The sequence below is a fragment of the Lycorma delicatula genome, chromosome 9 (genome assembly GCF_047948215.1).
Source record: "Lycorma delicatula isolate Av1 chromosome 9, ASM4794821v1, whole genome shotgun sequence".
Classification (NCBI taxonomy): Eukaryota; Metazoa; Arthropoda; class Insecta; order Hemiptera; family Fulgoridae; genus Lycorma; species Lycorma delicatula.
Window position 1 is genome coordinate 42,743,206 of NC_134463.1, and position 1,134,900 is coordinate 43,878,105.

General features: G+C 30.1%; 9 protein-coding genes across 28 annotated transcripts; 4 read left to right on the forward strand and 5 right to left on the reverse strand.

Moving 5' to 3' along the window:
• Window positions 1-32,711: 32,711 nt before the first annotated feature.
• Window positions 32,712-48,646, forward strand: LOC142330645 (uncharacterized). Its single transcript, XM_075376090.1, has 6 exons — window positions 32,712-32,776; window positions 37,980-38,118; window positions 40,928-41,032; window positions 42,567-42,695; window positions 45,227-45,388; window positions 48,581-48,646. The coding sequence occupies exons 1-6, from the start codon at window positions 32,712-32,714 to the stop codon at window positions 48,644-48,646; spliced, it is 666 nt and encodes a 221-aa protein (XP_075232205.1).
• A 5,584-nt stretch (window positions 48,647-54,230) lies between these two features.
• Window positions 54,231-515,805, reverse strand: LOC142330499 (multiple inositol polyphosphate phosphatase 1-like). 6 transcript variants are annotated; one of them, XM_075375791.1, is made up of 12 exons: window positions 131,621-131,759; window positions 120,006-120,312; window positions 112,087-112,215; window positions 105,490-105,680; window positions 96,137-96,250; window positions 93,804-93,951; window positions 89,402-89,499; window positions 75,498-75,607; window positions 72,440-72,649; window positions 69,887-70,324; window positions 65,847-65,947; window positions 54,237-54,415 (listed from the first exon to the last, which is right to left on the reverse strand). In XM_075375791.1, exons 1-12 carry the CDS (start codon window positions 131,627-131,629, stop codon window positions 54,384-54,386), a joined length of 1,887 nt encoding a protein of 628 aa, XP_075231906.1. In that variant the 5' UTR covers window positions 131,630-131,759; the 3' UTR covers window positions 54,237-54,383. The 6 variants fall into 6 exon arrangements, with proteins under 6 accessions (XP_075231912.1, XP_075231906.1, XP_075231911.1 ...); XM_075375796.1 differs by lacking the exon at window positions 131,621-131,759 and adding an exon at window positions 515,802-515,805 and having other exon boundaries at window positions 54,238-54,415; XM_075375795.1 differs by having other exon boundaries at window positions 54,238-54,403.
• On the reverse strand, window positions 131,694-182,280 carry LOC142330501 (multiple inositol polyphosphate phosphatase 1-like). 6 transcript variants are annotated; one of them, XM_075375803.1, is made up of 10 exons: window positions 175,909-176,118; window positions 171,877-172,125; window positions 168,482-168,613; window positions 164,815-164,993; window positions 161,094-161,213; window positions 160,791-160,947; window positions 155,722-155,822; window positions 149,617-149,726; window positions 139,203-139,415; window positions 131,694-131,918 (listed from the first exon to the last, which is right to left on the reverse strand). In XM_075375803.1, the coding sequence occupies exons 2-10, from the start codon at window positions 172,097-172,099 to the stop codon at window positions 131,909-131,911; spliced, it is 1,245 nt and encodes a 414-aa protein (XP_075231918.1). In that variant the 5' UTR covers window positions 172,100-172,125; window positions 175,909-176,118; the 3' UTR covers window positions 131,694-131,908. The 6 variants fall into 6 exon arrangements, with proteins under 6 accessions (XP_075231918.1, XP_075231914.1, XP_075231913.1 ...); XM_075375799.1 differs by lacking the exons at window positions 131,694-131,918; window positions 175,909-176,118 and adding exons at window positions 135,745-136,497; window positions 182,262-182,280; XM_075375798.1 differs by lacking the exon at window positions 131,694-131,918 and adding an exon at window positions 135,745-136,497.
• LOC142329998 (alpha-tocopherol transfer protein-like) lies at window positions 184,731-273,753 on the reverse strand. 2 transcript variants are annotated; one of them, XM_075375000.1, is made up of 7 exons: window positions 273,529-273,753; window positions 234,824-234,950; window positions 229,531-229,681; window positions 197,562-197,820; window positions 191,584-191,694; window positions 187,952-188,054; window positions 184,731-185,578 (listed from the first exon to the last, which is right to left on the reverse strand). In XM_075375000.1, the coding sequence occupies exons 2-7, from the start codon at window positions 234,942-234,944 to the stop codon at window positions 185,424-185,426; spliced, it is 900 nt and encodes a 299-aa protein (XP_075231115.1). In that variant the 5' UTR covers window positions 234,945-234,950; window positions 273,529-273,753; the 3' UTR covers window positions 184,731-185,423. The 2 variants fall into 2 exon arrangements, with proteins under 2 accessions (XP_075231115.1, XP_075231114.1); XM_075374999.1 differs by having other exon boundaries at window positions 234,824-234,947; window positions 273,525-273,753.
• mwh (multiple wing hairs) lies at window positions 372,814-800,909 on the forward strand. Of its 4 annotated transcripts, none has more exons than XM_075375789.1 (7): window positions 372,814-373,117; window positions 622,425-622,537; window positions 747,952-748,196; window positions 784,096-784,375; window positions 786,243-786,506; window positions 788,846-789,010; window positions 794,036-800,909. In XM_075375789.1, exons 2-7 carry the CDS (start codon window positions 622,436-622,438, stop codon window positions 795,620-795,622), a joined length of 2,643 nt encoding a protein of 880 aa, XP_075231904.1. In that variant the 5' UTR covers window positions 372,814-373,117; window positions 622,425-622,435; the 3' UTR covers window positions 795,623-800,909. The 4 variants fall into 4 exon arrangements, with proteins under 4 accessions (XP_075231904.1, XP_075231903.1, XP_075231902.1 ...); XM_075375788.1 differs by lacking the exon at window positions 372,814-373,117 and adding an exon at window positions 514,132-514,159; XM_075375787.1 differs by lacking the exon at window positions 372,814-373,117 and adding an exon at window positions 541,927-541,986.
• A 9,990-nt stretch (window positions 800,910-810,899) lies between these two features.
• LOC142329672 (E3 ubiquitin-protein ligase ZNF598) lies at window positions 810,900-877,772 on the forward strand. Its single transcript, XM_075374352.1, has 7 exons — window positions 810,900-811,173; window positions 826,344-826,586; window positions 832,342-832,553; window positions 852,588-852,700; window positions 856,264-856,417; window positions 864,255-865,980; window positions 873,846-877,772. Exons 1-7 carry the CDS (start codon window positions 810,997-810,999, stop codon window positions 874,047-874,049), a joined length of 2,829 nt encoding a protein of 942 aa, XP_075230467.1. The 5' UTR covers window positions 810,900-810,996; the 3' UTR covers window positions 874,050-877,772.
• Window positions 877,773-919,460: 41,688 nt separating this feature from the next.
• Window positions 919,461-926,750, reverse strand: LOC142329955 (phosphatidate cytidylyltransferase, mitochondrial-like). 3 transcript variants are annotated; one of them, XM_075374937.1, is made up of 3 exons: window positions 926,293-926,750; window positions 925,063-925,398; window positions 919,461-922,226 (listed from the first exon to the last, which is right to left on the reverse strand). In XM_075374937.1, exon 3 carries the CDS (start codon window positions 921,853-921,855, stop codon window positions 920,824-920,826), a length of 1,032 nt encoding a protein of 343 aa, XP_075231052.1. In that variant the 5' UTR covers window positions 921,856-922,226; window positions 925,063-925,398; window positions 926,293-926,750; the 3' UTR covers window positions 919,461-920,823. The 3 variants fall into 3 exon arrangements, with proteins under 3 accessions (XP_075231052.1, XP_075231051.1, XP_075231050.1); XM_075374936.1 differs by having other exon boundaries at window positions 925,063-925,402; XM_075374935.1 differs by lacking the exon at window positions 925,063-925,398 and having other exon boundaries at window positions 926,293-926,741.
• Window positions 926,751-949,768: 23,018 nt separating this feature from the next.
• aralar1 (calcium-binding mitochondrial carrier protein aralar1) lies at window positions 949,769-1,111,889 on the reverse strand. Of its 2 annotated transcripts, XM_075376035.1 has the most exons (18): window positions 1,111,847-1,111,889; window positions 1,111,631-1,111,699; window positions 1,033,309-1,033,368; window positions 1,029,623-1,029,765; window positions 1,023,501-1,023,616; window positions 1,021,784-1,021,923; window positions 1,005,092-1,005,238; window positions 1,000,196-1,000,337; window positions 995,085-995,178; window positions 983,486-983,576; window positions 981,230-981,305; window positions 980,011-980,154; window positions 970,900-971,045; window positions 966,376-966,516; window positions 963,783-963,977; window positions 962,410-962,512; window positions 960,958-961,048; window positions 949,769-958,196 (listed from the first exon to the last, which is right to left on the reverse strand). In XM_075376035.1, exons 2-18 carry the CDS (start codon window positions 1,111,697-1,111,699, stop codon window positions 958,031-958,033), a joined length of 2,064 nt encoding a protein of 687 aa, XP_075232150.1. In that variant the 5' UTR covers window positions 1,111,847-1,111,889; the 3' UTR covers window positions 949,769-958,030. The 2 variants fall into 2 exon arrangements, with proteins under 2 accessions (XP_075232150.1, XP_075232152.1); XM_075376037.1 differs by lacking the exons at window positions 1,111,631-1,111,699; window positions 1,111,847-1,111,889 and adding an exon at window positions 1,078,132-1,078,807.
• A 357-nt stretch (window positions 1,111,890-1,112,246) lies between these two features.
• BORCS5 (BLOC-1 related complex subunit 5) lies at window positions 1,112,247-1,127,120 on the forward strand. Of its 3 annotated transcripts, none has more exons than XR_012757657.1 (5): window positions 1,112,247-1,112,689; window positions 1,116,533-1,116,753; window positions 1,119,398-1,119,586; window positions 1,122,985-1,123,687; window positions 1,126,002-1,127,120. XR_012757657.1 is itself a non-coding variant. In XM_075375071.1 (4 exons), exons 1-4 carry the CDS (start codon window positions 1,112,473-1,112,475, stop codon window positions 1,123,198-1,123,200), a joined length of 843 nt encoding a protein of 280 aa, XP_075231186.1. In that variant the 5' UTR covers window positions 1,112,247-1,112,472; the 3' UTR covers window positions 1,123,201-1,125,777. The 3 variants fall into 3 exon arrangements, 1 of the variants encoding a protein (XP_075231186.1); XR_012757656.1 differs by lacking the exon at window positions 1,126,002-1,127,120 and adding an exon at window positions 1,124,906-1,125,777; XM_075375071.1 differs by lacking the exon at window positions 1,126,002-1,127,120 and having other exon boundaries at window positions 1,122,985-1,125,777.
• Window positions 1,127,121-1,134,900: the final 7,780 nt, after the last annotated feature.

The window sequence follows — 1,134,900 nt, forward strand, 5'->3', positions numbered from 1 at the left end:
CATGATATAAAGCAGCCAGTTTATTAAAAATGGCATCAACCATTAGGATATTATCCTTAATTTCACCTCCTTTAAACTTTAAAGGATGTTATTTTTATGTTCCACACATTTATGAATAATCATCTTGTAATGAAAACTGTTACATCTTAATCATTGTTATTGAATGTGGCTAAATATAGTACATACAGGAAGTTAGTTTTCTGAAATAATTATTTTTACATTATTCAGATTTATTAATTTTAGGTTAAATCTAAATTAAGAAGAATATTGTAAGTAGAGGTGTGAAAGTAGAAGTGCTAAAGATAATGGACTAGCCGTAAGACAGCAGGCAATCTATGGTTCATCATCCGACCAAGGATAGTAGATTAAAAAAAAGAAGAATAATAGATTAGGTTTATTACATATTGAGAGTCACAAATTATAAAGAAAAACATATAAGAGGTATTAAAATTTATATCCTAGTTCATTTCAAAATATTTCATCCTTCTAATTTTGTATAACTATCTCACATTTTAATTACTAAAGCATTAAATTGTTTGCTTTGTTGCTTTACAAAAAGTGTAATCTGGTATTGAAGGGACAAACTGGATCATCTTGAACATTATCCATTCTCCAAAGACATCACATAAAGGTGATCTGTACTTAGATGTACAGTAACTCCATGTAGTTTGAATGTAATGGATAACTTGCTCCTACATGTTGAATAATGATATTTGTTCAATTTTTTTTTTTTAACAATTCAGGGGCAACCGGTAACTGCCTAAAAGATGTTGCCTTGGTTGGTAACAAGTGACGTGGTGTCAACTAACCCTCCCTATCTTCAGTCTATGACCTGGCCTCCCTTCCAGTTCATCAGAACATCCCAACTTCCACTTCTGGATGCTGTGATATCCCTCCCCTGAAGGGCTACCCTTCCCGTTCCTACATTTACTCAGGGTTTGGGTATACACCCCATGCATACCCCTTCCGTCCAGTGCACCTATCCCACACACCTTGTGGGTCCCTGATACTTCATTGGAAGCATCCTAACTCAGCCACTCTTGCATGTAGCTGAGCCAAAAGGGCTACCTCCTGCCCTTACACAGGTCCACAATTCACTCCCTTGGCTCCATTATTTTTTGAGCCAATTCTCTTTTTTCCAGTCTGTTTTTTTCCTTCACACCAATAAAAGCATCAAAGGTTTTATGTAGTGGTTTTATAATGATACACACAGATATTGAATTCATTACAAAACAATTAACACAGAAAATAATTTATTCACGGAATAAAAATCAAAACCAAATACAATTATATTTACAACTACTACTGGTGACATTATTAATGAAAAAATAAAAGATATCTACAACAATACAATGAGAGAAACTAAATATAAGGGCTGGCAAATTTGTTTCTTCTAGTGGTCTCTTCCAGAAGTCCTACCACTATTCTCCCCACATCTCTGCCTATCTTCTTTTATTCGTTAGAATCTGTGCAGCCAAAGTCGCCACCTCTCACCATTGTCTCCTACCCATGAACATGTATTCCACAAGATTCTCGGGTGTCACTCTACTTACATCCAGTAGTTATTTGACCTCTTCCCATCTTTGACAAAAAAATACATGCTCAGGTGTATCCTTCTCTCCACAGTAAATGCAGTCTGGTGTTGTTCTTCTTCTAAACCTGAACAGGTAGACCCTGAACTCACCATGACCGGAAAGAAGCTGTGTGAGATAGTGATCCATTTCTCCAAAGCCCATCCATAGCCACAGTTGTAGGCGAAAGATCAGCCTCTTCATCCACTCCCCTTTGTTCGATGCCTGCCATTTGGTCTGCCGTTCTTCTAACATTAAGTCTCTTTGCTTCTGCTGTAGGTGTTCCTTCATGGATTCTCTTTAGTTCTTGAGCGCATAGGTGAATAGGCGGTACTCCAGCTATTACTTTTGTAGCAATCCCCAATATCATTCGGTACGCCACTGTTATCTTCATGTTTGCGTGACACTAGAGTGAGGCCAGCCTTTCCACACTTCTCTTCACTTCCAGTGCCTCATACCAAACCAGGACTGCATATAACATTACTGAGGTCACTACAGACAGCATAACTCTACGTTTCTCTGCTTTAGGGCCTCTCTGGGCTGCCATGATCCTTCCTAAGTCTGCCAGCACCTTTTCTGCGTGCACCGCGACCTCCTTGAGATGGAATGAGGATTTCCTGGATTTGCCCAACCACACACCCAGGCATTTGGCACTTCTGCCGTTCTGGATTATGTGGCCGTTCACCTCAATCTTCATTCTCCTCAGCCTCCATCCAGTCAAAGCCACAACCATAGCCTTCTGGGGAGCCAGTTTCATCCCCCTTTCTCTGAGCCATTCATTTATGCTTCTCACTGCCCTGTTGGTAGTCTCTGCCACCTGATCTTCTGTGGATTCAGATACCAGCAGGGCTAGGTCATCAGTGTACGTGACCACCTGTGCATCTCTAGGTAGTTCTAAGCTGAGGAGGCTGTCGTACGTCACGTTCCATAGTAGAGGTCCTAAAACCAAGCTCTATGGCACCTATGGTACACCATACCTATCTTCCAAATATATGGCACCTATGGCTCTATGGTACATGTTGAACCTCTCAATATTTGTTCAAATTTAAGAACAGTAATGATCACTAGTAACTATTTCTTTAAAGAATAAAGAATTCTAAATTACAAAATGTAACTTGTATTATATAAAGGCTTTTCATTCAAACTATGAAGATTCTAGATGACAATAGTAGTTGAATTAATTTGTGCCCTATAAAACTAACTTCCATCTTTGAAAATTGCAATGGTACTAAGCACAAGTTCAGTAAAATTTTAAATTGTTTGCAGTATCTTGGGTTGGGCATTTTCTGATAGATAGTTCTTGTAACAACAATATCTTATACAGAAAATATTTAGTTTTATTTATTTTTTTTTTTAATGTAAAAATTCTTAGCGAAAATGCTTTCCATTTGATCTTCATATCATGACCTTGAGATAAAATATCATAACCTTTATAACAATAATTTTTTATAGATGGCCTCCTCATGTCCCCTTATCCATTTTCCTTGAAGATATGCCTCTATCTAATGTGAAAGCAAAAACCCACCCTAAAATGTGAAACTAGTGCATAGAATAGCATTACATGTTAATGTGTTAATGTATTTTACTATCCAGGGATTTATTGTTAAAAAGAACATCAGTAAAAATAAGAAAATTAGTTGTATAGCCTTAAACAGAGTGAGTCAAAAGTATGGAAACCCCTCAACAACTTTAAAACCATTTCAGATAGAATACTGTAACTTTCAGTATAAGGTATCAGTCAACTTATTTACCTTTAAACAAGAAACAACATTTCAACCCCTTCTTGGAGGATGGCCCAGGGGTTGTAACTAAAATATTTTTAATGGTAACATGCTTTGTTTGATAACATAATTTTAAAGGTTTCTTTTAAGACAAGAAAAATGCTATAAATAAAAAGTTGATGTGATGTCTGTACCCAAAATGGCAATGGGATACAGTTTGGATTTTAAAAATTACTAAATTTAGTAAGTTTCTCATCATTGCAAATTAGCTGATTTCAAAGTCAAGAGTTCTAAGGTTCAAATCCTAATTAAGGCATAGCGATATAGAAGCATTGTCATACCGGTGTTCTTTGGTGGTTAGGTTTCAATTAACCACATTTCTCAGGAATGGTAAACCTGAGACTATAGAAGACTCATTTTCATTTACATTCATACATATCCTCTGAAGTAATACCTTATGGCAGTTTCAGAGGCTAACAGAAAAAGAAAAATATTTAGAAAGTTCAAATAATAAGATTAAAATTAAAATAAATTAAACTAAATTAAATTAAAATTTATTTTAAGATTTAAATTTTAAAAAACTTATTTTTTAACACAAAAATTTGTTTTTATTCCAATTTAATGAGTAAATAAATAAAAATGTTGTCACCTAATCTTGCTGATTATTGATGATCTCTTACGATTGTTGCAAAAATGAAATTTACTTCATTGTTGTGTAATATTCCATTTGGAGTGTTTCATTACTACGCTGTAAGTTTTTTATGAGAATTTATTGCGATCAGTTGGCTAATTGATTTCGTTTACCTTTAATGGATTTGTTAGTCCCTTTTGTTATTTACATCTTTTTTACCTTTTTGTGATTATTTTTTACCAAATTAATTTTTTCTGCACTACTTGCTAATATTGCTGTCAATATCACTTAGTGAACAGGAGAGGGTCACACTTTGAATGATGCGTCGTAAGGTTAATCTACCTAGAAACATACATCCGTGATATCTTGTACAATAATAAAGAAATTTTGGACCGGATGTTTCTGTTTTTGCATAGTACCAGATTACTGCAAAAAATTGAATATTATCACATATATTTTTTGCTAGAAGAGTTTTTGATCATTTTTAACCTTTACATTCAATTTTGATTTTTTTGGTTCTATGTCTTTAATTTTATTATCCGAGAAGGGGCCTTTTGCACAACCTATCGGAATTAGGTAAGTTTTATATAGTTTCTTTATTCTATTATTTTAACTTCCATATTTTAAAGACTTCGTCGCGATATTAGTTTTGAGTTTTATTTCACTTTTTTGACTTTTGTTTTAATCAATGTTTATTATATGATTAATATTAATTTTATACCTTATAAGTTTTATTATTTTGGAGCTATTTTACCCTTTTATTAATAAAAATTCTGGGCGATGATGACGCTCAGGCGTTTTTCGCCCCAAACAAAAAAAAAAAAAAAAAAAAAAAAAACTTTTAATGATGAGAGGTTTTGGAGAGTTAGGTTGTATAATGAAGTTTGTGAATTTTTCAGTGCAACATTTAATAATCGTAATCCTATTTCTAAAGGTACTGCGTCAAAACCCATCAAACGATTTAAAGTAACAGGAAGCATTAACAATAGAGGAAAATTAGAGTGGCCTAAATCTGCAACAAATCGTTATTATTACTCGAACATCAGCACGAGAACGTAACATTAGCCAAACTTTTCAGTGATTCAACATTAAAAGTGAAAATTTTAAACCCTTCAAAATTCGTCCGGTACATAACTTAATCAAGATGACTGCGATCAAAGACTTGAGTTCTGCTAAATTATGATGAACAATATTTCTGCAGATCCTAATTTATTAAACAGCGTAGTTTTTAGTAAGAGGTCAGTTTTTTAAAATGTAAACCACCATAATTGTCGATCTGGACTGATGTAATTGAAAGTTTGGTTCTGGCGGTTAATGTACCGTAGCCAAATGCGGCTCACCGAAGGAAAGCGAGGCGTTGAATGCTGCCAAACTTACCCGACTTCTCTTTCTCATCGTTACTCGTACATTGCCTCGACCTAACAGTTCTTTTCTCAGAAAGATAAGTGTCAGCCGTTTTCCGAAATATCACTTTTAATTAAATTTTTTGGTATTTTTTTTTTTTTTTTTTTTTTTTTATTGTAGGCCAGTTTTATCTTTTTGTATTTTTTTATAATTATTTACAGGCTACAGTGTATTTATTTTATTTCTGCATTAACAATTAACAATAGTTATTAATATTATAATCACTACAATATATTATTTAAATTGGGGAAAGCAACTACCGTACAAAAAAAAATTATTATTTTAAAGAAATACTCTGGCGTTAATCAGAAAGTGGTTGAATTCCGTCAGTTTCGTATTTAGAACTGCTACCGGAACTGGAAGATGGATCAGATGATTCTTCTAAATTTATAATTAAATTTTCTTCGTTCAAGGGAATCTCTTGTTCTATGACTTCATATATAGCTCCTCTAATATGTTAAACCGTTTTTTTCTTGAGGGGTTACACTGTTTATTCCTTGCAATATAATTTATTATTTTTCAGTCATTGTAAACTTTTTATTATTATTATTTTTTTATATTACTTTTGACCTAACTCCACACAATTTCAATAGCATTGAAGTGACAATGATATGGAGGCAAACGGATGACTTTGAGGTCTACTTTTTTTTGTTATTTCATACTTGAAGATTTTTTCCTTAAATAATTTCTAAAAAAATTGTCGAAATTGTTGCTAAAGGATCCACCATAGTAGTGGCTAATGCGCCGTACTATTGCCTAAAAACTGGAAAAATTCAAAATGCTTCGATCCGAAATCGGAAATTGCCGAATGATCAAAATTGAAGAAAATCGCGTACACCGATGACATGTTAAAAATAGAACTTTTAAAAATAGTAAATTCATTTAAAAAAATAAAAAATCCTTGTACGCCTATTAAATTACATATAGATTTTTTTTTAAATGAAAAGTACATACAATTTTATTTCATTAATAACTTAACCTTTTCCCATCACAATGCTCCGCGCTTCTTAGCGCTCCGCAAAAATAGTTGGTATCTGATTGCCTCTCTTCGTAGTTTTATGCTACCCTCTTGTGAAAAAATTTTCAAAAAATTACAGTATATTAACGAGATTTAACAGATTCTGACAAAAAAAAAAAACCTTACGATTGGATATTTTTTATGCCTGTAACAACAAAAAAATTGAAACCGTACAAAAATTACGATAATTTAATTGCAGAATTTTTTTTGCGCATTTCTACCGCGTTTTTTATTAGCGAATTTTTTTTTTTTTTGATTTGTGTTTATGAAACATAGTTTGCTGATTAAAAAAAAAATACTTTCAAGCAAATCGGTTGAAAGTTGGGCAAAATATGATGAAAAACCCGTGTCATAAATTACAGATTAATTAGCATATCAGTTTCGAGAAATTTTTATAGTTATTTATTTTTTCTTAGCGTTACATATAATGTAAAATTTATTTTAAAAATTATAAGACTTCCTTAGAGCATTTATTACGTAAAAAAACTTTTTTTACAACAGAGTATTGCTGTTACACGCCACGGGGGGGGGGGGGGCAATAGAGTTCATGAAACGCATAATAATTACCCCAGTAATTACAAGCTATTCGGTACAAACAACAGTTATTTTTTATGTTACTATGTATATAAAATCGTAATATATATTATATATATATATAATATATAAAATAAATTACGAGCGCGCACTAGTTTTTACACCAACATATAAATCGCAATATGGGAGATTCCCCAAAAAAACAAAAGAATGAAATAGATGAAAAATAATAAATAACCTAAACAAATAAAATGAAGTAATAAATTTATAAATAAAAAGCTCTTACCCCTAGTTGGTGATATTTTGGCGTGTGTGATACACGAGAAAGCATCCATCTAAACAGAGTGGTACCTCACAAGCCACACACCTCCAGACTGATCTTACGCGAATGCCGTTTGCCGAGCACACAACGCATTGTCTAAAACTGTTTGTTCCCTCACGTTTAGGAAAATGTCTTGCTTCACAACTTTCAAGACGTAAAAATTCACGATTTCTTACATAAGATCCTCGTGCAGAAAATCTCGTAGGAGATGATGAAATAAGCCCTTTCAAAACCTCATTTCGAAACCATCAGAAGGATTGGTTCTTCTCCATCTTATTGCCGTATTATTTATTATTTATTGTAAGCCGTATAAGCATTGACAAGAAGCATACCAAAAATGTGGAAAAAGAGCATGTCAAAAATGTGGAAAAAAGTTTTTTCGTCCATTTTGTCATGCGCCTATGTAAGTAATAGCTTGAAGACAGAAGATAAGATTGATCAACAGCCCCCATATAATTATTGTAATCTACAATCATTACAGGTCTCACGACATTTTCTGTACCGTGAATTGTTACACTGTATTTACCCTCTTCAGCAGGCCCATGAATAGAAGACAGAAGTGTTACCATTCGCTTGTCATTGAATAGAATACAAGATATTCCATCCAGTGTCGTACAACAGGCTAACCGGTGTCTGGTCAAACCTAATTGTTTACGTCTGTTTCGTGTGAATTCAGCTGGCATTCCAGCACGATTGGATCGAGCTGTTCCACAAGCTAGAATTCCCACATCTTTCAGTCGTCGATATAATTGCAGGGATGAAAAAAAATTTTCCATATACAAATGATATCCACAATTTTCATAACCTGCAATTAGATCGATAACTGTACGTTCAGTAATTTTTTCGTTTACATTTTGTTCCTCTCGTTGTCTCCCGAGATATACATTCATATCGAATGTGTACCCAGAATTATCGAAAAGTCTGTAAACCTTTATCCCAAAGCGCTTTCGTTTACTAGGTATATACTGCCGAAACAAGACTCTACCCTTGTAGGCGCATAAAACCTCATCAACTACAATTTGTTGTCGTGGATTACAGAGTTCACGAGATTTCTGACGAGCAATTTAAAATATTTCGCGTACTCTCCAGAGACGGTCATAGTTACCAGTTTGCATTTCTGATTCTATCGGTGGATCCTGGTTAGTGAAGTGTAAATACTTCAAAATATGAAGAAAGACAGTTCTCGGTAATGTATTCCCAAACCAAGCGAAATGGAAACCTCGTCAGTCGACCAGTATTCTTGTAAAGTGTGTCTTACAGTATGACCCATTTCCAGGATGATTGCAAAGAAACGTTTCATCTGGGCAAGACTAACGTCACCTTGAATTCTGTCCTTAGGTAATGGCTTATCAGGTCTACGGCTTTGAAAATACAAATTAGTTTGTGATGTTACTTTTTCAAGGATAGCCCCAAAAAACAACATAGATACGGCAAACGGCGTCTGCCCATGAATACGGGGATCAGGAATATATTCAGGCACATTGTGTAAATTCCTACGACGCTTCTTAGGCCGACCTCTCTTATGAGGAGCGGATTTAGCCAAAAGGTCGGGATTCTTTACAAATGCACCTGGTTCCGGACCCGTAAAAGGCAAACTGTTTAGTGTATCATATTTACACCTATCAGTACAAACTAACCAGGGATTTCCAAGAACTGGCAGACGACCTTCCAACTCGTAACCTTCGTCATCTGTAACTGTTTCGTCATTTTGGGCCCGGTCAGTTGGATTTTCTTGTAACTCCACCGTGTCAAGTTCCTCATCTTGGAGAGGAAATTCAACAGCTGGTTGCATTTCAACATCCAACTGCACTGGAGAACGATAATGGATTTCATGAAATATATTACCGTTTCCTTCAGCATGTGGATGTAGAACTGAACCGGCTACATTTATTTTCTGTTCCGTGTCAGTATCACTAATCGAATGACCTGGATCATCATCGTCGCTACTAAAATTCAGGAGATGCGGTTCCGAAAAATCGTTACTCCTAATTTCAGTATTTTTGATGTCATCCAAGCCCTCAAGGTCGTCACTGTCATTTTCGTCATAATCTGAAAGTTCTTCGTCAAGAGCAAACCTAATCTGTTCGTCATTCATTGTCTCGATAAAAAAAAAATTACGGCAAATAAAAAAAAATCACAAATTTAAAAAAAACGCCCAATATGTGAAAAAAAATCGCACTGAATAAAAAAAAACCGATGTAATTTTGAAAAAAATAATGAAATAATATATTACCAACGGAACGCCGGTTTGCGATAGTAAGTTACTTACTGCAGTTCACTCGTACTCACTCACACAATAAAGTAACATATGTTAGTATAAAGAAAGAGATTCAGTAAAAACTACGTTTTATAAAAATCCCCTCCACTTAAAAGGCTATTCGGATTGACAAAAAACTATTTTTACTGTATACTGTTATTCATTACGAATCGGTATGCGTTTCATTGATGCCGATATCTTTTGTCAGAAAAGATTTATTAGGCCTCAAATAAAAGTGACACATTTATGACCACAAATTACTTTTTTTTTTGTGTGTGCCGTATAACATATCTTATTATGTGTTTCAATACATCGTTATGTTGCTGATATAATAAGCTAGTTTTGTAAATAATAAATAAATCCGTAACCCTCATAGCAATTATAATACACCAGTCACACACACACACACAAGCACATTTCTGAGAAAAAAATGGTCATATTCTTTCTTGTCCAAATAAAACATTTTAATTCGTATAACTATAGTTCAAATTGTATAATAAAACTGATTTCTTTGTGAATATAAAAAAATATAACCGACTTAGATCCCATATAAAATGTTTTTGTAACAGCGTTTTAAAACTGTCACCGCACAGAGCCACTTTACTGGCTTCGTGATCTGAAAAGGTTAAGATATTTTTTCATATTTTTTTTATTGTTACTATTGAATTATTATTTATTGTAAAAATTTTAGTACAATCAGAGGTTAATAATTATATATAAATCAATATATGTAATTTAAGAAAAAGGAGATGAAGTCAGATTCAAACCGATATGCCTTCCCCTTGTAAGATCCAAATATTTCATTAATTAAAATTTTATTTGGCTATAACTCTGCAACCAATTAAAATAAGCACCACTTATGATATATCGTTGAAATCTCTCAATAAGGGCTTATTACTGCAGTTAAGAAAAAGAAAAAAAAATCCATTTTTTTAGATTTTGGGCTTTTTTAGACACTTTTGGTGTAGTCGATTGTAATCAAAAGGGGAAGTGCACAATTAGATGTTACAAAAATACTAATTTCAAAATTTCAACATCCTATGGTTAATCGTTTTTGAGTTATTCGAGATACATATGTACGTACCTACAGCCGAAACTAGTCAAAATGGATTCAGGGATGGTCAAAATGAATATTTCCGTTGAAATCTGAAAATCGAAATTTTCCATGATCACAATACTTCCTTTACTTCATACAAGATGGTAAAAAATGTGTTGTGTTTTGTCGTTCTCCATAACATTTAAATTTTAACCCGATAGAATAGATATAGGCACAAGTCGAAGGCTACATTGGGAGTAATAACACAACATTTAAGTTGTGATATTAAGTGCTATAAAAATTTATTGAGAGAATTAAACCACGCATGCGTGGTTTAATCGTTGTTATGTCTGTGCAGGTTTGATGCTGCTAGATTAGTTCCATTATCGCTGCCTTGCCGTTAACCATGGCTGCTCCGCTTTCTGTTTGCACCAAAGAAGAGCAACGTTCAGCGATCCGTTTTTTGTGGTCGGAAGATGTATCAGGGTCCGAAATTCATCGAAGACTTTCGGTACAGTATGGTAACAGTGTGTTGCTGCAATGGAGTGTCTACGAATGGATTGAAAAATTAAAAAATGGTCGCACAAGTGTGACGCACGACGAAGGAGCCGGACGACCGTTTACCGCCACAAATGAGGAAAACATTGAGCGTGCACGTGACATGGTTTTCTTAGACAGACGAGTAACTATTGATGAAGTGGCACATCGTCTGCAAACTAGTCACGGTGATGCCTACGTAATCATCCACAATAGAATTGGGTTTCATAAAGTATGTGCAAAACAACTTACACAGTTGCATAAACAAACGCGCTTGGACATCTTCCAAAAACATTTGGATCGCTATGGTAACGAACGGGACATCTTCTTAGACAGAATCATCACTGGTGACGAAACATGGATCCATCATTACGAGCCGGTGAGTAAACAACACAGCATGGAAGGGAAACATCCAAATTCGCCCTGCAAAAAAAAAAGTTCAAGACCCAACCATCCGCAGGAAAACTGATGTTTTCTGGGACTCACAAGCCCCAGTACTAGAACATTATGAGGAAAGGGGCTCGACAATAATCGGTGTGCGTTACAGTGAGATGTTTACTGCTAAGCTGAAGCAAACGCCGAAGACTGTTGTAGAAAGTTGTTGTATTGTTGCACGACAATGCCCGTCCACATACTGCTGCCCACACTGCTGAAACGCTCCAGAAACTCAACTTTGAAGAACTGGCTCATCCTTCGTCTAGCCCTGATCTTGCCCCTTCTTGACTACCACTTGTTTGGTCCACTCAAAGAGGCATTGAGGGGCCGTCAATTTACCTCTGACGAAACATCGAAAGAAGCAGTGCATTCCTGGCTCGCAGCTCAATCGAAAGCCTTCTTTTATGAGGGCATCAGGAAGCTTGTGCAACGATGTGCAAAGTGCGTTGAAATGCAAGGGGACTATGTTGAAAAATGATGTACATGTAAGTTCCCTATTTGTATTGCAATAAAATTTATAACTACATTGCTGATAATAATTGACTTACCCTCGTAATTCATTAATATGTATTTGTGGCACAAAAAAAATACATATGGTGAAAATTGTATATACAGATTTTACATTGATTTTAATATACATATGGTACAACATATTGAATGAATGGGGTTTGTCTGAGTTATGTATACTATGTAAATATTATATAAATTTATCTGAATGGGGGGTCTATCTGAGTTTTTTATACTAAATAACTATTATATAAATTTATCATGTTATTGTTATGTTATGGCTTAGATTTTTGTGTGTTTGTCGCTAGTTTTTGTTAAAAATTTGCTGAATAGTAGTAATAATGTTGCAAATACCCTTGACAACCTTTTAAGCAATACAGTGTTTATTTTTTTCTGTTGTAATATTCCCAGGAAAAATTTATATCGATCAGATAACTATCTTAATGTGTGTAGCATTGGTGTCAAGAGATATTATGGTTATGGGAGAGGTATAATTGCAAATGGTAGAGGAAGTGGCAGAAATAGTATGTCTTCTGTTTTTCATATGATTATGACTACAATCTCTGATTACGACTAATCTCTGACTTCTTTTTAATTGTGCCTGTGTAGTGTAAAACCTGACCCAATTTCTATGGTAAGAATCAAGGGAGGGATGAAAAATGTGAGGGAAAGAAAGAACAATCAACCCTCCTAGGGACTGCTACCCGAGTTCATGTATTAAAATATACTTAATCTTTTGATCGCATCTCATTGGATGCGATCAAAAGATTGTATTTTTATTAACCACAAACAAGACAATAACAGTATCCTCTGGTTTGTAGTTATTAAAAGTTTGTGGTTATTAAAATGTACAGTTATTTGATTTTAGTAGGCTGGTATAACTATTCCAGCTTTTTGTTTTGTGTAGAAACCAATTAATTTTTATGTTTTGTCTTGGAGTATGCCATTATTATTTACCTTACTGTTAAGTCTTCTTTTTTGTAATCAGCACACCACAACATACAATATTTACAATAGTAAAAGAAAACAATGTATCATAAATTTGGTCTCCTAGCAGCATTATTTTTAGAATAAAAATTTTTTAATCAAAATTTTCTTAATCATAAAAATTATTAGCCCAAAATTATTAAAAAGTATTAAATTACAAAATAAACAAAAATTATTAAATTAACCCATTTCATCCATTCAATGGATTCTTTCAAGTTTGATGACCAGTTTAAAACTGGTCTTATTATAATAAATCCCTTCATCCCTGGCTTGAAAAAAAAAAACGGTAAGCACGTATATGTATACATTTATATTTCATGTTAATATTAATTATCGTTCATTAATGATTTTTTTTTTTGTTAATAATGTAAAAATTCATTAATTTTTCATATAGTCATTTTTTTCAGTTTATACATAGGATAAACAATAGAATTATTTGTGAATACAAGATAGAGCATTTTTGTTTGCCTTTATGAATGCAATTAAAGCTTTACTGTGAATCACTCATAAGATGTGTAACTTAATAGCTGATACGAATTGTTTTCTTTCTGTTTTACAGGGTTCTCTCAAAATCCCATTATAAGGTATAATTTTTTCCTATTTATACTAGTATTAGACTGATAGACCACTATTCATCTTACTAAATTACCAATATTACTTTTATAATCCTGACTGTTCCATACAGGATAAGTGAATTTAAAAAAAGTGTAATTTGTACATCTCTTTGACTATAGTCAGGGTGGAAAATATTCTGTAATCTGTTAACATGTAAGAAGAGATTCATTAACTTTGCTAAAGTCAGATGTAAAATTGCTAAAGTAAAGAAAATCCTATGAAAATCTGTGGTCCTGTTAAATTTGTTAGACAAAATGTTTAGGAAAAAAAGTGTAACAAAATAAATGTTTCTTAAAAATAATATAATCCTAAATTAATAAATAATATTGATATATGTGCCATGTAAGTAGGTAACTGAAATTTTCAGTTGTAATATATGTGTGCATTTTTTACATTGATTTCAATTTTTTCAGGCCTCTACTCACTTCACAAATGTTAGCAATTAAAATCAATGAATTTCATTTATATTAAAATATAATTGTGCCTACATCCTTTTATCTCTATTCTTTATTGAATACCATTATGAGAGATCTATTAGTTTAATTAATGTAAATATAACATAAATTTTCAGTTACATGTCTATGGGTTTACAGTAATAGATTTTATATATATTAGGAATTGATTCATTATTGATTTGATCAATACTGACTAACATTTTTCAATTGTGTATTTAACTCAACTCTAAACACCTACTCTAAAACATCATAAACAGAGAATGCTGAATTCTATTTCTTTATAGAACTTGATAATTTTGTAGTGTAATAAATGTGGATATTTATATCCATTTTTGAAAGTAGTTGAAAATCTGTTGAATAAATAATATATTTAGTTGAAATTAATAATAGCAATTGTACAAATGATATAATATATATATATATAAACCAGTTAATATAAATATATATATATATAAATAACCTTCTGGGGTTTTAATGGCATTTTGACTACTTATTATTTCAACCTGTGGTGATTTTAACCATTACTTCAATTAGTTTTTTCAGAAGGCAGTTACAGTAGTTTTGTTTCATATTATTAATTTTTTTTAAAGTTAATTTAAACAAGACTTATTTTGATTAAATTTTTTTTATTTTTCCCTACACTTCTCTTGTCACGATTAGAAATCATTGATTTTTTACTATACAGCACCCATTATATTTTTAAGTTCTTATGTTTGACAAGTGTGATTAAATTGCCACTTATTCATTAGTGTTATCACATTACATTTTATCTGCTTTATTTATACATAATCTTTGTATGGACAGAAACACAACCTTGAATAGTTGCAAATTTAGTTGTAACTTATCTTACATCCTTATAATTTACTTAACTTAGAGCAAAATTGATTATAATCTACTGACATATTTATTCAGTGCTGAATAGACTGAGGCTTAGTTTTTGATCTTGTGGTTTACACTATATTTAATTAACTAACACAGTTGTTAAAAGAATTATTTTTTTACATAGGTTGTATATTTATCTTTCTTTTTTTTGATATATTGATTTCAAGATAGAACAACATTCACAAATTCAGTTATAACTAATTTGTTTCAATTGACACATTTTATATAACTGAGATTGCTTGTAATTTCAACTAATAATAAAATAAATTAACTGTTTAATAAAAAAATTATATAAAAGACTATTTATTGAAATTGAGTTAATACTTTGGAAAATGTATTACTTTACAAAATTTTTAATCTGATTTTCTTGAATTTTAATGCAAAAATAGATTTAGTATCAGAATGACATGAAAGCTACATTCATTATACTATAAAAATCCAGTACTAAGCAACAGTGACAGCAGAAAATGAAAGATAAAAGCTTGTCTAAGCGTGCACTAAAATTTTTGGTATGAAATATGTTATTAGTGTAAACTGAACTATCAGAGGATCTTAATCTTCAAAAAAACAGAAATCAGATATATCCATTTATTCAAAAATACCATTTAAAGAAATCCTCTTCAAGTGGATATATGTTTGTTTAACGTACATAAATAGAATAGGATAAATGTGAAACTAAAGTTATAAAAATATTAACGTCAGCACAGATTAATAAAAGTAAAATTGTACATACTTGATTATTGTATACTGATTACAATATTTTACATATGTTTGCAAATATCAATGGATTATTTGTGATAAGTTTTACTCAACACTAATGTCTAATTGTTTCTAAATACTCACCCTTAAAGAAAGCAGGTAAGTTTTAAAAAAAATTAGTAGCTGAAATTAAGTAAGCCCAAACTAACTTGAATTATTATTTTTTTTATTTGAGAAAGCTGTGTTTGTTAATGAGGGACTAAAATGAAACTAAAAAAGTACACACATTTGCCAAAATTAATTTTTATTTTAAATTGGAAAATTAGAGTAGTTTTGTATATGAGACAAAGTGTGAAAACCATTAGTTCAGCTAGTTAGTTTAGTTAATCAATTTTCATGTTACTTTTCTTTGTTCCGTATGACTATCAGTTGGAACTGCAATTGCAGTGGACAAAATTAGAATCTGTATGAAAACCTTCCTGAAGTGTAAAAGAATAGTATTTAACATATTACTCAAACAATATATTTGGCTACACTATTGTAATTGTAAGGCAGTATTTTTTATGTAAAATTATCATTATCTTAAAATAGATATTGTTATAAATCAGGTATCATTAATGTGATGCATGAGAACTGTTTCTTAGGTGTCCTTTATGACAGAATAGCAGCATCTCTGCTTTTGTTCTGGAATGATAGGCTTAGTAGTATTTTTCTGCTAAAAAAATTCACCATATCCTCTTAACTGAAAAAATAAAAAATATATATGGAATCTGCCTCTTTTCAAATTTTAATGTCTGCTGATTTTTCTAATTTAGCTTCTGGCTGATCTATTCAATCAGTTTATGAATAGAGAAATGTATAGATTTTTAAAAAATCTATATTTATTCACTTATATTTTTCTTACAGTAAATTTGTTTTTATGTAGTTTGTCATTATAGTTCATATAACAGGTACATTAAATATTTATATTTATTTTTGTAATAGATGTCAGGCTTTGTCGAATGTGGATAGATAAATTAATTCATTGTGCTCCAAATGAACGTCAGTTACGTAATATTTATTTAGAACAGCTATGTAGACATTCGCAACAACAAATATTAGGACCACCTTTTAGTTGCCCGCCGAGTGAAGGTCCTCTTCAAATGATTCCTCAACAATTTTTAGTAAAGCAGGTATGATTATTATTATTATTATTATTGTTATTAAATATGTGATTCATTTATTAATGTTCTGTTAGAAATTTTTATAGTAAACAATTGTTCAATACAACTGGGTCTGAACTAGTTTAGCAATAAATATTATTAGAAAATATGACAGTATTCTTGGTTAATTTTTAACTGTTAATGGAAATTTTCATATTAAAAAACAAAGTATAAAAATTCCCTCAAACTTGAGATTCAGATTTCCTTTTAGGCAAATAAGAGGATGGCTGATGTCATGTTGATTCCAGTGCTGATTTCATCACCAAAGATTTTAAATAGCCAAATAATCTTATATTTCATCATTGAAATACAACTTGTTCTATTGACGAAAATTACCTTCTTTTTATCTTAAAAATAAATATACAAAATCAGAGGCAAACTAACAAATATAATTGATAAATATAGTGATGTAGGAATATAATTGTCAAATTGTAATGACTGCTTTAAAAACTACATTAGACTGGACACACATTCACGCACAGGTACAAGGAACATCAGGCACTGCACATAGTCAAATCAGATTTTCCCGATCATCTCGTAAACTAAAGGACATGCCTACAAAGATGTTAACCATAACATGCATGTTTTACATTTTACACATTTTCATAAAATACATTCAAACATACTTGAAAATATGAAGTTTATAAATTTGTCAAAAAGAACAGAATTATACATAATTCATTTACATAACTATAGGTTTTAAAGTCTTTTTAAGATGAGTGCCATTAACAATGGTACCGGATACATCATTGAAGCACGAACTAATAATTAATTCTCAAAACCTTAGATTTGACGTTTTAAATATTCTGTTTTTTTGAAAATGAACTATTTAATCATTGTAAATAAATTAGTTTATTCAAGTATTCATTAACTGTACATGTTAATTTAATTGTGTGCTTAGTGCAGATTATCACTGAAATTAATGTTGCACAAAAATACAGTTTATGAATTAATCAAGCATTTTTATTTTGTATAATATACTTTATAACACATGGTTTAGAAAATAATTTTTCACTTGTCTTGTAGTGAATTAAATAGAAATGAAATAAGATTTATTCTCATTCTTTCATTTTATGTTAATTGCTGGAAATACTGTCTACTATTGTCCTAACTAGTTACATGCTTTTTTTTTATTTCCAAAACTGTCTTTAGCTTGTTCACTTGTAATGTTCCTGGTGAAGTTGGCAGTAGTATTAAGTTTCTAGAGCATTATTTTTTGGAGTTTATTAAAAATAAAATCCGACTGGGTTTAATCTGAAGATTAAAACAGATGCTGAAATGTACACTACTGATATTTTAATTATGAACTACACTGACTAGACATGTAGAGGTTTGATAAAAAAAAAAGAAAATTTATAATTTTCTATGAAAGTATTTGTGCAATCTACATTGCTTCTCTTTAAAGTACTCCTGCTGTGATATTATGCTAATTTAGCTTCCAGTTTGAAAAACACTGTTTAAATTCCTCTTTGGATATTGCCTTAAGCTTGGATTGCAATTTTGCCTTTATCTCGTCTATGGTTGAAAAACTGTCCCTTGAGTGTCCTTTTAAGTTTGGGAAACAACAAAAATTTGCAGGGAGCCATATCTGTAGAATAGGGTGGTTCCACCATTACAATGGTGTTATAGTTCCCCAAGAAATGATGGATAAGTAAAGTGGTGTGTGCCAGTGCTTTGTTGTGTTGCAAAATTTATGAATTGTTTCTCCAAAGTTTAGGTTGTTTTCTACAGATTGTCAGTTTTAGATTGTCAGTTTCAAGTATGTTTTCTACAGATTGTCAGTAAAACTTCTAATTGACATTTTGTTGACAGCATGACCTTGCCGTAGGAATTCCTGATGAAAAATTCCATTGTTGTTGAAGAAAACTACTAGAAGGACCTTCACCTTCATTGTAGTATAGGTTCCTCAGAAAACTTTCATTGAGATGACTGAGCCTTCATCTCAAAGTCATAGCCATACACCCGCATTTTTCAGTTATGACGCGTTTGAGGAAGACTGGGCCATCAGCAACGCCAGTAAGCATTTAATCAGTAATGCTGTTTTTGTTGAAAATTTAGCGGTTTTGGAACAAATTTGGCTGCCACCCATTTAATGTAAAACATTAGTAAAAATCACTTCTCATGAGCCATATGAAATTCCCGTTTCTTTGGCAACCTCTCTAAGGGTGATTCTGTAAAATAAAATCTCTAACTTTTTCAACATTCTCATCAGTGATTGATGTGCTAGGATGCCCAGACCTTGCATCATCTTTGATGTTTTTTCGGACTTCCTGAAAGAGTTTGTACACTCATAAACTTGTGATTGTGACATAGCATCATCGCCAAAAGCCTTCTTTAACATTTCAAACGCTTGACTGTACTTAATTCTGTGATCTGACATTATGCCACATCAAAAAAAGCTGGACACAATGTATTTTTTGTGTTCAGCAATTTTTAATGTGGTTAAATTTTGCCTGTCAAATCTAAAATAAACGTTGCAGCTGGCTGAAAATTAATATGTATGTCACTGACAATACTACCAGTATACAGAAAAACAGTCAACTCAATTAACATGATCTAGGATGTTCAATTAAAAAATTCTTGTAACTTTTTTATTAGACTTACTACATATTATTGAGGTATCTTGCAGCATTGCTAATTACTTTCATCTTCAATAAATACTGCTATGAGATAAAGAATAAATGTACAATAATGAAGACAGTTTATTGTTTCTGTGAAGAACATGGAGTTTGTTTTTATTTTATTCATTTTTTTTTTAATTATCACCTCTTCTCCAGTTTTTTTTTTGTTATACAAAGAAATTTAATTTATGGCATCTGGATTTTCATATCCACAAATGTATTTTTTTATTGGGTTTGTGTAAGCCTGATGGTAGCAGATAAAGTAGATGTTGAGGAAATTAAGCTGTGATTTAAATATAAGATAAGAACCAAATCATCAATCCATTAGATTCCAGTTTGTATACAGAAATTTATTCAAATATTTCATTATTTGATCCTTTTTTCTAGATTTCAATTAGGTATATATTTTTAACTGATAACCAAAAGGTAATCATATGTAAATATGATATTTACCTGTTCAAAATTAAAATTAGAGACAATCTTTTTTTGAAAGCATATTTTGGTGTTGTATGTAAATTTATATTTTAAAGAAGATAAACAAAAAATTTGTGTTGTTTGAGATAGGGTGTAGTATTGGATAAGCCAGTTACTTCAACAGTAACATCTCAGACTGAAGGTGAGATGACTTCATGGAGTGATGTAACGAATTGCGTAACTTCATCTTCATATCCACAACACTCACCAAGTGGTAAACATCATCATCATCATCATCATCATCATGTTAGAAAAGTTGTTTCAACTACATCTACTGCTGTATCTGAGAACATCCATCGTACTCGTTTTAAACGCCATAATAATAGAATTCGTTTTAAACTACATAATAAGTCACAAAGTTTAATTAGAACAAAAAATCAGCGTAAATGTAAAAAACCAACTGGTGATTCAAATGAAGATTTTTTTAAGGTAGCTATTTTATAGTATTATAGAAATTAGTTGAAATTTGTAAATTTATTTTAATTGTAAAAATGAATACATTTTAAATTTTGCTAAGAATGAAATGTAAAAAGCAAAAAAATAAGACTTTATACTGTTTCATTACAGTTATTTTTTATTACAAAATATTGCAACAGTACATTTCAATTTTATCAGAAGCTTTTTCTAATTGATATAAGTAATTAGCATTGTACCATAACTAATAAAATTCATTAGTTTTCATATAGTTAGATGATTACCAACTTAAAAGTTGCTTCTGAATTTTCTAATTTCACACTAATGAAAGATTAATGTGTATATGTCTTCCATTCATAATAGCAAATATATAAAAATAAACAAGGAGGGCAGGTCCTGCAAAGTTGATTATATTCTCTAATTCCGTAATAAGTACATTAACCAAATAATAAAGTTACTGAAATTTTATCAATTAAATACTTTGATTTCTACATTTTCTAGAAATTTCTGTTTATTTTGTACAACTCTACAGCTTGTACAATTCTTTTGTAGCTTATTACATCTCTTGATTATCCTTCTAGGAATTTTTAATCACAATTTGATGGTTGGAAATCATTAATAATAAATAACTAGTCTAGTCTGATCATGAACAGTTAGTCAACCACCTTTCATGTGGTATGTCTAACTCTGTGTTCAATTGTGTAAAAAATATTGAAATTTCAGAAGCCATTTATCGTCTTATTGTCTACATAGTTTTGCGTAAATACATAATGACTCATATGTGTTAATGTTTTTCACTATTGGAATTGAAATATTAATATTTGTGAACTATTATTTTGTGAAATAACTTTTGTGGAAATATTTTTTTTGCATTCAACTTTATCCAGTTTGTCCATATTTTTCTCCCTAAAAGTGATTTCCCTGTCTAAAAAATGATTTTTCTGATGAAGTTAGTTGAAGTTTAAACACCTCATAAGGTTAGAAATCTCATTTAGGTTTTAATTTAAAAGAATTTGATAGTGCATTTATAATTGTTTAAAATAATTCATCACATACATAAAGGTAAATATTTCTCTTATTATTATATTACTTTACATGTAATTCGACAGTAGTATAAAGAACTATGAATGCTGTGCTCTTTTATCTTGTAATGTTCCTTATATAAGAACATTACATATTAATGGCAAGTAGTGTAACTGAAATGTAAAACAACTGAGATTAATAAATTGATCTTACGCACACATCTCCTCAATTTTCATGTGTTATGTAAATTTAAAAAATTAAAAAAACAATTGTATTAATGTTAAGTATAAAACAAAACTTTTTATTCCACCCTACTCCCCTGGGCCGGACATACAATGAAGTATAGCTCAGCCCAGGAGAGTGTTTTTTAACTCTAAGGGAGTCTCCCCATAACCCACCGAGTTGGTCTAGTGGTGAACGTGTCTTCCCAAATCAGCTGATTTGGAAATCGAGAGTTCCAACATTCAAGTCCTAGTAAAGCCAGCTATTTTTACACGGACTTGAATACTAGATCGTGGATACCGGTGTTCTTTGGTGGTTGGGTTTCAATTAACCACACATCTCAGGTATGGTCGAACTGAGAATGTACAAGACTACACTTCATTCACACTCATACATATCATTTTCATTCATCCTCTGAAGTATTATCTGAACGGTAGTTACTGGAGGCTAAACAGGAAATAAGGGAGCCTCCCCATGGGCCTGACTATGTCGTTCCCAGGCACCCACCCAGAGACCAGATCTTGGTCATTACTTGGGCCTGCCTCTAACCACTGGGGAGGGGAACCAGACCTTACTACGTCATTCCCAGAACCTCATCCAGCGGTTGGGTGTTGGTCTTTTATTACCCAAACCTAAACGTCTCTGGCTATTCATTGAGACCGACACACCTGAGCATGCCAGCCCTCACAACCACGGCTGTCCACCCCACCCTATCTTAATAGCTCAGCCTTCTAACCGCAGAATCCTTACCGCTCAGCAGAACAGATGAGAACGAGTCCACCTGTCTACAGTTGTCTACTGAGGCGAGCATTCCTTATGTTTTATTAATCATGTTATATGTTTTATTAATCATTCCTTATGTTTCAGAAGTATCACTGATATTTATTAAACCCAATAAATTTCTGAATATTTGTAGCTTAATTTTACCCAATGACTTTGTAAAAATATCAACAATTTAATTTTCAGTTGAAATCTTTTTGACATCACTCAGTTCTTTCTTCTCATAATCATGAACAAAATGATAGCTTATATCTTTAATTTGAAATCTATTTGACTTCAATGATGTTTTTATCCACAAGTTTGTCAAAATATGCTTTGCTATTTTCTAGGCTTTGTAATTCTTTTTCCATTGCATTTTGCCACTGTTGATTCTCTTAAAGTAGCCTCCTCATAACTATCGGGTAAAATATTTGAGAAGTTTGAATAAACAGCACGATCATTAAGTTTTGCAGGCAATTTTATATTATGTTTAGGATAAATGGATATTGCCACCTCCTCAATCTTGGCATCATACTCATCTTCTATAAACTCAGTTTCACTTTCTTATATGTCACCAGAGCGAACTTTCTCGAAGGTTTGTTTACTTTCAGTAGATTCATTTTCTTGAAATTTAATATATTTGTATCTTTTTCAGTAACCATATTTGATGACTGATCTACTTTATTATTATTACTACTACTTTATTATCTAATAAAATCGTATAACCTTTATCTGTATAACCAGTTAAAATACCCTAAAAGTCTTTAGATTTAATTTTGAGAATCTACGTTCTTTTGGAAATTCTAACAAAAACTATGCTACTTTATATGTATAAATTTGATACATTAGGTTTTCTATTGAAAAAGGTTTCATATGGAGATTTTCTATGTTTTTTATTTGCAAGTAATCTATTTTCTAAATATGCAGCTGTGTAAATGCAATCCATAATAGTTTGATTACATCTCTCAGCCCCATGTGATATGAAGGACAAGACCCCAAATATATTCCTTCATGTATTTCTAAAGTGAAGAATCTATTGTTTATATACTCACATTTGTTATCATAAGAATTTATTTTTATTACATCTCTCAGCCCCATGTGATATGAAGGACAAGACCCCAAATATATTCCTTCATGTATTTCTAAAGTGAAGAATCTATTGTTTATACACTCACATTTGTTATCATAAGAATTTATTTTTATAGTCTTTTCCAGTTTAATTTTTCATAGACTTAACTTCAACAAAACAATTGAAAACTTACTTTTTCTGTGATACAGAACACAATAGCAATTCTGCTGAAATTGTCAGTAAATAAGAGAGTATTTTGCACCTTTATAACCTGTTTCAGAAATTGACTCATGGATCATCCGTGTGAATTATTTCTGAAACATCATTTCCTTTTTTTGATTATTTTGAAATTTCATATTTGTCAATTTGTTTTTTAGATATATTTTACATTTTAAAAGAACTTTATAAAAGTCAGAATGTAAATAAATCCAACTGGCAAAACAACAGCACTACCTATCGAATATTATTCAAACCACTCTCTAAACACAGTATTCGGTGGAAAATAACTTTTTAAGGAAAAAAGATATGGCAAAATCATCACAATTAATACTGAACATTAAGAAACTTAACAAAATATTACGGAAATTCACAAAATTTAACCTTTCACTGTATAAAAGTCAATGTAAATAAATCCAGTTGTCAAAACAGCGCTACTTATTGAATTTAATTCAAACTACTCTAAACACAGTATTTGGTTCAAAATGTAGTTGTCAGCAGGCAAAGGTGTATTTAACATATGTGTAAGAAAGATCAGTGTTTGTGTTAGATGTATTACGAATAATTTTGTAGTAGATTTTCTCTAAATTTTAATTTAAAGGTGTGTTCATCTATTTAAGATATGATGAGTTCAAGAAAGTTGCATACATATTCTGCGGTGAAATGTAAATTATATTGTAATTCATTGAACAGTTTGGGAATTCTACATTTCCTACTGTGTACAGAAGTATGATATCATTATAGTGATGCTAATATAATGTTGTCTGCATATTTCTCATTGTGTAATATGTGAGTGTTTTTGAAGTATTGTGAAAATATTTCAGTCAGGAGACTGGGTGGAGTGAGTTGAAATTAGTAGACACTTGTTGAGTGTAGTATTTGTTGTATAAACGTTTTTCTCTTATAGCTTCTGTTGGTGTTATATTTTTTTGTGTAATGGTAGTGTATTGTTTTTTAATGAGTCATTTAATATATTGATAGATTCTTGTACAAGTATGTTAGTGTAGAGGTCGGTTTTATCAAAGGGTACAAGTGTAGAGTAATGTGGAATGTATGCATGCATCCTTCATTTTGTCGATTAGTTGTCTTGTGTTCTTTATGTATGATCTGTTTTTAAATGTTGTGTAATGTAATGGTTCTATCCATATGCTTTGCTAGTACAGGAACATTGTTGCAATTAAGGCATAATTGTTTTGGTGTAATCTAAATTAATTTAAACTTTTTAAAACTGGTACCATTAATAATGCTGCTGATAACTCACTGAAGAAGGTGCTGCTAATTAACTCCTGAAGGTCCTTTGAAATTGAATTATTGAACATTTAATAATTTTAAAAAAAAGGAAATTATAACATTCTTATTTATTCTTTTAGAATTTTTTAGTGGGTTAATACCCAGTATGCTATTTATAGCAATCCACATCTCTGTAGATTGTCAAATCTTTAGTTAGTTATAGTACCATAACACAACATAGACTGCAATTATGGCAGGATTCATATGTGTCTTTATCAAGTCATATTACCTTTATTCATTGATTTTGAAATTGTAAATGAAATATGTTTTAACATCTACTTAAAATCAGAGTTTAGAATAATTGAAACTATAATAATAAGACAAATAATTGAAAATAAACCAACATTTTTACTAGTTTAACCATGATGAAAAAAATATGTAAGCGTAGACTTAGGCTTTTAAACTCGTTAAACCTGTAATTACTAATTACATATGTTGAACAATTAAACTTATTATTAGTTGACAAAAAGAAAACCTTCTTGATAAAGTTAGACACCAAAATGTTATAAACTAAATCATAGGTTTAGAAGCAAAACTAGATTAAAATGTGTAAAGTAAACATTTTATTTCACAAAAGATTATTCACCGCACATATATTTTATAGTTAAATCATATTTTTTCAAAAATGTTTAAAATAGTAAACACATTTATCAAATGTGTAATGTTCCATAACAGTTTTTCTTTCTCATAATTGATTTGGTTTGTTAACAAAAAATAAATATAAAAAATATTACTCATAGTTATTCATTTTAAATAATAGTAAATAGGTACAGTGTAAGCAGTATAACTTTGTTCCTTATTGTTAATACATTTTTAGATTGAATAGTTTTGACCTGCAAAATTTGATTTGTAAAGTTCACATCAGCTACATAACTCCTGATTTACATGTGATATCTAACAAAGCTTGATTTTTTTTTTTTACTGTAATATTTTTCTTAGCCTGTTGGTTTTTTCTCCGGCAATTAACTTGGAAACCTGTTATTCTACCTTGATTATTTACCCTTAAACCATCTCATCATTTATTCATTGGTAAAGTAAAATATTTTAACAACCCATATTTGCTCATATTAAACATTTTAAAGCAGTATTGTAATTGCACTGGAAACTTTTATTTTTAATACTTGCCTACCTATCTGATTTGTCATTCAGATTAATGATCTTTCATGTCTTAGATTATCAAAACAATTCATTTAACCATGTTTACTTTAATTCAAGTTAAGTGTTGATCACCCAGTTGTGATCTATAACAGAGGAATGCAATTTAATAATTATGCATAATATGTATTAATTAAAATATATCTAATTATGCTGTTACAGCAGCTTTGATTTAAAAAATGGAAACATTAAGATTTTTATGGTTCCATAGATTAACTCAGGTTAAAATTTAGAGGAAGTTTAAGATTTTTTTTCTCTGATTTTAAATCAAAAAATTCATTTCATTTTATAATACATTTTTAGTATAAAGAAATGAGAAAAAAATTGTTTTTTTACTGTCTGAAAAAAACTCATAATGCTATAACCCAGTGGTTCCCTAACTTTTCTGAGTCATGGCGCCCTTTCCGAGTTGCAGTACCCTTTTTCAATTAAAATTTTTCCATGGCACCCTACCCTAAGTAAAAGTATGACTACTAAGTTAAAAAGAGATAAAAATAAATAAAACTCGTGTATCTTCATTATATTTTTACTTTATTAACATTAAATTATTAATTATAAATGCCTTGGTTCAATTAATTATGAAGCTTTTACAATATTTCATGGCACCTCTGTGAAGAGGCCATGGCTCCCAGGACGCTGCGGCACACAGTTTGGGAATCATTGCTTTAATCAATGAAGGTTCAGATTATTAAAAATAAATTGAAAAAATGAAGTAATTTATTTCAATTTCAGAATAATTTAATGAAATTTCCAGAAGTGATTTTTTAACAAATTTTTGAAGTTTGGAATTGTTAGAAATTATTACTTCATGATTGTTTATACTGATAAAAATCTCTCACTGATCTCAATCATGGAGTATTATTATCACAGCCTTTGTCTTAAAGGACCTGGCTTGAATTCAGGTATTATTTTTCATACATTGCAGAATTTCCAAACCATATTTCCTGACACAAGCTTTGAGTTTTAATGGTGAATTAATTATTCATAAATTAAACATTTTTTGAACATAAAATTCTTTTTAAGATGGTTGCCTGGAATAAAAATTAAATAAGGCTTTGAAATTTTGAAGAAACATTTTATAAACATTACTTTGATTTTTATTAAATAATTTTTGGATGATCAGATTGGACTGTAGGAATGAAGCAATGTTAAAACAGGGAACTGGTCCACAAATACTACTGTGTGATTGTGCATAATTTTTTAAACTCCCATCAGTTAAAGATTTATAATAATATAACGCATGCAATTGCCTTTCATACTTACTGAACTATTTAACCACATTTTTTCTATTTTTTATTTTGAAACAGTCTAGTAGGAATCATGCCAATATCATTTCTTTTTCCCCTCTTCTTCTTTTCCATATTTCTTTCATTTAGTAAGACGGCACTTATTTTTTTCTTTCGTCCATTTTGTTTTGATACTATTTCGTCTTTCAACCACAAGAACATTTGCATTATAAATTATTTCTCTAAATTTCATTCAATTCAAGCAGTTAGTTGTACTCTTTTATACTTAGGTTTTGAAATTCCTCTCTCAGCTGCTTTTTTAGTTTTCAAAGTTTGTAAAAAAAATTTTTTTATTTAAATTTCTTTTATCCCATTTGATGACATGTCCAAGAATTTTAATCTTCTTTTTCTAATTGGATTTCTAAATCTTCAGTTTTACAAATTTCCTTATTTGATTTTAATCTCTACTATCTGCTGTTTCTGAGATTGTAGATTCTCAGGACTTCTCTTTCAATTTTGAGGAAATTTTCTAAGCCACTCAGAGTTGCTGTTTCAATTCTGTATAAGATCACTGGCCTACAGTAGTATATAAGATCTAGTTATAATATTGTAATGCCTCAGTTTTGTGTTTATAGAAAGATTGTTTTTGTTATAAATTTCTTTGGTTTATTTCCATACTGCTTTAATAAAACATTGATTTCAAAAACTGTTTTGACCCATTTTTATTAATTATTTCTTCTAAATATTTAAAATAGGTTGTGACATTTAGTTTTCCATTCTTCAATAATCTATTGATTTTTGGGTTAATCTTTGAGATTTGTTATATTTCTGTTGTTGAGAAGGAAATCTGCAAGTCTGCTTTGTCTCCAGTTTCTCTTAGGTTGTTAATCTGGTAAACTGCATGTTATTCTGATTTTGCAAGGTTCTAGATAATCTACAAAAGCAAGGCAGCTGATTTTTTGATTTTAGTTGCTATTTTAATGAGATTGTTATTCTTTTTCCAGGCTTTCATGATTTTGCCTAATCCTTGGTTGAATAAGAGATTGTTAATCATAGTTTATTCAGTTTAAAAATATATTATTTGTCTCTTAAGTAGTATTTTTCAAAATGTTAGAAAGAAGATATTTTTTAATCTGCTTAAAATATTGTTATAATTATTTACAATGTGCATTATATCATCAACTTCAAAGTAAAAATTTTGTTCATTTGTTCTCTAAATTGGTTATATAAATTTTATGTTCATTATAAAATATAGCAGGAATTATTCAAATTCTGTAAAAAGTCTTAAAACCATTCCTTTAGTTTGGTAGTCCATATCCTTAGTGACATCACTGTGGATTTTTCACTAACTAGATTTAAAAATAGGAAAGAAAAGAATACGTGACTCTGCTGTAGTTTTTAGTTTGTTAGGAATGGTACATAGAGTGATATTAAAAATATCACTTATGTATAAGCTATTTAATTATAGCAACTTGAAAGCAACTGAGTTTGATTTTATCACATCAGGATTAGACAGTTTTCAGAATTTTTATTTTAAAGATTTGGGAAGTATGAGTGTTATTAGCTGCTTAATAGTGTTTTTAATTTGAAGTAAATTCTAAATTTCAGGAAACAGAAACAAAAGAAAATCTACAGATATGTAAAACTACAGTTTTAGAATTGACAGCTGTTGATAAAGAACAATTTATTGATAGAGAAAGAATACTTGATAAAGAAAAAATAATTGATCTTGAAAAAAAAGTCTCTGAAATTGAAGTAAGTTTAATAATATTCTCTTAGTTTGTGGTACTTTAATTTCTTAATATATTAAGAGACTAACAAAAGAAGTCGCTGTTAAGTTAACCATGTAAATAACTGTTACGTTCACATCAAAGAATCATGCTGTTTTCTTTGCACATTCTCAACGTGAACAAATTTTGAAGTTTTAAAAATTATCCAAAGAAACTATTTTATTCATTTTCTTAAAAGTATTTTTAATGATAATTAATCTTTCTCTTGGAGAAGAAAGAAAATAAATTTCTTGTAATACCAATTTCAAACTTTAATATATCAGTTTATAAACTTTCTATGAGTGAATGTATAATGTTGATGATGTTGAGATTGATAGAACTCTCTAATTATCTGATATTAAATTAGGTAGATGCATTCTGTGTTGTTCAGTATTTAATGTTGTATTCAATGTAAGTATTTTATAACAAAATTTAGAAGATATAATAAATATTTTTGTTTAAAATATGTTATATTAATATAACATTATGTAATATCATGTTGAACATGTTAGGAAGTGTTTTCTACATAGTCCTTATAAATCTGTTTGGAAGGCCAGCCATGAACTAGCAATGCCACTGTGGAATGTTTAAAGGAAATACTTACATATACTTCCATACCGTTTACAGCTGTTTCAGGCTTTGAAGCCTACAGACTACTATGTGCATGCCAATTACACAATCAAAATGTTACTGCAATGAAAATGTTACTGCAAGAAAGTTGTTCTTGATCTTATTGTAGTTAGTAATGAATGAATGTTTCATGTTGAAATGTTAATACACATAATGTCCATACCAGAAAATCCCTGCAAATTTTATAATGTAAAAGAGATTCCCCTAAATTAGATATTTTCTATGCAACATCTCGAAGGTAAATTTACAGGCTATTATTTTATGCTGGTGCAAGTTTATAGGGTATTCTTTTATGTTGATGCAAGCTTAACAGGAGTCACTTATTTGGAAATGCTGCATAAATTGCTTTTTGCTCAACTGCAAGATGAACCAGAAAATTTTTTTTTGTAAAAAGACAGTGTCTCCTCACCAGCATAATTCTGTACAGGATCGAATGACTTTTGAATGACTTTTCCCCAATTCCTGGATCGGCGACATGGACCCAAACACAATGTTTGTTTGTAGTGGCCTCCAAAGTCATCCAATCTGACCGCATGTGATTTCTTTCCTTTAGAATTTTAAAAAGGATTTTGTGTATGCAATTCCACTTCATATTGATCTACTTGAACTGAGGCACAGGATTGAAGCAGTTGTTGCTTCCATTACTCCAGACATACCAGTTAAAGTATGGGACACAAATTCTCTTATCTATTGGATGTGTGTTGCGTGGTGATAGATTCTTACTTAAAATGAAGACTTTTAAGAAGAAATTGTAAGAGTTACTTTATAATTTTATTTGTGATCCATTACATCCATTACTACAGGTTAAAGTTGAGATATTGAATATCTTTAACATCTCGATATATATAAATATGAAATAGTTAAAAGTAATTAAAGTGATTTATCTACCTTACCAGTAATTAAGTGTTAAGTGCTTGAGATCTTTCAGTTTTTTCAAACCAATATCAGGAGTTAAAATATTATAAAGTCAGCAGTTAAAATAATTAAGTTAAAAGGTAAAATATGTATACAGTTATGACAGTTGCATGTTAACAGTATACTGAAGAGAATATAAAGATACTCTAGTGGATTGAAATCTAATTAAAAGAAAAACCATGTTATCAAAAATGATATTTTAATTGTTATGATTATTATTTCTTTGTTTGTATTTAGTACTTATTTAAAGAAGATATGTTTCTTTAAAAAAATTCTGTTCATTAATTAGATTTTTTTGGTTACTATATATGTGGAATTTCTCTAAATTGTGTATTAAAATAATTGTAAGAAATATTTCAAATTTTTATAAATGTATTTGGATTTAACTATAATTCTATATATTCTGTAAGTATATTTATGTTATATATAAGTATATATATTCGGGTTTATATAAACCCGAAAATTCTACTCTTGATAAAAATACTTTAGATAATAGTCATACTTTACATAATTGCTTTACTTAAAATTATTTTTATTTGATTTTAATTTTTTATTTCAATTTGATTTTTATGCCTTGACGTCATATTTTTACTTACATGTAAAAATTTGTACAATTTAATTTTTAATGTTAATTTTAATCAGTTTTTCATTTTAAATTTTGTTTTAATTTTTAATTTAACTGAATAAATGTTTAAAACAAAAAGATTAAAGGTTTTAAATTTTGAATAAAGTAAATAAATGCATGATGTTATGTTTTACAAAGTGCATAATGTAATTTGAGATGAATATATAATGCAGCTGATGATGTGAGTAATTCACGAAAGTGCTTTTTCATATATAGTAGAAAAAGGTAGGTAAGTCATCCTAGTTTATTTATTTTGTACTTTGGTTGATCTAATAAAATAAATTTGTACAGTACAGAGGAGTATAATTCTTAATTATACTTAAAAAAAAAAATAAGTAAAATTTAAAAAAAATATATATATATATTATATATGGATGTTTGTTTGATTATTTCTTAGAAAGAAAATAGTGTTCTGAAAGAACAACTAGAAGAAGTAACAAATAAAAAATTAGAAATGGACTCTGTGCAAGAAGTATTAAAAAACGAAGTTCTTCACTTGAAGGATAAGTAAGATTTATGTACATTCTATTCTTTTGTTTGTTATAGATTTTAACTATATACCTGTATTATATAAAAAAAATATGTAAAGAGTCATTCATAAACAACATTCAGCAAAAACTAATGAAGATATAAATTGATGAAAATTTGTATATTTATTCTTATGGAGTATGTGCATACTAAGACATTTTTCTGAAGTTCTGAGTTTAAATGGCTAAAAGGCAGTCACAATGAATACTGTTTTTTCTTGAAATTAAATGTTTTTAGATTTTCAGAAATTTGACCTTGAAAGGGGTGAAAAAAAGTAAAATTTTTTCACAATGATTGAACATTTTCCTTATTTACAACTATAGTAAAAAAAGATATTCATTAGGTTTTTACTTGCAAATAAATATCCAAAATATTCCGATAAATATTGGAAAACCATTTTTGCTTTTTTTAGAATTTCAATTTTTTAAGGGGTGCGATGGTGTACATTGCAGTGGCTCAACCAACACAGCCATTGCCACTGTTACTGTATGTGTGATGCAACTGGCTACACAAGCCTCTGGGTTACTTGACTATAAAACAAAATTAAAAAAATGGACTGTGACAGGAAAGACAAGTAACCATATAACGTGGATGAAGCTGTGATGGGGTGATGCTAGTGTATATATATATATATATGAGTGGGTAAGTCAATAAGTCAAACCACATTTCTAAGAAGCTTGTATGATGGGGGCTTGTGTGGTGAGGAAAGTAGGCAGTGAAGTGATTTTCATGTTCTACACACCTGGAAGTTTAGTAACCATGCAGCATTGGATCGGAGAATGAAGTTTCACTATTAGTTTATTTAAAAAATTGTTGAAGTTACATACGTGCACAATGAGAATTCTACCTACATTTTCATTTTCCACCTTCTACTTTTGTCCCACATAAGAAAGCCATTTCTGTTTGGGAACTTAAAAATAACTGGTCAAACAAGTAGAAGAGGTGGTACTGCAAGAACTAGTATGACTGCTGAGAATATGGAAGTAGTACAAGTAACAATTACAAGAAGCACTTTAAGATCTGCCAAGTACCACAAACAGTAACGAGAATTTTGCAAACAGTAAGGAGAATAGTCAGTTCTTTGAACCCCAGAGACTATCCTATCCATGTTGGTTTTGTGGGCACACGTTACAGCTGCTCGAAGATAACCCAAGCTCATTGATAATCTATGGATGAGCAATGAAACTCATTTCTTCCTCAATGGATATGTTAATAAATGCAGTTAGGCCACTGTCATCCCTCAACTTCATGAACAGCCTCTCCATTCGGCCAAAGTTACAATCTGGTGTGCGATCTCTTTGAATGGAATAATTGGTGGTATTTTTTCGTGGATGATGATGGCCATGCAGTTACATTAACATCAGTGCACTATGTTCAAATGCTGGAAACCTTCCTTGTTCCAAACTTCAGTGATTTCCTGTGAATGAGAACACTATTTTCAAAAAGATGAAGCAACTGACTAGTTGCTTCATCTTTAGTCTTTGTCTCTAGTTGTCACACAGACAGGGTGACAACGAACCTTCTGAAAAATCTTTTCCTGAATCACCTCATCAGTAGAAATGAAATGTTCAGCGGCCAGACCAGAGATCTTGTGATTTCTTTCTATTGGGATATCTGAAGTTGAATATTTTTGAGACTCATCCAACAACAACACAGGACTTAAAAGTGTGGATTAAAGAAGAAGTTCATGCTATAACACCGCCAGTATTACGATATGTTAGTGAGAATCTCTGTATGAGACTCAGATAATGTGTACAAAATGATGTTCACCATCTTCCAGTAGTGTTTAATACCAATAAAAAGTGAGGTTTGATTGCCACCAAAAATACAGATTAACAAAGTTTAATGAATTAAACTATTTTTGGATTAGCAGGTATACCACGATGATATTCAGATTATCCAGACACCTGTATACCATGAAATTCAGTTTCATCCATGGATCAATTATCTCAATAGTCAGAATTATAATATTCATTTTTTTTTTGTTTTATACGAGTATGCAAAAAAAGTCAAAGTAAAATTTTAAAGATTTAAGTTTTTAACAAGAAAAAAATCACATTTATCAGTTTGATGTTATGTCTTTAGTTAATTTAATTTTGTGGTCATCTACTTTGTTTTTTCTTCAGTCATTTGACTGGTTTGATGCAGCTCTCCAAGATTCCCTATCTAGTGCTAGTCGTTTCATTTCGGTATACCCCCTACATCCTACATCCCTAACAATTTGTTTTACATATTCCAAACGTGGCCTGCCTACACAATTTTTTCCTTCTACCTGTCCTTCCAATATTAAAGCGACTATTCCAGGATGCCTTAGTATGTGGCCTATAAGTTTGTCTCTTCTTTTAAGTATATTTTTCCAAATGCTTCTTTCTTCATCTATTTGCCGCAATACCTCTTCATTTGTCACTTTAAACATCCATCTGATTTTTAACATTCTCCTATAGCACCACATTTCAAAGCTTCTAATCTTTTCTTCTCAGATACTCCGATTGTCCAAGTTTCACTTCCATATAAAGCTACACTCCAAACATAGACTTTCAAAAATATTTTCCTGACATTTAAATTAATTTTTGATGTAAACAAATTGTATTTCTGTTCGAAGGCTCGTTTCGCTTGTGCTATTCAGCATTTTATATCACTCCTGCTTCGTCCATCTTTAGTCAAATAACAACTACTTCCCAAATAACAAAACTCTTCTACCACCATAATCTTTTCTCCTCCAATTTTCACATTCAGTGGTCCATCTTTATTATTTCTAATACATTTCATTACTTTTGTTTTGTTCTTGTTTATTTTCATGTGATAGTTCATGCATAGGACTTCATCTATGCCATTCGTTGTTTCTTCTAAATCCTTTTTACTCTCAGCTAGAATTACTATATCATCTACGTAGCATCTTTATCTTTTCACCTTGTACTGTTACTCCGAATCTAAATTGTTCTTTAACATCATTAACTGCTAGTTCCATGTAAAGATTAAAAAGTAACGGAGATAGGGAACATCCTTGTTGGACTTCCTTTCTTATTACGGGTTCTTTCTTATGTTCAATTATTACTGTTGCTGTTTGGTTCCTGTACATGTTAGCAATTGTTCTTCTATCTCTGTATTTGAACCCTAATTTTTTTAAAATGCTGAACATTTTATTCCAGTCTACGTTATCGAATGCCTTTTCTAGGTCTATAAACGCCTAGTATGTTGGTTTGTTTTTCTTTAATCTTCCTTCTACTATTAATCTGAGGCCTAAAATTGCTTCCCTTGTCCCTATACTTTTCATGAAACCAAATTGGTCTTCTCCTAACACTTCTTCCACTCTCCTCTCAATTCTTCTGTATAGAATTCTAGTTAAGATTTTTGACGCATGACTAGTTGAACTAATTGTTCTGTATTCACATTTATCTGCTTCTGCTTTCTTTGGTATCATGACTATAACACTTTTTTTGAAGTCTGATGGAACTTCCCCTTTTTCATAAATATTACACACCAGTTTGTATAGTCTATCAATCGTTTCCTCACCTGCACTGCGCATTAATTCTACAGGTATTCCGTCTATTCCAGGAGCCTTTCTGGCATTTAAATCTTTTAATGCTCTCTTAAATTAAGATCTCAGTATTGTTTCTCCCATTTCATCCTCTTCAACTTCCTCTATAACACCATTTTCTAATTCATTTCCTCCGTATAACTCAATATATTCCACCCACCTATCGACTTTACCTTTCGTATTATAAATCGGTGTACATCTTTGTTTAACATATTATTAGATTTTAATATCTGTACCACATAATTTTTCTTAACTGTCTGCTCCGTCTATTTTACCAATATTCATTTCTCTTTCCACTTCTGAACACTTTTCTTTAATCCACTCTTCTTTCGCTAGTTTGCACTTCCTGTTTATAGTATTTCTTAATTGTCAATAGTTCCTTTTACTTAATTCATCACTAGCATTCTTATATTTTCATGTTCATCCATCAGCTGCAATATATCGTCTGGAACCCAAGGTTTTCTACCAGTTCTCTTTGTTCCGCCTAAGTTCGCTTCTGCTGATTTAAGAATTTCCTTTTTAACATTCTCCCATTCCTCTTCTACATTTTCTTCCTTATCTTTTTTACTCAGACCTCTTGCGATGTCCTCCTCAAAAATCTTCTTTATCTCCTCTTCCTCAAGCTTCTCTAGATTCCACCGATTCATCTGACACCTTTTCTTCAGGTTTTTAAACCCCAATCTATATTTCATTATCACCAAATTATGGTCGCTATCAATGTCTGCTCCAGGGTAAGTTTTGCAGTCAACGAGTTGATTTCTAAATCATTGCTTAACCATGATATAACCTATCTGATATCTTGCAGTATCGCCTGGCTTTTTCCAAATGTATATTCTTCTATTATGATTTTTAAATTGGGTGTTGGCAATTACTAAATTATACTTCGTACAAAACTCCTGTACCCTCTTTCATTTCATTTGTCCTGCCCGTATTCACCCATTATATTTCCTTCCTTGCCTTTTCCAATGCTTGCATTCCAATCTCCAACTATTATTAAATTTTCATCTCCTTTTACGTGTTTAATTGCTTCATCAATCTCTTCGTATACACACTCTCCTCATCATCATTATAGACGTTAACAATAGTTGTCGGTTTAGGTTTTGATTTTATTCTTATTACAATGATTCTATCGCTATGCGTTTTGAAATACTCTACTCTCTTCCCTATCTTCTTGTTCATTATGAAACCTACTCCTGCCTTCCCATTATTTGAAGCTGAGTTAATTATTCTAAAATCACCTGACCAAAAGTCCCTCTCCTCTTCGCACCGAACCTCACTAATTCCTACTACATCCACATTTATCCTATCCATTTCCCTTTTTAAATTTTCTAGCCTACCAACCTTTTTTAAACTTCTAACATTCCACACTCCGACTCGTAGAATGTTATTTTTTAATTTTCTGGTCATCTACAATGATAGATATTTCTTGCCCTGTTAACAGTTGTTATTGTCGTTTGCTTTCTTTTGGTGTAACAAAAACTAATGACTGAAGAAATACTTGTTTGAAATTATTATTATTCTTGCTTGATGATATGAAAAAAGTAAGGCACACAAATACAGTGTGAAAAGATAACATAATGAATACTCGGTATGTGAATGTCCTATGATTTGGTTCCATCAATCCAAGAGATCATAAGGTTTAAACATTTTAACAAATTAGGATGAATATGCCTGTTTTGTCAATTTTTGAAAAACATTTGCACAAGTTATGTCATAAAAATTGGAACAGGTTCTTAAAATTAAGCCATCTGGATGGTAAAGACATAAGAATTACTAACTTGCATTTGAATCAAAAAGTCGATGTCAGTCAAAAGAGACTCAACAGAAAAGAAATATTCATGAAGGGATTCAAAACGTGTATTTTGTTACACAAATCAACATTTATAGGACACTATTTGTCAAGAAGCTGTCAGAAGACAAAGGTAGGTGATATGGTTGTTCAAGGAAAAACAATTAGATATAGTGTGTAGATGACAGTGTCATATTAGTAGGATTCTATGTGCATTTTCTACTAGAATATTTAAATGTTCTTTCTTCACGGTGGCATATATGATTGTAAAGTAAAGTTTATTTTAAATGTTTTTGACCAAATTCATGTCAATAATATTGTAAACTCTGGGATAAATCTGAATATTGGAAGTTTACCATTTCAGAAAGTAATATCTCATAAACGTATAGGAATTTGCCTGAATTGATCAAAATGAAACAAATTATTTCTAACCTTGATTTCATTATTTCAGATAATATTGTATATTCTATTTTTACCCTCTTGTATTGTTGAAGCATTGACTTAAGAGAAAAAAGTAAAATGGATAGCTTCTGAAAATATCAAAATATAGAAAATAGAAAATTCAGGATGTACTTGCACTAATTTGGGGAGAAAAGTATTCACTGTTGAAAAATATTATGAAAGGAGGAAAGATAAAGGACAAACATAATGTTTGACTTAGTTTTTACTGCAGCTCATATGAATTATTTATATTTAAAAAAGGTGAAAATTATTGTGATAACATCCAGTTTTTAATGGAATAGGGATATTAAAAAAATCAATTCATGAGTAATTGTAAATGTGGTCCAAATGAATTTTTTCATTCTTTCAGATTATAAGGCATTGAAATAAATATTATATATTTTAAATGGCAGTTTATGATATAATGAATTGATTATTTAACATAAATAATTTTTTTTTCAGATTGACTTTGATTGAAAAAATTAAAAGTGCTCTTGAGGAAGAGCACAAAGAATTTGTTAATAATACTTTAACAGTATTGTCAGCACATGTAAATAGTGCTATTAAAAAAAATGAACAGTTTGCTGAAACATTACAATTAGTAAGTAGAAAAAAAAGTTAATGATAGTTTATTGATAAATTTTATTGTAGTTTTGTTATCTTAGCAAGGCTAAGACTGAATATATTAGCGCCTCCAAAAAGCCATCTCCACTGATGCAGTCCTTTTTTCATTTGAAATGATAAACTCCAATCTTTTGAACCATCTGTGGTATATTACTCCCTGTAAGTGTGTAAACAATTAAAATTATATTTTTCCCCAAGAAGAGATGCAATATTTTGGAATAACTATCTTCCATCTCAAATTTTATATTACATTAAACAATCAAGTTAAAAACAAGCCTGATGTGATGATTTAATAATTTAAACTGAGTGAAAATCCAGACTAAATGACTACAGACTAAATTTGTTTACAGCCAGGCAGAAGGAAATAAATTCCTAGTATCACTGTTAGAGAAGTGCCAGCCAGTTGGAGATGAACTGCCAAAAATTATTGTTTTGCTTTAATATTGAACTGTAAATGGAGATGCAATAGAACTCTGGGTTTGTTTATTATTAGAAATGAGAAATAATGAAAATAAATAAGGAATTGGATGCATTTTACATACCCAGATGAATTGACAACATGAACTGAAATTCTTCTATTAGTTTTGTACATCTATATATCCCCATTTGAAAATTTACATGCTCAACTGAAAGACATTCAGAAACAGCTTGAAAATTATATACTAAAACACACACTTGAAACACTCCTTCAAGTTTGATTTGCTGGCTGTCTGTTAAAATTGGGACGCACAAAGGAACTTGCACAGAAAATTTAGGCTACTTGAAAAGAATGTCTCTTTCTATATAATTGTTTTCTGTTTAGTTCTTGTAATTAGTGATTTAATTATGAATATTGTGTAGCAATTAAAATTATGTAATAAAAGAGATTATTTAAAAATTTGACTAGGTAAATTATTTTATAGAATAACACTTTATTCTGTGAAATAATAGACTTTTACTATAAGGTATATATACATTTATTTTGTTGCTAACGTCTTTAAAAATGTTTTGTAGGAATTAAATGAAGAAATATTAGAATTGAAGAAATCTCATTCAGAAGTTGTTTTAGGTTACAAAAACAATATCAGTGATCTAAAAAAAGATATAGCTAAGAAAAATAAAGAGGTATGTGTGTGTGTGTGTGTGGGTGTGGGTATGGGTGTGTGTGTGTGGGTGTGGGTGTGGGTGTGTGTGTGTGTGTGTGTGTGTGTATGTGTGTGTGTGACTATTAATGAGACTGGTCTCCAAAAGTGATTGGTGAAAAAATGAACTTCTGACTGAAGTGAATTGTAATTGGGATTGTAGTTGTAAGGCGTATAATTTCAGAAAAATTAACAATTTCATTTAGTTTTTGTTACATACTTTATTCTTAAGAAGATAGGTAATATTTATTGAAAAAATGTAACTTAAAAAATGTAATTTAGTGAAAAAATGAACTTCTGACTGAAGTGAATTGTAATTGGGATTGTAGTTGTAAGGCGTATAATTTCAGAAAAATTAACAATTTCATTTAGTTTTTGTTACATACTTTATTCTTAAGAAGATAGGTAATATTTATTATTTTATATTAATTTATTGTCATATTTATTGCAATCCATGAACCAACAATTTCTTTTTATGTAGTTTGTGGAGTAAGTTCATCATGATACATTTCTTATACTTATTTGTTAAATACTAGTATAATGAACATCTATATGAGTTATAGATATTTGTATTTACATGTGTAAATGCTGAGTATAATACAGCAAATTTAGTAAATATAGCACTCTTTCTGGTTATATCGTGGTTTCAGATATATTGCAGGTAAATTGGTTTCTGTTCATGAAAGACTACTTTTCCGAAAGAAAACTTTTTCTTTTTTACAAAATTTAATTTTACAAAGTTGCATGAGGATAATTTAGAACAGATATGATTCAAAACTCAGAGGATGAATGAATTAGAAATTTTGCCTGCCTAAGAGGAAAATAGGGACACAGAAGATGAAGAATTATTCAATGTCTAATTTTTTTCTAAAGATTAATAATTTTAATTGTTTAAAACTTGGCTTGGAGGAGACTCAGGTTTAATACAGATCTCTTGGCAGTACAGAGGAGTAAAATAAGGAAGTGTTTCTTTAATCTAAAAAGGACTTGAATAGAAACTACAATTAAGTGGTTCAAAGATTCAAAGGATTAATTCAGTGAAAATATTAATTCAATCGTAATCACTAAATTGATAAAAAAAATATTTTACAAAATAAATTATGTTAAAAGTGAACTCAGATCATTTTCAGGAAGTAGTGTTTCATAATGTTCCTTCAATTTAAATTTGTATTCAACTATTACAAAAAACTTATCAAATTTAAAATGTTTATTAAGCCAAAAGATACAAGCAAATGTATCTTTTGTCAACTTTGAGTATTTTGGGTAATTAAAGTGTATTTATTTTAAAAGTTTCTCATTCAGTCATTCATTATTCATGTGAATACAGGTGTATATGAATACTGGTGAATTAATCATATGTTTTACCTAACTGTGTTCTGATTAGATGATTTTTTTTTAAAGATTATCAGATCTCACAATTCAATATGTGTACTCGATTATCAAGAATTTTCACATATAAAAACATTTTCAGCATGTATTTTTTATTCAAATTATCAATGTAGAACAGTCCTTCTTGAAATTTAAAATGTATTAATCTATACTAGCTACAACTTATTAACTTCACATAATTTGCATTTATGTTTATGGTGAAAATAATAATTGGTAAAATTTTCTCAGTACATTTTATATGTGTATTTTTACAATTTTTTTGCTTTTTTATTTCAGGTTGAGCGCCTAGAAAAACAACTCCAAGAACATTGTGGTCGTATGAAAACAGAAGTAGAAAATATAAAACAAGAATTAGAAAATTCAAAAGAATTAAAAGCTAAAGTAAGTTTTTTTTATTATTTTAATAACAGTTATAAAATATGTTTTTACACTCCTGCAGGTGGTATATACCTTTTCAATCAATTAATAATTTATCCACCTTTAGTGACTTCAAAAAATACAAAGGTTTCTTCTACTTTTTATCAGTTCATAGCAACAGTTTATACATTATTTTATATTAGTGTTTCACAATGGTCAAAACTAATGGATATCTGTCTTTTCTATTATGTTACTGCCAGTATGATTATTACCTATTAAAAAAAACTATGGCTTAAATACTTTAATATAGAAAAAATTGTTATATTGTATTTATAGCCAAAGGTAGTGAAATTTGTGAGAAATATTAAGATAAAGGAACATATATACATCAGAAGTTATAAAATTTGACTATTTAAGAGAGTAATTACAAAGGATTGATTTAGTAATATAGAGATCAAAAGCAGTCTGGCATGGGTAAGGGCTTTTATGCAAAAAAGGCTGCTAGTATTAAATATGTTTCTAAGAGTTAGAACAATATTTTTAAAAATATTTGCCTGAAGTGGAGTTCTTTGTGGGAGCAAAATGTCGATGATAGGGAAAACAAAAAGAAAGAATAGAAACTTTTGAAATGTAGTGTTGGAGAAGATGTTGAACGTGAGTAAAAATTATTAAATAAAGAGGACTTTAGTCATCAAGGTAAGTAGAGAAATTTATTTCAAAATTTTATAAAAAAACAAACCAGGTTGGTGAGCCACATGTTAAAATATCTGGTTTAGTTAATTTGGTAATGAAGGATACAAAGAGGGTAGAGACTATAGAGGAAAACAATGGTTTGACTTTGTAAAATAAGTAATTGAGGCTGTAGGATATGGAATTACACTGAGGTGAACAGAGTAGAGAATAATATGAAATCAGTAATATAAAAAGAAAACATATTATGATAACAGCTGCAAATATAATATTTGCAGCTGTTGTCACACTTTTTTTGAGACTGGCATTGGTCTATTATAAAGTTTTTCTCTTGATATTCATTTTAAAAATTGTATTTTAAATTGTTTACGGGCAACTTTGGTTTATTATCCTTCAGTTGCCAGGTAAGCGATTCATTAGCTTTATTTGTCAAAAGGAGTAAACAAATGTGTTTTTATTATTATTAAAAGGCTCAGTTTTTTCCTACACATGATGAAGAGACCAAAGTTAGTTCACTACTAAGTCTTTGTGATCATTTTTCTTTTACTTACTAAAGGTTTGAGTAAAAAAGCTAAGTATATTAATCATTTTTTTATAGGTATTCTAATTTCTGTTTTAAAGTTTTAATATGTTTCTGTGTTACACTGATGTCCCAGTTTGAAAAAAAAAATTATAATCTCATTACATATGCTTAGTAAATTGCCAAAAAAATGGAATTGTAAAGAGTGGGTAGAGAAGTGCCCATTAAGAAAAAGTCTTAAGAATAAGAGAAGAGAATAATGTAATTTTATAGCGTTAATTTTGAAAATAAACTAACTTTTATAAAGTATTTCCGCTCATTTAATTTATTTTTGTAAATTTGTTACAGAATATTGCATATAAATCAAAAATTATGAAGCTTACATCAAAAATAATTAAGCTTATCGAACATAATAAAAAAATAGCCGACTGTTATGAACAGAAAATCAACGTTCTTAAAAAATCAAAGGATATGGAGGTAATTAAGTTTTAATAAACTTGTTTAAGCTTTCTCATTTCCTACCCAATTGGTGATTTTATTAGCCTCTTTGTTTGATTTATTTTATGAAATTTATTTTTAAATTACTAATATTTTAGTTTTCTTGGTTAATTAGATAAAAAATAACAAGATTCTTAAAGAAGTTTAAAAAGTACTAAATGATATAGAAATTTACTTATTGCTTAAAATAAAATTCAAACTAATGAAAAGATTTAATAATTGTACAGTCATCACTTTATATCGTGCAGACAGTTCTATTTTATTAGGTTTTAAATTACAAAAAAAAGAAAAATCTCTGAAAAGTGAGTCAGTCAATATCATTTTTTTAAATGAAGAAATAACATAATATAAATCTATATTAATACTAATGGTATACTGTAAATGTATTATACAAACTGAATGAAAAGTTATGCAAAAAAAAAACATGGAAACCAGTGAACGATAAAACTTCATTAGGTTTCAAGAAAGAGATAGATATTTAATAATTTCATAAATTACAGTAATTTTGTTATAATAAATGTTCAAAATGTTCTCCATTTCCAGCTGTGCAGGCATTAATATGTTTCTTTATGTTTAGAAGCCCTTTTTTTTTATAGTTGCAGTGGTGATATGAGAAATTTCAACTTTAGTGTTCTGTTTGAGTCAATCAAGTGTACAATGATTATTTCTAAACACTGTTTTAAATGATGCCAAAGAAAATAAATTGTAGAAAATAAATTGGGTGACCTAGGTGGCCATAAACTCGTGTAGCAGCAATTTTGTGTTATTCCCTATGTGAATTGCTGAGATGTTCTAATTGTGTGAATGGACTGCAGGAAATGATTCTCCTCAAAGAACTCAAGTAGCAGTAATCTTGTTATTCCCTTTGGGGAATACCTTTGTTTTTTGTGGATGCTGCAATTATTTTTATTACTAGAAATTTTTGACTTCTTCCAAAAATTGGCTGTCTCCTTGATTTCAGGTAACACTTAACAGTTTTCTCATCAGATCTTGGTTAAATCATTGAAGAAAACATTTATTTGTTGTCTTCATGATCTGCTGATTCTTGCTTGACTGAATTTTTCAGTGTTAACTGGAAAGATTGTCTCCTCAGAGGTCTAGCCATTTCAGTACTGACTGATGGTCTGAAATTCCTCATTTTCTGATTTACCTTACAATATCATCTGTTATTATTAACACACAGTTGTGATTTATCTTAAAAGATGTTAAAATTATAATACAGATTTAATAAAATTATTATATAATTTAATAGATTTTTAATTTTTATCAAGCAAATTATTATAGTAAATTTAATTATAATAAAAATTATATAAAGATTTAAAATTATCTTTAATTAAAAAATCATTCATTCTAATAATTCAGAATATTGAGATTTTCTCAAACATATATTAATAATATTTAATGATAATCTGTGACTTAAATCATGATCTGTTATGTCTAATTGTGTATCTATTTATATTCAACATCAGTGTAATAGTGTATGAAACATGAATTTCTCACATTCATTTTATGATTGATTGGTTATTGCTCATGTAATAAATAGATAATGCAATGGATATCGTGTATAATAATAATAATTTTGATTTGCTACTGATATTGATTTACTACTCAGTGGCAGGTTGAATTAATGGGGGTGCTGCCCCAGAAAATTTTTTTCTGGGTCTTTTCAAGGCCATGGTTAACATTTTCTGTAAAATAAAAGAACTGAAGAAAAAATGAAGAACCTTGCTTTCCACTATCTTCTGATCATTACTGAAAAAACAACTAAATCACTTTCATATTCCTTCCACCAACTAAACTAGAAAAGGAAACTAACAAGGAACGTTTGATACACACGCAAAGTAAAAAAAACTACCTTTCACCAGCACACTGGGGTTGGCACTGTGGGAATGATAGTGCGCTCTCTCTCTTGCACCCTTGCAGCTTCCCCATGTGCGCATGCACACAACAGTCAAACACCATGCTGCTGGAACTGTGAAGCGCATAGTTCCATACAAAGATTTTTGTATCTTTTTCATTAACTGAGGGATGGCTACTGACATTAAGCTTAAGGATTATATATTGTACAAGTTTAAAGAAAGAATTAAAAAAAGGACTCATTATATTCATGTTACTGATAATATAAAGTGGAAATAGGGAGTGCTGCAGTTCCATTGTGCCTATATGGGAGCCGTAAAAAAAAAGGCAAAAAGCGAAGAGTAAACAAATTTTTCACCAGATTAAGATGTTTTTAAATAATTTTCTCTTTTAAAAAAAATAAGAGGAATAAGCATTACTTAACAATTTTCTGAATAGTGAAAATATTTTGTTTAAATAATCTCATTAAAGTTGCATTTACTGCAGTAATACTATTTATCTAAATTTATCATTTAGTTTCAATAATTATTTATTTTTATAAATAAAGTAAGTAGTTATATACAAGTTATTAAACTGAAAATTACTCTTGATCTAATATTAAATTAGGCCAATTAATTGATTAATTTATTAAAATAGATAAGTAATTATTGCAGCTATGGGTACAGAAACTGAGTTTTGGCTCTTCTTTAACAAATGGTAAAAAGCAAGAATTAGAAAATATTGTTTCTACATTGGAAGAGAAGTTTCGAAAACAATTAACAAATGCCACACAGATAACACTACATAACATTGATCCAACTATTAAACGTCTTCAGGTAATTAAAAATGATTTTAATTATGAGTTTTATTAATTTAAATAAGCATAAAATTAAGATAATACAAATAACTTATAAATCACGACTACAGGTAAATCATTTATTCTATAACAGATATCTTGATCAGTTCCTTCTATGAATTTTCTTATTCATAATATTTGGCCCGAGGCCAACGGCCAAGCTTACAAGCTTGATAATTTTACAAATAAAATATAGCTGAGCAAAGGATATACAAGTAGAACATTGAAAAACTAATAAATAATCAAATGTATGAACGCCACACAAGAAAAACCTAAAATATAAGTCAAATCATCAAGCATGTAAAAAGAAATTAGTACCTAAAATTATGAGTTGATAAAGTTGTAATATAGCAGGGTTAAATATAAATAAGTCACTTTCTAATTAATCTCTTTCTTACTTAAAACTACATTCATTATATTAACTTCACATCATACTACTTATATTCCTTCTAATCATACACCTTACACAATTGCAAGCACATTCTCACTCACATACCCATGGAGATACACAAGTGATGTAAGAAAAGTTGAAATTAAAATATATATCATCTTAGGAAGTAAAGAATACCAAAGATGATTACTTTATCAAGATCTCATTGCGTTAAGATCATGCTAATAAAATCCCATTTGTCAATGTCATTTACGAGTATTTAATTTTTTATTTCCTCGTTCACTTTGAATGTAGAATAAAAAAATAAAATTGTGCTCTGTTAGCCCTCCTCTCCAGCGATTTATTGCAGATGACATCACATATTAACATGCATATTACAATACCCACTACATAATAACATAAATATTAACTCATATCCACTATTTTCCACAATTCTTTCTGATCCTCAGAATCCACTCAATTGATTGTATAAGTGAGACATAAATTTAATTTTTTTTTTTATTAATCGTAGTTATTATTATTATAAAAATATGCCATTTTTCATATAAATCTGTGTCTAGGGAGATGAGCATTTAAAATTTAATAAAAAATGGAAATCTTATTGTGTACAACCTCAATATATTGACTTCACTTTCCAAATAAACTGAACAATTTGGTGTACTATTCAGAAACTAAACAATCTGCTTCTAAAAAACTTTCCAGTTCATTACTCTCTAAATAACCTCTCTACACTTGGGCCCTATTAACAATTGTATACCGATTGCCACATTGAAAGCCACAATAGGTCCCTCATTATTTAATGTTAAATTTTATCTTGCACAAAATTTTACACCATATTTTGTAATTGTAACTATATCCCTAAATGTGTACATCAAATGAGACTGAGGGTGTGACGTTATACCTAAACATTTATTCACACTTGTTTCTCCCATAGTTTAATTTTTCCTTGTCTACCTTCTTTTCTAAAAATAATTATTCTTTACATAATCATATTAGTGATATTCAGTCTGCTGCAATAAGCTCATAAACTGTCGGTCATCCTTTATTACACCAATATTACTTGATAGTATCACTACATCATCAGCATACTAAAGGACATTTACCTTTAAATCTTCTCTTGTTAATCCATCTCCAGTCCACTCACATATGTCCTAGATAAACGATGAAAATTATAGCAGTGGCAGCAAACACCTTTGATTAAATTTTAAAATTGGGTTTATCATTTATACAGAGTTTGTGTTATCATACATTCCATTTCAAATTACAAACTTATTCAACACCGCTCTCGTCAAAAAGCTTAAAAAAAGTGCATCTCTGTCAATAATTAATTATGTCAATCACAAGCCTGAAATCTAAACTTAAAAGATTTTTTCACATTTAGTTTATAATTTTCAGTAAAAAAAAATTGTTTTTTTTTTTTTACAATTAGTTTATACCTTTGGTTACAACAATATTATCTACAGCCATATAACCCACACAGAATCCTGTTCAGTTTTCTTTATTTTTCCCTTTATTATACTTCCAACAAACGTTTAGCCAGAGTGTCCATAAAAAAAGTACTGTGGTAATTAGTTTCTTTCTTGCATAGGAAATTATGATCATTGTCATAAAGAATGATTGTACTTACTCATATTCAATTTTTAATAATTCCTTACATACTTCTGACAGTTTTTTTATGAAACCTGAGAATCTGACTTTCACAGGCATTTTATTGTCTCATAATTTTCTAAACCTAAATCTATTTCTTTCATTTCCTATACCTAAATTTATTTATTCTATTTCAGTATCTCTTCAGTGTAGTCATTAAATATGACTTGTATATGGCATACAAGGTTGGGTCCCAGCTCTAACCTCTCAGATATAGATATTGAAACCCAATTTTCTGGGTCTATGTTTGCATGCTACATAAACGTATGTCCTTCAAAATATCTAATTAATTACAAAAAAAATCCCCCTCACTTACTTTAAGAGATAGTGCAAATATGATTGTATGATTATGATTTTTTTTTAAATTATGATCCTTTGTAAAGTTTCTGATATATGCATTAAGTTGCTTGTTTGTGTTCATAAAGTAAAGCAAACAAGTTTTATAATTTTCAGAAAAGTAATTGATATTTAACCCTAACAGACGTACAAAAAGAGTTAGACATTATGATAGTTGATGAAATATGGGTTCACCATTGAATGCCAGAGACTAAACAATGGTTGTGAGCAGGTAAAAGTTCACCAAAGAAAGCAAAACGGTTTCATCTGCAGAAAAAGTGATGGCTATGGTTTTTTTATTCTCATGGTGAAATGCTCATAGACTACTTAGAAAAAGGCAGGACCATCACCAGGAAGAATTAAACTTCACTAGTGGACCGATTGAAGGGTACTGTTCAAGTTAGAGACAAACATCTACCCAAAAAAATTTCTCTTTCACCAAAATTATGCACTGGCACACTTATCTCAGGTTGTTGCTGCTGCAAAACTCCCATGACCTATGATTCACAAGTGCCGTACCTGGCAGATTTGGCTCCCAGCAATTAGTTCCTTTTCCCAGACATGAAAAAATGGCTTGCAGGTGAAAATTCATTTCAAATGAGATCAGAGCTGAGACAACCTTTTGCAAAGTGTATTATATTTAGGGTATTAAAAAGTTGGAAAGTCATTTATCTAAACGTATTGAATTGTAATGGTGGTTTATATTGAAAAATTCAAAAAAGCTTTCTGTTAAGCCAAGAACTTTCCAAATGGTTCATGTATTTTTAATATGCTTTGTTTACTTTTCTGTGTAAACAGAAAAGCAAATATTCAGGACTATACTTTTTCACAGTTGTCAAACCAAGTGCTGCTTCTTTTGACTAACACTAGCTGTTTTGTATACTAGATTTTTAAAAAACTGAACAATTAAACTTACTCTCCTCTTATCAACTACTCATTTAAAATTCTGTTTCAACTTGTCAGTGAACATCAGCTTTCATCAACTGCCTCCAAATTAATTTTGGCATGAGCTGCAGCAAATCATATTCTTTACATATATTGTTACAACCATACACTAAACCAACTAGAATTATCATATGATTGGAAAAGTGGTTCAATAAAACATTATCAGAAAAGTTGTAATTTAAACTTTTAAATTGTTAAACTTAAGACACTCCAGTGACATAGCTCAATAATAAGGACCCTAACTAATTTACAAATGTACATTCAGCTTTTGTGACTCCAGCTACCACTAAAAATGACAAAATTAAACATTTCATGTAAATCTTTCATCATTTTTCCTTTATTACTAAAAATTACATATTTAAAATTATGTTTATAAATATATTGAATACTCATATACATCTGATAGTAATTTGTGAAATTTACCACTCTTCCTTTCCAATCTCCAACAATTATCAAATTCTTTAACCTACTGCTAAAAGGCTAAAAAATAAATTCCATAAATGATTATAATTCCTCTAATACTGTTTTGTTACTCCCATTCAAATATACCAGAAGAACATAGAGTTTTCTTTAACACTGCAAACTTCTATTATTAAATTACCACCTAAATTTTTAACAGTAATATATTTAATAAATTTTGCTCTACTATTTAATAATAACCTTTTTTTTCCCATACCTGTTTTCCTTAACCATAAAATGCCAACACTATACATATCCTTTAAGGTATGATTCAAATAATGTCTTATTGCCCTCTTCTTCTACATGGGTTTCTAAAAGGCAGAAACAATCATACCTACCAACAAAGACAGAAATTCAAAATATCACTTACCCTTCATCCTGTAGTATTATAAAATAAAATACTTAATTGGCTGTCATCAGTTCTGACTTTGCTAGCAGCTCCACATCACTCATTTGCTGTTACATCTTCATAATTATGCTGCTCCCTTCTTCTCTTTACACTCTTTGGTGTTCTATCTGTTAAACAGTTTTCTTAATCTTTTCTTTTCCATTTTGATTTCCCATTCACAACCTTTTCTCATCATTCCAGTTATAAACTATATACCCCTTCCACAACTAGATGGTCCTGAACAACAATCACCTTTAATCAAGATTAAAGGTGTATCATTAATTTATTTTCAAATATCCAGGAATTTTGTTCTGATTTTCCTTGTTTGAAGAGAGAAATGTTTGTGAACAATGAACATAGTTCCTTTTAATTTCATAGTATTATTTAAAATAAACCTTAAATCTGTATCCTTTGGAAAAATGTTGTACAATTCAGAAAAATTATGGTTAGTATTGTGCATTACCACTTTTGGGTTTCCTATTGGAGGGAAGCTGTTCAGCCACAAATATTCGCTTGCCTTGGAATAGTTTCATAGAATCTTTTGACCCTACTATGTAGCAGGCACTATTAATATCAAAGACAAATTTTTAAATATAAAATCTTTTCAGCTACTACAGTCCTCTAAATCCACCACTTTGCTATAAAATTTATTTTTCTAGTTAAATGTTTATTTCACTTTGTACAGCTTTATTTTCCATCACTACGCTCTTAGCAGTAGTAAACACTATATATAATTATTAGTAGATCGTATCTTGTGTAATATTCAAAAAAATAAATCTTCTTTCAAAATTTTCCAGCTATGATTTTAGTGCTTCTGCTTCTATCCCTTTAGTGCAGATAGTCGAGATTTTCTTCCCATTCTTACACATTACTGCAGGTGAGTAATCATCTTGCTGTTACATCTTCTTAAGTCCAATACTTTCTCTTAATTTTTATTTTCTAATTTGATTTCACATTTCTAACCCATTCTCATCATCCAGATTATAAACTGTACTCCTTTCGTCCTATCGCATTTTTCAAAACTTACAGGATAAATAACTTTACTAAATATTGTATAATTTTGCCATGTTACTGTCATAAAAAAAGCTGAAAAAATTTAATTACACTGTTAGAATTATCTATCTTTTTTGAGTAGATACATTTTGCAAACAACAATTACATGTCATTTTCTGTTTTCATTTTATCAGTGGTGAAAGTAAAAAAAACAAAATATAAAATTTTTCCAACAGTTTATCAATGGTTCATCAACAAAATAATAGATGATAATTGCCTTAACTCAAAGTATTAAATGAATATTACACTATTTTTTATTTAATGTTCCAACAGTTTTCTCACATACAATAGTTGCTTTTGTTTATTTGATTGATAGATTTTTACACCCTTCTTGGTGAATTCATTCTTCTGTTTGTAGAGTCCCTTTACATCCCTGTATTATTTTTTTCATTTTATGTATGGCATATAAACTTTAAAAATTTAGTTTCTGTTCTTTTTTGCCTCTCAATTTTTTTTTGAAACATCTCAAAAATTTTATTGACAGTAGTAGTTCATCTGCAGAATAGTATTTTGTTTTATGTGATTTTCAGACAAAGATTACCAATCTGATTATTTTTCCACAAAAAAGATTTCTTTAAAACCAAGTACAACTAGGATGACCAACATTACACATATATATACACACACACACACACACACACACACACACACACACACACACACAATGTCCCCCCTCTCACTCACTCTCTCACCATTTAGTTTGATAATTATATTGAATAAATTAAATATTAACAGGGAAATCCTATTTTATTTTTGGTAAATTTTTTTGTAAAGATCAATCAAGATCAAACTTTAAATAATTGTCTAACAAACTCTTGCCATTCGTATACACTTCACTATTTTACAGTTAAATTTCATGGAAAGTCTGTATTATATGACTGATTAGTTTTGTATATTAAAACTACAGTTTAGTTATGACAGCCTTAAATGTAGAAAGTGAAAAAGTTTAGCTTTCTCAGATTATAAAAACCTTAATCTCTTTCTATTTGTATACATACATAGTACAAATTTCATTTTTGTTAAATTTTACTGTAATTTGAGGATGAACTGAATTTTAAAATTGTGTGTAAAATTATTATTGCTTTAACTAGTCATTACTTTAATTAATCATTACTTAACTGCATATTTTTAGTTATATACTTGTTTTATGTTTGCAGAATTTTTATGAATCAGAAGATAATGAAAATAATGAAAACAACAAATGACTGTTATGTTTTTGTAGCAGTATAGAAATGAGGATATGGCCCCACGAACCAACAGGATAGAAGTGTTTTGGTCACGTGACATTGGCTCGTTCCTCTGACATCTTTGAATCTCACTTTTCCCTGTGAGAAATTGCTTTTTCTCTCCCAGTTTGCCAACCTATTTTTACACAGTATCTTTTATTGGATTTTGGTGTAGATGATAATGATATTAGTTCAGTATCAAAAACTGTACATGTAAATATATGTAACACTGCACTGTTCACTCTTCTTAAAGATGTTAATTATAGCAATCTGTTGCCATATCAACACAACAATCGATCTTGTGGAAGCTCTTGTGGAGGAGCAATGAGGACAGCTCGTCTACAGTTTAAAATAAAATATCATAGATTTACTAAAAATCTATGATATTGTATTTACTAAAAAATCTATCTGTGTTTTGAAATTTTTGATTGACAACACTGGAGGAAAAGTGAATCATCTACAAGGAAAAGGAAAATTCTAAGATAGCAGAGGGGTGAGGCAGTATCATGTAACTAAAATACCTCAATCCTATTGGTTTGTGTCTCTGTATTACTTGTGTAATTGTTATTTTTATGTTAAAATATAGTCCGTTGTTTTCAAATTTCTTTTTTTTCAAAAATAGTTAATTTATTTCATTTGTTACCCTGAATAGATCAGTTTTATGTGTGCATTAAATAGCTAATTTTATCTACACCCAGGCAAGGATGACATATTAATGTGTTATTTTTGGGTGTTCTACAAATTAAGGATGAGTACAAAGTGAAAGAGAAAATCTGCATGTAATTAATATCACTCCTGATTTTTTTATTGTTATGTACAACTTTGTGCATTGACTCCTAGAAGACATCAATATGGATGGAGGAGATTAGTAGCATGCAATTTTTAAATCATAGGTTATAAAATTATCCAAATTTACTGTTTAAAATTATGTTTATGTAATAATATAAATACCATTATAAAAAAAAAAAAAACCATTGGATTTTGAGATGTCAGTTCTTTTTTACTGATGTGCGATCATTGTTAGTTTCACTCAGTGCAATTTGACAATTAATGAAAATAAGTGCACATTTTTATAAGCTTTAAAAATAAATATTGCAAATAACAAAATAGATAATAATAATAATCATAATAAATAATCAAAATAAATAATAATCATGTAGATGATAGTAATAATATAGAACATTCATCACTGGCAAAGTTCTTTGGGTCAACCTCCGTGGCACATTTCATCCTTTTATCCTTTAAATTGGAAGTTTGATTTCTGAGACCATGCATAGAATTTTTTATGTGCTGCAAGATTTCCTTTTCTTATTCCCATGCACAAGCTTTGAGGTTTTCATAACCTTTTTTGGAATGATCTTGTAGATTACATTTGAGAAAAAGCGTAACACTTTTATTTGCTTAAGACTAATATTTACATTTGGTAATATCTAGAAATAATTGTAAGCTCTTGTATGTAACACTCAATACTGTTTTTTTTTTTTTAATCGCCAAAATAAAATTTAAGAGGTTTCAGGCTATAAAAATAACAATTAGTTATGTGATTAAATAAGAAAATATGAAACATGTAAGCAAATCTTTTAGACTAAAAAAAAATAGTGATAGTTCTTTCCTTATAAATTTATGAAATAATCACCCGTTGTCAAAAAAATTTCAAAAGAGATTTAGACAGTTGCAATTGTAACACTAGAAGTGGAAGTCTATGGAAAATGATTATTTGAATGAAAGCTATTTTATGAAGGGCCAAACAAAGTTCATCCAGAATTTACTATACAAGAAAATAACCTAAGTGCTGAGTTCGACTTTATAACTGAACATCTAGGACTCAGATTTATTGATTCCTGCATGTGGATCCTGCACATGATCCTACACTTTGTGGTCTTCTGAAAGGTTTGTCATCCGAGCTGAGTTACACCTCAGTACACTTCAGCTATTAAAACTTTATTCTAAATTGCCTTTGTGTTCTAATTGATTTTTTTTTATGGAAGCTCGACATGATGATTCATTTTTTGTGAAAACTTGTTATGATTCATATTCCACTGATCAATTTTGGTGAGTGATAGATATGGCTATAATATCTCATGTGTCTGCTTTCATCCCTACCTCTTTATAAATCAGTTTGACTAACTTTACTAAAATTACAGATACAATACAGAAATGTGTTACAATTACAATTATAATTACAATTACAATTACAATACAGAAAGAAATGAATTAGTTCTTTTTGACTGACTGTAATATATTTACATTACGAGAGATAGCTGAAATATAATGTCATTGTTGTTTACAACTAGCAGATGAAAAAAAGATTTGGCATAAGTACATTTTATTTACTACAAAAAACATACAATTATTTTTCCATGTAATTGCCATATACAGCTACACATTTCTTCAAACAGAGAAGTAGTATTCTCATTCTACTCAATAAAGAATTTTGATGGTCTTTCCTTGATCCAAAATCTCACTGCACTTTTTTCCCATGATATGCCCCAGTGTGGATTATGTTTCAGCCACCACTTTTAGCTTTGGATTACATCAGTGAAGTATCACCTGCATAAAATACTATTTGACTTTGTTTAATTATTGATGGTAGTTCACTAATTAGATATTAAAAATAAAATTACATAGCATTAAACCCTATGGAATTCCAACTTTGAATGAGTTGGGGATGATAATTTTTTAACTCTAAACAATGTTTCTTACCTGTAAGATATGATCTAAACAATGGTATTAACTAAATTTATTACCTATTTTTTTCAATTTCTATATAAATTAAATTAAAAACTTTAGTTAGCCACCACTGTTTCCTCCAAATTACTAAGGCTTTTATGTAAATTACCATTTTCTAAACCTATGTTGTTCTATAACTAATGTATTATTTTCATTCATATAAGATACTTATGTATTGAGCACTTGCTTTCACATATTTTTGTAAAAGTTTGAAGCAAACTTACAAGCCTATAATTTTCTGTTTTTATTTTATTGTTTATGCAAAGGTTCATTTAAAACTTTAATTGTTCAGGACCTATTTTAACCAAGGCTTGAGCCTTCTAATGGGAGTAAATTTTTGTTCCTGTATATAGATTAGGACTGCACGTGTTGTTTTATCAATATCATAATATTATTTTCTGAGACCTAATAATTTTACCTAATATGGGCATTTTTGAACCGACAGCATTAAAAGTTTTAATAGTATTGACTATTTTCTGCCAAATAAGAAAACAAATTTTAACGATTAAATGTAACCATTATAGTAACAAAATAATGGTCTACTCAAATCAATTGCACAAGTTTTCTTAACAATTTCTAACAACATTCATTGCATATTAACCACACTAGCAAAAAATATTTATCATTTTATTATTAAAAGTTAAATATCACTTCAGGTATGACTTAATAAATGTTTTTTTAATACTGTAACATCTTACTTGAATATCAAAATAAAAGTACTAATTTTAAAAAATGTTAAATAACTACTTCTGAATGAAATTATTGCTCAAAAAATGATAAATTATTTTGTCCAAAAATATAAAATTTTGCAAGATCATGAGAATGGATTGATTATTCAATAGTTAATAGGTCAATAGTCAATAGTTCAATAGGCTATGTATTTTTTAGTTTTTTTTCTGCAATTCATGCTGGTGTAAAATCGGATTAAATTTAAAATTAGGTTCTTATTTTCAGTTCAAAATTCAATAATTATGATTGATTAAATAAATAAATCTTTTGCTGTGAGTACATAATAACATACAATGTCAGTCATGTTAGGAATGGTTAAGAATGCTATTCCACAAATAAAAAGAGGAGTTCCTCTTTTTACTGAAGAGGGACAGTTGCCCCTCTTTAGTTTTCAATCGAACAGGAGCACATTGATTTGATTTTTACATTGAGGTAGATTAGTGAAATGGGAATTGAGTATGGGAAAATTGTTTACCTCTGTTTCATTGATTTGATTACAAACTGCAGGAATTATGTAAGGACTGCAAATGCATTGTCAAAGGAATTTGTTACTACAGCAGGAGTTTGACAGGGACCTTTCTTTGCCTTTTATATTGCTTTTTATGATGTAATGAAAAGCTGTAGGCAAAGTACAAAGAAATATTACATCAGAAATTGGAGTTTGAAGCCTAATCATCTGAACTTATCTTATATAAAATTGTTTGCTGATAACTTGGTGCTTTTGAGTGATCTGAAACAAGTTTGCAGATGAATGTTAGCATATGGGTAGAAGAGTTGAGGAAGAGGAACATGGAGGTTAGTGAGCAGAAAACAAAACAATATTGATATTCAAGGAAGAAATGGAAACTGGAGTGGTGATTAGGGGTAGAACATTGCAACAGGTTAAAACATTTTTACGTACCTGGCCTTCGGGTTTAGTAGTGGGGAGTCACATTGATGAAGAGATTAATAGCAGACTGGCAGCAAGTGGCAGGTTTTATTTTGTTTTGAACTGAGGTTTTATTGGTAAGAAACACTACTACATGTAGTTGTCATGGACCTTGTGTCTGAGAAGCACAAAAGTAAGATCCAGATACAGGAAATGAGGATTTTAAGAAGGATCCTGGCAAAGAGAAGAAGGGACAGATTAATAACTTTATAAAAAAATGTTCCGAAGGTAATTTTCACTGTCGAGAATGTGGAATTGCAACAACTTAGGTGGCTGGGAAATTTAATAAGAATGGTTGAAGATAGATTGCCTAAATAGGTGTGGGAGACTAGGACTGATGGATGGAGGCCCAGGAAGACCGAGAAGTTCATGGAGGAATGGGGTGCATACAATGGCTCAGAAAGAGTTGGAGATTTTAATAAAACAGCTGGCGAATGATAGATGGTAGTCAAAATATGTGATCATATTAGAAGTTTTCACACTGAATTCAAATATGTATTCACAAATTACATTAAGGAACAAAATTAAACTTTTTTTTTGCCCAAAGAACAATATGTAATCCTAATAAAACTTTTCACGCTGAATTCAAATATGTAAACAGATTTTCTTCATCACCCAACATTTTTTTTGATACGTAGATAAACTTTGAAAGAAATGTAAAAATTTACATGCATCTAGAACACTCTTCAAGTTACCTAAAATTTGTTAGTTTTCATTTTGTATTTGGCATCTGGAACATCCCTCTTTAGTGTTCAGTAATAATCTGGGAGCATTTATCCAATCTATTGTTACAGAAACATCTTCCATGACTGAGATGCTGGTGGAATCTATTTAGACTTTCTTTTAAACTAAATTTGTTAATCCATCAAACTCTTAACAAAATTTCACACAATCTATAGAAAATAATATTACTATAAATTATATTGAAAGATTGTTTGAGTAATATAATTAGCATTTTCATATTTTTTAATATTTCTATAACTTTACTTTTTAGTACCTAAGCAACTTTACCAGGTAACTTCATAATGCTTTGCCATTTAGTGACATTTATTTAATCTTGTCAAGGAGGTTTTTTAATTATATAGAGATCCAACTATAAAGATTACTTGGTACCAGTTCAGCTTCTTACACGCATTTGCAAGAGGTGTCAGTAGTAAAAATAGCAATTAAATAAAAAATGACAAAAGTTTTTTTAACAAATGCATCTATATATTTAAATGCTTTACAATTGATTAATTTCCATATCCGAGTACACATAAATACAGCCTGAAATTATCATAGTGGGATTTTATGATTACATCATAAGAGCAATAGAAATTTACTTTATCATCTTAACGTTAAACCATTATTAACAAAAAAAAAAATTCATATTTTGTTTTTAATTAAAATTAATTTTAGATAATCTTGATATTTTTATGTTCTCCTTTTTAATTAACTGAATAGATCTATCTATAAAAAATACCTTTTTAGTTTAAATTGCTTTGTATTTAGTGTTAACAATACTTTTTATGGTCAGTGTTTTTTTTGTTTTTTTTTGTTTTTAAGCAATGATTTTACAATATATAAAATAATTTTTAACATATGCACCAAGTGTAATGATATATAAACTAAATAAGAGAAAGAAATTTGAAAGACTGTTGCAGCGGAATCCACATGTTCATTACCTAGGATTCCCACATGGCCAGGGATCTAGCAGATACTCCTTGTGTGTTGTGATGGTTCAACTCAGTAATTGCTTTATGAATTTTAGTGATGATAGGATGTCTAGAATATAAATCTTATAAAGCTTGTAGTGCACTAAACGAATAAGGATGTGACAGTATTTTGGATGAATGATATTAAAAGCCTTATTGATGGCTTACAGTTATTGTGGAGTAAACGTAGTTCTAAAAGAGGCATTATTTCAGAATAATTAAGCATTGTAGACACTTGAAATACCAGGTAGACCAAATATACAGGTTCTGTCATTTACAACAAATACATCCAACAATATCATTCTGTTTCGACCCATCTTTGTATACTACTGCATCTGGATTTGTTTTGAAAGATGATATGAATTGTTGATTTTTTTTATTATGTATGATGACGTTACAATTAAAATTTCTGGGGTGGAGTCTCCACAAAGGATATGAACAGGGTTAGGTCAGGATAATAGAATATGTCAAAATTTAAAAGGTAAAATTACACCGGGTACGAACACCCATTGGGTACTGTATAACATGGATAGTCTTTATACTGTTGTAAATGAACGTTTGTGAGGACTGCTTTAAAAACTGGGTGATTGGTTTTCCTTTAAGACTGGCAGAGTAAGATGCTAGCAACTAGTACTGTCTGCCAAAGTGACGGCTCACTGCAATTATCAAGTATGCTTACGACAGGGCTTCATGTAAAGGCACCTGTAGCCAGATGTAGAAAAATATGGTGTACAGCATCCAGCATTTTAAGCATTGTATCACGGGCTGAAGAGTAGGTGATGGACTGAACTAAGGATCATCAAAATTTAACAAACATGATTGAGCCGCTCTCCAGTTGGTGTTGCTAAGGACTGAAAGCACATCTAGAATTTTTAAACACTTGCTTTTAACTGTTTTATGTATTTGATTCACATAAGATGACTATCGAAAAGCAAACCTAAAAATTTAACAATGGTTCCCCATTGAGAAGGACTTGAGGAGTCTCAAGTCATAAAATGTGAAAACATAAATGAGAAAAGACTACACATTTTGTTTTCTCAGGTGAGAAACGTGAAACCCATGAGAATGGAACATTGGTCCAAGTTTCAAGGCAAGATATAGTACTCTGTAGTAGTCTTTCAGCTGTGGCTGTTCAGTGGGTCATGATATATATATAGCAAAATCATTAACAAAGAGAGAAGATGAAACAGGTGGCTTAACATATTTAGTAATACTGTTAATGGCTATAGTAAACAAATGGCACTTAATAAACTTCCTTGAGGCAGTCCATTCTCCAAGGTGATGCTACTCAACACAGAATCTCCAACACAAAAAGTTTAGTCATTTATGAAATCTTTAATAATGAAGGGTAAGCATATTGCTCACGATTCCCCATTCTTTGAGTGTTTAGAATACCACATCGCCAGGCCATGTTGAAATCCCTCCTGATGTCAAAGAAAATAGCGATGAGTTGCTGGTGAAGCAGAAAAAACATTTTAGATAGCTGTTTCCAGTGATACCAGATGATCAATAAAAGATCATCCTTGGCGGAAGCCACATTGTTCTGGAGATAACAGGGCATGTTTCTCTAAATACCATGTAAGCCTGCAGTTCACCATTCTCTCCATCACTTTGTACAAAATGCTTGTCAAGTACATAAGGCGGTAGTTTGAGGAGCATGCTTTTGTCTCTACCAGGTTTAAGTACTGTACGACAATAGCTTCTGACCATTCTGACCAAAAAACCCACCGATCTTCCCACTGGACAGGTGAGAAGTCTTGTGCAGAGAACAACCATTAGCGGTGTGAGCATATTGAGATGAATTTTGCAGGTCCAGGGGAGGTGTCACATGTGTTTTTTTAATGCATGTGACAATTTGTTGAATGTAAAGAAAGTTTTTAATTTGACAACCAAATCACCAACATTCAACAGTACTATTTACATCTGTATCTTATACCTCTGAAATTTATTAGTATATGATGAAGTTAGGAATGCCAAATGAAAACAGTCTGCCATGTTAGTTGCGACTGCAGATGACGACGTAAGAAGTTCTCCTTCATGAATAAGTCCGAAGATAGACTGTTTCTGAGATCCGCAAATTGCATGTGTAATTTCTTCCACACCATAGATGTGGGAGTAGTGCATGAGATGGTGTCTGCGTAATTCCTCCATGACTTTTCTTAGCATCTTTGAATACAATGAGATACCACTCTAGCCTTACAATACAAATTAAGATGTTCATTTGTAAGCCTGTGGTTAAATTTCTGGAATGCTTGCCGCCATTTCCTAATTGCATTTTTGCAATCATTATTCCACCAGGAAGTGGAGGGACATTTTGAATTTCCTGATGTCGAATGTATCTACTAGCATTCTTGAGTACCAGGAAGTTAAGAGGTAGGTTGATCTAGGTTGTCATCACTATCGTCATGGGAAGGCTTCATGGTAATCGTTCCAATTTGCTCTTTCAACAATCCATCTCCATGGTCTTTTGTTCAACAGACGGTCACAATAATAAATCGTTTATTCTCACTGGCATAAAAGTTGTCACAAACAGACCAATTAAGTTGAGGGAGTAAACTCGATGAGGATAAGAAGAGGTCGATTTGGATAAACTACTAGTCTATGAAGATATAAATGCGAATGATCCATCATTCAGTAGGTAGAGGTCCAAGTTTTGTCTCACTTTGTTTATGATATTTCCTTGAGGGGAACAGACTATCAACTCTCCATAAAATATGGTAAGCATTAAAGTTTCCTACTATAACGATGGAAATAGAATTTGGATGAGGAGATTTTGTATATCTAGTGCATCGAACTTGGAGTTTGGTAAGAGATGTAGATTGCAGATGTGCAATTTGAAAGGGACCAAAATTTTTATTGCACTACAGGAATGAGGGTAGCTAGTGGTATCCTTGTAGCTGATACACCATCCTGCATGAAGAAGCAGTCCCACCACTCCTCTCTCTACTATCTACGAGACAGTTGTATCTCTCACAGAAATAGCCCCTGAGAATTACTGCCTCTTGTTGTAGAAGCTTTCTTTGAATTACATTATTAAAGGTTCTGGTGCATGTATCAATACTCTTTCAAAACTTTCAGTCCTAGAACAAAGACTATGAACGTTCCGCTGGATAATGTTCATAAATGAAAATAACTGTGCATATACATAGATAAAGAATAAAAGATACCGATATAAAGTTAATTACAGGTGATTCAGTTTTCCTTTTTAGAATTTTTAATTTTAATAACCTTTGATGCCCTGGAGTCAGCTGGTTCCTCAACCATATCCTCCAGTATTCGAGGTGTTGGTAGGGGAAATTTTAAAAAATGGGAAGTTGCATAATATAACCCAGAGAGCGTGTTTGTAGGGGCTTCCATAACAGGGATCTTAATGGATGGCTTACTGTCAGCTGTAATACTCCTCTCCATAAAGGCAAAACTTTGGGAACAGGAGCTTTTAGAGGGATCCAACTAGTGTTGGTTTCACTAGCTGCAACTATTGATTTCTTATTCATCTTAGTTCCAAAAGAGTGGCTGTGAACAAAGCCACATAGTCAGATAACACCTTAATAAGCTGTTTGAATTCAATGCAGGATCCACACTGTTGATTACCTGCATTTGTAGAGAGTTGCCTTGAAGCAGCGGCTGCCAAAAAGATGTCTATTTTTACCAGATTCCCAGAGTTTAGTGTCTTTTTGTACTCTCTTCGTACGGACGTAAAGAATAGTTTCTGCTCTGTACAAAGTTTGAGAATTGCCTTCTCTTTTTTAAAATTTGTGCTACCTTGTGAGCAAGCTGTATGTTATCACCCACAGTTAACACATTTTTCTTCCTCCTAGCAATCAGAATCATTGTTATCGCAGTACTTCATCTAAATCCACTATGTTCAGTCAAAACAGGTACACTTCTTGAAGGTGGTGGTTAATTGAAGTTTTTATGTAAAATTTCTTTCTGTATATGTAATAATTTAGTGAGGCGGATTTGAATGAAAGTAGAATGTAGATGAATTATAATTATTTAGATGAATTATCTAAATACTTAAAATATTTTATTTCCATTTGACCAGAATCAGATGTAGCAAACTGTATTTTGTATGGTGGTTCTGATAATATTGTAGTTAGCAATAGGGACCAAGGGATGATCATATTTCCAGAAATAAAATTCATTAAGATATATGGTACCACAAATCTAACAACATAAGTAATTAAGGATTGAAAAATGTGTTTTTTTATTTTAATATAGGAAAGTTTATTTATTATTTTTATCCTTTAAAAGTCAGTTGTTATAATTATTCCAAAATATTTGTTGTTGTACAAAATATAGTATTTAAATATAACGATAAGTTGTCCTGACAGTGACATATAATGCTGAAGTAACTAGCAGTAAACTCATTTTGTTAAATATACATAGTTAATTTAGATTCTTATTATTTATTTAATTAATCAGATGCTTACTGATTAATTGATTACAGATGCTTACATTACTTATTGTCTCAAAAGTCTATATATACTCAAATTTCACATATGTAATTTATTTATTTTGTTTACTAGAACAACAATAGAAACCTAATAATGAAATTAATTTAAGATGTTTAATAACAATAGATACCATTTAATGTAAAATAATAGTATAAAAATTACTTTTTGTACATCTATGTGAGTGCTTGTGTGTGTTAGTATGGTTTTAATCAGCTAATTAATTTGTATGCAATAAAGTCTTGCTAATCTAACATATTGGCCTACAGTAGTACCATATTACTGAAAACTTCAGATTACTGGAAAGTTATATAATATGAATCAAACTTGTCAAAATTACAATAGCCCACTTTATTTTTCTCAAAACCAAGTTAGATAATACAGTAAACTGAAGTTATAACATACAATTTTGTATCAAAACACTGAATATTTGAATTATATAGTTTAACATTTAACTATATAATTAAATGTCACATGTCGAACAATGCGAGGGAAAAGCAATGAAAAGGACTCATCTACTGAAAAGACTTACTACTGCAAAATGGGGAGCTAACCAGGAAGTGTTAATGACAGCATATAAAACATACAGTAGACTAGTCCTGTAGTACGGAAGCAAAGTGAGAGTCACCACTGGCTCCACAACTACATATAAGATGAACCTTGTCCAGAACACTGGTCTGAGACTAACAACCAATGCTGTTAAATCCGACCCTGAAGGCAGCTGTGGAAGCTCAGACACAAATGGAGCCTCTTCATGTCCACCATGAAAGAAGTGCACAGCACTTCTGGAAATGTTCAAGAAGAGTGTATAAGCAACAATGGATAGTTACCAGCAAGCAGCAAGCAGGCTCAAAACCCAAATTGGATCACCCATTGCATATAAGAACCTGTATGAGAAGTTCGGCCTGACTTCTGTAGATATGATGCCACTAAAAACCTATCAAGATTCTTTTGAACACCTGCCACAAGCCAAATATAACTTAAAATATCATCAACTGCCAAAACACACCTCTTATGAAGTGGAATTAAGACAGGCTGAACTCCAAATCATTCATGAAGATTATCCAGATCAGGAATGGTTGCACATTTATACAGACGGATCATCAATACCAGGAACAGGAGAAACAGGAGCTGCATACTACTGCCACCACTTTCAGGGGCATCTTGCAGTCAGCGCTCCACAAAGCAATTATGATGGAGAGATTGCTGCAGTTCAAGCAGCCGCCACTCAACTTGAAATTCTTTCCACACAGAAGGTAATTTTCTTTGTCGATTCACAAGTGGCCATCTGGAATTTGTCATGTAACACTATAACTGACTGCACAAGAACTTTGGAGTGCAGGAAGACCTTAAACGAACTGAGATGTCAAGGCTGGCAGTTGAAACTCCAATGGGTTCCCAGCCATGTTAATATATATGGTAATGAAATGGCTGACAAATTGGCAAAGCTGGGAACCTCTCTGCCTCAGCCATCCAGCACTACTACTTCTTTTGACTCAGCCAAAGCACAATTAAACTCTGCAGTCAATAAATGGGTTCGTGAAAACCACAAAGAATCAGCGGTAGGCAAGAAGTGAGAGAGTCTTGTCACACATGGCTCTATGAGCTATAGCCTCTTTTGAGCAGTCAGCATTGCCGCATTTAGATTAAAAACTGGACATGACTATCTGGTCTCGCCAGATAGATTGAAGAGTAAAGATAATTCTATCTTTACACTTCAACTAATTTTCATCAAGGTGAGAAAGGCAGTTATCAATAATCAGTATCACTTTTGAAAGCAATTTCTTTTTTTTTAGAAATTTTTTCACAGATGGAACAAAAATGTCATTAAACCATTCAGCAGAAACTAATTTTGTCATCCAGTCCCTTGATTTTTATGAATGACAGGGACAATCACATTCTTGAATACTTTAGCAGTTTCAGCGTTTCCTCTAACAAGTCAAGTTTGTGTGTTCCACTTGCATTGCAATATGGTAAAATATAATGGGTTTGCAGATTAATATGATCGGGTAAATAAATTAACTAAAATATAAAATCTTGCTCTTGTGTAACAAGTTAAGAGAATTTATGGGCAAGTTCAGATGGGAGTTATGAGGTATTACTGTCAAAACTTTTAAAAGTTTTTGTTTTCTTCCTTAACAATTTATTTTTATATGGATAGCTTTTAGATGGCTATCACTCATTAATAAATGGCGGCAATAAACTACCTAATATCTTTAACTTCAGTGACTGATGGTAACAAGTTTATTAAATCACGGGTTCAGCTGTTGATATTTTATTGTTACATTGCTTCATTTAATTTCAAAAGTATACTATTCTGTCAAACCCTAGCTCTTGTAGAACGGTCAGGTTGTAAAGAATACAGTTACAGATTTAAGGTTTCATAACATTCTGGAAATTGAAGGGTGTTGAGTAAGCGTAAAAGATAAAATATAAGAAACTGGTTTCCACTGATCACTGAAATTACAATTTCACAGTTTTGTTCATCTTTTCATATTGCTTTGTTTTCATGTCTAACTTATCCAGTGTTTTCTTTTATTTATAGTATTTGTTATTATAACAAAGTTCTTATTTCTTTTTTGGACCACAAAAAATAACATTTATATTCTTATTCATTTTCATTATTGTTATGATGGATTGAATTTATATTATTGTAAACTTTACATTTATAGTAGTAGTTGAACCTTCTAAAAATTGTGTTTTGTACAATTTACTCATTTTAGTAGTAAATTTCATATATATTTTTTAACATTAACTAATCAGAACTTTGTTGTTACTCACAAAAACCTATTAATAACAATACAGAGTATATTGGAATCAACCAGTTTCACTGCAAGTTAAATTTTTTGAGTCATCAGTCAGTCAACTGGTTTGATGCTATTCATTTCTGTTTTTGTTAATTCTTTAACTTTTTTTAGTGTATTAAATATCTCATACATTCCGACGTGCATTATCTTTCTTTACAGGTTTTATCTTCTTCACATGTCAATGTCACCAAATTAACTAAATCTGATATCATAATTCACAGTCCACCAAACTTATTATTTACTCATATTAATTAGTAGAGAATGCTTGGAACCAATGGTCTCCTGAACAATGGGTATGGCATGTTTTCATTAAAACATGCCACCAGTATTCTGCAATTTGTTCTCGCTAATCATATGGTCATTGCAAAAATAACGAAAAGTAACAACTGAATGTATTCCTTTCTTTTGTAGAAAGATGCTCTATATGATCTACATAACATTAAAAAATAAATCTTTAATAAAACTTACTGAATCTAAATTGTATGTAAAACACTACATTTATTTTATAATATTTTACAAAATATAAACCCTACTCTATGCAAAAAAGATTGCATCTAAATATAAATTAAGTTTTAAAATAAATGCATAATGAAACTTAATTAAAATTATTCTGTATGTAAAATTTATATTTTTATTTTGTTTTCTTATTACGTTTAACTTCTGCTGATTTTTCCTTATTTGTTTTTGCTTCTTTATTTGTTTGGTTTACTTCATTATTTATTTTTACATCCAACTTTTTTGTTTTGTTTCGTCTGCAACAGAATATTTAAAATAATTAGGCATCAATAAATAAAAAACTTGAAAAAATAATACCGAATTTACTTTAAAATGTAAAAAAAAATTATTACTTAAGTTTTTTATTAAGTATTTTTAGTTTTATCTTTGGTATTTATTTTATTTTTAGATTAAGTTTGAGTAGATCTTTGAAAAGCACTGTTCATATATGAAAAAAGATATATGCTAAGCTGTGAAATGAAATGAATTTAACAAAAATTAAGGTGTGGAATTTTGATAAATATAAGCGACGGAATCCCTGAGAAATAATGCAAACAATGCTCATGCATTATAGTATATGAGCCAAAGATCTCTGGAATGGCAGGAGTACGTAATATTTTTCTCTGACTAGAATGATATCCGGCTATACATATTTTTGTATAATAATAATTCGATACTTGGTAATGATGAAAAAAGTAAAATATCCTAATATTAATTATGAACACAATGAAATTAAAAAAAATTCTTTGCTTGAATTTATCTGGAAAATACCTTGCAACAGCACCAATAGAAGAACTCTTCTACAAAATTAAAAACAATGATCAAAATTACTTTAATCAAAATATTTTATGAATTTGTAATGAAGTAGAAATGGTAAATCCCTTATCTCTCCATTGAAAGAATAAAAAAGTACAATTGAGATAAAAAAGTACAATTGCATTTATTAACACTATGGCAATTCTTCACAGTTTGAAAAAAAAATGGTTATTGATTTTTTAATAGAGGTCGACTACAGTAGAACCATTAGAATCAGAACTTTTAAAGTAGGCTTTTTCAGGTTTATCTGAAAATCCTCATAAATAAAGGTTCTGGAAAATCTGATACTTTGTTGCAGAGATATTTATCCTGAGACTCGATGAAATAAAATATTTAATTGGGATGTAAGAACTTTTCCACTCATATTTACAAATTTACTTAAAAATTTTATTCATTTAATCAAACATACATTTGTTAGACAAATGCCAACATTATTTAAGAAAACTGCACCTGATGTTGTTTAACTTATATCATATAAAGGAGCAAGTTTATTTAAAAATGGCTTCAACCACTAGCATATCATTCTTATTTCACTCCCTTTAAACTTTAAAGACTGTTACTTTGATGTTCCAAGTGTTTATGAATAATCAACTTGTAACAAGAACTGTTACACCTTAATCATGTTACTGAATGTAGCTAAATATAGTTAATTCAGAAAGTTACTGTTCTCTTGATTTTCTGAAATAATAATTATAAACATTTGTACATTATTCAGATTTGTTAATAATTACGATAATAAATCTAAATTAAAAAGATTATTGTAAGTAGAGGTGTAACAATAGAAATGGTAATGATAATGGACTAGTAAAAGATGTCAGGCAATCCACAGTTCATCATCTGACCCAGGATAATGAATTAAAAGGAAAAAGAAGAATAATAAATTAGATTTATTACATATTGAAAGTCACAGATTATAAAGAAAATCATATAAAATACATTGAAATCTATTGTCTTCTAGATCTAAGTTTATTTCAAAACACTTCAACCATCTAATTTTGTATAGCTATCTCACATTTCAATCATTAAAGGGCTAAACTATTTGCTATGTTGCTTTACATAGTTTGTAATCCAGTCTTGATGTACGTTTAAAAAATATATTGCTCAAAAGAACCACAGCCCTATTAAAAATTATATTTATACAAAACAATTCAATAAAAAAATTTAACTAGTAATTCACACCAACCTGACTGACAATGTTACCAATCTGTCAGTTAGGCTGGACAATAATTTTCTGAATGCTGTAGTATTGAATAAAATTTATAAAGATTTTTAAAAATTAGAAATTTATAGAATACAATTACTTGAAATTTTGATGATTTACTTAATTAATGTTATTTAATTTTCTGTTTGAATTTTAACCTAAATCTGGAAATGGTTAAAATAAAGATTACTTTATTCTGAAAGGTTGTTTTTGTATTCATGATACCGCTGATACTTGATCAATCTCCATAAAAGATTATTTGCCAAGATTTTAAGTGCAGCATCTCAGGAAAGGTTATCTTACTTATAATGGATTGGATTCCAACATTACTTTTTATGTGTTAAACACTCGTAAATATTTTAACGTAAAAGATAACTTAACACTTTAAATACCAACTAGTATGGCAACAGAGCTCATAAAAAAATATTAAAATCAGTATACTTGTATGACAAGTTTTTAATTTTAATTTCTTTCCTTATGAATTGTAAACAGTGTGTTTAATTCACAGTATCACAGAAACAGGTGCATACATTAATTTGTGACAACCCTATTTATCACAATCTTTATTATAAATGTGGTGTATTAGTGCACCTGACATATAATACCAGTCAGATTTGAACAGAGTAAAACTGTCACTTGTAGGACTGAATATCACCTGTATTTCAGTGGGCTTGACATGTTTATATGCAATTATATGTTTGGCTCTGTGAAAAAGGCAGCAACAATCACTTTATTGCTAACCACCTTAGTAAGCATGCATGCAATGTTTGTTATTACTGGAAATGAAAGTACATTTTTTGGGAGTATCTTTTTTTGTCAGGTTGTTTACAACCATTATGGTTATTGTTGACATGTTAAATGATCAATAGATGTGTGGGTCACAAGAGACAAGTGCATCAGTTGTTAATGCAATACACTAGCTGAATGTATAGTTCTGTAGCTCTGTTCTAATATGTAGTCATTATATTTTTAAAATATTTTTAATAACAGTGAAAATGTTGCTATATGTCACAGTTATTGCACCTGAAATACATGTAGCATATTCATTTCAAAAGGTTTACATTGCTATTTGCTAATTCAGTGCTTTGCAAAGCATTAAATTGTAAACAGTAATCTAAACAAAACAGGCATCAGCTTCATAAATATAATGTTCATTATGTAAATAAAAACATTTCAGCAAAAAGTTGCCTTCTTGTTAATAATAAAGAAAAAAGAAAAATATATAACTAATAGTAGTATGTCACCATTAAATTGTGATGAATTTTTTTTTTACCAAGAATATAATTTTAAGGACAGAAGTAGTTAGTAAAAATAATCTATTTTGTATTTACTTTTTTTATGAAAATATAAATATAAATATGAAGATTTGGAATAAAATAAAATGATTGGTTATCTTCTATGGATATTTTGTAGTGAATCTGTGAAAGTCTAAAATTCAGTAGAAAACTGTTCAACTCAAAGAGTTGAACAGTTTTTTCAGATAAGGGGTGTTTAATTCTGAAATTTAAAGCACCATTTCTTATCCGAGAGGTTTTTTTTTGGAGAGAAGTAACAAGCAACAATATTGCTGCAATTGAGAGTCAGTTATGCTGGCCACATGGCCAGCATGTGACAAGTCATAATTGTCACATGATAGGCTGTTTTGTTGTACTGTTCACTTGAATTTATTCAAATACATAGCAAATGTACACTTAATTTGAGAATTATTATTATTATTATTTTTTTTTATTAAACATATATTTACTTATTGTAAATGAGATGCTTATATTGAATTATATTTTTGTTTAGTTTATAAAGTTTATTCGCATATCTTTTTGTAGACAAACATTCATGAACAAATGCTACATAAGTTTTAGAAATTTTTAAACAAAAACTAATCTTCACTGTGAACAATTAATATAAATTGTTATTTAAACTGTATTTTAGAATACTTTTTGTAATTTTTAACAGAGATTTCTACAGTATCTAATAATGAAATGAGAAGTCAGAAATAGAATGTGCAACAATTTTGTCATGGCTAATAACTCCCTGGGAAAAGATCACTTGTTAACTACTCATTCTGTATGGAATGGTTTACAGGACTAAGTTCCATGATATTATGGTGCTTAAAAGGGATTTTTCTAACAGAAAATTTCACTAAAAATTTAATTTTTATTTATTTAAAATTTTTATAATTTACCTTGTAAGGATCCTTGAAATTTGGCCAATTATTTTGTAAAGTATAAAAAGAGTTGCAAAAATACAAATAATAATTGATATGTATGCATGCTGATATTCTTGTTCCAAATTTGTTTCTTGTTTCTTCTGTTGCTTATCTTTTTGTATTTTTATTTCTTCTTCACTTTTAGCTTTAGCTTTTCCTTTCTCTTGTTTTGATATTTTATATTGAATTTTCAATATTTCACATTCTTCTTTTCCGAAATTTAGATGTTTACACATTTCTTCTGGAGAGTGATCACAATATTTTAAACTGCATTCTTCGTTTGTAATTACAGGTTCAAATAATTCATAAACATTTTTAAAAGAACATAAATTATCTTCACCACATGCATCGCCAAATGTAATCGGTTTTTCATTTACTAAAAATTTCACACGGTTTCTTTCGCCAGTAGAACATCTAAAAAAAGAAAAGTACAAAAATATATTTTATTATCAGTACCATTCATTTAAATTTGTATTTACATTGAATTTATTAAACATGTTTATTATTAAAATCTGACTAATAATCAGTTATTTATAGAACAAATTCTATTTCCCATAAACTCAAGTAAATTTCCAGTTTAATTAAAGGTTGCCAGCCTTTGTGACACGAGTAGTAGGTATTGGCCTTTCATTCTGAGGTCAGATATGATGCATATTCATATGCTGCAAAATCATCTTATTCTCTGAAGCAATGGTGGTCCCAGAGGCTAAAAAAAGAAGAAAAAAGAAGTTTAATTAAAGGTCAATCCCATTTCAGCCTATTAATGCAACAGAAAGTTAGTTCAAATCGAACAGTCCTCTTGTTTTAACAGAAATGTTTTAGACTATAATCACTATGTACTATAAGATTTATAGATGAAGTGAAGATTTTAAACAAATTTGCCATTTCTTATGAAACCATTAAAAAACCATAAAATGCTTTATTCTTAAGCCTAATGTTATGACCTTTGAGATAAACTGTTATAACATAATAATTTAAAAAAATAACTTTACAGATGGCCTCTACATATTCCCATATAGCCATCCCATCTGCCTTGAATATATACTTCTATCTAACAGGGAAGCATATGAACTACTCTAAAATGTGATACATGTAAAATGTGAAATACATCTTAATGTATTTTCCTATCTGGTGATGTATGGTTACAGAAGATATCAGTAAACATAGGAAAATTAGTTTTATAGTAGTATGAAAAGTTTCAGTACACACCTACAAACATAAAACTAACTAAGTTAAATTTAAATGTATATATATATATATATATAATATATATATTTTCACTAGAAGAAGAAGAAGAAGAAGACTTTTTTTATGTATATATAAATATAAATAAAATAATAATAAAATCTTATTTGGTGTTTCATCGATACAAAGATAATATTATTAAACAAATAAACTTTTACAAATTGTTTGTCAGAGCTGAAATAAAAGTTGACTGTCTAATCACTAAAAAGGAAGCCCACTTCAAAATTATATAAATAAATATAACTTTTGATGTTAAAGCTCTAAAACTGTACCAAAATTTGTGGTAGATGATATCTCACCTGATATTAATTAAACAATACTGGAGATCAGATTTACTGGTTAGTATAACAAACAAAAAAAAAGAAAAAAAAGTTTACTGTAAAATAAATACCAGATACCTATAATTGAACTAAATGTTTAAATAACTGAGAAGTTATATTGCTTAGATAGTCTCATATTATATATGAACACATACTCTTAGACAAGAAATGACTGTAAAATTAGCCATAATATAACAAACAGAATTATAACTTATACAACCTGAACACATGTATTAGTAATTACAATAAACAGAACAATGCAATTTCCTGTTCCCCAGATCCTGCTGGAATTTCTTTATAATTACATTCTTTGTATGCAACAAACACAAATCCATGTGTAACTAATACATCTTAATTATTGTTTAAATAATACAATAATTATGAAGTTGTTAATTGCTTAAAAAATGTAAATGAATAGGGTACATTAGATAACAAATAAGTTAGTTTTGAATAAAAATTATTATCCATTATTTTTTACACATTCTTGATATGGAAGAAGACAAACTAAATGAAAGGTATAAAATAGTGTAGGAAAAAGACACAGAAACAGCAAAAAGGAATTACTTTTTATTGTGTTAATAAATGACAATTAATGCACCCATATAAATTCAATTATTAAATTTATGTATGGTATATATTAAATATTACTGTAGGTTTCGATAAATACTGGCTCTTAGAATAACTTATGATTTCCATATTTATGTGGCAAATTCGGACCGAAGGTCCAAGATTTCTTGTTAGCAAGTTCTGAAAAGGACTGTTGGGTATATCTAGCGACATGGCCTGCAGTTCTAAGTTTGCTCTAGGACAGCTTATGAAGGGAATCCTGAAGATTTCCTGATGGCGACTCCAGAATCAGTAGCATATACTAGTTTGTTAAATCTTTGTTTGTAATTTTGACTGTAATTGGTGTTATGTTTTGGTGCCATACACTAAATAAATAAATAAATTAAATATTACTTACTTTTGTAAAATTGCCATAATATTTCCAGTATATGGTGCTAGATGTGATGTCTTCCATTTCCTATCAGCCATTTCATAGTAATTATTATGCAGTAATACTTCTCCTTTTGTTAATCCTAGCTGAGAGATAAGTAACAAAACTGTTGTTGAATGTCCCATATATAAAGACATTTTTGGACGAATATCTGGACTTTCTTTTTCAGCTGCTTTCCTGAATAATAAAATATTTTCTTAAGCAATACTAGAAGATAAATCATCAAATATATTAATGAATATCATATAATTATATTCTTCAATAGGGGATTGAGTGAATGGTTTCGATTCAGTTGGATAATTTCATTTATTATAAGTAAAAACCAGAGATTGGGAATTCAAATTTTTGATTTCTTCTGTTACTGAGCAGAATTTCTAAATCTACATGAAAGGTGTAAGCATCTACACAACCACATAATTGTTAGCATTGGCTGCTTTTCATACTTACACTTATACCTTAGTGATAAAAATTATACTCATTAACCAAAAAAATTAAAGTAGGAAATTCACATTGTGAAACTTACATTTAAGCAATTTAGTATGGTATTTTAAGGTATGAGTCTGCAGTATTTATTTTTTGTAATGGTGTTAAATGTAAAATTTAATGTAAGTGACAGAAATATAAATCATTTGTTTGTTTCTGTACCTTATTAATGGAAGTACATAAGCAATTTTAATAGAGATATTATTCTTTTACTATAGAAAAATGATTTAATAGTACAAAATCATTATACCTCATAGAAGATAATTTTTTTTCTAAATTATGGATAATAATGTAGCTCCTTCATTACAAGACTGTTTATTCATTTTAAAACAGTTAGCAAACCTTTTATTATTTGGTCAACACTTCATATGTGTTGTGTTTCTTCATATAATATGAGATCACTATATTTATGTAAAAATTTAAATATGGTTCATATTTGTGTGTGTGTTCTGTTTCAACAATGATATTAACAAAATTTGCTTTTGTTATATGTATTTCCTATTTGTGCTCCTTATATCTACAGATTACATTTTTAAAACCTTTATTTATTTAATTTTTTATACTATGATGTATCATATGCATCCATTCTTATTGTAAAGAAGTTCAATTTCTATAAATAAATCTTTACTCTGATGTGAAGATAATAATAATAATAATATAAGATCACACTGATATAAGATAAATTTCAAATATAAAAGTAGTGGCTTCTGAATTTACAATTCAGAATCCACTATAATTGAAAATTATTTTGAGCACATATTTATGTACACGTTAAACTGGATTGAAATAAGTCAATTTATAAAAATGCTTACGGAAGTGTTTAGGCCCTTTCTTGTAAGCCAAAGTATCGAGTTACATGAAAAACGGCTTCGTTGTCTGGTTTGATATTATTTTTTAAGAATAAATAATTTTTTTTTCAGCAAAGACTGCACATTTTTAAATATAAACACAAAGATAAGTTAATATATTTAATTTTTTAAACATAGGTCTACACAGTTCATACTTAATGATCTGATAGCCCATTTTTGTATCTTAATAACTGTAACCTTATGAGAGCCCCAAGAGATGACATACTTTATTCAAGAATATACATAGATGTAAATATTTAATAATGAGGATAAGCTCAGCATTTTATTAAAATGCTTCAGAGCAAAACAATATGCCTCGATTTTGTCACAAACAAAATCAATTTGATCATTTCACAAGAACTTGTCATCTAATAAAACACCCTGAGATTTTGTTTTGTAGACAGTAGAAATACTATCATTATCATTAATAAGAATTCTATCCATGCTATCAGAATTTTATGTCTATCTGAGAAGCCAATCCATGTTTAAAGAAGATCCAGGAAGAAGATGTTTTATCCATGTTTAAAGAAGATGGTTGCAATCCATCCAATGAATCATTTTTTTAGTTGCTGTCATACAATTTTCAATTCCTTTTAAATAATTATCTTCAGATGTAGATACAGTTGTGTTGTCTGTGAAAAAAGATTACAATGAATGACTCAAGATTTTGAGGCGCAGCTCATTAATAAACAATAAAAAAAGCAAGGACTTTATTCCTACATGGGTATGTTTGTCAGAGAAGGTTTTGTTAATTTGCTGCATAATCTGGTGAATTTTATTTATAATTTTTAAAGGGATGGAATACCCACCTTCCCTGAAAATGTTGGAAATTTTTATTTCTGTCGGTAATATATGTTAGCACAAAATGGTTACTGATACCAGCTGAATTTTTGAATTTGTTGTATATTTTATACAGTTTGTTGTCTGTGATTGTAGGCAGTAACTATTATCCTGTGCCAGATGTTTTATTGAATTAAGATCTGCACTGTGTTGGTCTGTTGACAAGTAAGTTTTAAGTGACATAATGTGTGAGAAAGCTGCATATTCGTACCATGTGGGGTGACGTCTTTTAGATAACTGTCAGTTGTAGTTTTTCTGCATTTTTTAAAGTGTGTTTGTTATCTAGTTTGAGTAAAGTATGGTTAAGATTATATTCAAACTACATAAAAATAAACATTTCAACTTACTTTGATTATATGAAAATTACATACTCACAATTTGAGAAAAGCATCATATTAAACTAATATACCCAGATCAAAGAAATTATTAAACTATGTACTAAACAGTTTTCCTTAATTGTTTAGACAGAGAGCCATTATTGATGGAATCAATAGTTACTTTGCTGATGAAGGTGGTCCATGATTAGCTTTAAAGGATAATTTGAAAGTGAGTCATTAATAACTTTTTTAATTTTTAAGAAATGTTAATTTTCATTAAGTAAACTCAAAGCTTGTATGTTAATATGGTACGTAATATTTTTATTATATGAAAAATGCCAAACTTGAGTGAGGGATTCAAACCCAGGACTTAAGATTAAAAACTGAATATTTTACTATTATGTAACAGAGGTTAGCAGTAGCTATAATTAAAAATCAGAAAAATAATCTTTGAAAAAATGTTTAATATAGAGATGATATTAAAAAATACTGTATATATTTTTATTTACCTCATCTTCATATTAATTTTTTACTTACTTTAAATTATTGAATAGATCCTTCAGTAATATGCAACCTTGGAACATGCTGTAAACATCTCCTGGTCCACATAAATAAAAGTAGGCAATATCACTTATGTATTCCATTATCTGTAAAATATTTATACTCTCATAAAATGGAGGAAATTGGTTTTATTCACTGTCTTTCTATTTATTAAATTAGCCATGGCATTGTTGTTATCAACAAACAGTTAAATTCTTTTTTATGTTATGTCACTTGCTATATTTTTGGAAAAACAAATAAATAGAAACTTAGTTTTCATTATTTTACATGATCTGAAGAAAATCTTGTTATTCTGTTACAAAATATAATCCAAACTGTGATAGAATTCAAAAAGATAAAGATAATTTTTCAAATCAGTAATAATTACCCAGTTGTAAATTATATCCTATGCAAGATAAAACAATGATTCAATACAGTGTTCATCCAATTAAAAAATAGTTTAAAAAGTGCTATTATATGTTAAACTGTGCTATCATAATATATTTAACAGTGTTTGCTTTTAATTATTGTAAATTTTGTTTCCTTATATTTATAAATTATTTAATGTTTTATTTACCATACTGACCAGAATCAATGGTATTTTTACTTTATCATTATTAACAGAACATTTTTATTTACCAGTATCAGATTTTCTGAAAACAGGCTGAAAATGAACCATTGCACAAGGTAAACTGGACCAAACATATGAGAGAGATTTGGATTTGAGCCTCAGGCTCTTAAACACCAAGTTGAGTTGGAGGCACTTTTGAGAAAATACTGAAGACTATAAAAGACTATTAATCCTTATTTTTTGTATTCTTTCTAATAAATTGTTCACTTTCCTACCAAAATAATTAGCCTTCTGTTTTAAATAATAAAAAGATAAATTAAAATTAACATAAATTTAAAAAAAGGAAAAAATTAATTGCTGATAGATAAGCTAAGAGTATGTGTAACTAATGAATGGAGAAGATCAGACATGAATTTTGCATATGAGTTGTCGTGGATCTGTTAATGTGAGAAACATTTCATGGGAGGGAAAATTTCTTGAATCAACAGTGGTAGATAAGGAACTGACTGATATATTTCAATAAAACTCATTAATTGTGACAAGGGCAGCATTTCTAAAGCTCCGACTTTCACTTCCATTCTCAGATAAAATGATCCAATCTATTGAAGGATTTTGCACATGATGGATACCCACTGCCAGGAAGAGCCCAGAGTTGATTATGTTTTTTTGCAGTCCTTCAGTATTTGTTCCATAGAGAGCTTATTTGCAAACCTCTAAATGAGAATAAAATTTGTCAATGGCGTATTCTGTTTGAAACAAAATACACATGTACTTGTGTTAATAAATTAGATGTCATATGTCTGTCATGGTAAGATTAAGTATATATATATATATATATATATATATATACTTATGAAATTTGTTTTAATTATGAGTAATTTATATATTTGACTGCTGAAGATAGAGTAACACTCCAAAAGCGCTACAGTTAAGTAAGTGTTCTTACCTTTTTATTCTGACTATCTGGTAGTTATAATATATAACTGTTTTAAATTATTATTATTTATATATATAACATTTATATCAAATTGGTCATACATTAGAATGTGCACTTTATTATTATCAAATTTTACATTTTAATATTTTTTGTTAGACCTGTTTATGTAACTGTATTGTAACTGAAGTAAGCAGTTTAAAAAAGTAACATTTAAATATATATGAAATATCAACTAAAACTAGATTTATTCTTTCATAAGTATTTCAGTTGTTTACATTCCATCTTCATTCATATAAATTATTATTTTTAAGACTTCCTTTGTCTACTTACTTATATTCATTTTCACTAAATTTAACTTTTTCACTGTTACATTGCTTCATATTGTAATTTACTTTTGTAAAGGAGTTTGGTGTGAAGATTAAACTCACTTACAAGAGCATTTATATGTTGTTCCGAGGGTTGCTACCTGCCCTGAATTAGGTTGGACATCCTGAATTTTAAGAAAATTTTCAGCATCTCGAATTATGCCTAAGAGAGATGCATTGTGTGGTCGGACACCAAATTACACAAAACACAAAATATGTGATGGAAATTTGTAGTAACATTTCTAAATTTTGACTATGATGTGTGTTTAACCCACCAGATTGGTCTAGCGGTGAATGCGTCTTCGCAAATCAGCTGATTTTGAAATCAAGAAAGGTTCAAATTCTAGTGAAGGCAGTTACTTTTATACGTATTTGAGTACTAGATCGCAGATAATGATGTTCTTTGGTGGTTCGATTTCAATTAACCACACATCTCAGAAATGATTGACCTGAGACCGTATAAGACTACACTTCATTTACACTCATACATATCATCCTTATTCATCTTCTAAAGTAATACCTTAGAGTGGTTCTGGAGGTTAAACAGATAAAAAAAAACTATGAGGTGTGTCTATGACTATTGAGATATCCATATGGTTCTATCACTAGGTTTTTCATGATGGCAGGAATGAAATCATCACCAATGATGTTATTTTTTGCTTTTACTGATTCAGTGGTTTATAACTTCTTTCAACTAATTGCTAATAAGCTGTTGCTTCTTAGAATGGCATCCAGGTGGAACAGGTGGACAAAGAAACATACCTGGGCATATGGCTACAGAAGAATAGAGGTTTCACCTAGCATATCCAGTATGTTGTTGAGAAGGCGGAGAGATCTGTAGCAGCACTGGGCAGGACAATGCCCAGAACTGTGGCACTAAGACTTCAAGGAAGGAGGCTGGTCATGTTGGCGAATGTCTCAATTGTCTTGTACGCTGTACCAGCTTGGTGTGATGTGATGAGACTGGTGAGAAACGAGAGAAGGCCGTACAGAGCAGGGTTGTGCTGTAACAATGGTGTACAGGACGGTTTTGGGGGAGGCGGTACGAGTACTGGCTCCTGCCAGTACCTCACTGGCAGTAACCTGCCTCACTACCAATAACCTCACTGGAGGTGGTCCTCTACCTCCAGTGAGGTTATTGATTGAGGAAAAAAATTCAGACGTAGAGGACTGGCACCAAGAGAAGCCAGGCAGCAGCTTATAGCGGCCTGACAAGAACAGTGGGTCTCCACCTTTGTGCAGACCGTGGGTGTGCCTACTACAGAGAAGTAGATACCCCCAGAGCACATGTTCTTCAACAGACCTCCGGGTCCTCTAACTGACACCGGAAAATATGCTGAAGTATATGCTCAGGGGATATAGAGAATGGCTTGCAGTAGCAGAACTAGCCACAAAGATTCTGTGAGAGAAGGAGCAGGGTAGACAGCTGAACAGATAGTGAGAAGAAACAGTATGCAACCATATTTAGGGTGCTTTGGCTGACTCAACTCAAATGAGGAGGCGAGGTTCCCCAATAATAACATGTGGACATCCAGCAGAACACAGAAGACCAGCGAAAACCTCAAAAAGTGAGGTGAAGGATATTGGACTGGAGAGCGAAGGGAGGACAAACAGTCCTCTGCAGAGCTGGCATTTGTTTGTGCTTGCATGGATGAGCGACAGTGATGATGCATGGGGACTCTGAACACCCTGAGATCAAAGGCACTTCTGGGGCTGACTAATGCTTAAATGCAGTTTCCAACCTCTGAAGGGGGGCTGGTAAGGTGGAGGTTTTGTCAGTAGTGTGCACGCTAAATACGTCATAACATCTGCGGAACCTGTAAGCGAGCCCAACACTTTGTCCACAAATGGAGTACTCCCTTAACCAGAGAAAAAAAAAACTGTTGTTTTGAGTTTTTTTTGTTGTGTTTTTGGTTTAAATTTTCATTGCAAAATTGAAGCTGTGGAATATTTATCAAAAAAGAAGTGTATTATCATAGTTGATATGTATTAATAAAGTTTTATGTATTAATATTTTTTTCTTGAATTGCTTTCTGCACAACATTAACTCCCTAAACTGAACTACTTTCACCATGTCAAGTTCAAGTTCAAGTGACAAAAGAAAACAAAACAAAAATAAATTGTTTATGAGTGTGCAGAAGTATTTTGGAAGGGAAATATTCATGGTTTAAGTGATGTGAAACAGTTATAAAGCCTTTTGTAACATTTGCTTTCATGAATCTAGTATTTAAATGTTGAAAATGACATTAAAAAGCATTCAAACAGTGAAATCCACACCAAAAAATAGAAAGGTAGCAAATAGGAAAAGAAATTTGAATTTTATTTATCATCTGAAACTGAAAGAAATTTAGTAATAGCTACAGAACTGTGTTAAGTTTATGATACAGTGAAACACAGTTTGTTGCATTCAAGTATGGACTGTGCCTATAAAATCTGTTATCCTATATTTAATACTCCAAAATTATTTCCAAGGTTGCTTGTGATAGAACATAGAATAATGACTGAAATGCTTGTTTGTAATGTAATGGCTGCTGAATCAATCTCTAAAGTTACCAGAGATCTCAAAAAAATTAGGTTATTTCTCTGAAGTTATTGATGTAAGTATAAGAAGAAATAGAAAATTGTGGAAAGATATTTCATTGCTGAAAAAGGTATTGAATGTAAGGTTCTTAATTTTTATGACGATCTACAAGCCTGGAAAATGACACATGCTACAATGCAGACAACATCAGTGTTAATTTTGGGAAGAAACATTCAATATACCAGTTATTTATCAAAGGAAAATAATAAAAGCCAACTGTACAGCCCTTTGTTGACTTAGAATGGCAAATATTTCTGAGGTATATTTGTATTAGAATGTCTTCCTTGAAACCTGCAGCCGATCAATGTTTACTGAACTGAGATTCTATGAGAATTATTTTAAAAGCAAGAGCTATTTTGAATGAAGTATGTGTTGTTTTTCTAAGGAAAATATTGAAACAAGAAAGCACTTCAGAACACTAAGCTCTCCTTTTTTATGAGATTACTGCCATTGACTGTTCTGGCCTCTTTGCTAGGTGGAATTTTCATAGCGTATGAAAAATGCTATGCTTGACTGAGATTCAAACCCAGGACCTACAGATGAAAGGCCAAGACCCTACCAAACTACTTTTTATTTTTTCAAATCTAACAAACAAATTTGAGGATTGTATTAAAATCCTTGACAAAGAGGATTTAAGTGCATCAGAGACATTTGAAGTAGTTAATATTCTATGAAATAAAATTATGAACAGACAAGAGGACAAGTTCTTTGGAAATCCCATGGAAAGAGTTCTAGAAACCATGATCCCTCAAGAAAGCAACATGTGTAAATCAGTCTTTTTGAAATTGTATGAGAAAGCTTCAAGTTATTTAGAGAAGTTGCTTGACTTCATAGAAAACAAACTTTATGGTAAACTGAAGAACATCCACTTTCAAACATCTCAAATACTCTTTGAAGGCACTTAATCTAGAATCTGATGTTAATTTGTATGAGTTATATGAGGAATTTGGCTTGAGTTCTGATAAAATAAATGTTATTAAAGTGAAAATACAGGAGAGACTTCAGACATGAAAAGGAAGGCTATTATTCACAAGATTAGTATAGAAAACATCATATGAACTTCTTTTGAGCATTTCTGCATCAGTGCCTTTGTAGAAAATGTGTTCTCTCATGAACCTAAAATGATCAGAATCCAAAAACAGTTGCTCAGCTGACTTCATAAAAAGGGAAATCATAATTTCTATAAATTTACAGATAGTTGTAAATATTTAGTGAGAATGAACAGAACAGAGAGCTTTTAAAAACTGCCAAATTAAACAAGAAATACAGCTTCATGTCTGAATTTGTGCAGTTCACGGTTTTTTTTTCCAAATTAAAGTATTTCAAGTAAGGTTTACATTATGTGCATTTGTTAATTTTTACAAAAATCCATAATGTTATTACCGGATTAAACCCAGTATATTATTTTGCTAATCTTTATTTTCTAATGTTACTGTTACACAGCCTATGCAATTTTAACATTTTCACGAATAAATGTATTTCTTTCTATTATTCTTAATAAATTGTGCCATGTAGAAATTTCGGCGTGAGAAACAGGCGATGTGCATATGTTCCGTAGGTAAGTCCCTCTTAAAGCTTACCAAAAGAGGGCAATCCTACTTCTACCAGATCCTCGCGTTTTCTATAATTAACTTAATTTCCACAACGGTTTCTAATAGTAGAAACATAAATAATGTTTAATTAATTATATACTTTTGTTTAAAACGGTTGTTACATTGACAAGATTCATTGACTATACAGCCTGTTCAATGAAACTATGACTGAAAAGTAAAAACTTGGCCGCCAATTATTCGTTCTTGTTAGCTGCCCAGGCTGTTTCTTAATTAGAGGTATGTCTATTTCTAAATTATTTTTATTAAGAAATAGTTAACTACTTCAGTGTTCTAACTACCTGTCTATAAAACATTTCCACCTAAAATCATATATATGTTCCCGTACAGGTATTTCGTTCCCCTACTTTGAAACCACGAATTACAGTTCGTGTCCATTGTAAAAAGCTGGTTTTACTTGCCTATTAGAGGCGGCATAATGTTGGTGGATTTGAAATTATAATCTGAAAATTAATATTTTCTCTCTTTTTATAACCAGGTATTTTATTATAAATTATCTTTAGGTCTATTTTTGGAATCAAAGTTAACATAGTTTATGACTGTTTTTCTAACAACTGTCTTTAATCTCAGAAAGTATCGCGTTACCATTCTTCTAAAAAAATATACCCATTTAGCTTCTGTATTTACAAGATTATTTTCAAACTTTCGTAATCCATTATTTTCTTTATCTTTTGTCAAATCGTAATTTATATTCAATTTGCATTCTTCGATATACTTATCGAGAACAGTATCTGTTTTAATAATAAAAATTTAGTCACTATAACCGATTAAATTTATAACGGAATTAAACTGACTTTACCACGAGGTAATGGGTGTTTCTTTAAAAACCCGTCCCATTTTATGGTTTTTCGAAGTTATTTTCTACAAACACTTACTGTACTTAATAAACCATAAAAAACCGTAGGTCGAGTTTTCTGTTTGTTTTTATGTGTAGTTAATTTTCCATCAATAAAGCACGTTGTCCAATTCCTTATAAAACATCTAAACTTGTAATGTAAGATATTTGATCTCTTTAATAATTTTTTGTAGTCAATAAATGTTTGTAGGTCAGTTAAAACTACAATTATCGAATGTAATTAGAGGGAGTTTTTGTTCATTAATCTTGTGATTAGCAACCCTGGTTATTAACAGTACGTGATTTGCCAATGCGAATTCCAAGCAGCATTTGATTGTTGCAAGTTTTCTGATGCTAAGTTATCTCTGGTTGATGACGGTTTAGGTTTTTGTAGTTGGTTTCCATAACAGTAAAATATACGTTGTTTTGGTGTACTTTAGAACTGTCAGTTGAAATTTTTCTTAAATTTTGGTGTTTGATAATTTATTTCGCTAACAGCTGAGTTTATTTAAAACTTGCTTTTACAGTTAAACTTAGTCAGTTTTTGTACTCTTGATATTAACACTGGATTTGGTGAAACCTGGCTTCAGATTGATGATTGTATGTACAAGATCAACTAAATTTCACGATGAAAGTTTATTTACTCTGCGTCTTGCACACTTAGATAGTGCGTAATAAGGCAGTATGCAGGTTTGTTGTAATTTCATTATTATATGAACATGTTATTTTTGTCATATTAAAAATAAGATAGTTGAGTGACCTATTGTATTTGCTATTTATATATTTTATTATTTAATGCATATTATTGATTTATGTCATTTTCCCCTTTAATACAATATCGCTATTAAATTAAAGAAGCAGTACATAACTTCTTACCTTTTACAAATCTAGATTGTAAAACTAATAAACCAAAAGGATATTGATAGTATGAATTAAACTGTAAGGAGCTCTGTTTGATTTATGAAGTTAATTCATTACTAGCATTACCTTGCTAGCATTCTACCAAGGTCTATAGAGCACCTATAAGTTGTATAAACAGTGGTGGGAGTAGATAAAGATTTGTGCGTTTCTTTAGCTAACAAAGCAATAGCTTCACCATGAACTAAAAACAAAACTGGTTTTTATATACCAGTTAGTAGTTTTTTTAATATATCATTTGTGCATTATTCAAAAGACCTTAAATGCAAGTGGACAGAGCCATCTTTTTAGCAAAACATTTTGTTTGTGAACTAGTGTTCATTATAATATATTATGTTCTAGAATTTAATTTGTTAAAAAATGCACTTATTTCTGGATTATTTTACTCTTCAAAGCCTTGCATTTTTAAGGGAACTAGTTCTTGAGTAGTAAGCATTTAAAAATTAAAAAAAAAAATCTACATATATTGCTGTTCTTTCTTTCAAACAAGTTAAGTTATTCTTATGAAAATCCCAGTAATGAAATTGTTTAACTTCAAGAAATCATGTTTTTTATTATCAGTTTTTCTATTTCCTCATAGTCATTATTTATAAAAACTCATTTTCACCTGCTGACTTCTTTTCTCCATGTTTAGAATGTTTGCAGAGATTTCTGATTAATCAGACGAGTAAAGTTGTATATGTTAGATTAAAAATATATAAAAAATTAAAATTTAAATGAGATTGTTTGTTTACAATCTCAGTTATTATTACAGTGTTATTCTATTGCTATTACAATCTAAATTTGAAAATTTAAATTAAATGTACCATTTCTCTAATAAAATTATCTTATTAATTTAATACATTGTTGTTGCTATTTTTTTATTATAGTTACTTTTTCAAGAGTTGGCACAAGATATTTAAGTTCATTTCTAATATTTATATTTGACAATAACAATACATGTTTATCAATCACAATGCTTTTAGCATTATTATATTATTGTAATTCTAATGTTCCTTAACATTTTTTTTAGTCAGTCTTGGTAGAAATTTTTACAATTTTGTGACCCAAATTCTTTTTTTCAGGCTTCTGCTTTGTTATAAATATTATAATTAGATTTGCTATTATTTAATTTTTTTTGTTTGTTGTGAAGGAAATTGTATAATCAGCCAAACTTTTTTTTTAATTTTAGGTATAAGTATTATATTTTAATGGGATATAACAATTATTTGTTTTTTTTCTTAAAAATTGTATATTTATTTATTGTATTTAAATTTTTTATTGTGTCTTTGTTTTACATTATTAATATATTCATAAATATTACATAATATGCTCATTATGAACATATTTTATTCATTTCTTTCTATAAATGATTTTGGTAATAATATACTATTTTATAATTAAATATTTTTAAGTAATGCTATTATAAACAAATGGCTGAATTTGTATAACATGCCTTGAAGTAAACTACAAACTGCTTGTAATAGCAAGTTGTTCTTAACTGCAAACTTTTGAAATAATAAGTTTAAAGAATTAAAACCGAATAAGAATGGAATTTACTATCTTTTGAATTCATCTTTAACAAATGAGGATATCTACTTGATTTTTGATGTGTAATCTTCATGTGAATGTCTAAAAACAAATTTCTAGATATTTCGAAATTCCACCCTGAAAGGGGGTGAAGAAAGGTAAAAAAGTTTTAAACAATGAATGTAAATTTTCCCCATTTCTGACTATACTAAAAGACATATTTAGTAGAGTTTAGCCTGCAAATACTCTTCATATAAATATCTAAAACCAATTTTTGGGTTTTTTGAATTTTAATTTTTTTAAGGAGTGCGATGGAGTACCTGCAGCAAATTAACCAACACAGCCACTGCCACTGCCACTGTTATTGTATGTGCGACATAACGGGCTGCACCTGCCTCCGGTTACTTGACTAAAAAACATAAAATAATAAAAAATTGACTGAAGGGAAATGCAAGTAAACCATATTGCGTGGATGAAGCCATGATGGGGATGCTAGTATATATATATATATATATATATATATATATATATATATTAGTATATATACTAATAATAATTTCAGATCTTTAACATTCATGTTACTCCTGTACTATTAAATCACATTTAAATTCTATGATTGAAATAGTTCAGTTTTTGCATTAATGACAATTATTATGAAATTATTTGGAATTATTATGACAGGATACGGGATCCTGCAAAGATACATTCATGAAAAATTAATGTGTCTTATTTCAATATGCTGTACGTGCAGTTTATTTAAAAGAATTTAAATGTAAATAAATATGTATATGGTACAGTATATTTAATGAAGTGGTATATACTTGGTTTTTAAACTATTTAAATATTATGTAAATTCATCTTGTTACTGTTATGTAATGGATTAGATTGTTGTGAGATTATCATAATAGTTTTTGTTAAAATTTGATGGATAGTTTTAATAACTCCCTCTATGAATCATGAAACCTTGCCGTTGGTGAGGGGGCTTGAGTGCTCAGTGATTGAGTAGCTGGACCGAAGGTGCAATCATATCGGAGAGAACAAGAAACAAGAAAATGTAGCTCTCTGCATTTTCATATAGCATCATTGGTATATGAAAATGGCGCCTTCCTTGGTAAAATATTCCGGAGGTAAACTAGTCCCCCGTTCGGATATCCGGGTGGGAGATCTGATTAAGGAGGGAATTAAAAAATAACATTCTATGAGTCAGATCATGGAATGTTTGAAGTCTAAAAGGAAATTTAATGAGGGAAGTGAGTAGGATAAATGTAGATGTAGTAGGAATTAGCGAGGTTTGGTGGAAAGAAGGAAACGACTTTTGGTCAGGTGATTTTAGAATAAATAACTCAGCTTCAAATAATGGGCAGGCAGGACTAGGTTTCGTAATGAACAAGAAAGAGAGTAGAGTATTTCAAAATGCATAGCGATAGAATCATTGTAATAAGAATAAAATCGAACCTAAACCGACAACGGTTGTTAACGTCTATATGCCTACAAGCGCCCATGATGACGATGAGGTAGAGTGTGAATATGAAGAAATTGACGAAGCAATTAAACACATAAAAGGAGATGAAAATTTAATAATAGTTGGAGATTGGAATGCAAGCATTGGAAAAGGCAAGGAAGGAAATATAGTGGGTGAATAAGGGCTGGGGCAAAAGGAATGAAAGAGGAGACCGACATAGAGTTTCGCATGAAGTATAATTTAGTAATTGCCAACACCCAGTTTAAAAATCATAATAGAAGAATATACACATGGTAAAAGACAGGCGGTACTACAAGGTATCAGATAGATTATATCATGGTAAGCAAAAATTTAGAAATCAACTGGTTGACTGCAAAACTTACCCTGGAGCAGACATTGATAGCGACCATAATTTAGTGATAATGAAATATAAATTGGGGGTTTAAAAGCCTGAAGAAAAGGTGTCAGATGAATCGGTGGAATTTAAAGAAGTTTGAGGAAGAGGAGGTAAAGAAGATTTTTGAGGAGGACATCGCAAGAGGTCTGAGTAAAAAAGAAAAGATAGAAAATGTAGAAGAAGAATGGGAGAATGTTAAAAAGGAAATTCTTAAATCAGCAGAAGCGAACTTAGGTAGAACAAAGAGAACTGGTAGAAAACCTTGGGTTTCAGATGATACATTGCAGTTGATAGATGAACGTAGAAAATTTAAGAATGCTAGTGATGAAGAAAGTAAAAGGAACTATCGACAATTAAGAAATACTATAAACAGGAAATACAAACTAGCGAAAGAAGAGTGGATTAAAGAAAAGTGTTCAGAAGTGGAAAGAGAAATGAACATTGGTAAAATAGACGGAGCATACAGGAAAGTTAAGGAAAATTTTGTGGTACATAAATTAAGATCTAATAATGTGTTAAACAAAGATGGTACACCGATATATAATACGAAAGGCAAAGTCGATAGGTGGGTGGAATTTATTGAACAGTTATACGGAGGAACTGAATTAGAAAATGGTGTTATAGAGGAAGAAGAGGATGAAGGGGAGAAACAATTCTGAGATCTGAATTTAAGAAAGTATTAAAAGATTTGAATGCCAGAAAGGCTCCTGGAATAGACGGAATACCTGTAGAATTACTGCGCAGTGCATGTGAGGAAGCGATTGATAGATTATACGAACTGGTGTGAAAAAGGGGAAGTATTTTTTTCATATTTATGAAAAAGGGGAAGTTCTGTCAGACTACAAGAATGTTATAGTCATGATACCAATGAAAGCAGGAGCAGATAAATGTGAAGAATGCAGAACAATTAGTTTAACTAGTCATGCGTCAAAAATCTAAACTAGAATTCTATACAGAAGAATTGAGAGGAGAGTGGAGGAAGTGTTAGGCGAAGACCAATTTGGTTTCAGGAAAAGTATAGGGACAAGGGAAGCAATTTTAGGTCTCAGATTAATAGTAGAAGGAAGATTAAAAAAAAAAAAACCAACATACTTGCCATTTATAGACCTAGAAAAGGCATTCGATAATGTAGACTGGAATAAAATGTTCAGCATTTTAAAAAAATTAGGGTTCAAATACAGAGATAGAAGAACAATTGCTAACATTTACAGGAACCAAACAGCAACAGTAATAATTGAAGAAAATAAGTAAGAAGCCGTAATAAGAAGGGAGTCTGACAAGGATGTTCCCTATCCCTGTTACTTTTTAATATTTACATAGAACTAGTAGTTAATGATGTTAAAGAACAATTTAGATTCGGGGTAACAGTACAAGGTGAAAAGATAAAGATGCTACGATTTGATGATGATAAGTAATTCTAGCTGAGAGTTAAAAGGATTTAGAAGAAACAATGAATGGCATGGATGAAGTCCTACGCAAGAACTACCGCATGAAAATAAACAAGAACAAAATGAAAGTAATGAAATATAGTAGAAATAACGAAGATGGACCACTGAGTGTGAAAATAGGATGAGAAAAGATTATGGAGGTAGAAGAATTTTGTTATTTGGGAAGTAGAATTACTACAGATTGACGAAGCAGGAGCGACATAAAATGCCAAATAGCACAGGTGAAACGAGCCTTCAGTCAGAAATATAATTTGTTTACATCAAAAATTAATTTAAATTTCAGGAAAAGACTTTTGAAAGTATACGTTTGGAGTGTTGCTTTATATGGAAGTGAAACTTGGATGATTGGAGTATCTGAGAAGAAAAGATTAGAAGCTTTTGAAATGTGGTGCTTCTAAGGAGAATGTTAAAAATCAAATGGATGGATGAAGTGACAAATGAAGAGGTGTTGCGGAAATAGGTGAAGAAAGAAGCATTTTGAAAAATATAGCTATAAGAAGAGACAGACTTATAGGCTACATATTGAGGCATCCTGGAATAGTCTCTTTAATATTGGAGGGACAGGTAAAAGGAAAAAATTGTGTAGGCAGGCAACATTTGGAATATGTAAAACAAATTGTTAGGGATGTCGGATGTAGTGGTATACTGAAATGAAACGACTAGCAATAGATAGGGAATCTTGGAGAGCTGCATCAAACCAGTCTAATGACTGAAGACAAAAAAAAAAGTTTTAATGAAATTGTAAATACCCTTGACTACCTTTTAAGAAAGATACTGTTTATTATTTTATGTTGTAAAATATTCCCAGGATAAATTTATATAGATGAAATAATTATCACAGTATGTGTATCATCAGTGTCAAGAGATAGTATGGTTATGCAAGAGGTTTGATTCCAAATGTAATGGTGGGAGTAATATTTCTTCTCCTTTTCATATGATTATGACTATAATCACTTCTCTATCTGTTCTTAGTTATTTTGCTTCTGTAGTATGAAAGCTGACCCAATTTCTATGGTAAGTATCCGGGGAGGGATGAATAATGTGAGGGAAACAGGGAAACAATCAACCATCATAGGTACTGCTACTTGAGTCCATGTATTTAAATATGCCTAATCTTCTGATAGCACCTTTTGGTATTTCCTTATTTGTGGTTAATAAAATGTATTGTGAATTGATTTTAGTTGGCTGGTGATAAACATTTCAGCTTTTTGTTTTGTGTATAGAAACAATTACTGTGTATGTTTTATGTAGGTCATTATTTAACTTACCTTTAAATCTTCTTTTGTGAATACAGCACACCATGAACTTCTTTGTCGACCCCAAGCTATCTCATACTGGCAGCCATCATACATGTTTGCTATTTCCCCTGAAATAATAAAATCAAAATATTAAAATTCTTGTAATTACAATGTATTAGAATTTGATTTTTTTTGCTAATATTCTTGTTTATTTTTGGGAATTAAGCATTACAAAGATTTTTTGTGTGCATTAAATGTGCACAGAAATAATCATAGAAAAAATTACATGAATAATGAAAGAAAATTATGTCATTGTTTTTCACTCTAAAAATAGATACCCAAAAAATTTGTTCTTGTGTAATGTTCCTAGCCAAATGATAGGTAACATTTTACATTCTCTGGAGTATACGTGGGTTTCTATGATAAACTTTCTTTTTCGGTTACCTAAAACTTTAAAGGTCATAGATTTGTAAAATAAGATGGCCAGTTACTCAAAATAATTCAGTTGAAAAATTTTATAATTCAGTCATTTACTGTCTTGGTCTAGAGCTCACACTAATGACATGTGGGTTTTTGGAAATTCATAAATATATGTATTGTGATGTAACCTATTAGTAAAACCTTAGCTTATCTGTAAATAATATGTAATGTTATTGCCTGCTCCAAAATTTAGAACCGGAATAACATCATTTTCATGATCGGATGTGTTTAATCCTAAATTGATATAATTTCTTTTAATGAAAAGCCTTAGTTTTTTATGACTGTGTAATGTTCTTTTGTAACTCCAACATTTGTCTGTTGAGCCAAATTGTGTTATAGATCTGGAAAGATTTTACTGTAAAATTATATAAACAGAGTAGATTGTCTTCAGTAATTGCTTACTGCCCACTGTTTTGTTTACTGTTGTGAACTGACATTCACAATTTGTTTAACACTATAAAATGTATTATGTAGGTATGGAGTGTTGTGTTGATATTAAAGAAAACTGATCTTTCATTAACTTGAATACTTGCCGTGTTTACAGAAAATATGTTCAACTAAGAATATATGATGTTCTAATAATCACAGGGGTACCTTACACTCCCATCTATAGCGAGTGGCGTATAGCTGTGCACATTGTGTGCAAGGGAGATAGACTGATAGACGGGTGATAGCCATTCCCTTATGAAAACATCTCGTACAGCTCTGTTTACTTACATAGTATGCAGTACATTGTCAGAGTTGTTCAGGACAGTTAATAGCATGGTAAATCAGCTATCAGCCTATGTGCACACCAATACGCCGCTTGCTATATAGCTCTAGTTTAAATATTCCACGTAATAATATTTAAATATTCCACGTAATATTCGTTTAAATATTCCACGTAATATTCCACGTAAAGTGGAATTAGTGTTTTCCATGGAATGTACAGGCTAAGTGTTTGCATTGGATATGAGGACCTGATGTAAAAGCCACTGCAAACAAATATGCATGTATTAAGTAGCTGCTTACCCTGACTGCTTTCTCATGTATGGATTGAATCATCCTTTCCTGCGAGTTAGATTTGCTCAGTCAGTAGATTTGCCCAAAAACATAGCACAATAATGCCAGCTGTATTGACCAAAACTTTCGCTTCATTACATAGAGATTTAGTAGTCATCTCAAAAGACAAAGGTTGTCATCAGAAGAGTTTTATCTTAGAACCATTTAATCAAACAAAATTGACCTTCATACCATGTTAACCATAGTCCTTTTTTATTTTATACTTTAGACTTTCTATTATTTAAAGAAAACTATAGAAGAGTAGTAGTTATATATGATAACCTACTTTCATAAGTTTTTGTGGTTGTACAATTTCAGCCACATAACTTCATTAATAGAGTAAATAAAAAATTGGATATTACATCTGTTTCAGATTATGGCATTATCTGCTGTTTAAAATTTAAAAAATAAATTCCAATGCAGGTATAAAAAAAAAATTTCAGCTTTTAATAAAGGTAGGACATTTTTTGGCCCTGAACTATGTATCAACAGTATTATGTTCAGTACTTAATTCATTTAAAAAGGACTGGAATAAGGGTAGTGGTAATAAGAAGAAATTCTATTAAATTGAACAACAATCTTGGCTGATTATGTTTGGAAACAGTAGTTTTTTCATATGTTTGAAATACAGTGCTGATCACTGAAATATATTGTACTGATCCAGACAACTATTTTGTTGCTGAGCAATGCGAGGTAATTGTAATCTTTTTAAACAGAAAGCTGAGATTACTAGCAATTTTAATAGAAATTCTTTGTTAGTTCACAACTATTTTTCCATTTCTTTGTAAATGAAATTATGTATTAAAAAACACATAGTTTAGTATATTTTATATGTATTAGCTTATATCACTTGAAAAATAGTGGTGAAAGAGCGCTAGAAATAAATTATGTTGGAAGGACACAGCTTATAAAAGTTAGTGTGCTGGTGTGTGTGTGTGTGTTCCTGAACTAAATTGAATAAAAATACAGATTTAAACAAATTTACTCACATCAGCCCTCTACATAGAACCCTTCTTTAGTTATACACTTGTTGCAGTGACCGTGGAGTCCGTCAAATGCTCTGGAGAAATCACTTTGTGGAATCGCCTTCAACTGCTCGTTGCAAGCCAAGCCCTTTAGATGGCCGGAATGTCATTGAAAAAGGGCCTTTCATCTTCAACTTGAGTTTTGGGAACAGAAAAGTCTACTCAGGCCAAGTAGGGTGGGTGGGATAAGATGGTGATTTCATTTGCAGCATAATAATGTGTTAAACTGTTGCCATGTGTGCCAGGGCATTGTCGTGCAAGAGAGTCCAACAGCCGGATCCTGGTTCTTGGGCAGGATGTGTTGAATACGACGCATCAGCCGTTTCATTACTTCCAAATAGAATTTAGAATTCACGCTTTGACCAGTTGGAACAAATTCATGATGAATCAGGACCTTTGAGTCGAAGAATGCAATCAACATGGTTTTCATTCTTGATTTTTGCTGCCTGACTTTCACTGGTGTATGTGCTCCAGGACTCAACCAAGCAGTGGATTGATGCTTTGTTTGCGGATCATACATGAACTACTTACTAGCTTTTATCTCCAGTTACAATTGTTTGCAAAATATTTGGGTCGCTATTGGCAGTCTCAGAAAAGTCTAGAGCACAAGAAAGACACACCTGTTTTTGTTCTTTGGTCAAGAAGTGTGCAACGAGACAAGAGCACATCTTTCGGCGGTTCATTTTTTCTGTTAGAATTGTACGTACTGCGTCTTTACTGATGTTTAACTCTTCTGCTATGGCCTAAAGGGTAAGATGAGGTTGTTTGAGCGCACTTTCGCAACGTTTTAGTTGTGAACAGCTGTTGACGGCCTCCCGCTTCGTTCGTTATCATCCAATGACTCTCTACCGTCTTTAATTACTTCCACCACTTTTATGTTGTAGTATGAGATGCAGCTTGATCACCGAATGCTTGCTGTATTATAGAATAAGTTTCAACAAAAGATTTTTGAAGTAGAACACAAAATTTTATCACGTTTTTCTGTTCCATGTTGTGAGCTTGCACAAAGTCACATGAACACAACGTACGCGGCCGAATATTACTCGAGACTGGAGTGGCAAAACGATGAAATTTTGTACACACACTCATCAGACATTGTACTACATAGTTCTTCCTTGGTTGTCCGAGAGATGGCGCTACTTGTATCAACTACAGAAATTTGGTTCGGGAACTTTCAGACCTACTGTTATTTATAAAATTACATATGCATAATGGTTGCAGTCATCCTGACATGAATTACAGACACACTTGTAATTATATGTGATTTACACCATTTCAAGTTAGGAGATAACACTGATAATAACACCATATTTGAGGCTTACCAACTCAAAAACAGGATTAATAAAAATTTAACATTTCCTAGTATATCATACCCTGCTAAGTACTAAAAATTTAAACCTTATTTAGTAATTCAGCTTTTACAAGTACATAATATGTAATAATAATCTGGAATTGATATAACCTTCTAATTTCATAGGCTTACATTATTTCTGAATGCTTTGAATATATATTATATACAGTATAATATTGTGTATGTGTGCACATGCATGCGTGTAATAAAAAAAAATATATACATATATTTTTTTCTTTTGTTAATAAAAGATGATCATTTTATACTTTCTTATTGTATTGAATAACATTTATATATTATTAATATAAAAACCGTATTAGTCTTTACAGTAGTATTTCATGAATCAGTTCAAATTCAGTGTTGTGTTGTTATGAGAAATGTTATAGCTCAATTACTGTAATTATAATCTATATATTTCATTTCAAAGTTCAAATTTATTAACTAAGCTACAGTACACTATTTAATGAAAGAATATTTGATTATTTCTGGTAATAAATGCTATCAAAAAAAAAATTGTATATTCCTAAATACTTACTATAAGATAACAAATGTTCGAATCCAAGTCTATCTGATATTCTTTTGATCATATTTACTGTATAATCACTTATTTCTGCAAGATATGTATAGTTTTGACCAGTTTTTTTGTCAAATAGGTGAGGTCTTCTACATTGTTGTGGGTAAAGCTGTTGAAAAGTAATTACAGTTAATAATTTTTAATTTAGATTGTATTTTTTTTTTTTAAATCATTTTGCACACAATTTTACTGAAATCTAATATAAAGTAATTTAAGGTGTGGTTGTTTTTCAATTATTTTTCTATTCCCTTATTTACAGAAAATAAAAGGTTTGAGGTGAAGATACCTTTTTATTAAAGTTTTATGTGTTTAAACACTTTTTTATAATATCTTACACAACATTTTTTTCCATTAGTACATCCAATTTCAATCAGTTCCTTTAATACACAATTTGTCATATCAAATTTCATAACTGTAGATTAAACTGTTACTGAACTGAGATATAAAGCCAGATAAAGGCCGTCAGACACATGAACAGACACCTCACACATACATGAATGTTTATAAACTTATATTCATGTGTATATATATGTATGTATACATTCATACATAAAAAGAGAAATTTTAAATAACATTTGTTATTAAACAGGTAATTATATAGCAGTAATAAAACAAGGGCAAAGTATGGTACTAGTGTTAAAACTCACTTTTCCACTTTTACTTGATAAACTTAGGGTCATTAAACAGTGAGAAATGAAAAAAAGGGGGATGATGAACTCTTGTTAGTTTGCATTCGTGAGGTGTCATTCTGTTTGGCTAATTACTCAATACCAATTGGACCTATAATCTCAAAATCAGAATTTTTTTACCAAAGCAAAACTTGAATTATTAGTGTGAAAATTAGGGATTTTACATGTTAGAAATGAAGGAGATTTTAAATTTCACTCTATTTTAACAATTTAAAAAATATAAAAATAAGGGGATTTGACTTTTATATTTACTTAAAATCAGCTTTATCTCTAGAATTGAACTTCTGTCCAGTACATTAATATGTTATCTGAGGTGCTATCAGAAAGTATTTGGAGTGTATTTATTGCAACCATACTTGTGATAGAGCCATGATCATTATTCCCAATCCTCTGTCTGCTCAATGGTGTACTGTGTTCCATGAATTCATGTTAATACTGGTCTTTGATAAATTCAAATGATGTACATGCATTGAATTTTGCATGAAACTCAATAAATTAGCTACAGAAAGGTATGTAATCTTTGTTTTAAAGAACATTCTGTAGATCCAGCACTGGTTTTTTAACAGCTTATGAATTTCAAGACTGGTGGAGTGTTATTTACTGATGACTATTGATCATGGCAGGCAATCATTAGAAAAATGTGAAAAAAATTTGGGAATTATCATTGAGACTGTCATTGTAAATCATTATTTGGAATGAGTTATGGGGATTTGGAGAAGTCTTAATTGAAAACTTGAACATACATACATACACATTGTATAGCTTGAAGTTTCCCTTCAACTTTTGTTGCCAACCAGAAGCAGTGATGTATGTATATTCCCATGCTTATACATGGTGAATTTTTAAATGTTGTGATAATAATGATCCAAATTTTATCTCTAAAGTTGTCAAGGGTGATTGAAGTTATGGATATCATCAACCAGGAACAAAGCAACAGTTGTTGCAACAGAAGGCCTGCAATCACAAATACCAAGGGTGTGGGTCTGAGGTGATACAAAATTCATGTAAATTGGAACTGAGAACAAAATAATAGCCATCCGAAACAGTCTGGACTCTTCAGATTTTAACCTCTGCATAACTGTAACTCATTCCCCAAAAATATGAAAATGAAATTGAAATCAAATTTTTGATTTCATTGCTTTTTTAAAATATAATTTTGTTAAAAAATATGTACTTATATTACTGATTGAAAGGTTTTAACTTCACTACAAAAAAAAAAATCAACAGTTAAATGTCACATCCCTTCTTCTCTACACTCCCTACTCGGTTGCTATAAGTAAATTGATTGTTTTGGTCAGTAATTGTTTGGACAAAATAAAAGTTTGATCAAATTATTTATTCATTATTATATATTTTTACTGATTGTTTTAAGTGGTATCAGCTTCTACAGACGGAGTATGAGTGTGACCTTCATCTGTTGATTCCTTCCAAATATGTTAGTGTATTTTGGAAATGAATTATCTTGGATTTAAAAATGTTCTGATTAATGCCAGAGGCATCACTTTTTATCTTTTCTACTGAACAGGAATGGTACCAGCAATTTTTGTAGAAAAATTTTCATAGAATCTTTCGCAGTGCTAATTTTTAAACTAAGGTTTGAATTACCTGCTCTACAATACTCTCTTCTTGTAAGTTTCTTGGAACAAATTTTTTTCCAAACAACTCTTCTACCATAGCTTCAATCGACTGATTTGTTTTTATGTCATTAGAATAATCAAGCTGCAAAAAAAATTATACATTTTAGTTTTAATTTTATATATAAATTTGTTATTAAAAATGGTTCAAGCTTATAAAATAGATTACACTCTACAAATTCATATGATATTCTCTTAGTCTCTAGATATCAGTGTAGCTTTATTGATTTAGGGTTTGTAGGCAGCTACATCTCTTGTTTGTGAAATGATTATACCTGTAGCTTGTTAAAAAATGGATTACCGGTGTGTTGATAAGAATATTAAATAGTTTGAAATATATCTTGTCGACCAAGACTCATACTATCAACCTCTAATAAAAGAAGTTTAGTGCAATGTGTTTTGCTAATAGCAAAACTAACTTTTATCACTCCAACACACAGATTATACTGATTATACTGATGTATAACACATATTTTGCAAGTAATAAAAGTTTGATATAATTTTATGTAGTTTTTACTGCTTCAAATGGTCATAACAGTTATATCACTCATACCCAAGTTTTAGTACTGCTATTTGGCTCCAAAAAAGGAAAAACAGGAAGAAATATGGTCAAATAAGAAAATGTGAAATAGCAACTGTAAAAGTTGTAGTTATTACTGTTGTACTGAAATATGTATGCATAAAGCACTAGATTATAATTTACATAAAATGTCTGTTCTTAAGCAAGATTTAAGATTAGGACTTTAAAGACTTTAGGACTTTAAGATTAGGACTTAGGATTTTTTAGATTCTTTTCTCCTCCAAATAAACTGATAAATATTAATATTTTATAACTGTATTGTAGGATTTTTAGTGAAACATTTTTAAAAATTAGTACTTTTTAAACTTGGCTGTTCCAAAAATGTTGATGCCTAATGAGAACTTTATATTAATAAATGTTTAAATTAGCAGTTGATGACTGCAAATACCCTTGAAGAATGCAGGAATTTAGCAGAAAAAGACAGCATATTTTGAAATTAGTTGTAATAAATTTATAACACGATAGAAATTTTACTGAGTATATTTACACTTACCATGAATTGTCTTAAAAATATTTTAGATTAAAACCTAAGTCCTTTATTTAGAAAATAAAAATTTACATTCTGAATAAAACAAGATTTATCATACATTCAGGGTATTTATTTTACTCCTTACAATAATAAAAGGAACTACTCTTATCACAGATAATTTATCACTCACTATGTTTAATGATATATATTGCAAAGTGCAATTGAAATATTTTACGAATCATTTTTAGAAGAAAAAGAAGAATCTGATATTAGGATAAAATAGTTTTCTGAAAGGTCCATATTGTACTCCTGACGTGAGAAAAATTTTAGAATAAGTAACATGCAGAGAAAATGGTGTATGTCAGTGTTTCACTTATTCTTTGCATCTGTACCCAGTAATGATCTTTCAGACATTTAAATAAATATTTATTTCAAATTTTCTAAAATATGTCCAGTTAGATTTTTTCTTACTGATCTTAAGTTGTAGGATTTTCCCATCACACAGCTTTTTTCTGATTCATGGCTTACACACACAACTTAATTTAAAATATTTATTATTTTATTTAAATACAATATTTTTTATTTATTTAATTCAATGATTGTAACTAAAGCACATGCCCATACCATATTTCATTTACGCCGGTATGGCAGTAGTACTAGCTACCACTTTAAATACATTTTTACATTTTAAATATTATTCATTTATTTAATTCTACTGCTCACCTGTGACATCACAACATAGCAGACAATTGCAGCAGTAGTTTGGCCACTAAGTGGGATGTGGGGTATGTAAGGGGTGAGTGACTGGGTTAAGACCCCATTTTGATGCGGAACAAATTTATGGATCCAATGAGATTCTAATAGAGAAAACTGCAATGAAACAGACCCACTGTACTGCCTTCTACAACATTTAAAAATCACTAACTAACCATTTTTTGGAGTGGGGGTACAATTTACCAAAAATTTTTACACAAAAGATTTTTTTTTATAATTGTTCACAAAAATATTAAAAAATAAAATTAACGAAAATCACCCCTTGTACTGCTTTCTGTAACTCTTCAAAATTAAAACTATTTTTAGCAAGGGGGGAGTGAAATTTAGCAAAAACGTTTTTATTTTATTAATATTCAGAAAATTATTAAAAAAAATATATATCTTAATTATGCAAAATCTGGAGACGATTTTGTTTTCCCTCCTGTATCCCGCACCCACTGACCTTTTGAATTGAAAATCTAATAGGATTAATGTTCCTACTATAGAAATATTATAGCCAAGCTTGAAAATCTTTTTCAATCTTTTTTATTAACCTTTTGAAAAGCAAAAATTTATTTCTGGAGATGTAAGGTGATTTACATGTCTAATGTGATTTACATCTTTGCCTTCAGTTCTTCCGCTGTAGCAGGTCTACTGTGGAACACTTTGCTTTTAAGGTGACCTCTCGCAAGCTGAGAGATCAGGCGATCTGGGAGGCCATCTAATGTCACCATTTCGTGAAATGAGACGTTGTCCAAACAATCGGCGTACAGCTGCCATCGATATTCGTGCAGTATGTGACGTTGCTCCGTCTTGTTGAAACCAGGCTGTGTTAAGAATCGGTGGAAATCTCTTTTGTTGTTCCACAACAAAAGGTTTCAAGCATGGCTACGTAACGAGCCGACGTCACTGTAATCGCAAGACCGTTGTCATCCTCAAAAAAATAAGGGCCTATAACACCGTAAGATGACATAGTACACCACACGGTCACTTTCTGGCTGTGTAACGGACGCTGGAGTAGCTGGGTAGGATTTTCTTGTGCCCAGTATCTGAAATTTTGCATGTTAACAAATCCACTGCGCTTCGTCTGACATCCACAGTTCGTGAACAAACTCTTCGTTATCATTTATTTATCTTCTGAAGCATTACATTACAGAATTGTGCTCGCACAACTGCATCTTTCGGTTTCAGTTCCTGGACGATCTGCAACTTGTATGGATGGTATTGCAAGTCCTTCACTAACATTCTTCAAACACTTGAACTATGCAATTGTAAAGATGCTGAGAGACGACGGATTGATCTGGATTGTGGACTTCGTGTGACAGCATCTTGTAAAGCTTGAACATTCTGTGGTGTACGGACGGTTCGCTCACGGCCTGGAGGTTTCTTTTTCATTGCCGAACCAGTTTCCTCAAAATTAGATATCCATGTTTTAATTGCATGTGCTGATGGAACACGGTCGTGCCGTCCCAGATTAAAATGACGGCGAAATTCTCTACGCGCTCCCTCTGTCATTGTTTTTGTAAAACGCTTTGATAGCAAATGCATTTTGCGCACCACTCCAAGGATCCATGACAACTAAATGGCAGGTTAGGTTAGAGAGGCTGGCGCCACTTATCAAGTGGTTCCAATCGCCCACGGCTACCAACACAACTTTCAAAATTTCCCGTTTCTTTGAATCACTCTGTATATAGATAGGAAAGTAAAAGTAATATTACCTACATTAGGCCTGTTGCTGTAACTTGCCACTAGTAATTATATCATTTCGAAATACTATCAGGTTTATTTCCTTTCCTTCCCTTTTCCAAAAAGAACAAATCTTGTTACCTGAACGTCTTTATTTAGCAAAAATCTTGACTAAAGGTTCAGCTTGACCAAAAAATGTATAGGTGAGAAAAGCCTTTGGTGAATTTTAATAATTCATAATGAATTCAAACATGAGTGTTCTTTAAATTTAACGATGTTCATCTTATGATTTGAATGGGTCAGAACTTGACTGTGATATTAGTTTCTACTTGACGTGTATAACCTTGTGTAAAATGTTAAAATTTAAATTGCCTTATTTAAATTTTTGTAGAAAAATAGGTAAAGGTTGTAGGTTATTTCTGTTAAAAAATATCTCTAATATTTAAATATTTTCCATTTAATAGGGTTGTGTATTTGTCTGATGTATTTTAGTAATATGTTCAAGAGTATTGTTAGTTTAAAGATGTACTTTTTATTTAAAAAAAAAGAAAAGAAATTATCAATATTTCATTAGTTTCCCATTTTTTTTTTTTTTTAAGGAAAAATAAATAAAATATAATTTTTTCATATTTTGTCCCTGAAATTATAAAAAAAAATTAAGGATCTATTCTGTTAAGTGGCAGCATTTGCATTTTTTTGGGGAATAGTGTTAACGTGCCTGTGTATAGGTTGGAATGACATCATAGCGGCATGTCATGTCATTACTGCTGCCACCTCACCATAATTAATTTACTTATACTGTGATCAGCATAAGAGCTATCTTAGCTGTTGTTTTTTAGTAGTGAGATCATACAGCAGTGTGTGCGATTGTGTTAATGCAGTATGTAATAGGTTACATAATTTGTTATTCCTCACCACTATTTATATTTTACTTTATTGCCTATTGTGTTTTTGTCAACAATGTTTTTGTCACTTAAAGGTTATATACCTTTAAGTGTAGCTGCCATGTAATTCACAAATAACTCGATTCAGTTGAATCCAAATAAAACATCGAACATAAATCAAACATAAAACATCAAAAAATATAATTTGTATGCATAATTTTGAGACAGTTTATTAATCACCATGCAGTTTGTTTACAACAGAATAGCTCTAAAAATGAATCAGTAAAGCTCTTGAAGTGAGTATACAATATGCCATTAGAAATCATTCATGCGAGTTGAAGCCTTCGCTCATTGTTGCCATTATTTTTATAAAAACTTAATTTTTATTTGCTGAAATAAATTTACTGTAATTGACCAGTAAATTCGTTATTGTAATTGACAATCACAATAACGAAACACTTATTCAATTCTTGCAAAATAAAGGTGTTCTACACAGTCTTTGCTTATGTGTTAATGGGTGCGAAATGAAATTATACATTCGAATAATAAAGTGCGTTGGGTTTGTTCCAGAAAAGACTGGTATGAGTTTAAACAATTGAGACACTGAACGTGACTCATCAAATCATGGTTAGATTTTTACACTGTCATGTTATTCATTTACTGCTGGAGTAAAAGAATACACTTTGGTCAAATTCTGCCAAGAAGAACTGGGAGTGAACCAAATCATATCCATCAATAGGAACAGTCATATTTCTTAAAGAAAATATAATACAGGAAGAGTATAACCTCATCAATGGGTGTAGCAGAATTTGCCAAGAAACAAGAGGTTGTTTTCTCATAGCAGATTCAGACAGATCCACAGAGACTTGCCAATCATCTGATAGTACATTGCACCAGGGACTACTGTTTGTCAGACGAATGGGCAGCATATGGTGCTCTCCAGCAGCATTACGTACACCAGATGGTGAATTACATATTACAGTTTGTTGATCCACAATCCTGAGCCTATACTCAAAACGGTTGAAGGTATGTGGTGAAGGCCAAAAACTGGAACAAGCAACATTGGGAACAAGCTAATCAATGATAGATTCATACTTGGTTGAATAAAATAAGGTTGTTTATGGTGGCAGCGTTATCAAAATGAAGTTTTATTCATTTTTGAAAGAATTCTTCAACATATTGCTTAATGTATGCTGCTCGAATAAATTGTCCTTCATATTATGTATTAATTTACATTATTATTGTTTTATATTATAAGTTTATAATATTTTTAGTTCTTCATTTTATTTTTTTATATTTCTTTTATATGTTTATTTTTAAATAAAGTTAATAATAAACATAAGCTAAAAAATAAAAGTAAGCAATATACTGAATTATTATTGCTTTGACAATAATTTGGTGCCGCCGAGTCGCGGCCAGCGACCTGCTGGCCGCGACCACAACGACTGACCTAGTCGTTGTGGTGTTGCTGGCAATATGCAACAATGATATCATTTCAGTTTATACTGAGGCATGTTACACTATTCCAAACAAAATGAAAAATACTGCCACTTAATGGAAAAGATCCAAAATTAATTTATTGAACTTTTTTATTTTTAATAAATTGAAGTAATTCAAAAATGAAAATATCTATGCAATACATATGTTATAGTAAATAATAAATATTTGAAAATCATAAATTAATTTAAAAAAAAGAAATTTTTTTTAGAAACATAAATTCAATTATTTTCTTGAACTAAATATCATGTAATAATTGTAGCTTGGAGGTTCAAAATCTGACTGAATCTAATGAATGGAAGGGTGTAAACCCTTCTGTACCACAAATTTATGAATTAATCCAAAGTAGTAATATAAATTAAAATTTTAAAATTTGATTATATGTATGTATGTATTGTTATATAGCATGCTGAAAAAAATAGGCTTCTTGGATATTGGGGTATTTAGTATAAATCTATAAGTTCTTTAGTATGTATCTGTTCTGTCTCAATACTGTACTATAAGTGCAACTTAACCTTCTGTAATTATTCAGTTTCTTTATAGGGGTTCCCTTAATAGCTTCTGCTTATTGATCTGATATCCTTTTAATTGTTATGGTTTAACTTTCTTTCTTTTCCTCCTGTTTAGCCTCCGGTAACTACCGTTTAGATAATACTTCAGAGGATGAATGAGGATGATATGTATGAGTGTGAATGAAGTGTAGTCTTGTACATTCTCAGTTCGACCATACCTGAGATGTGTGGTTAATTGAAACCCAACCACCAAAGAACACTGGTATCCACGATCTAGTATTCAAGTCCGTGTAAAAATAGCTGGCTTTACTAGGACTTGAACGCTGGAACTCTCGACTTCCAAATCAGCTGATTTGGGAATACGCGTTCACCACTAGACCAACCCGGTGGGTGGTTTACATTTAACTGACGGGTCTCTTCAAAACTCTCTGACAGGTCAGTTTGAGCTATAAAACAAGACGTTTGTCAAATTGTATTCAGGCTTGCAAGATTTAATTTCAACTTCATTAATTATATTTTTGACAAAGTTAATATTGCTAAAAAGCTGGAGAATAGTATTCCATCTTACATATGTTTTCTGTACCAGACAGATTAAAATATGCACAATTGCTTACTATTATTATATGAATAACATTTTCATAGTATGAAGTAACTGCGTTTTGGATTACCATGAAGGTTATTTAGATGTTCATCGTATCTTTGGTTGGTTGTTTTTGTATGTCATCAGTGTAGAACACTATGTGATCAGAGTAGTTTTGTTTACACATTCCAGGGCAGTATATTTGGTAATTACATTTTTTGTGTAATAGTTCATCTTGGTTTGGTTTTTTCTGAAGGTCACGTTGTGTGTTGATTTTTGATTACTTTTTCTACATCTTTGCAGATGTTAGAGATGAGATATTTTTTATTTTTTTTTTACCTTTTCTTGTTTCTATTTTTATTTATCTTGTGTTAGAATATGCCAATGAATTAGCATATGGCTATTACATTATTTCTGTTTAATAGGTATTTTTATAGTGCTGAGTTCTACATGTAGTGTAGAGTAGTGAATTATACTTATGCAGATCTGCAGATTTACATGTTACCTGTACATAGGACTGGAAAATGCATAAAAAAGTACTAATAATTCTTATGAAACTAAAACTTACAAGTTATTTATGTAAAAAAAAAATCCAGACAGCAAATCTGTATAGTTTTCATCCATTTCTTAATTTTGCATCCACTGATATTTTTGCTAAGATCTAACGTTTATTATATATTTTGATAGAGTTAATTTTACTAATTTTTATATGCTGCTCTGTTTCCTGTTGGAAGATCAGTATTCTTATTTCTTGTTCCGCTAATTGATTGCATACATTGATTTTTCATTTTGTTATAGTGAAATTTAAGTGATTAATTGAAAGGTTAATATGGTGTTTAATATTTAATTATAGTGGAAATCAATCTTTTTTTTTTTTTAATAATTCTTCAATAATCTCTTAATAATTTTGAAGAATTTGCAGATATCTTTTATGCTACTATAAGCCTCATCCCTTGCAACAATACCATGCAGTAAAAAAAGGTGTAGTAAATTATTAATATTAATTACCTAGACAATATTCTATATCACTTTGCAAATGTATAAATATCTTAATTTCCTAATTATTCAATGTGGATGTCTCATTTCATGTTAAAAATCTATTAGGTATTTATATGATTTATGGGCAGCTTGTTAGTGTGAATGTCAATTCTGGCTGGTACATAAAATTGATGAACTATCTTTGTGTATTCCAAGTCATATACAGTTATTTGATGAAAATATCCTTTTTTATTAATAAATTTATCAGTCTGTTATTCAGTACTTAATTATTATTGCAGTAAAATTTGTGATCTATTTTATTGAAATGCTGACCTTATTGCTGTAACTATTTGCCAGTAGGTTATGAGAAAGGCTTGAGGGTCCTGATAAGGTATCTTGATGAATCCTCTTTCCTACTGTGTGGTCATTTTGTAATACCTGGAATATCTTAGAGATTAACATCTTTAAGGAAAAAAGAATGTGAAGCGAGGATAAGATGTCAGTAGCCAAGGTCATTTACAGTTAACGGTCATTCATATATTAGTGGAGTTACAAAATCTCTAAATGGAATCTTCATACATGCTCCTTAGTTCTTATTATTGGTTGTTGATGAACCCATTATAATAAAAAAATTATAATTAAAATAAAATAGGCACAGTCTTCAACAAATGAAGTTTGTGATATTCATGTTCAAAACAGCATTAATTTCTTAGTGTAATCAGTGTCTATTGTGTATATGTATTTCAGATTATAAATTAAATTTTAATATTTTAGAAATATAAATTTTAAAATTACATATCATATATGTATTTTTATTTAATTTTTAAATTATTCAATATCCTTATTATTTTTAGCTACTAAAATACAGTGTATATAAACATGGAAACAATATTTTTTTCATTTATGTAATACTTTTTCTTGAAGTCAAGTTCTAATGTTCATACACAATACATTTAGGGTCATATGATTTGCTGAAATTAGTATTTTTGTTTCAATTTTTTATTTTACGTATTTTATTTTAAATATCAATTTGATAACCTTTATTTTAATTTAAAGATAAATCAGTTAACAAGAATTTTGTTAAAAATGAGGTAATGTATCTTAATTTTTCTGGCTTTTTGTAGGAGTAGTGTATATCGGTAAAGTTCAGTGAAGTCTTTCAAGTAATAATGCAAAAAAAAATGAATGACTGTATTGAATGTATAACATGTAAGGTATGGTATTATCTAGAGTAATTACTTAGATTACTGTTTTTGTACATATATCTACTTATATTGTGTATATAACACATTATATATTTTTTAATAAATAATATATTTTAAAATATATCTGAATATCTCTAATATTTAATTTTATTTTTGAATGGCTGTAAAATTAAATGGTACCTGAATTAATTTCTCATCGTAATCCTTTGGTATTAAATGAGGAAATTTATCTTTTAATTTTTTTCCAAATTTTTTTACTAACTGGTAACCATTTTCAGTCAATGTTTCTGGTTGTATTGGCTGATTGTCTTCATGTTGGAATGGCATCCATAATAACAGGCTAAATATGTCGTCTGTACATAAATCAGTTCCTAAAAAAAATTTTAGTATTTTTAGTTTATTTTTATTTTTTTCTACAAAGTGTTTCTATTTTGAGTCAATTATGAATTAAATAATATTAACTAGTTTTCTTGGCTAAATTGTAATCAAAATTTTAATTGTTATTAGTAAATTGTGCATACTTGCTACTGTTACAGGCTTGAATTCTTCTTGTTTATCTTCATCAGTGAAGATAAAGAAATTTATGTGATGATAGAAATTAGTTTAGTTACCCTTCTTTTTTTTTTTTGTCACTAGTAATCTTTAATGTCTTTGAAAATTCTCATGATGATCAATTACATTATAGCCCATGATTTTTTTTTTTATTAGTCAGTTTGGAGTAGTAACTTAAAGGCAACAAATGGAATTTAAGGAAGGATGCACTATAGCAATGTTAGTACCTGTCCTGTTTACAGGAAGAAAACATGCTACCTTGTCAGTAACAAATGCCAAAATCAATTTATACAATTTACTGATGCCTTTAATTCTAATGTTTAAGATTAAAAAGAAATGGTCCTATGATGCCAGAAGATGACTTCATGAACCACTCGTTCACTAATAACAGATGTTCAATTAATTATTTGGAATTTTTCTTTTATTAATGTTAATAATTTTGCTTATCAATAAAACCATTTGGTCAAAAATATGTCTCATTTGCAAATAATTAATAAACTTTATAAATTCGATAAATATTTTTAATTCTTATCTTTTAGTGGTCATGAGATGTCATATCCTGTATAGCTTTGATTTCGTGTCAAATATGTAATTTCAAAGGATTTTATTTATACAATCTTGGTATCCTAATTACAGAGAAGTATGTACCATTTAGCAGAGCACCTTAGATTTTTACATCAATCACTATATCTTGTCAATTAGTTACATTGACACTCCACTGTTTTCATTGGTGTATATACTATTCTTCATCCTGATTTTTGTTTAGTGCTGCTGCTGGGAGATTTATTTTAGAATTATAAAGGTGATTGTACTTATTCCTTGCCCTTATGAAGTGAAGCATTGCTGACTTGTTTGTAGCCTTATCAACACATGCCTCTAAAGGTCTGTTTGCCACTCAAATCGTCTGCTTCTTATCTACTCCATGTACCTGAATCTGGAATACCCCCTGTTATTCTACAGGCAGCTATTTTTTCTTCCCATATGGTTTTTTTATATTACTCTAATTTACTCCATAAAGTATATCCTTTTCATTTCCAATAATGACTTACTGTGTTATAGAGGTATTCATTTTCTGCTCTCAAAAGTTTCTTCCAGTTTTGTTTTAACAGTTTCTCATTTTAGTTTATTTTTTATTTTCATTTTTTCCTACTACAGTCTAGAGTAACATATAATCGATTTGGCTGATATCTAACAGTTAACCTCCCTTACAAGAAGGCAAGCACCAACATGACTTTCAACCATGACCCTCAATTTGAAAGTATTGAATTCTTTTCATGTGTGAAGGTCATTGTTTCCTATTTAGAGGTCTTCATTTTCTTCTTCATATCACTTATTCTGATATGTGTGTTTTTGCCACCTATATAATGACCAACTTTCTCAGCTTTATTATTTATTACTTACATTGCTATTGTATTTTCTGTTTATAAGAAATATAACAATTTCTAAAAAAGTTAGTAGATTGAATTTTATTACTGACCCAATTCTTTTTTTCATATATGGCATCTTCAAAATTTATTTTTTCTATCTTATTTTACTCCAGCATTAATTTACTAAAATATTATGTATTCTATTTGGACCTTTAATTTGCATTTTGAATTTCAACGTATAACTTGCTTAATTCTATTAACTTGTTTAGTATTCTCTACTCTTTAATATAGTTTTCTTCTTTAAGTGCTCTGTATGTATATATTCTCAATGTTCTGATAGTAATATAAAATTGTAAGAAAAATATTTTTTTCTTTAAATAAAAAAAAAATTTCAGTTTACAAAAAGAAAATTCTACAGAAACAAAATTAAGTACTGTATAATTTTGCTAACTTGAAGAATGATGCCTCCTCTATGAATAATGAGACCTTGCCGTTGGTGAGGGGGCTTGAGTGCTCAGGGATACAGAGTAGCTGGACCGAAGGTGCAACCATATCGGAGAGGTATCTGTTGAGAGCCAGACTAAGGAATGATTCCTGAAAGAGGGCAGCAGCTCTTTCAGTAGTTGTTAGGGGCGTGAGTCAGGACGACTTAAACGGCCGTATCAACATCACTCAGTCCTCTGAGTACTGCGCAGCTGAAAGCAATGGAAAACTACAGCTGCTTTTTTTCCAAGAAAATGTGGCTCTCTGCATTTTCACATAGCAATAATGGAGGCGCCTTCCTTGGTAAAATATTCCGGAGGTAAAATAGTCCCCCGTTCGGATCTCCGGGTGGGGACTACTAAGGAAGGGGTCACCAGAAAATTAAAAAATAACATTCTACGAGTCGGAGCGTGGAATGTTAGAAGCTTGAAAAAGGTTGGTAGGCTAGAGAATTTAAAAAGGGAAATGGGTAGGACAAATGTGGATATAGTAGGAATTAGTGAGGTTCGGTGGGAAGAGGAAGGCGACTTTTGGTCAGGTGATTTTAGAGTAATTAACTCAGCGTCAAATAATGGGCAGGCAGGAGTAGGTTTCGTGATGAACAAGAAGATAGGGAGGAGAGTGGAGTATTTCAAAACGCATAGCGATAGAATCATTGTAATAAGGATAAAATCAAAACCTAAACCGACCAACAATTGTTAACGTCTATATGCCTACAAGCGCCCATGATGATGATGAGGTAGAGTGTGTATACGAAGAGATTGATGAAGCAATTAAACACGTAAAAGGAGATGAAAATTTAATAATAGTTGGAGATTGGAATGCAAGCATTGGAAAAGGCAAGGAAGGAAATATAATGGGTGAATACGGGCTGGGCAAAAGGAATGAAAGAGGGGACCGACTTATAGAATTTTGCACGAAGTATAATTTAGTAATTGCCAACACCCAATTTAAAAATCATAATAGAAGAATATACACTTGGAAAAAGCCAGGCGATATTGGAAGGTATCAGATAGATTATATCATGGTTAAGCAAAGATTTAGAAATCAACTCGTTGACTGCAAAACTTATCCTGGAGCAGACATTGATAGCGACCATAATTTGGTGATAATGAAATGTAGATTGGGGTTTAAAAACCTGAAGAAAAGGTGTCAGATGAATCGGTGGAATTTAGAGAAGCTTGAGGAAGAGGAGGTAAAGAAGATTTTTGAGGAGGACATCGCAAGAGGTCTGAGTAAAAAATATAAGGTAGAAAATGTAGAAGAAGAATGGGAGAATGTTAAAAAGGAAATTCTTAAATCAGCAGAAGCAAACTTAGGCGGAATAAAGAGAACCGGTAGAAAACCTTGGGTTTCAGACGATATATTGCAGCTGATGGATGAACGTAGAAAATATAAGAATGCTAGTGATGAAGAAAGTAAAAGGAACTATCGGAAATTAAGAAATGCTATAAACAGGAAGTGCAAACTGGTGAAAGAAGAGTGGATTAAAGAAAAGTGTTCAGAAGTGGAAAGAGAAATGAACATTGGTAAAATAGACGGTGCATACAGGAAAGTTAAGGAAAATTTTGGGGTACATAAATTAAAATCTAATAATGTGTTAAACAAAGATGGTACACCAATATATAATACGAAAGGTAAAGTCGATAGATGGGTGGAATATATTGAAGAGTTATACGGAGGAAATGAATTAGAAAATGGTGTTATAGAGGAAGAAGAGGAAGTTGAGGAGGATGAAATGGGAGAAACAATACTGAGATCTGAATTTAAGAGAGCATTAAAAGATTTAAATGGCAGAAAGGCTCCTGGAATAGACGGAATACCTGTAGAATTACTGCGCAGTGCAGGTAAGGAAGCGATTGATAGATTATACAAACTGGTGTGTAATATTTATGAAAATGGGGAATTTCCATCAGACTTCAAAAAAAGTGTTATAGTTATGATACCAAAGAAAGCAGGGGCAGATAAATAAATGTGAAGAATACAGAACAATTAGTTTAACTAGTCATGCATCAAAAATCTAAACTAGAATTTTATACAGAAGAATTGAGAGGAGAGTGGAAGAAGTGTTAGGAGAAGACCAATTTGGTTTCAGGAAAAGTATAGGGACAAGGGAAGCAATTTTAGGCCTCAGATTAATAGTAGAAGGAAGATTAAAGAAAAACAAACCAACATACTTGGCGTTTATAGACCTAGAAAAGGCTTTCGATAACGTAGACTGGAATAAAATGTTCAGCATTTTAAAAAATTTAGGGTTCAAATACAGAGATAGAAGAACAATTGCTAACATGTACAGGAACCAAACAGCAACAATAACAATTGAAGAACATAAGAAAGAAGCCCTAATAAGAAAGGGAGTCCGACAAGGATGTTCCCTATCTCCGTTACTTTTTAATCTTTACATGGAACTAGCAGTTAATGATGTTAAAGAACAATTTAGATTCGGAGTAACAGTACAAGGTGAAAAGATAAAGATGCTACGATTTGCTGATGATATAGTAATTCTAGCCGAGAGTAAAAAGGATTTAGAAGAAACAATGAACGGCATAGATGAAGTCCTACGCAAGAACTATCTAATGAAAATAAACAAAACAAAAGTAATGAAATGTAGTAGAAATAACAAAGATGGACCGCTGAATGTGAAAATAGGAGGAGAAAAGATTATGGAGGTAGAAGAATTTTGTTATTTGGGAAGTAAAATGACTAAAGATGGACGAAGCAGGAGCGATATAAAATGCCGAATAGCACAAGCTAAACGAGCCTTCAGTAAGAAATATAATTTGTTTACATCAAAAATTAATTTAAATGTCAGGAAAAGATTTTTGAAAGTGTATGTTTGGAGTGTCGGTTTATATGGAAGTGAAACTTGGACAATCGGAGTATCTGAGAAGAAGATTAGAAGCTTTTGAAATGTGGTGCTATAGGAGAATGTTAAAAATCGGATGGGTGGATAAAGTGACAAATGAAGAGGTATTGCGGCAAACAGATGAAGAAAGAAGCATTTGGAAAAATATAGTTAAAAGAAGAGACAGACTTATAGGCCACATACTAAGGCATCCTGGAATAGTCGCTTTAATATTGGAAGGACAGGTAGAAGGGAAAAATTGTGTAGGCAGGCCACGTTTGGAGTATGTAAAACAAATTGTTGGGGATGTAGGATGTAGAGGGTATACTGAAATGAAACGACTAGCACTAGATAGGGAATCTTGGAGAGCTGCATCAAACCAGTCAAATGACTGAAGACAAAAAAAAAAAGAAAAAAAAAGAAGAAGAATGATGTGATTGTATCGACTTAAAATCTTAATTAATTGGCCTGTGTGGAAGGTAAAATCTCCATCAAAACATCACAAATTGGGATCATATTTATGATAGATATGAGAATAAATGAGCAACAGAATTTATATTTTAAAAGTAATAGTATTTGAAAAGTATATAGATAATAAAAATTTATATTTATTTACAAAACAAAACTTTAAAATAATACTGTATATTGTAGAATACAGTATTAATACAAACTGAATTATAAAAAACACAAATAAACCTATGCAACTGCACATTTGTAACTAGAAAAAAAGATAAAACAAACTAATTACATACATTATAAATATTTACATTTGTTTTTTATAAGTTTCAATGTGGGAAATAACTACAAAGATAGAAAGTTAATAAGAAATGATTAGGGTTGTATTTAAAAAAATCTAATCACATTTCAGAACGGTGCAAAGTTTTAAAAGAAGGTATTTTTTAGTTTTTCATTGCATAAAATTAAAATTTTCAATATTTTTTTAAAATTTCAGTATTAAAATGAAACCACATATATTTTCAGAAAAGTGTTTTAGGAATAAATGAGACTGACTTAGATTTTTAAATTTTAATAAGCAAATTATTAAGCTTCAAAACTCATTTTCAGTTATATAAGCAACTGGTATAAGTATAACAATGTTTCAATTTATAGTAACTCAAGTAACATAACATAATAGTAATTGGGGTGGTTGGATGGTCAACAGATCAAGTAGTTTAAGGGCAAAAATAATAAATAATTAAATGGAAGGTAATAAAATGTTTTTATTTACTTTTGCTGTTATTTGTGGTCAGGTATTGGGTATATGTATGTACAACATACATATGCGGGTGTGTAGTCACTTATCAGAACATGTTATCTTCGTTATTTACAATGAATTGCTTTACATTTAACCATCATTTTTTGTTAGGTGTTGACTACTAAGGTGCTTACTTACAAATGTAGTTAACTTTATTGATCTACAGAAACCCATAGATCACTAAAAAAGCCATCAATAAGTTGAAATATGAGTGTAACTGATACAGTTGACTGCATGATTAAGGACCCAAGATTATTATTATTTTATTTACTTACTCTTTTCTCCTGCATTTTTTATAATCTTGTCTCGCAAAATTCCTAAATTATAATAGCCATTCATTTTTCTAGCAGATCCATAACGTATGCCATGTCTCATTACTAGCCATACATATGAAATCTCACAACCTGAAATAATATTTTATTAACCAATATAGTAAAATTTCCTTATTCAATATCCTGTATTATGATTCTCCTATTAAGTGGAGAAACTGTGCATTGCTTTTTTAGAAAAGAAGTACATTAATGGTCTTTATTATGGCTGTGGTGCATAAAGTACGTACTAGTCAAACTGTTTTCTCAGAGTACAACTGTGGTAAACAAAATGGCTGTGTCACTGGGGTTAAATATCACCTGTATTTCAGGTGATGTAGATATGAAACAGTATTTTCAGCTGGGTAGAAGGCAATGGGAAACTTATTTTCTTAAAATACTGTTCATTGTTGACTCAGTATTAAGTGAATAGGAGTGAGTCATAACTTCACTCCTCACTTTCCCTAGTAATTCTGATAATTATTATTCTTGTCTGGTGGCTTAGTATCCTAACGAATGGGTATCCCAATTTACAAGTGACTTATGGCTTATGTTATGTTAGGTTAGGTTATGTTACCTACATACAACCATTACAATTGTGGTAGTTAATTGACAGACAAGTCTAAAACTTCATCTTATATTGCAAGCATCATTCAATAATTAGACACAAAATTGTTTTGAAACTAAAACGGCTTAATCAATGTGCTATTGTTTTTCATTTTTCAACATAATCACCAGCAAAATTAATACACTTGTCCCATCTCTGAATTGGCCTATTTATGCCTACTGTGAAAAAATTTTTGTCTTGATGTCAAAGTCAAATTAGCTCATTTTTTTGACATCATTGCCATTAACTTACCATGTAGTGCCTCCTTGAATGGACTAAGTGAAATTTGATGGGACAAGTCAGGACTCTATGGGGGTGAGGTAGTACTTCCTGAAGTATTATATTAACGGTTTCTCTAGTTACCTGAGCCATGTGAGGCGCGGGGTGTTGTGGAAGAGAATGATCCATTTGTGCTGAGATTCAGGGGATTGTTTCAACATTGTAGTATAACAGTAGTATGGTTTTACTTTAACAATAAATATTTTATAGTAGTGTGTGCTGTTTATTGTTTGCTAATCTTCTAGAAAATTGACAAAAACGACCTTTTGCATCCCTTAAGTTTTCATCATGATTTTTCTTGCTGATGGTCTGGTTCAGAACTTTCTCTTTATGGGTGAACTTGTGTGCTTCCACTGTATGCTCTGTTATCTCTCATAATCACATTATTTTTACAGTTATCTCATCGCAGGTTAGAGTACTGTGCAAAAAAAGCTTCACCTTCCTGCTGATACTGTTGTTTCAACTCTATGGACATGTGAAATGAAATCATGTCTCCGTTTGGTGTCTATTGACTCTTGAAACTTGTTTTGTGCTTGTTTTACAGTATTGAGTTTGTCTGTGATAATATTATGAATTATACTGACACTTACAATTTTCAGCTATATTCTCTACTGCAATCTGTCAGTCTTCTTGGATGAGACAGTCTGCTTGAATTTCAAGGAGTGGAGTTGAATCTTGAGTTGTATGTCAAGAATGGTGCTTGTCAGTCGTTGAAGTATATGACAGTTTTTTAATTTTTCTACCTGTTTGTAAAAATTTCTACAGTTCATACAACTTGTACTGTTTAGTTGTATGAGAGTAAATGTTAACTGGTTTTTCACCTTCTGAGTCAAAAAAGGATCACTGCACACTGTTTGAAATTCACAAACTTCTTCAAGAGGTGCTTTTGTAAAATGAGATTTTATGATAAACAAAACAATTTTACTCAAACAGCTGATCAAGTCATCACAGAGTTACCGACATACTGTTCTGAAAGTATCATAATCCTCTTGCCAAGTGTTTTGTCTTCACAGTTATTTGTTTTTTTTTAATTACTGAATTACCCTTTTAAATTAGTTCTTTGTGGATTAAAATTGTCTGATTAAAAATGTATCTTTCTCCAAGAGCATGGAAATATTTTTATAAAAGATACATTTGATGTTTCTTCATAATTGGTTTTGTAGAAGGTACTACTGTTGTTAGTAGTGTATGTTTTTAATCAATTAGGAAATCTGTTAAATTTGTTATTAAATAGTGTGTAAAAGTTACAAACATGGTAAACAATTGTCTGATGTGTTATCTGAAAAATACAAATTAATCATCTGGTAAGCAATTGGACAAGACTTGGATTTACTTGGGCTTTCTTTTTAATGAACCTCAAAAAATGAATCGCCTAAATTATTTTAGATTAAAAGTTTTTTTAATTTATCTTTTAGCTTAAAAAAAGTTTTTTAAAAAAATTAGATATTGGTTCGATTGTATTGGACGGGCTGCGACAAGGCTCCCACTCCCGGACGCTATCCCACTACTGCTCACCACGGGGACTTTTGGCTGCTGAGTTTCCCCCCTGGCCCGGTTCGCCCCTCCTTAGCTAACCTGGCCGTCCGAGGCTCCCCAAGGACGCCCATGTTGATGGCGAGCTTAGTGCGGACATCCAGTCAACGTGAGTCACCCTGCCACAGGACCCCCGTCCTCACACCGTCCTCAACATCCGACTTCCAAAGTAGCTGGATTACAGGAACGAGCCGCCGCTCCCAGTCGAGAGAGAAGTTGTGAAATTGTTCTTATAAGTGATTCAGTACAATTTGTAACAGTTTTTTTTAACGTTTTGAAAACAATATTTCTATTTTTTAGAGTCTATTTTTATCATTAAAATCGTTCAATATATTTGCCTGAAATTTGCTTTTTTATTACACGTACAACTTAAAATGTATTAAAAGTTCAATTTATCAACGTTAGATGGAAGTAGTGACACTGTCCTGGTTCATATGAGATCTAATAGATCGCATTAGGTTGCTGCATTGTAGTGCGACCGTATGGCTATGTTTGTATTTATTGTAATTTCCACACTGTGTGGTATATAATTTTTTAATATATTTATGTAATCATGTTGTGTAGTAATTTATTACTGAAAGAAAATTAATTAATTTCCAATGCGATGTCTAGTTGAGGGATTGTTACAAATTGAACATTTAGGTTATGAATCCAATAGTAAAAGTAAATCGCGACGAAATGATTCGATAATACGTTACCGTATTTTAAATATATAAATTTTTTTACTCGTATACACAGTTGTATAATCAGTTTTAATATTCTTGCGCACCCATTCTATTATTAAAGATTGGATTCCTGCTTTCTTGAAATTTACTTGGGTGCTTCACCTATCTGAATGTGAACATTGGTATTTAATTTTTCTCTCTTTGATATTACTTCAGTAACATTTACTTAGACAACTACTTAAGAAATTTTCGTTTAGGGAATTCATTGGTGCATTCATGGTTTGCTGTTTTTGATAAATGTCATTACAGCTATGTAGAATACATTTTTATTTGTAAGAGGAGTAAGAAGGGAAACGTGGTTTCTGGTAGAAAGATTGTATACCAGTATTGATTATAGATGGATGGCAACTACCAAAACACTTTTTTTTAGAAGATTATGAATGAACTTATCTGCCTGAGATCACTTATTTTTTTTATTATATTTCAAATTAGTTTTTAAATAAAGAAGTGGTTCAGCTGATTTAAGTTTTAGACAGGTACATTGAACTTTTTAACTCCATTACTAACACTTTTTCTTACACATGACACATTAAAAAATCAATGGCTTTGATTTATAAATAAATTTTATTTTTTAACAAAAAATCTTCTTTTACTCCAATAAAAATGTACAGGTATGCAGTAAATCATAATATTACTATTTTTATATGTGATCATAATTTTGTGTTTTTCATTCTGATTCTAACCCTTCATTAGTTGCTATTCGGGAATGTATTTGTTTTCAAAAATAAGTAAAACTCATGGAGTTATTAAAATATCCTCATCATCAGTATATTTTGAAAATGTAATACAAATATAATCAATCTGTTTAAGAATAAATCTTGTCTATACATGATATATAAGAATATACATCATAATTGTGATGTGTATTCAGCATTAATTAAAGTTTAAATGAACAAAACGTGAATAAAGAGAATTATTTATGCTATTTTATTATTTCTCAAGTTTACTGAGTATTGCCATAAAAATCACATCTTTTGTTGCAAATAATCTTAAAAAACAACTAAATGAATAAAAATGAAACGTAAAATATAATTTATGTATAAGATCTTGTACATGATTTGCTGACATATCAAATTAGACACATACAAACTGATTTACTGTAATCACCAAATTTTCTTAAGAAATAATAGATATTTAAAGATAATATTTATTCACAATGAACCAAACAAAAATGAGTAAAATACCTACAATTTCAATAAAATAAAATTATGATGCATCATGAATTGTAATAGATAAATGTATGAAATAACAGGAACGTGAAATACATAATTAAAAAAAAGTTCATTAGTTGAAAATTTTCTTGATCATCTGTATCACTAGGGGTAATTTAAATCACATAACACCTTCCATCTCATTTACATTGTTCAAGACATAATTTTGATTTGCAAATGTAGCAAAGGCTAAGAAGGTAAAACAGAAATGTTAAAGTGAGCCTTTATTTTTCTTCATTTAAACAAGACAAATATAGAAGTCTTTTGGGGTTGTATCAGGGAAAATAGTGTGTTTCATTCACAATCATTGTTTTAAATCGATAGAATTAGATACAGGTAAATGCCAACTGCTTTTCTGTTTATTAATAGTATAAGTAATTTGACTATTTCTCACAGCATTGTTTAGCGTAATGAAAAAAACCAAGCCATTGTTTAGAGGCTCTGAATACATAGTATTACACACGTTTGGTCTACACTGTCAACCTCTGCTTAAGTTTTGCTACAAAATGTCACTGTTCGTGGTTCATCTCTAGCATCATCAGTATAGATGAATGAATGTTTTATTTCCTTTCTTTGTACAATATTATACTAAAGTTCCATTATCCTTAAGTTCAAATAAAGAAAATATGGCTAATTTTTATTATTTTGAAAATTGGTGTTTGGGGATTATTAGTTTTCAGGTATAGATAATCATCACATAGCTTTCAGTTCAGACAGCAGATTATGTTAGTCCACTGTACTGATTATCAAAAATAATGTTTCTTACAGAATATTTTTTATAATTTATATCACTGTTCGGACTGCAGAGCTTTTTGAAATTCAGGAGACTCGCTTTATAAATGCCTTGTTAACATGAGTTCAATGAAACTTTTTTTTTCAGTTTTTTGCGATCTCTACCCTCAAAAATTTCTTTTGAATTGTAGCTATGTACTGATGTGTTCAATCATTGAACACATCTATAATGATTGTGTTCCATATTTTTTTTTTGTCTTCAGTCGTGTGACTGGTTTGATGCAGCTCTTCAAGATTCCTTATCTAGTGCTAGTCGTTCCATTTTGGTTTAGCTTCTAAACCAAAACCCTAACAATTTGTTTTACATATTCTAAACATTGCCTGCCTGCACAATTTTTCCCTTCTACCTGTCCCTCCAATATTAAAGCGACTATTCAAGGATGCCTTAATATGTAGCCTATTATAAGCCACTCTCTTCTTTTAACTATATTTTTACAAATGCTTCCTTCTTCACCGATTCGCAACACCTCTTCATTTGTCACTTTAACCACCCATTATTCTAAAATCCATTTAAATAAAAATTAAAATATAAAATCATAAAATATTAAATTATTTTAAAATCATCTGACCAAAAGGCGTTTTCCTCTTCCCACTGAACCTCACTAATTCCTACTACATCTAAATTTATCATATCCATTTCCCTCTTTAAATTTTCTAACCTACCAACCTTTTTTAGACTTATAACATTCTACGCTCTGACTCGTACAATGTTATTTTTTAATTTTCTGGTGACCCCTTCCTTAGTAGTTCCTAACTGGAGATCTGAACGGGAGACTGGGACTAGTTTACCTCTGAAATATTTTACCAAGGAAGGCACCTTCATTTTTGTTATATGAAACTGCAGAAAGTTACATTTTCTTGGAAAAAAAGTCGCTGTAGTTTTACATTGCTTTCAGCTGCGCAGTACTCAGAAGACTGAGTGATGTTGATATGGTTGTTTAAGTCATTCAGAACTATGCCCTTAACAACTACTGAAAGAGCTACTGCCCTCTTTCAGGAATCATTCCTTAGTCTGGCTCTCAACAGATACCTTTCAGATGTGGTTGCACCTTCATTCCAGCTACTCTGTATCACTGAGCACTCAAGCCCCCTTGTCATCGGTAAGATTATGATTCATAGAGGTAGTGTTCAATATGTATTCATCAATTAATCTAAACCCAAATTTCATAAATATTCTTCAGATTTTTGAAATTTCCTTTCATACTTGGAATAGGAAGAAATGTATTTTATGGCTGCCATTTCCTGGATTTTTAGAGAGGTTTTTTGTAAGACACAAGCATTTATGATTTTATATTTTCTTTTGATATTGCAATCTAATTATTTCTTCTAAATCCCATATAAAGAACATTCATCTTTTTTTTTCACTTTGCTCTGATTTATTTCATCTGCAAATATTTCTGTATCTATTTCATTGTCAATGTCGAGTCGATACATCCTATCATCACCATCATCATGAAAGGTATGTAGTATTTTCTCAACACCCGTAACTTATTTAAGATTGTGTATTTTATTAGGATCCATAGCCAAATTGGAAAAAATGAAAAACATTTATATTTGTCACAGTATTCTATTGGATCAAAAAGTTTATATCCTAAGAAGATTAGTTATTTATAATGTAAAATTTAAATTATTCACTATTCTGTAATAAATTATAAAAAACTTTATATTGAAATTCAAAGAAATATTTAGATGAAAAAACTTACGATTTTAGTTGCAGCGATCTGTCAAATCCAGAATGAATTTGCCAGCACACTAAACGTAACAAAAGCATAACTAAACACAGTGTGTTTCCAGGCTAGCCGATTGGCAGATAGCAGGGAGGAGAGCACAGGGTCGCCATCCGTATAATCTAAACAACATTTTCTTTTTGAGATTACTCAGATCATCACAGCTAATGAAGGATTAATCAAGAGTACTTTTTTATAATTTCCATAACTGTCTACATTAAAAGGTTTTGAAAAAATATGATTAATATGCCTCTGATCAGTTGTTTTATGGGAAAAAATGTTTCCTTAAAAGTACTGCAGTTTAGAGTTATAATTCAGCTAATGTCACTGATTTATTTAATCATTTACAAGTTTCGTAGCAAATTATTGTACGGATTGTGGATACTGAATGATTCTCACAAATCTTTTTCTCATTTTCCTTTTTGTTTTGCTACTTTTTGTTTTATTTTCATGATTGATCAAATTTGTCATGTCTTGTGTTTTTTTTTTTTTCATTCTTATCGTAGATAGTTGGACAATCTTATTCAGTGGCCTAAAGGAATTTTTTTTCTCCTTTACCCTATTAGTATTTGAAGCATAATATATAACATTTTAATTTACTTCTTCTTTTTTACTCATTTTAACTTAAAAAAGAGAAATTGATTCATTATGATCTTTTATATCAAATATTTCAGGTTTTAAGTATTCTATACTGATGATGGCAGAGAAGAGTTTTGTGGTTTGAATTTTTATTTAGCAAGATTGAGATATAATATTTATTGTAATGAGATAAGCATGTATAAAATTAGTTATTTACAGAATTAACAAATGAACAAAAGTATAAAAAGGGAGTTTGTAAAAGGTTGAAATAATGGAGTACTCAACTCTTAATGAGTACAGATTTTTTTTGATAAGCATGTATAAAATTAGTTATTTATAGAATTAACAAATGAACAAAAGTATAAAAAGGGAGTTTGTAAAAGGTTGAAATAATGGAGTACTCAACTCTTAATGAGTACAGATTTTTTTTTACCTGGTGCAGGATCCATTTCTCGTGATTCATTGTAAATAGGATAATGTGTCTTTGTTGAGAAAAACTGGTACGGATTGCTGTCTTTGGTGTAGCAATATGTATTCTCATTAGCTTTACCCATATAAGTATTTTCTTCTTCCATGAGGTGTTCATCCTCAAGGTTTGCTAAAAATTTAAACATATCTGAATCAAAAAGCTCTTTAAGACCATTATCATCTGTCAATTCTTCATTGCTGCTATATATAATACGTGTTAAACCGGCCAAATACACTGCTATTGTAGTAACTAATGTCATGTAATTCATAATCTGAAAATAATAAAACTGTGATATATATCAGGATCATTCAGAAAGTGAAGAATTTTCTTCTATTGTATAAATAAATTTTGAACAGATAATAAAAAGTATACAAATCTTTTAAAGCTAGGAGTGCACTACATAAATCACTACAAATAAGGATATGATGATGTTTTGACTTAAAGATATTAAAAGCCATATTGATGGTGTTCAGTTCAGCATTTTAGACGCTTGTAATACCAGGCAGACCAAACACATAGGTTTACCATTTACAACAAAAGTGCATCCAACGGTATCATTCTGTTTCGAACTATCTATGTATACTACTGTGACTGGGTTTGTCTTTGAGAGAAATTGGTAAAATATTTGTTGAAAGACAAAAGGAGATGTTGATTTTGTATTATATATGGTACGGTCAAAATTACAATTTTTAGTGCTGATTTTCCACAGAGGATATGAAAAGGAATAGGCTGGAAAAATAGAAGGTGTACCAATATTTAAAAGGTGTAGTTCATGCTGAGTATGAATACCGATCCAATAGGTGCTGTACAGCGTGGATGACCTCATATCTATTTAAATGAAGATTCACGACTGCATTAAAAACTGGTTGATTTGGATGTCCTTTACGACAGGCAGAGTAAGATGCTAGCAGCTAGTCCCATCTGTCCCAGAGTGATGACTCAACGCAATCAACAAGTATATTTGTGACAGGGCTTGATCTAAATGCACCTGTGGCAAGATGAAGAAAAGCATGATGTACAGCATCCAGCATCTTGAGGACAGTATGACGTGCTGAAAAGTAGGTGATAACAACCATAATCCACATAAGACCGAACTAAAGAATAATAAAAACGTAACATACATTATTGGTCGGCTCTTTACTTAGTGTTGCTAAGGGCTCATAGCATAACTAAAATTTTTAAACATTGCTTTTAACTGTTTTATGTGATTCACCCACATAAGACGACTATTGAAAAGCAAACCTAAAAATCTAATGTCAGGAGAGATAGAAATTGGCTTTCCATTGAGACGGACTTATGGAGTGAAAGGGTCTTGTAAACAAGAAAACACCATACATTTTGTTTTCCCTGGTGAGAGGCATGAAGACCTTGGTGAGACCATGACCTTGGACCAAGTATCAAAGTGAGATGCATAGTACTCTGTAGTAGCTTCTCAGCTGTGGCTGTTGAATGGGTCGTGATATATATAGCAAAATCATCAACAAAGAGAGACCTTGAAACAGGTGGCTGCACACATTTAGTAATACTGTTGATGGATGTAGTAAACAAGGTGGCACTTAATAAATTTTCTTGAGGCATTCCATTCTCCAAGGTGATTCTACTCAATACAGAATTGCCAACATGAACACGGAATGTACAGTTATTTAGGAAACTCCTAATAAAGGCAAGCATGTTGCCCTTGACTTCCCATTCTTTAAGGGTGTTTAAAATATCACATTGTGAGGCCGTGTTGTATGCCCTCCTGATGTCGAAGAAAATAGCGATAAGTTGTTGACAGACCTGAAAAGCATTTTGGATAGCTATTTCCAGTGATACCAGGTGAACAATAGTACTAGATGATCAGTTCCATCCTTGACAGAAGCCACATTGTTCTGGAGATATCAGAGTGTGCTTCTCTAAACATCAGCTAAGCCTGCGGTTCACCATTCTCTCCATCACTTTGCACAAAATACTAATCAAGGAAAGAAGTAGTCTGAGGAGCATACTCTGTCTCTTCCAGGTTTAAGTATTCTGGTATGACAGTGGCTTCTGACAGATGGGTGGGAAGACTTGTGTGGAGAAGGAACCATTTTATTTATATATGAAATAGTGATGTAGTACCAAAATTGGAAGGTTTGAGAGTATACTGAGACAAATGTTGCCAGGTCCATGGGAGGTATCACATGAGTTTTTTAATGCGTGCAACAACTCGTTAAATTAATGTGAATTAATCTGGTGAACAAGTGGATTAATTCAGTTCAGCCGATTAATATATGAACATTTTATAAGAGAGTACGATTGAAGAATGTTACAGTAAAGAAATTTTTTTCCACTAAAAATTCCAAATGAAGAATTTAACATAAAATTTTAAATAACTTTTACAGGAAACACTTTGTTTTAATTTTAACTAAGTCATATGTTCAGTACATAATGGATCTCTCCTATTGCTTTTGTGAAGTGATGCTGTAAATTACATGCACTGATTGATAAAGTCAGGTTCTGCCACTAAGAAATAAATGTACCAGTTTTTTTCAAAAATTAAGAATTTCTCTTTTTAACAACTGCTATTAATGATTCACTATTTTACTGTTGATAGATATTTCAGATGTTTTTATTTTATTGAGAAAATTATAATGTTTTTCTTTCCTTTTGATTGATGTAATGAATTTTCTAATTATATTTAATGTTTTATAGGATTAACATTTAAATAACTATTATAATTAATAATACGCTTTTGTTCTGCTTATTTTCAGTAAAACTGAAAATGCTAGAATAATGGCCTAGCTAAAAAAATTACATTTTTAAATGCTGATCTTCAAAAAGTTAAAAATTTTTTAAATTATTAAGGTATAGTTCATTTTTAAGTGATCCATAAACATTTTAAGATATTCTAATATCTTATTTTAAAATATTATTTAATATTTTAAGTATTTAATATTTTTTTATTTTAAGATATTAAAATATTTTTAATATCATATAATTACTTCTGTAAATTTGACAAATTTGTGTATTGATTGATTAGGGACGGTAAAGAAGAATAAAGGTTAATCGAAGGGAAGAGGGGAGGCAATAACTCATAGAAGGAATGACTCTGATCAGGATACTTTACCATCTTCCATAGACCAAAAATATATATGAAATATATTTAAAAAAATGACTTCCAGTTCTCCTTTTTTATAGCTGACAAGTCTCAATAGTTTATTAGTTTTATTAAAATGATTGTACATTGTATTGATACTCATAAAGATGATGTAGGAAGAAAGGGAAATAATTTGAGAGCTGATTCTAGAGCTTTAATTAAGGAAAAAAGTTAATACAATCAAATGTCCAAAACTGCTTTGTTATAGTTTTGGCTATTAAAAATTTTGCCCGGATTTTAGTTCCCCTGATGAAATGATGTCATATTGAAATGTATAAGGTGTTATATAAGGGTAAATTTATCCAATATAAAACAGAGAAATACATTTTTTTTTTTAGGTTGAAATACAGGACCAATAATGGCATAAATCTTTATCAAAACTTGTAGAAATTAATTCTTAGAAAATTGATGCAACAAAGTTTATGAAAAAAAGAAATAAATTGACTATTTATATGAACAAAACGTAATATAAAAGAGTTATGAATCTGTAATAATTAAAAACAGCTGTTTTTAGTACAATAAATTTAGGCTTTCAAAAAATTAAAATACTTAAAAAAAATACTCCCTGTGATTTATATTGAATTAATTTACAGTACATGTTTGAAAATTGCACTATTGACATTGATGCAGTTTTCTACTAGTTTCCTTATATTTTGTGTTGCCAACAACCTATCTTCACGTTCTTGATGAGGGTAGCAGCATTGAGAATGCGGGCGATCAGTTCATCACTTGTGTCTACATTTTTCTTTTGTACCTTACATTTCATCCATCCCCATAAAACAGTAATCGTAGGGAGTAAGGTCCGTAAGATTCATCCCAGATCCCAAGATTATTGGCTCATTAAGGTCCCAGATCATTGTGGTGATCTAGGTGGCCAATTTATCAGCCCTGTACGTCCAATCCATTTGCCAGTAAATTTTTCAATAATGTTTTGAACAAAATAAGGACATAGTTTATGAGCATTAATGTTGTTTATACTATACATTGTGGAATGTTGAGTGTGTAGGAATTGATTGCATGCTGGTTACAGGACTAAGCTGTACCACCTGAAGAATGTTTTGCCTTATATCACCATGTTCCAGTTGATGTTCAGATGAAACATGAGTGCTGGGAAGTCTATCATTCTCACAAAGATTATTAAAAATTTAGCAAAATGCTTTATGGCTTAGAACTACTCTTTTGATACTTATGTTGATATTCTTCCACTGAAGTTGGTGCCCTTCCATAACAAAAGTTGTTCGTAAAATTCATATTAGTTTATTCAGCAATAGTGATGATATGCAGCATTTTTCAAAACAGAATTTCACTTTTTTAAATTCAGATTCAGTTGGAAAAATGCAAGTACAATTTAGAGTGCAACATATACAAAAACATTACATAACAGTTTTGTTGTCAAAAACAATTAAATTGCCCATGTTATAATGTTTGTTATTGTACATTGGATATCATGAAAACCAAAGGAGATACAGTTTTGGAACCTGGTAAATTTTTTCTTGAATTTTCAGGTCAAAAAAAAGAAACCCTATTGAAACACCTAATACATTTCATTATGATCTCATTCCTACTGGTGGGGGGGGGGGGGGGGTGTACTGAAATCTGGGAAAAATGTTTTGCTAGCTTTAACTCTATAACAAAGCATTTTCGGATGTATGTTTGTATTTATAAAAGTCTTAAAAGAATTTAAAAAAATTTTAACATTTAAAATGTAAGATTGTTTATTAAAATTTTACAGTTGTTTATTTCATTTTGAAAACACTTTTTCAAACGATTGTTTTTGAGAATTTATAAGGTACTAAAAATAAACTTTTTAATTAATTCTTTTTGAAGCATAAGCATTGCTCCTGTTAAGACAATGTGCCAAAGTTTTTAGGAGTTTGTATGAAATCAACTACATACCTGATCGTTTAGTATTCTGAGTTTATAAGTGATGGCATATGTGTGGCTTAGACATTTTTATCACAATGTTTATGTTATGATCAGAACATTTCTTTCACCAATTAAATTAGAAATGTAGTGTTCAATGTAAGAAAGTGTTTACAATTTAAACCACTCAATCAAGGTTAAACTAAATTCTGCAGTATTTCTGTATCATCGTTTTTTTAATCAGGGTCAGATATTGTTTTTCACAAGATTCAGTAGTCATCTTTCCACCAAAATATACAGTTGGTATAGTTTTGCACTGGTCTGTAATAGGAAATATGAATGTATACATAAATATTTACAATTAGTCGCATTTTCCTGTCGTCATGAATTTTTTTAGTCCATTCTCCCATTTTATTTTTTAAATATTTTTTCCTCATTCCCGATAGCAATATTAACGTCAGTGTTTACAATTTCATATTTACTAGATGTGTTCAAAATTTAAAGCTAAAACACAGCATTGACATTTCGTTTACTTTACTTAATGTCACTGCTGGTTGCTCCTTAAAAAAACATTGTGTTTACAAATGCTCCTTTCTAAATACTACAGTCATTAATCTGATCTCTTAGAATATTACTGAAATGTTCAAAACATGTACATTGCTTACTGCTCCAAGATTTGGTGGAAAGATATCCAGATGTGAATTAGGAAATAAAATCTTAGTGACATTTATAATTCATAACACATTGGTAATCTTTTAATTTATTGAAACCCAGAAAATTTTATATACATCATTAAATGACATCCTATCAACAATTTCTGTATCGCTCAGCATGGTGTTACATGCCATCTTTGGCCAGTTCCTTTATTTATGATGCAATCAGTATCCCTCCTTTAATTTTTTCTTCATTTACAATAGGAAATTCTTGCCTTATGCAGGGAAACCCCCTACCGTCCTTGTAGCTTCAATATTTTATTTTAACTAATCCCAATTTTATGTGAAGGGGGACATTTATTTGGGTGATTACCTAGAGGCTCAACAGCATATTTTTAACTCAGAATTAACTTATCCTGTTTCTTCCATTGTTTCATGTTGCAATGTTGATTCTGAGCTTCTTTGTCCCATTAAAATACTACATCCCTAACAAAAGAGACGTTACTTTTTATTCCACATATCTTTTGTTATAATTGATTCTTCAATATGCATTGAATATCTCTATTGTGTAATATCATTATTGACCTGTGTGTAAGGATATTTGTTACCATTATAAACCAGAACTGCTTATTTAACTATACTTGTATGAATAAGTATAATAGAGTATACTCCTTGATTTTATGTTTGTCTCATGTTTATAGGATTATTTTAATTTTAGCATAAGATTGTCTACATCTGTATAAAAAAAACAAAATTATTTTTTCAGCAGTGTACTGATAAATATCTTTCTGTTGATTACAAGATACAGAGATTTTTATATAATTTTAAAATACACTCTCGACCTTGTATTCTACATCTGAAGATTTCATTTGATTTTTTGAGCTAATATCCATAAACAAATCATTTAGCTCACTTCAAGATGTAATGTATGCCTCAATGGATTATATTTCGAAGACTACATCATTATCATTTTCTTCTGTTACCACTTCACAAAAAATTTGTAAAAATGGCAGGACAGCCTGATGAAATACAGGCAGGTCTGACTGCTTATGACCATAAGGGATGAACTATTGTATACAGGGTTTCAATGAAATTCCAGGGGAATTAGTCAGACAAACATAGTAACCTGTAATGCGATTTTTTGAGTTCACACCAAACCACAGTAGCAATGAGTGGCAAGGTATATCGTATACCTTTTATAGTATATCTGTTTAACAGGGTCCTCATAGTATGATGAATCTATTTTGGTTTGAGGACCCAAGGTCTTATCTTGCTCATCTATTTTTCTGCCAAAGTATAATTGATCAGTTTTTTAAAGGTGGAATTTTTTTGTAAACTTATCACACAAATGACAGTGTTTGTCATTTATGTACTTATGATGCATGATTTTTTTTTATTTTTCACTCATTGTTATTAATCTGAATTTCACTTGGCTGTAGTTACCGTTAAAAAGTAAACAAAGAGATACCATGAAAATTACCAAAATAGCAAGTCAGTTTATATACATTTTACATATATAAACATTTTTAAATCTTTTCATGAATGCTTCATTGAAAAGGGTATGATGTCATAGTGTGACGTTTAAATTGCTTAATCATTGATAGTTGAAGTTAAATTTATCATCATTAATGTTTTTATGTATTAATTGAAACAAGATCATAAATTAACTGATAACATATATTCTATGAAGACTTTGAATTTTTAAAAGGTGAAGTGTGACCGGGAAAATTCAAACTTCAGATTCATTTTCAATATGAAAAAATATGTTAAATTCTTTATTAATGTGAAACAATTTATGATTTATTAAGAAAAAAAAGTAAGATTTATTTATCATTTAATTGAGGTACACTTGTTTAATTCTTGAAGTTAAATTTTGTTTAAATTTGGCCACTGTGCTATAATATTTACATCAGAAGTATGACCCTTAGATTTAAAATATAAATTTTTTGATTAGTTTAACTTGAAAGTAATGCTATGTCTGAATCTATTTTTATTTGAACTTTTTAATTTAGTTTAATTTGTATAATTTATTCCTGAAGAATTTCAGGATTAGAAAAAACTTGTACTTTTTCAAAATGAAGAAAATAATAATTAAAGTAAAATTACCTGATTAATAGCATTTCTCCTGTTAAAAATCTGTTAAAAATTTTTAGTTGTAAAGCATGTATTTTTATGTAACTACGTATCTATCATCCTGTTTAAACTATCACTAAAAGTATGAACTAGGTATGTTAAGTCACGTTTCATTTCATCGTGTCTTTCATTTCATAATTAAGTTTTCATTGTCTAAAGAATCAGATCGTTTTGATTCATTACATGTGTTTATCATCTGGTAAATGATTGGTGTATTATATATTGCACCATGTACGTTAATCATATAAATGCTATACACTATTAGATATTTTATACCTGTTATAAAGAATGTTAACCTTTGAAATAAAATGAAATGGTTGTTTTATTTGATATTAATAAGATTGTATTATCCTAATATAAAGTGGATTAAAATATTTATTCAGTTGATTGGATTTAATATTATTTATGACAAATATTAGCTTTTAAATTTGTTAAAATATAATATTTATCAAATATAAAAGGTAGAGATAAATCTACAAGAAGTTATCTCTAAAGACCGTTTCATTATAAAAAAATTTATTCTGAAAACTTTATGAATATTTTTTATTTCTTTTAAACTAACATACCTACTTTTATACTCCTACTTTTCTATATAATCGCCACATGAATTAAGACATTTATCGTAGCGATACACCAGCTTCAATTTACCCTCATCGTATTCTTCTGCTGCCAGTCCATTTAGCCACTGATTAACAACATTTTTAAATGCATCATCTCCCGCAAATTGCTTATCACTCAAAAATTCTTTCAATTTCCCAAATAAATAGTAATCAGAAGGAGCTATGTTCAGATTATATGGCATTTGATTGTAAATTTCCCATCCAAATGTACTCAGTAAATTACATGTCAGATCCGCAACATGTGGACATGAATTATCGTGGAGCAGGACGATGCCGTTGGTCAGCTGTCCACGTCGCCAATTTTGAATGGTGTGCCGAATAACTATGTAGAGTTTTGCAGTAGGCTTCTGCATTTATAGTCGTTCCACGTGGCATGAAATCAGTCAGCAGTATGCCAAATCGATTCCAAATGATTGTGAAATGATTCCAAATCGATTCCAAACCCACCAGTTTGGTTTAGTGGTGAGCACGCCTTACCAAATCAGCTGATTTGGAAGTCGAGAGTTCCAGCGTTCAAGTTCTAGTAAAGTCAGTCATTTTTTCATGGGTTTAAATACTAGATTGTGAATACTGGTGTTCTTTGGTGGTTGGGTTTCAATTAACCACACATCTCAGGAATGGTCGAACTGAAACTGTACAAGACTACACTTCATTTACACTTATACATATCAGAAGTATTATCCAAATGATAATTACTGGAGAAAGAAACGGGAAAAAGAAAGAAGTGATTGTGGCCATCAGTTTGCGTCAAAATGGCTGTGGCTTGACCTTCGCTGGTCTGGTTGGTGGTTGAGGATGAGCCATTCCCTTACTGCCATTTTCCCTCTGGGTTGTAGTAGGAAATCCATGTTTCATTGCTGGTAACATTTGAATTGAGGAACTAATCCCCTTTTTCTGTGTAGCACATCAAAAATTCTAAAGCGGATCCCATTCGGATTTTTTTGTGATGTTCCGTTTAGAGATGTGGCAGCCAATGTGCACAAACCTTTCTGAAGCCTAAATGGTCATGAACAATGCAACTGATTACAGGTCTTGTAACATCAGGAAAAAGAAAGATCAGGTCTTTAACGACGATCTTTTTTGATTTCATCATCAACGCGTTTCAATAAGTCCTCGGTAATTATCAAGGGCGCCTCCCTTGATAATTGATTAAAAAGGATTTCCAGTAGTAGAGGTTTATAGATACATAATTTTTTTATATCTATTTTTTATCTCCACAATTATTAGATTTAGACATAATCTTTATCTACACATTGTACACTAGTGTCAGATTAGCATTTATACGAAAGTTTATGTCCCTACTGGTTATCTGATTTATGATCTTTCATCAGCATATTGGAAGCGTGAGTTGAAAAATTCTTCATTCAGTACATGCCTTACAACCTGATATTCTCAACTGCACCTGTTTTAGATGCTGACAAACTAATACAGAAAAATCATAATTCAAAAACTTATTAATTTTTGTTTACTTTTAATTTCTTTGTGCAATCATAAAGTTAAACTTTTGAAATGGAGAAATAATCAAGAGTTCAAAATATCAGAATTACCAGTTGCTACTCTGACATTTTTTAATCACAATCTAATATTTAGTTGCATCTAACTAACACTAGAGAGGCAAGTTATCGATGAACTAACTTGTAAATATTTTATGATTTTTGCATATAGAGGGAGGGCCAAAGCTATCAAAGAAGCCAATGAAGAAGAAACTGAGGTTATTTAATTTGACTCATTTCTGGTCTATTAAAAGTGATCAAAGTACATGATTTTTCTTCAGTTTGTCTCATTTTAATTTCTATGGTGTATGTACAGTACAATAAAAAAATTACTACACATATTTAATTTTATTGTCTTGTTATGAATGAAGACAACCTAATTAATTTAATTCTTTGTCAATCTAAATTTAATTATTTGTGTGGTGTAGTTAAATTTGTTTCCCTTCAGAGTCTTAAATATGTTTTATGATATAATATGTAACAATTTTTTTTTCTTTTGTTAAGTTTTATTCTTTATTCATGAAATCTGTTAAATCACTCATTACCTAAGCTTAGGGGAATATTAATGCAGTAATTTTTTAATATAAAAAAAACATTATGTATATTTCATTAGTTTTACTTGTATATCGTTATAAATTAGGCCTGCAAAGAGTATTCTATCATTGTTTAACAATGCAAAACACTTTACTTCACTTAGGTGAAATCTTAATAACAAAAATAAAATATTTCCCTTCCACTACAAGTTACAAAGATGTGACTTAATCTTTCAGGTAAATGATTTCCATAATAAATCGGCTTGACAGGTACAAATGTATGGTCGTTGGAAGATTAGAAGTAATGGTAAATTAACTGTGTGTTTCTGTAATTTTGTATTATGAATTCCTTCCTAATAACAAATATCCCTAACAAATGTTGAAAGTTTTAAGTGCATTTCTTCAACTGATAAAAAAAAGAAAAGTTTATCTTACTTTGCTGTTAATTCTGCCAGAGAAACTTTTCTTAGAATCTAATCAGACTTTCACCTTTATGTTAAAATATTCTAAATTTATATACAACTTTATTTCAAACTGCATATAGATAGATTATTCTTCTGGAGAACTAATTATGGACTTTACTGACTGTAGAAGGAACTATATAATTAGTTCTGAAAGAACAATATTCATGTAACTTAAAAGTAAGTTTGTCATTTTTAAAGTTTTGTCAATAATTTATTAGACGGCTCAAAAAAAAAATTGTTTATGTTGTAGTTTAGAAACTTTACGAAACGTTTCACACTATGTTAGTCTTAAATCGGTTTAGAAAGGATTTATATTAGAAATATTGTAAACTTATGAAAAATGATGAATATACTTTTTAAGTTAATATTATTGTTATAGACTTCAAAAAAAATTTCAAATTTTTTACAATTTCTCACATTTTTATTCTGCTAATTCAGGAATAATATCTTCCTTTTTAAATGTAATTGCAAAAATATGTTTGACTGCTGTTCTTGTTTAAGCTCCAAGTAGATTGAAGTATTGCAGTCTCCTAATACTGTAGAGAGGAATATTAATAATATTCCACTGGAATGGTTTTTGTGAGGGTAGCTTTTACTAAATGGGCTAAGTGACTGAAGTGCAACTCTCTGTACCACTAATCAATAGTTAGAAGTAAAATCTAATTTTATAACGTTAATTGTGCTCTTAAATTATGTACTTACATACTTCATCTCACCCCTTCATACAGAATCTGGATTGAAGCAGTATTTTTACTGCTCAAATAAAACACATTACTCTCCTTGTTCTGAGTAAATTATATAACATTTATTGTGCATAGGTTGTATTATCAAACAATACTCATAATACCAGCTGATGATTGTTAATGATTCTTTTTTTTTACTCTTGTAATCAGTTGAATATGGCTGGATTATTGATTATTTATATATTGATACAGTTGTTAATGTCTGTTTAAATATTTAAGTATATGTACCTTTTTAATGAGCTCTTCATTATTTGTTTCTGGAACAAATTATAAATTATTAATGAGGTTCTATTTATTTGAAACTTTTGTCATTCAGTTTTATTTTATAGCTGTTGTTTTATTATCAATATTTATAATTTAATAGGGATCGTGAGGTCCATTTCAACTGTAATCTGTCAGGAAATTGAATCTTTTACTCACGATGTAAGTGGTACATCACTGATTTCTTATTGGCCAGCTTATTTTGGCCAATCTTTCCTATAACAAAAACTGTAGTCCCTTCAGAAATTAATGGGTCATCCACGAGCAGGCATAGGTTTTGTAAAAAGTCATTTTCAGTCATCTAATGAGTTATGATTGTATAATAAACCGTTCAGCCAGGTTCTTGTAAGGTTGTTTGTTGTTGTTACGCCATTATGTTTATATGAAATACTAAAGTATTTTATTTTATACTTATCTAGTTTAGTTAAATGCAAGCTGTTCTAATTGATATTATTGGAGTACTTTCATAATAGGAAAAATAATTTATTTCTGGGAAAATCAAGCTCTAATTCCTTAGGTTATCAGTCGCTTGATGAGAGTTCCATTACAAAGAAAACTGTTATGATTAAATAAAAATTCATACATATATTTGAGTGTACTACATACATGAACTTTTTATTGTGAATACTACTACTACTTGTTTTGACAATACTACAAGAATTAATTAATTCATCTAAGAGGTTAAAATCAAATTTGAGGAAAATATGATTACCTTAATGATTTTACCTTTTACATTGAGGAATGTGTTTGTGGAAGTACATACAACAGTAGTACTTTCTTAAAATTACTAAATTTTTAAAAATTATCAGAGTTAATAATAAAAGAAAGTTTATAATTTAACAAAGATATTACAATTGTTTATGTGAAATTAAATTATATTATTAGTATTTATTATAAACAGTGTAGCCAGGATGATCTGTTATTATCCCTTGCCTGGTGATTTAAACAAAATACTCCCCGTCTAGTTTGCTGTTAATTTATTAACTTATGTTTATTTTTTAAATTTATAAATGCAATATTTTACTAAATGCTATAATTTATTTAAAAGCTTCATTCAAAACCTGTCTTTTTTAAGTATGTAGTATTGCATATTTGGTATCCGATGTACAAAGACTAAAATTATTGATGCAGAACATTTTTATATGTGCCCTTTGAAAAATGCAATGTCCATTTGATGTACAAAGTTAGTGTTGAAAAAACAATCAAGATGATGTCACCATTAACAAAGAAATTGTCAATATGGCTAAAAAAATCATGAAGTAAAGTATCGAAGGTAAAGGTATTATCATCAGAGGTGATGGTGTTTCTCAGTAACTTTTAAAAGTTACTAGTAAATCTATCAGTATTTCTTTCTAGTAAAGTTATCAGTAAATTAGCACTAGTACCTAGGTAGATTTTCAATAATAGCAGAGAAGGGACAATATTTGTTATTGTGTTCAGGTTCACTGTTTACAATAAATACTGGTAATACTATTCAACTAAACGTATAAAAATTTGACATGACATTGCTAAATTTTGAATTATTTTAATTCATGAAATTAACAATTTAGTATTTTATTACAGATTTTTTTTTTAATTCAAAAGATCAATAGTTTTAAACTGATTGGCTTTTCCATCCCTAATATTGCCTCCAAAGTATTCTTTTTGGGTCGTTTGCATTACTACTGTGCTTAATAAGACATAAAAGAAATTATTTTGAAAAAAATCAATAAATAAAAAGATAGCTTTTTTCAATTTTTAGGGAAGGGGAGAATTTGGGAGCAACATTTTTTTTTAATGTAAAATAATTATGTACGCATGTACTGAACTTAATTTAAAGTGGATTATGTTCGTAAATTTTTTTGAAAATTGGCTGCAGAGAAGCTATCACCCCCTGGAAATTTGACCTCCAAACTTATACTAACAAATTAGTCCGTGCTCTAATATAGGAGCAGTGCCAAATTTCATCAAAATCGATTTAGCCAGTCAAAAGGTATTAAGTTTCAAACACACCAACACATGTACATATGTACAAACATTATCCCTACTTTTTTCTTTTTTTGGGAGCATAGTAGTTTTGATGTTCCTATTAGTAGGTATAGTAGGATAAAAAATCATGTTCCTATTAGAGCTAAGGTGCCTTCTTGGCATCATAAGACTAATAGAGCTATGATGCTAGGAAATTAAAAAAAAATTTGCCAAATGGTTCTGCCTCAAAATGATCTATTTTTTGAATAAGCCCATTGCTTGGGTTGTGCTGTAATCCATTTTTGAAATCTCCTGTGAAAAAATATTAAATGGTTGCCATTTTAGTTAAGCTGAAGTATTTTAATGCCAACATTTTTGTTTTATAATGCCCTTTAAAATTATTTGTTATAACTCTACCATTACATTTAAAGTTTTTGAGTTTTGATTCTAAAAGGGTTTGGGACATAATAGTCTCATACTGAAAAATGGTTATTTTGAGACAGGAGCAGTTGCTAAATTCCATTTTTCTATTTTTAACAGTTGAAAATTTACTTAATAATTTAAGGGTTACCATATTTTACTAACACTATTGTGTGTGTTTGTCTTAATCTAAATCTAAATTTTTGGTTTTTACTTTTATACTGGCGGACTCAGCAAGAGGAATGGAAATTATGTTAGAAACACTATCTAAAGTACTAACAAAACTTAAACTGAAAATTAATAAGAAGACAAATATTATGAATGTAGAAAAAACAAAGGAAGGTACAAAGGAGGGTACAATATTAAATTAGATAGTACTGTTATAGAGAAGGTTAACAGTTTTTGTTATTTGGGAAGCACCATTCTCTAGCGATGTGTACCGAAGATGTGTAGCGAAGAAGAATGTAGCGAAGTGTACCACAGAAGTAAAAAGAAGAATAGCACTGGCAAAACAAGCTTTCCAGGATAAAAAGAATATACTGACCGTTAATCATATGAGTATGCAAATAAGGAAATAGTTCGCTAAAATTTATGTCTGGAGTGTTCTAACTTATGGGTGTGAACATGGTTGCTTGGGAAAGCAGAAAGAAGACTGGAAGCATTGGAAATGTGGATTTGGAGGAGAATAACAAGAACAAGCTGGGTGGATAGGAAAAGAAATGATCAAGTGTTAGCAGAAATGAGTGAGAGGAGGTCCTTGCTAAATGTTTTTCTAGCCTTGTGACTGATGAACTGATGATGAAAATCAATGATAAAATTCGTGAAAATCGCCGCATTACAATTATGGAACACTCGTTTCTTTTCCCCCAAATTTCACAAAGTTTATTGCATGAAATTGTGTTGGGGAAGCTTGGTAGTCAAAGGTTTTTGCAAGATGGGTGCCAAAAATCTAAGGCTGCAGATTTTTACAGAGAGGAATTGAAAGGCTTGTGCATTGTTATGATAAATGTCTCAATTTAAATGGTGACTATGTAGAAAAATAGTTTAAGATTGTCCCTTTCAAATGTATATAATACAATTTCTTTTTTTTGTTTGGTTGGTTTATTATTTCAAAATGTAAGTTACTTTCTGAACAACCCTAGTATAAAGTGCAGCTAGTCGTGTGATATGAATGAATGGAATGTAGGATTGCATTCTGGACTTTGTAAATCGCAGATTTTTTTAGTTTTTTTTTCAAGTGATGTTACTTGCTGGCCTCCGTGGCACAAGTGGTAGCGTCTCAGCCTTTCATCCAGAGGTCCCAGGTTTGAATCCTAGTCAAGCATGGCATTTTCACATGCTATTTGTCATTCATCTCATCCTCTGAAGCAGTACCTGATAGCGGTCCTGGAGGTCCCAGAACTTGTAGTATGATAAAATATAGGTTAATTAGGTGATAATAAGTTTAAAGTTATTTATTCTTTTGTAGAAAATTTGTTTTATGTATAGAAATACAGAATTTATTTAATAATAGTAACAAAAAATATTTCTTGAAATTTTTTTTACATATAAAGTTAAATCTAGTGATGGAAATCTTTTAATTGTAGCGAGTTCATTTTTTCATATCCTATTTTTATTACTTTTATTTGTTTTCGTTTTAATGAGTAGCCAAAAAGAAATACAATAATAAATACAGTAATTGATATGAGTAACCATGATATGTTTATTTCTGTATCGTTCCAATGTATTTTTGATTTAAATGTACCGGTGTTCATATCATTTGTATCTTTCATATTGTTTCTCATATTTTTGTTATATACTGTTTTAATATATACATTATCTGTTTCACTTTTTGTTGTATTTTCTGCTGTTGTATTTATTATATTTACATTATTTTTCTTATGTGATTCTAAAGTGCTTTTTACTGATTTATTGTTTGTGTCTATTAAAATTGTTTTTAATGACTTATTCTTTTCTGTTTCTTCAAATGTATGAGTGGTATTTGTATTGCCATATTTTTTATTGTCTATATTATTATTTTTTACTTCATTGGTTCTGTATTGTTTCTCTTCATTGCAGAGATTAAAGTTGCAAGTTGAAGGATCTGTAACTTTACTATATCTTTGTTGTAAAATATTCCAAGAACATATATATCCATGACAGCCAATTAATTTAAATGGTGTTTCATTGTGGTAAAATGCAACACGATGTTTGATTCCTCTGTTACAGCTGAAAAAATATAAGTATTTATATATAATACCAGCAACAATTAATCATAATGAGAATTTTGATTTTTCAATAAAATTATTTCCAGGGTGTTACCAACATTTTCACATTTGGTAAGTAGTTTTACAGTTCACTAATGATTATCTGAATTGCTGATTTGGAGAGGATCCACAGATCTCGATAATTTTTATAAGTATTAAACTTTTTTTTAAGCCACAATGTGGCTTCTTACATAAATAAGGGAATTGAAATCCTGGCTTTGCAACTCTGGTTATTGTGAGGGCATCATTCTCAACAAACTACTACTTAGAAGCAAAATTAAGAATAACATATACATTAAAGTTTGCAAGTTGCCAAATAAGAGGTTATGTAAAAAAATAATATTCTACTGTTTTGAGTAAAGCTTTAAGATGCGATCTTGTTATGACTTACCTCCCCAATCTCTTGCCCAATTGTAACTGATATTAAATGGCATCATTGACCTGTCATTTCAATTCAGAAGTCATTGTATAAAATTTCATAAAAATTCTTTTATCCAGTCTGAAGATATCAAGCAAAACACTAACTGACAGAAAAACAAAAAAGTAGTTATTTCCAATCCTGAATAAAATTTCCCAAATACATAACCAAAGTGACATACTGATGTAATGAAATTATCTAATTAAAAAAATAAAAAATTTTGCCTCCGTCCTTCATGGAGGTTTGAATAAGAGTAGACTTCATCAGAAAGTATTTTAACTAAGAGGTATTAAATTATGTGGAAAAAATTGGTCAACATTTTGGGTAAAATTTTGAGATAGAGGACCAGTGAGGTCTGCATTTGCCTGGCAGCTTGACCGATTTGTGAACAAAATTAAATGACATCGATGCCCAATATACAGAAATTGTACCAAATTTCATTCAAATCAATCTTTCAATTTGTCAATCTAGAGATATCAAATAAAAAACAGGTCAACATACTATGCATACATCCTTCCAAAATTTTTCAATGATAAAGTTGTGTTTAATTGGTGTCATGAAACTTAAAGATCTGCATAAACTGACATGCAAAAGTTGACTCGATTAGCATACTTTTTATTTATTATTCATTGTAGCTATGTAGGCTACTAGATAGCTGGGAAAGTAAAAATTAAATGAAAACAGTAATGTTAATAATTAACAATTCTAAGAAATTAATCTGCCAGGCATTGTTTAAAAAAAATGTAAAAGCAACAAGAATTTATTTTATGAATAAAATTAAAGCTATTGAGGGAAATTTCATATATACTTGTATACTTAATTTTAAATTACTTTATTTTCATTTTAATTATCAATAATATAAAAAAGAGGATCAGTGGATAGGAACTATGAAAGTAATATTATATACATGTATCTTTAGATTTAAAAAAAATATAATTAAAAACCGAAAAATACAGTTAAAGTTAGCTTAAAATAATTGGAGATAGGAGAGGAATTGGTAGGAGATGGATCTCCTGGCTAAAAAATCTCTGAGACTGGAGATCTGAAAGACATCTGCAGAGATATTCCATGAAATTCATGATACAGGAAGCACAGCCAAGATGCTTGCCAACATCTGAAATGGGTAGAAGAAGAAGAAAATAATTGGAGTGTGTCCTTTATTTCTGTTCACTAAATTGTAATACATTTGGCAATCTGTGTAATATTTTCTCACTTAATACAATCTTTCTGAGTTTTTGTATAAAATAGCAAATGTTCCATTTTATATGCGAAACTGTTCAACATGCTGGGTATTTTGTACCTCTTTTTCATTAATTTCACTTTCAGTAGATTTATCCTTTTCTCTGATCGTTTTAAAAATCTTGTCATTATTGATCACTGAGTTCAGCTTATTGATTAGGGATGTTTTCCAATACTTTCATTATAAAATTATTCACTGTTTCAAACTCAGTTTGCTCTTGGCAACCGATTAAGTACAATATAACGACTTGAACTTTTATCTGTGCTGCAGCAATTTTGTAAATAATGTAAAAAAAATTAAAATTTGCATACAAATGGCCTAAGTAACTATATATTGTTCCAAATTGTTTCTTTTACTGTTAATTTTGTAGAAAATCTAACTAGTAAATTAGCTTCATGGAATAAATCGCTTATATTGATATATACTTAAACTCATTTGAATTTATTTATTTATTCTCTTTCTCCCCAGTAACTACAGGCTTGGGCTTGTTTATGGCCTATGGTCATCTAACTCTTTTTTATAGTAAAAAATCAATTTTGTAGTGCTTGAAAACATGGAAATCTTAACCAGGATAAAGTATAGAGCCGTCTGGATGAAAGACAAAGATGCTTCCATTCTGTCATGGAGGTTGTCAGTGTTGTATTTGATTGTATTAATTCTGAACTGCTGTTTTTTTTTTTTTAATATTCAGTTGGTTTTACAAAATATTCTGTGAAAAGATATCCACACTTGAATTTATATTTTATTTCAGTAATATTATGTTTCCTGGTATTTAAGAAATAAGTTATAACATATAAAAGTTCCTGTTTCTGTATGTATTTAACTTGGCTTTATGTTATAAAAATTTACTTTCTGAAATCATTTTTATTGTTGTTATTAATTTATGTATTTTATCAAAATAAAATGCATAGACAAATCGAAGGAGTCTATAATATTAAACTATTAATTTATTGGAGATTATGCTTTAAGTTAATTATTAATACATATGGCTGGTGTTTGTTAAACTTACTTTAAAAATACTGCTGCAAAATTAGCTGAAAATGGTGCAAGTAATGATGTATGCCATTTTCTGTTTGTCATATTATAATAATTTTCATGGGTTATGTGTTCAGAGTCTTTTGCTACACCCAGTCGTGCAAATAAGTTATATAATGTAGTTGAATGTCCAAAATAAAATACACCATTTGGTTCTTTGCTGGTTTCTTCATTCTTTGCGATGTCGCTATAAAAAAAAAAAAAAAACATCAACCATAATTGTCTTTTACAAGAAAAATTAATGCAGACATACTAAAGTAGTTGCAGCCTGTGTGTACAAACAAAAAACAATGATATAAGGATAGTTCAATAATACTTAAGACTGTATTAACTTTACAGAAGACATTGTTAGACAGATTTTTTTATATTAATATGTTTACATACATGCAGTATTCAACTGGTAGTATACAGTACAAAACAAAAATCCTGATTTTTAAATTATATGTTACAAAAATCACACTTGATGGGAAAAATTGAATTCTTACATTATATTACAATTAAGTTGCTCTTTTCTATATTATTCTTGAGGGTTTCAATCTATTTTAAGAAAAGTTATAGAATTATTTTTTTTGTTGTGCGTGAAAAAATGGAAACCAATTGTTTTTCTCAATTTTATAAAAGTATCTTGTTTTTCATTTTTCAATCTTCCTTAACTTAATTTGAGCGGTTATATAAAAATATCATTGTTAAGGTATATTTAAAACAATAAATGTATGGATTGTATTGCAAGTCCTTCACTAACATTCTTCAAACACTTGAACTATGCAGTTGTAAAGATGCTGAGAGACAACGGATTGACCGATGTGGACTTCGTGTGACAGCATCTTGTAAAGCTTGAACATTCTGTGGTGTACAGACAGTTCGCTCACGGCCTGGAGGTTTCTTTTTCATTGCCGAACCAGTTTCTTCAAAATTAGATATCCATGTTTTAATTGCATGTGCTGATGGAACACGGTCGTGCCGTCCCAGATTAAAATGACGGCAAAATTCTCTATACGCTTCCTCCACACTGTCATTGGTTTTGTAAAACACTTTGATAGCAAATGCACGTTCCGCACCACTCCAAGGATCCATGACAACTAAATGGCCGGATCCATTTGATAAGAGGCTGGCACCACTTATAAAGTGGTACCAATCGCCCATAGCTACCAACACAACTTTCAAAATTTCCCGTTTCTTTGAATCACCTGTATTACAAATTTTTTTCAAATAACTGTCAAATATGGCAGCCATTTTTAAAAACAATTTATTAATATTTTGATTCACTAAAGTTAAGAAACTTTATTTTTGCACCAAATTTTTTGTTTTAACCAACTGTTATGATATATTAGTAGTTTCATAGTTTTAATTTTTGAATTTTTAAAAGCATTGGGAAGGAATGAAGAATTTTCATTAAAATTGGTGATAATGTTACCTAAAATGAAAGAGTAGTCGCTAAACATAAGTTTACCAACATATTATAGGCCTTGATTTGTCTGTACAGCTACCTGTTTTACTATTGACCATCATAAAGAGTAGTGGTAAAAGACAAACATTTTGATTTATGTAAAAAGTAGATAATTAAAAAATATGTCATTTTGTCATTGAATAAAAACAAATTGGTTTAAAGTTAATTTTATTTAAACTCATGCATTTGTATATATATTTATTCTTTAGTTGTTTTCAAAAAACAATGTGACCCTGTTTTCTCTATAGCACAAAATAGGTTTAACAATTTTTAATGTGATGTGTTTATGAAAACATTGTAATTATGAAAACTTTAATCCGTAAGTACTGGTCAGATGAAAATTTGAACCAAACTCAATACTCTAGAATATCTAGTATACAAACTGCTAATATCTACTACACAAATTCATTAATATTGACAACAACCTTAATATATTCTATATATACAAAAGAAGGACCAAATCTTAATGTTATTGAACATTATGTAGCTTATTCCCACATGCTGTTATTAGTTTTTTGGGGGCTGATATGATGTTCATCATGAATTTGTTTTTTTGTTTCTCAAAGATGTGCTATATTTTCTATTTGCACTGTTAGTAAGGTTATTTACTTTGTTGCTGCCTCATTTAAATTTGTTATGATGCACCAGATCATCTGGAAATGCTATACATTCTATTATGAAGTTGTTTTTCATGTACCCAGTCTGACTCCAGTGCTAATCTTAGCAATCTTAGCTTTTTATTTATTCTTCATTCCCTAATATCACAATTAAAAAGGAGAAGTGAGAGTCTGTCACGTTATTCTGCATTAGTCATTTTCTCAAACATCTTTGTGATTTTCTCTTAGAACTTTATTTTGGAATAAATTTTTGTTAATGTTTGATAAATTTTCTTTTTTATTATCTAGACTGAATTCCTCAAGGATTTTAAGTATAATTTCTCTATTGATTGAATTGTATGCCTTTTAACACATTTAGTGCGGGCTACACGTGTCTGAGTAGTTGTCTGCCGTTAGGAGCAGACTACTTATTTACGAGTACCATTATTGTAATCTTTGTTATTGTTTAGTTTGAGCTCAGCTCTTAGCAGAAGTAGATTGTGTGTTGTGCGCATTGTAAGTAGATATTGTTCATGTAATTTATGTATCTGGTTTCCTGCTTGTTATGTTTTTTTACCTTTGCGCCGAGTTTTTAGTGTCTGAGCCAGTAAGTTGACACATTTTTTATTGTAAGTTATTTTATTTTTCATCTAATTCAGTGATGATGAACTTATAGATTCGGATGGTGAAGTGATCTTAATGAAAACTCCACATCAGAGGAGTTGTTTGAAAGTGAGCTGGATAATGATGAAACAAATCCCATTTCGGCAAATAGTATTATATGATTAAGGTAAATTCCTTTCAGGCCTGTAAGAGATAGTGGATTATTAGCACCAATTATGGGGGGGAGGGAGAACAGACCAATAGACTGGTTTCTTTTACTTGTGGATGATATTTTTTTAGAGTCTATTTGCAGAAATACGAACGAGTACGCTTTTGAACTGTTCTGTGGTTCTTTAACTTCTGAAAAATTTTGTATAACTTGGTGGAAAGACCTCAGTACTAGAATTAAAAGTTATCTTTGGTTTGTTGCTACACACAGGAACCAATAAACTCAATAGACTCCAGGATTATTGGAAAACCCACAGACTCTTCAACTTACCTGCTTGTAGACAGTACATGAGCCGTGATTGCTTTCTATTAATTCTTAGATGTTGTCTGTACTAAAGTCAATGTTCCTCACCTGCCTGCCCACGGTTGACCAGTCATTGCCTGATATTGATTGTCTGTTAGAAGTAAGACCACTAATAGATTATTTTAATACAACAATGATTTTGATGTAATATCTTTCAAGGGAATTGTGTTTTGATGAAGCAATGATACTTTGGAGAGGCCAGCTTATACTCAGATAGTATATAAAGGGTAAACGCCGTAAGTATGGCCTAAAGTTATACTGTCTAAATGTACCTGAAGGGCTCATTTTTAAGTTTGCCGTTTATAGCAGCGGCAATAACTTTTTTTCAGGGAAAGGTCATTGTGGAAAAGTCGTACTGTATCTCATGAATGAATTATTAAATCATGGACACTCATTCACGGATAACTTTTACAATAATTTTATCCTCACTTCCAAACTTCATGCAAAAGATACATATTGTACTGGTTCTCTACCGATTGATGGGAAGCATTCCCTGGATTTAGTTAAAAAGGACAATTTTGAAAAAAGGTGAAACCATCGTCCAATATGCAGATGGGATTATGATTGGAAAGTGAAAGGATAAAAGACTTGTCACCTACCTTTCTTCTCAGTTTGACAACAAAATCTGCACAATAATAAATAAAAGAAAACAGGAACAAGAGAAACAAAGACCCATTGTATATTATAATGCACATATGAAAGTTGTAGACAACAGACTAGATGATGGCTTATTATCCTTGTTAGAGAAAAACAATTTGTTGGTGCAAGAAAATAATTGTCCATATTTTATAAATGCTTATGGTCAATGTACACTACTTATACAACATGCACAGAGAGAATGATGAAGAGAAACTTTCTATATATGAATAACATATAAAGATCATAGAGGAACTTTTTCCACCTAAAGAGGAGCAGCCAAAACGAACTCCTCCAGGACGCCATACCATGCGCCAACCCACACGAAATGAAAATAGATAAAAAATGTGAGGAAAACAAAGCTGCTGAGTTTGTATCAAAAATGGAAAAAGAAAGCATACAACATTTTTTTTTTTAAGTTTGTGCAGAGAAGTCGGGTTTGTGCCCAGTTGAGTGCTTTGATAAGTTCCATGAAAACAAATATGTGGGTTGTAGAGCGATGAGATTGGTTGTAAATACTGTAAATATAACTTATAAATTAGTATTATTGTAATTAATGGTAGTAATGTGCAATACGAGGATTATTTTTTTTTCAAGGTCCGATCGGTCACGAAATTAAAACCACTGTGAAAATAACAAATTTTTTATTTGTAACAAGTACTTACATAGTTATGCTATTTCTCTATATAGTCACACTACGATTTAGACATTTGTCATAGTGTGGTACCAACTTTCCAATACCCTTGTCATAGAACGGAGCCGCCTGTGTTCTCAGCCATGTTTCTACGCTGGTCTGTGGTACTGAATTCTTTCACTCACAATGGTATAGAGAGATGACCTTGAAATTTCAAGAAACGAATCACTCAATACAGAAATTGTGAACCGATGATTTTCTCAAATTGCCTCATCCACTCGCTTCCCTCCCTGACCGCCTGCATCATGAACATCTGTACGTCATGCTTTAAAGTTTCTGCACCATTGTCGCACTTTGCTGTCACTCATTGAAGTTTCACCATACACATTACTTATTCGTCGATGAATTTCAGCTGCACTTTGAAGAAATCGAATTACCGCACGCACCTCACACTTGGCGGGAGATGCTATTGTTGTAGACATGTTTACATGCTAGCTGCATGTTCAGAACTAAATGAAGTGACGTGGCACGATTGAAGGCCATACTAGAGGCGCTGCGCAACACACATGCGCAAAGATTCATCCGATTTTTGCGCAAGTTTTTATTTCGCGACCGATCGGGCCTTGAAAAAAAATAACCCTCGTACATCAAATCACATTATAGTGCATATATTATATAGCAAAGGTTCATGTAATTTTTGCATGGGTTTTTATTTCGTGACCGATCGGACCTTGAAAAAAAATAACACTCGTATATTCCTTGAAACAAAGAACAGAAAGGGAACACTGCATGGCTGGCTCGGAATCAGATTGTTTGTGGTGCGCACTACTTGGATAAAGATTCTGGCTACATTCTACACTTTAATACAACATTTGGTAAGTATTTATTGAAAAATATTTTTTAGCATACTAGGTACCGTATTTATTATATACAATAGCACTGAACGTGTTAAAAGTCAATAAACGTGATTATGTTGTTCTTGACTCTCAGTTAGAGATGTATGCAGTTTTGGATTTTAAATTAAAAATTTGTTACATGCAGGAGTGACCTTTTCTAAAGCCCTCTTTTGTAACATATTTAAAACATAATCTGTTTTTATTTTATAATTGAGGTCACTCATAGGAGGCTATGAGTGACCTCCAGCTTCCTCCTGTACTTCTGAACCGCCACTGCCCTTTTCCATGCAGGGGCCGCATACAATAGGACTAATGTCACGGTTGCAGCTATGACTCGTCGACGTTTCTCTCGTGGCCCTACTGTGTTCGCCATCAGCCTCGAGATAGCTCTCAGCTGTTGTTCTGCCTTCTTTATTGCTTCCTCTACATGAGGTCCGAATGAACGGCGCTTGTCCATCCAGACCCCGAGGTATTTGGCCCTCGAGACTTGGCTTATCTCTGCACCATCGATGGTGAAGCGCATCTCCCTTAGCTGGCGTCGACCTGCAAGCACCAGCGCCTCCGACTTTTCTGGTGCTATTTGCAGACCGTGAGTCACCATCCAATGGTGCACCATTGCCAAGGCAATGTTTCCATTGGCCTCCACCTGCCTTGCCTCTCATCCCTTCCTTTGATCAGTAAGGCCAGGTCGTCGGCGAATCCGAAGACTTCAACCCCCTTCGGATAAGTCTGGCAAAGAACTCCATCATATGTGATGTTCCACAAGAGAGGGCCCAGCACCGAGCCTTGCGGGACCCCCGCTCGCATCTGAAACACCCGTTCGCCAGTATCCGTGAACGTGCACACTTCCCTGTCACTTAAGTAGTTACTAATGATCGCTAGAAGTTGTCCGGAAACTCCTTTCGCCCTCAATGCCTGCCCGATGACCTCCCATGGCAGGCTGTTGAAGGCGTTCCGGACATCCAACAGTATCAAGGCCAGAATCGCTCTTGTCCGCCGCATACCATTTGCTGCTGCGTCGACAGAGTACATTACCTCACGAATTGCGTGGACCGCTGACATGCCCTTCCGGAATCCAAATTGACGAGGGGAGAGTCCCCCTTGCTTCTGTACCTCTGCCAAGAGCCGCCTTTCCACGACACGTTCATACATCCTGTCCAGTGTACTGAGTAAGCGCACTGGTCGGAAAGATCCTGGCGAGTCTGGATTCCTCCCCGGCTTGGGTAGAAGTACCAAGCGTGCCTTCTTCCAGCATGATGGGAAAGCACCCTGCGTGAAGGCCTGGTTAAAACAGTCCAGCACCGTCCACAGGAATGCCCCCACCACCATCTTGGCCACCTCCCCTGGAATTCTATCCGGTCCTGGACTTTTCTTGGGGTTGAGCGCTGCCGCTGCCCCCTCCAGCTCCTGAAGCGAGATTCGCCTTGGCTCTCCTATTGGCGTCGTCTGCCATTCAACGGCCAGTAGTCTGGGGAAGAGTGATTCCACTATTCCGTTGATTTGCTCTCCTGGAATGACTGGCAGTCTCCTTCCCAGCTTTTTGGTGACAAGCTTATACGCTTGTCACCAAGGATCTTCTTGCAGCTGGTCAAGGAGACGCTTCCACGACTCACTCTTCGCTCTCCAAATCTCTCACCTCAGCTTTTTCCTAGACTCTCGGAGCTGTTGGGTCAGCTCTTCCACGTCATTTCTATCCAGCGCCCTACTCCTCTGTAGACGGCGACGTGCCCATTGCACGTCCGCCCTTACTTCCCTGACTTCAGCGGTCCACCAATAAACCTTCTTCTTGGGGCGTCTTGCTTCTTGAAGTTCAAGGTGGCAGGCCTCCTGGACTGCTGCATCCAGCTCCTCAGGTTCCCACCTGCGATCCTCATTGAATACTTTCGTGAGCCTCTCCTTCAGCTCCTCGAGATGTACTCTGTCAACGTACCACGTCGCTTGACTTCTGGCTGGAAGTGGGCCACTCAACTCTACCCACAATCCCCTGTGGTCGCTCCCTAAGTCATCTGCCAGCACTACGCACTCCTGTACAAGTGAAGCCACCGTTTCTGAAGCGTATGCGTGGTCAAGGACCGACCCTCGTTCTCCTCTCCAGAAGGTGGGGGTGTCATCATTGAGGCTGACCAGATTGAGTGAGGAGGTGAGCTCTGCAAGAGCCTCCCCTCGCTTATCCGTGACACCTCCACCCAATCCAGCGTGGTTGGCGTTGAAGTCGCCGATCAGCAGGGCAGGTAGGTCCATCCACCGAACATCCTCTCCCAACGCGTCCAGAAACGCCGTGAAGTCATCCCACGACGAGTTGGGGGAGATGTAGCAACAATACACGAGGATCTCCCCCCTTTAGTGCGAACGAATTCTGCTTCCGTCTGCTGGTCAGATAGCGCATACCTGCCGACAAGTCATTGAGCACCGCATCCTCTCTGGGGTCTACCAACCAGTCTCGGTCCCTGACCACCCCTCCATTTGGCTCTGATGTCAGTATTATATCTGCCTCCTTATTGACAGCTGCCTCCCACAGGAGATCGTGGGCCAGCCCACTCTTATTAGCGTTCATATAGATGAGCTTCATTGCGTAGTTTTCTTAGTTCTACAAGCCACATCTCTGAAACTGTGTCCGTTAACACCACACTTGGTACACTTGGCTTGTTCCTTGCAGTCGCGACGGAAGTGGCCCTCTCCTCCGCAATTGTAGCACATCTTCGAGTGGTCTGGCCCTTTGCATGCCGCCGCTAGGTGCCCTCTTTCCCAACATCGGAATCACTCAGGGCCATCTTCCCACAGGAGCACCCTACACGACTGCCAGCCCACTCTCATTCGTCCTCCCGCCACCAGCTGATCCGCAGCGTGCTTAGGAAGCACCACCGTCGCAATCTGAGTGTTATTAACCCAGTATATTATACTGATTATGTTATGCATCAGTCAGAAAAAAGGTTAATATTTTTATTTATGCAGAATAAGAATGAAGTAGTATTTTATGTAGTATGTAAATTATTATGGCAATTAATCCTCTATTATACCACTAAAAAAAAATAAATGTAAAATCTTTGAAAGATATTTTTAATGTGTAAAATTTATTTTTTTCATTTTTGTTTCTTGTTAAAATAAATTATTCTTGAGTTAAACAAATTAATTGTACGCAAATGAAAAAACACATTGAAATTGATGAATAAATAATGAGTAGATATTATTTAATTTAAGTAGTACAGATTACAAAAAAACAGTTCAACTCTTATGACAGGATGTCTGACACTTAGAGCACTTACCATAAAAAGATTAAGGTCTGTAAAAAATATACAGTAGGATCAAAAACTTGAACTCTATTAGCACAATACTGGTTAGTGGTTTAATTGCAATAATCTTTTGAAAATCTGTTATATCACTTTAGTTTCTTTGGTTATTTTTATTCAGATTTCTTATTTTCATAAATATAAGAGATATATAACCTCTAGGAAAGGAAGGTAGTATAGTCTTCCTTTACACCTTTTGAATTATTATTGATAAAAAGAAACTTATATACTTTAAGTTATTTGTTTAATTTATTATAAATAACAAAATAAACTGTGTAAAATCTTAATAAATATAGATAAAATATGTTAAATTTTTTACAGCTGACAAAAGATGTAGGTTTTTCACTTCTACTACATATTTGTTACTTTTATCAAAATTTTTTATCTTTAATTGCTTTATATAAATTTAAAATAACTGATCAAATTTGTATGTAACTTGAAATAAAAATTAAAGCCAACTTCTTATGCTTAGAGTGTTCCCATAAAGTACTGTTTAATTGTAATGATTCAATTTTAAGCATCATTTTTATCAATAATATGTTCATTTTTCTTTTACTTAGCTTCATAAACATAAGGAAAATTTATGTAATGAAAAACTAGAATTGAGTTTTTGATTTTTATACACTTTTTAGGGTCTTAGTCAGGATTTTTTTTTATTACTATTCTATTTGAATTAAAAGATATATTTACTTTGATTTTTAACTCTCCTTGAATAATTGTAGTATCTATTTTGGTGCAGACAATGAACAGAGTAAGTTTTTTTTTGTGTGTTGTGAGATACTATATCGTTAATTAGGTGTCATGTAACTTTTAGGTGTAGAAGGGCCAATTTTTAATTGATAAACATCTTGCAGAAGAGTTTGGTTTTCTGTGTAACCCTTAAATTGTTGTACAGATAAATTTATCACCTCGCTTAACATAAATAAACAAGTAGATGTCTTGTGGAGTTCTAAAAGGCATCCTGGTAACTGTATAACCATAGATAGAGCCAGGTTGGTGTGGATCTAATTCCATGATAATTATCCGAGGAAGAAGGGATGCCAAATAAGGAAAGAGGAAGGGATGATTGACCCACAGAGGAACTGTCAGAGATTAGGATAAATCATCAAAGTGTGTTGCATCAGATCTAAATAAACATAGTTATTAGTTAGTAAAACTGAATAGCAGACCAGCAGTTTGGTAAATTTAAAAAATGAATCTGACAGTACTATTACAATATCTTCTTTTGATAAATAAACCAATAAGAAGCTTTTTGTATGTGATTCTTTTAGTTTTCTGTTTCATAATTTTTAATTTAACTATTTATTATTATTTTCAGAAATACTACATATTAATCGGTTACTTATAATATGATTTATTATTTTTGTAGTTAATACTGAGATTTTATTGCAATTTTGTTTTAAAACCAATCTTTTATATATATATATATATAATGTTTATTGTTTTTATAATAAAATAATAGTTACTTATACTTTAATAAGCAAACATCTACTTTACTAAATAAAAGGTAAAATGTCTATACAGCAAAAAATTGATTTTAAATGATTAATAAAGATTTTTATTTATTACAATAATTTTGTTATCCTGTAGGGTGTAATAATGATCAAAATATCATCAGTCTTAACAGTATACAAGTTAACAGTCTTAACAGTATGATAAAAGAACTATCTCTCTCTAGGAAGTTGTAAATAGACCATTGACATTTGCCTAGATAAACATTACAGTTAATACAATTTTCAATAGAAGAATAAACTTACCTAAATCTGTTCATCATATCTTGTACTAATAGGCATCCTGTTCGTAAGTTTCCTGAATAGCCATGTCCAGAATTGTAATAATACGTTAGGTCAGGCATGTACTCGAGCACCTGGACAAATAATTTAGTTGGTTTGTTTTCTAATCTTATTAAAACAATAAAAAAAGTGGATTTTGAAAATTGTTCTTAAAGTAGTGTGAGTCCATACACTGCATTTAAACATATACTAAATGAATCAAAACATTTTTCAACCTCTCCTTTGTACTCCTACATTAACTCTTTCTGTGCAATAATTTATTAAATTACAAAATTAAATTGAATAATGTTTGCGAAGTCATGATGTATTATAAAACTAATTAAAATTTTCTATATAATTAATATAAACTATTTGGGTCAGTCTTATGAAATTTCTAACAATTTTGAATAAAAATAATTCTTATTAGTTCTTTATACCCAATTTTTGATGCTGTGCGATATTAGCAATCAGGCAGTTTTCTAAAAACAGCTTGTTAACTTCTGTGTAATATTATATTGCTAGACTTGGAGTGGAAGGAATGAAAATAAAAAAATTATAATTTTTATTTCATATTTGTTTTTTAATAGAGAAAGAAATTAGGTTAAAAGTTAGAATAAGGACACTAAAAAAAATAATCTTGTAATATTCTTTTCATATCTATTAAAGGTACGACATCAACCTAGCAATCACAGCTTTAATAGCTGCGACTCCATTTAATTCTCTGGTTGAATGATAGAACTGTTCTCAGAGATTATCCCTCTCACCATGACATCCTTCTCCTTCCAGTACAGCTTTCATTTTTTTTTGTTCCCTGAATTATTAAATCAAGTACAGAATATTTTTCTCCTTGTCCAAATTTTTCCTGACCATTTCAAATTTCTTTTCCTCTCATATATTCTTATGCGTTCTCCCTAAAATATCCTTATTGTAAACTTTTTCTGAATAATATAAATTTAAGGATTCATTTGTAAATTTTGTTTTAAAAGGTTCTGATTTTGAATTCTTGTTGTTTAGTGTCTGATTTTCTTTGTGAAAGAGGTAGAAAATACGTAACATGTAAACATTCTAATTGAGCAGTTGTAAATTAATATACCTGTTTGTAATCATCTTTTAGTTTTGCAAGAGAAGTTGTATAGTTTCTACTCATGTGTATACTTTAAGGGATTGACCCCTAACACAGTTTAGCCAACTATTCAGATATTTGTATTTAAAACCCCTTTCTATGAGTACAGATATATTGTTAATCTTGAGTTAAACATACAAGTCCACATATTAAATATCAGTTTGTTTTTCTTAAAATTAATTTTCAATCTATATTCATCATTTGTCTAATTTAAGTTTGTGTTGTTGCCACATGCTGTGCTTACTATCAGCGAGTGCGATGCTAGCTGGTAAATGTCAGGGGAACTTGCATTCCACTTATCCGCCTGCACATGCATTCCTCCCACCAAGCCAGCTGACTGTGCAACGGACCCACCATGCACAGGCGGCTTTATGAGGTGCAGCACAGTAATGCAAGAGTATTTACTTTAATGGCTTGTGATCTCCCAACCACAATCCATTGAGGTGAGCCAAGATCACTGGAGACCAGCAACTGGATTTTTTCAATAAACTATGCATGTGATAGTGAGCGTATGATGATTTTAAAGAGAATAGAATAATGCAACCTAGATACTATAATTTTTTCTAATAAACGATATTGTTTGAAATTCTTCAATCAGAATATTCAATAAACGGCTTGAAAAACAGATTAAAAACCAACTGGCCAGCAAGTTGTTTAAGTGTGATGATATCTATATCAGCTACCTTAGTTTCGATTCTTGGCCAGGGTCAGACATCTTTCCACTTAAAATTCCATTCATCTCATCCTTCTTATTAAAATATACATTTTGTATTTCCAATGTAATGCATTAAAATGGAGTAAAATAAAAGAATATATATATATATATATAAGAAATAATCATGGAAGTTTTTAATAGTAATAATATACATCCATAATTGGATAATTTTAAATTAATTTAAATTGCATTATTAAAAATTTTGTTGCAGAAGTGTTGAATTCTATTCTAAAAAAACCATAAGGAAAGCTACATATAAATTAAAGCAGATTAAGTTAAGAATAAGAATATTTATTTGCTAACATTTTTAAAAATTGTAATTTTCTTGAATGAGATAAAAGTCTCAGTTTCTTTGGCTCTGGCCTAAAATGAATAACATAGGATAAAGAAGACTGAAGTATAATTTAGTATTTCTCACACCCCTATAGTGATTTCTGAGGTGGAAAATTTACAATAAGAACTTTTTTTTTGTCTTCAGTCATTTGACTGGTTTGATGCAGCTCTCCAAGATTCCCCATCTAGTGCTAGTCGTTTCATTTCAGTATACCCTCTACATCGTACATCCCTAACAATTTGTTTTACATATTCCAAACATGGCCTGCCTACACAATTTTTTCCTTCTACCTGTCCTTCCAATATTAAAGCGACTATTGCAGGATGCCTTAGTATGTGGCCTATAAGTCTGTCTCTTCTTTTAACTATATTTTTCCAAATGCTTCTTTCTTCATCTATTTGCCGCAATACCTCTTCATTTATCACTTTATCCATTCATCTGATTTTTAACATTCTCCTATAGCACCACATTTCAAAAGCTTCTAATCTTTTCTTCTCAGATACTCCGATTGTCCAAGTTTCACTTCCATATAAACCGACACTCCAAACATACACTTTCAAAAATCTTTTCCTGACATTTAAATTAATATTTGATGTAAACAAATTATATTTCTTACTGAAGGCTCGTTTAGCTTGTGCTATTCGGCATTTTATATCGCTCCTGCTTCGTCCATCTTTAGTAATTCTACTTCCCAAATAACAAAATTCTTCTATCTCCATAATCTTTTCTCCTCATAATCTTTTCTCCTCCTATTTCCACATTCAGTGGTCCATCTTTGTTATTTCTACTACATTTCATTACTTTTGTAATGTTCTTGTTTATTTTCATGCGATAGTTCTTGCGTAGGACATCATCTATGCCGTTCATTGTTTCTTCTAAATCCTTTTTACTCTCTGCTAGAATTACTATATCATCAGCAAATCGTAGCATCTTTATCTTTTCACCTTGTACTGTTACTACGAATCTAAATTGTTCTTTAACATCATTAACTGCTAGTTCCATGTAAAGATTAAAAAGTAACGGAGATAGGGAACATCCTTGTCGGACTACCTTTCTTATTACGGCTTCTTTCTTATGTTCTTCAATTGTTACTGTTGCTGTTTGGTTCCTGTACATGTTAGCAATTGTTCTTCTATCTCTGTAATTGAACCCTAATTTTATTAAAATGCTGAACATTTTATTCCAGTCTACGTTATCGAATGCCTTTTCTAGGTCTATAAACGCCAAGTATGTTGGTTTGTTTTTCTTTAATCTTCCTTCTACTATTAATCTCAGGCCTAAAATTGCTTCCCTTGTCCCTATACGTTTCCTGAAACCAAATTGGTCTTCTCCTAACACTTCTTCCACTCTCCTCTCAATTCTTCTGTACAGAATTCTAGTTAAGATTTTTGATGCATGACTAGTTAAACTAATTGTTCTGTATTCTTCACATTTATCTGCCCCTGCTTTCTTTGGTATCATGACTATAACACTTTTTTTGAAGTCTGATGGAACTTCCCCTTTTTCATAAATATTACACACCAGTTTGTATAATCTTTCAATCGCTTCCTCACCTGCACTGCGCAGTAATTCTACAGGTATTCCGTCTATTCCAGGAGCCTTTCCGCCATTTAAATCTTTTAATGCTCTCTTAAATTCAGATCTCAGTATTGTTTCTCCCATTTCATCCTCCTCAACTTCCTCTTCTTCCTCTATAACACCAAATTCTAATCATTTCCTCCGTATAAGTCTTCAATATATTCCACCCATCTATCGACTTTACCTTTCGTATTATATATTGGTGTACCATCTTTGTTTAACACATTATTAGATTTTAATTTATGTACCCCAAAATTTTCCTTAACTTTCCTGTATGCTCCGTCTATTTTACCAATGTTCATTTCTCTTTCCACTTCTGAATACTTTTCTTTAATCCACTCTTCTTTCGCCAGTTTGCACTTCCTGTTTATGGCATTTCTTAATTGCCGATAATTCCTTTTACTTTCTTCATCACTAGCATACTTATATTTTCTACGTTCATCCATCAGCTGCAATATATTGTCTGAAACCCAAGGTTTTCTACCAGTTCTCGTTATTCCGCCTAAGTTTGCTTCTGCTGATTTAAGAATTTCCTTTTTAACATTCTCCCATTCTTCTTCTACATTTTCTATCTTTTCTTTTTTACTCAGACCTCTTGCGATGTCCTTCTCAAAAATCTTCTTTACCTCCTCTTCCTCAAACTTCTCTAAATTCCACCGATTCATCTGACACCTTTTCTTCAGGCTTTTAAACCCCAATTTATATGTTGGCAATTACTAAATTATACTTCGTGCAAAACTCTATAAGTCGGTCCCTTCTTTCATTCCTTTTGCCCAGCCTGTATTCACCCACTATATTTCCTTCCTTGCCTTTTCCAATGCTTGCATTCCAATCTCCAACTATTATTAAATTTTCATCTCCTTTTACGTATTTAATTGCTTCATCAATCTCTTCGTATACACACTCTACCTCATCATCATCATGGGCGCTTGTAGGCATATAGACGTTAACAATCGTCGGTTTAGGTTTTGATTTTATCCTTATTACAATGATTCTATCGCTATGTGTTTTGAAATACTTTACTCTCTTCCCTATCTTCTTGTTCATTATGAAACCTACTCCTGCCTGCCCATTATTTGAAGCTGAGTTAATTACTCTAAAATCACCTGACCAAAAGTCGCCTTCCTCTTCCCACCGAACCTCACTAATTCCTACTACATCGACATTTATCCTATCCATTTCCCTTTTTAAATTTTCTAGCCTACCAACCTTTTTTAAGCTTCTAACATTCCACGCTCCGACTCGTAGAATGTTATTTTTTAATTTTCTGGTGACCCCTTCCTTAGTAGTCCCCACCCAGAGATCCAAACGGGGGACTAGTTTACCTCCGGAATATTTTACCAAGGAAGGCGCCTCCATCATTGTTATATGAAAATGCAGAGAGCCACATTTTCTTGGAAAAAAAGCAGCTGTAGTTTTCCATTGCTTTCAGCTGCGCAGTACTCAGGGGACTGAGTGATGTTGATATGGCCGTTTAAGTCATTGTGACTCACGCCCCTAACAACTACTGAAAGAGCTGCTGCCCTCTTTCAGGAATCAGTCTGGCTCTCAACAGATACCTCTCCGATATGGTTGCACCTTCGGTCCAGCTACTCTGTATCCCTGAGCACTCAAGCCGCTTCACCAACGGCAAGGTCTCATGATTCATAGAGGAGGAATCAAAATAAGATCTTATGATTTATTTATTTGTTTTTGTTTCACAGTAGTAGTAATAATAATATATTTACTCTTTTGATATAATTGTTGAAAATGGAATGCAATTCATAAAATTAAATGTAATATGTTTTCTTTTTATTTAAAAAAATGTATTTCTTTCTTCTCCCTTTCACAACAGAAATAAATATAAGAATTTAGTTCGTATTTAACAGAAGTATAGTTTCATAAGCTTATTTATTATTATTTTTTTATAATACAAAGGATGTTTGATAATCTTTCCAGATTACCAATGAAAAATTTTTTATTTTACATATTCTTCTTTTACCTTGATATACTAATTTTAATAATATTCAGAAGCTTTTTTTATGTTAAAAGAAAAATGGTGATTTGTCTAAATTTTTATAAGTACTGTGTTCAATGGTTTTTTGATTATTAAGGCAATTTCTCTCTAGCAAGCCATTCTGTCATCTTTTGAAACAGGAAAATGTCATGATGAAAGATGAAAAATCAACTTTTTTTATTTGACGCAGTTATTTTTGCTTTATTCAGTAGCTTAGATAATGCTACATAATATTCTTCTGGTACCTGTACTTGTCAATTATCATATACATTTTTCATTAGTGCTGCAATCTACTGCGATTCTGGATTATTATCAAATGCTCCCAGTATTTATTAAATACTTACTTGTAATTCACTTTTCAAGAAGCATGCACACCATGGGGATAGTTCTTCAAATTTCCATGCCTTTTTGTATCGACACATGTCATACATATTTTCTACCTCATCTGTTGTAATCAGGAAAAAGATCATTAATTTAATTCATACAAGTATATAATATTAGTTGTATTATGTTTTCCTATTTTTTTCATTAAGTGAGTTATGATGATAATAATAAAACATAACTAGTGTATTAATTTTCATCTAGTGATTATTAATTTTGGATGAAAAATTAATATACTATAGAAAATATATTTATGCATGTTTATTTATTTATTTAGAAGTTTGGTAAAATAGACGGAGCATACAGGAAAGTTAAGGAAAATTTTGGGGTACATAAATTAAAATCTAATAATGTGTTAAATAAAGATGGTATACCGATATATAATATGAAAGACAAAGTCGATAGGTGGGTGGAATATATTGAAGACTTATACGGAGGAAATGAATTAAAAAATGGTCTTAGAGAGGAAGAAGAGGAAATTCGAAGAGGATGAAACAGGTGAAACAATACTGAGATCTGAATTTAAGGAGAATTAAAAGATATGAATGGCAGAAAGGCTCCTGGAATAGACGGAATACCTGTAGAATTACTGCGCAGTGCAGGTGAGGAAGCGATTGAGAGATTATACAAACTGGTGTGTAATATTTATGAAAAAGGGGAAGTTCCATCAGACTTCAAAAAAAGTGTTATAGTCATGATACCAAAGAAAGCAGGGGCAGATAAATGTGAAGAATACAGAACAATTAGTTTAACTAGTCATGCATCAAAAATCTTAACTAGAATTCTGTACAGAAGAATTGAGAGGAGAGTGGAAGAAGTGTTAGGAGAAGACCAATTTGGTTTCAGGAAACGTATAGGGACAAGGGAAGCAATTTTAGGCCTGAGATTAATAGTAGAAGGAAGATTAAAGAAAAACAAACCAACATACTTGGCGTTTATAGACCTAGAAAAGGCATTCGATAACGTAGACTGGAATAAAATGTTCAGCATTTTAATTAAATTAGGGTTCAATTACAGAGATAGAAGAACAATTGCTAACATGTACAGGAACCAAACAGCAACAGTAATAATTGAAGAACATAAGAAATAAGCCATAATAAGAAAGGGAGTCCGACAAGGATGTTCCCTATTCCCGTTACTTTTTAATCTTTACATAGAACTAGCAGTTAATGATGTTAAAGAACAATTTAGATTTGTAGTAACAGTATAAGATGAAAAGATAAAGATGCTACGATTTGCTGATTGTATAGTAATTGTAGCTGAGCGTAAAAAGGATTTAGAAGGAACAATGAACGGCATGGATGAAGTCCTACGCAAGAACTATCCCATGAAAATAAACAAGAACAAAACATAATGAAATGTAGTAGAAATAACAAAGATGGACCACTGAATGTAAAAATAGGAAGAGAAAAGATTATGGAGATTAATTATGGAGATATGGAGAATTTTGTTATTTGGGAAGTAGAATTACTAAAGATGGACTAAGCAGAAGCGATATAAAATGCTGAATAGCACAGGCGAAACAAGCCTTCAGTCAGAAATATAATTTGTTTACATCAAAAATTAATTTAAACATCAGGAAAAGATTTTTGAAAGTATATGTTTGGAGCATAGTCTCATGGAAGTGAAACTTGGACAGTCTGAGTACCTGAGAAGAAAAGATTACAAGCTTTTAAAAGGTGGTGCTATAGGAGAATGTTAAAAATCAGATGAGTGGATAAAGTAACAAATGAAGTGGTGTTGCAGCAAATACATGAAGAAAGGAGTGTTTGGAAAACTATAGTTAAAAGAAGAGACAGACTTATAGGCCACATATTAAGGCATCCTGGAATAGTTTCTTTAATGTTGGAGGGACAGGTAGAAGGAAAAAATGATGCAGGCAGGCATCGTTTGGAATATGTAAAACAAATTGTTAGGGATGTAGGATGTAGGGGTATACTGGAATGAAACGACTAGCACTAAATAGGGAATCTTGGAGAGCTGCATCAAACCAGTCAAATGACTGAAGACAAAAAAAATGTATTTATTTAATTGAAATAAATGGACATGAAATCCATGAACACAAAACATAAAAAATATAAAGCAAATAACAAAATTATGATTCATGAGTTAAAAAATTTCTTGATAAGTTATTAATAGTATTTAATCTATTATTAGAAATGTAATGTCTAAACCAGCTTAAGTGTTCATTACATAGTAAAGATAGCATAGAAATAGATTATCTCCTATTAGAATCGATTGAAACATAAAAATATTGAAAATTATGTCGTAGAATCTAGTTGGTACATGAAAGTCAAGAAGTTGAAATAAATTAGTGCAGTCAAACTAATTATTCAAAATTTTATAGTCAAATATATTTTGACTATTCTCATCTGAGATGATTCAATACTTGGTATTTTTAACAAATTAGAAACACGAGTAATATTATGATAATAAAGTCACCAATTTTATAGGCGGCATATTTAAGAATGATTCTACTCTAGTAGTTTTAATTGCAAGTCAGTTAAAGGTCGCCAGACGCAGAGCCATAAGTTAGTATCTCGTATATATAAAAGCATAATATAAAGTTCTGTAAGAGAGTATTTCTAAAATTTGTAGAGAATCTCTTAATAAAATGTACTATTTTTAGTGATGTAGAAACAGTAAAACCAATGTGTTCACTTGAGGGTAACTTACTATCAAAATATTCTTTCTATTTTTTTTATAGAAGATACCTTTTGTATTGCAGTTTCATTCAGTAAATAATTATAATCAACATTTGCAAACCTTTCAAATTGAATATAAAACATTTTTTTAAGTTACAAGAAACACCATTTAAGTCATTACACCATTTTTGTCTTTGTGTTCAAGTCAGTTTGAAGCAATTGAATATTAACAGATTTGTAATAGGTATAAACAGTTTCATACCATCCATAAATAATAAAAAATGTGAATAATGTATTATTAAACTAATGTCATTTGTAAATGTTAGGAAAAATGGAGGATCCAATTGCGTTCTTTATCCTCCTCCAGATGTAACGTAAATTGGCTTAGAGATCAAATTATAAGTTTTAACATACTGAATTTTGTTTATAAAAAATGAGTGTAACCAAGACAACAATTTACCATTAAATCCACCAGTAGCAAGTTTTCTAATAAATAATCTGAATTGATTATATTAAATGCACAACAAAAATCAGTATAAATTGTAGAAGATAATAACCACTATTTACCTGCATCAACAATATATTCCATATATATAAACAAGTTTGTTTATAAGTAGATTTTCCTTCCAGAAAACCATGTTATTCAGGAACTATAAATTTCTTAATGCAAGCTGTAATTTTCATATAATCTAACTTAAAGAGTCTAGAAAAAACATTACATCTCTGATAGAGCGATAATTATTGATATTTGAAGTATTTCCATTTTTAAATAATGGGCTTAAGTAGCAAATTTTCCAAAAAAATAGGAAAAATAAAAGTATTTAAAGAACACTGAAGAGCTTAGTTAAAAACGGTACAATTAAAGCAGAACATTTCTTAACTAAAACAGGATGAATAATATCTGGGCCAAGTGAAGAATTATCATTATGCTGGCGAATGGCCTCTTCAACATCATTCTTAGTTAAAATAATATTAGTGAAACAATCATTACAGTTAAATGTAATTTCAGTCGAGGAAAAATCATTATTAGTGTAGACACTCCCAAATTTTTTAGTAAAAATTTCAGCACCCATGTCAGCATACTCATTTTGTAGATGCATTCAAGATAGATAAGATCTACCATTATCATTTTTATTAGCAATTTAAAAAAAAAAAATTGGTACCATTGGATAAAGATTCTTCACTTTAACAGTATAATTTAATAAATTTCTATCACTGTTATATACTTTTATATACTTTATTATATACTTTTATATTATTATATATTTCATTCTTTCTTAAATAATTCATAATAATAAGTATATCTATATTTATTTATTAAGGTGAGTAGTAACATCTTGAACATTTAAATTTGTATGATAACCTTTATCATAAGAAACAATTTCTAAGTTTTTCTATACAAAACCTGGTACATTAAAGTCATAACAATAATTTAACTGTGGTTGTACTATTAATGTTTGTGGTAAGCAAATTAGAGATACAATTTATGAACTCATCATAGTTGTTAGAAAAAGAACCAGGTGGAATGTATGCAACTCCTACAATAATATTACTATTATCATTAAATGTGTCTGACCAAAACACGTTAAAATGAATTGTCAACTAGTATAATATTACTATATTTAAGATTTTTTTCAAAGCTACACCTCCCCACTCTTCTTCCAACTTGTAAAAATTGAAAATAGACACACCTAATAATATTGTAAGAATCAAAACCTAATTCACAATTTTTTAAATCTTCAAACGATGTTTCGGTTAGTGCATATTGTAATCTAAAAATGTCTTCAATCTCAGCTTCAGTTCAAGTAACTAATCTCTCATGCTTATAACATTCTGATAAAAGAGGTTAATTGAATACCAAAAGCCGAAATACCAAGTAACAAATAGTTACTTGGTATTCTGCTTTTTGTGGGCAATATGTGGAACTCGCTTATCATAAGCAGTGAAAGGATCTTCTTCACAGTTATCAGTTCTTGTTTTTAGCTCAGAGTACTACATTAAAATAAGCTTGTTTTTTTTGTAAGATCTCGTTTTATAACGTATCTACCGTTTTCAATATTTTTTTTATTCCAAAATATCCAGTTAACATGATCTGATGATTTGAAAAGAATCTTCAAAGGTTGATTCTTACCCTGATTAAAATTTTTACCCAGGTTGTAAGGTTTTAATATTTTTTAAGATTATTTACTTAAATACCTTAATTCTACACACATTATGTATACCATGTATGTGTGAACCTTTCAAATAAATCAAATTACAGACAGTTAAAAACCGATAAAGACAAAATTAATAAATTAGACATTGATAATATAGAGGATATCATAAGCTTTCTTTCCAAAATTTTGTTTAACGCCTTATCATTATAAGATTGGATAATTTAAACATACCCATTGCAAGTGATTTTACAAATCCAAGACGTATGCTGACATTTCTTACTACTTCATTTACTATCGGTCCTTCTCTAAACAGTGTCCTTTCATTCTTTCCTTCATCTGGTGGATCATCAGCATCAGGGAGTGGTAACACTCTGCAATTTGGATATAGCTGTGGAAAATATGTATAATTATTTATTATAAATTCACAAACTCATCATTAAGTGATCATTTCAATCACCATAAATTCACTTAAGTTTACAAGTTAATCAGTAAAATAGTTAGAATTTAAGTTGAAAATAGATTTAGTTTACTGACACGTGTTAATAGATCATCAGAAGTTGGAACAGGAATGTGTATTTTTTTCTTAAATAAACCGGTAACAAATGCTTGTGCACTTGCTTTTGTTTTTGAATGATCCGTGTGCTGTATCTGAAACTAACATTAAACAAAAATTATATATTTTCATGATCTTTTTATAATTTTATATAAAAAAATTACATATTAATTAATGAATCTATTGCAAATCATATACCTTATGTTACTGATACAACATAAAACAATCTAAAAATTATATTTATTGAATTTTCTTAGATTCAGATTATATGTCTCGTAGAAGAATCGGCTTTTATCCACTGAGTACATTGCTTCACAGAATAAAAAATACATTTTTTATTCTGATTGGTATAACACAAATTGTAAAAATAAAAACATAATTAATAAGATAAAAATTAGGTGTGATTAAAGTCTTTATTAGTTATTTAAATATAAATACATGAAATAACGCTAAGGTAAAATGTATTTAATATAATATAAAAAGTTGTTACAAATTAAGTTGCTTCAAAGGAAAACATTTGATTTTTTATTGTAAATGAATTCAGTTTTATTATCCCAAGAGAACTTGTCACTTAATAAAACTCTTAGAAATTTTGCTTTAATTCTTGATATGCGAAATCATCAACATTATGTCTATCTGATCAAAGGTTTTATTCATATGTAAAGTTACTCATAGATGATTACAATCAATCCAGTAAATAATTTTTTGAATTGCTATCATGGAACTTTCAATTCCTTATAAATACTTATCTTCAGATATAAATTCAGTTGCCTGCAACAGAAGACAGACAATGAATGACCCAGGGTTTTGAGGCAGGTCATTAATAAACCATAAAAAAGCAGAGACGAAGAACATTTACCTAAGGTACTTTGTATTCTACATCTTGAAGTGAAGAACTGAATTTACATATGTTTTCTTATCAAAAAGTGAAATTTTAATCATTACCTGCAGTCAATTAGGTATGACTAACCAGTTGTAAGCAGCTCCTCTGATATCACAACTACAGTTTTAGCTCTAAATATAAAGTTTTTTCATCAGTGTGGAACTAAACTGAATTCTTTCCTGAGGTCATAAAAATTCTATATGAAATCTTTTTTTTTATCTATGCAGTTTAAAATATTTTCTAAAAATTTGAAATGTGTCAGAAAGCAACTTCTTTCAAAAATGACTGAAAGTTTGATAATACATGATATTTTCAAAGAAATGTTAAAACAATGAGGTTCTTTGTAAAAAATTTTCTGCAGCCAAAATCGAAATTTAGAAAAAAATAGCTATGATGAAATATACAGATGAATGAAAAAAATTAACATAGATAAAATCCTTTTAAATACACTCTAAATACTAATTTTTTATGTACATATTATGTTTAATCATGTCAAAGAATTTCAAAATCGCTTTAAAAAAAAAAAAGATGAAAGTGAGGTACTTTGTATGCATAATTGGCCATAATAAATAGTTTTTTGTTTTGTTCTGTTTTTTTTTCTGATAAAGACTCAAGAATAATGCAGAAAGGTCAAGGTTCAATAATTTTTAAATTAAATTTTTTCTACATGTTATTTTTAAAATCATGTAACTGTTGAGTTTAAAAATAAGATTCATTAATTCAATCAGCAGTAATAAACATTGAGTAAAGAATCCAATAACTACTGGCCTGAAAAATAATTTCTAGATCAAGAATTGCAGCTCCCTTTTAATATCTCAAATATGGAGTATTGGCAACAGTCAGTGAGTGTAAAGTTTAAATTATAAAAAACTTAATGATTACTCTTTCTTAAAATATCAGTTCTCAAAATAAAATATTTAAGTTCCAGGTAATTACAAACAAAAGTTTATATAAGAATAAAATTTTAATGTATCAAAAGATTAACAGCAGTCATCGTAAATCAAAGCCTATTTTCTATAGGAATCAGTGTTGCCATCAGATGGAAATAGATGTTGATGGTATTTCTGTACTCTCTTCTTTTTCCCAATGATAAAGACCTTGTAAATAATGATTTTGATGCTTCCTTTATGGTCAGAAAATTGTTAGAGGAATACTAAAAATACACAGTAATTGATAATAAGGGCAACATGGAGAAAAAAAATAAAGAATGACATCACGTAAGGGGGCAAAAAATTAAATATTTGTCATCTGTAATGTGAAAATACTGATTGCATGAGACAGATATCTGACTGGACAGTTCAGGGCAAAATGTCCATTAATAAACTTAAATGGTATAACAAAATTTGAATAAAATTTTAAAAAGAGTTTATAAAACAATTGTGAAGCTGGTTGCTACATATGGTGCTTAATGCTTGCAGATAAATAGAAGGATAAGGTGCTTTTAGAGATGGATTATGTGAGGCAGTCCTGTGTAAGATATTTGTGTCCAAATGCCCATGTATAGAGAAATGTAATAATAGAGGGAAAAAAATAATAGAGAAATGATAATAAATAGAAATGTAATGTACTGCTTCATTTGTCACAGGCATGCAAAGGAAGAGGAGTGATGACAGGAGTTCAAGTAGAATACTCTTTCACAGACCATTGGCTAGAAGGAAAGAGAACAAATGTTTACATAGAAGATTGAGAGTGCTGTGAAGAATAGATGGCTTCATGAAGTATACTAGTTTGATGGACAGAGATGACGATTAGGATGTGGGAAGTGGCAGTAGCTGTAAGGACCCCACAAAGAAAATCAATGCTATCCTACTGCTTACACAATCATTTTGAGTCTCTCTGAATATACATCTTCTTAATTTATTTAAGTCTGCTGTAACAAAAAAACTTTTTTTTGTTCTCGAAACTAAAAATGAATTACATACACAATAATAATACAATAAAATTATACATATTATATACTGAAATGTATAATCATTAAAGTCACACCTTGGCGACAAAAAAAAAAAACCCATAAGCCATTCAATTTATTTTGAAAGGACAAAAATTGTTGAATATACAATTTTTATATTAATTCTGTTATTATAATTATAAAACAAAATTATAAATTTTGAAATAATATAATACTTAAAAAAAAGATATATTAGCTATGTATGCTAGGCTCCATAACCTTAACCTCCGCAGACTACCACTACGGAGGTACTTGGCAATAACTTGGAAAGTAAGGAAGAAAGCGGTTTCCTGTCACTGAGCTGAATAGACTGTTAAGTATCAGTACACCATTCCAACCAAAAATATAAATAATATTCAACCCTGTAAGTGTACCTTGATTCCCTTAACTGTAGAAATCAGTTGCATAGTACTCAGTATCAGCTTTAGAGAAAGAAAATCAGACTTTTGTTTTTACCTCTGATGCTTAACATGCATCAGCTGTGTGAAAGACCAAGACATACTTTGTAAAGCAATAGATTAATGTACCTCTTATTGTGGGAAACGATTCTTGTTACTCTGTTTTCAGTTGAGAGAAAACAGTAGTGTTAATGATGTAAATAGCTTTAAACATTAGTATTAAAAGTTTTTAATAATTAAATTCTTGTGCTCTTATAGTCCATCAAATGTATATCTAAATGGATGCATGTGTTGTAATGAATACACATATTTTAATCCTGTTAGCACATGAATCTGTAAATATTTCTGATAAGGGAGTTGAAGTCAGGGATCAATGGTAATTAAGGACACAATCAGCTTATGAAAGGATTGTCTTAAAATATTAGGGTAAATTTTTTCATTATAGTTTTTAGATAAGTATTTAAAATTATTACCTTATACATTGTTTCATTTTCTGAAGTTTTAAATAATTCTGGAAATTTTGCTCTTATACGATGACCCATTTCCCAAAGATCATTATATCCTTCTGATGTTAGTTTATCACTCTTTGATAAAGGCTCTTCAAATGACCATTGTCTTAAATTTTCTAAATCTTTTTTACATAAGTAACCTCCTGTATTAGGACAAAATTAAAGTTTTGCATTCAGATTATGCTAAATGTACGAGGGTTATTTTTTTTCAAGGTCGCCGATCGGTCACGAAATTAAAACCACAGTGAAAATAAAAAATTTTTTATTTGTAACAAGTACTTACATATTTACGCTATTTCTCTACATAGTCGCTACTACGATTTAGACATTTTTCGTAGCGTGGTACCAACTTTCTAATACCCTCGTCATAGAACGGAACCGCCTGTTTTCAACTATGTTTCTACGCTGGTCTGCAGCTCGATGTCTGTGCCAAAATGTTGTCCTCCTAGCCAGCGTTTCATGTGAGCAAAGAGTTGAAAATCGGATGGAGCCAAGTCCGGGCTGTATGGTGGGTGATCAAACACTTCTTCCAACGAAAACGCTGCAGGAGCTTCTTTGTTACAGCTGCAGTGTGTGGCCGAGCATTGTCATGGAGAAAGACAATGCCTGATGAAAACATTACTCTCCGCTTATTCTGAATTGCCCTCCGTAGACGTTGAAGAGTCACGCAGTATGAGGCTGAAGTGATGGTCGTGCCACGTTCCATGAATTCCACCAAGAGAACTCCATTCCGGGCCCCATAAACAGTAGCCATACACTTTCTGTTTGAGAAGGTTCGCTTGAACGTCTTTGGTTTACTGGGAGAATGAGAATGCATCCACTGTTTGGATTGTTCTTTTGTTTCTTCAGTTTCGAAATGGACCCGTGTCTCGTCTCCCGTGACAATTTTGTTCAAAAAATCTTCTTCATTGTGGTAGCGCCGGAGAAACGTTAGGGTGGCGAATATTGTCATTGTTTTGTGATGGTCGGACAGCATCTTGGGAACCCATCCCGCACACAGTTTGCGGTACTAAAGGCTCTTACAATGGTATAGAGAGCTGACCTTGAAATTTCAGGAAACGAATCGCTCAATACAGAAATTGTGAACCGACGATTTTCTCGAATTGCCTCATCCACTCGCTCAACGAGTTCATCGGTTGACACTCGTTTCCTTCCCTGACCGCCTGCTTAATGAACATCTATCTGTACGTCCTGATTTAAAGTTCCTGCACCATTGTCACACTTTGCTATCACTCATTGTAGTTTCTCCGTACACATTACTTATTCGTCGATGAATTTCAGCTGCATTACACCCCTCAGCCTGAAGAAATCGAATTACCGCACGCACTTCACACTTGGCGGGAGATGCTATTGTTGTAGACATGTTTACGTGCTAACTGCGTGTTCAGAACTAAACGAAGTGACGCAGCGTGATTGAAGGCCATACTAGAGACGCTGCGCAACACACATGCGCAAAGATTCATCCGATTTTTGCGCGGGTTTTTATTTCGCGACCGATCGGGCCTTGAAAAAAAATAACCCTCGTACATCAAATCACATTGTAGTGGTATTATTTATTTATTTTTTTTGTTTATTGCGAACATTTATGTACAGTATTTACTAAAGTTAAATTATATATCATGTAATTTTACAGAAAATTTTATTTATCATGAATTTAATATATGTTGTGTGTGTTTCAAATTAGAGTTGTATGATGTTAAATTGATTTATATTATCAAAAGAAGTGGGAGGGGGTCCCTCTTATCTAACAAAAAATATATTTTTTTGTTTTTTACAGTACAAAATAATTATGTTTGTTATTTACAACTACAGAGTGGATTGCATCTAAGGAAAAGTATAATTTTTTTTTAAAATTAATTCTCAATGTATTTTTTTAACTTACTTTTTTTAGTTTTAGTTTCTAAAACATAAAAAAGTTTCTTTTTAGTTTCTTTTGAGTATTTTAGCAGTGATTAACACTTTTTCAGAATGAATTTTTAATAATTAAAACTTCATGTAGAACTCAATTCAGTGTAAAATGAGCCAGGCGTAACTATTTACAGAATTGTTAATAGTAAAAAGAGTTAATGAAAATATAATTGTATTTTTTTTTTAATTTTAAAGAATTATTATTTAAAAGATGTTTGAATACACATGACATTTTTCCTATTTTCTCTTTATGCAGATAGCATAGATAGATGCTACAGACAGTATGTATGGTATAGGGTTACAGTATTAGCCACCACCATAATTACGTCGACACATCTACGGCTGGCCAGTCAAAGTAGTGGTTAGCATATCAGTTTTTAGATCAGATAATCTCGATTCAATTCCTGGCTGGGGTGGTCTGGGAGTTTTTCACCTATCGTTCCATCCATTTCTTCTCCCTCATTAAAAAACTTCTGTAACACGAGTTACAATTCCCTTCTCAAAATGGCATTGTCATTTAAGAATAACTGACATCTCATGCCATGTGCAGTTATAGAAAAAACTAATAAAATTTTTTCCAAGAAAAAAGAAGTAGAAAACTTTTTTCTTAGCAGGGTTTTCGCGGTTAATGGATGTAGGATCTTTATAAAAATTAAATTAGATTTAAACAAATTTTTCAAGTTCTCAAGAAATTGATACCTTATTTTTAAAATTTTGTAAAACAATAGGTTGTTCTCTGAAAACCATTATATATTTTTTAATTTATAAAATGTGTTTTTATTTGCTTCCGTATCATTAATGATTTGAATTATTATTTTGTTTTTTTCGGTATTTGGTGATTCAATTTTATATTATTCTTCTAGATCTATATCTTTATGTTTTAGAATACTTTATTAATGATTTTTGAGATATATTTAAAATATTTTTGTGATTATTTTGACCAATAGGTGACTTAGTTTTTAATTATTTTAGATTTCTAATATTGTGTATGTATATATACATACATACATATATATATATATTATATTATGAAATCCTATTTCGGGCACTTTATTTTACATTGCTCTTGTTTATAAGTTTCAAAGAATTTTGCTTTTTCTGCTACCATCGTCTAACTTTAATTTTTTGCTGAGTTGGAATGAAAAAGTATTTTACAAATATGTACCTTTATTAATCTGGGTTGTTAATGCTAACATTTAAATAAAGTGTGAGCTTTTCTTTAATGTTAGAATAGTTTAAAGGATTGATCTTGGCTTGATGTTTGGTGATAGATAAAATAGCACATTCTTTGTATTTTTACAGTGTTTAATCCATCAGGGTTTGCAACAGATCCACAACTTCTATAGAATCTATTGATTACAGATTAAATATGTTAAAAATAATAATTAAAAGAATTGTTCATTATCTATTTAAATTTATTTTTAAATATTGATTACAAGTTACAATTTTATGACAGTTTTAACCAAAAAGTCTCATCTTGTCAGTAATCAACCAGTTATTAAACATGATCAGTAGAAACTTTTTTTTATGTTTTAAGCTGTTATATTTTTAATTATTATCTGTTTAGTTAATTAACAAAAAAATAATGATACGAATATGTAGGAGCTGGATAATATGAGTATGTTTTTTTTATTTGACAGAAACATGTGCAAATATGAACTGATTGTACAATTTTATTTAGAATATAATTTGTATAATACATTGAAAAAAAAATTAAACTTACTGTTTTGTGCATGATTATGAATAATAAGGTTACGTAATTTTGTTAATTTGTGAAATTCTTCCATCTTTTTTTTAGTTGCATAACGAGAACCATGTCTTGTCAGCATCCATATTTGTCTCGGTGTGCACTCATCTATGTCAGTAATATGAAATAATTATTAGAAAACAATTAAGTTTTAACTAACTAATAACTAAAATAGAGACATTGAGGATAAATTGGTATGGGGATAAGGATACTTAGGAATATGGATGAGATGGAAGTGGAATAAGAGAATAGGTAGGTTAGGTAATGAAGAAATATGAACATAAGTGGGAAGAGTATTAGAAGGAAGAGATTGGAGAGGCTTATGTATCAAGCAAATCTAGTCAGCGGTTGTATCTTTATAATGTATAGAGCCCACTCGATATAAGATTTCAGCTTATCAATAGCTGCCTACTTACTATTTAGTTATATGATCTTTTAATCTTAATTATTATTTAACATTTTAAAAGCTAGTGATGAGATTTTCTCATTTGTTTAAATGTTTATCTCTGTTTTGTTGTATTTAAAAATAAATTACAAAATTAAAGAACAAAATTTTAACAGAATGTAGGAGATTGACCAAAAAAACAGTAGGAAATACATTATTTGCATCAAATTGCAGAAGTGTTTCAAAGAACATAACACGAATAATCGAAGTGATCTTACGGTAGTTGTATTTAAAAAAAAAATAACCTCCATTGATTTTAGCTCATTATTGGATGTATTAAATTAATGTTCTAGTAAGGAAACATCTAAGCTTTATAGAAAGTATTTGATTTATAAATGTAACAAAAAATATTGTGTTAATAAACTTTTAAATAAACAAAAAAAAAAAAAAAAAATCATGATACAGTTACTTTAAAATTTTAAAATAATGTAGGTATTGATTACTGTCATGTGACAAGATTATTGACTGTTGGTAGGATGTAATGTTTCAAATTTGCTCTATAAATTAATATTAAACCATTTTCTGATTAATATTTATTAGACAATTTTCTTGTACATTTCTTGTTTTTTTTTTAACATTATAGTATCTAATTATTTAAGAGATCAATATTTTTATCGGTTAATTTTATACAAGTTAATGATTAACTGGCAATAAAACACATGTTTGAAATATACTTTAATATTTAAAAATTAACTGGACTATTTACTATTACAGTAAAAGTTTTTAATGCATTAATTTTCAGCTATTTCTGAGATCATCTTTATATAGAATTGCTGTTTAACAGAAGTTATTGTTAATGATTATTTTTAAAACTCAAAGATATATTTATGATAGGGTTAAAAGGTGTGCTAAACCAAATTTAGTTTTTCAGTGTTTATTTCATTATGTTCAAGTACATTATTTTGTAGTCCACTTTAGACCATCTAAAGTAAGATGAAATGTATGTCTGTATTTATACTGCTGGTTATATTGGTGTAATTTTGATTGTTTTCGCTAAGCGGTCTAAGTAAATAAATATTCTGATGAGTGATAATAAATTATATTTTGATACTTACATTATTAGATCATGTCAGGTGAGAGAAGTTGTGCTAGTCTATAAATGAAATATTTATTTCCTCATTGTCTTCCCAGGTGGATCAAGGCTAAAAACCTTGATCAGATCAGAATCACAAATTCATAATTATAATTATGAGATTAAAAATAGATAAATATTCTGATGAGTGATAATAAATTATATTTTGATACTTACATTATTAGATCATGTCAGGTGAGAGAAGTTGTGCTAGTCTATAAATGAAATATTTATTTCCTCATTGTCTTCCCAGGTGGATCAAGGCTAAAAACCTTGATCAGATCAGAATCACAAATTCATAATTATAATTATGAGATTAAAAATAGAAGTAATGCAAGTCCAAATTAGTAAATTAAATACATGAATATAATAATAAATAAATAAAAGAACTATAAAGTAAGTAATTCAAAAGGTGTTAATGACAATTATTTTAGTACATTATATATATTTAAAAGAGATGCAGAAGATTTGTATTAAAAAAATAAACATTTAATTTTAGTATTGTTTCTGTAAAATAATTTTTATTTTTTATTTTATGAAGTTACTATTAACTTGGTTATTAGTATAGTTTTGTGTTTAATTACATGAAAATGGTTGTGTTGTCTAGTTTGATAGAGGTAGATATTTTAAACATTTAAGATAAAAGTGGCCATTGTTTTTAGTGAAATTTGAACATTCGTACATAGATATATGGCTAAGTAAAATTTTTAATTTACTAAACATCTGTCTCGATTATATTTGTATGAATAATGGAATGATCTGACAGTACAACTCAACAAGTCAAATGTTGACTTGGTATGAATGCTTTTATGAGTATATTGACTTTTTTTAAGCTATAACCTGTTTCTCCAATAAAGAAATTTGTGCCATTGCAGAAGTTTAGTAATTATAATCTCAGATATTATGTTTGGTTTCTTTTTTTTTTCTGAAAGTAATATTCATTTTTTTTAAATTCTTAACTAATAGTTATTCATAACTATTTTTCTTAATTTTTGATTATGTATATAAGTATAATGGAATTTTTTTAAATGTTTTTTATCTGAATTATGAATTTTATGTTTTCTTTTTTTCTGGTATATCTATTTTTGTACGTAGTATTTTATAATATTAAGTTTGCGTATGACCTTCCAGTGGTATGAGTTCATTGAATGACATGAGTCTGTGAATCACATTTCTAATATTCTTTTTTTTCAATCAATAATTTACTACATAAGCTAAAAGCTTGTGTTGTAGGAATGTGAAATGGAATTTTGTAGCATATGAAAAATGTTGTATTTAACTGGTATTTTAAATTTGGACCTTTGGATGAAAGGCTGAGATACTACCACTCAGCAGGGAGATTGGCATAATAATTAAGGTTTTATTTCTTGGTCAGTAAGAGGTATCACGTGAGTATGTCTGTCATTCACAATAGACTTTCTGTGTATTTTGAAATGTATTTTTCTGTGATTAAGATCAAAAAAATTTGTATTTGGCTGTGAAGTTTGATTTATGAACTGCTAAAAATTGTTTTGTTCTGTAATTTATTCATTCAAATTGTTGTCATTTTTAGGTTGTTTTCAAAAGGGGGCAAATATTTTGTGCCTGAATGATGCTACCAAATAAGGCTGGGCTATATTTATATGTTTTCTGAATATTTTGTCTGTGTCTGACAAGGCAATTTTATGTTCTGAAATATTTTACAGAAATTTTAATATGGTAATTTCAGAAAATTTCAAATTCATTACACACTATACCTACTAAGATTAGTTAGACTATCTTGATAAGTGTCAGACATGTATGTACCCGTCATATTATTTATTAAGGTTGCATTATGTAACAGAATTATGTGAAAGTAAAATTAAATCTGCTTACCTGGAATGATATTGACATAGTTTTTGTAATAAACTGCATTATATGACGTCTTGGAAGAAAATAGTAAGTAAGGATCTTGAATATCTGCATAGCAAAAAGTATCAAAGTTGTGCCAGAAGTTATGGTAATGATGATGATGATGATGATGATGATGAAGCCAACCGGCAGAAAATTGTAATATAATAATGGTTGTATTTAATAATAGTGTAACTGATGATGACATTGTATCATATCTTGTATTTTATACAACTGAAACAATTTTTTTTACAATAATAAATAATAGTAATTAATAAATAATAATAAATTATAAAAGTAACCTTTCAGAGTTAAAGTGATCTGATTAATTTTCTTAATCTTCAACAAATAAGTGGAAATTTTGTTTTTGAAATTAGGTTAAAGATAATCAAAATATTGTGTAAACTTTATTTAATTGACAGATCTGTCTTATAATAATAAGTAAATAATTTAAGGAGCAACTGAAGATATTCTACTGCAAGTCAGTATGGAGTCGGATTCTATTTCAAAGCTGAGTTTCTTTAAAAACTGAAACTTTCTCTCTTTTTGAAGAAAGACAAAAAAATGTGATTTGTAGAAATTAATTTTTTTACTATGTGCTGTAGATTTTTTTTCTAATCTGAACGCCAGCTGAATTTAAATACTGACTATCCAATAAAGTAATTGCAAAAATCTTAATTTTGCTGAAAAAATGCAAATGTTATTAACGCTTCAATTTGTGTTCAGCTGAATAGGTCATGTTTGGTAAAGATAATTTCATGCAAGTTAATGAAATTATAAGATTGTTTTTTTTTTTTTATAGTGGATTAACATTTTAACCATTAGGCAAGTTGTGCACTAAAAAGGAAAGAAGGATTCAACTAGGATAGGTATAGAAATGAAAATAGGATTCTTAATAAAATTTTATTTATTATTTTTTTTTAAATAGTTGTTCCTGAGCTTAGAACACTCTTCTATACTAAATTTTCTCAAATTCTCATGATTCTATTTAATTTAATTTTTTATAAAACTCAATTTTTTTACTTATAATCTTCATTGTTCTTTTTTTTACAGAGATTTTGATTAATAAATAATTAAACTCGGATATGAATTTTGATTAAGTTGGAGATGTAGGAAACAAAAGAGGATTGATGATGTTAGATACTAAGGATGTAGTGGTTCTTTATGTACCAGGATTGTTAGCTGAACCCATCATTGTATATCAGATAGTTTACTGTTTGTCCAGGACCCACACTTATAAATAGATAAATCTTTTATTCTGTTTAGAATGTAATAGGACTATGTAGAGCTCATCATGGATAGGAATGCTACTTCCATGGTTAAAAAAAAGAAGGGACTACTGCAGCATTTGCCTGTATAGATCAAGGGAAACCATGTTAAAACCTTGATCATAGCAGCGTCACAATCTGTGCCTATAAAATACTTATACTAATAATTGTGCTACATTATACGAGTACATTATAACTTATGCTACATTAATTTTTTACAAGATGTCCTGACCGAGTCATAGTCAATGCCCAGCAAAAACTACTGAAGATAGATTAATGAAAATTTGTATACATTAATGTGTAAGTGCACACTAAGAAAGGATTATTGAAATTCTGAGTTTAAAGGTTAAAATGGGGGTAACATTAAATTTTATTATTTTTTTTTTTTTAATTTCTCAGTTACAAATGAAGATATCAACTTGATTTTTAATGTGTGTAATTTTCATGCGATTATCTAAAAACTAATTTCTAGATTTTCCTAAACTTGACTTTGAAAGAGATTAAGAAATATAAAAATTTTGAAAAATGATTGCAAATTTTTCCCATTTCTGACCATACTAATTGAGATATTCACTCAATTTGATCTTTTAAATAATCTTCAGATCAATATCTAAAAACCATTTTTGGGTTTTTTGAATTTCAATTTTTTAAGGAGTGCAATGGTGTATGGGCGGTGTGGCTCAACTAACACTGCCAATGCCACTGTTACAGTTTGTACAATGTGACTAGCTGCATCTGCTTCCAATTTCTTGACTAAAAAACATAAAAAGAAGAAAAACGAAGTACAGTCACCTCCTAATGGTATTTTTCAAGTAATGTTAAGAACCGGTTGAAATATTTTTATGCATATAAAGAATGGATAACCAGCTCTAACTAGTATTTTTAAGATGGAGTCTGACTATTTTGAAACCTGCATTCTTCATATCACTTAAAATTATCACTGCATTCTTCAGTACACCTGTACTGACCAAAATGTTATTTTGAAGAAATTACATTACACTGACAGTTTTTATAAATTGATAGGTTTTAATTGTTATTTTTCAGTATTATTCTCACAACCTTGATGATAATGAACAAAATAAGGATCCTGGCTAGACGGGAAGGGCGAGTTAAGTGAGCCCTGATTACCTAATTAATTATAAAAATTTTTAAAGAACCATATTAATTATTTAAAATATAAACAAATGAAATAATATTAAAGTAAATACATGAAGATACTAAGTACATGTTTATATGCAGATTGTAATGGAGATGCAAAAAATTCAGGATTTTTTTAAAAACTTATTTAAAAACTCATTCCCAGTTAAATTTTGTTGTAGTAAAAGGAAATCATTTTAATTATATTTAAGCTTGTGGGAAGATTTCTTTAATTTTTCATTAATTTAAAAAAAATGGCAATTGAAGCATAATATCATAAATCAAAATATTCTATTAAATTATAAATACAATAAGTCGTCTATAGACTGGTTTGATAAAGTGGATATTATTTTTTAATAATAGTTGACTATTCTTTTTAACAAAGACTGAATATCCATAATTATAAATAAAAATGGATAAGGTAATGTTTTCAATTTTCTAAATATTGATCTACATGATCCATGCTTGCAGGTGCCAAAAAAATTAATTATCTTACAGCCCATTTTTGTCTCTTGAAAACTTGCTGTGACTTTTTAAGGAAGCTCCAAAAAAAAAAAGAAATACTGTATCCAGGAATATATGAATGCATAATAAATATTTAAAAATGATGACAAATTAGCGTATTGTTAAAATGCTTCAAACCAAAACAACAAACAAAGTCAGTTTGAGAATCTCAAAAGCAAACTTATCATGTGCAACAGAAATATTAACATTATCATTTATGAGAATTCTATTCTTGTGATCGACACTGTTACATCTATCAGAAAAGCACAGTGCAATGGCTTTATCCGTATTTAAATTAAGATGTTTACAATCCATCCAGTGAATAATTTTTTGAATTGCTATTTTAGAATGTTCAAGTCCTTTTAAACAATTATCTTCACATAATGGTTACAGCTGTGTCATCTGGAAAGAGAGTAACAATGAATGCTTCAAGATTTTGATGCATGTCATTAATAAAACGCTAAGAAAAGCAAGGGACGTGGAACATTTCTTATGGCACTCCACATTCTATATTCTGAAGTGAAGACCTACATATCATTTTTTGTGTGCGTTCTAGTAAAAGAATATACAAATAAAATGCTTAAATAACAACTTGTTTTATTTATTACAAGTTAATATATATATATAAAACTTTATGTTAATAACTTATTAAAAGGTACACAGATAAATCACAATTAAAACATATGGTTTTAGTTCATAATGCTTTAAAATTGAAATATTTTTGCCAGTTTACCATTTTGTTTTGATGTAATCCATTAATTTTGATGTAATGAAAGGCTGCTATTTTGTGTTATAATTTTTATGGCTTCTTTTGATACCGTTGTAAAATTTCAGTAAAATTATTTTTGTGTAAAATATTAGCAGCTTATCAAAAGCATAAACTTCTTTGTTGGATACTAAGTACATTACAATACTACTAGTACAATAATTTAATAGTGCGAACAAAATATTTAATCAATAGATAAAAATTGACCTTTTATATGTAGCATTCTATTTGTGTATTAGTACAGTGTTATTTATTTATTGATTTTTATGAATTAGTTGTTAATTTATTTTTTTAGAAATAAAACTGTCAAAAGCTATTTTAAAAATGTTGTTTAATACTTACTAGTTAGGTGGGTAGAAATTTCTTTACACGTTATGGTTCAATTTAAATAAATATACTTATAATTATAAATTTTGATCTAACCACTATTAATATGAATTATTTTATAATAATAATAAGATTTTTTTCTTATTCTAAGAAGTTTTTAAGCATTAAAGAATACTGTTGTAGAACTATGAAAATTTGTTACAATACTGTTACTAGTTGAAAATTAACTATGTAAGATTTTTAGAATGTATTGTTTCAAATACTTTTTATCTTTATATCAGTGTTTTTTTAGTAAAACGTGTGCTTGTTCAGATGTCAATGGTCAATTAAAACTCAGCATAATGTAAACATGTGCCTAATATTTTTATTTAATTTTTTTTCTGAAATACATTTTTTAAAATTGCTCATCAAAGAAATTAATTGAAATTAAAGATAGATTAATTAAATGAATACAATTACTTAACTAGTTATCAGTGATGGATCATTTATTTTAAATTCTAAATAACTTCTGCACTTAATTGTAACAGTTAGTTATACATTGTTTAAATTAATAACATTAGTTTTCCTATAAAAATATTTTGTTATTGATTATGATTATTCGATTGCAAGTATTTTATGAAGTGTTAAACAAATTCTGTCATCAATTAAAATATTTTTTGATTCTTTTTACTTTCTTGGCCATAGGGATATATGCTGTTACAGCTTATGGGAAAGTATACAGTTCGGTAAAAAAAATCAAAAACATTTTGTCTTTTTCTAAGTTTTGTGGCTTAAGGAGAAGTTAAAAAAAATAGATTTAAATATATTTTTAATAATCTGTGAAGAAAACCTTTTGTTCCAATGCTCCCAAGTCAAAAAAAAAAAATATTTTGTCTGACGGATGTTTGTGAAAATATACATATATATGTTTGTTGACCTGTGTGGTTTTATAACTCTTGACTCTGTTGACCAATTTTCTTCAAACTCGATAGACAGGTATTACACAGGTATTACATTCAGGGGGAAAGTATGTATTAAATTTTTGCAAAAAGTGGAAAAAGGGGTTGAGGTGTTTGGGTGAAACAAAATTTCAAATTTTTACTGGAGCACTTTAACAAAATCATTTTTCATAAAAGTTGAAGTACATCTAATCAAGATCAGAAATTATCAAACATTTTATTTAATATTCACCCCCTCCCCAAAAACTGACTATATGTTTTTCTCTTTTTAGTCATATATTGCTTCAGAAAAGTTAATGGGAATTGTTTTATATTTTAAATAACTCAGTAGGATTTCAAATAAAATGTTATTGCCAATCTCATTCAAATGGTCTGTGGTAAAAAAAAATATTTTTTTAATTTTCAAAAAGAAATTGTTTAATTCCATTTTGGAAGTTACTCATTGTATTTAAAATGTAGAATTCCAAATTTTTTGATAACCTTTATTCCTTTAGCATTTCTTGAAAAAAAAAATAGCCAAAAATTTGTTTATTTAGAATTATGGCTGAATCTTTAAACAGTTTTAAAAAGTTATATTCAAAACTAATTTATTGTCACCGCTAGATTATTTTCTTAAAAATCAATTATACCCAAATGCTTCCTTTTAATTTGGTAGCCCCTAAAATAGATTTTTTTTTTGTAATTTCAAATCTTTAAAACGTATCCTGTTAAACAATAAAGTAACTAAAACAACTTAATACCCTCCGTTGATGAGAAGGGTTCTAAATTAAAAAAAAAAAAAAATGAAAAAAGAGTTTATTTTGATTTTAATTTATTTAAAATCAATTTTATTGAATATTTTTATTTTAATCATTAAAAACAGTTCTTTGATGCAAAGTCCCAAAATTTTCAAAAAGTCAAAAACATGTTTTTCAAAATTGTGATGTTAATATAATAAAACTAAAAATGTTGGTTATTGCTTTATTTTGTTGAGCACCTTGGTTTCAAAAATTAAAATTAACAATTTTAAATATAATCAAACAAGCAATCTTATATTTAATAAAAAAAATAATATTAAAATTTATTGCATGTTTTTTTTTTTTTAATGTTGAAGAAATAACTGCAGCTGGCTAATTGAACATTTTTGTTGATATTTTATAATACATTTGTATGTTGTAAAAGGAATTTTTAATTTTGGCTATTTTTTGCAATAAAAAGGGATTATTTTATCATAAAGGTGCAAATAGTGCTTAAAATGATTGAATTGAAACAACATTCTGGCTAAAGCAAAAAAGTTTTTTCAAAAATGAATATCATTATGCAGTTTACTGCAGAACTTTAAAAAAAAACAATTTGTAGCGCCACAGATTGATTAATTTGATTTTTTTCTTAGGTTAGAATTACTTTAGTTTACAAGACATATGAATTTTTTTTTTTTTTTTTTAATGCTCCAATAACTAACAGCCCCTTTCCCAGTTTGAATATTAAGAATATTTTCTGGTGATTGATTTTTAATTAAAATTACACATCACAATGGCGTATTGTTAAGTGAGCACAGTAGGGTAAATGTGGGATTCTGTTGGTGAGAGGAATGTTTATAAATTTCTATGTCGGTGGAGTTTAAAAGTGTCAATCTTATTATGAAATTAAAGAAGATATATGACTTAACTTTTATGTGATATAATGAAATTATTTTAGTTATAATTTTATTTTTAATGAATTTTATAAATATATATGATAGAAATTTTATAAGATATTCCAGAATGATCTCTGCTCATTTTGCCATTGTAAAATCTTTAAATGGCTTTTTTTACCGTGATAGTGATGGCAAATTATTGTTTACTTACGGGATACGTAATATAAATTACTGTTGCACAAATCAGAAATTTATCCTAAATTCAGTTAAACAGACAGGACTACAAATTTCTTTTTCACACATCTTCCTGGAAGAAATTTTTTTACTTTTCTAAAAATAACAGATCGATTCCAAATTACAGTTTTTTTAAAAACATTTTTAATAATAGACGAGTTGTTTTGCATGTAAAAAAAGCAGAGTCTTACCAGCATTTGTACTTTGAATCATCTGTTTGAAAGGTAGACGAGATGCTAACACACTGTCATGGAGACATTGAACTCAGTTAAATAGCCCAAAATGAATTAACAGTTTTATCTTAAGTCTCATTTCATTTTTGAGTTATGGGGAGGCTGATTGAATGTTATTGTAATGGAGGTCGGGAAACCAGAGGACAAAACAGACCGTTGTAGTATTTTCCATTTCACTTTTTGTTAATTAAAATCATATATTGGATTACATGATTCTGTGGTAACATTTTTTTATTGGTTGTCACTATTGAAAGAAACCACTATTTAAAAAATAGAAAATTGTTTTTTTTTTACATTTTCTGTATTAGAAGTTATTTATTTTCTGAGATTTGCTCTCAAATACTGTAAGAGCTTGTAACCAATTCATTTGATAGAAATTTAATTTTCTTTGTTATTTTATGAATAATTTTATACATAAATCAATTTAAATGTAAGTGCTTAATTATAATGTAAATACCAAAAGTTCTGTCTTGGCAAGACTTACTGCAACATTTCTGGAATTATGAAAAAAATATCTATCTGAAATTTTTATTCTGTTGTTTTGACATTCATTACATTAGTATAGTCCTAGTTAATTTTAGTTTGTTTTATCAATTTATTTATCAAAAGATTTCAGTTGTACTTAAATTACTCAAATATGCAATAGTATTATTTTTAAGTTCATTCTTCTCTTAAAAACCTTAGGTTTAATATTATTTTTGTTGGCCATATTAAATTTACTCTTTTGTTTTATTCATTTGATATTTTAAAAAAACAGTTGTTCATTCCTAAAAAACATAAGTAAACTGAAAGACGTTTTTTTTTTACAAAATTAGTATAACTCTGACAATAAGTTTTTTAGAAATACATTAGTAAATAAATAATTTACTTAAAATTTAATTTACCTTCATTAAAAGGGAACAAGCAATTTTTACTCGACAATTAATGTTTTCAAATCATTATTCTATTTTCTACTGACAAGTTATTTATTTTACATTACTGTTGAGTTATAATATAAATAAATCTTTTATTCTAATTGATACATACTGATACATTATGTAAATCGTACCTGAAATGGGTAAGTATGTACTCCACCATTAAAAAAGACTGGTTGAATCAAGAGAAACTATGATCCATCTTGATCAGCATCACAAAATTCACAGTTAATAAAATTCACTTATGAAGACTCATAATAATGAGTCTTCAGTATGGGAATCACGCAGGACAGAACGTTGTTTAGTCTTCGTTACATTTTCAAGTATGAAAATGCCGATTCGCATAGGTATGTAGATCCGAAACAAGAATAGATATATTCGCTACATTTGGTGATACTGGGATATTTTTCTCGGTTGACATATTTGCAAAAATCTTCTTCAAATTTTCTGGCTTGTAAGATTAAGTCAGTTTGTAAAATTATAATTTCGTTTTCTAATGCCCTTTGATCCATATGAAATATGTCTGAAATTTTTTTGCTAATGCGTTTTAACACTTGAATCTTTTTTAAAAGGAAAAGATATAAATTCCACAATTACTTTAATTTTTTCAAAATCTCAAAATCTTATCTCAAAATCTTCAATTACTTTTTGGATTTCCGCGACGTATTTGTCGATCTTATAAAATTAATATTTTTATGTTTTTGTAGGTTATCTGCCATATTTGGAAAATGATTCAGATTTTTTTTTTGCAGATCTTCTATTAGCAAAATAAATTTTGTTTTGTATGCGTCTATGCAGATGATCATATCAATTACTGTTTTATTTTTACCTTGTAATTCTAAATTTAAATGACTCAATATTGAAGTAAAATCGGTAAGAAATGCTGTCACTAAGCCAAGATTCATCATTTAAATTTTCGCAGTTTCCATCTTGTTAGTGAAGAAAATCTATAATTTCAGACAATAAATCACAAAATCGCTGCAGAAATTTACCTCTGCTTAGCCATCTGACATCGGTATGTAGTAATAATTCAGGTTGGCTTTCATCGAGTTGCAGTTGGAAGAGACGCCGTTTGAGGGAAGGAACTTCCTCGAATTGAATTAACAATTTTAAATACTATGTCCATTACCTCTTTATTTTCTTGCTAGCTAACACTTGCTGGTGAATTATGCAGTGATAGCTTAAAAAGGCTAGGAATTCATCTTCATTTTGAGATAGGTCTATAGATCCATTTCTGCAACCTATCATTGCAGCTGCGCCATTTGTTGTTATTGAGACTAATTTAAAAAGTGGTACTTTCAAATCATTGAGCAAGTTTTTAAAGGCCTTGAATATGTCTATCTTTCCTTCAAAGAAATCATATCCAACAATTCTTCTTTAGATGTAAAATCCTTAAAAACCATACGAACGAAACAAGTAATTGTGTTGTAACACGTATATCTGTCGATTCATCACACTGAAGGGAAAAAACAAGAACATCTATTAATATCATTATATAACTACTCTTTTACATTCCTACTCATCCTTTCAATTCGTCGCATCACTGTGTCTCGAGACAATAGATCTTGAATTGCAGCAACAATTTCACTCTTGTTCTTAAAATTGTTAAAAAGTGAATCTGACATTTCCAAAAAAATTTCCTTTACAAAGTCACCGTCGGAAAATGGCTTACATTTTTTTGCTAAGAGAAAGCTTACTTTGAATGATGCAGTAGTTACTGCTTGTGGCTTCAACCTTGGCTTTTTAAAAATGCTTTGTTGATTTGTTAATTGAGTTTTAAGATCCCTAACTTTATGTTTTCTCAGTTCAGAATTTGGTGGATAATCTCTGTTTTATACTTGTTATGTAAAGCTAAAAAATGTCTCTCCAGATTACCCTTTTTAGTAATGGTTACCGAGGTAAGGCATATTAAACAACATTTATCATTCACCATTGTAAAAAAGTAATCGAGTTCCCATTCTTCATTGAAGTGATAAGTTTTCGATTTTTTCGCTTTACTACTCACGTCTGTGGGTATACTAGAATGCAAAAAATATGACAATTTAAAGAATAAATATTGAATTAAATATTTTCCAGAAAATTCAAAAACTCATGAACTGCGGCAATTATCTCCGTTACATTGAGAGAAATAATAACAATACTGCATATTACGATCGGGGACAGCAATGCAAGTATATTAAAATCTAATATAGATATATTCAAATTTACAAGAAGTATGTTAAAGTTACAATATATTTATTACGGTTTACAATACCTTAAATATCTTAATTTAAATAGAATTATTGTTATTCCTAATATATTTGTAATACTTTCCCTTATTTTTCTCTCAGTGTAATGATCGCAGTTTAGAGAATGTTGCCGAGAATGCTCACTTATCAAGTAAATAGATAGGTGAGAAAAGCAATTTAATTTAAAACAAAGAAAAGGTACTTACATTTTATACAGAAGAAAAATTGAAACCCAACGTAGTCACAGAGGATAAATAATATTGATTAATAATAATACTGTTAATACAAAAGAAAAGAAGCTACCCTATGACACTACCAAATATTCAAACGAACTGACTGTGTTCTTTGATGAGTCGAGTCGTAACTGTTGCGTCCGGTGACAAGTGTAACACACATAAGTCAAAATGTATTGTGCTGGGTGGGCGGAGATCACAGTGTCAGGCTGTCAGAATTCTAGGAATTCTATGACCTTGGCAAATTCCCAGAATGCATTAAACTATTGTTAGAAAGTTTTGTTTTCTACAATCGCTTCCAAGTCCATGGTACACGGAATTCCACCACCGATATTACGAACGATCGACCAAATTTGGCCTTGCGATCGACCGGTCGATCGCGATCGACTTGTTGGCCACCCCTGATCTATTCCATAGATACTAAATATAAGAAATATCTGCAAAATAAATCGCAGTTCAGAAGGCACTGAGTATTTGAGCATGAAAATTGAGTACTTTTCTGTGTAACACAATGAAGAAAATAAAGTTAGAAAAAAAGATGTTATTTAGTATTATTTAAAAGTTCATCAACAAAGTAATATTATTTTTGTAAAAGAAAATCTTTTAATAAAATTTTAAATAAATTACTGGGAAGATTTAAAATTATTCATTGATTTATTAAAAATGGCACCGGAAGCATAGAAGGCTGTTCTTGCAAAATTCAGTGTTTTTTAATTTGACTTTAAAAATAAAGAAAATTCTCTATTCTACCTGAATTTTTTTTTGCGTTTCTTCTTTCTTATGTGTGTCAATTTTATAATTAGTTTTTTTAGTTGAAATCGGTCCTTCCAGAAATTTCTTTTTGGTTATGAAACATGTTTTAAATAGTTACATGGACTATGCAGTAATTTTATATCTCGTTATTTGCGAGTCATTATAATTCTTTAATTTTGGGTTATAGTCTGATATTAAATGTACTTTCATGGGAAACTAAAAGAAAATTAATAAAAAAATTTATATTAATTAGCTGTAAATGTAAAATGCCAATTTAAAAAACTTTTTCTCTTATACAGAAATGTAATATGAACTAGTTTACAGTTGATAATATTCTTTACATTACATCTCTGCATTCCTTCTTATTTTTATAAAAATCAAGTTTTTGTTCCTTTAAATCTTTCTAATGAATGGTTTTTCTTCTTATTGCAATTGTTTCTGTCACATCTGTACTTCTTGGATAAATAAATATAAAGCTAAAAAAAAGTTTAATAAATAAACTTTAAAAAAATATATGGCTTCAAAATGTGCACAAAAAATAAAAATAATAATCCATTCTTTAAATTTAAATATTTTGAAGTCAGTCCGATATTAAGGTTGGTTACTATGCGAGTTTAATATGATACCGACTTAAAGAATTGAAGAAATTTATTTTTTTAACTTTTACAATGATTTTTTCTTTTAATCAGTTTTATTAATTTTATATCCAAAATTCCATTATGAGGGTTGATTACAAAATTTTTTGCGCATCACTTCCCAACTTCCAGTCACATTACTAATTTACCTTCTGTTTGGTTACTATACCTCAGTCAAAAAATCTTTGTCTTAAGGCACTGAGAACCTATCTTTTAACCCTCTTCCATTCTGCTCACAGCAATAACCCATATGTTGTCACACACCCAGCGGTCAAGACGATTCATAGAGGTAGGATTACTTTTTCAGTTATTCAGAATGTCAAGGAGTTGAACCGCTTGAGCATTATTTTGACATTAGATGGAGGATAAGGATATGCTAAAAATAATATCAGGAAGGGGTAAGTCGTGCACTCGCTCTAATGGTATAAAAAAATATAGAAACTTTATAAAGCAACATACATACAAAACTACGCTGGAGAATTGTATTTTATATGGATCAGAAGTTTGGATGATGAATTAGTGTTTAGAAGATAAATTGAATGTGACTGATGTTTTTGGAGAAGAAGCTATCAACTGACCTCGCTTAATCAATTACTGAATATTCTTGTCAGGATGTAAAGAAAAGCTTTTCAGTAGCAGTAGATTCTGTGGAAATGAAAAAAATTTATGAACGGCAACCTCAATGTAGAAGGAGATAAAAGGATCCAGAACATTATGGAATATTTTTTGTCACAGAGGTTATGTGTTAATGAAATTCGATTGAAAAAAACCGTTTATGATAATGAGGTGTAGAGAAAAGAGTGCAAATGGCTGTGGCAGCTTTAGTACCTTCTGTGTCTGCCGTAAAGTAAAGTTTATTGTACTGTTTTAAAGTTGACTTAATAAACAGGAATGTTGTTCATGAAATTTTTTGTCATGTTATAATCTTCTAAGATGGAAGTTGACTATTCAATCTTTTCAATGAATTTTCAGTTTTTTCTTTTAAATTTTATTATTCTGTTTTCCACCTTTCCCTATAAATTTCATCGGTATTATATAAATCAGTCATAATAGCTATTAATTCAAATAGTATTCTTTATTACTGTGTTTATTTTTATTTATTTACATTTATATATATATAGATAACATTTAAAATACATATTTTTTAAGTTCATTTACTGACTTATAATATATGTGGTTACATCCATTGTGTTGGTTATGCAAAATCAATACACTGATATATCAGTGTATTTGATTTATATATATGTGTGTGTCTATTATAACAACTACTGCCTTAACAATACTTAACTTTTAATAAAGACTTATTTTTAAATAAAAGTAACCTAAGATCTAATCTAATGTAAAACTTATCTCAAAATTTTAACTAAAGTATATATACTGTTCTTTGACAATTTTTATATTTTGATTCTATCTGTGTATTCTTATTTTAATGACATCGATAATACTGCTCATTTAATCTTAGCATGAAGAAATCACATTTATGTAGAATTTTCTTTTCTAGTTTTTACAATTTTTTACTTCGTATAAACCATAGTTTTATAATCGATTATAAATTTTAATTATCATTTATCTACCTTATAATAATAAAAAATGAAAACATTATTATGTTTTTTTTTTATCATTAAAACATATATTTTCATTATAAAATATGAAACATATTTACAATTTAGATTTTAAAGTGTGCTCATTTTGATATTTCTATATCTTAAGCTTTTCAGAAATGATTTTTTGTTTGAGTAATAAAGGTTCAGTCGATAGAAAGTGATTTAAATGATCCCTCCAGCTCATCACCGATCAATTGATTTCGTGGTTTCCCGACCCTCTTTTTCAAATCTGCTTTAAAATTTTCTCCTAGTTGTTCCATCCAGGTTGAATATGTTTCCATAACTTTAAAGTGTTCATCTGAAAAATTACCATAAAAGAAATTTACTTTTTATTTATTAGTACTTTTAAAATATTTTATTAATGTACAAATATATATATATATATATAATAATAATAATAACAAATATTATTATTTCATGTCATTACTTTGACTCTGAATATGTTCATATAAACTTAATTAAAATTATTCAAATAATTGGGTTATTATTGTTTTCATTAAAGTTATTCTCTCTCTTTTTCTGTTCTAGCCTCTGGAACCACCGTAAGTAGGTATATTACTTCAGAGAATGAATGAGGTTGATATGCATGAATATTAATAAAGTGTATTCTTGTACAGTCTCAGATCGATCATTCATGAGATGTTTGGTTAATTGAAACCCAACCACCAAAGAAAACCGATATCTACGATCTAGTATCCGAATCCGTATTAAAAAGTTATTCTATGAAAATCATTTGCGACCGAGTCTTTTATAACCTTAGTTCAATAACTTTTGTAAGAGAAGTTCTATTTATGAAATTGAGAGTCGTCCATATCGTGTGACGCATTCTATCCACGATCGGATCGCGCATAAGTTATCGAATGGTCACAGCAAATCGTTGTGAGTTCACACGTTTAATGAGGTTTAGCCTACCGACAAATGTCTGTTTATTTCTATAAAGGAAAGACCCGATTAAAAGTATGATTTATATTCAATTTCTACTCTGCACATGATAGAGAGCACATGTAGAACTGCCGTTTCGGCAGGAAAGATTAATCTTATTTTAACACTTTGCTTTCATGTTTACAAGTGAAACCCGTTTTTATGACTATGGATCAGACTACTCTAAAAAAAGATATTGAAAAAGGAATAAGTAGGGACCATCAACTATTATTTAACTGCGTGTGTTTTTACTGGTTTACTAAGCTTCGAACGGTGCTAGTGAAACAAGTCGATGTGCAGAGCACTTTTTTACGCTGGTAGCAGAAAGATAGCAAATGGTTGTGATGTAATCGTTAAAAAATGATAAAAGAAGCCTAATTTTTGAACAGGTAAACGTAAACATTTGGCTGTAGAAAATTCGTTTAGAAAATTAACGTAGTGGTTTTTTTTTTGACTGTTCAGAGTATAATGATATCATCATATTAGCAGAGTTTAAATTTTAATTTACACATTCTCTAAATTTTTGGTTTAATCTGTTGGCTATTTTATTGATATGGACATTCGGTTTAACGTTTTGTTGTAAGATTCACATCGGTTAGGACCTATGATCATCATTACTCTTAAGTTTACTTTTAGTAGTTCAGGTTTTAAGTTTTATTTGTGGTCTCAAACATGTTTATTAAATTATTATTGTAGCAATCGAAATGTCAGTCAATGACTGTAGGAGATCCACAGGGATCAGACAGGAGTGTTATTCCTAAATCAGGATTTTCAAGTTATCAAGATTATCAAATATCAAAGAACCTTTTTTTAAATTTCAGTTGAGAAGGTAATATATTAAAAAAAATTATTCTTTTCTTGTTTTTTTTTATATTTTTCTCATATTTTTAACCGTAAGCTAATTTTTTTCCAATCATATTATTTTATCGACTGTGTTAACTGTATTTTTATACACCGGTCGACGTTTCAGCATTATAGAATAATGCATTGTTTCTCATTTTTTTTGATTTATAAATAAAATAAATTGTAACTGTTCATTTATATTTGTACTGTTGTGATCCTTTCTTTTTCTTGTTTAGCTTCCGGTAATTACCGTTCAGATAATACTGTAGAGGATGAAATGTATGAGTGTACATTCCTGAGATGTGTGGTTAATTGAAACCCAACCACCAAAATTTTTCTGGATCCTGACAATTCAGAAAAATTTCAGATTGTAAAAATTCTGGTGATTTTTTCTTGATTTTATTAAAAAAAATACTTAAGCGTAATAGATCTAAGACCACAAAAACTTAAAGATATATATATATCTTTAAGTTTTTGTGGTTTATATATATATATATATATATATATATATATATATATAAGAACATATACAAACACACAGTTTATGACAAGATGAAGTGAAAAATTAAGAAGTAATAATAAATGAGTTTAGAAAGAAGTTCAGTCAGAGCAATTCAGAATATTAAATCGAATTATGAACTCTCCTTTTTGACATTATTATCATAAAAGGATAAGGATTGATTAAAATAAATTCTAGAAGGAGAAAAACGAGAGTTTGGAAAATAATGAAAATTGTAGACGTTCTAAAATAAAATGTGTGCTATCAGGATCTAAACATTTAGGTTGGGGTAGAAAAGAATGGAAACGGACATGGGATTAGGGGCCTGCCTGAGGTTGGATAATAATGATGATGATGATGATGATGATACTATAATTTTTAATTTTCTCTTTAAATTATTTTAATTACTGTGAAGTTCTTCTGTTTCCTTGATGTTTCCGCCGTAGTCTGCCGGTAGTAATTCCAATGGTACAAATTCATTAAGTGTGCTCAAATCTGAATGAAGATGTAACTGCAACATTAGATATAACATTTAAGTATTGTTGAAGGAAAAAATATAACTATATATTTAAAACAAGCAGATTCTACGTGACTGAGGATTACGAGGTCTGTTCATAAAGTAACCGAACTTTATTTTTAATTTTAGAGATTATTGGTCTTTGTCCAAAGTATTCCCTTTCCCAAATCATACACTTTTCCCAGCGTTGTTTCCCCCATTTCGCGAAGCAGTCCTGGATAGTTTCATTTGAAATGGTCTTAAGGTCCGCGACGAATTTGCTTTGTCATCAGTAGTCTCAAAACGGTGTCTTTTCATCACCGATTTTAATTTCGGAAATAAGAAAAATTCGCAAGGAGCCAGGTATGGCGAGTAGTGGGGCTGAGGGAGGACAGTTATCTGATTTTTGGCACAAAATTGACGAATTGACAATGCTGAGTGTGCGGGCGCATTGTCTTGGTAAAAGGACCATGAGTTGTCTCACCAGAACTCTGATTTCTTTTTGAGGATTTTTTCACGTAGCCGTTGTAAAACGCTTTGATAGTAGTAAGCACGGTTCACTGTTTCACCTTGAGGCAAGAAATCAAAATGCAGAATTCTATTAAAATCGAAAAAACAGAGAGCAGCACTTTGACATTGGATCGAGACTGAAATGCTTTCTTGGGGCGTGGAGATCATTTACCAATCCGTTATGATGATTGAACCTTTGTCTTGCTGTACTAGCTGTAAACCCGGCTTTCGTCTCCCGTTATGATCCTTTACATAGATGTTTCATCGTCATCGGCTTGTTCAAGAAGTTGCCGACAAACTTCCACTCGACGTTTTTTCCGCTGTTCGGTCATCAAACGAGGAGCAAACTTTGCTGCAAGTCGATGATGTTAAAATTTTCAGTCAAAATGTCACGGCATGATCCGATTGAGATGCTAACTTCTGCAAGTTCGCCGACAGTCGATTGGCGATTTGGACGCACCAGATCGTTGATCTTCTGAATGTGGGTTTCATCAGTTGAAATCGAAGGCCTTCCTGGTCAAGGGTCATCTTCAATTGACTGACGACCACTTTTAAAAAGAGAAAACCATTCGTAGCATTGCGTACGACCCACAGCATATCATCTCCGTAAGCTTGTTTCAAAAGTTGAAACGTTTCTGTGAAATTTGTTAAACTTCTTGAGTTTGATTTGCCAATTATTACAACAAATAAAAACCCTGGTGTAAATTTCCAAAACTGACACTATATAACTATTTCGATTCCTGTGGAATCATCTTCAGTAGAATAATATAAACCAAATAAAATTTTTAACAATAAACTATCAGTATTTATAATACGGAAAGGCGTACAAGTAGCTTCTGGTAAGATCTACACGTTCACTCGGAGGTCCCGGGTTCGAATCCCGGTCAGGCATGGCATTTTTCACACACGCTACAAATCATTCATCTCATCCTCTGTACAGTAATGCTTAACTGCGGCCGCGGAGGTTAAAACAAAATTAAAAAAGAAATACTCTTCTTCTTACGAAGAGTAACATGTAGATCTTCGCAGAAGCCACTTTTTTAATTTTATAAATTACTGATAGTTTATTAATGTTAAAAATTTTTATTTTGTTTGTTATACTACCGAAGATGGATTCCATTGGAATCGAAATAGCTATATAGTGCTTCTATATAAACTAAAATATCAATTTTGAAAATTTATACAATTATTTTTATTTGTTTCTGTGAAAGTTTTCCCTAGTTTCACGCAAAATTTCACGTTGTGATTTTTGTAATGTGATTTTGTAATCAACTTTCGGGAGCAACTGTTGCTCCCGAAAATCGCACATTACAAAAATCATTACTAACACTTAAACACGTTGCGCTCAAATAACAATACCAGGAAAGCTAAACGAGATATGAACAATCCAAGAACATGTGGTTACTGAGGTTATGCGGAACACAGTGCTGCAAACCGCACGTCACTAAATATCTCCGTCGCCGCGTAATTAAAAATGTTCGATTATTTTCTGAACAGATCCTGTACTTCTACAGTATGGATGAATATTTCAATTAATCATTATCACTATAGTTAATTGATTTATATATTTTTATAATTAAATCGTTTTCTTTAACCGTCACTAGATTTTTAATATATAATAAACTTAAATAAACTATATTAAATGTTTCTTTAATATTGTATAAACTGTATTTTAAATTTATTGATCTTAATTAATCACTTTGAATTTCAAACGAACACTTGAATAGATGTACAATTATCAAATTAAATTTGACAACATAAACATTTGTTTTTAATATCATTTAAATACATTTTTTTAATCATTTTTATTAACATTTAACATTTTTTAATTACATAAAATTTAACAATTTTTTAATTACATAATATTTAAATAAAACATTGGTTTAAAAGACATTAACAAATAAGAAGTTTACACGGCTGCCATTTTGAAATGGATTGAAATGTATCAGGGTTATTGTTTTTATACAAGTAAACCTCTAAAATAAAAAAATAAAATTTAATTTAGAAATAATGTATGATATACTTGTATAGTGTGTTGAATTACATTTTTGATGAGGGTTCTGTGTAACTAGACAAAGGATGTTAACTTGGGTGAAAGCCATTTCTATTGAATAATTTCAATTCTAATGAATAACTTAGGTTTTAAATAAGGTATATTTAAAATTTAAATAAAATCAGAGGTGAGTCTATAATTGTGTATGTTTACCAAGTATTATACCGGTAAATTAATATTATAAAAGTTCATGATCTCAATAAATAAAAGTAAATAATTAATGTGTATAATTTTTGATACTTGTTTTAAGTATAAAATATATATTTTATCTGAAAAGTTATTTTATTATTGAACTGTTGGTTATATTTTTGTCGTATAAATTTATGAACTTGTTCAAGGAAAACAATAAAAAGTTAGTATACTTAAAACTTTTACTATGTATTTTATTATCTCAATTCAGATAATAAACATATATTTTACTTTTATTTTAGAATAAAACTAATTATGTAAAAATAAGTAATTTTTAATCTTAATTATTCATTAATGTCGTCTATTTATAGTTTTTAAATGTATAGTTCTTTATATTTAATTAGTTTTAGATTTAATTAATAGATTTCTTATTATGGCATAATTTAGTTAATGTTGGTAATTTATGTAATAAAATTATAGATTGTTATTTTTTAAGTTTATTATTTAATAAAAAACTACTTGCTTATTTTTAAAGATAATTTATAATCATTTTTTCTGTTTTATAGAACCAGATAAACACTTAAGATATGTGATTTCAATTGATTTGTGTAATCAATTGACTGTTTAAATAACAACTGTGAAAAGTTTAGAAAAATGAAAATTAAACTTTTATGCATGTGTTTTTCCATCGTAAAATATAATGATTTCTTGACTATTGAAACATGCAGTCATATTTATACGACTTGAATCACTGATGATATAAACAATAAGAGTTACAGATACTATTCCTCATTATTTCTGTTATTTTTAAATAAAAACTATTCTCCTTAAAAAAAGCTCTGAAGTACTTACTAATTGAATGAGATCTGATTGCATGAGTGGTTTTACTAAGCTGAGTATTCTATCAATAAGAGAAAATGTGTTGATCACATGAACACCCTTTAGTCTAACTGGATGACAGTCCTAAAAAATATGAATGTCATGTACATATAATATCATAAAATAATGATTATTTTAACCTTATTATTTATCAGAAGTAATAATATATTAATTTTTGTATAGATCTAGAAGAAGCGTGCAGACAATTTAGTGGTTTCATTGTGACCTGAATTGTTATATTTTGTTTGATTGCAATTTATTCATTGAATTCTCTTAGAGTAAGTGTAATGCATACAATGAATGCCAAAACAGCACCCGGTTAGGTGGATAGATTCACATGATATTCCAGAACCCTCCTGATAACTTGTGCGACTGTTAATCGGGTCCTATTTATACCTGCATCTCTTGTTCATATAGTCTTTGTATGTCTAGTCTATTTGTCTGGAGTACTTATCCAGAATTTATTGTTAATTAGAATCTGACGACAAAACTTGGCCGAAGGATGGTTTTAAGAAGTCATTAGTGTTAAAATACGATCGATCAGTCTGGCTGGTTCTTCTATGTAAGAAAATAAGTATATTTAATTTCCACGTGGAAAGGTGCATACTATTTAGACCATTCTGACACACACCAGCCAGTTTTTTACGTTTCTTACAATAAAATATTACAGTATGTTTGAATAGGTTTTTTTTCTTGAAAATATTAATTATGCTAATTTCTTTAATTACTAACTCTTTAGGTAATATAAAATAATAACCCACTGGGTTGGTCTAGTGGTAAATTTGTCGTCATAAATCAGCTGATTTCAAAGTTGAAATTCTCAAGTTCAAATATTAATAAAGGTAGTTGCTTTTATTCAGATTTGAATACTAGGTCATGGATGCCATTGTTCTTTGGTGGTTGAGTTTCAATTAACCACACATCTTAGGAATGGTTGGACTGAGTTTTGTTCAAGACTCTACATATTTACAGATACAGTTACATTATACTAATAAGTATAATAATGACCTTAATTGTTGATGTGACTATAAATGAAAGTATTAAAAAAAAAAGAAAGAATTCAATAAAATTTTTTTCTTCATTTCTTTTTTTTCAAACTACTTTAACAATGTCTACATCATTTCTATATGCATGAAGTGAGATTGACATCACAGGATAGGTCATAAAAAAGTCTGGCTAATTTTTCAACAACTGACTAACTTAAGGTTTAGTATAAAGTCAAACATTATCAAAAAAAGTAATATAATACTATTAAATAGTAGCTTTCTTTTTTGGTTTTGAATGGCACATTTAATTTCATTTAGATTTTATCACAATTTTAAAAATACTTATTACATTATGAAACTTCAATCTTCTAGTGGGATCAATGAACAGTTTATTCAAATATTTTCAGATGCCACAAAATTCCAGGAAAAGACAAAGTTCTTCCTTCAGGAACTATATCTCTTCTAAATTGTTAACAGTCTTTATGGGATTTTTCATCCAAACCAGATAAGGTTTTCTGATCTCCTGAAAAATATGGGAGGAATGGGGATATCCATCCCTAAAGAGCTTTGGGTAAACCCTTCAGAGGATTAATTTGTCTTATTTCATTTTCCTCTGTGGGTAGGCTGTCTCTTTCCTAATATTCACTTTTTCATTATCCATGATCCTTTCTTCCTACGAACTGAAACACCTACTGGGTAAAGCTGTGCTTCTTAAAGTATGAGTCCTACACCTATATTGTTAAATAACTACAAAGTTTATCTAAAATGATTGGAGGAAGTTTCAGTCTGACTGCAAGTATGATACTTCTTATTTTTATTTCAGGGTTACATTTGTTGTGTATTGGTTGGCTTTATTCAGTCATAAGCAGACAATTTAAATACTGGAATATATTTATTTTGTAAATACTATTTTTTCATTTAAATTAAATAAACTATCTTTTTCTATTAGTTTTACTGTTTTATTTATTTGAACTTCTGTTATGTGTAGTTGTATTATTAAGATACATTTATATTCACATCATGCTTATGTGCTATGTTTTATTGCATTTTTAGTTTTATTTTGTAATATTACTGAGGTAAAGTGTCTAATATTTTATTCTAGTAGCATAAAATTCTTACCGGCTCATAGAATTATTTATTCAAGATTTTTAGTATTTTTAACTCTGTTTACTTTTACAGTTAAGTATTATGAATAATAAATGTACAAATGTAACATATTTTTGTCATTGTAATTTTACATAACTAATATTAAAGATTCATTTATAGTTTTTATCTTTCTTAATTTTTTGATAAGTTATATTTTGTTTTAATCAGATAAGAGTTTTCAACAGAATTTCTTCATGATAATAATTATTGTATGAATATTCTTAAGATATCATTTTTAGATTAACTGTAGATATATAATTAGTAGGTGTAATAACTTTTACTCAGAGATTGGTAGTATGAAATTTCTGGGTGTCGTGTTAAATGACAAATTATCATGGAAAAAGATCTATTTTGAACGCAGTAGAATCAAATGTTTTACTTTGAAGCTTCTTAATAAAATTAAACCATGTTATGATGTCATTATTGTGTCCTTATTACATTTTTAAATAATATTTAACATGCCTGTATATATTCCTGTCTGAAATAAATCATGACTTGAGATTCCAGAAAAAAGTAAGAAAACATTTTTCAAGATAAAAGAAGTTGGCTATCAGAGCATTGTTCAGCACCAATAAATCCGAATCTTGTTAGTAGATTAAAAATTCTGAGTTATTTATATTGTGTTTGTATTTATATTTCTGCTACCTGTTCCAAAAAGAAGTTCATTATTTGTAAAATATAACAGTGTTGTCTTATTAAACCAGACAGCAGAATTATTTTCATGTAATTCAGCGCAATATTTTTCATAAGAAGATTGGGCAGTCTTCCATCTTTAAGCAACCACTGTGATTTTAATAAGTTACCATCTCTTTTAAAGATCTTTCCATCAATCTACATTAAAAAAATCTTTAATTTAATTGCATGAAATAATATTATTTTGTTAATGAGTTTTTAAATAATATATCTAAAAAGTAATAAAAAAACGCAGAATTTTCTGGATGTTTGGTTAATGAGTATAAATAATAAATGCTTTCTGAATTCTCATTTACTTTGTTTTTGTTTAGTATTTTCATACATTTAATTTATTACTTTTTCTATTATTTTTTTTCTAAATATTATTATTATTATTCTCACATCATGATTTAATCACAACTATGCAGGCAAATTCCAGAGCAGTTCCTTTGTTCTTCATAGCACACCTACCTGTTGCTATCATGATCATTATAATATACTGTTCAGAATAAAATGTAGATTTATTTATTGAGATATGTTTATTTTTTACAGTTTATATGTGAATTTCATGTGTACCATATTCAATAAAATGTTTTAGCAGTTAATTATTTTCAGGTTATTGCACTGTAAACATTATGTTGGTGTGCAGTTTATCTAATGATTCAATTTATTTTACAGGATTTAAAAACTGTTATGCTTTTATTTTGTATTCACATTTATTCAACTTTTATCAAAAGTTTTTGAAATAATTTTATTAATATAAAAAATAATGACTGCTAAAAAATGTAATGTCATTTGCAACTTGTCTTCTGGCATACACTTCAAAATTTCTATGTAAAAGTTTGTGTATATAGCTTTGTATTGTATGATTGCTTCACTAACTTTTGCAACTATTCCAAATGCTAAGAGAATTGAAGGACAGCCTTTATGTTTATCATTCTGCTTTATTATTTTTTCATTCATTTTTCATAATGTGCAGTGTATATCACTGTAACGTGTCAGAACGTTTTTGGGCCTTAATTAATTTAAAGTGTGTCACAATAGTGTAGATAGTTAGAATTATCAGTCTCATGAACCGGTTTTATTTTAATGTTAATAGCTTCTCATTACTGTTCCTGACTAACATTCTGTTGTTGTGTTCTAATTAACAACACATCCTGGCCTGGTGATTCACGCTTATAACAAGCTAAAGGTAGATTCATGTACAGAATGATTCCAAATTGCACGACAGTCTCTCAAGAGATGATTCTATAACCAGAAATAAGAAAAAAGTTCTTATAAACGTAGACCAGAAAACGGTTTGTTAGCAAGTTTCAGCTGAAACATTTAGCCCTGCTTTCTGCTGCCTCTGTGAAATTAAACTGTACTAAAATTCTTGGAGTACAATTTTTGATCGAGTTTGTATGTTTTGTTTCTAATTAAAGTTCAACTTCTCAAATTTCTATTTAATTTTAATAAACGTTATTAACATAAATTTTCTCAGAATTAAATTCTCTACAAAGTTAATTAAAAATTTATGTTTGTTTATTGGTAAATTAACAAAGTTATTTTATTCCAAATAAAAAGTGTATTTTCGACCAAACATTTTCATGTTTTTCTTAAAACTTAAGTAGATAGAAGACTGGGATCAAAGAAAGACTGGTGCTTTCTTCTATCTGTAGATAGAAGAAAGCACCAAATTTATACTTGATTTGTACCTCAAAAATTTTAGTACGGTTTAATTTCACAGGGGAGAGCAGAAAGCAGGGCTAAATGTTTCATTAGCCGAAACTCGCTAACTAACTGTTTTCTGGCCTAAGTTTATATGAATTTTTTTCTTATTTTTGGCTTGTTACCACATATATGCTTTATTTAATATCGGCGGGCGATAACGGTAGCAACGATGTGATCAAGCACACAGTATACGGACACGATCATACAAGCATCACTCCCACCATAGCGGCGCTGCAGCCCTACCACTCTCAGGCTCCTACAAAAGAGCATGCACGAGAGTGAATTGGCAATTCATCGTTGACCACCACCTGAAGAAGAAGTTCCCTGGCCAGCTCAATGTGGGACCTCCTGGCAGATGCCAACATCCCTGCCGGAGCAGCAGCCCTGGTTGGCTCTCTGAGAGAGCCGCTGGACGCAGATGCTACCTTCCGGCTCCAGCTCGCCGGGCCCAGCGCTCGGGGAGAACGCCGACCCGACACTGCGGGGCTCTGTGGGCCACCACTGCCACACTCTAGTGGGGACCCAAATGCTGCTGAGGGAAGCCCGTTCGGACTTCAATGGATGAGTCGCAACTCCCCGACTTCGCCACAGACCAGCTTCCAGACCCAACAGCTCTTCTCAGAGCTAACGCAAAAAAAGGCCCTTTACAGGGCCACCACAAGGTTATGAATTACATACCTTCGAAGCCATTCAGCGACAGACTATAGAATCATCTCCCAAGAGATTGCTGTTCAATTTGGAATCAGCTATATAAACAAGGGACACAACTATCTGTGGAACTGTAATCGATAAAAATGTAATAGATCTCTAAAAAACCTCTAGAATATTATATGTCGATTGATTAATTGAAAAACAAAAAAGCTTTATATGCATATATTTATGCATTATGTTTTTGAAATCGTTAAAGTCAATGTACATAATTTAATTATTAATTACTTATATATCGCACTTAAGTCTTGACTGTTTACTTAATAAAGATTTTATTTGCTCCAAAATACAAGAATATTAAAAATTGCACTATGACATTTACCGTATGTTTATTTCTATCTGTCTTCTGGATAATAAACTGGAGAATGTTGCCTGAGAAATGTATAAAATTCACACTGGTAATATTAATAACTATCTAGTATTAAAGTCAAGGACTACCTGTGTTTATTTTATTTTACTGTGATTATTATTTTATGTTTTTAACTAAAGTTTTTGTCATGTTGAATGTAAATTATATGTTTTTATATTTCATACGTACATTTAATAACTTATTTAATCTGTTATTAAACAACATATTTGAAAATATTGTTAATGAATATAATTTTTTTCTTTTTTAATTGTATTATTATTTAAAAGAGAAAAGACCATGAGAACCTATTATGTGACATTAGTAATGTAATTATACAAAGTACTATAATTTACAAAAAAAAAAAAAATTGAAATTACCTGTATATAAACCATAAACTTCTTCACACTCTGCATATATGTAGTTACACGTACAAGATGACCCATTGATAAACCTTTCATATCAAATAAAACGACATAACCGGGTTTTAGGCCATCTTCTGATATACGCACATCATTAAATGCAAAAAATGTCTTCAGAGCATCATTAAATATTAAATTTGAAGGATCTGTGTCTTTTAATCTATATAGTAATATGTGATAACCTTCTGGTGTTGTCTTTGGTAATGGTACCATGGTACTGTAACAAATTAAAAAATTTATTAAATCGCATATAAATTATGCTATATCTGAATGAATTCGGGTATACATACTAGAATACTTGCAAACTTGTGAAATTTCAAAGAGGAGCAGTTAATTAAATACATTAGTACTATTATAATAGATAAACATGATATGCAATCAAGAAAAAAGCAACAAAATTGTAAAAGGTGGATGTTATCTCAAAGAATACTAATAAATTTTGTTGCTTGAAACATGATTATGAAATCTTTAGTGATTATAAAAACAAGGTAATGTTAATGATTAAAAAACAAACAAAAATATCACTGCCTGCTTAATTAATCAAAATAAAAGTAAAAGGGTAACAGCGTTATAAAATATATGTATTGTATATGAATGCAACAGTTTTTTCTTTTTCTTAGTATACAATGCACTGTTTCGTAGGAAAAAAAAAATTTTTTTTCACATCCAGTTTTTGTTACGGATGTGATATATGTAAAGCATGTAACTTTTAAGGTAACTTTTAAGTAACTTTTAAGGTTGAATATTTACTGCATTTTCATCGACTCATCACATTGTTGCAGAATTATTATTTTTTTCATCGAAGTAGACAATAGAAATCGCTTTACTTTTTTTTATTTATTTACATTTAAAAAAAATTAGTTTACAGATTCAAAGTGTTACACATGTATTTTAACAAAGAAAATATAACAGAAGAAATGATGAGTAAAAATGTTGCCTGGAATGAAAAACAAGATCTTTTAGTGGGAGAATGAATGCTGATTTATTTCTGTGGAATTGCCCTACATTTCTTGGGAATGACTTAAGTCTTATTCAAATCACCTACAATGGTTGGATTGTCACCTGACTGACATTTCTTGTTATTTTAAAGAATTCAACATTTTTGATCGATTAATTACCTTAGAATTTTAAGAAATTTTGAGTAGCTAATGGAGAATTTAAAAATAATTATCCAAATGTATAACCTGAATTTTGTGTTGTGTGTGAGCATACACATGTATGTTAAGGTACTGATTGCTCTTCCTCGATTCAAATTTTATAGATTTTCATGGTCAACTATAGGTCTTTTCCAATTTACTTAACAAAACATTTGTTCAAATTTTTATGGATATCCTTTTATATTTGTTGTATCCTCAGTGAAATAATATACCAAATTGATATTAGATTGTTTCAATTTATAACTTTTATTAATCAATGATTTATCTTTGATGCAGAGTAATTCTTTTTCTTTAATAATAATCCTAAATTTTTATTTTATTTTTAAGTTTGTTTGGTTTTTTTTATGCTGCACAATGTTCTTTGTATATAAATAAATAACCAGTTTGTACGCTCGGTCGTCTATGCTATTAGTCCATACCAGTTATGTAACAACCTGCTAAGATTACAGATTACCTCATGTTTGAATGCTTACCAATCCATTCACTTTTAATTTTACAACTGTATACGATAATTTATCCATCTTTTCTTATTTCATAACTTTTTATAGAAAATTATTTCATTAAAAGATAATAATTTGGTAATAAACAATTTATTTTATTGGTAAATATATATATATATATATATATATATATATATATTGTTAATAGATCCTGGGCAACAAATATGATGTTTTCGGAAATACAATGTTTTGTTGTCCATTATTCATTATATCGTAAATTAGGGCTATATTACAATGTACTAGTAAACAGTTTTCTCGTTTAACTTCTTCACAAAATTCCTATTACAATTTTGAAGTTTTTTTAGCAGTTCTGAATATTTCATTTTTTTGAGTTCTGCCACTTTATGATTGAATATAGATATTTTTTATATCTCCTCGGGTTTTATTTTTACAGATGACGACACGGCCGATCTGAAAGTTCAATAGCTTTAGCGAACGAAACGCGATTTATTTTATCTGTAACCGGATTAAATACTGCCTACAAACAGGTTTGGCGCGCATCATATAACCGCACGACACTTATCGGTAATCCGGTAGCGCCAAAATCGACAGATAACAGCGTCAGTCGCAGCATGTCGGTTATTTTGTACGTGTAATTCGGGAGGAACGGTTTGAATATTCGTTAATTAAATTGTGGAAAAATTAGATGTAATATTAAAAGAAAATTGAACCGCCGTGATAAATTTGTTTAATATACGAATAGTTTTAACAACGTTTTAATTTTTAAATCATTTCTTGCGACTTGATACGCTTATTATTCTAGCCGTGGAAATTTCAAAACAAACACTTCCTGTCATCGGATTTTCCAGTCGTTTAAAGGGGAAATAACTTCCTGCCCCTATGGTAAACTCGAATCCAAACAAACTCTCCCAAACACACTAATGTTTATCTTGTTTTGACGTTATCCCAGGGGTGGGGGGCGGGTTCCAACACTTATATCAAACTCTCATGATCTTCTCTTTGGCACACGCGTCGATTATAATTCAATCAAAAGACAACTAACATTACATTTTACATTTACAAATTTGACCTTACATTTACATTTTACAAATTATAACTTATATTTGCAAATAAAAAAATCTATAATGTTGAAGGAACAAATTTTTTAAAGTGAATTTAAAAGGATGTTAAAGCATTATTTTCGGATCTAAAACCTATTCTTTCGTTATTGTTACAATATATTGTATTAATTTTATGAAAGCGTGCGTCCATTTGTATGTATAGAAACTTGACTTTAAAAAAAAATCACTAATAAATATGCTAAATTTAATTAATATTTAGCGATAGTGTTATTGTCAGTTTTTCAAAATGTATTAAAAATTAAAATAATCATTAAAGTACAAAAATTATCAGATGTACATTTATAAACAGAAAAACCTCTATCACAGTAAGTGCGTCAGAAGGACGGATATCCGATTTTAGTTAACCTTGAAAACGTGTACCATAAATTCAGTTTTTTTGCCTCTTTAACTCCGGTTTCTGTAAACCGATTCGCTGGAAAATCAATTAGGTACCAAGTTTTATCAAAATCAGTTAAAAATTTCGCCCAGCAGAAGGAAAGAAAGCTGATAACCTTGTTTTTTGCCTCCAGCTCCGGTTCTTGAGAACCGATTCGTTTGAAAATCAATAGAGCTCTATTTCCAATAGGTTTATATCACCCCCATCAAGTTTTATCAAAATCGGTTAAGATTTGCGTCCGTAGAGTGGACGAAAAAATCTTATGCGTATGTATATAAACATGACCGGGCGCAGTAGCGATTTCCAAATTCTATGGAAAACTACTAATAATGAATTTTAGGTTTAACAAGTAAATTTAGAGTATTATTTTTGTATTAAATTTTTATTATTTTTTATATTATTTTCTTTTTAATATCATTAAATCTAATTTAACTAATAATTTTGTAGATTTTTATCTTTGTGTTAAGGAAGTGAAGGTAACTTCCAAAACGTTCAGTTTAACTGATCATTTATATCAGTCAATTGTGTTTTTGGATAAGAAACTTGGTCCTCGGATAAGTAGAGCTGTCCATTTCTCATCTTACATAAAAATTCGGAGCACTTACACTCATTAAAGGACTGCATGTTCTTAGCGTTGAAACTTTCGAGCGTTTAGCCAATAAAATATCCTAGAGAAAGGATTATGATATTTACAAAAAGATTGTGAAAGTAGACAAAAATAAACTCTACCCGAAGGATTACTTGGAACCAGTGAATTCCATCTTGATCGCGATCCTTTTGGAGTTAGGAGGATCTTTACCCGGAACGGAACAGCATATCTGGGGTCTCTTTTTTGAAAGAACTTTTCAAATTTTAAAAACTTACTTTTCATTCTGCAAATTTGTAAAGTGAAGAGTGATTCTGTTTTTTTACTATTTTTTCTTTGTACTTTGTATATTTGATCTTTTTTATGAAGAAAACATTACATTTTGCACAATTTACTTCATTCTTTGTATAGTAACTTGAAAAGTAAAAATTAACAGAGTTAAAAGTGAAAAAAACTTGGTTTAATTTTAAACTATATAAATAAGGAAAAAAATCTTTTGAAATACCCTGATCTCCGTGGTGGAGTGGTAGCGTATTGGGCTGTCATCCGGAGGTCCCGGGTTCGAATTCCGGTGGACAACGCGTTTTTCATACGCTAAATAATTAAATATCCCACTTACTAGCTTCAAGATTATGTGCTGATATCATCAGACCAAAAAAAAAATTTCCCCAAAACAAATTTATTAGGATTAATAGTTTTCACGAAGTGTTTTTCTGACCGTAAAGAAAAACAATACTATGATATTTGTTATTAGACTATGTATTCACTCAGAACATAAGTTAAAACTTGTATATGTGGAAACGTAAAAAGAGAAAACAAATGGATAATACAATTCATTGTATTTTGTACGGGTAATAATTTGGCAATTAAGGAATTAAATTTAGAATGTTAATGAAATGAAATTTAGAATTTTTGTGAATGAAATTTAGGTTTTACTGATATTTAGGCCTACGGTACCGGATTAAACCGGTGCTGTTAAACGGGTAATTCTTTATGAAATAAATAAATAAATATACAAATAAACAAAATATATATTTATGTAGAACATCTATTGCATCTACAATAAAATTGCAACGAATAAATTTTATCGCGGTGACAATATGCATGTGTAAATTTATTTCTTATATATACGATAATCATGATAATTGTAGATGTGTTTGTATGTGTATGTTGTTTTCATTTTTAGTACGTAACTGTACTATGAACATGAAACGTGAGCGTTTGGTTAAAGGAGTGAGTGAAAGTGAAACCAAACTATGGTGGTGAAATGAGGTGTTCAACTCTTAAATTTTATTGGACACTTTAAATAGTTTAATCGAATTACATATGTAAGTGTGTTACAAAAAATAATTTTAATAATATCTTTTTTTTTTGTAAATGCCTATTATATTAATTAACTAGTTGTACCCGTGACTTTGTCGTTTCACATACGAACCGGTTTGAGTACGGTAAAAAATAAATATTTTTATTTAAAAAATAATGAATAATGACAAACGTGGTTGAAACTTAGTTACGGAAAAAAAATTTACTTGCTTATCATGTAGATTAAACATTTTGATCGTTTCAAATGATAGAACGTTGTTTAAAACATTACTTCAAATAATTACGGTGCTGTGTATTTCTTTTTCTTGTTTAGCCTCCAGTAATCAGATAATACTTCAGAGGATGATATGTATGAGTGTAAATGAAGTTAGTCTTGTACATTCTCAGTTCGACCATTCCTGAGATGTGTGGTTAATTGAAACCCAACCACCAAAGAACTCCGGTATCCACGATCTAGTATCCAAATCCGTGTAAAAATAACTGGCTTTACTAGGACTTGAATGCTGGAACTCTCGACTTCCAAATCAGCTGATTTGGGAAGACGCGTTCACCACTAGACTAACCCGGTGGGTTACGGTACTGTGTACTAGAGTAAATAATAATTACGCATTGCTATTATAATACAGTGAACAGCCTCTAAATTTTACGCCGTGGTACATTGACAGATATGCGATATTAGATGTAATACAAATTAAGTATACATTTTTTATTTATAGCCTATCAGGACTCGCTTCGCTTGTCCTTCCCGTCTAGCCACTATCGCGGGATCCCGCGAAAGTACTTTCATGGCAAAATTAAGGTAAAATATGTCTTATCTCAATATTCTGTGCTAGGTGGTTTATACTAATAGAATTTTAATATATATATATATATGTAAAAGGTACGGGTACATTTAATTATCTTCAATCATTAAATATACGAGTAGAAAAATGAAATTTATTAAATCCTCTTACCTCGAAAAAATCTATTTTTCGGTAAAACACAATTACACCCTCAAACTTTCCTTAAACAGCATCTTAAAGCTTTTATATTGAACAGATTGAATTGTAATATATATATTTTAAAGGGCATTAAAAAATAAAAAAAATTGACGTAAAAATCTTCAGGCTAGAAAAACCCTAACCAAAATGGTAACATTTAATATTTTTTACACCTAGTCTCAAAAATTGCTTACAGTACAATCTAAATAATAATTTCATACCGAAAAAATAGAATGTTTTTAGATAGGAACATTTTTTCATTTTAGTGTTTTACTGTTGAACAGTTAAGCGATAGTACAGTGTATATGTACTATTTAAAATGTTTTAATTCTCACACCAGGGTACCTGGCGGGAGTTTGGGATATGGTAATCTGGTGATCAAATACTGAAAAATAGATTGTTTCGAGGTAAGAGCATTTGATAAATTAAATTTTTTGTATGTTTAACACCCGGAAAGTTATTTACGGATCCCAATTCTTTATTAACACACACACTCTCTCTCTCTCTCTCTCTGTGTGTGTATGTGCATGTATATATATATATATGTGTGTGTGTGTATGTATTATTATTAAATATTTTTGTCGCTTTTTTATTTATTTACTCATTTTTTAACGTTCAAAAATAATTTGTCTGATTTAAAATTGTCCGATTAACTAGAAAATGTTGATCTAAAAATTTGTAGATCAGTGAATTCGATGATAAAATATTATTTATTACGCAATTAATAGAAAATATTTTTGGATTTATATTTTTATGTGTTTCACTAGATACAAAAACAAGTAAGGTTAAAAAAGTAGGCCAAAAGGTAGTTCCTTGAATAAAAATTTTAGCTAATGCGTTAAAGTCGTATACATAAAAAAGAAAGTGATCGGGGAGTAATATGGAGTATCGTATAGTGAAGCCTCCAAGTGTTCAAACGAAAGCAGTATAATCGAAGCAAAAGTGACAGTACTTATGATTTTAAAAGTCTACCTCTTTCTAGCGCAACGTAAGCCGAATCTGTGTCATTCACTTATCTGGACAAACGGTTAGCTTCGTCGCCTAATATAATAACCTGTGTTTACTCTCGATTCTTCTGTCTATACATTTGGTATAAAATATACTTTTGATATCGATCCCGGGTGAGAAATATGTAATTTTATCGTAAATAGTATACACAAAACAGCACAAATTTTGGATCGAATTCAAAATAATCGAGAAAATTATAAAAGAACCTTTCACCATTACAGAGCCGGAGTCCCGGGTAGTGATTTAAAAAATAGTTTAATTATACGGGCCTTAATTTTTGACCCCGTAACAATTTCTGATATTTTTAAAAATAAGAATGAAATTTGTATAATCTAATTTTCCCTCAAAAGAAGAATAAAACGCCTACCTGAGATGTAAAAAAAAAAAAAATTAATAAAAGTTAATAATCTGTTCTTAACGTGTGACATATTAGAGAATTAAATACTTTTTGAATTTTGCAGAAAATTAAAAAAATAAAAATATAGAAAACCGGTGTATTTATATATATATATATATATATATATATATATATATATATACGAGGGTAAGTAGATTATTATCCGCAATGTAATTATAAATTTTATTGCAATACAAATAGGAAACTTACATGTACATAATTTTTCAACATAGTCCCCTCGCATTTCAACGCACTTGGCCCATCGTTGCACAAGCTTCCTGATGCCCTCATAAAAGAAGGTTTTCAGTTGAGCTGCGAGCCAGGAATGCACTGCTTCTTTCACTGTTTCGTCCGAGGTAAATCGACGGCCCCTTAATGCCTCTTTGAGTGGACCAAACAAGTGGTAGTCAGAAGGGCTATAGGTAGTCGATCAGGACTATACGGAGGATGAGCCGGTACTTCAAAGTTGAGTTTCTGGAGCGTTTCAGCAGTGTGGGCAGCAGTATGTGGACGGGCATTGTCGTGCAACAACACAACACCTTTCGACAGCAGTCCTCGGCGTTTGCTTCGAATTGCAGGCTTCAGCTTGGTAGTAAGCATCTCACTCTAACGCGCACTGTTTGTTGTCGTGCCCGTTTCCTCATAATGTTCCAGTACTGGGCCTTGTCAAAAAACCGTAAGCAACAGTTTTCCTGAGGATGGTTGGGTCTTGAACGTTTTTTTGCAGGGAGAATTTGGATGTTTTCATTCCATACTGTGCCGTTTACTCTACGGCTCGTAATGATGGATCCATGTTTGGTCACCAGTGATGATTCTGTCTAAGAAGATGTCCCCGTTCGTTACCATTGCGATTAAGATGTTTTTGGCAGATGTCCAAGCGCGTTTATTTATGAAACTGTGCTAGTTGTTTTGGGGCCCATCTTGCACAGACTTTACGAAGCCCAAGTCTGTTGTGGATGATTTCGTAGGCAGAACCGTGACTAATTTGCAAGACGATGTGCCACTTCATCAATAGTTACTCGTCTATCTAAGAAAACCATGTCACGTGCACGCTCAATGTTTTCCTCGTTTGTGGCGGTAAACGGTCGTCCCGCTCCTTCGTCATGCGCAAAACTTGTGCGACCATTTTTGAATTTTTTAATCCATTCGTAGACCCTCCGTTGCGACAACACACTGTTCCCGTACTGTACCGAAAGTCTTCGATGAATTTCGGCCCCTGATACATCTTCCGACCACAAAAAAACGGATCACTGAACGTTGCTCTTCTTTGGTGCAAACAGAAAACGGAGCAGCCATGGTTAACGGCAGGGCAGTGATAATGGAACTAACCTAGCAGCAGCAAACCTGCACAGACATAACAATAATTAAACCACGCATGCGTCATCTACGTAACACGACAGTACTACCAACATAAACAGAAATATAACTAAATTGCGGATAATAATTGACCTTACCCTTGTATGATTATAAAAACAAATTTTTAAAACTATAAAAAACCGGCAAGGCGTACTTTCCCGGCAAAGATACAAGATTGGTCCTAAACATTAATTATCTCAGTCGTTCATTTATTTAACTCAAAAATTATTCTCATTAAGTGGAATTTCAAAATTGCATGGAAAACCTTTGTAATTTTTTTTTTGATACGTGAAAAAAGAGAAAAAAAAGTTTTGCCCTCACCTTTTAATTTAGAAGGGACGCAACAAAAACCAAAAACGTATAAGACTTCTAAGAGATTTTGTAAAAAAAAATTTTCTACTCTTTGAGTAAAATTTTGAGTTAAGGGACTTGTGGTGATCCTACTTTCTCACCTTATTGACCGAAAATAAACCAAATTTAATTGTCAAAATAAATTCTTGACCTAACACCAAAATTAATTGGTATCAGTTACGCATACTGAGAAGTCATCGTACAAAAGTTTTTAAAAATCAAATAATCCTGTGTGAAGATAAGCAGAACGATAACTGATGAAAAAATTACAAAAAGAAAGTATTATAATCCCCCCAACCATGAGTGAATTTATCCTAATACATAACCAACTTGGTACATTAAAGTAATGAATCATCTAATTATTACAAGAATGTAACTTTGGGTTCAGGAACGAAAAAATGTTTTTTTTGTTCCAACTCTTTATATGGGTTTGAATAAGATGAAACACCATTAAAAAAAATACCTATGAGCATTAAATTATGTGAAAAATGTATTAACCTTTGGAGTAAAACTCTGAAATATGAAACCCGCATGGTCTCTTCTTCCGAAAAAATTTTGAACAGAATGAAATATAATCAATGCCCCATATACAGAAATCATTATGTTAAATTTCATCTAAACCATCATTGGGATGTGGTAATCTGGTGATCAAATACCGAAAGATAGATTGTTTCGAGGTAAGAGCATTTGATAAATTTAATTTTTTGTATGTTTAATAAACGGAAAGTTATTTCCGAATCCCCATTCTTTATTAACACACACACACACACACACACACACACACTCTCTCTCTCTCTCTCTCTCATCGTGACAGAGGCATCCAATCTGGAGATATCAAGCAAAAAACAGGAACAGAGTAACGTAAATCCATCCTTCCGGAATATTTCGATGATTTTTGATTAAAGGGGGGTGTCATAAAAAATCAAGATGAGCAAAAACCCTAACATTCCCGATTAACATTCTTTCCCGTAAGTAGTTTACTGGATATCTTGCTATACGTATATAACTACGTAGTCGGGGAATTAACAATTTGGATTTACCGATAACATTCAATTTTATTAATATAGATAATAAATATCGACCTCAATATATTTTTAATTTTCTTTCTGGAAGAAAGTAGAATTTTTTCTGAGGTATAACCTAATGTAGCTTAATCTTAAATTGTTCCCTTGTTATTATTTATTAATATATTTTTTCAGTATCTAAAAATTACTGTTCTAATGATTTAGGCTATATTTTCACTATACAAAGGTTGAAGACGACCAGTTTTCAGTCGAAGTATATTTAATGTATTTTGTTTAATAGTATTACTGAGTGATTCCGATCGACTTCCACCCGCCGAACGTTCCGCTGATGAAACAGGTCGTCCGAAGGTCATCATACTGGTCTTCAGCTTTCACCGTCGCTGTTCGTGAACCGTAGTTAATTTGTAAAATATATGTTTACTTTTCATGAAGCATTATCACAATTACTTTATTTAATAGAATTTTTAAAAAAAATATCAGGTAAACAACACCTTTAACGTCGATGATTATAGACTTTCTAAATTCACTTTATTCCTATACACCTTTGGCAGTTAAGTTTTACAAATTATAATTTAAGGAAATTCATTCGAAGTAAAATACATTTCAGATTATACATATTCCTATTAAAAATTAGTTGTATCTCCTGTAGATGTAATTAATTCGTGCACCTAATCTTTAATTCTTTCGTAATCCGTATGATATGGATAATGTAACAACGTACTCTTCCTCACGGTTTAAATTGTGGTGTGCATGACAGCACGATACGATAGAAATATGACTTTTTATTTAAACTATGGAATTATTTTAACTACAGAGAGGCAGTAATCTTGTACAACTGAGTTCAAAATGTAATTATAAACTGAGGTTTAGGTCGTCGTAGATAGACAAGAGATACACTTAATAATATTTGTACCTGGAAATAAGATATTATTTTATCATTTTAAACTAATCAAATATAAGTATTAAAATCTATTTATAATTGACTTTATCAGTGAATAAAAATAACCGACTAATTTGTACGGTAAATTTAGCTTGTTAATTATATTGTATGGTATACGAGAATATCCATTTGTAAAAATATACGAATTTATATATGGAACAAATTATGTATTAAGAAATATTTCAACATATAAAGGATATTCTAGCCTGAAAATAAACGAAAGGTGTTCACATATTTTGTAGAAAAATCGAAACGGGAAAAGCTACTAAGAGTACAAAGAAACGGTATTAACGTTATCAAAAACAGAAAGAATCAAACCGAAGTGGATGTAAAATGTCTATTCGTTAGAAAAAAAAAATTAACAAAAGAGAAAGTTAAAAATAAGTATTTATTTAAAATAAATAAGTTGTCGTGTATATATGTTACCGTGAAAGACCGAAATTGGAGAATGTCAATATTCTCCGGTGAATGTTGACACTTACAAAATACGTCGGTTAAAGACCGAAATATTTGCTTACTCAGAACTATGTCGTATGCCTGAATATTTCGACAAACACAGATAAGCTCTGATGGGAATCGAAACGATAGCTAAAAATAAAAAAAAAACACCCGAATACCAGTCTCTAAGGTAAACCAAACCTCCTAGGTAAGATACCTCTTAGCTACAGACCTTACTAGGTAAGGTACCTCTCTAAGGTAAGATTACGAGAAACCCTCTAAAAATAAAGTTTAAATTTAAGCCAAACATAACCCACGCTCGTTTCGCTTGCTAACCTCATGTAGATATACAAATTATATATGTTTTTCTCCAACATTGGAGGCGATTAATCAAATTCACAACATTAACAAAAAATTAATCAAATTTTCAGCATTTCATAAATTGAAAGGACCGGTCAGGACATAAAGAATATGTTAATTGCATGGATTTTAATAAAATATTTTTATTCAATTTTCACCATTAGTGCATGCTGAATGTCGACATATACCGGCGAAGTTCCGAATAACCAAATATTTCGGTCTTTCACCGACGTATTTGGTGTGTATCAACATTCATCGGAAAATATCGGCATTTGCCAGATATCGGTTTTTACGGTAACATATATACATATAAACCGAAACATAATCCGCGATTTTTGTTTCTATATTAACAAGACTAATTAAGAAGATTAATTTTATTATGCATGGTCCGTTGGTATTAATATATAAATTATTTATGTAATAGTTTCCACTTACCAACAATCTTTAATTGTAATGTTCGAGCGCTTTCGCATTATTAATCCATCCTTAGGAACAATGATGTGTTATGCATTATAATTATTTACTTCACACATCATTTTACCTTTTGACGATCAATTGTTATATTTATCTTTTTATAAAAATTCAATTTAGTATAATTAATGATATGTGAAGTAAAAAATTATAATGAATAACACATCATTGTTCCTGAGGATGGATTAATAATCCGAAAGCGTTGGAACATTACTATTAAAGATTGTTGGTAAGTGGAAACCATTAAATAAATAATTTATAATTAAAAAAGGTTATTGCAAAATATTCTAATGACAATCTTAACAGTTTTCAATAATTTATATTTTATCAATTTCGGTCCATCATCATTAGTAATTTCTAGTATTACCTTGAATTTTCACTGAGGGTGAGGTGTACAGGATAAACTATTACACGGAATTTATTTAGGGAACATACGGGATAGTCGCTGGACGACATGGAACAGCCGTGTGTTAAGCCCGTACGTCCCACACGCGATCGGCAAAGAACATCTTTTCACTTTGTTTAGCTAAGCGATTTATAAACAAAAACCGATCCATTGTTTTTAATCTTTTACAATTTATTCCTGAAAATGGTCAGCAATAAACCTGCGTTCAATCGACGGTTCACAAAGCAGTTATAATAAGAACTGTTTACAAGTTCCGCGAAGGTCGATTGAGAGCGAAATTCCTTAGCTGCTTGTTTATCATCTGGGATTTTAATGCGGAGTAACCTGGAAGATAATGCTACGTGTACTGCATTGCATTGAGAATAAACGGATACTTATATAATCGATATTTTTGAACGGTTCCGATATTGCGAGAATCCAAACTTAGAAGTATTGGTATTCATCTGCCACATAATTTGAGGCCAACTATACTCGCAGTAATTGTGATGGTCTGTCGTATCTTATTACAAATCACATTAAACAATTCCTTGACCGGCTACGAACGATCATTTTAATCATCTGAAGTGCTACATTAATGTAGTTGTAAAGGTGGTCTGTATAGATATACACGTTTCTTGAAACATGCTACATCGGACAGTTTCTGATCTTCGAGATACCATGGTATTCGAAAATTAAATTTTTGTAACCTTTGTAATCAGAATTTCAATTCTTTTTATTTTGTCGATCATTGTTCACTAAAAAGTGAACAGTGATCGAAGGGGATAAAAGACCAAAGAAATTCAATTTTCAATCGATACAGCAAACGAAATTCATTGTTTTATTAACGGATGTGGTTAAGAATTGCATGCATTTCTTGGAACCTAACGTAATTAACTCTGCTTCTACGAGTTTATCGATGAAGTGATTTCACCAAAACGAATTCGGTACAAACCATAAAAGATAGATGTTCATTGCTCTGAATTCATTTATACATTCAGATGGATTATCGAATCCCAGTCTATAAATAACACAAATTTGAATTTTTGAGAAGAAACAGAAGAAAAGAAATTTGCTTAGGAAGAAAGTAGTTAATACGCGTTGTACTAAAAAAAAATTAAAACTTGATATATACGAAAAATTAAAACTTAATAAAATTAAAACTTGATGTTTCCCATTTAAAGTATTTCAATTATCCCTATCAGCAATGGCGGCTCGCTTATAGGTACTGTGGAACTACAGCACCCCAATTTCCACTTGATATTATCTATAACATTTAATATGATGAGCCCTTTTTATCATTAATTCTTTCTTTATACTTTCCTTAAGTTTAAGGAATATATAATCCTTAAATTTAATGTCAGTAGTCATCCCCCAGTTTATGAAAAAAGTACAAAAATCTTTGTATAGAACTGTGCGCTTCACAGTTACAGCGGCGCGGTATTTGGTTGTGGTGCGCATGTGCACATAGAAGCTGCACGAAAGGCTGCAATGGAGAGAGAGCACTGTCGCTCCCGTTCCGCCCACCCTGGAATGCTGGTGGAAGGTAGTTTTTTGTTCCCTTTTCTAGTTTAGTCGGTGGAAGGAATATGAAAGTAGTTTAGTTGCTTTTTCAGTAGTGATCAGAAGATAACGGAAAGCAAGGGTTCTTTGATTGCCAAATCTGTTCAAAAACACGCTGAAAGGGCAAAAGAAAAGGTTAGAAATTTAAATTAAGCACTAATTTTAGCTTCGAGCCGCCATTGCCTGTCACCATTCGATAAGAAGGTTTAATATCTCGAACAGATAATTAGTTTGCTATTTAAACTTTAAAAAAAATCCCTTTCGGCACGTTGAAAGGCGGAGGTAGATTTCACCGGTGCTAAGTAAAGGATAAAAAAGATTTCCACCTTAAAATTAAGAAAAACTTAAAATTTACTCAATACGACAATGGTTGCATGTGAAAAACGTTTCACATGTTTAGCATACAAGCCCCATCTTCTTACAATTCCAGCAACATTTGGTCATCCCTTGCCTTAAGGGTTGGTCATATAAAAAATTGTTTCAGACAAACAATTTAGGTAATGTTTAGAGGACTAACGATCACTTTAAACCGATTCGATACTGTGCCTGTTAAGGGAGGTATGATGGTTTTTGCTTTAAATCCCATTTTTTCCACTCCCTGGGGCAGTGGTTGGTGATATCAAAAAATTTTACTAATATAAATTCTAGGCCCTTATCAAAAGAGTAGTAGGAACTTTAAACGATTTCGATATTTTACTTAATAAGAAAGTTAAAGCGATATTTTGTTTTTTCGAAAAAGCCCTCTATTTCCATTCCTACGGTCCGAGTTTGGCCATTAACGAACTCGACCGTTATTTTCTGATGAGTTATTTTTAAGGAACAGTTTGAAAGTGATTGGCGCAAAATTACGGCAGTTATCGTGCCCACGAGAAAGGGAAATATGTCTATATATACATAAATGTTTGAGCTGACAGTGGTTTTAGGGTCTGGGGATGTGAAACGCGAAGATATGTCGAAATTTTCCGGAAGTCGAATCATGTAACCCATTACAATAGGTAAGCTCTCTTATGAAATCTACCTAAAACATAAGATTGTACAAAAATATAATGAAAACTATTTTGTAATTTGGGGGTTTTACCCACCATTTACAACTCCTTAAAATGGGATAATTCATTCGGTTTGAAAAATAGATATTTTACATAAAAATAAAACAATAATTTATTTTTAATTATTAAAGATCTTTTACTGATTTTGAATAAAAGTCCTTTTAAAACCATGACCTCGATTGTATTCGAGTAAACATCGGATCTTTAATTATTAAATAACACGTCATTATTTTCAAATCATATAAATATAAAGTGATGCATTGATATTAAAGTGTAAGCTGCCCTATCCTATTCGTATTGTGTTATAATATAATATTAAATTTAAACTTGTTTTTCATATTATAAGCGTCTCGTATTACACGTGTAATATTCGTATTTTTTTTATAAATTTTGTTTTTATAAGATAGGCATTTTTAATATTATTATGTTGTATTAAATGAAATGTTGTATCTTTTTAATTTTTAAATAGCTAATTTAATTTTTAAAAAGCAAATGTTATAATATTTTTTGTTACTTTAGACCGGTACACTCGTTTATAATTCTATTTTGTAATATGTCGCCATTAGAATATAAACAACAACAAATATACGTATATACATACATACAACCTTTTATTTCAGAGTTATTATCTTTTTTCTTTTTAGCCTCCGGAACTACCGTACTTCAGAGGATGATGTATGAATGTAAATGAATTGTAGTCTTGTACATTCTCAGGTCGACCATTCCTGAGATGTGTGGTTAATTGAATCCCAACCACCAAAAGAACACTGGTATTCACTATCTAGTATTCAAATCCGTAAAAAATTTATTCTTGCCTTTGCTAGGATTTGAACCTTAGAACTGTCGACTTTGAAATCAGCTGATTTGCGATGATGAGTTAACCAATAGACCAACTTGGTGGGTTTACCAATTAATAAGCCTGCTACTCTTCAAGATCTGCGAAAACGAATTGTTACAGCAGTGAATGCAATAATCAGTTACCAATAAAAATAATTTGGGACCAATTAAAACAATTAACTATTATTTATAAATCTCAATTTTTACATCCTTGTACGAAGTATTGTGATCACGAAAAATTTCGGTTTTCAGATTTCAACGGAAATTTCCTTTTGACCATACCTGAATTCATTTTGCTATTTAACCTGTTTAGAATTAATGTTGATTAACCCTTAAATCAGATCGACTTAAAAATACGGAATTTTAAGTATTTTCCCTGTACTTTTTTATACAAAAAATCGAAATTAAAAACCACAAAAATTACCTCCACTCCACAACATTATATGACACAAACTGATGCTCCATACATATAACATTTTTGGAGCCATTTTCAAATAATTAATGTTGAACCAGTCCAGAGATATTAATCAAAATACAGTAAGTAAAATTACTGTTTTTTTTTTTTTTTACTTGCGGTGATTACGGTTAATCACCGCAAGTAAGTACTTACATACTTCATATCTTTCGGAAATTTTTATAACTTTTTTTTTGTTGTTTTGCACTAAGGGAGTCTGAAACGTCAACATTTTGAAAAATCCTGATACCCAAAATTTTGGCCGATCGATATACTTTCCTATGCTACTGCTGTAGCAGTAGAGTTGTTACTGGGAAATTAAAAAAAAAAATTAAACCAAATATAAAACTTTATTTGACAGAAATATGTAAATTTTTATTTCTGTACAGTCCAAATTGCCGATTGTATTATTTTTATAGAAGTTCTGGGCGTTCTTTATACTTGATATGTAATTTTTCGTTCTTTTAAGACGTTATTTTAAAAATTATCGACCGACTATATTTTTTTTTTGTAGTGTTTATAAAAAAAATTTTTATCAGTTATAATGTAATTATCGTCTACAAGGAAAATAATATTTTATTGCTTTACTGTACGTGTTAATTGCAGTAAATAAAAATTGCAACAAAATGAAAGTTTTATCTTAATTTGAAAAGACCTACTAACGAAAGCTGACTGTAAATTTATTTCTACTATTAGTAAGCAATCCTAAAGAATTATACATTTTTTATTACCTTTTTTCCATGATAATATTTATCGGTTTCGTCATTAAAAATATAATTACCAATGTTATTTTTCTGTAAATGATTATTTTTTTTTTAACAAATTATTTCTAATTTTAAAATGAATTTTAATATACGAGTATACACTGTACAATTAAATTGAAAAAGTAAATAACATATGATGAACAGTGAATATTATGTAATACCACATAATATCGGCATATCAGTAAATTGTCATTATCTCACTCTATAATAGGAATAATAGTATAATTACTAAAAAGAAGTTAATGTATTTGTGAAATTTAATTTTGTTTTAAAGGATTAAATTAATAGGAATTTCTCCATCTATAAATCATGAAAACTTGCCGATGGTGAGGAGGCTTGAGTGCTCAGTGATGCAGAGTAGCTAGACTGAAGGTGCGCACCCATATCAGGGAGGTATCTGTTGAGAGCCAGATTAAGGAATGATTCCTGAAAGAGAGCAGCAGCTCGTTCAATAGTTGTTACGTTTGTAGGTCAGGAGGACTTAAACGGCCATATCAACATCACTCAGTCTTCTGAGTACTGCGCAGCTGAAAGCAATGGAAAACTACAGCTGTTTTTTTTCCAAGAAAATGTAGCTCTCTGCATTTTTATGAAACAAAGATGGAGGTGCCTTCCTTGGTAAAATATTCTGGAGGTAAACTAGTTCCGCATTTGGATCTCTAGATGGAGACTGCTAAGGAAGGGGTCACAAGAAAATTAAAAAATAACATTCTATGAGTCGGAGCGTGGAACGTTAGAAGTCTAAAAAAGGTTGGTAGGTCATAAAAAAGAGGGAAATGAATAGATTAAATGTAGATGTACTAGGAATTAGCGAGGTTTGGTGGGAAGAGGAAAATGACTTTTGGTTAGTGATTTTAGAATAATTAACTCAGCGTCAAATAAAGGGCAGGCAGGAGGATTAGGTTTTGTAATGAACAAAGATATAGGGAAGAGAGTAGAGTATTTCAGAAAGCTTAGCAATAGAATCATTGTAATCAGGATAAAATCAAAACATAAGTCGACAACAATTGTTAAAGTCTATACGCCTACAAGTGCCCATGATGATGATGATGAGATAGAGTGTGTATATGAAGAAATTGTCAAAACCATTTAACACATAAAAGAGGATGAAAATTTAATAATAGTTGTAGATTGGAATACACACACTGCTAAAGGCAAGAAAGGAAAATGTGGGTGAATATGGACTTGGCAAAAGGAAAGAAGGGGAAGAACAACATATTGAGTTTTGCATGATGTATAATTTAGTAATTGCCAATTCCCAGTTTACAAATCATAATAGAAGAATATACACATGGAAAAAGCCGGGCGATACTGCAAGGTATCAGATAGATTATATCATGGTTAAGCAAAGATTTAGAAATCAACTTGTCGACTGCAAAGCTTATCCTGGAGCAGACATTGATAGCAACCATAATTTAGTGAATGAAATTTAGATTGGGGTTTAAAAACCTGTAGAAAAGGTATCAGATGAATCGGTAGAATTTTTTTTGAGGAAGAGGAGTAAAGAAGATTTTTGAGGAGGGCATCGCAAGAGGTCTGAATAAAAAAGATAAGATAGAAAATATAGAAGAAGAATGGGAGAATGGTAGAAAGGAAATTCTTAAATCAGCAGAAGTGAACTTAGGCGGAACAGAGAACTGGTAGAAAACCTTGGATATCAGAGAACATATTGGAGCTGATGGATGAACATAAAAAACATAAAAATGCTAGTGATGAAGAAAGTAAAAGGAACTATCGACAATTAAGAAATACTATAAACAGGAATGCAAACTACCAAAAGAAGAGTGGATTAAAGAAAAGTGTTCAGAAGTGGAAAGAGGAATGATCGTTGATAAAATATGACGGAGAATACAGGAAAGTTAAAGAAAATTTTGTGGTACATTAGTTAAAATTTAATAATTTGTTAAATAAAAATGGTAAAGCAATTTATATTATGAAAGAAGAGGTGTAAGTGGGTGTAATATATTGAAGAGTTATACAGAGGGAATGAATTAGAAACTGATGTTGTGGAGGAAGAAGAGGAAGTCGAAAAAGGAGATACAATACTGAGATCTGAATCTAATAGCGCATTATAGAAAGGCTCCTGGGATAGATGGGATATCTGCAGAATTACTACACACTGCAGCTGAGGAGGTGATAGATTAATAATATCAAAAGCTTAAATAACCAAGAAATGTTTTGAAAAATTTTTTAAATTGATATTTTTAAACTTTGATTGACTTCCTCGTCCCCAGTATTGCTCCTAAAGTATTTCTTTGGTTTGTTTGCACTATTACTATGCCTAGGAAGACATTAAAAAAAAATCGGTTAAAAAATATGCTGCAATAATAAAACGATAACTTTTTTGATTTTTGAGTTAAAGGAGAATTTTGGGAGAAACTTTTTTTTTAAATGTCAAGATAAGTATTCATGCATGTACCAAGTTTAATATAAAATGGGGTTTGCAAAATTTTGAGAAAATTGACCCCAAGAAATTATTTACCTCATCCGCTGGAAATACTGACTCCAAAACTTTACCAACAAATTGCTTCATATATACGAGTTTGTACAAAATTTCATCAAAATCGGTTTAACCAGTCAAAAGCTATTAGGTTTCAAATACGCCAACTCACGTACATCCGTACGTAGGAACCTTACTTATTTTTTGGGAGTTTCTGGGTCTCGAAACGTTCAGAAATGCAGGTAAACCCATACCCCATTTTTGACTGATTACCATGCTTTCTATAATAAAAGCCAAGATAACTGGAAGGTAATAGTCAATGAGAACAAGTGTTATTTTTTTATCTTTATAATTCTTATTGCTGTCGATATTTAAATATAACCGGTTTAGAATTTTAATTTATTCATAAAACAGCTTTAAATCTACAACCACCAGGCTTTGCATAATTTTTATTCAGATTTCAGATCGTTGTAATCTATTTTGTATAAGTGTAATGATTCTAACGTTACCAAATTCCTAATTCTAATGGTATAATTCAATTTTTTCTACGAATTTTTTTAAGGCCTAATAACAGGCCAAATTCACCCGCTAAGTTGGCGCTTAGGATAAGAAAAAAAAAGACCGGAGGTATTTTGATATGCTATCATGGGGGAGACCGGTAAAGAGAAAATGGGAAAACGAAGTGAAAAATGAAGTAATTAGAATAGTAAATGGAAACTGAAGGCCGAAATATATCGTGAGAAGAGAAAGATCGATTAAATTAGTTTTACATACAGGGATCAGAATAGGTACAAAAATAAAAACAAACCGGAAAAGATTAAAAATGATAGACGATCTAAAAAGAAATAGGAGTTATCAGGGAATAAAAAAAGTTTATCTTGAAATAGAAGAGAATAGAGACGGTTGTGATGACAGGACTTGCCTAAGAGCGCTTATTATATTTGTCGTGCATCATTTTAAAATTTTAATCACTTTTCATTATTCTCTTCATAAGCGCTATCTTAGTAATTTTCTTAATTTTTTTTTTTTAATTTTACAAAAAGAAAGTGAAAACAAAATAAGTTTTTTGATTTCACAAAAAAAAATTAAATTTTAAAAAATGACAGCTGTTTCGTTACATAGTACCTTATTCAGTTGTTACGTACAGAATACATAAGCTTGAAAGATGACAAAAAATAATGTAAAGAAATAAAAAGAAATACAGATAAAAAACATCAAGATAAAGAGCAACAATAGGGAGATTACTCATGTATCAACAACATATAAAGCCGAAAGATTGTTTGTAAATTTCTTTGTCTGTTGATTGTTTGTTTTCGCACCAACCGACCGATTGCTTTCAGATTTGCAGAGTACATTCGTGTTATCCCAGGGAAGGATAATCTATCTACCAAGTTCACCAAGTATTGCAACAAGTAAATATCACTAGCAGCAAAACTCTGTGCAGTTCTGATGATGACCATTCGAGCAGAGGCTTCAATGCCGAATATTCAATATTCGTAAACGTACGATCACGTTGGTTAAAATGCCCACGTATTATAAACTTCCCGTTGCCTATGTCTTTGAACTAACATCATTCATTTCGTTTGACGTATTGATTTTGCTGCGTGGTTTTTTATTTTTAGCGATTTTTTATTTTATTTACATCGACGCAAATAGAGTTCGCCACCTAGCGGCCGAAATAAGAAACTTCTGGGCACGGTTTTTGAATTCGCAATTGATTTTCAAATGAGCGGGTTAGACCTGCAGGTGACAAACATTGCTCTTTAATATAGAATAATTAAAGAGCGTGCGGGTAACAATTTCGGATGTAGTATGTTTTTTAAAATTTTTTAAATTTATTTTAACATATATATATATATATATATATATAAAAAACCTATGACACTCCCGGTAACGTAAAGATTCCAACAAGAGATCATACATCTAAATCTGTTCAGCTGTTGAGCTGCTATGGTGGAAAATACATAAATACATACACCATAAATACATCACATCCCTTTTTGGAAAATCGTGTAATAAGTTATGAACTTTTCGTCGTCAAAGGTGTGTCTACTTTAGTTACCATAGTTCTGTTCTTTTTTTTTTAATTTAGTTTCTTTAAAGATTCTACAGAATATGAATACAATAATTGCTGTTTATCAGTATTGTTCTCACAACCATGAGGGTTGCGACTCTGCGGAGGTCCAGGAGGTGGAGCCCTCTAACTAGACAGAAATGGCAAGCGTAACGAGCTCCGAATGAATGGCGAACGAATCGAGTCCGCAGCCCTATCGAGTCCGCGTGCGAAACCTATTTCACATTTATAGGTTTAATAACGGTAAACTATTCAAGTTTATTTGATCATTTGAATGTAAATTAGAATCTTTTAAGTTTATTAATTTCCAATGATTCCAAAAGGTTTAGTTTCAAACCTTTAGTTATGAAGTACTTTGACATTATTATTAAAAACATGATCTTCATCAATTAAATGACAGGCATAATTTGAAACCACCTTGTTACTGGAAAAAAATTATATGTGGTCCCTTATAGGTTTTTTCAAAAGATCTGAAAGGTTTGAAACAGTGCCTACTAGTCACTGGAAATTAATAAATTTAAAAATTCTAATTTACTTTTAAATTAATCATTCAGACTTGTTCACCGTTATTTATTTATTTATTTATTTTTTGGTTGATGAAATTACATATTTGTTTTGAAACTTATTCGTGGAATATGGAAATGAAATTTTGTAGTTAATGAAAAATGCTATACCCGAGATTCGAACCCGTGTCTTTCGGATGAAAGACCGAGATGGTACCACTCCGCTACGGAGATTGGCTAAATTAAACTTATGAGGTTGCCTTTGTATCTTATTTTTATATACCGCCCCTTTTTGTGAATTGACCAATAGTATTTACTGTTAAATTGATAGTAAAAACTGTACTATTAATACACGTATACACTCCCTATTGTTGATTTTTATGTATTTTATCTGTTTGTTTTATGCATATACCTTGTTTTTTGCATCGTCTTTTAAGCTTTTGTATTCTATTTTTAACACCTGAAGAAAGTACTGTGTATCGAAACAGCTTATTATTTTGTACATTTTGTAAATTAATTTTTTGAAAATCAAAAAACATATTTGTTTTCAGTTCTTTTTGTTGTGATAGATCTTCATCAAGTAAAGGCTTCATTCATCGATTATTATTTCTAAAATAATAGTTCAATCTCTCTTCACGGTAGATTTGTATCTCATTCATTTGATCATTTTATTTTACTGATAAATTCATCGGATAAAGATGTATTCGCGTATTTTAAAATAACCGGTTTTTTGTTTTTTATGTTGTTTGATATATTAATGTATAATTACGTCACATCTCATTATTATATTTTCATTTAATTTGAAACTTTGTCATTCAATTTTTTTTTTATAAAAATTATTTCGAGTGCTTTTTGTATTGTTTTCATTTTCTAGGAAAACTCTTTAATCCTCTCTCTTAAAGAAAAAACCAATTAAAAAATTTGGCCTTAAATTTTTTTATTTTTTATGTTCACCTAAATTTGTGAACATAATAGAAAAATTTTGATTAAATTTTGCAATTTATTTTTTGACGAAGGTCAGCTCTTCCTGATAATAGCGGATAGCTTTTAAAAATAACAAATTAAAAAAAAAAAATCATTCTACATTTATTTTTAGGTTAGGAGGAGGGTTATTAATAATACAAGGTAAAACCCTTTTATATTTCTGGATATTTTTATTAACGTTAGTTTTTTGAAGCGCTTTTGTAAGATTATAAACTAGCTAATTTTATAGATCGATAAAGTTGTTTACCGTACACAGAAGAAAATTTTTATCTGTTTGACTCGGTGGTAGGTTTATTGTAGATTTTATTTTATTATCGATGAAACCAGTTTTATTGCGGAACGGAAAGCGAGGGTTCAACCGAGTGATCGTAACCGTATTTATATTTTTTCCCCGGAATATCTTTTTGCCATGTTATATAAAGCAGCGTAAATATTTCGGACTTATCAGAAATACATTGCCATTAGAGAGAAAGAACAAGAACGGCTCTTGTGGATTTTTTAATGATCGCATTGTAATTACAATAGGCGATTAGAATTTTTCATTAAGATTATATAGAATTTGTTTCTACGAATATTTTATTTTACGTTCCACAAACTCGTATTTACCATGAAATTAGTGAATAATTTTGTAAAGTTTTTGTTAGCAGCTAAAAGATAAAGATGTAGCTACGTGTTAATAAATTCAACAAACAGTAACATTATAGCTTACTTCTTAGAAGATCAATATAAATGAAGGTCAGTCGGTCGGTTGGTCTCTTTTATTTGCAAAAAAACTTTTAATTGCGGTTTTTATGTTGTACATTTATTCAGTTAACGCTAACATTTTAAGTTACTAGTCTATTCGTGCAAAAAAAGGAATATTTATAAAATTTTTGATCTGTCTCTGTCTCTCTCTCTCTCTCTCTCTCTCTCTCTCTATATATATATATATATATATATATATATATATAAAACAACTTGTCGTGACTGATTCACAGTCAACGTCCAGCAAAAACTATCTTATTTATACAAATTTTCATCAACTTTCTTAAGTAAGAAAGTTTTTTTTTTGAAATTCGGAGTTTAAAGGGTTAAAACGGAGTAACAATGAAATCTACAATTTTGTTTTCAATTTCTCTGTAACAACTGAAGATATTAACTTGAATTTTTGATCTGTGTAACCATCATGTAAATATCTAAAAACCAATTTCTATATTTTATGAAATTCCGAGTTTAAAGGGTTAAAATAGATTTTGGAAACCCTACTATTTTTTTCAGTTTCTCACTAAAAAGTGAAGAAATCAACTTGATTTTTTGGTGTGTGTAATCTTCATTTGAATATCTAAAAACTAATTTCTAGATTTTCGAAATTCGATCTTGAAAGGGATGGAAAAGGTAAAAAAAATTTGAATAATGATTAAAAATTTTCCTTGTTTCCTACTATACTAAACGATATATTCAATAGATTTGGGTTCGCAAATATTCTTCAGACAAATATCTAAAAACCATTTTCGGTTTTTTTTTAAATTTCGATTTTTTAATAGGTGCGAGGGTGTACGGCACGGCGGCACAACCATTGCTACTGTTACTGTATGGACGATGTGACTGACTGCATCTGCCTCCGGTTACTTGACTAAAAAATATAAAACAAAAAAAAATTGACCGCCACGGGAAACGAAAGTAACTAGTAACGCGGGTGAAGCCACGCCGTGGATGTTATATACATAGTATATTAATAAAATATGGGGATCCTTAAATAACTTTTCTGCCGTTACACATAGAAAATTGAAATTTAGTATATATGCTAACTCAAAAAAGTCTATTTCGGTATGAAACCACTAAGGGGGCCTCCTGGCGGGTTCAACTCAACCATTTTAAAAGAGAAAGACATGATCGTAACATTATTTTAAAGCGAATTGAAAAATAAAATATTTAAATGATATGAGGCAAAACTGTTAAAAATAACTTGAATATCCCCACACAATTTTTTATGATCACTATATAAAGGATAAAAATAAAACATGGCGAAAACTACCACTCCCTTTTTTAAATTTTTTTTCAAAATTTAATGCTATCAATCTATAGAAATGTATTGAGCTAATTTTTAAGTATTTATTTTGCTTTCTCCTGGCGCGAATAGTAGCGTCTTGGCCTTTCATCCGGAGGTCCCGGGTTCGAATCCCGGTCAGGTATGGCATTTTCGCACGCTACAAAAATTATCGTTTATCTCATCCTCTGAAGTAATACCTAACGTTGGTTCCGGAGGTTTAAAAAAAAAGAAGTATATTTATGTTAAGTCAGTTACGAGATGTTAATCAAATTACGGACCAATACACGTTCCGGAAATCTCTATAATATATTTTGAGTTTTTTTTTGGACTAAGGGGATCTTGAAACGACGACATCTGGCAAAATCCCGATACCCAAAATTTTGGTTGATATTTCCCTTAAATATCGACCAAATTAGATATAAAAATTTAAATTAAATAACATTAATTAAAATTTTATTTTCGCTTTCTAGCTACGTTGCTTCAACAGCGATAGAACTAAAGCCGAAAAAATAGAAATAACCGGTATGTACGATATTGCAGTTTGCTGTGACGGAATCATAGCAGGAAAGGTGACATCTCTAGTCAGTTGGTACATGCATCTTCTCGCTCCAGACAGCTATTTGAAATGACCGAAAAAGTGGACTATTCCTAAAAAAATGATACATTCATTGATATATGTGTAGGACAGGGCGTATAAAGTTCAATCATTAGACATTTGTTTGTAAAATATTTATAAAAAGTCAGAATTTAAAAAGGTTTTTATTATTTTATAAAGTAAGATTTTATTGTCGATGATGCATTCTTCGTGTTATTTCATTAAAGGACATCAATTCTGTTGATTAGTTTTACATTAGAATGATTTAACATTAAAGAACCTTGAGCGCATCGTACACTTCTGCATTTATTAATCAACCACTTGCAAGTAAGATCCGCAGCCGTGATTTGACTAAATTTCAACAACTTTATACGCAATATTTTTGACTCATTGTTTGTTCTTTTTTTTAACCAAGTATGAAAATTGATTACCCATTCTTTTTAACAGGTAATATTTTATTATTATTGTATTATTAAAATTATTTGTTCTTATTGAGTATGAAATTATTATTAAGTAAGCTCCGTTCAGAGCAGACGCTCATATCTCGATAGATCGGATTGTTTATCCGGGACGGCAACATCTCTTTAGTAACCGATGAGTTTAGACCGATCCACTCAAATAAATTCGACTCAAAAAATTTTTTAAAAGATTAACTATCCATCATAGGACCTACAGCGTTCTCTAAGGAACGACCTTACCTTAGCGTGTGGAAATATCCGTCTGAACTGCAGTTAGTCGTAAGAACGTAAATTGTTTGATTATTGTGCTATATTGATTTTAATATATTTGAACGACTAATTACATATAAAATTTGATAAATATCCAAATATTAATCCCTTTGCTGATTATACTATTCTGTTATTTAATCGGGGCCCTTGGAATAACTTTTTTAAATTTGCAAATTTAGGATTCAAAAATGTTAAAAATTGACTGGATTACACATATTATCATTATGTGGCATGTGAACTAAATGTAATGCTTTTTCCCCTCAAAGATCACTCATCAAATCTAATAAAATAAAAATAAATTGAACTTTGAATTCTCAGAAATTCTTAGTCGTTTAGGAATATAAAGAGTTGACTTTATTTTATGTTCGGGTGTTGGAATCGATTCTACTCTTAAATCGGACTTGCATATTATTAATATACGTAATAAATTGAAACGGTTAGTATTTTTATTTTAAAAATAAATGATTTGGTTATCATTAAAAAAAATTCTTTCGGCTTATGTTAAACCGTTATTCCTATATTTTTCTAAGTTTGGGAAAATACTAGAACTATCCTTTTTAACAAAATATTTTTTTCAAAAAAATATTTTACATGTAACTTAGTTACATTGTTAACTTATGTAAACTTGTTACATTGTTACATGTTAACTTAGTTTACATGTAACACTGAGGAAACGTATATCCTAGTGTTTATCACTAGGATATACGGCAGTTGAAACCCGTCGCCTGTGTCTTGGAGAACACCTGCGTTAGGACAGCCCCATCCAGGAGGGGTGGGCCAACTCACCGGGTTGGTCTAGTGGTGAACGCGTCTTCCCAAATCAGCTGATTTGGAAGCCGAGAGTTACAGCGTTCAATTCCTAGTAAAGCCAGTTATTTTTACATGGATTTGAATGCTAGATCGTGGATACCGGTGTTCTTTGGTGGTTGGGTTTCAATTAACCACACATCTCAGGATTGGTCGAACTGAGAATGTACAAGACTACACTTCATTTACACTCATACATATCATCCTCTGAAGTATTATCTAAAACGGTAGTTACCGGAGGCTAAACAGGAAAAAGAAAGAAAGGAGGGGTGGGCCGCTTAGGTGTCCTGCTGCCGATGATTGGGCAGGGACTTCCTGTGATTTTCTTGAAACTTCGTATTGGGGGGTAAATTAAGACCGTAGTCCTGGCGGGGGGATTCCTTTGGGATCCCCTCATTAGAGGCATGGCGCATAACGTAAACTCCCGGCTACCTTTAGGGAACTATGGTTCTCGACGAGAGAGCTTGAGGCGATGGCATCCCATGGAGCTATGTTTATGCTTAGTTGCGTGTTCGGGTCCAGGGGAGGAATAAAAATGACGAACTCAAAAAAAAAAAGATTATTTTCAGGATAATCACTTGTTGCTTTTTTTCGTGTAAGAATCCGTAAAATAGAAACTGTTTTGTTTAGGCACTTCTTTTTTTGTTACATATTTATTTTATATATATATATATATAAGTGGTCAGAAAATTAAATCGCTTTAATTTTTTTTCCACTCGACTGAATGAATATAGTCGTTTAAAATGATTGCCAAATGCACTGAAAAAAAGTTGAGATAGAACAGTCGATGTTATAAACATTCTAAGCGTACACGATTGGCTGCTATATTTGTAAACGTAGAAGTTTTACTTTTTTTTTTGAGGTTTTAGAGGCATCGAATACTTGGTCATTAGCCTCTTTCCATGTCAAAAAAAAGAAGAAAAATATTTCTTTTCCTTTATAAGAACCCAAACGACGTAGTCAGAAGACTAGTCTTGTAGGTAAAGATCAGATAATATACTTGTCAAAGGTTTTTATAAAAACTCCAGAGACACACAAGATGACAAGGGTGTAAAGATTCCTTTTACTGAAAGTCACTACATTATATTATCGTTAATTAAACTGTAAGATTAAGAAAGAAGAAACACTTTTTCAAAACACAAAACTTATACATCCTATCAACATATCTTTAAATAAAAGGAATGACTGTCCTCAACGGCTGCGTCGCATTTTCGGGGATGTATAAAAATTCTTGAATCCGTATTCAATACCCTATTGAACCTCAGCGAATAATATAATGAGTATTTGTTTTTCATATAAAAAATAAAAAATGTGAAAAGCTACTTGTAAACTATTTATTACAAACTGAATTTTGTGTAAACGGCTGATAATCACTTCTTCGTTTTTTTAGTGTAAAAATTGCTTATATCTATTGTACTACATTACATTAAAACGAAATTTTATGGAACAGCTGTTAAATGTGTTGTGAAAAATGTTAAGTTCATTAAATATATGTTAATGAAGTTTCAACATCAAAATAAATATTTTTAAATTGTAAAAATCTGCGAATAAAATAAAAATACTTTAATTGGTGAAGAAATCACTATGGCAATGAATGGAAATAAAAATACTTGACATTTTTTACTGTTAAAAACAATTTTAGCTTTTATCTGTCAATTTATTTTGTTATTGTTATTATTTCATTAATTTGCCATAACATTTTCAATTTAAATCTTATATTTCCTAACTTATTATTATTATTATTTCTTTCAATGATTAATTATCGGTTTGAAATATTAAAATAAACATTTTATTTTTAAAGCGCAATTTGTTAATATAATAAACTACAGTTTATTGTTTATATCGAACATTAAAATTTAATCAGAATTTAATAAACCTCATTTGGTTAAATTAAATTTTCAAGTACAATGAATTTTTTTTTTGACTGATTAATTAATTCACCACAGATCACGAGGAAATTTGTATTTAGGAATATGAATGTTGAGATTAGTTAGAGTTGTTGAGCTTTACAAGGAATTTAAAAATACTTTTCTTTAAATAAAAGTGGAATTGCATAAGTTAAATAAAAAAAAATCCCTTTCGGAACGCCGGAAGGCGGAGTTAAATTTCACCGGTGCTAAGTAGGGGATAAAAAATATTTCCACTGTAGAGTTAAGAAGAACGTCAAATTTACTCGATACGACAATGGTTGCATGATGTGAAAAAAGTTTCACGTTTACAAGCACCATCTTCTTACAGTTCCAGCAATATTTGGTCATCCCTTGCCGAAAGGGTTAGTCATATCAAAAATTCTTTCAGGCAAAAGTTTTAGGTAATGTTTAGAGGACTAACGATCACTTTGTTCACCCTTCCTCTACGTTAACAGCCCAACGTCCTCTTCCTCGGTGTCATCTTCCACCTCTTCCTGAGCTTTTATCCTCGTGATGGTAATGAGCATCTTGCTAATGATATACCAGTTTCGCCTCCACCAAATTCTCAGGTGGCAAAACACCAATAGTGGCGATCACCTCACGCTTCGTCTCTTCCCATCTGACACAGTGGAACACTGTGTCACTCTGACCGCAGTACAAACAAGCGTCTGACCTCCTTCTTTTCCGCTCATAATGATAGTTATTAAAAGAACCATGGTCGGGTAACACTTGTGTTAATTTCAAATGTCAATTCATCGTATCTTTTCCACAGCCATGGCCCCAGTCTGCGGAATAAGACGATTGGTTTACCTCCCCTTCGACGACCTGTCCCATCTTACCTGCCACTTTTCAAGAGGTTAGTCAAAAGTTATTATTAAAAGTTAAATGTCGTTCAGTTTATTGTTTCAACGGTAGGAGTATTAAGTAGTTATTTTAATTTCATTACATAATAACATTTTATTTACCAGAAAGAAAATTCGAAAGATTTTAAGAGGCTAGGTTTTACCCGATCGACAGGTGCTTTAGCCAAATGTTACCATAGGACAGAAATCGTAATTATTAGGCCGAACCTTCTCGTGCTCAATCGCATTAAGAATATGAAATTGAAACCACAGCAGTTGTTCTGTAGGTCTCGAAGTTTTAGCACGATCCTAACAGAGCTGGACCTACACCCGCATAATCAAAATCGAGGAAGAAAGGATAAAGAATAAAGAAAAAGCGTGGTTAACGTAAAAGGATGAACCGTGTTTGAACTTACTTCGTAACAATTGCAGTACTAGACGAATAATTCCACCTGTAGTAAACGGGTGGTAGCTTTCGTCAACAAAGCAGTGTATTATCGATCATATTCTATCGACCGACATAAACGCGTGCAGCGATAAAAATAGCTTTCTTCATAATAAAAAAGCCACCTGAGAAAATGTACAGGGTTCACTTCGTAACCCTTTACATCATATAATGTCTAGAATGTGCAAAGATCCAACCGAAATACAAATTATTCGACCTAATCCTCAACGGAAAAGTATTTGTAACATAAATTCCGAACATGAAATTATCGTAGGAATTAATTTTTATTTTTAGATATTAATATTATTTACTAAAGCAACAACAAATTTACGTCCAATTGTGTCACTTTATAATTTTTTTGCGTACAAAAAATGACCGTAACCTGATCGGGATTCGAACCCAGAACCTGGTTTTTGATATTAAAAAATATTTATTCGTAAATTTTACTGGATATTTTAATTTTGCATTATTTCTTCTATTTTTATAATATAATTACGACACGATTTTTTTTTATAAATATACCTGTAACTTAAAAAAAGAAAATTATTCTTTAGTTTATTTTTTAAATTATTATTTTTTTATTGTTGATGTATTAAAAGAAAAATGTTTTGTGCAGTTTTATTTTACTTGAATTAAACCTATTTAATGCTTGAATTCATCGAAAACTGACCTTGTGCAAGTTAATATTTTAATTATTCTCTCTCTCCAACACGCGCGCAAACACACACATGTAGAGTAATTTATTAAGATAAACAAAAAAAAACAAGACAGTAATTATGGTTTTATGCAATAGTGTAATGTATAGTTTTCCGTGGTGCATTATATTCACAGCGTGCATTATCTTTGTGAGCGCGCGTGTGTGTATGTATATATGTGAACGTACAATATTTTAATAAAATTCTTTTTAAAATGCGTAACAGAAAAATATACATTATAAATATATAAAAAAAACAAAACAAAACTAGCCAAGGATTTTACTTTGTTATTATTATATATATATATATATATATATATATATATACATATATAAGAGATCGGTGTAAAATAGAATGAAAAGAAAATGCACCTAACTGATCAAGTAATTGATAAAATTAAAAAAAAAAAAAAAAACACTTACAAAGCCAACCATTACTGTAATTTAAATTATTACTTTATATTTGATTATTTTACTCACTATATATTAAACGCAGATTTAATTAAATCCCAGTTCCATTCACTAAATAATTCTGGACATTGTGTTCGAACGGTATAATAATTGTCGATGGTTGTTTTAGTGCGTTCACCGCTGTAGTAACAACTGTGTAGAAATAACATTATGTGCTCATCTGAAAAAAAAAAATGTAATTTTTTTTTCATTATATAATACACATTTCAACAATTGTAAGCTATGGAGGGCAATTTACCATTATTTATCTAAATAATTTACATGCAACTTTATTAATACTAATTACTATTAGTAAAATTCTCGAAAGGGTAAATGTATTGATAGTAGTAGTTCTGCCCTTGGAGTGGCTAAAGGGGTATTGGCACTGCTAATAATATAATAGAGGTAATAATATACAGGAGAAACCATACGCTGGTCTGGCAATCCATCCCCATCCTGCGTGTCAAAGTTTTTCCTAAACTTTGACAGTAATTCTCATTCTCATTTTATACGGCACCTCCGTATCTGATTATGGTTATTTTTTATATTCATCGCTTCGATAAAATTTCTCTTCAAAAATTGTCATTATTGGATCTACTGATAACATTTAAAAAAATTTGATGTGGACATCACATGACTTCCTTGTACGCCTAATAAGTTACATATTCACATTAATATCAAATATCAATATATTTAAATTAAAAAAAAAAGGAGGTGAAGTGTGATTCGAACCGGTGTGCCTTCACCTGCAAGATCCAAATATTTCATTAATTAAAATTTTATTTGGTTATAACTCTGGAACCAGTGAAAATAAGTACTACTTATAATATATCGTTGAAAAAATCTCAATGAGGACTTATTACTGGAGTTAAGAAAAAGTTAAAAATCCAATCTTTTGGGGATTTTGGACTTTTTTAGACGCTTTTGGTTCAATCGTTTGCAATCAAAAGGGAAGGTGCACAACTACATGTTACAGCAATCCTAAATCCAAAATGTCAACATCCAAATTTCAACCACATGACTTCCTTTTACGCCTAATAAATTATATGTTCACATTCTTTACAGCACTTCATTTAAACTTATTTTATTTGAAAGTGAGATACGGTCCTCAAATTCTTTAATAAAGTTTACTTTACTTTAGTTAAGTTATACAGTTGTTGAAATATTAGTTTTTAAAACATCAAATATTTATACAATTATTAATTCAACAATCATACATGAAATATTAGGATAGAGTAAAAGTCCCTTTAATAATCGTATTACTAGATCAGTATTATTCGTACCTTCGTGAGTTGCTGATTAACAAAAGTTTCAGATTTCTAGTGTGTCGTATAAATAAAAGTTAATAACAATTAAACTACTTTTTTTAGTAAACTCCTGTATACTGGTTACAAATGTAAATTTCGAACTTACGGTGTAAAATATTCAGTTTTTATTATTTGGTGAATTATCAAAAATGAAAAAGAAACAATAATACAGAAAAAAGAAAGATAACATGAAGAAGAAATATAAGGAAGAAAATGTTAAGAACAAGGGAAGAATAAAAAAATTAAGAGAAGTTGATAAATATAAAGAGGAAGAAAATATTAAAATCAAAGAAAGAATAAAAAGATTATGAGAGGATGATGAATATAAAGAAAGAGAAAATTTGAAAACTAGAGAATGTGTACACAAATTAAGATCAGTAGTATATCAAACCAAAGAGCGACTAAATGATTAGAAAATAAGTTACATATATAAGTAACAAATAAACGAAACGATGAACAATTCCGACTTAGGGATAATATTATCCGACAATATCATAGGAGTAATGAATTAAAAAATAAGAATTTCTTGCCATTATGTTGTTTTTGTGAGGGTCTATTTTTCAGTCATCACTCTGTAAAGTTTAATATAGATAAAATAATACAGAAATTCCATAATAATTAAATAAAATTAAACAAAAATGAAACTAGATAATCTAAATTTAATACAATTCTAAATTACAATTTTCAATTAATATTATATAATCAGATGTTTTACTAAATCTATTACATATAAATATTTGTAATAATGCCTATTAAATTACATATACACATTTTTAAAATACGTAAAATTTTATTTCACTGATAACTTCTGATTTTTTTCCATTTTTTTTCTTATTATTATTTTTCTAAACCTTTTTTTACCATGAAGGTTTAATAATTATAAAATCAATATATTTAAATTTAAAAAAAGTTAAAAAAATAATTAAAAAAAAGTAAAAAAAAAAGGAAATGAAGTGTGATTCGAATCGATGTGCCTTTACCTGTAAGATCCAAATATTTCATTAATTAAAAATTTATTTGGTTATAACTCTGAAACCAGTGAAAATAAGTATCACTTATAATATATCGTTGAAAAGGTCTCAATGAGGGCTTATTACTGTAGTTACGAAAAAGTCCAAAATCCAATTTTTTGGGGATTTTGGGCTATTTTGGACACTTTTAGTTCAGTCGATTGCAATAAAAAGAGGAAGTGCACAACTAAATATTACAAGAGTCCTAAATCCAAAATTTAAACATCCTATGGCAAATAGTTTTTGAGTTATATGAGATACATACGTACGTACAGACGTTACGCAGAAAAACTAGTCAAAATGGATTCAGGGATGGCTCAAATGGGTATTTCCGTTGAAATCTGAAAACCGAAATTTTTCGCGATCACAATAATTCCTTTACTTCGTACAAGGAAGTAAAAAATAAATAGTTTTTTCTTGAGTCACCATTCAATTATTTAGTTTTTAATTTAATCTATATTTACTTATTACATCTTAGGGGCCGGTCGTCTGTTGGAAAAGACTACGAGAATAGTAGTTCGTAGTAGTGCTGAACCCAATACAGAGTGCAACGAAACCACATCCATTGCAAGCGACCTTGAGCGGCCGACTACATGTGACAACTGGTTGTAACAGGCAACAAGCGAGAGATCCCCACGGAATGGGGGATTTACCTTTCGTAGTCGCTAGTATACTCCGGTTCGTTTAACCTATTTTTAATCGTCCGCCTTTTGTCATAAACAAACTACCACTTAATCTATATTATTTTACCATTATTTTTACGTATTTGGAATGAATACTGGTAGCGAAAAATTGATCAGTACAGTTTGTGAAAAATTTCCTCTATGATACGACAGACCAACGTTTATATTCTTGGGACATACAACGCAATCTATTGGTGGTCAATAACTTTTTCAACACCTTAAAAAAATTACAACAATCTAAAAAAACTCCCGACACCGATACTGTAATAGCAGCTATAACAACCTAAAAAACTATTGAATACTATAGTAAGCTTTATACAAACGTCAACTGACAGTCGCGCGAACAAGCCTATGAACGACAACCCTTCCTGGTATAGATGATCTGATATATTTTCATCTATATTTATATATCTGTATATTTTGATATGATATTTATAGATATAGATGATCTGATATATTTATGATGATTTGATGTAGATAATTTATGGAGTAATAGAAATAAAATTTGTGTTATTTTATTCTACATATTTTTAAAACTTTATTAACAAATGAACTGTTAAATGATTCTATTTTTATACTGTAACCTATTTAATAGTTATTTGTAATTCCTTATTTCGCGGTTAAATACCTGGAACATACTGGCTGACGTGTTGCACGTTCTTTATGAAAGGAATACGATTTTATTTTATCGAGATCGTAAAGAGAGAAACTGACGGCTGTGATAAGCGAATAATAAACAATATGACCAGTAAATATTGTAGGGAGAATTTCATGTTATTTAATAAAGTATTTCCTTTGCATGTGTACTACTGAATAATAGAAATTAAAAATATCTGCTCATTTTTTTATTTTTCCGAATTGATATCAGTAATAGTATACCGATTTATAAATTTCTTTCATGTTTCTAATGATATTATTAACAAAAGCGTTACAACATCTCTCTTAGCTTTCTAAAAACATATTTTGGTTTCAGTGGCCAGTATATATATTACCTAAGAATATTTCGGAAGTCTCCAGATATCCCGTGCAGCTTTCTGGATTCGAAGCCCGTAGTCAGCTTCGTGACGTGTGATTGAGGTGTACTCTTGTACGGAATCAGGCCGACCATTACCTGAGACGTATAGTTTATTGAAACCCAAATCACCAAACAACATTGATCGTGATATTCACGATCTAGTATTCAAATCCGAATAAAAGTAAATACCTTTACTAGGATTCCAACCTGAGAAGTCTCAACTTTGAGATCAGCTGATTTACGACGACGAGTTTTGCTTCTAGACCAACCTTGTGGATTAATGGCCAGTAAAAACTGAATAAGGACTTAAGAGTTTGGATCCTCACGACTCTTGTCCGGGTGTCCTTTCCCCCTTACATTTGTTTCGATTATCGGTTATGAAATATCGATAGAATCGAACAGTTATTTTTTCAAAACTTGTTCTGTTTTCTGGCGGGAATAAAAAAAACACGATTCGATGCAGCCCTTTTATCCCCATACGTGGTTGGTTCCGATAATGATAATCTGTAGGGTCTTGTAAGTAAAGTAAATTTAATTACTATTAAGAATCGCTTCTCGGCCTCTTGGCTAAGATCAAAGTGTAGTTACTATTAAGAAAATTAATATTTATTAAAATTTATTTCTAGAATAAAATCGATTTACTGAAACGTACAGAATCAAATATATCAGAGCTGAACTTACATTTAGTTCACTGTAAGAGAGGTCAATAACTTAAGACCCGACCGAACCGGTTGTAGTTAACGTCTACCGCTCCTCAGTATTATTCCTGGTCACCGTTCTGTTGTCGGGTTCGAACTAATAACATATCCCAGTCTGGCGATCTGTAGATCTAACGAGCTACACATATATCCATCACTCCAAGAAGTGAGACGCAGCCGCCTACGAGCACCAAATTCACAAAACGGCCTAGATATCTGAACACTTCAGAAATATCATACGCATCAAACGGTGTAAAATTAGAATTTTGTCTAAATCGCTGACGATATCGTCTTTATATCATATGGTCTGGCTTTTTCCCCTATCCGTATTTATACTACACGTAGTGCTCCTTTTATTGTCATCAGAAAAAAACTGAAACCTCTGCGAAACAACCTAAGAAATTATATTACTCGCATAAAGTGGGCCGATAGATTTATTTTAAAGTAAAACTTCAGATTTGAGTGGCTAATATTCGTTCACTGCACAGTATATCATCGATCACAGTCTTCATGAAATTATCACTGATCTTTGCGGGTATAGATTAATTATAACTTATTCGCTAACTGTTATTTAGAAAAAATAATTATAATGTGATGTTTAATACTCTACCTGTAAGTTTTGGTAAGTGTGGTTGGTGACATAACCAGTTTCTTATATTTCTTACATCATCTTTATGTTCTTTTGGTAGTATTTCAAGTTTAGGCGACATAAACGGATACTTTAACTTCATTTTCTGAAAAAAAAAAATGTTTTACGTTAAATTTTGTTTTTGTTTTTATCGGCTGTAGGTTTGGTTATCTAAAATATATATTTCATTTTACTTATAACTTACAAAATAATTCAAAATTATGTAGCTAAATTTATAATTTTAATGGATATTACAATTACTACTTAATTTTTAATTTTATATGTGCCTTCTCCTCGTTTTTTAAAGATTCAAATATTTCATTAATTAAAATTTTATTTGGCTATAAATCTGGAACCGATGAATATAAGTACTACTTATTATATATCGTTGAAAAGTTCTCAATGAGGGCTTATTATTGCAGTTAAGAAAAATTCTAAAAGTCTAATTTGTTCTGGATTTTAGGCTTTTTGGTTCAGTCGATTGTAATCAAAAGCGGAGATGCACAACTAGATGTTACAACAGTCCTAAATGCAAAATTTCAACATCGTACGGCTAATCGTCTTTGAGGTATGCGAGATACATATGTACGTACATACAGACGTCACGCCGAAACTACTCAAAATGGATTCAGGGATGTTCAAAATGGATATTTCCGTTGAAATCTGAAAACGGAAATTATTCGCGATCACAATACTTCCTTTACTTCGTACAAGGAATTAAAAAGTTTTTGGAAACGAGAAAAAATCATCATCTACCCTCATAATGTCAGTCACGGGCTTCACAACTCACACATTCACATTACATCTAATACAGTTAGGAATCAGTATACATATTCAGAGACTTCTAGAGATCAGTCATATTTAAAACATGCGATATTGTCAGATCTTTCTTTAATACAGAATCATAACAGTATTTGTATTAATTTTGCACAGCCCATGGATGGGCTGTGCAAAATTACGAGGCTGAAATTACGTGAAAAAATAAGGCTGATTCACTCTGTATTAATTTTGCACAGCCCATCCATGGGCTGTGAAAAATTAATACAGATTAAGACCGCAATCATGCGAGGTAGAAGAAAAATAATAATAATACATTTATTTTTTCTTAGGTACTGGTAAATTGCTTTACCGGTAATATTCTTTTTGTTTATGATGTGGAATAGATTGTTAATTATTGGAAAATAAGTTTTTGTAGCGAATTAATGAAGGAATTCATTTAATGACTAAATATATATATAGACTTAATAACAAATATTTTCTTGTTTTTTATCGTTAAAAAAAATCCGTGGAATATATTCTGTCTAATGCGGCGATAATTTATAATAGATTCAAAGGTACCTAAATTATATATCTACAAGCTATTAGGTTGTTTATTTAAATTGATTATTAATCTATACTCAAAAATAAATTATGAAGAATTTTAGAAAGCTCTTGGGTTTCTTTTTAAAGCAACTGATAAAACGCTAAGCCTGTTATCATTATTAAATATTTATTATGTTTTGCAGTTTTCAAGATACAAAAATGGACTCTCAAATCATTATTTGGTGAAGAGTGTTGTTCGATATTTAGAAAATTAAAAATGTAAACTTATACACTTGTGTTTATATTTGTGAATATACTATTTTTTTTTTTAAATGAAATAAGTCAGTTATTCTTAAAAGATAACAATATATTATCCAATTCTATTGCTGTTTAACCAAACAATAGAACTGTTTTCGTTTAACTTAACACGATACTTCAACTCGCAAGAAGAGTTAATGTTTCCATTGCCGTTTTTTTATAAATTACCAAGTCATATAAAAATTGTTCCGCTAATTTATTTTAAAATAAAATTAAAAGGAATTGTTTTACAGAAACAATATTATTCGTTTCATGATTTTTTTTTAAATAATACTGATTTTTTTAATCAGTATTATTTTAATACTGGTTTATATTAACTGGTGTATATTAATAATACGTGTACATAATTAATAATGTATTCAAATAAATTTTTATTAATATCTTTTGAATTATCAATTATTTTGTATTATTAATTTTTATTTACTATATATATTTTTAATTAACTAATATGAAATTTCACATATTTTTTATGATTTATTGTGTATTAATTGTGTATTTTCTAATTAATTGTGTGCTCTGTTCAAGGATTCATCCTGGGAAATGCTGTGGTAGACCATTTTTTTATCCGTTGAGTAACATATCTACCATTTCTTGATGAGTTCTTTTTATCATGCATTACTGTTATTTTATTGATGGGATAAAATAATTATTTTTATGTTTCAGCTAATCGCCTGGTGGTTTATCCGTTTGATTTTCTTATCGGTAAATGTGTATAAAAGATTACAAAAAAAAAATATGGTGATTTTTTTTGATAATTCCTTTTTTTTACCTAATGGAATATATATTTTGAATATAATATATATTTTTATAGTAGTATGAATATATATATATATATACCCGGCCTGTCTTACCAGAACCGTGACCCTCGGGGCCCAGGCGAACCCCGGAGCCAGCTAAGGTGCTCCTCGGGGCCTCCCTGGGCCAGAAGGCCTACTCCAGGGCTGCAAATCTCGCTTCGCTCGCCAATTGGCGCCCTGGACACCTGCAGAACACGCTTCGGTCCCCGTTCCCGTCTATACAGAGGATTCTGCCCCGGACCTCTGCACTGTTCATTATCCTCATTGCTGTAATACTGTCAAATAATTAAAATATTCTGGCTTTATAGAAAAGACAGAATAATAGTAACTATGATAACTAAAGTTCATCGTTCATCTCTGATGACGAAAAATACAAGTACATATGTTAGTTAAACTTCAAAGGAGCATAGGGCCTCTGTGGCTAAAAACCTTATCTGGGATTGCATGATTGCATTCTGCAAATATGAAAGCAATCAGTCGATTAGTTCTCGCGTGATGCGAGAACAAATCAACAGACAAACTTTATATGTATACGTAACCCGTTTGAATTTTGTAAATCAGACGATTGTTTGCAGATATATTATAAGTGCGCCCCCTTGCACCTCCCGAAACAGCTCCCCAGGGGCAAAACGTTTGTTACCAGTTGATGGTGATGATTGGTCTAGCCTCCCACACGAGGTGCTCACTTACCTCACAACTCTAACCTCACACGCAGTTCGCACGGCAACCCCATTATTATTAAAGAGATTTTTTAAGTTTATTTAATATTATTTTAGTTAACGTAAATTTAATTCTATTAATCTTGTAATATCATTTTTTCGACTGATTCGAATCGTTCAGTTCAAACTTAGCTCACACAGTGATAGAGACTCACATTTCACACAATTCATTAAAGTTTATGCTTCAACCGGCAAATATCTGATTTTTCGAATGAAATAGATCTAAAAACCTTCTCAGTTATACCAAGAAACATGGGTAAAAATTTGTTTGCGATTGATGGAGTAGTTTTTTTGTTTATTCCGAACAAACAAAAATCCTCTTCCTTTTTATATAATTGTTTTTATATATATATATTATTTTGTTCCTGTAGCTCAATTAATTTTAATGATAATTAAAATGAAGAGATATTACCTTTTACATGAAAAGAGTTCTTCTTAGGCCACTTTTGATTTACATCTTATCACAAAAATGTGTTATTATTAAAAATAATTTATTCAATTGTTTTAATATAATATATTTTTTTACAAGTTAATTAAAACTTCACACGTATACGATTTAATACACCTTCCGTTTTTATGTCTCTATAATAATAGTGTAAATCAAGGACAGAGATTAAAATAAATTGCTCAGCGATTATGACTGGAATTAATTGAATATACTCGTAAGAATCGTATTTAATTATTAAGTCTTTTAGTTGTACGATATGTATGAAAATTTCAAAACAAAAGTAATGTACGTGACTAAAGTATTATCGTATTATCCTTGGGGAATAAATTTACGAAATAATTTGCCTTATGAAAGAAAGCACCTGTGTTTGAACTATTATAATTTTTATAAAGTAAAGTTAGAAAAAATCGTGTACCAAAATTTTGTATACCCTTTTATGTTGTACATTTTTTATTAAAAATTTTCTAAAGGAATTACAAAACATATCGCGTATATTTTTATAAAAACACAGAGAAAAAATTTGTTGCACAGTTTTTTCATTTCGAGATCATAACTATGATAAAAGAGCTAACAGCAAAGTTGTAATACTTTCCTGGCATTGGTTATTTATAAAATTGGTTATATAGTGGAAAAATAATGTTACATGAAAAATGTTACCTAAGGGTGGAGGTAATTTATGATGAAGTTTATTGTAAAATTATCATTATATGTTTAAATAAACCAAAAAAAGTTTTTAAAAAATCGGCATATTTTTAGATTTTGCCTCCAAAATCGTCTTACAAGAAAGTTTTTCATTTTCCACGTTTATTACGTTAAATTGAAGAAACTAAACATATCCCACTGACAAATGTACAACCAATAAAAAATTATTTAAGGTTTTATTTTTGGTGGTGGGGTGTGAATTGATGAAATTTTATTTTAATATTATTATTAAAAGTTTAAATAAACCAAAAGAAGTTTTATAAATCTATACTTGATTTGCTACCAAAGTATTTTTTTTTTTTTTTGGCCACTTGCACTACTTCTATAATTTTTTTTATCTTTTGTTTGTTTAACCACCGGATCCGCAGTCAAGCAAATCTTTCCGCAGAGGATGAGATGAGTGTTTCGTAGCGTGTTTGAAAAATGCCATGTCTGACCGGGATTCGAACCCAGGACCTCCGGGTTAAAGGCCGAGACGCTACCACTGGCGCCACGAAGGCCGGCACTACTACTATATTTAGGAAGACGTAAAAAAACGGTTAAAAATATGCAATAAATAAAAAGATAGGTATTTGATTTTTGGGAAGGGAGAATTTTGAGGCAAATTTGTTTTAAATGCTAAAATAAGCTTGCACAAAAGTATTGAGCTGAATATAAAGTGGGGTTATATTTGCAAAATGTTCAGATTTCTGACCCCCAGAATTTACCAAAAAATTGTCTCTGTACATACTCATACGAGACTCTGTACAAGATTTCATCAAAATCGATTAATCCAGTCAAACGTTATTGAGCTTCAAACACGTCAACACACGTACATACGTACGTATATTACCCCCCCCCCCCACCACTTTTTTTTGTTTATTGGGGTTCCTGGGTCATGTAACGTCGAGAAATTAAACAAAAAACCATACCCCATTTTTTGACTGATTACTATACTTTCCTGTTTCTTATTTATTAAAATATGAAGTTTTGATTTTATTTCCTTTTTGGATTTCTGAACATTCCCGATCGATTTCGATAACGTAACTTCTGTCGATGTGAAATGATTCGCTTACGTATAAGTAACTTTTCGCATAGTTGATTCACAGCTGTTGCGTAATACCTGTTCAGTTAATTGTAGCGTTATTAACCTTTTGGCAGATGAATGGATGTACTATCATGTGTCTGTTGTATATCATTAAATGCCGTGTATATCGTTAGTTGCACAACTTATTAAAGATACGGAAAAATGTCGTTAAGAATTACGTGATATGTCAAGTGGTATCTCGTAATGTGAATATCGTGACTATTCTATACGTTTTTGTTTCTATTTTGCGTTTTTTCATCCGGCAAAGAACCAGACCTTGAACCGCAGCTAGTAACATGCACCCTTTTTTCATATTTATGATGATATTGCAGTATTTTTTTTTTCTAATCACTAGTGTAGTTAATTATAGTACTGAATATTGATCGTTATTATCACTGTACGTAAATAGATTAAGTTTGTTCTTCCGGAGTGATTCAGAATCTACTGAAACGATTTAAACATTTATTTTAATGACGATTACTTCTTGAGTGACGAACCATTTCATCATTTTTATCTAATAAAAATCTTTTTGTGAGAAAATACTTTGTCGTAATTCCTTCGAATTATGGGAGCTGATCCTTCAAGTCGTAATCGGTTTATCACTAGATTCGTTTCGTCATATAACTTTCATTATCTCTTCCCTCCTTCCCCCACCACCATTAAGGTGTAAAATAAAACATTAAACTGTGTTAAAGTAATTCCAATCCTTTAACTTTCAAATACTTTTTTATTTTTTTTTAACCTCCGGGTCCACCGTTAGGTATTGGTTCAGAGGATGAGATGAATGATTTGTACCGTGTGTGAAAATGCCATGCCTGACCAGGATTCGAACCCGGGACCTCCGGATGAAAGGCTGAGACGCAACCACTCGCACTACGGAGGCCGGATTTTCTTTTTACTTGCTTCTCTTTAACTCACAATGTTTTTTTTTCATGCTTGTCCTCAAATCTTGGATCCTTAATTTAATATACTTCCTGACATTGCCGATTTGATGAAATTTTGCACAGTTAGTATGGTCGGATGACAATACAATATTCCACCATTACGTTTGCAAACATCCCCCCCCCCCCGTACGAGGGTAAATTAAGGGTGCGGGTATAAAAAATTGCAAAATTTGCAAAACGGCTTTGCGGGGTTTCAATATATGATATCCTTTGAAATCCAAATTAACCGACTATTAAACTCATGCAATGTATGATAATTGATTAGAGTATGACTAAAAAGTATAAAATAAGTATTTAAAGATTTTAAACAATTTTTGTAATGTTATTCAGTTTTAAGAACGACAGTAGTAAAAAAATCTTGTAACAGTCAAACTGTTCTTCACAAAAAAAAGTTCAATTGTTTTTCCATGAGGAGAATAAAATAATAAAAGTATTTTTTTACATCCATAAAGTAAAAAACTTTTACTTTTTTTATAACCTATTCGGATTCCTTTTGAACCCGGAAAATACCATTATCGGGAGTCTTGCTGAATAGTTTATCGTTCGGTCCGTTACTTTTTACGCGCCACGTCATTACAAGGATGCCCGTGTAATTTTTTCAAAAACCCTGAACTGTCCTCTGGTGACTATTAATTAAAAGAAAAGAGATATTGTTGTAGAATAAATTAATTTTATTTTAAGCTCAAGAACGTGTTCGTACTTGGTAATTGTGTTCGAGTGGAATTTTATGAGGATGGGGTGCCTCTTTATAGAGAGAGCCTTTGAATATCTTTTGTAGGGATTTTTGTCTTGCGTACTGCTAGACAAATAACCTTTTCGCCTATAACCTTTAAACGCAAAGTAATTTAAATATCGGTAAAGTTCCTCTCGGTAAAGGCTCTGGATCTACGCTGTTAAGCAGCCCAGGTACGCGGTGGTGGAAGTGCCTGTAAACGAGTTGAAAGTATGTTAACTAGTATTACTGTAGGGATTGTAGGGGAGACTTGAGAAAAATTATTTTTGAAAACGTGAGAATAATAACTAATAAGAATAATAACTCTCGGCAGATTTACTAGGGAAAATGAAGAAGGAAGTTGTTTCCCGTCACCTTTTTCACCGAGCCAAGTATCGAAATGACAAGCCTACCGAACACAGGTGGTATACAGCCTTAAGAGTTCACCACTGGGACTGTGTTTCGATAAACGTTATTACGCTTAGAGAAAGCGACTGTGAGCTGCGCGTCTTTTATCCGGGTGTTTTTCAAACGTCAGAGTTACAGTAAAGGTAGGGGCAAGAAAATATTAAGCAAACATTAATGTACACTTTTGTCGTGAAACAATGATGTGACTTATTATACAGTGTTATATTTCTTTGGTACAAAATCGAGTTAGCCGATCATAGATTACAGTTTACCACTTTTTATATCTTTGATTCATTCTTCCCCGTTTTGTGTATCTGTAACTGTAGATAGGTCACGGTGTACGTTTAGATTCATTTCTGGGTGCCGGGAGCAGCAGAACCTCCACTACATGTAAACCGATCGGGAGAGGGAACTTATTTTATTTTTATAATGATACACTGTATGTATCGGATTAACATTGAGGATTAGCGGTTGTTTTTTCGGAGGACCAGCCGTAACAAATATATATTTTAACTCGGCTCCTCTCTATGGTTTTCCGGTTTCCACTCTGTTGTAGGTTCTAATTAATTTATTTACCGGCCCGAGTGTCTAGTTATACTATGTCGAAGGTACATAAATTAAACAAATAGGAACACAACTCTCCCTAGTTTGTGTTCCGAATATAAGTAGCATATCTGGAATGTAATTATATCCGGATTAATATATAATACGAATTAGTTAATTAACAAAACACTACTTTTTACGTTAAATTTAATTAAATCAATATCATACCCAGATCAAAACATAACTATGTGTTTAATTATCTTAATTATATACGTTATTTTTGTGCAATTATATAGATAACTTCAGAAACAATAAGTTTTTATTCCACGATTAACAAAAAAAAAAAAATCCTTGAAGGTGTGGTTTGGAAGGGTCAAGGAAAACTATTAAAAAAAATTTGATCAAAACAATCATTATAAAGTAAAAAGTTGCAGATACAAAGTCTGATGTGGACACCACATAACTTCCTTGTACGCCTGTTAAATTATATATAATCAGAGGCATATAATAATCATTGATAAATCAATATATTTAAATTAAGAAAAAAAATTAAAAAAAAAACAAAAAGTAGATGAAGTCGGATTTGAACCGATGTGACTTCCCCTTGTAAGATCCAAATATTTCATTAATTAAAATTTTATTTGGCTATAACTCTAGAACCAATGAAAATAAGTACTACTTATGATATATTGTTAAAAAGCTCTCAATGAGGGCTTATTACAGCAACTTATTACCGCGACCTATTACTGCGACTTAATAAGAAATGTCCAAAATCCAAATTTTTTGGATTTTGACCTTTTTTTGAACACTTTTGGTCCAGTCGATTGCAATAAAAAGGAGAGTTGCACAACTAGATGTTACAACAGTCATAAATCTAAAATTTCAACCTCCTACGGCTAATCGTTCTTGAGTTATGCGAGATAAATACGTAGTAAGTACAGACGTCACGCGGAAAAGAGTCAAAATGGATTCAAGGATGGTCAAAATGGATATTTCTGTTGAAATCTGAAAACCGCAATTTTTCGCGATCACAATACTTCCTTTACTTCGTAGAAGGAAGTAAAAAGAGGAATGCTTTTAATCTAATTTATTTTGTTATATATAAAAAAAATTATTGTATCAATTAATAGTCGATGTAATTATGCGGAGATAAATAAATTTACCGAAAGAGGTCCGTTAAATCATTAAATACGCTAGTTTAGAAAAAAATGTCGTAGACTAAATAAAATCGTTTAGTTGAACTGGTATTCGACAGGATGATAAATGAGGCTAGATAAAAAACTTAATAGTAGATCAAATTTTTATTGCCTCCGTTATTTTTTTACAGGTGTTCTAACTTTTACTTTTCTGGAAATATTCCGTTTTTTCCCTGTTTTTACCCATTAAAAAATAGAAAATTGCATGCATGTGATGTTTTTTTAATAGTTTACTCATAAAAAATTTATGATTTTAATTGTGTAATTACGACTTATTTAGACGATACACTAACACGGAAAAGTCAAAGTTTTTTTTCTTTTTTAAAGGGAGTTAAACTTTGCCGAGATTAATGCATATTCTTTCTTTTCCGTTATTTACTATTTATTTCCGTGGAAACGACCTTCCGGTTTAAAAAGAAATAAAATTTTTAATTCGCTTTTAACGATTCAATTTATAAAATACAAAAACGTTTCCTAGATATTCTTCATGCGCAGAATATAAATTATTAGACATTTATTTTCATCAAACTATCAGTCCGTTATTTAATTCCAGTGTGTATGTGTGTGAACAATTTTTGTCTCGGATCTTGATTTTGATTTCGGATTTGGATTAAACATCATTAGAGTATTACAAAAATATAGGAATGGTCGTGGTCGGTCGTTTGATTCAGCTCAAAATGGCCGCCAAATTTAAATTTTGTAATAATTATTACGCAATAATATTGTAAGCGTAAGGTTTATTAAAATATATAAAACCAATTTTGTAAATCAAGTTTAAGACCTTAAAAATGGCCGAAAAACTAACATTACAAAAAACTGAAAAAAGAAAAAATATTCCATAAAACCGCCAAAACATGAGATAAATAGATTATAATAACTTAGTGTATGTAGAACCCCAGTGTTATTTATTAAAACTATAACAGACTAATTTGCGCTACCTACATGCAGATTTAAAAAAAATAATTTAATTTAAAATTAGAAAAATGTGTAACTTTTTAATTGTAATAGATACTGAAAAGGAACCAACGTCATGTGAGACTATAAATTATGATTGACGTAATACGTGAGTAATGATTTGGTCAGCCCGCAAATAATGGTCACTTGACTTAAAGGAACTTTAATATATAAAAATAATCCCTTAAAGACTTACGTATCATAATATACAGTAATGACACTGCCTGTCCGATATCTGGCAAATTTCGCCATTATCCGGTAAATGTCGACACATACTAAATACGTCGGTGAAAGATCGAAATATTTACTTATTTGGATGTTCGCCGGTATATGTCGACAAACACAGATAAACTCTGGTGTGGATCGAAATGATAACTAAAAATTAAAAAAAATAAATCACCCAATACCAATCTCTAAGGTAGATTACGAGAAACCCTCGAAAAAAGAAAGTTTTAATTTAAGCCAAACATAATCTATGCTCGCTAACCTCGTCTCAATAACGTTAAATATACAAATTATATCTTTTATTCTCCAACACTGGAAGCGATTAATCAAATTCGCCGTATTTATAAAAAAAACATTTATTCAAATTTTCAGCATTGTATTAACTGAAAGGACCAATCAGGTTATACAGAATACATTAACTGCATGGATCAACAATAACGATACTAATAAACAGTCACATGGTTTGCCTTCTGTTCAGTTTTTTTATAAAAACATTTTTATTCACCTTTGACTATTAGTGCATGCTGAATGCGGTAAATTTGATTAATCACCTCAAATGTTGGAGAGTAACATATAATTTATATATTTAAAGTTAATTAGACGAAGTTAGCGAGCTTAGGTTATATTTGGCTTAAATTTAAACTTCCTTTTTTCTTTACGGGAGTTTCTCGTAATTTAAATACCTTAGAGATTGGTATTAAGTGAGTTTAATTTAATTTCTAGTTATCATTTATACTCCTACTAGAACTTATTTGTGTTTGTCGACATATACCGCTCAAGGTCCGAATAAACAAATATTTTAGTCTTTCACCGACGTGTTTGGTACGTGGTAACATTCACCGGAGAATATCGACATTTTCTAATTTCCGTCTTTCACGGCAACACACACACACACACACATATATATATATATATATATATATATATAATAATCAGGCGTGCTGTACATACATATAAAATCTATAAATAGTAATTGCATTAAAGCAAACAATAATACTCGAATATATCATACAAACATGTAATATGTAATAATGTAGGTTAATTCGAAGTTAGAGAAAATAACTTTGTTAGAAATGAATAAGAGTGTTCGTTCGGGAAAGTCTTACTCAACTTTTCATTGAGAACTGGTTTATTTTACTTTTTTATGTAGATTTCATAAGAAGGCTGTCTATTGATGGGTACCATGATTTTATTTCCGGAAAATTTCGACATATCTTCATGTTTCACATCCCCATGACCCCAAAACCACAGACAGTTCAAAAGTTTATCTATACATTTATGTATTATAAATATATATATATTTTTCACTTTCTTCTAACCACGAAAACTGTCGTAATTTTGCGCCAATCACTTTCAAATTGATACATAAAATATAACGACCTAAAATCTCGGTCGAGTTCGTTGGGAAACTTACATTTTAGTTTAAAATATCCAGGAAACATCATTTTTGCCCATTTTTTTTAATCAGCCATCGCCATCCTAGACCGCTTGAACGCTCCAAATTTTGTGTGGGCCATCTACCGCCCCCCCTGAAGGCATCCAGCACTTACAAGGAGGCGTTATTGCCCACTTTGAGAACGAATGCTCTAGAGTTAAGAAAGAAAGTATGGTAATCAGTCAGAAAATGGCGAATGAGCATTTCTTGATGTTTCATGATTCAGGGACCTTAAAAATCAAAATGTTCGTACTTGTATACGTATTTAAGCGTGTTTGAATTTTAATAATTTGATTGTATAAATCGACTTTGATGAAATTTTGTACAGAGTCTCGTGTATATAGGTAATTTGTTGGTAAAATTTTGAGGTAAATATTACTAGTGGTGCGGAGGTTTGGGGATTAATTTTCTCAAATTCTTGCAAACATAAAGCCACTTTATATTATGCTCAGTATATGCGTGCATATTTATCTTTAAATTTTAAAAACAATATTGCCCCAAAATTTTCCCCTTACTCAAAAATCGAAAAAGCTGTCACTTTATTTATTGCATTTTTTTTAACCGTTTTTATTTTCCTAGTCATAGTAGTAATATAAGTGACCCAAAAATAATGCCTTGGTGGCAATATCTGGCGTGGTTGAGCAAATAACATTTTACAAATATAGATTTTTTAAAATTTGTTAAACCTTTTTTGGTTTATTTTCATGTATCATTATTTTTTCACTATTTAAGAATAACAACACCAATGTCAGGAAGGTATAGCAACTTTCTTGTCAGTTTTTTCTCCTTATACTGATGTACGAGGTCTGTAAGTAAAGAAATGAGACTTGGTTTTTTGGCAGCCAAAGAGCCAGCACTGTGAAGTTGCTAGTAAACATATGGTTACATGAACAGCTGATTTATATTAAGTGTTACTATGTTTACTCTGTTGTTGCCACGTGAGATGTAAACAAACTTTTCGTGAAACGAGTTTTTGTTGTGCGTTACAAAAATGAGTGGTACTAATTTTGAGCAACGTTGTGTAATCAAATTTTGCGTTTTCTCGGTGAGAAATCTACTAAAACGTTTTCAAAATTGAAAAGGGCGTATGGAAATGACGCTCTGTCACAAGCCCAAGTTTTTAGGTGGTTTAAAGCATTTTCAGATGGCCGGGAATCTGTTGCAAACGATCCACGCTCTGGAAGACCGTTAACGTCAAAAATTAACGACAATATTGAGCGAATCAGAGACTCGATACGGTACGACCGGTAATTAACTGTCAGATTTATTGGAGAACAATTGAATTTGAACCATACCACAGTCCATCAAATTTTGACAAACGAATTGGACATGAAAAAAGTTTGTGCAAAATTTGTCCCAAAAACCCTCACTGTTGAACAGAAAAACAACAGGGTTGAAGTGTACCATGACCTTCTAGGGCGAGTTGAAACTGATCCTGATTTTCTAAAAAAAATGTTATTACTGGTGACGAATCTTCGATATATGAGTTCGATCCAGAAACAAACCGACAAAGTAAGGAGTGGCACACTTCAAATTCACCACGTCCCAAAAAAGGAAAATGAGCCAATCAAAAATGAAAACCATTTTAATTTGTTCCGTCGATAGTAATGACATTTCTCATAAGGAGTTTTTGCCTACAGGATAGATTGTAAATCAATATGTTCACCGAGAAATTCTTGAAAGACTGCGAAAAAGCATTTCCGGCGTGAGACCAGTCATCAAAGATAACTGGATGCTGCATCATGATAATGCACCTTATCACACTACACTCTCAATTTATGAATTTTTAGCAAAGAAAAACATTCCTGTATTTCGTAAACCACCTTATCCATCTCACTTGAGTCTCTGCGACCTTTTCTTGTTCCTGACTTTAAAAAAACACCTCAAAGGACACCATTTTGGAATAATAGAAAACATTAAAAAAATGTAACCTACCACATGAAGGATTTTCCGGTTTCTGAGTTCCAACACTGCTATGAAGAGTGGGAAAACCGTTTGAAGCGTTGCGTGGCTTCCCAAGGGAACTATTTCGAATGTGGGAGTCCATGTATAATTTGATTGTGAATAAAAAGTTTTTCTGAACCAGTCTCATTTCTTTATTTACAGACTTCGTATTCATAATGAAAAGTTAATGTTTTCCTAGCTATCTCATGTGATATCTTTGTTGGAGTGTGTATTTAGGTTTATAATTAAACATTTGTTATCGTATCATAGTTAATGAATAGTTATAATCGAAAAATATTGTATGGGAATAAAAAGTGATAAAATTCTTAATTCGTTTTGTAATTTAGTTTGCTATTTTTCATACTATTTTTATTATTATTATTTATTACTAAAATTACATTTATAACTTAAGGGCATGTTTAAATTTTTATTTATTGGAAAGATTTATTTGTTTTGACTATTACTGTAGCAGTCGATCATTTACCACATTAATTTTTAATTGGCCTTGTTATTTTCTAGTTAATATTTGCTACTGTCATGTTTTTGTATTTATATATTTTACACAAATTAACTATGAAACCATAGATTAACAGTATTATTTTTTCCACTACATTAGTTTTTTGCTATAAAAATATAAACAAATAATAAGATATATAATTTTGTACTATCTCTTATTACTATTATTATTATTTTTAAATTATTCAGTAATAAGTTAAGCAACATTTCAGTTTCAACACAATATAATTATTACCTGTCGCGATCACTAGTTAATTTCATAATACTTTTTTCCTCTCAATTTTGTTTAATAGTATTAAAATTAATAGTTGTTGGTTCTTTATTAAGAATTAAAATTAATAGTTTTTATTCATTTTCTAGCTTGTTAAGTATGTCGCTTATAAGATTGGTTTTTTCCACCACCGCAGTAGGAAACTCATTCCCGGTACATGAGCAAAGCCATTATATTACCGAACCATCCGAATACAAAAAACGTAATTACGTACAGATTTTACATCATCAGCAAAATTTCAGTACGAATTTAACCTTAATATCTCTAGGAATAAGTGAAAAGACCGGATTGGTAAGAAAGAAACGGTCTTTCACAGTGGAACCTCTAAATGAAAAAAATAAAATTATCTGATGGTGTTTCAGACGTTTTCAATATGGTGACTGTTCATTCCATTCGAAATCTTTTTGCGTCTATCGGCTCAAGAATATGTAGTCACTGATTTTTCTACAGATAATAAAGCGATAACAGACTTAGATTTTCCTAAAAAGAATCTTAGCAATTGTGTAAAGCATGGCCCAACTATAAAACTTTCAGCTTAATCTCCGATCTGAATATAAAGGTTACAATAATCATGTAAAAAGTTTTTTTTTTGGTGGATTTATAAGATTATAGTTGCATATAGCTTTTTTTTTTGTAAATCATTTAATAATTTTTTAGTTCCTTGTACGAAGTAAAGGAAGTATTGTAATCGCGAATAATTTCGGTTTTCAGATTTCAACGGAAATATCAATTTTGACCATCCCTGAATCCATTTTGAGCAGTTTCGACGTGATGTCTGTATGTACTTATATATCGCATAACTTAAAAAGTTTTAGTCGTAGGATGTTGAAATTTTGGATTTAGGACTGTTGTAACGTCTAGTTGTGCATTTCTTCTTTTTATTGCAATCGACTGGACCAATAGTTTCTAAAAAAAGCTCAAAATCCAAAAAAAAAACATGAATTTTGGACGTTTCCTTAACTGCAGTAATTAGCTCTCGTTGAGAGCTTTTCTACGATTAACATAAGTTGTAGTTATTTTCATTGGTTCCAGAGTTATAGCCAAATAAAGTTTTAATTAATGAAATATTTGGGTCTTACAAGGGAAAGTACATCGGTTCGAATTCGACTTCAGTCCTTTTTTTTAACTTTTTTTATTTTATTTTAAATATATTGATTTATTAATAAAATCTTTAATTGCAAAAAGAATTCATATCAGATTTTTTACTTATTATTTTTTCATTTGTTTAAGTTTATATTGTTTATTTAAGTAATATTTATTTTAAAAAAAATATATATTTACTTTCCTAAAAACTGAAAAACTTATAAAAGCTATATCGGTATCCTTTTAATTCTTAAAAAATTATCAACGCATCATTCGAATTAGAAATTGTAAATTAATTATGTCAATCGACGGCTACTTCAATATTTTACCGAATTGAATATTTATAATATTACGTTAGCATTAGCTTGTATCTATAGCACAACAGGGATACGGTATTATTTTTTCTTCGCATGTCTTAAAAATAAGACTGAACGAAGTTCAGTATTATGGTATATCAACTAATACGTGAATATCTTATATCTTGATTGTTTACAAATTATTTCTTGTTCGCATAAAGTAATTTAAAGTAGTTTTCGGCTACACTTTTTATACCTAATTTTTACGGTCATATTTTTTTCAGAATGATTTTATATTTACAGTTGCCGGAATATAATACGGAAAAAGGTCAGTAACAAGTAATCGTGGTTGGAAGACAGCAAAATATGAGAAATTTTTAAAAATTTTGGTAATATTTTAAACATTCTTGAGCGTTTACATTAAGATTATCTGAATAGTTGTCCGTGGTAGAATATTTTTCCTTTTTTTACAAAAATCAAACGTAATAATTCAGTTTTTTTTTTTTATTAGAATAAGTTTAAGAACACCGAATATATGGTGACCTTGACTGTATTTAATTATATTATTTTTATTCATCTATATTGATGATTATGTAGTTATTATGTTTACACTAATTTTTTTATTTCTGATATATTATTTTCTGTATAATATAATTATAATTTTCAGTATTTTTTTTAAAATTTGATATAAGTATAAAAAAAAAAATCATTATTATTGACCTTGAAGTATCGGTAACCTTTCTAAACAAGAAAATTCTCTCTGTATGTAATGACATATGGTCCACTTAATTTTATTCCAACCAGGTAATTTAGATGGAGAGAATATTTTGTTTTGCTGTTAAATTAACTCATGAAAACATTTCACTTTTACTTTTTCGTACTTTACGTATTTTAATTTGTTAATAGCATACAATGTGATCAGTATATTATTATACGACTGCCAAAAAGGAATGTCATGTATATGGATTGTGTATGTATGTATGTATTTTACGTATATATGTATGTTTGCTCGATCGTAGCAGCTCAATGACTGAACCGATTTTGATGTATGACCTCGCGTTGGAATCCTTATGTTACCGGAAGTGTCATAGGCTGTGTATATATATATTAGCAACCCGGCTATGCTTCGTATTGCTAGATTTGAGTATATATATATCGATTAAATGAACACAATTGAAAGTTTGATAAAACATTAACAAAATGAACATTACAAAACTTCACAAAATTTAACCTTTCCCTTTTCCCTTTTACCCTTTCTCCCTTTTCCCCTATCCTTTCCCCATCTTCATTTTACCATTTTCATTGTATCATATTCACATACCCTTCTCTCATATTCACTTCCCCAATCCCTTTACTTTCCCCATTTCCCACTTTTCCCCACTTTCCATTTCATTCTCCCTTTCTGTTTCCCTTATTCCCTTTCCCCTTCCTCTTTCCGCCTTTTCTTTTTTCTCCCTCCCCTTTCCTTTTCCCCGTTTTCCCTTTTTTCTTTTTTCCATTTTCCCCTTCCCTTTTTACCGTCTTCCCTTTTGCCTTTTTCGATTTTTCCCTCTTTCCCTATTCCGATTTTCTCTTTCTCCATTTTTTCCCCGCACGTAAATCCATCCAGTAGTTTTTTAGTCTAGAGCGGATACACATATCAGAAACAATGAAATGGAATCATAAAATATTTAATATAGCGTGTGTTGCTTTTACGCCCAACAGATAACGCTGTTTTTTTTTTAAAAACATGTTTTTACCTGTCAGGTATATAAACAGTAGGTATATAAAAATACAGAAACGTGTATATATTCGAATGCAATGTTGTGTCAAAACTTCAAAGCAATTTGGTGAAGAACGTTCGCAGATTTAAAATTTTGAACAAAAACATTTACATTTATATATATATATATATGTAGTAGTAGAGATTTACCAGTAAAACACAATGAATTGAATTAATGGGAGGTGAACTGTGAGCCTGTATCACTGTGTGAGCTGGGTTTGAACTGAGTGATTCGAATCAGTTGAATGAATGATATAACAAAAGTAATAGAACTAAATTTACGTTAAATAAAATAATATTAAATAAATTTTTAAAAAAATCTCTAATAATATTGGTCTTCCCATGGGAACTGCGTATGAGGCTAGAGTGGTGAGGTGATCGTCTAGTCTCGCACCATCCATAGTAGATCATCCATCAACTAATAACAAACGGGGTGTGTGTGGGGCTCTGTTTTGGGAGCTGTAATGGAGTGCTCTTATAATATTTTTGCAAACAAAAGTCCGATTTTCAAAATTCAAACGGGGTATTTGTTAGTAGGTTAAAGACTAACTTTTGCAAACATCAAGTACATTCTCGATCTATCAGATCGCGGTTATTTGAAAATGTTGTTACATCTTCGCTACCAATTTTCTGTTTTTCAAAATTCAAACAGGATATTTACAAGTATAGGACAAAAGTACGATAAAAACCAAACTAGAAGAAAAATTAATTGATATACTCAGAAATGAATGTTATTTACATGACTGCCCAAAAAGGAGTGTAATGTAGTTAGGGTGTGTATATGTCTGTTTGTTCCACCGTAGTAGCTCAACGGCTGAACCGATTTAGATGTATGACCCGTGTTGGAATACTTACCGGAAGTCTCATAGGCTCTATGTATATATATATATATATATATATATATATATATTTGTGTGTGTGTGTGTTTAAATAAATTTAAAAAATCTGATGTGTGCACTACCTGACTTCCTTGTACGTCTATTAAATTACATATACACATCTTTTTAAAATGAAAAGCACATAAAATCTTATTTCATTAATAACTTCTGTTTTTTTTTTTCATATATATATATTATATATTTTTTATTGTTATTATTGAATTATTATTTATCGTAAACATTTATTTACGGTCAGAGGTTAATAATTTTATTAATAAATCAATATATTTAAATTAAAATAAAAAATTAAAAAAACGGTAATGAAGTTTGATTCAAACCAATGTGCCTTCGTCTTCTAAGATCCAAATATTTCATTAATTAAAGTTTATTTGGTTATAACTCTGGAACCAATGAAAATAAGTACCATTTATGATATATCGTTGAAAATCTCTCAATGAGGACTTATTAATGCAGTTAATAAAAAGTCCAAAATCCAAGTTCTTTTGGATTTTGGCTTTTATGGACACTTTTGGTCCGGTTGATTGCTATCAAAAGAGTCAGTGCACAAATAGATGTTACAACAGTCCTAAATCCAAAATTTTAACATTCGTTACGCCGAAACTAGTCAAAATGGATATTTCCGTTGAAAACTGAAATTCGAAATTTTACGTGATTACAATATTTTTTTTTTTTTTTAATTTCTTTCACTTTTACAGAATTAATGGAGTAATCCTATACTAATTATAATATTACTTAACTTAATCATACTTAATTTAACATTGTTTTATAATACAATTTAATATTTATTACTTACCTTAACTTATTTAATTTATATTATTTGTAAAAGATGAAAGATTAGGTGTCCACAAGGGTCTTACCCGTTTTGTGGCACCTATTAATCTTTTTAGTTAGAGTAAGGGGAAAAGTAAACAGTTTTATCTTATATAGGAGGATTAGTTTTGGTTCAATTCATGATTTACTCTGGTGGAAACTTATCTTTTCTGCAGTTAAATACAGAGAAGATCAATCGTCGTCAAATATTTATGTTTACTAATAAACCTTTCATCCAGTGCTACCCGCTAAGTTATATATGTAAAAAATCTATTACTATGTTAAGACTAATAGTGTAAAGCATTATAATTAATGCTTTACAATAATTCCTTTACTTCGTACAAGGAAGTAGAAGTTGAAGATAAATTATATTATATACGTATTTGCCACTCGCATGCTGTTTAATTATCCTATATTAAAGAGCAATATTTCTTTTTTTTTGGCAGTGGTTTTGTTTTTACTTTTTAATATTTATTTTTAGTTTAATTATTAGGGTTTTTGGTTTGTCGAGTATAAATTAGATTTAAAAAATTGTTATTCATATTATTTATAATAAAAAACTGATCTCAGAAGGTCTTTACTACCATGAATACGTGTTTTAAACACGTATTTAGATGAAAAATTTGTGTTAGAAAATATAGATTCTTGAACTGTTTATTTATGGATGAAAATTAATCCAAGGTTTTTCTTGAAAAAAATCATCTGGTTTGGTGGCTACAATTTTGAAATAAAAAATTCTAAATATAAAATAAATAAAAGATTTTATATAAAACAATTTTGTATGTAAAAATAATTTTTTGTATCTTTTTTGTGTGGATTCTTCCGTTAAAAGAAAGCGAGAAAGAAATTTTAATTCGATTTTAGTCGGATGGAATAGCGTGTAATATTATAAGTAACTCTAATGATAAAGGAATTAATATTTATAGTAATTGCATCGTTTGCTATTCAAATAAGAAAGTGTTACGTGACTAACTGAATCGTGTAATTTTTAATATATTATTTTTTACAGGAAATCAATAAAAACAGATAAATCTTCTTCTAGGATAACTTAATAATAATTTTGTATTTTCATAATTATTGTTGAGGCACATATTACCATAATTTCTTTTTGAAAATAACCTTTTTACTTTCCCGGCTAATTGATTTAATATGCTGCAGCTGCAGATCTATAAAAGGAAATTATAGAGATCTGGGAAATATTTTGGATATCGGGGATTTCACAAATTTCGACTTTCAAGACCTCCTTAGTTCAAACAACACAAAAAATGTAGAAATTTCCAGTAAATGCATGAATGAAAGTCTATCTGTATTTTAATTGTATTTCCGGACTGGAAATTGTAGGTTAAATTGTGGATAATTAAAGTCATTGATTTTTATAAACTCTTTGGGGGATTTATTTTTGAAGAAAAATTTTTCAAGGGCAAAGCCGGGGAAAGTTAATCAATCCTTATCGACTTTTTTCATATTTTTTTTTTTTTTTACAGAAAGAGCGTTTTATTTTAATTATAAAAATTGTAATACTTATTTATATTTGATTTAATAATCTTAGAAATTTAAGTTAGGAAAGTAGAAATGAAATTTATCATTATTTATTAAAAAAATATATGTTACATGGTTAAAGAAAAGAGAATTATGATTAAGTGAAAAAATATAAGTTATTTTGTCACAATAATTGTATTTAAAGGGGTGTATTAATCGAGTAGTGATTACGATGGGAATTGTTGCATGTTACAATTGCACACTAGTGAAATTAGATGAATGGATAAGATTTTGGGTTTGTGTGTGTAAGTGTGCGTGCGCGAGAAGTATGTTGTGTCAGTTACTGAAAAGTAAAAGTAAAAAGTGTCATGTGATGTGATGCGGTAGAAATGTTATTTAACGTTATTAATGGTCGGCTGAAGATAAGTAAATTCATAAGATTATTTATGTTAAATACTGTGTATAAAATATAATATTATGTTATGTAACGAGAGTGAAAAATTGAAAGTAACATAGTTAAGTACCTATTAATTACACAATAAATATCAAAAAAGTTAGTATGTAATATATATATATATATATATATAAAGATGTAGTGATTTATTTTATTTAGTAAAATAAACGTTTCTGGTTCAAGCCAATGTCGATGAAATAACTTTCGAATTTTTAAGCGAATCTCAAACTGAAATATGATGCTAAAAAATTTTCTTCGTGAGACTATGAAGAAAATAAACGATAAGGGGGAATATAATTACAATTAAAAGTCTATTAAGTAATCGAAAGGTAGGATTTCATTTCCTCCTCTTCCCGATAGTTTTTTTTTTAACCTCCGGGACCACTGTTAGGTATTGCTTCAGAGGATGAGATTAAAAGAAATTTTTGTAGCGTGTGAAAATGCCATGCCTCATCGGTTTGAATCCGACTTCATTTCCTTTTTCTTTTTAAATGAAGAGTACATAAAATTTTATTTCACTAATAACTTCAGATTTTTTATTGTTATTTAATAATTATTTATTGTAAATTTTTTTACAATAAAAAGTCGACGCCCGCACGTCTCACTAAAACAAAAAAATATACATAGTTTTTTCCTGAGCGAAAATTGCTTTCGCGTTATCATCGCCCGGATACGACATGTTTGTGGTAAATAAATAAATATTAAAAACTGATAATTAGAATCTAAATCTCAACAACGTAAAAGTGCATCTTACAAGGAAAAAGCCTGTAACGTTTGCTAAAAGCGAAATAAAAACACAAAGATATATATATATGTATTATTAGTCTCAATTAAAAGAATAAAATTATTATCTGCTATATGGTAAATGGCATAAATAGCTGAAACATACTGCAGTAAACTCAAATATTTGAATATAAATGGACGGGTCTAACAAATCGTAAAACAGAAGATAAAATAATTTCATTATCTCCTAGATTAGTTCCCATGTTAGCCTCTTGTTTAAACTTGCGTTGCAATGCCGCATAACAGATACAATCCACAATGATATGGTGCACTGTTAGTTAGCAGTCGCAAAGTGTATTAACGGATGCATCTGTTTGAGTCATCAGATATCCATGAGTGAACCTAATGTGCTCGAAGTCTGATATGGTCGCTCAAAGCTTCGGTAAAAAAAAAGTTTCTATAAAATTTCTTTCAAATTTTTTTTTTAATTTTCTCATTTTTATTTTTCTAAACTCCATTTCAGTGATTAGCGAATAAAAAGAAATAGGTCTGACAAAATTCAAAATTTATGAAAAATAGTGTCTTGTAGGTCATATTTATTATATAATTTAGATTTTCGGTGAGAAGCATTTTTAATTAATAAATTTTAAAAAAATGTTCTTTCTGTGGGGAGGGATCTCCTGTAATATTTACAATTTTTTTAAATATATGTTTCGATCGAAACTAAAATTATTTCAATTTTTTTTTTTTAACTTCCGGGACCACCGTTATGTATTGTTTCAGAGGATGAGATGAATGACATGTAGCGTGTGAAAATGCTATGCCTGACCGGAATTTTTTTTGTTGTTTGGTACTCGGTAAACGAACGAATAAAAATCTGATGTGGACACCACGTGACTTCTTTGTACGCCTATTAAATTATATATATTTTTTATTACTTTTTTGTTCATATACTTTTTTTTATTATTGAATTATTATTTATTGAATTTTTTTTATAATCAGATTAATAATTATTAATAAATCAATATATTTAAATTAAAAAAAAGTTAAAAAAAAAGAAATGTCGAATTCGAACCGATGTGCTTTCCCCTTGTAAGATCAAAATAATTTATTAATTAAAATTTTATTTGGCTATAACTCTGAAACCAATGAAAATAGGATCAATATGCTATATTGTTGAAAAGCTCTCAATGAGGGCTTATTACTACAGTTAAGAAAAAGCCCAAAATCCCAAAAAATTGGATTTTGGACTTTTTTGGACATTTTTGGTCAAGTCGATTGCAATCAAAAAGGAAGGTGCACAACTAAATGTTACAATAGTCCTAAATTCAAAATTTAAACATCCTACGGCTAATCGTTTTTGAGTTATGCGAGATACGTACGTACAGACGTCACGCCGAAGGTAGTCAGTCAAAATGGGTTTAGGAATGGTCAGAATGAATATTTCCATAAAAATCTGAAAACTGAAATTTTTCGCGATCGTACAAAGAAGTAAAGATCAACATTTAGCGTTAAATTTGTATATCAATAAAAAATTCCAATCCCGGATTCCGACCTGAAATCTTGCGGTTGAAAGTCTGAGAACGTTCTGGTACGGAGGTCGGCTTTAAGAAATCTCTATCTTGTAAAGAAACCAATGTTGCTGTCTATAGAAAAATCTTTAGTTTTATAATTCGTGTACATAACAAACAATTATTGAAATTTATAAAAACAAAATTTTTACTAGAACAAAAATAGTTGAAATAATAATAATAATTTTATTCATGAATTCGTATAAGAATAATAATAGTTTATTATCTTTTATTTTATAATTTATGTAAATTATATTCTCATTACCTCAGGATACATTATTTATACATTTATATTTCAGTAATATAATTAACGCAGATAGATAAGACGGCCTTTTATAATCGTTTTAAAATTGTGCTGAGCGAGCGTATTTAATAATTTCCTCCGATTCATTAAATAACTAAAATTAATTTTGCCTACCACTTTGCTAATGTAACAGTGCTTCTTATACTGTACTTTTGAAAAATAATATCGTATTTATTAACTATTAGATCTACTCGTGTATATCTATATATTTATATATATATATATATAAAACAACTTGTGACTGATTCATAATCAGTGTCCAACAAAAACTGTTGAAGATAAATTGATAAAAAATTTGAATACACGTTCTTCTTACCGTGAAAGTGCACATTAAAAAAAGGATTCTTTGAAATTCCGAGTTTAAAAGGTTAAATTGATTAACAGTAACATTTAATACTTTTTTAATTTGTCGATAACCTAAAAACCAATTTCTAGATTTTTTTGAAATTCGGTCTCGAAAGAAATGAAGAAAGGTAAAGATATTTTCAAGCATGACTGCAAATTTTCTCCATTTCTGACTATATATTAAACGAGATATTCACTAGATTTGGGTTTGCAAATACTGTTCAGATAAATAATACCTAAAAACCATTTTCGGGTTTTTTGAATTTCGATTTTTTAAGGAGGCGACGACGTACGGTGCGGCGGCTTAACCAACACAGCCACTGCTGCTGTGAGCGACGCGATTGGTTACTGTCTCCTTTAGTTACTTGACTAAAAGAACAAAAAATCAAGTAACCATACAGCGCAGGCGAAGGCGCGATGGAGATGCTAACATATAAATAAATAAATAGATAAATATATATATATATTCGTATATATTAAATAATCTTTATCCATATAATTTTATAATATTCCTTCTCATTTATTCCTATAATAACAAGTTAGCCTTATATAATAAAACTAAGAATAACTGTACCGCTTTTAAGCACCAAGCTAATCAACATTTTATGGTTACGTTTCCACTTAAAAATTAAAAAGTTATACTAATCGGTTATTGAAGTAATATAACTAAGAGAAATTTCCAAAAACCGCTTAAAAATCTACAATAGGTAGAGCCTGCCGGCCTCCGTGGCGCGAGTGGTAGCGTCTTGGTCTTCTATCCCGAGGGCACGGGTTCGAATTGCGGTCAGGCATGGGATTTTCACACGCTACAAAGTTGTCATTCATCTCATCTTCTGAAACAATACCTAACGGTGGTCCCGGAGGTTAAAAAATAAGAAAATAAAAATATATAGGTAGAACTTACCCATTTTGACCGTTAAAAATCCTTTTCAGTAGATATTAAGAAATTATTTAAAAATAAATAAATAGAAAAATAAAAATAAAACGTAAAGAGAAACAACTTATGAAGCGTTACAAATAAAAATTATTTTTATATTTATGAAATAAATGGCTGAAAACTTCCTCCCCCACAAATACGTAGACTATACTTTTTCTTTCAACCGGACTATTCACAGTTAAGTTGATTTTTTTTTTGAGGGGCCAGTTTTTATGTTATTTTACAAAAGTCGTTTAAATTTCTTGTAGTCCTTTGCAAGTGATTTTTGTTTTGTTTCTCTGTTTATTATTCTATTGAATATGGTGACAATTTATTTATTTATTAAAACACTTGAATAAATACGAGTAAATATTAGTATATACATAATCACGTCTGCACATGAGCACGTATACTCACACTTACATTTATCGAGTAAATAAATCTTTTATATAAGAATAGTTTTAAATATTTATTAACATAACAACAAGATTAATTTTGTTATATTATCTTCTAAAGGATTTATATCGATTACCTTTACTACAGCTAAATCGATTCCGGATAATTAAGAAATTGGAATTTGAAATGGGAGACAAACAGATGAAAATTATTCTTTAATATATACATAAAAATCTATACATTCATTCATTGTGTTAGCCAATGGCGCAGTTCTTGCCATGTCTGCTCTCCACTTGTTCCTGTCCTATGCAAGAGTTTTTGTTTCCGTTTATTTTCCTCTTATCACAACCCCATCAATCAACTGAAATCTTCTTCTTCTCCTTCCTCTTTTTTCCATTTACCAATCCTTCAACTGGATCTATTAGTAAGCACTTTCTTCTCACACAGTGCCCTAGCCAGTTCCTTTTCCTGTTTAAAATGGTATTTAATATATTCCTTTCCTCTTCTACTTTTCTCAACACCTTCTCATTCGTTACTCTATCCTGCCAACAGACGTTTACCATTTTACGCCACACCCACATCCCAAACGCTTCAATTCGTCGTTTGTCTTCCTTTCTTGAAGTTCACGTTTCTGCACCATAAAGCATAAAACTCCAAATAAAACATCTTGCCAATCTTTTCCTTAAATCTAAATTTAATTTCCCACATAGCAAACTCCTTTTCCTACTAAATGTCTCCTTATCCATTGCTATTCTCCTTTTGATTTCTGTGATACTGCTAAGATCTTCTGTTATGAGGCTACCCAAGTACGTAAATTTCACTACCTGCTCTAGTAAATCAGTCCAAATTCTTACATTAATATTTTCATCTTTGATACCTAGTACCATACATTTTGTTTTCTTTTTATTAAAAAAATAAAATGTATGGTATTAAATTTATACAAACGTATAAAAATTGCTTGTGTTTAAATTTTAAATATGGCCATTCTTGATATCTTCCTCTTTGAAAGAGAAGTACGGCATTTAATTTTAAACGTTGTAAGACAATTTCATTAGAATTTTATAAAGTATTTTTAAAAACAAATTATGAAATATAGACTTTTAATATTTCTTAAAAAGCATAACAGAAACTTTCAGCATAAATTTAGAAAAAAAAAATTGTCTATTGAAGCAACCATTTCTATGTTTTGGATATCTTTTTAAAATTGTGTAGATAACAAAAAGATTCAATTTTCAATTTTTTACGATCTCATTAAAAAATTCGATGAAAAAAAAGAATGTATGATATTCACTCGCGGCTCGATCAGGATATTGAGAAAATTTCTTCAATAACAACATGGCGGCGAATTTTGCGTCAAGTTCTTGGTCTACACTCACGTAAGATTCAGATAACTCAGGAATTAAAGCCATGGGATCATTCTTTGTGTAGACGGTTTGCTGACTGGACTATAGAGCAGCTCGAAATAAATCAAGATTTACTTTTAAAAAAATCATCTTTTCATTTTTGGCTTGATGTCTTTGTAAACAAGCAAAATTTTCTTATTTGGGATGATTCTAATTCACAAATGATTCAACAGCGACCATTATATCCAAAAAAAAAATCAGTGTTTGGTGTGGATTATGGGTTGTTATCGTGTGATTTGATTCCTTTAGACTTTTTTCTCTGGGGATTATGTTAAGTCAAAAGTTTATAGTAACAAATAACTAACGATAAGTGACTTGAAAGTAAATATTCGACGCGTTATTAGTTGAATTCAATCTGGTTATGCGAAAGTCATGCAAATTGTTTTTGATAGACTTTTCTTTATCAAGCCAGGCCAGAAGGTCATAAGAATGATATTTTTTTTCAAACATAATGTACACTTATAAGCTTCAAAGAAAAAAAAAAACAAAAACAAAAAGTTTGATATTCACATAGTTTTTGTGGGGAAATTGAAACTGAAAGTGTAAATTATTTATTTGTATGAAGATATAACTACAAGTTAAAAAAGAAAATAATTATAAAAAAAAACAAAAAAACATTTATTCATATGTACATCATCTACGTTTATTTATTCAAACCTAGAAGTAATAATTTATAGAATAACAGTTTCGTTATTACAAAGTAAGATATATTTATTATTAATGAATGCAAATTTATCAAATAATGTGTTCTTTTTTGTGTTAATTAAAGGTGTAATTATGAAATTTCGTACGTTATGAGACGGCCTTCTCTACGTATTATTAATGTAATTACATTAATGTCATCTATAATCATGTTATACGTGTATTGTTTTATTGTAATTGTAAACAAATGCTGAATTATTCTTGTCGGACTGGATTTATCTTTGCGATGATTTTATAGCTCAGTAATAACGCTTCATAATAACTATAAAAATGGATTATCTGTTATTTTAGTTACAGATCACTTTTATTAAATTCAACAACTTTTTTCATTACTATATAATTTTACTTTAAAAAAATTAAATAAATAAAAAAACTGTATTAATTTTCAACTCGGTTTATGCCGGTGTAAAATGTTAAAAAAATGTTTATTTATTTTCTATTAATCTTTTAATACGTAATTTTTTCCGTTATCTTTATTCGATTTAGTTGTTTTTTTAAATCAATAGTTTTCCAGTTATCGCCTAATTTTCATGTAATAACTATTTCAGTCAAGAATTATTATTAAAAAACAACCTGATACTTTCAGTTAAAAAATGTGCCTAAGAATAAATAACAATTATTGTTATTCTATCACAGGATTAAAACGGCTTAAAAATAAGAATGAAGTTAAATATTTTGTATCAAAGTGGACAATGAACAGTAACTCACTCTAATTTATTAAAGATATAACTTGTACAAGTCACGTTGCATGTTTCCAATGAGTTTGAAGATTAATAACTTGCTTCATAATAAATAAATTGCCAATCTCCGTGGCGGAGTGGTAGCATCTCGGCCTTTCATCCGTAGGGTTCAAATCCCGGTTAGGCATGGCATTTTTCCATGACCATAGCAGTTGAGCTCGTAATCTCAAAGATAAATATAAATAAATAAATAATTAGAATTCGGTATTCTGTGATCCTCACAGCCGTCCAGAATTACAGCTATTTTATTTCTTGGCAGTTGTTATCTTTTCCTTTCAGCAAGTTAGGTTGTAAAGTAATCAAAAAGGGATAATTTTCTTTAATTTTTCTTCTTTCTTCGAAGACAAATTTCAGTAATGAAATTGCAGGGCTAGATTGAAAAAAGTGAGTATGAAGTAAAACCAACATTCCCCTCTCGAATTTATTTGTATTTATATGATTAAATTTATTAAGCTTTAAACTAATCGACAAATATATAATACTACTTGTATAAGTTTTTTCTTTAATAAATTTAGTCCGCGCGCACGTGATGAATATATATTTTTATGCTTACTAATATAATACTGAGAAATTATGTACATAATACAGTTGAACATGAAGTAGGCAGTGGTATAACCCACTGGGTTGATCCAGTGGTGAACGCGTCTTCTCAAATCAGCTGATTTGGAAGTCGAGAGTTACAGCGTTCAAGTCCTACTAAAGTCAGTTATTTTTACGTGGATTTGAATACTAGATCGTGAATACCGGTGTTCTTTAGTGGTTGGGTTTCTATTAACCACACATCTCAGGAATAGTCGATCTGAGACTGTACAAGACTACACTTCATTTACACTCATACATATCATCCTTTTCTTTTTTTTTCTTTTTTCCTTTTTCCCTACTCTCCCCGACCGGATATCCATTTAAGTATACTCAGTCGGGAAGAGTGTCCTTCTACTCAAAGGAAAAAAAAAATAAAAAAATAAAAAATACATATCATCCTCTGAAGTATTATCTGAACGGTAATTACCCGAGACTAAACAGGAAAATGAAAGGTAGTGGTATAAAATCTGGTGTTTAATGAGCTTGTATGGAATACCGTACTCAAAACTCACAATAAAAATTAGATGCGATTAATGTATGATTTATCCTTAAAAATATATATATTGTATTTATATCAGCATGTATTGTACTTTCTATACATGATATTAAGGGCAGATTGGTGTGTTGCCATGCACATAACAAAAGAAATAGTAATTGTCTAGTAAAGGGAATCGAAGGAAAACTTTGATGAGGTACAAATCAGGCGATTCCCAAATACGAGTAAAATAATGATGTAACGAATATTTACTGTCTTTAAACGAAAAAAAAAGTACTAGAGTCATTCGGAAAGTTCTCGACTTGTCACAGAGAAGGCGCAAGTGTAACCAATGACTGTAATATTTATCAAGTGTGGTAATTTAGATGGCTTGCCGCCGAGTTCCAGACGTTTGCGTTTAGTTGTTTGTGACGATTAAGTAAAACAAACAAGTGGTGACATTTTTTGAAAAAACGGATAAATCTGTAAGTTCTGACTCTTATAAAGTACTTTGTATTAATAGGTTTAACGTTGATATACATAAAACAGGACTTAAATTCCACTTAAAAGGATTCTTTCCCTTCATTTCCGACGGTAAAATGTCGGGTGATGAATTTAAACCTTTTCATACGACCACATAAAATGATGAATGCTCGGGACAGCCAAAAATCGCTACGACCTACGAAATCATCACAAAACTCTACAATGTTTTGTTAAATTATTGCTGATTAATTGTTTGTGAGCTTGCTGACATCCCAAACATCTCGATAGACCGGGTCTGCTTTGGACATGAAAAATCTTTCCGCTCGATGGGTACCGCGATTGTGGATTAAAAACGAATTCAACTGAACACTTTTCGCGGGTTTTTGAACTTATTTAAACGCGATTTCTCTGAGTTTCTTCGATATTTTATAAAGTAGATGAAACATGGACTCATCATTACACGCCAGGGAGCAAATGGCAGTCCAAACAGCAGGCGGAAGTACACCGAAGAAATTGCAGGGAACGTCACGGCTATGATTTTTTTTAAGTTTCGTGGTTTGGTGTTCATAGAATATATGGAGAAAGGCAGGATCTTCAAACTTCTCCCAGACATTTGTTCTTATTGCAAAACCATGAGCTTCGAAGAGGTATCTCACGCGCTGTATTTACCGGATTTAGCTTCCAGCGATTACTTTCCCTTTCCAGCCTGAAAAAATCGCTCGCTTAACGAAACTTCACGTCAGTAGATCAGTGCTGAGACAACCGTTTATTTTGGAGAGCTGAACAAATCTTATGCTGAGGATATTAAAAAGTAGAAAAGTCGTCGGTCTAAGTGTTTCCAATTTAAACGTTGAAGAAAAATAAAAATAGCTTCTGAAAAATCTTGTGTTTTCTATTCAGGCGGTAAACATACCAAAATACCCTCGTATATAAATTTATTTTCTGATTCAAGGAGCTGACCTAATTGTGTCTATATTAAAATTCATTTTAAAGACGTAATGTCTGTTTTAACGTAAAGTTTTTCCTTTTCTTTTCCCAAAAATTAAAAATATTTGTGTTTAATGGTGCCAGTGAATTTAAAAAAAGAATTTTTTACTGATTATTTACTACAGTAAATTTTAAAATTCTTACTAAAGTAATAAAATTAAGAAAAAAGTATATTACTATTATTAAATTAATATAATTTGCACATGTCCCGTCGTTACTTTAAAATCGTACCTGTGGGGAGCGATGAACTCGCATCATAAATTATTTACTAATCAGAAATAATTGTTAAAAGTAGAATTTAATCGATTTCGTTTGTACCACAAGAAGAATATTTTACAAATTTCAAAGATTTTTAGTATCAGTTAACTATAAGTGAAATGTTAGATTTTTTGCGTAATTAAAGATAAAGGAACTTCCGGTTCGGTGCAGTGATAAAACTTTTCATCGTAAATCAATTGATTTTGAAGTCGAGAGTTGAAGGTTCAAATCCTAGTAAAGATAGTTGCTTTTATCCGGATTTGGATATTAGATCGCGGATACCGGTGTTTTTTGGTGGTTAGACTTCAATTAACTATACATCTCAGGAATGATCGGCCTGAATTTGTTCATGACTACACGTTAACCGGGACAGTTACACTTACAAATGTAATCTTGATGAGTCGCTAATAAATTCAATTGGTAATGCGACTATAAATAAAAAAAATCCCTTTCCGGACGCCGAAAGGCGGAGGTAGATATCACCGATGCTAAGTAGGGGATAAAAAAGATTTCCACCTTAAAGTTAAGAAAAACTTTAAATTTACTCAATACGACAATGGTTCCATGTGAAAAAAGTTTTATATATTTAGCATACGAAAGCTAATCTTCTTACAATTCTAGCAATATTTTGGTCATCCCTTGGCGTAAGGGTTAGTCATATCAAAAATTGTTTCAAACAGAAGATTTAGGTGATATTTAGAGGACTAATGACCACTTTAAACCGATTCGATAATGTGCCTGTTAAGTGAGGTATGATTTTTTTTTCTTCAAAACCCCATTTTTTCCACCCCCTGGGCCAATGGTGGGTGATATCAAAAAGCTTTACTTAAATAAGTTTTAGATCCTTATTTAAAGAATAGTAGGAACTTTAAATGAATTCGATATGTTACTTAATAAGAAAGTTATAACGATATTCTAATTCGAAAAAGCCCCTCCATTTCCATCCACATGGTCCGATTTTGGCCGTTAAGGAACTCGACCGAGTTTTTGGGACGAGTTATTTTTAAGGAACAATTTGAAAGTGATTTGTGCAATATTACGACAGTTATCGTGTCCACAAGAATGTGAAATATATATATATAAACTTTTGAGGTGACTGTGGTTTTGGGGTCTGGGGGATGTGAAACGCGAAGATATGTCGAAATTTTCCGGAAGTCGAATCATGGTACCCATTACAATAGGTAGCTTTCTTATGAAATTTACCTAATAAGGAAGAAAAAATAAAGGCTAAAAAATAATTCCTACTCAGTTGTATAACCTATACTTTCTGACTACATGGGGAATATTTTTAAAATTTCAAAAATAAATTTAACTGTTTTAATAAGGAAATTATTTTATTCGTTTAAGTGTAATCACCATTAATTTTTTTCGATTTCGATTTATTAGATCAAACATTAAGCGTATTAAACCATGGGTCAAGCAATAATTTTATTTTAAAATATGTAATATATTTGTGTAATTATGTAATATATTTGTCTTGTTTTTAATTAACTGTATTGTAATAGTGTATTAAATCGTATTTTTAATTAGTGTATTATAATACTATAAATCTATGTATCGATGAAGTCGATTTGTTTTTAATTTAAAGGATCACTTCTATAGGGATTTAATTACTAAATACTTTTAATTATGTTAATTAAACTGTTAAATGTTATTTAATTATAAATTATTTTAAACGATTTAAATTGCTTAAATTTACTTTATATAATTATATTAAAGACTGCTAAACTATTTTTTTATAGCTCGGTAGGGTGCAAGCATAACATCTTCTAGTTGTACCTCAAGGAATAAGAGGAGAAAAAATTTATTAGTTGATAAGAATGGGAAAGAGAAAATTGATAATGGTATCTCTTAAATAAGCTGATTTTTTGTATCGGATAAAATTTCATGTTTTAACCATTTTGTTTTTATAATCAATCAGTTTTTGTTTAATTTATCAGTTGCCTTTGTATCATTTTCTATTTACACATAAAATTGATTTTAATCTGCAATTATTTCTAAGAGGTTTTGAATAGTATGAACATTATTAATTAATGATTATAATATTAGTTGTCAAATAATTATTAATTACCTCATTCTAATATCTTTTGTTTATAATTATTAATTAATCTAAAAATATGTTTGTGTAATTTAAAATTTATATATATATATATATATATATATATATATATATATATATATATATAAGATAAAAATAAAAGGTGTACTTGAATAAAATCGTAGAGAATAGAATAACAATTTATTATTTATATTTGTACATTCATGTTAAATTAGAAAACAAGAAATTCAAGGTTTTTTAATTAAAATTATTTAAAAATTCTGGACAGACTTGTATCGGTTTGGTTAAATCATATCTTTTTAATTATTTTAAATAAATTTGTTGTTGAAGTTAATTCATTGGGGGGGGAAATTGAATTTTCTTTACGTTTGAGGTATGAGGAATATGAAAATACCATACACTTGAAATGTAATTTTCTTATATATATGTCTATGTATAAAATTAGTGGCTCGAAAATTTCCAAAACTACCAATTCATTTTCATTGAAATTTAGATATGATGTAGTAGTGTATCTGAATTTTTGTATGTAAAAATTTAATGAGGATTGGCTGAGTCGTTTTTTAGTTACGCTCAATTTAAGGTTGACAAAAAATAATTTAACCTTAATTTGAAGTTGAAGGTGAGTTATGTTGAATTTGTATTGGTTTATTTTTTAAACACTCTTATGCAGTGAGTCACAGTGGTGAGTGAGCTTAAACTTGATATTTGTAAGCTCGTTATTTTTAATTATTTCATCGAAATAAGATTATAATTCAATTTTCTTGTAAACAGAAAATATATTTTTATATTAAATTAAAAAAAAATTATACCACTTTTAGTTTTCTCATTTAATTGTATATTTCTTACGCAAAAAATTATCCAAAATAAAATAATGAAGATTTGCCTTCTTGCGTAGAACTGCGCAAGAATTTTTTAATTTTTATTATTATATTACATTCATAAATACAAATGCATGGTTAAGTTAAAATTTATTAAATATTGAACTAAATTCTTCATATTTATGGGGACCAAACAATGATCTTAAAGTTCATTTTGCTTTTCTGAAAAATCTTTTTGGTTTTTTTGCTGGAATCCCGAAACATGACATGTATCAGAAGTTGATATAAGTATATATAATAAATATGAAATGTGGTGCTACAGGAGAATGTTAAAAGCCAGATGAGTGGATAAAGTAACCAATGAAGAGGTGTTGTGGCAAATTGATGAATAAAGAAGCATTTGGAAAAATATACTTAAAAGAAGAGACAGACTTATAGGCCACATATTAAAGCATCCTGGAATAGTCGCTTTAATATTGGAGGTACAGGTAGAAGGAAAAATTGTGCAGGCAGGCAACGTTTGGAATATGTAAAACAGATTGTTACGGATGTAGGATATAGAAGGTATACTGAAATGAAACGATTAGCACTAGATACGGAATCTTGGAGAGCTGCATCAAACCAGTCAAATGACTGAAGACGAAAAAAAAATTCTATAAAGATGAAAAACTTACTGTTTTAATAAGATGTTATTCGATGCAAAACAATATTCCTGTCATTGATATTACGCGATTAATAATTTCAACATAATCGGATGTCTTTGTTTTATTACAATATTAATAAATATTTAATTTTTTTGTTATTACGCGTGTTCAGGATATGCATTATGTAATATGTAAGGTCAAATACAAATCGGCACGGATAACGAGTATTCATTTCTTTTCCATTTGAGAAATACCACAACATTTCGAGGCTGTAAACTATTAAAAAAAGTAATTATTCCGAAAAAAATAAGTTGAAGATGACCTTGACAAAGGCCTTTAAATAAACAGAATTTTAAAATTATATCCGATGACGGAAATCGTGTAGCGACTCGTATTTTAATTTTATTTTGTTGTTTTTTTTTAAATCTACATTTTCGCTGCGGACCTTCCAGCTCCGAACCGTGTTACCATCGTCACGTTTGCTGATGATACTGCAATCCTGGGTTGTTGACGAAGACCCACAATTAGCCTCAGCGAAGCTCCAATCGGTATTAGACTTAATCGGCGTATGGTTAACAAAATGGATAATAAAGATGAATCAGAAAAAGTCATATTAGTACGGTCAATTTGTATTTTTATTTGAAAATCCTTACCTACCAATTGATCTTTTGTCCATGCGTTAGGGGTGATGAGGGAAGCTTAACTCCAGATTTTAACATCCCCCTCCCATAGATTTATGAAAAACTCGAAAAGTTTTTGAATGCGTTTTTCTCTGAATCTATGCACTTTAGAGAAAAGTTTTTCAAAAACTTTTTGAGTTTTTCAAAAATCTACGGGAAAAGGGATGTTAAAAATCTGGAGTTAAGCTTTCCTCATCACCCCTAACATATGGAAAAAACATCAATCAATAGGTAAGGATTTTCAAATAAAAATACAAATTGACTGTACTATATTACGTTTGCGATGAGAAGAAGTGACTGTCCCCGGGTCCACCTAGATTGCATTTTCATCCCGCCCTCTGATCGTTTTCGGTACCTTGTTTTTTATAAAACCATGTATTTTTTAATCCTTTAAGAGAAAAGAGGAAACAACTGAATACGAGGTATAGGAAGCTTTGTTGTTTATTAGGTAGGAATTCACACTTGTCGCTGTCCAACAAACGTTTAATATACAAGATCATTCTAAAACCGATTATAAATGAATTATATATAAATAAATATATATATATATATATATATATATATATATATATAAAACAACTTATCATGACTGATTCATAATAAACGTCCAGCAACAGCTACTGAAAATAAATTGATGACAATTTTTATACACGTTCTTTTTACGGTGTAAGTGCACATGGAGAAAGGATTTTTTGAAATTCAAAATTTGAATGGGTAAAATGGTGAAAAAATGAAATTTACAATTACTTGAATTTCTCCATAACAAATGAGTATTTGAACTTGATTTTTTAGTGCGTGTATATGTGAATATTTAAAAACCAATTTCTAGATTATTTAAATACTGAGTTGAAGATTAAAATGGATTTTTTAATTTTTCGGTACCAAATCAAAAATATTTACTTCATTTTTTGGTGTGTTTAATATTCATTTGAATATCTAAAACCAATTTTTCGTAATTCGACGTAGAAAGGGGTGAAGAAACGTAACACATTTTAAATAATGATTGCAAATTTTCTCTATTTCTTACTAAACTAAACGAGATTATATTCTCTAGATTTGGGTTTGCAAAACTCTCCAGAAAAATATTTAAAAATTTTCGGTTTTTTTTTTAATTTCAATTTTTTTAAGGGGTGTGATGGTTTATGGCCCGGCGGCTCAACCATTACAGATTCTGCCACTGTTGTATGTGCGACACGATTGGTTGTACCTGCTTCCGGTTACTTGATTAAAAAACATAAAATAATAAAAAACAGATCGCGAATGGAAACGCAAATATCCATATAGAGCAGGCGAAGCCACGAGTTAATACTAGTATATTATAAATATATTTATATACAATCAATATTGAAAACAACAATTGAATGCTTAAAAAAGCACTGATTCTGAAAATTTTATTTTCACTCTATGCCAAATAAATGTTTAAAATTTTTAATTTAGATCGCCATTTTGAAACTCTTAATAATAAAAAGGAAATTTTAGATGAGGAATGAGGAATTATACGACCCTTATTTCAGTTTGAAAATTCTGAGAAACAACCTCCGATTAACCATTAAAATTATTTTTATTACATTTTATATATTTAATTTATTGGGAATATATTTTGTTCTCAAGCTTTATTATGACAGTATGTATGTGAGTGTGTGTGTGTGTGTGTGTGTGTGTGTGTGTGTGTGTGTGTGTGTGTGTGTGTGTGTGTGTGTGTGTATACATTTATATATAAAATACTTCTACTCTAATCGATCTATTTTTCGGTATGAAACTACCACACCCCTAGCTCTCAGGGCGATCCCATGGGAAGCAACTCAAAAATCTTAAATGGAGTTGTAACACTGAAACAAATCATTTTGAACAGCATTGAAAAACAATGATTTTGCCACAAAAAGCTTCATACTAGGACAACCCGAACCAAAATCATAATTATTGAATATTTTAACATTTAATCTGAAAGTGTTCTAGTAATAATGTAAAAGTGGTCAGTACTAATATATCTATGATTTCAGTAACTACAGCAAACTGCCCTATTACAGTTACTAATGAAAAATGAATTTTGTAATGTAGGAAAAATTCGAAGCCTTATCAGAATTCAAACCCAGAATCTTCAGGTTGAAAGACATATTCGATTATAAAGGTGAAAAATAGATCGTTTTGAGATGGGAACATTTGGTGTGGTCTTCGTCTACATTTTGGTTAAGGGTATGTGAGTAACTCGAAAGTTTTACGTCAAAATTTTTGTTTTTCAATGTACTTTAAAATGATATATCACAACCCTATTATCCTTTCCATTTAAAATAAAATATTTGAGTTACCCGCCCCTCATTAGGCAACCCTGGGTGCTTGGGAACACAATGGTACATACAAACAAACAAAAAAATGAATAGTTTCTTGTGTTGGTATAATTGTTAAATTAATTTTTCTATTTTTAACCGTTGAAAAGTTATTTAAGGATTTCTATACTTTATTAACATCTTGTATAAAACTAACGATTTAAATTTATCATTCGATGTAATTTATCATTTTGATAATCAACTTTTTCAACGATAAAAGTTAAAATGTTATTAAATTATAGATTATATGAAAATATGTAAAATTATTGAAACGGTTTTATAATATAATAGTTTATTTAATTTTCTTATAAAACAAAACTAAAAATCCGAAACGGCGCTTAATTTTATTAATAACGGGCACAATAATTTTATTTTAAAAATTATCACGTACCATTTTGCTATCGGTTATGATTTTCCCTTTAATATAATTCATTTAAAATTTATATTAATTATACCTAATTTTAATAAGGGGGAGAGGTATATAATTAAGCTTTATAGATAAATTATTTATTTATTATTTTTTTATTCGGATTATTATTATTTTGTTAAATTTTATATGATCGAATAAATAACAAATTTAAAAAAGGGGAACAGATTAATAGTGATAATTAAAAACATTAGGCTACAACATAAATGTATAAAATTAATTTTATCATTTCTTAAGGATATCTTTTTAAAAAAATTAAGGTAATAGACAAAACTGAACAATAATAATAGATGAAATTTTCAGAAAAACTCAGAAAAGCAAGATCTGACAGAATGAAAAAAGTACTGGGAAGCAAACAAAAAAAAAAGAAAAAGAAAAGAAGAACCAGAGTTGACTAAAGTGGTCCACTGTAACCATAAAATCCTCAAAAAAAAAAAGATAAAAAAATATAAAAAATAAGATAAGTAAATGTTAATTTTTTTTAATAAATAACTATAATTTACATTTTATACTGTGTACTATATAATTCTGTAAAATGATTATATATTAATAAAAAAAATTACCTGTTTTTTTTTTTTTTTTCTATATGCAGCCCGTTGTTTTATAGGTGTTATAGATATCTCTGGTGGTTGTCGACTTCAGTTATATTACACTGAGTAATTAATCAGTTAATTAAATAAGGAGTCGATGGCGCTTATTCGAAGGTACACCTTCGACTGTTATCGCTAACCTCTTTTACGTTCTGTTCGCTACACGACTTCAGTTCTATTTGTGGTTGTTGTAGTCGTAAGGTTGTTGAAACAAAGAGTATATATGAGTGAGAGAGAGAACATTACTTCAAGAGAGGGGAATTAAGTAGTAGGGAGAGGTTTGTTACTTATATTCCCCACTTAAAATTTTTTTACGTGTCATTTTAACTCGACTAAAAATTTTAAAAATTGTAGTTTGCCTCGTTATTTTTGTTAATTTTTGGTCGATTTTAAACCGGTTTTATTATAAAGTAGTATATAAATATAATCTACATAACACGAAGCTTATTAAGTTTATTATTGCTTTCCTTTACTTAAGCGTATTTCCTTACATCTTATTTTTTATTCTAAAGGGGGAAAATAAAGAATTTCCTATCTTTGTTGAAAATGTAGTTTTAAATATTATATTAAATAAACTGTAAAACTATAATTTTAAATTCTGTACAATAAAATAATATATTTAATAATACAGTAAAAAATTCTTTCGTCTTAATAGTATTTCTACTACTCATACAGGGATCATGATGTCAGCAAAAAGATTAATTTAAAAAAATAAAGGCAAGACAAAACTCACGTATTATTTTAAAAATTTATTAAGTCTGAAAAAAGGGCGATCTCTGAAAAAAGGGCAATAGGGTCTGAAAAAAGGGCGTTGTGGTATCGTTTTGGCCTTTCATCCAGAGGTCTCGGATTAGAACCCCAGTCAGTCATGGCATTTTTTATACGCTACAAATTTCCACTGGACAAAATAGCCACAGCAGTCGATGTTTCATCACGTTATAAAAAAATTTGATGTGGACATCGCATGACTTCCTTGTACGTCTATTAAATTGCACATTTCTTTTAAAATGAAAAGTGTATAAAATTTTATTTTACTAATAACTTCTACTTTTTTTATTATTGTTATTATTGAATTATTATTTATGGTAATCTATTTTACAATCAGAGGTTAATAATTATTAATAAATAAATCTTTTTAAATTAAAAAAAAAGTTAAAAAAAAGAAGATGAAGTCGAATTCTAATCGATGTGCCTTCCCCTTGTAAGATCCTCATTAATTAAAATTCCATTTGGCTATAACTCTGGAAAAAAGTACCGCTTACGATATATTTTTGTTGAAAAGCTCTCAATGAGAGCTTATTACTGCGTTAAGAAAAAGTAAAAAAATCCAATTTCTTTTGGATTTTGGGCTTTTTTGGATACTTTTGGTCCAGTCGATTGGAGTCAAAAGGAAGGGTGAACAGCTACAACAGTTCTAAATCCAAAATTTCAACATACTACGATTAATCGTTTTTGAGTTATGCGAGATACATACGTATGTACATACATACGAGCATACATACATACGTACGTACAGTTGTCACGCCGAAACTAGTCAAAATGGGATGGTCAAAATTTATATTTCTGTTGAAATCTGAAAACTGAGATTTTTCGTGATCACAATATATCCTTTTTTCGTACAAGGAAGTAAAAATGGACTGCTCTTTCAATTGGGTGAATGGACCAAAGCGAATCGTGGTAAAATCTTTATCAGAGCAGCACAAAAAATACAATAAATTTAAAAATAAAAAAATACATTTGATTAAAGTCCGTATAAAATTAATTATTTAAAATATAAATACATGAAACAATATTACGAAAAATACGTGAAGGTATATAGAAACGTTAGTTAAAATTTGAGCACATTCTGCGTACAAGATGAATGAGATGGAGAAAATTCAAGGGTTTTTAAATAAATAATTAGTATTACTTAAAAATTCATCAAATTTTGTAATTCTGATTATTCATGAAACCATTTGGATAGAAATGGGCTTATCTGGACAACATTATTCGTTGAACAAACCCATTTTTATGTCGTTGTGGAATTCCTGTACTTTTATGACTTCAATTTCTGCAGTCCTGCCAATAGATTATGTCGTTTACGGGTTAGTAATCTTAGGGCTTCGTCAGTAATAAATAGTCTGTGATGAAACCTATTTTTTCTTCTTGTTAATTTCTAAAAATAGATATCAAAAGCTAGTCGTTATCGAAAGTGTATCGTTTTTAATAATTGTACTGTGGGTCTTATATGGGAAGAAATATGTATCATTGATCTACGGGAAAATCATATTTCCTTAACGTCTTCTAGTTGATATTCCCGGATTTTTGCACACAAATCCTCGTTTCTCAGAGATTATGGTAAATCTGAAATGGAGAATATTCTTGGAAACTTTGTTTGGCACCTCGAACGGATGATGTCTCGGGAATATTTTTAACGACGATGATGTGCTCTTTGTGTAAGAACAGATTAGTTTTCAAAATAAAATAAAATTATTTTTTGCTTTTCCGAGTCATGTACTTCTCCATGGCAAATCTCATAAATATTTACGAAAGGAATTAATAAAATAGGTTGAGAAATAACTAAAATTTAATTCTTCAATCGTGTAGTAACTTCTGTCCAATTTTTTATATATGTATACCATAAATTTCCGTGTAAAAACCGAGATTTCGGATCCAAAATTATTACCAAAATTAAAAGAAAATGGCTAGAAATTAAAATTTTTCCAATTGTTATTCTTTGTTAAGTATTTAAAATACAAATTATAATATTAAAAAAATTATTGGTCACTTCTGCCCAAGAAGACAGACTTTTCGTTTCCGACGCCATCACTATTTCACGGTCAGAAAGGCACTGATTTTCAGAGTACATCGCACTATATAGATTCGATTAACCAGTATATCCTACATACAAACATCAAGTTCCAACTCACTCTTCACTCTGACTCACTGCATAAGGACGATGAAAAATACACCACTACACAGTGAACACAACCTCAATTGTTTTTTACTTTAAACTGAGCGTACTCAAGAATGACTCAACCATTCTTCAAGCTAACGCCTTCTTTCGAGTATCTCAACTCAAAAAAAGTTACATATGTTATTAACTTGAAATAATTTCTCAGGAATACGCTCAACCAATTTTTACAAGCATATCTTCAGATATACTACTACAACATATCTAAATTGATTAAATAGTTTTGGATATTTTTGAGCCACGAAAATTTATGTATAGGTCTCTCTCTCTCTCTCTCTCTCTATATATATATATATATATACACGAGGGCGGTCCAGTATGTAATTTACGTTTGTGCCTAGCATGGAGGTGGGTGGATATAGAGCCGCCATCTTGGTGTCAAAACGTTTCTACACTCAGTACGTATCAAGCTGTCGTAGCCTGTGGACTGTGATTTTTCTACTTTGTTCGTTGTGAATTATTGAAATGTGCGCTTCAATAGAAAATCCCGCGAGTTGTGAAGTGCATTCAGTGATTAGGTTTTTACTGGCAAAACACCTCAAAGCAATTGGAATCCATCGGCAACTTTGTAACTTACGGAAATGGAATAATGAGTGATGGTGGTGTGAGGCAGTGGTGCATTCAGTTTTAAAATGACTGCACCAATATTCATGATGAGTAGTACCGCAGTGGTCTGCCTAGCCTTGTGACTGATGAACTGACAATGAAAATCAACGATAAAATTCGTGAAAATCGCCGCATTACGATTACGAAACTCTTACTTCATTTCCCCAAAATTTCACGAAGTTTACTGCATGAAATTGTGTCGGGGAAGCTTCGTTGTCACAAGTTTTGTGCTAAAAATCTAAGGAGGCAGATTTCTACAGAGAAGGAATTGAACAGCTTTTGCATCGATATGATAAGTGCCTCCTTAAATGGTGATTGTGCAGAAAAATAGTTTAAGAATGTCCCTTTCAAATGTATAAAATAAAATTAATTTTTTTTATTTGTTTGTTTTTTTTATTTCAAAACGTGAGTTACTTTCTGGACAGCCCTCGTGTATATATATTGTTACCAAATATATGCCTAATTTAATATCGGCGGTATAGCACGGTATAGCAATTCAGATGTGAAATGGCGCACAGTATACGGACGCGCTGATACAAGCATCACTACCGCCGCGCAACGCAGTTTTCCCACCATAGCGGCGCTGCGGCCCCACGACTCTCAGGCTCCAATAAAAGAGCGTGCGCAAGACCTCTCGGCGGATGTCAACATCCCCGTTGGAGCAGCAGGCCTGGCCGGCCTGCCGAGAAAATTAATTTTCATTCCCCACTCCCAATATGCAAACGAAAGTAGTACCGTGCGTTTCTTCGAATAGTCGGTAAAAAAGTATTTTATTAAAACAAAAAGTGACAGAACATGAAAATAAAAACTCATCTCAATTATAAGTTTTCTATTGTAGACGATTACCATTTGCCCGACCACCCGTTTGTATGGGTGACATAACACTTAAATTAGCAGCCAGGTATTTTTTTTTTTTTTTTGTGGAACCCATTTATTTATACCGTTCTATAATTAAGGAAAATTCTGTATGTTCTGAATATGTTGATAGAAAAGAAATTCTATTTGAATATAAATAAGACTAAAGAAAAGTAATGATATATAACCAAAGGAAGGACGGAGGATGTAATTCGTCTATCCTTTATAATTTTACTAAGTAAATATACTTCACAAAGTAAGGTAAAGATTAAAGCAGACTTGTACGAGGAAGGTGTGCTTTCAAAGAAAAAATTATGTTAGTATGAAATGTAGTATGCTAATCTAAGAATTGGGTAGATATTCTTGAAAATATCTGAGTGAAGTGTGGCTTTTTATGGTAGCGAAATATAGTTGAAGAAAAAGCAAAATGGAAAAGAATAGAGAATACTGGAATATGGTAATAAAAGAGAATGGTTAGATTTATGTCGGTGGATAAAATTGTAAACTAAAAGGTCTTAAGAAAAAATGAAGATGGAAGAATTTAGTAACAGATTAATTAATTTCGTCGGATATATATTATGATATTCGTCTTCTGGTAATTTTTTACCTAATTAGGCTTTTTACCGCAAGTAGTGAACCTGACTAGGCTAAAATTTTGTTTAATTATTCAGTTATTTATAACTGAATAATTAAACAAGACTTAATCAGTCAGTTATTTATAACTGAGATTGTAATTTCTTTATGTACTAGTAACATTATTTTTTTATTATAATCAGATTTGTATCGGTTAAAACTAAAGTTCTTGTTCGTATGTTTTGTTGATACTCTGAGCTGTGTTGAAGAGCGCCTCCGCGTATTTATGAGACTTAACATGTAAAATTATACACCCACAGTTTTTAATCACATTCAGAGCATAATATCTCAAATTATTCACATCAAACGTATTTTTGGTTAAAAAGTTTCATTATGTCAACAAAAAAATAAAAATAAATAAATAAATAAGTGATACAAATCAATTTGTTTTTTATGAATTATTAAAAACATGGATAGTTTTTTGATAATTTTTTTTACAAAAATGTTATTCTAAATTCATTGGAAAATATTTTACTTGTAGTAATTAAAAGTAAATACAAAAAAGATGAGAAAGACTTTCATGTTTCATGAAAGTACAATATAATAAGATAATTGCTGTCTTTGTTAGTCGAAGGTTTTCGTAATTGTCCTATTTATTTTGTAACGCTAGCCAAGTCAAATTATAATATCTTAATGTTCATATTTTTATGTTCTTAAATTAGACTACATAATTATTACTATTTATTACGCAAGAAAAAATAAACAAAAATTATATAAAGCGGTAATAATTATTTGAGTAAAAGTGTACATTGTTCTATCTGACGTTAATACTCGTGTGTATATATGTGTGTGTGTGTGTGTGTGTGTGGGGCCTTGCTACATAAGACCACATACCATGTAAAAGAAGAGCTGATGGCAGATGAACTAAATCAGCACTTAAACCGATACCTCCAGATGTTAAACGTCCACGATAAAACCAAAGGCTTGTTGGATTGATGATGTCATCAAATATATTGTATTGAACTGGCAGAAGATCGTAGTAGTTGGAAATGATGATATACAGAGTGTCCCACAAAGAAACTTTCAAGAGATGTTCAACTGGTGAAAATAATAAAAAAGTTCTGGAAAAGTAGGTCTGGAAATGCTTTGTATTCGAGTAACATTTGGGACCCAAATTAAAGAGTAAAGTTGATGGTTTCTTATATAATTTGAGCTAGGAAATAGGATAAAATAGGTCGCAGAGCTGTAACTCCAGTAGTTTTTAAGATAACACAAAATTTGGTGTCGAAAAAAAGATTTTTCTAGGTCTGTAGTACAATAGCTTTGTTAAACGACTAATAAATAGGAGTATTTAGTAACGAAACTTGTGGAGAATATAATTCTCATAAATGTAATGTAAATGCACCAAATAAAAAGTAAAAAAAAAAAACGTTTAAAAATCGTTTTTTTATTAAAGCAAAACAGACGAAAAATAAACATAAAATCGTATTATTCTTTCTGTACCTAGTAAATATTATTCTTAATACAGCAAAAAAAAAAAAAAATTAAATACATAAAATGATAAATGAAAACAGAATAACAAACCTAAGTTACAGTAATTGTTCGAAATTCCCTCCTTCACAACGTACACACTTCTGCCTGACGTAAAATATTTCCGGTGGCATTCCGTATCATCTCAGGATCGTTTAGTAAAAATTCAATAGAATTTCGTTATTTTAATGAATAACTCTTCTTTAGTATTAACTTTTTGTTGGTATATTATCGTTTTTATATGGCTACAAAAGAAGTAATCTAGTGGCATTAATTCAGTGATGTGGTGGCCAATCTATTCGTCCACCATTTCCAATCCAGTTTAAAAAATTAGCATTTAAATGATCTGTAGCTAATAAAGAAAATTGTGGCTTTGCACTAACGCGCTGGAAAATCATTTTCAATTTTGTTTGTAAAGGTACAAAGTACATCCTCCAAAAGAGCCGGTAAATTATTTTTCAAGAAATGTTAGTATGCATCTTCAGTAATGCTTTCACTGAAAGCAAACAGTCACAGAATTTTGCCATAAATAACGCCAGACCAAACATTAATGTAGAATTTATGTTGGAAACTAGTTTTCACAGTACCATGCAGATTGTCTTTGCTCCATAAATTATTATTTTTATGACTGAAGACTCTCGTTCTCGTCAAAGTGGCTTCAAAAGTAAATAAAATTAATTTACCATATCAGCGTTGTTTAGAAGCCAATGATAGAAGTTTATCCGCTAGGGTAATCTGTTAATGGCAAATTCTGACCCTTCTACGGGCGGAAAGGATAAAGATTTTCTTTCTTAGAATGCGTCCCACTTTGTTTTTTAACAAACCAGTGCGACTTGAAATTCGCCTTGTATTAGTGTCTTTTCTTTTTCCTGTTTAGCCTCCAGGAATTACCGTACAGGTATTACTTCAGAGGATGATATGTATGAGCGTAAATGAAGTGTAGTCTTGTACAATCTCAGTTCGACCATTTCTGAAATGTGAGGTTAATTGAAACCCAACCACCAAAGAACACCGGTATCCACGATCTAGTATTCAAATCCGTATAAAAGTAACTACCTTTATTGGGACTTGAACGCTGGAACTCTCGACTTCCAATTCAGCTGATTTGGGAAGACGCGTTCACCACTAGACCAAATCGGTGGGTTTTGTATTAGTGTCTGGGCTACACTGAATCAAACGATGATTTACTTGGCGTTCAACAGAAAACGAACAAGTGAAAATAGAAAAACGAACAAGTGAAAACTATAGTGATCTTAGCAGAAAAAATAATAACTATTATCTTAACAAAAGCAATTTTTACCTCTACTATATGCCCTTAGGTTTTTCAATTCGTAAAACAAATACGTGAAAAGAAGTATGACTTCGTAAATTTAGTTCTTAATTCCGAGAAAATATATACCCTATTCTCTCAAGTTCTAAAGATATCGCTGTTGCTTTAAAAATACATAAGAAATAAACTGTTAATATGTTACTTTATCATCTACATGCAGTTTCTTGTTTTCATCTGTCAAAAAGTACAACAGGTACATCATTTCACATATTAAATTGAATTCATAAAATATACCTAATTTAGCTATTAAATTATTGAGATCTGCTTTAATTAGGATATAGTAGAACATAAACAGAGAATGAATGAATGTTTTATTACATCATGATAAAATGGGAAGTTGCAAATGAAAATAAGAAGCGTAATTAGTATATATATAAATATTGAATCATAAATGGACTGGTTAACAAATAATTTTATTATGCTTATCGGAAAAAAAATATTGATGATAATTCTCTCTCATATGACCTTGATATGATCTGAATTAATTGTTGTCTGGATAGTTCTCAGTTTTTGTATCCGTTAAAATGTAAACTTTTGTGATTGTGTATGATATAGTGTTAACAGCAATCAGGGACGGTATGTGTATGTATTTTATCAGTCAAAATTTGTTATATCCCAAATGCAGGTTTATTTCACAACTTATGATTGGTTAAAAAAACAGGGATATGATTGGTTGTAATTTAGTGTTAAATAATTTGTTACTTCCTTTACAGTTGTCATTGGGGTGATGTATTAACTTTTTGATTGGTCAATAGTATTCGTGCTTGTGATTGATTAGGAAAACACAATATTCCGATTGGTTAATTAGTAAAGTAATTTGTGAGGGCGGTGAACCTTAACTGTAGTCTGCGACATGCTAATATGAATTTGTATTTTCATTGGTTTATCTTTTATCGGCTTTATTTTAATAGTATTAGAATCGTGTTTGGGTCATTTTTCATTCTTTTTATGAACGTTAGGTGACTATTATAAAAGAGCTAAATTAAAAAAATTTTCACCAGATAGCATTGTAATAAAAGACTAGTAAATGCCAGTTTCTTAAACTTTTACATATTCTTACATCAACCTCTGCCATTATAAAATTTCATACAAAAATTATAAACTTTGTACTCATGTATTTTTACGATTACCCATTATAATATACATGTATTTGAAAAGTAAACTGATTTAACTTAAACGTGAAAAGTTACCTGTTTGAAAATTTAGAGGGATTGAATATGTATTGTGGAATTCCGTTAACTTGTAAAACTTTTCTTGGAATAGTTACAGTAATTTAATTCTGATAATGACTTTGAGAATATGCACTCTATTTCTCACGTTCTCCAATTCTCACTCCAATTATCACGTTTGTTTCGAATATAAAAATAAAAGCCTTTGCAAAGCGATTTGTTGTTTTTCAATAGAAATTTACGAGGTATTGTTTTTGTTATTACAAAGATATCCATGTGTGTTAATAATAAAACAATATTATTAGTTCATGTTATTACATAAATAAAACAAACATTTGTATCTTTGTCTTTGTTTTGTATCTGTATACAAAACTATGGGTTAAATCATCTTTGCGATGTGAGTAATTGTTTCGGATAAACCACAATTAAAACAATTTTTTTTTGCATTTAGTTATTAATTTTTTTAGATTTGCTTTAATTAGGATGCAGTAGAACGTAAACAGAGAATGAATGTTTTATTACATCATGATACTCTTGCATTAATTGAAGTGGAAAATTGCAAATGAAAATACGAAGAGTAATAAATTTTATTACTCTTCTTCATAGAAACTGATATTTAACGTTTATTTTTTATCGGATTAATATAAACATTAAATTTTATTTACTAAAATGTCGACAATTTATCTGCCAAAGATTCATTATAATTTCTTATTGGGCCCTAGAAAAACCGTAAAAGCATATTATAATACAGGTTGACAAATACATGTTTTTAGTCAAATCCATATAATAACATTTCATACACTGGGAGAACGAAAATCCGAAACCGTTTTAGAAACTGTTATAAAGTAAGTTTTGTAATAAGATAATTAGTTCGTTATTATATCTGAATTGTTACCGATCGATCACAAAGACTATTTACCACAATAAAAACACAGCTAATATATTTTTTATAAATTTTGGGTTTCTATTAAAACTATTTTCAGTAATTTACGTTTTTGTTTTTAAAAAGAATGTTTATTAGGTACAGAAAGGTAATACGATTTTTTGTCTATTTTTCGACTATTTTATTTCAATAAAAACCCGATTTTTAAAAGTTTTTATTTACTTTTTATTGGGTGTATTTACACTAATTTTTTCATAGTTAAATTCTTCACACGTTTCGTTAGTAAATCTCCGCATTTATTAGTCATTTAACAAAGCTATTGTACTACAAACCTAAAAAAAAACTTATTTTTGGACACAGAATTTTGTATTTTACGTCGAATATATTAAAAACCATCTGATACCCTTATTTAAGATTTTTCGAAAACTGTGGAATTTTAGGATAATAGATAATAATTCTTATCACGTGTAATTCTATTTTAAATCGTCGTATACTCTGTAGCATCCGTGTGATTTTGATGAAGTTTAAGAACATATTTCACGGATATCATTACTGAGATTTTTAAATTTTATCTAAGTTTAAACACACAATTTTGAAATTTTTACCTAAGTTAAAACACACAATTTCATTGTAATCAAACGTATAATTCTAAGCACGTTGTAGTCGGATAAAAAGTATAACTATATTTACTAAAATAAATTAAGTATTCCTTTTTTAAATGTTAATATTTTCGAAAATAATTAAGACTTTACCCACAACTAAAAATATTCTTCTTTAAACAGTATAATTAAAAATAACTTATTCAGTAATATATTTCTTTGTGTAACTTTAGTTATAATTACCGAAAAAAAAATAATTACCGCCTTAAATAAACATTATACCTTTTAAGGTTTGAAGGTCAATATTATATTTAAAGGATTAAAAGATATACCCATCAGGAAGAAAGATTTTCCTAATTTAATTACAGTTTACGTTTATAATTGGCTTCTTTAAGTTACATAAAAATAAATATAAGGGAATTTAATATATATATATATATATATATATATATATATATATATATATATATATATATATATATATTAATATATTTAATAAATATACTGAAATAAATAATTTAGTTAATTAGTAATGAAAATAAATAAAACATTTAAGTCAAAATTATTAGCATAATATATTTTTATTCACTATTGCATATTTTACTATTCCAGAAAGTCTTACGTCACGCTCAGTATTCTACTTACGTCATTTATTTTTTTCTTATTTCTATAAAAACGCAGTTTTATTATCTTTTCTTTATTCTGGCGTATGCCTTTTTTCTTCTTCCGAACAGTGTTTATCGTAGACCGACTTATATATAACTACTTTAAATGAATAAATTATTGTTTTTACTTTTCTGGCATCATAGTTCCAGCCTTATGCTGCAAGAAGGAAAGTAGTAGTATGGTAATCAGTCAAAAAATGGGCTATGATTTTTTGCATTTCTCCAAGTTTCACAACCAAGGGATTCCAAAAAACAAAAAGAAAAAGTGCAGGATAATGTTCATACGTTCTGTGTGTTCATACGTTCTACGAATGTTGATGTGTTTGAACCTTTTAATAACTTTCGATTAAATAAACCAATTTTGATGAAATTTTGTACAGAGACTCGTAAAATTAGTATAAGTAAAATTTTGTACAGAGACTCGTAAATTTTTTTTTTTGTTGGTATAATTTTCTCAAAATTTTGCAAACATAATCCCACTTTATATTAGTTCACTATATGCGTGCATGCTATCTTAAACATTAAAAAAAAAAAATTGCCCCAAATTCCTCTCCTTTCCCCAAAAATCGAAAAATCTATCTTTTTATTTATTGCATATCTTTTAACCGAATTGTTTAATGTCTTTCTGGACATAATTGTAGTGCAAGCGACCCAAGAAAAAAGTACTTTGGGAACAATTCTGGGGATGGGGGAGCCGATCAAAGTTTAAAAATATGTTTTTTTTTAATTCTCAAAACCTTTTTTTGGTTTATTAAACTTTTAATATTACTTAACTTAAATAATAAACTTTTCGTATTAATATTACAATAAAATTTCATCATAATGAATCACCCATATCCCCAAAAAATACATTTTAAGTAACTTTTTATTGGTTGTATACCATTAAGTAGAATTTTATTTTTAGTTTCTTTCATTTAACATAATAAACGTAAAAAAATCAAAAATTATCATGGAAGATAATTTTGGAGATAGAGGAGCAGGAAATATAAAAATTGCCAATTTTTTTAACTTTTTAAACATTAGTTTATTTAAAAATAAAATTATACTTTTAAAATAAAACTTTATCATATGTTACCCACGCCCTATAAGAGAATTCTTAAGTAATTTTTTCATGCTTCATTATTTTTCCACTATACAAGAATAAAAAGCCGATGGCAGAAAAATATTAGAAGTTTATTGTTAGCTTTTATTTTATATACATAACAATGGAACTTGTTTTAATTTAAAAAATACATCATCCCATTGAATTGAAGTGATTAATTTTTTTGTCATTATTATCAGTTATCATAGATTTATTGTAGTTATTTATGTTAACATAGCTTTGATCCCATTTGGAAATTCAATCAAAATGATGATAATAATAAAAAAGTCTGATGTTGACACCACATGACTTCCTTGTACGCCTACTAAATTACATATACACATCTTTTTTAATGAAAAGTACATAAAATTTTATTTCATTAATAACTTCTGATTTTTTTTATTGTTATTGAATTATTATTTATTGTAATTTTTTTTTTACAATTAGTGGTTAATAATTATTAATAAATGAATATATTTAAATTAAAAAGAAAAAAGAGTTAAAAAAAGGAGATAAAGTCTGATTAACCGATATGCCTTTCCCTTGTAAGATACAAATATTTCATTAATTAAATTTTATTTGTCTATAACTCTGAAACCAATGAAAATAATTTCTACTTATGACATATCGTTGAAAAGCTCTCAATGAGGACTTATTACTGAAGTTAAAAAAAGTCCAAAATCCAAACAAATTAGGATTTTGGACTTTTTTAGATACTTTTGGTCCAGCCGATTGAAATCAAAATGGAAGGTGCACAACTAGATGTTACAACAGTCCTAAGTACAAAATTATAACATCCTACGGCTAATCGTTTTTGAGTTATGCGAGATACATACGTACGTACAGACGTCACGCCGAAACTAATCAAAATGGATTCAGGGACTGTCAAAATGGATATTTCTGTTGAAATCTGAAAATCGAAATTTTCTTCAAAGTTATTTTTCTCGATGTCCTTTAAAAATCATCTGTCACAATACTACTTATTTCATTAAAATTTTTTTAACTGCTCTCCGTAGAGGACTGGGGATATGGTGGGCTCGTACCAAAAAATAAATTACAGGGAGCGTCATCATTTGAGAAGGTATTGGTGTATGGCGGTTAGGGGAACTGTTTACACATCTCAAAATGATTATGCAGTGCATACATTATTCTGAGCGAGCGAATGCCTATGAAACGCGTTGAGTGTCGTTGAGTTCCGTGCTCCCAAGTTAAATATTGGTACCCACCGGGTTGGTCTATTGGTGAACGCGTCTTCCCAAATCCGCTGATTTGGAAGTCGAGAGTTCCAGCGTTCAAGTCCTAGTAAAGGACTTTTATACGGATTTGAATACCAGGTCATGGATACCGGTGTTCTTTGGTGGTTGGGTTTCAATTAACCTCACATCTCAGGAATGGTCGGACTGAGACTGTACAAGAATACACTCATACATATCATCTTCAGTCATCCTCTGAGGTAATACCTAAACGGTACCAGAGGCTAAACAGGAAAAAGAAAAGAAAGTAAGTTAAATGTTGATAGCGAGTGGTAGTATTTCGGCCTTTCATCCGCATCCGGAGGTCCCGGGTTCGAATCCCGGTCAGGCATGGCATTTACACACACGCCACAAATCATTCATCTCGTCCTCTGTAGCAATACCTAACGATGATGTTGGAGGTTAAACAAAAAAAATAAAAATAAAAATAAAAGTTCGAGTAAAGCTTTCTAAGTAAGACCATTAACTTGTTTAATTTTTCGGTCTTAATGTTTGAAAAGTCATTTAACGACTTATATATACAATGCTAGGAAAATTGCTGTGTACTGGAATTATGGAAGTGTTGTAATTTTTTTAATTACTCTGTATTTTTGTTTTATTGTTTTATAGAAACTGATATTACAGTAACTGGAATAGTTCATAAAAATGATTGAACATGACCTTCTCCAATATCAATACAAAACTGCACAAATTTCAGTTTATCTTCAAACACTTTAACCAGCTGATGTATTGGAATGTCTCGTACGTATACCGTTATTGCGGTTTTTAATTCGTAAGTCGTGCGTGGTCTGTTGCGATATACTGCTTGTTTTGCTGCCCCTCATTGACAGTAATCTGGGGGTGTCAGATTGGACAATCGTGCAGGCCACAAAGCCCTCCTCAACATGATTCATTGACCAAAGACATTTGTAAAACAGTCATCAATCTGTTAGCCGTGTGCGCTGTGACGCCAGCTTGGTAGAATCAACCGTGATTGAACTGAATTATGAAAGTTGTTAAAACAGTACAATAACGATCACCATTAACTATATTTAAAAAAAAAGATTGTACCCGGATTGCGCGTTCTACTCCCACCGATCCAGACTCAAATTTTCGCTTGGTGTAATTCATTAGGGTTAGTTATCGACCACATTCATGTATTTTGTGAATTAATATACCCTCCCAGATGAAATTACGCTTCATCTGTAAAAAAAAAACGTAACGTCGAAGATACTTACGGAATTTTGGTCAATAAAAAGTTTAAACTATAAACAATAATATAGTCTTTTGGCATGATCTGTAGGTTTTAGTTCTTGAACACATTACTTTGTAGAGGAAAGGTTTCAGTTCTTTTCTAACAGCTTTATTTAGGGTAGGATATCCGATATCTCTTATAACAAATTCACAGGGCAACCAACCTAACACTGAAAGAACAGAATGTATCAAATAATTCTAAAACATACTATAGCGACTTTCCGAACTTACTGTATAATATTGTAAATTGACCTCATTAATTAGTTTAAAAATGCATGTATTTAAATTATATAAATATATATATTACATATATTTAATTATAATATATGTATAAATTTATATATATATAAAAATCAATGTTTGTTTGTCTGTCTGTTCCAACTTAACTCGAGATCTACCGGAGAGATTTGTCTAAAATTTTGCAGACCTACACTTTGAAGCCCTGCGATGAACATGGGCTAATTTTTTTGGACCTCCGACATAACGGTTGCGAGTTATCGGCGTTAAAGTTACTTTTTTCCATTTTTACAACATTGGATTCATTTGTTCACATGCTTTAAAAGTTAAATTTTATGTGATTTTAGTTTGTTTTTTCAATTCGATGCGGATTCGAGTTCCAATTTTGACGACACTTAACGATTATGATAATAGCAAAGTACTTTTTTGTAGATTCTTTATATTGCTGGTAGGAGATTTAAATCAGAGGTTAGGTTTTTACAATGGCCGAGTCGTATGAAATTATTTTTAACGTATGCTATGTATTTTTTTCATGCGATTTGGCGTTATCGGGTTATACGTGTAAAAGTTAATTTTTTACATTTTTGCATTTATTTGTTCGTAAGCTTCAATTTGTACAAAATTATCCAAATTAAGACATTTGCTCTACTCAAATAATCATTTCAGGTCTGCTTATATTTATCTCCAATACTTTGTTTTTCCGGATATTTTAGCTTTTCTATCAATTAGAGTAATGGGTGATTTTATTAATACACGTGTGGATTTACAATCTTTTTAAAGTTTTTTAATGTTGATTTCTACCATTTTAATATGTTTTAAATTTATGTTAAAGTTTTGCAAACAAAAAGTATATATTTGAAATGAGTTTGAAAGACATTTTTTTTAGTTTAGTGCTTATCTGCATACAGTTGCAATGGGAAACGCTAGCAACCTAATAGCGCGGGCGAAGCCGGTGACGGGGATACTAGTATATATATGTATATATATATATATATTTAAATTATATATTATGCAATTATTTAAATTATTAGATGTTTTATTAATTATTTATCACACAAAAAAATATTTATTAGTTTCTTTGATTTTTAATTTTATTTTTACTAGGATAATTAATAAAATTTTTACTAGTAAAAATGAATAATAATAGTACAATAATATAAATATGTAAAGCATCTTCATGTAATTTTTAAAACAATTATTAGTTCGTAATGATTTAATTTTCATTATTGTATTTATTTATTTATTTTATTTCATCTATTGATGATTTAAAATAGAAATGCTCATCTACTTGTTTTTTCAATTTTTTGTAAATGCTTTTTGAACTTATCTGTAACATTTGATTCATTCCGTTCAAAATTATCTTGTTATTTTTCTGTTAATAATATAACGTAATGGAAATTTTGTTTAAAAATAAGTATATTATGTAAAGATACGTAAATTTTAAGTTATTATTCAACCGGTGTATTAATTTAAGTTCAAGTATTTTAAATGTAAAAGAATCAAAACGTTTATATTGTTTACTTTTTGGTGCATGACCGACTCGTGTTCCGTGTTTACGCTCTGCCTCCTACCGGAAGGACAATATAGATAATTTTCAATTAGAAGCTCATGTCCTACCGTTATATGTAATAAAGCGCTTCTAGAAGTTCTTCCGGTAAAAATAAATGAATGTTAAGGTCTATCATTGACTTTAAAATGTGATTAATTTGAAATAATTGTTTTGTTTTATTTTATTAATTACTAAACTATCTTTCCAGTAGATTTATTCTACGTAATAAGGACAAATTTAATCGGTTAATTTATTAAGACAAGTAATAATTGCTTACATTAGTTTGTCAGATAGCTGTATCTACAGCTAAAATCGCCTAGTATGCGTTTTAATTTATTATCATTTAAACTTAAAGAATGATTCGAAGAACTGAAATCTTTTTCTAAATAACTAGTTATTCGTGTAAACTACGTAGGATGAGCTACCGCAGAAACTTTGGTTCACCAAAAATTGAACGTTCTTACAACTATCTATTTCTGATAGTTGTACATGTATGACCGTGTATGTAAAATGCGATTAAAAATGCCGAATAGCACAGGCGAAACGAGCTTACAGTCAGAAATATAATTTGCTTGCATCAAAAATTAATTTAAATATCAGGAAAGCTTTTTTAAAAGTATATGTTTGGAGCATAGCTTTATGTGAAAGTGAAACTTGGACGATCGGAGTACCTGAAAAGAAAAGATTAGAAGCTTTAGAAATGTAATGCTATAGAAAAATATTAAAAATCAGCTGAGTGGATAAAGTGAATAATGAAGAGGTGTTGCGGCAAATTGATGAAGAAAGAAGCATTCGGAAAAATATAGGAAAAAGAAGACAGACTTATAGGCTACATCTTATGGCATATTGGAATAGTCGCTTTGATGTTGGAGGGACAGGTAGATGGGAAAAATTGTGCAAGCAGGGAACGTATGGAATATGCAAAACAAATTGTTAGGGATGTAGGATGTAGGGGGTATACCGAAATGAAACGACTGGCACTAGATAGGGAATCTTGGAAAACTGCATCAAACCAGTCAAATGATTGAACACAATATATATATATATATATATATATATATATATATCCACTCATGGAGCAATTCAATTTTTTTATATTTGAATTTTATTTGATGCGGGTTGCTCTCTACTTCTCTAGGGAGTACTAGTACTTGCTCCCTATGGAAGTAGGGAGCAACCCTTTTAAGCAAGATGACTTAAAATGGGTCTTACTTAAGATATTACACTGTTCATTTTTCACTGTTTCGAGTACATATTTATTTCTGTTACAGAAAAAAATATAGGATTTGGAGGAGATTTTAACTTACTATTTGAAAAAAATATTCATTGAACGGATTGTACCCTCGAACTTCAGTTTTACCCGTTTTTCAGAAAATGTTAAAACTTGATTGCCAAAAAACAAACAAGTAACCGCATGCGTCTGAAAGTCGGCAGCACATCATCTAAAGTATATACTTGACAAATATAAGAAAATTTCTTAGGACAAATTCCTTCTTCCTCTTTCAATGTCCAAAAAAAAATATTCGTTTTTTTTTCCTTTTCATTTTTCCGCTTTTATGATTCTTTTCAAAAACAATCCTTCCCAATACATTCCTAATTCATGACATTTCCCTTTTTATAATATCTTTCTTTCCCCCACACTTCTTAGCAACTCTTCATTTCTTATTTTGTCATACCGTTTAATATTCTCTATTTTTTCCTATTATTGTATTTCGGAACTTTCAAAATATTACTCATTTTTCTTCTTCTTAACGGTCCATGTTTCCCCTTCCACCCGTTGCCGCACTCCAAAAACCATTTTGAGAATTTTTTCCGTAATTCTGATGGTAATATTGTTGCTGTTACCAATTCTTATACCTTTCTAAACTATCTTTTTTCCATTGTAAATTCTGCTTTTCATCTCTCAGTATAGCTTCCATTCGAGATAATTATCCTTCCTAAAGAGTTAAATAATCTCAGCTGCTCTTAATTTCTTTTCCTCTCACCGAATGTTCAATTCTCTACCTTCTTTATCGATGTTCATAATTTTTGTTGTGCAATCATTTAATTTCATTCCAAATTCGTTTCCTGTTGTTACAACTCTTTCCATTATTGTTTTTAACGCTCCATTTATCTCTGAAATCAATGCCTAGCCGAACTACTGACTGTTATCGCTTGTTATCACGACTACGTCGAACACGGCCTCACCGAACTACTGACGTTGTCTGCTGGTCCTTAGTAGTATTTATATCCCCTGGCCTGCAGGACTAGTATCCGACTTGTCTCTTTAATTGTTGAAGCGTAATAATTTTCATTGTCCGCGCCCTTAAGTCTTTCTATAATTTCTTATTCTGATCCGGTAATCCTACTGGTCGTACAAGAGCTTTTGGAGGTGCTATTTTCGGTATTACAAATTATTAAGCAAACCTGTTATCTAAGAAAATAATCTCTTTTAGTTCCTTCTAGATTCTTCTTTTCATTATTATTTTCTCTTTCTTTCTTCTTAAGTGGAAGAAATTTGTTACCCTAGTCCGTTATAGTGGTCTTGTCACGGTGTAAAATAAAAAAAATGTTCTCTTTTAGAAACAATATTATTCGTTTATTAAGTATTTTTGTCTTATTGATTAAATAAGCCTTAATTTGTTGGATACTCGTTTTACGTTTAATTAACTGATACTTAAAAATATTAAATATCTGTTGTAAAAACATACAGATTAATATTTGTAACATCCACTTCACTTTTTTTCATTAATATTGTATACTTTGGATTACTGCTTCGATAAAGATTTTGCACGATTCTTTTAGACAAATATCTAAAAGACATTTGTCGACGATTCTTTTAGACATTTGTCTAAAACAATTGCATTTTGTTCTCTTCAAACAGTGAATCTAACATTCCTGACGTGGACTATATATTATGTACAATTATGTTCTGATCTAATTATAATACTTGTTTTTGCAAGATGGGAACTACTATCCAAAGAATTTTTGAAGCGTTTCTTTAGATGGATTTCTCTTACCTGTCAGCTTTGCCTCGTGTTTGTCCTGAAATATTCTTTGGATTTTGTCTGGACATCTACTCTATTCGTGCTAAGTGGCCGTCTACCGTTTACAGAGTCCTTCTTATTGTGGTTACTGGATCGGATTTACACCAATAAAGACCTGATGAGAGCTGTTATTTTCTATTCGTTGGATGTACAAAAAAAACGTTTGACCTGTAATTAAGATTTCTTTCCAACTAGAACCAAACTTTCTAATTTCTTCAAACAAATATACCTGTCTCATCAGATAATTAATAATTTAACATATCGTGTACTGATATTACTTGAAATTGAAATTAGGATGTTATGCAAAGTTGACGCAATTTATACATCCGGTCGTATACAATTTAATTATAATATTTTTATTAACGTACACGATTATTTTTTTTTTAGATAAATTTAATATATTTATGAGTATTTTTTATTACAAATGTATTATTTATTAATTCTTTTTTTAAAGCTGCCTTAAATATTCGAGTTAACGTCTGCCTATATCAATTTCCATCTGTTAATTATTGATTTTTTGTTAATAATAAAACTACAAAAACAAAGTACAATAACTAAATTTTTATTTTTTATTTTTAACTAACCCTGTTTCACAACGGAAACTTTTTAATAATAATGACGATTATAAATACACTGTTATTACTACGGTATTTAAAATTTTATAATTACTATCAGTCAATTAACTAATATTTATTGTAATTAGGTTGTTGTCGCATTTATATTTAACGTTAATTTAAAGAAAAATAATCCAACCAATTACTACATAGTATTTATGTACTGATTTAAATCATTTTAATTACTTACCTTATTTTATTTCTTTATTCAATAAGAGTATTAATCATTTTCCTAGATTAGTTAATCTTTATATAATAATATGCAGCAGGTATGATTAAATATTTTAATTTGTGTTTATTAATATTATTCCGTATGAAACTGCACCGATGTTTACGAACATTTAATTTTTTATATTCAAATAGCAATGATAGAAACAGGAATTATCCTTAATATAATGAATTTTTTTTTATAGGAGATACGGTTATCATATGCATTTTCAGTCAACATATATGAGAAAATTTGATGAATGTTTTTATTATATGACGTGTTATTAAGTATATATACAAGCACATAAAAAAATTGTTTATCTCCAATTATTTCTTGATTTCATATTTGTTTTGTATTAAAAAAGTTCTATCATTTAGTTACAATATTAATAGAGGAATAAAATATTTAACGGTGTATAAATATAATATTAACGGTGTTGTGTTTGAGAAAATGAAGTAGGAAAGTTATATAATAATTATTATATCGCCTTTCATACATATCTGTACTTTTTTGATTCGTACAATATGTTTTTGAAGAAGTATAAATAAATAAATTGTTGAATTTTGATGTTTCAATTGACGCCAAACTCTCGCCGAAATCTTAACAATTTTATTGTTTTGGGAGTCCATAGGTTTCCATAAGTTCGAAAATACACGCTGAAACACTAAAGGAGTAATCCCATATACAAATTTAGTTATGTTATTTTTTTCAATTCTTCCAGGTATGAGAACTGTTCTTGTGAAAAGATCCTTACATCACTCCCCGTAAATAAATATCTGCAAGTGTGAGATTTTTTTATTTAAAGGCAGTTACTTTTGTACGGATTTAAATACTAGATCGTGGATACCTGTGTTCTTTAGTGGTTGGGTCTCAATTAACCACACATCTCAGGACCACCACTCGCGCCACGATGGCCGATCCTCTGATGTTACTAACTATAAAATATTTAACTTGTGTTATTAGTAAGAAACTAACAACGGGAGTTTTAAATGGACTCCTGTACGAAATAAAATATCGAAACCAGTGCATTTAGTCCGGAGTAAGAATTATATAAAATATACATAAATAATACGTACGGATTGAACTGATAGATTTTATATAAATAGTAAAAAATTTCGTTCTATCAACAAAGAAATCTGACCCGTTTACATTTTTGAAAATTACAATAGATTTGAATTTAATTTTTTTTTTCAAGATTTGATAGGAATAATTTGATAAGAAACAAGTTTTAAATCTGTTAAAAATTAAAAAATACGACTGCCAAAAAAATAAACAAACAAAATTGGATGTTCGACCAGTACAACATGACACTGTAATGTAGAAATGGGGAGTCCTTAAATTTCGGACCACTGCTATTAGATCCGTGAAGTCTTTATGCCAATATGACTTACTTAAATTATTTAACTTGGTTTTAATGTTCACGTACTGTAAACTTCCCATCTTGGAAATGACATTGCTCATTTCGTTCAACGTATTGATTTTTTGCGTTATATGTATATAGTATTTTTTTTTTGTCTTCAGTCATTTGACTGGTTTGATGCAGCTCTCCAAGATTCCCTATCTAGTGCTAGTCGTTTCATTTCAGTATACCCTCTACATCCTACATCCCTAATAATTTGTTTTACATATTCCAAACGTGGCCTGCCTACACATTTTTTTCCTTCTACCTGTCCTTCCAGTATTAAAGCGACTATTCCAGGATGCCTTAGTATGTGGCCTGTAAGTCTGTCTCTTCTTTTAACTATATTTTTCCAAATGCTTCTTTCTTATAGTATAATTTTTCAAAATTTAAAAATTTATTTAAACATATATATATATATATATATATATATATATATATATATATATATATATAGCCTCTGACACTCCCGGTAACGTAAGGATTCCAACGTGGGTCATACACCTAAGTTGGTTCAGCCGTTCAGCTGCTACGATGTAACAAACTTACATACTTACGCCCTAATTACATTACATTCCGTTTTGGGTAATCGTGTAATAAAACCTAAACTTTTTCTATTAGAAATTGAAACCCTCTCTTCCACTGATATTTAAAAAAATGTTGGATAGAAGGGGTTGCAAAATTCAGGGTGCGAAATTTAACCTTTCTAATTTTGAAAATAGGATAACACAATTATTATACACAGTAATAAGTACAATTACATGGATAAATCAACGTCTTGAATTACGACAGTAAAGGAATTACTGCTATCTTCCAGTTACATTTAATATGTCGCAAGGTGTCTTACGTAAGATCCGCAATTTCCTGACGAATTTTGATGTTAAAGTCACGCAGGATTATGAGTGAAACTTGAGCTTTCAAATATCTCCATAAATAAAAGTCTGCTCGGTAAGATCCGGCGAACGAGACGACCACTAAATGTCACCAAACCGAAAAGGGAGCCGGCCGGATGGTGCAGCTCGAAAGGTATTCAATGAGAGTCCTGCTGCACGGGCTGTGGAATCGTCCTGCTGAAATCATGCCTTCGGCATATTTCAGTAGTGACGTCTCAACTCAAGTAGGAAGAAAGTTTTCGACATGCGATTATCACGTTCGGCGCTCATGTCATTCATTCAAAGGTGGTTGATTACCGCTACCACCCTCAAAAATAGTGCCTAATAATTCTCTGTGCTGAAACGGCAATCACAGAACGATCTTAGGACTTTATAACGACCAGTCTTGGAGTCGGCGTGGATTTGTAGACGTATTATTTCGGCAGTTATCTTTGCTTATAGAGTTGTTAAGCGAGAATCGTTTCTCACGATGAGACGCTTCTCGAGGTCTTCGTCCACGTGATAAAACGCTTTGTACGTAACAGTTATTTCCTGGATTATCTGCAGTTTATGCGGGTGAAAATACAAATATGATTAAAATTTGTTGTACACTTTTGTCTGAGCAATTGAAGTTTTGAGAATGCTATTGCATCGCTCTATAACCGTTCTCCAAGATCGTTCTCCTTTCCAAGAACTTTCTCACGTACTCGATATTTTCATGTAACCGATCGGGACTTCGATGAGAACGTATCCACTCGTCCACCCATTGGCCGATTATTCTTCTTGAAAGTACAACCCGAGTCATCGATCATCACCGAACGTATGATGAAACTCTTCCTGTATGAACTCGATCGACTAGCTTAAATCAAACTCTTCCACGCAAAATATGCGCTGGAGTACGGAATCCATTGTTTACTGTATTCAAGGCTGCTCGGAACTCGACTACTGCTGTCAGCAAACCCTCCCATAAACCACACAAGCAGTGTTCCCGAACGGGAAGAAAAAAAAAGAAAAAATACATCCTAAGAAACGTTAACGGTTCCACTCTATATAAAAGATTTAATATTGATTCTTTAAAGATTTTGATAAAATAAAATACATAACAGAAACTTATAAAAACTTACAAAAAATTTTCACGAGTAAAAGGGAAGAGCGCTCGGCTACTATACGGTACAGTGAAAATTGTTGTGTCAGTTGCAAAAACATTTTGATTGAATATATCAGAAAATCGTTTTTCTGATTTAAATTAATGGCGTTGAAATAGGAAAATATTTCTTAAACGCTATACAACTAGCCATTCTGAAGTTTTGAAACGGTGAATATTTTATTTAAATAAAATAGGTGTTTCTAAAGTTATTAATAGATAAATTACAAAAAGGTATATAAATTACATGACAACATAGTATAAGGATACCATTAAAATTAAAAAGTTTCAATCAGGAGACGTACGATTTAAATTTATTGTTAAAGATCGATCACGCATTGAATATAAGAATTTTTTTTATAAGCGTTTATATGTTAATAAAACATCAAATGGTATGAGGTCACTGAACGGATGGATGTAGTGGTATGCGTTTACCTCTTACTACCTGGTTTGCGCAATCTCTGGTCGGCCTGTATTAAATCATTTATTACTAGTTTTACGTTCTAAGTACCTTGTTAACGAGTATATTATGATTTTGTTAACCGGTTGACCGATACACATTCTTTATTTAACATTTACCCGATGTTCAGATTTAGTGACCACGATGTTAATATATATTTTTTTAATTGTTGATTTTACATTTGATTCGAATTTTATTTTTACGAATATTTTCTATTTTAAAATAAATTTTAACTTTCTTATTAAATGACTCCTATCTTTCAATATTATTATTTTTCTTATAAGCTATACTGCTGTATAATAGGCCATTAACTTAAATCATCGGTTGATTTTAATCAATTTCAAAGAGAGTAGTCCTAATTCAATTCCATTAATTGATCCCTATCATTCATAAATATTATGTTTATATTGAAACCTAAAAGTTGATATACCTTTAGTTGTACCTATTCTTATGTTCTACCTTATTACAATGAATGTGTGTGTGTAATTAGAGGAAAAGTTACTATTCCTACTGTTAATTAATATATATATTAATAGTACACCTTGTTACGGCTACCTTGGCTTTGTCCAAGAGTTGATGGAAATACTTTAGCGGATAAATCATCCATCATTAATCTAAACCATATTTCTCTTCATCATATTACTTATACACACAGATACTACAAGATTAAAAAATGGATATTATTTTCTTTATGAATCGGTTTATATATGTATAGATAAATTTGAAGAATCTAGGAAACGAAAATCAAACGGTTAGTTAGGAATGCTGCCGTTCGTGTTGTAATTTTACATTTTAATTAACCTAATATGTTGTCACTAAGTGACATAGGTAGCGTTTAGTTTTTTTAAAGAATATTTAATTTTTTGGCTTAGGGAAAAAAACGATTTAGTTATTTCTTAATCGATAGGGGTCTGGGAATTGAAAGAGGAACCGGTTCTGTTTATTAAAAATAAAAATGAAGGTATAGAACCTTGCCTCGTTTTGTGCATCGTATAGGTCCCAAAATAATGTGGTTTTACAAATTGAATATCCACTTAAAAACTGCTAAACATAACGATTTGAAATTTTGTATACGATAAGGTAATATAACAAGCTATTTAATGAAAACATTTGGACACGTTTGATCGAGTGGTTTTTTTTTCAGTAACGAGTCACATATGAACTCACGAAGATTAAGTTTAAAAAAATTATAATTTTAAAAATTACAATCATCGTATGACTTTTTCCTTCAAGCGTCTCTTTATAATTCATGGCGAATATTTATCGGGGGAAGGTTTGTAATTGTAAGATTATATTGTAGTTTTTTCTTTCAAATTAGCTGTTAGTCTGTCACTTAATGTAATTATTTATTTATTTATTTAGCGTATGCACCAAAACACAACACCAATTACAAACAAAGATTTAACAAACTAATATATGCTACTGATTCTGGAGTCGCCATCAGGAAATCTTCAGGATTCCCTTTGATTTCCTAAGCTGTCCTAGGGCAAACTTCTGTGATGTGTAATAATGTAACTTAATATAATGATATCTATTTGCATAATACTATATTATTGTATTGATCATTCGATGATTTATTATGAAAAACTAATTTGTCAATCTCTTGTTTTTAATTTTATTTTATTTTCATCTTTTATATTAAAAGCAAAAAAACTCGGGTTGAAATCCTATTTCCAGTACATGTGGTCGTTCTACTGGACTATCCGTCCAGCTGATATTTTTTTTTGTTCTGTTCGGAATAACGCAAAGATATATCATTAAGCGTCATCGGACCTCTAACTTAAGTCTTCTCTTAGAAATCCTCAAAAAATTCTCATTTACTCCTTAATTAAGGAACTTTCCTAGGTAATTTACAGAGTGAGTTTCCTGTGAGTTTAAAAAACTCACAGGAAAATCACTTTGAAGGTCGGTGGATGATGATGACATATCTGCGAGCCATTTCGAGTGGAATAACAAAAAATCAGCTTGATCTATCCAGTAGAACGTCTGGACAGACTGGTAATAGGTTCAGAGGCCGCGTTTTGCTTGTGGTAGGAAAGGAAAGATAAAATAAGGGGGTTGGGGTGAGAAGAGTTGTTGTACATGGAATAGGTTTTTAGCCGATTTTTTAAAATATGTAACATTATAATAATAAATGGAAGAGCGACGTGAAGCTGACTCGCCGAGAACAAGTAGCGGTGACCAGACTTAGAATCGGTCACACGCGATTAACAAATTCATATTTGCTAACCGGCGAAGAAAGATCAATGTGCGGTGTTTGTAATAAAGTACTTACAGTCAAGCATCTAATGGAAAAGTACACTATATTTGGGGATCTCAGAAAGAGGTTCGGACTGATAAATAATATTGCTGCTGATATGGAAAGTGGAAAAGAAGAAAAAAGTAGTGTTTTATCTATAAACCTGTGGACTACTAACAAATCTATAAGTAATTTCAAGCTCTCGTAAAGATTCTCTAAATGAAGTAGTTTAATTCTACGGATAAAACAAAAAAAAAAGGGTTTTGAAACGTGGCACTTATAGGGCCGGGAATTAGCCCTCTTGCCTAGGACACCCGGGCTCGCCTGCACGCAAGAATGTAGGAGTCGGGGCGTATCCGATGATAGCATGGGAGACCCTCGAGGGAGGACGGAGGGCGCGGGGCAAAGGGTATACGCAAAGCATGCCTGGAGCCAGGTAGATCAGTACCGGGAAGGGCAGCCTCCCCGCCGAGAGGTTACTTAGCCGTCCTGAACAGGTGGTCTAATTGTTCCAATGACGCGGGGGGGGGGATCCCGATGGGTTAAGTCCTACGTGACAATTTCTAGGGGGCAGTCAACTGCCTCGACATCCTGGTGCGGCTGATGTGCTACTTAACGGCGGTTTCGGTTGCCCTGGGAGTGCTTAAAAAAGAAGGGAAGGAAAAGAATTCTATGGATATGGACTCTCTGGATATGGATTCTACGGATATGAATAATGTTGGTATTGTAAAGAGATTCTTTTTTTTTATTTTTGTTTTGTTTTTTATTTATTGCTTCTTTTTAATATCAGAGCCCTTTACATCCTGTAAGTGTTCTCAGTGTTTGTGCTTAAATGTTCTGTGTTGATAATTTTGGTGTTATTAAATAAAATGTAAGGGCCCTTTACACCCTTACATATGACGAACCTGATGGTGATTCAAATATTTTTTAAAGAATGAGAGGAGGGCTAATGACCGTAGAAATCGATGTCCATATATCCCCCCCAAAAAAAAATAATAATAATAATGCTGTGGATCAGCATGGGTACGCTAGGGTTTTAGCCAATTTAAAAAAAATGTAAAACATTACTTTGTAATAATAAATCTACTAAGCAGCAAGGGGCCACTAGTTTATTTTTATTTAAATTTCTGGTAATATTTTATATTTTTTCTTTAATTACCTTAATTTTTATTATCTGAATCTTTTTTTGTGTTTTACTTATTATTAATTAATTGTCTACTGCATATTAAATAATACATGTTGAATATGTTTTTATCTATTTTTTTATTTTACCCACAAATATATAATAAAGTTCCTCACGCATACTGGCTGTGCCAAAAATAATTTTATTTCTTTTATTATTTGTGCACTTTGCTATACTTGTTTATATATTTACAATTTTATATTGTGACATATTTTCTGACAATTTTTACAAATAAATTATCAATATCAATTTTATGAAAAATTAAGAAAAAGACAAAGGGACGAGAACCATTTTGATATTATTTAATGCCAAGTAAATTATTTCTGAAGTACAATTTTTTGGGGAAAAATAAACTTGCTCGATTAATGCAATATTTAAATTTTAAACCAATGTTAAATCTCTACGGATGACTCTCTTCTCAAATCTGATGGAAAATCAAATCTTAGATTCTAATCGACCTACTAGAAATGAGCTTTTCACTGCTATAATATCGAGTTATCCTAAAAAATTCATGGTGTAAAATTTTTCGAGTCCAATACCGATGAAATTTATATTTATTTATTCGTCTAAACAAGCAGAACAGCAATTTGTTCAATCGATTCATATCGATGAAATTACGTGCAAATAAACATACAATCGGATTTAATGGCGTTCATCAAAATTTGTTATTGCAGTCAGATTATCTATTTAGCCCACCGGGCTAGTCTAGTGATTTAATTCATCATCGCAAATCAGTTGTTTAACAGCTGATTTTCGAAGTCGAAGGTTCTGAGGTTCAAATCCTAGTAATAATATTTTATACGGGTTTGAATGCTAGACAGTGGATATCGGTGTAATTTGGTGGTTGGGGTTCAATTAACCACACGTTTCAGGAATGATCGACCAGAGTCTGTTCATGACTTTACCTCATTTATCATCCTCATCTCATTGTGTCGTGGGGAAAGGTTGTTTATTGTTCACTAGTTGGAACATATTGCGACGTACACATAAATAAAATAAAAATAAATTATCTATTTAATTGTAATTGTTTTAAATAATAGTAAGTTATTAACTTTTACGTAATATGTTTTATTTTATTTTATTACGTTACTCTAAGAAATAATTAATTTTAAATTTAACGATAAAGAAAATGAAACTGTGACGTACGTTAAATATAGACGGTGAAGATGCATTTTTAACATTCACTGTACCACGTGCATTAGAATTATTATACCTCGGCTCTAGTTTACGAGGTCTGACCTACTATTCTCATTCGATTACATAATATTGTAGTTTATGTATTAGTCTTGTTGAACAAACATATCTCCTATTCTCTCATATAAATGCAAATGTATTTTGTATATACATATACATATATATACACACACATATAAATATACATATAAATGATAAAAAATTTATTAGACTGCTGGCCACGTTGAATCGAGCAAAATATTTATGTAATCTTATGATTTTCTTTTTTTTATATTTCACTTAGAAAGTGATTCATTCGTCATCAATTAATTATATTCAAGATAATAAAAAATATTCTTTTGTTTATTTTTATTTTTATAAAAAAAAGAATAATTACTATTATTATTTTTTTTTTATAAGAAAATTATTTATTTCAAAAGATCATGAGTTCATCGTACATTACCATACAACGTAATATTTTGAATAATGCACGTCTTTTTTTATTGTTTAACTATTATTATCTACAAATTTGATTTATCCTGCTTTATCTAAAACATTCAGCTTTGTACGGATTTTAAATATTTTTGTTAAATTTTTTTGTTCCTAATATCAATATATAAATGAAATAATAAAAGCAAAATTTCTAAAAATTATTGATTTTAGAGGATGAGATAAAATATTATATTTTTCTTTGCTGGAATCAAGAGTATTATGAATGAATATAGTTATCATTTAGTCACTGTTAATATCGATATCATGATCAACTTCTTCATTACTTCAAGGATGAGGTAATCTAACCTGTAATAACATCTAGCGGAACCTGTTGCTAGTTCTACACTGCCCTTCCCCCTGTGGGGCGTATGTAAATAGTATTCCCCCACCTCATCTAAAAAAAACCTGTAATATCGGTTGATATTCTGAAGCAGGCTAGATAATTGATCTGCCTCCATAGGATCCAGATGTTCACACCAATCTGTTTTGTATATGTTCGACTGCAGTCGAACATTACTGGTCGAGCTTTGCTGGTCGTTATTCTTTTGGGAAATAGTCTTTTAAGCCTATGCTAAGCTGCGTGAAGCTTTGGACCTTAAGTTCTGCCTCTGTCATGAAATACTACAGGCTTATTTAAGTCTAGCGGCTAAGGCATCTACGCTCTTTAGTCTTGTATTGTGTTGCGTCTGGGTAGTGTGTTGCCTGGTCGCCGAGGTTGAGATCATTGTGGTTCCATTCTGTGCGACTTAGTTTCCCTTCTCCTGACGTCTGGTGACGCGGCGGAGCGGCATGTTCCGAGTAATGCCGAAAGGTTAGTATCGGGCATGTCGCTGACAGGGGGACGGGTTTTTTAGTCGGTCCTGGATGATCGACCCAGGTCGATTTGGCTGGAATTGACATAACCACATACGGGCGCGTTGTGATATTTGCGAGCAGATTTCTTGGCGTCCTCATACGTAAAACTCCCCCCAAAAAAGTATATATATATATCGGTTGATATTCTGAAGCACGCGAGATAATCGATCTGCCTCCATACCATCCTACGATCCAGATGTTCACATCAATCTGTTTTGTATTCTTTTATCTTTCCTTCAGATTAAAAATATTCAAATCCTATCTAAAATCTTCCTCAACGTATTTATTACATTTAAGTTTTATTTTAGTTTCAGAGAGGAAAGCAACATCTCTCATTTGTAACCTTCAGAAAATTCGTCGATTCATTTCCTCGCTTGTAATAAACTTATTCCATGTACATAAACTTAATTTTTCCGCCGCCCGGTTTTGTTGTTGTTGTTTACAATCAAGTTTTTAGCACTTAAATCTGCTCTTTTTCCTAAGCGATTGTGGCATCTGTCAGTATCACATGAATTCCCTGGCCGCTTACGAGCGGTGGCCAAGTTAAGTTTGGTCGGTGGGGCTGCCACCACACTACCCCCAAATATGCAAGGATTTTTCTTCGAGGTTTACTCTCCTAAGTTCATTGAGAAATTCTAGACTATCGAGAATTTCCTTCTCTTTCACCATCGAATTTAATTTTTACCTGTGTTCCTAGGCGGAGGTCCTTAGCGTTTATTATGCCACCCAAAGCCAGATGGATACAAGTTTTTTATTAGTCTGATACTACTCCTCCCCCTTCACACTTCAGCTTCTTCTTGAAAGAAGGGACCGGCTTACATTACAGCGATATTAAAAATACTAATGTAAGTGGTAAAGCTTCCGATTGGTGAAGAGTTTATAATGCATGAAAATTTTTGTTAGAGGTTTTGTTCTTAATGATTTTTATTTTATTTCAGTGCTAAATTTTTAAAAAATTATTTTTTAATTGGAAGAGAAATATACAAATTTTGAAAAATGATTGAAAGTTTTCCCCATTTCCGACTATGCTAAAGAGATACTTACTCGATTTGAGCTTACAAATACTCTTCAGATAAATATGTAAAAACTATTTTCTGGATTTTTGAATTTCAATTTTTAAGGAGTATGACGGTGTACGGCGCGTCGGTTCAACCAGCCACTCTGCTACTGTAACTATCTGTGCTACGCAGTTGGCTGTACCTGTGGTTACTTGGCGAAGAAACATAAAAAAAGTAAAAAAATAGAAACAAAATACGGTCACTTCCTAGTAGTGAGACAACCACTAACGGTAACGCTAAGAACCGGGAAAATTACATTTTTGTCCGTACGAAGGACAGGCAACCAGTTATAACTACTATTTTTAAGATGGAGGACATTTTTGAAATTCGCATTCTTCAGATCACTCAAAGTTCGTGTCCTGTACTGACCAAACTGTTGCTCTGAAGAAAGTACAATACACTGGTAGATGTTATTAATTGAATAGACTAATTTTTATCATTATTATTCTTACAAGCATGAGTTTAATGAATACAAGGGGAATCTAGGGGCCAGAACCTACTGGCTAGTGATTTTATAATGTAACTTTAAATCGATCGAATCAATTATGAAATACAAACGGAAAATTATTTCGGAAGTGATTTTAGATAACGAATTTAGTAAACGATTTTAGATATCGGTTTCTGAATCCTGAGTCCCGTAGAGGAAGACACCCGCCGCGTGACTATCCCGGTTATTATACTACCAACTCCGTTCGTAGCCCAGATGGGTTTTACCGAAGGTCGTCTTTTAGACCCTCTAAACTTGATAACACAACACAGTCATCTGTTTGATCTCTGTCAAGATGCCACCGATGCAAATGCCTCGACAGATATTTCCATAAGTGTATTTACTCTAACTACTATCGCCTACGTATGACTTCTTCCAACCACCACCACCACCTCCTACCATAACTTACAACCCTCAACTATCAAATTAACCAATTCGCGGCAGCGCGATTCCCGCGCCTTCCTCTAACACCGAAGGTTTCACACTGTTGCAGTGTTCTGGCTGTATTTCATTATGTGATAATAGTGAACCGAATATGTATCTTTACCTCATATAAAACTTAATAACCCGTTGTATGATCCCATTTTAGGGAAAGATTTATATTAAATTTTGTGCTTTAATAGAAAATCTGTTTAATGATATTACGAGTAGAAGAAAACTAATAAAATGTAAATGTAATACCATCTTACCCGCTTGTCTGTCCGACAAACGGACAAACGCTGAATAGTCAAGGTAATTCAGAAAAACTAAGCAAAATCTAAATCATAGTTACTTTGGGTAAGGCCGTATACCTTTGTTCTCTTGTCCGATCGGAGCCAAAATTATAACTTATGTTGATGAATATTTTTTTCAGAACTTAATAAGGTTTTAGTAATTAATTCGTTTTGAAAACTTAACATAAACTGTAAAAAAAAAGAAAAGTTAATTATTAATACCTATATGCCGATCCATTAAAAATTTCAGTTCGGTAAACAATGCGAATATTATTACTACCGCTGTACCAAATTTCAGTTTCCTTCGATATCCCCGCAAAAAGTTGATATTCCTACAATTAAGCTAAATACTCCTCCCCATGTATTTTTCTTTCTTTTCTCTGTTTAGCCTCCGGTGATTACCTTTCAGATAATACTTCAGAGAATGAATGAGGATGATATGTATGAGTGTAAATAAAGTGTAGTCTTGTACAGTTTCAGTTTGACCATTCCTGAGTGTGTGGTTAATTGAAAACCCAACCACCAAAGAACACCGGTATCAACGATCTAGTATTCAAATCTGTGTAAAAATAACAGACTTTACTAGAGCTTGAACGCTGGAACTCTCGACTTCCAAATCAGTTGATTTGGGAAGACGCGTTCGCCACTAGACGAAGCCGGTGGGTTTCGTCTAATTACCATGTCTAATTAAATATTATGACATCAACGTCCTGTTTAGAGAGATAGTTGAGAAAAATTCCAAGTTTTAATGTCCAGACAGACGGAAATATTTATCAAAACATAGGCCAACAAACAATTAAAGTACGTTCGTACATACATCCTTCTGAAATTTTCCATTTGGTTTTTGTATTTTTCGGTTGAAAGGGATCGTGAAATGTCGACATTTGCAAACGTACCTACAAATTGTGACGCTAACTATACTTTCCCTTATAAGTATTGAAGCAGGTGTCATCGCTTGCCGGAGTAAAAATAGGATAAAAAATAAAAAAAATACGTGCTTTAAGAAGAATTGCTTAACTGATGTAATATATAGACCGGATTCATCAGGATCTCATTATATTGTATGTTAGATATGGAATTTTTTAGCGGCGTGTGTCTGCTAATCTCAAAAAGATTTCTTAGTTAAATATTGTGTAGCTTACCGGGCTGGTCTAGTGGTTAACTCATCGTCGCAAATCAGTTGTTTAACAGCTGATTTTCGAAGTCGAATATTCTGAGGTTCAAATCTTAGTAAATATTAGTCGCTTTTATACGGATTTGGATACTAGACAGTGGATACAGTGTTCTCTGGTGGTTGGGATTGAATTAACCAATCGTCTCAAGAATGATCGGCCTGTCTGTACAAGACTATACTTTATTTACATGTTATACAAATCAACCTCATCACATTGGTCGGTTGGGGGTGGGTTGCTTATTGTTCTCTAGTTGAACAGATTGTAACGTACACGTTAGGGGAAAAAATGGAATTATTTAATGAAATAATTAAAGTTATGTAGATAGATTTTGTTTCACTAGGTTACTGACATTTACAAATTTATAATTTAATGGAAATATTATGTACGTCAAATTTAGTCTTAATATAAAATGAATATTTCCATGAAAATATTTTTAAAAAACCGCATTAAGAAAATATTTCAAATCAAGAAATATTAAAGAGTAAAGGCTTTTAAATGGAATGGGTACCTTGCAAAATGGATTTCAACTTAAAATTATTTAAATAATCTTTTTTTACAATTTATAATTTAATTAAAAATAGAGTGAGATGAGCAAACAGTTTTTAACAATGGTTTGAAAACCTTTTAATGTAGAAAATGTTGATGCAAAAAACCCTCATTAACTTCTTTTCTGAAGCAAAATATAGCTAGAAATATATTCATTTTTTGGGGAGGGGGTGAAATTAAATAATTTTTGTTTATTTATGATCTTGATAAAAAAAGTTTTAACTTATGTAAGAAAGTATTTTTGTTTAATTGCGCCAGTAAAGATTTTCATCACCGTTTACAGTAATTATATGATGTTTTAAAACACTATGGAATTTCATGAGAAGATTTCTTCGACAGATCGTTCGTATGATGTTTCGAAAGTCTCCCAATATTTTACGCTGCTTTGTTAACTGGCTGCATCCATTCGTGCATTGAGCTTAACCGTAGCTCGTTATACTCAGAATCTATCCGGTACGGCTCGATCCAACAGGACATGGAACGCGGGGGGTAGTATGGCGACCGGAAGGTCACTAGGCGGGTGTCTTCGCCTACGGGGTTGGGATGTATGGAAGCGATATGTTGGCAGGATGGAGACTGCACCGCCTAGGGCATGGATCCCATGCAGCCGTCAGGTGTAGCGGCATCTCGACGATCGTTGAAGAAAGTAAACGTCACGCAGAACTCTGAGATGGAGCTGAGTGGGAGTAGGAGGTCTGTCCGCTTCTCCCTTGTAGACCAGACCGGAGTCTGTAAATTAACCTAAAGTCAGGTGTATGAACTGGACTTCACTAAGGGAACTAGGACTAAATTTCGTTGTTGCGAACAACATTTTTGGAGGTATGTTGTTTTTTAATTTGTCTCGAAATTTTGAGACATTTACAAGAAAGTGGCTCAATAAAAGTAGAACTAGGCGCGGGGTTCGTGCTTCCGCGAATTCGGTTAGCTATTTCAAAGGGCAACGATGTAGGACATTCAAGATGTTCGGACGAGGCCTACAGCGAAAGCAAAAAGCTGAGTTTAAAAATCACCGCTGTAAATGTCTACCGAGGCCTTTACATTGGTGACATCCCAACGAGGCCTGGCTTAATACTATGAGATGTAAAAATTTAAAAGGCGAAAGATGATTCCCGTTAAAGTACATCAGAGCTAGGAACGGAGGGAGGTGTTGTGGCGACCGGAAGCGTCACAAGGCGGATGTCTTTCCCCTACAGGGTTGGGATGTATGGAAGAGTTACAAGAGAAAACGTAAACAGGGTAGGAAATATAGGTCTTCGGTACGTAGCATGCGGGCGAAAAAATGTTATCCCCGGATCCCGTTTTCGTTCCATATATATTTTAGATATACAGGTGTAAGTGGATTCAAATCTTCGGAAGCTTAGCATAAGGAGTGGAATTCTTCAATCGAGAGAAAAGGTAACGGAAAACCGTATTGTTTAACACTTTTCTTAGCGCGTCTTTTGTGTCGTTACGCGTGCGACTTTTTTATTGTGTCAAGTTACCCGAAACTATTTCTATTACAGCACTATAGACAGATTGATTACAGTAAAGTTTGATTTCTATAAATCTAAGTCACTCGGTCATTGTATTTAATATCTGTAGAATAAAATTACTGTTTTTTTTTTTGTAAGCGTAAATTGATTTTTATTAACACACGTGATGACAATTGTAAATTACAGGGACAGTTCAGTATATAATCCTTTAAAATGACAAGCAATTTTTTGTTAAAGCTGATGATTTAGCAGTTTTTTCTTTTATAATTTATTAATGCAACAGTTCAAGAACAATACGATATAATTAATTATTCTACTGTCCTTAATGAGTTGAAAAATAGTACAAAATTTCATAACGTAAATATTATATTTGAATGTCATCTTAATTAATATTTATTAACATCGATTGTTTTTTTTTTTTAATAGAAATAAAGGATAATGGCGTGTGCACCCAAGTACCACGCGCATCCAGATTTGGAAAATTGAAAAAAGTAAAAAACTTGTTAATTTTGGGATTTTATTTTTAAAAATCATCATATAAGATGAATGTATAACAAGAGTATTTGTTATTTGCATAATGTCAGTAAATTAGTCTATACTATAAATATTTAATTAAAATTATAATTATAGTAGCTAATTACATTAATTAATTTCAACAGTGTCTGAGTTTCTGTCATACGTAAAATTCCAGTTTTCTTCGAAACAATTTAACATAAATAGTCATCTTCACAGCAATCGAGGGCGTTCGAAGTACACATTTTTTGAACAATTTTTTTAATCAAATCATCTGGTACTTCTGACCAAACCACAGTAATCCACTTACAAATTTGTATCAAAAACAGTGTTGATGTCTCGTGTGTGGCGTCTTGGGGAATCGGTTTACGGAGTTTGGTTTAAAAAGTCGGTACACTTAGACATCTAGAGGTAGAAGAATAGATGTCATTCCACAGATCACACTTTCCATCGGTCAGTCTTTACATGATCGATCGTATGACCCCTAAATATATCTGTGAAAAATATGAAAAATGTTTTCGTAATAAAGCGTGAAGTTGACTCTTCCTGAGGCATTTGATGGGATGAATTCATTATACATCCATGCCTTTCTTGGGCTCTTTCGACGATATTAGGTGGATATTTTTAACTTTTTGTTAGATGTATCTTTTACAAATTATTTATAGAGGTAATTTTTTATCATCCGAAAGTCTGTCGGCATCATCGAACGGCATTGTTTTTCATAACCGACAGTTCGTATCCGAATATTATTTCTACCTTCACTTTCAATTGTTGTCGATGGTATTTCGGAAGTAACCTGTGTCCGATGCGCAATCCCGATTTGATCTAGGAAATAATTTCACGATTTCTATACTCCTTTGTTTAAGCAACATTACATAACATTCCTGCAACGTTGAATGAACGTAGTCTCTTTTTATCACCCGTTCTGTAGTTTTACTGTACAGGAATCTTTTACCTACGATCGTTATCATAATGAAAACTGATCTTAAATAATTACAAAATAATCGATAAAATGTTTTCGTACATAATAAGAATAGCTTGTGTAAGGGAAATGCAAAGGACTTCCGGATAAGTGTGGCCACGTCGTAAATAAGAATTTAATTTTCTAAAGTTGATGTTCGTGGCGGAGTGGTAGCGTGTCTCGACCTTTCATCCGGATGTTCCCGGGTTCGAATCTCGGTCAGGCGTGGCATTTTTCACACGGTACAAAATTCCATATTCCACGCACAAGCTTCAAGCTTATTTGGCGATATAAAAAAATTTTTTTTGTTTTATCTAAGTCATTTTATTTCGCTTGGATGTAGGTTCGTAGTTAAAACAAAGAAGTCTGTGCTACAGTTCTTTACGGACAGATTAATTATAAAAGTTAAACGATTACATCATCATCATTACTGTGAAACCTTAAAATCGATGTACTAAACGCAGGCTAATCTCGCAACCGTCATTCCGGATAAAATGATGCTCGTGGTACGTCGGTGTATACGGTAGATTTAATTTTAATCCGTAGATTTCGATTTAATCCGTGAGTTTGACTTAATGTGGGTGCATCGAAAGTGAACCACCGGGTTGGTTTAGTGGTGAACGCGTCTTCCCAAATCAGCTGATTTAGAAGTCGAGAGTTACACCGTTCAAGTCCTAATAAAGTCATTTATTTTAACACGGATTTGAATACTAGATCATGGATACCGGTGTTCTTTGGTGGTTGGGTTTCAATTAATCACACATCTCAGGAATGGTCGAACTGAGACTGTATAAGACTACACTTCATTTACACTCATACATATCATCCTCATTCATCCTCTGAAGTATTATCTGAACGGTAATTACCGGAGGCTAAACAGGAAAAAGAAAGGTAGAAAGGGTGCATCGAAAGTGAGATGCACCTTCGTCAGCTTTTTGTAAAACTTAGCCGCGATTAAAACTCCAACATTGTAGTTAACTCTTACAGAAATAATCATTTTTTTTGAGATGACTGCTTTGGTAATTTTGCCATATCAGAATTGAGATTTGTAGCGCATGAAAAATGCCATCCTGACCGAGATTCGAACTCAGGACCTCCGGATCGGAGATCGGCGAAATAATTTTAATAATAGGTTATGTTGCAACAAAAAGGAATAGATAAACTGAGAAATCGCCAGGCCCGCAGTCAAGAATTCATTTTTACGTTACATATAGGTATTCGTTAGATTACACAAAATTGTGGATTTTCACAACCGCTCGTAAAAATATATTTTTTACCCGATGGCGCAAGTGTGGAAGTAGAGGAGTGTCTTTTGACGATCTTGTATGTATTTTTATACGATACTTTATTTCTCTAGATGGAAATAACAGTTTTCAATAAATACGTATCGAATGATCAATTTGATTTCTGCGAGTCACATTGAGCGAGATGAAAAATGATCAAAACCATAATTATTCAGCGGGGTAAAGGGTTCCTCAACGGTGTTATGCTTGAAACAAATAATTAAATTAATTATTTATCGTTTAGACTTCACGTGGTGAAAATTACCAAAAGTAATTGAATAGTTTAGAATACGTCATGAACATGTAGTTTTGAATTTACAAATCGCTGGGAATTTTATTCTTAAAGTTATAAAAAGAAAAGTTATTTAATTTTAAAAGAAAAGTTATGGTTAATTTTATTTTTAGAGTTAAAAAAGGATCTGAGTAAAATGTCAAAGAAAAAACATAATTGTTTTAATAACAATTATTAATTTTCTTTAACGTTTTTTCTTTAACGTACATTTAGATTTACATTTACATTTACACTTAAATTCCTGTAAATGGACCTGAAGAAACTTCAATAATAGTATTATTTTATTTAGTTTATTATTTTATTAATAGTTTTATTTATTCAGTATTATTTTTTTAGGGTTTCCATGACATTTTAGATTAACTATAATTTTATTACACACACGTCGCCAGCATTTTTTATGCTACTTTTTGTACACTATTCATAATTATGTATCATTAAAGATCGGTGTTTTTTTCTGTTTTTAGTTTTGGATTACATTTATTTAACCTTGATCAATATTAATATGACGTCGATTATTGTGTAATGTAATGGACGATGCATATTTTATGTTTAGTGTTTCCTTTATCCGACGCTTTTCTCGCATGGCGCAGACATCTAGTTTGCGAGAAACACTTCGCCTGAATAACAATATATCTATATCATGTAGCGGATCGGATCTCTTGATCGTTTAAAAACATACCGGTTGTTCTGTGTTTCGAATTTTTTAGATTATTCGGATATTTTTGTTAAAAAATCCGGATTAGATCTTTCATCCGGTTCGATAACAATAGACAAATATAAAACTATTAAATGCTTAATAATTTATTTAACACTTAAAATTACATACAGGCGTAAAAAATGATATACATATATAAGTTTGTGTGTGTATACTTGTGCGCGTAAATATAAATCGGAGAGGCACAACTTTTTGAATTTGGAAAATATTACCCTTTAATTATTACTGGTCTTTAGGATTGTGAATAGAGAAATTATAGTTTTCTGTCTTTTTTTAATTTTATTATAAAAGAATTCTAAATTTAATAAAAAGATTTTAGACAGAATATCTTCCAAATAACATGAAAATTAAATTGGTTCTTGCTAATCTTTTTAACTAAAAGAATTTAATTTGAAGCTAAAAAATATTTTTGAAGAGGGTGAGGCACTTGAAGGAATATTTTTTGATCTTTTTTTAATGTCTTGAAATAAAAGATGAGACGTTTAAGGGACTGAAGATCAAAATTCGTTCATTTTCCAATTACATTAATTTTAATCTTGGATACGAATTTTTAAAATAGTTGTGTTATTTCTAGTTATAAAAAAATCTGAAATGGACACCACGTGACTTCCTTATACGCCTATTAAATTACATATACACATTTAAAAAAAAGTACGTACAATTTTATTTCATTAATAACTTCTGATATATTTTTTTAATTGTTATTGAATTATTATTTATTGTAAAACTTTTTTTATAATCAGAGGTTAATAACTATTAATAAATGAATATATTTAAATTAAAAAGAAAAAAGAGTTAAAAAAAGGAGATAAAGTGTGATTAACCGATATGCCTTTCCCTTGTAAGATACAAATATTTCATTAATTAAATTTTATTTGGCTATAACTCTGAAACCAATGAAAATAATTACTACTTATGACATATCGTTGAAAAGCTCTCAATGAGTACTTATTACTGAAGTTAAAAAAAAGTCCAAAATCCAAATTTGTTTGGAGATTTTGGGCTTTTTTCGATACCTTTGGTTCATTCGATTGCAGTCAAAAGGGGAGGTGGACCACTAGATGTTACAACAGTCCTAAATCTAAAATTTCAACATCCTACGGCTAATCGTTATTGAGTTATGGGAGATACATAACAGACGTCACGCCGAAACTATTCAAAATAAATTCAGGGTTGGTCAAAATGTATATTTCCGATGAAATCTAAAAACCAAAATTTCGTGCAAGGAATTAAAAACTAAAAACCACTCTGCATTCAACACTTTTAGGAAACTCAGCATTGCGTAACAAATGAATTGCAGTTATTTTGTAGGAGTACAGTTCTAAATGTTTAGTCAAAATTAGTTAACTGTCCTTAATAATCCTTCAGATTTTTGCTTATTGTGCCAGTTTTCTGATAGATTTTTTTTTGGACTTTAAACTATAAGATTATAAATATCTTTCAACATTTTCTCTGTCAATATAAATGGTCTTTCTTACTAGAGCATGTCTTTGGTAGATCCTGTTTCTCAGAGCTTATCGATCGAATTTCGTCCAGCATTGCGATGTGGAACAATGTGTGGAAATCTTTAATTCCGGGTTCCCGGGTTTTAAGTTAAAAACATAATTTTTCATTTTTATCATAATTTGCAATTAATGATAACGATAATATTACTATTACACATAAAATTAAATTTTTGGATGTTTTACTAGATGTCAAGTTCTCTTAAGATGATCAAATTGATATCGTTTGCAACAAAATTAAACCGTACTATTTTGCCTTGAAGCGCCTTAATAAAATACTAACATTGTCATCATTGTTAAATATCTATTACTTAATTTTATATATATTATATATATATACATATATAGAAGCACTTAATAAATTATGTTTATTATTATTTTTTTTAATGTTTTACGGTTGAACAGTTATTTAAGAGATACTGCAGACCACTTTTGAAACTCATGTAAAACATTAAACTGGGCGCCATTTTAGTTAGGGTTGTTTTTGTCCGAAGGTTTTCCCGCATTAATTTTTTTACTGACTATTTGAAGAAAAGTATGGCATTACTTTCGGTCGCACGGTGGTGGTGGTGGTTTCGGTGGTGTTAATGAAATTGAATTTTCTTTACGTTTTGAGGTATGAGGAGTACAAAAACACCATTCACTTAAAATGTAATTTCCTTATTATATATATATATATATATATATATGTGTGTGTGTGTATTATAATGATATATATCATTGTTTCACATGAAAGTACAACAAAATTGTTGTTGTGGGATGTTGTTCGTAGATAGTTTACATCAGTTTTCCCAGAATTAAATTCTCTTCAGTTTAACTAATATGTTTTATTTGTTTTTTGCCAACTTAAACTTATTTAACGCTAAAGCTAAAAACCTGTGTTTTTCAACTAAATTTTTCTGTTTATTACACACTATTTCGTAGAAAATAATGATTTTAAAATTTTTTAGTCAAAAACCATAAGATGTGCGAACTAACTCAAAATCCATAAAAGCGAACTAAGTTCGCCCTTTAAACCTTACCAATATTTCAGTAGGATGCGGAGGAGCAGAAATCGGGGAAAAATTTTTTACTAGCCGTAACTCGCTAACGATCATTTTCGGACCCACGTTTATATGAACTTTTTTCATTATTTTAATAGAAGAAATACGCCTAAGAAGTTTAACAGAATCCTCTCGATACAGTTTGTATATAGTTATAAAGGATCCTGGACCTTTTATATTCAAATCTTGATTCTTTTACTTAAAATGAACCTTTTTTTTATAGTACGGTTTTTATGTATGGTTTTTCTAAGTATATTTTTTATGTATATGTATAACATTTTGAGGATCGAAAATCTCAAAAACGTCTAGATCAATTTCATTGAAATTTAGATTTGCTGTAGTACTGTAAATTGATGAAGATTGGTTGAATCGTTGATCGAAGTTACGTTCAATTCAAGGTCGATAACAAACAACGTAACCTCAGTTTGAGATTATATTGATTTTGTATTGGTGTATTTTTCATACGTGCTTATGCAGTGAGTCACAGTGGTGAGTGAGTTGAAACTTGATGTTTGTGTAGCGTCTATTAGTTAAATGAAAGTATGTAATGCGTTGTACTCTGTAAATCAGTGCTTTTCTGACTGCGAAATAGTGGCGTTGGAAACTAAAAGTCTTATTTGGTAGAACTTTGCAAGATTTTTTTTCTATTTAAGTCCTATAAAATGATCAGTCAAAATCTTACCCTTTCCGTTTAAAAGTTTTAAGTTGCCTAATATGTTTGGAGTATTGTGATTTCTTTCCGAAAAATACATGGTTTCGAGTTAATATGTGCTAAATTTCACTTTTCTGAGTTTGAAATTTGTTAAATTTGTGTAACAGTTTAACCAAACTTTATATAAAGTTCTTTTTTCTATAAAAATTTCTTCTCTTCACTGTTTATGTTGGTTTTGTTTTATATATACTCGAGTTTATTTTTAGATATACTTGTGAAAAACAAAGAATGTTTCATTTAGGCAATTTTTTTAATGCACCACCGAATATTGTACAAATTTTATTTTCAGCTAAAGATACAATATTTACCTGTTTACAAAAATTTCATCGGTTTGAAATTTATGCATTTATCCGATGTTATTGTTTGGTTTGATGTATTTTTATCGTAAAATCCATAAAGATCGGTGAGTTGTGTAATGTAATAATGTAGTGTGTAATGTAGTATGGTAAACATATGGTGGATGTAATTGTGTAACCTGCTTATAGTGTAAAGAAAGTTTATAGTTTACAAAAAAGAAATTAAATTAATTATTTTTGGGAGGAACTATAAATTTTCGTAGAGACTTTATTTGACGTTAATTTCGGTCGGAAATTAAAACAATAATGTTTTAAATTTCCATCCAAATAGACATTTTTAATGAATGGAACTGCAAAAAACGTAAAACATCCTAAAGTGGGGTGTTTTTTTTTTTTATGTAAGTTAATTACTGCATATATTTAATTATGTGGCTAAATAACTGACTATTCATTAAAAATGTTATGTAATTATTAAGTTCATTGTTTATTATTTACTTTTTCTCATTGTTTCTTTTCCTTTTTATACTAGTAACAATGAACATATAAAAAAAATAATTCCTGAACAATTTTTTTTAATATTTATTCTGGTTTTTTCATGTAATTATTCACGCATTGAGATAAATCTGTTTTTATTATTAGTTTTGAAATTATGAAATCATTTGTGATTGATAACAATAATTATTTTCTGTTATATAATGGATAACAATAGGCTGTTGCATTAAGCGATGTACATTTCATTTCTGCAAAAAAGTATTGTACCATTGATTATTATATATATTGTACCGTTGTTATTTTTGTAATTTTCCTTTATTATAATGTAGAATATGTAAAAGAAAAAATATTTTACGTTAAACGTTTTAGGTACTCTACTTAGTTTTTTCCTCGCCGTTTTAAGGTCTTTCTAGTAAAAAAATATATACAACAAAAATTTTAAAATTAATATTATAAATTACAAAAGTGTGTGTCCGCGTTTGTTTTGTGCAATCTCTCTTGGACTGGAGAAGACAATGAAATTTGATGTGTTGATATTTATAGATTATGGTTCATTGATATTATTGAGTTTTTTATGAAAATCAGAGATGAAGCTTAAGTTACCAATTCGCTTTAAAAAGACGTGTTTTAATGAAAACATCACTTGGTCGTCTAAAATACGTAGTTTGATGAAAATTCTCTTGGAATTTTTTTAAAGACTATCTGTAGTGTTCTGTTATTTTTATCTTTTGAAAATAAAAATAACTCAAGGTTTTATATTTAATGAGACTTTATAATTAAAATATATTCAAATATTGTCAAGAGTTCGATAACTAAAGAGACAACTGGCAACAGCGGAAAAACTATTTAACAAAATAAATTGAAACTATCTGGCGTTCAGTTTGGCATCTCTAAAATAGAAAATATCAGACGTTCGAAAAGATTTTCGTTATTATAACCTCTTTTGTTTATTTCAAAATGTCATATCCGCTTCAAATATGTACTGTGGAAGAACAACGTTGTGTGATAAGCTTTTTGTTTTCTGAAAGTGTAAAACAAGCTGAAATTCACACGTTAAAACAGTAAAGTAAAAAGCCGATTAACTGTAAAACGTTTTATAAATGTATAAAATTATTTAAATCGAGCACCGATATCGATTATTTAGGTGTCACCGATTTTCATCGTAGCGAAAGACCGGTGAAAGTTTCGATTGACGGTTTGCAAAACAGTATAATTATTCTATCTAGGAGGGTAGATATATAAAAATCTAGGAAATTCTTGAAATTTGAAGTGCTAATATCAACACTGTTCTTTCCATTTTTCATTTAATAAATCTATAAGCTTGATGATAAATCGATAAGCTTGATGCCTGTACGTAGAAATTTAGCGTATGAAAAATGCCATGCCTGGTCGGAATTTGAACCCGGGGGACCTCCAGTTGAAAGGCCGAGACGCTACCACTCCGCTACGGAGATCGGCAAGAAAGATCGGAGTTACTGCAAGAAGTGTTCGAAGTGGATTCTAAGACGACTGAAAATCATGATAGCCGTATACAATATTTGGACGAAACGTCGGTTTTTAGGAAAGAGAATTTTTTAAATTGTGTACTAACTTGTGATGAAGTTTGGGTTAATTATATTGAACCAGAATTCAAACGTTAGAATATGAAACGAAAACATTTGAATACGCCGTTTAGGGAAAAATTCAAATTTTTATACTAGAAAATAAAGTGAACACAGCAATAAGGAAAAACCGTCCTGATTTTCTCTCAAAATGCGTAATTTAATCTGTTAGCGCCTCTCTCCTTGATTGTTAAAAAAACAGAGGAAGGTATTATATTATTATAAAGAGTGAATCAAAAGTATTGAACTCCCTTTAAAACCGTTCCAGATAGAATATTGTAACTTTCAGGATAAGGTATCGGTCAATTGCTTTACCTATTGACGAGAAATGAAATTTTAATCTCTTCTTGGAGGATAGCACAGCGTTTGTAACTCAAATATGGTAGCACCTTTTGTGTGATCTATCATTTTCAAGGTATCTTTAAGACAAGAAAAATGGTATAAAAAAAAAGTTGGTGCAATTTTGTACTCAAAATTACAGCGGAATAAAGTCTGGATTTTGATAAAGATTACGTTGATAATTTAAGGAACTTATCGCAAAAAAAAAATTATAAAAATTTGATTAAATGAATAGTATCGAATAAATTTATTTAAAAAAAATTATTAAACATGACGTTTGCTTATTTACTTGCATTTCATTTTAATAAATGTTCAAATGTCCTCCTTCTGTTCTTTGACAATGTGCCAGTCGATTGTAAAAGATGATACTGCATTATTCAATGATTCCCTAGTAATATTTTTTGCTGATTCTCGAATTCTGTTTTGTAAATTATCGATATCATGAGGCTTATTATGATAAATAGTACTTTTTAAGTGGCCCCATAGAAAGTAATCCGATGGTGACAAGACGGGTGATCTCGCTGGGGCCATTCTATTTGACCCTTTCGGCCAATCCATCTTCCAGGAAAAATGGATATAAAATTTCTCATACTTGAAGATCGAAATGAGACGGGGCACCATGTTGTTGATACCAAATATTTTGGAAGTTGGGGGCAACAACGTTTTGAATGTTTGGAACGATGTTGGAGAAGCAAAGCTTGAGATTTCACTGCGTTTAAATTTCCATCAATAAATTTAGGCCATGTCAATCGTCCACCTACAATACCTATACATACGTTGACTGGATACTGTGTATGTGCCTCACGATACCATTGTGGATTAATATCAGTTCACTATCGACAATTATGGCGATTTACATTGCCGTTTAAAAAAAAAATGTGTCCTCATCACATATAACCTACCAATATTGGTACTATGGAATGTGGCCTCATCACATCTTACCAACGTTTTATTTATACCATTTTTCTTGTCCTAAAAAGACCATTAATATGATAGACCACACAAAATGTTAACATTTATAATATTTGAGTTACAATCGCTGGGCCACCTTCCAAGAAAGAGTTGAAATTTTATTTCTCCTTAATAGGTAAAATACTTGACCGATACCTTATCCTGAACTTTACGGTATTCTATCTGGAACGGTTTTAAATTTGAGGGATTTTTCATACTTTTGATCACTCTATATAACACACAGGAAGTTGGGTTGGAAGGTGTTGCTACATCCACTTAATAGTCCCGATGTCGCACCATCAAATATTTGTGTTTGTTTGGCTCTCCCAAAGAATCTTTACGTGGATGGTTTTCTACATTTCTAGAATTTAATTTTATAATTTCATTAATATTAAAATTACGATAAACTGATTTCTACGAATGATTTAGCGTAGTAAATGTATTTTATCGAGGTAATTTGGTGAATACTAGTATCGTACTTTCTTTCTTTTTCCTGTTTAGCCTCCGGTAACTACCGTTTAGATAATTCTTCAGAGGATGAATGAGGATGATATGTGTGAGTGTAAATGAAGTGTAGTCTTGTACATTCTCAGTTCGACCATTCCTGAGATGTGTGGTTAATTGAAACCCAACCACCAAAGAACATCAGTATCCACGATCTAGTATTCAAATCTGTATAAAAATAACTGACTTTACTAGGACTTGAACGCTGGAACTCTTGACTTCCAAATCATACTTAACATATTATATACGTAACAGATGCCTGGAGTATAGGCAACTATTCAATCGTAGCTGTTGTAATGTAGGCTGATGTCAGTGTGGAGCATTATGTTGGAATTTTTATTCTTGTTTCTTTATTATTCACGTACACATCGCACTCTTGTAGTGTGTTAACCGGATAAATATAAATTTAAGTATGAAAACTATTATCCTCTAATGTAAATTAAATTAAACGCAAAACAAAAATGTTAAAAAATGCAGTGTATTTTAAAATTAGCTTACATAATTATATTTCCATTGTATGCAATTTATTCTAAAAAATTTTAGATAGCCTTCGGTATGCTTAATTTTTTGTGATGTAACAATATTTTATGTATAATCTATTTTCTTTTTGTATTATTTAAAAAAAAAGTTTGTATTTCTCCTATCTTAAAACCTGTGATACAGTTATTAGTTTTATCATTATTTAATCTACATCCGTAGTCATTGTAGAACATTATATATATGGATTAAAATATGTTTATCCGATAAGTACCTTATTCCTTTAGATAGAACGTTTTGTACGGCCACTGGATAGGAAACAGAATCTTTGAATATATTCAAAAACAGAACAAACCTCCACATTATTGATAGAATGGGTATCCAGTCAAACTTCGATGGAGGGTAAAGGATGGAGGAGAGAGAAAAGTGATGGAGAAAGAAAGGAGTTCCGTGCCTTGATACAACAGATTGCTTAGATTCAGAGCAGATCATTATTCCACACTGTCATAACCAGCATCGCTAGTTTCCGGCTGGCCTTCATAACAGGTTTTCCGGAGGACGTAGGAAAGACTCCCTGACATGTTCAACATTTTTCAGACTTTCTTGGTTATTCCGCACTCTTCCATTTACAAAAACATTCGGTCGTCTCAATTTGACTATACTGTCGACGAATGTTATTGTCACTTGGAAGATCATAATTAAACTTTCTACGGAACGTCCGTTGAACTCTAACTACAAATTCACATTTACTAAACTGTAAAACAGAGAAGGCTTTCTGTTCAGAGGTCTCTATCTTTGCTACTGGTGCTGTCAAGTGAAAAAATAGGGAATCAATCTACGACCATCCGAGCAACTAATATTGTCCTTTTATTCTTTGACTTAGCCTTAAATCAGAACTGTATACCTCATTCAAAAGATATATATATATATATATATTCAAATATTTCATTAGCTTATACTTACCACGTTATTAATGCAGTAGGCGATCTACCACTGTAGTTAGTTAGTTCGTAGATGGCGCCACTGAAACGGTATCTTAAATTAACAAAATAAATCAATAAATAAAATGATAAATATAATCTAACCAAACTTAACATACGCTCGCTTTGCTCGTTTACCTTGTGAAGGTTAGCGAGCATAGGTTAAGTTAGGTTAGATTATATTTATAATTTTTTTACTGATTTAATTTCATATTTCAATATAGCGTTTAAGCGGCCGATCTAAGAAGTAACTACAGCAGGTAGATCGCCTACTACATTAATACGCTCACCACTGTGTTAATTTGGTCTCAAAATAATATTGTAAAGAAAAAACACTGTACACAATTATAGAAAGTTTTATTAAAATTCCAATAGTCAACTTTCACGGAATCCCGCATCATCAGCTAGTAAATAATATTATAATATATGACAAATAAATAAATAAAAATTTTAATGAAGACGTATAAATTAGCTGCAATTATGTGAATTTAAAATTATGTTTGTAAATATTGTTGCCAACTGCTACGATTTACTGTATCTTTAATTAAATCGTCATTTTCAAAAATTATGTGTTTATTGATCATTTTATATTTTTCTTTAAATTTATAAATGTAGAATTTTTCAAGTATATTTGTTTTTTATTATCATTGCAAATTTCTAATTTATTTTCGTAATCTATGATACTGTGTTTGTATAGTAGCTAATAGATACACTGATATTGTAGCCATGTTAGATACGCCTCTTTTCTTGTTTTTGCCCATAGGTAAACCTTTTGTTTGTGAATAACATTTGTCCTCGTACTGGAAATAATTTTGGATACATCGTATTCGAAATAATTTTTATAGCCTTGGTCCGGTATTGATATTTACTAAGGCAGTTGTTTATTTATTTATTTTTTTCTAGAACTTTCATGTTACTTTATGGTTAATTGATATTTTTATGCTATATATGAATGCCTAACATATTTTTCTATTTATTTAATCGATTTTTTGGAAACATTTTGTGGTTGTTAGGATTTGTTTTTCCGGATATTGTTTACATTTGGTAAGCAATATGTTTATTTTATATTTAATTTGATTTGTTATAGACTGATTTACATTGGAAGGATTATTTTTATGTTATGCTTGAGCACTGGTAGAGAGTTTGTTTCTTTGATTAATATCTGGAATGTCCTAAGCCCGGGATCCTGGTGAAAACTAGGAGAGGAGGAAGGTTGGTCCGATAGGCCGTAAAATGTAGGCATGAACTCAATGGAAAACGAGTCAAATGTACGAGGTAATGATACCGCATCCGGGATTAGAGCTGATGCGCCGGCACTGTCGGATAACCGAGGCCAGGGTGCTGCTGGAATGTGTGACCGGCCAACGAACAGTGAATGATCGGATCATCACACCAGTTCAGGAAATCAAAATGGACACATGGAATGTGCGCACTGCCCATCATGTCGGCCAAAAAGAAATCATTGCACAAAAATTAATACTTTACAAAATATCCATCGCAGCGCTTTCAGAACTCAAACTTATGGACTCAGGAACAACAACAGTACGGGTGCCAGATAATACTTTACAAAATATCCATCGCAGCGCTTTCAGAACTCAAACTTATGGATTCAGGAACAACAACAGTACGGGTGCCAGATATTGATGAAGTGATCACATTTTATACTATTCTGATAAAAGCACATCGAAGGTGTTGGTTTTGCGTTTGATCGGCAAACGACCAGGAGCGTATTGGTCTTTCAACCCTTTTTGAGCCACTTAGCTGTTTTAACATTAGCTAAAATATTCCGTACACATATCTCTGTGTATGCGCGCCTACTGAGGCAGATCAAGATAATGCCAAGAATGTTTTTTTATACTCAACTTCAGGACGCCATCGAAGCAATTCCTAATACCAACCTAAGCATTGTTGCTGGTGACCTAAATTCTCATGTATGAGCTGATAGAACTGGATGGGAAACCATCCTTGGAAACTTTGGACTCGGCAATACTAATGAAAATGGATTACGTTTACTGTCGTTCACCCCAGCCAATCAGTTACTAATTGGCAACAGCCTCTTTCGTCACCCAAAGAAGCACCAACTCACATGGAGTGCCCCGGATAGCAAAGATACATCAGTCCTCGACTACGTACTGGTTAACGATCGTGGATCGATTTCGATCCACGATCAAAGATGTACGACTAATGCATGGGGCGGATTGTGGCTCCGATCATTATCTTGTATGTGCAACGATACAATTGAGACTCTAACGTACGAAAAAACTGGCACCCCTACACTGAAGCGAAGCTGGTCGAAGTTACTTGAGCCAAATAATAAGCACCAATTTCAACTAGCATTAGCCAACCAGTTTGATATTTTAGCACAACATGATGACGTGGATGCTGGGTCAACTCAGATAGCTGAAGTCATACAAGAACGTGCCAAGAATATCTGCCCACCAATTAGCCAGCGAACACAGACCTGGATATCAGATGAATATCTCGACGTAGTCGATCAGCGTAAACTAGAAAAAGTAGTTGACTATGAGCAGTACTGAAAATTGAACCGGAAGGTTAGAAGGAAGCTGAAGGCCGAGCGTGCAGCATATTGGAAGATATGGCCACCAAAATGGAAGAAGCTGCATAAAAACATGAGCACCGTTTCCTCTATACAACACTTACAGACACCTAAGTGGAAAATTTAAGACAATGAGAATATTCGAAAAGCCGATGGAAACATTGTTCGATCTCCTACGGAACGACTACTACGGAAGTGGAAAGAATTTTTTCAAGACCTTTTCAGCCATGAACCGCCGCCTATCCTACTAGCACACCCGCCAACCATGGAACTGCTGGAAGACCAAGATACTTAGCTATACCACAAGTAGGTGAAGTGAAAACAGTGATAAAACAACTCAAAATCAACAAAGCGCCTGGGATTGATGGAATAACAGCTGAAGCACTAAAAGCAGGTGGTGATATCCTTGTCAATCGCATACAGTGACTACTACAGCTAATATGGCATACGGAGAAAATTCCTGCAGCATGGAAACAAGCGATTGCTATATCGATGCTAAAGAAGGGTGACAGTCGGGAGTGCAAAAACTACCATGGCATAAGGCTCCTATCAATAACTGGAAAATCTTGAACTGTCTAGAAAAGAACAGGTTGGCTTTCGCCCAAGTAGAGGCTGCAGTGACCAGATTTTCATTCTCAGACGTGGGAAGCGACGGTCATTGTATACATAGATTTCAAGGAGAAATTTGACAGTGTCCATTGACCAACACTATGGGCAACACTCAAGTCTGAACTTATGCCTGCCAAAACCATCCAATTACTCACAGAAACGTACAAATGGCTCGCAGCCGCATACGCATTTGTAATGAATACGCATTTGTCTGATGAATTTCCAATACAAACCGGTGTAAGGCAAGGCTGTGTTATCTCACCCTTACTATTTAATACCATTTTTGGTGCAATTATGCAGAAAACCTTCAATGGCCGGCGCATTATTCAATACAGCGAAAACGGCTATGTGAGAGAACTAATGTTTACCGATGATAGCGCTATATTTGCGGATGATGATGTTGAGACGACAGACATCCTGTACAACATTGAGAGTACAGCACAGCCATACAGTCTCAAAATTAATGCTGAAAAAACCAAGATTCTAATTGATGGCTCACTATCTGCTGTTTATCTGGCCAGAATACAAATTGAGCAGGTTGACAATTTCAAATACCTTGGGTCAATTAATCCAAGAAAAGAAGATTTCATCATCTGAGAAAGTCCTGGAGTAAACATTGATAGCGACCATAATTTAATGATAATGAAATGTAGATTGGGGTTTGAAAACCTGAAGAAAAACCAACATACATAGAATTTATAGGCTTAGAAAAGGCATTTGAGATCTGGAAAGTTTTTTTGAAAGTATATGTTTGGAGAATAGCTTTATATGGAAGTGAAACTAGGATGATTGGAGTACCTGAGAAAAAAAGATTAGAAGCTTTTGAAATGTGATGCTACAGGAGAATGTTAAAAATCAAATTAGTAGATAAAGTGACAAATAAAGTGATATTGTGGCAAATTGATGACGAAAGAAGCATTTGGAAATATATATTTAAAAGAAGAGACAGACTTATAGGTCATATATTAAGGGATCCTGGATAGTTACTTTGATATTGGAGGGACAGGTAGATGGAAAAAATTGTGCAGGCAGTCAATGTTTAGAATGTGTAAAACAAATTGTTAGGGATGTAGGATGTATGGAATAAAAAGCAAAATGAAACGACTGGCACTACATCGGGAATATTGAAGAGCTGAATCAAACCAGTTAAATGACTGAAGACAAAAAAAAATGTTTATCTAATTACAAAGTTATGATTAATAGTAAACATTTTCTGTGACGTACATTTTTCAACTTAACAATTTTTAAAATTGCATATATTTATTAAAGTGTTATTGAATATTGTAACTAATGGTGTACTATGGCCTTTCTTCTTCTTCATGTTAATCTTTTATTCAAGTTCATGGGTTAGGTAATGAATTATGTATCTCCCCATCTTAACTTCTCCTGCTTCAATTCCTCCTCTGTTACTCCCACCACTTCTTCACATCTCATGCTTACATCATCCCTCACCATAGCTATTCATCATTTGCTGTGTATTTCTTTTGGTCTATTCCTGCCAACTTTATTCCTACAATCTTCTTGCCAATCTCTTCATTCACTTCAAATTCTCTGCATTTACGTATTCTCTTCCTAACTTTTCCATACTAACTTTTTCTGTTTAGCCTCTGGAACCATTGTAAGGTATTATTTCAGATGATGATTGAGGATGATATGTATGAATATAAATGAAAAGTAGTTTTGTACAGTCTCAGGTTAACCATTCCTAGCCCACCAGGCTGGTCTATTGGTTAACTTGTCATCGCAAATCAACTGATTTTGAAGTCGAGAATCCTATGGTACAAATCCTAGTAAAGACTTTTATATGAATTTGAATACCAGATTGTGGATAACAGTGTTCTTTGGTAGTTAGGTTTCAATTATCCACACATCTCAGGAATGGTCGGCCTGAGACTATACAAGACTACAGTTCATTTACGTTTATACACATCATCCTCATTCATCCTCTGAAGTAATCCCTGACGGTGATTTTGAAGTCTAAATAGTAAAAGAGAAGAGAAGAGGTTGACCATTCCAGAAATGTATGGTTAATTGAAACTCAACCACCAATATACACTGGTATCCATAATCTAGTAACTAACTTTCCATATTAGTAACTTCCCTAATTTTCTCAGCTTGTTTCCCCATCATGTTCTGTTATATCGTAATATTTATGTAATTAATCTTACTTTCTCTTAAGTGTCTTATTTATTTTAAAATTGAGTTTGTAAGCAACAACCTTTATTATGTCTTCCAAAATGTTTTAACCAATTTTAGAAAAAAAGGGGAAGTTTCAATTCATGTTGTATTTTTTATGTATGTTTAAATCTTATCAAGCTGATGATTTGAGTAATTATTTCATTTTCTTGAAGAAAAGATTTCTCTGATGGTCCTGTTGCAAATTTTTTCACATAACTAAGTAGAAAGCTTTAAAATTGAAAATGTTAATAGATTATTTAATTTTTTCTCCTTTTTTTGGTCATTATCATTCCTAGTATTTTGATTGTTACAGTATAATGATACATAGCCTAATTTAAGTAATGTAAAAGCGTTTCTGTAAAAACTGTTTAAGAATCTTCATTTGGAAAATGTAAGGTAAAAGCATAACAGCATATGCTAATGGTATTGATGGGTATTTATTTCCAATGTGATGTAGAACAGCTTTCAAATTAAGCTTAGACAAATCAGTAAAAAGTTGCCATTTATCAGGATGATGCATATGTCCCAAAGCTTCCAGTAAACAGTCCTCATCATTTCAGTATGCTAAGTTTTCGCACTGAGAGAAGAAATGTTCAAATTCTGACTGTCTGTCACGGAAAGCACTTATTTTAGTGTTTGGTTATAAAAGATGCCATCCTTTCAATCTTGATGCCAGTTTTCTGCTTGATTCTTTGATAAATTTAGATCATGAACCAGATCATTTAATTCTGGCTGAATAATTAGATTGGGTTCAGTACATCTATTTTCTAAAAAGTTTGGATCTCTTTCTTCATCGCCTGATAAGTCAGCACAAGATTTGACGTTTTCATATTTATCTAAGATCCAGAATTCTGGTGGTACTGGACACATTCTTGTTCATTTTAATTAATGTGTAAATAATAAACATGATGTCTAATGTCTAACAAATCAGTCTGATAACAATTAAGGGACTGTAATAAATAAACAAAAGGTATTTAGTTGATAAATAATATAATAAAATATGTTCACAAAATGCATGCTTATAGAGTTAATGCATGATAGTACCTGAAAATAAGAATGGTAGTTACAAAACAACTAAGCCTGATAGAAGAATTTTGATTTCATATTTGAAATCAACATGAAAAATCCTATAAGAATCAGTTATTCACTTTCATTTAACAAAATCATTGTTGACCAGTGTTATATGCCCACCTACACATACACACAGAACTCCAAAGTACATCAACATGTGTTCATAATTTGTTCATGCAAAATTTTGAAGAGCTATACACAAAGTTTGACAGGATATGGTCTTTTTAACGACATATTTACCCCTACAAAGGCTAGGCTACAGAAAAAATTGTTTTTATTGCCTGTAAGGTTAGGCTGCAAAGTCTAGATTTGATTCAGTAGCTTTTACCAACAAAAGAGCGGCATTTAAATTAAAATAATGCCAAAAATCTCAAGGAAGACAAGTACACATGACCAGTAAAGTAATCCAACTAACAACTATTGCAATAATTTTAGAAAAAAATACTTCATTTTTTTTAATCAACCCATAAACAGAAATAAAAAATTAATAAGCAATTTTTTTCATTTTTTACTTTTAACTCCTCAATACATAATTAATATTTTATTCAGAATATTGTAAGTAACATGTTGGAGCACCTTGACAACCTATGGCACGTGAAAAAGAATAGTTACTCAATAGAAATATCTACCCAATAGAGTGGAATAACAATGCCTAACAACATTTTTTTACTTGCTGTAATGAGATAAAATTAAAGGAAAATAATGAATATTTTTCAGAGTAATGTAAAAGTAAATAAATGAAAATTAACCACTAGTTATTTAAACTTGCGCTAAAATTTATAAACTATTTTCATTAAAGGCAATTTACAAAATAAATTTTATAAACAATTTAAATAAACAGCGTTAGATAAACTATTATCAGTACGAAATAGTTTCTAGACAAAGAACAGTATAAATAAATACGGCACATTAGAAATCTATTATAATAAAAACTAAACTACGTTAAATAATTATCAAATATCCTAATTAGTAAAAAATATATTACCTAATGAAAGATTAGTATTTTTAAATGTAAAACTATAGTAGTAATTAACTTCAAATATTAAAAATATAATAAAGATTCATAATACAAAATATTAATAAAAAAAATTTAAAACTTATTAATAAAACACAAACTCTAATTAATTAAGAATTTGGTACCTCAAAAAAAAAAAATGTCAATGAAGATCATAAAAATGTTAGCTAAAGTAAAAAGGTGCAGTAAAACATACATGCCTCCAGCCCATAACTCACAAATAATTGGAAATAATTTTATAGGTGTATAATTTACAGAAATTATGTATTATTTCTGTTAGGAAACTGGAAAATTATTACTGAAATGGTAGTAACACGCATACTGATAATTGCAAATAAACTTACCTTCAGCCAAAAATATATTATTATAAAGTCCCAGTCACAAAAAGAAGCATGCAAAAGAAAGTTTGTTAGAAATGAATAATTGACTCATTATTTTTAAAGAAATATCTTAAAATTACACTTTTTATAATGTAATAAAATTATTTTTCAATAATAATACTGTATAAAACACTAATTATCTATATTCATTTGATTTTCCAGCAATACCCAACAGATTATTTGTAATTTAATTTTGTGCAAGGTTTTTTTGTTAGAAGTTCTGATAATTGCAAACATGGATATATTAAAAAAACAACAAAAAAACAGGAATTCTTGTATTTGTACAAGAACAGTAAATAAGTATTTTTTTACTTTTCCTCACCCCCTCATTTTTGCCTATTCTCATCTTTTACTGGTGGTGACACTGAGCTTACTCATCATTGAGTGTTTAGGGCAATACTACATTAATTTTTATGCATTAATACGTAATTACAAAATCAAACAATTTGTTACTTGCAACCAGTAATTATTTACTGTAAGCCTCTTAGATTTATTACCTTACATAATTTGTTGCCCATCAGTATGTATGTGTACATATTTGTTTATTTAACCATACTCACAAAAAAAAGAGTATAAAAAATAAATCATCTCATTTTGCTTTAAGACCATGCCACATTTGGCAGATAATATGCGGCAGATAATCAGTGGTGTAACATTGGTACTTCAATTGCAGTAAATGTGGCTTTGATATATTACTGTAATCAAATAAATTTTGCCTTCTAACAAAAATCTTTGCTTGTGTAAAGTAACTAAGTTAACACAATAAGCTAAATGTAGAAATTAATTTTGTTTTGTTATTTAAATTAACAAAATTAAGAATAGGTTAATTTCAGTAAACCTTAATTAATCATTTTACATTGCTCAAATTAATACTGATTGATATTTTATTCTTGTAATAACCTTTAAGAAAAAAGATTTTTCTTTTTTTGCAATTTTAAGTTACAATATACAGAGGTGTTTAAAGTCATTCAGACTACATCAGGTATAAGATATAATACACTACTACTAATTTATGAAAGCTAAAAAAATGTATACCTTAAAAATGTTTTATATAATTTATAAGATCAAATAAATAACTGTTAATGTAGCTACATGAACAGTAATTTATTTTATCTCGTATTTTTAGGGCCAATAAACTAATTCTCAGCAAATGACATAAAAATGATTATTTCTGAATATTTCTTGTATGTAAGTTGGATGCCTTATCCTAATGTTTGTAGTCAACCTCACAAAAGACAAATCGCTCAAAAAATAGGCATAACCATTTCAGTAGTTAATAAGTACATTGTTCATGGCTTACTAAGGGGAAAATTGAGTGAAGTTTCCAGTTTGCTTTTTCATGAGCTGAACGGAATGTAGATATGCATGTTAACCCACCTTTATAATTCAGGTCAATTATTCAGCCCTATAAGTGACACCTTCACATGGACTGGCCATGTAATGAAGATCCATTAATTTTTGAGAAAGCAACTCTTGATTCCAAACAGCCTTTTCAGGCAAGCTTATATTTGTGAAAATATAAATAAAAAGTCATAATGTTCAATTCAATATAACATAAAGACAGATTGTGAAGAAGTTAAAATAGAAGTATTATTAATTATTTTTATGAGAAGTACATTTTACATAGCCTATTACAAGTATACAAAAATATAGGCTAAAAGTAAGAGAAGAAATATTACATTTACATTGAGTATACGAGTATATATAAAATACAAGAAATTAAATTTTGCTGTACTGAATTTAAACCTACAGACTGATCCCACTGTTACATCCAGTGGTGAAACATTGAGTCACTGTAGTAAAGCCTTGAAACTTGTTAGTAAAGTTCATAATGGAGATTCATAACTCCCCCTTGTATAGACTATTGAATATGAGATTTATCTGAGACGTGCATCCTCCTGAAAGAAGGCTAATTATTAAATAAACCGATGGCTTATTTAATTTAAGAAGAAGCTTATTTCATTTAAAAAGATTCTTAAATAACCCTGTATTTGACAACATCACATGGTGAACTGATAGTAATATCTATCTACTGGTTGCAAGTACACTGTTACAAGCAAGGTTTTTCCTATGTTCTGTTTGTAGTATTTTCATGAACTATAATGTACAATTATGTTTCTTGTACCTAGATTCAGTTTCATCCAGTAGCAAGAGATAGTCAGAGAAGTGCATTCAGACCTCAAGCTTTCCATAAATTTTCTGTGATTAATTGTCTTCAAAAGAAAGAGAAGGGGACTTCAGCCCAAACAGTTGAATAAATAGAAGCAAAGATAGTTATTTGTTATTTAGGAATTCTCGGCCATTTCAGTCAATGAATTCAAGAAATTAAAAGTACATCTAACCCTGCTAAAAAAAAAGTAGAATTCACAGCAAGGAAGAATTAAACATTCAGTTCCTTTGAAAATAATTCGAGAATATTAACACTGGTTAAAATATGATTTGTTGATACCCATGTTCAAGGAAACTAAGGGCACACTAGGCAATTGTACTGCGTACATTGTTAATGCAGTGGAAAAGTTAGAACTGGTAAATCCACAAAGTACATCTACAGTGTTCTGTTCAGGCAAAATTTTGAAGAGCTGCATAAAAAGTTTGACAGGATATGGTGTTTTTAGAGGTAGATTAACACACAAACAACAAGGTTTGATTTAGTAGGTTTTGCCAACAAAGAGTAGCACTTAAATTAAAAAATTTCAAGAAAGACAAGTACATATGACCAGTAAAGTAATCTAACCAACTTCCATTGTAATAATTTTCCCAAAATAATACAACAGAAATAAACAATTAATATGTACTTTTTTCCATTTCTTACTTTTCACTGCTCACTACATAATTAATATTTTATTCAGCTTAATTTATCTTCCTGTAAACACACTTTTGCAGTACAATACACAATCTATCTCAAACATTACATGTCATTATATAATAAAAAAATTAATTTTTAAAATGCAGTACAAAATTGAGTGCAGCAATATGCTACACAAAATGCTTAAAAATAATCAAAACATTATGAAAAAACATTTTCATTTTTACCAGATCTATATATTTTTATACTTTTTAATAAGAAGAATCAAATGTATAATGATGATAATTTATTATAATATAATTAAAATTCATTTATAATACTGTTTGTAATATGTTGAAGCACCTTGCCAACCTACGGTACACAAAAAAAATTGTTGCTCAATAGAGTTACCTACCCAATAGTGGAATAGCATTGGCTGACAACATTTACTTGCTATAATGAGATAATAAAATTAAAGGAAAATAATGAATATTTAAGTAAATGAAAATTAACCACCAGTTATTTGAACTTGCACTTAAACTTTATAAACTATTTTCATCAAAAGCAATATGCAAAATAAATTTTATAAACAATTTATACAAAAAGCATTTGATAAACTTTTTTTATAAAAGCATAAAAATTAATAAACAATTCTGTAATCAATACAAAATAGTTTCTAGACAAAGAACAGTACAGATTAATAAAGCACATCAGAAATTTGTTTGTTATATAATATCACATTAACTGACTATATTATGGTAAATAATTAAACTACGTTAAATAATTAACAAATGTCTTAAGTAGTAAGAAATGTATTACCTAATGAAATATTATATTTTTAAGTGTAAAAATATAGTAATTAACTTTAAATATTAAATGTAATGCAGATTCATAAAACAAAATGTTAATAAAAAAACCTTAAAACGTATTCATAAAATACATAAGATAATTAAATATTTGGTATCTCAAAAAAATGCCACATGTAGATCATAAAAATATCAGCTAAAGTAAAGATGCATTAAAACATATGTGCCTCCAACCTACATCTTGCATATAGTTGGAAATCATTTTGTAGATGCATAATTTACAGACATTATGTATTATATCTGTTAGGCAACTGGCAAATAATTATTAATGGTAGTAAAACAATACTAATAACTTACCTTTAGCCAAAAATATATTATTATAAATTTCCTGCCACAAAAAGAAGCATGCAAAAGAAAGTTTGTTAGAAATGAATAATACTTTGTTACTTTTAAAGAATCATCTGAAAATTATGCATTTTATAGTGTAATAAAATTATTTTTCAATTATAATGCTGTATAAAATACCGATTATAAAACCACTTACTTTTTCATTATTACCAGGATGTATACATATATATATATATATATATATATATATATATATATATATTATTTATATATTATATACCCTGCCACAGAATCTTGCCTTCTTTTATGAAATAATTTTTCAGATGTTCGTTGGTATTTATGACACTTGGAAGTCTGGAGGTGCTTTCATGTTCCAGTGATTCCAAGTTACACAAAAACAGTTTGTCTTCAAAATTATGACCATCTCACCTTTGAACATAATTGCAAAGAATGCAGGTTGGTTTTACTATATCAATTGTAAAACTGGATTCTGTGATAATAACACTGTGCAGAACTTTCCATTTGTTGCACAATATATCAAATGCGCTTTTGACACACCTTTGAACTCTGGAAATACGGTAATTAAAAATGCATTTTTCTCTATCCGTGTTGTTTGGAAAAGGTCAAATCAGATTTCTGTGGAGTTCAAAGGTTTAATCACCAACCATAATGAATGACAAAGGTGGTCCATAGATGTTTGGTAAATTTATTTTAAATGGAAGATTTAGTTGTGCCAGTATAATTCTAATATTTTCTTTTACTCTGATCTTGCTGTAAAGCCTCACAAATGCATATAACTTGGATAATATCCATTTCAATAAGTTACAACATGACACAAATGCACAACACTAAATGACTGCTGGGAATAAAGACACAAAACAAAATGAACACACTGTTGGTAGTGGTGGATGATACTTGACTTATCATCAGTTGCATGTGTCATTATCAGTTACTTGATGGGTGGTGGCCATAACATGCCACTGATAATCAGCTGCATTTTATCTGTCTAATGTGGCGCTGGGCTCATTTTTATAATTTTCTATAATTGATTTCTTTCATAAATAGATAACAAACATTATTCACCAAACTAATGAGCAAATTAATTTCTCAAACATGCTGATATTTTAAATAAATAATATTAACAATTAATAAAATCCACCTTACCAGCACATTGATATGAACTCAAGATCTTTTGACTTACTTGAAAGCCATCATCAGTAGATAATATTATTGCATTAAAGTTAATTGTGATTTAAAAGATCACAATTAAAATGTAAAACAGTCAAGACTGTCTGGTCCTACCAGTATACTTTCTTTCTTCTTCATGTTTAGCCCTCGGTAACTACCGTTTAGATAATACTTCAGAGGATGATATGTATGAGTGTAAATGAAGTGTAGTCTTGTACATTCTCAGTTCGACCAATCCTGAGATGTGTGGTTAATTGAAACCCAACCACCAAAGAACACCGGTATCCACGATCTAGCATTCAAATCCATGTAAAAATAACTGGCTTTACTAGGACTTGAACGCTGGAACTCTTGGCTTCCAAATCAGCTGATTTGGGAAGATGCGTTCACCACTAGACCAACCCGGTGGGTTCCTACCAGTATACTGATGGAATATACATGGTGGATTAAAATGAAATAAAATAGAACCATGTTATCAAAATGATAATTATTAGTTTAAATTATTACTTCTTTATGTTTATAGTTATTATGTTTGTAAATAATATATAGTTTTTAAAAAAATGTTGTTCATTAATTAAATTTTTATTATTACAGTATATGTGATATTTTTTCAAATTAGAAGTATTATAATATTTAAAAAAAATATCTAAGATTTTCATGAAATTATTATGATTCTATGTATGACCATATTCAATTATGTGTTTGGCAAAATTGAAGTTTTCTGGTTTACTACTTTTAATGCTATTTTTCACTTGTGGGAAATTTGTGATTGGTCAGACCCATGTATATCATTTTGCAATCCTCACAAACAAGACTGTATACTCCCACTTTATCTAATTTGGTATCGTTATTATATGATTTTTTATTAAAATTATTATTAATATATTTAATTAATTTGTTATTAGTAGAATATGCAGGTTTTAAGCCATTTTTTTAATATATTTTTTCAAATTTTGACTAAAAGGTGTATATTGTATATTAATTTTTTATGTATATTTTATCCTTTTTATCAGGTAATAATTTTGTACTGTTATTTAAATTAATTTTATTATTTATTTTATTATATTTTTTGTTTATAGTACCGACATTATAACCGTTAGTAACAGCAATGTTTTTATTTATATTTCCTTATATAAGAAAATTTTATCATGCTTGAGGTATTTTATGCTTCTATATAACAATGAATTAAAAATGGCCATCTTTTGGGTCCAAGGATGAAATGAATGGTAATTAATTAATGTGTCTTTACGATATATTTCTAATTTTATTTTGTTATCTATTTTATTATTATGTATTTTTATATCTAAAAAGTTCAAACAATTATCATTTTCTATTTCCTTGGGAATTTTTATGTATTTATCAATTTTATTAAATTCATTTAATATTATATTTGATTTGTTTTGAACATTTTCATTAAATATAATTGTATATATAGCTGCCAATAAAAATTATAAATAAATTATTAAAATATTTGCAGATACCAAAGCGAGAAAAATTAATTTTTTTTTTAAATGAAGCATTATAATGTAATATTTTTGTAAAAACATGATACTTATGTACATAGAAACATAAAAAATAAATATATGATGTAGAAGTGTTTATTTTTTAAAGTGTAAAAAGACGTCGAAATGTAAAAGCCGGGCGCTGCCTGTATGTATTTTTCTTTTGTTTGTCCAAACATTAAGTATGATCAGAATCTCCGACTTTTATGATTTTTTCAACGTAAATGAATTGCTAGCGGTGGCTCTGTTCCATTACCTAATTGTATTAAACTAGTAGAAAGAAATTTTGTTTTAAGAGTACATACTTTTCTCGTACGAGCAGTCTGTCTTTTAGTCCTGCTCATATTTAAGTTTCGATAAAATTAGAAAAATTAAAAGAGTAAAATAAAATCTTTAAAAAAATTGAACCGACTTAAAAGAAAGATTAAAACAAAAATTGCGCTGAAAAAGAAAAAAATAATTTTTCGTCTACGCCCTCAATTCAATCTAGGAAATTTATTTTTTGAAGTTTGCGCCTAATTCAAACAAATTTCGTAATCCGTATCTCTTGTACTCTTAATTCATTAATTGAAAAAAAAATATATTTATTTTATTTTTTGTAGTCGATTCAATTTTAAACAAAAAAATAGTTTTTATTAATTAGCTCGGTCACCCGGAGTTACCCGAGCTTTGCGCAGAGTACAGTAAGGAAGTTTCATTTAAATATTTCTATTTCTTTTATGTATATATAAGAAGAGAGGGAGGGGGGGTTAGTAGATAGCATACCGACAACAGTTTTATTTATCTCAAAGTTTTTAATGTAAAGCTGGTACACTATGTTTTTCGTTTGGCCGTTCGGAGCGGAGACAAATAAACTATTTAGCGTGTCAACTCTTGAGCAAGCTACATATAATTGGCCGCGCGAAAATCTTTGAATTTACCAAGTTAATGCATGCCACACTAAGTGATTGCCTTCGTGCCTTGTTTATATTCACAGCGAATGCAGGGCTAATGGAAAACTGAGCTCAAAAGGGATATTTATGTCATTTGGTATCAATGGAATGCGAGGGATAAATACATCTTTACATTTCTCTACATTTCTGTGGCATTCCTCGTGATGATCGTGGCTTTTATTATGTTGAAGAACATATTTCTTACGTAGAAGCACTGATACGCTCTTCTCTCTTTTTTCTGTTTAGTCTCCGGAACCACCGTAAGTTATAAGTTCAGAGGATGAATGAGGATGATATGCATGAATATAAATGAAGTGTAGTCTTGTACAGTGTCAGATCGATCATTCATTGTGGTTAATTGAAACCCAACCACCAAAGAACACCGGTATCAAGGATTTAGTATTCATATCCGTATAAAAGTAACTGCCTTTACTAGGATTTGAACCTTGGAATCTGATACGCTCCTGCAGTAATAGAAGTTCCCGATGTTCAGGTGTTTCCGACACACGGTTGTTTTTTTTTTGGGCTGTAAGATTGATCTAACCAATACCCTCTTTTCATCGGTGGAATTTCGATAAGTTTGAAGGGTACGAAGTCAAAAGTTCCAATGTAAAAGTTACATTATAAAATTTTCAAAATTACGTTAATAATTTTGAGAATTTTGGTCCAAAGCCTTTTTTTAACATAATTATTTTCCCATTAGTATTATTTCTCCACTTCTAATTATCCTATTAATAGAGCAGCAATAACTACAATATTGCAAATATTGTAAGAGCAGCAATATTGAAAATCATTTTTTCAATATTCCATACTAACGACTTTATTTTTATGCTATATTTCTATAACTATCGCAAAATTTGAAGGTTGGTTAGAATCTATACTGAGCGAGTGACAGGAGGTAAGGGTAGTTTTTTTAAAAATGAAATTTATATAAAAATTTTCCTCTTGTTTGCAACTGTCAGTGTGCAAAATTTCACCACAATCGGAATAAAACTATACATCTGAATAAAAGACAAACGGACACACGAACATTCTTGTTTATATATATATATAGATTGACAGGCTGATCTTAATTTTATCAATTTTCTCAGAATTAAATTCTCCACAAAATTTTTCATAAATTTTACTTAGTTATTTGTGATTTAAAAAAGTAAATTTAAGCCAAACCTGAAAAAGAGTGATTTTTTTCTTTAAGTTTCTACATTTTATAATAATTTTCTTGGAGATTATTGAAGATAAACTAGGAATCCATTTTTTTTTCATTTTTCACGTAAAACCGCTAATTTCACTTTATAATTTATGACGGTAGAGATTTTGTAAAGCATTATTTGACCTTTAGAGCAGAAATTCGGACGAAATCTTTCACGAATCTTAACTCTAAAACAAAACGTTTGCAGTATATAACTTTTATCATTATTTTAATGCTAAGAATGCACTTATAAAGTATAGCTGAAACTTCCTGAAATATTCTGTATAACATTTTTTTTAAATATAGGAACAACTAACAAAAAACGTTTTATCTTTAAATATTACGTTATTAGTGAAGGGTCGCTCTTTTTAGTAAAAAAAGAAAAAAGTGTGTAATATTTCTTCACAGGATAAAATTAAGTATAAATGCATATAATCTATACGCTCAACGAAATTTTTGTTTTAAAGTAAATTATAGAAAAGAGAACCTTTATAACATAAACATTAACGATAATAATTAGGGTCTAATACTACAAGAATAAAATAAAAAATACATAACCGCATTTGTTTTTAAATTACTATGATTTTTTTCATTATAAAAATATCATTACATTATGTATTTTGATTTAAATAATTTTTCAGAAAGTAAAAAAATAATAAATCATGAATTCTTAAATGCTTTCCACTATCCGTAGATCGGCTGTTAAGTTTTTACCGAACGATTGTTTCGCAACGTATGGTTTGAACAGAATATTAAGTTTATTTGTCCTTCATATAACTCTACTGCATCGACTAGTTTTCTGTACAACCGGTAGAGTGCAAAATTATCCGCTCGCTATAGAATGGAAATTACTGGTTTGTCAGTGATTCCCAAACTGTGCGCCGCATCGCCACGGGAGCCGCGGCCTCTTGACAGGGGCGCCGCGAAATATTGTAAAAGTTTCATAAGTAATTGAACCAAGACATTATTAATTTAATGTTTATAAGGTAAAAAAATAATGAAGATTCACGAGTTTTGTTTATTTTTATCTCTTACAAGTAGTCATACTTTTACTTGGGAAAGGGCGCCATGGAAAAAATTTTATTGAAATAGGGCGCCGCGACTCGGAAAAATTTGAGAACCGCTGGGTTAGATTAATAAGACATATTACGACTTCGACAAAAGATAGATAAAAGCATTATCACAGTTTTAAACCTGTGTACATCCGATATAAATGTAATCCAAAACCGGTATAATTAAATTAAAATTTATTATCAATTTTAATATAAAAGATTAATAAACAATTGTTATCACAACGACAAATAAACTTGGGCACGAGGACTGATACATTTTGGGGGTTAATACTATCGTAAATCTAAACTGGTAGAACCACATTGTGTATCTGAACAAAAAAATTAGCAGTGTGTAATGTTGTGCAGTGTGTAAAATATTAGACACCTGAAAAAGACATTTCTAGTCGTGAAACATAAGACGGCGGTGTAACTTATATTCAGTAATAAAATTCGGTGAAGGGCATCAAAGAAAGTTCAGAAAATACCGGTCGTCCCCCAAAAAATATATATACATATTTACAGATAATAACCACTAAACCCTTTTCAATTATTCAGATGTGAACGATTAAAATAAAGGCTGAATCAAGACTAAGCTTTGAGGAAAGCAGTTTTATCCTTAAGAATTACTATAAGAAAAATAATATATTTGTAGTACAAAGTGAATGTAGAAGACAGTTTCAACGAGACTTACCATTTCTCGTATCCGGGATAAGCAAGAAGCAGAACGAACCTTACATAATGTTCATAAGAAACTATTCAAAAGACCACAAACAACCACCGACCTCACAAGAGAAAAAGAGGTCACAGAGATTTATGAGCGATCTTCTAGAAAATTTGTTCGGCGAACGGCTCATGAGAGAACTTTCAAAATATGAGGTCCATCGCATTTTGAAGCCTGCCAAGTGGAAAAGGTTTATGCATACATTAGTCTACGCTCTCAGTGAAGATAATCCTGACAGGATGATTCAATTTTATGAGTAATACCACGTAAAATGTAGAAAAAACAATCAATTTCTAAATAAAATTGTCTGAGTGGCGAGACCATATTTAAATTAAATGGCTCGGTTAATCGTTATAATTGTTATTAATAGACAACTGATAATTATTGTTTGACAGTGTAATACAACGTGAACTCATCAAATGTTACAGTGTAGTTCGATTTATCAGCGTTTGGATTAACTGGACCTTTCTTCTTTGAGAATACAGCGACCCGTAAAGTTTACTTGAATTCGATGCAAAAATTCGTTATGCCACGCATTCAAAAGATGTTTGATTTTGAAGAACGGTACTTCCAGCAGATGGAACATCTCTACATTACCATAGATATATGAGAAATCTCGATGGAATTTTGGTGAAGAAACGGTTAGGACACACCCTACGTCACCTTGTTGGATTTCTTCTTCTGAGGATACTTCAAATTAACGTATGTTTATAGCACAAAACCGGTTACAATCGACGAATTGAGAACAGCTATCAAAAAAGAACGCATCCAAATACCGATCGATATGTTTAGCGAAATTTGCAATTCAATCGGTGGGCGTTACACCAGTCCGTATACAATAACGGCCAAAGATTCGAACACTTTCAATAACTGAGAAGCTTTTACATTTGTATTAATAAATTTGAGTTATGAAACATTTTTGTATGTTAATAATTGTTTGCGTAATAGTTATTCAAGGTATGTATTAATTTTATTGGGACACCTGTAACATTGTAAAAAAAAAGTAATCAAATAACGTACCTACTATGAATTTGTTAACCACTTATGGATATCCAAATGTTACACTACTAAATAAAAATATCTCTGGTATTTCTTAAGTTTGTTTTGCTAATCCTTTATCGGCATCGTTTACGTAACTTCAGGTATGATAAAATATTAATTTTAACTAAAAGCAATTAAAATTCAATGATGTCTTTTTATAGAACAAAAGATATCAGTATTGTAATCATAAATTAAAAGAATGGTATGGAAATAATTACAAAAAAACAGTTTCTATAATTTAATCGCTTTATATGCGGTTCAATTTAAGTTACAAGTAGGTCAGTTAATTAGTGAATCTTTTCGCTACAATTTAAATATCAAGGTCTATTTAAATTACATTAAATCATATTTAATCCATGTATTACGTAAATAAGAGAACCGAAATACTTTCAAAGTAGACAAGTAAACGTGGTTTTTGTGACTAACTCAGATTTTATTTTCGCGTAAACTCTTACCTTATCTTTAAAACATTTTAAGAGATATTAAGAACTGATTTTTTTTAAATGCAATTTCTCTTTTTTTTACAATTTTTTTAATATAATGTAACGTTTTCCTTTTTCTAGAATTTTTTGTCAGACAATAATTTTCATAAAAATAAACGAGATTCACAACTATTTTATATAATCTGTTAAGCGATGGATCGATACGTATACTTCAAGAGAAAAAATTGGCCAAGATCGTGAATGAATCGTTATGTCGATGTTCTCGGCTGAAACGATAGTTTCAACATTTTTCGAAATAGAAAATTCCACTTATTTTCGGCAAAAAGAGTTCATGCCGATCTCCGTGGCGGAGTGGTAAGGTCTTGGTCTATCATCCGGAGGATTCCCGGGTTCGAATCCCGGTCAGACGTGGCATTTTTCATACGCAATAAAAATTAAATTTCCATATCCCAAGCATAAGCTTCAAGCTTATGTAGCGATATCATCAAGCAAAATAAATAAAAAAAATAACTGCTGGTTATCTTAACCCTTCAAAAATATTTGGTAACTATTTTATATTTTTTATAGAGTACTAGCTAACCCGGCAGTGCTTCTCTATTATATTGTTAGATTTGAACATATGTATATTTATATATTAAACGAACACAAATGAAAGTTTGATAAAACATTAAAAAACAGAACATTATAAAATTTAACCTTACCTTTTTTTCCTCTTCCAATTTTTACCTCTTCCCCTGATTCCTTTTTCCCTTATTCCCTTTTTCGTAAAAATATTTCTTTTCAACTAAAATTAACTAATATATATATATATATATATATATATATATATATATATATATTCTGAATATGAGCCAAATCGGACTATAAATACAATTTTCCAAAATATTTCGACCCCGGCGCCACCTAGCGGGTCCAAACTAATTCAGAAACCTTCGCGGGCGTGCGCATAACAACTCACAAAAGTTTCATTGCAATCGGATGAATGGTATAGGAACGCATACGGGACAAACAAACAAAAAAACAAATATTCATTTATTTATATATATATATATATATATATATATAAGATATAATACAAAGAAGTAGTCGTAATATATTGACAAAACTGTATACCTTATTCGCATCACTGTAGTAAAATTACTATAATTATTCTTAGAACCGTGCGGGTCTATAAAGTTTCTTGGACGGGTTGGATATTCTAGTAAATTCTTACTGGAAAATTCTAGATTCTTACTACATTCTACGTCTCTGAATAGTATTTTCTACAGAAATGATCGTTACCAGATCTCTACATTGCAGCGGCTGGAAGCGTACATCTAAGTCTATCGATGCACGCAGCTGTTTTAACCGATTACCGAGTCCTACATTCTATTATTCCACATCTTCCGTTACTCTGCAATACAGAAACTTCTTGGGCATTTCTGTGCAAGAAGACTGACATTTTATTTTATTCTGTTTCCTTTTAAAAAGTATCAACTTATACTAAACTAAAAATTTTACAAAAAAAATAAACATTTCATCCATAAAAAAATAGTTACACGTAAAAAAATGCACCAAAATAAAAAAAAAAATTTTAAAAATTCAGTACGTAAGAAAGAACTGGAAAACTTGAAAAAGTAATTTAGAAAAATATATCATGTTTAACTTAACAACAGACACCACACACAAAAAAATTGTAGCATCCAATCCAAATTGTAGCATCAGAATGAACTACCCTTCTAACTTGCTCCGCTTAAATTTTTTCGATCTTAAATTGAGCGTAACTTAAGAACGATTCAAAGAATCTTCATGAAATTTTCACATGCACAACTTTAGATATACTACTACAGCATATCTAGATTTCCATGAAATTGATCCAGTAGTTTTGGAGAAGTTTGAGCCACAAACTTTATACATAATCCTATTTATATATAAGTCCGCCCTTCTGACACACTTACTGCGGTAGGGCTTTTTGCTCTTGAATTGTCGCATATGTTTATATTTTTTCCCAAACTTCAATGTACCTCCTTTCTTTCCACAATCAGATCGACACATCTTACACGTTTATAATGAAATTGTAAATTATAATTATCACTACTATTAAAAAACGTTTGATAAATGCTTCGGACAAAGTAGATATTTGTCTACTGTCTAAGACGGTTTCTTTTTAATTCCTTGTACGAAGTAAAGGAAGTATTATGATCTCGAAAAATTTCGGTTTTCAGATTTCAACGGAAATTTTTACCATCTCTGACTAGTTTCGGCGTGACGTCTATACCTACGTACGTATGTATCTCACATATCTCAAACACATATCGTGTTTAAAATCGTTTAAAATTTAGTACTGTTGTAACATATAGTTGTGCACCTTCCCTTTTGATTGCAATCGACTGGACCAAAAGTGTCTAAAAAAGCCCAAAATACAAAAAAGTTTGGATTCAGTATATTTAAATCAAAAATCAGTATATTTAAATTTTAAAAAAAAGAGTTAAAAAATATATATATAAAGTCGGATTCAAACCGATGTGTCCATGTTTACGGATCCGACTCGTTCTCGCTTACACCACATTACTATTTGAGTGACGTGAGCAAAAGTAATATACTAATATAAAACTATGAACTAATATAAAATGCTGATCCAATGTGGTGTCCACTACAATGCAATTGTGTAACTGTCCACTTTATTTAATAATTGGAGGATCGTATCTCACTTTCAAATGAAATACGTTTAAATAAAGTGCAGAAAAAAATGTGTATATGTAATTTAATAGGCGTACAAGGAAGTCATATAGTGTCCACATCAGATGTTTTATACTAATAACGCATTAAAGATATATTTCGTACTCAATACTGAAATATCTGATTTTTTCCTGTAGAAGATTTAAACATTTTTTTTTTCTAATAAATATTATTTTATTTATGTGGTGGTGATTACCTTTTCATAATTCAAAGGATATTAAAATATTTCCTAGTTCTATCACTTAATTTCTTCCCGTCGTTAATGTTTCTTTTCGTATAAATAATCTACTGTTAACAATCAAGATATCAGATTAGTAAAAGTTAAATTGTCAATTTATTCTAATTAGCGGATCGTTTCAATCGAAAAACGTTTAAATTGAACTTTCTCTTATAGATTTCTTTTTATCGCTTAATTTCCATAAATTTTCATACAGGTTAATAATAACTAGTTTTTCACGGTGTGTTAATATTTGACAAGATGATGTGTTATATATATATATATATATATATATATATATATATATATAGCATGCCATTTATTTATTCATGCTGTCTTTTGTAAATTTTCTTCTGTAAAAACATGTTACGGAAAGCTGATATCATAAATTATATCGGTTTATACTCTACATCTACATATACGCACAAGCGCTTTCTCTTTTAAATGTTATATTTTATTTCAGATAAGAATTTATGATTTTATAAAATTCAGGAGTACTGGAGGAAGTGGAATGTTAATAATTGTTAAAAGTGGAATGTAAACCCTAATTGTTCTACGTAGATTGACTTATAATCGATCTGTGAAAAAAATTGTGCCTGTTATCGAACTGATACTGGATTATACAGAGTGATTCAACAGAAAAGGGAAATAATTTGGAAACTGATTCTAGTGCTTGAAATAAGAAAAAAGTTCATATGTCTAAAAACGCTTTGTTATAGAGTTACGGCTAGTGAAAACTTCGCCTAGATTTTAGTTCCCCTGGCGAAATGTCATACTGAAATTATTATGGCGTTATATAAGGGGTAAACGTCATGGTCTATTTTTTTTTTGACCAGAAAAAATTATAAAAACAAGCATAAGAACTGTATTTTCCATCATTTTCACGATGTCAATGTAAAACAGAAAACTTGGGTGACGAAAAACACGTTTTTTTGAGGTTTGAATACAATAACATTGTTAAATGACTATTAAATCCAATAATTTTATTATCAAAACATGTAGAGAATTGATTACAATTTTTAGAAGATGATATCTGTATGAAATGAAATTCATCTCCCTTCCGAGAAATCTGTCTTGATATTCACATCGAGCAACTTCAAAATTTCTGTTACAAAATCCATAAATTATATCGGCCTATTCCTGGTTAGAAAATTGAAATGGTATTTTTACACTACGATATGATATGATAAAACTACACTATATTATTATTTATGACAACAGATTAAAACGAAGCACAAAGTTTTCATTGTTGACCAGCTGTTATCAACCTATACAATAACATTTTTAAATATTTCTAAAGTAACATACATTTCAATTTAAGTTTTTACGTAATTATTTCATTTTACCTGTGTAAATTATTGAATATTCACAGCTAAAATATTGTTTTATAAATTTTGTATTTCTTTTAAAATTATTTTCAGTTATTAGCGTTTTTGTTTTTTTAAAAAGAATGTTTATTAGATACAGAAAGAATAATACGATTTTATATTTTTCGTCTGTTTCGCTTCAATAAAAAACCGATTTTTAAAAGTTCTTATTTACCTTTAGTAGTATTTAGATTAGGCAGTATTTACATTAATTTTCTCAGAATTAAATTCTCTACAAGTTTTGTCACTAAATCTTTCCGCATTTATCAGTCATTTAACAAATTTATTGTACTACAAACCTAAAAAAACTTGAATTTAACAAAGTTATTGTACTACAAACCTAAAAAAACTTGTTTTCTGCACCGAAGTTTGTGTTTTACGTCGGATATCTTAAAACCTATTAGAGTTTGGCTTCTGAGATATGTTTTCTCCTATTTCCCAGCTCAAATTATATAAGAAACCATCAATTTTACTTCTTAATTTGAGTCAAAAAAATTACAATAGGGCTCTTTTTATTAGAAGAGCTAAAATTCGGGCAAAATCTTTCGCTAACTATAACTCGAAAACAAAGCGAGGCCTATATTTATATAAACATTTTTTATAACTTTCACCAGTAAAAAATGTCCTAAAAGCTTTTCCATTTCTTTGTGGAACACTCTGTATAAGATTACGCTAAATCTCTGTGAAAGCAAAGTGATCAACGCTGTTACCAGAATATACATCTCGGTTAAAGAATGAACTGCAGAACAGACTAAACCCATACAGTCATGCAGTGATGCCATTAGAGTTTTTAACTAGAAATTAATTATTTTTCTGTACATTATTTACCTTTTGTAATGTTAAGATATCAACAACTGAACGAATAAAAGCGTATCAAATAACAATTAATAAAACTGTGTGGGTATTTTGTATTCAACAGTATAAAATTCGTATGTATACTTTGTTGTAAACATTTTTACTTCCTTGTACGAAGTAAAGGAAGTATTGTGATCGCAAAAAATTTCAATTTTCAGATTTCAACGGAAAAATCCATTTTGACCATCCCTGAATCCATTTTCACTACTTTCGGCGTGACGTCTGTACGTACGTAAGTATGTATCTGGCATAACTCAAAAACCATTAGCTGTAGGATGTTGAAAGTTTGGATTTAGGACTGCTGTAACATCTAATTGTGCACCTCCCAAAAGTATTCAAAAAAGCCTAAAAATCCAAAATATATGGATTTTGGACTTTTCCTTAAATGCAGTAATAAGTATCTATCGCAGTAATACATATATCTTTTTTAACTTTTTTTTAAATTTAAATATATTGATTTATTAATAATTATTAACCTCTGATTGTAAAAAATGTTTTACAATAAATAATTTAATAATAACAATTAAACAAAAAAAAAAAAAAAATGAAAAAATCAGCAGTTGTAAGTGAAATAATATCTATGTACTTTTCATTTTAATTCAAAAACTTTTACAGAGGTTAATAACTATTAATAAATCAATATATTTAAATTAAAAAGAAAAAGTTAAAAAAAAATATATGTATATGAAGTCGGATTCGAACTGATGTTTTACATCGGTTCGAAATGTAATGATTCGAATCGTAACGATGTGCAACATCGGTTACGGATCCGACACGTTCTCACTCAACACCACATAACTACACTGAGCGACGTGAAACAAAATTAATATATAAACTATTATAAAATGCTGGTACGGACACCACAAAAAAATTTGATGTAATGTGTTGTCCACCACAATGCAATTATGTTATCTGCTTTATTAAAGAATTGGAGGATCGTATCTCACTTCCAAATGAAATATGTTTAAAAAATGCAAAAAAAATGTGTATATATAATTTAATAGACATATAAGTAAGTTACGTGGCGTCTACATCTGATTTTTAAAATTAGTTGCCTGTTACGTACTGGCGGCGTGAAAATCAAAACAGACAACAGAACTGTTTTCGTGTAACTCTACACAATACTGCGGGTTATGAGAAACAGCCTCATATTTTTCCGTGCCGTTTTTAATAAATTACCGAATTGTTTAAAAAAATCTTCCTACCAATTTATTTAAAATATAATTAAAACATTTTTGTAATTATTTTTTATATTTAGTATTTTCATATATTTAAATTAGAAGTACTTCTAAGTGAACCAAAAGTGTCCAAAAAAGCCCAAAATTCAAAAAGATTTGGATTTTGGACTTTTTTTAATTGCAGTAATAAGCTCTCATTGAGAGCTTTTTAACGATCTATCATTTTTTTTTGTCTTCAGTCATTTGACTGGTTTGATGCAGCTCTCCAAGATTCCCTATCTAGTGCTAGTCGTTTCATTTCAGTATACCCTCTACATCCTACATCCCTAACAATTTGTTTTACATATTCCAAACGTGGCCTGCCTACACAATTTTTCCCTTCTACCTGTCCTTCCAATATTAAAGCGACTATTCCAGGATGCCTTAGTATGTGGCCTATAAGTCTGTCTCTTCTTTTAACTTTATTTTTCCAAATGCTTCTTTCTTCATCTATTTGCCGCAATACCTCTTCATTTGTCACTTTATCCACCCATCTGATTTTTAACATTCTCCTATAGCACCGCATTTCAAAAGCTTCTAATCTTTTCTTCTCAGATACTCCGATTGTCCAAGTTTCACTTCCATATAAAGCGACACTCCAAACATACACTTTCAAAAATCTTTTCCTGACATTTAAATTAATTTTTGATGTAAACAAAATATATTTCTTACTGAAGGCTCGTTTAGCTTGTGCTATTCGGCATTTTATATCGCTCCTGTTTCGTCCATCTTTAGTAATTCTACTTCCCAAATAACAGAATTCTTCTACCTCCATAATCTTTACTCCTACTATTTTCACATTCAGTGGTCCATCTTTGTTATTTCTACTACATTTCATTACTTTTGTTTTCTTCTTGTTTATTTTCATGCGATAGTTCTTGCGTAGGACTTCATCTATGCCGTTCATTGTTTCTTCTAAATCCTTTTTACTCTCGGTTAGAATTACTATATCATCAGCAAATCGTAGCATTTTTATCTTTTCACCTTGTACTGTTACTCCGAATCTAAATTGTTCTTTAACATCATTAACTGCTAGTTCCATGTAAAGATTAAAAAGTAACGGAGATAGGGAACATCCTTGTCGGACGCCCTTTCTTATTACGGCTTCTTTCTTATGTTCTTCAATTGTTACTGTTGCTGTTTGGTTTCTGTACATGTTAGCAATTGTTCTTCTATCTCTGTGTTTGAACCCTAATTTTTTTAAAATGCTGAACATTTTATTCCAGTCTACGTTATCGAATGCCTTTTCTAGGTCTATAAACGCCAAGTATGTTGGTTTGTTTTTCTTTAATCTTCCTTCTACTATTAATCTGAGGCCTAAAATTGCTTCCCTTGTCCCTATACTTTTCCTGAAACCAAATTGGTCTTCTCCTAACACTTCCTCCACTCTCCTCTCAATTCTTCTGTATAGAATTCTAGTTAATATTTTTGATGCATGACTAGTTAAACTAATTGTTCTGTATTCTTCACATTTATCTGCCTCTGCTTTCTTTGGTATCATGACTATAACACTTTTTTTGAAGTCTGGCGGAAATTCCCCTTTTTCATAAATATTACACACCAGTTTGTATAATCTATTAATCGCTTCCTCACCTGCACTGCGCAGTAATTCTACAGGTATTCCGTCTATTCCAGGAGCCTTTCTGCCATTTAAATCTTTTAATACTCTCTTAAATTCAGATCTCAGTATTGTTTCTCCCATTTCATCCTCCTCAACTTCCTCTTCTTCCTCTATAACACCATTTTCTAATTCATTTCCTCCGTATAACTCTTCAATATATTCCACCCATCTATCGACTTTGCCTTTCGTATTATATATTGGTGTACCATATTTGTTTAACACATTATTAGATTTTAATTAATGTACCCCAAATTTTTCCTTAACTTTCCTGTATGCTCCGATCTATCATACATGGTACTTATTTTCAATGGTTCCAGAGTTTTTAACTTTTTTTTTCTTATTTAAATATATTGATTTTTTAATAGTTATTAACCTCTGATTGCCAAAAATTTTACAATAAATAATATTTCAATAGTATCAATAAAAAAAAATATGAATAAATATCAAAAGTTATTAATGAATAAAATTTGATGTACTTTTCATTTAAAAAAATGTGTATATATGTAATTTAATAGGCGTACAAGTAAGTCATGTGGTGTTCAGAACAGATTTGTTGAAAAATCTGTATACTTTTTTGTTTTCATTTTGTTGATGGTTGCATCATAATAGTTTAAAAAACGTAGTATTATATAGGTATAAGACATACATTTATTTAAAGAGTAATATAGGGACTTTTAGTCTATCCTAATATATCAGGTAATATTGTTGAATTAATAATTGTATAAATATTTGATGTTAATAAAAACTAATATTTTATCCATTGTGTCACTCTCCAATTTACTAAAGAATTGGCGGATAATACCTCACTTTCAAATGAAATGAGTGCAGAAAAAATGTGTATATGTAATTTAATAGGCGTACAAGAAAGGTCATTGGGTGTCCACATCAGATTTTTTTAAATGTATTATTGTTTATTTATAAGAATAATTTGGTGGTTATAATAGGAGATAAAACACCTATAATCACTTTCAGTAGGAACGCATGAATGAATGTACTTAACAGTTAACATTTGTCGGACAACCCGCTTATTGTTTATAAGAAGAGATGGTAAGTAACGAATAACGGACTTCAGTATAAGAATTCATAGTAAACAGAGCACGTTTTTTATTGTATCACGAGCTAGGGGATATTTGGGCTAATTGTTTTTATCAATAAATATTTCTTCGTCAACAGACCAAGCTATCGTCGGCTTAAACTTAATAAGTTAATAGATCTAAGTAACTGGGTTTTTATATTTTATCTGTTTAAATTGTTTCATGGTTAGACAGAGACCCATGAAAATAGTGGATTAACATGTTCCGTAAGGGAATTTCTATGATCATAGCCAATTTGTTTGTTTGGTAAGTCACATATTGTCACAGTCTGCATTGATAGACGGATCGGTAAACGAATAACGGACATTTCTCCTGTCATCTTCCCTTCGGGTCACTTAACGGGGTAAGCCCCGAACTCTGTTCCTAGGAATTATTACTAGGATACCACATTAATTATTTCAATTAGGGATCATTTTATTATTAAAATTTAATTTAAAACTTCTTGCGTTTAAGTATATAATAGATTAAATAGTGTACACTGATGACTGTGTTGTCAAGTTTAGAATTCATACCTGGAGGGTGATACGCCTTTAAAATCCAACAGAGCGGGGTCACTCAATCTCTATCCGACCACGAATATTTTCCCCAGTATTTAAATAGATAAATAAATCATTTATTTTGATGGGTAAATAAAAATAAATTTTACAGATCACGTCATTATAAGATAAATTATAAAGATAGATTATAAGGTAAAACATAGATGCGATTAAAATCCATATTAATTATTTAAATATACATACATGGAATAATGGTAAGGTAAAATCATTAAATATTATAGAAATTACTTCAAAATAAATCACAATTCAAAAGCTGCTATTGAAAACTATTTTGATCATATATTTACGTATACGTATGCAGATAAATCATGTTTTTGTTTGTTTTTTTTTTTTTTACTTTCCCTTCTAGCGCTGTAGCAGAGCTATAGCTTTAGGTGTACGGACCGTTTTTCTTTTCGGAGAATACCGCGGTGAGTATTTCATACGTCCATATGATGCAGTAGTTGTGGTTGTTTCCTCGGTTGAAAGACGACTCCAATAACTTTGTATTCTAACAAGAAGGAGCTCCAACTCATTGGCATGTTGAAGTACGAGGCTGAACGAAGAACTCTCGCGCCGATGGATCGGGCGATGTGCTGATGATGACAGCACTCTTAAGATGGCCTCCTTCATCTCCTGATCTTATGGTTTGTGATTTTTTCCTTTGGGGGACATGTTAAACACTGTGTTCACGTGCCACTACACCCAATAACTATGGTTGAACTACAGGAACGCATTACAGCTGCATTTATGAGCATCAATAGAAATATGTTAACGTGTGTGTGTGTGTGTGTGGGCTGATCTGGACTACCGTATAGATGTGTGTCGTGTGATAATTGGAGGCAATTCATCATACTGAAACTTGCACAGTTTCTGTTTATTTTAATGATTGATTCAAAATTGTGGGTACTACTTTTTTAAATACAGATTTTTAAAATGCAACGAATCATTTGAAATCACTTTGTATATAATCCTAAACTTTTGGTCAAAATTTTCATTTTAACGTAATTTAATGTTGATGTAATATTATGACAAAATTTTATTTTTCAATACCTTTTAAAATTTGTGTCACAGTCCATCTTTCTTTTCCTGTTTAGCCTCCGGTAATTACCGTTCAGATAATACTTCAGAGGATATGTATGGGTGTAAATGAAGTGTAGAAGTCTTGTAGAGTCTCAGTTTGACCATTCCTAAGGTGTGTGGTTAATTGAAACCCAACCACCAAAGAACACCGGTATCCACGATCTAGTATATTCAAACCCGTGTAAAATAACAAACTTTACTTAAGGAGTGGAACTCTCGTCTGGACTCGCCTCTCGACTGGAGGCTGGAACTCTCGTCTTCCAAATCAGCTGATTTTGGAAGACGCGTTCACCACTAGATCAACCCAGAGGGTTAACATTTCACATCCCTATCCACTCCATTTAAAACGTTTGAGATGCCTTTTCCCTATTGCTGGCCACAATTGTTGTTTAGGATGTGGTGTTCCATGTCGAAAAACAATTTGTTTTGAGATAGAAACTGCTAAATTTCCGTTTTAGGTGGATTTCATAAAGCTACCTGTTGTAATGGATACCATGATTCGACTTCCGGAAAATTTCGAGATATCTTCGCGTTTCACATCCTCCAGACCCCAAAACCATCGTCTGTTCAAAAGTTTATACATATATATATATATTTTACTTTCTTGTGGACACGATAACTGCCGTAATATTGTGCCAGTCACTTTCAAATTGATACATAAAATTTAACGACCCAAAATCCCAGTTGAATTCGTTAATGGCAAAATCAGACCATGGGGGTAGAAATGTGATGGGGCTTTTTCGAAAAAAACAAAGTATCACTTCAACTTTTTATTAAATAAAATATAAAATTCGTTTGAAGTTCCTACTATTCTTTGGATAATGGCCTAAGTAAATTTATCTAAGTAAATTTTTTTTATATCACCAACCACTGGCCAGAGGTTGGAAACAATAGGGTTTCGACCAAAAAAAAAAATCATACCTCCCTTAATAGGCACAATATCGAATCGGTTTAAAGTTGTCGTTAGTCATTACCTACAACTTTTATCTGAAACAACTTTTGATATGACCAACCCTTACAGCAAGGGATGACCAAAATATTGCTGGAATTGTAAGAAGATGGGGCTTGTCGTATGCTAAACATGTGAAACTTTTTTCAGATGCAACCATTATCGTATTGTATAAATTTGAAGTTTTCTTAAATTTAAGGTGGAAATCTTTTTTATCCCCTACTTAGCACCGGTAAAATCTACCTCCGCCTTCCGGCGTCCCGAAAGGGATTTTATTTTTCATTTAGCTATTGAAAAATTATTTAACCGTCGCAATACTTGTGAACACTTTGTATGCATGTTGTGCATTAGCTTATTTGCGTAAAGAAAGTCAATTGAACTAGATTAAAGTTCAAAAACCTATACACATCGAGTTGAATTATGAATTTGTCAAAATCAATTCTGTATATATTTAGGTTAGGTGAAACTTTGTATACTGTTATTATATAGGTATATAGATTTTTGAATTGTCATATCTTTCTTTTTTATAATACGTCAAAAGATAGTTGTATTACTTTTGTTAAAAATATAAAGAAAAAATGTTCAATATTCTTTTCTTTTGCTAATATTTTTTTCTTTTAAATTCTTAGATCGATAGATATTGTTACCTACATTAAAATGAGATTCTGTATCCTTCAATGTAAAGGTTACGAATTTGTTACGGTCTATCGATGAAAAGAATTTTTAGTCGATATTAGGAGACTATTTTGAGAAATGTGTCTCTTGTCTAACATAGATATGCCTACTATATATCTATCTAGATGGCATCGATATGATTTTTAACAAGATAATTTATCGTAACGGTTTTAGAAGTTTTAGGCTAGTGTAAAAGATGCAATATGTTCCACAGAAATTCCTTGTAAAGGACAACAATAGTGGGTATAGAGAATTCTCACACAAATCCGCTTGGTTCTTGTCATTCCGGTAGTTCACTAACTTTACTTGGATTATTGCTTTGCCGTTTTCTTTTTTTATTATTTCAATCTCTTTCTTCCTGCGTATTATTATTATCTTTTCATACATATAATATATATATAAAAATAAAATATTGTCCTTGCTTGTCATCTATTTTTGTATCAGTTACATTTATCATTGAGAGATAAATAGAGACGGAGAGAGGAGAGAGGAGAGAGAGAAAGAGAGAGGGAAAGAGAGAGTGTGTGAGAGAGAGAGAGTGATATGGCTTCAATATTTTCACATAACATTCTTTGAACGTTGAAATACACACATATATATAACATTCATATTACTGGCCTAATAATGGCATGAATATGATATCGCTTCTTTTGTGAGGACGATTTATATTTTATGAAAGTATTAATTTTTATTTAAAAAAAAGAAAAGAAATGCATTCGCTTAAGTATTTTCACTATAAAAATGTTAATTTATAATATTCTATGTAGTATTTTATGAATTAAATTTAAAAATGAATAATTCAAAATAAATTATTAAATAATAAATAAATTTTTCACATTCGAACAATAAATAATTAAATGGTGCAGACAGAGTTACACCGATAGCCAGAAATAAATTTAGTAGAGTTACACAGGATATATTTATTATTACGAATCGGCCCCCAAATCGCATTTATAAGAGGAGTTATTTTAAATTTACCTTCTTCTATTTTAAACATTTAATAAAAAAAAATATATAAATGACGTAACTTAGAACGACAACCGTTGAATTTACAGATAGTAAATGATAATAAGTAAATGATAATGTATCATACATTTTTTCCTAATGTGTATGTTGGATTCTCTACAACTAGTAAACAATAAGCCGGATTAGTCTAGTGGTGAACGCGTTTTACCAAGTCAGCTGATTTGGAATTAGAAAATTCCAGCGTTCAAGTCCTAGTAAAGTTAGTTATTTTTACACGGATTTGAATACTAGATCGTGGATACCGGTGTTCTTTGGTGGTTGGGTTTTAATTAACCACACATCTCAGGATTGGTCGACCTGAGACTGTACAAGACACTACACTTCATTTACATTCATACATATCATCCTCATTCATCCTCTGAAGTACTGAACGGTAATTACCGGAGGCTAAACAGGAAAAAGAAAGAAAAGTAAACAATAAGCAACTTCCACACAGCCTAATAAGATGAGGATGACATTTATGACATGTAAATGAGATGCAGTCGTCTACAGACTCAGGCCGACCATTTCTGAGAGAATAGTATAACTGAACCCCAACCACAAAAGTGCACCGGTAGTCCACCGGTATTCAAACCTGAATAGAAACAACTGGCTTTTACTAGGATTTGAACCTAAGAACCTTTAACTTCGAAGATCAGCTATAAACAAATGATTTGCGATGACGAATTAGCCACTAGATTAGCCCGATGGGCTATTTATTTATTATTAATGAAAAGAAATCAATATAAATTAATTTTAATTTGTAAATAACCATCGTTTTAGTGCGTGTTGTATTTTACTTTACGTTATTTAATATATAAAATTTAGAGTAAAATCAAACGGAATGTAAATTATCTTTAATAAATACAAAAATCATCTATTGTTAACTTACTATCATTGTAGGATTGGAATTAAAGAACCGTTGACGATCCGTTTGCCTTGAAGGGATAACTAACTGTACACATTTATACATCGTTTAAATTCGTTTAGCTTTTCAAAGTTTCTGTTCACCAACCGAAACAATTGGTGGCGATCTGGCCGAACGGTTTATTGTTTGACATTGAAATACATATATTAAAAAAAAAATTAAATTAAAATTATATTAATTTATTATTATTTACTCTGATCAGTACAGAATAAAATACATTATATATATCGGGTCATGAATGGATAGATGTAATACTCCACGAATAAACATAAAAGGAACTGCTCTATCATTGCCTGGATGGATTAGGGGACACCATGCTAAAATTTTAATCAAAAAAACATAATGTAATTAATTGTAAAATAAAAGTCGATATGAAAGCTCATAAAGATACTACATATAAAAAATAATTACAAAATCATTTACAATTCAGAAGGATTTATTAAAACGTTATTTAATACATTTTTATAAACACGTTGAATAGGATGCAGAAAGGTCAGGAATTTTAAGAGTTTTATAGATCGTTTCATCGTCAAAGAAATATTTTTTCTGTAAAAGAAATATATTTCGATTTACCTTTATCTAAAATATCTTCATTATTTAATTGTCTCCTCTGTTTTGCTTCATCCGCTCCCACTTGCCACATACTTTTTAACCATCCCCTTTTACTTTTAACAACCCAGTACCCCACCCACAAATCTTCTACGACAGTCAACCGTCATGAATTTCGCCCATATATTCGTATTACGCAAGTCATTTCATTTCTATCGTGTGTGCTAAGGATAAATTTATTCCTACTTCTTTCCTAACACTTCGGTAATTTTTATGATTCATCAGAGTTCCCTGAAAACATCACCACCAAAATATCACAAACTTCGCTGCGATTCTTGTTTTCAGGTTATAATTCGATATCCAAATCTCCATAGGTAACTTCTCTTTCTATAAATGAAGCAAACACCGGTTTTTTTTGTTTTTTTATCAGTTGTTCTAGATATAGAACGACTAAAAATAACTCCTGCATGGCGCGAGTGGTAGCGTCTCGACGTTTCATCCGGAGGTGCCGGGTTCGAATCCTGGTCAGGCATGGCATTTTCAAATGCTACATTTTCGTCCATCTAAATAAATACCTAACAGTGGTCCAGGAGGTTAAATAAATAAAAAAGTTATATATATATATATATATATATATATATATTAGAGTGCCTGAGTAATGATTGAAGTTGAATATTAAATTTTCCCTACTTGATTTTTAAAAAAAATATCAATCTCATCTCTTCCGCCTGATATTAGTCCCAGACTCTTAACTTCATTTTCACATAAATCATTTTTTCCCCACTTTTACGTTTTTCCCTTGTCCTCCGACCACCAAATACTTTGTCTTAACCGTACTTATTTCTGAACCCTACTTTTTGTATTCCACTTACAACTTTTTAAACATGTAGATTATCTTTTAATTTTATTTTAAATAAATTGCTAAGAAGTTTTTTCAGATTGTTTTTCGGTAGTTTATTAAAAGTGCGAACGGAAGCATAATAAGAAGCCTTTCTATTAAACTGAAGGATCATGTTGAGTTATACGAAAACAATTTCATTATTTGGCCTATTATAGATGGATATTATTATTCTTAAAAACATCCGGGCGATTCAAAAAGGACTTTACAAATTTAAAAGAATAAAAAAAATTATTCAGATAACTTACAGATTCGATTGAGGTCTCATTTCATAGAAAAATACATCAAGTTTGTCCCCCAGCATTCAATTTGGTTCGATATGACTTCCATTTTTAATGCGACATACATCCCACCTGAAGTCGATTTCATTTCAGACTGTAGCTAGCAAATCGGACATTAGCTCTGCATCTGCAGCATTAATTCGAAGTCTTATTTCAACAAGGTCAGCAGGCAAGGTTAGTACATAAACCCGATTTTTAATGAAACCCCACAAGATAAAATCTAGTGGGATCAAATAAGGTGACCAGATGTTCATGCAATTGGCCTACATGACTGATTCACCGATCTGGGAATCAAATATCAAGGATGGACTCTTGGACTTTTAGGCGATAGTGAGGTGGTGTCCCATCTTGTTGATCGTATTGGTGTTCACCTTGGTCATCATCGTCAACCTGACGAATTTTGAAGTACAGTGAAATCTCCTTATTCGTGCTTCCCGTATTCGCGATTTCGTTACTCGTAGTGCAATATTTTGCGATCTCTTTTCAATATTCCCGGTTAAAATTTTCCTTATTCGTATATATTACATTATGTAGTGACATTAAAAAATAAAAACTTTAACGGCGCAGGTAGAGTATAAACGTGAAGAGGTAGAAGATACGATCCCTGGAAAACAGTTTATCAAAACGCTTACCGAAGGCATTAAACTATCCAGATCATTAAACTATCCTATTAGGCATTAAACTGATTAAGATCATGATCTTAATCAGTTTTTTATAGATGCTGATCCATCTTTGAATAGAAGCTTAATATTTAAGCGCAAAATTGAAGATGCCATACACAAAACTTCACACGGATTTAAAAACAAGAGCGAGACAAGGAAAAATTACAAATTTTTGTAAATTTAATCCGAAATACTGTAGGTTAGTTTTGTAAGTTTCCTTTACAGTAATTTTAGTTTTAATGTACGTAGTACTGTGGTGCTGTTTTCTTGACTTTTTAAGGCGATTACCGAGTACGATTTGAACATGTAATACCGTTTTCTAATACAGTACGCATTGCAGTGAGTTTTTAAATCAAACAGTTCGGTAAGTGCTTACGAGTAAATTAGGAAATACGGAATACTGTAATTTTTAAAATATTTTTTTTCAGTGTACCTATATACTGTACTAAACCAGTGTTTATAATTAATGTTGCCGTCTGTATTTCATCAATAATTTCGCCGTAAGTAAGTATGCATGACGCTTTTACAATTAAAATTATACCAAACCATTCTTCCTTAAATGAGTATTAGTTTCGTTCTATATTCGCGGCATTTTTACGGTCTCTAACCCCCGCGAATAAAGAGATGTTACTGTATGTCCAGATAAACGATACTATTTACGGTTGCTTCCTGGAAGAAGAACGGGCCGTACAATCTTTGTTTGCTTACGGCACAAAAACGTATCTTAACGAAGTTTTGTACCAAGAGTAAATTGTATGCCTATTAGGAGGCTCCCTACCGTACTCTCTACGAAAATTACGTTAAACTGTAGTTGCTGACTGTAAATCGTGAAATCAGAGACACACAGCGATCAAGTTTTGCAACTGTAAATGTATTCATTTTCAATAACACTGGTGACAGCACTGGTGGCCAAATTCAGTACTAATTAACTCGGGAGTCAAAACTTGTGTTTTACAATGAAATGATACATCAACCGAATTTGTAAGTTATTTGAATAAATTTTTATATGTTTTCAAATTTGTTCTTTTTAAATCACCCGGGTATATATGCGACTATTTTTTTTTTTTTTAGCAAATATTATACGTAATAGATTTAATGTTTTGGAAAATATTATCATACTAACTTATCGAGACCGAATAGTTTTCACATGGTTTGAACCTGAATTATATTTTTGACCGATCGAAACAAGGTTTAACTTTAATCGGTCCTTGAAAAAAGTTAGTTTTTTGTATTGTTTGTATGATAAACCAGTTAAAACTAAACGCGTTTTCCGATCTTTATTGAAATTGGGTATAAGGTTCCTTTCTTCTAGGCGAAATAAAATATTGTAATAATTTATAATAAAATATTCTGTTCTAAAATGGAGTTTACTATCTTTCATATAACGGGAAGAGGTGAGATACTATGGTGGAAAGGAGTTCCCGTCCCCAGATCATCGCATCTAATAGACCGAACCGTGGTCTGTTTTTCATATTTGACGCTACCTATTCCTGACGTCATCCATCATTTCCAGTCTGTGTTTTGGCGGCTACGCATTAAATACTTCACTCGTTCATGTTTTACCCTATAATTAAACTTACAATTTTCACTAGGATCATTATCGTATGCTATAATTATTTATTTCTCAGTACACTATTTACGCTGATTTTCAGTGAAAGTCCTTTTTGTAATTTTCCCTTCGAATAGTTTTAATTAGAAAAAATAATTAAAACGTACGATCATAGTGGAGGTATTTCCTTCTAGACATTCAACATTTACCGATTAGTGATGTCCGGTATTCCTGAAAAGAATGTTTATGATATTAAAAATACAATAATATTACGCTTGGCACTGGCTAAAACCTTCTTCGAATCGGTTTCGATCGTCAATTCCGTTTTGTATTCTTTTTTCATTTTTCATTTATGAATTGAATTTCGTGGTAGAATTCAGTTTGTCAAATTCATCAAAATGAGAAAAATCTATTATTCACAAAACTACTAGTTACAAAACTTCTAAATTTAATTTTTTGATAATATAGATATTTTAAAAGTCAAATTTGTGTAAAGGTTTTCGTTTTATTTCTTCCTTCCATAGTTCATCTATTTGTAATGTATTTCCTATATTTACTCAGAATATGGTATATTATTTTTCTTTATTTACTAAAATCCATTATTAATTAAAAGATAACAAAATACAGAAAAAAATTCGTCATAATTACATTAATTAATGTAAAAAACATTTTAGATTAATTTTGTTTAACATGGCCCGTTGGTGTGTAATAATATATAGAATTACAATTATAATTTATAAAACCGCTTATCAACAATTATCAGTAGTAATACACCTTCTAGCGCTTTCAGAAAATTATTTCCATCTTCAGGAATGGAAGATACGTATTTATGAGTATTGACTATCCAAGCGCTTTCGGATTATTCCTCCATCATCAGGGATTACTGATTAATTATGAATTTTATAGTTGTGCATATAAAGTTTTATAAATGGGAATTAAAATGAAAAAAACAATTAAAATATTATGTTCATAACAGTTGATTGTCAATAGTTAAAATATAAGTCAACGTTAAAAGAAAAACTTCTTGTCAATAAGATGTTTACAACTGTTATCTGATGGAGAAATAATCCGAAAACACTTGGATAGTCAATTGTTGGAAAGTGGATACTCTATTTTTATATAAATTGTATAATACCAGCGGTGCCAAATGTTAAGAAAATAATATTTACTTCTCATATTAATTAAGTTACATAAATAAAATAATACTTGAATAAATATAACAATTGATCGTCAACTATTAAAATTAAGCCATACGTAATTCGTCTTGTCATTACGGTGGTCTGAAATGTTGTGTTTATAATAAATACGCTGACTGCGACTTACAATTCAGCATGTCCATGACATGCCGAATTGTCATTGCATTGCATGACCATCGTTCCTTTACAAACAGTATTAAAGAACATATAAATTGTATAAACAAAGGATACATAGAAAAGCTAATGTTGCCAAACACTTTCTGAATCAAAATCATAATTACTACCCAGACCAATTTAATTAATATACTTGATTATTCTAATAATATATATAAAACTAATATTTTAGAAAAATGTCATATATATTTTGATAATAAAAAACTGATAAACGAGCAAATAAAATTTGATAATGGTATTTTACTCAAACAAATTTTAAATAATAATTGTTGATTCCTATTTTGGCCAAACTGATTCCCTTCCAGTAAACATAAAAATTGAGACCAAATAATGACAAGACGAATTAATGACTTAATTTTAATAATTTTGACGATCATTGTTGTATTTAAACATAGTATTATTTTATTTATATAATTTAATATGTGAAGTAAATAATACTACTTACATAACTAAATACCGTACGTTCCTGAAAATGAAAATAATTTTCTGAAAGCGGTAGAACGTGTATTACTACTGATAATTGTTGGTAATCGGTTTTTATAAATTATAATTATATTTCCCTAAAAGATATTTCCATTTAATTTGATATAAAACCACTAGGAAAATCAGGCTTGTGCGTTAGCGGAGTTGTTCAGCAGACTAAGTTAGAATAAAGGCACTTAAATGAAAAAGACAGAACATAAATAAGAGACTAAAAAAAGACGAAAACTATCAAAAAATGGTTACCTCTCCTAATATAAACTGCTTAAATAAATTAAGTAATTATTAGGAGTGACTACGGATGAAGGCACTAATACGTCTCAGCCTTTCATCCGGAGGTCCCGGGTTCGAATTCCGGTCAGGTATGACACTTTTTATACGTACAAATTTACATTTTTGTGTTCCTACGTCTCGTTTTAAATTTCTATGGTGAATTAATTCATCAGTAAAAGAAAAAAAAAGATTATTAAGTAACACAATCCATTAAAAATAAAACATTTTTTAAATCCACTCGTCAGTAATTTTAATCCTTAGTTTTTTAACCAAAAATTAAGAAACTTGCTAGCGATTTTATTTAATAATTTGCTATTAGAATATTACTATTAGAATTTTATATTAGAATATATTGCTATTAGAAAATTTGTTTTCTAATGACCGTTAAAAAACATTTTCGGAATTGTATAAACAGTACTTGTAGGTCGAAATTACTCAAATGAGACCAAAATTTACTTTTATTTTTAAATAAGTAATATATTAAATCTTACTCCTAATGTTGATCAATTGTCTAAACTTTCAATATTTCGCAAAAGTTTCTACAAGCAAACAAACGCGCTTTACTAAAGGCCAGTTTTGTACAATGAATCTATGAATGTGAGTATACACTCCCCACTGCAGCTCCTCATACAGTTACAAAATATTGGAGAAGAGATTGAGCATACCCAAAATATATTTGTTTAGTAATTCCAGTATCTTTAATTCTGATTCAATTTTTTTTTGCAAATTGTAGGATTAAAAACTTTAATTTTGTACACAAATAGCCGATGAATGCGTACCATTTGAGTTCATTACCCAGAATAATACCAATTATTAAATATTGTTAACTATTTTTATAGAAGAATATAAGCAAGTTATCAGACAGGAAGTCCATCGGGCTGGTCTAGTGGTTAACTCATCATAGTAAATCATCTAATTTCGAAGTCGAGAGTTCTAAGGTTCAAATCCTAGTAAAGGTACTTTTATACGGATTTGAATACTAGATCGTGGATACCGGTGTTCTTTGGTGGTTGGGTTTCAATTAACCACACTTCTCAGGAGTGGTCGACCTGAGACTACACAAGACTACACTTCATTCATATTCATACATATCATCCTCATTCATTCTCTGAAGTGATATCTTACGGTGGTTCCGGAGACTAAACAGCAAAAAAGAGGAGTTATCAGACAGAAAGGAGGTATTAGTAAATCTTACTTTTATATAAATTATTACATTTTTCTTTTGACTTCTGGGAAAAGGAGATTTTAGTTGGTTTTTTGTAATTTAATGTTAATAGATGTCGGTTTAGTTACGCTATCACCTTCTGAATCCCTTCTAATTCGGTCGATCGGTATTCCCATGAGTTGTTTCAAAATATTAACTTCGTTGGAAAATAACATAATTTTACATTTATCGATGTTTAATTTAAGTAAATTATTTACATATATGTTATAAATAAATAAAGATAATACACTGCCTAGTTAGATGCTATATCGGAGACATTTCTCTTTCATCGAAATGTCGATCGATAATTAATAACTGTTTATTGTTCTTAAGATAACTTAAGAAAAATTTAAAGGCAATGAATACCAGTTTTTCAGAATAATTTTTATAGCATAGTTAGATAGCGGAACCGTGTCGAAGGCTTTTTCCAAAACTTGGGAACATTACCAATAATTTTTTGTTTTCAACAAGTTTTGTTACAGCAGACTTCCGATCTTGTGATCAACGATTAGATGCCTCAGTAAAAAAAAAAAAAACATTTTTTAAAGGTTTTAGATAAATTGCTTAGAAGAATTTTGTTCCTTAACATAATAATTTAACCGTAATTGTCTATATAAAAAGCTGTTAATTTTTTCTGTTCAGTTCGTTAAAAAATGTATCGTTATAATAATTTTTTATGCGATGTGAAATAGACAAGATTTTTTATCGGTGAATTTGGAAAGAAGGTAGATTGCACAGTATCAGGTTTTTATTAATAAAAACAATTTTCGTGTAGGCAAAATAATTTATTCATCTAGTAAAAAAAATTATCTAAAAATGCAAATAATGGAAAAGTACGAGAAATAACTCACTAAAAGATCATATTTTTGCTACCGGTTTTTTCAGTATAATTTATTACTTAATTTAAATAATTTTAATAGTATTTTTTTTTTAAATACATCTATTTTCTTTACATATTTCAGGTACCATCGATTATCCATTTTTTCACCACTTTCACGTCTATATATTGTAATTTTTATTAGTTTCTTTTCCATAGAAGTTCTGATTATTCGAGCATGTAATATGATAATAATATTTTATTGAACATAACAGTTTACTTAATACTCATGAACCAACGTTTATTTATTTATTTGTTAAAAATGTGTATTTTTTATTTTCTCTATTTAAACGGCAATTTTCATCAACTATTTACAATAACATAATATTTAGAGAAATTGAAAGTTTGAAATTCCGTTTTTAAATATGACCGGCGTAAAATAAATTTATTACGCTTTCCCTATTTTATTAATGTTTTCATTTTTATATACATATTTTCCAAATTTTAGTAATACTGTCGATCAGATTTTCTAAAAATATGATCAATTTATACAGTTGTCTATTATAAAAATAGTGAAAATATATTAAGTTTTCTAAATTAATGTTAATTTAGAAAATATTATTTTTCTAAGAGCACTACCATGGCCGTGTCAAGAGAAATATGTAGATAATATATAATATGTATGTATATATGTATGTATGTATGTATATATAATATAATATGTGGAAAAGTTTGGGAACCATTAGTTCCCAAACTTTTCCGAGTGCGGCGCCCTTTTTCAATTAAAAATTTTCCATGGCGCCCTACCGTAAGTAAAAGTATGACTTTTAATAATAAATAAAACACGTGTATCTTCATTATTTTTTTACTTTATTAACATTAAATTAATAATTATAAATGTCTTGGTTCGATTAATTATGAAGCTTTTAAAATATTTCGCGGCGCCCCTGTGAAGAGGCCGTGGCTCCCCGGGGCGCCGCGGTGCACAGTTTGGTAATCACTGTTGTAGACTATTAATGGTCAGATTACCCTTCGAGCGCGGGCCAACTTTGCCCGAATTCATTTAAGAATTTACTCATTAAACATTCCCAAACAAAGACAACCATCCAGCCCAAAATCTCTCTCATGAACATACTCGCGCCTCCTTAATTTAACTTTTATCTAAATAAAGCCAAACTTTTTTTTTTCTCGATATTAAACTATATCCTCTTAGCCGAGAACAATTTTACCCTGATTGATACCTCATACCTAACTTCTCCAAAAAAAACCCCGTAAAATCAGACTACATCTCGGAGATTCTGACGACAAACTCAGGAGTTTTAATATAAGATGGATTTGGGATTGTTTTGACGTAATACGTATGCCTATAACAGACACTAATTTTCCCAAAATCATTTAGAAGAGTTTGAGGTATAACTTTATCTGTTTGTGTTTTAACTGTATTGCCATAATTTAATTAAAGTAACAGTTATAGTTTATTAGCGAAAAAAGGATATCTGTTACTTATTAGTATATATGTTACGGTAAATTTGATAAATCCGGTGATTATGCATAATTACCGGTGAATTTGATTAATCACCTCCTTTGTTGGAGAATACGCGTATCATATATAATTTGTTTATTTAACATTAATTAGGCGAGGTTAGCGAGCGAAGCGAGCATAGACTATGTTTGGTTAGGTTATATTGATTTATGTACGATTCGTCAGTACACGGAATCAACATAATCTAAGCAAACATATCCTACGCTCGCTTCGCTCGCTAACTTCGACTAATTAGCAGTAATGTTTTGATTATTTAATAATAAATTCAGTAATTACTACTTGTAGTAGAGTTATTATTTTAATATGTAAAATGTCCAGTATATTTAATAAATTGCTACATATTTATTAAATTCTCCAACATTTAAAAAATTACTCAGATTCACCGGTAATTATACATACCGGCTTATCAAATTTACCTAACACATATATATTTGATTTTCACTAGTACGTCCACTGGTATACCTTTTTCTGGCAATACCAGAATACTTTTTAAATCATGAAATGCGGGACAGTTATTTTGTTTTATTTTTTTTAGAATATATTTTGATAATTCAGAAAATCGTAAAATCACTGTTCGGAGAAAGAACTAGTATCGGCTTAATAAATCTCTATATGCTAGGTATTTACATTATATTTATTTTAAGTATAACATTTTGAATTCTATAAAAAGCTTTTAATGTTTATATGAAGAAAACATTAGAAAAATAAAATGATTTAAAAAATTTCGCAAAGTGTTGGATAACTTTTCCAAAAAACTTTATTGTTGATAGATTTTAATTTTAAATACATCATAGGGTTTTTGAAATGGGATTTTTAAATATTAATGAATTAATTATGCAGCATTTAGGAAAAAATTGCGAAAATGACCAAAATTTTCTGTAAGAAAATTTGAGTCCAATTCGACCCTCTTGATTAAATGACGTCCTTACCTTAAAAATTATTCAGAATTTAAAATATAATTAGTAAAAAACAAAGTTCTTAGTAAAAAGATTCCCGGTTGAATCTCTTGACCAAATTACGTTTTTATCATCAAAATTTTATTGTATTAAGAGTATATTTGTCAAAAAAAAAATTGTAAAAATATTTGAGTTCTAATTCTTTCTCCTCTTTCTCGAGAGCTACCTCATATAATATTTTTAATAATAGCCACAACATAAAAAACAACCTGAAAAAACGTAAAAAAGAGTCAGAAATTGTAAGAATTCTATAAATGTTTACCTCCTTGTATGAAGGAAAAGAGGTATTGTGATGGCGAAAAATTTTGATCTACAGATTTCAACGGAAATATCCATTTTGACCATCCCTGAATCCATTTTGACTAATTTTGGGGTGATGTCTGTACGTACGTACGTATGATGTATCTCGCATAACTCAAAAACAATTCCAAAATCCAAAATTTCAACATCCTATGGCCATAGGATGTTGGAATTTTAGATTTAGGACTGCTGTAACATCTCGTTGTTCATCTGATTACAGTCGACTTGACCAAAAGTGTTCAAAAAAGCACAAAATCCGAAAAAAATTGTATTTTGGATTTTTTTATAATTGCAATAATAAGATTTCATTGAGAGCGTTTGAACGATATGTCACAAGCGGTACTTATTTTCATCGGTCCCAGAGTTATAGCCAAATAAAATTTTAATTAATGAAATATTTAGATCTTACAACGGGAAGGCACATCGGTTCTTCCGACTTCATCTCCTTTTTTTAAATTTTTTCTTATTTAAATATATTGATTTATTGATAATTATTAACCTCTGATTGTAAAAAAAATGTTTACAATAAATAATATTCAATAATGACAATTAAAAAAAATTAAAAAAAAAAATTAGAAGTTACTAATGAGATAAAATTGTATATAATTTCATTTAAAAAAAAATGTCTATATGCAATTAAATATGCGTTCAAGGAAGTTATGTGATGTCCACATCAGATTTTATTTATTTATTTTTTGGTAAAAATGTGGTATAAGTACCTAGTTATTTTTTATCTTTGATGTTCTATATTTTGGTGATAGCTATTATTTAGATGTCACAAATGTGTTCTTCCCTCAGTAATCGGTCTCCGAATTTTCAGATATCAACTCGGTTGAAGTAGTTCTCGACGTTCCATCAATAACGTAGAGCTCGCTGATGGTACACCATAAATGATGAGCTTGTGCTTTACAGCTACTATATTTTCTTTTAAAAAACACTCGGCAATATGATCACTGTATTGATGTTTTGCATTACGGTATCAAGGAACGTTACGTCGCATTTCCCTCCATGTACATTTTTTTATTTAGAGTATGTGCTGCGATGTTCAGATCCACAAGGATGTACGCAGTTAACTGTCAGATGATGGTAACCTTCGAACTGCAAACAGTGATAAGTCTTCTAAAAATTATTAAAACTGTATTGCCTGGAAGAATGTAATTCCTTATAATGAAAAGAAAGGTTTCGTCTCCTTTAGTCGGAACGAGCACAATAATCACCCGTTTGATATATCTCTGGTTACCACCAGATTCTCTTAATTCAATAATCTTAAATTCCACGCTATCGATTGTATTTCGGACGCCCAGTTTTAGCCTCGGTGATCTTTACAGTTTTAGTCATCCCTCTGGTGGGTTGTGCATCTTTGCAAAAAAATCTGATATGGTCATCACATGACTTCCTTCTACGTCTATTAAATTACATATACACCTTTTCTTTAAAATGAAAAGTCCATAAAATTTTATTTCATTAATAACTTCTGATATTTTATTATTATTATTATTGAATAATTATTTATTGTAATTTTTTTTTACAGTCAGAGGTTAATAATTATTAATAAATCAATATATTAAAATCAAAAGATTAAGTCGGATTCGAACCGATATGTCTTCCTCTTGTAAGATCCAAACATTTCATTAATTAAAATTTAATTTGGTTATAACACTGGAACCAATGAAAATAAGTACAACTTATGATATATCATTGAAAATCTCCCAATTAGGGCTTATTAATGCCGTTAAGAAAAAGTCCAAATCCAAACTTCATAGATTCTGGGCTTTTTTGGACACTTTTGTTTCAGTCAATTGCAACCAAAAGAGGAGGTGCACAACTAGATGTTACAGCAGTTCTAAATCCAAAATTTCCGCTTCCTACGGCTAATCGTTTTTGAGTTATGCGAGACACATACTTACGTACAGACGTCATGCCAAAACTAGTCAAAATGAATTCAGGGATGGTGAAAATGGATATTTCCGTTGAAATCTGAAAACCGAAATTTTTCGCTATCACAATACTTTCTTTATTTCGTACAAGGAAGTAAAAATGGTACCTAACATCTTTTAAATAATTGATCTCATTAAATTAGTGGACATCCCTAGTTTGTTTTCCTATATACTTTCCCACCTTAATTTCATTTCAAATCAATAAATCACCGACCGATATTCCGCTTGTACTGGTAATTTAGTTTTTATCAAATCAAACTAGATTTGATAAAAACTAGATAACTAGATAGATTTGATAAAAGGTAATAACCTTTTCGCATTTCTTTTAACTTTTAACTTTTTTTTTCCATTAACTTTTTTCTTATTATCGATTGTTGCAATACATTTTTTTGTGCCGAAACACGTGAATTTTTTTCATCTTACTACATATTAGCTTTGAAATGTTTGGGCATTTATTTTTTTAATAAAACATCGTGTTTATGTTAAAATTTATGCAAAATTTTCTCTGATTGCAAAAACTAAGGACTCAGTAGTGAATCGAAATACAGAAACGGTATATAGTCGTTATATCAGTTATATAAACGATTTGACAGGATTTATACGGATTTTTTTTTATTACATATTTTTCTTTTATCTCCATTTTTAATAAAAAAAATTGAAATTGGGAATAACCAGTCTATTATTAATGAAATATAAATAATAACGTGTCATTTTATTCTAACTGCTTTTTTTTATTGACATTCTACTAAATTTAACAATGTGTATGTTATTATTATTTTTAAGTTACTAATAAATTTTATTTAAATCTAAAGAGAAATAGTGAATGAAAAAACAGAAATTTAATATTATTGAAAATTTTACGATTCAGTTAAGGAATATTTATTGATCAATAAATTATTCCTTGTTGTACCATAAAATGTGTTATGTAGTTATTTTTATTTTTGTAATAGAATCACTTTTTCTGTTGTCAGCCTGCGCAGAATATCTGTTTACTGTGTCAAGTACGCAATTCCCAACTTCACTTCCCTGGTTACATTGCGGTCACCTGTGGGTTTGTGTATGTCTACAATACCCGCTTCCAAACATCACAGTTGGTCTAGTGGTGAACGCATCATAGCAACTCAGATTTCGAAGTTGAGAGTTCCAACGTTCAAATGTAGTAAAGGCAGTTATTTTTATACGGATTTGAATAATAGACAGTGGATACCGGAGTTCTTTGGTAGTAGGGTTTCAATTAACCACACATCTCATAAATGGCCGACCTGAGACTATACAAGACTACACTTCGCTTACACTCGTACATATTATTCTTATTCATCCTCTGAAGTTATACCTGTCGGTGATTCCCGGAGGCTAAACAGGAAAAAAAAATACCCGCTTCCAAACATCACAGCTTAATGACATGGACGTAACGTAATCCTCAACCAAAGATTGCTTCTCTAATTCCATTGTCTGAGAAAATATGACTTTACTTTGATACGTTTATTGTACATTTCTTGTTTTCTTTTATAATCCTAAAGCCGACCAAAACAGTCTTCAATATGCACTTCAATGTGATATATTTTGGCGACTAATTTTTCATTTTAATCCATAATCAAAGATTTTTGGAGAAAAGTAAAAGTTAGATCCTCCCTATAGATTGTTTAAATTTCTATTAATATTCGGGGTAAACCAAGTTTAATTGTTTTCACCAAAATTTTTTAAGTAACTTATAATCGACTTTATTTAATTTTTTTATTAATCTCATTATATTATATGTAATAAAATCTGATGTGGACACCACATGACTTCTTTGTACGCCTGGTAAATTACATACACACATTTTTTTAATAATAGAACGTAAATAAAATTTTATTTCATAATAACTTCTGATATTTTATCTTTTTTTATTGTTATTAGTGGATTATTATTTATCTTAAAACTTTTTTTCAATCAGAGGTTAATAATTATTAATAAATCAATATATTTAAATAAAAAAAAGGGGATGAAGACTGATTCGAACCGATGTGCCTTCCCCTTTTAAGATTCAAATATTTCATTAATTAAAATTTCATTTGGCTGCAACTGTGAAACCAATGAAAATAAGTACCACTTATGATATATTATTGAAAAGCTCTCAATCAAGGCTTATTACTGCAGTTAAGAAAAAGTCCAAAATCCAAACTTCTTAGATTTTGGGCTTTTTTGTACACTTTTGTTTCAGTCAATTGCAGTCAAAAGAGGAGGTGCAAAACTAGATGTTACAAGAGTTCTAAATCCAAAATTTCAACATGCTACGGCTAATCGTTTTTGAGTTATGCGAGATACATAAGTACTTACAGACGTCACGCCGAAACTAATTAAAATGAATTCAGGAATGGTCAAATGGATATTACTATTGAAATCTGCTAACCGTAAATTTCGCGATTAAAATACTTATTTTACTTCCTACAAAGAAGTAAAAATCAAACCTTAGAAAATCTGATTTTTAAGTACGGATCTTATTCAGCTCTATATTATTTTACCGGGTTTAAAAAAATTTAAACCCCTAAAATTTAATGAAATAATTATTTAGTTCATTAGTCAGCCCGATTTGATGCTGCAATGTTCTTCAACAAGGCTATAAAAATTATATTTTACTAAATTAAATATGGTTTACATGCTTGTCCGGTGGGATCGAAAATGTTACATATCATCGGATGATAAGATACACGAACCAAAATATGTCTGTCAAATTTCAACTTTTTTTATATTCGGTTCCTCGAAATGTGATGCAAACACTGTTTATAAATAATGTTGAATATCTTTTACTTCTAAATTTGATTGACTTAATGTGTACTTTAATTAAAAAAGTTATTTATTTTAAATAGCTTAATAGGTACTTTCAGCTTTCAAAGCATTTAAAGATTAATTTTCTACGATCACTATACCGATCACCGGTATAAGTGATCACTCTTCTACCAAGTCCAAGAGCATCTGAGGAGAGTGTATAAGCTGGTAAAAGGCAGGACACTCTATTGTCCTGGGAGTGAGAAATTACTCCCGAAGGAGGAGGATTCATATAGCCAACGGCATAACGGTGCAGATACCAACAGGAAACCAGTGCATTAAAGTTCCATGGAGAATCCTTAGTAGTTCATGGCATGTCAGGACCTTACTGTAAAAGTATCTGGAAGTAAAGTCCCCCCTCAATCGGCTGTCCAGAAGCGGGTACAATAGGGTTCCATCCATTTGAGGAAGTTCTACGGAAGGAAGGACAGACAAAAGAATTTATACAAGAAAAATATAAGACAAGATCAAGAAGAAGAATAAAAAACCATTAATAATTGGAACATGGGATTTCGTAACACTACTACAAAGTGGAAAACTTGAGAATGTAGAGAATGAAAGTGAGAATTATGGGAAAGGGAAAATATGGGGAAACAAAGAGGTTAGCAAAGGTACAACAAGGTGGAGAGCAGTAGCCGTGACAGGACCTGCCCTAATGGCAGAGCACTATTATGAATGAACCATTATTCAAAAAGTCAAAAATTCAAAATGATAAAACTATTCCTCCATCATTTTATAATTTTGTTCAAAATTTAATCGGATTTAGTAATCAAAACGTATGTATGTATTTACGTACTACGTGTGTAGTACATCTTATGGGTATTTCTATAATTTTTTTTTTTTTAAGGACCTTGAAACGTCGAAATTTACAAAAGCCCCGATACAGAAAGTTTTGGCCGATAGCTATACTTTCCCTATATAGATCTGCTGTTACAGCAACTACATGACTGTAGCCGGGATAGTAAATACTAAATAAGGAAACTGTAATTAATTTATGAATAAATTGTAATTTGCTTCTAATAATTGAGATTTCTATTAATAATTGAACATAAAGTATATATTTTACTGTAAGAAAGTAAAAACGAGTCGATAATGAACAATATACAGAAATACAGACAGTCAACTATATATTGTAAATGAATGAGGGAATTTTATGTGTGTATAGGGATATTTTTTATTTGAAAGCGGGAATTTTCTGTTATACGCTGTTGTCATCTAAAACATTGTAGTTGTTTGCTTGTGAACGTAGTCAGTTGTGATAGTGTGTAGTGGAATCAATTTGATTAGGCATCACGTGTTGTTTTGTTGTCATTCATTGCCCCTCTATTCTTATTAATTAATGTAAAATTATGTATTTGTGTTAACTTGGATTAACAGTTTGTGTCATTTACTATAAATATTGTAATTGTAACTATTTAAAAAAAAAAAAATAATACAACTAAACATCAATTCTGTGCCGGTTTTTTTTTAATAAAAAAAAAAATTATTAATTTACTGTTTTGTGTTGTGTGTTGTATAGAATGGAACCGTCTTGATAAAATATCGATATAAATATATAAATAAGGTAAGTAAAACGTTTATTAATTCATGTTTTAGTTGTTTTAAATAGTGAAAAATATGTCTTTTTATTTATGTTGTTTTTAATTTGCCGATTTAGTTATAGACGTATGTGTTGGACCCTGACTGTGACACGTCTATTCCACAAAAAGCTTATATAAACTACTCTCAACTTAAGTTGAATATATTTCACTTCTAAATTTGATGGACTTCACGTACTTTAGCTTAAAAATTTATTTATTTTAAATACCTTAATAGGTACTTTCAGCTTTCAAAGCATAAAGATAAATTTCTAAACTTTTTCCTTGAATAAAATTCAAGGGATATATAAAAAAAAATAATAAAATAAGACGATTCTTCATTTCTCGAGTTTAGTTTAACAATGTGATGTTGAAATGGATTCCATGAAGGTTATGAGAATGTATTTGTAACAAAGTTTGAAAGTTTAACAAGTATTATGATAAAAAAAACAAAGATTAGAATATAGTATACAGTAACGTTTAGCTTTAAAAGATATTTTCAGAGATATTATATACCCTTCGTTTATCAGTGGTACATATATCAAATGGCTCTGCTGTTACTGATGTCTGCTTGTGCTTAGGAAACCTATTAGACTGTGTTTCTACGATATATTAAGATTTACGTTAAAATTATTCAATAAATCTTTATGTCATCTTTAATGTATTTTGGAATTTTATATGGTTCGAGAGTGTTAGGCTTGTAATTTATTATGCGAAATTTTTTTAATGTGTCGTTAATCTAGAAATGCTGATCGACTAAATATAAAAATTAAAAATCCTGAAAGTTTATGAATACTAAATAAAAAAAATAATAATTTACCATAAAACAGAGTCGAATAAGTGAAATAATCTTTTTATTCTGATCGGTAAATAACCAATCACACTTAGCTAATCATACTAAATATTAAGATCAGGTTAGGAATGTATGTAAGAAACTGCCCAGGCATATATCGGGTGGTAAAACCTTGTTCAGGATAGCATCACTAAAAGATAGTTATGATAAAAGTATATATCAGTTATTTAAAAAAATAAACTCGTAAAATAATATTAATTCATGCAATTACAATATATTATTATGTTTTACAAAGTATAAGAAAATAATTCATATAAGGGAAGGCATTAATGAAAATTATTTTGGGGACATATTTATGTATACGGTGAGTTGTAGAGAGAAAATTCATGGTTTTTTTAAAATAATTTTAGTGGCGTAGTGGTAGCATCTCGGCCTATCTTCCGGAGGTTCCGGGTTCGAATCCCTGTCATTTTTTATATGTTACAAAATTTTCATTTCATATTTCCATTCACAAGCTTCAAAGCTTATATTGTGAATTAATCATAAAAAAATGAGTATACTTTTGTATATATATATTTAAAAAAATATTATTTATATAAAAGAGCATTTAATTATATTTTAAACTTATCGATGGAAGATTTTTTTTAATGTTTGGATAATTAAAAATTGCGACAAAAACATAATAACGTTTTCTCATAAGTATTGTGTTAGTTACACGAAAATATTTGTATTTTATAGTTTGATAAAAGAAATTATATTTTTATTTTTTTTAAGAATAAATAATAATTCTTTCTAGTAATAATTGTATGTACTAGAATAATTTGTTTAATTTTCTAATTATCGATCTACATGTTACATAAATGAGCTTGCGGGAGAATAATCTTATGAATCCCGGCTTGAATGTACACGATCTCATTATTTATACGAAACTCGTTGATCGTTGATATTTCAATAAAAAGTGACTACTACAAATTAATCGTACGTAAATTTCAATATTAACAAAACTTGTTCCAAGAAAGCAGAAATAATAGTGTTTACCGTATTCAATTTAATCTATCCGTTAGTTCTAGAGTACAAAAAAAAAATTATAAAAAAATTTGTCGCAGTAAGTGCGTCAGAAGGGCGAATTTCCGTTTTAGTCGACGTTGAAAATGTACTTAAAAATTGTGTTTTTTGCCTCTTAACTCCGATTCCTGTTAACCGATTCGCTTGAAAATCATTAGCGTTTTATTTCTACTAGGTCTACATTATCCTACTAAGTTTCATGAAAATCGGTTAAAAATTGGCCACAGCCGAACGAAAAAAACCGAAATTGTATCCAAAAACTCCGTTTTATGGTTCAAATTCCGATTCTAGTGAACCTATACGCTTGAAAATCAGTAAGGCTCTATTCCCAATAAGTTTGTGTATCACCCCACCAAGTTTTGTCAAAATCGGTTGAGATTTGCGTCCGGTAGAGCTGACAAAAAAGTATTAAACAGATATATATGTATATAAATATCACCAGGTGCATTAGCGATTTCCAAATTCTTTGGAAATCCGCTAAAAACAGTGAAATATATATATATCCAGTCATACTAACCGTTGGGTAAAAATTTTATATGTAATAAATAAATAAATGAGAAATCGTTTTGTATTTAGTTATGCATCTAAGTAAAGACACACTAGATAATATAGTTTTTTAATGATTAAAATTTTCTGGAAGCTATAATATTGTTTTTATTTTTTTTCAAAATTCTTGTTTTTCTCATTTGTTTCAATACATTTCTAGTCTACCGATCAACATTACGGTAATTAATGTTACGGTAACAGTTGAACCTACAGTTCTTCTTTGCACCTAGAATCACTTCTTCCACCTCAATACACTTCGACAGCGTAATTTCAGTTTCACAGTGACTAATTATTTTTATTATTCCTTTAACGGTTAATTTTTTCTTCTTCAATTTTATCTTAATTTTTGAGTATCATCCTGAACAGTCGTGATTTAATAAGGTTATTGTTATTTAAAATCTCATAACCGACGGCCGCTTTGTCGGTAATAAAAAGGAAATTAATTTTTTTTTAGATACAGGCTGAAAATAGTTTTCTTTTGTGAAATAATTTATTATGTTATTATTAGGTAAATTTCATAAGAAAGCTACCTAAGGGTAATGGGTACCATGATTTGACTTCCGGAAAATTTCGACATATCTTCGCGTTTCATATCCTCCAGACCCCAAAACCATCGTCAGTTCAAATGTTTATATACACATTTATATTTATCACTTTCTAGTGGAGACGATAACTGCTGTAATTTTGCGCCAATCACTTTCAAATTGATACATAAAATTTAACAACCCAAAATCTCGGTCGAGTTCGTTAATGGCCAAAATCGGACCATGGGGGAGGAAATGAGGGTGGTTTCTCGAAAAAACAAAATATCGCTATAACTTTCTTATTAAGTAAAATATCGAATTCATTTAAAGTTTCTACTATTCTTTGAATAAGAGCCTAAAACTTATCTACGTAAAGCTTTTTGATGTCACCTACCATAGGCCCAGGGGGTGGAAAAAATTTGGTTTTGAAGACAAAAAAATCATACCTCCTTTAATAGGCACAGTATCGAATCGATTTAAAGTGGTTGTTAATCCTCTAAACATTACTTAAAACTTTTGTTTGAAACAATTTTTGATATGAGCAACCCTTACGGTAAGGGATGACCAAAATATTGCGGGAATTGTAAGAAGGTGGGGCTTGTCGTATGCTAAACATGTGAAACATTTTTTCACATGCAACCATTGTCGTATTGAATAAATTTGAAGTTTTTCTTTACTTTAATGTGGAAATCTTTTATATCCCCTACTTAGCAGCGGTGAAAATGTACCTTCGCCTTCCGGCGTGCCGAAAGAGAATTTTTTTTATTGTTTGTTAAAACAGCTTTTTAATTAATCTTCTTACAAGGATATCTATCCAATTTAAAATTATAATATTAAAAATTATGTGATTTTATAGTAAAATTTTCAAAAATTAAATGATTTTCGTGAAATTTACTAAACGGTTAAAGTTTTATTTAGGATTAGTACAAATAAAATTTTTATACTTTGATTTAATTCCTTCATGTTAAAATTTTTTTAAATTAAAAGATTTTTTAAATGTTGTGTTATACCGGATGATTGAGTAATTTTTATAGTAAAACCTTAGCAATAAATCGAGTGTCCGATTGAAGTGTACATAAAACAGAATATCTGTCTATGTGTAGGTAGTGTGAGCGATAAAGGATCTTTGTTTTCTGGATCTAAACGATTCTTTTACTAGTTTATTTATTGAACCTTGTTATAGTTTTAGGCTAAAACTTGTTTATATTTATCGTTTTATCTTTTTGCCGATAAGTTTAAAGGTTAATTATTCACTTCATAATAAAGTAAAAAGTATCCAGATCTGTTTTATTTTATTTCCCCATCGTGTTTTTGTTATCCTACACAATTATACGATTATTTTAATTTTATTTAAAAATACTTAATAAAATAAAGAAAAATGCTTCTATTTAATTAGTTTTTGATATTACTGGAATTTCACCCAAATGAAATGTGCAAAAGTAATTTTTTTTTGTAAATTTTTTTTTATCCAGTTTAGGCGTGGTTTACTTGCTAACGGTTTTTCTATTATAAGCCATTTTTGATGTAAAAGCTTTTCAATCAAAAATGATTTTTCTTAAAAATAAAGATGAAAAAAATATATTTTCTGTTCATTTTTATAAGTCGAGCTAGATAACGCATATGATAATTAAAAGCGACCGTAATTTTACACCAAACCTAAAAATTATGTTTTTTGATTTAAAATGTTTTCTTTAGTTTTGTATGACATATAAAAAAATATTAGAATTACACATCTAGGAGCTATTTTTTTACCAAATTAATGCCATAAAATTTTATAACTACGTTACATTACATACGGAATAAAAATCAGGATTAAATTTTTCGGTAGATGTTAAGTGATCAATACGAACATGCAATAATATATATACGTATATGCTAGTATCCCCGACGCGGCTTCGCCCGCATTATATGGTTACTTGCGTTCCCTATCGCGGTCAAATTTTTTATTTTATTTTATGTTTTTTAGTCAAGTAACCGGATGCAGGCGTAACCAGTCGCGTTGCACATATAGTAATAGTGGCAATGACTCTGTTGATTGAGCCGCCGCGCCGTGCATCGTCCGCACCCCTTAAAAAATTATTAAAAAACCTAAAATGTTTAGATATTTACCTGAAAAGTATTTGCCAGCCCAAATCGAATCAATGTTTTGTTTAATATAGTCGGAAATTGGGGAAATTTAAAATCGTTGTTCCAAATTTTTTTTTTTTAGGTAGAATTTTGAAAAATCTAGAAATTGGTATTTAAATATCATAAGAAGATTACGCACACCAAAAATCAAATTGATATCATTTTTTACCGAGAAATCCCAAAATCAGCTGGATTTCAAAAATCCATCTTAATTAACCCTTTAAACTCGGAATTGAAAAAAAAAACTAAAAATTTTTGTTTTTAGATATTCATGGGAAGACACACCAAACTGAAATTGATGCCGACCTCCGTACGCGAATGGTAGCGTCTCGGCCTTTTATCCGGAGGTCCCGGGTTCGAATCCTCGAATCCCGGTCAGTCATGGATTTTCACACGCTACAAATCATTCATCACATCCTCTGAAGCAATTCCTAAACGGTGAACCCAAGTTAAACAAAAAAAAAAAATACTCAAATTGATGTCTTCATTTGTTAACCGAGAAATTACAAAAAAAAAATGGTAGGCCTAAATGTTATTATTAATCCATTTTAACCATTTAAACTCTGAATTTCAAAAAAATCCTTCTTGCTTTGCACTTTCATCGTAAGAAGAACATGTATACAAATTTTCATCAATTTATTTTCTCTACTTTTTTTTGGGAGTTGGTTATGAATCAGTCAGGACGTTGTTTTATAGTAAATATTATAGTAAAATAAATAAAATATATTTTCTATTTTTGTAAAATAAACACGAGTGTGGTAGAGAATGTATTACGAGTAATTATTAAAATAACCCTCCATTTTTTATTTTTACGGCTGTTTTTATTTTTTAATGTATAAAAGAATATTCTATCCAGGAGAATATTCTATCCATCTTCATGGGAAAATGATTCTGATATTATAAATAAGAGAAAAAAAAAAGTCATTTAAACATTAGTGCTGAAATGTTTTGTTTTAGAGTTACGGACGTTTTTTTCTGAGTTATCTTACTTCAATTAAATCACTGATTGGCTTATAGTTAAAATTAATATCTGACATGAAATGATCGTTTGAATTTTAAATACTGCTGCTCTCATAAAGAAACGTAAATACGTTTTGAGGCGAGCAATACAGTTGACATTGACATGAAATGGTGACATTTTTTAACATTCATTAGAAATTAATAAAGTTTGAATTAGTTTATTTTCTTTTCAACAGTATCTTCAAGGTTAATCAATAAACGTTTTCCGGTTTAATTATTTATAATTTTTATTTTTTGTTCAATTATTATATAAAATCGTATAAATGCCTGCCAAGTTTACCTTCTAATTAAAGTCTAATTTCTCATACGAGTATTTGCTTTTTTATTAACTTTATTTACGTCAATTTTTTTTAAAAATTAAATATTCTACAAAATTTATTACAAAAGTTTTATTTGTTAATTGACAAATTAACAATTTTATTTTACTAAATCAAACCTAAAATATCGTATTTTAGATTTTCTTTTTGCTGTTTTATTTTTTTTTAGTTTTACGTGATTGTTATCAAATTATATTACACACAAAAAAAAAAAAAATTCATTTAAAATAAAAAAAAATATAATTGTTTTTTAGCATAATTAGTGTCAAATATCTAATGTTGACACAATATCAAAATTTTTCCTTTTACGCCTATTAAATTACATATACACAATTTTTAAAATGAGAAGTACATAAAATTTCAGTTTATTAATAACTTCTGATATTTTTTCATATATATTTTTTTTATTGTTATTATTATTATTGTGGATATTATTTATTGTAAACATGTTTTACAATGAGAGGTTAATAATTATTAATAAATCAGTATATTTAAATTGAAAAATAAAAGTTAAAAATAGAAGAATCTTATTCGAACCGATGTGCCTTCCCCTTGTAAGATCCAAATATTTCATTAATTAGACTTTTATTTAGCTATAACTCTCGAACCAATGACAATAAGTACCACTTATGATAAATTATTGAAAATCTCTCTTATTACTGCAGTTAAGAAAAAGTTCAAAATCTAAATTTATTTGGATTTTGGGTTTTTTTTTTGACACTTTTGGTTCAATCGATTACAGTCAAAGGGGGAGGTGCACAACTAGATGTCACAACAGTCCTAAATCCAAAATTTCAACATCCTACAGCTAATCGTTTTTGAGTTAAGCGAGAAACATACGTACGTACAGGCGTCACGCCGAAACTATTGTCAAATGGATTCAGGAATGGTCAAAATGGATATTTCCGTTGAAATCTGAAAACCGAAATTTTTCGTGATCACAATAGTTCCTTGTACGAAGTAAAGTAATCTTCGATTACTTCGAAATGAAGTAAAAAAAAATTAAAAACTCACTTTCCGACCTAAGTTTACAGATGATTTTTTTTTTTTTTTTTTTTTTTAGTTCTACGTATATATATTTACAAATTCACACACACATTTACAAAATAATTTTTACTCAAAAAAATTTCTAATAACTGAAAATCGATTTGCTCAAATTTGGTTTAGTCAATGAAAAAATATAACTTATTAAATAGTTTATAGGGCGTATTTTATTTTTGTACGTTTCAAAGGGCATAAATTATATTAACATAAAAAAAAGACTATCCCACCGGGTTGGTCTAGTGGTGATCGCGTCTTTGCAAATCGGCTGATTTTGAAATCGAGTGTTCTAAGGTTCAAATCCTCGTAAAGGCAGTTACTTTTATACGGATTTGAATGCTAGATCGTGGATACCGGTGTTCTTTGGTGGTTGGGTTTCAATTAACCACACTTCTCAGAAATGGTCTTAGACAACACTACACTTAACATACACTCATACATATCATCCTCATTCATCCTCTGAAGTAATACCTCACGGTGATTCTCGGAGGCTAAACAGGTATCAAAACACTGTTCTTTTTTATAATAATTTAATTAATGAAATAAAATTTCGTAGGTTAGAAATGTGACCGATTCAGTAATAAGTAAAATTTTAAGATTTGGAAACTTTTATTATTAAGTAAAATAAGCTACTAAGCATTAAACTCATAGGTAACAATGTAATGTTCCTACTATAATTTTATGTAGATATTTATTTAAATGGTTGTCGACTTTCTCGTTGAAAAATAGTTTTGATAAAACGTCTGTATTTCTTCAACGTACATTAAACGATAAGTAGATTACATCTTTAATCCTACACCGTAATTTAATTATGATAACTCTGACCCGGTGACCCGCTCTAGTAAGGTAATTTGTGCTACAGTAATATCTGGTTGAATTTATTCAGATACTTTTTGTCATTAGAGGAAAAGAGATATCATCAGGGTACTGTTGAGATAATTTAAAATCCGTTTAGATATATTTTTCTTAGTTAAGAGATTCGAATTATATTTTGATTTATATGAATTTGTCGACGTCCGTGACGAGCTGGTAGCATCTCAGCCGTTCATCGTGGTAGGACCCCGGTTCAAATCTCGGTCATGATCATAGTATTTTTTCCTGCTATAAAATGTTCATTCCGTATTCCAAAGCACCTTACACTTTTAAGCGCTTTATTTGGAAAATTAGTCATTAAATAAATAATGAATTAAAATAAATCCCATTTAAGTATTAATTGGGTAATTTACAAACAAAATTTCTTTTTCCCCTAAAGTGTTTATTTCCTATATATATTAATTATGCATCTGATTAATAAAACTGATATATCGATATATACAAAAAACAAAACTACTGTGTCTACAAATCTACTGTGTCGATAACAACTTTCAAATCATAATTAAATGAAGCGAGTTTTACAAAATACAAAATAAAACATAACGATGTTTTATTTTGTATTTTGTAAAACTCGCTTCATTTAATTATGATTTGAAAGTTGTTATCGACACAGTAGATTTCATTTATAAGTAATATAGATGCACTTTTATTACTCGCGCAGGGTATTAGGTCGTCTACTCGCTTTTTTAATGCTGTTGTTAGAAACGTGACATTTCTAACAGTTATATTACTACATTATCTTTCTTTTATATCTTTTTCTTTTTGAAGGATTAAAAGAAGTTCAACAATAATTGATCTTATATTTTCACAGGCCGATTCTTTAAGGTTGTGGGTACTTGTTGGTAAATCGATCTTCGCTCACTCGTTCTTCGATTTTATTGCGCTGTATATTTTCATGACAAAACGTATTCGATATCCGTTGTCGCACGATACTTAGGTATTTAATCTCTAGAATTGTGTAGTCTTCTTTCAGTTTCTTGAACGTATTTCATGTTTAATCTTATTACCTTCAGCATAAGGAAAAATAAATCTTTCTACGACTAAATAAAAGAATACGGTACGGAACAGACACAAAAAAATCTCACCCTAGTCGGTTATATATTTTAAACTTACGTTATTTTATGTTTGACATTTAGAATTGAAAAATATTCCTTTTTATCCATTAATTTTTAATGAAATTAAAAAATAGACCATTAATAATAAATAATATTTCTGTGCTGTTAATGATATATTTTAGGTGAAAAAACGTAATTTTTTTTTCTGGAGGACCGACTAAGTTCCCTATAGTTTTAACTGTAAGGGATTAGATTAGATCATAAGATATATAATAATAGACGACCTGTTTAATTATTAAATACCCAAAAGTAAAAACAGATAAGGGAATGATAGATCCGAACTACAGGTAATTAATAAAAAATAACAAAGGAATTTATGAAAACCGTACACATATATAAACCCATTGTCGTAAAATCGGGACTTCGCTGTGATGAAGTGAATGAAAGATTCTATATCTATTTGGCCTTCAGGCAACCTGTTATTGAGCGCAGTCTACACAACTTCAGCAAGATGTAAGAGGGCTCCATATTATCATTCTGCGGAAACATAAAGTTCTCCTACATATCAGACTATATTTGCCGTAATAGTCTGCTCATGAATAAAGGTCACCCAGAAATTCGATTATGCATGACATAAGACCGGATATTCACTTTCGGACAGTTGCGGACGAATTCTACCGATTCAGCCATTTAATGTTTTTCACACCCGGTTTCAAAATTGGTTTACAGTATCTCTTAAATATCTTTTCGACAGTGTGACGTTAAAAACTTAAATTAGCAAATTCTCCTACCTAAAAATGATCTATTTTTCGGTATGAGGCAACTTCTTGAGATGTACTAGGGCATTTTTGAAAGTAACTGTGAAAAATATCAAATAGCCACCGTTTAGATTGTTGTAGCCCAAACAGTTTTTTAACATCAAAATCTTTACTTTATAATGCCTTTTAAAATTATGTGTCTACTATTTCCATTTAAAATTTTTGAGATGCTTCTCCCAAGAGGGGCCCAATTTGGTGCATGATATACGGTGGTTTCATATCAAAAAGTAGATCATATCGTGGTAGAACCATTTGTTGAACTTCATTTTTCTATGTTCAGTCATGGTAAAGTTATTTAAGAATTTGCATTTTTTTTTCGTCAAGGTTTGAGTTATTTTATGTAAATATTTTCAGAAACATTTTATACTTATATTTAAATTTATTGACTAATGTAAACTTTTGTCTTCCTTGGTGTTCGGAGACATGTAAAAGAACTATATATTGTTTAATAACGGCAACGGGTATATTAATAAATATTTTGTCTTACTTATCTCATTCACTCTCATGGTTGTAACGTTTTAAATTATCCGAGGAAAAAGAGCAACTTTCAGAATTAACTTTCTTTGAGAGTAATGATGTTCATATTATAGAAAAAACCTGCGGTAAAGATGTCACTTATACTACTATTTCTTGTGTATCAATAGGTTTGGCACACCTATATGCAGTAATATAATCGATTCCATGAAAAGGGTATTGGTAAAACACAATATTCCTTTATTTTCCTAGTAAGCCCAGCATAGGGTTCTTGTTATTTGTAATTTTTGAGAAAGGTCATATATTATTCGTTAAATAACTATGTTTTTTTTTTTTTTTTGCTTCCGTGGCGCGAGTGGTAGCGTCTTGGTCTTTCATTTTCCTGGTTTCGAATCCCAGTCAGGCATGGCATTTTCACACAGGTACAAATCATTCATCTCATCCTCTGAAGCAATATCTAACGGTAGACTCGGAGGTTAAAAACAAAAAATACTGTTTTATCGAGAACCTTCAACCTTAAAATTATAGTATAGAAACTTGGTATTTATGTTGCTACGTTTTAATGAATATCCATATTTTTTTCTGGAATATTTTATTCAGTTCAACAATTGTTTTCGTAACCCTACTTGTGTCAGAATGTTTCATTGGTTTTTATTAATATAACGAATTCTTCATTGAAATGCAAATACTATACTTACGTGGTTATTTGAGGCTTGGATCTCGTTTTTTATCGAGGTATTTAATTTTAAGTCGATAATAAATATCTAAATGATTGACTTAATCATAAGTCGATAAGCTAAACGCTTCAGAAATGATCAATTTAATTATACAAATCGACTGGTAAATATCTAAAGGGTAGGATTTAAATGTTCAGTATTTTAATACCTTATTACTCATTAAAAAACATTAAGTAATTCTCAGTATTTTATTTATAATTTGTACAATATTTTTAAAACTTTGCACAGCAATTTATTCGTAAACAGAAAATACTATTAAATTGAATGGACATAGTAAGAAACTTATTAAAAAACTGTATATTTAGATAAATATTATTATAATTAGATAGATAAATTAATAATTAAAGCTTTTTCAAACATTCTAAATTACTTAAAGTTTATTATATTACGTTAAGTATTAAATACTTACTTAGTTTCGATTGTATTATATTAAGTTTTAAATACTCATCTTTTTTCTTTTTCTTTTTCTTTTTGTAAGTTTGTTTAGAGAAAGAACCGTTTTATAATTATAAATAAATATTATTATTAAATACTCACTTCTATTTTTTTTTTTTTTTTTGTTTAACCTCCGGGTCCGTAGTCAAGTAATTCTTTCCGCAGAGGATGAGATGAGTGTTTTGTAGCGTGTGTGAAAAATGCCATGCCTGATCGGGATTCGAACCCAGGATCTCTGGGTGAAAGGTCGAGACGCTACCACTCGCGCCACGGATGCCGGCATTAAATAGTCACCTAGTTTAATTTTTTCCCGAACAATTTTTTTTCAAAATGTTTAGCATTTTTCGAGTTTACAGAGCATTTAGTTTTTATACTAAATAATTTAGTTTTTTACTGAGTATTTAAAATTTTACTGAACAATTAAACAAAATACTGTGAATGTGTACGTTCTTTCTTTCTTTTTTGTTTAGCCTCCAGAACCACCATAAGGTATTACTTCAGAGGATGTATGAGGATGATATGTATGGATGTAAATTAAATATAGTCTTCTACAGTCTCAGGTCTATCATTCATGAGATGTGTGGTTAACTGAAACCCAACCACCAAAGAACCACAATCTAGTACTCAAATCCGTACAAAAATTTGTACCTTGTAATGAGTTTCTACTTTACGTTTAATTAATTGATAGGTAGCTCACTAGGAGCTTTTAGGAATTGGGTCGCTAAATCGTTTTAGAGGCACAGTAGCCGTATCTTGGCACTGACATTTGGTCTATGCTTTAGGGCGACCGAATGCGGTGGTGGCGGGAGAAATGCCAGTTAACCAACCACAATTACGTTTAATTAAAATACTAGTCGTTTTATTTATAACGATATTTAAATACTATGTTTCAATTTTATTAAATTGATACATTCAATTTTAAATCTTACAAACGAAATTAAATTAAAAATTTTATATAATAAAGCCTGGCATATTGTTCCCGGTAAAGTATTTATGGTTTAAATTGTTTAACAGTATAACTTATCCCGGAGGTAAAATAAAACTTCAATAAACAGCATAATCTTTTTTTATAGAAGGGTCAGTTTATAAAAGGTATTGCTGTTCGTTGATGAAATAATAGAAGAATTTTTTACGGCATTATCTTAAACAATTTGGATTAATGGAATTGTCTGCTTAGCGTGAATCGGTGTATATTTTCTGCACAACGACGTTCCGAGTCTACTGTTCCTTAAACGCTCTGCATTCTTTGATAATTAAATATTGATTTTAATTTTTTTTCTATTATTAATTCTGAGATTATAGAAATGATTAAAAATATTTTATTGTACCGTTAAAAATTAATGTACGTTTTAAATGCCTGGTTTTTCACGGGCTCACTTTTTATTGATGTAAAAATGTATGACTAAAAATATTTTATAGTATTGTTAAAAAATTATTTATGTTAAATGCAATAACAGGAAAAGTTATAACAATAACAATTAATTAACAATAATAGTAAATGACTAATAGTAAAAGTATAACAGTAAAATTTATGTGCTTTATGTAAATTTCCATCATCAGCATAGCCGATTTTCAAGAAAAAAGATTTCCTGTGCCACAGTAATTAAGAAAAGACAAGTGAAATGGTTTCCAGTTTCCTTCTTCAATAAGCTGAATATACGGTTACACTTCAGCACTCCACGTCCACCGAAATGTAACTGATGTTCAGCCCTGTTAGCAGCACTTTCATTCGTTCACTATAGGGTCTGGCTGTATATTGAACATCATTATTACTTTCAGAAAAACAACTCTGAGTGATGTCTCTTATTTTTCAGATGCTTTATATATATTGCAGTTATAAAAAAAGATCGATTTATATAGTGTAAAGTTAAAATTAAATAATATAAAAAATTAATAGTAGTTGATATGTCGTTTATCCTAATTAAAAAGAGTTTTACTAACTTCAGCGTGATCTTTTGGTCTGACAATGAAAAGCAAGTGCAGATTATGAATAATTATTATAAAAATAATAAAAAAATTATCAGTATTATTTATCGCATACCTATCTACCGACCGGATGATCCGGAAGGTGTTACAAATAACAGCCACATTTTCTATTCTGAAGTTATTTGATTAATGAAGCTTTATACGACTAGTAAGTAACTTTGTTAGTAGGGATTTAAATCCTCAGTAGGTTGTTCTATTCGGTTCCTAATAAGGAAAACAAAAGAGTAAGAATTTAAAAGAACGTTATGCTTTAGTATTTTTTTTTTCAGTTTTTATTCTTTTTTCAGTTTAACAATAAAACCGATTGAACGAATTTAACGGCGTGGTCATCTGAGAATTTAAATACGTTCATCCTTTAATAAATTTCAAATTGTTTTATGGATCAAACACTTACCATAGATTATTCTTTTTCCTGTGTGTAATAGTTTTCAACCTGTAGGAAAACAACTTTAGTTCATTCTCTTCACAAAAAAGGGCTTAACGACAGATTCAAAGACAACTAGAGACATGTACTTCTTGGAAGTTACTCACTAGATCTTATCAAAAGCTATCTTAAACCGAGCCGAACCACAATTAGAAGAATATCAATGTAGTTTCAGAAAAAGTTGATTATTCGCAGAGGAAATTTACAACCGTAAAAGGATGTGGACTACCATAAAATTTTGAAAAAAAACATAAATAACAATATTTATCGCTTTCCAAAAAGGGTATTATGCCACAAACAGATTTTCTTTAATCGCAATTTTAAAAGAACTTGGTTTTAGATGAAAAAAACCAAAAATATCATAAAAGTCGCTCTGAAACTTATTCAAAGGTGAAATTTATGGAATAATTATCAGAATCTTTCCTTATTAAAGCCGGAGACAGGCAGAGCGAAGAACTTTCACCTCTACTATTCAACTATGCTCTGGAAAAAGTTGTCAGGGAATAGAATAAAAACTTCAAACAACAAAAATTCAAGAAGTAGGAAAAAGAGATTGAGTTGTAATTATCTCGCGTTCGCAGATGATTCTTTTAGATAAAGAATAGTGGAAGGCTGATACACAAGTCAAAAAACTACAAAAACAAGCGGCTAAAATGGGACTCAAAATTTCCTTTGAAAAAACTAACATTACGATCAAAATTAAGAACGCAACGAAAAATATAGAACTCAGTGGTAATTATGTTGAGAAAATAGATTCTTTTTAAAACCTAGGAGAACGGTTCAAATGGAATTCACTAGAAAAGAGCATAATTGAATCCGGAACATAATAGATAGAACTTTCATTCCGATCGACCGACGATACATGCAATAAAAAATTATTCTTGGAACGTTAAAATAAAACATTACAATGCATTCGTAAAACCAGAAGTCTTTACCAGTTGAATAACAAAGGAATAATGAATAATCTAGAAAAGATGAAAAGAAAAATCGTTAGGAAAATATTAGGTCCGAAATTTCACAAAAAAGAAACTTAAACTAATTCCCAGTAAAAATATGTACAATAAAATAGAAAGACTTTCAGACACAATGAAAAGAGAATTAGCTTCTGCTGTTATATCTCCAAAATGAATGTCAACAGATTCACGAAATAAATCTTTAAATTTTTCATTTCTATAAAAACAAAGAGCGAATGGTTCAAACAGGTTCAAGAAGATTTTTCAAAACTAACACAACAAAAAAACTAAGAAAAATAAAAATGAAAATCAGAGATTCCAGGAGAAACCAAAGTTAAAAGTCGGACAACTCACAAAAACAGAAAAACAAAAGAAAGCCATATCCGAAAGAATGAAAGCTTTCCGGAGAAAAAAGAAAAGATGACAGAACGCATAAGAAGTAATTGATTTAACGGTGATTCGGAAAAAGGAGGAAAAATATTTTTGAAATTCTCAAATCGGTAAACGGTTTATCCTGTCGTACTGAAAAATTTTTATCTGTTGTTATTTTTGAAAGTATATTTTATTTAAATTTATTTTCCTAGTGTGTACGTTGCAATCTGTTCAACTAGTGAACAATAAGCAACCCCTCCTCCCGAATGAGGATGATATTTATATCATGTAAATGAGGTTTAGTCTTGTACAGACTCGGGCCAACCATTCCTGTGATGTGTGGTTTAATTGAACTCCCAACAAATAAAGTACAATTTATCCACTGTCTATTATTCAAATCCGTATTAAAACAACAAACTTTTACTAGGATTTGGACCTCAGAACTTTCGACTACGAAGATCAGCTGATGAACAACTGATTTGCAACGACGAGTTAACCACGAGACCAGCCTGCCGGGCTGAAAGTGTATAAAGAAAAAAAATGCTTACAAATTCTTATAATTATAAACTATCACGGAATATCCATTAGTGTTAAGGACTCTATTAACTCGATCGATTAATTTACGGTCCATTAGTTAAAGAATTTCGTGATGCTCTTCTTTTAATAGATTGTAATATTCCATTATACATTATTCTTTCGATTCCGGATACAAAATTTAAAAAAAATCTAGTTATTTTAGAAATTATTTCTATTTCTCGTATTTTCTAATCGTTATGAAGCGATGGTAAATAATTATTTTACAAATAGTGATATAGCATTTCAGTAATATTTAATTGCTTAGCGATTAACGTGTGTAATCGTAACATAAAATGAATGAATTATATTCAACATATATATATATATATATAAAATAGTATTAATAATTATGTAAATGAAATCACTGTATCGTGGAAGACGTGACTAATTATTATTTGATAGTCATGTGAAAATTAATTAAAATAATTTTAATTAAAAATATTTATAGTTATACTAAATACATTAATTTTAATTACATAAATTGTAGGCATATCTTTAAAATTGATTTATTATTATTTAACCGACTTTTCATCGTTGCTCTACAACATATCAAAATGTATATTTTTTCGCAACAAAACGCTTAAAATTTTATCTAATAAACAATATTGTAAATGTCAAAGTAGAACATATGTTCAATTTCTCAAACGTGGTTACCGCTGATATATTAATAAATTATTAAAAAGTACAAATCCACCTTACCAGCAATTAATTTTGAAGTTCTCAAAATCTTTCAGTCCTTAGGCCATCGTCTTTTTTTTTCTTTTTTTTTTTTTTTTTTTGTCTTCAGTCATTTGACTGGTTTGATGCAGCTCTCCAAGATTCCCTATCTAGTGCTAGTCGTTTCATTTCAGTATACCCTCTACATCCTACATCCCCAACAATTTGTTTTACATACTCCAAACGTGGCCTGCCTACACAATTTTTCCCTTCTACCTGTCCTTCCAATATTAAAGAGACTATTCCAGGATGCCTTAGTATGTGGCCTATAAGTCTGTTTCTTCTTTTAACTATATTTTTCCAAATGCTACTTTCTTCATCTATTTGCCGCAATACCTCTTCATTTGTCACTTTATCCACCCATCTGATTTTTAACATTCTCCTATAGCACCACATTTCAAAAGCTTCTAATCTTTTCTTCTCAGATACTCCGATCGTCCAAGTTTCACTTCCATATAAAGCGACACTCCAAACATACACTTTCAAAAATCTTTTCCTGACATTTAAATTCATTTTTGATGTAAACAAATTATATTTCTTACTGAAGGCTCGTTTAGCTTGTGCTATTCGGCATTTTATATCGCTCCTGCTTCGTCCATCTTTAGTAATTTTACTTCCCAAATAACAAAATTCTTCTACCTCCATAATCTTTTCTCTTCCTATTTTCACATTCAGCGGTCCATCTTTGTTATTTCTACTACATTTCATTACTTTTGTTTTGTTCTTGTTTATTTTCATGCGATAGTTTTTGCGTAGGACTTCATCTATGCCGTTCATTGTTTCTTCTAAATCCTTTTTACTCTCGGCTAGAATTACTATATCATCAGCAAATCGTAGCATCTTTATCTTTTCACCTTGTACTGTTACTCCGAATCTAAATTGTTCTTTAACATCATTAACTGCTAGTTCCATGTAAAGATTAAAAAGTAACGGAGATAGGGAACATCCTTGTCGGACTCCCTTTCTTATTAGGGCTTCTTTCTTATGTTCTTCAATTGTTATTGTTGCTGTTTGGTTCCTGTACATGTTAGCAATTGTTCTTCTATCTCTCTATTTGAACCCTAATTTTTTTAAAATGCTGAACATTTTATTCCAGTCTACGTTATCGAAAGCCTTTTCTAGGTCTATAAACGCCAAGTATGTTGGTTTGTTTTTCTTTAATCTTCCTTCTACTATTAATCTGAGGCCTAAAATTGCTTCCCTTGTCCCTATACTTTTCCTGAAACCAAATTGGTCTTCTCCTAACACTTCTTCCACTCTCCTCTCAATTCTTCTGTATAAAATTCTAGTTAAGATTTTTGATGCATGACTAGTTAAACTAATTGTTCTGTATTCTTCACATTTATCTGCCCCTGCTTTCTTTGGTATCATAACTATAACACTTTTTTTGAAGTCTGATGGAAATTCCCCATTTTCATAAATATTACACACCAGTTTGTATAATCTATCAATCGCTTCCTCACCTGCACTGCGCAGTAATTCTACAGGTATTCCGTCTATTCCAGGAGCCTTTCTGCCATTTAAATCTTTTAATGCTCTCTTAAATTCAGGCCATCGTCAGGAGATTAAAATAGTATTATAAAATTAAGTTAAAGTTAAGGACTGAAAGATCTTGAAAAGTTCAAAATTAATTGCTGGTAAGGTGGATTTGTACGTTTAATAATATTTAAGAACATATATTATAAATTTTATTGATTTTCAAAAAGCATACGATTCGGTAGATAGAACATCACTTTTTTCAACATTAACAAAATTAAGTTTAAATAACAAAACTTAATCAAAGCAACATTAACTAACACGTAGATTAAAATAAAAATTCTGGGAAAAATATCTGATCCTTTTCCCATCGAAATCGGTGTAAGATAAAAAGATGGACTTTCTCTACTACTTTTTAACTGTGCTTTTGAAAAGGTAGTTAGAGGATGGAACAAACATTTTGACAATAATAGTGGAATAAAACTGGGAACTAAAGGAATAAAGATTAACTGTTTTCGCTGATGACTAGGCTGTTAAGTTTTAATATCATATTTTGTTCTTATTTAAAGTATTGTAATGGCTGCTTGATTGTTGTAATTCTTTTTCTCGCCGCTAAGGCTCAGCTGACTCAATTGTAGACACACAAGATGTGATGATATGTAATAGTACGGTTACATGCAATGTATTCATCTATTCAATTTATTATTAGCATTAATTCTACTCAATATATTATGTGTTTTATTAATATTCAATGTGTTATTATTAAACTGAAATGCAATTACAACAAACAAGACTACCAGATCTATCTAATCAAAAAATGTAATTCAATCAATAAATAGTGCATAGACTTAATACATATTCGTTTCTAATTATTCAAACTTCAAATAATCAACAAGGCATTATTAGATAAAAACTGGAATGAAGCTGAACAACAGGTAAAAGAATTAAAAAAATAAGCTGATAAAATGGGATTAAAATCGCGTTTGAGAAAACGAAAATTTTGACTAATGATTAAAACTGCCTGAATTTCCTACGCATAAATAATAACAAAATAGAGAAAATGGATAATTTCAAATATCTCGGAGAATGGATCAGTTGGAATTCTTTAAATAAAAAAAGCGTTAAAAGTTAGAGCCAATAAAATGGAATTAGCTTTCCCACTCACGAAAAACACATATAACAAACAGTATTTATCATGGAATTCAAAATTACGACCAATAAAATTTTGATAAAGATGGATGGAAGCACTCTATGCGGCAGATACCCTAAGACTGTGCAATAAAGGTGTACTAGAAAATCTAGAAGAAAAGGAAGGAAAATTATAAGAAATGTTTTAGGCACTCAATTTCAAAATAATCAGGTAAAATGAATTCCAAATAACAACTTTACACTAAGATTAAAAAACTGTCAGATACGATAAGGAAAAGATGAATTGCATGTTTCTCCCGTTTATTTCCAAGAAGGGTTAAAACGCAAGAACAATAGAGTTGAAGTTTCTGAAGAACGAAGGTAAGACATATCAGAAAGAATGAAGAGGTACTGGACAGATAGAAAAACAGAAAAAAAGTAACAACTGCATATAAAATAAATGATTTAATATGTTCCTAGGTGAACTATTGGGGGGCAAAAAACACATTCTCACTAATTAAGAGTTCTGCGAAAGTGCTACGATAGAGTTATGCGATTTCGACGCGATTAAAGTAACATCACAAGTGATACCAGTACACAAAAACAAGAAATGGTTCGGTGAGTTACTGTAAGAATACAAGTGAAAGAGATAATGTACTAAATTTTATTCATAAATTGTTAGGGCAGTTTTATTGAACAGCAAAGGTATTTGCAGTAAAAGAACTTTATACGTGTTTTAACTATTGTTGTTAATACTAGACTAGTGGTTAAAAGTGTTAAGACTAGCGGTCATGCTGAATGAATTCTGCTGTTCATGCTTTTCAACAGTGATTACATTTGTTATGATGATTACATTTGTTATTTGTGATTGACATTTAGTATTTGCTTTATTATTATTGTGAGTTGTTTTTTATTGTCATTTATTAATCTTATTGTTATTGTTATTATTGATTTGTCTTATTTTATTTATGTTCTTAAAATAATAAATTGTAATTATATAAACATTTTCAGTTGTCAATCTCTCAGTATCCTGATCGAGCCGCGAAGACGCAACAATATTTTACTTTTAAAATTGTAAAATAATGTTATTTAATCTTCCAACCAAAAAATTCATTGTAATTTTATAAACATCCAGGATCATTCTTAATAAAATAAATGCTTTACACTGATAAAAATGTGTAATAGATTAATAATGTGTAAATGTTTGTTCGAATAAAACTTGAAAAAATTCCAGTATCGAAATAGATTTCATTTTGATGTGTATTTATTTATTACTCGAATTATCTGTAATACATTTTAGTTGAAAACATATAAACTTGTTTAAATAATAAATGTGAAATACACTTTTGCCAGATTACTTCTTTTACATATAACTATTTAAATATTTCTTGCACAGATACGCGTGGGCGCGGTGCTTATTTAAACATCTTATTTGATGTATTTTTCTGTCATAAATTTACACAACCTTTACAATTATTTATTTATTTAAATATATTCATTAGACTGTGTTGTATAATATACTTTAGTACAAAACGTTTTTTAGGGGAGTTTAAAATGTTTTAAAGTTTTAAAATGTTTGTGAGAATACAATGCAATAATATTAGTTAGTTTACATATATAAATATTTTTCGTATTTGCTTACCTTTAAATCTGCCGGCTAAACATTCCTAAGTCCGCTCTTAAGATATATCGTGGAAAGATCGATTCTTATTACTTAACGGTAAAATTAATAAATCTTTTATTTTGATCGGTACTTAATAATAAATTATGTAAATCACATCAATAATGGATACATACGCTACTCCACGGATGAACAAAGAAACTACTCCGGCATCTTCCTGGATGAATCGAGGAAAATCATGGTAAAGATCTTATTCGTAATGGCATCACAGAATACGCTATTAACTATAAAATTAAAATAAATGATATTAATAATTTAATACCGTGAAATGATATTAAGGTAAAACGAGATCAATTTGATCATTTCACAGAATCGTGCTTAAAAAAAAAAAAATTCTTAGAAATATCACTTTACATGCAACAGAAATCCAGTCGTTATCATTAATGGAAATTCTGTCTACGTGATTAACTATATTATATTTACCTGAGAAGAAAACGATCTTGTTTTATCTAGAACAAAGTAAGAAAACAAACGAAAACCTCATTAAGATGGTGTAACTGAAGACCGATTGCGGGAAACGGGTCACTGCGGGTTTATAACTAAATATTTTGGTCGTTAACAGTTATACTTGAAAAGTAATTTACACATCACTTTATTAATCTTCCGTTCTCATTTTTAATAAATTGCCGAACCGCTTGAAAACTTTTTCCTACCGTTTTTTTAAAAATAGAATTAAAATATTTTTTTTTACTTGTACGAAGTAAAGGAAGTATTGTAATCGCGAAAAATTTTGGTATTCAGATTTTAACGGAAATATTCATTATGACCATTACTGAATCTATTTTGACCAGTCTCGCCGTGACGTATAACTAAACAACGATTAGCCGTAGAATGTTGAAATTCTGGATTTAGGTCTGTTGTAACATCTAGTTTTGATTGCAACCAGCATGACCAAATATCTCCAAAAAAGGTCAAAATAAAAAAAAAATTGAATTTTGGACTTTTTCTTAACTGCACTAATAAGCCCTTATTGAGAGCATTTCAACGATATATCGTAAGTGATACTTATTTTCATTGGTTCCAGAGTTGTAGCCAAATAAAATTTTAATTAATTAAATATTTGGATCTTACAAGGAAAGGGACATCGGTTCGAATCACACTTCATCTCCTTTTTTTCTTACTTTTTTAATTTTTTTTTTTAACTTAAATATATCGATTTATTAATAATTATTAACCTGTGATCGTAAAAAAGTTTTACAATAAATAATTATTCAATAATAACAATAAAAAAAAAAAAAATAATCCGAAGTTATTAGTGAAATAAAATTTTATGTACGTTTAAAAATGTGTATATGTAATTTAATACGAATTATTACATATGTTTATATGTAATAGATTTGGTGAAATATGTGATTATTTAATATTAATTGAAAATTATAATTTAGGATCGTATTATTTTTGGATTTTCTAGTTTAAATTTATTTAATCATTCTGAAGTCTTTGTTTAATTTTATCTACATTAAAGTTAACTACAGAGTGACTGAAAAACAGACCCTCACTAGAACAACATATACACTGTGGTATAGATGCCCAATCTTCAATAAATTATAAAAAATTCTTATTTTTTAATTCATTACTCTTCCGATATTGTCGGACAATATTCTCTCTAAGTCGGAATTGATTATCATTTGGTTTATTATTTTTTTTTGTTGCCAATAATTTAATCGCTCTGGTTTGATATAATTCTTCCGATCTTAATTTTTGTACACAATCTCTAGTTTTCAAATTTTCTCTTGTTTTTAACATTTTCTTCATTTTTATATTTATCAACTTCTCTAAATTTTTTTATTCTATCTTTGGTTTTAACATTTTCTTTCTCTTTATATTTGTCATCTCTCTTAACGTTTTTATTCTTTCTTTGTTTGCACCATTTTCTTCCTGTTTATTTTTTTTTGGTTTGCAACATTTTTCTCGTTTTTATTCTTTCTGTAATTTTAAAATTTTCTTCCTCTTTATATTTATCATCTTCTCTTAATCTTTTTATTCTTCCCTTGTTCTTAATATTTTCTTCCTCTTCATATTCATCTTCTTGTCGTTTTTTTGAGATATATTTCTTCATGTTAGCTTTCGTTTTCCTGCGATTGTTTCTTTTTAATTTTTGATTATTCATCAAATAATCCAATAATAAAAACTGAATATTTTACACCGTAAAGTCGAAATTAACACCAGTATACAGGAGTTCACTAAACGGATTATTTAATTATTATTAACTTTTATTTATACGAAACACCGGAAATCTGAAACTTTTGTTAATCAACAACTCACGAAGATATGAATAATACTGATCTTAATACGAGTAATTAGGGGACTTTTACTCTATCCTAATATTTCATGTAACATTGTTGAATTAATAATTGTATAAATATATATGTTAATAAAAACTAATATTTCAGCAATTGTGTAACTGTTGACTTTATTAAAGAATTTGAGGACCGCATCTCACTTTCAAATGAAATAACTTTAAATAAAGTGCAGAAAAAAATGTGTATATGTAATTTAATAGGCGTACAAAGAAGTCATGTAGTGTAACATAAGATTTTTTATCTTCCAATCAGAATAAAGATTTAATTATATTATTCACTGACTCACTATATTTTTCACTGACTTGCCTCGTCTTTAGATTATTTTCATATAAATATTCAGATAAAAATATAGAATCGCTGGTATTCTAGTTAATTTCAAATAAACTAACAAAATCTCATAAGGAGTAATGTTAGGACCGTTTTAATCTATAATTTACGTAGTAGTTTATGTAAACTGAATGAGTATCATGACTCAGAGGTAAGTTTTTCTCTGTAGAAATTTGGAATTATTTTTCTGGGTAGATTAATCGATATTTAGGAGTTGTAATTAAAAATATTTGGCTTGGCTTGGTAGCAATTTTTGACTCTTTGTTGTAAAAAAAAAAAATTATAAGATATTAAGTTTAGTGGTACCAAACACGATTTGGAAAATAGTTAAAATTCAGAATAAGCAGTGTAATCGGATTGATCTGCATTACAAGGCGTATACAGAACTCGATTATTCTTATCATTGTATCATTGTAATTACTGGGGTATATTTGGATAATCGTTTGAAATGTGATCTACAAATTAACGAATTAATTACATACATCAGAATTATTTTAGATAAATATTAAAAAATACGACTGCCGAAAAAGAATTTGCTGACAAATATTGCTTTTTAATATAGAATAATTATTAATATAGGTAGGGTAATTATAGAGAGTGCGAGTAGTAATTTTGCATGTAGTGTAATTTAAAAAAAAAACTATTTATATAGGCTATGACAATCCCAGTAACGTACGGATTCCAACGCGGGGATAAATATAAATATATAACAATAAAAATAATATAATATAATAATAATTATTATTATTATATATAATATAATATATATTTAATATATACTTATTTAACGCGGGGATATTATATTTACATAAAAATAAATAAATTATATAAAAATCGAAAGTATACCTGATGCATGCAAAAGTTAGCCTTCAACCAACTAACAAACACCCCATTTGAATTTTGAAAATCAGACGATTCTTTGGAGAGATATTATAAGAGCACCCCAATGCACCTCCCAAAACTGTGCCCCAGGGGCATCCTGTTTTTTACCAGATGATTGGTCTTGCCTTGCACGAGGACCTCGCATCATTTCACCAACCTAGCCTCACACGCAGTCTCCACGGGAGGTCCGTTATTATTAAACTTTTCTTTTTCCTGTTTAGCCTCCGGTAACTACCGTTCAGATAATACTTCAGAGGATGAATGAGGATGATATGTATGAGTGTAAATGAAGTGTTGTCTTGTACATTCTCAGTTCGACCATTTCTGAGATGTGTGGTTAATTGAAACCCAACCACCAAAGAACACCGATATCCACGATCTAGTATTCAAGTCCGCGTAAAAATAACTGGCTTTACTAGGACTTGAACGCTGGAACTCTCGACTTCCGAATCAGCTGATTTGGGAAGACGCGTTCACCACTAGACCAACCCGGTGGGTTGTTATTATTAAACTGAAATATTTTAAATTCACATAATATTATTTTATTTAACATAAATTTAACGTAATTTGTAGTATTATTCATTCGACTCATTCATTTCAAACCCAGCTCACACAGTGACAGATGCTCAAAGTTCATTAAAGTTTGTGCTTCAACAGGAGAATCTCTACTAGTACATATATATACAGAGTGTTTCTAAAATGGTGGGCTGGCTATACTTTTTCGGATTCTATTTGTAAAACTATACAAAAATATCCTTAGGAAAAATGGCAATTTCTCCTTCGTTCTCTCCCTGTCCCCTATTTTGTTACTTTTATGTAAAACTTTATAACTCAAGTTCAGATAGATGAATCACATTAATATTTGGTAAGCGTCTTGGTAATAAAGTTTTAAAATTAGCAAAACATCAGGACTTAAATATCGTAACAAATTACAAAATGGCGGCCATGTTTATTTTTCAATCTGTTATACGTCCATAAATATTATTTTATCAAATATATATTTTTTCTAAAATATTAAGCCTTTTATTTTGAACAAAATTACATTTTATTTTTTAAAATCGATTCACAAATAAGCAAATTTTGGCAGAAAATTGATGTTGTAATTATGTGTATGTTTTCATGTCCTCCATTTTAGGTTCAATTCGATTAAATATTAATTGTTTTTAATTTTTTTAATTCTAGTATTGTAAATTAATATCAAATTAAGTAATAATTTTCTCACAATAATAAACCTAAAAATTATGACACAAAATTACATAAATTTTCTTGATAAATGATTTTTTTTTAAAATGTCATTTTGTTCAAAATAAAATATTTAATAATTAAAATAAAATAAATTTTGATAAAACTAATATTTATGGAGATATAAAGGATTGAAGAATAAACATGGCCGCCATTTTGTAATTTGCAAAGGCATTTAAATCCTGATTTTTTTATAATTTTAAAACTTTATTACCAAGACGCTTACCAAACATTAATATGATTCGTTTATCCAAACTTGAGATATCAATTTTTATATAAAAATAACAAAACGGCGGACAGGGGGAGAACGAAGGAGAAATTGCCATTTTTCCTGAGGATATTTTTTGTTTAGTTTTACAAGTAGAATCCGAAAAAGTATAGCCTGCCCACCATTTTAGAAACACTCTATATAAATATATATACATATTTGTATAGCCTATAACATTCAGGATAACTTAAGGATTTCAACGCGGAGTCATACATCTAAATCAGTTCAGCCCTTGAGCAGCTACGGTGAAATAAACATACATACATACACCATAAATTCATTACAACCTTTTTAAGCAGTCTCGTAAAATTTAATAATTTGTCGGTTTTTTTTTAAGTATAAACATTTTATATACTACTACTACTACTACTACTACTTACTGTGTTTAATTGCGGTCGGTTGTCGGGTTTAGTTGTCATTTGAGAATTTTACAGATTTCATTAAATATACATTAATTAAATCGTACGTAATATACCTACAGATTATTCGATCGAGTTATCGCATAAAGAGTTAGGGGTATTTAAAATTTGTTCCTTGTATGAGAAATCCCCTTTTTTATTTATCTATAAAAATAATTTCAGTTTTAATCGGACGAAAAAATCTGATGTGGACATCACATGCTTCCTTGTACGCCTGTTAAATTACATACCCACAATTTTTTTTTTTAAAGAAAAGTACATAAAGTTTTACGTCATTAATAACTTCTGATATTTTTTCAAAATTTTTTTATTGTTATTGAATTATTATTTATTGTAAACTTTTTTTTTATATAATAAGAGATTAATAAATATTAATATATCAATATATATAAATTAAAAAAAAAGAAAAGTTAAAAAAAGAAGTGATGAATTTGGAATCGAACCAATGTACGTTCCCCTTGTAAGATCCAAATATTTCATTAATTAAAATTCTATTTGGCTATAACTCTGGAACCAATGAAATAAGTAACACTTATGATATATCGTAAAAAAGCTCTCAATTATGGCTTACTACTGCAGTTAAGAGAAAGTCAAAAATCCAATTTTGTTTTGATTTTGAGCTTTTTTGGACATATTTGGTCATGTTGGTTGCAATCAAAAGGAGAGGTGTACAACTAGATGTTACAACAGTCCTAAATCCAGAATTTCAACATTCTACTGCTAATCGTTTGAGTTAACGAGACACATACGTATGTACGTACGTATGGACGTCACACTGAACTGGTCAAAATGAATTCAAGAATGGTCAAATAGGATATTTCCGTTGAAATCTGAAAACCGAAATTTTTCGTGACCGCAATACTTCCTTGTACAAGTACAAAGAAGTAAAAGAAGAATGCCTGAAGGAAGTCATTTCCGTATCCCAAGATTCGGCAAGGGTCATGAGTATTACAGGTGTAAGGTCGATTATTAATTATAAGATCGATGTTAATCGATACATCTCAGTTCTGTGAATGTTATTAAAAGATTGTTTACTAGTTTACTGAAATAATAGGTAATGAATTATTGTAATAAATAAGTTTATCTGTAATTATGCTATAGTTTTTTTAATCTGTTTTGTTTTTGTTTTTATGATAATTAATTAATATGTTTTAGTAAGGGATTTAATTAATATTACCATGAAATGTAATTAATTTAACATATTTTCAATTAATTTTTCTTTTTTTTATTAATTTTTAGCCGATTTAATATTTAATTATTTTCTATATTTGAATAGAATATGAAGTGGTCTTATTAAAAGGAGTACCGGCGTTTATTGGACTTTACCGACTCCCGAAAACCAGAGTAAGTCGTCGAGTCTACAAAAAAGTGCTTTGAAAATTACAAATTTTAGTTTTCGGGATATCAAAAATTGTTTTTATTTCCTAATTATTCGATTAATTAGTTTTATATTATAAGTGTACATTTTTTTACATGTACTAGCTCTACCCGCCACGCTTCGCTGTGGCACATTGTGGTTGCATGGATGAGAAATGAGAAACAAAACAAAGCATACGTTTCATAGAAGTTTAATTTTGCAATACTTGTGGATATACAATATTTTTTGTTTTTCCACTGTCTGCGTAAATATAAAGGCTATCTGGTTTGCCGATTCCGGAACACGCAATATACAGTTGCCCATATGAGAAGCAATCCGCATCTAAATCTAAACCACACAATTCTAAAGATTGACCTTGAGCTTTATCGATTGTGATTGCAAATGCCAATCGAATTGGGAATTACAATCTTTTAAATGAAAATGGTGTATCGGTCGGGATTATGGGTATTCGAGGAATGAGGACATCTTCACCTTTGAAAGGCCCCGTTAAAATCGTTGCTTCCACTACGTTATTCATCAATTTCTTAACTGCAAGTCGCGTGGCGTTGCAGAGTTTTGGCTGATTAATATTCCGCAACAGGATAATTGTTATTTTTTTATCGAACCGTTGCTAGAATCAATCTAATGAGGAATGTTTTCCCAGTTCCTCCTGGCGCATCCAAGAAGAAGGTCCCCCCAACTCCGTCATTTATCATTTGCATTATACGATCATAAATGCCTTTCTGTTCACGCGTTAATTTGGGAATGTTTGATTGGACATATGACTGAAGATCACCAATGTTGTGACTTTGTTCACGGCGTAAATCCACATCACATGAAGCAATCGCAGCTCGGGTGGGTGCTGGTATTCCCAATTGAATGCAAACTTTATTTGCATCAGCTAAGCACTTGTCTTCAATATTTATCAATGCTTCGTTGTAAATGCCTTCTGGTAATTCAGACAAAAGTGAATATTTAACCTAACAAAGGATTTTTTGGTCATTATGTAGGGATATTATTTTCTGTGTATTTGGTTATTTCAACTTTTTTTTGTTTGCATAGTCTTAAGTCTATCTGGGCTATAAGAAAGTTGGGTGTTTTAATTTATTTACTGTAAGTCATCCTTCTTGGTGGCTTTTTTTATTGTTTTTCGTTTTGTTTTTTTTTTTTAAATAAAATACAGATGTTTTAGCTGTTAAATATAATTTAAAGAAATTTGTTACTTAATCAGTTGTTATTTTGTTTACATTGGCAACGGCCATACGGGCTCTTGTGAAATATTGTTAAATAAAAATAATAAAAAATTCCTCTTTTACCTTCCTTGGAAAAACGTAAAAAGTTATAAAAACTAATAATATTATTTTATCTAAATCTGCTGCTACAAACAGGAATCATTACTGTACAAAATTCGTATCTTAGTAGAAATCATAGGCTAATGGTTATTATGGTTTATAACAACATATTATGTAATGACTATCGAAGGGTAAAAATTATTCACCGTCTTAATAAAACTTGATGTAAGGAATAATAAAAATCTACCCTAAATTTAACTACCTTAGAAAAAACAAAAGGATAGGTAATTTTTATTTATATTATTATAATTTAAAATTAGATTACCTATGATCCAACACACAGTAACAAAAAAACTTTAATGAATAAAATTGGTTATAAAAATATATAGAGGTTTAAAATCTGAGACAGCTGTTCTTGTAGTCTTCCAGACAACAATAGTAAAAAAAAAAAAAAAAATGATTAGGGTTGTATAATATCAACCCGTATAAGTTTTTAAACATATTTTAATAATTTTTTAAAGTAAATTATCCTTTTGTCGTAAAAATATTGATTAATAAAAAAGTTTCCTGTTCATAGATAATCTAACAAGTTTAAAACAATAGAGTAATATAGAGTTTCTTAACAGTTTTTAACTTAAGCACTATATTGGTACGAGGGATATTTAGAACAATTTGAAATCGTAAAAATGTTCTTTTGAAATCCATCTATAGAGAATAAAAATAAAAAGAAAAGAAATTATTAATAGATTCTTCGAAATTACAAATAAAATCGTTAAACACTGTCAATTTTTATTTCCTTGTACGAACTACATGGAAGTAAAAATCAGTAAAAGGAATACAAAAGTATTGTAATCGCGAAAAATTTCGGTTTTCAGATTTATACAGAAATATCCATTTTGACCATCCCTGAATCCATTTGGACTATTTTTGCGTGACATATGTAGGTACTTATTTCGCATAAGTCCAAAACGATTAGCCGTAGATTGTTGAAATTTTGGATTTAGGACTGTTGTAACATCTAGTTGAGCACTTTCCCTCTTTCTTGCAATCGACTGGACCAAAAGTTTCCAAAAAAAGCCCAATATTCAAACAAATTTGGATTTTGCACTTTTTCTTAACTGTAGTAATAAGCCCTCAATGAGAGATTTTCAACGATATATCATAAGTGGTACTTATTTTCGCTGGTTCAACAGTTATAGCCTAATAAAATTTTAATTAATGAAATATTTGGATATTATAAGGAGAAGGCTAGTTCGAATCCGACATCATTTCTTTTTTTTAAATTTATTTTTGTTTTTAATTACAATATATTGATTTATTAATAAATTATTAATCTCTGTAAAAACACTTTACAATAAATAATAATTCAATAATAACAATAAATAAAAAAAATATGGAGAAAATCAGAAGGGAAATAAAATTTTATGTACTTTTAAAAATGTGTATATGAAATCGCCCCACTCTACGGCCTCCGTGGTGCGAGTGATAGCGTCGCGGCTTTCATCTGGAGGTCCTGGGTTCGAATCCCGGTCAATCATGACAATTTTCATACGCTAAATTTCCATATTCCACGCACAAGCTTCAAGCTTATGTGGCGTTATCATCTCAAGCAAAAAATTTAATAGGTGTACATCAGATTTTTAAATTTATTAATTACAACCAATATATCGTGTCCGGGCAATGATAACTCGAAAATATTTTTCGCCCAGTGAAAAAAAACGAAAGTAAAAAACTAATCCTGAGCACTATCCTTTGCTGGTACACCAAAAAAACGAAAATTACTTACGATTTATTTCGATTCAATTTGATTTAATTTTGAACGATGTTATGCTCTTTTTGGTACTTTCGTATTAACGCCACCGCAGTTACAGCTTTATTTAAAAACAAAGTAGTCAATCGGATTTCGGTGGAAAATGAACAGTCTCTATTAATTTTAATAAATGGTTATTTATATTTATTTATTTTATAAATATAATTTAACCAAACTTAGCTCGCTAACCTTGACTAATTAATACCGTAATTTTTTGAGTATTTATTTAATAAATTCAGTAATTATTGCAATTATTTATTATTTAAATAATCAAAACACTCCTGTTAATTAGTCAAGGTTAGCGAGCGTAGGTTAAGTTTGGTTAAATTTTATTTATAAAATAAATAAATATAAATAACCATTTATTAAAATTAATAAAGGGTCTGTTCATTTTCCACCGAAATCCGATTGACTACTTTGTTTTAAAATAAAGCTGTAGCTGCGGTGGCGTTAATACGTAAGTACCCTCTTTTTATTTATAAAGTTCGCATTGACTTCACAAGAAGAAAAAATTAATTATACGTATACTTTCTCCAATTGTATTAACGTTTAGTAAATAAAAGGAATTTGCAAGTTTCCTTCAGCGCTTCATATTAATTTTTTTATCAACAGTTGTCATCGATATCTTAGTAGACCTCCTTGATCTGATGGACGATCTGTACAATAAAGCTTTGAAATTAAACAATACTACACGTAATACGTATCGTATGTAAGACTACTGGTACCAGTACTGTTGTAAAAGTGGCTTCATTTGTTTTGAAATAGCAATTTTACAAAGATTTCAAAATAATTAGATACTTTTTAATTAAAATATTTTAATACTGTTTTATAAATAATTACGATTTTCATATATAAAACGAGTTATATATATATATATATATATATATATACATATCGTATAGGTATATATAGTTAGCAGTTTCACTGTTGTTGTTAATGAGAATCAAGAACCGTCAGTTTAATGATTCAGTTGTATCGATTAAATCAAAACAAAAAGAGTACTATATACACAGGTATTATCATACTTGTATGTGAACAAGTGCAGTACATCTTTGTTTTTTCTTTTACGCAATTATCTCTCCCGCTCTCTATCTGTAATATACAAATGCACTCACGCAAGCACAAGCGTGCCAACACACAAATAACAAAGTTTACTGCCCGTGGTCTTAATTCTTACTCCGTTTATCTAGGGTGATAGGTTAACATAGCGGTCCATTATCATGATTCTGCCTCGGTTAGTCAGTTTAATCTCGATGTCGGTAACATCATTAATGGTTTGTACATTCGAATTTTTGTTTAAATTATAATTAGATTTGTGATTATTCTGTGTTCGTTTATTCAATCATTGTTAGCATTATTTGTTCACAACGGGGGAGGAAGAACTAGTTCTGCGTGTCTTTAATTGTAATAATAGAGAAAAAACTTTGCTCATAGCCTTTTTTTTTTTGACATTTTAAAATACATTGTTACGGTTTTTAATTTTGACTTTATCGTCATTCCGCTGATGTTTGTATTAGTTCAACCTCATAAAAGTTGAACGCATTAGAAAAAAATGTTTTAGGTACTGCCTTATTCTCTGTAACATTATAAAGTAAAGGCTTTTTTTAATCGCTTTTGTACGCAAGTAGGGGAATATATTATAACTGTTTGGATAGAAACAAAAAAATTTCAGTTATAAAATTTAAAAATCTTTTTACAAAATTAAAATTGTATACCGATGAAGGTAGTGTTTACTTCGTCTTATAGACTAATAGACTATTCTTCTTCTTATTGTAGTTTTTTTGAAATTGTATTTTATCCTTTTCTGAATTATAAGTACGAGCTGGTTGTTGTCGGACAACTTGGGTTATAAATTTGATTTATATGTAAATTTCTTGAGGGAAATAATATTATTTACTTTTTTTTATTTTTTATTGATGATTTCGCCATATAAACTTGAAGCTTGTGGGTGGAAAATGGAAATTAAATTTTGTAGCGTATGAAAAATGTCAAGCCTGACCGGGATTTGAACTCGGGACCTCCAGGTAAAAAGGCCGAGAAATTACCACCGAATACATTGTAAATGCATTACAATTAAGGTGCTTATATATTATAATTCTGAAGAATATATTAATTTTTTCATATATAAAACTTATTTTTTCATATAAAAGACTTATACATCGTAAATAAATTAGATTCAAATTATGCGTAAGTTACCGAAAAAATTAATAAAATTTATTGCTGTATGGAAAATAACCTATTATTTAGTTACTTTAAAAAATATATATATGTAAACTTTTATTTGTTTTATTCAACTTATCTACCCCAATTTATTCACAATTTAATTTTTTAAAAGTTTTGTTCAAAAGTTTTAAGTGTTTATTACCCATTTAACAAAGTTATTATTATGTCAAACATAAAAACTTATGTTTGACATAAGTTTATGACTATTAAATTGGTTTTTACACCAATTTAATAGTTTTTACCCAAAATATCTCAAATACTTCTGCAGATGCGGTTCTGAGACCTATTTTATTTGATTTTTCAGGTCAAAAACCATAAAAAATCATTAATTCTTCCCCTTAATTAACGTCCTAAAAACTTCAGTACGACCTCATTTCACCGGGGTATCTGAAATCCGAATGAAATCTTTCACTAATCAACTCGCAAACGAAGTGCTTTAGGACATTTGTTTACTATGAACTTTATCAGTTATTTTCAAGAGTAGGAGAGGTTTTATGAAAGTCTCGGGAGAATTTCGTGATACACTCTGTATATACATACTTTTATTTTAAATTTCTGCTTTTTGAAATCTTTTTTAAATCAGAAACAATTACAATCAATTAACCTCCAATTTTATCTTATTTATTATTTTTATTTATTTTTCTATTTTATGGTGGTAATCAATTTACCACCATTTTTTTTAATGCTTTTATTTACAGTCGAATCAACAATACAGACATTAATCAACAATTACATCAACAGTCACATCAACAACTACAGCCACCAATTTATAAAATTGAATTTAAAAAAAATGAAAAACTCAAAACAATATTTTTTCATGAGATATTTTTTTTGTGGTTTAATTTTTCAAAGTTTTGTGTTAAAAGGAAATTTTAACGCTAATTTTTTCTTGTAAAAATTTGTAACAAAATCCAGTTTTTTTATAGAAAAAAAGTTCTTGCTCAGTTCTGCGCAAAAAGACCGACTTTTCGTTATTTTATTTTGTTTCCTTTTGCCTTGCTCAAATACACACCCATCACGACCCTGAAAGTAGGTAATGCTCCATGAATACGCCGAACAATATTGCTAACAATAGATACTGCAGATAAAGAAACTGAACGTTCCAACTTGCATCATCATAATGAACCACGTTTCTAACTGCCCCGCTCAGATTTTTTCGTCCTTAAATTGAGCGTAACTCAAGAAGGATTTAACCAGTCAGATGGTGGTATATGTAAGATACAGTCGTGTTATCACAGGGAAGGATTTAAATCGTAGACCGAGGGATTAGCTCCTTGGTGGTAAAGTCGTTAATAAAAAATAGTCATTAATGAAAAAAGGATTATTCCTTTTACTTCATTATTATATTTCTGTCGCCACGGCAACAGAAATAAGTAATGAATTATTCATCATCAAATAGTTACCATAGTTACTATTATTCTCTTTTCTTATTTAGTTTCTTTATCAGTTTCTTTAAACAATGGATACCTAAATTGTTATTTATCAGAATTATTCTTATAACTATGAGAATACAGATCACGATGGGGGACCAAGGTACGGAACCCTTTGGTTAGACGGGAATGGCGACCGAAGCGAGCGCTGCGGCCCTGGGGGAGGCTCCGGGAGTCCCTGGGCTGACCTGGGCCTCGACTGGCTAGTAAAATTACAAAATTTAAGACAAAAATTATAAATTATGAATACCGACTTTTCATTATTTTATTGTTTCCTTTTGTAAAAGTATCAATTCATTGTAATCTAACATTCTACAAAAAACTCAAGAACGACCCAACCAATTTTTATAAAATTTTCACACGTACAACTTCAGATATATTAATACAGAATATCTAAATTTTAATAAAATCGATTTAAAACAGATCAGTCTTTGTTTTAACTTTAACTTTTATCGAACCGGTCGACAGAAAGGGGTATAATTTATAAATTTATTCTTCCCGAGTCTGTTTTATTTTTTGATGAGTATCAATGCTTGAAAGTGAAAAATAAATAAGCTAAGCTTTTAAATACTAGATCGCGGATACCGGTGTTCTTTGGTGGTTGGGTTTCAATTAATCACACGTCTCAGAAATGGTCGACTTCAGATCTACAAGAATTTTTTTCACTTACACACTCATACATATCATCCTTATTCATCCTCCGAAGTAATACCTGACGGTAATTCCCGGAGGCTAAAAAAAGCTTTTAAATGTAAATTAATATTGTTTAGAAAAAAATTATTGTAATAAAAAAACAAAACATAGTTTTTTTTCTTTTCTGCTTGTACTAGTATTTCGATCGATTTGTATGTGTATCCACAATTTTAAATTCTGGGGAATATCATAAAACGATTTTTTTTTTCTTAAGTGATGAAAACTGAATGAATTAATTTATTAATATTTTTTCAAGTTAAGATTATTACATTAATTTCTCAAAATCGTATATTCTTTTAAAACAAAAATGAAAACAGAATGACTCAACAAAGTCAGTTTTTTCCGTTTATCAATCATTGAACTCTGTGCATTTCTCTATTTATTTCTGTCGTATTCCGACCCTAACGTATTTATTACGTCATAAATCCTTTTGTATTTTCAATTTCAATCTACCATACTGTAAATTAATCTTTTAACTTCCCTACGGTCGTAAACATCTAAGTTTCGTTCCGTTACAAACCGTTACAAAATTCAAAATTATTTTACTTCCTCTGATTCGTTCGGTCATTCTGAGAATTGTCTTTAAACAAAGAATGCGGCAGTTTTTACAAATTTATCGATTATTCTCAAAAATCCATCGATTACGTTTCGAAAGCGTATTTATTATATTAATTTTCCGTAGTTCTTTTTTCTTTATTATAAAAATCTGTTGTCCTCACTATATTAATCTAATTATAATTCATAGTTTTTTTATTTCTGATGATATTAATGAATGAAATTGAATTTATCAGAGGTAAATACTTCTGAAAACGTAAAAAATATATTTTTAGGTTTTTTATTTAGTTTTCAAACACCGTTGATATATAATTATAGTCTATTTAAGATAGTAATATTAAAAAAACAAAAAAACAACCAAACAAATTAGGGATAAAGAAGTTTATTACATCTTTTCAGAATTAATTTAGTTTATTTTTATATCTAATTATATTATTACTTAGTTTTATTTTTTTTATAATAAATCGTTGAAATTTTAAGTAAAAATGAAAGTATGAGTATATTGACCTTCATCAGAAATGTAAAATGCCACGATATATTTAAGTTTTACAATTTATTATCACGTTTATTTATTATTATTGATGTATTTTTTTTATTTCTTGACGGAATATAAATGATATTTTAATTTTTTTTTTTATGTAAGATAATTTAACTTTCTCTTAATATGTATTTCAAAAAATTATGAATAATTTCAGACTTTTCTTATGAACTAGTTGTTATAGTATTTATAGAGTTAATTAGTAGTATTTTAATAATTTTTTTTTAAACTTACTTTACAATGTAATTATAAGTTTGCGTTGTATTTATTAACTTTAAACGTTGTAATTTTTAAGTAAAATTTACATTTTTATTTTATATTAGCAGTAATTCGTTATTAGAGAAATCTTTACTTTCCTGTCTGTAGTTTTGTCTGTCTGTAGTTCTGTAGCAGCGTAACCCTTAATGGAAAGTATGGTGATCGGCCAAAGTTTTGGTTATCAGGGTTTTCGAAAATGTCGAAGTTTCAAGATTCTTTTAGTCTAAAAAACAAAAAAAAAATTATATACATTTTTCCGGAAGGTAGGTGCGTTGTCCTCTGTCATGATTCATATTTCACCATAAATTCTTCGAAATTGGGTCTAATAATTTCTATACATGAGTATTAATGACATTAAAGTCGTGAAAGGATTAATTTTCACCATTTTTAATTTTTTTTACTTTTTTGTATAGTAATCGTTGAAAATTAAGCTTTAGAATAGTAAAATTACTTGGTTACTTAAAATACCAAAGTTTTAAGTTTTTTGATTTAGGAATTAAAAATTATTTCTTAACGGAAATTGAAAAGTCTTGAAAACCCATTGACTAAAAAAAAAATAAAATAAATAATAAATAATAAATTTGGTACAAATATATTTGTCTCTCTCTCTCTCTCTCTCTCTCTATGCATAAATATACGTATATGAATCTGAACTTTGAGCTGATTTTTGACCCTATCGGTTAAGGGAACTTCACAATAATTCTATATATATATATATATATTTTTTTTTTTCATTTGACTATACGTTTTTTAGCCTTGAATATAAATGTACCAAATCGCAAATCGGGCCGATTTAATGAAATAAATATTTACTCCGATAAATGCACTTTTAATCCCACCCCCCAAAAAATTAAAAAAATTAAAACAAAAGATCTGTACCGGTTCCGTACTTAATATTATCAACTTTTCTTTAAACATTAATTTTAAAGATTGTTTATTATCCGACTGTATCTAGTATTAACGTACACTACATTGGAACTATTTATTTATTTTTTTTAAACGGCATCCAAAAGGACTCGACTTAAGAATTAACCATATTTTTTTATATTTTTTATCATTTTTGACGCTTTATCAAGTTTTCAAGTACTGCCTGTTATTTATTATAAGTGTTACATGAGGTAGCTGTCGAGTAAGGAGTCAACCGGGAATCAAATATTTTTAATAAAACTATTTTTTATAGCAATTATTTTCTGAATAGAGTATAATTTTGATGATAAAGACATCATTTAGTCGAGATGGTCATCCTAAATATTTTAAAAAATTTTCCAGCTATTTTCATTTGGTATAGCCTTTATGTCGGCTAGCCGTATTTTTGGAAAATTATTGATATTTGAATTATTGATATCATCAATAAAAGTGTGCATTTGTTTTCTACTTTATTCAAAGTGAAATCAAAAATGTTAACGAGTTGTTGTCCAGCAATTCGGCCTGGTGGATTCAGATGTATGTCCACATTGTAGACAAACTAGATGACACATACCGTTTAATTTACGAATGCGCGATACACGAACTTTTGCATACGGGACTATTTGTCGGGTCGACGTTAGATCTTTGTGAGAATTGGAGAAACCAATTATAGGTAATTTTATTACCAAGTATAGGTAATTGTTGAAAATTTCATCGGGTACCTGGCAAGAGAACGGATTGCCGAGGGAATTTTGGGCTCCGCCTTGTCTTTCCTGTGTCGTGGTTTTGTTAACTGGTGATATGAGGTTTGATATTTTTTTTAGTTTTTTGTCTATTAAGTTTTATTTTTGAGTTCATTTTTATTTTTTGTTTTGTGTTATGTTATGGTTGCGTGTTGAACTCAACTTCTACCCTATCATTTTTAATTTCAGTTCCTTCATGTCACTCAGTCTTGTTAAAGACTAGACATAGATGCGTTTTGTTTACTGAGTTCATATTAGCAGTACACCGATGGGAATGTCACATGTGGTATTCGCATCGATCGCATCCTGACTGAGGCAAAAACAAGGTTGAGAGATGCCTTTTGCCGGGGTTCTGAATATGACCTCCGGTAAAGGTCATAAGGGCTAGGTATGGAGGGAGTGGCGTGACGACTGAAACTGCCACATAGAGGTTGTCTGACCCTACGGGTCAGGATGTACGAGGTCTGTTCAGAAAATAACCAAACTTTAATTTTTTTAAATGTTTATAATTAATTTTACAGAATATTGATCTTTGTCCCCTAAAAGAACTCTCCTTCTCTATTCACACTCTTTTTCCAGCGGTATTTCCACTTCGCAAAGCGGTCCTGAATAGCTTCATTTGAAATGGTCTTTAAGGTCTGTGAGGAATTTGCTTTAACTCATCAATAGTTTCAAAACGGCGTTCTTATATCAGTAATTTTAATTTCGGGAATAATAAAAAATTGCAAGGCGCAGGTCTGGCGAGTAGATATGCTGATAGAGGACAGTCATCTGATTTTCGGCATAAAGTGACAAAGCCGAGTGTGCGGGTGCATTGTCAATGTGAAGGAACCATGAGTAATCCCGCCATAACTCTTGTTTCTTTTTGCGGATTATTTCACGTAACCGTTGTAAAACACCTTAATAGTACGCACGATTCACTGTTTCACCTTCAGGAAAAAATTTAAAATGCACAGTTTCATTAAAATTAACAAACAGAGAGTATCACTTTGAGATTGGATAGAGACTGACATATTTCTTGGGGCGTGGAAATCCCTTGCCGATCCGTTGTATGATGATTTAACTTTTTGTCTCGATGTCGTACCCATAAACCCAGCTTTCATCTCCCGTTATAATCCTTTGCATGGAGAATAACGGGAGATGCATGGATCAACATCATTCCGTAAGCTTGTTTCAGTAATTGAAACGTTTCTGTGAAAGTTTTCCCCAGTTTCACGCAAAAGTTTACGTTGTATCGTTGGTCTCGAAAATCGCACGTACAAAAATCGCAAACCACGTTGCACTCAAATAACAATAACAGAAAATCTAAACGAGATATCAACAATCCAAGAATATGTAAATACAGAGAAGTTTATACGGAACACAGTGCTGCCAACGGCACATCACTAAATATCTCCGTTGGTGCGTAATTAAAAATGTTCGGTTAATTTCTGAACAGAATTCGTACGTTCTCCGTATTCAGAAGTAAATTAAGTCGGATTTATTTTTTGTATTAACAAATCTGTGCCATTTTTTTCTGTTTGTATTAACAAATCTGTGCCATTTTTTTCTGTTTGAATTACAATTGCATTTCTATAGTGTTATAAAAATATTTTCGTCAAAGAATTTAAAAATTGGTGCACTTGGCCGATAACATTATTTTCTTATTTATATGAAGTAATTTTATACTTTTACGGAAGATTTTTAAGTTACGTGTTCTTGAGTTGCATTATTTATAATCATTTGTTTAGGATATTAATAATTTATTGAATAATTTTAATGTTTCTGTGAAGGTGGGTCTTATATCAGATAATATATGGGTACAGAAGTAAGGAGAAGGTTTTTAGTTATAGGAAATTAATTATTATTTTTCTTTTCTTATTATTATTATTATTAATTAACCGTATAATCTTGAAGCTGGTGCATGGGAATGAGAAACGGAAATTTTACAACATATGAAAAATGCCTGACCGGGATTCGAATCCGGAACTTTCTGATGAAAGGGGAGACACTACTACTCCGCCACGGATATCGGAAAATTTATTAATTAACTACGATTTTCGCATTTAATAATTTATATTCTGATTTACAGTTTATTTTGTAATTTGAGCACATCATTCTATTTCCTGAACATCCAAATTGTGTAACATACTTAAAATGTACAGAAAATCTAGGTACTTATTCGCAATACATCTAATCACCTTACAAGGTAAACCAGATATCAATGAAAAACCTAGTAAAACTTTCCCGAACAAACATTCTTATTATTATTTTTTTTTTAACTGAATTTTTACGGGCATCGACTGCTAAGGTCATTAGCCCTCGTCACATTCTTTAAAAGAAATTATTATCTCCATCAGGATCGTCATATGTAAGGGTGTAAAGGGCCCTTACATTTTATTTAAAAACACAAACTTCAAAATAAACATTAAAACATAAAAGACAAGGACAATCACAAACACTTACGGGGTGTAAAGGGCCCCAATATTAAAATTTGAGATAGGTTCTCAAAAGACCATGAAATTAAAATTAAAATTCAACTTATCAATACCATATCTTTCTTTCTTTCTTCTACGAAGTCTCATTTATAGTTTGTTTAAGCACCCTCGGGGCGACCAGAACCGCCGTTGAGCAGTATATCAGTCGTGCCAGGGTGCCGTGGCAGTTGAATCCTTCTTATATCAGGCCATAGGCATGCACGGCGTACACCCATAGCCTCGCGCCCTCAATCCACCCTTGAGGGTCCCCCATGCCATCATCGGACACACCCCGACTCACTGCTCTTGAATGCAGGTGAGCCAAAATGGCGTAGGCAAGAGGGCTACCTCCCGTCACTATACGTGCCACGCTTCGAGACTCCCTTATATGTATATATAATACTACCGCTTAGAGTATCTTTTACCACAGCTTTAAACTTCCATTTTATAGACTTTTAAGAAGTCCACTGGCGTGTAAAAATGCAACTATATTTTCTTCATTTCCATTATCCAGATCAGCACTAATATTATTTGTAAGACGGAACCTCTTTCTGAGGTCCTCATATATGGTACACTCTTCTATTAGATGCTTGATTGTCAGTGTTTTATTACAAACACCGCACATTGGTCTCACTTCGCCGGTTAACATATATAAATTTGTTAATCGCGTGTGACCGATTCTAAGTCTGGTCACCGCTACTTGTTCTCGGCGAGTCAACTAAAAGTCGCTTTTCCATTTATAAGGAGAAGTTTTAACTGAGTTTAATTTTGTATTTAAACTCCTCCATTCAGCGTTCCACTTGTTTTTTACTATGTTTGTTAGACGGTTTTTAACATCTGCCACTCTTACAGGAAATGTATCCAAATCATCGCAGACTGTTGCCTTTCTGGCAGCTTCGTCTGCGATTTCATTACCTGTAATACCAGCATGCCCTGGAGTCCATACAAATACGCATCGCTGTCCTCGTTGTTTTATTACGTATAAAATGGACAGGATGTTTGCAATTAAGACATCCTTAATGTTCTTGTTCCGAATTGCGACGAGTGCACTTAATGAATCGGAACATATTAGCACTCTCTCTTCGCAATAGTGTTCAGTGTAGCGAAGAGCTTGCTGAATTGCAGTGAGTTCTGCCGTGTAGACACTAGCCACATCTGGCAGTCTCCAAAAGTGGGCTTCTTCATTTACATATATCGAGCATCCAACACCATGTTCGGTTTTAGAACCGTCAGTATAAATTCTAATATGTTCTTCGTAACTACTGACGGTTGCTAAAAATTCCTGCTGGATGATCACTGCTGGTTTCTTTTTTATTTCTCCTTGAGAGAGATCCAAATTTGTATTTACCGCTGGCAAGAGCCATGGCGGTGTTTCTCTAGTAGAAATTGCTAGTGTCTCTGGTATAGCAATTTCATATTTTCTTCTTAATTCGTGGTACTTAATTCCGGTTGGTCTGGAATAGGTAGCACGATGTTCATATACTGCAGCCATAGGATGATTCGTAAACAATTTATTATTTATATGAGCAGGGAAAGCCCATACATTTGCTGCATATCTTAACAAAAGGATCTCTCTTCTATAATGTAGTGGCATTATTCCGGCTTCAGACATCAGACTAGCCGCCGGACTTGTGCGGAAAGCGCACACATTATTATTATTATTATTATTATTATTAATGTTCTCTTAATTATTAATTAATTTCTAACAAAGCTGTTATCTCTAATTTCTATTTAAATTTTCGAATTGAAATGCAGAAAAAAATTATCCTCTGAAGTTATCTAACAATCCTAGTACGTTTGTTTAGCTTCCGTCATTAGTACAACGAAATTGTTCTTTGATAAATTGTTAAGTTCTTTGTAGCCCTTGTTCCTATTTAGATTTTATAAGATTTAATAAAAAAACCCGTTCTTATCTTTTTATACTTCTACTATTTTAATCGATCGTGATTGTTCCCAACTGATTATTTTCTCTATTGTGAACTGTGATTAAGCTTCCGACTTCGTTCGCTCTCCTCGTTGTTTATTTCTCGTTATATTATCATTATATTCCTCGTTCACTCTGCCTATCCGTTAATTCTACTTCAATTTTCTCCATGTGGGTATTAATATGAAATATATATAAATATTAGATTGGATAAAATCAAAATATTAAACGAGTAAACACAACATAGATTTAAAATACTATTTGACCCCATACTAAAGTGATTTTCTAACAGCTTTAAGATAAGCATAATTAATTAATGCGTCATCACTAAGAAGAAGTCGAATAATGATTTTGAAAATAACTTTAGGGTGCACTGCAATACTCTATGTTTGAAAAATGAACGGTTAATAATTCTTTATTTTAATTTATTAAAATTTAAAGGAAGTCGAATGTGTTTTATTTAAAAATTAATTATTTAAATAAATCTTTTGAGGAAATCTATTTAATTTTGAAATTCCGAGGTGGTTTTTTAATCCGGAAACAATAATAAAGTATAAACAGATTTTTTTTCATTTTTTAAAAAAATATTTTAATTAGATATACAAAGGTATTTTATCTTGAATATTTATATTGTCATTTGAATTCCGTTATTGAACAGTACCGTTGAATGTTTTACTATTTATGTATATGTATCAGCCCGTTTCATTTAAATGCTTTAATATTTAACTAATTACCTATTCATGCTCAGTTAAAGAGAAGAAGAACTGGCTCTGTAACTCCATTCCATTTATACATTCACCTTTTATCCGTTAATTCTTATTTCCTTAGGGCAATAGTTCTAAATAACTTCATTGCTGGAATACTACTTATTATACGACTGCTGGTTAGTCAGAACGATCTTGGATTTCATCCAAATCCGAGAAATTATTATTTTATTTTGTCATTTCATTATTTTTATAGAATTAATTTTTTCCAGAGGTCATAATTTTAATCTTTACCTTATAAATTATATGGTAAACAGACGTATATTAAATATTTTATTATTACCAGGAATTAATTTAAAGATTGACAGGAGGAAGACTTTTTTTTTTTTTAATAAAGAAGCTTATTAAAAGTGTGTGTGTGTCACGCACGTTTTCTAACAGATAAATTTTTAATTCGTCTAAAACGTGAATTTAAATTAAACAGTTATCCTATCGACTTAATATAAATTAGTTGAGTTTATTCGAATTGGTTGCTGAATTTTTTTTTGTGTCCAAATTTTATCTTTTGTTTTTTGAAGCTGCGTCTGATATGGAAATGGAATTTTGTAGCACATGAAATATGCTCTGCCTTAACGGGATTCGAACTCGTGACCTCCGGATGAAAGTAGTAAATACCAAAGAACTCTTGGCAAAAATACTCTTGGCAAAATAAAATCTTGGTCGAAATATTCGATTATTAATAACTTTTATTAATTTAATATTTATTTTGAGATTAAATGAAAAGGCTTATAAAAATCACCTCAAAATGAGAAGAGCGAAGGAAAGAGAAAGAAAGGGGAGATAAGCATAAAGTAATAACGAATAAAATGGTCGACTTATATTTTTATTTAATTATTACTTTTTTAATGATTTCATTAAACCCTAAAGAGAATCTGAGCTTGTTTGATATGTACATCGATAATTGGGGTTCTGAAACCTAACCCAACTAAAACAGATATAAGGTGCTTAAATTTAAGCAATGATGCCAGAAAATTGCTAAAGATCTCATTTATGGGGAAAGGATTGCGATACAATTAAACCCCGAAGTATCTTGGGGTGACGCTAGACAGAACCCTGATCTACATATGAATGAATTACTTATATAATAGTTTTCACTTACCAACAATTTTAATATTAATGTTCGAGCGCTTTCTGTTTATTAATCCATCCTCAGGAACAGTAATGTGTTATACATTATAATTATTTACTTCACATATCATTAATTATACTAAACTAATTTTTTATAAAAATATAAATATAACAATCGATCGTTAAAAGGTAAAATAAAGTTAACGTTATCAATCATGTCAGTATGAAGGTCTTAATTGTTATCAAATTCAATCAAATCTTACCGACTGAGACCTTCATACTGAGGTGACGCTAACGTTAACTTTATTTTTACCTTTTGACGATCGATTCTTATACTTATATTTTTATAAAATGAAATTTAGTATAATTAATGATATGTGAAGTAAATAATTATAATGTATAACACATAATTGTTCCTGAGGATGGATTATTAACCCGAAAGCGCTCCAACATACTATCAACAAAAAAAAATTGTTGGTAAGTGGAAACTATTATATAAATAATTTATATGTCAATACCAATGGGCCATGCTTAATAAAATTGACATAAGAATACTACTGCAAAATTGATAACTGTAGATAACATAATTCATTAGCTAGCTGGAAGCTCCTGGGGAACAGATGCAAGCATACTTCGAACATCAGTATTAACCTTGGCCTATTCTGTGTACCTGTATGGTTGAATAGTTGCCATACTGGTAAGGTGGATATTGATTTAAATAAAATCTACTGGTGAACAATGACTGGTACAGTTTCCTCTACCTCAAGTAGATGGCTCTCAATATTAATATGTAGATGCTCTCAATGTTAATATACCTTCACTACATCTCAGGCGCCAGAAAGCACTCTTACTATTCTGGAAAAAAATTACCAATGCAATGACACCAATCAACATGGCCGTCATTGGGTTAACTAATCGGCACTTGAATTTTCGAAAATTTGCATAGGAACTGATCAAAAGATTATAGAGGAAGATTTTAATATCAAATAACAATGGCAGATTTCATGTGATGGAAACTACGGCTGTCAATGGCTAGAGGTGATCCATACACTAGTGCCGGGTTTTAGTCTACCAAGACAGTTGTGGTGCAGACTTAATTGTATAAAATAACTGGACATGTTAGATACAATCATTTTTTAAACAAATGGAGTTTGAGTATGGTAAGCAACTACAAATTGTTGAACTAATTAAGGAATGTTCACAGGGAATATGCAAACGAGATCCAGAATATGTATATCGTGCTACCACACCTGGAGTCAAATTGTTGTAAAACCTAGATGTCAGTTTGTAGATAAATTGAAATATGTAATAATACCTACGTAAATATTGCAAGTGATATTTAAGAATGGAAACAGCTTTTATACTGTATATCTGAGAGGTATTTAGAGGTAGAAAGAAATGGCGTATTACATAGTTAAAAAATCTATTGTGGACACCACATGACTTCCTTGAACACGTATTAAATTACATTTACATCTTTTTGCTGCACTTCATTTAAATTTATTTCATTTGAAAGTGAGATACGATCCTCAAATGTTTTAATAAAGTGGACAGTTACACAGTTGCATTGTGGTGGACTCCACATTACATCACCTTTTTTCGGTGTCCGTATCAGCATTTTATATTAGTTTATATATTAATTTGGTTATATTAATTTATATTACATCGCTCAAGTAGCTATGTGGTGTAAGTGAGAAACTGTCGGATTCGTAACCATGGACACATCGGTTCGAATCCGACTTCATATATATTTTTAACTCTTTTTTTTTAATTTAAATATATTGATTTATTAATAATTATTAACATCCGTAAAAAATTTTGAATTAAAATGAAAAAGTACATTACATTTTATTTCAGTAATAACTTCTGATCTATTTTCATAAATATATATTTTTTTATTGTTATTATTGAATTATTATTTATTGTACTTTTTTTTTTTATCAGAAGTTAATGATTATTAATAAATTAATATATTTAAATTTAAAAAAATATTTATGTACGTATAATGAAGTCGGATTCGAAACAATGTGCCTTCCCCTTGTGAGATCCAAATATTTCATTAATTAAAATTTCATTTGGTTCTAACTTTGGAAACAAAGAAAGTAATTGCCACTTATAATATATCGACGAAAGGCTCTCAATTAGGCCTTATTTCTGCAGTTAAGAAAAAATCCAAAATCGAAATGTTTTGGATTTTGGGCTCTTTTGGACCAGTCAATTGCAATCAAAAGGGGAGGTCTACAACTAGATGTTACAACAGTTCTAAATCCAAAATTTTAACATCCTACTACTAATCGATTTTAAGTTATGCAAGATACACATGTACATGCGTACGTAGAGATGTCACGCCGAAACTAGTCAAAATGGATTCAGGGATGGTCAAAATGGATATTTCCGTTGAAAGGTGAAAACAGAAATTTTTCGCGATCACAATAATTTCTTTACTTCGTGTAAGGAAATAAAAATCCGTATTATTGTGGTATAATAAAACTGAATTAATTTAACTGTTGTAAAACGTTTACCATTTATATATGCTATTGTTTAAACGGCATCCTTGACAACGGAAGCGATGGTTGTGGGCTCCAGTCGGAGTTGAGACTTTTCATACGTCACATAATTTACCTATCATTACCCTTTGACTGTTTTTTAATATCGTCCTGTTGTTACCGGCGAAAATAAATAAAAAAACTTCTATTTAACTGTATTATTGAAAAAAGTTTGATACAACAAATGTTTTGTAGGGTAATCTAAAAAAATATAATTAAGTTTTTAGCAATTCATTTTTTTTAGCGGTAAGTGTATAAAAAGTATTTACTTTTATTGTAATAGATCATAAAGGAAACAGAAAACCAAGTACGGTATGATTTTACTAGGTTAATCGAGCATCGATTTCACCTAGATCTATTTTATAGACTTAAACAAGTACCATTAGTTTTTTTATAGTGATAGAAAAGCGAATTAATTTGTTTAATGGTAGAGGATAATCTATTGTCATTTTAAAATCTCTATTTTTCACTATGAGAAACTGCAAAATAGATTGAAGACAGTCAGTTGGATAAAAACTCAAAAATTAAGCGAAGAATATTAGAACTTATACACTACTGAAGACAGGCATTTAATTCTACTTTTTTCTTTTTTACCTTCAAAATACATTAATTTTAGACAGTTCTGCAGCCAGAATTTGTCTCTAAGTATCACATCTTAGATATTTCGACTAGGTAAATTTAAAAAAAAATTCGACGATTTTAATATTAACACAAGGAATTTATAAAATATTCTTCGCGATTATATTAAAAATTAATACATTTAACATAAATAACATTTAATATAAATATTTAATATTAAATGATTTTATTAATATTGTAAATCAGACATGAGAGCTTGCTGGTTTTGGGGCTCTCATATTGAAAAAATAGATCGTTTTGTGGATGGAACATTCGCAAATCTTTATATTTCTATGTTCAGCGGAAGGAATATTTTTTAAGGATTGCCATATCTTATAAACATTCTGTATATTTTAAACCAAAAAGAAGGAAGTTTTTAATCTGATCCGTATATATTTGACAGGTATGTCAAATATAAATAACCGATTAAATAATAATTTGGAATAATAAAAACAGATTTTTAAAATCTTTTATTTACTTTTTATTGACTGTATTTACATAAATCTTTTCAGAATTAAATTCTCTACAAGTTTTTTACTAGATCTTTTGCATTTATTAATAATTTAACAAAGCTATTATACTACAAACCTAAAAAAAACGTGTTTTTCGACACCGAATTTTGTGTTTTAGGATCGGATATCTTAAAAACAATTGTAGTTACAGTTCAGGCACTTGTTTTATCTCTTTCCCAGTTCAAATTAAATTAGAAACCACCCACTTTACTACTTAATTTAGGTCCGAAAAATTACGATAGGGTTTTTTACTTCCTTGTACGAAGAAAAGGAAATTATTGTGATCACGAAAAATTTCGGTTTTACGATTACAGTTTTATTTCGCAAACTAGTCAAAATGGATTCAGGAATGGTCAAAATGGATATTTCTGTTGAAATGTGAAAACCGTAATTTTTCGCGATCACAATACTTCTTTTACTTCTTACAAGGAAGTAAAAATCAGGAATCCATTGGTAAATTATTAAATGTCTTTTCTAATTAATTACTAAATTATTCATGTAGAAGGTGTAAGAAAAGGTTATAATGATATTCCAGCAATTAAACCAGATTAAAACGTTTTTTTTATTTGTTTTTATAATAACATAACACTAATATAACAAAATGGAAAACATTTTTTATGAGGTAAAGGAATAAAATAAGTAAAAAAAGACATGTCCAGTTTAATGAACTTTCATAAAAAATATTTTTACTTATTATTTATTTCCATTCCCTTAACACTTATTGATTTTATTATTTTTTAAATATGGGAACCAATTGTTTCTGAAAATTAAATGACTTTCGGTTAAAATATAAAAATACATTTAATGATTTTTCGTTTCAACTTTCTTTCAATGAAACAACTTTCATTTTATTTTAATTTTTATTTTTATTTAAAAACTTTGTATTAAGTTAGTATAATAATAAAATTATTATTAATAACAGTATTTTTTATAATAAATAGTTTTTTTAGAATTGCTTATCGCTTCCTTTTCGTAACATATATATATATATTTTTTTTTTGTTAATTTAAAAAAAATATTTATATGTAACAAGCTAATTTTAATTATTGATAATTAAATATTCTTGTTCATAATTACTGGAATATTATACATTACATACAATTTTCTTGTTGTTTTTTTTTCGTTCATCATCAATATAATTATATGGTATGGCTGTTTGTTGGAATAATAGGTATAGCTAAGGCAGTTGATAAAGAAAGGTCCTCTTTCATAAACCTTTATCAACGTACCCGTTTTCTAACAATCATGTTATTTTATTTCAAGAATGGTTGACTATTCTTGAGAAGGAAGGGCTTTCTCAAAAAGCCAGAATGAATTTTCAAGATTTAAAAATGGGCTATCAGATCATTCTTTGACATTGATAATTACTATTATAGATCATGTGGACCATATTAGAAAAATTAAAAATGTAATATTCTTCATGTGTTTATATTCATGAAAGTGCCATCTTTGCTAATAGGAATATTCACTTATTCTTAAAAAAAAACTGACGACAGTTCTAGGACTCTCCCGTCACACGGCTAAAGCCGCTTTCGGGGAAAGGAACCAACAGCTGTGGGTTGTTTATGATGCACGCCTTACACACACAATTTAATTAAAAATATTATCATTTTATTTAAATATAATATTTTTGTTTGTTTGTTTAATTTAATGAGTCTAACTAAAACGCGCGCGTATACCGTATTTAATTCGCGCGGGTGTGGCGGTACTAGCGGCGACGGTCGGCACTAACTAATGTAATTTCACAATTTTCATAGAAAAAATTTCGCTTCTGTCGTCGGAAGACTGGTGTATGTAACGCACCAGGTAAACGAGTAAACGAGTTAACCGGACGATCGAGTTCGAGACACAGTCAGACCGAGTTACTTTTTTACACTTTTTTACTTTTTTTTTTTTTTCATTTATTTATTCTACCGCTCACCTGAAACGTCATAACATAGCAGACGACTACAATAGTATTTTTTGGGGTAGGGGTGCGATTCTACAAAACTTTCTTCTGCAAATATTGTTATTTTTTAATTGTTAACAAATGCACTTAACAAAAATATGATCTTAGCGAAATGTTGAGATACTGAAGATGACTTTGCTCTACAGCCTCACGCCCTTGAAGTTGAAAATTTAATGGCATCAATGCCCCCATATTTACATATATATAGTACATATGTCGCATATAAACTTGGCATTTTGACCAAGTTTGGTTAAAATCGGTCCAGTAGTTCTGGAAATATAAGGTGAATTAGAAGCCAATACCGAATACACGTACATATAAACACTAAAATCCAGAAAATTTCCATCCGATTTTTTGGTTTTTTGGGTTGTTTAGGTGTCAAAACGTCAAGATCCGGCGAAAACCTCATTCCTCAAATTGAACCGATTACAATACTTTTCCTTCTAGATGTTTATGGAACATCTAGACAACAGAACTGTTTTCGTAACTCAACATAATACATCGGTTTACGGCAAAGGGCCTTATATTTCCGTTGCTTTTATAGATAAATAATAAATTATAAACTATAATTAATTAATAATACATTATTAATAATAAATAATAATTAAATTATTATAAATAATTATAAACTAATAATAATATTTTTTTTTCTTTTATAAGGATGGCCTCTTCTCACTCCTTATAGCTATCCCCAGCTTCCATGAGGAGCCCTATTCTAAACAGGGAAGGGTGTTGACCTAACACAGAAGAACCATGTGCAGCAGGACAGAAAAAGAAACTTCTTAATGTGTTGCACACGGAACCTATCGGGAAAGGGAGAACTATCAAACTTTAACAAACAATAAATATATAAAAACAAATAGGTTTAATACTATGTAATTACCCTAGTATAAGAAAAACATGGTAAGAATCCATGCTAAATAACAATAGTCAAAAGTAAAAAAAAAATAAAACCGGAAGAAAAAAAGTATTTAAAAAACTATACCCACCATTTTATTTAAAGTACTTATTTTTTTGCAGTACAGAAATTTTTTTATCTACATACTGTAGATACTGCTGATAAAAAATAAAAAATACTTTCTTTAACTCCACTGAACGTCTACATAAAAATGTGCTTCAAACAATTTTAATTAACGCCTTCTGAATTTCGAATTATTTTATTATTATTATTTATATTTAGTATTAATGAATTTACTTTAATATTACTTCTTATGTTTATATTTTAAATAATTAAAATAGAGTTAACCGCATTCATTCTTTATTTTACAATTAATAGTGTATTTTATGATTCTGTTCTAATCGAGGTTTTACCACGATTTCCCTTAGTCCATTCGTTGAAATTCTGAGGTAATTCTTTTTTTTATCTATACATTAGCATATCTATCAGTTGCTAACGTGATTTATATAATTTATATTACACAAGTTTATATTAAAGCATGGAAACTGATATAATAACCCGAAATCGACGGCATTTGTCGAGAAAGAGTTTTTCTCGTAAAATTTATTTTACATTTAAATCATGTATATCACCCACCTTCCTATTTAAAAAAAAAAAAGTTTTCATTCAATGTGGCAGATTCATGATGGCGGATAAAAATTTCATACGCATCATAAGGTAGTAATTTTGTAACTATATAGATACGCACTTATTTCTCTCTCCTAGCATCCATGTTTTAAAATATGATGTCGTTTCCGTACTCTAAGATCACTCTGCATACTTATCACAATAAAGTATTTATTTATTTTATTATCTGTTTCTGATTTTTTATTTTTATTTATATACTCAAGATAAATTAACTTTTTTTAATTTTTTAAATACCGGTCTACTTTATTCATACTTATGGAGTGTCAAACAACTGTCTCTTCCGAAGGGAATTTGTTTATGCCGGATGTAGTTTGTGATAAATTTCCTAAAAAACAACCTTTTTGAAAAGTGGGTCAAAAAAACCGCTATTTTTCTCATTTTTATTAATAGTCGTAATGTTACGAAATAAACAATATAAAGTGCAAGAGTATATCCAAAGAAGAACGAGCTTTAAAATAAGTAATGTATCATTTTACTTTTTTACGACTGCACTAATGAGATACGTTGTTCTAAACCCAGACTTCATCTTACGTTTTACGGTGTATTAAATGTGATATAGTCGACGATTTACGATTATGGTTATTTATAACTACGGAAATTTTATCTAAAAAAATAATTATAGCTGCTATAAAACAAAATAAAAAAGTGGTAACGTAACCGTCATCAAATGGAGTAATTTAATAAATTAGGGAGCAATTATGAATCGGCAATGTTTAGAACAGGAGCGTATGAAAAGGATGATATATAGCCTCCTACTGTGGGAGAGGAGAACCCTATGATAAAGCCGTTTCATCACTTGCAGGGTATTTAATATTACCTTAGACTAACAACGGGTCTTATAAACATTATTCTACTTCTTGAATTATACTCTAGTGAGAAAATTTCAAATATCTTTTTGTTTTATAACTTAATTTAAATTCTCATAAAACAATAAGCGAGAGAAAAACTATTCAGCTCGCTGTGATTACAAAATTATTTGTGACATGTATTCGTTAACGGATTAAATAAACTAGCAACGATGTCGCCAGATTTTTCTGTTATTTAAAATAGAACCCTTTCCCCGCTGATGAAATTGGAAATTATTTTTTTTTTTAACTTTCGGTCACATGGTGGGATTGGCGGGTGAAAATGGATTTTCATTACATTTTCAGGTATGAGGAGCACGAAATACCATTCAATTAAATTGGAGGTTCCGATATATATATATATATAAATAGGCTTACATGAAATTTTGTGGCACGAAAATCTCAAAAACTACTCAATTAATTTCTTTGAAATTTACATAGTGGCGCACGATAAGTTGATATATTTATAAAGTCGACTTTAAATAAATTTTTTTACCTGGTGTTTAATATTGTGTATCCGTAATACCTATTTCTGGGACTAAGATTATTTCTTAGACTAGGCGGTAGATGTCGCTTAGTAATTGTATTCCCTTCTGATTCCGCAACACATCAGTTATGGTTGAATTATGGTCGATCATGGACGTTTGTCTAATTCACAGCGCGCTAAAATTGTGTTTCTTTATGCTGAATCAAAAACAGTGACTCGGCGTCAATTTCGAGCTCATTTTAACACTTCCATGGACTCCAGCAAGACCGTAAATTAGAAGAAGAAGACAGCATAAAAGAAGAGAAACGAGCTAAAGCAGCTCCCGTTCGTTCTCCGTAAAATATCGAAGCACTTTGAGCTGCCATGTAACTTATTTGGGAAAGTCTACATGGCGAGCTTCACCAGAAAATAGGAATATCTCGTCGTACAGTATAAAAAATGTTACAAAATAATCTCAAGCAGATTCCATTCAAATCGAATCTTCTATATAAGCTGACACAACCTAACAAGCAAAAAGATTGGAATTTGTAAAGTGGTTGGAAGGGGAGATGATATTCTGTTCAACGCTTGGTTTTCAGACGAGGCCTATTTTCATATTGATAGGACTGAAACAGACAAATACCCACTTTTGGGTGACAGCAGCACTACAAATCGTGCATGAAAGATAACAATATAAGCCTAAAGTAACCATTTGGGCAGTTTTATCCAGTCAAGGATTGATAGGGCCAGTGTTTTTTGACGATATAGTTAAGTTTCAACGCTATTTGGATATGTTAAGGAATAATTTTCTACCCAAATTGCTTGAAACTGAATTGCCTATCGATACTAAATGGTTTATGTAAGTTGGTGCAACCCCTCACACCGGTAATGTTGTGTTGAATTTTTTAAATTCAGTTTTTTTTTGTAATAGCGTAATTTCAAATTGCTATCCGGGTCGCCAAAATAGAGATTTCACCTTTGAGCCCGGATAAATCCTTGTGATTTTTGTTATGTGGATATTAAGAAAAGTAACATTTCCCGTTAAGACCTTCTTTTTTTCCTGTTTAGCCTCCGGTAATTACCGTCAGGTATTACTTCAGGGGATGAATGAGGATGATATATATGAATGTAAGTGAAGTGTACAGTCTCAGGTTGACCATTTCTGAGATGTGTGGTTAATTGAAACCCAACCACTAAAGAACACCGGTATCCACGATCTAGTATTCAAATCCGTATAAAAGTAACTGCCTTTACTAGGATTTGAACGTTGGAACTCTCGACTTCGAAATCAACTGATTTGAGAAGACGCGTTCACCACTAGAACAACCTGGTGGGTTTCCTGTTAAGACCTGTAAATCATATGTAAATGCGTGCGCGGATATTTCAGTTGCATGAAGAGTTTCAAGAGGACTTGTATCGCAGAGTGATCAGAAACGTAACCATTCGCTTTGAAGAGGTTATTAGGCGTAATTACGTCTATAATGAGCATGCCATTCAGTAAAAAAACATTCCACAAACACTTTATTTGTTATGTAAAGTTGTAATCATATTAAATTTAAAATTAAATATGAAATCCAAAATTCAAATCTGTGAACTTATTGTGCGCCACTCTGTATATGTACTGTGGTAGTGTATCTGAAGGTGTGGATTTGAAAATTTGATGACGAATGGTTGAGTCTTTTTGAGTTACGCTCAAGTTAAGGTCGAAAAAAAATTAGCGGAATAAGTTAGAAGTGTAAGTAGTATTGATTCGTTTTGATGCTGCAAGTTTGAACATTGACGTTTATTTTTATAAATGTTTTAATTATTTACCAGTAGATAGTAACACAAGATTATTAATTTACTAAAATAAAATGTTAAAAATAAATATTTTAATCATTTTAAACATCGTATTTATTTCAGGGTAAGCAACATAAAACCGAACCCATAGCGTAACCGCTGTAGAATCGGTAGGTTATATTGGAATAAAATTTTATGAACGACGCGGATAAATTAAATAAGAATAACATATAACGTAATTTCAATGTTGCATTTTTTAACCTTATTGTTACAAAATACGCTTAAAAGGACCACCCTGATCATCAATGCACTTTTGTGCTCGACGGATAATATTGAGAGTCACCTGACGCAAAATGTTATCAATTGCGTTGATTTCTCGATGAATGTTCATCAATATTGCGGGAATTAGATGCATAATCTTTCCTTTAAGTATCTCCAAAGGAAAAAATCGTAAGTAGACAATTCTGGGAAACGTGGAGGCCACTATCTTCTACTGACAGCTCGTTGTCTGTCTCCTTCAATTGTAACGCGGTATGCTTTCAATTTTCATTCATGAAGAATTTTACAAGATATGTATTAATATCAGATTGTTGGGATAACTTGCGTATTGTTTTTTTTTTTTTGGCCTGGCAGTAATTTTCCTTTCAATATCGGTAATGATCTGTGGAGTCCTAACGGAAGGTTGCCTATTTCGTTTTGCACTTGAAAAAAAATCTATTTTACGCAATTTTTTAACTATATCGTGAATGCTACTCTTCACTGGGGTATAGACATTAATTTTTCTACGAATACTTGACGTGATTCTTCATATGACCCAGAACGAATATAGGCCTCAGTTGTAGCTATCCTCTTCTGGATTGAGTAAGACATTTTATACAAACATAGCTTTTTTTTTTCAATCCTTTTTTTAACACCCCCGAAGTGACCGGTCCTCGCCGTTAAGCTTTAACACAATCACTCCAGGGTGTCGTGGCGGTCGTCTACCCCCTGTCTTGCCCTCTCCTAGGGCTTCCCATCGGGGTCCCACAAGCCTCATCAAGATGCAGTAGCCATCCCTTCTGGACGACTACTACATCCTTCAGCTAGTGGGCTGCCCTACCCTTTTCCTACTCTAGGTTGAACCCGCATTTCACGGGTCCAGCAAACCTCCGCGTCCCCCTCTCACACCTGAGGTTCCCGAATGCATCATCGGAGCACCCCGACTAACCCTCATTCTTGCCTATGAAGGAGCCAGAGTGACCTCTGCATCCGATATATACAAACATAGCTGCTCTCACAAAACAGCACTGGAAAAAAACGTATACTGCACTGGCGCGTAACCACCTGACAAACGGCAGCAACAATAAATAGTAACATATACATCCACTAGTCGCGCTAGTTGTGTGAGAGTCTTTCATAAATAGTGTCGGGTAGCGGTTTCGTTATGAATAATTTTTTTTTCAATTATTTCATCAAATTACGATTACAATAATTTAATTTTGTTATAAACATAAAATATATTTTAATATTAAATAAAATAATTATAATTCTTTTACTTTTCTCATTCTTTGTAAAATTTTAGATTTAGATAAATTTCAAACAAAATAAAGTAACGAAAATAGGTCTTCTTGCACAGCACTGCGCAAGAATTTATTTATTAAATTTTTACTATAGCATTACAGTGCGTTGACGTATTTTTTTTATGAGATGACAGGCATCGATCGATAGCTTTGGTCATTTTGCCTGATGGAATTTTGTAGCGTATGAAAAACGCCATTCCTGACCGGAATTTGATCCTGGTACCTCCGTATGAAAGGTCGAGGCATTACCATTCTGCATTACGGAGATCGGAATACAAATTATTGTTAACATATTGACCTCTCAGTTTATTTTCTTTTTTATTAATTTACTTAATTCCAACTAATGAAAAATTATTTAAAAAAAAAATTAGAATGATTTTTTTTTTGTTAAACAAGTTTCATGTAGTTTTTTTCAATTCCTTTCTAATGTAGGATGATAATCTTTTATCTTGACATGTTTACTACATCCTTAATTATCTGTTTCATATATTCCAATCTTTCTCTTCCTTTATAGTTTTTTCCTTATGTACATCACTTTATTATCGAATTAACTAAACCTAGTTGTCTTAATATATGGATCTCTCAACAAGATCTGCCACGTACAGTACTTCTCTCATCTTATTCATCTAAAGACCTCTTCATTTCTTATTTTATCGACTCTCCTAAGTTTCAGCATCCTTCTCTAATATCACATTTCAAATAATTTGTATTTAAAAGGCTTCAAATTCTTTCATTTGCTTTTCTTTTTCTGTTTTCTATGTTTCACTTCTGTAAACCGCTGAATTTCCACAGATATTTTCAAGAGTTTGTTTAAATTTTTAAATCAGTATTTGATATTTCCTTTTTTGTATTTGATATTTTTTTTTTTTTTATTTCCTTTTTTATAAAGTTTCATAAGCATCAAACCAGTTTCAACCTTTAAAATAATTTATTTTTAAGAAAATAAAATGAAATGTAAAAAAACGTTTTTTTGGTTCTAATTCCGGTTCCTGTAAACCGATTCGCTTGAAAATCAAAAGGGCTTTATTTCCAGTAGGATTACAACCGTAGAATTAACAATCTTTTCTAAGTGAAATGTAGAAAACTCAATTGTATGTTATGTCATTTTTCGTTGACCTTTTATCGGCGTAAAAATAAAAAAAACACAGTTTTTCAAGTGATTTTTGGAAACTAAAATTTTTATGGCTATGTAAAGTAACCGATAGTGGAAAAAATTTGAAATTTCAACACGTTGCTCATTCAACAGTTATTTATAAGTTTCAGAGTGCCAGTTCGATTAAGTAATATTTAAAACGTGCAAAACGTTTTTTTTTCTTCTTATTGTAAAAGAAACACATCAGGATCTGATGGACGTTTGACGAAAAATTTGTTATCGTTGGAACTGTCATTGCAATATCAATTCGACTACAACAATTTAAAATCGAAATAAAATGGAGTTTGAAACCAATTTGAATTAAAATATTTGCGAAAAATGGTGTGCTCTCGTTCAAGTGCACACAGTTTCAATTGAACATACATCACTATATCCTGCTGGAGGTTGTAAAATATGAATAGGCTAAATAACAAAATACAAGTTAATAAAAGCAAACTGCAGCTACGTAATCCGTTGAAAACAGACTGTACATGAACGGATGAAAAACATATTAGAATATTACATTCTTATCTTCGCCGGTAATTTTTTTCTGTTTTTCAAATGTTAATTTTCCGAAAATCCCCTAAAAAGGCGTTTTTTCCCACTCTGATAAAAATAAAAAGGGAAAACGACATGCAATTGTTATTTTATACATTTTATGGCGAAAGATTCAATATTACATTTCTTCTACGATTTCTTTGGACGATCCAGCAAAATGACAAATCAGCCCAAAAATGTGACTGTATATGAGTTTTCAGTCGAATAAGACGAGTAGGGTAAGATGTATTTATATAAAGAGAAAAGATAGGAGAGATCATTCCAGGTCTCAGATTAATAAAAAAAAACGGAATTTAAAATAATACAAATAGATTATGGCATTTTCGACGAGGAGAATAACGTAAACTGGTACCACATAAGTAAACTTTTAAAGAATAATTGGACAAAAAAAATTATAAAAATTAGACAATTTTAACAATTTTTTAAAAATTGGGTAGCACTTATATGATAAGAGGATAAAGAAAGGGAAACTATAATTTAGAAAGGAGGTTAGACAAGGATGTAATTATCCCGATTGATTTTAAGCTGGTGTATAAAAATAGCAATACAGGAACCGGAAGATAAATTTACAGGCGATAAAAACTGCTAAGATTCGCTGATTTCAATGTTCCTTTAGTAGAAACCAAAAATTAATTAAGAAAAAATTCTAAATGAAATGAATTTATTATCAGATTGTTTAAGAGTAAAACAATAATAAAGAAATATAACAGAAAGGAAGATAATGAGAAAAATTGATGAGAAAACATAATATATTAAAAGTTCCAGAAATTTTTCTAATTAAGGTTTTAAATTACAAAGGAAGTATGTAATAATTACAGATCTCAAAAGAAAATTAGCTTAATAAGATGCTTATGAACTGTTCTACACAAAGCCTATTTAACACTGATAAAGCATAGAAAATACTTTTAGTTTTACTGTAATACGTAATATTTAAATCAACGATAATATGTTCCAAAATAAATGTTTAATTATATACCATTAGAAAAATTTTTTTGATTAAGTTTTGATATCCTAACCGAGAAATTTAAATTCTTAAACAGTAGTAGAATAAATGTTTTTTTTTAGAGAGAATTTCCAAAGAATTAATAAAAAACGTCCATTCAAATTTTATAAGGTGATGTGGGAGAAGAGGGGACCAACCTTTCTTTACATTTTGGAGCGTCCTGGACACGATTCTGCAATGTTTATATACATACATATATACATATATGAATGTATACATATATACATACATACATATATAAGATATATTTTCGTCCGCTCTATGGACGCAAATCTTGACCGATTTTGGCAAAATTTGATAGGGTGGTGTAAACCTATTAGGAATAGAGCCCTATTGATTTTGAAATGATCGGTTCACAGAAACCGGAGTTATAGCTTAAAAAACCGGGTTTTTGGGTACATTTTCAGCTTTTTTTTAGTTTACAGGGCGCAATTTTTAACCGATTTTGATGTAACTTGGTAGGATGATGTAAACCTAATAGAAATAGAATCACAGATCTTCAAGCGAATCGATTCACAGGAACCGATGTTAGAGATAAAAACTAGGTTTTTGAGTACGTTTTCAAGATTAACTAAAACCGAAAATCTTCCCTTTTGGCGCATCACTTACAGACAGATTTTTTTTTTTTCTCTAGTGCAGTCAGATAATTTTTTTCCTGTGTACAGTATATTTCTGCTACCTGATCCTTCTTGATTCTCCGATTTTGTTAAAAGTACCTCTGATTCAGTTACATTTTGACTTTACTTCCCTCAAATCTTTTTCTTACCTCTTTGTACGCTACACCTATCTTTCCGGTAATCATATTTTCATCTACCTTATTACATCATTAGTTTGACCGATTTTTCTTTTTTAATTAACTTCTCCATTTAATTTAATTATTATTGGTTTGTCGGGGGAAAACCTTTCGTCGTTATTATCTTTTATGTTTTTAAACTTCGTTTATCTATCGGTCTCTTTATTTATAATTTTCTGTCTACTGTTCTCATATAACCTGATGCTTTTTCTCCTACCTTAATTATTTCCTTTGTTTATTCGTTTGCAACCGAAAGTTTTATTGTAAAGATAGCTTAGCCGTATAATCCACTCAATTCTTTTTCTACATCATTCTTTCTTCTTTCCTGTCCGTACTATTGTTTACTTCCTTGTACGAAGTAAAGGGAAGTATTGTGATCGCGATAAATTTCAATTTTCAGATTTCAACGGAAATATCCATTTTTGACCATCCCTGAATCCATTTTAACTAGTTTCGGCGTAACGTGAGTACGTACATATGCATATATTTACTTACGTACATATGTATCTCGCATAATTCAAAAACGATTAGCCGTGCAACGTTGAAATTTTGAGTTTAGGACTGTTTTAACATCTAGTTGTGCACCTCCCCTTTTGATTACAATCGACTGAACCAAAAGTGTTAAAAAAAATCCCAAAATCCAAACAAAATTTGTATTTTATATTTTATATTTTTTCTTAACTGAGGTAATAAGCATTCATTGAGGGCTTTTCAACGATATATCGTAAGTGATACTTATTTTCATTGGTTCCAGAGTCAATAGCGAAATAAAATTTTAATTAAATGAAATATTTGGATCTAAGAGGAAGGCATCTCCTTTCAAAGGCATTCATCTCCTTTTTTTTAACTTTTTTTTATGTATCAATAATTATTAACCTCTAATCGTAAAAAAAAAAATTACGATGAATAATAATTCAATAATAAGAAAAAAGAAAAATTGAAGTTTTTAATTAAATAAAATTTTATGTACTTTTCATTTTAAAATAATGTATAAATGTAATTTAAGAGGCGTACAAGGAAGTCATGTGTTGTCCACATCAGTTTTTTGTTTTCATTATTATTGTTACTATTTCTTTTTTTAAATTTCAGCTTAACTTCGTCGTTATTAAATTACGATCAGAATCATTGTATACTGCTACGTATATTTTTCAGTTCAAATTTTGGTTCCAAAATATCTGTCCAACCATTATATATTTTAGATAATATAAAATATCTTGCTGCCCAATAATGTTATCTGGGATAAATAATTTTATTTATTTAGTTACCATAAAGAGACACCCGTTGACAGTGAATAAAATTTATTTATTAATTATTAAGAAATATTTAATTTATTAAAAAAAAAATGAAAAGTAATTAATCTAATCGTATTCGATAATTATAGATGAATTATAAAATTAATATTTTTAATTATTCATGAAGCCGATTTAATTCAACTAGTGTTCATAGCGAACTCGAAACTCTTCTTTTGTAAAATGAATAGATAGTTTTATAGTGAAAGTTCAGATGTAAATAAACAAAGCTTATGTGAATTCGGTAATGATGATCCCACATAAAAAAGAGTTCGTGTAAACATATTTCTAATAATAATAATTATTATTATTTTTATTATTATTATAGGCTATATTAAAACACGAAAGCCAATAGCAGAATGTAAAACACTGAAATACATCATCAGGCCGGCGCAAAGATTTTCTTCATAAAAATCCAGTCAGATCTTTAGTTGATTTAGTAATATAGCATTCAGGTGTTGGCGTTTAAGAAAGATGGTCTCTGGTTCGATTCCCGGGAGAAGTCTGGTATTTTTTCACCTATAATTTTCTCCATGTCATCTACCTCGTTTAAATTCGTGTCTTAAAGTACGTCTTAGGCCGTAATAATTATTTTTAAAAAATATATATATATTAATATCACAGTAAGTATTTTAAACTTAATTTTATTTGTTGTAATTTTTGTGATATACTAGTTTTTTAAATAACCTAATCGACTTGGATAACCGAAAAGTATAAATAACTAGTAATCGATGTCGATTTTTTTATCAAACAGCGATGGCCGTAATTAAAATTTATTATACAACATATTAATAATTTTTTAGATTTGTATGTGTTGTATTTTATCTTTTCCTATGAGTTGAGGTTTAATAATTCGTTCCATACATTCTCGAGTAAAAAAGGAATTTTCATTCCTCATACTACCTGATGGATTTCCGTACCTGGAACAGACAAAGGAGCTTCATGGTACCCATATATTTGTAATAAACTTAGAATTTTTTTAACATTGTTGAATATCGTTTACCAAATCAACGACGATCCCTTCTTATCAAAATAAATAATTCCTTCAATAAAAAAAAAAAAGTTCTGAAAAATAAGGGTGCTAAACGAAACCCGTACTTAAAATAGGTTTTTAAACATAAATTTTCAAGAATGATAATACAACAGTATCTAATATTACTGTAGATGATATTGATTTTTTTACATTTAAAAAAAGAAGAGTTTCCATGACTTGTAACACAAGTATTAAACATTTTTGAATTTTTTAAAATTTATGTATCTTTCAAATTGTGTCTGTAATTAAAAATTTTAAATTGTGTAGTTGCCAAACAGGGATCAAATTATTTTATTAAAATTTTAATGATCGAAACGCCATATGATGAAGGGAGTTCACTTGGACCGAACATTTTTTTACTAAGAATTTTGATTTTTTTCTGTTATATATTTTTTTTAAGGTATAAACTTCAATTGATCTAATGGGTCAAATCTAACTAAAATATTTTTGCTGAACATTTTGATTTTTTTGGGAATTGTAATCTTAATACTGCTTAATTAAGTAATTAATATTTAAAAACCCTATGGGGTATTTGAAATAAAAAAATCTGTCATGGGCAGAGCCGGAAGAGTTATGAAATCCTTTACCGGTTTTTAAATAAAATCTCTTTGTATCGATGATGATGATTGTCTAAAAATTGAATAACATTATCTAATTATAATTTTAATTTTTGTTGTTAGTCTCCTTGAGCGTTCCTTTTGCTATTTTACTTCTACAATCATTTAGAATGCTGTTTTTTTTTCTATATGACAAGTAGATAGTATTTTCATATCACCTTTGCATCATTGGAAAGATTCAACGATTATATCGGAAATCTTTCTAACATGATTACGGACGGATGCACCTTATGGAAGGCCACAAAGGGGCTACGAGGATCTATATGACGCTGCCTGCCCTACAGGTCGTACTGTATCATGGAAGGGGAATGACAAAGGGAAAGCCGATTTATTTGCTTTTCGATTAAGCCGATCTTGACAAGGGAGTTACTGAAGTTAAAAAACCTGAAAAGTTGACGGAAGAAAGCTCCGAACTTTAATTTAGTAACGCAGAAAATGGTCATATGCTACCCCTTAAAGTCATCTCGTACATTATTAAGGATTTCTTTAACGCTGTCCTGCGGACGTTTTACTTCCTAGTGGAATGGAAGGTATTTCAGGTGGTAATGATTTTAAAGCCAGGGAAGCCTACACATGAGGTTTCTTTTTGTAAACCAGTTAGCCTCTTACCGGTCATATCGCAGCCTTAGGCCAATTTTGGAGGGTGAGAAGTGATCCCGGACCGCCAATTTGGGTTCAGGTACGGCCACTCCAACATCGAACAATCCCATAGAGTCATCAAGGTCATCGGTGGGTGTCTGGAGGAAGAAAAATTCTGCTCGGCGGCATTCTTAGATATCCAACAGGCCTTTGACAAGGTATGGTTGCCTGGCTTGCTCTATAAATTAAAATTAAAACTTCTTCAGCCCTGCTACCTTCTCTTACGGAATTATCTTAAGAGACATTTCGCTCGGGTAAGATGTAATGATAAGTTATCGAGATTCTTCGATATTAGGTCTGGTCTCCTTCAGAGCTCTGTACTAGGTCCTATGCTATATTCAGTATTCACTGCGGACCTTCCAACCCTAGAAGATTGCATCATCGCCACATTTGCCGATGACACTGCTATCCGTGCTGTTTACAAAGACCCTAAACTAGCCTCATGGAAGCTGCAAATGACAGTGGACCTTGTCTGTGCATGGAAGAAAAAATGGAGGATTAAAAATTTAATCAGGATAAATCGAAACACGTCACACGAAACACGCCATGAAAAGGGATGACTATCCCAGAGTAAAAATGGTTGCTGTCTTGTCCCACAAACAGATAGTAAGCGGTACCTTGGATTACATCTAGATCTGCGTTTGACTTGAAGGTGTCACGAAAAGATGAAAGAAAAACTGTACGCGAAGTATAGGGACCTGCATTAGATGCTGCGGAGAAACTCGTACCTCACGTTGTCCAATAAAGTTCTGATTTACAAAGTTATCCTACGACCAGTCTAGACTTATGGCGTCTAGTTGCCGGAGACAGCAAGTAATAGTAACATAGACATCATGCAACGCTTCCAAAACAACGTAACAAGAACAATTCCATAGGCGCCATGGTTCATACGGAACGATGAGATTCACGAAAATCTGGTGCTTTTGACGGTTCTTGAGATTGTGAGACAGCACAGTGTTAAATAGCAACAACGTTTAGAAAATCACGTCAATCGATTAGCGATCAATCTGCTTGAATCTCCGATGTGATAACAGTGGGGACGTCCGAAGGTTTTAATGTCTCAATGTTCTTGACTTAAGGGCTATTGAATGACAGTTTGCAGTTACTATCGCCAATCTAGTGCTTTGTTTACTTCTTTATTTTTCTTTGTGAATAGCTACAAGTTGTTTAGTTCTTTGTTCAAATAGCTATCGCTTGATTATTTGTTTGTTGGTTTTATTTGTTAAATTGTTTGTTTTTATGGACTATGATGTGTTGTCAGATATATTTTTTAACTAGTAAACTTTAATATTATTGCTTACTGATAACTTTTTTTATGAATTGACTTATTATGGATGTTCCGTAAGAATCCCCTATCATATGCTTATTATCAAACGATTTTCTACTTAAGGAGCCAATTGTAAATGTCTTAATTGTAGGCAATAAAGTCTTTGTATAATTTGTTCGTTTTAGTTCGTTAAATAAAAAAAAAAAAAAATTGATTTAATGCTGTACGTATTTACTACTGGACGATATTATAAGAATTGATTACCCTAACATTATATAGTAATAGTATAATATTATTACTAGGTCATAGAAGATATATCTTCATATTTATAACGGGGTTTTATAATAATAAAAATATTTATAGGATATTTTAAATTACGTGCTGTAAAATGGAGACATATAACGGAATTATAGCGTATCGCTAATTTATTCTCTTTTGCAAGTCGTAACTAATGTTTGTTGATTTGTTAACGATGCTCACTTTGAACATATCCATCAAGTTTTATGATTACCGTTGCTTAGCGACGGATAAATAAATTGATTGCTAATGATAATCATGATTTTATTACGATAATAATTTTTTCTAATTTTTGCTTTATTTTATTTTATTTTATTGAATTTCACCGTGTATATTAACCTTATTTTGGTTAGATTTTTACTAAATGTTCAATTATTTTTTTATCTGTAGGATAAATGTAAATAATTTTTTTACAAACAATTATTTTTACAATTTTTTTGTATAAGTTATACAAACTCTTAATTTCTCTTTACTTAGTTAAACTTTTAATTTGTTTGTATAAATTTTAAAATATTTTCTTTATTATCATTATAAAGAAATTAACGAGGGGGAGAAATAACTTTAACAGATCATAATAACGAAATAATGACCAGTTTTGTTTAGCATTATAAAACAACACTTGTTTTATTTTGATAAATACGTGGACTGTCAATAAAGAAAGCAACTGCAAAAAAATTCGTATATTTAAAAAAAAGTTGTTATAAATAACATTTTTAAATATATAAAAAATATTATTTATATTATCTCACATTTCTTTTCAATGACAGATGTTTTTAAGATGAAAGCTTAATTATTTACTCTGACTGGTTATACAGGTCCCGTAAATTCTTGACATCGCAAACAGTCCCTCCAGGTCTATATGATCAAATATGAGTACCAAAGTTTAAAATTTTGTCCATTTATTAAGAGATTTTGGTAACGTTCACTAGTAGGGAATAATGTGGGGGACATCTTTTACGTATTTATCTTCACTTACCGCTATCATAGATCGTTTTCCATCAGTTGAATAAAATTTAAAAAAAACATATTTTTTGGAAAGGCAGTTAGTTCTTTTTCGTTCAGCCAGTTTGGTTGCAATGTATTACGTAATTGCAGTATGTTATTATTAAGTTTTTTTTACAAATTTCTCATTACGTTATAGGATCGATCATTTGAAACTACGTCCATCTGAACAAGAGAATTTCTGTTCTACACGCGTATTTTAATTTATAAAAAAAATTTGAAATTTGTCAGTTATGCGTCTCCATAATTTTTTTTTCAATTTCAAACAATTATAGTCGAAAGTTGTGTTGAACTGACGGTTCCAACGGTATGAAATTTATTAAATCAGATCTCTCAATTCGCTTTTTTTTGTAAAAAAAGACCCTAACATTTTAAGAATCGCTTAATCGAGTCTGAATGCTACAGGGTAATAAATAAGGTTTAGATGAACAACGTGTTGGAATATCAAGTTTTTATCGCCATCGACTATTACTTCCTTGTACGAAGTAACGTAATGTAACCGAGAAAAATTTCGGTTTTCAGATTTCAACGGAAATATCCATTTTGATCATCCCTGAATCCATTTTGACTTGTTTCGATGTGACGTCTGTACGTACGTAGTTATTTATGAACGTATCTCGCATAACTCAAAAACAATTAGCCATAGGATGTTGAACTTTTGGTTTTAGAACTGTTTTAACATCTAGTTGTGCACCTCTCCTTTTGATTGCAATAAGCTAGATCAAAAGTGTTCAAAAAAGCCCAAAATCCCAAAAATTTTGATTTTGGACTTTTTCTTAACTACAGTAACAAGCCCTCATTGAGACCTTTTCAACGATATAAGTGGTACTTGTTTTCATTGGTTCCAGAGTTATAGCCCAATAAATTTTAATTAATGAACTATTTGGATCTTGCAAGGAGAAGGTACATCGGTTCGAATTTGACTTCATTTCCTTTTTTTTTAACTTTTTTATTTTTAATTTAAACATATTGATTTATTAATAATTATTAAATTTCGATTGTAAAAAGAAATTTAAAATAAATAACCCAATAATAACAGAAAAAAAATTAATAATAGGCTGGTTTAAAAAATTATAATATGTTATTTTTAATCTCTTACAAATTAATTGGTCTTATCAGAAATAGTTGTAGCATCTGTAACAATAGAGTGTATAACAAATGTATATGTGGCAGGGAAATGATGAAAACGGAAATTTGATCAGATCCGTAAGGTAGATGATCAATTCACGGAAGATGTTAAAATTAAAACTCTGTGGGGTGATCTCCCTAAAGAAAGTAAGTGGTTTGATCAAATCCCTTAATTGTTTTCCTAAAAAGATGAAATAATATTGTTTAGATATTAAAAGTATTTATTTAGTAAACCGTGCATTATTAAATGTAGAGTAAGTAATACAACAATAGTCATTTAAACACAAATTATTTATTCGAAACTAATTGAAAAAACTTATTACTTAATTAAAACTTAATTGAAAAAACTTATATAGATAAAACATATAGATAATTTCATTAAACTGTTCTTCAGATACAAATTCGGTCAGTGTTTGATTTTTTCTATATCTGAACCCATTTTTCTACGGTAGGTACTTGATAAAACTCGAAATATAGAAAACAATAATAAAAATGCGCGCAACCTTCCTCGCGTAATTATTTTACGCTACTTTTGTTCGGCACGGTCGTGGGAGTGGAGTGGTGAGGTAAAGGGGGAATGGTAACAAGAGAAACATAGAGCTGTGCGAGTCCTGACATGTTTATTTCATTTTTTTCACTAAAACAGTTAAGGGATTTGATCAAATCACTTATTTTATTTAGGGAAATCACCCCACAGAGTTGTAATTTTAACATCTTCAGTGAATTGATCATCTACCTTAGAGATTTGATCCTCCGTTTTTATCATCTCCCTGCTATATCTACAAATATACGTATATACTCTTTTTATTTCATATATTTATAATAGAATGTATATAAATTTCAATATATACATATATATATATTACGGATTTTTTTGAAGAAGAGTACGGAATTACTTTCGATCGGACGGTGAGAGTGGTGAGGGGGGAGTAAAAATGGATTTTCTTTACGTTTAGAAATATGAGGAGTACTTTTTTTTTTTTTGTCTTCAGTCATTTGACTGGTTTGATGCAGCTCTCCAAGATTCCCTATCCAGTGCCAGTCGTTGAGGAGTACAAAAATACCATTCGCTTAAATCGCGGTTTCCTTATATAGGCCTATGTATAAACATTTGTGGATCAAAAATCTCAAAAACTACTTAATCAATTTCATTGAAACTTAAATATACTGTAGAAGTTTGTTTGACGTTGTGCATCTGAAAATTTTATGAAGATTGGTTGAGTGATTCCTGAGTTACGATCAATTTTAGGTTGAAAAAATTGTTAAGGTACTAGTGTGGTTTGTTATGGTGTTATACTTTGGAATGTTGACATTTCTTTATCTTCGGTATCTGTTGTTAGCAATATTAAAATAAAATTAAAAAAAAATAAATGTTAAAATATTATAAGAAAATTAAATAAACGAAAAGTCGGTCTTTTGCAGATCTGGGCAAGAGTTGTTTTTATTTTTTTATTTTTTTTCACTTATTATAATAGTAGTGTACAAATCGGAAATGAATGGTAATAGTTCATTTAATAGTTTTATATAAATTGTTCCACTTAAAATTGTGAGTATGAAAAGATACATTTCTATTTTTTTGATTTTTATTGTTATTTTTTTAATTTATTTTTAAGTGAGATAGCGATTGGTATTTAATTGTGTAAATTTATAGTATAATTTTACCTTAGAGAAAGTAGAACCTACTATTTTCCAATTATTTTGTTTTTTGCTATTTCTATACATTAGTAAAATTTAATGACATTAAAGTATAAAATTGTGTGATAATGATATAATAAAAGTATTTCTACATTATATATAAATAAATATATATATTTAATAATTTTGTTTATTACTTAGCAGTTATATTACTATCGATCAATAGTGAAATCTGTGATATTTACCACCTATTTACTACTTTATAAATTTCTTCAATACACTGAAATAAGTTTATAATAAAATAAGTGAAGAAAACAATTAGACCGATGTAATTTTTTATCAGTATTTATTAATGGTTTTCTCTTTACGGGAAATCTTTTGAACTACTTTTCGTTAAACAGACTGCATTTTATTTGATTATTTTCAATTATCCGTTACAGAACTTTTTAGGAAGTTTCTGCCGTATTTCAAAGGTGCATTCTTATAATAAAATTAGGTAAACTTTCATATAAAAAGGTTTGGATAACGCTTTTTTTTTGTATTACGGTTAGCGAAAAAGTTCGTTTAAATTTCTGCTCTATATGTCGAGTAATGTTTTACTAAAGATCTATCTACTTATATTATTCAGCAAAATTATCTGTTTTATATGCAAGCGTCATGAAAAATTTAAAAAATAGACTGACAACAAGTGCGTGCGCATACCGTATTTAATTCGCGCGGGTGTGGCGGTACTAGCGGCGACAGTCGGCACTAACTAAACTAATATAATTTCAAAACTTTTTTTTTTTTTTTTTTTTTTTGTCTTCAGTCATTTGACTGGTTTGATGCAGCTCTCCAAGATTCCCTATCTAGTGCTAGTCGTTTCATTTCAGTATACCCTCTACATCCTACATCCCCAACAATTTGTTTTACATACTCCAAACGTGGCCTGCCTACACAATTTTTCCCTTCTACCTGTCCTTCCAATATTAAAGCGACTATTCCAGGATGCCTTAGTATGTGGCCTATAAGTCTGTTTCTTCTTTTAACTATATTTTTCCAAATGCTACTTTCTTCATCTATTTGCCGCAATACCTCTTCATTTGTCACTTTATCCACCCATCTGATTTTTAACATTCTCCTATAGCACCGCATTTCAAAAGCTTCTAATCTTTTCTTCTCAGATACTCCGATTGTCCAAGTTTCACTTCCATATAAAGCGACACTCCAAACATACACTTTCAAAAATCTTTTCCTGACATTTAAATTCATTTTTGATGTAAACAAATTATATTTCTTACTGAAGGCTCGTTTAGCTTGTGCTATTCGGCATTACTCCACCATCCATCCATCCATCCATTACTCTACGTTCATCCATCAGCTGCAATATATCGTCTGAAACCCAAGGTTTTCTACCAGTTCTCTTTATTCCGCCTAAGTTTGCTTCTGCTGATTTAAGAATTTCCTTTTTAACATTCTCCCATTCTTCTTCTACATTTTCTACCTTATCTTTTTTACTCAGACCTCTTGCGATGTCCTCCTCAAAAATCTTCTTTACCTCCTCTTCCTCAAGCTTCTCTAAATTCCACCGATTCATCTGACACCTTTTCTTCAGGTTTTTAAACCCCAATCTACATTTCATTATCACCAAATTATGGTCGCTATCAATGTCTGCTCCAGGGTAAGTTTTGCAGTCAACGAGTTGATTTCTAAATCTTTGCTTAACCATGATATAATCTATCTGATACCTTGCAGTATCGCCTGGCTTTTTCCAAGTGTATATTCTTCTATTATGATTTTTAAATTGGGTGTTGGCAATTACTAAATTATACTTCGTGCAAAACTCTATAAGTCGGTCCCCTCTTTCATTCCTTTTGCCCAGCCCGTATTCACCCACTATATTTCCTTCCTTGCCTTTTCCAATGCTTGCATTCCAATCTCCAACTATTATTAAATTTTCATCTCCTTTTACGTGTTTAATTGCTTCATCAATCTCTTCGTATACACACTCTACCTCATCATCATCATGGGCGCTTGTAGGCATATAAACGTTAACAATCGTTGTCGGTTTAGGTTTTCATTTTATCCTTATTACAATGATTCTATCGCTATGCGTTTTGAAATACTCCACTCTACTCCCTATCTTCTTGTTCATCACGAAACCTACTCCTGCCTGCCCATTATTTGACGCTGAGTTAATTACTCTAAAATCACCTGACCAAAAGTCGCCTTCCTCTTCCCACCGAACCTCACTAATTCCTACTATATCCACACTCACCCTATCCATTTCCCTTTTTCAAAACTTACATAGAACAAATTTCGCTTAAACGGCTGGCAAACTGCTGCAGCCGAGAGGCCTAACGCACCAGGTACCGAGTCAACCGGCCGATCGAGTTCTAGACCCTACCAGATCGAGTTACTTTTTTATATTTTTAATATTATTCATTTATTTAATTCTACCGTTATCTGTGACGTCACAACATAGCAGCAGTTTAGTACATTTTTTTGAGGTGGGTGTACGATTTTGCAAAACCTTTTTTGCAGATATTGTTATTTTACAATTTTTAACAAATGTGCCTAAGATAAATATGATGTTAATTAGGTGAAATCTAGAGATTCTGAGGGTAACCTTGCTCTATAACCTCACTTCCTTACCGTATTAAGTTGAAAATTTAATGAATTCCCCATTTATAGAAGTAATCTGACCAAATTTGGTCAAAGTCTGTCCACTAGTTCTGGAGATAAAAGATGATTTAGAGGCCAACACCAGTATTAGTGTTTAGTATTAATTGTGATGATTTTGCTATATTGCTAGACGGGAAAGTAAAAATGCGTACGAGAACTTTATATCTAGCATTTTCAGGGAAAAGGTTTAAAAACGAAAAAATTGAAATAGAAAAGGAGGTTTTTGTATATCTAACGTAGATTTACTTTGTTAAATAATCGATAATTAAATAAAACTTTGCAACACAATTTTAATTTTGAAATAATCGTTGTAATTTAAGTCAATACATACTGAAAAAAATGTTTAACAATTCTTTTTTATTGAATAAAATACAACAAAAAAATATAAAATTTGAAAATGAGTAAAACATTATTTTTCGCGTGTTTGTTAGTAACTTATTTGATTTCCTTTATTTCGACTTATCACAGAATAAGTTAGCGTAAACGCTTAAAACTTTAAAGGATGACTTTTATCTAAGGAAAATCGGTATCATTAAATCATTGAAAATTCTCTCCATCTTCTGGGTGGAGTAATATCAAAGTAGTTAAATGAAAGCTTATTTTAATTTTATTTTAATTATAAGGGAATAGTATGTTGTAGTGGATTAATATTTTAAAAAGAATATTGAAGGTATTTAATTTCAATTATCACTGATATTTCAGAAAAACGTTTCTATAATAAAACTGACAACAAACTTGTAACTTAACTTGTACTGGTTATTTATTAATTTTTTGTAGAAAAATAATAATGCATGAAGATAAACCAAAAAATTACCTTTTTAAAAAGTGTTTAAAAATTCAAAATTTTGTTTTGCTCCCCAACACTCAATACTTTTCCACTAATAAATTCTTTGGAATCATTTGTACTATTCTAAGCCAAGGAAGACAAAAGAAAAATAAATAAAAAGATAGTTTTTTTCGATTTTTGGAGAATGGGGAATTTTGGGGCGAATTCTTTTTTTAAATGGTAAGATGGGCATACACACATGTACTGACTTTAATATAAAGTGAGGTTATGTTTGGAAATTTTGAGAAAATTAACTAACTACCCCCACCCCAAAAAGATATTGACTCGCAAATATTGACCAACAAATTTCCCCAAATAGAAATATAATGTTTCTTTGCTAAATTTCATAAAAATCGGTTAATCCCCTCAAAAGTTATTAAGCTGCAACACACGTACATACGTAAATATGAACATTATACCCCCACTTTGTTTTATATTTTGGAGTAACCGGGTCATGAAATCGAGAAATGAAAAACATCCATATCCCATTTTTTGACTGATTACCATACTTTTCTTCTTGCTGCATAGATCTAGAGCTATTATTCCAGGAAAGTAAAACTGAAAATTGGGGCAAGATGAAGCCCATTTATGAGACACTAAGGATATTAAATTTGGTTTATATTTTTTCTGTCCTGTTTATCCCTACTGTAGTACAAATAATAATTGCAGTAAGCATTTTTTAAATCTCCTCCCCTTCTTCTAAAGCTTGTTACATGAATGTAGTTTCATTAATTCTATTTTGATTTATTAGTTACAGTATTTTTAGAGCTGAAGGAATTTTATGCGATTCGTTTGCTACTTTTTTTTTACAGTGTTGCGTCGTACTTGTCGATGTACAAATTAATTCATAGGTAGATCATTACTGTGAAGTATTATATTCATAACCTACCGGCAAACCGTGGTAGCGGCCAGATCCCCAATTTGAATCCTTAAGATGTTTTCGTATCGTGATAAATGAAAATACATTAATGTATACTGAAGGATTCGAGAATGAAAATGAACTTTTATTTATAAAAATGTTTACCACCCAAGAATGTCGGAGAAAGCAGCCGTATCTATAAATCGTATTGGTGAAATATCCATTGACACAAGAGGATTAATTATAATATACATAACTATATTCAGAGGGGCCCAAAAAAATGTACTCACTGTTTGCTAGTCCATATCTCGTGATTAATTTCACTTGACGTGACAATTTTTAGCACTGAGAGAGGGTTATGGCATCTGTTCGAAATGACCACTAGAAGTTTTTTATATAACGCTCATGGCGCCGAACTACGGCTGTTAGTATAACTGGCGTAATGGTAGCAAATGACTCTTCGATTTTTTCATGAAACTCGTCGATTGTTTCTGATTTTTATTGATACACGTCATTTTTGACGGTCCTCCAGAGGTAGAAGTCCAGAGGTTTCAAATCAGGAGACCGAGGTGGGTACTCAACAGGACCTCTTCGACCCATCCATCGTCCGGGTAGAGTTTTATCGAGGTATAACTTGACATCTCGATGGTAATGAGGCGGGGCTCCGATTTGTTGCACGTAAGAAAGTTCATCACCATACAGGTTTTGGATGGCAGACGAAATCCTTGTCTGAAACATAATCAGTTACGGTACCCTTGAAGAAGAAAGGACCAATCAAACCACGCACTGATAGACCACACCACACAGCAACCCCCAGTAGATTCACTGCCCTGTCCACATGAGAGCCCAGTAGACACAATTGTGGCCGTTCACAGTACCGTTAAGTTTTAATTGCGCCTTATCAGTCCACAGAAATGTCCCTGCAAATTCCTCATCCTTGCCAACGATGTGATGAAACCATTCACAATACTTCATCCATCGATCTGGATCGCCCTCATTCATCGCGTGTAGCAGTTTTAGAATGTACACTTTCCACTTTGCACTCTTCAGAATGCGTCTTACAGTTGATCGGCTTACCCCACTTCCGCGGGCTACCTGGTTTACCGATTTTTGCGGTGATCAGGTGAAATGTTACAACACTGCAGCACTGGTTGCCGGACTTGTAGATGTTCGTGGTCGGCCGGATCTTTTACTTATCGCGAATGCGGCCAGTTGTTCGACGTGTTGGTGGCGGTGTTCCAGACTTTCTCTGCCACTATCGTTGTACCTCGTGAATGTTCTCATACTTTCAGTACAACCTTGCGTTCAACAAACGATAAGTGAACCTCGTTGCTACTCGACTGTCTTCTGCTGCACTGGCTAATATGTCTGGCTCGTTCCACCTCCAGCTACCCGCGCATGCGCGGCATAAATTGACAGCTCCGCCTACCACGAAAAATTTAATACTTACGTTACACTACACATTAGATTAGTGAGTGTAAATCTTTTTGTTTAAATATTATTTAATTACAAACAGTAAGTACTTTTTTTTGGACCCCTCTTACATAAATTATATATGTAATTATAATTATTAGATAATATATAAAACTAAATAACTAATATAATATTATTACAAGTTAGTTAAATTTGTATATTAAATAGTTTAATTATTAATTACGTTTTGTTATAAAATTATTTTTATAGTTGACATACCTTTTTAACTTATCATTTGTTGTCAAAAATTTTCAGAATGTTTGCTGTATTTGGTTTTCAATTAAACGGATTTTTTAAAACTTTTATTTTGTTTTTATTGACTATAAAATCACACCAATTTTCTCTTAATTAAATTCTCTAAAAAACCTTTTATTTAATTTGGTTATTAACAATTAAAGAAAGCAGATTTACGCTAAACTTGAAAAAAGCGTGCTTTACGATTCCAATTTTTTGTGTTTTAGAAAAATCTCCTCGGGAACGGTTGAAAATACAATTCTGAGACGCTTTTTTTAAGTAAGATTTTTGCATATAAAAATAATAATTTTCTTCAATAATTTACGTCCGTACAGTTTTAGTTTAGGAATTATTTGACCTTTAGAGCGGAATACCAGATGAAATCTTTCGCTAGCCGTAATTCAAAAACAAAGCATTTCCTGAAATATGTTGATAGGAGTTTTATGTAGATTTCATAAGAAAGCTACCTATTACAATGGGGATCACGATTCGACTTCCGGAAAATGTCGACATATCTTCACGTTTCACATCCCCCAGACCCCAATAACGTCTTCAGTTCAAACGTTTATATATACATTTAAATATACATACACATATATCTATCTATCTATCTATCTATCTATATATATATGTATATATAGATAGATAGATAAAATTGTCTATGTATTTCACTTTCTTGTGTACTCGTTAACTGCCGTAATTTTGCGCCAATCACTTTCAAATTGATACATAAAAAAAAGTAACGACCCAAAATCTCGGTCGAGTTCGTTAATGGGCAAAATCCGATCATGTGGGTGGAAATGTGGGGCTTTAAAAAAAAAAGAAAATTCGTTATAACTTTCTTATTAAGTAAAATATCGAATTCATTTAAAGTTCCTACTATTCTTTAAACTTATGAAAGTAACATTTTTTGATATCACCAACCATTGGGCCGGGGGGTGGAAAAAATATGGTTTTGAAGTAAAAAAAAATCATACCTTCCTTAATAGACCAATCAGACCAATCGATTTAAAAAGGTCGTTAGTCCTCTAAACATTACCTAAAACCTTTTGTTTGGAAAAATGTTTAATATGACCAACTTTTACGACAAGGGATGGACAAAACGTTGCTGTAATTGTAAGAAGATGGGGTTTGTCGTATGCTGAACATGCGAAACGTTTTTCACATGTAACCATTGTCGTATTGAGTAAATTTGACGTTTTTCTTAACTTTAAGGTGGAAATTTATTTTATCCCCTATTTAGCATCGGTGAAATCTATCTCCGCCTTCCGACGTGCCGAAAGGGATATTTTTCATTATTTTGATAAGTATGCTTATGAAATATGGCAGAGACTTTTTGAAATTAGTTAATTAAAATAATATATATTTATTGGTTATTGAATTTAGCTAATAACCTGTATATTTAATAAATATAGGAATTAGGATATTATTGCAGTACAAGCGAGCACGCGATTATTTTTATTATTATTATTATTATTATTAGAGAAATGATTTTGTGTGACTGGCACGCGGTAAGCGGCACCACTCTGCCGTTAGCTGGTACCGTTGTCATCCAGTTTTTTCCGTATAATAATATAATAGATATACTACTATTTTAATTTAAGTGTCGTCTCAATAGAACTGGTGTTCACCATAGGTAGCATTTTATCAGTCAGCTCCACTAATCGCTTGCCGCTCGTTTCGTAGCCGCAGCCAACTACCTTTAAAATTTTTATTTGCTGTTTTATTTTACTAAAATTAATTAATTATTAAAATATTAAAATTAATTAATTAATAGTAACATTTTATTAAAATAAGCATATGCTTTACAGCAGATGTACATTCCAAGGAATTTGGAATGTTAATAGTATGTGTAGAGTTTTTCTTTACCTTAATGAATTTACTGTGAAGTACAATAGTGATTACAATGTAGTGTAATGATTCTACAATATTCTTTTCTCTAGTCAAAATTGATTCTATAGAATTAGTCTCTACAATAATGATTCTTACTATAATGAATTTGTTTTTACCCTAAAAATGAGAAATAATACTTAAAGAAATTAAAAAAAAAAAAAAAACTTAATTTGTTAATTTATTTCATGGTAATACTTGTTATTACCACTGAACATCTCTGATTTCCGTAACAGACGGAAATGGAGCTTTTCCATCTTTTATCCCGATGGTTAAGTTATCGAATCCCGGTCAGAGACATAGATACGCTGTAAATTTTGTTCTGTATTCCAACTAACAGTTTGACATAAGGAACATTATTTGAATAAAACCCTCTCTTTCGCATAACAAAAAAAATTTGATGTGGACACCACATGACTTCATTGTACGCCTACTAAATTACATATACACATTTTTTACTGCACTTCATTTAAACTTATTTCATTTGAAAGTGAGATACGATCCTTCATTTCTTTAATAAAGTGGACTGTTACATTATTGCTAAGATATTAATTTTTATCAACATCAAACATTAGGTAAGGGGTAGATGAGGCTTTCTCTTAATGAAGAATTACATCGATTGAATATTCTGGATACGGAAAAAACTTTCAAAATTTACTATTATTTTTGTTAAATCTAAATTTAAAGAAAAAAATGTAATCTTTAAATGAAGGATTTTAAAATAGCACCCGATAATATGAAGAAATGTAAACAAAACAAAATTTCCTCATAATTTGGTTAAAATAATTTCTAAACGCTTAAAAATACATATAAAAGTTTTTTTATTCCATTTAGAAACGTAATATATATATAAAAAATTATTTTTGAAATTTTAAAAGAATTAAATTTTTGAAATTTGTAATATAAAAGATTCTTTTTGAATGATTTTTTTGTTTTAATTTCTTGTAGATTCTAAAAATACGTACAATAATTTAACATTCTACATAATAATAGCATATATAAGAGGGTTAATGTAATATGGAAACCCTTAAATAATATTTTTATCAGTTAAAATTATAAAAATGAAATTTAATACGTATTAACTCTTCTTTCGAAACGATGTATTTTTCGTTCTATTTTACTGTATGAAACCACTGTACTACCAAAAATCCAGGAGGCTCCAAGTAGTAGTCTCATAACGAAAAGTAGGTCGTTTTGACGTAGGGAAACATTTACTAAATGTTATAAATTTTTTTAATGTTTCACTATTATAAAGCTATTTAAGAGGTACTGTAAACCCTTTTAAAACTACCTGTGAAAAATATTAAATGGCCGCCATTTTGTCGTAGTCCGACGTTTCTTTCATCAGTAGTTTTTTTTTCTACTTGTTTTGTAGTTTGAGGATAGTATTTTTGGTGTTTAACGACTCCATCAAGTAATGATATGAGTGCATAATATAGTTTAAGTTTGATATAGGAAAAGGTTTTATGTAAAACCATCGGTGTTAGAGGAAGGCGCGGGGATCGCGCTTCCGTGAATCGGTTAATTTGATATTTGTAAGTTATGGTAGGTGGTCTTGGTTGGAAGAGGTCATACGAAGGCAACAAAAGGTTGTGTAAATACACTGATGGAAATATCTACCTAGGCATTTGAATCATTGGCATCCTGACAGAAGTCAGACTGACGACTGAGTTGAGTTATCAAGTTTAGAAGGTATAAAAGATGACCTTCGGTAAAGCCCATCAGGGCTAGGAGCATAGGAAGTAGTGTGGCAACTACGATCGTCATAATGCTGGTGTCTTTTCCCTACGGAGGTCAGGATGTTCTTTTAAATAATTTGTTACAACCCTGTTTTTTAGATTTAAAAGTTTTGAGTTGATTTGGGAAGGCCCTGGGTAATTGAGGTGTTATGGTCTCATACCGAAACAGATTGTCTTGAGGTAGAAATATTTGTTAAATTTCATTTTTCTATATTTAACAAAAAAAATTCTTTTAGTTTGTTTTCAGTGACAGTTGATCTACAGCGAACAGTATTAAAAATAATTTTATATTAAAAAAAAAGTTGTGGTTTTGTTTTTTGTAGATCTTAAACTTAATTACATTTCTTTAAGTTTGTATTTTAGAATGCTTGACTGAATTTAATCGGTAGACCGTTTGTTCAAAAAATAAAAGTACGTTAATTAAAAATATTAAAAAACCGGATTTGTTTCTGTTTTAGTAATAGTGAAATATATTTTTAATTGGATTTTTAAACAATCCTTCCTTTTTAACTTAACTTGCCGGATTACAATCGTAAAAGTGACCTAAGAGAAAACATACTGCCTAATTTGAAGCTCAAACAAAGATGTAGAGCAATGAGGTATGATCTTATTTTTTTTATAGGAAGTAATAATTTCTGGATAATTACTCACTGACAATGCAAATCAATAAAAAAATAAGACTATAAGTTTAACGAAAAAAAAATTTACATTTAAAAAAAAAAACAAAAAAAAACATTAAGGCCTTTGGTTCAACGATAGATTTATATCACTTCTACATTACGCAACTCGAAAATTCTTACTGTGCTTCTTAGGTAAACGTAACATTGCTGATCGTATCGATAGATAAATATTAAAATATTAATAAAAATATTTCTGCTGCTCAGAAAATGAAATCTATGGATGTTTTATTAGATTATAAATTTTTTTAGGATGATGAAATCGGTTTTATTTGTAATAAAATCAAGCCCTTCTGTTTTCTTTTGAAGCACCTTAATAAAATGTCATCATTATTGAATATTTATTTTGCATTTTTTTTTCAGTTTACGTATTTAAAATAAAAATTATAATTATTATGAATAAGTGAAATACTGTTATTTGTTTTTTGTATGGAGTATTTCTTATACGAGTATAGCACGATACATAGCCTCAGTTTTTATTAAAAAGGAAAATAATAATGGAGCTTTGAAATCGTTAGACATTTTGTATATAAATATAATTTATATAATATATAGTGAAATCATTATCTTTCCAAGTAATTTAGTTCCCAGTTATACCATTAGTGTACGGCAAAAAATGACCTAGTTACAATAAAAATATCTGAAAAGTGTATTTTTTTCATAGGTTTCTCGATATCTGAAACTAATCAAGACAAAAACCAAATCATATACAAAGGAATTAGATTATTTTCATTTACTTATTATGTAAATAATATTTAAAAAATATCCACATATATATTAAATTCATGTATAACTTATATATACTAATTAACAGGTTTACTTTTTATAAATATTTTATCATCATGGATCTTTATATGTGAAAAAAATTAATACGGGATTGCATCACAATTAAATCGTTGTTGTGTATGAAGTTACTACTCTTTACAGAAAAAAAAGAAAAAGAAAATTTAGATTGTTTTAGAACAATAATATTTATTCTCACCAAATTTTAATCGGTATCCAACGGATCGTTTTCATCAAAAGTATTTACTTATCAAGGCTTACAAAGTTCTCTTGCCGCACTAAGTGGGAATAGATGACAACTGCCCAGTTGTCACTTGGATCGACAAAACACATACTACACTCACGTGTGGTGTAATGATTAGCAAATGTGTTTGTTTCTCTTTTGTTTCTACCTTAATGATATTCTAATTTATTTTTTAGATCCAGTTTTTTAAAATAGTTTTATTTATTCAATTTTATATTTATTTTTTTTGGAAAGAACGTAAAATTAACAACACGGGTCCAACAAAGCAATCGATTTATCTTGTCCTACAACATTTTCTCGCGGTACATGATAATCCTTTCCACTAAACCATTAGCGGTGCTAACACCATCCCTGATACCACAGATAGAATTATTGTTCATCTATGTATTTTGCTTTCTTGACTTTAACAAATAATAAAAATGTTATTGTAATTTTAATTGAACTAAATAAAATTATTATTTTTTTAATTGGTTTGATTCAGCTCTCCAATATTCACTATCTTGTACGTATTGTAAATAAAATTCACAGCCGAATTAAATTTTATACTTTCCTGAACATAAATATTAAAAATGATTAAAGAGTAGAAACTGTTTACATCGGTAATGTTTACTTTGTTTCCGCTTGTTTCGGTACGAGAGAGACGGTTACGATTTAGATTTCGAACGTAGACTCTGTTTTTAAAATGATTGATGATGCTTTCTTTTACCGATTTTTTTTGGTCACTTTGTGAAAGTGAGGGGGTAAAATGAACTTTCCTTACGTTTTGAGGTATGAGGAGTAAGAAAATACCACTCACTTAAATCGGAGTTTATATATATATATATATATATATATGTTTGTTTGATTGTTTGTCCAGTATTTGTTCCTATACCATTCATCAGATTGCGATGAAATTTTGATGAGTTGTGCGCACGTCCGTGAAGGTTTCCGAATTAATTTGGACCCACAAGGTGGCGCCGGGGTTGAGATATTTTGAAAAATTGCATTTATGGTCTGATTTGGCTCCTATTCAAAATATATAATACTTTCGTGGAAAAAATGTTTTTGCAAAATTATTCCCTCTATGTGGGCGCCGATGTTGAGATATTTATGAAACAAATAAATATACAAGGAGACTTTTTTTATTCTATGCATATGAAAAGGCAATGTTTGTATATGTATCCGCTATAGACTAAAAAACTACTAGACCGATTTACGCGCGTGTTTTTGAAAAATGGTCCATGTTGTCCTGAAAAGGTTTAAAGCTATTGAAATTCTCGATTCAAACAGCAGAAAGAAAATTAAGGGTATTTTGAACAGACTACTGTGTTTAGAGAGTGGTTTGAACTAAATTCGATAGGTATTGCTGTTTTATCAATTGGATTTATTTACATTCTGACTTATAAAGTGACAGGTTAAATTTTGTGAAGTCTAATGTTCACTTTTTAATGTTTTATCAAACTTTCAATTGTGTTCATTTAATCTATATATATATATATATATATATATATATATATATATTTGCCCAAATGTAGCAATAGCATTGCTACATTTGAGCATAGCATTGCTCAAATATATATATAATATATATATATATATATATATATATATATATACTAGCAGACCCGGAAATGTATAGGACTATGCATAAAATTTTGTAGTTCAAAATTTCTAAAACTACTACATAAATTTAATTGAAATTTTGATATGTGTAGTAGTATATTTGAAATTATGCGTGAAAAAAATTGTATGAAGACTGGTTGAGTCGTTCTAGAGTTACACTCAATTTAAGGTCGAAAACACTTGAGCGGAGGACGTAAAAAGGGTCGTTCTCTTATGTTGTTGTAAGGTAGAATAATGTTGACGTTTCTTAATCTGCGTTATTTAGTTTTAGCAATATTGTTATTTTTATTTTTTATTGTGCGTTTTTAACGTGTAACTATTTTTTATGGATCAAAGATCCATAAAAAAGATCTTTTATTTTATGTAAACTTTTAGATTAGAATGAAGTTGATATTTTTTCAGCTCATACAGAATAAAGTAATTAAAAGTCAGGCTTCTTGCGCAATTATATAAAAATTTTGTTTTATATATATTATTTTAAAATACGGAGACGTTTTAGTTACACCACGTGTAATAAAGTGAGAAAAATACCGTTGAAAATTACGTTAAATATATGAAAAATAATTCATAAAAAAAGAAGTTTAATATTTTTTTTTTTTAATTAAGAGCATTTTGTACTTGAGGGAACCAAAATAAAATCTTATTCTTTAGCCGTTTAATTGCTACAGGTTGTTCTGGTTTGAGCGGTCAATCTTTCTCCTTCCTTTAAATTCTTTCAATATAGCTTTTTTTTATCCATTTAATTCTTGACTGAATCCTGTCAGCTTTTCCAGTGTCACCACACACGTTCTTTTTGCAGTTTTTTTTTGTCCCCACATTTTTACAGTCTTTTCGTCCATTGTACGTACTCGAATGGTCTTCACTTCTTTTTCGTAACTCAATTTTTCTTTCATCTCTTCATTTCTCATCCGTCTAATCTTTATAATTTTCCCGATTAAAATGATCAAAAATTTAATTTATGCTCCTTGCAGTTTATATTTACTTCTACTCTGTTTAGAGTCCTTATCCTGGTACATATATTAAGATAGGCGCTATTGTGATTTATACAAAAGGTGCTTACTTTTAAAAGGCACTTTCCAATCCGTAATGAATTTTTTATAATATATCTGTATCGATCCTCTTTTCTATCTTTGCTCCTTAATCTTTCTATATTTCTGCTTTCGTTTACTCTTATCAACGTTTCCGAATATATGAATTTAAATCTGTCACGTTCCTGTTTGGCTCACGTTTACATGGCTTCATCGAGTCTTTAACGGTATTCTTATTTTCTGTGTGCCGGTATTAATTCCAGAGCCCGAATTCCCTTTTCATTTATCCTTTCTATAAAATATATTAATAAATTACATATTAAATAATTCTTCTCTCTTACAACTTTGTTTCATATTTTTATATACAAATCAATAATAAATGTACAGTGTAGATAATAATACGCTTCATTACACCAGTTTAAATCTGAAACCACTCCGTTTGTCACATCCTATATTTTACACGATTTTCGCTTATACTAAATATTGCTTTGACCGTATCGATGTCTTTTTTCTTTACCAAAACTCAATATGCAAGAAAAAGATTTTCTTAACTTGTTTTTTTTATGTTAACATAAAGCTTAATGTTACCGAAAACTAGTAATATATTTCTTTCGCTCTTATATAGCGTAGATGTTTGTTATTATATTATCTATTTGTGTCAAGACATAATGAATGTAGCGTTGCTATTTTTGGTTTAACTGTAATTATTATGTGCAGATCATACGGGCATATTGTAGTTACAACAGGGAGATGATATGGTTATTTGATACAGGTACGAGTGAGAGATTAAACCATATGAAAAGATACTCTGTCTCTCTTTCTTAAACATAGAAGTTTCTATTGCTCCATTTACAATATATATATATTTGCGTTGATTGTGTATTTCTTGGATATATAAGTTTATATGTATATTCTTAGGTTACAAACAACCCGTTAGGCCGTAAAGGAGAATTGCGTGTGCGATCGTAAAGCTTGTTGTGTTATGTGATTGGTGGCACGCGCCAATAAAAATGGACCGTTATTGGAGATTTATATTCTTGGAAAGTAAGCAGGTCGTAATTGATTTAAAATATTGTGAATTTTTTTTTATCGTTTTCAGTTCATTAATTTTTTTTTCCATTACGTATATCGTTTCTCAGTAAACAGTATTTTCTTAAATAACATTACTGAAATTCGATTCGATTATTATAATCGTTTCTTTTAATAGATTTCTTCCGGGATACTACGCGAGCACTTTTTTTGTATACTATATTGTATGTTAACATCTACGATATTTAAGTGTCAAGATATTTTATTCGAGTTAACGTTACAAATACACATACACACTCACGTGGTGGTACACAAAACTGAAGCTGAGGCCAAGCCAGGCCGGTCGAAGTAGTATATATAAACAGAGAGTGAGAAAGAGAATGATGAAAAAAAGATTCGGTAAGAGAGAGTAGCACGGCGAGGTGGTGATGTCAGGTGAGGCTCTAACTCTGGAAACACTGAAACAAGGTCACTCTGTAGGTAACTACTTAACTACCTATGTGGAGTGCTGTGTTGCGGCCGTTATATTATTATAACCCGGTCCAGGACAGACGATTCGAGTTCAGCTAACTCTTGTACCGTTTATAAAATCGCGACCTTTTGTTGATAACACTAAATACATAAATTAATTTATACCAAAATTGATTTATTACTTTAATTATACATTTTATGACAAGATGGAACATATTATTACGTATTTATTTTAATTTGTATGCTATTTCGTGAAAGGATAACACGCAAAAAATATTATCTTTACGTAAGTCTTACCTTCCAGTAGTCGCAATTTCAACAAAATTCATATAATAAAATTTATCGAACGAGTATTCTTAAAATGGTTATTATTTATTTGATTGTAAGTAACATTTTTATTACATTAAACTATTTAAAAAGTTATCGAAAGACCCGACTCGAATAAACGCTTAGCATCCTCCCCGGTTAAAATGCGAAATTAAAATTCATGAAAAAATAAAAATATAATTTTTATTAAATTCAAATGTTTTAGGTTTGCTTGATACGCTACGATTTATAATATTTAATTAAAACTATTAACTCAAAACCGGTTAGCTTTGTTTCGTACAAAACTTCCTCGCGGTAATAATCAACTTTACCTGAACTTGAACTCGATTTAATTTGAAATAAAAACATTGCGACCCAGCTTTTCAATAATAACACTTATTACACCCTGCTTCTAGCGTAATAAAAATTTCCCTCAAATAAAATTTCAGTAATACTAGTGACCCTTTGCTGCTCTGTAGCGTTATTACAAAATTTGTAATAATATTAATTTTAAAAAAATCGGCTTCAGACCTAGTGAACCCGTGCTGTATCAGAGTATTATTATTATTACTTCCTTGTACGATCACGAAAAATTTCTGTTTTCAGATTTAAACGGAAATTTCCATTTTGACCATTACTGAATTCGTTTTGACTAGTTTCGGCGTAACGTCTGTACATACGTATTTCGTATAACTAAAAAACGATTAGCCGTAGAATGTTGAAATATTGGATTTAGAACTGTTGTAACATGTAGTTGTGCGCCTTCCCTTTTGATTGAAATCGATTGGACCCGAAGTCTCCAAAAAGCCCAAAATCCAAAATAAATTTGGATTTTGACTTTTTCTTAACTGCAGTAATAAGGCCCTCATTGAGAGCTTTTCAACGATATACCGTAAGTTTCATTGGTTCCAGAGTGTTAGCCAAATAAAATTTTAATTAACGAAATATTTGGATCTTAAACGAGGAGAGCACATCGGACTTCATCTCCTCTCTTTTAATTTAAATATATTGAAGTTATTAACCTCTGATTGTAAAAAAAAATTACGATTAATAATAATTCAATAATAAAAAAAATATCAGAAGTTATTAATGAAATAAAATTTTATGTACTTTTCATTTTAAAAAAAATGTGTATACGTAATTTAATAGGCGTACAAGGAAGTCATGTGGTGTCCGCATCAGATTTTTTTCTTTTCTTACTATTTAATTAAATGACAGATTTCAGTGATTTTTTTAATAACTTTATTTTACAGAAGATCTTTGGTTAGTTTCCCGTTTAAGATTTTTCCAGAAACTTTAGTGAAAATGTTTTCAAAATTTTTTTAATGTTGTTTTACATTACTTTTTGACTATTATTTAATTAGTTTTTAAAATAATCGGGAATTATCAGCTTTTGAACAATTTTCTTCCGTTAACAAAAAGATAGGGGAAATTTTTATCCCTACTTACAAAAAGTAGACATTTTCTAATATTTTTATAACGTTTTACTATTTAAACTAATTTGAAATTTTATTATACTTTTTCTTAATCAAGAATAGTTCTCGAATTTTATTATACAATGAAATATACATTTTTGTTATATTATTTTATATTAAAATAGTTGTTTAAATAGCTCAAAATTTTCTACTTTAAAGATTTTTACGTATGCTTAGTCATATTTAAAAAAAAAAAACAGATTATCTTAACCAAGAATTGATTTTTTGATTTTTAATAAACTGTTTATCGGTTTAACAAATCAGTTAAAAATTTCCTTTATTATGCTAATTTTTTTTTTTCATTTCGCAGAAAATAAGATCTTATTTTTAAAATAGATTTATATTTTTATATGATAGAAGAGTAAATTTTTTTTTTCATACACTACCAAAACACCAACCAGAAAAGTTTTGAAATCTTAAAAAAAAAATGAAAAAATTATTATTAAAATTTATAACGTAATTGATGGATCCGATTCGGAGTTTGGGAATTTTAGCTTGGATGGAGAGGATGATAAATCGGTCGGATATATTATTTTAGGAGTGTATCATTCACGTTGAAGTTAATTATCTTACCGAGCCCTTGAAATGTTCTCAGGGAGCTTAAGGACTCCGAGGAGGGTAGGTGAAGAAACACTTATTTGTAAACAGGTCTGTTAAAAAATTTTGTAACATCCTCATTCTTTTCCTCTCACTTCTTCCGCGTAGTTTTTAATCTATCATCGTGTTTATATATATATATATATATATATATCATTTATTACTTATAATCCTTAAAACACGTACAAAATACTTCAACTGGTTTTATCGTGTTTTCATTTTTATTTATCTTTCCTCATATAATACGTATTGTCCTTTCGTCGTCTTTCATACTATAATGCGAAAAAAATCGCATTTATACGTCCCGAATAAGTCGATGTCACTGCTAAATTATAGTATAACACGGGCGAATCATAAAGTAGAGCAGGAAGTGTGAAAATCTAAAATAATATCATTATCGCCTTAAGGCCTGTTTCTAGACTATATATTTTTTCAAACTTTCCGATCGGATTCTGTTTGGTGATGATTTAATATGCTTTCAAATTTATGAATAATTTATAAATAATGGTGTTTGTATTTACTGTGTTCAACCATAAATTCGTTTATAAATATACTGTTTAAATTTTAAAAAAGGTATTTTAAATGTTGCCTCAAGGAAACGGGAAATTTTGGACTATAAATATTTTCAAAAAAATAATATTTCATTTTAAATTTATTCATGAATTTTAATAAAATATAATATGCCGTTTAAGATTGACATGCTTAAAATTTATTTCTTGAAAATTCAAGAAATCTCGGCGCAGACATTCCTGCAGATTTTTACACGCACGATTCTATATAACATTTCAACAAAACGTTTTACGATTTCCTCCCACATATTGACTTTCAGTTCTTTCTACGTAACAGATCGATTGTAGTACAATGCTTTTAAGGTGATTTCCGCAAGAAAAAATTGGCACAATGACAGCTCAGGGATCTCCAACCCACCGGGTTGGTTTAGTGGTGAACTCGTCATCACAAATTAGCCGATTTCGAAGTCGAGAGTTCTGAGGTTAAAATCCGAGTAAAGGCAGTTATTTTTATATGGATTTGAATACTAGTTCATGGATACCGGTGTTCTTTGGTAGTCGGGTTTCAATTAATCACATATCTCAAGAATTGTCGGCCTGAGATTGTACAAGATTACATTTCATTTACATTCAAACATATCATCCTCATTCATCCTTTGAAGTAGTAATACCTTACGGTGGTTCCGGAAGCTAAACAGAAAAAGAAAGGTTAGGGATCTAGGTGGCTCTGAAATTTTATCTTTTTCTTTAATTAATTGGTCACCAAATATTCGGTTTATAGCCTCTATTGATATTGAACTGTGCATCAGTTTATCTCTCTTGTTGAAAGACATCTCAGTCATTTGTAAATTGTTCGATTCACTTATAAAGATTTGTACGGATAATAGACTTTTTGTCGAAACTGTGGTCAGACCAATTAATATTTAAATATAAGCCGACAGCCCTTACTTTATGAATATACCTCGTATATTGAACAACATTAATACAATAAAGAACGATCTTCAAATCTTAATTAATCCATTTACTGAACTTCAATTAGGTTTTTCTTTGATTTGTCTTTCAATCCAATACTCAAAAATTGGGTGAGACGATCAGACCGGATTTATATTTAAGTCAAGTAAAGAAAAATGATCTTTAAAACTGATAGAAAATATGTGTTTTTTTATAATCGATGTAAAACTTTTACGTTTAAAAAAAAAAAGATAATTTTACTTCCGTGGCATCAAAACTGTAGAGCTTTGCTGCAAGAAGGAAAGTATGATAATCAATCAAAAATGGGATATGGTTTTTGTTACATTTTTCCGCGTTGCATGACCCAGGGATCCCAAATAACAAAAAAGAAGTGGAGGGTATTGTTCGTACGTACGTTGTATGTATTTACTTGTTTGAAGCTTAATAACTTTTGACTGGATAAATCGATTTTTATGAAATTTGGAACAGGGACTCGTGTATGTATATGGAGCAATTTGTTGGTACGTTTGGGATCAATATCTCCAAGGTGTGGTGTAATTAATTTTTTTGGGTCAATTTTCTCGAAATTTTTCCAACATAACCCCTTTTTATACATCTTTATCTTACCACAATGGGGAATTTACCCCAAATTATCCATAGTTCCTAAAAATCGAAAAAAGCCCTATTTATTGAATATATCTTAACCAGAATTTTTTTTTATGTCTTCCTAGGCATAATAGTGGTGCAAATGGTCCCCAAAAAACATAATTTGGGAGCAATATTGTGGGTCGATAAGCCAATCAAAGTTTAAAAATATTGATTTTTGAGATTTTTAAAACTTTTTTGTTTATTTAAATTTTTAATAATAATACTACAATAATATTTCATTATAATTCACCCCCAACCACCCAAAAAAATAATTTTAGATAAATTTTTATCTTTGGGGTAACAAAAAAAATATAGATTAAAAAAAAATGTTAAACCTTTTTCATGTATCATTATTTTTTCAACATATAACAATAAATAATAATCAATACCAGGAAAATATAACAGCTTTGTTGTCAGTTTTTTTTTACATGCATATTTTAGGTTCGTTACATTTTTTTTTTTAAATGTATATCTATTTAATTTAAAAAATGATAAATTTGGTTATAATATGTTTAATATTTCATCGTAAAAGGAATATAAAAGATTAAATGTCTAGTCAACTTGTTTTACGGTTGGAATAAATCGTATATTTTAAGTGAATGTATGAGAAGGTGAAAGAGAAATAACGTATAATAAATTGAATACAATCTAAAGGAAGATTGTTTCATTTTATTATTTTTTTTTCTTGAATAACTCTATCTAATTACAGTTACTGATTTTTTTTTATTTGAAAACCAATGCCATATAATACATAATTGTAATATATTGCACAATTTTTTTCAGAATAATAATAATAAGAATTATTATTATTGTTTATCTTTTTTTAAGTAATGTTTCGGTTATGTTAAATATTATTATTAGATAAACAGGTAGTAGTAATATTTACCGGCATAGATTTTATTAATATATTCAGTACATACGAATATATATGTACAATGATCGTATCTCATTTTAAAATCTAAATTCCCACCCTCCCTGTCTCATTGTTTTCCGTTGAAAAAACCATTTTTGATGTTATCAAAAGAATTATTAATAATATATGACCGCCCGTGTTATTGTTCTTCTACTGTTTGAAAACATTACCTAATGCTTGTTGTTCTGTTGCTGTTATTGCTGCTGCTTCTGGTGGCAGCTATAAGAATTATTGCTTCACGTTCAAGACTTTTCTTTTTTTATATAGATAGATTTAACGAATATTTAATGATGTAGTACAATAAATGTTTTGTTCTGTAATCGTTAAATGTAAAATAAGATCTCAAAAAGCATTCTCCTTTTTTGTATATATGTTAACGTATTTTATAAAAACGTTCTTCGTAATTAATTCTTTTTATGTTTCAATAAATAAAAAAAATAATAAAATTTTGCTTCAAGTTATATTTTATTCTTGTTTATTATTATTATTATTATTATTATTATTATTATTATTATTACATTATAGAAGTTATATTATTTATGGTTAACAATGTTATATGCGCGAGCATATATAAACGTTTTTCCTCTTTTTTTTTAATAACAATAAATTTTCCCTATAATTATATTCGTAGAGTTAACTTCTTATCCTTATATGAAGCTATTTATTTATTGTATGTTTTTTAATTTGTATTTTTTATTTTATTTAAGCATCAGAAAGAATAAGTGGTAGCCGTTGCATTCGCATGTAGTAATAAAAAGTAGTTCAACATATAGAACATTTTATTATTGCAGTAGGCAGTTATTAATTTAATCTTGCTGAATTATCTTTTCAATTTTAACTTTTTATTATTTAGAAAAACTCATTTATTCTGTTAGTGGTAGTTAAGTGTATGATTATATATATGTTGACCGCTGTTAACTCTTCTTTTAATTTTAATTTTTTTTTTTAACCTTTAAATGGTGTAAGGTCGATAACATTAATCTCTTTATGGAATGTACTACATATACTTATAATTTAAAAATTAATTAAAAGGTTTATTTTCACTTGGTTTTTTTTTAATAGAATAATTATTATGTTCACCTGAAAGGATGAAATTTATAAAAATATTTACAACGTGTAAAAAATAAGTATGTAAAATATATACGTACAACAACATTCTTATGTTAAAAAGAGGTAAAATTATTATTTTTCTTTCGATCTCCAATTTACTTAATCATGAAAGAATTTAGTAGCTATGTTATCAAAAGTTATATCTTAACAAACCGTAAAAAGAAAAATAATCTGACAACAATTTCCCGTCACGCGGCTAAAGCCGCGTTCCGGGAAAGTCCTACCACTATGAGTTGTTTCTGATGCACGGCTTACACACACAACTTGATTTAAAATATTTATCACTTTATTTAAATATAATATTTTTTCGTTTGTTTAATTCAATTTCTAACAAAAGCGCGCGCGCGTACCGTATTTAATTCGTGCGGGTGTGACGGTACTAGCGGCTACGGTCAGCACTAACTAAACTAATGTAATTTCACAATTTATAATAGGTATAGAGAGTACCTTTATAGGTTTGGAGTTGACTACTTCCCATGTTGTCCGGTTTGTGAGAGTGTGGATGAGACAGCATACCACGTTTTTTTCAGCTGTCCCAGATTCAAGGATCACAGGAGTGAAGCACTGCATGCAGTAGGCAGAAGAGATATGTTTTCACCTGAGGAACTTCAACTGATATTGCTTGAGAATGCAAGTAATTGGACGGACGTAGTAATCCAGGAAGGTAGTCCAGGAGCTGTACGCCTGGGAGGAGTCCCGCACGGGCAGACGAAGAAGGGATCGCCGGAGGGCGTTTAGGAGGACAGGCTTTTGGTTGAACGGCTAAGGATCTCCCGTACGTATGTGGATCGCCTTGGCGTGATGAAGTCGGGGGCACTCGTCGTATGCGTCCGATGGTAAGTGGTTTGTGATAAGTATGTTGTACGTCGTGACTTTATTAGTGTGTGTGTTGTTGAGGAATATGTCTATGATGCGTTTGTGTGTGTCCATGGTGTGCGATTGTTGTGTTGCTGTTATATGCTGAAGTAAATTTTGACGAATGTGGTTGTTGTTAAGGGAATGGATGTGACTTGCGATGTGTGCGACGTGTTTGTGGTTGCTGTTATGTTGTGTTGCGTGTGTGGTGCGCTCTTGGTTTATGTGATGTTGATCGTGTCTGTGACTTTCTGCGTGATGTTTGATTGTGTGTGTGTGTGTGGGTGTGTGTGTGTGTGTGTGTGTGTGTGTGTGTGTGTGTGTGTGTGGGGTATTATCATCCCCTTCCTGATGAAATGCGCACCAGCTGCATCAGGAAGGGGGTGGAGGTTGCGCCAGGGGTGGAGGTTTAATCGGTAGTGCGCAGGAATACTTGCGTACTAATATCACATCTTGCGGAACCTGTAAGTGAGTCTGACACTGTTTATGCTCCCGTAAATGGGGTTTCTCCACCTCTTTAACAAAAAAAAAAGAAAAAAAAAAAAAAAAAAAAAGGAAAATTTGTACATCACGTTACATACATGGTCTTGATGTCGGTTTTTTTAAAAAAATTATTATCAAAAGTATCGAGTTTGTTAAGAAATTCTGATGGCTCAAAAAATAAGTAAAGTTTAGAAATGTAGAAATCAAAATTTATTATTCTCTTAAGGTTTGTAATAGTTTAAAAAAATATGCCGATATGCGTAAAATAATATTACTTTTCTTAAATTTAAAAGAGAATTTAGACATTTTTTCAATGAGAACATTAAAATATAAAAAAAGTAGCTATTTTCCTGATTGCTCATTTAGTGGATCAGTATTGATTGAAACAGTGGCTTAAAAGTAGTACTGATTTTAAAAAATAAATTGAATTCTTGAATATTAATTGGATACCATTTTATAAAAATAATTAACACCAATTTTATGACTAGCGTAGTTCCTTAGGTAACATTCCGCAATATAAGATTAAGTATAGTAGTCGTGCCTGGTGGATGATTGATATTCATTTATAAAACATCAAAATAAACTGATGTGCTCTGCATCGGGTTTTGGAACAAAGTATGTTGTACTGGACTGGAGCAGAAGATTATTTACAAGTTATTACTCCATGTTTTATATTTGTATGTTGTTAGAGGAGTTGATGAAATTGAATAGTTAATGCGGAACAGAAAAGTATAGCATAACGTACTGTTCCGATTTGGATCTATTCTTTTATCAGAGCAGTAAAAAATATCATCGCTGTTATCTTTCTTTTCTATCACTAGTTATAAATAAGTTGGATAGACGTAAGTTAGTTAATATAATTATTTAATCGTAATGCTTTGTGTCGTTGAAAATGAATTTCTATTTCAATTCAATGACTTTGCAAACGAGAATAAGTCTATTTTGTTTACGCTTTCTACCGGTTTAATTGGGCTTTAAAGACAGTCTGTTTACCAAAGAATAAAATTTATATCATTAATAACCTGTTGAAGGGAGAGTACAAACCGTATCTGTTGTCTTAAACCGACTCTTGTTTCTATAGTATTTACTACGGGTATCTCGTACTGGCGCCAAAACGTACGCCAGTATCTATCTACTATTCATTGTTATAGCATTATATTAACACGGAACGCGACGTGGAATGTTATTACCGCTCCTGAATAGCATTACAAGAATTAATGGATTAACCGTGCGTTATAGCTTACCAATTATTAACATCGATAACCGAGAACTTATTCTATTTATATGAATGAATGAGCGGAACTTGTTTATGAAATTTGTACGTATTATTAAATATATTTTATAAAAACAACAGTTTAATTCAAATTTTCTTGAATTAAATAATAATATTATTTATGTAAACATACATAAATAAATTAGTGTAAACATTTTATTGTTTATATTTAAAAGAAAGTGTTTTTTATATTCTGTTTCAGGTAATTAATTATGGATTTTGTTTACGAGTCGACTTAACATTAACTTGTAAGTAAGCTTTATTTTTATATTTTATTATATTTTTAAAAGTTATGGATCTTATTTTAATAATTTTATTCATTTTTTTAAAGTTCCTGACATGATCACAAATTTAATTAATTAGCCAATTGATTATTATAGTTAAATTTAATAAATCTGCAAATAAATTTCTAAATATGATTTCTATAGTATATTTATATTTAATTGTTCACATCAAAGTATATTTGATATTAGAAAATTAAAGAAATTGTTTTACTTGTTTTTAAATGTTTCCTAATTAAATTAACACTTATAAAGCCGCTGAAGACTTTTCTAGCTTCGTCCTTGACAGATTTTTAATTTAAATAAATCATAGGGTTTTTATCTGTTAATGATTTAATTATGAAATATTTAGAGTACAATTTTCGAAAATAACAACATATTCACAAAAAAAAAACCCATTTGAATCTGATTTAATCCCCAATCAAATAATATTTTACTTAAACTTATGCATAATTCAAAGTATAATTGAGAAAAAAATAAAAATTCTTAGTAAAATATATCTGATCCTAGTCAATTCTGAAGACCTCATGATATTTGTGCCATTAATATACTTACATGAGCAATTTCCAGAGAAATGGATTGGCCATACCGGGATTACTTGATCTAACATCGTTAGATTTTTGTGAGTGCGGTTAGATGAAAAGTATTGTGCACAAGGGAAAATTTCATACGCGTGAAGAGTTGATTGCTCATATTACGATGCCCGCACAAATTAAGGGAGTCGTACAGAATTGCGAAGAGTAACGCTAGAAATCCAAAAATGTGCATCAAATACGAATATATTGAAATAGAAGAAAACATTTTTGAAAATTTGTTGTTAACTTTATTAAATGTATCAATTACTTTTTTTTATGTTGTGTCAATTATGTTAACTTAATTTTCTGTAGATTATATAACATTTAAAAGTTTTCTTTCGGTAATTGTTAGTAATAAAATTAAATTTCTTGAATTTATATTTGTTTTTACTGAATTATTTTACATTAATTTTCTCAAAATCAAATTTTCTACCAAGTTTTAATAAAATCTTTTACATATTTATCAGTCATCTAACAAAGTTTTTGTATTGCAAAAGTAAAAAAACGTGTTTTTAGACAAGAAATCTTTCTGTTTTACGTCAGATATTATGAGAGTCATGGTGCTGAAACCTGTTTTATTCAGTCTTTTATATTAAAAACCATAAGAAACCATCAAGTTTATCTCTTAATTAAGATTAAGAGATAAACTTGATGGTTTCAAGTTTATCTCTTAATTAAGATTAAGAGATAAACTTGATGGTTTCTAAAATTTCAGTATGGTTTTATTTTACTAATAATGAACCTGGAATCAGGACGAAATATTTCGCTAGCCGTAACTCGCTAACGGAGCGTTTATGGAAACGTGCTTATTTAAATTTTTTTTTTTTATTATACTTGTATTTTATCTATTAGAATGAGCTCAGAAATCGCCTGTAACACTACGTGAATCAGGTATAGTGTATTAGCGTGTAATTGCTAAAACAAATTGTACATTTTTAGTAAAAAATTTGTTTCGCTTACCTTATTGTTCGATACCTACCATATATGGCATTTATAACAAGTCACACTTAAAAACAGATTAAGTATTAAAAATTAGAAAAATTTTTTTAAAAAGTTCATCTCGTTTTCTATTCCGTTTAAATAGCGCTATAGCAGCTCTAGAAATCGGTCCAATTTGGGCAAATGCGGTTTTCACCGGATCTTGCCATTTTGTCACCAAAGGAACCCAAAAAACCGGATGAAAATTTTCCGGATTTTAATGTTCATATGTACGTGTCAGTGTGTTCGGTGTTGGTCTCTAAATCACCTTTTATTTCCACAACTACTGGACCGATTTTGACCAAACTTGGTCAGGTTATTTTTATATATGGAGCATTGACGCCATTAAATTTTCAACTTAAAGGTCAAGGGGGTGAAGCTGTAGTGCAACATCACCCTCAATATATCGAGATTTCGCCTATTTAAGGTCATATTTTCCTAGGCACATTTGTTAATTAAAAAATAATAATATTTGCAAAAAATACTTTTTAAAAATCGCACCCTCACCCCAAAAAAATATGCTGTTGTAGTGGTCTGCTATGTTTTGACGTCACAGGTGAGCGATAGAATTAAATAAATAAAAAATATTTAACGTTTAAAAACGTTAAATATTTTTAACGTTTGGTCTGGCTGCGCCTCGAACTCGATACCACGGTACCTGGTATGTTAAGCTTCGCGGCTACACCAGTCTGCCGATCGTGCAATTTTTTCTATGCAAGTTGTAAAATTATATTAGTTTAGTTAATACCGACCGTCACCGTTAGTACCGCCACACCCGCACGAATTAAATACGGTATGCGCGCGCGCTTTAATTAGAATCCTTGAATTAAATAAACGAAAAAATATTATATTTAAATAAAATTATAAGTATTTCAGATTGAGTTGTGTGTTTAAGCCGTGCAACAGAAACAACCACAGTTGTAAGACATTTGACGTGACTTTAGCCGTGTGACGGGAAATTCCTACAAGTGTGTTGTCAGTTTCTTCTTTTTTTTTTTTATAAAAGTTCCTTTTCTTAAAAAAAAGAAATCAGTATCGTCGACATTATTATTTGATACAGTTGCATTTTCAATCCTTCGAAAATTGTGTTTAAGAAAGATTTTTAAGTACGGATCCTATTGAGCTTCCTTGGTTTTTGAGGCATTAAGGTTCGTTTATTGGAGTAATTATTTATTGTATTAGGTGTTATGTTATTTATCAACTTTATATATATATATATATATATATATAGTTACTGTAACTACATAGTAAATTTATCAACTCTTATAGGTAAATTAAATTAACATTTTATTAAAATGTTATATTGACGCACTTGACACGACAAAAATATTTTTAGATAGATTATCTCGAAAGGTTTTCAATACAAACTGTCGAAAGATTTGAACTTACCGCATTATGAATTCCATGATATAAAGAAATAAAAGGTGTCATGACCGACCGAGCGGGATCGAACAAATAAATCCTAATGTAAGTGGGTTGATCGAGTCATTTCACGTATCTGCAGATTAAAGTACGTATTTTAAATCAAACCAGATTTTGTGTATACCTAAATATTCATATAATGAGATTATTTCCGTATACATTATTTTATTCTTCTGAAATTTGTATCGAGTAATAATAATAATTTCTAAACGGCCATCAATCAAGTGTACAGTAACTTATCGAACGACCGTACGGTTTTAAGTTCTTTAACTCGTTTGGGAAATTATAATTCTACTGTTGCAATGTTTTAAATTTATTTAATTATTCTTATTAGATAATTACTTACATAATCGGTTACTTAACTGAATACTTATGAGAAATAAATATGGACGGTCGTAAAATAATAACACGGTAGTGAATATTATTACATCATATTCGGACGCATTTTTCTGATTAATTAATTAAATATAAGTAATTTATACGCTTAAAGTATATCACGAGTTTTCTGTTTACTTACATTTGTTTTAAAAATATTATAATGTAAAAAGGGTAAATACTAAAGAGTTTTAAATCTTGTTTCGATTATGGGTAGAAAGAATTTGAAATAGTTAATGACAGATAAATAGATTGGGTGTAAATTTTATTTAAATAACACTTAAAAGAAAAAGATAAGTGAATGAAAAAAGAAAAATGAGTAAAAGAATTACTAGTTGATTTTAGAATTTAAAAAAGCTAAAATACATTTTACGAGTTATATTTTTTTTATATATAGCTCGTATATATAATGTCGAAATTATGTCTGTTTGTTTGTTCAGGCATCACGCGAAAACCAGTCTACAGATTGCTTTCAAATTTGCATGATCATAGGGAAGGTTTTAAGCTTCTGGACCCCGACCAGCTGATAAAATAATAAAACTTAATACGATAGATCAGATGTAAAAAAGTTCAACTGACTACAGCAATCGGTGTAAATTATAATTTTTAAAATCAGTGTAAATTTTTAAACCAAAACATAAATAGATGACCGTAATTAATAAAATACGTATTTTATATTTGCCGTTACATAAACGATAGATAAGCAGTTTTTTGTTTTCTTTTTTAATATTTATTCTCGTTCTAACTGTATCTACAGAGTATAAGATTATGTCATACAAATGTCAAATTGAATAAATTTTTATTTTAACTAGTAGATAATACATTGTGTATAATACGTCAGGAACAGGTAGATGGACTGCTAATAAAGAAATAGTCTCAACATTTTCTAGGAGAAAATGCTGAGGCAATCTCTACATGTTTCTGCAATTCAAGCTTTAAGTAAAAATAATTTATTAGAGTAACATCACGAAATACATAATTAATCGTAATATTGAAACAAAAACTCTTGCGCATTTCTCTAAAAGAAGGCCGAATTTTCGTTATTCTATTTTGTTTCCCTTGGACAAAGTATCAATTAATTCTAATTTAAAATTTTACAAAAACACTCAAGAACGACTCAACCAATTTTTATAAAATTTTCACACGCACAACATCAGGTATACTACTACAGAATAACTAATTTTCAATGAAATGGATCGAGTAGTTTTTAAGATTTTTGAGCCGCAAAATTTTGTTTTATAAATATATAAGGAAATTCCATTTTAAGTAAATGGTATTTTGATACTTCTCATACCTAAAAACGTATAGAAAATTCATTTTCACCTCTCCGATCATATCTTACGACCAAAAGTAATACCACATTTTTCTTCGAAAACTCGATAAAAACAGATGAGATTTAAAAGTATATTAATTATTTAAAAAATAAACAAAATAATATTAAGGTAAATACGTGAAGATACAAATATAAAATAAAGTAACTGAATTTTAATTTTTTTGATCGACGGGTGTATTCGAGATATGAAGCAAAACCTGTTAGAAATAATGTTGCATATCTTATTCTACCCTACTAATTCAATCTACTAAAAATTTTGGAATTTTAAATAAGTTTAAGTGCTTTCATTATTCTAAAGCTCAACTTTCCACGACAGTTTCAAAAATTAAAAATGGCTAAAATTATCCCTATCCATATTATAATTTTGTCCAAAATCTAATACCATCATTTCGTTCGGAAAAGTAGAAATTTAATGTGGACATCACATGACTTCCTTGTACGACTATTAAATTACATATATTTTTTATTACATTTTTTTTCATATATTTTTTTATTATTGAATTATTATTTATTGTAAATTGTTTTTTACAATCAGAGGTTAATAATGATTAATAAATCAATATATTTAAATTAAAAAAAAAAAGGAAATGAAGTCCTATTCGAACCGATGTACCTTTCCCTTGTAAGATCCAAATATTTCATTAAGATTAAATATGGCTATAACTCTGGAACCAATGAAAATAAGTACCACATGATATATCGTTGAAAAGCTCTCTATGGGAGCTTATTACTGCAATTAAGAAAAAGTCCAAAATCCAAATCTGTTTGGATTTTGGGTTTTTTTGGACACTTTTGGTCTAGTCGATTACAATAAAAAGGGGAGATGCACAACTAGATGTTACAACAGTCCTAAAACAAAAATTTCACCATTCTACGGCTAAAAGTTTTTGAGTTAAGCGAGATACATACGTACGTACAGACGTCATGGTCAAAATGGATATTTCCGTTGCAATCTGAAAACCGAAATTCTTCGTGATTACAGTACTTCCTTGTACGTACATTATATTAGCTATCAACTAACTTAAATAAATAAGAGGTATGATATGCATTCACTGGAAGATGTTCCAGTTCTGTTCTACACGCGGATATTTCATTTAACTTTTTTTTTACAAAATATTTAAATTTAATTTATTTAAAGAAAGAATTTCATAAATATTTGACAAAGAAAAACAATTTATAAATTATATTCTGTTGCGGGAAAAGTGACGCAAGGTTCTTTTAATTTCAAACGACTTCTTGTTTACTAAATCATCCCGCCACAAGTGGAACGATGTTTGTTTTTTTTTACCTTATCATTAAATCGCTGTACTAGAATTCTAATTTTATTGAAATTTTTAACCTACACGTAGAAAGTTCGTGATGGAGTGAAAATATAATAGCTGCTGCACACCTACTGCATTAGTCGATGAATTTCTTATTACTCTTAATAATATATATTTTTATCTATTATAGATATTGAATGTATATTACTATGTTATATTCAAAGTTCCTTAAATTTCATATAATCAGTTGTAACTTCCTTATTTCTTTTTTTTCTTTTTTGTGGTGGCTATCAAAAATCTTATCCATTGTTATTAATTCGTACAATTTATTTTTAACATGAGATCAATGTAAACTCAAAAATAGAGAAATTCTTATTACGGAATTTTCATGTTACAGTTCCGCTTATTTATAACAGGTATTACAATAAAATCCTTAGAAAACAAAACTTTTGATGTACAAATCTTCAGGATACAACAATCTTAACCAAAATGACAGTCATTTAAACCGTTTCACAGTGACCTGTAGTAAATTCTAAGTAACAGTCTTATACTGAAAAACAGATTATTAGTTAGGTGCTGTTTGCTAAATTTTATTTATCAAGTTTATCAATGTGGAGAAGTTATTAAAAGGTACTTTGCACCATTAAATGGCTGCCTTTTAGTTATGGTTGTCGTAGCCCGTAATTATTTATGTAAAATTTTTTCAACACCCTTTTATTAAATGATATTCACAATCCATCCCTTTTTATGTTTTACCCTCGCGTTGAATTAGGGATGTGGTGGTCTTTTATCGAAAGATAGAGCGTTATTAGGTATAAGGTTTACTAAGTTTCATTTTTTCATGTTTAACCGTTGAGAAGTTATTTAAGGGTACTCTACTTTTCTATATGTACTCTCATTTCTTAAATGTATCCAGTTCAATTTTTTAAAGAGCTTTAAAGAATTTTCAGATAAATCTAATGTTTAATAAAGGTTTTCATATTAATAGTCAAATTTATTAATTTGCTAGAAAATCTTTATAATTTAATAATAACAATTTTTTCCTTAAAATTATTGTTCTATTTTCGGTAAATTTTTAACAACAAACGTTACAAATTCGAAATGTTATAATTCTTGTTATTCTCATAAATAACAAGAAACCATGTAAGGTTTAATGCAAGTAGTAGAAGTTATGTGGATCCCGTTGGGATTTTTACTGAGCCCAATAAATTGCAACATATACAAATATATCAAGCTGGATAAATGCAAATGATATTCTCCTTGAAAAGTGACATTTTACCACAGAGACCTGCTGTATGGTGAACATTATTGTTTTGGAGAAATATACTTTCACAAGCGCTACTTACAGAAAGAAATAAGGTGATACTTTACATACGTCACAATCATAAAGAAATTTTGGGATATCTAGAGTAAAAAAATAAATAAATTAATATACGTATATTTTCTCGAAAAACAATGCAGGAAAGTGTGTTCTACACTTTCCAGAAAATATATTTTAAAATTATAACGTAAAATGTATCAGCATAATCACAAATTTAAAAACAAATTAATGTGGACACCACATGATTTCCTTGTACGCCTATTAAATTACGTATACACATTTTTTTTAAAATGAAAAGTACATAAAATGTTTTTCATTAATAACTTCTGATATTTCTTCATATTTTTTTTTTGTTATTGAATTATTATTCATCGTAAAAATTTCTTTACAATTAGAGGTTAATAATTATTAATGAATCAATATATTTAAATTAAAAAAAAGGAGATGAAATCTGCGGATCCCCACGGCGCACAGTTTGGGTATCAGTGCATTAGAGCAAGTGACGTCACCTCTAACTATTTACGTAAATTAAAAAAAAAACATAATTAGAAAATTAGAAAAAAACATATTCACGTTAATTACAGAGTTGCAACTGGTTATTTTGACAATATAGTATCGGTAAAATTTTTCAATTATTTTCAACTTGGTTTTCAAAATGCAAGGTCTTCGGACCTTTGGGAAGGCCATCGCTCCCTTTCCGGATCCGCTTCTGCTCGACTTAAATATACACTGAAAAAATATGGTTTTCTTTCAACAATAAATTAAACAATTATGCGAGATCGAATAAGGCTTTCCAAAAAGCACTATTATTTTTCCCTGGAGCTGCGTGCCGCGTGAAGTCTCTTTCTGTACTTTTCTGGTAAACGTTTCACTGGAAATTCTTATCAAATAGGAGGACTGCTTAAAGAATTTACACATAAATTGGTGTAAATTTTCATAACCTGTTTTGTACGTTTATTTAAAATACTTCTACGTAAGAGATAGCTTAGAAACAAGAAAATAAAAACATTTATATAAAATGTAAATAATATCATAATTCCGGGACATCTTTATGAAAATTTATTCGTTTTTCCTTTAACTTTTTATATGTAATTTACCTATCTTCTTCTTTTATTAAACCTACAAACTTACTCTGTTAGCTTATGCTTTGAATTATTCATAAATTTTTACCTACGCCGTCGAATCACCGGAACTTATATTATTCTATTATTTGTAACTTGAAACGATTTAACCGGTCAACAAATTAGCCATCAATTTTTTATTAAGTTTTATATTTACTCTGATTTTTAACTTCCCTCTTTTCCATTTTTGTTAAATTTAAATAAGTTATTAGTTTATTCAAATTTTTGTATAAATTATCTATATAAATAAAAATGTAAATGTTCATTTGTTCAAAATCTTTAATCTCCGAAAGTGCTTCACAGATTGCTTTAAAATTTTGACACAACGTTGCATTCGAATACGCGCGTGTTTTTATATATCTACTATTTATATACCTAAGATGTCACACCTGTGACATGTAAAAACATGCTTTTTTTAAAAACAGCGTTACTGTTGGACGTAAAAGCAACACACGATATACCAACTACTTCACGATTCTATTTCAATGTTTCCGATATGTGTGTCCGCTACAGACTAAAAAACTGCTGGACCTATTTACGCGCGGGGAAAAGGGAGAAAGGAAAAAATCGAAAAAGGTAAAAGGGAAGAAGGGCAAATGGAAAAAAGGGGAAAACAAGGAAAAGGAAAAACAGGAAATGGAAAGGGGAAGTATAAAAAAGAAAATGGGAAAGAGGATGATGAAAGGAAAATAAGAGAAAGGTGAAAGGGGAACGGGGAAAGGGGAATGGGGAATGGTGGACGGGGAAGATAATATATTAAAAATTGAACGGGGAAAAAGAAAGGGGAACGGGGAACAGGGTAAAAGTGAAAGGTTAAATTTTGTAAAGTTTGGCAATGTTCATTTTGTTTATGTTTTACCAAACTTTCAATTGTGTTCGTTTAATCTATATATATATACTCAAATCTAGCAATAGCGAAGCATTGCCGGATCTGCTAGCTAATAATAATTATGTAAACCTATTTTTATTTTTATTTAAATTTAAAAAAAAATTATGAAAAATCGATATCAACGTTTAAATATTAAACAGAAAAATTGAAATATTGTTATTATAAATAAAACTTGTAACTTTATGAATGACCAAAAATAATATCTGCCTGATCGACGAAAAAATAAACAAAAATTGTAGTTTTAAAAATAATTAAGGAATAAAATGTATTTATATCTCGATTTCCACTACTGAGTGATGATATTGGCGCAGATGCACCTGAGTTTAAGGTTTAATAAAAACAATACTGTCCGATCAGATTTTGAAGTAAATTTTCTCAACTTTTAGATTATTTTATCCTGCATTTAATGATATTAAAGTTTCATTTTTGCTAAGTTCTACATAGCAAAACAGACTAAGGTAGTTAAACCTTAAATATACATAGTTAAACCGTATAGATATACAGTTTACAATCTGAAGAAAAGTATGATCGGATAAAATTATTCACGTCGGATATTTTTGCATGTTAACTTTTCATGACTAATAAAAAAATATAATTTTAGCATTGAAAAATTCCGGAAGGTATGTATATGTGGGTATATTATGTTGGCCTGTGTTTGTTTTCTTTTTTTTTGAAGCGAAGCTTCTTAACGCAGGCTTCGGAATGGGAAGTCAACTTAAAAAACGAGCGTCACGAAATATCTTCACGCGCCATCTGATTGCCCCACTATGTCTACCGTGCGCTATATATAGATACTAATATACCTACATATAGATACTAGACACATTTCAATTGCATTGCTAAATTTAAAAGAGAAGAAAATCGTGCTGCATGAGTTACAATATATCAAAACAAAAATGCCATTACAAATATGATAACCTCAAAATTTGATATAATTATGACAGATAAAAGGGAAATAAGTCTATGAACATCAAATATTGGAGATTTTTGTTCAGCTATATGCAAGTTGGAAAATAGCATTGAATTGGTTATCAATGTAAATTTTTCTGTCAAAAAATCAGAAGCTTTCTTAAACAGTTTCTTGTTGAAACATTCAATTTATCGATGAATAGTCAACTGGAGCAAACTACAACAAGACATGGCACAACCATTGATGAGGTTTTTTCAAAATACTTAAAGTAGAGTCTCTAACATTTGTGTCTTACTTCAGTTTCCTCAAACCAATAATTATTACAAAAGAATGTGATGATTTAACTTCAATATTACGTTTAATTTTTTTCTGTGTTTTACATATATAATTTTTTTTTATAATATGTGTGCGTAAGAAGCTTCGTTTTCGTTATGTGTTCACGCACAGACACACTCGTTAAATATTTTTTTGATATATTCCGACTAGATTGATTTAATGAAATTTGACTTGATTTTTGTTTGTGAGATCGGTTAATTTAGTGGTGAACTCGTCATCGTAAATCAGCTGATTTCGAAGTCGAGAGTTCTAAGGTTCAAATCCTAGCAAAGATAGTTACTTTTATACGGATTTGAATACTAGATCGTGGATACCGGTGTTCTTTGGTGGTTGGGTCACAACTAACCACACATCTCAGGAATGGTCGACCTGACACTGTACAAGACATTTACAGTCATATTTATCATCCTTCGAAGTAATACGGTAGTTCCGGAGGAAGTCATGTTATGTTCACATCAGATTTTTTTTTTTTTTTTTTATTAACCCACCGGGTTGGTCTAGTGGTTAACGCGTCTTCCCAAATCAGCTGATTTGGAAGTCGAGAGTTACAGCGTTCAAGTCCTAGTAAAGCCAGTTATTTTTACACGGATTTGAATGCTAGATCATGGATACCGGTGTTCTTTGGTGGTTGGGTTTCAATTAACCACACATCTCAGGAATGGTCGAACTGAGAATGTACAAGACTACACTTCATTTACACTCATACATATCATCCCCATTCATCCTCTGAAGAATTATCTAAACGGTAGTTACCGGAGGCTAAACAGGAAAAAGAAAGATTTTTTTTATTAGATGACTAGCATTTCCTGTCGTGACATGGCTCGCAAAATATACTCGTATAATCAGAATTTGAACATGAATACAAAAATTAATTTCTCAACACGAAGCTCATTTCATTTTTTATATTACAAAAAAATGAGTAATTATTCAAAAATACAAAGTATCTTAAAAAGAAAAGAACACAAATAGAACGAAATGTGCACGAGTTGAAAATAAGATAGCCAGGCAGAGATCTGCTCCCTATATCCCCCACTGTTCATTAAACACATGCTTGTGAGAGCAATAATGATAAATAAAAATTAAACCCTGTTCAATTTATAATAAATATCATTGATTTGTAATTTTTTCAGAATCATTACGGACCCGAAAGTTTGGGTTTTGAAACTCACATTTGAAGAATATGGGTTTAAAATAGTCGGCCTCCATCTTTAAAGTAGTAGTTAGCAGTAGTAGCTGGTTATCCGTTCTTCGTACGGGTAAAATTGTATTTTGCCCGTTTTTTCGCATTATCCAAAAGCATCTCTAGGATGTGACCGTACTTCGTCTCATTTTTTAATTTTTTTTCTATTTTTTTTATTTTTTAATCAAGTAATCAAAAATAGAAGCAGCTATTTGCGTTGTACATACAGTAATAGTGACAGTGGCTGTGTTTGAGCCGCGACACCGTTCGCCAACGTATCCGAAAAAAATTGAAATTAAAATACCGAAAAAGGTTTTTTGATATTTATCTAAGAATATTTGCAAACTCAAATCGAGTGAATATATCGTTTAGTATAATCAAAAATGGGGTTAATTTGCAATCATTGATCAAAATATTTACTTTTTTTACCCCATTTATGGTCTAATTTCGAAAAATCTAAAAGTTGATATGTCGATATTCACATGAATATTACACGCACCAGAAATCAAGTTGATATCTTCATTTTTTCCAGATATTAAAGAAAATAGTAAAATTAATGTTACTCCTTTTTTAACCCTTTAAACTCGGAATTTCAAATAATTCTTTTCTTAGTGAGCACTTACACCGTAACAAGAAAGTGTATACAAATTTTTCTTAATTTATCTTCAGTAGTTTTTGTTGATCATTAATTACGAGCCAGTCAGGATATGTTGTTTTTCAGATACAAATTAATTCACTTCAAAACCTCAGGGCTTATGCATGAAACTATAAAATATTTTTAGCGTGTAGAAATGCTAATGCTGACTGGGATTCAAATTCGGAACCAACCGTGTGGACAAAAATGCTATCACTCCGCTACGAATATAGGTGAGTTAATTTAATTCGGTTAAAATTTCTGTATTATGGTTACTAAATACTTTTTTCGAACAGGCCTGAAGAGTACCACCCAAATATCATTTCGATTCTTTCTGTTCGGATTTTTTCTCTTTCTTCTCTAGAATTCTTTCATTCTTTCACGATATTGTGTTTTTTTATTCTTCTGTTCAGAAAATTTGCCCTGTTTTCTATATTTTACTCACAAGAATCTCAATTCTGCGGATTTTTTAAATATAAATACTTTTATGTTAATAAAATTAAATTTTAGATCTAAGTGAGTACCCTGCCTATTTTTTAAACAGTTATTGGTATTAAAAAATATAATATATTATTAATATCGTTTAATTTAATTAGATTTTTATTTTTTTTTAAATTTAATATTTAATGGAATTTCCATAGCTTTATTTTATACTAGCAGACCCGGCAAGATTCGCTATTGCTAGATTTGAATATATTTATAGATTAAATGAAACAATTGATAGTTTGATAAACATTTATATACTGAACATTACGTAACTTCACAAAATTTAACCTTTCATTTTATAAAATTCAGAATTTAAATAAATCCAATTATCAAAACAGCACTACCTATCGGATTTAATTCTAACTATTCTCTAATACAGTAGTTGGTTCAAAACACCTCTAACTTTCTTTCGACTAGTCAGATCGAGGATTTCAATAGTTTTAAACCTTCTTCATACAACGTGGACCATTTTGCAAAAACCCGCGCCTAAATTGGTCTAGTTATTTTTTAGTCTATAGCAAACACATATACGAGCATTGTCTTTTATATATATACATATAGAATAAGAAAGTATATTTGTACATTTGTTTGTTTCATAAATATCTCGACACTGGCGCCACCTACCGGTTATAGTTTTGGAAACATTTTCTTATCACTTAACTAATATATATTCTGATTATGAGCCAAATCGGACCATAAACGCAGTTTTTACAAATATCTCAATTCCAGCGCCATCTAGCGGGTCCATTTTTTTCAGAGGTATTTCTTTCCATGTAACACATATTCTGAATATTAGTCAAATCGGACCATAAATACAATTTTTCGAAATATCTCGACCCCAGCGCCACCTAGCGGGTCTAAATTAATTCAGAAATTTTCGTGGGTATGCGCACAACTCACCAAAGTTTCATCGCAATCGGATGAATGGTGTAGAAAAACGCATACGGGACAAACAAATAAAAATTCATTTTTATATGTACATAGAAGATTAATTATAATTTTGAATAAAGTATTTTATTGTTATTAGTATTTTTAATATTTTTAAATAAATTGCTGATACTTAATTTTTACGAAATAAAAAAAAAAAATAATTCTACATTAAGAATATTTTGCTTATTTAATCGAAATACGGCTTTTATTTAATTTACATTTTAGGAAAACGTAATGTTTTTAGTATTTACAATACCATTAATATAGTTTGATTTTTTTTTTAACGTACTGTATTAATGCATAATAAATTAAATATAGATATATTGTAAATTTATTTACAATATAAATATAAATTATAAATATATTTATAAACTTATTTTATAAAATTTATTTAATATTTACTCAAGCAACAGTTAAATTTAAATAGTTCTGACTTTTTGAAATTCCTCATTCTTCCTTCTTTAAAACGGGTTTAATTATTTAGGTCAGCATCATTCTCTTACACGTAGATAGTATATGTTTATACACATATACGTGTGTGTTTGAATGCGAGCGCTTTTGTGTGTACATATTATTTAGTAAATTTATTAAACGAATTCTTTTGTACAGGAAGAATATTCGGTTAGTTAATTAGTTTGACTTTTATTATTATTATTGTTAATAATATACCTTTAAATTTATAAATTAATCTAGTTTTTATCATCTTTAGTCCTGTTAATGATTATTATACTTCGATCTATATTTTTTTTATGAACATTAAAATTATATGTTGTAAACTGTTTTAACAATATTATATGAAGCACGTGTGTTAATTGTAGTAAAGTTAAAAATAACTGCAAATTCACTCAATACGACAGTGGTTGTATGAGAAAAAAGTTTCACATCTTACAATTCCAGCGACATTTTGGTTATCCCTTGCCGTAAGGGTTAGTCATATAAAAATTGTTTCAGACAAAGGTTTTAGGTATTGTTTTAGAGGACTAACGACCACTTTAAACTGATTCGATGCTGTGCATATTAATAATGTAGATATTATATTTTTGTCTTGGAAACCCGATTTTTCCCATCCTGGGCCAATACTCGGTGATATCAAAAAACTTTACTTAGATACGTTTTAGGCTCTTAGCCAAAGAATAGTAGAAACTTTTATGAATTCGATATTTTACTCAATAAGAAAGGTATAGCGATATTTTATATATATATACTAGCGGACCCGACAGACGTTGTCCTGACGTGGCATTATTCTGTAATAAATGCACACACATAAATATAAGTAACTTAATTAAGTTAAAATTAGCAGGGATGTGTTCTAAATTTAATTAAAATGACTATTAGTATGATATTATCAGTTTGTGATTGTTGCATTATTGTAATGTGTTTATTGATTAATTATGTGTAGTATGGTTAATATTTATTTTCACTAAATATTGAGATGTCCGATGAAAATTGAATTAAAAAATCGAAACGTCGTAAAATTAATAATTAGTAAAATTAATAAATTTTCATCCACATTACTATTAATTTTCATTTAACATCATTCTAAAAAAGTACCTCCTACATATTTTTTTTTTTTTATTTAATAATTTTGATGTTTCATGACCATGTAACAGCTTAATTAATCAATTAATAAAAAAATTAAAGCACTGTAAAAAAGCAACATAGTTAAAATTTTAGTAGAAATTTTTATCATTTTTCTCATTCTTTATTTTAACATCTATTTTACGAAATTTTAGATAATTGTAAATTAAAAATAATTTTAGAAAACTTTTTATAAAATTAATCAGCTAAAACATAAATGGATTTTTTAAATATACTTTAAACTATATTATAAGTAACTTATATTTTAATTTTATAAATGTTATAATTTATTTTACAAACTTAAATTTTTATTTTCAAAGAGCCGTTCAATACTTCATAAGTTGCATAGAATCAAATGAGAACTGACAATTTAACTTTGTAGGTTAAGTTTATTGTTATTGAATGCACGTGTATACATCATAAAAATTCATGAAAAATCATATAAAATACTCACCAATACTGCACCTTACAAATTTGCACAATGTACATTTTTAAATTAAACTTTAAAACGTTATTTCAATAAATAATAATATAATATAATATTCTCAATAAGCGCGCAATTCTAGCAGACTCGGCAATGCTTCGCTATTGCTAGATCTGAGTATACATACAGGTTAAATGACAACAGTTGAAATTTTCATAAAACCTTAAAAAACTGAGCATTAGCAATTTAACAAAATTTAACCTTTCACTTTATAAATGTCAGAATGTAAATAAATCCAAATGGCAAAACAACAGCACTACCTATTTGATTTAATTCACACCACTCTCTAATCACAGTATTCGGTAGAAAATAATTTTTTAACGAAACGTGTTGTGGCTACAAAATCATTACAATTAATACTGAACATTAAGAAACTTACAAAACATTACGGAACCTTATAAAATTTCACCTTTAACTTTATAAAATTCAGAATGTAAATAAATCCAATTGTCAGAACAGCACTACCTATCGGATTTAATTCAAACTATTCTCTAAACACAGTAGTCCATTAAAAATACGAATTTTAATGTAAGAACAACACTAAGCTATGACGCAAGTAACTGATATGCGAAAAAGCAACAAAATAAAAAAAATTCCTAGAATTCGATTGCAGCACCAACTACCGGGTTTGACTGATAAACCAAAAATTAAAAAAAAAAACTTCTAAAACGCGATCGCAGCTCTGCCTACCGGACCCAATTGTGAACCTTAACCATCCCCAGATTAACAACACATAAATAAATTAAATAAACATTTTCACTTCAATACTGTACCTTACAAATTTGCACAATGTATATTTTTTAATTACACTTTAAAACGTTATTTCAATAAATAATAATATAATATAATATTTCTCAATACGCGCACAATTCTAAACGCGATCGCAATGCTGCCTACTTGTTATTTAATCAGTTGTGATTTTGTTTATATTGGCAACGGCCATACGGGCTTTTTGTGATTGGTCGTTGTGTTTGACAGCGGCCATCTTGCATTGATCTGATTGGTTTTCCTTTGTTTACATTTCCATCTGATTTATTAGCCTTTTATTTATTAAAAAAACTGTTTTCTCGCGATTTTTTGTAACACAATAATAACACAAAATTACGAAATATTTTTCTCAATTTGATCGCAGCACCAACTGTCGGGACAAACTAAAATTAAAATAAAATATTATTGAATATTCGATACTGCGATGGTAGTGCAGTCTGCCGGATCCAATGTAAAACATTCCAAAATCAACAATTTTTTTTTTTTGTCTTCAGTCATTTGACTGGTTTGATGCAGCTCTCCAAGATTCCCTATCTAGTGCTAGACGTTTCATTTCAGTATACCCTCTACATCCTACATCCCCAACAATTTGTAAAACAAATTGTTGGGGATGTAGGAATTACCCTAATTTTTTTAAAATGCTGAACATTTTATTCCAGTCTACGTTATCGAAAGCCTTTTCTAGGTCTATAAACGCCAAGTATGTTGGTTTGTTTTTCTTTAATCTTCCTTCTACTATTAATCTGAGGCCTAAAATTGCTTCCCTTGTCCCTTACTTTATAAGTAATCAACAATTACTTATAAATAAAAAATTAATTAAAAAAAACATTTTCCAGTGGATCAAATTGTGAATCTAAATCATTCTCGAATCCCCTTGAACACAAACAAAAATTTCATCAAAATCAGTCCAGCCGTTTAGGAGGAGTTCACTTTCATACACACGAACACAAGAAATATATATATATAAAGATATAATAAAAATAATATATATGTATAAATTTATATATACATTTTTGAACTGACGGTGGTTTTGGTGTCTGGGGGTTGTGAAACGCTAACATATGTCGAAATTTTCTGGAAGTCGAATGATGATACCCATTACAATGGTAGCATTCTTGTGAAATCTACCTAATAGTAAATTAACAATTAATTTTTGTCTTTTTACTGCAGTTTTTTTCTTGGATTTCGGTGGAAGATATTTGATAGATTTTTTTTTTTGACTGGATTCCCTTCCCGATATCAATTTCCAAAAACATATTACTATTTGATTCCAAGAAACGATCACTGGACTGTGATCGTTTCTTAGAATCAAGTTGTAACATCATGGACATGATGTTGCAATTTAAACTTCGATGTATTAATCGGAAGCGGCAAAAGCATCGTTAAAGAATTTTAATAAAATACTCGATTAGTCTTGTTTGTTTTTTCATTAAAAAAATATTATTGTGCTTTATTAGAAAACGCAAAAGCGTACAGTAAAATATTTCAATGTCAAATCTGATTTTAAAAAAATTATGAACAGTAGGTTTTCAAGAGCAAAAGTAAATAAAGAAGTGCATCAGGTTATTTCTCGAAGAGTTTATTTTACACCCGTTATGTACTTGTATACTAGACCTATAAAAACTGGCCTGTCATTTATTATCCGATTTTATTGGACAGCTATCTCTGAATCTTAAATTCTTTACCGCAATATTGAACTGGCCTTGTTTATTTTTTGTTTTGTCTTATGTTTTTACTTAATTTGCATGCTAATCAATGACCTCTCTACTCGTTTAACTTTCGTCTTTTCATATGAGTATTCATGCATAAATTTAAGTATATTTATTACATTTTAATTAATATTGCTGATTATTTATCGTATAATAATGCAGTTTTCTACATTGTGTAACGAGTTATATAAATATCTTGGTTTTTTCTCGATGACACTAAAAAAATTTAGATTGACAAACTGAATAAATTTTTCTTATTAACAAGCTGAGTGGATTCGTATAGTTTTTTCTTCTGAATAACCTTATGCATAAATGAGTATTCGTGCATAAATTTAAGTATATTACTATTTAATTAATATTACTGATTATTTATCGTATAATATACTGTTTTTACATTGGGTAATTTTTTTATAACAAGTTAATATATAAATACTTGGTTTTTTCTTCATGACACTAAAAAAAAATCTAGTTTGTAAAACTGAATAAATTATTCTTATTAAGAAGCTGAGTGGTTTCGAATAGTTTTTTCTTGAATAACCTTTTATTTTGTATCATTTTCAATAAAAGGAAGTTTAACTTTATTTTTAAATATTTTGTTTGAAAAGGTTTCGAATGTTTTATTATTAAACAAGATTTTAAAAAGTCCAATAAATAAATAAAATAAATTTCCTTGATAGAATCATTTATATTTATATCATCAGATTAACTTAAGTTCTCTTCTAGCTATTAGATTTTTCTCATCTCATCAAATTTCACCTGCGAAAGATCAAATATATATATATATATATATATATATATATATATAAATAATATGTCCTAACTGATTCATAGTCAACGCTCAGCAAAAACTACTGAAGATAAATCGATGAAAATTTGTACACCTTCTTACATTGTGCACTCAGTGCACACTAAGAAAGGATTCTTTTTGAAAGAGTTAAACTGAAGTAACCATGAAATTTATCTTTTTTTTTTAATTTCTCGGTAACAAAAGAAGATATCAAGTTGAATTTTGATGTATGTAATCTTCATATGAATATGTAAAACTAATTTCAAGATTTTTTTGAAATTCCGAGTTTAAATGGTTAAAATGATTTTTGATTTTTTTTTTGTTGAAACAGGACTGTTTTGAATTTTTTGGTAAAATATGAAGATATCAACTTAATAATTGTGTGTGTAATCTTCATGAAAATATCTAACAACAGATTTTAAAATTTTTTTAAAATTCAACTTTAAAAGGAGTGAGTGAAGAAAGGTATAAAATTTTGAATAACTTCCTCATTTCCGACAATACTGTACGAAATATTCGCTAGATTTGGGCTTGCAAATACTCTTCAGATAAATATCAAAAAAACCTTTTTCGGGTATTTTAAATTTCAATTTTTTAGGGTGTGACTGTGTAAGGCGCGGCGGCTCTACCAACACAATGACTGCCACTGTTACTGTTTGTGCGACGCTAATGGATGCACCTGCCTCCGAGAACTAAAAAGACATAAAATTAAAAAAAAGAAACGAAATACGTTTCTATCCTAGTGGAGTTTGTCGGGGAATGCTAAGTAACGGGCATTTTACCCGTAGGAGGGACAGGTAACCAGCTATAACTACTATTTATATGATCGGAGCTGTTAACTTTAAAACCCTCATTGGACTATTGGACCCTAAACTCTGATTACTCAAACTTTCGGGTCTTTTTTTTGTTTAATTGGACCTCTGGGACCACCGTTAGTTATTGCTTTAGAGGATGAGTTATGATTGATTTGAAGCGTGTGTGAAAATGCCGTGCCTGACCGGGATTCGAACCCGGGACCTCAGGATGAGAGGCCGAGACGATACCACTCGCACCACGGAGGTTGACTAATCAAACTAATGCTCTGAAGAAATTACAATATACTAATAGTTTTTATAAATTGAACAGGCTTGAATTTTTTTTAATAATTAATATTCTCACAAGTATAAGTTTAATATTCATAGGAGGATCCATTAGGCGTAGTTCCCTGGCTAGATATCCCCTGACCGGGACGGGAAACGCAAGTAACCACATAGGGCGGGCAAAGCCGCGTCGGGGATGTTAGTACAAATATCTTACCAAATTTAATCTATTTTTAATAAATTAAATTTCATTTTTTTTATATCTGAAAGTTAATTTAAAAATTCTTTTTTAGTTATGTTTTACGTTATCTTTAATATTACTGAAGTAAAATTTATTACTACATTAGACAAAAAAATCTAAAATATAAAAACGAAATAAATGATTTTTTCGTTATACTATGAATTCTTAAATTCCATTGGCCAGTTATTTTAGCCCGCCTACATTTTTCCAAAAATTCCAGTAGGGCTTCTTTTTATTAGAAGAACTAAAATCCGGGCGAAATCTTTGTTAGCCATAACTTGAAAATAAAGCGTTCCTAGACCTATTTTTTTTTTTATAAACGTTTTTCATTATATTCACCAGTAGAACATTTACTAAAGGTTGTTTCTTCGTGGTACACTGTATAAAGAAACAAATAAATGTTGTATTTAAAAATTTAATTTTTGTTGTCAGTTAGGACTTTAAACCTTTTTTTTGTAAATTCAATTCTTGGATTTCGATCGTAACTTTTTGGTTATAATAAAATATTTTTAAACTAAAAATAAATATTTTCGGACTAATTCTAAATTGATTGTAAACAAGTTTTGTTCAAAAATTTTTATTTTGTTAACATACAAAGAACGAAATTATTGATTTAAGAAAATAATTTTAACTATAAGGTGGATTTTCGTTCCTTTTGTAATTGTTGTAAAAAGTACCATTTTTAAAGTATTGAATTCATTTTTGTAATGTAAAATTGGAAAGATATGTTGCATTATTCAATAAGCTATATATTGACTGTGATTCTGACATTATTTTTTTGCGTAATATTTTCCTATTTGTTATTTACGTATATAGTTGTTGAGAATTTTATGTATGTATTTTGTTCTTATGTACATCTATATACATGTTTTTTATTCAACTTATATGTTAACATGCCGATACGTCAAGAACCGTTTATGAATAATAAACAAATAATCAATAAATTTGAATGTTCGTTCGAGTGACGTTTTCTGGTGGGTGGAAGTAGTCGTTACATAAATGATTATTGAATGTTATGTTGAATAAATTTCTATTTAAACTTTTTTATACGGTAATAGATAGATAGTTACGAGTAGATTGATAGACTGAATAGAAATGCTATAGTAATTTATTTAAATTTCATTTGGATTGACGGTTTTTAATGTTATATTTTCAAACTGAAATAACTATTAGATTGAGTATACATTTTTTTTTAAGCTTATGAGGGTTACGCTTTGTTTAAATAATTTGACGTTTGACGTAACTGAAAGATAATAAAAAGGTTACCGAGAATATAGACTGCGTATCAAAGAACTGTGTAGCAAACTATTTGCAGTGATTGACCTTTATACGTCTATAAGGAATGGGGAAGGGCTTATCCAACATATAAATATATTAATAGACTAGCCGATCCGGCAATGCTTCGCTATTGCTAGAGTTGAGTATATATGTATATAGATTAAATGAACACAATTGAAAGTCTGATAAAAAATTAACATTACGGAACTTCACAAAATTTAATCTTTTTTCCCTTTTTCCCTTTCCTCCTTTATTTTTCCCCCTTTTCCCTGTTTTCCTTTTCTCATTTTCTTCTTTCCCATTATAATTTTTACCATATTCCCTTTCCACCATTTTTCTTATCCGATTTTATTCCCCTTCCTCATTGTACTATTTCCATTCCCAATCTCCCCTTTCCTCCCATGTCACTTTCTTTCCCCCGTTTATATTTCCCTTTTCCATTTCCTTTTCCCGTTTTACCTTTTCCCTTTTTTAATTTTCCCTTTCTTCTCTTTTTACCTTCTTTCCTTTTATCTTTTTCGATTTTTCCCTTTTCAGATTTTTCCCTGCTTCTCTTTCCGTTTTTTCCTTTCTCCTTTTCCCCGCGAATAAATAGGTCCAGTAGATTTTAATCTATATCAGACACACATATCGGAAACATTGAAATGGAATCGTAAAATATTTAGTATAGCGTGTGTTGCTTTTACGTCCAACAGATAACGCTGTTTTTAAAAAAAAGCATGTTTTTACCTGTCACAAGTGAGACATGTTAGGTATATAAATATTTAGAATACGCGCGTATTCGAATGCAACGTTGTGTCAAAATTTCAAAGCAATCGGTGAAGAACTCTTGGAGATTTAAGATTTTGTACAAACGAGCATTTACATTTTTATTTATACAGATAACGATGAGAGGAGTTGATTTACTTGCTCTATTGCTTTATTCGAGATAGGGAGATCCCATGGTCATTAGTTCCAAATAATTTGCATTTTTATTGGCGTAATAAAAATAATATTTTTCTATTCGACTGCCGATTTTGATCGCCTTCAGATCTCGTCAAATAACTTTGCGATCTCTTATTCCCGTTCTCCAGCATTCTTTCACTAAATATTTATGTATTTCTTCTGACCGTGTTCTTGATATTTTTCTTTCTACTTCCTGGAAACCCTTTAATTTCTTAATCTTTTCTCTAATCTTTTTTTTTTTTTATAACGTCTCCTTTTTAATGCCCGTTTCTTCTAAATATATTTTTTAACTTCTTTTATCCATTTGTTAACTTTTATGGAATTAGAATTGAGATTTTCAACTATATTTTAATTAATCTGTCCTTATCCTCATAAATCTTGATTAAATCTCCAAAAGACATAACTCTTCTTTTTCTAATCGTGATTTCGTTTTCCAGATAAATTAATTTTTTTCTACTTTTTTTTTACTTTTTTTTTTAACCCTCAAATTCTTTCTTTTCCAATATATTTTTTTTTCCTTTCCTCGTTAAGAATAAACATTCCATTGCATATAGCCATTCCGGTTTGTTAACTGCATTATAATTATTATTTTTTATTGTACTCTCCTTCGTTGATTGAAATGTTAGTTCCATTTTTCTAGCTCTCATTTTATTAATTTTTTGTCCAGTCCATTTTTCTGGACTGCTTCTCCCTAAATATTTAAAATTTTTTCTAATATTTTGATCTTTTCATAGTTTGTATTTAAAATGTTGTTGAATTTATTATATTGATAATAAATTTGGTTTTCTCAATGGATATTTTTTTGCTATTTCTTTTAATAAGTTTTTATTAAATAAATAAAAGCTTACTTAAAAAATAAATATCACTTATTTAATGAAATATATATGTATATATATACTTTTTTTTGTATTGGAAGCGTTCTTTAATTTAGTAAATTATTATCCATCTTTTCTGAATAAAGTTTACTGTAAATTATCAATAATGTCTTCTTGAAAATTAGCAATTTTTACTTTGAAAAGTATTGCATTTTACCTAGTGAAGCGTCTGTTGTAAAAATTTTGCTGTTTCATTACCAACAGTTAGTATTTTTAGGTTCTTGTCTGATAATAATTTTTAACACATCGGTTTATCTTAAGCCTTGAAAAGAAAAAAAAATCTAATGGTACGGTCCAATATCTTAGAAATAAATATCAAATTTCCTGAAAGATTTTAGTTTTTAGTTGGTATCTACATTCCCGTTGGTTTTCTTAACGGAATTTATCGTTGTTAAGATAGATAAATTTTCTGAAAACTGGTTGTGCGGTCTTTATCTTACAGATGGTAATTTAGAACTTCCAAGTAATTTCTGCTAATAAAACTCGTATCGGCTTTACATTACTTTTTAATATTTAAGATTAGGCAAAGCCACACCTTAATAAAAAAAAAAGAACTGCTGTATTTGTTATTGTTGATAATAGTAAATTACAACATTACGGGTTTAGGTTCAACTTATATATGATACGTATTGTCGATATGTGTAACTGGTGATACGGTATAGCTCTGGAACTGAATGGTTTCGTTTAAGAGAAAATGTTCAACGATAAAAATGTCTTAGAATTATGTTTTCTATCTTAAAATTTTGTAAAGATGAGAAATTTACACGGAAATGAGAAGTTTACAGTTTTGAAAAATGGGGAAGATTTCAAACATACCGATAAGCTAATGCGATAAAAAATCAAAGAGAAGTTTCTTTAAATTTCTTGATAACTTTTTTTGTTTACGAAATCCTAACGGTGATACATCTAAAATGAATGTTTTGTATACTAGTAAATTCTTTATTGTTATTATTATAATACTAGTTTTTAATTTATATTTTTAATTATTGCTTATTTTTACTTTAATCTCGCTAGCTTTCTCTAACAATTAGTCTATTTTTAATTACCTTCTGTAGTAAACAAGTAATTGGGATGATTGTACATTATCTTTCCATTATATTTTAAAAAGTTATTCAAATGAATATGTAATTACATATATATATATGTGTGTGTGTGTGTGTGTGTGTGTATTATATTATATCATTCTCTACGTTCAACGTGATTATGTTTAATATTATTTTAATATTATTATGTATATTTTTTTTATTATAATTATTCTTCTAATATTACCAATTATAAATTTTATAATTTACAATTGCTATTTTCTCGTTAACTCAGCCATAACCTCGTTATTACGATTATTTTTGTTTTAATTAATTAATTTAAGACGAAGATATTGAAGACGAAGATATAAAACTACAACCGTATACTGTAGTTTTAACTGTACTCGCATATACATCGTATTGATTTAGATCGTTTCAAAATGGAAATATTTTTTCTCTAATATAGTTTTTACGGTTAATTTTTTAATTTGTTTGTAAAAGAAAAATAACATGTCTACTGATTATATTATTATTAACATTATAATAATATTTCAACCATCATGGTGGAGTAGTTTAGTCGTTTTCACCTTTCATCCGAGAGGTTTTGGATTCAAATTTCAATAAAGCTAGGAATTTTTCACATGCTAAAAAAAATCATACCTATCGTAAAAAAATTGTAATTAGGAACTCAACCTATAATTAAAAAAAATAAATAAATGAATAAAAATTTTGTTTATATTTATATTTATTAAAAACTAAGTTATAGAAAGTAATATGTTAACTGCGTAAAATTTTATCGATTTTTTCAATGTTATTTAGTTTTAAAAGTTAAATTTTAATTTTTGAATAATACGTTGAAATTAATTTGATATAAAATTTTTGTCAAATACATATATAAGGAAAAAATATATATATTTCATTATGAAATGAAGGCTGCCTCTACTAAAACAAATTTCAAAATAATAATAAATTTCAAAATTTCTAAATAATTTGAAACAAAAAAGGTTCTGAAAAAAAAAACTGTTTCTATGAATCTTTTTTCACAATATAAAATTAATTAAAAAATGGCAAAATTATCTTTCCTCGTGAGAAAAGCCCCTGGTCAAAATTTCATAAAGCGTATACAATTATTACAATTATAGCAACATGTAAATTTCTTTAAATCGTATCTGATATAATTATTTCCTATTTAATTTTTTTATAAAACACAAAATATTAAAAAGATTTTATTAAAATCGAATCATTAGTACATTATACAGTAAAAATTATACAGAAATGCAGGAAAAAATTAAACTGTGAAAACATATCATGGTGTGATACGACTACTAATTAAAAGAAAAATCCCTTTCGGCACGCCGGAAGGCGGATGTAGATTTCACCGGTGCTAAGTAGGGGATAAAAAAGAACCTTAAAGTCAAGAAAAACTTCAAATTTACTCAATACGACACGACAATGGTCGCATGTGAAAAACGTTTCACATATTTAGTATACGACAAGCCCCATCTTACAATTCCAGCAACATTTTGGTCATCCCTTGCCGTAACGGTTGGTCATATCAAAAATTGTTTCAGGCAAAATATTTAGGTAATGTTTACAGGACTAACGACCACCTTAAACCGATTTGATACTGTGCCTCTTAAGGTAGGTATGGTTTTTTTGGTCTTCTAAACCTCATTTTTTCCACCCCCTGGGCCAAGCAGTTGCTAAAACAAACGTCGACAAACAGACGTAGATATGTTTTAGGCCCTTATCCAAATAATAGTAAGAACTTTAAACGAATTCGATATTTTACTTATTAAAAAAGTTATAGCAATATTTTATTTTTTCGAAAAAGACACCCATTTCCACCCCCATGGTCCGATTTTGGCCGTTAACAAGCTTCATCGAGATTTTGGGTCGGATTATCTTTAGGGAAAAATTTGAAAGTGATTGACGCAAAATTACGTCAGTCATCGTGTTCTCAAGAAAGTGAAACATATATATAAATGTGTATATAAACTTTTGAGCTTACGGTGGTTTTGGGGGTCTGGATGTGAAACGCGAAGATATGTCGAAATTTTCCAAAAGTAGAATCATGGTACCCATTAAAATAGGTAGCTTTCTTATGAAATCTACCTGATAATAAAACCCTTAGAAACTTCAATACGAAGACAAATTTTACAAATTTTAATTTTAATTTTATAAATGTAAATCGATTGTATAGCAAAAAATCGATTTTATGGTAAATGTAATCGATTATTGGCATCAAATGTGGCATAAAGTTGGCATAAATGTGTAATCATGAAAGACCGAAATTAGAGAATGTCAGTATTCTTCGGTGAATGTCGACATATCCAATATGTCGGTGAAAGACCGAGATATTTACTTATATTATTATACATTCGGACCTTCGGCGGTATATGCCAATAAACACAGATAAGCTCTGGTGGGGGTTAAAACGATAAATAGAAAATAAAAAAAAAGTCACCCATTACCAATCTCTAAGATAAACAGATTACGAGAAACCCTCGTAAAAGTTTGACTTCCCTGATCTCGGGGAAGCCAGAGACCGGGCCACCCTGGAACTTAGAGGTCAAGAGTAAAATTGACCACTCACAAGCGGCGGGGCGCCACACTGTCGGACCGTGTGAGAGTTCCTTGATTCAGTTGCTATGTTCAACCGACATCAGTAGTTTACCTAAGGGAAGACTCCTACTGCACTGCTGTCGGAAGCTAACCTAGAAATATATGGCTGACCACCAGCCAATTAAGGCTCCAAGCGGTTTAAAATAGTGGACAGGTACTTGCTGGTATTCAGCAACCTAGGCGTAGCAACTAATTGCTGTCTAGACAAAGTAAATTTTATTTTATGGATGTCATATATATTTTTAGTAGTTGACGGGGTACGCCTACCCATTTTAGTAAATATATGACAAGTAAGCGGTTAAGTACGTAAGCCGGTGGTGTATGGCACCGCGCTTAGTCCGCTCACGCTGTTAGGTAAGCTGTAGGAGCTATTTAGGACACTGGTCGCTAAACTGTTTCGAGGCTTAGTAGCCGTTTGTGGCACAGACATTCGGTCTTTGTGTTTTAGGGCGACCGAATGGGATGTTGCCAAGGAAACCAATCTCTGCAATACGAATCAAAGTTACTTTCCACAACGGTCCCTCTCCCGCGCTAAACTGGTTTCTCCAATAAAAAATAAGGTCGGATTCCTTTTGATAACACCTCTTATAATATTAAGAAACGCAAGAAAAATAAAGAGGTTTACTGCCTCCTTGTTCATCAAGCGTGACGTCTCGTGTACTATTGAATTCAGTCAACTACTCTGAAATAAACATGACATTCATCCCTAAAAAATGCAATTTTACTTTCTTCAGTAGAGTGATGGGCAGTATTGTGAACATCATAACTATAAGAGAAAGGAAAAATAATTGGAACCTCTTGATTCTTAGTATTCTAAATAGTAACATTTGTTACTGATTAATCTATAATATACAAATCATAAATTTTGTGTTCTCTATACCTACAACTGAATACTTCTACAAGGATATTCGGCTCTGGGTTTAGGCAGTGCCTTTCCTGAAGTAAGCTTTTGCCACGCTTCAGGTAAACCGGTTTGTTGCAGGATTTACTTGAACTATTTTACTCAAAATCGTTGACTAATAATGTGGTGGGCATGTCTTAGATTAAAATACTCCAATCTACCGAGGAACTGTTGCTTGAGAGAGCATGAAAAAATAATTTGGATTGGTGTTTTGTTTGGTATCCTTTCGTAAGTAGAACACACTTTTATCACATTCGTCCCTTTTCCTTAGCCTTATTCAGTTCCTGTTCGATGAATTTTGTGTGTGTTTTTTTTTTACTTCCCTGTTGGATTCGTACAAAAAATGTAGGGCCTGCCTTCAATTACTATTTCTTTATATTTATGAACAGTTTAAGCTGGTATATTATTTATAGACTTGTCTGGGGATTTATATTTTTTATCCGGTGTCTATGGAAAATTCCTTAGCATTATACCTATACAAAGCCACAGACTTCCTACTCTTTCCTAGTTCAACGAAATGCAATTGAAATTTTTGAACAACTGTTGTATAACTAGAATTTTTAGATCCACAATTCTTTTGAAAATTTACGTAAGTAATATTCTAACTGAGCAAACAGCAACTGATTCATTATATTAATATTTAGCCTCCTTAATAATTTCTCTGTAAATTTTTCCTTTAGCTCTCATCAACTCCCATAGATCGAAAGATGTGTCTCAAACTACATTGCTTGTGTCTTCCATCGAGACTTTTTGTAAATATTACTTTCATTCACGTTTTTGTGTTCCCTTGGCTTTATTACTGCTTCGATGAATACTTCATCAGTTTTAATACCTTTTATTCCACTGTTCTCCCAATTTCCTTATGAAAATCGGGATAAATATCTTATGGATTGTATTATTTTTTCAAAATCTGTTATATTTTTTTGGAATTTTATTCCCAGTAAACAGTTTTCGTCCCAGTTTGTTTAACCGGTTTTATAATTGACTTATAATTTTATTTTCCCCGTTTGTACCCATTAAACAATTTTTATCAAGGCATTTAAGAATTTCTTTGAGACCAGCATGTATATATTCTGAATATTGTTTTCCTCGTTTATAATGCCAATGTTTTTAAGGAGATTTCGTCTTAATCTTGTTTAAAAAATAATAAAAAAAAATTAATTTGCTTACTAACTTAATGTATTTGAAAATATACGAAAAAAAATGCTAATAACCGAAATCGATGAAATATGCAAGCTGCTATTTTTGCTACTTCGGGTTTATTGTACTCAAGATTTTTATCATACGTATCTTATTCTAGTAAACTGAACCGTGGAATGTACCTTAATATCTTGACAAAATCACTTAAGCTGTGCCTTTTAAGTCTAAATCACCATATAAACAACTGTTGAGATTCCCGAGAATACCACAATTTTTTTCTTTTTTCATCTTTGCTGAACGCTACTTCCGTTTAGAGTATGTACTTAGAGTATCCGGATCGATAAAGTTCGACTTACGGTTAACAGTCAGGTCAGTAAATGTTCTGCCATCACTGATCGTATTATACGCCTTCCATAAATCTCAGATAAAAGTTGAATTCTGTCCCGTTTAGTGTTCTAAAAACGACGATAAAATGTCAGAGATACCGTTCGATACAACGATTAAGAAAATATTCTTTGTCTCTCTACAAATCTGTCAAATATCTGCGCTGCGGGAGAATATGTCCTCGATCGTTTTTCCACAGCTTTACCGACTTTCGTCTATTTCCACTGTCATTTTAGGTCTCCGGATTGCCGCTGGATTTTCTAATTATGAATTGCCACAAATTTCCCAAAGGTAAGTTCAACGAACTTAGATTGACGATGGTACCGGCATTAATATCTTACTTTCGTTTATAAAACGATACAGACAAGCGATCCCGACTCCGCTGATAAATGGATTTTACAATCTTCATAAAACATAATCGACAGTTATAGAACTGTATATAATTTTACATTTATTGCATACCGTAAAATTTTATTATAGTACGACAATTTTACTACACCGTTATCAAATTACTTTATGATTCTTTTCTTTTTCTTCTTTACTGTTTAGCCTCCGGAACCACCGTTAGCTATTACTTTAGAGGATTAATGATGATTATATTTATGAATGTAAGTAAAGTTTAGTTTTGTACAGTCTCAGGTTGACCGTTCCTGATATGTGTGGTTAATTGAAACCCAGCCACTAAAGAACACCGGTATCAACGATCTAGTATTCAAATCCGATAAATGTAACTGCCTTTACTAGGATTTGATCCTCAGAACTCTCGATAGAATGCGAATCAACCTTATGATAGAATGAGCTTCCTCCTGTTAACCCACCGGGTTGGTCTAGTGGTTAACGCGTCTTCCCAAATCAGCTGATTTGGAAGTCGAGAGTTACAGCGTTCAAGTCCTAGTAAAAACCAATTATTTTTACACGGATTTGAATACTAGATCGTGGATACCGGTGTTCTTTGGTGGTTGGGTTTCAATTAACCACACATCTCAGGAATGGTCGAATTGAAAATGTACAAGACTACACTTCATTTACACTCATACATATCATCCTCATTCATCTTCTGAAGAATTATCTAAACGGTAGTTACCGGAGGCTAAACAGGAAAAAGAAAGAAAAAGAAAGAGCTTCCTACTGTTAAGAAAAATTAATAGTATTTTTCTCGTTAAAACATACGAAATCACCACTGATGTAATTAAAGGCCGCAGTAGTAATTTAACCGACCTATATGTAAATACAGTATATCTACTGCTTCCCTGTACAATGTTATCTAATTTAATTCTTATTTATTGAACATGATTGTTCATATCTTTTGAATATACAATATACAAGTAAAAAACAACCAAAAGCAATTAAATTCGCTAAACAAGTTTGGGACAACCCCAAAATTTCCTGTATTTAAATGTTGAACATTATCTTGTATAAAAAAAATTTCAATGAAATTATAAACCGTACGGTAAGAGTCTCGCAGATATCATTTCTTCCGCTCAAAAAACAAAAATTTCTGTAACATAAATAAAACTTTTTTTAACAAAATGATACTGATATCAAAAAAGATAAGACACTACATTTCTATTATCAAAATATGTTATTAATTTAAAATTTTCTTTAAAAAAAATACATTTTAAATATTTGTAATAGACAATAGATATAATAAAGATAATAAACAATGTTTAAGCGTTCCACATAATAAACAAAAAATAGAAAAATTTATTATAAAACTCTTACCGACCCGATTTCATTTCTTAAACATTGAATAATCATAAAAATTGTATTATTTCTGTAAATGTCGTATGTAATACATAAATAGATGAAATGAAATGTCTTACCATACGGTTTACAATTCCATTGTAATTTTTTTGGATATCACTGCGTTTTGTTAGATTAATCTTTTATTTTTTTTATGAATTACTGATTTGTTATCTTATGGATTTATTATTGAAATTTATTACCTTTCTAGAACAAACCAATATACATTTTTTTTTTTTTTTTTGATAGTCATATTTACTTTTCATGCCATATTTTTCCTTTTTTAATAAAACTAGTATAATGACTTTCACGAATCTAAGATCAGTGATGTAATATTGCACTTATTACTTCGTAAGTGTAACCCTCGATTTTTATCGTATCCGTGGACACACTTTTTATATTATTATTATTATTAAATTAACGTTTTTAATTTCTCCATCAATTAGTTCAAATAGTTCTAACTGTAGATTAAAAATTTTTGCAATCGAATCTATTTCTGATTTACGTAACAAATCTTTGATGACACATTTGCAACACTTTCCTGCTGTTTTTTTTTTTTGTATTATTAGCAGCTATAATCTCTTGTAAACTAATATAATTATTTTTTTTAATGAAGTTATGGGAATTAAAAAAATTGCTTCATCTTCAGTACCTTCCTTTACATATGAGCATTTACTATTAAAACAAGCTGTTGTATATTTACTTTTAGATTTATTATTTTACGTACATTATCAAGTTTTTGTACGCAACCTAGAACTATCAAGTAATGCTACCTAGCGGCGCGATTAGTAAACCCACATTTTTAGAAAAAGTGACATATTCGAGTCCCGCAGTTCATCAATTGGAAGAAAAAAACGTTGTCTAACAAAATTCGAAGTATTTTTTTGAAAGTATTCTTTATTACAAATCTAAATAAACTTATAATATTTTCATGCTTATTTTTTAATTGTTCCCCCTGTTTTCATTTCAGTTTTAGGTTAGGTCATGTTTAGAACTGAAAACATAATTCGTGTCGCAGCATTTGTATTTTGCTTTGCTGTCCAGTTTTGCGGACTTTTACCGGTAAAGTTCTAACTAGCTTCTTGATAAATTTTCTAACCCTGTGAAATAATTTTTTTCCATGATTCAAGGATCTATGTTGTAATTTCTTTTTGAATTCCATTTTCTTACAGCTAAATTGATGTTTCATAGTCTTTAAAGTAATATAATACAATATTTTGCAGCGAACTAGTTATAACTGATTAGTTTAACTTTTATCTGGTTATCATGGTATGTTTTTATTTTGGATTATTTACATCAAAGCACTTCTTTTTTGTATGTGTTTATAATAGTATATAGCTGGCTCACCTCTTACTTTGGTGTATAATACTTCAGATTAGGTTCAGTCTATTCAGAATTTATTGTTAAACAGAAAAACTAGTGTGAAACATTAAAATCGCTACTTATTCCCTGATACTTATTTATGTTTTGAATTTCAGGTAACTCTTTTATTAATTTTATTATCACCTAATTAAAAGTTATCTTCAGATGAAAAAAATGTTAATCGACAATAGTGATCCAATTTTCAGCTTGCTCAAACATGTTTTTAATAAATTAATTTTATGTGTAATGTATGTACGACTGTACTTTAGTATATTAACCGCTATTTTTGTTAGCTTGTGTTTATACTTTAAATAAAGACTTCTCAGGAAGGGTCAGTAAAAGTTCATGTGACCAATCCTTCTATAAAAAGTGTAAAAAAAAATAGTGAGAAAATATTAGGAAATAATTTGATGATTTTTAAACCTTTAGGAAATAATTTTGTATCTGATTGATAAGTACGAACGATCAATAGTAATGGAATTTGATTGCATGTAAGTACTCTCTCGGTAAATAATATAAATGTTGATGCATCGCTATACGATATACGTGCTTGACCTATGCGACCCGTCTTACCGGGCGGGAAAATATTTAAGATGAATAATAAGTTTTAAGAAAGCTTTTCTGAAAATTTTATAACCCTTAACTGTAATTGTCGATTTAAATTATCTCTTTGTTGAAAATTACACGGTATAAATTCTGAATATTTAATACCGGTTATTTTTATTAAATAAGAAGTAGATATACTGAATTGAATTTTTTCTCGATCCGGAATTGTATATATTTTTTTAATCATAGCCGGATACTACAGCTCAATTAGATGGTTATAAATCGTCAATGAAATAAACAATGAATGTGGTGTTGCTGCTCGGGGTATTTGAAATCGGTTGTTTTTTTTTTTAAATGTAATTTAGTGTTTTATTCTTTGGATAAAGTTATTACTGCGTTTTCCCCCTGTTACTTGATTACAATCAACTATATATTATATCCATTTTAGTTATGCACAGCACGTTTCTAGGTGTCGTTCAGCTTCAATGACCGTACTAAGTACATTGCTTCATTTTAGACGATCAGAAAATATCAGTTCGATGAATACGTTCCACTTTCGATCAGTTATTGATCAAGCTAACGTACCGGGTGTCCGGAAAATAACTCAGCAGTTGTAAAATAAATTTACCATTATATTTAGAATTATGAATGTATATGTTTTATTATATGAAAGTCTAAAGTTTATTTTTATCTCTTTAAGTAACTCAAAATGAGTCTCGTTTATAGCTCTGATGACATTGAACCATAATACACTTCATTCCACATTCTGGCGAGCATTTATGCAATAATCACTTCCATGGCTGCTGTTATTCTTCAGCGCAGGTGATCAGGTAACTGCATTTTTTCTTGTTGTACGATGCTTTTTTTTTTTTACGTAGTCCAAAAAAAAAGAAATTCATCGACTTCAAATCAGGATTTCGCGGTGGCCAATATGGAAGCTTCTCTTCCTATGCAGATTCTGCGAACCTATCATTTAAGTCAGCACGACTTCTGCATGATATTGTTAAAAGACTATTATAAAGGATCAGGTTAACAGGTTTCTTCCATTAGGAAGAGAGAAAGGGAAAATAAAGAAGAATTTATAAGGAACTAAAAGGGTTCTTTCCTTCAAACAACGTCTGTTTAACAATCTGTTCTTTGTAAAACTGACAATGACACCTCCAAAAGCTCTTGTTCAACCATAAGGGTTACCGGACCGGCAACATAACTTATAGAAAAACGTAAAGGCGCATACAGTGAAAATTATTACGCTTCAACAATTAAAGGGACGAGTCGAGTTGTGGTTATGCAGGCCAGGAAGTATAAATTCGACCGGAGATCAGCGTTCAGGGTCAGCAGTTCTGCGAGGCTGTGTTCTGTGCAGTCGTGAAAACAGGGATTTCAATTAGTGTGTGGTAACAAGTGAAGATTACGTCATGAGTATTCCATTTTGGACAGTGGTTGATAACAAGAAGTTGTTCGGTAAGTTGTTAGTAAATAGTGAATGAGTAGATTACTCATTAATAAAGTGTAGGGTAGTTTCATTGTAAACAGTTAAAGTAATAATGTTTGGAGAAAGTGGGTTTTATGAACCTTAGACTTTTCTAATGCTATCTTGTTGTTAATGCCATAATAGGTTCTAGCGGTCATTATAGTGTATTTAATAAATTGGAATGTATTCTGGTTTTTATAATTTAACTGTCATTAAACAGATCTTGTCCTTTTTATTTGAATTATTATTTGGTGTGTTATATATACTTATTTTCATTGTCATCATTATTATTATTATTTTCATTATGATTTATTTTGTTTGTATGTCTTTAGTGTAATAAAATGTATTTGTAAGAAATTTTTACGTTTGATAGTCTTTCAATATCCTTATCGAAACGCGAACACGCGACAATATGGAGGGGCTCCATCCTGTAGGAAAATTACCATGTCCATATTTTCAATCTGGGGAAACATAATGTTCACTAACCTGTCCGAGTACACTATGTCTGTAATAATCAGCTCATGAGAAAAAATGGTTCAAAAATTCAATTATGCATGATACTACAACAGATATTCAATTATGAATGAATTCCACCGACTCGTGTGGTTTTTTGTGATTCCCATATTCGGCAATTATGGCGATTCACGATTTCATGAAAATCAAATGTACTTAAAAAACTACTTAAAACAGGAAATAGAAATAAAACTACTACAAATAGTTTTAATCAGCAGAGATGAAATGGTTACAAATTGAACTCTTTGTGGCTTATCGTAAAGTTTAATTTCACAGAGTAGCTACAATTTATAAGCACGAAGTTTCAATCGCTTGCAAACAGCATCATGAATAGTCGCTTTTAAGGAATATTTAGTCGATGAATAACATTACGAACTGAACTTTTTGGTAAGATAATTGAATCTTTTCTGTGTTTTCAGCACTTGGCTTAAGCTTGCCAGATGGTGTCCTTTCAAAACGCTTCCGGTTTCCAAAAACTGTTCACGTTTGTCACTTGGAGAATTTGTAGAATAGAATAGCGTGAAATGTCTTTGTTCAACAGTGCTGATTTTGTTTCTGCGAATCGGTGCGGGCATTGTATTTTATCTTGTGGTGACACTACAGTACTGAAACCCGGGCTTATAACAGCTTGGCCTGTGCATCTGACGGAGAATGTATAAACTAAAATGAAACTTAATTGTTGTCGCTTCTAGATGACGTATAAAACAGTATTGCGTGGTGAAAAATAAAAACTAAATTCGTTTTTGAAACTCTGGAGTTCTTTTTTTGACATTCGGTACCGGATGTGTATTGCTACTCGAATTTAAAAACTCAGTTGGTGATTATTTGTTTATAGTGAAAGGAAAGATAAAAACTTATAGTTAAAACCAATGAAAAGCCCTGTTGTAATTCTGAATTTTTTTTTTAAATTTATATTAATACTTCTCTTTCTTGTTTCATTAAGAACTCAGTAAGTAGAAACATCTTGAAATTTTAATTTTTTTAAATTCCCAGCAAGGAAAACACTATTTTATAGCTATTCAATTGGCATATTTTCTAATTTCTCCCCCCCCTCCCAATTTAAGAGGAAGCAGTGTTGTTTCCAACAGAAAAGTGGTTCTGTCACGTAACACTAAATAATAATAATATTTATTAATTGTCAATTAAAAATTACATATACAATTTTATTCAACATATTTGTCCTTGACGCAGGTAGCAAAAGAAACCTTGAGCGCTACCCGCGAGTTCATTCATATTGGATGATTAATAAAAGACTAATTCAAAATACAATATTTAACTAAATAAAAATAAATAGAATCAGAATTTAAAATTATTTAAGTATACATTGAAATAAAATAAAATAAATTCATAATCTAAAAAAAAAATGAGCAAAAATAATTTCATTACGAAGAAAAAAAATTCTTTAAAGATAACTATGGTGATATGCCCTAGTCTTATATGCTCTAATCTTTCGTATAGTTGTAACACTTTTAAAGTATCTGTATGTTACCAACCATTTTTTAAACACAATTTAATTTAAATCTTTCGTATAACCTAAATGTTTGCTGCTTTAATTAATATTCTTTGTATTTACGATATCAACGTAAAGATTTTACTTGGATCTAAAAGAAAGTTGATATTTATGATGATTACAAGTAAAGAACCAGAATTTTTATCTGAATCAATAAATTAAAAAAAACTAATGATTAATTAATTATAATTAATCTTAGTCAAAAGGTACGCATAAAAATAACAGTCATAAAGGTAAAGTATATTCCAAAATTCGGTTATGAATATTGGAAACTAAGATAAAAAAAGAAAAAGGAACTCTTTTAGCTGGATAATTTTCACTGTAAAAATCGGCCATCACTAACGTTTTAACTATTAGTGCTTCGAATTTAGATTAAGTTATCTGTAGATTTCTTACTTCCATTACGATAATATCATATAGAGGCTCGTATATTTAGCAGATACATTCATGTATCGAGTGAGCGATTCAGTACAGAGAATAAATATTTAATAAGTATTTCTTGTAGCTTGCTCGAGTTTGGCTTCTGGTTGAACTTATCTAACACTTCATCATTAATTACCCCTTCTTTGTATGTATGTGTGTTCTTATGATTGTATACCCGGCCAATGACCTTGCTTCCTCTCTATAGTTAACCATACCTTACTATATATACGGTGAAGTATATAATATTTTAAACTACCATCGTAACTTCCCTCCCCGCTTACTCCCCTTTCCTGCCTGTATCTCTTCTTTCAATTCAATTAAACCAAGTAAATTCTTTCCCATCACTACATTTTATACTGCATACATACATATAAACATTTATACGCGTGCGTATTCGGATATACACGCACACACAGACATTCACAAAACTACCACTTAAACGTAATTATAAATAATTCTCAATGTATTACTGTGCTATTTTTTTCAATAAATAATTATTGTTCATACTTTAAAAAAATTTTTTATTTCCGTTGTTTCATAACTGCATGTTTTGTTAATACACTCGTAATACTCGAGTGTATTACGAGTGTATCGTAATACACTCGTATTACGATAATTTTTTATGCAGTTTTTTTTTTTTTTTTTTTCCCCCAAAACGGAATCTGACGAGACCGAGTTAGTAATCCGTTCTGAAGAGATTTCTGTCTTGCAGTGTTTCATTAAAAATCGAGCTAATTTTTAGTGAGGTCCTTGAATAAATTAAACGAATACTGTATAAAATGAAGTTAGACAAGGATATACGTTCGGAATATTCCAGAAACTTATGTACAGTATATAGACTATATTATTCGCTAATCTTTTTTTTGTCGGCTAATGATAAATAAAATACAAAAAATATTATTAGTTTTCTAAATTACGTTTTTGGTAATCGTTGGCTTTAAATATTTTATAATACTCGTACGTATATGATTGCATGAACGATTTATATCAGACAAGAGATAAATATCCCGGTCAGCCATGGCATTTACACACACGCTACAAATCATTCATCTCATCCTCGGAAGCACCTAATGGTGGTTTCGGAGGTTAAAAAAAAAATTAAAAGATAACATTAAATATTAAAAGTTAAAAAACAAGACTGCCAAAAAAAAACATTGCTGACGACCATTGCTCTTTAATATAGGACAATTAATGAGCATGTGGGTGACAATCAATTCAGTCGTTGAGCTGCTACTGTGAAACAAACATACATCCTAAATACAATACATTCCTTTTTGGGCAGTGGTGTTAAAATATTAGTAAGACAACTTCGCACCTATGAGATACGAGGTTTCTGAATCGTTCAGAATGAAGCGTTGAGATGCGAGTTATTTAAAAACGATTCATTTACCTGTTAGATTTTTCAATTTTTTTAAATTTGTATATACTAATTAGAGCTTGCTTCGCTCGCCCGACCGTCTAGCCAGGGGGTCCCTGGACTCTCGATGCGTCCGTATCCTCATGTTTGTGAGAATATTAAGTATTTTACAAATATTCATTAAAGAAAATAAACATTAGTATGTAGAGAATATTTTTCTGAAGATTTTGATGTTTTTATTTTTTAAATAGGCTTTAGGAGTGAGTTGCTACAGAATTTAATAGATTTTAATAGAAATATGATTTTAATACCAGCCATATTGATGAGCTGGCTTTTGGACGCCATCTTCTTCGTTCGTGTTCTTGTGAGGTTGTGTTAGTTGCCGGACCAGTCGTTTCTAGGATCTTTTACTTGACAATGGACAAGTGGACAAGAAAACGTTTTGAAATATTTAAACAAAATTAAAATAACAAAAAACTGTGGATGATGGAGAAATTTCGAATACGTATTTGAAAACGTAAAAAAAAAAACTCGTGAGTCAAAAATCATGTTGACCAGTGATTATATAAATAATTAATTTAAATATTGATAAAAATGTTAATTTTTAATTTAAATTTAATAATAAATATTTATTATATAGTTGTTAGTTCAATTTTTTCCGCTAGATGGTCATTCAAATTAAAAATGTAAGCACATATAACAAACAAATCAAGTGTTTCCCGTGATCATATATCCTATGACACTTCCGGTAATTTAAGGATTTCAAAGCGGGGTCGTACATCAAAATCGGTTCAGCCGTTAGGCTGTTACGATGGAGTAAACAAACATACATATATACAAACGTACATACACTGTAAATACGTTACACTTCAATTTGGAAGTCGTGTAAAAATGAAAAATGACGATACATGAGAGGAGTATTGTCACGGCTTACGTGACACTCTTCACTCTTTTACGGAGTTGTCTGTACAAGTTCACGCCTGAAACCGTTCTTAACATTCAATAATTAAACTGATAAAAATAATTCAGAATTTTACCACCAATTTTTTTCTACATTCTGTCTCGTATGTGAAGGACATTCTACCGTACACACACATGCGCACGTGTGTGTGTGTGTGTGTGTGTAGTAGTAGTAGTACACATTCTGTTGTATATAGATTTGGTAATATATTAATGCCTATTATATACACTTTTTTTCCAGTGTTCATACATTACAATGTTGCTGCAATTTGTAAAGGTTAAATTCGATTAACGTTCATTCTATTGTTTTTTTCTTCTTCTTTTATCTACACTGATTATATTTGACCGTGTTTTAATATGTCATGCCTAATAGCCTATATCAGATTTATAAATTTATATAATGTGTTTCTGTTAAAGGTAATGCTTTCTAATTTTATTTACTTGTACCTAATTTGATCTGTAAGACGAATGATGTTGTATTAATGTTGCAATAATCGCTAGAAACAAAGTTTAAGTTTTCCTTAAAAGTCTTGAGAAAGGACATTTTTATTGAATTAGCTGTTTCTTTGTTTTGAATATATCTGTATTTTTAAACATGATCAGCGTATTTATCGTGTCATCTAATATGTAACTAAGCGATTCTTTATGTTCGAGTAGTAAAAATGTTTAATTCATTACATTCGAAACAGATCAAAGAATTTAAAGTTTTTTCTTTTCTTTTTTTTATTTCAAAATATTGCGATGCGATTCGTTTTTTTTTTAATAATATATTTTATTTATTATATTATTGAATAAATTTAAAATAAAATATTTAAATATAAGTGTTTTTATTATCATTTTCTATTAATATTTGAAGGCATATTTTATTTTTAATATTTTTCATATTAAGAAGTCTTCCGATGAAAAAAATATTTTATACAAGCGGATTATACCAACAACAGACGGATATTTAAACAAAACTCAATAATGAATATTGTAGTTGCACCAAATAAAGTTACTTAGGAAGATGCTGGAAGAAGGTATAAACCTTTTAACAGACTATACCTGTTTCTAAAAATATTCACTTATAGTAGTTATATACCGCTACGTAAAGACACGAAACTTTGGCTCAAAGTTCTCATGAGACTGATATAAGAAAATTAAAAATTGTTAATGTACGCGCATTTCTTAACCACTAATTTACAATTTCCTACACTGCGTATTATTTCGCCTACAATAATAGTCTTTTTTCGGTTTCTCCACCTTGGGGACATTGGTGTATGAATATTACAGTCTCAAGGGAGATTCAGGGGAATTATTTACCCCTAAACATTTTCCTCCATCTTCGTACGGATAATCATGACCGACATCGTGGACGCCGCATGCCACCCCCGTTCGGTCTATAGCATATACCCCATGATGTTACCTGGAAAAATCCGCTGAATTGTCTACGGCTTTCTTTTACTGGAAACAATCGCACATGAACAACGTATGTTCTGCGGGGAGGTGGACACCTCCACGCAATAGTCACATTCCGTAGAGGGTCTCAACGCTTACGCAAACAGGTATGCTTTAAAACACCCGTTACCGGTAAGGAATTCAAGACCTCCAGTTTCCTGTGCATAAGCGATGCATCCGCATCCACCTTAATTGCTTTCTTGTACATTCTCCTCCATCTTCCGAACGAAGAGATCCAGGGTTATAATAATAGTCTATGTAGCTGTTACTGTGCGTAAATGTATATATATATATATGTATATGCACACACACACACACACTCACAGATTGTTTCTAAAATGGTGAGCTGTCTATACTTTTTTTAAATCTACTTGTAAAACTAAATAAAAAATATCCTTAGGAAAAATGGCTATTTCTCCTTCGTTCTCCGTTCTCCCCCTGTCAGCCATTTTGTTATTTTTATATAAAAATTTATATCTCAAGTTCGGATAGAGTAATCACATTAATATTTGTTAAGCGTCTTTGTAATAAAGTTTTAAAATTAGCAAAAAATCAGCACTTAAATACCTTTAAAAATTACAAAATGGAGGCCATGTTTATTTTTTCAATTCGTTATATCTCTATAAATATAAGATTCATCAAAATGTATGTTATCGATAAAATATTATGCCTCTTATTTTGAACAAAATGACATTTTATTATTTAAAATCGGTGAACAAATAGCCGAGTTATGGAAGAAAATTCATGTTGTAATTTTGTGTCTGTTTTCATGTCCTCCACTTTACGATCAATTCGATTAAATATTAATTGTTTTTATTTATTATTAATTCTAGTATTGTAAATTATTATCTCAAATTAAGTAATAATATTCTCACAATAAAATTTAATATTACATAATAATAAAACGATTGACTCATAATTTTTCACTTTTGAATAATTTTACACAGCGACTATTATTGCTGATCATGTTAACAATGTAAAAATGAACCTTCTTTCAACAAAAATGTGTTGAAAACTATAAAAACTAGCGTATCTGGAGCGACGAGAATCCTCATGATACCTTCCAAAGTAGCCATAAACAAAGATTTTCCTGTACATATGGTTAGGTATTTTTAATGACTAAAATTATAATCATAGTGTGTTGCTGTATACTTCTATTTCAAATAATCTGTATTTTGATAATCTCCGCAATTTTTTTTTTTTTATTAAAAAAAACCGGTTTTTTGTAGATTATAGTAATATGTTTGCGAAGTGCATAAAATCAAACATTGATTTTATGTTTATTTCTTTGGTTTATTCAATTGTCATAATATTCTATTGAAATAAATAAAGAAATCTTTCATAATAGTGAAAATAATCTCAATTATAAATTTTAAATTTAATAAATATGAAGGAATCTTTTTTTTTTCGAAAACTTCACAATACAGTCAAGATTTACAATAAATTATATCAATACATATTTTACGAATAAAATTAATCGACAGAAAAAAAATCATATGACTTCTGACTGTGAGATACGATTATTATTATTATTATTCCTGCTCATCGCACTTGTTCTGGTGCTCAAAAGGAACAATTTGATCGTTTTTTACGGCCAGATATCTTCGTAATGCCAACATACTAGAAAAACGACTTAAAAATTGGTAGTGTGTAGAAAAATTTATATAATTTAAACCAGGAACTTCACCTTTACGGAGACATTAATTCATTTATAGTGTTCTGCCATTAGGGCAGGTCCTGCATGGCTACTGCTCTTTACCTTGTTCTATCCTTTGCTAATCTCTTTGTTTCCGCATATTTTCCCACTTCCTTAATCCTATTCATCATTTGAAATCGCTTCCTTCCTCTTCCTTTCCTTCCATTTACCAAGTCTTCTATCCTTCCACCTTCTCCTCATACATATTAAATCACATTTAGCATTTTCCTTGTCTCTCCAATTATCCTTAATACTTCTTCATTTGTTACATGGTCTTGCCATCTGACATTTATCATTCTCCTCCACACCCCATCTCAAAAGTCTCAAATCGTTTTCTGTTTGCCTTTCTCATCGTCCATATTTACCTCCATAAATCATCACACTCCAAATAAAACATTTCATTAATCTCTTCCTTAATGCTAAGTTTAACTTACAACACAGAAGTTTAACTTTCCACGAAGACATTAACAAGTTTATTTATTTATTTATCTAATTTAAAGCCCATTATTTTTCTCAAGAAATGGTTTTCATCGGTTCAAATGTAGATTTGTTTTGAATTATTTATTCATAATAATTTGGCTTAGTGTTACATAATCAATCGATCGTTGATGACAAAACGTGAGACAGCAGTCACTTCACGAAATGTTAGAGCCATTCTTAAAAGTGGTAATCAACCCATGCCAATTTTACTAGGAAAAGAGAAAATGAAATAGTTTTTTGTTGATTTTCTCACAGATTCAAGTGTACTGTTGTATAACAATATTACAGGCGTATTAAATTTAATCACATTTCACGTACACCTTCATATCGCTTACCGTTGTAATTAATTGAATAATTAACATCATTATTTTTAAAACAAGCAAGTCTGGTTGGTGTTTTTGAACTACTATTGTTTTAAATATGTTACAACCCTAAACAGACTAGTATCAAGAAAAAATTAATGAATCCTCTTAACATAAAATAATACCTACTCAGTCTTAACTCTGTTAGGCAGGTCATTCAATTTTCATATTTGTTAATTTGATTTTTTGAATGTTATTAAAATATATTTTAGTTACTTTTGTTAATATTTTCATTATTTTTTCTGTGAACTGATAATTAATTTTGAATAGAATCTGCTTGTAGTCTGTAAATTATGAAATACATATTTTTTATCGTCAAAGCGATAGCTTACAAAGAAGAAACCAATTTTTTTACGTGTATGATTTTATAGGTGTTGTCGATATTAATGAAAAAAAAAAAAAAAATGTAATGCCACCTCTTATATATTTATATAATACTATGTACATTCATAACTTTAGATATCATACGCAAACAACACAGTTATCAATCACAGAGCAATAACCATTCTGCTTTATTCAGAATACTTGATGTCGAAAAAACAAACTACAGTGTCTTACAAAGAAACGGAGAAACTTTCAGGATATGTTCTACTAATGAAAATAATTATAAAAATTCATATAAATATAAGTCTGGAAACGTTTTGTTTTCGAGTTACCGCTAGTGGAAGATTTCACTCGGAATTCAGCTCTCTAATAAAAAGAAGCCCTACTGTAATTTTTGGGACCCAATTAAGGAGTAAAGTTGGTGGTATCTTATGTAATTTAAGCTGAGAAATAAGAGAAAACAGTTCCAGGAACTGTAACTCCATTATTTTTTAGGTTATCTAACACAAAAAGATAAAACACAAAATTCGTTGTCGAAAAACAATTTTTTTTTAAGTTGGTAAAACAGTAGCATTATTATATATTTAATAAATGCGGAATATTTGGCCAAAAAAAACTAGTAGAGAATTTAATTCTAAGAGAATTAATGTAAATTCAGCCAATTAAAAAAAAAAAATAAAAACTTTTAAAAATCAGTTTTTTATTAAAGCAAAACAGACTAAATTTAAACTGAAATTCGTATTATTTTTTTCTTTACCTAATAAAAATTTTTTTTAAAAACAAAAACGGCTAATTACTGAAAGTAATTTTAAAAGAGATACAAAATTTATAATGCAATATTTTAGCTGTGTATATTCAATAATTTACGCAGGTAAAACGAAATAATTACGTAAATACTAAATTAAAATGTATGTTAGTTCAGAAATATATAAAAAAATGTTATTGTATAGGTTGGTAATACTAACAGGTAGTTAACAATGAAAATTGTGTACTTCGTTTTAATCTGTTCTGTGTGTAAATTATCATAAAGAAAGTGTATCTTAAAAACTACTGGTGTTACAGTTTTGGAACTTGTTTTATCCTATTTCTCAGCTCAAATTACATAAAAACCTATCAACTTTATTCCTTAATTTTGCATCTCAAAAATTACAGTAGGGCTTCATTTTACTGAAAGAAATGAAATTCGGGTGATATATTTCGCTAGCCGTAACTCGAATATAAAGCGTTTCCAGACCTATGTTTATGAACTTTTTTCATTATTTTCATCAGTAGAACATGTCCTGAAAGTTTCTCCGTTTCTTTGTGGGGCACTCTGTATACTGACACGAACTTTAAAAAAAAATAAATAAAATCTTATATACTTTTTGGATCATTTGAAAAGAAATTGAGATTTTATTGATCTTTATTTATTTTTTTTTAATTTCGATTGGACCATCTATGGATTGCATTAAAAAACAGCTTTACTTTGCATTTTGTTTCCTTTTCTGACAGTATTCTTTCATTTTTTGACAAGTTAGTCAAAAAACGAAGTTTATTAGTAAAAATGAAGTTACGTTCCACTTTTTGGGAAAATTTTGTTTCACTTTTTCTTCTTGTTTTTTTTTTAAAACTCATGAAACTTAATTATATTTCTGGAAGATTTCAAAATTTCATAATTTCTTCTTCTTTAATATTTAAATTCCTTTAGAACTCTAATTTACATTTATATTTGTATATTTCTTGAAATCAGTCATTTTTAGTTTTTTATTTAGAAAGATTTTTTTTAAATTTTTTGTTCTTCATTTTCTTTTTTAACTATCTGTAAAAGCCTAATTCTCTTTTTCTTATAGATTACATTATTTTTTTAAATTTCTGGTAAATTTCTTCATTTGATATTACAATGCCCAGCTGATAAATTTTGTACACTAGCGTGCTACACGGAGACAAGGTACTATAGAATTGGGTGTGACGGTACATGATAGCTAAAATCCCCCTCTACAAACCTGTGATAATGCGTTGAAATCCGTTTACCGGTTTGTTTTCAGTAGCAGTTAAAATGGAGTCGAGTACGGCCAATATGTCAATAAGATTAAAACAGCGCGCAGTGATCGGATTTTTAACAGCAGAAAATGTGAATCCTATGAATATTTTTCTTCATTTAAAAGCGGTTTACGGTAGTGAAACTGTTGACAGTACTGTGAATAGGTAGGCGTTGAATTTTCGCTAATGTGAAGCTGGTAAAGCGTCAATTGAGGACGCATATAGCAGCGGACGACCAGTTTCTGTGACTGACGAGAAACGTCGAAAGGAAGTGGACAATTTGCTTCAAAGTGACTGGCGAATCACCCAGCAACGCATCGCTATTCAGTTAGATATATCTATGGCCTAGATATAGGCCATAATAATCGTAAATAATATCGATAAATATTAGGCCATATTATCGTAAAATCTGTACACGATGGGTACCGCGCAAACTCTCTGATGGCTCTCCGCAAGCTGAACTTTGACCCTATACTGCATCCGCCATACTAGCCGAATTTGGCTTCGCGCGACTTCCACGTCTTCCCTTATCTCTCTCTTTTGAGAGAGCTCTCAAAAGCAATCACTGTACCGCCGATGATGAGGAAGGAAGCTGTGAGTTCACTTGGATCCGAGAAAGACTGCTAAAAGTTTTCGGTGACGGAATGCAAAAACTTGTCACACATTGGGGAAAGTGTATCAGTGTAAACGGGGATTATACTGAAAAATAAATACTGAATTTTGTAGCTAAGATATATACTTTTATTCATTCTTTATTTCATTCCAGTATCTCTTTTCATTCTCGTGCTACGCATATATGTGCAAAATTTATCAGCCGAGCATTGTTAAATATTTTGTTTATTTTTACATTTATGTCGTAATAAGAGTTTTCTTAAAATTTTCCTTTTTTTAATTATTTATTTAATTCATTTTTTATTCTAATTATTATTCTTTTAATTATTAATCAAAATACATTTCAATTTTCTCTGGAGTACGGAAGTAAAAGGATTTTTGTAATGGTTTTTATTTATTATTTATTGATTGTATCTGTTAATGTATTCTCGTTAAATTAAGTGAAATAAAGTGTAGGATTATGTTCGATTTATTCATTCTTTTTTTTCTAGAACCAGTTACGTAATAATAATTTGTTATTGTATTCATATTAATTCATTTTTTATTCATGTTATGGTAACAATAATCAACTTTGCGGTGAATTTAAAATTTAAATTTCTATGTTACAATCATCACTTTTTTTCGTTTTTGTTCTTCAACTACACTTGTAACATTATTTTGCTTGGCTGCGAGTCGTTAAATATTGCGAAAGAGTTACCTTATAGGTTTATACAAGTTACTATTGTATCGTATATGCAAATAATTTTATGTAAGTAACTCATGTTTAGACAGATGTACAAATACGAAAACGTATGTGCTGTCACATAAACTTTTTATTAAAAGAGATAATCCATTAGTATATCTAGAGAAGTCGTATTAAAAACATGCTTCGATTTACAGGTTTGTTTCTTTAAATATTTTATATTATTGTATATCTAAATTGCATATATTTTTCATTATTTATAAATAATATAAAAAGTATTAATCAGAAGTTAAAAAGTACGTAAAAATGTATGAATTATAGTTAGGAGTTACTGATATGAGTGTTTTGTTCTGATAATTTTTAGTTTAATTTTTTTTAATGAAAAATTATAATTAAGAAGAAACATCCTTTATATTTGTGTTTTTTAATGTGATATTAAAGGATTTTTTTAAATTATTTCGAGAAATAATAATTTTTTTTTATTGTAATCAAACGAAAGGCAGAAACTCAGTGGGAAGTTCTTCTTAGCAAAAAATCTCTTTAATAATATATAAACCTGAATTTAAAATTTAAATTTCGATTAAATTACAATTCAGGGGATTGTTTTTAATATTTAATGTTAAATAACAGTTTAATTTTTTATAAAATTCTTATACTACACGAAAACTACTTATTTAAAATCTATCTACCCTAGATTGAAAAATTATCTGCTTTGAAAAAATAATTCAAAATAGATTAAAAAGTACTTTTTTATTAAGGTTTTATTAAAACCGTATTTGAGAAATCATTTTCGCTTGTAACCGTTTTAAAAAATACTTTTTATTAAAATTACAAAATGTGTAAGCGATAATAAATAAAAATATCTTCAATTTATAACATTGTATTCAAACAGTGGAGATAAATCTAACCCGATGAACAAAAAAACCGAAAAAAGGTTTATACAACTTTCCTGGGTTCGCTCTTAACAAATTTTTATTTGAAATACGCTATAGTGTTTTTAAATACTAATGATGTAATTATGCAATATTTAGAATACAATTGCAAAAAGTATCAAAATGTTAAGCAAGAAAATATGGGTCTGAATCCTTGATCAAGTGACGTCTTTGCTTTAAAAAATGTGCCCTTTAAAAGTATAATTGAAAAAAAATCAAAATTCTTAGTAAAAGTATTTGCTTCCTAATTGATCTTTTTAACGAAATAACTTTTTTATCAAAATTATATTACATTTAAATTATAAAATGTTAAAAAAACAAAATCAAAATTTTTAATAAAAAAATTTAGGTACAAATTTGACCCCGTTCCTCAACAGCTACCTCACATAACATTTTTAATAACAGCCACATCTTGAAAAAGATAAGGAATTATTAGCAATGCTAATGAATAACGAAATCTAATGCGTTTAAAACCTGCAGTTCAACATTTTTTTCTAAAGTGATTTTCTACATTTTTTTTGTGATCTTTAACAATTATTGAAACCGTGAATTTTTTGTATAATTCTTCATTCCATAAAAAATTATTCTTTTAAATATTTATACTCATCGATACCAAATTTAGTAGATACAACATTCATGCTTATTTTTATTAAACCAGAACATCATATCTTTACGTCTGATTACCGTAGTTACGCGAAACATTCTATATGCAATGGAAATCATTGTCGGAGATCGTACGTGATATAATCTCCTTTTAGATCAACTGGTATTTAAGTCTTGTTTATAGATGAAACGTTCCGACTAGTGACGTTGACTAACCGAACAGATAAAAGTATTCTTTAAAAACACGGAGAAACGTTGCGATGCACGTGTCTCGTCCGACACCCGCTTCGGACTCGTCACCAACGATATACTTCTGAAACTCTTCATCAACAGGGTCATTCACTACATCCCGTTACTGTATAAATTATTCCAACGAGTGTTTTAGAAGAGTTTTGACAGTATAATCCTACTGAAATTCGTGCTCTTTGTGACGTAACACGAATTTCTTTCTTTTAACGTGATTTGCTCTTTATTTACTGTTAATATGAACGACGAAAAATTAATGAAATCAGTAGTGAACTCGGTCTTTTATCCGATCCAAAGTATAAAACTCCCAAGTATAAGATGACAATATAGAAAAGAAATAGGAAAATATTTGAATACAATAGGTAAATTTATGCAAATTTTATTACTTAAAAATAGCTGATTTAATAGATATATACCAACCTGTTCATTATAACCGTAAGCAAATTGATAGTCGCTCCGTAGGTGATATCTGTTTTTTCAAGTCCGGTTTTCCGCGTTTAAATTATAGACGTAAATTTCTACAAAAGAACTGCAAAAACGAAAAAGTTTTAATTTTTATTCCACTAACCATTTACATGGACCGATAAAACTAAACAGTTTTTTTATTCGCCTTACCCAATATTTTTCCTCTTCAGTGGCGGCTAGTAGCTAAAGTTAGTAGGGGTGCTGCTCCAGAAATTTTTTTCTGGGCCTTTTCAAGGCCAAGGAAAAAAATATGAATCAAATAGAATAACTGGAAGCAGGATAATAATCTAATTCTACACTTTATCACATTCTAGAATATGGTACACGGTTTTAAAGCACATTGTGCTTAAAATATTTTTTATATAATATTTTTTTGTATTATTAGGAAATAACTTAAAATGTCCGCTTAAAAACACTATAGTCTAACTGTACTTAATTTAAATTTCTATACTCACAGAAACAAATACATAATTAGTTTTAACTAATTACCTTCTCTTTCGCCCTTACAGCGTGTTTTTGGGCAGATTTTCCAATCAAAAAGCCCTTTCTTTCCGCCATCTTCTGATCACTACTGAAAACACAACTAAACCGCTATCATATTCCTTCAACCGACTGAACTAGAAAGAAGAACGAACAAGGAACGTTCCATACACACACGCGGAGTAGAAAAAAACTACCTTCCACCAGCACGCCAGGATCGGCACTACGGAAGCGACAGTGCTCTCGACCCCCCACAGCTTCGCATGCAGCTTCCTATGTGCGCATGTGCATAACAGAAACACACCCCGCCGCTGGAACTCTGAAGCATACAAAGAACTCTGTTCCATACAAAGTGGGGGATGACTACTGACATTAAGCTTAAGGATTATATATTGTACAATTATAAAGAAAGAATTAAAGAAAAAAGGAGACATTATATTAAATGCTATCGATAATATCAAATGGAAATAAGGAGTGTTTCAGTTCTACAGTGCCTATACTCGAGCTGCCATTGATCCTCTTGTAATCTTAAAAAGTTTTTCTCGGGCGGTTTATTTAGTTGTTATGAATTTGATTGGCCTTGACAATGAAGTTTATTTATAAAAATAACTTTATAGTATCATACTTCTATGTGTATAGTTAAAAATAAAAAAATAAATTATTTTTTCCTATAAAATATAGTAGTTGTAAACGTTATATTTAATAATTCCATAGAATGATTATAAAAATATGATCTTTATTGAAGAAATCCATTTGAACTTTTGTCGTGTTTTGTCGATGATACAGCGTTGTGTTGTTGTTCATCAAGAAATATTGATAAACTTAGATTTAGAATGCAGAATGATTTAAAACTACGGTTTGCGGTTAATAGGATGGCATCGAGTACAAAAATTAAATTTATTCGTTTTAATTTTAGAAACAAAAAAGAACCTTCTTGCACTATTAATTTTAAGCGTAAAAATTGTCTTCATAGAACGGATGATGAAATTTATATTCATATTATAAGTATAGAAAAGTTTTCTATTAACAAATATCTGGTTGTTTATGTCGATGAGAACTGTACTTGGAAAGAGTATATTAATTTGGTCGGGATACATGTGTACAAGGTTTTGCAAAAAATATATTTTTGAAATTTATTTGCCCAGTTTATTGGTATATTACGCTTTGGTAAATAGTATATTGCAACATTGGATAAGTGTGTGGGGTGTTACCTATTGTTCAACGATAAAATCAATTGTTATTTCTCAAAAAAAAAAAAAAAATAGGCAGATCTATAGAGTGAGGAGTCTGAACATACGTTTTCCCTATTTGAAGACCTTTTTTTTTTCCTGTTTAGCCTCCGATAATTACCGTTCTGATATTACTTAAGAGGATGAATGAGGATGATATGTAAGAGTATAAATAAAGTATAGTCGTCTTGTACAGTCTCAGCTCGACCATTCCTGAGAAGTGTGGTTAATTTAAACTCAACTACAAGAACACCGGTATCCACGATCTAGTATTCAAATCAGTATAAAAATAACTGACTTTACTAGAACTTGAACGCTAGAACTCTCGACTTCCAAATCAGCTGATTTGGGAAGACGCGTTCACCGCTAGACCAACCCGGTGGGTTTGTTTAAAGACGTGGGTATACTTCCACTTAGGCATCTTTTCATTTTCCGCGTTATACGTATTTTATTCATTAGGGGAAAGTAAAGAATTACAAATACCCTTGTTTATTCGGCCAGGTTGCAATCAAGGAATATGGTAGTTGTATATCACAAGCAAATTTTGAGGTTTATAAAAGATTTTTTACGTGCACCGCATCGAGAATTTTCAATAAACTGCTCCTGTACATTGAAAGTTTAATCAATTTGAAGGAGCTTAAAGTTTGGCTTTTTCTATTTGATAATAGAGATTTTTTTTTGGTAGGCTTGAGTTGAATTTAGGGATGTGGGAAGAACATTGGTGTGATGGTTAGGAATTTTTGCAATAAATTATGGAGTAATACTCACTTTATTATTGATTTTTTTTTGATTTTTTAACCTGTCATCTACCTGATCTTTGAATTGTTCTGAAGGTGCTTCAATACAATTTTCTTAATTCATGAAGTAACTTGTCACTTCTTTTTTACTAATTTGCATGACTAAAATTTGTTTTTTTTTTTTTGTATTTCAATTGTAAATTTTTTAGCATTATATTGTATATTTTTATTTATGAATATAGTTATAGAACAGTGTATAATAATTGTACATGTGAATTTTGGTAGAAATAGAGAATTTGAATTTGAATATTCTGTATTTCCTTGACGTGTTATGTTGATCATCATTTCTAACGTACGATATGCACGGAAGGTAACAATGAAAGTATTTATAGTACTAAATGGAGTTATGGTTAATTATTAATTTTATTACTAAATCTTTAATCCGGTTGATAACCGATGTCATTCACTCGTGTGATATTTAGGTCAACTTGGTGTTAAGTGGAATAGTCGGTTAAATTTAATTTATATCGAAGCGTTTATTCCACTTAAAAAAAAAACGTATATAATTATGCGATTTAAGACTCTTAAAATACTATTTCCTAATTTTAACAACTTAATTCGTTTTAAAAATTTTATTATTTAGAATGAATTATAGGTGAAAGTACTCGTAAGAGGTAATTATTTTTAAATTCTCCAACTTTACGGTATAGTTATGTTCAAATTAATTTACTTTGCAACTAAGATTTCAGAGGAATGATTTAAAGCTCGCTTTTATCGTAAATGCACTTAATATTCGAATCGATCTGTTTCCCGACATTGCATTTTTAATTTAGCGATTAATTTGTTTAACTTTACTTAGGAGGAGACCAAAATGCTTGCAGATACCACAACGTGCCCTATATGGTTATGTCGGGTTCTACCCAAACCGACCCTGGTCGATCAAGCCAGGACTGACTAGGAAACCCCCCCCCCTCGTAACAGCGACATGCCCGATACCAACCTTTCGGCATCACTCGGAACATGCCGCCCCGCTGCGTCACCAGACGTCTGGAGAAGGGAAGCCAAGCCGCAAAGAAACCACAACGATCCCCAACCCCGACGACCAGGCAATCCACTACCCAGACGCAACACAAGACAATACTAATTCTGGATGCCTTAGCAGTTAAACTTAAACAAACCTATCTTCCATTACAGAGGTAGAACGTAAGTAGTCCAAAGCCGCACGGAGCTTAGTATATGCTTAAAAGCATTTCTTATTTCCTGTCTAGCCTCCGGTAATCACGTCAGGTATTACTTCAGAGGATAAATGAGGATGATATATATGATTGTAAGTGAAGTGTAGTCTTGTACAATCTCAGATCAACCATTTCTGTGATGTGTGGTTAATTGAAATCCAACCACCAAGAACACCGGTATCCACGATCTAGTATTCAAATCCAGGCTTAAATTTGTAAGTTTTCCGAGCAAATAACGACCAGTAAGGCTCGACCATAGTCAAACTTTACTTGCTCTACTCACACTTGCACACCCATATACTCATTCACATAGTGGTTGTCTTCTGTTTTCTGCCCGAGTTCAGTAGAGTCCCGACAGCTTCTTTGACAGAGACGACTCTGTAGGATCCCCCATGCCTCAGCTACCAAGCTGTCCACCTTCCTCAAGCGGTCCGATGAATCCTCCTCATGTAGGGACACGTCCATACCGGTCTTCTTCAGTCATCTTTACTTCTAGAATATTGTAACACATCTTGGATACAACATTCCAACCAAGAGAGGAGCCAATACTCCTCTCAATTGGCTCCACAATATTAACATACTCATATACGTATTACTGATACGAATTAATCGAGTAAAAATGTTATTAATGTATGAATTGACATAGATTATGTCTGTAGTATGAATTAACGGCAGCGAAGAGCTTTACGAGGCGAGGAGATAATGGGTAATCGATTTACCCGAGGTTAGTAGTTAACATCGATTTTTATATCTGATTGTTGGTTAATACAGCAGTTAAAAATCTAAGCTTACTAACATTAATATAATTAAAAAACTATTCGTGTTTAATGTATTTCGTTCGTTACTGTATTGTACTTAGGAAGATTATAATCCTTCTAAGGACATAAGACCGCATATAATACCGCATATAGGAGGGATTAGGGGGATTAGAAATCTCAGTATACCCTATAATTTCATCAAACTAAGAATGAACGTTTTGTACATTCTCTAGGTTGTAAACAGAGTGCTGGACGTGTCCATGGGTAAAACCATCCCTATTAGAGTACACAAATGTAAATAAAACTCTCCATATCTTACCACTTATTGAGATATCTCTCGTAACTGTCACAGATTCATGGTTGTAATTGAATCCACCGGGGAAAAACGGATCAGAAATAAAAAAAATTGTGGTTTATTGTGCGTTCAGCAGTCAGTGAGAAAAAGACGGTCTACTCGAAGATAGATCAGGAAACAAGACAAACCTTCTGAAAGATAGCTTTTCGGTCGGCATCTATCTTGCCTAACTTTTTCTCACGGAGAAACGGAGTTTTTATCAATGTTGAAAGTAACATATTATTAATAAACAGCATTGCGTTTCCCAGATCAAACACATGTGAATTATCTAAACACATCAATTTTTCTCCAGGAACAGAACCGGCTTTGACAAAATTTTATAAAGAAATCATGTCATCCTACAAATAGCATTCAGGAATAAATAGTGTTTAGAAGTATCAAACTAAATAAAAAACGTTCTAACACTTCTTCACATATAAATGTGACGTCACTTCTAACAATAATTATTCACCTTTTTAACTTCGAGGACCACCGTTAGGAATTACTTCAGAGGATAAGATGAATGACAATTTTTTTAGCGTGTGAAAATGCCATGCCTGACCGAAATTTGAACCCGGGACCTCCGGATGAAAGGCCGAGATGCTACCACTCGCGTTAAATTAAATTAGCGTCAAAAGGATATCCTGCGTTAAATTTATCCTAAGCTCACCCTCTTTATCCCAAACAGTTACTAATCTTCAAAACTACCAGATCAACTTCAATGAAATTTAGATATGTTGTAGTAGTGTATCTGAAGTTGTGCATGTAACAATTTGATAAAAATTGTTTTGGTTTTTCTTGAGTTGGCGTTTACTCTGGAGCGAAGTGCTAAACCCGTGTTTCATCACCAAATGCCATTCGATCCAGCATTTCATCGCCATGTCTACGGTACGTTTCCACGAATGACAGATCAAGAGACAAGCGTATTTTTTGTGATTGTCTTCTACAACTCTTGGAACCCACTGGCTTCAAATTTTACGGTAATTTAGGTAAAGAATCATAATTTCACATAATAGAAACCGTAAACAAACAGGAAATCTATCACTAAGTTCGTCTAACGTGAAACGCCGGTTCTCTTTAACATATCTGTCTACCTGTTCTTTCAGCTGTTCAGTAATGAGAGTAGCTGAACGTTGTTCGTCATGAACAGATGTTCTTGCTGTAAATAAGCGACACTATTTCCTGACCTTTCCTTTATTCATTACATTGTTACCATATAGTTCATTAATTAATTTCCTCAGGACGAACACCTTGCGCATTTAAATAACATAAACCCGATCGTACACAACTCAGCGGGATTTTCAATTATTTTATTTATTATAAACATACGCGAAATAATTCGGTCACAATATAGCTACGAAATTTCGTATAGCGCTAGGAGAATAATAATTGAGACCAGTTGACCTTGACCCATTATTGTTAATGAAGCTGCGCGCATGCGATGCGCAAACGGTTCTTAATTTTTGGACGACCATTGTTATCAAATAACATTTTTTAAACCTTTTTGAATTGTGAATTTACGGAGCTATTAATGGTTAAAAAATTTTAATTGCCGCCGTTTTGGAATCTTCAAGAGTAACATTTTCAAATTTATTTTGTTCTGTGGAAAATGTTTTGTACATTACATGTATAGTAAATTTTATGAAAATGTCTCATTTCATTATTAAAATACAAATATTTATTGAAAGAAATATAAAGATCTACATAATTTTTTTTATTTTGATATCCTGAATCAGTCCCGTAAGCTTTACCAACATCTTCTGGGACACTACATATAAATACAAAGTAAATTCTACTAGTACAATTATTAATTAATAAGTTAAATCTTCTTCTCTTTAATTAATCGTATATTAAATATTATATTATAAATTAAAGAATTTTTTTCTCTTTTGTATATTAATCTTTAATATTAAGTAAGGTTAATGGGATTATTATTTAACTATTAATCTAAAATAAAACTTAAAAAATTCTGCTTACTTTAAACAACCGATTTGGTTATGAGTGAAAGATGATAAACTGTCTACAAAAACAAATAATTATCTTCTTTTTTTTCATTTTTTTTATTACAGTCACGATTTTAGTTTCTATTAATAAATTAATTAATTCTAAAGAAGTAGATTCATTATAACTCGATATACGGAAATTGATCGTACTAAAAATTTCGTGTGAAGCTGTCTGTTATATACAAAAAATAGTCTGCTTACAAACAAATCGTTATAACTCATCTATTTTTTTTAATAAAATTCTCATGTTTTGTTATTTAACGGATGTTTATTAACTTGAGAAAACTAGTAATTTAAAATTATGTGTATGTGTGTGCGCGCGCGGGTGTATTTGTATGTGCGTGTGTAAAACGCTAATAATTAAAGTAACTTAAAATTTATTTAGTAATATTATAATTAAATTCTCCAGAGTGACAAATGGGAATCTAACGATATTTTTTTTAATGAAAAAATAAAATATAAAAAATAACTTATTTATTTCTTAGTACATAATTACAGCAATTATATTGGCGAAGGAGACTTCATTTAAGTATAAATAGTACATTTGTAAAATGTCCTCCTTCATTTTTTATGCAGTGTACCAATCTGGTAGACTTCACATCGCAGCTTGCACCATGTTGTGTGGTATAATTGTGTTTTCTTCTTGTTTAGATTCATTAAGTTCGTTAATGTTCCTAGGTTTACTAAGGAATAAACAAATCTTGATGAGGTAACCCACAGAAAATAACCGCAGACTCACGGAGAAAACGTGTTGTCTATAGAACGTCTCTTCTTCTGGAAATTACTTGGCCTGAAAAGATTTCTGGAATCACTACCATGAGTACTCTAGCAGTGTAAGTTGTCCCATCATCTGGAACACACAGCTTTTAAGTCGGTCCTATGGCGATGCGGTTCAGGAACAAAGAATTCCTGTAACATAGTTTTGTTACCGAGCAATTGTAACTGCCATTGCTTCCCTTTTCTCTTTAAAAAAATATAAAAAAAACTTCTTTTTCTTTTTACTGTTTAGCGTCCGAAACCACCGTAAGGTATTACTTCATAGGATGATGTGTATAAATATAAGTAAAGGGTAGTCTTATACAGTCTTAGGTCAACCATTCCTGAGATGTGTAGTTAATTGGAACCCAGCCACCAAAAAACACTGGTATCCACGACATAGTATTCAAATCCGTACAAAAAAATTAACTGCCTTTACTAGGATTCGATTCTTAGAACTCGACTTCGAAATCAGCTAATTTGCGATGATAAGTTCACCACTAGACCAAACCAGTGGTTTATGTAAGGTTGTAACTGACATGAGAAATGTATAGCATTCATAAAAATGATTTGATTGCTACAATGAATGATTGTATTATGTTCATGCATTGGTGTAGTCTTTCTTGAGAATAATAATAAATACCTCATGCCAAAGTTTCTAGAAAAGATGAAGATTAAGTGAAGTAGTTTCCGGTATACAAATTGAATAGATAAGAAAATGGATGTTATTACTTAAATATTTCTTAGGTGTAAATAATTTTAATAGATGTAAAAGTAGATATTATCTGTTTAATAAAAAAAGGAAAAAAAATTGATTATGTTATGTCCAAAATAATTTTAATCTATTAAAATTCATATGTTTTATTTTAAGTCAAATAATGTTAATATTTTAGTTCTTTGGTTTATGTCATAAACTTAAAAATGTTTTAAAATTTCACATTAAGTTAATTGCAGTGGGAAACAGTTACCAAATTATGATTAAAAGTTACATTTTTTTACAAAAAAAAACAAAAAAAGTTTTGATTGAATTGAAAGGGTTGTCGATATTAGGTAGATTCCATAATCATTCATCCTAAATTATCATCCTAAATTCATCCTATATCATCCTAAATTATCTAAACGGTAGTTACCGGAGGCTAAACAAGGAAAAAGAAAGAAAAAGGTAGATTTCATAAGAAAGCTACTTATTGTAATGGGTACCATGATTCGACTTCCGGAAAATTTCGACGTATCTTCGCGTTTCACATTCCCCAGACCACAAAACCACCGTCAGCTCAAAAGGTTATATATACATCGGTCGAGTTCATTAACGCCCAAAATCGGACCACAGGGGTAGAAATGAGGGGGCGGGGCTTTTTCGTAAAAACAAAATATCACTATAACATTCTTATTAAGTAAAATATTGAATTCGTTTAAAGTTCCTACTATTCTTTGGATAAGGGCCTAAAACTTATCTAAATAAAGTTTTTTGATATCACCAACCATTGGCCCGGGGGTTGAAAAATGAGGTTTTGAAGACAAAAGACATCATACCTCCCTTATAGGCATAGTATCGAATCGGTTTAAAGCGGTCGTTAGTCCTCTAAACATTACCTAAAAATTTTATCTGAAACAATTTTGATATGACCAACCCTTACGGCAAGGGATGATCAAAATGTTGCTGGAATTGTAAGACGAGGTTTGTCGTATGCTAAACATATAAAACTTTTTTCACATGCAACCATTGTCGCATTGAATCAATTTGAAGTTTTTCTTAACTAAGGTGGAAATCTTTTTTATCCCCTATTTAGCACCGATGAACTCGACCTCCGCCTTCCGGCGTTCCGAAAGGGATTTTCTTTTAATCGAATTAGTACCAGAAACGATCTGCTTTAGTCCTATCAACAGGACCAGTAATTCGGCGTAAAATATATTGTATCAATTTTTTTTTGTTAAAAAGAAAATTATTTTTCAAGATAATTTATAAAACCAAAAAGTTCATAAAAAAATTCTTATATGGGTTGAACAATTTTTTTTATTTTTTTTTTATTTAAATTTGCAATTACATTTAACATAAACAATTTTTAAAATTTAAGTTACCACATTGGTAAACGCTATCGCATACGTTACACGTATTAACACTCAGAAACAGAATGATACCATACAAAACGAACGGTGAACAAATGCTTAAAATTACACGACCGGATATAAACTGGAACAATAGAAAAGCAATAATAATAATAATAACAGCTAACATGTCCGTTCCGTTACAGTAAAGTATAACATTACAGAACTTTTTAACGACAACAAAAACCAAAAGGAAACCAGTTTTTCAACTTAGAAAATGATTATTATAGTTGTAACTGTAAGGGTCAACAGTACAGTAAGCATAAACAAAAACAAAAAGCAAAGCAAATTACTTAATAACCGCCGCAGTACCTTAACAGAATAGAATGGAAGAAGGAACTTAGGATACACATCAACATTATAAGCTTAAGACTCCCTTTCTACTTAAGCTTACGTTATTAGTTTATTTCCATTACAACTTTTACTACCGGCAGCATTTTTAACTTGTCGGTCATTTTCCTTTTTTTAAGTGTATTATATATAATTATTTTACTTTTTATTGAGCGCACGTGTGTGCGTGTAAGATAAATAAATATATATATATACACACGAGTATATATGAAGATTTCCAATGATACTTATGTACATATATTTGATTAACAACAGTTATTATCATTCTACGTAAAAAAATGTAGGTTACATTAAAATTTAAATTGCAGTCATCAGAGAAAGTTATTTTTTTATTTTTTATTAATATAAATACGGATGTACAATTTTAAAAATGGACGGTAATATTTTCATACTTGAATAAATTTATTGATAATAATATATCATTATTAATATTATTATGGGTAAATCATATTACTTCATTACTAAATTTAAATTTAATTTATTAACCATTATTATTAAGATTATTCTCTGCAAATATTTTAGTAGTTGATTTTTTACAACCCTACAAATCTATAACCAATTAGAGCTGTACAACTTGATTATGAATAATTCGTCAACGATAACGTAGTGTATGAATTAGTCTCGGAGTATACAGTCTCCGACACCAACGGGCGAGATTCCGATACGCTTTGGAATTCGGGGCAATTTTAACTTTCTATACGACCGCCTAAAAAAGAGTGCAATGTATTTAAAGTATATGTATATATGTTTGTTTCACCGTAGCAGTTAAAGGGTTGAACCGATTTAGATGTATGAACATGAAAAATGTATTTAAACAAAGTAAAACTGACTGAACACCCATTTTTTTCCTGTTTAATCTCCGGGAATCACCGTCAGGTACTACTTCAGAGGATGAATGAGGATGATATGTATGAGTGTAAGTGGAGTGTAATCTTGTACAGTCTCATTTCGACCATTTCTGAGATGTGTGGTTAATTGAAACCCAACCACTTAAGAACACCGGTATCCGCGATCTAGTATTCAAATCCGTATAAAAATAACTGGCTTTACTAGGATTTAAACGTTGGAACCTTCGACTTCGAAGCAGCTGATTTGAGAAGACGCGTTCATCACTAGACCAACCCGGTGGGTCTATTATTTTATTTAATTAAATTCTGCATAATGATGTTTTGTCCTTTATTTTCATACCCTGTTTTCTTTTTTTAGTTCGATTTATTGTCGTCTTTTTAATTCAGTTTATTTATTCATTTTTTGGCAATCGTGTTTTTTAATTTTTATGATAGTTTTTTTATTCAAATGTTTTAAAATGATTTATTTGTATACTTAGCCTATGATACTCCGGGTAACGTAAGGATTTCAACGCGGGATCATACATCTAAATCGGTTCGGCCATTGAGTTGCTACGGTAGAACATACATACATTCACCCTAAATACATTACACTTCTTTTTGGGCAGTCGTGTAATAAAAAATCTGATGTGGACACCACATGACTTCATTTTACGCCTATTAAATTACATATACACATTTTTTGTTGCACTTCATTTAATCTTATTTCATTTGAAAGTTAGATATGATCCTCTAATTCTTTAATAAAGTGGATAATTACACAATTGCATTGTGATGGACACCACATTGCATCACATTTTTTTTTATAGTCCGTATCAGCATTTTATATTAGTTTATATATTAATTTTGTTTCACGTCGCTCTGGTAGTTGTAGTTAATGTGGTGTAAGTGAAAACCTGTCGGATTCATAACTATGCACACATCGGTTCGAATCCGACTTCACTTTTTTTTTTAATTTAAATATATTGATTTATTAATAATAATTATAACCTCTGTAAAAAAATGTTAATTAAAATTAAAAGTAAATAAAATCTTATTTCACTAATAACTTGTGATTTTTTCTTTTCTTTTTTTTTTGTTATTGAATATTATTTATTATAAACATTTTTTTTACAGTCAGAGGTTGATAATTATTAATAAATCAATATATCTAAATTAAAAAAAAAAGAAAGTTATAAAAAATATATTTCCGTGAAGTGGAATTCGAACCAATGTGCCTTCCGCTTGTAAGATCCAAAAATTACATTAATTAAAATTTTACTTATCTATAACACTGGAACCAATGAAAATAAGTACTACCTATGACATATCGTTGAAAATCTCTCAATGAGAGCTTATTACTGCAGTTAAGAGAAAGTCCAAAATCCAGATTTCAAATCCAAAATTTCAACATCTTACGGCTAATTGAGTTATGCGAGATACGTATGTACACACGTCACGCCAAAGTAGTCAAAATGGATTCAGAGGTGGTCAAAGTGAATATTTCCATTGAAATCTGAAAATCGAAATTTTTCGCTTAATTCGTACTAGGAAGTAAAAATCTATCAGATGAATGAGTCATTTTTGTATAACTCTTATCTTAACGTTTCATTGTGAACAATTTGGAAACCTCGTATCTCATACGTGTGAAGTTGTCTTAAAAGTGTTTTTACACGATTATCCAAAAAGGAGTGTAATGTATTTAGATTGTAGTATGTATGTGTGTTCCACCGTAGCAGCTCAAGAGCTGATATAGGAACTTTTTATGTAAAACCTTCGATGCTGGAGAAAGGCGATCTCCGGTAAAGCCCATCAGGACTAAGAACGAAGTGGGTGGTGTGGCGACCGGGATCGTCAGAAGGTGGGTCTTTCCCTACGGAGGTCAGGATGTAATTTTGTTTTGATGAAAATTTAAACCTAATCGAAAATTATAATAAGATTTTTTTTTATTTTTCCTAATATTTTTGTTAGCCTCACTGGTTCATCATAAAAAATTGGTTATGTACTTTTATCAATTTTTCTTCAAACTTTTATTTGAAAGTATAGTTTCTTAATTGTGGAATATTTCCATAGCGTATAACGGCTGTTGATTGAGAAATAAATCCGTAATAATTTTTTTTTGACATTTAAAAAAAAATCATTTTGGGCATTATTAGCGACCGATAACGAAAAGAGAACATTTTGGAATTATCGTATTCCGAGTGTTTTATCGTAGGTACTTCGTTTAGGCGGTGTGAGCCGAGAAATAATCTTTTTACTTTCGTCAAATTTACCTAAGCCAATATTTTTAATTCTGAAACGCCACATAAATAACTAACTGTTGAGCATTTTTTTGTCGAATGTAATACATTTCTTGCTTTTTATTTCCGCCAAACGCCACATCCTTTTCGTGTTCAGAGTACGGGGTTGAGTTACCGGATCAACAAAGTTCAGTGTTACGGTTAACAATCAGGTGATTGCTGATTATATATGTTCTATCATCACCGACCGTACCACACGCCTTTAACAAATCTCAGAACGAACGTGGTCTTACATACTATTCTAACAACGGTGATAAAATTTCAGAGGAAAAGTTCTGACCAGCGACTGGGAAAAAATACGTTAACTCGTTGTCGCGAGAGAACTTGTCGATTTTCCGCTAAACAGACTCTTGCCAATTTCCACTGTCATTCTTGGTCCGCCGATCGACGGTGGTACAAATATCAATTTCTAATTCGTGTTAACAAAATGAGATATACGCTCTTGAGCCTGTCAATAAATGAACTTACAAAATATAACTAACTGTTAAATAACTATGTATTTTTTGTAGCCGCACGTAACGACGAGCTTGGATGATCTGCCCGCACGTACTACTACACTATTGTTCTCAGAAATATAGGCACACCATGATTAGTAATCTCTTGGTAGCATAAGCATGATGCAACTGTTTGTTGTTTACGAAGTAATGTATTTTTGTGTGTTTATAGTATAAAGAAAGTGACATCATGATTCAAATACAAAATAATTATTTGTATTTTATTTTCTTTCTCTTTTGCTTTTCAGTATATATAAAGTTCAGTTCTGTGGTTCTGCCTCTCAGTACGTTTTTTTTTGACAAGTGTCGTGCATTTTTTTTACATAGTAAAAAAGTTTCGTAAACGGTTCGAATGTTCAAACGTTCATTTGCGAATAATTATGGCTGAATTTAAATCTGTTATATAAGGCAAAAAACCTCGAAGACAGGCGCGCAATGTACAGTTCAGAATTAACCGGTTATATTTCATTTTAAAATTGTGCATTCAATTGTTAAAAAACAGAATAATTATTTGGAAAGGGGGATTACTAAGAGCGAGGGACACGCTTTATTTTTCCTGTTTAGCCTTCGGGAATCACCGTTAAGTATTATTTTAGAGGATGAATGAGGATGATATGTTTGTATCATATACATACATATATGTATGTATGAAATGTATGTAATGAATGTGAGTGAAATCTAGTCTTGTACAGTCTCAGGTCGAGAATTTCTGAGATGTTTGGTTAACTGAAATCCAACCACCAAAGAACACCGGTATCCACGATCTAGTATCCAAATCCGTATAATAGGAACTGTCTTTACTACGATTAGAACGTTGAAACCATGGAGGGACATGTTTTAACGTTGGGTAGTAGTCATCGCCACTCCAAGATTGCCGTTACTTGGTGGCGACTGTGTTATCGAGCACTGCGTATTTAAATTTAAGCTTGGCCACAAAATTCTACTACCGTACAACGGATTCATAGCATGACCGTCAACGTACTCTTTATGATACAAGTAAGCCTCTTTTGTTAGAAAAATCTAATTGTATTTTTCCTATTAAAGTAGTAGAAATCGATCGTAATGAAACGTGTCATAGTAATTCGACCGATCAACATGCAAATACCGATGAAAAGTACACTAAAAAATGTACGAATAACATTTTATTGTACTTCCTTGTCCGATGTTTTGTAATTAAATTCTTATCTATTGAATGTAGTATACGACAAACCATTAAATCCTTTTTAACAGATAAAATCCAACTTGGAATATGAGAGCTGCAAAGTACACGAAACAGTCTGGATGTAGGTAAAGTTCCCGAATGATGTATCGGTAGTCACGTGCCGAGTTGGATTGGTAGCGGTGTCGGTTCCATTTAAGGAGGAATGCCATCATAATCCGATGAAGTTAAAATGGGCGTGAGCTGAAGAGAGGTTATTAAATTATGAGTCATTTTTTTAACTAGAAAAATTATAAATTTTTCGGATTTATGTTAATGTTTATTTGATATCTTTGCTGAAACGGTAAATTATAAAACAAAAAGTTGGTATTATTATTATTCTATGATACATTATAATCATATAACAAACAGTTAAGATACTTGTTTTCTGTTTGTTATGTACCTTGTAAACCGAAGTAAATCGTGAGTCACGATTAACATGAGACAAATGAACAATGATCAATGATCACGTTCTTTAGATAACGCAATAAATCATACCTCGTGTAAATCTTTGTTAGCTTAGAAATGTGCTACCAGCGACATTTTGTTCATTCTTTTGATAGGAAGGTACTCAGTTTTTTTTTGTGTTTTTTTTCATACGAATCTAACTGTGAGATAAAAAATATATTGCTTAAGACAGGTGTATTAAATGAGATTAGATTCGGCTAATAGAAGACAGCTATATATTACATCAACCTGTCATCTTTTAGTCTTTATTCCTCTTTTTTTTTATAAAGCATTTCCCTTTGCCGTTTTTGTTTTATTCGTTTTATTTACTTTAACATATTTACGTATTTTACTTTCTCTTTAAAATCGGTATCTGCTTAATAATTTCAATATTTGTTTTTATTCTTTAATGCGGTCTGAAAAAGTTTACTTGTCATGCTGTAAACCGTTATAAAATTATTTATTATTTTATTTCCACCAAAACAATATAAAAAAAAAACAACATTTAGACTTATTCATACCGATGAATCGAGCTGAGATATCTGTGCGTTTTAAGGTTATCATCGCCGATTTTAATAATGTTGGAAGGTGAAGGTGACGTCTTATAACATCGGGTATTCCTCCTGCATTTGTCCTTTCCTTAATTTCTATTAGTCCTGTCATTTAGCTGGAGGAAGTCATATATCGATGAAAGATAATACTTAGAAACCCGATTATATATTTTATTATCTCCTGTTATGTTTTACTACTCTTTACAAAACTGTTTATTATCGATCAATAGAAATGGGATTTTAACGTGTAGAATATCATACAGTTTAAGTTTATGGTTCATGAATTGTTTCAGTCGATCAAAACGTTTGCGTGTGTTTTGATAACACGGGATATCTGTTTATAATGGAATGATCTGTTGTATTCATAAATTTGAGGGGAAATTTATAAATTTTTAATATAAAATATGGAAAAATAGATGTAACAACCCGATTTGGTAAAAACGAATTAGACAAAGCAGTTTTGGAATTTCGGAGATTTAGATTAGAACAATGAAATTTGATAACCGAAGAAATTTACTATATACAAAATCTTTCTATAAACATAATGTTGAGACGTGATGTAATTAGTCAGACTACAAATCTTATACGGATTTGTAATAGCAAACGTGACAGGCCAAGAAAATTTCCTCAAAATCGAAAGAAAAAAGAGAAGGGTAAAAATCAAATAAGGAAATTTATAAAACCCAAGAAATTTTGGAAACCGAAATTAGAAAACATTTTTTTTTCATATGATCCGAATGAGTTCAAAAAAAATACTGCTTGAATACAGATTAGTTATGGATAATTTATTCGAATAATTTTTCTGTACGGTCGAGTGGTAATATCTTTTCTTCTGATTCGGAAGGTTCTTGGTTCCGATTTCAGCTAATTTTTATCCGCTAAAAAAATAAGAATAAATGTATTAAATCTTAGATCAGTAATAATAAATTGTACGAAATATTTTTTAAACTTTGCTGCAGGCCATGCTACGGCATGCCTCCGCAGCTAGACCCTCCGGGCGGATTGCCCTGTCGGGCGGCGTCTCGGAATGGGATTATTAAGTGTCCAAAACTTATTACTTCTTGTGTAATTTATTTTTTTTTTTGATTGATGAAAATTGGTATAATGAAAGTTTAATTAGAAATTTAACTCTAGAAATTGATACTAAGGAATCGGGATTTTCCGGTATTGATCGGTACATTCCGGTGCCTACTTTTTGGTTATGGTTCATAACTTAAAATTAAAAATTTGATGTTTTTGCCAATTTTTTCGTTTGCATGTTTGCACCCCACTCTTTAGGCCATTCATCACGCATAAGAAAAAATTGGCAAAAACATAAATTTTTAATTTTAAGTTATGACTTTCACATAATCTTACATATCACCATCAAAGCTTGTTGTCAAATCCATTCTGAGATACCGTCTTAAAATTATTTTTTACATTTTAGTGCGTTTAATTTAAAAGTGGTGTTTTAAAATTTTTTTTACATATTTTTTTATTTTCTACTTTTTAATACATGTAATATAAAAGTGGTTTTTGAAAAGTTGTTTTTAATATATATATTTTTTCTACTTTTTAGCCTTCATAAGTTTATAATTTACAGCTACGGTAGTGCACAGGTTTGAACGAATTTAGCGAAAGATCAGATCGGTACGTTTTACGGTGGGTGAGTGCAATGATCTAATTTCAGGATAACCAAGATCCGGTCGATTAAGAGTGTACCCGATGCGTTTTAAACAGTTAGCGCTTGACCTGCTAATACATACGCCGTTTGAATCGTGAAAATCAAACGAACGGTTGCCGAGATATTACCGTGGCATCCCATCGCAACCCCTGCCCAATTTCTGAACGGCGTTCTGGGGGCACTTGAAATTATTTTAATCCGGCGGGTACCACTGGGAGCGGATGGTATACCGTTGTGGGGAGTCGAAGAAATTTTTCACAGCTCTAGGACCGACCGTTTTTGAGATATTTGCAATTTTCGTCTGAAAATTCGGATCTTTTTTTTGGTTTAACCTCAAGATCCGCAGTTAAGCAATTATCGCAGATGTTGAGATGAATACTTTGTAGCATGTATGAAAAATGCCATGCCTGACCGGGATTCGAACCTAGGACCTCCAGGTGAAAGGCCGAGATGCTACCACTCGCGTCACGGAGGCCAATTTTTCCAAAACTTCAATATATATATATATATATATATATATATATATATATATATACGGTATATCAGTATATAATAATATAGCAAATATACACCTGACCACTACGAGACATGTACTTACGAATCGGGACTTTCCGCTATTCATCGGTACATTCCGGTGCTAAGCTAAGGGGGACGCGCACACAGACACACATACAAATGTCGTTTAATAGGGTGGGATAAGAGGTGTTATGTTTAGCTAATTGTTCTTCAAAAACCCTGTATCTGAAATTAGATACTACAGAGTAACCGATAAGTTTCCATACGCATAAAAATAAACATTTTATATGAAGGCCGTGGTGAATCAGGAAAAGTTAAAACATAAATCATCTCAAGCAACATATCACCAAACATATCAAGTATGCTTGTAGGCATTGTAGTAACACTTCGAATTAACACCGCAGTTGCTGAATTAATGCCCGCTTTGCTGGCTATAGTCTGGAATGAAATCGACTTCATGTAGATGAATGTCGTATTTCAAATGGAAACCATATGAAACTGAAGTGAATGTTGAGTAACAAACTTCATGTGTTTTTCTGTGAAATGAGTCCTCAAGAGAATCTGGAAATTATTTCAATAAATTTGTATGTGCTTTTAAAGTTGTGTAGTTCTTTTAGAATAACCTGGTATTTCAGTTCAAATATCAACCAAAATCTTAAGTCTCGAACATCGAGATGTTGTTTCTACTCGGACAGATTATGATAAACTTTTTATACGTTATTATATCTTTTCACTTTACGGTATAGTTTTAGAAATTTCACTAAAAAATATATATTTTAATAATAAACCTACATTTTACAGAAGTTTATTCATTTAATTTTATATAAAAAAAGTTTTATTCGCTTGGTATTTAGAGCAAGAAACTTTCGTTCTATTTAATATTAAAAAAAAAGCATACTTTCATATTTCATTATAGTTATATCGTGTTGAACGTATCATATTATAATTTAAAACTGTCATTTGTACAAATTTATTTTTTGTAAAATATATTTCACTTTTAAGTCTATATAGATTTCACATGTCATGCAGTAGTAATTTGTTGTCGCGAAAGCAATTGTATGTTAGACATGATCCAGTTTTAGTGAAGGAAATTCAGGTGCGTGCATGCGTATATTAGTCACGACCGCGGAAGCTTTGTACCGTGTTTTGTAGGCTACATTACATTTACCACATCTTCAACACTATTAGTAGTTTATATTGTATTACCGGTTTAAGAACATCAGCGAATAGTATACTGTGTAAAGTAAAATGTTGTAATCGAGGGAAATAATTACATCTCTTACCGCATTAATCTCTAACTTTACACTTAAAGATAACGACTAGCTACAAGTAATCTGTTAAAAAAGAAAAAAAAAACTATATGATACATGAGAAAAGGTGTTAATTATCTCTTTGTTATCCTTTTTTCACACTATAAGACGACTTATGTTATTATAAGAATTATTGTAATCTGTTCAACTGTATTTTGATATTTAAAACTTTGTGAACAAAATATTTTTTTTTCTTTTGTACGAAAATCGTTAATTCTTTCTTTGTTTAGATTATCTGAAACTGAAACACGTATATATATCTATATATATATATTTTTTTTTAATTTTAAATAAAGTAGATTAATTAGCTACCTTAAAATGTGAGTTATGTTTAACAAGAAAGGTTTATGATGTCCGGTACTTTTAAATTTAAACGTATATTTTAAAATACAGCTGGACAGCTGTATTTTAAAAAAGAATCATCCGATTTGAATTTTTTGTATTTTGAAAAGTATTGAATATAAAACTTTAAGATAATTTTGTGTTAAAGTTTTATTACACAATAAAAACACAAAACATCTATAACAAAAAATTCATGTCTATAAACACAAAAATAAGACATTATAACTCAGTTATCCAACCAGAAATACTTTACGGATGCGAAACCATATTTGGATTGTACCAGACAAGGTTTACCGACAAACTGGAAAAGATTGAAAAACAGATTCTATGATGATGCATCGGGAAAATAATTAAAAAATACGGGATTTGGAGAATTATTCCAAACGAAGAGATTTACAAAACGATCATCCCGATAACTAATAAATTTAGAAAGAAGAGAATTTCCTTTCTAGGACATATTTTCAGAATGGAAGAGACCAGACTTATCAGACGGATAATCGAACTTTTCTGGAACAAGAAAAGCAGACCGAACTGGTTATACGGAGTACAGAAAGACGTGGAGGAATTAGACATAACCCGTGAAAACCTAACAACGCAACCGGAAACTATGAGAAATTAAAAAATAAAGAAACAAGATTCCTATCAAAACCCAAGAAAACAATAAGCCGGGTGTACTCTGAACAAGAAAGGGCAAGAAGATCTGAAACCCTTAGAAATTACTGGCAAAAAAGAAAAGCTGAAAAACAACAAATCAGCAAGAAAAGAAAGAACTTGCCGATAAAAAATGAACTAAAGTGATACATTATGGTCTTAAAAGTAAAAAAAAAAGGTTTATTCATGAAGTTTTTTACATAAGTCATAGGTACTGAATACTCCCTTGGGATGCACGGCATATGTCCATACGGTATTCGAATTTGCCTCACACCTTAGCAACCTTTCTCTATTCACTGTTGCCAGTACTGTGGTTATGCAGTTCCACTGTTCGACCACTGTAGCTGGAAGGGGAGGCACATAAACAGAATCTTATACAAAACCCCAAATAAAAATCGCACACAGTGAGGTCTGGTGATTTTGGAGGCCTGTGATATAAAGCTAAATCATTACGTCCCATACGGATTACCCATCGTTGAGGAATCCTATTATTCAAAAATTTTCGAACCTACATAATCCAGTGAAATGGCGCTTTATCGAGCTGGAAAATAAAACTTTAAATTTTCCTCTTTTATTGTACTTTTCTCGATCAAAACGGATTAAAAGCTGAAGAGTTATGAAATTTTAAAATTTGATAATTCTTTTTGGGATATGCCATATAATAATGGATCTTATACTATTAAATACGAGAAAATAAATAACTATATATACTTTTCGTACTTTGATGTTCAATTATTTAAAAATAAAAGAGTTATTTATAATTTTACAAAAATTAAATTAACGTAGACGATGAAGGAATAAATAAGGCAAGGAATCTGTCCTCGTTGCTTTACAGTTGTATTAAAAAAGGTAATAAGGGGATTTTATTTGGCTTGACGATATCGTCACATAAACTTGAAGCTTGTGCGAGGGATATGGAAATAAAATTTTGCAGCGTATAAAAAATGCCGTGCCTGACCGGAATTCGAACCCAGGACCTTGAAAGTCCGAGACACTACCATTCTAGCACAGAGATCAGCAGGGTTTGAAGATCGACCGAATTTAAAGATAAATTTAAGAAAAACAAAAAACAAATTTACTAATAACATATTTGTTTTGGCTAAAACCGATTATTAAGTTGAAATACGAAATAGTATGGATTTATTGCTAAGACAGAAATTTAATTTTATATAATGGACTGGAAAAACTTCGTATTTTAATGCAAAAGTAAAACATTTTTTGTATTTTTCAAATGAAGTTTTTATTACATCAAATATATGCCGTTTTTATCAACCATCTTTTGTCATTTTTGAGGTAAGAATCATAATTCTTTTTATTGTAAAACTTCTGTGTTTTCTAGATGAAAAACTGTGAAGTACTTTCCATAGACCTCTTTTGAAGCTAACTTTATACGGTTAAAAAAAATTCTGAAAAAGAAAAAAGTAAAAAAAAAAAACATAAATAGTAGTATGACGGTGGAAGATTAGAACTATACGGTGGTTCCATCAATATTTCTCGGCTCAGCTCTTTCAATTTTTTGACGAGTCACTGAAGATGTCTGGCCTTGTCGTGATGGAAGAGACACTTATCGATCAATTCTGCTCGTTTTATCTCGATCGTTTGGCGTAATCTTCCAATTGTTGATTGGAGATGTTAGAATCAATCGTTTGACTGTGCGGGAGCAGCTCATAGTAAAAAGTTCTTTCTGTTTCTGTTACACACACTGCATAATGTTTTTTTTTTGGCATTAATCCTGTGTGTGCCACATCTTGACCCCGGAGGGAAGGCATCCGTCATGTGACAGATCCGGTTGCCATGCCACCCTCTCCGTACTGAGCCCTTAGGGGCTTTACCAGTCATCTTTAAAAGCCTCAAAACATATTCCAGTCTGGTCATTGTCAAGATGCCATCGATGTGAATGCCGCATGCGACATTCCCATCAGATCCCATCAGTTCTTTAAACGATTTAAAACTATTTTGTAATTGATTCTTTACTTCTATCATGAATGCTAATGTGCTGCTGATCTTGCTCACTTTTTTCCTTGATTTCATCGACTTTTTTAGTCGTCGGCTGATTAGAGAAAGGTACACCTTTGATATCCAAATTTCCACATGCTTGGACCAGCTTTATATCATATATACTGATACCGTATCATGTCTATAAACATCACAAAATTTTTAGCAGCCTGCCTGAGTCGCATTATTCCCTTTATTTTTGTAATAAAATTATTAAATGTACCAAATTTCTTCGATATTTTTACTCATTTTCAAGAGGCTATAATTTTTAAATAAATTAACTAATATAACCATAACTTTCTAAAAATACTCAGTTATATGTCGCAAGTTATAGAATACGCAAGGGTTGACAGATTTATTAATATTATCAGAATTATGCGAACATAAAACCATCTACCGAAAGGATACAAAGAACCTTTCTCCAACACCCCAGTAAAAAAAAAGCGTAAAAGAAAAGTAGTGAAATATGACAGAAATGAGGATATTGAGAAACCGCTAGGTAAACATAATATACTAAAAGTTACAGAAATTTGCTTTTTAAATGGTAAAATTGGAAAAAATAATGGAGATATTCAAAATCACAAGAAAATAAAATTTATGTACGTAGTAGAATCGCTTTTACTTTCTTGTACGAAGTAAAGGAAGTATTGTGGTCGTGAAAAATTTCGGTTTTCAGATTTAAACGTGAATATCCATTTTGACCATCTCTGAATCCATTTTGACTAGTTTCAACGTACATCTGTATGTACGTACGTATGTGCGTATGTATCTCGCATAACTCATAAAGGATTAGCTGTAGGATGTTGAAATTTTGGATTTAGGACTGTTGTAATATCTAGTTGTGCATCTCCCATTTTTATTGCAATCAACTGAACCAAATTTGTCCTAAAAAGCCCAAAATCCAAAAAAATTAGATTCTGGACATTTTCTCAACTGATATAGTAAGTCCTCATTGAGAGACTTCCAACAGTATATCGTAAGTATTACTTATTTTCATTGGTTTCAGAGTTATAATAAAATAGAAATTTAATTAATGAAATATTTGGATCTTACAAGGGACGGCACATCGGTTCGAATCCATTTCCTTTTCTTTTTTTTTAATTTAAATATATTAATTTATCAATAATTATTAACCTTTGATAGTAAAAACGTTTTACGATTAATAATAATTCAATAATGACAATAAAAAAAAATATCAGAAGTTATTAGTGAAATAAAATTTTATGTACTTTTCATTTTAAAAAAAGTGTATTTTAATTTAATAGGCGTACAAGGAAGACTTGACAATCTGATGTGGTGTGCACATCAGATTTTTTAATTAAATATATATATTAAATATTTAATATGTATATTTAATAATTACAAAGAAATTCTTGAAAATATGCAACTCTTTATGGTACCAAAACACAGACAATGAGAAAAATAAAGGAAAATAATATCGGATATCAAAATGCGGTGTTACGGTAGGAAGTTGAAAATTAATCGGGTATAAAATTAAAATGAAGAAGAGTTAAGAAGAAAAGAAGAAATATTTGTGTAAAACTATAAAGAGTCGAAGTATTCATTCGGATATCCAAGTTAATTTAGCAATAGAGAAATATATGGAAGGTAAAACTCTAGAAATGGATAACTGGTGATGCGGGATGAAGTGTTGTAAGATTTAAAATAATATTATATTAGTGTAGAATAGAAAAAAAAAAATATTATCAAACCAGTCACCCGACTGATAACTTAAAAAATAAAATAAATTCGAATGAAACATTTTTTATTACAATTTTTTATAATTATTCTTGCTTAGATAACTCTATTTATAAATTGCTTTGCAGAATGCACCATCTTCTTTCTACTAGAGTCCACTTCCTTAAATGGACTTTACTAGTTCATAAACTCTCTCCGCCCCATGTAAATACTTAAGGTAACGAACGACATTCTGGTTTATATATATGTATTTTTTCTTTTTTTTTCAGTTTGATCGACTAAAATATTTTGTATTTCCCTCCTTATCCAAATTTCCTTATTTTTTATTTAATCCAACCGATAGCATAATTTGTCTGTTTAAATTATGATTTGAATAATTAATCATTATTTTTAGACAGTGTTGCTTAATTTTATTTCAAAATCAATAGTCAGGTTACCTTTTGACAAAACGAAGTTTTTTTTTTATTATCAACTAGCAGACCCGGCAATGCTTCGCTATTGCTAAATTTGAGTATATATATATATATATATATAGATTAAATGAACACAATTGAAAGTTTGATTAAACATTAGTAAAATGAACATTACGAAACTTCACAAAATTTAACCTTTCCCTTTGCGCTTTTACTTTTTCTCTCTTTTCCCCATTTTCATTTTTACCACGTTCCCTTTCCCCTTCGCCCCATTCTACCATTCCCCTTTTCCTCACCTTCCCGTTTCTTTCCCCCATTTAATTTTCCCTCGTTCCCCTTTTCCTCTTTCTCTTTTCCCGCTTTCCTCTTTCTTTTTTCTCCTTTCCCCTTTCTATTTCCTTTTCCCTGTTTTCCCCCTTTTATTTTTTACATTTTTCCTTCTACCCTTTTTACCTTCTTTCCTTTTACCCTTTTTGATTTTTCCCTCTTCCCCTTTTCCAATTTTTCCCTTTTTCCCCGTGCCATAAATCGGCTCAGTAGTTTTTTAGTCTACAGCGGACACACATATCGGAAATATTGAAATGGAATCGTAAAATACTTGGTATAGCGTGTGTTGCTTTTACGTCCAACACACAGCACTGTTTTTTCAGAAAAAGCATGTTTTTACCTGTCACATGTGACATCTTAGGTATATAAATAATTAATGTATAAAAACACGTGCGTATTTGAATGCAACGTTGTGTTAAAATTTCAAAGCAATCGGTGAAGAACTTTCGGAGATTTAAGATTTAGAACAAACGAACATTTACATTTTTATTTATATAGATTACTAGTTCTTGCAACATATTTTAATCATTGAAAATAAAGTCAATATATTTTTGAACAACTTAAATGTAAACTGTGATAACATATTAAATTTTAAACTGGTTATTGTTTATATTCAACCATCCGGGGGGTACAGTTTTTGTTATTTACTTACAAAAAATTCCGGGGAATTTATTTTTTTGATTGAGGGTTTCATTTCAGGTAATAGATAAAAGATAACATTTATTCACAGAGCAAACTTGAACTAATTTTTTCCTTTTTTATTTAACGATCTCATGAAAACTTTTCTAAAAGTATCAAATCTAGAATATATAATTTTGAATAACATTATATTTCAGATTGTTAAATGAAAGTTGGTCAAAGTAGCTCACCTGTGATAGAAAAATGTATTAGTTTGTATCCCATAATAACCAAAAAATATTTTCTTATAATTTAAATAAAATTAAAAATCTAGCTTAACTGTGATTAATTTCTTGTAATTTTGTTTTGTTTCAGGTAAGTTACTGTAATGAATACCACCAACTAATGTGGTTTTGTATCAAAATAACTGTTACTGAATGTGAGTTAATTTAATTATTGTATTTTTTAAGTAATTCTTGAATGATTTTTAAGAAAATTATTTCATAGATAAATCAACTTTTATTTTATTTTTTATATCATTTATTATAATTATGAATATTTATAATTTAGAAATACAAAGCCTAGATGTATATGAACAATATATGTACATATATTTAACCATTATTTAAAATAACCAGTAGAAAATAAACAACAATAGATCAAAGGGAGAATTAACTATTAATAACTAACTAGTTATTATTACTTTTTATACTTTTATTTATGAATAACTTCGAATATTTAGATGTGCATGTCGTTTTAACGAGAAGCATGATTTTCAATATTTTGTAAAGTTAAATATTTAAACAAAAAATGAATATATAATATCTATGCTGATGGCATAAAAATGATGTGGAATAGAGAAAGGGATTACGAGAGTATAATGCTTGCCGTTTTCGCGAATAATTGAAAATTTTATTCCACTGGAATAAATTTTGGCAAACATTTTGATAGAATGTAACATAAGCAAGAAAGTAAAACAATTTCAAAAATCACCTTGAAATGGTGGTGCCCTCTCATAAAAAAACCAGGAAAGAATTGTATAATGTTTAAGATATGAGAATCATGGTGATGGTATCTCCCCATTCTCTAGACTAATTGTAACCAAAATTAATTGACATCAACGATCAATACTCAGAAATCAAAGTACAAAATTTCATAAAAATCGAATAAATCCAATTTGAAGATATCAGTCAAAACGATAACTGATGAAAAATTGAAAAAACCTTATTATGTCACCCCAAAATGAAAAAGCCCAAGTACATAACCAAAATTACATAATAATCAATGAAAATATGTACAAGAATATGGCTCAGTGTTCATTCTAACCCCCGTTGGGGAAGACGCCCACCTTGTGACGATTCCGGTCGCAACACCACCCCCTCCGTTCATAGTTCATTGGCTTTACCGGAGGTCATCTTTTACATCCTCTAAACTTGATAACACATCCCAGTCATCAGTTTGGCCACTTCTCAGGATGCTACCGATGCAAATGTCTCAGCAGACATCTCAATCAGTGTATTTACACAATCTAATATCGCCATCGTATGGCCTCTTTCAATCACAACCATCTTATCATAAATTAAAACTCTCAACAATTAAATTAACCGATTCGCGAAGCGCGATCCCGCGCCTTTCTTTGACATCACAAGGTTTCACACCAAAATCTCTTCCTATATTTAACTTCAATTAGTCTACGCACTCAGATCAATCTGATTGAGTCTTTAAACAATAAAAACATTATCCTTATACCAACAAAACGTGTTAAATTTTCGTAATTATTGATTATAATTTGTTTAAATTGGGATTGTTTTACTGACAGGATATGTTTTTACTTTTACTTTGACTGTTACTATACTTTTAGTAATATGACAATTAATTTTTATGGATATAAAATGTTATTTTATTTTATCTCATTTTAAATGAATAGTTACATAAGGTTTTTATAATTAGACAAGTGGATATTCCTGAGGATGGACGAAAGCGTTTGAATAGATTTAAGCATTTTATAATTGCTGGTAAGCTGAACTCTCATTCTATATATTTTAAATAAGTATTGATTGCAACAACGAAAATTTGTTAAACAATTCAATTTATTCAAAATCAAGAAACAGGTTTCGACGTGACGTCTGTACGTACGTATGTTCTCTCATAATTCAAAAATTATTATCCATAGGATGTTGACATTTTGGGTTTAGGACTGTCACAACACTCCTAAATCCAAAAAAAACTGGATTTTGGACTTCTGCTTAACCGCAGTAATAAAACCTAATTGAGAGCTTTTCAATGGTATGTCACAAGTGGTAATTATTTTCATTGGTTTCGGAGTTATAGCCAACGAAAATTTTAATTATAATAGAATATTTAGATCTTTCAAGGGGAAGGCACATCGGTTCGAATCAGACTTCATCTCTTTTTTTTAAATTTAAATATATTGATTTATTAATAATTATTTACCTCTGATTTTTTTTTTTAAATTTACGATAATTAATAATGCAATAATAACAATTAAAAAAAAAAATATGAAAAAATATCAGAAGTTATTAATGAAATAAAATTTTATATACTTTTCATTTAAAAAAAAAAAAAAATGTATATGTAATTTAATAGACGTACAAGAAAGTCATGTGATGTCCACATCAGATTTTTGTATTTAAGCGATTACGAAGATAATTACGATTCTCCGAATATTAGCTACTATAATTTCTTTGCTTTTAATTAAATATTTATAGTATAGTCTGTTATACTGGCATTATGCAGATAACAGATACTATTACATGGCAATTTTCTATGATAATTTTATTAATAAAATGCAAAAATTAACAGTTTTTAAAAACTTTTTTTAATTTTCCTAACCTGGATGCGCGTGGTATATGGGTGTATTCAATTACTAAAGATTGCAGGAAACTGTCTTTGATTAAACGGGAATGATTCACAGCAGGAATATTTTTTAAACGTTATATCGATTATCTGTAATTTTTAACCTTTAAAAAATTTCATATTCTCAAGTTAAATGAACATAAAAACCTATAAAAATGTTAAAAAACATTTAAATGTCTTAAGTTTGTTAAAGAAATCTTTTAAACGATCACTTATTTTACTGAAAGGCAGGTCATTTTGTTACGGTTGTGCTATTATTTAGTTTTTAGTTTACCAGTTTATATTTTTTTTAAATCTATAGCTTCCATTAATTTATCTCTTTATTTTTTCCGTTTAATTTATGTATATTGTTTTCAGATTACCTGATCTATTTAGTTCTTTAAACTTTTCTATAAAAGACTTTTATTAAAGTCTTTTATTGTCTGAATTGGTTATTACTTAACCATAAAAGGTATGTTGAGCTTGTAAGAACAATTAGCTCTTTAGTTTTTTTTTTGAACAGGCTAGAAAAACAATTTCTCCGTCAATCGGTTTTTCTTTCTCTTTATTTCTTGCTCTCTCTCACTCTCTCTTTCTTTCTCTCTCTCTATCGATCAGCTGTAATGGTGATACGAGAAAATATAAAGGTAGATTTTTATAAATTTCAAATTTAAATAAAAGATGATTTGTAGGGTTCTGCTGTACAACTTTATTTTTAGTTTTTAATATAAAAAAATAAAAAAGTTATTACTAATTGATTTAAAGCAAGAAAAGAAAGAATAACATCCAATTAAAAAAATGTATTCAATTATTGTTCTTTTTATTTTCAATCGCTTAATTACACTTAATTAAACTAACGCTAAATTTAACCTGTTATGGAAGTTGTAATCACTTTTATTGATTTTTTAATCTGTTTTCTTGGAATGTTTGTGAAATAAATTTTGTTTTATCGCTTATAATTCTATCATAAATGTTTAATTACAACACATTTTTTAATTACATTTATATTTAAAATTTATTTTTTATAGCATTAATACTATAAAAAAATAAAAAAGATTAAAAAAAACAAAATTAAATTAAAATTAAATTGCTATTTTACGTTACTTCCCAGATCTCGAATTCAGTAATCTATTTCGAAAGAAGATTTGAAATTTAGACATTTGAAAACAATATGAGTATGAATACATATTTATATAAAATATGCCCAAAACTATGTTTACTTAGTTACCTTATTTTACAACTGTTTAATTTGTTGCTCCTTTTATTTATTATATAAATATCGATTAAAAATAACTTTTCATTACCCATGGTAACAGTTATTATACATTTATTAAGTTAGTTAAGTTATATTAACATATTAAGTTAGTATACTCGTATATTTTTTACCTAATAATACTACTAATTGCTGTAATACTCTTTAGTATTACCAAAATTGAATTATTTACTAATATTATGTTAACTAATTTTTTTCCCCGATAAATTAATTCTACAAATAAGCCTGAGTTTTAACCGTGATAATGTGGAAATGGAATTTTGCAGCGTATAAAAAATGCTTGTAAGAAGTATGTTGAGCTTGTAGTAAAAAAAAAAGCTGAAAACAGTTTTGTAACCTCTGAGTCTATTGTTAGGCACTGCTTCAGAGGATGAGATGAATTATTTGTAGCGTGCGTGTGTGAAAATGCCATGCCTGACCGGGATTTGAACCCGGCACCTCTGGATGAAAGGCCGAGACGCTACCACTCGCGCCACGGAGGCCTGCTGACAACACAGTTGTAGGACTCTCCCGCCATACAGTTTTTTTCTGATGTACGGCTTATACACACTTACACACACAACGTAATTTAAAATTATCATTTTATTTAAATATAATATTTTTTGTTTATTTAATTCAATGATTCTAACTAAAGCGTGCGTGCGTCCGTATTTCATTCGCGCGGGTGTTTCACTAGTGGCCACTTTAAATACTTTTTTACACTTTAAATATTATTCGTTTATTTAATTCTACCGTTCACCTGTGACGTTACAATACAGCTGGTGCCAGAAGCTAAACAGAAAAAGAAAGAAAAACCACTGCAGCAGCTGTACGTCAGTGCTACACTAGCGCTCCTTGTGGTGAGAAGGGTACTAATGTCACATTGTTCACACTTAGCCAGTAGTTTATTTAAAGATTTTTTTGAGGTGGGGGTGCGATTTTACAATTTTTTTTGTTGGAAATATTATTAGTTTTTTAATTGTTAACAAATGTGCCTAAGAAAAATAAGACCTTAATTGGCAAAATCTCGAGGTATTGAGGGTGACCTTGCTGTACAGTCTCACCCCTTTGACCTTTTAAATTGAAAGTATAATGGCACCAATGCCCCATATATAGAAATAATATGACTAAGTTTGGTCAAAATCGGTTGAGTAGTTCTGGTGATATAAGGTGATTTAGAGTCCAACACCCTGAACACAAACACGTACATACGAAGATCCGGAAAACTTCCAACACGTTTTTTTTTGTTTTTTGGTTCCCTAGGTGTCAAAACGTAAAGATCCGGTGGAAACCGCTTATTCTCAAATTAGACCGATTACCATACTTTACCTTCTATACCTATAGGCTGGAAAGTAAAATTAGTTATAAAAAAAGAAAAAATCAGGAAGCATTTTTCCCGACTACACAGGTCAAGTTTGCAATTAACTTTTGACAAAACTGTTATTTTCAACTCTATTTGTATCTTTATGATAAAATAATCCCTTCTTATAGAAAAACAATTACCAAAATTATGAATTATTTTTTCAACGGTTGAATATGTTAGAAAATATCAACCAAAAATATTCAAGTAGTCAGTTATTTCTTCATTGACATATTAAACAAATAAGTATCAGAAACAAATAAGTAAATTTGAATGTTTTAATTTAATTTTTTTTTGTGTTTGTTTATATTTAAATCTTTAAATTTTAATTTTTGAAACAAAAATGTTCAACAAAATAAAGCAATAACCAAAATGTTTAATATTAGTGTAACATCACAATTTCAAAAAATATCTTTCGGACGTTTTGAATATTTGTGGGTTCATGCGTCAGGGGGGCTTTTTTACAGATTAAAATATTCACTAAAATTGATTTTAAATAAATAAAATCGAAATAAAATACAATTTGATTTTTTTTTTAATTTAGTATCTGCCCCATTTGAGGAGATTTTATTGTTTAATGAAATACAATTTGAGCATTAAAATTTTAACACTTTTTTTTCATTTTGTGGGTTCCGAAATGCAAGGGAAAACACTGGGGTAAAATTAATTTTTAGGAAAATAATTCATAAGAGGTAATAATAAATAAAATATCTCTATGGACACCACATGACTTCCTTGGACGCCTATTAAATTACATTCACACAGTTTTTCCTGCACGTCATTTAAACTTTTCATAAAGTGAGATACGATTGTCCAATTCTTTAGTAAAATGGACAGTTACACAATTGTATTGTGTTGGACACCACATTGCATCAAATTTTTTTGTCGTGTCTGTATCAGCATTTTATATTAGTTTATATATTAATTTTGTTTCACGTCGGTCAAGTTGTTATGTGGTGTTAAGTAAGAACGTGTCGGATCCGTAATCATACACACATCGGTATCAATCCGACTTCTTACACACATATATATATATATATATTTTTTTTAATTTAATATATTGATTTATTAATAATTATTAACCTCTGTAAAAATTTTTGAATTAAAATGAGAAGTACATAAAATTTTATTTCACTAATAACTTCTGATTTCTGTTCATATTTTTTTTTTCAATCGGAGGTTAATGATTATTAATCAATATATTTAAATTAAAAAAAGAAGTTAAAAAATATAAATGAAGTCGGATTCGAACCGATGTGCCTTCTCCTTGTAAGATCCAAATGTTTCATTAATTAAAATTTAATTTGGCTATAACTCTAGAACCAATGAAAATAGAATAAGTACCACTTATGACATGTCGTTGAAAAACTCTCAATGAGGACTTATTGCTGCAGTTAAGAACAAGTCCAAAATCCAGTTTTTTTTTATTTTGGGCTTTTTTGGACACTTTTGGTCCAGTTGATTGCAATTAAATGGAAAGATGCACAACTAGATGTTACAACAGTCCTAAACCAAAATTTTAACATCCTACTAATCGTTTTTGCTAATCGTTTTTGAGTTAATGCGAGATACGTACGTACAGATGTCACGCCGAAACTATTCAAAATGGATTCAGGGATGGACAAAATGGTTCCGTTGAAATCTGAAAACCGAAATTTTTTTGCGATTACATTACTTCCCTTTCTTCGTACAAGGAAGTAAAAAAAGAAACTTATTAGAATAGTCTAAAAAAAATACAAGGCTACAGCCATAATTCTAAATAAACAAAGTTTTAATATTCTTGGAAGGGATGAAAATGTTTGGATAGTCTTTTTTTTTTAAATAATACTGAACTAAATTATCAAAAAAAAATTAAGATATTTACATTTTAATGCAATCGGTAATTTATCAAATGAATTTAAAGTTAAAATAATTTTTTTTTTAAATATGTTTGTTATAACAGATCATTGGATAGGGACGGGCAAAAGATCTTCATAGTGGTTTGAAGACCTATTGATATAGAAAATATAGAAGCAAAAACTCCCACTAAATCATTTACTGAATTGGTAAAAAAATTGGTAAAAAAAGAATAATATAAAAGTTATTTTTTAGGGAGTGGATGAATATAAAATAAAAATGTTTGGTAATTTGTGATCTTAATAGAAAAATTCACCCTTTATAAGAAAATATTTTTGCTAGTGCCCGAGTCAAAACTTTAAGATTTTATTTTGGTTAAAATATCTGTACCCCTTTTTCCAATTTTTGGAAAAAATTAATGCATTCTTTCCCTCCAAAGGAAAACATTTTTATCAGGTTTGAAGAAAATCGGTTCACGGGGTCTAAAATTATAAGACCAAGTACAGGCCAACATGCAGACGGACATATGTATATAAGGTACATATGCACAAATGCCCGTCTGACAAAAATAGATTTTTTGGATTTAGAAGCATTGGAATAAAAGTTTTATTCACAGATTACTTAGAATCTATTTAAATCTATTTTATTTTGCTGTTAAAACAAATTTTTTTTAATGTCTCCTTTAGGCACAAATCTTAAAAAAATACCAGTTTTTTTTTACCCGTTATAGCTATAGCAGCATCTATCGCTACAGCTAGGGAATTAATAATATAAACACTTTAGAAAAAAGGTACATATGAAGAATTAAAAAAAATATTCTTTTATTTTAAAATAAATATAACTGGAGAAATGGTAATAATCTAAATTCTAAATGAAAAATATTTGTAAAAATTAATGATTACTGAATTTTTTAGCGATTTATAAAACAAATAAGAAACAAATATTTTCAGCCTGTTAGGTTTTTAGACCTACGAAATTACGTAAAAATCTACATTAATTAATACATCCAATTAAAGGTTTTTTTATTACCATATTGACAGGATACAGTTTGCATGGTATTTACGTAGGCTAAGTATATATTTTAATAATAACGCTTCTATTCCACTGATGGTTTCATCATTACCTTAAGGTTTCCGGAATGAAGAAATAATTATTTAAGCAATGAATAAATTTATCTTCATTATTAATAAAAAAAATATATATGACTAGTTTTATTTTGTAAGATTGTATTAACTGGTACCTACTTTAATGAATAATTAAGTATAATTGCAAATTTCCGGTTGATGCATTTTTTTAATACGTTTAATATTACTTATAATTGCAAAATAATATTTTAATTAGTTAAAATCCTTATATTTGTTTAATATTTATTTGTTTCTTTGAATTTGTTTTTATAAATGATGTAGTGTTGATAATTCTCTAATCTTCAGTTTATTTATTGTTTTGTTCGCCGTTTTTATTAATTCATATTTATCACTTTTATAAATAATTATCGTTTAATCTTCGTATTAAAATTCAGAATTTACATTATATTACATTTTAATTCTGTACTTGTACATGGGTGTGCAAATTAAAACCCAACCGCACCGGTTCGAACTTTAATTATTTGAGAGTCACCTTTAGCGCTGTTACTACTAGCACCAGTATTAGTTATGTTACTACTCTCGTCTGTTGTCAGTAATAAACTTTTCATGCTTTAGTACAGTGTAGTTTTTATATTTGTGCTTTTGTAAAATTCCTTACTCGATCAAGGAAAGTGTTGCTGTAGCGAAATCTTATATGCGTTTTGGATTCTTTTATGAAACGCATCAAATACTCGCGTAAAAATTTCCGAATGCCAAGAAAGAATATGATAACGATTTGGTTAAAAAATGGCGTACATTGGGGTTATTTTCAAACGCAAAACGAAATAGTCGACCTTCCATTATGATTTCAAAGAACACACGCACACACATATTTATATTACCTGTGACACTCCCGGTAACGTAAGGATTCAGTTACCGCGATGACACGGGGTCATACATCTAAATCGGTTCAGCCGTTTAGCAGGTACGGTAGAACAAACAAACATACATACACCCTAAATACATTATAATCTTTTTTGGGCAGTCGTATAAAAATATAAAATAAAATAAAAATATGAAAAATGAAATACGGTCACCTCCTAATGGTTTTTGTGGGGTAATGCGAAGAAATGAGCAAAATACATTTTCACTCGTACGACGGGTTGGTAGTCAGCTAAAACTATTAATAGAAATAGTCGACCTTCCATTAGGACTTCAAAGAACACACGCACACACATATTTATATTACCTGTGACACTCCCGGTAATGTAAGGATTCAGTTACCGCGATGACACGGGGTCATACATCTAAATCGGTTCAGCCGTTTAGCAGGTACGGTAGAACAAGTAAACATACATACACCCTAAATACATTACAATCTTTTTTGGGCAGTCGTATAAAAACATAAAATAAAATAAAAATATGAAAAATGAAATACGGTCACCTCCTAATGGTTTTTGTGGGGTAACGCGAAGAAATGAGCAAAATACATTTTCACTCGTACGACGGGTTGGTAGTCAGCTAAAACTATTATTTATAAAATGGAAGCCGATTATTTTGAAACTCGCATTCTTCACACCACTCTTTTGGGTCCTGTACGTACCAAAACTGTTGCTCTGAAGAAATGAAAATACATTGTTAGTTTTTATAAATTGAACGGGCTTTAATTTTAATTTATCATTGTTATTCTCTCAAGCATGAATTTAATGAACAAAGGGGGGCTCCACGGTGCAGAATCCCTAGGTAGACGGGAAGAGCGAACGAAACGAACTCTGACCGGCTAGGAATTAATTTTGTATTCATGTTCAAATAATAATTAGTAAATAATTTTAATAGAGGTTAATTTTATAAGTTTATCTTAAATAATTTTTAGTTTTCTTTCATTTATATGAAGTGGGTGATTAAATAGAAATTAAAAAAGCGAAATTAAAGTATTAAATATTGTTATTATATATGATTTTAAAACACCTTACCAAATGCCAATTTGATTTCTTCGAGCGCTTTCGGCTAATATGCCATCTTCAAGAGGATAATTATGACTAACAAATATAAAACTATAATCTTACATAATTAAATTATATATGTATAACAATTGATCGTCAGTTTGTTAAAATTCGTCAGAAGTTAAAGTTTTAAGTCTAAGTGACTACGTATTGTAATAGTTTCTCAATTTTTATGGCATAAAATAATAATTGCAAAATGATTGTTATGTTTTAGCATAACAACTGAGAAACTATTACAATACGGAAGTAGTCACTTAGACTTAAAACTTTAACTTTTGACGAATCTTAACAAAATGACGATCAATTATTTTATATATATAATTTAATTATGTAAGATTATAGTTTTATATATGTTAGTCATAATTATCCTCTTGAAGATGGCAGAAAAGCCGAAAGCGCTTGAGAAAATCAAATTGAAATTTGGTAAGCTGTTTTAAAATCATATATAATAGTTATTATGCCAAACGGTGTCATGTTCGAAAAACCAAATTAAATAATGTGTGAAAAAAGTAGTAAAAATAATTGTATTATATTTAGTGTACAACAAATTTCTTTTTTATACGTATAGACTATAGGTATTATATATTTTACATCAACAAAATACTTCCTATGGAGTCAAATCTTCCGGAAAAAGTACCAGATTTTGAAGTTTTTTACTTCGTTAAGAATATTATGTTTGAATAAATGGAATATTTAATGAAATATTTTACCTTAGTTTAGAATTTCATTTATATTTTTAGGTTTTTTAATATACTTCCTCTCTTGACGAATATGAAACGGGTATATCAAGCCTAATTTATGACAATGCATAATTTAATATAAAAATATACATTATTAATAATATAAATATAAATCCTGAAATAATTTTGTTTGAAGTTATTATTTCTTTTTAAATAATAAAATTATCGATTTTTAAAAGGAAAATATATTGTGGAGAATTTCACTATTTAATTCATGCCCGGATGTTATTAACCACTCGCATTAGATTCTGTGTTATTTTGTTTTTTATTGTAACGTTATAAATAATGATAATAATAAAAATAATAAGTTATTTGTTAAAGATTTCGAATTCCGATTCCATCCGTAAGATTTTTACTTCCTTGTACGAAGTAAAGAAAGTATTGTGATCGCGAAAAATTTCGACTTTCAGATTTCAACGGAAATATCCATTTGACCATACCTGAATCCATTTTGACTAGTTTCGGCGTGACGTCTGTACGTACGTACGGATGTATCTCGCATAACTGAAAAACAGTTAGCCATAGTAAATTGAAATTTTGAATTTAGAACTGTTGTAACATCTAGTTGTGCACCTTTCCTTTTGATTGCAATCGGATGGACAAAAGTCTCAAAAAAGCCCAGAAACCAAAAAAAAAAAAAATGAATTTTGGACTTTTTCTAAATTACAGTAATAAGCTCTCATTGAGAGCTTTTTAACGATATTTATAAGTGGTATTTATTTTTATTGGTGCCAGTTACAGCCAAATAAAATTTTAATTTATGGAATATTTGAATCTTATAAGGGAAAGACACTTCGGTTCGAATCAGGATTCATTTCCTTTTTCTTTCAATTTTTTTTATATTTAAATATATTGAATTATTAATAATTATTAACATCTGATAGTAAAAATATTTTTACGATAAATAATAATCCAATAATAACAATAAAAAAAATATCAGAAGTTATTAATGAAATAAAATATTATGTACTTTTCATTTAGAAAAAATGTGTATATGTAATTAATAGACATACAAGAAATTCTTGTAGTGTCCGCATCAGATTTTTTTCTTTTCTTACTATTTAATTAACTGACAGATTTCAGTGATTTTTTTAATAACTTTATTTTACAGAAGATCTTTGGTTAGTTTCCCGTTTAAGATTTTTCCAGAAACTTTAGTGAAAATGTTTTCAAAATAGACAGTTACTTCGTAGATTATCTGAATTTTTAACCTTTATTTTTTTGTCGTGATCGTTTAAAAATCTTATTTTTAAATCTTAAAGATAAATAACCCGATATAATTCACATATTAAAATAAATTATATTTCCGTTTTTTTTTATTCTCATTAAGACGTAGATTACTCGCATTTGCGTCTCTTGCATAGGGCTTGTTTGCGTGCGAATAGTTTCTTTTTGACAAGCCTTCATGTATTTGCGCATGTCGTGATATCCGACAGTTACAGGCTGCATTATGTATATCACTCTAGAAAATGACATAGCCGTTCTCAAAAATAACAATCACGTGTCTTACTCGGCTTTTCAAAGAATATAATGTAAAGCTGTTTCCTGTCGGTTTCTAGATCGAGCAAAATAGCTGGATGTTGAGCGCATCGAAATATTGATGATATTTAAATTTACAATTTACCCTTTCATAACGTTAATAAAAGTAGGAGTTGCTATATACTGAACATCAATACTCTCTTAGAAAATAGGTCTGATTGGTGTCTCTTGTAACCCGGGTAGTTTACACGTGATACAACTATAAGATAAGTTTGGGAGAGATGGTAAATAGCCACAGATTGTCTGTCCCGTTTCTATTATTGTTAAATAATTTTATACGCCACGTCACTTTATCTGTTCATACAAGTATTTTAAATGAAACTAAAATTAAAGAATTTTAATCGAAATCAACTATAAAAATACAATTTTTTCAATTCTTGTTTAAATTTCACCATTTGTATTCGGTGTAAAATTAAGGGTTAGTAAGTAGATTGTTGATCCTTAGTGCCAACTTATAAAAGTCGAAATTTAATGATTTTATTTTTAATGTGTGTACGTTGCAGTCTCTTCAATTAGTGAACAATAAGCACGGTTCATTCAGATTGAGGATGATATATAACACAAATAAACGAGGTGTAGGCTGTACAGGTTCAGACCGACCATATGTACGTGTTAATTGAACCCCAACGACCAAAGTACACCGGTATTCATTATCTAGTATTTAAATCCATCTAAAAGAAACTTTCTTTCTTTTTCCTGTTTAGCCTCCGGGAATTAACGTTCAGGTATTACTTCAGAGGATGAATGAGGATCATATATATGAGTGTAGTCTTGTTCATTCTCAGTTCGACCATTCCTGAGATGTGAATTGAAAAGTAAATTGAAACCCAACCACCAAAGAACACCGCTATAAACGATCTAGTATACCGGTGTTCTAAAATGCAACTAACTAATTTTTACATGACTGCCCAAAAAGGAGTGTAATGTTTTTAGGATGTATGTATGTTTTTCCACCGTAGCAGCTGAACGGCCGTACCGATTTAGATATATGACCCCGTGTTGGAATTCTTATATTACGGGAAGTGTCACAGGCTATATAACCAAATATATATATATATATGTTTAATTGTTAATACAAGGCCAAAAAATCATATATACGATTCTAAATAGATAATCGATAGTATTTTCAGTATCGATTTATTTGTGTCGATAATAGTTGCGTTTTAAGAACTGCTCAGATATTGAATGAATGAATTACTATAGTAAAATTTATTAATTTATTTTATAATTATTATTACTGTTATTATTTATTGTTTATAAATATTTCACAATAAAAATCTTATGATTTTTTGACGGGCAGTTTGTTCGATCATGTAAGCATCTTCTTTACTGCTAAATATTTAAAATTCCCTTTATTTTTTTATATATATATATTTTTTTTGTTTAATCTCCCGGACCATCGTTAGGTTTTGCTTCAGAGGATGAGATGAATGATTTGTAGAATGTGTAAAAACGCCATGCCTGACCGGGATTCAAACACAGGACCTCCGGATGAAAAGCAGAGACGCTACCACTCGTGCCACGGAGACCCTTCTTTTATTGAATAACTCGTATCTCACATATGAGATACCAGGTTTCCGAATAGTTCAGAATGAAGAGTTGAGATGTTAGTTATTCAAGACCTACTCATTCATGTGATAGATTTTTCAAATTTATGTATCATTCAATAGATCAAATGATCAATTTCGTTCATAAAAATAGTGTTTTTATACGACTGCCCAAAAAGGAGTGTAATTGTTATTTTTTATACATATGTATGTATGTACGTTTATTTTGCCGTAGCAATTAAACGGCTGAACCGATTTAGATGTAGGGATTGGAATCCTTAGTTACCGGGAGTGTCATAGGCTATATATATATTTGTTGAAATAGATTTAAACAATTTGAAAAAAAAAATAAATATACAAAATTATAACCCGCACGGTCTTCAATTATTCTATATTAAAGAACAGTATTTGTCAGCATTGTTTTTCCTGGCTGTAGTGTATTTTAATTTTTAATATTTATTTCTTCACCAGCCCGGTGTTACATGATATTGAAAAACATATGTAAAAAAATTAAATATGGGGCAATGAATTTTACACAATTGTAAAATACATATACTTCGCAAACATATATTGGGGGAAAGTTATTTTTATCGTTTTAACGACTTTTCGAGGAAAATTACAGAATTACTTTCAATCGCTTGGTGGGAGGGAGAAAACAAATTTTCTTTAGATTTATATTTGTGAAGAGTACGAAAATACTATTCACTTGAATTGTGGTATATATATATATATATATATATATATATTATTTATAAGCCTATATATAAATTTTTGGGGCTCGAAAATTTCAAAAACTACTGAATCAATTTCATTGAAATTTAGTTATGCTGTAGTGTGTATCTGAAGTTGTACGTATGAAAATTTTTTGTGAAGGTTGGTTGAGTCGTTCTTGAGTTACGCTGAATTTAAGGTCAAATAAATTTGAGCGGGGCAAGTTTGAAGCGTGGTTCGTTATGATGCTGCAAGTTTAACATGGAAACAAAATAAAATAACTAAAATTAGGTTATATTTTTCTCTCAGTGTTTTGCATTAAGTAGGTTTTATTATTATTTATATATATATATATATATACAATAAAAAATTTATTTTTAAAGAGCAGAAAAATTAGTAAAGAATTTTATTACTTGATTGACACCCGGATGTTTAAAACCATTTGAATTGCATTTTATTATATGATATTATTTTACCGTTAACTGTAAAGTAATTATTAACAACAAAAAAATAGTAATTTATATGAAGCTTCCTTGAAGTAATTATATATATATACATACATACATATATATATATATATATATTAGTAAATACATACATATATATATATATATATATATATATATATATATATGTATTTACACATTGTTATATAACGAAATAAATCAATCTGTCTATTACATATTCTGAAAAGTTGAAAAATCTCTTTTAATTGTTTCATGTCATTTTACTTTATTTTTATAATATTAATGTAATTAATTTGTAGTTTATTTATGTAATAAATTTAATATTTCTTTCAGAACCCTCCGGGTTTTTATAGTAAATGTTACTTACACATTCTTCTGGATTCGTCCCTCTTCACAGATTATAACTTACATTTTAAAGTGCATATTGTGGTTTTTATCTGTTTTAAACCACAAAAACTTATGTCTATTTGTACGTGAGGGAAATACAAAATTCATTTAAAATCCTTGTAGCGGTCAAATGCGGTTTTGTTTTACGAATCTCTTTCGTTTTATACTAAAAAAAATTAATTTTTTTCTGTTTTTTTAATTTTATTTTTATTTTATATCGATGTACGAACATGTATTTTTTCCCCCTGGGATTAATGTATAATATCGAAGAAATAAGAAAAAACGAAATAATAGTGTTTGTGTATATCTGATAGCCATCAGATAACTCGTATGTTATATTGTGGACTTGAATACCCGCAATATCTCTTCTTGGAGCTTATTGACATTACCTGCATGGGTCTCTCTCTCTTTATTCATCATTTGAAAACGGTTAAATCGATGTTGTTTAATTAATTACATCATTTCTGACACGATCAAAGAGTGAATCATCTGATAGATTTAGATTCCGTTTATCAAAATCTTACATATTTTTACTTTTTATAAATAAACATTTTTCAGAATGGCTTAGTAAATGACACTTGCTTCATGTATCATATATCGTCGGTATTAACCGTGATAATTGGGTTTAAAGTTGCATTTTTTTTAATGTGTAAAAACGAAGACATTGCTGAAATGTGAAATTATTTTTCTATAACATATGTAAAGTAATTAGGTAGATTTCATAAGAAAGCTACCTATTATAACGGGTACCATGATTTGACTTCCGGAAAATTATTTCCGGAAAAAAAAGTAAATCATATACTGAATATGAGCAAAATCAGACCATAAATACAATTTTTCGAAATATCTCGACCCCAGCGCCACCTAGCGGGTCAAACTAATTCAGAAACCTTTGTGGGCGTGCGCACAACTCACCAAAGTTTCATCGCAATCGAATGAATAGTATAGGAACGCATACGGAACAAACATTCATTTTTATATATATAGATTATTATTTACTTCTATGTATTCTATATATGGACTTATGAGACACTGTTTATTATTATTTACTGTATAAAAGAAAAATCAACTTTTATTTCAAAGTTTATGACGATAGAGAAAATGGATTTTTAATGACGCTACGTTTATTGAGTTCATCTATCGTAGTTGAACAGTACTTTCAGTAATAATTATAGTTGAGATTCCACTTCAGTGAACCGAACAACTTTTTAAAATTAATTTTTATTTACTTTACAACTCCTAACATTTAAATTTATCTTTAAAATACTAAAATCAGATTGTTTTTATTGTAAAGATTGAACTATTACATTTTCTATGAAAATAAATAGCACGTACAAAAAATTCATGTGCATCTTAAAACTCCTCTAAAATCTTATTCATTGAATTCGAGTTGAAAGTTATCCGGGTCATAAAGAATGTTTGATAAACAAGTACATAAAACTTTTATTACAACCGGTTTTTATTTAGATATTTAAAGATGACATTTTAACTAAAATCAGCGATTTTTTATCTTTCCATGATGATAATAATTAAATTAAACTTGAAAAATAAATTGCATTATATATTTTATGTAAAATTATTTCAAATTCCAAAAGGGTTTTTATTTCTTGTAAGTTATTATTATTATTTCTTATTTATTTTTTACTAAGATTTAGTAGTTAAAATAAAGTGGTTGTTTTAAAGGAAATTTGCATTGCGATCCATTGACCTTGACAATTATTTACATGTGGTCAATTCCCAAGTATTTCAAAAAATTTCTATTATTTCATTATCTCAGTGCTCGTATAGACATAACGTCTTAGTTCACTGATAATAAGATTGTTTGTTTGTAAATTTTTAGTTATTATTTTATTTTAGAGCTTTACTTTAATATTTTTCAATCAATGTATGTGTAATATAAATACAATTGACGTAACACCGTTGCATATTCGAATTCTAGAACCGGGGCGGATGTGCCTACGAGTAGAAGCACAAATAATATACAGGTATATATTCTTATTTTCATTCTGTCCCGTCTTATTAGATTTAACTTCTATTGTTGGCTTTACACAAATCTAAAAGTATCCGAAGTGTACATCATTCTAGCCTTCGTTTTTCTTTCCTGACATCAAAGCTCTAGAGTTCTGCTACAAGAAGGAAAGTACGGCAATTACTCAAAAAATGTATTTTACTGATGTAAATGTCTGCCGTGGCATTTACATCGGGACATCCCGACTGAGGTCTGGCTGATGACTGTGAGGTGTAATCAGTTAGAGGGTCTAAAGACGACCTTCGGTAAAGCCCCTTACGGCTCGGTACGGAGGGGGTGGTGTGGCGACCGGCAACGTCACATGGTGGGTGTCGGAATGCAAAGGTGGCGGGAGTTTCTCAAATTCTCCCTTCGAATCGTAGAGCCTGGACAGTGTCCCTTGCTGCTGTATGATTCTGTAATCGGGCGTGTTTAAGGGTTTATTTTTAATTACGGTTTTAATGTTTCTAAGTTACGGTTACTTACGTTACGGTTAATTACGGTTTTAATTTCTAAGTTTTAATGTTTTATTATATTTAATGGACGGATTTATTAGCATTCCAATCCGTTTGTACCAGAGGATGGGTGTCTTCCCCCCTACGGTGTTGGGACGCAAGAAGGAAAGTATGGTAATTAGTCAAAAAATGGGATATGGGTTATAGTTTTTTTTATTTCTTGACTCACGATCCAGGGACCTCCAAAGAACAATTTTTAAAAAAAACGCATGTAAGCACGTACATAAGTACGTGTATTTGAAGTTTAGTAACGTTTTACTGGATTTACCGATGTTGATGAAATTTTGTACACTTGCACGTAATACGAGGCAATCTGATGGTAAAATCTTGGGGGCAATATTTTCAGGGGTTGAGGTAGGTAGTTTCTTTGGGGTCAGTTTCCTCAAAATTTTACAAACATAACCCTACTTAATATTAACCTCAGTACATGCGCGCATGATTTTCTTAACATTTTTATTAAAATAAAAAACCTCGAACTTTCCTAATCCCAAAAAAATTGAAATATCTATCTTTTATTTATTTATATTTGAACCGAATTTTTTTTAGGTCTTCCTAGGCATAGGAGTATTGCAAGTGACCCCAAAAAATACTTTAAAATAGCGGGGATGTAGGAGCCGATCAAAGTTTAACAATATCGATTTTTTTTTTTTGTTTATTTTCATGTATAATTACTTTTCCGTTATATAAGGATAAATAACCAATGTCAGGAAAGTATTACAACTTTGTTGTCAGATTTTCTTCATTAAGCAACTTACAAGCATACATAAATAAGAGCATACGAGTATATATGAGCATACCAAATTTTCTTATCTTTCCGTTCAATTGTATCACTTTCATCACGAAAAATCTTCCGATCGATTTCTGCTTACCGGTTTTCCAATAATTCTTACCGCCATTTCTATCATCTTTTTTTTTAGACTCAAAAATTTAATTTATTTACTTAAAACTTTTAAGATAATAAACTATTTTCTTGAAGGATAAATTTAGTCGCTAATAATACTTGGAGCAAACTGAATTTCAAACCTTTGATCAGTACACGACGTTAATATACGCTTTTTGTAAAGAATCTTTCCGTATTGTATAAAATTTAATTAAAGCTAAAATTCTGTCACTAGTACATGTATGCGAATTAAATCGATCACGGTTTAATTTGAAAGAATATACGATATAAACTTTCATTTGTTATGACCATTCCCCGGTGATCATAAACAAATATTATCATTTACTTGACCTTTAATTACGCTTGTTGAAATCTTTTTGATCGAAGAAGAAGAATTCTTTCGACTGATTTTCAACTTCGGTGCAAACTTTTTAATTCACATTTTATCGGTAGCAAACGTTCGAAAAGAAAACCTTCAACTTTTAACAAGTCTTCATTTCATTGATGTTGTATCCTCCAGCCTGTTTTGTAATTAAGCGGTGAGGTATTTATCGGATAGAACTTTTTTATTTTCTGCAAAATGCGTTTAAAAATTTCGATGAAATATCGGTAGTTTTTGAATTCTCTCCTACGGTAATATTCTTCTAGATCGAATGATTATCATACTTTATCATTCATGATATTTACGGTCTTTTCAGTCTTTGAGGTCAACGTTTATATTTATCCATTCTTCACGAAGACGAATAGCCCGGCAATGGAACTACGATTTATCATAAATATCATCGATAAAGCTGAGAATTGTTGTTCTCAGTATAAGATCTTCGATCTTCAAACATCGCATTACCCTAGACGCCTGCAGACGCTATTCCTGACATTCATCAATTAAAAATGTAATACTTCTTCAAAATAGTGTATGTTAGTAATGGTAAGGGTACACGCGTGGCATTTTCGCCACGGTAAGGTATAGAATTTTCACACACGCTATATATCATTCATCTCATTCTCTGTAGCAATACCAAACGGTGGTCCGGGAGTTAAAAAAAAAAAATATATATATATATATATATAAAGGATACACACGTGTATGGATTTTTTTAAATATTCGACTTCAACTTGTGTCATTCTTTATCCGGATTGAAACATCAACTCCTTAGCAACATCACGGGTGTGCATTAATATTTATGAAATACCCTCGTAAGTTAGTTTTTTAATAAATAAAAGAGATAGAGTTGAGTTGCAATTAATCGGTGATTCCTCAACTCTAATTAGCGTTAGTTTTCATGGGATTTCAACGAAATGTTGTCAGATTCTGCATTATTTACGAGAGGTCTCTTGTTAGTTGAATTTAATGAAATAAACTCAATTAATGTATTAATAAAGATGAGTATTTAAATTGGATAAATATGATTTTTTCTGGCATTGTGAATAAATGGACCCTTGGAAGGGGGTCTAGGAGGATTTCTGTGAGCGGTTTTGTTTTTTTTTTTTTCACTAATTTACTGGTTGATCGTTTTTACCCCTCGTTATCCATTTTTCTTGATTTCTTTTTTACCCACGATGGAACGGTGACTGTATATGCGTTTGAGGTAAAAGTTTGTGTGTGCGTGCGTGTGTATGTATCTGTTACCATTTTTCCAAAAGCTACTGGACCGATTTCGGTGGATTTTTTTACATTACATAGGTATAACTTCAAAGCCGGTTCTTCGAGTGTTTTACGATTATAGGCCACCAGGGAACACTGCAGTAGATGTGTTTCTCTAAAACGGCTGGGCCGATTTTAATTCGGTTTTTTACATTACTTAGGTATCACCTAATTGCAGTACATAGGTATCACCACATAACAGGTTCTTAGATTAGTTTTACGGTTATAAGCTGCCAGGGGTTGCTACAGTAGATATGTTTTATCAAAACGGCTTCGTGGGTTTTATAAATTTTTAATTTTATCAATTGTTCTATGGTTGTTCCCGCCAGACTTCCACTTGATTCGTAGAAAAATGGCGTGCAATCTATATAATTATTATCGTCGGGATATAACAAACGATATATATATATATGTATATATATATATATTTTTTTATATATATTTTTTTAAAATATATATATATATATATATATATATATATATTTATTATACGATATTATTTCATTTTATTATTATACGAGAATATTATTTTATACGATGTATATTTGTAGTTTTGATTGAATATTTGGTGATGTTCTTCTTGGGTTTGTTGGGATACAATTTTCTAATTTTTTTTCGTAGTAATTAACGGATTTTGTATAAAAGAAATTAAAGTTTAACGATTTTTATTATTACGTAAAATTTAATGGTTGCGTAATTAATTTAAATCTTTTATTAATAATATTGTTCAGGATAATTTAATAAAAATAAAAATAAATTAGATAAGTTGAAAAAAGAAAGCTAAATAATGATGTAAAATCTACTAAAATCTAATTTGTTTCTATTTTAAGGTCTATAAGCACGTATATATTCGTATGTTCGTATATTTAAATAACATTACTTCAACAGGAGATACCTTTTAGTTAATAATAATCAAAATAAATATCTCAAGGGAAAGTTAATGAATTTCAATTAAAATTCTTTTAATATTACATAATTAAATAATATTACATTAAATATAATAAAATAAATTCCTTAAATTCTTTTCTTTTGTTTTTTTTAATTAATGATGATTTACTTTTCTAAGATTAATTAAGTATAAAAAAATATTACAATCATATTTGTTAATTGATGTTTTTAAATAGAAATATAATTACAATATACTGTAATAAATATTATACTTATAATATTTTTTGAAGCATAAAAATTAAAATGATTCAGTGAAAATGTTAACAATATTATTACATGTTAATGATAACATATAATATCGTTGTACTTCCTACTAGGATAATTTGTTATGGAACAGTAATAAAGGAAGTCCTCCTAATAAAATGAATGAATGCGAGCCTCTCCTCCATACTTCTAAAAATAATTTTTTGATTATATATATTTAAGAATCTTCTTTAAATTTAGTTTAAATATAATTCTCTGAATCCTGAACTAATATACGATACTTTATCTGTATATAATTACGTAAAGGGCATTCAACTATTTACTTTCAAACGGTTCAAGAATAATATTTTTGTGGTTTTAATAGGCCTTTCTAACTATCCTTTTACCCAGCAACCAACCTCTCTGGTTTTTTGGGAGCCTGCAAAGGGAAGGGATTCAAAATGTTTTAAATGTAATTATTTTGGATATGTCTCACTTTTAATTTCCTGATTCTAGTTCCTTTGGTACTTCAGGTTCGTAGCTGTAAAGGGAAAGATGTCCAATAGCCAAATGTTTGAGTAACGTTGTTTTTGTATATTTTAAGAACATTTTTTTCCAAAAAAGAAACAGAAATAGTTTTAGAGATTTCCGAAAGTTACATATATTAACGTACCTACGTATATTGGCCTTTATTTTGATTAATATCTCCGGACTGACTCCATCGGCTGAAAAAATTTCTATTTTTTATGGGACATTGATAGAATTTAATTTTGGACAAAATTAAATTATTTTTTCTTTACCCCAAAATCTATGTCTATATAAAACAAAATGTCCTGAATGATTAATAATCAATGTCCAGAAAAAAGTACTGAACATAGATTAATGAAATCGATGAAATGAAGTATCAGTGAAATTTAACTTTTTTTTTAATTTCTCGGTAACAAATAAAGATATCAATTTGATTTTTGGTGTGTATAAGCTTCATGTGAAAATATAAAAACTGATTTCTAGATTTTTTAAATTCCGAGTTTAAAAGGCTAAAATGGATTTTGAATTTTTTTTTAAACCCTGTTATTTTTATGAACTTCTCGGTAAAAAAAATGAAGATATTAATTTAAATTTTATGAAGATATTATTTGAGTACTTATATAAACTATAAACAAATTAGAACATGAAAAAATTGGTTGTCATTTTAAGATTTTTTTTTTTTTATGACCGCATCAATCGATCTGCTTGAAAAAAATTTTTTTTCACAACTCGACCTTGTATGTTCTTTATGTACATATACGTCAAAAACCATATTTAGTCTTATTACTAATTTATAGAAGATGAAATCTTTTTTTGTTTTTTAAATAAAACCGGTAAAATATTTTTATCCGAAAAAAAATTGGGTCAAGTTTACTTCTAAATAAGGTTAATTTTGTAAAACCTAATACGTATCGAACAAAAACAAAATTATACTCGTATATTAAGTACTTGAAAAAAGAACATCTAAAATTGATCTCAAACGTACATTCATCTGCATCTACATATATTAACTAACATTGTTTTCTTAAATTAATTTAGAATTAATTTTTAATACATGAGTAAATCCTAGAATGATTTTGTGCGCATATGAGAAACAGAGGAAAGCAGAAACAGAGAAAGACAGACAATCTACTAATGATAATGGTATGCTGTTGACTCCATAATCCACTTATCATGAATACTCTTAACCATTTGTAATCTTATGAATAATGTAATTTAGTTAAAATTTAAATAACTTAATTTTTTCTAATTTACGAGTGGTTAAAAATATTTATAACTAATTGTACCGTTGAATATTTCGATCCCTACCTGACAAATTATATTTAGAATTTATTTTCATTATTTTTTCTTTGAAAATAATGTCAAACTATTATTAAAATAGTGACAAAGTTAAGTTTATCAGTTGAATAGCTTATTAAATTATTTGATTTTTATTTTAAACTAGTAGACCTGGTAATGTTTCGTTATTGCTAGGTTTGAGTATGTTTATATATATATATATAGATTAAATGAACACACTTGAAAGTTTGATAAAAGATTTTATTTTTAAAAATGAGCAATACAAAACTTACAGAATTTAACCTCTCATTTTATACCTTTATCCCTATTACCCTTTTCCCTATTTATCTTTTACCCTATTTCCCCTTCCCTACTTCCTGTTTCCCCTTCCCTCTTCCCATTTCGTTCTCTTTATTTGTTCCCCTTTTCCGCTTCACCTTCCCCCATTTCCCATTTCTCCTTTACCCTTCCCCTTCTCACCGCGCGTAAATCGGTCCAGTAATTTTTTAGTCTATAGTAGAAACACATACGAATGTTATATATATATATATATATAGAAAAAGTCTGTATATTTGTTAAGTTCGTAAATATCTCGATACCGGCGCCACCTAGCGGAACCAAACTAATTCTGAAACCTTCGCGTGCGGGCGCACAACAACTTCGAATGAATGGTATAGGAACGCATACGGGACAAACAAACAAACATTCATTTTTGTATTTTATATATATATATATATCCCCGACGCGGCTTCGCTCGCTAAATATGTTTGCTTGCCTTTCCCGCCGCAATCAATTGATTTTGTATAATTATAAAAATCATTCACGAAAAATTAAAATAGTACGGTTATGTCGTGAACATAAATAAATATGACGTGGATAGAATGAAATCGTAGAATAGATCTAGAAATCGAAACAACGCCATCTACCGGATGTCTACGCAATCTAGATGTCAAACGATGTTAGAGAGTTGTATCGACGAATTAACTTACCCCGCCATCTATTAGGAATTCATAGAACTAACCAATAAATACACACTATTGTCGTATAATAAACATTTAATTTGCAATAACAAATATTGAGGTCAATAATTGAGATAAAAACTATCCTATATTTTAAGTTGGACTAAATTACAGATAGTTACGAAATTTGATCAAAATTGGTTCTGTAGTTTTGGAGTTTATCCCGAACATACATCGTGACACGAGATTTTTATATATATATATAAGATATGCTGAGGCTGTATGTAAATTATGTAGCATTTTAGTTTTTAGGTTTTTTAGATTTCTGTTTGTTTATGCCTTACTACAAAATACTAAATACATATTTTTACTTTTGAATTATTTACTTTATAAAGATTTTTTACAGATTTATTTATGTATTGTTTTTGTAATAATTTTTTAGCTTATAACAGCGAAAAATACTTTTTTTTTTAATTTTCCTATTTTTAAATATTTATATTTGTTAAACAAACAATACTCGTAATCTACAGTAAATAAATAAATTGTTTATTCTGGTCGGTTCATAATATTACATTACATAAATCACGTAAGAAAGGATATGCTACTCCCAGGAACAACTGCCCCAGGATTTGCCTTAATGAATCAAGGGAAGCAATTGTAAAATCTATATCGGAACGGCATCAAAGAATTCAGAATTAATAATAAAAGAAGAAAAAGTAGTGATTAAAGTCCAAATTAATTATTTAAAATACATACATATAAAATAGTATTAAGGTAAATACAAGAAGATATTAAATATAAAAAAAAAAGTGTTGCATGACTCTCGGCTACGCCGGTGCAATGCCTTGCACAACTTTTTCATTGCAAAACCTTTCCTCGAAGCCGGAAAGTTTTTGGGATTCAATCATTATAAGTCTTGTTTTTATTTTCATAATAAACGTTTAAAAGAGAATATGTAACAAAAAAAATTTCCGAATTTTTTAAATTTATGGGTCCTCGTATCAGTGAGAATTTTTTTATTGGTTATAATGATTAACAAAACAAGATTTAAATATCAAGATTTCCAAATTTTAATTTAAAGCATTTTTGGGGCTACCTTACTCTGTGGGACAATTTAGTAAATTTTTTTAGTTAAATAGCGATCCTTAGCAACAGTAAATAAATTAAAATAATTATTTTTAAAAAAAGAAGCTGACATCAACAATCTTGTAAAACAAAGTATTGTTTGTGGTATGTTGTACGAAAACAATTCTGTTGTCCGGTTGGTTGAAAGTAATATTATATTTTATTTAAATAAGTGACAATTCTTTTAAAAGATTACAAACGTTCAGAAATATAAATATAAATTAAAATTGTTCATGCGTTTTAAATTTTTATTTCGATATATTATTATCGCTTGGCGTATTTTTAAATGCTATTTTTTTTTTCTGGGCGAAAATAGTGTTTTCGTTATCATCGCCCAGAAAACAAAAACATAAAATATAAAAATTAATAAAACAACAACAAAAATTAAAACAAAATAAAAACTTAAACTAGAAATTCAAAAACAAGATTAAAACATAAACTAAAATATTAAACACATAAACATAAAACTACTATCACAACTAACAAACTAAAAAATTAATTATTACTATCACAGATAAAAACTTAAAAATAAATAATACTTAAAAAACAACTATATGTTTCTATATATATTATTTTTTTTATTTTATATATATATAAAAAATAAAAAATAAGTACTAAAATAAAAATAAAATAAATTTAACGAACTCCAAGAGGAATGTAAAGGCTCCTTCTCGGATAACAAAAAAATAAAAATTTAAAATGAAATTCATAACGGTAAAAAAAAAATAAAACAACTCTATTAAAATATATTTAAAAATATTATTAATACTTAGAAGAAATAAAAACACTCGGTCCAAAACTTGTTTATCATTGACCAGGATTTGACGAATTTAAATGCTACTAATTAGTTTTAATTTCATGAGATCATAGCTAGAGCTATGCTGCAAGAGGAAAAATGTGGTAGTAAAAAAACGGGGCATGGGCTTTTTTGCATTTCTCGACGTTTCATGACCCAGGGACTCTAAAAACAAAACCGGGATTAATGTTCGTACGTACGAATGTGAGCGTGTTAGTGTGTTTGAGAAGCTTAGTAACTTTTGACCTGATAAACCGTTGTTGATAAAATTTCATACAGACTGGTGTATATGAAGCAGTTTGTTTGTAAAATTTTGGGGTCAATACTTTTAGGTATGGGGTTTATTTTTGGGGTTCAATTTTCACAAATAATAATTTTTCAAAAATAATCGCACTTTATATTAAGAGTACATGCTTGCGGTTCTTATCTATTTTTTTTTTAAATTGCCTTAAATTCTTTCCTCGCCAAAAATCTAAAACAGGTATCTTTTTTATTGCATATTTCTTAACCAATTTTTTGTCTTCTTAGGCATAGTTGTAATACAAACAACTTCAAAAAATACTTTGGGAGCAATATTAGAGATGAGGGATATATATGTTTAAAAATATCGATTTTTTTAAATTTCAACTAATTCACCCTACCCTTAAAAAAGAAATCTTGGTAATTTTTTATTGAATATATTTTTTTGTAGATTTTAAAAAAAATTTCTGTAACATAATAAACATACAAAATCAAATTAATTTCTTGGTGGTTTTTGAGGGTGGAGAAAAAAAAAATAAAAAAATTCTGATTTCTGAATCTCTAAAACTCTTTTTGGATTATTTAAACATACAATGATAATTTTACAATAAAACTTCACTATATATATATATATATATATATATATATATATATATATATATCACTATATACTATATGTGACTTTTTAAATATACTATCTCGGCTGCTGGTTTGAGGAGAAGTCGCTGAGTGATATTAAGAGCAGTGGAAAGGATTCCACAGCGCACTATTGAAAACCCGCCTTCAGATATTACATACACTATAGCATAGACTCAAAATTTTTCGCACCCCCCCCCCCCCCAACATTGAGAATAAAAATTTTTCTAGCGCCCCCAGAATAGTTAAAAATAATAATTGCAATTGCTGTTTTTAAGATGCGCTCTTAAAAACAGCAATTGCAAATATTGTAATCGAACGTGGCATATCCCATTTCTGAGTTGAAACTCACAATTTAAAAGAGAGCAATTAAAACGTAAATTTAATCATGTTTGGAAGTATTTTTATTAAAATTGTATTCAAAAAAAATTATAATTATATTTATACAGCTACATAAGAACAATTGTGATAGCATATTCAATATAAATATATATAATTAAAACAAAGCATTCCATAAAATATAGGTATTCCTTTAATTTTTTGTACTAGTGTAGTAGGTATTTAGTTTTAGTTTGAAATATCATGAAAACATAATTTTTGCTTTTTTTTTAATCAGCCATCCTTTCTAGACCGACTTTCTTTTTATTCTGTTTAACCTCCGGGAATTTCCATTCAGGTATTACTTTAGAGGATGAATGAGGATGATATATATGAGGGTAAATGAAGTGTAGTCTTGTACAGTCTCAGTTCGATTATTCCTGAGATTTGTAGTTAACTGAAACCTAACCACCAAAGAACACCGATATCCACGATCTAGTTTTCAAATTCGTATAAAAGTAACTGCCTTTACTAGGAATTTAACGCTGGAACTCTCGACTTCCAAATCATCTGATTTGGAAAGACGCATTCACCACTAGACCAATCCGGTTGGATTTTTTCTAGACCGCCTAAACGCCCTCAATTTTCTGTGGGCCTTCTACCGCTCCCCCTGAAGGCCTCCAGTGCCCACAAGGGAGCGTTTTCGCCCACTTTGAAAACGAATCCACTGTAGTATAAGTCAACTGTTTTGATAAGAGTGCTGGTTTGAACAGGCGTACTTGTGATTATCCAGACAACCCTTTAACAATCTTCAGTACATTCGTTTAACTATAAAAATAGATTCTAACAACGTAAAGTATTTCTCAGTAATACATTTTTAGCAAAATAAAAAATAAAAATAGTAATATATTTTTGTTGTTTACGTATAACAATTTTATTTGTTTGAATGAATTTCTAAACAGAAATACCAACAATTTTTTTATATAGAAATTTTGAAATTACTTCTTCATGAATTTATTTATTTATTCTAATTAATAACAATAGTTTTTATTATACAGTATATTGCTTACATAAATAAGCCATAAACGTTATTCAGTAATTGCTAATATTTAAAAATGTTTCAAATTATCTAATTTTGAATAATATGTATCACTTTTACAAGCCATAACATTTATATAACGAATGTGCCATTGTTAATAAAATAAACTTATAGACATAATAACTTTTATAGAATATGAGTGAAAAAAATAGTTTCTAGTTAAAAATAACAGTCTAGTTGCATTGCAACAAGACTGTATATATTTGTTTAAAAGATCAGCATTGTTCTTCCTTCATTATCCAGTCGTAGATGTGTATAGCGATGTTAAGTTACAATCATAACTGTATACTTGCATTAAAATCGACCACATCTTTTTTTATGTCTGTATCCTCCTGTAAATAGATAAGTGTTGCCATTTTCTAAATAAACATAAAAGTTTTCAACAGGAGTAATGCTAGAAATAACAATAAAGTAACTTTCAGTATTAAATTATTTTTAAGAAGATAAAAAAAAATCCCTTTCGGCACGCCGGAAGGCTGAGATAGATTTCATCGGTGCTAAGTAGGGGATAAAAGAGTTCCACATTAAAAAGAAAAAAAAAATTAAATAATACGACAATTGCATGTGAAAAAATTTTTATATTTTTAGCATACGAAAAGCTCCATCTTCTTACAATTCCAGTAACATTTTGGTCATTCCTTGCCGTAATGGTTGGTCATACCAAAAATTATTCATGACAAAAATTTTAGGTAATGTTTAGAGGACTAACGGCCACTTTAAACCGATTCGATACTCTGCTTATTAAGAGGTAATGATGATTTTTTTGTCTTCGAATTTTTTCTGGGCCAATGATTGATGATATTAAAAAAACTTTACTTGGATAAGTTTTAGGCCCTTATCCAAAGAATAGTAGGACCGTTAAACGAATTCGATATTTTTCTTAATAAGAAAATTATAGCGATATTTCGATTTTTCTTTCGAAAAAGCCCCTCCTCATTATCACCTCCAAAGTCCGATTTCAACCGTTAACGAACTCGACCGAAATTTTGGAACGAGTTATTTTTAAGAAAAAATTTTAAAGTGATTGGTGTAAAATTACGGCAGTTATCGTGTTTACAAGAAAGTTAAATATATATAAAATTTTGAGCTGACGGTTGTTTTGGAGTGTCTGGGGGATGTAAATCGCGAAGATTTGTCGAAGTTTTTCGGAAATCGAATCATGGTACCCATTACAACATATAACTTTCATATGAAATCTACCTAAAAGACAAGTGCCAGACACAGTCAAATACGATAAAATCATTACTAGCCTTGAAATGTGTATTTATCTTAAAGTAACTTTTAACAGAATATCGACATTAGCGCCAAAATAAAATGGTTACGGAAGACATAACTGGAACAAAGCGATAAGCTAAAAGAATACAGTTAATTAATTCATATTTCTGCATATCTCTTTCAATTATTAACATGGAATAAATTTTAGTGTATATTTTACAAATATTTACGACTATTTATAATCTACAATTAAATATTACATGTGTACATGAAAATTTATTATACTGACATTAAATTGTACTCCTTTCTAATTCGTCTACATATTTTTCGTGCTCCATGTAGAAAACGGATACTGATTATTTTGTTATAATTCTGTCAGTACATTTAAAACTGCAGTAGAGGCGATGCCGTATCCAGTTATTTCTGATTTTAATATCTCGTGCAATAATTTAGGTTCCTTATTATAATATCTTAATGCATCCATGCATGTCTTAAAAATATGCTGCTTATAAAATTTCTAGACAGATAAGTTATACGTCGAACAGGGTACGGATGGTAAATTAGAAATGAATTAGACCGATTTGACGGTTAATTATTTTGTCATTACTCTCCGCCCATAAAATTACCGTCTATCTATCTTTCTGTCTATTTCCTTCTTTCTTATTCTTTAATTATTCATATTTCTTTCTCTGTTATCATTTCCGTCTCCTCTTGATTCGGTATAATAGAATATTTAATTCTTATGTTCCATCTTTGACCTAGCCTCGGGTATTTAACGTTAGTTTTTTTTTTTATTATTATTATGTAGCAATAAAAATTGTCTAAAATAATTATGTTAGATGTTCTTATATCTAAATAATTATTACTTATCTTTTTTATGATCATATTTTTGCCGATTTATCTGGTAACAGAAACAAATCAAGTTCTTTGTCATGTTTTATTTAGTGGATCATTTTTTATAAAAAAGCTAATGCAGATTTATTCCATTAAAGAGATCTTTTTTTAGTCTTCTAACAGGAATACACATAAAGAAATCTGATGTGGACACCACATGACTTCCTTGTACGCCTATTAATTTGCATATACACATTTTTATTTTAAATGTAAAGTACGTAAAAGTTTATTTCGTTAATAACTACTGATATATTTTCATATATATATTTTTTTATTGTTATTATTGAATTATTATTTATCGTTTTTTTTTTTTTTTACAATCGGAGATTAATAATTATTAATAAATCAGTATATTAAAATTAAAAAAAAAAGGAGATGAAGTCTGATTCGAATCGATTGCAAATTGTAAGATCCAAATATTTCATTAATTAAAATTTTATTTGTCTATAACTCTGGAAAAAATGAAAATAAGTGTCACTTATGATACATCGTTGAAAACCTCTCAATGAAAGCTTATTACTGCGGTTAAGAAAAAGTCCAAAACCCAATTTTCTTTTTGATTTTTGGATTTTTTGGACACTTTTGGTTCAGTCAATTGCAATGAGAAGGGGAGTGCATAACTAGATTTTACAACAGTCCTAAATTCAAAATTTCAACATTCTACGACTAATCGTTTTTAAGTTATGCGATATACATATGTACGTACGGAAGTCACGCCAAAAGTAGTCAAAATGGGTTCCGGGATGGTCAAAATGGATATTTCCGTTGAAATCTGGAAACTGAGATTTTTCGCGATTACAGTACTTCCTTTACTTCGTATAAGGGAGTAAAAATTGTAATTTGGAGAGAAAAACTTTTAGATTTTGCCATTTATTTACTTCAGTACTTCGTTTAAAAAAATGACGAAAGATAAATTTTGTTAAAAATAAATCTGTATTTTTTCGATATCAGACCATCACTCTAAGGACCCTTGGGAGTAATCTCAAACATTTTAAATAGAAAAGGTAGACTATATTTGACATATAATTTAAAAGGCCATTGAAAAACAAAAATAGACAGCGGCAGTAACTAAAAATGGCGGCTAGTTTAATTGTTATTTTCAAAACTAAAGGTCTTCTAACTGGTTTTTGTTTGTGTTTTATTCTTGAGCAGTTAATTAAGATCTGTTCTGTTGTAGACCAGTGGTCGCCAACCTTTCACACTTCACGAACCACTAAATTCATAATTTTTATCCCAAGGACCACTAATAGGATTTTTTTTAAATATACGTTTTATGTGATATATTGAATACATATGTAAAATAATGATCAGAAAACTTCCATTTTATTAATATAAAATGCACCTATTTAATATAACAAAATTATAAATGCTTATTTAATCATAACAACATCTTTAAAGGTAGTTTAATTTTAACAAAATTTATTAAAATTAATGGAATTATTACAAAGTAATTGAAACTCATTTAAATATTAAATATTTTTAGTGTGATATCTGATCCTGCTTGTTTGAAGGAAATTATGAATTTTTGCCTCCAATGACGTTACTGCAAAACGGAAAGTCGTTATATCAAACCGAGGCCAATACCAGAGTTTTAATCGGTGTGACAGTTGAAAATATCTTTTCGCACAAATATGTTGCTTAAATTTGGATCAAAATTTTGATTACTTTTTCATTTTTTATGGAGAATGAAAAGTGAGATCTGATAAGAATTACTTGATTTTTTCTTTGAGAATGTCGTCGGACCGATAAGTATTTCTGTTTCATTCATGCTTAAATTGTTGTATTCAGTGTTTGCTGCAAATGGATCAATTACCCACATGTTGCTATTCTGGTATTTTCTCACGAGTAATAACGACAAAAAATTCGATGAGTGATTCATTGTAGTCCTGTTGAATAGCCGGTTGACATCCTTTTTTCTCATATTTCATCAAAATTTGAAAACATTTCCAAATTTTCTTCACCCAGCCAAAGTAATATTCTTCACCCAGCCAGTGTTTGCCAAAGTAATATTTTCTTTTAAAAAGCATCCATTTTATCTCGTAGTGTGAACAAATCCTTAAGTTGTTTTTGCAGAATATGTTTAGTTCATTTAACAGTGAAAAAATATCTTTGTAATTTTTAAATGAAAATGTATAAAAACCGTAAAAAAATTGTCATTCAGGGTATAAGAATTTCCTAGAATATTATTTTTGTTTTATTACTAATAAAACATAAAAATGCAAATAATTTCTGCCAGCCACTGGTTGGCGACTGCTGTTGTAAACCACTTTTTAATCTAGTTAAAAATGTTAACTGTTGTAATTTTGGTTAGTGTTAATAAGGTTCAAAGATATTTTCGTGAAAAACGTTTGTTTTACAATTTTATTTAAAATGTTTTGTCCCAGTCTTACCCTTTCCATTAAAGGTATTTGTCTTGCCCCTACCCTATGCTTGGAGTACGGTCTCATTTGTATACGTATATACACAAATTTCCTGAGAAACCAGGTTCTTTTTCATGTCCGGTGATAGCACCTACACAATTCGTCTAATATTATTTAATCCAACACCTTGATCCCCGAAGAGGAAGGCACCCGCCTTGTAACTATCCCGGTCGCCACTCGACTACCTCCATTCTTAGTCCTGATGGGCTTTACCGAAGGTCGTCTTTTACACCCTCTAAACATGATAATAACAACACAGTCATCAGTTTGGTCTCTGTCAGGATGCCATCGATACAAATGCCTCGGCTGACATTTCCATCAGTGTATTTACACAACCTACCTACCATCGCCTTACTATGACCTCATTCAACCACAACTACTTACCAAAACTTATTACCTTTAACTATCAAATTAACCGATTCACGGAAGCGCGATCTCCGCGCCTTCCTCTACCACCGAAAGTTTCACTTAACTCTTCCTATATCTAACTTCAGTTAGACTATGCACTCGTATCATTACTTGATGCAGTCTTTAAACACCAAAAATACTACCCTCATACCAATAAAACAAAGCGTTGATCGCAACAACGATAATTTTGTCCTACATTACAATTTACTCAAAGTCTTCTTGATTTACTTAAAAATCAAGAAACAGATTCACAAATTTAGTTAGCCATTAATGAAAATATTCTCTCTTCTCTGGTCTACTTTTGGGAGCGACGTCAATGCCTACACCCTCCCACACCTCAGCTCAATCACAAAGTTCTCCACACATCCATTCTCATCCTAACAGCGAATATCTCAGCTAACCCGGACTCAATGGTAAAACATCTGTCTTGGCGAAGTAAGCACCCAGGCAGATCCCTAGCCACCCGGGTTGCTATTCTATCTATAAATTTATAAAGTCATTAGACTCCCTCATCCATCCTCCGAAGAGCTAAAAAACTAAGGAAGTCGGCAACTATGTTCCGTTACTTTTCAATTTTCTAATTAACTTTTAGATCAAAACTAAAATTGATCCTTGCAAGCTCTCTAGTTACTTCTGTACGTTCAGCTTCGTACCTGAGGCAGACATATAAGACATGGCTCGCATCATCAATGGCCCCACACTTCGGACACAACCCTATATACCTAAATTAATCAAACCAAATTTGGCTAACCTATCTCGAAAAGCACCATGTCCAAAAGAAATTATGTAATATGCCGATTGGGGGAAATCCACCTAACAACCTCCATAATTCTCACATCAGGAAACTTTCAAGCGTGTTACGGCCATCGACCGATTCAGTCCACCTTACCTGCCATAAATGAAAACCTCAGTCGTCTGTTCCTTTATACGCCCAGATATGAGTTGGTCTACCTTCTTAATATCATAAAGTAATTGGTGCTCAGTCGCAATAATACCAGAAATGACAAGGATCGCCTCTCGAGTGACAGACCTGCAGCCACTAATCACAGATGACAATAGGAGACGCTGGACTCTCAAAAAAATATTCGTATAACATTTGTACCTCATTGGATGAGCCCAGACAGGTGCAGCATACAGCATTCAAATAAATTCTTATATAAAGCACGCATGGTTCTGAAATTAAGTCTCTAATCGGGGTGGACTGCTCTTCGAAGACCAAAAAAAAGTATAACAAGCCTTTTTAGCAGCATATTGAAAGAACTTCTTGAAACGAAGATTCTGATGAAGCATAACACCCCTAGATACTTCTGCAGCGGGACATGCCTAATTCACTGACCCCCCAATACTCACGAGGTCGTCGTTTAACAACTTGTCTGCCCTCGAGCAACATCATCTTTGTTTTCTCTGGGCTAAACACCATCTTATGTTTCAAACTCCATTACTGGAATATCCTTCAAGCCTCGGCTGCCCTGAATTCGACCTCATTCCTCGAATTTACTTTAACAGCAAAAGACCATCATCGTCTGTATACGCGATGGTGCAACATCCACTTCATAATCTCAAACGTATCAAAGAATCGAATTCACCAATCCAAAGCAGGGGTCCTAAAATACTACCCTGTGGACAACCTGTAGATAGCTTTTTTCTTACTTCTGAGTCACCATCTCATAGAACAATATCTCATTTGCTAAAATAACTGTTTAATATATTCAGCTCATTTTGCGGATTTTCCCTAACTGTATTTAATCCAACAATTCCAAGACTCTTAATCATTTCTAATATATTAGTACAGTATTAGAATCTTTTTTCTTTTGTGTGTGTATATATATATAAAATAATAACTAAACTCTATTATTTGGTTTGACAAATATAAAAAAACTAAATAAGGTAGAAGTTTGGTGATTTGTGGTTTGTCTTAATCAAGTCCTACATCTTGGACGAAACGTCGAGGTTTTCTGCTTTTGTTTTTGTAATTTTGTTTGTTTGGTTGTTGACCTAATGAATTGCGTTAGAAAATTTTCTATTAATTTGGATAATATTCTAAATTATTTAGTTTTTTTATATATATATATATATATACATACGCGTATAATAATAATAAAAACATATGTAAAAACACACATATATATATATATATATATATATATATATATATATATGTTCTTTAGTATATACACAAAAATACTAATTTATGGTAAGTACACCGCACCTACGATATATTCAGTAATAATGATATAATTTCAAATTTTTTGCCGTATTCATTTATAATTTTGCCACTAATTCGTTTTTAAAAGATAGACCTACTTTATTATTAACCGTTAAAGACCTAAGTATTATTTTATGAAGTAATAACTTTAATATAAAGATACTTGTGTTAAAATATTCATCTAACAGTGCAAATAGTTCATGGGAAGCATTTACAATGTAATTATTATTGTTAAGTGTGTTAGAAAATGATTATAAATGCAAAATAAATTACTAACGGGATGGATATATATATATATATATGAATATAAATCCTGATTATTCTTCTTTTTTCTTTAAAAAAAGATAAAAACTTTTCTATGTTTTATAGTTGTTTTATTACGTAATTATAGTTATGACTTCATTGTATTAAGTGAGCATCTATAATGTTAGCAAGGTGAGAGAATTTTAGCCTAATTAATTTTTAGTATTAAAATTCCACTTTGAGATAATAAATTTAAATTCTTGAACTTCTTTTAGGTCGTGGCCTAAATTCCTTTATTATTTCGAAATAACAATCTTTAAATTTTAACTGTTAATTTAATTGATTAGTAATAGGTAATAATGAATTAGTAATTTATTTTTTATTTTTTTTTATTCAGCCTGTTGAAATCATGTATTTGATAAAGGCTTCTTAAAAAACCGCAGTAATTTTCTGTATGCCTTATATATCCATAATATCAGGATCTTACGAAGAGTTCTCGGCCGAAACAGAGATGACTCAAGTATACCCAAATGACTATGATATTTGTGAAGTGTTTGTACTTTTAGGTGCCGTCTTGTGAAGTTTCAGACGCGTGCGTTTAGTCGTTTATTTTTGGCGATCGAGTAAAGAAAAAATCGTTTTGACATTTTCTGAAAAATAGATAAAATTGAAGTCTGATCTGTTATAAAGTACTTTATTTTAAAAGTTTTAACCCCGAAGAAGAGTTACATTTCACTTTAACAGATTCTTCCCCTTTGACCCACCGGGTTGGTCTAGTGGTAAACGCGTCTTCACAAATCACTTGATTTCGAAGTCAAGAGTTCAAATCCTAGTAAAGGCAGTTACTTTTATACAGATTTGAATACTAGATCGTGGGTACCGGTGTCCTTTGCTGGTTGAGTTTCAATTAACCACACTTCTCAGGAACAGTCGACTTGAGACCGTACAAGACTACAATTCATTTACGCTCATACATATCATTCTCATTCATGTGCCTGTAATTCCCGGAGGCTAAACAGGAAAAAAAAGATTCTCCTTTTTGTTTACGACGGTAAAAAAATGATTGCTGACACTTTTTTACCACGGTAAACGTGGTCGTATGTCGTACAGCCATTCAAGAATATGACTGCTAAAAATCCGTTACAATCGACGAAATCTTACCAAAAATCTACAATATCGTATTTTCACAACTAAAGTAACATAATTTACGTCAGTTATCAGTTTTTGTTTTACGCAGGATGTACACTCTACCTTCTATTCCAACTTTTATTTTACCTTCTATATTCTTTTTCCTCATACAAAGCGATTTTCAATTATATCTAGATATTTCGTAGAAAAATTTACTTATTGGTAAACTTATTAGGTACTATTATATATGGTACTTATTAGGTAATAATACCTAATAATGTTTGATTGGATCTTAAAGCTTTTTTAAGCAACGATAACAAATTCCAAATCTATTGAGAATTACACTCACACACTGCCGAATATTTTTATAATATTTTCAATCTAATTTTTTTTCTTCTTCTTTAACCGGCGCTACAGTCCAGTGTGAACCTTGACCTCCCGTTGGGTTTAATAACAAGATTCTTTTTATGAAGCTGGCTTGTTAACCCTACGCCTAATCGCCAACATTGAGAAACAGGGGATTTTCTTATAATAGTTCCCTTCTCCTAGATAGATCGCTTTCTCTCCAGCTTATAGAAATCTAACTACCCTGAAGTTTATTCGGGTTATCTCTCTAGCATCTTTCGCCTTCTCCGCCGTTGGGAATGTCTTCTTCTTCCGCCTTCAGAGCCGTTTTGCATCTTCATTGGTTTTTGTCCACCCTGGGTATTTTATTTCCTTTGTGCCCTCCAACCACAGTTGGTGAACGTACCCCACTGCCAGGGGCAGCACCCGGTAGCTGATCCAGCAAGAGCCATGGAAATTTCACCCTCCGTTAACTAGAAAAAAATAATAACCCTATCTCAATAATTGTGTCGTGACAGATTATTATTGATTTCTAAAAGAGTAATTTGTACAAAACAGATTTTCTTTTTAATCGTGTATGAATATCTATTCTTTTTAAAGATAAGTACATAAAATTTACGTTAGATGTGCTGTGTTTTCTAAGTGTAACCTACCTTCTTTGTTGTAAGTTTATTTATGTATATGAATTGAGGTTAAGGACAGACAGAAATAACGCGACTCTTTCATATATTAAAGTATCCTATTATCAGTTCTTCTTTCAAGGTTATAAACCTTAATATTTCTTTATAACATAATATATTATATTGGCTTGATGAAAATTTTATTATTTATTTTTATCTTTAATTTTTTCCCAAAAAGTTCTATTATACATTAAGATTATGCATACGACTTTCTTTTACAGTTTTTATGTTTTCTATAACTTATTATTTTTTCCAATAGTTTTTTTTGGATATCGCATCAGTCTTTCATTAATTAAATGCAGATATTGCTTAAAAAGATATTGAAATAAAAGTTAAAAAAAAAAAAGATCTTAAATTTATTTTGAAAATCTCATAGATGAACTGCATAAAACTTTTAATAACTCTCGCGTAGCTATGATCAGTTAACTGATTTTGTTGTTAATTTTCTTTGAATTTTAATTATAATGAAATTTTCCAAACAAAAAAGATGTATATGATTTATATGTGTGTGTGTGTGTGTGTGTGTGTGTGTGTGTGTGTGTGTGTGTGTGTGTGTGTGTGTGTGTGTGTGTGTGTGTGTGTGTGTGTGTAGTGTGTGTGTGTGTGTGTGTGTGTGTGTGTGTGTGTGTGTGTGTGTGTGTGTGTGTGTGTGTGTGTGTGTGTGTAGTGTTTGCGTGCGCGCGTCCGCTTATAAAGTAATTATAAATATGAATTTCCATTTCGTATCCGTATTGTTAACAATTATTTTGTTAAAAGCGATGATATGTGTCAATGAATCACGCCGTGTAATTTATGATAAAAATGAATACTATTACTCGCCAAAGTTTAAAAAGCTCACTTGGTGTACAGAGTGGGGATTTTGAGACGTCATTACTTTCAGCGCACTGATATATATATATGTATATATAAATATATATATATATATATATATATTTATATATACATATATATATACCGGGAGGACGTGGAGGATATACATATACAAAGAGTACCGGGAGAATTCTGCTAAACTTCATAGGCTTACTTCTCTCATTAAATAATGAAAATAGTTCTTGTAAACATGGTCCAAAAACGCTTCGTTAGCGATTTACGGCTAGTGAAAGATTCGTCCCAATTTCTGCTCCCCCGCTGAAAGTAAAGCCCAAGTTGAAATTCTGGGAAGGTAAATTAAGGAGCTAATTTAGTAGTTTCTTACGGTTTATGACCTGAAAAATTCTTAGAAATCAGTCGTAGAACTGCATTTTCTACGAAATAGGGTGCGATATACAAAAAAATGGAGTTGAAAACCCAGTTTTTTAGTTTTGACGTAAAATAAATTTCTTAGATTATCAGTAAGCAAACAAATATTATTAATTTAATTTATAGAGAATTTAATTCTGAGAAAATTGATGTAAATAAATTCAATAAAAAGTATAAGAAAATAATGTATTTTGAAATGCAGAACAATACGTACCAATATGGAAAATACTGAATTACAGTTTTAAACTAAACGAACAGACTTATATTATTGGATAAAATTGTAAAAACAAATTAAACTTGTAAAACCAAATAAAATGGCATAAATTATTCTTACGTTACAATAACTGTTCAAAATTTCCGCCAACAACCTTCTTCCTTTTTCTGTTTAGCCTCCGGTGGTTCCGGAGGCTATACAGAAGAGAGCTTTAAAAATATTATATAGAGCTTTTTAAGGTATTGTTTCAGAGAGTGATATGTATGAATGTAAATGAAGTGTAGTCTTGCACAATTTCAGGTCGACCATTCCTGATATGTGCGGTTAATTGAAACCCAACCACCAAAGAACACCGGTATCTACGATCTATAATTCAAATCCGTATAAAAGCAACCTTTACTAAGATTTCAACGTTGGAACTTTCGACTTCGAAATCACCTGATTTGCGATGACAAGTTAAACACTAGATCAGCCCGGTGGGCTCCGCCAACAACCTTTTCTTTTTTCTTTTTTTTTAACCTCCGGGATCACCGTTAGGTATTGCTTCAGATGATGAGATGAATGATTTGTAGTGGGTGTGAAAATCCCATGCCTGACCGGGATTCGAACCCGGGACCTCCGGATGAAAGTCCGACATCAACCTTTTTTCCCTTCCTTGTTAAACACCCTAAGAGCAACCGGCACCGCCGTCGTTAGACCTAACATCAGTCGCTCTCGGGTGTCGTGGCAGTCGACTGCTCCCTTGTCTTCGTCCCCTGCTGGACGTTACCCGTCGGAGTCCTTTCCGCATCAAGAGAGTGTCCCGATTTCTTCTTCTGGACAGCCGAAACACTCCTCGGCCGGAGAGCTACTCTACCTGTCCTTAATCTACCAGGATCCGGAAATAAATTGCGCATATCCTTCACCCCGCGTTCGCCCATCATACCTTGAGATGGGACCTTGAGGGTCCCATCTGTCATCATCAGATACATCCCGACTCCCCCACTCTTGTGTATGTTTTACCCAGAGTGTTTTAGGCGGATGGGCTACTTCTCGAACCTATACGAAGCCACGTTTCGTCCCTTTTTTTTAATAACGTAACGTCGACCAAACAACAATATAAATACCAATAAATTACAATAATATACAGTTTAATATTACAGTATCAGTTATATATCAGTTACATATCAATATCAGTTATAATTACAGTATCAATTACAATGTGTGTTATCATCATACAATGTAACATGTTCAGTACAATTACAATAATCAATATAATACCAATAATCATATCAATTACAGTTCAATATTACAATATCAATTACCTTACAAATACATATCAATATCAATTATAATTGCAGTATCAATTACAATATATGTTACTATCACTGCCAATAATATGAAAACGCATTTCAGCACGACGAATTACAGATGAGATAACATTTTTGGATTGTTTTGAATTTCTTCAACGGTCCACGTGATTCTTTGTAAAACTTCATTCGCATTTTGTAATTTTTATGCGTTCACTAACGCTTTCATATATTCCCATAAAATTAAATCCAAGAAGTTCATATCAGGTGATATAGCTGGCCATAGTTGAATTCAACTATGGCTATATTAGGTAAAACTATTTTATCAAACCATTATTTAATCTACTTTTATATATATCGGGACGCTAACTTTTCCAACCGATTTTTTAGATTTTAACCTGTGAAAATATATTGAATATCAGAATTATATCATAAAATATGTGTATCATTGCACTATAACAAACTAATAGTACGTAATAATGATAAAATATTAAAAGAATATATTCTAATCTTCTTTGTTGACTTTCAAATTTTACGTTAAAGAATATTATATATAAGCTAACTTGAAGAAAATTATTACAGGAACATCAATTTAGGAGATTTTTCTAATTAAACAGTTTTTTATTAAGTTTAATGAAAGTGGTGGTATATCTTGTAAAAAGTACCATTAAAACATATATAAAAAAATCAAACAGGACCAATCGAGAACGTTTTTTTCAAAGCGAATTGAAAATTATGGACCTTATTAAATTGTTAAAATTTGAAACTTGTCTTGATTTAAATAATTGAATTCAACCGGTTTCTTTTTAAACGATTCAATATTTTAGAGGGAAAGTTTTAAACTTTAGAGAGAACAAAAAAATTATTTTATTATTTTGTCGTAAAAGAAAACATTACCTAATTAGTCTTATGTTTTTATAATTTTTTAAATGGTATTTTATGAGGTCAATAAATACGAAAATATATTATTATTAAAAGAGACAAAACTAAAATTACTCGGTGTTGTAAGAATTTTTTAATTTTCCCCTCCCACCTTTTCTTTCTTCATTATTTTTTCACCCTCTCTTTTGTTTTTCTTTCTTTGTCAGACACGATAATAAAGGTATACAGTAATTATTATCTTCAATTATGAACACTCATATTAAGGTAATTAAACAAAGAATCGACCGAACAATGCCTTTCATGAGAACCAGTCGAACTGGAACTTGTTTATTTTTTTCTCATTCTATAGCACGCGTTAATATATGTACATACATTCGTTTGGTTGTTGTGCCGAAGAGAAAATGAATTATTTTAAGCATTAATTGTAATAACAATCGCCAGATTTGATTGCAATCCGACCATCATTGAATATATTTCTATAGCGGTTTTCAAGTTCTTAGTACTGTACATTTTAAATGCAATGATATTTCTAAATCACAATTACTATTAAAGTACGACTATCATTTAGTATTCTAGAATTTGGTTTAAAAAAAAGCTTTTAATGAAATCATAATTATAAATTTAAAACGTGTTCTGTTTCAAATTATTTTAAAAATCATGACTTTTATTCTTCTTCCTTTTTTTAAAGCAATTTCCAAAAATAAGTTCTATAACTTTGATCATTTAATTAAAAAAGTAAGTATTTTACTAATAATATAAAAACATAATTTTTATTTTACTTAGCCGAACTGCTCAATGATGAGAATTTCAGGATTACTTTGAAACATGTATTAGCTTTGTTTAACAGGGTTTATTTCATGTGATTATTTTATCAGTAAAAAAAGCATTTATTATTAATTTTATACAAGTAAAGCTTATAAAATTATCAAGAATTTAAATTAAATTTTTTATTAATAATTTATATAAATGAAAAAATAAGTTGTAATTTTGTAGGTTATTAAATTATTAATCTCTTTTGAAATTATAAAGACATCAGTATTTAAAAAAGTGTTTTTCATTCTTGGTACACGGGTAGCCCGGGTACGAGGATATTACTTCCCTGTGCGAGGCTATATCGATGGTTCCGTCTTCTGTATACGTAAAGTTTAATTGACATCGAAATTGATAATTTAACAGGGGTTTTATTTTATCAGACACTTGCTTTGAAGGAGCTTAAAATAAAACATTAAGCTGTCATTATTATTAATTATTTTACGTGTATTTACGTTTAAAGTATAATAGTAACATCATTGAACCGGGAGAATTTAAAAGTTTTGTTAGTCATTTGAGTTTCGGTGACAGCGCTGAACTTGGTGTCACATTTAATGCCGTTTAGTAAATATGTAACGGTGGTCAGATGCGCTTCGTGTTTTCTCTGTTAAATTATTTCATAAAAATGGTGACATCGCGAAAACTGTAAAAAGTTTATTTTGCAATCGGTTCAATATTTCACTTCATGGGCGAGTCGTCTGTATATGCAATTAACTTATGGATTAAAGATTTGAAGAAACCGGGTCTACGTTAAATTTAAAATATAAAGTTGCAGCAAAAAGTGTTACAACACCAGAAAGCATGATAGAATTCGAACTACCATTACACACTGTCCAAAATATCGTGTGATTAAACATGCATTAGCACTGAACATCAGCGAACTATCGATTCGTCAATCCTATATAAGGAATTAAGATTTCAAGTCGTTTTCATATACTATGAAATCCAAAACCTCCCTCCTGAAGTAATGCCACTTACCGGTTTCTAGGACAGGTGGAGGCTTAGTCGGTAGTGCGCAGGTACACATACGCACTTAATTACATCTTGCGGAGCCTGTTAGCGAGCCCGACACTGCCTTAGCGCCCGTAAATGGGGTTCCTCCATCTCGTTAATAAAAAACACATCTCCTGATTTGTCCGTTTGCTACTTTTTTCTTTGAGCAAAAGAAAGCTGTATGTCGAGCGACCGAAGTTAACGGAACTAAAATTAAAAATTCGAGAAGAAGTTGTATGTTAATACCACCGATCATGTTATGGTGAGTAATGGAAAATTTTTGACTGACTACAAGAGTGCAAGATCATAATGGTGTCTACCTGTCAACAGTTACTCGTACTTTAAAAAAAAATAAAATGGCACGTCTTACTTAAAAAGTTGTAGAAACATTCCTATTAAAATAAAAACGTATGTTCCCTCTGTTATCTGTTAGGCTCCATAAAAAAAATCAAAAGGTATTTTCAAAACATAATTTTTTTTCTGATCACACAACGAAGTGTGCGCTCAGAACTGTGCACTAGAATATATATTTAGAGAATAGAGAAAATTAAATCCGGAAAGAATAAAAATTGGAAAAAAAATTAAAGTAAACTGCCTGGATTACGTAGACGATCTAGCCCTCCTCTCAAACAACAAAAAGAAGCTAGTACCCAAATACAAACACTAGAACAACTTGCTGAAAAAATAGGTTTAAAAATATCATACGAAAAAACTAAAGTTATGGTCGGGGATCCGCTATGCATTAATCATGTAAACGTAAACGGAAACAAGGTGGAACTAGTGGGAAAATTTAAATATCTAGGAGATACCGTAATCAGAAAATAAACTGGCAAGAAAGAACTGAGAAACTTACAAAATCATTAATAACTACCCAAAACATATACAATAAAAAATGCCTATCGACAAAAAATAAAATCAGACATTAGCAAACAGTAATTTTCCCAGAAATACAATACGCCATCGAGACTCTCTTCGGACCATACAAAATTGGAGAAGTAGAAAGAATCGAAAAGGTAGAAAGAAAGATAGTCAAAAAATGCATAATCAAGAAAAACATAGTAGAAGGACAGTGGAGGATAATCCCAAATAAAGACGTATATGAAATAATAACCCGACTAACAAATTTCTCTAGGAAAAAAAGAATTTCATTCTTGGGGCACCTACTTAGAGCAGAAAACACCAGATACCAGACTTACAGACCAAATAATTAACATATACTGGGAAAGAACAACAAAACCGAAATGAATAAAGGAAGTCCGAAAAGATATGGAAAAGTTGAGAATCTCCAAAGAATATCTAATCACAAAATCTGAAAAATACTAGAAACTAATTAAAACTAATATAATAACGTTTGAACCTAAAATCAAAAAGAAATCGAACAGGATTTATTCAGACGAGGACAGGCACCAAGATGGAACACCTCAAAAAGATGTAAGGAAAAAGAAAAGAAGCAAGAATGAAGCAACTCACACGATTCGGAAATAAGAAGAACCGATTACAAAATGGACTGGCCCAGAAATTGAACTAAAGTGATCCTATGAGGTCGTAAAAGCAACAAAAAAAAAAATAGTTTTGGAACCAGAAGTTAAAAATTTTGAGATAGCCCATTATAATGAGGGTGGAGGTATGTTTATATCGTTTCTGTGAACGCCAAAAACTAACAATCTTGTTATTTGTTTGATATTGTCGCTGGTTACGCCTCTTAAACAACCACAGGTTTGTAAATAGAGTTTGTCAAGTAAAACAAATTAACGCTCTCTGCTTATTAGAAAATTAATAAAAGGTTGTATAAAAAATCTGAAATCGTTTTTAACTGATCTAATATAAAAGAAAGTGTTTTAATATTAGAAGATAATAGGAGTTGAGACCTATAGCAATATCGGTTGTTATATTTAGTAGTTAATACTTTATAGCGTGTAGGTTTACGTTAATTTCTCTTGCTTTTCTGATAACAAATTTGGTTTTTTTTCACGGTACATAGTCATCGTTACATTGTTGATGATTAATCTAATTCTTTGTTAAATTGTCTAATTCATCAAATTGTCGATTTAGTACACAACATTAACCTATTTGATACACCAATTAAGAGTTCTGCAAGCACGATTTAGTTTACGAATAATTATAATTGTAATTGTATTTGATCCACCGTAGCTTCTCAGTTCTATGAATGAATGAATAGCATTACTTTTTGATTTTATTTTCTCTTTTTTATTCATTCTGCAATGTTAAACTTAAAAAAATCATTGTTGCATCTAAATAATCATTATTGTATTTAATTAATTTTGGTTACTGACCTGATCGATTCCAGTTTTTGTTTTTTTTTCTTTTTTAGATCTATATTATAAAAACTTTTAAAGAAAAAAATTAATTTTAGGAAAAAAAGGAATTAGAAAAATAAATAAACTAAACGAAAACTATAAATTAAGCCAACAGAAAAAAATAAAATTACATAAAAAAAACAAAATAAAAAAAAAAATTAATAATGAACAAGAATGAAAATTTAAGAGGTCTAGCCAATTGTCTAAAAAATTATTAAATTGCTTGGATCCCAGAGAAACTTCATGTTATTAAAAATAACGAAAAACTAAAAATTCGCAACCACCAGATTTAAAAGAAATTAAAGAGATCTTTAAAGAATAACAAAAATTGTGGAGAGGATTGTATAGTAGCATAACTGCTAAACTATGCGAGCGATGAATTAGACTCAAAATCGGAAACCATTTTAAAAGAAATCTGGAAAAAAAGAAAATCCCGACAGAATGAAAAAACGCGTTAATACCATAAAAAATCATTTCGATAAAAAGTAAATAAATCAGATATCAATAAATACAGAGGGATCTCACTTCTACCAGTTCCGTATAAAATTATATCTAAAGCCTTACTAAACAGAGTAAATCCGATAATAGAAAATAGATAGGCGAATGCCAAGGAGGTTTTAGACCCGGAAAAAGTTGCACGGAACAAATATTTAATTTAAAACAAATTTAATAGTACCATAAAATTAGTAAATCAAAATTAATTACGATATTTATATATTTCAAAAAGCTACGATTCTGTACATTGCTAGTCTTTATTTAAAATATTACAAGAACTTAAGACACAAAAACAGGTTAACATTGTTAAAGATACACAAATACAAAATCCAGAGTTGCGTCAGACAAGGAGACGAACTTTCTCCGACCCTCTTTAACAGCACTAGAAAAAGAAATTAGAGAATGGAAGAAAGAATTTAAAAAATAAATATTGCAGAAAATATTAAAATGGGATATAAAAACTAATTTATAAACACAACCTTATTAGCCTTCGGGATATTTACAAAAACATGGATGAGGCTCGAATTAAAGTCAAGAAGTTAAGCGAATTTTTGGACTTTAATTCGAGCTTACAAATCTCTTTCGAAAAAACAAAATAATTTTCCAGCGGTAAAAAAAAAAATAAATTACAAACACTAAAGATTATCGAAACCAGAAAATTAAGTGTATCAAAATTTAATTTTCTGTCATAACTCGGCTATTTGTTAACCGATTTAAAAAAAAAATAATTTTGTTCAAAATAAAAGACTGAATATTTTAGCAAATCATATATATATATATATATATATATTGATAAAACTTAAACATATTTATGAAGATGTAACGGAATGAAAAATGATAATGGCAGCCATTTTGTAATTTGTAAAAATTCTTTTACAAATTAATAAGTCCTGATTTTTTGCTAATTTTAAAACTTTATTACAAAGACGCTTAAAAAATATTGTGATTCCTCTATCCAAACTTGAGATATAAATTTTTATATAAAAATAACAAAATGGCGGACAGCGGGAGAACGAAGGAGAAATTGCCACTTTTCCTAAGGATATTTATTGTTTAGTTTTGCAAGTAGAATCCGAAAAAGTATAGCCATCCCACATTTTAGAAACATTCTGTATATAAAAAAGAAATAAATTATTGTACATCATGAAGTATTTACATATATATTTATACGACTGTATATTTTATGATAGCGTATCATTCAATTTTTGCGTTTACAAATTCCTACTTATAAATTTATAGATTCCATGTTTTAAAAGTTAAATTAATTACCGTAATAAATTTTATTATGGTATTACTTAATATTATTTATAAATAGTGTTGCATTTATTTAATTTTTAAATGAAATAATAATTAATACACCTTATTAATAATAAGTTTATCTACAGAATGTTTCATATGCATGGGATGTACATCCGATTTTATTTATGCTGACGTAATATTTTAATTAATTAATTATAAATGGATCTGCGATTACACTTCCAGGATAATTTAATTTCGATTATTTTTTTCTGTTTCATATAGGTTTAATGTACTCATAATAAAGATATAAATTACGTCATCTTCTCCTAAATTACACACACACACACACACACACACACACACACACATATATATATATATATATATATATATATATATATATATATATATAAATCGGATATACATCCGATTGCGATGAAAAACTTGGGTGAGATGTGCACACACCCGCGAATGTTTCTGAATCAGTTTGGATCTGTTAGGTGGCGCTGAGGTCGAGATATTTAGAAAGATTTTGTATTTATGGACCGATTTGGCTCATATTCAGAATATACATTAGTTACGTGAAAAGAAAATTTTTTTCAAAATTATACCCGCTAGGTGGAGTTGGTATCGAGATATTTACTAAGTAAACAAACAGATATACACTTTCTTCTTCTGTATATATAAAAGGCAATGTTCGAATGGACACATACGAACATTGCCCACTATAGACTAAAAAATACTGGACCGATTTACGCGAGGGAAAAGGGTAAAAAGAAAAAAAGGAAATAGGAAAAAAGGGAAAATTAAAAAGGGAAATAGAGAAAAAAGGAAAAAGGAGAAAAGGAATAAAGTGAAAGGTTAAATTTTGTGAAAGTTCAGTAATGTTCATATTTTTAATGTTTTATCAAACTTTCAATTGTGTTCATTTAATCTATATATTTACTCAAATCTAGCAATAACGAAGGATTCCCAGGTCTGGTAGTATCTAACAAAATAGATGTTACATCCGTGGAATTTTAGAATGGTATTAACACTTCTAACAAAATAGGAACGGTGTCGCCAAGCAGAATTATCTATTACGTATTTATCTATAAGCATTTCATAAGGAATCGATTTAATTTTAACATCCTTTAATAAATTAATGTGATCGATTAATATATTATACCACTAACTCAGCATAAATATTATGAAATAAATTGCTTATTTTCATTTAAGTGATTAATTAACTACATTGTGACACGATCACCGCTTTCATTCTGTTATAACATAATTGTCGCGGCAACAGCGAGATTTTCTATGACACTTCATTTTTACCACTGAACAATTTTTAAAGATTTTTATTAGTTTTCTCTAAGTTACAACGGTTACACGGTTACTCACCGTTGATTTTGATTTTTTTTTGTGCTTTTATGTACAAGGAAGTAATCACGAAAAATTTGGATTTTCAGCTTTCAACGGAAATATCCATTTTGACCATCCCTGAATCCATTTTGACTAGTTTCGGCGTGACGTCTGTACATTCATCCATGCGTATGTATCTCGCATCACTCAAAAACGATTAGCCGTAGAATGTTAAAATTTTGGATTTAGGATTGTTGTGATATCTACTTGTGCCTCTCCTTTTCGATTGCAATCGGCTGGACCAAAAGTGTCCAAAAAACCCAAAATCCACTAAATTTAGATTTAGGACTTTTTCTTAACTGCATTGGTTTCAACTCCATAGCCAAATAAAATTGTAATTAATGAAATATTTGGATCTTAGAAGGGGAAGACACATCGATAAAATCCGACTTCATCTCCTTTTTTTATTTTTTTTATTTAAATATATTGACTTATTAATAATTATTAACCTGTGATTGTAAAAAAATGTTTACAATAAATAATAATTCAATAAAAAAAAATGAAAAAAATATGTAATAAAAAACATAAATATATAAAAAATATATGTAATTTAATAGGCGTATAAGGAAGTCATGTGGTGTCTACATCAGATTTTTTTCATTTTGAAGAGGCTGTAAAAATAAAATTTTCTATTTAATAAATTTTTGAAAAAAAATTGAATTGAATTACTGCCAAAGAGTAAAAATGAAAGAAAATATATTCTTTTTTAATAGTCTAGTAAGTACCACACGGTATTGAACCACCGTGGGATCATTCTATGTTGTTATTAAAAAAAAAAGATCAACCAAATTGGTCTACTTGATGAAACGTTATGATACGATACCTTCAATGTCTTCGTCTGTCACACGGGAGCGACCTGCGAATTTCCCTTTATACAAATATCCTGTTTTTTGAAACTGTTTGTCCCAACATCCTATGTTCAGGGCAGTATTAGTTGTAGTGCTAGGATATCACCCCGACGGCGAAAATCACCCTACACAGTTATAACAGATTCAAAATCTTTGAAGCGGAGAATGCAAAATACTTTCTGTTGCTGGATCGTCATTTTGAGTAAACTGAATGAACTATGTCCTTTTTTATATCTTTACTCTTTTTTTTTTATCTTGGTTACTCATATCATAGGACTAGCATAAACATAGCCCCATGGATGACTGAGAGGGAATTATTCACCTCCACTTTTACCGCCATCTCCGTCCGGATAATTTTCAACAACATCGCAGATATTGCATACCACGTCCGTTTGGACCGCAGAATAGTCCTCTTGATCTGGAGAATGCACGTCAAATTCCCTTCAGCATTCTTCTTTATGCTGCAGGAACCAATGACATATGAAAACCATGTTCTGCGGTATCCTTTTCTTCGCAGTAATCGCATTCTGCAAATAGTTTCAACGTCTGAGCACATATATATTTTGAAACACCCATTACCGGTAAAGAAACTGGGTCATCGCGTAACCCAGTTCCCCATGTTTGCAAGCCAGCCATCTCTGAAGATCTGGGATCAGCCTGTGGGTCCATCTGATCTTCGGAAACTGATTCCAACTAGATAGGAACTTGCCAGCAATCAAGTGAAACTCTAGTATTCCCTCTTTTGTATAGTATGTGATTCTTTCGTCAACAGGAAACGGTTGCGAAATTTAAGCCTTTTTAAATCGGATGAATTTGTTTGATATGTTCTGTATATTTTTATATTTTTTTTTATATTACTTTTAACGTCTACGTTTACGTAAATTAATCTTAATAACAATATACATAATCTCCCCCCATAAACGTAATTTTTAATTTTGACTTCTTTTGACTACCTAAGAAAAAAAAGATTGTTTATTAAACATCAAAATTGAGGAAAAGGTTAAAGAAGATTCATCGTTAGAAAACATCTGCTTAGAACTTCCTAACCATTTCAAGAATGACAAATTCCAATACTAGGCTTACTGAGACAAGTAAGAAATGATAATGTTTTACCGATGTGTATCTTCACCGAGGTGAATGCACTACGGACATTCCAAATTCCAACCTTACCGAATTGATGGAGATAATCAACCATACAAATGACCCTTAACTCTATTCACCACGTACTAAAATGGCTGTATATTGAGCATAACTCATAACTACTCTTAAAAAGGGAAATTCCTGATTATTGACTCTTATATACTTCAGATACTTTGTATGCAATGCAACCATAAGAAAGAGTAGATAAATTTAAATGTATGAATTAACATACCCGTCTTTTGTTTCACATCTTTACATGCAGTTAGGGAATACGATTCAGTATACACATATTCTTAGAATATATAAATTTTACTATGTACTATTACATATTTTCTTAAAAAATACTATTACGAATATCTGTATTAAAATTAATTTTTACAAGTTTACCAATTAATGTAGTTAATATATTGTATTAAAATAGCTTTGTTAATAAAGAAATGCTGTTATTTATTATTATTTGAACTATAGTTACAATTACGAGTATTTACGTACAATTACTTCATTCTATATTAAAGTAGAAACCTATTTTTATGTAACTCTCTCTCTATATATATATATATATATATATATATATATATATATATATATATATACATATACTAATATACTAGCGGACCCGACAGACGTTGTCCTGATGCAGCATTATTCTGTAATAAATGCATAAATGCACACACATAAATATAAGTAACTTAATTAAGTTAAATTAGCAGGAATGTGTTCTAAATTTAATTAAAATGACTATTAGTATGGTATTATCAGTTTGTGATATTTTTATTATTGTAATGGGTTTATTGATTAATTATGTGTAGTATGGTTAATATTTAGTGAAAATAAATATTGAGATGTCCGATGAAAATTGAATTAAAAAATTGAAACGTCGTAAAATTAATAATTAGTGTAATTAATAAATTTTCATCATCATTACTACTAATTTTCACTTAACATCATTCTAAAAATGTACCTCCTACATATTTTTTTTAAATTTAATAATTTTGATGTTTCATAACCATGTAACAGCTTAATTAATCAATTAATAAAAAAATGAAAGCACTGTAAAAAAGCAACGTAGTTAAAATTTTAGTAGAAATTTTTATCATTTTTATCATTCTTTATTTTAACATCTATTTTACCAAATTTTAGATAATTGTAAATTAAAAATAATTTTAGAAAACTTTTTATAAAATTAATCAGCTAAAACATTATAAATTCAATTTTTTAAATATACTTAAACTATTTTATAAGTAACTTATATTTTTATTTTATAAATGTTCTAAATTTATTTCACAAACTTAAATTTTTATTTTCAAAGAGCCGTTCAATACTTCATAAGTTGCTTAGAATCAAATGAGAACTGACAATTTAACTTTGTAGGTTAAGTTGATTGTTATTGAATGCGCGTGTATACATCATTAAAATTCATGAAAAATCATGTAAAATACTCACTTCAATACTGCACCTTACAAATTTGCACAATGTACATTTTTTAATTAAACTTTAAAACGTTATTTCAATAAATAATAATATAATATAATATAATATTCTCAATAAGCGCGCAATTCTACCAGACACGGCAATGCTTCGCTATTGCTAGATCTGAGTATACATACAGATTAAAAGATAACAATTGAAAGTTTCATAACAAGTTAAAAAACTGATCATTAGCAATTTAACAAAATTTAACCTTTCACTTTATAAAAGTCAGAATGTAAATAAATCCAAATGGCAAAACAACAGCACTACCTATTTGATTTAATTCACACCACTCTCTAATCACAGTATTCAGTGGAAAATAATTTTTTAACGAAACGTGTTGTGGCTACAAAATCATTACAATTAATACTGAACATTAAGATACTTACAAAACATTACGGAACCTTATAAAATTTCACCTTTAACTTTATAAAATTCAGAATGTAAATAAATCCAATTGTCAGAACAGCACTACCTATCGGATTTAATTAAAACTATTCTCTAAACACAGTAGTCCGTTAAAAATACGAATTTTAATGTAAGAACAACACTAAGCTATGACGCAAGTAACTGATATGCGAAAAAGCAACAAAATAAAAAAAAATCCTAGAATTCGATTGCAGCACCAACTACCGGGTTTGACTGATAAACCAAAAATTAAAAAAAAAAAACTTCTAAAACGCGATCGCAGCTCTGCCTACCGGACCCAATTGTGAACCTTAACCATCCCCAGATCAACAACACATAAATAAATTAAATAAACATTTTCACTTCAATACTGTACCTTACAAATTTGCACAATGTATATTTTTAATTACACTTTAAAACATTATTTCAATAAATAATAATATAATATTTCTCAATACGCGCACAATTCTAAACGCGATCGCAATGCTGCCTACTTGTTACTTAATCAGTTGTGATTTTGTTTACATTGGCAACGGCCATACGGGCTCTTTGTGATTGGTCGTTGTGTTTGACAGCGGCCATCTTGCATTAATCTGATTGGTTTTCTTTTGTTTACATTTCCATCTGATTTATTAGCCTCTTATTTATTAAAAAACTGTTTTCTCACACAAAATTACGAAATGTTTTTCTCAATTTGATCGCAGCACCAACTGTCGGGACAAACTAAAATGAAAATAGAATATTATTTAATATTCGATACTGCGATGGTAGTGCAGTCTGCCGGATCCAATGTAATACATTCCAAAATCAACAACTACTTATAAATAAAAAATTAATTAAAAAAGCATTTTCCAGTGGACCAAATTATGAATCTAAATTCTCGAATCTCCTTGAACACACACAAAAAATTTCATCAAAATCAGTCCAGCCGTTTAGGAGGAGTTCACTTTCATACACACGCACACAAGAAATAAATACATAAAGATGTGTGTGTGTGTATTTAATTCTTTATTTTTATTATAATACTATTTAACATTGCCCTTGTTATGAAATGAAAATATAAATAAATACTGCAATCATTATAATAATGTATGAAAAACATTATCGATAAATCTTTTATTCTTGTTAAAAGATTTATGGTAGAAATTTTATCTCATATTAATATGAAAATAAATATTTAACTGCCTTTCTATTTATACGCTTTAATTATTAAATATAATATAATAGGTCGGTTTATTCAAGCGTTAAAAATAATTTCAGTTATAAAAAGTATATAACTACGAAATAAAAACAACTATTTTCTCATGACGATTTAAATTTTTATTATTTAGTTCATCATTTATTGTAAAGATTTTCTGAATTTTTTTTATTAAAGAAATGAAAATAATTCTTTAAAAAATTTTCAGTTATTCAGTTTTAATTAAGTAAAATCTAAAAACAAAATTAAAAAAAAATATAGCGTCTACATACCATAATTTTTATTATTTCAGTTTTTTTAAATATAGAATGTTTCAGACATTCTAGGAAGATGATTTGAAAAACAGGAAGGAAGAAAAACAGACAGGAAGATGATTTGAAAAAGTAAAATAGCAGATGGTGAATATTATCTTTTCCAAATTTAAAAATATATTTGAAACTATATTCAAACGGGATGTCGAATAATAAAAAGTTTTTCAATAGAGGATTTAAAATATTCGTATATATTTTATATGCTGTGTTTCAGAATTTTTCTTCCCTATTCTATAGGTGTATTTCTTACTAAAATAATTCATAATAGAATAAAAAATCTGTTTGTTTATTTACCAGGCATGTTTTTTTTTTTTTTTAAAGTAAGAGCTGTTTTGATATAAAAATTGAAATAAGTGAAGTAGAAGAAACTTTATTGTAACAAAATAAACTTACATATTGTCGCGTGTTCGCGAGTTGATCAGGATACTGAGAGATTGACAATTGAAAATGTTTATATACTTACAACTTATTAGTTAAAGAACAGAAGTAAAACAAGAAAAATCAATAATAATAATAAGCGACAATAATAAACAACTCACAGTAATAATTAGAATAATGACAAGAGTAAATATACAAATAATAATCGTAGTAATCACAACCACACAATAATCAGAATAATAATGATGACAACAGCAAACAAGAATAATAATAATAAAGACAATAATAATAATAATAAACAGTGGTTACATACAAAACAGAATTTAAAGCAATCGTCAGGATTTAATCACAGGTAGATAAATAATTAAAACCAGAATTAAGTCACATTGACAAGAAACATTAGCATGACCGCTAGTCTTAACACTTTTAGCCACTAGTCTTGTATTAACAACAATAGATAAGACAAGCATAAAATTATTTCACTGCAACTACCTTTGCTGTTCATAAATAAAACTACTTTAACAGTTTATGAATGAAATTTAGTACATTATCTCTTTCACTTATAGTCTAAGAGTAACTCACGGAACCATTTCTTGTTTTGATGTACTGGAATTACTTGTAACGTCAACGTAATCGCGCCATACTTAGTTCACTAGAAATTCGCCTTTTCACTGACCTCCTCGCAGAATACTCTCGCTGACTGACATCTCGCAGACCAGCATTATAACGTCTCGCTTAGACTGATTCGCAGAACTGATTTTTAACTGGTCTTCTGGTTTTATACTCCTACCCTCTTTACTAACCGGACCGGACCCAACTCGAAGCGTGAGAATGAAAGACCTTCCTCATATACCGCCCACAAATAACTTAATCCAAAAAATGAAATTAGTCCAAACTTTATGTAACTCCAATTCCAACTTTATATAAGATTATTTTATACTAAAAAGAAAAGTAAATGACCATTAAATAAATATATATATAAATATAATTTAAAGGTTTTTTTATAATTACGAAGCACTTTTTTAATTTAATAATAAAAAATCTGATATGGACACCACATAACTTCCTTGTACGCCTATTAAATTACATATATACATTTTTAAAAGTACCTAAAATTTTATTTCACTAATAACTTCTGATATTTAGTCACATTTTTTTTTTATTGTTGTTATTGAATTATTATTAATCGTAAAAGTTTTTTTTACAATCAGAGGTTAATAATTATTAATAAATCAATATATTTAAATTTAAAAAAAGGAGATAAAATCTAATTCGAACCCATGTGCCTTCCCCTAAGATATTTCAATAATTAAAATTTTATTTGGCTGTAACTCTGGAACCTATATAAATAAGTACCACTTATATCGTTGAATGTCTTTTAACGAGGTCTTATTACCGCACTTAAGAAAAAGTCCACAATTTTTTTAGATTATGACTTTTTTAGACATTTTCGGTTCAGTCGATTGCAATCAAAAGAGGAGATACACAACTAGATGTTACAACAGTCCTAAATCCAAAATGTTAACATCCTACGCCTAATCGTTTTTGAGTTATGCGAAATATATTCGTATACACGTACGTACAGACATCACACCGAAACTAGTCAAAATGGATTCAGGGATAATCAAAAAAGATATTTCCGTTGAAATTTGAAAACCGAAGTTTTTCGCGATCACAATACTTCCTTTACTTTTTATAAGGAAGGAAAAAACACACAGAATCCTACGGAAAATCGTTTGGATAAAGAGAATTGAGAATGGTTGTTTGTTTTAACAACCTGTTGTTTTGCTTAGGTTTTTGCAACCCAAGCAGAATCCTTTTTAGAAAAGTTAATACAATAATTTCGGAAGAAGTTGGCAGCACTACCTGTTGTTATTAATTTGTAATCAAATGATATAATTTTCTATTTTTTTTTTTTGTGAACAGTTAGTTGTTTTTAGTTATGTGTATTTTTTATTAAGAAGAAATGTTTTTGAAGCGGAAGAAAGGAGTTTTATTATAGAAAATTATTTAACAGTTAAATCTTTTGTTTTCTGCCAAGAAGGTTTTCAATTGCAGTTCCCGCGTAAGAATGTATCAAAAAAATCTTCAATTCATCGTTTGATAAAGAAATATGCAGGAACCGTTACTGTTTATAATCAGAGACATAGGCGGAAACGTTCAGTATTTAATGACGAAATACTGGAAGATTTTAGGGTAGCTTTTTAAATTCGCCTAACAAATCATTACAAAAATTTGCGCGACAAAAACGAGTAGCTCTGTATAATGCCTTTAAAGCTACCCGGATACTCAACTTAAAGCCATACCGAATTCATCTATCACATGAAATACACCCAGTTGACTATGCTGCTAATCTCCACTATTATCAATGGTTTAAACAGTTTGTTCGGAGGAGCATCGTTAAAGTGTTGGATAATGTATTTTTTGTAGATGAGGCTCGGCTTCATTTTAGAGGTTATGTTAATAGTCAGAATGATCGCTCCAACAATCCTCACATTTTTGAGGATTGTTAGGTAACAATACTCCAAAAATCACCATTCCATCCATTCACGTCCTCTATACCCGCAGAAAATTGGTGTGTGGTGTAGAACCACCAACTGCACCAATTGTGCACCAAATCAACCACATATAGTGCTAATTGGCCTAGTATTCTTTGAAAACACTTTTAATGCAGATCTATCGAAAAATTGAAACGTAATTTATTGCAAATTTAGAGTTAAATGAGAGAGATTCTTGATTTCAACAATATGAGGCCACATTTAACAAAGCAAGAGCAACAACGGACCTTTTGATAAATTTCTTTGGTGAAACAGTAATATCAACTGACTTATGGCCATCCCAACTCCCATAGGGGAAGACACTCGCCTTGTGACGACTCCGGTCGCCGATTCCGTTCGCAGTCTCTATTTCAAGCCCTGAGGGGATTTAACGGAGGTCGTCTATTGATCTGTAACTTTTTACATTTCACAGTAATAAGCCAGGCCTCGTAAATGACTCGGTAGACATTTGCATCAGTGAATTAATGACTCAGCCTTCGCTTTCGCTGTAGACTTCTTTCGGACATCATGACTGTCTTATTTCGTTCTAAGACAAGGCGTCCGCGCCTTGTTCTAACTTTAATTCAGCTAATTTGTAAGTAAATATCTCATAATTATTCGAGGCAAATTCAATGAATAACATACCACAAGAAATGTTGTTCGCATCAACGAATTTATTCCTATTTCCCTTAATGAACTCAACTTTGACTTATCGCTAGTTAGGTTCCTCATCTTTATCCTGCAGATTTTTCCTCTCTCGCTCTCTTTTTCATTTGCATTTTTTATTTGCAGCCTCCGGAACCACCATAAGGTATTACTTCAGAGGATGAATGAGGTTGATATGTATGAATCTAAATGAAGTGGATGTAATCTTGTACGGTCTCAGATTAACCGTTCCTGAGATGTGTGGTTAATTAAAACCACCAACGAACACCGGTATTAACGATCTAATATTCAAATTCAAGTAAAAGTAACTGCCTTTACTAGGATTTGAATCTTAAAAATCTCGACTTCGAAATCAGCTGATTTTCAATGACAAATTCACCACTAGACCAACCCGGTGGGTTGCAGATTTTTTCTCTAGGGATATCAATCAAAAAGGGTATTTATTCAAAAATAATCCAAATACCATTGAAAAATTGAAAGCCAACTTTCTTAACTTAACATAAATCAAGAATTATGAGAAATTGAAAGAGGTACATTTCGAAAGGTTGCACGGAATATGAAAAAGAGGGTAAAGGCTTGCATTGATGAAAACGGTGGACAATTGCAACATTTTTTTATTAAAAAAATTGATTTAATATTGTTGTTTTATATAAACAATTACAATATTTTTAACTAATCGCATAAAATATAGCACATTATTTTTCTTTAAATTGAATTGCTTTTTTGGGTTTGGTTTTAAAACGTACACTCTGCACAAGTAATATGCACATTTATAGGTTGTCTAACAAACTTATTCGCTTTTTGTGTTTGAGTAAAAAGTTATTTATTGATTAACTCATTGCTATCAACAATTTATTTATTTTTTTAAGCGGTATCTTTTGAGAAGCTTAATAAAAAGTAAATAAAATTTAAGAACGTTAATAATTCAAGGTTTAATCTCTGTTAACTGTTATACCATGTTCGGATTTATAGTATAATACATGAAATACGTCTGCATAAGTATATTATTACTAAGTGTAATAAAACTACTATTTCAACAATAAAATATTATATTCGATAATTTAAATACTTAATGCTAATTTAACATTATAGTTTATTATCCACTAAAGTTTTTACAATCCTAATTATTAACGAACTCTCTTGTCTGCTTATACGGGGCACATTAAGCGAGGAATGGAATGGAATGCAGGTCAAAAGTGACGGGATTTCCGATGTACAGTACATTTAATAGTTTGACTAGAAGTCAGTCGGAAACGGCAATCGTACGGTTTAAAAGTTTGAGCCTTGTCCACGTTGTATATTATTGCTTTCCCTCTGAGAAAATGACAATTGTTATTTTCTATAAATATTTTTCTGTCGTTTTATCTCGGTCATAATTATAGTGTCACGTAATATCATGTCTTCAATTTTTATTCTTTTTTTTTCTTTATGAAAGCAATATAATGATGATTGATTTATATCGATCATCAAAGTATAAAATATAATAATAAAAGTGAATCATCACGATTTTTCCTGGATGAATTATTACATTTATCTCATTAATAATTCTGTAATTATAAAACCTAGTTTTTTCTTTTTTTCAAGTTTTAATTTTTTTTCTTTACAATTTTTTCTAATACGTAATTTAATTTCCATTAATTTTAAGAGTTATATCGTGTTATCTTTTATTTATTCTTTTATAACATAAAAACCGATGTCAATAAACCTTTCCTATTGGAATACTTGATTTTTTATAAGAAATTATAGATTGGATTATAAAGCATAAAGAGAAATATGCTTAAAATAATTCTCTATTTACTTCCTTACGAAATAAAGGAAGTATTGTGATCACAAAAATTTTCGGTTTACAGATTTTTAGGGAAGTATCCATTTTTACCATCCCTGAATCCATTTTGATTAATTTCGACGTGATGTCTGTATCTCGTGTAATTAAAAAAATGATTAGCCGTAGGATGTTGAAATTTTGGATTTAGGACTATTGTAACATCTAGTTGTGCACCTCCTCTTTTTATTGCAATCGACTAGATCAAAAGTGTCCATAAAAGCCAAAATCCAACAAATTTGGATTTTGGAATTTTTCTTAATTGCAATAATAAGCCTTCGTTGACAGCTTTTCAAAACATATTGTAAGCGGTATTCATTTTCCTTGGTTCCAAAGTTATAGCCAATATAAATTTTAATTAATGAAATATTTGGATCTTAAAAAGGGAAGGAAGGCACATCGGTTCGAATCAGACTTCATCTTCTTTTTCTTTTTTTTGTAACTTTTTTTAAATTTAAATGTATTGATTTATATTTAATATATTGATTTATAATTATTAACCTTTGATTGCTAAAAACCTTTACAATAAGTAATATTCAATAATAAAAATAAAAAAATATCAGAAGTTATTAATGAAATAAAATTTTATGTACTTTTCATTTAAAAAAATGTGATGTGTGCATCAAAATGACTTCCATGTCGTCTATTAAATTACATATACACATTTTTTTTTTTTTAAATGAAAAGTACATAAAATTTTATTTCATTAATATCGTCTGATATTTTTCTTTTTTTTATTATTATTATTATTATTATTGAATTATTATTTATCGTAAAACCTTTTTACAATCAGAGGTTAATAAATCAATATATTTAAATCAAAAATTTTTTTTAAAAAAGAGATGAAATCTGATTCGACCTGATGTGCCATCCCCTTCCAAGATCCAGATATTTCATTAATTATAATTTTATCTGCTTATAATTCTGGAACGAATGAAAATAATTACCACTTATGATATGTTTTGAAAAGCTTTCAATGAGGGCTTATTACTGCAGTTAAGAAAAAACCAAAATCCAGATTTTTGGATTACTTTTTTGAATACTTTTAGTTTAGTCAATGCAATCAAAAAAGAAGATGCACAACTAGATGTTATAACAGTCCTAAATCCAAAATTTCAACATACTACGGCTAATCGTTTTTGAGTTATGAGAGATACGTATGTAAGTACAGACGTCACGCCAAAACTAGTCAAAATGGATTCAGGGATGATCAAAATGAATATTTCCGTTGAAATCTGAAAACCGAAATTTTTCGCGATCACAATAGGAAGGAAGTAAAAATTGTTTATGTCTATCTTCAATAGCTTCCCTTTTCATCTCAACGGGGAAGTGTCGGCATATCATATCGTAATATAATTTTAACATAGAAAAGAATATTTGTTAATTTATTTGTGAAATGTTCAGGATGAAGTAAAACACAATTAACAGCCATCTTCTGTTTATTCCTGAAACAGAAGAAGTAGCACACATTTTATCCACAGTATCCACTCCAACTTTTATCGAAAAATACAAGTATTACTGATTTATTTTTTATTGTTGTATATCTCATCAGAATCTCTTTTCCTTTTTAAAACCATAAATGGAAGTTCCGATGACTTGATTGTTTTTTTTCATTTGAAATTGAGTGAATCTCTTTTTTTGTAGTGGGGGATTAATAAATGTATTATTTTTTTTCAATAGGAATTCAACCAAAGATGTATCAGTTGTAAGTAAGTTTCTGTTTGAATTTTCTATTGTTTTGGTTAGTCGTTTAACTTTGTTTGATACGTAAAACTAAAGAAAGAAAATCAAATTTTACCTTTGTCACATTGAAAATAAAAATCTGAAAATAGAATAGAATGGAGGTATAAAAGAACCAAAACGCAAAGAGCCGAAAACCAGGTAAAATAATGTATACCACCTGTTTGACAAAATCCAACAACCCGACTAATTGAAGGTTAAGAAAATTAAAGTAATCCAGTTTTTTACTTTTTGAATATTATTTTTAAAATTTTTTATTACAAATAAGAAATAAAAGTGATAATTAAAACGAATATAATTATAATAAAAGTTAATTCAAATAAATCTTCTTCTGCTTACTTTCATCATATCTCTAGAATATGTACATAAAACGTTGTACTTAGATTAAGTGTAGCTTTTAATTTTATAAGCTACGGTGTCGTTATTTCAGTTTATAATCATTTTAAATAGTAGTCTGCATACCAATCCTTCACCGATTAAATCTTAAAAATTAATAACATCTTTCCTTTAATTTTGAGCAAAATAATTAAATGTTTAATATCAACGTATAAGCTAATAAATAAGTTTTCTAAAAACAAAACAAGTAAATGGTAATAAGAGAAATAAATTCATTGAAATGTTATTATTGCCTTATTATAAATTATATTTTCAACACTTTTATTACTTTACATCAATCAGTATTCCATTATGAAATGTATTTATTTTTTACTTTTCAGTGTCTTACTTTATTGTTTTCTTCTTATATTTACGAATCATTTAAAACTGGTGTGTGAGTAATTTTTAGTATTATAATCCTTCTGATGTAGATTTCTATTTTTTATATTATTAATAAAAATAATATAATAATTAAATAAATTTCATTTCCTTCTTTATCAGGTTTTTATTTTAATAATAAAAAAAATTTACAATGATTCATTATTTCGAAAATTTCTCGTTTCTCTTTTATGCCATATATAATTTTATATTTATGAAGATTATAAAGAATTATCATTAATTTCTCATTTTAAATAATGTTTAATGTTTGTATAAATTTAAAAAAAAATAAACAACGTACTCTTATTATTGAAATGGTGTATGCTATAAAGAAAATAATATTTTATCAACTTTTCGGAGTACGGTATTACTTTCGGACGCATGGTGGTAGCGTGTTTGTGTGAAAATGGCTTTCTGTACGTTTTGAGGTATGAGAAGTACGAAAATACCATACACTTAAATGGGATTTCCTTATATATATATATATATTTCCACATACCAGGTGATTCAAAAAGGACTTCACAAATTTAAAATTATATAAAAATTTATTTAAATAACTTACAGATTCAGTTGAGATCTCATTTCATACTAAAACACATCAAGTTTTGACCCACATACTTCATTAGCAATGGATTTGGCCACCAGCGCTGTTAAAAATGAGTACAATTACTAGTGCGGAACTTGCTCGCTCTGTGTTTTGGTTTCACAGTTTGCAGTCAGCAACTGCAGTTCAACGTAATTTTCTTAGAGAACACGGTAGGTAGCCTCCTAGTAGGCGTATAATTTACTCTTAGCACCAAACCTCGTTGAGATAGGTTGAAACACACAAAGTCACCAGGACAACCACGCGTCCCTGAAGCTCCTGTGGAACATTTAAGAAAAATCTTTGCACGTAGTCGGAAGAAATCAACGGTGCGTCACGTGAGATTGGCATTCCACAAACGAATTTTTGGCGCGTATTACGTAAACGAATGCACTTGAAGTCATACAAACTAACCGTAGTTCAATACATTATAGATGACAACGAAGTTGCTCGGCCGCAGTTTTGTGTGGAAATGATGGATAGAATTACAGACAATGATACATTTTTAGATTAATGTAACTTTTAGTTATGAGTCAACATTTCACATCAGTGGCAAGGTGAGCACCCATAACTCCCGAATATGAGATAGCGAAAACCCTCATTATACTTCGCTGCTGATTCGTGGTAGCCCTAAGGTCAATGTTTTTTGTACCCTAAGAAAACAAAAACTGTACGGCCCGTTCTTCTTCCAGGAAGCAACCGTAAATGGTATCGTGTATCTTGACATGCTTCAAAGTTTTCTAATCCCCAAGTCAGACGATATTGACCAAATTTGACGCCATTACTATCAGAAAGAAAGGACACCACGTCGCTACCGCTTAGAACTCCGAGATTTTCTTGATACTTGATTCCCAGGTCGGTGTATACATTCCCACCCGGAATATAGGTCTATGTTTAAAATTTTGTGGTTCAAAAATTTAAGAAGATACAAGATCAATTTCTTTGCAATTCATATATGCTGTAGCAGTGTATCTCAAATTGTGCATGCAAAAATTTCATGTAGGTTGGTTGAGTTATTCTTGAGCTACGCTCAATTAAAGGTCGAAAATATTTGAGCGGGGCAATTTAGAAGTGTGATTTGTTATGAAGCTGCAAGTTGAAAGCTGACTTTTGTTTATTTACTGTATCTATTGTTAGCAGTATTAAACCAGATTAAAAGAGAAAAATATTACAACAAAATTAAATTAACGAAAAGTTGGTCATCTTGTATAGAACTGCACAAGATTTTTTTTTTCAAAATATGGTATTCTTTTACAGTAACACCTTTTTAAGTAGTTAGTCAATTCGTTTTTTACTTCATTTTACGTAGTAAAGGAAGGATTATGATCGCGAAAAATCTCGCTTTTCAGATTTAAACGGAAATATCCATTTTGATCATCCCTGAATCCATTTTAACTAGTTTCGGCGTGATGTCTCCACGTACGTATGTGCGTATGTATCTCGTATAACTCAAAAAGATTGGCGGTAAGATGTTAAAATTTTGGATTTAGGATTTTTGTAACATCTAGTTGTGCACCTCCCCACTGATTGCAATCGACTGGACCAAAAGTGTCCAAAAAAGCCCAAAATCTAAAAACATTTGATTTTGGAGTTTTTGTTAACTGCAGTGAGAGAGAGAGACCTCATTGAGAGCTTTTTAACGATATATCATAAGTGATACATTTTTATGCTATTTTCATTGGTTAGAGGCAAATAAGATTTTAATTAATAAAATATTTGGATCTTACAAGGGGAAGATACGTCGGTTCGAATCCGACTTCATTTCGATTTTTTTAATTCTTTTTTTATTTGAAATATATTGATTTTGTAATAATTATTAACCTCTAATTGTAAAAAAAATATCTACAATAAAGAATTATTCAATAAAAAAAAACGCTATTAATGAAATAAAATTTAATGCACTTTTCATTTTAAAAAAATATGTAATTTAATAGGTGTATAAGGAAGTCATGTTGTGTCCACATCATATTTTGTTGAGTAATTATTTAAAAGATACTCTCAGCCACCTTTGAAACTAGTTGGGACAAATATTGAATTGTTGCCATTTTCTGTTAAGGTTACCGTAGTCCGAAAATTTTTACTCAAAGATTTTGTTTTTCAACGCCTTTAATATGATGTGTCACAACATTACCTTTCCATTTAAATATTTTGAGTACCCACTTGTGGGTGCTCAAAAATCACTCGGTGGTTTTATGCTGAAAAGTAAATCATTCCGAAGTAAACGAATTTTCTAATTAAATTATTTTATGCTTCTTAACTGTTTTAAAATTATTTAAGGGTTACTAAATTGTATTTTATATGTATGTATAGTTTATTTTATACATATAAAATTAAAAAAAAAATTAGCAATGTAGGATGTGAGGGTAACACAAACGATTGACACTAGCTAGGGAATCTTGGAGAGCTGCATCAAACCAGTCAAATGACTAAAGACAAAAAAATACATATAATATATATATATATATATATATTAGTTGCATTTATCTTTTAGCCAAATATTATATAATATTGGAATCAATTTTCTACGTTTTAAGCCATTGGTTTCTCTTTGTACAGTTAGAATTATTTTCTGTTCATTAAACAAATTTAAGATATTCTCTCATGTTCTGTAAAAACATTAATTATTACATTTCTGTATAAGTGTATTAATGAGCTTCCTTTTCACAATCTTTTTTTGCGCTATCGTATCATTTTAGTTAAATAACGTAAATCTAATTATTAATAATAATTTAAAAAATGGTGTTTTTATGATAGTGTTTCTTAGCCGGTGAAGTAAATAATTGTTTATATATTGTTAAAAAAATATATTTTTTTACTATGAAAAATCAATTCTATTCGATTAATGTAGTAAGAGATGAAAATATATTTTTAAATTTGTACCATTGATGAGATGATGATTTAAATGAACTAATATTAATTTTTTTAACATAGATTAAATATGGCGTTAGAAAAATAGTTATGAAATAATAAATAAAATACCTATTATTTACAAGGTCTATCCGGAAAGTAATTTCAATAAGTCTATAAGTATAAAAAAAGGATTTCTACGTACATTTAGAGTTAACGGTTGTTCCGGGAGGTACAAACTCACGGGGGATGATTCCCCTGTTGTTAAAAAACACAATGAGCATGGTCTTGATCTTTAATTTGCTCATTGGAGCCTTCTTGGGGCGAGGATACGCCGAGGTATGCTACTCAGCACTTTGCCTCTTCGTTTCGGAGTCGTACTGGAATATTCACGTTTCATCATTCGTGATAACATTGTCCAAAAAGTGAGGATCATTTTCACACATTTCCAAAACGTCTTTACAAATTTCCTCTCGGCGAGATGTTTGGTCGTCGGTCAAAATTCTTGGAACAAGTTTCGCGGACACTTTTCTCATGTGCAGCCCTTGGTTGCAATCTCGTAGACGATAGTTTTTTAGTTTTTGGAATATTTTACATGTCGGCCACTAAACGAACATTCATTCGACGGTCTGTTTGCAAAAGTTCTTTCACACGAGTCACATTTTCGTCGTTTGAGAAGGTTGATGGGCGTCCAGCGTGGGCTTTGTCGTCAACCTCTTCACGACCTTCCAAAAACGCCTTGTGCCATCTGTAGACTTGCCTTTCTGATAAACATTCATTCCCGAAGGCCTGTTGAACTATTGGATAAGTTTCCGTTGCAGACTTGCGGAGTTTCACACAAAACTTGATCGCGTATCTTTATACGAGATCAAGTGTTTGTTCCGGCGACTTGTACAAGAGACGAACTAGAGGTTTACGAAATCGTCCGTCCTTCACCACCGAGAGCTCGGAGACAACTGAGTAAGCACTCGCTCGGTAGTTGACACACTACCACCATCGATCCTGGCGGATGATAGAGCGCGCTGCAACGTACAGTCGCTTCACAATAAAATGTATGACATTACTTTCGGGACAGATCTTCTATGTAGAAACTCAAATTTGCTTATGTATGGGTGGGAAAATAAAATACAGTAACAGTAATAATGTGCCAAAAACAATTTCGAGAAGAAATAACTATTTACAGTAGGTACTCTAGAAAACGTTAATAATTATTGCCGAAATTGGTCTAAAAATTTCCAAGGTACATGCATTACATATCTGGCTTATTGGTATAACTTGAGTAAAATGATTTTCTGTTGTCCTTATCATCGATTCTAATGTAGGCCGACTGCTGCAGAAATCTGTGCCAAACCTATCCGAAATCAGTTGATGTTTAGTCTTATAAGTGACACCTTCCTTCAAAGAAAGGTCTGTATAGTTAAAAGTTATTATTCAAAGACAAATAAACAGACGGTACCATTTTTATCTCATATCATTTGTATGCATTATATTAGAAATTAAGGAGAGAATTTTTTTTTATTTGTCTCTGATCTTAACCGAATAGAGACTGTGTTAGTGTAAAACTAAAAGTTAAATACCTCTTTTGTTCAGATACAGTTAATTAAAAATACTATTTCATGTGGTAGGGTGAAATATCTTTGTGTAATATATATATATATATATATATATATATCGCCGGCCTTTGTGGCGCTAGCGTCTCGGCCTTTCATCCGGAAGTCCCGGGTTCGAATCCCGGTCAGGCATGGCATTTTCACACACGCTACAAATCATTCATCTCATCATCTGAAGCAATACCTAACGGTGGTCCCGGAGGTTACACAAAAAAAAAACTTATTATAAAACTTATATATAAATAAGTTTTGTGAGATATTTAATGAGTCAATAAAAAAAAATTATAGCCATTATCTTTGTAATAAATTTTCATTGTTTATAAAATTCTTTGTGAAAGCAGTACCATCTACGTGGCCTTGTTCACGCATTTTATCGAAGATTATTTTAGTACTTGTAAGAGCCCCACCAGATCAAATGTCATGTATCATTTTTGAAGTATGTCATTATTTAATTTTTTTTTTATTCCTTAATTTTTTAAAATATTAAAAAGTAACCCTTTTTCTTTTGTAGTCTCTCTTATATATCAATGGATATTATATTCATTTTTCAAATAATGGTATTTCGTTGACGAATCAAAAATAGAAGCGTAAATGAACATCATAAACACAGTTATGAAATTGTAGATATTTAATTTTCAAAAAAAATATGGTCATAGATTTAAACGTTTAACACAAATTTTTGTAATTTTTTTTTTAAATGTTAAAATTCGGAATTATATTTAAAAATTTCCATAGAATGGTCAGAACGTTGATATGAAATAACATAATTATTTGAAAGAATGAAATGTTAGTAAAATATTTGAACCTACAGAGATGAAAGGGACTAGGTGTTTTCAACGTCATTTGTATCCGGAAGTAAGCATGTCATACATCTACATGTATCAAATATTAACAGGATACCAGGATTTCTGATATTGTAGATAGATTTCTTATTATAAAATATTTGTTTACAATCTGTAATATGCTGTAAGATATATATATATATATATATATATATATATGCATTTTATTTATAGCTTAGAAGTACATCTTATGTTTATATAATTAACCTAGTAGATTTACGTTGAAATACATTAACTACAAATCTCATTTATATACTTTGCTCGCATTATAATATATTTGCGTCCATTTTGTCATTTTTATTATTTAGCATTAATTTACTATACTTTCTCTATATATATTAAATAATTATTATTATTACTTTTTATTTAAAATCTGTGAAAGCTGCATAGAAGCCGTTATAAATTTTAATATCGATCGTGCCGTATGAATACGTATACATTAATTCCTTGAATAAAATTTATTACTGACAGTACTAGCTACTACCGGTAATTGTTTTTTTATTCTCTTTTTAATTTGACGAAGCGCAATAATGCAATATTTTTTAATACAGATTTTTATTAACATTTTTATTAAAGAACTTTAATAATAATTATTTTTCGAGTTAAATATTTCTTTTCTTTTTGCAGTCATAAATCAGTTGACTGACTGGTTCGATGCTATTCTCGTTTTGTTTCTATTTAGTGCTAATTTTTTTAACCTTAATTTTTTTTTTACTTTATCTTGCATCCTCGATCATCTGTTTTGTGTATTAGGTTACGCGGAATTTTTATCCTTAAATTATCTATCATACCGCTTTTATTTAAAGTCTAAAGTCTGAACGATAATCTTTACAATAAGTGTTAGGTCAGCATTTCTCGGTATTATTTTTGCGTCTGGATATAAGAAGATAATCGCATCTGTTGCCGGCGGCTAAAGATCAAACGATGTTGGTTGTATCAGAGTGCTTCGAATGAGTGCTTGTATGAATCGTTCGAACGGGTAACGACGATCGATTTGAATATGTCGCTCAACAGACATAAGAATTAATCTTCTTGAGGCCTTATTATGTGCATGTTTTAAAATAAATTCATTTTTTGTTTTACCTAAGCAAGATTTAATTCGATTATTTAATAATATTTATATTATATATTTTTATTTTATTATTATTTATATTTTAGATATCCTATCAAGTTAATCTAGCAAAATCAGCTGATTTCGAAGTCGAGAGTTGTAGTTTGAGTCCTTGTAAAGGCAATTGTTACTTTTATATGAATTTGAGTGCAAGACTGTGGATACCGGTGTTCTTTGGTAATTAGGTTTCAATTGAACACACGACTCAGGATTGGTCGACCTGAGTCTGTTCCAGACTACATGTTTACCGATAAATTTACACTTTGCCTACGTCAGGCCTGGTAAGCCGGTAGCGATGTGTGTTGCCTATACACACACGCGCGCGCGCGCACACACAGGCCCGGCAATAGCTGGCAAACTGGTTGAAGAAAACATATCTAATCACATTTACATTACATAAACATATTACTACGTTATTAAACTAAATACATACATATATATCTCTTTATTTATAAAAAAATTCAATTCTGAATTTGTACACAGTAAAAAGCAAATATGAATCTATTTTTATTTCGTCGTACATACAGTGCATAGTTGAAAATAAAATAGCACTGGCTTGAGAAATATTGTTAAAACTATGAAGGTTTCAACACGTTCAAATTGACAAATTTAATACTAGAATACTAGGTCATTTAATACTAGAAGTCCGTAGTCAATTCCGTTAAATTTTCGAGTAGATATGGGTTTTTTCACAATTTTTGAAGAAACTAGTTCAAGGATTTCTTCGAATCCTGCTTATTTATTGTCAGGAAATTGCAAAATGATTTTTATCATTAACCAATAATTCATTCATTAATTAGGCTCATAAATTTTACTATTATTTAAAAACTATTTTCCACCGGCGCTCTTTTCTTTTTGAGCGCCAACTTAAATAATATAAGCATTAAACACCGTTTCCTCTCTCTCTCTCAAATTCTCTCTTTCTTTGTGAGAGAGAAACTGAGCTACCGTATACTGTGTTTAGCTAAGAGCTATCCTAGTTAGCTGTTAATTGTAGTAGTGAGATTTTTCATCAGCGTATGCGATTATGTTAGTGCAGTAATACACCGGGTTACTCAATTTGTGAACCTTCGCCAGTATTTATATAATACTTTATCGTTTATCGTGTTTTTATCAACAGATATAACTTTAAATAGCTGCCGTGTAAGTAATTCGTAAATAACTCGACAACTACTATTTATGCTTGATAACCCATGCATAAATCATATCATTAAACATCAAAATATATCATTTGTACGCGTAAGCTTTCGAGACAGTCTATTACAACATCACACGGTTTGTTTACAACAGCTCTTAAAGTGAATCGAATATAGAATATTGTTGAAAATCGATGTAGCCGTGCTGCTTGATGACAAATCCCGGAAGTTTCATCAACTTGTACCCAAAGTGCGGGATGAATGTTGGCGATTATCGTCAGGTCTGTAGAGAATTTTACATTCCACGCTCTGACCCGAAGAAGGTTCTTATATTTTCTGTTGACCTTATCCGGAGATCTAATTTGATCAAGAAAAAACCATTTCCTATTTTAAAGTCTAAAAAAAAATAAACTATAAATATATTTTTCAGGCTACATCAGTTAGTTTTGGCACCCTGAACAACTATTGAATAATCTAAAAAAAACTTTCAGAAATTTTAGTGAGGGGATATATCGGCATATTTTCAGAAGCCCGATGCTCCCCCTCAAATTAAATATAATTTCCAAATTTTTTCGGATGAAAATATGATTTATAATAATGTTATCAAACATGGTCCGTTGGTATGATTATATAATTAAAAAACCCACTTACCAACAACATTTTTTTTATATGCGTTCAAGCGCTTTCGAAGTAAAACTCCATACTCAGGAACTTAAAAATGTATATTATATTGTTACTAAAACTAAAATTTGTTGTCATATATGTAGTTTATGTAAAGTATATAAAATATAACATTGGTCGTCATGTGTTTAAAATTGTGTCGGCTTAACGTCCTGTCATTATAATGACAGACATTCATAATGATACTGTTATATTTTATATACTTTACATAAACTACACATATGACAACAAAGTTTTAGTTTTAGTAACAATAATAATATATATTTTTAAGTTCCTTATAATGGAGTTCTACTCCGAAAGCGCTTGCACATATATAAAAAATTGTTGGTAAAAGTGGGTTCTTTAATTATTAATTATGAAAACATGATTCAATATTTTTGTTTCATTACCGTTTATAATTATTTATTTTTAATATTGTTTTTCGATTTTTGAAATTGTATCCGAATTTTAGTCAATTTTTCAAGTAGGAAAATTTTTTTGAGATCATATAGATCTTCAGTTTTTAAATATAAAAAAAGATTCCCCATTGAGGATTTTATTAGTGAGTGTATTACCATTTTTTTTTTTTATTTTTTTTTATTTCTTAACCTCTTAAAAAAGAAACCGTTTTCTTATCGATGTTATAAAATGGAATGAAGAAAAAATGGAATTCATAAATGTGACTGCGTAAATAACACCTGTACTAAAGCAAGTAAGATTAACATCGTGCCATCGAAAGACCAGTTAGTAACAAGTGTCCCAAGTATTATCATTGAAACCGCTATGCACAATGTGGATTTATAATACTTTATCTGACTGCTGAATAACATTACTTGCATTTATCTTTATAACGGTCTTTGTCTCGCTCTGTCACACTCTCTCTTTTTCTCTTCTCCCCTCTCACACTGCTTTTTTCCTCTTTTTTTTTCAAAAAAACGATTACGTTCATATATTTCATTGTTGTTGTTTATTACCATTTATTTTTGACCTACTTGCATTTTATTATTACCTTCAAGTCTCTATTAGGAACTGATAAAAATAAAATCAAATTATTTAAAGAAATATTATTATTTTTTTATAATCAGTTTTTTTAAATTAAAATATAACCCTTATTGTATCGTAATTAAATTAGTATGTACATATACTGTACTTATAATTCATGATTTTAAATTTTTATGGATTTATTTATTTATTATTAAAAATTCGAATAATTTTGTCGGAAATAATTTTTTTTTTTTATTGATGTGGTAGGACAACTGAAATGAAAAACTGTTATATTTTAATAATACATAACAAAGCGAATTTAAAGGTGATTTATTCTCTTTAAATAATACTACACCTCAAATAATAAGAATGATGACAATAAAAAGAAAAACTGACAAGATTTGCATAATTTTACCGGCTTCACTTTTGATACATTTTTATTTCAAATACACCATTGGGTTTTTAAATATTAATAATTTTATTATTAGGTAGATTTCATAAGAAAGCTACCTATTGTAATGGGTACCATGGTTCAACTTGCGGAAAATTTCGACATATCTTCGCGTTTCACATCCCCTACACCCCAAAACCACCGTCTGTATATATCTATATATATATTTCGCTTTTTTGTGGAACGATAACTGCCGTAATTTTACGCCAGTCACTTTCAAATTGATACATAAAATGTAACAACCCAAAATCACGGTCGAGTTCGTTGATGGGCAAAATCGAATGATGGGAGTGGCTTTTTAAAAAAAAAATAAAATATGGCTATACCTTTCTTATTAAGTAAAATATCGAATTCCTTTAAAGTTCCTACTGTTCATTGGATAAGGGCCTAAAACTTATCTAAGTAATTTTTTTATATATCACCAACCATTGGCCCAGGAGGTTGAGAAAATGGGATTACGAAGACAAAAAATCATACCTCCCTTAATAGGTACAGTATCGAATCGATTTAAAATTGTTGTTAGTCCTGTAAATATTACCTAAACCTATTCTCTGAACCAATTTTTGATATGAACAACCCTTACGGGAAGGAATGACCAAACCTTTTCTGGAATTGTAAGAAGAGGCTTGTCGTATGCCAAATATGTGAAACATTTTTTCACAAGCAACCATTGTCGTATTGAGCAAATTTGAAGTTTTTCTTAACTTTAAGGTGGAAATCTTTTTTACCGTCTACTTAGCACCGGTGAAATCTAACTCCGATTTTTTTTTACTTAAAATCGATCGAACAAGTAGGGAAATATAAATAGAAAATGATTTTAGGAATCGATTTTAGATAAAGAATTTAGTAAACTATTTTGAAAATCGGTTTCTAGGTTCTGGAAATATTTTGCTAGGTGGTAGATAGTACCAAATATAATAATGTTGTTTACCTCATGTAAAAATTAAAAATCTGGGGTATGATTCTCTTATAAAGAAATAATTTAATTAAATGTTTCCCTTTAATATAGAATTTTTTTAATGATAAGAGAAGGAAACTAATGAAATGTGAAATAGGGTACCTCTTTACTCGCTTGTGTTAGAGGTGCAGACTGAAAATTATATCAATCTGACACTTTTATGTCTGTTTTCACACAAAACATTTGCGATCCACTTAAGTAATTACAGTCATATCTTTACTGTTATGCACAAATAAGATGTCATTTTGTTCATAATGAATGTATTAAAATTTTACTTTATAAAACATTATTTGATAAAACAGGACTATTAATGATTAAATAATTATAACTGCCGCCATTTTGGAATTTTCAAAGGTAAAATTTTCAAACTCTTTATTTTGTAGAAGGTGTTATTGGGTTCATATACCTCAATCTTCGTTAAAATATCTCTTAAAATACAGAATGTCACACGAAGAAACGCAGAAACGTTTAGAACATGTTCTACTGGTGAAAATAATGAAAAAATTTCACATATAGACATAAGGCTGGCGAAAGATTTCGCGCGGATTCAGCTCTTCTAATAATAAGAAGACATTTTCCCTAAACATCCTTGTACAGTAATGGAACTGCGGAAGCTCATTGAGCTGTACATTGAAATAACCAAGGATATGTGTCGTCGAGTTAATAACATAGGAGTTCGTGTTAAAGAAGTTGCTAGACGTGATGGTGGTCATATTTAACACGTGATAAGCAGAACACATCTCCAGGTATACGAGTATAGTAATCACGTTCTATTTTACTTTTCTGTATTGCGATTTAAATAAATATTTTTAATAAAAACATTTTGTTGAATCATTTCGTGCGTCTCCCTGTATTTCCTATCTTAAATTACATAAGAAATCACCAAGTTTACTCCCTAATTTGGGTCCTAAAAATTATAGCAGGGCTTCGTTTTATTAGAAGACCTGAAATCCGGGCGAAATCTTTCTCTAGCCGTAACTCAAACAAAGCATTTCCAGACCTATGTTTATATAAGCTTTTTTCATTATTGTCATCAGTAGAACATGTTCTGAAAGTTTATTCGTGAGATATTCTGTATATGCTATTATTGAAAAAAATTGACAAACGAGTGAAAAAAGCGAAAAAGGGCATTTTTCCACTTGGACTTTCTTGTTTAATTTGATAAACATGATATATGTGTCCAACACATTTTGGAAAAACCTTTGTAGCTATTGCCCGGGAAATAATAACAATAAAAGAATTCGTGTACTGTGATGCCCTCCTTAGACGAAGGGGTCGAAAATCAGGTCAAAGCTGGGACATATATATATATATATATATATATATAGCCAAATTTCAATTTTTTTGCTTAACTAGTTTTTGAGATATAGGGAAAAACCTTTTCAAAATAATGTTGAATATTCCCACCTCTAAATGTGGTTTATTTAAAATCTCGGAATTTTAAATAACTTAATAAGTACTTTCTCGGTTTTCTATGACCATTAAACAAAGAGACACAAATTAAAAATGGTAAAAACTATCCCTCCCCATCCTTTTTTAGTTTTGTACAAAATTTAATGGCATTATTGATCCGTATGTATAGATATTTTTTGAGCCGTTTTCGAATAATTTATGGTATGAACCAATCCAGATGTATTAATCAAAATACAGACCATCACAGATATGTATATACATCTTAAAGAAATTTTTTTTGAGTTTTTTCTACTAAGAGGGAAGTCTTAACACGTCGACAATTACAAAATCCACGATATCCAAAATTTTAGCCGGTAGTTATACTTCCCTTTATAGCTATGCTCCTTTTTTTCTTTTTTAATTTCCGGGACAAGGTATTGATTCAGAAGATGAGATGAATGATTTGTAGCGTGTGTGAAAAATGCCATGCCTGTCAGGGATTCGAACCCCGGGCCTCCGGCTGAAAGGCCGAGACGTTACCACTCGCGCCTCGGAGGCCAGCAATAGCTATGGTCCTGCAGCAGCATTAGTGCTATATCTGAAAAAATACATTTGAACCGATAAAAAACTGCATTTTTTCTACACGAATGTCAATTTTACTGTACACTACAGTTCGTAGTTTATCGTTCAATAAAGTTTTACGGCTGACCCTCGTTCCATAAATGAAAATTAAAAATATTTAATATTTTTGTTTAATAATTACTTTAATATTGGAGAAATTATTTTATTTAATATTATGTTTATAAGGAGATAGATACAGTATCATTATTCCATTTTAATAAATATATATTTTATAAATTAAAATAGATTCTGGTTTTAGCTTGTCATCTTTTGTTATTAAATTATATACATATTTTATGTGCCAATTTCCTTAAAGAGTATTACCCGTTCGTTATATATATATATATATATATATATATATATATATATATATATACATAGATTTTTAATTAAGTTAATTTTTCTTTTGAAATAGAATATAGCAGTAATTTGTTTCTGTTTCCATAAATTTATTCATATTTTATTTATAATTTACTAATATATCATCTTTTTAAATTGCATTATAATAAAGAAAAATCATTACCACACTCTTTATGACCTCATATTTTTCTTCCTACGTTATTTTAGAAAGCAACCGGTGAACACGGTTACACAAATATAATCTAATAAAGTTAAATCTGTCCTTAAAAAGATCAGTTGAAGTAGTAAATTGAAAATAAAAAAAAGATAAATTATATTATTAGTTCCCAAATTGTGAGTCGTAGTAAAAACTTTTTTATGAATTACAAATATTTAAATAATCTTGTTTTTAAACATTTTTATTCAAATTTGTTAATGTAAACGTTGCAATCTGTTCAACTAGTGAGCAATAAGCAACCCAAGGCCCAAACAGATGAGGCTGATATGTATGAAATGTAAATGAGATGTAGTCCTATATAGACTCAGGCAAATCAATCCTGAAATGTGTTGTTACTTGAACTCCAACCACCAATGTATACCGATTCCACTGTCCTAGTATTCAAATCCGTATAGAAGCAGCTACTTTCACTAGAATTTGAACCTTAGAATTTCTGGCTTCGAAAATCAGCTGTTAAATACCTGATTTGCGACGACAAGATAACCAGTAACTCGGTGGGATTTTAAAAAGGATTCTTTTATGAATATTAAAAACGATCTAATGCGATAAATTGTTTAATGATATTTTTATTAAATTTTTACCGTGCTAGTTAATATTTTTTAATTAGAGTTTATAAAGAATAAAATGGAAGTAAACTTCCTAATCAAATAAATTTAAGACGTTATTATTTACTTTAATCATAGTGTGTTATTAAAGGAGTTTAAGAAAAACAATTGTCCTACTTATTATATTTATTTATTTTTTTTGTGGATGATTGATTCACCCATTAAACTTACACATGTGGATACGGAATGAAAATTTTGTCGAATATAAAAAAAATTCTTACTTGACCGGGATTTGAACCAGTACTTTCCGGATAAAGTTCTGGGACGCTCCGTCACGGAGGTCGGCAATTACAATGTTATGAAAACTATTATAATGTTTTAGTCGGCAATTATAAATATGAGATGGCAGTTACATTAGTTACGTGATCTATCTTTTTTTCTTACAACAGAAGTAGAACAATAGTAATTGCTTTTTTCAATATTATTTCCCTAACGGCACTCTCAGTAAGAGACTGGAAAAATAGAAACCAATTTATTAATTTATAAATTATTATGAAATAAGTACATGCCCTACTATTTATCGGGTCACCAGATAAAATTTATTTCTACAAATTGATCGTAAGAAATTAAAGTTTAGGAATCTTTGTATTAAAAAATTATATAATATGATATTCTGTTACGTGTCTGTATTTAAATATCAGTTACAAATTATTAACAATATATCGTTTACAACTATAAGAAAACGTTAGGGTTATAAGATAAAATCGATAGATAAGTTCAGCAGGAGCAAGTAAACTCGTGATTTCGATACAGTCAACCTTTCCTATTTGACTACCGACGTGTAAGGAACACGTGACAAATAAGAATTAAAAATTGTAATCACTTGTATACTTTTACGCTGTCTGATGGAGATGTATGTTTTTTCATAAATATATAATAAATAATAGCGGTCTATTATTGCAAGGACACCTCGTTTCTTCGTAAATTAGTCTTTGAATTTTTGTGTTCTGGTATTCGTGAAAAAATGTGATATTTTTCCAAATGAAATATAACAATGAATAATCAAATTAATACGTTATTAAAAATAATTGAATTTAAGAAAAAATATAACAGAAAAACTACGTACGGCCTCATCTACGAGACTACTAAATAACGAGACTAATGCTGCTACAGAAGAACTGCGCATGCGCCAAATTCCTACCACCGACAGCTGTGTATCTTAAATGATGGTATTTCCTACATTATGTTAAGATTTTTCCTTAGCGATGATGGAAAGGGAAATATGGAGACTGCTAATTTATTTAAATTGAAAAGAATGGTCCAGTTAACCAGACATGAAGTCATGGATATGCTTGTCTATTATCTCCATCATTATCTTCCAGTAAATTGTAATATTTTGTAATCAACTAGTGGGTCCTTGCTACTCCGCACCTTTATTCTTATTACAAAGTAATGTTATGTATTATAAAACGTCGGCTAAAAACCTATTCCATTTACAACACGTTTCTCCACTATCCCCTTGATTTTCTCTTTCCTTTCCTACCACAGGTAAAATGCATACTCAAAATCTACTTTCCAGCCCGTCCGGATGTTTTGCTGGATGGATCGGGCTGATTTATTTTTATTCTATGGAATGGCTCACAGTTATGACATCAAGCATCGACAAATCTTTAAAGTGATTTTTCTGTGAGTAATAACCAATTAAAGTTCCTCAATTAAATAAATATTTTTTGAGGATTTCCCGCAAGAGACTCAAGTTTGGGGTCCAGTGATACTTGATGACATATCTCTGGGTCATTCCGAGCAGAATAAAAGAAAATCTGCCCGATCCGTTCAGTAGAACGCCTGAACGGATTGGAAGTAGGGTTTTAACCCAATTTTATTTAATATATAAGATTACTAACAAATAATCACTATATTCTATATATCTAATATCGCTTTTCAGATTAGGGATGAAATGTATCGAAGAAACTCCTAATTTTCAGGAAAAAAGGGAAAATTTTTGAGATAACACAGTATTATCTATCTAATAAATCTATAACCATAAAAATACCAAAAGATACATTTTTTTTTTAGAAAGCGAAATTTGGCCTACAAATCGGCGAATTAAAAACAGTTTTCCAGTTTTGATTGTAAAAAAAAATTAAAAAATATTAAGCTAATTAAAAATTATAAGGACGAAAGATTTCCTGTAGGAATGAAATCTACTGAGGTATTTACATCGGTAGCATCCCAACGAGGCTTGGCTTATTACTGTGAGATGTAAAAAGTTAGAGGGTCAAAAGGCGACCTCCATTAAAACCCATCAGGGCTTGAATGGGGGGGAGGTGGCGACCGGAATCGACACAAGGTGGGTGTCTTTCCGTATGAGGGTTGGGATGTAGGAATGAAAGATAGTATTATTAATTTCGTAACGTATAATTTATTTAAATTATACAAAACTAATTTTAAAAGTGTTTCTACGTTTTACATTACATCAGCGAATATTGGACAACGAAAAAACATAAAGACGTTGAATTCCTTTTAATTATTTATTTTTAAAAACGAGTACGACGATTATGATTGATAAATTATAAATGAAATTTTAAAAAATGTACAAATTCCGTTAAAAGTAATATATTATGGCGATTGAGAATTAGAAATAGAAAGTAAAACCTATAAAAGGAAAGGATTAGTTGAACATGAGCCGCATAGTTCCAAAAATGGCCTGTCCATAAAATAAAATTTTCACTTTTTTAAATTTGCCTTCTGTCTAATTACGAAGTTGTCTCATCCGAATTGTTCCAAATCTTATTTTATCCGATCTTGTATTATTATTGACCATTTTGATCATTCATTCCAAACTTACCTTATCTGCGTATTTTTATTTTTTTATTTTAGTAGGTTTTATTTTAATACTACCATACATTTAAAAAATTTTCTACGATTTTAAGTGATTAAGTTTGTAATAATGAAAATGTTTTCCCTCTAAATGTTGTAAAAAGTGTAGTACAGCGTATAAAATTTATGGAATTAATGTTTTTAATTACAGACCAGTCTTATGTTGCTTAATACAATATTTGCGTTAATTGAAAAAAAAGGTAAATAAATGAGAGTACAATTATTCTAGTCATCGTGTTATAAAACTTCTGATTACTGAATACAACATTGCTGTTTGTTTGACTTTGAAGAATGTCTTATGTATGATTGGAAATCAAAAGCCAGTAAAATTTTTAAGGTAACTGATAATTTAAAAAACTAAAAATAATAAGATTGTATTAAGTCTAAAAATGTATAAGATTTGATTCTGGTAGTAAAGTGAGTTTTTAATAAATGCATGTTGCCAAATAATATCATCCTTTTTATTATTAAAGGTATTGGGATCAAAGGAAAAGAGTTGAAGATATTAAAAACTTATTACAGAAATATTTTGATAAAGAGTGGGGAAAATCTTTTATTTATCGAAAATTTACGAGACATTTATGATAACTTCAGATGGAAAAGGAACATTTTGAAATGATAGAAGTTAAGAGATTAGTTTTTTCTTTTTCAATTTGTACTTTTTATAAAAAAATGTAATTTATAGTTCAATTTCTAAAACAACTGTTTTTAATTTTTTTTTTCAAAAACTTTCTTATAAGATACTTACTCAATTATTCCAAAAGTACCGACGAAATCCAAAAGTAGATTTAACGAAATTTAAATTGATTATAAAAATAGATTCAAATACATTATTTTTTTTAATGAAATAAAAATTTATAATTTAATAGTTGTATATTAAGTTTGTTCACATAAACTAAAAGAAATAATTGTGAAGTTTTTGTTTCTAAAAAACTAAAAACTTTTTTAACTAAAAAATTACTTAAAGAGCATAAAGCCGCTAACTTTTGGAACTAAAAGATCGGTTAGAAAATAGTACGAATAGTCTAAAGGTATTTCAGTTTGTTATATATTTATTTTTTTGTTTTCAGTTCGTGGCAAGATGGGCCCAAACTTGGGGGACGAAGGTCGTAGGCTGAAGGTGGTTCAAGGAATTTTTAGCAGCACACCGTGGCGACAAGTTCCCGAACCAGATACCGGCAAGGTAATTATAAAACATGTTTATCTTCTGTAAAAATTTATTTATTGATGGTTACCTAATTAATAAAACTAGATTAATTTTTATATAACAATAAGATGTATAATTTTTTAATATATTTATAGGCTGTTAAAATATTAGCACTACTAAATTATTTTCGATTAAATCCATGCGAAAACTTCAAATTTAAAAAAAAAATTAATATTATGTCAGAAATAGCCATTTACGACACTACGCAAAACGAAAGAAGCTATACAGTCAAGAAAACCTTGATCAGAGCCATATCAATGTTGAATAGTAAAGAGAAATCATTATATTCAACATGATTTAATTATTATATGAATTATAATATTGTAATTGGATAAGTATATATTTCATATAAAATTATGGTACTTACGTATTAACGCCACCGCAGCTACAGCTTTATTTAAAAACAAAGTAGTCAATCGGATTTCGGTGGAAAATGGGCCGATATAGAGAGTAACATAAATAAATAAATATTTATTTTATAAATATAATTCAGTAATTACAATTATTTATTATTTAAATAATCAAATTGCAATAATTACTGAATTTATTAAATAAATACTCAAAAAATTACGGTATTAATTAGTCAAGGTTAACGAGCGAAGCGAGCGTAGGTTAAGTTTGGTTAAATTATATTTATAAAATAAATAAATATAAATAACCATTTATATTCTGTTTTGAATCTGTTTCGGCCCATTTTCCACCGAAATCCGATTGACTACTTTGTTTTTAGATAAAGCTGGTGGCGTTAATACGTAAGTACCAAAATTATAATATGAAAATAATTTTATAAAATAGTAGAAATGCAATATTAATACATCCTGCTTCTTTCATTCTGTGTGTGTGTGCGCAATTTCGCTTATGTGCGGGACATTTCAGATACTTTATAGAATATATTAATTTATTAAAATGAATTAAAAACCAGTTTCATTTATTATATTTCTCTTTTTTTCGATCTCTAAGAGTATTGTCTGCCTCTATATGTGTACCTCTTCTTACTAGATAGTAATTGTATAACTCTACAGTTTTAAAATTTGGATTATGCCTTATAGGTCTATATATTAAACATCGTTCTTTGAAAGTGTAAAATTGAATAATAATTGGACCGTAATTATGGAGGGGATTTATAAAAATTTTTTTTTAGCTTATAGACCCATTTTTTTTTGTTACAATTCCAATTGAGCCGAAATATTTAGTTACGCTGTTCTTATGGTTCTACGTAAATTTTATCATTATCGTAAAAAAAATAACCAAATATCCGAGGAAAAGTATTAATTGAGTCAAGCTTCTTGATTTTTTAAAAAAATTTAAACAGACATAAGAAGTTTATATAAAAATTCTTTGAAATCTGTTTCTGAATAACCATTCTCATTATTAATAGCCATTTATTGAAAAATGATTGAAAAACCTGAAAAAAATTTATAATCGATAACATAAAAATCGTTCTCAAAAAAATGCTCAAATCTGACATTGACATTGGAAGTATTACATACATATTTTTATTATTTTTTTACGCGTTCAAACGGCTATAAAATGAAGTTTTGTTAAAAAAACTCTCTGAAGATAAACTTCAATAATGAAACGAAATCGCATAAATTAACAGAAAGATAACTGAGAAATAATACAAGACCACCAACTATTTACAGTTAAGCATTCAACTCATCCCAACAATGATATGATAAAATGAAGGGAAATGATTTATGATGGACACATCAATTAACTTTTGACAAATCAGTGATTAAATCTCAAGTCAAGTAACATTAATTAACATTACGTTAAATATAATATTACGTCACTGTCTTAACATCTGTTTGTCGAATTAAAAATGTTAAAAAAGGTTGATGCAGTATTATTTTTATATGGTAAGCGCGTTTTGCAAGTCAGAATTATTTCATAAACGGTAAACGTTTTGCATAATTTTTATATTCATTTACCTTACGGTAACAAACATTAATGTGTCTGATTTTTCATTTTTATTCTATGAATTAACGTAATATTTTAAGGTGAGCTATTCATCTGTTATTATTTTTCTATTAATTTCAAAAAATGTTAATAAAATATAAATTGCATGCCAACTATATTACTTTATTTTCTTATTTTTGTAAATTTACCAAGCGTTCTGATTTTTACTTTTTTTTTTTGAGTACAGGCTATAGAATAACAAAATTATGGTATTTTTAAAAACAAAAAACATAAATAAAAAATTCTTAGGTATATTATAACAATCTTTTACTATTCTCGTTCTACGGTACAGTTAGAAACTCTCCTCATGCGGTTCACTACATTATAAATACTTAAATTGGTGTCTTCACCCAGACACCCGCAGGCGTTTTACACGGAGAAGAAAAAGAAAATATTTTAGTTATATACCACTTTACAAAGGCTTAACTGTTCCTAATAACACTGACAATAACGCTCACAAAAAAAGAAGATTATACTTATCTCATGTATATATGTTTATATAGTTGACCGTTTAGTACATTCTGTAATGCGGATATAATATTTTATTTTGACTGTACTGGTTTTTCATTGTTTGTTTGTTTATTGTTATAATTTATGTTGTTTGTGCAAAATTTATTTAAAATATATTTTTTTCGGGTATTCGTTTTTATCTATTTCCAGCAAAGATCCTTTGTTAAAATTTCCTTCCCCAAAAAGAAAAAAATTTGATTCTATATTTTTTTTTTAAATATCATAACTTGAAGTCTTTTATTAAAATTCATTGAATGAAAAAAATTGATTCCAGATTGAGGATAGAACTTATGATTAAAAGAGAATATGAATTATAGACCACTTTTGAAAGAACATGAGAAAATATTAAATAACTAACTACATGTAAAAAAATTAAATTTTGTTAGGGTTTTCGTAGCCCGATGTTTATCAGATTTTTGTTTTTCAATTCCCTTTAAAATGATATCTAACAATCGTATTCTTCCCATTTAAAATGTTTGAGTTGCAACCCCCTAAAAGATCTCCTGCACCCTTAGGGATAACAAGAAAACACCAGGCTATAACAACCTTAACGACAAGTGATATAATTAAAAATTTAAAAAACCAACGAACCCGTTTTGAAGAAACATATCTACTGTAGCTCCCCCTAGCGACTTATAACCATAAAATTAATCTAAAAACCTTCTCTGTGGTGATACCTACATAATGAAAAACCCCGCATCAAAATCGCCCCAACCGTTTTAGAGAAACACATACTGTAGCGCCCAGTGGTGGCCTATAATCGTAAAACAAGTCGAAGAACCTGCTCTGAAGTGATACCTATGATTTAAAAAATCGCTCGATATCGGCCCAGTAGTTTTAGAGGAACATTTTAACACACACAAGACTTATTACCCCTAACGCATATACCGTCTCCGTTCAGCGCCCACTGGTTAGTGGCCTATAACCGTATATAACATATCTAAGAACCTATTCTTAAGTGATACCTTTGTAATGCAAAGAACCGCATCGAAATCGGTCCAGTAGTTTTAGAAGAAAATTTTTTTTTCCCGTTTGGCATCAGGGAATCTTCGTCAGGTATTATTTCAGAGGATGAATGAGGATGATATGTATGAGTGTAAATGAAGTGTAGTCTTATACTGTCTCAGATCGACCATTCCTGAGATGTGTGGATAATTGAAACCGAACCACCAAAGAACACCGGTATCCACAATCTAGTATTCAAATCCGTGTAAAAATAACTGGGTTTACTAGAACTTGAACGCTGGAACTCTCGACTTTCAAACCTACTGATTTGGTGAACGCGTTCACCACTAGACCAACCCGGTAGGTTTATATTTTTATATTTCATTCCTCATTATCTCCTTTTTGCCATTATTTATTATAATTCTTTTGTAAACAAAGTTCTCTCCTTCCAATAAATGTATATCGTTAAGAATTTCTTTTACCCATTTTTAGTTTCTGTCAAAAGCACAATGTCATCAGATGTCAATGTTTACATTTTTATTTATTTTTTTCTCTCTCCCTCTCACTCTTTCTCTCTCTCTCTCTCTCTCGATCTCTCTCTCTGTTTCATATATATATGTTTCTCAGAGAGAGAAACATATATATATATGTTTTAAGAAGTAGAATGAGGTTTTTCTTTTGTAGCAATATATATATATATATATATATATAAAACCGCGCGCGTTTGTGTGTGTGCGTGTGCGTGTGTGTTTTATTCTGTTAAAAGTATTTAATGAGAAACACAATTTACAATTAGGTAGTAGGAGGTTCTTTTCCATATTAGTGTGTAATAACGTATAAAATAATTTCAGTTGCTTGTAATAAAACCGGTATTTAATACTGTAAATAATTTTACGTATAAAACTTTTATTATAATATAATTACAAATAATTTTTTTCTTGATAATTAATTGAAATTTTAGTACTTTTGATTATTATTATTGTTATTATATTTTTATTATGTTATTATTATTATATTTATTTTGTATAAAATTACACTTAAGCTATTTTATAATTAGGTATATAAAGCGATGGCTATTTTTTTTATTATACGACAGAATTTTACTTAACAAAATTTCCATTTAATATAAAATAACATTAAAAAAATAAAACCACTTTATGTTATACATAACATATGTTATACATTTAAATTATTTGTTTAAAAAACATATATTTTTTCAATTTTTCTTTTCATCTCGTCTTTTCAATTCAGAGCTTAATTAAGGTTCACGTAATTAATAATAGCTTCTTTTTTCTATTTCGTACCATCCTCTCAATATTATTTTATTAATTTTTTTTTATTTTTATGTAGATTATAGATAGGGATACAAAAAACTTTGTCCATTTGAGAAAAAGCTGTACTACTTTTCGAAATTCAAAAAAAGAAACCTGTGTTTATGTTAAAAAAAAATTAGCCAAATTCATAAAATCCTAATTCGTATCCTATTTTTCTGAATGAGTTTTTGAAAGTTTTTTAGAGAAAATATCTCGAACATCAAGCTCGGCCTGTATATCATATCACGCTATAACCATTCTTTTTTCTAAATAATAATTTAGAAAAACAATAAAATTTAAAAATTCATATTCCGGGTGATTCAAAAAGGAGTACACAATTTTAAAAGCATATAAAAATTTATTGAAATAATTTACAAATTCGTTTGAGGTCTCATTTCATAGAACGCATCAGGTTTTTCACCCAACATTCACTTTGGTTCGATATGGCTTATATTTGTAATGCGACATACATCACACCTGAAATCGCATTCATTCCAGACTGTAGCCAGCAAGTCGGGTATTAGATCTGCATAGGCTTTAATTTGAAGTCTACTGAACAAGATCGGCAGGAAAAAGTGGTACATAAACCCGATCTTTAATGAAACTCTAAGAGAAAAATATCTAGCGGGATTAAATCTGGGGTGCAAGGTGGCCATGCGATTGGACCTTCACGGCCAATCCATCGACATGGGAATCGAGTAGCAAGAACATTTCGGATTTCTAGGAGGTAGTAAGGTCTTGCTGATAGTAATGGAGTCCATCTTGGTCATCATTTTCTAGCTGAAGAATTAGAACATTTTGAAGCTCGTCCAGATGAAAGGTTACGGTTGCCTCCTGGAAGAAGAAAGGACCCTACAGTGTTTGTTTGCTTAAGACACAAAAAACATTGACCACAGAGGTATCACGAATACGCTGCAAAGTTTCATGAGGGTTTTTGCTACCCCATATTTGGTAGTTATGGGTTTTCACCTTTTCGCTGATGTGAAATTAAAATTACACTTAAAATTACATTAATCTAAAAATGTATCGTCGTTCGCAATTCTATCCATTATTTCCGCAATAAACTGCAGCCTAACAGCTTTATCGTCATCTGTAATGTGTTGAACCACGGTTTCTTTGTATGGCTTCAAGTGTAATCGTTACGTAATACGCGCCAAATAATTGTTTTTGGAACGCCAGTCTCACGTGACGCATGTCAAGTTGATATCTTCGGATTACGTTCAAAGCTTTCTCTGAGTTGCTCCACAGCAGTTTCAGGGACGCGTGAACGTCTTGGTAATTTTGTACGTTTAACAGAACAACCTGTCTCGACGAAGGTGTAATATCGAGAGTAAATTGTACGCCTACTAGGAGGTTCCTACCGACTCTACTCTAATTATTTGAAATTAAATTTTCGAATAATAAAGTTTTCGCGTAAATAATTGTAAGGTAATGAATTTATTCTGAACAAATTTTGAAATAATTTCCATTACTGGTAACAAGTAAAATATTTTTGTTTTATGAAATTTTTTAAAACGCATATGATTCCAGTAGAAATTCATATTTTTTAGGTAGATTTCATAAGAAAGCTACTTATTCTAATGGATACTATGATTCGACTTCCGGAAAATCTTCGTGTTTCACACTCCCAGACTCAAAACCACAGTCAGCTCAAAAGTTTATACATATATATATATATATATATATATATATATATATATATATATATATATTTATATATAAATGTATGTAAATATCTGTATCTATTCTTGTGGACACGATAACTGCTATAGTTTTGCGCCAGTCACATTCAAATTGTTCCTTAAAAATATCTTGCCTCAAAATCTCGGTCGAATATGTTAACGGCCAAATTCGGACTGTGGGAATGGAAATGGGGGGGGGGGGGCTGTTTCGAAAAAACAAAAAATCGCTATAACTTTCTTATTAAGTAAAATATCGAATTCGTTTAAAGTTCCTACTATTCTTTCTATAAAGGCCTAAAACTTATCTAAAGTTTTTCTTTACTTTCTAAAATAAAGTTTTTTTTATATCACGGACCATTGGCCCAGGGGGTAGAAAAACTGGAGTTCTGAAGGCAAAAAAATCATACCTCCCTATATAGGCACACTATCGAATCGGTTTAAAGTGGTCGTTAGTCCTCTAAACATTACCTAAACTTTTGTCTGGAAAAATTTTTGATACAACCAACCATTACGGCAAGGGATGACCAAAATATTGCTAGACTTATCGTATGCTAAACATGTGAAACTTTTTTCACATGCAATCATTGTCGTATTGAGTAAATTTGAAGTTTTTCTTAATTTTTTTTTTATCCCCTACTTAGCACCAGTAAAATCTACCTCCGCCTTCCGGCGTGCCGAAGGGAATTTTTTTTTAATTAGATTAAAAATGATTTTTAATCAAGATGAGATACTTACCGAAAATTATTTTTACTAGTGGTTTATTTCTGCCGGAAAATAGAATATGTTATTTATTTATTAATTTTAAATTTACTTGGTAAAAACCATTTTCTCTTTAAAAAAAAAATATTAGACAAGTAATTTAGGGGCTGAAATGTTTATAAATTTTGAATCTATTACTTTTTCGGTTGTTGTAATGTATACATACATGAAATTGTTGCTACCAGTCATTAAAACAGTCTCCTTCCTGATTATTAGTATTTTTCAACGTTTTGAAATTTCTTGATTAAAGTAATTTTTAAAATCTTGGTTAATAACTTTTAAGTATACCTGTAAGTATGTTATTGTTTTGGCTTATGTGAGGATTTATATCTGGGGAACAATTTTTTTTAATTATATTGAAGAAATTCGGATGGTGGTAGCTTTCCCGTCTGGGAAGTGGATGTGTCAAATTTTTGTATAAACTTAATCGAAAACATAATTATAAAAAGTTATTATTCCTACATTTATTTATTTATTTTTTAGTACATTAAAAATTAATATCATCTAAAATACTACTTCATATACAATTTAAACAGTTTGCTTTTTGTTTTTTCCTATAAATGACAACTCTATTTTTTTAGTCATTAATCATTTGACTGTTACGATGAAAACTGATGCAACTATGTATCTGTTTTCATGTCCTCCACTTTACGTTCAATTCGATGAAATATTAATTATTTTTATTTATTGTTAATTCTAGTATTGTAAATTAGTATCAAATTAAACAATAATTTTCTTACAATAATAGACCTAATAATTACGACACAAAATTACAACATCAATTTTCTCCCATAACTCGACTATTTGTTAACCGATTTAAAAAAATAAAATGTCATTTTGTTCAAAATAAAAGGCTTAATATTTTAGCTATAACATATATTTTGATAAAACTTATATTTATGGAGATATAACGGATTGAAAAATAAACATGGCTGCCATTATGTAATTTGCGAAGGTATTTAAGTCCTGATTTTTTGCTAATTTTAAAACTTTACTAGCAAGACGCTTACCAAATAATAATGTAATTTGTTTATTCGAACTTGAGATATAAATTATTATACGTAAATAACAAATTGGCGGGCAGGGGAGGACGAAGGAGAAATCGCCATTTTTCCTAAGGATATTTTTTGTTTATTTTTACAAATAGAATTCGAAAAATTATAGCCCACCATTTTAGAAAACTAAACAGTATATATACACATATGTATATATATACACTATAAAGTAAACAGTATATATACACATCATATACTAGCATCCCTCTCGCGGGGTCACCCATGCTGTATGATTACTTGCGTTTTTACCATCAAGGTCAATTTTATTTTTATTTTATGTTTTTTTAGTCAAGTAACCAGAGGCAGGTGCAGCCAGTCGCTTTGTATGTACAGTAACAATGGCAGTGGCTGTGTTGGTTGGGTTGTCGAGCAGTATCCCATTAGAAACCTTAAAAATCGACATGCAGAAACCCCGAAAATGGTTTTTAGATATTTATCTGAAGATAGCTGCAAGCCCAAATCTACTGAACATCTCGTTTAGTATAATAGGAAATGGAGAAAATTTGCAATCATTGTTAAACATTTTTTTTTATCTTTCTTCACTCCTTTTAAGATAAAATTTCAGAAAATTTATAAATTGGTTTTTAGATATTTACATGAAAATTACACAAACCAAAAAATCTTTAAAAATATGAAGAATAATATTTTTATTGGCTATCGAGAAATTCAAAAAAATATCCGGGTTTAAAAAAAAATACAAAATCAGTTTTAACCCTTTAAACTCGGAATTTCAAAAACCTAGAAATTATTTTTTAAAAATTCACATGAAGACTACACGCACCAAAAATCAAATTGATATTTTCATTTTTTACTGAGAAATTAAAAAAAAAGTAAAATTCATTGTTACTGTATTTTAACTCTTTAAACTCGTAATTTCAAAATAATCCTTTCTTAGTGTGCAGTTACACATACTTTCTTAGTGTGCAAAAAAGTCCTTAAATAGTCTGTCCTTTCTTCTTTTGTAAGAAGAACATGTACAAATTTTCATCTATTTTTCTTCAGCAGCTTTTGTTTGCCGTTGATGAATCTAACAGTCAGTCAGGACAAGTTGCTTTATAGATACAGATAAACAAATGAAAACAAAGCATAGAGATTATAATGTAATAGAAATTCTTAATTAACAAAAGAATAGTATTTACTAAACATTAAAAGAAAGTATTTTTGTTGAAATTTTAGAAAAAAATAAAAATTAAAGAAAAAAATAATACAAATAACTGTTGTTTTAGCCAATTCCAATAGAAAGTGTAGTGTTAGCTTCAAAATATTGTAATTTTATTTTTTTGTCTGCATTCATTTGACTGGTTTGATGCAGCTCTCCAAGCATTTCCTATCTAGTTTCAGTTGTTTCATTTCGGTATACCCCCTACATCCTACATCCCTAAATATTTGTTTTACATATTCCAAATGTTGCCTGCCTGCACAATTTTTTCCTTCTACCTGTCCCTCCAATATTAAAGCGACTATTCCAGAATGCTTTAATATATGGCCTATAAGTCTGTTACTTCTTTTAACTAAATTTTTCCAAATGTTTCTTTCTTCATCAATTTGCCGCAACACCTCTTCATTTGTCACTTTACCCACCCATTTCAAAAGCTTTTAATCTTTTCTTCTCAGGCAATCCAATCGTCCAAGTTCCACTTCCATATAAATCTACGCTCCAAACATATACTTTAAAAAATGTTTTCCTGACGTTTAAATTAATTTTTGATGTAAACAAATTATATTTCTGACTGAAGGCTCGTTTCGCCTGTGCTATTCGGCATTTTATATCGCTCCTGCTTCGTCCATCATTAATAATTCTACTTCTCAAATAACAAAGTTCTTCTACCTCCGTAATCTTTTCTCTTTCTATTTCTACAATCAGTGGTCCATCTTCATTATCTCTACTACACTTCATTACATTTTAATTAGTTGAACCAAATTAATTTTTTTTTTTTTTTTTATTAAAAATTTTACAAGTTTAACGTTACCGTGGCTACATCTACAAAATATTACTCTGTCCACCAGCTGCAGAAAAAACAAAACCTACTAAAAGAACGAGCATTTTTAAATTAATTTGTAATGATAATCATTGCATTTAAGAATACATAGGGCAAAGTGAATGATTGATTGTAACTAGAACAAAGTAACGTATTACTCATTATAAATACAACAACAAAAAGGCAGAGAAATCGGATGTTTCATAACATTAATCTCAAAATTAATTTATTAAAAAATGAATTTACAATTAACATTAGTTTGTTTGTTTTTTTTGTTTTGTTTCGAATTCATCCGCCTAGGGATACGTAAGATCATTTTATTTCCATGTGTGTTGTTCTTTTCGCTTCTTACACTATTCTTTCAATTCTTTCTGAAGTGGATTTCTTCCGATATCTTGTAACCTCTTTAGGGTGAGACTTTTTCTTAAAAAATTGAAGGTCTTCGTTTTTGATATTTTTTGTCAGTAATTTTGTTTTGGGTGATCTTTAGTTCTTTAATGTCTTCTTGATTGTGTTTCTACCAGCTTGCCTTGGTTTTTCTGTTCATGAAGAAATTAAAAATCCGTCTGTTCTGGTTCATCCAGTTGATATGATCGTATCGAGGAATTTTTTGATCTCCGAGGATTACAGAACAAACGTGAATTCCTAGAACTCATTAAAAACTAAATTTCGTCAGGTATAGGATTGTGAGATGTTAATAGAATTGTCCCGAATAGACAGCTTACCTCATAAAAGCGCGCAAGCGGACATTCCGATCCTGGGGACTCTGCAACATTAAACAAAATTGCATACAATTAGCGATTTTTAACACCTTTGAAGCATCTTGATACTCCGAACAAAATTAATAGTGTATATTATTATTTTTGTTTAATTTTTATCATGTTTTTTATACTTACGTTTCCGTATTTTATACTTATGATGGCCGTTTAACAATTGAAATCCCAATTTAATTTTAGATTTTAAACAGAATTTCCTATAAATATTTTTTGGATTGTAATCTTATTTTCTAATTAATTTTATTTTTCAAATTACCATCCATGATATCCGCTTAATGGGAAAAAATGAAATTATTATGAATCATATGTTAATAGAATGCATGCATGCGTGCAATCTTATGTGCATGCGTGTAATAAAAATGATAGATTATAATCTAATGAAGTTCTGAAATTTACTTTTTACGAGTATCCTGTTTTAAATTACTTCCGGAAATAACCGGTTACTCAATAATTATGATAGTTTAATCGATTGAAAACCAATCGAGTTCGATAAAACTTTATTAAAATACATCAGATAAGTGACTGATTATAAGGCATATTAATTTGTTGCACTGTATTTATTGGCAGCATATACCACAGGATGTACGATTATAAAATATTAAGTTTCAAATAAAATAAAAAATACTGGAACTATTAATTAAGTTTCTATTCTGTCTATAGTATAACTTATTTCACGCAGGAATAACATTTGAAATTGCTGAGTTGATTTCTTTAGCTTTCAACTAAACTTCCTGAAAGCTTTCGTTGTTGTACATTTTAGACTCATCTTTAAAATATATATTTGTATGATTAGTGAAAAGAAAAATACATTATTTGTGTAACTTTAAATAATACAAATGTTTGTATACTTAAACGATCCATAGATACGCAAATAAGAAAAAAGAAAGAAGAAAAGGAAAGGGGGAAGCAAAAGAAGAAGGAAAAGGTAATAAAAATATATAAATACTCGTAAAATAAGTATTTCAGTATTTCCTTTGCTCTTACGTTTAGATTTTTTTTGTACAGCTGACTGATATTTTATTAATTTCTGTTTCGTTTATATTATTGTTGTAATTTTTTTTATTATTTTAATATTTTACTGTAAATTTTGTATATGTTACGGGTCGTTAAATTTATTTATGTAATTAATTTCAATTTTGTTACATATATTTTTAATTATGTTCAAGTGAAAAGTAAATTAATAACGTTACTAGTCTCCTGTTTGTTGTATCTTCATTATGATCCAAATGTATTGTGACGTAAAAAAAGCAATTATATATATATATATATGTATATAAAATGTGTAACTTTCCCTGTCGTGATGTCTGTGATTATTATAATATCCTGTAAAACATTTTATTTACATCCTTAACAAATGTCTCGTCATAACAAGATATTCTGGTTTTTGAAAATAAGCTACGTTAAATTTTTCTTAGTAGGGTAAGATTAAATTCCTTATAACGCGTCATATACTTTTCAACCAACTAAGACAGTTCGTTATTGAATTCAATATGTATATATATTTGTATGAACACTTTTTGTCTCGGATTTTCATTTTGGATTCGGATTAAGAATCATTACAGGATTACAAAAATATAAGAATGGCCGCGTTCAGCCGTAGGGGTTCACTTCAAAATGGCCGCCAAAATTAACATTTTGTAATAATCATTACACATAACGATGTAAGCTCTCAAGTTGGTTTAAAAATACTAATATAAGGTATAGTAAAATGCATGAAATATGTTAATATCAATTTTGTTAATCAAAACTACAGATTGGTTGGTTTCCACGGCATTTCTCTCGCCACCACCCTATTCGGTCACCCTAAAGCATAAGACTGAATGTCTGTGCCACAAACGGCTACTGAGCCTCGAATCAGTTAAACGACCAGTCCTAATTAGCTCCTAGAACCAAACTAATTGCGTGAGCGAACTAAGTGTGGTGCCACACACACTCGCTTGAGTCCCACCGCTCACTTGTCATATATTACTAAAAATGGGTAGGCACACTCCGTCAACTAATAAAAATATTATGACACTCAATAAATTAAATTTACTTCGTCAAGACAGCAATTCGCTGCCACGCCTAGGTCGCTGAATGCCAGAAAGTACCTGTCCACCAATATTAAAGCGCTTGGAGCTTTAATTGGCTGGTGGCTAGCCATTACTCGGAGGTAGCTTCCCACAGCAGCACGGTAGGAGTCTTTTCTCTGAATAAACCATAGAATGTTGGAAAAATTAACTTTTTAATAATTGAAAAAAAATTATGTCATAAAACACCGCCAACAAAAAGATAAATAAATTAAATTAATTAGCATATGTAGCGTAAGTATAAGTTACAGATAATAAGTTTGTTAGAAATGAATTAATAATTAAGAGAACAATAATAATAATAATTACGCATAAAATAAGACAGGGTAAATATATCTTATATTCCCTTAGCGTTGGATAAGAGATGGGACTCTATTTGGAGAAACTGAAGGGTTTATCCATGTCATCCAAGACCAAGTCATTGGGACAAACAATTAAAAAAAGTTCATAGAAAATCAGGACATCAGTGATGAGTACAGAATATACCAACAATCATCAGAAACGATTTAATTACTGGATGTACAAGTTGGCTAAAAGTAAGTATCTGCATCCCCACAATCTTACAGTAAATTGTTAATCAGGCATTGGCATTAAAATTAGGACTTACAGATGACAGGGAATATTGTCCTTATTATGAATATAAGACCAGACCTACATTGGAAAATGAGAATTATAGACAACATTATGATCTTCCCACACATACTGACAACTTTATTCCTGAAAATAAGGCAAACATTCTTCTATACATTAGAGAAAACTCTTCTCATTGATGTCACTCACCCATCCGATCACAATATTAATAAGGCTGAAACGGATAAAATAACCAAGTACAACCCTCTGGCAATAGAATATAAAAAAATTTACAGACTGAACTCAATAGAAGTTATTCCCATTGTGATAACAACAAATGGATTAATTAACAAAAATTTTAGGAAATACATAGGAAAGGTTGGCCTGGATCCTAAATTCATAATTACAAAAGCCCAAAAATCAGTAATTCTGGGGGCGTACAGGATTATACAAACTGTGTTAAATGCGCCACAGTACTGAATGAGGTATGCCCCAGTGGCCCCTCATTCTGAAATTCCGGATGTGAAACATCTCCAAGACATTTTAACAATAATAACAATGTTCGTTTGGGGAGGTCTTGCTAAAATGTTCATTTATAAATGGTTTTTAATTTAATAATATAATGGAAGAAATTTTAATATGAAAACAAAATATACCTAAAACAAAAACGTACCAAATATTTTTTAAAAGTTAACGTGGCGGAGTGGTAGTGTCTCGGTTTTTCATCCCGATGTCCCGGATTCGAATCCTGATCAGGCATGGCATTTTTCGCTACAAATTTCCATCTTTATATCCCATACACAATTTTTAAGCTTATGTGGCAATGTCATCAAGCAAAAAAAGAAAAGATTATTTGGTAAAATCAAATTATCTCTGTTGTATTTAATAAAAAAATCTGATGTGGACACCTCATGACTTTCTTATACGTCTGTTAAATTATATATATACATTTTTAAAAGTACATAAAATTTTATTTCGTTAATAACTTCTGATATTTTTTCATATTTTTTTTTTTATTATTGAATTATTATTTATTGTAAAACTTTTTTTACAATCAGAGGTTAATAATTATTAATAAATCAATATATTTAAATTAAAAAAAATAGGAAATGAAATCGGATTCGAACCCACGTGCCTTCCTCTTGTAAGGTACAAATATTTCATTAATTAAACTTTTATTTGGCTATAACTCTGGATCTAATGAAAATAAGTACCGTTTATGGTATTGTTGAAAAGCTCTCAATGAGGGCTTATTACTGCAGTTTAGAAAAAGTCAAAATCCAAATATTTCTGGATTTTGGGCTTTTTTTGATACTTTTGGTTTAGTCGACTGCATTCAAAAGGGAAGGTGCACAAATAGATGTTACAACAGTCCTAAATAAAAAGTTTCAACATTCTACGGCTAATCGTTTTTGAGTTATGCGAGATACGTACGTCCGTACAGACGTCATGCCGAAACTAGTCAAAATGGATTCAACGATGGTCAAAATGGGTATTTCCGTTGAATTCTGAAAACCGAAATTTTTGGGAATCACAATACTTCCTTTATTTACTTCGTACAAGGTAGTAAATAGTAAAAAAAAAATTCAGTTTTAATTCTATTACAACTCTTTTACTGTATTTTGTTAGTGTTATATTTTTAAAAAAAAATTTAAAATCATATGTCCTTAAGTATAAGAGTATTTAATTTATTCTTTAAGTTAGAAAGTGGTCTATAGAAAATGTTATAGTAATAAAAATAAATAAATTATAATGATAAATTTATTATAACAAATATGAAATGTAATTATTTTTACCGTTACAAGAAAAAAAACTCGGAAACTGCAGTAATTAAGTACTTATATAAGAATTTTATCATCGACACAAGTGAAGCGAATTAAAAATATATGTATATTTTTTTGTATTAAAATGAAACTTTATTTATACTATGTATATATAAGAAAAATGTTACGTAAATAAATTAAATCATTATAAACTAATTTAAATTATCACAAAAGGAAATTAAAATTTAATTTTTATTATTAAAAAAAAAATATTTTAAAGATTCCTTTTTGTGAATTAATATGTATATATATATATATATATATATATATATATATATATATATATATATGTATGTATGTATAAAATCATTTTTAATATTTAAACAATTTATTTGTATACGTTCTTATTACGAATAACGTGATTGTACATAAGATACACGAATTTTATTACCATACCTACTCTTTTTATCGTGTGTTTGTTTCTTAATAAACAATCAGTTTTTTTTTTATTCTTCCTTTAAGAGAATTTAATTTTAATTGAAAATTTAATGGTAAAATTATATGTAACACTTTTTTTGTCATATAGTGTTAATTTCTTTTCGCGTTTGTATTACTTGCATAATACCATAAAATCTACTTATAATAGAACAAAAGTTAAATAATCTTTATACAAAGAAAACACAAGCAGGAAATAGTATACATTCTTATTGTTTTTTATCAGCTATTGTGTAATATAAGTAATAAAGCAGTCTTATTTTATTAACTGAGAATTTTAAATGGAATTTACGGCAATTCCGGTTTTTTTTTTTGTTTTTATTTTTTACTGGCAGACCCGGCAATGCTTCCCTATTACTAGATTTGAGTATATACATAACTGAAAGTTTGATAAAAAAATTAACAAAATGGACGTTACAGAACCTCACAAAATTTAACCTTTCCCTTTTAACCTTTCTTTCTTTTACCCTTTCATTTTCCCCATTTTCCTTTCTTTTCTTTCTTCCTTTTTCCCGTATGTAAATCGGATAAATTAGAAAAAAAATTAAATTTTTTTTCTAACCACCCCTGTTCTGCTTATATAGCAGCTACATTTGATAGAACATCGTTTCTCACATCCATTGTTTTTCCTTTTTGTCAACCGGGAAGAAGTTTTATCTGCTAGAACCGCTTGTATGCTTGTATTTAGGTCGGATTCTGCTAGTGCTGAGTACGGCTGAATCTGTAAAGCCATCTTCGGTATAATTCGCGCGGAAGAGCTGTTAATGAACCGATCCAAATGGATTTTTTGATCCGATAGCTCCACAAAAAGTTTAATAGCACAAATATTTATCTGGTAAAACTCTATATTATTTATTTTTGGAGGGATTTTAGTCATTTTGAAAATAAAAATACATAATATACTAAAGAACCGACGGAGAGTAAGCTTAGATTTCAAATTCTTATCTATTCCGAGAACTTAGTATCACGGGATTTATCCAAGAGAAATCTTAATCCTTTTAGCCAAACCGTCACTGAACGGTTTAATCATAAATTTATTATACCTTTTATTATCAAGTATACCTTTTTCATATCAGTGTAATTAGTTAAAACTTACTATAAATCTTATTCTTATCCGTTAAAAAGCTTATTTCTTATCCCATTCTACCACTCTATGGTGAAGTAGTGGCTAAGCTTTTTTCATCTGGAGGTTCCGGGTTCGGATCCCGGTCAGGCATGGCATTTTTCATACGCTACAAAATTCCAGTTTCATATTCTCCACCCGTACAAGCTTCAAAGCTTCTTTGGTGAATCAATTCATACTTAAAAAAAAAACAATCAATTATCAAGAAACAACTAATTTCTGGTTTTACCAGAGTCGTATGTACCAGAGATCTATACTTGTCGGAACATGTAATTTAATACTTAAAGATAAAATAGATACTTATCATAAAATACTAGGACTTACAACAACAAAAAAATATTAGAAAAAAAGAATAATAATATTTTTACTGTTATATACCTATACAAAGAGTAACTAATCGGATTGATGAATAAAATATAACATACGAAAAAAACTTAATGTAGCCGTATAATATAGCCTTCTAAATCTTGATATTATCAATTTATTAAGGAAGTGAACAACCTTTTTAAATTTATTTGATGAAATTAAAAATCCCTTAAGGAATATTCATTGTTTTTTTTCAATAAAATATGTTTTACTAATTATAGTGATAAAACAAAAGAAAATGTAGATTACGTAAAAGATAAATTCGTTTGAAAATATAGAACTCTTTTTATCTGTTACGTAAAATGTCCACATTCGTTTTTAATATATGTATGAGATTTATATTTCTCTTATTATAGGATATATATATATATATAAATTTATTTTTATAAAAATACAGCGTACGATATTATATAAAACAGGACATCTTTCCTTAAATTCTTCCCGTTCCCAGACTTCATTAAAAATAATACTTCACATCCTACTATTGAACAAGGAAGTTCCATATTTATGGTAAAATTAATTGTAAAGTTGCGAAATTCGCGTGAGAAAATCGTTATTATATTGTTTAAAATGTATTTACGCAGATTATATCAGAGTAGTGTTGAATATTACTAATAATTATTATAGTAACCTTCTTTATAAAAGTAATTAAATTTCAATAAATAAAATAAATTTTATTGAATGTGCGAAAAAAATAAGGATTCCAAGGTTGGAAAGATAAGAAAACTGGAGTAAATCGGTTCGAGGAAATGAAAAAAACGCACAGAGAAAAGATAAAAAGTATTGGAAAATAGGGAAACGACAAAAGAGAAGGAAATGAGATTATTACGTGCTCCTTAGGCGGTCATAACGAAAGCAAAAGAAATAAATAAATTTTTATGTAATCTATCTAACTTTTTTTTTTATATTCAACGATACTCCGATAAGAGTCAATTTTTTTTTACAGTTCATATAAATATTTTTTTTATGTTTCACAAATTTATAGAATCTTTAACCCGTTCCCGGTTAGTTTATCTGCGTCCGAAGGAAAAATTTATCTTGAAGAGTCGTCTCGCATCGTGGGTCGTTAATATGTTGTTTCTAAACGAAGGAACATCTATTACCCGGGAAATAACTGGGTTAAGAAACCGTTGACCGGTTTCATGACTCTTCGGGGGACGATTAGATCGTTCCTTTTTCAGTATCTATCCCGTTTCCCTATCGTTGATCCTTTCTTTATAGGGATACATTTTAGAATACTGCAGACGCATTCAGGATTCGTGATAAACATGTAAGGATCCGTTTAATTTTTTTTTTTAACCTCCGAGACCATCGTTAGGTATTGTTTTAAAGGATGATATGAATGATTTGTAGCGTGTATGAAAATGCCAAGCCTGACCGGGATTCGAACCTGGGACCTTCGGATGAAAGACCGAGACGCTACCACTCGCGCCAAGGAGGCCAGCCCGTTAAATTAAGAACGTTTTTGATGTCAATTTCGATTGTTTCATTACAGTTATACAAGGTTTTACGTAAGTGGACTTGTCTCATATTTGATATCCGTAAAGAAATCCCGACTCTAATATTAAAACCTCGATTATTTTTCTTGCTTTATTGCTTTTTTATTATTTTATTTATTGCTTTGTTATTTTTGTTATTTTATTGGTTTTTTAAATCCGTACATTTTTTAAGCCTGTAACAAATAATAAAAAATATATGCCATATTAAAAGTAAGAAAAGATCAGATTTTTTAACAAAAAATGTTGAATCTCAGTTGACCCATAATGAAAAAAGTCTGATGTGGACACTGCATGACTTCTTTGTACGCCTATTAAATTACACATATACTTTTTTTTTAATGAAAGGAAGATAACATTTTATTTCATTAATAACTTGTGATATTTTTCATATTCTTTTTTTTTTATTGTTAGTATTGGATTATTTTTTAATCCATTTCCTTTCCTTTTTTAATCCAATTATTTTTTTAAATAGTAATTTTTTTTTTTTACAATCGGAGTTTAATAATATTACTAAATCAATATATTTAAATTACAAAAAAAAGGAAATGAAGTCTGATTTGAACCGATGTGCAAATTGTAAGATGCAAATATTCCATTAATGAAAATTTTATTTGGCTATAACTCTGGAACCAATGAAAATAAGTACCACTTGGATATATCGTTGAAAATCTCTCAATGAGGACTTATTACATAATTAATAAAAAGTCCAAAATCCAAATGTTTTTGAATTTTGGACTTTTTTGGACACTTTTCATTTACAATCAAATGAGGAGATGCACAACTAGATGTTACAACAGTCCTAAATCCAAAATTTCAACATCCAACAACTAATCGTTTTTGAGTTATGCGAGATACATTCGTACGTACAGACGTCACGCCGAAATTAATCAAAATGGATTCAAGGATGGTCAAAATGGATATTTCCGTTGAAATCTGAAAACCGAAATTTTTCGCCATCACAATACTTTCTTTACTTCGTACAAGGAAGAAAAATATTCGCCTTTTTAAAAGTAAGAAAATCTCAGTTGACCCCATAATGAAAAAAAGTAGTTTTTATTAAAAATAATTTGGGTCTGACTTAAGTTCTTTAATTAAATCTTGTTTTTAACTTAAAAATTATGCCGTATTAAATGTATAATGAAGAAAGAATCAAAATTTTTAGTAAAATATTTTGGATCCAAGTTGACCCCTTGACCAGATGACATTTTTATCATCAAAATAATATTGTACTTGGAGTAAAACTACTGGAAGGGTAACTCATTATCCGCTTGTCGGTAAGAGTGCAGACTGGAAATTGTGCAGTCTGACCGACAATTTTGTGCCTGATTTCATGCATAATTTTTGCGTACGCTTAAATATTTCAGCCGTATCTCAACTTTTTTCAACCGACTTAAAAAATGAGCTGTCATTTTGTTCGCAATAATAGGTTTAAAATTTAACTAAGACATAATTCGATAAAATTAATATTTACCACAGTATTAATAATTAAATAATTTAATGGTAAAACTTTTAAACTTATTTGTTTTGTAGTAGATTTTGCGGAGTACAAATACAAATTTCATTATAATATTTCATTCTATTTTAATGTTATTAATTTTTATTTAATTAATGGCATTCATTTATATATACGAGTATACGTAGTCAAATATTTGTACCAAATTTTTGGTCAAACTGTTTAAAGTTGATGTTGAATACCTCATACTTAAAAATCCGATTAATTTAAAACTTCAGAATTTTAAATTACTTAATTCTTTCATCATAATAAAGCTCATTTTTTATAACCAGTCTAAAAAAAAACTGGGGATAACTCCACGACACTCTTTTTTAATTTTGTCAAAAATTGAATACCATCATTGCTCCATGTATAGAGAATCTTTTATCTATCTATTTTTGAGTTACTTCAAAGTTATTACTCAAAATACAGGCAACACATGTACGTACATACATCTTCAGGAAATGTTTATGCTTTTTTTTTTTTTTGTAATTTTTTGGACTAGGTGTTCTGAAACATCAACATTCGCAAAAAACCTGACATCGAAATTTTGAACCGATCTACAAGGGATATCTCTAAAGTAAAAAAAAATCGCTGGGAAATTTCTCTCCTTAAGGTTGGCTAACCTGTATCGTTCATGGCCACACTAGTAATGTATATACCGCATTGTCATCTGTAAGTTGTCGCGTTACAGTATCTTTGATTACGTCTGAGTTACTACGTTATAAAATCAATAGGAAAATCGGTTGTTGCTGTAGAATACGTTGAGTGATACGTTTTTTAAACCATCAAACGTTAAGCCGGCTGAAATTTATAGGCAGTTGGTTACTGTGTACGGTGATAATGTAATGAATAAAAGAAACGTCCGAAAATGGTGGGAAAGATTTAGAAATAACAGAATTAATGTGCACGATGAAGAATGTTCATGGAGGCATTCGATAATCACCGAGGACTTATTGAAACGCGTCGATGATGAAATCAGAAAAGATCGTCGCTCAACGATTTCCGACCTGACCTTTCTTTTTCTTGATATTTCAAGAGCTGTTATCGATCGCATTTTTCATGACCATTTAGACTTCAGAAAGGTTGTGCACGTTGGGTACCGCACGTCTTAAAGGAACATCACAAAAAAATCCGAGTGGGATCTGCTTTGGAATTGTTGATGCGCTACACAGAAAAAAGTGATGAGTTCCTTAATTCTATTGTTACCGGAAACAAAACATGGATTTCATATTTCATGCCATAGAAAAAACGATAGTCAAGTGAATGGCGTCATCATCAATCACCAACCAGATCGACAAAGGTCAAGCCACAGCCGTTTGGACGCAAACTGATGGCCACAGTTTTTTGGGATCGATTTGGCATATTGCTGATCGATTTCATGTCACGTGGAACGACTGTAAATGCAGAAACCTACTGCAAAACTCTACGCAAGTTACGAAGCGCCATTCAAAATCAGCGACGTGGGCGACTGACCGACGGCGTCGTCCTACTACACGATAATGCACATCCATATGTTGCGGGTCTGACACGTGATTTACTGAAAACAATGGATGGGAAATTTACGATCACCCACCATATAGTCCGGACTTAGCTCCTTCTGATTACCATTAGTTCAGGAAATTGAAATAATTTTTGAGTGGTAAACAATTCGTGGGTGACGATGAACTTAAAAATGCTGTTAATCAGCGGCTAAATGGACTGGCGGCAAAAGAATACGACGAGGGTATATTGAAGCTGTTGTATCGCTACCACAAATGTCTTAATTCATGTGGCGATTATATAGAGAAGTAGTGTAAGGTATGTAGTTTAATAAAAAAAAAAAAATATTTATAAAGTTTTAAGAATAAACGTTTTTTACAATGGAACGGTTTTTATTGTAGAGATAACCTCTCGTATACATTTTCTCTTCACTGCTATAGCTGCTATATCTACAAGCAATAGAATTTTAACCGGAAAAGTAAAAATAATAACTTTTTGTAAAAAATAATTCATATTAAATTTCAACATACTAAAGTCGATCTCGAATAAATATTTAGTATTACTCGTCCAGGTTTAGAAATCGCAGTTGACGCGCATTCTGGAGATAGGTCGCTGAACTGATGACTTTATTTCTTGTTACGTATGATGCCCTATTGCGGTACACCATTTTCTTCAATGGATATTTTAACGTCAACAATACTTTATACGCAATTGATACGTACCTGGTGTACGGTAACTAAACTTTTCGCGTAATAAACATTTAGAAATTATTTTTTTTTAATTTGTTACTAATTTTAAAAAAAAACTGTCACAGTATATGCATTAGAACGGATTTCCGGTTTTAGTTAATCTTGAAAATATACTCGAAAACCTCCATTTTTGCCTTCTAACTAGGATTCTATTTCTACTAGGTTCATCCTACCAAGTTTCATCAAAATCGGTTAAAAACTGCGCTTATTAGAACAAAAAAAAATTGTTGAAAATGTACCCAAAACCTCTTTTTTTGTTACTAGCTCCGTTTCTTGTGAACTGATTCGCTTGAAAATCAATGAATCTATTCCAATAGGTTTACATCAACGAACTAAGTTTTGTCAAAATCGATTAAGATCTGCTTCCGGTAGATTGGACGAAACATCTTGCATCTATATATATATGACCGGGCCCAGTAATGATTTCAAAATTCTTTGGGAATCCGATAAAAAGTCGTACTGCTGCGATTAATATATATATTTGAGAAAGATTATTTTTTTATATATATAGCCTACAGGTTTCAAATTTCAGGTTAATATCTTTGAAATTACTTAGAACAGGCCCTTGCTGCCAACTGAACATTTTTCCCACAATAAACATAACAACAACGTAGGACGGACGAGCTGTGATTTAGCATTGATGATGATTATCGTTTCGTTGATACAAAATGATAGGTTAACCGACAACAAACTATTTGAAATCTCTGTGGGCGGACGACGGCAACCTATATTATAGGCTACTATGCTAAATTCCATCGTTTTTATTTTACTTGAATCTTGTCAGTTGATTCTTTGTCTTCCGGGAGAAAAATTATATTATACGATTCAGTTTATTTTGTTTGTAATATGAGGCCTAGATCTTTGTGAGGCACTAAAATTACATAGTATGAAATATTGACATCCACGTTGATTTTTTAAATTATTTCCGTAAAAAAATATACATATTTTACATACGATATATATATATTTATTTATTTATATCCTCTTTTGGTATAACATATTTTTCGATATTTAACAAGCTATATAGTATGTTTATCTATAATCTTATTGATATCTTAACATAAACATACGTCATAACTACACGACCGACTTTTTGAAGTTAATTTGTACTTAATAAAGAATTTTTATTTTTGTTTACACATGCAGAAAAATGGATAGCTAATTAGTCATTTGAATAAATATTCAAAGATTTAAAATACGTGAAAAGTTTTATTTTTAACGACTTTTCGAAGAAAAGTACGGTATTATTTTCGATCACATGGGGTAGTAGGGTTTAAAAATGAATTTTCTTTACATTTTAAGGTATGGTTCGTACGAAAATACCATTCACCTTAATTGGATTTTTCTATGTATAAAAGTTTGTGGCTTGAAAATATCCAAAATTACTAAATCAATTTCGTTGTAATTTAGATATGCTGTAGTAGTATTTCTAAAGTTTATATGTAAAACTTGTGTGAAGATTGGTTGAGTCGTTCTTGAGTTATCCTCAATCGGTAAAATTTGAGCGGGGCAAGTTAGAGATGTGGTTCGTTATGATGCTTCGTTGCCGTTTCTTAAACTGAGGTATCTATTGTTAGTAATATTGTTCGGTGTCTTCTGGTAGCGTTACCTACTTTGAGGGTCGTGATGACTATGTGTTCCAGCGGGGCAAAAGAAAAGAAAATAACGAAAAGTTGGTCTTCTTGCAGAGAACTGTGCAAGAATCTTTTTATTCAAACCGGACCGGGCGACGATCGCGTTTCAATTCGATCATTTATAAAATCGATTCATCGTTGTTACTGTTTGGTGCAGTTTCTGACATTAAGTTAAAAATGTTACAAACATTGATGGAATCTTATTTCCATAATTTTTACTTTTTTATACGAAGTAAAGGAAGTATTTTGATCGCGGAAAATTTCAGTTTTCAGATTTTAACGGAAATATCCATTTTACCATCCCTGAATCTATTTTGACTAGTTTTGGCGTGATGTCTGTACGTACGTATGGATCTCGCATAGCTCAAAAACGATTAGCCGTAGAATGTTGAAATTTTGGATTTAGGACTGTTGTAACATCTAGTTGTGCACCTCCCCTTTTGATTCCAATCGACTTGACCAAAAAAGCCCAAAATTCAATTTTTTGGGGGTTTTAAACTTTTTCTTAACTTCAGTAATAAGCCCTCATTGAAAGCTTTTGAACGATGTATCATAAGTGGTACTTATTTTCATTGGTTCCAGAGTTATAGCCAATTAAAATGTTAATTAATGAAATATTTGAATCTTACATTCTGTATATCGGTTCGAACCAGACGTTTTTTTAACTCTTATTTTTTTAATTTAAATATATTGATATATTAATAGTTAGTTATATTAACCTCTGAAAAAAAATTACAATAAATAATAATTCAATAATATCACAATTAAAAAAAAATTATATCTAAAGTTATTAATGAATTAAAATGTTATGTACTTCTCATTTTAAAAAAATGTGTATATGTAATTTAATAGGCGTAGAAGGAAGTCATGTGGTGACCACAACAGTTTTTTTTCGGGTTAGTAATATGCCTTCAACAACTTTTTAAAGGATAAAATATTAAATGGATATCACTTATCTTTATCTTTATTATCGTTGATATCTGTTTTTATCGGGAGGAGGATAAGTACATATAGAGGTCTGACGGACACGGATGGAACAATTTCACCGACCCGATTTTACACTGGAATTTTTTTTATATATCTGACCCAAACATAATTGAGTAGATTTATGCATACATCGATAACACGTTATGACCTCTCTTTTCCCGGCGTAATTCCATTAGTATATTCGGATAAGTCTCGACATATTTTGAAAAACTTTTTATGTATAATTTTCCAGCTAACTCTGCGATAAGCGAGTTAGATCCGTTATGAATAACTTCGCTTTGTTTTTACCGCAGTTACTAGACTCACATCCTTGAAAATTGAATCCGAATATTCTGTTTCTTCTTAAGTCGATAGAATATCTTTTACGGTAGAACGGTCCATTATTGTATTTACTTTCTTAATATAATTTTTCTGACCAAATTTCTCGCGGATATTTTAATAAGTTTCTTTTCATTATCGAAATTTTTTCTTACTTGGTTCATTTATTTATATGCACGTTTACTTTATTCGTCATCAATCGATAAATACGGCGTTCTCAAAACATTATCACGTAAATAATCTAACTTTTTCCGTTTATTTTATAACTTTTATTAAACGTGTATTTTTTTACTGATTTTTGAGAACGACTGAAGTTCCATCTCCTTATTTTTTTGTTTTAAGAAATCGCGTGAATTTATTTATTTATACATTAAATAAATTGAAAAATATAATTCAAATTATATACTTTTGTTGTTAATTACATTTTTTATCTTATCTTATATTATTCTCATCGTCTTACTATGTTTTACAAAAATGATAAATAGATTTCCCAACAATTAGTAGTTGTAATTATTAGAAGTTTTCTGCTAATAGCAGTTATAGTTAATGATAAAAAAAAATAATAATAATAATGAAAAGAGTATGTTCGTAGCAATATCCACTAGTCAATTTGTTGTAATAGATTGGGGGTGAAGAAGAAAGTTAGTACTATTGTTTATATTATAGTCAATCTTACTGCTATTTTGTTCTCACAATAACATTTAACTTTCGGCAGCAAACTACAATAAATAAATATAGAAGTGAAATGCGGAAAACAAACATATATATTTGTATATAAAAAAATATTAATTTACCCATAGACTACTCCTACATATACTGTATAAGAATTATTTAATAATATAATCTATTTTGTTCCTTACTTAAGAATTTTTTTTTACTTTATTTCTCAGGGCAGGTTACGTATTTCCTCCATAAGCTCTTACATAGTTCAGTTACTTACCTGTTCTTATTTCCTCCATTAAATGTAATAAAGTTTATCAATAATAAATAATAATAGTAAATTAATAAAATTATCAGATTGCATTATGGTACGCATTCGAACTGCCCCGGGTTAAGTGTCTGCAATAACTCAATTGTTTGTCAACGGATTTTTACAAATGAGGTATCATTTTGTTCAAAATAAAATGCTAAATAAATTTTGTAAAACTAAAAATTTTATCAAATAAATAATGACAAGGATATTGAAGATTAAAAAATCAAGATGACAGGAATTTTGAAATTTTTGAAGATGTTTTCAAAATTTTTTATTTTGTAGAACAAGACAATAGTCTTAAATTTGCCAAATTTAATTAAAAGTAGGTTTATCCGTTCCTGAGAAGTAATTTTTTTGTTGAAAATCACAAAATGGCATCCAAAGGGAAAATAAAGCAAAATAGGGCTTATGTCGATATGAACTTTTTTGCTCATTTTAGTGTTTTGAATTAGTTCCTGAAGTTCGGCTAATACGTCCTGGAACACCCTGTATGTATTTATATAGCCTATACATTCCCGATAACGTAAGGATTCCAACGCGGGGTCATAAATTTAAATCGGTTCAACCACTGGGCTGCTACGGTGGAACAAACATACGTACACTCTAAATATATTATACTCCTATTTGGACAGTCGTATAATAACTGTGATCTGTTAGCTCATGAGTGTACCTAATGCATGCAAATGTCAGCCTTCAACATACTAAGTATACCTCGTTTGAATTTGGAAAATCGGACGATTGTTTGCAGATATATTGTAAGAACATCCCATTGAACTTTCAAAAACAGCGCCTCAGGGGCACCCAGTTTTGTTATCAGTTGTTGCTGATGATTGGTCTAGCCTCATACGAGGTTCTGGCATCACCTCACCACTCTAGTCTCACACACAGTCCCCAAGTTAAGCCCATTATGAATACACAGAATTTTGTTTAATTTATTTAATATTATTTTATTTAACGTAAATTTAATTTTATTTTTTTGTATATTATTCATTCAACTGATTGGAATCATTCAGTTCAAACCCAGCTCACACAGCGATAGAGGGTCACAGTTCATTAATTCAATTAATTAAATTTTGTGCTTCAACCGGCAAATTACCACTATACATCCTATGTATGCATGCATACATACATACGTAGCCCTAATACATATAAACATTTTTTTTTTACCACGCCCCCCAGAGCCGAACCCGAAATTAGGCATAATTACTGCTCCAGGGGGTAATGCCATCGCCTCAAACTACCTCGGAAGAACGCAAGGTCCCACCCAGGTAGCCGGGATCCGGTCTTTCCATTAGTCAAAAAAATAAATAAATAAATATTTAAAAAAAATATATAAACATAATAATATACACAAACGTAATAATAGATATAAACATACATCCTTTTCGGGAAGTTGTGAAAAAGGAACTTTGTTAGCATTTACCTGGATGGATTAAGGGAAACCGTGGTAAAATTTTGATACAGCAGCAACGTAAAATTCACAATTAATTATAAAATGAAAATAGATTTATATTAAGTCGATAACAATTATTTAAAATATAAACAGATGAAATAACATTAAGTGCATGAAAATATTAAATATAAAAAATTCACAATTTAAAAGGCGTTAATGAAAATTATTTGAAAATATATTTATGTACACGTTGAACGGGATGCAGAAAATTCTGTTTTTTTTTTAATTTAAAAGAATAATATTGTTTCTAGAAAATAAAATCATTTATTGGATTTTAAATAAATTGGTGGGAAGATTTTTAAAAATAATTTCAGGAATTTATTAAAAATGGCAACGGATGCAGCATAATAAGACTATTTCTCGTGAGCTGAAGTATTTTGTTAAGTTTACAAGAAAACAATGTTGTCGGGTTTTTAGAAGGAATTTGATTTTTTTTTTTTTTTTTTTTTTTTTTTTTTAAGATAAGTGGTTATTCTTTATAGCAAAGATAGCACGTAGTTATGTATACATTAAACGTGTGTGTACATAAAGTTTACATTTATTTAATTAATATTATATTTTAATAGAAATTTATACTGTTTTATAAAGAAAATAATTTTTTTTAAATAAAATTCTCAGTAAATCGTTTGGATCATTAAGTAATTCATGAAAGACGGAAAATGAAAGACAAAAAATAATGTTCTTTCATTTATACCGAAGCATTATGATGAGTAAAATGAAATCTTTTTTTTTATTTTTTAGTTCAATAGAATTGTTATGTGTAACTTTGTGAATGTACAAGGGTTTAATCTTTGTGAAGGACTCCTATAATAAACAATTTTAATGAACTAACAAGAAAGGGAGAAGTAATATGTACTGACTCTCTCTCACACGCGCGCACGCTAACACAAACACACATGTGGTACTTGTTATTCGACGACCGTTGGAGTACTTTAAAAGATTAAAAGAAAAGATTTAAATATCAAAGTTAAATCTAAGTAAATCAAAAGGAGTAGATAGCTTACTGTTAGAACTTAAAACAAGTTTCATCAATTCTCTCTTGACTGGCTTTATTTTGTAATTCAGATAAAGTAACTGACTTTCTTTTTAAGGAATCGAAAATAACTTCCAAATAGAACTCAGTTCGATAATCACAGTTTCTGATATAATTATATCATTATATTTCCCGTTTACTTCAAAAAAAAATTCAAAAGTTGTTTTACCAAACAAACAGCAATAGTCTTTTAGTTATTCAACTGGAGTATTTAATTTAACCAGAAAATAACTTTTATCATAGTTTACCTAAACTTTTTTCAAATTGTTTATAATTGCCAGTCATTTTATATTAGGTAGCTTTCTTATGAAAGCTACCTATTGTAATGGTTACCAAGATTCGACTTCCGGAAAATTTCAACATATCTTCGCGTTTCACAACCCCCACACACCAAAACCATCGTGTATATATATATATATATATTTTATTTCACTTTCTTGTGGATACGATAACTACCGTAATTTTGCGCCAATCACTTTCAGATTTATACATAAAATACAACGACCCAAAATCTCGATCGAGTTCGTTAATGGGAAAAATCGGACCATGGAGTGAAAAATGGGCAGGCTTTTCCGAAAAAAAAACAAAATATCGCTATAACTTTTTTATTAAGTAAAATATCGAATTCGTTTAGAGCTCCTACTATTCTTTGGTTGAGAGCCTAAAACCTATCTAAGTAAAGTCTTTTCTTTTGATATCATCAACCATTGGCGTAGGGGTGGAAAAAATGGGGTTTCGAAAACAAAAAAAATCATACTATCCTTAATAGGCAAGCATCAAATCAGCTTAAAGTGGTCGTTATTCCTCTAAACATTACCTAAAACTTTTGTCTAAAACAATTTTTTATATGACCATCCCTTACGGCAAGGAATGACCAAAATGTTGCTGGAATTGTAAGAAGGTAGGGTTTGTCGTATTTTAAACATGTGAAAATTTTTCACGTGCAACCATTGTCGTATTGAGTAAATTTGAAGTTTTTCTTAACTATAAAGTGGAAATCTTTTTTATCCCCTACTTAGCACTGGTGAAATCAACCTCCGCCTTCTAGCGTGCCGAAAGGGATTTTTTTAATTTTATGCGTTTCTGTCTGCGAAATATTGAAATATTGAATTTTAGGATTTACATTAAAATACGTTTATAATTTAAAAATATCATACTACATAATAAATTTATTACATCGTACTTAACCAGAGACTGAAAATATAACATTTTTAATACGTGTGCGTGCGTGTGTTTCTCTCTCTCTCTGTGTGTGTGTGTGTGTGTGTGTGTGTGTGTGTGTGTGTGCACCGATTTTTCGAAGAACGGTATTACTTTTGATTGGATGGCAGGGAAAGTGATGGGTGAAAATGAATGTTCTGTAGGTTTTGAGGAATGAGGAGTTTGAAAATACCATTCACTTAAATTGTGGTTTTCTTATATATATATTTTTTTTTTGATTTATTTATTTATAGGTCTATGTAAAGAATTTTGTGGCTTGAAAATTTCCAGAACTGCCAGATCAATTTCATTGAATTTTCTGTAGTGTAACTGAAGTTTTTCATATGAAAATTTGATGAAGATTTGTTGAATCGTTTTTGATTTACGCTCAACTTAAGGTAGAAAAAATTTTTACGGGACAAGAAAAAAGCGTGGTTCGTTTTATGATCCCGAAAATTGGAATTTTGACGTTTCTTTTTCTGCGGTATCTAATGTTAGTAATATTGTTCAGCTTATTCAGGTGGCGTTACGCATTTTGAGGGTCATGATGACTGAAAATTTATTTTTTATCTAATGCTTATGTTAACTGCGTACCGCTGTAGTTTTCATACGTACCTGTCCATTACCCAGTGGTGAGTTGAAACTTTATGCTTGGTTATAGGATCTGCTGGTAAATCAAAAATATGTAGTGCGTTGTGTTCTGAAATCATTGCGTTTCTGTCTGCGAAATATTGAGGGCGCCCAAATTGTTAATTTATTACCGAATTTCCTGTTACAGTATATTAAAATTATTTTTTATATTTTTTATATTTATGAACAGTTATATTCTATTTCAATTTGTATCTTTTTAATAATTACTTATTTCTATTTCTTATTTATTTGTTAATTCGTTTTCTTCCTAAAATTTTAGATTAAAATGATTTGGTACTTTTTCAAACAAAATAAAATAATGCTAGAGATCCTTCGAAATTATAGGTTTCACCCAAAATTGGTGAAAATGATAAGATTAACATTAACAAACATACGTCCAAGATTAAATTTAGAGGGGAGATGTCTAAACCCTTCCCGATAAAAACCGGATTGAGTCAAGGTGATGGACTTTCCCCACTGCTATTCAATATTACACTGGACTACATAATTAAAATTTGGCGAAAGGAAAATCCCGTTAAAACGATAATAGGAACAGGTAAAATTCAATAAAAACTAATATATTAGGACTTATCGTTAAAATGATAATAGGAACAGGTAAAAATTCAATAAAAACTAATATATTAGGACTTGCTGATGATTTCACCTTACTAGCACTAAATATGGAAGAGTTAAAAAACAAATCACCAGCCTAGAAAAAATTTCCCAAAGGAGTGGCCTGAAAATTTCTCATGAAAAGACAGAAATAATGCCATGGATTCCCTCTGTATAAAATCAAAGTTAACGATAAAGAAATAAAAATATTAGAAAAATATAAATACTTAGGTGAAATCATTCACTGCAGATTGAAGGAAAAACAAACACGGCAAAACAGAATAATTTAAATTAAAAGAGCACAAATTCTAACTTGGCAAACATACAATAAAAAATGTCTCTCAGTAAAATCCAAAATTCATCATTATAACACAGTAGTTCTTCCGGTGGAACTTTATGCTTGCGAAACTATCTTTCTGATTAAGAATGAAAGTAAAACGGACCAATTACTTAAAACGGAAAGACGAATTATCAGAACTTGTTTAAATAAAAGTTACGAAAAGGATGGAGTCTGGCGAATTGCCACAAATGAAAAAGTCTTCAAACAAATCGAGCCGATTCTTAGTACAATGAAAAAAACGAAGGATTTCCCATTTTTTCCACGTATTAAGAACGCCTGAGAACCGAATTCTGAAACAACTGGTCACAAGGAATATTAACAAAAAAACCTGTGGAAAATAAGCCAAAGAAATCTTTAAGAAATTGGCTTGAATGTTGAGGACGCCTGTGATAAAATTAACTACGCACTTCAAAACAATGGATTCAACGTAAAAAAATTACAAAGGCATAACAAAGTGGAGGTCACAGACGAAATCAGGAAGCAATGATCCGATAGAATGAAAAAATACTGCAAAAATCGAAAAGTCAGACTGATACAAAAATTCCAGAGGACTGAAATATGAATGACTAAAGTGGTTCAATATGGCCTAAAAAGTAAAAAAAAAAAACCAGGTAGGTCTTCCTCCGCAGAACTGCGCAAGAATTTTATCCCTCTTTCTTGTCTTGTTACAAAAATGTTTACTGTATTTGTGATTAAGTTTTATAAAGACGTATGCATATTTCTGTTTTGTAATTTTTAACTTCTTATTTTGATTTATTTACTTTTTTTATTGTTGTACGGTTATTTATCAAAAGTATAGCCTATTTCGTATCAGATCAGTTCTTCACACGAGCAAGTTAGCTGTAATATGTTAAGTTTATTTATGACTAAGATTAACGTTCTGTCACGAACAAGATAAAAAGCAGTCGCGTGAGATAAACTGAACAATTTTACCTACTTATAATGTGAAAGATTAAAGCATCTGAAAAAAAAATTATTAGCGTCTATGTTTATAAGGTTCTGTTTAAAGCATACAGGAGGAAGTTTGTTTTATTTCTATATTATAAATAGTTGTTTACCGTACTCCACACCCCTTCTTTCTGCAGGCTGTACTTTTCTAGTGGTTTTTTTTTCTGTATTGTTATGTATCCTACACTTTATTTTTAATACATTCATGAAGTATACGATATGTAAATACTGTTTCAACATCATACACAGTATTTTTTAAACAGTTTTATCCTCGGTTTTGTAGTATATCTTCCTAACCCTTCAAAAAACTATTTTAAATTAAAAATGTCTCATCTTAGCAGATTTAACATTTTTTCTGTTAAAGAAATATGGATATATGACGTGTAAACTGAATCTCTTTACCCTCTGCACTTTTTATATTAGGTAGATTACATAAGAAAGCTACCTATTGTAATGGATACCATGATTTGATTTCCGGAAAATTTCGACATATCTTCGCATTTCATATTCCCCAGACCCCAAAACCACCATCAGCTCAAAGGGTTTATATATATAAACCCTTTTATATACATCTACATATATATATATATATATATATATATCGTTTATATATATATCTACATATATATATATTTCACTTTCTTGTGGAAACTGCCGTAGTTTTGAGCCAATAAGTATCAAATTTATACATAAAATATAACGACCAAAAATCTCGGTCGAGTCCGTTAATGGGCAAAATTCTATCATGGGGTTGGAAATGGGAGGACGTTTTCTAAAAAACAAAATATCACTATAACTTTCGTATTAAGTAAACGATCGAATTCCTTTAAAGTTCCTACTATTTTTTTTGGATAAGGGCCTAAAACCTATCTAAGTAAAACTTTTTGATGTCATCAACCATTGGCTTAAAGGAGGGAGAAATGGGATTTCGAAGACAAAAAAATCATACCTCCTTTAATAGGCACAGTATCGAATCGGTTTAAAGTGGTCGTTAGTCCTCTAAAATTACCAAAAACTTTTTCCTGAAACAATTTTTTATATGACCAACCCTTACGGCAAGGGATGACAAAAATACTTCTGGAATTGTAAGAAGATGGGGCTTGTCGTACGCTAAATATGTGAAAATTTTTCACGTACAACCATTGTCGTATTGAGTAAATTTGAAGTTTTTCTTAATTTTAAGGTGGAAATATGTTATATATTTCCCCTACTTAGCACCGGTGAAATCAACCTCTTCCTTCCGGCGTGCCGAAAGGGATTTTTTATTTTTTGAAATCTCATTAGATTAAGCAACCATAAATCATACTCGTATGTTATAAAAAATAATTAACTATTAATTATAATAGAATCAGTAAAATCGCAAGCCGATTGATAATTTTATATTTTCATTTTTGAGGTGTTGATATGGTTTAAGAGAACATTTTTTTTCAAATATCTTATCTATAAAGCCGTCGTGTTTGTTTATATGTCGTGTTTGTTTATAACAGCATCATACGAGAACCAACCTATTGATTGCTTTCAAATTTTCTGGGTAGATTCGTATTATCAGAGAGAAGGTTATAAGTCTTAGACCAAGGCCCTAGCCCCCTTGGGGTGAAGTTGTGAATTAAAGATATTCATTAAAGGAAAAAAAAGATTAATCAATACTTCATTATTACTTCATTATTATATTTTCTCATCATATTAATAGTAAAAAGTTACGAATTTTTCGTCGTTAAGGAATGTGTACTTTAGTTACCATAGTTAGTTGTCTTTTGTAGTTTAATTTCTTTTTCAGTTTTCTGTAAAAATTGAATATTTTAATTGTTATTTATCAGTATTATTCTCACAACCATGAGGGTAACAAACAATGTGGTGGAGCCCTCTGACTAGACGGTAATAGGAACGAAGCAAGCTCTGCGGACCTGGAATAGGCTTCGGGATCCTTGGGCTGATCTGGACCCCAACAAGCTAGTAAAATTATAAAATTTAATACTATGGATGGTATGTAAAAAAGACATTTCAATTGACAGCGGTCGGTGTAAATTAAACAATTTTAAACATTAATATAAATAGAGACCGTAATTAAAATATGTACCGTATTTTATATTTGCCGTTACATACGTAAATGATAGATAAGCAGTTTTTCGTTTTCTTCTTTAACATTTATTCTCTTTTTAACCGATCTACAGAGTATAAGATTATTTAATACAAACGTCAAATGTAATAAATTTTTATTTTAACTGGTAGATACATTATCTACCAGTAGATAATGTATTATCTACTGGGCGGGTAGATGTGTTGCAAATAAAGAAATAAATTTAACATTTATAAATTCTGAGGCAACTTCTTTACTTTTCTGCAGTTTAAGCTTTAAATAAAAGTAATTTATTAGAGCAGCATCACAAAATACATAATCGTAATATTAAAAAAAATATTCTTTGGCATTTTTGCGTAAAACCGACTTTTTGTAATTTTATTTCCTTTTGAAAAAATATTAATTCATTCTAATTTAAAATTTTACAAAAAAATCCGGAACGACTCAACCAATTTTTATAAAATTTGAGACACACGCACAACTTGAGATACACGCTATACCATATCTAAATTTCAATGAAATTGATCGAGTAGTTTTGGAAATTTATGAGACAGGATTTTATACATAAGCCTATATATTTATAAATAAATAAGAAAACTCCATTTTAAGTCAATGGTATTTTCGTACTCCTCTTACCTCAAAACATAAAGAAACTTCATTTTCACTTCCCCATTCCCACCATATGACTAAAAGTAATATCATAATTTTCTACAAAAAGTCGATAAAAATAGATGTGATTTATGTGTATATTAATTATTTAAAAAATAAACAAATAAAATCAGATTAAGTGATACGTGAAGATATAAATATAAAATAGGATACCCGAATTTTAGTTTTTTTGGTCGACGGGTATTCGAGATATGAAGCAAAAACCGTTTAGAAATACTGCTACGACTAAAAAGCTTGGAATTTTAAATAACCTAATAAGTACTTTCATAAAGCTCAACTTTCTACGACCATTACAAAAAGTCAAAAATTAAAAATAGTTAAAACTATCCCTCCCCATTTTTTTTTTTATTTTAATGACATAATTTTACTCGACAAAGTAAAAATATCTAAAAAAAATACATCACAATTATGAAGGCGTTAATGAAAATTATTTGAGAATGTATTTACGTAAAAAAAGAAACTAGTTTCTTTTTTTTAATTTCTATAAAAGAGTAATATTATTTCCGTAAAAAAAAAAACTTTTAATTGGATTCTTAATTTGATCATTTCAAGAGAACTTTTGATTTTATAAAACATTCTGAAATTATTACATCATGTTGCCTAAAAAGTATTGCCTCCTCTCACTCTCACTCTTTATGCATGTTTGTATGTGTGTGTTCGTGTGTGTGCGTGCGCGCTCGCATGTGTGATCTTTAACGAACAAGAATTTCTGAATTTTTTTACTAACTTGTATCATAGATCTTGCCAATTCTATAATATAACCTTATATTATTTAATACAGCTTTCTGGTAACTTTTGTACGTGAATGTACAATGAATGTTATGCGATCAACGATTAATCTTGTTACAATGTTAATAAATTTATTGATCAATTAAGATTTCCCATGTTGTTATAGCCTATATCACGCATGCATTTATGCTAAAGCATGAATTTTATAACATAACATACCAATAATGGGAGTGGTCAAGCATATTTTAAACTTAGTACACACAATATATATATATATATATATATACATACAAGCTTATAACATAATGATAATTTAAAGGCAATAAAGGTACGTATAATCAAATTAGTTTCTGCCAGAATTAGGATCGATGTTTACTTGATATAAAATTCTTCCTCATTAAGGTTCGCCGCTCCACGATTTTTTCTTGTAACTCATTTCATCTACCTCACCTTACCACAATAGCTTTTACTCGCTAAGTTTAGTTAATAGTCAAACAAATTAACCATTCGTAAACTCTACCTTGGACCGGTACTAATTATTCTTTATAAAAAAATAAATAATAAATTGCAATTGTTATTTTATTGTACTAATCTTGACAATGTAATTCTATTTTATAAGCATTTTAAATCTTGTTATTAAAAGTGTTAATAATAAATTGAACTTTAACCCTGTTATTTCACATAAATTTAATTGACTTTCATTTATTATGTGTTTTTACTTTTAAAAATTTATTATTTATAGCATAATGTACTGCTATTTGTAATTTTTTAAAAAAATTGCTTTTCACTTGTTTATTTATATTAATAATTTAACGTATTTTATTTAATTACGTAAATTTTAAAAATTTCAATTTAAAATTTTAAAAGTTTCGGATAAAAATACATCACCGACTCATATCCAGTAATCATTTATAAGTCTCCAGGAAAAAATGTTTTAGGATTGTTTCCGATTGCAAGGTCCTCCTTGTTCATTATTTCCAGTAGATGGTATATTTAAAAGTGATGTATATTTCAAAAATCTGAAGGAAAGGGTTGGAACACAATTTCAAAACAGATTTTCACAAGGCAATGAAGTGTTCTAACAAGATTTGGCACCATAACATACTGCCAAAAAAGTTAAAAAATTTCTCGAAAAACGAAACATTAAAGCATCCCCTGTCCAACTAATTTTTCAGATTTAAACCCAATTGAAAAACCTAAAACAACAGTTTCAGAACTTTCACGTCACGCTCCTTTTTTTCTGATGCATGGCTTACACACACATATGCACATAATTTAAAATATTTACCATTTTATTTAAATATAATATTTTTGGTTTATTTAATTCAATGATTCTAACTAAAGCGCGCCTGCATACCGTATTTCATTCGGTGTAGCGGTACTAGTGACTTCTCTAAATACATTTACACTTTAAATATTAATCATTTATTTAATTCTACCGCTCACCTGTAACGTTACAACATAACAGACGATTACAGCAGCTCACCAGGCTGGTCTAGTAGTTAACTCGTCATCGCAAATCAGCTGATTTCGAAGTCGATAGTTCTAAGGTTCAAATTTTTGTAAAGCCAGTTATTTTTATACGGATCTGAATACTAGATCGTGGATATCGTGATATTCACGATTCTATTCTTTCGTGGTTGGGTTTCAATTAACCACACATCTCAGTAACGGTCAACTTGAGACTGTACGCTTCATTTACATTCATACATTTCATCTTTTGAAGTAATACCTTACGGTGGTTGCGGAGGCTAAACAGAAAAAAAGAAAAAGAAGACGATTACAGCAGCGTACATCAGTGCTACACTAACGCTCCTTGTGGTGAGAAAAGCTACTAATGATGCACTATATCCACTTAGTCACTACTTTTTTTAGAACATTTTTTGGGGTAGAGATGCGATTTTGCAAATTTTTTGTTGTAATTATTATTTTTTAATTGTTAACATATGTGCCTAAGAAAAATATGACGTTAATTAGGCGAAATCTCGAGATAGTGAGGGTGACCTTGCTGCACAGCCTCATGCCCTTGACCTTTTATGTTTAAAATTTAATGGCATCAATGCCTCATATATAAAGGTAATCTGATCAAGTTTGGTCAAAATCGGTCGAATAGTTTTGGAGATGTTAGGTGTGAAACATCGAACACGCACACACGTACGTACGAACATTTTTATCCCGTTTTTGAGTTTTGTGGGTTCCTTAGGCGTCAAAACTTAACGATGTGGTGAAAAGCGCATATGCCCAAATTGGATCGATTACAATACTTTCCCTTCTAAAGCTAGAGCTCTGCTAGATGGGGGAGTAAAATCTTTGGGCAATAGTCAAAAATGACTCAAAATAATGAATTGTACCACAAAAATTGACTTCATTAAAGTAATGATATCGATATCGTTTCTTAATAAAGAAATAAAAAAGAATGTGTGCTACACTTGTTCGATCCATGCAAAATTGTGTACATGAAGTGATTAAGAGCAAAGGAGAAAGAAAATAATAGTTACTAAATATTATCAAATGTTCAGTTAATGATTTTTTTTCTAAATAAACTTTTTTTGTGTTTTTCTCTTGCTCCCCTGGGCTGGCTCAATAATCAAGTATTACTCAGCCCAGGGGAGTGTCCTTGCGACTCTAATGAGCCTCTCCGCCTACCGGCATGGCAGGTCGGCTCACCGGTTCCAGATCTTTTCCTTATTTTCATCTCTCCTCTGCCTCTAACCGCTAAGGCCCGGCTATGCCATTCCCGGGCCCTGCCGGGTCTCGGTCTTTACGTTTTTTTTTTCTTAAAGTAACGCCTTCCACTTCTTGTAATCTACTTCCTTTGCTCGTATAACCTCAGCCACAAATATCTCTATTGTCAGCCATTCCTCTTTACCTTTCAGAATATACTTTTTTGTACTTTCCGAGATAATCTCGTGAATGTTATATCTTGCTTTTAGATCCTCCCAACGTGCACATTCAAAAAAGGTGTGGCAGGGAGTGTCCTCTTGACCGCAGTAAACACAATTTGGGAGCTCTCTTCTTCTAAATCTGCGTAAGTATACACCAAATCCTCCTTGACCGAAAAGTAATTGTGACAGTTAGTACCCCACGTCGCCGTGTTTCCTCCCTAGTCACGGTTCTATCTCAGGAATAAGCTTCTTTGTCCACGCCCCAGTTGTAGCAGCGTTCCACATCTCTTGACATTCTTGTAGCAGGAGATTAACGGCATCTTCCCTGTCTATGCCCTCATCGATCCGTTTCATTTGGGTAGCCCGTAACTGCATCGGCGGTACCCCGGCCAGGACTTCCGCCGCATTCGCCGACATCTTTTAAATAAATTTAGTTTTTATTAAATAACACCTGTGTTCATATTAATTTGCATTCTTCTGTAGAATAAATTGTCAGATCTCATGACTGTCTAAAGTTATTGTGCTATGTAATACTGTGAATTGAATTTACCTTACAGAACTATCATTAAAATTTAAACATACCTTTAAAGCCGGGACTCTCTTAAACATAGTAGATTTATCCTAATCAGGATCTTTTTCGTCATCCACATCATTTTCATAGTCATCAAATTCATTTTTCAAAGTAACTGGAGTACAGTGGCCATTCATTATTTGTGTTTTCTGGACTTTTTTCTTGCAAATAAACAAGAGAAAAAAAATTGACAGTTTTATATTATATATATTAATACTTAAAAAAGTTGTTTTCATCACATTCATTGCTAGTGTCTGATTTTTATCAACATCTTCTTTGTAATGGAGAGAATTACACATACTAATTACATTGAAACAGATATGTGCCCATAATTCAGGCATAGCCAACATACGGCCCGCGAAACATTTTTCAATATTATCTTTTTTATAAGCAATTAAACAATGGGAAATACGGAAATTTAAAAACTTACCAAGAAATATTTAGTAATATTCAGCTGTACTTATATTTGTGAACAAACTTTTTCTTTAATGAATATAAATAAAAGTAAAACAGATTTCATAATAAAATTAATTAAAATTTTAAGTGAATCGTTTCTGTATTTCACACTTTTTAATTTTAATATTTCGTTGGGCCCGTGAAAAAAGTTTTCTTTCCAATTCGGCCAATTTCTTGCAATTCAGCAAAAATTGTTGGCCACGCCTGCCTTAATCAAATAAACATTTACAAGAAAAACTCCAGGTTTAGGTAGAAGTCCCTTTTCTAAAATCAATAGTAGACATCAAAATCTAGGCTTGAAGAAAAATTAAAAAACTTCACTCTTTACATGTAGAAATAGTCCAGTGATGAATTTTCCTTTATAAAAAAATTCTGGAAACCATTATTTCTGAATGATTTTATTTCAAATGCTATTAAATTTTACTTCTTCTGAACAAAATTAAATAGATTTGTTTTCATTTATATGTATATTCTTATAATAAAAAGCTTAATATTTATTTTACACATATATTTGCACTGCACATTATATAGTTGAAGTAGTCACACAAAAATATTTCTTATAGATGAAATACAGTTAATGATAAATATATAATAAGACAAGCAATCTTCAATAATTAATTTATTAAATACAAGATAACATAAATTACAAATCTGCTAATTAATCTTTAATGAAACAACAACTTATCAAATTTTTATCAGTTATAATACAAATAATTTAAATTATTTATTCGGTAAAAAAAACTCTCAGTTTTAGAATATTAGTAATGAAATAAAAAATAACTTCAATTCTCTCCTTACTCTGATGAAAATAAAAATGTAACGTTTCTTTCATTACATTGAAAATGTAACGTTTCTTTCATTACATTGACTTCAATATTTACCTCTAAGATGCTGAAAGTACGTATAGTAATAAAACACGCTCAATTGAATCATCAAACATAATCTTCACAAAGCACCAAGTATCATTTTGTAGTTTTTTTCAAAATTTACTACTATTTCAGCTAAAGTTACCGTCATTTGATTAACCACCTTTAATACAGTGTATAAAACAGCAGTACTTCTTTACTATTGTTAATGCTTGGTGAGTAGATCATGTAAAACTCATTACATAAAGCTGTTAGAAAATGCCATTATCCTAGCTACATCAACATTAATCAGATGAGCATGCTTTTTTTTTAATTAAGTTTTTCAGATTAATAATTTTTTGGGTCTAATGTATCCCAAACAAGACTAGCCTCATAATCCAACTTTGTTACAATATTTCTTACGTAGGTGACAAAATTAATTACACTTCGATCTCGATCCAAAGCAACTACCGGCAGTAATGTTCTGAGTATAATAAAATCATACTCTTGGAAGTCTGTAAGGCGACATCTTTAATAATTTTTTCCATTAATTTATACCCAATTAATCATATAATATTGTACTTTGGAATAATCTGTTTTGAATTAATATTATTATCCAGTAATTCTTGCCCAATAAAATATTGTTTTTTTTTAAGTTTAATTGCATGACCTCCAACGCATTCAAATATGTTTGGACCCACAGTTTACGTCAACATGTGAATATTAATCTAATTACGTTATTAAACAGTGTAATTTTCAATATCTTTACATTTAGCACCATACAGTTTGTACATAAAAAATAATTGCTTGCTTGCACGAGGCAATAATGCTTTATTGCATATCAGACACTGTGGTGGGGGAGTTGATGAGGTGATAAGGGGTTTAGTCGGTAGGGCGCAGGAACACATACGCCCTTTTAATAACATGTAGCTGAACCTGCCGCGAGTCCAATACTGCCCCTTCTGGGGCGTAAGTAATGATATTCCCCCCTCATCAATAACAAAAAAAAAGAAAAAATTTAAACATGGTTCGTTCATCTTCATGAACGAATTAGAAAACAATACTTTACACGACATATTTAATCAACACCAAATATTATTAAACAAGAGATATATCGACGATATATTAATTATATATAATCAAAGATTTAATAAAGAAGATGATAAATTAATCGAAGAAATGAACTCTTTAAATAATAACATTAAATTTACGTTAAGTCGAGAAAAGTATTAATAATACTATTAATTTTTTGGATATGAAAATTAATAAAAATTGTAATAATAGTTTTGATATCTACATATATAGGAAACCTCACAAACAAGACAATATAATTCATAATTCATTTCATCCTTGGAATTATAAAATGGCAGCATTTAACGCAATAATCTATAGAGTGATAAAATACTTAAGACTACTTAAGACATAATAATACATAATTAATCAATAAATTAAATAATATTAAATATATTTCTGTAAATAATGGATACAAGCAAACCTAATAAATGCATTATGTACTAGAATAAAAGATAAAATATATATAAATGATACAATAAAGCTAACAAATAATTATAACGGAAATGTACACCTTAAAATTGAGTACAATATAAATTACAGGAAATTCAATAAAATCTTTAAATAATTCGAATTAAAAACAGCATATACAACGAACAACAAAATAATAAACTACATTAATAACAAAGATCCTTCTAAAACATTAAAATATAATAATAAATTCAATTTATATAAACATGAAGTATATATTTTAAAATTCGCTAAGTGCAATTTAGAATACATCGATATGACTAATCGATCTTTTCGATTAGAATTAAAGAACACACCAACTGTATAAATAAAGGAAACAAAACCCCATCGGGTTGGTCTAGCGGTGAACGCGTCTTCCCAAATCAGCTGATTTGGAAGTCGAGAGTTCCAGCGTTCAAGTCCTAGTAAAGTCAGTTATTTTAACACGGATTTGAATACTAGATCGTGGATACCGGTGTTCTTTGGTAGTTGGGCTTCAATTAACCACACATCTCAGGAATGATCGAACTGAGACTGTACAAGACAAGACTGTACTTCATTTACACTCATACATTTCATCCTCTGAAGTATTATCTGAAAGGTAATTAACGGAGGCTAAACAGGAAAAAGAAAGAAATAAAGGAAACAAAGAACGATCTAATTGTTCCAGATATATCATGGAACACGATTATGATTATGATCCAAATAATTTTATTAATATCCTTGAATACTCAAATGACTTTTATAAAACGAATATCTTAAGAAAGATTCCACATCTACTTAAATAACAATCAACTGATAAATGAACACGTTGGCCAAACTGCTTTTATATCATGGACATAACAATTGAGACGCTTTTATTAACTAGACGCACTAATGTACGACTTATTTTATAACTCGACGATCGATTGTTATATTTATGGAAATTTTATTTTATTTTTATTTTAATCTACATCAAATTAATATGTGACGTAAATACTTATATACAAGTTTATCAGATGTTCCTGAAGATGGAAAAATAACTTCCGAAAGCGCTACAACATAATAATTGCTTGGTAAGCGGAATTTATATATTATATATATCAACGGACCATGCTAAATAAAATTATTTTAAACATGGTTACCAAATGATACTTTATGATAATATCTTATATATTTTAAATATTTTTATTAAAATATGTGTAATGAAGTAGTAATACCGCTGGGAACGTAGTTGTCCGTAATCGTCTGACGTTGATCAGAACCCGTGAACTTCGGAGTTCATCGATATTCTGGAATACAAGTTCATTACCTAACAGGTCGATAAAAAACATTAAAATAATAATAATTTAATTACTTTTTAATGCATTTATTATTCATGACGGATAACATTTTTTTTTTTTCATCTGCGGAAGTCTAATTAATTTTTCTTGTACGAGTATTTTTTCGCACGGGTATATTTTTTTAACTCATGAATATCGGTTCAACGTTGCAAGTCCTGTTTCTTATGTCTTTTTTTTTTGGTTGTTATTATGTAGTTTATCTAATTCAACGTAATCTTAATAATTTTCTTACAAACACCAACCGGGACCTGAGTTTTATTTTATTATTATTAACGTTGCCTAGGGTAATAATTTTAATTTAACTGAACACGTTTTTTTGCGTATTATTTATTAAATAATTATATACCGACTTGATTAGTCTTCTAAATTTCAAACTCAGCGTTTAAATATTTGAATAAAACTTTGTTTGTTCCGCTGTGTTTTTTTTTGTGTTTTATTATTATTATTATTATTTCGTTATTTTTACTTTTAGTAAAAGCCGTCGAATTAAAACATTTATTTTTACATTGTAATTTTCTTGCTTGTCTTGTATAATTTCGCGGATTGAAGATTTGCTTCCATTAAATTATTAATATGCTTCTTTTTTAATTTCTTTGTTTCCTTTTCATTATTTAATAATCCTTTCATTTTTTTCTATTATATTTTATAATTTTCTTTTATATAGACCACAGGTTGCATAATTTTATAGTAGGCAAATTACTTATTTATTTTTACTTTTTTTTGTCAGAGATGACTGAAATGTAATACACGATCACTTTACCTCATGAAAATAGTCATATAAAACAAATATGGTATAAAAGTACATTTTATTTACTCCCAAAATTTACATTTATTTTTCCACTTTGGCAACATTTGTTGCTACACATTTTTTCCAATAGTGAACCAGTTTTTCATTCTGTCAATGAAGAATTTTGGCGGTCTTACTTTGATCTATGACCGCCATGAATCAAATGAATAACGTGGTGAAATGAATAATTTAGTTTTTAAACTTATTGTATACATTTATTTATTTTTTAATCGGAATTTCAAGACAGATAACAAATTTTTCAGACGGTTTTGATTTTCCAGTTCAGAGAATGACTTCTATTATCCGCAAAATCGTCGTTTACCGAACGGTGCTTCCACGATTGAAACGTATCATTTGATATAAATTGTTATGAATGTTCTGATGTTAAATCAATGAAATAAATGAAAAACCATCAAGTATATTTTTCTACCCCTAGACTTTAGTAATAAGGTGACTAAGTACATCTCATATAGCTCTTTCCTGTTTCCAATTTTACATATAATTAATAGAAATGTATTCAATATTTCTACTTGTTGAAGTAATACGTAGAATTTCAACATGAATACATACGTGCATTCCAACGAACCGAGAAGACCAGTGTATTACTAAGATATATCGCTTTGCTTGTTTAACAAATTGTGTTGAACAATAAAAATTTATTTGTGGTTACTTTTTTGTATTCTTTTTTTTATTGAAAAATGTATCGGATGTAGAATTATTTCTGTTTGGTGCCTAAAAATCTGGATCTGTAAAAATCCGCACTATTGTTTTTGTTAAATAAAAATTCTTTCATGTTACAATCAATTCGTTTAGCGGATCGGTTATAAGCCGGTTGAATTTTATCTATTCTGTCCTTATTCTTTATTTTAGAAGCAATTTTGCTTCGATAATAAACAAAAAAAAAACTGATTTCTTCTTCTCTATGTTGAAGTTCATGACGATGAAAAAGGTTAGTCATCGACTGTGTCAAGTTCAAATCTAAGAAGGCTAAGACTATCTTAAGAAACCGGTTAATCTACTGTATTAACTTCTTTATTTCTTCTTCCTCTTTTCATTGCTAGCCGGTCGGTCGAGCTAGCAGCTTCCATTCTATCGTATGTTATATATAATTTTTCTACCTTTCACTATTTGAGTCTTAAACTTACTTATTTATTTAACTTTTTAAATTCTTCCCTTATTTTTATTTTTAAAACGTTTTTCTTGTCTGCTCTTTTTTTTACTTGTAAATCTTTTGAATTGGTATTTTTTATGATTGTTATATAAATTAAAAAAAATAATTCTCCTACTGCTGTTAAATATTGTTCATTTAAACGATATTATTGTTGTAATATTTAAGTATATTTTATTATAGACTAAATTTACCTAGTGATTAAAATTAATCGACGAGATAAATAAATGTCTCATTTTATTTCATATTATTAACTAATAAATTAATCATTACAACAAAATTGAATTATAATATAATCATAAATAATAAATTTTATATCGTCTAATTATAATCAATAAAAAAAATAATCTTACTATATTAGGGATATCATTAGCATTCTTTCCATGGATACCGGATTGTCAAGTCCGTTATCCATCAAATGATGATTGTCAAGGATATATATCTGTTATACCCTCGTCTTTTTTTCTTTAAAAGAACGTTTCCACTTTTTTTTTAAATAAAGGGGTCGAGTAAATCTTCCGCCTTTAAATGTCAGTAGATACGAAGGTCATTCAATTAAAAGCGCAAATAATTTTGAAGGTAAAAAATTTGATAAGAACTTAAATCGGTAACATGTGATGACTTTTAATTGCGTAAAATTACTTTTTTTATAATATCAAAATTTCTTTTTACGATGACGAGTCCTTTTGAAGTTTGCGAATTAGAACAGCGTGCATTGGTCCGTTTTTTGCTTTCCGAATGTGGAAAACCGATTAACATTTACCCTCGTTTGACCGAAAAATATGGTCAAAGTTCAGATTATAGTTGAAAGATTACAAGTAAATGTCACAATATTTCATAACATTATCACTGACCAGTCCAAGAACTGTAAAACAGAGCACAAAACGTGATCCAAGAGAGATGACAGATCATTGTAAGGAGATAAAACTTCGCACGTAATCAGAGCTGAAACAACATTATCAACAGGAAGATGATAAATTTTTGCTCAGATTCTAATCTGTGATGATACATGAACTCACCATTATGAATGGGAATTAAAACGACAGAACGTGGAGTGGAAGAACACGATTTTACCTATCAAGAAATATCATGGACCCGATCATCATTCCAACCCCCCGTAGGGGAAGACACAAACCTTGTGTGACGATTCCTAGCCTAGATACTAGCCCTGATGAGGAACCCGACCATCAGCAGGAAAAGGCATGATGACATACTTTTCGGATGCAAAAGACCAGGTTTTTCTGTATTTTCTAAAAGATCAGGAAACAATAAACAGCGAATACTACTGTGACAAGCTTATCGACAATGTGATGCCTACAGTGATAAAAAAACGCCCCGGATTTCATCGTAAAGGAATCATTCTGCTTTATGATAATGCTTGGCCTCATACGGCTCACGTAATTTGAGAAACTATCGAAAAATTGCACAGCGAAGTACTGCCTCGCTCTTCAACCAGTCCTGACTTGGCTCCATCGGATTTCCAATTGTTTGGTCCACTCAAGGAGGCGATAAGTGGTAAAAATTTTAATAGCATGACGATGATAAAGAAAATGTGCTAAATTAGTTCCGATATCAAGATAAAGATTTCTTTGCAGTGGGAATAAATAAGCTAATTCAGAAATGGGTTTTACATATTAATATTGCTGGAAATTAGGTTGAAAAGTGAAAAAAATCCCTCGTGATTAAATAAACTGTTTTAGTTTCAGAACAATCTGGGTAATTATACTAGTCAACCAAAAAAACTTTTTCGTGTATCAGAAACCGTACATGGTGATTTTAACTAATTTTGGGGTGCTGAATTCAAAACTGTTATCAGAATTTGTGTAATACTGAAGTTTTTTTTTATATACATACGATTTGTTTACCAATAAATTATTAATTTATTGTGAAATCAATATTTTAAAAAAATATTATTTAAGTGTATTAATTTAAAATTTGGTTAGATCAACTAAATTTTTATTTATCCAAACACAGATAAACTGAAATACATTAATATAGTTTTAAAATAAAAGTTTATAAAAGCCTAAATAATTTAAAATGTCTTTAAAATAACACTTTTTAAAAGTTTAAATCATTGGAATTGTCTTACTTTTAATTTTTAAAATATGTTGGCAAAATTTTCGCTTGTACTATGTTTGAACAGTTTCTCTGAACAAAAACCAACAATCCAAAAACTATCATTCCAGGATCCAATCTTCCTTGGTACCGATACTCCATAGTTAGAATCTGCTGAACTGAGAATATATCTGCATATTTTATGAAAATTCTATTTTTGAATGAAAATCCAAATATATTTGTCATCCAAAAATAGCACTCGGTGAAGTGGCCCTTATGTTCACGCCAAACCATCGGTACGGCTTGGCTCGTAATTTCCCCTTCAACCATTCAGATAGAATTACTGAGCACTATATTCAAATAACATGAGGCGACTAAATTTTACCTTGATTCCCAAGTGTACGATCAAAATAAAATTTATAAGCTGTTTTTATCAATTCAGAAATAATCTTTCTTTGAGATTTAGGCGTAAGTTTACCACAGACATAATACAAATTGTCGGGATAATTTGAACATCCACGAACTTAGCACTATATTCAAATAACATGAGGCGACTAAATTTTACCTTGATTCCCAAGTGTACGATCAAAATAAAATTTATAAGCTGTTTTTATCAATTCAGAAATAATCTTTCTTTGAGATTTAGGCGTAAGTTTACCACAGACATAATACAAATTGTCGGGATGATTTGAACATCCACGAACTTTTGCAGAAGCCATGCTGTAACAAATAAAGACGAGAAAAACAAATAAATACTTTTTTATTATAGAGAATTGATTAAAATATAGCAAAACAGTATAACTTTGTGAAACACAACACACAGTATAGACAAGTGAAGCTAGACTGAATAAGATTTTAAGTTCTGTAATAGGCAGCAATGTATGATGACACCATACAGACATGTTTGTAAAGTATTTACTTCTCATGACACAGTGTATATATTAATTATTTTTTTCTTTATTAAGCATGTATGCATATTGTTTAAAAGTAAAAATACAGAAACTATTCTAATTGTAACCAGTAGTTGATTAAAATGAGTTTATTATAAAAACATTATACAAATTCACGATTTACGTAAAAGCTTTACGTGGTAATAAAATTTAAATAGCATATTTGAAATCAGCATCCAAATTATAGTTAGAAAAGTTGTGTAATATGTTAGTTACAAATTTTTTTGTTGATGAGTGTTATCGATTAACCCTCAACTAATAAATGTTTGATTTTTATGAAGACAGCACCCATTATTTTGCTTCATACTTATATTTATTGAATTATATGTAAGTCCATCAATTGTAAGTCTAATTAATCGGATGATGAGTGGTTAGTTTTAAATATAACTGTACGTTACATTAACTATTCCTCACATATTTTACGTAAATTAACTATTAATTAACACATTTTAATCAACAGATTTCTTTCCTATTGTCAACAAGGTCGATCACTTATAAATTTTTATATCTTTCTAAACTTTGTTGGTATTTTACAGAAGTAAACATTCTTATTGCCCTCGAAAGTTGTTTGATATGTGTTATTTAGTTTTGTTTATTTTACTTTTTTAAGGAATTGACGATTAAAATAGCGTGAATAAATTTTATTGTAGGGTTTTTTTTTCAACAGCTTAACCGGGAATAAACAAAGAACTTATAATATTCTGGTGTTTTTTAATCGATTAAAAGTTTTTTGAAATTCTTTTCTACATGTTTTTATATATACATATATATATATATTTATCTTTCTGTAACGGAAGGAAGGTTAAACACTAAAGAAGTCAAATTCCACCTTTTTACGTATATAAATAATTTAACAAACTAAACAAACTAAATTTTATTCACCTTTTTAACTGATGAAAAACTTTACAATGGGAAAAATCGTCTTTAATAAAAAATATTTAAATTTTATTATATTTAGATACATTATTTCAAGTAAAGGTTAAGGTAAAAGCTATAAGGTGATTAGGGGTAAGGATTAGTGTAAGGTTTCGCAACCTTTTCTTTAATTAATTATTTGAATTTACTGTTTTTTTTGTTTTTTTTTATTATTGTTAAAGGAGAATCTAATAGTAAAACCGTTAAAAGTAAACCTTGATTTCTTTCTTATTTAAAAAATTACTAAAACTTATCTTAAGACAGAGCACTTTGATTTTATTCGATTTTTCGAAGAAAAGCACTGTGTTATGAGGTATGTAAAGCTTTTACTTTCGGTTAAAAGGTGGGAGGGAGTGAAAATTAATTTTCTTTTGAGGTATGAGGAATACGAAAATATCATTCACTTAAATTGTGGTTTCCTTGCATATTTATAGGCCTACGTATAAAATTTGTGGCTTGAAAATCTCTAAAACTATTTGATCAATTTCATTGAAATTTAGAAATGCTGTAGTAGTTCATCTGAAGATGTGCATATGAAAATTTTATGAAGGTTTGAATCGTTCTTGAGCTACGCACAATTTAAGATTGAAAAAATGTAAAAAAAGTTAGATCGTTATGATGCTGCAATTTTGAACGTTGACGTTTCTTTATCTGGAATATTTATTGTTAGCAATATTATTCGGCGTATTCAAGTAGCATCATCTTCTTTGAGGGTCATCATAACTGGTTTCCTTTTTCAAAAGGAAACAAAATAAACTAACAAAAAGTCAGTCTTTTTGCGCAGGAATTTTTTTTATAATATTTTTTTCATACTAAATAATATTTCTATTCCATAGTTCCTCTTTTTTTTGACAACTTACTCGTTATTTTAAATCACTATCTTTTAGTGTCCGTCGGCAATGATTTCCATTCCTCTCCAACGTTCGTTTGGTTTCCAAAGATTGAATTTCTTTTAAATCAGATTTGTTGTGTGTATTTGCATTAGCATTTTTAATTCATTTTTTTTTATTCGCTGTAATTCTAAGAAGTTATTATTACATCACAATAAAGAAAAAAAAATTAGGTTCATAAAGATAAATTAGAACTTGTTTCATATAAAAATTTGTTTAAAATAAAAAAATATCTTGTTTTGAATGAATTCTAAAAAAAAAAAGTGCTTATAGACTGGTTCAATACGAATAACTTTCCTTTTCTTTTTAAACTATTTGTAATGAAGTTGTGTATATTTTTTTATAAAAATAAGGAAACACAAAAAAAAACTTTTGGTTCGGCACGCGGCATGAATAAAGTGATACAACCGTGACTATTATATTAGTCTTCTTAACATCGGCTAAGAAAAGACGGCACGGGTTATTCTGCCGTCTTTCTAGTCGACGTTATCTAGCCGCCAGTAAGTGTTGTTAGTAAAATAATGAAAGACTTTATAACTACTGACTACTACTTCTCTATTTGCCGCTTGTTCATTTATTTTTACACCGCCTACACTCTACCTCATTTTCATCCTTAGTCGTCTATTATTACTCGATACACTTGCAGAATATAACCGATCCGTGTCGTATACATTTATTTCTTATTATATTAAATGACTGCTACCTCTCTGCGGATATAGTACATTTACGTGCGCCGATAAGCTACTAATAAATAATATTTTTCTTTTTCTTTAATTTTATGAAAAAATTCGGAATGAAAAAAAATTTGTCCCTTCTGAACTTTTGGTATAATAGGTTACAAATTCTTGATATCTAATGATAACTTATTCACCAATAACACAATTGATGCGTTAAATGATTTTTATTGAAATTAGAAAGAAATATAAGTGATCGGGATGCAAAAAAAATCGTACAGTTTAGATTATATTAAGACCCCCTTTTCATAAGCAAGAAGATTCTTGGTTCGAATCTTGGTCAAGCTTGGTGTTTCTTCGCTCATATAAAAATGCATTTCTCTTTATTTCTATCAATATTGTAATTGTGTAAAGCTTTTAGTTTATGAATAAATGTAGTTTATTTTCGTATTATGTAATATATCTTGCCTTTTCATCAAAATTTACCTTTTCACAAAGATGACCAAAAAGTAATCTTATTTTACTATATGAAATTTATAATTTATCTTAAAAATAAATATTACGGAAAAATTACTTTTTTCATCGCATGGTTTAAAAATACGTATTTAAAAAAATAATAATAATAAAAAGCATAAGTTACAGAGGAATATCAATTTAACAGTTCCTTACAAGATTTTAAATAAAGCACTACAAAACAGATTAATCAACAAAGTTAAGAATTATTTAGGAGAATATCAGGGTGTTTTTGTACAGGAAGATCCAGCACTGAACAAATTCTAAATTTAAAAATTATCATAAATTATATTAATAAAAATAGTAAAAAATATGTTGCAATTTTTGTAGATTTTAAAAAAGCTTACGATTTCATACAAAAATCCTCTGTCGGAGTAACTACGAATTTTGTCAGAACATATTTTCGGTTTAGTTTCCTGTTAAAATTGAAAGGATTTGCACTGCTGTAATTATTTTTTTAAATAATATTGCGGTATTGTTCCAATAAATACATTATACTAGTATATTTGTGTTTTTTCTTCTTTCTTTTCAAATAGTTACTGAAATGTAACTGCATCAATTTCTTAACACTGCTACTTCCCAACAACTTATTTTGATACTTTTAGCTAAAATTTTAATGGATTTGAAGCCGTTTTCATATAAAAGAAAAGATTCAAATTGGCCCAAAATAGACCCAAAACAATTAAAACTTCGAAACTGATTTTTGGACACTAATCCCTTTCCTTCATAAGAGATCACATTTTGAATTACTGCGGAACTAAAGTAATCTAGCGAAACTAGCTCGCATCTGGCGGTGCTAACAAAAATCTAATTTTGACTTTCTAACATGTCACTCTTCAAGTTACAACATAAAAACCTTAAAAAATTCGTAGCCAAAACCCAGTTTTTTCTTCTAACTCTGGTTCTTGTGAACCGATTCACTTGAAAAATCAATAGGGCTCTATTCATCCTCATTCTATCACCCTCATTCAACCTTTGAAATTACCTCACGGTGATTCCGGAGGCTAGAAAGAAATAAAAACAAGGACTCTATTCCCAATAGGTTTAAATCACCCCACCAAGTTTCGATAAAATCGGTTAAGATTTGCGCCCGGTAGAAAGGATGAAAAAATACATTTTTATATATATATATATTTCTTGTGTGCGTGTGAATGAAAGTGAACTCCTCCTAAACGGCTGACCTGATTTTGATGAAATTTTGTGTGTGTGTTCAAGGGGATTCGAGAATGATTTAGATTCACAATTTGGTCTACTGGAAAATGTTTTTTTTAATTATTTTTTTATTTATAAGTAGTTGTTGATTTTGGAATGTTTTACATTGGATCCGGTAGACTGCACTACCATCGCAGTATCGAATATTCAATAATATTCTATTTTAATTTTAGTTTGTCCCAACAGTTGGTCCTGCGATCAAATTGAGAAAAATATTTTGTAATTTTGTGTTATTATTGTGTTACAAAAAATCGCGAGAAACAGTTTTTTAATAAATAAGAGGCTAATAAATCAGATGGAAATGTAAACAAAGGAAAACCAATCAGATCAATGCAAGATGGCCGCTGTCAATCACAAAATTTTTTTGTGATTGACAGCGGCCATCGCAAAAAAAAAAACAATTTTTGACCAAAAAATGACCAATCAATGTTGGTGCCAACAAATGTTACCATTGGCAACAATTGTTGCCAATGTAAACAAAATCACAACTGATTAAGTAACAAGTAGGCAGCACTGCGATCGCGTTTACAATTGTGCGCGTATTGAGAAATATTATATTATTATTTATTGAAATAACGTTTTAAAGTTTAATTAAAAAATGTACATTGTGCAAATTTGTAAGGTGCAGTATTGAAGTGAGTATTTTACATGATTTTTCATGAATTTTTATGATGTATACACGTGCATTCAATAACAATCAACTTAACCTACAAAGTTAAATTGTCAGTTCTCATTTGATTCTATGCAACTTATGAAGTATTGAACGGCTCTTTGAAAATAAAAATTTAAGTTTGTAAAATAAATTATAACATTTATAAAATTAAAATATAAGTTACTTATAATATAGTTTAAAGTATATTTAAAAAATCCAATTTATAATGTTTTAGCTGATTAATTTTATAAAAAGTTTTCTAAAATTATTTTTAATTTACAATTATCTAAAATTTGGTAAAATAGATGTTAAAATAAAGTTTGAGAAAATGATAAAAATTTCTACTAAAATTTTAACTACGTTGCTTTTTTACAGTGCTTTCATTTTTTTATTAATTGATTAATTAAGCTGTTACATGGTTATGAAACATCAAAATTATTAAATAAAAAAAAAAATTGTAGGAGGTACATTTTTAGAATGATGTTAAGTGAAAATTAGTATTAATGATGATGAAAATTTATTAATTACACTAATTATTAATTTTACGACGTTTCAATTTTTTAATTCAATTTTCATCGGACATCTCAATATTTAGTGAAAATAAATATTAACCATACTACACTAATTAATCTATAAACCCATTACAATAATAAAACAATCACAAAATGATGATATCATACTAATAGTCATTTTAATTAAATTTAGAACACATTCCTGCTAACTTTAACTTAATTAAGTTACTTATATTTATGTGTGTGCATTTATTACAGAATAATCCCGCGTCAGGACAATGTCTGTCGGGTCCGTTAGTATGTGTATAAATATTGCAGAATCGTGTTCAGGGGACTCCAAAATGTAAAGAAAAGTTGTTCCTCCTCTTCCCTCCTGACAAACCCTTACAAAATCTGTCTGGGTGCAGTAGCGACTTCTAGAGTTTTTTTGGAAAATCGTTTAAAAAAAAAAATATATATATATATATCGTGTTGCTCCCTTGACCGAGTATGTTGAAAATCAGGCGGAGCTGTTATATATATTTAATCAAATATTTTTACAAAATTTCAACTATTTTGGTCAAATTTTTCCCCCAAATCTTTTTACTGAACATTTTGATTATTTTTCGCAATTATACTCTAAATATTTCTTTATTACATAATTGATATTTAAAAGAGATGAAGCCTAGAAATAATGTTGAATAGCCCTGCACCCCTAAATCCGATCGACTGAAATCTTTGAAATTTTAAGTAACTTAATAAGTACTTTCATTCTACTAAAGATAAAATTAAAACTGGAGAAAACTACACAATCCTTCCATTTAATTTCATCAGAATTTAATATAATTAATATCCCATTTCATAAATCTTTTTGAGTCATTTTCGAAACAATTTTGTTGAGCTAGATATATTAATTAAAATATTCGTACGTTTTAAATGTATCTTTTGGAAATTTTTGTATCTTTTTGTGTTCTTTTTTTTGGACAGAAGATCATGAAACGTCAAAATTGGAAGAACCTCGACATCCAAAATTTTTGAGAAACTGGGGAAGCAGTGACTTAAAATTTGATGCAATCTATTTGTTGGAGAGGTTCTAAAAATCATAATTGTATGTTTATGTATCTTATAGATGGTCCAAAAAAATTCTATTTAATAATAACTTAGCTAATTTTGGTATGAAACCGAATTAAAGGCGATTAATTAAGCTTTTATATTATTCATTTTTATATTTATATTTTTTTTTTATTTTTGGGTGAATCACAAAATTAATCCGTGAAAACAAAATTGTACTCTCTAAAATCTTTTTTTCTGTCAACGTTTCATTCCACTCTACCACAAAAGATTTTCGTTGACTGTTATTTATAGGATAAGTATAAAATATTTGTTTACCCCTTTCGTTCCATCCTATTGATAAGGAATAAGATATTTTTCTTGGCATGTTTTCCGCCTAGGTGGCGGGCTGTGCTGATGTGTAAAGCGGCCACCATTTCGTTCGGTTTTCCGCGCCATCCGGCTGGACATTGAAGGCGCATATATCTTCATTTATGCTACTTAGCCAACGCTTTTTAGGTTGTCAGCGTGATCATCGTCCTTCTGGACTCAAATAGAATGCAGTTTTTGTCACAGATTGGTTGCGCAAAACATGGCCAAACCATCGCAATCGTGCTTCTCTCACTTTTTCAAGTATTGGTTTGACACCAGTGGTCTTTCTCACATCCATGTTTGTGATGTGGTTAAATCGTGTTAGGCCGAGCGACCAACGCAGCATGCGCATTTCCATGGTGGTCAAGATTTGTTCATGTTTTTTTTTTTTTTTGTGGTAGATCAGACTCAGTTCGATACCGGTCTTATAATTTGCTTGTAAACATTTGATTTAAAGTGCATTGGAATTCTTTGGTCCCTAAGAACTCTGATGATCTGCCACTTCATACACGTTACATTTACTCTCATTTATCAGGAATATCATAATTTAAATAAAAAATTCCACCTTTCCTTAGACAAGCATAGAACTAGAAAATAAAACAATAATAATTTTTTTCCGGCCTTCAAATTTTTATAATTTTCTTTATAGAAATTTTTCATAAAGATTTATTTCAAGAGTATATATCGTGTATCTTTTATATTTTGATCTTTATTTAATGTATGTTATTTCTAATTTCTTTTTTAAAGGAGATTTTATTAAACAAATGTTTAAATGATAAATATGATCTTGTTTATAATGAAGGATAAAATGTTAACAGGTGTAAGACGATATATTATAATTTTAATAAAATTAGGATTAATAATACTTTCTCGCTGAAGTGTTTAATGGCTGTTATATTTTATATATAGCCTATTCATATACAATTAAGCGTAATTTATTTCTGTATTAAATATATTGCTTGAAGGTTAAGTCTTTTAATTTTTATTCGGAAAGATTATGGATCAGAATGATATAATAAATATAATATTATAAACTCGTGAAAAGGTATTTTGCTGTTTTTAAATATCTAAATAGACGAAGATTAGAAAGTCGGTTAAATATTCATTCAAATTAACTTTTATAAAGTGTAACTGAATAATCTTTTAAATCGTTTCAATGATTTCACATTCCTTAATAAGATGAAACGTTCTATAGTATATCAATTTTAACTATTCCTAAAGAAAAATAAACTTTTTATCTAAATATATATTTGTCAAACTTATATTTATCTAAATATAATATTTATTCTATTATCCCTTTTATAACTTCCGATGAAATTACAGAATATCAATTTCATTTATTTTTTATTCACTTAAAATTTAACTTTTTGTGTAGCAGTTTTCTTCTACGTGCTATGAATTTCCTGAAAATGAATTTACTATCAAAATTAAAAATAAAAGATTGTTTCGTAGAAAAATTTTTAAATTTAATTTACTTTTCTTGTCTCTTGCATAAAAATAAGCCATATTAGGAGTATAACATAACTTTATAACTTCTTATAACATAACTTTAAACTTGTTTAATAAATTAATAATATTAAAAAAAATACTTTATGTGGTACTTGTCTGCTATCGTACTGCCGCTCTTTTTAACTTTTTTTGATGCAATTTCAGATATCAGGTAAAAAGTTAATAACGTTTATTTAAGGAGGAAAAAGTTTAATGAAAATTAAAAATTACAAAACACTTTAGATTATTTGACTCTGCGTACTGACGAATCGTACGTATATCAACACAACCTTTCTTTTTCTGTTTAGCCTCCGAAACCACCGTAAGGTATTGCTTCAGAGGATGATATGTATGAACGTAAATATATTTACATTCATGCATATCATTGTATCAGGTTGACCGTTCCTGATATGTGTAATTAATTGAAACCCAACCACCAAAGAACACCGGTATCTACGATCTAGTATTCAAATCCGTATAAGTAACTGGCTTAACTAGAATTTGAACCTTAGAACTCTCGACTTCGAAATCAGCTGATTTGTGATGACGACTTCAACACTAGACCAGCCCGTTGGGTTATATAACATAACCAACACTCTCTTCGATCGCTAACCTCGTCTAATCAACGTTTTATAGCGTATAATATATATTTAACTCAATTAGATGAGTTTAGCGAGCGTAGATTATGTTTGGTTAGGTTATATTGAAATACGTACGATTTGTCGGTACACAAAGTCAACATAATTTAAATAAACAAATTATGCCCGCTTCGTTCGCTAACAGACATATTTTTTGTTTAATATTTTTAATACATTGTTTTTTGGCAAAAAAGTTGCATAAAAAATTGAAAAAAGTGGCGATGCGATAAAAAACAAGTACCAAGACTTTTTTTTTTAAAGAAACAAATTAGGCTTAGTGCAGAGCAACATTCTTTCTTGAAAAATTATGAGATACATTTTTTTAAAAATATCTTTTATATCGTATTGATGTGTGAAAGAGAAAAAAAAATTATAAGACTTCTATCGTTGTTTTGAAAATCTGGTAAGAATTTCTTTGCATCCGCGCTAAATGTGTTGTATTTTATACAGATCTACACCTAAATTTGGATTTTTATAATTTTGGTTTTTATTCTTTCTTTTAATGAAAATTAAAAAGTAGATAAATAAAAAAGTCGTTATTGAAGTAGAATCAATTAAAAAAAATCCCTTTCGGCATGCTGGAAGGCGGAGGTAGATTTCACCGGTTCTAAGTAAGGGATAACAAAGATTTACACCTTAAAGTTTAGAAAATTTTCATATCTACACAATACGACAATGGTTGCATATGAAAAAAAAAACAAAATTTTGGTCATTCCTTGCCGTAAGAGTTGGTCGAATCAAAAATTGTTTCAAACAAAGGTTTTAGGTAATATTTATAGAATTAACGACCACTTTAAACCGATTCGAAACTGTGCTTATTAAGGGAGGTGTGTTTTTTGTCTTCAAACCCCCATTTTTTCCTCCCCCTGGACCAATGGTAGGTGATATAAAAAAACTTACTGAAATATGATTTAGGCTCTTATCCAGAACAGTAGGAACTTCGATATTTTATATTAAACAAATTCGATATTTTACTTAATAAGAAAATTATAGCGATATTTGGTTTTTTCGAAAAAGCCCCCCCCCTCATTTCTATCCCGGTGATCCGATTTTGTCTGTTAACGAACTCGATCGAGATTTTCTGACGAGTTATTTTTAAGGTACAATTTAAAAGCGATTGGCGCAAAATTACGACGGTTATCGTGTCCACAAGAAAGTAAAAAAAAAAAAGTATATATATATATATATATATATATATATATATATAAACTTTTGAACTGACGGTGGTGTTGGAGTCTGGGGATGTGTAACGCCAAGATTTCACATCTGGGGATGTGAAATTTTCCGGAAGTCCAATCATGGTATCCATACAATAGGTAGCATAAAATCTACCTAAAACATAAGATTGTACAAAAATATAATGAAATAAACTATTTTGTAATTTTGGGGGTTTTACCCATTTGCAACCCCTTAAAATTGGAAAATTCATTCGGTTTGAAAAATAGATATTTTACGTAAAAATAAAAACAATAATTTACTTATAATTATTAACGATTTTTTACTGATTTCGAATAAAAGTCCATTTAAACCTATGACCTCGTTTATATTAGAGTAAAAATCGGACCTTTAATTTTTAAATACCACTTCATTATTTGCAAGACGTTTAAATATAAAGTGATGAGTTGATTTTAAAGTGTAAGCTGCCCTATCCTGTTCGTATTGGATTATAATATTAAAATTAAACTTGTTTTTTGTATTATAATTTATTATAAGCGTGTCATTACACGTGTATTATTCGTATTTTTTTTATAAATTTCGTTTTTATAAGATAGGCATTTCTAATATTATTACGTTCTATTAAATGAAACGTTTTATCTCTTTTAATTTTTAAATACATAATTTAATTTTTAAATAGCAAATGTAATAATATTTTTTATTACTTTAGACCGGAACACGCGTTTATAATTCTATTTTGTAATATGTCGACATTAGAATATAAATACCAACAAATATATATACATATACATACATATATGTAACCTTTTACTTCAGGGTTATTCTTTTTTCTGTTTAGCCTCCGGAACTATCGCAAGGTATTACTTCAGAAAATAAATGGGCATGATATGTATGAATGTAAATGTAGTGTGTTCTTGTACAGTCTCAGGTCGACCATTCCTGAGATGTGTGGTTAATTGAATACCAAACACCAAAGAACACTGGTATTCACTATCTAGTATTCAAATCCGTAAAAAACGTTATTCTTGCCTTTGCTAGGATTTCAACCTTAGAGCTCTTGACTTCGAAATCAGCTTAATTGCGATGACGAGTTAACCACTAGACCAACCCGCTGGGTTTACCAATTGAGCCTGCTACTCTTCAAGTTCTGCTAAATCGAATTGTTACAACAGTGAATATAATTACCAGGGACCAGTTACCAACAAAAATAACTTGGGACCAATTAGAATAATTAACTGTTATTTATAAATCTCAATTTTTCCATCCTTGTACGAAGTAAAGGAAGTATCGTGATTGCGAAAAATTTCGGTTTTCAGATTTCAACGGAATTTCCATTTGACCATCCCTGGATCCATTTTGATTATTTTCACGTGACGTCTGTACGTACGTATGTGCGTATGTATCTCGCATAACTCAAAAACGATTGGCCGTACAATTTTTAAATTTTGGATTTAGGACTGTTGTAACATCTAATTGTGCACCTCCCCTTTTGATTGCAATCGACATGACCAAATGTGTACAAAAAAGCCCAAAATCCAAAATATTTGGATTTTATAGTTTTTCTTAACTACAGTAATAGCCTTCATTGAGAACTTTTCAAGTGGTACTAATTTTCATTGGTTCCAGAGTTATAGGCAAATAAAATTTTAATTAATGAAATACTTTTCTCTTACAAAGGGAAGATACATCGGTTCGAATCCGACTTCAATTCCTTTTTTTTTAAAATGAAAAGTACATAAAATTTTATTTCACTAATAACTTCTGATTTTCTTTCATATATATTTTTTTTTTTTTTTTGTTTTAATTGTTATTATTGAATTATTATTTATTATAAAACTTTTTTTTACAATCAGAGGATAATAATTATTAATTAATCAATATCATTAAATTAAAAAAAAAAAATATTTCACCGGTGTTAAGAAGGGAATAAAAAAAATTTCCACATTAAAGTTAAGAAAAACTTCAAATTTACTCAATACGATAATGGTTGCATGTGAAAAAATGTTTTCACATGTTTAGCATACAAGCCCCATCTTACAATTCCAGCAATATTTTGGTCATCATTTGCCGTAAGAGTTGGTTATATCAAAAAATGTTTCAGACAAAAATTTTAGGTAATGTTTAGAGGACTAACGACCACTTTAAAACGATTCCAAACTGTGCCTATTAAGGTACGTATGATTTCTTTTTGTTTTCAAAACCCAATTTTTCCATCCCCTAGGCCAATGGTTGCTGATATAAAAAAACATTACCTACATAAATGTTAGACCATTATCCAATGAATAGTAAGAACTGAATTCGATATTTTACTTAATAAGAAAGTTATAGTGATATTTCCTTATTTCTGTTTTTGTTTTTTGGTTTCCCTTGCCGTAAGGATTGGTCATATAAAAAATTGCTATAGACAAACATTTTAGGTAATGTGTAGAGGATTAACAATCACTTTAAATTGATTCGATACAGTATCTATTAAGGGAGATAATTTTTTTTTGTTTTCGAAAACTCATTTCCATCCCCTGGGCCAATGGTTGGTGATATCAAAAAACTTTACGTACATAAGTTTTAATCCTTATCCAAAGAATTGTAGGAACTTTAAACGAATTTGAAATTTTAATTAATCATAAAATTATACCAATATTTTGTTTTTTCGAAAAAGCTACCCCATTCCACCCCCATGTTTTGTTTTTACCGTTAACGAATTCGACCGAGATTTTCTGACGAGTTATTTTTAAGGTACAATTTGAAAGTGATTGGTGCAAAATTACGGCAGTTATCGTGTCCACAAGAAACTGAAATAAATATATATATAGATGTATATATGAACTTTTGATCTGACGGTGGTTTTTGTGGTCTGGGGGGGTGTGAAACGCGAAGATGTGTCGAAATTTTTTGAATGTCGAATCATGGCACCTTTTACAATAGGTAGCTTTCTTATGAAATCTACCTAAAAGCATTAATTAATGAATAGAACGTAATTTGTGCTAATGTATTGGGTCATTTTCGTTTTTTCTTCGAATTGAAAACTATTAATAAATATTAACTTATAGGCTGGACTTTTTAATATACGTAGTAATTCTTTGTAGTTTAATGATTTAAACTTGTTAAGTCTATAATTATAATATATTTCCTATGAATTTAGATCGTTTACGATTCAGCGTAAAGATTTTATTTCGATTGTTAGCCAATTAATAACTTTTTTCTTATCATTTCCTTTCATTTTAAATAATTTTACTCTGTGTAATTTATTTAAAATACCTATTAATTAACTTTTAAATATTACTAGATGTTTGAAGGAGTTTAAAAATATAACAGCTCTCTGTGTTTAGTTCATATAGTTATTATTAGTTCACGGAAGTAGCGTTATATCATTATTTAAAATTTTAAAACATATTATAATTATCAAACCAAAAAAAATATATATTCAAATAATTCCTCTTCTTTAAAACATTTTTTTGGTGGTATTATGTAACACTGATTTACAAGTTATTTTGCGTATAGCAGCAAATGATTTTTTTTCGATAAAAGTACAGCTAACGAAGATATTTAATAAAAACAAATCGGGCTAAAATAGCTACTCAGGTAGCTTCTTTTTTTATTAATTATTTATAATAAATGCTTAATGTTTGGAGATTTGTTTAATTAAATACGAAATATGACTTCCTTTAAAACTGGCTCCCTCCTTTTCACTTGTATTATAATTTCGGTTAATTTTTGAGTCTTTAGAACTTGAATTTCCGCATTGATATTTCTGTTCACGTACACCCACTTTTTCGTAAAGCAGGAACTGAACCGTGACGTCCAATCGATAAGGGAATTTCTTTATCTTATCTATAAATATTTGTAAGAACTCTCAACAAGGATTTATGGAACAACCGTAATTCCCGGAAACGTTATATGGTTGATATTTGTTTTACTTACATTATGCTTGTGAAATTGACTTGATGAATATCCTAAAAAATTCATTACAGATGATGAAAAAAATAAATGAATATTTAACAAAAAAGCTTTGATATTACTTGTCAAAGTGTAGAAAAATTAGTTGACCCGCAGGAATGAATTACTTTATTGCTTTATTGCTACCTACATCATATCAGGTTAGATCAATCTTTCCATTGTATTGTTAACAGCGATAACATTACTTCAGACATGTAGAAATACTTCGCATCTATATAGTTGCGTTTCCTAAAGTTTGATGAATAATACATTATAAATGTATACTCAGAAAGAAATATTAATTGAAGAGGTAGAAAAGAGAAAGAAAATAAAAGGAAACAGAAATTTTTGGTTGAAAACCGGCTCAAAAGACTTATTATGCCGGTTTATAAAGTCGGTAATCCCTGGTATAATTTTTAGATTAGAACACTCCATATTCTATTCAAACAAAAATAAAAAATAAAAAGTTATTTAAATCGATTACAGATTAACTACAAAATTAATTAGAAATGCTTTCATCACAAGATAATTTATTTAAAATCCTTACTAAAATATGTTAATCATAATAAAAATAAAAATCAATTACTGAGAAAACCAACAAATAAAAAAACCTAGCATATTTATTGTTATTATAACTAATTAGTTACGGATAAGCCTGTTCATTGTATAATTGTTTATTATTTCTTATTAACTAATAACATTATTCAGTAAATATTGAAAGAATCTCTAAAAAAGTTCACAGATCTAAATATACTATTTAACATAGATATTATAATTATTAATCGATCTTACAGCTGTTATATATCTATGACTCTCTCCGAATCTTGAATACGGAAATTAGTCCCTCTAAGTCATCTTAATTCTAACTTTATGTCCGCCAAAAATTTAAAACAAGCATTTTTTTAGATAAATAAAAAAAGGAATTTTTCATATGAGGAATAAACTTCAAATATCCGACATTTTTTCTATAAATAATAATACAGTCAAATAATCTATAACTCTGTTTTATGCAATCTTAATTACTATATATAATCGACTGCACTAATATTATTTTACCTTAGTACAGTCAGTTAAATATAAAATTTTTAGAATAGGACTCTCTGACATACGTGATTAATTCGTTAATGTGTAGATCATTCTTCAAAATATGATTTCTGTACATATAAACGGTCCTGTAAATACAATAACACGGGTTTCTATATATATAATCAGAATCGATCCGGTTGCAATTACTACTTTTTTTTTTTTTTATCTCGCCACATAAGCTTTTTAAACTTATACGTGGGAGATGGAAATGGATTTTTTCTAGCTCATGAAAAGTGTCATGGCTGCCCGAGATTCGAACCCGGGACCTCCGGATGAAAGCCCGAGACGCTACCAGTCCACCAAGGAAATCGGAGATTTATAATGATACTAATATTATATAACACTCTATTATTAAAATATTTAGTATAATTATTTTCCAATTTTTTTTTTTGTATTACTAAAATAAATATGATTTTTTAGGTTAAAAGTCTAATAATCTCTATCTAACCAGTGTTTAATTAATCTCTATTAATTAAATACACAATTAAAAAACAAAAAAACACAATTACTCACTTATCTAATAACTCATCGACTGATCGTTCTCGAAAAATAACCGCCTATTTAACTATCTATAACGATAATTATTTTGGTTTATCATGTACAACATGGTATCCTATTTGAAATAATAATGATCTAGTATCGCTTAAATACGAATAAATATACAGAAATTAGTTTAAAGTTTATGTGATGCAATTAAAATATAAGAAGTTTGTATTATATAAGGAGAGAGTAGAAAAACATTTATCCCCTTTTTTTTATTATAAACCTGCTTCTGATGAGTCTTGAAATGGTCATAAATGTTTATTGATCAAAAAAGTTTATTTATTATTAATAATAAATAAATCTTTCCACTGTTTAAGAAACTCAAAATATTTTAAATAGTAATACCAATTATGTGCACCTCATTTTAAAGCTCTCATAATGACTAGAAATACTCCGTAAATATTGTGATAGGCAAGAAAATAATTTCGGTTTTCACACGTGGAATAGCTTTATCTTTATTTTGAAGGACTACTATCAATTTTATGATTTTCTTTTAAGCATTTGATAGATGTTACTTTCAGAATATTTTAGAAGCAAATTGCCCGTAATTTTGTTTGCACCTGTTAGATTATAGTAAATTTTTATATGGGTGCAAAAACGAAAATTTTCGAGTTATTTTACATTTTATTTTTGAAAAGGCCAGAAAGCTTTTCAGACACGACAAAAATATATCTAAAGTTTATGGTGTTGATTTCCTAACAGAATTGACGTGTCTGAATCGGTTTAAAAAGTTTCGTTCTGGAGATTTTTCGCTCAACGATGATCTACGAGGCTCGGCTGATAAATTTTGCACACTAGCGTGCTACACGGTCATAAAAGGTACTATCGAGTTGGGCGAAGCAACACATAATTGCTAAAATCCCCCTCTACAAACCTGCGATAATGTGTTGAAATCGGATTGCCAGTTTGCTTTCAGTTAAAATGAGTTCTGTAAATATGTGGGCGTTGAAATTTCACGAATGTGAAGCTGGTAAAGCGACAATCGAGAACGCACCTCGCAGCGGATGACCAGTTTCTGTGACTGACGAGAAACATCGAAAGGAGGTGGACGATTTGCTTCAAAGTGACAGTATCACCCAGCAACTCATCGTTATTCATTAAGGATATCTAAAGAACGAGTAGGCCATATTATTGAGCAATTGGGTTACCGTAAAATCTGTGCACGATGGGTACCGCGCAAACTCTGGTGGCTCTCAGCAATCTGAAATTTGAGCCTATTCCGCATCCGCCATACTCGCCGGATTCGGCTCCGTGCGACTTTCACCTTTTCCCTCATCTCAAGAAGGATCTCAAAGGTAATCATTACACCACCGAAAATGAGATGAAGGAAGCTGTGACCACTTGGATCGAGAAAGACTGCCAGAATTTTTCAGTGACGGAATGCAAAAACTTGTCAAAAGTTGGAAAAATGTATCAGTGTAAACGGGGTTTATATTGAAAAATAAATACTAAATTTTGTAGCTAAGGTATTGTAGTTTTATTCATTTTTTATTTCATTTCAATGTCTCTTTTCATTCCCGTGCTACGCACATATGTGCAAAATTTATCAGCGAGCCTCGTACGTTCTGGTACCTATTGAAGTTACGGAAGACCAAATAAAAATCATAATTAAATCCAATCGTCATATAATTGTCTGAGAGAGCGCAGAGAGGTTAAATTTATCACACACCAACAATCGAAATCAGATCAAATGTCCTGGACTCGTTAAGAAGCTTGATATTTGAGTTCCCCATGAATTGAAAGACATTCACTGAACACAACGAATCGATATTTGCGAAATCCATCTCAAACGCAACCTTTTTTGAAACGAATCATCACCGGTAGTGAAAAATGAATCTTCTACAATAACATCAATTGAAAACAATCATAGTAATGATGAACTGTCACATGCCACATCGAATGCTAAATCGTATCAAAAAAATATCATGCTATCAATTCGGCGGGATTACATTTTAAAAGTGTTGTGTATTTTTAGCTGCTTCCAAGAAATCAAACGATCAATTCAAATTTTTGCTGTCGATAACTAATGAAACTGGAGGAAGAAATCGAAGAATAACGGTCAAATTGCAATCGAAGAAATAGGCAAAGGAATCGTATTCCACCAAGGCGAGGCAAATATCTTTGATAACTCGTGGAAAATTACTGGAGCTCGGTCGAGAAGTGATGTCTCAGCCCCCATATAGTCCTGGTCTAATACTATCAGATATCCATTTATTTCGAAGTTTGCAAAACTCTTTGAATGGTAAAACTTTCAATAATAATGTTAACCTGAGATCGATCTCGGCTCAGTTTTTTGTTGGTAAGAACCAAAATTTCTATAAGCATGAAATCATGAAGTTGCCATAAAGATGGCAAAAGGTGATTAAAACCAAATAGAAAATAAATAATTGATTAAAGTAGTTTCTATGTATAAAAAAATGAGTATTTCACACTACAAAATTGAAATTACTTTCTTGACAACCCAATACCAACTCACTATGATGTTTCAATCAAAAATAGTGGTGGAACAAAATTCAGTTTTCCCAATTTTAAAAGTATTTAGAATTCAGTTGATTACATATTCATTTGAGAATATAATTAAGTGGAATAATATGTTTTTAATTATGATAAAGAATAAAATTAATCGAAAGCTAATTTTAATTTTATTATAGCTAAATAAAATTTATTGAATTCATAATTTAAATCTAACGGGAAGATTTCATTTGCTTAGTTGATTCTGCGTTTACCAATAAAAAAAGAAAATAATATTAAAACACACTTTGTATTTTATTTTATTTTCCTAATGTGTACGTTGCAATCTGTTAAACTAGTGAACAATAAGCTACCCCTCCCGCATGGCCCAGTGATAAGAGAATGATATGTATAACATGTAAATGAGATATAATCTTACACAGACTCAGGGCGACCATTCCTGAGACGTGGGGTTAATTGATGAATCCCAACCACCAAAATACACCGCCTAATTTTCAAACCGTTTAGAAGTAAGCATTTTTTACAAGGATTTAAAACTCAGAACCTTCAATTTCAAAAATCAGTTCTTAAACAATTGATTTGCGAAGAGTTAACCACTAGACCAGCCCGATGGGATATTAAAAATATATCTAAAAAAAATTAAATGTTTATCAATTCAATGATTTATTATGTATTTGTCTTTAATTTAGTATCGTGGTATTATTTGGATTTATTTTTTTACTTCTATTTTATCAAATTAATGATGTTTTGAAAATTATTTTGATTATCCTTATTTTATTATTTTTCTTAATAATATGGTTTATTTTGTTAGTTTTTTTATAAATTTAACTTATGATTGATGCTGATTTTCAAAGTAAATTTAACAAACCTTCGGAATAGATTAAAATTTGGAACTCAGTAAGCCCAGTTTTTCTTCTTAATATTATAGTAAATTAGTATAAACGCTTCTCACTCCACCGTACCTCCAAATAAATTATTATTCATTCAATTGGATTTCAAATATTGTACTTTAAAAACTGGGAAATTTTGGAATTTCTCTTCGGCATTTTGGATTGGAAGATTATAGAAAGTTAATCTTCACACAATTTTTCTCACTTTGTTGAAAACGTTCAACTAATGTGCTACACAATGGATGTTGTTATTTAAAAAGTTTAAGTTGGACCCCATTCCTTTTTTTCTAAAAGTGGCAAAATTTAATTATTATTGCCAAAGGGAAGAGGAATTGAATTTTTTCTTAAATATTTTACGTCTCCATTTTAAAAAAGATTCAAACCTAGAAAGGGATCGTAATATTTTTCATTCATTTTGTGTTTGTTATATCATATATCATAAATTAACCAGGAAAAAATTTTTCCATTAAAAAAATGTACGAATTTTAAAATTAATTTTAATAAAATATAAATAATTATTTAAACGTATGAATGAACAAGTGATAAAATGAAAAATTTTAAAAACCCACGAAGCCGTTTTGAAGAAATATATCTACTGCAGCGTCCCCTGGCGGCGTATAACCGTAAAACTAATCTAAGCACCTGCTTTGATATGATAACTATGTAATGCAAAAAATCTTATCAAAATTGGCCCAGCCGTTTTAGAGAAATACATCTACTGCAGCGCCTCCTTGTGGTCTATAACCGTAAAACATGTCTAAGAGCCTGCTCTGAAGTGATATCTATGAAATACAAAAATCCGCATCGAAATCGGTCCAGTAGTTTTTAAAGAAAATGGTAACAGACATACACACAAAAACACTAAACCTCTTACCCCAAACGCAAATACTGTCTCCTCTACGTCATGGATAAACAAGTCGGTAAAAGTGGGTAAAAAATTGTTTATTTAAATTATAATAAAATAAAAAGTATTGAGATAATGTTGTACGTACTTTCTAATGATATTTTATGTCTACTATGACACCAAATCTACATTTTACTTTAATATGAACGTGGTACAGTAATCATGATGAAGCTTTAAAAAATTCCGAGTAATGATTAATATAAAAAAATGAATTAAAATTTATTCAAAAATGTTTTCTCTTCGGTTACATTTTAAGTATCCTTTCGTTTTATATACTTTATTTTAAGTATAATATTTTTAAATTCTAATTTTTTAAAGTTATTTTTTAAGTTAAAATAAATCTGTTTATGGCAATAGATATTCAACAAAACTGATCAAAGAAATTTAAACTTAATTTTAAGATACTTCATATAGTACTATACCGGCTGACCGGAAAAGAAATAAGTATCGTATTCTACAATATAATTTATTGTACAAGTATTATTTTTTTGTAGTTAAGTATTGTATAATGGAAAATAAATATGCTGTATAAAGGAAGTTATGCTGCTAATTAGGTCAACTATTGGATATAGGGGTTTTTAGAGAACTTGAAGTTTCATGACCCTTTTGATTTAAAAAAACAAAATTTTAGCGTTGAAAAATTCTACGTACTTAAGTTACGTAGTCTACGCCTCCCTTGTAAGATCCAAATATTTCATTAATAAAAATTTTATTTGGCTATAACTCTGGAACCAATGAAAATTAGTACCACTTATGATATATTGTTGAAAAGCCACCAATGAGAGCTTAATACTGCATTTAAGAAAACTCCAAAATCAAAAAAAAAATGGATTTTGGGCTTTTTTGGAGACTTTTGGTTCAGTCGATTACAATCAAAAGTGGAGATGCACAACTAGATGTTACAATAGTCCTAAATCCAAAATTTCAACATCCTGCAGCTAATCGTTTTTGAGTTATGCGAGATACGTACATACGTACGTAGAGACGTCACGCCGCAACTAGTGAAAATAGATTCAGGGATGGTAAAATGGATATTTCCGTTAAAATCTGAAAACTGATATTTTTCGCCATCACAATACTTCCATTACTTTGTACAAGGAAATAAAAATAAATGTGATGAAAGTTTATATTAATTGTTTAAAACATTTCATGGAAATACCAAATATATGTTTTTAAATAGTATAAAATAATTCACAGTTGAAAAGAGATTAATGAAATTTATTTGAGCACGTATGTTCAGCGAAAAGCAAAAAAATCCGGATATTTAAAAAAAAAAACCTTTAATTTTTTTTTTAAATCCTTCGATGAAGTATTGTGTAAAAAAATAATTGTTTAATTATATTTAAAATAAATTTGCGTGAAGATTTTTTAAAATAATTCGGTAATTTGTTATTAAAATTTGTAAATTTTTTTTCTTTCATTACCTGGAAGGAACTTATAGGTAATCCTTTGAAAAAAGAAGCCAGATTAAACGTAGAGACGCTTTCCACTCTGCCACAGAAATCAGAATATTACACTCGTAAATTAAATATTAAAATTATATAACTCAATTATATACATTACAAGTACAGAATAATGAGCAATACTGAAAAAATTAAATTATTGTGAGAAAAAGACTTTTACATCCAGCCTTAATAAACAGTAATTTAATATCGGGAAACTTGTTTCACTTATTGGCAAAAGTGAATTGTTGAACACTAAGTGAAGTGAAGGATTGCCCCTGTGTTTGTCAAACGAACTACCGGCTGACTTAGGCGGGACGGGTGACCGGGGTTTGTTGTACTATCTAATGAGATGTCATCATCCGATTATGTAATAACATGACATTTGTATATAAAATGAAAACAAAACAGACAGTACAATATAATGACGAGTACACTAGACACGAAGTTGACGAGGGGCAAACGTTTAGCTCAAGTATTTAGATAGAGAAAATTAATTTTGTTGTTATTCGATAATGTATAACTTTAACGTACGTTCTTTCAGTTTTATAAAGATAAGAAATAATTACGTGACCGTGGAAGAATAATATTGATTTTATCAGTTTTATACGTAGAAAAAGATTTTTTGGTAAGATTCCATTTTACTTATTTGGTTGATAATGAGAATATTTTTTTTTGTGTATATTTCAATATTTGTTTTATATTTTATAAATACAGTTTTATTTAATATATTTTTATGTTATAGATAGCCCACCGGCTAGTTTTTTCTTTTCTTTTTTTGTTTAGCCTCCGAAACCACCGTAAGATATTACTTCAAAGGATGAATGAAAATGATATGTATGAATGTAAATGAAGTGTAGTCTTGTACAGTAAAAGATCAACCATTTCTGAGATGTGTGATTAATTGAAACCCAACCACCAAAGAACATCGGTATCCAAGATCTAGTATTCAAATCCGTATTATACTTAACTACTTTAACTGCTTTTACTACGATTTGAACCTTAGACCGGGCTACCGTCTTAATGATAAACTCGTCGCAAAGTCACTTGTTAAACAGCTGATTTTCAAAGTCAGTGGTTCTGAGGTTCAAATCGTAGTAAAACGTTAGTTGCTTTATACGGTTTTGAATACTAGATAGTGGTATACCGGTGTACTTCGACGGTTGGGTTCAATTAACCACGTCTCAGGAATGGTCGGCCTGAGACGGGCAAACCGTTTACGGGCAGTTAAATTCGTAGTGTTCAATCGCTTTCGGATTAAATTCCATCTTCAGAAACTCTCATATTCGTCCTATTTGTAACATAATTAAAGCTTCACATGTAAATTATAAAAAATCGTGATATTTGTTAAAAGATAACAGTTGGTTGTCATACGTTATAAAATTTTGTCAACGTAACCGTCCGGTCAGTTTGGTTTTATCTTTAATTTTTATAAATATGTATTTTGGTGTTATTTTATGAACTATACATTTTTTATTAAATCTTATATAAGCTATAGTTTTGTGAAGTTTTAGTTTTATGTTGAATAATTTTAACGCCGTAGTTTTTTGGTTATGATGAATAATAATTTTCAAGTTAATATACAAAAACCGCTAACCAACAATTGAATTCGAAGAGTTCAAGCGCTTTTGGAATTAAATTACATCTTCAGGAACTCTCGTATTCGTCCTATTTATAATATTAATTAAAACTTATGTAAATATAAAAAATCGTGATATTTCTTTAAAACATGTCATTCTCACCTCATTGGGTCATGGGGAGTTTGCTTATTGTTCAGTAGTTAAACAAATTGCACCATACTCATTAGAAAAATAAACACTATTTTTAGATATTTTTACTAATTGTCATAATTATTTATGATTTTTACATCGAAAATGGTATTTGGTACTTAAATCTTTAATTTTTTTTTTTTTTTTATAAACGGTTGAGCTAACTCTGTTATTTGATTCTAATAAACGATTAGTATACCTCATTTTGTGAAATTAGTTTTATGTATGCTCATACATTTCTTATAATAGGCTGATTTTATTTTCCATACATGTTTAAGAAATATTTACCAGATAAATTTATATAATTACTCTTTTACTACTGTGATTATTTATAACATATAAAAATACGTAAAAGCTATATAAATGAGTAATATAGACAGGAAGTTGATTCCGGGTTGTTGAACTAAGTTTACCCATCAGGGTGTAGATCGCCAGTGCAGCGTTCTCGGTCTCAGTAGCAAATAACTAACTACGAGTATATCCCTTCTCATTCGCGAGTAGCTTTTCTCATTCTTTGTGGACTAGGGGAATTAAAAGTAGTAGGATGGTACGGTGGGTAAGAGGGGGGGAATCAGACTAGTAGAAGTTATCTTCTTATACCTGTAGCGGCAGATCGAGTTCCCATTCTACTGGAACGATCTTATAAATAAGATCAACCAGCAACAATTCCATAAGCTTTTTCTTAAGAAATATTACGTTATTATAAACCTGTACTGAATTAATTAGTTCGATAAATTATTCTATTGTGTTGAATCTGTAACAAATTTTAATTTTTATATAAAACCGATATAAGAATCGTATAAATCGAGTTTATGACGCTTATGAGAAAACATTAATCGAAATGTGACTGAATTCCGCAACAGAGTTGTAGCGTATCACTTTTTTAAACAATAGGTCCCGGGTTTGAATTCCAGTCGCCTTGGAATTTTTCATTTGATATGTAATTAAATAACAATAAATAAAATAAATGTTAACTAACTTATATAAATATATATTTTTAATTTTCTATGGCTTCCTTATATAATCAATATAATTACATAAAATTGCATATTTACCAAAAATGTTAATCATTACATTTTATTGATTTAATTCCGACAAGTTTTTTTTTAATGACATTATCCTCTTCTTTTTCTCCAAAAGTGGAATTCATTTTGAAAAAAGTAGTTGGAACATCGGAATATTTAAATTTTTGATAATTTAATTCGGGCTTAATACGCTAAATTTTGTCATCATAATAAAAATAACAATTTTGTTTCCGTCTATTTACATCAGAAATATATCATCTCTTAGGGATCCTTCTAAGAGAAAAACTAGTGGTGAACTCGTAATCATGAATCAGCTGATTTCGAAGTCAAGAGTTCTAAGATTCAAATCTTAGTAAAGGCAGTTACTTTTATAAGGATTTGAATACTAGATGATGGATACCGGTGTTCTTTGGTAGTTGGGTTTCAATTAACCAAACATCTCAGAAGTGGTCGATCTGAGATTGTTCAAAACTGTTACATTCATAATCATAATCTGCATTCATTGTCTGAAGTAATACCTTACGGTAGTTTCAGAGGCTAAACAGAAAAATAAAAAGAGCTCCCTCAAAAAATAAAGACGAATTTTTAAGATATAAAAATGAGCAATCAGATAATTTTTTGGCGTTTATAAGTACGTATCATTTAGACCGATATTTATAAAACTAATTTATTCTTGTGTTTATATTTATGAAGTTAACAATACCGATCCAGTTTCATTGAATTGGACAAAAAACAATTTTTCGTGTAATTTAACACGATACTTTGGCTTACGAGAAAGAAAGAACCTTATTATTCTTACAATACCATTTTTAATAAACTACCTAACCATTTTAAAAAAAGTTCACCAATTTATTTAAGATACAGTTAAAAAATTTCCTTTCTACGAATTTTTAATTAATAATAATTAAAAAAATTAAAAAAAGTTTGAATTTTCTGCATTCTGTTCTTCTGAATTGTGAATTATTTTATACATTTAGTATCTTCATGTATTTATCTTTACCTTAATACTACTTAATGAGTGTTATACAGAGTGTCCCATAAAGAAATAGGGAAACCTTCAGGACGTGTTCTACTGGTGAAAATAATAAAAAAAGTTCATATAAAAATAGGTCTAGAGAAAGATTTTGCCCGGATTTCAACTCTTCTAAGAAAAAGAAGTCCTACTGTAATTTTTGTGATTCAAATTAAGAAGTAAAGTTGGTGGTTTATTATGTAATTTAACCTAAGAAATAGGATAAAATAAGTCCCAGAATTGTAACTATAATAGTTTTAAAGATATCGGACGTAAAACACAATATTTGGTGTAGGAAAACATGTTTTTTTTTAGGTTTGTAATACAATATATTTGTTAAATGACTGATAAATGTAGAACATTTAGTAACAAAACTTATAGATAATTTAACTCTGAGAAAATTAGTGTAAATATAGCTAATAAAAAGTAAATAAAAGGTTTCAAAAATCTTTTTTTTATTGAAGCAGAAACAGACAGAAAATTGTTTTTATCCTGTTATATTTTTTCCTATTTCTCAGCTCAAATTACATAAGAAAAAACCAACTTTACTTTTTAACTTGGGTTCCAAAAGTTATAGTAAGGCTTCTTTTTATTAGAAGAGCTAAAATCCGGGCCAAATCTTTCGCCATACCTACGTTTATATGAACGTTTTTTATTATTTTCACCAGTAGAACGTGATCTGAAAATTTCTGTTTCTTCGTGGAACACTCTGTATTTTAAATATTTAATATGGATTTACCCACATTTATTTTTTATTTTAAAATTAATTGTGCATTCTATGATGCTCCTCCGATCAAAGGTTTTTTCACGGTTTCCCTTGATCTAGTCAGGCAAATACTAGTGCAGTTTCTTTTTTTTCCAGATATATCCGTTCTTGACATGATATGTAATATATTATTATCTATCGATCAGAATAAAGAATTTATTTAATTATAGTATTTTGTGACCTTGGAAGAGGCAAGGATGCTCGAATCATTTTATTATAAAATTTTTATTGTGCCCCAAAACTACAAAAGGTTTTGAAAAATGATCATTTGTGTTTTCATATTTGGTTAATTGAAGGAGGCGATATGATCTGGGCGTAAGGGATCTTGTACGGTGCCTATAGTATGGGACAGAGTAGCTTATACAGAATGTAGTGATCAGTGTTACTATATATAAGTTGATGAGTAGATATTTCAAGTACGGTACGATTTTATTTCGTATTTAATTTTTTCAGCTCAATTCGGAATAGACTATTTTAAAAAATTCTAACAATATCCTAAAAAATCTCTTAAAACATTTTTTTTTCTTTTTTTAATATATCCATTGATATCTTTCAGAACTCTATATTAGAGCTATTACTTACTGCAAGAGCGTTATAAATTTATATATATATTTTGTTGTAAAATTTCTTAATATAGTATTTATTTTTGTTTATTTTTTTTCATCTTTTTGATTTAATAGGAGAAAAATAAAGGTTAGTTATGTGTAATTAGTTATTCTTTTACTTGAGGTAGGTTCAATGCTGTGTACTAAGATTTATTAAATCAGAAGCATGCTTCGTCTTAAAAAAAATATCTGTGTATATTAGTATGCTCTTAAAAAGAAAGCAGTTCCAAATTATAATGCGGAAAGAACACGCGGACGATGAACCAGAATTAGTTTTACTTGTTCTTTTAAAACTTGAAATTCTATCTTTATTGGTTTATAGACATGTATAGATCTATACATGTTCGTAAATTTTAATCGTTTAACAACAGTACATTCCTAGTCCGAATTATAATGATGAGATAAATATCTTTTAGTCTTTTTCTTTTTTAGTGCAATCATTTCTTGTTTGTATTTTAGCTGCAACAATTTTTTTTCACCTCTTTTATTTGGGGAGGGAGTTTCTCTTGACAGTAATTTGGATAAGAATAATACCTGCTTAAATATTGTGGGATAAGCAAAGTCTCCCAGTTTTTCATTTCTCTAGTCAAAATTATGCTAACGGATTATTAATGAACCTTCCGTAATCGTATTTTCTTTCCATAAAATGTTATTTTGAAATTCCTAATAATTTTCTTTGCATAAATTTTCCGTGTAAATTGTTTGAACCAATTTTTCTCGTAATGCAAACATCTGATTGATAAAAGCTAATTTTTTTTTATTTTTTTATTTTTTTAACTAAAATTGTATTATTTTTCGATTTGTATTATTTTTTTTTGATTTTTGGTATTAGTCTTTTGATTGTATTATTTATTTTTTTTTAATTATTATTTTTGCTAGACATAATATACTTAAATAATATCGCTTATTTACAATTTAGTAGTTAATAACTTACAAGTTACAGAAATTACTGTTTAATACTTAAAAGTATTAAAAGCTTATTTCTTAAATTGGAAAGTATGAAATATGAAGAATGTAAAATGTTTTAAAATTTAATAAGAAATTTTATTATGAGAAGAGGTGAAGGAACCCCATTTACGGGCGCCGAAGCAGTGTCGGACTCGCTAACAGGTTCCGCAAAAAAGGCGTATATATTCCTGCGCACTACCGACTAAGCCTTCACCCCTGGCGACCCGCCCATCCTGAGAAAAACTTGTAAAGCATTGCTTGTGAAGGGGGAGGGTAAGCGCCCACACATATATTCAGACAACAAAACAATAACCAGACACAAACACAAATCAGTCATCTCCTTTTTTTAACTTTTTTTTTTATTTAAATTTATTGATTTATTAATAATTATAATTTTTTTTCGATAAATAATAATAATGCAGTAATAATAATTTAAAAAAATATATTAAAAAATTAAATTTTTGTATTTTTTTTTTTTTTTAAATGTTTATATGTAATTTAATAGGCGTACAAGGAAGTCTTGTGGTTTCCACATCAGATTTTTTCTCTTAACTACTCCTACCTTACGACTTCTTTGTTAAGAGAAAGGTAGGAAAGGTTTTCATAATATATTTAAAATTGATTCTTAAATTTTAAAAAATATTCGGTTTTTAAAATGTATAATAATGAATATTTCTGAAAAGGCATTTTTTTTTGTTTTTTTTTTTTGCAAGTACGTTAAAGTGATCTAATTCCGTATCTTGCTTCCCAACTTCCATAGATTCGTGTTCCATATGTAAATGTAGATTTACATGCTACTTCAAAAACTGAATCCTTCGTAGAAGTTAGAGTATTGTCATCGGCTATGATATTTTTTCATATTGTACGTAGTTTGTACTCTACAAAGAATGTTTTTTCTTTGAAGTTCGTGCTAAATCGACGACTGAGGTGAGAAGGTTATCACCGAGATATTTATAATTATTTACTATTTCATCCCCCAAATTTCTATTTTTCTTATGCCCTAAACGTTTACCTCTCCTAAAGACCATTATTTTTGACTTCGTTAAATTTACAACTAGATTCCATCTTTCTCAGTTTCTAGGGTATTGAGTTCTTATGCTAAAATAACTGTATCGTCCGGATACAACAGTAGTATTGCGTGACAGTACTGTTTCGTGTTTTTAAAAAGAGTATTTTTAACAAATCAACAGTTTATTATATTTTAGTGTATTCGATACAGTTAAAGGAATTTAGCGCTCTCAATAATTTTTTCTCTGAACCGGTAATCGGTTTTAAAACTTTTATGAATCTAATGCAACAAAATATTTTATCATTTGTTTCTGCATAGTGTGAAGATGTGCAGAAGGAAGAGTTGGTAGATGAAATTTAATAAAATTTGATTAGATGAAATGATTTCTTTATTATATAATTATTTGTAAAAAAAAAAAAATATATATATATATATATATATATATATATATATATAAACGATATAAAACCTCTTGGAACGGAACGGAACGGAACGCAAGAATAGTGGGAGTTTCAATATTTCTCCCTATAGATCGCAGAACCTGGACAATGCCCCTTGCTGCAGTATCTTTCTATTTTCGGGTGGGTTTCATGGGTTATTTAGTGGCGGTTATAAATTTTAAGTTTTTTTTATTGACGGATTCGGTGATTTGCGTTGCTATCCGTACGGACCAGCGTGAAAATTATTTACTGAGTTTGACCGTGGGAGACTCGTACTCCCGGCGTTATTCTCCTTCAATCCGTCGGCTGAAGTCCTTTCGATACTAGCACCGTATGAGCTAGCAGGAATACGCCTACCGGGGCCCTAGTAATTTGGAAGGAGCAATGCGCCCCCTTCTCCGAAGGAAGTTGCCTGTGCTGACTGAATTAAATTGTAACTTTGAGAATGGTGGGTAAGGGGATTGTAGATCTTCATTTTCTTTTGTGGCTACCCTTCTTGCGATAAAAAAAAACCTCTTCGATAATACTCTAGATGGCCTGTCACCGTGGTGCGAGTAGTAGCGTCTCAGCCTTACATCCGGAGGTTCATGGTTCGAATCCCGGTTTGACATGGCATTTTCACACGTTACAAAAATTTCCATTTCATTTTCACCCTCTGAAGCAATAATGGTCCCGGAGACTTACAAAAAGAAAAAACACCCGAGGTGGACGCTACTCCTTCACACTTCCGTGGGATCATTTTTAAACGATTTATTTGATTAATGTAAAAGTTTCTGAAACAAATATGACCTTGGCTTAAACATCGGCCGTTTAATTAGAAAAATTTGACGTATCTCTTATTTTGAGAGTCACGGACGAAGATGCAAGTGTGGCTAATATATAATTATATATCTATCGTAATATTTTTTCTTCCGTAGAATTAGGAAAAGAAATCCAATGTATTGTTACATTCCGCTATACAATTACAGTTCGTAGCTTTACAATAATAACCGTTAAAAATTAAACTATGTGTCCGTTAGAATACAATGGCTTAGCCGCTACAGTTCTTTTTCAACCGTTCATTGTATATCTATATCATAATGTTATTAATAAGCACACGCTTACACACATACACGCAAAACATATAGAGTATATATAATCACGTTGACTATAACATATGAAATATGTTTCTGTATCTTACAATCTGTACACGTGCACAAAAGAAAAGAAATTGTAATTTACTACCTTTCTTACCGTATAATCGTTTAAAATATCTAGCTTATTACTTCTCATTACTAAACAAAACCAGTTCATTAGCAATTTATTTTAAATATCTTCCTTTATTATGACAATTGTTTTATTATTTTCAATATACGAATAGTTTTTATTTTGATCGACCAGAAAAAACAAATTTAAATTTATGATAAATATACTAAACATGATTAAAATAATTAATGTAGTTATAAAATATCAGGTGCTATTATCATTATTTAAAAAAAATATTCCCCAAAATATTTTTTTTTCTTTTTTTTTGTGTTAACCTCCGGGTCCACCGTTAAGTATCGCTTCAGAGCATGGGATGAATGATTTGTAGCGAGTGTAAAAATGCCATGCCTGTCCGGAATTCGAACCCGAGACCTCCGGAGGTCTCGGGTCACGGTCTCCGCTAACACTCGCGCCACGGTGGCCGGCGGATACCTGTTACCTTCTTTCTTTTTCCTGTTTAGCCTTCGGGAATTACCGTTCAGGTGTTATTTCAGAGAATGAATGAAAATGATATGTATGAATGTAAATGAAGTGTAGTCTTTTATAGTTTCAGGCCGACCATTCCTGAGATGTGTGGTTAATTGAAACCCAACCACCAAAGAACACCGGCATCCACGATCTAGTATTCAAATCCGTATAAAAGTAACTGCCTTTACTAGGACTTGAACGCTGGAACTCTTGACTTCCGAATCAGCTGATTTGGGAAGACGCTTTCACCACTAGACCAACCCGGTGGGTCGGATACCTGTTACCTAATTCTAAGATTCTGAACGATTCGAATTCGGCTTCATCTCCTTTTTTTAACTTTTTTTTTGTAATTAAATATATTGATTTATTAATAATTATTAATCTCTTATTGTAAACAAATTTTTACGATAAATAATAATTCATTAATAACAATAAAAACAAAAATATGAAAAAAATATCAGAAGTTATTAATGAAATAAAATTTTATGTATTTTTCATTAAAAAAAAAAAAATTGTAATGTAATTTAACAGGCGTAAAAGGAAGTCATATGGTGTCCACATCAGGTTTTTTTAGAAAACTTTTATCTTTGTTTTAAGATTTAGCTTTAAGTTTATAATGCCTGTAAATTTTTTAGAGGTTTTTGTTCTTAATGATTTTTGTTTTATTTTTATTACTTAGTATTTTAAAAATTATTTTTTTTAATTGAAGTTATATCTTTTATTACTAAAAAATGTGATAACATTTGCGGTTATATATCAAATTCAAGTTAATTTTTTTTTAAAGTTTAATTAGAAAGGAATTAGAAAAGTCTTTGAAGATAAAATTTCAGAAAGTTTCTTGACTGGACAAAGTACGAATATATATTCACGTTTAAAGATTATAGAGCAGGCGAGATAGATTATACGAACAGTCCAGTGATACAAAACGTAACTTTTCATAGAATATGAGGGGTTTCATAACAAAATAAATTTGATTTTTGGTGGTTCTTCTTCCGGGTGAAGGATTTGGCCTTATAACTTGATCTTTTTTTACTTCCTTGTACGAAGTAAAGGAAGTATTGTGATCGCGAAAAATTTCGGTTTTCAGGTTTCAACAGAAATATCCATTTTGACCATCCCTGAATCTATTTTGACTACTTGCGGTGTGACGTCTGTACGTACGTAGGTACGTATGTATCTCGCATAACTCAAAAACGATTAGCCGTAGGATGTTGAAATGTTGGATTTAGGATTGTTTTAACATCTAATTTTGCACCTTCCCTTTTGATTGCAATCGACTTGACCAGAAATGTCCAAAAAACCCAAAATTCAAACAATTTGGATATTGGACTTTTTCTTAACTGCAGTAATAAGTCCTCATTGAGAGCTTTACAACGATATATCACAAGTGGTATTTATTTTCATTAGTTCCAGAGTGATAACCAAATAAAATTTTATTCAATGAAATATTTTGTTCTTACAAGGGGAAGGGACATCAGTTCGAATTTGACTTCATTTCCTTTTTTAAATTTTTTTTTTAAATTTAAATCTATTGATTTATTAGTAATTATTAATCTGTGATTGTAAAAAAAATGTTACAGTAAATAATAATTCAATAAGAACAATAAAGAAAATATTTAAAAAAACCAGAAGTTAGTAGTGAAATAAAATGTTATATACTTTTAAAAATATGTATATATATTTTAATAGACGTACAAGGAAACCATCTGTGTCCACATCAGATTTTTTTTAAGACGTAAAGCCAGTCGCTTTAGAGTAAATAAGAGGTACACAAAAAATCTTTTAGGCGAGATGTTTAGCTATAATCTTTCTGAACATTATCTGTTATTTACATCGCTTCTTCGTCTGTTACGCTGTAATTCGGTTATCGAGCGGTTCACAAAAATGTCTTGTTTAGTGTGAGAGTTCGACGTTACTTAACAAAATTTTACACTTTTTATAAAAAGCCGGCAATTCATTTTTAATTCAGTAATTTTAAACTCTATTTGTGTTTTTATAATAGCATTTTCCTTTTTATTGAAAAACAATAACCAAAATATTTTTCACTTTTTTCAAATTTTTATGTAGAAATATTTATTTCTAATTTTATGTTAAAATTAGATAAATAAATTTACATAAATAAAAATGTAAATGTTCGTTTGTTCAAAATCTTAAATCTCCGAAAGTTCTTCACCGATTGCTTTGAAATTTTGACACAACGTTGCATTTAAATACACGCATGTTTTTATATACCTAAGATGTCATAACTGTGACAGGAAAAACATGCTTTTTTCGAAAGAAAGCTCTATGTGTTGGACTTAAGTGCAACACACGCTGTACTAAATCTTTTACGATTCCATTTCAATGTTTCGATATGTGTGTCCACTATAGACTAAAAAATAAATACTAAATAAAATTTTCTGATAATTTGTAATCTTGATAAAAAAAAAATTTATTGTAAAAAAAACGTTTTTCCTCAAGTGCTCTGATAAAGTTTCGAAATTTTATTTCAGCGAAAACGCATCCACATTTTTTTCCAATATTTACAAAAATTTGTTACATTCTTTTCCCCCCTAAGAGTATTAGTATCTGCCTAACAAGTTTGAAAAAATCTGTCAACGGGATCCAAATTTTAAGACCAAATACAAGCAAAAATACTTATGCGTAAACGTCCGTCTGACAAAAATAAATTTTTTTGGACTTGGGAGCGTTGGAATAAAGAGGTATTTTCGCAGATTATTTACAATTTATTATTTTTTTATGTGTTTTTTTAAATGTCCCCTTAAGACGCAAAACTTAAAAAAAACCCCTTTTGGCACGCCGGAAGACGGAAGTAGATTTTACCGATGCTAAGTAGGGAATAAAAATAATTTCCACCTTAAAGTTAAAAAAAAATCAGATTTACTCAATACGACAATGGTCCCATCTTCTTACAATTCCAGCAACATTTTGGTCATCCTTTGCCATAAGGGTCCTTTGTCATATCAAAAATTGTTTCAGACAAAGGTTTTAGGTAATGTTTAGAGGACTAACGATCACTTTAAACCGGTTCGATACTGTACCTATTAAGGGAGGTATGATTGTTTTTGTCTTCGAAACCCATTTTTCCACCTTCGGGGCCAATGGTTAGTGATATCTAAAAAATTTACTTAGGTACGTTTTAGGTCCTTATCCAAAGAATAGTAAGAACTTTTAACAAATTCAATATTTCGTTTAATAAGAAAGTTATAGCGATATATTTTTTTTTTTAAAGCCCCCCCCCCCCATTTCTATCCGCATGGACCGATTTTGCCCATTAACGACTTCGACCGAGATTTTCGGTTGTTATATTTTACGTATCAATTTGAAAGTAATTGGCACAAAACTACGGCAGTTAGTGTCAATCGTGTCCACAAGAAAGTGAAATATATATATATATATATTTATATAAACTTTTGAACTGTTAACAATTTATATTAACAGAAATCAAAATAAATAAAAGACAATCTTCGTTTTGTGTATGTCCTAATAACTCAAAACCGATTTCGCTGAAAATTCTACAATTTATTATTATTTGTCACGGGAGTGTTTACGTGTTGTTAGTTCCATGTTATTAGTTAACGTATTTAAATAACATTGCGTCCAAAATGACAAATTGGTCAACACATATTATTTAATCACATAATAACTGTCTGAGGAAGTCGATATTGACATACACAACGATCAATTTAGACAATTACAATCGGTATTTCTCGATATATACTACGACATTAAATTTAGTAAAAGAAGTTTTAGGTTATTTATTTATAAGTTTTTTTTTTTTTTTATGTTTTATATAGTAGTAAAACTGGTGAGGTTTGAATTTTGGTAAACATCTGGCGATAACGAAGCATTCTCGGGTCCATTGGTATAATATAAAAAGATTGACGATTTGATCAATAACCAGTATAGTTAGGTTAGATGCAAAAAAAAAGGTCTTTCATCCGGAGGTCCCGGATTCGAATCCCGATCAGGCATGGCATTTTCACATACGCTATAAATCATTCATCTCATCCTCTGAACCATGCCTAATGGTAGACACGGAGGTTAACAAAAAAAAAAAAAAAGAAAAAAAAGATTTGGATAGATCGCGCTAATGTAAACCGGGATAATAATTTGCCTCGCCTAATTGGAATTGATTTCATAACCTATTTTAAAATCCTTCTCAACTTTCGGTGAGAAAAGTATATTTTTTATCGGTGTATCATATGGATACATGCAATTTATATATATATATATATATATATATATATATAAATATATATATATTAACTTATATGGGATCGGTGTGGTCCTTGAAAGTATTTCGTGCGAAGAATATTTAACAAAAAGGTGTTCACTCGATTATATCTATACACGCATTAGCTATAATATTTCATTCATTAATACATGAAAAATGTTATTTTGCATATAGATATATTTTAGTTATTTAATATTTAAAATAATAAAGCTGTTGTATTGTATTATCTATAGACTATTAAATGTAGCTTACAACCCTATTGTAATTATATAGCAGGCGTATTAATCGAAAATACAAATATCCTGTTTAAATTACTACAGTTAAACGTATGTAAAGGACACTCGAGTTCCTTTGTAGCAGTGTTTTTATAAGCGAATTTAATTGTTTTCTTCTGTAATTTTTTTTTTTTTATGTGATACAGCACGTAATAGTAATAATAAACCCGGTTAAAAGGTATACAAACTAAATAAAGAACATGCGGGTACGAAAATACAAAGAAAGTATTTTAAAGAAAAAAACAGCATTTTTTAAACAAAAAATTAAATTCCACTTTTATGATAACGATTCTTGAGAGCTCTTCATAACGACTCAAAAACACATTTAGAAAAAATAAATAAATATAAACTTTTTAAATCTTTATATGAATATAAATAGATTTATAAAAAAAAAAAATACTTATTCATTTATAGTAAAAATTTTCTTATTTGGTTGGTATTCAGAATTGTTATAATAAGTAGCCGGGGGAGCAATACGACTTGGCGGTTTTTAAAAAAATATATGTTTTAAATAAATGTTTTGTTTAATATAATTTTAGAAATTTAAAGAATTATATCGGTACGGGGAAGCCACCAAATAAAAGAGGTATTCGGTTGTACGAGTGACATGACTTATATCGCACCAAGAATTGATTATACCTTAATAAACGTCATTACGCTCAAAAAAAATAACTCTCATTAGTGTCTCTTTTATTTTAGTCGCTTTATAAGTGTCACATACATAAGAAGAACCGGGACAGATAATGTAAAACAATAAATTATTGTACATCCTGATTATTTTACAGTATATTACCCTCGTAAAACTGCCGTAATATATTTGCAAATGGTTTTTATAGACTTTTTGAAGAAAATTACGATATTACTTTCGGTCACAAGGTTTTGAGTTAGGGGTGAAAATGAATTTTATTTACGTTTTGAGGTATGAGGAGTACGAGAATACCATCCAGTTAAATTGGGGTTTCCTTAAATATATATATATATATATATATATATATATATATATAGGACTGTTCCAGTACGTATTCCCCGAACTTTAGGTACTGATTCAGAACACCAAAATGAGCAAAAAATTCATATCAATGTAAGTTCGATTCTGCTTTGTTTTCCTTCTGGACACCAATTTGTGATTTTCAACCAAAATTTATTTTTCAGGAACGGGTAAGCCTACTTTAATTAAATTTTGCAAATCCAAAACTAGTATCTTATTCTACAAAATAAAAAAAAATTGAAAACATCACCTTAAAAATTTCAAAATGGTGTCTATAAGGAAAACAAAGCAAAATAGGAATTATATCGATATGAAGTTTTTGCTCATTTTGGTGTCCTGAATCAGTACCTGAAGTTCGGGGAATACGTCCCGCAACACCTGTATATATATATATACTAGCTCTACCCGCCACGCTTCGCTGTGGCACATTGTGGTTGCATGGATGAGAAATGAGAAACAAAACAAAGCATACGTTTCATAGAAGTTTAATTTTGCAATACTTGTGGATATACAATATTTTTTGTTTTTCCACTGTCTGCGTAGATATAAAGGCTATCTGGTTTGCCGACTCGGGAACACGCAACATACAGTTGCCCATGTGAGAAGCAATCCGCATCTAAATCTAAACCACACAATTCTAAAGATTGACCTTGAGCTTTATTGATTGTGATTGTAAATGCCAATCGAATTGGGAATTGCAATCTTTTAAATTAAAATGGTGTATCGGTCGGGATTATGGGTATTCGAGGAATGAGGACATCTTCACCTTCTTTGAAAGGCCCCGTTAAAATCTTGCTTCCACTAAGTTATTCATCAATTTCTTAACTGCAGTTCGCGTGCCGTTGCATAGTTTTGGCTGATTAATATTCCGCAACAGGATAATTATCACTTTTTGATCGAACCGTTGCTAGAATCAATCTAATGAGAAATGTTTTCCCAGTTCCTCCTGGCCCATCCAAGAAGAAGCTCCCCCCAACTCCGTCATTTATCATTTGCATTATGCGATCATAAATGCCTTTCTGTTCACGCGTAAATTTGGGAATGTTTGATTGGACATATGACTGAAGATCACCAATGTTGTAACTCTGTTCAAAGCGTAAATCCACATCAAATGAACACATCCATGATGTGCACATCAAATGTGCACAATGAATGAATGTTCATCAAATGAACACATGATCCACATCACAGCTCGGGTGGGTGCTGGCATTCCCAATTGACTAAGAACTTTATTTGCAATAGCTAAGCACTTGTCTTCAATATCTATCAATGCTTCGTTGTAAATGCCTTCTGTAAATTCCACGGTCATATTGGTATTTTCTAGGCGTACTCTATGCAAAATATCCTCAGCCATATGCGATCGATATCTTTCCCATAACTCTGTGGGAGATGAAGGGAAGCAAGCGGTTAATATAATTGCGAATAATGCGCGAATTTGGTTTGGACGTGCAGTGTTGCACGGTCATTAATACATATATCCCACTGTTGGTCGTTTTCTAATAAATTCAGAGCTTGGTGAAAGGCGCAGCTCAATCACGACACGATCACACAAAAGTACCTCGATTAAAGTGAATATTTAATTCAGATTGTATAATAATCTGAATCAGATGCAAGTGGATACGTTTTTTTTTTTTTTTTTTTGTTAATAAACAATGTAATTGGGAACAGGTATTGTTTCACATGTGACTGCGGTTGTCGTTAGCTAGTATGGCGAGTGTTCCCCTCGCTTCCGGCAGATGGCGCGGTCACTGGTACACAACTGACCGTTAAAAAAGCTGTTTTCTCGCGGTTGCGGGTATGTGATTGATGCGAAAAATAGATAAAAAGATATTTCTTTTTAAAGTAGACAAAAATTTATTTCTTTGTCTCGAAAATCTCCAAAACTACCAGATCGATTTCATTGAGATGTGCTGTTGTAGTGTATCTGAAGTTATGTATGTGAAAATTTGATGATGATTGGTTGAGTTGAGTCGTTCCTGCGATCCGATCAATTTAAGGTAAAAAAAAAAGAATTTGAAGTTATGTTGACTGTATGGTGGTGTATTTTTCATACGCCCTTATGCAGTGAGTCACAGTGGTGAGCGAGTTGAAACTTGATTCTTGTGTGTGGTCTACTGATTAATCGAACTTATGTAGTGCTTTGTACCATGAAAATCAGTGCGTTTCTGCTGAAGTAGTGAGGGCGTCGGAAACGAAAATTCGACCTTGTGCAGAACTGCGCAAATGCATTTTTATTTTAATACGGAATTCTGCTGAAAATATATTCTTTTTTAATATACAATTAAAGATAATAAAACTGAACTTTTAATATTAATTTCATAGTATTATCCGTCCTTATCAAAGCTCTATGATATAATCTATCTTAAAAAAAAAATTCCGAATTGCCTACCTGTATAAATTTGCGTATGTAATCATATTATTATCGATATTATTCTGATATAACAGACATGTTCTGCGCCTCCGTTTTCTGTTTTTTGTATCCGCTGGATCGTTGCAGCCCAATACAGTGTCACTTTTCCGGTTAGTGTGGCAATAGAAATGGCCGTTAAGTTTTTACAAAACCAAAATAGAATTGCGTGTAAACGATCATACGATGAATTGTTTATTACTAAAACAACTGAGCGCTGACGGTCCAATAAATCAACTTCCAGAAGGGAAATAGGATTTAAAAAAGGCACGGGGGTGAAAGGTGGTGGTCGACCGCCTTTCAGTAAAGTAATATGATTTATTTACTAGTGGATTAATTTTGGGATCGTCAGTTTTTACAAAAAGGAATTGGAGGTGGTGAAAAGTTAAAATACCGATCGGAAAAGTTATTTGAGGGAGATATACTCTAATCATTTATTGCAGAACTCTACTGAAATAGGCAGGCTAGATCTAAATACTCGTATAAGATCGTGTTTCACGCGTAGGAAATATAATGTAGGGAATACGTATTCATAACGATGGATTTTCGGAGGTTTATACCGAAAAACCAAAAAACGTTTGTTATTTCGTTACTCTGTATATTGGTATTTGGCATTTCGGTACTCTGTTATTTTTTTCTGAATTTTTTTCTCTTTAGGTACTTGTGGTGTGCAGTGTGTTCGTGTAGTACACCAACATGACTTCCTTGTACGCCTATTAAATTATACAATTTTTTTTTTTTCAGATGAGAAGTATATAAAATTTTAATTCACTAATAACTTATGATTGTTTCATACATTTTTTTTTTATTGTTAATTATTGAATTATTATTTATCAGAGGTTAAAAATTATTAATAAATTAATATATTTATTAAAAAAAAGAAAGAAATGAAGTCGGATTCAAACCGATGTACCTTCCCCTTGTAAGATCCAATTATTTCATTAATTAAACTTTTATTTGGGTATAAACCTGAAACCAATATAAATAAATACCACTTATGATACATCGTTGAAAAACTCTCAATGAGGGCTTATTACTGAAGTTCAAAACCCCAAAAATTTGAATTTTGGGCTTTTTTGGATCATTTTCGACAAGTCGATTGGAATCAAAAGGGGAGGTGCACAACTAGATGTTACAACAGTCCTAAATCCAAAGTTTCAAAATTCTACGGCTAATAGTTTTTGAGTTATGCAAGATACATACTTACGTACAGACGTCCCGCCAAAACTAGTCAAAATGGATTCAGGAATGATCAAAATGGATATTTCCGTTGAAATCTGAAAACCGAAATTTTTCGCGATTACAATACTTTCATGTACGAAGTACAAGGAACATAAAATTGAAAAATAAGGAACGAAGCACACTCACCTCCTAGTAATTTTTATCGGGGAACGATAAGAACCAAGCAAAATATCCATTTTTACCAGTATGAAGGACCAGATATAATTTTTTTTTTTTTTGAGATGGAGGTTGACTATTTTGAAACCCGAATTTTTTAGATCACTCAAAGTTTTGTGTTCTGTACTGAGCAAACTGTTTTTCTGAAGAAATTACAATACACTAATAGCTGTTATAAATTGAATAGACTTTAATTTTCATTTATCATTATTATTCTCACAAGTATGAGTTTAATGAACACAGGGGTCTAGGGAGTAGAGCCTTCTGACCTGCTAAATACCCCCCGACCCGGATGGGAAACGCAAGTAATCATATATAGGGAATGCGAAGCCGCGACGCGGATGCTAAATATATAAGTATAAAACCATTTAATAAATATCATTAGTTTTATATAGAAAAATTAAATTTAGAAAATGATTCTACTTCGAAACTATTTCTTTTATGGATCCCACACATCCTAAGCCTCTAGGAAGGACTCCCATGAGGTCTCCAAACTCATACATTTTAAATATAAAGCGCACGGTTACGATGCATAATTTTAAAGGAAATTGATGTAAAGATTAGCGTAAAAATTCAAAGGCTACGACAAGTTTAACCAAAGTATCAACCATTTAATCATTTTCTTTGGTAGTTTGAAAAGTAGTTTACAAAATCTCCCAAATACCTATCAACAGTAAAACACAAAAAAAAAATATAATAAGATTTTTGCTTCTACTTTCAAACAATGATACTACTTGAGATCTACAATAGGAAATTTTTGAATTTTTCTTAATAAAATAATACATATTAATTATTCTTCATACTTTGTTATAAATTGTATACCCTTTTTTGTAAAAAAAATCAGTGTTGCAATTTTATGTTACTATTGTTTTTTGGGTGGAGGAGATGATAACCTTTGAGGTTATTTCCCGGTTAAACTCCAACATTAATTCTGTTATTGAGTTAATTCAATTTTTTTTTTAATTCTAACAAGTTTAAACATATTTTAAGTGTACTTTTATCGTTGCATCGGTTTGGTTAATATTATTTCAAATGTCATTACTAGATCTTCTACCGGAGATGATCACCTGATAATAGCTTTTATATATATATATATATATATATATATATATATAAAGAAACCTTCTTAGTAATTTTAAAATAAAATAAAACATTGGATTATATTTTATATTTAGAAAAAAAAGTTACTGGTAGTGATTTTAAACCGCAATCATGTTTTTTTGTTTTGTTTTTTTTTTTTGCTACGTGAAGACTTAAGGAAGGAAGAAAAGATCTTAACAGTCAAATGAAGCGTGTCTTCATGATCCATGAAGCTTGTGGAACCCTTAGTTATATTCGCGTATAATATGCCGTATTATTATTATATAATACTTTACTGTTAATCTCCATATCACAATCAGTGCACCTATTATACAAATCACGCCACCATTCTGTTAGCCGACTCTATCCTTTGCATTAGATCTAATTACTGTACTGTGAAAATTCTAAATAAAATAACTGTTAACATTCTTTTTTTTCTAACGTTTGCTATATAAGCTATTTCATATTATGTATTTCAGTTTCATTTTTATTGTTTATGTTTTTATGTAGTTTTAGAATAGATAAATTTTAAAACAACCTATTTAATAAGTCAGATAGTGCTTGTTTTTTACCCGTATTTATTTATTTTTTTTTTTTTTTATTTACAAGTATTATACTCTGCAGTTAACTTTAACGTTCATATATTAAAAAAAAATTATATAATATATATATATATATATATATATATATATATATACATCTTTTTTTTTATTAAACACTTTTAGTAAGATCAATTTTAGATCATTTATAATATAATATTGTAACGGAAATAATTTTTAAGTGTCTTAAATCGTTCCGATTGGTATACTTCAGTTTATTATATATATATATATTTATGAGAGAATTTTTATTTTTGATTTTCAAACAAAATTGTAAATAAATATCATATTCTGAACAGTACATAATAGTACACGTCATGTATAGGTTATATTACTCCACGGATAAATATATAAGGAACTACTTGCAGAATTTGCCTGGATGGATCAAGGGAAACCATTATAATAAAATCTTAATTAAAACAGCATAGAAATGTATATTTAATTATGAAATTAAAAAATTGAAATGATTAAAATGTCATAATAATTATTTGAAATATAAACACATGAAATGATGTTAAGTAGATATATGAAGATAAATTAAATATAAAAAATAACTACAAGAGAAATCACAATTTAGAAAAGTTTTATTTATCAAGATTAAAAGGAAATCTTTTAATTATATTTTAAAATAAACTAATGGGAAGATCTCTTCTTAAATATTTCAGTTATAATGGAAGGATAATTAGGTTCGTTCTTATAAGGTATATAAAAATACAAAATAATTAATAAAAAAAAAAATTAACTGTATCATAATTGTTTGAAATATAATGTTTGAATTTTTTTTTATTTATAAAAAAAAATTTCCACTTCACTAATTTATTTGTTTGGTTTAATAAATGTATTCAAAGAAAATTCAGTATAAATAAATAATGTTATTCACATAACTTATCTTAAATGCAAAATATTAATAAAGTATGGGAACCATCCAGTAAATTTTCAATTGTTCAACACAAAAAAATTAAATTTATTAAATTCTCTTATCTGAAAACGTTTTAACCAACCCCAAGAACACCCATAATCCTACCAGACTTTTAGTTACCAGAGAGGTAACTCAGAATTTTTTAAACGGAAATTGTTGGCTTATGACATCTTTTTAAAATGTCATTAAAAATCAATAGTGTATACATAAAAAAACTTCGGGCTACGATGATTTTAACCAAAATGACAGCCATTTTATGTATTTCATAGCTAATTTTAAATATGGTTTACAGTATCTCGTAAATAAATTTTCTACAATGAAACACTAAAAAAAATTTAATTTACCAAATTTACAAAACATTTTCCTATCTCAAAACGATTGCTGAACAGTTGGAAAGTCATTAAATGAAATTAAAGGTAATAAAAAGAAAAAAATTGATTGCTAAGCTTTTTGAACAACCTATATATATATATGTACAGGTGATTCACGTAATGGTACCGGCGCTTTTTGAACATACTGTTAGCGAAAATAATTTAAAAAATTAATTTAAACATGAGTCCGGAAAAGATGATTAAGAGGATCAACTTTTATTGCAAAAAGTTCAGAAGTTACAACAGTTTAAAAAAAAGCAGCTAAAGGGTTGCATAACTTTCATGGATTTCTCATCGACAGATTTTTATTTCAGGTACCCAAAAGGACTTTTAATATTAACTTATAACATTATTTTGTGTACAATGTCGAAAAATATAAAAATATTCCGTAAAAGATTTGGATCTGATTTCACTCTCTTGATAAAATTTTCTTTTGATAAAATTTCACTCACTTAAAAACTTTACAGTATTAAAAGAATAATTGAGAAAAAAAATCAAAATTTTCAATAAAAAATGTTAGGTCCCATTTTACTGATCTGCCTCATATTTAGAACCCCATTTGGGTTCCGCTAGAAAATTACCTCAGATAAAATTTTAAATAACAAGCACAACTTGAAAAAACAAAGCATCACAAATTGTAAAAAAAAAGCCAGCATTGAATTGCATAACTTTCCTGGTTACGCCCTTCAATTCATTTTTGAGAAAATATTCTGGCTACGCCAGATCCAATAAATTCAGTGATTTTAAACGCTTTGTTTCTTTGTGATAAAATAATCCCTTTCTATTGAAAACAAAAACTATAAATTCTTTTTTTTTACATTTTTATGTAAAAATATTCATTTCTAATTTTATGATACTTAGTTAAATAAATAAATACAGAAAAATCTGATGTGGACAACAGATGAATTCCCTGTGCGCTTATTAAATTACATAAACACATTTCTTTAAAATGAAAAGTACCTAAAGGTTTTTTCATTAATAACTTCAGATTTTTTTTCATATTTTTTTTTTTATTGGTATCTGAATCATTATTTATCGTATTTTTTTTTTAAATCAGAGTTTAATAATTATTAATAAATCAATATATTTCAATTAAAAAAAAGGAAATGAAGTCTGATTCGAACCGATGTGCCTTCCGCTAGAGCCAAATATTTTATTAATTAAAATTTGATTTGGTTGTAACTCTGGAACTAATGAAAATAAGTACCGCTTATGATATATTGTTAAAAAGCACTCAATGAGGGCATTACTGAAATTAAGAAAAAGTCCAAAATCCATTTTTTTTTTTTAATTTGATCTTTTTTGGAGACTTTTGGTTCAGAGATTGCAATCAAAAGGGGCGGTGCACAACTAGATGTTACAACAATCCTAATCCAAAATTTCAACATCCTACAGTGTTTAATCTAATTTTTTCTTACATTTTTCTGCGACTCAAATACAAAACTTAAAATAAAAGAAAATTTTTTTATTTTTTCTTAAGTTGGGTTCTTTGGAACCCTCTTTTTTGTAAAAAAAAAGTTCCATGTCGACTACATTAATAATAAATATAGTAGCTTTTATAATCTTAAAAATTAAAATTTAAAAATCTGATATAGACCCACATGACTTCCTTGTACGCCAATTAAATTACATATACACATTTTTTTAAATGAAAAGTACATAAAATTTTATTTCATTAATAACTTCTGATATTTTTCATATTTTTCGTTGTCTTTTTTTATTATTGAATTATTATTTATTATATATTTTTTTACAATCAGAGATTAATAAATCAATATATTTAAATTAAAAAAAGAGATGGAATGGGATTCGAATTGATGTGCCTTCCCCTTGTAAGATCCAAATATTTCATTAATTAAAATTTTATTTGGCTTTAACTCTGGAACCAATGAATATAAGTACCACTTATGATATCGTTGAAAAGCTCTCCATGAGGGCTTATTACTCCATTTAGGAGAAAGTCAAAAATCCAAATTTATGTGCTTTTTTAGACACTTTTGTTTCAGCCGATTGCAATCAAAAGGAAAGGTGTACAACTAAATGTTACAACAGTCCTAAATCAAAAGTTTCAACATCCTACGGTTAATCGTTAGGTTATGCGAGATACATACGTACAGATGTCACACCGAAATTAGTGAAATTGTATTCAGGGATGGTCAAAATGGATATTTTCGTTGAAATTTGAATACCGAAATTTTTCGCGATCACAATAGTAAAAATCTGAAATTGTAATTACGTTTCCCATTCAGCCCCTTTGCTTTTTGGAGCTTAAAAGTTTATTTATTGGAGTAAGTATTTATGTCAATAAACTTACAAGATTTGATGCAAAATATTATTCAACGAGGCTTCATGAAAAAAAATATAATAAATTTGAGTCCCTTTGTTGTCTCTTGGTAAGGTCGAAAAACAGGCCAAAGTTTATTTAAGGGTTCCCATACTTAATGAATACTATATGTATATATATATATATATATAGAAATATAAATATTTTTCTGTATTAATTCATTATGCATACAGTAGTGTTTACTAATCTAATTAATGCGTAACCACGTTTTTGAATAATTCAGAACTCAGTTCATTATGTTAATCATAATTATTATAATACAGCGAGTAATAGACAGTGTATGAGGAAATTAAGGTATTTCTAGTTCGATCCAATGCTTGAAATATAAAAATCTTTCTTTCATTTCTACGTATGAGTTCTAATTTGTTTTGGTTCTAAATAAAACTTATACAAAAAAATTAATGAGAATATTTGTGTTTTTTTTATTATTCAATTTTATCTCGGGTTCGACAAACGTTACCTGTATAATTTATTTTATTGTTTTTTTGGTCATATTTATTTTTTTTTATACATCATTGACTGTTTTTCGTGTTAAAGTTTTGTTGTAATGTTACCTGGAACAAAAATGTTCGACTCCTAAATTACTTTCTACTCTCGTGCCCTCGGTCGTATCTCTTGTTATATATAATCAGTTTATATATAGGACTCTTTTATACTTTTTTATTTTTTATTGTAAGATGTACCGTCATTATTTAATAATTGTTTTTGAACTAATTTTCACAGGTTTAACTGTGAGACGACTACGATCTCAGAAAAAAATAAAATTTTATCAAATGTTAACTCGTTAGTACAAATAAAAGTATTTCCTGGTACGAAACCATTAAATTATGTTATGTTCGTATATTTTAGTAAATTTTATTGCCGTGAAACAGCTTAGTTATCTAGAAAAACCACAATTTCGTATTAGAGTCGTATTCTTCCTTTTATTTCAGGTATGGTTCTTATAAACTACTAAAAAGAATTATAACATGGGATTCTTAATAAAAAAGAAAAAGAAAACTCTAAAATCACACGTTGAGGTATATATTTTTAATGTTATAAATTATTTTATTTTGTGGTCGTTAGAAATTGTTTGTTTCATCAAGAAACTTGTCTGTTTCACTTTATTTTTGGTAAAAACAAATGATATGATCCGTTATGATCTTAAAATTAGCTGCCATATTTGAATTGGATTTTTTAAAAATGAATTTTGATGTTGCTTTTTCTCACTGTTATAATTTTTTATCGGGTTTTTGTTCACGCCTTACCTTTTAACCTTTTAGTTGAATTCAAGTTTTATTACTCCAAAATTCTATCGCTTAGTCGTATAACTGTGTTTTAATGGATATCTGTATAAATATATAACTATAATATAAAATTTATTCAAAAATATTGTCAGGTTGAGCAAAATAATTAATGTTTTTTATTAATACTTTTCTTAGGAAATGTCTTCTGTTGAAAAATCTTTCATTCTACTTTCCTGTCATCATTGTTCTAGAGATATTCTACAAGAAAATATTACAAGATAATTATTATTATCAGTCAAAAAATGGGACACGGGTTTTATTGCATTTATCAACTTTCGTGATCAAGAGGTCCCAAAAAAACAAGAATAGAAAACAAAAATGCGGATTAATGTTCGTACCTATTTGAAATATAATAACGTTTTACTGGATAAACCGATTTTAATGAAATTTTGTACAGACTCGTGCATATAGGGCAACCTTTTGGTAAAACGTTGGGGTCCAGAATGGGGATATATAGTTTTAAGAGGTCAATTTTCTCAAAATTTTGCAAACATAACCCTAATTTATATTCTTTCTTTTTATGTTTTGCCCCCGGCAAACCGTAAGGTATTACTTCTGAGGATGAATGAAAATTATATATATGAATCTAAATAAAGTATAGTCTTGTACAGTCTCAGGTCGACCATTCCTGAGATGTGTGATTAATTGAAACCCCAACCACCAAAGAAAATCGGTATCTACGATCTAGTATTCAAATCCTTATAAAAGTAACTGCCTTTACTAGGATTTGAACCTTAGAATTCTCGACTTCGAAATCAGCTGATTTGCGATGACGAATTCACCACTAGAACAACCTGGTGTTTTAACCCCAATGTATATTAAGCTCAGTACATGCGAAATGCTTATCTTACCTTTATTTAAAAAGATTTTCCCAAAAAATTTTCCCTTCCCCAAAATTAAAAAACAAATTATCTTTTTATTTTTATACTTTTAAGGCCGCAAAGGACCACTTTAGTCAGAATAATTCAAGTCTTTTTGCCGATCTTTTGGCCTTTAAGTTCTTAGCTTTTACTTTCTCCCAATATTTAGTCATTCTTAATGATCTTGCTTTACGATCCTCTTTTGAATAAACAAACCCTTTTTATTTATTGCATATTTTTTAACCGATTTTTTTTTTATGTCTTCCTAGGCATAGTAATAGTGAAAGTGGCCCTAAAAAATTCTTTGGGGCAATATTACAAGTCGGGGAAGTGATCAAAGTTTAAAAATATCGGTTTTTTGAATCCTTCAAATAATTTTTTGGTTTATTTAAACTTTTAATGATTACAGTAAAATTTCATCATAATTCAATCCCCCATCCCTCCTCCAAAAAAAAATCTTTGATAATTTTTTATTGGTTTTAGAGTTTTTCTTGGAATTTTTTTAGTTTCTTCCATTTAACATAGTAAACGTAGAGAAAAGAAATAATTTTTTTGAAAGGGAATTTTAGAGGTGGAGGAGCAGAAAGTAGTATAAAATACCGATTTTTTAAAAAAATGTTTTAATCTTTTTTTTTATATTTAAACACATAATGATAATTTTAGAATAAAACTTCATCATAAATTATCTCCCCTTGCAAAAAAAGAGATCTTAGGTAACTTTTTTCATCTATCATTATTTTTCCACTTTGTAAGAATAAATAGCCAATGCCAGAAAAGTATTACATCTTTGTTGTCAGCTTTTATCATTATACATTTCCATTCAGGGTTTGACTATACTAGAATATAATACTATTTAGTTTCGTTATAACAGAGATACTTTTTTGGAATTTTTTTAAAGTTTTTTTTCAAGTAAAAAAGTTTGGTTCGTAAGAAATTGAATTACTATAAAAAACATAATTTTTTGTAATTATATTTACAATACAATTTCGATATTTTGGAGCTTATTTATTCGGTTTTTATTGAATGCTGAAAACAAAAATAAAATCCTTATTTTTTCCTTTTCTATTTTTTCTGCTAATATCAGAAGTTTCGTTTTATTATTATATATTTTAGTTAGGTAATTGAAGGCTAAGAAAAATTCTACCCCTTTTTTTGTAATTTTTTTTTTCAAAAAGATTATGATTATGATTTTTTAAGAACATTATGATACATAACAATAAACACATAGAATCGATCTTTAGCTGAAAGTGAATGTACCAAACTAGACTATGTACTTCGTGCCGTTTACTTGTCCTTCTACTACCTTACAGATATTTAAAGAAATTGTATTTTTAATTCCCCGGCTATAGCTTTTTACTGTTATTGTAATAAGTTTCTTATTGTGCTTATTAAATGAGTATTTATTAATTACAGTAGACGTTAATTTAAGTAAAATTAACAATCTTATTCTAATAGTAGCAGAAATTCATTCTTACTGAACCCCTTTTTTATTTTCCCGGCTATAGCTGTATTGTTGCTTCAGCAACATACCTAGAAAGGGAACGTATAGTGATCGGCCAAAATTTTGATTATCCGGGTTTTTGCTAATGTTGACATTTCAAGACACCCCTAGTTTAAAAAAGCACAAAAAAGTTATAGAAATTTTCCGAAACATACAGGGTATCCCATATAAAACGCAACCCATCAATCACTCATCCATGAAATTTCAAAAGTCAAGCTTACTCCCTTACTCGTTACTGAAATGGACTCGTCCAACATCTGAACATCGCGGCGACGCAGTAGAACACTACCGATAGTAACAACAATGCAATCATAACGTTCAGTGTATTGCTAGAGACAAGATGGTGTTTTCGCTAGATGAACGTGTTTTCATTGTTGAGTCGTACTCCAGTACGAAATCAGCGGTTGCAGTGCAAGATTTGTTTCGCCATAAGTACCCAGATAAACCAGCTACTAACAAAACATCAGTATTAAGGTTAGTCGCAAAATTTAGAGAGACCGGCTCTGTTAATAACAAGGAACACAAAAGATCTGCGTCAGTGTTGAATAGAGTGAATAGAGATACAGTCACTGAAATCAAAGACCGATTACTCGCCTTGCCAAATAAATCGATCAGACGCTTGTCTGCTGAAATTAATTTGTCTAAATCAACTGTTCATCGGGCGACCAAACAATTACAATTACGACTTTATCGCATTCAAACGGTTCATCAAATTCTTGAGCCCGACAAAGAAAAACGGCTACAATATTGCCAACGGTTCCGTCGATTTCTGCGTGAGGGAATTAATGTTATGGATTCGTTATTTTTCACAGATGAAGCACGGTTTCATTTGGACGGCTACGTAAACAGCCAAAACAGTAGAATTTGGAGTCCTGAAAATCCCCACGTTTATCACGAAAAACAATTACACCCGCAGAAGTTGGGCGTGTGGTGCGCGATATCGCGGAAGAAAATAATCGGTCTTATTTTTTTCGAGTACACCATTAATGCAGAACGATATCAGGATATTTTATTTCAGTTCATCGCACTCTTGGAAGAGGAAGACAGACACTGCTGGCTACAACATGACGGTGCGACATCGCACTACGCGGGTTCAACTTCTGATTTCGTCGAGGAATTCTTTGGTATTCGTGTTATCGGTCGAGACTTGTGACCACCAAGATCTCCAGATTTGACTGCGGCGGATGTTTTTCTATGGGGTTACCTCGAAGAAAAAGCCTACAGCAGCAAACCACGAACACTTGAATAATTGAAAGTCAATATTGAACAAGCTGTATTAAATATCCAGCCACAAACTTTAAAAAAGTTGCAAGAAACGCTGTAACAGAATTGAAGCTTGAATTTATTCAAGATAAATTCTTGAAAAATAGCTCAAAAAGATTTATTCATACGGGTCGTTGATGGCATTAAATTTTGATAAAAATAAAAGTAGGGAGAACGGTTGTTTTTTGCATTTTTTAATTTTACCTTAAGTAATAATTTATTTAACATTCCAAAGATTAAGTAGATCGGATTTAGTGGTCAGGAATATTCAATATTATTTCTAAACAATTTTTATCTCGAAAACCCATCGACCAAAAATATTGAAATTTGGCACAAATATTTAGCTGTATACAGAGCGTCCCAGGGAGAAATTTTCAGGTCATGTTTTACCAGTGAAAATGATTAAAAAAGTTCATATAAACATCGATCTGGAAACGCTTTGTTTTCAAATTACGGCTAGCAAAATATTTCGCCCGGATTTCAACTCTTCTAATAAAAAGAAGCCCTACTGTATAATTTTTTGGGACCCAAATTAAGGAGTAAAGTTGGTGATTTCGTATGTAATTTAATCTAGGAAATAGTATAAAATAAGTTTCAGAAGTTTAACTTCAGTAGTTTTTAAGATATCCGACGTAGAATACAAGATTCGGTGTCGAACAAGTATTTTCAAACAAGCTGCGCGCATGCGATGCGCAAACGGTTCTTACTTTCTGGACAATCATAGTAGTAAATTATAGTGTATGTAATATATGAAGGTGGGTCTGTAGTACGTTATTGCATCCCCTCCACTGTTCTTAAGATCACTCAGCGACTTCTCACACCGCAGCCAAAGTAGTATATTCCAAAATTCACGTCGGTTAATTTGCAACGTATCTAATTATGACATCACTATTATTGTAACGAAATATGTTCTGGCAATTTGTTATTACAAATAAAAATAAGTAATACTTACCAAGGACAAGTGGGATAAAGTATTGACAGTGGTCTCCACCATGATACGTGAAAATGCGCATGAGGAGAGAATTCGACAGTATGTGAATCAACGGATGAACTTTCTGATTTTTCCTGTTTAGCCTCCGGTAACTACCGTTTAGATAATACTTCAGAGGATGAATGAGGATGATATGTATGAGTGTGAATGAAGTGTAGTCTTGTACATTCTCAGTTCGACCATACCTGAGATGTGTGGTTAATTGAAACCCAACCACCAAAGAACACCGGTATCCACGATCTAGTATTCAAGTCCGTGTAAAAATAGCTGGCTTTACTAGGACTTGAACGCTGGAACTCTCGACTTCCAAATCAGCTGATTTGGGAAGACGCGTTCACCACTAGACCAACCCGGTGGGTTTCAACGGATGAACTGAGGTGAATCGGGATGAACGGAGTCCGGAGACCAATGATCGTGGGGCCAGCCACTAGGGGTAGGCGGCAGGCGCTCCCCGGAGTCGCCGTCCGTCAATCGCCCCCAGGGGATGCCACGGGGTCGTTTCGAATCGGATGGCAGAGAGCCCACGTGGGAGCTGAGTACATGCCATAGGGATTAGTTCCGGTCCCTTCGTGACTTCTTACTTTTCTTCGGTAAGCCTGACACCTAAGTGTTTGTTATTCTTGAAATTCAAAGATATTGCTTGTTTTATGTAGATTTTATAAGAAAGGTACCTATTGTAACGGATACCATGATTCGACTTCCGGAAAATTTCGACATATCTTCGTGTTTCACATCCCCAGACGCCAACACCAACGTCAGTTCAAAAGTTTATATATCTATATATGCATTTCACTTTCTTGTGAACACGATAACTGCCGTAATTTTCCGCTAATCACTTTCAAATTTATTGATAAAATATAACGACCCAAAATCTGGATCGAGTTCGTTAATGGGCCAAATGGGACCATGGGGATGAAGTTGGGAGGGCTTTTTCGAAAAAACAAAGTATCGCTATTACTTTCCTATTAAATAAAATATCGAATTCGTTTAAAATTCCTAATATGATTTGAATAAAGGCCTAAAACCTATCTAAGTAAAGGTTTTTGATATCACCAACCATTGGCCCAGGAGGGTGGAAAAAATGAGGTTTCGAAGAAAAAAAAATCATACCACCCTTAATAGGCACAGTATTGAATCGGTTTAAAGTGGTCGTTATTCCTGTAAATATTACCTAAACCTTTTGTCTGAATTAATTTTTGATACGACCAACACTTACGGTAGGGGATGACCAAAATATTACTTGAATTGTAAGAAAATGAGGCTTGTCGTATACTAAAAATGTGAAACTTTTTTCACATGAAACCATTGACGTATTGAGTAAATTTAAAGTTTTTCTTAACTTTAAGGTGGAAATCTTTTTTATCCCATACTTAGCATCGGTGAATTCTACCTCCACCTTCCGGCGTACCGAAAGGGATTTTTTGAATATAAACTGTAGTTCCTTTAAAATATTACAAGAACTACATTAAAAAGTTTCAATAAATCAACGGTTCGTTGGACGAATAATAATTCGCGAAAGACTAAATCGTAATCAATGTTACACAGACCTACTTTCGCTCGGCCATAAATTAATTAAATTGATAACAACGAATGCTCGATTTAAATATTTTACGATGTTGTCTTCGAGCTTTATGATGAAAACAAAAAAATGTAATTAATCATAACTGTAAATATTTAATCCGATTTTTTAATTCGATTATGACATAATTCTTATGTATTGTCAATCATAAGATACAGTAATTATTGATTTTATAACATATGATGTAATCCTTATTAAAACAATAATGAATAACCAACGGGTGTTCCACGGATTAATGATCACTCGTAATATTACTAATACCTTAAAGGTATGATGTATGTTATTTAACGTTACATAACATAAAAACTCGTTCGAAGGTATTTGTTCAATCAATCCTTTGTTTTTGAAGGATCATCCTTAATCATTTTATACAGATTATTATTTTTTTTTTTTAAGTTTTATTTCTTCTGTCCAGTTGTTAGCCTATACGCGAATAGGTCATGACCCGGCATGAATTCTCATGATATATTATCATGAGTTTTACTATAAATAAAAGGGGCAGACAAGCCGCCGCCGCCGCCTTAGGAATAACAACGGATAACATCGTACTTCATAAAGATTAACTACAATTTTTTTATAAATAACTTACGAGTAAAATCATCATTTATCATAAATTATTCTTTTTTCGAAAATTTTTCTATCAATATTTATAGTCACAGTTTTTTGTGATGTTTATAATTGATGTATTGTTTTTCCCAAAAACATGTTACATTAATTATTAATTTAAGGAAAAATATGTTTCAGTAAGAAAGAAATACCTAAAATTAGTTCTAAAATAGAACTAATATTCATATTGATAATAAACTGATTATCCTAAAATAACTATTGTTTTGAGATAGTTTACTTTCAAATCTTAATAATATGGTTTTAAAATCTTTTTCCTAAACTTCTTTTTTTACAAAAAATGTAATCATGATTGGAAATAATTTCAAGCCTAGCATCCTTCATCATAACATTTTTACTATTTCATAAGAAAGCTACCTATTGTAATGGGTACCATGATTCGAATTCCGGAAAATTTCGAGGTAACTACGCGTTTCACATCCCTCAGACACCAACACCAGCATCAGTTCAAAATACAAGTCAAATACATTTCACTTTCTTATGAACACGATAACTGCCGTAATTTTTCGTTAATCACTTTCAAATTTATTCATAAAATATAAAGACCCAAAATCTCGATCGAGTTCGTTAATGGGCAAAATTAGACTACGGGGATGAAATTGGGAGGGCTTTTTCGAATAAACAAAATATCGCTATGACTTTCCTATTAAATAAAATATCGCATTCGTTTAAAGTTGCTATTATTCTTTGGATAAGGGCCTAAAAATTTAAAGATTTTTAATATCACCAGCAATTGGCCCAGGGGGTGCAAAAATGGAGTTTCGAAGACAAAAACATATACCTCCCTTAATAGGCACAGTAAGAAGATGGGGCTTGTCGTATGCTAAACATGTGAAACTATTTTCACATGCAACCATTATCGAATTGAGTAAATTTGATGTTTTTCTTAACTTTAAGGTGTAAATCTTTTTTATCCCCTTACTTAGCACCGGTATCCTACCTTACTTATCTACCTCCGCCTTCCGGCGTGCCGAAAGGGAATTTTTTGTGATTGATTTAGTACAGACAAATGGGACTATTGATACGAAAGAAATTTATTTTAAATTTTAGGGATCCTCAAATCTTATGGATAGCTATTCTGAAGACATTTTGTTAACAGAAGCAAACTTGTTTTGAATATTTGTATATTGCTTTTAAATGATGATAATACTAAGAATATTTCCATGGGTGGGAAATTGAGGCAAATGGTAGTGATGGGTTGTTTGAATGAACAATAGTAATTACAACGTAAAAATCTAGAAAAAGATAAATAATCTGTGTTATTAATATATTTATACAATTTTATTACTTTTTTAACGTTAAGTTTTATTGTTCTTCTTTTTCTACGTTACGAACATTTTGAAAATTCTAAAATGGCTCTCTAAATTAGATTTCTACATTAAATAAAAATATAATTAATTTAAATCAAGACCTTACACGATTAACTAGATAAGAAACTAATTTGATCGCTTCTTTTAAAGTATTTTCTTGTTTAATAAGTTAAATCATAATCTTTTTTTTACTTGCGGCTATCAGTGTACTTGCAGTATTTCATAAACAATCTATAGATTATTTACTTACTTACCCCTGGCCTAGATCTTCGGATAGATTTTGTTTACTTCTTATGGAGTGAATGTAATCGGTTAAAATATAATTATTGTAGATTTACGAGTTATTTGTTCTGTTAATGTATCACGTTAATGGCAAGTAACCTTCAAAATGTCACTTTTTCACTCAAACAAAATGTTTTATTTTCACTCATTCAGAATTCAGTATTTATTTGTAATTACATAAATAAATACATATTTATAAAATAATAGTAATGGTGGAATAATAAGATATCATCTAAATGCCAAAATAAACAATTTGATGTGGATACCACCTGACTTCCTTGTACGCCTATTAAATTACATTACACATTTTTGCTGTCCTTCATTTCATTTGAAAGTGAGATTCGATACTCCAATTCTTTAATAAAAAGAAAAAAAGAATAACAGTAGCTACAGAAGCGAAATCTGTAGATATATTCCCCAGCAGTGGCGGTTCGTAGCTAAAATTATTGGGTGCTGCTCCAGAAATTTTTTTTCTAGACCTTTTCAATCCAATGGTTAAAGTTTCCTGTAAAATAAAAGAACCGAAAAATAAATGAATTAAATTGAACAGCTGGAAGCAGGATAATAATCTAATTCTACACTTTATCACATTCAAGAATATTATACACAATGTGCTTAAAAAACGTATTCGGTTTAACCGAATAAATAATAAAATTTCAATACAGATAATTTTTTTGTATTATTAGATACTAGATAGTGGATTTGAATACTAGATCCGGACACTGGTGTTCTCTGGTGGTTGGGTTTCAATTAACCACAAATCTCAGAAATGGTCGACCTGAGACAGTACAAGACTACACTTCACTTACACTCATACATGTCATCCTCTGAAGTAATACCTGACGGTGATTCCCATAGGCTAAACAGGAGAAAAAAGTATTATTAGATAATAACTTAATAAAATGTCCGCTTAAAAACACTATAGTCCAGTGGTGCTTAATTTAAATTTCTATCTTCACAGAAACAGATACGTAATTATTTTTTACTAATTACATTCCCTTTCGCCCTTTCAGAGTGTTTTAGAATAGATTTGGCGATTAAAGAGCCCTTGCTTTCCGCCATCTTCTGATCACTACTGAAAAAACAATTAAATCGCTTTCATACTCCTTCCACAGACTAAACTAGAAAAGGAAACGAACAAGGAACGTTCCATACACACGCGGATTAAAAAAAACTACCTTCCACCAGTACGCCAGGGTCGGCACTGCGGGAACGCCAGTGCTCTTATTTCCTTACGTGTAGCTTCCTATGTGCGCATGCGCACAACAGCCAAACACCACGCCGCTGGAATTGTGAAGCCCCAGTTCCATACAAAGTTTTTTGTATCTTTTTCATAAACTGGTGTTTGGCTATTGACATTAAGCTTAAGAATTATATAACGGGAATATATAAGAATTATATATTGTTCATATATAGGCAAAGAATTAAAGACAAAAGAACTCCTTATATTAAATGTTATCGACAATATCAATTGGAAATAGGTGGTGCTGAAGTTCTACAATGTTTATACGCGAGCCGCGACTGTTCCCCAGAGTGTGGAATGAGTTGGATTATCGTTTTGTCGCCTACGGGGCTGTAAGTGGTGCTTATATTAAAAGGATATTAAAAAAAACTTAATACTTTGTTCTTTCATGTAAAAAAAAAACTTAATACTTTGTTCTTTCATGTAATAAAACATTTGTAATTCTAAAAGTAATAAAGTTATATTGACTTTAAAAGTGAATGTTATATGAACTTTTTTCATTATTTTCACCAGTAGACCATGTCCTGAAAGTTTCTCTATTTCTTCGTGGAATATTCTGTATATATAATTATAATTTTTACTAAACCATACATGATTCTGTGTATTGTTTATCATTTTTTTTGTTTGCATTTTACGGAGAGTTTATAACGGGTAAAATAACCGGTCAACCGGAATCACAGATAGATTTAGATTCTTTATCTCATGTAACAGTAAAACTATAATAGAACTTCCTACCCTAATGACATGTTTATTTCAAATTAAACTTACAATAATGAACAAATTATGAAAATTATTTATTTATTTTCAATTCTTATCTTTTTATTCATCTATCTACTTATATAATCATTTCATTTGATTCTATTCCATTACAACAAATGATTTTTCTGTTTTATTCCATTCTTATCTTTCATCAAATCTCCTGATTATTATTTTCTTTCTAGCACGTAGCATTAGTATTATATTTATAGTTAAAAACAGATGTTTTAAATGCATTAGACAAGAATATATGTCAAGATGCATTAATAGAAATAACCTCTCCTTATTTGTTACATTAAAAAATATATGTCAAGTATATTATTTACTCATGTAATTTACTTTATATTAATGATGACTGGTTTTTTAAAGGGAAAGCGTAACTGATAATTTACTATCTGCGGATTAGTAGTAATTTTATTTCTTCACCATAAGATTAATATTATTGAAATTATTATTGACATAATCAATAATTGCGTGTAATATAATTTAATCTAAATAGAAGTAAAAAAAAAAAACACAGATTATAAAATTTAGTCATGTCATTGTTAAAGTAATCATTTTATTTAATAGTATACCTGTACACTGGATTGTAGTCTCTTTAAATACTTGAACGATTTTATTCCACTCCTCACGGTATACTATAAAAATACTACAGTCTTTTCATTCATGAAAAATATTTTGATCAATATTTAGGGTGTTAGTAAAATATGGGAATAAATAAATAGCTATTCAAAAGTTAAACATAGAAAAATGAAATTGGCAAATGTTTATTTGCCAATGAATCCCACATATCCTCCTTAAGAATTTATCGATTTCTAAATAAATTTCCAGATAGATACTTCAGTATGATTAGATGATTAGCTTACACTTTTGTATGACTTAATCAGACTTCAGTATTGAAGAGACTTCAGTTTCCTGTGCAATTAGCTTTTTGTATGACGATTAATAAGTCTCAAGGGCAAACTTTTGAATTGATTGGTATTGATTTGAGAAGAGAAGTTTTTGGGCATGGGCAATTGTATGTTGATGAGTTATCAAGAGTAAAAGCATGGAGTGGAGTGAAAGTGAAATTGTCTCCAAAGCACAGAAATAAACGAGTGAAAAATGTTGTTTTTAGAAAAATTTTTGATGGTCTATATTGATAAGTGGAGCAGTGATTTTTTTTATTGAAGAGAACAGTTTAAAAGTGCAAGCGGATAAATTGTTTTGAAGTTATTTTGGTTTTAGAAAGCGCGATAATGGTAACCCACCCCAAAACTTATTTCCTAATGAAAAAGGGTACTTAACTGAACGATGACGAACTTTTTTTTCGCATTTCCTTGATCAATTTTCACATTTAAAAAAAAAAATACATTTTTACACAAGAGGTAATCAATTTTGAACATCTAATAATACCATTCCGAGACGCCGCCCGCCAGGGCAACCCGCTCGGAGGGTCTAGCACGGCATTTCTTTGCAGCTAGTAATGTTACTATGTTTTCTTTTATGACCAAACGGTTACAGGCGGCCTAACGTGAAACAAGTCAGAACCAAACAAATGGTATAGGTATTTCTAAAAATAATAAGCATTCCACGTCAGGTTTACTACGGTAATAGTGTTTGCTGTTTCATATAATGCATGGCAGGCCTATCGAAATGGTGCTGTTGAAAATTTTTGCAGAATACTAGTCTAGTCTGTTGCCTTGGAAAGAGTAAAAGCCGTTGAACTCTTATTCGAGTGCACAGGGCTGTCATCCATCGAGTATGCTGTGGTTACAGGACCTTTTCGGATGATTCCGCCGGTGTAGAAGCCCGGACTTGTATCCCTGGACCTTTCATATGGAAAAGATGTACCATGAGGCAAGTAAGACGGATGCGAAGGCATCTCTTGTCTGCAAAATAGCAGGACAGATAAATCAAGCGAAAAAGGGTAGATTCAGTGTGACTATTGCTGAAGGAAAGACACCGCAGAACACATACTCGATGGTAGTGTGCGATCGGTCTTTGCAACACAGGGAAGCATACCTGAGAGATTTCGTCATGTTTTACTCCAGATAACATCACGGGGACGAAGCTGCAAGCCAATCAGGTTGCACGCCGAGTCGAAGCTGTTACTCAGGATTATCCGCACAAAGATGGCGGAGGAAGTACATGGGTGAATTCCCTCTGATTTTCCCTCGGGACTGTGTTCATATACCAATTCCGGCTTCAGAAAAAGACCCATCGAAATGCTGTTCAATATTACAAATTATATGTTCATTGATGTATCATTACTCTTAGAAAAAACCTACTTTGACTATTTTTTATTGTTTCTTATATTCTTTTTTCTCAACTTTTTTTAAGAAAGATTGTAAAAGATCATAAAATCCAACAAAATAATAATAATAATATCATTACATATACGTAATTTCCGCTTGGTAGTGAAAACTTAAATATTATATTACACATTCGAAGTATTTGAGTACGCAGATTTCACTGTTCATGAAAATTATACGTTACTCTTTTTTTTAATCTTTGTAATTCTGAAATAAGAGTTCTTTACCCCTATATTTAGTTCAAATAAGTAATTTTAAACAAAATAATTGTACTAAAAGTAACCTTAAGAAGATAAATTTGTAGTTAAAAAAGTATCTTTGTAAAAAAAATAATTAATGTTAAACATCTGGCAACAGTGTATAGCTACAGTCTTGTATGCATCTCGGTCAGTTATTTTCTTATTTGTATAACTCTAATGGATAACACATATAAAAAAAAAGTAATAACTAATTTCCTAATATATAACCGTTTATTAATCAAATACCGTTTAATATTCTAGACATCCTATGTTTATGAAACAATTTAGTTATTATAGAGATATCATAAGTTATTTTGTTTATTACATTATATCATATTCTTAATATTAAATTCATAAATATATTAAGAAATATTGTCGAATATATTTGAAATGATTTTATCTATTTTTTTTTTTTTTGTAATTTAAAACAAATAAACCTTCATTTTGCCTTCATATAAATTAAAAAAATGATTAATGATTTTCTAAAAGAACAAGTGTTTAATAATGCATAGAATATCGATGATAGAAAAATGTTAATTATTATGTAAATGTGTTTATTATAAAATATAACTTTTTTGTGACCGTTTATAACTTCCAGTTGGGAGGAGTTTGACCGAACAGTTTACATCTCTTTTGAATATTTCCTTTAGTCAAATAATTATGGGGTTGAGCTAGGGTATTCCTTTGAAAGTTTTTTTAAATGGATAGTTAATTTCTGAGGAAAACAATTATTCCAACTTATATTTAGGCCGATAAACGTAAAACATTTACGTTTATACGTCGTCGTAAATAAAAATTTCCAGGTTACCGAGGGATTTTGAGGACAGAATGGAATGTTGTTTTACATAGTTTGTTTCACGATATGGATCCTCCCTTTGGTAGGAATTGTTTTTTTTTGTGAGTAGGAAGAACCCCATTTACGGGCGAAGTGGCGGACTCGCTAACAGGTTCCTCAAGATGTTATTAAAGTGCGTATGTTTGCCTGCGCCCTACCGACTAAACCTCCTATCTCATCAACTCCCCTCTCGGGACCGGACCCGCAATTAAGCATAACACAGCCTCCGGGAGGTGCCTTTGAGCTCAGGGAATCGAAAGTTCCCTTGCATCATTACCGTCGTGAACGACGACTCCACAGGAGGCTGTCCGTCACCCCTTCGCTCTACAGTAGATTTCTTCTTCTCATTCATGGAGGTCTTATTCCAGTCATTTATGTTCAAACGTAGTATTCCATCCTGGCTGGTACATCTGCATTAACCCACACCCCATTCTCGAAGTTCTACCAGCTTTTGCCTTCTGATGTTGGTGGCACGCTTTCAACCACAGCCCATCCTTCTTTTCCCATCAGCAAGAAGTTGATTGTTTTTTCTGGAGTGAGTTCTCCTAGTCCCATCCTCTCCTTAGTCTGTATCCAGCGTATGCACCTCTAAATGCAGAAAAAAAAATGTTATATGTAATTTAATAAGCGTACAAGGAAGTTATGTGATGTGCACATCAGATTTTTTTTTCATATGAACACTAGTTTCCATATTTTTAATAAAAATATTTTTTTTAATGGTACAGTTATTTCTTCCCCCAAGTACAGATTTATTTTATTTCTAAATAAAAACAGTTATTATTATTTACATCTTCTACTAAAATAATCGAGTGTTATTCGTTAAAGTTTAGAAAGCTCAGTTGACATGTAAATGAATTCCTGGATCAGCGTTTGATTCTTGGTTAGTTCGAAGTACTGCTGAAATACATTATCCCCTCCACTATACTGTTAGCAACAGCAGCCTACATCATCCAACAGGTAGAACTATTGCGTATATATATGTTTATGCTTTTTAAGCTTTTAAAGTAATAATTTTATACAAGTGCGATTACAAATTGTACCTTCTTCTCGTTGAAATCCATGATACATTTATTGATTCCCATTATTTTAAATAATTTATCTGTAACGATACGACTCGTTTCATTTGTCATAATCGTTATATATAATTATATAAGCCGTATAATTCATTTCGTATCATCGATCGGAATAAAAATAGATAGATTCATACGAATATATTTTTAGGTATCTTAAAAGATAATGTTTTAATAACTATGTTATAGGTATTTTAAACCAAAATGTTGTCTATTGAAACTTGCTGATAAAATATTTCGGTGTTATTATTTTAATCCGATAATAATCTTTAAGCTTTGATGTCTTCTTTGGTAGAATTTTTCTTTTTAAAGTTGACATATCACAGTGACCGGCATAGTCGTTTTACCGTAGGAATCGGGTTATAATGACCTGATTCTTTTTACATTGTTGACAGAATTAATCCGGTTAAACAATTTGATTTTTTTTTTCTCTTCTCTTTTCTCCTTTCAATTAAGGATATTTTGTTCCTACTTCTCATGGTTTATCCTCATATAAATTCCTACTTGTAGACTAGCTTACATGATTGTATCAGTAAAGTTACATATCATTTACAATCAGGTACAACATGTAAATTGTAATAGTCTTGAGAAACAGAACACTAATTTCCATACAGATTCTTCCGTGTTTTTATCTCTTTTTTTTAATATTGTTAGTGTCCTCTTAAGTTATTTTATTTTATTTTAATTATATTTATCTTTTTTCTTATCTGTTAAATTCTTTTGTTAATTAAATATAATTTAAATGTTCTTTTGTCTTGTTTTGCGATCGGTAAAAAGTATAATTGTTAACTAAGCTGTACACTTTAATTTCATTAACTCAAGTTAATCTTCTTAAAAATTTATACAAAGAATTATTAAAACGAATTTAATTATAACATTTGTAATAATAATAATAATAATAATAGATTTTAAAAGATATTTTGTTTTTACATATATCATATTAACTAACAGACGTTCACACAGCTCCCGTAGCTGTTTTAAGGTCAGAACAGAAGTCTAATGATTACCGCATTTTAATCCTTTACTGTACTAATGAATAGAAAATAATTTTATAATAAAATTATTTCTAAATAACAGTACGTGTTGCTACTTCTTTTTTCTTTCAGTTTTTTTTTTTTTATTATTATTATTATTAAATCATGATAATTTACTATTAAAAGTATTACATCAACAAAAATATAACTTTTTTTTTTGTTTGTTAAAAACAAAATATCCAGAGTGATAAGTATATTAAGTATGGAAACCCTTAATTTTTCAACAATTAAATATAGAAAAATGAAATTTTTACAATGCTGGTACACTGAAACAATCTATTTTTTGGTATAAGACAAGCATTTTCCCAACATATTTATTTGGGAGCAACCCAGAAGTTTTAAATGGAAAGGGTAGGGTTGTGACAAATCATTTTTTTTTTAATATTTTGACGTAAAGATACTGCTGGTTACAACAACTCTATCCAAAATTCAGTACTTTTCCTGGCTGGATTTAAAGTTGATGCTCTACCGCAGTGATTCTTAACCTTTTTTAGCTCCGCGACCCTCCCCAAAAAAATATAATGACTAATATAGTAAATATTACATATATATATTTTTATTACACAAATACACCGTAGACCCGGATGGCTAGTGTTCCGGCTTAGGCATTGGATTGGATGGAGGTAGGCGCATTGGCATCGTGTCACGGTTATATTGGTATTGTTTATGATTCGCTTTGGTATTCGTTTATGGCTTCGCTGGTGGGGATGGCTGCGCTACCGAGGTATGGTAGCCCGTGCGACCCGGGGCGTGGCTTCCATCCGCCGGTAGCGGTTCTGATCGTGACTTTGTAATGCCACACGAGACACCATGATGGGACCGGGTGATGGTACGGGGTTTGTCCCCGGCTCCTGCGCGAACCGGAATGAGGTTGCGTTCCCCTTGTTAGGTGACCTAAATTGGTCGACTTAATTGGTAGTATGTTTGAATCTCTCTGTTGTGTAAGACATGATTTTGAATTGTAAGAATGTAGCACTGATTTAACTTTAAACTCTTTCGTTTTCTGAGGCATTCACAGTCACGAACGGTGCTGTCAAATCTGGACTAGGCGCGGGGTTTGCGCTTCCGCGGTTTCAGTTAGTTAGTTTAAGGGAATCATGTTAGATTGGATGTGAAGATGACCGTTTGAGGCCTACGTGAAGGCGAAATTTGATATGTATTTTACTGATGCAAATGTCTGCCGAGGCATTCATATCGGTGGCATCCCCACCGAGGCCTGGCTGATAACTGTGAGATGTAATCAGTTAGAGGGTCTAAAGACGACCTACGGTAAAGCCCCTCAGATCTTGGAACGGTGGGAGTGGTGTGGCGACCGGTAACGTCATAAGGTGGGTGTCTTCCCCCACCCTACGGGGTTGGGATAGACCACTGAATTTTGTTGGATAAGCTTTATAGATGTGGTATCAGAGGAAAACTTTGAAACTTATTTAAATAACAGGCAACAGAATGTTAGAGGTGGAGTAACCAAAAATTATTATAGGAAAAAATCAATAGGAGTTCCACAGGTACAATCTTACGGCCCTGTATTATTTACATTGTATGTCAATGATGTTCTCGTGGATATGCCTGAAAATGCGGTTTTGTCATATGCAGTTCATGCAGTTATAATTGCAACTGGCAAAAATTGGATTGAAGTTGAAAGAAAAATGAATGAATACTTAAACAATATTTCAAATTGGCTAGCCCTGAATAAATTACTTCTGAATGTAGAAAAGACGGTATTTATGACCTTCGGAATCTACAGTGATAGTGTACTTATGGAAGTTTATGTACAAATCAAAAACTGAAAAGAGTTGAATATAATAAATATTTACGAATGATTATTGATTTAACCTGAAATGGGATAAACACGTTAAGTAAATAATCAGAAAGCCTAAATATCTAGTATTTACATTTTATAAGTTATCGAGAATCATGAACACAAAATCGTTAAGAATGATATATTACGCCTTTTTCCACAGCATAATTAATTACGGAATTGTTGCATGGGATGGTGCATACAGAACGTGCACAGACGTAATACAGTCCCTCCAGAAAATAATATTGAGAATAATAAGTAAAAATACTTTTAGTGAGAAATTACTTTTGAAAATTGAACAGATGTTTTCATACCAATCATTAAATTACAACTACATTGAATTACAAAACAGATTCATCGATTCCAATAGTACAACAAAACATAAATATATTCTAATGCCTAGAATAAATAAGATTATTAGCTTCAAAAGCAGTTATATCAAAGCTATAAAAATATTTAATCTACTGTCAAATTATCTCAAAAGATTAGTTGAAAATAAGCGTACCATAAGCAGAAAACTTAAGGAATAGATTAGAATGAATATATAAGTTTTATATTTTGTTAAAATATTTAACAGGGCGCTTTAACTTGTGAAAGTGAATTTTTCGAATTCTACGCTGAAAAGGATGATGTGTGGTTATTATTTTTGGAAATATTTATAAGATGTATATCTTTTGTGTTTTTAGTTAAGTTCATTTAATTTAGTATGTGTTCCAGTCTTGCAAACAGGTCATTCACTATTACCCCTGCAGGTGTACTAATGTGTTTAACTGATGTATATTGACTTTTTTTATTTTTCCAGTTTATCCTCCGGTAATTACCGTTCAGATAATACTTCAGAGAAAAAATGAGGATGATACGTATGAGTGTAAATGAAGTGTAGTTTTGTACAGTCTCAGATCGACCATTCCTGAGATGTGTGGTTAATTGAAACCCAACCATCAAAAGAACACCAGTATCCACGATCTAGTATTCAAATCCGTGTAAAAATAACTAACTATACTAAGACCTGAACGCTGGAACTCTCGACTTCCAAATCAGCTGATTTGAGAAGAAGCGTTCACCAGTAGACCATCCCGTTAGATGTATATTGATTGGTGAAATAAATAATACATATTACATTAAAAATATTTAAAAAAATAAATATAATAATAATATTAAACAATTAATATAATATATATTATTATAAATATTTTTTTCGTATAAATTTGTGGACTAATTTCGTGACGCCCTCTTTCATATCATCGCTACCCCCAGGTTGAAAAACCCTGCTTTACATTATCTCTTAACTAACTATTCAACGATGAAACGCAAAAAAATTAATAAATTCTCTTATTCTCAAAACGGATTATTTTTGGGTATGAGACTGTATTACTTGTGGTTTTGAAAAAATGTTTTTGAAAATAATTTCAAAAGGTATTAAATGGCCTCCATTTTGGTTAGGATTGTCATATCCGAGTGTCATTATCCTAACTCACCGGGATGGTCTAGTGGTTAAACTCCGTCATCGCAGATCAGCTGATTTCGAAGTCGAGAGTTCTAAGGTTCAAATCGTAGTAAAGACTTTTATATGGGTTTGAATATTATATCGTGGATACCAGTGTACCGGCCAATTTATTTAATATGCAATTTAAAGAATTTATAATTATTTTTTTTTATTTCTATTTTCATATATTTACCTTAATATTATTTCATTTTTTATTTTTTTAATAATTAGTTATAAATTTAATCACATCTATTTTTTATTTATTTTGTAATTAATTATGTATTTTGAATCATGAGACCTTGCCGTTGGTGAGGGAGCTTGAGTGCTCAGTGAAACAGAGTAGCTGGACCAAAGGTGCAACCATATCGGAGAGAACAAGAAACAAGAAAATGTAGCTCTCTGCATTTTCATATAGCATCATTGCTATATGAAAATGGCGCCTTCCTTGGTAAAATATTCCGGAGGTAAACTAGTCCCCCGTTCGGATGTCCAGGTGGGAGATCCGATTAAGGAGGGAATTAAAAAATAACATTCTACGAGTCAGATCATGGAATGTTAGAAGTCTAAAAAAGGTTCGTAGGTTAGAAAATTTAAAGAGGGAAGTGAATGGGATAAATGTAGACGTAGTAGGAATTAGCGAGATTTGATGGAAAGAAGGAAACGACTTTTGGTCAGGTGATTTTAGAATAATTAACTCAGCTTCAAATAATGGGCAGGCAGGACTAGGTTTCGTAATGAACAAGAAAGAGAGTAGAGTATTTCAAAATGCATAGCGATAGAATCATTGTAATAAGGATAAAATCGAACCTAAACCGACAACGGTGTTAACGTCTATATGCCTACAAGCGCCCATAATGACGATGAGGTAGAGTGTGAATACGAAGAAATTGACGAAGCAATTAAACACATAAAAGGAGATGAAAATTTAATAATAGTTGGAGATTGGAATGCAAGCATTAGAAAAGGCAAGGAAGGAAATATTGAAGTGAATACGAGCTGGGCAAAAGGAATGAAAGAGGGGACCGACTTATAGAGTTTTGCACGAAGTACAATTTAGTAACAAACACCCTATTCACCAACACCCTTCTATTTAAGAATCATAATAGAAGAATATACACATGGAAAAAGCCAGGCGATACTGCAAGGTATCAGATAGATTATATCATGGTTAAGCAAAGATTTAGAAATCAACTCGTCGACTGCAAAACCTACCCTGAAGAAGATATTGATAGCGACCATAATTTAGTGATAATGAAATGAAGATTGGGGTTTAAAAACCTGAAGAAAAGGTGTCAGATAAATCGGTGGAATTTAGAGAAGCTTGATGAAGGGGAGGTAAAGAAGATTTTTGAGGAGGACATCACAAGAGGTCTGAGTAAAAAAGATAAAGTAGAAAATGTATAAGAAGAATGGGAGAATGTGAAAAAGGAAATTCTTAAATACCGCATGAAAATAAACAAGAACAAAACAAAAGTAATGAAATGTAGTAGAAATAACAGAGATGGACCACTGAATGTAAAAATAGGAGGAGAAAAGATTATGGAGGTAGAAGAATTTTGTTATTTGGGAAGTAGAATTACTAAAGATGGACGAAGAAGGAATGATATATACTACCGAATAGCACAGGCAAAACGAACTTTCAGTCAGAAATATAATTTGTTTACATCACAAATTAATTTAAATGTCAGGTAAAGCTGACATTAAAGCTTTTTAAAAGTATATGTTTGGAGCGTCGCTTTATATGGAAGTGAAAGTTGGACGATCGGAACCTGAGAAGAAAAGATTAGAAGCTTTTGAAATGTGGTGCTATAGGAGAATGTTGAAAATCAGATGAAGAGGTATTGCGGCAAATCGATGAAGAAAGCAGCGTTTGGAAAAATACAGTTAAAAGAAGAGACAGACTTATAGGCCACATATTAAGACATCCTGGAATAGTCGCTTTAATATTAGAGGGTCAGGTAGAAGGGAAAAACTGTGCAGGTAGGCAACGTTTGAAATATGTAAAACATATTGTTAGGGATGTAGGATGTAGGGTATATACAGAAATGAAACGACTAACACTAGATAGGTAATCTTGGAGAGCTGCATCATCAAACCAGTCAAATGACGACAAAAAAAAATGTATTTTATGATGCTTTTCTAATCAAGGTTACGGTTTTCTTTGATCATTCCGAGAAAATGCTGGAAATATAATTTAACTAGCCAATTACTGATAATAGTTTCTTATTTTATTCTTAAGTGACATCCACCCACTCCTGACCTGATCTTTATCATGTATTATTATGTACCATTATTAATAAAAGATTTATTTATTTACATTTCAAAAATTTATGAAGGTTCTTATAATTATGAATCTTATTATTTCGTCAAAGTTTAGAACGCGTAAATACACGGATGCGCAGTAGTTTTATCTAGGGTAGTGTCTGAAGTAGTGTTGGTACTGAAGTGAAGAAGATAGTGTATCGTGAAGCAACGTCATCAGTAGCAAGAAGCCAGTAGTTATTTCAGCAACCCATCCCGACCCTGTGCGTCAACTGAGCTTTCGATACTTTGATGACTAATCAAAAGTTGTGCATTACCGTTTGTTTGCTAATAGATAAAAATTCAGCTAATAAATTCAGTTTTTGTTTTAAACTTTGATTGCAAATTTCGAAACATAGATTTTTCGCACGAGTTAAACAAAATAAATCTTAAAAATACTAAATATAAAAAAAAAGATATCACATCTCATCTTATAGATTTATTTTATCATTCCTTTAATTAATTTAATTACATAGCCTGTTTATTATTTATTTATTAATTAATTTGTTTATTTATGTAACATAATGAAGGGGCTTCATTCAAATAAACTAAATACAAAATATTAATAATAACCGTAAATAAATCCGTATTAAAATCACAAAATTTTTCGTAAAGCCTAAAAAGAAAATTTAAGGAAATTTAAATTCACACTGACAACAATCTGTTAAATATTTATTATCCTTACATAAATTCTCTTGTAAAATAAAATGTCATCTTTTGGGCCTATATGAAAAATTCAGAAGTAATTTTTAAGGTACAAAAGTTGGCTATCAGATCTTTCTCTGGAGCCCATGAGTATGAATTGTGTAGGTATTATACTTAGGAAATTAAATATGTTAACTTATCATTATACTTTACTTATATATACGAATCTGCAGTCTGCTAAAAAGAACGATCACTTACTGTTAAAAAAATAACAATATCTACCTCTACCAGACAACGGAATTGTTTTAGTGTAACTCAACACGGTATTTTGGTTTACGAGAAAAAGCTTTATTATGCTTCCATTACTTGTATTTAAATATTAACATTTTTTTTTAAATATTACAAAACTTTCAATAGCAACTTCCGAATTGTGAGATATTCTGTAGTTATTTTTATATTTAATATATTTACCTTTAAATTATATCAGATGTTAGTGTTTAAATATTAAATAATTAACACGGGCTTTAAATTCATCTATTTTGTACAATTTATTTTTATATTAATATTTATATTATTTACATTCATATTTATATTTATTTTATTTATTTATTTAAATCACACTGTGAATAATCATTTTATAATTTGCTTAACTCATCTTTTTTACTGAAATAAAACAATAGAATAATAAAAGGCACCTACAGTAAATAAAAATAAAAATCAACGTAATTATCGCTTAGTTTAAAAAATATTATTGGAAATAAAATTAAATATCATATGGCTTTTTAAACTGGAACGCATTGATAAAAGGGTCCAGGTGATTTATTTACGATGCTATCGGTGCTGAGGCATAGGACACCGGGCAGGGTCCTGCAGCGGCCCCGAAAAAAGGGGGCGTTGTTTTAATTGTGGAGCTGAGGGGCACCTCCAGATGGACTACTAAACGGAGGCTAAATGTTCGTTATGCAACACTCGCGGGGATTCACTTGGGGGTTGGGGCTGCAGGACCAGCAGCAAAATATGAGTCTCGTCGCCTTTGCTTGTGAAGGGCCTAAGGTTGGGACAGCGCCGTCCAAGAGGAGTGGGCCGCTTAGGTGTCTCACTCTCGTTGACTGGACGTGGACTCCCTTGTGTCTTCATCAGGGGGGGGGGGAGTAAGACCGTAGTCCCGGTGGAGGATCCCTTGAGGTCTCCTCATTAGAGGCAAGGCGTATAATTAAAATACCGGTTCCCGGCTACTTGTGGGGGGGGGTGCTTTAGTTCCGACGAGGTAGTTTGAGGTGATGGCACCCCCTTGGAGCTGAGTAAATGCTTAATTGCAAATCCAGCTCGATAAACCAATGACGTAGTCAAGGTGATTTATATATATATTTATCAAAAATACTATAACCTAATTTTATAAGCTTTTATCACCAAAGTTTGTAAAAGTTATGTAGAAGATTATAGAAAGAAATCCATCCATCGGTCTTCCACGCGATCATTTCACTTGTCACAATTAAGATTTACTATTATTTTTATTTATAATCTGAAATATAGCTACTACTTGAACAGTAAGGGTACAGTTGTGTTTTAAAATGGAAAGGTAAACTATGCGAAGGAACTTGTTTGCCTTCTCACAATTTACACATACTATTCTAAATGAAAATATATGACTATGTATTATAAGTTATAATCTACATTATCCAGCGAATTAAATTATTTATTGACTTTTTCAAGATAGTGCAATTACGATAAACAGATTACTTTGTTTTTAGGTATTTACGAATTTAAAGTTTATGCAGCCATTAAGATAAATTTTAAATCAAATACAATGAATTCCGGATAATAAGACAATCGATTATATGAAACAGCATTTTAATTGAGAAATTTTGTAAAAATAGAAACAGATGGGTGGGTATTAGTCATGTAAAATTACGCCGGTTTAACGGCCCAACATGCCGCTTATAAGGCTCACTCTTTCGTTTATTTCTTTATTTTACTCGTAAAATAACTCGGTTTTATTAGTAAGTCGTTTAACCGTTGTAAACGCTATAGAGAGCCAGGTAACTCCACCTTAACCACCAGGAGAAAAACGTTATACGTACTGATCTGCACAATATGTAATTACTTCAAGTTGTATGGGAGTGATGACGAAGTAATCAAAAATATTATTCATAAACTGAAAGAAGCAAATTATTCATTGAAGTACTTTTATACATTGAGAAAAAAATTCATTGAAGCAGTATTTTATACAAGAATGTACTGAAGGAAGCCTGCTAGCAGAACTCCAAATCTTTGCCAAATTTGTAGAACCCCAGGGAGTGAAAGGAGACGACAGAACAAAATATAATTTTTTCAAGAAGTTTAACCAAATTAAACACATTAAAGTATACATATTTGTATTTCTATGACCATAAATGGCAGTAATTATTTTAACTTGTATCTCTATTTTTAAATTAAATTTTGTTTCCTATTAATGATGTAAAACTACAAAAACAATTTAATAACTTTTTAATTTAATAATATTGTATATGTAACTTTAATATAGTACTAGCTGTAGATGCATGCCGTAGGCACGCCCTCCGGACAGCGACGTCCTGGAATGGGATAATTAGGTGTCCAAAATTGATTACCTCTTGTAAAAATACTTTTTTTGGATGATGAAAATTTATATAACGAAAATTAAATTAGAAATTTAACTCTAGAAATTGATACTAACCAATCGGGATTTTCCGCTAGTGATCGGTACATTCCGGTGCCTACATTTTAGTTATAGTTCATTATTTTATGAAGAAAAACAATCACATAAATAAAAAATTATATTATTTATATATGCAATATATCTATATATAATAATATAACAACCACCACGAGACATGTACTAACGAATCAGGATTTTCCGCTAGTGATCGGTACATTCCGGTGCCTACATTTTAGTTATAGTTCATTATTTTATGAAGAAAAACAATCACATAAATAAAAAATTATATTATTTATATATGCAATATATCTATATATAATAATATAACAACCACCACGAGACATGTACTAACGAATCGGGATTTTCCGCTTGTGATCAGTACATTCCGGTGCTAAGCTAAGGGGGACGGAACACACATAAAAGGATTTGTATGTAGGTCTTTCACAGACCTACATAAAAATGCCCTTTGTTAGAGTAGGATTATAAATTAAATTCCGAAAAATATGACGTTAATTCGTGTTAAATAATTAATATGTAACCTGCTGTGTTTGTATATATCTTCTCATTTTTCGTTAATATCGCTTAATAAGGCCATGCGTTTAGTAGGACTCAAAGTGGTCCGTTTATCCAGAATTCACTATATTATACATTTAAATCCACAGGTTTCTGAGCTAAATATAACTCTTAAAAATTAATTTAAACCGACTAATAAGTGTTATATATTGATCAAATTTTACTTTACTTTTTTTTTTTTGATTAATTTAATTTTACTTTTATTTAATGAGACTCGATTTTATTAAATTTATTTTACGAGTGTAGTTTTCAACAGTTATATTTAAAGTTGGAATTAATAAAACGTTTCTTCTATTTAGCCGGTTATTGTCTTATTGAATTCTCTTTAAAAAAAGACAAATAATATATTACTTATTTGAGGAGGACAGGATTTCCTTTGTTGTCCCAATTTCTTTTTTAAACTACAGTCAAAAGATTCTTTTTTCCATTTTTAAAGGAAGAGACCAATTATCAGTTAATACACCGGTAATTGTTTTCCTTGTATTTTAATTACATAAAATATTCTAAAACCGTAATATACCAGTGGGTGACAATTTTTTTTTTTTTTTAATTGTAATCGTGGAAATTAGGGACACTACTAAGTTTTTTTTTTTTTTAAATTATGACTATTTAGAATTAAGGGTCCTTATTTAAATATGAATAATTCTTAATCAGCATTATCCTTTCTATTAATACCGTGTTTAAAACAACTGAATTAGTTTATTGTTGAAATGTCTTGAGCCAGATTTTTTAAAAATATTTTCTTAAATGTACATACTTATCGTGGATCACCCTGTGCGTGTTATGTAGGTTATGAAAAATATTTTCCTCACCGGAATTCAAATTTAGAATTTTTCAGATGAAAAACGGGGAGATCACACCTATCTAACAGAGTGACATGTCCATCAATTGATAGCTAGGTATGACATGTTAATAATTAGTATTTCCTCCACCAATTTCCTCTCACACCTTTTGGGGTTTGTTTGTTCGTTTTCGTATGAATATTCCGGAAGTCTCTAGATATCCATGCAGCTTCCTGGATTTGGGATCCGTTGGCAGCCGCGTCCCTTGTTCGTCATGTATGAGTGAGGTGTAGTGTGACTCAGGCCGACCGTACCTGAGACGAGTGGTTAATTGAAACCCAACCCTCAAAGAACACCGGTATCAACTATCTAGTATTCATATCTGAATAAAAGCAACTGCCTGTATTAGGATTCGTACCTGACAACTCTCGACTTCGAAACCAGCTGATTTACTACTAGTTTTACCAAAAAGACCAAACCAAGGTTATTTTTTGGGGTAGAACCGTAAAAATACCTTAACAGATCGGTATTGAATTTCGAATCGTTTAACTTATTTTTGATTTGAGCTAACGAAATTTTTCAAGAATATATCTTTTATTTAGTGTTTATATAATAAGAGTCTTCACTCCATGCAACCTCACCTTTTGCTACGGAGAATTTTTATCTATTCATTTCCAGTTGAATAACATCGTTCCCCGTTACGCATAATGTTCAAAAAGTGACACAACCTTATGGAAGAATGTTTCCTTCTTTTGTTGCAGGTTTAATTGAGGAAAAATGGGTTACACAATGAAGTAGAAAATATCTATTGTCTCCCAATACATTAGATGTGTCAGTTATGATCAGACCCAGAATGCCTTTACAGAAAAATATGGTGTGGATACATCAAACAAGTTCTCCATCAAGCGGCTGTACGACAAGTTCAAAATAACATGGAATGTGGCAAATGCAGCGTAAAGTAGTGGACCGAAAGTGCTTACACCAGAAACGTTGATCGATATGCAAGCTGCATATTCTGTTAGTCCCAAGAAGACTATGCGACGCCTATCTAACCAGTCTGCTCTCTTTTTTGGTAGTGCCCACACGGCATATCGCACGTGTTTAAAGATTCATCTGTACAGAATTCGTGTTGTTCACGAGTTGTTACCTGCAGACACTAGAAAACGAGTAGCTTTCTGTCAGCGGTTTGGTGTGCAATGTCACGTAGGCGAATCTTCACGACATTCTTTTACGGTACAGTGGACAGTGAGCGCTACATACAGATGATGCAACAACTTGTAAATACTACACCTGCAGACCGGCTACAGTGCACGTGGTTTCAGCAGGACAACCATACGGCGCTCATACAGCCAACAACACTATGATTTTCTTGGATCAGTATTTTCATGGACAAATTATTTCGAAGAGGTTGTGGCCCCCTTAATTTCTTGATTTATCCCCTCCTGACTTTTTCTTGTGGAGATATCTTAATAAGAATGCTACTTACAAAATTCATCCTCACACCATTCCCGAATTGTAGAATGAAATTGAACGATGTATCGCTGCATTTCCTCAAAAGATTTACAGCATTTGTTTAAGAGCGTGCAATGTTGTATTTAATTATGTTAATCTTATAATGAAAGCCACTACCAATAACTATTGTAACTTATTCATTTTCCGGTAAGGTTGCACCGCTTTTAGAATATTCTATATTATCCCCTGCAACAAAACGTATTTTACATTCAGTTTATTTCAAGGTCATGAATCTATTAAATAGTTTTATTTGTATTATACCTCTTTCGATATAGATTGGCTTTGCTTTTTCGAATCGACAGAACAGGTGAACGTCTGATATCTCGTCGGTGAGTGTTACAGCCTAATATTATCTTTATCAGAATTTACTTTATTTTTTTGGTCCATAAAAATAAAGTACTTATTTATTGAATTATTACTTTATTATTGAATTAATAAATGTATTATTAATTCAAGAGAATGAATCAAAGAGATGGACTCAGACGTCACGAAAGTATTCCGACTTCTTTAGCCATATCTACAAAAAATGTTTCATTAAATTCAGGTCTCCCGTTTGAAAAAATCCTTTCGTCCCGTTTTTATATAAGTTGCGATTAAGATTTATTACCGTTTTCCGGTATATAATGCTTGACAATAAACTACGCCCTGCGCGACATGGATAGTCATGGATATGGTGTATGGATAATGGCGTGTAGTTTACGCGCACTATTCTGCATACAAATATCAGTTTCTGTAATGTAGACGTTGAAATCGCAACCTAATGTATGCAGTAATGCACAGACAACTTATTTCATAATAAATTGACTGTTGTACTATCCTAATTGGTTTTTTTGGAATCAGATAGCCACTTTTTTACAGTTTTTTTTTTTCAAATCAATGGGTACTTGGAGGTATTTGCAGAGAAAATATAAATATAATTAACGAAACTTAACCTTCACTCGCTTCGCTCGCTAACTTATTTTTTTATTTCTACTAGTCAATTTTATTCAAACATGAGTCTTCCAAATATACCTGAGAGAGATCCAGAATAATAAGCATTATGCTTATAATTATAAACATAATCTAACCAAACTTAACTTACGCTCACTTCGCTCGCTAACCTTTACTAGCGAGCGTAGATTAAGTTTGATTAGATTATATTGATAATTTTTCTGTAAATACGTACAAATACCCATTGATTTTGAAGAAAAAAATTTAAAAAAGTGCCTGTCAGACGTAAAAATACCTCCTAAATACACAGCAAACACTTAAAATATTGCTCAAGATCCGCAGCTGTATGTCCTACATTACAGTCTGTACCGTTCTGATAACATAATAAAAGTGTAAAATTAATTACAGTATAATTATTTTAATGAAGAAGAGTGAATTGATCGGAAATGTAAGGTACAAAGTATAAAAATAGGCTTTTATAAATATCATAACGAAAAAAATCTCATTTTTGAAGTTCATCAGAATTGTGCCTATATTATTTATAAACATAATGTTTCTTAGGTTGCATGAAACCATTATTTATTTCTTACGTGGTATAGCCTTTTTTTTTCTTTTTTTGTTTAACCTCCGGGACCACCGTTAGATATTGCTTCAGAGGATGAGATAAATAATTTGTAGCGTGTATGAAAATGTCATGCCTACCGGGATTCGAACCCGACACCTCCGGATGAAAGGCCAAAACGTTACCACTCGCGCCACGGAGGCCGGCCATCTGGTATAGCCTAATTTATATCGACCAGATAATAAGTCGTGTCCTGTTGCTTTTTCTGTTCTACGTGTTATGTAATCGGCTAGTTCGAGTGGGATATATATATATATATATCAATTTGTGTAATTTCCTAGTATAGGTAGTGACTTTTATAAGGATTTGAATACTAGATCGTGGATACCGGTGTTCTTTGGTGATTGGGTTTCAATTAACCACGTATCTCAGAAATGGTTAACCTGAGACTGTACAAGACACATAACATCCTCATTTATCCTCTGATGTAATATCTGACAGTGATTCCCGGAGACTAAACAGGAAAAAAATTCAAAAAATCGATATATTTAAATTTTGATCGGCTTCCTCATCTCCAATTTTGACCCCAAAATATTTTTATTTTTTTGGGTCACTTATACTACTGTTATGCGTAGGAAGACAAAAAAAATTTGAGATTTTTTTTTTTTAATGGTAAAATAAGCGTGTACTGAGTTTAATATGTCTGTTGCATTATCGGTAATGTCGATAATATCTAATGTACGACTACGTATTATAAAATAACTGTAGCCAAATTTTAAGTTGTATCCATTATGTGATTCTCTCTTCTTATTATTCTGTCGGTCCGATAGGATAATGACACCGTTTAAATATGATAAAATATTTTACAGCAATAAGTTTGTCTGTTTAGATAAAATTAAATTTGACAAATTTTATGTTTTAAGAATAATTTTCAATAACGGTTATTTTTTTTCTCTTTTCAGCCTCGGCCCCCGGTTTATAACCCTGAAGATTATGCCGTGTCGTTGAGAAAGATGACAACAAAACAACAACATCAACAACAACAACAGCAACAGCAGCAAACGCCGCAGCCTACTCAAGATTCACGTAATCATAACTCGGTGGTATCTATGTCCGCTAATAACGGTGAGATGACCCTGCGTCAATTTTCTAGCGTAACTGACCTTCTCAATAAACTCAAGGCTGACCTTCGATTAGCATTTCCAAGGTGAGTAATGTTTTTCTTTCTTTCTTTTTTTAATACTTGTGGTATTCATTACTTATCAGCTTCTTGTAACTTAATACTTTGCCGTAACTTATTTTTTTAATTCATCATATTATTATTATTATTTTTTATTATTATTAAAATTAAAATGTATATAATATTACACTAAATCTGATACATTTTAAGTATTTTTTTTTAAATTAGTTTTAACCACTCAGGGGCAACTGGTAACCTCCTAGAAGACGATGCTTCGGTCGGCCCTGAGTGACGTGGCTGTAGAATAACCCATCCTAGTGCATACAGCTAAAACCGTTTCCCTGCCCATCAGGGTCTCTTCTGGTTCATTGAGACATCATGACAACTGTACTAAACGAATTGTTCAGTCCTTAAATTTTCGTAAAAACTACACAGACTCTGGGTGGCCAACACGACATACAAGGACTACATCATCTTTTTTTTCCGTAGGAAATGGGAAAATTTGCATGAACCAAACGTTCAGCAGCCCGCACAAACTGGATGTGTGGGGTTCACCGCCTATGCGACGGGACCCACTGCCTGATGCAGAATGGTACTGGAATTGATATTCAGACATAACATTAGCACCACCCGCGTCTCAGGCACACTTCTCATTGACACCAATATTTACGTAACACATTCAGATACTTTTTTCAATTAATGATATAAACAGCTCAGAATTTACACTATAGCTATGCCAGCCTCAGACCATCCCAACCCTGTAGGGGAAGACACCCACCTAGTGACGTTCCGGTCACCATCCCCCCCCCCGTTCCTTGCCCTGTTGGGCTTTAACGGGAGTCGTCTATCGCCCTCTGACTTTTTACATCTCATAGTAATAAGCCTGGACTCGTTGGAATGCCACCGATGTAAATGGCTCGGTAGACATTTGCATCGGTGATTTAATAACTCAACTTATTGCATTCGCTGTAGGCCTCGTCCGGACATCTTGAATGTCCTGCATCGTCACCCTCTGAACTAGCTAACCGAGCTCGTGGACCGGCCTCAGACCAGACAAAGAACGCGTGCCGTGGGAACCATTGGTGACGATAATGCCAAGGCATCCCCGCCAACCACCCCCGAAGACTGGCGCTCATCGCCGTCCTCAACCGACCTCGCCTTGTCCTCCTCACGGTCCTCCTCCATTAGTTTCCATTAGTAGCATCTTATAAAATACCAGGCACACGCAGTCTATCCTTCACCGGGAGAGAACATCAACCGCATGACTCCTCCCTCCCCGCCGGCGAATTCATCTGGTAAAATTAAGAGATCGTCTTGATACAAATTTTTGAGTGGATTATTTCGGCTTAGTCGGAAATACCGGATGAATTTATTAAAAGAAAAAAATCGTTCAAGAAATATTGTATTTCGAACGCTCTTAATGGAAGTGAAGATCATTATTTATGGTTAAGTGATTATAAAGATAATTGCAATTCTATGGATAACGCAAACTAAAGCACTGATGACAATAATTAAGGTAAATACCTGCTGTTCAAATTTATCACTATTTATTATAGATGAACAGAATAAAGAAAAAGTTTGAAAATTTATAATGATTTTTTAATAAAATCATCTTGTGTTGCTAACTGAGCCGCTATAATCCGCTTGCAAATCCGTATCAACGACCTTTTCATAATTCAAACCAGATGATAGTCTTGTTTGTGGTTTTGATCATCCAGTTTGATTAGTGTCTGACTCACCGGGTTGGTCTAGTGGTGAACGCGTCTTCGCAAATCAGCTGATTTCGAAATCGAGAGTTCCAACGTTCAAATCCTAGTAAAGGCAGTTACTTTTATACGGATTTGAATACTAGATCGTGGATACCGGTGTTCTCTGGTGGTTGGGTTTCAATTAACCACACATCTCAGGGATGGTCAATCTGAGACTGTACATGACTACACTTCACTTACATTCATACATATCCTCATTCATCCTCTGAAGTAATACCTTACGGCGGTTCTGTAGGCTAAACAGATAAAAAGGTCAAGGTTTGGTGGATAGATTATTATTAATGTAATAGATATATACTCGTATTGATACGATTATGAACAGAATCGATGTTAAATATAAATTTGATACTATCATTGCCACATTGTTCACATATGGAAAGATTATATAAGCGTATATAAATAAAAATTATATAAAAATAACCTTTGTAAAATAAAATGTACAGAAAAAATGAAGCACATAAAGTAAAAAAAAAAATTGTTACGTTAACATAAGGACACTGCTTAACAATATTACTTACAGAACGAATTATGATAAAATCAATGAACATAAAAATGAGAAAAAATTAAAAAAGAGATAAAAATAACATGAATTAAAAAGAAAATCTAAAAGAAAAGTAATAATGAATCCAAAAAAAATATCAAAAAATATTAATCTTAATGTTTAAAAGTAAAATTTGCAATAGTTTTAACGTCGTACCTGAAAGTAAAAAACTTCGATTATATATATAAATATATTTTTCATCTGAAGATACATAATAATTCATTGTATACTAGAAAAAAAGGGTGGCCTAAGGCCCGCCGCGAAAATGTTACATAATTTATATTTCATTAACATGATTTTTTTAAATGTTTTTGCCAGTTGTAACTAAATACGTTATGAATTTAGTGTATTAACAACAAAAACTTTCACAACGAAAATTTAAAAATCCTGAACATTTTTAGCTGTTTCTTGAGTTCTGATTTTAAACACAGCTTTAACCTCAATGTTTACCTTTATTATCCCCAAAACACAAATACAATTTTAAATAAGTCGTTCGTATCAAGAAGAATAAATCGTTCGTGCACTTCGTGCAGCCGCCCGGCGTACCGCCATTGGTCCGCTCTGCGCCAATAGCAGCTAAAATAAAAATGTGAGTACATACAACAAAGAAACCCACGCACCATCCTTTTTTTTTATGGAGAGTGACATCACGTGTTCTCTACAGTTAAAAAAAGGAAACTGCCCCACCATTTGCCTAGATGAATCAAGGGAAAAACCTTGATTAGTCATTTTTCCACGTTCCCCAACGCCGAACCATTTCATCGTTAAAAATATAATTTTATAATTATGATGTTTATAATTCTATTTCTATTTTTTAATTTGTTTGGTGTTTGGTGTCTGTCAATGCTAGCGATTTCTTTTTGACCTAAGATTTCATTGCGTCCTTCAATTATCACCCATAGTGAAATGAATACTCTTACTATCCCTCTTAATTGAGGAAAAAAGTGAAAATCGCAGGGCGCCAAATCTTATGAGTATAGAGGATAGGAAATAGGTTCAAATTTCAACTTCAAAAAATCCTCGGCGGTTGCACGCGATATGTGTGGTCGAGGATTATCGTGTTGCAAATTTCTCGACCCTATGGATTGTCGAACACGACACATATATCTTCTTAGGTGTTTTAACGTCTATATGTATCACATAGAATTTATAATCTATCTGACTTCACTCGCATATTCGTGTTTCGAATTTCAGAACACTGAAGAGAATTTTTTTGTAGATTATTGTGTTTTGATTTTTTTTTTATTGTGGCTAATTATAGCTCCGATATATCATGCTCTGTCGTTTTTCTTCTGGATCGTATCTTAAGGATGTATCCGAGCTTCGTCTTCCGGTACATTATTGAAAAGGAACTCATCTCTCTCCTCACGATAATATTTAGAAGTTTGCAACATTCCTTTAGTTGTTCGTTTTTTTCTTTGAGTTTCGTAGCGTAGAAATAGCGAACAGATTTTATGGTAACCCAGTTGTGAATGAACGTGTTCTACTTGATATATCTTAACTGGGTGTCGATGCGACGGTTATTTTCAATCGATTCATCTACCTCATCGTTTTGATACTTTTCATCACTCACGGAAGCAGGTTGAATATTGTAAGGTTCATCCTCAATATTCGCTTTACCAACCTCTGATGCACGAAATTCTATTTCCCATCTAGTCACAGTACTTCGGTCAATATTTTCATCATCATAAACGACTTAGACGATAAATGTCACTAGCATTCATTTCTTCCGTTGTTAAAAATTCAGTCATTGCGCTTTATTTTAGACGTGTTTTTAAAGCAAGCGTGTATTCGACTCCTATAACAATGATGACTGACAGAAAATAAGAGCGCGTGGATCAGCAAATTTTGAAATTTTAGTAATGGGGTAATGAAACAACAAGATTATAGCATCTGTTTTGTGACACATTTTATTCTTCCGTTACGTTCAATTGTGCATTTTATTTCAGCCGCCCCTCGTATTTGAATATTCCCTTTTGTTTTATAAATTAATGACGGTTCAATTTTAGTATATAGACTATAAGACATGGATGTATCTATCCGGGTTTTTGTATTTATTACATTTTCGGTTATAGTGTTCATCTGTAATACCGATTTTTTTTTAAATTTATGTTTTTCTTTCATGTGTACGTTTTTTTAATCTATCACTGTCGGTTATCTGTAATCTACAATGCCTGTTAATTTTTTTCCGTTCTTTCATTATACGCAGAGTAGATGTATAGAGGCCGTATGTGTGTTAGGTATGGAGTCATGGTGAATTAGTTTAAAAACGTATCGATTAATGTTTCTTGGCACATGTCATCGTTATTTTGATGAGCCCTATTGTCCGTCTACGTAATACAAAGTATTATTATTATTATTATTTTTTATTATTAAGAATATGGGTGGTACAAGTTCAAAATTATGTATGTATAAGAATATATTGTTGGTAACGTGTCTACGTGAAGAACTTTCATTCCTTTTTTTTTAATTTTATTTTTATTTATGCATTTGGTACCTTCAGTACTTCATTAGGTTTTTAAAAGTATGCAGGTAGTTATTCTCTGTCGATAAGGTGTATATTAACAGTGCTTTAACCTCTGGTTTCTTCTTTTTTTATGCTTTATATTTTTCTATACATACGTTTATTATACCGTACGTGAACGAGCGTATGAGTGTAAGTTCATAAATAATATTCTTTATCTCAGGATAATTTTTTTCTTTCTTTTATTATACCGATGTATGTGTGTGAGAGACATCTCTATCTATATTTATAAGATGCTAGGTTGAACTGATATGTGGTAAACATTTTAACACATTTTGAAAGCGGATTAAATTAACCGTAAAAAAATAAGTAAATTTTTTTTTAATATTACACCAGTAGTAGTAATTCTGTGTAATAAAATAAAAAGGGGGAAAAACACGAATTGTTAAACCGATTATAGTAAATATAATTTACGCTTTTTAAATCAAAAAATTGATTTTCTTTTCTCATATATGAGTCGAAATTAAGATGTCATTTTTATTTTTTTTTTCATTTTTAATAGATCCAACTAATTTTAAATACGGCAGACCATTTGTTTATAAATAGTTTTTAGTTTATAATACCTTTTAGCTTTAAAATTTTGTATAACATAAAATATTAAAACGAGTACCTCGGCGCATGAACACACTACGAAAGCGAAACTTCTTTCGTAATATTATATGAATTATTAATGGTGCAAAATAACGTATACACAATATACACAAATGATACATTTTTTTATTAATAAGAAATATGAACTAACAATGAAATCCAATCTTTTAAATCTGTCAACGGTTAAATGCCAGTCTGTGATCGAAATATTTTAATATGAGCGTGATAAAAAACCGTTCAAAAAAGAGTAGCAATATTATTCTTTGTACACGATTCTTGAATGAACTATATTATCAACTAGCATTTTTCGTGACACTCTTTTTATCTCAGATGTTCCCTTTCCCGCGAAGTCTGCGTTAAGAAGCTTCGCCTCAAAAAGAGGCGAGCTGAAATTTATAAAAACGAATGAAACAAGAATGTAGCTAAACATTATTAAAATTTAATTTATACATAGAAGAGGGATAAAAGGAACTCGAGAAAAAAATTTTAAGTGTAGAGTCATTCTAATGATAAAAAAATAAAGTGTTGAGATTCATCAAATATATTTTATTATTTCCATAGTACTAAGAAGAAGAGATAAAATTTTTAAATAATTGCCGAAAACCCAAAATACTTTGTAAACAACAATAAATCAAATGTAATATTAAATAATGATATACAAAAGAATCAAATCAATTTTATTATTTAAGCAATTAAATTATAAGGAATAAACGAAGCATGGAAGGTATCCAACAGCAAAATATCTAATCGAAGAAAACTTTCATCCGTAATAAAAATCTACTAATATCAAACATATAAATAGATTTCGTAATTAAAAAGAAATTCTTAAAAGTATTTGTTCCAAATTTTTATGTGAACAAAATACATCGGTAAAAATCCAGAAAAACCAATAGAAACTTTTGAAATTTAACTTCACAAAATAACTTTGAAAATTATGTGGATTGGTAGAGAACAAAATGGAAGAAATTTTAAGATATATTGAAAGTGAAATAATTTTGTGGCACAATATTGTAAAACGAAAATCTGGGTCAATGGCCTCTCACGTTGACCGACCGGGTGACATTTAAGACTTACCTATGTAAGTGTTAACTGATATCAAGTCACTGCTCAGTATTTATCACCTTGATTTGTTTTGCTTAATTGCATCACATTTCAGCTCTTTATGAGACTTTAGAATATAACTGAGTTGGATTAGTTTTTTTATGGATTTCACAGTTTCATAAATTGATATTTTTCGTGCAGTGACTGTAACTTCCTGTCAATTCTAAGATAGTATCATTATTACTGCCGACCTGGATGACGGGGTAGTAGCGTTTCTGCCTTTCATCTGAAAGGTCCCGGGTTCAAATATTGATCAATGTTGGCATATTTTTTTACAAACTGGTGAAAAATGCACGGTCAAGTTTATTTCAAAAACAGTTTTCATGGAAGTTGTTTATATCTCTATTTGTTTTCATTTTTTTGTCGAATTACAATCTCAGTGTTTAAATAAAAATAAGGTTTTACCAAAAATATCTGGGATTTAGTTTTTGTCTTATTCATTTTTTTTTTTTTTTATTAGTTATTTTTTCTTAGGTGCATCCTGTACGAATAAATCCTAAAAACATGGCAGTCATTTTTTAAGGTATCCAGGTTTATTAAATTCGGTTTCAGAAGTATAAAGGATAAAATACATAATGAAAGGAAAAAATATTAAAATTAAAAGTAATTCAGTATTTTGGAAACTGGATCAAACAATTTACGTAGGAAATGGATGAAATGGTGATTATTTAAAAACCTCCCAATCTAGTATTCAGTTACAATGAAAACATGGATTGATGAATCTTCGCTGAAAAGCGTATTATGCAAATGGTAAAATTTTCCCGATGCAGTCATGAAAAGCCCAATTGCGTCTACCCACACAATTAAATCCTGGATCACTAATTTTGAAGAAACGTCTTTGAAAAACATTTGAAACTATAGGAAGAAACATTCGGAGATCAGCTCATCGGTATAACTTAATACTCAGGCGTTTATACTTTCCCTTGAAGTGGATTTTACGCCAAGATTTTAACTGTCATTATTAAAGAATTCAGGTTTTTCATGATCTACTATGATCGTGATACCTAGTATCACGATCTAGTATAAGGAGAATCTAGGATTTTCTTTATGATTCTCTACTCTTCATGATACTAGATCGTGGATACCGGTGTTCTTTGGTGGTTGGGTTTCAATTAACCACACATTCTTAGGAATGGTCGAACTGAGACTGTACAAGACTACACTTCATTTACGCTCAAACATATCATCCTCATTCATTCTCTGAAGTAATATCTGAACGGTAATTCCCGGAGGCTAAACAGAAAAGAAAGAAGGTTGTTCATGATCTGAAGGAAAACTATCGTACAAGCCGTATAGTTTCATCAAGTAATAAATGCTGCGCTTGACAAATGAAAACAAAGGGCCTGTTAAAAACTTGTGGATGATACCTCATTTTGATTTTAGTAACGTACAATACTTTTCCCGTTATCGTTTTGATACAAATCTTCACATACTGTATGAAAAGCCTTGCCACTATGCTAAGATGACAGTGTAGTGTTTGATTTCGTCTTTTGGAATAATTGGATCCAATTTTTTTAAAGAAAAAATGGAAATGCTGTAACTATAACTCCTCTTCGGCGTGTAAACATGTTGTAAAACTTATTAATTTCGGAACTTACCCGTTACCCAGTTAAAAAACGGATTGTTTCATCAGGATGAGCCCTATGCTAATAATACGACTTGTACTCGCAAACCGTACTACTAGAGAATTGATAAAGATTTTGAAGAATTCCTTCCTGAATTATATAACCTAATGGACCCGATAATATCATGACTGCTCGGATCATCCGACTTGAGTGATTTATTTCTATTGGTAGTACCAATGTGATGTGAATAATTCCTTTTATGGATGTGTCTGGAAGACATAAGACTTCCAAACGCGTAATGAATAACTTTCAAGAAAGGCTTACTGAGCCCTTGCAACGAGATGGAGGTCATCTCACCGATATCTTTTTCAATAAAGGAACAAAATATTTCTTTATATACATTTGATTAGTACTAATAAATATTTCTGAAAAATCTGTTGTTAATTATTATTCATAATGTCTTTAAAACGGTCCGTTTCATTGAATCATTCTTTCTTTATATGAAACTTATAATTGTGGATAATTTGGGTTGTAGAATTTCTAAAGATGGACGAAGCAGGAGTGATATAAAATGCCGAATAGCACAGGCGAAACGAGCTTTCAGTCAGAAATTTAATTTTTTTACATCAAAAATTAATTTAAATGTCAGGAAAAGATTTGTGAAAGAATACGTTTGGATTGTCGCTTTATATGGAAGTGAAAATTGGACGATCGGAGTACCTGTGAAGAAAAAATTAGAAACTTTTGAAATGTGGTGCTTTAGGAGAATTTTAAAAATCAGATGAGTGGATAAAGTGACAAATGAAGAGGTGTTCCGGCAAATCGATGAAGAAAAGAAGTACTTGGAAAAATATAGTTGAAAGAAGAGACGGACTTACAGCCTACATATTAAGGCATCCTAGAATAGTCGCTTTAATATTAGAGGGACAGGTAGAAGGAAAAAATTGTTCAGGCAGGCAACATTTGGAATATGTAAAAAAAAATATTAGGAATGTAGGATGTAGGGGGTATACCGAAATGAAACGAAGCACTAGATAGGGAATCTTGGAGAGGTGCATCAAACCAGTCAAATGACCGAAGACAAAAAAATTTGTGGATCAGGGAAATATGTTGTTTCTAATAGATTGGAGCAGAATAGGAAGGGATGAAAATGTGCATTAAACCAGTCGAATGATTGATGACTTAAAATAAATAAGTAACACACTTTTAAGAAACTAGTTCTACTTTCATATCGTTTACATTATATAAGAATACTTTATAACATATGTTGGCCCTATTTTCTTAACAAAGAAACCGTTGTTGCATTGTTATGTTTTTATTTTACTCCCGTACATATACGAGAAAGAGTGAAGAAAATCACCTTTCTTCTTATAAGGTACCCTGATCACGAACATATCCTTAATAACTAAGCGTACAATACGTTTGGACGTTTTTATAGTTTACTATTATTTGTCTGAGTTGTAGTTAAAAAAAAAATAACAACTGCGACACAAAGAACTGGGAGGTGTCACAGAACATAGGACAATGTGACAGGAAATGCACCTGGAGCCTGGGTCGTTTATTATTTCTTTCTCGCATATAAATTAGTCTGGACGCAAGACACAATTCATTTCATTATTATGTGTCTATAAATGTGTACAGTACCTGAATATATAGGGTATTATTTAAAATTTTTCATTTTAATGATTACATATATATTTTAAGAAAAAATTATATTTATAGTTAATTTCTCTTCTAAAGAAAACCTAAATTTTAAAAAAGTAAGGTAAGATTCTATTGTACGTTGTTGCAATACCATTAATGCGTGGGTTTCATCTATAGTACCGTGTTAGAACTATTATTAATGCTTGATAAACAATGAGCGACGAGAAACTATAAAATATAGTACACAAAATTAACAAAGTATTTAAACCTATAATCAAATAATACCACTGACAAGAAAAGTTTTGATAGTTTAACCACATGAAAATCCATCTCATAAAATTACGTAATGCAGAATGTATCACGAAGTTTTCCCGGGACTTTCATTACCTATTCTACTCGTGAAAATAATGGAAAAATTCATATAAACATGTCCTAAAATGTTTCGTTAGCGAGTTACGACTAGTGAAAGATTTCGCTCGGGTTTCAGCTACTCCGGTGAAATGAGGTCGTATTTAAATTTTTAGAACGTTAATTAAGGGGCAGAATTAGTGATTTCTTATGCTTTTTGACCTGAAAAATTGAATAAATAAATCCCAGAACCGTTTATTTGTAGTAGTTTTTGATGAATCGAGGATGAAAACCAATAAATTGGTGTAAAAACCCCTGTTGTTTTTATGTTTGACGTACAATACTTTTGTTAAAGCGACCATACACGCATAAAACTTTTTAACAAAACTTGTAGAGAATTTAATTCAAGAATCTGGTTATTGTTTACATTAAATAGTTTCTGTTTAATTTTTTGACAAATACAATAATGAACTGTTTCTAAATAAAATTCTAATTTTTCTTTGTTTTATTCGACTTATCTTATACCATGTTGTTCAAAATTAAATTTTCTACAAATTTTGTCTAAAGGTTTGTGTGTTTATTACCCATTTAATAAAGTTATTGTCCGTCAAACATAAAAAACTGGATTTTTTACTCCAATTTATTCGTTTTCATCCCAGAGTTCTCAAAAACTACTGCAGATACAATTCTGGAATATATTTTATTCGATTTTTTTCAGGTAAAACCTCATAAGAAATCAGTAATTCTGGCCCTTAATTAACTTCCTAAAAATCTCAGTATGACGTCATTTCACCGGAATAGCTGAAATTCGTGCGAAAAGTTTTGCTAGCCGCAACTCACAAATGAAGCATTTTAGGATATTTATTTATATCTACTCTTCCATTATTTTCACGAATAGATAAGGTTATGGAAAACTGTGTCTTTCTTTTTCTGTTTAGCTTCCAGAACAACCGTAAGGTATTACTTCAAAGGATGTTATATATGAATGTAAATGAAATGTGGTCTTGTACAGTCACAGATCGGCCGGGAGAACTTTGTGATACATTCTGTACAGTCTTACAAAAAATAAATTACATATACCAGGTATTTCAGGACGTTTTTACCATATTTTTTTTGTCGTATTTCTCTCATAAAAAAATGAAAATGTTCATATAAACATTTAAATATAAACACTTTGTATTCGAGTTGCGGTTAGCGAAAGACTGCGCTCGGATTTCTGTTTTAAGGTTCAAAAAATTCTACGATTTACTAAAAATTCTACGAACACAAATTATTGAGCAAAAATTAGTAGTTTTGTATACAATCTTACTAAAATATATTTGGAAAAAAATTGGTTCCTGAACTGTATGTATAAGTTATATAATCTCTGCATAACCATAAAAATTTGGTAAACCGAAACTGTTGTTTCTGAAACTGTTTTATAATTATTTTTAAACTGGTGTATAGTTTTTTAAATAATTTTACCGTTTTCAAAATATTATAAAATCACATTAAAATTATTTTATTTTTATTTTACAGCTGTATAAAGGAAATGTTCCCAATTTTTACTACAAGAAACATTTAAGTCATCTATGAGATTATACTATTGGACGCGTAATTTTCTACAGTAAAAAATATTTCTTTAGAAGAGGCAATTTTTTTATATATTTTAATCACGTAGGCCAAATTTCTGCGCAAGAGACACTTAATGTTAAATTAAATATTTTTAATTTAGCCGACCAAAACGGCTATATTTGAATATTTAGGTTCCTTGATATCTTCCGGCTACCGTTCTGTTGTCGGATTCAATTAACAATAAATCCTTCTGTGGAAATCCGTGTATGTGAGACGTTACAGATATTATGCTGATTTCCGTAGTCTAATGGTAGTGTATTTGACTTTCATCCGGAGACTTTGGATTCGAGTCTCGGTCAGACTTGGAATCTTTTCACACTTTAAACGAAAATCATTATCATCCATCACATTTATGGTTATTGGACATCACCGTGTTGTTACTGTTTTAATAAATCAACAAGTAAATTAATTATTTGTTCGAGTGTCGTTTCTCTAAAAAATGTATAACATCTTAAAACTTCTTATAAAGATCCTTTGTCTATCGGAAACAGAAGAATTGATTTGTAAATAACGAATTAAATATATTAAATGAAGTTATAACTTTTCCGTATTACTTGTCGGCAAAAAAAAAGTTGATACAAAAAATTTATTTCATTATTAGATTTATCAGACGTATTTTACGTTTTATTTTTAATGATGTTAAAATAGAAAAAAAACTACGCTTTTCAGAAAAAATTTAGTTAAGAACTCTTATGTTAATATTAACAATATTATTTCAAGTTTTATATCAGTTTAAGCAGTTGATAAAACCTATTGTAAACAGTATTTTTTAATAAATGATAAAGATTTATTTATATATATATATATATATATATATATATATATATATATAATATAAACTTATATTTTTATTAATTAAATTAGACATTTTTATTGATTAATAGATGTTTTGTAAGCCTACGCAGGATGTATGTTCAGGTTAATTTGTATGGTGAATTTTTTATTCTTAATATTTTGCAATATAATTAACTCAAAAATTATTCTAACTGTTAACGATTTGTATTAATTCATTAATTTATTTATTTTTATTTTTTCATTTAAATTATCTTTTAATTACACGACTGCTCAAAAAGAGTGTAATTTATTTAGGGTGTATGTTTGAATGTTTTTTCCATCATAGCAGCTCAACGGTTGAACTGATTTAGACTTATGATCCCGCATTGGAATCCTACTTTACCGGGAGTGTCATAGGCTTTAAAATATTTTTTTTAATTTATCAGATGAATGAATGAGTCGTTTTTGTATAACTCGTATGTCAACGCTTCATTCTGAACGATTTGGAAACCTCGTTCACAAACATGTAAAGTTGTTACATTACTAGTGTTTTTACACGACTGTCCATAAATAAGTAATGTATTTAGAATGAATGTATGTTTTTTCCATCGTAGCAGCTCATCGATTGAACCGATTTAGAAGTATGACCCAGCGTTGGAATCCTTACGTTACCGGGAGTGTCAGGCCATATAAACATTCATATATATATGTTTAAATAAATTTAAAAAATTATATCATATACAAATACTATTATATACAAAATGTTCACTCGCACGTTCTTTAATTATCCAGTATTTCTAACTATCCTATATATTAAAAAGCAATGTTTGTCCGCAACGTTTTTTTTTTGGCAGATATGTTTTTTAATATAATATTTATCTCTTGTTTAATATACAATTAGCCTTAAACACAAAAGTATACTATGTATATAAGCTGTAGCATGCGCGCACACATAAATAGAAAGTTTAGCACGCGCGCACACATAGAGAGTTTTCAGTATAGCCTAATAATGTCAATAAAAGAATCATAGAAAAATGTTGAATACTAAATTTCAATCAAGTTAGATATGCTTTTCGTAAATTAGGAGCGGTGTTTATATGAAGTGAAGCAAAACAGTATTTTTTTTTTGTTTTTTTTATTAGGTGGATTCTGTGGAAAATCGGTGAGGATATCTCTATTAGTTACGCGTTCACTCTTTATTATGTGAGCTATGTAACCTGAAAGTTTGATCTCAAACATCGAAATAGCTCGGTCGGACCAATCATTTTTTTCAAATTTAAATTTAGTGCTGTTTCTTTATAAAAGTATAATTTGCAATAAGATAATCTTTAAAAAAAAATAATAATCTGTACTAAAATGTAATATTTATTAATTTCTTCTTTTTTTTTATGTAACGACTTATAAAAATCGATGACAAAATAAAAGAAAAACAATATTAATAACTCTTAATTTGATATTCATTCACAAAGGTCGAAATTTAAAAAGAAGACAAAAGAAATCTTAGATTTTTACTTTCCCCTCTACACTTGTAGCTATAGTGTGTAGGAAACAATATACAATATTCGTATAATAAAAATTATGCTAATCTAGTTCATTTTTGCATATCAAACCTTTTGGAGAGATTAATGTTTAATAATCCCCTTTAACCAAAAAATATGATGTGGACACCACATGACTTCCTTGTACGCCTATTAAATTACAGATACACTATTGTTTTTTTAAATGTAAAGTACATAAAATTTTATTTCATTAATAACTTCTGATATTGTTTCTTTTTTTTATTATTGAAAGAGTCTATTTATTGTAAGTTTTTTTTTTACAGAGGTTAATAATTATTAATAAACCAATAAATTTAAATTTAAAAAAAGGAGATGAAGTCGGATTTGAACCGATGTACCTTCCCCTTGTAAGATCCAAATATTTCAATAATTAAAATTTTATTTGGCTATAACTCTGGAACCAATGAAAATAAGTACCACTTATGACATATCGTTGAAAAGATCTCAGTGAGGATTAATTACTGCAGTTAACAAAAAGTCTAAAATCCAATTTTCTTTAATTTTGGGCTTTTTTGAACACTTTTGGTCCAGCCGATTGCAGTCAAAAAGGAAGGTGCACAACTATATGTTACAAAACAGTCCTAAATCCAAAATTTAAACATCCTATTGCTAATCGTTTTGAGTTATGTGAGATACATACGTACGTACAGACATCGCGCTGAAATTAGTCAAAATGGATTCAGGGATGGTCAAAATGGATATTTTCGTTGAAATCTGAAAACCGAAATTTTTCACAATACTTCCTTTACTTCGGACAAGGAAGTAAAAAGAGAATTTTAACATTGAAAAATAGTGGAAGGATGAATGTTGGTTGTTTTTGTCTAGACTAGATTTAAACGATTTCGATGAAATTTCGCACGTTAATTTATGTATACGGGAGGCACCGATATCATTTAATTTTTATCACAATCGGTAAAGGAGACTGGAAGTTACTGTCCTCAAAGATCGCTATCTCAAAGGGTAGATAAATTTTTTCCCATAATTAACCTACCTATAAAGTAGCTAAGGTTTTTCTAATGATGATGTTTAGTTTTATTCAAATTCCTAATCGGAATTTGTAAAGTCAAAAATCCTTTTTTTATCGTTTCTGGACTCAAAATCTTTCTTGTATTAGTTAAATTAGTATGTCATTTCGGTTAGGTATCGGTCAATTTCGTTCTTGGTTGGAGAATACTCAGCCTAATTTTTACCGATTTTTCAAAGAAAAGTGCCATAGACTATTTATTGTTTTCATTCGCATTATGAAAGTGGGAGATAGAAATGAATTTTCTTTACGTTTTCAGGTTGGAATAGTAGAAAATACCATTCACATAAATTGCGGTTTCCTTTATATATTTTTATAAGTCAATTTATAAAATTTTATATCTCAAAAGTCTCCAAAACTACTAAATCAATTTCATTGAATTTAGATGTGCTGTAGTAATCTGAATTTGTGAATGTGAAAATTTGATGAAAATTGGTTGAATCATTTTTGAGTTTTACGTAACTTAAGATCGAACATATCTGAGCGGGGCAAGTTAAAAGTGTTGTTCTTTATGATGCTATAAGATGGAACGTTGACGTTTTTTATCTGCGGAATCTATTAGCAATATTAAACCAAATAAAAAAAAGGTTGGAACGTTGACATTTCTTTATCTGCGGTAGTTAGTTTTCTGGGTATAAAAATAGTATTTTTGGTGTTTAAAGTATCAAATGCATAGTCCAATTGAAGTTAGATGTAGGAAGAGTTTTTATGTGAAACCTTCGGTGTTAGAGGAAGGCTCAGAGATCGCGCTTTCGCTAATCGGTTAATTTGATATTTGAAGGTTGTAAGTTATGTTAGGTGGTCGTGGTAGGAAGAGATCATACGAAAACGATGCTAAGTTTTATAAATACACCGATGGAAATGTCTGCCGAGGCATTTGCATTAGTGGCATCCTGACAGAGGTCAGGATGACAGAGGTCATCTTGACCTTTGCGTTGCGTTATCAAATTTAGAGGGTTTAAAAGATGACCACCGGTAAATCCCATCAGAGCTATGAACGAAGGGGGTGGTGTGGCGACCGGGATCGTCACAAGGCAGGAGTCTTTCCCTACTTCGGTCAGGATGTATCTATTGTTAGCAATATTAAACCAAATTAAAAGGAAATATTAAATCCAAAATAAAATAAACGAAAAGTAGTCGGTCTTCTTGCGCAGAACTGCGTAATTTTTTTTTTTTTACATTTATTCGTCAATTATTGTTTAACTTTATATATTCCGACTGAATTAGCATGTTTTTATAAAATTCCGTACAATGATTTCTGAACATGTGTTATTGATTACATTTAATTTTGGTTAAAATTTGTAATCGTGGATTCTGTATATCAAAATTTTACTCAAGAGAAAAATAATGTTTTGCATTTATAGGCTACACTTAACTTTCCTCCTCAGTAGAAATTTGTGCAAAACGAAGCTTTGATAGCCAGAGTTATACAAACTGGTCGGCTTCTTTTGTTATTTTACATGGTTTTTTTAAAAATAGCTTTTATTAGTTTTTAATGTTTATTTTGTGTTAGTTATTTTGATGTTGATTTTGATTTAAAATTAGGGTAGTCGTCAAAAATGTACCCGTTTAAAAAAACCAATGGCAGTAAATGCAAAGGTGAAAAACTTCGTCTTCTTAAAATAACAAAAAAACGCAGAGAAACTAAGTATAAAAAGACTATTACCTTCAATTAAGTTTTCTGAATGCAAAAAATTTTTTATTTGTAATTTTTCGAATAATTTTTTAAATCTTACTGAAGTGTTTTGAATTTTATAACTCAGGTTATATATGATTATACTATAATCTTGTAGTTCAAAACAACGTTGATGGTAACAAAATAAAATACGTATAAATCGTTTACGTATCGATGTAATTTTCCATTTTAAAAAAATCTTCCGCTTAAGTTACGTAGAACGGGACTACCTACCTACCGTAGGAGCTTCTTTTACAATTTATACTGTAATTTTTTTTTTATTAAAGAATTATCGAAATCGGTCCATTTGTTGATAAAGAATAAAGCTTTAACTAACGTAAAAAAATCCATTCGAGTCGAATCGAAAACTTCCTCCTTTCATTGAAGTCTATTAATAAAGTAGCGTTAGTAATATTTTTGTTTTTGTTTTTTATTTCATCGTTACGGATGAGTTGAGAAGAATAAAAAAATAACTTGAAACCGAGGTAAGATTACATAATTCGCCCGTTGATTACAAAACTACGGACAATTGAAAAATCTTAACGATTTTATCCGTAAATCGTGTGTTTTGGTAGTTCAATAACTGGTAAAGAAAAAAGTATTTTATCTCGGAAATTATTTCTTATTTTATACTCATTGAGGAATGAAATCTACTTTCAGAAATTTGCTGAGCCCATTCATATTTGTTACGTCGGCGCCATTTTAGCAGGTATGGGTGAGAATTGCGTGTTCATTTTATTTAAAAAGCCCCGTAACGGTTTTAGGAATTTTAAAAATTATTAAATAATTTTACGCCGAATTGTAAATAATTTTTCCTTTTAAATTTTTTTATTCATATCAAACAACATTCTAAGTACATCAAAACTACATTTTAAAAATCAAACTACATTCTAAAACGTGAATTGAAAAAATCAACTACTGACGGCGCAGAAATTGTATACACCCAAGTTTGAAGGCATATGGAAAATAAAACCATCCATCCGATTTCAAAAAAAAGAAAAAAATCTGATGTGGACACCGCATTACTTCCTTGTACGCCTATTAAATAAATTATAAACTAAAATTTTTTGCTGCACTTCATTTAAACTTATTTCATTTGAAAGTGAGATACTTTAATACTTCAATTCTTTAATAAAATGGACAGTTACACAATTGGTAAAATATTAGTTATGAACATCAAATATTTATACAATTATTAATTCATCTTACTTAAAATATCAGAATAGAGTAGAAGTTCTTTTATTACTCTTTAAATAAATATAAGTCTTATATCTATCTAATACTATTTTTTTTTTAATTATTATGATGTAATAAAATGAAAACAAAAACGAATTATCGGATGTTTCATCATTTCCGTTGTGGACACCACATGACTTACTTGTACGGTTATTAAATAACATATGCACATTTTTTGAAATTAAAAGTACATAAAATTTTATTTCATTAATAACTTCTGATATTTTTTCATATTTTCCTTCTTTTTTTGTTGTTATTATTGAATTATTATTTATTGTAATTTTAATTTTACAATCAAAGGTTGATAATTATTAATAAATCAATATATTTAAGTTAAAAAAAAGGAAATGAAGTCTGATTCGAACCGATGTGCCTTCCGCTAGAGCCAAATATTTTATTAATTAAAATTTTATTTGGTTGTAACTCTGGAACCAATGAAAATAAGTACCGCTTATGATATATTGTTAAAAAGCACTCAATGAGGGCTTATTACTGAAATTAAGAAAAAGTCCAAAATCCACATTTGTTTGGATTTTGGGCTTTTTTGGACACTTTTGGTTCAATCAATAGCAGTCAAAAGGGGACGTTCACAACTAAATATTGCAACAGTCCGAAATCCAAACTTTCAACATCCTACGGGTAATTATTTTTGCAAGATACGTACGTACGTAAAGACGTCAGGCCGAAAGTAGTCAAAATGGATTCGGGGATGGTCAAAATGGATATTTCCGTTGAAATCTGAATACCGAAATTTTTCGCGATCACAATACTTCCTTTACTTCGTACAAGGAAGTAATACACTAATATAAAGTTAACATAACCTCAAATTATGGTTATATTGTCTGTTGTCGACCTTAAATTGAGCATAACTCAATATCCACTCAACCAGTCTACATCAAAGTTTCACATGCAAACCTTCATATACACTACTGTAGCGTATCTAAATTTTAATGAAATTAATTAGTAGGGATTTTCGAGCCAAATATTTTATACATAGGCATATATATGTATTTATAAGGTAATCATATTTTAAGTGACTGGTATTTTCGTACTCCTCATACCTCAAACATAAAGAAAATTCGATATCATTCCTCAATCCCACCGAGCGACCGAAAATAATTCTGTACTTTTATGTGAAAAGTTGGTAAAAAAAAAAATAAATTTAAATATTTTATTTTAATTATCTTACTTTAATAGTTTATCATTTTTTTTCCCCAGTTTTGACGTGAGGGGGGTTCAACAAAATTATGCGATTGTTAGCCGTTTTTCAAATTAAGAATTTTTAGAAATAAATTTTTATTTAAATCCTTCGGCGTGTCAAAAATGGTAACGCAAGTATAGTAAGACTCTTTTCTTATAAGGCAAATTATTATGTTGAGCTATACGAAAACAGTTCTGTTGCATGATTTGGCAGAGGTTTATATTGTTATTCTTTTAAAGAAAATTAGTTTTTATGAAAGATTTATTTATGAATTATCCAAACATCGGTCTCTATGATTCATACTTATGGGATCCAAACAATGATCTGACAGCTATTTGTTATGTTACAAATTAAAAAAAAAGAAAAGAAAACAACAAAAAAAGTTTTAAAATTACGCAAAGACAGCCAGAAAAAATTTTATTAGTTAATAAGCATACTTTTAAATTTTTTTTAAAGATTTCAGATAGAGAGGAGTCAACACGTGGCAACTAGTAATCGATGAAACTGTTTTTTGTTTTAATTTTTCTTTCATCTTTTTGTTTCAAATTTTAAAACCGAAATTGGATCAGACCATCAAAAAAAATAATTTAAAAATGATCTTTCAACTTGGAAACGAATTATTATGCTGCAGACCGGCCTGTGCAAAGATTTTATAATGCGTTTAGTATCGTCGAAGTAAATATTTATAGTTAGTTGTTCGGTCGGTTAGACAGGATGACATGTTTAGCAGGATACAACTCGACAATGTAAATACCTGTCTTTTATCATTTTTCTTTCTTACCTTTCTTGTTTCCTTCCTTTTTTTTAATTCTAACTATCCATTTTTACAGAAAGAAATAACTATTTACTTATTCTTTTATATTATACCGTAGAATTACTTTTTATAGTTTTAACGCAAACATATTCTAGTCAACAGATTCTGATATAATAATATTGCTTATTTAGTTCGTTAACCTTTTTTTTTTCTGTTGCATGTTTTTTATATGGCTTTATTTTCTTAATATCGGTATTGCTTTTTATTATTTTCATCCTAAAGATAAATATAATACTTATATAACTTTTTTTTTTTTAATTGAATCATTACCAATAGAGAGGATGGCCTTCGCGTTGGAAGTTCTGTAGAGAATATGATTTCAAACAGGAGAAATTATTTCGCAGAAATTGTTGGATAACCGACAGATGTGATGTCTCAACGTCAGATCGTCAGCGGCTACGACAGTCCTACTTTTCTAGAACTAAGGTTAATTAAGAATCACGTTTTTAAGATATTAGGTGTTACCATTACTGATATTCTTTTAAAATAAATTTTTTCATTTGTTCTTTATTGTTCCGTTATAAACAAAAAATAGATTATTTAGTGATATTAAAAAATATTAATTTAAAACTAGCGTATTTCATACGATTTTGAATACAAAGACTTCCGGAATAAATTAATAAGAAATTTTTAAAAAACAAATAAAGTTTAAAGAACCTTCTGAATGTCTGTTCTTCATTCTTGAAAGGTTTTCGTTTCGATATAAGGAAGCAGTTTTCGTGTTTTTATTTTTTTTTGGCATGTATTTCTACCACAGTCATAAATATTCAAAGTCTTTAAATATATTTTCAAATGAAATTACAGAGAAAACAATATTGTATATTTACTGCTCGAAATAAAAACAAAAAACTGACAGACATAATATATTTAACCCACCGGCTTGGTCTAGTGGTGAACGCGTCTTCCCAAATCAGCTGATTTGGAAGTCGAGAGTTCCAGCGTACAAGTCCTAGTAAAGTCACTTATTTTTATACGGATTTGAATACTATATCGTGGATATCGGTGTTCTTTGGTGGTTGGGTTTCAATTAACCACACATTTCAGGAATGGTCGAACTGAGACTGTACAAGACTACACTTCATTTACACTCATACATATCATCCTCATTCATCCTCTGAAAGTATTATCTGAAAGGTAATTACCGGAGGCTAAACAGGAAAAATGAAAACATAATATATTTGGAATGACAGCGGAGGATGACAGATTAAACGAAATACTACTTGACATATTAGATCTTTGGATGGAGATTTGAGCAAAATGGTACTTTTAAAGGTATTTTTAACGATAACCTTTCGAATGGTCATACAGATTTCAGAAAAAAAGATTTCTGATTTGTAATGATGTTTCATCACGCCTTGATGTTTCATCCGGTAAGTCTCGGGTTGAATTCGGAGGAGGCTTGGGATTTTTCATAAACTACAATATTTTTATACCGTTTTACCGATCAGGTTACGAAGCTTATCCAGTGAATTAATCATTAAACATTGATTAATTTTGCTTGAACCCGGAAGGAAGTAAATTCTTTATAGAGGAAAAATTTGAATTAAGTGAAGGCAATGTTGGGAAAGCGGTGTTACGATCCCGTCATCATTTATATATGTTTTCCTTACTACCGATTAATTTAGTGGGGGTATAATTGAATATTTTAGAAATCTATATAAATAAATGATAATCTTCGTTTATGTGTGTCCTAATAACTCAAAAAATACTTCACCGATTTTGGTTAAAATTTCACAATCTATTATTATTTGTCCCGGGAGTGCTTACACGTTATTAGTTCTATATATTTGTTAGCCTGGCATGAGATGTTTGTTATATATAGGAATGACTGTACACTTAAATTTTACAATAGCACAGCATTTCAGGGTACACTAGTATTATAAAACTAAGAATTCTTTCTTATAAAATATTTTTCTACAAATTTTTGCATAGGGGCTCGGACATATGGTGTAATGCAGTATTTTCATAATAATTTTTGTTTTACTCTATCTAAATTACATTATGATTGAAAAATATGTAAAGCTTGTAAAACAGCAAAACCAACAGCTGGAAACGCGTTTTCTGAGAAATTGATGTCACCATATAATTTGAACCGATTAAAGGTATGCAGAATTTTAGTTTTTTTTTTATTTTATTTTCCTTAGAAAAGTCCTTAGAAGATTTCCTTTTTAGTCGATATAATATTAAGTAAGCTGTGATGTATTTAATGCGTACGTGACATCATTAATTATTAATTCCCATATTTATACTTACTTTTAACTTGAAAAAAATAATGTCATTGATTTCGACAGATAAATTTTACTTGGATATTTTTTTGTTAAAGTATCATAGTGCAAAAACGTAAATTATTTATTATATTCTTATAAAATAAGAAATTTATATGTTTAGATGTTATTAACCGAACTACTGGTACAAAAATATTAAAACAAATTAAAGCTTACGAGGCATAGATTATCACAAATTCAATTTAATTTTTCATAGATTAATAACTTTAACTTTGAATTAATTGTGAAATTTTGTTTAGAAGTGTTTCTATCTATAAATTATATTTAAAATTATTATGAATGATCTGTTAAAAGTAGTACATTATAATTAATTAAAATAGTTTTCTTTGACAAAATTTAATATATCCTTGATAATAAAAGTTTCAGTTATAATACAATAAGAAAAAGGCGGGCCTACGCTCCGCCGCGAAAATGTTACACGGTTTATGTTTCATTACACATGATTTTGTTAAGTTTTTTTGCCAGTTGTAATTAAATAACATTCATGAATTTAGCGTACTAACAAAAACTTTTAAAACAAAAAGCTTCAAAATCTTGAACATTTTTAGCTATTTCTTGAGTTGTGACTTTTTAACACAGCTCTAACCCCAATGATTTCCTTTTTTATCCCTAAAACACAAATATAATTTTAAATAAATCGTTCGAATCAAAGTATAAATCTTTCGAACGAATGAATCGTTCGTGTGCTGCGCACAGCCGCCTGGCGCACCACCATTGGTCCGCTCTGCGCCAATAGCAGCTAAAATAAAGATATGCGCACATACAACAAATAAACCCAAGCAACCAAAAAAATCTTTGGTATATCTCTGATAAGTTTATTTTGATTATAAAATAATTTTTTTCTTATTTATTCCAAACTAAATTATTTTTTAAACTTATGAGAGTTTAAAAAATTAGGAAATAAAAAAGGAATAAATTAGGAAAAAAGGTGCATATCCTTTTTTTATGGGAAAGAAAAAAGTTAAAAGTTTAAAAAATCTTTGGTATATCTCTGATAAGTTTATTTTGATTATAAAATAAATTTTTTCTTATTTATTCCAAACTAAATAAATAATTTTGCTTAAGAGATTTTTTTTATTGTACCTTAGATTTCTGTTTTCAAAATCCATTGTATATAAATTTTATTAACTTATAGTAATATTATAACTAACAAACAAATAACAAATATTACAAACAAATATTTTATTATAATCGTACATATAGATGACGAACGAACGAGAATATATCTTACTCCACGGATATACGAGTATGCATATCAGTTTCTCCCCCAGTATTTGCCTGGAAGTTAAACCGTAGTTAAGAGCAGCATCACAAAATTCACAATTAATTATAAAATAATAAATATAACTGAGTAAAGTGCATATTAACCATTCTAATAACCATATTATAAACTACTTAAGTAAATATGTGAAATACTAAATATTTAAAATAACCGCAGATAAATAGCGATTTAGGATGCTCTAAAGAAACTTATTTGAGTACATTCTGTATTTATGTATTTGTTAAAAAGAAATTCGAAAAATTCAATGGTTTTTCATTATTTTTAATTATTTTTTTGAAAAAATCATCAACAAATTAATATTGTTTTTAACATGTTCTAAAACACCAATATTTGATTACACTGCTACAAAAACCTTTTCCCTTTTCCCAAACTGTTTTTTTTCTTTTCAATTTATAGATTTTCTTTACAAAGTTTCATTCTAACTTGAATTCTATGAAATTAAACAAAAGAAAACTATTGCGCAGTTCTGCATAAGAAAATCAACTTTTCGTTTCCGATGTCCTCACTATTTCGCAGTCAAAAACGCACTGATTTTCAGAGTACGCACTGCAAACGTTCGATAAACGAGTAGATCCTACATACAAGCATCAAATTTAAACTCATTCACCACTGTTACTCACTCAATAAGCGCGTATGAAAAATACATAAATACAAAGTCAACATAACCTCATTTTGAAGTTAATCAACATAACCTCAATTTTTTCTTGCTTAACCTCCGGGATCACCGTTAGGTACTGTTTCAGAGGATGAGATGAATAATTTGTAGCGTGTGTGAAAATGCCATACCTGACTGGGATTTGAACCCGATACCTCCGGATGAAAGGCCGAGACGCTACCATTCGCGCCACGGAGGCCAGCACATAACCTCAATTTGAGTTTAGTCAACATAACTTCAATTTGAGGTTATTTTGATTATGTATTGTAGCAAACAACGTAAAGAAAATCCAAAAACATAAAGAAATTTCATTTTCACTTCCGAATCCTCCCATGCGACTGAAAAAATACCTCAAATTGAGGTTATGTTGTCTGTTGTCTACCTTAAATTGAGTACAAGTGAAGAACGACTCTAACAATCTTCATCAAATTTTTCACATATTCAAATTCGTATACGTATACTACTATTACAACATGTCTAAGTTTCAATGAAATTGAAACAAGTAGTTTTGAAGAGTTCGAGCCACGAATTTTATATATAAGGAAATTACATTTTAAATGATTGTATCTTCATACTTCTCATACCTCAAAACGTAAAGAAAATTCAATTTCACTCCCCGTCAATCTCAACGTGCGACCGAAAGTAATATCGTACTTTTCTTCGAAGTCGGTAAAAAAACGTGAGGCATAAATTTCGGTGTCACAACATTTCAGTGAATTAAAAAGTGGAAAATAAAAAATATATAAAAAAATTGTTAAATGCTTCTCTTAAATTAAACGCACTAAAAGGTAAAGACTAATTTTTGAACAGTATTTCAGAATGGATTTGACAAGCTTTGATGATGATATGTAAGATTATGTGAAAGTCTTAGCTTCAAATTAAAAATTTGATGTTTTTGCCTTTTTTTTTATGCGTAATGAATGGCCTAAAGAGTGGAGAGCAACTTTGACATGAGCTACCCACTCTTTAGGCCACGCATACGAAATACATACGCATACTTTATACATCACGCATACGAAAAAATTGGCAAAAACATCAAATTTTTATTTTGTAGCTATGACTTTCACGTAATCTTAGATATCACCATCAAAACTTGTCAGATCCATTCTGAGATACCGTCCAAAAATTATTTTTTACCTTTTAGTGCGTTTAAGAGTGGTGTTTTAAAATTTTTTCTTACATTTTTTTTTAATTTTTATAATACTCATAAAATTCTTAACATCGTACTGAGAAAAAGTATATCTACAACGAGACGTGTTACTTTGTATTATCGATGGATGAAATAAATTATCTACCGTGACTGATCTAAATTACATACCCATAACACATTTAATCTTATTGAAAAGATCGTTTGTGATTTTTCGATATCATAAACAATTTTTTAGTTATGAATGAATTGATTTTTTCTCCCGGTTACAGAGAAAGTAATCTGATTTCTGTCTTCAAGCTTGTCCAGTTAACCTATATTGATTGTTATCTTCATGTAAAAATAAGATGTGAAAAATTCAATATTTTTTTTAATTTTACATTCATTTTAATAATAATAATAGAAGGTGTAACAGTAAAAAAAAAATAAAAAATAACTATTTATTTCTTACAACTATTCCTGATTTATTTTACTGAATGAGTTAGAGAAATTTTTATTGGAAAGTTTTCTTGTTCCGTATGCTTTTCAGATCATTTAATGATCTATTTTCTTCAAATTAGTTTCGCCCGGTCATCTTTTATGTATAGTGTTTATCTCATCTTTTCTTTTTTCTTTATACGCGTATTGGTACCATACTGTGTCGCTAAAAATAAAATCAATGCAATAGTTATTTTTCCGATAACCTCGTTTTATATAAATAATATTAGAAATAGAGAGTTTTCATACAAAGTATGCCAAGGAATTTTGTAATTTCTCACGTATTAAAATGAAATATAAAATATATATACAAATTTGTTTTTAATAAATAGAAAATATATGCATAAATGTCACACAAGTAAATAAAGCATGAACTTTGCTACATAATTAATAAAACGTTCTCAAAACCTACTACAAGAGAACTTACGTTCTCAAAACTTACTTTAAGGCGAATTGACGGAACAGGCTGGAAAACACAAGCAGCAGATCGTCATGTAGTTTTATACTATGAAAAACTAGTAATGAAATCTTTAGAAAAGTTCATGTAAAACCTAAACAATAAAACAGATTTTCTAAATATAATACAAAAAAAATTATATATTTTTTAACTATGTAGGCGATAAATGCCAAATTCCGAGTGTTTGAAAAAGAACTAGGGGCTTCAAGAACGAATATAGTTTTTATTTTGCAGCACTTTAGTACTTTGTGGGTAATCTTGAAGCAAAAACAATTAAGTTTAGTTTACGCATTCTCCGTCAGACAGCATCTGCGTTAGGCTGTTGTCGCTGATCTCTATATATCTGAAGAGAGGATCCCATAGATTGGAATTGGTAAAATTTGAAGCATAAACTAGCGCCACCAAATGAGTAGCTAGACCTAAATAAAATGAAACGGCGCATGCGCACAGGTAAGTGTAAGAGTAGGGATAAAACCACGTTTTAATCATGATTATAGTGCGCAAGCGTACAATGGTTTTATTTATTCTCAGGCACTCATTCTGAGGTGTAGGAGTATGCTTCAATATTGAACACTTAATTGTATTTTACGCCATAAGGATCCTCTATCCAGTTACATAAGTGATCAGTGGCTGTTGCTCACGTCAAGCTATTATGATCCCGGGTGTCGAAACAAAAGAAAGCATTTGGGTCAAATCGGACCCAAATGTTTATACTGAACATTTTAATTTTTTTCTTAATTGTACTTTAAACATTACATAATTAAGTTATTAATATATTTGACATGAAAATCTGTCAAGGACAAAGCCGGAAAATTTGTGCAACCCGTTGCCGTTTTTTTTTTTTTTTTTCATTACGACTAAAACTGATTAATTGGATTCGTTGGATTTGCTACCGTTTGGCAAGGATTCTTCTCCCTTTTGCATATAGTACCAAATTATGTAATTATAATAATTTATTTAATACTTAATTTTATTTTATATATTGGATTATTTTGTATTTCAATAAGTGTTATATTTTATTTTTTTATTTTTACATTTAAAAAATTTTTTTAAATATAGATTATAAACGACTTCTAAAAAAAATATTTTTATTGTAACCGGTGTTTGAAAAATTATATGTATGCTGCTCTTTCGTAAACAGAATATCAATAATAGAAAAATGAAAAAAATTATCGAAATATATATTAAGTAAAAGTTATTGAAAATTTTATGAAAATTAATTTATATTCTTATTTAAGTTGTATATATATATAAAAATAATGTTAAAAATAAAAAAACCTGACAACACTGGGTTGTTTCTGATTCACGGCTTACACACACAACTTAATTTTAAATATTTATCATTTTGTTTAAATATAATATTTTTTCGTTTATTTAATTCAATGATTCTAACTAATGCTCGCATACCGTATTTAATTCGCACGGGTGTGGCGGTACTAGAGGCGACGGTCGGCGCTCATTAAACTAATGTTATTTTACAACTTAGAACAAATTTCGCTTGTACGCTCGGCAGAATGGTGTAGCAGCAAGGCGTAACACGTCAGGTACCGAGTCAACCGGGCGATCGCGTTCGAGACCCAACCAGATCGAGTAACTCTTTTACACTTTAAATATTATTAATTTATTTAATTCTACCGCTCACCTGTGACGTCACAACATAACAGATGACTATAACAGCATTTTTTGGGTGAGGTTGCGATTTTGCAAAACTTTTTTGCAAATATTATTAGTTTTTTTTTTAATTGTTAACAAGTATACCCGAGAAAAATATTACCGTAATTAGCCGAAATCACGAAATACTGAGGGTGACTTTTCTCTACACCCTCACCACTTGACCTTTTAAGTTGAGGATTTAATGGCATCATTGCCCCTTATATAAAAGTAATCCGGCCAAAATTTGATCAAAATCGGTTCAGTAGTTTTGGATATACATAAAGTGATTTAGAGGCCAACACGTACATACGAATACTAACATCCGGAAAATTTCCATCCTGCTTTTTTGGGTTACTTAGGTGTCAAAACTTAAAAGAGTCCAAAAATTTAAATGTCTTGGGGAAATTATAACATAAAACAGGGAAAAAAGAAAATGGAAATAATATAACATTTAACAAACGATATATGTAACAAGAAATCCCTTTCCAAAAATATAAAACTGAAACGTTACAAGAGAGTAATACTTCCGAAAATTCTACACGGAGGCAGAGAGTTACAACAATTTTTCGAGAAAAAAAAGAATTTTAAGAAAATACACACGATCAAAAAATATATGAAAATAACACTTATAAATTATGAAAAAACAGAAGAAAGTTATAAAGATTTTGAAAAAATAGAATATACAATGCGGAAAAGAAGATTAAAATTTTACCGTAACCTGTGTAGAATGAATTGGAGCAGATTAATTAATTAGACTAATTTTTTAATTTTCAACAAAAAGAAAAGTAAGCCACTTTAAAGAAACAGAAAAGGATTTTAAAATACTCTATATATTAAAAAGCAGAATTCTAAGCAGAAAAACTTTCACAGAAAAATTATAGATGATTCTGAATTTCCAGTTGAGCAGAAGAGAAAGGAAAATGGAGTGATGAGATGAAAAGAACGACGAATGAAAGGATGAAGAGTTTTTGAAAAAGAAAGAAGTCTGATCTATGTGTTAGTGATCCACAGAGGTCAGATCAAAAGAAGAAAAGTCTTTATGGACAAGAAGGAAAGACATACTTCGGTAAACTTTTGAAATGTTATACAGCCTGAATTTAAATTAGAATTAAATTGACCTATGATTACTATTAAAAGATTTTAATTTCATCGGAAATAATGGCCGATTAGACAAAAAGAAACATAAACTAATTTTTTCATTGTACGAGATGTGGATCAAAAAGTAAGTTACACCCTTGCCATGTTCTTGAACTGAAAGGGACATATTAATGTCTTGTCGTGGCAGTACTGGTTGTTTTGTTGTTTTCACTCTCCTCCAGCAGCAATATTGCACAACATTCAGTACGCATGTAGTGTCGTTGTTAATATGGCGTGACCTCTAGAGGTTTCGTCCAGCATAGAAGTGCATTCAGTAGTCCAATTTTTGTAGGCAAAAAGTTACAACTGTTGTGAAATTGTTGAGGTATACGGTAAGAATGTAATGTCACGCCCCATGATCACAAAATGGTGCCAGATGTTCAGAAACGGAAGAACAAATGTGAGTGATGAACTGCGTGTTGGGCGTCCTTCAACTGCAAACAGGATGGGTAACGCGGAACGATGGGTGAATGAAATGATCTTGAGTAACCAGCGCATTAAAATTAGAGAGATTGTAAGTGAACTTAACATCAGTTATGGTAGTGTGTTTGCGTTTATTCACGATCGTCTTGGTTACCGTAAGATGTGTGCACGATGGGTGCCACATCTCTTGCCCGACAACCACATCAACTTTTTGCATCTGCTTTTCTTTAACGTTTGGACTGATTCACAGTTTTGAAACAAATCATTACAGGGGATGAGAGTTGGGTGCTTCATTACGCTCCTGAGACTAAACGAGCATCACATGGAATGGAGAAACAAAAATTCGCCGCAGCCAAAAAAAGTGAAAACATCCCCACATGTTCGAAAGGTTATGCTGAGTCTTTTGTCGATTCTGAGAGAATTGTTTACAATGAATTTATGCCTCGAAGAAAAACAATCAATGCCGAATCTTACTGTGAGATTAAAAAAAAATTGCGTAAAGCCATTAAAGATCGAAGACCCGGAAGATTGAGCGATGTGGTCGTTTTTCTTCACGACAACGCTACTCCTCATTCAACTTATGTGACAAGAGTTACTGCAGAAATTCAAGCGGGAAGTGTAATCTCATCCGTCGTACATCCCTGACCTAGCACCCTGCGACTACCACCTGTTTCGTCCTCTCAAGCGAGATCTGGGAGGAGAGCGTTTCGTTAATGATGATGAACTGAAGGAACCGGTCCTTAAATGGTTTAAGGAAACTGGATGAAATTTTTTGAGGTGGAGCTGAAAAAAATTGTTACAAAATATGAAAAGTGTTTAGAAAAACTTGGTGATTATTTCGAAAAGTAGATAAAAATATGTAGTTTATTGTTCAATAAAATAAATAATTGTCTTATAAATATGTGTTTGTTACAAAGTGTAACTTATTTTCTGATCCGTACCTCGTATAATTTTACATTAGTACAATGTATTAACATTGGTTCTGTAGTTAAGAATTGATTCACAATTTTATCATTAAATAATACTGAGCGTTGCGCGTGTGTGTGTGTCTACAAAAGACACACAAACGCGCAACGCTGAAAAAGAACAAAAATACAAATTTTTGTTCTTTTTCATGTGTGCTTGTGTAGTTTATAAATACTGTACGTTCAAGTTAATTAGAACTGAACATCATTTTGTACATCGCTAGTTAGTTAATTCCGTAAACATTTTATTTTACTTATTTTTGAAAGTTATTAACGCAGAATTAAATTGGTTATTTGTATTTTATATAATACTTAATTGTTAAATTTTAAAGATCGAAATAAGGTTGTTAGTATGGGTAATTCTACTTTAATAATTTTTAAAAAAAACCAGGACTTACCTGATAACGAAGTAGATACTTCTTGCTAAAACATTTTAAGCCGAGATAGAACGGTTTTTAAGACTGATTAAGGCATTTATATCGGTTAATGACAGGCTTGATATCTGCTATCAAGGAGGTCTATTTTTACGTTTAAAATCGGTGATTTTGCAATAGTTTCAGGGCTTTTGGATTGTTAGTAGTTATTCATACGTAATTGCTTTAACAGCAAGAGAACAATCGGATATCGTCCTTACAGAGTCACTAACTATATATTTATATATACTACGTCCCATCGCTAACTCATTCGTTATCTTATTTTAGTTATCGCTTTGTTCACATTCTTCACTTCCATGTGTATCAGTTCTTTGCTGTATACTCATATTTTCCCCCGTAAGCTGTCCGTGATCCTGCAACAGGTCAATTTGATGAACCGCTCTCTTTTTTATCCCCACCATTTTTCTACTTCCTTTTCCTTTCTTTCTTCTTCACCAGCAAATTTATCCTTCTATAAAAGTATTCAAACTTGTAAATAAACAAGTGTAAAAACTTATTTATTATAAAACAAAAATTCTTACTGATCAACACAACTACAAAGTAATTGTTTATAAATTCCAGTTTCAAAAATTTCCAAATTAAGTTGTATATTTACTTTTTTTTCTCTTTCGTTCGTTTATTTATTTTATAAATCTTAAAATAAAATTATACAGATATGTTTGGTATATAGATTAGGTTTGTTAATCGTTTTCTACAATCAACCCGGAATTTATCTTCCCGTAATTTTTTTTTTTTTTTTGCTTAGAATTTTAGAGAAGTTAAACTATGTAGTATTAAATAAATATACGCCAGAATTTATACGATACCTACAGTTAATTTTGTTATACTTTCAACATTGTTTATTGATCTTTCCGTTTAGAGTTGTCCTTTAAATAGTTTTATTTTAACATCTACATATCTCAATCAAAAAAAAATTTAATAATTTAATAATAATAAAGTATAAAAATAAATAAAGCAAAAATAAATAATAATAAAGTAAGACGTGAGTAGTTTCTGTGAGCATTTGTGTGTGTGTGTGTGTGTGTGTTTTTGTTGTTTTTTTTTGGGGGGGGGGAATTCAACTAACCATATGTCTCAGGAATGGTTGACCTAAGTCTGTACAAGACTACATGTCATACATATCCTCATCCTCGGCCGTGGGGGATTGCTTATTGTTCAGTAGTTGAACAGATCGCAACGTACATATTAAGAAAATAAAAATAAAGTACTTTTTTAGTTTCACGTTCAACAAAACAAGTTGCCGTTGGAATTTTTTCCCCTTCCTTTTTATTCCATATACATTTATGGAAGTTATTCCATATATATTCCAATATTTTCGTTTAATGTTTAATGACATAACCTTTGTAAAATTACATCAACATTAGTTATTAAGTTTGTCTACAACAAATACTACAATTGCCTTAAAAAATTAAAAATTAGAAAAGATTTTTTTTTCACTGTATTTTGAAAAGGACTCTTATACCGATATTTATGGGTATTTTTAATGATATTCTAGTGCAAGTGAAAATTTGATATTAATATTTTATTGAAATCTATAAATATTGAAATTTTTCTATCCATTGTACAGAGCATATTTTTTTCGAGTATCGTCTTTATGCAAACTTACAATAGAAAAATTAAAACACATAAAACTGTAAATAAATCCTTTAGAAAGCAATTTCTTTTTAATTCTGACAAACAAATAAATTCCTTCTGTACGAAGGTCGTTCTAAACGTTCTCGGTTTGACAAAGAAAAAACACAAAATTTTAAAAAACGTTTATTTCTATTTTTCAACATGGTCACCTTACAATTTAATACTTTTAAACCAACCCTTTTCCAACTTTTTAATACCCTCAGTATCATGCGATTTGACCAACTCTGCAAAATAAGCGGTTTTTTCAATTTCGACCTCATCATTTGAAGTGGATTTTCGTTCAGCGAGTCATTTCTTCAAGTTTGGGAAATAATCTCTGGGAGCTAATCCGACGAATACAACCCGTGTGGAAGCTTCGAAAGCTTAGGTCATGAAATTTTACAGCAACGACTATTAAACGTGTGCAGGCTCATTCTCTAGTGAAAAAGCACTTCCTTTTTGACCAGATTAGGACGTTTAATCCTAACAGCACCTTTCCATCGGTCTAGTAGTGGAGTATATACTCCCCGATAATAGTCCTACCTTTTTACAGGTCCATCATCAGTCGAGAATCCCAAAAGACCGTAACCATGATTTTTCCTGCAGATGGAACCGCTTTTATTGGTGGCACTTCCATCTGCTTCCACCTAGTTTTTGAATCGGTATTCGACCTCTGACATATAATACTTAATCCATGTTTCATCCACTGTTATAAAATATCATAGAAACTCAGTGGGATCGCGTTTAAACATTCTCAAGAAATAGTCAATTGAATGAGTTTTTGATCGACGTTAACAAGCACGGCACCCATCGAGCGGAAAGTTTGCACAGCTAGCTTGACCTCATTATTAATTATTTATTCTGCCTACAAATACATTCTCTTTACAAAGTGTAATTTTATTTTTTGGGGCTCCCTCAAAAAATCAAAACGAGTTTTTCAGTTACAAATAATGGACTGTCAGATCATTATCTGCCTCATTATTATGTATTTATGAATTGTGTACGCGTCTATACTTAGAAAATTAAAAATGTTAATTATCCTTGTCTTCATATTCATTAATGAGTGATGTTTCCTAAAAAGAATGATAAATTATTCTTAAAAAATAACAATATCATCTACATCAAACCAGACTACGGAACTGTTTTCGTATAACTCGTACAATACTTCGGCTTACGAGAAAATGCCTTATTATGCTTCAGTTTCTTTGAATGAGTAATTCTAAATATAAATTTAATTTTAGCTTTTACTAATAGTTCAAGTTTAACAAGTAATGTCAGTTTTGTTTCTTAAATAATAAGGGATAAATTTTAAGTTTTTTTCTAAAACACAATATCCCACAAAGAAACGGAGAAACTTTCAAGACATGTTCTTCTGGTGAAAATAATGAAAAAATTTCATATAAACATAGCGTCTGAAAACTCCTCGTTACGGTTAACGAAAGATTTCGCCCGGATTTCAGCTCTTTAATAAAAGAAGCCCTTCTGTAACTTTTGGTATCTAAATTAAGGAGTAAAGTTGTAAGTCTCTTACATAACTTGAGCTGGGAAATAGGATAAAACAGATGTCAGAACTGTAACTTCATTAGTTTTTAAGATATCTGATGTAAAACACAAAATTCAGTGTCGAAAAATAGGTATTTTTTTTTAGGTTTGTAGTACAATAGCTTTGTTAAATGACTAATAAATGCGGAAGATTTAGTGATATGACTTGTGGAGAATTTAATTCTGAGAAAATTAATGTAAATACACAATAAAAGGTAAATAAAAACTGTTAAAAATCGTTTTTTTATTGAAGCAAAAGCAGAAGAAAAAAAAATAGACAGAATTAACAGTAGAACACATAATGAAATTTTCCCTGTTTCTTTGTGGGAAATCTGTATAAGTAAATTAGTTATTAGTAAAACACTACTATAAAAAAAATTTCTTCGTTATTGAATTACAATCTATCATTTAACAGTAATCGAAACATAATAATTAGTTAGATAGTAAATAGTGTTTATTGAAAATGTAAGAAAAACATTTCGATTGCTTTTAAAACATAACTCATTATGAACAAAATATGAAACCATTCATCGATTAAACAAGCTTAAGAGAGTTAAACAGTGTCAAAAATCGAAGAATAAATATGAAACTATACGTTAGTTTTCTTTACATACAGAATTAAATTTTACAACAAGCAGGAAATTTTCCTGTCATATTTTTCCGTTATAATTACGATAAATACACTCCTTTATGGCCTTACAGTGGCCAATACAAGTACCATTTTTTATGATTCAATGTTGGTGGAAAAATAAAAAAGTTACTGCTATCGTCTATAAAGAATTGTATATGAGATTTTTTCTGTTTTGCATTTCTCGTGAAGATAAGATATCTAGTTTCCAAATATATTTAATATTTCTTTCCAAATATATTTCTTTCCATCACCTCTTTAACTTCACAATCAAAGCGCTTATTACCCAACAAGCCCCAAATGGCTCACTATGATTCAATTTTTTAGTGTAGGAAACCATCTTGTGTTACTTTCAGTCAAAACTGCTTCACTTATCTGGTCTCCATCCATGTTGCTCTCAAATTGGAATTATTTATTTGAACTAAGTTACTAAGCTGAAACTTACTGGTTACTGTGACCTAGGCCTCATACACTTTTATTATCCTTTGAGTTTAGTGGTTTATTTTGATCGCAGGTAATTAATCAACAGTGAATGACGAGCCTAACAATCAAATGAATAGCCCACAACTGAATTATCATAACTAGAAATGGGCAGCCGATATAAAAGATTACATAAGGTTCAGTTTCTTTATAGCAGAAGTCAAACGTAACTTCATGGTTTACAACCTATTAGCATGAATCAATAATTATTCACATTAGTTATAAGTTTTAAATAAATGGCTGGCTGTTCTTATTAATACATGACAGCTGCACTTGAATAGACAGTAGAAATCTGTACGTAATGAGTTATTGGTAGTGACTACATCATTATCATTATTGATTTTCTCAATGAAATCCTTTTCTCTGTAGACTTTAAAAACATATAATGTCGTTTTTTTTTTTCTATTCCAGACTGATCCCTTTCAGTAAGCAATTTTTTAACAAATATTTACAAGAAACGTGGCCAAAATGCACAAATAAATATAGTATTTAAAATACCTTTTTAACAATTGATTGATGTTGAGGAGTTAATCACAACAATGGGTGTTGTTGGTTGATGGTTGTTTATGACCCAATATTCAGCAATTATTCATTACATCGTTAGTTCTTGTTTTTATTCACGTTCAATTTAACCGAGCTGTATGATAGATTGTTGCAAATGTAATTATTACATTATGTTTAATGTAATTAAATGTATATTATGTTATTTGGTTAAAAAATAAATAAAATAAAGTATTTAAATAAATAAAATCTTCTTTTTTTTCTAGTTTTGTCCAAGAATTTGTTGGTGATCCAGTGGATGGAGTAACACTTCTATTAGAATTACTTCGGAGCGTCCAATTAAATCAAGCATCACATCAAGGAAAAATTCCACCACCTATTTTAAGACGTGCACTTGTGGATGAACATTCATGTTTACAATGTCTTAAAAGTTGTTTGAGATGCCAAGATGCACCACGAAGACTTGCTTCCTCACCCGCTGGATTATTTACTATCGCTGTTTGTATAATGAGCAATGTTAATAAATCTAGGATACTGGCTCTTGAGGTGATTAATTATAGTTTATTCATTTGTTATACTTAAATGAATTGTTTGCTACAAATTTTATTTTTGATCTTAAAATTGAAATCTAATTTCAATTATCAGAATTAATAATTTAATCTAAATTAACAATAAAGATCCGATTCATTGTTAGCAACCAATACCATATAATTTTGTATTATTTTATGTACTTTGCGATTTATAAATTTTTGTCTAACTATTGTAACAATGAGATTTATGTATCTCGACTTCATTGGTCACTGACATGTAGTGCTGTGTAGACAATAATCAGAATTCACTTTAAACTGAGTTTTCATACATAGATATTTAAAACAATTTTGAATGGTGAAATACTTTTTCTCTGAACTTTGGTAGATTTTTAACTCTGTGTGCAGGATGATGGCTATAGATTATCTGATTACAGCAAATCTGGGTGTTGTATTACTGTCTGTAAAATGACAAGTGATGCTAATTAAAAAGAAGAGATGTGTCCCTGGTGCAAGCGACACAGAATGACTGTTTCAGAATAGCATTTCATTGTATTTTCTTGCTGTATATTTCAGCTTGATATCTAACATCCAAGGCTCACTATTCCTATATTCTTAATATAAAATTATTATATAATTATGTAGTTAATAATTTGTAATTAATAATTACAGTACACAGTTGATATATATATATATATATATCATTTAAAGAACAGAAATTATCCCCCCATAAACCATCATGATTAAAAAAGTAAAAATAAATGGTAACCCAGTTTAAATACATCAGAGAAATAATAACAGACAACCTAAATGAAAAAACCTCAATCTAAATAAGAAGAAACAAACAAGTCATGTATAAAGAGTTAGAATCCATCACTGATATCATGCAGAAGAGGAGACTAGGATTCTTTGGACATATCATGAGGATGCAAGATTCAAGACTTCCGAAGCAGCTAGTACTGTACAATCTTGACTCGAAAAACACCAAGACAAGATGCAGATGGATCAGGGAAATAAGAGAGGATCTGAATGAAATTGGCCTTCCAACAAAGACATCACAGATAAGATAAAATTAAACAAGAAACTCAAGAACAAAAAACATTCATTTCACACTCACAAGAAAAAATTCACCACACGAACATTTTCAACAGCAGAAAGGGCACAAAGATCAGAACGAATGAAAAAGTACTGGAAGGACTGTAAGGCCCAAATAGTCGTATTGAAGAGACTTGGATAATAACCGACTAAAGTGATCTAAGTAAAATATATATTAAACAAGGATAAGTTAACATTTTTAATATCAGTCTGTATGATTCAACCCACCTGGTTGGTATAGTGGTGAACGCGTCTTCGCAAATCAGCTGATTTGGAAGTCAAGAGTTCCAGCAGTCAAGTCCTAGTAAAGTCAGTTATTTTTACACAGATTTGAATATTAGATCGTGGATTCAATTAACCACACATCTCAGGAATGGTCGAACTGAGACTCTACAAGACCACACTTCATTTACAATCATACATATCATCCTCATTCATCCTCTGAAGTATTAAATGAAAGGTAATTACCAGAAGCTAAACAGGAAATGACAGAAAGTTTGTATGATTCATACTTATAGGGTGCTAGAAAAATGATCACAGCAGATTTTTGTATCTTGAAAACTCACTCTGACTGCAAACACCAAAAATCTTTAGATGCTATATCAGTTGGATGTAATTTTTTGGCCAAGAATCTTGCTTAATTCTTCAATTTACTTCACTAATTCAAACTATTAAGTTGATAATATAACACTAAACATAATATAATGTTGTGTTTTATTACTTAGTTATTAATATGTAAAAGTTCAGTTATTATTGGTTGTGCAAAATAATTACATGGCCTTTTTTTTCAGTTACTAACAAAAACATGTGAGCAACCAGAAGGTAAAGGTCATGGACCTGTATCAGATGCAATATCTACAATGCGGCTTAGGTTTGGTGAACCAGTACGATTTCGATTCCTTGTAGGAATGATGTGCGGTGCTCATGCTGAACTCGTTGCTGCTGGTCTAAGGTTTATTAATACATTTTGTGAAACCGCACCATCTGATCAACATAAATTTTACATACAAGCAGAACTGGATCAAGCCGGATTTAATCATGAAACTATTGCTAAGGTATTTTAAAGTATCTTTTTTTATTTACATTTTTTAACAGATTTTTTAAGTCATTGTTCCCAGATTTCCTTCTAGCTTCATTTAATTTTTATTTATTTCATATTTATTGTGTACAGTATTTATAAGCTTTACTACTGAAAAACATCTTTAACAAAGATTATTAAGGTCACCTTTAAAAATAATAATAGTAATAATTTCATGAAATTTATACTTACTAAAGAAAGGTTTTTTCCAGGAAACTCACGTATAAAGAAATTTCTTTTATTCACTTATTTGTGTTATATCCTTTTTGTTGAGAACAGGATTTATTTATTTTATGACTTTTTACAAATTTTTATGAAAGATATTTTAATGAGGATGATGAAATAAACATAAAGTGACTTATGAACACAAAGAATTTATGTAGACAAAGGATATTAATAAATGTTGAAGCAATAGAAATACAACATTGAATCAGTGGATTACGAACAATACAGTACAATAATATGTTAAAACGTTAACCTGACTTCCTTGATTAATGATTTCATGATTTCATTTAATGATCCATGATTTCTTTGATTAATTCTTCAAAACACTTTAAGAAATCCTAATCTAAAACGTAAATCTTGAATTGCAGTTTTACTACTATGAATTCAATGTTAATAAAATTTACAAAGTAACCTCAGATCATTACTAGAGATTAAACATGAGAACATTGACTGAAAATAATAAAACATCACCAGATCCCATCTTACAGTGTGGAATAAAGAATAAGCAAAGATTATGTGACAGTCAATCTTCTTTCCTTATCACATTCATGTAAAATAGTATAAACTGAAAAAGTATTACCATTCACTAGTTCATTGTACTTCTTACTTGAATCAGGTAAAATATAATTATGTAAAAACTGGTGGTTTTTGTTTGCCTTTAGGTACAAGCATGAAAGGTTACAACTTCCACCCTATCACTTTCATTGATACCTTTGTCTTATGCAGAATTGTTTAACAGAAGATTTCAGAGCTGATTGAAGGTTGTCATGTCTAAAACTGAATAAAGATAAAAGATTATTCTGAAATTGAGAGCATAAATCTTTAATTTTATGTTTTAAATCAGTAAGCCAGATTTAATTTTAGTTTTTAAATCCCTGATTTTTTAATTAGTTAAAATCGTTCCTCTGTTATCTAGGTAGAACTCGTTCTATCTAGTGAATACCCAGACCTCACTTAATCTATATATCAGTTAGCTCACATCAAACTCTTGGAGAATTCAGTTGCTTTAGAGTTTTCTGGGTAAAAATGTGGGAAAAAATTTAATTAACAAAGAACACCCACCATAAGTAATACTGATAGCAGAAGAGCCTAATTATGTGATACTGACTGTTCTAGCCTCCATAACCCCGTAACCAACAAACATCATAACAGCAATGTAGTGTGACAAAGATGTGTTTTAATCTACTGTAAACATTTTTGAAAGTGTGCAGTGACTTTGCTGCTCAATGATTATGTACACAAAATATTATTGGTGAATTGCTTCTTTTCAGACATAACTCACCATGTTGACTTAGTATATTGAAAAGAAAGTGAATCATGAAAATATACATTTTTTTCACTTCCATTACTTTTCCAGATTTCATGATAAAGAAATTATCAATGAAAATCACTAGTTATGAATTAAAAATATTATTTATGAATTTTTTTTACAGATGTAAAACTGTCCCAAAAAAAGTTTGATGTTTTTTGGAGAACACAGAATTATTCTGAGAAGACAGGCACCCAGATTTTCAGTAGATAAAAACTCCTGCTACTAGCAAGTGTAGTGTTTAATACATAAACTTATTTGTTTATACTTATAATATTTTTATTATGTTATAAAGATAATTGGTACTTTCCTGTTATTCCCCCCACTCTTTTTTATCCATTTCACTCATATTTGCATGAAATTTAATTATCAATGTCAATTTCAGTGGAGAAATGCACTTTTTATATTTGAGGGAATCACAGAAAAGACCCTGGCATCGTTTAGAAATTATGGATTACTGCATAGTTACGATTCAAAATATTACATTGATTACTTATCAGTTCGATTAGTCCACATCATGTCATCTTTCAGTAACTATTGCAATTATTTATTATTTAAATAACCGAAACATTACTGTTTATTGTCAAGGTTAGTGAGCATAGGTTAAGTTTGGTTAGATTATATTTATAAGTTGATTTCTACAATTAAAAATGCGTTTCTCCACAAACAATGACATTGATAATTAAATTTCATGCAAATATGAGTGAATTGGCTAAAAAAAAAAAAATGGGAGGGAATAACAGAAAAGATTAATCAAATACAGCTTAAATTTTATTTTCCAGACAATTCCTTCAAAAGCTCCCTCCGCTGATTTGGTTCATGCCGAATTAAATCGTTGGAATAAAAATTTTATTAGCATCAATGAATTGAAATCAAAGGCTGATAAATCAACTCGTGAGATTAATGCTCTGAAGGAAAAAGTTACACTATTAGAGCGAAGAGTACAGGTTAGAAATCAAAATCACTTTTATAGTTTTTATAAAAATTACCTTCATTGTCAAATTTTTCTCGCTTATTTTCTTAGACTTATTTGATTAAATATAACTTTAAATCACCTAAAATATTGATATATTGTTTTCATTAATGTTTAATTTATTAATATAACAAACAATATTCCTGGGTCCAGAACAAGATATTACTGTAAACTGCAATTACCCTCTGCAGTGTAGTATGTAAATATTTAATGAAACCACCAGTCATGTAACAGTAATTTGATGAACAGTTATAGAATAATTATCCTAAATTTCACTTTCTCTTTATCAACAATGAAATAAGAGATAATTATTTTACATTTTGGGGAATTTTGTGAATACATTAACAATATAAAATAAGCTACAATCTTTCTTGCGTGATTATATATTCTGTGGCAGAAATTATTCTGATTAAATATCAAGATGTTAAATGTATGTTTTATTACACTTTTTATATATAAGTTGATAAAAATTAATGAGCTATTTTTTAATTCTGATGCTGTCTTTTCAATTGAATTGTCTTTTTTCCTGCAATGGCTGTAATATTTATAATCAATATTTTCAGCTACGTTAGGTGCTTTGTTCGAAATTTGGTAACAGAGTAATTAGGACATACTTTTTTACAAGTTGCAATTTATTTTTCTGAAAGTGACAGAACGAAGGAATTGGATTAAACTTTTACATTAAAAAGGGAGTAAAGTGTAATGAAAAATTGAAGATGTTAGAGAAGGCTTTTTCTGAGGATTTTATGTTGACACCAACCATTTATGAGTTATACAAACTGTTATATAAATAGTTTTCATGACTTCAAGAAGGCCGGCCATGAAGACATTAAAAACTACAAAAGGATACATTCTAACAACAAAACTATCAACAACCAATGAAAATATCAATAAAATAAAGAACACTAATCATTGAATCACTATTAGAAAAGTTGCTGAAGAGAATCACCATTAGAAAATTTGTTCATGGCTTATGTAAAAAAATTTTGTAAATGAAATGATTAACACCAAAACTTTTCCAAACTCTTGAATTTTTAACAAAAGCAATATCGCAGAAAAATTGTTTGCTAAAACTGTTGATGAAATCATAATGATTTAAATTTGTCATAACAGTTGATGAAACATGGATGTAATATGATGTTGATATATGGTTATGATACTGAACTGAAGATTTAATTATCTCAATGGAAGCTGAAAACCTTTTGCAGAATCAAGATCAAGCACACTGAGTTTCGTTGAATGTTTAGGTTTTCCTTATTGTTTACATTGATATCAATCATTATGAATTCTTACCACAACTTTCCATAGTAACAAGCAGTATTATTTAGTAAATCAATATGCCATTACCGTGAGGCAATCCAAAGAAAATGACCAAAAAATATGGGAAAAAAATTCTGGGATTTTGTGCTACAATAATGCTCCAGCTGACACTTCACTATTAATTCACGATTATTTAGCCAAAAATAACACCATAGCTCCATATTTTCTGGACATAGCACCTTGTGATCTTTCTTGTTCCCAGTGATTAAGACAACGATTTGCAACAATAGATGAAATAAAGAAAGTTAGCTTAAGTCTGTATAAAAAAATGCTTTCTGCAAATGTTTTGTGGACTGGAAGGAACGCTGGCATAGATGTGTTACATCTTGGAGAACTACTTTCAAACGTACAATAATGATTTAAATAAATCTAAATAAAAAAAAATAAATCTATTTAAATTTAAATAAATGAATACATTTCGATATATAAAAGAAGAAAAATTCATTTTACCTTTTGATCACAGCTCATATGTTTGTTTTATATATTTGCTTTTGTAATCATTAATTCAAGTTATAACAAAATATAAGATTTAAGTTTATCGATATAAATTATTTATTTTCATAAAATATTTTTTATATCACTAATATTAATTTAGGTGTGAAGTATATTTTCTTCACTAAACGATTACAAAGTTTTATTAAAATGCCATCAGCTCATTTTACCATTAATAAATAAATATTAGAGATAATATATGTATTAAATTAGTGTAATATTTTTATTTAATGTAACCATCTACAACCTGCTGATTTCTATAGTGAGTGGTGCACTTTTCTTCTGGAAGGTTGTAATTATATCACTGTCAGACTTGACAATAATATACAATGCTACAAAATTTTCACACTATATTGCTTTTGTGGTGGATTAATCATGTACAAAATCTTTAAATCTCCATGTGATAAAAAAACTTACTAGCCAATGAAGAATTTTCCATAGAGGAGAATGTAAATGACTATATGCTTTTTATTAATTTTAAGTATTTAATAGTCTGTATGTACCAGTTGTGATAAAAAATATCCAACCTTGGCTAATAGAAACAAAAATACTTAACCACTTTCGTTCAATAACTTGCCCTTCAAAGTAGGTCCGTTTGAAAATAATACAATTACCCAACGATGTTTCCAAAATGTTGGAAACATTTTTCACAGTAATTTTTAGTGAGCACCGTAAATCTTCTTGTCATGTTGTTTGTTATTTCTTTCCTGCCTTTAAATCCCTCTTCTTTAACCAGAATTTTAAGTTTAGAAAAGAGCCAAAAATTGCAGGAGGCGATGTCAGGTGATTAAGGAGCCTCCTGAAGTTGTTTAATATTGTGTTTTGGCAAGAAACTTTGGATAAGTTATGATGCATGGGTTGGAGTGTTGTCCTGATGAATTTTCATAACAACATGAAGGTCATGCTGACAGTCTTTTTTTATTATCAAGGTACATTTCATCATGGGTTTGCTCCTCAAGGACAAACAGTCAATAAAGAGTACTACATAACTGTTCTTCATTGGAAAGAAATGCTGTTTGACATAAAAGACATGCTTTGGAAAAACCACGACTGGAAAATTCATGACAACAATGCTGAAGCCTGTGTGTCACAACTTATACAGAGATTCTTGGCAAAACACAAATTCTTGGAACAATCTCAGCAGGTTCATTACTCACCAGACATGTTTAAGAGGTCTGGCTTTTTCTTAAGCTTAAAATTTCACTTGAAGGAAAGAATGTGAAGACAGAGAAGAGATCAAAAGAAATATGATTAGAGGACTTACGGTGCTCACTAAAATGACTTTGAAAAATTCTTCCAAAAATGGAAACTTCACTGGGATATGTGTTAAATCAGAAGGGCCCTAGTTTGAAGGGGACAAGTCATTGAACAAATTATTTTAAGAATTTTTGATTTTATTAGCCAAGTTTGATACTTTTTTTATCGCCTTTATACATATGTGTGTCATTATCTACTGTAGAACCTTTTATAATTTATGTGTAGGTTTTTTAAAATTATATGTAAGTAAAATAATCATTTTATATGTTTCTTACTGTCATATTTAATCTGTTCTCTTAATGTAGTGTTAGCAGCAGCATCTGACTTCACCGTGATGTTAGTCACAACTATTGGCACCTACTTATAAAAGTAACAAAATACAAAGATCATAAGTAAGATTTTTAGCATAAAACATAATTTTGGGAATCTTCTGTTTGCAGAAGAGATCTATATGTTGTCAGAATTAAAAAGGAAATGTTTCATACAGGAGTTATTTAAAATTTTATATTCTTTAATTTTTGACGTATTTTCAAATATTAATCTAAACTACATTTAATCTTAATCACAATGTTTGTTAGATATTAATTAATTAAAAGGGAACTGGATAGCCTTAGAAGACCTAGATCAATTTTATGCTACTGAATTTTTACTTCCCCAGCTATGTAGTTGTACTGTATATACGAGGGTTAGTTTTTTTCAAGGTCCGATCAATCACGAAATTAAAACCACAGTGAAAATAAAAAATTTTTATTTGTATCAAGTACTTACATAGTCTCTACATAGTAGCCACTCCAATTTAGACATTTGTTGTAGCGTAGTACCAACTTTCCAATACCCTCGTCATAGAACGAAGCCACCTGTGTTTTCAACCATGTTTATACACCGGTCTGCAACTCGATGTCTGTGCCAAAATGTTGTCCTCATAGCCAGCGTTTCATGTGATCAAAGAGGTGAAAATCGGATGGAGCCAAGTCCAGGCTGTATGGTGGGTGATCAAACACTTCCCAACGAAAACGCTGCAGGAGCTTCTTTGTTACAGCTGCAGTGTGCGGCCGACGATTGTCATGGAGAAAGACAATGCCTGATGACAACATTCCTCTCCGCTTATTCTTACTCACCCACCATACAGCCCGGAATGCTATACATATATATATATATATGTATGGCGACCTATAGTATAGTATATATGTATAGTATATATATATATATATATATATATATATATATATATATATATATATATAAACATATATACAACATATATATATATATATATATATATACTATATGTTGGCCTATTTTTTGCTTGATATCACCAGACTAGATAAACTGACTTGGTTGAAATATGGTATAATTTTGTGCATGGAGTATTATGCAATTTAATTTTGGTCATAGTTAGTCAAAAGAGCCCTCACTGACCACATATCTAAATTTTAGTCAAAGGGTAGGTAAATTTTCTTTCATAATATAATCTCCTTTAGGTAGCTAAGACATTTTCCAGTGGTGTTCAATCTTATTCAAACTGATAAGAGGATGGAATCAAAAAATCCTTTTTTCTTTTGTGTCTGGACTCAGATTCATATTCTTGTATTAATTAGACTATTCCATTACATTATTATTGGATTTGGTTGTGTATTTGAACAATTTCATTCAGGGGTGAGGGATAATAAACTTAATATAATTTGCCATAATTAAACTATTTCATACTTTAGTATGAAATATTTTTCATACTAGAAGAATGAATACTTTATTTCTCTCCTTATAGAAAGCAGAAGCAATCTTGAACAATTAATTTATACTTTTATAATTTAAATTTGTTTGTATTTAAAACAATTCTGTTTTTTCAGTTTGTTTTATGTATATTACAACAGTTTTAAATATATATGTATATAATAATTTATATATTAATGTATTGAAATTTATTTTTCAGATTCTACAAGAAGAGAAAACTGTTCTTTCATCGCTGGAAAAATGTCTTAAAACTCGTTGTTCAGAATTAGAAAGAGAAGTTGCAGCGTTACATCCAAAAGTGAGTAGAAAAACATCAAAACAAGAAGGAAGTGGGTCAACTCCTGGTGAAGATGAAGGAATAAGTTCTTCAGATCAAGATGAAGAAGATATAGAAAGAGAACCATTAGTTTATGAAATGTTTACTGTACAAAATGATACTATATTAATGGATAGCAGTGAAAAAGATATAAGAAATGATATAACTGATGATGAAGATGAAGAAGAAGAAACAACAATAGAGGAAGTAATGGAAGAATTACAAAATATTATAAATGATGCTGAAACTGATTATAATGCAGAATGCGATAAAAATGTAAATAAAAAATTACAAAATATTGAAAAAGAAGAAACTGCCTTAGCAAGACATTACAGAAGATTAAATAATATATCTAGTGATGATTTAACATCAGAAGCATTAATTCTTGAGGACGAATTAGATATTGTTCCTGAACGACTTTTACCTCAACCTCCAAGAAGATCAAGAAGTTTATTTTTACCTGAAAAAGATTATGATGATCATAATCCATTCTTTGAAGACGATGAAAGTATTGAAAGTTCTGATTCATTATTAAGTACATCAAGAGATCAAATGACTTATGACAGTGAACGAACATATCACCATCGTCATCATCATCAACATTATCACAATCATCATCCGCAACAGATCGGATTAAAAAGACGAGAAACGATGGTAATTGATAGGAGGATAGAACCTCAAAAAGATAATACTACGAACATTAAACGTAGTGAAACTTTTCATAATGTTGTCAATGAACGCTGTAATCGAAACAGAAATGAACATAATAATATTCAACGTGACACCGGAATTTATCCAGAAGTTAAGACAAGACGTGGAAGTTTTGATGGATTGTTTTATGTCGCAGAGCTTCCGAGCACACCGATTGTTTGTTCAGAACCGATACGTAAAACAAGAGGTACGACGGTTTTCATAAATAAATCACCAGAAAATTCTAGAAAACTAAAATCAAAAAGTTTAGACCGTATAGGTGATGGATTAGATAGTATGGTCGATATCGTTGTTACATCTGATAATAAAACAAATGAAATAAAAAGTAAAAAACTGACAGATGAAGAATATTCAAATCGTATAATTAACAATAAAGGATCATCAGTTATAATCGTATCACGTTCATCAAATAATCTACAATCGAATCCATTTGAGAGTAACAAACAACAACAGTACCTGAATAAAATATCTGATGATATGGTACCAAAATATTCTTCAGATAGAAAAGTTTTCCTTCCAATACATAGAAATCCATCACCAACAGATGCACAAAAATTTGTTGTTAAGCGTGGACATACAAATGCTGGATTGTATTCAGGACAACATAATATTAGAGATGCTCCAACTTTAATCCAGAATAATAGAACATTATCAGTATCTCCATCGGATTACTACAATAGAGGTTTAAATGCAATAAAGCATGTAAATTTATCTGCATCATCTGGAAAATTAACTGACTTACCTTCAGGTCTTTATTAAAAGTTAAATTTTTTTTATAAGAATTTCAACAAAAACCACTTGTTTACATAACTTTACCATATATGAATAATATAAGTAATACATTGTACTATGTATATGTATAAAGGTGTATAACAATTATGAAATATTGACACATGAATTTTTCATGTTTTCCTGTCATAAAATACATAGTGTTCAGCAGTAACACTGCCAATGAAGTATTTTTGTTAACTGATATACATTTACCTCATAAATTGTAATTTGATTACCTACTTCCAAAATTAAAATCTGGTAAGAACTTATTAGTTTTTAGTTACGTTCAGTCTAACAAAATTTAAGCTGAATATTATATACTAAACTTGCTCACGTTATAACAAACCATAAATAGAATTTTTTTTTTCTGAATTACAAAGTAAGTGGTATTAATTAGAAAATTTACTGTTTGCTGACAAATTTTAGGGAGTTTTTAGAAAATGAAAAATTTTCAGTTTTCTTCTAATTGTACTTCATAATCCTCTTGTTCCATTGAACTTTTTAATTATGTTCATTTTTAAATATGATCATCAAGTATTAAGTAATATCCTACTCTTCAGTAATTTAAAAATTAAGTTATTTACTTAAAATATTCTACCTATTTTCTTTTATTTTTATAAATAATACATTTATTACTTTGAACATAATTGATAGATTTTTTTGGTGCATCCAGACTATAATCCATTTTAATTACTTTCTGAGTGAAAATGTTTATACTGATCTAACATTGATTTAGCATCCCCTTAATATAAAAACTTTAATATGAAGTTATTTCTATTGTTTCATTTTTTTTTTTTTTTTGCTATAAACTACGCAGATATTTTTACTTTTTATTAAAATATGTACATAATGTTTTTAATGTATATAAAATGCTGCATCATTTGTATTAATTTTAAACTTTATAGTAAAATATGAAAATTTATATAATATATTACAATGAAGATCATATAGTATGAATAGTACGATGAAGATTCATCGTATGAATATTTGTCCAGTAGATTAGTTTATTTTCTAAACATAGCGGTGCTTTCACTAAATATATATACTTGTATATGTACTTTTTGTATTATGATTGTACATAGACATTCCATTTTGATAAATAGGATCAATTTTTAGATTTTTAGAAGCTTTTGAGTTGTACTTCAAAAATGCTTTGTTAAACTTGTTGGCATTTAATATAACTTTGTCGTAAAGTCCTAATTATCCTATGTTAATAATACATATATATTATTTTATAACCAAGAATTACAAATAATATTATATGATACAGGATGGTGGCAGATTCTAAATTAAAAGTAACACAATTATTAAGTAACACAGTTAAAGTAACCTTTATTATTATTACTTTTTTTAATTAAAGACTTAATTGAGTTAAAAATGCAATTTTTTAGATCAAGTACAAATAACTTAAAAGTAATTCAATGTATGAATGAATTTCATTACATCATACAAAATTAAAATATGCAATCCTTATAAAATTGTGATTTGTCTTTTTGTACCATTATAATGCCAGTATTTAATCTTTTGAAACACAACATCCATGGTGTCATAGTCTCTTCTGGTTTATTGCATGTTCCAATATTAATTGTTACCATCTTGGGAATTTCACCCTTATATGATTAATAGGATGAATTTTTTTTAATTTTTGTTCCAATTTTTACTTTTTTGCTTTAGTATTTTTATCAATATCCCAATTGGCAGTACAATTTTTTTAATAGATTCTTTTATCTTAGTCAAATCAGTTTGTTTTGTTTACTAGTATGCCGTAAAATATTTAAAATAACATGTGAGAAATAAAACTGTTTTACATTAATATAATCAGTTATAATTAACTGCATAACCAAAATTAAAAAATAGCAAGTTAACAGGAAGGATATTTTTCACTCATAATAACAATAAATAAAACTGAAAGTATGATAACTCATTATCAGTCTACTATAATAATGAGAATAATTACTGGGGTAATGGGGACATACTGATTATGGATAATTGGGACTCTACTGGAATATTATTATTACTCAAAATTTTTTTAATTATGAATTGCCTAAATAATTAATAATCATTGTGTTAGAAATATTATCTATCTATATATTTAAAAGAGCATGTCCTGATTGACTGACTGATTCATTAACGCCCAGTAAAAACTTATAAATTGATGAAAATTTGCATACATGTTCTTACAGTGTAAGTGCACAATAAGAAAGGATTTTTTGAAATTCTGAGTTTAAAAGGTTAAAATGTAGTAACATTTACTATTTTCTTGATTTTTCACTAGCAAATGAAGATATCAGCTTGATTTTTGGTGTGTGCAATTTTCATTTAAATATCTAAAAACCGATTTCTAGATTTTTTAAAATTCAACCTTGAAAGGGGTGAAGAAAGATAAAAACGTTTGAACAATGCTTCCAAATTTTCCCTGCTTCTGACTATTTTAAATTAAATATTCACTAGATTGGAACTTGTAGATACTCTTCAGATAAATATCTAAAAGTAATTTTTGGGTTTTTAAATTTTGGTTTTTTAAGGGGTGCGATAGTGTATGACATGATGACTCAACCAACACAGCCACTGTTACAGTATGTATGACGTGAATGGCTGCATCTGCCTCTGGTTACGTGAAAAAAAAAAAAAAAAGATAAAAGCTAACTAATTACCTGCACTTTATACAAGTAATCAGTTATAACTATTATTTTTAAGATGGAGGCCAACTGATCTGAAACCCACATTATTAGATCACTCAAAGTTAAGGCCCAAACTGTCCAAACTGTTGCTGCAAAGAAATTACAATACACTGACAGTTTTAAATTGAACAGGCTTAATTTTATTATTATTACTCTCATAAGCATGAGCTTAATGAACACAGGGGGGTCCAGGGGCAGAGCCTCCTGGCTAGACAGAAAGGGTGAGTGAAGTAAGCCCTGACTGGCTAAACATCCCCTGACCACAATAGGAAACACAAGTAACCATGCAGCACAGGCAAAGTCGCAAAGTTTCTTATAAGTGGATGATAATAATGGATATTATCTATCTGCTAGATACCTTTATAAGATAAAACAGCTGTTTTTTTTTAAATGTATTTAACGCATTGCAAATATAGTGTTTGCAAGTCCATAGCAAATATTGTTCATACCAAAGTGCAACCAGAATCTGTTCTGATATTTTAAGCCTATTAAAGACATTCTTCTTGTTTTTTTTTTATAAATTTAGCTATTTTGGAAAATAAATTTAATACTCAGATATTATTAATTATGTAGTAAATGCATCTTAAATAGTTCTTATTCTATACTTTTAGTATAATAATCTGTACTCATAAAATATCTGATTCATAAATAAATAAGAAATATAGCATAAAAAATGACAAAAAAATAATTCTAGTATGTTTACTTAAGTTACAATTGGATGGAATTATGCAGAAAATACACAACTCTCCAAAATGAGAATTTTGAGTTGACTGTGCCATTTTTAATAAAATGTAATTTTATTTACAAGGTAAGCAAAACAGAATCAATCCATGTTGCTACCTAAAACTTTTCTATATAGATTTTAATATACAAGTGAAAGTTGAATATTTCAATTCATGCTGGTTGGATGCTTTTATCCTGAAAGTAAGGTTGAATTCTTTTTTTATAAATAACTACATAAATTATAATTTATTATGTAATATCAGTCTTGCAATCAAACTTGTTTCTATTCAATTGTAATCTGTGAAAAATCTTTAATGTTTATTTTTTTCCTTTGAAAATTTCATTTAATTATGAAATTCATAGAATATAAATCAGTTAAAAAGTTTTACATCATCCGGCTGAGGAAGAGTTGTTAATGAATGGGCAATAAAATAAATATTTAATGTAATTAATAGGTAAGCCAAAGGTTATGCAATGTGTATTCAAAAAAGTATTTATTAAATCAATAAAGTAACATTTAATGACTATATAAACTTAAATATTGCATTAAATTTAATTATTGCACAGTAATAATTAATAACTATATTTTAACAATCTTTCTACAAATAATACTCAATAAGTCCTCCATTTCTTCAATACAACCTTAACTTGTTTTTTTTTTAGATTGGTTGCCACTTTTTTAATTGTTCTTGCAATGATGCAAGAATAGTATTCAGTCTTTGATGTCCTATGTGAGAGTTATTTGTTCAAATATTTCTTTTAATTAACCTCAAAGAAAAAAGTCAGGGAAAAATAAATCCAGTGATCTAGGTGGTCATAGTTCATGAAAACTATCATTGCCTTGATGCTCATGCTATGCTGTGACTCTCTAAGTTCCTGCTGATTTAATGTTATACTCTACACTGTGTGCTGTAGTACTATCTTGATGGAACCAAAACTCATATTCATTTCTCGCAGTGATATGAATTGAATTATGATTACCTGTTATTGTCCTTGAAAAAGATTGCCTCCTAATCTTTGTAAAATTATATACCAAAACGACTGTGAAGTAATGAAGTATGATGGAAAAAGAGAGGGTTCTCAAAACCCTAATAACTATTATTTTGGTCATTCATAGCTAAAATCTAGGTGAAACCATACTTCATTGCTGAAGAAAGCATAATCCAAGACCTGAATATTATTGAGTACAAAATGTACAAACTGACAACAATGCATTTCCACATAACATTCCAAGGATTCACCATTTAAAATTGTAGTTTTTGTTTATTCATTCTGCCAATTTTTTTCCAAAATTTTGAAACTTTTGCTTTATTGGTCTTTCAAAATTCAGAAAATCCACTGTAAAGTCTATCTATTATTTTAATAACAATTGTGATTTAAAGTAACATTCATGAATGAAAGTCCAAAATCATGGTCAAAAGCATGTTAACCTATTCATAGCATACTTGCCATTGAGTAAAATATCAGCAGACTTCTTGATCATTGAATATTAGCTTATTATAACAAGGTCCATGTGTTGTGATATGTGTAGTTGGGTTAACTTAAAAGTAAATTCCCTTTTACATTAGACTTTTAAATTGAGAGTAACATATTTTGGTGTAATATGTATAATTTATTTTTTGAAAATTCAAAAAATTCATTACATACTGTGCTAATACAATTTAATATTAAATGAAATATAAACCACCAAAACACAGTAGTTAGATAATTTTAATTTACCATACTAATTCCAAGAATCAATTTTCTCAGAATCCCAGATCATTTAATCCTGCGAAAATCGATTCTTGAAATAATGTGGTAAGTTTAACAGATCTATATACTGTGTTTTGTTGGTTTCTATTTAAATTAATAATAATAGTAATAATAATATATATATATATATATATATATATATATATATATATATATATATATATATATATATATAACATTTTGATTATTTAATCAATTTTATACATAAAAATAAATCAGGAAAAATTAAGAGGTGATAATGTAGGTAGGTCTACCACGATGCGTTGTGTGAGTTCATTACCAGTTACTTAATTTTTTGATCTATAATGTTTCTGGAATTCTGGAATATATTATATATCCAAAATATTTTTAATACATTAAAAAGATGCAATAGAAAGTATGCAACTACTTCAAAGCCACATGTGCCATTAATTAAGAACTAACACTCAAACTCACTTACCTGATTGAGTGCTGGAATGTTTAGCTCATTTTTATGAGTTACAGACATGTATACAGATTCTTGTACATATGTATGATAAATCTGGGCAAGTATAAAATTCACCTCTAAGTACTCTTCTGGTGAGGTACATGTTTCCTTGATTAAAGAAGAATATTAGTAATACATACACATTTCAATTGTTAGCAATTTATGCAGCTAGATAAATATGGCCTTTAGAATTATTAATATGTAAAATGTACAGTTTTTCATTTTTGATCACTATTCATTCTTTGATAACGTTACAGCTCACAAAACTACATATGATGAGAGTAAACATATTTATACTATATAATATATTTGAAAACTATAAGTAAGTTAGTCAAAGAAAAAAATACTTGAATTTAGTAACATGAATTGAGAAAAAATAAAATGTTATAATTATTCAATATCATTTCTAGATAAATAGGCATATAAAAAAAAATGAAATTGTATCAAAATGAGAATGGTACAATTTGTAGAAATAAATAATACTGATCATTTATATTTATTTATTAATATCAGCAAAAAAACTTGATAATAGTCACCAAGAAGGATGATAATGATTTTAGCAAATAAAAATGACATGACTCACCTGGATTCAAAACCGAAAACTCCAGATGTAAAATGCAGTTAATATCATCAAAAGATTTTCTAAACAGTTTTCATTTTAGCAATTTTATTATTGTACACTATTTTAAAATTAAAATACATGGCACATACACTAATGATTTAATATTTTTAAATTACAATAAGTAAATTATGAATTTAACTTATATATAAAATTGAAGTTAAAAACAAACAAAAATATGTTAAAAACAAGTAAAATATGAAATGGTTAAAAAAACTCCAGGTATGTACTTTGGTTAAAAATATTTAACATTTCAACTGTGTTGTTACAGCATTTTTTTTTGTTAAATGCTTCAAATCTAAACTTAAAGATATCCTATTAATAAAAATTATTTAATATTCAGGGTTATTTTTTTTAAATTAGTCAAATTTACACCATTAATTCTTTTATTTTATAAGAAAAAACCTTAATATATTTTATGGTATTCATCAGCATAAGTTTTGTATCAGTTTCTGTCACTTCTTTTTTTTTTATATCATATTTGTTAGATATAAGTACAGTTCTTATTCAAGTAATGTTAAAATGTGCAATATTTAGTTTTAAGTAAATTACAAATTAGGTTTTAATTTGTAAAATTTCATATAAGCTTAGTTATATTTTAATGTGTTTATAATAGATCTCATTTCAATTTTGAATCATGTTTACTACTGGGTTTGAATTCTTTGGTTTTTTTTTACCTAAATACTATTTTAAAATATGCATAATTGTATATTTGTATAATAATAATTTTATTTTTAAGTTCATTGTTATTAATTTTAGTGTGCATTAGATACATTACAATGTACTTTTACGGAATCATTTTTTTAAGAGTGTGATTTGGACTGAAATTGTAATAACGGGGATTAAATATGTTATCAAATGGTGGTGGAAGAATAAAAAGAAATAATTTATTCCGAATCATTCTCTTAATGTATTTTTAAATTTATTTGTATTGTATTTTACTAATAAATTTTTTTTATTTGATGCTATTTATCATTTTTATTTAAACAAATGCATGTAAGTGTACCACTAATTATGATTTTTCATAATTGCGGAAGTGAAACCATTTAGTATAGCAGATAATATACCGGATTAGAAATTAGTTGCTTGTATGCAAGGGTCTAACATTTCTTCACATAGCATTTCATCTTTCACAATAAAATAAAGCCGATCTCTGTTGAGGTATGATAGCATCTGAGCCTTTCATCTGAGGTTTCCAGGTACAAATCTCACTCAGACATGACATTTTTCATATGCTACAAAGTCCATTTATATATTCCCAAGCTTCTTTGTAAGCTTGGGAATATAATTTACAAGCTTCTTTGTAAGCTTCTGTGATGAATTAATTCATCAAAAAAAAAAAGCTGACAACAAACTTGTAGGTCTTTCCTGTCATGCGGCTTTTTTCTGATGTTTGGTTTACACACGCGCGCGCGCGCGCACACACACACACACACACAAAACTTAATTTAAAATATTTATCATTTTATTTAAATATATTTTTTATTTATTTAATTCAAAGATTCTAACTAAAGCGCACATGCATACCATATTTCATTCGTAGAGGTGTGGCAGTACTAGTGGCCTCTTTAAATATTTTTTTACACCTTAAATATTATTCATTTATTTAATTCTACCCCTGTGACATTACAACATAGAAGACAATTACAGTATCTGTACATCAATGCTACACTAGTACTAGGGGGTATTAATGACACACTACACCCACTTAGCCACTAGTTTACTTAGCACATTTTTTGGGGTGGAGGTGCGATTTGCAAAATTTTTCATTTTGGAAATATTATTTTTTAATTGTTAACAAATGTGCTTAAAAATAATAAGACCTTAATTAGGCAAAATCTCGAGATAGTGAGGGTGCTCTACAGCCTCACCCCCTTGACCTTTTAAGTTGAAAATTTAATGGCATCAATCCCCATATATAGAAGTAATCTGTCCAAGTTTGATCAAAATCAGTTGAGTAGTTTTGGAGATATAAGGTGATTTAGAGGGTGACACCAAACATACACATGTACTTACGAACATTTGGAACATGTACGAACATTAGGAAAATTTCCATCTGGTTTTTGGGTTGGACCAATTATCATACTTTCCCTTTTATAGCTATAGTGTTAGGCAGGAAAGTAAAAAATGTTTAGCATGCCTGACCCTATAATACAAAAAACCAACATGTTATTACATTTTATTTATTGAGAAAATAAAATAAATCGTATGTAGAAATCCTTGTTATGAATATGGATTTGAGCAATCCAGGGCAGAATTTTTTGTCCAATAAATTTTTTCAGGAATGAGCTACCACATGAATAAAATAGGTTTAAAATTTTCCTGGAAAGATCAAAGGAAATTGTGTGGTTTGATCAAAGGAAATGTTTGATCAAAATAGCTCTTAGAATGCAAAATCAATAATAATAAAAAGAGAAAACCCCACATTAATACATAATTATAAACACAGTGGTCTGCAAAACTTTGTTACACAGATAATTGTAGCATGCATATGTTGATGCTGAATCCAAATTTGATCTCAAAATTTGTTCTAAGAGCTTCATTTTTTTGTAACTGTTATTCATGAAAAATTAAAATTTTTAAAACAATATATTTTCTTTATTAAGATTAAAGTGAAAAGATAAAGTAAAGCTTAGCGCTTGTAAAGATTTATCATGAATTAATGTTTATATTTATGGAATAAGAATAACTGAGGATATTTATAAATAAATCATATTTATAAATGACTCAGTGTGCAATAATATGGAAGAGTGACCAGTGTGACAAATATGATAATACGTTATAGAATGACATTGATACTTACCGTGACCCTTCTGGGAAAAATAAAATAAATTTATCATAGTAATATCATTTAATTAATAGCCTATTAAAGATGTATTATTTTAATCACTGTTTTTACTATGGAATAACCCAGACAGAGAATCAGTTTTATTCTGGTTTTTGTGCAAATACCAAATACTCTTGCTATTATTCCTACATTTCCTGATGTAGATGTGTATTGTTTTTGTTGTATTTCATACCTATTGGTTTTTATATCAAAGAAGAAATATTACTCCTTCGGTTAAAAAAAACCATATGATTTCTATTTTGAATGTAAAATAGATCAGGATGAGTGTTGGGCTCTTCATGTCTGCTGTAATTCTTGCATAACTTTACTCTACAGCTGGCTAAGTGGGAAGCCACATATGGGTTTTGCTGTTCCTACAGTATGTTGAGAGCTTAGGGAACACTCTACAGACTTATTTTTCTATCACAAAAAACAAAGCAATCAGAAGTAAATAAAAGAAATCTTTCTTCAGCCTAAGACCTATACACCGTGAAGAGTTACTTGTTCCAGTTCTACCAAAAACATCAGTTTAGAAGAAAATGTTGATCATGAAGAAAGAAGGCTATGATGATTTAGAAAATAATGAAGCAGAAGAGGATCCAGATTTCCAAGGTAAAAGCACTGAACCTCACAAAATTATTCAAGCATAAGTTAATGATTTGGTTTGTGATCTTAATTTGTCTAAAATGTTGAGTTACTGACTTGAAGATTAAAAGACTGGAATCTCCTCAAATAACAAAATATATTTTTTCCATGTTAGGCAGCAAGAACTTTAGCACCTATTCTTCTTTCAAGATAATACAGTTTACTATAGTAATATGAATTCTTTATTCGATTTACTAGGACAGCATCACAATCCTATGAACTGGAGGTTGTAGTATGGATGTTATAAATCCCTCTAAAATAAGTTTAAAGCCTTCCCCTTCATAATTCAAATGAGAAACCATCAATTCCTCTTGCTTATCTAGCATAAATGAAGGATACGAATGACAATATGGAATTTTTACTGACTATAATAAAGTATGAAAAGAATTCTTGGCACATATGTAGAGACATGAAGGTGATAACCATTTTATTAGGACTGCAGGTTGGTTATAGTAAGTACTATTTGTTATGCTAGTGGGACAACAGAGGTAGGAAAAATAACTACATTAAAAAAGGCTTTCTTTCTTTTCCTGTTTAGCCTCTGGGAATTGCCATTCAGGTATTACTTCAGAGGATGAATGAGGATGATATGTATCAATATAAATGAAGTATAGTCTTGTAAAGTCTCAGTTCAACCATTTCTGAGATGTGTAGTTAATTGAAACCCAACCACCAAAGGACACTGGTATCCACAATCTGGTATTCAAATCCGTATAAAAGTAACTGCCTTTACTAGGACTTGAATGCTGGAACTCTCGACTTCCAAATCAACTGATTTGGGAAGACACATTCACCGCTAGACCAACTCAGTGGGTACATTAAAAAAGGCTGGCCAGTGAGAGGAGCACTCGCAACTGGATAGAAAAATGTTATTTGTCAAATTCTTGTAAATCCAAAAAATGTGTTTCTTTCAGCCAGTACTCATAAAACTTGATTTGATGAAAAATTTTTACAAAGCAATGGATTGCAATGGCCAAGGTTTTTTATACTGTAAAAGCAAATTTCCCAGTATCAGTGACGAAGATCAAAAAAGGAATTTTTGTTAGATCACAGATATGTAAACAAATAAAGGAATCTGACTTTGAGAGGAGTTTGAATGATACTGAGAAAGCAGCATAGGTGTTATTTCAAAATTTTATTTAATCTTTGTTCTGAAAAAAAAAGGCTGAGATTTATGTGGAGTTAGTGTGTGAACTTGAAAACTATAAAAAACCGGAACGCATATACCTCTAAAAATACACATGTAGCATTCATACAAGTATTTGGACTTTTTTCCACCTAACTTCAATGATGTAAATGATGAGGATGATGACCAGGACATATCAATGATGGAACATGCTACCAGGAAAAGTGGAGCACAAATATGCTTGCCAACTACTGCTGGAGACTGAAGAGAGACATTACAGAGGCTGTATGCAGGAGAAAAGCGTATATAGGTAAAATAATATCATACTAAAGGATGTATAATTACTTAAAAAATCTGTTGAAGTGAGCAAAACATATTAACCATTGATGTTTCCCAGAATTAAAATCCTATAATTAATCATTGGTATGTAGTAGGGGCTGTTCTTTCAGTTTCTCTTCTGCCCTACAAAGAATTGATTTGCTTCAAAATCAACTATTTCTCCTTTATATGTAATCTAGCAACAAACATTATGTGATTTAATAGTACCATAAAATAAAACAGGATTCTGACCATTAGGTGAGAAGAGACATTATGTAGGTGATAGTATGTTGCCTTGGTAATAACACACCCAAATTTCTGCAATTTGAAAAACTCAGCTGTCATATGCAACACTTTCTACTGGATATTGGAGGAAGACAATAATGAAAACTGCCTTCATGCTGCAACACTGTAATTCCAAATGCATGTAAGACATTATGATTAAGCAAAAATATTAGCCCAGCTCAGCTAGTTGACAAAAACAGTTGTCCACCATATTGTATTAGTAATGTACTTCATAAAGCCTTTTTACAATATTAACAGCTCTCATCAAATTAATTAATATTACCAACATGTCAAATAATTATAGTCAATTATCTCTTCCTCTTTCCTGGAGGGCAACTGGTATTTTTCAGAGCCTTGTTTTGGGGATGAAGAAGTTATCAGGGCAGGTCTCTGGTGTATCAGTATGAAGATTTATGTACATAAATAGTTTATAGTAGCATATTCTGATTCTACAAAAGCAGGAAATCATAAAATAAAAAAATAAAATAATTTAAAAAATGTTCTAAAGCACATAAATTTTATATAACGAATAAATAAAATTTAAAGGCTGCATTTCTTTCATGTAATATTTTGTTCATAAAGTTGACATCTTTTTTAAGTTTTTATTTTTTTTATTTTTGAGCGAATTAAAGCTTTTTAATGTTTAGCGTATGCCTAAATCACAAAATGTTTGCCACCAGATTATGTATAAAAGAGCAATGATGTATTTTGAAGCAAATCAATTCTTACAGAGCAATAGAAAAGTTGAAAGAATCCTCTCCACCATGTACCAATGATTAATTATAAAATTTTAATTCTGGAGTATTTCCTCGGAAATTAGTAAGATTTTATTACAATGAAACTATCTATTTCAGTTTCAGCAGAAACATAATTGAGTATTAATTTTGATTTAAATTCTTTGATGAATCAGAAGTAAAATATGTAGGTAATTTCTTTTATATATTAATTTTTTTGTGAGTTGGATGTTAAGACTAAAATAAAAATGCTCAGGAGAATTTATAAAATTTTGTTGTTTTCATATTATTATAAATGTATTCATATTATTAATAATTATAATAATATATTTGTTATCCATTTTAGTATCAATTTATGCACAGCTAATTGATAATATCCAGTTGTCTATTAACACTTACAAGAAAGAAAATTTGAGTACATTTTATACATAGAGTACTTGGTAGTATTACTTACTGGTGTGATGATAAACAAGGGAACATTTAAATCCTCATCAGATGACAATTAAGTTAAGATCAATTACAAATGCAAAGAGAGAGAGAGAGAGTAATACTTCTAATATATATTAAATTATTCCGTAATATAATATAAAGATTTGTTTAATCATAGTACAATCAATCTAAAGATATCTTGCAGCTGAAGTCAAGTGACACAGAGAAAGGTCAAGCATAAGACTAGGAATAACAAAATTGGTACTAACTGATTAAAATTTAGTCTGATTTTTCAATACATAAAGAATAGTTAGATACTGATGTAGATTTAAAAACAACCCATATTTGGGGTTAGGATTTGAAATCGCTGTTCATTAAAGCATAGATACAAAGGTTCATAAAAATCTCTCCCAAACAGCCAGTTGGCTACTAGGAAGAACCTAAAATGAACAGATTGATAAATTACATAACCCACATGCACAGACAGAATGTTTATCACCAAAATTAGTTATTTCATTGTTTGAGTAAACTGCATCTCCTTATGATCAGATGGTACTGAAAATTATGTAATTCAAATTAGCTATCTGGAAATTAGTTGAAAGCTGTCCACTGGCCAAAGCTGTATTTAAGAAACTGGTTTAAATTTTAAGCAACATGGGTGTATTTTCAATCATGTTGCTACAAAACTTATTTCAATAACATATCAGTCAATGCCTCTAAAAATGTTAATTTAAATAAAATTTTTCATAAGGGCATCATTACAATTACATTATTACAATTTACATCATTAATTACATTATCATTACACATTACAATTTGACAATTTATTCGGCAAGAAATAATAACCACTATTACATTCCTATCTTTTCAAACTATATAACCCTCTAGAATTTTTGTAAAGGTGTAAATCATATTTTAATGTAACATGAATGTAATTTTTTTGCAATTAATCTGTAAACTTTATTCTCAAAATACCTTTCCATTTACTTTACATAATAGAAATGTAATCATTAGATGACCCTGGGAATTGAAAAGAAAAGTAGGCATGCATCATCAGGTAAGATAATACTATGTAATACCATAGTATGCGTTGAATCAACACATAAACATTTACATTATATGGTAGAGTATGACTAATAAATATAAATAGCACAGCAATGATAACATAACAGCAACCAGCTGGAGAAATACAAATTATTAAATGTACTTTAAATAGTGAACTCTATATAAACTCTACTCTTTACTCAAATTTACTTCAGTTATGACAATTTTGGTTGTACATTTAAAAGGGCTTATCTAGTACTAATTAAGCTACAAGAAAGAACTACTTTCTTAAGATTCGTACTTAATAGGTATAGCTGAAACAACTTGTATGACAAATTCTCATACTGACATTTTTCAGTCAATTCTATCACTTGTTGATTACATAGGCAATTTATCTTTCCTGCTACAGAATGATCAGGCTGTTAGAGGAGCTATCCCTTCAAGGATTGAATTTTTTTTAAATTTGGTACTAAAATGATCAGGATTTAAAAAAACAGTATCCATCTGTAGGGATGGTGGTAAAAACTTCAATTCTAGCTAAAACTAAAAATTATAATAAATAATGTTTTTAACAAGACAAACAAATGTTTTTAGCAAGATACTGGGTTAAATTTTAATTTTCTTAGCAATACCTAGGACCCGACCCTACAAAATTTCAGTTTTCTAAGGGCAGATATTTTATGGTTAAAAAAATAATGAATGAAGGAGTAAATAAATGACTTATTGTTATTATAAAGATTTTATGTGAATTAATATTATATGACAACATGTGGACATGAATTAAGATGATAATAGCTGGCTTTGCTCTCTATTTCTTTTATTATCATTAAAGAAACATAAATTCTTGTTACACATAAATACATTAATTTTTGTTGATATCTTTAAAACAATTTTTACGTATTTGTAAATCATTTGTGTTATTTCTATATTATTAACTTAGAAAAAATAAAACAGCTGATATTCAACATGTTAAAAATTAATAAATTGAAATACTGTAAGATATATAAAAAAACACATGGATAATTGACATCTTTTATAACAAACCCATGTGTATCATAAGTAAATAAACTTTTTTGGTAGAAATTTATGGTTTGTACTAAATTCTGGTATAGTTATATTTGATAAGTCAAATTATTTTATTTTTGTGTATTATTCATTGCTTATCACTTTAGTTACATTTAAATTTCAGTAAATGGAATACAATTAATCTTATTTCATATTTAGTGTTTACATGGATAATGTTTAATTTTAAAATATTTAAAATTTATTTCAGTAATTATAATTTTGCTTTGAATCTAAACAAATTATTATTATCAAAAATTATGTTTTTTGATCGAACCGCCACTCGTTACGTACGTTGTAATAGCACAGATTTATGACATTTTAATTTCTCAATGAAGAAGGCATTGATTTCGCTCGTTCGTTACAAAATCATTCTTGTATTATATTGAATATAATTTTTTAATTTGTTATTTTAATTAATTCTGTCCTCCGTTATAAATTTTATTTGATTGTGATTAAGATAAATAAAATAAGTAATTGTAGTATTTAACATTAATCAGAAATTTTTTCGTAAATACGAAAAAACAACTCATTAAAACTTCAGTCATCAAATAGTAAAGCAGCTGATTTGTCGGTAAGTTAGCTTAGAGTGAGTTGTCCTTGAACATCGAATGTTTTATATTGCAACTGCTTGAAATAATTTCAGGAATAATGTCATCCGTAACAGCCGAAGAAAATTGTGAAAATACATGTGTTGTTTGCTTTAAAAACATTGAAATTTTTTCAATCGGAGTATGTGATCATCCATTTTGTTACGAGTGTTCTACCAGAATGAGAGTTTTATGTCGCCAGACTGAGTGCCCCATATGTAGGCAAGATATGCCGAAGGTAAATTGCTCAATATTAAACTTGCTGATGAATATAATTTAATGTTTATTTACAAATATCTTTCTTAGCTTTGTTTATTTTAAGAGTCGTGCAGTATTTTTTGTTTGTTAACCTTTTAATCTGCAATGTTGAACTAAGTTAAGGAGTGGATATTTCACGTGCATTCGTTTTTGTAGTTTTTATTTGAATAAATATATGTAGGTGGTCGTAGTATATATTTCGTCCTCAATTATTGTAACGTATTTGAGTGAAAATTACACTGTCAATTCATTAATATTCTTAGCTGTACAGTAGTTTACCAATATTTACATTACTTAGTTTTGATACTTTTTATAGAATTTAGCAGTGCTGAAGTGATAAGATAGGCCTTTACTCAAATAAGGAAATTGAGTGAATAATATAATTATTCACTCATAGTTATATAGGTTACTGTTAAAGCAGTCGTTGAAATAAATGTACTATTGTATTACAAAAAAAGCTTATTAATAAAAAAAATTAAATATAAGAAAATCAGCTTTTATTTTATTAAATAGATAAATATTTTATTCAGATCAGTACATACATTACATTATATGGATCTCATTATTACAAAATGAATTGTAAAGTAAAATATAAAAACATGATCATCTTAAACTAAATACACAAATATATTAAATATTAAAAAAAAAACTAAAATATTTCACAATACAGATGGTTTTATTGAAATTATATTGATCATATTTATGTATGCTTTGAACGAGATTGATATTTAAATTTTTTTGGAGGGGAGAGGGATTGGTTTTAATTAGTAACATTTAAAAAATCATGTAAAAGAAATTTTTTTAATTTTATTAAATAAATTAATGGAAAGATTTTTTTTTTAATGCTTCAGTAATGCTTTAAAAATTGCAATAGAAGAAACTAAGGTTTGTTCTCATAAGCTAAAGTATTGTGTGGAACAATACAAAAAACAGTTATCTTGTCTGGTCTGGTAAAAGTGGTTATTGTTATTTTTTAAGAGTAAATGACTGTTCTTTTTAACAAAAATGTTTTTAATTTTGTATTAAATCTTCATGATCTAAAAAAAGGAGCATTAAAAAATGATCTGACAGTCCATTTTTTAATCTTAAAATCTCATAAAAACCTCAAGAATGAAAATGAGTTTTCATTCTTAAAAGAAAAAAGAGATTACTTCAGATGCCAATATGCAAAAGCATAATAAATATTTAATAAGGTGACAATCTTATTTTATTGGAGCACTTAGAAGAAAAAAGTGCTGTTTGATTTTATTGTAAATGAAATTAATCTGATCTTTTCAACAAAATTTGGCATGTTATAAAATACCCCCCAAAAAAATGCCTTTATAGGCAACAGAAATTCTGCTGTATCTTAATTGAAATTCTGTGTACACAATCCAGCAATGTTACTTATATCCAAGTAGCACAATGTTAAGGTTTTATCCATGTTTAAAGTTTGGTGGTTACATTCTATTCAGTGAATAAATTTTTGAACTGTTGTAAAATTGTCAATTCCTCTTAAACAGTTACCTTCAGACATAGATATAGTTGTATAATCTGCAAAGATTATAACAATGAATAGTTCAAGATTTTAAGGCAGGTTATTAATAGGGTAAACGCTAAGCAAATCAAGGGACCTTGAAAACTTCCCCATGACACTCTAAGTGAGGACTTAAATTCTGCTTTTTATTCTTATAAAAAGAAATTTTGAGTATTTATGGTTGGTGAGATATGCATAGCTCCTGTCATACCATAGCTACTAAGTTTTTTCTTAAGTAAAAATTGTAGGACTAAATCAAATCCTTTTCTGAGATAAATTGGAATCTTTTTTTAAAAAAACTTTTTAAATATTTTTCAAAAACTAGGAAATCTGTATCGGCAGACAATTTTTTCCTAAAACCATACTGAAAGTTTAATATATATTTCAAAAAAATGTTAAAAAGTATTTTTCTAAAATTGTAGAAAATGCAGATAATGAAATTGTTCTATAATTTTGTAAATAAGTATAGAGTCTTTCTTAAGGAAGGAATAACAGTGAAGTTTTAAGGCAATTGGGAAATAGCTTGCTTTATAAAAATTCATTGTAAATTATTAATATCAGTTTTAGACTAGGTCATTGAGTTATACAGCATTCAAATTAATCATGAATATATGGTAACTTTCAACTTTATTAAAAATATAGTGCTTAACTTTAATTTATTAGTAATTAAGCTTTAATTATTTTTATGCTTAATTATTTATCATGTTAGTAGTAAGCATCATTTCTAGCTTACAATAATGTTATGTGATTTGTAAATTTGAATGTAATTCATAGATTTAATGATAGTTATGTTATTTCACAATTGCACTTCCTTATGAGAAGCGGATATAAATTTAACATTGTATTTTGACCCATCTCATGAACTGGTTATTGCATGTTTTCAATTGTGCAATATCTGAAGCCATCTCCTATAGTTGACCACAACAGCCAATCCATGTACCTGATTGTAATATTAAGCAATAATCATAAGGTTAACCTGTTATCACCCTGAAACAATTTCACACTGGCACCAGAGGGACAAAACAATGTCACATTCCTTAATCATTAATTTATTTTATAAAATTTCTCTAAAATCATCAAAAAGTAATAATCACCTTGCAGATATTGAGTGTACTTTATAGTGTTTATGTTATATATTTGCTTAATCATCTATTTTTAAACCTAGTTTCAGTTGATACTTTTGCTTGCAAAAAATGGCAGTTTTGAGTTGTTGGTTTCAAAAATCAATTTCTTTCAGAACTTGTGTGTTTTGAAATTAGGTTTCTTCTTTTTAAACTAATTTTCAGTTTGTAAAAAATAACAATTTTGAGTTGTGGTTTTTGAAGTTAACTTCTTTCTGAAATTAGCTGAGTCAGAAGTTAGATATTTCTGAAATTAGGTTTCTTTTTCAAACCTAATTTCAGTTTGTAAAAAAATGTCAGTTTCGGGTTGTGGTTTTTAAAGTCAATTTCAGTAGTGAAGTAAATTTTTATTGTGATTTATTAATATATTATGATTTGTTTTTTATCATTTCTGAATGTGATTTAAGTTATTAACAGTGAGTGTGGATGAAAATTAAGAATATATTGTTAGTGAAAATGAGAAATAAATTGTCTATTATATAATAATAATGAAATATTATAATTAACAGGTGATAAGGGAATCTGATTTATCTAGGTTAAGTATCAGCCCTAATTATTCAAAATAATTAAATAATCTTGAGTGAGTTAGTTTTATGTTGATTATGTTATTAAATATTTTTTCTTAAAGATCAGTTGGTTTAATAGTATTATTTTTTTTGACAGTAATTTGAATTGTCAACATCCCAGTCTTCTAAATGATGTCTGAACAATAGAGTTAAGATTGTAATGACGTCAATTGCTCATGTCTTCAAAAGATGTTTAAAAAAAATTATTCATTGGTTTTCATTATATTTTAAATAATTAACATTTTATTCATCATTTGTAATTTTATCCATAAGTTAAAAAAAAAAAAAATGTAATAATTTATATATATCTAAGCTGCCAAGTCAAAGAACTTCTGGTGTATATTTATTCCCCAGACCATTTATCTTATCTAGGTAACATTATTAAAAGTAAAATCAATTATGTGTTATTTCTGTATATATCGATTTTTTTCATGTTGTGTATGCAATCACTTAATCATTGAAATAAAATAGGTATGGTTAAAGATATGTTATTACTGTGTAAACGTTCAGCACAGAACTAACATTAGAAGGAGATTGTCTTGTGTACCATTTATGTTTGGGGATCACCAGGTTGAGATGGGTTCATTTAGTGCAACCCCAGTTTCTTTAATCATATGTTTGTTGTGTAAAAGTAAAACCATTTTAATTGGTTATATGTGCTGGGCACATGACAGCAGAAATTCAAGGCTGGAAAGACTACTGCAAGCTGATTTGGGTGACAATCTGATTTATAAATTGCTTGAGTTCTTCTAAAAGATGATTTATCTCGCTGCAGAATTTATATTGTAAGACCCTGGTTCCCTTGTTTTAATTTGAATTTATATATATTATAAATTACATAAAAATGTGAAATATTAATATATATGTGCATATATATAAAAGCTAGTGATTTTGGTAAACATTTGTTTAAACTGTTTATTTCTCATTTTATTCAAAATAGTAAAATTTAATTTAACAGTGCATTGTTATCCTGAATTAAAATAAATTATATTTCAAAAATTAACATTTAACAACATTATTATTATTATTCATTAATTTTTGGTGAATCTGGAAAAGTTATGCAATGCTAGCATCTACTGCGTAGAAGAAAAATTAAGCCCCTAGGTTTAATAACTTTGTGGATTTTTGTCATATACTTTTAAACTAATTTTATTTCATATTTTTGGTTATAGAATCCCTTTGCTTGCTGAATATCTTTCAAAGAATGTTTGTTAATCAATGTTGAAGACTCCAAATAAACAATAATTTTTTTTTTAATGGGACCACAATATAAATGAAAGTAAGCCCCAGGCTTTGAGTTTCTAACCTAAAATACTGGATTCCACTATCATTAAGACAGTTCAGGACTGATTTCACTGTATTTATTAGATCTCATACTATTGCAAAATAACGGTTTACTCCATTGGCATATTATTAGGTGTATATAGTAATATTAAAATTGATATAGTTTATACTATAATAATTCATAAAAATCAGTTAATCCAGTCTAAAGAAATCAAGAAAAATAACTGACAAAAAAAGATTAGGCTTATGGAATTATTCAGATACTTAACTTAAGTGATATACTAATGTATTGAAATTATCTAGTTAGTACAAGAATTTGACTGAGTTCAGAATTGACAAAAAGAAAAGTTTTTTGTCCTCACCCCTTTATGGAGACTTGAATAAGTCCATCTGATAAATGATAAGCACCGTCAGAAAGTATCTTGGATACCTACAGGGAATTAAATTATGTGAAAAAATTTAACTACCTTTTGATGAAAATTTTAAGATATAAGTTACATATTTATCTGGCCTTTGAGCAGTTGTGACTAAAATTAAATGATGTCATTTTATAATGATTACTTATGTACATTGATGTACAGAAATGATATCAGATTTCATCCAAATTGGTCAATTCAGGCTGGAGGTATCGAGTAAAAAAACAGGCCACTGGACATGTATAACATACATATATTCTTTCAGTTTTTCAATTCTAAAATCGTGTTTTTGGTTAGAAAGTTTCACGAAATGCTAAACAATTGTAAAATTTGACCTGTATACATTATGTATACTATACTATGTGAATGGGAAGACCCTTTACGCTGTATTAAATCCAGCTTAATTGGTTATATTGTTGCCAGTTTTCACTGTTAATATTGATCATGGCTGCAGGAAAAGGTGGGGAGGATAAGCCATGGTGGGGTTCGTCTGGTGTGTTCATTCATGGTGGAATGACCTTCGTCGTAGTCAAATGTGGAACTATGGTGGATATTACTGGATCACAATCTAAGTGTGATTATTAGCTTGTGTGTGGGTCCTCGAATGTCTACAGTAAAAAATTGGAGAATATGTATGAATGGCTTCTTGATGCATTTTGGGAAATCATCACTATCACAGCAAACGTTATTGACATGGGAGAAGAATACCTTTGCAATGGGAAGTGTTCTATGTGCCACAAAGTGGGAGGCCGAGCACTTGAGTTGGGATGTGTGCTACTGTGGAGGCATCTATTCAACAATCATGAATGAAATCAACATGCAAACATTCTGCAGGGTTAAGCATTTCAAGATCGACAATGCGAGACCATATGCGGAAGGACTTGAAAGTTAAATTTGTGTTTTCGTCCAGTCAGTTATTGTTTGAACATTATCCGAAAGCAAATTATAAAAAGAATGTCATGTTCTCAGTTAAATGGTGCGATTTAACAAAGCTCTTGTAACCACTATGTTTTTTTCTGGGCGAAAGACAATCCACACTTTTTTCAGGAAATCGAACACCATCTGCTTTGCGTTATGATTTGTGCTGGGATGACAGCTGAACATCTCCTTGGTCCTTATTCTTTTGATGGCACAGTTATCTGAGATTGATCAGTGAGTGGTTGCTTCCAGAATTTACAGCAAAAGGGATAACTTACGTCGTTATGTTTCAGCAAGACAATACTCCAGCACATTTTGCTTTGAATGTCCACAAACGCCTCTATGAAATTTTTCCAAATTGCTGGATTGAATGTCAGTCAGAGGAGTTACCAACTACATTGCCTTGGCCATAAAAAAGCCCTAACCTCACCTCGCCTGACAATGCATTCTTGGGTTTTGTAAAAGAAGAGATCCGAAATGCAGATACGTCAACAAAGAGCAGATTCGAGACACTGTTCAGTCAGCATTTGAAATGATCACCCCTGATATGTTGTTGACGAATGAACAATAGACATGGAGGCACATAAAGCTCTGCTTTGAACATGGTGGAACCCACATTGATGTTTTAGATCTATAGCAGGTAAGCTGCACTTATCCCAATAATTTCATAACTAGTGTAAAGGGATGTAATTCTTATACAATGTATACCTGGGAAAAGTAAAAACAACCAATTTGCAGATTTTTTTTTGCCTTTCACAGATAAAAAAATAAATATAAATACATTCCTTAGCTCAAGTTCTTTTAGGGAGGTATACACTCTGGCCTTGGGAGGCCTGCTTTTTATATTTTTCTTACTTTTAATATATAAAACGTGTGTCTTCCTGTAAAAGCAAGTTAAAATAGAGCATTCATTGTGTACTATTTAAATTAGTGTCTTAATGCATGCTTTATGCCATATCTAACCAATGCAGTATGATATCTAAGTTTTTATGCACTAATTTTTTGTTATAGAATGATACACTCAAAAAAGTAGTGCAATTCAATTTTCTCTTAGAAAAAAAATTAGGTAAATATATATTGGAAACTTTTAAAAGTAACATTTTTGATAGATTTTTGTTTTATTTTTATTAACTATGTATGCATATTCCTTATGACTTATTGTAGGGTTAAAAGCTTGTTTTTATGGTTAAAAACTTCCTTTTACCATATTAGTTACACGTAATTATTAAAGATATGGTTAAGTTGTCTGATGTACTTTTTATCACAATTTTTATTTTTTTATCACAGTTTTGCATGAACTTTATGTTATTTATTAGAATTTGTATACGTAAAAAACTGTTCATTATTGTTATAAGTTATCTAACTTAATAATTCTCTCTCTCTTTCTATCTGTATGTGTGTGTTTATCAACTTATGTACAGTTTTTTATGTTACTGTCTCCATTTTATAGTATACTAAGATTACATGAAATTGAGTTATTACTCAATATGATATATTGACTTACAAAATGATTCCAATCAGAAAAAAATTAAGAAAAGCTTTACTTTATGTTTTTTTAAAGTATTAATTTCACACCCCTTCTATCTGTTTTAAAATGTTGGCTCAATTTGGTAAATTGAAAATAAGAATTGATTTTGTTTTGTGTATGTAATTCAAATCAGAGCAAACCATACAGTTAAAAAAAATTACATACAAAATAGATTCTTTAGTGTGGTAGATTATTTATATTATTATGCTGCATAGTTAGAATATAATGTTAATATCCTTTTCTGTAAACTTGCATCACATATTTATTTATTTCTTGTTAGCTGGACACACTTCAAATACTTACTTATGATATATTTAATATGAAGCATTTAAGCAAATATAATTTATTTAGTAAGAAAAGTACAAAGAAATGTTATGTAATATTTGGCTACTATAACAAGTACTATTCAGCAGAGATCAGAACTTGTCAACAAATTTTATGTATGTCATATCATATACCAATATGGCGTGCCATATTATATATTACTAGTATTCAGACTGCTTCTTCATTCGTGCAGAACATTTAGGACCACAATGATCCTGCTTCAAGTTACTCTCTACCTGATCCTGGACATATCCTTTACCTGTCAGTTTGTCAGACTTAGGTGCTTTTGTTTCATATTCAATTATGACAAAATATAGATTGAAGACTAAAGATGTTTAATTTGTGTTACTGAAAACAATTAGAATAAATTTTTATTAAAAACTGTGATTAAGAAAAACGATTTGATATTTTTCTAGTGTATTTCTGTGGTTTTTTAATACTGCAGAATATGTATATAAAATAAAAAATCACTGTTGCACTTATACCACAAAAAAACACAGAAATAATGCGACATAAAATAATTTACACCTATACTTTTCTGTTGTCACATACTTTCTTTTCAACAATACCAACCAATTTGAGATAAACTGGACCATATTTTGATCATGGATTTTTTTAAAGTAAAACAAAGAATTTTGGTTTTGTCTAATAAAATTAGTATCGGGAGCAGAGACGAAACAATAAAATATAATTAATTCTAATATAACTAACTTTAGACAGAAAATCAAAACTGCTGATCAGGAGAAAGAATTAAAAAAATAAATAAAAGAAGCATTTAATTCATTTACATTATTATTGCGTGTAAACAAAAGTAAACATATTTGGACTTTACATATTTGAGAAAAATTATATTATTAAATTTAAAATATGAATTGCATAATGCCTTACTTATATAATTAATAAAAGGATGTGTTGCATAAAAAAAATTAACCATTAATATTTTAATTAAGATTAAAAAAATATTATAGAAATAAGCTAGTATTTTATATAAGAAGGGCAAAGGAGCAATATCAACTTTATTGCTAGTTTTTTTTTTTTTGGCATCTTATTACTTTCACTTAATAACCTTCAGTTTGTACGTTAGTATTCCCTAGTTATATCAGGTGTTACAGAATCATTAGGTTGTTGATGAAATAGTTTACTGTCTTACCCTGAACCCCACAAAAAAAAACCTTCTACTGACTTAAAATAATATTTTATATTCTTAAAAATCTTACCTTGTAGATCTAATTTTAGATTATACATAAATATTAAGCAGTATTCTACCTAGTGAGGGTTTTTTCACCTGTATTTCTATTCTTTATGTTTTTATGCCATTATTTTAATAAATGGGTTGATATTCCATTTTAATTCAACAAATGATCAGTACATCACTATTTTTGATTTTGATGATATTTGGTATATAATATAATGGTATATAACCTTGTAGTGGCCAAAAACTTTTTTTTATATTTTTAAAAAACTTTTTCTTGAGTAATAGACTATTTTCTAACTTGCCAACAGGTAAAAACAGCTATTTTAGTCACTTTTCCATGAGTTGTAGCATTCTTATTTTACATCATACACACAATAAAAAAAGGACTTTTTGGAAAGTATAAAAATGGAACTTCATCTTAGTGTACTCAAAATTATAATTTTGTTACATAACCAAATCTTTTAATGTTTACTGAAGTTATATTTACAGATGGTTGTTTTTTTCAAATTTTTGGCCCAAAATAAATAATGAAGGGCTTAAGATAACAGGCCTGTTTTTTATCTTTTAACTCTTAGGTATTAGTAGTACTTATAAAAAAAATAGGCTGTTACTGAGTTCCTTCATTAAAAAAAAAATGGCTAAGATTTTGAAAACCGAATAATACGATTTTGAAGATGTCTCATTTTTGGGCCCTAAAAACGACATGAATAAATCTTAGATGTTTTGATAACAAACTTAATTAACATAACTTAGTGGTGCTGCCATTTTTTTATCTAGTAGAACTGATAAATCCTCATTCATTTTTGGTGTAATTTGTATTGATAGAAAAAGCTCTGAAGGCACGAGAATCTTTAAAATATTTTCCAGTTGAATCCACATTTGATTATCCATCAGTGATTTCTTGAATGAAGTACCAGGACCCTGCGGATGGAAAAAGTGTATTCAATATTCCTCTTCATTTTCATGTATTTTGACTTCAATGACTTCGTCTACCACCACTTGCCATCATATATGCAGCAGACATAATTTTCACATTTTGGCTTTGGTAAACCTATAAAGCAGTCAGAAATGCAAATGTCCTTGTGTACCGATAATAATGTTAATGTTTTTGATTCAGAGGTCACCTGGACTTTCCGAATACATTTCTGATTTGGAACATAACTCTGAAAGGTTCTTGTTTCTGGGACTGTTGTGATTACCTGATAATGAGAACCGAGGTATTCTTCAGTCTCTTGAGCATCTTTATTAGAGCAGAAAATAAATGTTATTTATTTAATATTGGCTTTGCAATAATTGTACATTTCAGAAGGTGTAAGAATTTGATTATTAACTGTTGTTTGAAGGTTTGCTTTAGTCACAGTCCTTTTTACAGTTCCACCAATACCATCACATGGTTCTTTTCCATGATATGATGTAAAAAAAATGCCATTCGGCTGTGATTTCAAAATCTTCTTGTTGGTAGCATAGATTTATGATTTTTTTTGTTTTTATACCGGGCTGAGGAGCCATTAGAAAAATAAAAGAATTGTTTAATTTGTAACAGTGTTTTTACTTTATTTATAACTTGCTTTTGGAAGCAGAAGAACTATGTAATATTGTGCTTCTAGTACTCGCTAATCACACAGTAGCTTTAGCTTTGTAATTTTCCTTCTTTTTTAAAATATATGAGAAATGGATGTACCGTGGCATAAGTTTTTAACCAATGATAAAACTGGACTTCATCCTGTATCACAAAAGGAAAATTTTGAGAGAAGTCGTTTCCCACTACAATACATTCACCCTCAAACAAGTTTTCCTTTTTAATGTTTTGGAAATTAGCTTGTTTCTTTGCAACAAAGTAATGCCTTTTCAAATTATTTAAATTTTCAGTAAGTTTATCTAAGTACTCTTGAAATGGAAAAATTTGAGTAGTTATTTCACAATGGTCAACAGAAACCTACTGTTTGAAGATAATTTCAGAATCAAAATCATCCCAGCTCTCTTGCAGTAATCTGAGCACTTCATTAATGCCTGGGCATTTTTTACACCATGATAGCAAGCACATTTTATTTTCTTTATCTCACCATGGTTAAAAGAATAATTTTATGATCAAATTTCATTTTTGAGAAGATAACATGAGTTTCACATTTTGGTGGGTGACACACACATACCTGGTGAGCGAGTACTGATCCACCAACCAGAGCACAAAATTTAGGTCTTAAATCAGCAAATCTTGAAAAACCAATTTTTAAATTATGTTTTTCTTTAAAGGCTGTGTACAATTCTTTTAAGTTACATAAGATAAGCTTTTTTGTATATTAATTTTTTCCTCGTCATCTTGTCTTACAGAGACACAATCCTTCTTGCCTGGCATCATTCGGCTGTGTTCATCATTCTGGTAAAAATCTTGGACACATATAATAATATTTTCATCAATTACGTGACTGGGTTTCTTTTTGACGATTTATGACAAAATTTCACATGTTTTAACTAATTGTTTGGATTGACGGGCTAAATACTGACTAACACTAAACTCATTTTGAATTTTTTGATTGCTCCAGCTATTTGGTAAAAAACTTTATTAATTTTTTCCTGGGTTGATGTAACTGTTTTCATTTTATCCTTTATTTTAATGATTAATTCTTCATATTCCCTATCTAAATCGGCATAATTTTGTGGTACTAAACTGATTTCTTCAGTACAAATATTTAAATCAAAGAATTGTTTAATTTATTGGTAACTGACTCAGCTATTTTTGTAGCTTTATTTTTTTAAATTGGTTTCTTTGCACTGCTTGATAATTTTTTAACTTTAGTGGGGGAAATGCCAAGTGCTGAACAAGCTTTATTCACAGACTACTATAACACTTTGAGCCTCAAATATATCTTGAGATTCTGGTTCGCTTTCTGCATCATCTTGTGGTTTTTGTATTTTTTTTAAGCATTTTGTACACAGTGCTGTGCATGGAATTAATTTTAAATCTGGATTGCTTGTTGAAAGGTATTTCTCGAAGAGATTTCTTAACCGGTTTAGTGTGACAGCAAAATGGGTCAGAGATTTTTTTTAATGGACACTCTAACAGTCCAATTTTTTTTTTTTAATAAGTACACTAGTACCTAAAAGTTAAAAGATAAAAAACATGCCTGTTACCTAAGCCCTTCATTATTTATTTTGGGCCAAAAATTTGAAAAAACAATTTGTAAACATAACTTCAGTAAATATTACAAGATTTGGTTATGTAACAAAATTAATTTTTAGTACACTAAGATCTTCACTCTTTCCAAAAAGCCCTTTTTGACCCTCTGGAAAAAGTGACAAAAATGGCTGTTTTTACCTGTTGCCAAGTTAGAAAATAGTCTATTACTCAAGAAAAAGATTTTTTAAAAATTACCTACCTACAAGGTAGGTAGTTATATACCAAATATCATCACAATCAAAAATAGTGTTGCAATAAAAGTTTTTAAACTTTATTGAATTAAAATGGAATACCCGATAGAGTAAAAATTGCTAGAAATTTGCATTGATATTTATGAAACTTAAAAAAAACTGGAGAGCATCTATTAGTATTTTTTGGAAGTACATAGTACCATTTTTTGGTCTTAATAAAAGGTCAAGAAGAATATTATTTAAAACATGTTTCTTATTTATTTCCTTAATGTAAATAATAATTTTGTGTTATCAATGAAGAAATTGTCTATGCAGTTCAATGAAAGGATTGAAGGTGGGAAATTTTGATATTAGTTCTTTTTAATATTTTCATGATGAAATACTGATATAAATTGAGGTAAAAAAAAAAACTGCTAAGTCAATTCTGATAAATGCATAAAGAAAAAGCTGGACAGCTGCATTTTAACTTTTTAAAGAAACTGTATTTCCTAGTATAATTAGTGAGTGCTCCACAGTCATAGAGGTTAAAGAAAAAAAAAGAAGTTAATTTAAAGCAATTCCAAAGTCATGCCTATTTTTTCATAAATTAATCTCTGGTCAAATGTTACAAATAAAACTGTATTCATGCAGTATAGTGCATGCACAGTAAACATCAACTAAACTTAATTATGGTCGATTCACTGTCGAAATTTTGTTCCATACCTTCAGTAGAACGTGGTGAATAAGAAGGTGATTATTGTGATTTTTGTCCTTGTGAAGTATTTAGTGTATTCAATACACTTCATATTTTGATAAGCAAAAGAAACATCTGCAACTGAACTCCACCATCAGTTATAGTTTGCAGTAATAATGTAATGAGTGATGATTCTGTGAAAGAATGGTGCAAGAAATCTAGGAAAGGGAAAGCTAATGAGCACAACAAGGAAGGAAGAGGTGATATACTCATTGAAAAAGATTGATTGATCATGCCATTTGTGATTGCTTCCCTATTTTTGAACCTAGTGAATTTTTCCCCCAAATTCCAAGTTTTACTCTACAGAATTGTTACAGACAGAGTAGTAGGGTATTTGTGAATACTGTGTATGATGAGTATCAAGTACCAAAACAACTTGCTGGTGGAATAGATGACATGAAAAGAATGGAAGCAGCATTGACTTTCTTCAGCAATACCAGATTAATGGAAGTGAATTTCTTTACAGTATGTTACTGAGGATGAGACATTGATTCAATTCATCAGTATCAAGACAAAAATCCAAAGGTGAATGCATATACACACACTTGCTAAACAAACCAAAAAATGTAAGTAAGGCAATTCAAGCATGGCTATCTTGTTTTGGGAGTAAAGGAATTTTTTTGGCAGAAATTATAAAGCTGGGTGTGACAGTAACCATAGACATTTAATGTGAAAGATTGACAAAGCTTTAGAAGATGATACAAAGCAAACTGTGAGGTATGCTAATAAAAGTTAACATTTCTTTGTGTGATGGTACACGACTTCACACCACCACTAGCACTAAGGGTATGCTAAACAAGTTTAAGTGACAGATTTTTTACCATCCTCCTTACAGTCCTGATTTGGTACCGTCTGATTTTCATCTGTTCACAAAATTGAAGAATATGCTGGCTACATTTAATATTTTATTTACTGCAAATACTCTTAAAATATCTTTTAAAAATTTATCTACACAACCATTTCTTAAAAGCAGAAGATAGAATTACATTTTTTTTAAAAAGGATGATTCAAATTTAATGATATTTAAATTTTTGTTAAGGGTGGTGTTGGGGTGGGGGGGATTAGCTCTTTGGAACTGTTTCCAAACTTTTTTTTTTATTTTTTAGAAGTTAATCACATTTTCAAAAGAAATGCCTTGAATATCACAATATTTCAATTCCTGTTAATTTAGGAGGGCTGGTCCATAGGAGAAAAAAGGCTATATCTTGGCTATCAAAATGAATTTTAGTGTTTTTTTAAGGTACAGTGCGTTGTGGAATAAAATCTAGAACACTACAATATTTCAGGTTTTGTTAATATAGGATTTCGTGGGCTAAACCCCACTATGGACAAGAAAGGCTTGATCTTCTTGCATACGTGTTTGTGGACCACAATGATTTTGTGTCCAAGAAATCATTTTACCAAATAATAATAATAGAAATCATTCTATTGAAAATAAAATTGTTTTGATGTAAATTTTTATTTTTGTTTGTTAATTGAGGCTTAGTAGGCCAAGGAAGCTAAGTAAGTTTGGAACTCTGCACTATAATGTAATTTTAATATTTTCTTGTAGAACACAAAAAATTGATCGAATATGAGTATATTTCAAGTTTTGTCTATGAGGGAGCTATGGGATGTGAGTTTTTTGGTAAAAGCAAAAGTGTAAATCTCTTTATCTCCAGTGATTTATATTTTTTAAATACAAAATACATTTCCAAAAAAACTGTTTAAATTTCTCAGTGCTTAAATTTTTAAGTAATTAGGGAGCTGAGCATCTTCTATCTTTGCTATATTATATATATATTTTTATTTTTTTATGAAGTTAAAATAAATTTTGGAAAAAAATTAAAAAAAAAGTTTGATGGATGTGTAATGTGGTGATCACTTTATTATTTATTTATGAATTAGAAATAATATTATCATGAAGATGTTCAAAAGAGTGCAAAATCAGGTGAACATTCAGGAATTACAATATAGTTTGTAGAATTTGAAAAGGAATAAGCTGTAAAACAGATCAGGTATTTTCACATTAGTTAAAATGGTTCTTGAAATTGCGTCGGGTAAAAGACCAGAGTCTGTGTCTATAAATCATAGTTTAGATAATAGTCTACTTTAGTAATACTTTATTAATTACTAACTATAGTTTAATCTACTTTATTAATTTATTTTGTATTAATTTAAAATTTTATGTTTTTTTGTTTTAGGTTATATTCACAAAGCATATTCAGCCATTTAAAGATATAAAAAATGGATCATATTTCTCTGATAGAAAGTTTAGAATAGATTTTGAAAATGCTAAGATCAGGCAGGCTTATGATTCCCTATTAGCTCATGTTTGTTTAAAATGTCCAGAAAAAATTGCCTTTCAGAATTTCTTATTACTTAAAGAACATATGCGACGTAGCCATGAATTATTCTACTGTGAACTTTGTGTCGATAATTTAAAGGTCAGATTATATACATATTTTATTGCACAATTAATATTAATTGATTTAAAAGGTTGTGGTTTTCTTTGGTTCTTATCTTGTGTTCTGTCACAGTAATATATTCTGTAATTTTATATTTAGGCAAAACATGCAATTTTACCTCTTATTATATAAAATAATAAGTAGCTAAAATTTTGACTAAAAAGTACTATGTGTGTTTTAAAGTAAGATTTGTTACGAATTTGCTGTCTATGTACACAATGTAGACAGGGTGATGCTCATGCAGCTCAGTTATTTCAATCAGTAGTTAACAGCTGACTACTGATTGAACTGAGCTGCATGTAGCTCAGTGGTTAAGTCATTTTGTTGTTAGTTATATATTTATCCATTTATAAAAGCGTTACAATTCGTGATCTACAGAGTATGAAGAATGAGAAGTAATCTGATTTTTTATGGCAAAAAACAATTCTGCAGCTGAAATTCACAGGCAAATTCAGGACATTTATGGGCCAAATAATATGGGTGATGCTAAAGTAAGATGGTGGTGTGCCATTAGTTTTGAGAAGCGTGAACAAACCTTCATGGTGAGTGTAGAGGCTGGCCGGCTGTGATAATGAATAATCTGATTGAAAAAGTTGATAAAAACATTCCAAAAAACGTGCTTAATAAATAAATGGGTACAAACATTACAACCTAAAACAGAATTAACTCATTAACTACAGACATAAACATATGCAATTTTTTTTCTAAATAAACCCTTTATTTCATCTCTTATTAAGTATATAAAGCTAGAAATATTTTCATATCAACAAAAAAATCAATTATCGTTAAGAAATAAAATAGTTCGTTTATGCACCTTTGGCAAAAAGCATGCAAAAATATCATTTTCTGAAGAATGCAATAAGAAGACATGTATAATTTATATTACAATTTATTAAACTAAAAGTAATACTGTCACAAATAAACAATTTTAATTTCGTTTATTTTTTATTAAAAAAATTATTTAGTTTCTATGGTACGAATGAAATTCTTGATAAGATTTTGAATGTTGGTGCACTTTACATTTTACACACATAAAAATTTTAGTTTTTGCCTAACTTACATCTTCGTCTAGCTTTTTTTCACATGCTATGAAATAACATTTCCTATTTGATCATAACAAACATCTTCTGGCAACCCAGAAGATGGGTTGACGGACAACCCTTGGTTGCCATTGATGGTGAAGAAAAATTACTTTTTTCTTTATTCCCAGGTCAAAAGACCTTAAATCAATTTCACTGATTTTAATGTTATTTGCAGGTCTGTGTATTTTCCATGAATTTACTGTAATAGAATCGATAGCATTTATAAACAATGGCCACCACCATTTTTTTTCCACACACTTATACTTTTAGTATATTTTGTTATTGATTTCTTTTTGACTGTATCTTTTCATATTTGGTATGGATATTTTCCTTTGTAGTTAATGGTAGCTGTCACCACTACTCCTCCGTTAAAGCCCATCAGGGCTAGGAACAGGAGGGGGTGGTGTGGCGATGATAATCGTCACTAGGCGAGTGCCTTCCCCTTCAGGGGTTGGAATATCACTGCTGTTTAATCATTCCATCTAGCAACTGCAAAATTAGTTTTTTCAATGGGCAGTTAGGAACCCTATTTTCTCTTGACAGTACCAGTTGCAAAATATACTTTTTCGTTCAGTAAATTAAACAGATCATATGCACAAAAGAAATTGTCAAAAAAATTCTTTGCACATAAAGGATTGGTACAACAACGTTTAACAAATTAGTACTGCTTGTGTCCGAAGACCATATTCAGATTCTTCTTTGTTTGCACCTGCATATGGAATAAATTTGTGCAAATACCCATCTGAACTACACAAACACCAAAGCTTAAATACAAATCTAATTGGTTTTTCCTAGATAAAAGTTTTGCTGAATGCCTACCAAAATATGGCACCATTTCTTCATCACTAGATAAACTATGAAAAAAAAACACTAAATTGTAAATTCTCTTTGCTGACAAAGTAGAAACTAAACTTTTTATAAAATAATGACATCTGAAAAAATATTAAATTAATGATAGACAAAATAAAAATTTTATGATTTAAACATGAAAATAGTGAACATGGGATTGTGAAGTTATTATTTTTAATGTAAGAATAACATATTGCCTGCCTAGCATGTGATTCATCACTCCATTAGCCAAAGGTGTGTAAATTGTACCATTACTTTTAACAATCAGTATTCATTATCAGTTTTCAAAATAAATAATTTTCATAAACTAATAAACACATAAATTAGCAAATAAAATAAAAATATTATTTGTAGCAATCATATGACGATCGTTATATATGTTATACGGAAAGAGTTACACGATCTCGTAAAATACAGTCAATTGAAATGCAAATTAAAAACCTATAACCATATAATTTTTTTTGTGATTACAACACCTAAGAATATTGTACAAAAATTTTGTAGAAATTAAAAAGAAAAAATATTTACGAAAAGGTTCTCTACGTACTATTGGCGATTAATTGCTTAAACTTCACAAATCAGATGGCAGGAAATAAGGGAACACAACAAGATATCCAGCATTCTGGATATTTAATGAAAGATAAACAGATATCCATATACTCTAAAAATAAAACATAAAAACAGAAAATAACACATAATTCAATTAAATTTTTCTTGTTATTTTTATTTACCTTAGAACTACCACTAACTACAAATATATTGAGGGAAAAAATAAAAGAACAGTTGAGGATAGAGCCTGCAAGAAAAGGAATCCCAAAATAAATTAGTTAATTTGGTTCGGTTTTAAAATTGTAATATTGCATTTGATATTGAACAGTACAAAATTAGACTATATTTTTATTTACAGTATATTTATATTTATTTAAACATTTGTTTTTATGTTTTATATTTTGGTTGCGTCACTTTTCATTCAAGTTTTAAACAAATATTTATTTATACTAGCATATAAGTGATGTTATTTGATGAATAGAATGTTTTCTTATTTAGTACTTTTCTTTTAAAATAACAGTTACTTTTCTAATGTAATTTAATATTTTTACGGTATTTGCGTATTAGCCCGTCGACCAATAAATTGTAAACTTTTGGGTTATTGTTAATCACCTGATATAACCATTATATTGCCATTTTTATAACCATTTATATTTATTTTATAAATTTAATTTAACCAAACTCAATCTATGCTCACTTTGCTTGCTAACCTTGACTAATTAGCACATGATTATTTATATAATAAATTCAGTAATTATTGCAAATGTTTATTATTTAAATCTAAACATTAGTCGAGGTTAGCAAGCAAAGCAAGTGTAGGTTAAATTTGGTTAATTTATATTTATAATTATAAGCAATGGTACTTATATTTTTAATATGTAAAATATGTTTATGATCCCATAACTTAGAAAATAGTTCAAAGTTACAGGATCATTATGGTTATGATTGACGGATTAATATGGAAGTACCATTTTTACTTTTAATGTTTAATAAGATTCATATTTCATATACAATTATAGATTTGTATTTTTTATACATTTATCACACAGTAAGGGTATATTAATTTATTTACTTTCTCAGTATTTCTTATGATATGCATGTAAATCACCTAATAAATGACAAATGACCTAATAAAGTGACCTGTAAATCATCTTATATACCAACTCTGCCATAGGTCAGAGTTAGTTTCTCTGAGAGTAATAATGTTCACTTTATGTAGCCATTCCCAATAGAAAAAAATGGAATGATTATTGTTTGTTGAATTGAATGTCAACTGAATTTTAGTATTCTTGGTATTCTGTTATACGACTCATTAAGCTCAATTGAAGACAATGAAAAACCAGCTCGCTCCTTACCATCCTTGTAAGCTGACATAGAGCGCTTGTTATTCTTAAAAATGGCTGTGTAATTTTCAGGAATGACTTGTAACTCATTTCAAATCGCCTACAAAAATTATAGTTACGACATTTTTTTTAATTGAACAGACTACTAAATAAATTAATTAAATTTTTTAAAAATGCTGGAAAGGAAAAAAATAACTTTTACACTATGCCTTTAAACAAACTTTGTAACTTATTTTTTGAAGTCTGAGCCAAATTCAAACAATTTTTGTTATATGTATCTTATGCACTGGTAATTTTGTAATCCGTTTCTCTTTTACTAGTAATTCTTTTAAAATGTGGTACCTACTTCAAAAAATAATTTTCATAGATTATACTGAAATATATATATAATTTTTCCAATATATGAAATGGAATAATTGTTGAAATCTATTATGTAAAAAAAGAAACATCACAAAAAGAGATTCTGATCAAAAGTTATTCCTAGACAAACATTATATATATTTATATATGTGTGTGAGTATTGAATTGATAACTCTCCTCTCCTTCTGTTAATAATGATGGAAATGTTTTATACTATACGTTGATTGTATAATATTGTTGGGATTGACAAATCTTGGGAAATTGCCAAGTACAGAAGAAAACCACCAAATAATGTAATTCTAACTACATCATCAATTGTGACTGTCTTTTACACACAATAAATTTAGTTGACGGGTTGTGAGTAATGTTTTTCCGTAACATATCTGTGAGTGACTGTATCGTATAATGGATTTATGGGTATAGTTGAGAAATTCAAATGCCCAGCTATAGGATAGACCAGTTAGAAGATGAAGAGCAGCCAGATGCTGTTTTAATTCAGTTTGATGATGTCACCAGTAATTGTATGAAAATGCAGATAGATAATTTTCGATTGCATCTATCATTAGGTAAAAAATAAATCAGATTTTTTTCATGTAAAAGCAGATCAGTTAAAAGTGTAATAATTTATTTTGTTAATAAAGTGTAATAATTTATTTCAATATGTATCCACATATTGGGGGATTATATTGGATCACCCCTAAATAAAATGAGAAACCCATCTGTTAGCATGGTATGTCTGTACATATAATCAGAACTCAGTAACATGTTGGAGACTGTCATGTTTTGACAGTTTTCTATGGCATGTATTTTATATTATCACATTGGAACTATGTTATATCCAAAATGTATTCCGTGTTGTGGGAAAGAAAAAAGAGTGTAATGGCCATCTATCCGCAGTAGAAACTTGTTCTGCTATAGGCAAGTTATATTTATCATGCTTTAAAAGCAAATCAAGTAATGGAAAATGTAGAATAAAATTTAAAATAACTTTTATTGAGAATTTTTGCAATAAAATGAGAAAAATAAACAAATTATGTTTGATAAGATTTAAATGATTACTTTGTTTGTTTTTTTTCTCTTTATAGCCTTACTGTAATAGAAATGTTTTTCTTGGTTCATTTATTTTACAATTTTATATTCCAATAAATCATTAAAGAATGAGTTCTTAAATATGATATAATAAAATTGTTTAATAATTATATATTGTGAAATTTTTTTAAATATACTATTTCTGAAAATGTTATTTGCTTTACTGACAAATTTATGACATATAAACAATCATTGTATAAAATTTCATTACTATATTATATATTTATTTATTTATTTATTTTAAGTTGAAGCCATTAATTGTAGTTTTTAGCAGATGAATTCAGAAGTTTGCTATCTTATAATAAAATAAGTGCTGGAGTGAGAGTACTTGATGGCCTCTTTTGTGTGACATGAAGTTGCTCTCTATGGCATGATCGTGTGATCATGTTTAAATAAGTAGAGATTATGTAGACTGTTGTTTTTTACATTCTACTATTTCATAATGTCTTCAATTAATTACAGATTTTAACCTGTGAAAGGCGATGTTACACGAGGTCAGAACTTGAACAGCATCGTCGTAAAGGTGATCCAGATGATAAATCGCATAAAGGTCATCCGTTATGTAAATTCTGTGATAAGCGTTATATGGATAAAGATGAACTTTGTAGACATTTAAGAAGGGATCATCTTTTTTGTCATTTTTGTGATGCTGATGGTTATAACCAGTATTACAGGTATGTAATGAATGTGAGAATAATTAATTGATTTTATTATCGGTTTTTCACTGTAAATCTATTGTAAAAATTCATGTGATATATTTCAACTTAAACAACGATGTACGAAGGTACATCGTTGTTTAAGTTGAAATATATGTAAAAGTACATATATACAGGTACATCAAAAGCTTCTAACTAATTTTACATCTCATAATTTATTTCTCTTAGCATTATTTCTTTGTAATTTTAAAGTTCTTTTTGGTTGCACTTGACATAATTGAATAAGTATATTGCTAAATACCTTAATCTTTCTATATTAAAATTTGCCTTTACAAATTAATAATAAAATTAGTGTTTGTTGTAGTTGAATTTTGAGTTATTTAAGGTTTGTTTTCCAATTCAATGTTTGTTAAATATCTATTTTCTACTGTCGTCTTTAAAGTACAAGGGACGTTCAATAATTAACAAGACAAATTTATGTAGAAAATAAATTATTTATTCAATGACGATGAAACTTAACATAGTCTCTTGCAACATTTAGATACTTGTCCTACCGTTCTGCGAGCTTTCAGATTCCTGCAGCCTAGAAGTCTTTACCTTGCTGTTTGAACCATTTGTGTACCATTTTTTTGACTGCTTCATTGTCGTCGAACTTCTCGCCACATAAAATATCTTTGAGCAGGTCGAACAAATGAAAATTGGATGGTGCGAGATATGGGCTTTAAGGAGGATGTGGCAACATCTCCCAACCCAATTTCTCAAGCATTTCTCCCACTCTCTGAGTGATGTGGGGACATGTATTGTCGTGCAAGAGAATCACATCTTTCTATGAGCACCCTGACATTTTCACCTTATTACAGGTTTCACTTTCTGTTGGAGCATGTTAAAATAATACTCATTGTTCACAGTTTGTTATTGTTCTTAATAGTTGATAAAAATTGGTCCTTGCAAGTCCCAGACGACCATCAATATCACTTTATTGGCTGACGTGTGAGTTTGAATTTATTTTTGTGGGCGAATCCAAATGTTTCCACTCAAGACTTTGCTATTTGAATTCAGGCTCAAAATGGTGTATCCATGTTTCATCACAGGTTTATTATATGATCTAGAAAGTTACTTCTGCATCAATGAGCTCAGAACAAATACAAATTTGGGTGAATGAAACATTTTTTCTCTACATCAATTTGTCTTGTTAATTATTGAGTGTCCTTCTGTTGTAATGTTTTTCCTTACGTCTGAGACTTTCTAAATGAAAACTGATAATCTATGAATAAAAACAATTTCCCGTACGTTACATAAAATCGTGTAGTTAGAATTGGGCTTAAATGTAATGTTATCTCTTTAGTTAATAAAAACAATCCTGTTTGGTTCTGGGTAAGGTGTCTTTTTATTATAACATTAAAGTTTGATTCTGTCGATAACAATTTTCTTGTTTTAAAATAGAAATTTTATTTAATACAAAGTGTGGTTCAAGTGTACAAGCCATTAGGTAATAAAATGAGATGAGTTGAAAAAATAAAACATTGATTAATGTTTTCAGATAATTAACATATTTCATTTTTTTTGTTTATATAATCACCATTTCATTGCAAACACTCTTGATACTATTTGCAAGTATATACTGCTGCAGCAGTCACATGTCAACTTAGTAAGCAGCTTTTTGTTTATTAAATACTGTCTAATCTATTGGTCGTAAATAAAAGTGCTTAGTAGGAAAATAGTGTAGAATTTTCTCAGCTTTCGGATGGTGCCAGCGGCATTTCACTATTTTAATAACTAATATATTAAAGAAAACTGAAAAAAAATTATTTACAATAATTTGTTTAAAAAAATTAGCCCTGTCTATTTAAAAAAAAAAATCTAATATGCCTCGTCTATGAATTGTTGAGACATAAGCCAACTTTTAAGATCTAGGAAGAGATGGTAGTCACTGAACATGAGAATAGGACTGTAAGGAGGATGATCAAAATCTCCTTTTTGAGTTTTTGAATTGTTCTGTTGTGCATGCAGCTATGTGTGGATGTGTGTCATCATGAAGAAGAACAATTCCTGATATTAGCATTCCCTGTTGTCTGTTTTGAATAGCATGACGCTGTTTAGAAAGTGTTTCACAATAGACTTGTGATGTGATGGATATTTCAGGTTTCATGAAATCAAAATCACATCCTTTTTATCCCAGAATACAGTTGCCATGATTTCCTTCAAGACGGGCTTGTTTGAATTTTTTTGGTTTTGGTGAACTGGAATGATGCCACTACATGTGTTGTTTCATCTGAGCATTGGCATACAAAATCTACATTTCATCACCAGTAATGATATGGGAAAAAATTTATCTCCCTTGTGGTTAAAGCAGTTGAGAAAAACATGTGCAGATGACATTCTGTGATCTTTGTGAGCGCACTTGTCATAATTTTTGGAACCTATCATATACATAGTTACGATAGCCTAGTGTCAGTCACGATTGTCAACAATGTTAACATTGAAACTTATGGAAATTCTAGAAAGAGATTGCTAATCATAAAGCGACAATTTTCTCTCACTTTTGCATTCACGTGTTCAGTTGGACATTGGACCTGCAACTTTTCTGTATATTGTGAACAGCCTTCCATAAACTCACAACACCATTGCCTCCTTCGCTCATTGCAGTAGGCTCACATGTTTTACAATATTGATGGTGAATTTCAGCAGCACTATATCCTCTTGCATTTAGAAATCTAAACTGATCGAATTTCATAATTGGCAGGCTTTGTTATTACTGCTATCATACACTGTCTTGCAAAGACAGACAACAGTGAACTGATGGCAAATTTGATGGTTACATACCCAACAGACCATGTAAAGCTACTGTGCATGCGCAAATCAATCAGTGTTGCCTGTCGCTATTTATAATTCATCAACCCTTACTTTTGAACCGCGCCTTGTATTAATCTACCAGCTGCAGCAGAATTGAATCTAACATTTCACAAGGTCACTGACTGGGGTGAAGGAGTAGGTAGAGCGATGAGGAAGGTCCCTTTCACTCAGACAGTGGATGAAGTTTGTCAGTAGGCGCCTTGTTCTGGTGAACAATGGGGCTATGTTATCTAAGCTTTTTTTAAAAACACAGGATCTGCAACGCAAAGAGCATTTCATATGTGCCTCTGTTTAATGGCAAGCACAGCCATTCCAGATCAGAAAGCGATGTTGAAATGGATTGTAAATGTAAGGGCAACTGGTTCTGCATTACCGAGACGACCACTGGCCATCCTAGGACCGCCAGAACACCTGAAAACATTGCTGTTGATGTTATTTGTTCAATCTTTAAATTTTAATTAAATAAATAAACTTGGATCAATTTTTTACCTTACCTCAATATTGAATAGTAAGACAATTTGGATTAATAATTCAAGAATTATTTTGCAAATCAAAGATAGATGTATCATGAAATATTATGTATCTATAAATAGTGTCTTTCATAGTGATTTCATAGGGTCTCAAGCATTGAGAAAAATAACATTATTTTATTTTGAATCTTAAGTTTTGAAGCATCTCTAACCTGGTGATTGTTGGTGTGGGGTGTGTATATGCATGTGCTCACATTTATGCATGTCATTCATAGTACTTAACTGCTATAACAAATTCTGCTGTTATAATGTACTTTGTTTAATTTACAAAAGTAGTATAATTGTTATCAATAAATTCCATGTCTAATTTGAATTTTGACATCGACTGTTAATTTATCTTATCACTTGATGTTGTTAATTTTTATTAGTAATGTTTTTATCATGGGCGTATCTTATCAATGAATTATTATTAAGTGTTTCCTTTGTTTTTATTTTCAAAGGACTTATTAGTATTTGAGATAATGGTTTACAATTTTTATAGTTCTTTATTAATAATTGTTTTTGTATGTTGATTCAATTTATGTAATTTCAGTTTAAAATGTTATTTAATGGATTTAAAAATGGATATTGGATGCTGTATGTATTATTGTTATTGATTTTATACAATTTGTTTTAAATTTCAAAGTTATTCTATTCACTCCTTTTATTATTCAATATGCTAAATGAAAATTAATAATTTTCCAATTCCTAAACTGTTGTTTATTTATTTTGAAAGTGAAAATTATACTTTTTTGATGAGGTACATATGCTTTTTTTCCTTATTTCAACTCTGATCACAGAATATTTTTTATAAATGTCTGCTGTTTGTACTATTTAATATTTTAGAATTAGCATTGATTTTATTCTGAATTTTTATTTCTTTCTAGAAGAAAGAAAAATGAAATATACTGCATAATTTGGAAAGAGATCCAAAACATTTGAAATTAAATCAAATTTTTAAGAGTGACACTTGAAATATATTAAGAAATTTTATTTAGTGTACTTTAAATTGTATTTAGTATACTTCTATATATATGTAATGTTACATATTTAAATCGATCATCTGCAGTGAGTAAATTTTGTATGAGCTTTCTTTTGTTTAGCTTCATCAGCAGAAAAAGGTTTTTCTGCCGATGTAAAAAATATGTAATATTTTTTTGTAATCCAAAGTAAAAAAATTAGACTGAAAACATCTTCATAGTGCTATAAAATGTTCAACAAAATTATAACTATTGATCTAAAAGTAAGTAAAACTAAAAAATGTAATTTGAAAAATTAAAATTGTAATTTTTTGTGAAAATGATTTGCTAAAATACTTAGATTTTTTTATTAAAGAGATTATTCAAAGTAGTTGTTTGATGTGGCTACTATTTTGTTGGTCACCAATTGTCCAATTTTATCTAATTTTGATTTGTTTTGTTTTAAATTCATATCAAAGTTCTCAAACTTGCATTTATTTTCTATTGATTTTACATACATAATTTTCTTGGAACTAAATTCTTTACAAATTTTGTTAGAAATATTTATTTATGTATAGATAATTTAACTTTTTTTTCTAATTCAGTTGTTTTGGGTTTTGCCAACATTTTGCTCGGAGACTACTGGAGGTAGAGTTCTGGAATATGTTTTATTCAACCTTTTTTTTTTTTTTGAAAAAAAAAACCATCAAATTCACTCGTTAATTTGAGTTTTAAGAATTTCAATATGATTTCATTTTATCCTTCAGATGTAAATCTAGACAAAATATTTTGCTAGTCAAAACTCAAAAACAATGTTTATATTTATAACAAGGATAATATTTGGTTGTCTCATTTACTGGGTTAGTAAACAGTTCAATAATGACATCCTAACCCCTGTAGGGGAAAATACCCATCTTCCCCTACAGGGAAACCACCTTGTGACACTTGTAGACACTTATGGGTTTGTCACAAGGGGGCTTGTTGTTACCTTGTGACAAACCCGGTTGCCACACTACCCCCCCCCCTCACCATTCCTAGCCAGATGAGTTTTACCAGAAGTCATCTTTTAGATCCTGTAAACCTGATAACACATCACAATCATCAGTTTAACTTCTGTCAGGATGCCACCAATGCAAAGCCTTGGCAGAAATTTCCATCAGTATATTTACAAAACTTCAACCACGATATGGCATCAACCTTTATTTGGCTTCTTCCAACCACAACCTCCTATTATAACTTACAACCCTCAACTATCAAATTAACCAATTTGCAGAAGCACAATCCCCCCACGCCTTTCTCTAAAATCAAAGGTTATACAGAAACTCTACCCATTCCTAACTATGCATTCAGATCATTATTTGATTGTCTTTTAAACATAAAAAATACTATTCTCATTCCAACAAAACAAGTGGTGGTCGCAACAAAGACAGTTTTGTTCTACAATTCAATTTTCTGAAAGTCCTCTAGATGTACTCAAAAATCAAGATACTAATGAAAACAAACCCTATATTTCTTTGCCCTGGTTCGCTTTCAGGAGCAAGGTCAATACCTACACCTTCTCACACTGCATTCCATCACAGAGCTCTCAACATATTCATTCTTATCATAATAGTGAATATCTCAGCAAACTAGGGCTCGATGCCAAAATTCCTATCTTGACAAAGCACCCAGTTAGGTCCCTAGCCACCTGGGGTTGCTACCTTTACTGACATATACATTTAGACCCCCCTCAGCCAACCTTCACAGGGCTAAGAATCTCAGGAAGCCAGCAATTATGTTCCATCTCCTTTCAGTTTAGCAATTAACTTGCAAAACAAAACCAGAATTGGTCCTTGCAAGCTCTCTAACTACTTTGTTACCTGAATTAATCAAACCAAAACTCCCCAATGTATCTTGAAAAGCACCATGTCTGGAAAGAAACTGTATGGATTTCCCCAATCGGCATAAAGCAGATTGGGGAAATCCACCTTACAACCTTCATACTTCTCACTTCTGGAAAAATGTGCATGTAACAGCCATCAGACAATTCAGTCTACCTGACCTTTTTCTTTCTTTTTCCTGTTTAGCATCCGGTAACTACCGTTCAGATAATACTTCAAAGGATGAATGAGGATGATATGTATGAGTGTGAATGAAGTGTAGTCTTGTACATTCTCAGTTCGACCATACCTGAGATGTGTGATTAATTGATACCCAACTACCAAAGAACACCGGTATCCACGATCTAGTATTCAAGTCCGTGTAAAAGTAGCTGGCTTTACTAGAACTTGAACGCTGGAACTCTCGACTTCCAAATCAGCTGATTTGGGAAGTTGCGTTCACCACTAGACCAACCCGGTGGGTAATCTAATCTACCTGACCTGCCGTAATGGAAACCTTACCCTATTGGTCATCTATTTCTTTTATTTTCTTACCACAGGTAAGTTAGCCTACCTCTTCTCTGCATTGTTACGCAATTGGCATTGAGTCGCAAGGATATCAGTGGGCCTAATACCAGAAATAACAAGGATCGCCTCAAGAAATAGTCCTATAGGCACCAATCACAGTTGAACAATAGCAGATACTGAACCCAGACAGTGTAGCATACAGCATTATAGCTTTGCATACACCCTTATACAGAACACGCATGGTTCTGAAAAGTCCCCAATCAGGGTGAACTGCTCTCCGAACACTGAAAAAAGCATTACAAGCCTTTTGGCAGCATGTTGAAAGAATGCCTAAGCTACTATACAATTGTAAGCCAATAGGATGCAGAAATTTAGGGCGTCCAAGGAAAAGATGAAAAGATCAGCTTGTGTAATCGTAACGGGGGAAAATCCAAAACATTAGGAAGTTATTGAAAGTGCTCCTTGAATTGAAGATTCTCATCAAGGATAACACCTAGATGACATACCTTCTCAGAGAGATATACCTAGTTCAGTGACTTGTCATTGATACACAGGTCAGTACAGCCACTCTACTCTTGACCAATATCATTGTTGATTTCTCTGGACTAAACACCATCTTATGTTGCAAACTTCACAACTGGAGTATCTTGCATATGCACGGGCTGCCCTGAATTCAATCTCATTTCTCAAATCTCCTTTAACCAACTGAAGCCCATCATTTCCATAAGCAATGATGTGGCATCCAAGTTCACTGGGTAACCTCATCCACATCAAAGAATCAAATTCAGCAACCCAGAGCAGGGGTCCTAAAACACTACCCTGCAGACAACCATTAGATAGTGTTGTTCCTACTTCTAAGACTTTTCAATTGCTGAAATAACTATATAACACATTCAGCTCATTCTGCATATAATCATGCTTCTGCAGCAAAAATAGGGTAGAGGGCAACTACAGATTATTAAAAGCTCCTGATATGTCCTAAAAGATACCTAAGACATACTCAGATTAATTACAAGAAACAATGCTCATAACCTTAAGAGTGGCTTCTTCTGTGCCTCTGCCTGGATAAAAACCACACTGATCATCCATCAACAACTTTCTAGAATTCACATATAACTAATGCAAAGATACAAAACCTTCTAAAAAATCTTTCCAATAACTGGCAGGAACATTAAAGGTCTGTAAGAGGAGCTCACAGTGGGCTCCTTATCGCTACCTCTAAACAATAATTAAGAACACCTTTTTTTCCAACAACAGAGGCACAGCCAGCAAATAGCATCCTTATAGAAGAATGGACAAGGAGCTCTACCATGATTTCATCAGAACCAGGGTCTTTATTCCTATAGAACTGCAAATTACCTGATGCACCTTTGCCTCTGTAATTTCTACTGAAGAAGCATCAGAGCAAAAGCAGCAACTGCCTCTCGGATTAAAATCTCAGCTTCATTAGAAACAACACCTACTGATTGGAGAAAAGCTGACAAAAGATTTTTCTTATGCTTATGCAATAGGACTGTGTACACAACACCCAAGGATCCTTATTTCCTTGCTCTCTAACAAAAGAAAAGAACGCCAAGAATCTCTTTTTGATGTCCTGACCAAATGAAAATATTCAGACCTTTGCCTTAGATACAATCAGGATCACTCCTGCTGAGCAGCTGTCCTGAGATGGTTCAGAGACTGTTTTAACAAAGACAACTATCTAGTCTACCAAAGGGCAATTCTCTCTTGACTTGAACGACAGGAAATTGAATTCTCAGTGGCATCAATGAAAGCCAAACAGAGTCTTTTGCCAGGTCTTCTGATTCTGATTGAATATTATTCAGACTTCAGTCTAAAACATGGAGTCTAGCAGAGAGAATATTAACAAATTTAGGCCAATCTGCCTTCCTGAGCAGGAAGGATCCCTGCTGAATAGAGATATCGCAACTCACAACTCACTAACCAACTCAGACATATAATTAATCGATGATCACTAGAATAATCATCAAAATTAGACTAAGCATCAACCTACCAGATATTCCTACAAAGAGTGGTGATATCAATGTCCGTTCTGCAAAACAATCTCCTTTCATTACTCCAAATAAAAGCTGAATATTTTGTAAAAAAATGTATAATGTCTGAATTTTAAAGGTTCAGGTGGATGTTTGGTAAGAAAAATTCATGCAACATCATAATATTTTGTTTAGAAAAATAGATTGTGAAACTATTTAAATTCTGCAAATATCTCATGAAAAACTACACGAGATAAACGTGATTTTAAGAAAGATGTATTCAGTACTGATTAAACAGCAATTTTTATAAATTGTGTCCAGATAAACTTTAAATAAAGGCAAAGGAATGAGTTACAATTTTAATCTGTGCTAATTAATAGTTAATTTAATATCCCAGGAATGGAAAAGCATCTGTTATTAGTAATTGATAAATCAAAGAATTGAGTTAAAAATCTGCAGATCAAGCATTGAAACACAGAAACACGAGCATTGCAAACAAGCATTAAAATTTTTGAAGATTTCATTCATGGGATTGTGTTGGAATTGTGTTATGGAATTTAGGAAGGTTGATCGGAAAATTTTGTTTCTGATAGGTGCATATTAATATCAGTAAATTAAAATAATTAGATCATTTATTTCTTAGCTAATATTACAAGTGTTAGAGAACACACTCTGGCTGATGGACCAGAGTATGATTAAAAATATATAAAAGATTTCTATCAAAAGAAAATGTTAAGACTTATTGAAGACCCACCAAACAAAAAAAAAAAAATTAAGATGCACTGTTTGTACTGCAAAAGTTATGGGAAAATATAACTGCAACAATCTTAAAAAAAAATAATTTTGATATTCTGGCTTTGTTCTAAATAAAAAAATGAACAATATTTATGAAGAAGGTGATCAAATAGTTTAATATTCTGCAGTCTCTTAAGGAAATTTGGATTTTTATTACTCATATATGAATTAATAGTCTTAAAAGAGTCTAGGCTGTAACAGCAGCTTTTGTCAGTGATGCTACCAAGAAAAGCATTTTCTATCAGAATAAAAGAGGGAAGAAGATGGTGAAACTGAACCAAAGATATTGCCACCACCAAGTAAGCAAGTATTATATGCTGTTTAATTAATTTCTGTGTAGTTTTTTGATGCCACTGCATCAAAATCTAGAATGTCAGATTTGAAAATAAATAAAAACAAATAATTAAAATGTACTATTTATTTAAATATAGTATAACAATTTTTCAGGCTGTTCAACAATTGATAATTTTTTTTTTATGAATATTTTCATTAGTGTGTTTTACATAAAATTATGTGTTCCATAATATTTTACTTAAATTTAAATTATTAAAGAAAATATTTTTAAAACCTGGTTTGGTATCTGCTTCTCTCTGAATTAGTGTATGTTTTTTTTCTTTATGTTTAGATTTTATATGCGCAAAGAAAATTTTTATGTAAGTTTACATTTAATTCTAAAACATTGTCATCACAGTATATAAAAATAGATTGAAACTGCATCGATTTTTAACGTTTATATTTAAATCTAGATAATGTGAACCTCATTGTTGCAGTGGAAACAGGTTGGTCCTTTGAGTTTGTTAGAGACATCACTGCAGTGATGTCTCTAACAAAATTAGCATTTCCTTCTGGCCATCATCAAAACTGAAAAGAACTCATTTGTGAAGTTTGATAATCGTTGCACTTTTACCATTTATGATTCTACTTTTACTCCCCTCTTTAAAAATATTTATACTATGCATAAAATTTGCTACAACTCGTGTAATTTTCCTTGTTAATGGTTTATTTCTCTTATTTTTTGACAAAATTTAACCAGATTTTATTACTCAACTTTTTTCAATGAGAACTTACTTCTTGCTATGTGCATCCGACATTGTCAGCATGGTGCATCTCATACAGTTTCACAGCCATTTGTAGAAATTTCCTGCACATTTAAAATAATGTCAGTCAATGTTCCAGTTTGATTCAAGGCCTTCAGACATTCAATTAGATCTCGTTTCATTTGGTTATCCTTGCTGCAACTGCATTCGAAGATTATATGTTTAATTGTTTCCACAGCATCACCACATCTTCCACATATTGAAGATTCAGTCAGATGAAACCTGTGTAAATATTGTTGCATAATTATATGACCGGTTCAGATTCTGGCCATGAATGTCTGCACTTTCTTGTCATTCTTTTGTAAACCATGATATCATTTGGTTCTTTCTGTATGTTATAGACTGTTCTGCCCTTCAAAGAGAATTTCCACTTTTCCACCCAAAGTTTTTTGAAGATTCCTCTACCTTAGTTCAAACCTGTTGTCATTATTTCCGTCTTCTCTGGCTTATTGGCTTGATGTGATCACAGCCAATTTATCTGCCACTTCATTGCCCGCTACACCACAGTATCCAGGAATCCACTGGAAGCTTGTGTTTTTGTTTGTTTTGTGAAGCAGTTCCTTAATACAGCAGAAAAAAGTGAAGGCTTATAGTTAGAGATTGTGTACAGGGATGTTTTTGAGTCTGTCAAAATGCATATCTCACCCTGAGGCAGATCACAGCATATCTGCAACGCCATAAATATAGTTATTAATTCAGTTTCATGACTAGATGAAGGCAAAAAAGGACCAGATATTGCATATTTAGGTCGGAATGTAGACCCCGGAGCCTGAGAGACAATTAGCCGTAAATGTGAAGAAAATGTTAAAATTTTGATTTTATCATTCCTATAGAGCTTTGTCTTAATAATTCAATGTCCTCTTGCTTCGTTAGTTGGTCTGAAAGCTCAGTGTTGGTGTTAGGTCTGGTCCAGGACCATGAAGGTATAGTATTTACCAGCGGAATATTCTCTAAAATAAAATGTGCTAATGAATTCCTTCATAAGTGCATCCAGGGAGAAGCAAAAGGACTCTACATGCTCTTTCATTGGATTGAAATTGTCTCATAGGATAAGTGTATGGGTACATCTTGTGCCACAGAAATTTTGTCCAGGTTTTTCTTTTATTGAACAACATCAATGGCTCAATGTTAGTTAGATCTGCAGTGCTTCGATGGAAGTAGTCTTGAACATTGAAAGCAAGCTCTCACTGCTATCCTTATATTTGTGGGTTTCCTTCATCTTTCTTCTACAGCATTTTGACCATTCAGTGCCCACTGACACATGATGTTCTTTCATATATTTCCATTTCATTTCACTAGTTAAAAGGACATCTGTTCTTGTTTTACACCATGTTTCTATTCTTTTAAGATTATATTTTCCTGTTTTACTCATGATCATTGTCTTATTTAACATCAGTTTCTCCCTAATTTGTTGAACTGATTCTTCTAATATTCCAGACTATAGTTTTAGTCTATTAAGATAAACATTTTTTCTATTTACATGTATGGAATGGAATGGAATGCAAAGTTGGCGGGACTTTATTACTCCCTACTATATCGCAGAACCTGGACAGAGTCCCTTGCTGCTGGATGATTCTAATCGGGCTTGGTTTTTAAAAGGGTTATTTAAAATCTCGGGTCTAATTTTTTCAAGTTTTGTGTATTATTATTTTAGTGGATTTAAGACGGATTTAATTGCATTCCAATCCGTTGTTCAACGTTATCGAACCCATTTTATGGGCCGACCGCAGAAGGCTAGGCTTATGAAGCCTGTCCTCCCGACGCAATTCCCCTTCAGACCGTCTACTGAAGTCCTTTCGGTGCTAACGCTTAATAGGCTAGCAGGAATACGCCACAACGGGGCACTAACTATAAGGAGGGAGCAATGCGATCCCTACTCCGGAGGAGTCGCAATTGCTGGTTTATTTTGTCTAACTTGTAAGTTTTGAAAAGGAGAGGTTGTGTAGAAGCTCTTCATCCGCTTCTGGTATAGCTGCCCTTCAGGACGCATCTCTGCTGGGCTCTGTTCCGGACTCCAGTCCGTGATGTTGAGACGAGTGGTTGGTCTTCCTTCTTCTTCATCTTCTTCTTCTTCTCCCTCTTCTTCTTCCGAAGACCTCTTCGTTCTTCTTTGGCCTGCACTTTCCAAGAATTGGTAGTAACCGAAGTTACATACCATTAACCTTGGAATTCCCGAGGCCCCGAAGGGCTGAACGGGGGAAAGTGCAGGTTTCTTCGTTCTTCCGTGCTGTCAGTGGCTGCTGGGCTCGTTCCCTCTTTCTTCTTTCTTGAAAGGAAAGGAAGGTAATAGGGAACTTACAAATGGTGATACCTATTCGCGATCGCGGTTTTGGGGCGGCGATTTTCTTAGAAGAAGTAAACAGAAATTATTCACTCCACGTAATTATTAACCTTCAGACACACGTGTGTCTGAGAAGAGGTTGGGGGGACCGCGTGGCCGCAGTGAAGAAACCATTTGTTTTTGTGGTGGCTGTTGATATCTGCAACAAAAGAAGCAGAACATACACACGAGAAAGAAAAAAAAAAAAAATTTTAACCTTTACTTTTCTTTGGACTGGCAGGATGAGAGGAAGGAAAGGCCGTTACCCAAGACGGCACGACGAGTCGTTCCACATCCACGTTTCTCCCGTTTCTGAAACAAGAGAAACAGAACAAAACCTTCGCGGAAAAAAAAAAAAAAAAATTTGACCGCGTTTTTGTTTTTTGCGCGACTTACCATATTTGACGTCTTCAGACTATATAACTCGCGAAAACCATTCACTCGCGACCCCGGAAACGCGTCTGACGCACTATTCCGTTTATGGCTCATGCGATATGGAGGCCCCTAAGCCTGGTTTGTCGATTTTCGGCTACCGCACCGCACCATCACGGTGGTTCGTCCAGTATGGCGTGAGGCCGCTTCCTTACAACTGTCGGAGTTGGGTCCTCTCGGCAGATGTCCCGAAGAGGACTGTGTTCGGACACAGCCGCTCTCCCGAACAGCCTGCGCCACCCCCACCTCGGACACGGATTGAAATCTCACATCAGATCGGAGAGTGGCGTTCCTGACGAACCACGGAGCTCCAAAGATCGTCCGCAACGCGATGTTTTGGACGGCCTCGATCTTCTTTTGAAGCGAGGAGCTCAACACTGCCCCCCATGCCGGGTAAGCATATGTTAGAATCGGCAGTACGTACAGCCGAAAAATGAGAAGCTTAGTTGCCAGTGGGTAGGGGCTGGCACTGTTCAGCACTGGGTATAGCGAGGCTCTGGCGGCCTTAGCCCTCCGGGTCGCATAATTAACATGTTCGCCGAAGGTAAGCCGCCTGTCCAACACCACCCCCAGGTACTTAACTGTTTTCTCAAATGGGATTTTCTCCCCTGAGATTTCCAGCTGTCTGGCCGGTTTTCGTGTCTTGCATGTGAACATCACGGCCACCGATTTTTCACCGTTGACCCTGATTCTCCACATCTCGAGCCACGGTTCCACTAAGTCCAGCTGCCTTTGGAGCCTCCAGACCGCGTAATCCACATTTGCGGATTTGTAGAAATATGCCGTGTCGTCTGCGTAAAGGGCCGTTTTGACCCCTTCCGACAGCGGCATATCGTTCACGTACAAATTGTACAGGAACGGGGAGAGCACTGCTCCTTGGGGAACCCCAGCGGCTATTTCTCTGGTAGAGGAAATCGTTTCCCCTATGCGCACGACAAAATGTCGGTCTAGCAGATATGACCGCATCAGTCTGACATAGCGGTAAGGGATCGCCGATCGCGCATTTACATGTAGAAAGGCTCTTTTTTTTTATAGGTAACTTCCTTTTCATATGTTAACTTTGGTTGCTGCATTGTACTTGATGGGCTGATAGCTAAGTCCCAGCATATGTTGGCATTCAGTTCACACTTTGCTAAGTGCTATCCAGGGGCACAAACAAGAAAACCCTCCTCTCAGTGTTCTTAAAAAGGCAACATTGATCGTGAACAGTATGGCTGTAGTATTCTGGAACATAGATAAATAGTCTAAACTTCTACAGTATAGGTTATATATGAATATTAAATTGACTACTCCATGACATCAAGAGTTTATCCTTCCAAGAGATGCAGTATTAACAGTAATTTTATTAATTAAAATTTTTAATAAATAAGTTTTATTTTGTATTTATATAAAAAAAGAATATAATTACTTTAGTTATGTTATGTGAGATTGCATTTGAGTAAGATTTGAAGATATACACTTAAGTATGATTTTATGTGTATGTGAGAGAGAGAGAAACACACTCCTAACTTTTATTTTAATTATTTTATTCAGTATAGTTAATCTTCAGTTTTAATCGTTAATAAAGATATTTATAAGTATATTGATAAGATATATCTGTCTTTATACGTCATTTTATCTTTTTTATTCATGTTTTAATATGATTTGTATTTTTCCTCTCTATTTTATAATCATATTAGATTAACTTAGTGATATGTAAATATTTTATTGAAATAATACCTTTAATTCATGTTATTCTCTGTTTAACAATTCTTGCTGTTGAGTTTGTTATTATTCTAGGGATTCATTATATGTACCCATTTCATTTCTGTAAGAGTAAGTCTATTCATTAACAAAATATGATATATTACTTATTTCAGGTGTGTAGAATATGAATTAACAATTTCTGTAATTGGTGCATCAGAAAACATATGTTTTTATTTTTAATCATAAAAATAAATGTAGGTTTCGTTGTTGGAATGTATTGCAATAAATAAATGTTCATTTTTTGTCATCTACAACTTCAAGTAGTAACATCACTTTTATTCATGTTACAAAATTTGTTCTTACCGTATATGTTACTTAACTTCATTTAGAGTATAGAGTATATTTACAATAGTAACTAAACTGTATTTTATTTAGAGAGTGAAATCATAATAATTAGTTTTATAATTAACTATTTTCTGAATTGTCAAGGTGATTGATTCATGTGAGTATAAAGTCTATGTGAATGGCATCAGTTGATGAACAGGTCCACCTGAATTTGATTTATAATTGGTCACTCGACAATATAAGAACTTATTATACATTAAAATGTGTCTACATATTTTTTCCTCAAGATTTTATAAATTGCTGAACATTTTCGCTCCTGGTTACATGAAGTTTTATTTACCATTTGATGATAAATAAAACTTCTTATAGTCAGTTTAAAAAAAAATGTTAAACCATTTCTACAAATGACTATAACTACATTATACATTATACTGTTATTATACATTATGACTGTTGTATGATTATAATTGTTGAAGCCTACTGTATTTAGTTGTGCTTAGTGATATAGTCTCATTGCTGAACAACTAGTTGTGGTGTTAGTTATTCACATTTTTGATTGCACTGATGTGCTCTGTAGAAAATTTAATTACTTTTCAACATATGTCTTTAAATTAATATTTTTCTTTTTTTAGTTTTCTAAATACTATTGTATATAGGTTGTTCAGAAAATAACCAATCATTTTTACGCGCCAATGGAGATATTTAGTGATGTACAGTTGGCAACATTGTGTACCACATATCCTCTTCTTTAACCACATGTTCATGGATAGTTGATATCTCGTTTAGTTTTGTGTTAATGTTATTTGAATGCAATAGGTTAAAGTTTTAGTAATGATTTTTTGATGATGTATATTTGTCAAATGTCATAGCCGTAAACCCAGCTGTCATCTCCTGTTATGATCCTTTGTATGAATGTTTCATCATCATTGGCTTGTTCAAGAAGTTGCCAACAAATGTCCTCTCGATGTTCTTTCTACTGTTCAGTCATCAGATAGACAAACTTTGCCACAACTCGATGCATGTTCAAATTTTTAATTAAAATGTCATGGCACGATCCAATTGAGATTTTAACCTCTTCTGCAAATTCTCTGACAGTTAGTCAGCAATCTGCATGCACCAGATCATTGATTTTCTGAATGACAGTATCATCAGTTGAAATTGAAGCCTATCCTGATCAAGGGTCATCCTCATTTGACTGACGACCCTTTAAATCGTAAAAACTATTTGTAACATTGCGTATGACCCAGAGCATCAATTTCATAAGCTTGTTTTCAAAGGTTGAAACTTTTTTATGAAATTTTTCCTCAGTCTCATGTAAAATTTTATGTTGTATTGTTCCTCCCAAAAATTGCTACTAACATTTAAAAGCATTGCACTCAAATAACAATAACATGAAAACTAAATGAGATATCAACAATCCAAGAACATATGGTTACAGAGGAGTTTATGCGGAACACAATGCTGCCAACTGCACTCACTAAATATCTCCGTTGGCATGTAATTAAAAATGTTCGGTTATTTTTTGAACAGCTTCGTAAGTTGAAATACATTGGAGGTTGGATGAGTAATGAAGGTCCTAAATTAAGCTTAAATTTTTATAAAGTATATTTATTGCTTACCTCAAGAAGTTAATATAATTTGCAGCAGGCTTGTTCTACTTCTAACACATCCATTAAAGATTACTAATAATGTAGTTGGTAGTATCTGTTTCCTAAATATTGAGCAGTTGTAAAATTTTCACTGTTTAAAATTGTACCTTATGTGTGTCATATTTAATAGCTTAGAACTTTTTCTTATATGCCTAAAGAGTAAGATATTCAGTTATCCACATGCTGTATCAAAACTCATGAAGAACTCAAAAAATTGTTCACAAAGTAGTTATCGTAATTTCTCTGTATATGTTTTATTGTGTGATCGAAGGTATAATAATAGTAAGTGTAAGTTGAAGAATGTCAGAATCAATATGTTGGCCACAGTCAGGATTTAGTGTTTAAAAATAAGAATGCTTAAAGGTAAAGTTAAATATTTAAAAGACTCCTGATTTGTTGAAAAAGTTCTTTTTAAATTATAAAAAAAGTTTTATTAAATTGTCTGTTTTATTGTAATTTTAATATACTGTACCTTGATAAATAAAGTTACTTTGATTTAAACCCTGGCTTGTAAGTCAACCCCTAATTTTGTATTATATTTTAGTTTTAAAAATGTCAGCGTTTACATCAACATTTATGTTAGTTGAAATAAGGTGTATGTGATTTATGTTTATTTTATTTTTTTCTTGCATATTAACTCTATTTTTCCTAAATAGTTTTTTTTTTTACCAATTATAGGGAAATTTTGTTGCTGAGGTTAAATTGTGAAAAATGGTAATGTTAATTTTTCCTCTAGTTAAACATTCATTTATATTTTTCCCTATGTCTCTATATCCCATCCTATATCTCTTCCCATCCCCTGACCTTCATTCTCTTTTTCTACATGATACAAAGGAATGGTTAATTCTTGAGCTCCTTCTCCTTAAATAAAGGTGATTAATTATATTTATCTCTCTTTATGGAATAAACATAAATATTGTGTTACTGTTTTTTAATTGTGCGTGTTGATCTTGTAAAAAGATAAGAGAATAATAGCATTTGAGTCACAAAGAAGTGAACTTGTTCCTTCTTAATACTTCTGGCCTTTAGTGAATAAATTGCATTTTATCCCATCAGAAGTTTTATAATTTTATAATTTCTTTATAAGTTTCATTTTTATAATTCAAGGCTTAGTATTCTAAATGTAGTACAATAGCCACAGACTTTGTGGAATTCATTATCCAGGAAATTGAATATTTGATAATGTAGTAACTTAATATAAACTTTTTTTTTTGCTTGCTAGTAGTAATAAAAAGTTGTGTGTACTTTTTTGAATGCTTGGTAATTTATGAATTTTTCATATATAGTTCTTTAACGTATCTGCTTAATTTTGTGATGATGAGATCTTATGTATCACACTTTCTTAACAAAAAGGAGAGGGTATATTTATTAGTACCATTTGTTTATTTGTACTGTTTGTCCCAGTTTTTCTAAGAGACTAAAGCAGTTGAATTACAAGAGGTGCAGGACAAAGTTGCTTTTTACTGAGAGAAACAAGTTTACTGTACAGTCAGACCTTGTTATGAAACTGAGTGGAAATGTTGCTCGTATGATTGTTTGTCTACATTTTAGTGGGCTTAACAAGCCGATATGTGATTATACATTTACCTAAGTGTGTAAGACAATGGGAAAACCACTTCATTCCTTATCCACCTCAGTAAGTCAGACATGGGATGCTTGTTATTGAAAATGGTTATGCTATTTTTGGAATGTGACTTTTCAGATCATTTACAACCATTATGGTTTTGGTACTTAACTTGTACCACATACTGTGGTGGTATCTTCTTAAATTCAAGTATGTTAAGTTATTAATTTTGTTACATTAGTAAATGTTGAAGTAGATGTTAAATAATCTGTTTAAAAAAAAACTAAGGGAATCAGACTGCAATTAAAGTGGTTTTGTGGTTAGCATGCTTGCTGGCACCTTTAACTTGTCTTTGGTACCTTTCCTAGCAAATTAGTGGTATTTTTTTTACCTTATTTCATTCATTTCATCCCCTTTGTTAAAATATATATAAAGCATATCATAGGTTATAATAATATAATAGAATTAAAGGCTACTATTAAGCAGTTAAATCAAATAATTAAAGACATATGTGTATAAATTACAAGATTATGTGTAAAAGTCAGTCGAGTGACCTTTTTTTTTTTTTAACCACATATGTAATTTGATAGAAGTTTAATACATAAAGTTAAAAAATCATAGTTACTGTACTTTAATTTTTTGTCTTGAAAAGAATGTTACAATTGGTAATAAGTTGTCACTAATAATTTGGAGGAATTTAGGAAATTATTTGTGAATAAAGATGCAATTTTTAATATTGCAGATGTTTCTTTAAATTAAACAATATTTAAAAAGTTGAGTAACAGTAAAAGTTAGCTGTAAGAATGCATCTAGTGAAAATAATGTGAAAAATCAACTACCACTGAGTGAAATAAAATGTCTCAAATGTGCTAGGATATTCAAACTTACCCAATGATTCAGGGATGTAAAGACTTATAGATGGAAAGCTTAGATTTGGAATTATGTATAATGAAATGAGTATTAAACAGACAAAAGCAATGAAAACATTTGTTATTCTTAAATTACTCATTATTAAGGGAGTTAATAAAATGTTATCAAAGTACATTGAATGGTGTAAACAATAAAACAAGAAGAGATTTAAAAACCAATCACATGATGGCAAGTCTTTAATTTAGCGATTATGAAAAGGTCATGACAAATTAATTTAAAGGTTTACAATTTGTAGGAATTAAAATTGTAAAATAGTTAGTTTTGTTTTATAATGTATAAATAAATTATATAAATAGGAGATATTTTTTAAAACAAAAAAAATTACTTATCAAGTTACAACAGCATTTAAACATTATTTTCTTTCATGAATTTTCATTAATTTATTGTTCTGCAGTCCTGGATGTGATAAATTATTTCTACTACTTCTGTAAAATAAAACTTATGCCCCTAATGATGATTCTTTTTCATAATGTAATTTTTATTGATGTTAATGTAATAGACTAGATTTTTTTTAGTTTTCTTTTCTTTTCAGTTCGTATGACACATTACGAGACCATTTTCGTTCTGAACACTATCTCTGTGAAGAAGGTGGTTGTTATGATGAAAAATTTACATCAGTATTCAGAACCGATATAGATTTAAAAGGTAATTAAGATTTAAATCATGATGTTTGATTAACTGACTGATTATTTTAAAACGTATTTTTTTCATCCTTACTAAAAAGTTCTCCTTTTTTTACTTGAATGGAAAAGTCTTGCTGACTTAAGACACGGTTGACAAAATCATTCTGTTATATCTACACGTACACACTGGAAAACCATTGTAATGAAATATCAGTTAACAAAAAAAAGAAGTTATTTGTCGCTACTAACCTGTATCTTACGATTTTATTTTACGTGGCTTTATCTGAAAAAATCAAATAAAAACAATTTTTTTTTTTTACTAAAATAACATCTGCTTATTAAAATATTTTTCATGCAAACAACCTCTTTAATTCAGAGAAAAAGGATACAGTTCGAATGTTAGCTGCAACAGTATCATAACCTTTTAGATAGCTGTTTACAAGGAATTGTTGTTTCCTTTTTCATTATCATATGTATGATATTCCCAGATATATACTTATTACTAAGTATGTTTCAAAATTGTTTTCCTGGAACATGAAATTTGTTATTTAAATGTAGTTTATGAAATATTTAAAACACAAACTATAAAGTAAATAATCATATAATACATGTGATAATAAATATGAATAGTGTATATTATATACATTTTTTTTATATTTTATAATAAAATATTATTTATTTTTTATTATTTTTGTGTGAGATGAGTATGTTATTGTTTAAGCTGCTCACATTTGAGAAAATAAACATGTATTTTCAAGTATACTAAACATTCAAGTATTTGAAATCAATAGCTACAGATTAAAATCCCTTATATTTGATTAAATACACATAGTAGAAAAATAGTGATTAATTTAATTAATGAACAAGTAAAATTTGAACGCGGTGATTGAATTAGAAAAAATTAATTTAAACTATTCAAAAATTTATAATCTATATTTCTAATACATTCAAATACAGCATCAGTTATAATTATTTTTATTATAAATTTAAAGATTGTAATATCAACAGAAAAGTTAGCTTTATTTCAGTGACAGAGATTAAATGTATGGCTGTTTAGTTTTAAATTATGTTTTTATCACATTTTATTAAACATTACTATAAACAGAGATCTTAGTGAAAATACTTAAATGAAGGTAACAAATCAAAAGCAATAAGTGATAAAAATAAAATAGTTTTTAATAAGTTATTAATTCTGTTGTTATGATACAACCTAAAAAGTTTGTTTAATTATTTATTAATATATGTACAGTAAGTATCATTTACAGTGACATCGGATATAGTGACCAAAAACTTGTCTCTTGGTTGGTTTGATATGCTGTTAGTACATAAATACAGTATGTATATTGTTTATAATTACATCAGTTGTAGTGACATATCGGATATTATGACTTATTTTTTCTACTGGAATCCAACATTTTATCACTTATAATGACTGATAGAAGTGACTTGTCAGTAACGTAGTATATCTACATTGTAGCTACAGAAATATTTTGACAGTTATAATAAGTCACCTTTTCCTTTTTACCTGCATACGTACTATAGTTCTTGTTTTTCTTATCTTATAATGACAGAACAGAAATTACTCGTCAGTAATGTAGTACAGTAAGTATCATTTATAGTAATAGTATGTGATATAATGACATATTAAATATAGTGATCAAAAACTTGTCTCTTCATTAGTTTGGTATGCTATTAATGCATAAATACAGTATATACATTGTTTATAATGACATCAGTTGTAGTGACATATTGGTTATTATGACTTATTTTCTACTGCAATGCAACATTTTATCGTTTATAATGACAGACAGAAGTGATTCATCAGTAACGTAGTATATCTACATTGTAGCTACAGAAATATTTTGACAGTTCCTTTTTTCTTGCATATGTGCTATAGTTCTTTTTTTTTACTTTTTGTGTACCAGATTATTGTAAACTTATATTAATCTTTTGCTGTGAGCGTATCTTATCGTGTGGGTACAGTATTTTATTTTACGTATCCTCTGTAATTCATTCAATAGTGATTTAATTATAACTTCGCAAAAAACATTCACGATAGAGGAATTTGTATTTATTATTGCGTAGTTTTGTCGGTCCCTTGGAGGTCACTATAAATAATATTTAATGTATATGCACACTGTTACTGCAAAATATGCATTTATAATTTTTAAACTGCATTAATATGGTTATTATTAGAAGATACAAATTAAATTATATGCACAAGACTCATTTCTTTTTCTTTTTTAGTATTAAAAAGATTTTATTTTAGAACATTGTAATTTAATTACCTTTATACAAATAAATACAAGAAAAGTGTTGTCCTTTTTAATTAAATGATGAAAATATTTTGATTCCTTTTGAGCTGTTGTGGTAATAGTATTTTATTTAGCTAATTTGTTGCCAATATGTATAGCTGAAAAAAAAATATTACTTCTATTACTATCACAATATTACTATCACAATAAGTAATCAATATTTACTCACTGATTTACAAACAGAAAGTCTTAAGAAAACTTTTAATGAAGTGTACATTTAATACTAAAAGATTAGTCTCTTTCAAAATGAAAATTCATTTCTAAAGTATTTATAATGTAGCAGCATGGACATATTTCTTGTGTTATGGAAGTATGGCCAGGTATCAGTTGGTTTGATAGTTATAAATATAGACTTTACCACTATAGAGAGTTTATTTTCTGGAAAAAAATTATCTAATGGTATGCCATGTTTTAACAATATGTTTACTTTTGTACATCAAGTTAATGCCGGATGATCATAATCAGTACTGATTATGATATCCAGTCATAACTAACAGTATTATAAAAATTTTTAAAAAACAAAAAAATATATATATACTTATAGTAATTGATCTAATAAATAAATAGCATATTTTTATTTATTTTCAAATGACTGGTGCAATAGGTTACCTATGCATGTTAATTGCAAGGCTTAATCGCTATAAAAAGACTGTATGTAAAACACTACATAACATTTTTAACAGCCTGCTAATTTTGAGAAAGAAAGATGTTTTAAAAATTGTAAAACATATTCAAATTTAATGTAATTTGTATGTTTAATGATTTTTTTTTCTAAAACTTGATGAAATTTTTTACTTCATCTACAGTACATATTTTTTATGATTAATTTATGTAAGCTCAAAGCTTGTGTCATGGGAATATGAAATGGAAATTTTGTTACATATGAAAATTCCATGCCTGACTGAGATTTGAATCCAGAACCTCTGGATGAAAGCACAATATGCTACCACTCCACCTGGAAACTGGCAGAATGGTACCTGTTTGTTTCTTATTCTTTTATATTGTATGTTTTAGGAGTTCAAATATTGCATTTGTCTTGTTCACCTTGAATTAGAGCTGAACTGACTGTGTGGATAAAATCAGAATTGAAATTGAGGATTGTGTCTACTTGTGACATAAAATGAAAGGTTTTTTCTCTATTATAGGAAAAAATTTTATAGATGCAAATGTAAATACTCCTAAGTTAATATCTTGGCAAGTTCCTGCTAATTGAAAATGTGTTTATTGTCTCTATTTTATATTATTTTAAGTATTTTTATAAATTTTACAGCGCACAGAGCTTCAGTTCATGGACGTACCATAGGCAAAGCTGCAACCAAACAAGCTCGCACATTAGAATTAGCATTTAGATTGGCTCCTCGTCCCGGGTTAGAATACAGACATGGACGTGGTCCTCGAAACTCACGTCATGTGTTTGATGAATGGTGAGTCGCTGTTTTTAATCTATTCACAACATTTAAATACTAATGTAAGTTATGTTGTTATTGTTAGAAACTCTAAATTGAAAACTTTAAATCTGTTTCGATATATTTAACATGTTGCAAAGAGAATTTTTATAAGAAACACAATAAACTATGTTAAAATTATTGTATAGAGTAATTCAAAATGATAGACACAATTTTATGACCCATAAAGTAAAAACTAATGACAAATTTAAGTACATCTGATAATATTCACAATAATGTTTACTGATATAATTTATAAATGTTCAATGTGGCCACCTCCAGCTGCACGGCACACATCTTCGCGGTAGCTGAACTCATCCTACATGCAAGCAAGCATATCTTGTGTCACTGAGTTCACCGCAGCTGTGGTTCCACAGGTCAGCCAGATTTGTTGGTAGAGGTGGTTTGTCAACTGTATCTTTTACAAACCCCCATTAGAAAAAATCTCATGGCGTGAGATCAGGTGATCTTTGAGGCCAGGATTGAAGAGCCAGATCTTCATTCCTGATGCGTCCTATCCATGATTGACGTAAAGATTCAGTTATATAAAGAACGTCTAAAAATTAGACGTGGAATAAAATATGATATCCTTCATGTTTTCAAGCATTTGATTATAAAATTTAACACGCTTTTTTTTGTCACTTCTGCAAAGAGCATGTAAAAGTTGTAGGGGGTATGGCTTTAAAACTAAATAACTCCTCACAATACACCAGACAGTTGGTTGAGTTATTCCAAGTTCTCTGCTCGCTCTATGGGTTGACCTTCTTAAGCTTAGTACAAAAGTTTCTTCAGTTCGACTCACGTTCTTTTCTACCATACATGGTTGACCTGTTCTCTTGCCTTTACAGAGAAGCCTTATTTGTTCACACTGACGAAACTGACATATGCTCTTCTTGCATAGACTGCAGTACACAGGCTACACTGCAGTTGCCGACTGAGATCTGCCGTACTTAAGAACGCAGAAAACCTTGCATTGCACTGTAGCCATCTCACTCACAACTGACACGTAATGGCAGCACAAGCACTCAAGCGGTCATTTACACAACTACATGCGTTCAATCTTATTCAAAACTTTCAGACTTACAGTCTCAACTACTATGTAGATCAGTCATATATAATGTATAGTTCATGGGAAATATAGGTACTAAATTGAGACCATCATCTAGAATTGCCTGGTACTACAATAATATTGTCCATCCCACATCTGAGTGTAATAACGATTTGGTTTAAATAGCTGCCTGGTACCCAAACTGATTATTATAATTCTTTGCCATCTACCTGTATCAAATTTTTGCCATATTTCTGTACCTTTACTAGAATTTTGTCAAAAATTGTACTTATGTTTTAATCATGCATTTATACATATCATCTATGGTTTTCATTAATAATATATCTAATACATATATAGTTTTATTTTTACCTAGTGCGGATACTGCATTATGTAAATTGCGCAAATATAAAAATGTGATTCCAGATTGCCACTTAAAATCTAATATAGAGATAAAGTAGACTTTCCTTTGCTCATTAATTTACATGTATAAAAAAAATTAATCCAACTTTATTTTTTAATATAGAATATACTAAAGAAGTGTGTGTGTATACTTATTACTTCTATATATTACTTATTATACTAAATATATGTATATATACATATGTTCTAAAATGCTTCGTTTGCGAGTTATGGTTAATGAATGATTTTGCTGGGATTTCAGGTATCTCTGTGAAATGAGGTTATAGATATTTTTAGGAGTTAATTAAAGGGCAGAATTAATTATTTGTTATGGTTTTTGACCTGAAAAGCAAATAAAATTGATCCCAGAACCATATATATCTGCATTAGTTTTTTAGAAATCTGGGATGAAAGCCAATAAATTGGGATAAAAAATGCTGTTTTTTTATGTTTGACGTACAATAACTTTGTTAAATGGGTAACAAACATATAAAATTTTAAACAAAACCTGTAGAAAATTTAATTCTGAACAAAATGATGTAAGAAAGTTGAATAAAACAAAGAAAGGTCAGCAAAATTTGAACTCGCAAACGAAGCATTTTAGAATATATGCTTATATGAACTTTTTTTATTATTTTCACAAGTATGATAGGTTATGAAAGTCCTGAGAGAACTTTGTGATGATACATTCTGTATAATATAAGAAAGAATTTTAGAAGTGAAAATAAGGAAAAATGTTCTTATAAACATGGATCTAGTAACACTTCATTTTCAAGTTGTAGCTTGCAAAATTTTCACCCTGATATCTCATACCTGGGTAAAATAAGCCATACTGAAATTCTTGAAAATTTAAGGGATAAGTTTGAATGTCTTATGATTTTTGACCTGAAAAACTTAATGCAGCTAATACTGAAATTGTATCTAATTGTTTTGAGAAAATTATTGTAGAAAAAAATCTCTTTCTGCGTGCTGGAAGACCGAGGTAGATTTCACTGGTGCTAAGTAGGGGAATAAAAAAGATTTCCACCTGAAAGTTAAGAAAAACTTCAGATTTACTCAATACAACAGTGGTTGCATGTGGAAAAATGTTTCACATAATTAGCATATGACAAGCCCCTTCTTACAATTCCAGCAAATTTTGGTCATCCCTTGCCGTAAGGGTTGGTCATAACAAAAATTATTTTAGACAAAAGTTTTAGGTAATGTTTAGAGGACTAACAACCACTTAAAACAAATTCGATACTGTGTCTATGAAGAGAGGTATGATTTTTTTCGTCTTCAAAACCCTATTTTTCCACCCCTTGGGCCAATGGTTGATGATATCAAAAAATTTTACTTACATAACTTTTAGGCCCTTATCCAAAGAATAGTAGGAACTTTAAACAAATTAGATATTTTACTTAATAAGAAAGTTATAGCGATATTTTGTTTTTTCGAAAAAGCTCCCCCATTTCCACCCCATGGTTGAATTTTTGCTATTAACGAACTCGACCGAGATTTTGGGATGAGTTATTTTTAAGGAACAATTTGATAGTGATCGGCAGAAAATTACAGCAGTTATTGTATCCAAAGAAAGTGTAATATATATATATAAACTTTTGAGCTAATGGTGGTTTTGGGGTCTGGGTATGTTGAAATTTTCCAGAAGTTGAATCATGATACACATTTCAGTAGGTAGCTTTCTTATGAAATCCACCTAAAAATTAGTGTCACAAAACAATTTTTTGAGATTAAAGTACTACAACTTTGTTAAATTGGCAAAAAGCAAATAAAATTTTACAATTTCTGAATTTAATTCTAAAAAACTACAAGTATATAAGTTCAATCAAACATGAAGAAAAGTTATAAATTTAACATTATTTAAAACAAATCAGATTGAATTGTTAATCAGCTGGTTAATATTGCCTTCTTACAAAATAAAAAATTTCTCAATTTATTCTTCATAATTATTTCTAAATAATGAATTTTTGTTTCTTAATATTGTTAACATTAAACAATGAAATTTGAATAATGCTACTAATCAAACTATCATCTTATTCAATTCTTTTTATTTAATTTTATAAATTTATTTTATTTCTAGTTATTTTTCAATATTATAATGATTTTTATTTTGGCTTAAAATTGTATTATAATATTTTTCTACCATGTTTTGTTTCATTTTTGTAATTGATTGGACAACTGTGTGCACGTGTGCTTGTTTATAGTTTTTTTCCATTTTAAAAAGCTAATAGCTTATTACTGATATTTTAATTGTCTGCAGATTGAAAAAAATTAAGTTATTAAAAAAAAAGTTTAATTAAAATATAAATGAATAATATTGTTTCTGAGAATTTAAGAAGATTTCTTCTTTTTACTTAACAATCCTTCATATTTTTGTTCCATCTGTTATATTTTTCTGATTCAGACTAACTTCCATATTTTATGTTCTAAAATTCTTGAAATTTATGTAGGATTTCTTTATTCACTTTGATTACTTAAATATTATATTTTGGGATTTTGACTGTTCATTTTGTTTTTGTTTCGACATCTTATTTTGACTTTGGAAATGTAATGATCAAAATTAAACTTTTACATTTGTTATTTCTTTAAAAATTGGTACATGATCAAGTTGAAATTCTTCAAAATTTTGTTCAGATGTACCCGTGTTTTTCTGTTATTTGGGGAATTTTTTAAAATGGATTGACAGTTTCAGATTCAAAGGTTTTCAGAAGTTAATTAAATTAACCTTTCTTCATTTTGATTTGTTTGATAATTTCTTTCTGGTCTTTTGAATTCCTTTATTCCAATTGTCACACTGAAATCTCTTAGAAAAACTTTCATATTGCTATGTAGAATTATCAATAATTTTATTGAAGAAATAGAAATAGTTTTAACTGATAATACAGGTAACACAGATTATAATAGGAGGTTTTAAATAATCAAGTACTGTGGATTGTTATTTAGAAATGTTATCTTATAATGGGCATGGGCAATTTGTTGGTTTACTTGCTATGAATTTACCTACTAAATATGATTTTTATAATAATTGCTAATCACATATAGACCATGACCCCACATTTTTTATGATTATAGATTGTTTATTGCGAACAACAGAAGTTTATATATGATGCACATATTACTGACCAAAATTAAATGAGAACCATAATTTCATTAAATAAATCTCATAATAAAATCTCATAAACTTTAGGAATTAGATTGATTTTAACATATTGTGTGAATGTTATGAAGATTAGGATATTGTATATGATCAGCCAGATATGTAGCACCAGCATATAATGCATTATAGATTACATAATCGTATTAGTCAAAATAACTATGATAAAGAGGCTAAATAAATTACTGCCCAAGAAAACATGAATCTCTTCAACTTTTTGTGAACAAATTTTTAAAAATGAGCTATTTAAAAAGTTAAAAACCAACCCTGTTATTCAAGGATAGTTAAATATTATGTTATACCAAAATCGCTTGGCTGTTGAGATGTATATAACGCTAAAGAAATATATTACTTGAACGTTTTTTATGATAGTAGTAGTGATGGCTCTGTTGAATGAAAAAATAAATAGTATAATTGAAAATATAATTCCACTGATAGGATCATCTCCATAGATGCAAATAATTGGGCATTAACTGATTCTGTAATTATTACTAATGAATTGTTTCTACTTAAGTGGGTAGTTACTGATATCAATTTTTGTGGTAGTTTTGTTAATTGTAGTTAATTTTATCCCTAACCTCTTCAAGCTGCTGCTTTCATGTCTATTGCATCCTAACATACACTGAGGTCGGCCATTGTATATACCAGTTAAAAATAAATAAGGCCACTTGTAATGAAGGGGTCGATGTAAACATTTTTAAAACCGTTGGGCATGATATATTATATATATCTATTAATATTAATAATAAATTTTAATGTAGAAGCTGAGGAATTTTCAATTCATTTCAGTCTGTTACGGTTATACTTCTTTAGTTAAGAAAGTAGGAATAATAGTAACTAGACTGCTTCGCAGTTTTTAAAAAATTAAAACATTGAGAATTGTATTAAATCTAGAACATTATCCTTTCTTATCACAAATATTTTTACTAATCTGTACAAGTTAATTATGGAATGGGTACTGAGAGTGCCTTTTTAGAATTTTTCATGTTTGTGTATAATGATAATGACGATAAAGTTGTAGGAGTATTAGTTTTGTATAAAATGCTTGAGATACTTGCATTGTCTGTTTGATGCAGGAATAAGAGGAGTTGCTCATGAGTGGTTTCACTCATGTCAGATGGTCTTTGTCTGTGGCTCTTGGAGTTCCACAGGGATCAGTATCAGGAGCAATACGAATTTTAATTAATGTTAATTTTTTTAGGGTAATTTTTAAAGCACTACAATTGCTACTGCAGACAGGATTATATTAAGCTATGAAGTTGTCAGTAGATTAAATAAAGAAGAAAATGGAAAAAGTCTTAGATAAATTAAGACTTTTCAGTTGTATGATTTTAAATAGTAAGGAAAATTTATGATATTTAATCAAAAAAAGCAAAGTATATAATTTCTTATCTTTAATACTATAGATATGATTACATTTTATAAGGAGTCAGATTTGTAATATTCGTATAAACATACAGCAAGTTGAATCTATTGAATTACTTAAGTTTAACCGAAGACCAGCAACTTGCATGGATTGGTCGCATTAAAAAAATAAAAACCCATTTATCAAAAATGTTAAAATTATTCTGTTATTTGCCACATTCAGAATCATCCTCTATTTTAAAGGTGATTTATTCCTAATTTGTTAATTCCAAGCTTCAGTATTGTATTATTTATGGTGGTATTTATTTTCCCCACATTAAACTATTGTGATTGTTACAGAAAAGATTTTTTTAAACATAACATTGGTTTTATCAGTTAATTGTGATACTTTACCTGTATGTATTTATGTATTGTATTTATTATTATTATGTGTTGTATTTACCCCTATGTACTGAATTTATTTACAGTACTACGTTTTTCAGAAATGCAATAGAAATAATGGTAATATGAATGTAGGCAAAATTTAAGATCAGTTGATAACTTTTTGTAACTGTGCCCAAAAACTGAAGAATTTACTGTTACGTTGCTTGAAAATTATTCAATAGATTTCCAAATTTCATAACGGAAAATGAAATCAAAAGATTTTAAGTAAATTAAAGGTATAGCTTTTTGAAGGCGTAAATGTGAAAATATTTTTTTAAGCAATTCAATAATATATTTGTAATTGTATTTTTTTTATACAGCATTTTGAAATAGATATATTCTGTGTAATTTAGTTAGTATAGCTACATTATTCATTATCCTGATGAATAAATTGCTCACTATTGATCTATATCAATTTATTTTTATTTAATTATAATTAATTTTTTGTTAACATAATGGCTGTTTTTCTTTCATTAAAGAATACAAAAATTAGCCTCAATAACCTTTTATTACAATATTGCTTTTCCAAATCTATTATGTTGAGAGAAAATGAAAAAAGCCTTTACTTAAGGCTTTTTCCACAGTTTGCTTGTAGGATTACTGTGATTGTAACGTATAAATATGTTTGTTACTTTACAGATACTTAATTTCATAAGTATAGCAGTTAGCTTAACTGCATATTATTTTATTTTTTTAAATATATTTATTTTTTGTTATTGTATTAATTTAATTTTTGTTCATTCCTTAGTTTTGATAGTGGAGTAATTTTATTTAGTTCAATTTTATTTTTATTACACTTAATGAAAGGAAGCTTAGTTAACTTTATTATAATTAACATTTTTCCTCTGTAAATTGTGGCAGAAAAGTGGTTGTGAAATAAATAAATACATAGAAAAATTAAAATAAGATGTGTTCACCTTCTGGAATTTCCCTAGCTAAAAAATAGACTACGCATTAAAATGAATAGTTCATAATTATACTTAACTTTTCTTAGATTTGAATGCCCTAGACAGTTATGAATTTTGTCAGGCTCTGTCATTGTAAATTACACCCTAATACCATGTATTGTAATTTTTACCAGATAGAATAAATACATGTATATGTTGAATAAAATAAATATTTAATTTTTTTTTTTTTTTGTTAGTGGTAGTTTTTTAAGTGATTTGCTCATTGGAGGCCAAATTTCTGGCTCATTACTGTGTTCTTTTTAACTCTAAGTCAGTAATTTTGTTATAAAAACAAGAAAATATTTGATATTTTATTGTGCTATCTTTCTTAATGAAAGGTCTCTGGACCTACATCTAAATTTATTGTTTATTATTTTATCCCTTTCTGATGGTATATCTATCTTTAAAACATTCATAATGTTGTTTCATTTATGTTATAGTAATTTAATGAAATTAAATTATTTTTTTTTTTTACAGGGAGGAGCAAGGTGCAGTAGGAGGGGCTTATGATGATGAGCAAAACTATTATAATTCTGGAAGAAGTAGTGGTTTTTCATCGATTAATACAGATTGTATAGATGAATTTCCAACATTGGGAGGCTCAAGTATGAATTCACAAATGTCAGCTAGCAGAAAACCAACATCGAACGTTACAATTAGGGCTGCTGTACAAGGTGGTCGTGAGTTGGCTATAACAGATGAAAATTTCCCAGCACTCGGTCCTGAAGCTACTGTTAGTCTTAGAGTTAATAGTAGTACATCAGAACGACCTAAAAGTACCGGTGCTGTTACTAAATCACAACCAACAAATTTTTCTATCCATGTCAATCATCGACCGAATTCATTGATGACTAGAGTTACAAGTTCTGGTGGGGGAGGACACAGTAGTAATAGCAATAATACTAATAATAATAATAACAATAATAGTAATAATTTCAGATCAAAAGAAGATTTTCCAGCTTTATGTAACACAAAAATGCTGCAACCAGGTTTTCAATTAGCTTCATCGCAGTGGTCATCCGGGAGGGAACCCGATTCAAAAGTATCTATAATTAAAAATAAAAATTCACAACCACAGTTATTGCAGCAACAAAAAAATAAACAAAATTTTAGTATAGAAAAAGATAACTTTCCGCAGTTGAGTTCAAGGTTTGAAGCGGGGTGTAGTGTTCGAACAGAGACTAAACATCAGCCAACATCGAGCCCGCATTATGCTCCAGAAACAAAAGTGAAAAAGGCAACTTCTCTCACAGTACCTCTTAACGACTCATGGGTTCCATTGTCTCGAGATCAATCAAATAATGGTAGTATTTCTGGTGATAGCGAAGTTGGTAATAAAACTGGTAGTAAAAAGAAAAAAAAGAAATCGGGAGGTAAAAATTCTGCAAATAGTTTGAGTAACAGTAGTGGTAATGATGTTAAAAATGTTCAAAAAAATTTAGATAATGATATTTCAAAAACAAATCTAGACAGTGATTCAAAAAAAAAGAAACAAAAACATGTAAACGCTTCAAATAGTCATCCTCTTAGTAATAGTAACAAAAATCAAAAATATGCAAATCCATCAGGATTATCATTAGCTTCATCATCAAATGGATATGAAAGAAAACGATCAGAATTAAAGATCGGAAAACTTGTTAGTCAATCTGAAGAAAAACTTAATACGGATAATTGTAATAATAATAATGGAAATGAAAACACTATTAATGTCAACAATATTAATAATAATAATGAAATTTCATCAAAAATTAGCTCAAAACCACCTGGTTTTCTTGAAATACCAAGAGAAAAACCACCTCCTGGTTTTGAAACTACAAGTAAAACAACACCACCTCCTGGTTTTTCTATAAAATTAAATTCTATAGCTCGGCCACCTAACAGTAGTAACGGTTTAACTTTTACAAATTCAAGCGGTCAGTCATATCCAATAACACCAGGAAGTAATAATCTAACTCCAACTACTCACACTTATGTTCCTCCAGTAAATTTTGCTCCTCGAAATGGTGAATTAGTTGAATCAGTGATGAGTGCTTTAAAAGATTGTAGTAAATTGGATGAATTCCGTAATATGTCTTTAGAGTTCAGACAAAATGTTCTTTCAGCTAAAGATTATTATAATCATTGTCAGCAAGCAATGGGAAGTGATTTCGATGACATTTTTCCGGAATTGATCGTTCTGCTGCCTGATATTGAAAAGCAACAGGTAAACATTTAAAGATATTATGATTAACTTAAACATATAATTATGATCAGTAGCACAAAGTTATTTCAGTTAAACATATTTATTTACTAGTCTTACAGTTTGTATGAGATAACACGTACGTATCACCTGCAGGAGGCACCCAGTATGCCTGGCTCTTGTAATAATTAATTAAATGTAAGTTAATGTGCATATGAAATATACTCTTTATGTTTTTTTTTCATTGTTGCATTCATATATATGGTAACACTTACTAAAAAATAACTTTAATTTGATATATTATTAGCATTACTTATTGATAGGACATCTGGGTTGATGTAGTGGTGAACTTGTAGTCACAAATCAGCTGATTTTGAAGTCAAGAGATTTAAGGTTCAAATCTTAGTGAAGGTGATTCCTTTAAACGTATTTGAATACTAGATTGTAGATACCAATGATCTTTGGTGGTTGCGTTTCAATTAACAACACATCTCAGGAATGGTCAACCTGAGACTGTCAAGACTGCACTTCATTTACATTCATACATATCATCCTTTTTAGTAATACCTTACAGTGGTTCCAGAGGGTAAACAGAAAAAGAAAGAACTGATGGGGCAAGTTTTTTTTTTTTTATTCTAAGCGAGTCTGTGTTATCTGCCCATTTATAAACATTACACAAATATTATTTTTCATAGTTTTCATCTAATATGTAAAACAAATTGTTAGGGATCTAGGATGTAGAGGGTATACTGAAATGAAACGACTAGCACTAGATAGGGAATCTTGGAGCTGCATCAAACCAGTCAAATGACTGAAGACAAAAAAAAAGTTTTTATCTTATAAAAAAAAGAAAGTACAATGATTGTAATTGAGCATAAGTGTGTTGTTGAATAAATATATATATAATATTTCCAAACTTATTGATTATTTCTTTGTTTAATGATAAGATCATTTTTAGTTTTCATGACTTAATTTTTCTTTTTATATGTTCTTGTCTGTTAATGGTTTTTGTTATCTAAACTTCCCCCTGTCATTCTTTAGATTAAGGATTGTTTTCATTACTTCCTTTCTCAAGGGAAGTTTTTTTTTTCAAGGCAAGGTTAACTTTATCAGTAGTTGTACTCCAGTTATGAGAATTTTAATATGTTTCAGTAATTAAATTTGCTGCCTAAGAAATGCTAATTAGTTCATAATTTATTCATTTATTTGTGCTTTAAGATAGAATGGGCATTTTAGATATTCTTAATATTTTTTGTTAGAATTTTTAATTATTTATATAATTTTTAATTGTTATTTATATCATTGTTTATTTTCATCAGTTAATCAAAATTCAGTGGATTATGTTTGTTGTCTAATCTCCAGTGTCGTTAAATGTTACATTTAATTGGCATATTCTTTTATAATTTCACTGCTCTTCACCCTTACCCGTTAAATGTATGATTGAATTCACCCCTTAGTCTTGTAAGTTTTTAAATAAATTTACTTTGATTATTAGGTTTTTGTTATACTTATTATGTCATATGTAGAATGTTTTAAATTTTAACGATAGTGGTTTTTAATTAATGACAATTAATTCGAAAGATACCTATAGTTGAGATTTTAGTATAACAATCTACAATCATTAATTTTTGATATGCAGAAAAGATAATATCAAGCAAAATATGTATGTATAAAATTTCTTTATAAAGTTTGTTACTTTTTAACAAGTAACATTTTATTTTAATCCTTAACAAAAAGGTTTCTGCTGTATGTCTTTACACTGTTTAAATCATAATTCTCCTGACTTTCCTAAGATTCTCTCTGAGAGTCTTGTTTCCACATTATCTTTCTTAAAAAATTTCAAGAGGCTTTTCAGCATCATATAATTTCAATAGACCTTTAAAAAATAATATCACATATTTTATTCTTGTTGAAAAAAACATATTTTTGTTTAATAAGCATTCAAAAAATATTTTTTCTATTCAGTATTTTTAATTAAGCTGTTTCTGCAATATGTTAAAAGTCATTAATAATGCAAACAATAGTTTTGTAAAGTAATATCATTAGTAATTTAACAAATAGTTCTATTCTTTCTGTTTTTAGAAAATATAACACTAAAAAATAGATCAAAAAGATAATATACTGGTAAAATAAGAAGAGATAGTAAATTCTGTTATCCTGGGTTCAAATCTTGGTCAAGCTGGGCATTTTTTTCATAACTCTGCAAAAACATTTCCATATGTATTCCCACCTGCAAACATACAACTTTTGTAGTAAATTAATCATTTAAAAAAAAAGAAAATAATTATTTCTAAAAGGCTACATAAGGTTCATGACATCGGCTAGATAATGTCATTAATGTACTGATCATATTTTTATTACTTTTCAAGTAATACTAAAAATATCTCAAGAGTACATAAAAAATGCTGAGACGATTTATTCTAAATATTTCCTAACTTGGAAGACCATATTAAATGAATGTTTAAAAAATTGAGTGGTTAATCCCCTTTTGGTCCTTAGCAGAAATATTATGTTCTTGCATGTATTGTCAAAACATCATGATTTAATATGATATACTTGAATTTTGGCCAGTTTTTTTTTCTTGCTTTGGAAATATTATGACAAGCTGTACATATTTCCTTTGTTGGTTATTATTCGTTCTATAATGTTATTCAGCTGTTAATAGATACAACCTGTAAATAAATTTTATACTACTATTACCACAGGGTTAATCATGTACTGAAAGGTTACTTAAACATTCACATAATTTTAATTTTTTATGAATTGAAGAAATATCTAGTACTTTACATACACAAAAGTAACTAAAAGTTATTTGGATTTTGTGTGCATGTGATAATGATAGTGTCACCACCACCACCACCACCACCACCACCACCACCATCTCTCCCTGAACAGTGATATTCTGAGATCTAGGAACTTTTCATTAGGTTTACATAGGATAAATTGTTGTAAATCAGAATTTTATTGCATCCCTAAAATATTCTGTTATTTCAAGGTGGATTGATACTAATAAAATTTCTTTATTTTAATCTACTGTCACAGAACTGTTTCATGAATTAATAAAACAAATTTTTATGCCAATCAATTCACAAAATTTTAAACGTATTTTTTTGGTTTTATAATTTGAAATTAACTGTCAAATTTTTGTACTGTCAAATCTGTAGGTGTTATTCATGAAGTAAAGAAAAGATTATTCTCAGAAAGAGAATTTGTTATCGATGAAAGTTCTCTTTGAAAAAGAAGACTTAGTTTCATGTAATTTATAAGAATAAAAATATCTTGTTTCAGTATAAAAACTTACATACTGAGAGAGTCTAAAACTAGCTACATTTATTAAATGTTAGTTTACAATGTCATAAAACAGAATCATAACATTCCACATCACAGGTATGCAAATAAAACGGTTATGATAGTTTTTAGATTCCAGCATCCTACATGGCTAAGATTATTGCATTTGTACAGATAACATTTATTGCTGTCCAGTATTAGTAGTAAGTAGCCTTAGTGAAACAAAGAATTTAGTCAGTACTGTTAAGAATAGGTAATATATTTCAAAAGATGTACTGAAGTGCAAATTGAAAAAATAAAATAGCTAAGTGTTTTATTATCGCATTATACAAGTGGCAAAGCAAATACATTGTTTTGTGTTTATCAGTTTTATACATAATGTCACTTGTTCATGGCTCAACAAGGGTATTGAGAGGTAGCATGCATAAAAATTCTTATAAATATGGTTTATTTACTCTCTTAAATTACGTATAATATACAAAATAGGTCAATTATATATATCAAAATACAATTTCACTTTTAATATGAAGTTTACAATAACTAATAAAATTTAATAAGAGATTATTGTAACAGTAAGATAACAATTAACTTTTTAAATAAATAATATCACTTTGACCTCTGTTCACAAAGAACTCATCAAACAGTTTCTCATATTTAACTACTGTTCAAAAACTGATTACTTGTGACACACTCTTTGCTTCATTGTACATTCTCATTTACTGCATACTAACTCTGAATGCACCCACATACTCACCTCACATTTATCACACATTAAATGGAAATTGTAACTACACCGGTCCTCTTCAGTATTTATATCACTGGCATGGCCAGTAGTCGACTCACCCTTTTGCAGAGAACAAAAATCACCTTCTAAATCTTTTTAGATAGAATTTCTTTATTATTTCTTCTAGATTTTTCTTTGGTCATTTTTTCCCCTTTTTTCTTTTGAAACCTTCCCTGCCCATTAAATAAGATAGATCATATTGAAGTAGCACGGAAAAAAGAAACTGAGATCATATTGAAGTAGCATGGAAAAAGAAACTATTTCAGTACAATCGGTAATATATCATTGCAATATTTTTACTGGTGCTGTATCCACTAAATGTAAAGTGCAAAGTTTTAGTATCAAAACTATTTCTTACCACCTTTTAAATATCTGCAAATTCATTGCTTATGTAATTCACAAGAAATGTAATGGCAATCACACTTCATTAAATTGAAGGTATTACAAACACAGAGAGCTTTATTGAAAAATATTAGAATCCTAAGATGAGTAGATCTTTGTTGGAAAATGGTCCCTTTGTTTAATGAACATAATTTTCCTAAATACGAGGCATATTGATAAAGGGCCATTTGGTCATTAAAAAAAATTAACTCATGAGGAAACGTTTTTACTTACAGGTTTAGTTTACTACATATCTACTTTTCCACGTAATCACTATTCAGTTCTAAGCACTTTTCGTAACACTGCACCAGTTTCTTTAACCCCTCTGCATAGAAGTTCGCCACCTGGAAATTGAACCAGTTGACAACGGCAGTCTTGAATTTCTTGTCATTTTCAAACCAAGGCACTTTTTCAAATGCAGGAAAAGGAAGTAGTTGCTAGGTGCAAGGTTGGGACTTTGTGGAGAGTGGTTGAAAAGTTCCCAATGAAAACCTTGAATCTTCTTGGTTAAGGCAGCGGTGTGAGGACAAGTGTTGTCGTGAAGGAGGATTATGCTGGATGACAGTTTCCCATGATGTCAGTCTGAGATCGCCCAGTTTGGTGAGTGTTTCACAGTACACAACAGCTGTAATTCTTGATCCACAGTCCATGAGATCAACCAAAATGTTGACCATTACATCCCAAAAAACAGTAGCCAACATTTTTCGACTCGAGTACAGAGATAAACTTTTTCAGTCTTGGGGAATTTGAAAGGTGCCACTGCATTGACTGTTGTTTTGATTCTACGTTGGTGTAAGGTACCCACATCTTGTCACCTGTAACAATGTGGGAAAACAAATTGTCTCCATCTTGTCAACAGCAGTCCAAAAACGCTCGTCCACTGCACATTTTTTGCTCTTTGTGTTGGTCGGCAAGCATTTTCAGTACCCACCTTGCATACAATTTGTGATATCTGAGCTTTTCTATGACAGTCGTGTAGATAGAGATGCATCCAACATGCAGAAATTCATCAGCCAGAGTTCATCAATTGCCAATTAGATCGCAGTTTTTGGTTTCCTTGTTCCAACGATTTCATTGGTCTGAATACTGTGAGCCTGCCATAGTATTCAGAAATGTCGAATCAGAGAATTTGTCTGGAATTTTGTGTTAAAAATGGAATTAAGTGCAGCGAAGCTTTAAAGTGTTAAGGAAGGCCTTTAGTAATGATGCAATGTCACAGTCACAAATTTATAAATGGTACAAACGCTTTTAGGAAGTCCAAGGAGTCATCGAAGATGACGCGAGACTCTAGCACTTATCATTAATAAAAATGTCAAAAATATTTTAGAGATTGTGCTTGCTAATCGCAGAATCTCCATAAGAGAGGTTGCCAAAGAAATAGGAAAGTCATATGGCTTGTGAGAAGTGATTTTTACTAGGCTTTTGAACATAAAACTGATGGTAGCCAAATTTGTTCCAAAACTGCTAACTTTTCAACAAAAACGTTTTCTGTAGAATCAAGACCAAAAACGCTTGTCAAGGCCAGTCAAATGTGAAGGTTCTTCTAATCATTTTCTTCGACTACAATGGAATTGATCATCACGAATTCCTATTGGAATGTCGTACAATCAACAAGGAGTATTAGAAGTTTTGTGCAATGTGCGTGAGGCAATCCGGAGAAAATGATCCAAACTTTGGATAGACAACTTGTGGATTTTACACCACAATGCACCGGTGCATACCACGTTACTTATCCAAAAGTTCTTAACAAAATATAAAACCATTGTGATCCCACAACCATCCTATTCTCCAGACATAATTCCCTCTGGCTTTTATTTGTTTATCAGACTTAAAAGGATATCTCAAGAGAATTCTCAACAATAAATAAAATTAAGGCAGGAAATTACAAGCCAAGTTCAAAGCAATACCCAAAGAGGTGTTCACTAGTGTTTGTCAAACTGGAAACTGTGTTTGTATAAGTGTGTATCACAGGGGAACTACTTTGAAGTGATATACATTGAAGATAGAAAAATGTTTTAGAAAAAATTAACAATTCTTTAACAATAACCTTTTGATGAAACCTCATATAAATTTTGGGAAAAGGAAAATGGATCAGAAAGTTAAAGGATCTAAAAATTATAAAAACAGTACTTGATAAACATACAGTCTTGAGCTTCCTCTAGTCTTAAACCACCATTAGTCCAAAAAACGTTTCCCAAAAAATAAACAACTTTAATTTTTTTTAAATAAGAAAAAGTAGGTTACATTATAAACATTATTTTTCTTTAATTTAAAAATAATACTAAATCTCAAAGTTTATTTCAAAAAAGAGTTGATAAACATATGTCCGTGAAAATCTCTCCAATAGTTCATAAATATTAACTTCATTACACTATATTACATTACTGGATGTTGATGTGTTACCAAATGTAGAGCAGTGTTCTACAATCCCTAGGATGTGAAATGACCTCTTCATCCGGTTTTCTGCTGCATTCATCTTGTTTTTTGGCATGAAAAATTATTTTCATTTGTGTAATTTTGATGGCCAAAATTTGTCAGTATCAGCTGCTAGCCACTTAACAACATTTTAATGTTCCTGGATAACCAAATATTTACAATGATCCTGCGACTTATTTTTACTATATTAATCAGAATAAATGAAAAAAGTACCTTTATTAAGTTAGCTATTTTATTATTTTTTTAAGATAGTCATGATCCATCTCAGAATTTGCCAGATGGATAGCAAAATATTGCTGGCTTTATGAGATTGTTTCTACATAGTGACAGCTTGACTGTAATATAGCTTGACATAGTGACTGTAATATTTAGTGACAGCTTTTTTATGACTCACTTTTAATATTGTCTCATGATTTGGCTAACCAATAAATCTCAGACTATTTTGTTAATTTAATTCAAATAAACGGTCATAAAACAAATTAATTCAACTAAATTGAAACTCACAACAATAATTTATTAAAAATATGTTTTAATAAAAACATGTTCTTTAATAAAGAACTACTTTAATAAAGACAAGCAATAAAACAAGTTCAAATTCACCAGCACTCTCCTACTATAACTGCCATTCTAACATTCGTCACAGTTGTATATTCTACAATCTGGTTTTGGATCTTCCTATTTCGCATAAATGCACTTGCTACTTTATGTAAATTAGACAGTGCCTATAAATTTTTGCATCGCTGGCTAATTTGTTGACTGCAGTATTAAGTTATAGTATCTCATGAAAGAAATCTGTCTTATGAACAACATGTAACGAAAATAGTTTTATATCATATTAAAACATGTTTTTAATAAGTTGTGAGTTTCAATTTAATTGAATTAATATGTTTTATGATCGTTTATTTGAATAAAGGGGAGAAAATTATAAAATGCTATTAGCAATCTTATTCCTCTATAACTTTTTTCTAATATAATCATAATTGTATTTTATCTTTTCCAGGAACTTTGGAATGTTCATCAGATGCTGAGTAAACCGACTACTTCAAAAAATATATCTAAAAAATCAAGGTTAGATGTATGTACTATTTGTAGACAAGTATTAAATGCTACCGATGTAGCACAACATCAAACAACACATGTACTTGAAAATGATTTCCCTTTATTAACTAATGGATTATCAAATCAGTCGTGGACGAAGAAGTGACAAAAAGTGATGATGGCTACCTTTACGAACATTATCGATGGTTATAATGATATTAACGATAATTTTTACAATTTGCTTTCAACCCAACTTACTTGTGTAAACAATTAATATTTCTATTCTAAATTACTCTCCTGCATCATTATTGTTAATATTATCAAATATTTACAATTTGATTTTTTTATATCTAAAATTATTTATAATTTATATTCAACATGGATTTTTATTTTTATTATACAAAAGAAATTCAGTTCATTATATATACCTACACACGCGTAAAAGATTTTAATATTTAACAATCTTTAATGATATTTATTATACATAATTAAACATAATCGTTTATTATAGCATCTGATGTTTTGTGAAAGAAATCTGATTAAAGAATTCAATAAATAAGTTCCTTAAATGGAGTATAATTTTTTTTTTATTGTGATCTCATTTAAATAACATATTAAAATATAAATAACATAATTTTAACTTTGTATTTATCTATCCTTTGCTCACTTAAAATTAAAAAAGTGGTTTTACTTTTTGTTTGTTTATATAGAAGATAATTAATTATTCACTTTTATTTAAAATAAAAAATAAAAAAAAAAAGATTTATTCACTTATCCTGATTTTTTTACATTAGTATAAAATAACTTACTAATTTTAATAATTACGATGTGTATACAAAAAACTATTTTCTGCATCATAAGCAAAATAATTTTTATTATTTATTGAAATAATACAATAAATAAATCCTTCTGTTTTTTTTTTTTTTTTTAATGGAATTAATTGATTTAATTGAATTAACTTAAAATTTTGTTATCGGTATATTTTTTCGTAAAATAATTTTCTTACTTAATAAAATCATAATAATAATTGTGTGATTTGTTTTTTTCTTTCTTTTATTTCCCATTTTTATTATGATATTAATTTTATAATGTTATTATTATTATATTATAAATAGTGTAAATATATTTATAGAAATAATTATTATGAATGATTTAAATATGTGGGCTTTTTTTTTGTATAGTGTATTATGAAATTACTTAAACGTTTATGTATTTAATAAAAATATTAGTTTTGTATAGTTAATAATACGTGTATAGTGCATAATTATTTGTTAAAGAATAATAATAAAAAATTATAAATTTTTTGATCTATTTGTTAATTGTTTTAAGTCGGTATGGTATTGTTCATCTGTTATCGTTCATAACTACTGTTTAATCATGAAGCTGTGAATTACTTTTTAATAACTTATTGTTCTATTTATATAATATAAATACATTTCATTTATTTAAATTTGATAGCGTGCCTTTAAGCAACAAACAAGATTTTACTACATCATTAATATAGAATAATTAAAAAAACTAAATCTTAATAGAAATTTGATAAATATTTAAGCAAAAATTATTTTTAACTCTTTAGAATTAGTTTTAAATTACTTTTTACTTATTGGTTTTTTCTTTCCTTTTTTTAATACAAAATTTGTCCTATTACTATGTTTTATAGTCCAATGCATTTTACGCATGTTTATTTATATCTTAAATTAATATTTTGATTAATATTTCTGTTTTATTGTTTAGATCAGTTTATATATTATACTGTAATTGAACCATCCACAACATTTCAGACTGGCATCTGACCCACATTTCAATTTCAGTCCCTCAACATTAATTTTTTATTTCTTAAAAATCGACCTCTTGTTTTATCTGGACATCATTATATTAATTTAGATTAAATAACATGAATTTCATTTTTCATCATAAAAACAAAAATAAAAAAAAAAATACCTGTTATTGTTTATCAACCTTTAATTGACTTCTTTAAAGAATTTCAAGGAAGGGTTAAACAAATAATTGTAAAATTACATTTTTTTTAACACTTGTTTTATAGCGATTTAAACTTATAAAAATTTGTTTAAAAAGTAAGTTATTTTTATTTCCTATTAAAATTAATATTATCCAAGATGCCATGAGCGTTCCCTTAAGAGAATATTTTAAAGTGAACATTTTATGGACTTTGTTTCTATTTAATTTATTCACTTGTAATTTTTTTTTTACTTACCAAAAAACAAGTTGAGATGAATTGGATTGAGAATAAAATAGCCCAGAAACTACTGGATTAGTAGGCTTTACGACCATTGTGATTTTAATCTTGTAGATACAATTAACTTGGTTTTTAGACACAGTTTTTGTTTTTATCAATGCTAGTATTTTTATTTTTATATATTCAGAAATAAATTTCCCAAAACTATACGATTTGATAAGTTTGAGATCAAAATTAGGCTTTAATATTGACTAATTATATATAATGTAAATATAAACCAAATATAATGTAAATATAAATTTTTGAATTTATTATTAACATTTAATTTAATAGAAAATTGCAGAGTTCATTGTAAATTGTAATTAAAAGAAATATTTGAAAAAAGCAGTGTTGTTATTTTGAAAATGAATGATTATATGGTTATGAATGGGTAAGATAAGATGATCAATATCATCTTCCAGGTAATCCTGTCTACTTTTTTTCTTGCCATTTATCTATCACTAAAGTCTATCATTAGTCTGGTAAGTTTTGTCCTATCTTTGGTCTAGTTATGAACACTTTATTTGTTTATCTTTTGCATCTACTGCAATCATGTCTATTACCAAAATGTGTTCACTGTTTCATGTATTGGTTGTTCGGTGTAAACTTGATCTCCATTTGCTCATGTCTTACAGCAGTCTGTAATTAGTAGTTAAACATCTTTTTCTGTGTCCAGAATCTCTTTTCTTTTTTATTTTCTCATTGTTAGGGTTTTTTCCATAGACTGATTTAGATCTGGCATTGTTCTATGAAATTCTTCTTGAAGTTCTTGTTAATGGTTTCCTTTTGTTTTATGCTTAGAAATTCCTTTTCTTCAAAATAACTGGTCCTTTTTTCAAAGAATTTGATTGTGCAAGTCTTTGAAATGTTTCACTTTTCATTTACAGAACCATTTTTGTTTTCAACTTAGTTTATGGAATTCCAAGTTTAGTTTCTTATTTACACAATTTATTTCTTGTTTTGAGATTATACAATTAATCATTTGTTTTTTATTTTGATAGCATCACTGAGGTTCTGTTCACATATCTGTTTTATCTTATTTTTATATTTGTCATCATAGATAACAATTTTTACCCACATTCATATTTTATGCTGTAATTACAATTTACTCAGTATTATTTATATAATTAAACTATATTTTATTTCTGTATTTTTGGTTGTTTAATTTCATAATTTATTTGTTTCTTAATATATCTATAAGATATCATTTTTGGCATAAAGGATTGTTACTGAAATGTTCATTTCAGATCTTTTATTGTTTTTAGAAACATGAATTTCTTTCTTTGCTTCTTTTTAAAATAGCATCTCCAGGAAATAAATTGAAGTTAAATAAAAACTTTTTATTTATAATAAGAACTTTTTTTTAATGAAAAAGCTGTTTTTTTAGCATAAGTATATTAAAATTTGATTTAAAAGTAACATTTGTCATTCAGTTGCATGTTTCTTAAGGCAGCTTTTTCAAACTTAACGTTATATTAATTTGTAATTTGATATTCTGTTGTCATTTTGTGAAATTTTTTCTAAGATTATTATTTTTGAACGCTGTGGAATTTATTGGAGTATATTCTGTTGTGTACTCCGTTCAGATTGTAAGATTTTATATATGTATTTAGTGTAAATTGTAAATAAATAATTATTTATAATGTTACTTAATTTATTTTAATTCTCATTTTACTTTCCCAGCTATTAGGAGGAGAATTATAAAGAGAAGAATTGTAACGGGAAAAAATCCTCAGTATATAATTTTTGCCTTTTCAACATCTTGAAGATCTTAAAATCAAAAAAATTAATATTTAAAAAATTTAGAGCTTTGTTTTGTGAACATAACAGAAAAATGCATCAAGCAGTGTCACACCCGAAAACAGTATAACAAGTTTGTTTTAATGCGAAAGAATTTATGTTACCACCACATGTTTTTAGGGCTTGCTCAGTAGAGTATTGGCAGCTTCAATGTTTTTTTGAACTTTTGGAACTGTCAGCCTTCAATGGAACTGTTTGCCTGTGTGAAAAGGGCTATAGGGAAATTTTGTAATATATTTCTCAAAATAATTTCCACCATATGTTTTACATTTCTCCAGCTTGCAAAACCAATCTTCAAAGAAATCCTGTGCTATTTCATCATAGATCTGGATATACTCATTGTCCCAAACCCTTAGGATAACGTCACTCCAGTGCTGGCCAAATATTCTGAGCAGACTGTCAAATAAACATCCACTTTTGGCAGAGAAGAAACTGCTCTTTCACCGCAAAAATGCACTATATGCATGCAAAACTTTGATTGTTGTTACAAAATTCCATCACTTATTTTTCCCGTGTCGTATTTGGCTCTCAGCGATTATGTCCTCTTCCCAAACTTGAAAAAATTCATCGAAGCTGTGACAACCACTTATTTTTCAGAGTTGGACAAATAATATTCTACTGAGCGTAATTAAAAGTTGAAAAATAGTTCAACAATCACCTGCTTGGTGATTGTTGAAGAATGAAAAAGATATGTATGATTGGATCTTAAATACCCATCTACAAAACAAAAACACCAAAAAATTGAAGTAGGGTGGTGTAAGCTGTTTTTGATCATGACAGTTATCTCAACGTAAGTCTTAATTTGCTACAGTTTTTTCCCCCACACTGGGTGTGATTTGAGAACGTGAATGCATAAGGAAGACATATTTAAACTGTCCAGGGTGCTGGCGAGATCGCCAACATAGAGAAACTGGCATAGAGTATGCCAGTTTGACAACGAAAGGCGACAGTGGCCATTGAGCCTGTTAGGGAGCAAACCAAACAACTGCTGACAAAGGAAATGCACGAAGAGAACGGAGCGAGATAGCCCAGAAACCCCCAAGAAGGCTGTCAAAGTGTTTAGAGTGAAGGCTCTGGATATTCCTGATCTCGTTGCCCAGGTGGTGTCTAAGGAATTTGAAGATGGGGTAGAAAAAAGAACAGTAAGACACTCAACGAGTACAGAAAGAGTTGGCCAATTTGGTCAGGGACTTCATAGCATATCAGAAGGAGAAGCCGTCACAGGTGGATTGTGCCACTCAGACTGATAGTGAGGTTAGTCAGAATAAGATGTTGCAACTATTGGAGGATGGAGTGCACAATGATAATCTAGATGAATTAATTATGATGCAGTGGCTGAAGGGATGTTATACCCATCCCTTCAGAAGAAGGAGACCTATGGTGGTGAGTGTGACGGAGATGTGACAGTCATCCTTGATCTTGCAAAGTCGAAGGGTGCCTTTGCAGTCTCTCTTTATAAAACAGTCCCTGAGGTTAGAGTCTGAATGACTGGGGGACAGTTGACCGCTGGCCTCCACAAAGGTGCTTCTGGGGGAAGGGTCAGACAGGATGATTTTTGTCCTAGTTTCGGATTCCTCAATGGGTGAGAGAGAGAGACTCATGCAGTTGAAGAATTGTATTGGAGGCATTTTCACTAATGCGAGGAGCAATGTGGTATTTAGAGTAGAAGATATGTTTGCGCTCCCATATAGGAAGGTGGTGGAGTACTCAGTTAGGAGGATGCACTGGACCATGTATATACGTATACATAGGGCTCTACAGAAGGAAGCGGGAAGATCAGAACTTAAAATCTCGAAAATGGTGGTTATAAAGGCGACTGAAGCAGGTCATAAATATGCTAATGTGCTGAAGGTCCTTATGAATGAGGTTAAGGAGAGTCCTCAGAGGTGCTGTTGGTCCGTAAGAGCAGGAATGAGGAGATAATAATTCTAATGAGGGACAGAAGGCTGATAATTTATTCCAGGAAATTGAAGGTGACATTCAGGGGGTACAATTCACTTGGAGAAAGAAGGAGGGTTTGTATAAGGGATGTTATGACATTAACCTCAGAGGAGGAGGTTGTAAATGCTGTTGCAGAACTCATTGCGTCAGAATAAGAACACAAGAGTCCTTAATAATGCAGCCTGCTTACTCTGGCACTCGGGTGGCGATATTGATGGTGCCAAACACTCAGGCAGATATATATGGAAGAAGGGCAGGATGCTAATGGATTAGGTCTCCTGCAGGGTTTCCCTTAACATTGATGAAGAAAGGTGCTCTAATTGTTGGGACGTGGGGCATATAGCTGCTAAATGTCAGGGTTCTGTTCTGGTTCAACTGTGGCAAGGAGGGACACTTTAAGGCAGGATGCAGGGAACCCACGACCTGAAAGAAGTGTGGTGCAGAGGGCCACCGATTTCGCAGCCCTCAATCCAAGTCATGAAAATTCTGCAATTGAACATGAATTGTTGCCGCCAGTTGCATGACCTGCTACAGATTATGGCTGAGGACATGAGAGTGGATTTGCTCCTAGTCTCTTGAGCCTAATTGTTGGACTGTTGCAGACGATAGATGACACTTGAGCATTCGCTACAGTAACCAGTTGACTGGGCGTCATCAACCGGAGAAGAGGTAAAGGATTTGTATGGGTGACTTTAGTGGGGATTACATGTTGTCGTTGCAACGTCTCCCCTAACATACCCCTGAGCAAATTTTCCGAGGTGATAGAGGAATTAGCCTTGGTTATAAGGAGTACAGGGAGGTCTGATTATCATTGGTGCCAGTTTAAATGCTAAGAGTCACCAGTTGGGCAGTACGATGGTTGATAAAAGGGGTAGATTGTTGGCTGAGACGATTGCTTCCCTTGGAATGGTATGTGTGAATGAATTTGGTACATTCATGTTCCAGAGAGGGGGGCCGAGGGATCATGCTGCTCAGTGATCATAGCTGTATAGAGTGGTCGAACTGATGTGGAGGGGCAACTAAGGCTTCCTCTGAGTTTTCGACCTTGGCTGATGTCAGAGTCCCAAATTCCGGCACTTAGGAAGAGCTTCTTAGAAAGTATTGGGTCTGGATATGAATGAACCCGAGAAGCTGCACAAGGCTATGTACAAAGACCCTGACTAAGCATAGGATTTGGACAAATCATCGTCGAGTATATTGGTGGAATTCTGTAATAAAAGAACTAAGAAGAAAATGTAACGGGTTAAGAAGAGTATTTACTTGAGGAAGGAGAATGGGTGATGTTGAAAATTAGGAGGTGACCGTAAGGTTATGACAGTCCACGAGGGAGCTTAAACCCACCAGGTTGGTCTAGTGGTTAACGCGTCTTCCCAAATCAGCTGATTTGGAAGTCGAAAGTTACAGAGTTCAAGTCTTAGTAAAGCCAGTTATTTTTACAAGGGTTTGAATTCTAGATCGTGGGTACCGGTGTTCTTGGGTGGTTGGGTTTCAATTAACCACACATCTCAGGAATGGTCGAACTGAGAATGTACAAGACTACACTCATACGTATCATCCTCTGAAGAATTATCTAAACGGTAGTTACCGGAGGCTAAACACGAAAAAGAGGGAGCTTAAAAGGCCATTGCTGATGCTAAGAAGGAAAAATGGCGTGAGTTATGTGCGGAATTGGATGAAAATCCTTTTGGTGATGCGTAGCGTACAGACTGGTCATGAGTAGATTTGGGAGGGCATTGCCCAGACTGAGTGAATCAGCTGCCCCCCATGCGGGTTCTGCAAAAGTTTTGTTCCTCGAGAAGAGAAATGGAACAGACAAGAAAACGTAGCCGGAGAGATCCTGAGATTCACAGTGGAGGAGTTTGAATATGCTGTCAACAAGCTTAAACCCCACAAGAGTCCGAGACTGGACGGGGTTACGGCGGTGGTGTTAAAAACTATGGCTGAGGCATACCCTTTGTCATTTCTTGAGGCGTTCAATCAGGCTTTATCTTGTGAGGTTATGCCGGGTAGCTGAAAAACGGCCAGGCTGATCATGGTGCCTATGGTGAGAGGTGGTTACCAATCTACATCACTAATTAATTCTGTTGGAAAGGTCTTTAACTCTCCTGGCTAGGAGACTTGGCCTGGAATTAGAGTAGCGTCATGAGCTGTCCAAGAGATAATATGGTTTCAGGAAGGGGCAGTCCACTATGGATTCAATAGGTAGAGTTTTGGAGATTACTAAGGTGGCTTCATCGGGAAATAGACACACTCTGGAGATACTGGTGTTGATTATGGTAGATATTGAAAATGCTTTCAATACTGTTGGTTGGAATGCGATTTTAGATTCACTGGTGGATGGGAAGGTTTCTCCCTACCTGATCAGAATGATTCAAGAGTACTTGACAGGTAGGGAGATGCTGATCGCCTCTGAAGAGGGTCAGGAGGTTGTCATGGCCATGGAGAAAGGGGTCAATTCTGGGCCTCTTATTATGAAATGTGGCATATGACAGCCTCCTGGGTGATGAGGTCCCAGCAAGGTTGCAGTTACTCGCCTATGCAGATGACCTCATAATTATGGTGACGAGAAGGAACGCTAGTGAGGTTAAGCTTTGGACTATCCGAGACTTGGTGGACTAGCTAAAGGGTAGAGGGCTCAAGATTCCACTTCATAACACTAAGATGATCCAGATGACGGGAAGAAGGAGGCTCTCCGTTGGATTGGAAGGAATAGAAGTGACCCCCTCGGAGAGAGCGAAATGTCTTTGTGTCTGGATAGATTCTATGAGGGAGTTCATGGTGCATATTGATGAGATGTGCAAGAAAGCAGAGAAGGTGTCATCGACGGTCTCTAGGTTGATGAGGAACATCAGTGGCCCCCGCGCTTCCAGGAGAAGACTGATAGTGTCCACAGTGGCCTCGGTCATCTTATATGCAGCTCCAGTGTGGTTTAAAAATCTGAATGTTAAGTTTAATTGTACTAAGATACACAGCAGTTACAGAAGACTTGCACTACGAGCGGTCATGGCGTACCGACCAGTGTTGCCTCGTGATATCCGGTATGGCCTTTGTTTGATATGCTGGCAGAGGAGCAGGCAGGTAGGTAGTAGATACCAGGTATGGAGATCTCGAATGCCAGGAGCAGGATGTTTGATCGATAGCAGGAGAGATGGGATGCGACCACCACTGGCAGGTGGATGCATCGGCTAATACCGTGTGTCAGGACCTGGCTTAACAGGAGACACGGGGAAATGGATTTTTGGATGACCTAATGGCTCACGGGGCATGGATCATTTAATGTCTACCTCCATGCTAGAGGGAGACAGGAGACACCAATGTGTCCATTTTTAATGTGTCCAAGTTGGGCTACAGAGTGGCCATTTGATGGCGTGGTCTCCCCAGAGAAGGTCATGAAATATATGGAGGCTTTGCATGAAAAATGGAACATTTATGTGGCACAGTTTAAAGATGTACTCTAGGATATTTGATGTGAAGATGTGCTCTCTAGAGCTTGCAGAAGATGAGAGGTAGTTGGGTGGTATTTGGGCGGAGAGTAACGGTGGAAGGCCAGCCTTTGAGGGTGAGCAGTGGGGGTCCAACAGGATTGTCACTGCTGGGTGCCCCCAGGGGATGCTGGAAGCCATTGCTTGACGTCAGCACTGGGTTTCCCTCATGCCATACAGAAATGGGAGACATCAATTGGTGTATACAGCCATGATAGAGGATATGGAACATCAATTTTAATGTGTCCAAGATGGGCTACAGAGCAGCCGTTGGAAGGACTGGTCTTCCTGGAGGACGTCAAGAAACATTTGTTGGCCTTGCATGAGAAATGGAACATCTGTGCTGTATGGTTTAAAGATGTGCTCTCCTGGAAGCTTGTAGAAGAGGTGAGACAGTTATGTGGTGTTTAGGCAGAGAGTGTTGGTGGAAAACCAGCCTTCGGGGTGGGCAGTGGGGATCCAATTAGATTGTCGCTACTGGGTGCCCCCGGGGGACACTGGAAGCTGTTGCTTGACATCAGCACTGGTGAACCCTTGGACATATGCGGTGATGATACAATACCCTTTGGGTGGTTCTATCATCACGTTGTGTGAGGGGGAGGGTTTTTAGTGAATCCCTGTCTCGGCAGGAAACACACACCCAGCAGTACAGGTTGCTGGGTGTTTGGTTGCAGATTTTCCCTCCTCCAACGCAAAACAAAAGTCTCAATTTGCTAACCCACTGGGTTGATTTAGTGGTGAACGCATCTTCCCAAATCAGCTGATTTCAAAGTCGAGAATTCCAATGTTCAAATACTAGTAAAGTCAGGTACTTTTATACGGATTTGAATACAAGATCATGGGTACCGGATGTTCTTTGGTAGTTGGATTTCAATTAACCACACATCTCAGAAATGGATAACCTGAGACTGTATAAGACTTCACACATCATCCTCTGAATCACCTAACTGTGATTGCCAGAGGCTAAACAGGAAAAAATCTCAATTTGCTAAAAATTTAATGGAACACTTAAAAAAATGATAATAGAATTAAAAAGGTTTGACAAAAGAAAGTCTATATTGAGCCCAGAAGTTGGGGATAATATTACAAAATTCATTTGTTCTGCACAACCCTGGAAGTAAATTATAACAACTTGTCCGGTGTTAAATTTGCAGAAAAGCCTAAAAAGAAAACGGGGAAGGTTTGGACAGAGGAACGGAAAAGGGATTTTTCCAGAAAAATGAAAGAGTATTGGAAGATAAGAAAGACTAAGCATAAATGATTTAACGTGAGAAGCCTGCCAAGGAGGACAATAATATGGAGTAACGATTGGAGGCAATTGTATACGTAGAGCTGAGATAAGGCGTTGAGCCCCCATGCCTAGCGGAGCAGTAGATGCATGCTGATTCGAGAATACCACATCAAAGGTTGGGTGAGTTAGTTGCGCTTTAATGCGAGCCATATAGGAGCATATCATTTGATTCCGTCTATTACAAAGAGATGGTCCACCACAGACTTACTACGGGACTTGAGCGAAAAGCATCCGTGGCAAGACGGTTGAACGAATAATGGATTGCATGGAACATCTTTAGTGCGGAGGCCCTCGTGGACGAATATGCTACGCAGCCGTAGTCCAAGCGAGAATGGACCAACGCTCAGTAAAAGCGCAACATGCATATACGATCGGCTCCCCAGCGGGTATTAGACAGAACTCTCGGCATCTAAAATTTTGAAACATTTTACTTCAGCTTCTTCAAATGTGTTACCCATGTTAGTCGTTGGTCAAACGACATATCTAGAAATCTAACCTGCGTGCATTCTTCAAGTGTTTCACCATGTAAATACAGTTAAGGGTCAATGTGTTCCCTCAACCGGAAAAAGCAAATGCACTTTGTTTTTTCGGGGAAAACGTGAATCCAGTAGAAATCACGATTCTGAGTGGTTTATTGTGCTTTGAAGCAGCCTCTCACCTGTAGCTAACATTCATTATACATGCTACGTAAATTAAAAATCATCTACAAACAAAGAATGCATAACGGGTTTTCGCACGCAGTTTGTTATACTATTTATGGCTACGGCAAACATCTTCCAATGTAGTCGCTACATCAACTGCCGCGGTAACAAGGTCTCCGCTGATTTGCAGTCCAGTAGGCTGCGGTGAATGTACCGAGCCACACATGGTTTGAACCTTTCTCCATACAACAGATGACTGTGTTGTACGAGAAATGAATTCAACCAAGATTTTCGCTTAGCACATCCGAAAACTCGACGGCAAACAGCCCTCGCGTTGCGGAGGCGTAGAGCATTTTAGGCGTCGGACTTCAATTGAAATCAGGTAAAGCCCTACGACGATCTCTTAGTACCCGCTTGCAGTCTTAATCCCCCAAAGGAACAGCCGGCCGCCTTGGCTTTCCAGATGTTAAGGGAATGAATCCATTCGCGTTATCAAGAATCCGATGTATAAACTTGGCAAGTCGATGGATTGCGCTACCCCTCTTGTAATAATTGCTAAAGGAATCCTTGTATTCAGAAAGCGATCCAGAATCCGATGTATAATCTTGGCAAGTCAATGGATTGCGCTACCCCTCTTGTAATAATTGCTAAAGGAATCCTTGTATTCAGAAAGCGATCCAGTTCGCTTTCTGAATCACCCATCTTTGTGGTTAACTCGAGGGAAATTATAATTACTGACTGAGATTACAACCGGCCTATAATCGCTTCCAAAGAAGGTTTTGGAAACGAACCAGGTAAGATGTGGGATCAAGTTTACTGAACACGACAGATTGATGCACGATGTACCTGATGAAGATGACATAAATGCGCACAAGCCGTTGTTCAACAGAGCAGAGATCTAAGTTCTGCCTCAGCCGATCAAAACTGTATTGGCTCTGGGAGAACATGACGATGAGCCCCAAGAATGATAGTGATGAGCGTTGAAATCGCCATTTATTAGGGATGGTATAGTACTCTGGGAAAACGGAGGACAGATAATTCTCACTGATATCGGAATGTGGGGGAAGATATAAGTTGCAGACATTCATTTTGAATAGCGCCAGTATCTTCAGATGTTTGTCGCTAGCGGAGTACGAGTGGCTATTACGATTTCCTTCAGGAAAACAACTACACCTTCACGTCCTCTACCCTCAGTTTGACGGTCTTTTGCAGACAAATCCGCAAAAGGAAACGTCATCCTGGGGATGGAGGCGAGTTTTCTGCAGATACAGTATTAAAGGATTTTGTTTCTTTAGTAGGATTTCAATATCCTCACGGCGGGAACAGAGACTGCAAACATTCCATTGAATAATTTTTGTATCCAAAAATAGCTTTTACTTGTTATTACAAAACTGCGTGCAAATTATTTGTCAAATACGAACAGGTTCTTCTTTTTTCTGTTTATAACTTTTAGGAAGTGCTTTGCTTCTTCAGGCATTTCATCAGCCTCTATATTCTCGAAGAGATCTCGAGAAGGAGGTGGGAACTTGGAAGCCTGAAAGGCCGGAGATATCGCACCAGGCGACAATTTTTTTAATTGGTCCCTTCATAGAGATCTTAGTAGCTTGCTGCGTTGTTGGTGCAGCTGGAACTTTATTTGTTGTACCAACTAAAGTGGTTTTCGGTAAGCCAGTGTCGGTCTTTTCACCAATAATACTTTTCTTCTTGCTGGTATTTTTTGTTAACCCCGAAATAATGGTTGTGAGCGAGGCGACCTGAGCAGATAACATCTGAACAAACGACTTCAATTCACTGTAGAATCCGTACTCTTGATTACCCGCTGCTTGATTGGATATCGCTGCTGTAAAAGAGACATCAGTTTTTACCAGGTTACGGGAGTTTAGTGTCTTTTTATACTCTTTTCGTGGGACCGGAAATGATAGCTTCTGCTTGTTACAAATTTTGAGAATTGCCTTTTCCTCTTTAAAAGTGGGGTAATCTCGTGAGCGAGCTGAATTTGATTCCCCAGAGTTAACATATTTTTCTTCCTCTTGACATTCATTGTGGCCTTCGTTTGTGCATCGAGCACAGATTGCAGTGTTCTGACAAAATGTAGTGTGGCCATAACTTTGACGTTGGAAATGAATGATCGCACTAGAATAGACATGTAACCTACTCTGATTTTCTCCGGCAGTATGGGAAGGTTAAAAGTCAGTATAAGAGAGGGAGTAGGTTCCTCTATTCTGCTCTGACGTCTCACTCAACAACACGTTGGGGGACGAGATTCATCGGTAATCTCACTGACAAAGCTCCAAAAGGTCCCGACAAAAGATTACTTCTCGGCTGGTATTCAAGGATTTGTGGTATACCGTTTTTATGTTAATACCACTCATGTTAGTGAGACGCACCGGGATCGACTCTGTTCGTCACTAATTGCCTCAAAAAGTATCGTGTATCCCTCAATTTCCTAACGGTTTTAGGCAAACCACTTCAGCCTGAAATAACTTTATTGATCAGGAAAGGTGAGACCTTATGAAGGAAGCATCCTTTCTGATTGTGTTTAAGAAAAACAGATCGTACGTTCTTATACTGTGGATGGGATATGTCAACAGTAAGCCTGTTCTCATCAACAGCATTTTTATCATCAGACAATGCTGAGTTAGGTTTCCCCTTTGACTTCGGGAGGTGGTTTTTTTCAGATGGACCACCAACCATCATAGGAGTTTCTATATGGCTCTCACGAATACCGGCGACATAACAGAGCGCACGCGTACTGGAGTAGAGATAAATACAACTGGGTTTGCCTAGGTGCCCAGAGGACATCATTGGAGACTGACTACGTAGAGCCATCCACCCATCGGCACTATAGTTTCCACCGTAGATTAAAGTTGCATTTCGTAAGGTATCGCAACACCATCAAGTGTATTAGTAAGAAGAAATAGTGTAGAATGTTGTTGTGTAATTGTGTAAGGGTATATGTTGTAATTTGTGTACTGTTGCAGATTGTGTAATGCAGAACACTTAGTAAAGTGTTTTGCAGCTCAATGCGTAGTAGTAAGAAAAGCTGCAGACGCTAGGCCCTTGGGGACGCCAACCCCCAAAATCAGAAAGACTAGACTCTCCGTCGGAGCATGTTCATTTCAGGTGCTTTAATTTCTTCCACTTCCAAATTTTGCTAAATATTTTTTTTAAAAGGTTAATCACAAATTTTCCCAAGAGAGTAAAAAAATTTCTTTATGAGGTAAAAAAAATTTATAGTTTTTCCTTTTGTTTATTTTTAATGAAATTAATGTAAATAAAAAAATATATTTATAAATAAATGAAATTAATAAAGTAAATATACGAAAACTTTTGCAAAGAAAGAAGATAAAATTTTCTTTTGGAATTTCAGAACATTTTTCCAGAAAAAATGATGGAATTTGCTGACTTAAGTCTAGGCTTCTTAATTTTGTCTAAAAAGTACAGAGGTCGTAAATTCTATTGTAAAAGTATGTCGTAAAAATCTATTGTGTTCAGGTATAAACTGTTTTTGAGAGCTCAAAGTGTTATGAACACCATTTTCGTTTATAATGTACAGAAAGATATTCAATATCAGATAGAAAAAATAAAAAAAATCGATTTTTCTTAAAAAAATCAAAACTGGGAATATGAGCATTAAAAAAATATAAGATGTGCAATCAAATTCAGTTTCTCTCAAATTTTATATTTATAATTTATTGGTATGTTATATAACGCGCTGTTTTGAATCTGAAGATTTGGATAATTTCTTTGCGCGTCTAATTTGTATTATAAGTCACACTACGTCAGAATACTGATGTAATATTTTTTTACTTATTTATTGATTGATAACATGAGTTTTGACGTAATTTTATAGAACTGTGAGAAAGAAAGCGAAAAGTGATGGAAGAACAGAACACGAGCTATCTCACGTTGAAAAATTAAGTCTGTTACCTGAAGCAGAGAATGATATTGTGAGAAGAAAATAAACGCTAATTACCAATAAAATCTTAAAATAATTAGGCTTTAAGCTCTCAGGTGGTGGAGAATAAGTGCCAGCATTTGTAATTGTTCTCGTAATAATTTTGATTAGACTATACTTCTCTTTAATCCGTAAGATTATTCAATATTAACTGCATTTACATTTTCAATATGGTTCACGTTAGAGTTGTAAGTAACTTTTTATCATTTTACCTTCGGACTGGATATCATAAGAGTGGTTGTTTAGTTTTTTATATTAAAAATCAATCATTTCCATTCTTTAGCTTTATTTGTCGAAGCCAGCGGTGGCCTACGAAAAATTGCTAAAAGATTTAAAAATTGATGCTACTATTATGTAAATCACGAGTACGATTATCACATTATACGAATTATATTGATCATTAATTAATTGTCATGTAAAATTTGAGATGGTTAGTGTTACAACTAAATTTGTTTGTTCTTCGAAATGGTATTTCAGATAAAAATTATATTTGAAAAAAATCCACTTTGCGTATCAATTAAAGATTAATATTTATGTTAGTATTTGAAGTACATTTATAAATGCCGAAATACTGTAGTTCTCTTTTTTGCTCCGTGTTTGAACGGAGCAAAACACTTTTTTGCTCATCTATTAACCCTATTCCTGACGTGATCTATTTTACGTAATCTCGTAGTCTGAATTTATTTATTTACGTTTACCTTGTCTGAATTTACGCGTTGATACTGGTTCTTAAAATTCAATTAATAAGTATATCTCCCAAATACAAGATTTTGTGTGTTATATAAATAATTCTTTAATTTCTGTTTTACAGTATTATTGCATTAAACAAGTTTAGATACTACCGTTTCAGAAGAACGTTCTCAGCAAGAAATTGAACGTCTAAATAGATTTGTACAGAAAGAACAAAAAAAAAAAATTGGAATCGAATTTGTCAACATTCTGTAGAGAATGTTACTTTGAGATAAGTTGGTAGAAGTCATCTTATTCCAATTTTAAATGTTATAATTCCTATTAAGACAAATTTTACTTGAAATGATTGTGTTAAGTCCAGAGTGTTGGTTTGAAACAGTTTAATCGGTAACTTTATCTTTGATGATAGAAATACAATTATAAGAGTTAAATCAGTGCTGTAAATTAGGATATACTTCTATTAAACAAACATTTTAAATATGCGGGCTATAAAACAAACAAAATACGTTTTCACAGGTAATCTACAATTACTTAATAAAAAATCGAGTTGATGCTTCGTAATTTTTTTGAGAAATATTATATTACGTGACATATGAAAAGTTATGACAGGTTCTAAAGTAGAGATTCATCTTAGGAAATAGGAGTAAAAATGGTAAAGAAAAACATAAAATAAAGTCTGGTTTATGGATAGTTGGTTTTAGGGATTGATATTAAATTAGCTTAAATTAGTATCCTTAAAATACTTTTCGGATTGGGTCACTACTGCAGCGCCCGCCTGTCAAGTACCAAGCTACGTCAGTTCTACCATGTGGACTGTATCTCATTTTACAGCAAATTATTTCTTGCCAATCACTTACTGAAGCGAACGAATTGTCGCGCCCAATTTGTTACGTAGGTAAACAATTTATTAAACTGCTATTACGATTACACCATGTGATCATGTTCTGCGAGAGCTTACGATGCTTTCTCGGTAATTGTTTTTTGCTGTATTAAAATCGTATGATACGTATTCATTAGATTAGTGTAGCAATTATGAATCGACGTGTTAATTACACGTTCGATTAGGAATATCCTGTGCAAAAGTAAGTTCTTTTTTAATTTGCCGGTTTGTCATTTCCTGTAAGTGGTAGGATGCTTCATTGTGTGAAGAGGTACTTGCTTTTAAGGGGTTTTAGTGGTCAGCTGGAATTTTTGCAAAGGATGAATAACTTCAATGAAATTGTTGCTCTAAAGAAATTAAAATACCATTTTTTTCCCCCGTATATAATTAGTCGTATTAACCACGAGGTTATAGCAATTAATTTTATATCAAGTTATATCAACTTCTAGAACTGCTCACGTTCAAGTTATACGTGACCTTTATGCACGTTGTACCTGTCTCTAAACTAGGTACCTTTTCTACAAATTCGGGTGAGACATTGATTTTAATTACTGTACGGTTCTTGCTTTTAAACATTTTTCATATAAATAAACATTTTATGAAAACCAATAGAATATCCTTTAACGTTTGGTCTGTTAGATGTTAAATGACCAAGATTGAGTTAAGTATTAACAATAAATTAAGTTATTGGCTTTGGTTTTGACAATCTTGCTTTAAATTACTTCAAAGTGATCATTGTCACTGAAGATATTTCTCTGATTCTATTTGTAGCTGGTGTTTAAAATGAAGGTATTACACATGTTTGTTGAAAATAGGCAACTGAATTGTATGATTTTTAATTCTATAATTTTATGTTTTGTTTCTGTATAACAATAAATTTAGTTTAAGGAAAATTGATTGGTTTGAGTTTAAGAAAGACTAGTTGAACATTGACATAACAGCATTATTTGTCATGTCTTATAAATCTTCGAACATAATCTTATTTTCTTTATATGCCTTTACTTCACCATTCAATCTTGATTTCCCATCTTGCCAGGGGCTGTGCCCTAGATCACTAAAGGAATGTAAATACATTGCAATCATGTCAACTTTTTGTTTAAGCCCTCATAAAACAATATTGTTTATATCAATACACAGGTTACAAGGTGTTGCTCACACTGCATTAATTAAAAGGATATGGTGCATCATCGGTGAGATATTTTTTATTGTCAGACCAAGTTGCCAGGAACAACTGAAGGATACCATAATTAAGATTATGTTTTCGTGTTCTAAAATTAACTCTTTAAATATTTTTCATTTATAATATTCATCAAAATGCCGTTTTCATTCCCAAGATGTAAAACACAGGTGGCCTAGTTACTTCCAACTACCCGTTCTTCTTGTTTGTATTTAATAATTATCTTACTTAAATTCTCAGATCATTCATTATTATTATTATACGCACTTCACTTCTATTAAGTAATTTTTTTGCAGGATTAGAATATTATGTATTTAAAAAACCTTCATTGAATTGATCCAAGTATGGATAAAATCGTTGTCATGTTCTTCCCAGGTAGATTCCATGGATGGCATTCCCATTAGTGGGCTGTATCTCATAATATTTGTGTTGCTCATAGTTTAAAATCGTTGGGGGATCTCAGTATTGATTATTAAAATTAATTTAGGCTGTTGCAACAAATAAATCAGTTTTTTTATACATAATAATACTATTAGATAATGCATTACATAATATTACATCCTGATCATGTTAAGCCTGTGTACAATTAAATAAAAAATAGATGTGATTAATTCCACATTAATTATTTAAAATATAAACACTTAGATTTTTGTTATACATTTAATACTTGATATTAAATACAAAAAATAGCTGAAATAATTCACAACATCAAATCATATTGTTTTTACTTTGAAAACTTATTTTCATTATTAGATGCTATTTATTATACCTGTTTGCTCATTCCCATTTAAAATATAATCTAATTCAAAACTTTAAAAAATTAGAATGAGTTTCAGAAATTAACTTATTCCATATATAATTATTGAAAAAGCATTTATTTTTCACATCCAATGAGGATGCTACAAACATTTCTACATACAGTGTAGGATCTGGCTTTGATCCACATACATATTTGAAAAATATTGCAGTGTTATCAATTGTAAATAAAAGAAAAAAATATATATATTCATACAGGAGAGGCACCACTCTCATTATTATTAAATGAATGATACAATTTTAGAAAGTATGTGAGCTTACTGTTGTAAAGTTTTTGAAATATAGTATCATAAAAGAGGAATTGCTGAAAAACAGTTTTCTATATAGACACTAACAAAAATATTTTTGTTTTACACTTTCTAAAAGAGATGTATGGTTTGCTAATGGTTATTGAAAGATAGATAGTGACTGAAAAGTACAAGATTTGGAACTGAAAAGATTAGGCTGAGGGATGAGAGTATGTGGCTGCTATATATTTAATAAACCTATTAATTAGAACATTGGGTAGACACTACTGCATATAAATTTTCAGTCACTAAAGTGAAGTATATGCTAACTTATTTTAGAACCAATAATAGGCTTAAATTATTTTCATATTATCTGGGTCTTGCATAACATGTAGATATTTAAATACTACTTTTATGATTAATTTTTCATATTATTTTGAAGCTTGTGCAAAGTGTAGAAATTTCCTAGTATATGAAAAATGTGAACAAGAATGGAAGAGACTTGGATTAAGCATTTAAGAATTTAATTAAAATTTGATGATTAAATTCACTTTACATTTATTGAATAACAGGATTTAGGATGTAAATCAGATAGGAACTCTTCAGTTTTACTAGGCCTTAGTGATGTTTGATTAAATTATGGATAAGTTGTTTACTTTCCTGCTAGATGAGTAGTTCTTAACATAGCATCTTCAAAACAGTGATTTTTTATGGTGTAGAATACTTATTACTGGTTTGATTAACTTTCTTCCCACGCCATACAGCTTTTCTATGGATGTTACAGGTCAGCTTATTTTCTATCTTTATTTTTGAATTACCAGATATGTTTTCTGTACAGTGCAATTTTCTTCAGTGGGAGCTTCTGATGCTTTATTTTAACCTTGAGTTAACTTTTAAAAAAATACAAATTACCCAATATTCCAAATAAAAGTTGTTCAACTTTCTAACCAGATATAGTTAGCTAAAATGATGGTTCAGTTAGCTAAAATTATGGTATTGCTGTGCATCCAATAAGTTTGGACGTATATGCAATTGTGTTTATAGGAACCAAATTACAAATATCAGTCTCTTGTTGGGTTGAAGTTCTAGTTGTGTAATAATAACAAACAATGAATGGTTAGTTGTAATTCACTCTTAGCTGACCATCAGAAAGTGTGTGATTGATTTGAATTATTGGTTTATGAATCATTGGCTGAAGACAGTGTAGTAAAGTAATAGTTGGCAGTAAACTTAGAGACTTAACCTGCTGTCAGTGCTGTACAATCTCAATGAAGACCTGAAATTATTTCTTGGGATCTGCAAGGTTGATTGATTGTTTCATGAAATGTAACAGTTTTACATATTCTAGGTTACTGATATGTAATAATTTGTCATTCCTTGATTATACTGCAGTTCAAATTCAATTTAGATTGTGGAATCAGAAGTACATTAAATGATGTTAATTGTTCAAATTTTTGAAAGCTATTAAACTAATGTCTGAATTCTAGTTTTCTGTGGTATCCGTTATTGATTATTTACTTTACATTAATCTTTTATTCTAAATGTTTGCTTTGTCACAAAATATTTTGTATTTTTTTAAAGCCTGCACCTTAAAGTTTGTACTTTTAATTATTGAGATTTTTTTGTAGGTCTGATTTTTTTCTTGCTGTATATTAAGTAAATAGAGTAAATTGTACTACATTTTTTGTTTCCTTTCTGTTTTGCAGTTCAGGCAATAATACTTTTTTGTCTTGTGGTTTGCATAATAATCATCTTGGTTATCTGGTCTTCATGAAGAACTGTAATAACTAATTTAAAAAAAAATATTTCTATTTTTTTTAAGAAGCTTGAAAATTTGTGTTTCTTTTTAGGTACAAAATCAAATTATTTGTGAGAGTTATTGAAAAATTGGGAAGAGAATTAGTAAGAAAAAAGATAAATCACTGGTAACCAAAAGGAATTTAAAAACTGATGGTGAATCATTAAAGGTGAGTAATTAATATTTTGATGTAAAAAACTTCAGTATTTATAATTTATTCTTTTTAATATTATGATGTTTGATGTACTCTTATACAAGTAATTTTAACGAGGAAAATGTGATAGATCAAAAAACATGTGAAAAATACATCACACCCTTAGAGGAAGGAAATAACCCATATGAAGTCAGAAGAGTCTTGCTGGGAGAAGACATTTAACAGAATATGAGTGGAATTGTATGAGATAAGGATTTGATTAAATGTGAAAAGTCACTGTTATTTTACCTACCTTTTTACATGGAGGTGAGACTTGGTTAACAAATTGGACAGAATAAGATATGGATTTGTGAAATGTAAGTTTTAAGAATTACTGATGTGTGCAATAAAATTGTCATGGAAATGATTTAAAAAATCCATTAGATTTGTGTGATTTGGCCATTTGGAAAGAATAAGAAAAGAGTAGTGTTTCAGTGTCATAAAGGGGAAAAGATGAAGAGATAGACTTAGGAAAAGTACTCTGGTAAAGTAATGGAAAGAGGGTAGAAAAATTGAAAAGGTATTTCAGAGAATGTATTATAAAATAATTGTAATACAAATTTAAAATTATAGTAACATTATTAATCTATTACTTCAGAGAATACATTATAAAAATGAACTTTCTTTGGGGTTTTCCACAACCAGGTAAACCCATGTTCAAATTTGTTTTGGTCTTTTTTCCAACAATAATACAATAACAGTAACTGAAATATTTTTGCTTCTATATTATTTTACATTTATATATTTTTCCCAAACTTCTGCACACCTTTTCTCTAAAATTTTCCTTGATCAGACTGGTATTTTAAACATGATACATGAAACAATTATGAACAATAAATGTGTCACTGTCATTAAAGAATGTTGTTACGATCAACCTTATTTTGCTGGAATGAGGATAGTATTTTTGGTGTTTAAAGATTCAAATCAAGTAATGATCTGTGTGCATAGTTTAACTGAAGTTAGATATAGAAAGAGTTTTTGGTGTGAAACCGTCAGTGTTAGAGGAACGTGCTTGCACAAATCAGTTAATTTGGTAGTTGAGGGTTGTAAGTTACAGTAGGTGGTCGTGGTTGGAAGAGGCCATACGAAGGTGATAGTAGGTTGTATAAATACACTGATGGAAATGTCTGCTGAGGCATTTGCGTATGTGAATCCTGACAGGCAAAATTGATGACTGTCTTGTGTTATCAAGTTTAGAAGGGTCTAAAAGACTATCTCCAGTAAAGTCCATCAGGGCTAGGAACAGAAGGGGTGGTGTGGTGACTAGGATCGTCAAAAGGGATCTTCTGGTATGGGGATCTGGGTGTCATTAAAGAATGATCCAATTAATGCTTCAGTTAAAACAGCTTTGTCAGAATTGTAATAGTAACTATATAGTTATAAGTGCAGAAGGTTTTAGAAAATAAAAAGGCAGTTTTTTCCCAGTTATTGATGAGATGATGGCTGGACTCTCAGCCATCATTAATGGCTGAGATTAATCAGTTCATCATTAATGGTCGGCTAAAGAAATAAATGGAATGTAAAAGAGATGCTTCTTCAAGATTGCCCTTTCCAGACACTTAAATTTATGTGGTATATCCACTGAAATACAACTGTACCTAGCATTTAATATGATATAAATTTAGCATTTATCATTTTTAATATGATTGAGTTGATAATTTTTAAGAGCTGCTTGATTGTTTTCATAATCTCAATTTACTCGACTGATTTTTTACAGAGGGTACTTTTCATAATTCTACTTTGATTTATTTTTAGTTTATTTTATTTCTTTTTTTTTAACAATCTTTGTTGTGTTTTTTTTTTTTTTGTTATCTATTTGTCTATTTATGTTTGGTGTCAAATTTCTTTTATTTTAATTACTTCTGTGTGAAGTGATTGATATTTTATCAATATTGTGTTTTTTTTTTTTTGTTATATATTTGTCTATTTATGTTTGGTGTCAAATTTGTTTTATTTTAATTACTTCTGTGTGAAGTGATTGATATTTTATCAATATTGTGTTTTTCCCCCTTGAAAGTTTCATTTTAATCTTAAATGTATTTGGTCTTGTTTATCCGCAGCCATTTGTTAAAAGGTTATTTTTCATAAACAGCTCAGCTTACTTAAAAATCATTCAGTATACCCAATTATTTCTAGTATTTGATAAGCCTTTGGTTTTTCTCTGGAAGGATGTATAAATTGATAATTGAACATGTTTTATTAAACAATTCTAAGAACTTATAAAAGTAGCTGTTAAGTATTTGTTTATTTATAAATTTTAGTAAACAAATACATTTTTAGAACTCTACAAAATTCATTTGTTTAACATTTGGATGGGGACTGGATGCAATGTACAGGTTGACATAATAACAGTTTTAGAACTTCATTTGAAGTAATTTTCTTGCGCTCCAGTACTTTCTATTAAAAAAAATTTAAGACATCTTTTTCTCAATTGGGATGCATAAAATAAAAACTTTTTTACAACTTAGAAATTGGTGAAAAATTACTTTTTTTTAACTTAGAATTTTGATAAATTTATATCTGAATGAAAAAAGTAATCATTGTGACAGCTGTATTTCTTGTTTTTCAGATTCCATTTAAGGAAATTCCTACTAGGAGATCTCTATCAACACTCTTACAATATTAGTACTGTTTTATTAGAACTCGTTAAAATAAAGTTGTTATACATTATTATTTAATTTTAAGCATTACAGAATGAGTGATAACTTTAGTAGAGATGTTATTCAAATATCTGTCGCTAAAATACTCAAGCATATTGGTTGGGATTCATGTCATCAAACTTCATTAGAAGTACTTACTGACCTTCTGCAACATTATATTATGGATTTAGCAGTAAAGATTCATAAATATTCAGAACTGTGCGGTCGTACAGTTCCAGATTTAAATGATGTCGCTATGGTATTTAATGATTTAAGTATAAACATAGAAGATATGGAAAATTATATTTGTTCTGTTAAACCACCTCAATTGTCAGTAAACATTCCCCAGTATCCTATTAAAAAGGAGTCGCATCTTAATCCATTGAGGCCCGGTAATCGTGAAGTGATAACAAGACCATTACATATACATGATCATTTACCGCCTATGTATCCAGAATTAGAAAAAGAAGAAGATAAAATAAAAAACCCCTCTGATGAATCATGTAGTTCCAATTTGCTTTCATCATCGACATCATCATCATCATCATTGTTAAAGTCTACATCTAGATTTAAGCAATGCTGTGATCCCACTTTATTAGACTATACTCATAAGAAAAAAAGTAAATTAGAAGTAGGTCAACCATTACGTGAAATCAAAACTGTAATAATGACAGCTTCAGGATATCTATCGTCCGGTGTTGAAGGGAAATTTCCTGAAAGCAGAATTCCTTCGACATGTACTATAACTTCATCATTTAATTCTTTGGAAACATCTCTATCAACTAAATCTGTACGTTCTGAAACTAAAATTAGGAAAGAAAGTTCTGTTAATAAAAGAAAGAGATGTATGAAAAATTACTCTTCCAAGTGTAAACGTCTATTAAGTGAAGGTAAATCCACAACTTCAAATCTATTAGAATTAGAAAAAACTAAATTTGATGATTCTAATGTAAAAAAATTAGTTAACATGAAAGAACTTGCAAAATTATGTGTTTTTAAAAAAAGCACTAACACTTCAGAATAGTTAAATCAGTAGCTTCCTACGGATAACAATTGACTCATTAAATAAAAGTTGTTTATTTACTTTAAAAAGAAACCTAGACTAATAAAGTTAAGTTGCTAAATGTAGTATAGTATTTTGTATGGTTGAGAATATTGTAGAATGACTTTTATTTGTATTATTTAGCAGCATAATTAACTGTTTGCATACTTTTGAACAGACAAAAGGCAATGACACATTGTTCAACAAAACAATTATCAATACTTTCTTTTCCCAATAAAATTTGATCTATTTATACATTTTTCCAAAAGCACATTATCATTGTAGGCCTATTTAATCGCATAAGAGAAATAATTTATTTATTGTGTCCTTTTAATAAATTACAATAGTAATTTTTTCTTTTAGTTACTGTAAATATTCTAAAACACAATCAAAAATTTGAATTAATGAGTTAAAATTTTATGATTTTCTTTTGATACACAATATAAAAAAGGCACCATAAAACTTAGATTTCAACTAATGGTGTAAATTCTGTGTGGTAATTTCTACAGAAAGGAGATGTACAGTCTTGTGGAAAATAATGTGAACAAGAGATATTTTCAAAAGTAATCAAATTTATTATATATAAAGAATGTACACTATTTTGTAATATTTAATATTACTTGGAGACTTGGAGAAAAAAGGAATTTTCTCCAAGTCTCAGTACTCCAGTTTTTGTATTTTTTAGCCCAAAGAAGCCTTCTCTTCATGGCATCTGTAAGAAGTTGTTTTCTTATATGCCTTCATGCCTTGCAACCACTTTCCAGGCTTCTGCTTACAATAGAATCGTGAATTTTCACACCAGCTTTCTAAGACTTTTTGTAACTCAAAATTAATTTTTTTGAAAATGAATTTTACTTATTCTATGTAAAATAACATCATCTTTTAAGGTGGTTTTATGTGTTCTTCCATAGCAACCTTTTCATTGGGATGAAATTGTATCCATCTCAAGATTTTGTCTAATTATCTTATTAACTACACCTTGACTAACCTTACACTCTACTGCTATCTGTCTTTGAGTCATACAAGTATGTTCATTGAGTGTTATTATCTTGCTTCTTTTCTTAGATGTTAAATCCATATTGTTACTTTTCTAAATTTATTAACGAAATCACAAGAAGATTACTTACAATAGAAGAAACAAAAATAAAATAGGTAAGCAATACATATAACCTCTTAAAGCAAAGAAGATATTTTCAGGCAATACTTGAACTGGAGGGAAACAACTGTACTACATCTGGAATCAATGACATATATACATAACTAACCAAAAATTACCGCCTGTTCACATTAATTTTGTATACATATTACAGGCTGGTAGATTGGTTATAAAATAATTAGTTATTAATCCGCATTTACTGATTATTGACTCATTTGTTAACTCAACTGTCACTCATTTTTCTCAGCTATTGTAATGGAAGATTTGTTGAAGTAATTCAAGTTTGATGAATCAATTAATTTCAGTTTTGTGCTAAAATATAAATTACTTAGTACTTTTTTTTATATTTACTGTCTTATATAAAAAAAATCTGTTTAAATGAACTATAGTTTTGTTATGTTAATGAACTAACTGCATGCAGTCAACAGTAAAAGCTCACTACTTGTTCTGTATCTTGCTGCTAAACATTGTCTATAGAGTATGCCACTACTTTGTTGAGCTGTCATTAGTTTACACTTTTGGTTATTTGTTTTTTTTACATTCACATTCTTTGAGCTGATTTTCAATATTTAAGCCTTTAAATTGGTGGAATGTTGTAGTAGCTGTTAATTCAAATTTATTTTTAATTGGAAATGAAGGTCTCTGAAATTTTGCTGAAAACCAAAAATTGATAAGATGCTCACATTTTAACATTAAAAACAAAATATGAATAAAAATTACCATGTTTAATTTATTAATAGGACCTAATTTTAAAATTGGTGTGCTTGTCTGCCAGTATTAGTAATTATAAATATAAAATAAAGTACATGAATAATAACAGTTTAGGACCTATTAGTATATTTGTTAAGCGTTTTGCTGTTCATTATCATACAATTTAGTGGTTCAATTCTTATTTTTTATAAGATCATTATAATGTGTAACTTATTTTTTGTGCAGTTTCTGTTTTTGTATTTTACTAAGTTGGTAAGACAATGCATGCCTCTCCACTTTTTCTGAGCATTGTATTACATACATACCAGTAAGATTTTTGCTTAATAGCTTAATTCATTAAAAAATCAAAAACTACTTTGTTTATGAATTTTTAAATAATATTTTAACGACTGATATAATTCAAGTAATCATAGTAAGTTCTTTTAAGTAATAGCTGTTTTAATTACCCTGATAAACTTATGTTAAAAATAAAAAACTAGCATATTAATTTATATCAGCTGAAAAAAATTATGTTCAGAGAATGAATTTGTATTTGAAAAGAAAAATATGTTAAATATCTATACAGGTGTCCAGAACTGATGTTTTACTCTCATAAAACAACTTGACTAGAGCTCTTTTTCTTACAAGGAGCATCCCATCATAACACAGTTAACACAGTTTTATCCTATAAAAGGATATATAAATATAACTTAAATTAACCTAATTTTTGTTACAATTTACCATCAGAATAAGTTCTTAATATTTTCTATTCCAGTCACAGTAATCCGAACATGTATAATACCAAGGAGTTCAGATCATCAAACTAATTTGATTTTTAGGCTATAAAATACAAAAATATATTATTCGTGATGAAAAATCAACAACTTTATTTAATTATATTATAGGCATTATACAATTTTTTTTTAATGGTATTGCTTTCTAGTGTAAAAAATGTACCTGATTTTTATTTAAAGTATAATATATTCAGTTATATAAACCTTTAGTATGTGATGCCTTAACATACTGAAGAATACCTGGATACTGTATACAGTATGTTAATTTATTTTTATGTTGTATTTGTCATGAATTTTGTGATTTAATTTATAGTTTTCTAGTTATTAATTTAATTATACTATCCATTAAAAATTGTTATGAATAATTGATTTTTTATGATTATTTAAAATTTTATATTACTGAACTGTCACCATCACTAAAATGTTCATCTCTTGTAAAAAAAAAAAATTGTTTTTATATATACGACACAAGTAGGAAATGAAGAAGTATTAATTGACTAAACATCTTTTTTTTAAATTAATGTTGATTCTATTTGATTTATACTTAATAGGTAGAGTTGTCTGTTATTATGCAATTTAATCATCAATTAAGGTTTTAAAGAGCACATTTCTTCATCATCTGTAACAATTTTGGGAATTAGTTTTCACTGTGATACATATTTGTATAGTTTTCACTGTGCAGCATATTTCTGTAATTCTGTATATGTTTGGTGTTATTATTCGTGTTAGTATTATTGCAATTCTGTGTTTTTTTTATTGTCGTGTTTACATGGTTTTACATCTATAGTTTTATTAGTAATATTGCAGATTTGTTTGATACTAAAAATAAACTATATATATATATATATATATATTCAAATAATTACAATGTTTTAAAATGAGGAAAATTGTTTTAAAATGCATACTACTTAAAACTGTATAGCATAGTAATAATGTTTCATTATTAGTTCAATACCATTCCAATTTTAATATTATTTATTATATTGATGAATTATTTTTGAGACAGCTCATGTGTAAACTTGTAGTTTTGCATTTATCGTTGAACAGAATACCATGTTATATGTGGATGATATTCTGTTTTCTTTTGCCAATCACCTTATATTTTATTAATGCTCTATGTAACTGAATGTTGTGGCCTTTCGAAAAGTTACTAAAAAAAAAGAAAATGAATCCTTTTGTATGTAATCTCATTAGATTTATTTTAAATTGTATTACTTTAAAATTTTTTACATTAAAAAATTTTTAATTATTCCTTAGGTATTTATTAGAATTATTTACAATTAATAATGTAATTTTATCACTTAGTAATATTTATTGACATATTGTATTAGTTTAGACATAATACGTTGGTTGTTGGTGTTAAATGTTATATGATTATTCATACATAGTTTACATATAAAACAGAATGAGATGGATAAGTCTAAATTATTATATTAGTTTATTTGTGATTGACTCTGTTTTACCATAGATTTGATGAAACTTACTATTCTGAAAAGTATCTATATTAGACTTTATTGATTGCAGTTATTTTTAGTTCATTTATTTTATGACTTCTGTTTTTTTTTTTTTTTTTGTTAGTATTTTAAAATATTTGTTGTATTTTTAATTTTATTGATTATGTATAATGACTAATTTATATTCCATAGATGAGTATTTTATATTGATTGCCTTCTCAGATCGGTTTGATTACTATGATTTTTATTATTGTTATTCTGAAATATATAATAATTCAGTTGCTAATTGTATAGCATATATTTAAATGATAATCCAAAGAATCACATGCTCTCATTTATAAAAGGATAAATAATTTTTTTTACAAGTTTTATATGTACTTCATAGAAAATTATTTCTGCAATAATAAAAAAAAATATCTTAATGAAAATTATTTCTTTTAAATGACCGACATTATTATCTTTGGAATGCACTAAGGTTTATTAAATTTTTTTACAACTCGTGAACAGAGATGGTTGTCTATAATTTTCACTTCCTTGTACACAGTAAAGGAAGTACTGTGATCGTGAAAAATTTTGGTTTTCAGATTTCAATGGAAATATCCATTATGACCATCCCTGAATCCATTTTGACTAGTTTCGGCATGACGCCCGTAAATACATATTTACCTTGCATAACTAAAAAATGATTAGCCATAGGATGTTGAAATTTTGGATTTAGGACTGTTGTAACATCTAGTTGTGCACCTCCCCTTTTGATTGCAATCAACTGGACCAAAATTGTCCAAAAAAGCCCAAAATCCAAAAAAAAAATGGATTTTGGACTTCTTAACTGCGGTAATAAACCCTCATTGAGAGCTTTTCAACGATAAGTGGTACTTATTTCATTGCTTCCAGAGTTATAGCAGCCAAATAAAATTTTAATTAATGAAATATTTGGATTTTACAAGGGAAAGGCACATCAGTTCAGATCCGACTTATCTCTTTTTTTTTTAAATTAAAATATTGATTTATTAATAATTATTAACCTCTGATATAAAAAAAAATTTATGATTAATAATAAATAATTTAATAACAATAAAAATAATATATCAGAAGTTATTAATGAAATAAAATTTTATGTACTTTTCATTTTATAAAATGTGTGCATGTAATTTAATAAGCGTACAAAGAAGTCATGTGATGTCCACATCAGATTTTTTATAACTAGTTCAAGCTGTTATAAGTCGTAGATTAAAAACTGTATCTGCAAAACAAAACAGAACATCAATAGGATGATTTTTTTAAAAATTCACACCTATTTGAAAAAGTATATCTATCACTCTCCATAAAAATGAATGGTGAGTAGGTTTTTTGTTGTATGTGTTCACATTTTTATTTTAGCTGCTATTTTTGCAGAGCAGTCTAGTGGTGATACGCCGGGCAGCTGCGTGCAGTGCACAAACAATTCATTTATTCAAACGATTTATACTTCTGATATGAATGATTTACCTAAAATTATATTTGTGTTTTGGGAATAAGGAAAATTGGGGTTAGAGCTGGGTTAAAAAATCACAACTCAAGAAACATTTAAAAATAAAATTAAAATAGGATTTTGAAGCTTTCATTGTAAAAGTTTGTGATGTTGTTAGTACTCTAAATTCATGAATGTTATTTAGTTAAAATTGCTAAAAACATTTAACAAAATCATGTGTAATGAAATATAAACCATGTAACATTTTTGCGGCGGACCATTAGCCCACCTTTTTTCTAGTTTTTATTAACAATACTATTTTATAATTGACCATTATTAAACAAAAGATATATTCATTTTTTAGGTACTTAATAATTTATAAGTTACCTGTATAAATGTACTGCAATTATGTTTAGATTTAAGGTTCATTGCAATTATTCTTGTATTTGTATATTATTACATGGCTGTGTTTTATATTTTGTTAATATATATATATATATATATATGAATTTATCTTAGCTTTATAAATATGTTTACATATGACTTAGCTGTAGACTAGGTTCTGATTGTAGAATTTATGTTTTTATTTTATGTTACTGGATGGATCTCTCTTTAAAATAACTACTACTGTGTGTTTTTAGTTAAGTTAATGAATAAATATTAAGTTATTTCTGTAGTATCAACAGTTGACATTCTCTTAAAATCACTTTGTAGTGAAACCTTTTTTTAGCCGAAACGTATGGAGCAAATATCCTTTCTTTCTCTAAATTAGAAAAACTTATTGCCAAAATTATGCATTGTTGTGTTCCAGTTTAAATTTGAATATTTCTAAATGTCGTCTGCATGATTAAAATGTTTGAAAAAAATGTTTTCCATAGAATTATATATGGAAAACCACATGTAATTCTGTTCATATATGTGAATTATGAGGCAGCGAACTGTGTGATAACCATAAAGAGCCAGTATATTATTATGAGAAATATTATTAAACCACTTTAAATATTATTGTCACTTTTAGTCTTGGAAAATCTTTGCTCTGCTTTGCAAAATTAGTGTTCCTTATTCATGAAAACAACTATTTATAATATATATAAAGATTTATTTTAATATATTACATATTTTAATTATTCATCATTATATCTAATCTCCGTGGAACAGGGCCACCGCTAATATACTGTTGTATTCCCTCCTTTTCTTATGGTAATTTCCTTATCCTCCTCATTCTTACTCTTAAACCACTTTCTCAAAGCCTAATTTTTCTCCCTCATTGCTTTCATAGTCCTTTCATTACACCAGTTAGTCTCCCTTTCTCTTCTTCTTCATGTTTGACATCATGCCATATGTTTTTCATGCGGTCTAAAAAAAATTGAAATTTTAAAATATCATCCCATTCCTTGAGTCTCGGTTGTGAGTAACTCCTGGATTATTATTTCCTTAAACTTCTCCCTCACTTCATGTTCCTGTAATTTTCAGTCTTTATCCTATTAATTCCTTTGTTCTGTTCTCTCTATTTCAATAGACAAAACTCAAATCACAAATCATTAGCCTGTAATTATCTAGGTTTATTACGACATAAATGTAGTAATGAATCATGAGACCTTGATGATGGTTAGGGGGCTTGAGTGCTCAGTGATACAAAGTAGCTGGACCAAAGGTGCAGCCATACCGGAGAAGTATCTATTGAGAGCCAGACTAAGGAATGATTCCTGAAAGAGGGCAGCAGCTCTTTCATTAGTTGTTAAGGGCGTTAGGTCAGGACAACTTAAATTACCATATCAACATCACTCACTCTTCTGAGTACTGCGCAACTGAAAGCAATGAAAAACTACAGCTGCTTTTTTTCCAAGAAAATGTAGCTCTCTGCATTTTCATATAACAAAGAAGGTGGCACCTCCCTTAGTAAAATATTCCGAATGTAAACTAGTCCCCCGTTCAGATCTCCGGGTGGGGACTACTAAGGAAGGTCACCAGAAAATTAAAAAATTACATTCTACAAGTCGGAGCATGGAATCTTAGAAGTCTAAAAAAGGTTGGTAGGTTAGAAAATTTAAAGAGGGAAATGGATAGGATAAATGTAGATATGGTAGGAATTAGTGAGATTCGGTGGGAAGAGGAAAACGGCTTTTGGTCAGGTGATTTTAGAATAATTAACTCAGCTTCAAATAACGGGCAGGCAGGAGTAGGTTTCGTAATGAACAAAAAGATAAGGAAGAGAGTAGAGTATTTCAAAATGCATAGTATGCAAATGCAATAGAATCATTGTAATAAGGATAAAATCAAAACCTAAACCGATAACGATTGTTGACTTTTATATGCTTACAAGCACCCATGATGATGATGAAGTAGAGTGTGTATATGAAGAAATTACATAGTAATCACATAAAAGGCGATGAAAATTTAATTATAGTTGGAGATTGGAATGCAAGCATTGGAAAAGGCAAGGAAGGAAATATAGACAAGGGTGAATGTGGGCTGGGCAAAAGGAATGAAAGAGGGGACCGACTTATAGAATTTTGCATGAAGTATAATTTAGTAATTGCCAACACCTAGTTTAAAAATCATAATAGAAGAATATACACATGGAAAAAGTCAGGTGATACTATAAGGTATCAGATAGATTATATAGTGGTTAAGCAAAGATTTAGAAATCAAGTGCAAAGCTTGCCCTGGAGCAGACATTGACAGCGACCATAACTTACTTAGTGACAGTAAAATGTAGATTGGGGTTAAAATCCTGAAGAAAAAGTGGAAATTAGAGAAGCTGGAGGATGAGAAGGTAAAGAAGATTTTTGAGGACATTGCAAGAGATCTGAGTAAAATAGATAAGGTAGAAAATATAGAAGAAGAATGGGAGAATGCTAAAAAGGAAATTCTTAAGCCAGCAGAAACGAACTTAGGTGAAACAAAGAGAACTGGTAGAAAACCTTGAATTTCAGAGGATATATTGCAGCTGACGGATGAACATAGAAAACATAAGAATGCCAGTGATGAAGAAAGTAGAAGGAACTATCGACAATTAAGAAATACTATAAACAGGAAGTGCAAACTAGCAAAAGAAAAGTGTCCAGAAGTGGGAAGAGAAATGAACAACGGTAAAATAGACCAAGCATACAAGAAAATTTTGGGGTATATAAATTAAAATCTAATAATGTGTTAAACAAAGATGGTACACAAGATTTATAATACGAAAGGAAAAGTTGATAGATGGGTGGAATATATTGAAGAGTTATATGGAGGAAATGAATTAGAAAATGGTGTTATAGAGGAAGAGAAAGTCGAGAAGGATGAAAGGGGAGAAACAATACTGAGATCTGAAGTTAAGAGACCATTAAAAGATTTGAATAGCAGAAAGGCTCCTGGAATAGAGGGAATACCTGCAGAATTACTGCACAGTGCAGGTGAGGAAGCAATTGATAGATTATACAAATTGGTGTGTAATATTTACGAAAAAGGGGAAGTTCCGTCAGGCTTCAAGAAGAGTGTTATAGTCATGATACCAAGAAAGCAGGAGCAGATAAATGTGAAGAATACAGAACAATTAGCTTAACTAGTCATTCATCAAAAATCTTAACTATTATTCTGTACAGTAGAATTGAGAGGAGAGTGGAAGAAGTGTCAGGAGAAGACCAATTTGGTTTAAGGAAAAGTATAGTGACAAGGGAAGCAATTTCAGCGTGCAGAATAATAGTAGAAGGAAGTTTAAAGAAAAATAAACCTACAAGCATGGCATTTATAGACTTAGAAAAAGCATTTGATAATGTAGACTGGAATAAAATGTTCAGCATTTTAAAAACTTAGGGTTCAAGTAGAGAGATAGAAGAACAATTACTAACATTTATAGGAACCAAACTGCAACAGTAATAATTGAAGAACATAAAAAAGGGAGTCCGAGAAGGATGTTCCCTCTTCTTGTTACTTTTTAATCTTTACAAAGAAGTACCAATTAATGATGTTAAAGAAAAATTTTTTTGTTACTCTGTTTACAGAGTAACAGTGCAAGGTGAAAAGATAAAGTTGCTACAATTTGCTGATAATATAATAATTCTAGCTGAGAGTAAAATAGATTGAAAAGAAACAACAAATGGCATGGATGAATTCCTTTGCAAAAACTACCATATAAGACAAACCAGAACAAAACAAAAGTAATGAAATGTAGTTAAAATAATGTAGAAGAGAAAAAATTATGGAGGTAGAAGAATTTTTTTATTTGGGAATCAGATTTACTAAAGATGGACAAAGCAGGAGCAATATAAAATTCAGAACAGCACAGGCGAAACTATCTTTCAGTCAGAAACATAATTTTCTTACATAAAAAATTAATTTAAACATCAGGAAAAAATTTTTGAAAGTATATGTTTGGAGTGTAGCTTTATATGAAAATGAAACTTGGAAGATCAGAGTATCTGAGAAGAAAAGATTAGAAGCTTTTGAAATGTGGTGCTATAGGAGAATGTTAAAAATCAGATGGGTGGATAGTGACAAATGAAGAGGTGTTGCGGCAAATTGATGAAGAAAGAAGCATTTGGAAAAATATAGTTAAAAGAAGAGACAGACTTATAGGCCACATATTAAGGCATCCTGGAATAGTCGCTTTAATATTGGAGGGGCAGGTAGAAGGAAAAAATTGTGCAGGCAGGCAACGTTTGGAATATGTAAAACAAATTGTTAGGGGTGTAGAATGTAGGGGGTATACTGAATTGAAACGACTAGCACTAGATAGGGAATCTTTGAGAGCTGCATCAAACCAGTCAAATGACTGAACACAAAAAAATATATATATTACTGATTTATGTATTCTGTTCCAACTTCATCTTGTAACGTTGTGACTTTCCCTTTTCATGAAACTACCATTTGCAATTCTTAAACTGTAACTTACACATGTCCTTCCCTCCTCATTCCTGTCTCCATATCTAAATACAACAAATACTCTCAAGTGTATATTATAAGAATTGGGTGTTAGTGTATTTAAATACACCTTAATTATTAGGTGTATTTTTCTGTGATCAAGTTACAAAATTTGATTTTCCTGTTTCTATCTTTGAGCGTAAATTTTCCAAAATCTATTATGAACACATTCTGCCAATCAGTGAAAAAGTTTATTGGGATTGGTTAATTTATTCAAAATGCAATGATTCTATTTATTGCTTTCCCTGTAAAAGGTTTTATGTTAACAATTCGTTTTTAACAGAAAAGTTAGGATATGCTGATTGGTAGCATTTATCATTTAAGTTGACATGAGAAGAACTTATCGCAAATACTCCAACAAAAATATCAGAAAATGAATTTGTATGATAAAATCTTTAAAAACCAATACTACTGTGGACAGTTTTAATCAACGTGTATTAAAAGCAGAAAGACAACACTGATACAGCATAATTCAGCAAATTGTTTATGTAATTAAATATTTATCACATCAATCTTAACTTTTAGAAGTTCATCTGATATTTTGTATGAACATAATAACAGAAATAATATGATCGGTACAAAAATTAAAAATACAATTTTTCAGTTAATCCATGAAGCCAAATATTTTTCCATCATTTTAGACGTACAAAGTACTTTAAAACTTATTTGGATGTTTATAGAAATAATGTATGAAATTTCTTCAAGAGTATTGTGTTATTCATGAAATTAATAGTGAAGACTTGCTGCATTGTTGCCATCAAAGCAAATTTGATACTGACACAATATTGATAATTGCATCCTACTATCTCTTTAATTGTTAGCCAATGTAAATAGTCCATTGTTATTTCCTAGCAACTCTTGATTAATTTGCTCACCATCCATAGAATAATTTCATTGTCATAAACATTTATTACAGCATTATCAATAAAACTGTCTTCACTACTTATATCTGTTAGTGAAAAATATTTTCCCATCATTACTCCTAGTTCACATATTAATTTTCAGTTTTAAAGGAGTTGTACTTACAAATTTCTCTCAGAAGTTTTTTTTTTTACAGCATCTAATGTGTGTTGCTGTATTGCACCCCATCATGAGATTTCCATAGTAACTAGATCTTCAGTCAGATTCAGTTCAGGATGGTAGGTGACAGTCTTTAAACTGAATGACTTAAAGTGCATTGTATTATGTGTGAGAGTTGTTGAATAATTAAAGGCAATTGTAGTAAAAATATTATTTATTCAATGAAAATTAACTGACATTTTTCAATATAATTCCAGGCTTCATTTAGGTACTTGTCAAGTATTTTTGTAAGCGTTCTTATTCCAGTAGTAAAGAATTGTCCACCTTGGTATTTGAGTCATTCTTGACTCGCTCATTGATGTCACGTAAAAACAAAAAAAAATATTGCTTGATATATATATATACTGTAAAGTGCATGGTATAACACCTCCCGACCAGACTTTAGAATAGCTTCCCTTGTCTTTCGAAGGAAGTTTTTATGAGGGCGGCCATTATCATACAGAAGAATTATCTTCTGAAAGAGAATCAGGACATTTCGTCCTTACTGCCGATTTCAAATTTATTTTCTAGCAATAATTACAATAGTACTCGCTATTGATCGAACGTTGTTCTTCCAAATATTAGCAATAAATTAGGCCTTTATAGTCCTAAAACACCGTTAGTATCGCTTTGCCGGTTGACGCGTAGGTTTTGAATTTTTTGAACTGAATGTTTCCATTCCATACTTTAACGTTTAGATTCCAGCTTAAAATTATTATTCCAGAATATAAAAAAGTATTACTTCTGCCAAATACCGTTGTTTAAGTCTCGTACAAATGTGATTTTGAGTCGACTGTCTCGAAACCGCCTTTGAACATGATTTGCACTAATTCAGCTTATAATTAAATGGTCAGTTCCAATACTCGCATTACAAATTTATCATTTGCAGAGCATTAGTCGAAACTTCCGATTTTGGTAATACACTTTTTACCGTAGTATTTCAACATACGCGAGTAAATTTTAGCCGATTTTCACCTTCAGGAAATAGAAATCTTATCACAGCATCCTGTTCTTCTGCGGTAGATGCCTCAAGCGGAGACATTTTGAAAAAAAAGAGGTTATAATAATTGAAATTGTTTTCGAATAGCAAATACTTTCAGATGTGCCAGCTTGAAAATCAACCAGTAAAATTTATTGTATTAGTTTTTCCGCTGTTGTCATTTGTCTCTTTAAAGAACGATCCTTGCAGCATAACATATTAAGTGTTATGCTAAGATTAATAGTGCTTTTCTTTTTCCTGTTTAGTCTCCGGTAACTACCGTTTAGATAATACTTCAGAGGATGATATGTATGAGTATGAATGAAGTGTAGTCTTGTACATTCTCAGTTCGACCATACCTGAGATGTGAGGTTAATTGAAACCCAACCACCAAAGAACACCGGTATCCACGATCTAGTATTCAAGTCCGTGTAAAAATAGCTGGCTTTACTAAGACTTGAACCCTGAAACTCTCGACTTCCAAGTCAGCTGATTTGGGAAGACTCGTTCAACACTAGACCAACCCGGTGGGTACGATTACTAGTGCTATAATATCTAAAATCAACTCATGTTATTACAAAATGCTGTTAGCATATTTGTTTTGTTTATAGCAAAAATGTTGTTATCAACAAGTTGTCGGTAAACATCAAAGATGTTACAAACATTGCTAATAGCAATGTTAGAGGATATTTAAAAACATTTCTATTAGCATTATCACCGCTCGTTAATTCATTCATGCTGTAGCTGTCATTAAGTGCCGTCGTTTTCGTGAAAAATATTTACCGGTATTTTTTATATAGTTACATTGTTTAGTTAAATTGTGACGGAATATTTAAATGTTAAAAATACTGAATTTATTAAACGAAATGGAACGAAGGTGACATGGTAAAATTAATAGAATTGTTTAGAGAAAATCTGTATCTGTTCGGAATATAAAGTCAGAAATAAAAAATAAAAAGCATGAATGAAAACGGTGGAGAAATGGGAACAAAAAACGATAAAGTTGAAAAGAAGATGCGCTGTCTGACAGGTAAATTTCAAAGAGAAGCTAAGAAACTAATGAAAGAACCTGGTACAGAAGATTTAAAATAAAAGTGGTTTGTATATAATATGCTATTATTCGTCTAAGATAAAAATACTCAACGCCATTCTCGGTTGGTGTGAACGGATGAAAATTAGTAAGAAATTAATCAGATGAACATAAATTTCCGTAGTATTAATTACTTAGTTTTTTAATATTATTATTTCGTTATTTTCGGTCGTCATTTTCATTAACAATTCAAAATCAAAACTTCATAAAACGTTTTTAAACTACCAACACAGAAAATTTCCATTGTTAGAGTCAATATTATATTTTCACAGGTCAACCATCAAATCACGGTGACCTTTCCAGTCTTGTAGTGAAGGTCGCGCCCACTATTTTCATTTTCGTCTCCGTTTAGCAAGAATGTTACATAGACTCAGCGGCGTACGCAAGGGGAGTTACCGGGTTTGAACCCCCATTGAAGTACCTTTTAATATTACGCCTAATAAAATTACACATATATATTTGAGTATCTTTTTAAAAATCCATCGTCTCTTCTAATTTTTCACTGTCAGAGTAAAAACATTTATCGACAAAAGATCTAATCCGCCGCCCTTCCTTCTTCAATAATTTAATCCCTGTACTCGGAGCTGCGGCCTACAGTATATCACTCAACATGCGACGTAGTAGCCGTCATTCAGCATTCTGAGGGCGGCAGTGCTCTCACTGGCGCGGTGGGTGTCAAAGCATATACTCCTCCTCGTCTACTGAAAGAAATGAAAGACCATAAAAGCCGTGCCGCTTATTAAAACGGTACGATAATTATACCGACCTTGAATAAAATAAAGCCGATACCGTATAAAATTACTTATGAAACATATTGTCAGGACAGCTGTACAGTGGCAGTAATGCATATGTGAAATATTGTACATTGTCGAGCGGTGTTCCCTCTGTTAGTCTGAGTTCAGATTTTGTTGTGGAACGTTCGTTTAACGTTTTGTGCATTTCCCAGTTCATATTTTTAAATAGAAATTTCACATTGTCGTTCCGTGTTCTTTAATATATCTAAGCGACCTCAAAGTTTAATTTTACAATTTTTTTAACAAAGTTGCGTGCTGGTAGTGATTCTTGTAACGTAAGTGAAAATTTCATTTTTATTATACAAAATGAAATAGTTAAAAAAATTGTAGCCTAAGGCTGTGAAAAAAATACGTTATAGAAGATTTTATTAGGGTATTTATGAATGTGTTACACTGCGAACACTGTAAAATAAATATATCGTAACATGCTATAATAATAATAATGATAACGATCAATTGCAAACAATTTTAATAATGACCACCTCCTTAACAAAATTCTGCGTAGGCCACTATATAGACTTATTATAATGTTACATAACATAGGTATTGTAAATCTACCTTAAGAAGGAAAAATTTTATTTATTTTGTAACTTTAATTGTGTATATTTTTATTTTCTTTAATTTTTTTCTATTCACTTTTTAGTTTACCCCCCCCCCCCCAGAGACGAACCCCGGAGCATAAATACAGCTCCGTTGGTGGGGGGGGGGGTGTCATCGCCTCAAACTACCTCGGCAGAACTCAAGGTCCCACTCGGTAGCCGGGACCCGGTCTTTCGACTAGTCGCCATACTTTAAATGAGGGGACTTCAAAGGGATCCCCCATCGGGACTACGGCCTTATTTACCACCCCATTGCTCCGCCAGGAGTCCCCGTCCACTCATCGGTTATGAGACGCCGGAGCGTCTATCCCTCCTGGACGAGGCTACCCCGCGCCGGAGCCACCATAATTCTATGCTCCACAGCGAGCACACCTCAATTCCGGTGTACATTTCTGCAACCTCGGCCCCCCAAAGCGTGGCCAGAGGTTTTGTAGGAAGTGCAGCGGGCTTCCTTCCGGCAATTCACCTTGACATGGTCAACCTCCCTGCAGTTAAAACATTGGCCAGTCCTGTCAGGGCCACTACACAGCTTTGCCCGGTGTCCCGTATCCCAACAACGGAAGCACCGCTCTTCCAGCGACCGGCGCATTACCCGGCAGGCCACCATCCAATCCGCATCCGGCTGACATGTAGCAATCTATCCGCCAGGATGGGAGGCAAAGCTAGCGTCACTACCTGAGTGGCCCCGATGAAAGTGCTTTCATCGAAAGCACATCAATTGTAACAGTCACCGGTAACACGACGAGGATCTCTCATGAACTCTTCTTTTGTGGTTAAGGCATCCACATCCTTAATAAGGACATGGATTTTTACTTTCTTTAATTGGCATTTTTCACTGTTTAAATTCATCTTCATTTATTTAATATTTTATTAAACATTCTTCTTCACTATTCATAAATGATAGCTTTTATGTACTTAAGTATATAAAGCGATTTCAAATTAATCTTGCATAGAAAGAAAAATAAATTATTGAAATATAAAATTATATCTGAGGGTTAAATAATGGTTTTTCATTAGAAATTTACACAATTTATGCTTTAAAAAGTGGATAATGCACACATTATCCACTTTGTGTAAATACACAGTATTTACACAAGAAAGAGTGTGTATGTGATAAAAATGGGTGCAGTTCTGGTCAACTAATAAATTATTATCTATGCGCAATTGGTTATTTTCATCCATTCAATATTAATTTTTTTTTGACAAAGAACATGTCATTATAAGAGATTCCAAATAGATTTTTAAAACCCAGGGTGAAAAAGACCGTTTTTTTATTCATAGGATTTGGTTTAAATATTTAAGAAAATTCAGTTCCTACGTAATTAGAAATTGTTTGATGTACGTCATAATTTCAGTGGACCATATTCAAAATTGTTAACTAAAAAATATTAAATATTTACTGATTTATTTATTCCTTATGTTATGAGTATTTTGTTTCTGAACATCTTATAAATGCAATTAATGCCATTTATTGATTAGATTATTAAAGATTCTTTACTCAAATTGTTAGTTAATAGATGTAAATGCTAGTAAATGTTAGCTAAATTTTAAATTATATTAAATGATTTTTAATTAATTTTGCGCAGAAATAAAAAGAAATTCATCATTTTTTTTAGTAAAGTACAGTTTCAAATAAACTAAAAGTGAAGACATGATAAAATCCGATCTGACATGATAAAAACATTTCCTTCAATATTTATTTTAACAAAGTTATAATTTTATTAAAATAAAATCATTTTTGTTTTATAAAATTAACTTAAAATATAATGTACCCTGAAAATCCAACGGTTCTAGATACAAAAAGCAGATGGAATGTTGGGGTTGGTGATTAAACCAATAAAGTTGTTAATTTGTATTCATATTTCAATCACATTCGAGGCTTCGGCCTTAACTACCACGTGATCTTGCGAGAGCCAATTGCACCGCAGCATGCTTCAGTTCAGCCGGCCGCTGATATATACACTCTCTCTCACACTTCAACCTTTTTCTGTTTATCCAACGGAACCACCATCAGGATTACTTAAGAGGATGAATGAAGATGATAGGTATAAGTGTAAATGAAGTGTAGTCTTGTACATTCTCAGGTCGACCATTTCTGAGATGTGTGGTTAATTGAAACCTAACCACCAGAGAACACCGGTATCCACGATACCGGTGTTCAGATCAGTACAAATCAGTCATTCAAATCAGTACAAAAGTAACTGCCTTAACTAGGATTTGAACCTTAGAACTCTCGACTTCGAAATCCGCTGATTTGTGAAGACGCGTTCACCACTAGACCAATCAGGTGAGTTCTCACACTTCAACCTACCACTAGCATTATTTACTCGCACTCTGTATAACATTCCCGATCACCTGGTAGAGAAAAAGTCCCACCAAAATGGCCTGTCCTTTTAAAAATATTTTTTCTTGGTATAAATATTATTCAGTATAAACCTCAGCATGCCTCAAATATATTTTTTCGATATTTATGAAATACAATTTTGAAACGGCCTGGCAAAATTTTAAACCTGACTAAACAGCCTGGCTATTTTATTTTTTATTTCGTTAAATACTAAATTTGAAGGTATTAAAATTTCAAAATGCCTCAAGGATTTTTTTTGCGAATAAAATTTCACAAAGTTAAAAATTCAAGAGTTGGTTAGGCCCCGCTACCTTTCAGCCAGGTCTTCGATTTTGTGTTCAGACATTACAAAAGAAGTGTTACAAAAATTTTCACGGTGCTTCAAATACTGCCCTAAAATGTTTAACAGTTCTCCACTATAAGTGGCAGCAATAAATAAGGTATAGTTTTTAAGTACAGATAATTTTTTATTTCATTTGTAAATGTAAATTTGAGATTACTAGAGATCTATTGGGTAGATTTCCTAAAAAAAGCTACCTATTGTTATGGGTACCATAACCAGACTTTCGAAAATTTTGACATATTTTCGCGTTTACATCCCCCAGCCCCCAAAACCACCGACAGTACTAAACTGTATATATACATATACACAAATTTCATTTTCTTGTGGACAACTATCGTAATTAATTGCCGTAATTTTGCGTCAATCACTTTCAAATTGATACGTAAAATATAACGACCTAAAATCTCGGTCGAGTTCGTTAATGGACAAAATCGGACCACAGGGATGGAAACGCGAGGGGGGCTTTTTCGAAAAAAAAATATATCGTTATAACTTTCTTATTAAGTAAAATATCGAATTGGTTTAAAGTTCCTACTATTCTTTCGATAAGGGCCTAAAACTTATCTCTAGGTAAACTTTTTGATGTCACCTACCATTGGCCCAGGGGGTGGAAAAAATGGGGTTTCGAAGACAAATAAAATCATACCTCCCTTAACAGGCACAGTATCGAATCGGTTTAAAGTGGTTGTTAGTCCTTTAAACATTACCTAAAACTTTTGTCTGAAACAATTTTTGATATGACCAAACCTTACGGCAAGGGATGACCAAAATGTTGCTGGAATTGTATGAAGATGGGGCTTGTCGTGTGCTAAATATGTGAAACTTTTTTCACATGCAACCATTGTCGTACTGAGTGAATTTGAAGTTTTTCTTAACTTTTAGGTGGAAATATTTTTTATCCCCTAATTAACACCGGTGAAAAGTACCTCCGCCTTCCGGCGTGCCGAAAGGGATTTTTTTGTTAATTGTTTTATATTAATTTCTTTGCTGTTGATGTTGAACATTTTTTAAAAATTATATGGTTTATTTCAATAATAAACACTGCATTGCTAAGGTAATTAACAATCTTATTTTCATTTTGAGTTATATGTTTATTTATCATTTATAATTAGAAAAATACCTTTATGTTCTATGAAGTCTGGCTTATCCCATAGAAAAGCCCATGTTATTGCCATTTTGCTACAAATTGCAGTTATTTCAAAATCAGTAAAACTTTATACAAAGATTATTTACTTCTACTATTTAAAAAAGACTTTTTTATACCTTTATCAATGAATAATGACACCTTGTTCACGGCTCACTCAGTGAAATCACTGAATAGTTTGATTATATGGGAAACCATTACCCCATAGTAGTGTGGGACTCTCTTGTAGGCCTACCCACTAAAACCCTGCTCCTTTACAACATGGGATGACGGGCCCACCTTCCAATATTTTTTTTTTTCTAATTTCAACCTTTTACATAGACAGACTATGCCTGAGGAGGTCCAGGCTGTGCTACTAAAATCGGAGAGGCGATGTCTGGATTTACAAACAAGGTCATGGAAGAACTAAGGGCCTGGAAGGAGTCTCGCTCAAGCACGAGGCGTGGGAGGGTACGGGGGCGGACAGGCTCTCTGCTGAGCGTCTAGGGGGTACCCCGCGCATGTTGAGATCGCCTGGGTGCGATGATGCTGGGGGTACTCCGCCTGTGTTCTCGATGTTTCACCTGGCCCCCTCGAGTGGCTGAAGCCAGAAAATCCTGGTGAAGGCCTTCTGCAAGTAGATATTCTTCATACTGGTCTGGTCGCCAGGTAAATAAATCCATTAAATAAATGCAGAAATTCCTGCCTTAAAGATTGAGGAATTACCTGATGACAACAAGGTGTGTCCAGAGATTGTGGATAGGGGAGAGGCTTCTAATATGATGGTCAGCTGCGAATAAAGGGAAAACCTGACTGAATAGTTGCGGACAGGTAATGGCAATGTCTAAGGCATGGTGGAGTACTGTAGATGAGCAGTATACCTATAAATACAATATGCCAAAAAGGACACTGTGACAGGGCAAAGTTATTCACTGGATAAAGCTAATTTTAAATATGGATAAAACGCTAATGCATTCTGCTTCTCTGTATAAGTAATATTGCCACTTGCATTGGTAGAATTCCCTTTAATGATAACTGTAATATTTCCGATACTTATAAAGTGACATTTTTGGGTTTTTCATGTCAAATTCTCTTGATGATCAAATAACTGATTTAATTTGCAACAAAATCAAACTGAACTGTTTTCTAAATTAAAATATCTTACTATAATTATTTTTTTTTATGTTTATATACATTTCATCCAATGCATACATGCAATTTCAAGATCATAAAAATCAGTAATGCTTAACAATGCAAACTTTACAATAGTGTAACATTCCGTTAATAAAATTTCTATGGTAATCCCAAAATCCTGGTTTAGATATTTTTTTTTTATTAAAACTGTAATATATTTTTTTGTGTAAATATTTATTAATTAAATAATTCTGAAATGAAACAGTTTAATTGGGTACTAGACAAAATAGTAAAAATCATTTGTTTTTTATAGTTAATATTTAACCCTTAGCTCTCAAGTGTTATGGCCTTCATACCGGCATTTTCTTCTCTACTCAATTATCAATCCCCCATAATTTTAAATGACAGCTTATCTTATTTCCAATTGTAGCCTTTTACAGCTTTATCTTAATTATTCTTCCAAATGTCTTCCAGAAGAAGACACTGTGGAATTATTTATATAAAGTTCCTTCTACATGAATAAAAATAAATAAGAAAATTATGGTTGTGTTTTTGCAAAATATATCTAATATATTTGATCTAAATTTTACATTATCAAATATGGTAATACTGAATTAACACAAAATATTTTATAACTTTCAATATGCAATTACTTTTTACATGCATTTGATTCAGTACATAATATTAAACATGTATACTAGTATTAGCTGAGCCATTAAGGAGACTAACTTCAAAGTATAAACTAAAGCCCTTTTTGAAAGGTTACCACTAGCAATTCACAGATTTTTTCTTTCTGCAAAAAATTTCTATTTATTTACATAAAAAGTATGAGAAGGTAACTTAAAGAAATCGTCATAATTACATGAAGATATATTTGCTTTCATTACATGAAATACAAATCTGATTACTTATGACTACCTTTATTTCATAAGATGGCAATTACTACATTGGTATATTACATATTTAATAAATGAATGCGTACAATTAAGACTGTTGTTTTTTAAATACAAAATAAGATTTTGTAACTGCTTATTTGCAGTAATGTTTTTCAAGAAGGTAGGTGGTTTTGTTGTATTTTTTTGTTGGTTTTCCAGACTATTGGTGTCAATGTAAACTTAAAGCAAGTGCAAGTATCAAGAGATGATAGTGTTAAATTACTTATATGATTCAACTGGGCTTGACTTGTATGGAGATTAGTAACAAAATGTTGGATTTATTTTCAATAAGATTGTTTCAGGTGCTTCACGCTTAAAGTTCTCACAAAATAATTTGCCAGACCTTCTGGAAGATGTTACTCTGATAACAAGAAGGCAGATGATTTTCCAATACAAAGAAGCAACTTAACTCTTTTCTCTAACAGTTAGATGCAAATTTTTGAACAAGTAGAATGGACGTGGCAGATCTAACTGCCCTCTAAGGTCATGTGATTGACTCAACACCTCAGGACTACTTCCTGCAGGGTCATTTGTATTAATTAATATATGAACAAAAATGTAATACAAGAGAAGAATTAGCTATTAAAATTCTTAGTGTGGTACAACTAAAACAATATAACCCTGTTGAAATACGGTAAGCAAACAAAAACACTGTTCATCAGGCAGTGCTGTATTCACTATGGCAGAAAACATTTTCAGCAGTTTATTTGTTTGCAAGTTGGTTTTATTGTTTATCTGTTATTTTAATGAAATACTTAATTCTTTTGTTTTGTAAAATTGAAAAACTTGTTTCACTCAATACCTACTCAAAATCTGCCACATTTTATTTTTAACAAACTTCAAAATTCTTACATTTGTATTTAGTTTCTGTGATCTTTATTTAACCATTTTATTCAGAATCAATTTCTCTACAAGTTCTGTTAATACTTTTTGTGTTTATTAACCAATTAACAAAGTTATTTTACACCAAACATAAAACAGGGTGCTTTTTTGACCTCGATCTTTTGTCTTTTACCCCAGATTTATATATTAAATATGTTTGACCTACTTAAAATTAAATACAATTTTATAGTAAATTTAATAGCAATATCTTTTATATATAATATCATATGAAACAAGCCTATCAATAAGCCTGATTATGAATTATATCTGTCAATACTATCATCTAATCAAATAGATTTTTAATTAGACTGATAATTAACCTTAAACAATCAACTGACACAAGTATAACATTGTCACTAATAAAAATTTTATTTATATAACATATAAATAAGAAAAAACTAATTAATTTTTGAAGACTCTAACATTTTCAGTACTTTCTTACAACTATAGCGTACAGATTTAACAATTCCTGCTGTAAGGATTCCTTTTAAAGCTTGAGACGTACTTGATTTCCACACAATATCTTTAATAGAATTTTCAACAATAACATCAATGTCTGTATCAAATGAAACAGCTCTTAGAACATCTTCAGTGTCCTGTCGTTGACCACTGGCTTGTTCATTCCAATATCGAACAATTGATCTCTGAGGTGTTCTTGGTAACTGATTTAAATGATGCAAACGTGCAACAGGACTAGTATCTTGTCTACAAATTTTAGTTGAACCATCATTTTGCATATCAACAAATTCATGTAACGCTTTAATAGTTGGTTTATATAATTGACGAAATATATCGACTTGTGGTTCTACAATATTGTTAACTTTATTTTTATCTTCACCAAACACAGTTCTAAAATCACCAGAGTATGATAAATTTGTAATTGTTCTATATAATTCCTTTTCTGTAAATGTGTCAGGTAATAATAATAATGCAGTGTGAACAGCATTGTAAAGATTTTGATTTAAAGCTAATTTTAATGCAGAATCAGTAGATGGAATAATCACTCTCACTGGTTTATGCAAACGTCCAGCAATATATAACTCATTCCAGTCTAATAAATCAGTTATTAAATCTTTATTTGATATTATACCATATTTAATTGAAACATTTTCCTCTTGGATAGGTATCAAAGTATTGTAATAAACTTTTGCACTACAATTTTCTTGTACATTAGCTAAAACTTTATGACCAAAATATTTAAGTGAAGAATAATGACTCGGATTCATTGATAAATTTTGTGCATGAAAATCAATAGTATTTTTAACAACAAATACTAGATCTATCAATGGATTATTTGTTAATTTACCAGCTTGTTTAAAAACTCCAGAACCATATGCAAAACAAAACGTAAAATGTTCATATGGGAATTTGGAAAGTATTTTTTGGTAAATTGTTGGTAAAGATGTCAAACCTTTATTTAATAATGTCATTGTAATAATTTAATAAAATTTTGTTGAGGCAAAATTTGGATTTTTTTCAACAAAAATAATTATTCACTTCAATTGTTCAAATATTTCGCAATCTATTAAAAAATACACATCAGATTTCTTTTACTTTTTTAATATTCTATTAATCATTCATACATCATAATCAAATTTACTTAAACACTTGAATGTTTTTTGGACATTAAAAATAATTATGATAATATTGTGTAATAAAAACATTACTATACTTTTTTATCGCTGATTAAATAACCAAATATAAAAATGTTTTATTTCATAAAATATTTATCTCAATTAAATAAAATATTAGCAATACTACTCTGATAACTCATCTGCATCATCATTTTCCGATTTATTACCTGAAAATAAAAAAAAGTTCATAAATAAAAAAGTAAATCTTTATTCAGATAAATACATTTATCGTGATACGTTTTATCACGTAAGACTAATATTAAACCAACTAAGTTTGTTTTAGAAAAATTGTTGTTCAGGAACTTTTCCAGTATTTTGAAACAGATGTCCAATAATAATCTTTTGCTATTAAAATGCTGTACACAATAAAATCAAACAAGGAGCTTCAAAAATTTATAAGAAACCAAATTGAAGCCAAGTTTGTAAAAACTTGATCTTATTTTCATATATTCAGTAAAAATTTTGAATTGTGCAGGGTTAAATTAAAATGGCAGATACAAGCAAGTACCCAATTGAAGAACCAATGCACTAAAAAGTGCTTTATTCATTGTTTCATAAGGAAATTCCACCAGTAATAAAACTATGAAAGTGGGAAAAACCTTTTCCACCAGATCATCCTCCATTTGAAATGATCTTTCCAGTCAATCCAATTGCTCTGATATTGTAGAAGAATCCTGTTTATGATCTCTTAAGTCAACTTGGAAAAGGTTTTAGGAGTTAAATATTTTATACTCAACACTTCAGAAAATAATAAAATAATTTTAATTGGTATGGAATTAACTGCAAAATGGAACTCCAACTCTTTATAAAAAAGAAGGTTCTTGGCTACAGTGTACAAACACCACAGCCACAAATCCCCTTTCCATGTAAAGAAATGAATATGAATTACAACTATAATACTAATTTATTCATTGGTTCTTTTTTTTTAATTTATTGGGATTATTGCACTGAAGAAGAGTGAACTTGTTTATATATGTGAGGTGCAACAGTAAACATTTTTAGTAAATATAAGAATCCATTATTTACAACAGAATTATCAGGAAAAGACTGAAGGCTTTTTGGGACATCATATTGTCCCAGTTTAGTAAATATTGTCAATGTATGAGGGTAAAACTTTTGCAGAAGAGAATTTTCACTCTACTTTAGGGAAATTTCATGCGTTGAGGATTGGCAATCTTTGGCCTACGCACCTGCCTACAGACAGCAGATGTCAAACCAAAAGAAAAGCCAAATCAAGGTCAGTCACTTCACTGCTCACATCAGTGTCATTACTGTTGTTTTGGCGTTTTAGCCTATTTCATTGTGCACCTATTTCATATTTAAGTTGTTGTGGTGTGTGCGTGCACAATGTCAAAATGAAAATGTCATTACAGAAAAGCATATTCTAAAGAATGGGATTTTATAAAAGGAGGAGGAATGAAGAAGAGGCGTATTGTTCTTTCAGCAGCAGCTTCATTTCAGTAAGTCATGGTGGTAGAGCTGATTTGTTAGACCACTTAAAAACAAACATAAAAGTAGTAGTAGTAGTAGTAGTAGTAGTAACAGCTTGCATGGCGTGACTTCTAAGCCGATTGAATTTTTTTGTAAAAAAGGGGATTCCAAAGAAGATATAATGGTAGCTGCTGCTGAGCTTACAAGAGCTTGCTTACCATGTTGTGAAACACCATCACTCTTTCAAATAAGTTAAATCTGACTATTTATCCCGACTCTAAGGTTGCAGCAAAACAATCTACAGCACACACTAAAGCTACTGCAGTTATCAATAACGTGCTTTCTCCACATTCAGTTAGTACTTGCATTTCAGAATTAGAAAAAATTCCATATTATGGGGTTTCAACCGATGCTAGCAGCAACCATAAAGCACAAAAAATATTTTCTCTTGTTGTTCAATACTTTAAAGAAGATGATGGTATTACCAATAAAATAATAAAGATTTCATCAGTGAAAGATAACACTTTAGATACCATAACCAGTTACTTCTTAACATGCCTAAGAGCATAAACCTAATTTTTCCAGACAGTTTATGGTTACTTGGATAAGTAGAGCGTCCCTTCAGCAATTATCCACCTTTGACTGGATGATGCTAAAGGCAATCCCTGATTGGAATCAAATAGAAAATACTCAGGCTATTTTACCTCAAAGAAAGGTTATTTTTCCTTCCCAGAAAGTAAGGTTTTTGATCAGTTTCTTTGTCTAAAGAGCACGATTACAATTTTATTGGACAAATGTATGACAAAAAAGAGCATAAATGGAAGAATTTAAATTCAAGTGAAAAGTAGATTGGTGCTTTGAGAATACGGATAAACCCAGCAGGTTGGTCTAGTGAACATGTCAACGCAAATCAGCTGATTTCAAAGTCGAGAATTCTAAGGTTCAAATCCTGGTAAAGGCAGTTACTTTTATATGGATTTGAATACTAGATGGTAGATACCGGTGTTCTTTAATGGTTGGGTTTCAATTAACAACAGATCTCAAGAATGGTTGACCTGAAACTGTACTACACTTCATTTACATTAATACATATTCATCCTCTTAAGTAATACTTTACAGTGGTTCCAAAGGCTAAACAGGCATTGTTGCGTGCTTATCTTGTGTTGGCTTGTTTGCATGAATGTATAAATGTGTGTGGTACATCTTATTACCTGTTAGGTGAGCTATTTTTTCTGGATGTTTTTCTCCTTTAGGTATTTGTGGTGTGCAGTGTGTGTGTGTGTGTGTGTGTGTGTGTGTGTGGGGGCACTTATCCCCCTCCTGAAGTAATGCTTTATTAGCAGTTTTCCAGAGGGATCGTGGCATAGTGGTTTAGTGGGGTCACCGGGGGGTTGTGGAGGTTTAGTCGGTAGTGCGCACGAATACATATGCATTTTTTGTAACAGCTTGCGAACCTGTTGGCAAGTCCGACACTGCTTCGGCACTCATAAACGGAGTTCCTCCACTTCAAAAAAAAAAAAGAGGCTAAACAGACAAAAAAGAAAAAGTATGGATAAGTGTCAGTATTCTCACCTGTTGAAAAAGTGCCAGTAATTATTTTCAATACCAGCTCACAATGTAAATGTGAATTGTTTTTTCAATAATGTCAACTCGGTGAACTGATGAACACAACCGCCTTTCAGTGGAAACAGTTAAACACTTCCTAATTTGTCAGTGTAACTTCAACAAAGCCTGTGTTGAGTTTTACAATTATGTGAAAAATTAACCAGACTTTATAAAAGCTGCGAAGTCGTCTGAGAAATATGAGTGGTACACTGGTACACAAAGTGAATCTATTCAACTCATTACTGCAGCTGTAGTAATTCATGAATATAAATCTTGGAATGTTAGTTGTCTTGTATTCTGTATCTAACTAAAAACAATCATATTGTAATTATTTTAATTTAGTAAGTAATAAAATAGTTTTTTCAAGTGTTAGTTTTTTAATATTTGCAGAGAAGGGTCCTTGGAGCACCCTTTTTCTTGGTGGATGGGTTTATACACATTAGGTAGGCCACCCTATAAACAATTATCCCGATTTCACTTACCAAAAATATGGCAACCCTAATTATGTGCCACAACATAATAGTTGTAGATAAGCTGCAATGAGAAAAAAGTCACTCAAAAATAGTGTAGCAACTTCCACTTATTAATCATTCAAGCATCCTATAGAAGACTAAGAAGAAATGAGGAGAGAAGTGGTTTCCTATCACCTTCTTCACAGAACTTCATTATTTTCGTTATCTAGCTATGTTGTGCTGTTTTTACAAGTAAAAAAGCTAAGTAACTTTAGGGTTTTCAACATTTACTATATAAATTTGTCCAAAAACTTGCAGTATTAAAAATCGCTTCTAACAACTAGATTTTAGAAAAAGTTAAAATTGTATCTACATATTTTCCAAATTGATAAGATTTTTCTCGGCTGAATTACACTAAACAGGTAGTTTTACACTAAAGTATTTTATTACTAGAAGCCAAAAAAAATCATTTCGTACATCTCATCTTGCACATACAAGCAAAATTAAGAACGAATAAAAAATTAGTCTTGCATGACCACGGGCCGCTAAAATTATATTAGGTAACTGAATTTAGACCCTCAAAAACAATAATATGAAAGAATTGAAACTGACACATAAATTTTCCTTCTACAAATACAGAATAAAAATTTCTCATCAAAATACGTAAACACCAGAAAAGCTAAAAGCACATATAACTTTCCATATTTTAAAATAATATCAAAAATAATTATTTCTATTAGATTACCTTTATCACTTGAATTTTTTGTATCCTTTTCTACTACAGTTGTTAAAAAGGTATTAACTTCACTTTTAATTAATTTTAATTGCGAAATCAGCGAAGATAAAGATGCATCTTTACCTGTTGTAATAAAAGAGGAACCTGATTCAAAAAGAATATTACCAGAACTGTTTTTTACAATAACAGACATCTTATTTTCTCCCAAGTTGCAACCATTTTAAGTAAACACAATCTTATACAAAAAAATGTCTTTTAAAATAAATTCTAACTTAACCTCTTAAACCGCAAGTATTTTTACTTACAATCGTGAGGATTAGTAGATATATCGATTGGAGTATAGATATATCGATATATGTAATGCTTTTATCACTTTTTATTGAATGGATATTAGTGAACTTTTATGAATAGATTTTAGGCGTAGAATAAAATGGAAATACTTAACGCATTTTGGCATTGTGTCGGATTAAGACCAAACGGGGCTCTAGGGACTTTACAGCGGAGTATCTGATTCGTCGCATAGAAGGCTCAACCAATCTAAACGCTCTTGCCGAACAGTTGCTCTTTGAGCAGCCTTAATTATTTTTACTAGAGAAAATGACGCTCTGCAGAAAAACTCGTTATCCTCAGTCAAAGAAATTCGAAGTGCAAATTCAGCATTCGTTAAAACGTCGATTATATGATGTTTTAATAATATCTCATAAGGGTTAACACGTGACAAATGTTCGTTTCCGTATTTTGATTTGGTATAAAAGTTGAATTCCTTTACTTCTGAACAGAAATTTACCAAGTCACACATTAACCAAGATGGAATACTTCTTCAATTAATGAGAAACCCAGTGGCGGCTTGTAGCTAAAATAAGTGGAGATGCTGCTCCAGAAAATTTTTTCTGGGCCTTTTCAGGACCATGGTTAAAGTTTTCTGTAAAATAAAAGAACCGAAAAAATGAATCAAATAGAATAGCTGGAAGCAGGATAATAATCCAATTCTACACTATCACATTCAAGAATATTGTACACGGTTTAACCAAATAAATAATAAAATGCCAATACAGATAATATTTTTTAATATTATTAGATAATAACTTAATAAAATGACCGCTTAAAAACATTATAGTTCAGTGATGCTTAATTTAAATTTCTAATTAATTTAATTTAAATTTAAATATAATAATATTTATAATTATTAATAATATAATAATTATAATTATAATAATAATAATTATAATAATATAATTATTAATAATATAATAATATTTATAATTTAAATTTCTAATTATCTTCTCTATCGCCCTTCCAGCGTGTTTTTAGACAGATTTAGCAATCAAAGAGCCTTTGCTTTCTGCCATCTTCTGATCACTACTGAAAAAACAACTAAACCACTTTCATATTCCTTCCACCGACTAAACTAGAATAGGGCACGAACAAGGAACGTTCCATACACACGCAGAGTAAAAACAAAAAGTACCTTGCACCATCATTGTGGGAGTGATAGTGCTGGATGGACAGGATCAGGTGTGTATGGCAAAGGCGATCAGGTTTACTTAATAAAAAAAATACCGGTATGCTAGTAATGGATAGTTATCGAGGGCATACGACTGTTAAAGTTAAAGATATTTTAAAAAAGGGTATGACTGACAAGTAATAATTACAAGCGAATTGACATCTCTATTGCAACCACTAGATGTCTGCATTAATAAACCGTTCAAAAATCTTTCTTTTTCCTGTTTAGCCTCCGGTAACTACCGTTTAGATAATTCTTCAGAGGATGATATGTATGAGTGTAGTCTTGTACATTCTCAGTTCGACCATTCCTGAGATGTGTGGTTAATTGAAACCCAACCACCAAAGAACACCGGTATCCACGATCTAGTGTTCAAATCCGTGTAAAAATAACTGGCTTTACTAGGACTTGAACGCTGTAACTCTCGACATCCAAATCAGCTGATTTGGGAAGACGCGTTAACCACTAGACCAACCCGGTGGGTTACACCGTTCAAATCTGCATTAAAACAACTGTACAGTAAATGGATGGCTGATGGAAATTTCTTTCTCACGCCTACAAGAAGAATCAAACGCCTAAATTTGAACCAGATTTGTGTTTGGATAAAAGATGCTTGGGAACGTATTTCCATGGAATTAGTAACGAAAAGCTTTAAAAAATGCGGAATATCTAATGAACTTGGTAGTAAAGACGATCACCTTTGGCAGAGCGACGTGGAGACTAGCGGTAACTCTTCTACAGACATTGACAGTGATTAATTAAAAATAATATCCCATATTATAAAGCGTATTGAAATGATACTTTCTTTTCGTTTTACTTGCCTACTGATTCTGAACTAAACTAATACTTACGGTAATTAATTATTAATGTAATATTGTAATTTAAATGAACTAATTAAATGCTTTACTTTCTGAATATTTTCGTATTTTTTTATCATATCTGTTGCACTTTAAAATACCGGTGTATACTAGATTTTGTTTTTAGATTTTCGAGATGCGGGGCTTATTAGGGGCGGGGGGAACTCGAATAACTACAGTAATTAAAAAGTCTAAATTCTATTATTTTTTTTATTATACATTTTAGAATTTTTAATTTTCGGAGGCTCTAGGTAACTGCCTATTGGTTAATCCACCACTGGATGCAAGTACCTCGCAGAGGTGACAAACAAGGTCGTATGTTGAATTCACCTTAAATAATCAGGAAGAAGATAACACTTTTCTTTCATGCTTAGTGCTCAGCAGAGGGCAAATTCATCTGAGTGGAAAGGTGAACTGCCGCAAAGTAAGTGTAAGGGGATCAGAACCAACACTAGCAATAGTCGTGCAAAATAGACTCTCAAAAAATTGATGTCTTCTGCACAGTTTCCAGAGAAAATAATTGGACCCTACTTTTTTATGAAAAAAAAGAATGTTAACCTCCTATCTGTAAATATTGTAGAATAGACTTATCCTGCAGTTACAAGCTGATTCTGATGAATTCATTTTCCAGCAGGACGGAGCACCACCATCTGCAAGTTTGAATACTTCTTAACAATGAGCTTCAACAACAATGGTTAAATGAGACCACCTGAAGGGGTCTGCCCATTTAACATTCCATCTCTGGTTACCAAGGTTGTCCAATCTAACTGATTTTTTCTTGTGGGCATCCATTTATGTACCCCTCTCTTTTAGCAACTGTGAAATCACATAACACCAGACATGAACGCTTGAAAACGGAATTAGTTTAACTATCATATAATTGAGTGAAGTGGTTCAAATAACAGGAATTGTACCTTGGTGAGGGAATGAGGCTAGGTTCACACTTTTTCCATTGGAAGAGTCAAGCGGTACCCTTCCAAGTCAGAATGCAAGGGAACACTGACCCAAGGGGTAGTAGGAAAGCACAGTGCATTCTTAAAGCAGAGTTATTTTATGATTTTGGTGAAAAAACATCCAACATCGTGGCACAAAGTGACTGATTTTTCTATTACAACAATGCCCCGTACCTACCATGCAGCAGTTTTTACAAGAAACAGAATGACCTTGAACTTTATTGACCTTTACTTGAACTTTATTCTGCTTCATATACTTGACTTCATTTCCAAGCATGAAAAGAGACCTCAAGCGAAAGCGATTTGACATGATAGAAGAGAACAAAAACACCTCATGCCTTGAAAGGCATAACAAGTAAAGTGTCTACAACTGTTTTGCCAATCGTATGGTATGAAGTGTTGAAGACTGAAATCGATTGAATTTTTATAATGTAAAAATAGATTCAACAATTAAAAACAAAATTCATATTATTTTAAAAATGATGAAATTCTTCATAATTTTTTTTAGTATAGTTACAAATTCTCGTAACTATGCATCTGGAGGGAATTGTGTTGAGCATTTATGGAAATAATACATAATATTTTATTTAAATTGTATTTTATATTTCACAAGGTTATATATTCATTTTTTTTAAAGAAAAATTCAAAATTCATTGATATTTTTGACACATTCTGTACAGTATATGGAAATTCCACGATTCTTTTTGCAGTTTCTTTGAGATGATGACACCAGTTTTGAAGCATTGTAAATATATTTACAAAACAAATTGTGTACTCAGAGCAAATATAATATTTGATGTGTCTGGTATTTGTTCAATTATGTTTATTATTTTTTTTAATTCTCTACATTTACAGCTTCTCACAACTGACATCAATAATTTTTCTGTAGAACTTTACCCAAATTATGCATAAACAATGGACTACAATAAAAGGCAGCATAAAAATATCTTAGAAGGAAATGATCATTGGTTGTGAAGGGACAGTTACATAATCAATGGCATCATTCTCATTCTATTCCTATAGTATTCTTTCCATTTTCATCCAAGTTCACGTTATACAATACTTATAACAATCCTTAAGAATAATCCATATATTGTTATTTTAGTATTTTATGTTACGAGGAACTGCATAATTAGCTCTGAATGACCTGGAAAAATTTCTTCCTTAAAATACAAAAGTGAGTAATCATAAATATTTGATATTTCTAACAATATAATGTTTTAAAAAAATAGTTAGTGTCATTTTAATGATTTATAGAGGAATTAATAAATCAGATTACACAATAAAAATATTTAACAAAACAAAAATATGTTATTTATTAAATTAACAATTTTTGTGACGACAAATTTCATAAATAATACAGCAAATACATATAAATATGTGCAAATACACATAAATGTTGTTTATTAATTATTTCTGCCATGATTTTCTTTTTAATTAAATATATTACAAAATGATGTTTATAATAAAAATAAATACATATAATTACAAAGTATCGAGGATTCAAAATTAAAATGACAAAAAATAATTAGCCAAATGTATTAATGGCACAGTAATGTCAAATTCTTGATTCTACACACAATACTATTTTTAAATAAGTACCAGATTTTAGTAGTTTCACTCATGCACACTGATCAGGGAGACAATTACATCCTGATAACAAATATTATTATTGCACATAGGAAAAGAGTTTACACTAATTAAACAAATTTAGAAGTAATTTAGAATTGTGATGTTGATGATGAAAAATTGGATATGTTTGGTGGAAATACTCAAATAACAGTGGAAAGGCTATCTGAGTGTCTGGCGATGTGTTGGGCAATGAGCTGATTGCTGACCTGGTTATGGAGTCATAACCAGTTCCCCAGAGTCAGTCAGCCAGTCCCCCCCTCTTTCTGCTGTTGAGGAACTCTTTCCAATTGTTGAGTTCGTATGGCATGAGATTGCGATTGAACAGAATTCAAAGTTTATAATTGAAGAGCTAAAAGTAGCTGTGACCAGACTGCACCCTACTAAGAGTCCAGGACCAGATCTGATCCCTGAAAAGATTGTCAGACTTGGTGACCAGACATCCCTGGCTTGTGCTTTACATTCAAGCGTCTGGAAGGAAGCGCGCTTAGTACTGATACCCAGGAAGAGTGATAACGAAATGGACAGGGTTTCGTATTGGCCGATCTGTTTATTGAATACCATTGGGAAGTTGTTCGAGAGGCTGACTGCAGACAGACTACAGGTGGATCTGGAGGTGAATGGTGGACTCTCCCCAAAACAGAATGGGTTCATGAAGGGGAGGTCCACAGTTGATGCGTTACAACATGTACTTAACTGGTCTACAGATCGAGGCAGTAGTTCCCGGCGTCAAAGAAGGATCCCATTAGTGGTCCTCTTAAATATCAGGAATGTTTGTGGTAGCCTCCCCTGGCCTGTGATTAATCAGGCACTACGGGAAAAGAACATTGGTGATTATCTTTGGGGTATTATAAATTCCTATTTACACCAGAGAAAGGTGACATAGGTACCGAAGACGGCGATATTCCCGCAGAAGTATTTGGAGGAGTTCAACAGGGGTCGGTCATTGGACCACTTCTATGGAACATAGCATTTAATGGTTTGCTGAGGATTATGTTCAATGGTGATGTCAAGTTAATAGCCTATGTCGACGACCTGGCTTTCCTGGTTGCCGGCAGGACTGAGCAGGACATGGAGGAAGATGCAGCAGCAGTGGTTGACAAAATACAGGGGTGGCTGGCAGCGAGAGGATTGACTCTGGCACCAAACAAGTCATCGGTGATAGTCTTCACCAGTAGAAGGCGTATTAGAGAAATAAGAGTCCGTATTGGAGATACAATAATACTGACGTCTAGGTGCGTCAAACATCTAGGCATGTAGTTAGAGACAAGTAGATTGTATAACGAGCACTTGAGTAAAGTTACAGAACGTACTGTAATTGCTATCAGTAAACTGTGAAGGCTGATGAATAACCACCGAGGGTTACAGGGAAGTTGGTTTCTATCTTTTACAGTTACTAACAGGGCATGGCACGTTAGAGGCCTACCTCCACTGATTTGGCAGGCGTGCAATTCCAGAGTGCTGATATTGTAACGAGCTGGATCCGGCTGAGCACATGGTTTATTGGTGTTGCAGATGGGATCGGGTGAGACAAGCACCGGGATTGAGTGATCTGATACCTTAGAATACAATAGGGTATATGATGAGGGGGAAGCATGAATGGGATGTAGTAACTTCAATGGCAACTAGAATCACAAAAAATATAGAAAGACATGCCAGGTAATGGGACAGGGTTTAATTTAATTCTGTTGGTAGGGGTTTACACGGGGCAGTCCTGATCATGAAAGGGCAGCTCGCTGGGGTGGGCCATCATTGACGACTGATTGGAGACCCCTTGCGTTCAGGGGAAAAATAAAAGACTGAGACTCGGCTGGCGCCCATCTTCATGGAAGGGCATTGGTTAGAGGCATGGCATAAAAAAGGACTGAGTCTCAGCATACTAAGTGAGCGACCCCCGCAGGGCACAGCATAGCTGGCTCCTGCGGGGTCTTGGGAGCTTAGAGGGCAAGGCACCCCCAATGAGGATGCGCAATGCGTAACTGCTGGTCCAGCCTCAGTGGTAGTGGGTAAATAAATAAAAAAAAGTTCTATAATCTGGTTTGATAGAAGTGGGCATTATTATCATTTAAGAATAAGTTACTATCTTATTTTTTTGTAAAAATTTCAGACTCATAAATATAGACTCAAGGATAAATTAACATTTTTTATTTTCTAAATATCGTTCTACATGATTATAGACTTTAATATTTATGGGCACCAAGCAATGATTTGACAGCTCATTTTTATATTTTGAAAATTCATTTTCACTTTTTGAGAGAGCCCAAGAGATGATATACTTCGGATGGGAATAAATATTTAATAATGATGATAAGGTCAGCATTTTTTTAAGATGCTTCAATTATAAAAAAGCCAAAAAAGGGAAATCACAGATAATGAAATTTAGCAGAAATTTGATATTATAATGCTTAATAATCTAAATCTTTGGCCGTTCATCACCTTTGATAGGAAGCAATAATTTCTAAAATAATTTCATGCTCTTTACTTACAGCAATTACAAATTCCCTGGTTCAGCTTACAGGCTAATTATATTTTAAATTAGTAGCTTTTTAGGTTAAATATGATTCTGAAGTTTATTGACACAGCATTAGTACCTAATTCTCTTAACATTTTTAAAAATCCAACACTAAAAAACTAATAGGATTGATTAACAAAAATTACATATAAATTGATGAAGAAATGTTTAATTCCGACCAAATTGAATTAAAGATCATCTAAAATCTATCTATTATATCTGGATATACTATAAACTACAATCTTCACTTGAAAATTTTTGTGTAAAAATTTAATTACATGGCAGATATAAATTTTCAAATAGCTACGAAGTAATCGCCTGAAAAATTAATTGTAATCTTACGTAGTTTGAATTATAAAATAAGCACTCAATACTATTACTGTATAGCTTGAATGACTTTTATAACCACCTAATTAGATTTAATGTAACAAAAAAATTACTAAAATAAATGATTTTGAATTTTACTATATTAAGTTTTTAATCACTTAATTTTTTAGCTGTATTATATATATCCATCAAACGTACAACATATTAATGATACATTAAAGGTATTACTAATATTATTAACTCTTAAATCAGAATATAACAAAAATATAACTATAATTTTATGAAATATACAGAAATAAAAATGAAACATATTAACAATAATTTATTTATTATTATTATTGTTACAATATAAGTATATATATTTAGTATATCTATCTATATTTTTCTACAATTCTTAACATTTTTTACAAGCAAAAATTTGTTAAATAAGTCACAGTGTACTATATTTATTAGTTAAAAGACTATAATAATTTTTAATAAGCGACAAATGTTCCAAAGTTTACTTAAAAGGTATATAATTAAAAAACCTAACTGGCTTGGAAGATGAAATATCTGAGACATTTACATACTGATTTAATTATAAAAATTAATTTTTATGTAAATATATAAAAAAATAACTTTTTCTTCCATAATCAGGACTATACTGGTGTATAGTAAAATTGATAAATGTTTGTAAGGATTATACGCAAGTTCCCTTGGGTAGATTTAAAAATTAGAGTTATTTAAATAATTTCTTTTAAAAATAATATAAACTAAATAATTCATTTCTCTTACATTTGAAGAGATGTAAATGAATTGTAGTGCAAGGTTAAATTAATAAAATCATTCCTTCTGATAGACTTCTGAATGTATCATTTACCTGTACACGACCGATTATATGAGTAATAAGAAAACCATTGAACTTTGTTTGAGAGGGACACACTGTTTGATATTGTTGGCAAGTACCTATTAACATTTTGATAATGTATAAAACTGCTGCTTTAATTGAATAAATAAGAAAGTGGTCTCAAAGATGCATACTTTACCATAATCGATCAGAACATTTGTCAAAAAATAATCAGTCGGATGATAATAATAATAATGTTTGAAAAATTAATATTATGCATATAATTTCATAATCTTTGGATAAGCTATGCACATCAATTTTAGTTAACTCTAAGACATATGCCACCAATAATGAATAAAGGAATTGTTTATATATATATTACGTTTAAAGATAAAGATAATGGACTTTAATCTATATATAAATGGGAAAGTTCTCACTGGCTCACTCATCATTCATTCTCCAATTACTGAAATGCTAGGAAACTGAAATTTGGCATTGTTATTTCAAAGTGATTCTAGAAGTAAATTTCAGGCAAAACTATTTTGATTTACAACTCCTAAGGAGTAAAATTAAAAAGGAGTTCTAAGACTGCAAACTTGAAACCTGGCAAGCATATTCCCCTTAAATACATGGCTACTGCTTACAGAGGATTTTTCCTCATTCAAAAAAGGGTGTAACAACATTCTCATTGGCTAGCTCATCATTAAATCTCTCACTTCTTTAGAGAATACAAGACTGAAATTAGCTGTGGGTATTCTAAAAAAGGATTTTCAAGAAATTTAAGCAACAATGTTTTACTTGGCAGCCTCTTCAAGAATAAAGTAAAAAAGTATGTTGTATCGTAAGAGTTAGAAACTCAGCAGATACGTTCCGTCGTCAAGTTAAGAAATAAATAGTTTCTTCCTTAATCCTTAAGAAGAAAGTTGCCGAATCAATTTTCAAAAACTAGTGTAACTTGCTGCAGTTGAGCTAAGGTAATGAAATTTACGAGGTAGATTTACCTCATAAATTATTAGCAGGTAGCTGTGCAATTTAGAGTATCCCTAAAAACCATTCCTAATTGGTAGAATGTGACAATCATTTATGATTGAAATTTCCTATTTCTTTTGAACCCTTTTGTGAAAGAAGCTTTAAATTCAGCAACAAATTACTCCAACATTCTATATATCAGATTTCCCCTTAAAGGACAAAGTAATTTCAAGAATTGATTTCATAATACTTCTTAGGATTTTGTTATCCGATTATAATGAAAGCTACAATTTGGCTCTGAAACTAATTCTCAGTATATGATATAAAAAATTAAACTTCCTGTTTAATCACCCCTGAAAGGGTGAAAAAGCATAAGCATTGATTTCCTTATTCTTGCAGACATTTCTAACACGTTTAATAGAAACTTAAGATTTAGCACATATACGTATATAGATACCAACAACAAAATTCTATTAACTCTCCTTGAGCTTAAAAGGGCAGACATAAAAAAAGGGTGCTTGAAAATTTTGTTTCTGTTCATTCGCCATCTTGCAAATTATTAATAATAAACAATTCAATTTTTATGATAAATAAATAATGTTAACTTTTTTATTAAAAAAATCTTTTTTACAATTGATCTAGATTTTTTTAGAGCAAATTTCCACATCATAAATAAAAACTTTAATTATAGCATGAGTTTTTCAAGTCCTGAGCGACTACTCAGTCTATTTCCCATAGGTCACTAGAGGTAAACCAAAGCTATTGTGTAATTACTAACCTTATTTCAATTTGTCATTTTATGAAGGAAAATTTTCTTTCACATGAGAGTAGTTACACTATTCTCTTTTAATTTCTTGATTGAGTAATTTACAAAAATCTTCAATCAAATAAACAAATAATCTCATGATTAACAGCACAAATATTTAAAAACTAGCCTATTTTTTCTGATTAATTTTAACAAAATCCTTGGATTCAAAAACCTTAGATAAGAGAATTTTACTAATAATCCAGAGAAGAAAGTGAATCAATTTTAGGAGCTCCTAAGTTTATAATCAGAATTTTAGAGTAATAATTCAAAACAAAAGTTGCATTAAAGTTTTATAAAAACTTTAATTTTTTTCTATGGAACTGAAACATGGATTCCTATGAGGAAACAGCAAAGCAGAATTTATGCTATCGAGAAGAAATGCTCAAGAGGGACAGAATATTGCTCATTCAAAAATAGGATAGGGTTGAATATTTATTTCCTTAATGGTAAGATATAAAGTACCTTATTGCAATAACAAGAAAGAACATAGAATTCAGATTAATAGTATACTCAAAACATTGCTGTAATATAATCCGGACGGAAAGTAAAATACTGGACGGCTTAAAAAAATATGGTTTAAATGTTGCACCTTATGAAATTGCATCAGCCAATAGCAAATCAGTGTGAAGAAGAACAAAACCTGAATTACAAATAAACTTAAATTTATTCATCTTGTTGAATAACATATTCACACTTATTTGACTCGCTTAATATACTAATAACATGCTCAATTAATTTACTAATTTTCAAAGGGCCACACTCTTTTTATATACAATTACTTACATAGAGAATATGCAGTAAAGAAGTCTCTCTTTTAAAGAATTTTATGAATGTCTTGAAGCTGTGTAAAAGTCAAACAAAGCTTTAAGATCTGTGTAATTTGTGAAAGGAGAAGTCTAGGATTTCTTCTTTTTATTTTGTATTGTAATCAGTCATCACCTGTTCAAATTAACAAAAATTTACTGTATATGTTGAAATCTCTTTCTTGTTATACAGTAATGGTTTTGAAGTAAGCGTAATAAAATACGACGGAAAACTTATAAAGAAAACATTATTACAATGTACTACATCTACTGTCTGTGTTAAGACACTATTATAATATGTATTTTTGAAATCAATCTTTGCTTGAAGGTCATGATTATGTTTCTTCCTACTATTGGTCCTGTTATTTTCCTCACCATGCTTCTAAATAGTTGTGCACTAAGAATTATTTTTACTTTTTTATACTCCAAAAAAAAGGCTAAATGGATAAATATGATCTTCAATTTTTGACTTCAAGTGTTTAATGAAGAGACCAGTCTTTTCATTATTTGAGCCAGCTCAAATCCTGTACTTCAGTCATGCACTTGAGAGATGTGAAGATTTTTAAGATAATACATATTTTTCATCACAAAAATCTGAAATTTAACTCTAGTTAACTTTCTGTTCAAGTCATTCCACTTAATGGATATAAGTCGTTACTTTCATTATCAAGAATTGATATGTAAAAACAAATCTTAATCCTAAGGGATTAAGTTGATAAACTAAAGTAGCTAGTGATTGTTCTTAATGTATCATTTCACGATATAGACTAGACTGTTCATCATTTTAAAGATGTTCACAGTTTAATAATATTATTTATATTCATTATTATATTATTATAACATCACTGAATGTAAATATTCTTGTTTTCAAAAACAGTTTGATATGATTTCAGATTTATAAGTATTTATTATTTCAGTTTTAAGAAAGCTATTATCCAACATCAGTCTAAAAAAATGTTTCATTCTTTGTGCACTTTATACAATTACAAGTGATAGACTAAAAAAAAATATGTTAAATCATTGATAAAAATTATGCAAATCAATAATTTTTTTTTAATCTATGGGGCCACTGTTAGGTATTGCTTCAGAGGATGAGCTGAATGACAAGTAGCGTGTGAAAATGCCATGCCTGACTGAGATTTGAACTCGGGACGTCGAGATGAAATGCCGAGACGCTATCACTCATGCCATGGAGGCCAGCAAATCAGTGGCTGGTAAATCAATATAAACTTGAAATTTATTTGCTGTGAATATTTATATGTAAAAAAATACTTTATTCTGCACAAGTTCCTTTAAGTAATTGTCATTACACACTTACATCAGCTCTACTGGTAATGAAAGATGAAGAAAAAGAGTTACTCTTTTCTATTAAAGAGAATGTGCAAATCTTTTCTCCTCATTTCATATCAAGGTATAAATCCATCATTACATAAAACTTTTGCAGAAAATCAAATAACTTGTGCAGAATAAATTTTTTTTAATAATATAAACAAAGCAAATAAATTCTAAATTAACTGATTTGCACAATCTTTATCAATGATTTTAAATTTTATTTAGTTTATCACAATTGTGATAGACCTACTACTGTTATGTAAAATTTAATTGTAAATATATCAAAAAAAAGTTTTTTTTCATTTAGAAATAAAATTAATGTACATCATAAACACAATTTAATAATCTTTAATAGGAAAGCATGCATTAATTAGAATATTACAATTTTTTATTTGTTTTAAAGCTTCATAATCATAATTTTTTTTTTATTACACAGTTTATGTATTACATAAAAAAAATGTATAATACAACGAAAACTATTAGAATTTGGTGTATTTGAGATGAAAATCAATATTGAAGTAAAATTAGTGTGTGATTTTCATGGCCTAGCCTTTTCAAATAGATTATGGTTACCATTAAATATTTTATGGTGTATCACGGTACTAGAATTCACTTCCATCTAGCTGTCTATCTTACATCTACTCACTACTTCTAGTCAGTTCTCTCTGGCATGAGAAATGTCAACTCTTGCATTAATTAATAAATGTGTTAATTAAACAATTTTATTTTTGAACTTGAAAGTTATTTTTATGCTTTCATTAATAAACAAAAAATATGTATTATGTAAACAATTTTGTATTCTTAAATTACATTTTATACCTTAATTGATAAACAGATATTTTGGTTTGAATGTTTAGCGTGAAGTTATTTCACCTTGCCTTTTACTTAACAGTTAAATTGGTCATTAGTGTTAAGAAAAGGATTACATCTCTATCAGTCAGATTTATTGGTGATGAAAGATGAAGATGAGGAATATTCATTTTTTATTAAAGAGAATGAGCAAATCTTTTCTCCTCATTTCATCTTAAGGTTTAAACCAATCTTTACATAAAAAAATTTCATTAATAACCTTACAGAATTAATGCTTTATATATATATATATATACTCATCAAACTATGACTATTTAGAAAAAATATACATCCATATACATATATAAAAAAATTAATGAATAAGTGATTTTCTAAAAATTGTTACCAGTATAATCCTAATTAGATATTCTTAAAAATCATATAATTTATCACTATTATATACATTATTATTTTTAAATATTAAGTTATGGAAAAAAATTATTTTTAAGATCAACACTATAAATTTAATTTAAGTGGAATAATAACAAACATTTTTCTACTGATATGCTATTTAAAATATATTATACGATCACAGGTTATTAAAATTAAACTGAGGCAGCACAGAAATCAAAAGAAAAAAGAAGTTTACCTTAATACAAATGCAACAATTAAATAAATAGATACAGAAATTAAAAATTAAATAACATTATTATAAAAAAACAATAAAACAAAACAAAATACATTTTCTTTGGCTTTTAAAATGTAAATTTCAACATAATCACATCGATAAATTACAATTTTCCTGTAATAGGTAAACATATAATAATAATTCATTTTGAATAGATCATCAGGTCCATACTTTAAATTTAATCGACATCAATAAAGTGAATTACATTTATATAATTATAAAATAAGACTGTATTTAAATTTGTAGTTTATTCTGTTCTGTAGACATAAAAATTCAATAAATTATTACATAACAAAAACTGAGGGACAAAGCAGGAATTAAAAAAACAGAAGCAGAATTTTAAAACTGTAAAATGGTCACTCACAATGATACAATTCAGCAAAAAAGTCATTTTAACAATCTATGTTTTTAAGAAAATCTATGTCTACCCAGATAAAATACATAAATTTAAAAAACCTATTAAAAAAATGTTCTTTTTTAAACATTAAAATTAGTAAATTATATTCTTCAAATCCAGAAATATAAATATATTTGAATATGATTATTTTATTTAGTTATATTTTAGATGATTAATTCACCATTTATATACTTGTAGCTCTTGTGCATGAGAAAGGTTTAAAGTGCAATATAATAAATAATTAAAAATTAATAATGTTTAAAAATAAATTGAAAGTAGTAATATTTTTGTTTAAATATGTACAGTTTCTAAAAAATATTTATATATGAACGTTATGCAATAATTGCAGTATTTAACCCTTCCCGGTCAAATAATGGATATGTTTCTAACCCCTGCAATGATAATGTAACAGTTGCAATCACTTAAGTGAGAATATAAAATCATAATTCTTCTGGAGGTGACATAACCATCTTCAAGAATAATATTTTATCTAATACCAGGCTTAGTGAAGAAAGTTAAGGAGTGCAGCAGTGTCCTAGTTGTCTAATTTGAGCTAAATACACGTAAGCATGCCAAATGCTCTGAAATGTAAGAGTATTAAGTTCTACAGTGGCATCTTGCCATAGAAACTGACTATATCACCATCATTCTAAGAGAATGTTGAATTTCTCTTTAAAATTTTCATTTTAATTAAGAACAGATGGTTTAGTAAACAATTTTTGGTATTTAAAATTGTTCTCCTAATTAATTAATGATTGATAATAATTGTTATGATTAATGATTAATAATTGTTCTGACTAATTAATTGCAGTAAATTAATAAAATTTGTAAACCAACTTATTTTTTATGTTTTACACTCATTCTTTCAGAAGTAGCAAGGATTTTTATTGGTGGATGTCCTTCTTGACATCTACACATTTGCATATAAACAGTGAAATAACATTTCCTTTTGTACAATTCATATATTTTTGCCATTCTATGTTTTCTACAAGAGTAAAATAAAATTAATTTTTTGTAATAATTTTTATACGGTTAAATAATCTTGTGTACTGATTTTTAGAAATATTATTGTTGATAATACAAATTATTTATTTTAAAATTATATTACGAAAATATTATAATTATAACCATTAGGAAGTTTTACTTGATTAAATATGGATAAAAATATCCTTCATCCTATAAAAATAATTACACATACATATGAATATATTAGTTGCCCAGCAAAGACTACAATTTTACTCATTTAGTTCATATAATTTACCAAGATTAAATGTTAAAAAAATCATACCTGCCATCTTTTCTAATGTATCAAGTAAATTAATAGGGAGCTTAAAACATTTTTACACTACAAAACTTACGTTCCTTTAAAATGTAAAATTAAATGAGTATATCCACCTCTCACTTTTATTCATATTGATTTTCCTTCATTATTAAATTTACTCCTATTAATAAGATTTAAGTGAATAAATTATTTTTTTTAAAAACTTGTTAACAAAAGATAAACTATTTATTAATATTTTCATTTTTCAGTATTTTAACAAACTTACATCTCTTATTTTTAAATAGATAATGGTAAAAATTCTTGCCTGATCCATCTAAGAAAATTATATAAATACAAATATCCTCAGGTTTTTAATAAATAGAGAAGGATTCAAAATTATTAATTCTTCAACACAGAGCGAATTTTTTCTATGTATAATGAGGTTCAAATTTTATTATATTATATTTTTACTAATGTTAATTGATTATGGGGGAGGTCCAAAAGGTGATTAGAGGCTCTTGAGGGATGTCAAAAACGTTTCACCACCAATTTTTAGTTAATGGATATTGGGTTCTTTCAAAGGGACAGAGCCCTTCTAATTATGCAGTTGGTTTACTCTGCCAGCAAATCCTACATCCATGAGTAGCTTGACCTCTGGGCAGCACATGATGGCATGTGGGTTGTGGTTTTGTAGCAAAATTGAAGGGGTAAAAAGGTGAATACTACATATCTAAAAATAAAGTCCTTTTGGCTAAAGTAAGGTATCCTTAACAGAAGGGTCCCTGGTTCTCCTAAGGGAGTTGGACATGGGCCGACACCCCTACATATAAAAATCTATTGTGAAGGTCAGGGCTCATCAAAGGCTGCAGTACAAAAAAAACCAAGATCAAATAAGGCACCAAAAATATTAAGGACTGAGAAAAAGTGGCTGCTGAAAAAAAAAGGGAGACTCTAAGCTTTTAATACCATCCTCCTTCGGAAATGTATTCCCATTAAGTGGAAAGAAGCAATGATGGTTTTGTTGAAGAAACAGGATAAGCTGCCTGATGATCCTATTGCTTATAGGCCAAATAAGTTTGGACAACAGCATGGCAAAGCTGTTTGAGCGCAAGTTGGCAAGTGTAACTTCTGGAGAAAGGGAGACTCAATCCCAGCCAGTACAGATTCAGGGCTGGGCTATCAACTGTAGATGCCATCCAGAGTTTTGTGCATTGTCGACAAGGCGGTTTACAGTAGTAGACACAGACATCAGAATTCTGCAGTTATACGTATTGAAGTGAAAAATGCCTTCAACAGTCTACCCTGGACCATCATTAACGAAAAAATAAAAAAGAAAGGGTTTAGTTCCTATCTGAGAAGTGTTATCCAGGACTATACCTCGGATAAGGTGGTGATCAGCTTGTGTGAGGATGAAGAGCAATTCATCAAGATCACCAGAGGGGTGCTCCAGGATCGATTCTTGGGCTTCTGTAGTGGGATATCTCATATGATGATGGTGTTCTGGGACTCATCCTTACGGGTATAACCAATAGCCATCGCCGATGACTTGGCATTGGTTATTGCAAGGGAGACAGGGGGAAGTCAAAGCAGCTGGAAACGTGTGGCTTAGTCTGGTGAAAAGGTGGCTGTAAGAAGAGAGTTTACAGTTGGTAGTGGGGAAAATCAAAACCGTGATTATGGTAGGAAGGAGGAGAATTCGGGAGATTTCCTTTACAATGGATGGAAAGGATATCTTGCCCTCTACATCTGTAAAATATTTGGAAGTCTGGCTCGACAGCAGATGATCTTTCCAGTTCTATATTAATGAAATGGTAAGCCAGGCAGAGAGGGTGGTCAAAGCTCTATCTGGTATTTTGGCCAACACCTTTGGGCCAAGATAATTCAAAAGGAGGTTGTATGCACGTTGGTTCATTCTGTCATCCTCTACATGGTCTGATCGCATGGGGTAACTGTAAAGTGTATACGGGTGAAGCTGGATAGTGTACAGAGGCAGCTGGCACCTCTGTTGTAGATATACAACTGTTGTGGATATATCCACAGACACAGAGCTGGTTGTAGTGACCATACCACCAATTGACTTGCTAGCCTGTCAATAAGTGGAAATTAGGGTGGGACTGGAAAGAAAAAATTCATATAACCAGCTTATGAAGAGATGGCAAATGAGACGGGTGGTGTTCCCTAAAGGAGCATGGACAAAATAGTTGCTCCCTGAAATCCAGCCACGAGTCAAGACGGAATTTGGGGAGGTAAGTTATGAATTAACTTAGTTCTTAACAGGCCATGGTTGCTTCAGGGGGTATTCAAAGAAATGGATAATGCTGAACATACAATTTTTGAATGCAAAATATGGGAGCGTGAAAGAAGAGAGTGTTATCAGCATTTAGGAGTAATGAATGCTGATAACATCTTGGAGTCCAGGAGGAGCTGGGCCTTAAGTGAGAGTATGATCACGGTTATCATCAAAGGAAAGCTGGCAAATGAGTAGTGGAGGATGATAAGTCCTTGTGAATGGTCAGCAGGAGCTCCCTTGAGTCGCTGTCTGCCAATGACCCTTGGGGAACACTTAATCCTACCACAGGCCAGTTAACTAAAGAGTGTCCATAATAACATCATAGGAAACATGTTCATGCCTTGTGGCCAGGGACCAATTCCAATGTAATGAAAGGGGAGGTGGTTTAAGTTGGTGCAAGCCTGACACTGCCATCATGCATGGGCAGATGGTGGCTGGTGGAGCTTTCCCATCTCCCTATGAGTAATAAAACCTTATTCATGTATTGAGTTTGTCTGTAAGCAAAGATATGTTTCACATCCCCAGGTCAATTGGTGTAGTTTATTAAAACTAAAAAACAGAATGGTTTTCTTAGGCAGTATCAAGAAGCCAAAATAATTAAAAGCCAGTTGTCTGGCCAGGACTTGAAATTATTAATACTCTGCATAGAAAGGAAAATCATGGCACTGTACCTGTGTGCCATCCTAAAATGAAATGAGTTGATGAACCAAATGGATCACTATGGGAGTGATTAATAATAGATGTTACATGGAAAATACATAAAATATTTAGCACAAATGGCAATCAGTACATAACAATCACACAAACCTAACCTACCTTATTATTATAATATGTTAATATTCTAGATAAATCAGAGAAAGAAAAATATTTAAAAAATAAAGTTTTGAACTAATAAAATAATCACTTTTTTGAGTACATATGAAGTATACCTGGCTTTCAAAAAAAAAAATTAAACTGTAAATTTTGTTAAATGTTTATTGTCATAAGATAATTAAATCTCAATGAATCTGCTATTTTGTGTAAACAAAGCATTATTTTTTATCCTTAATTTATTTTATTTCTTTAATAATTATAAAATATTTTAACATTAATTCTTTGGATGCAATTTGGAAGTTTGTTAACTAAACAGATATTTGTTGGGATTTTCCACTAGCTGAGTAATGACTTCATAGCAATTATCAAATAAGTATTCTAAGTTTGTTTCTACAGCTATTAATACAAACTAAATGATTTTTTTTTCTCTGAAAAATATATGATATATATCAGTATGATCAACCATAAATTTGCCGTAAGTGCAAAAGAGCACATTAATAGTATTAAAAATAACAAACCCGAAAATTCTAATTTTGCTAAACATATCTTGGATAATGGTTATACATACAATCAAAATACTTAAAAAAATTTTAGATTTTCCTATAATTATTTTAATACATATATCTTAGAAAAAAATTTTTCATATATATAGTAACCATAAAAATTTAATTAATGAACAAAAATTATTTAAATATGTCCTAAATACAAATATAAAGAGATAATAATCATATAACATGGTTTCCTTTAATTATGTGTATTCCACCAGACTTGACTATATTATCTTCAGTGTACTGTTGATATTCAAATAGTCATGACTATTCTTATTTTTAATCTCCTGATGATGGTTTGAAAAAACCAAAAGATCTTGAGAAAATACATCTTTTTTGCTGGTAACGTGATTAAAAAAAACTTTTAATTGTTTTTTTAATTATTAAAATATATCAGCAGAAACCATGTTTAAGAAATTTACATTAAATATGCAATGGGAAATAATAACACAGAGAATTATACGGGATAATATAGTTACATATAATAAATGTTTGGTCTGATTACTGATATAAATCATTGATTGTTTATTTAAGTAATAATCTTTTTTCTTATTATTTGCTTTTATATTTTTAATTACTTTGTGATGTATTATATTAATGAATAATTTCATTTAAAAGATTTATTAAAAAGTTCCAAATAACATGCCACTTCCCATTATCGGTGTCCTTCACGACCGATTTACAGGACACATGATTCTACTGCAGTGATTTAATACTGTGATACACTTTTTTTTTGTTCACATGCACATAGTATTTTTCATGATAGATGATTTTCATGAGAAGTTAATGAATTAAATTTTATATAAAACTTGAGAATACATTATGGAGTAAATATATGAAATGATAAAGCAAGATTCTGGGGATCATTGTGTGAGCCACATGCATTGTTAAGATAGGTTTAAGTGATTTAAGGATACTTCAGTTAACAGATGACATGTTTCCAAGGGGTCTCAAAATTATGTGACAACGCTGATGATTGAGATTGCATGAAATTGTATGCAATCTTATTATCAATTGTAGAAAAAATAGAATATAACATAAAGTTTACCCCATTAATATGTACATTCATAACAAATCCCTCTTGTTTCTTGAATTTTTTACTGAAACTAAGACAACTGTGCTTCTTTAATGCTATCCTTTATTCACATGATCAAGCTTCAGCAGGCTTTTCTTACTTCTGAATGGACATATTCTTTGAAAGGACAATTAAAGCTATAAAAGAAATTCACCGATAGATCTGTACACAATTTCAAATAAAGCTAACAAAACTGCTTCTAGGTAGGGTAGCCAAACAAGCTTTGGGATTGGTGCTTCACCTTAGGGAGTACCTTTGATACAGAAAACATTCATTCAATGCCAATGTCAAAAACTCATAAAAAAGAAAAAAAGGTTAAGGATCTTTTTTGATATATATCAAGTTATTCTTAAAAATGCTCTATTTATAATGACTAAAAATATCTATTTAAATAGGTAAAATAACATTGTTAATTTTTTTTATAAAAAAAAGTACCAAAAATCCAGTCATAATTTTTCAAGTAAAAAAAAAAAAAATCTACCACTAAGGAATTGCGATACATAACTGTTTGGAAACAACCGTATTCTTTTTGTTTAAGATTTATCAAATTAAACTGGAGGAGGCTCATGTATTTTATTAATTGATTTTAATTTTATGGTTTCAGCAGATTTTTTCTATATATGAGTTTGATATCTTATTTCAGCAGTTTGCAAAGGTTTGGTATTATTTATAGAATAATTAGTTCTTGACATGTGAAGGATTAATACAGAACTTTTTCTGGTTTTATTATTTTTTTCATATAATATAAAAAAAAAAAAAAAAAATTTAAGGTAATTAGAATTCAACTATTTTCTTGTTTTACAAGAACTATATGTGCAAAAGTAAATTTATGAAAATAGCAACTGAACTGAATTCAATTTAAATTTGATTTTTACATACTCCTGAATATTTGAGTACGAACTCTGTTGGCGAGTCACATACAGTATATATTAAAACAAATAATAAATTTTGACTATTACGAAAGATGATAGAATGATGTAATTAATTGTTTTTTTACGTATCATATAACCAGTAAAGAAATCACTTAAAAAAAAATAAAATTACCTAAACAGAAAAAAATGACTACACAGAATACTTAAAAAAAACAATAGCGATAACTAAGTTATTAAACAATTTCTTTCGTTCTCCTCACTTTAGGACACAAATTATGTCTGCAGAATTTGTGAGATGTAGATAAGGAATCCCTTAATTGTACAGTTAATAAATCTTAACAATACACCACATATAACAAAGCCATATTAATGAAACTAAAAAAACAATGGGAATATATATGAATCCTGGAAAATGTCAGAATTAAAAACATGAATCTTTTTCTTTCTCATAACATAACTACATTCCATGATATGTACTTTAAATTATTGAGGTATATGAATATGTAGGTATTCAAGAGTATAGAAAGAATTATAACTTATTTTTCACAAAACTGCTAAAATTTTTTTTTTTTCAAAGTAAAATTTACTTTTTCCAAAAAAATGTATCCTTTAACCAAAATCTCATCTAGTTTAAAAACTGAACATTGGTAGGTTTTTCCTCTCCTTCATGACTTTTCAAAAATCAATTAACTCATCTAGTCCTTGGAAAACATTCATGCTTCTCTCTTCATTTAGATCTTTCGCTTCAACTGTTTTGAACAATTCGTTAAGAGTTTTGACTACAATTTCTACGTGGTGTGGTTTCTGTTTCTTCTATTTCCTTTTCGTCTACTTCCTCGCATGCCAGTTGAGTCAATTTCAAGATCATCAATGCTTGGTTCTTTTGAATGCAATTCTAATAATTCTCTAACATTTTGTGAATCTACTTCTTCAAAGCCTATTGTCTCTTCCTAATGTAGCAATTTCATCAATATTGTCGTCACTTACTGGACTATTGAAACCATCAAAATCATTGGCACATTCAGGAAAAAGATTCTGCCAGACTGCCCTCACACAGTTGTTGGTTACTCATGATTGTTTTTAACTGCTTGTTTATTATCAAATTTTTTTTTCAAAATTCTTCTAGAGTAATTGGATTATCTCCAGTTGTAACTGAATTGCTTGGGCAAAAGTTCTTTGCATATAATGTAGAAATAACTTCTTGGTCCATTGGCTGTAGTAAAGCAGTCGTATTTGGTGATAGAACTTTAGAGTCTAAATTATTTTTCTTGTGATTATTTTTATCAAGTGTGGGACAAAAATGCATACTGAACCATTTGTCATAAAACTGCTTTATCACCCAAGCTTTTTTATTTGATTTCCAAATTACTAGGAGTGATTCCTTATTACAGCCTTTTAATTAGAGGTTTTAGAGGTAATTTTAAATTAGAGGTAATGCCAAGGGTTTCACCTTTGGCATTACCTCTGAGTAGAAGTGTTAATCTATCCTTGAATGCTTTATAGCTTGGTATCATTGCTTCTTTCTTGTCAAAAATGTTCTTGTTGATATTTTTTCCAGAAAAGGCTGGTATAATCGGTCTAATGAAAATTATTTTCTTTAACTGTTCAGGATATTTGGCCGCTGCACCTTATCAGGACTCACCACTTGGCCTGTAAGTTAGTAAGTTAGTTAACAATTTTTACTCCTGATCGAGCTTTGGAATTTTTTAAGCAGCCCTTACCTACATTAAACATTGCAGTATCCTCTTGATATTTGTTTTCTGTAAGTAAAGAAAAAAAGCTTAAAGAATTGATTTTGATATTGTTTCCACCAACAGGAATGCACTTTTGATTACAATCTTCTAACCAAATAAAAATCAAATCTACCATTTCAATCATTAATGGGTCTATTTCTAGTTCATTGCATACTTAAAGAAGAAGATGCAATTCTGCCTTCTTCTCGGTAATCGCTAACTCTGTTTAAAACTGCATGTATGTAAACTCACTACTGTGATTCACATATCGTAGTGATATACCTATATTTACTTTACATTCCCCGTTATCAAATTGCGTAATAATTTCAAGCTCTGAGTCCAAAATGATGGGTTTTCATTTATTACTCTTCTATAAACGGTAATTCTTAAATAGAAAATTTATTGATGAGTTGTTAAGCAGAAGAGTGACATATGTCTGTATACTGGAGAGGAACTGAAGGCAAGGCTTAGGGAAAGTAAAGAAAAATAATAAATAAAAAATAGTTAAGAAATTTAAAAGAAAAGTGTCAAAAAAATTGTTTTAACAATTTTAATAATTATATTTATCAATAATATTCATCACTATGTAATAATAAAAAATAAAAAAAAATGAATTACTTAGTGATAAATATACTGTCCAAACTTGAAAATAAAACAAAACCATTGCTAAACATGTAATAAAAAGTGGAGGTACTCTCTCTCAACTGATTATTATTTATTGTTAATATTATCAAAGTTAATAAATAATTACAGTACCTATTCAGGCATGTCTTTTTATTGTTAAAATTATCTTAATTTTTTTTCTTTATTTAAAATGTTATCAACAATACATTAAATAATCTATTAATAAAACATCAATAATCTATATTCATAAAATATTATTTAAAATGAAGTATTTAATAATTTCATACAAAATACAATTTAACATAATTTAAAATAATACGAAATTACAGTTACAAAATTATGTAAAATCTTGCATTTTTGTGCAGGGAGGAGAAAAAAATTCTTGTTGAAGCATGCTAAAATTTGGTACAGCACATATTAAGAGATGGTTTAACATTTTTTTTTTTGCACACCAATCAAGGAATTGTTATATTCTGCACAGGAGATGGTGTTATAACAATTATCATATAAACATTCATCACAGCATGCTGCTATGAAACATCATAAAAATAAATATATTTTTCAAAGAATAATTTTACTTCCTGCAATAGATTTCCTATGGAAAAACTACAAAAAAAAATTATATAAAATTAGAGAATGAACATTTTTTGAGAATAATCAAGTTCAGCAAATTAAAAAAAAAAATTAGAAAAGTTGACGACATTACTCATGTTTACATACAATCATTAAAAAAAAGAAAAAAGTAGACTAAAAGAAAAAAAACATAAAAGTTTGAAATAATTCAAATCATACTGTATTAAAACATTTGAAAGAAAAAAATTTATTCAGAAAAATTTAATATGGTTTTAACTACTTCACCAATTAAACAATAGGTTATCATTTAAAATTTTTTGATTATACAATTTATAAATATCACAAAAATAAATAATTATAATTGATCCAGAAATAAATAAAATTAATATATTTTGTACTAACAAATAATTATATTAAATTCTATAATAATAAAAAATTATTTAAAAAAAAAAGTAAAAATTAAGTAGCTTTGTTTTTATATATACAGTAAACAAACAAATTAATAACTTTAGAGAGATGAGACTGGCATTGCAAAGCATTATTTCTTACAGAATTAATTTCTATAAAACTGAACAATAAGATAAGAGAAAAGTCAGAGCAATTACACACAATAGCCAAACCTTCTTCTTTTGGTTACTTTTAAAAGAATTAATAGTAAAAAATGATTGTCAATTATTTTTACAAATAAAGATACAGTATTAAACGCAGTTGTTTTGTTTTTCAAATTTTATCAAAATCATAACAAGTAAATATTCTAGAGCAGAATGAATTTATGATACCGCTCCAGGTACAAGTTACATGCACATTAACTAAAAATTAACCACTTAACTAATAATACTAAGACTGATCTATTAAGTATTTTTTAATAATTCAAACGTTTTTTAACAATTCATTGCTGTGCAGTCATATTATTTAACTATTCTAGATGTTCTCAATAAAATATCTGATAACCTTACAAAAACTTGGTAGAAAATGAACTTCAATATATGAAAAAGAAACTTGTTTCATTATATAAAGTCTTTTACATGTAAAGACTATGTTTTGTTACATAAAAAGAATGTTTCTTTATTAACTGCTAAAGAATATTTATCCTAAACTCAGGCAATCAAGTTTTGAATAACAACATAATATATACTTAAAAAAATAATCTGATTGCATAAATTATCAGTCAATAGCTTATATTCTTATATTTAGAAAGTTAGATTATTATGAATTAACTCTTTGACCAGAATGTCTTTATTACGATTTTGCAAAAAAGGGCTATATCGGTACACTAGGTACATTCATAATTTCAACTTTTACTTTACTTTATATTTTTCTTTAACTTATACTTTGAATACACTGATATTCTATATTAATTACTCATGATACTTATCAACAAAAGATCTCATTAATAATTTAAACCATACAGTCATTAGAAAAATAAATAACACGAAATACAGAAAACTTATGTTTGAGCCACTATCGGCACTGCTCTAGTGTTTATTTATATGCATGTTTAGTTCTCAAATTTTATTTTGTTATAGTATCATTTCAAAATCTTTTTTTGACAATAAATATATGAGTAATGCAAGTGCTAATGACAACATTAAGGTTATGGATTTGCACTTAACAGTTGTAAAGATAAATTTGAGTGGAAAATATGATAATTTTGTTCTGAAGGGTTTCTATTAGACTATTCTAATTCGAAAAATGATAAATTATCCATTTTTAAAATATAGAAACACATAACGCAAGTGCACTTAAAATAACAAAACGTACTAGTTGAAGGGTTAAGATAAAAAATAAACATAAATAAGGAGGAAAAAACATAATTCTGAATTCCACTTATCAAAGTTCTGTAGGGGTCTGAACTAAATTAACAATCAATATTTTCCTGAATAGAATCATCTACTATCACATGGGAAGCATGGAACAACTGAAAGGGATATTTTCTCTAATATTAAAAAAAAAATGTAAAAAAAAATTACTACAAAATCATATTGTAATTATCAATAAATAAAATGCTCCTGGACAAGATGGAAAATATCTCAATCTACCCTGATGGTTAACTGTCCTGTCTCACCACCCTTACTTTTCCTACCCTTGATTTCTTCTCTCCCAATTGGTTGTGTAAATACAGGTTTAACCCTGCTAGGTTCTGCATTCTAAGGGTGTTGAATTGAAGAGCCACTGCATCATTATTACCTGGAAGGGGCCTCCAAAATTATTTAGAGGGGCCAAGAAATCATCAGTATTAATTTTTGATTTTGTGATTTTTAAGTGAATTTAAAGAATTGATTCAGGGTTTTAAATATCTGTACTTATTTGTGAATTTAAAACAAGCAATTATTTGTTTTAAATTTTTTTGTTCAGTATAAAATTTAAAAAATGCTTAATCTCATGAAACTTAAATAAATAAGTTTCATGAGATTATTTTAAAAACTTTCATAGTAATAATGGGAGCTACATATTATAAAAATAAAAAAAATAAAAAATAATTTTGACTTCTTTATTTTGTTTGGGAAGAAACAAGATTGTCAAGAATAAAAAGCTGAATACATGGAAATATTATTGTCAAACAACACCCAGTGCCTTAATTGTAAACCCCATAAAAAACAGTTCATGACAAATTGTTTATTCTTTAAAAAAAAAAATCAATAAAAGTATAGGTAACCTTATAAAAATTAATTAAATTAAATAATTTCAGTTTTCTTTATCAAATATCTGATTTATAAATTAATTTACAGAACAGTAAACATAAAGTATGGTAACAAGTAACAAAAGAATTTTTTTATGATACTTGTATGTATTTGTTTTACAACTTTCATAATATTGTTTATGTAGTGTGAAAAGGTGTCATAAACTGATGAATATTATTTATTTTAACTTTTATTTGAATACTGGAAAAATCACTATATCTTTTAAATCTCACCAAACTACCCATGTTCTAGAGGAACATGGGTAGTGGATACACGACCTGAAGAGCCACACTGCATTCTTGTTTACCAGTAGGAGCCTTTGCATTGATTTTGGAGACAAAATCGATCTACAAGACATAGATACAGATTCTACAGGATATGAGTACCTCTCAGTAAATACTTCTAAAAAGTGTTTACTATCACTTTAGTTAGGATTCCTGCAGAATTTTACAATTCTGCAAAAACATCTGAGATAAAAAAAAAACACAATTGGGCTTTACTTTTTGAAATCCAGAAATGTTAATTCTCTTAAACCAAATAATTTGGTGATATACGATTTTTAATCTAAATAATTAACTTTCATCAAAATCACAAAAACATCTGCCATACAGTTGAAAAAATACAACTAAAAATGAAATATGGCAATAACATGACCATAAAAAACATTAATTTATAATACTATAAAAATAATAACAACAATACAGAGCATAAAACTAATTTGTGTACATATTAAAAGTAAAATAACTAATTTTTAGAATGTTAGATGGGTATTGAGTTAGAGAATTAACAATCACAAGCTTAATTTAAAGTATTAACTGAACACATAAAAGTAGACAATTTACAGAGAGCCTTTATTTACTTGTATTATAATGGCACATAAACTAGGCAGTAGAAACGAACTTACATGCAGTTTAGATGTACAAATCAGTATTAGTGGGACGCAATTCTACTAACACTAACAAATTTAGACTTACATCATTACGAATCTGTTAATAGTTTTATTTGATTTTAAATTATATTAAAAAAAAATTAATTAAATTAAAATAAAAATCAACAACTTAATGCAGACTGTTATCGTACATATCATTTAATTTTTAAAAAAGTATTTGAAGAGTAAAAATATTTACACAATTAAATAGGAGCTTATTAACAATAATACTCTAATTTTATATATTTGCATTTCTTTAATAAATAAAAATAAATTAATAAACACATGAGTGTATATTTATTATACACACACATATATAAATCATCTTCTTTTATATATTATAAAATTTATTTATTAACGCACACTTTAAAGCTCTCTTCATTTTAAAGTTTATACCTACCTATTATCATCTTACATACCTAATAATCATATTTCTCACATTAATAAAATAATTAATTATAATCAAGGCATTTTATAATATACGCTTACAAATAAAGCGATTCATTGAATATTATAAACATATCTTTTTTTATTATTTTTATTTCTGACTTAAAATACTTTCCTAATAATAACCAGATTATGAAAACGAAAAAAAAAACCATTTTATGGATTTTTTGCAGTCCATATAACGAGCAAATTACTAATTAATTACTCTATAAATAATATTAATAAAATTCCAGTCAAAGGAAACATTTCTCTATGATTTACAATATTTGTTTTTCAAAAAAAAAAGAGAAAAGAAACTGGCCTGCTCATATAACAATTATAATTTTTTTAAGTAGTTAATGTGCGTAATTAATAATGTAACTAAGCAGACCATCTCATTTGTCATTTAAAACAAGTTAAATGTAGAAAATCACTTACTCCCTATTTTCAAAATTTCAACTTTATGTCTTTACTACTAGCCGAAATTACTTATCCTTCAGTATTAATACATTTTATTTCATAATAGAGAAAAAAAGGGGTTTTCTTACTAATAAGAACAGTGATAAAGAAAAAAATGTTTAATGAAAATAAAATATAATATAAATATTACCAATTCATAAAAACCACGCCTTTCAATTGGAATCAAATAAGCAGACTGAACTTAGTACACACATGTATTATAACGGGCCCGATATAAATCCCTAGAAATGAAAACATAAATTATTGGGTTAATGCAATTATGGGAGTTAAAAAAACTTCAATCGCTTATACACCAAAACTAAGGAAATTAAGTTTGATATTCTACATACTCTAAATTAGGTTAATAATAATTCATCCCAAACTTTGTGCGGTACTGGTTTCAGCTGAGAATAAACAAATAACATCAGAAGAATGTTGTAAGACACATAATAACACAAGAATATATGTGGGGTACAACCCCACATAACCCGCTTCATACAGCACTGTTAATTTTACTAAAATACTTTTATGAAAATACTGTTCAAGAAACTTCAGGCTACTATTGCTTTTTCAAGAAATATTAACTAAACTCAAATTTAAACAAACAGTAATCTAAAAATACCATAATTATAACAGGTGCTAACTTAAAATGTAGTAAAAAAATTTTAGTACCTGTTTAAGATTGAAGTTTATATGGTTCTTCATGACAGAGAAAAATATATATAAGAAGGATAAAATCCAAATCTCCCAATCTGATTATTATAATCTACTTTCTTTCCTAAATTTATTAAAATATTTCAAGCACAAAAAACCTATACATTGTATTAATATTATTTACAGTGATTTAATAATTCAATTAAAATATATACTGATTTACACATCAATCAATTAATTTTGTAAGCAGGGTAATAATTGAACTAGATTACAAAAATGAGCAAGATTTTAACAATTCTTATAATACTATTCAGTCTCTTTGAGTCACAGCATATTGATCCTCTAGTCAAACCGCTCTTGAAATTAAGAAGTTATAGGTTACAAGAATAAAATTATGAATGAATTTTTTATAGAGAAGTTGGAACATAAATTAAGATATGCGTACAATAAAATACATATAATCTCTCCAGCTTGTTTTAATTTGGTGAAAAAAAAATGCATAGCATTAAAAAAAAAACTTTCTTTTAATTTTTTTCAAGCAGAATACTAGAACCAGGAAAATAAACACAACATGTAGACATTTTAATCTTTCTGTTTATAAAAATTGATCATATTTTATAAAAATAAAGTATACTGACTGTTACATCAAAAGAGTATATGAGTTAAAAAAGTATCTAAAAAACTCTTCTCTTACTTTGAGGTTTGCAATCAAGTATTAAATGTACATAACAAATAAAAAGTTATAATTACAACAGAACATTTTTAGAGCAGATTATAATGCTTCTCAACAGATTTTTAGTCTGATTACATGACAAGTAGTTGTGTCTAAACTGAGGTCAATCGGTCCTGAGTCAGTGCCATTAATTGAACCTCAATTATTCAAGTACATATAATATACAATCAATAACAACCAATTTTAGGTCAACTATACTTTTATTTGTATTTAAATGTGGGTTTTGTAGCACAATTCTGGTTTGATCAGTAACCTTATCAACCGGCACGTCAGGTAATTATATTCAAACATTCATTTTAAGATTACATAATTCAGTTTTTATATGTAATTGATTATCTACTTAACAATTTTTATATAGTACTCCTTACCCGTGTCCTATCATTTGGTACAGTAGCATCAGTGATACACAGATACAAAAATACAACTGATTCTAAAAATAAAAACTGACCTAAAATGTATTTAAGTAGAATTCTATATAGAAACTATTAATAATAATAGATTTATACAAAAAATATATATGAATGAAATAAATTACAAATTTATCAAATGATAATATTAATCAGCAATAAACAGATTAGTATTACTTAAATCCAGTTAGTTACCATGTTTACTCACAAAATGCCCACAGATTTTACCATCTAAAACCTAAGAGTATTAAATGACTTTTTTCCTATAAAGTATGAAAACTTGTATCAGTAATTAAGTATTAAAATTTAATTTTGTATTTTCATTTATAACTTGTAAAAATAAAACTTATAAATAATAACTTATAAAGTAATAATTACTTTTGAAAATTGGAAATACTGCACACTTTCATCAATTAAAGCATTAATTTAAATCACGGTAAGAAAATTAAGAGACTAAATAAAAACTTATTTTACTTAAACTATTCCATTATAATTAAATAAGCGATCAAATATAACCAAGCTAATGAAATTTTTTTTAAAGAATGGGTTCTTAGCTGCATATGTATTTAAGTATGTAGTTCATCAAGACATCTTTTTAAACTGAATCTTTTTAAACCTGAATGTAACAAATATATATGTTATTTAAGATTCAGTTCAGGACTGAAAATCCTCGATTTTCAGGATTGATTAACCTTTGCTTTTAAATTCCTCAAATTTAATTTTACAACAATTATATTTTAGTAACTGCTCTTTACAAATTAGTTAAGTAAAACATTTAACATTTTACAGTTTTTCAAACTAAAAAACAAAAAAAAATTTTTAAACTAGAGTACAAATTAATCCAGTTTTCTTATCTCTATATAAATAAAACATTTTGTCTTCAATTAGCAATTCAAATAACACATAGAATGTGGTTACATACAAAATCAAACTACTGAACTAACTTTTTAATTAGGAAAGTACTTTAAGCAAAGTAAGAATTAAATCACATATTATTATAATATATTGCATAATACAGCCAACATTACAACAGCAAATTAATGCTTAGGAAGTTCTTGGCTTAATTAATATAAATTTTTAAATGTAAATGGATTTCCACATTTATATATAGATGACGTACAATTTTTTTCTTAAAGTTTCAATTTGTTTTCAAAACTGTACTGAAGTTTTTTTAAACAGAAACATAAAAATCCAATTTTGGAAATTAAATATATATTTTATTAAATTCAGATATTAATACGGGTGGGCTCAGTGGCACCGCCTCCTGCTTCTGATGCTAGACGCTCATTTTGTACTTTGGTAAACAAAGTCCAAATTTAGTTTCTATACCAGTAACAATAGGCAAAGCGACTTGGAAGCCTCCGACATGATCAGGATTAGTAGATTTAGCAGTATCTGCAACGCCTGTGCTTGGTATATTTTGTTCAGAACCAGTAGGACGACTGCAACAAAAATAATAATCATAGGAATAAGAGTTCAGGAAAATTGTCAATTATTACATTGCAATAAAGCTGATCTATAAAGTGGCATAAAATTAAAGTTCTAAAAATCAAATCCTAAATCACTGATCAATAATCACCTTTATTATATCCTAATCAACATAACTAAATAACATCAAAGGTTGTTACAAGGGTCATTCAATTTTTTTGTAAGGGTTTTTTTAATTAAAGACACAAATTGCTCTCGAGCTAAAACAGTTTATTTAATCAATAAGACATTTTTTCACTTTTCAACATAATTTTCAGCAACATTAATTCACATGTCTTATTTCTGAATCAGCTTACTTATGTCTGTTCCAAACAAATTTTTGTCTTAATGTTAAAACTAATTTTTTTTTTGCCGTGGACCATTAAACTTCTTACCACATAGTGCCTCCTTGAGTGGACCAAACAAATGGAAATCTGATGGGGTTTCAGGATGGTATGGGGTGTAAAGTAGTACTTCCCAATCCAATTTGTCAATGGTTTCTCAAGTTACCTGTGCCATGTGAAGCTGGGTGTTATTGAGAAGCAGAATCAAATCTTTGTATTGAGATCCATGGTGTTTTATCAACACTACTGGCATCAATTTGTTGATGAGCATGTCACAATAGTAAGTGCTGTTTATTGTTAGCTGATATTTTATAAAATCTACAAAAATTGGACCTTTTGCATCCCAAAAGACTGTCGTCATGATTTTTCCTGCTGATTATCAAGTTTGAAATTTTTTGTTAACAGATTAACTCATGTGCTTTCACTCCATGCTCTGTCTTTTTGATTTTGGTTCATAATGGTAAATCATGCCTCATCACACATTAGAATACTGTTCAAAAAAGCATCATCTTCCTGCTAGTATTACTGTTTCAGCTCATGTCTCCTAATGGTGATTTGTCAGCTCTCTTAGAACCCAGCTTGTACTTTTTTACAGTACTTCAGCTTGTCAGTGATAATGTTATGAACTGTACTGGCACTTACTTGTAATTTTTCAGCAATAATCACAACTGTAATTTGATGGAGAGAGTCTTCATCACTGTATTCTTGAGAGTCTACACGAGTTTCAATTACTGGAATTGAAACCTCAATTGGTCATCTAGAAAGGTGCTCATCAGTTACTGAAGTCTGACTGTCTTTAAATTTTTCTACCCACTTGTAAAAGTTTCTACATTCATAAAACTCTGTCTACATTGTTCGGTCACACAATAGCAAATGTAAAATTATTTTTCTCCTTCAGAAAGTAAAAATGGATTTTTGAATGCTGTTCAACTAATTCACAAACTTCAAGGGGGGGCCCATTACAAAGTGAGATTTTGAGGTTATAAAAGAAATTACTAAAATAGCTGATCAAAAGACATATGGTTACCAACTTACTGTTCTGAAAGTATCCTCTTACCAACTGTTTTGTCTACAGATATTTGTGTTTAATTATTAAATGACCCTTTTACATAAACAAAAGGATCAACATATATAGAAATCTAGTAGGAAGATATCAAATGTGCATTAAAACTCTTCCTCAAATAAAGTCTGTAATTTTTTTTTGTATTATTTTATTTTTTAATTTAATTTTTTATTTATTACCTAAACACTCATGAATACAACTCAGCACTGACAGTACATCAGGTAGAAAGTAAGAAATTATCATTATTTTGAGTATACAGAGCTGTTTAGAACAAAAACCACCTTCACAGCGATTACGAGTAACTCATACTGATTTACACACTGTAATCAGTACATTCATTAACATCAGAGAAGCAGTTACATTCTTGATAAAAGTCACATTCATCTAAAGAAGCTGAAAAATTTAATCCATTTGCTCATTTTAATGGATAAATACATCCTGGTAATTTTGAGCAAAGACATAAAGATAAGAACTCAAAAAATGCTGCTTTATATATTGGTGTTAAATTATATTTAGCAAAATAAATAATATTCCCTGATATTTTTTCTTCTACTGACATTGAATCTAATTGCATTTTTATACTCTTTGTATTAATCTTTAGCAGCAATATTAAACAGTGATATACAGATGATTCAGGTCATTTATTTGTGAAGTTTGGTGAACCTAAATATGTTTATTTTTATCTTTTTAAAAGATTAAAAAATTATTTTTATCCTTTTAAAGAATTAAAAAATTGTAGGCATACACTAAAATTGAATATAATACATTAGTATATGCCTCTTTAAAAATTCTTCAAAATTAAAACATAAAATTTGTCAAAACCATTTATTATACAAAGAGTTTGTTTTGAAGTAGATTATATAAATAGTAATTTTAATGGTCGATTAATAAACTTATTAGTCAAGGCAAGAATTGTATTGAGCCAACTAAAAAAAAAAATGTACATCTACTATGTTTTCGGTATATAATTATAAGGAAGAAAAAATATTCTTCAGTTCTGTGTATTTGTACTATTTTAAGAGAAATCTACTTTAAGTATTCTAATAAAAAAGTATTAAGTTTGAATCATGGCAGGTCTGTTAAGTGACCAAAAAATGGGCTTTACTATGTGAATACTGCATATAAACAGGGCAGTATCAATATATTCTAATTTTTGAAATTAATTACTAGTAAAATGCAGTTACTCAATATTTTTTCTATAAAAAGTTATAATTTATTCAGGCTTAGAACTAATGACTAAAAGCAACAAATAAATAAACGCAACCATTGATTTTCATAAAAAGTAAATTGTCTAAATTAAAAATAAAAATGAATAGAAAATATACATACGATCCTCCAAAGTCAACATAAAATAATCTCTGAAGAACTTCATAAGTAAGCAAAGTAACACCAAACTGTGGTGAAGATCTGCATACCCTTGCTGCAAAAAAAAATTGAATTTCTCAGAAAAATAAGACAAATTCCAATTCTGATTATACTAATTGTGGACATTAATTCTTGAATAATTTAAACAATTCATTAAATATTTTTTCATGAAAAATATTTTGTAAGCAAATTGGTTTATTTTATGCTTAACAAGATTCAAATAACACATTATATGAAAAGTGTATAAAACTTAAAATATTTTGAGTTTATAAACTTTTAACAATTTTATTTTATATTTTTAAATAATAAAATAAAAATTATTATTATGTACAAGTAGTACAGTGAATCAAAATAATCTTAGTGTACTTTTTGTTAGTGATAGGAGTTTGTTATGCATATTAAGTGATTTCTAGGTAGATGGAAAGAAATACAAATTCATACATTTCTACTTTCCTATTGTTGGATGATAATCTTTCTACTATAATACAATTCAAGCTAACAACTTTGACAAACTTATAATTAATCTGTTTCTTTACATTAATTCTTCTGATCATTTCTTATGGTTGAGATGTTTGAAAAAACATTTTTGGCATACAATGCTTTTTGTGAAAGTAATAATGGCTACTATGTAACCTGTCCCTAAAGAAAACTGAAAGGGAGACTTGTAAGGATGAGCATTACCCATAATTTGGTAGTTTCCCTTGCCTTTGTGCAACAGTATATTATTTAACTAATCAAGAAGGCAATTTTGAGCCTTAACTCTTCATTTTCTCCATTAAGCCTGGCAAAGGAATACTTGCTACTCTTAAATACAGCTATGCAATTTTCAGAAGCGAACTGTTCTCGTGTCAGGTAGGCTACAACAATTATATTATGGAACCTTCTTAGGTTCCAATAGAATTAAAAAGTAGAAAAAAATTCATATTAAATTTGAAAAATTTGAGCCATTTTAAATTTATCTCATCACATTCAATAATTTTACAACGCTGTTTAATTCATTCAAGATAGGTAATCTTATTTTAATTTTTCAAGACTTCACCTATTGTGACTAAATAATGAATTAAAACCTGAATTTTGGATAATAAACTGCTCAGCAGATCTTGATATATTTAATAAACCTTGAAAGACCTGAAACTCAATAGAATGAGGCTGAACAACTGGATCCTCATGTCTGATCTATTTTATACAAAAAATAAGTGAAGATGAAGAATAAAAAATTTTTTTGTAGTATTACATACACAAATCAGAAGAAATATACCTACTTTTATTTGATTTCAAATTCAATTTCTAATCAAGTAATAAATTTGTGGCACCAAATATTAAGATAAAATTATTTTCACAAAAGAAAAATAGTACCGGCAAAGCCTACAATACATGTAGAATGATGATTTAAATTTTAAATAAATCAGCTATTACCTGCAGTTCCTTTCCAAAATGCTCGAGCACCTTCCTCTTTATAAATTTTCCTAGTAGCATCCAACAAGCCTGAGTATGTGGTCTGCCCAGCTCTAGCAACAACCTATAATAAGTAAAGGAAAACTTTAAATAAAAATTAAGTTTAAAACAATACAAACAGGAATTGTCATTGGCTAATGTACAACTGTATAAAATAATCTGTTCAATACAATATGTACTGATAATTATTTATATTATCAATTTGAAAAACTTTGTTTATGAACACAGTTTAGCCATTGGCAGTTGTATGTATCACTATAAGACATTGTGATTCTATTGCTTAGGGCCTTTTGTGGTTAATTAACAATACATTCTTCAGTGAAGTTATCAGAACCAATGTTGTTAACAGCATCCCCCTCACACTAAGAAGGTTATGTTTGCAGAAAACCGGCTTGTACATAAAAAGAAATTTTAAATTATGCAGTTTCCATTCTACATAAGCCTCTATCATGAAATCAGTGGCACAGCTTTCCATGTTCTGAAATGTTCTGATTAAGCTTCTATTCTTGTTAAATCTTCTTATTATTTCTTCACTTTTTCTCTGTCTGTTTACTTAATCTTTTTCATGCTCACCTTTCGAATGCCTCCAGCTGTTATTTTTCTCTTTTTAGTGTGTCCATGTTTCACATTTATACAGAAGTATACTCCAAACCTAACACTATATATCATGAATCCTCAATTCTAGCTCCATTTTACTACATAATATCTGTATCTTTCTGTTAAATGCTATTCTTGTTTTTATTTTGTTTCACTTTTGCAGTTTTCTTAACATGGAACTTAAACATATGAACCGCTTTACTTGTTCAACTCTCTTGTCTTTTTTGCAGACAATCATCAGCTTATTACTTTAATTTTCCAAATATTTACATTCTTTAATCTCATAGTATCTTTTCTAATTCTGAAATCATCAGCTAAAATCCTTTGCTTTACTTCCTAAAAAATATCATGTTATATTATGAACAATAAAAATTTCCTTAGTGAAAGATTTCTATAAATCAAAATAAAATTGACTACCATGTGCTTTAGTTTACAATCATTCTACTCTCAGAAAATCACAAATGAGAAGGTACAACTGTAATAGAAAAATTGAAAACTGAGAGTTCATCTGCATCACATATTCACTGAGTAACATTTTCATTTATTCTACTTAGGTACTCCTTTAATCGGTAATAATAAAAAAAACTGTACATTTTACTGTTGCGAGATTGTCTTGTTTTACTTAGAGCACACAATTTAAAATTGTTAAAATAATTTTAATTTAGCACTAAAATGTTTATGGATTCTTAACCATACTTTTTATATTATTTATTTATTTAATAAAATAAAATTAATACCTGCAACCTGGTTTTAATAACATCAGCTGGTGTAACTAATGATGCAGCAGGTACACCAGCAATGCAACCAGCAAGAAGTAATGATAATGGATGATTATAGCCATTTTCATCAGCTAAACTTGCTTTCACATGAGCATAAGATGGAAAATAAATGGCACTAAATGGAATATCACGAAGAAGACATGCCTTTGCACCCTGAAAGGAAAACAGAAAATTATGAAAAGTTAAAATAACTTTAATTAACCAAAGTTTATGATAAAACTGTTTGTTATTTAACATGTTTACAATCATGTGCATAATACACCATGTTATACAGAGGCTACCCCATTGTGTGAACGTTCATCAGATTCATACGCCTTTATTTATTATTTAGCTTCATGATAACAGAATTTTGTTTAGTAAAATTAATTACCGACTAGAATTAAATATATATTTGACTGCTGACAAAGTACAAAAATTTTAAATATTTTTAGAAAACACTATAATCTTGTTTTTTAACATAAAAGGTTGTTGTTGTACATGTTCATAATGCATCATGTTTACTCTCGAAATATTAATCTTTAATTTAACTGGGCCTATCAATTACACTATATAATAAAATAAAACTATATCATAAGAGTAATGTTATGTTTAGGACTGTAATCCTCTTATCTGCCAGAACTGCTCATACGAGCTTGAAAAACTGATTTACTTTTCCAGTTTTAAATAGATTATATTTTCCATACATAGAATGTAAATTTAATTTACTGCAAATATTCAACTCCCTGAGTAGGCAATTTGTCTGATGAGTTTATTACACTGCATATTTCAAAATTAAAGAATTACACAATCAATATTGCATTAACAGTACACAAACATTACAGGTATATTAAACATCTTTATTGCAAATAAGAAAGTTACTAAAAAAACTGGGTCATGAAAAAGCTAAACTACTGTCACTAAAAAAAAGAAAAATAATAAACTAAATAAGTTTTCTCAGCAGTTTAATTAGGTAAAAAACTGTGGTTTTGACACTAAAAAAATTTAACAATCCAGCAAAATACATTGCATTAAACTACTGTATTTTTCAAAGGAATGTGGAAAGTATTCATAATTATGATCATTTTTATCAGGAAAATCCTTGTAGCAGGAAAAATTAATAAATGTTACTCATTAAGTGATAATAGCTGCACTTTTCTACCTAGTATTTTTAATCTATCTTACAGTAAAAAAAGAAGAGATAATTCTATTCTCTTATATTAGGTGCTATAGTTTTTTTTTATTTTAGAATTATGATGTCAAAAAAATGAATAAAGGGAAAAATACTTTTCAAACAAAAAATGATTTGTTTAATTTAATATTTCATTTTACAATTATAAAAAAAATATTATTATCAACTTATACAAATTTTAATTGTGAAATTGGTGTAATTTGTTTTCTTAAAAAACTGATGAAATGCAATGCTGTTCCTAATTAATGTTTTACTTTAACTTTGCACTGAATGGAATCAAAATAAGTACAATACCAACAAACCAATAATGTAAACTAAACCCAATTTTTAATATTGTATATACTTCAGTAAAGTATATATGCTAGTTTATAATGTGGTTTATTTTTTCCCTAACTGAACCTTTTTTACACCAGAATGATAATGTTTATCACAGGTTGATAACCAATAAAATTATTCATTGATCTGAATGATAATCTATTCGTTTGAATTTATTGTTATTTTAACATCCTTCTACATAGAGAGTTAATAGCTTTACATGTCAAACTAATATCTATAAAAAATTAAATGTAAACAATTTTTAAAAGTATGGTTTTTCACAAAAAAAGTAAATGCATTTATAAAGATGATTAATTCTATGCTTTGTATGTTATATAACTATTTTTGCAATTGTGTTTCCATTTAAGGTAGCTATCCAGCATCATATGTTTGACAAATTTTTTTGTTTTTAAATACTAAGTTCATTATAATTATAACTGCAGGTTACATCTGAAAATTTGGTAATCATGATATAATACTGCAACAAAAATGACTAGTTACACGTAACAAATGCTTTATTGTCAAATTATTGTGTTACATTTATAACTGTGCTATAAATAAAATCATTATACTATAAACTGTACATCAATTTTCCCTATTGATGATGATTATAATAGTTATTTGACTGACCAAATAATGTTAAATAATAATAAACAGGAAATAAACAAAAAAACACGTGACAATTACTAAGAGTAAAGGATATACCTTAACTGGACTGTATGTAATATGCTGGGCATTACTACACCCATTAGATCTTTCTTTTATTTCCCAGAAACAAAAAAAAAATCAAACTTGGACATCAAGAAAAACAGTAGTTTGAAATTTTTTCCTTAGGGTTAAAAATTATATAACATATGAGAAATTATCATTGCCAGCATGAAATTTTAACTTTGTTCTAATTAGCTTTCACTGAAACAGAAAAAAAAATTTTTACAAGGAGGAAATCATTATAACTAATAACATTAAAAAAAAGCTAACTAGATAGAAGCTGGTAACATTAAAACAATAATTAATAAGACACTTAAGTTTCAAGTTTCTGAAAAGTGAATTCTTTATAAACTGAATTACCTTATACAATCCAAGTAGCCCAAGATCTTTCACAACAGTCCAAGCACGAACTTTTGAACCTGTTGCTATTTCACCAGCCACTTGAAGTCTAATCTTAACTATTTCTAATGGATTTGTAAATATAACTTGACATCCTCCAGCCTGTAATAATTTCATATAAAAATTACATTCATTGATGAAGTAGTTCAATCAATTTTTTAAAATACTTATATACATCAAACAAAACAGTTGTAAGATTTTCCTTCAGGCCTGTGTTCTCCACAATATATCGTGTGTTTCAAAATGAATATTGGGATTTTAAAGTTGTGTAATATTTATTAAGTTTTACTTAGATTGATAATAAATCATACGTGAAATGAGAGAACAACTCAGTCTTTCCTATACATGTTCGATGTGAACACCATTCATTACATGGTACACATCCAGCACCAACGAGAGAGGAGTTCATCCAATACTTTAATCAGCAAGTCTAGAGTAACTGATGTGACAGCTGTTTCAGTCCTGTGTCTCAAGTCAGGTAGGTCAGCTGGTATCAGTGGCACATACACTTGATCCTTTATAAACCTCCAAAGAAAAATTCACACTGGGACAGATTGGGCGAACATGGAGCCCATGGCAAACAAGCCCCATCATCTGGTCGCTGACAACCAATCCAGCAATTGGGGAGAATTTCATTTAACCAATCACATATAACATTTTGCCAGTGAGGAGGCACATCATCTTGAAGCCAAATAAAGTTTTGTGGTTCATATTACAGTTGGGGAAAGAGCTGCAGTTGAAGCATATCAAGATAGTTCATTCCAGACACACTTGCTTCCATGAAAAAGAACAGCCCATAAACTTGCTGACGGGATATGGTACAAAAAACATTCAGTTTTGGGGAGTGTCGCTCACACTGCAATACTTTGTGAGAATTTTCTGATCCTCAGGTATGCACATTATGAGTGTTTAATCTTCCATTAACATGAATTGTTGATTCATCACTGAATACAACACAATAAAGAAAGTCTTCATGGTCACAGTGTATCATTTCATTTATGAAGCTAACAGGCAAACTATGTAATAATAATAATAATAATAATCACATAATAATCTACATGCTTTACAGCTTGCACACAGCTAAAACTGTTTGAGTTGTATAAATAATCAATGTATGTGAAACTTGAGAGAAATATAACCCCATAGCTTTAAAATCCCAATACTCTTTTTGAAACACACAGTATATTCTTTTTTCTCAAAATTTCTCTATCATACACGTTAGTAGACACAAAAAATAATATTACATTAAAATATTTTCTGTCATACATGACATACAAATGTTCCCGCTTCTACGTAATCAAAAATAAAAGTATTTTCTGTTCACAGTTTTCTTCCGGTAAACGGGCTATACAAAGAAACAGATCAAAATTTATCAAATGCTTTTAAAATACTTATCAATTAAAACACTTAAACTAAGCTTTGATTAACTAAAATTCAAACATTTATCATAAATAACAGAAAACATAGATAAACTATAATCTCCATGAAAACTAGCTAATTATCACCATACAATATACAATGGTGCACAGATATATTTTTGATTCAATATTCTACAAACAAGGGTGTAAAGCGGATAGAGCTGACACATAATGGTCAATCTAATCTAAAAAAAAAACATACAAGAATACAAAATGGAGATTTGACGAAATTATTGTAGTAACAATAACAAAATGAAAATTACAAAAACAGCACAAAAGACATGATTATGTCTTCTTCCATATAATATTTCAATTGTTACAACCACTCATAAGTACAGAATATTACAGAACCATCTGATTATGATGACAGTGGTCTATGGCATTGGTACAAAATGAGGAAAATCTTTTTATGAAATAAAGTACGAACCTAATGTCATATATCTATTAATGTTATATTATAAAGTTATTTGAGCAAAGGGAAATCTGGTTTATGTAAATGGAAAACAAAGATATATCAAGATTTTTATTGGGATAATTAACTCATTCACTACCATGGTCATAATGGCATACAATGAAAATTATTTCTTTTATGCCATGGCTGTGTGATTCTCTATGTAAAGATGATAACTACCTGCTTGAAAATGGGTCATTGTTAATTAGGAGAAAGTATATTAATATAGTTATTTAAAAACAAAAAAAATTACCACCAAAGTAACAAAAATTTTGTAATAATTAAAAAAAGACATAAATATTATCATAGCAGATGAAATTAGATACAAACTTGAAGTTAAACCAAGTGGTAGCAAATATGTACTCAAATTAATTTTTACTCCTATTTATTGTTCATGAATTCCTTAACCCACATTTAATCTAACATCACCTGTTACAGATTAAATACAAAAACTTACAACTGGATAAACATAGCCGTTATCAAATCTTGATACAAGGAAAATGAAGATACAGGAATGGTGATAATACAGAAGACCCGAGGATAATAGAAGCAGGTATCAGGATAATGGAAATAAATGATAAAATCTAAAATACAAAACACAACATAAACTAAAATTATTTTAACAATATTACAATAATAATACATTGAAATAACAATAATATTTATATAAAATAAAATGTATATCTAATTATTATACTGGTAATTTTTTTAAATTACTTATATTTTTGTCCATGGTGATCAAGATTATTATTTAAGATCCATAAACTTTTTAAAATAACAGACTGAACCAAATTTATTCAATATAGAGCTTTTAAAATGTGAATCATAATTCTTTTAGTCATATGTTTAGCCATCTTAAAAGACCAGTGCAAATATCCTAGAAAATAACTTAGGCATCAGTTGACATTACTGGTAGTTTTTTTTTGTAAGTTATCAAACACTGTAAGAACAATTGGACTTGTCACTGATGGCTGAGCGAGAATGATTGCAAAAATTACAGCATTCTTTTGGAAAACATTACATTTATAAAGTTTGGCTCGGTTTGTCATTTAAAAAGTTAATGATTTTAAAAAATAAAATAAAATTATCAGAAACTTAAAGCAAATTTACTTCATAATAGTTTAGAACCGCTAATGAAACATGTGGAGACAATTCATGATCACACCTACACAATTAAAACTCCACAAAGAAAAAACTGTTCATAGGAAATGCATAAAAAGTGAGCCTGTTTTTTGCTGTGTTTTATTGAACTACAGATTATCCTTCACACAATACAAAAATAATCTTTGCTAGAAATTAATCTTTTGTTTAAATAAAAGAACTTTGTTGTACAACAAATTTAACACTTAAAAGAGTGAGACATTTTTTATTACTATTATTATTTCTTCAGTTTCATAATATTTGTAAAAGTTTTTTGCTCAAAATCCTCATTGATTTTAACAGTAAAACTGTTTTTTTTTTTTTTTTTTTATATTTATTACAAGATGAACTACAAAGAGATACTTAACGTGTAATTTGTAATGAGACAACTTCATCCCATTCTATAGTCTGTTTTATTTTTAAAATGAAAGTTATAATCATGAGATAGACACTAAACAAGATAAATATTTTCTATATTAAAAATATTATCCAAGTGCTAACTAGTGTAATGGTAGGGAGAAAATTCTCTGTACAAGTTACAAAAATCTCTACTTGGAATTTTTCCTTTCATCAATGAATATATAATGTTTTTAAGAAAGCAAAATCACCATGATTTTGGATAAACTGATGATTACTAAGCTACAAAAAACTGCACTACGAAGGAAATTGAAAGCTTCCTGATAATATATGCTACTAATCATTGAAAGTTGCAAGCACATAACAAAATGTGGAATGATGGATTGACAATCCATCCAACTACAACAGATGATCCTCATGGAAATGGAGCAATTTCTTTTTTTGATAGCCAATGTTAACTGATCAGCTAACTTAATGCTAAAAATGAATAGCAGGATTTGCAATCTTTTAACTTATGATTTGTTCATTAATGAAGATTTCATAAAGTTGAAGTCATTATTATTTTTAAGTATTTATGTATTATTATCTTTTACTTTTTTATTTCAAAAATGATTTTTTCTAAATATTTATTTCTGCAAGATAAATTTGTGTTTGTTCTCTAATTATGTGTGCAACAATGACAAGGAATTTTGGTTATTATTTTAAACCTTTAAGTTTCAATTTTAAAAAAGTATAAAAACCTTTATTAAATAAAATTTAATTAACAATGGCATATTTTCAAATGAACTTCGGTATATGATTGGGTTATACATTCTTTAAAACATTCAATATTTTTCTTAAAACTCTAAAGACAATGCTATTTCATTCCAAAGCGATGACTATTCTTCGGAGGTGGTATAAAAAAAAATTGAAACCAGGCTATAGCAAGTGTTTAAGTTCTGTAGGGATTATATTGAGAACAAAAAAACAGAATACACAGATGTATATCTTCTTTTACAGTGTAATTGTATTTACAAGAAATCTTTACTTGAACCATTTATAATAATGATAAAATATAAATTGTGCCCATAAGTTTGAAGTTTCATTAACGTATTACATTAGCAAACATAACATACTTACACAGCCACCAGCAAGAACTTCACTCCAGATTGGAAGATTGCCATTTTTATCCATTAACTTATCCCTAACAAGATCATTTACGGTTAACTTAATAGCTTTCTCAGGTGATACACCCATTAACTGTGGTACAAGACCTCTATACAATCCTGTAACAATCGATAAAAATACTCCACATTACAATCACGATTACAAACATTAGATTAATAAAATAATTAACAAAGTCAAATTAGATGTTTGCTTCAATACATGTCGTACTGCTACATTATAGAAAATAAACTGAATGAAAAATGGAATAAATTTCTCTAGCTTTCTTGTATTACACTACCTGATCAGTTCAAGGCAGCCAAAAGATGATCACGCTTAGAAAAACCGCAAACCAATATAAATTACCCAATCTTAAGGTCTTGATCTATAAAAAACTATAAAAAAATCCATACATCCTTCAGAAATTAACAAAACTGAATCATGTTAACCCAAATAATATTTTTAAAATAAGGTTTGGTTTCTTCATAAACAACACTTTGTAGGAGGGAAAACTTAAGAGAAAGATTATAGAATGTAGTACATGGCTAAATCTAAAACCAAATGAAAAAAGAAAGTTTTCAATAAAAGAGAATTGTAAAAGAAACCCTACTTTTGTAGGCTATACATATATAACAGAAAAAACAGAGAAGGAAAAGCCAAAAAATAAAGCAAAATGAAAACCACATCTATGAAGTAAAGAAAAAAGATCTTAAATCTTTTTTTCTTGTGGGGAAGAAACTCCACAAGAAAAATATTTGTCAAGTAAACACCAAAACCTTTTAAGTGACTGCAGGAAAAACACTATTAAAAACGTGCTAGAATGAAATCAGGCAGAAATAAGAAAATGGTTTACATAAAAAAACTTAAAAAAATTACAGGCTATCTGCCCAATACTGTCGCTGATGAAAGATAAAATTTTGTAACATGTGAAAAATGCTAAGCCTGATTGGGATTCGAAGCCAAGATCAGTAAACTCCTTAATTTGTTTAATTTTTAACACATCAATAAATTTATATGTAACAGCATTCAAATTATATTGACAACATCCTATTTCTCCAAAATAATTTCCTTCAAATGACTACTGCTTTTTTTGTGTAGGTGTTTTGTACATCTTTGCATTGTTTATTAATCACTCTGCAGCACCAATAGACATTTGTTTAACTTTTAGTTAGATTTGATTTTTCAACTCCTGAATTGTGTGGGAATACTTGAGTTTTTTAAATAACTCCAGAAGAGGAAAACACATACTGAAAGCATGTTGGCTAGCCACAAGGTATTTCATAGAATATAACATGGTTAGGAAACAAATTACACAAAATCACCTTGATAATTTATGTCATTTAGCTCTTAGCTCACTCTTAAAATTTTTCATTATTTCATGAATAACAAGTGAGCTTAGGAACTAAAAATGGTTTTTAACATGTAAATGTAATGCGCGTACTTTAATGACAACTTGGAAAATTAAGATAAAATAATTCCAAAATAAAGAGTTCATGCACAACACAATACTTTGATACTGTAGAGCAGTTTCTCAGAAATTACTGTGAGAGAGCATTAATTGAAAATTATTTAACAAAACCTGATAAACAAGTTAATTTATTTAAGCTTAAGTTTTTAAATAGACTATAAATAAAAACATCTAATAAAATTTAGGTTGAATTTTTTATATCTTGAAGATGTATCTTTGGATCTATGTCCAGGCATACAGACATCATTTATTACAAATATTACTTTTAAAAGTACTAAGCGTGGTTGTTTATAATAGTTAAACTTGGTAAATCAGACAACTATAAAAGAAAGTTCAAAATTAAGATTTTTTGAGATTTACTGACTGCTGTTTTGAAGAGACCATGTTACAAACACAGATGTGATGAAATCATGATGCTTTGTTATCATAGTAGTGGGTACAAGAATTCAGATCTATTAATTTCTTTTAATGATTATTTTATCATTATATTCTTCAATAACTGTTATCAAAATCTAATGTGATAAAATACTCATTTTAACATATTAAAAATAAATACAAATTTATTAACCCAAATTTGTGATATATTAGTGTTTATGGAAATATACTTAACATGCATAACAAAATGTTAAAAGATTAAAAATTGGGATTCCCAAAAACTATATATATATATTTTTTTTTTTTTTGAAGTAAAAATGAACATTTATAACTTGTATGAAAGACTTAACACATGAAAATTCTAAATAAAAATATTTTCTTTTTTCTTAAACATATAGCTCCAAAAATTATATTTTTTTGCATCATTTATATAATGCTTATTTCAGCAATCATACATTTACATTCTTTTTAGAGAAATATTCTATTTGACATATTTACTGACCAGATAAGACAATGATCATGATCTGATTATGCAAAGGTAGACAAACTGCCTTCAGGAGAGGATACACTTAAGTTAAGTTATGGTAACTTTACCATAAACTTCAAACTTAGTACACCTCCAATTGTTGCCAATAAATGTACAAAAATGTACTGAAATTTATTTCTGACTGGAAAAAAAGAAATTAAATTTTCTACATATACAATAAAATCCCGATTATCCAAACTCGATTTACCTGAAACATCAGTATATTTAAATAACCTTTACTATATTTAAAAAGAGATGAATTAAATAACTTATTAAAAGCCACAGAAAGAAACAGATTAAAACCAAAATGTAATACAGTAGGCCACCTGTAAACAAAAAGTATTTCTCTAATCAGAAGCCTAAACATTTCTTTACTTCAGGCAGGATGTTATTGTAATAACTAAGTAAGTCATTTCCTTACTACAGAATTACATAATTTCTGTTACAAGGAGTTTGGTCCTATATTGTGGTTGAATATGTACAGTGCCACTATCTATATTTAAAGATAAAACCCGACTTTTGTTTCACATCACCTGTGGTAATTTTTGTTGATAAAATGGGAGTAAAATTTAACCATAATGTCATGTAAACATAAATGCGTAGTTATAACCATTACAAAAAATTAGATGCTGTAAGAAGAGCTCAAAATGATGATATTTCGCATAATGTAGCCAGAGATTTCTGTGTCTGTATCTATACGATTTCAGGCTGGTTTAAATACAAAGACAAACTCAAACAGCATAATGTTAAAATATTGAATAGGAAAACAATGAAACTGTCACAATATGGAGTAATAAGTGAATCTGTCTTTTTGTGGTCCAAGCAAAATAGGGTAAAAGAACTTCTGATTTATGGCATTATGATTGAGGAAAAAGTCAGAATGTTAGCAAACATTTTCAGTGATGAATATGTGAATTTTATGGCCAGTTCAGGATGGTTGGACATGTGGAAAACCAGATATGGAATCTATCCAATTAAATATTTGTGGTGAGCAATTACCGAATGATAAGAACGCAATTAATACTTTGAGAAATTTTCATTTCCTATTAATGTGTAATGGTAAATTAAAAAATCCTCAAACAAAAAATATTTCAAAAAATGCATTTTCAGTGTATTAGACAAATCAAAAACATGGGTGGATACCATGTGATTTATTTGAAAAATGATTTAATGAAAAATTTGCATCCAGCGTTAAAAATATTTGTTGTTAAAATATCTATTGTGTATCCAACAGTGATGATATTTATGTGACTTTTTTCTACCCTATGTTACAAGCCTACTGCAACCAATGGAGCAAAGTATTTTTTTTCAGTTTTTAAAAGACATTACTATTGGTTGTTTTTGTGCTCATTTTGGTTCGTCTAATAAAACAGTCAACATTCAGTGATATAATATTAATTAAACATCGACCCAATATTGCAGCAAAAAACAGGTAGAAAATCAAACTATGAAAAAAATTTCTGATTTTTCTGACAAAAATAAAAGACTACTATAAAAGTTGCATAATTAAATCATTTAGGTAAAACTTTTTCAGACAAATGTTTTTTCTATAAATACCTTTTTTCCCTTATTATTTAGCAAACCTGGCTTATTCTAAATTTTTGGTTATCTGAAATCGGTCCACCCCCCATTATTTTAGATAACGAGGATGATTATACCTGTATATAAAAAAAATTATGGAATAAGTTCTTAAACCCTTGTTTAAGAACTCTACCACCAGGGTACTTGGCCCGTTATAAACCTCACCCATTTGCTTTTTAAAGCACTCAAATACTACAAATAGATATGTAAATATACCTAACCAGATCTATCCACTGGTTTTAAGCGCAAGTCACCCAGACTTTCATCTTGATGAATAGGTCATAGCTACTTACTGAAGTGTGAACTATAGAGGAATGGACAAAAATCTCCCATTTGAACTTCTCAAGTACAAAGCCTTTTTGTGATCTGGAAGCGGGACTGTTAATGGCATCTTTGTGTTTTCACTTATGAATGTGCAATCTTTGGTAAAAGTATAGTCACTTAATTTTTTAAAAAATATCATATATATTTTTTAAAAATATTTTTTAAATATAAACAGAACTGTTTACATGTATCTCAACATAATACTTCAGCTTACAGGAAAGGGCTTTAATATTCTTCTGTCCTCATTTTTAATAAATTATCAAGCCATTCTTCACAAATTTCTTTAAAATAAAATTAAAAAGATTTTCTTTTACGGAAAAAAAATATTATACCTGTCGAAGAATTTTTTAAATAATAACAATCAATCAAAAGATATAAAAAACTTGAATTTACTGCACTCCGATAGACATGTATATAAATATTAGCTCAAATAATTTTCATTAACATCTTCAGAATTGTTATTTATAATGGAGTTATTTAATATTTTTAGTCTCTTCACATATTTAATTGAATATTTTAAATAATTTAATTTTAATTTATTTAAAGTTTACAATTTAAGTAATTAATATGGACTTTAATCACAAATATATATTATTTTACAACTAACTATATTTACTGATCAAGGATTAATCATGATTTCCCTTGATCTATCAAAGCTAATGCTGGGATATTTCCTTTTTTTACCTATGGAGTAGCATATTTACAAATTCCAATGTGATCTATATAATGTATTTTTATATATTGATCTGAATAAAAGATTTATTTATTTATTGATAAGAAGCAAATTCTTTGTAAGCATCTCACTTGTTTTGGATTGATATTCAGAATTCTTTCAGTGTTACACAATAAACTTCTGAAATTACTATGATCCCTGGAAATTTAAATTCTGTCAATAAAATTAGCTTGTAGTTCCAAAACAATAATCGTCATATTTTGGTTAAGTAATGCATTTCAAATTCTTTTGGTTTGTCCCCTCTGAATTTCTGGTACTGCTCTATCACAATGCTATCACTTACAACATTATTACCAACAAGAATCAATCATTGATTATGTTTAGCATCACAACTTGTAAAGCACGATTATTAGCGACTGCCAGCTACAGTAAGTTTATTTACAGCCAATCCAGAAGTCAATTTTGGAGTAGCCTTATCCATAGCATTGATCAGGGTTCAAGGTGGTCATTCGGATAATAACTTATTTGTAAATACATTACAAACAGAAATTAATGATGTAAACATAATTTTACCAAGGTAAAAATTTATATCTCAATATATTTTTTGGTACTAAATAATCAAAATTAAATACAAAAAATAAAATAAAACTAGAACATTACATTTATAAATCTTTTTTAAAATAACTTTATATCTTTTTTTTATTACTAAATTAAACTACTTCAAAAACTTTAACTACATTAAAAAATGGGTATAATAAAATGTCCAACATTACATCACAATTAAAAAAAAGGAACAAAAAAGTAAAAATACCACTACAAAAACAAAAACTAACACATTACATTGGAAGAGTGTAAAAGAAACAAAAAAAAGTTGTGTAACTAATTTTACACAGTATATCTTAGTATGGCTTTCATGAAAGGAATATTATTACACTCTATGGAAATGTATGTCAATAAAAATGTTTTAGTTACTTCCATAAACTGATCAGTGAAAGCTTAATATAAATGATTTATAACAGATAAAAAATAAAATAAAAATAATTTGCCATAATCTTAAAGATAATAATAATCTCTTCATCTTTTTGATACAACTTCCTTTTTAATAATGTAATTTGTGTGATAAAAATGAATAATTATAAGAACATGAACAATTATGTTTTTTGTACAATATTACCTAAAGCAGTAAAAAAGGCGATGAGAATTCATGTGCATATTATAATCCAAGACTTAAAAAATTTTAATTTTCTGTACCTAAAAAATTATCTGTAAATTTTAATTAAAATAAAAACCAAACAGATAATTAAAAACAGGTAAATATATATATTTAGGATCTGATATTTAACTTTAAAAGTAAGTTTATTATAAATATAAAAGCTCACCTGAGCCCCAGGAGCTCCCTTTACGCACGACTGTAATTAAAGTGAAAATGCCTTAATATTAGCCTAATTTGGCAAAGAGAAGGCTTTGATCAAGAATTATTTTTAATTATAAGTCTCATGTACTTATTTTATTTAATACAAAAAAATATATATATACCTACTTAATAGTGCAAATGTTTAGTGCATTTACTTTAATGATAAAAATACCCAATAATATTCATGGAGAACATGAACACGACATCAGACTGCATTTTTAAAAAATTAATAATAAATACATAAAAAGTTAATTATTCCAGATATTAATTAGTTCATATTCAAACCAAATGAATTTGTAGCATAAAAAAAAATTAAAATTAATCTTAATAACACTAAATATTATATCCTGCAAAATCATACTTGTGTTTTTCGGTGAAACCTTTGTCTGAAAAATAAAAATGTTCTGATCGGGTCACCGGTTATTAGTAAGACATGTAATCGAGGCAAAATTTGATACAAAATCAAATCGATGTTACATGTTGAAAGTAGATTCTGTTAAAAATTCTGGACTTCCACTTATTAGTTCCTGTTCATGCTATCCGAAACGTTCTAGAAATTTTTGACAGATGATCTACGGTATTAATAAAACCATGTTATTAATCCATTATTTATGGATCTGTGATGCACAGTGTACAATTTGTAAAAAAACTAATCACACTGGCCATCTTGTTATAACACTTGTAATAGGATTATAGATTGCTAGTGGCTACTGCATACGCACCTTGACATAGCGACCAGTTCATCTTTGACAACTAACTGATATTCAATTTTTTAATAACAATTGTAATTAAAACACATATTCTCCAGATGATGCATGTTATAAGATGATGTTAACAAGTTACAGGTATACTCATGTTTATATATACATGTTATATATACATGAGATACAGCTCCCTGCAAACCCCAACTTAACCAAGAAGGCGTACAAGCTAGGCTGACTTCTGGAATATATGAATAAAATTAAAAAAAAAAAAAAAAAAAAAAAAAAAAATTCAATAAATGCAGTGAATAAAATAATGATTATTTTAAGGTAAATTTGGAGTAAAATGGTACTTATTACGGCACGATATAAGAACAATTTATTTTTTAACTTTTGTTACATTTTATATTAAGCCTGATGATACCACAATCAGAAATTTATTAAAAAAAAAAATAGAATTCAGTTCATGTAAAAAGAAAATAACAGTGCAAAATTAATTAATTTAAAACAAAAATCAATCAAGTACAGATTTTTTTAAATTAATTACATTAATTAGATTGCTTTTATCAAATGAAATTGAGCATGATATTTTACTACATTACAATGGTAATTTGTAATTATTTACCGTATTTTACCTACTATATGGAGACTCAAATAATGCATTGTTTCCCAATTGTTTTTGTTTGCACTACCTACAATAGCCTTTCATACACCTGCAATACATGCAAAGGATCTAATGAAGTACAAGCAGCTCTAGTTGGTTTCTCTTAGAGAAGTGAATTCATTATACAACCAGTCTCCAGAATCAACAGAGTAAAGGTGTCACTTATAGAACTAAATATCAAGTGCATTTCAGCAGACTTGTCGGTTGAAATATAAATACTTCACAATATAACCGACTTGGTAAAAGCAATGGGAAACCAGCCATCATTTCTGTACTTAGCCCAACATGGAATTTATTTTTTTTATAAATGGTTATTTTTATTAGAGTTACATCATAAATTAACATAAACACATCTAAAACATTCTTATAGCAAATACAACTTCAATAATATAACACTGATCTTAAAAACTAAGTTCAATTTAAACATTTACATAAATTACATACTTATATATTTAGTCTAAATTATGTTTGGTTGTTCAGATAATTTTTTCATACATTTATCTGCATTCATTTACTGTTTGCCAATTACAGTTAATGCATCTAAGCATGATGTATAAAAAATGCCATCTAATAATCTGTTTATGTATACTCACTCTGTTTTTTGTGTCTAGTATTTGTTTTAGTAATAGTTTTTTTTTTCTTTGTAATTAATCTAATTAAAGTTAAATTAAGTAAAATTCTATTAAAAATATTTAAGAAAACTACAATATCTAAAATAAAAAATAAAACTGATTAATTAAATGTTTACATCGATTTTAATACATGCCAGAATTGACTTGCTTTTAATAGGGTTAAAAAATATATTAAATTTAACAAAACTGATTATTCATCTTTGTCTTTTCGAAAGAGTAAAATAACTAGTTATTTAATTTTGAACATTAGTGAGTTTATCAGCAATAATAAATCAAGGTTAGGCTTCCTGTGTAGTGAAAAGAGAGATGTATTGTATAAATACAATAAAACTAATAATAATAGATTTTGGATGGGCACAGCTAAAAATTACTGGTTTAAACTAGACTGGCCATTTTTTTTTTTTTTTTTTTTATTTTAAATCTATATCATAAAGAATGACAAGAGTTTTTATTAAGTAATCTGTTATTTCAGAGTAATATTTAAAAAGGTAACTTCATTTTAGATACATATATGTCATGATCCATCTATACATCTTAAATTTACACAGTACAATTTCTGTTCGATTACTAACTGAAGATTCATTTATTAATATTAATAAATCAATTATAAAATACAGTACGCACAATATAAATTAGTTTTTAAAATATGTGTATGTACATATATCATAAATACCATATGTAATGTTAAAAATTAATAACAGAAAAAAGATTTACTGATAAATAATTTACCTGTGAATCCTTCATGCCGTATTACTTTTTTGAAACAATCCCAACTATTTCTATACATTAATTCCCCTATAAATGAACCTGTTCTCTGATTCTGCATTCGTGTTTTAACTAAATCTATTGGATACACAGCTGTTGCTCCCATTGCTACACAAAATACAATGGATTGTAATACAAAAAATAGATTATACACATTATAAATAAATAATATTATTAAATAAAGATTATTATAGGAGGAAAGATCCAGTAGTTTAGAAAGTGTTTCTATAGCTAAAAAATAAGAAAAGAATTAATAAATATAACTGCCAATAATGTAAGATTGTCTAAGTTTCTGACTCCAAAAACAATTTAACATAAACTACGAAGATAAAAAATATATGAACTCATATTTTTAAAAATAAAAATTACAGAAAAGACGTAACAAAACATCACAATGACTTTGCATTTCCAAAGAAATTACTAGCTTTAACAATTTATTACTTTTGAGTGGATTAGGTAATACTTAAAAATTGGAAAATATGTTTATTTATTTAAGGTATGGAGATTTTGACATTAAGAATTAAAAAAAAAAAATTATTGGAAATATTTTTATGCAGTTATATTTTTATATGTAGTGAGTTTTTTTTTAATACTGCATAGCATAAAAAGAAAGAGAAACCACGACTTTTTATAGCTGAAGGCTCTTTCATTTAATCATTAAACCTTACAGCATATAAGTACAAATATTTTTAAGGATGCCATCAAGAAAAAAGCCCAAAAATGCTAACAAATAATCTCATACCTTTATTAAGATTTTTATAGTTTGAACAATCTTACCTCAATTTCAGTATCTTATTAAGGGCATGGAACAAGGTTAAAAAAATCAGATTAGAACTTAAAAAAAACTTTTTAAACTAAGGAGAATAAGAGATTATCTGCTCTTTATAAAATTTAAAATCTCAAAATTGGTTATCAAGTGCTAATTAGAAATCACACAGAATGTATTGGGTTGCTGAAATAATCAGACACATGCAGTCTATAAGACAAACTCTACCAAGAATTGCTTGAGAATATGTTCTCTGAAATTGGTTCATTAAACAAGCTATTTCTACTTCAAATTTTCACTATATGTTATCTCCTTCAATGAAATATCTCTTTTACAAAAGTACTGTTAGAAAACAGTGCAATACTGAATTAAGCATGAACAAAATAAATGTACAGAAATTTAAGCAACAAGTTTTACCTCCAGCTAAAGATCCTAATGTGAACCTGTAAACTGATTCCATAATTTGAATAAAAACACCTCTATCTTCAGGTCCCTGGAAAAATGAGATGTATAGAACTATTTTATTATAAGGTAATAAACAATCTTAATCTTTAATAAAATATTATAAAGTAGAATATAACTACATTACTTGTAAAGAGCTTGTTATCAACCACAAATTACGTATAATAAGTTTTAAAATGATCTCCATTGTGTCAGTGGTATCAACTTGCTGACTTAAAAAGATCGTCCTTTTGATAATTCACTTTTTCATTAATCAAATCATATTTATCTTCAAATTTGAAAACAGAGAGATTCCTTAACTAATTCTGCAACGGTTCCACAAATTTGAGTACCAAATGAGATCTGTTTGAGAACATTAAATAAATGAGACATAGAATATTGTGCACTTATCAAAAGGAAAAGTAACTTTCTACAACAAATAATCTTCTCAGTTTTTTCATAAACTACGGAATATTTAATAAATTTACTAATATAATTAATTAAAGGTATAACATTTTATGGAGAGTAAATTTAATTATAATTTATGTAATTATAGTATTAATTTTTACTAATTTAATTTTGTAGTTTTCCCACAGACATTTCAAAACTAACGTTTATCTACTTTGTAATGCAATAAGTAAATTCACTAATACCTTGTAATTGTGGTTTACCATACCGCATAAATGTTAAACTGATAAATTATATAAAAGAATGGGTTTCTAAGTTGAGTTTTACCATTAAATCTCAGAAAAACCTAGGGTGATAAGATCTAATGAATTTTAAAGAATACGTACACTATAACCTCACTTGTTAAAAAGGATATTATTTTATCTACAAATTTTTGGGTAAAGGTTATTGGTATTTATTCTTGTCTTTCTGTAATTTTTTATAATTTTGTAGATTTTGTCTAGTGTATTTATATTTCATCCATCCTGTAACACATTGCTACCATAGTATAGATGACACTGTTCTATGTCACACTTACTTCTATAAATTTAATTTATACAACCACCAGATGAAAGTTCATACAGTGATATCTTTCAAAGGGGTGTAAGTGAAAGATACTCATGGATGTATATATACATTTGATATTTTCTTTTGGCTACTTTGAAATTAAGAGGCTGAAGCAGTTTGATAATGATTTGAATGTTATATTCCTTACACTATAAAGAAAATGTCATTAATTGGGATATGGCAGACCACAAAATTACGACTGAAGTATTCAGAGTAAACATGTTTTTTGTCACCAAACATATCTACATCATGAAATCTTTCTCAACATCATGTATCATGTCACACTTTCCCAGCAAAATGGTACTCAAAGACCATGCATCTAAGCTGTCACCATAACCTCAATGATTTCCAACACAGTCACCAAATCTTATCAATAAAACTCTACCCAAATTACTCATACACTATATGTTACCCTTATGTGCACTTATATATATATATATATATATATATATATATATATATATATAAACCAACTCTTTGATATTCATTTATATTCCAGATTTAGTTAAGCCGTTGATAGACTGAAGGAATAAGAAGTAGCAAAAACAGAGTTATGTTAACTGACAATTATTATGGTACTTGTGACACATTATCAGAGTTAAATTATAATGCGATCCTGTTAATAAAACCAAGGAATGTTTTATATTAGACATATATACAATTAACACTACATACAAAATTGTACTAGTTAAAACAATTTCTTAAGGAGAAGTATAATACAATAAAGTATACACCACTTCATGGGTTACTACACTACCCGATTCAGCTGAAAATTTACGGCCTATGTAAAGCAAAGGCTGATATACTGTGCTGCTGACCTTCAGCCCATTCTTATTAGTAGCAAGAAAGAAAGTTATTTATACAATTCATAGAGGTGTAAACCAACAGTTGCAACCTAACATAACACATTTCTATTCAGAGTACAAAATACTTTGGTCATTATTTAAAAAAAAAAAAACACTGTGCCCATTATTATAAAGCAGTTGTGGCTATATAGGAATATTAGATTTTTTTTTTGCATAACAGACTAAAATACATAATTGGTATAGGAATTGTGAAGGATCCAATTACGTCTTTCATTAAAGAGAAATCATTATTACGAAGAGCTATTTAAAAATGTAATACTGTGTGTTATGAAAAGCAATATTCTAACAGTGATTATCTATTTTTTAAAAGAATATCTTATCATTATTGTTAAACAGAAATAAAATAACTTACAGAAACAGCATGGTATTCAGCTACTCTGCTAGTAATATGCTTAAAATACTGTTCAGGTGCGATTGATTGAAGGTCACTATACACTATTCGTCTGAAAGTAAAAAATCATAGTTATTTATTTTTCAAAGAATAAAAACAATTATTGAATTAGAAATAATTTAAAATCAAAGAAATCTGAAGATTACACTGTTAAGAATTATTAAATAGAAAATAACAACTTAAACAAAATACCTTCCCTTAACGTATTACTGAAAAATAAAATTCATGTTTATGATAAACAGTGGTTTTTAATAAATAACACTAGTATAAATGTAATTTTTTTCTTTCAGGCAACACTAATTTGAAGCAATAATTTTAACTTTTTATTTCGTACTTATGTTTTAATTTCATTAAATTTATTACAGCCTAAATCTTCAGTTATTTGCTTCTCATGAATTATTTGCTTATCATGAAGTTAACTGTTTATCATGAATTCAATTAATTGGAACAATCATTTACTGGCAAGTTATACATGACGTCTTAGGGATTAGTTTGTGCAATTTCACCATGATAACATGCTACATACATAAACATTTTATTACACACTATTACATTTTTATAGATGTACAGATAACACCATTTGCTAAGGAAAATGGTCACAACCATATTTCTGTATTATGGACTTATTACCTTTGATTTATACTTAATTAGCTAATTGTTTTCTCATTCCATTAGTTCAAATATAAAAGTAATGATTATGCCATAATCAAAAGAGCAAAAATAAAAAGCAAGTGAGCAATGAAGAATTGGTATGTTAAGTTTTTTAAGTAAATTACTAATTAGATATAAATAGTTATCTTATTCAAGCGAGTCATAGTCGACAGTATTCTTTGAAACATCATTAACTGCCACTAATTATCATCTCCCTTTTTTAGCAGATGTGTACAGTTTTACAAAGAAACTGAGATACAATGATTTGCTGAAGTAGCTAACATTTTGTCTATTTGCACGTTAACAATTCATAATTACAAATTATGTTTTAATTATAAAAAGCATTAATCAAACTTGTTTATATTTTGTTGAGTTCTGTATAAAAATAATTATTAAATTTTTATACCTGCATTAAAAAAAATTGGTAAAAAATGAACCGTAAACTAATCGGATGTAAAAGTAAAAAACAATTTATACGAATTTCCTTAAAACCTACTGGTAGCATGTCTTCCTCTGTCATTCTATAAAAATTCTGTGGAATACTATTATATTTTTCAACCACATTAAGGAAAAATATCTGCTTAGGTAATTATTAGTTAATTTTTTCAAATAATTAATGAGTTTTCAGTCTAATCTTCAAATTAACTTAAAGTTAAAAATACACAAGAAAGAAAATTGTTCCTGCAATTTTATCAGTTTCGCTAAAAAAATATTTATCATTTAGTTATTGTTAAACAAAAAGAAATTACATTTTTTTAACATAATTAAAAAAAATAACTTTCTTTTAAATAATTTAAGTGAAATATCTAAAAAATTAATAAAAAAAAAACATACAGTTTAGATTCACATAACTTTACTAACTCACATACTATTTACAAATAGCAAATATTAAATATTAGCTTGATAAAATTAGTAGATACAAAACAGGTGAATGAAAACCTGATAAAAAGAAAAAAAAGAAACTTTTGATCCATATGCAATCACTGAGGAGTAAAGTATAATTTACCTAATTTCATTTTTCAGAGGGCGGTTAGCACACTACTTTAATGAGGGTGAAACTAAGAGTAAAAACCCAATACAACCAAATTCTAAATAAAATTGATGGGTACATATCTGGTGTATTTAAATATGTTTAATCCAAAGAAATTCATATAACAACCTATCACAGAATTATTGCGTGCAATTTTTTTAAAAGTAGAGGATTTGCATCCCGAAGTAAGAGCAAAAACAAAAATTTCAAAGTGAACCAAATGTTACCAATAACACCCAGATGCATAATATGGTCAATTCTATAAGAACCTTACTACCATATAAGTTATAATTTTAAAGAAAAACACTTTTTTGTTTAAACAGTTTTAATTTAAGTTATTCGATTCATTATATTTAAAATGAGTTAAAACAGATTAATAGTAGTAAATACTATTTATGTTGAAGTACAAGGATTGCATTTTCAGATTACTAATAGTTTTTCACTGAACCTAACATTGTCTCAAAACCAAATAAACTCAAATGGGCTGACAAAAAAAAATATAAACAGTACTTTTACTGAAATATAATAGAAGAATTTTGTATGTATGTAGTAATAGTCACAAAAGAATTAAAATTTATCATTATGGGCAAAAATGATTATTTAATGTGCAGGGGTACAAAATTAAATAAAAGTAATTGCATTCAGATTTTTTACTTTCAAAAAGAAAACAATTATATCATCTTTCCCTATCAGAAAGTATAAATAATAAATGCTATATCAAGAATGTATTATAAATCTTTTAAAATTGCTGTTGTTAAAAACATTAATAAATAATGAGTATAATTCTTAAAAAAACATGTAGATTTTTTTTTTTGCTTTTACAACCTCATAGGATCACTTTAGTTCAATTTCTGGGCCAGACCATTTTGTAATCGGTTCTTCTTATTTCCAAATCGTGTGAGTTGTTTTATTCTTGCTTCTTTTCTTTTTGTCCACATCTTTTTGAGGCGATCTGATCTTTGGCGCCTGTCCTCATCTGAATACACCCTGTTGAATTTCTTTTTGATTTTAGATCGTATTTTCCAGATTTTGTGATTAGATTTTCTATGGAGATTCTCAATGCTTCCATATCTTTTCGGACTTCCTTTATCCATTTCAGTTTTGTTGTTCTTTCCCAGTATAAGTTAATTATTTGGTTTGCAAGTCTGGTGTTCTCTGCTCTAAGTAGGTGCCCCAAGAATGAAATTCTTTTTTCCTGAAGAAATTTGTTAGTGGGGTTATTATTTTATATACTTTCATTTGGTATTATCCTCCACTGTCCTTCTACTATGTTTTTCTTGTTTATGCATTTTCTGACTATGTTCCTTTCTATTTTTTTGGCCTTTCTACTTCTTCAATTTTGTATGATCCGAAGAGAGTCTCGCTGGCATATTGTATTTCTGGAAGAATTACTGTTTGGTAATGTCTGATTATATATTTATATTAATAAAAAATATACCTGACTAATTTTCACTGAAAAAAAGACAAAATAAGTGAGTTAAGATATAATAAAATATAGTTTATAAAAATTAATTAAAATATAAAAATTAAAAACAAAGTCAATATAAAAATCTATGTTATGTATATTTATCTCAATAAAATAAGTCATATACATTTGGTGTAAACAATTAGTTGATAATTTACTATGTATGAAATGACAAGAAATGCGATGAATTGAATTTTGATAAAAGATACTGTAGTTTGGGAAACTAAAGAAAATATTAGAGTTGAATCATCATGGTTTTGTGAAATGATCATATTACATATTAAATTAAAGCCTGCTCTTTTTTTAAATCTAATTTTATTAAGAACTCATTTAAATAACAATAAATATGCAGTTTATATTTTATAAAAATGATAATTTCAACCTTTTCAGTAGGCGTGGTGTCCAAGATATAACAATTTTATAAAACAATAAAAAAATGGGATTAATGAATGGTAAAAGACCTGATCAATCTTTATATCGTAACATCTATTATTTTGTCAACAATAGATCTTTTAAAAAAAATGGTGTCTTTATTCTGAAGTATCAAATCAAACAAATTTTTCTCAGTAATACAATGATTAAAAATATTAGCTGATTACATATATATATATATATATATATATATATATATATATAGTTGTAGATAATTATTTTGAAGGATTGGAAAATTCTACATTAATAATTTAACAGATTTTTTGCTACATGGATTGAAACTATTAAACTTTAAATAAATACAGATAAAACTATTACACTATGTTTCTCAAATACATGTAATATTGTTAATCACATAGACAAAATTCCTGTTACTAAAATAATAGAATTTCTGTTGCCCCCAAACAGATAGGAAATTCTATTATTTTAGTAATGTGAATTCTATATATGAATTCAAGTACATGTTACAATGTTACATGTACTTGAGAAACACAGTGTAATGGTTTTACATAATTTCAGTTGCAAAATTTCTGTTATTAGATGACAAATTCTCAACAACAATCAAACTGATTGTGTTTGCAATAAAATCAAACGCAACTGTTTTACTTTGAAACAACTTAATAATACACCCTAATCTTATCATCATAATTTTATTATTAATTATCTACTATGCTTACTTATATTCTCATCTGAAGTATAATATCATTTGGAGCTCCTTCAAAATGTCAGAAATACCTTTACAAGATACAAAAACTAACTGCCAGGTGGCAGTTAGTTTCAATATGAATCATGTATACCAATAGTTAGTAATTAAAAATTTTTAACCGAGTTACATATTCTTAAAAATGTGCAACCTTTGTTAATAAAATAACAACATCCATCTGTATCATACTAGATAACAGAACCATACTTTGGTAAACAAGAAAGAGTTATGCTTCCACTGCCCATCTCAATAAATTAAATTAATGACCTATCTAGGAGATCTTCACACCAATTTATTTCAAACAAAATGTTTAGGTAACCTAAAATCAATCAAAAAGATGTTTTTGATCTTCACAAAGATACCTTTAAATCTTTACCTTCTAAATTATAATTTTATTTGTAGTTATTTTACTTAATTAGTACTAGTGGACCTGACAATGCTTCACAATTGCTAAATTTGAGTTATGAATTAAATAAATTTTGTATTATATTTGACATTAAAAATAAAACGTACAATATCAATTCAATATTAACTGTATCTCAATTAAATAAATCAAAACCATTGCAATGCTCCAGGATATAAAATGTTTTTGGTGATTCCTATATATAACAAACATCTCATGCCAGGCTAACAAATACATGGAATTATTAACATGTAAATACCTCGAGGACAAATAATAAATTGTAAAATTTTCAGTGAAATTGATTAAGTATTTTTTGAGTATTTAAGGCATACCCAAAATAAAGATTACCTTTTATTTATTTAAGATTACCTTTTATTTATATTCACATACATATATATTTTAATATTACACCATGTAATTACATTTTAAATTGTTAATATGGACTTGACCAATTCTTCAAGATTTTATCATGGTTTCTCTTGAACTATTAAGTAAGTAGCAAAGGATTTCCTTTTTCTACCTAATTTTTTTTTTGCAGTAGCATACATCTACTCACCCTTGATGTGTTCTACTTAATGGATAGTTATGTAATATCATATTAAAGTATTAATGATCAGTAAAAACAATAATGACAAAAGAAGTGTATTAATTGCTTATCATGTTGTTAATAGCAAAGTGAATTCCATTGTTCTATTATTAGCTACAACTAAATAATATAATTATGTACAAGGTGTAGTTTTCCTAATAGTAAAAATAATAATAATTGCTATTGCAAATCTACTAACAACTTTAGGAGAATTTTACATCCATGTTTATAATCGCAATATATACTTAATTCCCACATACAAGAAACCTCAGCTTCTATACTATTATATAAAGAGGAAGAGTTTTTGTTTGTCAGGATAAACAAAAAAAACTACTCTATGAACTGCAACCAAATTTTTACCCATGTTTCTTGGCATAACTGAGAAGGTATTTGAAGGTATTTTTAGATAATTTCATCATGAAAAATCTTGAAAAAAAAATATGTTGCAGTAGTGAAGATTTGCCAGTTGAATCACAAACTTTAACGAACTGTGAGTTTCTTATCACTGTGTGAGCTGGGTTTGAACTGAATGATTTGAATCAATCAAATGAATAATATTACAAAAATAATCTAATTAAATAAAATAATAATAATTTTAAAAAATTTCTATTTAACAATAATGGGCTTCCTGTGGTGACTGCGTGAGGTATGCAAGCACCTCATGGGAGGCTTGACCAATCATCACCAACTGGTAACAAATGGGATGCCCCTGGGGCATTGTTTTGGGAGGTGCAACGGGGTGTTCAAATTGGGTATAAGTAGGTAGAAGGATAACTTTTGCATGCATCACGTACAACTGATCTAGATCATGGTTATTTGAAAATGTATGTATGTATGTATATATGGAGGCTTTTCAAAAAGTAATGATAAAAATACTCTAGAGAATAAAATATTTATTCAGTCTTCCAAATCTACATGTTCTTTTTCAAAGTAACTCCCCTCAGTTTTAATAGATTTTTCCCATTGTTCCTGCCACTTTTTAAACACAAATGCCATACCATCTTTCTCGAGCTCCTTGCAGTGTACCTCCACAGCTTTGATGACCTCATGATTAGTCTTGAATTTCCACCCCCTGAGAAGAAACTTGACTTCGAAGAACAGCCAGAAGTCACAAGGAGCCAAATCTGGACTGTACAGTGAGTGGGATACAGTTGCGATGCCACAAGCATTCAAGAAATTAACTACAGTGTGAGCAACATGGGGCCATGCATTGTCATGATGCAGTAAAATTTTGTTAATGTTCTTGTATGGCTGTTTTTTAAAATGATGCAAAATCGTGATCAATACCGATTTGTATTAATCTGCCGTAACTGCCTGGCCTTGAGGGACAGCATGTTGATATAAAAAAACCCTCGGAATCAAAGAAGATTATCATCATAGCCTTACCAGTGCTGCAACTCATCTTTGCTTTTTTCAGAGATGGTGGCTGCGCCCTTTTCCATTGAGAACTTTGTTATTTCAGTGCCGCATCGAAGTGTTACATCTAAGATTCATCTATGGTTATGATTTGATTCATTTCTTTGTTTGCTTCCCCACCAAATCGCGATAAGAAGTCTTGACACACGAAGAGAGGATGTTGCATTTGCTCCAGTGTGAGTAGGTGCAGCACCCATCTGCAAGACACGTATCACATGGCCAAATCATTGTGCAAAATCGAAAATGCAGTATCAACTGAAATGTCCAGAAATGTGGTGAGCTCCCTAACAGTAATTCATCGTTCTTTGCAGACAACAGTGGCAGCTGTATTCTTCACAACCTTGGTGTGAGATGTTAAAGGACATCCCTCGCGTGGCTCGTAGGTGATGTTCTCTCTACCCTCCTCAAAAGCTTTATACCACTTGTAGAAGTTCACCTGGTTCATAACATCTTCTACATACATCATAGTTAATAATTCTTATGTGTCTTTTCAGTTCTTCCAGAGTTTCACTAAAAATTTCACTTTAAAATGTTGCTCTAACTTTACATTCATGCTGGACATGGTAGACAAATATCTAACACATGTTACACGAATCGTCACATACATCCCCCACTCACTGCACTGACTTGATTTGAAACTGATCATTATAGATGGTAAAAGAATGGGTTACACAATGGTATGCAGTATTACTACCCTTTGCAACACATTTTCCCTCAGGGTCACTATTATCATTACTTTTTGAACAGCACAATTTGTCTGTTTGTTATCGCATCACGCGAGAACCATATGACTGATTACTCTCAAATATGCAGGATACATTCGTGTTAACCCAGGGAATTTTTAAGCAATTGACCAAGGCCCTAGCACCCTTTAAGGTTAAGATATTAAAAATATTCATTATTTCTTTGTCCCCAACGACGGTGAAGTTGTGAATTAAAGATATTCATTAAGAAAAAATAGATTAATCCTTTTACTTCATTATTATGTTCTGCCACCATAGCAAAGAAATAGTTTATGAATTTTTCATTGTCAAAGGTGTGTGTACTTTAGTTATCATAGTTACTATTATTCTATCTTTTGTTGTATAGCTTTTTTTTAGGTTTCTATAAAGCCTAGATAATATAATTATTATTTATCAGTATTATTTGCATAATCACAAGGATAACGTACAGTGTAGGGCCTCTATGGGTAGATAAGAATGATGACTGTAGCAAGCTCTGTAGGTGTCCAAGGTGCCAGCCTCCTGGCAAATTGGGAATGGCGAGCGAAGTGAGCTCTGTGACTATGGGATAGAAGAGCCCCTGAATTGGCTAAGGTCAGTTGGGATAACCTGAGCTCTGAGGGTTCAGGTTCTGACTAGGCAGCTGGCTAGTGTAATATATAAAATAAATTTGTTAATTAATATTTTATTTACTTTATTTTTACCAACCAATACATTTTTTGCAACTTATAAATAAATAACAGATCGTAAAGGAATACATAAAATTGGTAACTTACAGTCTGATTTAAAATCTCTAAAATTTCTTTTATGTTTTCCCAATTTAAAAACCAGCACATTTCTGTTTTAAAACATATATTTGAAATGAAAAAAAAAATCATTTTGATATGATAAGTGGGGAGAGATTAATTTCTAAGAAATGTCTAACACTGCTTGTACAGTGGATGAAAACATAAAAAATATGATGATTTAAAATTCCATAATTTAATATTAATTTTAATTTCTTTTTTTCTTGAAACTGTCTTATCACAGTAATGCACATTGGAAATTAATATACACAAAAGGGCTAATGACCTTAGAAATCGATACTCACAAAAAAATATATATATATTAATTTATTTAAAATAAATTTTTTGTAGTCCATATCGTGTGTGTGCGCATGAGTGTGTGTCTTGAAAAGATAAATTTTAGAAAAATTATTACACATACACACATGAGGTGAAAAAATTGTGTTTTAATAAAAATGACTTACTATTCTTGCTATTTATATTAGTTCTTAATAAAATAATTTGAAAAAAGTTTTTTAAAATAATTTGGAGTATGAAACTAAATCACATTAGATGATAAATGACATGATTTTTTGGTTAAATTATAAAATTCTAAAAACAAAAATTCAGTTGTTTCTTTTGTTTACCAATCTATTACTACAAAAATAATAATAATAATAATAATAATAGCATAAAAAAGCAGTAATGCAATAAAAAACGCTAAACTTTTCTTGAAAGAAAGCTAGTTATAAAGAATTGAGATAAAAATTTCTATATACAAACTTAAAAAAATTTCATATAGTAAAGTTAATTTTTGTAAAATTAAAATCATTTTTAATGGAGATTAGAGTACTTTTGCAATAGTACCTTTCACAAATATATACAAACAGTAATTAATAAATATATTATTTTAAAGAAACAAAAAATATATTTTAATAAGAAATTCAAAAAAGTCACCCTGTCCATAGCAGATGATGATCATTTCTGGACACATGTCAGATAGTATAAAAATAAATCCAAAAGCAGCAAAAAAAGAACAGAAAAATTATTTGTAATTATATTATAGGACGCTACATGCTGCAATGTACTCTTAAGAAATTAAACTACATTATATACTTGGATCTTCTCATAGACCGATAAGTTTATCAATTAATTTACTCTAGTCTACATTCTTATTAATTAATTAATTACAGACTGAAATTATGATTTACACAGGAAGTTAAAACATTATGCTAAACAAATATTGCTCTTCCCTCTAACAGGTTTTTTTTTTTGAGTAATAAATAATTATCACAAATTAAATAATTAAAGAGCTGAAAAATATTTAAATTATTGAAATTTATATATATTTATAAATTAAATTTTTTTATCTAAATTAGGCAATGTAAGTGAACATTACTCCTTCCAACCATTAAAAATAAAATTTTAATACGACAACTAAGATTTAGAAATGAATTTCTCAAAGTTTAAGACATAAAAATAGATTTTTTGGCACTCATCCCACAAATCAAATTATAAGATTTTTGTTTTGGCCAACCAAATAATGACCTAACCACTTAATATTTACTACTGTAAAAATAATATTCTTAAAATCCTATATGAATATGTAAAGAAAAAATAAAAGTTAACCCCAAAACAGCAAAGCAACAAAGCAAAAACAATCAGTGCTAAAATATGCACTTACTGAAACAATCTGCTTTTAATATAAATAAGCAACAAATTTTAAAATATGCATTTATGAAACAAAATCGATCAGAATTTAGATTATTTAAAAAAAAACACATGAAATATAAAATGTTCCTTTATATCAATGTTAATGAAATGACACAGAAAAATGTATGACATACCCCATATGAAATAATACCAGCAGATTAAAATACGCACAGCGCTGTAAAAGAAATATACACCCAAAAATTAAAATAATCAAGAGATTGCATTGATCTCTTCTGAGATAAATATAAGATCGGCTGGAGGTGATATGAAATTGTAACTAATACCAGATATAACAGAAAATTAAAAAAATTATAATCTTTTCAAAAGAAAGAAAGAAAAGGGAGGTTATACTGATGGTATGTTTTATATCATTATTTTGTAGAATAACTGCTACCAATCTAATATGATTAAGTATATCTGCACGAAAGGTGTTCATTAGTTTGCTAAGTCAATGCAAAGTTAAGAGATGGCACTCATAATATGTTGCTTAAATCTTTATTTTTCACATCTCTACTAGGAACAAAAACAAAGTTTTAGTTGGATACATTCATAATTATGCTGTTTGGCAATCATTTGATTGTAACTAATGAAAAATGAACAGAAGAGAATTTTATGCATAGAGTGGGAAAAATTGCCCAACCTGCTCCTGCTACATGCAAAAGATTAAACTACCAAATAACTTTTACACCAGTCTTTTTAAAGTTAAGAGACCGATATAGTTAAGAGAAAATGGTACAAAGAAGGTGAATGAAGGTAGCATAAGGATATTCCAAACTTAAGTGAATGGGTCAGACAAGACGGTTCAAGCAAAAGAAAAAGAGACCATCAAAGGCATATTGTTCATAAAGCAAAACTCTTGGAAGGATTTAAGTGGCCTTGAATGTAACTATGTAAGCAAATTCAAAGTAACATAATCATAGTAAAAATATTATCTTATTATCCAAATATAATAAAAATGAGATAACCCAAATTCTATGGGGAAAGCAAGAAAAGACAGAACCAAAGTTAAACAGAATAGAATCCATTACTGAAATTTTCGTTAACTTTATAAACCTTTTACAAAACCATTTGTAAGTTTCTGAACCAATTTTAAGATAAAATTATTTATTCTAACATCAAGATGTAGATCTTAACATCAGATGTGGTTTAATAACATTAAATTACATCGTTCAATGTAAACATCATTCTTATTCCTTAAATTATTAAAGGCACTTAACATCACAGTTCATGAACCAATTATTTGGTAAAAACAACAGTAACACTTACAATTAGTATTCAAGATCATGGGAAGTAATAATGAAAAATAAAATAATAAATTTCAAATAATCATAGTAACATTTCACGGATAAATTAACAGCAATAAATATTGCTTTTTAGTATCAATAAAAAATTATATGTAAAAAGTTCAATTACTCTTTAATAATTCTTTTATTATTCCTTTATCATGATATATCAGTAAAAGAAAAATAAATTGAAAAGGAATGTACTATGAAATATCTTGTATAATGATAATATAGTGCAGTATTAAAATTATTCAATAACACAATTTAAAAATTATGATAAATATTTATAATTACTGCTGCAGTTTTAAATTAATGATAGAACATTATTTTAATATTATCTAATGATATATACCAAACAAAACAAAAACAAGTAAAATGAAATAAAAAATTACCCTGTCTGATGTAAGAGATGACATAGTAAGAAAAGTATATCAACTTCTAATGGTGTAATTTGTGACATCATCTGTGCTGAATAGAGAAACTCCTCTGCAAATTAAAAAAAAAGAAGATATTCCTGAAGTTCATAAAAGAAGTTTTAATTACAGAAATAATAACAGTACATTCCATATAGCATACTACAAATTGTACAATCTTTTTTGCTAATATGGCAATACAATCATTTATTATGTTCAATTATAACATGTTATGTATTGTCTTAAAGAAAAGTATTTCTAATATCCATCACACAGAGGTGAATTTTGCAAAGAAAATAAGTGAAAGGCTCAATTGCATTAATGCATTAACATTAAGAGTACATTCTTGAGTTGATTACTCTGATCAGAGACAAACCCTCTACCCCCTTTTTCACTCTTTATTTCTTCTTCCTTGGACGGGTGCCATTGGAGTCAAATCTGATTTCATCAGTGGCACCATCCTAACATCTGGCACGTAGCAGGGCAGTTGGTTCTTTATTGCAACTAAGTGGAATAATAGTCATATATACCAAGTCTTCTATTCTAATTTCTTAATAGATTAATAAAAAAAAATCATTAAAGAAAAAACATTTTTTAGTATCCAATTACTGAATGTAATTTCACTCAAAAGCAATTAAAACTGTTATTCACTATTTTTAATAAATACTAATTATAAGTCTTTAAGTACGTATAGCGATAAAAAATGAGAACAAGTAAAAAGAAAAGGACTGCTATTGCATCAAATCACGCATTATGTGTAATAATTTTTTTCCTCCTTGTTCGAAGTAAAGGAAGTATTGTAATAACAAAACATTTCGGTTTTCAAATCTAAATGGAAATATCCATTTTGACTAGTTTTGGTGTGGCATCTGTACATATGTATCTCGCATAACTCAAAAACAATTAGCTGTAGAATACTGAAATTTTGTAGTTAGGACTGTTGTGACACCTAGTTGTGCACCTCCCCTTATGACTGCAATCGACTGGGCCATAGAAGCGTATACAGTCAGACCTCAAAATAAAGAGGAATTTCAATTTTGAAACATTTGAATTTTGGACTTTTTCTTAACTGCAATAATAAGCCCTTATTGAGAGGTTTTGAACTATATATCATACATGATACTTATTTTCATTGGTTCCAGAGTTATAGCCAAGTAACATTTTAATTAATGATGAAATATTTGGATCTTACAAGGGGAAGGCACATTGGTTTGAATCTGACTTCATATACATATATTTTTTAACTTTTTTTTTAAATTTAAATATATTGATTTATTAATTATTAACCTCTGGTTGTAAAAACTTTTTTAAACATTCAGTATGTATATAATGAGAGAATTTATTAGTGATGAAATAAAATTTTATGTACTCATTCATTTTAATTCAAAAATTTTTACAATCGGAGGTTAATAAATCATTATATTTAAAAAAAAAAAAAAAAAAAGTTAAAAAAGATATATGTATATAAAGACTCGAACTGATGTGTGCATCGTTACAAATCTGACATGTTCTCACTTACACCACATAACTACTTGAGCAACGTGAAACAAAATTAATACAAAATGCTAAGGAAATTTTTACCGCCATTTTTCTTAACTATAATTGAATATTGCATGTAAGTATTTTGTGATGAAGACACATAAATGGTGTACTACTCATATACGCAAGATGGTTCAAATCAATGTCCTGAATGTCCGTCCCTTTGTTAGCTACAGTAATATGGATCTTAGATGCCTTATACTGGCTTAATTTTTTAAAGAAAAAGATCATTATAGTTATTTTCTTTCAGAATTAGAAATAATTTACTTACAAAGAACAATTTTTTTTAAAATATTAAGCATGATCTTAGTATATTAAAATAATTTTATTTCCAAAGCCTATCTTGTTTTACCTTTTACACATTCTCAAAAACGATTAGTTGTAGTATATTAAATTTTTTATTTAGTACTCTTCTGACATCTAGTTGTGCACCTTCTTTTTGACTGCAACTGACATTTAGAATAATTAAATGTTATGTTGGTAATAACCATGTATATTAAATTGGAGGATCGTATCTCACTTTCAAATGAAATAAGTTTAAATGAAGTGCAGTAAAAAATCTGCATATGTAAATTAACAGGCGTACAAGGAAGTCATGTGGTGTCCACATCAGATTTTTTATTTTGTATATTATCTTTCAATTGTATTACTTATCAGTAACATTTCAGAAAATAATTCTTTACGTTATAGTGATATGAAACATGTCATTGCTGTATTTTATTTGTAATTATTAGGTGTAGTAATTTTTCTAAAAGAATACAACAGCTGATGTTACTTTACAGTCTAAATCTGTGTTTTCAAGAGTTTTAATAGTCACAGCTCCCATCTTTTGGCAGCTAGTCTTTATCTAAACAAGTATACACATCTTTATATATATATTTCTTGTGTGCATGAGTATGAAAGTAAACTCCTCCTAAACGGCTGGACTGATTTTGATGAAATTTTGTGTGTGTGTTCAAGGGGATTCGAGAATGATTTAGATTCACAATTTGGTCCACTGGAAAATGTATTTTTAATTAATTTTTTATTTATAAGTACTTGTTGATTTTGGAATGTTTTACATTGGATCCGGCAGACTGCACTACCATCGCAGTATCGAATATTCAATAATATTCTATTTTAGTTTGTCCCGACAGTTGGTGCTGCGATCAAATTGAGAAAAATATTTTGTAATTTTGTGTTATTATTGTGTTACAAAAAATCGCGAGAAAACAGTTTTTTAATAAATAAGAGGCTAATAAATCAGATGGAAATGTAAACAAAGGAAAACCAATCAGATCAATGCAAGATGGCCGCTGTCAAACACAACGACCAATCACAAAGAGCCCGTTTGGCCGTTGCCAATGTAAACAAAATCACAACTGATTAAGTAGCAAGTAGGCAACACTGCAATTGCGTTTAGAATTGTGCGTGTATTGAGAAATATTATATTATTATTTATTGAAATAACGTTTTAAAGTGTAATTAAAAAATATACATTGTGCAAATTTGTAAGGTACAGTATTGAAGTGAAAATGTTTTTTTTAATTTAATTATGTGTTGTTGATCTTGGGATGGTTAAGGTTCGTTCAAAATTGGGTCTGGTAGGCAGAGCTGCGATCGCGTTTAGAAGTTTTTTTTCAATTTTTGGTTTATCAGTCAAACCCGGTAGTTGGTGCTGTGATCGGATTCTAGAAATTTTTTTTATTTTGTTGCTTTTTCGCATATCAGTTACTTGCGTCGTAGCATAGTGTTGTTCTTACATTAAAATTCGTATTTAGAGAATAGTTTGAATTAAATCCGATAGGTAGTGCTGTTCTGACAATTGGATTTATTTACATTCTGAATTTTATAAAGTTACAGGTGAAATTTTATACGGTTCCATAATGTTTTGTAAGTTTCTTAATGTTCAGTATTAATTGTAATGATTTTGCACCCACAACACTTTTCATTAAAAAATTATTTTCTACCGAATACTGTGATTAGAGAGTGGTGTGAATTAAATCCGATAGGTAGTGCTGTTGTTTTGCCATTTGGATTTATTTACATTCTGACTTTTATAAAGTGAAAGGTTAAATTTTGATAAATTGCTAATGTTCAGTTTTTTAAGGTTTTATGAAACTTTCAATTGTTGTCATTTAATCTGTATGTATACTCAGATCTAGCAATAGCGAAGTATTGCCGAGTCTGCTAGAATTGCGCGCTTATTGAGAATATTATATCATATTATTATTTATTGAAATAACGTTTTAAAGTTTAATTAAAAATTGTACATTGTGCAAATTTGTAAGGTGCAGTATTGAAGTGAGATTTTACATGATTTTTCATGAATTTTAATGATGTATACGCGTGCATTCAATAACAATCAACTTAACCTACAAATTTAAATTGTCAGTTCTCATTTGATTCTATGCAACTTATGAAGTATTGAACAGCTCTTTGAAAATAAAAATATAAGTTACTTATAATATAGTTTAAAGTATATTTAAAAAAATTTAATTTATGATGTTTTAGCTGATTAATTTTATAAAAAGTTTTCTAAAATTATTTTTAATTTACAATTATCTAAAATTTGGTAAAATAGCTGTTAAAATAAAGAATGAGAAAAATGATAAAAATTTCTACTAAAATTTTAAACTACGCTGCTTTTTTACAGTGTTTTAATTTTTTTATTAATTGATTAATTAAGCTGTTACATGGTTATGAAACATCAAAATTATTAAATAAAAAAAAATAATATGTAGGAGGTACTTTTTTAGAATGATGTAAGTGAAAATTAGTAGTAATGTGGATGAAAATTTATTAATTACATTAATTATTAATTGTACAATGTTTCAATTTTTTAATTCAATTTTCGTCGGACATCTCAATATTTAGTGAAAATAAATATTAACCATACTACACATAATTAATCAATAAACCCATTACAATAATACAACAATCACAAACTGATAATATCATACTAATAGTCATTTTAATGAAATTTAGAACACGTTTCTGCTAATTTTAACTTAATTAAGTTACTTATATTTATGTGTGTGCATTTATTACAGAATAATGCCGCGTCAGGACAACGTCTGTCGGGTCCACTAGTTCATCTATATATTTTTGGATGTAGAAATAAAAATAAAACATTTAAGGAATAAATAAATATTTAATACTTCTCAAATGTCGTTTACTAATTGTCCTGATAAAAGTAATTGAGATTTTTTTAAAGAATGTGTGCATGTACTAGAAAATCTTAAATGGAAAACATAGAAAGGTTTAAAATAATCTCTATGTACACTGCTCGGTTATATGACTAATAAAGGTGGTATTGTCTAGTTACTGCATTCCCATGTCATTAAAATTAACATAATTCTTCTATTAAAAGATAAAAACATAGTCAAAATACAAATAAAAAATAAAAATACTGATCCCAGAAATAACGTTTAAATGGGTATAAAAAAAATTATATTACATAGGCTATATGTGTACCTCTAATAAAACAATGGTAACTCAGTGGCCACGACAATGGAAGGGCCGTATGTAAAAAAAAAAAAAAAAATTAATATAAGAAAATACTTAAATACCTTTAGTAATTTCTTGATTTCTATGACCATTAGTAGCATTTAAATAGATTCTTTTTACTAATTCCATATTATTTAATAGTGAATTAAATGCCATAAAATAAGGAAAACTAACTTTATGGCCACCATGCAGTCCACCAGCTGCCTGAAAATGTGTAGCTTAAATTAGACATGGAGAATAAAATACACAGTATAATATTATGGTAACATATAATAATAGAGCAACATGGATCCTTTCTGACTTGAAAAATTACACATAGAATCTTACAATAAGATTATAACCAAAAACTTTATATGAAACACAATTTTTTGCAATCACTTAAAATTTAATCCTTTCCTAAGAAACAAGAGTAAAAGTAGTAAAACATTATAAAAATTATATTTAAAAATATATATATTTTACCTTATAAAAATTATCCACTTACTTAAGCAGTTTGATTCTGATTTAAAGACAGCATGGAATTAAAAACACAATTGAATCAATTCAAAATCTCAGGCACCAAATAATTTAATTATCCACAGGATATAAAAGAAGGTTGTTCAATATAATTTAAGTTTATATAATAGTAGCGATTGAAAAAAAATAAATAAATTATGTAAATAACAAGAAATACTTTTTTACGACCTGCTCACCTTTACATTTGAAATACATCAACTTTTATAGAAAATATTCCATCAATAATGAAAAAGTATAATTTAAAAAATGTGAACAAATTATTTCAATAAATTTTCTACTAACACACTTCTCTGTCATTAAAATTTATAATTCTTTGAATAAAATTAAAAACATAAAGTATAAAACAAAATAACAATAAAAGATTTGGGATGAAATGAGAATCCCAGTAAAACTTGAATGTTGTAAAATTTTGAAAATATGAGCATGTATAAATCTTTAAAAAAATAATCACACTAGTCGATCTCCCTGGAATTCATCTGAATAATTTACATCATATTACCAGAAGGAAGCTTGGGTAAAAAAAAAGCTTAGAACAATAAATTTCTGTCCCAAAACAGTTTGTTATGCTAAAATGCATATGAAACAAGTAAATTACAAAAAAAAATGTTTCATCTTGATGAAGCTAAAACTTCTGTTAAAATTTTAAATAGCTTTTATACAAAATCTATGGTAAATTATATATGAGGGATATCTCTAAAGTAAAGGCCGCTGTGAAATTTCTCTCCTTAAGGATGACGAACCTGTGTTGTTCATGGCCATGCTAGTAATGTACAAACTGCATTGTTATCTGTAAGTTGTTGCGTTGTAGTATCTTTGATTACGTGTAAGTTATTACGTTATAAAATGAACAGGAAAATCGATGCTGCTGCCAAGTGTGAAATACTTGGACTCACACATTTTTTAAACCATCAAAACATTAAGCTGGCTAAAATTCATAGGCAGTTGGTTGCTGTGTATGGTGATAATGTAATGAATGAAACTAATGTCCAAAAATGGTGAGAAAGGTTTAGAAATAAAAGAATTAATGTCCATGATGAAGAAAATTCAGGGAGGCCATCAATAATCACCAAGGTCTTGTTGAAATGCATCGATGATAAAATAAAAAAAGATTGTTGCTAACGATTTCCGACCAGGTAATTCTTTTTCCTGATGTTTCAAGAGCTGTAATTGTTCATTGTTCATGACTATTTAGGCTTCAGAAAGGTTTGTGCATGTCAGGTGCCACACATCTTAAATGGAATGTCACAAAAAATCTGAATGGGATCTGCTTTGGAATTTCTGATGCGCTGCACAGAAAAATGTGATGAGTTCCTTAATTCAATTGTTACTAGTGATGAAACATCGATTTCGTATTACAAGCCAGAGAGAAAACAGCAGTCAAGTGAATGGCATCATCGTCAATCACCAACCAGACCAACAAAGGTCAAGCCATTTGGACATAAAACTGATGGCCACAGTCTTTTGGGAACAGTTTGGCATACTGCTGACTGATTTCCCGTCACGTGGAATGACTATAAATGCAGTAGCCTACTGCGTAAGTTATGGCACGCCATTCAAAATTGGTGATGTAGGCGACTGACCAACGACATCGTCCTGCTGCATGATAATGCACATCCACAAGTTGTGGGTCTGACATGTGATTTACTGAGAACAATGGATGGGAAATTTACGATCACCCACCATATAGTCCAGACTTAGCTCCATCTGATTACCATTTGTTTGGAAAATTGAAATAATTTTTGAATGGTAAACAATTCACGGGTGACAATGAAGTTGAAAATGCTGTTAATCAGTGGCTAAATGGACTGGCGGCAGAATACAATGAGGGTATATTAAAGTTGGTGTATCACTATGACAAATGTCTTAATTTGATTATATAGAGAAGTAGTATAATATATATAGTTTAAGAGAAATAAAAAATATTTATAAAGTTTTCAGAATAAATTTTTTTTACAATGAAACAGTCTTTACTTTAGAGATAAACTCTCATAGTATTTAATTTTTACAACTTAACCAGGAGGAACGTAAGCGTATTATTATAGTTCTGTGTTTGTAAACTGTAACTCCAATAATAGGAGTACTGATTTTCATAAAAAGGTATAAACAATTCATTTCGATTGTGAATGATAGTGGTGTCCAAAAATGTTTAAATTCTAGAATACTAGACAAAAGATATAATTTTTTCCAAAACAAAAAATGAAAACATGTTTAAAAATCATCAAGAAGGGTATATATTAGTAAATAAAACAAAAAACTTATGAATTAAAAATTGGTCACTTAAGTGTGTTACATATTTTACACTTGCAATTGGTGGTTTCAAACTCACAACTGTATATCAACTGAATATTTAACATAACTGAATATTCAACTGAATATTTTGGTTATTACAATATTGCAAAGATATATATATATTCCATTTCAATATAACACCTACACTGAATGGTAAAATCAACAAAAGCATATTTAAAAATCAGAAAAATAATGCCTGAGATTAAATGAATACCTCCACAATAGTAGATAGTGAGATTTTCAGATAAAAGGTCCTTCCTTCAAAGATTCCTTGGAATATTGAAGGATATCTTATTAAGGGGAGCTCTATTATTTATTCTGTTTCATAGAGAACATATTTTATCCTATTTGAAATAGCTGAGTTCCAATTATTCAAAGTCAACCAAAGATATAATTCATATTTAGTAGAGTTCCAATGGGAGCATGTCACAGGACACCTTTTTACAGAGGTCCTTATTGAAAATTTTAACCATCACAACTAACAATCTAAGCAATAATAGACAAAAATTTAATTACACATACCACTCATAGAACCTATCATAAGATATACTTCAAAGAAACAGCTGAGTAGCTCTGCATTAATGCATAACAACCAAAAGAATTCTTGAGAATTAGTGTTTAATACATATGTAATGCATATGTATAAAAAGGAGAAAAATATACTAATTTGTGTATATTTACGATATATAAATAATAGTCACTAGCAGTATGTTTTAAACAGTTACTATTCAAAGACGATAAAATAAATATTGAGTTACATTACATTAAAATGAAGGTAAATTCTTTAATTAACTTACTATTCAAGAGACTGCACACACAATTGTAATAGTTACCTCTTGAAAACAGCAGCAGCAGAGATAATGTTGAGTCGATGTGAAAAGATAGTTCGTTAGTTAAAACTACCCACTGTGTCAGTGTAATGACAACATTGAGGAGAATTTTAGAAGGCCCTACCATTATACACTACTGTGAAATGTATGAAAAATTTTGGGTTGGAAGCCACTTGTGTACTCCTTGGCTGGAAGAACATCCACGATTATGTGAAAACACTGAGAATCAAGTTATATAAATCTATATGTATACCCCCTCCAAACTCACTATGACTGTAAAGTTACAACACACCACCCTCCAAACGGTCTGAAAAACACTTTTTAAGAGGCAGAAGATCAAAGCTTACAAGCTTCAGAAAGATGCAGGCTCTAATTATTAACAATAAGAAGTACATGCTCATCACTGCATCAAAATGCTGGAGAAGTTTGAAATCAAGTATTACACAGAATCACTCACCTTTACCAATAAAGCAACTTTTTTATGTGTAAAGGACCAAAAGTGTGGATAAGGAGGGCTAAATTACTGTGTAGTTATTGAACATGTCAGAGACTCACTAAAGGAAAATATATTTTGTACTTTCAAAAGTCAAGGAAAGCAGGTAATTTTTTGTGGAGTCGGTTGTCATAGAGATAACATACTTGAACATGATGAAAAACTAGCTTATACCAAGGTTTAATGAAGGCAGGAATAATTACATCTACCAAAAAGATGAATATCAGCTACATTGCCAAAATAAGTGTGATAGTAGCTCAATGAAAACCATCCACAATGTTGGATAAGACACACAGGTTGTCAGGTTGCGATGTTCAGGTGTTGATGCATTGGTTCCTGATGCATGTTGATGCATCAGGTTCTGATGGTGTTGATGCATTGATTATCAGATTTGTGGCTCCACTTCTTGGTAATATCAAAAACTTTGAAACCATACCACCATAGCTGTCACATTGGTCAATCACGATAATATCAAGTTTGTACAAGGCAAAATGTAATATTATCTACATATCTGCCAATTCCGCAAAGGTGGACACATCAAACACAGTGTCCATTCCATGGTATTACCTCAGAGTTTACTTTAATTTTAAACTAATATAATTTAGATTCTACTTTATAATTTGTAAATGGTTATAATTAAAGTGTTTCATAGATTTATGAATAACCAGGCATACATTGTAAATCCTAGCATCCAAATCAGTTTTATTTTTTTAGCTGAATATAAGTCTGTACTTGATACTGCCTGTCTTCGTACATGAAAGATATACTGACATATTGAAAACAAACAGTAATAAATAACACATAATAAAACAAATATAAAAAGAACTTACAGCAACAAGATTATCCTTAACCTCTTTGGTTAATAAATGACTTTTAATATTAACCATGATATCTTGAAAATCAAGGGCAGATATAAAACCTGTACCATCTTTATCACATTTACGGAAAGCTTCAGTTCCACATTCCTCGTGAAAATCCTGAAAATAAAAAAGAAGATCATTAACGAAAAATAGCTGGTTCTCAAGAGAATGATAATCGAATAGTACAAACTTTTAGTTTAACTTTTTTTTTTGTTTTGGTAATTCATGATGTAAGCTTGCAGCTTATAGTGAACCTAGGACCTTTTGATGAAAGAGTAAGAAGCTAACAATACATCACTGAGGTTAGCAGAGTGGTACTCCCTTCATAAAAGGCAGTTTCTACAATATGCTACTACGATTCTAAGTTACTGACTGAATAAAAAAATACTTTTTTTTTTTGGAATTGATGCAAATGTGCTTAATGCAGAGCTCAAAAATTTTAATATCTAAAATATTATATTCAATTTGTACTATGAAAAAGAAATAACCAATTGTGTTTAGTCAAGAACCAACCTCATTAACTTTAGAGATCATAATTATGAACAGACTACTGACACAAAACAAAAATGAATGAACTTTTTATGAATCATCATGCTTTTCACTAAACTGACACTTGATTTTTTTTTTGGGCGTAAAACACTTTCGTGTTATTATCGCCCAAGTCAAAATAATAAGAGGCTCCTTCTCGAATATTAAAATATTAATAAAATAAGGTTAAAACTACGATAATAGAAATAAAATTGAAATAGTAATAAACGCAACAATTAGGATAATAAATGTAATGCAAATAACAAAATAATATCAAAATTTATGACAGGTTAAATCTAATTAAATATATTAATTCTTCTTAGAAGTAACAATATCTGGTCTAGTACATTCTTGTCATTTCCTAGGATGCGCCGTACGTCCCTCGGCAATTAAATTTGTGAAGTAAGGCTGCATAACATTCGCAGTTCATAAGGATGTGGTGCACAGTCAAGTGGCAGTCGCATCGGATGCACAGCAGTGCACTCTCCATTGACATCAGGTATCCATGAGTAGTTCTGGTATGTCTAATCACAACTGGCACAGGACCAATTCCTCTCAGCGAATTTTTCTGCATGAAGAGTCTCTTGGTAATACCATATCTTTGATGTGTCAGACTTTATTGTTCATTGTAGCAGTCAAGTCGTTACCTTGCTACTTTCTTCGAAGTGTATGTTTAATGGAATTAATGAAATCAGTAGTTGTAACTAAAGTGGTGAAAGATGATTGGCTACATTCATCTTTAGCAGCAGAATCCGCACGTTCATTACCCAGGATTCCCACGTGGCTAGGGATCCAGCAGAAATTCACTTGTGTGTTGTGACAATCTAATTCAGCAATTGTATTATGTATTTTGGTAATGATAGGATGTCTGGAAAACAAATCCTCTAAAGCTTGGAGAGCAGTATACGAATTACTACAGATAGGGATGTGCCAATATTTTGATTAAATAATATTTAAGGCCATGATTGTGTACATTTCAGCATTGTAGTCACTTGTAATACCAGGTAACCAAAACACATAAGTTTTGTCATTTACAACAGAAGTGCATCCAACAGTATCATTCTGCTTCGTTCTATCTGTGTATTCTACTGTGTCTGGGTTTGTCTCTGATAGATTTAATTTATGGAAAGAATCTAATACCATTCTAATTTCTTGCGTTTTTATTATTTTATCATTTATTGCTATTGCCAGATGCCCACACAAATATAAAAATGTAATTTTGCAAAATATCATCTCAATTTATTTACTTGTGAAAGTTGTATAATAAAGGAAATACAGATACATTTGAGATTTAAAAATTGAATAAATATGACAAAAACAGCTTCAAAACAAGTTCCAATGGCAGTATGTCACAATCACCTTTTCACAGAGGGTCTTATAGAAATTTGTGCGATTCAAAACTTTCACCATCACTTAACTAACAATGAAAGCAATAATAGACAAAAAATTGAATTACTTATACTATTCGTAGAACTGATCACAAAAAATACACTTAAAAAAAAAAAAACAAACTGAGTAGCTCTGCATTAATGCATAAGGACCAAAAGAATTCTTGGAAATTAGGTTTAATACATATGTAACAGATAATACAACACAAATATATATGTCTAATACATATGTAATACTGACCGGATAACAGAAAGAAAGAGGTACATTAAGTTGTTGTATTATGCTATCTGTGCCACTGTTTCACTGCTTCATAAGGCATAATTCATGTAAATCAACCGAGTTACAAATGACACCATCATCCCAACCTCATAGGGGAAGACACCTGTTTCGTGATGCTTCCAGTCAACTCCCCTCTTCTTAGCGCTGATGGGCTTTAACAGGATTTATTTTTCACTCTCAAACTTTTTACATCTCACAGTAATAAGCCAGGCTTCATTGGGATGCCATCGATGTAAATGCCTCGATAGACATTTACATCGGTGATTTTCAAATTCAGCTTCTGCCTTCGCTGTAGGCCTAATCCGGACATCTTGAATGTCCTACTTCATTGTCCTCTGAACTAGTTAACCAAGTTCACAGAAGCACAAACCTACAAATGACACAATCTCAATTCCTCCCCCGAGGGGAGAAGACCCCGCCTTGTAGTGTGTCAGGTCGCTACACCACCCCCTCCGTTCCTTGCCAACAATGGCTTTAACAGAGGACATCTTCTTGCCCTCAAACTGATCACATTCCACAGTGTTCAGCCCGGCCATGTGAGATGCCACCGATGCAGATGCCCCAAGGGACTACAAATGACACCAGTCAAAGTTGCTTCCTTTAAGAGTAATGATGTTTACTCAAACAATCAGTCTCTTTAACGAGCAGAAGCAAAATTTTATTTGAAGAGCTGAATAACAACTAGACTTCAGTGAGCTACATAGCTAATATACAATTACATATTAAACACAGTGAAAAACACCATAGGAAACATTTAAGTTATTTCCTCTAGCAGGCATGGCATAGGATGCTTGTTTAACTTGTTACAACATTTCTTTATCTATGGGAGCAGTGACTAATGACTCATCAGGTTGTCTACAAATATGACAGTTATGGCATTTCTACATGTACACACCAAGCATATAAAAGGAAAAATTAGAGATCGATAATTAATAAAGCACACCTGCTCAGTATATTTTATCACCATTTAATAATTAATAAATCTTGTTACATCCAAAATAAACAATCTCCAATGTGAAATTAAATAAATCTATTCAGGTTTAATAAGTAATTGACAAACATGGATTGCTATAACAATCTCTGTTTGTCAGCTACATAAGGGATTCTTTGTTAGTTTCATTGGTTGGTTAAATCAAAAGCCTATGTTAAATAACATTACACAGAATGACGTATGATGGTTTTTTGTATACTAAATCATAACCACCATTTTCCGTAATCTTTTAATTACATTTTTTATCGGAAAAGACTGGTAAACTATTACACTAACAAGATGTCTAGAAAAATGACTGTTTCATAAAACAAATTTAAAATCTATCTTTAACTTTGACTAACATTTTATGTTTTCCATCTAAGGATTTTTTGACTTAAACACATATGCCACTTAAAAAACTTAATTCGATACAGAACCGCTATATTTAATTTCAGTATAAGTAAAAAGTATCAAAACAACTTTATTTACACATATAATTCATAACTGTTTAATATTCTTAAAGATAAAAAAATCATATATTATTGATAATTTTAACAAACAAGAAGCAATTTACACTATGAAAGAGCTTCAACAATACAAAACACAAAATTATACTTAGTTTATTAGATAAATGTGTAATTTATAAAAAAGAATAAAATTTTTTAATATTTAAAACAAAGCAGTTAGGTATCAAAAGTATAAAAAGCAATGTAACTGGTTACACACTAGTATCATTTTTTTGTTATTAGAATTCTGACACATCAAACACAGAAAGTAAAAGATTCAGTTTCAATGCAGATGTAAGGTGATAAAACAAATTCATGAACTTGAACCAATGGGTTCCAAGAGGCCTGAACCTTACTTCCTCCTCCTTCTGTATTGTATTTTTTTTTTAATAAAATAAATCGGTGGGGGTCTGAGAGAATTACAAAATTTTAACCCTAGTATGCTTTTAATCCTATAAAATCAGATATGATCGTTTCATCAATATAAAATGAAAACTGTTTTCTCACAATCAGATTTTATATTTTATTTATATTGTATTAATTAATTATTACTATTAATCATATAACAATGAAGAGGTAACAAAAGAAGTAAACCTAGGAGGGGGCATACAAGAAGGTTTACGTAATTATTTCAAAATATAGCTTTTTGATGTTTGGGAAGGAGTATTGTTGTAATTCACAACAATGTCTATCAGTGAAAGAAGTAAAAGCTTTAAAAAAAAAAAATTGAATACAGTATTGGTTTACAATTCTTTCAGAAAACATATAACATGATTTCCAAGGAAACATGCTAATGACCAGAAAAACTTTACAAACAGTAAATCTTTAATATTTGAAATGCCTTATATTTTAGCTACTATTATATTCCACAAATTGAGAATATGAAATTTTCAAAATAAATTATGTAAATCACATAAATACATCTAAATCATTAATTACATTTTCAAGACAAAATATGTTTTAATACATTCACAAATGTTAAAACCAATTTCTATAGTAACAACATAAAACACATAATTATAATGTACAGGTTTCAAAATCAAGTGTAATGAAACCCAGTTACAGTAAAACATATTACATTAGTATATTTTGGATTCCATTTAAAATAAAAATATTTGACACTGTGCTTCAGGAATTCTTTGACTTCTTCACTTCAGGTAAAATAGAGTGCTTTTTAATAAATTAAATTAACAACATAATAAAATGATTTAATGGAAGGCACTGAAATTTATTTTATCTGCTAAACTGAAATCCTGAACACTAAAATTTCCAGCATTAATTATATTTATTCAACAAATAGCAGGCACATTAAAAAAACTTTGTCACAAAGTCCTGTAATTCAACTAGTAACTCATACAGTTAATGCCAGTGTAATGACGAAATGTGAGCATCCATTTCTAAAGTGTCCCTGGTCCATTCAGACAAATTGTTGGGGAAGTGAAAAAACTTTTATAAAGTTATTTTTTTTAAATAGATGGATAATTTTTGCTTTTAATAATGTATTTGATTACAATGTTCCTTCTATTTATTAATTTGTAAAAAATTAAAACTTTAAAAAAAAAGGAATTTATTTTGGACAAGGGTCATTTTGTAAAAGATCATACGACAAAGGTCTTTTTGGAAAAAACTTATTGAGACAGAGGCATTTGTGAAATGAAGCATGTTTAAAGTGTACAGATTAAATAAGATTTAGGGATTTTATAATATCTGTGTAACGTAATAGTTTTTTTATAATATTAAGAACAAAATATGCTTAAATTAATTTGAACTTTAGTTACAATTCATTAAGATTTACACAAAATTAAAAAAAAATTTAATAGTCCAAAATCTTTTTTTTAAATAATAACCAATAGTTCGTTAATACAAAATATTTAGAAAACATTAAATGCAAAACCATGCTTCAAAAATTAAAAAAGAATAAATACATTTTTTTAATATTCAATAGTCCACTAAAAAAAAACTCTCAGTAGGCATGTATGAATGTTCCGTTACAAAGAACAGTTGTCCTTCTTTAAGGCTTTCAGGTGCTTATGAGACAAGTCATTTCAATAACATACCAATAATTATTGTATCTTTGTTCTACCGCCACACATCCATCAGTAAAATGGTGCACATGTCATATTTTGACAAGTCAGAATTTGTTAATTTATGATAAATTTCTGTGGCGATTTTACTCAAACCTTTTGGGTGATCAGCTTCAGTCCATATGTAGAGTGATATTTTATGAGTTAGTTGTGAATCTTTTGATAATACCTCACAAATTCCAAAATTGTACGGACAAATTTGCCAGGAATAATAAGCTGCCTGATAGGGTATCTTAGGCAAAATTAAGTTTTTCTGGCAGTCAAATGAATATGTGATTTTTTTTCTCGATCATGACATAAATGCTTCTGAACATTTAAAATCTGTAAAATTCCAATGCATGCAGTCAGGTAGTTTAGGCAAGCTTTTCGAAGAATATTTATCTTTCTTTTTTAAAATTTTTCTTCCATGCAACGTGTTACTAAGTTTTTTCCTACCACATCCATGTGGAGGCAGTTTCACCTTACTTGCCTTTCTAGCTTCTGTTTCATTCATGAAATTTCCCACTAATTCACTCAACAAGTCAAATTAGCCTAAATTCACAAATGATTTGCAATGTTTTGAATCATTGAATTTTTGTTATTATAGGACAGTTAGTGGTACTGCCAACATAAAAATGCGAGTTTAAACAAAATAAATCTGTAATAATTTGTTTTTAAGCAATTTATGTACACATGTTGATAAAACAAATAAAATGAAGTCAGGTTAGAAAAAAAAGAGATGGTGAACTAACTTTCATGTTGGACAAGGAGAGTTTTGATTCTCCAGAATGACCAGAAAACCTCACGCTGTCATCTTGAAAAATCATGTCTGGACAAGTCATTTTGAAAAAGTTCTCATATTTTAAATGCATTTCTCTTACATTATGAAGCTTTTTGGAACTGCAAATTTACACGTATTCCAACAGAGAGCGTTTTAATAAATGCAGAGATACCAAAATCTCAGTTGTCAAAAATTTGGGACGTTTTGTAAATGGACTATTACTCATGTTACACATTGTTATATGGATATTAACACAAAGCTCATTCCAACAATTTTCGTTGTGAAATCGAATATAATTTAGATAAAAATTGATTATTAAGGTACATGTAAAGTAAATGGATTTTTTTCCACAATAACAGTCCAAGGTGAATACCGTATGTTATATATTTATACCAACAGTAGCATAATTATTTTCTTTCAGATAAAAATTGAAATTTCTCACTTTAAAACATATGATGATATTATTATATCAAAACTCTTTCCTATCAAACGTATTTTAGGTTTAAAAAAAAACCACAATTACATTAAATAAAAAACACTAAAACATAAATTATCTCATTTAATAAAATAACGCTCATTAAATAATTTATCTATCCTTTCCTTTGTATGTTACTAAAAATTTACTTCTACTACTGTTATTATTACAATAGACAGTAAATGTATAATTATTGTAATCTACTGTTAACTTAAATATATTTCTAAAGACCTAAGCCACATAAAAGATACAGATTAACTAGTTTCACATTATCTAGTTAAAGGTTCCATATCTGCAGTGGAATTATCAAACACATTAAAAAAAAAATTCTTTGTGATAAAAATTATCACTTAACTTTGTACTAGGTAACAAACATTCATGCTAAACTGCCAAAATTTTCAAGAAAAAAGTTACTACACTTCTCTCTAACAAAATAAACAAATCTAAATTTCTCACTATCTAAATTATAAACAAGATCACACACAAAAAATTGGCAACACATGGGTATGCTAATTCAACTACAGAAGCTCTGTAAAATACTAATTTCATAAAACAGAGATAAATTTATCCAAAGGTACTAAGAATACATATGAAAAGCAGCTGAAATATAATGCATGTTGGAACATTAACAGAACAATCTGTTGCACAAAGTGATAGGTGCTGTCAATTTGTTTCTTTATTCTCCTACTACAAACATTCCATATTCATTCCTACAAATTGACCCATCCCCTCTCATTTTCTGTCGGTCAACATTTTTATGGAGTTGAGTAAGCCAAAAAAGTTGCTGTGTTAACTTGTGTAAAACAACAATGGAAAGATTGAAATTTTTAACAGCAGAAAAAGTTAACGCTAGTGAAATTCATCATTGTCTACATCTAAATTCCGTTTATGGTGATAAAACTGTTGACTGAAGTACGGTAAATAAATGGGTATAACAAATTTTGTAAATCAGAATCATTGCTGATAAAGCAAATATTGAGGATGAACCTCACAGTTCCTCTGACTGATGAGAAGCACTAACAGAAGGTGAAAGAATTGATTCAAAATGATGTTTGCATCACACAATGCATGGCCACCCGGGTAAACATATCGAAAGACCAAGTAGGACATATTATAGCACAACTGGGCTGCCATGAAATCAGTGAGCAATATAAAATACCAAACAACACTGAAAGGAATGTTACAAACAGCTTCTGAAATATTATGGAGATGATTTCCTTTTCAATAATGTGACGGCAGACAAAACTTGGGTGCATCTTTACAATCCAGAAGAAAAATGGTAGGGCTTGGAATACTGGTACTATGATTCTGTCATTAAAAAAACAAAATCAAAACACAATTTTTTGCAAATAAATTATGTTGGCAATATTCTGGAGATCCAAATTGTGTACATGACTGATTACGTTGAAGCCAGATCTAGTGTAAATTCTGTGCAATACATATTGATGTTGATGCAATACAGCTGAAAATTCTGCAACACGATAATGCTTGGTTATATCACATGCAACTGACAAGGCTCTTGTAAAGTTGAAATTTGCAAGTTAGTTTGAAATTTGTGTATTTGCACCCACCATTCTCATCAGATTTGATGCCCTGCAATTTTCATTTCTTTCCGCAATTAAAGAAGGATAATAAAAGTATTCATTTCACCACAGATGATGAACTGAAGGAGGTAGTGAAGTCATGGATTGAAGGAAAGATGGCCAGCATTCATCATTGATAGAGTAAGAAAACTGATTTACTGTAGGAGAAATGTATAACAGCTGTAAATGGTTTGCATGAAAAAATAAATCTAACTTTTTGTAGTAAATAAAATAAATACTTTTATGCCATATTTGTTCCATTTGATTACATTTTCATTTGTGAGTTACAAGCAACTGTGAATTACATTTCAGCCACATACAAATATAATGGAGCAATGTTGGATAAAATACTATTGTAAAAAGTTAATGTAATTATGCATTGGTATAAGAACTTCAGAGAAACATCATAGTAAAAAAAATGCACATATTCTATTCACACATGATCTGTACTCCTGTAAATGTTAATCAGTATTCAAGAGTCAATATTGCTTTGCCACTCAACAGGCCGCTACTTTAGCTACTACATCAGATTGTAGTGTTCAAAAGGTGAAGCGAATTCCTTTAAAAAAAATAAAATTGTGAATGCAAGATCAGTGAGCTATGTCAATTCTCAACATTCTTTGCGATAATACAGTTATTATATCAAAGTCTGAGTGAATGTACAAATATAATTTCTACCACAGGGCAGACAACAAATCTCTGGAAACTCTCATGAAATTACCTTTAACATTTGATATAACAAGATAGCACTACTACAGAAACAAAAACAGTGTATAGATATTTCTGAGATGTGTTATCTCAAAAAAATTGACCTCTCTTGGTCTGCTTGTTTCCCAGGTATGTCAATATTTTCTATGGGGGTAACCTGAAATCTAAAACCTACATACATACAAGGCCATATACAGAAGATCTGAAGTCAACTAGCTATGATAACATTTGAACGATATGATGACATTTGGGGTACTGCTTTACAGAGAGCAATATTACATTTCAAGGCACATTTACAGAATGTGGTCATAATTTTTTTGGACATATTTTAAAAATTACTTTTTAAACGGTTAAAATGAAAATTACATACGATAATGGTTTACATTATTACATACTTTTAATTGTTTTCCTTATTTCAAACCACCTATTTTTTGTTGATCCCTACACATTAAATTTGTATTTTTCTATAAATAAGATAATAGTGGTTTGTTGCAAAATAAGGAAAAACTTTTTTAGAATATAAATTTCTGACCCTATAAATATTAACTCTATTTCACATAAACAATTTAATGCTTGCTTTTTTGTGTTCTGCACTGGCGAACATAGGCAACAACTTTACATTTAATTTTCAACTGTAATAATTTTTCAACATAATGGTTACTGTAAAACAAATTTTCAGTTCGCTAAAGGCCTTTTAATATAAAGCTAGTTCTTATCCACTGGACAAGCTGTGTCAAGCTAAGTAAAAATGATTATTGTGAAGGCACAATTGTTTATTCTTCAAATGAAGATGTTACCCACTACTGTGATATGATAAACATTTATCAATACTATCTTGGATTGTATTGAATATTTTCAGGAGGGTGCAAAGCCACTACTGCGGCTATCTATTTTTTCCTTCTACTGCTATTGGAGTAGAGGACATTATTTAGTAAATCATCTACACAAATCTTAGTAACCAATTAAAATTAATTCTACTGAAACATTATACACATAAGCATGTACACACACACAGCCACAATTTTCAAGGTTTCTAAACTATAGATATATATAAAATATGTACAATATCTATATACTATAACAGCATTCAGGCAAGCTGATTGTTTAAATACAAAATCACAAGTTTAGTTATTAATATATAAAACGAAGGTGTGGTGGCTGTTTGCTATATTTATTTTTGCTAAGAAAATGAACCATTAAAGCAAAAGAAAACTATCAGTGATGAAACAAATATTTACAACATACAGGTAACAACCTGTATTGGCATGCCAATAACCATTTAAATTATATCAAATTAGAAGTTGGTTAAAGTCAGAAACTTCACATGTATGATTCTAACAGATCTGTAAGCACTACTACATACGATCAGAATTTAAAAAATCGTACAGGAACAGAAAGTTCAGGGAAACAAATTTGCCCTCAAACAGATTATGTGATTGACATTATTCAATCAATACCTTCTTTTATAAATTGAACAACAGTTCAATTTATTTCTAAAAATTTACTTTCTTTTCTTAAAAATTTACTTTTCTTCATCACAGATCCGGTAAAGGATCTGTGATGAAGAAAAAACCACCTGGCCTTCTCCATTCAGTTCGAACTCCAACTGAACGCTGATTTAAAAATGCAATAAAAATATTATTTAATGTTAAACTTTTCTATAATAAAAACTGAAATTATTCAGTAGTGAAAAACATGCATTTCTTCTGCTCCATGATTTTACATTCAGGAAAACTGAAACTTATGGAAGACATAAAACAAGATTCATAATAAAAAGAAACTATATCTTGATTTAACCAAGGTAACATGTAAATTAAAATATTATTCGCAGTATGTTCAAATTAAATAAAAGTGGATCACCATTTCAGCAATGAATACCTAGATATTATTTTTTTTTTACATTGATTCTTTTGTGTATTTATGCATAAGAGATAAAAGATTTATTATATATTTATGTATGTGGCTAATGTGGTAGGGATTAGATCTAACTTAAAACTGAACTTTAAATTTGTGCTGAGTTTGATTCGGAGGACAAGATTTTACCTTCTTGACCAATTGTGAGTTCACAATATGGTTAATGGATGAACAATTTGCAAAGTTATACAAGTACGAATTTTTATGTTAGTTGAAGATTTTTTATAAAATTTGATAAGAAAGCACCAGCCAAAAAGTACCTAAGAAAATTGTTTAAAAATTTCATAAAACAGGTTCAGTCATGGATAAGAAACAAAACTAAAATTTCCTCCCAAACCATCAAGAAAATTAAGCCAACAAAAAGTACCTTTAACTACACTGGAGAATGCTGAAAATCTGCTCATTACAAGGTGCAGGTTTACCAAGAACTAATTACTACTGAATATTATTATTGAATATGTTATAATGGTCAATGAAGACAGTTTACAAATTTGATTCAAAGCAATATAAGCATTTTAGATCTAGTACTTTTCAGAGACAAAGTGAGGTTCCATCTCAATTAGAATGTCGGTAGTCAGAAGTAGACCAAAACACCGAAAGCCTAAAAAAATTTTACTAACTCTCCTGTAGACACCGAAAAAAGGCATTTGACAGGCAATTTCTAGACAGTAAATAAAATATGATTCCTGTTATTTTTTCTAATTCCAAACGCTTAAGTCAAGAAAGAAAGTTATAAAGTAAATAAACCATTTAGATCATTCATATGTCTAATTTTAGGTTGAACACCCTGGTATTTGTAATTTTAAGAAGGCTATAAAGTAAAATAAAAATAATAAATAATTATTTTTTCAGCTGTCATTTCGTGGTTTCAGAGCACATTAGGAATATTGGTAATTCAAAATATTCATTACACATTTTACTCACTGTATATGCTAGAAAAAGTCCGAATAAGAAATAGGAAAATGTATAAACTGTTAAAATTAAGAATAAAAGAAATAGTACCCAGACTTCAAACAAATGCAGAATATCATCAACACGCTAATGAGGATATTAATATAATAAATGAAATAGTTGATGAAGTACAAGATACATCAGCATGTGAAAGATACACAAACGCACCAGATTTTTTTGTGACTTACAGCGCATTGAAAGTAGCTGACCTTCATTATATGTTAAATAGTTGTAAAAATGAAACTTTAACACCTACAACTGAATTAAGAATTCTCAATGGAATAAAGGTTGGATCTAACAAGTTGAATAAATTAAATATAAAAACAGAATTTGGTGTATTTTTAAAAGGCACATTATGTCTGACAATATATACTTTCTTCATATGCATATAATGACTCTTTGTATATATATTTTCAATAAATACACATGTAAACTAAATACTTTAACAAATTTTTATAAGCTAATAAAAATTTTGTGGAAAATGTACTGATGAAAAATGATTTTGTTCAAATGATTCCTGTACAGTCCAATACTAAAGATTTTCCACATTATCAATTATTTTCCATAAAGACAATACGAATACAAAGGTTTTTACACATTTCCTAATATTTCACGTAGTACAAGTACCAGTACAGAATAAATGATTAAAAATTGACTTCAGGAAATTTTAAAGATTATGTAATAATTTAAGTGATAAGTTTATGATGGTAAATTAGAATCTTATCCAGCAGCAGATTTATTTTTGTTGCACTGATATATATTATTTATATATAGTTTCAAAGTTTACAAAAATTTCAGAAGCTAGAAGTATGAGTTAAGGATCTCTTTTATTTACTGATTGAAAGAAAGAGATTTGCCAATAAAGCAGGACAGTTTAAAAATTTCATAAGTTTTTTTTTATTTATAGACTTTAAAAAAGAACTTTTAATATTAATTGGCAGTTTATTATTATTTAATTCTACTTCACAACTTTCTCAATTTTAAAATACTACATCCTGAAGATGGCCTCTAAGAAGATTCCTTTCAATTCAAGTTTTTGTTTTTCACATTTATTAAAGTTTTTGTTTTCCAATACACAACATAACATGTCCACAAGAACTATGACAATAGTAACTTCACAAATTTTCTTTTTCAGCTCTCCAATATTTTGTGAGGGTGAATCACTGAATATACTATTTTTTAAATAGCCCCCCACAAGAAAAATCTTGCATGCTGTGAAATCCAGCAATTTCCCAGGTCAAGGAATAATACTACATCAAGATAACTGGTCAAGAAATAATTAATTGCACTCATTGATTGCCTAACTGGATGAATGATCACCTCGACTTGTTGAAACCATTGTATGGATTAATTTCAGGTCTATCCACTATTCAAGAAGAAAAAATTCTTCTATTATTCAGACATATAATTCTAATGAAATGGTGTAACAGCATTTCCACTATTATTCTAAAAAAATGGACGAATTATTCCAGAGGATACTGTTATAACATTTCCACTATTATAAAAAAAAAAATGGAAAAATTATTCCAGAGGATGCTATTGTACACCACACAGTGACTTTAGTTACTGTACAGTAATTTGGTATGAGCATTTATTAAAAGTAAACTGTAGCCCAATACCAGAAATTTTATTTATTTACAAATCCACGAGGTGGAAATGTGTCAATCACTCATTATCATTTTATGAACAACCAGCTTTTGAAATTCATTAACATTTTAAAAATTCAAAACTGGTGACAAAAAACCATATAACTTGATCAGAAACATTTTATTCCTACTCTACTTGAATTTTACACTAATGGAGACTTATAATATGCAAGTCCTGTGGAGAATCCTTCAAATTCCAGGTGTTTGATAAGCGCTTCAAATTCCAAGTGTTTGATACAGCAAGTGAAAGTGAATGATGAAAGGCAGCCCATTTGGGAGTTTCATACCGTCTGCAGCTCTTACAATAACTGTTTTTATGTATATTACATTCCTTAGTTACAGAAGATTTCTTTTGTTCAACGCTGAATGAATTTCAATTTTTCACCTATATTTTAATGGCATAAGCTGATAAATATTGAAGTGGTGTTGAAACAACTGCTGTGCAATAAAAAAGCTATCATAATTTTTTAGATTGCTTTAATCACAAACACACATTGTTTGTGATTAAAAAAAAAATTATGAAATTTATTGGGAAAAAATACAGTTGCATTTCACCAATGCCCATTTCAATGGCTTACTACTACATGAACAATAGTTGTAGAAAGATAAGTAAAAAGAATAAAACAAAATTATATGGTTAGAAGTAGCAAGAGAAGAAAAAGGTTACAAATGAAAGTCACAGATGTAGATGAAGAAGACCCGACAAATCAGAATGAAAGCTGATAAAAAGGTAAAAAGGTTTTATGAATTAGAGCATAGTGGTTTAATTTATTAAGAGAAGGAGCACTGAACATCATTATGATTAACAGTTACCAATTTCATCTATATTTGGTAAAGACTTTATTTAGTATTCAAAAGATTTTTATTTTACCTTAAACATAATGTTTAGCCTTGTTATCTTAATATCTATATATTAAGTCAATCTTGTCCAAATATTTAAATGAGAAACAGAAATTTAAATTATTTATTTTTTTTTTAATATGACAGTAAATAACTATTTAATAATTGGCCTCACTACATTGGTAATTTATTTGAACGTTCTGGATTTGATTTATTTGAATTTCATTTAAAATTCTGGATGCTATTTATACAGAGTGTTTCTAAAATGGTGGGCTGGCTATACTTTTTTGGATTCTACTTGTAAAACTAAACAAAATATCCTTGGGGAAAATGGCAATTTCTTCTTCGTTCTTCCACAGTCTGCCATTTCGTTATTTTTAAATAAAAATTTACACCTCAAGTTCAGATACAGGAATCGCATTAATATTTGGTAAGCGTCGTTGTAATAAAGTTTTAAAATTAACAAAAAATCAGGATGTCTTATCAAAATTTATGTTTTTGCTAAAATATTAAGCCTTTTATTTTGAACAAAATGAAATTTTATTTTTTTAAATCGGTTAACAAATAGCCGAGTTAAAGCAGAAAATTGATGTAATTTTGTGTCTGTTATCATGTTCTTCACTTTACATTCAATTTGATTAAATATTAATTGTTTTTATTTATCGTTAATTGGTATCAAATTAAGTAATAATTTTCTCACAATAATAAACCTAATAATTAAAAAAATAAAACAACTATCTGTGATAACGTTATGTTAGTTAATTGTTGTAGAAGATTAGGTATACTTTTTTAAAATAGTTAACAATTGTTAAAAGTTATAAGAGATGTTCAAAGTGTCCACCATTAGAAATTACACAAGTCTCCAGTTGTTTTCTGAGGGATTGTCTTAACTGTTCAAAAATTCCAGGAATATTCCTGATTTCTTGAAATCCTTTTGGATCCTTTGTTGAAGATCCTCAATGTTGAGTATTGGAGTTGAATAAACAATATGTTTCAAATGGCCCCACAGATAGAAATCAACAGCATTTAAGTCAGGTGATCGGGCAGGCGAAGGCACTGGCCTTCCATGGCCTATCCATTTTTCATGGAAAGTTTCATGCAGGAATCTGATACCAACTGACTGAAATATGTTGGAGCTTCATCGTGATGAAACCAACATTCCCTCTTATTTGTTGAGTAGGTTTTCTAAAAAATGTGAAAGATTTTTGGTCAAATGAGCAAGAAAATTTTCTCCATTTAAACGATTTGGCAGAATGACAGGACCCAAAAGCGATTAAAAACATCGGTCTATATGTTCAGGGAAAATCTTTAATGGCTACTTTGGAATGTACCATTCTCGTCGCTCCAGATACGGTGGTTGTGATAGTTTTGAACACCATTCCTGTTGAAAGAAGCTTCATTTTTACATTGTTAAAATGATCAGCAGTAATAGTTGCTGTGTAAAATTATTAAAAATTGAAAAATTAATGTCAATCGTTTTATTATTATGTAATATTCAATTTTATTGTGAGAAAAATATTACTTAATTTGAAAATAATTTACAATAGTAGAATTAAAGATAAATAAAAACAATATTTAATCGAATTTTGAATGTAAAGTGAAGAACATGATAACAGACACATAATTACAAACCATAACAAGATATATTTTATATAGCCAACTTTGAAAATGAAAACATAATAAAAGTAAACAATACTAGCTACAATCAAAATCTATTCTATTCTTATAAGGTCTATTCTATTTATAAAACCTATGAATTATGTAATTCTTATTATAAAGTGCCAGTTACAATCAAAATTATCACTACCTCTCTGTGACACCTATCTAAAATTTCATATCACTCAAAACCATTAATATAATTTTCAAAATATCTTTTTTAATTCACTAAGAACATATTACTCAGAACATATTACTTTTTTTTGTAACATTTTTTTTAATCAGTTACATTTATGTTTTAAATTACTGATTAAAAAAATACAAAATATAAACATAAAATCAAATTCAATTAATAAAAAAAAAACTAGCTTACATGAAGAAACTGACTGAATTCAGAGTAACTGATAACTCTTTTCTTGTCTTTTCCAAAGTACAACTTCATAAATGCATTATCCATATCGAATGGCATTCGTTGATATAATTCAGTTTTCGAGATTACTTCTTCAAATTCCTCTGAAAACAAAACAATTAATAAAATATAATAAAAGTTTCTTTATATAATAAAAGAGCCTTAGCAACATGTTTCTTCATTATTTGTGCTCAAGATGCATTTATTCAGAAATAAATACATCAAACACAGATGAGTAAATTAGAGCAACAAATGTAAAAAAAAGTTACAATAAAAATCAAAACCCCCCAGATCAATTCTTTTTTTAGTTATCTATTCAAATTCCAAATGTGAATAATGACAAGTGAAATAAAAATGATTTGTCAAGTGTTATTAAACAATCTTTTCTTTTTTTTTCACAAACAAGTCTTAATAATGTCTTAAACAAGTCTTTGTCTTTTCAGGATACTTCTACTCAATTCCATCATTTCACTTTCATATGAGGTGAAATATAATCATGAATCACTCACTCTTTGCATCTTGCTTATAAGGAATAAACTGCCACATTGTGAATCTGTTAAACCAGTTCCATGTTTGTTTTTAAATATGTAAGCCAAAAATAAAAAGGAATATCAAGCACAATGATTAGTTTCAAAAAAGAAAGGTAGTTCACTGATTAGTACATTTAAATAGAAACTTATTTTAACAACCCTTAATAAAAGCTTGAGTCTATTAAATGAATTCTCATTACTATGCGACAGCCTGAAAGGCTGTAATTAGATAATTTAAATGAACTTGTTCATTACAATATGGTGAAGGACGCATTATTACATTTAGCATGGGTCATATGCATTTTGAAGACCTTGGCCCATAACAAACAATAATTTGTGACAAATTTTTTTTATATGTCTGTTCCGAATTACCATTTAAATTCTTAAAATTATCCCAAATTTTATAAAAAGTTTTAACAGGGAATTCTATTACTTAAATTATTATAACAGCTTATATCGTAGGGTATAACTAAAATGAAAAGTAATATATGCATAATTCTTGCTAAAAAACTTTAAAATGGAAATTACTTTATCATATCCTACAAACAAAATTAGGGGTCCTTATGTCAGTCGAATTAAAAAGTGATTCAATTCCACTGTAAAATAGTAGATATAATCAAATGCATTTTAAATGGAATTCTTCAGTCATTTATTTAGAGATTTCTAGCTTTATAATTTTCATACAGTTTAATTTGACTAAAAGCTACTGACTGCCAGAAAGTCAGTATTAATCCTTTTGATGTCTGAATCAATTGTAGTCGAATGATTTTTACTTTTCACTACTTAAATAAATTTTAGTCCAGAGTGGTTAAATCTAAGTTCCAGTCAACTTATGTCAAACAATTATATGTGCAATACACTATGGAATATCCTATGTTCTGTTGGATTAAGAGTACAGGTTTTGTATGTACTGTTCCTGGTATCTGGCAGTTCATCACTAGATCGTTTTATTTATTATTACTTATGTGCGTGACTGAAAAAATGCACTTTTGTAAAACATATTTGTTAAGAACTGTCACACTTTATAAATGTCTAGACAAACATTACATTTATTTAAACAAATTTTATGAAAAACATTTCTTTTAGTCAATTGTGTCGTTTAATAATCTTTAATATAATTTACATTATAATACAATAAAACAATTACTTACTGTATGCGATCATCCCGTTGCCATTGATGTCGAACAACTGAAATGCCGTTTTATAAAGAGCATCTGGTACACAGAGTAAACCTTCAAATGCTTGAAATTCTGAGAATGATATAAGGCTAGACAAAAAAAAAATATCAAACTCATAGCGCAGTTTATAACCCAATTAGATTAATATTTTCTAATACAGCATTAATAAAGTAATAAAAAAGGTACACTACTCTCACAATTACTTCTCTTTCATATAGCTATAAAATTTACTGAAGCTGCCATAATTTAAAATTTATTTGCTTCTATTAAAGAATTTAAGGATCTATTCTTCTTCTTCCTCTGATTACTTAATCAAAATAAGAAAGATGTTATTATTTATAATTAAAATATCTTTTTTTGCTAACATCATCATAATTCTGAATACAACTATCTATCTTTCTTAGCTTAACCATAATTAAATTACATGTTGATCCGTTTCAGGAGTATAGCAATTTTAAAAGTGGAATACATCCAAAATGCATCAACATATGATTTAATAATGATGACGCTAAGAAAAATAGATAGATAATTGTGCTCTATATAAACATTATGCACTTATTTATTTTTTAAATGAGAATATTTAGTGGTGATAAAATATTTACATAGCATAATTTGATTTTTTTTAGTAATTTTTTGAAAAAGATTACCTTCAAAAACCATTTAAAAAATTTTTATTTCAAAGTCTAAAATCATATAACCAATACAATTACTAAACAAACTATCATCAGCAGAAAGAGAGAAAAAAGTTCAAGAAAAAATAGCTAAATAAATAAATAAAATAAAAAGAAATAATACAAAAATATAATAATAAAAATTAGTCAAAGAAACAGAACTTATAAGAATAATAACAGTATAAAGTTTTTTAGTAATAATTTACTTCCTTTCTTAAACAACTACAAACTAACTCTTCTATTACAGCTGCTAATAAGAGATTAATTTTTGTAGTGTGTGAAATGGTGCCAAACCTAACCGGGATTCAAACCTACAATCTATTGTATGAAAAACCGAAACGCTACAACTCTGCCATGCAGGTCGACTGTACATAAATGTAATAATAAATAAATATTAGCAAATTAACAGTAATCTAAAACAAAACCTATGTCTTCTCATTATGTTTACTTGTTGAATTAATATCTTATTATTTCCTACTTTTTTCATTTATTTATGTATTATTTATTTATATATAGTATAATTCCTTGGCATGTATTATGACGATTGTTTAAAGATCAAAATAACCACCTACTTTTAGGCTTCAAATTAAATTATGTAAATGGTTTTTGAGCATAACTTTACTTTTCAAATTATTTTGATAACAGTTTAGCAATGTTCTTCATTTGTATATATTTGATAATGTTAAAATGTAATGTCAAAAAATAATAGCCTGAAATAATAACCACTTTTGTAACAGTACATTACATCACTGCAGAAGGCTTCTGAACATTTTTAGTAAATTATTTTCTGTTGTTATGCTAAATTTAAATATCATAATTAGAAATCTTTTCAAAAACTCGATAAGATCTACTCCACTAAAATGATGCTTATCATTTTAAAGCATAATTTTAATGGGCATACAGAGGTTATGGTACCAGGTTTAAAAAATTTACCAAACTTTGAAAGAATTTGATCACCATTCAATGATGATATAATTGAAAAAGTTCAAAATTTAATAATGAAAGCTTGTCATTTAACAGTCTGAAAGATTGCTGATGACATCAATATATGAGGAAGGATCAAAAGTAACAGGAATTGTAGTGTGACAGGGAGTCATAGTTCGCCCTTCTGCTGGTGGAGGGTGTCTAGGCAGAACCCTACTGAGGTGATGCCATTTGAGAAGTACTATGGAAGCATAAATTGGCTGAAAATCATGAGCAATGCATAGCCGTCAAGTTTTATTTCTTTTTAGGAAAAACATGATAGAAAGACTTGAAATGATTCAGAAAGTCTACAAAAATTCTGTAATGAGCAAAATGTATGTTTACGAGCTATTTTCTTATTCAAATAAGGAGAAATGTATTCTGTTATAAGTAAAGATAAAATAAATACAATTTAAAGTAGTAACAAAATTTTTATCTGAGCTGTTTTGAATTAGTTTCATGATGATACAGGATATGCTGGATTGTGCTAGGAGTGCTTCAGATATTCTTTAGACTATAATAATGATAAAAGTTTTTTGTATGGGTAAGACCCAGAAAATAAGCCTCAATCAACATAACAGAAGTAACCATGTGGATGACATTAATGAATGAATGTGGAATCATTGCTAAAAAGGTTAGTCACTTATTTTTAAATAAATAACAATACTCACTTCAATCAAACAAGGCAACATTGTTTCATATAACTCAACAATTGTACAGAGCCAAGTACTCACTTTTGCTTTCAACAAAGAACTTTATTATGCTGCTGTTGCCATTTTTAATAAATTATCAAACCATTCAAAAATCATCCCAGAAATTTATTTAAAATATAGGATTCTCTTTTTCTTTTACAGAAAATATATTTAATCTTTAATTTTTCATAATTTTAATTTAATTTTAATTTTTTTTTAAGTAATACTAAATTTTAATCTTTATACAAATGTAAAAAGCCCTAAAATTTCTGTTCCTCTGTAGAATGTATATATAAATACAGGTGGTGCACAAAATGAACCAATATTTGTTTTGGCAATAATTGTTTAGGTTAATTATTAATGTGTTTTATGTTGGCAAAAGAACTCCTGCTGGTCGAAGGAAGCTTTTGGAAGGAGGTTGTGAGTTTCAAGCCACCCAGGCATGCAGGATACTTGAGTTGTGGGGGTCATCAACATAAGTTGACTTTCAGCCCAGAAATGATCATGATGATATTTCTTAAAGGGCATTTGGCAGCAAGGTGTCAGGTTCATGTTTCAATGTCAAGCCTTCATGTTAAATATGTACAAGTTCAAAATTATCTCGAAGTGTTTCTTGACCAGAAATTGCAATTCAAGAAGCACCTTGATTATGTCGAGGAAAAGACCGTGCTTTTTTTGGTATTCAACAAGTGGTCAATCCTGATTGGGGGGTCTTAATTTTAAGATTATGAGTATCCTGTATAAGAGTGTTTGTGAGGCAATTATACTATATACGGCACCTTTTAGGTGGATGGGCTAAAATTTAAAAGCTATCGGGATATATTATTAAGGGCTCAACGCCTTATATTATTAAAGGTAACCATACTACTTCATGGGAGGCAATCTTGGTGATTCCAGGAATGAAACTGATAGATTTAATTGTCAGAAAAGCAGCAGCGTTATGTTGCTAAGAAGTCAGGTGAATTGACTTAAAAAAAATCTGCGAGATAGAATGGCACAGCAATGCTTTATGGCAGACCAGATGGGATGAGGCAGAGGATGGGAATAATTCGCATGATCTCTTTCCAGACATTGTTGGTTTGCCTTTGTTGACTTCACCCTAACAAGTATGTGACGCAATTTCTTTCTGGTTACGGCACCTTCTGAGACAGACTCCAGGTATTTGGTCTGATGGATTCAGGTATGTGTCCAGATTATGGACAACTAGATGATGCATACCATGTAATTTACAAATGTGCAAAATACGAACTTAGGCACACGTAAACTATTTGTCGACTAAACATTATTGGGTCGACTTTAGATCTCCATGAGAATTTGCAAAACCGGGCTGAAAGGATAATTGTAGAAAATTTAATCAAGTACCTGGCAAGAGAAAAGACTTTGTTATAATTGGGAATTTAGGGTTCCACTGGTCTTTCCTGTGTTTTGATTTGTTGTTCTTGTGTTATAAAGTTTGATGTTTTTATAATGTTTTGTTTATTTAGTTTTATTTTTATTTCTTTTTTTGGTAAATCCCATAAGGAGTAGGTTAGGGGGGATGGCATGGCGACCAAAACTGCCACATGAAGTGTGTATTCCCCTACGGGGTCAGGATGAGTTCATGAATATTAGTATCTTCTATTTCCAAGTACACTGTTTGTGTATTGTTCCAAGATGGCTGACAAAGGAAGACTTACTGTTGAACAGAACATAAAGACTATGCTGTTTTTTAATGAAATGAAGAGTGTGGTGCTTATACAAAGACAGTTTTGTGCCCATTTTCAAACTTGGTGGTCGCCCTTGTTTAAAACAATATGTAGGCTTTACAAAAAATTTAATAGTGATGATTCAGTATTTGAGATAACATCGGCTGAATATTAGCCATTTTCTAAACACAAACAGTCAATGTTTGTTCTCCACAGAATGTTGAAGGTGTCAGAGCAGCGTTGCTGAGGGGTCCAGGCAATTCAACAAGAAAAGCAGCAGCACAACTTGGGATTTCTTAGTGATCTGTGCAACGAATTTTAAAAACTGATTTGCATTTAATGGTTGACAACAAACATCAAAAAATGGCATTTGCTGAACAGGCTGTGAACCAAGACATATTGTTAAACAATGTTTGCTTTCAATGAGGCACATTTTCACCTAGATGGAGTTATTAAACAAAATTTGTGTTTTGGGTTTCTGAGAATCCACATGTGTTTTATGAAAAGGTGCATCATCCTCCAAGAATTACAGAACAGACAGTATCAAGTCATGGGGTAATATTCTTTTGAAGAGACAGTGAACAGTGAATGTTATCAAAACATGCTGTGTAATAATTTTGTTTGTTCCTTAGTTTCTTACAAAAGGGTTTCAATTAGAAAAAAAGTGGTTCATGTAGAATGGAGCCATACCACACAAAGCTAATGTTGTTTTAGACTTTCTGCATGAAACCTTTCAATGCAAATGTCATTTCAAACAGAATTCCTAATCGTTTTCCATGTGGACAGAACAGTCCTGAATTGAATCTGTGTGATTATGTTCTTTGGGAATTTCTAAAGGAAAAAATGTTCCCTAAACATCCTTGTACAGTGATGGAATTGCGAGTACTGATCATTGAGGCGTGCAATGAGATAACTGAGGGTATGTGTTTAGTTATTAACAACATAAGAGTTCGGGCTGAAACATTGCTAGACGTGATGGTGGTCATATTGAACATGTGATAAGCAGAACATAATCTCCAGGTAAATAGTAAACAACGTTGTATTTTACTTTTCTGTATTGTGATTCAAACAGATATTTTTTAACAAAACCAAATATTGGATCATTTGGTGAGCCACTCTGTATGTGCTCAAATCATTTTCGTTAATGCTTTCTGAATTGTGATTTATTTAGTAGTTATTTTTTACATTTAGTATCATCATATATTTTACCTTAATAACTTTCATGTATTTATAATAAAAAATAATTAATATGGTCTTTAATCACATATATTTTTCATTTTATGAAAAATATATGTGATTATGTATTTTGTGATGTTGCTCTGATCAAGTAATGACCAGTTTCTCCTGATCCATCCACAAAATGCTAGAACAGTTTCTTCTTTTTATAATATAATAGCATATCTATCCACTCTTGATGTGACCTATATAAAGTATTACTGTGCAATGATCAAATTTAAATATTTATTTATCTAAAGCTCTTTTATTTAAAGTTTTTCCATTTCTATTCTGAAGAAAGTAAGTAAGACAAGTTAAAAGCTCAGTCAAAATAATGCTGGTAGTTTTTTTATGAATATTAGACTTTACAACATAAATACACTTCAAATAGTCAAACAGTAAAAAAATATTATCAATAAGGTCTCCATCATAACTGCAATGGCATTTGGTGAAGAAAAAAAATCATACCCCACACAAACATTTATTCATTATATTATATTCATTATTTACGGATATCTCTGAAGCTGATAATACTACTTGAAGGGTTGCAATTTAAGAAGCCATATGAAATTATTAAAAAATAGCACAGCTAAAGGTCATTCCTCATTTTGAAATATCATTTTAAAGTAAGATTTGCAGAAATGTTTTAAACAATGTGAAATATACTGGGCTAAGTATGACAAATCAATAAATCATATTTTGGAGGAAATAAACTAGAACCAAATACAGTGAGAATTTTTTCATTTTAATACTTTAAGGTAAAAATTTGTAAACAGACCTCACAAATTAGAATGGTTTGAAATAAAATATTGCATTTGACTGCAGCTTCACTTCTGTAGTAACATTTATTATAAAGAAATAGAACTTACCCATCTTTACTGGTATCAACAATTCCTGCAAGTAATTGTATAGACTGCTCATTACTATTTGGATCCGGGAGAAGACCAAGATATCCTTGAACAAAATCCTTTGCGCTCATAAAATGTTCTCCATCCTTGATTACAGATGCATACTGAAAATTTATTGGAAAAAGAGTACCATTAATAATTACTCTTTAATTTATAGACGAATAGAAAACAACTGAAAAAGATTTAGTTTCAAATGCTAACCCCCCACCATAATTATAATGACACAATTTAAAACTACAAATATTATCAAATTATTATACCAATAATGGATGATTATTATCTATCCATTAAACTTGATACTAATATTCTTTCAACCTAAAATGTTAACTCAAATGAAAGATGATGCTGAACATCTCTTTTTAAAAAGTTATATTTCTTAATGTACATGGATGTGACTAGATAGTTTGAACAATTTTTGAATAATAGCTAGATATGTTTTGCATATAAATTGACTTGAATGATTTCTGCTGAAGTTTAATTACAAGAACCAAAAATGTTTTTCTTCATCTTTCCCTTATCCCTAAATGAGATTGTTAATGTAGCAGTAATGTACATCCTGTTATAATTTGGGTTAATCTGTAGTGCCTAAAAATCGGTCTAACTGTGAAAGCAAAAGGGAAAAATGACACTAGTTCTAAGTGCCACTTGGACTTTTCCTAATAAGTGAAGTGCATCTCTCTATTCTTTTTATCTAACTGTTGTACAGTTGACTCTCAATAACTTAAATCCCAAGGGAACACGAAATTCCTCTGAATTGTGTACAGTTCGCATTACAGAGGTTTATCTTCAGATTTTTTTTCAGACAGAGGTTATAAATTATTTCAAGATACAGATATGTAAATCAGCAAACTTTGAGATACAAGTAATATCTTTTGTGTAGTACTGTACATTAAATGATTATAAAATTATTAAAATAATTTAGATAAATTGTAATAAACACAGTAATGTAAATTGCTAACTTGTAAAAGTCTGCAATTTTAGTTTGCATTTGTTAACTGGCAACATATGAACCTATCACTTTTTAGAACTTCATTAATTTTTTCTAAGAAATGTAGAAATTGTTAAAAGCACCTTTACCATCTCTGACTTGACACATTTATATTTGCTTGCAAAACTCCACCATTTGAAACATCATTTCCATCATTATTGAATGATGCTGCAATGTCATTATTGGTAAATGTCCCCATGACTGCTACATCCTTTTCTACTCAGATAAATTCTTCAAATGCAATATCTTCTATTATGGGAAATGCAATTTCCCACAATTTTTTCAAATTTTCCACATTTTTTTTTAATAAGGCAGGTTTTCTCAAGGGAAATGAAAAAAATCACATTATCAAAGATTTTGAGTTATCAAGGTTCATGTTTTCAAGAGTTGACTTGACTTCATTCTTTCTGACTTCTTCTCAATCTTCATCTCAATTGTTGACCAAAGAATTTAAGTTAGCCATCAATTCTAATTTACTAACTAACTTCAGTGATTTTCTATAAATAATTTAACAAAAAAATAAAATGTTTACTATTTTCATGGCTGACTTTCTTCCATCCTTCATTTTTTGTTTTAGAATTATCATTTAGTGGCAAAGATCATAAAATAGATAAGACTATCGATTTTTTTAGCAAAGTTTTTTCATATTAATTTCTGTTTTCTTAAATTAGATCACAAAATCATACGCAGGCTTTCATTGTTGTGAAAAACTTGTTCCCCTTACATCTCTTACCAAATTTAAATTTTATAACTTGAAAAATGTACTGCACAAACAAACAGGGCAAATTAGAATATAAAAATATGGAATAATATAATAACTAGTAAATTAAAATACATTAAACATAATATTTCTGGCAAATTATATTTAAAAACTTGCCAGTCATAAAATACAGAGAACAAAATAAGAAAATATTTTTTTGGATCATTATAGAACTTGTCACTAGAAAATCTCTCCCCATAAAAAGGGATGGTGCATGGGTTTGTTTGTTGTATGTGCTCACATTTTTATTTTAGCTGCTATTGGCACACAGCAGACCAATGGTGATGTGCCGGGCAGCTGTGCTTCATGAACAATTCATTTGTTTTAACGATTTATACTTCTCTAACAATTCATTCATTTGAATGATTTATATTTCTTCACATGAATGATTTATCTAAAATTATATTTGTGTTTTGGGGATAAAAAAGGAAAACATTGGGTTAGAGCTGCGTTAAGTGTTCAGGATTTTGAAGCTTTCAGTTGTAAAAAGTTTTTGTTGTTGTTAGTACGCTAAATTCATGAATTTTACTTAGTTACAATTGGCATAAACATTTGACATAAACACAAAATCAATCATATGTAATCAAACATAAACCATGTAATATTTTCGTGCACATTTTTTCTAGTACTTTATTAATTACTCTTCATAATCTCTAGTGTTTTATTTATTTCTTTCTTTAAGTTTGATGTCCTCATTTTTAGGTGAATTTTCCCCCATTACTTCTCTTCAAGATGACTTAGTTTAATTCAATTTCCCTTTTCTACCTCTTTTTACTATGTTCATCAACACTCATTTTTCTTTTCTTCTGCAAATAAATACTGTTAATGTCTTATTGAAGCAATCACAAAGGAAAGTATATTTCTTGTTACAGTCACAGTCTACACTCTTCTAATTTTTTCAGTGTCACGTATGATTCAGAAGCTAATAAAAATAAAAACGTTTTCAATAAATTCTCCATAATGCAACTTTTATTAACAGAGAAGCTACTCTTGAATGAAATACTAAAGTGAGACAAGATTAATCACATCATAATACTTTCCAATTTCTGAAATTGAATGGTAAAACTCTGGTAATCTAACAGTATGCTTGCTTCACTTCAAGTCAGTAAACTTCTTTCACTCATCATTAGACAAAGTATCTACCATGAGTTGAAATTTTTTTTTGACTCTCAGCTGTACCATCATATTCTTTTATTTAAAATTCTCAATTACTATAACCAGAGTATAAATCCCAGAATTTTCTATCTTTTCACTGAGCAATTTCAATTTCCCTGACTTTACATAATAACACCCTGTTGCAAGCATCTTCCTAACCTACAGAATTTATCATTTTTTCTTCATATTCTCTAATCTATTTTTTAACATTAGTTTTGTATTCCTAATACTTTTGTATGACCTAAATTCTAAGTTGAGATACTTTATTTGTGTTTGACTCAATATTCAAGGACATGATCTGTTTCCTACTAATTTCACACAAAATGCAATATATTTATACACCTTCAGTTTACGGTTTTTATATTTTCTTCAATTCTTCTTGAGTTTCTTCCAACAAGTAAAGCAGCAGTAATGCTACTGTGGCTTTCTTTCAAAATGTACAGTGCCGTTAACAAATTCTTTTTAAAACAAAAAATCCACATAATTTCATAAGCACATAAATATGTTGCTTGGTAGTACACTTTTACCTACTGCAAAAGAGTCTAGTATACTGACCAAAAGCAATGGAATCAATAATTCTTTTACAATATCAACTATTTTTTTTTATGATAATATTTAGTAATACAGAACAATGTCATTTTCTTTATGAATACAAAGAAATCATGTAATGAACGAGAACGATCATTCATATGTACCACCAATAAAAGAGACTAGTCTATAAAGCACAAAAAAAAAGTTATTTACCTTGTTAAATATTTTCTGAAGATGTTCAGTACTAGCTCTCTTTGGATAATTTCCTGATCCCTGAAAACAAAATTAAATAAGTAATTTAAATTTAATTTAAGTACAACAGTTCTTCCTTTAAGCTACTACATTTATCTTTAATTATTAAAGATTACAGAGATAAAATATCAAGTCCAAAAAAGGATTTTGTGTACATGATCTTTACAGGTTCAAAAGTGGTTAGAAATGGACTGCATCACCTTATAAAACAGTAAAATATTTGAAAAAGTTAATTTTATAGTGTAATCATAATTAATTCTGAAGAAAAATAACAGAATTTTTACAAATAAACTTCTTTCTGTAGACGAATAGAATTATGAAGACCAGAGACCTGTTTTTGAAATCGTATTTTTCTACTTTTCACTTCACTCACTTTTTTCATTCTGCAGAATTTATAGCATGAAGACTGATTCTATACTATGCAAATATACTATGCATATTTGATCTGTTTTATGAATAGCACTCTATACTTTCCACTTTCCATTGTTTACTTCTGTTGTTTTTTGTATAGCAATTTTAAAAAGTTGGAGAAATCTGCAAATTGTTTCTTAATTGTATTTTTTTAACACAAGTTGTTTCAAAACTTTTCATGTTTATTCTTCAATTCACTATCTGACGTCAATTTTGTAATCCACAAGTGATCCTGTTATATAATGTTTTTATTAAAATTTTACTGAAAATGATTATCTTAGCTTAAAAAGGACTTTTAGAAACTCATGAGATAATTTTTACCTCTTGGTTTTAACTCTGTTAAAAACTTTAAAAATAAGATGCTTTTTTCACAAGAAATTACCACAAGAACTGTCATTTTCAAGGTTATCGTATCCTTAATTCTCATATTTTTAAAAATGTTACTTTGAAAAGTACATTCTGAAGTTAGAAAAATCTTTTAAAAAACACATCAACTCTTCACTTTTTGTAAATAAAGCTTTCTTATTCCCTACTTTTCACTCTTTATATTACAAAAAAAAAAAAAAATGAAGTCGAAAACTACTTTTAAAAAAAACCAGGCTTCAGTTATGTGTATAATGCAGTAACCCAACCCAAATAATGAAATAAACTGATCATTCACAATCTAAATATTTATTTATTTACAGTAATAAATAAATTGAACAATAACTTCCAGTCAAAAAAATGGAAATATCAATTCACATAATGCAAAAAAACATGCAAAAAGTTTGATCACAGAATCATATCTAATAAAAAATATTATAATAGACAATTTCAAACACTTCCAGTAGTAAAATGTTTATCATCGATAGATATAAAACACTTTTCTTGTAGTATTTTATGTATTCAAAAAAAAGTGGGTTGTTTAATGTTAATATACATTATAATAGTTCTCGACTGTAGCTGTGAATGTTATTGTTAATTTCAATCAATTCCAGAATAACTGGTTATCACCAATTACTAATTATAATAATATTGCCTAAGACATTTAATGTGTGTTTATTTATTCATATTGAAAACTACACCTGGTCGTGTAGTTTTTGTCTATTATTACAAAATAAATGTTTCATTTTATCAAAAGTTATTACAAACTAAAGATAATTTGAAATAAATGTTGATCAATAATAAAGTAAAAAAGGAAAAATAGGTAAAATTCTTAAAATAATTTCAGAGAAGAAAATTTTTAAATATGGAAAATACATATATTATAAAGTTGTTATTTTTAAAATACAGCCTCCATTTTCTTTAGTCAAAATAAGTATTTTTAAAACTGGATTCAATTTGGTAGATTGAATACACATAAACACACATAAAGAACATTACAATATTATATATCAGCTCAAATTATATTTCACATGGTCTTATCAACTAAATCCCAAATTATTTCTGAAAAAAATAAAATTGATATAGCAGCAGAGGCTTCTCATAATTAACTGAGAATAATGTTTTATCAGCTAAATACTAAATTCGAAAGTCAATTTTTTACGGAAGTATCAATTTTTTACTGAAGCTTGTTGTCTTTACTCAATCATTTACCATAATAGTTACAGCGACCATCCCACGTTTACTATCCGATTTACTTAGAAGTTCAAAAATTTCAGTTACGATTAAATATTTACACGTTTATTCAGTTTTTAATAAATAAATGTCGATTAGCATAGTGGAGTGGTAGAGTCTTAGCCTTTTATTCAGAAAATCCCAAGTTCAATTCAGGATCAGGCACGGCATTACTTAATACACTAAAAATATCCATTCTATACTTCCAAGCGCATGCGGTGAATTAATCAACCAGGAAAAAAATAAAACCCACTTTAAAAGAATTTATACTAAAAAATGATTTTTTAATTCTTCTTTACATCTCAACTTTTTTAAATTTGCATCGAAGTAAATACAATTTTTAATAACTAACTTTTGATGTGCCTGTAGGATGCATATCAGCTACCCTCACCCCTTTGGGGCTCAGGCCAACTTTGCTCAAATCATTTAAGCATTTGCTCATAAAATACTCCCAAACAAAATTAATCATCTAGCCCAAAATCACACAAAATAGCTACGTGCTTGTGCCACCTTCATACAACTTTGATCTGCCAAACTTTAATAACTTTTTTCTCAACATTACACTATATCCACGCGGCTGAATAAACAACTTTACCCTGAATGATACCCTCAAACCTAACTACTACAAAAGAATCAACCTCAAAGACTGACTACATCTCTGAGATCTTGACTCTGACAACAAACTTCGTACGTTTACTTTAATGATTATAACACCTAACCCTAAATCTGATACTGACTTAAAAAACTCAAAATTTAAAGCAAGTGCAAAAATTTTGAAATCAGTTTTATGTTCATTCCTTTAAAATGTTTTAGATCCATTTTCCTCTAAAATTTTCTTAGATCTACAACAAAAATGCCATTTACAAGAAATGCAATGGTGAGAAACCTAAGAAAAACAATAGAAAAATAAAAGACTGTTACTTCGTGTAGCAGATAGAACTCTGGAATATGAGGATAAACTATATTATTTTTACCCTATGTTTTCATCTAAGAAAAAACTTTGAATATCAGAATAACAGACTGTATATTATTATTATACTGTAAAAATCCAATAATGATGATGGCAAAAAAAGAAGGAAAAATCTATAATTTTGTAACCTTAAGATGTTTATATTTAAAATTTTAACCATAAATGAAAATTTTTTTCATTTAAAAAAATCTTCATTTTATCCAAAAAAAAACTTACTTCCTTTACAAAATAAAAAGGTTTAAATAATCAAAAACAGTCCAATTTGTAAAGAAAAAGGCTTCAAAAAAATAGTAAATAAATAAAAATATTAGGTGATTTAAAAAGAAAAAAACTTCATTGACTTTTAGTTTGAATGAGAACTTTTGTCAAGTAAAACTGTTTAAAATGTAAACATATTAATAAAATATTTATGACTTCTGATATAGTTGACAAAAAATTAATCATACAGATATTAAAAAAGAAAATTTTAACTTGCACCACACTTGCAGCATAATGCAGCCAGTATCAAGTCATTGTTGGATGATGTACATATTTTGATGTATATAAATAATCAGCAATAAAATAATAAAACATTGAACTAATTTATTATTCACTTTCACGGCAAATAAACATTTTTAATTGATGTATCTAGTTTACTAAGTTAAATAATCAATCATTAAACACTAACAATTTAATGTCTGGATGAATATTGAGCTCATTATTAATAAAATACCAGCACCAAAAGTTTCAAAACATTTCTGGCAAATCTGGCAAAGTTATGCTCTGGCTAACAATGGCAATTTCCTCGACAGATTAATATTTAGCAGAAAAATTGAGTGGGACATTAAAATACAAGTGTCCAAGTAAAGAATTATGTTAAAAATAATACTCTACTCTTTTTATTCTGAGATATGGAACTCATTATTTCTTCCCACATTCTTGACTCTCTTAGTCAAAATTAAATGGCATGATGTACCGTATTCAAAAATCAGACAAAATTTCAAAAAATTATTTTATTATTCCTCACTCCTTAATTAAACTCTCAAATAGATAACGAAAGTGGCAAACTAATGTAATTAAATAATTCAATTAGTACAAGAATGTGATTTTGAGATCAGAAATGACAGAAAAGAGGTTTTTTGCTGCCACCCCTTTATGGGGGTTTGAATAAGACCAAAATACCATTTAAAAAGTATTTTTGATACCTAAGGAGCATTAAATTATGGGAAAGGGTTAACCTTTGAATAAAAAATTGAGATATGGATACCATAAGGGGAGACCATACAACTGCCCATGAATCAACTACAACCAAAATTAAATGAAAATCACCATCCCAAAATCCCTGCAAATCAGCTCATTCAGTCTGAAAGTGTTGAGTAAATAAACAAGTTAATATACGAGGGATATCTCTAAAGTAGACTGCTAGGAAATTTCTATCCTTAAGGTTGGCGAACCTGTGTCGTTCATGAACACGCTAGTAAGTACACACTGCATTGTTGTCTGTAAGTTGTCGCGTTGCAGTATCTTTATTACGTGTGACATATTATTACGTTATAAAATGAATAGGGAAATCGTTGTTGCCGCCAACTGTGAAATACGTTTTTTAAACCATCAAAACGTTAAGCCGGCTGAAATTCATAAGCAGTCAGTAGCTGTGTACGGTGTTAATGTAATGAATGAAAAACGTCTGAAAATAGTGAGAAAGGTTTAGAAATAACAGAATTAATGTGCAGGATGAAGAACGTTCGGGAAGGCCCTTGATAATCACAGAGGACTTGTTGAAACGCGTCGATGATGAAATCAGAAAAGATCGCCGCTTACCCATTTACAACCCGGCCTTCTTTTTTCAGATGTTTCAAAAACTGTTATCGGTCGCATTGTTCATGACCATTTAGGCTTCAAAAAGGTTTGTGCACGTCGGGTGCCTCACGTCTTAGCGGAAAGTCACAAAAAAAATCCGAATGGGATCTGCTTTGGAATTTTTAATGCGCTACACAGAAAAAGATGATGAGTTCCTTAATTCGATTGTTACCGGCGATGAAACAAGGATTTCATATTACGCGCCAGAGAGAAAACGGCAGTCAAGTGAATGGCGTCATCCTCAATCACTAACCATACCGACAAAGGTTAAGCTACCAGCCGTTTGGAAGCAAACTGATGGCTACTGTTTTTTGGGATCGATTTAGCATACTGCTGATCGATTTCATGCCATGTGGAACGACTATAAATGCAGAAGCCTACTGCGAAACTCTACGTAAGTTACGGCGTGCCATTCAAAATCGGCGTAGTCCTGCTGCACGATAATGCACGTCCACATGTTGCGGTCGACGCGTGATTTACTGAGAACATTTTGATGAAAAATTTACGATCACCCACCATACAGTCGGAACTTAGCTGCTTCTGATTACCATTTTTTAGGGAAATTGAAAGAATGTTTGAGTGGTATGCGATTCACGGGTAAGGATGAATTTAAAAATGCTGTTAATCAGTGGCTAAATGGACTGGCGGCAGAAGAATACGACGAGGGTATATTGAAGCTGGTGTATCGCTACGAAAAATGTCTTAATTCATATGGTGATTATATAGAGAATTAGTATAAGATATGAAGTTTAAGAGAAATAAAATATTTTTATAAAGTTTTCAGAATAAATTTTTTTACAATGAAACGGTCTTTACTTTAGAGATAACTTCTCGTACATATACTCTTCTAAAGTTTTCCAACGCTAAAACTGTTTTTATTTGTTGGAAGGTATTTGCAAAATATTGGTGGGAAATGTTGCAAGAAGATCTGACCCGATTAGCAAACTTTCCATAATACAGTACAATTATACTTGTATAAGTATAGCAATACCCACCGGGTTGGACTAGTGGTGAACGCGTCTTCCCAAATCAGCTGATTTGGAAGTCTAGAGTTCCAGCGTTCAAGTCCTAGTAAGTCAGTTATTTTTACACGGATTTGAATACTAGATCGTGGATACCGGTGTTTTTTGGTGGTTGGGTTTCAAATAACCACACATCTCAGGAATGGTGAAACTGAGACTACACAAGACTACATGTACATTCATACATATCATCTTCATTCATCCTCTGAAGGGTAATCTGAATGGTAATTACCGGAGGCTAAACAGGAAAAAGAAGTATAGCAATACAGTATAACGGCATGACATGTAAATTAAAAGCAATAATTTACTAAGCATTAGGCACCGTTGGTATTAATACAATTGTATAAATTACATTTCCACTTATGAACAATTTAAAAAGTGTAAATCCTAGTACTTTCGGAGCTGTTACTCCATCTTCAGGGATTTTCAGGAATATTAATTTAAATTCAAATCAATAATCGTTTTTAAATTAAACTGTTATGTTTATAATAGTCGGTCGTCAAGAATAAAATTAATTCCTACGTCAATAAGACAGTATCGTCAAAAGCCCCGAAAGTACTAGAATTTATTTACACGTTTTAAACTGTAAATGGAAATTTAATTTATACAAAAGCAATCATGATTATACAATAATTTATAGAGCGGTAATACTACAATAATCAATGCCTTTCAAACTGTATAAAAACACACCGTTCTATAAAGAAAATACATAAAAGTTGATATTCATAGAAATAATTTATTATAAAATAATATATACAAAAATTAATTGAAACCGCTAACAAAAAATAAAAAAGAGTTGTACCGTATTACAGAATTAAAATACTATTTCTTTTAAAAATCCATACCTTCGTTTCACATTAACACATCCTTCCAAATCGCTATCTATATTATTTTCGTTACAATAGATCCGGATTTTAATTACAAATTATAATGAAAGTAAGAAAAACAGAATAAAATTTGATGTTGAGACTTTTCTTATTCCTTGTCTCATGATTTGATGACATCGTACCAACTGATCATCAATAGAGTTCAACACAAAATTGCACACAAGGAAATTAAGCAGCATGTTTATAAATTGTTTCTCATTAGAAGAAACACGTTTTTAAATGTCTTAATCTAATCTACCCTACAAAATCTTGTCCTTAAATTGTCTTCAACTTTACATGTTTTATTGAAATTCTATATAACAATATTTTTTTTAAAGAAATAAGTAATAGCTCATAAACGGTTAAATTTTTGAGACGTGAAATTTCAACCAAAATTAGTAAATAAAAAGTTAATCCGTGAAAAATTTTACTAATACTGGAATTTTTTTTGTTTTAATTGTAAGCAAGTCAAGCGACACAATAAAAAGAAGTGAAAAAATTTTAATTTTCATCTTAATAACTAAAAAAATAGATGCTTAACATAAAACTGAGGAGAAAAGATAAAAATTAGGACTCAAGTTCGGAGCGCTATGAAAAACTGACCAAAGAGAATTTAACACATCAATCAAATAACTCTACTATACAAATAAAATTAATTGTGATACTGATGTTCTTATTTACTACAATAAGATTCACAGAATTAAGTTGTTTATTAATACCACTGTTGAATGAATGAATGTTCACTAATGCATTCCTCTCTTATGGACATAGTGAGATGTTGTATATCACAATTTATTAATTTTTAAATAATACTGTTTTAAACCCGATACTGTTTTAAATAATATTTATAGGAACGACGAATATGCTGGTTAGATTATTAATTTGTATGTTTTGAACAATATAAGACAACTGGAACCATAAATTTACAAAGAATACAGTATCTACGACGATGATGTAACACACTACTTCCATATAAAAGGTCCAACAATACTACACACATGAATAAATTAAATATACTCAGCGCAAATTATTCGAATAACTTTACTTATTAATTTATTCTCTGTACTAACAAAAAGCTGATGACCAACTACGGTAACAAATAACTGAAGAATTTTTTACCGCATGAAAAATACCGTGCCCGATTGAAATTTGAATCCAGAAACATTTGAACGACAGATAGAGATTGTACCACTTTGTCACAGACATTGATGGAATAAATTTAGACTTCTTTGACTGCAGACTGCTCGAGTCAGTAGAAGAAAATTGCAAATAGGAAATTACAGAACCAAATAGAAACTGTATCCAAGGTTATTTAATTTGATCTATGGAATACTATCAATAAATTACTGATTAACTGCATAAAACTGGTGTCATATGCAAAAAATTGAAAATAAAAATAGTAATATAAAAAAAGCATAACTTAAAATTTAAAATGTCACACTTGCATGGGATTTTCCTTAATATCAATCAGATGATCAATCTTTTTTTTTTTTAATCTGACTTAAAAATTTTTGGCACTGTCAAAAGATTATTTCTTTCTAATCGCATCAAACAATGAATTATTTTTTTAATCTATATCCTGCAAACTTCGATGTAGGTCGGTACCAATATTAGTCTGGTGTAGTATTTACTCTCACATCATCTTACTTGTTTGTAAACTCAATTTATTCATAAATCATTTTCTACTTTCTGCTTAAGAGAATTATAATTATTTCTAAAGATGTACAATCTTACCAAACCTCATTATCATGTATATTGTTAAATTGTATTATTTTATATAAAGGATTGATTACAATACTCCACTAGCAAGATAAGTTTATTTATGTAAGAAACATATAATAATCAGATCACCTGGTGTTGAAAAAACAAAGATTTAAATTTTCAATCCTTTTATATATATATATATATATATATATATATATATATAGAGAGAGAGAGTGTGTGTGTGTGTGTGTGTGTGTGTGTGTGTGTGTGTGTGTGTGTGTGTGTGTGCGTGTGTGTGAGGGGAGATGTCACTAACAAATTCAAGGCACGTTCTTACAAGTAAAAATAAAGAAAAGATTCAGCATGGGCCCACAAACACTTTGTTTTCAAATATAGTTTGTCGAATAATTGCCGCATTTGTGAAGTACATCGGTTAGGTTCAATTATTCATGCAGTAGATTATGTGCTGCTTCAATTATTTAAATAAAAATCTGATGTGGACACCACATGACTTCCTTGTACGCCTCTTAAATTACATAATACACATTTTTTTTAAATGAAAAGTATATAAAATTGTATTTCATTAATAAGTTCTGATATTTTTTTTTAATTTTTATTTATCGTGTTTTTTTACAATCAATCAGAGGTTAATAATTATTAATAAATCAATATATTTAGATTTTAAAAAAAAGTTAAAAAGAAGTACATGAAGTGTGATTTGAACCGATGTGCCTTCCCCTATAAGTTTCAAATATTTCATTAATTAAAATTTTATTTGGCTATAACTCTGGAAGGAATGAAAATAAGTACCACTTATGATATATCGTTGAAAGGCTCTCAATAAGAGCTTATTACTGATTCAGTCGATAGCAATCAAAAGGGAAGTTGCACAACTAGATGTTACAACAGTCCTAAATCCAAAATTTCAACACCTACGGCTAATTATTTTTTAGTTATGAGATACGTACGTACGTACGTACGTGCAGATGTCACGTCGAAACTAGTCAAAATGGATTCAAAAATTGTCAAAATGGATATTTCCATTGAAATCTGAAAACCGACATTTTTCGCGATCACAAAACCTCCTTTACTTAGGAAGTAAAAACCTCCTTTACTTTTAGGAAGTATTGTGATCGCGAAAAATGTCGGTTTCCTTTACTTTGTACAATGAAGTAAAAAAATATGTTTCTGAAACATAATAAATAAATAATTAAATAAAATTATTGTTGACACACAGCACGACTGTTCAACACTTAAAATATCTAACCTTTAATTTAAAAAAAAAAAAATCAAAAGCAACTAATGGTGTGGTGCGTTAAGTAAGTAAAAACAATTTCTTATAATATTATTACAAAAAACTAACTTTTTTTTAATTTATTACAAAAAAGGGTTTTTAATAGTATTGCAAGAGAAGCTAAACAAAAATAATTAATTTAAACATTTAAATTAAACAATTCTTAAACATATTTAATTTTTTTTTAATTTAAAATAATTTCACTGTAAACGTTTAATAAATAGAATTGTTTTAAAAAATTTGTTTCTCTGCAAATCCATAACTTTTCTGAACGAAAAAAATTTGGTGAAAATGTTAACAAACTTTTTTAAAATATTTTACCACATAAAAGTAATTTTAATGATCTGTATAACATATTCTCAAAGAATATTTCTCATTGATCAATTAATATAATTGTTAGGTTGCAATAAGGTAAATAATTTTTCCATAGCGTTTTTGCAAAATTGTTTATACCACTTTTTTTATAGTATTTGTATTAAAACTTTCCTTCCAAATGTTTTTGATCCTTTTTTACGGAACAAACATACCAAAAATCAAAATAATATTAATTTTCGTTAAAAAAAAATTTTCGTAGAAACTGTAACAAAAAAAAAAATTTATTGTAAATTTAAAGTAGAAATTGAGTTTTTATTTGAAAAACAATATATTTTATTGAAGTGTAAATTCGATTCATTAAATACACTTTTGAAAAAAAAAATTTAAAAAAAATAAATTTATTAAAATAACTTCCATCGTTCCGGAAAAATTGTTAATGCTGTATTAAACTATTTTTTTTTTATTTTTTAATAAGAAACAATAAAAATTAGTTTTCATAGGTTTTCCGTTCAAAAAAATCCAATTTTAAAGAATTTTTATAAAAAATGAATATTATTATTAAATACCAAGATAAAATTTTTAGTTTTTAATAAAGAAGATAATTTTTTTGTATAGTAAGTTATTGTATTTCAAAAGGTATTATTTACATCAACTAAGTAAGAAACAGTCCATCAGCTAAGTAAATATATATTTCTATATTATATATCGTAGATAAAAGATATAAATATTTATTCCTCAGGTATTTTATTTTTTAGATATTGAATTCCGATTGCGACTTCCCAGATTTAATAGTCCCGACTGCGACATCCCGAATTTAATAGTATAATATTAATCTAACATATAATATATAATCTAACAATCTATATATATTAAAATGTTAAGTTCGTTTGTGTACACTTCAAAAACTCAAAATGTTCTGTACCGATTGAGCTCAAATTTTAGCATGAAATATAACCCGCATCAAAGATTGTTTTCATCTATTTTTAATAAATCTATCTATTTTTAATTTGTACAGTTTTTTAATAAATAAGAGGCTAATAAATCAGATGGAAATGTAAACAAAGGAAAACCAATTAGATCAATGCAAGATGGTCGCTGTCAAACACAACGACCAATCGCAAAGAGCCCGTATGGCCGTTGCCAATGTAAACAAAATCGCAACTGATTAAGTAACAAATTTATTTGAATTATATTTAACAGCTAAAACATCTGTATTTTAACACCAAAACAAAAAGAAAAGCCACCAAGAAGGATGACTTACAGTAAATACCAACTTACAGTAAACACCCAACTTTCTTATATCCCAGATATACTTAAGACTATGCAAACAAAAAAAGTCGAAATAACCAAATACACAGAAAATAATATCCCTACATAATGACCAAAAAATCCTTTGTTAGGTTAAATATTCACTTTTGTCTGAATTTACAGAAGGTATACAACGAAGCATTGATAAATATTGAAGACAAGTGCTTAGCTAATGCAAATAATGTTCTTAGTCAATTGAGAATGCCAGCACCCACCCGAGCTGCGATTGCTTCATTTTATGTGGATTTACGCCGTGAACAGAGTCACAACATTGGTGATCTTCAGTCATATGTCCAATCAAACATTCCCAAATTAACGCGTGAACAGAAAGGCATTTATGATCGCATAATGCAAATGATAAATGACGGAGTTGGGGGGACCTTCTTCTTGGACGCGCCAGGAGGAACTGGGAAAACATTCCTCATTAGATTGATTCTAGCAACGGTTCGATCAAAAAATGACATAGCCTTAGCTCTTGCTTCGTCTGGAATAGCTGCGACATTGTTACCAGGTAGAAGGACTGCGCATTCAGCTCTGAAGTTGTCATTAAACATGCAAATCATCGAGACTCCCACGTACAATATTTGCAAAGCATCTGTATGGGAAAAGTATTACAAAAATGTAAACTCATTGTTTGGGATGAATGCACGATGGCACATAAAAAATAGCTTAAAGCTCTTGATCGATCGTTACGAGAATTGCGTGGAAACGTTCAACCATTCGGGAATGCTTTGATATTGCTCGCAGGAGATTTTAGGCAAGCATTGCCTGTAATTTCTCGATCGACACCAGCAGACGAAATAAATGCTTGCCTGAAATATTCAACACTGTGGCGACACGTACGTACATTGCAGTTGACTACGAATATGCGTGTCCAGTTGCAGAATGATCCATCAGCTGAGGTATTCTCACGACAGTTACTGGACATTGGAAACGGACAGCTGCCAGTCGATGAGACGTCTAGACGAATATCATTTCCTGATAATTTTTGTAATTTAGTAACATCGAAAGAAGAACTGATCGAAAAAGTATTTCCTGATATTCAAATTAATCATAGAAATCACGATTGGCTCAGTGAACGAGCTATCCTTGCCGCAAAGAATAAGGATGTCTATCAACTTAATAATGTAATTCAATCCAGCATTCAAAGTGAGGAAATTACATATAAGTCGATGACACCGTTGTGGAAGCAGATGAAGTAGTTAATTATCCAACGGAATTTTTAAACTCACTTGATCTGCCAGGGATGCCACCACACATATTAAAATTGAAAATAGGTGTGCCAATTATCCCGTTGCGCAATATTAATCAGCCAAAACTCTGCAACGGCACGCGACTTGCAGTTAAGAAATTGATGAATAACGTAATGGAAGCAACGGTTTTAACGGGGCCTTTCAAAGGTGAAGATGTCCTCATTTCTCGAATACCCATGATCCCGACCGATACACAATTTCAATTTAAAAAATTGCAATTCCCCATTCGATTGGCATTTGCAATCACAATCAATAAAGCTCAAGGTCAATCTTTAGAATTGTGTGGTTTAGATTTAGATGCGGATTGCTTCTCACATGGACAACTGTATGTGCGTGTTCCCGAGTCGGCAAACCAGATAGCCTTTATATCTACGCAGACAGTGGAAAAACAAAAAATATTGTATATGCACAAGTATTGCAAAATTAAACTTCTATGAAACGTATGCTTTGTTTTGTTTCTCATTTCTCATCCATGCAACCACAATGTGCCACAGCGAAGCGTGGCGGGTACAGCTAGTAGTCTAATATTAATCTGACATAGATGTGGTGGTGATGGTACACACACATGGATTTCCTGATTTAGAGTATAAAATATTAGACCTAGATTAACACAAAGTAGTGGTGGTTGTTTATAATATGTTTTATAGTATAAGGTTGAGGCTTAGATTGACACACATTCACACATAGTGGTGGTACACACACACACACACAGGGGGGTTTAAATGGGGGCTTCTCTTGACTGTGGGAGCCCCTAAATATGCAATTCATTGTGTGATTTTTATGAAAATTGATGATCTCAGCATTACTGTTGAATATCAGTCTAATTCAATTCACGAATCATCAGTAACTTATAAAGAAAATGTAAACCAGTTCATGTTATTCTGTGCAGGAATAATCTTTTGATATCAAAATTTACAAGAAGATATTTTTGCCTCTTATACATTTTGACTAGAACAAGAACATTTTTTTGCAAAGACTTGATGAGAGTTTCCCTGTATGTTTCCAATCTTCTTAAATCAAGCCGCTAATTGTTGAATCTCCCTCTGTGAGTCATGAGACCTTGCCGATGGTGAGGGGGCTAGAGTGCTCAGTGATACAGAGTAGCTGGACCAAAGGTGCCACCAAATCGGAGAGGTATCTGTTGAGAGCCAGACTAAGGAATGATTCCTGAAAGAGGGCAGCAGCTCTTTCAATAGTTGCTAAGGGCGTAGGTCAGGAGGACTTAAACAGTCATATTATCACTCAGTCTTCTGAGTACGGCACAGCTGAAAGCAATGGACAACTACAGCTGTTTTTTTTTCCAAGAAAATGTAGCTCTCTGCATTTTCATGTAACAAAGATGGAGGTGCCTTCCTTGTTAAAATATTCCAGAGGTAAACTAATCCCTCGTTCAGATCTCTGGATGTGGACTACTAAGGAAGGGATCACCAGGAAATTATAAAAATAACATTCTATGAGTCGGAGTGTGAATGCTAGAAGTCTAAAAAAGGTTGGTAGGTTAGGTCATGTGATTTTAGAAATAACTCACTTCATAACGAACAAAAAAATAGGGAAGAGAGTAGTGTATTTCAAAAAGCTTAGCGATAGAATCATTGTAATCAGGATAAAATGAAAACCTAAGATTGTTAATGTCTATATGCCTACAAGTGCCCATGATGATGAGGAAGAAATTGCCGAAGCAATTAAACATGTAAAAGGGGTTGAAAATTTAATAATAATTGGAAATTATTCTGCAAGGTACCATCATGGTTAAGCAAAAATTTAGAAATCAACTCAACTGCAAAGCATAACCAGGGGCAGACATACCTGACAAACACCACTAGGAAGTGACTCCTTTTTTCTCATTTTTAAAAAAAAAGAAATTTTATTTTGTTTTTTAGCTGGTTTTTTTTAACTGGAGGTGCAGTCAGTTGCATCACACGTACAGCAACAGAAGCAGTGGCTGTGTTGGTTGAGCATTTGTGCAAGCCCAAACTTTCCTTTTCTCATTTAGTAGAGTTGGAAATGGGGAAAATTCACAAAACTTCTCTTCACCCCTGAAAAAAATCTTCAAAATTTGAAGATCAAATTTTGAGAACTGTAGAAATTGATTTTAAGATATTCTGATCAAGATTACACACACTAAAAATTAAGTTGATATCTTCATTTGTTACTGAGAAATTCAAAAGATAGTTTTTAGCGTTGCTGGATGTTATTTAATGAGTCATCCTGACCCCAATGGGGGAAGTATATATGTACATACAGTTTTCATATTTTTTAGATGAGCTTCCTTCAAAAGGTATATGACAGATGAGATGAGGAGGATTCAAAAAGGAGAAAATCCATGAGATATCTGACAGACTAAAATTAATTTTTATTCTGTGACTTAGATGTTTTATTGTATGATGAAATAGTGTCATCATCTTCAGACGAAGAAGATGAAACTGCAGCTTAAGTTAATTCTTCAGTTTCTGGTCTACTGACTTCAGGGATGCATGATTCGTCTTTGCCGTGGTCATATAGCTGGCCAGAACTTATGAGGACTTCAGAACTTTTCTAGGGATATTTTTTCTGATAGGGATTTACAATTGCTTCATCTTTACATGTACTGAAGTACTCACCAGTTTTTTCATTTCAAAACATTCAAAGAAAACCTGTCTAGAAATACATTCTAAAATGTTTTCTGAGCTTTACCATTTTTATGAGGAAAGCCCTGATGCCTCCAAGATGAACCAACTGGAAGTTGGTTCAAGATCAAGACTGACTGGAAGTTTTGAGATCTGGTGGATAGTAACAGAATAGTATAAAATAACAAGGGAATAGTATTAAAATTTATTATTTATTCAGGAAGTCAAGACAGTGAAGTAGGGGGTAAGAGTCACCCTGAAAAAGTGGTAAAGAGAACTGTTGGAAGGAAAATTGCAAAAAGGGCAGTGTTTATATTGATAATTATTAGACGTGTGAATCTCATTCAATATTTATTTGATAATGATACTTATGTTGGGGGGTACTACCTGAATGACAAGGTGGAATTTGCACATGGATGTAAAAATGTCAAATATTGAAAAAGGGAGAAAAATTAACATACACAGTTAGGGTTTGGGCTTGTCAAATGGAAGGATCACTTTTTTCTCATTATTAGCTCTGAACATTCTGACAATTTGGTCAAAATAGAGAACAAAAGAGGAAAAAAGTTACAAATAATGTATTCACATTGGGCGTCGCCAATAGTTGAAAATAACAAATACAGAAAGGAGGGCAAACATGACCAGATCATGTCAATATTTACTTGGTATGGTCAATGTTTTCATTTGGTGAATAATCAAAAATGAAAAAGAAACAATTATACAGGAAAAAAAGATAACATGAAGAAATACATTTTTTTTTTTTAAATCAAGAAGATGAAGGGGAAGAAAACGTTAACAACAAAATAAAAATAAAAAAATTAAGAGATGACAAATATAAAGAGGAAGAACAAGTTAAAACCAAAGAAAGGATAAAAAGATTAAGAGAAGATGATAAATATAAAGAGGAAGAATATGTTAAGATCAAGGAAAGAATAAAAAGACTAAGAGGATGATGAATACAAAGAGAGAGAAAATTTGGTAACTGAAGAATGTGTACAAAAATTAAGATCAGAAGAATTATATCAAACCAAAGAGCAATTAAATGACTGGCAACAAAAAACAAATAAACGAAATGATGATCAACTCCAACTTAGGGAGAATATTGTCAGACAATATCAGAGGAATAATGAACTAAAAGATAAAAGTTTTTGCAATTTATTAAAAATCGAGCATGTATGCTTCAGTGTAAATGTTGTTCTTGTGAAGGTCTAATTTTCAGTCACTATGTAATTAACTTTAATGTAGATAAAATTAAACAGAAACTCCAGATTAATTAGACAGAAATTAAACAAGAAAATCCACAAATAATGAGATTCTAAATTATATTTTTCAATTATTATTAAATAATCAGATGCTTCACTAAATCTATTACATATACACTTGCGTAATAATGCCTATTAAATTACACATACACATTTTTTAAAAGTGCATAAAATTTTATTTCACTAATAACTTATGATTTTTTTCATAGTTAATTTTTTTCAAGGTTTAATAATTATTAATAAATCAATATATTTAAATGAAAAAAAAAAAGTCTGATTCGAACCGATGTGCCTTCCCTTGTAACATCCAATATTTCATTAATTAAAATCTTTTTTGGCTATAACTCTGAAACCACTGAAAATATGTATCACTTATGATATATTGTTGAAAAGCTCCCAATGAGGGCTAAATACTGCAGTTAAGAAAATTCCAAAATCCAAATTTTTTGGATTTTGGGCTTTATTTGGACACTTTTGGTTCAGTAGATTGCAGTCAAAATGGGAGATGCACAACTAGATGTTACAACAGTCCTAAATCCAAAATTTCAACATTCTACAGCTAATTATTTTTTAGTTATATGAGAGACATACGTATGTACAGACTGTTCAGTTTCATGTCCTCCTTATTAATGGTAAATAAATTATCTTATATTCTTCTTACTTATGTAAAGCATATAAATTCGTTATTCTAGTTGAGTTCAACAGCTATTTTATATTATATATTTTTTCTTTCTAATAGTACTGTTAGTCTAAATAAATCAGTAAAGGATGTAACTTAAAATGTTAAACTAAATATAAATACAATAATTATAACACTCTTTAGACATTAATATTATACATGTACACCATTTTAAACTTAACAATATCAGATAATTTAAATGATATAATATTTCAATAAGTGAAATGTATCTAAATGTGCTGTAAATTAAATATATATTGATTTGACTAACAATGACTTTATTTAAATATATTAATGATCCAGCAGCATAAGTTCTAAATAATGGAAGGTGCCACTTAGGCACAGCTATTCAAACCACAGATATCACGCCGAAACTAGTCAAACTGGATTCAGGGTGGTCAAAATGGAACTTCCGTTAAAAAATCTGAAACCAAACTTTTTCACGATCACAATACTCCTTTAATTTTTACAAGGAAATAAAAAGCCTTGAATTAATTATAAATAGAAACTGTATTTATTATAGTTTTTGTTTATTTAATTCACAAATATATCAATGATGAATGATGATGATAATATAGATGGAGCAGAGTGAACCATCAGGAGCTATGTGTATCATACGGAGCCAAGTGAATTGTGCAGAGCTGAGTGAACTGTCAGGAGCTGTCTCAACATACTGCCTGCAAAAAATCATATGATGATTTTTTTTTTTATAACATGAAATATATTAGAGATATGTTATGTAAATAATATTGTAGATCTAGACGCTGTGAGTCCCCTTATGCAGTACATTGTTGAATATGAAGATTCTTGAATGATGTTTCTTCAAACTGTAAATTTTATCTACAGTTCTGGTAGGTTAAATGATAAATTCTTCAAAAATTTAGACTATATACCAGCGGCCAGAGGACCAAAATATATGTAGAATAACTTCCGCCTTGGTGAAGTATCACAGTTAGATTGAATTATTCATATAGTTGATTATGTGCTGGTTCAATTAAATAAAAAGTATCGAATTAATTATCAATAGAAATTGCATTTATTATAGTTTTTGTTCATGCAATTCACAAATATATATTTGCGAGTGTGGTGAAAATCAAATACATCACAGAACATATCTGTGTGTTATGAAGCTCATGAAGGGACTCCTGCAGATTTCCTGATGGCAACTCCAGAATCAATAACTTATATTATTTTGTTAGATGTTTGTTTGTAATTTTTGACTGTAATTGGTGTCTTAGTGCTATACACTAAATAAATAAATAACAAATATATCGATGTAGAATGATGAGTTACAAGACAATGTAAGTCTTCAAGCAATAGAATGAGACGGCCAGACTCTAATGCGGAGCCGGTTTATATAGTATAGATGGAGCCAAGTGAATCGTCAGGAGCTGAGTGTCGTACGGAGCCAAGTGAACTGTCAGGAGTTGTGTCTCAACATAGTTTGTGAAAAAATTTGTCCTGAGTTCTACTCAAGGGGTAATATGAAAAAATACTGAATTGCTTAAATTAGATTAAGAGAATAAATTGATGGTTTTATACGGTGTTTGACCTGAAAAATTAAATGAAACAAGCTTCAGAACTGTATCTACTAATTTTAGAGAAAATTATTGTAGAATATTTAATTCTAGGAAAATCTATTTAGATAACATCAACTGAACGTGGTGGATATAAATAACAATTAATATGTAATTTTTTTTTATGACAGTAATACCGAAAATTCACCAGCTAAGTTATATGATGCTTAGTATAATACTGTTTTTAAAACTACGCACTTTTAGCGTAACATCTTAAAATAAAACTAGTAACTAAAAAATGAAATAAAAACAAACCAATTTTTTTTTAAATGAATGTAAGTTTTATGTCAAATCTCTTTTCAGAGATGTCTTAGATTATCTATAAAAAATTATAAATATTTACGCTACATTAAATTAAATTTCAAAACAAATAACAGTAGAATGAACCAAATGTATTAAAATCAAATTAAATAAGACTGTTTTTACTTCCCTGTACGAAGTAAAGGAAGTATTGTGATCGCGAACAACTTCAGTTTTTAGATTTCAACGGAAATATCCATTTTGACAATCCCTGAATCCATTTTTACTAGTTTCGGTGTGACGTCTGTACGTACGTACGTATCTCGCATAACTCAAAAACGACTAACCCGTATGATGTTGAAATTCTGGATTTAGGACTGTTTTAACATCTAATTGTGCACCTCCCCTTTTGATTGTAATCGACTACACCAAAACTGTCCAAAAAAAGCCCAAAATTAAAAAAAAATGTGGATTTTTAACTTTTTCTTAACTGCAGTAATAAGCCCTGAGAGCTTTTCAACGATATATCATAACTGGTACTTATTTTCATTGGTTCCAGAGTTACAGGCAAATAAAATTTTAATTAATGAAATATTTGAATCTTGCAAGGAGAAGTTACATCGGTTCGAATTCGACTTCATTTACTTTTATTTTTTATTTTTTATTTAAATATACTGATTTATTAATAATTATTAACCTGCGACTGTAAAAAAAATTCACAAATAATAATTCAATAACAAAAAAATTTATATATATGAAAAATATCAGAAGTTAGTTATTAATGAAATAAAATTTTATGTACTTTTCATTTTAAAAAAATGTGTATTGTAATTTAATAGGCGTACAAGGAAGTCATGTGATGTACACACACATTTTTTTTAAATATATTATTTAAAAAAATGCGTATACAATATATTATTGACCAAAGTATTAAATAAGTAGCTTTTTCGAAAAAGGACTATCATAGATGATTATACAAATCACCGCTCCAAAGTATTACAACTATGCTTATTACGGACGACAAGATTAAAGAGAAGAAATAAATGATCATTCACTTGATATAACATTATTTATTCGACGAACAATTTTAATAAATAAACTGATATGAGTCATTTGACTGTAACAAGAAGAAATCCTTTACCACTGTAATATTTAATGCAATGTATGAATAAAACCGAAACACTTTTTCATTATAATTCCTATTTTTGACAAACATAAAAATTCTTCCAAGTCAAATTATATTATTTTATTACATCGGTAATTATTCAATAAAATTTACTACGGTACAATTAATATGATTAAAATCTATAACGATTTTATGAAACCATATAAAAAAGGTAATTAACAACAAACTCATTTTATTAGTTAAGATTATAGACAATTAATAACTCTCGAGGTGAACAAATGAAGTAAATTGTAAAGAATTAAAATTTCTTAAAAATAAAATAGAGCATTAAAACGGGCAATAAGCATAATTTATATAGTTATTTTTAAAATAAATACACTGAATAATAAGAAAAAAAATTAATTTTAAATAATTCGGAACTAGAAATTCTAAAAATATAAAAATTAAATGAATTCACGAGATGAAAAACTATAAGCACTGAAGGGGTTAAAATAATGTTTCTGAAAAACTTAACCGTCAAGCTTTCTCTACCGAATAAAGACTTTACCGTGCGAGATAATAAACTAACCCAATAAAGGTGGTCCCTTCTCACTTTCCTCCCCTTACTTATCCTTATTTCTTCTCGAGATGGCCCCTGCACCGATTCCATTTGTGGGGTCATGCTATACCTTTCTAATAGCAGCCAGGGCAACCGCTTTTCTATTTGAGGGATGGCGGTGCTCTTTTTACGCCTACGGAATCGACACGGAACCTTGTTCCATCCCTGAGAATAACAAACAACCCAAACTCGCCATGAAGTATCTACTGAATAAAGCCAAGTTTCCTATTCTTCGTAAAATTTTATCTAAAAGGCAGTACATATAAAGTGCTATAGTTAATCTGTTTCGGCCTTCCTTATGACTGTGATGCGTATAAAACACGCGAGGTATAAAAGAAATATTAGAAGCGCTTACTATGAAAGTACGAATAGTACGATCATCACACAGCCTATCGCTGAGTAAGTGTTGTTATTATCCACACGATTAATTTAACTTGCAATTTATTGAGTTCGATATTCTAATGTGAATCATATCAGGCTTGAAAAAGGAAACGGGAAACCATTTCACTCCTCACTTTCTCCAAGATGCTTTTTTTTAAAGGTAGTTTGTATCATATTCTATATCAAATCACACATAACTCTAACCTTACAGTTACCACACCTAACACACAGAGGAGTCAAACTATAACAGATCCGTAAATAAAATAACAGAAAAAAAAATAATTTAAAAAAAACTGGGTTTGCGTAAATATAAATATCTCAAATTTTGTTTAAGTATCAAAAATAAAATGATGAACTATATCTGAATTTCTTGTTCCTAATTGATCTCCTATTACAGCAAAGAGAAAAAAATATGTAGTTATAAATTAATTTTTATTTCATACATTGCAAGTTTAATTAAAAAAAGCATTAAGTATTTAATTTTAATGGTACTGTAATTTTAAAAATGCTGAAACTCAAAATTATACTTATATAGCGTTATCAATTTACATACTTAACATGAATTTTCTATTCGTAAATTCCATAATTCAAGAGATATTTTACTTTGAAGAAAGTTTCCAGATTGAAACAGACTCAAACAGAAAAATTAATAACTTCATTTCACTGAATATTACACATTTTAATGGTATAAAGAACTACTTCATGATTCTTTTGTTTTGTTAATTCTATATTAACAAACCAAGCGAATGTAACGTACACTGAATAAACTGAATTTTTCCCGAGTAAAATCTACCATTTAACAAATGTTATACGATAAATATCAGTGAAAAATAACAGCAATAAGATTCCCATGTAAACAAAAAAACTATTTACACCATAGGTCTGAAAAGTTCCCGAATTAAATTTCTGTAGTCGATACACGTATCGCTATCTCTCGGACAATCAAGGAACTATGTAGTACGATGTCTGACGAGTGTGTATACAAATTTCATCACGTTTCTTCACTCCAGTCTCTAGTCATATTCGGCCGCGTACGTTGTGTTCATAAGACTTTGTGCGAGCTGCGTCATGAAACATCCCAACCCCGTAGGGGAAAACATCCGCCTTGTGACGCTTCCGGTCGCCAGCTCACTCCCCGTTCATAGCACCGATGGGCTTTAACGTACGACATGTAACAGAGAAGAGCGACAAAATTTTGTGTTCGACTTCAAAAATCTTTCGTTGAAACTTATTCTATGATACGGTAAGCATTCGGTGATAAAGCCGCATCTCATACTACAACGCGTGGTGGAAGCGGTTTAAAGCAGTAGAAAATCGTTGGATGACGAGGAACGAAACGGGAAGCCGTCAACAGCTATTCACAACTTTCGCTCCTGCTCGAACAACCTCATCTTACCCTTCGGGCCATAGCACAAGAACTAAACATCGGTAAAGACGCGGTACGTACAATTCTAATAGAGAAAATGAACCACCGAAAGGTGTGCTCTCGTTTCGTTCCACACTTCTTGACCGAAAAACAAAAACAGGTGCGTCTTTCTTGCGCTCAAGACTTCGTTGAGGCTGCCGATAGCGACCCGAATTTTTTGAAAACAATTGTAACTGGGGATAGAAGCTGGTGCTTTATGTATGATCCGCAAACCTAGCGTCAATCCGCTGTTTGGTTGAATCCTGGAGCACAAAGACAGGCAGCAAAAATCAAGAGTGAAAACGATGTTGATTGCATTCTTCGACTCAAAAGGCTTAATTCATCATGAATTTGTCCCAACTGGTCAAACCGTGAATTCTAAATTCTATTTGGAAGTAATGAAACGCCTGATGCGTCGGATTCGTCGAATCCAGCCCGAGTACCGAGATCCAGGCTGTTGGACTCTCTTGCAAGACAATTCCCCGGCACACAGGGCAACAATTTTAACACGTTATTACGCCGCACCGTCTTATTCCATCCGCCTTATTCACCCGACTTGGCTCCAGCAGATTACTTTCTGTTCCGAAACTCAAGTTGAAGATCAAAGGCCGCTTTTTCGACGACATCGAAAGGGCTTGCACCGAGCACTTCAAGGTGATCCCACAAAGTGATTTCTCAAGAACGTTTAACGGGCTCTACAGGCGCTGCAACGAGTGTATAACTAGAGAAGGGTTCTACGTAGAGGGCTGAAGTGAGTAAATTCGTTTATCTTTAAATCAATACTTTTATTTAATTTATTTCGGAAACTTTTCAGACATACTGTGTACTTTGCATTCAGTTGTACATTATAAAAATAGTTTTTAAACGATTTGGCTTTTGTAAGATGGTTACAAATGACAGATGGATTTTTGTCATGAATGAAAATAACTGTTGCCATAATAACGGTTTTGAACTGTGAATATCGAATTTTTAATTCGGTTTTATATCTACAAGAGCATTTTAAAAATAAGGAACACAAGCGCTGACATGCGGCGATGTTCATCACGATCTCCATTGTATTTCTTTTCAATTTTACAACTTTCTAATCTACACAGCAGTGATTTTATATAACAATTGTTTATGTTTAGATCATATCAATCTTCGAAATGTCTTTGACCAAAAAAACCCAATCGGTATAAAAGTGTTAATGATTTTAATGAATCTAGTACAGAAGGGCTAAAAGTTAATTTTTTAAGGACAAAAGGAAAACACCAATTAAAATTTATAAAAAAAAACCTCAATATATGTTGAGAGGTAAATTTTCAATAAATAAGCAACACTATTGTTATTTTAAACTAATGTTTCAAGCAAGATAGGTTCATACCTATAACATATCAATTGTCCTTGAACCTGTTGTATTAAAGAAGTGAAGCGTATAGGCACTGTAGAACTGCAGCACCCCCTTATTTCCACTTGATATTATCGATAAAATTTAATATATAATGAGTCCTTTTTTCTTTACTTCTTTCTTTATACTAGTACAATACATAATCCTTAAGGTTAATATCGGTGGCCATCCCCCAGTTTATGAAAAAAATACAAAAATATTGTATGGAACTGTGCGCCTCACAGTTCCAACGGCGTGGTGTTTGGCTGTTGTGCGCATGCCCATATTGGAAGCTGCGCGGGAGAGAGAGAACTGTCGCTCCGCCAACTGCCGCAATGCCGACCCTGGCGTGCTGGTGGAAAGCAGTTTTTTTTTACTCCGCGTATGTTGTGCTTAAAAACCGTGTACCATATTCTTGAATGTGATAAAGTGTAGAATTAGATTATTATCCTGTTTCCAGCTATTCTATTTGATTCATTTTTTCGGTTCTTTTTATTAAACAAAAAACGTTAACCTTTCATACATGTTTGTTTCCTTTTACACATATTAAAATAAAGGCTAAATATTTTCTGCAGCAACACCCCCAACTAATTTTAGCTACGAGCTGCCACTGGGCACCACACTACAAATGTAAGAAATTAATTTCCACAATATGGAAACATCCAGGATCTCATAAATTCAAGGTATAAAATCCACCTTTAAAGTAATGGCTGTAGATTTCTGATACAAGAAGCGACTGTAATCGGTCGATTTTGTTTGTAAAAGTGAAGCAATTAATGCATAATGTTTCAGTAAAATTTCGCAAGTGTGGAAGATCATTTATTGGAATGCAGATCCACTTCATTGAATTTATTTATGACAAATCTCTGTGATTATTATAAGACTATTAGTTTACATTCCGGAACAGTGTTTTGACCTAAAAAATATTACTTATTCTTTACTATTTAGCAATCTGTTTTTATATTAACATATCAGTTGATTGTATATTCAACAACATATCAATACAGTTTTCCAATTACTCATTCTGTTGCTCTGTCATCTACCTTACCCTAAAGATAGTAGTATAGTTAAAAAAACCAATATAATATTGGTGTAACCATCAACTACAACACTACTGATACCACTAACAAGGTGAATAAATAAAAATGTAATAAAAACGTAACTTGGAAACAAAATTCAATCAATTTAGAAAGCAAGTTTTTTTTTTTACTGACAGGTTAACCACATTTTGTCATGCACATGAATATATTTAAAGAGATGTAACCTAAAGTATCACCTTCCTTTAAGATTCTATTTCTACTTGTTTTAAAAACTGGTATAACCAGCACACCAACTTATAAATCTACAACAAATTCATGAAGTCACGCATTTGATAGAATAAGTATATACAGTACATCCATACTGTATTTATTTATGTTACTCAATTTTTTTCAACAGCACATGTCTATAACCAGCAAATTTTGAAAATCAAGTTGCAAGTTTTATAAATTTTTAAACGATCGTATCATTACTTTTCTTTTTAGATTTTACTCTTGATAAAAATAAATATGTTATTTTATATACCTACATTAATTATTCTGTAAAGAAAACAGATAAAAAAGACTTGAAATGAATTTCCTTAATGATAAACAATAATACTTTTAGTACAAACTACTAAAATTATTTACAAGCTAATTAAAATAAACCTTGAAATCCAAACCGATAACCAACAAACAATAAAAATAAAATTATTCAATAAACTTCAAGTAATAATAACCCATACCCATGATATTATCAAAAACATTATGTACCTAATGCAAAAAAAAAAAAAAATTAATAAGTATTATTACAGTTTCATTAATACCCCTACTACTGTGAGCAGACCTAACTCAAGATATTAATACAATCTGAGAAACATACAAAAATGTGCTTCACTTCTTACAAATATAAATATAAAATTTGCTTGGAATTTTTGTTTCTTACAAAAAAAAATTATTTTCTAATCCATTAAATTTTGTTTTTTTTTAATTTTATACAATTTGAATAAACAGTAAATTATTTGAATGTTTTTGCGCATATTTAAATTCACAAGAAGAAAAAAGTGTACAACAACCAATAAATATGCCATATCTTCTAGCCCCTGATAAAAATCAATAATGCGTATTATATTTCAGCTAGTATGCATTATAGTATTAAAAAACTTGCTAATTCATCAAAATATTTTAACAGAATAAAAACAAACATTATCAACCAAAACATTTTTTTAAATGCCAAACTTATAAATTAAATATTTAGCAAATATTACAGAAATTTGACAACTGACTATATATATTTTAAACATCTTAGTGTGCACATACCGAGTAATAATCATAAGACAGGAACAGAAGATGTTGAGTTAAAGAAAGGCAACTGAATGGCAAGAAGGAAGTTAAATATTGATTTAGTCATGACATGAATACAACTATTGAAATATTTCAATCTGCCACATTTATCATTGCAAAATCAGCTGATTTTCGAAGTAGAGAGTTCTCAAGTTGAGTCCTTCTACAGGCAGTTGCTTTTATATAAATTTGAATTCTAGACTGTGGATACTGTGTTCTTTGGTGGTTGGGTTTCGATTAATTACCCGTCTCAGTAGTGGTCAGCTTGAGTCTGTTCAAGATTACACATCTACCGTTACATTTTACCAGTGCATCTGTTTGCCAGACTGCAGACAGATGCCCTGGCATCACTCCAATGTAGTGTTGACATCATGTCACTGTGCTGTTACTCTGTAACCTGGTATTACATAAATAAATAAATTTCAAGTATAATTTTAACAAATGCAGTTCCCTTTAATGCACCAGAATCCTGAGAGCAGTAGATAAAAATCTGCTAAAGGAGTAATATGAAAAGCTTATTAGGACGTGTGTGCGAAACAAATTTGTGAGTTTGAGAACAAGTAATAAGCCTAGTAACAAAGAATGAGAAAAGCAGGATACTGATTTATTATATTAAGAAGACACGCTGTGAAGTCAAGCTTAACCTTCCCACCAGTAATAACATTTGTTATGATAACTGTACAAGAATTGAAGGTCTAAAGGAAATGAAAATAAGAATCTGATTCTTAGATTGTATTAATATCTTGAGTTAGGTCTGCTCACAGAAGTAGGGATATTAATGAAACTGTAATAATACTTATTAATGTTTGTATAAACATAACACAAACATTAAATTATCTAAATAATTTTAAAATTAGAACTGTTCATTTGATGAACCAATTCTTGAAGTGTTGCAGAGTTCCAATTCATGGACTAAAGAATAATCTCTTTTCAAAAATTGTAAAAAGACAGATTATAAAAATTACTGAGGTAGAAGCTTCTTACTGCTGTAGGAAGCTACAGTAAAATAATAAAGGGCTGTAAATCAAAATTAAAGCACTTTTAGATGAAAGTCAATATCGATGACAGTAATGACTACCTTAGAAACATAGTACTACGAAGAGATGGAAGCGCAATCTCCAGAGTGAAACTCATATGGCCCTTGGATCAAACAAACCCTGTCTACAGAGTTTAAACAAAATCTACAGGTTTCCAAAAATTTACCTGCACTATTCTACAATTCGATTTGAAAGCCAAGCTTTGTGAATCACTGTGCTACCAAGCACCACAAATTATCCCTTTACTCGCTTCACAACATGTAAACCACATCGATTTACTTTTCTACCACTTACTGATTTACTAATTAAAAAAAGTAATCAGGAAAAACACTCAGTTAAAATTCTACCAGATATTCTTTTATTTTTTTGATTTAATGAAATGAGACCCGGATACGAAGTCAGTTTGATAAAATATCAAAATAAAACCGCAACAAAATGAATCGGCTTCAAGATCTATTATGCAGCCTGTCTGCTCAGAGATGTAAGCATGACACAGAAGTGATCTAGGAAGAACACAAAAGAAATAAATGGGAGATCAGGTTGTGTTAGCTTAATCCTAGTTTGGATAAAAGAATAATAAAACGTTTCATGTGTTTACTGAAATAAATAGAATGAATAGAAACCAACAATTTAATTTCTTTTACGTGAAAGAACTAATAAATTCATTCTTTGAATTTTACATACATTTTCCTAATATCAAAAATAATATTTTAGATTTTACAACACATAATCAGAGGAATCAGCTTTAATATGAGGTCATAATCTCACAAAGATTAAGCATCTCTACTGCTTCAAAGAAAATCATATTAAATTAACCAAACATCAATGAAAAATAAAATTAATTAAAATATTAATAAGTATTTACCATTTTAACAAACAATATCAAGTTCTATTTTTATATCACATACACAACAATGTCAATGTATTGATGTTATATTTTATCAATTCTTGCTTAATTTTAATAAAATTAATAACAAATTAACTTTGTGTAAACATTATAAAAATAACTAAAACACAGACGTCAATATAAAAATAAATAAATGATTTCAAATAAAAAACTTATTTAAACACACATTGCACACGCATATGTGACGCTTACGATGACAACATATTGTTACCGTTACATTAAGAATAAATATAAACACAGAAACGTAGATAAAATGTGACCCAACAACAATAATCAATGCCCCCTATACGTCCTTTAACTTGAAAAAATGCAATTAGTTAATTTTTCCATGTGTTATAAATACCTAATTGGTTTAAATAAATATAAAAATAAAATAATGTGACGTCATTAAAAAACAAAATAACTTGTTCTGAGAAAAAAATATCTGAAACCCTGAAAAATATTTTTTTAAATTAAGGACCTAAAATGTTCAAGATCATACAAAGCTCATCATCTAATTTAAACTATTACTTACTACATTAAGTATTAGCAATATATACTGACCTGTATATAGACAATAGTGTTCATAAAGTACGGAACCCTTAAATAACTTTTCAACCGTTAAACACATAAAAATGAATTTTACTTGTATCAAATCTTACTACCTCAAAACACTCTATTTTTCAGTGTGAGACCACACATACCCAGGGATCTTATGGGAAAAGAGGTCAATACAAACATTTTTTAAATGGAAAGGGTAGAATTACGATAAACCATTTTAAAGAGCAATAAAAAAATAAACATAAATAATAAACATTTTTATTAAAAATGTTTGAGCTATTTTAATTTTAATTAAATATTTTTGGATGGCCAAACCAAAATGACGGCCATTTAATATTTTTCTCAACTAGTTTCAAAAATGGCTTATAGTAAACCCCAAGTTGTGGCTTCATAGAGAAAAAGATATCATTTTGTGGTGGTAGCATTCAGTAGATTTCATTTTTCTATGTTTAACTGCAGAAAGGTTATTTAAGAATATCCATACTGTATTAACACTGCAAGTATAATTTATATCTAATTATGAAATTTATTATCATATATTATATCCATAGCTCACTGGGCTGATCCAGTGGTTAACTTGTCACAGATCAGTTGTTAAATGGCTGATTTTTGAAAGTGAAGATTCTAAAGTTGAAATCCTAATGAAAGCTTATTAGTTGCTTTTATAAGGATTTGAATACTAATTACCATAAATTGATGAATGGGGTTGAGACCATTTCTGAGACATACATGTCTCAGAAATGGTCAGAATGAGTCTATACCTCAAGGCTATACCTCATTTACATGTCACATATCAAATTCACATTGGGTCATGGGGGGGTTTGCTTATTGTTCACTAGTTGAACAGATTACAACACACACATCAGGAAAATAAAAAAATATTATATCCATGTTTTTTAGTAAAGATACTTTTAAGAGTTCAACTAAAACATGTACCACAGAAGATGATGCTACTTACTTTTAAATGTATTCTTTTCAAAACGAAACTACAGACCGACCATAAGTATAAACACTGGTTTTTAAATTTAATAAATGAATTATCTTATTAACCGTGATTTAATTTTTAATAATTTAGTAAGTGCTTTTATTGTTAAAAACAAATAAAATATGTAAATTAAAAGAATCTGCAATTATATCTGAATAGAACTAAACTAATAGTAAATTTTATTTATCATCCTAAATTAATGCTGGTTTGTAGAAGAAAAAAATGAGTTCTTTTTGAAAATCTAATTCTGTATCCCCAATTTTTCAGATATTTCACAATTTTTTTCCAGTAATTTTAAATAATGTTTAGCATAAAAGCAATGATTCCCTTCTCTTAATGGAACAAAAATGAAAAAAAAAATACTAGTAAAATAACTCCTAATATTATACCTATTTATCTCTATCGTTTGTCCAAATTAGAAACAAATTTAAAAATCATAGGTCATTTACTTAATACAAATTATTATTATTATCTTAATTTAAAGCTTATATTTTAAAACTACTCAACAGTTCTATAAAAATAATAATTTGGCCAATCAAATTGTGTGATGGTTAACATACTGGCTTCCACATCATTTGGTTTTTGGGATTTGATTCCCAGCAAGGATCTGGCATTTTCATCAAAAAATATAAGGCTGTTTAAAAAACGTATTAAAAACATTAAACATATTATAGTTACTAACCATAGGGTAATAGAAAAAGAGTTGTTGTTCATTTGTATAATTATCGATGTAAATCTCATTTCTTGAAAGAAAAAATTGTAAAATACTATAATTTCATTTCTATTAATAAATTATTTATCATATTTTTTAAAAAACATCATCTTACAGTAGTTATTATTAATTTTAAAACTGTTTAGTTGCAACTGATACCGGATAATTATATAAGTGCAATTAAATCATTAAAATAAAGTAATTACCATTTTTTATTCACCATATATAAAGCAATTACAGATAATGAGATTTTAAAGAAAGCTTGTGTACTTGTATGTACAAAGTTAATACTATGATTGTATATATTTGCAGCTGTGATTTCTGGAAGAAATCTTATTACACAACAAATTCTCTTGGAACTATCAAATTCACAACAAACTCAAACTATATTGCTCAACTTTGAAACGTCTTAATAATTTGCTACACTTATCATTACTAAATACTTATTATGCTAATACTCGCATTTGAAGTATATCAATTTTTGCAGCTTCCTTAGAATATAAGACAAAATTATCACAAAACAAAAATTTTTCAGATCATAGATCTGTTCCCCTCTTCTGAAGCTTAGACTGTAAACGTCCTGATAAGTTCTGTGTAAGTATGTGGTAAGTACCTGGGAGTGTGCATGATGTTGGCTGTGTGTGTGAAGTATATGAGTGGTGTGTATGTGTACTGTAATTTGTTTGACTGTTGTGTGCGTTTGGTGTTTGCTTGTGAGGGCTGACTGGGTGTGTGGGTGAGGGTGTAATTATGCTTTGCTGTATCTTAGTGTTGCTTGTGTTTTGTATCTTTGTGTTGGGTCTGTGCTTGTATTGGTGTTCCTTGAATACGGTGTCCAATTGTGTGAGTAGGCCTAAGTTCATTGACAACTGCCTGGTCCAACATACGATATAAATAACGAAGAGGCCATCTTCGAGTTTTTTCTTGAATTGCTGGATGAATGGTTGAGCTGGTTGAATGAGTCGACCCCTTCTTTTGTTTCATTAAAAAAATGAATCATCTCTGGCTTTTCTGTAGTCTGATTTACAGCCCTATCATTATGCATGATTGATACAATTATAACAGTTTTGTTTTTCTTCAGACAGAAACTTACAAGTGTTTTTTACAATCAAAGCAAAATTTTGATGAGAGTATCTCATGACTTTTTGAAGGAAGAATGAAGGGAGAATTTCGTTCTTATTTTTCCATAAATTCCCAACAAGTATCAGCTTATATTTAGCATATTATCAGCAAGAGGAATAGAAGTAAACCAATTATCTACCACATATTACATCCAGTATTATATATCAGTTCTGTATGTGTCACAAAATTTAGTGCTTGAGGCTGTCCGTGGCAGTCCTCTTTACCAATGTAAGGTATTGCATTTAAATGTAGTACATTGTGGTATCACAAAGATAAACTATTTTTATGCCGTATTTATCTGGGTTTAAAGATATATATATACTCGTACTTTAAAGGGGCATCTACCATGTAACCCAAGCGGCTGTTCATCTACAGTGCAATATGAATGAGGAGTGAAGCTTTCTTTACCGTTTTCTATAGAAATATTCCAAAGAACTCGAACTGGTGCAAATTTATCATTGTCACCTCATGTCAAGAGATCAAATCGTAAACCATTTAGTAAGAATTTGAATCTATGACATGATAAGCTTATAAAGGGGAACGCCATATATAGAACTCTACATTTCTTCTGTGCTCAAATGGAATGAATGAACTAAAAAAGGAATGAATTTCATCACTATTGGCATAACCTAAATGGCATGAATCAGATGTATAATTTATTTTTTTAATATTTATTTCAATATTTGTAAAATTTACGACCACATAAATCATTACTTTTGAAAATAACACCTTCCAAGCATTCAGCTACTGACAATATTTCTAGCCTTGCCTTTTTTTCCTGGTATTCAGACCAAAATCTTTCTACTTGCAATATAACCCAAATTGCTGGGTCATTGCTCCATCTATGACTGTTTCTTCCCTTGATACATGCTTCCTTAACATTCTCATCAATGCCAATTTCATCTTCACTTAAATATGAATAAGCAATTTCATCACTAACCTCATCTTGTTCTTCAGTGACATCTTCACATTCAGTAATATTTTCTTCGCTACTGAACTCTTCGTTGTCTAAATTACACTAGATGAATTCATTAAACGTACTAGAAGAAAAATTACATTTATCCATCACAAAATTTAATTAATTACACTAATACAATAAAAGAAATAAATATCTTGAACCTTTTATCCAATACAAACTAAAACACATGCAGAGTTCTACAGCACCCCCAAATCACAAAAAACCACAATAATCTCAGAAATAATTCTAAAATTAGAAAAGCACATGTGCACATGTAAATAACACCTCATCAACTGAGAATACACATAGCATTCTGAAACCGTATACAGCACTCCTAGTAGGAATTCAAAACACTACTGAGGTGCTAAAACACTCCTCCAGTGTGCATTCTTAAGGTTAAGTTTCTGTATTTTGCAATTCACACTTACTGTTATTTCAATACAGTACATGACCACTTAACCATGTCGGATGAAAGTTCATCTAATCTGGATGTACAGGATTATACTACACATTTTCTTTTTGTTTTACGATACATATATACTTTCACGGCTATAACTGTACTGTTGCTACAGCAGCACAGCTATAAAGGGGAATTACTGTATACTAATCGGCCAACATTTTGGTACTGAGGTTTTATTAGCTGGTAAACAGTATGTGACATTTCAAGATCTCCCCCCCCCTTATCCAAACACCACAAAAAAATTATAGATATTTTTGGAAAATGTATCTATGTACGTAAATATATGTGCTGGCCTCTATTTTGATTAATATGTCTGGACTGGCTCAACAAAAATTCTTCAAAAACGCATAAAAAATTTGTATAGAAATATGTTTACTTTAAATATCTAATACTAAATAACCACTCCAATAGATAAAAATGTTAAGTCCAATAAAATAAAGGGGGCTAGCTAAATGAAACATGTATTTAACATATTAATTTTTTAAACTTTAATTTTAGAGATTGAAAAAACAACTTATCTAGTATTAATGAATACAATAAAGAAAGTAAAAAAAAGCTCCCACGGGACCCAGCTAAAGAATTTAAAATCTTTTAATTTTTTTATAATATCTGATAATGCCTGTTATTAAAAATGTTACATGATGTAGCACATATGCGTATAGCTTAAGGGACTCCAAATGGAAAATTTGTTTAATTTTTTTTTTCAGCAGTTATACTCAAAATACAGTATAATTTTGATGATAAAACCATCAATTGATTAAAGTAGTTAATACCAAAATATTTTATTATGAATTTTAATTTTTTCTCAATTATATTTTTAATGCTTCATAATTTTTAAGGTAAAAATGTAATTTGATGAAAGGAGTCATCAAATCGAACTCAAATTTTTTATTGAAATTTTTTTATCTTTTTTGATATTATACTTTAAATAATGCAAAATATTTTAATATATATTTTTTTAATATATTTAAGAATCTACGGCGTATTTGAAATAAACATCTGTCAAGGGCAAATCCGGTAAAGTTATACAACTTTGCCGTATTTTTAAACAACAGCATAACGATGTAATTATTTCTTGGCACACTCAACGTTATAATTAAATTTTATTTATTGATATTTTTTTGTTGAACAGATAAACAACCCATTTTTTTTTCTGTGGATATAATTAGGGTGAAACAATTCAAACCGTTATCGATAATTAAAGCTAGAACCAGCTATATGACATTCGCGTAAATACTAAATTAATGTATATCGACAGTGAACACATAGTTCATAAAATTATAACATATGGATCTTATATTTTTATTCGTTACGTATCAATATAGCGTTGTTGTTCATATTCAGTCACGCGACACTTGGTAAAAAGTTAATGAAAAGACCACGTGGCTGGGACACGGTATCGTCAACGTTGACGGATCACGTGACTTGAGATGGACAGGGGGTTACTACTTATAACCACAGTAAAAATTGACGAAGTAGACGGAAATGACTTGATTACATCAAAAGCCGTTGTTGAAGGATATCTGGTTTATGAAAATATGATTTCGCTGAAATTACGACCTATCGGATAATCTGATCTGACTCCATAATTTCTTATTACGAGATATGTGAAATCCATTCTCTATTTGAACCATCAGCAAATATATTAACAAAATTCAACACTATGTTGGAAACTGTTTCTTGTAACAGAATCTGAAAGCAGTAACGCAACATGGTTTGACCTATACACACACACACTTACGTGAATCCGCAGATGGCTCAGAATCGCGATTTGTTGTTTTATTATACAGTATTTTCATATGGTTTAACTGGCTGTAATACAATTCATTAAACTAACACGTGGGTAAAAGTCATGTATACATGATTTATATATAAACACATGCATACATACACACACACGCACACACCCGATATGAAATTATTATCATAAAACATTATAAAAAAAATGCTGAAATCGCAATAATAATAATAATAAGAAATTGTATATAACGATAAGAGAAAATCACTCACACACTGTGTGCTCAAATGACGTAAAAGATAAGATGAAATCAATCATTTTTTTTTAATCACGGCATATCCTTCAAAGATCAAGAGAAATAGATTTATTTATGTAATTTTATATCGATTTTCTAAAATTAGATAATTCCGTAAGTATGTTTTTAGTATAATTTTTTTTTAAGATATATTAGGAATGCAATCTGTAAACCATAAAATTACATTTACAAAAGCTTATTTTAAATACACAAACAAACAAAAAAATCATATTATTATTACGACTACCTTAACGTGTTTATTCTTATCTTATCAATTTTTAAACAGCTAATAGAAAATTGGATTTTTATTACAAAAGTGATGGTTGAAAAATATCTTATTTCGTTTTAATTTTAACAAACTAAAATAAATAACCCGATTACCTTAACACATTACAAGTTTCAAGTTCCCAAATAGTACCTGAAAATATATTACCGTAATTATAATTAATGAATAAACAGGTATATATACATTACAATATAGGTATATACATTACATTACATCAGGAACAGGTAGATATGCTACCTAGATAAAAAAAGGAACTCTCCCAGCTCTTAGCAGGATGCATTAAAAATATAGCACCACATAATACATAATCGTTAACATAAAAATAGATGTGATTAAAATGTATATCAATTATTATTTAAAATATAAGCAAAATTAATGTTAAGGTATACAGTATTACAAAAATGTTGAAAAACTTGCTTTATACTTTTTTAGTCGTACTTTATTATCATACAGCGTATGAGTTTAATTAGTAGGTTAATTTGGATTTAAAAAGATAACATCATGTATTGAAATTTCTAATATATCTATAAAATATCAAACAAATTTTCAATCAAGCATTTAACTATACAAAGTAACGAAATGTGAAGTTTTTGATTATTGAAATATAATTTTAAATTAACAAAACTTTTTTTGTCGCTTATATACATTTTATAAATTTACCCTCGTACGGCAGGGATGTTTACAAAAAGTAATAGTGGAATACTGTACTGTCACCCGACCTCAGTAACTGTGCACAATTTCATCAATCGGCAATGTCAAGAAGTATATTAAATTAAGGATGCAAGATTTGAGGACAAACGTGAAAAAAAAACATTGTCAGTTAAAAGAAAAGCACGTAAAAACACAAAATATAAAAAATAGCTAAAAAATATATCACAATTCAGAAAGCACTGAAGCACATATTTACTAATTTTTTAACGGATCTTCAGAAAATTCAAGTTTTTATTTGTTTTGTTTAATTTTCAATTAGTTTAACTTTAATATGTATCGACAGAAGAAGAATGTAAAGAAAATTTTTTAATTTCATTTTATAGAATTTTTTTTCAAATATTTCAGTAATTTACTAAAAATGGCAACGGTAGTATAATAAGGCTCCTTCTAGTACGCCGAAGAATTGTGTTACACTAATTGTTGTGTGGTTGTAACAAGAGGATGATATTGTTATTCGTTTATGATTAAGTGAATATTCTACTTGAACTTGAACATTCAAAGTATAAAATAATTAGGTAGTGTACGGTAATTTGGGTAATAATATCCGGAGAAAATGGGAAGATAACAGATTTTGGATAAACTAGGTTTTCAACGATAAAATAAATACGATGAACTGTCTATTTAATGTATGAAGATAATAAAAAGGGCGGTTTATTACTCTCAGCGGGAGACTGAAATGGATAGTAAAAAATAGCATGATATCTGAGGACCATTCTTAACCAGGCTCATGAACCACAGTCAAGGTCAGAGCAGTCGAGTTTTCTGCTAATAGTTCTATTTGAATCCGGTATGACAAAAAAAATCATAAATTAAAAAAAAATACGTTTACTTAACATTAAAAAATACGTATACTAAACAATACTAAAAAATACTAGGTAAAATACGTTTACCTTACTAAAAAATACGTTTAATTAACCGAATAAATTTTATTTGTTAAATTAACATACTTTAAGTTGGGAATATTGATTCTGAAACTCTGTCTTTGTACTTATTAAGTCTTTGGCCAGAGGTTTTTGTAGGGGGATGGAGTTTGTATTAAACAGGTTCCACAAAAAAAAATCGGGGTTTTAAACATACATATCTCTTAATTTTGACTTACAATTATGAATCACAAAATAAAATGAAAGCGTATTTTATAGTTTTTCCAAATAAGTGTTCGATGTAAACATTTTCTTCACGCGGCACACGTCCAACCAAAACAGGAGTTGGTCTCACACTTCAGCCGGTATATCTGGAGTAATGGAAGCGACAACTGCTTCAAACCCGCATCTCAAACCTAGTACATTATTCAGCGAAGGGGCATGTATAATATCCTTTATAAAACCAAAAAGAAAAAATTCACATAGAGGTCAGATGAGCGACTTTCGGAGGCCATCGTGAACAAGCTGTCATCGAGTTCATGACGACCGTTCCAGCGGTTGGTGGGAAAAACTTCATTCAACCGATCCTTCACAAAATTATGCCAATGAGGAGGCGCGCCATCTTTATACCTAATAAAATTCTCGATCTGTCTTTCAGTCCAGGAAAAACATGTACGAACCGTATCCAAATAACCAATCACTGTTACGCTCGCTTTAGCGAAAAAGACTACCCTGAACTTGCCGTAAGGATATCGCATAGAAAACAATTAATTTTTGGGAGTCGCTTTCGCATTGTTTAGAGTTCACGAAGATTTTTTGGACCCCCAGATACAGACATTATGTGCGTTAACTTTTCGACAATGAAATATCGATTCGTCACTAAACGCAATACGATCAAGAAAGTCATCGTCTTAATGCAACATTTCGTTCGCGAAGTCGGCAGGCTTCAAAGCTTGTATCAGCTGTAAACGGTACGGACGCTTATGTAAGCGTTTCCTTAAAAACATTCCACACTGTCAAAACCGGCATCGCTAGTTCACGGCCGGCCTTCGCAAAAGATTTTTTAGGACTACGCAGGAGTCTCCCTGACACGATGAAAATTTTATTCAGATACACTCGTTCCGTACTCTCTACACAGGCATCCGGTCGTTTCAAACCGATTTTTATTGTCTCTACGAAGTTGATAATTAAAATTTTTACGGAATGCAAACTGTAACTACAAATACACATTTGGCAAGTTGAAAAACAAAAGCCGGAGTCGCAATTTTTGCTAGTGATACTGTCAAGCAGAGATAAGGAATCAAACTACGGCCATGCGTACAACTAAAATTGTCCTTTTTGCCGTTTGATTTTAGCCTTAAATTGTATGAGTGTTCTGTACACCTCATCTAAAAGATATTGTAACAAATTAAAACTCCGATAATCTTTTTTTGTATTTTGAGCCTAATTCTGTTACTTATAATAGCAAAAATGTTGTAATTGCCAAAAATCGAATAGTACTCCATTTTGCAGATAACAGTCTTCCTCTACCAGAAACGTTTATTTTTTTATAGTATAATGTAAAAATGTAATTTTATGAAGTGTTATTGACAATACAGTTTATTACTAATATCATTTTTGAAACATTTTTCAATCTTTTCAAATTATCATATAATTTAACAAAACGCTAATCGTCCGAACAGTAGTTACTTCTCCAACGAGAAAAAACTTTAGTAGCATGCAATAAAATGCGGAGTTTGATAGGGATCGATCCAGTTTAATAGCAAACACTGCATATTTAAGAATACTTTGTAAGTTTTGGAAAGAATAAAATTAATTTTTTTTTTTGAAAAGAATAAAATAAAAATTTAGGCCCAAAACCCTTGCTGGCCTCAATTAAGTAGAGGCTTTATTTAAAAAAAAAAAAGAAAGATTCTCCTACTAAAATTATAAATAATATATAACATCGGTCGAATAACAGTGTGTAGAATAAAACCTATATAAATTATACAATTGAATTATTATATACAATATAAACTGCTTACCAATATATTATTCTTTTCCCTCATACGCTTTCGGCTATTCTGTCATCTTCGGAGGGTTTATAATTTATGATTGAAATACATAAAAGTATAAAACTCTCGTATTTAAATTATATACATAACAACTGATCGTCATTTTTAAAAGTTAAGTCTTAAGTCAAAGTAACTATCCGTATTGTAATAGTATCACAATTGTTATGGGCTATGTAAATTCATAGTTCATAGTTCTTTCGTATTATAACTAACTGTATTTTAGTAATGGTGCCGTGTTATAAAAACTTTATTCAACTGAAATTTAAATTTTGCTCGGTCAAATTTTGTAAAAAAAATAAATGGAGGCCCACCAATCGCCCAAAATACTAGCCTCCGTATCTGTATAACTTTTATTTTAGTATTACAACCTAGATAATATATTAAAAACCATACATTTTAACAAGAAGAATAGATTAATTTAAAAAACTAAACTAAGCTACGAATCGAACCGAAAACAATCAGATCCAAAAGTCACGAACTAGTGGCTACTCGACCAGGCCAACGAAGTTCATAAATTTTTTTAACACATTTGCATAATCGTTATCTGAATCTAACCAAGCAAGTAAAACACATTTCTTAAACTTTACGCTTAAAACATAATTGTTTATTTTAACGTCTTTACAAGAAAAAAATTATCTCTTGTCTGACATTATTTTTTTTTTAAATCGTTTGTTTTAGGTTTTTAATTACTAAAATGAGTACGAAAAAATTACTTCAAACAGAAAAAATGGTATATATTTTACATAACAAAAATTGAATCCTTGTCATATTACTTCCTAATTACTTTTACTTTACTATTATTATATAACAACCGGATAACTTCAATAAAAGAATAAAGGGGACGACAGAAAGGAGAACTACGTCGTAATGTAATTCCGCAAACGATCATGGTCTATGATTTAATTTAGGGTTAGAATAATCTCATTCATGATGTACTCTTGTTTTAATTTTATTTTCGATTACTATGCAATTTTTGCTCTTTTTATAATTTTTTTTTTGTGTCTAAAACATTTAATGACTTTCAGCTTTCAGAAATGTCACATTAAGGTTGTTTATTGAAAATAATAATTAAACAAGAAAAAATTAAAACGTTTTTTATTAAATATTATCAGACTCGACAATGTTTCGCTATTGCTAGATTTGAGTATATATATATATATATATATATATATATAGATTAAATTAACACAATTGAAAGTTTGATAAAATATTAACAAGATGAACATTACGGAACTTCACAAAATTTAACCTTTCCCTTTTCCCTTTCCTTTTTGCCACTTTCATTTTTATCATAATCCCTTTCCTTACCCCATTTTATTTCCTTATTTCCTCTTTCCCCCATTCCCGTTCCAATTCATTTTCCCCGCTTCCGCCTTCTTCCCTTTTTACTTTATTTCGTTTTACCTTTTTCGATTTTTCCCTTTCTCTCTTTTTCCCCGCGCGTAAGTAGGTTCAGTAATTTTTTAGTCTATAGCGGACACACATATCGGAAACATTGAAACGGAATCGTAAAATATTTAGTATAGCGTGTGTTGCTTTTACGTCAGATAGCGCTGTTTTTTAAAAAAAAACATGTTTTTACCTGTCATAGGTGTGAAATCTTAAATATATTAACAGTAGGTATATAAAAACACGTGCGTATTCGAATGCAACTTTGTGTCAACATCTCAAAGCAATCGGTGAAGAACTTTCGGGGTTCGACCAAATTTCTTTGAATTATATTTAACAGCTAAAACATCTGTATTTTATTATTAAAAAAAAACACGATAAAAAAAAATTTAGCACGATATATAAACCCGCATCAAGGATTGTTTTCATCTATTTCTAATAAATCTATCTATCTATTTTTAATTTGTACAGTTTTTTAATAAATAAGAGGCTAATAAATCAGATGGAAATGTAAACAAAGGAAAACCAATCAGATCAATGCAAGATGGCCGCTGTCAAACACAACGACCAATCACAAAGAGCCCGTATGGCAAAATATTGTATATCCACAAGTATTGCAAAATTAAACTTCTATGAAACGTATGCTTTGTTTTGTTTCTCATTTCTCATCCATGCAACTACAATGTGCCACAGCGAAGCGTGTCGGGTAGAGCAAGTTTATACATAATACCAAATTTCACGATTATACAATTCATACGATCCAGATATATTCAACAAAACAGATGGCAACATATATACGAGGTCTGTAAATAAAGTAATGAGACTAGTATTTTTAGTTTAATGAGACTAAGTAATTATTTTTTTAAGTTTTAAGACTAAGTATTTATATACGTTTGGTCTATTTGTGCCACGCGAGACGTAAACAAACATTTCGTGAAACGAGTTTTTGTTGTGCGTTACAAAAGTGAGTGATACTAATTATGAACAAAGTTATGCAATCAAGTTTTGTGTTAAAACTCGTGAGAATGCTACTGAAAATTTTTCAAAATTGAAAAGGGCGTATGGAGACGCTCTGTCACGAGCCCAAGTTTTTACGTGTTTTAAAGCATTTTCAGATGGCCGGGAATCAGTTGCGGACGATCCACGCTCTGGAAGACCGTTAACGTCACAAAGTAACGACAATGTTGAGCGAATCAGAGACGATACGACCGGCGATTAAATGTCAGAATGTTTGCAGAACAATTGAATTTGAACCATACCACGTCCATCAAATTTTGACAAACGAATTGGACATGAAAAACGTTTGTGCAAAATTGGTTCCAAAAAACCTCACTGTTGAACATAAAAACAACAGGGTGGAACTGTACCGCGATCTTCTAGGGAGAATTGAAACTGATCCTGATTTTCTAAAAAACCGTTATTACTGGTGACGAATTTTGGATATTTGAGTACGATGCAGAAACAAAACGTCAGAGCAAGGAATGGCACATTTCAAACTGACCACGTCCCAAAAAAACAAAAATTTGTTTCTTCGATAATAATGGCATTGTCGATAAGAAGTTTTTGCCTGCAGGACAAACTTAAATCAATATGTTATACAAGAAATTCTTGAAAGACGGCAGAAAAGAGTTGCCTGCGTGAGACCAGCCATCAAAGGCAACTGGATGCTGCATCGTGATAATGCACCTTGTCACACTATTCTCAATTAATGAGTGTAGCACTCTCAATTAATTAACCCGACTTGAGACCCTGCGACTATTTCCTGTTCCCGATTTTAAAAAAAAACACCTCAAAGGACACCATTTTAGAACAGTAAAAAACATTTAAAAAACGTATCCGACTATCTGAAGAATACTCCGGTTTCTGAATTCCAACCCTGCTGTAAAGAGTGGGAAAACCGCGTGAAGCGTTGCATGGCTTCCCAAGAGAACTATTTTCGAAGATGATAGAGTCCGTGTATAACTGGATTGTAAATAAAAGGTTTTTCTGAACCAGTCTCCTCATTACTTTGTTTACAGACCTCGTTTACGAGTGTATTATATATATATATATATATATATATATATATATATATATAATGTATATGAAGATCATTTCAATAAGTTTCTACCATATTTTATAGGCGTATTCTTCTTAACAAAATAATGAAAAAAAAATCATATAAACATAGGTCTGGAAATGGATTGTTTTCGAGTTACGGCTGGCAAAAGATTTCGCCTAATGGTCAAATAATGCTATGCTATACTAAAACTTGTTTAAAAAAAACACAATTTCATTTAAACCATATGTATCACCCTACCCTATTACAAACTAAATTTTTAAAAAATTGGAAGACATGACTTAATGCCCCATACGTTCCAACAGGATCTTCCTGCAAAAAATTCGATACGTCAACCTTTTCTGATATTAAACAAAATATAGAACAATACATTTAAACAAGCATGCATGCGCACAAATAATATTTTTAACATCTGTTTTAAAAGATTTTCAGAATTTTTTTTTACTGTATTTAGTTTGAGCCTAAGAAAAGTGTGACCTTAATCAGGCGTAATCTCGAGATACTGAGGGTAACTTTGCTCTACAGCCTTAGCAAAAAAGTTGACCTTTGCTGCAACCACCTTGACCTTTTAAGTTGAAGATTTAATGACATCAGTCCCTATAAGAGTGCCTCATATATAGAAAAATCTGACCAAGTTTGATCAAAATCGGTACAGTAGTTTCGGAGATATAAGGTGATTCAGAGGCAAACACCGAACACACACACATACATAACAAACATTAACATCCAGAAAATGTCCAAAGTTTTTTGGGTTCCTTAGGTAACAAAACGTCAAAATCCGATGAAAACCGCATATGCCCAAATTAGATCGATTATAATACTTTTCGTTCTAGAAGTATACCTCAGCTGCAGTACTATCTAGACGGGAAAGTAAAGTTATGGAAGGAAATAAATAATAAAGTTATGGATGGAAAGTCTGTTAAAAATAAAATATTATTATAGTAAATAATAATTAATTTGAAACAATATCTAACAGTATATAATACTTTAAATTTTGTTACTTTTTAAGGGAAAATATAATAGTTTTTTATAAGTAAAGTGAAACAGAGGATGTGCGAGGGTTGAATAACTACGGTCCAAACTGTTGAACAGATTACACCAAGCATAACCCAAAAGGGGATTTATAATAAATTACTTATGACACAAGTAAATTTTTAAATTCCATGTAAAATTTTTGTAACTTAAATGTGCGATACAAAACGTTATTTTCAAAATTTATTTTATGAATTGTTTAATTTACCCAGAGCTATTTAAATAGTAAAAAAAAAAAAAAAATTGTAATAACATACAGAGATTTATTTATAACACACACACATCATGAATATTAAAATTACGTATGACAAAAATTATTTTATAAAATTAATACTAGTAAATACATAAAACATAATTTGTGAAAGTCAAAATTTATTAACCTAAATGTACTAACGCAAATACAAATTTTTTGTTCTATTTAAAAAAATGACATTGCATTACATGAAATACGTTAGATACTGTACCGGTTAAAACGTTTATGATTATCACATACGTTATAATTTATAAAACCTTGAAATGATAAAATATAATCAATAAATAATGAAGACACTTTCAAGGTATTATATAAAATTATACCTTTCTCTCTAAAAACAATATAAAGTATACTTATTGACATATGATCATAATTTATGCACTACAAAGACAGCAAAACAAACTGATAACATAAATTTTTAGAACATTTATACAACATAAACGAAAGAAGTGTTAATAAAAATGAATTCATATGTTTCATTTAGAGTTTGAAACGTTATAATAAATTAAATATTATAAAAGATTAAAAAATGTTTAGTACACAGTATCACTATCATAGTGAACAGAGGCAAGAGAACAATTTTTTTTTAATTAAAATTTATTAAAAAAAATATGGATTAATGGATTATTGTTAAATAACATACTAACATAACTTATTTTTCATTTTTAATTCAATCAGAAATTTATTCAATTCATAAAAATGACAAAAACATAAAAATTCGTAAAAAGATCTATAAAAGTAAAAAAATAACAATTTTCCTACTGAAATTTCTTTTCTTTTCTCATTTTATATAATAGCTTATAACGCATAAAAATTTTTAATTTTTTGCTATCACAAATAAATAAACATTACTATAAAATTCATATTAAAAATAAAAAAAATTACATTCTATTACATGGAATAGTAAAATAAACCATTGTAGAAAAAAAAATAATTCCATAAACGTTTAATAATTACATAAATGTAAAAGAGAAATAAAAAATATGTCAAAATTAATATAAAAAAAGCCAATACGCTACTTCAATTATACAATAAAAGACGTTGAATTAAATAATTTCTAATACGAATGAAAATTGATGAATACATTTCGACTTATACAATTTTAAAAAGAAAAGGAAACAAAATACATATTATGAAAATGAAAAAAATTAAAATTATAAACTGTTCTTATAAAAAAATCTTAAAATGTAATAATTGAAAAACCATACCTCGTTATCGAAAGTCATCGTTTAATCTTTTTCTTAAAATTAATTTTCAGTTTTTAATATTTCAGATAATTAGCTTTTGATTTAAATTCTTATAACTGTTTTTTTCTTCTCAAATCCATTTATAAAATAAAAATATTACTGTCTAAATTAATTTAAAATAAAAAAAATATATAAATATATACACAATTAATATTGATTTGTAGACGAACTAGAAACTAAATAACCAAAACGAAGCACAAAACAAATAAGTAAAATATAAAACGTAATTGGCCTACCCTTTAAAAAATAAAATAACAAGATCCACATTTTGTCATAAATACTGTAATAAAGATAAATAAAATTAGTTAGCTAAAATTTTAAAACTGTAAAAAATAAATATGTAAAAATCACAGTTAAAATACTAAAATGGTAATTATGAAGAATATAAAAATAGTAATGTACTCGGCAGAATGATTATCAAATAACTGACAAAAATTATAAAATAATTATATAACGGTACTTGTCATTATATCAGTACCATCTAATCACACACGTCAGTACGAATTACAGTCACACTGATAAGAATATTTCATAAATGTCAAATCACAACATTATTATACTGCAATAATAATTACTGTTGTAATAGATCTTCTTCTGTAGAAAGATGGTTATAAAATAAATAAATCTTATTATAATACAGCACTTTTTATACATACACATACATAATATATATATATATATATATATATATATATATATATATATATATAAAATACCACTATGAATGTGAGTGAAAATACACGCATGTACACATGATAATTAAATGATCCAAAAAACGACTTTGTGTTTTATCAAATAAAATATATGAGTTGTTTCTTTATCAGTGAATAAAAATAATTGTAACCCATCCACAGTATTGATAAATTAATAGATTATCATAAATTAATACTAAAAAAAATCTACTTAAGACTTATTTTATTAAATACGTCTGCAACTAAATGATTCATTATTTAAAATAATCATCATATTATAAAAGCAAGATAATTCTAATTTCTCTAACAAATTTAAAAAAACTATGGGGTTCTTGATCCAACTTACTCTTCATCAGATGGGCTGATTTCTACGAGTAACCTTTGATTTTTTTATCTATTTTGACTTAGAAACCGTAGGAAAACCAACCGACCGATTACATTCACTGATGAAAAATGATTTTGTAGAATCTAAAAATTGTCATTTTTTTATACGCTGACCAGGATTAAAACCCAAAACCACCTGGATGATAGAAAGAGATGTTACCATTCTACCATGGAGGTCAACAGAACAGTAGAGTAAATAGTAAAGAAAGATTTCTGTAGAGAGTTCCTCTGGTGGGCCATTTGTTTTTTTCCAGTTAAACCACACAGTAACCTTTTTAAAAGAAAAATTAAACTATCTACAAAGACATATATTAAGATATTTTTATTTTTTTATCGTTACTACTTAGTACTATATCAGTGAATGTATTTAATCGTGACCTGATTTAATTGCGATTGAGTATTTTCAGCCAAAATCCAGAAAATTAGTCAGATATTTTTATTTTTTTATCGTTACTACTTAGTACTATATCGGTGAATGTATTTAATCGTGACCTGATTTAATTGCGATTGAGTATTTTCAGCCAAAATCCAGAAAATTAGTCATAAAGCTTTAATTCACATTCTTTTCTTTTTCTGTTAAGCTCCAGAACCACCATAAGGTATTACTTCAGAGGATGACGTGTAATTGAAGTCTTGTACAGCATCAGGTCGACCATTCCCGGGACGTTAGGTTAATTGAAACCCAACCACCCCATCATATTCACTATCAGTCTACATCATTGCCTTCCTTTTCTTATTTTTATTGACATATCTTTATGTTTATTGCAAACGAGTTTTTGCATGCAGTTTTATTTTTTATACGTCATCTACAAAGTGACACAGGGAAACGGGAAATTTTGAAAGTAGTAGTGGCAGCCCTGAGGTGCTGATAGAAAGGTAACAGTGGCATCCTTCTGTGCAAACTACCTGACATTTAATAATCGTGAACTAGTGGGTCGGTACACAATATGCATTTGCCGTGAAAGCATTTTACAAGAACGAAGACAGTATGACTGCTGCTCAACGAGAATTCCGACGTCATGGCCATGTTCCATCTTGCCACGCCATCAGAATATGGGTTGAGAATTTTGAAGAGGCGGGTTCAGCTCTATAAAAGAAACCACCAGGCAGTCAATAAACTCAACAAACTCCAGAAAATAGTGAAGCAGTTCGGGCCTCAATTGGAAGGAGTCCACGACGATTAGCAAGGAAACACGCAGCAGCATTGAACCTAAACCGAACAATCGGCCGCCGAATATTCCAGTTACTTTAAATTTCACCCATACAAAATTCAAGTTGTACAGAAACTGAAATTATCAGACTACGTGGTCCCATGAATTCCCATGCAAGTGTTTCAAAGTGCCATGCAAAATCTCAGCATTCGCTACCAGTAATGGCGATTTCAATCGCCATTTGCCAATGGCGATTGACATTTTTTGTGTCGGGACACTTATTGGCATGTAATTTACTTTTATTTTCAAAAATAAAACTTGTAAGTTCACTTTTTACTTTTGCGAGTTACTTCAAAATGTTCCCTTTCCTTGTACCACATGTATTTTTAATAAAAATTAAAAAAATTACTTTTAAAAACAAAAGCATTACACAAAATAAACATTTCTTTATTTTACTTAATATTTTAACTTTTTGAAGTAAACATAAAAAGGGTTCATCTTCTTCCAGCTTGTTTTTAATGTAGCACACAATTTTAAAAATAGAAAAAAATCATAATTCTTCAAGGTATACAGTTTGTTATTTATTTTTGTTTTTTTATATATATATATAAAGAAAATAACAACTATCAATTAAGAAGAAAAAACAGTTCTTTATCATAAAAATATTTACTGATAGCAACTTCATAACTGATCACAGTAATAGTTAACATATTGTAACAAGACCGGTATAACGGACTCCTACCAATTAAGAAGAAACTAGTCGAAAATATAATAACGGAAGGAATCCAGGGGCTAAAAGAAATCCTTTTAGTAAATGTAACAGGTCCATTTAACAATCGTCTGTTGTAATACTGCATACCGACACATCTAAACAGATATTGTTCCATGAGAAGAGTTACCAGACACGAGTAGGAATTTCATGGGAAAGTGTAAGGGCAGTAAATCGTTCTCACGCTCAACTGGGGTCTGGTCCTGCAGTTAAAAAAGATAGGAATATAAATACTCTGGAGAAGACCAGCTGAAATCAGTCTAAGTGAGACATTATGATGCGAGTCTGCGAGATCAGTCCTGCAAGAGTGCTACAATAGAAAAGTTATTATGCGACTTTGAAGCGAGAGTATTCCGCTAGGTAAGTGAAGGAGCAAATTTCTAGTGAATTAAGTTCAATACGATTAAGGTAACTTCACAAGTAATTACATAAATGTACTCGGCAGAATGATTATCAAATAACTGACAAAAATTATAAAATAATTATATAACGGTACTTGTCATTATATCAGTACCATCTAACCACACACGTCAGTACGAATACATGAAAACAAGTAATGGTTTAGTGAGTTATTGTTAGACTATAAGTGAAAGAGATAATATACTACATTTCATTCATAAATTGTTAGGGTAATTTTATTTGGGAACAGTAAAGATATTTGCAGCGAAGAACTTTATATTTGTCTTATCTATTGTAATACTGTTGTTAATACAAGACTAGTGGTTAAAAGTGTTAAGACTGGCGGTCATGCTAAAGTCTTTTGTCATTGGGACTGAATTATACTTAAAAACCTGTGAATAAATTCTGACGATTACTTTAAATTCTGTTTTGTATATAATCACAGTTTACTATTATTATTAGTATTATAGTTGTGGTCGTGATTACTATGATTATTATTTGTTTTATTATTGTCGTTTACTATTATTATTATTGATTTATCTTGTTTTACTTGTTTATAACCATTATGTATTATATAAACATTTTCAATTGTCAATCTCTCAATAGCCTGATCGCGCTGCAAACACGCGAAAATATGATTTTTCAATTCACACGATTCCTGTGTTCAACCCCCAGCACAGGTCATGACATTTTTGCATCACTAATCCAAGTTGTACTGGAATCAGCCTCTAATAAGTAAGTACCATATTAAGTGCATCTAAATCTGCAGGGTTACAAGTTGAAATCAAAAGTTGTGTTTGCTTCTTGTATTATTTTTTATATGCTATATTTATATACACGATTCTCTTGCATACTAAAATATTAACTGGTCTAACCATTCTAGGTAACAATAACAATATTAATCAAGATAAATATTGTCACCTGAGGAAGCTTAGAAAATTCTAAGCAAAAGTGTATATTTAACTTGTAAGTTTGTACAGTTGATTGGTTAACCCAAGAAATTAATAAAGGTGATATATTTTTAAGTAAAATATGTCTTATTATATTTAATTCTATCCAATCAAGAGGAAAATAAACTTAAATAAATTACATTTAAGTTAATATATATATATATATATATATATACATTAAATATTAATTTATTTAGATTAAATTTTTAATAGTCCATTTTTCCTTTCTTTTTTCTTTGTACGTTTAACTATATATATTTTTTCAGCCTCCGCACTGTACAGGATTAGAGAACACTCTTACATTTATTTTTCATGTTCAAAACGTTTTCGGGCCTTAGTCCATCTTCAGTGATGTTTTTTTTTAATAATTCTTATTTTTTACATTTACACATAAAATTATGGCTTTTTACTTTTATTTTATAAAAATTTTTTATTGATAAAAAAGTTAAAAACATTTTAAAAATCAGATGTTAGTCTAGCACTTTTTCATTCTCGGCAAATATTTGTTCTAACTTTTTAAATTTTGTTACCAATAAACAATTTTTACAAAATAAAAATAAAAAGCTATAATTTTGTGTACATATGAAAAATAAAAATTATTTTAAAAAAAAACATCACTGAAGATGGGCGTAGGCCCGAAAACGTTTTGAACATGAAAAAATAAAGGTAAGAGTGTTCTCTAATTCTGTACTTTATATACTAATCCTTAGTCCTATTTATAAATAAAATATCGCTAGCATTCATTGTTTGGACGGTTTACTACATCCAAAACAGGAATACAAATACACTGCGACAAACATTTTATTTTCCAATTTAGAGATTTTCTATGCGAAATTTTATTTATCTTAAGTGTTGCATAATTACAAAAAAAATTTAAACACAAATTTGGGCCTCAAAAAACTGCAGTGAATAAGATGTGTCTTATTCACCGAAAAATTGAGTCAATTTGTGAATTGCCTAAAAAAAAAAAGAGGATAAATTCAGCAAATGGAGAGATAAATGGGAATTTTACAATCACAGTACACTGTTTTGTTTACAAGAAATAAGGAAAGAACCTTCAGTTATCTGAAATAATAAAATCCAAGAATACAGGTTTGTATGTTTCACAACGCACATAAAAATAACCATTACATGCAATAGTTTTATATCGCTCAACTTTTAAATTTATTATATCACTCTGTAATAAATAACACAATTCAAAAGGAATTTTAGCATAGAAAAACAAAATATTTCAGATTAAACTAGCAAATTTTAAACATATTTAAAAGAAACTTATATACTTTATTAACAATTTTACCCGTAATTATTTTTATCTATAATTATTTCAATGTAATAGTGATTGAGAAAAAAAAAACAATCCACGCACATAAGCATGCCACATACAAAACATTGGGTCTTAATTTGTTTGCCAACCTATTCTATAAGTTAAATCTATTTTGTAAAAATCAGCTATTATTTTATAACAATATCAAATTTATAATTTTAGGGAAATCAGTTAGTAATTTTTGAATGAGGCGATGTAAAAATAAGCTAAATGTACCTCTGCAATTGTTGAAATTTCACTGAATTTTCGAATAATTTTTTGGAATAGTCTGTTTGTATCAGTATGTCTTGAAAAATGAGACATAATAAAGACCCTTGGCACCATTACGGCACTGAACAGCTGGAACAGTCTAGCTGAATGTAAAACTTAAAACCCAGAATCGGTCTCATAGCAGTTAACCTGCTAAACAGAGCATTATCAGAAGCAGTTTGTTTTAAAATTGTTCCTATTATCCAAGCTAAGATGTATCTGTTCAATTTATACAATCCGGAATTTTACAAATAAATACTGCAGCTATTTCTTATAATCCATAATAGCACCATTCTGTATCGTGATTAAAATTGGATGTAACACTTTTAATGAAATGTTATTTTCAACTAATTAAGATTTTATAAATTGTAAATAAATAAAGGTTGAACACAGTTTTCATTATTCTAATATTGGAAGGAAAACTTAACAAAATTAAATAAACATCTTAATAAAGTTACACACTTTAAATAATTTACAAACTGAGATTTTCTCATTTTTTATATATTATACAAAAGAAAATACTACATAAAAGTATTTGTCAGCGCTTAACTCTTTTCACTCAAAAGTAATAATTTAAATTATTAATAAAAAAAAAGTACTGCATAAACTGCAACGGCAATAAAAATACTTTTTAATGCTATCAGAATCAATTAAGATAGAAAAACATAATTGGTAACCTCTTAAGTTTTGTTTTTTTAAATAAGTTTTCTTTTAAGGTAAATTTTTTTATACTTCGTCTGTTAACAGGGGGGGTGGGGGCTAATATGTTATTTTCCTATTTATATATTAGTTAATGATATAGAACTGTTTAACAGATTTATTTACTTATTATGTTAATGTAACAATTATTGGTGCTGTGTTACCAGATGTTAACACTGTAGCTGGCAAGAAGTGTGGCACGTAGCACTCATTCTTAGCACTTCATATGTACTGAATAACTAAAAAAAATTATTTGAGTTATGTTATAAATAACTTCAGACATATTTTATACATTACCATTCAATATATATATTACACATATTACTTTGTTTTAATAACAAACATTAAACACTAGCTTAAGAATACAGGATGTACCACAAAGTTCTCTTTAGACTTTCATAATCTATTCTACTCGTGAAATTAATGAAAAAAGTTTATATAAACATATGTCATAAAATGCTTCATTTGTGAATTACAGCTAGTGAAAGATTTCATTCGAATTTCAACTAATTTGGTGAAATGAGATGTACTCAAATTTTTAGGTCGTTAATTAAGGGGCAGAATTATGATTTTTTTATGGTTTTTGACCTGAAAACCAAATAAAATAGCTTCCAGAACCACAGCTGCAGTAATTTTTGAGAAATTTGGAATGAAAACTAATAAATTAGAGTAAAAATCCCTATTTTTTTATACTTGACATACAATAACTTTCTGAAATTGGTAATAAACCATTAAACTTTTAAACAAAACTTGTAAAGAATTTAATTCTGAACAAAATGGTATAAGATAAGTTGAATAAAACAAAGAATAATTTTAAAAATTTGAATTTTATTTTGAAACAGTACAATACATTTGTCAGAAAAGTTTTTAATGTAAACAAAAATCAAATTCTTTTTTCGTGTGAAAAATTTCTAAAAACAAAATTTACTGTTAAAAATTTGATTGGGGAAAGGGTTGCTACAGTGGAAGCGTTTTCGTTCCTTTCAAACGCATTAAATATTCCTACAGAAATTTCCAATGTTGTATTTTATGTTCGATCAGAGACGAATTCATTAATCTGAGCATGTTAAATTACATAACATAAAAAATTGGATGACAAAAATCCTCATTTAATATCTGAGCATTCATTTCACTATGAGAAAATCTGCATATGGTGTGTTTTTTCCAATAATCATAGAGACCAATTTTTTTAGATTGGACTTTCAAAACAGAAGTATGCTATACATTTTCTAAAGAATTTTATGCTAAATTAACAATCATGAAAAAGACTACAGCTTCTTCCAACAAGACAGAGCAACAAGTCACACATTAAACAATATACTTGGATGTGTTCATGTAGCTTTTACAGAACTGTCAGCAATGGGTGATGTTCTCAGCATTCCCCAGATTTACCTAGTTGAGATTTTTTCTGTGGTACTGATTGAAGATAAGAGTTTTTAAATCAAATCCCCACTATATTGATACCGATTTTTATTAATTAACTGAAGGTAACTATTCAACAAGAAATCAATGTCACTGACAATGTTTTGTATCAGATGAATCTCAACACAATCACTTGACCACATATGATAACACTACACAGGCACACTCACTTTGAACATTTTTTGTAAAAATATGATAAATATGTAAATTTTTGCTAATGTAAATGCAGAATTTTAATTTAATTTATGCTTTCATTTCATAAAATGTTACATTGTCAACTGTGTTTAGTTTGTATCAGTTTGCATAGTTTTGAGTTGCTCACTAGTAATAGGTATAGGAAATATTTGTGACATAAGGAAGGTTAAAAAATTATGTTTTTTAATAATCTCTGTATTATTAATGATGGTGATGTTAAAGAGAATTAAAGATGAAGCAATTACTGTTGGGCAAAAATGCACAAACTTTATATAAATAATAGAATCTATTCCACCAAACAGCAAGCGGAAAAAATTGCTGAAGTATTTAAAATTTTATTTTCTAAACATTGCTAAACAAGTGAAATCTGATCCTGAGAGAGTTCCCAATTTATGCAGTCAAATGTATAATTCCTGTGAATAATGTTTAAGCTCTATGTTTTTTGAACCAACATTCTTGGAAATGGATATATTAAATGAATAAAAAAAAATCTCGTTTTGATGAATTAAGTACCCACACTTCCAGGTATAACGTTCTAATATCACAACCTCCTGCCTATTTCTGCAATTTAAGCTCAAATTCAGTTAAACTTTTTGAGAAACTTACACAGGTAAGTCGTACCAATTTTTAAAAAGGGAAATAGAATTTATGCCATTAAATTTAGACCTATTGCCTTGTTATCAAAGTTTTCTTAGAACTAAAACAATAATGTAATGTTAATAATAGACTGGCAACCCACCATGTTGGTCTAGTGGTAAATTTGTCATAAGTCAAGGGTTTTAAGGTTCAAATCCTAGTAAAGGCAGTTACTTTTATATGGATTTGAATACTAGATAGTGGATACGAGTGTTCTTTGGTGGCTGGGTTTCAATTAACCACCCATTTAAGGAATGGTCAACCTGAGACTATACAAAACTACACTTTATTTACATTCATACATATTATCCTCTGAAGTAATACCTTATGGTGGTTCCAGAGACTAAACAGAGAAAATAGTTTTATAATCGACTAGCAATAATTTTGAATTTAGTTGTATTATATACTGAAGTTTGAATTGCAAAAATATTAATACATTCATATTTGTTAATATTATACAGGGTAAGCAAAATAAAACAAACCTGTAACGTAACCGCTGCAGAATCAGTAGTTATGTTGGAATGAAATTTTGTGAATGATATGGATAAATTAAATAAGAAATACATAAACGTAATTTAGATTTTGCATTTATTTACCTTAATGTTACAAAAGATGTTCAAAATGGCCAACCTGGGCATCGAAGCACTTTTGTGCTCAACTGATCATATTGAGAGTCGTCTGACACAAAACGCTGATGTCAATTGCATTGATTTGTCGTTGAATTTTCACTTTCAGTTCATCAATATTATGGGGATTAGATGCATAAACTCTCTGTTTCAATAGCCCCAAAGGAAAAAATCACAAGTAAACAACTCTGGGGAATGTGGAGGTCACCGTCCTCTGCTGACAGCTCATTGTCCTTCAGTTGTTGCACAGTATAGTTTCAATTTTAATTTATGAAGAATTTTATGATATGGTATGTATTTATCACCAGATTGTTCGGATAACTTGCATAGTGATTTTTTGGACTGGCAGAAATTCTCCTTTCAATATCGGCAATGCTCTGTGGAGTTCTAACGGAAGGTTGCTTATTTCGTTCTGCATTTGAAAGCAAATCTGTTATATGTCATTTTTTTAACTAAATCATGTTTGAAACCGAATCTGTTATATGCCATTTTTTAACTAAATCATGTATGCTATTGTTCGCTGGGATACATGCATTTGAAATTTTTCTATTAATACTTGACATGATTCTTCAAATTATCCAGAACGAATATTAGGCCTCAACTATAGCTATCCTCTTCTGGACTGAATAAAGCATTTTACACAAATATAACAGCAGTCACAATACTGCACTCAATTGTAGCATATAGCAACAATCAAGCATGTAGCATGTATAGCAACAATCAATAGTAACATTTATTTCCACTAGTTGCGCTAGTTGTGTGAGAGTGTTTCATAGTGTTTCATTATGGGTTTGGTTTTATGCTGCTCACCCTGCATCATAGTAAGATTATTAATTACTTTTAATTAATTATTTATGGAAAAATAGAGCATTAAAACTACGTAATAATTTGTTGCTAATAGAAGTCTGTGACTTGTAGAGAACAGGTAAAATAACAAATCTTATATTAAGTTAGTATTACTTGCTAACAATTAGAAAGTAATCATAAATAATGATAGACAAAAAATATTACACAACCAATGCTGTTCAATCTATCATTATGTAGTTTATCTAAATATTATGTTTAATTGTAATTGTTTATTGTTTTTTTGTATTTAAGTATGTGTATCAATGGATTTTGGAAAATAAATGTCTATTTTATTCTTTTTATTTATTGTTCAACAAAACTGAAAACATGTTTAAAATAGAAATAAAATAATAAACACACTAACTCACAGTAATATACTGTATAGTATTTTTAATGAAATTTTTTTAATTACATGGCACAAAATCAAACTCCTTTTTAATATTAGATTAAAAACAGATAATTATAGAAATAATTTACAATATGCATCAAATTTTCCAATTAATTCATCCTTTTTAAAATAATTTATCAATTTTTTATGTTCCTTTGTGTCTAGAAAATTTGTTTAATAGTAAACATTTGCCGTTTAAAAAATTAATCTGTGGATCTAGAATAATTTTTCTGTTATACGATGATCTTACCCACTGAAACAGTGTTAGTCCTTGCTATGAATTATTGGAAGTTTTGTCAGGTCAATAAGACACACTATGGCTTTTTACATAAATAATGTCACCGTGAAAAATTTATCTTCAAGTTTATCATTTAGACATTCTTGTACGTTTTCTACTGAAGCTTCTTTAATATTGAACATCTGATAAATCATTAGATATAGATTTTAAGTGCACTTTTCCAGAATAAGGTATGATGACCAGTAGCAGTTGATGCTGGTTTTTACAAATGTTAAATTTCAAAAATACAAACAAAAACATTTTATTCGTTGTTAGAAGGATAATCTGATGATACAGGAAGCAGGACAACTAGACTTGTAAGAAAACATGTATTAAAATATTAGCAATATTTTAACGAAGACCTTTAATCTGTCTGCAACCTGACCAATTGAAAATAACTACAAAACAAATCCCTGAACAAGCCAATATATAGTAAAATAACTATAATGCAGCATTCTAATGTAAAAAAAACTTTCATTTCATATTTATATATCTACTACAGTGATTTTTTTTTAAAGAAATTCATGTTTTATTATTTATCTTAGATAACAATGAAACCATAAGGAAAAAAATTGGTCAGATAATAATCACCAATATACATCTACCATGAATAATGTCAATAAGCAAAAATCTCATAAAAATGTCTATTCACGAATTCACAAAGGTGATATAATTTTATTCAATTATAGATAAATACAGAGATAAAATTCTTATCAACATAAAGAATTTCATTAAAACATTAAAAAAATTTAATTACAAAGATATCAAACAATTATTTATAATAATCTCTGAATAAATTTAACTGTATTAGGTAAATGTCATATTTAATTTACAATATGGACTAATTAAAAAAATTTAATTGACTTAAACACAACTAATGTGATTACAACAAGACCTTGATTTCTAAATTAACAAATAATCTCATAAGATTTACACCGTTGTTATATTTAATTAATAAACGTCTAACCTACAGAAAAAAAGTCTTATACACGAATTCATTTGCACAAAACCTACTCCTCTCATGTAATTATATTTCAGAAAATCTACAATCTGTGATGATGCAATAATACTCTCATTTAATACTAAGTAACTTGCTATTTTTATTACGTAATAAGCAGAATTAGTTACATTAATCTCTATCAAAAAATAAACATCTTGATATCTGCAGTTAAAAACAAAGAATCATTAATAATAGAAAAACTGAAAGAAACTGGGTACCGTTTTACTCCACAAATCTTTTGCTTAAGCCAATAACAGAAAGAAAACTCAAAACAAGTACAATGGAACACCAATTTTCCTGATTTCCAACTATCTGGCATACTCAATATAAAAAAAGACAATTTTTTTTACATTGATTGATTAATAAATAAATCAAACTTCTTTTAAATAAAAATTAAGTTTAGAATTAAAATATGAGGATTAAAAATTTACAACTATAAAAATGGGAATGTTACTAGAAAAATAAAATTACACATAAATTTTATCTGTACCAATCTGAAAACGTAAGCTACCATATTTTTTATACATAGTACAGCTAGATTTAGTTTATTCTGATAGTTTTGGTACTACTACTGTACTTGGTATACTGTAGAGGTAGACTCTACTAAAAAAAAATTTAAACACTATCCCTTACAATAGATTTCATGTGGAGCATGAGGCCTGGCTTTGCCTATAGACACCTCAGCATTAGTTTGTCTTTTTAAACAACCCTTTAAACAAGAACAGAGTCCCTGAATAGTTCTATAGGCATAGATAATCATCTAACCAATAAGTTCTATCTAATAAAGAAGTGGCTGCTGCCAGGTATATTAGAAGGTGCTTCCATGATCCCAGAGAAAGATGGCAACTGACCTAATTCCCATAGTATTCATTCAAGGAAGAACTATTGTAGACAATTTGTTTAATAATGCAAGTAATTATGCACTGCACATTTTAGATTTTATTTCACTTATTAATAGTATCATACAATGATGCACAACATCAAGATAGAATAGACTCCAGAAGTTTGGCTCTAAAAGGGTAGCTCATGTGCTAAAGATGGCAAAACACTGTCATGATCCTAAGAAACTGTTCAGCTACACAAGATCTAAACAAAAATATTCTTTCTGTTAAACAAAATTAAATGTATCAATCTTTTAGAACAGTAATATAAAATTTACAACATAAGCCATTTGACAGTTATTTAAATACCAAATAAATAACTTAGACCTTTCTAAAAAAAATTAATATAATTACAAAAATTTAATCTTGTAACTAATTTTACTTTGACCGCTGAAATTTTATTTTATTATTTTTGAGTGACATGAGAATTAGATCAGCTTCCACCCTGAATTCTAATATTATGGTATCTTCAAGTATCCAGCCACTTGTTTCTGAAAAAAAATTATTTAAACAATATTCATAATTGTTTGGATACCAGAAATAGCTCTAATGAGCTCTCATTAAAAATGGCTCCATTCCAAATTTTATTTCCGAGTAGTTATGTGAACAGTAAACCTTTGTAACGAATTTAAGAAATTCAATTCCAAACTAAATCAGGTTTAAGATTAAAATAAGAACAAAAAGCAGTAGTTAATTGCAGTGAAAGTCGAAATTGCATGGAAAGTTTTGCCAGTGCCAAAAATAATCTTAATGTATTAGCAACATCATAATCACTGTTTCCAGAGACTCCAGACATCACTGACTGACAATTAAAAGTAGTTACTTCAACTACATTCTCCCCTCTTTTTTTGTAAATAAGATGTCACGAATAAAATTATAAAAAAAAGTTTACCAAGAACTAAGGTAAAACAATTATTTAATATTTATTCAAATAGGCACAATGTTTATGTCCGTAGAATAATGTCAGAAACAAACATTGGGCTTAAAGGTAGAGTAAAACATAAAAGAATTAAGTATTTGTAACCGGTAGGAAACATCAGGAGTACATCTTGTCAGGAGTTGGGGTTAGTTCATTAGAAACAGTGATTTGGTGATAAATTTTTCTTCTCTATCATCCTCTGTCTAATTAAATATCAGTTGCGATTTGAAATAGGAAATCTTGCAATATTCCTAAATACATATATGCTGTCCTCCCTATATAGCAAAGAACCTTACCTTAATTTTATAAAAATAAAAATACCCTTTTGGTCATCACTGAATTGCAAACACAAGACATTCCAAACAGTAGAGTTTGGAAGAGATCACAAGTTTAAAGAATAAAAAAAGATTCTCAAAAGGTAAGAAATGAAATACTAATAGCTAAAAACAAATTGCTATTAGCTTATTTTTAATGAACAAAATACATCTTTTTTCCTAAAAATGATAATTATTATCATATATAAAGGTTATCTCAATAGTGTCAGTCATATTATTCATTAAAAAAATTTTAATTCATTTTAATTTTAATCTATTAAAAAAGATATCGTTTTAATAATCAATGTACATAAATTTAAATAGCCACTTCAAATAATTTTTCAGCAATAATAAAAAAAAATGAACTATCATAAAGTATTTATTAAATAGAACAAAATCTTAATAACAGACTACACTTGATAATAATAATGAGATTACACCTAAGTTTGAATTGCTACCAACTGTATATTAATTTTGAATGTTATACTAATCAAGTAATATATTTGCAAATTAGTTTGAAGCTTTTTAACTTGCTTCATAACAATAAAAACGTGATGATCTTATTTTTTCCTAATTGTGTATTTTTTGTTTTATTTTTTATTCACAAGTCTATGAATTTCATTTTCTAAGTTTATAAAATAATGTTTTACACATTAGCAGAAAAGCTATAAAACAATAAAATAGGATTACATTCCAATTTTTTATCATTTTTATGAAGCATATTATTTAAATTTAAACACACTAAAAACAAAAATACATACGAATAACAAACTTTTTTCACTGATGTTATTACTACCTTACAGAAAATCTAGGCAGCACTAGAGATTTTAGGATATGATCAGTTCTATTCCCTCAGAACCGCACTGAGATTGCCGTATTACCCTGATATAATGCATACAATGGAAAATACTTTTCCTGTAGATTTACATCGTGATAGCTACTCCGCCTACAAAATTATGCAGCAATATGAAAGAAAAAACTCTAAACTTTATTTAACACAAACTTATTATTGTAAAAATAAAAACATGATTACAGTCAACACTGATTTTCCTAACATAATTTTTGGAGGAAAAGAATCCTAACAATATCTGAAACAGTTTGGGAGTCAAATTCGGTTGTTTCACAAACATTTAAGTAAACTATCAAAGTAGCTTATGAGTAATTATTTTCAACTCAATCTTGAATTATAAGCCTCCAATGAGTGTACCCCAATCATTTTTTACTATAATGCAATTATAAACTCAACAACTCTAAATGTTATATATATCAGCTTTCATAAACTCCCTAAATACAATGACATGAATTCAATTAGCAATCCTTCCTTTTTCATTCTTATTCACTAAGATAACTATCATTGACTAGAACGTATAACACAATTGTAAATCAGTGCTTAACTGTAGAATAAACTATGGTCATTATAGTAATGATTAACACTGACAAAAATGCTTAGCAAATACCTTTCTTTCCACCCTGTCTTCAACAACTAGTATTGATACGTCACAATACACTAACAGTAATATTCAAAATTGAAAGGTAAAAAAGGGTGACAACACTTTGGACAATAGCCAAAGCCACATTAAATAAACTGGATTCCCTATACTTTTTTAACCTAAACAAGATTGGTGCAGTTTCCAGCATACTGTTGGTATTTGTTACTGGCTAATGACCATAAAAGTAGATGCCATTTAAATCAAAATCTTACAATACAAATCAAAATTCAGTGTAAGAACTTATAAGAAATAGATAAATAAGAAGGAATTAAAAAAAAGGACTAAATACACGTTAATATTACACACGCAAGCACACCAGTAATGACAACAAATTAACAATAAAAGAAAGATTAATATAAATAGATTAAAATAATGGCTAATAAAAAATATCTCAAATTCAACTACAAGGACATAATTCATTGTTAATTGGTATACATTACGATAAACAAAAATTACCCTATAAAAATCGTACAACTGAATCAGAACAATAAAACCTAACTTAATATAAAAAGTTCTTTCTGTTTCAAACTACAGTAAGGATTTTATATCACTTGGATATAAACAGAAAATAATTTAATATTTACAACTTTATCTTTAAATAAGTATAAAAACAAATTTTTATTAGTAAAATGAAAAACTAGGATGTAGAATCATCTAGCAAGGTGATAAATTCATTATTGGTCAGTCTCAAAGTGTGCTTAATCATAAATATAATCAATTCTTGCCCTGAAACCAGGTTCATAAAATTTACCACATTATGTAATTTTAAGAATATAAAATGTTATTTTAAGGAAACAAAGTGAAACTTGAGTAAATTTTTATCCAGATTAACTTCTATAATAAAGTATTAATTAATCAGGATTAATTAAAAAGTAATGAAATAAAATATCATGTTTAATATAAAAGAAACACTTTTATCACACTTTAGTTTTAAAAACCATTTATCCTTTTAATTTAGCAATCAGAATAAAGTATTAAAAATAAAATTATTCAACACATACAATATTTTTTATATTATTTAAAAAAAAGTTATCTGACCGACACTGTTGAAAAATAACATTTACAAAAAAACAGTAAATGAAAAACTTGTCTAAGGAAATAAGAAACTTTAACAAGTTGACTGCATGAAATACGATTCTGGATCTTAAGCTATATGTGAAGCTAGGATACAGGACCCTACCGAATTTGATCTCAGTGCAATAGAGACTTCCAGTTGCTAAGTTTCTACTGCAACTCATTTTTCAGCACAAGAATATCATGCTGGAACAGAGCAAATTGCCATTCCAATGATATATTTACTTAGCTTCTTTGTGACTGCCTCATTCAAAAATTACTAAGCTATTTCCTAAAAATTATAAATGTTTGTTTAAAAATAACTAGTGAACATTCTCAAAACTTGTTACAAAATTCTGATCTAAAATTTGTAAAATATAATATGTTTTAAAATGAAATTAATATTTTTATATTAATCATACATTTATCTTCATTTACCAATCTATTAAATATTTTTTGGATTATGCGACACATATAATTGGCAGTATTTTACAACTTACATATATTTTCATATAATAAATCCTTACATTATATTTTATCACTTGGTAAAACAAAAAAAGCACCCTACAATGTTCTTGAACATTCCTCGATTTACTTTACACTGCATGAGAAAACTAAAATGCCTTGTTATAAAAAAATACTATATATATAATTATTTTACATCAACAGTATGAAATACTGCTTTCTCTCTGTTATAAAAAAAAATTATTTTAATAAAATTTAATTCACAAAAGGATGAAGATAAAAGGACTGACAGAAAATGACAAAGAACAGGAAAGAGGGGTGAGAGGGATGGAGGGAGGGGAGGGGGAGAAAGAGAGAGAGTGATGGAGAACAAAATTTGTTGTTAGTGATGTAACCGATTTTAAAAAGCTGATTGCAGATAATGAACAAAAGTTCAGGCTACATAATAATATAACAACAAAAAACTTTTATCAAGGTCAGGGATTCATGGTAGCTATACTGTAGGTTACTACAAACTGACGCTGACTTTTAAATCAATATATAGAACCTGTGCATGACATTAAAAAATAAAAACAAAACAAATTTTCAAATAATTCTTATAAATCTTATTTAAAGACATTAATATATAGAAATCCAAAATTACCTTTAAACAGCATTACAAAAATGCTTAGAAACACTATTGTGTATGCATACACAATATTTTGGGTTCACACGTGAACCACATGATATATGAAATACATGAATTGTCTCATCATGTCATAATTATGAGAAAATTTTGAAATTAGAAATACATATTCAAAAATTTATACTGCACATTCTTTAAATTCATTAAATTTCTCTGCAAAAAAGACTTAAGATTATTTATTCTAGAACAATGATCACATTATTTAAAGTCCAGAGTAGATGTTGCTTTAAAATTTTTTAAAGGAACCACTTTACAGTTTTTATTTTAAGCGACAGTTTTATTAAACATTTTCATTAATTAATTGTGTTTTTATCATTAAACAACCATCCAAGACAAAAATGGATAAACATATTATAATCAAAATTAGTAGCCAAACAAATTTGGATACTGAAGCATAAATGAGAGGAGGAAACCCATTAGTTTTATTAAATCCTGAGTCTTGCCACAAAAATAATATGTAAGGAATCGATTTCTGCCACCACACTTGAAAACAGCCAGATTCAAACATTTTGGCCACAGCTGTCAACAAAGAGAGTAAAACTTAAACAAAAAATACTGAAAGGTTATAAGAAAGTGTTAAATTGTAAAGTTGCAAAACTTAGATATTATGAGGCACCATTAGGATTCATATTAACAAAGTCTGTGTGTAGTAAATTACAGAAATAATTATTTCATAGAGATCCTACATGATATTAGATTTATATGAGATTTCTAGCCATAATCAATCAAACAATCATATCAGTATATGACAAAAAAGAATTTAATAATGCCCTATCTGTTAATGCTCAAGTACTCGATTAGGAAAAAAATCATAAAAATTTGCTAAAAATAATTATTTAACATCTAGGGATGGTAAATAAACTCATTTTTAAAACAGATCAATCAACATTTCAAATAACAACATCCATAAAACCTATACCAAAATACATTACTCAACTTAAAAAAAAAGTGTATATACTGCAATACCATAAAAGCATGCTTTAACAAATTAAAAATCATAGTTAAATGAAAATAATAACAGCAGGCATGATTATTCCAACATTACTAATTAATGTGAACTACTTTAACTATTTTTCAATGCTATAGCATTGTACAGCATTTATACAGTGCTACACAAGCTAGTACGTATTAGCCAAACTCCAGGAACTGATTCAAGTAACAAAAATGAGCCAAAAAGGTTCATATTGACATAAATCCTATTTTGATTTGTTTTCCTTCTGGAAACCATTTTGTGATTTTTAACAAAAAAAAATTATTTTTAAGAAACGGGTAAACCTACTCTAATTAAATTTTGCAAATCTAAGACTAGTGTCTTAATCTACAAAATAAAGGATTTTGAAAATGTCACCTTCAAAAATTTCAAAATGGTGGTCATCCTAATTTTTTAATCATCAATATCTTTCTAATTATTTGTTAATCAAAGTTTTACTTTTACAAAATTTATTAAGCATTTTATAATGTATTTTATATTTAAAAGATAATTATATATTAGTTATAGGCACAACTGAAATGAATTGCCGCTCTAGTTGACGCTGCACACTCCACCATAAATTTATGTCACCATGCTGCACTAACACTTCACAACATGTTTGCTTGAATGCTGCACGCCCTGCTCCACTCTTACACTTACAGTTACACCAAATCATAAAAACCATCTAGAAGCTCCACTACAATATCATTCATCAAACACTCCACCACACAAATCTTTTGAAAAATAAAAAAATGAATAAATTTAAACTTTATATTTCATAAATATAATTTTCAAATCACCAAAACTTTCTAATGTAAGTCTTGTATGTTTACAATAATTGTTTAACAAATTAAAACCTTTTTTTTTTTAATAACTCAAAAAATACTGGAGATTTCTGCTTTCTTTTGTAACCAACATACACACTACTCTATAGTACACTGAATTAACATAAGTATCTTTCTTTTATGTACTTTCTTGCTATTTCAAAAACTGACAATTTGAATGTAAAATTACCATAAAAAACAGAAGATATATCTATATTTTCCAAAGCTCATAACCAAAAAAAAATTTAATTCAGTTTTTATTTTACAAAAATTATAAACTAATTTATAGTTCAACTCTAAAGAGATATGTCAAAGAAAACAAATATTTACATAAACTGAACTTACAGATACATTTTCAGAGCAACCTATCTGAAAAAAAAAATCACTGAAAATAATATTTTAATCATACAAAACCATGCTGCAATTTATCATTTAAAAAAATATTACCAATTTTTAAATTTGAAATACAAAGCTATATATAAATATCTTTGTAAACTCAATAAATAATTTAACAAAAACCAACAGTGTAATTCAAGATGATACCATAATTTTAACATAACTAATGACTAATAAGAAGCAATTAATTATTCATTCACTAATTACAAGCAAGCAATTCTTTAAGACAAAAATATACATATGTACACATACATATATAGTGTTCAAAAAGTAAATAAGATACTTTAGGAATAAATCTGACAAGTTAAAATTTTAAAAAAATATTGATAAAAATTTGAATCTGGAAGTACTTTATTTCCAATTACAGCTACCAAAAGACATTCCCAAAATTTACGTCCCAAATGTGTGGTAATGAACCTCTCAAATTCTTTAACTTTTGAGATTATGGGGATTCGAGACCCCAAGGATCTGAGCCAGTTGCAGTCATCCTTTAATCAAAACATAAAACATAAAATGACTCATGTCATATGAGTTGATATACGTTTTACATAAACCATAAATTTACATAAACATAAACCATAAATTTACCAGACAAAACAAGACTTAACACTTTTTTCTATAACAACTTCACAGGTTTCTTGCTGCATAACCCCCAGAATAAATTCTTTGCAAAATTTCTTCTTAGATAAATGACTTTTAAGGTTTGCAACTGTATATGATTCAGGTGTCTTTTAAAAGGTAAGGGGTTTTTTCTTAAGACTCAAATTGTAGACTGCAGCAAATGTAGATTGGAAATTATGGCAATTCATTCCTGGAATGTAAAATGCTCCAAAACTAAAAGAAAATCTATCCTCCCATCCAGGTAAAACTTGTAATTTAGTAGGCTATGCTCTACAGACAAAAGCTTTGGTTATAGTTAAATAAACTTAATTTTAAAAAAAAAAGGCTATGAAATAAAATAATAAGCTTATTCCAACTAAAATGGTGAACTGTACACTCGTGCAATTTTAATATCTTCAGCAGTAATTTGTATAATAAACAAAATTCACCAAACAGGATAAAAAAACAATAACAATTTAAAATTATAAACCAATCACTTGAAATTAATGGAACTATTCTTCTTTCAAAGTTCAATTAATTTGAAGTGAACCATTCATTTATAGTTTTTAATAAAGGGTCTTATAAGGTAATCTTTAGTTATATATGAAGACACATACAAACAAAAGAAATGCACAATATACAAATAACTAATGCAACTATACAAATATGTAGAAATGGGTAATATGGGGGGGGGGGGTCTTTGAAATTGAGCATAAAAAAAGGATAGATTGTGGTGGCAACGTTAATTTTTTTTTTTTAATTTTTCAACTGTCAATTGTTTTCAGTAGTTTATGACACACAAATCCCTCAGCATTTACAAATCATCAAAATTTATTATATGATATCAATTAAAGCTACATATTGTGCTTTTCCCAATATTTATGGTGTACATAATTGGCCAAACAAAAGCAAAATTCATCGTTTGGTTAGAAAATCTGGAGAAAGGTTTCTCTACTGATGTTCACCTATTTTCAAAATAAATACAAGGAATCAAAATAATATTGCTGTACTTACAGTACAAGAGTTTGTGAAAATCAAAATTTATTAGTTTGATATCATTGGGCCATTTTGCAACAACATGGCAAATTTTGTATCAAGATCTTGATCTACAGGCCATATAAGATGCAACTAAAACCACAGGACCATTCTTTGTATAGACAGTTTGCTGATTCGACTCTAGAGCAGCTCAAACTGGATCCAAATATTCATAAAAAATATTTTTTCAGATGAGGTTCAATTTTGGCTAGAAGACTTTGTAAACAAGCAAAATTTCCCTATTTGGGATGATTCTAATCCACAAATTATTCAACAACAACCATTACATCTGAAAAAAAATCACTGTTTGGCATGGATCACTGTTGGCATCACTGGATTTTTTTTTTGAAAATGAACAAGAGATGCTGTTACACAAAAAAAAAGAGGATGAACACTATTCAGCTACAATTTGTGATTTTGTTTATTTGCAAATTTGGAAAATTTTAATTTGAATGAGATGTGGTTTCAATAGGATACTGCCATATGCCACACAACTGCTGAAATAATTCAGTAATTGCATCAAAAGTTTGGTGATTCAATAATTTCACAAAATGATCATCTCAATTGGCCACTCAGATCAAGTGATTTAACTCCCTTAAACTTTTTTCTGTGGTTTTAAGTTGTCACAAGTATGAGTATATATCGACAAACCACTAACACAATTGATGACCAAAAAGCAAATATTCAACGCGTTATTAATGGAATTCAAGCTGATTTGTACGAGTCACACAAAATTTTGTTGATAGACTTGGCTATGTCAAGCAAAGCCGTGGGTGGAGGCTATAGGAATGATATTATTTTTCAAAGATAATGTAATATTATAAGCTTCAAAATAAATTAAAAATTTGGTTATTTCACATACTTTTTGTTTTATTGCAATTTACTTTTTGCACTGAAAATGAAAAACCCTTTAATAAAATAAATCTTGGAAGAAGCAAGGTTCCAACAAACAATATTTATTCAAAGTTACATTTACAAAATTAGTTCGTATAAATATACATCATGAAAAAATCCCTGCCTAATTAAATTTTTCTTTCAATTAGTAATACTGTGTTTACTACTTTTACTATTAATACTAGTTTTTAATAGTGTTTGGCGATTATGAGTACTCAAATGAATAAAAAAGACTTCCACAATTAACAAGGCTAATTGTCTAAAAGCTGCATATTAGTTTACATCATACAACAATCTTATCTTAACTTGACTTCTATTTATCATAAATTATTAACAAATTTTGGATACCGTACAGGATCTACTGCATCTCCTAGAGGACTTGGGGGGGGGGGGAGACTGCTGCTGAGGACTGACCAGATTAAAGCATGGAAATGAGGATAATTCAAGTTAACTTGAATCATGCTGTATTGGCTCATGATCTACTGGCCAGATACACCTCAGAGATGGGTATGGATATCGCGCTCATCTCCAAGCCAAACATCACTTGCCCCCGACTGGGATGGTATTTGTCAAGGGATGGGCATGCTGCCATCTGGACATGCAGGTCTTCACCCATCTGAGACGTACACCTGGTGGAGAGCTTCATCAGGATGAGAGCCTGGAGGAATTTACTTCTACTCTTGTTATATATCACTGAATATCCCAACTGAGAGATTTAAGGAGAAATTGGCTGCTATTACGAGGAATCTCCCTGCGAATCACCATGCACTCCTTGCAGGCTACTTCAACACCTGGTCCACGAATTGGGGCTCCACTACGACTGACAGTCAAAGGAAAGTTATTAATGGAGACAACTGCGGCACTGGACCTCATCTGTCTGAACAGGGGAGGTGCCCTCACATTTAGGAGGGGTGCAACCATATCCAGTCGACATAATGCTTGTGACTTCTGAGCTGACCATGCGTATCGGCCACTAGAAGTTACAAACAGTGTTGTCAAATTTTAGACTAGGCACGGGGTCCGTGCTTCCGCGATCTCGGTTGGTTAGCTTGAGAGAATCATGTTAGGTTGGATGTGAGGCCTATCTGAAGCCAAAATTTTATTTGTATTTTACTTATGCAAATGTCTGCTGAAACATTTACATCGGTGGCATCCCAATCGAGGCCTGGCTGATGACTGTGAGATGTAATCAATTAGAGGGTCTTAAAACGACCTCCGGGAAAGCCCCTCGGGCTTGGAATGGAGGAGGTGGAGTGGCAACCGGTAATGTCACAAGGTGGTTGGGATGCCTTAGAGACATATTGGCAGACAGATATCGCGAATGCAAGAAGGATCTTGTTAATTGCATTTGTGGTGCTAAAAAGAGATCCTGGAAGAAGCTAACTGCAGATGTAGAAATGGGATCCATAGGGCAGGCCTTACAACATATTGATAAGGAGAGCCATAAAGCCCAGAGCCCCTGTCACTCAGGAGATCCGCAATATAATAGACGAGCTCTTTCCTCCCGGAGAGAAGTGATGGGGAGAGCCCGCTCCTACTCAATTTAAATGAGCTATTGGAGGCAACATCACACTTACCTCCGGGTAAAGCACCGAGTCTGTACTAGCTGCTGAATTCGGTGGTCAACAAAGTGGCGGTCAGGGCCGAGCTGGAGGTTTTTCTTGAGGTGTAACAGTTGCCTTACGGAAGACGTATTCCCAGAGATTTGGAAATGCCAACAGCTGGTACTTGTGGTAAAACGGGGGAGGGATCTGGCGCTTCTTCTTCTTACCAGCCGCTGGCGATGGTAGATGCGCTGGCCAAGATACAGAAGCGCATGCTTCAGAACAGAATATCTCCGGCAGTCGTGGTGGGAGACAGACTTTCTGCTAGTCAATATGGATTCCGCAGGGGGAGGTCCGCCCTCGACACTGTGGCAGCGGTGTGCGAAACGGCTGCGAGCTGCAATGAAATGCATTTAACTGCACTTCTCACATCGCCATAATGCAGGCCTTAGAGAATCATGGAGTGCCTTCATATCTGCGAAGAATAATTCGATCCTCCTAATGGGGCGCAGGTTTATGTGTCGGTTACATGGAGGAACAGTTCTGGGACTTCATAGGGGAATGCCCAAAGGGTCGGTCTTTGGACCGACTCTCTGGAATTTGCCTTACGATGGATGATGTCTTCCAAATTTCCCTCCTGCCGGATTAATAATTGTGGGATATGCCGATGACCTCGCCTTGGTCATCAAGGCGAGAGATCACTGACAAAATATGGGATGCATACACAGCAATTAAAGAGGCAAAGAAGCAACTGACTCTGAAAGTTGTTTTGGAGAATAGAAGAATAGTGTCGAGGCCGGCAGCACCTCGGCATATGGATATACATTAGGATAAAATTTGAAATACCAGTTTTAGAGGCGGCTAAAAAATCTGGGAGGACTGCAAGACTGATTGCCAGCCTCCTCACAAATAGTGGCGGACCGACCCTGCATCAGAGAGGTTACTTGCGATAGTGACATACGCCACATTGCTTTACGAGGCTAAGCTATGGGTCGGAGTAACTAAGTATGCAAAATATCATGGTAAGCTAGAGGCGATCCAAGACGATGTTGTTTACAAGTCACAGCTGCGTATAGAACCATCTCTAAGGAGGCGGCTGAAGTTTTTGTGGGTGCAATGCTGATTGACTTAGTTATATCGCAGAGCAGGAGACTGGGAGCAAAGGCCTTTACCACATGGAGACAGGAAGAGCATATCCTCCCAAGTAGAAGAATTAATGGAGGTCTGGCAGGGGCAGTGGGGCTGAGGTACTAAAGGTCGGTGGACCTACCGCCTCATTAGGACATCAGGAGTTGATGTAGGAGGACCCATGGCTCACTGGGATACAGCTTAACGCAATTTTTGGCAGGCCATGGTGGTTATAGGGCATATCTGTACAAATATGCCCTGGACCAGACAGATCGCTGCCCTGACTGCGACAAGGAAGAGACTCCCTTTCATGTATAGTTCTGCTGGCCACGTTTTGATGAAGAACACGGGGAGATGTTAGACACATTGGGTTTGAAAGATATATTCCGCCCAGAGGATACACAATATATAATGGTGAAGGGTGGTGAAGAAAGAAGAATGGTCAAAACCTACATTAAGAAGGTAATGGATAGATTACATGCATTCGAGGAGACCTCCAGAGAACAAGATGTCGGAGGGTACCGGGCGGACAGGACCACGGCAGGTGCTTAGAGGGACCCCGAGCATGTGGGGGTTGTCTCTGTGCAATGAGGCTGTGAGCACTCTGCATACCAGCATCTAATAGTGTGATACTCCCCTCTTTTAGATGCAATGCTCTCCATAAGCGGTTCCAGAAAAGGAAAGGAAAAAAGTCTAGAAACTTATATTCTCAGCAACCTGGAATATTCAAATAAGAAACTGCACACTAAGGATATAAAACTCATAAATAACTACTCAAAAGAAATCATTTTGTGAAGTTTAACCTGAGGAAAAGTAAAACTGTATAAGAAAGAAATAGAAAATAGTCATTAGAAAAATTTCAATCCACAAAGTAATTTTGAAAATTGTACATAATTACCTTGTAGCTGTTCAGTTCAGAGTGTCATTGAAAAGACCCAAATTTTATTAATATTAATTAATACTAATCTTTTATTGAGTTTTCTTTTAATCTGCGATTTGTTTAATTTCCTTTCTATTCAAGGTTATTTGAATCATGTAAATTGATACTGTCAGATACTATCTATAACTAAATAAGATCAGTTAATCTGGTATGCAGAAATAAAAGTAAATATTGTCTTTGAACCTAAAATGTGATCAACAAAACAACTTCCAATAGATCCAAATCTAAATTTTAAAAAAATTCACTCTAAAAAATAAGAAAATTCTGTTTAATTCAAATAATAAATGTGAATTAACAATTACAACAAAAAATATCAAACAATAGACTACAATGAAAATGAAATAAATGATTCAACTAAAACATAAAGACTCATGCATTTAAACATAATTATTAAGTATTTAAATCAATTTACTACAGATAAGAAATACAGAACAGATTTAACATAATGAATGAATCTACCATTAGAATGATCCTACAACTACAGTAAAGACATGCTGGATGTTCAATGTTATATTTGCACAATGCAATAATACAGAACTGAGAGTCAGATTTTAAGATACATGTACAATTGTAAATTATATCTAACTACATGTAAAACTGTTATTTTTTTTTTTTACAGAATACCTTACGCTCACCACCAAAAACTGGACTTATGAAATTGAAGTTCAACATATCTATTACAAAAAAAAAAGATGAGTAAAATAATAAACATAATTTTTTAAAGAAAAAAATAAAAATAAAATGAAACAAAAAAATAAATCATTAAAAAGTAAAGAAATAATAAGAAAACAAAAATATATTCCTTTCATTACTTGAAACTTGCAGAACCCATAATTATTAGTTCTACATTAATAAATTTCTATAGCTACAATTATTTCTATAAAATAATCACTATAAAAAAAAATAATAATAATTACTACGAGTTGCTAGTACAAATAACTTTCAAATAATTATTTTCTATGGAGTTTTTCAAATAATACATTTTGCTGCACTACATACTTGTAAATTATACTGAACATATCATCAATCCATATCACTTTTAAACAGCTAATTGAAAACTATTATAATGATAACTATCAACTACTATAAGTAAATCGTTTTGAAAAGTGTGCTTCTATAGAACAATCACCAATAAGATTTTTGGTTTAAAAGTTCAATAGCAACATAGTACAAATTAAACGAGTTGTGCAAATCTTTACAAGTGCATTGAAAAGTTTAAAAATGGCCAAATAACTTTTACCAACAACCAAAACAAGGGGAACACAATGAACTTTAATTTATTCACGCAGAGTTTCTAAAAAATTAACATAAGTAGTGGAATAGATTACTTAACTTAAATTATTTTACAGTACAATTGGCAAAAGTAGAAAACAGGTCCAAAGGTAGCTTACGGACACAAACCAGACATATTTCATGTTCATATGAAACTGAAGCAATGGTATTTGAAAAGATAAATTTTTAGATCAAATAGTGCCTTAAAATGAGAACTGTTTCCATCATTATGGATTAACATTCAAGCAGTAAAACAGGGCAGCAGAACATCCCTGTTCTTCAAAAATTCAAGATCCAAACATCAGTCAGTAAACTGATAATAATGATGTGATTTACTATGCTAAATGTCCAATTTTCTGGTTTTTTTTTTCAAAATACTATCTACAACCAACACAACACATATGCTTGAAAAAATAAAGCTAGTAATATTGAAAAAAGATGAATTTTACAGAGAAAAGGCTTTTTTTAATAATGCTCATCTGCAATACAAAAAAATTTAAACTTGAAACAGACAAAAAATAATGTTAGAGGAGCTGTTACGAGGAGGTCCAACTAATAGTCTAAAAAAGGACCTTGCTCTTTCTTAGATTTCTTTTTGTTCTGGGCCCCCAAGAGGTGACACGAAGTCACATTTTGCAGTAGCAAAAAAGTAATAACAGGTGTAAAGAAACTTGGATCAGGATTTAAGATAACGATTATTTTGGGGGAACAAAACAAGTGTAGCGAGGTATATTATAATAACTTGTTTATATTAAATACAGAAAAGTTATTAAACATGCGATAAATGAAATTAAAACAAAAATGTGGATATATATAGGACAGTTATGCATCATAGATGACTCAATAAGGTCACATACACCTGTGTTACACAAAGAATGGACAAATCCAGAAAACCCCCATTAAGGTATATGAATTGCAGTATTCATATCATGTAATGAGAGGCAAAAGACATAAACAAATGGAGTTGATCGATCAAAAAATATTGAAGGCAGGAAAGGTAGCAATTAAAGACACACTTATCCTAGCTTCATATCTTGAGAAGGTGGAGTCAATGTAATTCCATGAAATTGTTCAGGATTGTGGCATCTAAAGACTAAATAGCTGTGATGACAGCTAACCTTCTCAGAGAAGATGGCACTTTTTTTATTTAAATAAGCCTCATAAATATAGATTTAAATTGTAAAATAAATATTAAGTTATCTCTTTTTTGGAACAGAACAAAAAAAAACCCATTACAATAAATTCACTTAAATTTTCAATCCTACACTTCAATCCTACATTGTGTAACAACTACTATATTGCATATACAACTAGTTAAACTAGTTATCTATACTACTAGTTAACTTAGTTGTATCATATATACAACTAATATATGGACGGTTATACTTTATAAATACAATTAAATTATATCAACTACAACAAATTCAAAATAGCAATAGAACTTAGAATACTTAGGTCAAAGACAGATAGAACTGAGTTATCAAAGATATATAACTTAGACAACATTAATAACTAGCCAACAATAAAACATATGTGTATATGTTTTTAGACACTGAATATGATAGCATTGAATTAGCTAAATTTTTATGGTAAAGAAAAGCTTGTTCCTTGATATTAATAGCGCTTTGGAAATGAAAGAAGATTTAGAATAATAAAATAGGCCATATAGATCTTGACTACTCACTAGCGTGCTGACTAAGTCTCATTCCTCTTCTCCTTGCAGGACAGTCTGCTGATGCAAAATATTGTATAACTTATTTTTAATTTATGATGATTAATAAAGAAAATCACTAAACGGATTTCAAAAACAACAAATTTATTTGCAGCTTTATCAAATGTAAAAATATTCATAGCAGCAGTAAGTATACTGTTAGGTTATAACATTTTTCTTAATTTAATAGTAATAATATTTAGTAATTATTTATAAATCCAGGGTTGTACATCCTGTGTATTATGTTTTATTAGGAAAATAATTGAAAAATATATAAACAAAGTGCGCATACAAGAGTGGAAGGTAACAAAGTAAAATCGATCACATAAAATGTTTTTCAGTATGCAAACTAATACTGTATTAGGGCAAAATCATGGAAAAATATAAAAATCTGAATTAATGGAAAAACTAATTAATTTAACCAAATAATGCACTTATCCCTGTTTATATTTTATATTCAAAATTCAGTGTTTTTAACACTTTTTAAAATATTTTTATAGATTTTAAAAATCTAAAAGATATTGTCCTCTCTATGAATAAAATTACTTCATAAATTTTTGAAAGTTCATTTCAAAAATTATAAGTATTCTTTAAACATTTTTCAACAAATACCGTTCTTAATAACATCTAAGACTTTTTCTCCACTCTCTTATATGGTAAGTCATGAGTACCTTTACATTTAGTACATTTTTACAATGGCTGATCACAAATCCCTTTTGACAACATAGGACATCAACACCATTGAATTATATTGTATTTTGCTTTTTTATTCGTTATCAATAATACTGCCTTACGTAATAGCTTTTACATGGTCCTTTATCCAGGGGCTAATCATGTTATTAGACATTTTTCTCTGCAGAATTAGAAGAAAATAGGCAAGATAAATACATACTGAACAAAACAAGACCCTGATATCCAAACAAATGTGGACAGCAAGTTTTGATGGAAAGTGAACGAGAGATTTATAAGATTATCAGTTTGCATGAGATCAGTATGCACAAGATTATCTTTCCAAATATACTCACAAAAATACCACTCTTAATTAGTATTCACTGAATGGTATCAGTATATTTATTGAAGTTAATAACAGTAATATACTGTCAATTGATCAGTGTTAATAAACCCATTTGTGTTTGTAAAGCATCACATTAAACTTTTTATCATACGTGTAAGTTTATTAATTATTTACCCATTTGGCTCAGTTCAACAGGTGTATACTGATTACTTATAATTTTTTTTATTAATTTTATTGTTAAAAAAAGTAGCAGGTAACTGAAGCAAGAAAATAAATTTTAATTTTAAATTCATCTACAATAAATTTAACATGCAAAATTTTAAATGTTTTAAATAATTTGATGAAGCTACTAAAAGAAAAGCAGTTCTTACTTTTTATATGTCTGAAAAGTCAAGAAATGAACATTTCAGTAGACAAAAATAATCTGATGAAAATTCCATATCAATTTAAATTTTAAGTGATAGAAATCCAAAAGAAACAGGTAATTTCTGGTAGAAGAGCAATGTAAACCACACAAACCTTGCATTTCCAAGACAAATTATAATGTTTAGAGAATGCTAATGAATTGCTTAAACTAATCAAACAGAAACCATTCTTACAGTAAAAGTAAGTCACTAGTGAAAGAACTTGAACTAGTTTTCCTTTATTCAAAGGGCAAAATTATACTATTATGTAATTTCATTCGTTATCACATTAAAAAAAAATCAAACTGAAAAAACAATGATTGACACAATATATACATATATCTTGGAAATTTAAGTTTATATTGACATTCATTTTGAAAACAAAACAGAATTGCTGCACAAAAAAATTAATTACCAATTGCTAGAAGAAAAGTGTGTTAATGGTTGATGGGTATGATAATATTCATTTTTCTAGTGTTCATTTCCCAATTGTATAATTTAAATAATGGTAATTAGTAGTTCAAAGCTCACCACCAGTTGATAATTTTTTTTTTTATGAATAAGTTCACTTGAAACTAGCACATATTAACATACTATAAGTTTTATAGCTTACAAAAAAATACAAAATCTACATACCCAGGACCTAACAGATGAAATGAGCTATGGCATATTTTTTTTTTATACCATTTGTACAAAACAACATGCAAGTAATAAAGCTTAAATTGAAAGGAAACTAAAAGCGTTACAACCTAATGGAATGATCAAAATCAAAATAAAGGAATATTTATGATTAAGAATTTATTTAAAGTACAAGGTTTTTAGAAAAACCTTGGAAAACCAATTTTTCATTTCATACAATAAGTTCCACAATATATACTCAATTGGCAAATTCTAAAAGCAATAAGGAATGTATAAAAATAATGCAAACACTAAAGAATTATATCGTAAAGTAAAATCTAACAGACAAATGCATTCCAAAAATGGGATCACTGCCTGACATTTATAATTACTACACCAATAATTAAACAAGGCCAATAACATTTTTTTACATTTTACATAACTGTTACTGAAGAGAAATTGAATTTTTTCCTTTACATGTACAAATCAATTTACATATTAAACAAACAGCACAACAATGTTTTAATTAGATAATATAAATGATCCTTCCTGAAAATGTAATCTTAATAAATAAAAATATAACTAAAAACTGAAAAACAAACAGTTAAAGATTTACTAAAAAAATTTACTGCAAAAATAATGTGTAGTTTTATAAAATCTAATTTATTTAGTCTTCATATGAAAACTAGGCAGATTAAAAAAATTATTTCTCCTTCATCAGCTGAAGCAAATTATTAATTTAAAACTAATATGGTTTCTTTCATATAATAGCTATATAAAATACTAGACACTCAATTATAATGACTGGCCTATAGTAAAAATTATACTTTATCACTAGACAGCTAATTAATACTGTTGCCTTAGGATAATGTGAGGAAAAAATAGCTAGCTGTATTTGCATCCAGGTTCAAGTTTTAATGTACAAAACAATATGTTCAAGGTCTCATTTACAAAATGTTCAAATGTTATTAAATGTTTCATATAAAAATTTCAATTAACACAGGCACATAACATGAGCAATTATTATTAAAACTAAGTTGTGTAAAGATGACTTTCTATTTTATAAGGGATTAGTTACAATGACAGAATCTACCACTACTTTTTTTAAATTATAAAATAGATACGTGAAGGAAGAGATCAGAAAATCACAGGATTCACTTCAGGTATTAAAGTAAATGCATTCTTTATGAATTTAAATGTTCACCTCTCAAAAAGATCTGGCAATAGTGCATTCCATTCCATCACATCCCTCATAAAATATTTAATTTAAAAAAAATAATAATTGTAATAAAAAACCTGCACATCAAAATATCATTTAAATATGTATTTCTCATGTAGCAGATATATTCATCTATCAAAATTTATGAAACGGAAACAAAGGAAAATTTAGAACATGGTTGTGACAAGCACCTTAGATAGTAGACACCCAGTACATTTTTTTTTGCTGAAATTCTAAATGTTGTGTCCAATTAAAGGGACCTGACATTCTGATGTGCAACAGCATGAAAGAAAGAACAGTATAAAATGAAGAATGCAATTCTACATTCTTGAGTTTGACTGTCATGAAATATGATTTTAAAATTGACTCTGGCATTGTAAAATTTTCTTAGTTCGCGAAAAATCGCTTAGTTTTGGCAACAAAAAAAAAAATTAATAATAAATGTCTTTAAAATAACTGTGCTAAAAACTTGGTCTCAGGATTCTCATACTAAAAATTTATAACCTTTACTCAAAAGCTGTATAAAACCACAAATAATTTTACAGTACTATTAATGAATGTCACCGAAAAAGATGAATACTAGAAATGTATATAAAAGTATTTTGAATAGAAATGTAATAATAGCATTTTTAAGGGAAATATTGAGTTACTTTTAAATAATGAATAAAAAATAAAAATTTTAAATGGAATTACTGTAAAATAAATCACAACACTATGTGTATTTCACAATTCTGTTAAAGCAAAACCAGTAACGGACTTAAATTCTGACTTAATGATCAAAAACACCGGCTTGTTAACGATATTAGTAATCTTATTATGTAAACCATATGGGAGTTTAATATATCAATAAATATATTAAAAATAATTAAATAACCTACGTAAAAAATGACAATTACACTTATTAATAAGAATTATACATCAACAAATAATAAATCAGCTAAATTTATTAATCAAACAAGATATTGGCTCGGATTCAATTTAATCATAAAAATTGCAAAGGTCTACGATAGATAGACAATTAGAAAAAATAAGTAGCTTCTTACAATTAAACAAAATACGTTTGCAGTGTCAATTACCTCAAGACAAGAAGCTTTGAGAAACAGCAAATTGGTTAAGGGCTCGTTAACCATTCCTGGAGTGGGCATCTGAAAACGAAATCTAATTGTAGTTTAATAACACTCTTGGCTTCACGTCTTTACATAAAACTTATATTAAAATTAACTCATAGTTTTAATAAACAACACACAGCAATTATAATTAAGTTAATTTAAGTTTAAACTAGACAAATTAACCTGATTTTGTACGGTTATGTCAACACAGGAAACCACAGAGAACTGAGACAGACTCACAAAACAGTTATACCACTTAGAAAAAATAAATTATTGTTTTCTTTTGATAACTTAAAATATTTTACAAATTCGCGAATCACTTACAGAAAAGTTAAATATCGATGAATGTAATTAATTTATAGTTTATACATTGTAGACTAATCAAATGACATGCGATAACTAAGTCGCTAGTGAGTAAATATCTGATTGCTCATGTTTATAAATGTGTTCAAATAAATAGTAAAATGGATAGAAATATAAAAAATATGTTTTTATTTCCTTTGTTTTAAGGGCACTTTGTTTCAAAATGAGTGTATAGAAACCCTTTGATAACATGAAACAGCTGACGCAAATCTAATAGACGTATATTTTATACTGTTAGTTTGACAACAAATTCATATTTTTATGCGATCGTAATGCTAAGTTTGAGATAATATAGACGTTGGCTTTTTTCTTTTAGTACTCTTTTCATTTTTCTTTTTTGTTATTAACGTTAAGTATGGTTATGTGTTTCAAAGCAATACGTTCTAACTATATTTAAAACGAATGAAGTTAAAAATTAGTATCTTTTAGTAAGTAAAAGCCGAAGTATGGGATCGGAACAGAGTACTCAAAATACTGATTCTGCTCAAGGTAGAACGTCCAGGACCGGGCAGCTTCGTCGAGGAAAATCTGTACCTGAACAGAAAAGATCAGATGCAGAAACTGTAGATGCTTCTCGTCCGGGAAGTATTTCGCCGGGACCAAGTATATGTTCAGATTCTGATTTACCTTATATTTCATACACAGTTAATAGACCAATTGGAGGTATGTCAATATGAAATATTTGACACTATCATACAGAATATTTTAATAAAATTAATTTAATTTCTAAATGTTTGGAATCGTACTTCCAGAAGAGCATCAGAATAATCGCTTCCTTCCAGTCTGGTTTTGGAGTTAACATTTATTTTTTTAAATTTATTAATTCTTTGTAAACTCCTACGATCATTTGCTATTAATAAATGCCTGCAACACATAAATAGATAGAAAACCCAATTATTATTTGTTATAAGTACTATATTTGGACTGTTGTTTTAGTTAGTAAAAAAGTATTTTTACATAAAACGTGTAATATATATAATTTATTTTAATATTGACCTATCCATGAAAGCTGTGTTTGTGACATATGTGCTATGGATAACATTCTCATGTTAATATTGTTATGATTAGTCCCGACAAGGATCAGGTATTTTTTTCACCAGTTTTTATTTTTCCTTGTTAGTATCAAGATTAATATATATTTTTTTATAATTGAAAACCAACTTGAACAACTCAAGTACAGAATTGCAAAATAAATTAAATTATTTTTTATTCCAGGATTTTGCATCATCAGTTGTATATAAAAGATGTATCTATACAAAATTACATATCAAAACAAAATATATATTTATATATGTTAATTTTGATAATGATATTGTATGTGTACTTTAAATGTGTGGACATTCAGTTTCATATAACTGTTACTTTTTAGTCTATGTACTTCTTGGTTGTTGTGTTTAATAGTGATTGCTTTGTTAATATGTTATGAAAATGCTGAATCCATTTGTTTTGTTACCTTTGGAATATCATATGTTTTCCTGATAAGATCTTTATAATTTTTTTTTTTTTAATTATTTTGTTAACTTGATGCTATTCAACATTACATTTTTGTTAATTCTTTTTACTTCATGTGAACTGATTATATTACCACATGTATGTATATTTTGTAATATGAACACAGTCACAGACAAAGAATTTGGAGTAATAAAAAAGTACAAATTATATACATATTTTGTATGTATTGTATTTTATGTGTATAATCATATAAAGTTTGCATACAAGACTCAACATTTTTAAAAGAGAAGGTTTGGGTGATGATTTCAATATACCCAAGATAACATTGGAAGAGAAGTACACAGTGACAACCTGCAACCCAGAAGCAAATTAATTTAGCAAGTGATGTGATCACATCATGCAATGCATGTGGTGATTGCACTAAATACTACATCAGACAGACTGGATACACATTCACCTAAAGATACATAGAACATTCATAGCAGTCATTGCCAAAAAATAATTTTATTCTTAAAAAATTACAATATCCACCTCTACCAAATTAGACATCTGTTTTTGATTTAACTCAATTAAATACTTCAACTTACAAGAAAGAACTATTATGCTTTCTATGACATTTTTAATAAATTATCTAACCATTTTAAAAAAATGTTCCACCAATTTATTTAAATACATTTAAAAGATTTTTATTTATCAAAACAGTTACTCTTGTCAGACTAAAAAAAAGCTTAAATTTTCTTCACATCAACAAATGTGTACACATGCGCCCACGCGCGCGCGCGCGCGCACACACACACACACACACACACACACACACACACACACACATATATATATATATATATATATATATATATATATATATATATATATATGTATGTGTTTGTATTCTAATTTCATTAAAATATTAAATTTGTTCTTAAAATATAAATTTTATTGGAAAAATACAAAATGGGAGACAAGAGGGAAAATTGCACTGTCCCAACATTTGGGTGGATCAAGGGACACTATGATAAAACACACAGTTATGCTCTTCTGATCACAGCAGATCACAGAATATACAATTTATTATAAAAAAAAAAAAAAAATAGTGTTTAAAATTCATATTAATTATTTAAAATAAAAACACAAGAAATAATGTTAAGATAAATACATTAAGTAATCACAAAGTAAATCTGAAGTCAGAAACACTTTATTTGAACACGTGTGTGTGTGTTTTCAAATAAATTTCATTGCTTCATTTCAAATTTCGTAATAAGACTGAAATAAAGTAGGTTACAAAAATTATGCAATCTGACAATTTTGTGCCTATTTTCATTTCTTTCACTAGTTTAATAATAATTTCTATTAGATATAAATTTTTATTGAAAAAGCAAAATTTCAGACAGAGGCAAAATAAAGCAATATAGGAGCCATTTGTCTACATGAATTCTTTTGTTCAATTTAGTGTCTTGAGTCAGTACCTTATGTTCGATCACTTTCCAGGATATTCTGTGTTATAAGATAATATATTCTTCATATGTTGTGTTTGTGCAGTGATAAATTTCATATGATTTAAGTTTGTTGTGATGTTGGTTTTTGTATGCTATTTATAAAATTTGCTTGTTGTGGTTAATGTGTACGTATGTGTATCATATTTCTTGTGATAATTTTCTAAAATCGATTCTCATGTATAATGCTTATATGTGTTTGTTATATCTTTGTGTAAATGTGCCAGTTTGCACTAATTGTTGCATTGTACAGATTGGATGAAAATCCATCCACAGATAAAAAGAACACATATGAGCATTACACTGAACAGCAGAATCAAATTTTGCAAATCATATCACACAAATGTGGAACATATTCAGACATTTGCACAAAGTAAAAATTTTACTAGTAGCACATATAATGAAGATTTCACACTTTAACAATATAAAATTTATCAACTTACAGAATTTTATAAAAATAGCATATTTTAAATAAAAAAACAAAACATAGTTGGAATATATTCATTTAAATAATAAAAATGTTTTCTAACTTTAGTATAAACACCATTATCAAAAAAAAAAAGCTAATTAACTGTGAAAGATCCTTTGGAAGAAGTGGTTCCATTATTTTGAAAGCGAGTCATTTAATGTTCAGTAATTTTGAAGTGTTATCACATCTTTCCCAAGTTGTTCAACAAACATTATACCGAATATCAATACAAATTAGAAACAAAAGAAATCTTTTTTTGTTTTTTATAATAAGCAATTACTGAAAAATATTTTTTTTTAAGTAAAAAAATCATTTAAGAATATCAAATTAAAGTGACTTGCTTTCAGGTTCCTTTATCAGAGAGTTCTATAAACATTTTATTTTTATAGGAGATATCACTAAAAATACTAAAAAAATTTGGAAAATTTTATTTCATTCAATGAAATCGGAAAGTAAATCTAAAATTAATTCTCAAAACTTACTTCCATATAGTTATAAAAATTACAAAATAAAAATAGTAGTGTTTATGTTTTTTATAGTTGGAGAAGATAATGATTTTTAAACCCAGGTACTAGCGTTTAAGTATCATTTTTTCTAAATCTCTCTGGCACAGACGTAGGATTTCTTGTTTCCTTGTGGAATGGGTTCAATCCCCAGTCAGGCTTAACAGTTTTTTCATGTCACAAAATTAATTTTTCTTCATTATTAATGAAAAAATTTGCTAACTATAATTGAGCATCAGCCTGTTGTTATTTAAGTGAATAAATAACTACTATGTTATAAGTGATTCCATGGAAGATTATCCTACTAACTGCTATTTAGTTATGAGTGATCTTGTGATTAAACATTTTTATAGTTTACAATGGACATGTAATTGTCCAACAAATAAAATAACATCATAGTATGTAATATTTCTCCCATAAGTAAGAGAATTAATTATTAACACTTATTACATACACTTACTCTACATTACTAATATTAGATAAAATTTTTTTAATAATAATGAATCTTTTAAATTTTAATAAAGTTAAGATGCCTTATTATTTTATATCTTGGTATGTTATCATTGTTTTACTTTGTTATTTTATTTTGTAGATTCTCCAAAACCATCAAAACAAACTAGTCATTTAACAAGAGGTAAATCACTAGGAACTGCAAGTAGTTTGTTGTCTTCACCTGGAGGTAAAAGATCTCTTCTTAGAAAGCAGTCGTCAAGTAGAATACAGTCAAGTACAGGACACAATATTGTAGTAGTTAATAAACCTACTACCCCTCAGGATTCTTCTGATAAAGATGCTGATATTCTCAAATTACAGGTATAAATGTGTTTGTTATTTCTAATAAATGTACAATTATAAAACAAAGTATTAATTAACCCTATTTCAATAGTAACATTTTCATTGTGGCTTACACAATCAATCTAATGAATTTTTTTCTTGATGATTTCATCACACAAGTTTCAAAGCTTGACCATGAGCTATGAAAATGGAATTTTGTAGCCCGTGAAAGGTGCTGGGATAATTATTCCTGGACCTCCAGATTTAAGGCCAAGATGCTAACACTCCACTACAGAGATCGGTGTTACTGTTTTTATATAGATATATGTAATTACTGATATAATTAAGTAATAATCATACTGATATGCATTTATATATAGAATTATTAGCTATTTGTTTTACATTTTTAGCTGCAATAATGGTAATTATTATTTCTACTTAAAAATAAAATAAAGTGGAAATTTTTCAGTAAATTAAGTTTACGAATTAATTTTATCAAACTTTTTATTAAGAATTTAGCTTTCTTAGTGTTTTGGGTTATTTATTACTCACAGTCTAATAGGTTGATTTCTGTGGTGGAGTGGTAGCATCGCAGCGTTTCATCCGGAGTTCCCAGGTTCAAATCCCAGTTAGGCTTGGCATTTTTCATATTCTTAAAATTATCATCTGGACTAATGACCAATTGACTAATTGAGCCTATAATACATATAAAACTCAAAACAAAAAAATAAAAATAGTCTTACTGTCCCCATTCTCTGAATTCCATCATGACTTTCATGTACAATTTATCGCAGATATTGCAAAAATATAAAAAACGCATAGATCACCCATAAATATACCTCATGTGTTATTTGATGAACCTGTAGTGCAACAAGTAGCAAATTGCTTTGTTGAAGAATTTGGACTCTTTTGATGGGGAGCGGGCAAAGATGCCACCAAACTTTGCTATAACAACTTAATTAGTTCCTAATTAGCAGTCATAAAATAATAAAACAAACTCCTAGCATTATATAGTTATATTGTAGCATGATAATCATCCTCCAATGAATTTTTTTTTATGCAAAATAGAATTCTTTTATAGAGTTAGTATATCCACTTCTTTCTTCTTTATAACCTGACCTTTTTTTATTATTATATTTACATTTTAATGTGACATTGTTTGGCTATTTCATTTACTTTAGTATTTAATTTTCTTAGTTTTAAAATTTTGTGTTTTTCTTCTATTTATCTTCCTTGGAAACAAAAACGTTTATTTTCTCGTTTCTGCCATTATATTACTAAAAATCTTACTTAATACACACATAAAGTTAGATTAATGTCCTTATTATATTGTTAATTTATTCAACAGAAGTTTATAATGACAACAAATGTAAAATAATGTACACGTCGATCTCCATGGTGGAAGGTAGCATCTCAGCTTATCATCCGAAGGTCCCAGGTTTGAATCCCAGTTAAGCATGACATTTTTCATTCACTACAAAATTCCATTTCCATAACCACGCACAAGCTTCAAGCTTATGTGACAATATCATCAAAAAAAAATAAATACATTTATTTATATTTAAATAGTAACTACACTAGATATTGCAGATCCAAGGAAACAAAAATCAACTAAAATGTTGATGCTCACATAAGAAAGTAGATATTTCTTAAAAAACCCAATTAATATCTGCATTACTAACTACATACACATGACATAAAACGACTTTTTTGTTTAAAATGTTTATTTCGATATAAAATACGAGTGAAATACTCATATTTAAAGCAGCATTGAAATGCAAACATGTTGAGTCAGGAAGAAGGAGAACCATTTATTTTAAATTAAGATTGATAATAAGGATCAAATGTGCTATTTTAAGGACACTTAACTAGTATTTAAATAGTTAAGTACTAAATATTCACTTAGGAAACATCCAAATACATGGAGTAGTTCGTACCAGTAGATGCAGAAGTAAAATTATTCCTTTTCTTTCCCTGTGACCTTTCACTTACTTGTAAATTAAGAGGATTGTTATAACAAGCTGTCATAAATCAGGAGGCTACTGTACATTAAGAAATATAAACGTTTTAAAATTGGACTAAAGTTTAATGTTCTCCAAAAATTTTGATATATTGCCAGTTTTGATCTTCAAGATTTTTACCAACATCAAACAAAAATCTAACAGCTTATATTTGTATCCTTAAAATCTGTCATGGCTTTTTTTAAAGAGTTTTTTAATATAATTTTGTGTTTTTAATAGGAATATCCATAGGAAAAATTAATTAGAAATTAAAGAGTTAATAAGACAGGAAAAAATACCTTGTGGTCAGAACATTATATAATTTAAACCTAAGAATAGAGTATTAGTTGGATAATTTAGTACATGACTTAAAGGAGAAAAATTAATTTCATATTAGAGCATTTACCTTTATGATGAGAGCTCTTTATATTGATGAGAAGGGAGAAAAAAATTACTTTTAGTGTGCGATGTAGTCGCAAAGTATTTCATGTTTGCTGGAAAGATGTCCTAAATGAGGTGTTTGATAAAATGAGAAAATTATATTAATAACAACACACACAAATTTAAAATTTTATTCTTGCATTCATCTTAATATGCATAAAACATTTTATATTTCAAAAAACAAGTTTAAAATTTTTCTTATTTATTTTTTTTTTATAATTTGAAATATTTTCTATTTTTAGAGTGTGCCGATGTTTTTACCTATCATGCGTGGTACACTTAATTTAACTGATGTTAGAGATCCAGAAGTACTTGAACGATTGGACCAGAGTGCTGTTTATAAATTATGTTTACGTTATCAAAATCATTTGAATCATTGTGCAACCGTTGTCGCAGATGAACAGAATGTAGTTTGCCAAAAAATGAGGGAGGTATGTTTAACAAAAAGATTACAAATTAAAATGTAATTAGTAATTAAAAAATTGATTTTTTTCTGTTCTGCACAGCATGGTAAGCTGCATAGTTTACTTTTAATAATTCCAAAACTTTATGAATGAATATTTCAAGAAGAAGCTTGGAAAATAAAAGTATATTTAGCTAAGACCAAATGTTAGTGAATGAATTTACATTCTTCAACCGGTTTCTATAGATTAGCTTAGTTAGGCATTTATATAGTTTTTATTTGATCAGATATTTTGATTGTTGATCAATGATGTCAAAAGTTGTTGCCTTAAAAAGATTTTAAGTCGTCCATAATGAATGGAAAAAATATATTTTTAGATTTTGTTGAGAATTTTCAGGATTAAGCTTTTTCATCAGCTCCTATATACTAAATTTTTTTTGCAAACAAGAACGCTAAAAATAACTACCTACAGAAACTAAGTATTTGTAATGTGTTAATTTTAAAATTAAGTTGCCCTATTCTTCAGAAATGATTGTATGAAAAGGTACCAATTCTTTCATCTCTTATAAATTAGGAACTGTAATTTCTTCCAAATCTAATTTACATTTTGTTCAAAATATGAACAAAAGTGTTGTTTGTTTTCACAAAAAATTCTCTTTTCCCCAAAAAAAATTGTTTAAAACATTAAACATGTGCATTCCTTTCATCAGTTAACATTTGGATATCTTTTAGTTAGACCTAACTTTTATTTTATTTTTTAGTTTCTTTTATTTTCAGCTAAATCAAACTTTGGTTTAACTTTTGAGTTTGGAGTTTTCACTTTTAACTAGGATTTTTTAAAACAAGTACTGTACAGTTTTTAGTAACATTTGATTTTATAACAAATATAAATTTTCATTTTATTACAGTTTCATAAATACAAATAAGCACAATATTTGTGAATTAGTTTTTTTATCACTTGTCATATTTTCTTTTACTTATGTTAACTGTTTGATGATTTTTTAATTGTAAATATTTATTCCTCAGTATCTGCTGTTCATAATGTTTAAGAATTGATAGCCATCTAGTTTTGGATTTTAATAAAATTATTTTTTATAAATGAATTTTATATATAATATTTTTAATACATCTTAAAATGTTTATTTTTACATTCACCTTACTGCTTTTCAATTCTGTATGCATGCACATGAGCACTTTTATAAGAATTCCTATTTCATATGAGCATACTCAGTTAAAGTTAAAAATCATGAACTTTAAATTGCAGAATGGTATCAATTATCTTATGTCATTCATTTTATTATACTGATTAAATCTACTGTTAAGATTACTTTTACTTATGGGGATTGTAACTAATGATTAGGTTGTTTATGTAAATAAATTATTAGGTTGATTTCTATATAATTTCTCAGATTCAGTTATAACCACCAAATTTTAGTTATTCATTTATTACATTTTCATTATTAATTTTTATTATTTATAATATTTCACAAATATGAAATTTAAATTTGTTATTATTAACTAATGTTGTTGTTATACCTTCCAATTTAGAGAGAGAATGTTTAATATGATCCATGTAATTAGACTTCATGTATATGTACAAGGTATGGTATGTTCAAGAAATTACCGAACTTTATTTTTTTAATATTTATATTAATTTTACAGATTATATTGGTCCTTATCTCCTTCAAAGTACTCCCCTCCCGTATTCACACACTTTTCCCAGTAGTGATTCCACTTTGCAAAGCAGCTCTGTATAGCTTCATTTGAAATGGTCTTTAAGGTCCATGACGAATTTACTTTAATGTCATCAATAGTCTCAAAGCAACATCCTTCCATCACTTGATTTTTTAAATAAGAAAAGATCGCAAGGAAACAGGTCTGGCGAGTAGGGAGGCTGAGGGAGGACAGTCATCTGATTTTTGGCATAAAACTGACAAAGCTGAGTGTGTTGGCACATTGTCGTGGTGAAGGAACCATGAGTTATTTCAACACAGCTGTTGTCTCTTTTTGTGGTTTTTTTTCACGTAACCATTGTAAAATGCCTAGATAATACACATGGTTCACTGTTTCAACTTCAGCCAATAATTCAAAATGCACAATTCAATTAAAATCAAAAAAACAGAGAGCATTACTTTGACATTGGATTGAGACTGACATGCTTTCTTGGGATGTGGAGATCCTTTGCCAATCCATTGTGATGATTCAACTTCTGTCTTAATGTCATACCCAAAAACCCAGCTTTCGTCACTCATTATGATCCTTTGCATGAATATTTTTTATCATCATCAGCTTGTTCAAGAAGTTGCCATCAAACGTCTACTCAATGTTCTTTCTGCTGTTCAATCATCAAACTAGGAACAAACTTTACTGCAACTCTATGCATGTTCAATTTTTCAGTCAAAATGTCATGACATGAGCCAATCAAGATGCTAACCTGTTCTGCAAGTTTTCTGTCAGTCAGTTGGCAATTTGCATGCACCAAATCATTCATTTTCTGAATGTAGGTGTCATCAGTTGAAGTCGAAGGCCTTCCTGGTCGAGGGTCATCTTCAATTGACTGACAACCACTTTTAAATTGTGAAAACCATTCCTAACACTGTACGACCCAGAGCATCAACTCCATAAGCTTGTTGCAAAAGTTCAAACATTTCTGTGAGAGTTTTCCCCAGTTTCATGCAAAATTTTACATTGTATTGTTGCTCTTGAAATTCATACGTTACAAAAATCGCTACTAACACAAACATGTTGCACTCAAATAACACAAAAACTAAACGAGATAACAATCCAAGAACATGTAGTTACAAAAGAGGTTATGTGGAACATAATGATGCCAGCCGCACATCATTAAATATCTCCGTTAATTATCTCCGCATAATTAAAAATATTCAGTTATTTTCTGAACAGACCTTATATATTTAATATTTTGCACAATATTTTTGTCCACTGTAAAAATAATAAGTTGATAAATATTTGCTTAGAGAAATTGTTTTATTTGTCGCCGACTAGTTCTATCCCATTCTTATAATATCTTCCTTTGCATTGCTTATGTTCTCAGAGTGAGATTGCACCATTGTTCTTGTATTATTTTGTTCACATATGTTATTTGTGTTCTACTTTGTTTTGGTTATATTCTGATGTGTTTGCACATGTGTGCATTTAAACATTTATACACAAGTATATATATATATATAAAATAGAAGTAAAATAATTTACCTAAATCAACTGAAGAAGATACTCTAAGAGATAGAAAGAAACTAATTTGTGAAAATAAATCATTTCAGTAATTAGTGTTTATTAATTAAAGTGGTAAAAGTTGAAGATTTAGTCTTCCCGTACATTTATAGATTCTTTACAAAATTATAAGTAATTTAAATGTTATTTAGCTTCATATATGTAAAATGATTATTTGTGCAAAATATTTTTCAGGTTGATCTGGAAACAAATCGTCTAGTCCAAGTAATGACAGAAAGACAAAAAATATTCACAAAATATACGGAAAAGTTAAATAAAGTTCATGAAATAACACATCAGTTAAATAAGTGTCATTTAGCTTTAAATCAGACATTAGAATTAATTGAAACACTAAATAATACATTGCCTGCAGATGAAAGGCTTGAACCTTTTGTTTGGACTACTGGTTAACTATACATAATATTTTTTCTTTACATTCTTTTGTTAGTAATAATAATCATTAATGTTGTACTGGTAATTTAAATGTTCGTGATATATTGTAATTTTTTTAAGCAGTTAAAAAAACAATGAGGTAAAAAAATTGACCTGTTAATAAATAAGTAGATAAACAACAAGAAAGTGTTATGTAAGTAAAAGCTATGTAATTTTTTTTATCAACAAAGTTAATGGATTATAATTCAATTTCTGTAAAAAAAGTGTTGCCAAAATTTCTGTAAAATTTTGGTAAACTCCTATCTCTGTTATTGAAATATGAGTTGAAGGGTGACATTTCTGCTAAATATTTTGTGGCATCAGTTGATGTGCAGTTTTTGTGTGAACCAGAAGAAAGAAAAACTGGCACTTATCCACACAAGTGATTTCTTCAGAGAGTTTGATGGGCACTACCAGCACTGCAACACATCTATAACTTGAGAAGGGTTCTATGTAGAGGGCTTATGTGAGTAAATTCATTTATCTTTAAATCAGTATTTTTATTTAATTTAGTTCGGGAACTTTTCAGACATACTGTGTATTTTCATCTGATGCTTTTCTAACGTATGGAAGTTTTTGCTTCTGAACATAAAAATATGACTCATCGGAAAACAAAGCATTTTTCTAGCCTTTTTTTCGATCCAGTTAGTATAGTATGTACTTTGGTCTACAAGAGTGATTGCATTTTTTTTGCATTACTGGTGTTAAAAGCTGCTTTTTAGCTGGCCGATGAGCTTTCCAACCAACTTCAAGAAGTCGCCATGTAACAGTTTTCATATCTAAATCTGTTCTTTTAGCTGCTAATTCTAAATTTAAGTCCATAGCAGATAATTTTGTATAAAGTTAACTTTTCCTCGCTAATACCGATCCTTTGTTGAGTAGTTTTTTCTTATTGCCACATTGCCTTTCCTTTGAAGTAAAAAGAAACCTTAGTTAGAAACCTAGTTTCTTTAAATTGTTTTAAAATAGCATACTCCTCAGTCCAACACCACACTCGGAAATTATTTTTTGTTGTGTCATACTAGTATGCTTAGAAAGAAAAACAATTTACAAATGTTTTCATGGAGTTATTTTCCTTATTTTATGTTCAAGACATACAGAACAAAAAAAAATATATATTTTAATAAAAAATGAAATATCTAATTCTAAAATTATTTTGTGAATTAAATTTTTTTGATGAAAAATTATAACTTACAATCTGGTGAAATTTCTGTTTTCACTTTCATAGTTCATCTGATATTGCCATTCATACATCCATATAGTAGATAGAAAATTTTTATTACAGTAGTTGCTGTAGTGTGCGTATTTATATTTGGGCCTATTACTGTAAAAATACACTGAAAATGCGTAATTTAGCATAATTATTTTTAAAAAAGGAGTTGGATTTTTAGTATTGAGTGCAAAGTTATACTAGTAAGATTTTTTTTTTAAATTGTCAAATATATAACTCATTTATGGAATTCAGAGTGACACTGTTTTAATAACTTTATGATATTACAGAAATTATTCTATAAACTAAGATTATCATTTATCTCTGGTATCATTTTTAGATGTCGTTATATTGTCATTCTTGAAAGAATGATTGTTATTCATTCTCATTACAGAATTATAAAAATATATAACTTCATTAATAGTAAATATATTTTTATTTATTTGTAATTCTAATTGATATTTTGTTGGACAGTATGTAACAGGCATTTCAGCTTTACATATTTGAAGACATTAAGAACATCATTAACTTCAATATTTGATAACAATGATGACTAAAAACATCTGTTAAAGATTATGGCAAAATTGAGAATTGGTTAAATATTATAATGCATTTTAAAATTGTACATCTTTACAATTACATCTTTTTAATACAGTTATTAATAAAAGCATAAATATTTATTAACCGGCTAAAAATGTTTATATACTGATGATATCTTTAACAGGAGAAACAGTTGCCTTTATTTTGATATAAATACTATTTTAATACAATTTATTTTGTATTTCAATCTCAATTCAGGTACGTACCATCCTTTAAAAAAAATACATATAAAAAAAACATATAAAATGTATCTCATTTTGCCAGCCTTTAAAACATAAATTTAGAAAGGCAATTTCTAATTTTAATTTTTTATATTAATTTAATTTTATTATATGAATTACATAATGTAATAAATTAAATCTGCTTTTTGTGATGTGTTTTGTGAAAAGTTTGTGGCCTTATTGAATTATATTGTATTCTTATAATATTAATTAATGTATTATATTCTAATATAAATTTAATTAATTGTTTTATTTATTAATTTTACCAATAGCCAAATTACTTATTTGTTGTTTATGTATACTATATAATAAAAAAAATTTATTCCCAACTTGCTTTAAAAATTCCTTTCTTCTTAATTTATAGTGTACCAAATTTTCATTATTCATGTATCAAAAGTATATTAAGAGAATGAAGCATAATTTGGTAAAATTAAAAGTTAAATTTCTAGAAGTTTTGAAAATTCTACAATTTCTTTGGTAATTATTAAATCTTATGTTTTTATTAAAATATACACGAAATAATGATAAACAGAGTCAATTTTACTAATTCCTATTTTGCATTTTCCTTTAAAAAAAATTATTAATTTTTAAGTTTCCTCAGAAACAAGAAATTTAGAAAAGAAAAAAAACATTTCATTTTGATTTCCTACTTATCTATTACAGAACTGATTCATATTTTTTTTTTTTTTTTTTTTTTTTTAATTAAAGTAGCATTAAAGTTTTTAATTTCAAATTTTATAATTTTTCAGGAATCTTTGCTCCTGAAAGAATTGCTACACTTTCACAATAACTAAAGAAACATAATTTAAACATTTAATTTTATGTTTATTTGTAATTAAAGATAATGTTAAGGAAGTCAGTTTTTTTATATTTTATTTCTGTTTTATGCAGTATTTTCATGTTTTTAATTAAATTTTACTGATAAATGAAAAACAATTATATGAGGAAGAAAATTATTACAATATAATTGTTTTATATTTAAAATGATACAATTATTTAAATACTTTGTAGAAATGTTGTTGATGCTTCCAAAATATTTTAAAATAATTATAAATGAAGATTGTAGTTCCCAATAGTAAGAAAATTAATATGCTTGAGTAAAAAATAAATAATCATAGCAGCAATAAAATAATACTGCCTTTTCTTTTATCTTTTAGTATTTTTAATTATGATGCTTCATTCAAAATAATTTTTAGTATCTTAGTTATTAACTTGAGACATAATGAGTTCCTTATTTCCCTTTTATTTTCTGAAATTTATCATTGAATCAAAATTTTTAAATACAGTAGAGTGACGGTTAGTAGTTGGGATGCACAAATAAATATTTTCTTTCTCTCTTTTTTAAGAATGCATGCTGTCATTTAGATTTATAATCATTAATTTATTTCTTCATTATTAAATTACTTTTATGAATTTTATCTTTATTAAATTGTTTTTTGTATTGTAATTTTATATACTGTATTCTACATTGAATAGATTTTGTTTTAATGAACAGTCAAGATATTTTTTCAATATTTTTTTTTTTATTGTTCGTTTACATAATATCTGGTAATTTATTTGTACAAATAAATTATTAATATCAGTGTTTCTTTTTTAAATGTGTTATTTATCTTTTTATTATTTTTTTAGTAATTATTTTCTACTTCATTGCACAAGTATAATAATAATTCTGAAAACAATTGAAAACAGAAACTGAAAACGTATAACTTATGAATGTAATTATTATTGATATTTTATAATCTACATTATGCATATTAATATACAGTATAAAATGCTTTAATGAATGTATATCATTCATATTAAGTAATGTATTTATTGTAATATACACATAATATCATAATAATAATATACAATACTGCTCTTTATAAAAAGTATTATATATTTTGCAATTTTATTTTGATATAAATCTATCTTAATTTCATACTCTAGTAATAATCAGATTTGATCAGATCTCTTGATTATGTACATAATGTATAAAATATTTTATTTTGTTGTAGTAGTGCCATAATATTTTGAAACTATTAAAATTCGTTTCTTGAGCAAAAATTAATACATACATATATATGTATATTTTATTTATTCTTTTTTTATTTGTAACCTGCCTATTAAACACACCAGTGGTTCTCTTCAGAATTGAGATAAGACCTGGTGTTTAGTCCATTAACAGAGATCATAAACTCCATTACACATAAAACAGCTCAAGAAGTAATCTTCTGGATTATTAAAGAATCTAAATTTAAATGTAATATGTGTGCCGATTATATTACAACTATATAGCACTGGTTAGTGCTTGCTTTACTTCCTGTTAGTCCACATAACTGAGTTGTGTCTGTGTCATTCTATGTGCATCTACAATTTTTGTTTTTTGACTTTGTAACATTCATTTTGAATTCTGCACTAAAATCTCTTCAGTAACAAGGTAATTAACTTCACTAGTACCTTGAAAGAAAAAATGAAAAATAACCCAAAAGAAATCGTTAAAAAAATTACAAAAAGGTGAAGTAGCACAAGTATTTATAAAGAACAGTTTGTGTATTTAAATGGAGAAACAGAAAAGATGTTTTCTATTTATCTCTTCTGAATTCGATGGAAAATTGATAGATGCTGGAAGGCCAGGCCTTCAAATCACACTATAGTGGAGGCATACACCAAGGGTAGTCACTGTTGAATATACTTCAATGATGCAATAAAGCAAATTATGTTATTTCTGGCAGAAAAGTGTATTCAGCATGATCTTCATGCTGTTGTGAAAATTCATCTCAACAGTCCAGTCCATGCATCACAGTTTATCCAGATTCTTGGCAAAACATGGAATTGAACAACTTCAGCATGATCCTAACTCATAAGACATGGCTCCCTGCTATTTTTTGCTCTTTCCTAAGCTTAAAATTCCACTCACAGGAAAGAGATCAAAAATGTTGTTATTCCTTAAAACTTCATTAGTTGAAAAAGGAAAGAGCACAAGAGGACTTACGGTGCTCTCTAAAAGTAACTTTGAAAAATGCTTTTAACATAATGTGTTTATTAGGAGGGGCCTACTTTGAATAAACTAAACAGGTTAAGTATTTTTGTTTTTATGAGCCAAGGCCAGATACCTTTTGATCATATTTTGTGTACTCGTTTTATCACAGAATGGCAGAAGTGAATTATCATTTTATCAGTGAATGATACTGTTCATTTTTCTTGAACCAGCTGTTTCCATAACTAACCCATCGGATTGGTCTAGTGGTTAACGCGTCTTCCCAAATCAGCTGATTTGGAAAGTCGAGAGTTACAACGTTCAAGTCCTAGTAAAGCCAGTTATTTTTACACGGATTTGAATACTAGATCGTGGATACCGGTGTTCTTTGGTGGTTGGGTTCCAATTAACCACACATCTCAGGAATGGTCGAACTGAGAATGTACAAGACTACACTACATTTACACTCATACATATCATCCTCATTCATCCTCTGAAGAATTACCTAAACGGTAATTACCGGAGGCTAAACAGGAAAAGAGAGAGAGCTGTTTCCGTAACTACTATTTTCCTTTCCAGTAAAAAATAATCAAAGGTAATAATAAAAAAAAAAACATAAGTATACGTATTATAACCAAATATAATAATCAAAGATTTAATTTCACTCTGAGCTAACTCAACAGAAAATTACAAGGTTCTGTGGAAACTCTCAAGAAACAAGAATTATTGTTGACAAAATTAAACTAAATAACAAGGATAATCCTGGTAGTAAATTATTCTGATCTGTTTTATTGTTGTGTCATCTCTTCCTTATGAAGTGCTATCCAAAAGTTAGCCTACAAAAATAAATAATTATCTTAAAAATTACTGTCTCCTTTTTTTCAAGATTGATTTGATTCCACTTTTTTTCATGATTGGAAACAGTTTGGAAGACTATTGACTGTGTTAATTACTGAAAGAGATTAGTTATTTTCAATGATTCCAAAATACCATTACTTCAAGCTTCAATTTCATCTTTTTAAACAGGACTAAAATATGGATAAGGCCTGGTGAATAGGAAGGGTGTGGGATGATTTACATTAATTGATGCCAAAAATTTACATCTAAGAGATTTGTAAACGGGCACATTATCATGGTCGCAAGAACCAAGATTTGTTTAGCTAAGTTCAAACCATTTTCATTGGATGACCTCTTTGATCCACCTCACAGAACACCACAGTTTAATTAACTGTTCCACAGGTTGTTCTGTTGAAAGAAAAATCTCTATGGACTACACAATCATAATAAAAAAAGGCTATACTGATGTTAAATTTTGGTTAAGATCAAAAAGTTATTTCAGTGAAGTGTAGACTTTAACACTGCTGTTTTCATTTAATGCCAAGGAGTCTTGAAACAAATTTTAAGGCAATATACCATTCATTGGGTTTCCTCGAATTTGCGGATAATGCCATATAATAGGCCTACAATCTTGCAAATGTTGTAAGGTTGTTCTTCTTTGGTCTTACAAATTGGCCAGATTGACTGTGATCAATTTTGTTTGCAAATATGCTCAACAAATGGGTTCAAATCCTGCTCATGCATGGTGTGACATTTATGTTCATAAACTACAAAGTTTCAATTTCATATCCCCATACACAAATTTAATGCCTATGTCGTGAATTATTTATAAAAAAATACTACTTACCTGAACATTTGTAAGTTTCTGCAGCCATTTTGCTGAGTTTGAAGTAGATTTATTGCTGTTTAAAGTAATTTATTTTTACTTTAATGCAGTTCGAAAGGAATGCTATCATTAAAATTTAATTAAAATCATGAAAATACTGCAATAAACAGAAATAAAATATAATAACCTGATTTCCTTAACATCATCTTTAATTATAAATAAACATTAAATTAAACGTTTAAATTATGTTTCTTTAGTTATTGCGAAAGTGTTGCAGTTCTTTCAGGAGCAAACATTCCTGAAAAATTAAAAAATCTGAAGTTAAAAAAATTAATGCTATTTTAATTAAAAAAAAAAAAATATGATTCAGTTCTGTAATACAGAGTGAGTTTTTAGTCCTGTTACCCAGTCGTTAATGTCTGGTAATTGTTTTCTAAGAAAGGGAAATTTTGTTTTGTGACACGAAGTTGGTAGCGTTACTCAACCGGTATAGATACGGCAGTGTGAGTCGATTCTCCTTGAGCTGTGTAAACTTTTGTGCCGTTTCCGGTCGCGTTACGAACAGAATTTCTTTTACTATAGAACAACGATTTTCATTCTTGAACAATATTTTGCTACGAAATCGTACGCGAGTGTAAAAGAATAATTTCAAATTAAATTTGTTGGTGTTCCTCCGACAGAAAAAATGTCAATTTCTAGGCTAGCAAACCGATTTCGAGAGACAGGTAGTGTTTGCGACAGAAAACGTAGTGGTCTATCAACTCGCTTGACATGACGTTTTAGAGAATGTGAAAACAAGATCGCTCATTTCTCCACGGAAAAGTTTACGAAAACTTTCCACGCAAGTTGGTTTGTCATATTCAAGTGTTCAGAAATCTGCTAAAAAATTGAAGTTGTATCCGTATTGCCTACGATTAGTCGAAGAGCTTCAGCCTCCAAATTTAAACAACCGATTGCAATATTGCCGTTGGTTTAGGTCTCTCGTAAATGATAACGGAATCGAAATTTTAAACACAGTGTTCTTTATTGATGAAGCTTGGATCCATCTCGATGGTTATGTGAACTATCGAATTTGGGCGGTTGAAAATTCTAACGCTTTACAAGACAAATCTTTGCATCCTGAAAAAATTGGTGTCTGGTGTGCGATATATCTTCATCGTATAGTCGGACCCATATTTTTCGAACAGACAGTAAATGGTGAAGTATACAGGAATATTGTGCGCCAATTTGTGTCCCTTCTGGAACCTCAAGAACGGTATTGCTGGTTTCAGCAAGACGGTACTACATGCCATACGTCTCGAGAAACCATGGATTTTCTGAAAGAGTTCTTTGATGATCGAATAACAAGCAAGGGCTTATGGCCTCCAATGTCCCCAGATCTCCTGACTAGTAGTCATCTCCTGACTACTTTTTCTGGGGCTATATTAACAACGAGGCCTTCAAAAACAATCCTCACACTACTGATGAACTACTGAAGTCAGTATTACAGACTTAATCACAAATATTTCCAATCCAACTCTTAAAAAGGTTTCTGCTAATTGCTGAAAAGAGTCCGTGCGTGTATAACCGCAAGGGGTGGGCATTTTGAGCATATTCTTTAACAATTATGTAAGTAATAGCTTTTTATTAAATCTCTAATAAAAGTAACAAATACATTTTTTTATTCCACCTAAATTTCCCTTTTTTAAATTACATTTAAAATTGGGTAACAGACCTAAAAAAACACTCTGTAGATAAGTAGGAAATCAAAATGAAATGTGTTTTTTTCAATTTCTTGTAACTGAGGAAACTTAAATAAATCATCTTTTTAAAAGGAAAATAGTGATTAGTAAAATAAACTCTAAGTTTATCATTATTTTATGTATATTTTAATAAAAACAGAAGATTTAAAAATTATAGAATTTTCAAAACTTTCAGATATTTTTAAATTCTCGAATTTAAAATATTTTATGGGTTAATTGAACACTCTTTCGTAATTTATTAATATATTTAATATTATGTTTCACTTTTTGTCATATTCTAGTTGTCAGCTACGACGTGAGCTGTAGTAGAAAATAGTCTAAAAATCAGCTGATCATAAGAAGCATGGTACTGTACTTGATATAACCTTAATGCGGTGTCGATTATCTCTTATTTTCCAGATCAAAATATGTAGTTATGTTTTACAGCAGAAGATTTAAAAAGATATTATCACTTGTTCCCGGTCGTTCAAGGTTTGGCCTTTATCGGTTTTTACCCATTTTTTTTTTCATTGGCGCTGGTATTGAATATATGATGATCAACTGGCATCCTTTCGGACGCATTAATTTCTATAAAACTTACAAAAGGAATCAAGCTCGAACTTTAGCCGAAAAGGCGCTTTCAGCTGAAGCATAAAAAAAGATTAATTAGTTACCGTTGTTATATTTTTATTTTCCTTTATTAATATGGGCTACTCAGGAAAACAAATAAGGTTTGTGATTGCTTCCTTTTTAAGCACATTTGCCGGAGCTCAAGTGGTACATATGATATATGAACCGCTTGCAGATTTGGATGAATTTGTCAGAATTGAAAAAGAAAAGCTTATACGTGAACGGGAGTTAAAGTCAAGTAATTCAGAAGACCAAAAGTAATTTGACTTCTTTCACAAGTATAATATCGCCTTAGAAATATAAATTGTAATAAATAGCATTATTCTACTAACGGTAAGTTTATTTTGAATTAATATATAGTAATGTTAATGTCGATTTATACATTTTTACATATATGTGTGCAAGTAATAAACATTACCAAATGTACAGCCTAGCAGTTATAGCAAGGTACTTTCACAGGGGAGTAGATGTACGACTGTAAGTAGAGGAAAAAGCACCTTGCTAGAACGGCCTGTTATAACTTAATAGCCTTATTGTAACTTACAGCCTTACAGTACTTATATACCTTCACAAATATTCTTAACATACCTGTTTCAAGTTTGGAAAGTTACTTGAACTATTCTAGTTATCCAGTCAACAGTTCTTTATTTTACATTGCATAGTTTTGTCACTCGCTGTAAATTGATGAATGGTATGCAACTCATTACAAAACTTATTTCCTCTGAAGTATTTAGTATGGATTTGAGTACTAGATCACGGATACTAGTGTTCTTTGGTGGTTGGATTTCAATTAATCATCCATCTGTATGACTGTACAAGACTGCACTTCATCTACATTCATACATATCATCCTCTGAGGTAATACCTTACGGTAGTTCCATAGGCTAAACAGAAAAAGAAAGTATGTAGTTTTAAGATTTGAGTTTTGTGATCTATGATTAGAGAAAAGGTTGCATTGGCAGCAAGGTCTAGTGAATAGGGATTCGCTGGGATAATTGTCATATGATGTCAAAAATTTATATTCAATTTGTGGAACAGGTGAATTGTCCCAGAGAATGTCATAGCAGAATTATCAATTCACAATTGATCTGGTGAAAGAAACTTTGTGTAAAATGTCAATCAAAAACTGTAAATCAACATATTTCTTAAAACCTGCCGTGCTTTGATTGGTCATGATAATGGATCCTTCCTCTGCAAGAACTGCTGATTTGTTTTTGGGTCATAGCCATAAATCCATAATTCATCACTAGTAATGATGCCGAAGTATAGGTTAGTTACAGAAATCTCTTTCAGCTCCGTCCAAACTTGAACATGATGCTCTTTTTGTTAAATGCCGAGGAACCTTGGAGCAAATTATGTTGAGCTCCTGTGATAGAATCCACTGACAAACACCATTCTGCAGCCTTCAAAGTCATGGATTCTTCCCTGTTGGTCATACACTTTTGCTACATTTTTATGTATGGTTTTTTATTGACAAGTAACCAGCTCATCTGCATCAATTGATCACCATATTTAAAATGCTTGTTCCAATCATAAATTTGTAATTGATGTAAAACATACTCACCAAATGCTTCCCTAAGCATCTTGAGTTTTTGTAGCCATTTTGGTTAGTTTAAAGTTTCTTTGCTCTTTACTTTAATTGTTATTGTCCATCATTTTCACTTCACCATAAACTCTTAAAATGACACAAACGCATCATTACTGTCACAAAATCCAAACCACAGAACCACATCCCTTGGCTGACTGATTTAACAAGTGCATCACATAGCTACATACAACCATTTAAAAGAGCTTTTTAACTTTTTATTTGTGGTAGCTTCTTAACTATTGTTTAAACAACTATCTTTAGAAATATAATTTTTAGTACTAATTTACGATTGTTTGATGTGTTGTGCTTATTAAAACTTTTTTTAATTTAATGAAAGAAGAAACGGTTTTGTAGAGATCAGAAGCTACAATTAAAATGTTAGTAGGATTTACAACATTTCTGATCTTAGGAATTGCACAAAGGCCTATTATAATCAAGTTGCCTAATGAGTAAACTGAGGACCCCTCCTAGTTATTATACATAATTTTTCGTAATATAGTACATCTAAATAAATAAAATAGGAGGTAGGTGTTACAGATATCATAATTGAAAATAAATGGGACATCAAGTCTGTATCCAGTTTTATTTTTTCTCATGAATTTGTACTTATTTAGATCTAAGACTGGAAGAGACGTATGTTCCAAATATTTGCAGAGAATTAGTATTTAGAGGAAAAAAACACTTTCTTTATATTTACTTATTTTTTATCATCTTATAGTATGGTCCTTGTATACATAATTGTACTCTCTCTCTCGTAACATTGATATTTCTTTAATTCTTATTCAGGACTATCTGTGGTACTTGCATAAAACATTACTACACTTAACTGTACAAGCACTCCTGTGTCCCATACTGCACTGACAGGATAATTTTTTACGCTACCCAGAAACCTACGGCACACCCACATATTGCCATTATTTATTTTAAAAGAGTGTTTTACTGGCTATAATTGTGGTAATAACAGAAAAAAGAATACAATGTGTTATTGTAATGTAAAAATAGAGATAAATATTATACAGAAAAAAAATTGTAAAAATACGAGCCAAATATATGTACTAAATTCTGATAAATCAAAAAAAATTATAAT

What these genes read in the sequence shown, in the direction of transcription:
- aralar1 (XM_075376035.1), bottom strand. Translation starts at nt 1,111,699, where the DNA reads ATGCCCACTCCAGGAATGGTTAACGAGCCCTTAACCAATTTGCTGTTT. An exon ending in TTCAGAAAATATTTAACAAG is followed by an intron (nt 1,029,766 to 1,033,308) that starts GTAAATAACTTT and finishes ATAAATTTTCAG; the next exon opens with TATGCATCTGTAATCAAGGA. An exon ending in GGCTACTTGGATTGTATAAG is followed by an intron (nt 963,978 to 966,375) that starts GTAATTCAGTTT and finishes TTTTCCTTTCAG; the next exon opens with GGTGCAAAGGCATGTCTTCT.
- LOC142329955 (XM_075374937.1), bottom strand. Translation starts at nt 921,855, where the DNA reads ATGACATTATTAAATAAAGGTTTGACATCTTTACCAACAATTTACCAA.
- LOC142330499 (XM_075375791.1), bottom strand. An exon ending in ACGATGAGAAATTAATTCAG is followed by an intron (nt 96,251 to 105,489) that starts GTACCATTTAAT and finishes TTTTTTTTGCAG; the next exon opens with CTTGATTATTCTAATGACAT. An exon ending in CGAACATTTGTTATCTTATA is followed by an intron (nt 89,500 to 93,803) that starts GTAAGTATTTAG and finishes TTATTATTTCAG; the next exon opens with GGGAAATAGCAAACATGTAT.
- BORCS5 (XM_075375071.1), top strand. Translation starts at nt 1,112,473, where the DNA reads ATGGGATCGGAACAGAGTACTCAAAATACTGATTCTGCTCAAGGTAGA. An exon ending in AGTTAATAGACCAATTGGAG is followed by an intron (nt 1,112,690 to 1,116,532) that starts GTATGTCAATAT and finishes TTTATTTTGTAG; the next exon opens with ATTCTCCAAAACCATCAAAA. An exon ending in CTGATATTCTCAAATTACAG is followed by an intron (nt 1,116,754 to 1,119,397) that starts GTATAAATGTGT and finishes TTCTATTTTTAG; the next exon opens with AGTGTGCCGATGTTTTTACC.
- LOC142329998 (XM_075375000.1), bottom strand. Translation starts at nt 234,944, where the DNA reads ATGAAGTTAAAGTATCCGTTTATGTCGCCTAAACTTGAAATACTACCA. An exon ending in AGTTTATGGTTTATATACAG is followed by an intron (nt 191,695 to 197,561) that starts GTAATTTCAATT and finishes CATATTTTTTAG; the next exon opens with GACTGTCATCCAGTTAGACT. An exon ending in AATCAGATCTCATTCAATTA is followed by an intron (nt 188,055 to 191,583) that starts GTAAGTACTTCA and finishes CTAATGTTGCAG; the next exon opens with TTACATCTTCATTCAGATTT.
- mwh (XM_075375787.1), top strand. Translation starts at nt 541,953, where the DNA reads ATGTGGTTTTGTATCAAAATAACTGTTACTGAAT. An exon ending in CTAGGATACTGGCTCTTGAG is followed by an intron (nt 784,376 to 786,242) that starts GTGATTAATTAT and finishes CTTTTTTTTCAG; the next exon opens with TTACTAACAAAAACATGTGA. An exon ending in ATCATGAAACTATTGCTAAG is followed by an intron (nt 786,507 to 788,845) that starts GTATTTTAAAGT and finishes TTTATTTTCCAG; the next exon opens with ACAATTCCTTCAAAAGCTCC.
- LOC142330645 (XM_075376090.1), top strand. Translation starts at nt 32,712, where the DNA reads ATGACTGCTGAGAATATGGAAGTAGTACAAGTAACAATTACAAGAAGC. An exon ending in AGCACTTTAAGATCTGCCAA is followed by an intron (nt 32,777 to 37,979) that starts GTACCACAAACA and finishes TTTTTTTTTCAG; the next exon opens with ATTGACTTTGATTGAAAAAA. An exon ending in TTGCTGAAACATTACAATTA is followed by an intron (nt 38,119 to 40,927) that starts GTAAGTAGAAAA and finishes TTTTTATTTCAG; the next exon opens with GTTGAGCGCCTAGAAAAACA.
- LOC142330501 (XM_075375799.1), bottom strand. Translation starts at nt 172,099, where the DNA reads ATGTCATCATCAGTTACACTATTATTAAATACAACCATTATTATATTA. An exon ending in TCTTGAAAAGTGAATTACAA is followed by an intron (nt 149,727 to 155,721) that starts GTAAGTATTTAA and finishes TTATTTGTCCAG; the next exon opens with GTGCTCGAGTACATGCCTGA. An exon ending in GATATGATGAACAGATTTAG is followed by an intron (nt 139,416 to 149,616) that starts GTAAGTTTATTC and finishes TTTTTTTTATAG; the next exon opens with CGACATCGCAAAGAATGAAG.
- LOC142329672 (XM_075374352.1), top strand. Translation starts at nt 810,997, where the DNA reads ATGTCATCCGTAACAGCCGAAGAAAATTGTGAAAATACATGTGTTGTT. An exon ending in GGTTATAACCAGTATTACAG is followed by an intron (nt 832,554 to 852,587) that starts GTATGTAATGAA and finishes TTTTCTTTTCAG; the next exon opens with TTCGTATGACACATTACGAG. An exon ending in AACCGATATAGATTTAAAAG is followed by an intron (nt 852,701 to 856,263) that starts GTAATTAAGATT and finishes TAAATTTTACAG; the next exon opens with CGCACAGAGCTTCAGTTCAT.